This window comes from Coturnix japonica, chromosome 17 (genome assembly GCF_054131305.1).
Source record: "Coturnix japonica strain WE chromosome 17, WE-NBRP24, whole genome shotgun sequence".
In the NCBI taxonomy this organism is placed as follows: domain Eukaryota; kingdom Metazoa; phylum Chordata; class Aves; order Galliformes; family Phasianidae; genus Coturnix; species Coturnix japonica.
Genome location: NC_140679.1, coordinates 15,726,402 through 16,604,014, shown reverse-complemented (window position 1 = coordinate 16,604,014; position 877,613 = coordinate 15,726,402). Strand labels below are relative to the sequence as shown.

At 52.1% G+C, this 877,613-nt stretch overlaps 67 protein-coding genes, 6 long non-coding RNA genes and 2 other non-coding genes across 285 annotated transcripts in view; 42 read left to right on the top strand and 33 right to left on the bottom strand.

The window, feature by feature from the left end:
• Nucleotides 1-4,647: 4,647 nt before the first annotated feature.
• Nucleotides 4,648-11,061, bottom strand: LOC146758143 (uncharacterized). The gene is made up of 6 exons (XR_014935369.1): nt 10,754-11,061; nt 9,334-10,393; nt 7,845-7,950; nt 6,288-6,393; nt 5,889-5,993; nt 4,648-5,062 (listed from the first exon to the last, which is right to left on the bottom strand). It is a non-coding gene; the product is annotated as an uncharacterized LOC146758143 (long non-coding RNA).
• A 167,457-nt stretch (nt 11,062-178,518) lies between these two features.
• Nucleotides 178,519-180,875, top strand: LOC107323978 (uncharacterized). The gene is made up of 2 exons (XR_001559385.2): nt 178,519-178,747; nt 179,509-180,875. It is a non-coding gene; the product is annotated as an uncharacterized LOC107323978 (long non-coding RNA).
• RCAN3 (regulator of calcineurin 3) lies at nt 180,231-185,324 on the bottom strand. Of its 4 annotated transcripts, none has more exons than XM_085518614.1 (5): nt 185,047-185,324; nt 184,204-184,443; nt 183,633-183,806; nt 183,106-183,277; nt 180,231-182,319 (listed from the first exon to the last, which is right to left on the bottom strand). In XM_085518614.1, the coding sequence occupies exons 2-5, from the start codon at nt 184,396-184,398 to the stop codon at nt 182,111-182,113; spliced, it is 750 nt and encodes a 249-aa protein (XP_085374740.1). In that variant the 5' UTR covers nt 184,399-184,443; nt 185,047-185,324; the 3' UTR covers nt 180,231-182,110. The 4 variants fall into 4 exon arrangements, with proteins under 4 accessions (XP_085374740.1, XP_015739083.1, XP_085374741.1 ...); XM_015883597.3 differs by having other exon boundaries at nt 185,224-185,324; XM_085518615.1 differs by having other exon boundaries at nt 180,231-181,798; nt 185,224-185,324.
• A 1,407-nt stretch (nt 185,325-186,731) lies between these two features.
• NIPAL3 (NIPA like domain containing 3) lies at nt 186,732-195,126 on the bottom strand. Of its 9 annotated transcripts, none has more exons than XM_015883596.3 (12): nt 195,092-195,126; nt 193,979-194,346; nt 193,814-193,882; nt 193,544-193,715; nt 193,366-193,425; nt 192,728-192,873; nt 192,004-192,100; nt 191,480-191,615; nt 190,824-190,912; nt 189,987-190,050; nt 189,520-189,614; nt 186,732-188,880 (listed from the first exon to the last, which is right to left on the bottom strand). In XM_015883596.3, exons 2-12 carry the CDS (start codon nt 194,075-194,077, stop codon nt 188,681-188,683), a joined length of 1,227 nt encoding a protein of 408 aa, XP_015739082.1. In that variant the 5' UTR covers nt 194,078-194,346; nt 195,092-195,126; the 3' UTR covers nt 186,732-188,680. The 9 variants fall into 9 exon arrangements, 5 of the variants coding, with proteins under 5 accessions (XP_015739082.1, XP_085374729.1, XP_032304824.1 ...); XM_085518603.1 differs by having other exon boundaries at nt 193,366-193,464; nt 194,566-195,103; XM_032448933.2 differs by having other exon boundaries at nt 194,566-195,103.
• A 2,010-nt stretch (nt 195,127-197,136) lies between these two features.
• On the bottom strand, nt 197,137-203,970 carry LOC146758142 (uncharacterized). The gene is made up of 4 exons (XR_014935368.1): nt 203,884-203,970; nt 203,334-203,370; nt 197,722-197,773; nt 197,137-197,379 (listed from the first exon to the last, which is right to left on the bottom strand). It is a non-coding gene; the product is annotated as an uncharacterized LOC146758142 (long non-coding RNA).
• Nucleotides 203,971-203,977: 7 nt separating this feature from the next.
• On the bottom strand, nt 203,978-285,044 carry GRHL3 (grainyhead like transcription factor 3). 6 transcript variants are annotated; one of them, XM_032448953.2, is made up of 17 exons: nt 283,998-285,044; nt 282,374-282,474; nt 217,440-217,626; nt 216,703-216,764; nt 215,252-215,588; nt 214,909-214,988; nt 213,802-213,955; nt 213,165-213,276; nt 212,394-212,488; nt 210,155-210,313; nt 209,815-209,893; nt 209,311-209,444; nt 208,429-208,463; nt 207,672-207,760; nt 207,451-207,536; nt 206,447-206,511; nt 203,978-204,839 (listed from the first exon to the last, which is right to left on the bottom strand). In XM_032448953.2, the coding sequence occupies exons 3-17, from the start codon at nt 217,605-217,607 to the stop codon at nt 204,725-204,727; spliced, it is 1,770 nt and encodes a 589-aa protein (XP_032304844.2). In that variant the 5' UTR covers nt 217,608-217,626; nt 282,374-282,474; nt 283,998-285,044; the 3' UTR covers nt 203,978-204,724. The 6 variants fall into 6 exon arrangements, 4 of the variants coding, with proteins under 4 accessions (XP_032304844.2, XP_085374719.1, XP_015738814.2 ...); XR_014935355.1 differs by lacking the exon at nt 213,165-213,276 and having other exon boundaries at nt 283,998-285,029; XM_085518593.1 differs by lacking the exons at nt 282,374-282,474; nt 283,998-285,044 and adding an exon at nt 240,872-240,997.
• Nucleotides 245,256-249,588, top strand: IFNLR1 (interferon lambda receptor 1). Of its 2 annotated transcripts, none has more exons than XM_015883337.3 (7): nt 245,256-245,476; nt 245,632-245,755; nt 245,974-246,155; nt 246,573-246,715; nt 247,117-247,273; nt 247,739-247,863; nt 248,071-249,588. In XM_015883337.3, exons 1-7 carry the CDS (start codon nt 245,419-245,421, stop codon nt 248,980-248,982), a joined length of 1,701 nt encoding a protein of 566 aa, XP_015738823.2. In that variant the 5' UTR covers nt 245,256-245,418; the 3' UTR covers nt 248,983-249,588. The 2 variants fall into 2 exon arrangements, with proteins under 2 accessions (XP_015738823.2, XP_015738824.2); XM_015883338.3 differs by having other exon boundaries at nt 245,277-245,476; nt 245,632-245,746.
• Nucleotides 251,373-261,135, top strand: IL22RA1 (interleukin 22 receptor subunit alpha 1). 2 transcript variants are annotated; one of them, XM_015883333.3, is made up of 7 exons: nt 251,373-251,602; nt 253,283-253,415; nt 254,129-254,307; nt 255,082-255,266; nt 255,742-255,877; nt 256,092-256,213; nt 257,089-261,135. In XM_015883333.3, the coding sequence occupies exons 1-7, from the start codon at nt 251,560-251,562 to the stop codon at nt 258,094-258,096; spliced, it is 1,806 nt and encodes a 601-aa protein (XP_015738819.2). In that variant the 5' UTR covers nt 251,373-251,559; the 3' UTR covers nt 258,097-261,135. The 2 variants fall into 2 exon arrangements, with proteins under 2 accessions (XP_015738819.2, XP_015738821.2); XM_015883335.2 differs by lacking the exon at nt 254,129-254,307 and having other exon boundaries at nt 251,390-251,602.
• Nucleotides 260,547-280,688, top strand: MYOM3 (myomesin 3). Of its 5 annotated transcripts, XM_015883323.3 has the most exons (37): nt 260,547-260,647; nt 262,569-262,703; nt 262,865-262,939; nt 263,605-263,764; nt 264,011-264,168; nt 264,552-264,647; nt 264,729-264,817; nt 266,001-266,045; nt 266,255-266,395; nt 266,955-267,116; nt 267,394-267,535; nt 267,622-267,821; nt 267,991-268,044; nt 268,412-268,539; nt 268,644-268,827; nt 269,689-269,863; nt 270,464-270,585; nt 271,238-271,425; nt 271,598-271,724; nt 271,860-272,038; nt 272,110-272,224; nt 272,684-272,840; nt 273,028-273,137; nt 273,602-273,646; nt 273,778-273,914; nt 274,978-275,122; nt 275,680-275,739; nt 276,101-276,168; nt 276,424-276,534; nt 276,902-276,989; nt 277,633-277,671; nt 278,204-278,309; nt 278,424-278,587; nt 279,149-279,185; nt 279,296-279,318; nt 279,404-279,459; nt 279,987-280,688. In XM_015883323.3, the coding sequence occupies exons 2-37, from the start codon at nt 262,597-262,599 to the stop codon at nt 280,284-280,286; spliced, it is 4,293 nt and encodes a 1,430-aa protein (XP_015738809.2). In that variant the 5' UTR covers nt 260,547-260,647; nt 262,569-262,596; the 3' UTR covers nt 280,287-280,688. The 5 variants fall into 5 exon arrangements, 3 of the variants coding, with proteins under 3 accessions (XP_015738809.2, XP_085374713.1, XP_085374714.1); XR_014935350.1 differs by lacking the exon at nt 276,902-276,989; XM_085518587.1 differs by lacking the exons at nt 276,902-276,989; nt 278,204-278,309; nt 278,424-278,587; ... (2 more) ...; nt 279,404-279,459; nt 279,987-280,688 and having other exon boundaries at nt 277,633-278,077.
• Nucleotides 281,851-283,585, top strand: LOC107323889 (fatty acid-binding protein, liver). Its single transcript, XM_015883355.3, has 4 exons — nt 281,851-281,963; nt 282,705-282,877; nt 283,102-283,191; nt 283,475-283,585. Exons 1-4 carry the CDS (start codon nt 281,897-281,899, stop codon nt 283,523-283,525), a joined length of 381 nt encoding a protein of 126 aa, XP_015738841.1. The 5' UTR covers nt 281,851-281,896; the 3' UTR covers nt 283,526-283,585.
• Nucleotides 285,045-285,189: 145 nt separating the features above from the next.
• Nucleotides 285,190-295,578, top strand: SRSF10 (serine and arginine rich splicing factor 10). Of its 9 annotated transcripts, none has more exons than XM_085518609.1 (7): nt 285,190-285,365; nt 287,060-287,166; nt 288,766-288,867; nt 290,522-290,684; nt 290,988-291,038; nt 291,214-291,315; nt 294,367-295,578. In XM_085518609.1, the coding sequence occupies exons 1-7, from the start codon at nt 285,301-285,303 to the stop codon at nt 294,383-294,385; spliced, it is 609 nt and encodes a 202-aa protein (XP_085374735.1). In that variant the 5' UTR covers nt 285,190-285,300; the 3' UTR covers nt 294,386-295,578. The 9 variants fall into 9 exon arrangements, with proteins under 9 accessions (XP_085374735.1, XP_085374734.1, XP_085374738.1 ...); XM_085518608.1 differs by having other exon boundaries at nt 290,985-291,038; XM_085518612.1 differs by lacking the exon at nt 294,367-295,578 and adding an exon at nt 287,616-287,977 and having other exon boundaries at nt 287,060-287,231; nt 288,772-288,867; nt 290,985-291,038; nt 291,214-293,398.
• Nucleotides 295,579-296,063: 485 nt separating this feature from the next.
• PNRC2 (proline rich nuclear receptor coactivator 2) lies at nt 296,064-299,702 on the bottom strand. 7 transcript variants are annotated; one of them, XR_014935367.1, is made up of 3 exons: nt 299,573-299,702; nt 298,949-299,154; nt 296,064-298,253 (listed from the first exon to the last, which is right to left on the bottom strand). XR_014935367.1 is itself a non-coding variant. In XM_015883354.3 (3 exons), exon 3 carries the CDS (start codon nt 298,233-298,235, stop codon nt 297,810-297,812), a length of 426 nt encoding a protein of 141 aa, XP_015738840.2. In that variant the 5' UTR covers nt 298,236-298,253; nt 298,949-299,154; nt 299,442-299,478; the 3' UTR covers nt 296,064-297,809. The 7 variants fall into 7 exon arrangements, 1 of the variants encoding a protein (XP_015738840.2); XR_014935365.1 differs by lacking the exon at nt 299,573-299,702 and adding an exon at nt 299,399-299,478; XR_014935366.1 differs by lacking the exon at nt 299,573-299,702 and adding an exon at nt 299,403-299,478.
• Nucleotides 299,703-300,666: 964 nt separating this feature from the next.
• FUCA1 (alpha-L-fucosidase 1) lies at nt 300,667-305,503 on the top strand. 8 transcript variants are annotated; one of them, XM_085518600.1, is made up of 8 exons: nt 300,667-300,821; nt 301,785-301,919; nt 302,124-302,261; nt 302,914-303,019; nt 303,326-303,526; nt 303,663-303,853; nt 304,590-304,689; nt 305,293-305,503. In XM_085518600.1, exons 3-8 carry the CDS (start codon nt 302,233-302,235, stop codon nt 305,428-305,430), a joined length of 765 nt encoding a protein of 254 aa, XP_085374726.1. In that variant the 5' UTR covers nt 300,667-300,821; nt 301,785-301,919; nt 302,124-302,232; the 3' UTR covers nt 305,431-305,503. The 8 variants fall into 8 exon arrangements, with proteins under 8 accessions (XP_085374726.1, XP_085374725.1, XP_085374727.1 ...); XM_085518599.1 differs by having other exon boundaries at nt 300,667-300,860; XM_085518601.1 differs by having other exon boundaries at nt 300,672-300,903.
• A 380-nt stretch (nt 305,504-305,883) lies between these two features.
• HMGCL (3-hydroxy-3-methylglutaryl-CoA lyase) lies at nt 305,884-309,357 on the top strand. 2 transcript variants are annotated; one of them, XM_015883341.3, is made up of 9 exons: nt 305,884-306,019; nt 306,244-306,318; nt 306,402-306,509; nt 306,800-306,895; nt 307,226-307,374; nt 307,937-308,000; nt 308,255-308,443; nt 308,563-308,688; nt 308,882-309,357. In XM_015883341.3, the coding sequence occupies exons 1-9, from the start codon at nt 305,969-305,971 to the stop codon at nt 308,981-308,983; spliced, it is 960 nt and encodes a 319-aa protein (XP_015738827.1). In that variant the 5' UTR covers nt 305,884-305,968; the 3' UTR covers nt 308,984-309,357. The 2 variants fall into 2 exon arrangements, with proteins under 2 accessions (XP_015738827.1, XP_015738828.1); XM_015883342.3 differs by lacking the exon at nt 305,884-306,019 and adding an exon at nt 306,091-306,160.
• Nucleotides 309,358-309,600: 243 nt separating this feature from the next.
• GALE (UDP-galactose-4-epimerase) lies at nt 309,601-312,325 on the top strand. Of its 6 annotated transcripts, none has more exons than XR_014935352.1 (10): nt 309,601-309,784; nt 309,921-310,036; nt 310,116-310,229; nt 310,336-310,512; nt 310,590-310,703; nt 310,792-310,858; nt 310,934-311,019; nt 311,110-311,187; nt 311,268-311,425; nt 311,502-312,325. XR_014935352.1 is itself a non-coding variant. In XM_015883339.3 (10 exons), the coding sequence occupies exons 1-10, from the start codon at nt 309,664-309,666 to the stop codon at nt 311,555-311,557; spliced, it is 1,044 nt and encodes a 347-aa protein (XP_015738825.1). In that variant the 5' UTR covers nt 309,601-309,663; the 3' UTR covers nt 311,558-312,325. The 6 variants fall into 6 exon arrangements, 4 of the variants coding, with proteins under 4 accessions (XP_015738825.1, XP_085374716.1, XP_085374718.1 ...); XR_014935353.1 differs by having other exon boundaries at nt 310,307-310,512; XM_015883339.3 differs by having other exon boundaries at nt 311,311-311,425.
• Nucleotides 312,326-312,409: 84 nt separating this feature from the next.
• LYPLA2 (lysophospholipase 2) lies at nt 312,410-318,165 on the bottom strand. 2 transcript variants are annotated; one of them, XM_015883350.2, is made up of 10 exons: nt 318,102-318,165; nt 316,561-316,662; nt 316,158-316,189; nt 315,883-315,948; nt 315,723-315,770; nt 315,491-315,561; nt 315,184-315,257; nt 314,924-315,025; nt 314,651-314,827; nt 312,410-314,536 (listed from the first exon to the last, which is right to left on the bottom strand). In XM_015883350.2, the coding sequence occupies exons 2-10, from the start codon at nt 316,636-316,638 to the stop codon at nt 314,486-314,488; spliced, it is 699 nt and encodes a 232-aa protein (XP_015738836.1). In that variant the 5' UTR covers nt 316,639-316,662; nt 318,102-318,165; the 3' UTR covers nt 312,410-314,485. The 2 variants fall into 2 exon arrangements, with proteins under 2 accessions (XP_015738836.1, XP_015738837.1); XM_015883351.3 differs by lacking the exon at nt 318,102-318,165 and adding an exon at nt 317,780-317,971.
• A 221-nt stretch (nt 318,166-318,386) lies between these two features.
• PITHD1 (PITH domain containing 1) lies at nt 318,387-319,976 on the bottom strand. Its single transcript, XM_015883356.3, has 6 exons — nt 319,762-319,976; nt 319,612-319,655; nt 319,453-319,530; nt 319,014-319,118; nt 318,774-318,882; nt 318,387-318,642 (listed from the first exon to the last, which is right to left on the bottom strand). The coding sequence occupies exons 1-6, from the start codon at nt 319,960-319,962 to the stop codon at nt 318,541-318,543; spliced, it is 639 nt and encodes a 212-aa protein (XP_015738842.1). The 5' UTR covers nt 319,963-319,976; the 3' UTR covers nt 318,387-318,540.
• Nucleotides 319,977-321,505: 1,529 nt separating this feature from the next.
• Nucleotides 321,506-331,134, bottom strand: ELOA (elongin A). Of its 4 annotated transcripts, none has more exons than XM_015883358.3 (11): nt 330,951-331,134; nt 329,332-329,388; nt 328,576-328,694; nt 326,563-327,778; nt 325,412-325,526; nt 324,854-325,009; nt 324,334-324,431; nt 324,039-324,219; nt 323,428-323,539; nt 323,012-323,163; nt 321,506-322,431 (listed from the first exon to the last, which is right to left on the bottom strand). In XM_015883358.3, the coding sequence occupies exons 1-11, from the start codon at nt 331,041-331,043 to the stop codon at nt 322,370-322,372; spliced, it is 2,361 nt and encodes a 786-aa protein (XP_015738844.1). In that variant the 5' UTR covers nt 331,044-331,134; the 3' UTR covers nt 321,506-322,369. The 4 variants fall into 4 exon arrangements, with proteins under 4 accessions (XP_015738844.1, XP_015738845.1, XP_015738846.1 ...); XM_015883359.2 differs by having other exon boundaries at nt 324,854-325,006; XM_015883360.2 differs by having other exon boundaries at nt 330,972-331,134.
• Nucleotides 331,135-331,759: 625 nt separating this feature from the next.
• On the bottom strand, nt 331,760-333,963 carry RPL11 (ribosomal protein L11). Its single transcript, XM_015883514.2, has 6 exons — nt 333,937-333,963; nt 333,447-333,597; nt 333,047-333,153; nt 332,529-332,660; nt 332,226-332,336; nt 331,760-331,833 (listed from the first exon to the last, which is right to left on the bottom strand). The coding sequence occupies exons 1-6, from the start codon at nt 333,940-333,942 to the stop codon at nt 331,804-331,806; spliced, it is 537 nt and encodes a 178-aa protein (XP_015739000.1). The 5' UTR covers nt 333,943-333,963; the 3' UTR covers nt 331,760-331,803.
• A 116-nt stretch (nt 333,964-334,079) lies between these two features.
• PPT1 (palmitoyl-protein thioesterase 1) lies at nt 334,080-338,443 on the top strand. 2 transcript variants are annotated; one of them, XM_015883510.3, is made up of 9 exons: nt 334,080-334,189; nt 334,260-334,369; nt 335,129-335,256; nt 335,566-335,636; nt 336,473-336,575; nt 336,669-336,759; nt 337,251-337,349; nt 337,478-337,549; nt 337,681-338,443. In XM_015883510.3, exons 1-9 carry the CDS (start codon nt 334,087-334,089, stop codon nt 337,801-337,803), a joined length of 900 nt encoding a protein of 299 aa, XP_015738996.2. In that variant the 5' UTR covers nt 334,080-334,086; the 3' UTR covers nt 337,804-338,443. The 2 variants fall into 2 exon arrangements, with proteins under 2 accessions (XP_015738996.2, XP_085374730.1); XM_085518604.1 differs by having other exon boundaries at nt 335,121-335,256.
• A 159-nt stretch (nt 338,444-338,602) lies between these two features.
• Nucleotides 338,603-350,119, bottom strand: CAP1 (cyclase associated actin cytoskeleton regulatory protein 1). Of its 2 annotated transcripts, none has more exons than XM_015883512.3 (13): nt 350,059-350,119; nt 346,064-346,175; nt 345,597-345,697; nt 344,970-345,047; nt 343,487-343,630; nt 343,301-343,386; nt 342,674-342,779; nt 342,390-342,567; nt 341,552-341,739; nt 341,232-341,355; nt 341,045-341,127; nt 340,397-340,540; nt 338,603-340,004 (listed from the first exon to the last, which is right to left on the bottom strand). In XM_015883512.3, the coding sequence occupies exons 2-13, from the start codon at nt 346,155-346,157 to the stop codon at nt 339,921-339,923; spliced, it is 1,410 nt and encodes a 469-aa protein (XP_015738998.1). In that variant the 5' UTR covers nt 346,158-346,175; nt 350,059-350,119; the 3' UTR covers nt 338,603-339,920. The 2 variants fall into 2 exon arrangements, with proteins under 2 accessions (XP_015738998.1, XP_085374720.1); XM_085518594.1 differs by lacking the exon at nt 350,059-350,119 and adding an exon at nt 346,278-346,395.
• A 1,202-nt stretch (nt 350,120-351,321) lies between these two features.
• MFSD2A (MFSD2 lysolipid transporter A, lysophospholipid) lies at nt 351,322-358,729 on the bottom strand. The gene is made up of 14 exons (XM_015883509.3): nt 358,612-358,729; nt 358,381-358,503; nt 357,704-357,828; nt 354,905-355,028; nt 354,715-354,793; nt 354,385-354,557; nt 354,200-354,290; nt 353,616-353,737; nt 353,386-353,469; nt 352,710-352,793; nt 352,488-352,600; nt 352,263-352,406; nt 352,010-352,186; nt 351,322-351,696 (listed from the first exon to the last, which is right to left on the bottom strand). The coding sequence occupies exons 1-14, from the start codon at nt 358,708-358,710 to the stop codon at nt 351,639-351,641; spliced, it is 1,596 nt and encodes a 531-aa protein (XP_015738995.1). The 5' UTR covers nt 358,711-358,729; the 3' UTR covers nt 351,322-351,638.
• A 2,998-nt stretch (nt 358,730-361,727) lies between these two features.
• Nucleotides 361,728-365,438, top strand: MYCL (MYCL proto-oncogene, bHLH transcription factor). Of its 2 annotated transcripts, none has more exons than XM_085518585.1 (2): nt 361,728-362,386; nt 363,975-365,438. In XM_085518585.1, the coding sequence occupies exons 1-2, from the start codon at nt 361,897-361,899 to the stop codon at nt 364,526-364,528; spliced, it is 1,044 nt and encodes a 347-aa protein (XP_085374711.1). In that variant the 5' UTR covers nt 361,728-361,896; the 3' UTR covers nt 364,529-365,438. The 2 variants fall into 2 exon arrangements, with proteins under 2 accessions (XP_085374711.1, XP_085374712.1); XM_085518586.1 differs by lacking the exon at nt 363,975-365,438 and adding an exon at nt 363,674-363,968.
• Nucleotides 365,439-366,365: 927 nt separating this feature from the next.
• Nucleotides 366,366-377,662, top strand: TRIT1 (tRNA isopentenyltransferase 1). 4 transcript variants are annotated; one of them, XR_014935348.1, is made up of 12 exons: nt 366,506-366,713; nt 369,834-369,976; nt 370,417-370,513; nt 370,714-370,862; nt 371,726-371,868; nt 372,136-372,247; nt 372,452-372,564; nt 372,785-372,862; nt 373,732-373,885; nt 374,267-374,376; nt 374,717-374,834; nt 377,044-377,662. XR_014935348.1 is itself a non-coding variant. In XM_085518583.1 (12 exons), the coding sequence occupies exons 2-12, from the start codon at nt 368,377-368,379 to the stop codon at nt 377,181-377,183; spliced, it is 1,227 nt and encodes a 408-aa protein (XP_085374709.1). In that variant the 5' UTR covers nt 366,573-366,713; nt 368,190-368,376; the 3' UTR covers nt 377,184-377,662. The 4 variants fall into 4 exon arrangements, 2 of the variants coding, with proteins under 2 accessions (XP_085374710.1, XP_085374709.1); XM_085518583.1 differs by lacking the exon at nt 373,732-373,885 and adding an exon at nt 368,190-368,400 and having other exon boundaries at nt 366,573-366,713; XM_085518584.1 differs by lacking the exon at nt 373,732-373,885 and having other exon boundaries at nt 366,366-366,713.
• Nucleotides 377,663-379,441: 1,779 nt separating this feature from the next.
• HPCAL4 (hippocalcin like 4) lies at nt 379,442-388,679 on the top strand. 4 transcript variants are annotated; one of them, XM_085518582.1, is made up of 4 exons: nt 379,442-379,572; nt 387,159-387,328; nt 387,447-387,662; nt 387,861-388,679. In XM_085518582.1, exons 2-4 carry the CDS (start codon nt 387,167-387,169, stop codon nt 388,056-388,058), a joined length of 576 nt encoding a protein of 191 aa, XP_085374708.1. In that variant the 5' UTR covers nt 379,442-379,572; nt 387,159-387,166; the 3' UTR covers nt 388,059-388,679. The 4 variants fall into 4 exon arrangements, with proteins under 4 accessions (XP_085374708.1, XP_085374707.1, XP_015739247.1 ...); XM_085518581.1 differs by lacking the exon at nt 379,442-379,572 and adding an exon at nt 385,192-385,390; XM_015883761.3 differs by lacking the exon at nt 379,442-379,572 and adding an exon at nt 386,265-386,332.
• LOC107324073 (CYFIP-related Rac1 interactor A-like) lies at nt 379,568-386,849 on the bottom strand. 6 transcript variants are annotated; one of them, XM_032448973.2, is made up of 13 exons: nt 385,109-385,260; nt 383,700-383,779; nt 383,235-383,315; nt 382,151-382,230; nt 381,690-381,811; nt 381,519-381,624; nt 381,260-381,396; nt 381,009-381,086; nt 380,809-380,925; nt 380,604-380,683; nt 380,402-380,528; nt 380,143-380,213; nt 379,568-380,052 (listed from the first exon to the last, which is right to left on the bottom strand). In XM_032448973.2, the coding sequence occupies exons 4-13, from the start codon at nt 382,221-382,223 to the stop codon at nt 379,989-379,991; spliced, it is 975 nt and encodes a 324-aa protein (XP_032304864.1). In that variant the 5' UTR covers nt 382,224-382,230; nt 383,235-383,315; nt 383,700-383,779; nt 385,109-385,260; the 3' UTR covers nt 379,568-379,988. The 6 variants fall into 6 exon arrangements, with proteins under 6 accessions (XP_032304864.1, XP_085374705.1, XP_085374706.1 ...); XM_085518579.1 differs by having other exon boundaries at nt 383,287-383,315; nt 385,109-385,245; XM_085518580.1 differs by lacking the exons at nt 382,151-382,230; nt 385,109-385,260 and adding an exon at nt 386,536-386,849.
• Nucleotides 388,680-389,804: 1,125 nt separating the features above from the next.
• Nucleotides 389,805-397,744, top strand: NT5C1A (5'-nucleotidase, cytosolic IA). Of its 2 annotated transcripts, none has more exons than XR_014935345.1 (6): nt 389,805-390,071; nt 393,715-393,882; nt 394,136-394,265; nt 394,474-394,574; nt 394,956-395,140; nt 395,594-397,744. XR_014935345.1 is itself a non-coding variant. In XM_015883740.2 (6 exons), exons 1-6 carry the CDS (start codon nt 389,820-389,822, stop codon nt 395,957-395,959), a joined length of 1,224 nt encoding a protein of 407 aa, XP_015739226.1. In that variant the 5' UTR covers nt 389,805-389,819; the 3' UTR covers nt 395,960-397,744. The 2 variants fall into 2 exon arrangements, 1 of the variants encoding a protein (XP_015739226.1); XM_015883740.2 differs by having other exon boundaries at nt 394,474-394,596.
• A 6,976-nt stretch (nt 397,745-404,720) lies between these two features.
• Nucleotides 404,721-410,584, top strand: HEYL (hes related family bHLH transcription factor with YRPW motif like). The gene is made up of 5 exons (XM_015883734.3): nt 404,721-404,938; nt 406,979-407,045; nt 407,367-407,450; nt 407,648-407,729; nt 408,879-410,584. Exons 1-5 carry the CDS (start codon nt 404,859-404,861, stop codon nt 409,517-409,519), a joined length of 954 nt encoding a protein of 317 aa, XP_015739220.1. The 5' UTR covers nt 404,721-404,858; the 3' UTR covers nt 409,520-410,584.
• A 1,707-nt stretch (nt 410,585-412,291) lies between these two features.
• On the top strand, nt 412,292-422,933 carry PABPC4 (poly(A) binding protein cytoplasmic 4). Its single transcript, XM_015883687.2, has 15 exons — nt 412,292-412,542; nt 416,911-417,104; nt 417,416-417,531; nt 418,007-418,146; nt 418,409-418,503; nt 419,023-419,160; nt 419,635-419,730; nt 420,221-420,493; nt 420,775-420,862; nt 421,033-421,152; nt 421,672-421,799; nt 421,920-422,013; nt 422,127-422,257; nt 422,345-422,444; nt 422,584-422,933. Exons 1-14 carry the CDS (start codon nt 412,350-412,352, stop codon nt 422,429-422,431), a joined length of 1,893 nt encoding a protein of 630 aa, XP_015739173.2. The 5' UTR covers nt 412,292-412,349; the 3' UTR covers nt 422,432-422,444; nt 422,584-422,933.
• Nucleotides 419,345-419,475, top strand: LOC116654357 (small nucleolar RNA SNORA55). The gene has a single exon (XR_004309553.1). It is a non-coding gene; the product is annotated as a small nucleolar RNA SNORA55 (small nucleolar RNA).
• Nucleotides 419,998-420,126, top strand: LOC116654358 (small nucleolar RNA SNORA55). Its single transcript, XR_004309554.1, has one exon. It is a non-coding gene; the product is annotated as a small nucleolar RNA SNORA55 (small nucleolar RNA).
• On the top strand, nt 422,875-426,030 carry PPIE (peptidylprolyl isomerase E). Of its 3 annotated transcripts, none has more exons than XM_015883690.3 (10): nt 423,053-423,099; nt 423,269-423,367; nt 423,490-423,533; nt 423,639-423,665; nt 423,952-424,033; nt 424,240-424,340; nt 424,681-424,804; nt 424,878-425,063; nt 425,554-425,696; nt 425,773-426,030. In XM_015883690.3, exons 1-10 carry the CDS (start codon nt 423,069-423,071, stop codon nt 425,839-425,841), a joined length of 906 nt encoding a protein of 301 aa, XP_015739176.2. In that variant the 5' UTR covers nt 423,053-423,068; the 3' UTR covers nt 425,842-426,030. The 3 variants fall into 3 exon arrangements, with proteins under 3 accessions (XP_015739175.2, XP_015739176.2, XP_085374703.1); XM_085518577.1 differs by having other exon boundaries at nt 423,639-423,810; XM_015883689.3 differs by lacking the exons at nt 423,490-423,533; nt 423,639-423,665 and having other exon boundaries at nt 422,875-423,099.
• A 442-nt stretch (nt 426,031-426,472) lies between these two features.
• LOC107323806 (bone morphogenetic protein 8B-like) lies at nt 426,473-433,353 on the bottom strand. Its single transcript, XM_015883203.3, has 7 exons — nt 432,717-433,353; nt 429,124-429,316; nt 428,591-428,739; nt 428,235-428,429; nt 428,021-428,100; nt 427,814-427,924; nt 426,473-427,082 (listed from the first exon to the last, which is right to left on the bottom strand). Exons 1-7 carry the CDS (start codon nt 433,114-433,116, stop codon nt 426,933-426,935), a joined length of 1,278 nt encoding a protein of 425 aa, XP_015738689.1. The 5' UTR covers nt 433,117-433,353; the 3' UTR covers nt 426,473-426,932.
• Nucleotides 433,354-433,791: 438 nt separating this feature from the next.
• MACF1 (microtubule actin crosslinking factor 1) lies at nt 433,792-542,735 on the bottom strand. 34 transcript variants are annotated; one of them, XM_085518551.1, is made up of 102 exons: nt 542,639-542,734; nt 541,435-541,675; nt 519,014-519,075; nt 518,411-518,500; nt 517,554-517,658; nt 516,528-516,605; nt 515,789-515,881; nt 510,436-510,602; nt 510,058-510,170; nt 509,871-509,977; nt 509,534-509,653; nt 509,354-509,449; nt 508,981-509,108; nt 508,795-508,888; nt 508,372-508,526; nt 507,956-508,232; nt 507,503-507,631; nt 507,188-507,265; nt 506,821-506,982; nt 506,147-506,251; nt 505,702-505,797; nt 505,425-505,550; nt 504,200-504,352; nt 503,576-503,730; nt 503,339-503,465; nt 502,802-502,985; nt 502,103-502,272; nt 501,700-501,878; nt 501,390-501,528; nt 500,733-500,926; nt 500,413-500,575; nt 500,061-500,144; nt 499,788-499,895; nt 499,086-499,184; nt 498,759-498,911; nt 498,440-498,528; nt 497,914-498,049; nt 490,381-495,417; nt 489,764-489,913; nt 489,280-489,495; nt 489,047-489,196; nt 488,363-488,596; nt 486,862-487,011; nt 486,540-486,773; nt 486,007-486,219; nt 485,142-485,651; nt 484,867-485,043; nt 484,336-484,459; nt 483,910-484,118; nt 483,339-483,656; nt 482,631-482,797; nt 481,805-481,961; nt 481,263-481,380; nt 480,254-480,316; nt 479,383-479,624; nt 479,120-479,249; nt 478,161-478,360; nt 476,792-477,287; nt 475,049-476,520; nt 462,220-462,381; nt 461,962-462,132; nt 461,091-461,257; nt 459,917-460,076; nt 459,185-459,511; nt 458,467-458,551; nt 457,393-457,634; nt 456,849-457,055; nt 456,591-456,710; nt 455,472-455,579; nt 454,974-455,192; nt 454,244-454,447; nt 453,466-453,474; nt 452,231-452,462; nt 451,414-451,640; nt 450,355-450,477; nt 450,154-450,255; nt 449,663-449,764; nt 449,387-449,560; nt 449,126-449,281; nt 448,771-448,968; nt 448,236-448,364; nt 447,780-447,953; nt 446,879-447,034; nt 446,544-446,750; nt 446,302-446,421; nt 445,723-445,892; nt 445,377-445,536; nt 445,056-445,250; nt 444,241-444,369; nt 443,833-443,976; nt 443,516-443,704; nt 443,079-443,196; nt 442,411-442,574; nt 441,403-441,565; nt 441,145-441,299; nt 440,854-440,928; nt 440,218-440,235; nt 438,584-438,701; nt 437,578-437,789; nt 437,025-437,135; nt 435,430-435,553; nt 433,792-435,305 (listed from the first exon to the last, which is right to left on the bottom strand). In XM_085518551.1, exons 2-102 carry the CDS (start codon nt 541,652-541,654, stop codon nt 435,064-435,066), a joined length of 22,269 nt encoding a protein of 7,422 aa, XP_085374677.1. In that variant the 5' UTR covers nt 541,655-541,675; nt 542,639-542,734; the 3' UTR covers nt 433,792-435,063. The 34 variants fall into 34 exon arrangements, with proteins under 34 accessions (XP_085374677.1, XP_085374682.1, XP_085374689.1 ...); XM_085518556.1 differs by lacking the exon at nt 517,554-517,658 and having other exon boundaries at nt 542,639-542,735; XM_085518563.1 differs by lacking the exons at nt 541,435-541,675; nt 542,639-542,734 and adding an exon at nt 531,712-531,778.
• Nucleotides 542,736-545,145: 2,410 nt separating this feature from the next.
• Nucleotides 545,146-545,984, bottom strand: NDUFS5 (NADH:ubiquinone oxidoreductase subunit S5). Its single transcript, XM_015883558.3, has 2 exons — nt 545,651-545,984; nt 545,146-545,429 (listed from the first exon to the last, which is right to left on the bottom strand). The coding sequence occupies exons 1-2, from the start codon at nt 545,864-545,866 to the stop codon at nt 545,325-545,327; spliced, it is 321 nt and encodes a 106-aa protein (XP_015739044.1). The 5' UTR covers nt 545,867-545,984; the 3' UTR covers nt 545,146-545,324.
• A 529-nt stretch (nt 545,985-546,513) lies between these two features.
• Nucleotides 546,514-550,669, bottom strand: AZIN2 (antizyme inhibitor 2). Its single transcript, XM_015883554.3, has 10 exons — nt 550,580-550,669; nt 549,268-549,437; nt 548,994-549,167; nt 548,480-548,652; nt 548,226-548,357; nt 547,899-548,064; nt 547,624-547,786; nt 547,443-547,555; nt 546,928-547,142; nt 546,514-546,778 (listed from the first exon to the last, which is right to left on the bottom strand). Exons 2-10 carry the CDS (start codon nt 549,364-549,366, stop codon nt 546,640-546,642), a joined length of 1,374 nt encoding a protein of 457 aa, XP_015739040.2. The 5' UTR covers nt 549,367-549,437; nt 550,580-550,669; the 3' UTR covers nt 546,514-546,639.
• Nucleotides 550,670-551,228: 559 nt separating this feature from the next.
• Nucleotides 551,229-557,688, top strand: AK2 (adenylate kinase 2). 4 transcript variants are annotated; one of them, XM_015883557.3, is made up of 7 exons: nt 551,229-551,371; nt 551,684-551,809; nt 553,298-553,408; nt 553,489-553,583; nt 554,165-554,237; nt 554,811-555,006; nt 556,855-557,688. In XM_015883557.3, exons 1-7 carry the CDS (start codon nt 551,261-551,263, stop codon nt 556,860-556,862), a joined length of 720 nt encoding a protein of 239 aa, XP_015739043.2. In that variant the 5' UTR covers nt 551,229-551,260; the 3' UTR covers nt 556,863-557,688. The 4 variants fall into 4 exon arrangements, with proteins under 4 accessions (XP_015739043.2, XP_015739042.2, XP_085374661.1 ...); XM_015883556.3 differs by lacking the exon at nt 556,855-557,688 and having other exon boundaries at nt 554,811-555,210; XM_085518535.1 differs by lacking the exons at nt 551,229-551,371; nt 551,684-551,809 and adding an exon at nt 552,699-553,050.
• Nucleotides 557,689-559,391: 1,703 nt separating this feature from the next.
• RNF19B (ring finger protein 19B) lies at nt 559,392-578,760 on the top strand. Of its 3 annotated transcripts, none has more exons than XM_015883553.3 (10): nt 559,392-559,519; nt 570,637-571,310; nt 574,532-574,737; nt 575,368-575,512; nt 575,633-575,795; nt 576,130-576,244; nt 576,352-576,492; nt 576,845-577,052; nt 577,669-577,800; nt 577,994-578,760. In XM_015883553.3, exons 2-10 carry the CDS (start codon nt 570,718-570,720, stop codon nt 578,481-578,483), a joined length of 2,193 nt encoding a protein of 730 aa, XP_015739039.1. In that variant the 5' UTR covers nt 559,392-559,519; nt 570,637-570,717; the 3' UTR covers nt 578,484-578,760. The 3 variants fall into 3 exon arrangements, with proteins under 3 accessions (XP_015739039.1, XP_085374634.1, XP_085374633.1); XM_085518507.1 differs by lacking the exon at nt 559,392-559,519 and adding an exon at nt 569,924-570,167; XM_085518508.1 differs by lacking the exons at nt 559,392-559,519; nt 574,532-574,737; nt 575,368-575,512; ... (4 more) ...; nt 577,669-577,800; nt 577,994-578,760 and adding exons at nt 569,907-570,167; nt 571,559-572,342.
• A 687-nt stretch (nt 578,761-579,447) lies between these two features.
• On the bottom strand, nt 579,448-584,175 carry HPCA (hippocalcin). Of its 2 annotated transcripts, none has more exons than XM_032449036.2 (4): nt 583,966-584,175; nt 580,529-580,965; nt 580,134-580,239; nt 579,448-579,857 (listed from the first exon to the last, which is right to left on the bottom strand). In XM_032449036.2, exons 1-4 carry the CDS (start codon nt 584,000-584,002, stop codon nt 579,760-579,762), a joined length of 678 nt encoding a protein of 225 aa, XP_032304927.2. In that variant the 5' UTR covers nt 584,003-584,175; the 3' UTR covers nt 579,448-579,759. The 2 variants fall into 2 exon arrangements, with proteins under 2 accessions (XP_032304927.2, XP_015739211.2); XM_015883725.3 differs by lacking the exon at nt 583,966-584,175 and adding an exon at nt 581,945-582,173.
• LOC146758141 (uncharacterized) lies at nt 583,398-584,897 on the top strand. Its single transcript, XM_085518536.1, has 2 exons — nt 583,398-583,637; nt 584,093-584,897. Exons 1-2 carry the CDS (start codon nt 583,484-583,486, stop codon nt 584,737-584,739), a joined length of 801 nt encoding a protein of 266 aa, XP_085374662.1. The 5' UTR covers nt 583,398-583,483; the 3' UTR covers nt 584,740-584,897.
• Nucleotides 584,898-585,797: 900 nt separating this feature from the next.
• Nucleotides 585,798-596,326, top strand: FNDC5 (fibronectin type III domain containing 5). 2 transcript variants are annotated; one of them, XM_085518533.1, is made up of 7 exons: nt 585,798-586,089; nt 591,771-591,886; nt 592,173-592,208; nt 592,281-592,371; nt 593,431-593,523; nt 594,294-594,427; nt 594,797-596,326. In XM_085518533.1, the coding sequence occupies exons 1-7, from the start codon at nt 586,011-586,013 to the stop codon at nt 594,836-594,838; spliced, it is 591 nt and encodes a 196-aa protein (XP_085374659.1). In that variant the 5' UTR covers nt 585,798-586,010; the 3' UTR covers nt 594,839-596,326. The 2 variants fall into 2 exon arrangements, with proteins under 2 accessions (XP_085374659.1, XP_015739210.1); XM_015883724.2 differs by having other exon boundaries at nt 592,173-592,371.
• Nucleotides 589,864-591,206, bottom strand: LOC146758140 (uncharacterized). Its single transcript, XR_014935344.1, has 3 exons — nt 591,085-591,206; nt 590,850-590,928; nt 589,864-590,001 (listed from the first exon to the last, which is right to left on the bottom strand). It is a non-coding gene; the product is annotated as an uncharacterized LOC146758140 (long non-coding RNA).
• Nucleotides 596,327-602,094: 5,768 nt separating the features above from the next.
• YARS1 (tyrosyl-tRNA synthetase 1) lies at nt 602,095-606,778 on the top strand. Of its 2 annotated transcripts, none has more exons than XM_015883300.3 (14): nt 602,095-602,142; nt 602,255-602,319; nt 602,607-602,753; nt 602,825-603,000; nt 603,168-603,297; nt 603,461-603,541; nt 603,882-603,974; nt 604,080-604,215; nt 604,407-604,492; nt 604,619-604,754; nt 605,068-605,162; nt 605,308-605,501; nt 605,626-605,767; nt 605,986-606,778. In XM_015883300.3, the coding sequence occupies exons 1-14, from the start codon at nt 602,127-602,129 to the stop codon at nt 606,094-606,096; spliced, it is 1,608 nt and encodes a 535-aa protein (XP_015738786.1). In that variant the 5' UTR covers nt 602,095-602,126; the 3' UTR covers nt 606,097-606,778. The 2 variants fall into 2 exon arrangements, with proteins under 2 accessions (XP_015738786.1, XP_085374650.1); XM_085518524.1 differs by having other exon boundaries at nt 602,095-602,146.
• A 250-nt stretch (nt 606,779-607,028) lies between these two features.
• On the bottom strand, nt 607,029-625,595 carry NHSL3 (NHS like 3). 3 transcript variants are annotated; one of them, XM_015883285.3, is made up of 7 exons: nt 625,238-625,595; nt 613,089-613,244; nt 612,798-612,853; nt 611,616-611,733; nt 611,163-611,279; nt 608,163-611,045; nt 607,029-607,906 (listed from the first exon to the last, which is right to left on the bottom strand). In XM_015883285.3, exons 1-7 carry the CDS (start codon nt 625,461-625,463, stop codon nt 607,884-607,886), a joined length of 3,579 nt encoding a protein of 1,192 aa, XP_015738771.3. In that variant the 5' UTR covers nt 625,464-625,595; the 3' UTR covers nt 607,029-607,883. The 3 variants fall into 3 exon arrangements, with proteins under 3 accessions (XP_015738771.3, XP_085374631.1, XP_085374632.1); XM_085518505.1 differs by lacking the exon at nt 625,238-625,595 and adding an exon at nt 620,065-620,305; XM_085518506.1 differs by lacking the exon at nt 625,238-625,595 and adding an exon at nt 614,213-614,534.
• Nucleotides 625,596-627,834: 2,239 nt separating this feature from the next.
• On the top strand, nt 627,835-634,129 carry SYNC (syncoilin, intermediate filament protein). Of its 3 annotated transcripts, none has more exons than XM_015883297.3 (4): nt 627,835-628,248; nt 630,165-631,602; nt 632,512-632,636; nt 633,672-634,129. In XM_015883297.3, the coding sequence occupies exons 2-4, from the start codon at nt 630,172-630,174 to the stop codon at nt 633,733-633,735; spliced, it is 1,620 nt and encodes a 539-aa protein (XP_015738783.1). In that variant the 5' UTR covers nt 627,835-628,248; nt 630,165-630,171; the 3' UTR covers nt 633,736-634,129. The 3 variants fall into 3 exon arrangements, with proteins under 3 accessions (XP_015738783.1, XP_015738781.1, XP_085374649.1); XM_015883295.3 differs by lacking the exon at nt 627,835-628,248 and adding an exon at nt 628,828-629,186; XM_085518523.1 differs by lacking the exon at nt 627,835-628,248 and adding an exon at nt 629,516-629,660.
• Nucleotides 634,130-634,449: 320 nt separating this feature from the next.
• Nucleotides 634,450-640,809, bottom strand: RBBP4 (RB binding protein 4, chromatin remodeling factor). Its single transcript, XM_015883302.3, has 12 exons — nt 640,670-640,809; nt 640,062-640,209; nt 639,348-639,493; nt 638,945-639,118; nt 638,645-638,760; nt 638,319-638,479; nt 638,068-638,194; nt 637,904-637,981; nt 636,714-636,790; nt 636,552-636,609; nt 636,331-636,441; nt 634,450-635,416 (listed from the first exon to the last, which is right to left on the bottom strand). The coding sequence occupies exons 1-12, from the start codon at nt 640,683-640,685 to the stop codon at nt 635,351-635,353; spliced, it is 1,278 nt and encodes a 425-aa protein (XP_015738788.1). The 5' UTR covers nt 640,686-640,809; the 3' UTR covers nt 634,450-635,350.
• Nucleotides 640,810-640,924: 115 nt separating this feature from the next.
• On the top strand, nt 640,925-646,416 carry TSLIG1 (tRNA splicing ligase complex subunit 1). Of its 2 annotated transcripts, XR_014935342.1 has the most exons (9): nt 640,925-640,982; nt 641,969-642,184; nt 643,018-643,042; nt 643,446-643,567; nt 643,795-643,877; nt 644,215-644,267; nt 644,505-644,541; nt 644,793-644,963; nt 646,278-646,416. XR_014935342.1 is itself a non-coding variant. In XM_015883315.3 (8 exons), exons 2-8 carry the CDS (start codon nt 642,097-642,099, stop codon nt 644,877-644,879), a joined length of 495 nt encoding a protein of 164 aa, XP_015738801.1. In that variant the 5' UTR covers nt 640,925-640,982; nt 641,969-642,096; the 3' UTR covers nt 644,880-645,587. The 2 variants fall into 2 exon arrangements, 1 of the variants encoding a protein (XP_015738801.1); XM_015883315.3 differs by lacking the exon at nt 646,278-646,416 and having other exon boundaries at nt 644,793-645,587.
• LOC116654341 (zinc finger and BTB domain-containing protein 8A-like) lies at nt 645,957-649,001 on the bottom strand. 4 transcript variants are annotated; one of them, XM_085518526.1, is made up of 5 exons: nt 648,847-649,001; nt 647,466-648,448; nt 646,764-646,930; nt 646,519-646,563; nt 645,957-646,431 (listed from the first exon to the last, which is right to left on the bottom strand). In XM_085518526.1, the coding sequence occupies exons 2-5, from the start codon at nt 648,418-648,420 to the stop codon at nt 646,234-646,236; spliced, it is 1,365 nt and encodes a 454-aa protein (XP_085374652.1). In that variant the 5' UTR covers nt 648,421-648,448; nt 648,847-649,001; the 3' UTR covers nt 645,957-646,233. The 4 variants fall into 4 exon arrangements, with proteins under 4 accessions (XP_085374652.1, XP_032304825.1, XP_032304826.1 ...); XM_032448934.2 differs by having other exon boundaries at nt 645,957-646,563; nt 647,466-648,524; XM_032448935.2 differs by having other exon boundaries at nt 645,957-646,563.
• A 1,134-nt stretch (nt 649,002-650,135) lies between these two features.
• ZBTB8A (zinc finger and BTB domain containing 8A) lies at nt 650,136-654,882 on the bottom strand. 6 transcript variants are annotated; one of them, XM_085518515.1, is made up of 4 exons: nt 654,789-654,882; nt 652,570-653,528; nt 651,995-652,167; nt 650,136-651,604 (listed from the first exon to the last, which is right to left on the bottom strand). In XM_085518515.1, exons 2-4 carry the CDS (start codon nt 653,504-653,506, stop codon nt 651,272-651,274), a joined length of 1,443 nt encoding a protein of 480 aa, XP_085374641.1. In that variant the 5' UTR covers nt 653,507-653,528; nt 654,789-654,882; the 3' UTR covers nt 650,136-651,271. The 6 variants fall into 6 exon arrangements, with proteins under 6 accessions (XP_085374641.1, XP_085374642.1, XP_085374639.1 ...); XM_085518516.1 differs by having other exon boundaries at nt 651,995-652,164; XM_085518513.1 differs by lacking the exon at nt 654,789-654,882 and adding an exon at nt 654,033-654,699.
• Nucleotides 654,883-656,600: 1,718 nt separating this feature from the next.
• On the bottom strand, nt 656,601-661,891 carry ZBTB8B (zinc finger and BTB domain containing 8B). Of its 5 annotated transcripts, XR_014935338.1 has the most exons (5): nt 661,815-661,875; nt 660,681-661,616; nt 660,506-660,601; nt 659,575-659,753; nt 656,601-659,257 (listed from the first exon to the last, which is right to left on the bottom strand). XR_014935338.1 is itself a non-coding variant. In XM_032448940.2 (4 exons), exons 2-4 carry the CDS (start codon nt 661,606-661,608, stop codon nt 658,946-658,948), a joined length of 1,419 nt encoding a protein of 472 aa, XP_032304831.1. In that variant the 5' UTR covers nt 661,609-661,616; nt 661,815-661,891; the 3' UTR covers nt 656,601-658,945. The 5 variants fall into 5 exon arrangements, 2 of the variants coding, with proteins under 2 accessions (XP_032304831.1, XP_032304832.1); XR_014935336.1 differs by having other exon boundaries at nt 660,506-661,616; nt 661,815-661,882; XR_014935337.1 differs by having other exon boundaries at nt 660,506-661,695; nt 661,741-661,827.
• A 37-nt stretch (nt 661,892-661,928) lies between these two features.
• Nucleotides 661,929-667,345, top strand: BSDC1 (BSD domain containing 1). Its single transcript, XM_015883301.3, has 11 exons — nt 661,929-661,959; nt 662,049-662,109; nt 662,468-662,584; nt 663,064-663,231; nt 663,334-663,388; nt 663,666-663,781; nt 664,076-664,144; nt 664,319-664,400; nt 664,583-665,122; nt 665,529-665,632; nt 665,890-667,345. Exons 1-11 carry the CDS (start codon nt 661,949-661,951, stop codon nt 665,920-665,922), a joined length of 1,356 nt encoding a protein of 451 aa, XP_015738787.1. The 5' UTR covers nt 661,929-661,948; the 3' UTR covers nt 665,923-667,345.
• A 252-nt stretch (nt 667,346-667,597) lies between these two features.
• On the bottom strand, nt 667,598-668,975 carry TSSK3 (testis specific serine kinase 3). The gene is made up of 2 exons (XM_015883307.3): nt 668,687-668,975; nt 667,598-668,330 (listed from the first exon to the last, which is right to left on the bottom strand). Exons 1-2 carry the CDS (start codon nt 668,829-668,831, stop codon nt 667,669-667,671), a joined length of 807 nt encoding a protein of 268 aa, XP_015738793.1. The 5' UTR covers nt 668,832-668,975; the 3' UTR covers nt 667,598-667,668.
• A 28-nt stretch (nt 668,976-669,003) lies between these two features.
• FAM229A (family with sequence similarity 229 member A) lies at nt 669,004-669,884 on the top strand. The gene is made up of 3 exons (XM_085518544.1): nt 669,004-669,126; nt 669,235-669,571; nt 669,731-669,884. The coding sequence occupies exons 2-3, from the start codon at nt 669,453-669,455 to the stop codon at nt 669,831-669,833; spliced, it is 222 nt and encodes a 73-aa protein (XP_085374670.1). The 5' UTR covers nt 669,004-669,126; nt 669,235-669,452; the 3' UTR covers nt 669,834-669,884.
• A 292-nt stretch (nt 669,885-670,176) lies between these two features.
• KPNA6 (karyopherin subunit alpha 6) lies at nt 670,177-681,067 on the top strand. Of its 6 annotated transcripts, none has more exons than XM_015883291.2 (14): nt 670,177-670,233; nt 673,671-673,804; nt 674,530-674,625; nt 674,902-675,001; nt 675,275-675,369; nt 675,518-675,649; nt 675,866-675,954; nt 676,935-677,034; nt 677,442-677,605; nt 678,110-678,188; nt 678,389-678,514; nt 678,737-678,864; nt 679,234-679,412; nt 680,414-681,067. In XM_015883291.2, exons 1-14 carry the CDS (start codon nt 670,230-670,232, stop codon nt 680,596-680,598), a joined length of 1,611 nt encoding a protein of 536 aa, XP_015738777.2. In that variant the 5' UTR covers nt 670,177-670,229; the 3' UTR covers nt 680,599-681,067. The 6 variants fall into 6 exon arrangements, with proteins under 6 accessions (XP_015738777.2, XP_085374636.1, XP_085374637.1 ...); XM_085518510.1 differs by having other exon boundaries at nt 670,177-670,266; XM_085518511.1 differs by having other exon boundaries at nt 670,177-670,271.
• A 705-nt stretch (nt 681,068-681,772) lies between these two features.
• On the top strand, nt 681,773-688,421 carry TXLNA (taxilin alpha). Of its 2 annotated transcripts, none has more exons than XM_015883299.3 (11): nt 681,773-681,969; nt 682,334-682,478; nt 683,281-683,619; nt 684,106-684,197; nt 684,546-684,716; nt 685,094-685,288; nt 685,480-685,599; nt 685,886-685,960; nt 686,484-686,576; nt 686,985-687,080; nt 687,221-688,421. In XM_015883299.3, exons 2-11 carry the CDS (start codon nt 682,370-682,372, stop codon nt 687,569-687,571), a joined length of 1,641 nt encoding a protein of 546 aa, XP_015738785.1. In that variant the 5' UTR covers nt 681,773-681,969; nt 682,334-682,369; the 3' UTR covers nt 687,572-688,421. The 2 variants fall into 2 exon arrangements, with proteins under 2 accessions (XP_015738785.1, XP_015738784.1); XM_015883298.3 differs by having other exon boundaries at nt 681,773-681,983.
• Nucleotides 688,422-690,150: 1,729 nt separating this feature from the next.
• CCDC28B (coiled-coil domain containing 28B) lies at nt 690,151-691,962 on the top strand. Its single transcript, XM_015883313.3, has 6 exons — nt 690,151-690,211; nt 690,707-690,880; nt 690,972-691,120; nt 691,194-691,348; nt 691,440-691,462; nt 691,576-691,962. Exons 2-6 carry the CDS (start codon nt 690,741-690,743, stop codon nt 691,625-691,627), a joined length of 519 nt encoding a protein of 172 aa, XP_015738799.1. The 5' UTR covers nt 690,151-690,211; nt 690,707-690,740; the 3' UTR covers nt 691,628-691,962.
• IQCC (IQ motif containing C) lies at nt 691,800-694,323 on the top strand. Of its 3 annotated transcripts, none has more exons than XM_015883305.3 (5): nt 691,800-691,902; nt 692,031-692,174; nt 692,470-692,809; nt 692,999-693,117; nt 693,362-694,323. In XM_015883305.3, the coding sequence occupies exons 1-5, from the start codon at nt 691,831-691,833 to the stop codon at nt 693,401-693,403; spliced, it is 717 nt and encodes a 238-aa protein (XP_015738791.2). In that variant the 5' UTR covers nt 691,800-691,830; the 3' UTR covers nt 693,404-694,323. The 3 variants fall into 3 exon arrangements, with proteins under 3 accessions (XP_015738791.2, XP_015738790.2, XP_085374667.1); XM_015883304.3 differs by having other exon boundaries at nt 692,467-692,809; XM_085518541.1 differs by lacking the exons at nt 692,999-693,117; nt 693,362-694,323 and having other exon boundaries at nt 692,446-692,608.
• DCDC2B (doublecortin domain containing 2B) lies at nt 693,909-696,981 on the top strand. 10 transcript variants are annotated; one of them, XR_014935340.1, is made up of 6 exons: nt 693,909-694,186; nt 695,057-695,114; nt 695,274-695,566; nt 695,946-696,077; nt 696,374-696,505; nt 696,797-696,981. XR_014935340.1 is itself a non-coding variant. In XM_015883309.2 (6 exons), the coding sequence occupies exons 1-6, from the start codon at nt 693,909-693,911 to the stop codon at nt 696,876-696,878; spliced, it is 753 nt and encodes a 250-aa protein (XP_015738795.1). In that variant the 3' UTR covers nt 696,879-696,981. The 10 variants fall into 10 exon arrangements, 7 of the variants coding, with proteins under 7 accessions (XP_015738795.1, XP_015738794.1, XP_015738796.1 ...); XM_015883309.2 differs by having other exon boundaries at nt 695,496-695,566; XM_015883308.2 differs by having other exon boundaries at nt 695,496-695,566; nt 696,365-696,505.
• TMEM234 (transmembrane protein 234) lies at nt 696,982-698,834 on the bottom strand. The gene is made up of 5 exons (XM_015883316.3): nt 698,807-698,834; nt 698,517-698,668; nt 698,166-698,232; nt 697,787-697,879; nt 696,982-697,341 (listed from the first exon to the last, which is right to left on the bottom strand). Exons 1-5 carry the CDS (start codon nt 698,817-698,819, stop codon nt 697,280-697,282), a joined length of 387 nt encoding a protein of 128 aa, XP_015738802.1. The 5' UTR covers nt 698,820-698,834; the 3' UTR covers nt 696,982-697,279.
• A 24-nt stretch (nt 698,835-698,858) lies between these two features.
• Nucleotides 698,859-702,394, top strand: EIF3I (eukaryotic translation initiation factor 3 subunit I). The gene is made up of 11 exons (XM_015883303.3): nt 698,859-698,896; nt 699,060-699,152; nt 699,279-699,366; nt 699,619-699,684; nt 699,994-700,143; nt 700,248-700,375; nt 700,654-700,764; nt 701,042-701,131; nt 701,387-701,460; nt 701,619-701,711; nt 702,006-702,394. Exons 1-11 carry the CDS (start codon nt 698,894-698,896, stop codon nt 702,085-702,087), a joined length of 978 nt encoding a protein of 325 aa, XP_015738789.1. The 5' UTR covers nt 698,859-698,893; the 3' UTR covers nt 702,088-702,394.
• Nucleotides 702,395-703,064: 670 nt separating this feature from the next.
• On the bottom strand, nt 703,065-707,347 carry LOC107323858 (myotubularin-related protein 9-like). Of its 7 annotated transcripts, none has more exons than XM_015883292.3 (13): nt 707,090-707,289; nt 706,509-706,708; nt 706,198-706,401; nt 705,986-706,045; nt 705,630-705,738; nt 705,293-705,418; nt 704,983-705,156; nt 704,686-704,903; nt 704,433-704,594; nt 704,211-704,352; nt 703,913-704,133; nt 703,609-703,760; nt 703,065-703,475 (listed from the first exon to the last, which is right to left on the bottom strand). In XM_015883292.3, exons 3-13 carry the CDS (start codon nt 706,392-706,394, stop codon nt 703,312-703,314), a joined length of 1,725 nt encoding a protein of 574 aa, XP_015738778.1. In that variant the 5' UTR covers nt 706,395-706,401; nt 706,509-706,708; nt 707,090-707,289; the 3' UTR covers nt 703,065-703,311. The 7 variants fall into 7 exon arrangements, with proteins under 7 accessions (XP_015738778.1, XP_085374644.1, XP_015738779.1 ...); XM_085518518.1 differs by having other exon boundaries at nt 706,509-706,664; nt 707,090-707,207; XM_015883293.3 differs by lacking the exon at nt 705,986-706,045 and having other exon boundaries at nt 707,090-707,347.
• A 138-nt stretch (nt 707,348-707,485) lies between these two features.
• Nucleotides 707,486-708,749, top strand: FAM167B (family with sequence similarity 167 member B). 2 transcript variants are annotated; one of them, XM_015883312.3, is made up of 2 exons: nt 707,486-707,864; nt 708,256-708,749. In XM_015883312.3, exons 1-2 carry the CDS (start codon nt 707,583-707,585, stop codon nt 708,514-708,516), a joined length of 543 nt encoding a protein of 180 aa, XP_015738798.1. In that variant the 5' UTR covers nt 707,486-707,582; the 3' UTR covers nt 708,517-708,749. The 2 variants fall into 2 exon arrangements, with proteins under 2 accessions (XP_015738798.1, XP_015738797.1); XM_015883311.3 differs by having other exon boundaries at nt 708,253-708,749.
• A 1,420-nt stretch (nt 708,750-710,169) lies between these two features.
• On the top strand, nt 710,170-715,687 carry LCK (LCK proto-oncogene, Src family tyrosine kinase). Of its 3 annotated transcripts, none has more exons than XM_015883320.3 (13): nt 710,170-710,309; nt 712,102-712,208; nt 712,318-712,396; nt 712,472-712,562; nt 712,651-712,749; nt 712,839-712,942; nt 713,025-713,174; nt 713,322-713,474; nt 713,738-713,917; nt 714,253-714,329; nt 714,415-714,568; nt 714,831-714,962; nt 715,261-715,687. In XM_015883320.3, the coding sequence occupies exons 2-13, from the start codon at nt 712,107-712,109 to the stop codon at nt 715,461-715,463; spliced, it is 1,524 nt and encodes a 507-aa protein (XP_015738806.2). In that variant the 5' UTR covers nt 710,170-710,309; nt 712,102-712,106; the 3' UTR covers nt 715,464-715,687. The 3 variants fall into 3 exon arrangements, with proteins under 3 accessions (XP_015738806.2, XP_015738804.2, XP_085374651.1); XM_015883318.3 differs by having other exon boundaries at nt 712,315-712,396; XM_085518525.1 differs by having other exon boundaries at nt 712,315-712,562.
• Nucleotides 715,688-716,142: 455 nt separating this feature from the next.
• HDAC1 (histone deacetylase 1) lies at nt 716,143-726,367 on the top strand. The gene is made up of 14 exons (XM_015883321.3): nt 716,143-716,233; nt 719,003-719,115; nt 719,527-719,644; nt 720,953-721,027; nt 722,130-722,268; nt 722,342-722,483; nt 722,610-722,702; nt 723,003-723,111; nt 723,289-723,429; nt 723,909-724,017; nt 724,098-724,228; nt 724,349-724,495; nt 724,598-724,646; nt 724,732-726,367. Exons 1-14 carry the CDS (start codon nt 716,185-716,187, stop codon nt 724,757-724,759), a joined length of 1,443 nt encoding a protein of 480 aa, XP_015738807.3. The 5' UTR covers nt 716,143-716,184; the 3' UTR covers nt 724,760-726,367.
• A 1,466-nt stretch (nt 726,368-727,833) lies between these two features.
• Nucleotides 727,834-729,592, bottom strand: MARCKSL1 (MARCKS like 1). Its single transcript, XM_015883755.2, has 2 exons — nt 729,437-729,592; nt 727,834-729,037 (listed from the first exon to the last, which is right to left on the bottom strand). The coding sequence occupies exons 1-2, from the start codon at nt 729,530-729,532 to the stop codon at nt 728,489-728,491; spliced, it is 645 nt and encodes a 214-aa protein (XP_015739241.1). The 5' UTR covers nt 729,533-729,592; the 3' UTR covers nt 727,834-728,488.
• A 9,061-nt stretch (nt 729,593-738,653) lies between these two features.
• On the bottom strand, nt 738,654-743,582 carry TMEM39B (transmembrane protein 39B). Of its 2 annotated transcripts, XM_015883741.3 has the most exons (9): nt 743,520-743,582; nt 742,909-743,092; nt 741,548-741,767; nt 741,193-741,276; nt 740,715-740,869; nt 740,147-740,483; nt 739,636-739,823; nt 739,291-739,411; nt 738,654-739,044 (listed from the first exon to the last, which is right to left on the bottom strand). In XM_015883741.3, exons 2-9 carry the CDS (start codon nt 743,034-743,036, stop codon nt 738,808-738,810), a joined length of 1,470 nt encoding a protein of 489 aa, XP_015739227.1. In that variant the 5' UTR covers nt 743,037-743,092; nt 743,520-743,582; the 3' UTR covers nt 738,654-738,807. The 2 variants fall into 2 exon arrangements, with proteins under 2 accessions (XP_015739227.1, XP_015739228.1); XM_015883742.3 differs by lacking the exon at nt 739,636-739,823.
• Nucleotides 743,583-743,781: 199 nt separating this feature from the next.
• On the bottom strand, nt 743,782-762,128 carry KHDRBS1 (KH RNA binding domain containing, signal transduction associated 1). 17 transcript variants are annotated; one of them, XR_014935330.1, is made up of 12 exons: nt 761,631-762,126; nt 756,905-757,032; nt 756,253-756,369; nt 755,094-755,240; nt 753,183-753,385; nt 752,126-752,345; nt 751,529-751,596; nt 751,168-751,226; nt 748,867-749,059; nt 746,118-746,176; nt 744,458-744,583; nt 743,782-744,370 (listed from the first exon to the last, which is right to left on the bottom strand). XR_014935330.1 is itself a non-coding variant. In XM_032448920.2 (10 exons), exons 2-10 carry the CDS (start codon nt 759,328-759,330, stop codon nt 748,962-748,964), a joined length of 1,104 nt encoding a protein of 367 aa, XP_032304811.1. In that variant the 5' UTR covers nt 759,331-759,363; nt 761,631-761,768; the 3' UTR covers nt 747,709-748,961. The 17 variants fall into 17 exon arrangements, 8 of the variants coding, with proteins under 8 accessions (XP_032304811.1, XP_085374653.1, XP_015739045.2 ...); XR_014935332.1 differs by having other exon boundaries at nt 753,249-753,385; nt 761,631-762,124; XR_014935329.1 differs by lacking the exon at nt 744,458-744,583 and having other exon boundaries at nt 746,118-746,236.
• A 1,070-nt stretch (nt 762,129-763,198) lies between these two features.
• Nucleotides 763,199-777,059, top strand: PTP4A2 (protein tyrosine phosphatase 4A2). Of its 2 annotated transcripts, XM_085518543.1 has the most exons (7): nt 763,199-763,422; nt 765,509-765,573; nt 769,224-769,882; nt 770,842-770,934; nt 774,584-774,714; nt 775,517-775,591; nt 776,658-777,059. In XM_085518543.1, exons 3-7 carry the CDS (start codon nt 769,787-769,789, stop codon nt 776,764-776,766), a joined length of 504 nt encoding a protein of 167 aa, XP_085374669.1. In that variant the 5' UTR covers nt 763,199-763,422; nt 765,509-765,573; nt 769,224-769,786; the 3' UTR covers nt 776,767-777,059. The 2 variants fall into 2 exon arrangements, with proteins under 2 accessions (XP_085374669.1, XP_015739047.2); XM_015883561.3 differs by lacking the exon at nt 765,509-765,573.
• Nucleotides 777,060-777,763: 704 nt separating this feature from the next.
• LOC146758138 (uncharacterized) lies at nt 777,764-780,139 on the top strand. Its single transcript, XR_014935343.1, has 3 exons — nt 777,764-777,877; nt 778,218-778,328; nt 778,876-780,139. It is a non-coding gene; the product is annotated as an uncharacterized LOC146758138 (long non-coding RNA).
• A 33,733-nt stretch (nt 780,140-813,872) lies between these two features.
• ADGRB2 (adhesion G protein-coupled receptor B2) lies at nt 813,873-835,748 on the top strand. Of its 23 annotated transcripts, none has more exons than XM_085518168.1 (32): nt 813,873-814,181; nt 819,746-820,559; nt 823,605-823,688; nt 824,611-824,775; nt 825,484-825,648; nt 826,368-826,532; nt 827,235-827,399; nt 827,467-827,568; nt 827,647-827,753; nt 828,096-828,290; nt 828,372-828,440; nt 828,527-828,635; nt 828,706-828,852; nt 829,135-829,210; nt 829,284-829,386; nt 829,491-829,534; nt 830,224-830,350; nt 830,518-830,621; nt 830,826-830,928; nt 831,093-831,261; nt 831,499-831,568; nt 831,659-831,725; nt 831,812-831,897; nt 832,317-832,415; nt 833,072-833,243; nt 833,312-833,407; nt 833,546-833,585; nt 833,741-834,366; nt 834,638-834,673; nt 834,806-834,910; nt 835,005-835,058; nt 835,171-835,748. In XM_085518168.1, the coding sequence occupies exons 2-32, from the start codon at nt 819,761-819,763 to the stop codon at nt 835,357-835,359; spliced, it is 4,638 nt and encodes a 1,545-aa protein (XP_085374294.1). In that variant the 5' UTR covers nt 813,873-814,181; nt 819,746-819,760; the 3' UTR covers nt 835,360-835,748. The 23 variants fall into 23 exon arrangements, 16 of the variants coding, with proteins under 16 accessions (XP_085374294.1, XP_015739257.2, XP_085374289.1 ...); XM_015883771.3 differs by having other exon boundaries at nt 813,874-814,181; nt 831,111-831,261; XR_014935162.1 differs by having other exon boundaries at nt 813,909-814,181; nt 833,172-833,243; nt 833,550-833,585.
• Nucleotides 835,749-837,579: 1,831 nt separating this feature from the next.
• On the bottom strand, nt 837,580-839,611 carry LOC107323852 (uncharacterized). The gene is made up of 2 exons (XR_001559356.3): nt 839,479-839,611; nt 837,580-837,742 (listed from the first exon to the last, which is right to left on the bottom strand). It is a non-coding gene; the product is annotated as an uncharacterized LOC107323852 (long non-coding RNA).
• On the top strand, nt 838,301-856,572 carry COL16A1 (collagen type XVI alpha 1 chain). 7 transcript variants are annotated; one of them, XM_015883213.3, is made up of 72 exons: nt 838,301-838,455; nt 839,299-839,411; nt 840,989-841,051; nt 841,132-841,249; nt 842,653-842,776; nt 842,857-843,132; nt 843,218-843,298; nt 843,406-843,537; nt 843,865-843,912; nt 844,309-844,335; nt 844,581-844,616; nt 844,712-844,738; nt 844,877-844,939; nt 845,031-845,072; nt 845,155-845,199; nt 845,296-845,331; nt 845,578-845,640; nt 845,747-845,791; nt 845,863-845,958; nt 846,066-846,104; nt 846,455-846,499; nt 846,738-846,773; nt 846,875-846,991; nt 847,077-847,112; nt 847,186-847,221; nt 847,331-847,420; nt 847,505-847,549; nt 847,636-847,671; nt 847,742-847,795; nt 847,914-848,030; nt 848,112-848,147; nt 848,255-848,362; nt 848,450-848,572; nt 848,638-848,691; nt 848,760-848,801; nt 848,903-848,938; nt 849,138-849,191; nt 849,340-849,408; nt 849,494-849,547; nt 849,622-849,648; nt 849,728-849,793; nt 849,873-849,926; nt 850,012-850,065; nt 850,169-850,222; nt 850,297-850,341; nt 850,423-850,539; nt 850,861-850,896; nt 851,013-851,093; nt 851,170-851,214; nt 851,475-851,519; nt 852,528-852,581; nt 852,666-852,719; nt 853,021-853,074; nt 853,184-853,228; nt 853,306-853,359; nt 853,506-853,541; nt 853,712-853,774; nt 853,845-853,916; nt 854,020-854,073; nt 854,169-854,213; nt 854,317-854,361; nt 854,480-854,533; nt 854,616-854,669; nt 854,782-854,832; nt 854,947-855,036; nt 855,116-855,151; nt 855,225-855,269; nt 855,362-855,550; nt 855,641-855,707; nt 855,779-855,955; nt 856,046-856,123; nt 856,202-856,572. In XM_015883213.3, exons 2-72 carry the CDS (start codon nt 839,327-839,329, stop codon nt 856,402-856,404), a joined length of 4,878 nt encoding a protein of 1,625 aa, XP_015738699.2. In that variant the 5' UTR covers nt 838,301-838,455; nt 839,299-839,326; the 3' UTR covers nt 856,405-856,572. The 7 variants fall into 7 exon arrangements, 5 of the variants coding, with proteins under 5 accessions (XP_015738699.2, XP_085374287.1, XP_085374284.1 ...); XM_085518161.1 differs by having other exon boundaries at nt 838,305-838,455; nt 839,228-839,411; XM_085518158.1 differs by lacking the exon at nt 844,309-844,335 and having other exon boundaries at nt 838,326-838,455.
• A 581-nt stretch (nt 856,573-857,153) lies between these two features.
• Nucleotides 857,154-859,173, top strand: PEF1 (penta-EF-hand domain containing 1). Its single transcript, XM_015883275.3, has 3 exons — nt 857,154-857,393; nt 857,563-857,706; nt 858,495-859,173. Exons 1-3 carry the CDS (start codon nt 857,186-857,188, stop codon nt 858,722-858,724), a joined length of 582 nt encoding a protein of 193 aa, XP_015738761.1. The 5' UTR covers nt 857,154-857,185; the 3' UTR covers nt 858,725-859,173.
• A 1,387-nt stretch (nt 859,174-860,560) lies between these two features.
• Nucleotides 860,561-867,026, bottom strand: TINAGL1 (tubulointerstitial nephritis antigen like 1). Its single transcript, XM_015883249.3, has 12 exons — nt 866,984-867,026; nt 866,090-866,415; nt 865,731-865,794; nt 864,482-864,574; nt 864,285-864,399; nt 863,372-863,495; nt 863,138-863,288; nt 862,623-862,806; nt 862,391-862,436; nt 861,924-862,047; nt 861,537-861,582; nt 860,561-861,404 (listed from the first exon to the last, which is right to left on the bottom strand). Exons 2-12 carry the CDS (start codon nt 866,394-866,396, stop codon nt 861,264-861,266), a joined length of 1,395 nt encoding a protein of 464 aa, XP_015738735.2. The 5' UTR covers nt 866,397-866,415; nt 866,984-867,026; the 3' UTR covers nt 860,561-861,263.
• A 1,556-nt stretch (nt 867,027-868,582) lies between these two features.
• Nucleotides 868,583-877,613, bottom strand: part of KCNQ4 (potassium voltage-gated channel subfamily Q member 4) — a 16,167-nt gene continuing 7,136 nt past the window's right edge. For 2 of the 11 annotated variants that reach the window (XM_085518181.1, XM_085518174.1), the window contains exons 2-15: nt 875,094-875,184; nt 874,516-874,642; nt 874,260-874,435; nt 874,056-874,181; nt 873,861-873,998; nt 873,638-873,733; nt 873,377-873,465; nt 872,743-872,901; nt 872,312-872,356; nt 870,828-871,045; nt 870,644-870,746; nt 870,376-870,507; nt 870,122-870,257; nt 868,583-870,010 (exon numbers count right to left, since the gene is read on the bottom strand). In XM_085518181.1, coding sequence (XP_085374307.1) covers nt 869,795-870,010; nt 870,122-870,257; nt 870,376-870,507; nt 870,644-870,746; nt 870,828-871,045; nt 872,312-872,356; nt 872,743-872,901; nt 873,377-873,465; nt 873,638-873,733; nt 873,861-873,998; nt 874,056-874,181; nt 874,260-874,435; nt 874,516-874,642; nt 875,094-875,184 — 1,852 coding nt within the window. In that variant the 3' untranslated portion in view covers nt 868,583-869,794. The remainder of the gene's footprint in view (nt 870,011-870,121; nt 870,258-870,375; nt 870,508-870,643; nt 870,747-870,827; nt 871,046-872,311; nt 872,357-872,742; nt 872,902-873,376; nt 873,466-873,637; nt 873,734-873,860; nt 873,999-874,055; nt 874,182-874,259; nt 874,436-874,515; nt 874,643-875,093; nt 875,185-877,613) is intronic. The other 9 variants (XM_085518175.1, XM_085518176.1, XM_085518178.1 and 6 more) reach the window with 9 other exon arrangements.

Here is an 877,613-nt window from a genome sequence, read left to right as displayed (position 1 = left end):
ACCCTAACCCTAACCTAACCCTACCCTAACCACCCTAACCCTAACCCTAACCCTAACCCTAACCCTAACCCTAACCCTAACCCTAACCCTAACCCTAACCCTAACCCTAAATAACCCTAACCCTAACCCTAACCCTAACCCTAACCCTACCCTAACCCTAACCCTAACCACCCTAACCCTAACCCTAACCCTAACCCTAACCCTAACCCCTAACCCTAACCCCTAACCCTAACCCTACCCTAACCCAACCCTAACCCTAACCCTAACCCTAACCCTAACCCTACCCTAACCCTAACCCTACCCTAACCCTAACCCTAACCCTAACCCTAACCCTAACCCTAACCCTAACCCTAACCCTAACCCTAACCCAAACCCTAACCCTAACCCTAACCCTAACCCTAAATAACCCTAACCCTAACCCTAACCCTAACCCTAACCCTAACCCTAACCCTAACCCTAACCCTAACCCTAACCCTAACCCTAACCCTAACCCTAACCCTAACCCTAACCCTAACCCTAACCCTAACCCTAACCCTAACCCTAACCCTAACCCCTAACCCTAACCCTAACCCTAACCCTAACCCTAACCCTAACCCTAACCCTAACCCTAACCCTAACCCTAACCCTAACCCTAACCTAACCCTAACCCTAACCCTAACCCTAACCCTAACCCTAACCCTAACCCTAACCCTAACCCTAACCCTAACCCTAACCCTAACCCTAACCCTAACCCTAACCCTAACCCTAACCCTAACCCTAACCCTAACCCTAACCCTAACCCCTAACCCTAACCCTAACCCTAACCCTAACCCTAACCCTAACCCTAACCCTAACCCTAACCCTAACCCTAACCCTAACCTAACCCTAACCCTAACCCTAACCCTAACCCTAACCCTAACCCTAACCCTAACCCTAACCCTAACCCTAACCCTAACCCTAACCCTAACCCTAACCCTAACCCTAACCCTAACCCTAACCCTAACCCTAACCCTAACCCTAACCCTAACCCTAACCCTAACCTAACCCTAACCCTCTAACCCTAACCCTAACCCTAACCTAACCCTAACCCTAACCCTAACCCTAACCCTAACCCTAACCCTAACCCTAACCCTAACCCTAACCCTAACCCTAACCCTAACCCTAACCCTAACCCTAACCCTAACCCTAACCCTAACCCTAACCCTAACCCTAACCCTAACCCTAACCCTAACCCTAACCCTAACCCTAACCCTAACCCTAACCCTAACCCTAACCCTAACCCTAACCCTAACCCTAACCTAACCCTAACCCTAACCCTAACCCTAACCCTAACCCTAACCCTAACCCTAACCCTAACCCTAACCCTAACCCTAACCCTAACCCTAACCCTAACCCTAACCCTAACCCTAACCCTAACCCTAACCCTAACCCTAACCCTAACCCTAACCCTAACCCTAACCCTAACCCTAACCCTAACCCTAACCCTAACCCTAACCCTAACCCTAACCCTAACCCTAACCCTAACCCTAACCCTAACCCTAACCCTAACCCTAACCCTAACCCTAACCCTAACCCTAACCCTAACCCTAACCCTAACCCTAACCCTAACCCTAACCCTAACCCTAACCCTAACCCTAACCCTAACCCTAACCCTAACCCTAACCCTAACCCTAACCCTAACCCTAACCCTAACCCTAACCCTAACCCTAACCCTAACCCTAACCCTAACCCTAACCCTAACCCTAACCCTAACCCTAACCCTAACCCTAACCCTAACCCTAACCCTAACCCTAACCCTAACCCTAACCCTAACCCTAACCCTAACCCTAACCCTAACCCTAACCCTAACCCTAACCCTAACCCTAACCCTAACCCTAACCCTAACCCTAACCCTAACCCTAACCCTAACCCTAACCCTAACCCTAACCCTAACCCTAACCCTAACCCTAACCCTAACCCTAACCCTAACCCTAACCCTAACCCTAACCCTAACCCTAACCCTAACCCTAACCCTAACCCTAACCCTAACCCTAACCCTAACCCTAACCCTAACCCTAACCCTAACCCTAACCCTAACCCTAACCCTAACCCTAACCCTAACCCTAACCCTAACCCTAACCCTAACCCTAACCCTAACCCTAACCCTAACCCTAACCCTAACCCTAACCCTAACCCTAACCCTAACCCTAACCCTAACCCTAACCCTAACCCTAACCCTAACCCTAACCCTAACCCTAACCCTAACCCTAACCCTAACCCTAACCCTAACCCTAACCCTAACCCTAACCCTAACCCTAACCCTAACCCTAACCCTAACCCTAACCCTAACCCTAACCCTAACCCTAACCCTAACCCTAACCCTAACCCTAACCCTAACCCTAACCCTAACCCTAACCCTAACCCTAACCCTAACCCTAACCCTAACCCTAACCCTAACCCTAACCCTAACCCTAACCCTAACCCTAACCCTAACCCTAACCCTAACCCTAACCCTAACCCTAACCCTAACCCTAACCCTAACCCTAACCCTAACCCTAACCCTAACCCTAACCCTAACCCTAACCCTAACCCTAACCCTAACCCTAACCCTAACCCTAACCCTAACCCTAACCCTAACCCTAACCCTAACCCTAACCCTAACCCTAACCCTAACCCTAACCCTAACCCTAACCCTAACCCTAACCCTAACCCTAACCCTAACCCTAACCCTAACCCTAACCCTAACCCTAACCCTAACCCTAACCCTAACCCTAACCCTAACCCTAACCCTAACCCTAACCCTAACCCTAACCCTAACCCTAACCCTAACCCTAACCCTAACCCTAACCCTAACCCTAACCCTAACCCTAACCCTAACCCACACTCACAAACTAAGTTCACCAACAACTTGCACATCTACACTCACAAACTAAGTTCACCAACAACTTGCACATCTACACTCACAAACTAAGTTCACCAACAACTTGCACATCTACACTCACAAACTAAGTTCACCAACAACTTGCACATCTACACTCACAAACTAAGTTCACCAACAACTTGCACATCTACACTCACAAACTAAGTTCATCAACAACTGCACTGACCATGTGACCAACTACACGCACAATCTGACTTACTGCAGCTACAACCAAACTCAGAATCAACCTGAACAACTACAACAACTACATACACTGAACTAACAGCCCTTCTAGTGCTACCATCCCCCACTTACCTGTCACACCTACCTTAGATTCTGCTCCATCAGCTGCAGATGACAATTAACGACACACCACATAGATTAATGGTTACTTTATTATAGCTCCATTTACACAATACACAACTCATGCAGTTGTACAAACACAATACAACAACAACACCATACTTACAAGCACAAAGTGGATACAATAGTCCGTTACATGACACAACATCCAGATATGCAGTACAAATAGCACAAGATACAACTCACAAGATCCATTGATACAGTGAGAACATGGCACAGCACAATGTTCAACCATCACATCAACACATAGAGCACATTGCACAATACATTTTACAAGTACAACATCCATATACACAGCAAATTTTCCACCCCGGGTTACAGGCACAGCATCGACGTGTTGAGTGCAGGGCACGGCGCAGTTGACAGACGCAGCATCCAAATATACAGTACATTGCATGGCACAAGGTACAATTACAGCATCAGCACATTACATGAATGGACTCAATATTAAAGCCAATTTGCTTAACAAGAATTGACTTCAAAGCTAAAGCCAATGTGCAACATTCAAAATAACAGCAAAGCACTGAAACCAGCGTAACTCTCATAATGGCCGCAAATGGGCACGAGTCAAAGAGTGGCCGGGAAGCAACTCGGCTCCCTCAGGCCTTAAATGTAGGTTACGGGGCTGGGTTAGCCCTAATAGAAAAAAATGGGCTAGCCCAGCCCCGTAAGCAAGGATAAATAAAGCCAATTTGGCTAAAATAATTTGATTTCAAAAATTTGAAGCCAAATTTAAAGACAATTTGGCTGATATTAATAGAAATCAAACCTTAAACCAATTTGGTTAAGGTTAAATGATTGCAAAGTAAAAGCCAATTGGGTTAAAATTTAATGATGGCAAAGCTACAGCCAATTAGATTAAACTTAAATGGTTGTAAAGCTACAACCAATTTAAGTAACATTAAATGACTCCAGAACAAAAGCCAATTCGGTTGACAAACAATAACTGCACACACTGAAATCAGCGTAAATCTCATAATGGCCGCAAATGGGCGCAAGTCAAAGAGTGGCCGCAAATGGGCACGAGTCAAAGAGTGGCCGGGAAGCAACTCGGCTCCCTCAGGCCTTAAATGTAGGTTACGGGGCTGGGTTAGCCCTAATAGAAAAAAATGGGCTAGCCCAGCCCCGTAAGCAAGGATAAATAAAGCCAATTTGGCTAAAATAATTTGATTTCAAAAATTTGAAGCCAAATTTAAAGACAATTTGGCTGATATTAATAGAAATCAAACCTTAAACCAATTTGGTTAAGGTTAAATGATTGCAAAGTAAAAGCCAATTGGGTTAAAATTTAATGATGGCAAAGCTACAGCCAATTAGATTAAACTTAAATGGTTGTAAAGCTACAACCAATTTAAGTAACATTAAATGATTACAAAACTAAAGCCAATTTGATTAACAATGACTGATCAAAAACTAAAGCCAATTTTGTTAAAATAATTAATTAAAAAGCTATAACCAATTAGATTAAGATTAATTAACAACAAAGCAAAAACCAATTTAGTTGCAATAAAATGATTACAAAACAAAACGAAATGTGGGTGAAGTTAATACATTACTAAGTTAAAACCAATTTCTTTAAGTGTGATGTCAAACCTAAAACCAATTTGGATAAGGTTAACTGAACGCAAACCTTAAACCAATTTGATTAACAGAACTTAACTCAAAAACTAATTCCAATTAAATGGAGGTTAATTGACTAACATGTAGCTGATGTGCTGTTGTGATGGATCATCACCCCCCAAAGCTTTATTAAACGCCTGCATGGCAGCATGGAGTGCTGCATCAAAGGGGAACATCCATCAGCCAGGGAATATAAGGGCCCTAAGGAAGAAAAAGAGATAGTTAGATCAATGGGCTGAAGCCAGTGGGACATGAAAATGTAAAATAGTGGGCAATGCCCAAACATTTGCTACAATAAACACCAAAATGGAGCTAAAAGTACAAAAGAAGAACACAGAGAATGCCAAAATGAACAGCAAGGCCCAAAAGAGCAGCACAAACAACATCAAAACAGAACATAATACAACACAAAACTCTGCAGAGAACAGGAATAGGGACATGAAGGCACAACAAAATGATGCAGGCAACCGCAAAATGGAAGAAAGCACCCGAGAGAATATCAAAATATTGGGCAAAGCCCTACAAAAGGATGCAGGGAACACTGAAAAGGAGGGCAAAGCCCAAGAGAACAAGAAAAGGAATGGCAAAATGGACTGCAAAGCCCAAAAGAATGATGAAATGGATGCCTAAATGGACGGCAAAGTCCAAAAGAATGATGCAATGGATGCCTAAATGGACGGCAAAGTCCAAAAGAATGATGCAATGGATGCCTAAATGGACGGCAAAGCCCAAAAGAAGGATGCAATATAGACCAAAATGGAGGGCAAAGCCGAAGAGCACAACGCAAGGAACGCCAAAATGGAGGGCAAGGCCTAAGAGAATGCCACAAATCATGTCAAAATGGAGTGCAAGAAAAACACTGCAAGAAACAACTGAGCAACAGCAAAGACAAAACACAAAGACAACACACTAAGACAAGCACAGACAGCCCATAGGACACCACGGAGTGCAAAAATGAAGTCAAAACCACTAAACTCGCATCTCAGTACGTAACAAGTAAAAACCAATTGCTATGTGCTGCCCTTACCTGCTGGGCTGAGGGTTACCATCAGCAAAGTTGGTCCAAGCAATGCAGGTTTCTGTTCCTCGCTGCTCTCATCAGGAGCCGCACATCTCTGTGCTCTGCTGGAACCTGTTGGACAAAAAAATGCAATGAAGGCACTGCCACCATCTGGAGAGCAGCTCATAGACACAGCACTCACCTTGGGGTTGGTAAGGAGGGATGGAGGAACCAAAAGGGCCCCATAAGACCCCATAGGAAACAATAAGACCCCATAGGAAACAATAAGACCCCATAGGGTTACCATAAGGACCCATAGGACCACAGGGCTCATGGAAGGCAGGAGGTGATGATGGAGATAATGGAACGTTACCTTCAATCTCAGTACGTAACAAGTAAAAACCAATTGCTATGTGCTGCCCTTACCTGCTGGGCTGAGAGTTACCATCAGCAAAGCTGGGTCCAAGCAAGGCAGGTTTCTGTTCCTCGCTGCTCTCGTCAGGAGCCGCACATCTCTGTGCTCTGCTGGAACCTGTTGGACAAAAAAAAGCAATGAAGGCACTGCCACCATCTGCAGGATAGCACACTGCGATCATTACAATAACTGTGATGAAACAGAGCAGTAGGATGTAATTCATACTACGAGGGATATAATTAATGCGATGAGGGATATAATCAATGCTATTAATAAGTTTAAATATGCAGTAAGTTTAACAACTGTATTCCACACTAGGATTATTATTGAAGTAACTATCATAGAAAACACAGGGCAGCAATTTTTAGAGCTACATTTACCATAGCAAACATCTTAATATTGGGTTAAGACTTATATGAACAAATACACTACAGGTTACAGTATTTATAACTACAGACCTCATTAAGTCAGAGGGGAGCAGATCAAGATCAACACAAACAAAACCTCCGAGCACAACCCAAAGACAAGCAGAACAACCACAAAGACACTGCAAGAGAAAAGCAAAGCAAGCAGCAAAAGGTAAGACAAAGACAAAACAATAAGGAAAGGCAAGGGAAAAGCCAAAGCAAAAGCAGCAGCAAAGAAACCATTATAGGAACACCAAGAAGAAAGACCAAGGGGAAAGCAGAGTCAGAAACCAAGAGAATGATAAAGGGAACGCTGAAATAGAAGGCAAAGCCCAATAGACCACTAACAGGGCAATTCCCAATAGAACGACGCAAGGAACAGCAAAATGGAGAGCAAGTCCTGATAGAATGACGCAAGGAACACCAAAATGGAGGGCAAGGCCTAAGAGAACGACACAAGGAATGCCAAAATGGAGGGCAAGGCCTAAGAGGACGATACAAGGAACACCAAAATGGAGGGCAAGGCCTAAGAGGACGATACAAGGAACACCAAAATGGAGGGCAAGGCCTAAGAGAACGACGCAAGGAATGCCAAAATGGAGGGCAAGGCCTAAGAGGACAACGCAATGAATGCCAAAATGGAGGGCAAGACCCAATAAAACAACGCAAGGAACACCAAAATGGAGGGCAAGGCCTAAGAGGACGACGCAAGGAATGCCAAAATGGAGGGCAAGGCCTAAGAGGATGACGCAAAGAACACCAAAATGGAGGGCAAGGCCTAAGAGAACGACGCAAGGAATGCCAAAATGGAGGGCAAGGCCTAAGAGAACGACGCAAGGAATGCCAAAATGGAGGGCAAGGCCTAAGAGAACGACGCAAGGAACACCAAAATGGAGGGCAAGGCCTAAGAGCACGACGCAAGGAATGCCAAAATGGAGGGCAAGGCCTAAGAGAATGCCTCAAATCATGTCAAAATGGAGGGCAAGAAAAACACTGCAAGAAACAGCTGAGCAACAGCAAAAACAAAACACAAAGACAACACAGTAGGACAAGCACAGACAGCCCATAGGACACCACAGAGTGCAGAAATGAAGTCAAAACCACTAACCTCGCATCTCAGTACATAACAAGTAAAAAACAATTGCTATGTGCTGCCCTTACCTGCTGGGCTGACAGTTACCATCAACAAAGCTGGGTCCAAGCAATGCAGGTTTCTGTTCCTCACCGCTCTCATCAGGAGCCGCACATCTCTGTGCTCTGCTGGAACCTGCTGGACAAAAAAAGGCAATGAAGGCGCTGGGATATAATTAATGCTATTAGGGATATAATTAATGCTATTACGGATATAATTAATGGTACTTTTAAGTCTAGATTTGCAGTAAGTTTAACAATTGTATCCCACACTACGACCATAATTAAAGTGACTTTCACATAAAGCACTGAGCATCACTTTTATGACTGCACTTATCAGAACAGACGCCTTGAGTATTGGGTAAATATGAGGTAAATATCAGTTCCATTAACAAATACAGGTTACAGACTTTATCGCTACAACCCGCATTAAGCCGGGGGAGCAGATCAAGATTAACACAAACAAAACCTCCCAGCAAATCCCAAAGACCAAACGCAAGCAGAACAACCACAGAAAGACACTGCAACAGAAAAGCAAAGCAAGCAGCCAAGGGTAAGGCAAGGGCAAAAGCAATAAGGAAAGCCAAGGGAAAACCAAAGCAAAAGCAACAGCAAACAGGCCATTATAGGGAACACCAAGAACAAAGGCCAAAGGGAAAACAGCGTGGGGAGCCAAGAGAACAACAAAGGGAACAATGAAACAGAGGGCAAGGCCCAAAAGAATGCTGCATGGAACTGCAAAATAGAGCTAAGCCATAAAGAACACTACAGAGAACATCAAGATGGAGAGCAAGGCCCAAAAGGGCACATACAACAACAAGATGTAGGGCAAGGCCTAAAAGAACGCTGCATGGAACTGCAAAACAGAGGGCAAGGCCCAAAACAGCACCGCTGAAACATCAAGATGGAGGGCAAGGGCCAAAAAAAGACCACGTAAAACATCAAGATGGAGGGCAAGGCCAAAGAGAACATCACGCAGAACATCAAGATGAGGACAAGGCCCAAAAGAACACTGCAAGGAACATCAAGATGGAGGGCAAGGCCTAAAAGGGCACTACAAGAAACATCAAGATGGGGGACAAGGCCCAAAAGGGCACTACAAGAAACATCAAGATGGGGGACAAGGCCCAAAAGGGCACTACAAGAAACATCAAGATGGGGGGCCAGGCCCAAAAGGGCACTACAAGAAACATCAAGATGGGGGGCAAGGCCCAAAAGGGCACTACAAGAAACATCAAGATGGGGGGCAAGGCGGCAGAGGAAACTGCTTGGAACTCCAACATGGAATGAAAGGCTGAAGGGAATGAAGCACCAAAATGAACAACAAGGCCCATAGAATGAACAGAACAGCAAAATGAGGAACAAAGGAAACACTGCAGGAAATGCTGGAGAAACAGCAGAGAACAGAGGAAAAGAGAATGCAGAAGGATGAGAGCAGATATTATCATTATAATAATGGAACATTACCTTCAATCTCAGTATGGAACAGGTTAAAAGCAATTGTGTTTGCTGCCCTTACCTGCTGGGCTGAGAGTTACCATCAGCAAAGCTGTGTCCAGGCAATGCAGGTTTCTGTTCCTCGCTGCTCTCAACAGGAGCCGCACATCTCTGTGCTCTGCTGGAACCTGTAGGACACAACACGGCAATGAAGGCACTGCCCACATCTGCAGGGCAGCTCATAGACACAGCACTCACCTTGGGGTTTGGTTGGGACGGATGGAGGAACCAACGGGGCCCCATGAGACCCCACTGGAACCAGCGGGGCCCCGTGAGACCCCACTGGACCTTATAAGGTCAACAAACCAGTGCAAGACCAACCAAGGTCCTGAAATCAAACAGTCTATGAGTCCAGATGAGACGCATCGCAGACTGAGAAGTGGTGACAATTGGGTGCAGTCCGGTGAGCAGAAACACGGCCAACATGGCGCTCCTTTGTAGGAAGGTAGAAGGGATGAGCCCAGGAACGGCTGACCTGTCGGTCCCACTGCTGTGCTGGGAATGACCACAAAGCAGATCCTCATAGAAGGACCCAGGGCTCATTGAAGCAGGAGGTGATGATGGAGATCCTCATAGAAGGACCCAGGGCTCATTGAAGCAGGAGGTGATGATGGAGATCCTCATAGAAGGACCCAGGGCTCATGGAAGGCAGGAGGTGATGACGGAGATCCTCATAGAAGGACCCAGGGCTCATGGAAGGCAGGAGGTGATGATGGAGATCCTCATAGAAGGACCCAGGGCTCATGGAAGGCAGGAGGTGATGACGGAGAACCAACACGGCCTCACCAAGGGCAAATCCTCATTGACCGACCTTATAGACTTCTGTGATGACGTTGATACATCAGTAGACGAAGGAAGAGCTGCTGATATCATCTACTTAGACTTCAACAAGGCCTCTGATGCAGGACCCCACACCATCCTCATGTCCAAGTGATGAAGACACCAAGCAGATGGGAAGATGATGAAATGGATGAAAAACTGGCTGTAGAAGCGAGTCCAGAGAGCAGCAGCCAATGGCTCCATGTCCAGGTGGAGATAGTGATGAACAACGTCCCATAAGAACCAGCACTGGGGCTGATACTCTGCAATATATGAGCATAGAATCAAATGATGATCAGCAGTGAAGTCCATCACGACCATCTCCATTCAACCCCCCTGCTATGGGGACAGTCACCAACCACCACAACAAGGTCCCACAGCCTCAAACACCTGTAGGGATGGAGCATCCCAAAGTGACCCATTCCACCCCCAAACCCTGCAATAAAGAAGAGATCGCTCACCCCATTGTGAAGGCTGAGCCTTCCATCCAAAGGAAGGAGGCTCTAGATACAGCTCCTTCTCACCCCCATCCATAAGTGCTGTTAGGAGCAATCAAAAGGAGAAGACATCAGCCCAGTAATAAAGAAGAAATTCCTTACCCCATTGCAAAGTCAAAGACTCACCATAGACCCCAAAGGAAAGGATCTCCAAGCAGAGTCGCATCTCATATGGCATCCAGAGCTCGAAAGCAGCAGGAAGGAGAATCCTCTCCCTCAATGCTCCCATAGGAGCACCGAGCTGGAACTGATGCTGCCCCCTGCCCTTCCCAGCCCTTAAATACCAATCAAGGAGGGGAGGAGCCAGGCTCCAACCAATCGCAATTCACCCCTCAACGGCCCCCACCTGTGCCCATGGGGTGGGCCCCTCCCCTCAGCAGGTGCCCAATCAGGATGTTACATAACATCCCCATTCAAGAACAAAGACAAAAACAAAACAGTAACAGGTGAGAAATTATATTTATTTGTTCTTATAGGGGAGGGTTGTGGATAGAGGAGAAACAACAGCACAGTATATGGACACGGGGGTGCAGATCTCACTCTTGCAATGGGGTGACACTGTGGGCACCGCTCTAGGGTAGATGCTGGGGAGACATTGGAACGATGGGGGGTCATGGGGACGATGATAATTATTATATAATCAGGGTGATATAATAGAAATGCTTAGTCATGGTTGGAAGCCATGATGGGGCGGGGACACAGCAGTACAGCCCAAGTGCAGGCAATGCACCTGATTGGCTGCAGGGCTGGCTCCGCCCCCTCCTGGTGCTCATATAAGGGCTGGCACCGTGGGGCAGCAGGTATTTGCTGGAGCTCCTCGCTGAGGTCACATCTACCCACATGAAGAAGCTCTTCTGCTCTGTTGCTGCCTTGGACCAAGAGCTGCTGGATGGAGCTGCAGGACTTGGCTTCTCCGCCATCACGTTGCTCGGACTAGAACAGCACTACAGGAGGTGAGTTCTGGCTCTGATACTTGAATAATGCTGAGCTGATGGGGGGCAGAGATGTTTGGGGGGGGATGTTGAGGTGTCTGGGGGGGGACATGGAGCTAATGTTTGAAAATGAAGCTGTATGTAGATGTGGAGGTATCAATAGAGTTACACAAGGAACCATGTTGGAATGTGACGATGAGTAGATGAGGTTTTCTTCCGCTCTAACCCTGCTTTTCTTGGTTTTCTTCTGCTCCAACCCTGTTTTTCTTGGTTTTCTTCCGTTCTTACCCGGCTTTTCTTGGTTTTCTTCCGCTCTAACCCTGTCTTTCTTTGTTTTCTTCCTTTCTAACCCTCCTTTTCTTGGTTTTCTTCCGCTCTAACCCTACTTTTCTTGGTTTTGTTCCATTCTAACCCGGCTTTTCTTGGTTTTCTTCTCCTCTAACTCTCTTTTTCTTGTTTTTTTTTGGCTCTAACCCTGTTTTTCTTGGTTTTCTTCTGCTCAAACCCTGTTTTTCTTGGTTTTCTTCGGCTCTAACCCTTCTTTTCTTGGTTTTCTTCCGTTCTAACCCGGCTTTTCTTGGTTTTCTTCTGCTCTAACCCTGTTTTTCTTGTTTTTTTTCGGCTCTATCCCTGTTTTTCTTGGTTTTCTTCCATTCTAACCCGGCTTTTCTTGGTTTTCTTCCGTTCTCACCCGGCTTTACTTGGTTTTCTTCTGTTCTAAACCTGTTTTTCTTGATTTTTTTCGGCTTTAAGCCTGTTTTTCTTGGTTTTCTTCTGCTGTAACCCTGCTTTTCTTGGTTTTCTTCCGTTCTAACCCTGCTTTTCTTGGTTTTCTTCCGCTCTAACCCGGCTTTTCTTGGTTTTCTTCCGCTCTAACCCTGCTTTTCTTGGTTTTCTTCTGCTCTAACCCTGTTTTTCTTGGTTTTCTTCCGTTCTTACCCGGATTTTCTTGGTTTTCTTCTGCTCTATCCCTGTTTTTCTTGGTTTTTTTCGGCTCTAACCCTGCTTTTCTTGGTTTTCTTCCGTTCTAACCCGGCTTTTCTTGGTTTTCTTCTGCTCTAAGCCTGTTTTTCTTGGTTTTCTTCCGCTCTAACCCTGTTTTTCTTGGTTTTCTTCGGCTCTAACCCTGCTTTTCTTAGTTTTCTTCCGTTCTAACCCGGCTTTTCTTGGTTTTTTACGGCTCTAACCCTGTTTTTCTTGGTTTTCTTCGGTTCTAACCCTGCTTTTCTTGGTTTTCTTCCGTTCTAACCCGGCTTTTCTTGGTTTTCTTCTGTTCTAAACCTGTTTTTCTTGGTTTTCTTCCGTTCTAACCCGGCTTTTCTTGGTTTTCTTCTGCTCTAACCCTGTTTTTCTTGGTTTTTTTCGGATCTAACCCTGTTTTTCTTGGTTTTCTTCTGTTCTAACCCTGCTTTTCCTGGTTTTCTTCCGTTCTAACCCGGCTTTTCTTGGTTTTCTTCCGTTCTAACCCGGCTTTTCTTGTTTTTTTTCGGCTTTAAGCCTGCTTTTCTTGGTTTTCTTTCGCTCTAACCCTGTTTTTCTTGGTTTTTTTCGGCTCTAACCCTGCTTTTCTTGGTTTTCTTCTGCTCTAACATTGTTTTTCTTGGTTTTCTTCCGTTCTTACCCGGCTTTTCTTGGTTTTCTTCTGCTCTAACCCTGTTTTTCTTGGTTTTTTTCAACTTTAAGCCTGCTTTTCCTGGTTTTCTTCTGCTCTAACCCTGCTTTTCTTGGTTTTCTTCCGTTCTAACCCTGCTTTTCTTGGTTTTCTTCCGCTCTAACCCTGCTTTTCTTGGTTTTCTTCCGCTCCAACCCTGTTTTTCTTGGTTTTCTTACGTTCTAACCCTTCTTTTCTTGGTTTTCTTCTGCTCTAACCCTGCTTTTCTTGGTTTTCTTCGGCTCTAACCCTGTTTTTCTTGGTTTTCTTCGGTTCTAACCCTGCTTTTCTTGGTTTTCTTCCGCTCTAACCCTACTTTTCTTGGTTTTCTTCGGCTCTAACCCTGTTTTTCTTGGTTTTCTTCCGTTCTAACCCGGCTTTTCCTGGTTTTCTTCCGTTCTAACCCGGCTATTCTTGGTTTTCTTCTGCTCTAACCCTGTTTTTCTTGGTTATTTTCATCTCTAACCCTGTTTTTCTTGGTTTTCTTCTGCTCTAACCCTGTTTTTCTTGTTTTTTTCGGCTCTAACCCTGTTTTTCTTGGTTTTCTTCCGTTCTAACCCGGCTTTTCCTGGTTTTCTCCCGCTCTAACCCGGCTTTTCTTGGTTTTCTTCCGCTCTAACCCTGTTTTTCTTGGTTTTTTTCAGCTCTAACCCTGTTTTTCTTGGTTTTCTTCCGTTCTAACCCGGTTTCTCTTAATTTTCTTCTGTTCTAACCCTGTTTTTCTTGGATTTCTTCTGCTCTAACCCTGTTTTTCTTGGTTTTCTTCCGTTCTAACCCGGATTTTCTTGGTTTTCTTCCGTTCTAACCCGGCTATTCTTGGTTTCCTTATGTTCTAACCCTGTTTTTCTTGGTTTTTTTCGGCTTTAAGCCAGCTTTTCTTGGTTTTCTTCCGCTCTAACCCTGCTTTTCTTGGTTTTCTTCCGCTCTAACCCTGTTTTTCTTGGTTTTCTTCCGTTCTAACCCGGCTTTTCCTGGTTTTCTTCCGTTCTAACCCGGCTTTTCTTGGTTTTCTTCCGCTCTAACCCTGTTTTTCTTGGTTTTCTTCCGCTCTAACCCTGTTTTTCTTGGTTTTCTTCTGTTCTAAGCCTGTTTTTCTTGGGTTTTTTGGGCTCCAACCCTTTTTTTCTTGGTTTTCTTCCGTTCTAACCCGGCTTTTCTTGGTTTTCTTCTGTTCTAACCCGGCTTTTCTTGGTTTTCTTCTGTTCTAACACTGTTTTTCTTGTTTTTTTTGGCTTTAAGCCTGCTTTTCCTAGTTTTCTTCCGCTCTAACACGGCTTTTCTTGGTTTGCTTCCGTTCTAACCCTGCTTTTCCTGGTTTTCTTCCCCTCTATCCCTGCTTTTCTTGGTTTTCTTCCGCTCTAACCCTGCTTTTCTTGGTTTTCTTCCGCTCAAACCCTGCTTTTCTGGGTTTCCTTCTGCTCTAACCCTGTTTTTCTTGGATTGCATCTGTTCTTACCCTGTTTTTCTTGGTTTTCTTCTGCTCTAACACTGTTTTTCTTGGTTTTTTTCAGCTCTAACCCTGTTTTTCTTGGTTTTCTTCCGCTCTAACCCTGCTTTTCTTGGTTTTCTTCCGTTCTAACCCTGCTGTTCTTGGCTTTCTTTCGTTCTAACCCGGCTTTTCTTGGTTTTCTTCTGCTCTAAGCCTGTTTTTCTTGGTTTTCTTCTGCTCTAACTTTGCTTTTCTTGGTTTTCTTCCGCTCTAACCCTGCTTTTCTTGGTTTCCTTCTGCTCTAACCCTGCTTTTCTTGGTTTTCTTCCGTTCTTACCTGGCTTTTCTTTGTTTTCTTCTGCTCTAACCCTGTTTTTCTTGGTTTTCTTCCGTTCTAACCCTGTTTTTTTTGGTTTTCTTCCGTTCTAACCCGGCTATTCTTGGTTTTCTTCTGTTCTCACCCGGCTTTTCTTGGTTTTTTTCGGCTCTAACCCTGCTTTTCTTGGTTTTCTTCTGTTCTAACCCGGCTTATCTTGGTTTTCTTCTCTCTAAGCCTGTTTTTCTTGGTTTATTTCGGCTCTAACCCTGTTTTTCTTGGTTTTCTTCCGTTCTAACCCGGCTTTTCTTGGTTTTCTTCTGCTCTAACCCTGTTTTTCTTGGTTTTTTTCGGCTCTAAGCCTGTTTTTCTTGGTTTTCTTCCTTTCTAACTCGGCTTCTCTTGGTTTTCTTCTGTTCTAACCCTGTTTTTCTTGGATTTTTTCGGCTCTAACCCTGTTTTTCTTGGTTTTCTTCCGTTCTAACCCGGCTTTTCCTGGTTTTCTTCCGTTCTAACCCGGCTTTTCTTGGTTTTCTTCTGCTCTAACCCTGTTTTTCTTGGTTTTTTTCGGCTCTAACCCTGTTTTTCTTGGTTTTCTTCCATTCTAACCCGGCTTTTCCTGGTTTTCTTCCGTTCTCACCCGGCTTTTCTTGGTTTTCTTCTGTTCAAACCCAGTTTTTCTTGGTTTTTATCGGCTTTAAGCCTGCTTTTCTTGGTTTTCTTCCACTCTAATTCTGCTTTTCTTGGTTTTCTTCCGTTCTAACCCTGCTTTTCTTGGTTTTCTTCCGCTCTAACCCTGCTTTTCTTGGTTTTCTTCCGCTCTAACCCTGCTTTTCTTGGTTTTCTTCTGCTCTAACCCTGTTTTTCTTGGTTTTCTTCCGTTCTTACCTGGCTTTTCTGGGTTTTCTTCTGCTCTAACCCTGTCTTTCTTTGTTTTCTAACTTTCTAACCCTCCTTTTCTTGATTTACTTCCGCTCTAACCCTACTTTTCTTGGTTTTGTTCCATTCTAACCCGGCTTTTCTTGGTTTTCTTCTCCTCTAACTCTGTTTTTCTTGTTTTTTTTCTGTTCCAACCCTGTTTTTCTTGGTTTTCTTCGGCTCTAACCCTGTTTTTCTTGGTTTTCTTCGGCTCTAACCCTGCTTTTCTTGGTTTTCTTTCGTTCTAACCCGGCTTTTTTTGGTTTTCTTTTGCTCTAACCCTGTTTATCTTGTTTTTTTTCGCCTCTATCCCTGTTTTTCTTGGTTTTCTTCCATTCTAACCCGGCTTTTCTGGGTTTTCTTCCGTTCTCACTCGGCTTTACTTGGTTTTCTTCTGTTCTAACACTGTTTTTCCTGGTTTTTTTCGGCTTTAAGCCTGCTTTTCTTGGTTTTCTTCTGCTGTAACCCTGCTTTTCTTGGTTTTCTTCCGTTCTAACCCTGCTTTTTTTGGTTTTCTTCCGCTCTAACCCGGCTTTTCTTGGTTTTCTTCCGCTCTAACCCTGCTTTTCTTGGTTTTCTTCTGCTCTAACCCTGTTTTTCTTGGTTTTCTTCCATTCTTACCCGGCTTTTCTTGGTTTTCTTCTGCTCTAACCCTGTTTTTCTTGGTTTTTTTCGGCTCTAACCCTGCTTTTCTTGGTTTTCTTCTGTTCTAACCCGGCTTTTCTTGGTTTTCTTCTCTCTAAGCCTGTTTTTCTTGTTTTTTTTCGGCTCTAACCATGTTTTTCTTGGTTTTCTTCCGTTCTAACCCGGCTTTTCTTGGTTTTCTTCTGCTCTAACCCTGTTTTTCTTGTTTTTTTTCGGTTCTAACCCTGTTTTTCTTGGTTTTCTTCCGTTCTAACCCGGCTTTTCCTGGTTTTCTTCCTTTCTAACCCGGCTTTTCTTGGTTTTCTTCTGTTCTAACCCTGTTTTTCTTGGTTTTTTTCAGCTTTAAGCCTGCTTTTCTTGGTTTTCTTTCGCTCTAACCCTGTTTTTCTTGGTTTTTTTCGGCACTAACCCTGTTTTTTTTTGGTTTTCTTCCGCTCTAACCCTGCTTTTCTTGGTTTTCTTCCGCTCTAACCTTGCTTTTCTTGGTTTTCTTCTGCTCTAACATTGTTTTTCTTGGTTTTCTTCCGTTCTTACCCGGCTTTTCTTGGTTTTCTTCTGATCTAACCCTGTTTTTCTTGGTTTTTTTCGGCTTTAAGCCTGCTTTTCCTGGTTTTCTTCCGCTCTAACCCTGCTTTTCTTGGTTTTCTTCCGTTCTAACCCTGCTTTTCTTGGTTTTCTTCCGCTCTAACCCTGCTTTTCTTGGTTTTCTTCCGCTCCAACCCTGCTTTTCTTGGTTTTCTTCGGCTCTAACCCTGCTTTTCTTGGTTTTCTTCCGTTCTAACCCTGCTTTTCTTGGTTTTCTTCGGCTCTAACCCTGTTTTTCTTGGTTGTCTTCGGTTCTAACCCTGCTTTTCTTGGTTTTCTTCCGCTCTAACCCTGCTTTTCTTGGTTTTCTTCGGCTCTAACCCTGCTTTTCTTGGTTTTCTTCCGCTCTAAGTTTGCTTTTCTTGGTTTTCTTCGGCTCTAACCGTGCTTTTCTTGGTTTTCTTCCGTTCTAACCCGGCTTTTCCTGGTTTTCTTCCGCTCTAACCCTGCTTTTCTTGGTTTTCTTCCACTCTAACCCTGCTTTTCTTGGTTTTCTTCCGCTCTAACCCTGCTTTTCTTGGTTTTCTTCCACTCTAACCCTGCTTTTCTTGGTTTTCTTCCGCTCTAACCCTGCTTTTCTTGGTTTTTTTCTGCTCTAACCCTGTTTTTCTTGGTTTTCTTCCTCTCTAACCCGGATTTTCTTGGTTTTCTTCCGCTCTAACCCTGTTTTTCTTGGTTTTTTTCGGCTCTAACCCTGTTTTTCTTGGTATTCTTCCGTTCTAACCCGACTTTTCTTGGTTTTCTTCTGCTCTAACCCTGTTTTTCTTGTTTTCTTTCGGCTCTAACCCTGTTTTTCTTGGTTTTCTTCCGTTCTAACCCGGCTTTTCCTGGTTTTCTTCCGTTCTAACCCGGCTTTTCTTGGTTTTCTTCTGTTCTAACCCTATTTTTCTTGGTTTTTTTCGGCTTTAAGCCTGCTTTTCTTGGTTTTCTTCCACTGTAACCCTGCTTTTCTTCGTTTTCTTCCATTCTAACCCTGCTTTTCTTGGTTTTCTTCCGCTCTAACGCTGCTTTTCTTGGTTTTCTTCCGCTCTAACGCTGCTTTTCTTGGTTTTCATCCGCTCTAACCCTGCTTTTCTTGGTTTTCTTCTGCTCTAACCCTGTTTTTCTTGGTTTTCTTCCGTTCTTACCCGGCTTTTCTTGGTTTTCTTCTGACCGAACCCTGTCTTTCTTTGTTTTCTTCCTATCTAACCCTCCTTTTCTTGGTTTTCTTCCGCTCTAACCCTGTTTTTGTTGGCTTTTTCGGCTCTAACCCTGTTTTTCTTGGTTTTCTTCCGCTCTAACCCTGTTTTTCTTGGTTTTCTTCCGTTCTAACCCGGCTTTTCTTGGTTTTCTTCCATTCTAACCCGGCTTTTCTTGGTTTTCTTCCGCTCTAACCCTGCTTTTCTTGTTTTTTTTCGGCTCTAACCCTGTTTTTCTTGGTTTTCTTCCGTTCTAACCCGGCTTTTTTTGGTTTTCTTCCCTTCTAACCCTGTTTATCTTGTTTTTTTTCGCCTCTATCCCTGTTTTTCTTGGTTTTCTTCCATTCTAACCCGGCTTTTCTTGGTTTTCTTCCGTTCTCACCCGGCTTTACTTGGTTTTCTACTGTTCTAACCCTGTTTTTCTTGGTTTTTTTCAGTTTTAAGCCTGCTTTTCATGGTTTTCTTCTGCTCTAACCCTGTTTTTCTTGGTTTTCTTCCGTTCTAACCCGGCTTTTATTGGTTTTCTTCCGCTCTAACCCTGCTTTTCTTGGTTTTCTTCCGCTCTATCCCTGCTTTTCTTGGTTTTCTTCTGCTCTAACCCTGTTTTTCATGGTTTTCTTCCGTTCTCACCTGGCTTTTCTTGGTTTTCTTCTGCTCTAACCCTGTTTTTCTTGTTTTCTTTCGTCTCTAACCCTGTTTTTCTTGGTTTTCTTCCGTTCTAACCCGGCTTTTCCTGGTTTTCTTCCGTTCTAGCCCGGCTTTTCTTGGTTTTCTTCTGTTCTAACCCTATTTTTCTTGGTTTTCTTCTGTTCTAACCCGGCTTTTCTTTGTTTTCTTCTGCTCTAACCCTGTTTTTCTTGTTTTTTTTCGGCTCTAACCCTGTTTTTTTGGTTTTCTTCCGTTCTAACCCGGCTTTTCCTGGTTTTCTTCCGTTCTCACCTGGCTTTACTTGGTTTTCTTCTGCTCTAACCCTGTTTTCCTTGGTTTTCTTCCGTTCTTACCCGGCTTTTCTTGGTTTTCTTCCGCTCTAACCCTGTTTTGTTGGTTTTTTTCGGCTCTAACCCTGTTTTTCTTGGTTTTCTTCCGCTCTAACCCTGTTTTTCTTGGTTTTCTTCCGTTCTAACCCGGCTTTTCTTGGTTTTCTTCCGTTCTCACCCGGCTTTTCTTGGTTTTCTTCTGTTCAAACCCTGTTTTTCTTGGTTTTTTTCGGCTTTAATCCTGCTTTTCTTGGTTTTCTTCCACTCTAACCCTGCTTTTCTTGGTTTTCTTCCGTTCTAACCCTGCTTTTCTTGGTTTTCTTCCGCTCTAACCCTGCTTTTCTTGGTTTTCTTCCGCTCTAACCCTGCTTTTCTTGGTTTTCTTCTGCTCTAACCCTGTTTTTCTTGGTTTTCTTCCGTTCTTACCCGGATTTTCTTGGTTTTTTTCTGATCTAACCCGGTCTTTCTTTGTTTTCTTCCTATCTAACCCTCCTTTTCTTGGTTTTCTTCCGCTCTAACCGTACTTTTCTTGGTTTTGTTCCATTCTAACCCGGCTTTTCTTGGTTTTCTTCTCCTCTAACTCTGTTTTTCTTGGTTTTTTTCGGCTCTAACCCTGTTTTTCTTGGTTTTCTTCTGCTCTAACCCTGTTTTTCTTGGTTTTCTTCGGCTCTAACCCTGCTTTTCTTGGTTTTCTTCCGTTCTAACCCGGCTTTTTTTGGTTTTCTTCTGCTCTAACCCTGTTTATCTTGTTTTTTTTCGCCTCTATCCCTGTTTTTCTTGGTTTTCTTCCATTCTAACCCGGCTTTTCTTGGTTTTCTTCCGTTCTCACCCGGCTTTACTTGGTTGTCTTCTGTTCTAACCCTTTTTTTCTTGTTTTTTTTCAGCTTTAAGCCTGCTTTTCATGGTTTTCTTCGGCTCTAACCTTGTTTTTCTTGGTTTTCTTCCGTTCTAACCCTGCTTTTCTTGGTTTTCTTCCGCTCAAACCCGGCTTTTCTTGGTTTTCTTCCGCTCTAACCCTGCTTTTCTTGGTTTTCTTCTGCTCTAACCCTGTTTTTCTTGGTTTTCTTCCGTTCTAACCCGGCTTTTCTTGGTTTTCTTCCGTTCTAACCCGTCTTTTCTTGGTTTTCTTCTGTTCTAAACCTGTTTTTCTTGGTTTTCTTCCATTCTAACCCGGCTTTTCTTGGTTTTCTTCTGCTCTAACCCTGTTTTTCTTGTTTTTTTTCGGCTCTAACCCTGTTTTTCTTGGTTTTCTTCCGTTCTAACCCGGCTTTTCCTGGTTTTCTTCCGTTCTAACCCGGCTTTTCTTGGTTTTCTTCTGTTCTAACCCTGTTTTTCTTGGTTTTTTGAGGCTTTAAACCTGCTTTTCTTGGTTTTCTTCTGCTCTAGCCCTGTTTTTCTTGTTTTTATTCGGCTCTAACCCTGTTTTTCTTGGTTTTCTTCCGCTCTAACCCTGCTTTTCTTGGTTTTCTTCCGCTCTAACCTTGCTTTTCTGGTTTTCTTCTGCTCTAACATGGTTTTTCTTGGTTTTCTTCCGTTCTTACCCGGCTTTTCTTGGTTTTCTTCTGCTCTAACCTTGTTTTTCTTGGTTTTTTTCGGCGTTAAGCCTGCTTTTCCTGGTTTTCTTCCGCTCTAACCCTGTTTTTCTTGGTTTTCTTCCGTTCTTACCCGGCTTTTCTTGGTTTCCTTCCGCTCTAACCCTGTTTTTCTTGGTTTTCTTCCGTTCTAACCCGGCTTTTCTTGGTTTTCTTCCGTTCTAACCCGACTTTTCTTGGTTTTCTTCCGCTCTAACCCTGCTTTTCTTGGTTTTTTTCGGCTCTAACCCTGTTTATCTTGGTTTTCTTCCGTTCTAACCCGGCTTTTCTTGGTTTTCTTCTGCTCTAACCCTGTTTTTCTTGGTTTTTTTCGGCTCTAACCCTGTTTTTCTTGGTTTTCTTCCGTTCTAACCCGGCTTCTCTTGGTTTTCTTCTGCTCTAACCCTGTTTTTCTTGGTTTTTTTAGGCTCTAACCCTGTTTTTCTTGGTTTTCTTCCGTTCTAACCCTGTTTTTCTTGGTTTTTTTCTGCTCTAACCCTGTTTTTCTTGGTTTTGTTCCTTTCTAACCCTTTTTTTTTTTGGTTTTCTTCTGTTCTTACCCTGTTTTTCTTGGTTTTCTTCCGCTCTAACCCTGTTTTTCTTGGTTTTTGCGGCTCTAACCCTGCTTTTCTTAGTTTTCTTCCGTTCAAACCCGGCTTTTCTTGGTTTTCTTCTGTTCTACGCCTGTTTTTCTTGTTTTTTTTCGGCTCTAACCCTGTTTTTCTTGGTTTTCTTCTGCTCTAACCCTGTTTTTCTTGTTTTCTTTCGGCTCTAACCCTGTTTTTCTTGGTTTTCTTCCGTTCTAACCCGGCTTTTCCTGGTTTTCTTCCGTTCTAACCCGGCTTTTCTTGGTTTTCTTCTGTTCTAACCCTATTTTTTTCTGGTTTTTTTTGGCTTTAAGCCTGTGTTTCTTGGTTTTCTTCTGCTCTAACCCTGCTTTTCTTGGTTTTCTTCCGCTCTAACCCTGCTCTTCTTGGTTTTCTTCCGCTCTAACCCTGCTTTTCTTGGTTTTCTTCTGCTTTAACCCTGTTTTTCTTGGTTTTCTTCCGTTCTTACCTGGCTTTTCTTGGTTTTCTTCCGTTCTAACCCTGTTTTTCTTGGTTTTCTTCCGTTCTAACCCGGCTTTTCTTGGTTTTCTTCCGCTCTAACCCTGTTTTTCTTGGTTTTCTTCGGCTCTAACCCTGCTTTTCTTGGTTTTTTTCGGCTCTAACCCTGTTTTTCTTGGTTTTCTTCCGTTCTAACCCGGCTTTTCTTGGTTTTCTTCGGCTCTAACCCTGTTTTTCTTGGTTTTTTTCGGCTCTAACCCTGTTTTTCTTGGTTTTCTTCCGTTCTAACCCGGCTTCTCTTGGTTTTCTTCTGTTCTAACCCTGTTTTTCTTGGTTTTTTTAGGCTCTAACCCTGTTTTTCTTGGTATTCTTCCATTCTAACCCGGCTTTTCTTGGATTTCTTCTGCTCTAACCCTGTTTTTCTTGTTTTCTTTCGGCTCTAACCCTCCTTTTCTTGGTTTTCTTCCGTTCTAACCCGGCTTTTCCTGGTTTTCTTCCGTTCTAACCCTGCTTTTCTTGGTTTTCTTCTGTTCTAACCCTGCTTTTCTTGGTTTTTTTCGGCTTTAAGCCTGCTTTTCTTGGTTTTCTTCTGCTCTAACCCTGCTTTTCTTGGTTTTCTTCCGTTCTAACCCTGCTTTTCTTGGTTTTCTTCCGCTCTAACCCTGCTTTTCTTGGTTTTCATCCGCTCAAACCCTGCTTTTCTTGGTTTTCTTCCGCTCTAACCCTGTTTTTCTTGGTTTTCTTCCGTTCTTACCCGGCCTTTCTTGGTTTTCTTCCGCTCTAACCGTGTTTTTGTTGGTTTTTTTCGGCTCTAACCCTGTTTTTCTTGGTTTTCTTCCGCTCTAACCCTGTTTTTCTTGGTTTTTTTCTGCTCTAACCCTGTTTTTCTTGGTTTTCTTCCTCTCTAACCCTGTTTTTCTTGGTTTTCTTCGTCTCTAACCCTGTTTTTCTTGGTTTTCTTCCGTTCTAACCCTGTTTTTCTTGGTTTTCTTCCGCTCTAACCCTGCTTTTATTGTTTTTTTTCGGCTCTAACCCTGTTTTTCTTGGTATTCTTCCGTTCTAACCCGGCTTTTTTTGGTTTTCTTCTGCTCTAACCCTGTTTTTCTTGTTTTCTTTCGGCTCTAACCCTGTTTTTCTTGGTTTTCTTCCGTTCTAACCCGGCTTTTACTGGTTTTCTTCCGCTCTAACCCTGCTTTTCTTGGTTTTCTTCTGTTCTAACCCTATTTTTCTTGGTTTTTTTCGGCTTTAAGCCTCCTTTTCTTGGTTTTCTTCCGCTCTAACCCTGCTTTTCTTGGTTTTCTTCTGTTCCAACCCTGTTTTTCTTGGTTTTCTTCAGATCTAACCCTGCTTTTCTTGGTTTTCTTCTGCTCTAACCCTGTTTTTCTTGGTTTTTTTAGGCTCTAACCCTGTTTTTCTTGGTTTTCTTCCGTTCTAACCCTGTTTTTCTTGGTTTTTTTCGGCTCTAACCCTGTTTTTCTTGGTTTTCTTCCGTTCTAACCCGGCTTCTCTTGGTTTTCTTCTGCTCTAACCCTGTTTTTCTTGGTTTTTTTAGGCTCTAACCCTGTTTTTCTTGGTTTTCTTCCGTTCTAACCCTGTTTTTCTTGGTTTTTTTCTGCTCTAACCCTGTTTTTCTTGGTTTTGTTCCTTTCTAACCCTTTTTTTTTTGGTTTTCTTCTGTTCTTACCCTGTTTTTCTTGGTTTTCTTCCGCTCTAACCCTGTTTTTCTTGGTTTTTGCGGCTCTAACCCTGCTTTTCTTAGTTTTCTTCCGTTCAAACCCGGCTTTTCTTGGTTTTCTTCTGTTCTAAGCCTGTTTTTCTTGGTTTTCTTCTGCTCTAACCCTGTTTTTCTTGTTTTCTTTCGGCTCTAACCCTGTTTTTCTTGGTTTTCTTCCGTTCTAACCCGGCTTTTCCTGGTTTTCTTCCGTTCTAACCCGGCTTTTCTTGGTTTTTTTCTGTTCTAACCCTATTTTTTTCTGGTTTTTTTTGGCTTTAAGCCTGTGTTTCTTGGTTTTCTTCTGCTCTAACCCTGCTTTTCTTGGTTTTCTTCCGCTCTAACCCTGCTCTTCTTGGTTTTCTTCCGCTCTAACCCTGCTTTTCTTGGTTTTCTTCTGCTTTAACCCTGTTTTTCTTGGTTTTCTTCCGTTCTTACCTGGCTTTTCTTGGTTTTCTTCCGTTCTAACCCGGCTTTTCTTGGTTTTCTTCCGTTCTAACCCGGCTTTTCTTGGTTTTCTTCCGCTCTAACCCTGTTTTTCTTGGTTTTCTTCGGCTCTAACCCTGCTTTTCTTGGTTTTTTTCGGCTCTAACCCTGTTTTTCTTGGTTTTCTTCCGTTCTAACCCGGCTTTTCTTGGTTTTCTTCGGCTCTAACCCTGTTTTTCTTGGTTTTTTTCGGCTCTAACCCTGTTTTTCTTGGTTTTCTTCCGTTCTAACCCGGCTTCTCTTGGTTTTCTTCTGTTCTAACCCTGTTTTTCTTGGTTTTTTTAGGCTCTAACCCTGTTTTTCTTGGTATTCTTCCGTTCTAACCCGGCTTTTCTTGGATTTCTTCTGCTCTAACCCTGTTTTTCTTGTTTTCTTTCGGCTCTAACCCTCCTTTTCTTGGTTTTCTTCCGTTCTAACCCGGCTTTTCCTGGTTTTCTTCCGTTCTAACCCTGCTTTTCTTGGTTTTCTTCTGTTCTAACCCTGCTTTTCTTGGTTTTTTTCGGCTTTAAGCCTGCTTTTCTTGGTTTTCTTCTGCTCTAACCCTGCTTTTCTTGGTTTTCTTCCGTTCTAACCCTGCTTTTCTTGGTTTTCTTCCGCTCTAACCCTGCTTTTCTTGGTTTTCATCCGCTCAAACCCTGCTTTTCTTGGTTTTCTTCCGCTCTAACCCTGTTTTTCTTGGTTTTCTTCCGTTCTTACCCGGCCTTTCTTGGTTTTCTTCCGCTCTAACCGTGTTTTTGTTGGTTTTTTTCGGCTCTAACCCTGTTTTTCTTGGTTTTCTTCCGCTCTAACCCTGTTTTTCTTGGTTTTTTTCTGCTCTAACCCTGTTTTTCTTGGTTTTCTTCCTCTCTAACCCTGTTTTTCTTGGTTTTCTTCGTCTCTAACCCTGTTTTTCTTGGTTTTCTTCCGTTCTAACCCTGTTTTTCTTGGTTTTCTTCCGCTCTAACCCTGCTTTTATTGTTTTTTTTCGGCTCTAACCCTGTTTTTCTTGGTATTCTTCCGTTCTAACCCGGCTTTTTTTGGTTTTCTTCTGCTCTAACCCTGTTTTTCTTGTTTTCTTTCGGCTCTAACCCTGTTTTTCTTGGTTTTCTTCCGTTCTAACCCGGCTTTTACTGGTTTTCTTCCGCTCTAACCCTGCTTTTCTTGGTTTTCTTCTGTTCTAACCCTATTTTTCTTGGTTTTTTTCGGCTTTAAGCCTCCTTTTCTTGGTTTTCTTCCGCTCTAACCCTGCTTTTCTTGGTTTTCTTCTGTTCCAACCCTGTTTTTCTTGGTTTTCTTCAGATCTAACCCTGCTTTTCTTGGTTTTCTTCTGCTCTAACCCTGTTTTTCTTGGTTTTTTTAGGCTCTAACCCTGTTTTTCTTGGTTTTCTTCCGTTCTAACCCTGTTTTTCTTGGTTTTTTTCGGCTCTAACCCTGTTTTTCTTGGTTTTCTTCCGTTCTAACCCGGCTTCTCTTGGTTTTCTTCTGCTCTAACCCTGTTTTTCTTGGTTTTTTTAGGCTCTAACCCTGTTTTTCTTGGTTTTCTTCCGTTCTAACCCTGTTTTTCTTGGTTTTTTTCTGCTCTAACCCTGTTTTTCTTGGTTTTGTTCCTTTCTAACCCTTTTTTTTTTGGTTTTCTTCTGTTCTTACCCTGTTTTTCTTGGTTTTCTTCCGCTCTAACCCTGTTTTTCTTGGTTTTTGCGGCTCTAACCCTGCTTTTCTTAGTTTTCTTCCGTTCAAACCCGGCTTTTCTTGGTTTTCTTCTGTTCTAAGCCTGTTTTTCTTGGTTTTCTTCTGCTCTAACCCTGTTTTTCTTGTTTTCTTTCGGCACTAACCCTGTTTTTCTTGGTTTTCTTCTGTTCTAACCCGGCTTTTCCTGGTTTTCTTCCGTTCTAACCCGGCTTTTCTTGGTTTTCTTCTGTTCTAACCCTATTTTTTTCTGGTTTTTTTTGGCTTTAAGCCTGTGTTTCTTGGTTTTCTTCTGCTCTAACCCTGCTTTTCTTGGTTTTCTTCCGCTCTAACCCTGCTCTTCTTGGTTTTCTTCCGCTCTAACCCTGCTTTTCTTGGTTTTCTTCTGCTTTAACCCTGTTTTTCTTGGTTTTCTTCCGTTCTTACCTGGCTTTTCTTGGTTTTCTTCCGTTCTAACCCTGTTTTTCTTGGTTTTCTTCCGTTCTAACCCGGCTTTTCTTGGTTTTCTTCCGCTCTAACCCTGTTTTTCTTGGTTTTCTTCGGCTCTAACCCTGCTTTTCTTGGTTTTTTTCGGCTCTAACCCTGTTTTTCTTGGTTTTCTTCCGTTCTAACCCGGCTTTTCTTGGTTTTCTTCGGCTCTAACCCTGTTTTTCTTGGTTTTGTTCCTTTCTAACCCTTTTTTTTTTGGTTTTCTTCTGTTCTTACCCTGTTTTTCTTGGTTTTCTTCCGCTCTAACCCTGTTTTTCTTGGTTTTTGCGGCTCTAACCCTGCTTTTCTTAGTTTTCTTCCGTTCAAACCCGGCTTTTCTTGGTTTTCTTCTGTTCTAAGCCTGTTTTTCTTGGTTTTCTTCTGCTCTAACCCTGTTTTTCTTGTTTTCTTTCGGCTCTAACCCTGTTTTTCTTGGTTTTCTTCCGTTCTAACCCGGCTTTTCCTGGTTTTCTTCCGTTCTAACCCGGCTTTTCTTGGTTTTCTTCTGTTCTAACCCTATTTTTTTCTGGTTTTTTTTGGCTTTAAGCCTGTGTTTCTTGGTTTTCTTCTGCTCTAACCCTGCTTTTCTTGGTTTTCTTCCGCTCTAACCCTGCTCTTCTTGGTTTTCTTCCGCTCTAACCCTGCTTTTCTTGGTTTTCTTCTGCTTTAACCCTGTTTTTCTTGGTTTTCTTCCGTTCTTACCTGGCTTTTCTTGGTTTTCTTCCGTTCTAACCCTGTTTTTCTTGGTTTTCTTCCGTTCTAACCCGGCTTTTCTTGGTTTTCTTCCGCTCTAACCCTGTTTTTCTTGGTTTTCTTCGGCTCTAACCCTGCTTTTCTTGGTTTTTTTCGGCTCTAACCCTGTTTTTCTTGGTTTTCTTCCGTTCTAACCCGGCTTTTCTTGGTTTTCTTCGGCTCTAACCCTGTTTTTCTTGGTTTTTTTCGGCTCTAACCCTGTTTTTCTTGGTTTTCTTCCGTTCTAACCCGGCTTCTCTTGGTTTTCTTCTGTTCTAACCCTGTTTTTCTTGGTTTTTTTAGGCTCTAACCCTGTTTTTCTTGGTATTCTTCCGTTCTAACCCGGCTTTTCTTGGTTTTCTTCTGCTCTAACCCTGTTTTTCTTGTTTTCTTTCGGCTCTAACCCTCCTTTTCTTGGTTTTCTTCCGTTCTAACCCGGCTTTTCCTGGTTTTCTTCCGTTCTAACCCTGCTTTTCTTGGTTTTCTTCTGTTCTAACCCTGCTTTTCTTGGTTTTTTTCGGCTTTAAGCCTGCTTTTCTTGGTTTTCTTCCGTTCTAACCCTGCTTTTCTTGGTTTTCTTCCGTTCTAACCCTGCTTTTCTTGGTTTTCTTCCGCTCTAACCCTGCTTTTCTTGGTTTTCATCCGCTCTAACCCTGCTTTTCTTGGTTTTCTTCCGCTCTAACCCTGTTTTTCTTGGTTTTCTTCCGTTCTTACCCGGCTTTTCTTGGTTTTCTTCCGCTCTAACCGTGTTTTTGTTGGTTTTTTTCGGCTCTAACCTTGTTTTTCTTGGTTTTCTTCCGCTCTAACCCTGTTTTTCTTGGTTTTTTTCTGCTCTAACCCTGTTTTTCTTGGTTTTCTTCCTCTCTAACCCTGTTTTTCTTGGTTTTCTTCGTCTCTAACCCTGTTTTTCTTGGTTTTCTTCCGTTCTAACCCTGTTTTTCTTGGTTTTCTTCCGCTCTAACCCTGCTTTTATTGTTTTTTTTCGGCTCTAACCCTGTTTTTCTTGGTATTCTTCCGTTCTAACCCGGCTTTTTTTGGTTTTCTTCTGCTCTAACCCTGTTTTTCTTGTTTTCTTTCGGCTCTAACCCTGTTTTTCTTGGTTTTCTTCCGTTCTAACCCGGCTTTTACTGGTTTTCTTCCGCTCTAACCCTGCTTTTATTGGTTTTCTTCTGTTCTAACCCTATTTTTCTTGGTTTTTTTCGGCTTTAAGCCTGTTTTTCTTGGTTTTCTTCCGCTCTAACCCTGCTTTTCTTGGTTTTCTTCCGTTCCAACCCTGTTTTTCTTGGTTTTCTTCAGATCTAACCCTGCTTTTCTTGGTTTTCTTCTGCTTTAACCCTGTTTTTCTTGGTTTTCTTCCGCTCTAACCCTGTTTTTGTAGGTTTTTTTCGGCTCTAACCCTGTTTTTCTTGGTTTTCTTCCGCTCTAACCCTGTTTTTCTTGGTTTTCTTCCGTTCTAACTCGGCTTTTCTTGGTTTTCTTCCGTTCTAACCCAGCTTTTCTTGGTTTTCTTCCGTTCCAACCCTGCTTTTCTTGGGTTTTTTTGGCTCTAACCCTGTTTTTCTTGGTTTTCTTCCGTTCTAACCCGGCTTCTCTTTGTTTTCTTCTACTCTAACCCTGTTTTTCTTGGTTTTTTTCGGCTCTAACCCTGTTTTTCTTGGTATTCTTCCGTTCTAACCCGGCTTTTCTTGGTTTTCTTCTGCTCTAACCCTGTTTTTCTTGTTTTCTTTCGGCTCTAACCCTGTTTTTCTTGGTTTTCTTCCGTTCTAACCCGGCTTTTCCTGGTTTTCTTCCGTTCTAACCCTGCTTTTCTTGGTTTTCTTCTGTTCTAACCCTGCTTTTCTTGGTTTTTTTCGGCTTTAAGCCTGCTTTTCTTGGTTTTCTTCCGCTCTAACCCTGCTTTTCTTGGTTTTCATCCGCTCTAACTTTGCTTTTCTTGGTTTTCTTCTGCTCTAACCCTGTTTTTCTTGGTTTTCTTCCGCTCTACCCGGCTTTTCTTGGTTTTCTTCTGTTCTAACCTTGTTTTTCTTGTATTTTTTCGGCTCTAATCCTGTTTTTCTTGGTTTTTTTTGGCTCCAACACTGTTTTTCTTGGTTTTCTTCCGTTCTAACCCGGCTTTTCTTGGTTTTCTTCCGTTCTCACCCGGCTTTACTTGGTTTTCTTCTGTTCTAACCCTGTTTTTCTTGGTTTTTTCCTGCTTTAAGCCTGCTTTTCTTGGTTTTCTTCTGCTGTAACCCTGCTTTTCTTGGTTTTCTTCCGTTCTAACCCTGCTTTTCTTGGTTTTCTTCCGCTCTAACCCGGCTTTTCTTGGTTTTCTTCCGCTCTAACCCTGTTTTTCTTGGTTTTCTTCCGTTCAAACCCGGCTTTTCCTGGTTTTCTTCTGCTCTAACCCTGTTTTTGTTGGTTTTTTTCTGCTCTAACCCTGTTTTTCTTGGTTTTCTTCCTCTCTAACCCTGTTTTTTTTGGTTTTCTTCGGCTCTAAACCTGCTTTTCCTGGTTTTCTTTAGTTCTAACCCGGATTTTCTTGGTTTTCTTCTGCTCTAACCCTGCTTTTCTTGGTTTTTTTCGGCTCTAACCCTGTTTTTCTTGGTATTCTTCCGTTCTAACCCGCCTTTTTTTGGTTTTCTTCTGCTCTAACCCTGTTTTTCTTGTTTTCTTTCGGCTCTAACCCTGTTTTTCTTGGTTTTCTTCCGTTCTAACCCGGCTTTTACTGGTTTTCTTCCGCTCTAACCCTGCTTTTCTTGGTTTTCTTCTGTTCTAACACTATTTTTCTTGGTTTTTTTCGGCTTTGAGCCTGTTTTTCTTGGTTTTCTTCCGCTCTAACCCTGCTTTTCTTGGTTTTCTTCCGTTCCAACCCTGCTTTTCTTGGTTTTCTTCAGCTCTAACCCTGCTTTTCTTGGTTTTCTTCCGCTCTAACCCTGCTTTTCTTGGTTTTCTTCTGCTTTAACCCTGTTTTTCTTGGTTTTCTTCCGTTCTTACTTGGCTTTTCTTGGTTTTCATCCGCTCTAACCCTGTTTTTGTTGGTTTTTTTCGGCTCTAACCCTGTTTTTCTTGGTTTTCTTCCGTTCTAACTCGGCTTTTCTTGGTTTTCTTCCGTTCTAACCCAGCTTTTCTTAATTTTCTTCCGCTCTAATCCTGCTTTTCTTGGTTTTTTTTGGCTCTTACCCTGTTTTTCTTGGTTTTCTTCCGTTCTAACCCGGCTTTTCTTGGTTTTCTTCGGCTCTAACCCTGTTTTTCTTGGTTTTTTTCGGCTCTAACCCTGTTTTTCTTGGTTTTCTTCCGTTCTAACCCGGCTTCTCTTTGTTTTCTTCTACTCTAACCCTGTTTTTCTTGGGTTTTTTCGGCTCTAACCCTGTTTTTCTTGGTATTCTTCCGTTCTAACCCGGCTTTTCTTGGTTTTCTTCTGCTCTAACCCTGTTTTTCTTGTTTTCTTTCGGCTCTAACCCGGTTTTTCTTGGTTTTCTTCCGTTCTAACCCGGCTTTTCCTGGTTTTCTTCCGTTCTAACCCTGCTTTTCTTGGTTTTCTTCTGTTCTAACCCTGCTTTTCTTGGTTTTTTTCGGCTTTAAGCCTGCTTTTCTTGGTTTTCTTCCGCTGTAACCCTGCTTTTCTTGGTTTTCATCCGCTCTAACCCTGCTTTTCTTGGTTTTCTTCTGCTCTAACCCTGTTTTTCTTGGTTTTCTTCCGTTCTTACCCGGCTTCTCTTGGTTTTCTTCCGCTCTAACCCTGTTTTTGTTGGTTTTTTTCGGCTCTAACCCTGTTTTTCTTGGTTTTCTTTTGCTCTAACCCTGTTTTTCTTGGTTTTCTTCGGCTCTAACCCGGCTTTTCTTGGTTTTCTTCTGCTCTAACCCTGCTTTTCTTTGTTTTCTTCCGCTCAAACCCTGTTTTTCTTGGTTTTCTTCAGCTCTAACCCTGTTTTTCTTGGTTTTTTTCAGCTCTAACCCTGCTTTTCTTGGTTTTCTTCCGCTCTAACCCTGTTTTTCTTGGTTTTCTTCCGCTCTACCCGGCTTTTCTTGGTTTTCTTCTGCTGTAACCCTGCTTTTCTTGTATTTTTTCGGCTCTAAGCCTGTTTTTCTTGGTTTTTTTCGGCTCCAACCCTGTTTTTCTTGGTTTTCTTCCGTTCTAACCCAGCTTTTCTTGGTTTTCTTCCGTTCTCACCCGGCTTTACTTGGTTTTCTTCTGTTCTAACCCTGTTTTTCTTGGTTTTTTTCGGCTTTAAGCCTGCTTTTCTTGGTTTTCTTCTGCTGTAACCCTGCTTTTCTTGGTTTTCTTCCGTTCTAACCCTGCTTTTCTTGGTTTTCTTCCGCTCTAACCCGGCTTTTCTTGGTTTTCTTCGGCTCTAACCCTGCTTTTCTTGGTTTTCTTCCATTCTTACCCGGCTTTTCTTGGTTTTCTTCTGCTCTAACCCTGTTTTTCTTGGTTTATTTTGCCTCTAACCCTGCTTTTCTTGGTTTTCTTCCATTCTAACCCGGCTTTTCTTGGTTTTCTTCTCTCTAAGCCTCTTTTTCTTGTTTTTTTTCGGCTCTAACCCTATTTTTCTTGGTTTTCTTCCGTTCTAACCCGGCTTTTCTTGGTTTTCTTCTGTTCTAACCCTATTTTTTTCTGGTTTTTTTTGGCTTTAAGCCTGTGTTTCTTGGTTTTCTTCTGCTCTAACCCTGCTTTTCTTGGTTTTCTTCCGTTCTAACCCGGCTTTTCTTGGTTTTCTTCTGCTCTAACCCTGTTTTTGTTGGTTTTTTTCGGCTCTAACCCTGTTTTTCTTGGTTTTCTTCCGCTCTAACCCTGCTTTTCTTGGTTTTCTTCCGTTCTAACCCTGTTTTTCTTGGTTTTCTTCCGTTCTAACCCGGCTTTTCTTGGTTTTCTTCCGCTCTAACCCTGTTTTTCTTGGTTTTCTTCGGCTCTAACCCTGCTTTTCTTGGTTTTTTTCGGCTCTAACCCTGTTTTTCTTGGTTTTCTTCCGTTCTAACCCGGCTTTTCTTGGTTTTCTTCGGCTCTAACCCTGTTTTTCTTGGTTTTTTTCGGCTCTAACCCTGTTTTTCTTGGTTTTCTTCCGTTCTAACCCGGCTTCTCTTGGTTTTCTTCTGTTCTAAACCTGTTTTTCTTGGTTTTTTTCGGCTCTAACCCTGTTTTTCTTGGTATTCTTCCGTTCTAACCCGGCTTTTCTTGGTTTTCTTCTGCTCTAACCCTGTTTTTCTTGTTTTCTTTCGGCTCTAACCCTCCTTTTCTTGGTTTTCTTCCGTTCTAACCCGGCTTTTCCTGGTTTTCTTCCGTTCTAACCCTGCTTTTCTTGGTTTTCTTCTGTTCTAACCCTGCTTTTCTTGGTTTTTTTCGGCTTTAAGCCTCCTTTTCTTGGTTTTCTTCTGCTCTAACCCTGCTTTTATTGGTTTTCTTCCGTTCTAACCCTGCTTTTCTTGGTTTTCTTCCGCTCTAACCCTGCTTTTCTTGGTTTTCATCCGCTCTAACCCGGCTTTTCTTGGTTTTCTTCCGCTCTAACCTTGTTTTTCTTGGTTTTCTTCCGTTCTTACCCGGCTTTTCTTGGTTTTCTTCCGCTCTAACCGTGTTTTTGTTGGTTTTTTTCGGCTCTAACCCTGTTTTTCTTGGTTTTCTTCCGCTCTAACCCTGTTTTTCTTGGTTTTTTTCTGCTCTAACCCTGTTTTTCTTGGTTTTCTTCCTCTCTAACCCTGTTTTTTTTGGTTTTCTTCGGCTCTAACCCTGCTTTTCCTGGTTTTCTTCCGCTCTAACCCTGCTTTTCTTGTTTTTTTTCGGCTCTAACCCTGTTTTTCTTGGTATTCTTCCGTTCTAACCCGGCTTTTTTTGGTTTTCTTCTGCTCTAACCCTGTTTTTCTTGTTTTCTTTCGGCTCTAACCCTGTTTTTCTTGGTTTTCTTCCGTTCTATCCCGGCTTTTACTGGTTTTCTTCCGCTCTAACCCTGCTTTTCTTGGTTTTCTTCTGTTCTAACCCTATTTTTCTTGGTTTTTTTCGGCTTTAAGCCTGTTTTTCTTGGTTTTCTTCCGCTCTAACCCTGCTTTTCTTGGTTTTCTTCCGTTCCAACCCTGCTTTTCTTGGTTTTCTTCAGATCTAACCCTGCTTTTCTTTGTTTTCTTTCGCTCTAACCCTGCTTTTCTTGGTTTTCTTCTGCTTTAACCCTGTTTTTCTTGGTTTTCTTCCGCTCTAACCCTGTTTTTGTAGGTTTTTTTCGGCTCTAACCCGGCTTTTCTTGGTTTTCTTCTGTTCTAAACCTGTTTTTCTTGGTTTTCTTCTGTTCTAACCCGGCTTTTCTTTGTTTTCTTCTGCTCTAACCCTGTTTTTCTTGTTTTTTTTCGGCTCTAACCCTGTTTTTTTGGTTTTCTTCCGTTCTAACCCGGCTTTTCCTGGTTTTCTTCCGTTCTCACCTGGCTTTACTTGGTTTTCTTCTGCTCTAACCCTGTTTTTCTTGGTTTTTTTCGGCTCTAACCCTGTTTTTCTTGGTTTTCTTCCGTTCTAACCCGGCTTTTCCTGGTTTTCTTCCGCTCTAACCCTTTTTTTCTTGGTTTTTTTCGGCTTTAAGCCTGCTTTTCTTGGTTTCCTTCTGCTCTAACCCTACTTTTCTTGGTTTTCTTCCGTTCTTACCCGGCTTTTCTTGGTTTTCTTCTGCTCTAACCCTGTTTTTCTTGGTTTTTTTCAGCTCTAACCCTGCCTTTCTTTGTTTTCTTCCGCTCTAACCCTGTTTTTCTTGGTTTTCTTCCGCTCTACCCGGCTTTTCTTGGTTTTCTTCCGTTCTAACCCTGTATTTCTTGGTTTTTTCGGCTCTAAGCCTGTTTTTCTTGGTTTTTTTCGGTTCCAACCCTGTTTTTCTTGGTTTTCTTCTGTTCTAACCCGGCTTTTCTTGGTTTTCTTCCGTTCTAATCCGTCTTTTCTTGGTTTTCTTCTGTTCTAACACCGTTTTTCTTGGTTTTTTTCGGCTTTAAGCCTGCTTTTCCTGGTTTTCTTCCGCTCTAACCCTGTTTTTCTTGGTTTGCTTCCATTCTAACCTTGCTTTTCTTGGTTTTCTTCCGCTCTAACCCTGCTTTTCTTGGTTTTCTTCCGCTCTAACCCTGTTTTTCTTCGTTTTTTTCGGCTCTAACCCTCTTTTTCTTGGTTTTCTTCTGCTCTAAGTCTGTTATTTTTTGGGTTTTTCCGGCTCTAACCCTGTTTTTCTTGGTTTTCTTCCATTCTAACCCTGCTTTCCTTGGTTTTCTTCGGCTCTAACCCTGTTTTTCTTGTTTTTTTTTCGGCTCTAACCCTGTTTTTCTTGGTTTTCTTCCGCTCTAACCCTGCTTTTCTTGGTTTTCTTCCGTTCTAACCCGGCTTTTGCTTGGTTTTCTTCTGCTGTAACCCGGCTTTTCTTGGTTTTCTTCTGCTCTAACCCTGTTTTTCTTGGTTTTTTTCGGCTCTAACCCTTCTTTTCTTGGTTTTCTTCCGTTCTAACCCGGCTTCTCTTGGTTTTCTTCTGTTCTAACCCTGTTTTTCTTGCATTTTTTCGGCTCTAACCCTTTTTTTCTTGGTTTTCTTCCGTTCTAACCCGGCTTTTCTTGGTTTTCTTCTGTTCTAACCCTGTTTTTCTTGTTTTTTTTCGGCTTTAAGCCTGCTTTTCTTGGTTTTCTTCCGCTCTAACCCTGCTTTTCTTGGTTTTCTTCTGCTCTAACCCTGCTTTTCTTGGTTTTCTTCCGCTCTACCCGGCTTTTCTTGGTTTTCTTCTGTTCTAACCCTGTTTTTCTTGTTTTTTTTCGGCTCTAAGCCTGTTTTTCATGGTTTTTTTCGGCTCCAACCCTGTTTTTCTTGGTTTTCTTCCGTTCTAACTCGGCTTTTCTTGGTTTTCTTCCGTTCTCACCTGGCTTTACTTGGTTTTCTTCTGCTCTAACCCTGTTTTTCTTGTTTTTTTTCGGCTTTAAGCCTGCTTTTCTTGGTTTTCTTCTGCTGTAACCCTGCTTTTCTTGGTTTTCTTCTGCTCTAACCCTGCTTTTCTTGGTTTTCTTCCGCTCTAACCCGGCTTTTCTTGGTTTTCTTCCGCTCTAACCCTGCTTTTCTTGGTTTTCTTCCGTTCTAACCCTGTTTTTCTTGGTTTTCTTCCATTCTTACCCGGCTTTTCTTGGTTTTCTTCTGCTCTAACCCTGTTTTTCTTGGTTTTTTTCGGCTCTAACCCTGCTTTTCTTGGTTTTCTTCCGTTCTAACCCTGCTTTTCTTGGTTTTCCTCCGTTCTAACTCTGCTTTTCTTGTTTTTTTTCGGCTCTAACCCTGTTTTTCTTGGTTTTCTTCCGTTCTAACCCGGTTTTTCTTGGTTTTCTTCTGCTCTAACCCTGTTTTTCTTGTTTTTTTTTGGCTCTAACCCTGTTTTTCTTGGTTTTCTTCCGTTCTAACCCGGCTTTTCTTGGTTTTCTTCCGTTCTAACCCGGCTTTTCTTGGTTTTCTTCTGTTCTAAACCTGTTTTTCTTGGTTTTCTTCCGTTCTAACCCGGCTTTTCTTGGTTTTCTTCTGCTCTAAGCCTGTTTTTCTTGTTTTTTTTCAGCTCTAACCCTGTTTTTCTTGGTTTTCTTCCGTTCTAACCCGGCTTTCCTGGTTTTCTTCCGTTCTAACCCTATCTTTCTTTGTTTTCTTCCTTTCTAACCCTCCTTTTCTTGGTTTTTTTCGGCATTAAGCCTGCTTTTCTTGGTTTTCTTTCGCTCTAACCCTGTTTTTCTTGGTTTTTTTCGGCTCTAACCCTGTTTTTCTTGGTTTTCTTCTGCTCTAACCCTGCTTTTCTTGGTTTTCTTCCGCTCTAACCTTGCTTTTCTTGGTTTTCTTCTGCTCTAACATTGTTTTTCTTGGTTTTCTTCCGTTCCTACCCGGCTTTTCTTGGTTTTCTTCTGCTCTAACCCTGTTTTTCTTGTTTTTCTTCGGCTCTAAGCCTGCTTTTCCTGGTTTTCCTCCGCTCTATCCCTGCTTTTCTTGGTTTTCTTCTGCTCTAACCTGGCTTTTCCTTGGTTTTCTTCCGCTCTAACCCGGCTTTTCTTGGTTTTCTTCTGCTCTCACCCTGTTTTTCTTGTTTTTTTTCGGCTCTAACCCTTCTTTTCTTGGTTTTCTTCCATTCTAACCCGGCTTCTCTTGGTTTTCTTCTGTTCTAACCCTGTTTTTCTTGCTTTTTTTCGGCTCTAACCCTGTTTTTCTTGGTTTTCTTCCGTTCTAACCTTGCTTTTCTTGGTTTTCTTCTGTTCTAACCCTGCTTTTCTTGGTTTTCTTCCGCTCTACCCGGCTTTTCTTGGTTTTCTTCTGTTCTAACCCTGTTTTTCTTTGTTATTTTCGGCTCTAAGCCTGTTTTTCTTGGTTTTTTTCGGCTCCAACCCTGTTTTTCTTGGTTTTCTTCCGTTCTAACCCGGCTTTTCTTCGTTTTCTTCCGTTCTCACCCGGCTTTACTTGGTTTTCTTCTGTTCTAACCCTGTTTTTCTTGGTTTTTTTCGGCTTTAAGCCTGCTTTTCTTGGTTTTCTTCTGCTGTAACCCTGCTTTTCTTGGTTTTCCTCCGTTCTAACTCTGCTTTTCTTGGTTTTCTTCCGCTCTAACCCGGCTTTTCTTGGTTTTCTTCCGCTCTAACCCTGCTTTTCTTTGTTTTCTTCCGTTCTAACCCGGCTTTTCTTGGTTTTCTTCCATTCTTACCCGGCTTTTCTTGGTTTTCTTCTGCTCTAGCCCTGTTTTTCTTGGTTTTTTTCGGCTCTAACCCTGCTTTTCTTGGTTTTCTTCTCTCTAAGCCTGTTTTTCTTGGATTTTTAGGCTCTAACCCTGTTTTTCTTGGTTTTCTTCCGTTCTAACCCGGCTTTTACTGGTTTTCTTCCGCTCTAACCCTGCTTTTCTTGGTTTTCTTCCGTTCCAACCCTGCTTTTCTTGGTTTTCTTCAGATCTAACCCTGCTTTTCTTTGTTTTCTTTCGCTCTAACCCTGCTTTTCTTGGTTTTCTTCTGCTTTAACCCTGTTTTTCTTGGTTTTCTTCCGCTCTAACCCTGTTTTTGTAGGTTTTTTTCGGCTCTAACCCGGCTTTTCTTGGTTTTCTTCTGTTCTAAACCTGTTTTTCTTGGTTTTCTTCTGTTCTAACCCGGCTTTTCTTTGTTTTCTTCTGCTCTAACCCTGTTTTTCTTGTTTTTTTTCGGCTCTAACCCTGTTTTTTTGGTTTTCTTCCGTTCTAACCCGGCTTTTCCTGGTTTTCTTCCGTTCTCACCTGGCTTTACTTGGTTTTCTTCTGCTCTAACCCTGTTTTTCTTGGTTTTTTTCGGCTCTAACCCTGTTTTTCTTGGTTTTCTTCCGTTCTAACCCGGCTTTTCCTGGTTTTCTTCCGCTCTAACCCTTTTTTTCTTGGTTTTTTTCGGATTTAAGCCTGCTTTTCTTGGTTTTCTTCCGCTCTAACCCTGCTTTTCTTGGTTTCCTTCTGCTCTAACCCTACTTTTCTTGGTTTTCTTCCGTTCTTACCCGGCTTTTCTTGGTTTTCTTCTGCTCTAACCCTGTTTTTCTTGGTTTTTTTCTGCTCTAACCCTTCCTTTCTTTGTTTTCTTCCGCTCTAACCCTGTTTTTCTTGGTTTTCTTCCGCTCTACCCGGCTTTTCTTGGTTTTCTTCCGTTCTAACCCTGTATTTCTTGGTTTTTTCGGCTCTAAGCCTGTTTTTCTTGGTTTTTTTCGGTTCCAACCCTGTTTTTCTTGGTTTTCTTCTGTTCTAACCCGGCTTTTCTTGGTTTTCTTCCGTTCTAATCCGTCTTTTCTTGGTTTTCTTCTGTTCTAACACCGTTTTTCTTGGTTTTTTTCGGCTTTAAGCCTGCTTTTCCTGGTTTTCTTCCGCTCTAACCCTGTTTTTCTTGGTTTGCTTCCATTCTAACCTTGCTTTTCTTGGTTTTCTTCCGCTCTAACCCTGCTTTTCTTGGTTTTCTTCCGCTCTAACCCTGTTTTTCTTCGTTTTTTTCGGCTCTAACCCTCTTTTTCTTGGTTTTCTTCTGCTCTAAGTCTGTTATTTTTTGGGTTTTTCCGGCTCTAACCCTGTTTTTCTTGGTTTTCTTCCATTCTAACCCTGCTTTCCTTGGTTTTCTTCGGCTCTAACCCTGTTTTTCTTGTTTTTTTTTCGGCTCTAACCCTGTTTTTCTTGGTTTTCTTCCGCTCTAACCCTGCTTTTCTTGGTTTTCTTCCGTTCTAACCCGGCTTTTGCTTGGTTTTCTTCTGCTGTAACCCGGCTTTTCTTGGTTTTCTTCTGCTCTAACCCTGTTTTTCTTGGTTTTTTTCGGCTCTAACCCTTCTTTTCTTGGTTTTCTTCCGTTCTAACCCGGCTTCTCTTGGTTTTCTTCTGTTCTAACCCTGTTTTTCTTGCATTTTTTCGGCTCTAACCCTTTTTTTCTTGGTTTTCTTCCGTTCTAACCCGGCTTTTCTTGGTTTTCTTCTGTTCTAACCCTGTTTTTCTTGTTTTTTTTCGGCTTTAAGCCTGCTTTTCTTGGTTTTCTTCTGCTCTAACCCTGCTTTTCTTGGTTTTCTTCCGCTCTAACCCGGCTTTTCTTGGTTTTCTTCCGCTCTAACCCTGCTTTTCTTGGTTTTCTTCCGTTCTAACCCTGTTTTTCTTGGTTTTCTTCCATTCTTACCCGGCTTTTCTTGGTTTTCTTCTGCTCTAACCCTGTTTTTCTTGGTTTTTTTCGGCTCTAACCCTGCTTTTCTTGGTTTTCTTCCGTTCTAACCCTGCTTTTCTTGGTTTTCCTCCGTTCTAACTCTGCTTTTCTTGGTTTTTTTCGGCTCTAACCCTGTTTTTCTTGGTTTTCTTCCGTTCTAACCCGGTTTTTCTTGGTTTTCTTCTGCTCTAACCCTGTTTTTCTTGTTTTTTTTTGGCTCTAACCCTGTTTTTCTTGGTTTTCTTCCGTTCTAACCCTGCTTTTCTTGGTTTTCTTCCGTTCTAACCCGGCTTTTCTTGGTTTTCTTCTGTTCTAAACCTGTTTTTCTTGGTTTTCTTCCGTTCTAACCCGGCTTTTCTTGGTTTTCTTCTGCTCTAAGCCTGTTTTTCTTGTTTTTTTTCAGCTCTAACCCTGTTTTTCTTGGTTTTCTTCCGTTCTAACCCGGCTTTCCTGGTTTTCTTCCGTTCTAACCCTATCTTTCTTTGTTTTCTTCCTTTCTAACCCTCCTTTTCTTGGTTTTTTTCGGCATTAAGCCTGCTTTTCTTGGTTTTCTTTCGCTCTAACCCTGTTTTTCTTGGTTTTTTTCGGCTCTAACCCTGTTTTTCTTGGTTTTCTTCTGCTCTAACCCTGCTTTTCTTGGTTTTCTTCCGCTCTAACCTTGCTTTTCTTGGTTTTCTTCTGCTCTAACATTGTTTTTCTTGGTTTTCTTCCGTTCCTACCCGGCTTTTCTTGGTTTTCTTCTGCTCTAACCCTGTTTTTCTTGTTTTTCCTCGGCTCTAAGCCTGCTTTTCCTGGTTTTCCTCCGCTCTATCCCTGCTTTTCTTGGTTTTCTTCTGCTCTAACCTGGCTTTTCCTTGGTTTTCTTCCGCTCTAACCCGGCTTTTCTTGGTTTTCTTCTGCTCTCACCCTGTTTTTCTTGTTTTTTTTCGGCTCTAACCCTTCTTTTCTTGGTTTTCTTCCATTCTAACCCGGCTTCTCTTGGTTTTCTTCTGTTCTAACCCTGTTTTTCTTGCTTTTTTTCGGCTCTAACCCTGTTTTTCTTGGTTTTCTTCCGTTCTAACCTTGCTTTTCTTGGTTTTCTTCTGTTCTAACCCTGCTTTTCTTGGTTTTCTTCCGCTCTACCCGGCTTTTCTTGGTTTTCTTCTGTTCTAACCCTGTTTTTCTTTGTTATTTTCGGCTCTAAGCCTGTTTTTCTTGGTTTTTTTCGGCTCCAACCCTGTTTTTCTTGGTTTTCTTCCGTTCTAACCCGGCTTTTCTTCGTTTTCTTCCGTTCTCACCCGGCTTTACTTGGTTTTCTTCTGTTCTAACCCTGTTTTTCTTGGTTTTTTTCGGCTTTAAGCCTGCTTTTCTTGGTTTTCTTCTGCTGTAACCCTGCTTTTCTTGGTTTTCCTCCGTTCTAACTCTGCTTTTCTTGGTTTTCTTCCGCTCTAACCCGGCTTTTCTTGGTTTTCTTCCGCTCTAACCCTGCTTTTCTTTGTTTTCTTCCGTTCTAACCCGGCTTTTCTTGGTTTTCTTCCATTCTTACCCGGCTTTTCTTGGTTTTCTTCTGCTCTAGCCCTGTTTTTCTTGGTTTTTTTCGGCTCTAACCCTGCTTTTCTTGGTTTTCTTCTCTCTAAGCCTGTTTTTCTTGGATTTTTAGGCTCTAACCCTGTTTTTCTTGGATTTCTTCCGTTCTAACCCGGCTTTTCTTGGTTTTCTTCTGCTCTAACCCTGTTTTTCTTGGTTTTTTTCGGCTCTAACCCTGTTTTTCTTGGTTTTCTTCCGTTCTAACCCGGCTTTTCCTTGGTTTTCTTCCGCTCTAACCCGGCTTTTCTTGGTTTTCTTCTGCTCTAACCCTGTTTTTCTTGGTTTTCTTCCGTTCTAACCCGGCTTTTCTTGGTTTTCTTCCGTTCTAACCCAGCTTTTCTTGGTTTTCTTCTGCTCTAACCCTGATTTTGTTGGTTTTTTTCGGCTCTAACCCTGTTTTTCTTGGTTTTCTTCCGCTCTAACCCTGCTTTTCTTGGTTTTCTTCCGTTCTAACCCGGCTTTTCTTGGTTTTCTTCCGTTCTAACCCGGCTTTTCTTGGTTTTCTTCCGCTCTAACCCTGCTTTTCTTGGTTTTTTTCGGCTCTAACCCTGTTTTTCTTGGTTTTGTTCCGTTCAAACCCGGCTTTTCCTGGTTTTCTTCTGCTCTAACCCTGTTTTTCTTGGTTTTTTTCGGCTCTAACCCTGCTTTTCTTGGTTTCCTTCTACTCTAACCCTGTTTTTCTTGGTTTTCTTCCGTTCTTACCCGGCTTTTCTTGGTTTTCTTCCGCTCTAACCCTGTTTTTGTTGTTTTTTTTCGGCTCTAACCCTGTTTTTCTTGGTTTTCTTCTGCTCTAACCCTGTTTTTCCTGGTTTACTTCCGTTCTAACCCGGCTTTTCTTGGTTTTCTTCCGCTCTAACCCTGCTTTTCTTGTTTTTTTTTGGCTCTAACCCTGTTTTTCTTGGTTTTTTTCCGTTCTAACCCGGCTTTTCTTGGTTTTCTTCTGCTCTAACCCTGTTTATCTTGGTTTTTTTCGGCTCTAACCCTGTTTTTCTTGGTTTTCTTCTGCTGTAACCCTGCTTTTCTTGGTTTTCTTCCGCTCTAACCTTGCTTTTCTTGGTTTTCTTCTGCTCTAACATTGTTTTTCTTGGTTTTCTTCCGTTCCTACCTGGCTTTTCTTGGTTTTCTTCTGCTCTAACCCTGTTTTTCTTGTTTTTTTTCGGCTCTAAGCCTGCTTTTCCTGGCTTTCCTCCGCTCTAACCCTGCTTTTCTTGGTTTTCTTCTGCTCTAACCCGGCTTTACCTTGGTTTTCTTCCGCTCTAACCCGGCTTTTCTTGGTTTTCTTCTGCTCTCACCCTGTTTTTCTTGTTTTTTTTCGGCTCGAACCCTTCTTTTCTTGGTTTTCTTCCATTCTAACACGGCTTCTCTTGGTTTTCTTCTGTTCTAACCCTGTTTTTCTTGTTTTTTTTCGGCTTTAAGCCTGCTTTTCTTGGTTTTCTTCCGCTCTAACCCTGCTTTTCTTGGTTTTCTTCTGCTCTAACCCTGCTTTTCTTGGTTTTCTTCCGCTCTACCCGGCTTTTCTTGGTTTTCTTCTGTTCTAACCCTGTTTTTCTTCTTTTTTTTCGGCTCTAAGCCTGTTTTTCTTGGTTTTTTTCGGCTCCAACCCTGTTTTTCTTGGTTTTCTTCCGTTCTAACCCGGCTTTTCTTGGTTTTCTTCCGTTCTCACCCGGCTTTACTTGGTTTTCTTCTGTTCTAACCCTGTTTTTCTTGTTTTTTTCCGGCTTTAAGCCTGCTTTTCTTGGTTTTCTTCTGCTGTAACCCTGCTTTTCTTGGTTTTCCTCCGTTCTAACTCTGCTTTTCTTGGTTTTCTTCCGCTCTAACCCTGCTTTTCTTGGTTTTCTTCCGTTCTAACCCTGCTTTTCTTGTTTTTTTTCAGCTCTAAACCTGCTTTTCTTGGTTTTCTTTCGTTCTAACCCGGCTTTTCTTGGTTTTCTTCTGCTCTAACCCTGTTTTTCTTGGTTTTTTTCGGCTCTAACCCTGTTTTTCTTGGTTTTCTTCCGTTCTAACCCGGCTTTTCTTGGTTTTCTTCCGTTCTAACCCGGCTTTTCTTGGTTTTCTTCTGTTCTAAACCTGTTTTTCTTGGTTTTCTTCCGTTCTAACCCGGCTTTTCTTGGTTTTCTTCCGTTCTAACCCGGCTTTTCTTGGTTTTCTTCTGCTCTAACCCTGTTTTTGTTGGTTTTTTTCGGCTCTAACCCTGTTTTTCTTGGTTTTCTTCCGCTCTAACCCTGCTTTTCTTGGTTTTCTTCCGTTCCAACCCTGCTTTTCTTGGTTTTCTTCAGCTCTAACCCTGCTTTTCTTGGTTTTCTTCCGCTCTAACCGGCTTTTCTTGGTTTTTTTCTGCTTTAACCCTGTTTTTCTTGGTTTTCTTCCGTTCTTACTTGGCTTTTCTTGGTTTTCATCCGCTCTAACCCTGTTTTTGTTGGTTTTTTTCGGCTCTAACCCTGTTTTTCTTGGTTTTCTTCCGTTCTAACTCGGCTTTTCTTGGTTTTCTTCCGTTCTAACCCAGCTTTTCTTAATTTTCTTCCGCTCTAATCCTGCTTTTCTTGGTTTTTTTTGGCTCTTACCCTGTTTTTCTTGGTTTTCTTCCGTTCTAACCCGGCTTTTCTTGGTTTTCTTCGGCTCTAACCCTGTTTTTCTTGGTTTTTTTCGGCTCTAACCCTGTTTTTCTTGGTTTTCTTCCGTTCTAACCCGGCTTCTCTTTGTTTTCTTCTACTCTAACCCTGTTTTTCTTGGGTTTTTTCGGCTCTAACCCTGTTTTTCTTGGTATTCTTCCGTTCTAACCCGGCTTTTCTTGGTTTTCTTCTGCTCTAACCCTGTTTTTCTTGTTTTCTTTCGGCTCTAACCCGGTTTTTCTTGGTTTTCTTCCGTTCTAACCCGGCTTTTCCTGGTTTTCTTCCGTTCTAACCCTGCTTTTCTTGGTTTTCTTCTGTTCTAACCCTGCTTTTCTTGGTTTTTTTCGGCTTTAAGCCTGCTTTTCTTGGTTTTCTTCCGCTGTAACCCTGCTTTTCTTGGTTTTCATCCGCTCTAACCCTGCTTTTCTTGGTTTTCTTCTGCTCTAACCCTGTTTTTCTTGGTTTTCTTCCGTTCTTACCCGGCTTCTCTTGGTTTTCTTCCGCTCTAACCCTGTTTTTGTTGGTTTTTTTCGGCTCTAACCCTGTTTTTCTTGGTTTTCTTTTGCTCTAACCCTGTTTTTCTTGGTTTTCTTCGGCTCTAACCCGGCTTTTCTTGGTTTTCTTCTGCTCTAACCCTGCTTTTCTTTGTTTTCTTCCGCTCAAACCCTGTTTTTCTTGGTTTTCTTCAGCTCTAACCCTGTTTTTCTTGGTTTTTTTCAGCTCTAACCCTGCTTTTCTTGGTTTTCTTCCGCTCTAACCCTGTTTTTCTTGGTTTTCTTCCGCTCTACCCGGCTTTTCTTGGTTTTCTTCTGCTGTAACCCTGCTTTTCTTGTATTTTTTCGGCTCTAAGCCTGTTTTTCTTGGTTTTTTTCGGCTCCAACCCTGTTTTTCTTGGTTTTCTTCCGTTCTAACCCGGCTTTTCTTGGTTTTCTTCCGTTCTCACCCGGCTTTACTTGGTTTTCTTCTGTTCTAACCCTGTTTTTCTTGGTTTTTTTCGGCTTTAAGCCTGCTTTTCTTGGTTTTCTTCTGCTGTAACCCTGCTTTTCTTGGTTTTCTTCCGTTCTAACCCTGCTTTTCTTGGTTTTCTTCCGCTCTAACCCGGCTTTTCTTGGTTTTCTTCGGCTCTAACCCTGCTTTTCTTGGTTTTCTTCCATTCTTACCCGGCTTTTCTTGGTTTTCTTCTGCTCTAACCCTGTTTTTCTTGGTTTATTTTGCCTCTAACCCTGCTTTTCTTGGTTTTCTTCCATTCTAACCCGGCTTTTCTTGGTTTTCTTCTCTCTAAGCCTCTTTTTCTTGTTTTTTTTCGGCTCTAACCCTGTTTTTCTTGGTTTTCTTCCGTTCTAACCCGGCTTTTCTTGGTTTTCTTCTGTTCTAACCCTATTTTTTTCTGGTTTTTTTTGGCTTTAAGCCTGTGTTTCTTGGTTTTCTTCTGCTCTAACCCTGCTTTTCTTGGTTTTCTTCCGTTCTAACCCTGCTTTTCTTGGTTTTCTTCCGCTCTAACCCTGCTTTTCTTGGTTTTCTTCTGCTTTAACCCTGTTTTTCTTGGTTTTCTTCCGTTCTTACCTGGCTTTTCTTGGTTTTCTTCCGTTCTAACCCTGTTTTTCTTGGTTTTCTTCCGTTCTAACCCGGCTTTTCTTGGTTTTCTTCCGCTCTAACCCTGTTTTTCTTGGTTTTCTTCGGCTCTAACCCTGCTTTTCTTGGTTTTTTTCGGCTCTAACCCTGTTTTTCTTGGTTTTCTTCCGTTCTAACCCGGCTTTTCTTGGTTTTCTTCGGCTCTAACCCTGCTTTTCTTGGTTTTTTTCGGCTCTAACCCTGTTTTTCTTGGTTTTCTTCCGTTCTAACCCGGCTTCTCTTGGTTTTCTTCTGTTCTAACCCTGTTTTTCTTGGTTTTTTTCGGCTCTAACCCTGTTTTTCTTGGTATTCTTCCGTTCTAGCCCGGCTTTTCTTGGTTTTCTTCTGATCTAACCCTGTTTTTCTTGTTTTCTTTCGGCTCTAACCCTCCTTTTCTTGGTTTTCTTCCGTTCTAACCCGGCTTTTCCTGGTTTTCTTCCGTTCTAACCCTGCTTTTCTTGGTTTTCTTCTGTTCTAACCCTGCTTTTCTTGGTTTTTTTCGGCTTTAAGCCTGCTTTTCTTGGTTTTCTTCTGCTCTAACCCTGCTTTTCTTGGTTTTCTTCCGTTCTAACCCTGCTTTTCTTGGTTTTCTTCCGCTCTAACCCTGCTTTTCTTGGTTTTCTTCTGCTGTAACCCTGCTTTTCTTGGTTTTCTTCCGTTCTAACCCTGCTTTTCTTGGTTTTCTTCCGCTCTAACCCGGCTTTTCTTGGTTTTCTTCGGCTCTAACCCTGCTTTTCTTGGTTTTCTTCCATTCTTACCCGGCTTTTCTTGGTTTTCTTCTCTCTAAGCCTCTTTTTCTTGTTTTTTTTCGGCTCTAACCCTGTTTTTCTTGGTTTTCTTCCGTTCTAACCCGGCTTTTCTTGGTTTTCTTCTGTTCTAACCCTATTTTTTTCTGGTTTTTTTTGGCTTTAAGCCTGTGTTTCTTGGTTTTCTTCTGCTCTAACCCTGCTTTTCTTGGTTTTCTTCCGTTCTAACCCTGCTTTTCTTGGTTTTCTTCCGCTCTAACCCTGCTTTTCTTGGTTTTCTTCTGCTTTAACCCTGTTTTTCTTGGTTTTCTTCCGTTCTTACCTGGCTTTTCTTGGTTTTCTTCCGTTCTAACCCTGTTTTTCTTGGTTTTCTTCCGTTCTAACCCGGCTTTTCTTGGTTTTCTTCCGCTCTAACCCTGTTTTTCTTGGTTTTCTTCGGCTCTAACCCTGCTTTTCTTGGTTTTTTTCGGCTCTAACCCTGTTTTTCTTGGTTTTCTTCCGCTCTAACCCTGTTTTTCTTGGTTTTCTTCGGCTCTAACCCTGCTTTTCTTGGTTTTTTTCGGCTCTAACCCTGTTTTTCTTGGTTTTCTTCCGTTCTAACCCGGCTTTTCTTGGTTTTCTTCGGCTCTAACCCTGTTTTTCTTGGTTTTTTTCGGCTCTAACCCTGTTTTTCTTGGTTTTCTTCCGTTCTAACCCGGCTTCTCTTGGTTTTCTTCTGTTCTAACCCTGTTTTTCTTGGTTTTTTTCGGCTCTAACCCTGTTTTTCTTGGTATTCTTCCGTTCTAACCCGGCTTTTCTTGGTTTTCTTCTGCTCTAACACTGTTTTTCTTGTTTTCTTTCGGCTCTAACCCTCCTTTTCTTGGTTTTCTTCCGTTCTAACCCGGCTTTTCCTGGTTTTCTTCCGTTCTAACCCTGCTTTTCTTGGTTTTCTTCTGTTCTAACCCTGCTTTTCTTGGTTTTTTTCGGCTTTAAGCCTGCTTTTCTTGGTTTTCTTCTGCTCTAACCCTGCTTTTCTTGGTTTTCTTCCGTTCTAACCCTGCTTTTCTTGGTTTTCTTCCGCTCTAACCCTGCTTTTCTTGGTTTTCTTCTGCTGTAACCCTGCTTTTCTTGGTTTTCTTCCGTTCTAACCCTGCTTTTCTTGGTTTTCTTCCGCTCTAACCCGGCTTTTCTTGGTTTTCTTCGGCTCTAACCCTGCTTTTCTGTGTTTTCTTCCATTCTTACCCGGCTTTTCTTGGTTTTCTTCTCTCTAAGCCTCTTTTTCTTGTTTTTTTTCGGCTCTAACCCTGTTTTTCTTGGTTTTCTTCCGTTCTAACCCGGCTTTTCTTGGTTTTCTTCTGTTCTAACCCTATTTTTTTCTGGTTTTTTTTGGCTTTAAGCCTGTGTTTCTTGGTTTTCTTCTGCTCTAACCCTGCTTTTCTTGGTTTTCTTCCGTTCTAACCCTGCTTTTCTTGGTTTTCTTCCGCTCTAACCCTGCTTTTCTTGGTTTTCTTCTGCTTTAACCCTGTTTTTCTTGGTTTTCTTCCGTTCTTACCTGGCTTTTCTTGGTTTTCTTCCGTTCTAACCCTGTTTTTCTTGGTTTTCTTCCGTTCTAACCCGGCTTTTCTTGGTTTTCTTCCGCTCTAACCCTGTTTTTCTTGGTTTTCTTCGGCTCTAACCCTGCTTTTCTTGGTTTTCTTCCGTTCTAACCCGGCTTTTCTTGGTTTTCTTCCGCTCTAACCCTGTTTTTCTTGGTTTTCTTCGGCTCTAACCCTGCTTTTCTTGGTTTTTTTCGGCTCTAACCCTGTTTTTCTTGGTTTTCTTCCGTTCTAACCCGGCTTTTCTTGGTTTTCTTCGGCTCTAACCCTGTTTTTCTTGGTTTTTTTCGGCTCTAACCCTGTTTTTCTTGGTTTTCTTCCGTTCTAACCCGGCTTCTCTTGGTTTTCTTCTGTTCTAACCCTGTTTTTCTTGGTTTTTTTCGGCTCTAACCCTGTTTTTCTTGGTATTCTTCCGTTCTAACCCGGCTTTTCTTGGTTTTCTTCTGCTCTAACCCTGTTTTTCTTGTTTTCTTTCGGCTCTAACCCTCCTTTTCTTGGTTTTCTTCCGTTCTAACCCGGCTTTTCCTGGTTTTCTTCCGTTCTAACCCTGCTTTTCTTGGTTTTCTTCTGTTCTAACCCTGCTTTTCTTGGTTTTTTTCGGCTTTAAGCCTGCTTTTCTTGGTTTTCTTCTGCTCTAACCCTGCTTTTCTTGGTTTTCTTCCGTTCTAACCCTGCTTTTCTTGGTTTTCTTCCGCTCTAACCCTGCTTTTCTTGGTTTTCATCCGCTCTAACCCGGCTTTTCTTGGTTTTCTTCCGCTCTAACCTTGTTTTTCTTGGTTTTCTTCCGTTCTTACCCGGCTTTTCTTGGTTTTCTTCCGCTCTAACCGTGTTTTTGTTGGTTTTTTTCGGCTCTAACCCTGTTTTTCTTGGTTTTCTTCCGCTCTAACCCTGTTTTTCTTGGTTTTTTTCTGCTCTAACCCTGTTTTTCTTGGTTTTCTTCCTCTCTAACCCTGTTTTTTTTGGTTTTCTTCGGCTCTAACCCTGCTTTTCCTGGTTTTCTTCCGTTCTAACCCGGATTTTCTTGGTTTTCTTCCGCTCTAACCCTGCTTTTCTTGTTTTTTTTCGGCTCTAACCCTGTTTTTCTTGGTATTCTTCCGTTCTAACCCGGCTTTTTTTGGTTTTCTTCTGCTCTAACCCTGTTTTTCTTGTTTTCTTTCGGCTCTAACCCTGTTTTTCTTGGTTTTCTTCCGTTCTAACCCGGCTTTTACTGGTTTTCTTCCGCTCTAACCCTGCTTTTCTTGGTTTTCTTCTGTTCTAACCCTATTTTTCTTGGTTTTTTTCGGCTTTAAGCCTGTTTTTCTTGGTTTTCTTCCGCTCTAACCCTGCTTTTCTTGGTTTTCTTCCGTTCCAACCCTGCTTTTCTTGGTTTTCTTCAGATCTAACCCTGCTTTTCTTTGTTTTCTTTCGCTCTAACCCTGCTTTTCTTGGTTTTCTTCTGCTTTAACCCTGTTTTTCTTGGTTTTCTTCCGCTCTAACCCTGTTTTTGTAGGTTTTTTTCGGCTCTAACCCGGCTTTTCTTGGTTTTCTTCTGTTCTAAACCTGTTTTTCTTGGTTTTCTTCTGTTCTAACCCGGCTTTTCTTTGTTTTCTTCTGCTCTAACCCTGTTTTTCTTGTTTTTTTTCGGCTCTAACCCTGTTTTTTTGGTTTTCTTCCGTTCTAACCCGGCTTTTCCTGGTTTTCTTCCGTTCTCACCTGGCTTTACTTGGTTTTCTTCTGCTCTAACCCTGTTTTTCTTGGTTTTTTTCGGCTCTAACCCTGTTTTTCTTGGTTTTCTTCCGTTCTAACCCGGCTTTTCCTGGTTTTCTTCCGCTCTAACCCTTTTTTTCTTGGTTTTTTTCGGCTTTAAGCCTGCTTTTCTTGGTTTTCTTCCGCTCTAACCCTGCTTTTCTTGGTTTCCTTCTGCTCTAACCCTACTTTTCTTGGTTTTCTTCCGTTCTTACCCGGCTTTTCTTGGTTTTCTTCTGCTGTAACCCTGTTTTTCTTGGTTTTTTTCAGCTCTAACCCTGCCTTTCTTTGTTTTCTTCCGCTCTAACCCTGTTTTTCTTGGTTTTCTTCCGCTCTACCCGGCTTTTCTTGGTTTTCTTCCGTTCTAACCCTGTATTTCTTGGTTTTTTCGGCTCTAAGCCTGTTTTTCTTGGTTTTTTTCGGTTCCAACCCTGTTTTTCTTGGTTTTCTTCTGTTCTAACCCGGCTTTTCTTGGTTTTCTTCCGTTCTAATCCGTCTTTTCTTGGTTTTCTTCTGTTCTAACACCGTTTTTCTTGGTTTTTTTCGGCTTTAAGCCTGCTTTTCCTGGTTTTCTTCCGCTCTAACCCTGTTTTTCTTGGTTTGCTTCCATTCTAACCTTGCTTTTCTTGGTTTTCTTCCGCTCTAACCCTGCTTTTCTTGGTTTTCTTCCGCTCTAACCCTGTTTTTCTTCGTTTTTTTCGGCTCTAACCCTCTTTTTCTTGGTTTTCTTCTGCTCTAAGTCTGTTATTTTTTGGGTTTTTCCGGCTCTAACCCTGTTTTTCTTGGTTTTCTTCCATTCTAACCCTGCTTTCCTTGGTTTTCTTCGGCTCTAACCCTGTTTTTCTTGTTTTTTTTTCGGCTCTAACCCTGTTTTTCTTGGTTTTCTTCCGCTCTAACCCTGCTTTTCTTGGTTTTCTTCCGTTCTAACCCGGCTTTTGCTTGGTTTTCTTCTGCTGTAACCCGGCTTTTCTTGGTTTTCTTCTGCTCTAACCCTGTTTTTCTTGTTTTTTTTCGGCTCTAACCCTTCTTTTCTTGGTTTTCTTCCGTTCTAACCCGGCTTCTCTTGGTTTTCTTCTGTTCTAACCCTGTTTTTCTTGCATTTTTTCGGCTCTAACCCTTTTTTTCTTGGTTTTCTTCCGTTCTAACCCGGCTTTTCTTGGTTTTCTTCTGTTCTAACCCTGTTTTTCTTGTTTTTTTTCGGCTTTAAGCCTGCTTTTCTTGGTTTTCTTCCGCTCTAACCCTGCTTTTCTTGGTTTTCTTCTGCTCTAACCCTGCTTTTCTTGGTTTTCTTCCGCTCTACCCGGCTTTTCTTGGTTTTCTTCTGTTCTAACCCTGTTTTTCTTGTTTTTTTTCGGCTCTAAGCCTGTTTTTCATGGTTTTTTTCGGCTCCAACCCTGTTTTTCTTGGTTTTCTTCCGTTCTAACTCGGCTTTTCTTGGTTTTCTTCCGTTCTCACCTGGCTTTACTTGGTTTTCTTCTGCTCTAACCCTGTTTTTCTTGTTTTTTTTCGGCTTTAAGCCTGCTTTTCTTGGTTTTCTTCTGCTGTAACCCTGCTTTTCTTGGTTTTCTTCTGCTCTAACCCTGCTTTTCTTGGTTTTCTTCCGCTCTAACCCGGCTTTTCTTGGTTTTCTTCCGCTCTAACCCTGCTTTTCTTGGTTTTCTTCCGTTCTAACCCTGTTTTTCTCTGTTTTCTTCCATTCTTACCCGGCTTTTCTTGGTTTTCTTCTGCTCTAACCCTGTTTTTCTTGGTTTTTTTCGGCTCTAACCCTGCTTTTCTTGGTTTTCTTCCGTTCTAACCCTGCTTTTCTTGGTTTTCCTCCGTTCTAACTCTGCTTTTCTTGGTTTTTTTCGGCTCTAACCCTGTTTTTCTTGGTTTTCTTCCGTTCTAACCCGGTTTTTCTTGGTTTTCTTCTGCTCTAACCCTGTTTTTCTTGTTTTTTTTTGGCTCTAACCCTGTTTTTCTTGGTTTTCTTCCGTTCTAACCCGGCTTTTCTTGGTTTTCTTCCGTTCTAACCCGGCTTTTCTTGGTTTTCTTCTGTTCTAAACCTGTTTTTCTTGGTTTTCTTCCATTCTAACCCGGCTTTTCTTGGTTTTCTTCTGCTCTAAGCCTGTTTTTCTTGTTTTTTTTCAGCTCTAACCCTGTTTTTCTTGGTTTTCTTCCGTTCTAACCCGGCTTTCCTGGTTTTCTTCCGTTCTAACTCTATCTTTCTTTGTTTTCTTCCTTTCTAACCCTCCTTTTCTTGGTTTTTTTCGGCATTAAGCCTGCTTTTCTTGGTTTTCTTTCGCTCTAACCCTGTTTTTCTTGGTTTTTTTCGGCTCTAACCCTGTTTTTCTTGGTTTTCTTCTGCTCTAACCCTGCTTTTCTTGGTTTTCTTCCGCTCTAACCTTGCTTTTCTTGGTTTTCTTCTGCTCTAACATTGTTTTTCTTGGTTTTCTTCCGTTCCTACCCGGCTTTTCTTGGTTTTCTTCTGCTCTAACCCTGTTTTTCTTGTTTTTCTTCGGCTCTAAGCCTGCTTTTCCTGGTTTTCCTCCGCTCTATCCCTGCTTTTCTTGGTTTTCTTCTGCTCTAACCTGGCTTTTCCTTGGTTTTCTTCCGCTCTAACCCGGCTTTTCTTGGTTTTCTTCTGCTCTCACCCTGTTTTTCTTGGTTTTTTTCGGCTCTAACCCTTCTTTTCTTGGTTTTCTTCCATTCTAACCCGGCTTCTCTTGGTTTTCTTCTGTTCTAACCCTGTTTTTCTTGCTTTTTTTCGGCTCTAACCCTGTTTTTCTTGGTTTTCTTCCGTTCTAACCTTGCTTTTCTTGGTTTTCTTCTGTTCTAACCCTGCTTTTCTTGGTTTTCTTCCGCTCTACCCGGCTTTTCTTGGTTTTCTTCTGTTCTAACCCTGTTTTTCTTTGTTATTTTCGGCTCTAAGCCTGTTTTTCTTGGTTTTTTTCGGCTCCAACCCTGTTTTTCTTGGTTTTCTTCCGTTCTAACCCGGCTTTTCTTCGTTTTCTTCCGTTCTCACCCTGCTTTACTTGGTTTTCTTCTGTTCTAACCCTGTTTTTCTTGGTTTTTTTCGGCTTTAAGCCTGCTTTTCTTGGTTTTCTTCTGCTGTAACCCTGCTTTTCTTGGTTTTCCTCCGTTCTAACTCTTCTTTTCTTGGTTTTCTTCCGCTCTAACCCGGCTTTTCTTGGTTTTCTTCCGCTCTAACCCTGCTTTTCTTTGTTTTCTTCCGTTCTAACCCGGCTTTTCTTGGTTTTCTTCCATTCTTACCCGGCTTTTCTTGGTTTTCTTCTGCTCTAGCCCTGTTTTTCTTGGTTTTTTTCGGCTCTAACCCTGCTTTTCTTGGTTTTCTTCTCTCTAAGCCTGTTTTTCTTGGATTTTTAGGCTCTAACCCTGTTTTTCTTGGTTTTCTTCCGTTCTAACCCGGCTTTTCTTGGTTTTCTTCTGCTCTAACCCTGTTTTTCTTGGTTTTTTTCGGCTCTAACCCTGTTTTTCTTGGTTTTCTTCCGTTCTAACCCGGCTTTTCCTTGGTTTTCTTCCGCTCTAACCCGGCTTTTCTTGGTTTTCTTCTGCTCTAACCCTGTTTTTCTTGGTTTTCTTCCGTTCTAACCCGGCTTTTCTTGGTTTTCTTCCGTTCTAACCCAGCTTTTCTTGGTTTTCTTCTGCTCTAACCCTGTTTTTGTTGGTTTTTTTCGGCTCTAACCCTGTTTTTCTTGGTTTTCTTCCGCTCTAACCCTGCTTTTCTTGGTTTTCTTCCGTTCTAACCCGGCTTTTCTTGGTTTTCTTCCGTTCTAACCCGGCTTTTCTTGGTTTTCTTCCGCTCTAACCCTGCTTTTCTTGGTTTTTTTCGGCTCTAACCCTGTTTTTCTTGGTTTTGTTCCGTTCAAACCCGGCTTTTCCTGGTTTTCTTCTGCTCTAACCCTGTTTTTCTTGGTTTTTTTCGGCTCTAACCCTGCTTTTCTTGGTTTCCTTCTACTCTAACCCTGTTTTTCTTGGTTTTCTTCCGTTCTTACCCGGCTTTTCTTGGTTTTCTTCCGCTCTAACCCTGTTTTTGTTGTTTTTTTTCGGCTCTAACCCTGTTTTTCTTGGTTTTCTTCTGCTCTAACCCTGTTTTTCCTGGTTTACTTCCGTTCTAACCCGGCTTTTCTTGGTTTTCTTCCGCTCTAACCCTGCTTTTCTTGTTTTTTTTTGGCTCTAACCCTGTTTTTCTTGGTTTTTTTCCGTTCTAACCCGGCTTTTCTTGGTTTTCTTCTGCTCTAACCCTGTTTATCTTGGTTTTTTTCGGCTCTAACCCTGTTTTTCTTGGTTTTCTTCTGCTGTAACCCTGCTTTTCTTGGTTTTCTTCCGCTCTAACCTTGCTTTTCTTGGTTTTCTTCTGCTCTAACATTGTTTTTCTTGGTTTTCTTCCGTTCCTACCTGGCTTTTCTTGGTTTTCTTCTGCTCTAACCCTGTTTTTCTTGTTTTTTTTCGGCTCTAAGCCTGCTTTTCCTGGCTTTCCTCCGCTCTAACCCTGCTTTTCTTGGTTTTCTTCTGCTCTAACCCGGCTTTACCTTGGTTTTCTTCCGCTCTAACCCGGCTTTTCTTGGTTTTCTTCTGCTCTCACCCTGTTTTTCTTGTTTTTTTTCGGCTCAAACCCTTCTTTTCTTGGTTTTCTTCCATTCTAACACGGCTTCTCTTGGTTTTCTTCTGTTCTAACCCTGTTTTTCTTGTTTTTTTTCGGCTTTAAGCCTGCTTTTCTTGGTTTTCTTCCGCTCTAACCCTGCTTTTCTTGGTTTTCTTCTGCGCTAACCCTGCTTTTCTTGGTTTTCTTCCGCTCTACCCGGCTTTTCTTGGTTTTCTTCTGTTCTAACCCTGTTTTTCTTCTTTTTTTTCGGCTCTAAGCCTGTTTTTCTTGGTTTTTTTCGGCTCCAACCCATTTTTTCTTGGTTTTCTTCCGTTCTAACCCGGCTTTTCTTGGTTTTCTTCCGTTCTCACCCGGCTTTACTTGGTTTTCTTCTGTTCTAACCCTGTTTTTCTTGGTTTTTTTCGGCTTTAAGCCTGCTTTTCTTGGTTTTCTTCTGCTGTAACCCTGCTTTTCTTGGTTTTCCTCCGTTCTAACTCTGCTTTTCTTGGTTTTCTTCCGCTCTAACCCTGCTTTTCTTGGTTTTCTTCCGTTCTAACCCTGCTTTTCTTGTTTTTTTTCAGCTCTAAACCTGCTTTTCTTGGTTTTCTTTTGTTCTAACCCGGCTTTTCTTGGTTTTCTTCTGCTCTAACCCTGTTTTTCTTGGTTTTTTTCGGCTCTAACCCTGTTTTTCTTGGTTTTCTTCCGTTCTAACCCGGCTTTTCTTGGTTTTCTTCCGTTCTAACCCGGCTTTTCTTGGTTTTCTTCTGTTCTAAACCTGTTTTTCTTGGTTTTCTTCCGTTCTAACCCGGCTTTTCTTGGTTTTCTTCCGTTCTAACCCGGCTTTTCTTGGTTTTCTTCTGCTCTAACCCTGTTTTTTTGGTTTTTTTCGGCTCTAACCCTGTTTTTCTTGGTTTTCTTCCGCTCTAACCCTGCTTTTCTTGGTTTTCTTCCGTTCTAACCCGGCTTTTCTTGGTTTTCTTCCGTTCTAACCCGGCTTTTCTTGGTTTTCTTCCGCTCTAACCCTGCTTTTCTTGGTTTTTTTCGGCTCTAACCCTGTTTTTCTTGGTTTTGTTCCGTTCAAACCCGGCTTTTCCTGGTTTTCTTCTGCTCTAACCCTGTTTTTCTTGGTTTTTTTCGGCTCTAACCCTGCTTTTCTTGGTTTCCTTCTACACTAACCCTGTTTTTCTTGGTTTTTTTCCGTTCTTACCCGGCTTTTCTTGGTTTTCTTCCGCTCTAACCCTGTTTTTGTTGTTTTTTTTCGGCTCTAACCCTGTTTTTCTTGGTTTTCTTCCGCTCTAACCCTGTTTTTCCTGGTTTTCTTCCGTTCTAACCCGGCTTTTCTTGGTTTTCTTCCGCTCTAACCCTGTTTTTCTTGTTTTTTTTCGGCTCTAACCCTGTTTTTCTTGGTTTTCTTCCGTTCTAACCCGGCTTTTCTTGGTTTTCTTCTGCTCTAACCCTGTTTATCTTGGTTTTTTTCGGCTCTAACCCTGTTTTTCTTGGTTTTCTTCCGTTCTAACCTGGCTTCTCTTGGTTTTCTTCTGCTCTAACCCTGTTTTTCTTGGTTTTTTCAGCTCTAACCCTGGTTTTCTTGTTTTTCTTCCGCTCTAACCCTGCTTTTCTTGGTTTTCTTCCGTTCTAACCCTGCTTTTCTTGTTTTTTTTCAGCTCTAAACCTGCTTTTCTTGGTTTTCTTCCGCTCTAACCCTGTTTTTCTTGGTTTTCTTCCACTCTACCCGGCTTTTATTGGTTTTCTTCTGTTCTAACCCTGTTTTTCTTGGTTTTTTTCGGCTCTAAGCCTGTTTTTCTTGGTTTTTTTCGGTTCCAACCCTGTTTTTCTTGGTTTTCTTCCGTTCTAACCCGGCTTTTCTTGGTTTTCTTCCGTTCTAACCCGGCTTTTCTTGGTTTTCTTCTGTTCTAACCCTGTTTTTCTTCTTTTTTTTCGGCTTTAAGCCTGCTTTTCCTGGTTTTCTTCCTCTCTAACACGGCTTTTCTTGGTTTTCTTCCGCTCTAACCCTGCTTTTCTTGGTTTTCTTCTGTTCTAACCCTGTTTTTCTTGGATTTTTCGTCTCTAACCCTGTTTTTCTTGGTTTTCTTCTGCTCTAACCCTGTTTTTCTTGGTTTTTTTCGGCTCTAACCCTGTTTTTTTTGGGTTTTTTCGGCTCTAACCCTTCTTTCCTTGGTTTTTTTCTGCTCTAACCCTGTTTTTCTTGGTTTTTTTGGGCTCTAACCCTGTTTTTCTTGGTTTTTTCCGGATCTAACCCTGTTTTTCTTGGTTTTTTTCCATTCTAACACGACTTTTCTTGGTTTTCTTCCGTTCTAACCCTGGTTTTCTTGGTTTTCTTCCGCTCTAACCCTGCTTTTCTTGGTTTTCTTCCGCTCTAACCCTGCTTTTCTGGGTTTCCTTCTGCTCTAACCCTGTTTTTCTTGTTTTTTTCCAGCTGTAACCCTGTTTTTCTTGGTTTTCTTCCGCTAACCCTGTTTTTCTTGGTTTTCTTCGGCTCTAACCCTGCTGTTCTTGGTTTTCTTCCGTTCTAACCCGGCTTTTCTTGGTTTTCTTCTGCTCTAAGCCTGTTTTTCTTGGTTATTTTCGGCTCTAACCCAGTTTTTATTGGTTTTTTTCGGCACTAACCCTGTTTTTCTTGGTTTTCTTCGGCTCTAACCCTGCTTTTCTTGGTTTTCTTCTGCTCTAACTTTGCTTTTCTTGGTTTTCTTCTGCTCTAACCCTGCTTTTCTTGGTTTTCTTCCGTTCTAACCCGGCTTTTCTTTGTTTTCTTCCGTTCTAACCCGGCTTTTCTTGGTTTTCTTCCGCTCTAACCCTTCTTTTCTTGGTTTTTCTTCGGCTCAAACCCTGTTTTTCTTGGTTTTCTTCCGTTCTAACCCGGCTTTTCCTGGTTTTCTTCCGTTCTAACCCGGCTTTTCTTGGTTTTCTTCTGTTCTAAACCTGTTTTTCTTGGTTTTCTTCTGTTCTAACCCGGCTTTTCTTTGATTTCTTCTGCTCTAACCCTGTTTTTCTTGGTTTTTTTCGGCTCTAACCCTGTTTTTCTTGGTTTTCTTCCGTTCTAACCCGGCTTTTCCTGGTTTTCTTCCGTTCTAACCCGGCTTTTCTTGGTTTTCTTCTGCTCTAACCCTGTTTTTCTTGGTTTTTTTCGGCTCTAACCCTGTTTTTCTTGGTTTTCTTCCGTTCTAACCCGGCTTTTCCTGGTTTTCTTCCGCTCTAACCCTTTTTTTCTTGGTTTTTTTCGGCTTTAAGCCTGCTTTTCTTGGTTTTCTTCCGCTCTAACCCTGCTTTTCTTGGTTTCCTTCTGCTCTAACCCTACTTTTCTTGGTTTTCTTCCGTTCTTACCCGGCTTTTCTTGGTTTTCTTCAGCTCTAACCCTGTTTTTCTTGGTTTTTTTCAGCTCTAACCCTGCCTTTCTTTGTTTTCTTCCGCTCTAACCCTGTTTTTCTTGGTTTTCTTCCGCTCTACCCGGCTTTTCTTGGTTTTCTTCCGTTCTAACCCTGTTTTTCTTGGTTTTTTTCGGCTCTAAGCCTGTTTTTCTTGGTTTTCTTTGGTTCCAACCCTGTTTTTATTGGTTTTCTTCTGTTCTAACCCGGCTTTTCTTGGTTTTCTTCCGTTCTAATCCAGCTTTTCTTGGTTTTCTTCTGTTCTAACACCGTTTTTCTTGGTTTTTTTCGGCTTTAAGCCTGCTTTTCCTGGTTTTCTTCCGCTCTAACACGGCTTTTCTTGGTTTGCTTCCATTCTAACCTTGCTTTTCTTGGTTTTCTTCCGCTCTAACCCTGCTTTTCTTGGTTTTCTTCCGCTCTAACCCTGTTTTTCTTCGTTTTTTTCGGCTCTAACCCTGTTTTTCTTGGTTTTCTTCTGCTCTAAGTCTGTTATTTTTTGGGTTTTTCCGGCTCTAACCCTTTTTTTCTTGGTTTTCTTCCATTCTAACCCTGCTTTCCTTGGTTTTCTTCGGCTCTAACCCTGTTTTTCTTGTTTTTTTTCGGCTCTAACCCTGTTTTTCTTGGTTTTCTTCCGTTCTAACCCTGCTTTTCTTGGTTTTCTTCGGCTCTAACCCTGTTTTTCTTGGTTTTCTTCTGCTCTAACCCTGCTTTTCTTGGTTTTCTTCCGCTCTAACCCTACTTTTCTTGGTTTTCTTCAGATCTTACCCGGCTTTTCTTTGTTTTCTTCTGCTCTAACCCTGTTTTTCTTGGTTTTCTTCCGTTCTAACCCGGCTTTTCTTGGTTTTCTTCCGTTCTAACCCGGCTTTTCTTGGTTTTCTTCTGTTCTAAACCTGTTTTTCTTGGTTTTCTTCCATTCTAACCCGGCTTTTCTTGGTTTTCTTCTGCTCTAACACTGTTTTTCTTGTTTTCTTTCGGCTCTAACCCTGTTTTTCTTGGTTTTCTTCCGTTCTAACCCGGCTTTTCTTGGTTTTCTTCCGTTCTAACTTGGCTTTTCTTGGTTTTCCTCCGTTCTCACCTGGCTTTACTTGGTTTTCTTCTGTTCTAACAGTTTTTTTCTTGGTTTTTTTCGGCTCAAACCCTGTTGTTCTTGGTTTTCTTCCGCTCTAACCCTGCTTTTCTTGGTTTTCTTCCGCTCTAACCTTCCTTTTCTTGGTTTTCTTCTGCTCTAACTTTGTTTTTCTTGGTTTTCTTCCGTTCCTACCCGGCTTTTCTTGGTTTTCTTCCGCTCTAACCCTGTTTTTCTTGGTTTTTTTCGGCTCTAAGCCTGCTTTTCCTGGTTTTCTTCCGCTCTAACCCTGCTTTTCTTGGTTTTCTTCCGTTCTAACCCGGCTTTTCCTTGGTTTTCTTCCGCTCTAACCCGGCTTTTCTTGGTTTTCTTCTGCTCTAACCCTGTTTTTCTTGTTTTTTTTCGGCTCTAACCCTTCTTTTCTTGGTTTTCTTCCGTTCTAACCCGGCTTCTCTTGGTTTTCTTCTGTTCTAACCCTGTTTTTCTTGCTTTTTTTCGGCTCTAACCCTGTTTTTCTTGGTTTTCTTCCGTTCTAACCCGGCTTTTCCTGGTTTTCTTTTGTTCTAACCCGCCTTTTATTGGTTTTCTTCTGTTCTAACCCTGTTTTTCTTGTTTTTTTTCGGCTTTAAGCCTGCTTTTCTTGGTTTTCTTCCGCTCTAACCCTGCTTTTCTTGGTTTTCTTCTGCTCTAACCCTGCTTTTCTTGGTTTTCTTCCGCTCTACCCGGCTTTTCTTGGTTTTCTTCTGTTCTAACCCTGTTTTTCTTGTTTTTTTTCGGCTCTAAGCCTGTTTTTCTTGGTTTTTTTCGGCTCCAACCCTGTTTTTCTTGGTTTTCTTCCGTTCTAACCCGGCTTTTCTTGGTTTTCTTCCGTTCTCACCCGGCTTTACTTGCTTTTCTTCTGTTCTAACCCTGTTTTTCTTGGTTTTTTTCGGCTTTAAGCCTGCTTTTCTTGGTTTTCTTCTGCTGTAACCCTGCTTTTCTTGGTTTTCCTCCGTTCTAACTCTGCTTTTCTTGGTTTTCATCTGCTCTAACCCGGCTTTTCTTGGTTTTCTTCCGCTCTAACCCTGCTTTTCTTGGTTTTCTTCCGTTCTAACCCGGCTTTTCTTGGTTTTCTTCCATTCTTACCCGGCTTTTCTTGGTTTTCTTCTGCTCTAACCCTGTTTTTCTTGGTTTTTTTCGGCTCTAACCCTGTTTTTCTTGGTTTTCTTCCGCTCTAACCCTGCTTTTCTTGGTTTTCTTCCGTTCTAACCCGGCTTTTCTTGGTTTTCTTCCGTTCTAACCCGGCTTTTCTTGGTTTTCTTCCGCTCTAACCCTCCTTTTCTTGGTTTTTTTCGGCTCTAACCCTGCTTTTCTTGGTTTTGTTCCGTTCAAACCCGGCTTTTCTTGGTTTTCTTCCGCTCTAACCCTGCTTTTCTTGGTTTCCTTCTACTCTAACCCTGTTTTTCTTGGTTTTCTTCCGTTCTTACCCGGCTTTTCTTGGTTTTCTTCCGCTCTAACCCTGTTTTTGTTGTTTTTTTTCGGCTCTAACCCTGTTTTTCTTCGTTTTCTTCCGCTCTAACCCTGTTTTTCCTGGTTTACTTCCGTTCTAACCCGGCTTTTCTTGGTTTTCTTCCACTCTAACCCTGCTTTTCTTGGTTTTTTTCGGCTCTAACCCTGTTTTTCTTGGTTTTCTTCCGTTCTAACCCGGCTTTTCTTGGTTTTCTTCTGCTCTAAGCCTGTTAATCTTGTTTTTTTTCGGCTCTAACCCTGTTTTTCTTGGTTTTCTTCCGTTCTAACCTGGCTTCTCTTGGTTTTCTTCTGCTCTAACCCTGTTTTTCTTGGTTTTTTCAGCTCTAACCCTGGTTTTCTTGTTTTTCTTCCGCTCTAACCCTGCTTTTCTTGTTTTTCTTCCGCTCTAACCCTGCTTTTCTTGTTTTTTTTCAGCTCTAACCCTGCTTTTCTTGGTTTTCTTCCGCTCTAACCCTGTTTTTCTTGGTTTTCTTCCACTCTACCCGGCTTTTATTGGTTTTCTTCTGTTCCTACCCTGTTTTTCTTGTTTTTTTTTCGGCTCTAAGCCTGTTTTTCTTGGTTTTTTTCGGTTCCAACCCTGTTTTTCTTGGTTTTCTTCCGTTCTAACCCGGCTTTTCTTGGTTTTCTTCCGTTCTAACCCGGCTTTTCTTGGTTTTCTTCTGTTCTAACCCTGTTTTTCTTGTTTTTTTTTCGGCTTTAAGCCTGCTTTTCCTGGTTTTCTTCCTCTCTAACACGGCTTTTCTTGGTTTTCTTCCGCTCTAACCCTGCTTTTCTTGGTTTTCTTCTGTTCTAACCCTGTTTTTCTTGGTTTTTTTCGTCTCTAACCCTGTTTTTCTTGGTTTTCTTCTGCTCTAACCCTGTTTTTCTTGTTTTTTTTCGGCTCTAACCCTGTTTTTTTGGGGTTTTTTCGGCTCTAACCCTGCTTTCCTTGGTTTTTTTCTGCTCTAACCCTGTTTTTCTTGGTTTTTTTCGGCTCTAACCCTGTTTTTCTTGGTTTTTTTCCATTCTAACCCGGCTTTTCTTGGTTTTCTTCCGTTCTAACCCTGGTTTTCTTGGTTTTCTTCCGCTCTAACCCTGCTTTTCTTGGTTTTCTTCCGCTCTAACCCTGCTTTTCTGGGTTTCCTTCTGCTCTAACCCTGTTTTTCTTGTTTTTTTCCAGCTGTAACCCTGTTTTTCTTGGTTTTCTTCCGCTCTAACCCTGTTTTTCTTGGTTTTCTTCGGCTCTAACCCTGCTGTTCTTGGTTTTCTTCCGTTCTAACCTGGCTTTTCTTGGTTTTCTTCTGCTCTAAGCCTGTTTTTCTTGGTTATTTTCGGCTCTAACCCAGTTTTTATTGGTTTTTTTCGGCACTAACCCTGTTTTTCTTGGTTTTCTTCGGCTTTCACCCTGTTTTTCTTGGTTTTCTTCTGCTCTAACCCTGCTTTTCTTGGTTTTCTTCTGCTCTAACTCTGCTTTTCTTGGTTTTATTCCGTTCTTACCCGGCTTTTCTTTGTTTTCTTCTGATCTAACCCTGTTTTTCTTGGTTTTCTTCCGTTCTAACCCGGCTTTTCTTTGTTTTCTTCCGTTCTAACCCGGCTTTTCTTGGTTTTCTTCCGCTCTAACCCTTCTTTTCTTGGTTTTTCTTCCGCTCTAACCCTGTTTTTCTTGGTTTTCTTCCGTTCTAACCCGGCTTTTCCTGGTTTTCTTCCGTTCTAACCCAGTTTTTATTGTTTTTTTTCGGCACTAACCCTGTTTTTCTTGGTTTTCTTCCGATCTAACCCTGCTTTTCTTGGTTTCCTTCTACTCTAACCCTGTTTTTCTTGGTTTTTTTCGGCTCTAACCCTGTTTTTCTTGGTTTTCTTCCGTTCTAACCCGGCTTTTCCTGGTTTTCTTCCGCTCTAACCCTTTTTTTCTTGGTTTTTTTCGGCTTTAAGCCTGCTTTTCTTGGTTTTCTTCCGCTCTAACCCTGCTTTTCTTGGTTTTCTTCTGCTCTAACCCTACTTTTCTTGGTTTTCTTCCGTTCTTACCCGGCTTTTCTTGGTATTCTTCTGCTCTAACCCTGTTTTTCTTGGATTTTTTCAGCACTAACCCTGCTTTTCTTGGTTTTCTTCCGCTCTAACCCTGTTTTTCTTGGTTTTCTTCCGCTCTACCCGGCTTTTCTTGGTTTTCTTCCGTTCTAACCCTGTTTTTCTTGGTTTTCTTCTGCTCTAAGCCTGTTTTTCTTGGTTTTTTTCAGTTCTAACCCTGTTTTTCTTGGTTTTCTTCCGTTCTAACCCGGCTTTTCTTGGTTTTCTTCCGTTCTAATCCAGCTTTTCTTGGTTTTCTTCTGTTCTAACACCGTTTTTCTTGGTTTTTTTCGGCTTTAAGCCTGCTTTTCCTGGTTTTCTTCCGCTCTAACACGGCTTTTCTTGGTTTGCTTCCATTCTAACCTTGCTTTTCTTGGTTTTCTTCCGCTCTAACCCTGCTTTTCTTGGTTTTCTTCCGCTCTAACCCTGTTTTTCTTCGTTTTTTTCGGCTCTAACCCTGTTTTTCTTGGTTTTCTTCTGCTCTCACCCTGTTATTTTTTGGGTTTTTCCGGCTCTAACCCTGTTTTTCTTGGTTTTCTTCCATTCTAACCCTGCTATCCTTGGTTTTCTTCTGCTCTAACCCTGTTTTTCTTGTTTTTTTTCGGCTCTAACCCTGTTTTTCTTGGTTTTCTTCCGTTCTAACCCTGCTTTCCTTGGTTTTCTTCGGCTCTAACCCTGTTTTTCTTGGTTTTCTTCTGCTCTAACCCTGCTTTTCTTGGTTTTCTTCCGCTCTAACCCTACTTTTCTTGGCTTTCTTCAGATCTTACCCGGCTTTTCTTTGTTTTCTTCTGCTCTAACCCTGTTTTTCTTGGTTTTCTTCCGTTCTAACCCGGCTTTTCCTGGTTTTCTTCCGTTCTAACCCGGCTTTTCTTGGTTTTCTTCCGTTCTAATCCAGCTTTTCTTGGTTTTCTTCTGTTCTAACACCGTTTTTCTTGGTTTTTTTCGGCTTTAAGCCTGCTTTTCCTGGTTTTCTTCCGCTCTAACACGGCTTTTCTTGGTTTGCTTCCATTCTAACCTTGCTTTTCTTGGTTTTCTTCCGCTCTAACCCTGCTTTTCTTGGTTTTCTTCCGCTCTAACCCTGTTTTTCTTCGTTTTTTTCGGCTCTAACCCTGTTTTTCTTGGTTTTCTTCTGCTCTCACCCTGTTATTTTTTGGGTTTTTCCGGCTCTAACCCTGTTTTTCTTGGTTTTCTTCCATTCTAACCCTGCTATCCTTGGTTTTCTTCTGCTCTAACCCTGTTTTTCTTGTTTTTTTTCGGCTCTAACCCTGTTTTTCTTGGTTTTCTTCCGTTCTAACCCTGCTTTCCTTGGTTTTCTTCGGCTCTAACCCTGTTTTTCTTGGTTTTCTTCTGCTCTAACCCTGCTTTTCTTGGTTTTCTTCCGCTCTAACCCTACTTTTCTTGGCTTTCTTCAGATCTTACCCGGCTTTTCTTTGTTTTCTTCTGCTCTAACCCTGTTTTTCTTGGTTTTCTTCCGTTCTAACCCGGCTTTTCCTGGTTTTCTTCCGTTCTAACCCGGCTTTTCTTGGTTTTCTTCTGCTCTAACCCTGTTTTTCTTGGTTTTTTTCGGCTCTAACCCTGTTTTTCTTGGTTTTCTTCCGTTCTAACCCGGCTTTTCCTGGTTTTCTTCCGCTCTAACCCTTTTTTTCTTGGTTTTTTTCGGCTTTAAGCCTGCTTTTCTTGGTTTTCTTCCGCTCTAACCCTGCTTTTCTTGGTTTTCTTCTGCTCTAACCCTGTTTTTCTTGGTTTTCTTCCATTCTAACCCTGCTATCCTTGGTATTCTTCTGCTCTAACCCTGTTTTTCTTGGTTTTTTTCAGCTCTAACCCTGCTTTTCTTGGTTTTCTTCCGCTCTAACCCTGTGTTTCTTGGTTTTCTTCCGCTCTACCCGACTTTTCTTGGTTTTCTTCCGTTCTAACCCTGTTTTTCTTGGTTTTTTTCGGCTCTAAGCCTGTTTTTCTTGGTTTTTTTCAGTTCTAACCCTGTTTTTCTTGGTTTTCTTCCGTTCTAACCCGGCTTTTCTTGGTTTTCTTCCGTTCTAATCCAGCTTTTCTTGGTTTTCTTCTGTTCTAACACCGTTTTTCTTGGTTTTTTTCGGCTTTAAGCCTGCTTTTCCTGGTTTTCTTCCGCTCTAACACGGCTTTTCTTGGTTTGCTTCCATTCTAACCTTGCTTTTCTTGGTTTTCTTCCGCTCTAACCCTGCTTTTCTTGGTTTTCTTCCGCTCTAACCCTGTTTTTCTTCGTTTTTTTCGGCTCTAACCCTGTTTTTCTTGGTTTTCTTCTGCTCTAAGTCTGTTATTTTTTGGGTTTTTCCGGCTCTAACCCTGTTTTTCTTGGTTTTCTTCCATTCTAACCCTGCTATCCTTGGTTTTCTTCTGCTCTAACCCTGTTTTTCTTGGTTTTTTTCGGCTCTGACCCTGTTTTTCTTGGTTTTCTTCCGTTCTAACCCTGCTTTTCTTGGTTTTCTTCGGCTCTAACCCTGTTTTTCTTGGTTTTCTTCTGCTCTAACCCTGCTTTTCTTGGTTTTCTTCCGCTCTAACCCTACTTTTCTTGGTTTTCTTCAGATCTTACCCGGCTTTTCTTTGTTTTCTTCTGCTCTAACCCTGTTTTTCTTGGTTTTCTTCCGTTCTAACCCGGCTTTTCTTGGATTTCTTCCGTTCTAACCCGGCTTTTCTTGGTTTTCTTACGCTGTAACCCTTCTTTTCTTGGTTTTTTTTGTGCTCTAACCCTGTTTTTCTTGGTTTTCTTCCGTTCTAACCCGGCTTTTCTTGGTTTTCTTCTGTTCTAAACCTGTTTTTCTTAGTTTTCTTCCGTTCTAACCCGGCTTTTCTTGGTTTTCTTCCGCTCTAACCCTGTTTTTCTTGTTTTCTTTCGGCTCTAACCCTGTTTTTCTTGGTTTTCTTCCGTTCTAACCCGGCTTTTCTTGGTTTTCTTCCGTTCCAACTTGGCTTTTCTTGGTTTTCTTCCGTTCTCACCTGGCTTTACTTGGTTTTCTTCTGTTCTAACCCTGTTTTTCTTGGTTTTTTTCGGCTCTAACCCTGTTTTTCTTGGTTTTCTTCCGCTCTATCCCTGCTTTTCTTGGTTTTCTTCCGCTCTAACCTTGCTTTTCTTGGTTTTCTTCTGCTCTAACATTGTTTTTCTTGGTTTTCTTCCGTTCCTACCCGGCTTTTCTTGGTTTTCTTCTGATCTAACCCTGTTTTTCTTGTTTTCTTTCGGCTCTAACCCTGTTTTTCTTGGTTTTCTTCCATTCTTACCCGGCTTTTCTTGGTTTTCTTCCGTTCTAACTTGGCTTTTCTTGGTTTTCTTCCGTACTCACCTGGCTTTACTTGGTTTTCTTCTGTTCTAACCCTGTTTTTCTTGGTTTTTTTCAGCTCTAACCCTGTTTTTCTTGGTTTTCTTCCGCTCTAACCCTGCTTTTCTTGGTTTTCTTCCGCTCTAACCTTGCTTTTCTTGGTTTTCTTCTGCTCTAACATTGTTTTTCTTGGTTTTCTTCCGTTCCTACTTGGCTTTTCTTGGTTTTCTTCCGCTCTAACCCTGTTTTTCTTGGTTTTTTTCGGCTCTAAGCCTGCTTTTCCTGGTTTTCTTCCGCTCTAACCCTGCTTTTCTTGGTTTTCTTCCGTTCTAACCCGGCTTTTCCTTGGTTTTCTTCCGCTCTAACCCGGCTTTTCTTGGTTTTCTTCTGGTCTAACCCTGTTTTTCTTGTTTTTTTTCGGCTCTAACCCTTCTTTTCTTGGTTTTCTTCCGTTCTAACCCGGCTTCTCTTGGTTTTCTTCTGTTCTAACCCTGTTTTTCTTGCTTTTTTTCGGCTCTAACCCTGTTTTTCTTGGTTTTCTTCCGTTCTAACCCGGCTTTTCCTGGTTTTCTTTTGTTCTAACCCGCCTTTTATTGGTTTTCTTCTGTTCTAACCCTGTTTTTCTTGTTTTTTTTCGGCTTTAAGCCTGCTTTTCTTGGTTTTCTTCCGCTCTAACCCTGCTTTTCTTGGTTTTCTTCTGCTCTAACCCTGCTTTTCTTGGTTTTCTTCCGCTCTACCCGGCTTTTCTTGGTTTTCTTCTGTTCTAACCCTGTTTTTCTTGTTTTTTTTCGGCTCTAAGCCTGTTTTTCTTGGTTTTTTTCGGCTCCAACCCTGTTTTTCTTGGTTTTCTTCCGTTCTAACCCGGCTTTTCTTGGTTTTCTTCCGTTCTCACCCGGCTTTACTTGCTTTTCTTCTGTTCTAACCCTGTTTTTCTTGGTTTTTTTCGGCTTTAAGCCTGCTTTTCTTGGTTTTCTTCTGCTGTAACCCTGCTTTTCTTGGTTTTCCTCCGTTCTAACTCTGCTTTTCTTGGTTTTCATCCGCTCTAACCCGGCTTTTCTTGGTTTTCTTCCGCTCTAACCCTGCTTTTCTTGGTTTTCTTCCGTTCTAACCCGGCTTTTCTTGGTTTTCTTCCATTCTTACCCGGCTTTTCTTGGTTTTCTTCTGCTCTAACCCTGTTTTTCTTGGTTTTTTTCGGCTCTAACCCTGTTTTTCTTGGTTTTCTTCCGCTCTAACCCTGCTTTTCTTGGTTTTCTTCCGTTCTAACCCGGCTTTTCTTGGTTTTCTTCCGTTCTAACCCGGCTTTTCTTGGTTTTCTTCTGCTCTAACCCTGTTTTTCTTGTTTTTTTTTCGACTCTAACCCTGTTTTTCTTGGTTTTCTTCCGATCTAACCCTGCTTTTCTTGGTTTCCTTCTACTCTAACCCTGTTTTTCTTGGTTTTCTTCCGTTCTTACCCGGCTTTTCTTGGTTTTCTTCCGCTCTAACCCTGTTTTTGTTGTTTTTTTTCGGCTCTAACCCTGTTTTTCTTCGTTTTCTTCCGCTCTAACCCTGTTTTTCCTGGTTTACTTCCGTTCTAACCCGGCTTTTCTTGGTTTTCTTCCGCTCTAACCCTGCTTTTCTTGGTTTTTTTCGGCTCTAACCCTGTTTTTCTTGGTTTTCTTCCGTTCTAACCCGGCTTTTCTTGGTTTTCTTCTGCTCTAAGCCTGTTTATCTTGTTTTTTTTCGGCTCTAACCCTGTTTTTCTTGGTTTTCTTCCGTTCTAACCTGGCTTCTCTTGGTTTTCTTCTGCTCTAACCCTGTTTTTCTTGGTTTTTTCAGCTCTAACCCTGGTTTTCTTGTTTTTCTTCCGCTCTAACCCTGCTTTTCTTGGTTTTCTTCCGTTCTAACCCTGCTTTTCTTGTTTTTTTTCGGCTCTAACCCTGCTTTTCTTGGTTTTCTTCCTCTCTAACCCTGTTTTTCTTGGTTTTCTTCCACTCTACTTGGCTTTTATTGGTTTTCTTCTGTTCTAACCCTGTTTTTCTTGGTTTTTTTCGGTTCCAACCCTGTTTTTCTTGGTTTTCTTCCGTTCTAACCCGGCTTTTCTTGGTTTTCTTCCGTTCTAACCCGGCTTTTCTTGGTTTTCTTCTGTTCTAACCCTGTTTTTCTTGTTTTATTTCGGCTTTAAGCTACTTTTCCTGGTTTTCTTCCTCTCTAACACGGCTTTTCTTGGTTTTCTTCCGCTCTAACCCTGCTTTTCTTGGTTTTCTTCCGCTCTAACCCTGTTTTTCTTGGTTTTTTTCGCCTCTAACCCTGTTTTTCTTGGTTTTCTTCTGCTCTAACCCTGCTTTTCTTGTTTTTTTTCGGCTCTAACCCTGTTTTTTTTGGGTTTTTTCGGCTCTAACCCTGCTTTCCTTGGTTTTTTTCTGCTCTAACCCTGTTTTTCTTGGTTTTTTTCGGCTCTAACCCTGTTTTTCTTGGTTTTTTTCCATTCTAACCCGGCTTTTCTTGGTTTTCTTCCGTTCTAACCCTGGTTTTCTTGGTTTTCTTCCGCTCTAACCCTGCTTTTCTTGGTTTTCTTCCGCTCTAACCCTGCTTTTCTGGGTTTCCTTCTGCTCTAACCCGGTTTTTCTTGTTTTTTTTCAGCTGTAACCCTGTTTTTCTTGGTTTTCTTCCGCTCTAACCCTGTTTTTCTTGGTTTTCTTCGGCTCTAACCCTGCTGTTCTTGGTTTTCTTCCGTTCTAACCCGGCTTTTCTTGGTTTTCTTCTGCTCTAAGCCTGTTTTTCTTGGTTTTTTTCGGCTCTAACCCAGTTTTTATTGTTTTTTTTCGGCACTAACCCTGTTTTTCTTGGTTTTCTTCGGCTCTCACCCTGCTTTTCTTGGTTTTCTTCTGCTCTAACCCTGCTTTTCTTGGTTTTCTTCTGCTCTAACCCTGCTTTTCTTGGTTTTATTCCGTTCTTACCCGGCTTTTCTTTGTTTTCTTCCGCTCTAACCCTGCTTTTCTTGGTTTTCTTCCGCTCTAACCCTGTTTTTCTTGGTTTTTTTCGCCTCTAACCCTGTTTTTCTTGGTTTTCTTCTGCTCTAACCCTGTTTTACTTGTTTTTTTTCGGCTCTAACCCTGTTTTTTTTGGGTTTTTTCGGCTCTAATCCTGCTTTCCTTGGTTGTTTTCTGCTCTAACCCTGTTTTTCTTGGTTTTTTTCGGCTCTAACCCTGTTTTTCTTGGTTTTTTTCCATTCTAACCCGGCTTTTCTTGGTTTTCTTCCGTTCTAACCCTGGTTTTCTTGGTTTTCTTCCGCTCTAACCCTGCTTTTCTTGGTTTTCTTCCGCTCTAACCCTGCTTTTCTGGGTTTCCTTCTGCTCTAACCCGGTTTTTCTTGTTTTTTTTCAGCTGTAACCCTGTTTTTCTTGGTTTTCTTCCGCTCTAACCCTGTTTTTCTTGGTTTTCTTCGGCTCTAACCCTGCTGTTCTTGGTTTTCTTCCGTTCTAACCCGGCTTTTCTTGGTTTTCTTCTGCTCTAAGCCTGTTTTTCTTGGTTTTTTTCGGCTCTAACCCAGGTTTTATTGTTTTTTTTCGGCACTAACCCTGTTTTTCTTGGTTTTCTTCGGCTCTCACCCTGCTTTTCTTGGTTTTCTTCTGCTCTAACCCTGCTTTTCTTGGTTTTCTTCTGCTCTAACCCTGCTTTTCTTGGTTTTCTTCTGCTCTACCCCGGCTTTTCTTGGTTTTCTTCCGTTCTAACCCGGATTTTCTTGGTTTTCTTCCGCTCTAACCCTTCTTTTCTTGGTTTTTCTTCGGCTCTAACCCTGTTTTTCTTGGTTTTCTTCCGTTCTAACCCGGCTTTTCCTGGTTTTCTTCCGTTCTAACATGGCTTTTCTTGGTTTTCTTCTGTTCTAAACCTGTTTTTCTTGGTTTTCTTCTGTTCTAACCCGGCTTTTCTTTGTTTTCTTCTGCTCTAACCCTGTTTTTCTTGGTTTTTTTCGGCTCTAACCCTGTTTTTCTTGGTTTTCTTCCGTTCTAACCCGGCTTTTCCTGGTTTTCTTCCGTTCTAACCCTGCTTTTCTTGGTTTTCTTCTGCTCTAACCCTGTTTTTCTTGGTTTTTTTCGGCTCTAACCCTGTTTTTCTTGGTTTTCTTCCGTTCTAACCCGGCTTTTCCTGGTTTTCTTCCGCTCTAACCCTTTTTTTCTTGGTTTTTTTCGGCTTTAAGCCTGCTTTTCTTGGTTTTCTTCCGCTCTAACCCTGCTTTTCTTGGTTTTCTTCTGCTCTAACCCTACTTTTCTTGGTTTTCTTCCGTTCTTACCCAGCTTTTCTTGGTTTTCTTCTGCTCTAACCCTGTTTTTCTTGGTTTTTTTCAGCTCTAACCCTGCTTTTCTTGGTTTTCTTCCGCTCTAACCCTGTTTTTCTTGGTTTTCTTCCGCTCTACCCGGCTTTTCTTGGTTTTCTTCCGTTCTAACCCTGTTTTTCTTGGTTTTTTTCGGCTCTAAGCCTGTTTTTCTTGGTTTTTTTCGGTTCCAACCCTGTTTTTCTTGGTTTTCTTCCGTTCTAACCCGGCTTTTCTTGGTTTTCTTCCGTTCTAATCCGGCTTTTCTTGGTTTTCTTCTGTTCTAACACCGTTTTTCTTGGTTTTTTTCGGCTTTAAGCCTGCTTTTCCTGGTTTTCTTCCGCTCTAACACGGCTTTTCTTGGTTTGCTTCCATTCTAACCTTGCTTTTCTTGGTTTTCTTCCGCTCTAACCCTGCTTTTCTTGGTTTTCTTCCGCTCTAACCCTGTTTTTCTTCGTTTTTTTCGGTTCTAACCCTGTTTTTCTTGGTTTTTTTCTGCTCTAAGCCTATTATTTTTTGGGTTTTTCCGGCTCTAACCCTGTTTTTCTTGGTTTTCTTCCGTTCTAACCCTGCTTTCCTTGGTTTTCTTCTGCTCTAACCCTGTTTTTCTTGTTTTTTTTCGGCTCTAACCCTGTTTTTTTTGGTTTTCTTCCGTTCTTACCCGGCTTTTCTTTGTTTTCTTCTGCTCTAACCCTGTTTTTCTTGGTTTTCTTCCGTTCTAACCCTGCTTTTCTTGGTTTTCTTCCGTTCTAACCCGGCTTTTCTTGGTTTTCTTACGCTGTAACCCTTCTTTTCTTGGTTTTTTTCGGCTCTAACCCTGTTTTTCTTGGTTTTCTTCCGTTCTAACCCGGCTTTTCCTGGTTTTCTTCCGTTCTAACCCGGCTTTTCTTGGTTTTCTTCTGTTCTAAACCTGTTTTTCTTGGTTTTCTTCCGTTCTAACCCGGCTTTTCTTTGTTTTCTTCTGCTCTAACCCTGTTTTTCTTGTTTTCTTTCGGCTCTAACCCTGTTTTTCTTAATTTTCTTCCGTTCTAACCCGGCTTTTCTTGGTTTTCTTCCGTTCTAACTTGGCTTTTCTTGGTTTTCTTCCGTTCTCACCTGGCTTTACTTGGTTATCTTCTGTTCTAACCCTGTTTTTCTTGGTTTTTTTCGGCTCTAACCCTGCTTTTCTTGGTTTTCTTCCGCTCTAACCCGGCTTCTCTTGGTTTTCTTCTGCTCTAACATTGTTTTTCTTGGTTTTCTTCCGTTCCTACCCGGCTTTTCTTGGTTTTCTTCTGCTCTAACCCTGTTTTTCTTGTTTTTTTTCGGCTCTAAGCCTGCTTTTCCTGGTTTTCTTCCGCTCTAACCCTGCTTTTCTTGGTTTTCTTCCGTTCTAACCCGGCTTTTCCTTGGTTTTCTTCCGCTCTAACCCGGCTTTTCTTGGTTTTCTTCTGCTCTAACCCTGTTTTTCTTGGTTTTTTTCGGCTCTAACCCTTCTTTTCTTGGTTTTCTTCCGTTCTAACCCGGCTTCTCTTGGTTTTCTTCTGTTCTAACCCTGTTTTTCTTGTTTTTTTTCGGCTTTAAGCCTGCTTTTCTTGGTTTTCTTCCGCTCTAACCCTGCTTTTCTTGGTTTTCTTCTGCTCTAACCCTGCTTTTCTTGGTTTTCTTCCGCTCTACCCGGCTTTTCTTGGTTTTCTTCTGTTCTAACCCTGTTTTTCTTGGTTTTTTTCGGCTCTAAGCCTGTTTTTCTTGGTTTTTTTCGGCTCCAACCCTGTTTTTCTTGGTTTTCTTCCGTTCTAACCCGGCTTTTCTTGGTTTTCTTCCGTTCTCACCCGGCTTTACTTGCTTTTCTTCTGTTCTAACCCTGTTTTTCTTGGTTTTTTTCGGCTTTAAGCCTGCTTTTCTTGGTTTTCTTCTGCTGTAACCCTGCTTTTCTTGGTTTTCCTCCGTTCTAACTCTGCTTTTCTTGGTTTTCTTCCGCTCTAACCCGGCTTTTCTTGGTTTTCTTCCGCTCTAACCCTGCTTTTCTTGGTTTTCTTCCGTTCTAACCCGGCTTTTCTTGGTTTTCTTCCATTCTTACCCGGCTTTTCTTGGTTTTCTTCCGCTCTAACCCTGCTTTTCTTGGTTTTCTTCCGTTCTAACCCTGCTTTTCTTGGTTTTCTTCCGTTCTAACCCGGCTTTTCTTGGTTTTCTTCTCTCTAAGCCTGTTTTTCTTGGATTTTTCGGCTCTAACCCTGTTTTTCTTGGTTTTCTTCCGTTCTAACCCGGCTTTTCTTGGTTTTCTTCTGCTCTAACCCTGTTTTTCTTGGTTTTTTTCGGCTCAAACCCTGTTTTTCTTGGTTTTCTTCCGTTCTAACCCGGCTTTTCTTGGTTATCTTCCGTTCTAACCCGGCTTTTCTTGGTTTTCTTCTGTTCTAAACCTGTTTTTCTTGGTTTTCTTCCGTTCTAACCCGGCTTTTCTTGGTTTTCTTCCGTTCTAACCCGGCTTTTCTTGGTTTTCTTCTGCTCTAACCCTGTTTTTGTTGGTTTTTTTCGGCTCTAACCCTGTTTTTCTTGGTTTTCTTCCGCTCTAACCCTGCTTTTCTTGGTTTTCTTCCGTTCTAACCCGGCTTTTCTTGGTTTTCTTCCGTTCTAACCCGGCTTTTCTTGGTTTTCTTCCGCTCTAACCCTGCTTTTCTTGTTTTTTTTCGGCTCTAACCCTGTTTTTCTTGGTTTTGTTCCGTTCAAACCCGGCTTTTCTTAGTTTTCTTCTGCTCTAACCCTGTTTTTCTTGTTTTTTTTCTACTCTAACCCTGTTTTTCTTGGTTTTCTTCCGCTCTAACCCTGCTTTTCTTGGTTTCCTTCTACTCTAACCCTGTTTTTCTTGGTTTTCTTCCGTTCTTACCCGACTTTTCTTGGTTTTCTTCCGCTCTAACCCTGTTTTTGTTGTTTTTTTTCGGCTCTAACCCTGTTTTTCTTGGTTTTCTTCCGCTCTAACCCTGTTTTTCCTGGTTTACTTCCGTTCTAACCCGGCTTTTCTTGGTTTTCTTCCGCTCTAACCCTGCTTTTCTTGGTTTTTTTCGGCTCTAACCCTGTTTTTCTTGGTTTTCTTCCGTTCTAACCCGGCTTTTCTTGGTTTTCTTCTGCTCTAAGCCTGTTTATCTTGTTTTTTTTCGGCTCTAACCCTGTTTTTCTTGGTTTTCTTCCGTTCTAACCTGGCTTCTCATGGTTTTCTTCTGCTCTAACCCTGTTTTTCTTGGTTTTTTCAGCTCTTACCCTGGTTTTCTTGTTTTTCTTCCGCTCTAACCCTGCTTTTCTTGGTTTTCTTCCGCTCTAACCCTTTTTTTCTTGGTTCTCTTCCACTCTACCCGGCTTTTATTGGTTTTCTTCTGTTCTAACCCTGTTTTTCTTGGTTTTTTTCGGCTCTAAGCCTGTTTTCTTGGTTTTTTTCGGTTCCAACCCCGTTTTTCTTGGTTTACTTCCGTTCTAACCTGGCTTTTCTTGGTTTTCTTCCGTTCTAACCCGGCTTTTCTTGGTTTTCTTCTGTTCTAACCCTGTTTTTCTTGGTTGTTTTCGGCTTTAAGCCTGGTTTTCCTGGTTTTCTCCCTCTCTAACACAGCTTTTCTTGGTTTTCTTCCTCTCTAACCCTGCTTTTCTTGGTTTTCTTCCGCTCTAACCCTGCTTTTCTTGGTTTTCTTCCGCTCTAACCCTGCTTTTCTGGGTTTCCTTCTGCTCTAACCCTGTTTTTCTTGTTTTTTTTCAGCTCTAAAACTGTTTTTCTTGGTTTTATTCGGCTCTAACCCTGCTGTTCTTGGTTTTCTTCCGTTCTAACCCGGCTTTTCTTGGTTTTCTTCTGCTCTAAGCCTGTTTTTCTTGGTTTTTTTCGGCTCTAACCCAGTTTTTATTGGTTTTTTTCGGCACTAACCCTGTTTTTCTTGGTTTTCTTCGGCTCTCACCCTGCTTTTCTTGGTTTTCTTCTGCTCTAACCCTGCTTTTCTTGTTTTTCTTCTGCTCTAACCCTACTTTTCTTGGTTTTCTTCCGTTCTTACCCAGCTTTTCTTGGTTTTCTTCTGCTCTAACCCTGTTTTTCTTGGTTTTTTTCAGCTCTAACCCTGCTTTTCTTGGTTTTCTTCCGCTCTAACCCTGTTTTTCTTGGTTTTCTTCCGCTCTACCCGGCTTTTCTTGGTTTTCTTCCGTTCTAACCCTGTTTTTCTTGGTTTTTTTCGGCTCTAAGCCTGTTTTTCTTGGTTTTTTTCGGTTCCAACCCTGTTTTTCTTGGTTTTCTTCCGTTCTAACCCGGCTTTTCTTGGTTTTCTTCCGTTCTAATCCGGCTTTTCTTGGTTTTCTTCTGTTCTAACACCGTTTTTCTTGGTTTTTTTCGGCTTTAAGCCTGCTTTTCCTGGTTTTCTTCCGCTCTAACACGGCTTTTCTTGGTTTGCTTCCATTCTAACCTTGCTTTTCTTGGTTTTCTTCCGCTCTAACCCTGCTTTTCTTGGTTTTCTTCCGCTCTAACCCTGTTTTTCTTCGTTTTTTTCGGTTCTAACCCTGTTTTTCTTGGTTTTTTTCTGCTCTAAGCCTATTATTTTTTGGGTTTTTCCGGCTCTAACCCTGTTTTTCTTGGTTTTCTTCCGTTCTAACCCTGCTTTCCTTGGTTTTCTTCTGCTCTAACCCTGTTTTTCTTGTTTTTTTTCGGCTCTAACCCTGTTTTTTTTGGTTTTCTTCCGTTCTTACCCGGCTTTTCTTTGTTTTCTTCTGCTCTAACCCTGTTTTTCTTGGTTTTCTTCCGTTCTAACCCTGCTTTTCTTGGTTTTCTTCCGTTCTAACCCGGCTTTTCTTGGTTTTCTTACGCTGTAACCCTTCTTTTCTTGGTTTTTTTCGGCTCTAACCCTGTTTTTCTTGGTTTTCTTCCGTTCTAACCCGGCTTTTCCTGGTTTTCTTCCGTTCTAACCCGGCTTTTCTTGGTTTTCTTCTGTTCTAAACCTGTTTTTCTTGGTTTTCTTCCGTTCTAACCCGGCTTTTCTTTGTTTTCTTCTGCTCTAACCCTGTTTTTCTTGTTTTCTTTCGGCTCTAACCCTGTTTTTCTTAATTTTCTTCCGTTCTAACCCGGCTTTTCTTGGTTTTCTTCCGTTCTAACTTGGCTTTTCTTGGTTTTCTTCCGTTCTCACCTGGCTTTACTTGGTTATCTTCTGTTCTAACCCTGTTTTTCTTGGTTTTTTTCGGCTCTAACCCTGCTTTTCTTGGTTTTCTTCCGCTCTAACCCGGCTTCTCTTGGTTTTCTTCTGCTCTAACATTGTTTTTCTTGGTTTTCTTCCGTTCCTACCCGGCTTTTCTTGGTTTTCTTCTGCTCTAACCCTGTTTTTCTTGTTTTTTTTCGGCTCTAAGCCTGCTTTTCCTGGTTTTCTTCCGCTCTAACCCTGCTTTTCTTGGTTTTCTTCCGTTCTAACCCGGCTTTTCCTTGGTTTTCTTCCGCTCTAACCCGGCTTTTCTTGGTTTTCTTCTGCTCTAACCCTGTTTTTCTTGGTTTTTTTCGGCTCTAACCCTTCTTTTCTTGGTTTTCTTCCGTTCTAACCCGGCTTCTCTTGGTTTTCTTCTGTTCTAACCCTGTTTTTCTTGTTTTTTTTCGGCTTTAAGCCTGCTTTTCTTGGTTTTCTTCCGCTCTAACCCTGCTTTTCTTGGTTTTCTTCTGCTCTAACCCTGCTTTTCTTGGTTTTCTTCCGCTCTACCCGGCTTTTCTTGGTTTTCTTCTGTTCTAACCCTGTTTTTCTTGGTTTTTTTCGGCTCTAAGCCTGTTTTTCTTGGTTTTTTTCGGCTCCAACCCTGTTTTTCTTGGTTTTCTTCCGTTCTAACCCGGCTTTTCTTGGTTTTCTTCCGTTCTCACCCGGCTTTACTTGCTTTTCTTCTGTTCTAACCCTGTTTTTCTTGGTTTTTTTCGGCTTTAAGCCTGCTTTTCTTGGTTTTCTTCTGCTGTAACCCTGCTTTTCTTGGTTTTCCTCCGTTCTAACTCTGCTTTTCTTGGTTTTCTTCCGCTCTAACCCGGCTTTTCTTGGTTTTCTTCCGCTCTAACCCTGCTTTTCTTGGTTTTCTTCCGTTCTAACCCGGCTTTTCTTGGTTTTCTTCCATTCTTACCCGGCTTTTCTTGGTTTTCTTCCGCTCTAACCCTGCTTTTCTTGGTTTTCTTCCGTTCTAACCCTGCTTTTCTTGGTTTTCTTCCGTTCTAACCCGGCTTTTCTTGGTTTTCTTCTCTCTAAGCCTGTTTTTCTTGGATTTTTCGGCTCTAACCCTGTTTTTCTTGGTTTTCTTCCGTTCTAACCCGGCTTTTCTTGGTTTTCTTCTGCTCTAACCCTGTTTTTCTTGGTTTTTTTCGGCTCAAACCCTGTTTTTCTTGGTTTTCTTCCGTTCTAACCCGGCTTTTCTTGGTTATCTTCCGTTCTAACCCGGCTTTTCTTGGTTTTCTTCTGTTCTAAACCTGTTTTTCTTGGTTTTCTTCCGTTCTAACCCGGCTTTTCTTGGTTTTCTTCCGTTCTAACCCGGCTTTTCTTGGTTTTCTTCTGCTCTAACCCTGTTTTTGTTGGTTTTTTTCGGCTCTAACCCTGTTTTTCTTGGTTTTCTTCCGCTCTAACCCTGCTTTTCTTGGTTTTCTTCCGTTCTAACCCGGCTTTTCTTGGTTTTCTTCCGTTCTAACCCGGCTTTTCTTGGTTTTCTTCCGCTCTAACCCTGCTTTTCTTGTTTTTTTTCGGCTCTAACCCTGTTTTTCTTGGTTTTGTTCCGTTCAAACCCGGCTTTTCTTAGTTTTCTTCTGCTCTAACCCTGTTTTTCTTGTTTTTTTTCTACTCTAACCCTGTTTTTCTTGGTTTTCTTCCGCTCTAACCCTGCTTTTCTTGGTTTCCTTCTACTCTAACCCTGTTTTTCTTGGTTTTCTTCCGTTCTTACCCGACTTTTCTTGGTTTTCTTCCGCTCTAACCCTGTTTTTGTTGTTTTTTTTCGGCTCTAACCCTGTTTTTCTTGGTTTTCTTCCGCTCTAACCCTGTTTTTCCTGGTTTACTTCCGTTCTAACCCGGCTTTTCTTGGTTTTCTTCCGCTCTAACCCTGCTTTTCTTGGTTTTTTTCGGCTCTAACCCTGTTTTTCTTGGTTTTCTTCCGTTCTAACCCGGCTTTTCTTGGTTTTCTTCTGCTCTAAGCCTGTTTATCTTGTTTTTTTTCGGCTCTAACCCTGTTTTTCTTGGTTTTCTTCCGTTCTAACCTGGCTTCTCATGGTTTTCTTCTGCTCTAACCCTGTTTTTCTTGGTTTTTTCAGCTCTTACCCTGGTTTTCTTGTTTTTCTTCCGCTCTAACCCTGCTTTTCTTGGTTTTCTTCCGCTCTAACCCTTTTTTTCTTGGTTCTCTTCCACTCTACCCGGCTTTTATTGGTTTTCTTCTGTTCTAACCCTGTTTTTCTTGGTTTTTTTCGGCTCTAAGCCTGTTTTCTTGGTTTTTTTCGGTTCCAACCCCGTTTTTCTTGGTTTACTTCCGTTCTAACCTGGCTTTTCTTGGTTTTCTTCCGTTCTAACCCGGCTTTTCTTGGTTTTCTTCTGTTCTAACCCTGTTTTTCTTGGTTGTTTTCGGCTTTAAGCCTGGTTTTCCTGGTTTTCTCCCTCTCTAACACAGCTTTTCTTGGTTTTCTTCCTCTCTAACCCTGCTTTTCTTGGTTTTCTTCCGCTCTAACCCTGCTTTTCTTGGTTTTCTTCCGCTCTAACCCTGCTTTTCTGGGTTTCCTTCTGCTCTAACCCTGTTTTTCTTGTTTTTTTTCAGCTCTAAAACTGTTTTTCTTGGTTTTATTCGGCTCTAACCCTGCTGTTCTTGGTTTTCTTCCGTTCTAACCCGGCTTTTCTTGGTTTTCTTCTGCTCTAAGCCTGTTTTTCTTGGTTTTTTTCGGCTCTAACCCAGTTTTTATTGGTTTTTTTCGGCACTAACCCTGTTTTTCTTGGTTTTCTTCGGCTCTCACCCTGCTTTTCTTGGTTTTCTTCTGCTCTAACCCTGCTTTTCTTGTTTTTCTTCTGCTCTAACCCTGCTTTTCTTGGTTTTCTTCCGTTCTTACCCGGCTTTTCTTTGTTTTCTTCTGCTCTTACCCTGTTTTTCTTGGTTTTCTTCCGTTCTAACCCGGCTTTTCTTGGTTTTCTTCCGTTCTAACCCGGCTTTTCTTGGTTTTCTTCCGCTCTAACCCTTCTTTTCTTGGTTTTTCTTCGGGTCTAACCCTGTTTTTCTTGGTTTTTTTCGGCTTTAAGCCTGCTTTTCTTGGTTTTCTTCTGCTGTAACCCTGCTTTTCTTGGTTTTCCTCCATTCTAACTCTGCTTTTCTTGGTTTTCATCCGCTCTAACCCGGCTTTTCTTGGTTTTCTTCCGCTCTAACCCTGCTTTTCTTGGTTTTCTTCCGTTCTAACCCGGCTTTTCTTGGTTTTCTTCCATTCTTACCTGGCTTTTCTTGGTTTTCTTCTGCTCTAACCCTGTTTTTCTTGGTTTTTTTCGGCTCTAACCCTGTTTTTCTTGGTTTTCTTCCGCTCTAACCCTGCTTTTCTTGGTTTTCTTCCGTTCTAACCCGGCTTTTCTTGGTTTTCTTCCGTTCTAACCCGGCTTTTCTTGGTTTTCTTCCGCTCTAACCCGGCTTTTCTTGGTTTTCTTCTGCTCTAACCCTGTTTTTCTTGTTTTTTTTCGGCTCTAACCCTTCTTTTCTTGGTTTTCTTCCGTTCTAACCCGGCTTCTCTTGGTTTTCTTCTGTTCTAACCCTGTTTTTCTTGCTTTTTTTCGGCTCTAACCCTGTTTTTCTTGGTTTTCTTCCGTTCTAACCCGGCTTTTCCTGGTTTTCTTCTGTTCTAACCCTGTTTTTGTTGTTTTTTTTCGGCTCTAACCCTGTTTTTCTTCGTTTTCTTCCGCTCTAACCCTGTTTTTCCTGGTTTACTTCCGTTCTAACCCGGCTTTTCTTGGTTTTCTTCCGCTCTAACCCTGCTTTTCTTGGTTTTTTTCGGCTCTAACCCTGTTTTTCTTGGTTTTCTTCTGTTCTAACCCGGCTTTTCTTGGTTTTCTTCTGCTCTAAGCCTGTTTATCTTGTTTTTTTTCGGCTCTAACCCTGTTTTTCTTGGTTTTCTTCCGTTCTAACCTGGCTTCTCTTGGTTTTCTTCTGCTCTAACCCTGTTTTTCTTGGTTTTTTCAGCTCTAACCCTGGTTTTCTTGTTTTTCTTCCGCTCTAACCCTGCTTTTCTTGGTTTTCTTCCGTTCTAACCCTGCTTTTCTTGTTTTTTTTCGGCTCTAACCCTGCTTTTCTTGGTTTTCTTCCGCTCTAACCCTGTTTTTCTTGGTTTTCTTCCACTCTACTTGGCTTTTATTGGTTTTCTTCTGTTCTAACCCTGTTTTTCTTGGTTTTTTTCGGTTCCAACCCTGTTTTTCTTGGTTTTCTTCCGTTCTAACCCGGCTTTTCTTGGTTTTCTTCCGTTCTAACCCGGCTTTTCTTGGTTTTCTTCTGTTCTAACCCTGTTTTTCTTGTTTTATTTCGGCTTTAAGCTACTTTTCCTGGTTTTCTTCCTCTCTAACACGGCTTTTCTTGGTTTTCTTCCGCTCTAACCCTGCTTTTCTTGGTTTTCTTCCGCTCTAACCCTGTTTTTCTTGGTTTTTTTCGCCTCTAACCCTGTTTTTCTTGGTTTTCTTCTGCTCTAACCCTGCTTTTCTTGTTTTTTTTCGGCTCTAACCCTGTTTTTTTTGGGTTTTTTCGGCTCTAACCCTGCTTTCCTTGGTTTTTTTCTGCTCTAACCCTGTTTTTCTTGGTTTTTTTCGGCTCTAACCCTGTTTTTCTTGGTTTTTTTCCATTCTAACCCGGCTTTTCTTGGTTTTCTTCCGTTCTAACCCTGGTTTTCTTGGTTTTCTTCCGCTCTAACCCTGCTTTTCTTGGTTTTCTTCCGCTCTAACCCTGCTTTTCTGGGTTTCCTTCTGCTCTAACCCGGTTTTTCTTGTTTTTTTTCAGCTGTAACCCTGTTTTTCTTGGTTTTCTTCCGCTCTAACCCTGTTTTTCTTGGTTTTCTTCGGCTCTAACCCTGCTGTTCTTGGTTTTCTTCCGTTCTAACCCGGCTTTTCTTGGTTTTCTTCTGCTCTAAGCCTGTTTTTCTTGGTTTTTTTCGGCTCTAACCCAGTTTTTATTGGTTTTTTTCGGCACTAACCCTGTTTTTCTTGGTTTTCTTCGGCTCTCACCCTGCTTTTCTTGGTTTTCTTCTGCTCTAACCCTGCTTTTCTTGGTTTTCTTCTGCTCTAACCCTGCTTTTCTTGGTTTTATTCCGTTCTTACCCGGCTTTTCTTTGTTTTCTTCCGCTCTAACCCTGCTTTTCTTGGTTTTCTTCCGCTCTAACCCTGTTTTTCTTGGTTTTTTTCGCCTCTAACCCTGTTTTTCTTGGTTTTCTTCTGCTCTAACCCTGTTTTTCTTGTTTTTTTTCGGCTCTAACCCTGTTTTTTTTGGGTTTTTTCGGCTCTAATCCTGCTTTCCTTGGTTGTTTTCTGCTCTAACCCTGTTTTTCTTGGTTTTTTTCGGCTCTAACCCTGTTTTTCTTGGTTTTTTTCCATTCTAACCCGGCTTTTCTTGGTTTTCTTCCGTTCTAACCCTGGTTTTCTTGGTTTTCTTCCGCTCTAACCCTGCTTTTCTTGGTTTTCTTCCGCTCTAACCCTGCTTTTCTGGGTTTCCTTCTGCTCTAACCCGGTTTTTCTTGTTTTTTTTCAGCTGTAACCCTGTTTTTCTTGGTTTTCTTCCGCTCTAACCCTGTTTTTCTTGGTTTTCTTCGGCTCTAACCCTGCTGTTCTTGGTTTTCTTCCGTTCTAACCCGGCTTTTCTTGGTTTTCTTCTGCTCTAAGCCTGTTTTTCTTGGTTTTTTTCGGCTCTAACCCAGGTTTTATTGTTTTTTTTCGGCACTAACCCTGTTTTTCTTGGTTTTCTTCGGCTCTCACCCTGCTTTTCTTGGTTTTCTTCTGCTCTAACCCTGCTTTTCTTGGTTTTCTTCTGCTCTAACCCTGCTTTTCTTGGTTTTCTTCTGCTCTACCCCGGCTTTTCTTGGTTTTCTTCCGTTCTAACCCGGATTTTCTTGGTTTTCTTCCGCTCTAACCCTTCTTTTCTTGGTTTTTCTTCGGCTCTAACCCTGTTTTTCTTGGTTTTCTTCCGTTCTAACCCGGCTTTTCCTGGTTTTCTTCCGTTCTAACATGGCTTTTCTTGGTTTTCTTCTGTTCTAAACCTGTTTTTCTTGGTTTTCTTCTGTTCTAACCCGGCTTTTCTTTGTTTTCTTCTGCTCTAACCCTGTTTTTCTTGGTTTTTTTCGGCTCTAACCCTGTTTTTCTTGGTTTTCTTCCGTTCTAACCCGGCTTTTCCTGGTTTTCTTCCGTTCTAACCCTGCTTTTCTTGGTTTTCTTCTGCTCTAACCCTGTTTTTCTTGGTTTTTTTCGGCTCTAACCCTGTTTTTCTTGGTTTTCTTCCGTTCTAACCCGGCTTTTCCTGGTTTTCTTCCGCTCTAACCCTTTTTTTCTTGGTTTTTTTCGGCTTTAAGCCTGCTTTTCTTGGTTTTCTTCCGCTCTAACCCTGCTTTTCTTGGTTTTCTTCTGCTCTAACCCTACTTTTCTTGGTTTTCTTCCGTTCTTACCCAGCTTTTCTTGGTTTTCTTCTGCTCTAACCCTGTTTTTCTTGGTTTTTTTCAGCTCTAACCCTGCTTTTCTTGGTTTTCTTCCGCTCTAACCCTGTTTTTCTTGGTTTTCTTCCGCTCTACCCGGCTTTTCTTGGTTTTCTTCCGTTCTAACCCTGTTTTTCTTGGTTTTTTTCGGCTCTAAGCCTGTTTTTCTTGGTTTTTTTCGGTTCCAACCCTGTTTTTCTTGGTTTTCTTCCGTTCTAACCCGGCTTTTCTTGGTTTTCTTCCGTTCTAATCCGGCTTTTCTTGGTTTTCTTCTGTTCTAACACCGTTTTTCTTGGTTTTTTTCGGCTTTAAGCCTGCTTTTCCTGGTTTTCTTCCGCTCTAACACGGCTTTTCTTGGTTTGCTTCCATTCTAACCTTGCTTTTCTTGGTTTTCTTCCGCTCTAACCCTGCTTTTCTTGGTTTTCTTCCGCTCTAACCCTGTTTTTCTTCGTTTTTTTCGGTTCTAACCCTGTTTTTCTTGGTTTTTTTCTGCTCTAAGCCTATTATTTTTTGGGTTTTTCCGGCTCTAACCCTGTTTTTCTTGGTTTTCTTCCGTTCTAACCCTGCTTTCCTTGGTTTTCTTCTGCTCTAACCCTGTTTTTCTTGTTTTTTTTCGGCTCTAACCCTGTTTTTTTTGGTTTTCTTCCGTTCTTACCCGGCTTTTCTTTGTTTTCTTCTGCTCTAACCCTGTTTTTCTTGGTTTTCTTCCGTTCTAACCCTGCTTTTCTTGGTTTTCTTCCGTTCTAACCCGGCTTTTCTTGGTTTTCTTACGCTGTAACCCTTCTTTTCTTGGTTTTTTTCGGCTCTAACCCTGTTTTTCTTGGTTTTCTTCCGTTCTAACCCGGCTTTTCCTGGTTTTCTTCCGTTCTAACCCGGCTTTTCTTGGTTTTCTTCTGTTCTAAACCTGTTTTTCTTGGTTTTCTTCCGTTCTAACCCGGCTTTTCTTTGTTTTCTTCTGCTCTAACCCTGTTTTTCTTGTTTTCTTTCGGCTCTAACCCTGTTTTTCTTAATTTTCTTCCGTTCTAACCCGGCTTTTCTTGGTTTTCTTCCGTTCTAACTTGGCTTTTCTTGGTTTTCTTCCGTTCTCACCTGGCTTTACTTGGTTATCTTCTGTTCTAACCCTGTTTTTCTTGGTTTTTTTCGGCTCTAACCCTGCTTTTCTTGGTTTTCTTCCGCTCTAACCCGGCTTCTCTTGGTTTTCTTCTGCTCTAACATTGTTTTTCTTGGTTTTCTTCCGTTCCTACCCGGCTTTTCTTGGTTTTCTTCTGCTCTAACCCTGTTTTTCTTGTTTTTTTTCGGCTCTAAGCCTGCTTTTCCTGGTTTTCTTCCGCTCTAACCCTGCTTTTCTTGGTTTTCTTCCGTTCTAACCCGGCTTTTCCTTGGTTTTCTTCCGCTCTAACCCGGCTTTTCTTGGTTTTCTTCTGCTCTAACCCTGTTTTTCTTGTTTTTTTTCGGCTCTAACCCTTCTTTTCTTGGTTTTCTTCCGTTCTAACCCGGCTTCTCTTGGTTTTCTTCTGTTCTAACCCTGTTTTTCTTGTTTTTTTTCGGCTTTAAGCCTGCTTTTCTTGGTTTTCTTCCGCTCTAACCCTGCTTTTCTTGGTTTTCTTCTGCTCTAACCCTGCTTTTCTTGGTTTTCTTCCGCTCTACCCGGCTTTTCTTGGTTTTCTTCTGTTCTAACCCTGTTTTTCTTGGTTTTTTTCGGCTCTAAGCCTGTTTTTCTTGGTTTTTTTCGGCTCCAACCCTGTTTTTCTTGGTTTTCTTCCGTTCTAACCCGGCTTTTCTTGGTTTTCTTCCGTTCTCACCCGGCTTTACTTGCTTTTCTTCTGTTCTAACCCTGTTTTTCTTGGTTTTTTTCGGCTTTAAGCCTGCTTTTCTTGGTTTTCTTCTGCTGTAACCCTGCTTTTCTTGGTTTTCCTCCGTTCTAACTCTGCTTTTCTTGGTTTTCTTCCGCTCTAACCCGGCTTTTCTTGGTTTTCTTCCGCTCTAACCCTGCTTTTCTTGGTTTTCTTCCGTTCTAACCCGGCTTTTCTTGGTTTTCTTCCATTCTTACCCGGCTTTTCTTGGTTTTCTTCCGCTCTAACCCTGCTTTTCTTGGTTTTCTTCCGTTCTAACCCTGCTTTTCTTGGTTTTCTTCCGTTCTAACCCGGCTTTTCTTGGTTTTCTTCTCTCTAAGCCTGTTTTTCTTGGATTTTTCGGCTCTAACCCTGTTTTTCTTGGTTTTCTTCCGTTCTAACCCGGCTTTTCTTGGTTTTCTTCTGCTCTAACCCTGTTTTTCTTGGTTTTTTTCGGCTCAAACCCTGTTTTTCTTGGTTTTCTTCCGTTCTAACCCGGCTTTTCTTGGTTATCTTCCGTTCTAACCCGGCTTTTCTTGGTTTTCTTCTGTTCTAAACCTGTTTTTCTTGGTTTTCTTCCGTTCTAACCCGGCTTTTCTTGGTTTTCTTCCGTTCTAACCCGGCTTTTCTTGGTTTTCTTCTGCTCTAACCCTGTTTTTGTTGGTTTTTTTCGGCTCTAACCCTGTTTTTCTTGGTTTTCTTCCGCTCTAACCCTGCTTTTCTTGGTTTTCTTCCGTTCTAACCCGGCTTTTCTTGGTTTTCTTCCGTTCTAACCCGGCTTTTCTTGGTTTTCTTCCGCTCTAACCCTGCTTTTCTTGTTTTTTTTCGGCTCTAACCCTGTTTTTCTTGGTTTTGTTCCGTTCAAACCCGGCTTTTCTTAGTTTTCTTCTGCTCTAACCCTGTTTTTCTTGTTTTTTTTCTACTCTAACCCTGTTTTTCTTGGTTTTCTTCCGCTCTAACCCTGCTTTTCTTGGTTTCCTTCTACTCTAACCCTGTTTTTCTTGGTTTTCTTCCGTTCTTACCCGGCTTTTCTTGGTTTTCTTCCGCTCTAACCCTGTTTTTGTTGTTTTTTTTCGGCTCTAACCCTGTTTTTCTTGGTTTTCTTCCGCTCTAACCCTGTTTTTCCTGGTTTACTTCTGTTCTAACCCGGCTTTTCTTGGTTTTCTTCCGCTCTAACCCTGCTTTTCTTGGTTTTTTTCGGCTCTAACCCTGTTTTTCTTGGTTTTCTTCCGTTCTAACCCGGCTTTTCTTGGTTTTCTTCTGCTCTAAGCCTGTTTATCTTGTTTTTTTTCGGCTCTAACCCTGTTTTTCTTGGTTTTCTTCCGTTCTAACCTGGCTTCTCATGGTTTTCTTCTGCTCTAACCCTGTTTTTCTTGGTTTTTTCAGCTCTTACCCTGGTTTTCTTGTTTTTCTTCCGCTCTAACCCTGCTTTTCTTGGTTTTCTTCCGCTCTAACCCTTTTTTTCTTGGTTCTCTTCCACTCTACCCGGCTTTTATTGGTTTTCTTCTGTTCTAACCCTGTTTTTCTTGGTTTTTTTCGGCTCTAAGCCTGTTTTCTTGGTTTTTTTCGGTTCCAACCCCGTTTTTCTTGGTTTACTTCCGTTCTAACCTGGCTTTTCTTGGTTTTCTTCCGTTCTAACCCGGCTTTTCTTGGTTTTCTTCTGTTCTAACCCTGTTTTTCTTGGTTGTTTTCGGCTTTAAGCCTGGTTTTCCTGGTTTTCTCCCTCTCTAACACAGCTTTTCTTGGTTTTCTTCCTCTCTAACCCTGCTTTTCTTGGTTTTCTTCCGCTCTAACCCTGCTTTTCTTGGTTTTCTTCCGCTCTAACCCTGCTTTTCTGGGTTTCCTTCTGCTCTAACCCTGTTTTTCTTGTTTTTTTTCAGCTCTAAAACTGTTTTTCTTGGTTTTATTCGGCTCTAACCCTGCTGTTCTTGGTTTTCTTCCGTTCTAACCCGGCTTTTCTTGGTTTTCTTCTGCTCTAAGCCTGTTTTTCTTGGTTTTTTTCGGCTCTAACCCAGTTTTTATTGGTTTTTTTCGGCACTAACCCTGTTTTTCTTGGTTTTCTTCGGCTCTCACCCTGCTTTTCTTGGTTTTCTTCTGCTCTAACCCTGCTTTTCTTGTTTTTCTTCTGCTCTAACCCTGCTTTTCTTGGTTTTCTTCCGTTCTTACCCGGCTTTTCTTTGTTTTCTTCTGCTCTTACCCTGTTTTTCTTGGTTTTCTTCCGTTCTAACCCGGCTTTTCTTGGTTTTCTTCCGTTCTAACCCGGCTTTTCTTGGTTTTCTTCCGCTCTAACCCTTCTTTTCTTGGTTTTTCTTCGGGTCTAACCCTGTTTTTCTTGGTTTTCTTCCGTTCTAACCCGGCTTTTCCTGGTTTTCTTCCGTTCTAACCCGGCTTTTCTTGGTTTTCTTCTGTTCTAAACCTGTTTTTCTTGTTTTTCTTCTGTTCTAACCCGGCTTTTCTTTGTTTTCTTCTGCTCTAACCCTGTTTTTCTTGGTTTTTTTCGGCTCTAACCCTGTTTTTCTTGGTTTTCTTCCGTTCTAACCCAGCTTTTCCTGGTTTTCTTCCGTTCTAACCCGGCTTTTCTTGGTTTTCTTCCGTTCTAACCTGGCTTTTCCTGGTTTTCTTCCGTTCTAACCCGGCTTTTCTTGGTTTTCTTCTGTTCTAACCCTGTTTTTCTTGGGTTTTTTTCGGCTTTAAGCCTTCTTTTCTTGATTTTCTTCAGCTCTAACCCTGCTTTTCTTGGTTTTCTTCCGTTCTAACCCGGCTTTTCCTTGGTTTTCTTCCGCTCTAACCCGGCTTTTCTTGGTTTTCTTCTGCTCTAACCCTGTTTTTCTTGTTTTTTTTCGGCTCTAACCCTTCTTTTCTTGGTTTTCTTCCGTTCTAACCCGGCTTCTCTTGGTTTTCTTCTGTTCTAACCCTGTTTTTCTTGTTTTTTTTCGGCTTTAAGCCTGCTTTTCTTGGTTTTTTTCGGCTTTAAGCCTGCTTTTCTTGGTTTTCTTCTGCTCTAACCCTGCTTTTCTTGGTTTTCTTCCGCTCTACCCGGCTTTTCTTGGTTTTCTTCTGTTCTAACCCTGTTTTTCTTGGTTTTTTTCGGCTCTAAGCCTGTTTTTCTTGGTTTTTTTCGGCTCCAACCCTGTTTTTCTTGGTTTTCTTCCGTTCTAACCCGGCTTTTCTTGGTTTTCTTCCGTTCTCACCCGGCTTTACTTGCTTTTCTTCTGTTCTAACCCTGTTTTTCTTGGTTTTTTTCGGCTTTAAGCCTGCTTTTCTTGGTTTTCTTCTGCTGTAACCCTGCTTTTCTTGGTTTTCCTCCGTTCTAACTCTGCTTTTCTTGGTTTTCTTCCGCTCTAACCCGGCTTTTCTTGGTTTTCTTCCGCTCTAACCCTGCTTTTCTTGGTTTTCTTCCGTTCTAACCCGGCTTTTCTTGGTTTTCTTCCATTCTTACCCGGCTTTTCTTGGTTTTCTTCCGCTCTAACCCTGCTTTTCTTGGTTTTCTTCCGTTCTAACCCTGCTTTTCTTGGTTTTCTTCCGTTCTAACCCGGCTTTTCTTGGTTTTCTTCTCTCTAAGCCTGTTTTTCTTGGATTTTTCGGTTCTAACCCTGTTTTTCTTGGTTTTCTTCCGTTCTAACCCGGCTTTTTTTGGTTTTCTTCTGCTCTAACCCTGTTTTTCTTGTCTTTTTTCAGCTCAAACCCTGTTTTTCTTGGTTTTCTTCCGTTCTAACCCGGCTTTTCTTGGTTATCTTCCGTTCTAACCCGGCTTTTCTTGGTTTTCTTCTGTTCTAAACCTGTTTTTCTTGGTTTTCTTCCGTTCTAACCCGGCTTTTCTTGGTTTTCTTCCGTTCTAACCCGGCTTTTCTTGGTTTTCTTCTGCTCTAACCCTGTTTTTGTTGGTTTTTTTCGGCTCTAACCCTGTTTTTCTTGGTTTTCTTCCGCTCTAACCCTGCTTTTCTTGGTTTTCTTCCGTTCTAACCCGGCTTTTCTTGGTTTTCTTCCGTTCTAACCCGGCTTTTCTTGGTTTTCTTCCGCTCTAACCCTGCTTTTCTTGTGTTTTTTCGGCTCTAACCCTGTTTTTCTTGGTTTTGTTCCGTTCAAACCCGGCTTTTCTTGGTTTTCTTCTGCTCTAACCCTGTTTTTCTTGTTTTTTTTCTACTCTAACCCTGTTTTTCTTGGTTTTCTTCCGCTCTAACCCTGCTTTTCTTGGTTTCCTTCTACTCTAACCCTGTTTTTCTTGGTTTTCTTCCGTTCTTACCCGGCTTTTCTTGGTTTTCTTCCGCTCTAACCCTGTTTTTGTTGTTTTTTTTCGGCTCTAACCCTGTTTTTCTTGGTTTTCTTCCGCTCTAACCCTGTTTTTCCTGGTTTACTTCCGTTCTAACCCGGCTTTTCTTGGTTTTCTTCCGCTCTAACCCTGCTTTTCTTGGTTTTTTTCGGCTCTAACCCTGTTTTTCTTGGTTTTCTTCCGTTCTAACCCGGCTTTTCTTGGTTATCTTCCGTTCTAACCCGGCTTTTCTTGGTTTTCTTCTGTTCTAAACCTGTTTTTCTTGGTTTTCTTCCGTTCTAACCCGGCTTTTCTTGGTTTTCTTCCGTTCTAACCCGGCTTTTCTTGGTTTTCTTCTGCTCTAACCCTGTTTTTGTTGGTTTTTTTCGGCTCTAACCCTGTTTTTCTAGGTTTTCTTCCGCTCTAACCCTGCTTTTCTTGGTTTTCTTCCGTTCTAACCCGGCTTTTCTTGGTTTTCTTCCGTTCTAACCCGGCTTTTCTTGGTTTTCTTCCGCTCTAACCCTGCTTTTCTTGTTTTTTTTCGGCTCTAACCCTGTTTTTCTTGGTTTTGTTCCGTTCAAACCCGGCTTTTCTTGGTTTTCTTCTGCTCTAACCCTGTTTTTCTTGTTTTTTTTCTACTCTAACCCTGTTTTTCTTGGTTTTCTTCCGCTCTAACCCTGCTTTTCTTGGTTTCCTTCTACTCTAACCCTGTTTTTCTTGGTTTTCTTCCGTTCTTACCCGGCTTTTCTTGGTTTTCTCCTGCTCTAACCCTGTTTTTGTTGTTTTTTTTCGGCTCTAACCCTGTTTTTCTTGGTTTTCTTCCGCTCTAACCCTGTTTTTCCTGGTTTACTTCCGTTCTAACCCGGCTTTTCTTGGTTTTCTTCCGCTCTAACCCTGCTTTTCTTGGTTTTTTTCGGCTCTAACCCTGTTTTTCTTGGTTTTCTTCCGTTCTAACCCGGCTTTTCTTGGTTTTCTTCTGCTCTAAGCCTGTTTATCTTGTTTTTTTTCGGCTCTAACCCTGTTTTTCTTGGTTTTCTTCCGTTCTAACCTGGCTTCTCTTGGTTTTCTTCTGCTCTAACCCTGTTTTTCTTGGTTTTTTCAGCTCTTACCCTGGTTTTCTTGTTTTTCTTCCGCTCTAACCCTGCTTTTCTTGGTTTTCTTCCGCTCTAACCCTTTTTTTCTTGGTTCTCTTCCACTCTACCCGGCTTTTATTGGTTTTCTTCTGTTCTAACCCTGTTTTTCTTGGTTTTTTTCGGCTCTAAGCCTGTTTTCTTGGTTTTTTTCGGTTCCAACCCCGTTTTTCTTGGTTTACTTCCGTTCTAACCTGGCTTTTCTTGGTTTTCTTCCGTTCTAACCCGGCTTTTCTTGGTTTTCTTCTGTTCTAACCCTGTTTTTCTTGGTTGTTTTCGGCTTTAAGCCTGGTTTTCCTGGTTTTCTCCCTCTCTAACACAGCTTTTCTTGGTTTTCTTCCTCTCTAACCCTGCTTTTCTTGGTTTTCTTCCGCTCTAACCCTGCTTTTCTTGGTTTTCTTCCGCTCTAACCCTGCTTTTCTGGGTTTCCTTCTGCTCTAACCCTGTTTTTCTTGTTTTTTTTCAGCTCTAAAACTGTTTTTCTTGGTTTTATTCGGCTCTAACCCTGCTGTTCTTGGTTTTCTTCCGTTCTAACCCGGCTTTTCTTGGTTTTCTTCTGCTCTAAACCTGTTTTTCTTGGTTTTTTTCGGCTCTAACCCAGTTTTTATTGGTTTTTTTCGGCACTAACCCTGTTTTTCTTGGTTTTCTTCGGCTCTCACCCTGCTTTTCTTGGTTTTCTTCTGCTCTAACCCTGCTTTTCTTGTTTTTCTTCTGCTCTAACCCTGCTTTTCTTGGTTTTCTTCCGTTCTTACCCGGCTTTTCTTTGTTTTCTTCTGCTCTTACCCTGTTTTTCTTGGTTTTCTTCCGTTCTAACCCGGCTTTTCTTGGTTTTCTTCCGTTCTAACCCGGCTTTTCTTGGTTTTCTTCCGCTCTAACCCTTCTTTTCTTGGTTTTTCTTCGGGTCTAACCCTGTTTTTCTTGGTTTTCTTCCGTTCTAACCCGGCTTTTCCTGGTTTTCTTCCGTTCTAACCCGGCTTTTCTTGGTTTTCTTCTGTTCTAAACCTGTTTTTCTTGTTTTTCTTCTGTTCTAACCCGGCTTTTCTTTGTTTTCTTCTGCTCTAACCCTGTTTTTCTTGGTTTTTTTCGGCTCTAACCCTGTTTTTCTTGGTTTTCTTCCGTTCTAACCCAGCTTTTCCTGGTTTTCTTCCGTTCTAACCCGGCTTTTCTTGGTTTTCTTCCGTTCTAACCCGGCTTTTCCTGGTTTTCTTCCGTTCTAACCCGGCTTTTCTTGGTTTTCTTCTGTTCTAACCCTGTTTTTCTTGGGTTTTTTTCGGCTTTAAGCCTTCTTTTCTTGATTTTCTTCAGCTCTAACCCTGCTTTTCTTGGTTTTCTTCCGCTCTAACCTTGCTTTTCTTGGTTTTCTTCTGCTCTAACCCTGTTTTTCTTGGTTTTTTTCGGCTCTAACCCTGTTTTTCTTGGTTTCCTTCCGTTCTAACCCGGCTTTTCCTGGTTTTCTTCTGCTCTAACCCTGTTTTTCTTGATTTTTTTCGGCTTTAAGCCTGCTTTTCTTGGTTTTCTTCGGCTCTAACCCTGCTTTTCTTGGTTTTCTTCCGTTCTAACACGGCTTTTCTTGGTTTTCTTCTGTTCTAACCCTGCTTTTCCTGGTTTTCTTCCGCTCTAACCCTGTTTTTCTTGGTTTTCTTCCGCTCTACCCGGCTTTTCTTGGTTTTCTTCCGTTCTAACCCTGTTTTTCTTGGTTTTTTTCGGCTCTAAGCCTGTTTTTCTTGGGTTTATTCGGTTCCAACCCTGTTTTTATTGGTTTTCTTCCGTTCTAACCCGGCTTTTCTTGGTTTTCTTCCGTTCTAATCCGGCTTTTCTTGGTTTTCTTCTGTTCTAACACCGTTTTTCTTGGTTTTCTTCCGTTCTTACACGGCTTTTCTTGGTTTTCTTCTGCTCTAACCCTGTTTTTCTTGTTTTTTTTCGGCTCTAACCCGGCTTTTCTTGGTTTGCTTCCATTCTAACCTTGCTTTTCTTGGTTTTCTTCCGCTCTAACCCTGCTTTTCTTGGTTTTCTTCTGCTCTAACCCTGTTTTTCTTGTTTTTTTTCGACTCTAACCCTGTTGTTCTTGGTTTTCTTCTGCTCTAACCCTTTTTTTTTTTCTTGGTTTTTTTCGGCTCTAACCCTGTTTTTCTTGGTTTTCTTCCGTTCTAACCCTGCTTTCCTTGGTTTTCTTCTGCTCTAACCCTGTTTTTCTTGGTTTTTTTCAACTCTAACCCTGTTTTTCTTGGTTTTCTTCTGTTCTAACCCTGATTTTCTTGGTTTTCTTCGGCTCTAACCCTGTTTTTCTTGGTTTTCTTCTGCTCTAACCCTGCTTTTCTTGGTTTTCTTCTGCTCTAACCCTACTTTTCTTGGTTTTCTTCCGTTCTTACCCGGCTTTTCTTTGTTTTCTTCTGCTCTAACCCTGTTTTTCTTGGTTTTCTTCCGTTCTCACCCGGCTTTTCTTGGTTTTCTTCCGTTCTAACCCGGCTTTTCTTGGTTTTCTTCCGCTCTAACCCTTCTTTTCTTGTTTTTTTTCGGCTCAAACGCTGTTTTTCTTGGTTTTCTTCCGTTCTAACCCGGCTTTTCTTGGTTTCCTTCTGTTCTAAACCTGTTTTTCTTGATTTTCTTCCGTTCTAACCCGGCTTTTCTTTGTTTTCTTCTGCTCTAACCCTGTTTTTCTTGTTTTCTTTCGGCTCTAACACTGTTTTTCTTGGTTTTCTTCTGTTCTAACCCGGCTTTTCCTGGTTTTCTTCCGTTCTAACCCGGCTTTTCTTGGTTTTCTTCTGTTCTAACCCTGTTTTTCTTGGTGTTTTTCGGCTTTTAGCCTGCTTTTCTTGGTTTTCTTCCGCTCTAACCCTGCTTTTCTTGGTTTTCTTCCGCTCTAACCTTGCTTTTCTTGGTTTTCTTCTGCTCTAACCCGGCTTTTCTTGGTTTTCTTCTGTTCTAACCCTGTTTTTCTTGGTTTTTTTCAGCTTTAAGCCTGCTTTTCTTGGTTTTCTTCCGCTCTAACCCTGTTTTTCTTGGTTTTCTTCCGCTCTAACTCTGCTTTTCTTGGTTTTCTTCCGCTCTAGCCCTGCTTTTCTTGGTTTTCTTCTGCTCTAACCCTGTTTTTCTTGGTTTTTTTTAGCTCTAACCCTGCTTTTCTTGGTTTTCTTCCGCTCTAACCCTGTTTTTCTTGGTTTTCTTCCGCTCTACCCGGCTTTTCTTGGTTTTCTTCCGTTCTAACCCTGTTTTTCTTGGTTTTTTTCGGCTCTAAGACTGTTTTTCTTGTTTTTTTTCAGTTCCAACCCTGTTTTTCTTGGTTTCCTTCCGTTCTAAACCGGCTTTTCTTGGTTTTCTTCCGCTCTAACCCTGTTTTTGTTGTTTTTTTTCGGCTCTAACCCTGTTTTTCTTGGTTTTCTTCCGCTCTAACCCAGTTTTTCCTGGTTTACTTCCGTTCTAACCCGGCTTTTCTTGGTTTTCTTCCGCTCTAACCCTGCTTTTCTTGGTTTTTTTCGGCTTTAAGCCTGCTTTTCTTGGTTTTCTTCTGCTCTAACCCGGCTTTTCTTTGTTTTCTTCCGCTCTAACCCGGCTTTTCTTGCTTTTCTTCCGCACTAACCCTGCTTCTCTTGGTTTTCTTCTGCTCTAACCCTGTTTTTCTTGGTTTTCTTCCGTTCTTACCCAACTTTTCTTGGTTTTCTTCCGCTCTAACCCTGTTTTTCTTGTTTTTTTTCGGCTCTAACTTTGTTTTTCTTGCTTTTCTTCTGCTCTAACCCTGTTTTTCTTGGTTTTCTTCGGCTCTAACCCTGCTTTTCTTGGTTTTCTTCCGTTCTAACCCGGCTTTTCTTGGTTTTCTTCTGCTCTAACCCTGTTTTTCTTGGTTTTTTTCGGCTCTAACCCTGCTTTTCTTGGTATTCTTCCGTTCTAACCCAGCTTTTCTTGGTTTTCTTCTGCTCTAACCTTGTTTTTCTTGTTTTTCTTCGGCTCTAACCCTGTTTTTCTTGGTTTTCTTCCGTTCTAACCCGGCTTTTCCTGGTTTTCTTCCGTTCTAACCCGGCTTTTCTTGGTTTTCTTCTGTTCTAACCCTGTTTTTCTTGGTTTTTTTTCGGCTTTAAGCCTGCCTTTCTTGGTTTTCTTCCGCTCTAACCCTGCTTTTCTTGGTTTTCTTCCGCTCTAACCCTGCTTTTCTTGGTTTTCTTCAGCTCTAACACTGCTTTTCTTGGTTTTCCTTCGCTCTAACCCTGCTTTTCTTGGTTTTCTTCTGCTCTAACCCTGTTTTTCTTGGTTTTCTTCCATTCTTACCCTGTATTTCTTGGTTTTCTTCCGCTCTAACCCTGCTTTTTCTTGGTTTTTCTCAGCTCTAACCCTGTTTTTCTTGGTTTTCCTCCACTCGAACCCTGCTTTTCTTGGTTTTTTTCGGCTCTAACCCTGCTTTTCTTGGTTTTCTTCCGTTCTAACCCGGCTTTTATTGGTTTTCTTCTGCTCTAAGCCTGTTTATCTTGTTTTTTTTCGGCTCTAACCCTGTTTTTCTTGGTTTTCTTCCGTTCTAACCCTGTTTTTCTTGGTTTTCTTCCGTTCTAACCCGGCTTTTCTTGGTTTTCTTCTCCTCTAGCTCTCTTTTTCTTGTTTTTTCTTCGGCTTTAAGCCTGCTTTTCTTGGTTTTCCTCCGCTCTAACCCTGCTTTTGTTGTTTTTCTTCTGTTCTAACCCTGCTTTTCTTGGTTTTCTTCCGCTCTAACCCTGCTTTTCTTGGTTTTCTTCCGCTCTAACCCTGTTTTTCTTGGGTTTTTTTAGGCTCTAACCCTGTTTTTCTTGGTTTTCTTCCGTTCTAACTTGGCTTTTCTTGGTTTTCTTCTGATCTAACTCTCTTTTTCTTCTTTTTTTTCGGCTCCAACCCTGTTTTTCTTGGTTTTCTTCCGCTCTAACCCTGCTTCTCTTGGTTTTTTTCGGCTCTAACCCTGTTTTTCTTGGTTTTGTTCCGTTCTAACCCGGCTTTTCTTGGTTTTCTTCTGTTCTAACCCTGTTTTTCTTGGTTTTTTTCGGCTTTAAGCCTGCTTTTCTTGGTTTTCTTCCGCTCTAACCCTGCTTTTCTTGGTTTTCTTCCGCTCTAACTCTGCTTTTCTTGGTTTTCTTCAGCTCTAACCCTGCTTTTCTTGGTTTTCTTCCGCTCTAACCCTGCTTTTCTTGGTTTTCTTCTGCTCTAACCCTGTTTTTCTTGGTTTTCCTCCATTCTTACTCTGTTTTTCTTGGTTTTCTTCTGCTCTAGCCCTGCTTTTTCTTGGTTTTTTTCAGCTCTAACCCTGTTTTTCTTAGTTTTCCTCCACTCTAACCCTGCTTTTCTTGGTTTTCTTCTGTTCTAACCCTGTTTTTCTTGGTTTTCTTCCGTTCTAACCCGGCTTTTCTTGGTTTTCTTCTGCTCTAAGCCTGTTTATCTTAATTTTTTTCGGCTCTAACCCTGTTTTTCTTAATTTTCTTCCGTTCTAACCCGGCTTTTCTTGGTTTTCTTCCGTTCTAACCCGGCTTTTCTTGGTTTTCTTCTCTTCTAACCCTGTTTTTCTTGGTTTTTTTCGGCTTTAAGCCTGCTTTTCTTGGTTTTCTTCCGCTCTAACCCTGCTTTTCTTGGTTTTCTTCTGTTCTAACCCTGCTTTTCTTGGTTTTCTTCCGCTCTAACCCTGCTTTTCTTGGTATTCTTCCATTCTAACCCTGCTTTTCTTGGTTTTCTTCTGCTCTAACCCTGTTTTTCTTGGTTTTCTTCCGTTCTTACCCGGCTTTTCTTTGTTTTCTTCCGCTCTAACCCAGTTTTTCTAGGTTTTCTTCCTTTCTAACCCTCCTTTTCTTGGTTTTCTTCTGATCAAACCCTGTTTTTCTTGGTTTTCTTCCATTCTAACCCGGCTTTTCTTGGTTTTCCTCTCCTCTAACTCACTTTTTCTTGTTTTTGTTCGGCTCTAACCCAGTTTTTCTTGGTTTTCTTCCGCTCTAACCCGGCTTTTCTTGGTTTTCTTCTGTTCTAACCCGGCTTTTCTTGGTTTTCTTCTGCTCTAACCCTGTTTTTCTTGTTTTTTTTCGACTCTAACCCTGTTTTTCTTTTTTTTCTTCCATTCTAACCCGGCTTTTCTTGGTTTTCTTCCGTTCTCACCCGGCTTTTCTTGGTTTTCTTTTGTTCTAACCCTGTTTTTCTTGGGTTTTTTTTGGCTTTAAGCCTGCTTTTCTTGGTTTTCTTCTGCTCTAACCCTGCTTTTCTTGGTTTTCTTCCGCTCTAACCCTGCTTTTCTTGGTTTTCTTCCGCACTAACCCTGCTTCTCTTGGTTTTCTTCTGCTCTAACCCTGTTTTTCTTGGTTTTCTTCCGTTCTTACCCGGCTTTTCTTGGTTTTCTTCTGCTCTAACCCTGTTTTTCTTGGTTTTTTTCGGCTCTAACCCTGCTTTTCTTGGTTTTCCTACGCTCTAACCCTGTTTTTCTTGGTTTTCTTCGGTTCTAACCCTGCTTTTCTTGGTTTTCTTTCGTTCTAACCCGGCTTTTCTTGGTTTTCTTCTGCTCAAACCCTGTTTTTCTTGGTTTTTTCCAACTCTAACCCTGTTTCTCTTGGTTTTCTTCCGTTCTTACCCGGCTTTTCTTGGTTTTCTTCTGCTCTAACACTGTTTTTCTTGGTTTTCTTCCGTTCTAACCCTGTTTTTCTGGTTTTCTTCCGTTCTAACCTGGCTTTTCTTGGTTTTCTTCCGTTCTAACCCGGCTTTTCTTGGTTTTCTTCCGTTCTAACCCTGCTTTTCTTGGTTTTCTTCCGCTCAAACCCTGCATTTCTTTGTTTTCATATGCACTAACCCTGCTTTTCTTGGTTTTCTTCTGCTCTAACCCTGTTTTTCTTGGCTTTCTTCCGTTCTTACCCGGCTTTTCTTGGTTTTCTTCCACTCTAACCCTGTTTTTCTTGGTTTTTTTCGGCTCTAACCCTGTTTTTCTTGGTATTCTTTTGTTCTAACTCGGCTTTTCTTGGTTTTCTTCTGCTCTAACCCTGTTTTTCTTGTTTTTCCTCATCTCTAACCCTGTTTTTCTTGGTTTTCTTCCGTTCTAACCCGGCTTTTCCTGGTTTTCTTCCGTTCTAACCCGGCTTTTCTTCGTTTTCTTCCGCTCTAACCCGGTTTTTCTTGGTTTATTTCGGCTCTAACCCTAATTTTCTTGGTTTTCTTCCGTTCTAACCCGGCTTTTCTTGGTTTTCTTCTGCTCTAACCCTGCTTTTTCTTGGTTTTTTTCCGCTCTAACCCTGCTTTTCTTGGTTTTCTTCCGTTCTAACCCGGCTTTTCTTGGTTTTCTTCTGCTCTAAGCCTGTTTATCTTGGTTTTTTTCGGCTCTAACCCTGTTTTTCTTGGTTTTCTTCCATTCTAACCCGGCTTTTCTTGGTTTTCTTCCGTTCTCACCCGGCTTTTCTTGGTTTTCTTTTGTTCTAACCCTGTTTTTCTTGGGTTTTTTTTGGCTTTAAGCCTGCTTTTCTTGGTTTTCTTCCGTTCTAACCATGCTTTTCTTGGTTTTCTTCCGCTCTAACCCTGCTTTTCTTGGTTTTCTTCCGCACTAACCCTGCTTCTCTTGGTTTTCTTCTGCTCTAACCCTGTTTTTCTTGGTTTTCTTCCGTTCTTACCCGGCTTTTCTTGGTTTTCTTCTGCTCTAACCCTGTTTTTCTTGGTTTTTTTCGGCTCTAACCCTGCTTTTCTTGGTTTTCTTTCGTTCTAACCCGGCTTTTCTTGGTTTTCTTCTGCTCAAACCCTGTTTTTCTTGGTTTTTTCCAACTCTAACCCTGTTTCTCTTGGTTTTCTTCCGTTCTTACCCGGCTTTTCTTGGTTTTCTTCTGCTCTAACACTGTTTTTCTTGGTTTTCTTCCGTTCTAACCCTGTTTTTCTTGGTTTTCTTCCGTTCTAACCCGGCTTTTCTTGGTTTTCTTCCGTTCTAACCCGGCTTTTCTTGGTTTTCTTCCGTTCTAACCCTGCTTTTCTTGGTTTTCTTCCGCTCAAACCCTGCATTTCTTTGTTTTCATATGCACTAACCCTGCTTTTCTTGGTTTTCTTTTGCTTTAACCCTGTTTTTCTTGGTTTTCTTCCGTTCTTACCCGGCTTTTCTTGGTTTTCTTCCACTCTAACCCTGTTTTTCTTGGTTTTTTTCGGCTCTAACCCTGTTTTTCTTGGTATTCTTTTGTTCTAACTCGGCTTTTCTTGTTTTTCTTCTGCTCTAACCCTGTTTTTCTTGTTTTTCCTCATCTCTAACCCTGTTTTTCTTGGTTTTCTTCCGTTCTAACCCGGCTTTTCCTGGTTTTCTTCCGTTCTAACCCGGCTTTTCTTCGCTTTCTTCCGCTCTAACCCGGTTTTTCTTGGTTTATTTCGGCTCTAACCCTAATTTTCTTGGTTTTCTTCCGTTCTAACCCGGCTTTTCTTGGTTTTCTTCTGCTCTAACCCTGCTTTTTCTTGGTTTTTTTCGGCTCTAACCCTGCTTTTCTTGGTTTTCTTCCGTTCTAACCCGGCTTTTCGTGGTTTTCTTCTGCTCTAAGCCTGTTTATCTTGGTTTTTTTCGGCTCTAACCCTGTTTTTCTTGGTTTTCTTCCGTTCTAACCCGGCTTTTCTTGGTTTTCTTCTGTTCTCACCCGGCTTTTCTTGGTTTTCTTTTGTTCTAACCCTGTTTTTCTTGGGTTTTTTCGGCTCTAACCCTGTTTTTCTTGATTTTCTTCCGTTCTAACCCGGCTTTTCTTGGTTTTCTTCCGTTCTAACCCGTCTTTTCTTCGTTTTCTTCCGCTCTAACCCGGTTTTTCTTGGTTTATTTCGGCTCTAACCCTAATTTTCTTGGTTTTCTTCCGTTCTAACCCGGCTTTTCTTGGTTTTCTTCTGCTCTAACCCTGCTTTTTCTTGGTTTTTTTCCGCTCTAACCCTGCTTTTCTTGGTTTTCTTCCGTTCTAACCCGGCTTTTCTTGGTTTTCTTCTGCTCTAAGCCTGTTTATCTTGGTTTTTTTCGGCTCTAACCCTGTTTTTCTTGGTTTTCTTCCATTCTAACCCGGCTTTTCTTGGTTTTCTTCCGTTCTCACCCGGCTTTTCTTGGTTTTCTTTTGTTCTAACCCTGTTTTTCTTGGGTTTTTTTTGGCTTTAAGCCTGCTTTTCTTGGTTTTCTTCCGTTCTAACCCTGCTTTTCTTGGTTTTCTTCCGCTCTAACCCTGCTTTTCTTGGTTTTCTTCCGCACTAACCCTGCTTCTCTTGGTTTTCTTCTGCTCTAACCCTGTTTTTCTTGGTTTTCTTCCGTTCTTACCCGGCTTTTCTTGGTTTTCTTCTGCTCTAACCCTGTTTTTCTTGGTTTTTTTCGGCTCTAACCCTGCTTTTCTTGGTTTTCTTTCGTTCTAACCCGGCTTTTCTTGGTTTTCTTCTGCTCAAACCCTGTTTTTCTTGGTTTTTCCAACTCTAACCCTGTTTCTCTTGGTTTTCTTCCGTTCTTACCCGGCTTTTCTTGGTTTTCTTCTGCTCTAACACTGTTTTTCTTGGTTTTCTTCCGTTCTAACCCTGTTTTTCTTGGTTTTCTTCCGTTCTAACCCGGCTTTTCTTGGTTTTCTTCCGTTCTAACCCGGCTTTTCTTGGTTTTCTTCCGTTCTAACCCTGCTTTTCTTGGTTTTCTTCCGCTCAAACCCTGCATTTCTTTGTTTTCATATGCACTAACCCTGCTTTTCTTGGTTTTCTTTTGCTCTAACCCTGTTTTTCTTGGCTTTCTTCCGTTCTTACCCGGCTTTTCTTGGTTTTCTTCCACTCTAACCCTGTTTTTCTTGGTTTTTTTCGGCTCTAACCCTGTTTTTCTTGGTATTCTTTTGTTCTAACTCGGCTTTTCTTGGTTTTCTTCTGCTCTAACCCTGTTTTTCTTGTTTTTCCTCATCTCTAACCCTGTTTTTCTTGGTTTTCTTCCGTTCTAACCCGGCTTTTCCTGGTTTTCTTCCGTTCTAACCCGGCTTTTCTTCGCTTTCTTCCGCTCTAATCCGGTTTTTCTTGGTTTATTTCGGCTCTAACCCTAATTTTCTTGGTTTTCTTCCGTTCTAACCCGGCTTTTCTTGGTTTTCTTCTGCTCTAACCCTGCTTTTTCTTGGTTTTTTTCGGCTCTAACCCTGCTTTTCTTGGTTTTCTTCCGTTCTAACCCGGCTTTTCGTGGTTTTCTTCTGCTCTAAGCCTGTTTATCTTGGTTTTTTTCGGCTCTAACCCTGTTTTTCTTGGTTTTCTTCCGTTCTAACCCTGTTTTTCTTGGTTTTCTTCCGTTCTAACCCGGCTTTTCTTGGTTTTCTTCTGCTCTAACCCTGCTTTTTCTTGGTTTTTTTCGGCTCTAACCCTGCTTTTCTTGGTTTTCTTCCGTTCTAACCCGGCTTTTGTTGGTTTTTTTCTCCTCTAACTCTCTTTTTCTTGTATTTTTCGGCTCTAACCCTGCTTTTCTTGGTTTTCTTCAGCTCTAACCATGCTTTTGTTGTTTTTCTTCTGTTCTAACCCTGCTTTTCTTGGTTTTCTTCCGCTCTAACATTACTCTTCTTGGTTTTCTTCTGCTCTAACCCTGTTTTTCTTGGTTTTCTTCCGTTCTTACCCGGCTTTTCTTTGTTTTCTTCCGCTCTAACCCTGTTTTTCTTGGTTTTCCTCCACTCGAACCCTGCTTTTCTTGGTTTTCTTCTGCTCTAACCCTGCTTTTCTTGGTTTTCTTCCGTTCTAACCCGGCTTTTCTTGGTTTTCTTCCGCTCTAAGCCTGTTTTTCGTGTTTTTTTTCGGCTCTAACCCTGTTTTTCTTGGTTTTCTTCCGTTCTAACTTGGCTTTTCTTGGTTTCCTTCTGTTCTCACCCGCCTTTTCTTGGTTTTCTTTTGTTCTAACCCTGTTTTTCTTGGGTTTTTTTTGGCTTTAAGCCTGCTTTTCTTGGTTTTCATCCGCTTTAACAGTGCTTTTCTTAGTTTTCTTCCGCTCTAACCCTGCTTTTCTTGGTTTTCTTTGGCTCTAACCCTGCTTTTCTTGCTTTTTTTCGGCCCTAAACCTTTTATTCTTGGTTTCCTTTCGTTCTTACCCGGCTTTTCTCTGTTTTCTTCTGCTCTAACCCTGTTTTTCTTGGTTTTTTTCGGCTCTAACCCTGTTTTTCTTGGTTTTCTTCCGTTCTAACCCTGCTTTTCTTGGTATTCTTCCGTTCTAACCCTGCTTTTCTTGGTTTTCTTTCAACTCTAACCCTGATTTTCTTGGTTTTCTTCCACTCTAACCCTGATTTTCTTAGTTTACTTCCGTTCTAACCCGGCAGGCTTAAAGCCAAAAAAAACCAAGAAAAACAGGGATAGAACAGAAGAAAACCAAGAAAAGCCGGGTTAGAAAGGAAGAAAACCAAGAAAAGCCGGGTTAGAACGGAAAAAAACCAAGAAAAACAGGGTTAGAGCTGAAAAAAAACAAGAAAAACAGGGTTAGAGCAGAAGGAAACCAAGAAAAGTTGGGTAAGAACGGAAGAAAACCAAGAAAAGCCGGGTTAGAGCGATAGAAAACCAAGAAAAACAGGGTTCAAGCAGAAGAAAACCAAGAAAAACAGGGTTAGAAAAGAAGAAAACCAAGAAAAACAGGCTTAGAACAGAAGAAAACCAGAAAAAGCTGGCGTAGAGCCGAAAAAAAACAAGAAAGGCCGGGTAAGAAAAGAAGAAAACCAAGAAAAACAGGGTTAGAGCGGAAAAAACCCAAGTAAATCAGGGTTAGAACAGAAGAAAACCAAGAGAAGCAGGGTTAGAGCAGAAGAAAAACAAGAAAAACAGGGTTAGAGCAGAAGAAAACCAAGAAAAACAGGGTTAGAACGGAAGAAAACCAAGAAAAGCAGGGTTAGAGCAGAAAAAAATCAAGAAAAGCAGGCTTAAAGCCAAAAAAAAAACAAGAAAAACAGGTTTAGAACAGAAGAAAACCAAGAAAAGCCGGGTGAGAACGGAAGAAAACCAAGAAAAACAGGGTTAGAACGGAAGAAAACCAAGAAAAACAGGGTTAGAGCCGAAAAAAAACAAGAAAAGCAGGGTTAGAGCGGAAGAAAACCAAGAAAAGCCGGGTTAGAACGGAAGAAAACCAAGCAAAACAGGGTTAGAGCCGAAAAAAACCAAGTAAAAAAGGCTTAGAACAGAAGAAAACCAAGAAGAGCCGGGTTAGAACGGAAGAAAACTAAGAAAAGCAGGGTTAGAGCCGAAGAAAACCAAGAAAAACAGGGTTAGAGCGGAAGAAAACCAAGAAAAACAGGGTTAGAGCTGAAAAAAACCAAGAAAAACAGGGTTAGAGCAGAAGGAAACCAAGAAAAGCCGGGTTAGAACGGAAGAAAACCAAGAAAAACAGGGTTAGAGCAGAAGAAAACCAAGAAAAGCAGGGTTAGAGCGGAAGAAAACCAAGAAAAACAGGGTTCAAGCAGAAGAAAACCAAGAAAAGGAGGGTTAGAAAGGAAGAAAACCAATAAAAACAGGGTTAGAGGAGAAGAAAACCAGGAAAAGCTGGCGTAGAGCAGAAAAAAAACAAGAAAGGCCGGGTTAGAAAAGAAGAAAACCAAGAAAAGCCGGGTTAGAACGGAAAGAAACCAAGAAAAACAGGGTTAGACCAGAAGAAAACCAAGAAAAACAGGGTTAGAGCTGAAAAAACCCAAGAAAACCAGGGTTAGAACAGAAGAAAACCAAGAAAAGCAGGGTTAGAACGGAAGAAAACCAAGTAAAGCAGGCTTAAAGCCGAAAAAAACCAAGAAAAACAGGGTTAGAACAGAAGGAAACCAAGAAAAGCCGGGATAGAACGGAAGAAAACCAGGAAAAGCCGGGTTAGAACGGAAGAAAACCAAGAAAAACAGGGTTGGAGCCGAAAAAAAACAAGAAAAACAGGGTTAGAGCAGAAGAAAACCAAGAAAAGCCGGGTTAGAACGGAAGAAAACCAAGAAAAGCAGGGTTAGAACGGAAGAAAACCAAGAAAAACAGTGTTAGAGCGGAAGAAAACCAAGAAAAACAGGGTTAGAGCCGAAAAAAACCAAGAAAAACAGGGTTAGAGCGGAAGAAAACCAATAAAAACAGGGTAAGAACGGAAGAAAACCAAGAAAAACAGGGTTAGAGCAGAAGAAAACCAAGAAAAGCAGGGTTAGAGCGAAAGAAAACCAAAAAAAGCAGGGTTAGAGTGGAAGAAAACCAAGAAAAGCAGGCTTAAAGCCGAAAAATCCAAGAAAAACAGGGTTAGAGCAGAAGAAAACCAAGAAAAGCCGGGTTAGAACGGAAGAAAACCAAGAAAAGCAGGGTTAGAGCCGAAAAAAACCAAGAAAAACAGGGTTAGAGCAGAAGAAAACCAAGAAAAACCGGGTTAGAACGGAAGAAAACCAAGAAAAGCAAGGTGAGAACCGAAGAAAACCAAGAAAAACAGGGCTAGAGCAGAAGGAAACCAAGAAAAGCCAGGTTAGAACGGAAGAAAACCAGGAAATGCCGGGTTAGAACGGAAGAAAACCAAGAAAAACAGGGTTGGAGCCGAAAAAAACCAAGAAAAACAGGGTTAGAACAGAAGAAAACCAAGAAAAGCCGGGTAAGAACGGAAGAAAACCAAGAAAAGCCGGGTTAGAGCAGAAGAAATCCAAGAAAAGCAGTGTTAGAGCGGAAGAAAACCAAGAAAAACAGGGTTCAAGCAGAAGAAAACCAAGAAAAGGAGGGTTAGAAAGGAAGAAAACCAAGAAAAACAGGGTTAGAGCAGAAGAAAACCAGGAAAAGCTGGAGTAGAGCCGAAAAAAAACAATAAAGGCCGGGTTAGAAAAGAAGAAAACCAAGAAAAGCCGGGTTAGAACGGAAGGAAACCAAGAAAAACAGGGTTAGAACGGAAGAAAACCAAGAAAAACAGGGTTAGAGCGGAAAAAAACCAAGAAAACCAGGGTTAGAACAGAAGAAAACCAAGAAAAGCAGGGTTAGAGCAGAAGAAAACCAAGTAAAGCAGGCTTAAAGCCGAAAAAAACCAAGAAAAACAGGGTTAGAACAGTAGAAAACCAAAAAAAACAGGGTTAGAGCGGAAGAAAACCAAGAAAAACAGGGTTAGAGCTGAAAAAAACCAAGAAAAACAGGGTTAGAGCAGAAGGAAACAAAGAAAAGCCAGGTAAGAACGGAAGAAAACCAAGAAAAACACGTTTAGAGCAGAAGAAAACCAAGAAAAGCCAGGTTAGAGCGGAAGAAAACCAAGAAAAACAGGGTTAGAGCGGAAGAAAACCAAGAAAAGCCGGGTTAGAACGGAAGAAAACCAAGAAAAACAGGGTTAGAGCCGAAAAAAACCAAGAAAAACAGTGTTAGAGTGGAAGAAAACCAAGAAAAACCGGGTTAGAACTGAAGAAAACTAAGAAAAGCAGGGTTAGAGCCGAAGAAAACCAAGAAAAACAGGGTTAGAGCGGAAGAAAACCAAGAAAAACAGGGTTAGAGCTGAAAAAAACCAAGAAAAACAGGGTTAGAGCAGAAGGAAACTAAGAAAAGCCAGGTAAGAACGGAAGAAAACCAAGAAAAACAGGGTTAGAGCAGAAGAAAACCAAGAAAAGCAGGGTTAGAGCGGAAGAAAACCAAGAAAAACAGGGTTAGAGCGGAAGAAAACCAAGAAAAGGAGGGTTAGAAAGGAAGAAAACCAAGAAAAACAGGGTTAGAGGAGAAGAAAACCAGGAAAAGATGGCGTAGAGCAGATAAAAAACAAGAAAGGCCGGGTTAGAAAAGAAGAAAACCAAGAAAAGCCGGGTTAGAACGGAAAGAAACCAAGAAAAACAGGGTTAGAACAGAAGAAAACCAAGAAAAACAGGGTTAGAGCTGAAAAAACTTAAGAAAACCAGGGTTAGAACAGAAGAAAACCAAGAAAAGCAGGGTTAGAACGAAAGAAAACCAAGTAAAGCAGGCTTAAAGCCGAAAAAAACCAAGAAAAACATGGTTAGAACAGAAGGAAACCAAGAAAAGCCGTGTTAGAACGGAAGAAAACCAGGAAAAAACGGGTTAGAACGGAAGAAAACCAAGAAAAACAGGGTTGGAGCCGAAAAAAAACAAGAAAAACAGGGTTGGAACAGAAGAAAACCAAGAAAAGCCGGGCTAGAACGGAAGAAAACCAGGAAAAGTCGGGTTAGAACAAAAGAAAACCAAGAAAAACAGGGTTAGAGCCTAAAAAAAACAAGAAAAACAGGGTTAGAGCAGAAGAAAACCAAGAAAAGCCGGGTTAGAACGGAAGAAAACCAAGAAAAGCCGGGTTAGAACGGAAGAAAACCAGGAAAAGTCGGGTTAGAACGGAAGAAAACCAAGAAAAACAGGGTTAGAGCCTAAAAAAAACCAAGAAAAACAGGGTTAGAGCGGAAGAAAACCAAGAAAAGCCGGGTTAGAACGGAAGAAAACCAAGAAAAGCAGGGTTAGAACGGAAGAAAAACAAGAAAAACAGGGTTAGAGCCGAAAAAAAACCAAGAAAAACAGGGTTAGAGCGGAAGAAAACCAAGAAAAGCCGGGTAAGAACGGAAGAAAACCAAGAAAAGCCGGGTTAGAACGGAAGAAAACCAAGAAAAGCAGGGTTAGAGCAGAAGAAAACCAAGAAAAGCAGGGTTAGAACGGAAGAAAACCAGGAAAAGTCAGGTTAGAACGGAAGAAAACCAAGAAAAACAGGGTAAGAGTTGAAAAAAACCAAGAAAAACAGGGTTAGAACGGAAGAAAAGCAAGAAAAGCCGGGTTAGAACGGAAGAAAACCAAGAAAAACAGGGTTAGAGCCGAAAAAAACCAAGAAAAACAGGGTTAGAGCAGAAGAAAACCAAGAAAAGCCGGGTTAGAACGGAAGAAAACCAAGAAAAGCAATGTTAGAGCGGAAGAAAACCAAGAAAAACAGGGTTAGAGCGGAAGAAAACCAAGAAAAGCCGGGTAAGAACGGAAGAAAACCAAGAAAAACAGGGTTAGAGCAGAAGAAAACCAAGAAAAGCAGGGTTAGAGCGGAAGAAAACCAAGAAAAGCAGGGGTAGAACGGAAGAAAACCAAGAAAAGCAGGGTTAGAGCGGAAGAAAACCAAGAAAAGCAGGCTTAAAGCCGAAAAAAAACAAGAAAAACAGGGTTAGAGCAGAAGAAAACCAAGAAAAGCAGGGTTAGAGCCGGAAAAAAACAAGAAAAACAGGGTTAGAGCAGAAGAAAACCAAGAAAAGCCGGGTTAGAACGGAAGAAAACCAAGAAAAGCAAGGTTAGAACCGAAGAAAACCAAGAAAAACAGGGTTAGAGCTGAAGGAAACCAAGAAAAGCCAGGTTAGAACGGAAGAAAACCAGGAAAAGCCGGGTTAGAACGGAAGAAAACCAAGAAAAACAGGGTTGGAGCCGAAAAAAACCAAGAAAAACAGGGTTAGAACAGAAGAAAACCAAGAAAAGCCGGGTTAGAACTGAAGAAAACTAAGAAAAGCAGGGTTAGAACAGAAGAAAACCAAGAAAAACAAAGTTAGAGCGGAAGAAAACCAAGAAAAACAGGGTTAGAGCTGAAAAAAACCAAGAAAAACAGGGTTAGAGCAGAAGGAAACCAAGAAAAGCAGGGTTAGAACAGAAGAAAACCAACAAAAGCATGGTTAGAGCGGAAGAAAACCAAGAAAAGCAGGGTTAGAGCGGAAGAAAACCAAGAAAAACAGGGTTCAAGCAGAAGAAAACCAAGAAAAGGAGGGTTAGAAAGGAAGAAAACCAAGAAAAACAGGGTTAGAGCAGAAGAAAACCAGGAAAAGCTGGCGTAGAGCCGAAAAAAAACAAGAAATCCGGGTTAGAAAAGAAGAAAACCAAGAAAAGCCGGGTTAGAACGGAAGGAAACCATGAAAAACAGGGTTGGAACAGAAGAAAACCAAGAAAAACAGGGTTAGAGCGGAAAAAAACCAAGAAAACCAGGGTTAGAACAGAAGAAAACCAAGAAAAGCAGGGTTAGAGCAGAAGAAAACCAAGTAAAGCAGGCTTAAAGCCGAAAAAAACCAAGAAAAACAGGGTTAGAACAGAAGAAAAACAAGAAAAACAGGGTTAGAGCGGAAGAAAACCAAGAAAAACAGGGTTAGAGCTGAAAAAAACCAATAAAAACAGGGTTAGAGCAGAAGGAAACCAAGAAAAGCCAGGTAAGAACGGAAGAAAACCAAGAAAAACAGGTTTAGAGGAGAAGAAAACCAAGAAAAGCCGGGTTAGAGCGGAAGAAAACCAAGAAAAACAGGGTTAGAGCGGAAGAAAACCAAGAAAAGCCGGGTTAGAACGGAAGAAAACCAAGAAAAACAGGGTTAGAGCCGAAAAAAACCAAGAAAAACAGTGTTAGAGCGGAAGAAAACCAAGAAAAACCGGGTTAGAACTGAAGAAAACTAAGAAAAGCCGGGTTAGAGCAGAAGGAAACCAAGAAAAGCCAGGTAAGAACGGAAGAAAACCAAGAAAAACAGGTTTAGAGGAGAAGAAAACCAAGAAAAGCCGGGTTAGAGCGGAAGAAAACCAAGAAAAACAGGGTTAGAGCGGAAGAAAACCAAGAAAAGCCGGGTTAGAACAGAAGAAAACCAAGAAAAACAGGGTTAGAGCCGAAAAAAACCAAGAAAAACAGTGTTAGAGCGGAAGAAAACCAAGAAAAACCGGGTTAGAACTGAAGAAAACTAAGAAAAGCAGGGTTAGAGCCGAAGAAAACCAAGAAAAACAGGGTTAGAGCGGAAGAAAACCAAGAAAAACAGGGTTAGAGCTGAAAAAAACCAAGAAAAACAGGGTTAGAGCAGAAGGAAACCAAGAAAAGCCAGGTAAGAACGGAAGAAAACCAAGAAAAACAGGGTTAGAGCAGAAGAAAACCAAGAAAAGCAGGGTTAGAGCGGAAGAAAACCAAGAAAAACAGGGTTCAAGCAGAAGAAAACCAAGAAAAGGAGGGTTAGAAAGGAAGAAAACCAAGAAAAACAGGGTTAGAGGAGAAGAAAACCAGGAAAAGCTGGCGTAGAGCAGATAAAAAACAAGAAAGGCCGGGTTAGAAAAGAAGAAAACCAAGAAAAGCCGGGTTAGAACGGAAAGAAACCAAGAAAAACAGGGTTAGACCAGAAGAAAACCAAGAAAAACAGGGTTAGAGCTGAAAAAACCCAAGAAAACCAGGGATAGAACAGAAGAAAACCAAGAAAAGCAGGGTTAGAACGGAAGAAAACCAAGTAAAGCAGGCTTAAAGCCGAAAAAAACCAAGAAAAACAGGGTTAGAACAGAAGGAAACCAAGAAAAGCCGGGATAGAACGGAAGAAAACCAGGAAAAGCCGGGTTAGAACGGAAGAAAACCAAGAAAAACAGGGTTGGAGCCGAAAAAAAACAAGAAAAACAGGGTTAGAGCAGAAGAAAACCAAGAAAAGCCGGGTTAGAACGGAAGAAATCCAAGAAAAGCAGGGTTAGAACGGAAGAAAACCAAGAAAAACAGTGTTAGAGCGGAAGAAAACCAAGAAAAACAGGGTTAGAGCCGAAAAAAACCAAGAAAAACAGGGTTAGAGCGGAAGAAAACCAATAAAAACAGGGTAAGAACGGAAGAAAACCAAGAAAAACAGGGTTAGAGCAGAAGAAAACCAAGAAAAGCAGGGTTAGAGCGAAAGAAAACCAAGAAAAGCAGGGTTAGAGTGGAAGAAAACCAAGAAAAGCAGGCTTAAAGCCGAAAAAAACCAAGAAAAACAGGGTTAGAGCAGAAGAAAACCAAGAAAAGCCGGGTTAGAACGGAAGAAAACCAAGAAAAGCAGGGTTAGAGCCGAAAAAAACCAAGAAAAACAGGGTTAGAGCAGAAGAAAACCAAGAAAAACCGGGTTAGAACGGAAGAAAACCAAGAAAAGCAAGGTGAGAACCGAAGAAAACCAAGAAAAACAGGGCTAGAGCAGAAGGAAACCAAGAAAAGCCAGGTTAGAACGGAAGAAAACCAGGAAATGCCGGGTTAGAACGGAAGAAAACCAAGAAAAACAGGGTTGGAGCCGAAAAAAACCAAGAAAAACAGGGTTAGAACAGAAGAAAACCAAGAAAAGCCGGGTTAGAACAGAAGAAAACCAGGAAAAGTCGGGTTAGAACAGAAGAAAACCAAGAGAAGCAGGGTTAGTGCGGAAGAAAAGCAAGAAAAACAGGGTTAGAGCTGAAAAAAAACAAGAAAAACAGGGTTAGAGCAGAAGGAAACCAAGAAAAGCCGGGTAAGAACGGAAGAAAACCAAGAAAAGCCGGGTTAGAGCAGAAGAAAACCAAGAAAAGCAGTGTTAGAGCGGAAGAAAACCAAGAAAAACAGGGTTCAAGCAGAAGAAAACCAAGAAAAGGAGGGTTAGAAAGGAAGAAAACCAAGAAAAACAGGGTTAGAGCAGAAGAAAACCAGGAAAAGCTGGAGTAGAGCTGAAAAAAAACAATAAAGGCCGGGTTAGAAAAGAAGAAAACCAAGAAAAGCCGGGTTAGAACGGAAGGAAACCAAGAAAAACAGGGTTAGAACGGAAGAAAACCAAGAAAAACAGGGTTAGAGCGGAAAAAAACCAAGAAAACCAGGGTTAGAACAGAAGAAAACCAAGAAAAGCAGGGTTAGAGCAGAAGAAAACCAAGTAAAGCAGGCTTAAAGCCGAAAAAAACCAAGAAAAACAGGGTTAGAACAGTAGAAAACCAAAAAAAACAGGGTTAGAGCGGAAGAAAACCAAGAAAAACAGGGTTAGAGCTGAAAAAAACCAAGAAAAACAGGGTTAGAGCAGAAGGAAACAAAGAAAAGCCAGGTAAGAACGGAAGAAAACCAAGAAAAACACGTTTAGAGCAGAAGAAAACCAAGAAAAGCCAGGTTAGAACGGAAGAAAACCAAGAAAAACAGGGTTAGAGCCGAAAAAAACCAAGAAAAACAGTGTTAGAGCGGAAGAAAACCAAGAAAAACCGGGTTAGAACTGAAGAAAACTAAGAAAAGCCGGGTTAGAGCCGAAGAAAACCAAGAAAAACAGGGTTAGAGCGGAAGAAAACCAAGAAAAACAGGGTTAGAGCTGAAAAAAACCAAGAAAAACAGGGTTAGAGCAGAAGGAAACTAAGAAAAGCCAGGTAAGAACGGAAGAAAACCAAGAAAAACAGGGTTAGAGCAGAAGAAAACCAAGAAAAGCAGGGTTAGAGCGGAAGAAAACCAAGAAAAACAGGGTTAGAGCGGAAGAAAACCAAGAAAAGGAGGGTTAGAAAGGAAGAAAACCAAGAAAAACAGGGTTAGAGGAGAAGAAAACCAGGAAAAGATGGCGTAGAGCAGATAAAAAACAAGAAAGGCCGGGTTAGAAAAGAAGAAAACCAAGAAAAGCCGGGTTAGAACGGAAAGAAACCAAGAAAAACAGGGTTAGAACAGAAGAAAACCAAGAAAAACAGGGTTAGAGCTGAAAAAACCCAAGAAAACCAGGGTTAGAACAGAAGAAAACCAAGAAAAGCAGGGTTAGAACGGAAGAAAACCAAGTAAAGCAGGCTTAAAGCCGAAAAAAACCAAGAAAAACATGGTTAGAACAGAAGGAAACCAAGAAAAGCCGTGTTAGAACGGAAGAAAACCAGGAAAAAACGGGTTAGAACGGAAGAAAACCAAGAAAAACAGGGTTGGAGCCGAAAAAAAACAAGAAAAACAGGGTTGGAACAGAAGAAAACCAAGAAAAGCCGGGCTAGAACGGAAGAAAACCAGGAAAAGTCGGGTTAGAACAAAAGAAAACCAAGAAAAACAGGGTTAGAGCCTAAAAAAACCAAGAAAAACAGGGTTAGAGCAGAAGAAAACCAAGAAAAGCCGGGTTAGAACGGAAGAAAACCAAGAAAAGCCGGGTTAGAACGGAAGAAAACCAGGAAAAGTCGGGTTAGAACGGAAGAAAACCAAGAAAAACAGGGTTAGAGCCTAAAAAAAACCAAGAAAAACAGGGTTAGAGCGGAAGAAAACCAAGAAAAGCCGGGTTAGAACGGAAGAAAACCAAGAAAAGCAGGGTTAGAACGGAAGAAAAACAAGAAAAACAGGGTTAGAGCCGAAAAAAAACCAAGAAAAACAGGGTTACAGCGGAAGAAAACCAAGAAAAGCCGGGTAAGAACGGAAGAAAACCAAGAAAAGCCGGGTTAGAACGGAAGAAAACCAAGAAAAGCAGGGCTAGAGCAGAAGAAAACCAAGAAAAGCAGGGTTAGAACGGAAGAAAACCAGGAAAAGTCAGGTTAGAACGGAAGAAAACCAAGAAAAACAGGGTAAGAGTTGAAAAAAACCAAGAAAAACAGGGTTAGAACGGAAGAAAACCAAGAAAAGCCGGGTTAGAACGGAAGAAAACCAAGAAAAACAGGGTTAGAGCCTAAAAAAACCAAGAAAAACAGGGTTAGAGCAGAAGAAAACCAAGAAAAGCCGGGTTAGAACGGAAGAAAACCAAGAAAAGCAATGTTAGAGCGGAAGAAAACCAAGAAAAACAGGGTTAGAGCGGAAGAAAACCAAGAAAAGCCGGGTAAGAACGGAAGAAAACCAAGAAAAACAGGGTTAGAGCAGAAGAAAACCAGGAAAAGTCAGGTTAGAACGGAAGAAAACCAAGAAAAGCAGGGGTAGAACGGAAGAAAACCAAGAAAAGCAGGGTTAGAGCGGAAGAAAACCAAGAAAAGCAGGCTTAAAGCCGAAAAAAAACAAGAAAAACAGGGTTAGAGCAGAAGAAAACCAAGAAAAGCAGGGTTAGAGCCGGAAAAAAACAAGAAAAACAGGGTTAGAGCAGAAGAAAACCAAGAAAAGCCGGGTTAGAACGGAAGAAAACCAAGAAAAGCAAGGTTAGAACCGAAGAAAACCAAGAAAAACAGGGTTAGAGCTGAAGGAAACCAAGAAAAGCCAGGTTAGAACGGAAGAAAACCAGGAAAAGCCGGGTTAGAACGGAAGAAAACCAAGAAAAACAGGGTTGGAGCCGAAAAAAACCAAGAAAAACAGGGTTAGAACAGAAGAAAACCAAGAAAAGCCGGGTTAGAACTGAAGAAAACTAAGAAAAGCAGGGTTAGAACAGAAGAAAACCAAGAAAAACAAAGTTAGAGCGGAAGAAAACCAAGAAAAACAGGGTTAGAGCTGAAAAAAACCAAGAAAAACAGGGTTAGAGCAGAAGGAAACCAAGAAAAGCAGGGTTAGAACAGAAGAAAACCAACAAAAGCATGGTTAGAGCGGAAGAAAACCAAGAAAAGCAGGGTTAGAGCGGAAGAAAACCAAGAAAAACAGGGTTCAAGCAGAAGAAAACCAAGAAAAGGAGGGTTAGAAAGGAAGGAAACCAAGAAAAACAGGGTTAGAGCAGAAGAAAACCAGGAAAAGCTGGCGTAGAGCCGAAAAAAAACAAGAAAGGCCGGGTTAGAAAAGAAGAAAACCAAGAAAAGCCGGGTTAGAACGGAAGGAAACCATGAAAAACAGGGTTAGAACGGAAGAAAACCAAGAAAAACAGGGTTAGAGCGGAAAAAAACCAAGAAAACCAGGGTTAGAACAGAAGAAAACCAAGAAAAGCAGGGTTAGAGCAGAAGAAAACCAAGTAAAGCAGGCTTAAAGCCGAAAAAAACCAAGAAAAACAGGGTTAGAACAGAAGAAAAACAAGAAAAACAGGGTTAGAGCGGAAGAAAACCAAGAAAAACAGGGTTAGAGCTGAAAAAAACCAATAAAAACAGGGTTAGAGCAGAAGGAAACCAAGAAAAGCCAGGTAAGAACGGAAGAAAACCAAGAAAAACAGGTTTAGAGGAGAAGAAAACCAAGAAAAGCCGGGTTAGAGCGGAAGAAAACCAAGAAAAACAGGGTTAGAGCGGAAGAAAACCAAGAAAAGCCGGGTTAGAACGGAAGAAAACCAAGAAAAACAGGGTTAGAGCCGAAAAAAACCAAGAAAAACAGTGTTAGAGCGGAAGAAAACCAAGAAAAACCGGGTTAGAACTGAAGAAAACTAAGAAAAGCCGGGTTAGAGCAGAAGGAAACCAAGAAAAGCCAGGTAAGAACGGAAGAAAACCAAGAAAAACAGGTTTAGAGGAGAAGAAAACCAAGAAAAGCCGGGTTAGAGCGGAAGAAAACCAAGAAAAACAGGGTTAGAGCGGAAGAAAACCAAGAAAAGCCGGGTTAGAACGGAAGAAAACCAAGAAAAACAGGGTTAGAGCCGAAAAAAACCAAGAAAAACAGTGTTAGAGCGGAAGAAAACCAAGAAAAACCGGGTTAGAACTGAAGAAAACTAAGAAAAGAAGGGTTAGAGCCGAAGAAAACCAAGAAAAACAGGGTTAGAGCGGAAGAAAACCAAGAAAAACAGGGTTAGAGCTGAAAAAAACCAAGAAAAACAGGGTTAGAGCAGAAGGAAACCAAGAAAAGCCAGGTAAGAACGGAAGAAAACCAAGAAAAACAGGGTTAGAGCAGAAGAAAACCAAGAAAAGCAGGGTTAGAGCGGAAGAAAACCAAGAAAAACAGGGTTCAAGCAGAAGAAAACCAAGAAAAGGAGGGTTAGAAAGGAAGAAAACCAAGAAAAACAGGGTTAGAGGAGAAGAAAACCAGGAAAAGCTGGCGTAGAGCAGATAAAAAACAAGAAAGGCCGGGTTAGAAAAGAAGAAAACCAAGAAAAGCCGGGTTAGAACGGAAAGAAACCAAGAAAAACAGGGTTAGAACAGAAGAAAATCAAGAAAAGCAGGGTTAGAACGGAAGAAAACCAAGTAAAGCAGGCTTAAAGCCGAAAAAAACCAAGAAAAACAGGGTTAGAGCAGAAGAAAACCAAGAAAAGCCGGGTTAGAACGGAAGAAAACCAGGAAAAGCCGGGTTAGAACGGAAGAATACCAAGAAAAACAGGGTTGGAGCCGAAAAAAAACAAGAAAAACAGGGTTAGAACAGAAGAAAACCAAGAAAAGCCGGGTTAGAACGGAAGAAAACCAGGAAAAGTTGGGTTAGAACGGAAGAAAACCAAGAAAAACAGGGTTAGAGCCTAAAAAAAACAAGAAAAACAGGGTTAGAGCAGAAGAAAACCAAGAAAAGCCGGGTTAGAACGGAAGAAAACCAAGAAAAGCCGGGTTAGAGCGGAAGAAAACAAGGAAAAGTCGGGTTAGAAAGGAAGGAAACCAAGAAAAACAGGGTTAGAGCCTAAAAAAACCCAAGAAAAACAGGGTTAGAGAGGAAGAAAACAAGAAAAGCCGGGTTAGAACGGAAGAAAACCAAGAAAAGCAGGGTTAGAACGGAAGAAAACCAAGAAAAACAGGGTTAGAGCCGAAAAAAAACCAAGAAAAACAGGGTTAGAGCGGAAGAAAACCAAGAAAAGCCGGGTAAGAACGGAAGAAAACCAAGAAAAACAGGGTTAGAACAGAAGAAAACCAAGAAAACCAGGGTTAGAGCGGAAGAAAACCAAGAAAAGCAGGGTTAGAGCCGAAGAAAACCAAGAAAAGCAGGCTTAAAGCCGAAAAAAACCAAGAAAAACAGGGTTAGAGCAGAAGAAAACCAAGAAAAGCCGGGTTAGAACGGAAGAAAACCAAGAAAAGCCGGGTTAGAGCCTAAAAAAACCAAGAAAAACAGGGTTAGAGCAGAAGAAAACCAAGAAAAGCCGGGTTAGAACGGAAGAAAACCAAGAAAAGCAAGGTTAGAACCGAAGAAAACCAAGAAAAACAGGGTTAGAACAGAAGAAAACCAAGAAAAGCCAGGTTAGAACGGAAGAAAACAAGGAAAAGTCAGGTTAGAACGGAAGAAAACAAAGAAAAACAGGTTTAGAGCTGAAAAAAAGCAAGAAAAACAGGGTTAGAACGGAAGAAAACCAAGAAAAGCCGGGTTAGAACGGAAGAAAACCAAGAAAAACAGGGTTAGAGCCGAAAAAAACCAAGAAAAACAGGGTTAGAGCAGAAGAAAACCAAGAAAAGCCGGGTTAGAACGGAAGAAAACCAAGAAAAACAGTGTTAGAGCGGAAGAAAACCAAGAAAAACAGGGTTAGAGCAGAAAAAAACCAAGAAAAACAGGGTTAGAGCAAAAGAAAACCAAGAAAAGCCGGGTAAGAACGGAAGAAAACCAAGAAAAACAGGGTTAGAGCAGAAGAAAACCAAGAAAAGCAGGGTTAGAGCGGAAGAAAACCAAGAAAAGCAGGGTTAGAGCGGAAGAAAACCAAGAAAAGCAGGCTTAAAGCCGAAAAAAACCAAGAAAAACAGGGTTAGAGCAGAAGAAAACCAAGAAAAGCCGGGTTAGAACGGAAGAAAACAAAGAAAAACAGGGTTAGAACCGAAGAAAACCAAGAAAAACAGGGTTAAAGCAGAAGAAAACCAAGAAAAGCCGGGTTAAAACCGAAAAAAACCAAGAAAAACAAGGTTAGAGCAGAAGAAAACCAAGAAAAACAGGGTTAGAGCGGAAGAAAACCAAGAAAAACAGGGTTAGAGCAGAAGAAAACCAAGAAAAGCAGGGTTAGAACGGAAGAAAACCAAGAAAAGCAGGGTTAGAACCGAAGAAAACCAAGAAAAACAGGGTTAAAGCAGAAGAAAACCAAGAAAAGCCGGGTTAAAACCGAAAAAAACCAAGAAAAACAAGGTTAGAGCAGAAGAAAACCAAGAAAAACAGGGTTAGAGCGGAAGAAAACCAAGAAAAACAGGGTTAGAGCCGAAAAAAAACAAGAAAAACAGGGTTAGAGCCGAAGAAAACCAAGAAAAACAGGGTTAGAGCCGAAAAAAACCAAGAAAAGCCGGGTTAGAGCGGAAGAAAACCAAAAAAACAGGGTTAGAGGGGAAGAAATCCAAGAAAAACAGGGTTAGAGCCAAAAAAAACCAAGAAAAAAAAACCTAACCCTAACCCTAACCCTAACCCTAACCCTAACCCTAACCCTAACCCTAACCCTAACCCTAACCCTAACCCTAACCCTAACCCTAACCCTAACCCTAACCCTAACCCTAACCCTACTCTAGCCCTAACCCTAACCCTAACCCTACCCTAACCCTAACCCTAACCCTAACCCTAACTCTAACCCTAACCCTAACCCTAACCCTAACCCTAACCCTAACCCTAACCCTACCCTAACCCTAACCCTAACCCTTACCCTAGCCCTAACCCTAAACCTAACCTTAACCCTAACCCTAACCCTAACCCTAACCCTAACCCTAACCCTAACCCTAACCCTACACCTAACCCTAACCCTAACCCTAACCTTAACCCTAACCCTAACCCTAACCCTACTCTAGCCCTAACCCTACCCTAACCCTAACCCTAACCCTAACCCTAACTCTAACCCTAACCCTAACCCTAACCCTAACCCTAACCCTAACCCTAACCCTACCCTAACCCTAACCCTAACCCTTACCCTAGCCCTAACCCTAAACCTAACCTTAACCCTAAACCTAACCCTAACCCTAACCCTAACCCTAACCCTACCCCTAACCCTAACCCTAACCCTAACCTTAACCCTAACCCTAACCCTAACCCTACTCTAGCCCTAACCCTAACCCTAACCCTAACCCTAACCCTAACCCTAACCCTAGCCCTAACCCTAACCCTAACCCTAACCCTACTCTAGCCCTAACCCTAACCCTAACCCTAACCCTAACCCTAACCCTAACCCTAACCCTAGCCCTAACCCTAACCCTAACCCTAACCCTAACCCTAACCCTAACCATAACCCTAACCCTAACCCTAACCCTAATCTTAACCCTAACCCTAACCCTAACCCTAACCCTAAACCTACTCTAGTCCTAACCCTAACCCTAACCCTAACCCTAACCCTAATCCTAACCCTAACTCTAACCCTAACCCTAACCCTAACCCTAACCCTAACCCTAACCCTAACTCTAACCCTAACCCTAACCCTAGCCCTAACCGTAACCCTAACCCTAACCCTAACCCTAACCCTAACCCTAACCCTAACCCTAACCCTAACCCTAACCATAACCCTAACCCTAACCCTAACCCTAACCCTAACCCTAACCCTAACCTAACCCTAACCACTAAAACCAAGAAAAACAAGGTTATAGCCAAAAAAAAAACAAGAAAAACAGGGTTAGAGCGGAAGAAAACCAAGAAAAACAGGGTTAGAACCGAAAAAAATCAAGAAAAGCAGGTTTAGAGACGAAAAAAACCAAGAAAAACAGGGTTAGAGCGGAAGAAAACCAATAAAAGTAGGGTTAGAGCGGAAGAAAGCCAAAAAAAACAGGGTTAGAGCTGAAAAAAAACAAGAAAAACAGGGTTAGAGCCGAAATAAACCAAGAAAAACAAGGTTAGAGACGAAAAGAACTATGAAAAGCCGGGTTAGAACGGAAGAAAACCAAGAAAAACAGGGTTAGAGCGGAAGAAAACCAAGAAAAGCCGGGTTAGAACGGAAGAAAACCAATAAAAACTAGGTTAGAGCAGAAGAAAACCAAGAAAAGCCGGGTTAGAACGGAAGAAAACCAAGAAAAACAGGGTTAGAGCAGAAGAAAACCAGGAAAAACTGGCGTAGAGCCGAAAAAAAACAAGAAAGGCCGGGTTAGAAAAGAAGAAAACCAAGAAAAGCCGGGTTAGAACGAAAGGAAACCAAGAAAAACAGGGTTAGAACGGAAGAAAACCAAGAAAAACAGGGTTAGAGCGGAAAAAACCCAAGAAAACCAGGGTTAGAACAGAAGAAAACCAAGAAAAGCAGGGTTAGAGCAGAAGAAAACAAAGTAAAGCAGGCTTAAAGCCGAAAAAAAACAAGAAAAACAGGGTTAGAGCAGAAGAAAACCAAGAAAAACAGGGTTAGAGCGGAAGAAAACCAAGAAAAGCAGGGTTAGAGCTGAAAAAAACCAAGAAAAACAGGGTTAGAGCAGAAGAAAACCAAGAAAAGCAGGGTTAGAATGGAAGAAAACCAAGAAAAACAGGGTTTGAGCCGAAAAAAACCAAGAAAAACAGGGTTAGAGCAGAAGAAAACCAAGAAAAGCCGGGTTAGAACGGAAGATAACCAAGAAAAGCAGGGTTAGAACGAAAGAAAACCAAGAAAAACAGTGTTAGAGCGGAAGAAAACCAAGAAAAACAGGGTTAGAGCCGAAAAAAACCAAGAAAAGCCGTGTAAGAACAGAAGAAAACCAAGAAAAGCCGGGTTAGAACGGAAGATAACCAAGAAAAGCAGGGTTAGAACGGAAGAAAACCAAGAAAAACAGTGTTAGAGCGGAAGAAAACCAAGAAAAACAGGGTTAGAGCCGAAAAAAACCAAGAAAAGCCGTGTAAGAACAGAAGAAAACCAAGAAAAACAGGGTTAGAGCAGAAGAAAACAAAGAAAAGCAGGGTTAGAGCGGAAGAAAACCAAGAAAAACAGGGTTAGAACCGGAAAAAATCAAGAATAGCAGGCTTAAAGCCAAAAAAAAACAAGAAAAACAGGGTTAGAGCAGAAGAAAACCAAGAAAAGCCGGGTGAGAACAGAAGAAAACCAAGAAAAGCCGGGTTAGAACGGAAGGAAACCAAGAAAAACAGTGTTAGAACGGAAGAAAACCAAGAAAAACAGGGTTAGAGTTGAAAAAACCCAAGAAAACCAGGGTTAGAACAGAAGAAAACCAAGAAAAGCAGGGTTAGAGCGGAAGAAAACCAAGAAAAGCAGGGTTAGAGCGGAAGAAAACCAAGAAAAGCAGGATTAGAACGGAAGAAAACCAAGAAAAACAAGGTTAGAGCGGAAGAAAACCAGGAAAAGCAGGGTTAGAGCGGAAGAAAACCAGGAAAAGCCGGGTTAGAACGGAAGAAAACCAAGAAAAACAGGGTTAGAGCCGAAACAAACCAAGAAAAGCCGGTTTAGAGCAGAAGAAAACAAAGAAAAGCCGGGTTAGAACGGAAGAAAACGAAGAAAAACAGGGTTAGAGCCGAAAAAAACCAAGAAAAAGCAGGGTTAGAGCGGAAGAAAACCAAGAAAAGCAGGGTTAGAGCGGAAGAAAACCAAGAAAAACAGGGTTCAAGCAGAAGAAAACTAAGAAAAGGAGGGTTAGAAAGGAAGAAAACCAAGAAAAACAGGGTTAGAAGAGAAGAAAACCAGGAAAAGCTGGCGTAGAGCCGAAAAAAAACAAGAAAGGCCGGGTTAGAACGGAAGAAAACTAAGAAAAGCAGGGTTAGAGCCGAAGAAAACCAAGAAAAACAGAGTTAGAGCGGAAGAAAACCAAGAAAAACAGGGTTAGAGCTGAAAAAAACCAAGAAAAACAGGGTTAGAGCAGAAGGAAACCAAGAAAAGCCAGGTAAGAACGGAAGAAAACCAAGAAAAACAGGGTTAGAGCAGAAGAAAACCAACAAAAGCCGGGTTAGAACGGAAGAAAACCAAGAAAAGCAGGGTTAGAACGGAAGAAAACCAAGAAAAACAGTGTTAGAGCGGAAGAAAACCAAGAAAAACAGGGTTAGAGCCGAAAAAAACCAAGAAAAACAGGGTTAGAGCCGAAGAAAACCAAGAAAAGCCGGGTAAGAACGGAAGAAAACCAAGAAAAACAGGGTTAGAGCAGGAGAAAACAAAGAAAAGCAGGGTTAGAGCGGAAGAAAACCAAGAAAAGCAGGGTTAGAGCTGAAGAAAACCAAGAAAAACAGGGTTAGAGCGGAAGAAAACCAAGAAAAAGCAGGGTTAGAGCGGAAGAAAACCAAGAAAAGCAGGGTTAGAGCGAAAGAAAACCAGGAAAAGCCGGGTTAGAACGGAAGAAAACCAAGAAAAACAGGGTTAGAGCCGAAACAAACCAAGAAAAGCCGGGTTAGAGCAGAAGAAAACCAAGAAAAGCCGGGTTAGAACGGAAGAAAACCAAGAAAAACAGGGTTAGAGCCGAAAAAAAACAAGAAAAACAGGGTTAGAGCAGATGAAAACCAAGAAAAGCCGGGTTAGAACGGAAGAAAACCAAGAAAAGCCGGGTTAGAACGGAAGGAAACCAAGAAAAACAGGGTTAGAGCCGAAAAAAACCAAGAAAAGCAGGGTTAGAACAGAAGAAAACCAAGAAAAGCCGGGTTAGAACAGAAGAAAACTAAGAAAAGCAGGGTTAGAGCCGAAGAAAACCAAGAAAAACAGGGTTAGAGCGGAAGAAAACCAAGAAAAACAGGGTTAGAGCTGAAAAAAACCAAGAAAAACAGGGTTAGAGCAGAAGGAAACCAAGAAAAGCCAGGTAAGAACAGAAGAAAACCAAGAAAAACAGGGTTAGAGCAGCAGAAAACCAAGAAAAGCAGGGTTAGAGTGGAAGAAAACCAAGAAAAACAGGGTTAGAGCAGAAGGAAACCAAGAAAAGCCAGGTAAGAACGGAAGAAAACCAAGAAAAACAGGGTTAGAGCAGAAGAAAACCAACAAAAGCCGGGTTAGAACGGAAGAAAACCAAGAAAAGCAGGGTTAGAACGGAAGAAAACCAAGAAAAACAGTGTAAGAGCGGAAGAAAACCAAGAAAAACAGGGTTAGAGCCGAAAAAAACCAAGAAAAACAGGGTTAGAGCTGAAGAAAACCAAGAAAAGCCGGGTAAGAACGGAAGAAAACCAAGAATAACAGGGTTAGAGCAGAAGAAAACAAAGAAAAGCAGGGTTAGAGCGGAAGAAAACCAAGAAAAGCAGGGTTAGACCTGAAGAAAACCAGGAAAAGCAGGCTTAAAGCCGAAAAAAACCAAGAAAAACAGGGTTAGAACAGAAGAAAACCAAGAAAAGCCGGGTGAGAACGGAAGAAAACCAAGAAAAACAGGGTTAGAGCCGAAAAAAACCAAGAAAAACAGGGTTAGAGCAGAAGAAAACCAAGAAAAGCCGGGTTAGAACGGAAGAAAACCAAGAAAAGCAGGGTTAGAACGGAAGAAAACCAAGAAAAACAGGGTTAGAGCCGAAAAAAAACAAGAAAAGCAGGGTTAGAACGGAAGAAAACCAAGAAAAGCCGGGTTAGAACGGAAGAAAACTAAGAAAAGCAGTGTTAGAGCCGAAGAAAAACAAGAAAAACAGGGTTAGAACAGAAGAAAACCAAGAAAAACAGGGTTAGAGCTGAAAAAAACCAAGAAAAACAGGGTTAGAGCAGAAGGAAACCAAGAAAAGCCAGGTAAGAACGGAAGAAAACCAAGAAAAACAGGGTTAGAGCAGAAGAAAACCAAGAAAAGCAGTGTTAGAACGGAAGAAAACCAAGAAAAGGAGGGTTAGAAAGGAAGAAAACCAAGAAAACCAGGGTTAGAGCAGAAGAAAACCAGGAAAAGCTGGCGTAGATCCGAAAAAAAACAAGAAAGGCCGGGTTAGAAAAGAAGAAAACCAAGAAAAGCCGGGTTAGAACGGAAAGAAACCAAGAAAAACAGGGTTAGAACGGAAGAAAACCAAGAAAAACAGGGTTAGAGCTGAAAAAACCCAAGAAAACCAGGGTTAGAACAGAAGAAAACCAAGAAAAGCAGGGTTGGAGCAGAAGAAAACCAAGTAAAGCAGGCTTAAAGCCGGAAAAAACCAAGAAAAACAAGGTTAGAACAGAAGAAAACCAAAAAAAGCCGGGTTAGAACGGAAGAAAACCAGGAAAAGTCGGGTTAGAACGGAAGAAAACCAAGAAAAACAGGGTTAGAGCCGAAAAAAAACAAGAAAAAATAGGTTAGAGACGAAAACAACTAAGAAAAGCAAGGTTAGAACGGAAGAAAACCAAGAAAAACAGGGTTAGAGCAGAAGAAAACCAAGAAAAGCCGGGTTAGAACGGAAGAAAACCAAGAAAAACAGGGTTAGAGCCGAAAAAAACCAAGAAAAGCCGGGTTAGAACGGAAGAAAACCAAGAAAAACAGGGTTAGAGCCAAAAAAAACCAAGAAAACCTGGGTTAGAACGGAAGTAAACCAAGAAAAACGGGTTTAGAGCCGAAGAAAACCAAGAAAAACAGGGTTAGAACGGAAGGAAACCAAGAAAAACAGGGTTAGAGCGGAAGAAAACCAAGAAAAACAGGGTTAGAGCCGAAGAAAACCAAGAAAAACAGGGTTAGAGCCGAAAAAAACCAAGAAAAGCCGGGTTAGAGCGGAAGAAAACCAAAAAAACAGGGTTAGAGGGGAAGAAATCCAAGAAAAACAGGGTTAGAGCCAAAAAAAACCAAGAAAAAAAACCTAACCCTAACCCTAACCCTAACCCTAACCCTAACCCTAACCCTAACCCTAACCCTAACCCTAACCCTAACCCTAACCCTACTCTAGCCCTAACCCTAACCCTAACCCTACCCTAACCCTAACCCTAACCCTAACCCTAACCCTAACCCTAACCCTAACCCTGACCCTAACCCTAACCCTACCCTAACCCTAACCCTAACCCTTACCCTAGCCCTAACCCTAAACCTAACCTTAACCCTAACCCTAACCCTAACCCTAACCTTAACCCTAACCCTAACCCTAACCCTAACCCTACTCTAGCCCTAACCCTAACCCTAACCCTAACCCTAACCCTAACCCTAACCCTAACCCTAGCCCTAACCCTAACCCTAACCCTAACCCTACTCTAGCCCTAACCCTAACCCTAACCCTAACCCTAATCCTAACCCTAGCCCTAACCCTAACCCTAACCCTAACCCTAACCCTAACCCTAACCCTAACCCTAACCCTAACCCTAACCCTAACCCTAACCCTAACCCTAACCCTAATCTTAACCCTAACCCTAACCCTAACCCTAACCCTAAACCTACTCTAGCCCTAACCCTAACCCTAACCCTAACCCTAACCCTAACCCTAATCCTAACCCTAACTCTAACCCTAACCCTAACCCTAACCCTAACCCTAACCCTAACCCTAACCCTAGCCCTAACCGTAACCCTAACCCTAACCCTAACCCTATCCCTAATCCTACCCCTAACCCTAACCCTAACCCTAACCCTAACCCTAACCCTAACCCTAACCCTAACCCTAACCCTAACCCTAACCCTAACCCTAACCTAACCCTAACCACTAAAACCAAGAAAAACAAGGTTATAGCCAAAAAAAAAACAAGAAAAACAGGGTTAGAGCGGAAGAAAACCAAGAAAAACAGGGTTAGAACCGAAAAAAATCAAGAAAAGCAGGTTTAGAGACGAAAAAAACCAAGAAAAACAGGGTTAGAGCGGAAGAAAACCAATAAAAGTAGGGTTAGAGCGGAAGAAAGCCAAGAAAAACAGGGTTAGAGCTGAAAAAAAACAAGAAAAACAGGGTTAGAACCGAAAAAAACCAAGAAAAACAAGGTTAGAGACGAAAAGAACTATGAAAAGCCGGGTTAGAACGGAAGAAAACCAGGAAAAACAGGGTTAGAGCGGAAGAAAACCAAGAAAAGCCGGGTTAGAACGGAAGAAAACCAATAAAAACTAGGTTAGAGCAGAAGAAAACCAAGAAAAGCCGGGTTAGAACGGAAGAAAACCAAGAAAAACAGGGTTAGAGCAGAAGAAAACCAGGAAAAACTGGCGTAGAGCCGAAAAAAAACAAGAAAGGCCGGGTTAGAAAAGAAGAAAACCAAGAAAAGCCGGGTTAGAACGAAAGGAAACCAAGAAAAACAGGGTTAGAACGGAAGAAAACCAAGAAAAACAGGGTTAGAGCGGAAAAAAACCAAGAAAACCAGGGTTAGAACAGAAGAAAACCAAGAAAAGCAGGGTTAGAGCAGAAGAAAACCAAGTAAAGCAGGCTAAAAGCCGAAAAAAACCAAGAAAAACAGGGTTAGAGCAGAAGAAAACCAAGAAAAACAGGGTTAGAGCAGAAGAAAACCAAGAAAAGCAGGGTTAGAGCTGAAAAAAACCAAGAAAAACAGGGTTAGAGCAGAAGAAAACCAAGAAAAGCCGGGTTAGAACGGAAGAAAACCAGGAAAAGCCGGGTTAGAACGGAAGAAAACCAAGAAAAACAGTGTTAGAGCGGAAGAAAACCAAGAAAAACAGGGTTAGAGTCGAAAAAAACCAAGAAAAACAGGGTTAGAGCGGAAGAAAACCAAGAAAAAAAGGGTTAGAAAGGAAGAAAACCAAGAAAAACAGGGTTAGAGCAAAAGAAAACCAAGAAAAGCCAGATTAGAACGGAAGAAAACCAAGAAAAACAGGGTTAGAGCCGAAAAAAACCAAGAAAAACAGGGTTAGAGCAGAAGAAAACCAAGAAAAGCCGGGTTAGAACGGAAGAAAACCAAGAAAAGCAGGGTTAGAACGGAAGAAAACCAAGAAAAACAGTGTTAGAACGGAAGAAAACCAAGAAAAACAGGGTTAGAGCCGAAAAAAACCAAGAAAAGCCGGGTAAGAATGGAAGAAAACCAAGAAAAACAGGGTTTGAGCAGAAGAAAACAAAGAAAAACAGCGTTAGAGCGGAAGAAAACCAAGAAAAGCAGGGTTAGAGCTGAAGAAAACCAAGAAAAGCAGGCTTAAAGCCGAAAAATACCAAGAAAAACAGGGTTAGAGCAGAAGAAAACCAAGAAAAGCCGGGTGAAAACAGAAGAAAACCAAGAAAAGCCGGGTTAGAACGGAAGGAAACCAAGAAAAACAGGGTTAGAACGGTAGAAAACCAAGAAAAACAGGGTTAGAGTTGAAAAAACCCAAGAAAACCAGGGTTAGAACAGAAGAAAACCAAGAAAAGCAGGGTTAGAGCGGAAGAAAACCAAGAAAAGCAGGGTTAGAGCGGAAGAAAACCAAGAAAAGAAGGATTAGAACGGAAGAAAACCAAGAAAAGCAGGGTTAGAGCAGAAGAAAACCAAGAAAAGCAGGCTTAAAGCCGAAAAAAACCAAGAAAAACAGGTTTAGAACAGAAGAAAACCAAGAAAAGCCGGGTGAGAACAGAAGAAAACCAAGAAAAGCCGGGTTAGAACGGAAGAAAACCAAGAAAAACAGGGTTAGAGCCGAAAAAAATTAAGAAAAACAGGGTTAGAGCGGAAGAAAACCAAGAAAAACAGGGTTAGAGCCGAAAAAAACCAGGAAAAGCAGGGTTAGAACGGAAGAAAACCATGAAAAGCCGGGTTAGAACGGAAGAAAACTAAGAAAAGCAGGGTTAGAGCCGAAGAAAACCAAGAAAAACAGGGTTATAGCGGAAGAAAACCAAGAAAAACAGGGTTAGAGCTGAAAAAAAACAAGAAAAACAGGGTTAGAGCAGAAGGAAACCAAGAAAAGCCAGATAAGAACGGAAGAAAACCAAGAAAAACAGGGTTAGAGCCAAAAAAAACCAAGAAAACCCGGGTTAGAACGGAAGTAAACCAAGAAAAACGGGTTTAGAGCCGAAGAAAACCAAGAAAAACAGGGTTAGAACGGAAGGAAACCAAGAAAAACAGGGTTAGAGCGGAAGAAAACCAAGAAAAACAGGGTTAGAGCCGAAAAAAACCAAGAAAAACAGGGTTAGAGCCGAAAAAAACCAAGAAAAGCCGGGTTAGAGCGGAAGAAAACCAAGAAAAACAGGGTTAGAGGGGAAGAAATCCAAGAAAAACAGGGTTAGAGCCAAAAAAAACCAAGAAAAAAAAACCTAACCCTAACCCTAACCCTAACCCTAACCCTAACCCTAACCCTAACCCTAACCCTAACCCTAACCCTAACCCTAACCCTAACCCTACTCTAGCCCTAACCCTAACCCTAACCCTACCCTAACCCTAACCCTAACCCTAACCCTAACCCTAACCCTAACCCTAACCCTAACCCTAACCCTAACCCTACCCTAACCCTAACCCTAACCCTTACCCTAGCCCTAACCCTAAACCTAACCTTAACCCTAACCCTAACCCTAACCCTAACCCTAACCCTAACCCTACCCCTAACCCTAACCCTAACCTTAACCCTAACCCTAACCCTAACCCTAACCCTACTCTAGCCCTAACCCTAACCCTAACCCTAACCCTAACCCTAACCCTAACCCTAACCCTAACCCTAACCCTAGCCCTAACCCTAACCCTAACCCTACTCTAGCCCTAACCCTAACCCTAACCCTAACCCTAACCCTAACCATAACCCTAACCCTAACCCTAACCCTAATCTTAACCCTAACCCTAACCCTAACCCTAACCCTAAACCTACTCTAGCCCTAACCCTAACCCTAACCCTAACCCTAACCCTAACCCTAACCCTAACCCTAGCCCTAACCGTAACCCTAACCCTAACCCTAACCCTAATCCTACCCCTAACCCTAACCCTAACCCTAACCATAACCCTAACCCTAACCCTAACCCTAACCCTAACCCTAACCCTAACCCTAACCTAACCCTAACCACTAAAACCAAGAAAAACAAGGTTATAGCCAAAAAAAAAACAAGAAAAACAGGGTTAGAGCGGAAGAAAACCAAGAAAAACAGGGTTAGAACCGAAAAAAATCAAGAAAAGCAGGTTTAGAGACGAAAAAAACCAAGAAAAACAGGGTTAGAGCGGAAGAAAACCAATAAAAGTAGGGTTAGAGCGGAAGAAAGCCAAGAAAAACAGGGTTAGAGCTGAAAAAAACCAAGAAAAACAGGGTTAGAGCCGAAAAAAACCAAGAAAAACAAGGTTAGAGACGAAAAGAACTATGAAAAGCCGGGTTAGAACGGAAGAAAACCAAGAAAAACAGGGTTAGAGCGGAAGAAAACCAAGAAAAGCCGGGTTAGAACGGAAGAAAACCAATAAAAACTAGGTTAGAGCAGAAGAAAACCAAGAAAAGCCGGGTTAGAACGGAAGAAAACCAAGAAAAACAGGGTTAGAGCAGAAGAAAACCAGGAAAAACTGGCGTAGAGCCGAAAAAAAACAATAAAGGCCGGTTTAGAAAAGAAGAAAAACAAGAAAAGCCGGGTTAGAACGAAAGGAAACCAAGAAAAACAGGGTTAGAACGGAAGAAAACCAAGAAAAACAGGGTTAGAGCGGAAAAAAACCAAGAAAACCAGGGTTAGAACAGAAGAAAACCAAGAAAAGCAGGGTTAGAGCAGAAGAAAACCAAGTAAAGCAGGCTAAAAGCCGAAAAACACCAAGAAAAACAGGGTTAGAGCAGAAGAAAACCAAGAAAAACAGGGTTAGAGCAGAAGAAAACCAAGAAAAGCAGGGTTAGAGCTGAAAAAAACCAAGAAAAACAGGGTTAGAGCAGAAGAAAACCAAGAAAAGCCGGGTTAGAACGGAAGAAAACCAGGAAAAGCCGGGTTAGAACGGAAGAAAACCAAGAAAAACAGTGTTAGAGCGGAAGAAAACCAAGAAAAACAGGGTTAGAGTCGAAAAAAACCAAGAAAAACAGGGTTAGAGCGGAAGAAAACCAAGAAAAAAAGGGTTAGAAAGGAAGAAAACCAAGAAAAACAGGGTTAGAGCAAAAGAAAACCAAGAAAAGCCAGATTAGAACGGAAGAAAACCAAGAAAAACCAGGTTAGAGCCGAAAAAAACCAAGAAAAACAGGGTTAGAGCAGAAGAAAACCAAGAAAAGCCGGGTTAGAACGGAAGAAAACCAAGAAAAGCAGGGTTAGAACGGAAGAAAACCAAGAAAAACAGTGTTAGAACGGAAGAAAACCAAGAAAAACAGGGTTAGAGCCGAAAAAAACCAAGAAAAGCCGGGTAAGAATGGAAGAAAACCAAGAAAAACAGGGTTTGAGCAGAAGAAAACAAAGAAAAACAGCGTTAGAGCGGAAGAAAACCAAGAAAAGCAGGGTTAGAGCTGAAGAAAACCAAGAAAAGCAGGCTTAAAGCCGAAAAATACCAAGAAAAACAGGGTTAGAGCAGAAGAAAACCAAGAAAAGCCGGGTGAAAACAGAAGAAAACCAAGAAAAGCCGGGTTAGAACGGAAGGAAACCAAGAAAAGCCGGGTTAGAACGGAAGAAAACCAAGAAAAACAGGGTTAGAGTTGAAAAAACCCAAGAAAACCAGGGTTAGAACAGAAGAAAACCAAGAAAAGCAGGGTTAGAGCGGAAGAAAACCAAGAAAAGCAGGGTTAGAGCGGAAGAAAACCAAGAAAAGAAGGATTAGAACGGAAGAAAACCAAGAAAAGCAGGGTTAGAGCAGAAGAAAACCAAGAAAAGCAGGCTTAAAGCCGAAAAAAACCAAGAAAAACAGGTTTAGAACAGAAGAAAACCAAGAAAAGCCGGGTGAGAACAGAAGAAAACCAAGAAAAGCCGGGTTAGAACGGAAGAAAACCAAGAAAAACAGGGTTAGAGCCGAAAAAAATTAAGAAAAACAGGGTTAGAGCGGAAGAAAACCAAGAAAAACAGGGTTAGAGCCGAAAAAAACCAGGAAAAGCAGGGTTAGAACGGAAGAAAACCATGAAAAGCCGGGTTAGAACGGAAGAAAACTAAGAAAAGCAGGGTTAGAGCCGAAGAAAACCAAGAAAAACAGGGTTATAGCGGAAGAAAACCAAGAAAAACAGGGTTAGAGCTGAAAAAAAACAAGAAAAACAGGGTTAGAGCAGAAGGAAACCAAGAAAAGCCAGATAAGAACGGAAGGAAACCAAGAAAAACAGGGTTAGAGCAGAAGAAAACCAGGAAAAACTGGCGTAGAGCCGAAAAAAAACAATAAAGGCCGGTTTAGAAAAGAAGAAAACCAAGAAAAGCCGGGTTAGAACGAAAGGAAACCAAGAAAAACAGGGTTAGAACGGAAGAAAACCAAGAAAAACAGGGTTAGAGCGGAAAAAAACCAAGAAAACCAGGGTTAGAACAGAAGAAAACCAAGAAAAGCAGGGTTAGAGCAGAAGAAAACCAAGTAAAGCAGGCTAAAAGCCGAAAAAAACCAAGAAAAACAGGGTTAGAGCAGAAGAAAACCAAGAAAAACAGGGTTAGAGCAGAAGAAAACCAAGAAAAGCAGGGTTAGAACAGAAGAAAACCAAGAAAAACAGGGTTAGAGCTGAAAAAAACCAAGAAAAACAGGGTTAGAGCAGAAGGAAACCAAGAAAAGCCAGGTAAGAACGGAAGAAAACCAAGAAAAACAGGGTTAGAGCAGAAGAAAACCAAGAAAAGCAGTGTTAGAACGGAAGAAAACCAAGAAAAGGAGGGTTAGAAAGGAAGAAAACCAAGAAAACCAGGGTTAGAGCAGAAGAAAACCAGGAAAAGCTGGCGTAGATCCGAAAAAAAACAAGAAAGGCCGGGTTAGAAAAGAAGAAAACCAAGAAAAGCCGGGTTAGAACGGAAAGAAACCAAGAAAAACAGGGTTAGAAAGGAAGAAAACCAAGAAAAACAGGGTTAGAGCTGAAAAAACCCAAGAAAACCAGGGTTAGAACAGAAGAAAACCAAGAAAAGCAGGGTTGGAGCAGAAGAAAACCAAGTAAAGCAGGCTTAAAGCCGGAAAAAACCAAGAAAAACAAGGTTAGAACAGAAGAAAACCAAAAAAAGCCGGGTTAGAACGAAAGAAAACCAGGAAAAGTCGGGTTAGAACGGAAGAAAACCAAGAAAAACAGGGTTAGAGCCGAAAAAAAACAAGAAAAAATAGGTTAGAGACGAAAACAACTAAGAAAAGCAAGGTTAGAACGGAAGAAAACCAAGAAAAACAGGGTTAGAGCAGAAGAAAACCAAGAAAAGCCGGGTTAGAACGGAAGAAAACCAAGAAAAACAGGGTTAGAGCCGAAAAAAACCAAGAAAAGCCGGGTTAGAACGGAAGAAAACCAAGAAAAACAGGGTTAGAGCCAAAAAAAACCAAGAAAACCTGGGTTAGAACGGAAGTAAACCAAGAAAAACGGGTTTAGAGCCGAAGAAAACCAAGAAAAACAGGGTTAGAACGGAAGGAAACCAAGAAAAACAGGGTTAGAGCGGAAGAAAACCAAGAAAAACAGGGTTAGAGCCGAAGAAAACCAAGAAAAACAGGGTTAGAGCCGAAAAAAACCAAGAAAAGCCGGGTTAGAGCGGAAGAAAACCAAAAAAACAGGGTTAGAGGGGAAGAAATCCAAGAAAAACAGGGTTAGAGCCAAAAAAAACCAAGAAAAAAAACCTAACCCTAACCCTAACCCTAACCCTAACCCTAACCCTAACCCTAACCCTAACCCTAACCCTAACCCTAACCCTAACCCTACTCTAGCCCTAACCCTAACCCTAACCCTACCCTAACCCTAACCCTAACCCTAACCCTAACCCTAACCCTAACCCTAACCCTGACCCTAACCCTAACCCTACCCTAACCCTAACCCTAACCCTTACCCTAGCCCTAACCCTAAACCTAACCTTAACCCTAACCCTAACCCTAACCCTAACCTTAACCCTAACCCTAACCCTAACCCTAACCCTACTCTAGCCCTAACCCTAACCCTAACCCTAACCCTAACCCTAACCCTAACCCTAACCCTAACCCTAGCCCTAACCCTAACCCTAACCCTAACCCTACTCTAGCCCTAACCCTAACCCTAACCCTAACCCTAATCCTAACCCTAGCCCTAACCCTAACCCTAACCCTAACCCTAACCCTAACCCTAACCCTAACCCTAACCCTAACCCTAACCCTAACCCTAACCCTAATCTTAACCCTAACCCTAACCCTAACCCTAACCCTAAACCTACTCTAGCCCTAACCCTAACCCTAACCCTAACCCTAACCCTAACCCTAATCCTAACCCTAACTCTAACCCTAACCCTAACCCTAACCCTAACCCTAACCCTAACCCTAACCCTAGCCCTAACCGTAACCCTAACCCTAACCCTAACCCTATCCCTAATCCTACCCCTAACCCTAACCCTAACCCTAACCCTAACCCTAACCCTAACCCCAACCCTAACCCTAACCCTAACCTAACCCTAACCACTAAAACCAAGAAAAACAAGGTTATAGCCAAAAAAAAAACAAGAAAAACAGGGTTAGAGCGGAAGAAAACCAAGAAAAACAGGGTTAGAACCGAAAAAAATCAAGAAAAGCAGGTTTAGAGACGAAAAAAACCAAGAAAAACAGGGTTAGAGCGGAAGAAAACCAATAAAAGTAGGGTTAGAGCGGAAGAAAGCCAAGAAAAACAGGGTTAGAGCTGAAAAAAAACAAGAAAAACAGGGTTAGAACCGAAAAAAACCAAGAAAAACAAGGTTAGAGACGAAAAGAACTATGAAAAGCCGGGTTAGAACGGAAGAAAACCAGGAAAAACAGGGTTAGAGCGGAAGAAAACCAAGAAAAGCCGGGTTAGAACGGAAGAAAACCAATAAAAACTAGGTTAGAGCAGAAGAAAACCAAGAAAAGCCGGGTTAGAACGGAAGAAAACCAAGAAAAACAGGGTTAGAGCAGAAGAAAACCAGGAAAAACTGGCGTAGAGCCGAAAAAAAACAATAAAGGCCGGTTTAGAAAAGAAGAAAACCAAGAAAAGCCGGGTTAGAACGAAAGGAAACCAAGAAAAACAGGGTTAGAACGGAAGAAAACCAAGAAAAACAGGGTTAGAGCGGAAAAAAACCAAGAAAACCAGGGTTAGAACAGAAGAAAACCAAGAAAAGCAGGGTTAGAGCAGAAGAAAACCAAGTAAAGCAGGCTAAAAGCCGAAAAAAACCAAGAAAAACAGGGTTAGAGCAGAAGAAAACCAAGAAAAACAGGGTTAGAGCAGAAGAAAACCAAGAAAAGCAGGGTTAGAGCTGAAAAAAACCAAGAAAAACAGGGTTAGAGCAGAAGAAAACCAAGAAAAGCCGGGTTAGAACGGAAGAAAACCAGGAAAAGCCGGGTTAGAACGGAAGAAAACCAAGAAAAACAGTGTTAGAGCGGAAGAAAACCAAGAAAAACAGGGTTAGAGTCGAAAAAAAACAAGAAAAACAGGGTTAGAGCGGAAGAAAACCAAGAAAAAAAGGGTTAGAAAGGAAGAAAACCAAGAAAAACAGGGTTAGAGCAAAAGAAAACCAAGAAAAGCCAGATTAGAACGGAAGAAAACCAAGAAAAACAGGGTTAGAGCCGAAAAAAACCAAGAAAAACAGGGTTAGAGCAGAAGAAAACCAAGAAAAGCCGGGTTAGAACGGAAGAAAACCAAGAAAAGCAGGGTTAGAACGGAAGAAAACCAAGAAAAACAGTGTTAGAACGGAAGAAAACCAAGAAAAACAGGGTTAGAGCCGAAAAAAACCAAGAAAAGCCGGGTAAGAATGGAAGAAAACCAAGAAAAACAGGGTTTGAGCAGAAGAAAACAAAGAAAAACAGCGTTAGAGCGGAAGAAAACCAAGAAAAGCAGGGTTAGAGCTGAAGAAAACCAAGAAAAGCAGGCTTAAAGCCGAAAAATACCAAGAAAAACAGGGTTAGAGCAGAAGAAAACCAAGAAAAGCCGGGTGAAAACAGAAGAAAACCAAGAAAAGCCGGGTTAGAACGGAAGGAAACCAAGAAAAACAGGGTTAGAACGGTAGAAAACCAAGAAAAACAGGGTTAGAGTTGAAAAAACCCAAGAAAACCAGGGTTAGAACAGAAGAAAACCAAGAAAAGCAGGGTTAGAGCGGAAGAAAACCAAGAAAAGCAGGGTTAGAGCGGAAGAAAACCAAGAAAAGAAGGATTAGAACGGAAGAAAACCAAGAAAAGCAGGGTTAGAGCAGAAGAAAACCAAGAAAAGCAGGCTTAAAGCCGAAAAAAACCAAGAAAAACAGGTTTAGAAAAGAAGAAAACCAAGAAAAGCCGGGTGAGAACAGAAGAAAACCAAGAAAAGCCGGGTTAGAACGGAAGAAAACCAAGAAAAACAGGGTTAGAGCCGAAAAAAATTAAGAAAAACAGGGTTAGAGCGGAAGAAAACCAAGAAAAACAGGGTTAGAGCCGAAAAAAACCAGGAAAAGCAGGGTTAGAACGGAAGAAAACCATGAAAAGCCGGGTTAGAACGGAAGAAAACTAAGAAAAGCAGGGTTAGAGCCGAAGAAAACCAAGAAAAACAGGGTTATAGCGGAAGAAAACCAAGAAAAACAGGGTTAGAGCTGAAAAAAAACAAGAAAAACAGGGTTAGAGCAGAAGGAAACCAAGAAAAGCCAGATAAGAACGGAAGAAAACCAAGAAAAACAGGGTTAGAGCCAAAAAAAACCAAGAAAACCCGGGTTAGAACGGAAGTAAACCAAGAAAAACGGGTTTAGAGCCGAAGAAAACCAAGAAAAACAGGGTTAGAACGGAAGGAAACCAAGAAAAACAGGGTTAGAGCGGAAGAAAACCAAGAAAAACAGGGTTAGAGCCGAAAAAAACCAAGAAAAACAGGGTTAGAGCCGAAAAAAACCAAGAAAAGCCGGGTTAGAGCGGAAGAAAACCAAGAAAAACAGGGTTAGAGGGGAAGAAATCCAAGAAAAACAGGGTTAGAGCCAAAAAAAACCAAGAAAAAAAAACCTAACCCTAACCCTAACCCTAACCCTAACCCTAACCCTAACCCTAACCCTAACCCTAACCCTAACCCTAACCCTAACCCTACTCTAGCCCTAACCCTAACCCTAACCCTACCCTAACCCTAACCCTAACCCTAACCCTAACCCTAACCCTAACCCTAACCCTAACCCTAACCCTAACCCTACCCTAACCCTAACCCTAACCCTTACCCTAGCCCTAACCCTAAACCTAACCTTAACCCTAACCCTAACCCTAACCCTAACCCTAACCCTACCCCTAACCCTAACCCTAACCTTAACCCTAACCCTAACCCTAACCCTAACCCTACTCTAGCCCTAACCCTAACCCTAACCCTAACCCTAACCCTAACCCTAACCCTAACCCTAACCCTAGCCCTAACCCTAACCCTAACCCTACTCTAGCCCTAACCCTAACCCTAACCCTAACCCTAACCCTAACCCTAACCATAACCCTAACCCTAACCCTAACCCTAATCTTAACCCTAACCCTAACCCTAACCCTAACCCTAAACCTACTCTAGCCCTAACCCTAACCCTAACCCTAACCCTAACCCTAACCCTAACCCTAACCCTAACCCTAGCCCTAACCGTAACCCTAACCCTAACCCTAACCCTAATCCTACCCCTAACCCTAACCCTAACCCTAACCCTAACCCTAACCCTAACCCTAACCCTAACCTAACCCTAACCACTAAAACCAAGAAAAACAAGGTTATAGCCAAAAAAAAAACAAGAAAAACAGGGTTAGAGCGGAAGAAAACCAAGAAAAACAGGGTTAGAACCGAAAAAAATCAAGAAAAGCAGGTTTAGAGACGAAAAAAACCAAGAAAAACAGGGTTAGAGCGGAAGAAAACCAATAAAAGTAGGGTTAGAGCGGAAGAAAGCCAAGAAAAACAGGGTTAGAGCTGAAAAAAACCAAGAAAAACAGGGTTAGAGCCGAAAAAAACCAAGAAAAACAAGGTTAGAGACGAAAAGAACTATGAAAAGCCGGGTTAGAACGGAAGAAAACCAAGAAAAACAGGGTTAGAGCGGAAGAAAACCAAGAAAAGCCGGGTTAGAACGGAAGAAAACCAATAAAAACTAGGTTAGAGCAGAAGAAAACCAAGAAAAGCCGGGTTAGAACGGAAGAAAACCAAGAAAAACAGGGTTAGAGCAGAAGAAAACCAGGAAAAACTGGCGTAGAGCCGAAAAAAAACAATAAAGGCCGGTTTAGAAAAGAAGAAAACCAAGAAAAGCCGGGTTAGAACGAAAGGAAACCAAGAAAAACAGGGTTAGAACGGAAGAAAACCAAGAAAAACAGGGTTAGAGCGGAAAAAAACCAAGAAAACCAGGGTTAGAACAGAAGAAAACCAAGAAAAGCAGGGTTAGAGCAGAAGAAAACCAAGTAAAGCAGGCTAAAAGCCGAAAAACACCAAGAAAAACAGGGTTAGAGCAGAAGAAAACCAAGAAAAACAGGGTTAGAGCAGAAGAAAACCAAGAAAAGCAGGGTTAGAGCTGAAAAAAACCAAGAAAAACAGGGTTAGAGCAGAAGAAAACCAAGAAAAGCCGGGTTAGAACGGAAGAAAACCAGGAAAAGCCGGGTTAGAACGGAAGAAAACCAAGAAAAACAGTGTTAGAGCGGAAGAAAACCAAGAAAAACAGGGTTAGAGTCGAAAAAAACCAAGAAAAACAGGGTTAGAGCGGAAGAAAACCAAGAAAAAAAGGGTTAGAAAGGAAGAAAACCAAGAAAAACAGGGTTAGAGCAAAAGAAAACCAAGAAAAGCCAGATTAGAACGGAAGAAAACCAAGAAAAACAGGGTTAGAGCCGAAAAAAACCAAGAAAAACAGGGTTAGAGCAGAAGAAAACCAAGAAAAGCCGGGTTAGAACGGAAGAAAACCAAGAAAAGCAGGGTTAGAACGGAAGAAAACCAAGAAAAACAGTGTTAGAACGGAAGAAAACCAAGAAAAACAGGGTTAGAGCCGAAAAAAACCAAGAAAAGCCGGGTAAGAATGGAAGAAAACCAAGAAAAACAGGGTTTGAGCAGAAGAAAACAAAGAAAAACAGCGTTAGAGCGGAAGAAAACCAAGAAAAGCAGGGTTAGAGCTGAAGAAAACCAAGAAAAGCAGGCTTAAAGCCGAAAAATACCAAGAAAAACAGGGTTAGAGCAGAAGAAAACCAAGAAAAGCCGGGTGAAAACAGAAGAAAACCAAGAAAAGCCGGGTTAGAACGGAAGGAAACCAAGAAAAGCCGGGTTAGAACGGAAGAAAACCAAGAAAAACAGGGTTAGAGTTGAAAAAACCCAAGAAAACCAGGGTTAGAACAGAAGAAAACCAAGAAAAGCAGGGTTAGAGCGGAAGAAAACCAAGAAAAGCAGGGTTAGAGCGGAAGAAAACCAAGAAAAGAAGGATTAGAACGGAAGAAAACCAAGAAAAGCAGGGTTAGAGCAGAAGAAAACCAAGAAAAGCAGGCTTAAAGCCGAAAAAAACCAAGAAAAACAGGTTTAGAACAGAAGAAAACCAAGAAAAGCCGGGTGAGAACAGAAGAAAACCAAGAAAAGCCGGGTTAGAACGGAAGAAAACCAAGAAAAACAGGGTTAGAGCCGAAAAAAATTAAGAAAAACAGGGTTAGAGCGGAAGAAAACCAAGAAAAACAGGGTTAGAGCCGAAAAAAACCAGGAAAAGCAGGGTTAGAACGGAAGAAAACCATGAAAAGCCGGGTTAGAACGGAAGAAAACTAAGAAAAGCAGGGTTAGAGCCGAAGAAAACCAAGAAAAACAGGGTTATAGCGGAAGAAAACCAAGAAAAACAGGGTTAGAGCTGAAAAAAAACAAGAAAAACAGGGTTAGAGCAGAAGGAAACCAAGAAAAGCCAGATAAGAACGGAAGGAAACCAAGAAAAACAGGGTTAGAGCAGAAGAAAACCAGGAAAAACTGGCGTAGAGCCGAAAAAAAACAATAAAGGCCGGTTTAGAAAAGAAGAAAACCAAGAAAAGCCGGGTTAGAACGAAAGGAAACCAAGAAAAACAGGGTTAGAACGGAAGAAAACCAAGAAAAACAGGGTTAGAGCGGAAAAAAACCAAGAAAACCAGGGTTAGAACAGAAGAAAACCAAGAAAAGCAGGGTTAGAGCAGAAGAAAACCAAGTAAAGCAGGCTAAAAGCCGAAAAAAACCAAGAAAAACAGGGTTAGAGCAGAAGAAAACCAAGAAAAACAGGGTTAGAGCAGAAGAAAACCAAGAAAAGCAGGGTTAGAGCTGAAAAAAACCAAGAAAAACAGGGTTAGAGCAGAAGAAAACCAAGAAAAGCCGGGTTAGAACGGAAGAAAACCAGGAAAAGCCGGGTTAGAACGGAAGAAAACCAAGAAAAACAGTGTTAGAGCGGAAGAAAACCAAGAAAAACAGGGTTAGAGTCGAAAAAAACCAAGAAAAACAGGGTTAGAGCGGAAGAAAACCAAGAAAAAAAGGGTTAGAAAGGAAGAAAACCAAGAAAAACAGGGTTAGAGCAAAAGAAAACCAAGAAAAGCCAGATTAGAACGGAAGAAAACCAAGAAAAACAGGGTTAGAGCCGAAAAAAACCAAGAAAAACAGGGTTAGAGCAGAAGAAAACCAAGAAAAGCCGGGTTAGAACGGAAGAAAACCAAGAAAAGCAGGGTTAGAACGGAAGAAAACCAAGAAAAACAGTGTTAGAACGGAAGAAAACCAAGAAAAACAGGGTTAGAGCCGAAAAAAACCAAGAAAAGCCGGGTAAGAATGGAAGAAAACCAAGAAAAACAGGGTTTGAGCAGAAGAAAACAAAGAAAAACAGCGTTAGAGCGGAAGAAAACCAAGAAAAGCAGGGTTAGAGCTGAAGAAAACCAAGAAAAGCAGGCTTAAAGCCGAAAAATACCAAGAAAAACAGGGTTAGAGCAGAAGAAAACCAAGAAAAGCCGGGTGAAAACAGAAGAAAACCAAGAAAAGCCGGGTTAGAACGGAAGGAAACCAAGAAAAACAGGGTTAGAACGGTAGAAAACCAAGAAAAACAGGGTTAGAGTTGAAAAAACCCAAGAAAACCAGGGTTAGAACAGAAGAAAACCAAGAAAAGCAGGGTTAGAGCGGAAGAAAACCAAGAAAAGCAGGGTTAGAGCGGAAGAAAACCAAGAAAAGAAGGATTAGAACGGAAGAAAACCAAGAAAAGCAGGGTTAGAGCAGAAGAAAACCAAGAAAAGCAGGCTTAAAGCCGAAAAAAACCAAGAAAAACAGGTTTAGAACAGAAGAAAACCAAGAAAAGCCGGGTGAGAACAGAAGAAAACCAAGAAAAGCCGGGTTAGAACGGAAGAAAACCAAGAAAAACAGGGTTAGAGCCGAAAAAAATTAAGAAAAACAGGGTTAGAGCGGAAGAAAACCAAGAAAAACAGGGTTAGAGCCGAAAAAAACCAGGAAAAGCAGGGTTAGAACGGAAGAAAACCATGAAAAGCCGGGTTAGAACGGAAGAAAACTAAGAAAAGCAGGGTTAGAGCCGAAGAAAACCAAGAAAAACAGGGTTATAGCGGAAGAAAACCAAGAAAAACAGGGTTAGAGCTGAAAAAAAACAAGAAAAACAGGGTTAGAGCAGAAGGAAACCAAGAAAAGCCAGATAAGAACGGAAGAAAACCAAGAAAAACAGGGTTAGAGCCAAAAAAAACCAAGAAAACCCGGGTTAGAACGGAAGTAAACCAAGAAAAACGGGTTTAGAGCCGAAGAAAACCAAGAAAAACAGGGTTAGAACGGAAGGAAACCAAGAAAAACAGGGTTAGAGCGGAAGAAAACCAAGAAAAACAGGGTTAGAGCCGAAAAAAACCAAGAAAAACAGGGTTAGAGCCGAAAAAAACCAAGAAAAGCCGGGTTAGAGCGGAAGAAAACCAAGAAAAACAGGGTTAGAGGGGAAGAAATCCAAGAAAAACAGGGTTAGAGCCAAAAAAAACCAAGAAAAAAAAACCTAACCCTAACCCTAACCCTAACCCTAACCCTAACCCTAACCCTAACCCTAACCCTAACCCTAACCCTAACCCTACTCTAGCCCTAACCCTAACCCTAACCCTACCCTAACCCTACCCTAACCCTAACCCTAACCCTAACCCTAACCCTAACCCTAACCCTAACCCTAACCCTAACCCTAACCCTACCCTAACCCTAACCCTAACCCTTACCCTAGCCCTAACCCTAAACCTAACCTTAACCCTAACCCTAACCCTAACCCTAACCCTACCCCTAACCCTAACCCTAACCTTAACCCTAACCCTAACCCTAACCCTAACCCTACTCTAGCCCTAACCCTAACCCTAACCCTAACCCTAACCCTAACCCTAACCCTAACCCTAACCCTAGCCCTAACCCTAACCCTAACCCTAACCCTAACCCTAACCCTAACCCTAATCCTAACCCTAACTCTAACCCTAACCCTAACCCTAACCCTAACCCTAACCCTAACCCTAACCCTAGCCCTAACCGTAACCCTAACCCTAACCCTAACCCTATCCCTAATCCTACCCCTAACCCTAACCCTAACCCTAACCATAACCCTAACCCTAACCCTAACCCTAACCCTAACCCTAACCCTAATCCTAACCTAACCCTAACCACTAAAACCAAGAAAAACAAGGTTATAGCCAAAAAAAAAACAAGAAAAACAGGGTTAGAGCGGAAGAAAACCAAGAAAAACAGGGTTAGAACCGAAAAAAATCAAGAAAAGCAGGTTTAGAGACGAAAAAAACCAAGAAAAACAGGGTTAGAGCGGAAGAAAACCAATAAAAGTAGGGTTAGAGCGGAAGAAAGCCAAGAAAATCAGGGTTAGAGCTGAAAAAAACCAAGAAAAACAGGGTTAGAGCCGAAAAAAACCAAGAAAAACAAGGTTAGAGACGAAAAGAACTATGAAAAGCCGGGTTAGAACGGAAGAAAACCAAGAAAAACAGGGTTAGAGCGGAAGAAAACCAAGAAAAGCCGGGTTAGAACGGAAGAAAACCAATAAAAACTAGGTTAGAGCAGAAGAAAACCAAGAAAAGCCGGGTTAGAACGGAAGAAAACCAAGAAAAACAGGGTTAGAGCAGAAGAAAACCAGGAAAAACTGGCGTAGAGCTGAAAAAAAACAAGAAAGGCCGGGTTAGAAAAGAAGAAAACCAAGAAAAGCCGGGTTAGAACGAAAGGAAACCAAGAAAAACAGGGTTAGAACGGAAGAAAACCAAGAAAAACAGGGTTAGAGCGGAAAAAAACCAAGAAAACCAGGTTTAGAACAGAAGAAAACCAAGAAAAGCAGGGTTAGAGCAGAAGAAAACCAAGTAAAGCAGGCTAAAAGCCGAAAAACACCAAGAAAAACAGGGTTAGAGCAGAAGAAAACCAAGAAAAACAGGGTTAAAGCAGAAGAAAACCAAGAAAAGCCGGGTTACAACGGAAGAAAACCAAGAAAAACAGGGTTTGAGCCGAAAAAAACCAAGAAAAACAGGGTTAGAGCAGAAGAAATCCAAGAAAAGCCGGGTTAGAACGGAAGATAACCAAGAAAAGCAGGGTTAGAACGGAAGAAAACCAAGAAAAACAGTGTTAGAGCGGAAGAAAACCAAGAAAAACAGGGTTAGAGCCGAAAAAAACCAAGAAAAGCCGAGTAAGAACAGAAGAAAACCAAGAAAAACAGGGTTAGAGCAGAAGAAAACAAAGAAAAGCAGGGTTAGAGCGGAAGAAAACCAAGAAAAGCAGGGTTAGAGCGGAAGGAAACCAAGAAAAGCAGGGTTAGAGCGGAAGAAAACCAAGAAAAGCAGGCTTAAAGCCGAAAAAAACCAAGAAAAACAGGGTTAGAGCAGAAGAAAACCAAGAAAAGCCGGGTTAGAACGGAAGAAAACAAAGAAAAACAGGGTTAGAGGCGGAAAAAAACAAGAAAAACAGGGTTAGAGCAGAAGAAAACCAAGAAAAGCAGGGTTAGAACGGAAGAAAACCAAGAAAAGCAGGGTTAGAACCGAAGAAAACCAAGAAAAACAGGGTTAAAGCAGAAGAAAACCAAGAAAAGCCGGGTTAAAACCGAAAAAAACCAAGAAAAACAAGGTTAGAGCAGAAGAAAACCAAGAAAAACAGGGTTAGAGCGGAAGAAAACCAAGAAAAACAGGGTTAGAGCCGAAAAAAACCAAGAAAAACAGGGTTAGAGCCGAAGAAAACCAAGAAAAACAGGGTTAGAGCCGAAAAAAACCAAGAAAAGCCGGGTTAGAGCGGAAGAAAACCAAAAAAACAGGGTTAGAGGGGAAGAAATCCAAGAAAAACAGGGTTAGAGCCAAAAAAAACCAAGAAAAAAAAACCTAACCCTAACCCTAACCCTAACCCTAACCCTAACCCTAACCCTAACCCTAACCCTAACCCTAACCCTAACACTAACCCTAACCCTAACCCTAACCCTAACCCTAACCCTAACCCTACTCTAGCCCTAACCCTAACCCTAACCCTACCCTAACCCTAACCCTAACCCTAACCCTAACTCTAACCCTAACCCTAACCCTAACCCTAACCCTAACCCTAACCCTACCCTAACCCTAACCCTAACCCTTACCCTAGCCCTAACCCTAAACCTAACCTTAACCCTAACCCTAACCCTAACCCTAACCCTAACCCTAACCCTAACCCTAACCCTACCCCTAACCCTAACCCTAACCCTAACCTTAACCCTAACCCTAACCCTAACCCTACTCTAGCCCTAACCCTACCCTAACCCTAACCCTAACCCTAACCCTAACTCTAACCCTAACCCTAACCCTAACCCTAACCCTAACCCTAACCCTAACCCTAACCCTACCCTAACCCTAACCCTAACCCTTACCCTAGCCCTAACCCTAAACCTAACCTTAACCCTAAACCTAACCCTAACCCTAACCCTACTCTAGCCCTAACCCTAACCCTAACCCTAACCCTAACCCTAACCCTAACCCTAACCCTAAACCTAGCCCTAACCCTAACCCTAACCCTAACCCTACTCTAGCCCTAACCCTAACCCTAACCCTAACCCTAACCCTAACCCTAACCCTAGCCCTAACCCTAACCCTAACCCTAACCCTAACCCTAACCCTAACCAAAACCCTAACCCTAACCCTAACCCTAATCTTAACCCTAACCCTAACCCTAACCCTAACCCTAAACCTACTCTAGCCCTAACCCTAACCCTAACCCTAACCCTAACCCTAATCCTAACCCTAACTCTAACCCTAACCCTAACCCTAACCCTAACCCTAACCCTAACCCTAACCCTAACCATAACCCTAACCCTAACCCTAACCCTAACCCTAACCCTAACCCTAACCCTAACCTAACCCTAACCACTAAAACCAAGAAAAACAAGGTTATAGCCAAAAAAAAAACAAGAAAAACAGGGTTAGAGCGGAAGAAAACCAAGAAAAACAGGGTTAGAACCGAAAAAAATCAAGAAAAGCAGGTTTAGAGACGAAAAAAACCAAGAAAAACAGGGTTAGAGCGGAAGAAAACCAATAAAAGTAGGGTTAGAGCGGAAGAAAGCCAAGAAAAACAGGGTTAGAGCTGAAAAAAAACAAGAAAAACAGGGTTAGAGCCGAAATAAACCAAGAAAAACAAGGTTAGAGACGAAAAGAACTATGAAAAGCCGGGTTAGAACGGAAGAAAACCAAGAAAAACAGGGTTAGAGCGGAAGAAAACCAAGAAAAGCCGGGTTAGAACGGAAGAAAACCAATAAAAACTAGGTTAGAGCAGAAGAAAACCAAGAAAAGCCGGGTTAGAATGGAAGAAAACCAAGAAAAACAGGGTTAGAGCAGAAGAAAACCAGGAAAAACTGGCGTAGAGCCGAAAAAAAACAAGAAACGCCGGGTTAGAAAAGAAGAAAACCAAGAAAAGCCGGGTTAGAACGAAAGGAAACCAAGAAAAACAGGGTTAGAACGGAAGAAAACCAAGAAAAACAGGGTTAGAGCGGAAAAAACCCAAGAAAACCAGGGTTAGAACAGAAGAAAACCAAGAAAAGCAGGGTTAGAGCAGAAGAAAACAAAGTAAAGCAGGCTTAAAGCCGAAAAAAACCAAGAAAAACAAGGTTAGAGCAGAAGAAAACCAAGAAAAACAGGGTTAGAGCGGAAGAAAACCAAGAAAAGCAGGGTTAGAGCTGAAAAAAACCAAGAAAAACAGGGTTAGAGCAGAAGAAAACCAAGAAAAGCAGGGTTAGAACGGAAGAAAACCAAGAAAAACAGGGTTTGAGCAGAAAAAAAACAAGAAAAACAGGGTTAGAGCAGAAGAAAACCAAGAAAAGCCGGGTTAGAACGGAAGATAACCAAGAAAAGCAGGGTTAGAACGGAAGAAAACCAAGAAAAACAGTGTTAGAGCGGAAGAAAACCAAGAAAAACAGGGTTAGAGCCGAAAAAAACCAAGAAAAGCCGTGTAAGAACAGAAGAAAACCAAGAAAAACAGGGTTAGAGCAGAAGAAAACAAAGAAAAGCAGGGTTAGAGCGGAAGAAAACCAAGAAAAACAGGGTTAGAACCGAAAAAAATCAAGAATAGCAGGCTTAAAGCCAAAAAAAAACAAGAAAAACAGGGTTAGAGCAGAAGAAAACCAAGAAAAGCCGGGTGAGAACAGAAGAAAACCAAGAAAAGCCGGGTTAGAACGGAAGGAAACCAAGAAAAACAGTGTTAGAACGGAAGAAAACCAAGAAAAACAGGGTTAGAGTTGAAAAAACCCAAGAAAACCAGGGTTAGAACAGAAGAAAACCAAGAAAAGCAGGGTTAGAGCAGAAGAAAACCAAGAAAAACAGGGTTAGAGCGGAAGAAAACCAAGAAAAGCAGGATTAGAACGGAAGAAAACCAAGAAAAACAAGGTTAGAGCGGAAGAAAACCAGGAAAAGCAGGGTTAGAGCGGAAGAAAACCAGGAAAAGCCGGGTTAGAACGGAAGAAAACCAAGAAAAACAGGGTTAGAGCTGAAACAAACCAAGAAAAGCCGGTTTAGAGCAGAAGAAAACAAAGAAAAGCCGGGTTAGAACGGAAGAAAACGAAGAAAAACAGGGTTAGAGCCGAAAAAAACCAAGAAAAAGCAGGGTTAGAGCGGAAGAAAACCAAGAAAAGCAGGGTTAGAGCGGAAGAAAACCAAGAAAAACAGGGTTCAAGCAGAAGAAAACTAAGAAAAGGAGGGTTAGAAAGGAAGAAAACCAAGAAAAACAGGGTTAGAAGAGAAGAAAACCAGGAAAAGCTGGCGTAGAGCCGAAAAAAAACAAGAAAGGCCGGGTTAGAACGGAAGAAAACTAAGAAAAGCAGGGTTAGAGCCGAAGAAAACCAAGAAAAACAGAGTTAGAGCGGAAGAAAACCAAGAAAAACAGGGTTAGAGCTGAAAAAAACCAAGAAAAACAGGGTTAGAGCAGAAGGAAACCAAGAAAAGCCAGGTAAGAACGGAAGAAAACCAAGAAAAACAGGGTTAGAGCAGAAGAAAACCAACAAAAGCCGGGTTAGAACGGAAGAAAACCAAGAAAAGCAGGGTTAGAACGGAAGAAAACCAAGAAAAACAGTGTTAGAGCGGAAGAAAACCAAGAAAAACAGGGTTAGAGCCGAAAAAAACCAAGAAAAACAGGGTTAGAGCCGAAGAAAACCAAGAAAAGCCGGGTAAGAACGGAAGAAAACAAAGAAAAACAGGGTTACAGCAGAAGAAAACAAAGAAAAGCAGGGTTAGAGCGGAAGAAAACCAAGAAAAGCAGGGTTAGAGCTGAAGAAAACCAAGAAAAACAGGGTTAGAGCGGAAGAAAACCAAGAAAAAGCAGGGTTAGAGCGGAAGAAAACCAAGAAAAGCAGGGTTAGAGCGAAAGAAAACCAGGAAAAGCCGGGTTAGAACGGAAGAAAACCAAGAAAAACAGGGTTAGAGCCGAAACAAACCAAGAAAAGCCGGGTTAGAGCAGAAGAAAACCAAGAAAAGCCGGGTTAGAACGGAAGAAAACCAAGAAAAACAGGGTTAGAGCCGAAAAAAACCAAGAAAAACAGGGTTAGAGCAGAAGAAAACCAAGAAAAGCCGGGTTAGAACGGAAGAAAACCAAGAAAAGCCGGGTTAGAACGGAAGGAAACCAAGAAAAACAGGGTTAGAGCCGAAAAAAACCAAGAAAAGCAGGGTTAGAACGGAAGAAAACCAAGAAAAGCCGGGTTAGAACAGAAGAAAACTAAGAAAAGCAGGGTTAGAGCCGAAGAAAACCAAGAAAAACAGGGTTAGAGCGGAAGAAAACCAAGAAAAACAGGGTTAGAGCTGAAGAAAACCAAGAAAAACAGGGTTAGAGCAGAAGGAAACCAAGAAAAGCCAGGTAAGAACAGAAGAAAACCAAGAAAAACAGGGTTAGAGCAGAAGAAAACCAAGAAAAGGAGGGTTAGAGTGGAAGAAAACCAAGAAAAACAGGGTTAGAGCAGAAGGAAACCAAGAAAAGCCAGGTAAGAACGGAAGAAAACCAAGAAAAACAGGGTTAGAGCAGAAGAAAACCAACAAAAGCCGGGTTAGAACGGAAGAAAACCAAGAAAAGCAGGGTTAGAACGGAAGAAAACCAAGAAAAACAGTGTTAGAGCGGAAGAAAACCAAGAAAAACAGGGTTAGAGCCGAAAAAAACCAAGAAAAACAGGGTTAGAGCTGAAGAAAACCAAGAAAAGCCGGGTAAGAACGGAAGAAAACCAAGAATAACAGGGTTAGAGCAGAAGAAAACAAAGAAAAGCAGGGTTAGAGCGGAAGAAAACCAAGAAAAGCAGGGTTAGACCTGAAGAAAACCAGGAAAAGCAGGCTTAAAGCCGAAAAAAACCAAGAAAAACAGGGTTAGAACAGAAGAAAACCAAGAAAAGCCGGGTGAGAACGGAAGAAAACCAAGAAAAACAGGGTTAGAGCCGAAAAAAACCAAGAAAAACAGGGTTAGAGCAGAAGAAAACCAAGAAAAGCCGGGTTAGAACGGAAGAAAACCAAGAAAAGCAGGGTTAGAACGGAAGAAAACCAAGAAAAACAGGGTTAGAGCCGAAAAAAAACAAGAAAAGCAGGGTTAGTACGGAAGAAAACCAAGAAAAGCCGGGTTAGAACGGAAGAAAACTAAGAAAAGCAGTGTTAGAGCCGAAGAAAAACAAGAAAAACAGGGTTAGAACAGAAGAAAACCAAGAAAAACAGGGTTAGAGCTGAAAAAAACCAAGAAAAACAGGGTTAGAGCAGAAGGAAACCTAGAAAAGCCAGGTAAGAACGGAAGAAAACCAAGAAAAACAGGGTTAGAGCAGAAGAAAACCAGGAAAAGCTGGCGTAGAGCCGAAAAAAAACAAGAAAGGCCAAGTTAGAAAAGAAGAAAACCAAGAAAAGCCGGGTTAGAACGGAAGGAAACCAAGAAAAACAGGGTTAGAACGGAAGAAAACCAAGAAAAACAGGGTTAGAACGGAAGAAAACCAAGAAAAGCAGGGTTAGAGCGGAAAAAACCCAAGAAAAGCAGGGTTAGAGCAGAAGAAAACCAAGAAAAGCCGGGTTAGAGCAGAAGAAAAAAAAGTAAAGCAGGCTTAAAGCCGAAAAAAAACCAAGAAAAACAGGGTTAGAACAGAAGAAAACCAAGAAAAGCCGGGTTAGAACGGAAGAAAACCAGGAAAAGCCGGGTTAGAACGGAAGAAAACCAAGAAAAACAGGGTTAAAGCCGAAAATAAACAAGAAAAACAGGGTTAGAACATAAGAAAACAAAGAAAAGCCGGGTTAGAAAGGAACAAAACCAGGAAAAGCAGGGTTAGAGCCGAAAAAAAACAAGAAAAACATGGTTAGAGCAGAAGAAAACCAAGAAAAGCAGGGTTAGAACCGAAAAAAACCAAGAAAAACAGTGTTAGAGCGGAAGGAAACCAAGAAAAGCAGGGTTAGAGCAGAAGAAAACCAAGAAAAGCAGGGTTAGAGCGGAAGAAAACCAAGAAAAGCAGGGTTAGAGCCGAAGAAAACCAAGAAAAAGCAGGGTTAGAGCCGAAGAAAACCAAGAAAAGCAGGGTAAGAACGGAAGAAAACCAGGAAAAGCCGGGTTAGAACGGAAGAAAACCAAGAAAAACAGGGTTAGAGCCGAAGAAAACCAAGAAAAACCGGGTTAGAGCAGAAGAAAACCAAGAAAAGCCGGGTTAGAACGGAAGAAAACCAAGAAAAACAGGGTTAGAGCCGAAAAAAACCAAGAAAAACAGGGTTAGAGCAGAAGAAAACCAAGAAAAGCCGGGTTAGAACGGAAGAAAACCAAGAAAAGCAGGGTTAGAACGGAAGAAAACCAAGAAAAACAGTGTTAGAGCGGAAGAAACACAAGAAAAGCCGGGTTAGAACCGAAATAAACCAAGAAAAACAGGGTTAGAGCAGAAGAAAACCAAGAAAAGCCGAGTTAGAACGGAAGAAAACCAAGAAAAACAGGGTTAGAGCCGAAAAAAAACAAGAAAAGCAGGGTTAGAGCGGAAGAAAACCAAGAAAAGCAGTGTTAGAGCTGAAGAAAACCAAGAAAAGCAGGGTTAGAACGGAAGAAAACCAAGAAAAGCAGGCTTAAAGCCGAAAATAAACCAAGAAAAACAGGGTTAGAACAGAAGAAAACCAAGAAAAGCCGGGTTAGAACGGAAGAAAACCAAGGAAAGCCGGTTAGAACGGAAGAAAACCAAGAAAAACAGTGTTAGAGCCGAAAAAAAACAAGAAAAACAGGGTTAGAGCAGAAGAAAACCAAGAAAAGCCGGGTTAGAACGGAAGAAAACCAAGAAAAGCCGGGTTAGAACGGAAGGAAACCAAGAAAAACAGGGTTAGAGCCGAAAAAAAACAAGAAAAGCAGGGTTAGAACGGAAGAAAACCAAGAAAAGCCGGGTTAGAACAGAAGAAAACTAAGAAAAGCAGGGTTAGAGCCGAAGAAAACCAAGAAAAACAGGGTTAGAGCGGAAGAAAACCAAGAAAAACAGGGTTAGAGCTGAAAAAAACCAAGAAAAACAGGGTTAGAGCAGAAGGAAACCAAGAAAAGCCAGGTAAGAACAGAAGAAAACCAAGAAAAACAGGGTTAGAGCAGAAGAAAACCAAGAAAAGCAGGGTTAGAGTGGAAGAAAACCAAGAAAAACAGGGTTAGAGCAGAAGGAAACCAAGAAAAGCCAGGTAAGAACGGAAGAAAACCAAGAAAAACAGGGTTAGAGCAGAAGAAAACCAACAAAAGCCGGGTTAGAACGGAAGAAAACCAAGAAAAGCAGGGTTAGAACGGAAGAAAACCAAGAAAAACAGTGTTAGAGCGGAAGAAAACCAAGAAAAACAGGGTTAGAGCCGAAAAAAACCAAGAAAAACAGGGTTAGAGCTGAAGAAAACCAAGAAAAGCCGGGTAAGAACGGAAGAAAACCAAGAATAACAGGGTTAGAGCAGAAGAAAACAAAGAAAAGCAGGGTTAGAGCGGAAGAAAACCAAGAAAAGCAGGGTTAGACCTGAAGAAAACCAGGAAAAGCAGGCTTAAAGCCGAAAAAAACCAAGAAAAACAGGGTTAGAACAGAAGAAAACCAAGAAAAGCCGGGTGAGAACGGAAGAAAACCAAGAAAAACAGGGTTAGAGCCGAAAAAAACCAAGAAAAACAGGGTTAGAGCAGAAGAAAACCAAGAAAAGCCGGGTTAGAACGGAAGAAAACCAAGAAAAGCAGGGTTAGAACGGAAGAAAACCAAGAAAAACAGGGTTAGAGCCGAAAAAAAACAAGAAAAGCAGGGTTAGAACGGAAGAAAACCAAGAAAAGCCGGGTTAGAACGGAAGAAAACTAAGAAAAGCAGTGTTAGAGCCGAAGAAAAACAAGAAAAACAGGGTTAGAACAGAAGAAAACCAAGAAAAACAGGGTTAGAGCTGAAAAAAACCAAGAAAAACAGGGTTAGAGCAGAAGGAAACCAAGAAAAGCCAGGTAAGAACGGAAGAAAACCAAGAAAAACAGGGTTAGAGCAGAAGAAAACCAAGAAAAGCAGTGTTAGAACGGAAGAAAACCAAGAAAAACAGGGTTCAAGCAGAAGAAAACCAAGAAAAGGAGGGTTAGAAAGGAAGAAAACCAAGAAAACCAGGGTTAGAGCAGAAGAAAACCAGGAAAAGCTGGCGTAGATCCGAAAAAAAACAAGAAAGGCCGGGTTAGAAAAGAAGAAAACCAAGAAAAGCCGGGTTAGAACGGAAAGAAACCAAGAAAAACAGGGTTAGAACGGAAGAAAACCAAGAAAAACAGGGTTAGAGCTGAAAAAACCCAAGAAAACCAGGGTTAGAACAGAAGAAAACCAAGAAAAGCAGGGTTGGAGCAGAAGAAAACCAAGTAAAGCAGGCTTAAAGCCGGAAAAAACCAAGAAAAACAAGGTTAGAACAGAAGAAAACCAAAAAAAGCCGGGTTAGAACGGAAGAAAACCAGGAAAAGTCGGGTTAGAACGGAAGAAAACCAAGAAAAACAGGGTTAGAGCCGAAAAAAAACAAGAAAAAATAGGTTAGAGACGAAAACAACTAAGAAAAGCAAGGTTAGAACGGAAGAAAACCAAGAAAAACAGGGTTAGAGCAGAAGAAAACCAAGAAAAGCCGGGTTAGAACGGAAGAAAACCAAGAAAAACAGGGTTAGAGCCGAAAAAAAACAAGAAAAGCCGGGTTAGAACGGAAGAAAACCAAGAAAAACAGGGTTAGAGCCAAAAAAAACCAAGAAAACCTGGGTTAGAACGGAAGTAAACCAAGAAAAACGGGTTTAGAGCCGAAGAAAACCAAGAAAAACAGGGTTAGAACGGAAGGAAACCAAGAAAAACAGGGTTAGAGCGGAAGAAAACCAAGAAAAACAGGGTTAGAGCCGAAGAAAACCAAGAAAAACAGGGTTAGAGCCGAAAAAAACCAAGAAAAGCCGGGTTAGAGCGGAAGAAAACCAAAAGAACAGGGTTAGAGGGGAAGAAATCCAAGAAAAACAGGGTTAGAGCCAAAAAAAACCAAGAAAAAAAACCTAACCCTAACCCTAACCCTAACCCTAACCCTAACCCTAACCCTAACCCTAACCCTAACCCTAACCCTAACCCTAACCCTAACCCTACTCTAGCCCTAACCCTAACCCTAACCCTACCCTAACCCTAACCCTAACCCTAACCCTAACCCTAACCCTAACCCTAACCCTGACCCTAACCCTAACCCTACCCTAACCCTAACCCTAACCCTTACCCTAGCCCTAACCCTAAAACTAACCTTAACCCTAACCCTAACCCTAACCCTAACCTTAACCCTAACCCTAACCCTAACCCTAACCCTACTCTAGCCCTAACCCTAACCCTAACCCTAACCCTAACCCTAACCATAACCCTAACCCTAGCCCTAACCCTAACCCTAACCCTAACCCTACTCTAGCCCTAACCCTAACCCTAACCCTAACCCTAATCCTAACCCTAGCCCTAACCCTAACCCTAACCCTAACCCTAACCCTAACCCTAACCCTAACCCTAACCCTAACCCTAACCCTAATCTTAACCCTAACCCTAACCCTAACCCTAACCCTAAACCTACTCTAGCCCTAACCCTAACCCTAACCCTAACCCTAACCCTAATCCTAACCCTAACTCTAACCCTAACCCTAACCCTAACCCTAACCCTAACCCTAACCCTAACCCTAGCCCTAACCGTAACCCTAACCCTAACCCTAACCCTATCCCTAATCCTACCCCTAACCCTAACCCTAACCCTAACCATAACCCTAACCCTAACCCTAACCCTAACCCTAACCCTAACCCTAACCCTAACCCTAACCCTAATCCTAACCTAACCCTAACCACTAAAACCAAGAAAAACAAGGTTATAGCCAAAAAAAAAACAAGAAAAACAGGGTTAGAGCGGAAGAAAACCAAGAAAAACAGGGTTAGAACCGAAAAAAATCAAGAAAAGCAGGTTTAGAGACGAAAAAAACCAAGAAAAACAGGGTTAGAGCGGAAGAAAACCAATAAAAGTAGGGTTAGAGCGGAAGAAAGCCAAGAAAAACAGGGTTAGAGCTGAAAAAAAACAAGAAAAACAGGGTTAGAGCCGAAAAAAACCAAGAAAAACAAGGTTAGAGACGAAAAGAACTATGAAAAGCCGGGTTAGAACGGAAGAAAACCAAGAAAAACAGGGTTAGAGCGGAAGAAAACCAAGAAAAGCCGGGTTAGAACGGAAGAAAACCAATAAAAACTAGGTTAGAGCAGAAGAAAACCAAGAAAAGCCGGGTTAGAACGGAAGAAAACCAAGAAAAACAGGGTTAGAGCAGAAGAAAACAAGGAAAAACTGGCGTAGAGCCGAAAAAAAACAAGAAAGGCCGGGTTAGAAAAGAAGAAAACCAAGAAAAGCCGGGTTAGAACGAAAGGAAACCAAGAAAAACAGGGTTAGAACGGAAGAAAACCAAGAAAAACAGGGTTAGAGCGGAAAAAACCCAAGAAAACAAGGGTTAGAACAGAAGAAAACCAAGAAAAGCAGGGTTGGAGCAGAAGAAAACAAAGTAAAGCAGGCTTAAAGCCGAAAAAAACCAAGAAAAACAGGGTTAGAGCAGAAGAAAACCAAGAAAAACAGGGTTAGAGCGGAAGAAAACCAAGAAAAGCAGGGTTAGAGCTGAAAAAAACCAAGAAAAACAGGGTTAGAGCAGAAGAAAACCAAGAAAAGCAGGGTTAGAACGGAAGAAAACCAAGAAAAACAGAGTTTGAGCCGAAAAAAACCAAGAAAAACAGGGTTAGAGCAGAAGAAAACCAAGAAAAGCCAAGTTAGAACGGAAGATAACCAAGAAAAGCAGGGTTAGAGCCGAAAAAAACCAAGAAAAGCCGTGTAAGAACAGAAGAAAACCAAGAAAAACAGTGTTAGAACGGAAGAAAACCAAGAAAAACAGGGTTAGAGCAGAAGAAAACAAGGAAAAACTGGCGTAGAGCCGAAAAAAAACAAGAAAGGCCGGGTTAGAAAAGAAGAAAACCAAGAAAAGCCGGGTTAGAACGAAAGGAAACCAAGAAAAACAGGGTTAGAACGGAAGAAAACCAAGAAAAACAGGGTTAGAGCGGAAAAAACCCAAGAAAACAAGGGTTAGAACAGAAGAAAACCAAGAAAAGCAGGGTTGGAGCAGAAGAAAACAAAGTAAAGCAGGCTTAAAGCCGAAAAAAACCAAGAAAAACAGGGTTAGAGCCGAAGAAAACCAAGAAAAAGCAGGGTTAGAGCGGAAGAAAACCAAGAAAAGCAGGGTTAGAGCTGAAAAAAACCAAGAAAAACAGGGTTAGAGCAGAAGAAAACCAAGAAAAGCAGGGTTAGAACGGAAGAAAACCAAGAAAAACAGAGTTTGAGCCGAAAAAAACCAAGAAAAACAGGGTTAGAGCAGAAGAAAACCAAGAAAAGCCAAGTTAGAACGGAAGATAACCAAGAAAAGCAGGGTTAGAGCCGAAAAAAACCAAGAAAAGCCGTGTAAGAACAGAAGAAAACCAAGAAAAACAGTGTTAGAGCGGAAGAAAACCAAGAAAAACAGGGTTAGAGCCGAAAAAAACCAAGAAAAGCCGAGTAAGAACAGAAGAAAACCAAGAAAAACAGGGTTAGAGCAGAAGAAAACAAAGAAAAGCAGGGTTAGAGCGGAAGAAAACCAAGAAAAGCAGGGTTAGAGCGGAAGAAAACCAAGAAAAGCAGGCTTAAAGCCGAAAAAAACCAAGAAAAACAGGGTTAGAGCAGAAGAAAACCAAGAAAAGCCGGGTGAGAACAGAAGAAAACCAAGAAAAGCCGGGTTAGAACGGAAGGAAACCAAGAAAAACAGGGTTAGAACGGAAGAAAACCAAGAAAAACAGGGTTAGAGTTGAAAAAACCCAAGAAAACCAGGGTTAGAACAGAAGAAAACCAAGAAAAGCAGGGTTAGAGCGGAAGAAAACCAAGAAAAACAGGGTTAGAGCGGAAGAAAACCAAGAAAAGCAGGATTAGAACGGAAGAAAACCAAGAAAAACAAGGTTAGAGCCGAAAAAAACCAAGAAAAGCAGGGTTAGAACAGAAGAAAACCAAGAAAAGCCGGGTTAGAACGGAAGAAAACTAAGAAAAGCAGGGTTAGAGCCGAAGAAAACCAAGAAAAACAGGGTTAGAGCGGAAGAAAACCAAGAAAAACAGGGTTAGAGCTGAAAAAAACCAAGAAAAACAGGGTTAGAGCAGAAGGAAACCAAGAAAAGCCAGGTAAGAACGGAAGAAAACCAAGAAAAACAGGGTTAGAGCAGAAGAAAACCAAGAAAAGCAGGGTTAGAGCGGAAGAAAACCAAGAAAAACAGGGTTCAAGCAGAAGAAAACCAAGAAAAGGAGGGTTAGAAAGGAAGAAAACCAAGAAAAACAGGGTTAGAGGAGAAGAAAACCAGGAAAAGCTGGCGTAGATCCGAAAAAACACAAGAAAGGCCGGGTTAGAAAAGAAGAAAACCAAGAAAAGCCGGGTTAGAACGGAAAGAAACCAAGAAAAAAAGGGTTAGAACCGAAGAAAACCAAGAAAAACAGGGTTAGAGCTGAAAAAAACCAAGAAAACCAGGGTTAGAGCAGAAGAAAACCAAGAAAAGCAGGGTTAGAGCAGAAGAAAACCAAGTAAAGCAGGCTTAAAGCCGAAAAAAACCAAGAAAAACACGGTTAGAACAGAAGAAAACCAAGAAAAGCCGGGTTAGAACGGAAGAAAACCAGGAAAAGCCAGGTTAGAACGGAAGAAAACCAAGAAAAACAGGGTTAGAGCCGAAAAAAAACAAGAAAAACAGTGTTAGAGCAGAAGAAAACCAAGAAAAGCAGGGTTAGAACGGAAGAAAACCAAGAAAAACAGTGTTAGAGCAGAAGAAAACCAAGAAAAATTAGGTTAGAGCAGAAGAAAACCAAGAAAAGTCGGGTTAGAACTAAAGAAAACCAAGAAAAGCAGGGTTAGAACGGAAGAAAACCAAGAAAAACAGGGTTAGAGCGGAAGAAAACCAAGAAAAGCCGGGTAAGAACGGAAGAAAACCAGGAAAAGCCGGGTTAGAACGGAAGAAAACCAAGAAAAACAGTGTTAGAGCGGAAGAAAACCAAGAAAAACAGGGTTAGAGTCGAAAAAAACCAAGAAAAACAGGGTTAGAGCGGAAGAAAACCAAGAAAAGGAGGGTTAGAAAGGAAGAAAACCAAGAAAAACAGGGTTAGAGCAGAAGAAAACCAAGAAAAGCCAAGTTAGAACGGAAGAAAACCAAGAAAAACAGGGTTTGAGCCGAAAAAAACCAAGAAAAGCAGGGTTAGAGCAGAAGAAAACCAAGAAAAGCCGGGTTAGAACGGAAGAAAACCAAGAAAAGCAGGGTTAGAACGGAAGAAAACCAAGAAAAACAGTGTTAGAACGGAAGAAAACCAAGAAAAACAGGGTTAGAGCCGAAAAAAACCAAGAAAAGCCGGGTAAGAACGGAAGAAAACCAAGAAAAACAGGGTTAGAGCAGAAGAAAACAAAGAAAAGCAGGGTTAGAGCGGAAGAAAACCAAGAAAAGCAGGGTTAGAGCTGAAGAAAACCAAGAAAAGCAGGCTTAAAGCCGAAAAAAACCAAGAAAAACAGGTTTAGAACAGAAGAAAACCAAGAAAAGCCGGGTGAGAACAGAAGAAAACCAAGAAAAGCCGGGTTAGAACGGAAGAAAACCAAGAAAAACAGGGTTAGAGCCGAAAAAAATTAAGAAAAACAGGGTTAGAGCGGAAGAAAACCAAGAAAAACAGGGTTAGAGCGGAAGAAAACCAAGAAAAACAGGGTTAGAGCCGAAGAAAACCAAGAAAAACAGGGTTAGAGCCGAAAAAAACCAAGAAAAGCCGGGTTAGAGCGGAAGAAAACCAAAAGAACAGGGTTAGAGGGGAAGAAATCCAAGAAAAACAGGGTTAGAGCCAAAAAAAACCAAGAAAAAAAACCTAACCCTAACCCTAACCCTAACCCTAACCCTAACCCTAACCCTAACCCTAACCCTAACCCTAACCCTAACCCTACTCTAGCCCTAACCCTAACCCTAACCCTACCCTAACCCTAACCCTAACCCTAACCCTAACCCTAACCCTAACCCTAACCCTGACCCTAACCCTAACCCTACCCTAACCCTAACCCTAACCCTTACCCTAGCCCTAACCCTAAAACTAACCTTAACCCTAACCCTAACCCTAACCCTAACCTTAACCCTAACCCTAACCCTAACCCTAACCCTACTCTAGCCCTAACCCTAACCCTACTCTAGCCCTAACCCTAACCCTAACCCTAACCCTAACCCTAACCATAACCCTAACCCTAGCCCTAACCCTAACCCTAACCCTAACCCTACTCTAGCCCTAACCCTAACCCTAACCCTAACCCTAATCCTAACCCTAGCCCTAACCCTAACCCTAACCCTAACCCTAACCCTAACCCTAACCCTAACCCTAACCCTAACCCTAACCCTAACCCTAATCTTAACCCTAACCCTAACCCTAACCCTAACCCTAAACCTACTCTAGCCCTAACCCTAACCCTAACCCTAACCCTAACCCTAATCCTAACCCTAACTCTAACCCTAACCCTAACCCTAACCCTAACCCTAACCCTAACCCTAACCCTAGCCCTAACCGTAACCCTAACCCTAACCCTAACCCTATCCCTAATCCTACCCCTAACCCTAACCCTAACCCTAACCATAACCCTAACCCTAACCCTAACCCTAACCCTAACCCTAACCCTAATCCTAACCTAACCCTAACCACTAAAACCAAGAAAAACAAGGTTATAGCCAAAAAAAAAACAAGAAAAACAGGGTTAGAGCGGAAGAAAACCAAGAAAAACAGGGTTAGAACCGAAAAAAATCAAGAAAAGCAGGTTTAGAGACGAAAAAAACCAAGAAAAACAGGGTTAGAGCGGAAGAAAACCAATAAAAGTAGGGTTAGAGCGGAAGAAAGCCAAGAAAAACAGGGTTAGAGCTGAAAAAAAACAAGAAAAACAGGGTTAGAGCCGAAAAAAACCAAGAAAAACAAGGTTAGAGACGAAAAGAACTATGAAAAGCCGGGTTAGAACGGAAGAAAACCAAGAAAAACAGGGTTAGAGCGGAAGAAAACCAAGAAAAGCCGGGTTAGAACGGAAGAAAACCAATAAAAACTAGGTTAGAGCAGAAGAAAACCAAGAAAAGCCGGGTTAGAACGGAAGAAAACCAAGAAAAACAGGGTTAGAGCAGAAGAAAACAAGGAAAAACTGGCGTAGAGCCGAAAAAAAACAAGAAAGGCCGGGTTAGAAAAGAAGAAAACCAAGAAAAGCCGGGTTAGAACGAAAGGAAACCAAGAAAAACAGGGTTAGAACGGAAGAAAACCAAGAAAAACAGGGTTAGAGCGGAAAAAACCCAAGAAAACAAGGGTTAGAACAGAAGAAAACCAAGAAAAGCAGGGTTGGAGCAGAAGAAAACAAAGTAAAGCAGGCTTAAAGCCGAAAAAAACCAAGAAAAACAGGGTTAGAGCAGAAGAAAACCAAGAAAAACAGGGTTAGAGCGGAAGAAAACCAAGAAAAGCAGGGTTAGAGCTGAAAAAAACCAAGAAAAACAGGGTTAGAGCAGAAGAAAACCAAGAAAAGCAGGGTTAGAACGGAAGAAAACCAAGAAAAACAGAGTTTGAGCCGAAAAAAACCAAGAAAAACAGGGTTAGAGCAGAAGAAAACCAAGAAAAGCCAAGTTAGAACGGAAGATAACCAAGAAAAGCAGGGTTAGAGCCGAAAAAAACCAAGAAAAGCCGTGTAAGAACAGAAGAAAACCAAGAAAAACAGTGTTAGAACGGAAGAAAACCAAGAAAAACAGGGTTAGAGCAGAAGAAAACAAGGAAAAACTGGCGTAGAGCCGAAAAAAAACAAGAAAGGCCGGGTTAGAAAAGAAGAAAACCAAGAAAAGCCGGGTTAGAACGAAAGGAAACCAAGAAAAACAGGGTTAGAACGGAAGAAAACCAAGAAAAACAGGGTTAGAGCGGAAAAAACCCAAGAAAACAAGGGTTAGAACAGAAGAAAACCAAGAAAAGCAGGGTTGGAGCAGAAGAAAACAAAGTAAAGCAGGCTTAAAGCCGAAAAAAACCAAGAAAAACAGGGTTAGAGCCGAAGAAAACCAAGAAAAAGCAGGGTTAGAGCGGAAGAAAACCAAGAAAAGCAGGGTTAGAGCTGAAAAAAACCAAGAAAAACAGGGTTAGAGCAGAAGAAAACCAAGAAAAGCAGGGTTAGAACGGAAGAAAACCAAGAAAAACAGAGTTTGAGCCGAAAAAAACCAAGAAAAACAGGGTTAGAGCAGAAGAAAACCAAGAAAAGCCAAGTTAGAACGGAAGATAACCAAGAAAAGCAGGGTTAGAGCCGAAAAAAACCAAGAAAAGCCGTGTAAGAACAGAAGAAAACCAAGAAAAACAGTGTTAGAGCGGAAGAAAACCAAGAAAAACAGGGTTAGAGCCGAAAAAAACCAAGAAAAGCCGAGTAAGAACAGAAGAAAACCAAGAAAAACAGGGTTAGAGCAGAAGAAAACAAAGAAAAGCAGGGTTAGAGCGGAAGAAAACCAAGAAAAGCAGGGTTAGAGCGGAAGAAAACCAAGAAAAGCAGGCTTAAAGCCGAAAAAAACCAAGAAAAACAGGGTTAGAGCAGAAGAAAACCAAGAAAAGCCGGGTGAGAACAGAAGAAAACCAAGAAAAGCCGGGTTAGAACGGAAGGAAACCAAGAAAAACAGGGTTAGAACGGAAGAAAACCAAGAAAAACAGGGTTAGAGTTGAAAAAACCCAAGAAAACCAGGGTTAGAACAGAAGAAAACCAAGAAAAGCAGGGTTAGAGCGGAAGAAAACCAAGAAAAACAGGGTTAGAGCGGAAGAAAACCAAGAAAAGCAGGATTAGAACGGAAGAAAACCAAGAAAAACAAGGTTAGAGCCGAAAAAAACCAAGAAAAGCAGGGTTAGAACAGAAGAAAACCAAGAAAAGCCGGGTTAGAACGGAAGAAAACTAAGAAAAGCAGGGTTAGAGCCGAAGAAAACCAAGAAAAACAGGGTTAGAGCGGAAGAAAACCAAGAAAAACAGGGTTAGAGCTGAAAAAAACCAAGAAAAACAGGGTTAGAGCAGAAGGAAACCAAGAAAAGCCAGGTAAGAACGGAAGAAAACCAAGAAAAACAGGGTTAGAGCAGAAGAAAACCAAGAAAAGCAGGGTTAGAGCGGAAGAAAACCAAGAAAAACAGGGTTCAAGCAGAAGAAAACCAAGAAAAGGAGGGTTAGAAAGGAAGAAAACCAAGAAAAACAGGGTTAGAGGAGAAGAAAACCAGGAAAAGCTGGCGTAGATCCGAAAAAACACAAGAAAGGCCGGGTTAGAAAAGAAGAAAACCAAGAAAAGCCGGGTTAGAACGGAAAGAAACCAAGAAAAAAAGGGTTAGAACCGAAGAAAACCAAGAAAAACAGGGTTAGAGCTGAAAAAAACCAAGAAAACCAGGGTTAGAGCAGAAGAAAACCAAGAAAAGCAGGGTTAGAGCAGAAGAAAACCAAGTAAAGCAGGCTTAAAGCCGAAAAAAACCAAGAAAAACACGGTTAGAACAGAAGAAAACCAAGAAAAGCCGGGTTAGAACGGAAGAAAACCAGGAAAAGCCAGGTTAGAACGGAAGAAAACCAAGAAAAACAGGGTTAGAGCCGAAAAAAAACAAGAAAAACAGTGTTAGAGCAGAAGAAAACCAAGAAAAGCAGGGTTAGAACGGAAGAAAACCAAGAAAAACAGTGTTAGAGCAGAAGAAAACCAAGAAAAATTAGGTTAGAGCAGAAGAAAACCAAGAAAAGTCGGGTTAGAACTAAAGAAAACCAAGAAAAGCAGGGTTAGAACGGAAGAAAACCAAGAAAAACAGGGTTAGAGCGGAAGAAAACCAAGAAAAGCCGGGTAAGAACGGAAGAAAACCAGGAAAAGCCGGGTTAGAACGGAAGAAAACCAAGAAAAACAGTGTTAGAGCGGAAGAAAACCAAGAAAAACAGGGTTAGAGTCGAAAAAAACCAAGAAAAACAGGGTTAGAGCGGAAGAAAACCAAGAAAAGGAGGGTTAGAAAGGAAGAAAACCAAGAAAAACAGGGTTAGAGCAGAAGAAAACCAAGAAAAGCCAAGTTAGAACGGAAGAAAACCAAGAAAAACAGGGTTTGAGCCGAAAAAAACCAAGAAAAGCAGGGTTAGAGCAGAAGAAAACCAAGAAAAGCCGGGTTAGAACGGAAGAAAACCAAGAAAAGCAGGGTTAGAACGGAAGAAAACCAAGAAAAACAGTGTTAGAACGGAAGAAAACCAAGAAAAACAGGGTTAGAGCCGAAAAAAACCAAGAAAAGCCGGGTAAGAACGGAAGAAAACCAAGAAAAACAGGGTTAGAGCAGAAGAAAACAAAGAAAAGCAGGGTTAGAGCGGAAGAAAACCAAGAAAAGCAGGGTTAGAGCTGAAGAAAACCAAGAAAAGCAGGCTTAAAGCCGAAAAATACCAAGAAAAACAGGGTTAGAGCAGAAGAAAACCAAGAAAAGCCGGGTGAGAACAGAAGAAAACCAAGAAAAGCCGGGTTAGAACGGAAGGAAACCAAGAAAAACAGGGTTAGAACGGTAGAAAACCAAGAAAAACAGGGTTAGAGTTGAAAAAACCCAAGAAAACCAGGGTTAGAACAGAAGAAAACCAAGAAAAGCAGGGTTAGAGCGGAAGAAAACCAAGAAAAGCAGGGTTAGAGCGGAAGAAAACCAAGAAAAGCAGGATTAGAACGGAAGAAAACCAAGAAAAGCAGGGTTAGAGCAGAAGAAAACCAAGAAAAGCAGGCTTAAAGCCGAAGAAAACCAAGAAAAACAGGTTTAGAACAGAAGAAAACCAAGAAAAGCCGGGTGAGAACAGAAGAAAACCAAGAAAAGCCGGGTTAGAACGGAAGAAAACCAAGAAAAACAGGGTTAGAGCCGAAAAAAATTAAGAAAAACAGGGTTAGAGCGGAGGAAAACCAAGAAAAACAGGGTTAGAGCCGAAAAAAACCAAGAAAAGCAGGGTTAGAACGGAAGAAAACCAAGAAAAGCCGGGTTAGAACGGAAGAAAACTAAGAAAAGCAGGGTTAGAGCCGAAGAAAACCAAGAAAAACAGGGTTATAGCGGAAGAAAACCAAGAAAAACAGGGTTAAAGCTGAAAAAAACCAAGAAAAACGGGGTTAGAGCAGAAGGAAACCAAGAAAAGCCAGGTAAGAACGGAAGAAAACCAAGAAAAACAGGGTTAGAGCCAAAAAAAAACAAGAAAACCCGGGTTAGAACGGAAGTAAACCAAGAAAAACGGGTTTAGAGCCGAAGAAAACCAAGAAAAACAGGGTTAGAACGGAAGGAAACCAAGAAAAACAGGGTTAGAGCGGAAGAAAACCAAGAAAAACAGGGTTAGAGGGGAAGAAATCCAAGAAAAACAGGGTTAGAGCCAAAAAAAACCAAGAAAAAAAAACCTAACCCTAACCCTAACCCTAACCCTAACCCTAACCCTAACCCTAACCCTAACCCTAACCCTAACCCTACTCTAGCCCTAACCCTAACCCTAACCCTACCCTAACCCTAACCCTAACCCTAACCCTAACCCTAACCCTACTCTAGCCCTAACCCTAACCCTAACCCTACCCTAACCCTAACCCTAACCCTAACCCTAACCCTAACCCTAACCCTAACCCTAACCCTAACCCTACCCTAACCCTAACCCTAACCCTAACCCTAGCCCTAACCCTAAACCTAACCTTAACCCTAACCCTAACCCTAACCCTAACCCTAACCCTACCCCTAACCCTAACCCTAACCCTAACCTTAACCCTAACCCTAACCCTAACCCTAACCCTACTCTAGCCCTAACCCTAACCCTAACCCTAACCCTAACCCTAGCCCTAACCGTAACCCTAACCCTAACCCTACTCTAGCCCTAACCCTAACCCTAACCCTAACCCTAACCCTAGCCCTAACCCTAACCCTAACCCTAACCCTAACCCTAACCATAACCCTAACCCTAACCCTAACCCTAATCTTAACCCTAACCCTAACCCTAACCATAACCCTAACCCTAACCCTAACCCTAACCCTAACCCTAACCCTAATCCTAACCCTAACCCTAACCCTAACCCTAACCCTAACCCTAACCCTAACCCTAACCCTAGCCCTAACCGTAACCCTAACCCTAACCCTAACCCTAACCCTAATCCTACCCCTAACCCTAACCCTAACCCTAACCCTAACCCTAACCCTAACCCTAACCCTAACCCTAACCCTAACCCTAACCCTAACCTAACCCTAACCACTAAAACCAAGAAAAACAAGGTTATAGCCAAAAAAAAACAAGAAAAACAGGGTTAGAGCGGAAGAAAACCAAGAAAAACAGGGTTATAGCGGAAGAAAACCAAGAAAAACAGGGTTAGAGCTGAAAAAAACCAAGAAAAACGGGGTTAGAGCAGAAGGAAACCAAGAAAAGCCAGGTAAGAACGGAAGAAAACCAAGAAAAACAGGGTTAGAGCCAAAAAAAAACAAGAAAACCCGGGTTAGAACGGAAGTAAACCAAGAAAAACGGGTTTAGAGCCGAAGAAAACCAAGAAAAACAGGGTTAGAACGGAAGGAAACCAAGAAAAACAGGGTTAGAGCGGAAGAAAACCAAGAAAAACAGGGTTAGAGGGGAAGAAATCCAAGAAAAACAGGGTTAGAGCCAAAAAAAACCAAGAAAAAAAAACCTAACCCTAACCCTAACCCTAACCCTAACCCTAACCCTAACCCTAACCCTAACCCTAACCCTAACCCTAACCCTAACCCTACTCTAGCCCTAACCCTAACCCTAACCCTACCCTAACCCTAACCCTAACCCTAACCCTAACCCTAACCCTACTCTAGCCCTAACCCTAACCCTAACCCTACCCTAACCCTAACCCTAACCCTAACCCTAACCCTAACCCTAACCCTAACCCTAACCCTAACCCTAACCCTAACCCTAACCCTACCCTAACCCTAACCCTAACCCTTACCCTAGCCCTAACCCTAAACCTAACCTTAACCCTAACCCTAACCCTAACCCTAACCCTAACCCTACCCCTAACCCTAACCCTAACCCTAACCTTAACCCTAACACTAACCCTAACCCTAACCCTACTCTAGCCCTAACCCTAACCCTAACCCTAACCCTAACCCTAACCCTAACCCTAGCCCTAACCGTAACCCTAACCCTAACCCTACTCTAGCCCTAACCCTAACCCTAACCCTAACCCTAACCCTAACCCTAGCCCTAACCCTATCCCTAACCCTAACCCTAACCCTAACCATAACCCTAACCCTAACCCTAACCCTAATCTTAACCCTAACCCTAACCCTAACCATAAACCTAACCCTAACCCTAACACTAACCCTAACCCTAACCCTAACCCTAACCCTAATCCTAACCCTAACTCTAACCCTAACCCTAACCCTAACCCTAACCCTAACCCTAACCCTAGCCCTAACCGTAACCCTAACCCTAACCCTAACCCTAACCCTAATCCTACCCCTAACCCTAACCCTAACCCTAACCCTAACCCTAACCCTAACCCTAACCCTAACCCTAACCTAACCCTAACCACTAAAACCAAGAAAAACAAGGTTATAGCCAAAAAAAAAACAAGAAAAACAGGGTTAGAGCGGAAGAAAACCAAGAAAAACAGGGTTAGAACCGAAAAAAATCAAGAAAAGCAGGTTTAGAGACGAAAAAAACCAAGAAAAACAGGGTTAGAGCGGAAGAAAACCAATAAAAGTAGGGTTAGAGCGGAAGAAAGCCAAGAAAAACAGGGTTAGAGCTGAAAAAAAACAAGAAAAACAGGGTTAGAACCGAAAAAAACCAAGAAAAACAAGGTTAGAGACGAAAAGAACTATGAAAAGCCGGGTTAGAACGGAAGAAAACCAGGAAAAACAGGGTTAGAGCGGAAGAAAACCAAGAAAAGCCGGGTTAGAACGGAAGAAAACCAATAAAAACTAGGTTAGAGCAGAAGAAAACCAAGAAAAGCCGGGTTAGAACGGAAGAAAACCAAGAAAAACAGGGTTAGAGCAGAAGAAAACCAGGAAAAACTGGCGTAGAGCCGAAAAAAAACAAGAAAGGCCGGGTTAGAAAAGAAGAAAACCAAGAAAAGCCGGGTTAGAACGAAAGGAAACCAAGAAAAACAGGGTTAGAATGGAAGAAAACCAAGAAAAACAGGGTTAGAGCGGAAAAAAACCAAGAAAACCAGGGTTAGAACAGAAGAAAACCAAGAAAAGCAGGTTTAGAGCAGAAGAAAACCAAGTAAAGCAGGCTTAAAGCCGAAAAAAACCAAGAAAAACAGGGTTAGAGCAGAAGAAAACCAAGAAAAACAGGGTTAGAGCAGAAGAAAACCAAGAAAAGCAGGGTTAGAGCTGAAAAAAACCAAGAAAAACAGGGTTAGAGCAGAAGAAAACCAAGAAAAGCCGGGTTAGAACGGAAGAAAACCAGGAAAAGCCGGGTTAGAACGGAAGAAAACCAAGAAAAACAGTGTTAGAGCGGAAGAAAACCAAGAAAAACAGGGTTAGAGTCGAAAAAAACCAAGAAAAACAGGGTTAGAGCGGAAGAAAACCAAGAAAAAAAGGGTTAGAAAGGAAGAAAACCAAGAAAAACAGGGTTAGAGCAAAAGAAAACCAAGAAAAGCCGGGTTAGAACGGAAGAAAACCAAGAAAAACAGGGTTAGAGCCGAAAAAAACCAAGAAAAACAGGGTTAGAGAAGAAGAAAACCAAGAAAAGCCGGGTTAGAACGGAAGAAAACCAAGAAAAGCAGGGTTAGAACGGAAGAAAACCAAGAAAAACAGTGTTAGAACGGAAGAAAACCAAGAAAAGCAGGGTTAGAGCCGAAAAAAACCAAGAAAAGCCGGGTAAGAATGGAAGAAAACCAAGAAAAGCAGGGTTAGAGCTGAAGAAAACCAAGAAAAGCAGGCTTAAAGCCAAAAAATACCAAGAAAAACAGGGTTAGAGCAGAAGAATACCAAGAAAAGCCGGGTGAAAACAGAAGAAAACCAAGAAAAGCCGGGTTAGAACGGAAGGAAACCAAGAAAAACAGGGTTAGAACGGTAGAAAACCAAGAAAAACAGGGTTAGAGTTGAAAAAACCCAAGAAAACCAGGGTTAGAACAGAAGAAAACCAAGAAAAGCAGGGTTAGAGCGGAAGAAAACCAAGAAAAGCAGGGTTAGAGCGGAAGAAAACCAAGAAAAGCAGGATTAGAACGGAAGAAAACCAAGAAAAGCAGGGTTAGAGCAGAAGAAAACCAAGAAAAGCAGGCTTAAAGCCGAAAAAAACCAAGAAAAACAGGTTTAGAACAGAAGAAAACCAAGAAAAGCCGGGTGAGAACAGAAGAAAACCAAGAAAAGCCGGGTTAGAACGGAAGAAAACCAAGAAAAACAGGGTTAGAGCCGAAAAAAATTAAGAAAAACAGGGTTAGAGCGGAAGAAAACCAAGAAAAACAGGGTTAGAGCCGAAAAAAACCAGGAAAAGCAGGGTTAGAACGGAAGAAAACCAAGAAAAGCCGGGTTAGAACGGAAGAAAACCAAGAAAAACAGGGTTTGAGCCGAAAAAAACCAAGAAAAGCAGGGTTAGAGCAGAAGAAAACCAAGAAAAGCCGGGTTAGAACGGAAGAAAACCAAGAAAAGCAGGGTTAGAACGGAAGAAAACCAAGAAAAACAGTGTTAGAACGGAAGAAAACCAAGAAAAACAGGGTTAGAGCCGAAAAAAACCAAGAAAAGCCGGGTAAGAACGGAAGAAAACCAAGAAAAACAGGGTTAGAGCAGAAGAAAACAAAGAAAAGCAGGGTTAGAGCGGAAGAAAACCAAGAAAAGCAGGGTTAGAGCTGAAGAAAACCAAGAAAAGCAGGCTTAAAGCCGAAAAATACCAAGAAAAACAGGGTTAGAGCAGAAGAAAACCAAGAAAAGCCGGGTGAGAACAGAAGAAAACCAAGAAAAGCCGGGTTAGAACGGAAGGAAACCAGGAAAAACAGGGTTAGAACGGTAGAAAACCAAGTAAAACAGGGTTAGAGTTGAAAAAACCCAAGAAAACCAGGGTTAGAACAGAAGAAAACCAAGAAAAGCAGGGTTAGAGCGGAAGAAAACCAAGAAAAGCAGGGTTAGAGCGGAAGAAAACCAAGAAAAGCAGGATTAGAACGGAAGAAAACCAAGAAAAGCAGGGTTAGAGCAGAAGAAAACCAAGAAAAGCAGGCTTAAAGCCGAAGAAAACCAAGAAAAACAGGTTTAGAACAGAAGAAAACCAAGAAAAGCCGGGTGAGAACAGAAGAAAACCAAGAAAAGCCGGGTTAGAACGGAAGAAAACCAAGAAAAACAGGGTTAGAGCCGAAAAAAATTAAGAAAAACAGGGTTAGAGCGGAGGAAAACCAAGAAAAACAGGGTTAGAGCCGAAAAAAACCAAGAAAAGCAGGGTTAGAACGGAAGAAAACCAAGAAAAGCCGGGTTAGAACGGAAGAAAACTAAGAAAAGCAGGGTTAGAGCCGAAGAAAACCAAGAAAAACAGGGTTATAGCGGAAGAAAACCAAGAAAAACAGGGTTAGAGCTGAAAAAAACCAAGAAAAACGGGGTTAGAGCAGAAGGAAACCAAGAAAAGCCAGGTAAGAACGGAAGAAAACCAAGAAAAACAGGGTTAGAGCCAAAAAAAAACAAGAAAACCCGGGTTAGAACGGAAGTAAACCAAGAAAAACGGGTTTAGAGCCGAAGAAAACCAAGAAAAACAGGGTTAGAACGGAAGGAAACCAAGAAAAACAGGGTTAGAGCGGAAGAAAACCAAGAAAAACAGGGTTAGAGGGGAAGAAATCCAAGAAAAACAGGGTTAGAGCCAAAAAAAACCAAGAAAAAAAAACCTAACCCTAACCCTAACCCTAACCCTAACCCTAACCCTAACCCTAACCCTAACCCTAACCCTAACCCTAACCCTACTCTAGCCCTAACCCTAACCCTAACCCTACCCTAACCCTAACCCTAACCCTAACCCTAACCCTAACCCTAACCCTACTCTAGCCCTAACCCTAACCCTAACCCTACCCTAACCCTAACCCTAACCCTAACCCTAACCCTAACCCTAACCCTAACCCTAACCCTACCCTAACCCTAACCCTAACCCTTACCCTAGCCCTAACCCTAAACCTAACCTTAACCCTAACCCTAACCCTAACCCTAACCCTAACCCTACCCCTAACCCTAACCCTAACCCTAACCTTAACCCTAACCCTAACCCTAACCCTAACCCTACTCTAGCCCTAACCCTAACCCTAACCCTAACCCTAACCCTAACCCTAGCCCTAACCGTAACCCTAACCCTAACCCTACTCTAGCCCTAACCCTAACCCTAACCCTAACCCTAACCCTAACCCTAACCCTAACCCTAGCCCTAACCCTAACCCTAACCCTAACCCTAACCCTAACCATAACCCTAACCCTAACCCTAACCCTAATCTTAACCCTAACCCTAACCCTAACCATAACCCTAAACCTAACCCTAACCCTAACCCTAACCCTAACCCTAACCCTAATCCTAACCCTAACCCTAACCCTAACCCTAACCCTAACCCTAACCCTAACCCTAGCCCTAACCGTAACCCTAACCCTAACCCTAACCCTAACCCTAATCCTACCCCTAACCCTAACCCTAACCCTAACCCTAACCCTAACCCTAACCCTAACCCTAACCCTAACCCTAACCCTAACCCTAACCTAACCCTAACCACTAAAACCAAGAAAAACAAGGTTATAGCCAAAAAAAAAACAAGAAAAACAGGGTTAGAGCAGAAGAAAACCAAGAAAAACAGGGTTAGAACCGAAAAAAATCAAGAAAAGCAGGTTTAGAGACGAAAAAAACCAAGAAAAACAGGGTTAGAGCGGAAGAAAACCAATAAAAGTAGGGTTAGAGCGGAAGAAAGCCAAGAAAAACAGGGTTAGAGCTGAAAAAAAACAAGAAAAACAGGGTTAGAACCGAAAAAAACCAAGAAAAACAAGGTTAGAGACGAAAAGAACTATGAAAAGCCGGGTTAGAACGGAAGAAAACCAGGAAAAACAGGGTTAGAGCGGAAGAAAACCAAGAAAAGCCGGGTTAGAACGGAAGAAAACCAATAAAAACTAGGTTAGAGCAGAAGAAAACCAAGAAAAGCCGGGTTAGAACGGAAGAAAACCAAGAAAAACAGGGTTAGAGCAGAAGAAAACCAGGAAAAACTGGCGTAGAGCCGAAAAAAAACAAGAAAGGCCGGGTTAGAAAAGAAGAAAACCAAGAAAAGCCGGGTTAGAACGAAAGGAAACCAAGAAAAACAGGGTTAGAACGGAAGAAAACCAAGAAAAACAGGGTTAGAGCGGAAAAAAACCAAGAAAACCAGGGTTAGAACAGAAGAAAACCAAGAAAAGCAGGGTTAGAGCAGAAGAAAACCAAGTAAAGCAGGCTTAAAGCCGAAAAAAACCAAGAAAAACAGGGTTAGAGCAGAAGAAAACCAAGAAAAACTGGGTTAGAGCAGAAGAAAACCAAGAAAAGCAGGGTAGGAGCTGAAAAAAACCAAGAAAAACAGGGTTACAGCAGAAGAAAACCAAGAAAAGCCGGGTTAGAACGGAAGAAAACAAGGAAAAGCCGGGTTAGAACGGAAGAAAACCAAGAAAAACAGTGTTAGAGCGGAAGAAAACCAAGAAAAACAGTGTTAGAGTCGAAAAAAACCAAGAAAAACAGGGTTAGAGCGGAAGAAAACCAAGAAAAAAAGGGATAGAAAGGAAGAAAACCAAGAAAAACAGGGTTAGAGCAAAAGAAAACCAAGAAAAGCCGGGTTAGAACGGAAGAAAACCAAGAAAAACAGGGTTAGAGCCGAAAAAAACCAAGAAAAACAGGGTTAGAGCAGAAGAAAACCAAGAAAAGCCGGGTTAGAACGGAAGAAAACCAAGAAAAGCAGGGTTAGAACGGAAGAAAACCAAGAAAAACAGTGTTAGAACGGAAGAAAACCAAGAAAAACAGGGTTAGAGCCGAAAAAAACCAAGAAAAGCCGGGTAAGAATGGAAGAAAACCAAGAAAAACAGGGTTTGAGCAGAAGAAAACAAAGAAAAACAGCGTTAGAGCGGAAGAAAACCAAGAAAAGCAGGGTTAGAGCTGAAGAAAACCAAGAAAAGCAGGCTTAAAGCCGAAAAATACCAAGAAAAACAGGGTTAGAGCAGAAGAAAACCAAGAAAAGCCGGGTGAAAACAGAAGAAAACCAAGAAAAGCCGGGTTAGAACGGAAGGAAACCAAGAAAAACAGGGTTAGAACGGTAGAAAACCAAGAAAAACAGGGTTAGAGTTGAAAAAACCCAAGAAAACCAGGGTTAGAACAGAAGAAAACCAAGAAAAGCAGGGTTAGAGCGGAAGAAAACCAAGAAAAGCAGGGTTAGAGCGGAAGAAAACCAAGAAAAGCCGGTTTAGAACGGAAGAAAACCAAGAAAAGCAGGGTTAGAGCAGAAGAAAACCAAGAAAAGCAGGCTTAAAGCCGAAAAAAACCAAGAAAAACAGGTTTAGAACAGAAGAAAACCAAGAAAAGCCGGGTGAGAACAGAAGAAAACCAAGAAAAGCCGAGTTAGAACGGAATAAAACCAAGAAAAAGAGGGTTAGAGCCGAAAAAAATTAAGAAAAACAGGGTTAGAGCGGAAGAAAACCAAGAAAAACAGGGTTAGAGCCGAAAAAAACCAGGAAAAGCAGGGTTAGAACGGAAGAAAACCAAGAAAAGCCGGGTTAGAACGGAAGAAAACTAAGAAAAGCAGGGTTAGAGCCGAAGAAAACCAAGAAAAACAGGGTTATAGCGGAAGAAAACCAAGAAAAACAGGGTTAGAGCTGAAAAAAAACAAGAAAAACAGGGTTAGAGCAGAAGGAAACCAAGAAAAGCCAGGTAAGAACGGAAGAAAACCAAGAAAAACAGGGTTAGAGCCAAAAAAAACCAAGAAAACCCGGGTTAGAACGGAAGTAAACCAAGAAAAACGGGTTTAGAGCCGAAGAAAACCAAGAAAAACAGGGTTAGAACGGAAGGAAACCAAGAAAAACAGGGTTAGAGCGGAAGAAAACCAAGAAAAACAGGGTTAGAGCCGAAAAAAAACAAGAAAAACAGGGTTAGAGCCGAAATAAACCAAGAAAAGCCGGGTTGGAGCGGAAGAAAACCAAGAAAAACAGGGTTAGAGGGGAAGAAATCCAAGAAAAACAGGGTTAGAGCCAAAAAAAACCAAGAAAAAAAAACCTAACCCTAACCCTAACCCTAACCCTAACCCTAACCCTAACCCTAACCCTAACCCTAACCCTACTCTAGCCCTAACCCTAACCCTAACCCTACCCTAACCCTAACCCTAACCCTAACCCTAACCCTAACCCTAACCCTAACCCTACCCTAACCCTAACCCTAACCCTTACCCTAGCCCTAACCCTAAACCTAACCTTAACCCTAACCCTAACCCTAACCCTAACCCTACCCCTACCCCTAACCCTAACCCTAACCTTAACCCTAACCCTAACCCTAACCCTAACCCTACTCTAGCCCTAACCCTAACCCTAACCCTAACCCTAACCCTAACCCTAACCCTAACCCTAGCCCTAACCCTAACCCTAACCCTACTCTAGCCCTAACCCTAACCCTAACCCTAACCCTAACCCTAACCATAACCCTAACCCTAACCCTAACCCTAATCTTAACCCTAACCCTAACCCTAACCCTAACCCTAAACCTACTCTAGCCCTAACCCTAACCCTAACCCTAACCCTAACCCTAACCCTAACCCTAACCCTAACCCTAGCCCTAACCGTAACCCTAACCCTAACCCTAACCCTAATCCTACCCCTAACCCTAACCCTAACCCTAACCATAACCCTAACCCTAACCCTAACCCTAACCCTAACCCTAACCCTAACCTAACCCTAACCACTAAAACCAAGAAAAACAAGGTTATAGCCAAAAAAAAAACAAGAAAAACAGGGTTAGAGCGGAAGAAAACCAAGAAAAACAGGGTTAGAACCGAAAAAAATCAAGAAAAGCAGGTTTAGAGACGAAAAAAACCAAGAAAAACAGGGTTAGAGCGGAAGAAAACCAATAAAAGTAGGGTTAGAGCGGAAGAAAGCCAAGAAAAACAGGGTTAGAGCTGAAAAAAACCAAGAAAAACAGGGTTAGAGCCGAAAAAAACCAAGAAAAACAAGGTTAGAGACGAAAAGAACTATGAAAAGCCGGGTTAGAACGGAAGAAAACCAAGAAAAACAGGGTTAGAGCGGAAGAAAACCAAGAAAAGCCGGGTTAGAACGGAAGAAAACCAATAAAAACTAGGTTAGAGCAGAAGAAAACCAGGAAAAACTGGCGTAGAGCTGAAAAAAAACAAGAAAGGCCGGGTTAGAAAAGAAGAAAACCAAGAAAAGCCGGGTTAGAACGAAAGGAAACCAAGAAAAACAGGGTTAGAACGGAAGAAAACCAAGAAAAACAGGGTTAGAGCGGAAAAAAACCAAGAAAACCAGGTTTAGAACAGAAGAAAACCAAGAAAAGCAGGGTTAGAGCAGAAGAAAACCAAGTAAAGCAGGCTTAAAGCCGAAAAAAAACAAGAAAAACAGGGTTAGAGCAGAAGAAAACCAAGAAAAACAGGGTTAAAGCAGAAGAAAACCAAGAAAAGCCGGGTTACAACGGAAGAAAACCAAGAAAAACAGGGTTTGAGCCGAAAAAAACCAAGAAAAACAGGGTTAGAGCAGAAGAAAACCAAGAAAAGCCGGGTTAGAACGGAAGATAACCAAGAAAAGCAGGGTTAGAGCGGAAGAAAACCAAGAAAAACAGGGTTAGAGCCGAAAAAAACCAAGAAAAGCCGAGTAAGAACAGAAGAAAACCAAGAAAAACAGGGTTAGAGCAGAAGAAAACAAAGAAAAGCAGGGTTAGAGCGGAAGAAAACCAAGAAAAGCAGGGTTAGAGCTGAAGAAAACCAAGAAAAGCAGGCTTAAAGCCGAAAAAAACCAAGAAAAACAGGGTTAGAGCAGAAGAAAACCAAGAAAAGCCGGGTGAGAACAGAAGAAAACCAAGAAAAGCCGGGTTAGAACGGAAGGAAACCAAGAAAAACAGGGTTAGAACGGAAGAAAACCAAGAAAAACAGGGTTAGAGTTGAAAAAACCCAAGAAAACCAGGGTTAGAACAGAAGAAAACCAAGAAAAGCAGGGTTAGAGCGGAAGAAAACCAAGAAAAGCAGGGTTAGAGCGGAAGAAAACCAAGAAAAGCAGGATTAGAACGGAAGAAAACCAAGAAAAACAGGGTTAGAGCTGAAATAAACCAAGAAAAACAGGGTTAGAGCAGAAGGAAACCAAGAAAAGCCAGGTAAGAACGGAAGAAAACCATGAAAAACAGGGTTAGAGCAGAAGAAAACCAAGAAAAGCAGGGTTAGAGCGGAAGAAAACCAAGAAAAACAGGGTTCAAGCAGAAGAAAACCAAGAAAAGGAGGGTTAGAGAAAAAGAAAACCAAGAAAAAAAGGGTTAGAGGAGAAGAAAACCAGGAAAAGCTGGCGTAGATCCGAAAAAACACAAAAAAGGCCGGGTTAGAAAAGAAGAAAACCAAGAAAAGCCGGGTTAGAACGGAAAGAAACCAAGAAAAGCAGGGTTAGAACAGAAGAAAACCAAGAAAAGCAGGGTTAGAGCAGAAGAAAACCATGTAAAGCAGGCTTAAAGGTGAAAAAAACCAAGAAAAACACGGTTAGAACAGAAGAAAACCAAGAAAAGCCGGGTAAGAACGGAAGAAAACCAGGAAAAGCCGGGTTAGAACGGAAGAAAGACAAGAAAAACAGGGTTAGAGCCGAAAAAAAACAAGAAAAACAGGGATAGAGCAGAAGAAAACCAAGAAAAGCAGGGTTAGAACGGAAGAAAACCAAGAAAAACAGTGTTAGAGCAGAAGAAAACCAAGAAAAATTAAATTAGAGCAGAAGAAAACCAAGAAACGTCGGGTTAGAACTAAAGAAAACCAAGAAAAGCAGGGTTAGAACGGAAGAAAACCAAGAAAAACAGGGTTAGAGCGGAAGAAAACCAAGAAAAGCCGGGTAAGAACGGAAGAAAACCAGGAAAAGCCGGGTTCGAACGGAAGAAAACCAAGAAAAACAGTGTTAGAGCGGAAGAAAACCAAGAAAAACAGGGTTAGAGTCGAAAAAAACCAAGAAAAACAGGGTTAGAGCGGAAGAAAACCAAGAAAAGGAGGGTTAGAAAGGAAGAAAACCAAGAAAAACAGGGTTAGAGCAGAAGAAAACCAAGAAAAGCCGGGTTAGAACGGAAGAAAACCAAGAAAAACAGGGTTTGAGCCGAAAAAAACCAAGAAAAACAGGGTTAGAGCAGAAGAAAACCAAGAAAAGCCGGGTTAGAACGGAAGAAAACCAAGAAAAGCAGGGTTAGAACCGAAGAAAACCAAGAAAAACAGGGTTAGAGCAGAAGAAAACCAAGAAAAGCCGGGTTAGATCCGAAAAAAAACAAGAAAAACAGGGTTAGAACAGAAGAAAACCAAGAAAAACAGGGTTAGAGCTGAAAAAACCCAAGAAAACCAGGGTTAGAGCAGAAGAAAACCAAGAAAAGCAGGGTTAGAGCAGAAGAAAACCAGGAAAAGTCGGGTTAGAACGGAAGAAAACCAAGAAAAACAGGATTAGAACAGAAGAAAACCAAGAAAAGCCGGGTTAGAACGGAAGAAAACCAGGAAAAGCCGGGTTAGAACGGAAGAATACCAAGAAAAACAGGGTTAGAGCAGAAGGAAACCAAGAAAAGCCGGGTAAGAACGGAAGAAAACCAAGAAAAGCCTGGTTAGAACGGAGGAAAACCAAGAAAAACAGGTTTAGAGCAGAAGAAAACCAAGAAAAACAGGGTTAGAGCAGAAGAAAACCAAGAAAAGCAGGGTTAGAACGGAAGAAAACCAAGAAAAGCAGGGTTAGAACGGAAGAAAACCAAGAAAAACAGTGTTAGAGCGGAAGAAAACCAAGAAAAACAGGGTTAGAGCCGAAAAAAAACAAGAAAAACAGGGTTAGAGCGGAAGAAAACCAAGAAAAACAGGGTAAGAACGGAAGAAAACCAAGAAAAACAGGGTTAGAGCAGAAGAAAACCAAGAAAAGCAGGGTTAGAGCGGAAGAAAACCAAGAAAAGCAGGGTTAGAGCGGAAGAAAACCAAGAAAAGCAGGCTTAAAGCCAAAAAAAACCAAGAAAAACAGGGATAGAGCAGAAGGAAACCAAGAAAAGCCGGGTTAGAACGGAAGAAAACCAAGAAAAACAGGATTAGAGCCGAAAAAATCCAAGAAAAACAGGGTTAGAGCAGAAGAAAACCAAGAAAAGCCGGGTTAGAACGGAAGAAAACCAAGAAAAGCAGGGTTAGAACCGAAGAAAACCAAGAAAAACAGGGTTAGAGCAGAAGAAAACCAAGAAAAGCAGGGTTAGATCCGAAAAAAAACAAGAAAAACAGGGTTAGAGCAGAAGAAAACCAAGAAAAACAGGGTTAGAGCGGAAGAAAACCAAGAAAAACAGGGTTAGAGCAGAAGAAAACCAAGAAAAGCCGGGTTAGAACGGAAGAAAACCAAGAAAAACAGGGTTAGAGCAGAAGAAAACCAAGAAAAGCCGGGTTAGAACCGAAAAAAAAACAAGAAAAACAGGGTTAGAGCAGAAGAAAACAAAGAAAAGCAGGGTTAGAACGGAAGAAAACCAAGAAAAACAGGGTTAGAGCAGAAGAAAACCAAGAAAAACAGGGTAGAGCCGAAAAAATACAAGAAAAACAGGTTTAGAGCGGAAGAAAACCAAGAAAACCCGGGTTAGAACGGAAGAAAACCAAGAAAAACAGAGTTAGAGCCGAAAAAAAAAAAGAAAAACAGGGTTAGAGCGGAAGAAAACCAAAAAAAACAGGGTTCAAGCAGAAGAAAACCAAGAAAAGGAGGGTTAGAAAGGAAGAAAACCAAGAAAAACAGCGTTAGAGCAGAAGAAAACCAGGAAAAGCTGGCGTAGAGCCGAAAAAAAACAAGAAAGGCCGGGTTAGAAAAGAAGAAAACCAAGAAAAGCCGGGTTAGAACGGAAGGAAACCAAGAAAAACAGGGTTAGAACGGAAGAAAACCAAGAAAAACAGGGTTAGAACGGAAGAAAACCAAGAAAAGCAGGGTTAGAGCGGAAAAAACCCAAGAAAAGCAGGGTTAGAGCAGAAGAAAACCAAGAAAAGCCGGGTTAGAGCAGAAGAAAAAAAAGTAAAGCAGGCTTAAAGCCGAAAAAAAACCAAGAAAAACAGGGTTAGAACAGAAGAAAACCAAGAAAAGCCGGGTTAGAACGGAAGAAAACCAGGAAAAGCCGGGTTAGAACGGAAGAAAACCAAGAAAAACAGGGTTAAAGCCGAAAATAAACAAGAAAAACAGGGTTAGAACATAAGAAAACAAAGAAAAGCCGGGTTAGAAAGGAACAAAACCAGGAAAAGCAGGGTTAGAGCCGAAAAAAAACAAGAAAAACATGGTTAGAGCAGAAGAAAACCAAGAAAAGCAGGGTTAGAACCGAAAAAAACCAAGAAAAACAGTGTTAGAGCGGAAGGAAACCAAGAAAAGCAGGGTTAGAGCAGAAGAAAACCAAGAAAAGCAGGGTTAGAGCGGAAGAAAACCAAGAAAAGCAGGGTTAGAGCGGAAGAAAACCAAGAAAAAGCAGGGTTAGAGCCGAAGAAAACCAAGAAAAGCAGGGTAAGAACGGAAGAAAACCAGGAAAAGCCGGGTTAGAACGGAAGAAAACCAAGAAAAACAGGGTTAGAGCCGAAGAAAACCAAGAAAAACCGGGTTAGAGCAGAAGAAAACCAAGAAAAGCCGGGTTAGAACGGAAGAAAACCAAGAAAAACAGGGTTAGAGCCGAAAAAAACCAAGAAAAACAGGGTTAGAGCAGAAGAAAACCAAGAAAAGCCGGGTTAGAACGGAAGAAAACCAAGAAAAGCAGGGTTAGAACGGAAGAAAACCAAGAAAAACAGTGTTAGAGCGGAAGAAACACAAGAAAAGCCGGGTTAGAACCGAAATAAACCAAGAAAAACAGGGTTAGAGCTGAAGAAAACCAAGAAAAGCCGAGTTAGAACGGAAGAAAACCAAGAAAAACAGGGTTAGAGCCGAAAAAAAACAAGAAAAGCAGGGTTAGAGCGGAAGAAAACCAAGAAAAGCAGTGTTAGAGCTGAAGAAAACCAAGAAAAGCAGGGTTAGAACGGAAGAAAACCAAGAAAAGCAGGCTTAAAGCCGAAAATAAACCAAGAAAAACAGGGTTAGAACAGAAGAAAACCAAGAAAAGCCGGGTTAGAACGGAAGAAAACCAAGGAAAGCCGGTTAGAACGGAAGAAAACCAAGAAAAACAGTGTTAGAGCGGAAGAAAACCAAGAAAAACAGGGTTAGAGCGGAAGAAAACCAAGAAAAGCCGGGTTAGAACCGAAGAAAACCAAGAAAAACAGGGTTAGAGCCGAAGAAAACCAAGAAAAACAGGGTTAGAGAAGAAGAAAACCAAGAAAAGCCGGGTTAGAACGGAAGAAAACCAAGAAAAGCCGGGTTAGAACCGAAGAAAACCAAGAAAAACAGGGTTAGAGCGAAGGAAAACCAAGAAAAGCAGGGTTAGAGCAGAAAAAAAACAAGAAAAACAGGGTTAGAGCAGAAGAAAACCAAGAAAAGCAGGTTTAGAGCGGAAGAAAACGAAGAAAATCAGGGTTAGAGCGGAAGAAAACCAAGAAAAGCAGGTTTAGAGCGGAAGAAAACCAAGAAAAAGCAGGGTTAGAGCGGAAGAAAACCAAGAAAAGCAGGGTAAGAACGGAAGAAAACCAAGAAAAGCAGGGTAAGAACGGAAGAAAACCAAGAAAAACAGGGTTAGAGCAGAAGAAAACCAAGAAAACAGGGTTAGAGCAGAAGAAAACCAAGAAAAGCCGGGTTAGAACGGAAGAAAACCAAGAAAAGCAGGGTTAGAGCGGAAGAAAACCAAGAAAAGCAGGTTTGGAGCGGAAGAAAACCAAGAAAAGCAGGCTTAAAGTCGAAAAAAACCAAGAAAAACAGGGTTAGAACAGAAGAAATCCAAGAAAAGCCGGGTTAGAACGGAAGAAAACCAAGAAAAGCCGAGTTAGAACGGAAGAAAACCAAGAAAAACAGGGTTAGAGCCGAAAAAAAACAAGAAAAGCAGGGTTAGAGCGGAAGAAAACCAAGAAAAGCAGTGTTAGAGCTGAAGAAAACCAAGAAAAGCAGGGTTAGAACGGAAGAAAACCAAGAAAAGCAGGCTTAAAGCCGAAAATAAACCAAGAAAAACAGGGTTAGAACAGAAGAAAACCAAGAAAAGCCGGGTTAGAACGGAAGAAAACCAAGGAAAGCCGGTTAGAACGGAAGAAAACCAAGAAAAACAGTGTTAGAGCGGAAGAAAACCAAGAAAAACAGGGTTAGAGCGGAAGAAAACCAAGAAAAGCCGGGTTAGAACCGAAGAAAACCAAGAAAAACAGGGTTAGAGCCGAAAAAAACCAAGAAAAACAGGGTTAGAGAAGAAGAAAACCAAGAAAAGCCGGGTTAGAACGGAAGAAAACCAAGAAAAGCCGGGTTAGAACCGAAGAAAACCAAGAAAAACAGGGTTAGAGCGAAGGAAAACCAAGAAAAGCAGGGTTAGAGCAGAAAAAAACCAAGGAAAACAGGGTTAGAGCAGAAGAAAACCAAGAAAAGCAGGGTTAGAACTGAAAAAAAACAAGAAAAACAGGGTTAGAGCAGAAGAAAACCAAGAAAAGCAGGTTTAGAGCGGAAGAAAACGAAGAAAATCAGGGTTAGAGCGGAAGAAAACCAAGAAAAGCAGGTTTAGAGCGGAAGAAAACCAAGAAAAAGCAGGGATAGAGCGGAAGAAAACCAAGAAAAGCAGGGTAAGAACGGAAGAAAACCAAGAAAAACAGGGTTAGAGCAGAAGAAAACCAAGAAAAGCAGGGTTAGATCAGAAGAAAACCAAGAAAAGCCGGGTTAGAACGGAAGAAAACCAAGAAAAGCAGGGTTAGAGCGGAAGAAAACCAAGAAAAGCAGGTTTAGAGCGGAAGAAAACCAAGAAAAGCAGGCTTAAAGTCGAAAAAAACCAAGAAAAACAGGGTTAGAACAGAAGAAATCCAAGAAAAGCCGGGTTAGAACGGAAGAAAACCAAGAAAAGCCGGGTTAGAACGGAAGAAAACCAAGAAAAACAGTGTTAGAGCAGAAGAAAACCAAGAAAAGCCGGGTTAGAGCAGAAGAAAACCAAGAAAAACAGGGTTCAAGCAGAAGAAAACCAAGTAAAGGAGGGTTAGAAAGGAAGAAATCCAAGAAAAACAGGGTTAGAGCAGAAGAAAACCAGGAAAAGCTGGCGTAGAGCCGAAAAAAACCAAGAAAGGCCGCGATAGAAAAGAAGAAAACCCAGAAAAGCCGGGTTAGAAAGGAAGGAATCCAAGAAAAACAGGGTTAGAACGGAAGAAAACCAAGAAAAACAGGGTTAGAGCTGAAAAAACCCAAGAAATCCAGGGTTAGAACAGAAGAAAACCAAGAAAAGCAGGGTTAGAGCAGAAGAAAACCAAGTAAAGCAGACTTAAAGATGAAAAAACCCAAGAAAAACAGGGTTAGAACAGAAGAAATCCAAGAAAAGCCAGGTAAGAACGGAAGAAAACCAGGAAAAGCCGGGCTAGAACGGAAGAAAACCAAGAAAAGCAGGCTTAAAGCCGAAAAAAAACAAGAAAAACAGGGTTAGAGCAGAAGAAAACCAAGAAAAACAGGGTTAGAGCTGAAAAAAACCAAGAAAAACAGGGTTAGAGCAGAAGGAAACCAAGAAAAGCCAGGTTAGAACGGAAGAAAACCAAGAAAAGCAGGGTTAGAGCCGAAGAAAACCAAGAAAAACAGGGTTAGAGCGGAAGAAAACCAAGAAAAACAGGGTTAGAACAGAAGGAAACCAAGAAAAGCCGGGTAAGAACGGAAGAAAACCAAGAAAAATAGGGTTAGAGCAGAAGAAAACCAAGAAAAGCAGGGTTAGAGCGGAAGAAAACCAAGAAAAACAGGGTTCAAGCAGTAGAAAACCAAGAAATGGAGGTTTAGAAAGGAAGAAAACCAAGAAAAACAGGGTTAGAGCAGAAGAAAACCAGGAAAACCTGGCGTAGAGCCGAAAAAAAACAAGAAAGGCCGGGTTAGAAAAGAAGAAAACCAAGAAAAGCAGGGTTAGAATGGAAGGAAACCAAGAAAAACAGGGTTAGAACGGAAGAAAACCAAGAAAAACAGGGTTAGAGCTGAAAAAACCCAAGAAAACCAGGGTTAGAGCAGAAGAAAACCAAGAAAAGCAGGCTTAAAGCCGAAAAAAACCAAGAGAAACAGGGTTATAACAGAAGAAAACCATGAAAAGCCGTGTTAGAACGGAAGAAAACCAGGAAAAGCCGGGTTAGAACGGAAGAAAACCAAGAAAAACAGGGTTAGAGCCGAAAAAAAAACAAGAAAAACAGGGTTAGAGCAGAAGAAAACCAAGAAAAGCCGGTTTAGAACGGAAGAAAACCAAGAAAAACAGGGTTAGAGCAGAAGAAAACCAATAAAAGGAGGGTTAGAAAGGAAGAAAACCAAGAAAAACAGGGTTAGAGCAGAAGAAAACCAAGAAAAGCAGGCTTAGAGCCGAAAAAAAAACAAGAAAAGCCGGGTTAGAACAGAAGAAAACCAAGAAAAGCCGGGTTAGAACGGAAGAAAACCAAGAAAAGCCGGGTTAGAAAGGAAGAAAACCATGAAAAACAGGGTTAGAGCCGAAAAAAAACAAGAAAAGCAGGCTTAGAGCCGAAAGAAACCAAGAAAAACAGGGTTAGAGACGAAATAATCCAAGAAAAACAGGGTTAGAGACTAAGAAAACCAAGAAAAGCCGGGTTAGAACGGAAGAAAATCAAGAAAAACTGGGTTAGAGTCGAAAAAACCTAAGAAAAACAGTGTTATAACAGAAGAAAACCAAGAAAAGCAGGGTTATAACGGAAGAAAACCAAGAAAAGCAGGGTTAGAGTGGAAGAAAACCAAGAAAAGCAGGGTTAGAGCCGAAGAAAACCAAGAAAAGAGGGGTTAGAGCGAAAGAAAACCAAGAAAAGACGGGTCGGAGCAGATGAAAACCAAGAAAAGCATGGTTTGAGTGGAGGAAAACCAAGAAAAGCAGGGTTAGTACGGAAGAAAACCAAGAAAAGCAGGGTTAGACTAAAAGAAAACAAAGAAAAGCAGGTTTAGAGTGGAAGAAAACCAAGAAAAGTCAGTTTAGAATGGAAGAAAACCAAGAAAAGTCTGGTTAGGGGGAAAGAAAACCAAGAAAAGATTGGTTAGAGTGCAAGGAAACCATGAAAAGACGGGTCGGAGCAGATGAAAACCAAGTAAAGCAGTGTTAGAGCAGAAGAAAACCAAGAAAAGCAGAGTTAGAGCGGAAGTAAACCAAGAAAAGTAGGGTTAGAGTGGAAGATAACCAAGAAAAAGCGGGTTAGAGTGGAAGAAAATCAAGAGAAGATGGGTTAGAGTGCAAGGAAACCAAGAAAAGCAGGGTTAGAGCGGAAGAAAACCAAGAAAAGCAGGGCTAGAGAGGTAGAAAAAAAAAAAAGCAGTGTTAGAGTGGAAGAAAACCAAGAAAAAATGGGTTAAAGCAAAAGAAAGTCAAGAAATACGGGTTAGACCAGATGAAAACCAAGAAAAGCAGGGTTAGAGTGGAAGAAAACCAAGAAAAGCAGGGTTAGAGTGGAAGAAAACCAAGAAAAAATGGGTTAAAGCGAAAGAAAATCAAGAAATACGGGTTAGACCAGATGAAAACCAAGAAAAGCAGGGTTAGAGTGGAAGAAAACCAAGAAAAGCAGGGTTAGAGTTGGAAAAAAACAAGAAAAGCAGGGTTAGAGTGGAAGAAAATCAAGATAAAACATGTTAGAGCAGAAGAAAACCAAGAAAAGCAGGGTTAGATCAAAAGAAAACAAAGAAAAGCATGGATAGAGTGGAAGAAAACCAAAAAAAGCAGGGTTAGAGTGCAAAAAAAAAACACAAGAAAAGCAGGGTTATAGTGGAAGAAAACCAAGAAAAGCAGGGTTGGAATGGAAGAAAAATAAGATGTGGTAAGGAGTTATATTGGGATCAGACATTAACAGTATCAGCTGAGAGGATCTGCTCCTTATGGGGTGATGGGGTGATATTGGGGATCAGACATAACAGTAACTACTCGGAGGATCTGCTCCCTGTTTATGGGATGCTGGGGAGTGAACTGGGGGGTAACATCAAGGGGTGACACTGCTGTGAGCAGTGAAGGTGTTGGTTAATGTTGGGGTGATGCTGTGAAGGGATGTTGTGGTGATGTTGGGGTATCAGTGGGGGTGACATCAGGGAGTGGTGTTGAAGGAAGGCAGAGGGGTGACGTGGAGGGGAGGTGATGGGTGTGACAGCAGTGGATGGTGGGGGACAACGGTGATGAATGAGAGAGAGTTTCCAGTGGGGGGCGATAGTGGGGGGACAATGGTGGGGTAATGGAGGTGATGGTGATAATGGGCGTGATGGGGGTAATGGGGGTGATGGTGATAATGGTGCTGATGAGGTTGCTGATGGGGTTGATGAGGTTGATGGGGGTAATGGTGGGGGGCAGTGATGTGGGTGGTGTGAAGTGAATGATGGTGGTGACAGTGGAGGCCCCACACAGCCACACACAGCCACACAGAGACACATAGCGCCCCATAGAAGCCCTACAGAGTCCCATAGAAGCCCCATAGAGCCCCACAGTGCCCGATAGAAGCCCCACAGTGCCCCATAAAGTCCCACAGTGTCCCGGCACGTCGCGGGCGCCATTTTCATACTGAGGAATAGCGTCACTTCCGGCAAGGTGGATTGTGGGATATAAGGCGGCATAACGCGGCATAACGCGGCATCTGGAGATCGCCATTTTGATCATGCGCAGTAGCGTCGCTTCCGGTATGGTGCATTGTGGGATATAACGCGGCATAACGAGGCATCTGGAGGTCGCCATTTTGATCATGCGCAGTAGCGTCGCTTCCGGTATGGTGCATTGTGGGATATAACGCGGCATAACGAGGCGTCTGGAGGTCGCCATTTTGATCATGCGCAGTAGCGTCGCTTCCGGTATGGTGCATTGTGGGATATAACGCGGCATAACGAGGCATCTGGAGGTCGCCATTTTGATCATGCGCAGTAGCGTCGCTTCCGGTATGGTGCATTGTGGGATATAACGCGGCATAACGAGGCATCTGGAGGTCGCCATTTTGATCATGCGCAGTAGCGTCGCTTCCGGTATGGTGCATTGTGGGATATAACGCGGCATAACGAGGCATCTGGAGGTCGCCATTTTGATCATGCGCAGTAGCGTCGCTTCCGGTATGGTGCATTGTGGGATATAACGCGGCATAACGAGGCATCTGGAGATCGCCATTTTGATCATGCGCAGTAGCGTCGCTTCCGGTATGGTGCATTGTGGGATATAACGAGGCATCTGGAGGTCGCCATTTTGATCATGCGCAGTAGCGTCGCTTCCGGTATGGTGCATTGTGGGATATAACGCGGCATAACGAGGCATCTGGAGGTCGCCATTTTGATCATGCGCAGTAGCGTCGCTTCCGGTATGGTGCATTGTGGGATATAACGCGGCATAACGCGGCATCTGGAGGTCGCCATTTTGATCATGCGCAGTAGCGTCGCTTCCGGTATGGTGCATTGTGGGATATAACGCGGCATAACGAGGCATCTGGAGGTCGCCATTTTGATCATGCGCAGTAGCGTCGCTTCCGGTATGGTGCATTGTGGGATATAACGAGGCATCTGAAGGTCGCCATTTTGATCATGCGCAGTAGCGTCGCTTCCGGTATGGTGCATTGTGGGATATAACGAGGCATCTGGAGGTCGCCATTTTGATCATGCGCAGTAGCGTCGCTTCCGGTATGGTGCATTGTGGGATATAACGCGGCATAACGAGGCATCTGGAGATCGCCATTTTGATCATGCGCAGTAGCGTCGCTTCCGGTATGGTGCATTGTGGGATATAACGCGGCATAACGCGGCATCTGGAGGTCGCCATTTTGATCATGCGCAGTAGCGTCGCTTCCGGTATGGTGCATTGTGGGATATAACGCGGCATAACGAGGCATCTGGAGGTCGCCATTTTGATCATGCGCAGTAGCGTCGCTTCCGGTATGGTGCATTGTGGGATATAACGAGGCATCTGGAGGTCGCCATTTTGATCATGCGCAGTAGCGTCGCTTCCGGTATGGTGCATTGTGGGATATAACGCGGCTTCTGGAGGTCGCCATTTTGATCATGCGCAGTAGCGTCGCTTCCGGTATGGTGCATTGTGGGATATAACGAGGCATCTGGAGGTCGCCATTTTGATCATGCGCAGTAGCGTCACTTCCGGCTTGTTGCATTGTGGGATATAATGCCTCATTTGGTGGGCGCCATTTTGTTCGCGAGCAATGGCGTCGCTTCCGGCGGAGGGGATTGTGGGATATCTCTTTGACCGCCTTCTTATTTCTGGTTCCGGCTGTGGGGGGTGCAGTTCGGTTTCCGGCTGTCCGTTTCCGGTTTTTCGCCATGGGTTGCGGGGGGTTCTGGGGTCCCGGTTGGAACCGGAACCGGCCGCTTATTTACAACGGGAGTCACGAGGAGATGGGGGAGGAGCCAGAGGGAACCCGGCGCCCCATAGTGACCCACTGAGCCCTATAGAGCCCCACAGTGAGGCTATAAGGGTACGCAGCGCCATTTTGGGGCCAAATTCAGGTATTTTGGGGCCAAATCCGTTTTTTTTTGGGGGGGGGGTGACAATAGGGTACTGTTGGGGGTGATGTTAGGAGATATGCGCCAGTTTTAGGACGGCAGTACGCATGCCCAGTTTAAGACGCCAGTGCGCATGCTCTAGCTTTAGGTCGCTAATGCGCATGCGCCAGTTTTAGGACGCCAGTACGCACGCGCCAGTTTTAGAACTCCAATACACATGCGCGAATCCACCATGCTCACTACGCATGCGCTAATTCTATGACTTCAATACGCATGCGCGAGTTCCGATTCCGCACTACGCATGCGCCAATTGCAGCCCAGCAGTGCGCATGCGCCCGCTGCCGCACATCAATGTCCGTGCGCTTACCTTGGTTTTTTTTGGTGGTTATTTTTTTGTGCTCGCACACACGCGGCAGTTCCGGAGCAACACTGCGCATGCGCATGTTTCGGCACCCTAATACGATGCGCCCGCTCCTTTCGACGTTCCTTCCGCTCTAGTTCAGTCCTGTATCCGCCGCCCGGTTCTCTGCCGGCTCAGTTGCGTTTGACGATCCCGACGTGTCCGTGTTCGCTCCGCCTGCGGTCAGTGCAGCCCCAGCTCGCCGTCTGCTGCACGTTCTTGTAGTTAGACAGCAGAGAATTTAGATTTGGATGCGTTTTCAGGTGTTGCAGTAGATCGACAATAGTTCCACCCTAGGAAGGCTGGGCCTAAATAAAAATGGCTTAATTCCTAAAGAACAAAGTTCCGAATTCCTCCTTTACAGGTCACAGAACGGACCAACGTGAAACTGGATGGAAGAATGCGGGGACAGTTTATCTGCAAATTAGTCCTGAACATCACGTAACACCTGGGAGCCTCTGGGGGATCTGAGGGGCAAGATCATCCAGTCCAACCGTTCACCTATTACCAACAGCTCCACTAACCCTCAGCACAACATCCAATTGTTCCTTGAACACCCCCAGGGTCGGTGACTCCACCAGCTCCCTGTGCAGTCCATTCCACTGCCCGACCACTCTTTACGAGAAGGAATTTTTCCTCCGTTCCAGCCTGAATCTCCCCTGCCGCAGCTCAAAACCATTCCCTCTGCTCCTCTCACTAATGACCCAAGAGAAGAGGCCGACCCCCAGCTCCCTACAACTTCCCTTCAGGAAGTTCTAGAGAGCAAATGCATTCTGAACTAGACGTCACCTGTGAGCGAGGCAGGATGGAACCCTCACAGCACAGACATGGGCTGTGCTCCAAGCCAATGTTAGAACGCCCCTTCTGTGGGAATGGGTTTCTGTGGTTTTTGGACAACATTTCTTATTATTACAGAACAAACATAGACCACAATGCTGCACCCACATTCCACACTCTCCCTCACATTATTTGCTGTCAGTGGCAAATGCCCACGGTTTGGGAAGCATCCCAAGGGAGCCTATCTTCACTGCTCACTTTGTTGAAGAAACATAAACACTGGCAGAAAACACAGCAAACCTGGGCTAATTAAAGAAAACCACATAAGTGGTGCTGTAGTGTTTTTATTTTAAACCTCTTCACGCAAGGAACCATGTTGGAATGCAAGGTGCTGGACACTTTACACAACATACACTGACAACATCACTCGTTCCATTTGCCTTTGTAAAATGGTTTAGGAAAGTTTTCACTGAATCCCTACGTACACAAACTGTTAGAGAGGGGTAGAAATCAAACAACTGACAAAATAGAAACACCAAAGAATCTAAGATGGACTTCTGGCATTTTAAAACACACAAGTCTCATGGACAATTCAACTCTTATTTTTTTTGCGCTGCGGAAGAGCTAGACAGAGGTCAGACAAAGGGATTTGAATATTTGAAGAAATACATAAATATCAGTACATTTGCAGCTGAGATGAACAAAATCCTTTTTCCTGCCATTCTCGTAGACGCTCCTGCCTCTGGAACAAGGACCTGCCTGCAGGATCCCACTTTGCAACTGCAAGCCAGTGGCAGGAGGGGATCACAACTAGCACAATATGGACCTGAAAACTACTGACCCCATGCAGATTTACCACCTCTGCTACTTCTGTTGTCAACCAAGTGAAAACACTTTGGAAAGTTCAATGAGCACTTCCAATAGAATTAAAATACACTGAAACAATTTGAAAAAGTCTGATTTCTGAATGATTTCTATATATGCATATGAGCAGCCTGGCTTTTTCAGGTATGGTGGTTTGTTGTTTTTTTTTAAACAATAGAAAAAAGAAGAGTCTGTGTAGAATAAAAAAGGTTGGTTACAAAGTAGCACAAAAGTGTGATAGTACATGTCATACAACCAGGAATGTTTTCTTCCTATTGAAACGCTTCACATGAGTTTACAGAATTAAAGATCTGTCTTTTAAAAAATGCATCCTTGTCTCTAAAGCAGCAGGTGCTCCATCAGACAAAGAGGATGCTGCACAGGAAAAAGTCTCAATGAAAAACAGCAAAGAAGGGCTCAAACTGCAACTGACCATCTCTAAAAAAATAAGAACACATCAGGGTTTAGGATCACAGTTCAGAAATCTACATGAGGTGCTTTACCTCCACCATATCATTCAGTCATACAGTCACTTTGATTTATTTATAAATAGAGGCCATCTCTAGGACTGGAGACTCCAAACATTACCATATTTCCAGAGAGGATAAAAGAACACATTCAGTAGCTGTATCCCTGTTTCACTCTGCATATCTTGTAAATCACTCTTAAGCAGATATCAGTGCAAACTGCTGCAGCCATCAGTGTACCATCAAACAGCAGCACTGCTGGAGATAGGTTCAGGGTCTGCCTTGTAGTGGTCTGTGATTTTTCCTCCCACACTCTTTTTTGTAGTCAGCAGAACTACTTGAATTTATACTTCCATGTATGTATTTGTGCCTCATGTCACATTAAAGACGTATCTGAGAAAAGCAAGTACTAACCTTCAGCTCAGAAGACTAACTGGGAAGGAATTTTAGCATGAAGACCTCCGCTTCACTTCCACTCAAATAACTGGAAGTTGTTGTACCAGCATGGATCAGTTTATAACTGCTATACAAATAACTTCTTCAAATCTAGCAGTGACAGAAAAAATATTATTTTAGCACTTGGTACACCACACTTTACAGTATAAAGAGTAATATTTTCAATAAAACTAAACTTCCTATTTTTCACTATTGCAAGTCAGGTGGATTTGCTACACTTGGGAGACTAGTCCTTAGAATTAAAGTGCTTTGTAGAGCATTGGCATCCAAAATCTCGAACGTGAGAGACAAATACAAGTAAAATCTGTTGTTGCTATATATAATATACAGCAGGACAACAGGCACCAACGTGCGTACTCATTAAGTGCCTGGTTTTTGATAGCATCCTGAGCAACACACAATTTAACAGTGCATAGTACCCCCCACCTCCAATGTACAATCAAATGCTTTAGATTCATTCAGAATTGTTGCAGGTGGCTCTGGACGCCTTGTCTGCAAGATCTTCTGTTTAGGACTTTTTATTTCTTCTTCCTCTTCTGTCTCACTTTCACAGACATGGACGACAACACTGGGAGTTGATTCTGTCCCTGCATGAAGCTCATACTTCTCCCCTGAGGAGCAGCAAACAAAGACCATGCTAAGAACGTCCCCAAGGAACAGCATTAAGCCACTTCATTGCAAAAACTCCTTAATAGCTGCAGTGACACAACCAAAAGACAAGCAGCATACAAATTTTTAAGTGACATCTTTTGTGCTACACATCTAAAGGACATTTGTAAAATGGAAAACCATAAATGCATTTGACAATATTTAATCTTCCTGATTCGCTATGAAATTACATAGTTACTGTATCCAGCAGTGTCTTTCCGAGAGGACAAAAAAGTAGTTCCCTTCTCTAACCACTACTTGTCTCTCCTATTAGGACTGCAGACAGCTCTCTCCTCATGAGCACTGAAGCCAATTCAACAGATTACACAGCAAAGCACATCGGGTTCTTTGTGTAAAAGATAAACCTTCCTTTCAGGGAAAATAAACAGCACTGTTTGGTGTAATACCCAAGAAAAATTTTGATAATGCAACATAAAGTCCATATTAGCATCCGTAACTGAAGCCACCATCCTGCAAGAGACTGAACATCTCATTCCTCTTCTCGTTTCTTGGTCACTACTAAGACTATAGCAAAATTCAATAAATGGGTGAGAGTCAGTGCCATCCAGCCCAGTTCTGTGTTACAGTTTCAGTCAGCTACAGAACAAAGTAAACAGTGATAGCTCGCCTTATTCAAGTAAGTAACCTTATGTAAGAGAGACTTGGTTCTTCTCACAGAGGAGTAGATAATGCCCTGGATAAGTACTTCTGAAGTTAAATAACACAATAAAAGCAGGTAAATATCCCACCTGGTCCCAACTTGGAGACAGCGCAAAGAAGGTCGTAGTTTATCAGTGGAGTTGCATCTTCACTCTGTTTCCATCCAACTGGGGGAGATGCAGGTGGTGAGATCAGGAACTGTTTAACTGGTTGTGGAGGAAGAAGGTAGGACTTGTCTCCCAATTCACTGGGCACCTGTACCTGAAGACAAAGGCCAGGAGATGCAGAATAAAATCAGTAACATTTCTTTTTATTTAGTCTGCTTCCCCAGTAACATATGGCTGTTTTCTGTATTAGCAATGCTTGATCCAGTCTAGATTCAAAAACAATAGCAGTTTTATGATTTCTCTTGATATAACACTTCAGACAAGCAATGCAGGTTAAGAAACTGCTCTGTGTTAACAATGTGGCTGTTGATGAGTAGATAATACATCTCATGTATAAGAGAAAGAGGTTAATGGTTGCTCCAGAACTTCTCAGAAATGAAACTCATTGTCAAACATGAAGCAATGGAGAAAGAAGGACACATGCAGACCAAGTTAGTGTTCCATAATACCTGTGCAAAATATAGCTTCAGCTTTTTTCCACTGAAGTCAGTTTCATGCAGTTCTATCCGCGCTCTTGCTGCTGCCTCTGGATTACTGAAGTTTATCCGTACTCTTCTAAAGCTTTTAAACAACTGGAATGTAACTTGATTATCGTAGATAGTGAAAAGTGCTTCAAATCTTTCCTAGGAAATGAAGTACAAAGATTCTCCAAATACAGCATATACATTTTCACTCAATGAAAACACATTCTGCTTTTACTTTCCTCTCGCAAATCCCCATGCATTTCCTTAACATCCTTCTAAACCTGCATGTTTAATAGTTTTCCCTGCCTGCTCTATCTCACTACTAAAATTCCAGTACACTCATGTGTAAAAGCCCCTGTAGCTCCCACAAACTGCCATGTAGTGACAGTTACCCAAAAGCACTGAGGACAATGCTTGCTGTAAATCTGCACCCGACTTTCACCTGAGTATCTCATTTCCTCCCCCTCTGCACAACACACAGCAGTACCACACAAAACATCCCCCAGTACCTCTATACTTGCAATGCCGAACCCAGATACATCTCACTTCACCTTACCTTTTCCTCCGGTACCTCAAACACTGCTTCATGCACACTGCAAGCGAACAGTGAGGTAGGCAAGTCACTTAAATCCATCATCTCTTCCAAATCATCTTCATTTTCTCCAAAAATCATCTGTTCTTCTTCTTCTTGGTCGCTGCTGTAGAGATCGGACTGGCTGTCACTCCAGGACTTCATAGCATCTCTGAGCATCGTTCAACCAATGCAGCACTGTGTTCCAGAGCTCCTGGTAACAGTCTGCCATTACAAAAATGTATTCAGTTATGGCAACGTAATACTGCACTGTGAGGTGCTTTCTGCCCTGTGCAGTGCTGGAATTGCCTGAACATCCCCACTGCTGCAAAGGAGGCCATCGTTTCTTCCAATAAGCAACAAATGCTTGAGTTTTACAGGAGAAGTCACCACGACCCTTTAGATAACAAAGACAGAATCTCACGTGCTATTGACTCAAAGGAGAGGAAAGCAGTTATGCCCTTCATCTCCGGCACGCAGCTTGTGGGGAAAACTCTATACAGTTAATTAAACATCTCAGCAACAAGTGCAACAGTTCTGTATGTTTTGCAACACAGCATTTATTACAAGTGGAAAAACAAACCCGAGAAGTTTCTGTGGAGGGCTCTGAACTATGAAAAGCATCGCTTCCATTTTTACAGACACGTTCTACAAAGGAATGAACCGCCAGTCTCATTTTTAACTATAAACCCGCAACGTTAACACCAGCTTTGTCCAACTCTCTCCCAGAGGTTACACAACGGCAAGTGAGCACTGTGAGAACGCGGAGGTTCCCTGGGATGGGAATAAACCAATAAACCAACGTACTATTGATAGTTAAGTACTTACAGAAACAATACCGTGAGAGGTGATAATGGACGAGGCAGAAAGCAACAAGGGCAGCAGGGCCAAAGCAACAGGGCAGCACACACACACACACACACACAGCAACAGGGCAACACACACACACACACACACACACACACACACAGCAACAGGGCAGCACACACACACACACACGCTCACCTCAGGACGGACGTTCGGCGGAACAGAAGATGGCGCCGCGGTTCCCCTCCGCTGAGCCGGGCCGCCTGGCACGGGCCGGCAGGTCGCTGCGGGCGGACAGCGGCGCAGGCGCGGCCCCTCATCCCGCACCGCCCCGGGGAGCTGGGAAGGGGGGGGGGGGGGGGGGGGGGGGCGCTGACCAGGATGGAGGCGGCGGCGCTGCGCATGCGCCATCCCGGGGCCGAGCGAGGGGCAGCCCGTCAGCTGAGGCGGGAGGAAGCGGGCGGTGTCCGCGGAACTAACGGCACTGAAACGGAACGGCCCCCACACGGTCCGGGCCTGGCACAAATACGGACGTTTGTGCGGTTTAAGTGCGCTCCTCTGAAGTTCGAAGGTGGAAAAGGGCCGGCAGTAATCATCGCCAGCTGGTCCTTTCCCTCGCAGGAAAGCAGACAATTGGTCAAATCTAAGAAGGGCTTCTGCCGATCAGCGCTGATTAATCCTAATTACCCGTTCTGTTTCCTGGCTGCAGTCAAAGCCATTATTCGCTCCGTCCCCACTCAGCTGTGCCCTGCTCACCTCCAGCACAGCCCAGCATTGGCCGGTTGCCTCCGTGCCGCCACACAGCAGCTCTTGGAGGGGGCAGTAACATGGCGGTACCTGCTCATCACAAGCTGTGGCACAGGGAAACACACAGGAAACAATGAGCCCACCTTAATGCCGGGACCCCGGAGCACCACGAAGGGCAGCTGTAACACCACAGCGGACATGACTGGTCTCCAGTTGTTGTTTTTCCATTTGTGGTTTAGGACCCCAAGAGACACATTTAATGAAGAGCATCCTGAGGATTATGACTCCACTTGTCCCTTGGGACAAGACCCTGTGCAGTGAGCGTTAATTAGGTTGGTAAGCATTCATTAGCGCCATTCATTAGATAGTGCCAGTATTTAGAATTCATGGCTGTGTCTCTTAATGGCATTGCTAGGAAACGGCTGTAAGCTGCTGTCAGGCACAATGGCCTATACCTGAAGGACGCATCGTTCCTAACACAGATCAGAGGTCCGTGCTATCACAGAGAAGCTGCTTTCTTCACCTCGATGCTGAGCTGGCAGGTGTGCTGAAACTGCAGGTCAGGTGCTCAGTCATAGAGTGCTCTTGTGATTTGGCACATCTCGGCTTCCCCTCCTCAACCTTGCCCTCCTTCAGGCTCTCCTTCAATCACATTTTCCAGCTCTTCCCTGAAATAATGCTAACACTTGTAGAAGTCCCATAAAGCCAGCAGTGTTAATACTTGAACCTCATATAAATTTGCATGCCTCAGGGGTGCTACAGTTCCAAACATCAGCTGTAGCAATTTGCATTTCATTTACAAATACACAATTTAAAACCTTTTTGGGGGCGGCGGGGGGGATGGGGGGGAGGGATTTACATAGTACCTATAGTTGTAAACAATGACTGTCTTAACTTCCTTCAAGATTTTTACAGCTTATTAAAGCTATGGAAAAAATATTTATCAGCCCAGAATCCCATAGGTTTTACCAGAATCTTTTACTGTTAAATTTCCAGAGTTGTCATCAAAAAGACAGAATTAAACAGAAATGCAACACTGCTTACAAAAAAAATAAGCAGTCATCCTCAGGGTTCAACACTGTAAAGCCACATTTATTCACACATTATCATATGAACACTTTGTACATTCAGTCAACACTGCAGCTGTATGCCACAGCATAAAGCTATATGCAAGATATACAGTGAGAACATACTAAGTGCACTGGTGCACTGCGAAGCTGCACAGTGTAAAGGCAACAAAAGTCAGTTCACATTTGATAAAGAAGCCAGGAGTCAAGGACTTATTTTGCTCAATCCATACTGGAGACAGCAGTCAGGTGGATTATTTGCATGTCTTTTCAGTGTTTGATTTCAAACAAGATGCTGTGCATTTGGAAATCTAGCTATGCTCCACAGTTTACAGCACACTACCTGTCTGTGGATCAGCTGAAGCTTTGATATTCCGTGTGTTAAATTATGTGCTTTACAGGAACAGGTTACTTTCCATGCTGCAAAAAAGATTAGCACACGGCATGCAGCTCTACTTCAAATATTTAGGGGCAGTTTAGTCGTAAATGGCTGCTGCAATCCCAGGCATGGCCATTGTCACCTCAGCCCTTAAAAATGCCCAAAACACATTCACTATTCATTTCAAATTAAGTCTTCTAAGGTCACAGAGACACCTTCCTATGCATACAGCCCAAGATATAACAAAATAGACTTAAAATTTTGTTTCCCAGTAAAATGATTGCTTTTAGAGAAGATGCTATCAAAACACTTGCATACTCTTGTAAATGTTGCGCTTCTTCCCCTACTCTTAACTGGTTTACTCCCCTGTGTCCTCCCTTTATATCAGTTTACAGCCATCTCATGGAAGCTGGAAAGATAAATATCTTAAGTACACAATGCTTCATTATTCTGGCAGTTCTCACTGAGTGCTGGACTGTGCATGCTCATTTTTCCTACTAGGTCATTCACAGTATGAGGGCAGTACCTCTTTTGCTTCTTAGAATAAAGGAGCACAAAACAGCACCCCTACCTACAGCATCTTAACTTTTTAATGCTGCCAAAGGAACACTGACATATTTAAGCATTTAAAACTATTAAACAAAGTTGGGAACGCTATCTCAACTACAGAGAGAAAATAAAAATGGTAAAGAACTGGAATCTCATCAAGACCAACTAAAATATTCTTCCAGTCATATGACTACAGTGTTGTCCCTGCACCCTTTAATTCAACTTGAAGCTGTTTCTGTGAAACCAGAGAAATGTCAAACAGCCTTTGTTCTAAACTGCCATGTAATCAAGCAGTGGGTACTAGATAAACATGCTCAGTGCATACATTCAACACAAGCTAAAGAATGGCTGTACAAGAAAAGCCCAGGAATACATGGTAAGTTTCAGTATTCGTGCTTGAAAACAATTAGATTTTATTGCCATGTTAAGGTAGCATGGCAGTTACATTAGAAACATGAGGACTCACAACTGTTCTAAAAACCCATCAGTCTCCCTGTGTAAAAGATTAAATCCTTCCCTCCTCACTGTGAACAACTCCTGAAAACCTCGATTTGGAAATAAACCCTCTCCCAGCAGGGCTAAAAATTGCACGGTTACTTCTCTTCCCACAGCTCTGCGTTCTCACTGTGTCTGCTATTTCAGTAGTTTCCTAAAGCCATGATACTGTATTCAGTATTTCAAGCCCTCCAGATAGCAGCCTTCAACAGAGGACTGTGATTTACTCCTTGCTAAGAGGAATGTTTTCAGTTTCATAACTACAGAGAATTGTTTATTTTAATAATCAGTCTTAAAAGTTAAGTTTGAGACAAACTTTAACAATACCAAAGTCAGCTCAACACTTGCCTATATTTTAATCACGTAAATAAATAAAGGTCATACTTCTGATGAGTCAAATCAGTTCCTTAAAGGTCATTCACTCCTTTTTGCTGTGCTCTAGCACCCGGTATGGTGGAGCAGAAACTCCTCTGGAACCATGTTGCTCCTGCACTATTGGCAGCGTAGCTGGTGTATAAATTTCCGGCATGTTGTCATTGTTCTCTAGGGCACCATAGGAAAAGGAAGCTTTGAGGTCAGGCTGAACTGCAATCCCTTTGTCATGCATGTTTTGCATGCCTGAAAACAGCAAAAACAGAAATTAAATGTTTAGGAACAAAAGCACATTCTTCCTGCACTCTATTAAATCAGCAAATTACACAGACTCTGGGTGAGTGACGTGTGGCACATCAGTTCCTTGAGTGTTAAATGAAAGAATGCTTTTCAGCTTAGCAGTAAAGCAACTAATGAAGGAAATTATGCTGTAGCAAATGCAGAATTGCAATCGTGTATTTATCAAATGCTACATTGTTTTTTTATACAGCTCACCAGAAAGACAATTTAGCTATGCTTCACAAAATAAGTTTCTGCTCCTTCTGACCTCTGCCTTTTGCCACGTACCTCAGTAATCTCCAGTAATCAGTTCTCCCTACTTGATGAAGACCAACCCCAAGTAAGTGCTCAAAACCTGTTATCTTCCCAGACAGTAGCCAGCTGGACAAGGCTGTTGCCAGGACCCAGCGTAAGCGCCATTAAAGCAATACACTATGTCCTCTCTGCTTCATAAAAAACATGAACATATTCCTCCACGAGACAATGAACCAAAGAGAATGGAAAAACAGAGAACACATAGCTACCTAATCCTACTGGGATACTTGAGACTTAAGTTTGATTGAAAACTCAAGAAATAAAAGAAACAGGGCAACAAAACACTGTTACCTGGCATAGCATCCATTGATATATAAGGTTCAAATGGTACAGATTTCTTCCTATTTCTTGTGATCAGGAATACACCTAGAAATGCTATGAGGCATCTGAGAAAAAATACAAGATCTTTTGAGATGACTGTGAAAACGGAGAGGAGACTATTTCACAGCAGGTCCTCAGAAAAATCAACACCTAGCACAGTAAAGAATTCAGAATTAGAAAAGAAAGATCTACTGAATGAGAAAGAATTCCCAGCTGAGTGACCCTTTTTTGTAACCAACAATCACAACTTCACACCTTAACCAAAATACAAAGACAAGTTTTCACATTAATCCTGACTCAGAGCAGAAAGAAAGCATATAAAATTTTTATCTGCTTTGATGACATTCCAGGATTTCACAGCCTAAGCTATGCAAGCCAATTTAGCCATATGAGGAAAAACTTCCCAGTTTTCTATCAAGGAAACTTAAAACACTTACCCAAGTGCAAACATACATATATGAAGAACATCTTCACCAGTGAAATCCAGGTAGAAAGTTGCTCCTGGAAAAGGAAATAATTCATGGTGGCTTTCTTCCCAGCTAATATTACTGCTGCATCTCTGGAATGGACGCTCCAGAAACTAAGTCATGTAAGATTGCTATTTCTATAGTTGGCATCTTTAGTTGGCTTTTTTTTTTTTTTTTTAATAATTGTCTTAATACAGAAAAACATGGTCAGATTTCCACTTCAACAGAAACTGTAAGTTTACAAACCTTGTGGAATTTGACCACCAAAATAACAACGGTGCAATTAATAGAGCTGCAAGTAAACCTATACAGCAGTACAGCAACTAGTACAGAGTTTCCAGTATCAGGGTAGAGGAGGAAACAGTGCTGGAACCATTGCAGGTCACTTCACAAATCAGCCTAAGTTGAATTCTCACCAGATAGTGGTTACCACAAACACACAAGACCACACTTCCAAAGTCTGAACAGACCAAACTGGATCTCTCTAGCTACAACAGGATAAAAACCCTTGACACCAATTAAGCATACACAGCTTAAAAACACAAGATGACACGTGTCACTGTTACCATCAAGACGAGAATCGTAAGAGGTTTGACTAGAGGAAGAAAACAGTCTAAATAAAATGAATTCACATTTTGGGAGAGGAAAAAAAGGAAAGCAAGCCAGCTCCAGAAGGGAGATGACACGGAAAGACAAGTCATTGTCTTGCTGAGTATTCACCTTCCTCAGCTGTAGCTAAGAATTATTTTCCAAAATCTTTCGGCCCTCTTTCAGAAAGGATCAACACTACGTTGTGAGCACTGTTACCTGCTGTAATAGCTACTGTTGTGGACAAGATGTATCCAATGCTTGCAATCTGAGATGAGTCATAGAGCTGTGAAGCTTGAGCTAAAAATCTGCAACACAGTGACAGATGACAGAAGTTAACTTGGGAAGAATACTCAAACTACAGAGTAGTTAACATCCACTAGCGCATTTCTCCTTTCTGGCAGTTCCTTTCAAGTACCTGGTGAATACATTTAAGAAATTTTATACTTTCTCAATACACCTGCAAAAGTATCCCCTAGAATTAATAAAAATTATAGATGAATGAACATTTTGCTATATTAACTAAAGGCAGTGCAATTACCACCTTGGGGCCAGGACATCACTTGCTCCTTATCCTTGCTGCTACTTGTGTTTTTACCTTTTCACAAGAACTAAGGGGAAAAATGCAGAGCACCTTGACTTTGGCCAGTGCCAAATTTGAGATAAATACTACTTGGCAATGTCACTACACAGAAAAGCAAAGAACGCTATCCTAGGCTGCATCCTGTGATGCAGATTTGAAGACAGATGACAGAAGAGGCCAGACCTTCACACTAAACTTTTATCAGCATTCTGGAAACCAATAACAAACATTTGACTGGTTACAGATCTGCCCAAACCAGCAGCACAGTTATAGAAGAGAGAGACTGTCTTACGTTGCTTGAAAGACTGCTGTAGCAATCATGCACACCAACATGATATAAAATATTGGGTAGTTGAGTTGGAGGTTTCCTTGTATTGAGACAACAATCATGCCTGCCACAGCCTTCACTGTCACAACAGTCATGGAACCTGCAAATGTTTATGAAAATACAGCTGAAGCTTGTCATGCTCAACAGGACAAGAACACTGCACATTCACTCTATACGTGACAAGCAGCTAAAAACAAAGTCAAGATACATAAATATTCAAACCCTTTACGTGCATGGAAGGCATTTTATCTCTAAATGTCAGTTGTATTCCCACCAATCTGACCACTGTGACCTTCAGTAAATCACAACCTTTCAATATTACAGTTTTCTTGTCAACAGGCCTGGCAGCATCCACCACTTGTCTTAAGTGTTTAAACATTATTATGCAATTATATGACGGGAGGACAAAAGTTTTCATTTCTGATGACAAAATGGCATGCTTCATAAGACTAAGGAAGTCTGCAAAACAAGAATTCATATCAACTTACCCAGCAAAGCTACCAACAGGAGAATAATTACAATGTAGTTTGCATTTTTCTCCTTGTAAAAATATAGTAGGAGGCAGAATATGATGATCTCCACAAGCTACAAAAGAAGAGAGACCATTAGATGTGGAGTTTATGGCATTGGCAGTAAGCAGAATTCTGAATGAGTCAGACAGTAGAGTCAGAAAACAGGACAAATCAAAGGAAAATGAGGATCCCACACAATTACAGACCAAGTTTAATCCCAGTCAAATAGTAACATCACAAATCTCAGCCTGTTTCCTACAATGAGGCTCTGTAAGCCATCCCTGCAGCCCGTATTTAATTATTAAGCCAAACTTATCTCTGTTAAACAGATTTTACAATATTTTTAGTAAGACACTGATAGCTCAAGAGAAAAGTCTGCCTAGGAAAAGCACAGATCAAGCAAAAAATCTGGGCAGCTCTGGGACAGTTGCTCTCAGCTGCCATCAATACTACCTCCAGAGGCTGAAGCTATTTTAAAACTTTTCCATTAAATATACTTAAATTCTAACAGAATAATTCAGAGAGAGAACAGTATGGTTACAAGTTCCACATGCACCGTGATACTCACACTGGCATAAGTTGATATAAGTCCATTAGCAAGTATAAAGAAATGCTGCTAGTGATCATAACAAAAACGCTTGAAAAACTCTCAACGAGGAACGCGGCAGAAAACAATCCCATATTTTATGGGCCATCTTACCATATACAACAGAAATGGCCAGCTCACTAAATGCCTAGTGATATTTTCTCCTGTCATCTTCTCATGACTATTAGGTCCAAATGTAATCAGCAGATATGTTCCAACAATTGCCAAACCACAGCCTACAAAGGACAAAACATATCGCCCTTCGGCAACCAAAGGAAAAAAAAAAAAACAAAAAAAAAACACTAGTTAGTGTGTTAGTATGGATATATGGGATTAGTATCTCACATGTGGGCATGACATCACGCATAGTCCTCCAAATGACTCATTCCTCTGCCCTTCATGCCCTACTTTCAAATTATTAGAACTAAGACACCTCAGGCAACAAGTGCACCATGATCTGACAAAAAACAAAAACTCATACCAAGTAGCATGTGCTAAAGTAACTGGAGTCACAAGATCTGCATTTGGGGTTTATCATGCCTGGGGCTACAGCCCATTTTCCAGAAAGTGGAAGAATGAATGCTCCAGCTCTGCAAATACATGTATGCATGAAACGTGGCTGATTCAGTTCTGCCTAAGCTACTGCAGTGCCAGGGACCCAGGCTTGCCATCTCTGACTCTTAAGAGGTCATGCTGTGCATAGGACAGCTTGTGAATAGAGGAGAAAAATGAAAAGGAACCGCAGTACTTACTCAAAAATTCTTTGGGCTTCCACTTTTCTTTAATAAATATAATTCCTATGATTGCACTAGCTGTAACGACAAGAAGGAAAAAAAGAGAAACAGGATGATCTATGTATTCATCCAGCGATCAGCAGCCTCGCACTGGAATGCATTCAGATTTGCATGTCAGTCATTTCTTTCCACTTACCTATAACAGACACTGCACTGAGAGGCACAATCAGCGAAAGAGGAGCAAAGGCATAAGAAGAAAACACTCCCAGCTCTCCCAGAACCAGCAGAAAAAGTCCACACCACCACGTCTTGGTTTTGAAATAGGCTCGGGGATCTTTGGAACCTGCCAACCGGATATGACTGTATTTCTAGGAAAGAGAATAAAAGCATAGAAGCTGTGGCATGTATGACACTTTTTAATACGGGACGTTTAAGGCAGGACCAATATTTGTTTCATGATACTCACCTGAAGGTTGAGTGCAATACTGATAACAAGATGCCCAAAAATAGCTAGTAATGCACCAATCAAGTTCTCCTGTAAAAACAACGTAAATATGGAGATATAACATTTACCTACTATTTTTTATACAGATAAGTTATGGCCTCCTAAGAGTAGTCTGGAGTATATGACCTTATAAGAAAAGGCGTCTGTGTGTGGCTGCACAGAAACCACCGCTGTAGCCAGTGGGATTTGCTGAAGTCGCACGTTTGGACTGTTGGCTCCTTCCATTTTTGTTTATTGGAGTGTTTTTCAGCCTCCTGGATGACAGAACTCTTTAAAGAGGCTTGAACTCTGCTGAAGCCACGTCATTTGTGACTTGGTACCACTTCTTCCCATCCATCCTGCTTTGCTTGCTGAAAATTCTCTGCAGCTTGGCTACTTTTCTTCCTCTGCTGGATTACATTGAGAAAGGTCAGGCACCACGGGCAGAGGCACGGATAAGCCAATATTTCTAGCAAGTCAGTGGAGCAGCAACATCATATTCCTCCAAGAGGACACTAGGAACGATGTAAAAGGAGAAAAAAAAAGGGGAGGGGGGGGGGGGAGGAGGAAGAGTGAATCAGTTTTAAGAACTCAGTGGTCAAAAAGCTGCGATGAAACCCCGCGGTCGGGTAACCCACAGAACCACCCCCAGAATCAAACCAGCACCGGCACCTGTCAGTAGAGGAAGCAGAACTGCTGCGCCTCCCCACAGAGCACCGGGCACAGGAACTCACCTTTCCCGGAGCTCACAAACCGGCCCGATCACAAGGGGGACACGGAACAAGTTGCGCCGTTCGAAACGCTCGTGCCCGAAGTCTCAAGGGCTTCCAGCCGCGCTGTCCCCCCCCGGCGCAGCGTCCCCCGTCAGCGCGGCACGGCGCGGCTCCAGCCGGGGTTACCGGGCCGTCCCCGCACGGAGCCACACGCACAAAGCGGCCCCGCAGCGCGGCGGCTCCTCCCAGCACAACAACCAAAGGGACGGACGGACTGAAAAGCCCCGTTCGCACACGGGGCCGCACGACGCGACAAGTGGGGGCTCAGCCGGGACCGCCCGGCACGGACGGGGCAGCCGAGCGGCCCCCGGCCCGACCCGCTGCGATTCACCGCCCGGCCCCGCTCACCCGGCGGCCCCGCTCAGCTGAGGCGGAGAGAAGCGCCCGGCCCAGGGAGAAGCTGTGACAGCAGCAGCGCCCGACAGCGGCCGGGACGAGGCTGGAGCGCAGCGCCGCCACAACAGGGGCGCACGGCGGAGGGACGCACCTTAACGCGCATGCGCGAGCCGCCCTCCTCGAGCCACCTGAACCAGCTGCGCACGCCCAGCAGCGCGCGAGGGTGCTTTGAGAACCTGCCTGTGATTGGATGTCTACCGGAATTCCGAGAGAAACAAGCCTGGTGATTGGAGGAGATGCGGAACTGCCGCTGTCGCGGTCACCGGGGTTTCTGCTCCCTCCGTGCGCCGCCTGGCGGGGCGGGAACGGGAGGACGGGGGAGTGTGATGGGGATGGGTCAGTATGGGGTGTGATGGGGATGGGGTCAGTATGGGGTGTGATGGGGATGGGGCAGTATGGGGTGTGATGGGGATGGGGCAGTATGGGGTGTGATGGGGATGGGTCAGTATGGGGTGTGATGGGGATGGGGTCAGTATGGGGTGTGATGGGGATGGGTCAGTATGGGGTGTGATGGGGATGGGGCAGTATGGGGTGTGATGGGGATGGGTCAGTATGGGGTGTGATGGGGATGGGGCAGTATGGGGTGTGATGGGGATGGGTCACTATGGGGTGTGATGGGGATGGGGTCAGTATGGGGTGTGATGGGGATGGGGTCAGTATGGGGTGTGATGGGGATGGGGTCAGTATGGGGTGTGATGGGGATGGGGCAGTATGGGGTGTGATGGGGATGGGGTCAGTATGGGGTGTGATGGGGATGGGGTCAGTATGGGGTGTGATGGGGATGGGGCAGTATGGGGTGTGATGGGGATGGGGTCAGTATGGGGTGTGATGGGGATGGGGTCACTATGGGGTGTGATGGGGATGGGGCAGTATGGGGTGTGATGGGGATGGGGTCAGTATGGGGTGTGATGGGGATGGGGTCACTATGGGGTGTGATGGGGACGGGGTCAGTATGGTGTGTCCATGGGGACGGGGTCACCGTGAATCTCAGCCCATTATTGCAGCGCTGCTGCCGGTGCCGCTCGGTGCCTCATCCCGACCAGCTGAGGTATCCCAAATAAATCAGCAGTTAAAGCTTGAGCAGTAATAGAACAATATGACTCCTCCTATTTTGATACACTTCTCCCTGATCCTTCCCTGATTGGTGGAGTTACATTGGTGTGTGTTATCTGGCCAGCAGAGGGCAGCAGAAAGATATTTTATAACTATACTGTATGTTTTTCCAGCCCGCTCTTTGCAGTTTCTTTTCTACCTGCTTGAGTTCCAGGTGACCTGATGCCAAGTTCTGAATGAAAAAACAAAAAAAAAGTCTTAAGGTATCTTCATAAAACACTCCCCTTTCAGAACTTCCTGCTTGATGAGCAGAAGGGGCAGGAAGCCAAACCACAAGCTACACAAGGGCTTGGCTGATTCTTTCTTAAGCTTTACCCTAGAGAACAGTTACTGCATTAGGTAGAAGAGGAGAAGCATTAGCTCCATTAATACTGGACCTTTTGGGGGTTACTGACTTATTTTCCTCCACCAAAAGCACTTGGCTGTGTCCCCTACAGCACAAGCCATTTTGGAGCACATTCCTTTAGCAAGGTAGTTGGGGATAAACACAGTACATGAAGTTTACCTGTCCGTAGTGTGGGCAATGTAGAGAGTTTATTTGCTTCTTAGTACCTGACCTGGAATACCTAATAGGTTAGCTGACCTGTTTTTGCAACTGTGCCAGTTTACCACTCTATTCACACAGCTCCGTGGGTGACAGGGCACTGGGGCCTGGAAGATATTCCTCGTGGACTTTCCACACATCTATGTGACCCCTTATATTTACCAGAATATAATTCATAATATTCTAAGGACACAGATACGCAGTCATTGTAGCAGGAGGTAAATTTCCAAGTCACTTTCAACCACACTGATGTGATGATACACACGCCAAACCTAGAGCTTGATGCAGTGGATGAGAGAAGGGCTGTTTAGTTGTTTTCTTGACACGTGCTGACCTGGAAGGTGCTAATCAAGAACATGCTGCCAGGGTAGTAACTCATCTTTACAGGGTAGGAGCTAGCATGGGACTCTCAGCAGGCTGGTCATCAGAAGCAGCCCAGTCTGGGCAGCACCAGGGAATTAACTTTATAGATGCAGGGGTTTGGGTTTTGGTTTTTTTTGTTGTTTATTGTGTGCTTTTCCCCCCATCATTTGCATTTTTAATAGCCAGTTCTAGCAAATTCTAAACTTGCTTCCCTCTGCACAATCATGCAGTACGTGATGGAGATCTTCAAGCACATGGCAGAATTTCCACATGACAGCACCACACAGAGATGCAAGCTGAAGATCAGAGCAGTACAGTGATCATTCTGCTTCTAGTTCTGGTGTTGATTAAAGATGTTCCTTTTTAAAAGACCAGAAAGAACAGAGTCAGGAAAGGTGTGGTAACTGCAAAAAATGCATTCTGCCCACATGGTGAATTAACTAGGTCCAATTCAGATATTACAGGTGAGATTTTAAATTTGCTGTGGCTCCCAGTCTTTACCAAGTAAACTGCAGAGAAATTTGATCTTCCTCAGACTCAGAAATACTCAGTTTTCCACGCAACAGGAGATTTGCATTAAATTATTATAATTCTGAAACAATTAAGACATCCACCTTAATGCACAATTAGAGCATGAAATTAAGATGTGCAAATGATGGCTTGGAAAATGGTACACAAAATAAAATAATACCATCCTTTACGTTGTTGCTACACCTTCAGCTGGAATGTTATGTTCAGTTCTGGCCACCCTAACTTAAAAAAAAAAAAAAAAAAAAGGCTATGACAAAAATAGACTCAATTCACAGATAAGATATACAATCATTAACTTCCTACTAAAGACTGAAAACACTAAAGATGTTTAGTTAAGAGAGAAGGTAAACAAGATGGGTTGAAATTTATGAGATTATTAAGGATAAAGAAAAGAAAAAGCTATCCCATATCACATAAAACAGAAGATATCAGCATCAATTTAAAAAACAAAACACCAAGGAAATAAAAATACATCCCTGACCCTGGGATGGTGACAAGCTCTGTCCTTGCTGTATCACTGGTCTTGACACTGAAGACCTCACAGCATCCATGAGTTTCCATCCTAGAAATCAAGCCTGTGTTGGTTGGTTATCTGCCAAGAAACTCCAGGCAGGTGAATTTTACACCTTTAGCAGGTTCTGGGTTTTAAGGTTTGACCTCAGAGTTGGCAGTGAGGTCTGACTACGTACAACTGACGTAGCTGGCTGTGTCCTTTCATTTGCTGTGGATCTATGCCAGTTTATATCAGCTGAGGACCTACCCCTCAGGTTCTGGTCCTCAACCTCCTGCTGGGCACTTATTGGTCCCCACCCATGCCACAGTGACCAGGCTTTGCTGGAGTGTTGCAAGCTTTAGTCCACAGGAATTCAGAGTGTGTTTTGAGATATGGAAGATGTTAACAAAAAACAAAGTGCTGGTAATAATTATCAGGTAGTTGACAATAATACACACACGGCAAATGGACTTTTTTTTTTTGCCCTTTCAATGTGTTGTTTTTGGTTTGTTGTTTTTGGTTTGTTTGTTTGTTTGTTTGTTTTTTGCAATAGCCGTGGTTACATTTGGATTGTTTTGTTCCTCTTTAGTTTTTTTCTTTCTCTGCACAGGATGTCTGCATTGCAGCCCATTCCTAGTGAGCTTTTTCTTTCAAACTGCATTTTAGTGCAAGATACACCCACAGAACACACTGACTCTTTATAGCATTTGATGACTTTGTATAGCTGTTTAAAGCAGAATGAAGATGACACAATTTAATATGCTTAATTAGTTGCCACTCACCAGCTGAGACATCTTAACTGGCTTCCTGCACATTCTTGAAGCAGTTTATGCCTTTATAAAGTAATGTGATACAGTTTAAACACCAGCAAAGGTGTTTTAAGCAAACATGCCTTACCTCACTATTTGGGTGTGCAAAGAGCACACATACAGAGATACTGAGACTCAGCTGACATAGGGTGATCATGTTCGCTCATACAATCTGTGTACCAAGACTGTGAACTTTCTTATAATGACTCACTGTGGCTGAGAATCTGCCCCAGCATGTTCTGAGTTGATTAAACTAGTTTGCAGGCTGTAATTATTTTCTATACCATAGTATAATGGATTCGCATCATATTATTTTTAACACTGTAAGAATTTGCTTCTGGGAATGGCCTTCTTAAATTAATCACTGACTCATGATTTACTGTAGGAGATAATATCTAACCTACAAGAAGCAGAACAGGAAACTATCTATTTAAAAGATGGCAGTGTCTGATGATTTATGACTATACACAAAGAGACATCTGAGAAGAAAAAGAAAGCCAGATCCTTCAGTCTTTATGTGGCCACTGCTCTCACTAAGGCAAGAAGGAAATTTAGTCTAAGAACAGGAGGGCCTGTATTTGAGGCAGTTACAGATGAAAACTGACAAATATTGGAGGGGAAAAAAAAAGAAAAAAAAAAAGCGAGCAATGAGAAAACTGTCTCGAGTTGTCCTCAAAGCTGTCTCCAGCACTTAGGCCAGACCCAGCAGTAAAATAAGTCCAGTTAAACATCATCACTACTCTAAGCATTTCACCAGCTCAATGTGGGAAAAATAAGAAAACCAGGGAAAAAGTCTTTTTGTGTTTGAATCTTTTATCCAATTGTCTTCTCTCTACCTCCTCACTGTTGTGCTCTTCTGATTACATCAGTGGGTTAACCTTGACCATTAGAAGTTTTAACTATTGGACTAGATAAAAAGTCAGTTTCAGCAGTCAACAACAATAAAAAACAACAAGAAAACTACACGAAAAATAATCCTGGGCATGCAGCTTATCATACAAGTTACATCACATGCAAGTTCTCCACCTGTATGATTCTTTAAAATTGCTAATATCTCCATTTGTGACTGTGCTCAAGACAAAGTGTAGTATTGCCTTATCAGTGTCTCTTGAAATAAGTTCTGCCCAGGACAGCATTTTCAAAACCCAGAATGGATTTCTCCACACAATCCTGTTACACCAGTTCTTTTTCCCTTACATTTGCTGACTAATGCACTCTCATTCCTCAGCACCAGTGTTGTAGCCATGTTTGGTATTTACATCTCTTTCCTGTTTGTTCTGTAGGTCACTATAGCATCAACAATTCCCTCATCGAATTGACTCCCAAGGGTATAACATCTTGATTCATGTCAAAGACCTCTGACTGACAAGAGCAAACAAATGCTACAGAGCTCGCAACCTACTGAACACATAAACCTACCAAGGAAACAAAGAAAACTTGTTTTATTAAGTCCAGTTCTGGAAAATAAGCCACTTTCATGTGACATGGGAAACTATGTCAGACAACAGAGCGATCCTACAGTGTCCCACTACATCATCTGGTCCAATTTGGCCAGTTATTGCCGCAGGTTTGCAGGAACTGACTCAGAGATGGAAGCATTACAATACATTGCCTTGAAGGAGAGTGCGGGGTGGTAATGCCCTGGAGTAGTGTATCAGAGGTACCTGAATCAGATGATCTTTCAGACATTTACAAACAGTAATTAAGTACCACACCACCCTTATGATGTAGGGGTAATTTCTCACCCTCCCGTTTTACAAAGCAAGAAGCCAGAGCTCACATGACCTGGAAAAAGAACCTTCTGCTCTCATATCCCAGACCAGGGCTTAAGCACTAGGCCATGTTTCTTTTCCATAGCCAATGCCCTCAACTTACCCCCTGAAGAACACACTGAGCATAAAGGGTCAAATCTGGAAACCACCCAGCACGAACAGTGCAGGCTGCTCACAGCAATATTGCAGCTCAGGGAGTCTAATGGATAAACCAGGGCCATTTCCCCAGCTCCTCCTAGGGCTGGGAATTAGAGCTGGAAGGAGGCTTGTAAAACTCTCAAGTACTTCCTTCAAGTCAGAACTGCCATTCCCACATATCTCATCCTACCCCTTTCAAAGGGATTAAAGCCATGGAAGGAAACTCCCTTCTCCAGAGCCCTCTGTTCCCTTCGTAATACTTATGAGAAGACAAATAAATCTGCCTATCAGCAGATCACTCAAGTAAATTTATTGTCACCAAGCAGTGACTTTGCCTGGCCTTAGATTAAGATCAACAATAAATTCCTGACCACAAAGACATGACAAAGCCCACAACTCTCCTTACTCAACAAGTGTATCTTCACTACATCTCTCAGCAGCTGTATCTTTTAACAAACGTTTTGGAAAAGGATTGGGAACCTGCAGGGTGAGAGGGAAGCAATGCCAAGCGGCATTTGATAAGGACAGTGGGCTAGAGAAAAGGACAAATTAAATACGAGGAGTGAAGGTCGCTGCTCTGTAACACAGGAAAACACGAAAACATGTCACACCCAACTGCTGGCATTAAAGCTTGCAGCCTCTCTTGTTTCAGTCATTGGGACAGAATGAGAGGAACACCCTGTTGGAGTCACTTGGCAATGCTGCTTTGGAGCAGCTGAGCAGACAGCTCTCTGCAGAAGCTGGATTGCTGACAGCGCTTTCTGTCTTACTGTAAATACAGTGAGCTCACTGTGGCACTGCAATTGGCCCTCAGCCTGACAGTGCAGCAGCTGATTTGCAGTACATAGTGCTGCACATTGGAAGATGATCATTAGCTGAAGATGACTTAAAAGCTGTTAATTTCCTTGATGTTGAACAATTGCTACAACTAATAGGAGGTGCAAAAAGCTCCTCTTGGTGCTCTTATCTGATAAACTAAAAGAGGTGCTGCAGGCTGACCATGTCCATAAAAACATTGCCCTGAGAGGGGAGTATTTTCTTGTCAGTATCTAAACATATGAAAACTACAGTGCAGACGAACCCTACCTGCGCAGAATGCACATCATACCTCTGTTGTGCAAGTTGCATGTATAAACAAACACCCTTCACCACATACCTCAGTACATTTTACAAGCCTTTTTGAGTGTTTCTGGCCCAGATCAGCACAAACCAGCTGCTGACTGTCCAGAGCAAACACACTGCTCCAGAGGAAGCGTCTCTCATTTATCAACACATGTAGGGCCTTTGCAAATCCTAAGTGGGCTCATACTTTCACATGACCTTTGTTCACTTAGAGGTGGATCACCTTCATCACTCGTATCTTCATCTTCAAAAGGAGCTGGTGGGCTCCGGGCAAAGAGTCAAGAATGCTTTCACACATATTTGAGAGCTCTGCTTTACGCAACCTCCAGAGCAACTCACATTTGCTGGAAGGGATGAACGATACTAAGGCAGTCAGCAAAACACCCACCCTCCCTGTGATGGCAGGGCATGTTCTGACACTGGCATGAAGCAACCAGCATTTCCCTGCATGCAGTACGGTTGCTATGATTAAAAACCTGACAAATCAAGGCTAACCTAGAACCTGCACCAGAAAAGTACAAGTATCTTTGCCACCTTCCTGCAAACGAAGGAAGTCATCTGAATAGTGCAGATGAACTCAGCTCCAGTCTGGGCAGCTCTTACCCTGCAAAACTTAGTATAGTCTTGTAGCCAGCATGAAGTGGACCCTTGTACAATCCAGCAAGACCACATTTTTGTGCTGGGAGCCCAGTTACCAGCAGCACGGCTTTTGCTGTTTTTAATCAGAAGTAATATTACTAGAGTCCACAGAGCTAGACTTGTGTGACTATGTAGGGAATCAAATGGGTGACAGTGACTTTGTTTACACCAGCAGGGAGTTAGCTCTGAAACTCAGATGTTTAGTGCAACTAATTGAGGGATTAGCAGTCAACAAGAACCCATAGCATTGCATACACACACCAGAAAAAAAATCCCCAAGCAACTCAAAAGACTAAAACCAATACAAAGCTGCAGCCCTTCTAAATGCATACTGCTCCCTCTGAAGGTGTGGAAAACACTATCCTTCCCCTCTCCACTTGACCTCTTGTCTAGCATGCTCCCCTCCCACAGGCAGCAGTGGACCTCTGCTCTTAACTCTTACCAGCAGCCTGGCAGGATCCAACCCACCTGCAGCAACCAGCCACAGCAGTGCCCAGGACAGGCAGTCCTGCTGCAGAGGCCTTCCCAAGGGGAGCAGAGCCTGTTCCTGCCCCTACTTCATGGGCTGGGATGCTGAGGGGACCTGCTGATTTTGCAGCCATCTGTTCCAAGTGTTGTGGGATTCTTGGTGTGCCCGTTTTCTTTTTAACTCAAGCTGAAATTTGGCTGTAGCAGGACTGTAGGTAGGCACAGCCCTACAGAACGGATACTGAATGAGAGAAGTCCTGCTGAAGATGGAGTCTGGGATACAGAGTTGAAGGAGTACAGAGTGCTGAGATCTTCAGTGGCAGATAAGTCTTCAGACTTACCTGAATCTCATCTCAAAGGCTCTCCTCATCACAATAACTGCAATCAAGAAATCCAAAGTTCACCAGGCTGACACATTTCAACATCTCAAAACCCCCTTCCCAGTGGGAGTAGAGCTCCTCTTTCTTCTGTGATTGCAGGATTCATGTGCCTTTTGCTTTGACACAGATGGGAAAATCAGAGCATTAAACAGAAAAAGGGACGTATAAAGTTTCCACTTTTCAGTCATTTAAGATTAATGAGAAAATGGAGGCCTCCCTTCCCCCTCTCTCTCTTCTTCTTCCCTGTAACCCCTTTCAGCCTTTCTTCCTCCATCACAATCAGAGGGATGTGCTCAGGACTACTCAGTTTCCTCCACCTGCCCACAGTACTGTGACAGTGTGTGAGCAGCTGTCAACACAGAACCAGGAGGGAGAGCAAAGCCCATCTTGCAGAAGGGGAGGAAGGGTTTAGGAGGAATCCAGGCACAGACCTCTGTGCACAAGGGGAGCTGAGGCTGTTTAGAATGACAGACTTTTTGCACTGTTAAAAAACATTTGGAGCAAAACCCACCTGGAGTCTTTTCTGTCCCTCTGTGGTCCTCTCCCTGCCCTTGCTTCTCTGCGGCCCTTCCTGACTCAGACCTCCAGAGCCAAGTTAAAATGGCTTGTGTTCTGTCTCTGAATCTTTATTACTATGGAATATCCAAAACAACAAAACCAACAACACAGTTACAAAAGGAGTTCATGGAGAAACGTGAAGCAGCCTGTGTTTGAAATGCTCTGTGTCAACGTACTGAGTCAAATATAAAACAATGCACATTTATACACATATAAAATATAAAAGAAACGATACATTAGAAATGTATAAACGGGGGCTAAAGAGGCCTTGGTGGTATTTACAGAGAGATGGTGGTGGAGGGTGTGGAAGCAATGTCCGTTTAACAGTTATTTTTAAACGTATCTGTGAAAGTCTCTGTGGACAGAGGTCAGAGCTGGGCTTAGCCCTACTGGAAATGGTTGGAGGCTTCTGTGGGACTGATGGGCTGGGGGAAAAGCCAGAGTCCGCAGCTGGACCCACCATGGCTGAGGCAGATGGTGAGCAGAGACTGTCCTCACTGCTGCCCAGAGACAGCAGCCACATCAATGCAGCTGCGCCTTCCCGGCTTGGAAACAGAAGGTCAGGCCTGTCTCCAGAAGGGAATAAAATAAAATAATAATAACCAACTAAATAGAGAGAAGTTCTGTGCTCACTTCAGTAGCAGATCTTCCAGGCCATCTCTGGCCCAGCACTGCAAGGCCCACCCCGCTGGCAGTTTTCAAGTAGAGTAATGAGGTGGGACACCGGGCTGAACTCTGTTGGGTCACATGTGCCAGCTGGAAGAGAAGTCTCAGTAAGTGCTGACTGTGGCTCCTTATAGCTCCTTGAGGATGAGCTGGATCTTGTCCTCCTCTTCCACCATGTCCAGGAGAAAGGCCATGTGGTTGCTGTAGTGCTGGATGATGTTGTTGTCCATGTTGACCAGGATCCTAAAGGACAGGGAGAAGCGGCTAGGTCAGACAAGTGTGTTGCAAGGCTAAAGGTGCAGCTTAACCTGGAGGGTCTGACAGCACCACATGCTCTGGGTTCCCACTTGTAATCGCACCACAGAGCCTCATGGCACAGCCCTCTCTAAGCAGATTTCATGTTAAAAATGGCCCATGCTGCTTCATTACTAATCAGTTTTGTGTTACCACAGTGTGGAGGAGAAACTTCTGCTTCTCCCCTTCCCACCTTGCAGCTGCCTACAAGCCTCACTTTAGCTCTGGGAACAAATAGGTCCTGTGGGGGATCAAGTCATAGTGAGACCAAATGAACCAGAAGATCCCATCCAGGGAGCCTTAGGACCTTCTCAGTTCATGAAACCAGAAACTGAATGAAGAAGCAGAACTTTGGACCAATTCTCAGCTTTCCCCGGCCTCTGCTCCCCTGTGTTTTCATGTGGAACACAAGTCTGCAGGCTGTGCTAGTGAGAATGTAGGGCTGCATAACGCAGGACCTGTCATCGGCCTTTCTTTTCTACCAGTCTCTCCCCACGCTCAAATTTGGGATCAGAGCCAGTAACAACAATGAGTTCATTTCCCAGGCAGTCACTGGTGCTTGCAAAGCCTGATTGTATATCGCTTTCTCTGCAAGAAGAACTCTGGATTTAGCTTAATGGAAATAACTTGGGAATTTATGGGCCCTTCTCTTTCCAACAGCTGGAGGGAGAACTTGCTGCCAGAGAGGGTCACAGTCCAGGAGGAGTTCTTCAGTCCAGAAAACACCTCTTAAAGTAGCACCTGGCCCTACAACAAGACTGCTGCCTTCCATAGAAGATTCAGCAGCTGGTCCTCTGCTCATGCAAGTCAACACCACTCCTTCTCAACCACATATGTGGTCCATATTGACTAGTCAATAATAAAGATCATAGTGGAATCACTTGAGAAACCATTTCACATTTACTGCAAAACTCTGTCCATGCCCTGAGGAGCTGTGCTGGTCCTCCAGTAACACCTGACAAGTATCTGTAGCGGGACCTGCAGTGCTGCACTTGGGCTGCATGAGAGCCCCATGTGTGCAGGAGGGTCTGATACACCTCCCAAAGTCAGAGTGGAGTTCCCTGATGACCTCCTTGATCTGGGGATGGGATGGGAATGCTGGGAATGGGTGCTCCTCTTTTAGAGCTCCCCAGTTCCCTACTGAGGCTTTTACTTAACGGGTACGATCTCTCTCTGGGACAGGGACACTCAGGTGTTTGGTTAGAAGAGGCGAAGACTTATACATCTCTGATGACAGTAAGATAAGTACTCTAAAACCTCTGCCTTTCAGACTGAGACATAAGGGGTCACCCAATAAACTCCCCAAACATTCCTCCTTTGTCCATCCACCTTCCCTTGGGAGCCTTTACACTCCATACAAATATAGTACAAACAACCACTATCCCAAATCTTTAAAGCCCCCAAATATCTGAATTTTATATGTTCCAAACAGTGCAGACCTCACATGGCTTTCCTTTTTATTATCTTGTTAAAATGCTATTTCACCCTATGACAGGGTACCAAAGGGAATGGGGTTGTAGAGGTGTAGCATAAAAGCAGATGAGAGACTAGCTTACCCTCTTTTGCATTTTTTGTAGACTTTATAAATGCTTTCTTCAGGCAGCCCATATTTTTCTGAAATCTGCAAGAGAAAACACAGCAATTCTTGGTACTTGTAAAATGAAATTCCTATGATAAACATCAAAGATAACACTGAGTCAAAGGTATTTGGCAGCAAAGGATTCCCCCTCCTTTTTACTGAAGAAAAAAAGGCTGAAGCAATGGTTTGAACAGTACAATTTGAGCATGTTTCTGTCTGGCGCTGGGCTGATGGGAGCCATGTAGCTTCTTCACAAGTGTTTTCAGTAGCGGCTTTTGACTGTCTGTGGTGAGGTAATGATGGAGAGAAAAGATGGCAAAGAATCTTCTGAATCCTCTGACCCATCTGTGCTTTCATTTTTCAGACTCCATTTTAAAAGTCTGTAAAAACCAACAAGGCCTGAAGTGCAGTTGTAAAGCTGTACCCAGCCTGGGATTTTGCTTGTTTTCTTCCTAGGAAGTCCCAGAGAGAGGGAGGTTATCAGGGATGCTGCTGATGGTCATCACAGAAATACGGCTGTGTGCTCTACAAACACTGCACAGGGAATTCCAGCACAAGGCCAGGGCTGCCTTCACATCACACATACGTGGCCAGCATGGGAAGGGAGCTTTACAATAGAATTTGCTGTCACAAGATGACACATACATGATGCTCTGAACAGAACATAGAATCATAGAATCATTGAGTTGGAGGGGATCCTTAGAGGTGGTCCCACTCCCTGCAATGAACAGGGACACCCCCAGCTCCATCAGTGTTCAGATCCATCTTGCCATATAGTGTGTTCTTCCCTTCTTCTGTGGCACACTGAATAACCAGCATTTGTGGGTAGACTTCACCCATCCTCACAATTTCCATTTCCATTCTCAAAAGAAAGCAAACATGAGATATAAACAGCCTTATATCCACTTTCCTGTATGCCAAGTGCCAGGACCCTATGATATGTGGTTTGGTCACATGCCACTGTTTTTGGGAAACACTCACAGCCATTCTGAGGCCCTGGAGATCTGGTGTCTTCAACATGAGAGCATCAAACACTTCCTCTGATTCCCTCCGCACATACAATAGCACTGAAATGGATAAAGCACAGTACTGAGTCAGGGCTCTTCACACACAGCAATGTGGCTTCACATGCTTCAAGATCCAGAGCTACATTAGTTCAAAGAAAGATCACATCCAAGAAGAGTTCCCACCCCAAGGCTTACCTCTCTGAGGATCTTCTTCCTTGGTTTGCTTTGGAGGTACCGAGTCAAATTCATCTGTGAATGAGGCCCCACTCCGCTTTAGGGGCAGCCTGAGACAGAGGAACACAGTACTCTCAAGAGGACAGAACAATATAGCAGCAAACAGAACAATGGCAGCAGTTTGACTTTTGATTGAACAACTGATTATCCCAACAAACACACAGCAATTAAATATTGATTCTGTAATTACAGCCACAGAGCATGTCCGGATCTGCAGCTTCCTGCCTAATGCATATGGGGACGTCAGTGAATGTGGGCAGTGGTTTTGGTACCATGTAATTTAAAAAGTGGTTTTTTGTCTCCATGTCCTCATTGCTCTGTTACTAGACAGTGGATCAAGCCAAGGGGTAAATCCCTGCTTCTCCGCACACTAAGCTTGTTACAAGTGTGATTTCTCCTTGTGAATGTGATGTGAACATGTCTGTCATCATTCTGTGATTTTTTAAAAAAATTTTTTTGCTTCTTTTCAAATTTGGTCTCAGTAACAGCAGTGGCCAGACAGCTGGTGGAGGGGCTCACTGACAGGGAGGAAAGTAGTGTCCTCTTAGTACCTTCTAAGCCAAACTTTAACACATACTTCGATGTTCAAGGGCTTCAGGGAGACACCGTGCTGTTATTTTTCATCTACAGATATGTACTACAGATATTAATCTGCCAAAATATGCCCAAAGAAATAGAACAGCTGATGGATGGAGAATACAGACTGCTGCATTCTTACCTGTTTGCAGAGTTGGGAACAGCAGGAGGAAGAGCCTTGAAACAGAAAGGAAACATTAATTGTTTAGTTTGTGGTGTTGGGAAACAACAAAGCTGGCAGGGAACACAAGGGCACACTCTTAATGTGATTCCCCTTCTCCCAGTCCATCCATTTTTCCTTCTGAATGTAATTAAACTCTATGGGAATCTTGGATTAAATGAAAACCGATGTAAAGAACTCTTTAGGCTCCCCTCCTCTGCCTAGAAGAGACCTGAACACATATCTAACTGCACCAAAAAGCAGCTCAAATCACATAACCTGCTTGGGATCAAGGACCAACTCTTCCTCAGCAAGATCACTGGTTGCACACTACATTCTTCCAGTACCTAATTTTGCTGTGATGTATCAGTACAGCAGCCCCTACAGTGCTGTCACAGGTGGCTTTTCTCCATTCTTTTGACAAACCAAAACTGTTTCATGAGGAAATAGTGATGAGCTCTGGAGGAGGCTATGTCTAGGATGTCTCAGGCTCAAGGGCAGACAGAAGGGCAGAGAAGCAGTGAGTGATGTCTCCTGCACAGGGACAGATGTGGCTGTATTTTTCTACAGTTTACTTTCTGCCAATATTTCTCCCACCACACCCATCCTCCATGGCTTCAGATGAGATGTGTAAACCACAGGACTATCTGCAAGGAACCTGGAAAGGTTATCCTGCCCATCACTGCTGCATGGCATCTAGGCCACTCCTGACAGCTGCATCTTCAAGTTTACCACATTTCTACAGAACAGCTGTAGTTTGGTTTTCTTTTTTTACATAACACAAGTCATGCTGGGGGTCTGATCAGGTTGGAAATGATGGGTGTGATAAAAGCAACAGGTTGACTGCTCTGTAAAGGGACTTACCGTGCCACATCTCTGCTGGTTTGAAAAATGGAGGTTGGGGATGAACAGGACTGGCTGGGTTTCGAGGTCAGTCTCTGGCCTCAGGAACGTGATCTCATTCCCTCTGAAGCCAGAGAGCAAACAGCCTTTCAGACCTACAGATGGAAAGTGCAGTTCACTTCAGTCTGGGCTTTTAAGAGGTGACTACATGCAGAGTGGGGAAGTGCCTGCCCAACATCTCCCAATAGAAATATTAGAAAACAGATAGATCTCAACAGATCCAGGTCTTCAGGGCCTGCTCACTGTCATCTCCTCCAGGACTGCTCCCTTCCACGATCCCATGGCAGTTCAGAAGGGTTGGTTAGTATCAATAATGGGCTTTGGGAATCTGGGCAGGAGGAGACCTGACTGACAAGCTGCTTCTGAATGGGGCTGATTTCATCAGGCATGACAATACTCTGGGCCAGATCTCATGGAAGTAAACAGACAGGCCCCCATGGATCAGGTGACAAACATCTCTCTCACCATTGTTATTGGAGTCCAAGCATTTTCCTTTCCTTCTGAACTGTTTCCGTTCATCATCCCTCATTTTTCTCTCTGCTCCCTGTGGGAAACATGAGGCAAAAATCAGGGCACTGATAATTTTAACATAAGATTAGCAGCAGAGGGTTTACTGACAAGAACATGAAGGTGAATCACAGAATGGCTGAGGCTGGAGGGGACCTCAAAGTCCAGTCCTATTACCAATTACCAATAGCTCCCACTAAACCATGTCCCTTCCACACTGCCTGCTGCACTGTTTGGCCTCTCACAACCTCTCTGTTTCACCTCCTGGAGTTAAATGCTTCTCTCAGCAGCATTGTACCTTATCACAGAATATCTTGATCTGGCAGACAGCGCGGTGCACCAGCTGGTTGGTCCCACAGCCATAGTCGTAAGTGTCTATCTGGAGGTTCAGCGGGACACCTTTCACTCCTTTCTGAGAGGAGAAGTCGGTGCTCAGGCAATTCACCCCAATAAACACCTGCAAATAGGAACAGAAATGGCTACAGATTATTGGCACTGGAAACATCCTCAAACATCCATCAGAAGTTTGATGGAATAAAAGGAGCTCACGAGACAAACCGCAACATTCCCGGCCTTGGCTGTCCGTGTAGGCTATGGCTCCCCATCTGAGCACAGCTGTGGGTCGTTTCTAACTAGATTCTCCCCCATCACTCATAGCAGCTCTCTAGGAGAAAGAGTTCTGCACAAACAGCTCATAAATCCACAGTTGTCTCCTGCTCTCTGTTGACACTTGGGTGATCCACTCCCATCAGTTTAGGGAATCAAAGAACATAAAATCCTTAGTGTTGGAAGGGACCTCTGAAGGCCATCTTGTCCAGCTCCCCTGCAATTAACAGGGACACCACAGCTAGATCAGGTTGCCAGGGGCTTTATCCAACCTATCCTTGAAAGTGTCCAGGCATGGGGCATCAACCACATCACTAGGCAACCTGTTCCAGTGCCTCACCACTCTCACTGTAAAAGATTTTTTCCTTATATCTAACCTAAATGTACCCTCTTCGAGATTGAAATAATTTCCCCTTGTTCTGTCAGCACTGATCCTGCTAAAGAGTCTGTCCTCTTCTTTCAGATCAGAAGCAGAGTTCAGACCAGAAGCAAACTCTGGTCGGGGATGTTCTTGCTGATATTTCTGATCTTTCAGCTGAACAAATGACCTTCAGACAGCAATGCCCTGGAGGTAGGGAGAAGGTCTAAGCTTCATCTTTCAAGAATCACAGATCACTGTTGTTAGCTAAACAAATATTCCTCCTCTGCTGGTCTCCCTGATCACAAGTATGGAGTCAATTACCTCCAAGTGGGAACTTATGAAGAAAAGCTTTATGCAGCTTATCCACATTGTATCTCCAAATTACCAACTCATTTGCGTGACCCTGAAATTTCCACCAGACTCCCTGGGAACAGACTTGCAGCTGCGGAAGCTCACACAGCTCTCTCTGCAGGGCTTTGGTTGAGGATTTCAGCCTTGAAATCTAGCATCAGATCTATTCAATATCTACATACAGAAAAGAAACCATTTCTCTGTGGTGGGAAGTTTAGTTGCAAAAAAAGAAGTAACAGGTACCACTGAGGACCCAGACACTGGACACCCTCACGCTGTGGCTCCCAGAACAACTCTCTGAAGTCTCACCCCTACTAGCCCCAGGCCAGTGCCTGTACAGAGTTTCTGCTGAGAGTTAAATCCAGTTTTGCTGAGGTGCCCCTGAGGGCTTGCCACATACCTGACATATTTCCATTTCTGACAGTTTTGCCTTGAAGACATTTGTTAACCTCTTGGGTTGTAAAAGACTAAGGTCACCTTTGGGCTAAAAGAAGGGTTTAATGAGATTCCAAAGCAAACCAGAGTTTTCCCAAGCTACCAGTTTCAGGGAGACAGAATCTGTGGTTGTTTTTTTTTTGTTGTTGTTTTTTTCCTTCTTTGCACTTTCATCTTTATTTTTTATATGCTTCTTTCAATCTGCACTGGAAAGCAAAGCATTAACAAGAGACAAAGAGATGCAGAAGAGACAGCAGAGCTCTTTCTCTTTGTAGGAAAAGTGCTGATATAAGCTTTGCAGATTGTAAGGTCAAAAGGGATCTTGTGACCTGCTTTGCTCCCTTCCACATCACGCAACTCAGAAAAGGGTGGTCAGTCACTTCTGCACCAAAACTCTGCCTTGAAAGAGTTCCCTGAGCTTTGTTCCCTGAGCTGCATTTTATTTAAATTGGCTTTATCCACATGCGAGCAGAGCCCTGATCACTGCCTGATGCAAAGGGCTTTCTGCAAGAGTTATCTATCAGCACTGAGAAAACATCACTGAGCCAGTCTCAGGTGTAGCCAGAATGTTTATTAGCTAATGGCAATGCTTAAACACACAGAGAAACACTGTGTCCTTCCCTGCTGTCCTAGCAGACAAACACTACCTGGGGCCACTGGAATAGCACTGTTTGGGTTTCAAACTTTCTCTGTCTTTCAGTTGAGAAGCAGAGAGTGGAGGGACATGTCTATCCTGTCAGGGTAGCCTAGGGCTTTCCATTTTCCCCCCGTAAGCAGATTGTACCTTTGCTTCTTCATGGATGTTCCACACAAAGGACAGCGCGTTGTAGGCCAACTCCTCGATGTTCTGAACCGTGTTGAAGTTTTCTTTACAGTCAGCTGAAACACAATGAAGAAGCAGCTTATACTCTGCCTGCAGAACTGTTCACATTCCCTGGGCTTTCCAGTCCCTGAAAGTCTTCCTCTGACTGGCTGTCGACTGCTTAAACCTTAGCATGCATCTGTAAGGCCAGAAATGACCCAACATCCTAGCTGGCAACTGCTGTATGTGAAGTGCTTTTTTCACAAACTCAATGTACATTGGTTCTAAATTCGAACAACCACATGTCCTACTCTGAGACATGATGTGCTCTGCAAGGTGCTACCCCTAACCTTGCCCCTACCCCTATCCCTAGCCTTTGGCCTGGCACAACGACCTATAAACCCTGTGTGCTAGCGGTGGAGAAGGACAACCAGTACCAAAGCCCTTCTTAACTCAGATTCCTAGAGGCCATAGGTCACATCTCTAAGAGACTAGAGTTCAGCAATTTCTGCTCCTCAGACTAAGGCTCTTCTTTGATGTATTCTGGGCTCCTCACACATATCCCAACACTCGGCAAACAACATTTTAAATCCTGGAGGACCATTCATCAGACAGAAGGGATCTGAAGAAGGTCAGCCTGCTTCCCCCCAGGCCAGAGTTTTGAGCTGCAACAGTGTTACTGTGTATTGCAAATGCAGTAAACCAATGCTAGAAGCTGTCAACCCAACCCAGCTATCACAGCCATGCTCATACCGACGTCAATGACTCTCTGCTTGGCTGTGGGCTGGCGAGAATGCCAGTGCTTCCAGAACTTGAGCTGCTCTGTCGGGATCTTCTCATTGTCAAAAACAATCATCACAACACTCTGTAACACAGTGAGAATATCCCATATCAGTACACAGAGCAGTCTTGTGCTTGGTGCCCTCACTGCCCTGTCCATCTGGTGCATCCATGCACCAGGCAAGGGCAAGGGCAGCTTAATGTCACCATTAATGTTACATTGCTGGAAAAACTAAGGCAGACAGGGAAGGGACTTGACCATGATCATGCAGACATGCAGCCACAGAGCCACACACACCAGAAGCAAAACAAAGCACTTCCCTCCAGCTCTTGTCTTCCTACCAGGCCCCTCAGCACACCACCAGCTGGGGAGACATTTTGTGTATCCCAAACTTGACTGTAAAAGGTTTCAGCTGGCAGGTTACATGAAGGCTGTTGCTGTGCATCAAAGGATTAGCTTGCTACGAATGAATCCATCCCATTCATTGCTTTAAGTCAACATGAGCCACAAAGCTATTACTCTTCATGTTCAGCTGCTTTCCCAGGCCAGTACAATTGCTGGATGTCTGATTATAGCATGTGTCAGCAAAATTGTCAGCTTGTCTCTTACCTTCACTTTATTTGAGGACAAGTGTAAACATTTGCTGTCTCCAGCTGCTCGCAGCGTGATGGGGTAGAACTGTCCTTTGTTGAGGTAGGCCATGGGAGAGTCCCCAGATTTTATATGAATGGCTTTGGGCGACCCCAGGGTGTATTCAAAATCACTTGTATTGAACAAAGAGAGAATGATCAGTAAGTACATGCTGCTGTTTCACTTCAGAAGCAAAACAAGGCATGCCTCCATCCTTACAGGTGACAGACACTGCACACACAGAAGTCTCTGCCCTATTCCCATCTCACACTGAATCACAGAGTCCTTAGTTGCTTTGACCCATCTTTTTGTGTGGATTGCTGAAAAACAGCACACAATCAAACAACTCAAACAAACCAAAACAGGCACTGCCAATGAGACTCTCAAAACAGCCTAAACTCAGATTCCTGTCTCCAAATTCACACTTATAAATGGATAACCCAGGAGGAATGTGTCCTAATGGGTCCTGTAGAAACAGGAGGACCTGCAGAATGGGGATATCTCCTATTCCTGTTTAGTCACCTGCTCTTTTTCCTGCCCACCTCCCTGTGATGCCATCTCTGACGACAGACTTGGCAGCTTCTCTTCTATAGAGCCAGGAGAGCCTTCAGAGCAGGAAGAGACAGCAAGCAGAAGGCCTCTGATTCACAAATGTGAGCTGCTGTCTGTGGTAAAACCCCCACAGCTGATAGCTGAGTCACAGTCAGGCAACTCAGGAGGCGAATGGAAGGTGGTAGGTGGGATAATGCCTACTTGGAGGCTTGGTACAATATCAAGAGCAAGAAAAGCTTCCTCTGAGAGAAGGATGGGAAACGGTGAAATCTCCCATGTTTTAGGAATAAGAGGCAGTAACTTCGCAGCAAAACCCTTCCAACACTAACCTCTACTTCAAACACCAAATACTAAAATTTGTAACTTCTCTGTGTCTAATCAGTGAAGAGCAACTTGCTTCTGAGATACAACCTCCCTGCAAAAGACCTCGGAGTTTGCTGTGGCCACTGCCAAGGCCAGTACTGGGGCAGTAAGAGGGCTACAGCCATTCCCTACACAGCACTGGAAACACAGAGAGTGTGGACTGGCAGTTACCTCTTAACACCATCTGTAGGATAACTCTCGGAGCAGGGTGGCTCTGGCTGGGGCTTGAGGATATCGCTGAAGAGTAGCGACTATGGAAAAGTGGAAATTAAACAGTCACATTTAGAATCTTTCATTGCTTTGTCTGTTCACCTTCTCCCACTCATTACAACAGAGGCCTCATTTCAAAGCCTTCTAAAACCAATGTAAAACCCCCAGTAATTCAGTGGGAATGCCATCAAGCTTTTTAATGCACAAACAAAGCTCCCCCTGACTCTAGCACAAGGAAATCCCAAATTACATTCTTGTGCTTGTACCCCAGCACTGTCAGCATGCAACCCACTGCAGCTCTGACCTCCTGAGGATCCTCTTTGAAAGTGCTGTCTGGCTGCCACCTCTGCTGTGGTGTGGCCATGGAGTTGGTCTCGAAGAGGGAGTTCAATGAGCTATTGTCATACAAGTCCCCTGGAGGGACCACATAGGTGTCTGGGGTGGTATCCAGCTTGCTGGTTCCTGGTGGAATCATGACTGGCTTGTGAGGAGTAGGGATGCCTTCAAGACTTAAGCCATTCTTCTTCTGTGGTTCACAATATTCTTGGGTCATGGAAGGGTTTTCAGACAAGAGCTTCATGAGATGGGCTGAGCCGTCAAAAGACGAGATATCCAAGTCATACTCCATTCCGTGGCACTGCCTGATGGAGAAAGGGGTCCATCTCAAACTAGGGAAGAGAGTGGACCACCCCCAGCAAGTTGTCAGAGCAAGGTGCAGATGTCCTGGTACACAGCTGAGGAGCAAGCTGCACAGTCTGGCTGCTGAGTGACCTTGAGCTAGCTATGCACATCTGCTTGGTATAGGAATCTGACAGGGCCAAGGGTGATCTCCACTCATTCACACACTTCGCAGTGTGAGCCAGAGATGCTCTGCAGGTAAAAGCTGATCACACAGAATCAGAGAATATGGTTTAGACTTGGTTGGGAACTGCGGGTCCAGGGCCTATATCCACCATTTCTTGTTATGGGCTATTAAATATTCAGAGCAAGGGGGAAGATGAGAAAGATAACTGCTTTCTCCTTTTGGGGAGATAGAGCTGAATGGGTAGCTCAATGGGTGGGAGCTTCAAGACTTTCACCTTTGGGTATGTGCTGGAATCTGTGTAGTTAAGAAATATACTGCTGCTGTAAATATGGTCCAGAAGTCTTTCAGAAAGAAGAAAATAGCTTAATTTAATAATGAAGAAGGAATGGCAGACCATTTAAGAGGCTTATTCTGTTGAGGATTTAAAAACAGACAACCAGAAAAGGCTGCCAAAGTACACAGCATCCAGGAAGAGGAACTGAATTCATAGTGGCGAATGAGCTATTAATTTCATAGTTAATTATCTGAAAACCTCAAAGGACAAATGGGATTCATTGGAAGAGAATCCTGGGAGACTGCAAGCAGTCAGAACAGAAACCTTTATGAGCTCGGTGGAGAGGACTTCACTATTACCTTCTCTCTGCTAGTCCCATCTGATTGGCACAGTATAGCAAATAAAGACAAATTCTTTAGCTACTGCACATCAGTGCAACTCCTTCTGAACACAACAAGATGGACCCTCAGTAGTGTAAACGAGGGTAGCTCAATGTATACCTGCTTAGGGTTTGGCCTAAAGAATTTTAATACATGTCTCAGGGTTAATAACCTCCACTGTTGCTGGTAATAACACTATGCTTTGATGTTTATTTTATGCAAGCAAGGAGACCTATCATGCATGCAGGCAGCTGCAGGAGAATGAGACAGCTAGAGAGAGCAAAAATAAAGCTCACCTCTTTCCTAGTTCATTACGTCCCATCATACCCGATGGAAGAATCCTCTTCTCCTTTGGGACCTAGAACAAGGCAGAACAAAGGGTTAGTTTGTTGTTAGATCTTATTCATGGAAAGCAGAGGCAAATTTCACCCTGTCTGCATGGCACATATAAAAAAACAAGTGAATAATAAACACTGGGTGAGGACGCAGGAGACCCAGGCCATCCTGCTGGTTCTGACATAGATTGCCAAGGTAACCTGAGGCAACCCACCACATCATATTCTCAGAACAACTCTGAAAAGCACCCAGGTGAATGGGAACATCAGTTTGTTGGTTCCATTCAGGTCTAAATCCTATCTGCATTTCATACAGCCCCATCCTAAAGCAGCGCCGAGAGAGAGAAAGCTGGAGAGTATGCAAGACACCTGTCTGTTTCAGTTTTGTGTCTCTCAATGAATCCCCACTTCTTACCAGAAAGCTGTTATATACAAAGAACCCCATCCTGAGACCCAAGACACTCATGTACAGTTTTCCATCTTGTTCTGGCTTCGTTATGCAGAATGAGATCAGCTTACATTTGTGACTGGGGACAACAGTTGCCCTCTATGGTTGGGTGTTTCCTAAGGATCGCTGCGTGACCAACACAGAGAGCTCAGAGCGTGGGTATCCCTTTGCGGGGCTCAGCATGTTTTACCTTCACACTTGTCCTGTGTGACTGACTCCCCCAGGACATTCAGCCCCAATAGTAACGTACCATATAGTAGTCATAGAGGAGGCTCAGGGCAGCCACACTGTCATCATCTCCATTCACCCTCATCATGGCCTTAGTTGCTGCGGTCAGGGGGTTCTCCAGGTAGGTCTTCCAGGCTTCATCTTCATTAGTGTAGGAGAACTTCTGGAAGTTCATGGTGTCATTCTTCATCAGACGCACAGATCTAAAACTGAGCCAGACAGAGGGAGCAGGGGATGAAGGATATGGATTTTTCAAAGTAATTTCCACGCCACCCAGCTGGATGCAGGAAGGACGTCTGAAAGGCACTGCTGCAATGGAGGAAGGCTGCCTTCCTGGTCCTCAGCTCCCAGTCTTCTCTCCTTGGCTAAGTACAACAGTGGCTACCTAGTGGGAAACTACATTGGTGGGAACTCACATTGGTTCCCATCCTCTCCCACAGGAGCACACGAGGTCAACAGCTGTCCCTGCTCTCCTTGCATAGGAGAGAATCCGTTATAGGCACTAACAGCCTGGCACCCAGTTCCCACTAGTGTCAGTGCCCCCGTGGAGGCATGGCAGCAGCTCCTGGTTATGGGCAGCCCCCCAGTGCTGCTGTAAGGACATGATGTGTGTGCTCCTCTTCCTCACGCGCCGGGACAAGACACCAGCAGCGGTTTCACCCCAGGTGCTCTGTGAGTTCTGTTGTCTTTAGCATTTCTCACGCAGCCCTCCCTCCCCGTCAGTGCCGCTGCCATCTCCAACGTGAGCAATAGGCATGACTCAGATTTCACCATGTTGGCTTGGCGATAGGCAGATGGTCCTGTCTGGGCAAGACTGCTCACCCGCTCCCAATCCTATCTTCTCAAGGAAGAATAGTCAGCAACAACACACTCTCAGGGTGAGATGCAGCTCCCGTTGCAGGTAATCAACAAGATAAACACACCATGAGAGGATGTAGCAACAAAGAACATGGGAGCTTAAAAAAAAGAACAGAAAATTGGAAGGAAGGGCTACAAGGAAGAATGCTTCAGAGAATCACTCTCCCTCACTGAAACCCTCAACCAGGCCACTCCTGGTTGTGCAGATCCATGAGCCACTGTGAGCTCCTGATCACCTTCACACACCTTGGGGGAGATGCAGATGAGCAAGGGCTGAAGATGTTAACTGCTCGCAGCTACGTCCAGTTTATGAAGAATTAAGTTTGACAGGTGCCCCAGGAGCCTACATCTTGTGTTCACATGTGGCTCTGGCTTTGCTGGCCAGCCCAGCTGTGATGCCCCACCACAGCATCCATCCTCCATTTTTGCAGGCATTCTGCTCTGGCTTTTGTGAGCCCAAACCTGCAGAAAGAGGGTGGTCCAAGGAGATAAGCAGATATGATAACAGGTTTGAGGCACCTCTTTGGCACCACATGTATCTCAATCCAAGCAACTACAGCATACAGCCACATCTGTTCTACACTCACCTCCAACCCAGTGCTAGCAATCTGTGAAGTAGAGATGCCAGAAAGAAACAACCAAATCCAGATCCAAACACATATAAACTTTACTTTCATCACTACCCGCAATGCCTCTTCCATGTGGTTATGCCAAGTTATGCTAAGCAGATAGCAAACTGTCTGCTCTGTTGGGCAAAACAATCTTTCCTTTGCAGGCACTTGTGGTGCAGAGTCTTGGACAAAACAGGGATCGATCAGTAGAACACAAATCTGTGGGGCCAGAGCTCTCCTTTCTTGGGAGCCTTGGGATCCCATGTGCAAAGCAGATTTGGGAAGGGAGCAGTCTCTGTTTCTAACGGCTCTGAGTTTGACAGAAGCCCCTTTTCCCTGCTCCATCCCACTCCATCTCTGTTCTCCCAGTTTATCTGCCCATAACGGAGGCCTCCTGATTATGAATAAACACTCAGGGCTACGCTGAAACAGAAGAATGTACCCAGAGGGTCTGGGTGGGGAGCCCTGTAGGAAAGAAGCACTCACACTCCTTTCACCTTTTGTTGGTTTCAGTGGGTGGTTTGCTGGCCTTTAAGCTTTGTGTTCTCATCTTTGTTCTCTCCCCTCTAACTGCAACCCAAACACCAGCAGTGCAGAAACATCAAATTGTCAAGGGAACAGGGAGTGCATGGCAACCAGCAGCAGAACTCAGAGCAGCACAGCAGAGCCCCTGGCTTACAGCACTGCAGAGATACTGCTGGTTCTTAGCCCTGGTTTGGTGCACTGTGCTCACCTCCCTGCTGGAATAGCCCCAGTGCTCCCCAGGGCCCCCTGTTAGCACATGGGGATGGACCAACACCACACCTGGGAGCAGGGCAAATGGCCATCCCAGGGCAGAGGTTTTACCCATACAAAAGAAGGAAGGAAAGGAAGGACAGCATCCCTATGTCTAAACCCAAACTTCTGAGCAACATTCTAATTTTTACTCTATCTTTTTCAGAACAGAACGAGGCCCAAATCTCTGCTCCCAGCTCCTGAGCACTGGGAACCAGAGCTCCCCTGGTCCATTCCACACTGGGGACGCTGCTGGCACCCTGCTGTACCTAACATCATCCCAGAGGTATCCACCTACACAGCCAGATTTCACAAACAAGAGATACGTTAGCGCCTTTCCTGCCTAACATAACAGATTACAGCACAGAGTTTGTTGGCAGCTCAGGAATTACAGCCGCTTTTGGGAAAAATCCCAAAGCTGAATGTGATATCAGGTGCTTCAGCCCTTGGTTTCAGGGTGATGTCCTTCAAAGGCTGGACATTAGGAAAACCTTCTCCCAAAGAGTGGCTGGGCAATGGCACAGGCTGCCCAGGGAGTTGTGGGGTCACCAAGGAGTGTTCATGAACTGTGGAGATATGGCACTTGGGGACATGGTCAGTGGGCAGCTTTGGTGGTACATGGACGGATGGACTGGATGATCTTTGAGGTCTTTTCCAGCCCTAATGATTTTATAGGGCCTGAACCAGGGCCCCTGACAGCATCTGCCATCCACCAGAACATCTGAAGCACTTCCCACTCATATCTGCATGGCAGGCAGATCAGGACACACCTCATGTACGTGTGTTCAGAACACAAACCATCCTCTCCACCAACACACACACAGAGTTCATTTCTTTTCTACTGCTCTCTGGGTAATTAGTTTTTCAGGTAGTAAACATTTGTGGGTATGAAGTTCCTGACATAACAGTCTGTTTCTGCTCACAGTTCCATTCTTCCCTCATCACATCCCACCAGAGAGTCCTGCAGTCACACACTAAGAGATGGGGCTGTCACCTCCTTGCACTGTTCCATCTGCTCCTCAGTGCTCACCTACAAATACCACAGGAGCAGAGGTGGCTGTTAATCTCACAGAAGGTTTGCCCTGTCAGGTACTGGTCAGTGCTGGAGCCACAGAATCATGTGAGTGGGATGGAGGGACCTCACAGCTCCCCCACTCCACGACACATTTCCAGAAATGCTTTTTCCCTACAAGTGATTCAGGTTGGATGTTAGGAACAAATTATTTTCTGAAAGGATGCTCAGGAGCTGGGATGGGCTGCCTGGGGAGATGGTCTGTGGAGGTGTTCAAGAATATTTAGGTGTACTGAGGGACGTGACTTAGTGGGGAAATACTGGTAGTAGGTGGAGAATTGGACTGGATGATCTTGGAGATCTTTTCTAACCTTGGTGATTCTGTGATTCCACGATTCTACGATACAAGTATGATTCATCCCATCCTGGGTGTAAGCCTGTTAAACAACGCATTTCTTGAGAGCATGCATCCCAGCTCAGATGCTTGGTAAAGACAAAACAACGAAAAGAAACAATGTTGGCACCAGGAGCCAAGTGTGTTTGTAAGCAACTCCTGTTCTTTGCCTTTGAATGCTAAAGATCATAAACACTGCAGGAACAAAAAAGTACTTTGGGATCAGGTGCCTCACACCCCACTGCTCTCAGTAACCACAGACACCAGCCAGAACAGCAGCACTGGGAGGGATAACAACAAACATCGGGGCCACCACACTCCCTCATCTCCTGAGCCTCCGAAACTTGCATGTTGGCAACAGAGTTTCAGCCAGAATACAATCATACACGGACTCCGCTCACCACAGTGCTCACAGCGCAGTGCAGTGCGACTGACAGAACACTTTACAACGAGCAACAATCCAGTGCCAGCCTGAAATGGAGGGAGCTCCCATCACTGTAACTGTGCCCATCAGTTGAAACTGTGATCCAAAACAGACGCGATGTAAATGTTGACTTATCTCTGCTTTGAGTCTTCAGTTTAGCTGGGGGATGTGGGGGGGCTACTCCTTTGTTTTGAATTGCATAGCAGTTGTTGCATCTTTAATTTGCAAATCCCTTTTTATATAACTTATAAAACATCCAATGCACATCTCCCATGGAAGTGTACTTTGCTTCAGCGCAGTTATCCCTTGTGTGCTTTGCTGCCAGCATTTCATAAAAGGGCTTTAACTTTTCATTCACTAGAAGCATAACTCAAGTTTTAATAACACACCTTATGCATGACAAAAATTTGCTTCTGGCAATCATGGTTTCGACCACAAAACCACAGCTGGGAGTAACTCCTGGTTAACTCCTTCAAGCCCACGCACTGCAGTGCTAGACACAAGTTCAGTACAGGCGACGATGGAAATTATCAGTCAGAATATTTTAGAATAGGCAAAACATCTCATTCTCTCATGTCACGCTAGTGTCTTCCCAGACCTTTCTGTGAAATTAAAGTCACAAAGAGGAAGATCATATAATCACTGAGGTTGCGGGGAACCCCAAAGCCCATCCAGCTCCCACCCCCCCACCATGGACTGCTTGCCCCACTAGGTCAGGCTGCCCAGGGCCCCATCCAGCCTGGCCTCAGGCATCTCCGGGGTGGGTGGGATCCTGGGCAGCCTGATCTGGTGGTTAGCAGCCCTGCCCATGGCTGGGGGACATGGCTCACCCTGCCGGTTCTGTGGCAGCAGCAGCGTGGGGCTATAGCAGGTACCTGACAGCTCTGCCTGGCATGTCCCACAGCTTGGATCCATCCTGGGATCCGTTCTGCTATCCATCCTGCTGTGCTCAGCCTCCCACATCTCTTATTTGTGAGAGGCACACAGACACCCACTGCTGCCCTTCCTGAAGCTTAACTGCGGTCCTGATAGCCTGTTCCTCACTGGGGTCTGCAGAGCTGCCCCCAGGAAACCCTCTCTCCAGCTGCAGACCGGGGACCTCTAAAGGGAGATTTTCCCAGAGATCTGCAAATGTGTCCCTGGGTTCAACCTACAGGAGCCTTTCACCTGCCTTTCACTGTGCTATCTGAGAGCAGATAGCAGCAACCTTTGCATGTTATCAGTCCTTGGAGCTGTATGACAAAGGGATGCTGTCCCTGCCAGCCCCTCCTTCCCCAGTGAAAGGCCCAGGGGTTAACAGTCCGTTAGAAAAAGGAGTCAAGCAACCATGTAATTCATCAGTCACATCATGCCCCGCTCCGTAATTACCAATACATCAATCTCAGTCTGCAGTGTGCACACACACTCAGCATTAACCACACGGCCTGACCTGAAGCCCCAACACATCGACTGCAAATCAGATGAAGAGTCCAGAAGGTGAAAAATTGTCACCCATTTTTAACTGACCCCCAAGTGTACGGATCCCAGTAATTATATTAAACAATAATTCGCTCTGCGCCTTTTCAGGGCTCTTAATTAGGAAGAGATCAGCTGTCACACTGCCTCTGTCAGGTCTGTACACACACACACCTCTGTGCTTTTCTTTCAAAACAACCTTCTGAAGTGCCGTATCTGTACACAGATACACCCATGTTTGTGTATATACTTTAAATACATCTTGTTGTACCTATATTTCTGGATGTTTTGTTACACATACGTATTTCACATAGGGCTACATATCCAGGCAGCTCTGGAAGGCTGCACCGACAGCAGCATTCACTGATTTTCTGCATCACTTTCCAGTATCACATCACGTCACACTGATGTCACACTCCTTAGCTTTGTTACAGAGGTGTGGGGTTCAGGGGGCAACACACAACCATCAGCATCCACAGACAAACACGGGGAGGAAAAGGAGCTACAGGGGATCAACAAAAAGTGCTTTTCCTTGTTTTTGAAAAATAGGTGTCAAAAAACGTTCACATAGTAAACTACAGTTATTGAATGGAATAACGTGAAGCCATTTACCTTAATGTGCTCTCCCACCTCCCAAAAAATAAAGTAAAAAAAGAAAACAGAGAAATTCATCACAAAGTGTTAAATAACTTATATTTAAAAAATAAATAAATAAATAAAAAGCACAAAACAAGACATGGAAAAGCACAGGATGGCTGCAGGTTGAGTTAGTGACAGATTTCCCCCGGACAGACCTGATGTGTCACATTTTATTCCAGGGGAAAAAAAAAACCAAACTGGGATTGGGGTTTAAAAACCTGCTAAATAACGCCAGTGTGAAGTGGGACCTCCTTGAGGCAGCAGCAGGTGAGGGGGAGTAGAACAGCCCGCAGACATCCCAGTCCTGCACGCTGCTGCAGGGGATTCCCTGAGACCCGCAGTCCTTCAGTCAGCCCCAGAAACACGCTCAGCCCCATATGCAAGGGGGCTGGAATAACAGAAACGCTCTACTTACTCGACTTCATTGGACATCTTTCCTCGCGTCCCCAAATCCTTGCCAATGGTAAAACCCCCGATGACTTCTCTCGCCTAGGACCTGCTGCACACAGACATTGCCTGCGAAGTGTTTGATTTATGTTGAGGTTTTGCAGGCAGGCATGTTGCTGACAGCAGCCCCGGGTCGGCGCCCATTGGCTGCCGGTACAGGTGCGGTGGGACAGGTACACCCGGACAGGTGCAGCTGTAACCCTGTGTGTGCCGGCACGGAGCTGCAAGAGGAGGAGGGAGAAGCCCTGGGGGCAGACAGGGCGATAAAGAAAGGAGTGGGTTCGGTTATTCATCTCCGTGATAATTAGTTTCAGCTTGGCGGACATGTTGCACACACTGCAATGCCAAAAAGCTGTCAGTTTTATGGATCTGGGGGTTGATTTGTCTTTGGCTGTTTCTTTATAGATAAATATACAGACAAAAAAATGCATACATATATATGTACAGGAATAAATTAGGGAAGAATAAAACCTCTTCATTTTATCTTGTTCCTAAACGGCAGTTGAGCCTATAGACCTCTCCTTCCTTTTCTCCCCTTCTCTGAGCTGATCCCTCCAGGAAGTTTATGCAGGTTGGTGTGCTTTTCTCTTAAAAAAGCAGTTTACAGGAACCTGACTGTGAGATCCATGACACATGATGAGGACACTGACTCAGGGGATCTCTACCATTATTCTGTGTGCATGAAGACTGGGACGCTGGACAACCCCTCTCTGTATGGCACACACAGTGCTGCCACACTCCTCTGCAGGGATACCACCCAGGCAATGACTCTGGAGCAACTCACCTGCAAAGGGTGAGCAGGTTTATGCAATAGAACAAAACTCATCATGGATTCAAGCACTCCTGTTGGATGGTTTCTGTCATCCGTGTTGCAACGAGAGGCAAAGGATGGGCGCAGTGGTGACTCATGTTGACTGGATTTGGAAGGCAGGAGAGATTTTACAAGACAAGTTGGTGCAAGCCTTAAGACAAAGGGAAAAAGAAAAGCTCTTTCTCATCACCCATCACTCCATCTCACTGAATCTGCCCCGCTCACTGCCCTGCACCAGCAGTTGGACACAGGAGGAGAGAGAGCTGCTGAGGTCTCAACCTGGTGGCAAATGGCCCTCCCAGCCCACTCGAGAAGGCAAAGGGCATGTCCACACAGGCAGATGTGGAGACAGCACATCAGTCTGAGTACAACACCCTTTAAGTCCAGCTACATGGTATATGGCCATGTGCTGGCTCTGGCCCACAGCCTTAGATCAGGAACCAGAACACAGACACAGCCCGTCCTCTGGTAGTGAAACCAAAGGTCTGGAGAGCACCTACTGCCAGAGCTGGGGACAGGGGAGGAGGGTAATGCTCAAAAATCAGTGCAGTGAAGGCTGGGATAAGAATCAGTGCCATAACAGGGACCATACAGTGTGAGAACACAAAAAAGGAGAGAACACGCACACCCTTTCCAGCCAAGAAAAGCACAAATCTTAGGCATTGGTGGCCTTAAGTGATCCATTCTCTTGATTATACCTCCAAATTAACGAATCCTTGCCCAGGGCATGGCAGCCAGAGCAGTGCAGCAGGGGAAATTTGCAAACAGTCCCATTCCTTCCACAATTCATCTGTGCCTACTGTAGCACTGAGGAACCCTGCAGCCTTCAGGAGTTACAGGGCCACGCTAAAATCACTCGCATCAGGAAACAGCCCCTTAAGCAACAGCATGCATGGCCCTGCACATGTCTGTATGGCAGAACTGCTGGGCTCTGCTCCCCCTGGTACCTTCCTGGGGCTGAATAAATCCCAGCTTCCCACAGCCAGGATCCTCCAGGCCATAATGATGCTGGAAGACCAGGACTCGTCTGCATGATGCGGGGACCACCACCGTCACCTGCCTCAATCCTTCTCCAGGGCACCTCTGTCTTTTTTCAGATAATTCAAATGTCATGGTGCTCATGAGGCCTCTGGGCCCGAATACCCAGACAAGTCTTTTGACTATGATTTCAGTATTTTCAATTTTGGTTGGGTTTTGTTGTTTGTTTTGGTTTTTTTGTTGTTGTTGTTTATTTGGTTTTTTTGTTTGTTTTTTTTTTTATTATTATTATTTTTTTTTGGTCTATGCTTTGCCCTCCAAGAGTATCTGGTGAGGGGGTGGGATAGAAGACCAAGAGATACATTCTCTGTGCACAGAACCCTCCTACTTCCCTTCCACTCCCCTGTTAAATATACCTTGGAACAAAAGCTCTTTATGATGCTCTAAAAATAAAGCATGCAGCAGTCAAGACAAACTGCAAAGTTTAAAAGACAGGGCCAAATTCTGCTCACAGCTACACCCTCTCTAAGGCAACAGGGTTGCATTTGTGTTTGGATTGTTAAACCCTCTTTAAACATCCAGGGACAAACTGCGATTAGCTGAATTTGTTAGCAGATCAGCAGCTCTGTGACTAAGGACAACATCACTCACCGGCCCCCAGTGCTCACCCCCCAGTGACACTGCTGCCCTGTGACCGGGCCACCCTGGTGCTCCTGCTTCACCCTCAGCCACTGATCTGGCACTTCATACCCCCTGTTCCCAGCCTGGCTTACTTGCCATGTAACTTGAAAGTAACTGCAAAGCAAGGGCTCTTATGGAGTCATAGAAGCACAGCATGGCTGGGTTGGAGGTGACCCTAACCCTAACCCTAACCCTGTCCCTCCTGTTCTAAGCTCCCTGTAGGTACTGCAGTCCCTTAGCACACATGGCTTCTCCCACACCCCCCTTCCCAAGAACTGTCAAAGATCCCTCCTCACTGCCTTGTGATGTGCCAGGTATTTCAGCTGTGCTTGACCAAGGGTTATTAACACACTTCAGCAATTAATGCACAGTAAGTGGAAGCAGCCTGAAGCGGGTTAACGCAAGTTGTTCTGCAAAGGAAGATGTAGCTGCTTCAGGTGCTTTTCAGCAAAACACAGCTTGCAACTCAGTGACAACCCCACCTCCAAGAGTCCTTTCCTTGGAGGCAGAACAAAAAGCTGAATGGGCACTATGCACAACACAACAGCAGCTACAAAGAATCACTCTGTTGTGCTACTGCCATAGCAATAATGAGGAAAAGGAAAAAAAGAATTTGCTCTGAAGTGTGCAAGACAGACAGACCCCACAGTGACCCTCCCCAGTGGCTGTGCTCAGCCAGTGCCTGGGGGGCTGCAGGCTCTGCTGGGTCCTGGTACCACTAAGCAGACCAACCCAGTGCTAAATCATCCTTTTAAGAGAGCCGGGCCTGTTTATTATTACCTGTTGTAGCCCACAGGGCTATAGGAAAATTCCTGTTGTCTTTTTGTAGTTCTACCTGTTCTTACACAGTAACAAGTTTGGGTTGCAAACAACTGATCCAACCGACAGTCCTTGGGGCAGCACTTTCGGCTGAAAGGAACAAACAGCCCACAGCCTCAGCTTCTCTCTTTGGAAGGAGCTTCGCGTTCTCACTGACTAGAAGGATCGGAGTGCTTGGGAAATTGCTGAAATGGACCAGATACAAAACATAAGTACTGCCCCCAACCATCCCTCCCACTGACACAGTCTGATCAGTTCTGCTCCCTCAGGAAATTAACTTCCACCTGTCAATGAGGATGTAGCAGAGATGGGTCAGGTCTCAGACACCTCATCCGACCCCACCCATCATCAGTCAGCCCTTTGTGAGCATAGACACAGAAAAACGTCACTGGCAGAAGCTGCTCAGAAGAAATAACCCCCATCAGCCAGTGGTTAACCCCAGCAGAAGGGACTGGGCTCAGGTTCAGCCTCCAGCTACAGCCCCGAGGGTTTGCACCTCACTATCTGCACAGCCACAGAAAGCCACACACAACACAGAAATGGATTTCATCCGGTGAATATCAATCAGTCCTAGTGGACCATAATGTATCTGCTTATGGAGCCTAGAAAGACCTCATTACACAATAGCTGCTGCATCAGCTTTGCTACATCAACAGCTCCATCAATCTTGCTTTACCTTCAAGCTCTGTGATCAGCTGACACTTCTGTGTTTTCCCTTCAAATGCTGTATAGCACCCAAACGTGAAGTTGATGTCAGCTTCCTGAGAATAGCACACTCGATTCACCTTCAACCCTCTGCTGCTGGGTTTGAGCAGAATGGCACTCATCACTGATACTCATGGGGGACCTGTTGCCACACCTTGCATCTATGGCGTGGAAATGGGGAGCAGGAGAGCAAAGTGCTGCTCACCACGTATCATTGTGCTGAGCTTCATCTCACAACCTCTGCATCAGTTCCAGCTGGAGGCCTGTTAGGGCAGTCCTGCCCTTGGACAGATGCCACTCCTGGGACTCTCACGGGATCTGTAGCCATGACCATACAACAAGTAATTTTATGCAACTCTTAGAAAAATTTGCCTACCTGGAGTGTCTAGTCACCCACGCAAACCACTGGTGGAGATGTGACTTATAGCAATGCATTTTTACCCCAGTTTGAAACAAGATCAAACAAATTGCACTGCACCAGCAGAAGCCATGTCTGTGCTAGAGCCAGAACTCTGCTTGTGGCCAAAGCTCAAGTGCAGCTGAGTCCTGGAAAGACACAGAAAGGAAACTACAACCTCATCTGGACCCGAAGGGTTTAGAACTGTGGCAGTGAGTTCTTCTCCTGTGAGGTCCTACTGTAGCTTTAGGGTTAACCTCTGCCTGTGAAATCAGTGCTTGCTGCTCAGATTTTCAGCACAGAACAAAATAATCTAAGGATGAAGTGGAAAAAAATTAAAAAATGGGTCAATCCTGGGAGAAGCCAGAGCTCAGTGGAAAGGTAAAGACAAGGACTGGGCTTGGATGAGGGATACCACACTGTAAAAGAAAGCCTTTAATAGGAGTCCAGTAGAAGGCCTTGGAAGTAGAGTGTATTTTCCCTATTCTTGAATAAAAAAGTCAGACAAACACAGTGCAAGGCCACTGCCTGGCCCCTGCCTATCTCTGTGGGTTCTTGCACTTGCAGGTCTCAGCAGGGAAGGGTTTGCTCCTTGTGCTTTGGATTGTGGATGTTCCTTTCTCCCGCAGAAGAGACAACTGCCCAACAGAGAGCCCCAGGGGGCAGCGGACACAGCCCTGGGCAGAGAATGGCATTAGATGACATCTCCCCTTTGACCTCAGCATGACTTCTCACTGATATCTGTGTAGAGCCCACCTCTGCCATATCAGGTCCTCTCTCCCAGTGAGCTCCTCTGTCCAAAGGACCCCAGGCAGCTCCCCTGGGTGATGTGAACCCACATCCAATACCGGCCGTGTGCTGCCTGAGGTCAAGTCATAAAATGAACAATCCAAAATTGCCCTGAAAGGCAGATGTACTAATTAGAGAAACTTGGGTGGCAGTTCTAAGTACGATGCTTTTAATAACTGCAGGGATGTTGAGAAGCAAATAATTTACATGATGAAAGTCTACCAGGCTGCAGAACTCAGATATGTAATAAGCAAGACTGGCACCAGGTCTGAAGTTCTGCCCCTGGGCTTGGCATTCTGTCAGATTGCCTTTCCAGATGAGAAGCAGCTGAAGCTTCCTGTCCTGCTGACTGCTTGACTGAAAGGGATTTCTCAACTGCATCCAGGGAAATCATCCCAGAGAGGCTGAAATTAGAGAGGCAGAAATCACCGGGGACAGGCAGAGAAAAGGTGGAATGGATTTGAACTAGATGAGAAGAGATTTAGGTTAGATTTTAGGATGAAATGTTTTACTCAGAGACTGGACCTTTCCTAAATGTGAATCCCTGGACATGTGCAGATGCCTTCAGTTGTGAGACAGCAGAGACCACTGACCAGGAGCAATGCAGAGCATGTCTGCCCAGCCCCTGCCCAGAGCTGCCCTAGGAAGGAGGACAGCCCAGCTCCATCCCGCCTGAAGAGCTTCCCCTCCTGCACAGGCTGCTACATGTTCCAAACAAGCCACACAGTTATTTTCAATGGCAATTAAAGTCTAGTTCTTGTTTCAAGGGCTGGAGAAAGAAATTGCAGGAAGAGCTGCCCTGACCAGCATGCCAATTCACTTCTGTTTCTCCTGGCCTGACATCCTCCTGTAATAACGCATGGAGCTTGTAGCCATCATGTGAGGAGCTGGGAGCAGCGCTTGCTTTAGGAAAAATCAGCCCAGCAGGAGGAAAGTTTCTAAGTTTCTCCCTGCTGGTCTCAGATCCTTTCATGACCCAACCTCAGCACAGTAATAGTGCACTCTGTCAGTTTTGCAAAGAGCCTCACCCAGCTTTACACTGCTTTATCCTAACTCCTGTGTGGCTCCATTATGATTTTTTCAAAGACCTACAGTAAGGGTTAAACGGCCTCACATTAAGTGCAAATTTGGGACTAAGTTTCTCATTCAGCAGGTAACAAAGCAACTACTGTTCACCCAATTCCCACAAGACAAAGGGACCATGCACAACTTCACTGCCCCCAGCCCTCTTAGGGTACTGCTATCTTCTTAAAGACAGGGAGGAAAGAGGAGGCCTGTGGAAAAATCACCACCCCAGATCACTCTACGGACTGAAGCACCAGCAGAGCATCCTGCAGCAGCTCAGCTACCAGCCCTGCAGGGCCATCCCTCCACTCCCCTGCATGGCTAAATTGCAACCTGCTGAGTCACAGGCCCACAGAACACTTGCCTACTTCATTCCTTAGCTGCTTTCCTTCTCACCAGGCTTCCTGTTAAGTGAATTTTGCTTGTATCAATTTGATGCCCATAAATCACCCCACACAGCAAATAAATTAAATGTCTCCCTGACCCTGCATCTGGGATGGGAGGAGTCGGGCACAAGAGTAGTTGTGTGACCAACACCACAAAGGAACTGCCAGCCTCGTCCCATCCCATCACCGCCACATGATTAATGATGGGTGCAAAGTAGGGCAGGCTGAAGGGAAGAACAAAGTGTGACTGATGTTCCCAAGCACTGACTTAAGACAGTTGAATGGTGCCGTGACTGGAGCTGCACAGCACACCATGCACCAGCACTGCTCATGGCATCAATCATAGAATCACGGAATCATAGAATCACCAAGATTTGTGGTACAGTTGAGGTTGGAGGGGACCCTAAAGACCATCCAGTTCCAACCCTCCTCCATGGGTTTATGCCCCCCACCAGGTCAGGCTGCCCAGGGCCCCATCCAAGCTGGCAGAGAGGGAACACAAACATGTTATTGGCCAAGTGAGTAAACATTTGGGGCTCTTTTGCAATCAATAATGATAATACAAGGGGTGTGTGAACTTCCTGCACACTGCTCTGCAGTTCATTCTGAACTCACCAATGCAATTAGAGCGCCTTTTATGCAAGAGCTGAAATTCACCTAGACTGATTTAAGAAGCATAATTTCCTCTTCAGAACTGCTGGAAATTAATCATCACTTCTCCAGGCTCCATCTGGAATTCACTCTGTCAGCACAGCTTTAGTGGTGGCATCTAAGAGAAATGCCTGGTTGTTGACTTTGGTCAAGTATTTCCTATACTTAGACTGAGAAATATCCCAAATATGCAGCAGAGGTAACTATCCCAGCACAGCGCATGCTGATTTTTTCTCTAGTGAAAGCCATCATGCGGCCAATGATCCCAGTTCTTCTCTTGCTTATAGTAATTTTCATGGAGGCAAGCATCTAAACTTAATAGAATGATCTGTAATTTTTAGGAAGTAAAGGTGGCAGAAGAAATTAACAGAATATTTTTCTAAATAAATTGAAGAAATACACTCAACAAGTTACAACTCTAAGAAACTGCATTTGCACATAAAAATGTCCATTTGTGTATGCAGTCACCTCGTTCCCTGTTTTCCTGGTTACTTGCCCAATTCAGGTGTGCAGACATACAATTTGGCAGCTCAGAGAGCAGTGAATGTTTCTGCTGTGACAGAATTATTTGGACTCCAATAAATCTGTTCTTTCCTGCCACCAAACTCAATGAAAATCAATAGATGGGGTAAGACAAAGAAAAACAAGGGACTGGCAATTTCATAGTCTACAGGGACACCACTGAAGTGACTAGCAGCTAAAAGACTAGAATGCTGCAGAAAGAAAACTGTTTTGTTTATTAAAACAATTAACATAGCTTAAAAGGAAGAGCACTTCAGTAGGTAGGTGTGAATGAACTGCCCTCCGCTAAACTGAGGTGTGGCTGCTCCAGAGGTTTTCCCAGCATTTTGGTGCCTTTTGATGTAAACCACAGAAACTAAACTATATGAATTAAAATCAGAGCTCCTTAAAATTCACCAGTTCCAGAATTATTCTTGGGAGCTGACCTATCCCTAGAATACCCCCAGGTGTACAGTCACAAAGGAGCTCACATGAAAGTTTGAATGAGTCTTTGTAGACTTCTTCCACCCAGTGCTGACCCATTTCCAGCAATCAGTAGCTTTCAGCATTTTACTTATTTTTTTTACAAGAGTCTCTATGAATTCTCTATTCTTATATATTTAATGAATTTAAGCCAACTGACAGCAAGCTTCCTTTCCTCAGTTACCATCGGCAGGCTCACAAAAAGTCACACAAGTCTCCTCAGAATCCGTAGTTACAGAGTGATTCCCATTCCTTCATTGCTTTTCTTGGAAAAAAAAGGATTTACTCTGGCACATTTTTCTTCCAGACAATGAAATTTAGTTCTGCCATAGAAAGCAACATATCGGAAGTGCTCTATGAGCACCGTCCAATTAAAGCTAACAGCATCCCTAGGAGATAAATAAACCCAGTTAATTATGTCTATGGATTACAGGAGAAAATGGAGTCAAAGGTGAAGTATCTCACTCAAGAGATACTTCTCAAGAATGAGAGAGCAGCAGAACCATCAACAAGCACTGCTGACTCCTGTCACGCTGTTTCCAGATTTTAGTTATGAAAAGGGAAAAAAAGGCTCCTAAAATCTTCCTCTTGCAAACTTTCTGCCTCTCTTTAGAGTGATGATGGCTGGAAATTGGTTGGATATTAAGAAAAATTTCTTCTCAGAAAGAGCAGCGGTTGCACTGGCATGGGCTGCCCAGGGAGGTGGCGGGGTCACCATCCCTGGAGATCTTTAAGGAAAGGATGGATGTGGTTCTTAGGGCCACAGTCAGTGGGCAATATTGGTGGTAGGCAAACGGCTGGATTGGATGATCTTAGAGGCCTTTTCTAACCTAATGACTCTGTGATTCCAAGAAATCAGTTGAAAATATCTAGTCTTAGAATAGCTCCATGCAATTTTGCAAATAAAACCCCAAGTGAGGAATAAAGAAAGCTAGCTGGGCTCTAGGATGAAGAAATGTGAGGGGAAAAAAAAAAGATCATATAAAGGACGGCAAAACAGACACGTTGGGGATGGAGTTATGGACAATCCCAATACATAAAGGAGGGTTTGAATTTCCTTTGCAAAAGAAAAGCCACAAACCTGGGAGATGTGTAGAGCCATAGGGAAAGGAAAGGCAGGGTAACTGCACCAAGTAGGAAACTGCCACAAAAGACTCTGAGCTTTCAAAGTCCTCTCTTTTATCTACAGAGCTTTGGGGTAAGAATGGAGCAAGATGGAGTAGTAAGTATAGGTGCTAATTGCACAGGGCATCTCCATGAAGCTTTAGATTAAAGACTCCAGCACCTCGGGGAGTAAAGGAATCTGTTGATCTTGGAGACAGTAGGTGGGGAGGCAGCTGCACCCTTTGTTACCAACCCGCCTCCCTTCCCCATCTGATTATGTAAATGAAGGCTACAACTGCTGGAGTTTACAGCATGCAACATCTGAGCTTGGATCTCAGGAGACACAGGGATGGATTTATTTACATGTTTCAAGTTATCTCTGCAAACCATCTGACAGGGGCCCCCTCACATTTGTAGTGTGCTGATGAAAGAAAAAACATTGTGCCTGGGTATTTCTGTTCATGCTTTTAGAGCTGAAGACATAGAGGCCAGGTCCACCACCTGTTTACACCCTCTTAGTGCTTGGTTACTGGTTATAGTCTGCTCCTATGAAGCCTGGCACACCCCGACAATGAATATATGTGGTTTTTTGTTTTGTTTTGTTTTTTTGTTTTTTTTGTTTTGTTTTGTTTGGGGGGTGGGGTGCTCAGACTTACACTGAGGATCAGCCTGAACATCAGTAATCCTACAGAGAGCCAAGAGAAAGGTAGATGGGGGGACTTCCTATCCTTCTGCTTTCCTCTGCCAACAGCAAAGGGGAACAGACAGGAATCAAGCTGCAGGTGTTGCAGGAGAAGAAATGCTGCTGCTCCACCAGCACCAGCCCTACCTGGCATAACACTCCAATGCTGTGCCTGCACTGCTGCATCCAGAGAAATTTCAGCATAAGAAAATCAGCTGTAACCCTAAGACATGAGAGCTGTTGGGCTGCAGGCATTGCCTACCCATCCCCAAACCCTGGAAGTACCTGATTTTCTGTAGGGTGATAGGGTCCGGAACTGCTGAATTCACCATGATTCACGTGCTCCTGTACAACTGATGTTACACCTGCAACAAGAACTACAGAGCATTTTGGAGCAGGCTCTCATAGAATAAGCAGTCATCATTCCCATTCCCATCCACTAAGCAGTCAATCCCTTAATACTGGGGGGTTGGGAGGAAGCATCAGATGAACCATCCCACGAATCAGCCTCTGGAGCTATTTGTAACAGATGTGCTGGCAGGTGAGTAATTAATTGCCTTCCTACCGTTATCAGCTGGTACTCACCTACAGCCCTGAGAACTGCAGCTCTGCAGCAGGACCTACCTCTACTCTCTATAAAATAACTTCTGCTGCAGAACAGCTGCACCTTTGTCTGCCATAGAGTGTTAGTGCTGCTATACACAGTGTTAGTGCTGGCTTATTTAGGTCCATAGGATTCATGACATGGTGTCTGCTGAGAAAAATGGCAGCATTCTGGAAATAGTGCTGAAAATGGCTCCAAAAAAGGCCTCACTCAAGTTCTAGGTTGACTGGATGGCCTTGGAGGTCTTTTCCAACCTTAATGATTCTTGGATTCTATGGTCAGGCAGCTGTTGCACTGGTTGAATGTTTAATTCAGGCTCACACGGTGAGAGCATCACAAATGTGTCATTTCCTCTGCACAACTGCACCAATCAGAAACAAAACAATGGATTGCCACATTGCCATCCATTTTATGCTTCTCACATCACAAGTACATTATAAGCAAATAGAAAAAAAACTCCAGAATTAACTACAGCATGAATATCTTAGGCATATCCTGACCAAAGCAAAATCTTACAAAATTATCATTAAAGATCTTTCAAACAACAGGTGAATCGCAGGATCTTGCTGTCGAAAAACCCATCCTCCCCTTTGAGTCTCCACCCCCTTGTTTACTGCAATCCCTTCGTGTAGGACATTGTGCCTGGCTTGTAAAATCCTGAGAGCAGAATCAGACCATGACACATAAACAGCTATTTGCATCCTCTGGGAGAGTAACCTGACCCCAGACTCACTCAGAATGGTGGGATCAAGATCAAATGCATTTACATACATGCAAATTTTCCCACTTGCTGTGCAAAAATATTCGTCTGAGATACGGGAAAATATGATTCTGACTCACAATTGATGCTATCTTTCCAGTCAAGATTAGAGTCTAAATTGTGCAATCTAGTTTAGCTCACAGTATCAGTTGCCATGCAAAGGACAGTGCTTCATGCAGAGGTGTGGTCTTCTCAATGGTTGCAACAAATACAGACCACAGTTGGCTTCTCCTTCAGATCCAAAACAATTTTTCAGATCTGATCCTAAAATAAACTTATTATTCCTTGTGAGCTGTGATCTGGCTTTAAAACATGGTGAAATTAAAGGGATCAAAAAGATTCTGCATGTCTGTAAAGAATCTGTCACTGAAGACTGAAACCAGAAAAGGTGAAAGCACTTAAAAAGAAGGAGAAAAAGGAGGAGAAGGAGACAGAGAAGAAAAAAAGTTTTGTTTTTCCCACAGGAAACTTCCATCTCTGTTGAATTCTCCCTAAGGATGTTTCTGTATCTGTCACTAAAAATTACTGCTGTCAACTGTAATGCACGAGCACAAGCCAGAGGGCCGGGCTTTGGTGGTCTGAAAGGCAAAGAAAACCACAGTTGTTTTTAACCACCACCTCACCTTAATTCCAGTGAACATATTTATTATACAAAAAATCCAATTCTGGATGCTGTTAGAAGAATTGTGTGGTGTTTTCACAGGCGCATGTTTGATGTTTAATCAAGGCTGAGACATTTCACTCGCATTAGGCTGAGAACTGCCAAAACAGAAGTGAGGGGACTAAATCAAAGGTGTGTGATAGGGAAGCAGATATAAGAATGCCAAAAGCCTTCGATCCCCTGGAACGGCAAACCCCAGACAAAGGCTTTACAATTTCATTGGCAAAAGAAACAAGCCAAAATCAGCTTTTCTCCACACCCTGCAGTAATCCCCTCGAAAACTGCACCACCAATACACTGCTTGTGACAGTGTCTAGGGAACAGTTTTTCCAGATAACTTTAACTTGTCCCTCCTGATCTTAATGAATTCACCTGCCATTCTGATGTGCTTCTATGGCACTCAAAGCCCCAGAAATCAGAGTGCAAGGAGCTGTTTGGTGACGGTCTCTGTCCCAGCAGACATGATGCAACTCCAAAAAAGGTGATGACTGCTCATTATTTGTTGTTTGCGCAGGGAATAAAAAAGGTTTATATGGAACTAACATATGGGTAAGTGTAAGTATCATTAGCAGTAATTACAGTAGCTGCCTCTATGATCCTCCTCTGTTATATGTGAGGCAGACTTCGTAAGTACAGGTTTGTCTGCTAAAAATCCTCTGTCACAACAGACAGCTCCGTGAGCTCTGAGCAGGCCGGTTCTGTTGGAGCAGACTCCCTGAGGTGCTCTCCTGAAGGGAAAGTACTACACAGACCACTGCTGCGTCCCTGCTCCCACGTGTTCACCAACAGCTTTGATACCAGAGACGGGGCTCTGCCAAATCCTCCAAGGCACAGCACAGCAGAAGGCCCTGACCCCTGATCTTGGTGCAGGAAAACACCTTGCTTCAAGATAGCATTCAACAGGGGACCAGAGATGTGAGGAAGCTCTTCTGCCTAAGCAGTTGTTGCTGGGTAAGGGGAGAACTGAATAGGATGAAGAGGGTGTGGACTGGAGATAAGCAGTGAGATCTGCTGTGGTGCAAGCAGCAGCTTTGTGCAACAGCGCGGCACAACGCACAGCCCAGAGTCTGCAGCTGTGCCCACCCGGTGCCAGTGGTTCCTTCTGCATGACTGCAGAATCACGGACACATAGAACCACAGAATGGGGACCATAAAGATCATCTAATTCCAAACCTGCTGCCATGGGTTGGGTGCCACCCACCAGATCAGGCTGCTCAGGATTCCATCCAGGAATGAGGTACCCACAGCCTCTCTGGGCAGCATTGCCAGTGCCGTGCTGCCCTCTGAGTAAAATTTATTCGTAGCATCTGACCTAAATCTCCCCTCTTTTTGTTTAAAGCCATTCCCCTTTGTTCTGTTCGGTGCCCTGGCCTAGCGCATGCTTGCACCCAAGAGGCAGTGAGAAGAGGAGCACCAGCCACAGCCTCATCACGCCCACACACCCATGAGTTGCCTTCTTTCTGCTTAATTAGGTGAGGATTAATTATAGGAGGTAATGGGCTTCTGTGGACAGTGCTGTCGAGCACCACTGGCTGCTGTGTGTTGATTCTGTCATCCCACACGTTGCATTGCAGAGACTACAGAACAGGCATAAAAGGCACCTGGATTTCCCAAGTTCACAGTAGATCCTTTAGAAGGATGGCTGACGCTGAGCAGTGCTGAGCAACAGCAAGTGTACAACTGGCACTCAAATAACTCTGTTCATGCCAGAAAAGAGCAAATCTGTAACACACACACTGAGAAAAGGTGACGTGGGAAAAGCTGTTTTTATAACTCTAAACAAAACATACATAAAAAGGCATTTTCAACACTAGTGGTGGTTAGTGCAGGCCATCTGCCAATGGAAGCATGATGAAGAAAACCACAAATAAGCCGCAGGATGTGAAACAACAACACAACATTTGTGTTCTATTACTGTTGAAAAACAGGGGCAGAAAGTATAAGGAAATTGTCTTGGGCATTTGCTTCCTTTAAACAAAAAGTTGCTTACCTTAACTTTTTCTTATAAATGCACTTTTCATCTGCTGGGGGAAATGCTGCTCAGACAGAGCCCCAACAAACCCCAATGGCTTTGGCTTTATTCCTTCACCCATGAGGTTGGGGTAACTCTCACCACCCTGGCTAGCCCCCCTGGAAGCCAGTGTGGACCCTCCTTCATGTAACCCAGTTCAGAGAGAATGAACAAGCATTAGGTTTAAGTTGCCCCATTTCTGCATTTGCTCTATGCAGAACTCAGGGCAGAGAGCCAATACTGTCCTTATGTGTACAAAAATAACTGAGCCCTGACTTTTCCTCTTAGATCCTGGCAAGGAAGGTTAAGAATTCACTCACCTACAGCAAACTTGGGGCCCCTTTACCAGCTCCTCCAGGACTGTGTTTGCCTGTCCTGTGGGACAGGTGATGCGTGAGATTTCATTTCATTTTCTCAAGACGTGACATTTTTGTTGGCTCATGGAAGGGAAAGATATCTCATGCCCCAGTAAAGATCTTTGCATGCATGAGCACACCTGAGGGCAGACAAAGCCTCTACATTCCCAAGAGACCCTGTGAAGTGGGATGTGCTGTGAGAGGGAACAAGGCTCCTCGAGAAGTGTCTGTCATGAAGGAAGAGTGATCACTTTGGGAAGAGCAGGTGTTCTGGGCCTCTTCTACAGCACCTGAGTCATCTGGGACACAGGCAGATCCCTGCCCTATGGAACAGGGAAGAAAAATGGCACTGAGCTCTCATGTAATTGCTGCAGTTTGGAATCCGATGACCTTCACTCATCCTGTTCATCAAAACATACTTGAAATTAAATTACAATAAATCCAGTGAAGACCCTTTTCATGCTAATTGAGTATGCATGGACCACTCTCATTCAAATTGAGCAATTCAAATTATCTGTGGAGGTGTTTGAGGAAAGGGTGGATGTAGTACTTAGGGACAAGGTTTAGTGGGCAACATTGGTGCTAGGTGAACAGCTGGACTGGATGACCTTAAAGGTCTTCTCCAAGCCTACTGATTCCATGATTCTGTGATTCTGTGAATGTAAAACATCAGGATTTTCTGACATACTACATTCAGCTACAGAAATGCCATCTAGGAACGTCTTGCTCACTACAGAAACTGTAACTGCTGAGTGCACAACAGACATCAGAGCAGAGATCCCAGCTATGGGCCCTCCACGTGCCCTCCTGACTCATCACAATCTTCCTGCTAACCTGAGCACGCAGCACTGCCTACAGCAGAGATCAAAGCAGGGCCAAAGCCGGGCAAATGGGCTGAGAGACAAAGAAGCCACAAATGGAGCTGCACACTTACTAATGAAAGCCAGGGCTTTGCAGACACCAGGGCAAAATGACCACACTGGGATGGCAAAAAGCTGGTTTTTCCTGATTTACAGAACTTGCTGTGGGAGAGGCTTGTGGGGAAGGGGGGCTCTTTTGTTGGGGTGAGCCAGATCCAGGGTGATCCAGTGGCAGCCAGGAAAGACGGAGTTTGGACCATCTCAAGGGGCAGAAACACGCACAAGTCTTACTGCAACCTTGGTGGTGCTGAAGCTCTCAGTTAACTGAGCTCTTGAGCAATGTCTTGTCTCTGACCATTCCTGAAGTATCTTATAACTGAAAAACCAACTGACTTGCTTTCTTTCAAAGTATCTGACAAGAGTTTGAAGTGGCAAATTGCACTGCATCACAAGACATGCTTTGATCAGCTGAAGCTGCCAATGCACCTCAAAGCATGATGTACATCAGTGTGCTTCCATCAAGTGTTCCTGCAAGGGAGCCATCTGCTGGGAAGGGCAGCATGGGTGAGAAATGGAGTTACTGGACAGCCCCTGAGTTCTCACAGAGGGGAACACAAGAGTACTTTGTGTTTAGAATCCCATCCAGCTATTGCAAGCAAAGGCCCTGTGAAAGTGTGTTTCTGAGCAAGATTTCTGCAATAACTGACTTTCCAGCAATAAAAAACCTTCAACAGCTCCCATGGGACTTGGGTACTCATTCAAACTCAGCAAAGGAGGTTCAGGCCCATGGAGTGAAAGTGCTACCGGCCCAATTGTGCGCTACTATGGTGGGGAATTGTCTCTCCACCCCTCGCGTGCAAAAGTGCTCCCACCTGCTCAGAAGAGGAGACAGAGGATACAGACCAGTGTGGGAGAAGGAGAAACACCACTGCTGAAATGCTACAGCATTGTGACATAAGTTATGTGGGGAGATTCCAGAAACTTGCTTTATGGTTTAAAAAATAAAAAAATAAAAATAAAAAGCCCTATTTCCATTAGCCTTTTATTTCCTGCTAATTGTTTAGTACTCTTTCCAGGTTGGAGCATGAAGCACCACGGCCACCTCATCTCCTGCCCACCTGGCGTTGTAGGTTATCTGGGGTGTGGTGCAGGAGGAAGGGGGAAAAGGAATGATGGGCCACAGTGCAGATGACGCTCATTAATTTTGGAAAGAGTTATAAAAAGTAAGTATTAAAGTCTATCCTAAATACAAGGATTCAGCTGACTGAGAGCTCATTTGCTTCTATCTCTTGGCTAATCGTGAAGGCACTTCTGCTGTGTCACTTCAAAGGCTCAGCACAGCTGGGAGGGTTTTCATCAAAGCTTCTGCATGTCTGGGGGAGGTTTTCCCCCCCATGAATATACATCACTGGAGGCTCATTTTCCCAGCTTTTCCCATGCCTCTCTCTGATTGATCCTCATTTCATTTAGATGAGTTCTTTCTCTCTGGATGGCTAAAGGGCAAGAGACAGCTCTCTCCGAAGCTTTCCCACTTACCTGATGCCTCTCTGAAGCTTTTCCTCCCATCAGAGTGGGGGAGGGAGGGAGCTGTTCAGACAAGAGATTGAGCCTTTAAATTAAATTCTTGTCATCCGAGGGCAGGGCCTGATAGCAGCGGGGGTGGGATGCGTGTTCTCCCAGTATCGAGACTCTGGCCAGATCCTCATCTGGTGTAAATGTGTATCAGTAGATCGACCTCAGCAGTCGTGCGATCTGAGCTTTGAGCCTTAAAACACTGCCCCTGTGTAGCAGCTGGGTGAAATCAGCATCATCCCCTGTGCTCTGCAGGGTACGTGAGCTCCACAGCCAAGGAACACTTGCTGAAGTTGCTCAATCCCTCCTCTTTTTCAGTGAAGAGAGAGGGCTGGGCAGCCTGGTGGAATTTCAAACACTCAGCCACCCTCAACCAGGCTGGGATTTCACAACAGCCCAGGCCCTGAGTGCACCCAGCACGTGCAAAATGCTGGTGGAAACGCGGGCCCCTCTGCTACGCTCAGAATCGAGCTTGGGCCTCCTGGAAATTCTGGGCCTGGTGCCATGCAGTTACAGCACGTCTCCTGGCTGCTGGCCAGGCCAGGAAGCCCAAACCTCACCTTGGCTTTTCCACCCTCTGCTCTCTCACTGCTTATTCCCTGGGGCTGAAATGACCCCAGGAATCAGCAGGTCAAGACAGCACTGAAGCAACTGGAAGCGCTCCCTTAATACCACTGATTAAGGAACTCAATTTGAGTGATACTGCATTGTTGGTGATGCTTTTTTAAAGAAATATTATAAATCTCCTTTACAGTGACCCACAGAAATGAGACAGTCTTAGCATCCATCTGGTCAGTCCTCTCTTGCTCTAGTGACATCCACAACATACGGGGACATCTCAAGGGCAGCAGAGCAGCACAGCGAGCATGGACCATCCACCAGCAAGTGTTACAAACAGAGCCTGCCTGGGTCCTTACAGCAGGGAACATCCTATTTTAGTTCAGAGACCCTCCAGCCTGGAGCTCTGACATGGGGATCTAACAAAGTCCCTAAGGACATGTTACTCTTCCACCATGATGTCTGCTGGCACCTCCAAATCCTGTCCATCACATTCAGTTCCACATTGCTGCCCTCCCCTTCACAGCAAGAGCTCATCTGGAGAGGCAAACAGAGCCCACTCAGTTGTGCTGCTCCTGCATGGGACTGGGACGTTTCTTCCCCCAGACCATGATGGGATTTTCCCTCATCCACCCCCTGAATGGTCCATTGGATCTTGAATGGTTTAGCACTTCTTTCACTGGGATGTGTGGTTGCATCTACTTTGACACAAGCCCCTTTCTGAACTGCAAGTTGGCAGCAATAAAAAGAAGTCTTTAATTAGTTATCTGGCTAATTAACTTTTACAGCAGTGCATAGCTTTGGCATCCAAATACTACAATGCAAAACACTGCAAATATTCAAACAAATGCTGCCCTCCCTGCCAGGAAGTGCAGCTGCCACCACCAGCGGTTGCAGGAGAACAGCATCTCACTGCCCCAGACAGAGCATGGAAATCTACCTCCGGACACCCCACACACCCACTTCTGCAGCCAGTTCTCCTGATGATGATGCCCACATTAAAGACAGTACATACACAGCTTCCCTATGTTATGTGCTCCCTTCCAAGCGTGTGCACTTACTCTACCATTGAGTGAAATCCACCCAAGACAAAATGTGTTGTCCTGAGCCCACAGAGAAACCCCCGGATCAGTCAGGGTGGCATGGCACACAGCACAGAGATGCTCTCAAGGGACAAGCTCTGAAGCCTGTGGAATGACCCCCACGAGCACAGTTTGGCTCAGAGAGTACAGCAGACAGGTTGCTAGAAATAAGTCTCTCTCTCTGTTGGAACATGCAGGGTCCCCACCGCTTTTCCCACGCTGATGGGTGAGAGGTGGGGGTTTCGGGAGGCACGGTGCCCCCAGGAGGTTCCCGTGTTGTTGTATCTGCACTGCGGGCTAGCAAACGTTCGACTCTGTGTGCACTGGAGTTTCGCTGTTACTGCAAGTCCAGGCAAGCTTCCTGACTGCTTTCAGTGTGAATAAAAAGGTGCTGTAAAGGGGAGGGGACAGATTTCAAGAAACATGAGAAAAGCAGCATGACACCCTGCTGAGTCCACTGACTGAGCAGTGCCATCTCACACTGCTGCCCTGCTGCTTGAGGGGGGGCACAAAGACAGGACAGGTCCATGATTTCAGGCTGAGACCCAAAATACATCTGCTCTGCTGCAGTTCAGACTTTACCTGAGATCTATATAGCTACTACATTTGATTCACTCGTGATGGAAAACCAGCTGGCAGTTCTGGGGCCTTTACTTGAGAAGCAAGTGGTTGCCTTTCCAGTGATGCAGCCAGCTGCGCAGGAAGGTCAGTGACAGGGAAACTTCAGCATGGCAGCACTGTGTTTGCACACCACAAGGCTGCATGCAGAAAGCAGGTCACAGGGAAGGTGAAAATGAAGTCAGCTCAGAGCCACAGCGTGAGCAGCCACTCCTGCAACCACGGCAAGGCCCTCCCAGTATCCCTTAAACATGCACACAGGAGACTGTTCATTGTTTGTTTGCTGTGAACAAATAAACAAACCCTCTGGAGGGAATGAGCTCATTCCATGAGAGCAGGTTTCTGCCTTACTCAGCAGGGGCTTCTCCTGAGGAAAAAAATCTCTGCAGATTTGCACCTGTTACATGATGAAGCAGACAGGGGCAGGGCAGGGAGGATGGTCCACACCACTGCCATGGGGCAAGAAGGGAAGGTCTTTCCCTTTGGTACAGACATTCATCATAGCTGCCCTACTCAAAAGAGAGGAATACCAGAACCTGGAAGTGACAGTGCTGCCTGTAACGCCCCACATCAACACTGCTCATCCCTCTGAGCTTCTGCCCTCATGCCATCACAGCCCTCTTCTGGACCCGCTCCAACATCTCAGCATCCCTCCTGTGTTGGGAGCCCCAGACCTGGACACAGAACCAAACTGAAATCATCTGCTCCTTCCTGCAAATTGTGGTCAAGTGAAACGTTCTTTAACTTTCAGTTATGGGTCATTATGGTTTGGTTTCCCATGGTGCCACTCAGACCAGAGATGCCCAATTAAGTGTTGCTAACACGTGGGCCTTTTCTCACCTGGATCTCGGCACACACAGATCTGCCAGGACCAGCGTGTGGGTGGGGCAGGAGCAGGAAGGAGTGGGACGGCAGCACCACCTGCCAGCCTGTCCCCACAGCGGTTTCATGAAGCCGCCCCGCAGCGCTTCCTGCAGTGCCCCTCCTAAGGAAGGGATCAGGAAGGAAAGGTGACTCAGGGAAGGTGATGGTTTGCCTTCGTGATCTGAATCATGTAGCACACGGACAGGCGAGAGACGGCAAAGTGCTCCCCAGCTGTCAGCGGAATGCCCGGGTATAGGGTACTGAGGAGGGACAGCCCCTGTCACAAAGCATGGACGTGACTGACCAGACCAGCGGGGCAATGCGGGGTTTGTGCAGCGATGGATGCACCAATGTATCACTAAACCCACAGCCTGCAGGAGCCACATGGTCGCCACGTGCCAACCGCCAGGTCCCAGCCGCGCACTCCCGGCTGCAGCAGCGCTGTGCCCGCACAGCCCCGTACCCGCTGACCGCGTACCGTGCCCTATGGCGGAGGGGGCTCCACGCCCCGTGGGACGGGGCAGCCAATCGCAATACATAGAGACCGATAACAGCACACGGCGCCGGGCAGGAGCTGCGTTCCGGCGGTAGGAGTGTTCAGGTACCGGGGCAGGAGCGCGGCTCGTCTCTCCGGGCGGCAGCGCCCCCTTGTGGCCGCAGCTGGGAGAGCCGCGCACAGTCCGCTGAGATGGAGCTGAGATGGAGCTGAGATGGGCAGCAGCGCCAGCGCCTCAGCGCCCAATGAGCGGGGCATTTCCTGGTGCCATCTAACCCAGACCTCACCTCCTTCAGTTGATGCCACTCCTCTTTGTCTAGTTCAGGTTCAGGGCAAAACCCAAACACGGAGCATCCCAGCTCTGCGCTCTGCTTTCTGCACTGGGGTCATTCTGTACCTCTTGGCCTGATAACATACACTGAGAGCAAATCCTCGGCTCCTCATAACATGAGACTGACATAACTTCACGTACTGCTGCTGACAGGTTTCTATACCTGCTAGGTTATGGTCAGGTATCTGATGCAGTAAAATGCGATTTGATTTCCATAAATATTTGACAGTGCAGGTAAATCCCAAAGGTCACTTTTATGAGGTGCCCCAGAGCAGAGGGCTCCTGCCACGTTCTCTTCTCACGTAGCCCGTACCAGAGTTCAGCTCTGTGACACCGGAGGGCATCGTGCTGCAATCTGTGCAGCAGTCTCACCTCTGCTCCCTCTTCAGTTCAATGAGTAGTGCCACGTTTGGTCTGCACAAGGAAGTGAAGCTGCGCACATGCGTGTCAGAAATTAACCACACATTCCTCCACCATCCGTACGACCTGGTACCGGAAAACAACACGATGAAAAGGTAGCAAGGAAAGAAATCAGTTACTGGAGGAAAAGTTCTGCTGCAGCATGTCAGCATGGAGGATCAGCGCGCTGGCAGTTCTGTGCCTCCTGTGGCAGCCCAGAGGTACGTCATGGCTCTGTCACTTTCTCTTTGCCAGGCGACGTGGCTTTGCTGGTGGGAAACCATCTTTGCTTGAAACCATCTTTGTCAACAACAGGTGATATTTCCTATTTCCAAAGCAATGTTTAATAATTCACTTAATTTTCCTTTTGGATCAGGTCATGGTCAACTTCCTCCTCCTCAAAATGTTACATTACAGTCAAAGGATTTTGATATGATTTTGACATGGACTCCAGGAGAAGGATCTCCACCAGATGTGTTATACACTGTGAGGTATGAGAGGTGAGTCTGATAGGAAGTGAGGCACAGGGCAGCATCTCTGGGTGTGCTTAATCAGCGCCATTATGCTCAGTGGTCTGACTGCATTCTTTGATCAAAGTCAATCCCTTTCTGTCTGGAAAGTGCCCTGAACTTTCAGCAAGATTCAGCATCCATGCAGAAAAACACTTCATTGCTCTATAAAGTATAACAAAAGATGTTTGATATGTTTCTTGTTTTAGCAAGGCACGCATGGACAAATGGATAAAGGTTCCTCATTGCAGAAATATTCATAGTAACTCTTGCAACCTCACATGTGTGATTCCAAACTTCTTCATTAAATTCCGGGCTCAAGTAAAAGCCACTTCTGGACGACTCCATTCGCCATGGGTAACATCACAGTTCAAGGAATACCACTTAGATGGTGAGTGTCAGGTACAGCCTGGATGGAGGGACATCCCAGCAACAGTGTTTGCATGAGCAAATTAGTTGAACCACATATGGCAGGAAGAGAAACGTGAAGCTTTATGAGTGCCAGCACTGAGTGGGCACAAGCAACAAAGAGCCACGATGATTTGACTTTAAGTTTTGTAGCTGGTATCAGAATGTGTTTCATCAGTGCTGTAGGTGAGTGATCTGGTTTCAAGCTCACCACAACAGAAAGACAGTATCACTGGGGGTATGTTACATTAAAAGAAAGAGATGTTCCTTTGCCCTCCTCCTTCCTTCAAGTCCACCACAAGATATCAGCTAGAGGTTTAGATCGGCCAAATAAAACATTACTTCTATGAAACTATGATGTCAGTAACCACTATTCTTATGTCTGGTCACTCAATTATAGTGGAACTGGCTCCCCCACTTCTAAATGTGAATGTAAAGGAGAATGTAATCCATGTGAATGCCACTTTTCCTATGGCCCTCTGTGTGGAGAGTTTATCTTGGATGTATGACTTCAACTTTTGGGAAGCTGGATCTGAAAACAAGGTCAGTAAAAGTGGAACTACTAAAACAGAGGAATGGTGCCCAGCTGAAATGAAATAGCTGCAAGTATCTATGCAGGGAGTGACTGGAGCCTGGCCTAGAGAATCTGAAATGGTCAAACCAGAGTTAACTAAAGCTGGAAAAGAAATGAGTGTGTTACATTCAGCATCTTTGTTTTATTGCTAGTTCTGTTTCTTACTCTGTTTTTATCTATTTAGATACGATGTTCAGAGGCAACTGAAGTCAGAGAAAAATCCAAGGTTTAGAACAGCTAGTTTGGGTGCTGCTAACAGCATGGCAGCAAAGTGCATAGCACAGACGTGAAGAGAGGCTTACTGCAAATAACAAGTTAGGCAGGTGCCTTTCTGCACATCTAACTCTCTGCTCCTTTTGTTTCTAAACAGAAACAATACAAAAGTATCTTTAGGAAGAAGGCAGTGACCATTGACACCACTGCACTCAGAGGCAATTACTGCTTGAATGCCAGATCCTCCATCCAAAGCATTGACTTCAAGCACAGCAAATTCTCCCAGCCAGTGTGCGTGGTGTTAAACCAGCAAGGTATGACCTTCCTGAGGAAGGATGTGTTAAGACATCAAATGAGATTACAGTGTGTCAAAGAATTCCATCAACATCAGCTTCTCAGAAGGAAAAAAAAAAAAGAGGCTTTCTGTTCAATTATTTGGATTTCCAAGTGAACGGATTCTGCCTTCTGTAGCAGTGTTTTGCAGCCTTGGCAATTTTCAAATTTCTCCTGGGAGAAAAAAAAAATAAATAAATTCAATAAAGCCTCATTTTCTACCTGCTCTCATTAAGGCACTGTCTGGTATCAGAAATCATTTCTAACATTTGTGACTCAGAGGCTCGTCTCAGGCATGTCTGTCGTCCTTTGCTCTGGAAAAGTGGGATCTTGAGCCTTAACAGTTTCAGAGATCTCAGAAAGAAAAGCTGACCATAAGTGCCCATTATTAGCATAAAACATACTAACTTCAGGAAATTTGTTTTTGTCTTTTTCTGTTTCATCAGGGGAATGGAGGTTCCCCTTTTCTGCCATGATCCCTGTCTGTGTCCTCCTCGTCCTTTTGACAAGTGTCTCCACCATCTGGCTGCTGAAACAAGATGTGAAGCATAAGCAGATGCCTCAAGCTTTGGTATGGCCCAAATGCTGCAGTACCTTCCCAGATCAAAGTCTGTCTGATTGTCAGAGGGTATCTGGGAAGGAGTGTAAAAGCTGCTTATGGTCTGTGCTTCTGCATTCAGAAGTCCCTTTATAAGACAGCTTTGATTCTGGCATGTCCTATATCCAAACTTTTCTTTGAAAAGCATCACTGACCTATTTTGTGTCTTTTCTCTGATAGGATATATCTAATTGTAAAACTGCTGGACCAACCTTTTGCTGTGAGCTCAGAGAAAATGAATTCCTCACAGACTGTCTTATCTGCACAGAAAAGCCAATGTCACAAGGGAAGAAAAACAAAACTTTAGCACGAAACAACCGACTATGGATGGCTTCCTTCCTACCATCATCATCAGAAGAGGACGAGGAGGAAGAGGAAGAAGACAGTAGTAGTTTCATCCCATACACTGAAATGCTTCAGTTTCCAGGGAGACATTTCAACTTTCAAACATACAGAACAGCTGATGCAGAAACTATCCTGGACTTCACATCTGGAGGTCTCTCTGTGGATGGTGGATCCACACTTGACTTAAGTGCTGTGGGTTTCTCTTTCTTTCCTATGAAAAAGAATGAGGTGGACACCTCAGGATCCCAAGGAAATGAAAAGGCATCACATTCTCACAGTTCCTCTTTGGGAAGAATATCACTCACTGATGTGAGATTCCCAGGTCCCAGGGAACATGGACAGCATGACACAGACAGTGATGACTGCCTAGAAGTGAGCCTTCTTCACACACCAGTGCACAGGAGCTGCACCAGGCTTCCAGCTGATGAACACTGCCTGTATACGAAAGATCATGAATTTACCATACATTGCCTGAAACCAACACTTGATCAGCCTATCCAGGTCAGTGAGAACTCGCTGCTCAACGAAGATCTCAGCATGGAGAAACTCATTTACTTTCAGACATTACAGGTGGCAGAAGATGAAGGTATTGCAAGTGACTGTGACAGCGATAATTTCACAGACAGGACGCCTCCTGCATCCATGGTGCTAAGCGAAGCATTGAGAACTTCAGATATGGAGAAAAGATATGATAAAATGTTTAAATTCAAAGGCTATCAGCACTCCCATTACATGAGAAGGAGCTAGAGTATATCCTTGCAGTTCTGTGGCATGCCTGGAAGATGCTAGAGAGATATAGAAATCCAGGCAAGGATACCTGGACAAGGACAAATAACTGATAGTGCTGTGGGTTTGTGTTTGTTTTTTGATGTTTTTTGTTTTGTTTGGTTTTGTTTGTTTTTTTAATTTATTAGATAGAGATGCCAGATGAACAAGTTTTTCTACTGATGTCTGGTCCATCAGAGATATGGCTTTGGGACACAAAAGGTGTGTTTTTACTATTAGGTAACTAATGTACATTAACTGTGTCTCTGTAGCAATACAGCTGTGATAGACATTAAAATTATGATATGGGACACCATCTGAAGCCAACAGGGGGAAGGCACACAGTAACACCTCCACTAAGTATCACTTTGCAGACATGCAGTGCCTTGTGTTTTCTTGAGATTTGCCATCAACCTACAGAGATCACCTTCTGTCTTTCAATGGAGTGAACCGAAGCTGAAGTGAGAAATGTGTAGCATGTTTATTTATTTATTTTACTTTTTATACAAATGTACTTATCATTGTCCCCTGCTGTGCAGGTTGTCTGAGAGATACTATATGCAGAAGTAAAATATTTTCATAGATAAATCTGTGTGTATGTGTGCTTTCGTACTTAACAGAACTACAAAGAGTGGCTGCAGCTGTTCTTAAAAAGCATTACTTTTTAAAACAGGACTCCGTTGTAGGCTTCCAGTTTCTACTGTTTTTTTTCTGAGTGGGGTCGTCTGGGAATTCCCAGCCAGGTCTCAGTCTGGGTCACTGAAAGAGAAGGACTGCAGCTCTCTGAGCAAGAATCAAAGCAGAAATCCACCAAGGAAAGACACAGGAGAGATGGGGCCTCTCTTTGCTGGACAACGCTGACTTCTTCAGATTATTTTTAATTTGCTCATGTTGCATCTCGTGGAAACACATTCTCCTAGGTTTCTTTTTTTTCCCCTGGTAAAAGGACATGGAGGAAAGCAATGTTTTCGATGAACAGAGGGAAAAACAGAACTGATTCATGTGAGGGAGGGGTATCAATGTTGACATTAGAAGATCATCAGAAAGAGGTAGGGAGTGATATGAGGTGCTGAGGATGCTTCAGAAGAGGAAATCAAGATGTACTAATTAAAATCCCACTTTAAATTTAAAGAACGAGGTGGTAAAAAAGATTACCAAACTAGAAATCTCTATTTCTTACCCATCACCCTCAAGGCATCCTTAGGTTCATCCTGTACTGAAATCCCTCCTCTTAATTTAGAAAGATAGAGATCACCCAAATATAATTACCAACCAGTTTCTTGTGCAATCAAGAAAATCCCCTAAGTCTTGAGTTACAGGAAGCTCAGAAGTTGGGTAACTTCTACAAAATTTCTTGGACTTGTCATAGCTTTCCCAAAAGGGTCTGTGATCAATTCTCTGTCTTGTCCAGGTTCTCCCAGGATGAGAACAGGAGGCAGAAGGCTGCAAGCCAGATGAGCTTTCTCCACTTATGATATCTTAGGAAAAATAAGCAGCATGAAATAGTACCAGTTCTTCTGTTTTTACACACTTCTGGTGGTCCTAAATCCACAGCTCCTGAAGACAGGCTGCTGGTTTTCCCTAAAGAAGGAAATGTCTTCACTTTTTCTGAGAAGAAGTTGAAAATATAACTGAACAACACCCTAAAAGCCTCAGAAAGGAATGGAAAAAGAGCTATGTCTGTTTCTTGCTTAGGTTTCATATAAATGTGTAGTTTTTTACCAGATGACATTGATGATATCCAGAACAGAGCCTCATAGTGTTGCCAGCTGCTAAAATGAACTGTAGGTCTACAACTGTTTCTGAGAAAAGCTATGACAAAAAATAAGTAAATAAATAAGCAGGGGCAAGACATGCTCCTGCAACAGGAAAGGAAGAACCTCTGCAGCCACCCAGCAGGACAAACGCCTTGGCAGACCCGATCTGTGCTCTGCCCAGTGCAGCAGGGCTGTGTGAGTCATTTGGCTCCCATTCACACCCAGTATAAATAACAGCAGCATGAATAACATTAAAAACTACTGATCTGTTTTGACTTTCATTTCAGGAAAATATCCAAAGGTATTTCCTAGGGAAATAGGTGTCTTGTTTGCAGCAGTTCTAACACCAGCTATGTGCACAGCAGTAAGTATTCACTTCTGGAGTTTTAGAAAGTTAAAGCTATCCAACCAGAAAAGCAAGCTCCAAAACTGAAAAGTCTCAACGAGGGCCTTTAGTCAGGAAGCTCTTTATCAGGAAAATGCCATTTGGCTTTCTTTCAAGAAAAAAGACGGGGATTTTCTAAGCCTCTGGTTTGTGCACCTTAGCACAGTTACGTGTTTGTACTCGGAAGGAGTGTTCCTGTTTGGCCCTTCAATGCTCTCTTATGTGCTCACACATGCGTGCAGATCTTTTGCTGGTGATCTCAGATGAGCACACAGGCGGGACAGCAGCTCTGTAGCCAGTTACTGAGCAACAAATCCAACCTGGCCTCACAAACAAGAATTCAGCTGCTGTAAAAGGTGATTCACCAGCACACTGGATTGACTGCCTGCTCTCCCGGCCCGCCTTGCACTGCTATTCATGAAGAAACTTCTGGTCGTCTTGGCTGTGTGTTCAGTGGTCGGTAAGTTCTGGCTTCTCTCCTGTCTCTGATGATGGTTGTTTCAGTTTGGATCTGTATTAGGGGAGATAGTTTAACTGTGTTTCCTGAAGTAAGACCTAGAGAATGAGCTGTCATTCAAGACTGTCTAGAAGCTCTCTGCTGTGTCGCTCTCACCTTTCAGTATTTTCAAAGAGAAGGAAAGATTCCTTCAATCCAAAGTGTTTGCCACTGATACAGTATAAGCTGAGTCCTACAGGTGTAAAGGATATTTACAGCCTTCAGTTCCCTGTCTCTTCTGCAATGAGGCGTGTGAACAGAAGAACTTCTGAGAGATACAAACAAATCATGGAATCGTGGAATTGTTGGAGTTGGAGGGGACCCTTGAGGCTGTCTGGTCCTACTCTTCTGCAGCACACTGGGACACCACAGCTTCACCAGTGCTCAGAGCCCCATCCCCTGACCTGGGATGTCTGCAGGGATGGGGCACGACCACCTTTCTGGGAAATCTGTGCCAGTGTCTCACTGTCTGTGGTGTAAAAAAACTTCTTATATCTTGAATCTCCCTTCTTTTAGTTGAAAACCATTTCCCCTGTCCTATCACAACAGACCCTGCTAAAGATTCTGTCCCCTTTCTTCTTATACCCCCCGTAAATACTGAAAGGATCTTATCCAGGTCACCTCCATTATGGCTATAAATTTTCCTACATGTGAGATGTCGCTGCTTCTACCTGCTTAGGGATGGCGGCTATGTACCAATTTACAAACGCCATAAGGGGGCTGCTCCTTTCCAGCAAGAGCAGGCTGAAACCCACACTATTTTAAGAGGTTGGTTGACACTGCAAAGCAAGAGTTAAGAGTAATGTATGTGCTGTGTAACTTTGAGGACTTGCCTATAGTTTGAATTTACAGAGCTTATCAGTTCTGAAGGTTACTGTCCCAGTTAGGTTTTATGAATCAACCTTCAGGAAATTCTGTGCCGTGTGCTCCCATGACAGAACAGAACCCGACTTCTCCAGGATGTGTCAGTGTGTTGCAGGTGGGCTGCAGTCTTGCTGTGCTCTCTGGGTTTATTAGGCACAGCAGACACTGCTGCTTAGCAAAGCCAGAACCCACCACCCCTAATGGGCCAAGGGCTGCAGGAAACCCAGAGCCTTTCACTCTGGCACACCCAGAGCAGAGTCCAACCCCAGGTCCTTGGCATATCACTCTGCACAGGCAGTTTTCATCCCATAAAACATCAATTGTGGGAGGTTAATGGCTGTCATACCCACAGTGGTGTGAAACTGATCTCAGCACATTACTTCCCTGAGTCTGGGCAGAAAGCAGTGGCATTCCTAGACATGAATCTAGCCTTGAAGTCAGCCTGTTCTTCATTTTCCATCCACTCAGCTGCTTTAAGAGAAATCTGATAAGGCGCTCCTGCATTCTCTTCTTGACTCTTAGGTTTTGAGGCCTTTCTTTGTAAATTCCTGGCTTACAATCTTTTGGGATGAGCCAGCGATCTGCAAGGCACACAGCAGTGTGCCCAGGATCCATGTTCTTCTGTTCAAGCTTCTACCTTGCAGCCCCCCTTTAGCAAACCGGGAGTGGGATGTCTGACACTTCTGTTCACCAAAGGGTTGAGCACCTCTGGATTCATGTTCATCTGAGGGCAGAGGTGCCAGAATATGCATTTTAAAACTGGTTTCTTTGTTCCTGCAGGCACTGCGACTACAGAGAGGTCGTCATGTCTGAAACGTGTGGCATTTTCTTCTACAAACTTTGAGAACATCCTAACATGGGAAACTGAAGCAGATATCCCTCCTGGAACTGTATTTGATGTCCAGTATAAACAGTATGTGAAGTTTGCTTCTTTTTGGAATTTGGTGGGTTTTATGGCCACTTTTCTTACAGAGGAGGGCCATGAAAGAAAAGTTAACGTTGCTGTTTCTGCTGCTTGTTTTACTGTTACAGAAATGGTTCTGCTTAGACAAGAATTCAGTAACAGTTAGGATCACTTATACTGGCAGATGGTACTTAGTTAAGCAATACTTTTACACCTTGACAGCTTTACTCCATTACAGAGCTTTGCCTTCAGCAACTTACTTCTTTCTGTTCTGCTGTTTCCCAATTTGTAAGTGCCAGTAATAGCAATTGCTTTCCTCTGATTCAGTCACCAGAGCTACAAGAAATCAGGCCTCTACTACACCATAGTTTTGTTGCATCTGGGTAGGTCTGCAAACTCAGAAGCAAATCTGCATGCAGTCACTGGGTGACAGCTGAGCACAGAGCCCAGCGGTTGCTGGCTCACAAGATGCTCCTGTGTATTGTGTGCCTTGAAATAATCTGTCCTTCAAAGCAACAGCCCTGCAGAAGTGCCAAAGGGAATGGATTAAGGGCTGTTCTTTGGGGGGGTTCATTGCTGTTTAATTCCCAGCCACTTGCTAATTACAATAATGAATTTTAAAACTACTGAAAGTTGGCAGAGCAGCTTGTCTGCATTGTTCTGAAGGACTGTATTGCACCTGCTCTACCAAACAGCCTGAAAGATTTTTTGTCCTGTCAAAGGTATGGAGAGAAAGCCTGGCTTAACAAGCGGGAGTGCCAGAGCATCACACAGCCCTTCTGCAATCTCACTCATGAAACAGAGAACTTCACAGAGCATTACTACGCCAGGGTGAGGGCCGTCAGCCGCCGTTGCTCCTCCAACTGGGTGTGCTCAGAGAGATTTGAACCCAGAAAAGAGAGTATGTACCACTGCTGGGGATTCAACCTGTGTCTCGCTGATGTTTAGGATCATGTCTCCTCCATTTTCAGCACTGCAAAATTCTGTGCTTGCTAGGGAGGGAGTGAAAGCTTTCCAGGGCTAAAGAGGCATTCAAGGCCTGGTGGGATGGGGCCATTAGAAGCCCTATCTGCCCCCCATGGCAGGGGTTGGAAGTGTCTTTAAGGTCCCTTCCAACCTCATCCATTCTGTGACTCCATGATTCTATGAAGAAGATTTGCTGGACAAAGCAGCAAACAAGCACATGGGCAGGGCCACCCTTGAGGTCTGCCACCCAGCTGTAATTACAGGAGAATGTCATCTTGTCTTTGGAAGAAGAGCTGCTCTTAAGGTTGAAGTGTGGCAGGGGAGCTTAGTAAGAGAGATGATGGGCACCCTGAGTGCAGCCAGTAATATGGGCATCAAAGCCACGAAACATTAACTCCAGCAAACAAGCAGCCAGTCCAACGGATGCTCTGGGAACCAGTGCACAAACAATGAGAACTTGGTCCTAAGGAAAAGCCTTGGGAAAGAATTTACAGAGACAGACATTGACTGTAGGCAGCAGAACCCTGAGGGAAGACAGCATCTCCTGTCTCCTGACTTTTCCTATGTCCAACAAGACACAGATCGGAACCTTTTCTTGTATACAAAGCACTTATCATCACTTGCAGATTGGGGTGCATGTATAAGATAGATTCAAAACCTGATAACCTTTAATCTAAACAGCTGACACTTTCTGTTCTGTATTTTCTAGCTATTATTGGAGCACCAGAAGTGGAGTATATTCCTCATGTACGGTCCATAAGGTTTCTTATACACCCCCCTTATACGCCGCTGAGAGGTGAGGATGGCCACCAGCTAAACATAGAGGACATTTACAGCAAATTCAGTGCTGTTGATTATCACTTAACACTATTCAACCAAAGGACACATCAAAAGGTAACGGACAAACGTCAGGGCAGCAGGCACTGACTTTTGTAGATCACATTTTGCACCAGGTGGAGAAGGGCATCGTAACTGATACACAGAGGATGTGATTTCTGATATACAGAAATCCCACAGAGGATTTTTCCACGGGGGGAACTCTAAGCCCTTGACATTCAGCAGATTAGAGGAACTTTTCAGCATTTCTCTGATAATTTGGAAAAGAAGCCAGAGTTCAACAGTATAAATAGCCAAAAGTGAACCTGTCAGAGACTGGAAGAGCAAGGGATGTAATTCTCAGTGAATTGAAATGCAAAAACTGAATGCAGTAACAGTGGAAAGGAAATTGTGTGTTTAGAACTATACAGAATTGTTGTTTCTTGCAGCACCTTATTAGTGAATAAAATATGCTGTACTTTGCAGTCTGAGATCGGGAAATTGTATTTATGTAGTTTTCCTGACTTACAGAATTTGCTTTTGTTTTAAATAGTGGATAAAGAATGAGCATAACAAAGAATTTGAAGTTTCCAATCTGGACCCAGATACTGAGTATAACGGAACAGTGCATCTGTATCTCCTTGAACGAAGCAGCAAACGTCAAGTATTTTGGGTTAAAACACTGCCAGGTGAGGCTGTTAACTCTGCTCAACTAAAAGTCTTTCTGGGATACCGGGTACATAGAAGAGACCAACTTTCAGCTGATATAACACAGCCTTTACAGAGGTGTTGAAGCAATGCTAGTTTAAAATTCTTGCCCAGTGCAACTTATGATCATTTGGATGACCCCATACAACAGTTCTGACACTACATTTTCTCCTTGTTCTTCCCTTCATTGACTAGATAACACATGGCTCTTCTACTGTTTTGTGGCCCTCGGATTCTGTGCCGGGCTGGTGTTTGCTGCTATTGGTTATGTGATCTATAAGTACGTCAAACAACATAGTGCACAGCCCATGTCTTTGGTGAGTGTTCTTAAGTCACTACAGCAAACCTCTGAAATTCTCAGCGTGCACTGCTAGTTGGGAGGATGCATGAGCAGGCAAAGGCATTGTCTGGGCCATGGTGTCCAACCTGTTGGCTGGCCTGGGCTGCGCTGAGTGAACAGAAATTGTCTCAAGCCACATATAAAAACCGACACTAGCAGAGATACCCCACTGTTACCACTGCTAAAATGCAGCAGGTTCTGCCTCTCTGTGCTACATCCTCTGTTGGGTCTCCTTAAATGCTCACAAGTGCCAATGAATGTCAGTGGGCATAGTTTGTTCCACACGGAGGAATTCAGTTCCACCATTTGCTTCCTTCACACTTCAGTGTCAGATGCCATTCTATCAGAGTGTCCCTCTGCTGCTGTCTGTCTCAGGGCAATAAAATGGAAAGACACATTGGTGGGAAGGTTCAACCCATACCACCAACAGCTACCTCTGATGTCATAAAGTAGGAGGTGTTACTTTCAGAGCAGCCCTCATTAAATATAATGTATATAAGTAATAAAATTTAACTTCTAGTATTTGTTTTAAAACAAATGATTTGCCATCATATGAGTCAACCCTGTGCTGCACTTCCCTCACACCCTGGATTCAGCCCAGACAGTGCTCATCACACATCATTCCTTGCATGGAAATGCCTGGTGGTGGTTGCTGGCTCTTACTGGTGTTTCTTCAAATAAAATTTTATAGACTCACAGAATGGTTTGAGTTGGGATTGTTTGAGTTGGAAGGGACCCTTACAGGTCATCTGGTCCAAATCATCTGTGATGAGCAGGGAATGTCTGCAACTCTTGAGCAGATCTTCAAAGTGACGGAGTTCTTGTTGATAACTTGTTTGTCTACTTCAACAGGACTTCAGAGGGATCTCATCATTCCAGCCTCTAACTCTGACAGTGGAACACATTATAAAGCCTATAAATTTATCCAGACCTTCACTTCTCACCCCCGAAGCACAGTTCCCACAGGTAGGCCGATGTTTGGACAAACCACAGGAGCCACCACAGCCATTCCATCCATCATCAGGTACCTATCAGCAGCAAGCCAACCTATCAGTGTTCCATGGTGTGCATCTGCTGTGCTCAGTGAGTGCAGCTCCTGCTGGATATGCTCCTCAAACCTCTGAGAAAAGTACAGCCAACCTCCCCACGACCTACGGTGTGTGTGTCGATGGCACAGACCACAGCAACAAGAATAACTTCTGCCCGAACCAGTTACCAAAGGAAGATTTGTCAGATAGCTCTGCTGGTGGGAAGCTCATCAGTCATACGCTGGGTGAAAGCAGCAGCCATTGGAATTACAAAGAGCAGCAGCCAAACGTGGCACCGTGGGCCAGCAGTGCCATGAGAGACTCAGCTCTTGTACATGGAAGCCCTCAGCAAACACAGCAACTGCTATTGTGGAATGATGGGGTTGAAAGTGAAGATCATCTGCCACAGCTGCTGCTGCCTTCGACGGAGCAAGGAGGATGCTACAGACAACAGGCAGTAAAACTGCCACTGTTACTGTCTTCAGTGACAGCTGACACAGACTGTGTTCCAGAGGATGAATGCCTGTCACGGCCATCAGCAGCTCCGCTCCTCTCAGTCAGCACTAGGAACAACCTCCCTGGAGAGAACACAAAGTGGTGGGAGTCACCACATTCAGTGTCACATTCTGAAAATAAAGTGCAGTTTCAGGAAACTTGGGAAGCAGAGGAGACACCAGCAGCACAGGAGTTAAACTGCAAGGAACTGGGCAGTGTTGTGTCCCCAGACACTATCTCAGAGTACAGCAGTGGCATTTCTTTCAGTACGCTGTTCAAAGACCTGAACTTAAAACTACTGTGGGATCAAGCAGATGAAAACACAGCATTTTATTAAGGAGAGTTAATGATATTAAAATCCAGACTCTGTTTGTATGAAATAGAAGTGTGTCCTACAAACAGCACGTGCAAATAAAGCTCTCCTTTGCTCCTGTGACCAACACACCATGTTCAGGGCTAGAATGGACCCAAACCAATATAAACTGAGAGCCAGGCTCCTTTAGTGCTGCACCTTTACCAAAAGAAAAAATGGTATTTATTTGAGGGATGGAGGCAGTAATCATTTCTCATTAACAGGAGAGTGTCGTTCAGTCTGTTGGCTTCCACTGACGTGGTGAAAAGTGCAAGTGTCTGATGACCTCAGGTTTACAGGAGAACTGAAACCAGCAATAAGAATAAGCAATTTAGAATGGGATGAGGAAGTACTTGAAAAGCACTGCTAGGGAAAGGCTGACCAGAAGCAAAACTTGGGTGTTCTCAGAGAACCTGAGGTTAAGTGTTAAATTTCACTTTTTGTGTGTGTGTAATTTCGCAAATAATCTGTAGCTGTAGGAAGAGCTTGTGATGATTCAGCCCAGGATTGCAAGAGTGATCTTAGAAATGACAAACTTTCCAGGCAAAGATTCAGCCCCTGGCTCCAGCATTAGTAACAGCCAAAGCATGGCCACGTCACGTGAGGTCAGAAGGTTGTCAGAGGCCCCAGGGTAACACTCTGCCCTCCTACCCCCTGGGGAGGCTGCATTTCAAACCAGTGATGCTCATTCCTTTATCCAGAGTTGCCACAGGTGACATATCTTGTGTCAACAACATTCCCAAGGATGCTACTCAGGGAATCATCAAATGCCACAATGCCAATATTTTGGCTCACGTTGTGGAACACAGTTTTCTGTTCAGAGTCAGTATGGGCAGCACAGCAGGAAAGGAAAGAGAAGGGAAGGGAACTGGTTGGGCTCTAAGGACCTCTCCGACCTCAACCAATCTGTGATTCTATGTGCTGACCTTATTGCCTTCCACTTAATTGCTTTTCCTAATAAAACTGATAGCCTTGTTTACTTCAAAACGTATCACAGCCAACAGCTCTGGTAGGATCTAATTATCTCATTCCCATTCCATGTAAGAACACTTTTAGATAAACAGCATGGTTTCAATGCTGTTTCAAAGGTCATGACTTGCGAACCATCTGTACCAAACAAGAGACTGTTCTTCGTTTCTCTTGACTTTCCCAGATAACAGCATCGATAGCTCTAGATAATGAAAAGCAGCACTGCCTCACAACACAGATTGTGCTCATTCCCAGGCAGATGTCATGACGGTGACAAGTAAGCGTTGCAGTTCCAGCTGTCCCAAGGATGGCAGCGCAGCAGGTGGCAGCTGTAACCCTAGAATGGAGCATTGCTCTTTGTCTTCTTGGCTAAATCGGGGAGCTGTCACTGAGCTGCTCCCTGTGCCAGCAGCCCTGCGCCCAGCAACCCAGGGAGCTTTGTGTATCACTGGAGTGAGGCTCACACTCTCCATGTCAGTTGTTTTGGCACTGGAGGGTGAATAAGCTGAAGACACCCGAAATCACAGAGTACTTTTTTGATGTGTTCCTTGAGGAAAATCATACTGAAGGAACAAGCGGAGAGCTCCAAATCCCGGAGATGGAATGAGGCAGAGATGAGGGGCAGCTCCGAAAGCATTAAGACCAGGTTAAAACAGACTATAGCTTCCCTCTGGCATCACTGTGGCCTAAATATCACTGTGATGGGAAGGAACTGTGCAGCAGAGAAATGCTGCATAGAGAACTTGCACAGCAGCTGGATCACAGTACAAAGCAGGAGCCTTACACTCACTAGTTCAGAGGACTTAAATCATGGCATGGTTTAGGTTGGAGGGGACCTTCAAGGTCACCTCGTTCCAACTCCTGGCCATGGGCAAGTTGCCCATGTAGTGCACGTAAATCTTTTTTTTCTTTTCTGAATGAGCGTTTTTATCTTGAGAACGAACATTTCATTTTCCCCACAGATGACATGAAGAATGACTTCCTCCCAGAATCAAGACTTCATTTACTTATGAGGAACACACAATAGTCATAGCCAGCTGAAACGTAAGAGCTGGTGTTGACCCTGATCTAATAATGCACTGACATGATTTGGCTGGGATTGGTATTCACTAAAGAGATGTCAAAATAAATTATTTCAGTCCACTATGCAGCAAAGGCAGCGTTGAACCAAGGGAAATTCCTAGAAGAGGTTAAAACATTCATAGTTAATTTTGTTCCTCTGTGAGCTTCTGTCCTAAAGAAGCAGAGAATGATACAATGTTCAGATACCCAAATTTTTCTCATTTGTTGCATCACTTGGCAATGGCAATAATTCGCTTGACATAAAAATTAGTTTGCAATTAGTTGTCACTGCAGTAAACGACCCAGGCAGCCCTGCATGGGTCTCCCCATTGTCACAGCAATGGCACGGCAGGATGCTATATTTAAGACTTTAGGATGGGCACTCCAACATGGGGAACATTCTTTTGGGGAGAGTCATTCTTAGTGTCGTCAACGGGGAATAAGAAACGCTCCTTTGTCCCTTCACTTTCGTGGAGACAGGCACTCTCACTGTAGTCTTCATAGGGTAAGTTGATTTGTCTGCAAATAAACTCCAGTTTGCAGCAGGATTTTAAACATTTTATAGCAGCATCTTTGTATGATCCCTTTATTTGCATTGCACCTCAGAGATGGGTTGTGCTCTGTGATTGCTTTCATCTGCTTTGAAGTGTTGTTGCTGTTTTTCCAGTGTTGCTCTTAGGAAACCAGTTTTAATTTGTGTTAGCTCGCATGAATCTATTCTGCTTTATTGATTTCTTAAGAAAAATGCATATGTATGGATTGAAAAAGGAGTATTTTAACTGCTCAGAATTCTACTGCTTTGCAACAAACACCAGATTATAGAGCACTGGAAAATTCCCAGGAAAACACAGAAAACAGAACATATTAAAAATAACCTCCGAACAGTAGCTCTTTATGTGGAAGCAAAGATTTGATGCCCTGCAGTCATTCTGCAGCTGAAGTAGCCCTGAAGAGTGTCACATTCTAGGAAATAAAGATATATTTTTCTGTAAAGATCTGTTTCATTTTCCCATATTTTGTACTTGCCAGTGCTTCTTTGTTTCAGTCTAAGTCAGCATCTACTAAGGAAATCTGTATTTTCATCTGCATTTGGGGATATTTTGCTCTAACCAGAACACTGCTCTGCCATACAGCTCTGCTTCTCCATGGGCTGCTCTTCCACTATTTGTTTACTTTCACAGAAAATCAGAATGCTTGGCAGAGATGGGGGCTGTCGTGTTTATTAGGTAGGATTAAAAGAGGTAAAACTAAAATGCTGTGAAAAATCCATCAAGGGAAAATTCCAAGAATGGAGCATAAGACAGGAGGAGATTGGCAAGTGTGCTTGGTATCATTCAGCACCATTACATCTCCAAAGAGGCAAAGCAGGAAGAAATGTGCTCTCTTATCTCTAAGCCCCAAGAAATGCACACAAAGCTTTTTTTTTTTTTTTTTTTTTCATTTTGGCAATAGCAAAGCTCACTCACAAGCACAAGATGAGTATTGCCTGGGACCAGCTGAACTGGAAAGAAACAGAAAGAATGAGAGGGGAAGCACAGCCTCATCCCAGGTCCTGTGAGACCTTCCATGAGGCCTTAAGGCACAGTGGGTTATGCTGCAAGAATCACTGGAATCAGAGAGCATCACTAACTGTTTCCATGGAGAAACAAGTGATTCCTTGGGATGCGCTCACAGGACTGGATAAAGCATCACCCTTTTGAAGTACTTGCTGTAAATGTCAGCAGCTTTGATATGCAGTTGGGATATATGCTGGGAAGGATTGCTCTGTGTCAGAGAATGATTAATCCCAGCTAATACAGCCCCAGGTAATTCCTGTCCACATATTTGTTGCAGCAGCACTGCATGATCCAACCTCTGCTGCTCCCAGGCAGGGTCAGAACACGGTGCAATTACAGTCTGGATGGCAGGGCACAGGTTGTTTGAAATCCACTCCCCTGACAACAGTTTCCAGACTGAAAATCTGCTTATATTTTAAACTTTTCATTCATAGTTCCATATCTGATGTTCTGTATTTTATTTTATCTCTTATCATCAGTGTTCCTCTCATCTCCCTTCTCATGGCTCTCCTCACTTGCCTGTGTGCTATATTGGGGGTCTGAGCTAATGGAACACCCTGGAAGAATATCCAGTGGCTTCAGAGCATCAGCCTTCAGAAAACAGATCAGCCCATAGAATGCCACTTGCTTACTTGTCTGTTTAAATTCCAGCCACCTTTAGAGACTTTAATTTATTTGTCTGAGTCCACTTTTTGCTGATGGGTCACAATACACATCTCTTTCTTAGTTCAAATGACAGAGGTCAACATTATATGAACTTTTGTTCATGGCATTTGAATATCAAAGCAATGTAAGGACATAACGTTAACTAAAGAGGACTTTGTTAAGCCGCCTTGCTTGAAAGTCACTTTATGTTTTATTCTGTTCCAGCAAGAAAGTTTGCCTCTGACTTCACAGCATGGGAACTCAAACATTCTTCCACCACAGAGAGGAGGAACAAAAGGAGGAGAGGCAGCAGAGGTTGCAGATGACCTCCATGACGAGCAAGAAAAGGTTCAAAACCAGGTAAGGCCCAGAGTTAGGGATGGTCTGAGTAAATCTGGTCCACATGGGACTTTCTGAAGGACTCCACTCAGTTTTGAACGCTTAAAGCTTTGTTGAATGTTTAATTTATGAAATTAAGGGCAATTGTCTGGGTTCTTTTTATGTGCATCTATCTCTGGAAGTGAGGAAGAAGAAACCTTCAGCCTTTCGGAGTTATCCTTAGCAGCTGCCCTTGCCTTGACCTCTGAAACAACACGGTAAGTCAGAAATCACTATAACAAAAACAAGTGTCGTGTCCAATATCACCCTTCTATGGGGGTCACAGGCTCCAACTCATTTCATTGGAAGCAAAAAGACCAGGTTCAATCAAGAGGTTTTTCTTTGAAAACACCATCTGAAAATGCAGGAAACTAAATGATATTCCCTTGCTCCCTGTGATGCTGAGTAACATTACTCTTCTCACAAGCAAGAGCATAAGAGAAACCATATTTCATGGGAATAAATGGAAAATACAGATTCAAATTAACAAATAATGGTAACATAGAACTACCTCCTCTTTTGTAGAAAATCTTGGCACTGGTCCTGCTGTCCATCCTTCTGCAATGGCTGGACAACACAAGTAGTTAGTAATATCTTTCCTCTCTTTAGCTCTTCTGCCAGCTCTCCACATGTCATTAGAACTGATTAATAGCAGATCCCCTTTATGTGCCATTGAAGCATTATAACCCGTGGTATCACTGCTGGTTTCTGTGAGGCACAATTGCCTGACATCATACTACATATGACACACAAATTGATAATTCTATCCCTGACACTTGCTTTGATTTAGCAAAAATATATGTACTATAAAACAACAAAACAAAAAGATCAAAATAAAAGAATTATCCTAACTTTTGTCAGTTTTTGACATCCGCTGTTGCAGAAATTACAAGCTAAGAAGAGAAGCTGCCATCTTAGAGCTTGAGCAGAGGGGGCAGAAGAGAGTTTGTTTTGGGAACGAGATGGAAAAGTTGGAAGAGGAGGTTATTAAGAACTGCAGACTGCTGCGTGTGAGAGCCGACCGCAGAGCACTTCGGAGGAAGGTCAGATCAGATATCTCTATTGGTAGCAGAAATACCGAGAGGGTTATAATTTCCAAGACTATCATTCTGGAGAGGATACCACACCTAATCGGGTGATGGGACCACTTCAGTACTGTCAGCAATAAGGACAAGTCCTTGCATCTCTGCCACTGGAACATTATCACACAAATCCCTTATGTGAGGGAATTTGTGCAATTGGAAAACATTCTCTTTCCACTGCCTTTATTTTGTCTGTCCTTGTCACAGGCTGTAGAAAAGGCACAAAGGGAGAAGGAATACATTGAGCTGCGTTCGGGTCGAGCACCTATGTTCTGGATCCCCCTCAGAGTACATGCAGTCTGGGAGAGGATGGAAGTGACACTGACATGTACAGTCCTGGCTTCCCCACTGCCGCAGGTGACCTGGTATGTCAGTCAGCGCCAATAGCTCACGTTGCCAGCATGGCTAAAAAGTCTGTGTGCGAGTCAGGAGGCAACCAGAGCAGTAACATCTGTGTCTTGACAGAGGAAAGGGAGAGCTTGACAGACCACGGAGTTTCAGTTAAGATCCCTTCTCCAATTCCACTATTTGGATCAATGCATGCAAACTTAGAATGGATTCTAGGGTTAGCTGCAAGGCTGCTTCAGATTGATCTGGGCTGAAAACAGTAAAAAAGAGATGTGATCAGCTTTCTACTCATCTTCTGTGCCTCTGTGGTGTTAGAGGTGTCACTAGCTTTAAAAGGAAGTGTTGATCACATCAGTCAGTCTCTTCATCTCTTTCTCATATCACCTGTGTGTTCAACTAGGTATAAAAATGGAGTCCCCATTGACCTCCGTTTAGCCCCAGCAGGAAAATACAAGATCAAAAACAAGTTTGGGATGTTGACCTTGTGCATCAGCAGGTAAAGTGTTGCTCTTGTCTTTGAGGTTTACTTTACTTGAATAAGACTCTCCTGAAACATAATTTATTTATTTTTTTCCAGATGCTCCATGGAAGATTCTGCTGAATACAGTGTTGAAATTGAGAATCAGTACGGCAAGGCTTACTCGTTTGCTACAGTGCTCGTCAGGAGTAAGTAGAAAAGGTTCTTTTGCTTTTACAATTTTCACGAAATGTGCAATGCAATCTCATGGAATCATAATTTCTCTGTTCGTACTTCCTATATACATATATGAACATAAATAGATCATAATTTTGCATCAAGAAGCCTGAATAGACTTAGACCTTCAGAACAGCAGACAACTGAACGCTTCCAGTGAGAGTCCAGGGAGCAGTTTAAATGGTAATAGATGAACAGGAGGTGACCAAGTTTGCTTGGGAGAACTCACAGGTCACAATGTGATGGGTGGCTCTGGCTGAACAACTTGCTGGAACTGCTCCTTTTATTGCTAAGTACCTGATTAAACCGTTCTTCCTTGCATTCTGAAAAGTAAATGTTGTTCCTTGTGACTGCAGGTGAAAGGCCCACACTTTTCCTTTTCCCTTCACCCTGTCCAATATTATCTTAGTAACATGATTCTTCTTTTTGCTATTTGCGTTTAACCTTCTGAAAATAGAGACTATTCCAAGGCATTAATCCTTCCTCCACTGGAAACATTCCTCATCCTGCAGGCAGGCCAATCACAGTTCTTCTCCCAGCCCCATGCTGCATGGAATGCCCTTGGTGCCAGGGTGAGGGTCTCTGGGCTCAGTGATTCACTCTTTGCTGGCTAAAATTAGCTGGAGAGCCGGGTCCAGAGAGTGGTGGTGAATGGAGCTGGATTCAGCTGGCAGCTGGTGCTATCAGTGGTGTTCCCTAGGGGTTGTTTTTGGGGTCGGCCCTGTTTAATATCTGTATTGATGATTTGAATGAGAGACGTGATGGCCTCAAATTGCACAGAGAGACTTGGGGCTTAGAGATAAGAGAGCACCTCAGTTTCATCTCGTTTCAATGCACTGGTTCCTAGATTCCAGCTCCAAATCATCTCATTTTGTGCTGTGATACCAACAGCTCTTGGGGTAACATTGGGTAGTGCAGGCAATGCCTCCAAAGAACCTACAGCTGCTTAAAGAGGGATTCTGTGGGAGACTCACTGCCCTCCAGATGAAGAACGACCTCTGTGTCATTAAACAAACTGATGTTTTACTGCATGATGACACTTTGAAGGTCACATTAAGAGCTGCTTTGAAGGAAAGGAGTGTCACTGTATGTATTTCAGGGGAAGATAAACACCGGAATGAGATTTCCTAAATGCATTTCCTTCTTGTCTTGTAGAATATTATGGAAAGGAGTCGGGATTTGATTCAGAAATATACAGGAGTAAGTAAACGTCAGTTATTGTTATTTCTTTGATTTTTGCCTCCTGAAGCAATGGAATTCTTTTCTAAGCTCTAACTTTTCCTGTCAGCCTGCCTGCATGGGAAAAGTGCAAGGCTCAGCTACCCTCTAAATACATGACAAAAAATATGCTACAAGCCAGAGGTCTCTGGGAAGTCTCTCTCATGCTGCATTTCATTTTTGTTTCATAGGATCCCTTATTGCCAGAGAGGCAGATTTTGCCTCCTCACTGAAACCACTATTTTCAAGAGAAAAGGAGCCTTTCACCCTTTCTTGTTACTTCACTTCTGATTTACTTGAACACCAACGAAATATTACCTGGTTCAGAGATGGTTTGTATGCAGTAGCTACGCTTATACACACAGCATACATATACATATATGACATTTGATTTCATAGCTGTAATCTAATGCTTATAGGAGAGGATTAAAATTGGGGATTCATGAGCTGCTCTCAGCTCTTCTCACAATAGAGATGTAATTATTTATTTGCATCCTCAGGTAGAACTGATAAAATATCAGAGCTAAAATATTTAGAGCATCCTGTTCCCTGCTGTGAAGAGTACCTCTGACTCATTAATTTCATTACTCTTTATTGTTTGGATTGCTCTTCAGGACAAAGTTCCGTTCTTTTTGCTCTGTCGTTTGTGTGCGAAGAGAACAGAGAGGGATGGCTATAAAATAGGATCAGAGTCCATGAGTGTAACTGTGAGTTTATTATCAGGAGTGCCTTGCAGATTTCTTATCTAATCTTGCTGTTTTCATTTTGTTTCTCTTGGTTTTGGTCATGAGTTTGTTGGTTGTATTTTATTTTATTGTTTCATTTGCAAATACATTGATCCTCACTCCAGCAGTTCAGGTGCATCTCCTTCGCCCTTTTCATGCTTTACAGGTGAGTTGCTGCAGAACTCAGAACGTCAGGAACTGAAGTATCAAGACCAGGAAGCTTCTCTGACAGTGCCATGTGCTTACAAAGAAGATGAGGGTTTCTACACAATCCGTGTCCCCTCGCTGGGTGGATGCAAAGAGCAAACGACTTATGTGTTTGTTCGAGGTAGTAACAGGATGCTGTCCTACTTAGAGTAAAAGCTTCTCTCCGAATACTTTGGCATAAGAGAATTCACTGCTACATTCTCAAGAAAGTGTGTCCCAATTTTGTGCTTTTTTGTTGTTACAATTAATGGAATGTCCAAACTCTACATTCAATTGTGATTAAGATGTAGAAAATGTGACTTGTATTACTGGGACATGCTTAAAATTAAGTTATTGAGTTGAGGTTTTGGTACAGAGAAGAAAAAAGTCTTAACCACAGTATCTTGGTGTTCCTGCAGATGCTGCAGCAGAATCAGCCGGTGCACCTGGATCCCCCCTCAATGTGAAATGCCACGACATAAATAAAGATTGCTTGACTCTTTCTTGGATAGCACCCAGTCATAATGGAGGAAGCCCAATCCTTGGATATTTTATTGAAAGGTCTGTACTTCTATCTGTTAAAGAAACCTCATGATTGTTCCATTGGGAAACCACAAAGGAACTCTGTGGGATGCATTCCATTTCAGGTGTACTGCTGGGTCAGAGAACTGGGTCCCATGCAATGAAAAGCCTGTGAAAACCTGCAGATACCCTGTGCTGGGCCTTGCTGAAGGACAGGCCTATCAGTTCCGAGTGAAGGCTGTCAATAAAGCGGGGATCAGTCATCCTTCAAAAGCCAGTGATGCAGTTATAATATATGATCCCAGCAAGGCCAAGAGAGTGACAGGTGTGTACTAAAACTAGGAAAATTTGTTCCTTCAGTACAGAGTGAGGCTGCAGTACAGGTGAATGCAGCTTGTCCAGCTTCTGATCTCTATCTTTATCAACAATCTCCCAGCATTCTGACACAGCTCTGTATCTCCTGCTGGATAACACTGTCCTGTTTGATATTACAGTGATACCATATGATGAAGGCAGGATGATAGAAATTTCCAAGGATGACCTAGAAGGTAAGTTCAACCTACACTGAGCCATTCCCTCAGAACTGACTGTTAGGGAACAAGGAGATCAAAACCTACTTGTACTTGTACTTGCACAAGGATCAGAAACTATCATAAAGAGTACAAACTTTTTGTAAAAATCTTGGTTTTCCTGTCCCCAAAATACTTAAGTCTCCTCCTTTATTCTGAAGGCTCTTATTTTACACCAGGAAAACATGATCTGTTTTAAAATAACATTGTTTTTCTGCTACACTATGCCTGAAGGCTGGATCAGGCCCTGAGCGCTGATGAAGCTGTAGGTGTCCCTGGTCATTGCAGGCAGTGGGATCAGATGGGCTCTGAATCGTATGATTCTGAAGTGTTCTGCTTCCCATAGGACACATTAAGATTCCCTTGCCACCCACCAATGTTCACACAAGTGAGGTCAGAGAAGATTATGTGGCTTTGGCCTGGGATGAACCAGATCCAAGAGGCAGAGAACCACTGCAATATTATGTGGAAAAGGTAAGAAAATAACATCAATAACATCACATAGAAAGGAAATTGCTGCTACTCCTGGACAGGAGTATTTATTTCTCACGTGGCCTAAAGCACCTTTTTCCTTACAGTCGCTTGTGGGCAGCAACTCCTGGCAAATGGTTAATCTGGATATGCCAGTTAATTCCCCAAGATTTGCACTCTTTGATCTTGTTAAAGGAAAACAATACCGTTTCCGAGTGCGGTCTGTTAACAAGCATGGAATCAGTGAGCCATCCCTGCCCAGCCAACCCATCACTGCTGGAGCAAAACTGGGTAATTATTTCACTGCTATGTGCTACACTAATGATATGGAAAAGGAGATGTGCTACAAAACTGTGTGTTCCCCGTCCCCACCCCATCTCCTTTAAACTTCATGTTATTTCATTACACAACTGTTGCTTTGATATCAGGAAACTTCTTAAAGCCTTAAATCCTCACTTAATTACTTCACAGTTTGTCAGTGCAGTAGAAATCTAACCAAGCCACAGTAGGGGAATTACATTTAATTAAGTAAGGGACAATGGAAGCCTGTGTTTAATCCAAGCATGCTTCCAGCACTTGGTTGCACATCAGTGTTGAAAGGAATGATACAACTGTGATTGCAGAAGAAGCCATCTTTTAAGGCCTTCAGATTAAACAGCAGTGCTTAGAGGCTGATTTGTTTTGGTTTCTTCCCAGGACTGACAAGACAGCAGTCCGAGATGCAAAGACTCACGTCCATGCATCCATTATGCAGAATAGCTGTTTCTCCTACTATTTCATATATTCTCACATTAAAGCTGCCCTAGTGTTCATTAATACCGTCCTTTGTTTCTCAAAAGCGAAGCAGGTCCCATGTCATAGAGGAGTCACGTGAGAGTCAATAGGAGTCTTGTTTCTCCTTTAATTCAGAGGTTACATGTGTGTAACTGCAGGAATCAATGGGCTGTCAGGGGAAGGAGCATGAGAAACTACAAGCCCAAATCCAAAACAGTCTGTAGGCAAGGACAGTGTTTATGGTAATTTTGCTCTAATTTGTACACAAAGCTCTGGGAAAGGTGAATAAATCAGTGAATTCACTTAATAAACACATTTGAATTTACATATTCTTTTAAATAAATAACTATTTTTCTGTTTTTATTTTTTCTTTTGTAGCTCCTTTACCACCACCGTCTCAGGTTTTAGCTTTCAGAGACACCAAAACATCTGTTGTTTTGCAGTGGGATAAGTTAAAGAATGATCTGGAACCTCTGGGCTACTACATATATTGTCGGGAGACTGGGACAGAAGAATGGCAAACCGTCAATAATAAGCCTGTGATGTGCAATGAGTGAGTGCAGCTATTGTACTCCATTGAGACAGGGTGCCAGCTTTGATTCCTCTCTTTATGGATGGAGTCATATTTCAGTTAAAAAAAGAACTTCCTTCACTGAATACACAGGCATGCACGCAAACACCATATCCTCTTTTAGCATTAAGCACTGCTCATCAGCAAACTGCCCAGTCGCGGTTTGATGTCTAAAGCTGGACTGACAGCAGCGTCTGTGTGTATCATCATAGGCTCTCAGTCAGCAGGAGATACACTGCACGGCATGACTGGTAGAGCCACATTCCTTTTTTTTGTTTGCTTTCCAGCAGAGTACATTGGTGTCACACACAGAGTACTCAGAAAATCTCTTAGTTGTGAGGGTCCCACATCAACCTAGAAGTCCATTAGAAGTCCTATTTATTGTACAGGCACCCCTTGGAATCTGATCTATAATTATTGTCTGACCTATCAGTAACTATTTCATGTGACGCTTTAATTTGTAATGGCAAATAAGGATTTTGAAAAGAACAGTGTCTTATTAAAATATATTGCCATCTATTCAAAAGACCTTTCACCTGTTTTTTGAACAATCAACACAAACACAGTCATTTTTTCTCCTAGATTTACTGTTCCTGGGCTGAAGGCTGGAAAGGAGTATGTCTTCTGTGTGAAATCTGTTGGTGAGGCAGGACTGAGCGAGAGCTCACCAGAAACAGATCCTATCACTGTAAGGCCAGCAATAGGTAAGCAACAGACATGCACGTAAATCCCTCCAAGACCTATCTGCCATGCACAGATATTATTATACATCATGGCAATAATACTGAGAAGATAAGCAAAGCAACAGGGACCTGATTCTCTTGTATCCTGCTGCTTCTACTGTCAGTTATACTTGTAAAGGGTGGGCAATGTTAATTAGCATTTGATTCAGCAATATGCCACGTTTTTAGTACTCGTTTGGCACTGGTACAAGGGATCGTTTAAAATGTACTGTTGTCCTGGTACTTTGAAATCAGCAATGTGAATTACTCTGGAGAACTTGCAAAGACCTCCCCACCACGAGTCAGTGGCCAGCCCTCAGTGGTCACCTTTATATCAACCCATGGCTTCCATCTTTTGTAGCCAGCAAACTATAAAGCAACATGCATGAAATGCCCTGAAGCGTGTCCATGACTTTTCCTGTGACATCTTAACAAGAATCTGGTCCCATCCAAATATTTTACACAGCAGAGTAATCCCTAGATCATAGAATCATTAATGTTGGAAAAGATTATCCATTCCAACCATCCTCCCACCAGAGGTATTACCCACTTAACCACGTTCCTAAGCACTACACCCACCCTTTCCAAACCTGCACTAACAGAGCTGCCTTTTGTCTCTCCCTCTGCTGCACAGCTCGCCCATCAGCACCACGTGGGTTTGTTCTGCTGAGCTGTGGGAAGGCCAGCATGACCATTGGCTGGAAACCCCCGAAGCGTAAAGGAGGAACAAAGATTCTGGGTTATTTCCTAGATCAACATGATGCATCTGAGCTAGACTGGCATGAAGTCAATATTCAGCCGATTCCTCAACGAGTCTACACGGTATTAATTTCAGACACAGTGCTGTCCTTTGTGTGCAGTGGGAACCATGGCTTTAACTTGGGATAAGGTGCTCTCTTCTATTTCCTCTAGTCCAGAACTTTCTTCATACTCCCATAAGATGACCACCATGCAAGGCCATGCTATTAATTTCTCTGCATTTCTGAACCCAAAGGTTTGCAACCTTGAGGAAGGCCACCTGTATGAATTCCGTGCGTGTGCAATGAACATGGCAGGTGTTGGGGAAGTATCTGAACCCAGTGACTTGTTCAGATGTGAGGAGTGGACAATGCCAGAACCAGGTACCTCTCGCAAAATGAACAGGCAGAAAAACACTTTCACATACACTAGTTATGTTCTCTCTCTTCAGTGACTCTGAGAACGATGTGTCAAATCTTTTACTGCCACCACCTGACAGAACACTCTTCCTTGAGCAGGTCCTCCTTATGATGTGAAGTTCACTGAAGTGAGAGACTCCTCCTTGATGCTGCACTGGCAAGCACCGCTGTACATAGGAGCGGGTCCAATTACAGGGTATTATGTAGACATGTGTGAAGAAGGGACAGAGGAATGGAAGCAAATAAACAAGCAGGCCACAGCCACCACTCATATGAAGGTTTGTACATGCACTCAGTATCCAAGTTTTGCTTTGAAATGCTTATTAATTCCCGTCACTGGTTCCTACAGGTTTCAGACCTAGACACGGGGAAGTGCTTTATTTTCCGAGTAAGAGCACTGAACAAGGCTGGAATTGGACCCCCTTCACTCCCCTCAGATCCTGTGGTGGCTAAAAGCAAGCCTGGTATGAAACTGAGCAATGAATGGCTGTGTCTGTACGTGCTATGTTGATTCCCATAAAAAAAACTGATTTATTAAATTTTAGCTACAAATTCCAGGGCAAGAAAAAGCCCCAGTCAAAATAACGCTTAGTAAACTAATCTGCCCAAATGAATTTACTCCAGCTGTACATTCCGGCTTTAACATCCAATGTCCAGAATCACAGAATCATTACAGTTGCATAAACTTCTAAGATGATCCAGTCCAACTCTCCACCTGCCACCAATACTGCTGACTAAACCACATCTCTAAGCACCACCTCCACCCTTTCCTTAAACTCTGCCAGGGATGGTGACCCCACTGCTTCCTAGGCGTCTCTGGAAGAATAAATTCTTCCTAATATCCAACCTGAGAAGATAAACCCTGATCTGTTTTTGTAAGTAATATTTTGGTTTGCTTTTTTCCCTTTCATTCTGTCATTCAGGCACAAATGAAATTGAACTGGGGGTGGATGAAGAAGGGTTCATTTATATGGCTTTTGAAGCTCCTGAAAAGAATGACTCCTCTGAATTTATCTGGTCAAAGGACTATGAAGGACCACCAGATGCTGACAGAGTTCAGACAGAAGAGAAAGGCAATAAGTGAGTAGATATCGTGCAGAGAGATTTGTACACTTGCTCCTCAGTCACATACAAATGACTGTAAGTGCTATATTTGATGCTGCAGATGTATCAACTGTGCTGTCTTCTTTTATTTAAAAAAAAAAAAAAATCACCAACATAATTTTTGAGTGAAAAATAACATGTTATTATTACCTTTATTTCTAAGATCTAAGCTTATACTGAAAGAACCATCAGAAAAGGATCTGGGGATATATTCAGTGGAGGTCACAGATGTAGATGATGATATCTCTGCCAGCTGCACTTTAACACAAGAAGGTAAAAACTTATAATTAAGAAGCACAAAAATCTCATGAGCCATAATTTTCTAATATTAGATGTCTAAAGGAAAGCTCCTCCCCAAATAATGGTGGCTGATGTCACTTACTGATAGTGGTGTCATTGGAAAGATGTTTCTCATTCCCTGACAAAAGACAGTTTCATTTTCAGGCTCCTAAGTTATGATGATCTTGGAAAGTCATTTTTCCATTAGAGTTCAGATTTCACACACACTGTCATAATTATCTAAAACTTCTCTACTGTATTTCCTGAGTTGATACAACCAACATTCTTTTCAGACAGGACTAAGAGTTACATCCACCACCTTCTCTAGTCCTTCCTGTTTGGAACGTTTTGTACTTATGTTCTTGACATAAATAAGGCTCACTGACAAGTTAAATCCAATTGCTATAATGATTTTGCTTTGGTCTAATCTAAACAATTTGTTATTTTTTGCATTTCAGATCTGGACAAGTTACTGAAACGTAGCCATGAAATCAGGAACCCATGTAAGTTGCATGAGTAATAAGCCACTTCCAGACATACAGATTTTGAAAGGGGAACACTGGCACAATCTGGGCTCAGCCAAATTCTGTGGCTTACATATGAATTCCAATTGGCAGTTCTCTTTGTTTTCCAGTAATAAAGCTGATATCTGGATGGAATGTTGATGTTCTGGAGAAAGGAGAAGTGCGGCTGTGGCTGGAGGTTGAAAAGCTGTCACCAAATGCAGAGCTGCATTTGATCTTCAATGAGAAGGAGCTTACAAGCACACCAGTATGTTCTGGTATTTTTAATTCTGACTTATTTTCCCCTTCCTGAACAGGGATATAGACCAACTGGGCACATACCGCATTTTCTAAATTCCCATCAGACATTTTGGTGTGTGTCTCTGGGAGGCTCAGAGGCTTGGTTTCACACTGTGCCTAAACAGAAAGCCAGCTGTCTGACTCTCGAGCTGTACAGACCTAACATCAGGACAAAAATAGGAAATGGAAATGGAAAGTGGAAGGGAACTGAAAACAACCCAAAACAATTAAAAATGGGGGGAGGGGGGTGGAACAGCCAATAAAGAAAAATAAAGCAAGTAAAAAGCAGGGATTAAAAAAGGGATAGGAGTATACAAAGAATTTCAGAATTTCATTGAAATACTTTTTGTTGATTTTGTTTGTTGATGTTATTTTTCTCATTTTAAAGCAGTATGTAGTAAACCTACTGTAGACCTTGTCCATTGTTAGAACTGAACTCCCTGCACTGCTGAACTAGAACAGAAATGCATGATTACGAAATGTTTGCCAGGTTCTTTGTAATGATGGTATGTGCCCAGAGCAAACAAGGCAGTAAGGAGTAATGATGGTATTTGCATGTGAGCGTCTGGCAGGTTTCGAGGTGTGTATAAAGGAGTCAGTAGCGCTTGCAAGGTGTCAGAGGGTGGAATATTATTTATCATTGCCCAAACATGCGATTACATGCCACAGATACGTAACTATGAGCACCACTTTCATTATACTAAAAATCACAGAGATCCTGGTAAGCCGAGAGGCCTGTAAGGCACAGCAAAAAAGAAGACGTATTACACGTTTGTAACAGAAACTGTCATGGAGGAAAGTTTTGCTCTGTGCAGTTCTATTATACCCAACCGCATAAACAAACAACAGATGAATCTCAGGATATAGAATATCAGAATGCACTGGTTCTTTGTACCCGTGAGATGAGGGAAATAGATAAGGACACATATAGAGAAGGATTATCTTATATCTGAGTGTAATATAAGTCACAATGTCAGGATCTAGTCTTGGAAAAACTACTGAATTTACTATATTTGCTTTGTTTTATGCAGACACATAAAATAAACTTTGTCAAAGGAAAAGGTCTGGTTGAACTGATAATCCAGAACTTCTGTGATGATGACAAAGGAGTGTACACAGCCCAGCTGCAGGATGGAAAAGCTAAAAATCAATTCACCCTTGTTCTTCTGGATGAAAGTAAGTGAAAATTCAGTACCAAATACAGACTGCTGGGCTGAGTGGAAATTGTTCTAGGCATGTAAGGACCCCAAGGACTTCTGACAGTTACAGTGACACAATGAGAATGTGCAGAACAAATTTTAGCACACATTTATAGCCACAGAATCATAGAATCATTGATATTGACAAAGATCTCCAAGATCATCTAGTCCAACCATAAAATTTCCACCAATACTGCCCACTAAATCCATGAATCATGTAAGAAATTATCAAAATTCCTCTTCTCTTTAGCATAAATTGAAGATTCTGATATTGTAAATAGGATCTCTGATAATAAAAACGATCTGAATCTGGAAAAAAAACTGAATGATAAGAAGATACCTATTTTAATGACAGTAATATTGCATATTGTGTCCAGTATAATCAAAAATGGTGGTACTAATCCATTTAAGGTTCTCAGTGGGGCATTAGAAATGAGAACGTATTCTGTAACCAGGATCTCTACAGAGATATATGAAGAAATTGTGGGATTTTGCTTTTTTTTTTTTTTTTGACTTTGATTACTGCTCCCACAGGCTTTGCTAAAGTTGCAAAGGAAGCTGATACAAAACGGAGAGAATGGAAGAAAAAGCAGGGTAAGAAAAGCAGCAGGTTAATGACTTGCCAGAACTGTACCAAAAGGATGGCAAACCTGAGCAAAGGCATTTCATCAAATGCTCTTAACATTTGTATCATCTTTACTATGTGTATTATTTATGTTGATTAATTCACTGACATTTTAAGATCCGATTCCTCAGTGAACACAAGACCTGTTGCCTTAGGACATTACAAAGCCAGCAATAACTGTGCGATGTAAACTGTGTTTCTGGTGCACATCAGGTGTGTGACTGGCCCTTCCAGGCAGCACTGCTGGGGCTCACCATGAGATGGAGGCACCCCAGTAGATCATTCTTGAGTTGTGGAGCAGCACAGCAAGATATTTATTTTCTTTTATAGGTCCATATTTTGTAGAGAATTTGAAATGGAAGGTTACTGAGAACTGTGAAGTGCTCCTCACCTGCAAGGTATGTACATCAATGCAGTGCAACTGCACAGTTTGAATTTCTTTAGCATTATGTTTTAGATGTGCATTGTAAGGTCTGGGAGCAAACAGTGCTCATTCCAATGGTTATCTGCAGACCGATGAAGGGTAAGAGACAGTAGAACTTGAACAGACCAGTATTCTACAAGCAATACTGTAGGACTGCTGTGATGCTTCACATTAGAAGAACATCTTTGCATTTGTAGGATCCTGACTTCTAAACCTTGACTTTAAATAGGCAACAAATCTGAGAAAGGACACCAGCTTCCAGTGGTACTTCAATAAGAAAGCCCGAGCAGATGGTGTGTTTGACGCACAGACTGGGATAGGAACTCTTCGTATTCAAAAGGTGAAAACTAGAAAAGTGATTTGGTGGCTTTGATAACTACACTAACTTGCAAAAAATAATTGTTGGCCTCATGCTTAACAGTCTCTATGTGTTTTGGGTGGTGCCAACTAAACAAAAGAGGAATTAACGTTATAGCCTGATGAATTAGAAACGAGATGTTTTTAACAGGGGCTAAAAGGGAAAGTGTGGGCTCTTCAGGTTTTCTGATCACGACAGGCTGCCTGTTCTGGAGACAAACCAGAAGAAAGAAAACCTCAGCTCTCTGCCTTTTTTGTGTCCTGTTTCAATGGCATGCAAAAATTCTGCTGCGGGTTTTTGTTTATTTATTTATAGTTTAACATTATATATTTGCAAATATATTTGCCAGATAACCAAAGCAGATGAGGGTCAATATAAAGCAGTTGTTTCAGATGACCGAGGAGAGGACGACACCCAACTTGATCTCATAAAAGGAAGTAGGAGAACTTAGTTTTTATATACATATGCATATGCATGGTGATCATTTTAAAAATCAAAAGTATTTCATGGCAGAGTGGGGTCAGAAAATGCGTTGTTTAAAAATAAAAATAAAAATCTCTCGCTCTCCAAAAGTTAAACAAAGCCCAGTAAACAGAACGTGTCTTCAGAGGGCTTTGTATACACTCCCTACTCTTTGTATCTGTCCATGCCAGAATTCATTTGATAATCCACAAACAAATTCTCAGCCCTGGAAGTTCAGCCAGTTCAAACCACCCAGGAAACAAATTTCTGTTTCCACTGTGCAACTCCACCTGTGGATGGAAATTCACAGCTGAACTACAACCACCGAATATCAGCTAAAGACAACATAAAGCACAAAATAAATGCCATGTTATTTCAGCTTCCTGCCTTAATTACACACTGAGTGCTAACAAAGACAGGAACATCTAAATGTAGTAAGAAATGACCAGCATCTAAACATAAATGAATCAATGGCAAAAATTCCATATCCAGTAAGCTTTACAGCAGAAAAACACAATGAATAACAGATAAACACATAAGAAAATTAAGTTGGTGGACTGAATGTGATTTGCTTAGTATTGTATTTATAGATACTTAGATATCATTATATCTTTGCAGCCTTTGAAGACCTTCTCAAGGAGCTGTGTAGGATCAGTGGTATGTCTTTTTCTCCTCAATAATAACAGCAGGGGCAGAGGGTGGGTGCCAGCATCAGAGCAAACAGTGCAGGAGCTGCCCCTGGATCCAGGTCAGTGTGTACTGTCTCAAGTAAAATACTGCCCTTTTAATATTACTGTGGTATTAGAAGCGCCTTTAAACTGCCAAGGGTGGTCAGTAAATGTGCTGAGGGACACAAAACCCTCTGCACTTACAAATTATTTCTGTGACCTGTATGTGCCAGCAGCCATCCTTGTCACATCATTCGCTATGTGAATCTGGGCAGGTTGTACTATTTCTGTCTGTGAGGTATGTATTATAGGTCTCCAGAAGAGATGACAACATTTTTCTGCTCTCTGCTGGCTAAAGGAGGAGCCTTCCAGAGGCAGAATACTATCCAACATTCAACCAGTCTCATTCTCCAGTGAGAAATGTCAATAGGCTGCCTGGGATTTTCTTTGCACAACATGTAAAATTGCACAGATGTTTTTGGATTCCCTCTTCAATTCCAGTCTTCCAATTATACCACCAGCTCTTTCTGCTACACCTCTGAAAATTCAGCCTACTGACGAAGGCATCAAAATTTACACAGACGTGAAGTACTACACAGACTACATGAAAACAACCTGGTTTCACAAGTGAGTCCCCCATAGGCTTCTGAGGGTACTATTGCTTGTAACTGTTTAAAGTTAGCACTCCACTTTAGACAGGTCTGCTAAATTTTACTGAAATGAAATAATTTGTTTATTTAGGGAGAAGCGACTGGAAATTCGTGACAGACTGAAAGCTGGGAGCACAATGAATCAGATCTGGCTTCACATACTGAACCCAACAGATTCAGACAAAGGAAAATACATTCTGGAGTTATTTGATGGGAATGACTCTCACAAGCTGTCAGCCGACTTGTCTGGGCAAGGTAAGCTCAAAAATAATAGATCACCCTGAGCTGCTTTCCAAGATTCCTTCAGATCTCTGGCAGCGATTATTCTCTTTCATTTGAGCTGGAGCTACAGCTCTGTGAAAGCATCCTACTGAACTGGGTTAAGGACAGTCAAGTGCCCAGCTAAGCCAAAGGAAAGACAAAAGGATGGGAAAAGGGTTGGTGAAAAGGACTGAAGCCTTTAGGGAGCACTGCTGAGCATAAGGCACTGCTGGGGAGGGGCATGGGACAACAGCTGCTCCCAGGATGTACCTGGGTCCCAGCGGCCAGCAGAGCTTATAGGAGACATCCTGGAAAGAACATGGCTTCAAGTTCATAAAGACTTTTCCAAACCATTCAAAGGATTTTTCCTCCTGAGGAAAGGAAGTACAAGGCTCCAGATATCCTTATAATAGATCCTTATGCCAAGATAAGAGTTAATAACACATAGCTTTGTGCAGCAATGCCTGTAATTCCAACATTGATGCATTATATTAAACCTGCTATGTCAAAAGAAATAAACAGCAATGTTCCCTAAAACCATTTCATTCCTTGCAGCCTTTGAGGATGCCCTGGCTGAGCACAGAAGGCTAAAGTAAGTTCCTGCCTAAATATTTGCACAGTCAAACTGATCTATTTTTAGTGTTGTATTTGGTACAATACCTAATAAGTAAAACCATTATAACTTTGTCTTTTCACTTGCAGAGAAGCAGCAATAGCAGAAAAGTGTAAGTAAATGTATTTCTTCTGCCAAACAAAACCAAGTGGTACGTTGATAAGTAAAACTAGGAGGTCATATTTGTTCATTCCCAGGTCGCGCCAGAGTTGTTCAAGGTCTGCCAGATGTAGCCACCATCATGGAGGATAAGGTAATGTTGAGTAACCACTCGCGTAGCTGGGCCTGGCACAGAGGTAGGGGAATGACTGATGTGCAGAACACTCCTGGTTTTAAATGCTCACTGTCATTTCTGGCACTTTATTACCAAGGATGTGAAAGTGACTCAAAGTCACTAATGTAAGGATTTTCTAGTTCCACAGACACTGCAAGAAACATTAATAACATTAAACTGAGGACCACTATTTCCAAGGATCCATAATTAGACAGCAAGTTCAATGTAACTGCAAAGTAACGAGAATAATCTTAAATGACACATACAGTTCAGGAACTGTCACTCTGATTTTAAGAAACACAGACCTAAGATAAAAGTATGTGTGCTATTTAATTAATACCATGAAGTTAATCTGTTCTAATCTGTTTAGAACAAAGATATTGTAGATAAGCAACTCCTGTGGACTTTACTGGTCCTGATTTTTAATTATTAACATCATCACATCATCTGAATTTCCTTGCTCATTGTGTCTTCATAATCTATCTCTACTATTTGTTTTACAATAGACCCTGTGTTTAACTTGCTGCATCTCTGGAGATCCTTACCCAGAAATCACTTGGTTCAAAAATGAGAAAATGATCGTATTTAAAGATCGTTACCGAATGGATGTGAAGGGGACAGTTGTCACAATTACCATAGAGAAAGTCTGCAATGAAGACACAGGAAAGTACAGCATCTATGTTAAGAACAAATATGGATCCGAAACTGGGCAGGTTACCGTCAGTGTCTATAGGCATGGGGAGATACCCGTAGGAATGGAAGAAAAGGAAGTCCCAAGTGAGACCATGAAAAGAAAGCCCAAATGAACCAGGCAACTATGTCAGTGAATTTAAAAGGAACTTAACTCCTTTGGATTCATTTGAATTTCTCCACCCTAAAATTCAGGCTCACACCTTTATCTTGGTTTCAGTAATATTGTAGTATTTTTGCTTTTTTGTTGCTAGAAAACAATCCTCATTTGTAAGTGTATGTGTGCACATGTACTCACTTGCATGCTCGTTTTACAGAGAATCTGCTTCCCTGTAAGACATGCTGTGTAGGAAATTAGTCAGAAGTTTCCTAAGTAGCCTGCAGGAATAAGGAATTTCCCAAAGTCATGAGAAGCAAGTTATACTGACCTCCTGCTAACTATTCTGGACTGAATGCTGCTGGGAGGAAGAGATTTGTTTATGTACATATGAATAAAGAAATATAATTCTTCTGTCAAACTGGCTCTGTGATTCTGAAAACACCAACAACAGAACAGATGGCAGTATGTATAAAAGAAATGTCTTCTGGAAGGCTGATTAACCAGAATTAGAGCACAAGTTTTCTCAGCGCAGAGCCTTGTATGCTCCCTGCTAATGAAAACCAGAAGAGAAATGGGCTTAAACATAAACATTTCTTCCACTTCGGGCATCTGGCTCTTTGTCTGCATTTTCTTTAAAATTACATTCTAAAAATAACTGAAATTGTAGGAAAAAGTTCAGCATTGTTCTTTCTGCTTAAATAGAAGAATTACTGATGGGTATAGAGTAATAAAAGTTAACTTAGGAAGGTCAGTGACCCCTGGGATATGGGCTCTATTTGAATTAAGCAATATAACTGCAAGATACATAATCTAGTGAATGCTTTCCAAAATCAATAATCATTCTTGCACGGACAGCAAGGAATATCACTCACTATCTCTGAGTGAGGAATTCTTGCTGTAACTGGTGAGAAGAAAAATAATGCATACAATTTACTTCTTTAATCTTGGTCTCTAAGTAATGTTTCACATTTAATTTTACCTTTAATGTTCCTGCGTACAGTGGCTATTAGGAAAAAACAACAACAGCCCTACATTTAATACAGATTTAGATGCACTTTACTGACATCTACTGGATGAAATCATACCTGTTTCGCTCCATCATGACCTTCTCTGTCATCAAGAAATTGGAGTACCACAATTTTGGAAGAAGCAGTTGTGGCTTTTAACTGTACTGTTGTAGCACATACAGTATATACTGTCCTATCACAGGATAGTAATTATCTCACATCTATAATTATGCTAATTATCTGAAGAAATCAACATTAGAACATTAGAACATCTGAAGAAAACACATTAAAAGTAGGAGTTGTGCACAAAAATAAAACTAATTAATCAAGGCAACACTTTGCAACGATTATGAATAATTATCTGAGTTCAGTGACCCATCAATAAACAGAACATCCCAAAAGAGTTGGTCAAGGTAGGACTCTGTAGAAAGCAGAATGAACGAGAGGTTACGATCATTCAGAGCAAATACAAGATTAATAAGTGTTACTTCACTGTTAATAATTAGCAGTCTTGCAGTCTGGGCTGTCCTTACCTTTTCCATAAATAGCACCTGAATGACCAGAGCCAGCTCTAACTGTCCTGCTGGCAGCACTGCCCTCACACTGCACCTCATCCACAATGGCTTTCAGTGGCACTTGGCAGGTCTACGCTCAAGAGAACTATGAGGAATTTCTGAAAGCTCTTGGTAAGTGTTCAGTCACTTCTAAAATAATTTGCTCCGTTTGCAACACTTGCTTTGCAGACATCTTTTATTACAGTATTTCTACATTGTTTGTTCCTTTTGTTTGTGTGATAAACTACTCCTTATCAGGTAAGTCTATTGTGTCTGATCTGAAAAAAGAAATTATGACAAGTCCCTTAGGAAAGAATAAGTATATATGAAAATGACTTATTTTGGTTAACACATAATGTTATAAATACATTTGACTGTAATCAATTTGTTAATGGCTTACAGATTTTCAATGCACATTAGTAGAGCGGGCACTTTCTATAGCTCTACTGATTAATACATGCGACAGCTGCTTAGTAATCTGTAAAGAATCAGCCTGGTGGTTATGATTTCATAGGCACCAGCATAAACAAAAATGCACTTACCCTTTTGGCAATCATGGCAAAACATTCACATTTGAGTTTTCTGAAGTATGTAATGGATCTTCAGTAGAATTAAAGCTCAGTTATAGTTGAAAAGCCCAGTCCTGCAGAATGATAAAGTACTTTAAGGTCATTATAGTACCAAAATCCATACAGCCTAGATGGAATGGAACACTGTGTCCATAGAGAAGTGAGGAACCCAAAACAGCATCTGCCTTCAACCTTGGAGATTTTTTTCTGTTATTGGTTTGTACATCCTGCACCTTCATTTGCTATTTCATATAAATACACAAATTCATAATAGAAGTCGTCCTTTTTTTGTCTTTCCTCACAGCACTACCAGAAGACCTTATCAAAATGGCTCGAGATATTAAGCCTATTGTTGAAATCCAACAAAAAGGAAATGACTTTGTTGTGACATCAAAAACACCCAAGCAGACTGTGACTAACTCCTTCACACTTGGAAAAGAGGCTGACATTACAACTATGGATGGCAAAAAGCTAAAGGTAATGTATTTCAGAAACAGGTCAATCTCCCCGTTCACCCTTACACTTCACTTTCTGTGCACCAGGGAGATTTGTTTTTACCATTTCCTTTAGCAAAAATAAATAATTAAATGAAAATAGAGCACTTGCATTTAATTCCTAGCTATGCTGGAGTCAATTCCTATCTATCTCCTACCTGAATTTCAAAATCTCCCATGTTTTATGTTTTTAATCTGCTTCAACAGTGTACTGTGCACATGGTAAATGGGAAGCTTGTGTGCAAATCAGAAAAATTCTCACATGAGCAAGAAGTTAAAGGAAATGAAATGGTAGAGGTAAGTGGTGGAGAACAATGGTTTATTAAATGCTGAAGGAAAATACATTCTCTGTTGATCAGCTCTTTGTGTGGGGTCAATTCGTTCAAAGAATACTGCCCCCAAATGAGTACATTGCTTGCAGAACTCTTAATAGAAGCTTAAATCTGCAGATTTTGAATTTTAGTATTGCCGTGATAATCTGGATTTATAAATGAATTACAGAAACTTCTAATGACTTAACTATGAATAGATATCCTGGAGTCCAAATGACATACAAGTTGTGTGTATTTGTCATCTACAGACTATTACTTTTGGTGGAGTTACACTTGTCAGAAGAAGCAAGAGAGTTTAAAGACAGCTCACCTTCTTTGTGACATCTTTACATCCTTAAAATAAAGTGCGCTTTCTACAAGGTGTGTCCATCTTTGCTGCTGCTCTATAGTACAGAAAATAATGATGATTTGATAATGATAAACCAAGACGCTGATAAGCTCAGGAAGGAGACTTTTAAACATCAGGACTGCAGGAGGCCACATAAGAATCAGGCACGTTTCCATTTGGAAACTACAGTGTAACTGCTGCTAACTACACAGCAACATATGACAACACAACAGGGTTTTCCAACAGCACACCTGCAGAACAGCGATCTCCAATGATCAAATGCAGTAAGTTGTAGGATACAAAATCAGAGACGCATCAGGTTTATTCCTGAATGACTTCAACTCAATCAGATCACTGGACAGAACACTTCTGAAGTTACAAAACCACAATTCTTTGCTTATGCATATACGTGTGTTTGCTGTTAAAATAAAAGTCTTGCTTACCTTTAGAATAAAGGTCTTAGTGGTGTTCATGGACTATTCTGACATTCTCCACACACTTGAAAATGTTCTCCTGCAGTTATAGCTCCTCACCAAAGTTCAGGCTCAGTACAGGACTGCAGGTACAGCAGGGGGCACTGCCTTCCAGGCAGCAGATACATCGCAGGTTGAAAATGCCACAGAGTAAAGGCACATTAATTCACATATGGAATGTAAAGCGATGTCATCTTAGTTTGAAGGCACCAAAGAAAAATTATTATCAGGACATCACAATTCCAGCAAATGTGCCCATCCTGCCAGTCCAACACTCCTCTGCCTCGGGACACCAAGGATGAGGGAAAACCCTCAGCACGGCTCTGGAGGTGAAGCGGCCCAAACCTGATGATTGCGGCCGGATTGTGAGCTCCATCCTATCACTGTGCTGTGGTACCGACCCCCTTCCATGCAGCCACCTGCACAGGACTTATGAGAATCTGGATGTTATTGCTATTTGTTCCAACTGCTCACGTGCAGTCCTATGGGCTCTGACGGGATAATCCTTGCAGCAGGTGTTCCTGCCCTTCAACACTCTACACTCTGCTGGTTCCACTGCTTCCTGACGTGTCTGCAATAGCAATTTCTCCTGCTTTCTCACGGATGTTCTGTCACACGCTCCCACCTCACTCTGGTCTCTAACGCTCTCCTGGCTCCATGTTCTTTAACAAACGCAGCCTGTGGCAAGCAGGAGCGGCAGGCTGCGCCTTCTGTCTGTGGGTCTGAAAGGACGCAACGCAGCCCTTCATGGTGCCTGAGGGAACGAATTCAGCCGAAGAACTACAGTTTATCGGCACAGCGCCCATTTAGTATCAACCACAGAACTGCCTGCAGTATTGCTCTAGCCACACAACAGCTTCACTGAACAACTGCCGCTCGCCTCCGCTCAAGGATCCCGCGCACGCGGCTCCCTCAGCCCCCTCAGCCCCCTCAGCTCCTCAGCAGCGCACGAGGAGCAGCGCGCGCCTCACGATCTTTGGGCGGGAAAAGCCAACCCGCCCTAGAGCGGAGCAGAGCGCATGCGCGGAGACTCCAGGCGGGAGCGGCGCTGCCGAAGGCGCATGCGCAGTGAGGGCTGCGCGGGTTTTGGCGCCGTTGGTTCTTTCTGCGCGCGGTTCAGTTCGCGCGGAACTCTCGCCGGAAGCCCCGCGGGAAGTCTCGCGAGAGGCGGCGGGCGGGCGGCGGTGGCGCTGCGTGCAGCTCGGAGGGTCTCCTCAGCCTCGGTTCCCCCCGCGCCCGGCCCCGCCGCTCGCCGCCCCCTCGCGCCGCCGCCATGTCGCGCTACCTGCGCCCTCCCAACACGTCTCTCTTCGTGCGGAACGTGGCCGATGACACCCGGTGAGTCGGAGCGGGCGCCAGCGCGGCGCGGGGGCTGCGCAGGCTTTGGCGGGCTCGCTAGGCCGTGCGAGGCCGGACCGCCCGCCCCGTTCCCGCGGCCGCTGCCCGCGCCCTCCCGCCGTGCGGGAATCGGCTCCCGGCGCCCTGAGAACGAAGCTGGGCGCTCCGTGAGCCGGGATGCGGGGGGGGCGCGGGGGGGGCTCTGCCCGCGGCCGCCGGGATCTGCGGGCTGGAAACGGATCGGAGCTGCCGCCCGAGGGCACGGCGGGGCCGCCCGCTGGGTGTGCCGCAACCCCGTGCGGTTCGGCCCGTTACTGCGGTAACCGGGAGCGTTCCGGCCGGTTGATAACGGAACGCGGCCTCCGGTGGCGCTCAGCGACGGGAGAGAAAGAAAACGCTTTTCTCCGTAATCATTACGTTGTAGCAAAACTTAAACGGCGGCGCAGGGGCTGAACGGGGGGACTTTAGCAATGAGACAGAGAACTACAAGAAACGTGTTGCACGTGGCTGTCGGAGTGTTTGTGTTGTACGTTCCGTTCCGCAGCGGTCGCTCTGTTGCCGGTGCGGTTGGTTGTGGCGGTCGCTGCGAGTTCTGGCTGTGTAAATCACCAGCCTGAGCTCTCAGACGCGGTGCCCGAATGGCTGCACAAAAGGTGCTCAGTAAACAGTGGCGTAGGCATGGCTGAATGAATTAGGAACCTTATTACCATAAAGAATGTAAGTAGCTTCAAATTAAAAGCGATTCTTGCACGGGTTTTCTTTCTTCTTTGCCTGCAGATCACTTTCTTCTAGAAGTCACGGACGAAGGCTTATTTTCAAACTTTGTTTTTAACTGACAATGCTCCCTTTTAAGTTTTCAGTTACACGGAATGTTCCTCTTAGACATAGTTCCATTGTGAGGCCTTGAAGCTGGTTGTTATAATTGCCATCTACTGTCATTGATAATGTACAGTGTAGATATTTTCCCAACAAATGAGAAAGAGGAATAAGCATCAGTAACTCTTTGATGTAGTATTGTGTTTATGTGACGTGAATGTTTCCCTGTTGTCCTAAAATGACACCAGAAAATAAACGTAGAGAAGTTCCTCTGTTGAGGAGGCAGCACTTACTTCAAGTGTTGTCACCAATGTGTTGAACAGTTCCGTGTTCTGCTCTAAAGCCACATCTTTGGAGCAGCTGACCTCAGGGCATGAATGGTTTCTCACTCCGGTTTTGTTCTTTGATGTGGCTGTAAGTATTGATTATTCTATAGGAGTCAGTATGGGTGATGAAATCATTCTTGTGCTTTTCCTTTGGATATTATAGTTCATGTTTACACTTTGTAGAATCAATGTTAATCGTTAATATGATGATAATTGTTAAATTCCTTTTTTTTTCTTTTTTTTTTTTCCATTTTCTGCCCACCTTTGCACTGAATTGGCTTGGCTACTGTGTGTCACTTCTTGTCTCTGTTTGCTGTACTGAGCGCTGGTTTTAAAACACCGAGGTGATCCTAAGCATCCTGAACCTTGGTGTGTTGTTGGGAAGCCTGGTGTGTTGCTAACAGCTCATATGCTTCCCCCAAAATTATATTGCTACGTGCATCTTCTACCATCCAAAAAGATGAGTGACTGTAGATATAGATATATCTATATATCTATCTATATAATGCCTTAAATAGTGAGAAAACATGTAAGATGTTTGTGGTATTCTAGGTCTGAAGACTTGCGCCGTGAGTTTGGTCGTTATGGGCCTATAGTTGATGTATACGTTCCACTTGACTTCTACACTCGTCGTCCCAGAGGATTTGCTTATGTTCAATATCCTTTCTTCAGATGGCTGATTAGTGAGGGGTGTTGAAGTTTGAAATTCAAGTTTGTGTAAGAGGTAACATATCTACGTGACAAAGCGGTTTACTTTTGTGTTGTATCTGATAAGTGTCTTATATGTGTGTCGTTATTTTTTTAAGATTAACTTTTCTCAAATTTTCTTTGCCTTTTTGCAAAACTTAAATCAAGCCCAGTAATATATAAACTTACTTATGTCACTGAAATTGATGTTATGTGATTGAAATGACTCAGAATTGTCTACCAGGTTGCTATTATAACTGGTACGTAAGTAAACTTGCGCTTAGCAAATTGTGGCTAGTTTTTATTGTTAATTTAACAAATGGGAACTGGAATCACTTGATCAAAAGCAGATTGTATAAAAAATGAGGTGAACTTTCTTTAATATTGTCCCCTAATTTACTGTCCTCTGTTGTTGCCTCAGAATGTAGAGCTGTACAGTAATGGCGACCCCAAAGAGAAAGCATGAAAGAACCTTTAGAGTAGAGTTCAAGAATTGAGGCAAGTAGACAAGCCAAAGACCTCTTAAGGATCAGGCTTGAAGAGAAGGGACAGTTTGGGAAAAGAAAAAATAAAGAAAAGCTGGAAGAAGGACAAGCCATAATGGGAGACAAAGCTTCGCTTTATCTACAAAAGGGGGAAAAGGTTGTTTTTCAAAGTAAAAGATAAAGCCATCTGTCATTTTTGGCCAAGCATCTCATGACAAGTCCTTCTGACAAGCCCTTAAAGAGTTAAAGGTCAAGATGAAGTTGAATGGTGGCCAAGCTTAAAGGAGTCATACCCGATGTATCCTACAGAGTAACAGTTTTTCTTCTGTTTGTCATGTGAGCAGTAATTTGATGAATGATGCTGGTTTAGTCCATTGACAAAACCTGTTACATTGTGAGTGCTGTCATAACTGTGGTCTGGAACGAAAGTGCATTCATTCTTTGGTAATGGAGATACTTACACCTACTACTTGATAGTTTATTTTCTGCATAGATGCTGCTGAACTGAGTTACTGTGAGAAGAAAGGCAACTGGCTCTTTGCCCCATAGCCAGAAGGTGTGCGGGTTAAAGCAGCAATCAATCCCACACAGAAAAATTAGTGATTATTCTGTTTCTGAACATTGGTAGTGCAGGGGTTTCATCCCAATTTTATAATTAATAGACAAATATTGATTTCTATTGTTTGTGTGCCGAGCAACTTGAGAACTAAGATTGCTTTTCAGTAAAGTCAGTGTAATGCAGATTTGCATCACCGTTAACAAATAATGCATTTTTGAAAAGGGTGCAGTTTTCTTCCTTACAAGTGGAAGAAGAAGAACACTGGGGTATTGCATAGCAATTGCTTGCTAATTGGTAAGTTCATGGCTGTGTTGTGAGTTTTTAGTTTTATTATAGGGAGTCTCAGATAGTTGGTGGTTAATTAAAAAAAATTAAATATATATATATTTTAAAAAAGCTGCAGTACATGCCAGTGTGACCAAAACATCCAGAAATAATGGCTTGTAAGGCTAGAAAATAACTGCTTTCTTTTCAATACCAAATGTGTAAATGACTCACGCTCTCAAGTACCTTAACACTCCCCACATTTGAAGACGTCCGCGATGCAGAAGATGCTCTCCATAATTTGGACCGAAAGTGGATCTGTGGTCGGCAGATAGAAATCCAGTTTGCACAGGGCGATCGGAAGAGTAAGTGCTCCATGGGTGTGACTTATCCATCAGAGCTGGGTGACACTGCACCTGTTATTCATTGTTGTGGTACATTATTACTGATATACAAATAGTACGTGGTTGTGGTTTGTTTCCTTTTATTGAAGGATGGTTGGGATTGGAGACACGTTATTAATGTATTTTGGCTAATTAAAAACAGCTAGCTAAGTGTAACAGTGCCTGCAATCTAATTCTTGCTACTGGCCGAATGTACTTAACTCACTGTGCGGCTGTCCAGCTATTTTTTTTTTCAGGAACACACTCAAAAATTTCACAAATTACCTGATTTTAAAGCACTGCAATGTTTCTATTATGCTGAAGTGTGTTCTTGATTCTTTGTTGACATTTCCCAGTGTGGTCCAGTTTCCAGGATTGAGGTAACATCTTCATTTTCATTTGGTTTCAGGAAAATTAATTTCAAGGCATCTTGTTTCATCTTGGAACATAAGTCTTGTTTGCTGAAGAAATGGCTGTTAGGGAGTTTCTATGTGTTACTCATGAATGAACTCTCAATATATAAATAGCTACAGATATCATATATTAAAAAAAAGATGCTTTTGAGGAGTACAAGACATGCCTACCTATTCAAATAGAACAGAATTATAATATTCACGTGCAGCTTGTTAATAAAAGTGCTTTAAAGATTTTTCAATTAAAACTATCAAAGTAGCCCTTGAAACATGCACATTTGGCTTCTCCTGGACTCAATGGAAATGATGTACTCTGCACAACAAGCATCTGTCCTGTATGTAAACACTGAGATTTCTTTTAAGTTTCTGAACAACAAAAAAAAATTCTTCTACTTTAGTGTTGTCAATAGGAGCAGTTAACTCATGAAGGTGGTAGCTGTTAATGCACGGAGTGGTCTGTACAGCATGGTACATTTAAAATCCCTGGACTGTGGCCTCTGCATTTGAATGAAAATGGGATTTAATACAAAAGAAAGATAGCTCTGCTTTTTTTTGTTGTTAAAACATAAAACTTCTAATTTCATTCATTCTATCTAATTAATTTAATATTAAAGTTACAGAGTGAATGTGCACTGTTATATAGGAGAGAGGGATACTTGTAGAATCAAACTTCTCTGTGTGGCATCATCCATTGCAGCTTCTGTATAAGCTGACTTTTAATAATTAAGACTATGGATCAGGTTTATGGTACTGTGTTTAATTAATGCACTGTTAGCTGCTGTTTCTTAGGCGAATTCAGCACTGCTGGGATGTCTTACAGGTTCAGTTTTTCAGGCAGCCTGAAATGGCATTACAGAACCAATTCTGTGTTCCTGGCTCTCTGAAGCATTCCAGTGTAGTTACTGCTTGTGATGTTTTTCTCTGTCTTCCTCTGGGTTGTTTTGGTGGTGTGGGGGTTGTTTTTTGGGTTTGTTTGCTTTCTTTCTGGATTGATATTACTCACAAGGCAACAATGCTTTTGTCCAGCATTTAAAGCAGCAAAATGCAAGTGGCTTACTGCAACCTCTCTCCTCTTTCTTTTTCCTTTCCTTTTCATAAGTGAATCACTACTAGGTCTTTTACTAAATGTCAAGTACATGGGTAGCAGTAGTGCTGTCACTAAGTGGAAGGTAGGGTTCTTTTTAAAAAATTTTATATGTTAGATATGGCTTTTTTTTCCCCAGCACCAAATCAAATGAAAGCCAAGGAGGGGAGAAACCTGTACAGTTCTTCTCGTTACGATGATTATGACAGATACAGGCGATCTCGAAGTCGGAGTTATGAAAGGAGACGATCTAGAAGTCGCTCTTTTGATTACAGCTATAGAAGATCATATAGTCCCAGAAAGTAAGTGTAGTGCTTCAACATCACGGCAGTGTCTTGGAGCAAAAACACCACACTGGCTACTTAATTATTAAAAATTTTGAATTTTCTTTTTTTGAAATGTCTTGTGGAAGTGATGTGATTGCATGCTGCATCAAATCAGACACTGAGTGAAATGACTTTATGATTCATCAAAAGATAACTAAAAAGCAAATGCATGTTTGTTTGTTTTTTAAAAAAAAAACAAAAAAAACCAACTATTGATCACTTGTTTACATACGTGGGTATTTGTCACCGTTTACTTTTTCTGATGTACCCTTCTAGCAGTAGACCTACTGGAAGACCTCGTCGTAGCAGAAGCCATTCGGACAATGATAGGTAAAGTAATTCTTACATTTTTTACATTAAAAACTAGATCACTGTATTCCCTAACTGTAGGTTTAAAAAAAAAAAAGTTTCTCCTGCAAAAATGGTATACAATTTTTAATGTACTTAGATGTCTAAGAATAGTGATTTTACATTCAAATCTCCTCTCTCCCCTTTATTCTGATAGGTTCAAACACCGCAATCGATCTTTTTCAAGATCTAAGTCCAATTCAAGATCACGATCCAAGTCACAGCCCAAGAAAGAAATGAAGGCTAAATCACGGTCTAGGTCTGCATCTCACACCAAATCTAGAGGCACTTCTAAAACAGATTCTAAAACACACTATAAGTCCAGCTCAAGATATGAAAAGGAGTCGAGAAAAAAAGAACCAGCTAGATCCAAATCACAGTCAAGATCACTTTCTAGATCTAGATCAAAATCCAGATCCAGGTCTTGGACTAGTCCCAAGTCCAGTGGCCACTAATAGTGAATCCATGTTGGCTTTAGGCATGTAAGATTCATTTACACACAGTTCAGTTTACTTAAATTATCAGGAATATGATGTTGCAACAGTGCTAAAAAAAAATCTTTTCTTTGTCAGTTTTCCCTGTAGCAGACAATGGTTAAAATTTAAAACAGTGTGGAGCAGCCACTGAAACAGAGGGAGAGAGAGAGAGAATGTTCTCTTGGTTACGTGTTATGGGCAGCTACTGAATTGATTGTGGTGTCTCAATGTATATTTTTGTAAAGATTTGCATTTTTAATGCTTAGATATTGGTGATGACTTGATTGGTCGTAATTTGCAACATTGTCTTGTTGAAAATGTCATGCCCATAGCAATTGATACCAGTTTGTACTGAACAGTTAAACCAACTGTTTAACGTGTTCTTTAATGCTAAACGTGGTAAAATGGAAAACTGGACAGCTGTAGTGCAACACTGACTGCTGTGAAATGCAGACTGGTAATTCTATGTCTCCGTTGTTCAAAGGCAGGTTTCTGTATTTGCCATGCCCAATGACAAGTAGGTTGTTAAATGGAGCTCTGTGGAGAGGGGTGTTTGAAATTCCTCTGCCATCTGGAGAGATGGTGCTGCTGCAGTTACTGCACGGAGAGACAGTTGGGCTTGGAAGCTCAGTCTGAGGTTGTGCAGTGTTGTGACTTGTCAGGAAAGAGGCCTCGCTGCTCTTGGCCTGGCTGCTAATACGAAACGTGTGAGGGGGGAGGGGACACCTTGAAATGGAAAATTAAATTCAGATTCCAGAAAATGACAGAGCAACTAAATACTAGGTTGTGTGTACATTTTACGCAGTTTTTGTATCTATTCTACATTTTAGTGAGCAGTTAACCATGAAATTGCTTAGTTTTTCTGCTGTTAGATACAAGTAGATTGTTTTGAGTTGTGTGTGTACAGTATATAAGAACTCAACTTTTATGCCAATGACTCCTGTGGTTAGTTGGTGTATTCATAGGTATAAAACTGCAGCCATCTCTCTTCTTGAGTAAAAAAAGGCTTGCTTTTATACACTGAAGTGTCTAGAGAAGCAAGTCTGAATCACTTCTTCCTCTGAATGGATAGTGGTTTAGTTACAAAATTTCATTTTACTTAAGAACAAGCGTTTAAAGTTGGATATGAACAAGAGCTGCATTCTAGTTATTTAGTTTCACTAATACAGTACATTTAGTAAATTGAATGTGAAAAATTACAAAACCAGTGTGTAATCTTAACAGTATTTCTCTAGAAGAAGACAAGATATTTTGTTATGAAAATGGCTTTTGGCATTGTTTTGTTTTTTTTCCTTTATCTCAAAAAGCCAGCAGCAAACACCCGGTGCTCGTGTAGCAGTGTATGAAGACACAGATTTCAAACAGATGATTTTTAGAGAAATGTTTTAGGGTTTGGATTCAGTGTTTTCAGCAGGGCCTTTCAAGAAATGCAAATGGCTTTTAAATGTTAGTGGCAGAACGTGCTTAGGGGATTGATTCTAGGAACCTTAGTACGTTTGTAGTATTTCTAACTATTTTCTTTACTGTTTGCAGTTAATGTTCATGTTCTGCTATGCAATCATTTATATGCACGTTCCTTTAGTTTTGTAGACTTTCCTGGATGTATAGTTTAAAAACAGCATAAAGTCTATTTAAAACTGTAGCAGTAGTGTGCAGCTCTAGCAGAGGAAAGTTGTGGGATTAAACTTTGTATTTCCTTTCTTATAGAGGCTTCTAAAAAGGTATTTTTATATGTTCTTTTTAACAAATATTGTGTACTACATTTAAAACATCAATGTTTTGATCAAAATAACTAAAGACCCAGCTTATTTTCTGCTTGCTGTAAATTTAGCAAACATGCTGTAATAAAAAAAAAAATGAAGGAAATACTGATCCACTGGAATTATTGTAGCTTTAGAATTTGACTCCAAGGCATGGCCAGGAACAGAGCTGTGCATCCCTTATGGAGTAAAATCCTTACTATAGTATTTCAGTAAAGTCAGGAATTTATCATTTGTTGCCTGAATAAATATCATTTTCTATTTTTAAAGGGGTACTAAATGAAATAAGAATGATAAGCGTATGTTTTAGTCTAATATATTGACATTTCAGTTAACTCTCATTATCACTGGACAGACACCCCTATGGTTTTAATTCAGATATTAGTCAGGTTATGAACAACTGAAAATCAGTGACTGAAGTTTCCCATATAAATAAATTTCTTGCAGTGGCTCATTGTTTTACATTTGTTATATTAAAGAAATGCCAGCAGTGGTTCTGTAGCAACATTGATGCTTAGAATTCACACTGCCTCCTGGCGCCCGTGGTACATACAACTGGTCCTTTGTCAACCACTGAATAAAAACTATTCTGAGAATCACTTGAATGCTTAGGAAGTGTAAGAGTGGGCTTAACAGTCACTGAGCTGTGAATATTGTAGTTGTGCATAGAAATGGCTTGCAACAGCAGAAAACACACTTCTTAAGCTTCTATAAATGAATATGCTCTTCAGAACTAAAATTCTGTTTAAGTGGTGCACTGTTCTGTTGGGAGCGTGCGGTTATGTTTTAATCAGCAGCCTGCAGAGGATTGCTGCACCTACAGCTCACATTAGCCCAGCCAGAACTACAGATACAACTTCAGGGAGGGAGAACATCTTTGTAGTCCAGGCTGTTTCTAATTTGTGTTGAAAGAGTGATAGTGACATACCTTAATAATTGTGTCAGCATGTCCTTATATTGTGTGCCTCAACATTTGTATATAGCACAGTTTAATTTTTTTGTTTTGAAAATCCAATTCATTGCAAGTATAATGCAGTATCTGACAGTTCTGATGGTTCTTTCTTTCTCTCCCAGAGGTAGGACTAAACTTTGACTTGACTTGTGTATATGAACAAGCCAGAAAAGCCGAACACAAACCCACGATGTTTCAAGAGTGCATGAATAAAGATGTTGTCCTAGTTCTTGCTCCCATGGAAAAATTGTGAAGAAGCTGTTCTGTGGGCCTTTCAGTTGGGGACGAGTTAGCAGGATGTGGCCAAAAGGGCAGGGAATGTTTACGCATTCATGCAAGTCAAGCCACAGCCCATGTAGATAACATCTCCCTTCCTTGATGCAGGCATCCTATTCCTGCTCAAAAAAAAACCACACAGTAGCCTGTCTCATGCAAGCTACCTGCAGGTTATGCACAGCTGGAATGCAAGAACATGCAGGCTACAAAAGATCATGTATAAGCATCTTTCTTTTGGAGTCTCGAGAATGGTGGGAATTATGTTTCTCTGTGGTAAACTAGATTTTGTCATTCCTGCAAAATTTGTAGAATTGAAGTAGTATGTAAAATTCTGCTGAAAGTAACGGCTGTGCTCCAAAATATTTGCAGAATATTGATTTATCTCAGCAGTAATAGAAGGCTCTATTGGAACTTCTTTTTCACTAAAAGTCCATGCACCCGACTGATAATTAAAAATCTTAGTGGCTAAGTAGCTGGGTGTTCAAACTAGGGACTATGGCAGACTGGTCTCTGAAAGCTAAATGTTATCCTTTCTATGTCTTAAATATGTTTCAATGTGCAGTATAATGGCTTTCTTCAAAGTGGAAATTTTCAACTTAAATGTTATTTTAAACTCTGCTCTTGGGAAGAGCTTTTTTTTTCTTAATGTTTAGCCTGGGGTACCAGCTTGGAGTACATTCAGAGGCCAACTGGGTTGATAAATGCTGCAGCACTGCTGTATGATTTTTGGCAGGAATGTTGCAGATGACTGTTTGAAGTACAAAGGAAAAAAAAAATTACACATTTTTAGGACATAATCACCCATTAATATTTGCTGTTTTTCTCCATTTATCTTGTAACATGCTTAAAAAGTCTGTAGTCCATTGCTATAATAATTGTCTAGAGATGCTCTTACTGATGAGACTATAATAGGAAGGGAAAATAATGTACCCTGTAGTGTGTTTGATCAAAAGATGCTAATGTTTTATTCATACACATCCTTTCTTCTTGAGTTTTGTGTTCCATCTGTGCAAATAACCCTGTGAATTGGGAATAAAATGTACAAGTTTTGACTATAACTTGAGAGCACCTTCTGACTTAATTAATACAGCTGTAGTCTGTTGCAAATTGATCACCAAGCACTGAAATAATTAAGGATGTTTCCCCTCTAGCTCTAGCATGAGTGCAGCTCTACCCAGCTAAACCTGAGCTGCATCTGCTCAGACTGAGCTGTCTTGCTTGTGAGCCCAGCTTTCTGGAGCACAGCTTGACAGTTTTTCTTAATTCCACTGGAATTAGTTCTTGAGCTCTGTGTTCATAAATCACGGGCAAGACATGAATGAGAAGGCTATCATTCAAAAAAAACAACCTTCACTGTTAAGTAACTTCCAGGTTCCTCGGACATCTGTAGCCTCAAGAGACATAAAGAACATACATACGAATGGCAGCATTCGCTAAGTTAATTGGTATTTGAAAATGTCATTACTTTATAGAACTCCATACAAAGGATGCCATCCCACTTTTCCACTACCATCTTAAAATAAAACGTTTGGGGGGAGGGGAGGAAGGGGAAGTTTAGTTTATTTTTTTTTTCACTTCCAATTTGCACACATGCAGTAAATGACAAAAGAGTACACACAATTATAACTGGGGTACAGCTCTTACACTGGGAAAGGTCCAGATCAAAAAGACTTGAGTTTAAAGACAGCCAATTCCATCACATTCTGAATAACATCCATAAGCATTCAACCAGCTGCCACTGCATTTGAATGCACAGAAAAACATTTAAAGTCACATTCCATAAATCAGCAAAATTCCCTTTCAAGTTAAACCACTTTTTCAGTTACTGGATTTTTGCATAACTTCAGACTAACTATTACAGTCCAGTTGTTTATGCTACAGGATCAGCTGAACTGTGACAGCACAGAAATCAACATGTTGACAACTGCCCCAATTGCTGAGCTCCGCAAATTTTAGTAAATATGGGACAAAACGTAGCATTGATTCATTTTAGAAACAAACATTTTAACAATACTTCAGTGTCATCAGACTCTGTTCTTGGTGTTGCGATACACCCAAGATGATTATCAGCACGACATCCAGAGCAGAAGTATCTTAAACTTAAGCACGCTTTAAGATTTCACTACAAAATTCTAAATAATTATCTTTTGCACTGCATTTATTTAAAAATCATCCCATGACCACATAAAATGTACACATTCACTGTATATTAAGTCCAAGGCTACATCTATAAATGTCCTTTTGTGTTTAACAAAATAATTCTTTTCTTTTAGATCCGGCCACGTACTCAGCATGGCCACCTTCCATTTACCACTTTTGTTCTAAAAATACCTCTATGCAGGAAAGCCCAGCATAAATTTACATATGCTACAAAGTATTACACTTATTTACATGGCTCTCTTTTCCCTATGAAAACATCATATACCTACATAAGATACTGTAACTTAAAGTAATTGTAGAGTAACCAATTTAAAGTTATAAGTAACCACTCTCCAGCTTTCTCACAATTACAAAATTATACAAAACAGGAAAAAAAAAAGAATTTAGAACTTATCAGTGCATCAGAATACAAAGAATTTGGGGAATTTCTGGCAGTCACCTGGCAATGCAAAACGTGTCATTAACTGGCAGTCTAATTTGTTGAGGTTGCAATGAAATACTGCTGGAGCTGAAGAGAGACTGAGATACAGACTTCTTTACTGTGTTCTTCCACCTTTTTTCAAGAACACGTAGAAATGTTTCTTAAAACTAAATTTTAGTCACAAGCTTGAGTGTCAGATCTCAAAGGTCTGAAAAAAACAAATCCTCTTTGCATTTTCACTACGAATTGCTGCTCAGAAGAGTTTTAACTAGAAAATCTGATAAGAGGTGAAAAGGCAAAGGCAGAGCACCTCATTAAAGCTTGCAGAGTGTTTGTTTTTTCCAGTTAATGCTGCATCAAGTTCAGCAAAAGTTGGCCTTCCAATGCTGTTAACAAGGACTCTCAATTCCAATTTTTAGGGACAGTCCCATTAACTCTTACAGTAAATGGTGACAGCCTAGGATTTAATCAAATTAATTTTTGAGAGATTCCCTATGTAATAGCAAAATCAAGAAAGCACACAACTTTTGAGGTAAAACATTGGGAATGTAAGCGTCCCTACCTGCCTCCTTCTCTTCCAACTACATGCAGCAAGAACATTTAGTCCTGTTACCCGTGCATCTGCACTTCTGAATAGCTAGCCTCAAAGTTGGAGCCTGTAAATTCAAATAACTAATTGATAAATCTTTTATCATTTATAGTTCCATCTCAAGCCTGGACTTTTAGCAATGTTTTAAGCTGAAATGTCATTATTTCTTTATCAGAAGGTTTAAAAGAAACAGGCACCCAGTGGCTTGGTGGCTTGGGAAGAACACTTGGTGAGGGTGGTTCACTAAACTTTGCTCCTGCATAGTTCTGATTGGTCTGAGGTGAGAAAAATAGGTTACGGTTTGATAAATCAGGACTCCAATTTTGATTACAGGGGAAATGAATGTTGTTCTTTCCTGCCTTCTGCATGGCCTGCCATGCACCAGACAAGGAGTTGCATCCATGTCCTCTTTCTTTCTTCATACAGGTTTTCTTCATCTGTGAATTCTGGTCTTTATTCTTCTGCCTGTTTTTAAGTTGTTGATGGTTCTTGGTAATATTTCTAGACTGGGGAACTGGAATGTTGAACCTCTCTCCGCCACCCATTTTCAAGTTAAATGTCACCTGTAAAGAAAGGGAAAAGTTTGTATTTTTCTTTTCCTTTTTTAAACCCATGAAAACTGAACTACAGTGCAATGTATCTTCCTAGTGGCAGATACTCCCTCTACAATGGCTTAACAATTCTGCTGCTAATGGCTGATCTGCTGGTCATCATGCACTGATCCATCCTTCAGGAACTGGATACAGACCAGTCCTTCATCAATACACAGCTCTGTCTACCTATTGATGAAAAAGCTGCTCCTCTGCACAGCCCAACCACTGGACGTGCCACTAATTCCCTCCACAAACTGCACTACTAGGAAAATGTGAAAGGTGCACTGTTCACAAAACAACGTCAAATGAAAGGGTTAACACTGAAGACATTTAAACCAAGCCTATGTTATACTTAGAGAGAAATCTGCACGGATAAAGGCATGCCCCAGTCTAACAAATACTACTTTTAACTGCTGATATTCCTAAGCAGGTACAGTCAGTGAAGGCAATGTAGGCATGAGATACGTTCCAGAGCAGATTTTTCCGGCAGGAGATGAGGAAGCAGCACAGATGTGAGCACAGCTGTGGGACACGAGTTAAAAACCACAACTGAACTGAAAACGCTCAAGTGTGAAGCAGCCGTTTGTAACTGGACCTGAAAGAAAAGCCAGGCGCTGTCACGGCTGTGTCCCCTGAACCATCCCATCCCTGCACATCTCAGTTACCTCTCAGTGGCCGTTTCCGACTCCACGCTCTCCAATCCTCGCCCCCTTTCTTGCTTCCAAGCCTGCAATAGCAGGTGCTGCCTTTCGCTGCTCTCCTTCCTTTGGCTCCGGGCGCAGGTTTTCATGGGCCGATCCGCCGTATTCAGCCAGGCAGCCGAAGCCAACATCAGCTTCTCGGCACTAAACTCCAAGGGGAGAAGTCACAGCTGCAGGAAGAGTCTGGAGTCAGACACGGGGAACAACTTTTCCCCTTCAAGTTTGGAGCTACAAAAGAACGTTAGAAACGATGGAATTCACCCAGATCCACGCCCCGACCCCAACAATGGCGTCACGAGCACAACATGGCGGCACCCGGCCCAACCGCAGCGCCCCGCCTTTACCGACTGCTGTCCGCTCCGTACACACACGCACAACACAGACACACACACAGACACACACACAGACACACACACACTCAGGCCCGTCCGAACCGAACCGACCCGCCGCTCGCTGCCGTCACGTCCCGCCCCGCCGCGTCCCCGGCCCCACACAAAATGGCGGCCGCTTCCGTCGCCTTTTATAACCTCTCCCCCTCTCCCTTCTCCCAAGTCGCCGCTCTCCAGCCAATAGGAGCGCGCTGCGTACTCCCCGCAGCCAATGAGAGGCAAGTTTCCCCCGTCGGCGTGATGGGGCGGGGTCCGGTTCGAATCCCCGCAGCGCGGGAACCAACGGCGCCGCCCCGCGGCAGCTCGGACCGGCTGCGGCTGATCCCTCCCTCCCTCCTCCCTCCTCCCTCCCGCCGTTCGTTTCCCGCCGTTCGTTTCCCGCTCCCTCGTGCCGTCCTGCTCCCGCTCCCGTCCCCGCGCTGGCTGCAGAGCAGGAACAGCCTCAGGCTGGAGCACAAACAGTTGGACGCGTTGCGGGCTGAGCGCTCGTTCCCCCGCGCCGTGGGTGCAGGGCGCAGCTCCGGCCGGGCGGGGGCGGCCGAGCAGCACGAACCGCACGAACCGCAGCCGGCACCGCGGCCTCCAGCAACGGGGCCGAACCCGCCGGGTCTGGGGCCGAACTGACGTTCCCGCGTTGTGCGCGGACCATAAGCGCTGTGCTCACCTTATGGCACCCGCTTTGTGTTCAGGGGGTTTCCAGTCTCCCCAGCACAGAGTCACAGAATCAGTCATTAAGGTTGGAAAAGACCCCCGAGATCATTGAGCCCAGCCGCCCACCTACCACCAGTATTTCCCCACCAAGCTGTGTCCTGTGGTACAACATCTAAACATCTATTGAACACCGTTGTAATGTTCTTTGGACATTGTATAAATGTGGGTATGGAGAATTTAAGACAGTCCTGGGAAAGCTGTGTGCAATTCGGAGATGTCAAGGTGCCGTTTGTTTAAGAGATGCCTTGGTTTGGGTGGCAGCGATTTCTGAGGGAGATTTGGGCACCTGAGGAGCTCCCTGGTGAGCTGAGATGGGTCAAAACCCACCTGGCTGCACAGTGCACCCGTCTGGGGAGACAAGGGCTGTCATTGAATAATGACATTGAGAATAATGACATTGAGAATAATGACATAATGACTGCTGCATTTGTGATGTTCTGCAAAGAGCTGCAGGAAGCATGGGATGCTGAGGTTGGAGTGCAATCGCTGTGGTCCTGCTGGTTGCCCCAGAACCTGACGTAAGAGAGGAGCAGCTTGTTGCAACGCTAAGCCACATTTCAGCCCAAAGTCCAGGACTGCTCTGCTCCAATGTGCCAAGAGACGCAAATCGGGATCAAAATGCTCCGGGTGCAACAGAAAACGCTGCAGCTGCCAATGTTTGTTCCCCAGTGAGCAGCTGGGAGCAGCGTGTGGGGTCAGGGCCTCAGCGGGTTCTGCAGCACATCACGGGCTGGTCGGTGGGTGTCACAGCTGCTGGGGAGCACAGAACAGCAGCAGTAAGAAGTGGGCGCTCAATGGGGAGGGAAGTAATGGAGACAAGTACGAACACCCTCAGGGTGCGGGCGGTGTCGGGACACACCGCGGGGCAGAGGCGGGTGGGGGCAGCACGTCGCGCAGCCCCGCAGCCGGGAGGACACGGCCGGGCACCCGCAGCTCCGCGCTGTGATGGCCGCGGCCGCGTGACGTCATCGGCATCATGGCGGCGGGCGGGCTGCTGTGCCTGGCGGCCGCGCTGGTCCCGGTGCTCGGCGCAGCCCGTTACAGCCCGGACTGGGCCAGCCTGGACGCGCGGCCGCTGCCCGCCTGGTTCGACCGGGCCAAGGTGGGGCTGTTCGTGCACTGGGGCGTGTTCTCCGTGCCGGCGTGGGGCTCCGAGTGGTTCTGGTGGCACTGGCAGGGCGAGCACCGCGCCGACTACGAGCGCTTCGTGCGGCAGCGCTTCCCGCCCGCCGCCTCCTACGCGGACTTCGCGCCCCATTTCACCGCCCACGACTTCCAGCCCCGGGAATGGGCCCGGCTGTTCCGACGGGCCGGTGCCAGGTCAGGGCGCAGCGACGGCCGGGCCGCTCCGCGCTGGGTCTGAGCGATGGGACCGTGCGGGGATGGGACCGTGCGGGGATGGGGCCGTGTGAGGATCCTTACGGGACCCGCGGCCCTCACAGGGTGTGCTGCAGTGCCAGCCAGACGGCTGCGCTTACTGCTTCCCCATCGCAGTTGCTCATCTTTGCCACCGTTAAAATGCATTTACAAACGTTACTATTCGTGTCATCTCTTTTAAATGTTAAGGACAATGGGAAGGGCTTCTAACGAGGACCCCTCATGGCACGGTGCCTCAGTCCCTTGCTCTTGTAGTTTAGGATTTGTCAGGACTGGGCCTAACTCCGTTCCTTTGTCACCCTGACCAGACCCTTTTCCCTCAGGTACGTGGTGCTGACCACAAAACACCACGAAGGATTCACCAACTGGGGGTCACCTGTGTCCTGGAACTGGAATTCCTTGGACACGGGGCCCCACCGTGACCTCGTGGGAGAGCTGGGACAGGCGCTCAGAGAGAAGTATGGCTGCGCTTTGCTGCTTTGTCCTCTTCATGCACTGAGTTCTGTTGGCCGTTCTTGGCAAACAGAAAATGATGAGTTTGATATGAAAACGGTGCTTGCAAAGTCTTGAAACTGTGAAATAATAGTGCCAGTAATCTGCTCTGCACTGAATCTCAGTCCCTGCTGCTGGCCTAACTCTTTCATTTGTTTTCTATCCTTCAGCAACATACGCTACGGACTGTATCATTCTCTGTTAGAGTGGTTTAACCCTCTCTATCTGTCTGACAAAGAAAGCGGCTTCAAGACCCAGAACTTTGTTTTAAAGAAGACAATGCCAGAACTCTTTGATCTTGTCCTAAAGTAAGAGCTGCAGCCAGTCAGGATGCAACAGCAGTTCTTGGCTTTCGTACTATCGAGAAAGATGCAAAGTAGATGCAGACAACAGAGGTGACAAATGCTAATTTTTACCAAAGGAAGTCTGTTTAGCAGTAATGATTTGAGGTAATTAAAAAAGGGGTTCACATTTGCCTTGTCATTAATCTAACTTGTACAGTAAGGTAGAGGCACATCTTGCATGCAGGAGGAATGCCTTTTAATACTGCCTTTTCTGGGAGCAGCTCTGAAAGTGAAGCAAGCTGTTTAGTAACGTAGAAGAGCAATCTCACTGTGAGTCTGCATCCCTCCTTGGATTCCAGTTGACCAAATTACCAGGTTTGGACACGTGCTGCTCACAGTAGCCACTGTAGCAGGTAAAGGATGTAACTGAACTGCCTCTGAGGTGCAGTCTTCTGTATTTGAAAGAACTGCGTCCTGTACTTTGAGCCGTGATAATCACTCTGTTGCTATAAGAAAGTCACTTGCAGCTTTTTCTGAAGCGAGGAGTGGTAGCACGGGCCTCCTGGTAATATCAGGTGATGGGAAGTGAAAGTTTCAGAGACAAGAAACTGTGAAATGCTTCTTTTGGGGTAAGAGCAGATAAGCCATTCTGAAATAATGTTAATCTCTTTGTTAGGTACAAACCAGATTTGATTTGGTCTGATGGAGACTGGGAAGCTCCAGACTCATACTGGAATTCTACCTCCTTCCTTGCCTGGCTGTATAATGACAGTCCTGTCAAGGTAAAACCTTCAGCTGTCCCTCATGGCCTGCAGCATTGTATAGGCGTGGAAGGTCTGGCAGCAGTGAGATATGGATACGATCAAATGAGTAACTTTCTTGGCAGGTGCCAAACTTGTTTTATTTTTTTCACCAGAATTAACAAGTCCACACTGTGCTTTTAAGAGAAGCCTCTGGGATTCACATCCCAGGGGATAAGTACTTGGCCCTCTAACTTAGATGCCTCAGGTAACTTAAGATGGATGGGTGCAAGTTAAAAAAGTCACAGACAAAACCTTCTCCTTTCTGAGCTACGTTTCTTCTTCCAGGATACTGTTGTTGTGAATGATCGTTGGTGTAATAATTGCTCCTGCCATCATGGAGGCTTCTACAACTGTGCTGACAAATACAAGCCAGGGACCTTGCTTGCTCACAAATGGGAGATGTGCTCCTCCATTGACAAGCTCTCCTGGGGTTATCGGAGCAACATGCACATTGATGAGTTAATGGATGTAGCCAGTATCATTGAGGTAAGAAATCAGAATTCAGATTAACAGCTGTGGGAGATTTCTTTCATTCTGCTACTTGGAGAAAGAGCTGGAATGGGCTTCATACAGGCAGGTGGAGCTAAAGAATGCAATTGTTACCTTAATTTGTCTGCCACAGGAGCTAGTGCAAACTGTGAGCTTTGGAGGCAACTACCTTCTCAACGTGGGACCTACAAAAGAGGGAGTGATTGTTCCCATCTTCCAAGAAAGGCTTCTGGCCCTTGGGAGGTGGCTGGACACTAATGGGGAGGCAATTTATGAGTCAAAACCATGGAGAGTACAGATGGAGAACAGCACAGACACTGTCTGGTAAGGACTCTGTTGCTCAGTACCATCCTGCAGCTGGGACTTCCAAAGGTGATGCTGCTTCTTAAATTTGGCACTTTCTGAAGGGTTGCCATTAGGCACAGGTAGCTTTTAGGTAATATCCTACAGCTGGTGTGCTCACTTACTGCCACATGTTATCTAAGGAATATCTTGTAGAAAGAATGGATTAAAATTCAGATCTTCAGCCATCTTATGTGATTTAAAAACCAATAGTTCTTTGGAAAAAAAAATCCATACAATTGCTGTCAGAACTGTAGTGGTGGTGGCTAGTTTCTTTCAATGCATATAATCTGAAGATGCAGTCCTACACACTGTTTCCCAGCTGTTAAACTTGCTGAGATATTCACAGTGAGTGAATTAAGAGCCAGAAATGCTACAGAACAGAGCTGTCAGAGTGTGCCCTGCTGTGTTCAGTCTAGAATTGCAGAGCAATGACAGGAGCAGCACTTGGCAGCTCATCTGATGCACTGACCACAGTCTGAGGCAAGGACTGATGACATTTGTTTTTAGGCAGCATGCGTGGACTTTGTGTCTTTGTTTGGGTTTTATCAGCCAGCTCTTAGTGACGGGTCCAAAGTGAGAGATTTTGGAACGAGGGGAAAGTAGGTGACCCCTGTGGGGTGACAGTGGGCAAGGTGGTGATTTCATGCTGCCACGCTGGGCCATGGTTGGTTCTGTTTTGTGGGCCCTTCACCTCAATGAACTCTTCCTGCCGTAGGTACACTTCCAAAGGAGCAGTTGTCTACGCCATCTTTCTGACCTGGCCTCAGAACAGCGTGTTGCAGCTGTCTGCACCCACTGCATCACCAGCCACACAAGTAAGAAACTTAAAGGAAAAAAACCTAATGCATGTTTAGAGCCCACCTCGGGCACATGTGGGCTGAGAGGGCCCAGCTTGACTTCTGCTGGTGTAACGTGAACTTGTTATCCCGTACTGATTGCTATGGGGTGCTTTCACCCACAGCCCTGCAGCATCCTCTTATTCTTTAGTTCTCATCTCACTGTTCAACATGGAACAGTGGATAGGGTTCATCTCCCATAGAATAGGTAGGAACGTTTCTCCCTGCAACTCTTGATCCTACTGACGCAGGGAGGTAAAGTAAATAACAAGCCTCACACACAGAAGGGATGACTGGTGTTAAATCTCAGTCCAGGTGAGGTACATTGACTTGCTAATTGTAAATGTAACTGACGCAAATGCTGCTGTGCCCTTTGCTCTGAACAAACACAGATTTTTTGTAAGTCACCCAAAACCCAGCACTCTACATTCAAACGCTTGGCCCAAAAATATCCCTTGTGTTGTCATTTGTGCACTCTGAACGGTGCGTGGAAAAGTACAGACACTGAAAGGTGCTTTGGGTGTCCTGCAGTGTTTGAGGTGCCCATCCGAGCTGAGCTGAGTGTGTCTGGGCCTTTTGCAGGTGTCGATGCTGGGTTTGGCCGGGGCTCTGCAGTGGAGGGAGGCTCCTGAAGGGCTGCTCGTGGATTTACCGGCCGTGCCTCCGTCTCCCGTGTGCTCACAGCCGGGCTGGGCTGTTCGGCTGGAGGGCGTGAAGTGACAGCAGCCACCGCCCGGCTGTTCAATGAGCCTCAGTTCGTTCACTGCTCAATAAACCGGTGTTCAGGACAGAATCTCTTCCAACCGTTGTGTCGGGCATCCCCGGTGCAGCTCAGCCAGGAGAAAGGGGCCTTGGTGTCAATGGGAGATGGGAGCCTCCCCCCCCGCTGCTGGAGGAATTGAGCGGGTTGGGCCGATGCCGGCCCGGGGCCGCCCGTGTCCCGTCAGCAGCGGGGGGGGATGAGCTGGGAGCTGCGGGCGGCGGGTCCCATTGGCGGGCACCGGGAAACACCGTGACGCGGCGCGGGGCGGCCCAGGACAAACACGGACTGTTTGCTCAGCGCGCCCGTAAGAGGCGGCTCCGAGAGGCGGCCATAAAAGGCGGCTACAAGAGGCGGCTACAAGAGGCGGCCATAAGAGGCAGCTACAAGAGGCGGCCATAAAAGGCGGCCATAAGAGGCAGCGCTCGGTGCGGCGCGTCCCGACCCTCCCGCAGCGCAGCCCACTCTCTCCCCCCGCCGCTCCATCATCACGGCGCCATGCCGCGCTGCGCAGCCGGACCCCTGTCACGTGACACCCCCCTTCGCCAGGTATGTGCGCTCTGGCGCCGTTGTCACGTGACTGCAGAGCTCCGCTCACCCTGAATCACGTGGCAGCTGTCACGTGAGGGGCCGGGCATCATGGCGGCGGTGCGGCGGCTGCTCCCTCGCCGTGCTCTGTCGTTCCGTCCGGTGAGCGGCTCCGGGCCGGGCCGGGCTGTGCGGTTCGTTCCGGTGCCGCCCGGTCCCTCACGCCGCGCTCTGTCCGCCCGCAGGTCAGCACCGGGACCTTCCCGCAGCGAGTGAAGGTGGTGGAGGTGGGACCGCGCGACGGGCTGCAGAACGAGCAGGTACCGGCGGGCGGGGTTAAAGGCGCGTCGTGCGCCGCGCTCGGTCCGTGTCCGGCCCTTACCCCGCTCTCTCCCTCTGTCAGAGCGTCGTGCCCACGGCCGTGAAGATCCGCCTGATCGACATGTTGTCGGACACGGGGCTGCCCGTCATCGAGGCCACCAGCTTCGTGTCCCCGCGCTGGGTGCCGCAGGTCGGTGTCGGTCGGTGTCAGACCCGGTGACGGTGCCCGGTTCCTCTCGCAGTGACTCGTGCGGGCACCTGCTGTGCACAAACGATTCGCTCTGTGCCTGAGGAGCACGCGCAGCTCAGGGACACGCGGCTGTGTCAGCCCGCAGCGCTATAGTGCAGCTCAGGGAACAGTGCCTGACTGTTGTCGCTGCCCTTCACAGAAAGGGAATTTTAAAATAAGCGTTATAAGTTGTGAAGTGGGAGATGAAATGTGTTTTAACCCTCCGAAATCCTTCCCTGCCTCCCTTGCAGATGGCCGACCACACTGAAGTCATGCAAGGAATCAATAAGTTGCCTGGTGTGAGTTACCCAGTGCTGACCCCCAACTTGAAAGGATTCCAGGCAGCGGTAAGGGGTCATGGGGCCCGGGGCTGCCGAGCAAGAGATTCTTCAGTCGTGGTTAAGGGTGGGAAATGTCTGCAGCTCTGACAGGCAGCAGCTTCACGTCAAAGCTGCTCTACAAAGGGATAGTTCTGCTGGGGAAACCTGTTGCTTATGGTAGAGAGTAACTCAATATACTTTATTTAAAATGTATTTTTAATACATTAATTAATTAATTAGGTCATCCAGGGAAAAACTTTTGGGAAAAAATAAAATGAGAGAACTTCATTTTTATCATGTTTGTCATTTCCCCTGCAAGAGAAGTCATCTAATGTGGTTAATGCTTTCTCTTGGCAGGTGGCAGCAGGAGCCAAAGAAGTGTCCATCTTTGGAGCAGCATCTGAGCTCTTCACAAAGAAGAACATTAACTGCTCCATAGAGGAGAGTTTGGAGAGATTCAGTGAAGTAATGAACGCTGCGAGAGCGGCCAGTATCCCCGTCCGTGGGTAAGGAGCACCCGCTGTGAGCTCAGTGCTGGGCAGCTGGGGGTGGTGTCACTGCTCCAGGCTTCCTCTCTGGAGTCTGACCCGTGCAGCACTGGAGGGGGGAACTGCTCTTAAACTTCACTTTTTGCCTCGATCTGGATGAGTGCAAACAAATGTGACCTTTGAGCAGCATTCTGATACAATTTCAGGTGTTGGCTTAGTGCACTCTGGACAGCTTGTGACAGTTTGCACTCTTCCCCTCATTTGTTCACTCTATATTCAGCTTTACCAAATAATATAAAATCTGACTTCTTGAATTGAAAGACTGCACATTGAAATGCTTAGATCTAAAACTCTCCTGGTCTGGCACACTTGTCTTATCTACTTTTTTATTTTTATGAAAGAAGTAATTGTAGAGTAAATAATTGTTAGTTTTGTCCACTGGAATGTGTGCTGACTTTAAAATAAAAAATGAATTCTTCTGTTGCACAGTGAATACAAATTGCTGCACAAGCTCTGAATAACTTGGCTTGTATAATCTCTCTTCAGTTCTCTTGTTAAAGGTTTGTTTTTTTAACTACAGATATGTTTCATGCGTCCTTGGATGTCCCTATGAGGGGAAGATTTCTGCAGCTAAAGTTGCAGAGGTGAGTTCATGAACTTAACTAAAATGTCTGTGATGTTTTTGGTTCCTTTAGGAGCCTGATGGCTGCAGAATGTATTGAACCATTAAACCAAAGACTGGGGGAAGAGACAGAGGGAGGTTGCAGCTGTCTGGGCTGCCTACCTGATATGAATGAGAAGGGTCTCCTGGCATGCTCTGGTTCCTCTGTACTGCTGTATCCAGTTCTGGGGAGGGCCATGACAAAGCTGTCCTCTCAGTGTCTTGGCTTTTGGGCAGGTCTCAAAGAAGATGTACTCGATGGGATGCTATGAAATCTCCCTTGGGGACACCATTGGCATTGGGACCCCAGGGAGCATGAAGGAGATGCTGACAGCCGTCATGAAGGAGGTGCCAGTGGGGGCTCTTGCTGTTCACTGCCATGATACCTACGGGCAAGCACTTGCCAACATCTTGGTGGCACTTCAGGTAAGATCCTTGCTTTGAAGCAAAGCTCATTTCTTTGAGTTTCCTCTACATTTGTTTGTGAGCCGTGTTTTGGAAGCCTTTTATTTAAGGGGAATTTACTGAGAATGGTGTTTTTGCAGATGGGTGTGAGTGTGGTTGATGCTTCTGTTGCTGGCCTTGGGGGCTGCCCATACGCCCAGGGAGCATCAGGAAACGTCGCTACAGAGGACCTAGTGTACATGCTGAATGGCCTGGGCATCCACACGGTAAGTGCGAGTGGCTCGAGTGCTGGCTCCAGGCTGCAGTGGAGCTTCAGGACCTGGCCCAGAGAGCCCTAGTGTACAGGAGGGTGCTGTGGGCCTTGTGCAGCTCCCCGGCCCCACTGCCCTGTGCTGTGCCGTGCTGCTGGGGCAGTGCTGGGGCAGTGGCACTGACCCTGTTCCCTCTGTGTCCTGGAAGGGTGTGGACCTGCAGAAGCTGATGGACACCGGCACCTTTATTTGCAATGCTCTGAACAGAAAAACCAATTCCAAAGTGTCCCAGGCCACGTGCAGGCTGTGATGTACTAACCAGGGTTTGGTCACGGACATTGAACCTGTTGTGCCTGCTCCCTCCATGGTGCTGCCTCTGGGGCTTCTCCTGGGCCCAGAGCGGGAGAGGAAGCGTGAAACCCGATGGAATCTGAAGGAATGAAAGACGGGAATGTTTTCCTGAGCTCTGTGAGGGCGCGGAGAGGAGGCGGCTGCTCTGCAGCTGTGGGTGGTGGGTCCAGCATCAGAGCTGCCATTGTGATTCGGGTACCACGAGGAGCCGTTGTGCTTCTCCGTGGTGCTCAGCACTATGAGAACCTTCAGTATCTGTTGTAAGATACTTCTAAGTGCTCAGTAATAGACGCATCGTTTGATCTGAACTAATAAAGGCGTTTAATGATCGGAGACCGAGATCGTGCTCGTCTCGTTCTTATGGTGCCGTGCGCCCTCCCGCCGCCAGGGGGCGCTGCTCATCCCGCCTCTCCCGGCGCCGCGTTGCCGCTCTCCCCGCCGATGGCCGCGGCCGTTCGGGCGGAAGCTCCGTCCCCGTTTCCGGCCCGGCTGACACGTGGCAGGTGGCGCGTGGCACCGGGGGAGGCGCCGCCCGGCCCGGCCTTAAAGGCGGCGGGTGTTGGGGGGGGGCGGCCCGTGGTGGTTGTGGTTGTTGTGCACCGAGCGCGGCGGGACCGGCTGCCCCCGGAACCTGCGGCCATGGCGGAGCGGATCCTGGTGACGGGCGGGGCGGGCTACATCGGCAGCCACTGCGTCCTGCAGCTGCTGCAGGCGGGATACGAGCCGCTGGTCATCGACAACCTCCGCAACGCGACCAGAGGTACCGCAAAGCCCTTCCCGGGGCGGAACCGCCGCGCTCGGTCCCTTACGGCCTCGGTCCGTCCGGTGCGGACCCTCCCGACCCACGCCCCTATTCCCTCCTGTTTCCCCCTTTTCCCCCTATTTTCTCCCCCCAGGTCCCGGCGCTCTCCCCGTCAGCCTGCAGCGCGTGCAGCTCCTCGCACAGACGCCGGTCGCGTTCCTGGAGCTGGACATGTCGGACGGCGCGGCGCTGCTCGAGCTGTTCCGCACGGTGCGGCCGCCGCTCGCCGGGCTCTGACCGCCCCGGGAGCTCCGGCCGCCGCGGTCCTAACGCGTGTGTCCCCCGCCAGAACCGCTTCTCGGCCGTGATGCACTTCGCGGGGCTGAAGGCGGTGGGTGAGTCGGTGCGGCAGCCGCTGGAGTATTACGGCGTGAACGTGACCGGCACCGTCCGGCTGCTGGAGGTGAGCGGGGCGGGAGCGGGGCCGCGGCACCGCGCGGTGCTGGGGGCTCCGTGCGGTGCCATGGGGGGGGTCTGCAGGGCTGCTCTGTGCCGCTCTCTGCTCCCAGGCCATGGAAGCTCACGGCGTCAGGAACATCGTGTTCAGCAGCTCGGCCACTGTCTATGGCGACCCGCGGTACCTGCCCCTGGATGAGAAGCACCCGGTCGGGGGCTGCACCAACCCCTATGGCAAATCTAAGTACTTCATCGAGGAGATGATCCAGGACCTCTGCAAAGCAAAGAAGGTAGGGGGCTGCTGGGAGCGGTGCTGTTGTGCTGCTGGGGCTGGGGTCAGGGCTGCCAGGTCTCTGCCTCTCCCCAGGACTGGAATGCCATTCTCCTGCGCTATTTTAACCCCATTGGTGCCCATGAGTCTGGAATGATTGGAGAAGACCCCCAGGGCATACCCAACAACCTCATGCCCTACGTGGCACAGGTACTGCCCAGCTGTGCCCAGCGGGAGCTGCAGGTTCTCACTGTCATGTGGCAGAGGCCGAGCAGATAACGTGTGTGTTCCTCTGCAGGTGGCAGTGGGGCGCCAGGAATTCCTGAGTGTGTTTGGGAACGACTATGAGACAGTGGATGGAACGGGTGCGTTACTGCGGATGGGTGCTGTGGAGCTGTCCTGTGGCTCTGGGGGTTTGTGCTCATCCTCTGTTCTCACAGGTGTTAGGGATTATATCCATGTTGTGGACTTGGCCAAGGGACACATCGCTGCTTTGAAGAAGCTCAAAGAGAATTGTGGCTGCAAGGTACAAGAGCGGGGCCTGGGTGAACAAAGGGTGCCTGGCCTTCCTGCCCTTGCAGCAGGAGCTGATGTGTGTCCCTTCTCCTCCTCCCAGATCTACAACTTGGGCACTGGCACAGGCTACTCTGTCCTGCAGATGGTCCGGGCCATGGAGAAAGCCTCGGGGAGGGAGGTAGGTGCTGAGTCAGTGACTCCTGCAATGCTCCCTGCCTGCTTGGGCAGCCCCCATGCCAGTGTTGGTGCTCTCTGCAGAGCCCTGGCAGCTCCCTGCCCCACAGTGCTGCTCTCCCTGCAGATCAAGTACAAGATCACTGGCCGGCGGGAGGGAGACGTGGCTGCCTGCTATGCTAACCCAGAGCTTGCTGAGCGGGAGCTGGGCTGGAAAGCTGAGTTTGGCCTGGACAAGATGTGTAAGAGCATCCCACCCTCCCCACTGCACCATACCCATCTCCCAACCCTTCCCTCACTGCCTCTCTCCCTGTGCAGGTGAGGACCTGTGGCGCTGGCAGCTGCAGAATCCCACAGGATACAGCAAGAACTGAGCCCAGAACTGAGGGCTCATTCTATGGTCCTGAGTTCAGGGCCTGCCCCCCTCCTGCCTCTGCGCTTCCTCATCCTTACCCCACCGGGTCCTCTGCATCTCACAGAGCTGAGCCAAGGCCCAGCCTCACTACCCAGGGCATTAAACCCCCTCACAGAAAGGCCTGGGGCCGGGCACAGCGGGTGCTTGGTGGGGATGCATATTGCAGGTGGGGCTGTATCCAGTGCTCAGATATGTGGTCTTGGGTGCCCAAACTGTGGAAGAAATTGCCTGTTCCTTACAGCCACAGTCCTTGGCCCCAAAAGGTCTGGGGAAGGAGCTGCGTTCCTCACACCTCCTGCATGGTCCTACACGTTCCTCTTCCCACCCTGGACCACAGTCTGAGGCCCCCTGAGGACCAGCCCCTGCTGGCTGCCAGGGGCTCCCCTCCTTCCTCCTCCTCCTCTTGCTGGCTTTGGGGACCAAGTCTTGCTTGCTGCTGTGGGGCTGGAGGAGCCCCTGCCTGCCACAGTGAGGAATCTGGTGTCTGGTTCTGCTTCCATGGTGCCTGTGCAGCTGCTTCTGTAATCACATTCCCAAAGGTTGCTCAGGAGCGGCTCTGCTTGGCTGTCACACACTGATCCTATTTATTACTAGCAGCAATACTGGCTCCCTTAGGAAATGATGACTCAGCTGGCCCAGTTTGCTGTCAGGTAGATTAATAACTTATGTTACTAAATTATGAATAGAGCTTTTGATTTGTTTCTAAATAAATTTTCTTACTTTCTAAGTAGCAGCTCTGTTCTGTGCTGGCTGCACCTGGACCGAGCTGCTGGGGTGGTGCCCATGGAGCATGAATGACAAACACTGCCCGTTCAGCTGGGAGAGGTTTATGATTTATTTAACCTTGTATCTGACTCTGTGGACCACACACACAAAGAGACCCCAGACAAGGAAGACAAAATAGAGGGGAAGAAGGAAAAAAAAGAACAACCTAAAACCAAAAAGCTGTAGTGAGGAGTGGAGAGAAGCTGTTCTCCCTCCCTGGATCCTCAGCACAGCCTTAGCCCCAGCTGCTCCCTGGGAGTGAGCAGGGAAATGCAACAGGGAGCGGTGCCTGAGGGCAGCTGTGGGTCCCCAGCCCCTGCTGGCCCCACCGTGCTCCCAGTTCTTGCCCAGAGCAGGGGGACAGACTGCAGCAGTTCTAAACACACCAAGCAGAAGAAACAGCAGGACATAACCCCATGCAAGGGGAAGAGCTGGGCTCCCCTAATGCCAGCGGAATTTGCTGGTTTAAGACTTCCCAAAGGAAAAAGAGAAAACACAACCCAAAAAAACAAGGATCGGTCTGACAGCCCCGACTCTCCAATAAGCAGGTTATTGCTTTGCACATCCCCAGGGCTGGAATGAGGTTCCCTCTGCCCCACAGAGCCGCTGGGCACAGCTGAGGGCACCAAGCAGGGCTGTGCACGGTGACAGTAGAACAGAGCAGGGACCCACAGAGGCAGCAGACGGGAAGGAGCTGCAGCCCGTGGCCCAGCCAGGTTGGTTTTGTTTTTGTTTTTTAAGAAGACATTGTCAGCTCCAGCCCAGCGGGCTCAGCAGTGCTGCGGGCTCAGCCCAGGGAGGTGAGAAGGGCAGCACTGCTCAACAGCCTCTGCCCGTGGCCTTGCAGGAGGGGAGAAGGTGATAGGAGCCCACCTGTGGCAGGTGGAGGAGGTGATTGGGGCGCAGGGGGCAGCTCTGGGCTGTGCCCTTCCAGGCCAGGGAAAGGCACGGCCTCAGCTGCAGCCAGCTGGGTGAGGGGCACCGTGCTGGGTGCTGGTCCCAGCCAGCCTGTGACTGTACACTGGAAAGGCCAACATGGCCTCCACTCTTCACCCAGGCCCAGGACAGCACAGAGATCCTGTGATGCCCCACAGAACCAGCACAGCAGCTCACAGGCATCAGATACTAGTGAGATAATGACTGGGAGCCAACCTGCTGCCTCCAGCCATGCCAGCCAGGGCCAGGATGCCTCATCCCACTCTCCACCTCCCTGAGTCAGCCCAGGTCCAAAGGGAAGGAGAAATAGCAGCAAGAGAGACATGAAGGACCCATCCAGCACAGAGCAAGCTTTGTGGCAGAGGTGCTAAGCAGCCAGCTGTAAACAGCAGCACCTGGATGCAGAGCTCGGCTGAGGGAGGGTGAGACCCCTCTGGGCCCCCATCCAAGGCTGAAGAGAAGATTGTAAAAGCAAAGACAGGAGGAGCATGAAGGAGGTGATTATCTGGAGGACAGAGCTGCTGCTGCCCCATGGAGTGTGCGTGCGTGACAGGGCATGGGCCACAGCCTCACGTGCAGAGGTGTGGGAGCTGCACAGCTGCCACTCTGCCAAGCCCCTGAGGTCGGGGCAGCCTCTGATGGAACCAACCCAGAGCAGAAGCTCTCCCTGGGCCTTGAGGCATCTGCAGGAGAGTCCCGGGTTCCTGAGCTCTGATTGAAAACCCGTGAGTCACCTGAGTGGACTGAGAGCAGCCATGAGGCCCCATCCTGTGCCCGCCCCACTCCTCCCGCTGCACCCGGCATGTCCCACCCCTAACACTGTTACAAAAGAAACAAATAACAAAAACAACTGGCCTGCACCACGCCAGCCCCACACACTGCAGTGCCTGAATGGGAGATTGAGGGAATGGTGGTCCCCACAGAAACTGCTCAGAGTGAGAAGAGAGAAAAGGCCACTCAAGGCTCGCCTTAGGGAGCTCTGACCTCAGCTCTGGGAGCAGCAGGGGGACAGGGCACCCCCGGCAGAGAGGAGGCAGAGCAAGGAGATGGGAAGAGGTGGGGGCCAGCCTGCGGTGGGAGGCAAGGGTGGGTGCCATGGCTTCCGTTTGCAGTGGACGGGTCACAGGGGAAAGATTGGCAGCTGCGACCTCAGCATCCTTCCCTGCGACAGTCTTGATGCCTCTGCTTAGATCCGGGGCAGCAGCTTCTCGATGAACTCCTTCACCGCCATCATCTCCTGCAAGAGAGCAGAGCCTATTGCATCAGGGCTGCTCAAGGGCCGTGCCTACAAGCTGATCCCAAAGCTGCAGCTGTGACAGACCCTCCTCTTCCCTCTGCCAAAGGCACTGACCTGAGGACAGGAATTGTGCATCACACCAGGGTAGGTTTTGAACTGGACCTTGGCAGGGGTGACAACTGATTTCAGCTTCTCAGCAGTGAGGGCCCCGAAGCGGACAGGGATCATAGGATCCATCTCCCCATGACACTGCAGGATGGCAATGTCCTTGTTCACACCATTACTCGCTGCCTGTAAAAAGGAAAAAGCATTTAAAGATGCCCAGAGAGGGTACCCCCTGAAGGCAGGTGCTTTACAGATGCGCACAGTGGCAGCAGGGCAGGGTACCTGTGGGAAGGCCTTGTGCAGCGGGAGCCAGCAGCTGAGTGCCACGATGCCAGCCAGCTGGTGCTGGCAGGTGAGAGCCGTGTACAGTGACAAGGCACCGCCCTGCAGTGAGGAGGAAGGTGTTAGTGCCACGTGCCCCACACAGCCCCAGCACTCAGCTTCTTCCCTGTCAGCAAAGCTCCTCCCCATCTTCAGGAAGGAAAGAGGGGGCCCAAGCCCTCTGTCTGCCCTGCCCCACGGCCCCATGCAGCTCAGCTCACCTGTGAGAAGCCTCCCAGGATGATACGGTTGGGTGGGATTCCATTCTTCATCTCATGCTCAATAATTGCTTTAACTGGAAAACAACAGAAAAACAGGTCAGTAAAAGCAGCATTGCCTGAGGCCTGAGGTGCAGGAGCACACAGGGAGTGGCAGCCACTAGAGGTCCCACAGACTGAATGAGCTTGGCTGCAGCCTGGGAGAAGTGGGCTGGAACCACAAGGCAGGAGAAAGGAAGAAGCAGAAACAGGACACCCGCCCCAAAGGAGAGGCACCCAGGAGCATTTCCCCCTCTCCAAAGCTTCTTACTGCTCTCTGCAGCTTTCTTGATTCCGGCTTCATCCTCGGGTGCATCTGGAGTCAAGCCCATCAGGTCAAACCTGGGAGAAGCAGCAGAGTCAGCCTCAAACCTCAGCCAGCACACAGCATGCAGGGAGAAGGGAGTTGGGTGCTCTTCCTCAATCCATCTCACTCCCCAAAATACCCCTCAAGGGTTCCACCCACTCTGGAAGACCCCACCTCTGCCACCCAAAGCACTCACCAGGAAGGCATGACCATCTTCATGTTGAGGGTTACTGGGATCCGGGGTCTGCAGAGAAAATAATTTGGATGTTTCAGAGAAGCAAGTGGCAGAAGGGGCCCATGGCTGCAGGACGTCTTTACCCACCCAGCCCTCGCAGGACCCTCCACCAATCACTTACGCATGAGGGCAAATGTACTTCACGTAGGGGAGGCGGATGGAGGAGAGAGCTTCAGCCCAGCTGTGCCTGGGGAAAAAGAATCAGTAAAAGGGCATCAGTAATATTCAGGCTGAAGCACAGACAGCCGCTGGTGAGAGATTCCCCACTTGGGTAGCACAAGCTCAGCTGCTGTGGTTGAGATCAAAGCCCCAGACACATCCCGCTCCATGCAAAGCAGCAAATAGCCGGGCCCACATCCAGCCACGTGGCACAGAGACAGCTCCAGCAATACTCACCCTGTGTCTCCAAGGCCATGTAAAAAAATGACCTATTAAATAAAGCAGAAAAACAAATGAATTAGCTGGTGTGATGACTGTGTACCAGGAGAGAGGCAGGGACACGTGGGGACGTGGCAAAAAGCCATTTAGTCACTAAGCAGCAGAGAATCAAACAGGCAGAAATTAGCTGGTGGTAATAACATGCCTTTGCAGCTCTGAGCATTACGGATGGGTGGAACAGGCACCATCACCATAATCACTCTGCCACAGGGCCCTGGGTGCCACCTTCCTCAGCCCGAGCCACCAAAAATCCCAGGAAACTCACTGCTCCCCATCTAAGAGCAGAGGAGCCCCAGAGCCAGGAAGACCAGAGGACAGAGGGATGAGGTAGGAGGGGTCCCCGCCAACGCAGCCCCCTTACCGCAGCAGTCTCCCGCTCTGCCCCTGAGACTGTCACTGCATCAGCGAGGAGGGGGACAGACATGTTGTTACCGCACATACACCGAGTCTCAAACACTGGCACCTGTGGGGCAGAAGGACGAAGGTAAGGCAGGAAAATAACTCAAAGCACGCAAATGCTGCCCACGTAGCAGCTCTGGAGGCACGCGGGAGTGAGGCCATACGCCTGGGGCATGGAGAACATTAAAATTAGCTCAGTGACACCTCATAGCCAAAGCTATTCCAGTGACAGCAGCGACATGGGCAGAGAACAGCATCAGCATCCTGGCTCCTGGTAAAGGCAAGGAGGAGCCTGACCCAAATCGGCAGCAGTGGGACAGCAGGAAGCACCAGCTCAGGCACGCAGCAATTTTAACAGGCGTTGACGGCTCTGTACGAGCTTCAGCTCTTTGTGGAACCATCCAGGAATGAGTCAGGCTGCCAACCCCAGACCTGAGGGCAGCAGAGCCCTCGTGCTCCCACCAGGCCCACAGTCAGAGTGCAGCGAACCCCGTGTGCACTATGAGCCGCTTGGTTTGTCTCACTGAGCGACTGCAGCCGATCCCCAGCTGGAGCAAAAGCACAGGAAGCCGGCGGCCACACTGTGCCATGTGGGCTCCGGGGTCAAAACAACCAGCAGAAAAACAGCACCTGCCAAAATCCCTGACAGCCACAAACAACAGCAGCTCCCCCACAGCTTCACACACCTTCCTGGGCAGCCAACACGAGGCAACAGGAGCTGCGACTCCATCACATGGACGGGCTGAATTGTGCTGCTCAGAGCGAACAGCAGCGCAGCACGGCGGGGGTGGAAGGGGCCTTAAGGGGAACCCACACAGCGGCTGCACCCACACAGCGGCTGCCCCTCAGCAGCTCAGCCCGTCCCGCAGCTCAGCTCGGCTCGGCTCAGTTCTGTTCAGCTCAGTTCCGTTCAGTTCCGTTCAGCTCTGCCAGCCCCGTGGGGGCTCAGGGTGAATTAAGCGCCCCCAGCTGCGCCCCCCCCGCCCCCACGAGGGAACATCGCGCGCTCCCACCCGCTGACACGCGACGCCGCGACCCGGGACCGGACCGGCAGAACCGGGCGAGGCCACGAGCCGCCCCCAGCCCCAACAGCCCCAACAGCCCCAACAGCCCCAACAATCCCATCCCCGTCCCCGTTCCCGTGTCACAGCAGCGCGGGGTCACGTCGCTCCGGCCGTTACCGATCCCGCCTTATGCCGGACGCGGTCCCGCCGCTCACGCAGGCGCAGATCGATCTCAGCTCAGCGGGGCCCGTCCCGGTGCCGCTCCCCGTTCCCACGGCGGCTGCTCAGCACCACGTGCCGCTCGGGGCCGTTACCGGCTGCGCCCCGCGGACGCCCCGACCCACTCACGGAGCGTCGCCCCACGCGGCCCGTCCAGCTCCCGCCCCGCCTCACGGCGCGACAGGCCGGAGCGTCCCCCCCCCGTCCCGGTGCCGCGGTCCGACCCTTCCCCCGTCCCGTTCCTGCCCCGTTCCCGTTCCGTCCCGTTCCCATCCCCCACCTCCGCTCGGGCCGCTCCGCGCGCTGCTCCGGCCCCGCCGCGAGACACCGGAACTTCCGGCCGCGGGGGGATCAGGGGCAGCGCGGCGGAAGTGACGACATCAGCGAGTCGGCCATCTTGGATGCGCCCCGCCCACACCGGAAGTAGCTTTGCAGACGGCGCCACCAGACCGGGCCGAGCTCCGCTGTGCGCCGCGGGGCCGCTCACACACGAGGGGCGGTGCCGGGCAATGGCGGACGGTGCCGGGCAATGCCGCCCCACGGAGCCCGCTGAGGTCACGGCGGCTGCTGTGAACTCGGAATCTTTATTGGCAACGAGAAGGGCTCAGCTCGGCAGTGGAGCGGCCCGGCCCGTTCAGCGCTGCCGCTTTGTCCCGCGCACCGGGACGCGGTTCCGGCTCCCGGACGTTCGGCACCGTGTCCGTCCCGGCCTCCATCGGTCACGACACGCAGCGGCTGTGCGGGGTGACCGGCTGCAGCTGGTGGTCGCCGGGGTTGGGCAGCGCCTCGTAGTTGCAGATGGTGACCTGGTGCCGGTGCCCCTGGACGGGACGGACGCGGCCATGGAGCTGCAGCCCGACCGGCTCCAGACAGACCGACACCGACAGAGCTCGGGCTGAGCCCCGGTTAACGCTCCGTGCACAGCAATGCAGCTGCTCATATGGGCTCTCACCTCCGTCCATTCTCCTTTCAGACCGATGTAAAATATCTTCGTTGTCTCGGCTCCAAAGTTCTTTGGGAAGTACATGGACAGGTCGTGGACGTTGGAGAAACGAGCGATTCTGGAAGAAAACAGATGGAGCCTGAACACACCAGACATGGAGCCAGACATGGAGCCAGACATGGAGCCAGACATGGAGCCGGCGGCTGAGACCAGCAGCCGCGGGCAGCAGCGCACACAGCCGGGCCGTACTTAGTGGGGTACTCCAGCTCGCCCACGGGGTCGGGGTTGAGGTTGAACGTCTGCTCCGGCTCCCGGGCAGCATCGTCAAAGGACATCTGGGGAATGTTCTTGAACCTCGAACAGAGACAGGAAACCCAGAAAGTTATTAAAGCGCAGAGTCACTAATGGGCTCCTTCCCCACGCATTAGTGCCTCCCGGATTCCCCTCAGCAATGAGGCAGCGCTTCGCCTTGTGCAGCACAAATTACCGCCGCCACCACAAAGCAGCAGCACCATCCAGGCACCAGGAGCTGGGTGGGTTCAGCGCAGCCCACGAGCAGCCACGTTCCCTCCCAAACAACCTCCAGCTTCTTCCTCCTCGTGGCTCCGGGCTGCTGACAGCGCCGGGCACCGCAATGACCCGCAGATAAAGAACAGCGCAGCCCGGCAGCGTGATGTGCTTCACTCACAGCCGCAGCTCGGAGGGGTGCGAGCCGTCGTCCTCCCCCATCACGATGACGGCCTTGAGCTTCACGCTGCCCGTGAACCTGCCGGGAGGAGCAAAGCGGGGCGGTGACAGCGGGGACAGCGGGGCCTCGCGCCGCCCCCCGCCCGGGCTGCGCACTCACGGGACGTTGAAGAGCAGCTCCGCGTCCTCGTCGCTCTCCACGAACTGCGGGCAGAGCAGCGGCTCAGGACGGGCCCGGCCCCACCGGCACCGCCCGCAGGCTCCGGTCCCACATCTGGCCCCGGTCCCACAGCCGCTCCCGGTCCCGCACCTGCTCGCGGTCGCCGCGCTCCTCCCATGCCCGGAAGACTCGCGCCCCGCTGCCCTCCCGCCGCTCGTTGAGGCACTGCAGCCGCCCGCGGTCGATCTTCAGGTGCAGCCCCCAGGCCTCGCCCCGCTCCCCGCCGTTCGCTCCGCAGCAGCCGCAGCGCCCGGCGCCGTGTCCGTGTCCGTGTCCGTGTCCGTCCGCCATGCCCGCGCAGCCCCGCCCACCACGAGCCGCGCCCACCAATCAAATCCGACGCCTCCGAGGCCCCGCCCACCCGGAGCCCCGCCCGTGTCCCGGGGAGGAGCCGCGCATGCCCAGAAAGGAAGAGGCGGCCGAGGTGCAGTGTTGGGTTTTATTGAGACACGATCGTTGTTTGTCATATAACTTATCTAATGAAAATATTCATCTTAGTTACCACAAAAAAAAAGAAAAGGAACATAGAAAATTGTATGTACACATCGGGGACAGAAGTACAAATACACGGCAGAGCCCCCCCCGGCCCCGGGGCTGCAGCAGAACCGGGATTGAACGAGGCCGGGGGGGATCGACACGGCCATGGGATGGAGGGGGGACATAGGGGGACATAGGGGATATAGGGGACATAGGGGTTATAGGGGTTATAGGGTTATAGGGGGTATAGGGGGTATAGGGGATATAGGGATTATAAGGGGTCATAGGGGGCTATAGGGGATATAGGGGTTATAGGGGATATAGGGGTTATAGGGTTATAGGGGGTATAGGGGATATAGGGATTATAAGGGGTCATAGGGGGCTATAGGGGATATAGGGGTTATAGGAGGTTATAGGGGGCTATAGGGGCTGGGTACAGTCACAGCTCAGCACCTGCACTGTGCCCCGGGGGGAAGAGCCGGGCCACAACAGGTCGTGTATTGACATGGAATTAGTCCGGCCAAATTAAATAGAGCAAACTGCAGGAGACACAGCAGTTATCTTACAGCACGAGGCACTGAGTGCTACACGGTAACATTAAAGCGTCTGGGACTGTAACTAACAGCACGGGAGAGGCTGGAAACACCTCCCCAAGACCTTCAACAAAAGCAAAAAGGACGCTGAGAATGGATCAAAACAGAACACAAGGAAGGAAAGCAGAAGCACACGGGGGTTCCTAAAGCTCCTCCCCAGCGAGGAGCTCCGGGCAGCGACCCCCGAGCAGCAGCCCCTACTGCCATCACCTGTGTCACCCAAAGGCCCGGGGGTACGAGCACAGCCCGGAGCACTGAGCCTGTCCCATAACCCCCAGCACCATTCAGCACTGTGCAAGCAGGTGCCACCTGGCTGCAATCTCTGCTCGCGCTGCCTCCAGCTGAGGTTGTTCCAAGGCAGATGCACCCCAGCAGTGCTATGATAAGGCTGCATGTGCCACAGCAGTGCTGCAGCAAGCCCTGGACTCACACACCTCACACCCTGGCACCTTGTGACGCAGCCACCAGCTGGTATCATGAGTCTTTCCTTGCAGACACTGAGTACAGCTGGGAGTTCACAGCTCCTGCTGTGAAGTATGTGCATATTAAAACCAACATGTTCCATTATCCATTATCTCTCTCTAACCTCAATTCTAAGACTAAAATCCTCACTTTTCCTGAAGATGAGCATAAGAGAACACACAGGGGAAGGACGAGATTTGAGCACCAGCTTCCAACTGGAAACAAACCCTTCCCAGTTCCACACAGAAAACAAGATAAAAATATTCCTTCTTATCATTAAAAGAGGCAAAGCAATGCCTTCATTGATATCTTAAAACTGTTTTTAATTCCAGAGGCAGACAAAGTCCACTCCCTTAAAATAAAAAGGGAAAATACTCATTGGCGCACAGTAAAACTTCTCCTCAAACCCTTCATCTTTTTATTCCCAGTAGCCAGCAGAAGACAACAGCAGAAGAGAAAGAGTCCTCAGCGGCTCCTGGCATCCCTGCACAGCAACGTAAGCATCTGTTCGAGATCTACAGTAACAGCAGAGAAGAGGTCAAGAGCTAAGATTTTATTAAGATACATGATTAGAGAGCAAAGCCTCGGGACCTGATGCACTTGCCAATGAACTGTTGAGCTGAAGGGTAACCAGTGCCACCTGTCCCAGAGTCCGGGTGGGACTCCGGGCCCAGCAGGTACCAGGCCACAAGGACAGGATCCCTTGAGAAGCATTGCCCGTCCGGATGGACTCCTGCCAGTGCAGCCAGGGCCTGCCCCTGTGCTGGGCTGGGAGGGGGGAGACTACTGGGAGTGACATAAATAGTACCGGCGGGCTTGAGGGGTGAAGTATTAATTAAAATCATTTCATAATTTATTAAGAGGTTAAATAGTAAATAGTCTCTGGATTTTCTACTCTCAGCAGGTGCCAAGACTTCACATTTTTTCACATCTGGAGATCCTGTACATCTTTCTTTAGAGAGAAGACAAGGCCAGAAACAGGACGTAAGGGAGAAGGGACAAGAATAAAAGATAAAATACTGTGCTGTCATTTTGTGCAGATCAAAGTCTCTCCCAGCAGCTGCAGCCTCCGCAGAGTTCAAAGGACTTGGGCTGTTTTGGTACCTTCTCCCCCATCAGTGCCACTCCCCCATGAGAGAGAAAAATCCCAGCTCTGTGCTTCCAACCTATCTCCTAGAGAACCTGTTTTTGAAAGCTTTGATAGTCTTTGCCATCATGGGAGCAATTTCTGCAAAATAGGAGGAAAAAAAAAAAAAAAGAAGAAAAAACAAAAATCAACTTTACAGACCAGGAAAGCAAAAAGCCTTCAGAGCTGCAGCCCTGACCAATGAAGGTCTGCACAAGTGCTTATGGCCCATCTTATTTTCAGTCCATAGAAAGAGGAGGGCCCACACTGCTTTCAGCACTGCAAGAACACACATCTTTGGTAAACTCACTGCTTTCTTCTGAAAATAATGAGCTTTTCTTTATTACAAACAGCTGGATGGAACAAAGACATCACAAGGCAAAGAAAGGGCAAGCAGGTGAAGCAAACAGTGGAGCACAGCAGCTTTCTTAATGCTGCCAGGACCTCCTGAGAGCCCCAAAGCAAACTCCAGGCCCCACATCCCGACCCGGCACCTCCAGATTTTCCCCATGCTTTTTCTCATGCAAGAAGTTTGAACTGACTTCACCCTCCTCTCATCAAGGAGAAGACACCTCTTGACCCTCCCACACAGCCTGGATTTCTCTTGCAGCAGAAAGAATATTCATCCATGTGCAAAGGAGAAACTATAAGAGACCACAGATGCTCAGTAGCTTGTACTTACTCTTCACTGGTGGCTTCCTAGGGTCATAGGATGAGAAGGAGCCTCCCGATGATGGGACAGAATGGGCACTGCTGGTGCTGGGCCCATCATAGGACCGCTCCTCACTCACACGAGCATGGCTTTTCCCAGATGTGAACAGGACTGGTTTTATTCTGCAACACAGACAGAGCAGATATTTCAGTAAAGCCAAATGAGCCACATATGTTAATACTGCAATTGTTTTTATCACACAAAGCCAGCATTAACTAGGGTCTCCATTTTTCCCCCTAAGTAAGAAGCTATTACAGCCACAAGTTTCACTGCAAAAGGATGTTCCAGACATACAATTTCATTTCCAGCCAGTATGCAGGGGAAAGATGGCAGGAATGTGTAGGAAGAAAGGCCTTGAACAGCAAATGCTGCCAAGAAACACGTACTTGGTTTTCTCCGGCACAAGAGCACCTCCAGTTCCAAACTTCTCTTGTCTTCTCCGTACATCCCGAGGGGGTTTCACAGTAGAGTTCACAAAGGCCATTTTGGCCACTCTACCTGTAGGTGGCCAAAGGGAAACAGTGTTTAGATCCAAAAATGAAGCTTTTGGGAATTTGCCTTATTGCAGCAAGCTCCAGACACACTTCTGCAGTCCATCTTTTCCAAAGCTCAGGAGACAGCCTACTCCCTTTGGTCTGAACCTCCTGCAGATTGGCTGTGATAAGACTGACTGACCAGGCCGGTAGTTCTCACTATATTCACCAATGAAAGGAAGGATGTTTCACCCTACCCTGGTATTCTTCAATCCTAGCATAAAGAGATCACAAGCGTTGCCTCTGCAGCTATTCCATCTGTACAATACTGCTGCACAACACTATGGAAGAGATCTACAGACTGCTAAGCATTAAGTGAGTGCTACCACGAAGAACAGAGTTGAGCAACTCTTACATTGCATTGGATTCAAACCAGCCACTCCTAAAGACCTTCCTCACACAGACTTTCCCCAGGCAGCCTTCCCAGACCTGTCTGACTCCTCAGTCATTCAGCCCTTCATTACCTTTAGGTTTGTTGGCATGAGCTGAGCCGATGTTCCGCGCCAGCATCAGCAGCCGCTGCTCTCGAGCGTCATGAAGTCGGAGGTACATCTCCCGCCAGGACTCAAATTCTTCTGGCTTCTCATTCTTGAAGTCTCTAATACAGTGATTATGCCACAGTTGATCTGTTTCTTCAATTAGGACCTGAAACAAAGACACGTAAGCAGAGATCATTCCTGACCACTTCATTCCCTTGTCCCTTAGCACATCTATCCATGTCCAGAAATCAGCATCCCTCTCCCAGACCCAGGCACTCACATGATTACATTCCTCAATGCGGTACAGCTGCTCTGGGGTGCACTTCTCCAATACTGGCTCCAGCACTGAGAAAGGGACACCACCCACTTCATAGATTGCTAGAAAGAAGCAAAATGCACAGTATTTATCCTCCTCCTTCCTTTCCCAAGGATTGAGACTCTGAAAAAACAGCAATGCTGCATGCGGCTGCACAATTCAAGGGGAAGGAAAAAGGAACTAGGGTGCAGTAGTTCCAGTCAGTCATTAGCCACCAACAGCTCCAAGATAAGAAGTTCCTGTGCAAAGCTCTATTTCCTGCTATTTCCAGCACTTCAATCATTCCTTACAACATGCTGGGCTACTGCCTCCTGCAGCACCAGAGCTTTCAGGGAGATCTCTCCCCTGTGAGCCAGTTTGCCTAGTGACAACAGGCAGCCAAGTGCTGCTGGGATGCACACAAAGAATTCACCAGGACTTCAGTGGGGACAGAGTTACATAAATCATGGAAATACAACTGACACATATCAGGAAAACTACTTACAGTCAATGTTGTTACTGAGGACTCTGATACACTGCTCGTGCAATGTCATCATCTTTGGGAGGTAGGCAGTTTTAGAGCCTGAATACACTTGCATCTTTGAATTCAACCGGCGACCTATAAATCCTGCCTCGCTCTCTTCAACTGGTGAGGACACTGCTGTGGAAAGCAAGAGTTGGAGTCAGAAGGGAACAGAGAAAACGAGAGACCACCCTGACGAATGGCATGAGAGACACAAGCCAGAGTCTCCCAGAAGAAACCAAGAGGACCAAAGTCCTCTCTAGGAGACTTGCAACATGTCACCCAATTCAGGAAGGGCAATTCCAGCCCTCAAGCTCAGGAAGGATCAGCAAAGGATCTTCCTCATTACAGCTAGAGCACATGGGGGAATAAAAAAGCAAACCAGAAACCAACACACCTTTTTCTGAAAGGCCCCAGGCATCAAGACAGGACACTAGATTCCAGTGTAAAGAGAGCTGATCCCAGCCTGCACGCATTCCTGCCACCTCCTGCTAACAGCATCTGTAGCCCATTTCAAACCCCTTTCCCTGTCCAACATACCTTTCCTTTTTGTCTGGGAGCAGGAAATGGACTCGATGGAGGGAAGAGGACGGTAGTTGGCCTGGATCGGGGGCAGTGGGATGTCCGGTAAGGTTGGCACCACATCGATCAGCATCTGGGAGGAGAGGATATACATGCAGCTAAGCTGAGAATGTGACATCCTGACACATGTGTACAAACAGCACTGAATTGCTCTTTGTTTGCTATTGCCAATAAGTCACAATGATGATCGGTTTGCATCAGAAAATAGGAGGAAGCTACAGTTCTGCCACACTGCTGTGACTGTAGGCTGCCAAATACATAGAAACCGAAATTCAGGATCCAAATTACTCAGCACCTTCTAATAAAAGACATCTGTCATTAAGTTCAGCACTAAAGAGCTCTGGTAGAACCCAGATCAGTTTAACAACACGAAGAACGGAAGAAAAAAACAGCACAGAAGAGACAGAAACATTTCCTTGACCTCAAACACTCCCTAATCTGTGATGCCTCCTTTCATTTTTCCACACACCTGCAAAAGATTCAGCTGTGATGGAAGAGAACATCAAACTGGAGGAAAATCTTGAACTTCTATATGAAACACTTATTAGAATGAATGGTGAGGCTGGGCTGTAAACTGCTGTTAGGATTATAAGAGCACTCATTGAGGAGAAACGTGTTTCAAAGTCAAGTAAAAAGAAAGTAGCACAGGTTTTTACACACTACTCCATACTTAGGCAACCGGCATCTGTGAGGCAATGAATATATACAGAAACATTACTTTTTTTTTTTTTTCAAGCTTTCACAAAGGAAGTTCAGGCTTCTAGAGTTCTCCCATTTCTCCCCACTCCTGGGGCCCAACTCATCCAGTTAATAAAACTGCAGTACTGACAAAGAAAAAAAAGTTAGCTCCACTCACAGCTCCAGCAGAGTCCCACCCCAGCAGCACACAGAGACGCCTGTGGGGCTGCTCTGCAGCAGGTGGGTGAGACACAGCATGTCCCAGCAGGAGCCTGGGGCCACCAACCGCCCTGATGAGACACCTCAAGCACAGCCTGATGGGGGACGGCCCAGCACATAAAAGGGGAAAACCAGTAAACACCGGATAGCTGAGGACTAAGGGCAGCTGATTCCACCTTTTCTGCTCACTTTCAGATCCTCCAGAACCTTACCCTGTTTGGTTTAGGAGTCTCTGCTTGTTTCTTCTCTGCTTTTTTCTCATTTGTCCGCTTGTGACTTGGGCTCTTGCGACTCGAGCTGGAGCTCTTGGTACTGGCTTTGGATCCATTCTGTTTGCTGTGCCCTTGATCTTTCTCCCCAGCTGACACAGAGGGTTTGGCCACTTTCTTTTTCTTTTTCTGGGGCTGGTCATAGCTGAGGTATGACTCAAAGGACATAGTAGGTTGTTCAAACTCATCCTCCACTTCCCCATCCCCAAAACTTGAGGACAAGTCAGCAGATTTTTTGTCCAACTCAGAGGCTTTGTGCTTCCCTTCAGACGTTTTAAAGCTCCCAGAAGTCCCCTTGTCTTTAATTCTATTTGAGGAGTCACTCTCAGCTTTCTGTTTCTCCCGCTCTGTGTTAGAAGTCTCCACGCTTGGCTTGGACTTCCCTGGTTTGCTTTTTTCAGAGTTTTGATGTTTTCGCTTCTTAGTGTGGTTGTCCATAGACTCTTCCAAGTGTGGCTGTGTGTGCAGCTTCTCTTTTCTGGAAGAGCTATTTTCTCGGGTTTTCTCCTTCTTAGTGCTATCTGACATCCTCTGCTTTTCCTTGCTGCCCCCTACCACGGGGCTTTCTTGGAGATGCTCTTTAAATGAGGTCTTGTGCAATTTTTCTGGGCTGATGGCAGAGGCTTTGTTCTCCCCTCGGCCATCAAGTCGCTGCTTCTCCTTGTGAGAAGACTTGTGCTCTTTGCTTCGACTGGCATTCCCTTTGTCATGGAGATCACCAGGGCTCCTCTCCCAGCTTTCCCCCAGCTTCTCCTGAAAGCCATGGCCTTTACTGACTTTCTGATGAAACACTGTTGGTTCTTCCTGCTCATCAGAGGCATAAGGGTCTGTGTACGTATCCTGAGGGCTCTCACTTGGCTCAGGTGACACAGCTTGTCCATAGTCTGAGTACTCCTGATCTGAAGAGAGCACTGGGGAAGATCTGTCCCATCTCTTATCCTCTTGGCTGCTACAGCCATAAGCCTCATGAGATTTTTCAGGCCCTAAATACCTTCTGGACTTCTTTTCCCTATGATCTGGGCTGTAGAGCTGGCTGCAGGAAGGCTGGAAAGGCTCTGAGTAGTCCTGGTCGTGTTCCTCATCCTCCTGGGGAGAAGGTGCTTGTCTTTTCCTTGAGCTGCTCCTCTCATAGTCACAGTCTTCAGAATCTACATTATTTCTAAAAGGATGAGAAAACAAATTACTTAGACTGAAATTTCCCAGTATGAATGAGCAGAGCAATAAGGATGGGAATCTCTTACAGAGGACTAAAATTGCATTTAGAAGTTTTGTGGCAATAATACCACCAATTCTCACTAGCTCAGCAACATTCAGGGATTTAGGAACCACATTTCTGACACAGGAATTAAGCATCTTTTATAAGGACTAACAACTTCACAGTTCACTGAGCAAGCGGAGGCAGAGGTGTACAGAGATGTCTCCATGTCACATGCTTCTGGCTGCACAGTGTGTAAGGAAACAGGAGCTCCCAGTTCACCCATTAAAACATGCAGGGACACCACACTACTATGTTACTGCTACACAGTGCTAGCATTAGCTTTGGTTTCTGTGGCATCTCTACACACAGAAGTCTTCTTTCAAAGCAAGCCACTTCCTTTACTTGCGCCTAAAACTTCCTCTCTTTGGCATCATAAGTGGGAAGTGAACAGATTACATCTTTTGCTTTATTAGAAGCCCTTTCTTGGCAGCTACTGCTAATCTCTTCATCAAACTGCAGCTTCTTGGAGGTTGGTCCCTGCCTTCACTCTGAACTGCAGCCGTCAGCAACACAGCACTGCGGTGAGCACAGGGAGGAGGTCTGTTCCAAAATAAAGCAGAAGCCCCACACAGCACACTGTATTACAGGTTTTTCCAGAGCCTTCATTTGTTTCCACGACCAGAGTAGTTTGCAATCTACACTGCAAAAATTAAAAGAGAACAACTTTTCCATTGAGATAACTGAGCAGGTTTACTCACCTGTCTGCCTCCTGGGAGACCGGCACCAGCTTCTTCCACCTGGCCACAAGGTTCTTGGCGAAGTCTCCCACCAGCTCGTGCTTCCGTAAGCTGTTCACTGTCTTTCCAACGCCTGTCTCCTTCAGGAGAGAGAAAAGATAAAAACTAACCTCAGCAAAGCAGTCAGCATTCACACCTCCTCCACTGAGCTTCCTGCAGTCAGCCTGCTACCTATCATGTCTAGGTCAAAGTGAGCTTCCTTAATCTAACAACAAAGATATCACACGTAGCACATTGTGTTTGCAGCAGACATTGTATAGCTTACTGCAGTTCTGTAAATTAGTGAAGATATAACTCTGCTTTAAGTTGAAGGCTACTCAATTGGTTTAATAGACTAAGTTATTATTTACCATAACTGTTTGAAGACAGAAGCCGGTCACTAATAGTTCCAAAGATTCACAGTTCCTAATGCAATGCAGCTTCCGTCACCATTAGGAACTGCTCCGACTCACAAATCCCGACCAAACAATAAGCTTTGGAGGAGCTGAGCACCACCACCTGCCCTGCACTGCTTCACGCTGAAGCAGAAGAAGGGCTGAGGTGCTCTCTCTAACTGAGAATCCTAGAATCTCATCCATCTCAGCCATGTCTATGACATCACATTGGAGCAGGCAGCTTAGGCAGCATATCCTGCTCCAGAGAGCAGCATTTTTCTAGCAGTCAGATTCTGTAACTTGACAGACAGGATGAGAGCACAAGAGATTTCGCAGCTCTTACCACAAGAATGTCAACTGTGATGGGCAGCTCAGACAGCTTCTTCAGACTCTTCAGCAGCTGCAGAGACAAGGAGGAAAACGTTAAGACTTGTCAGACTGAAACATGTACTATGATTAGAAAGGAAAGCTCTGCACAAAGCTTGTTAGAAAGATCCAGGTGGCAGACAGCTGTTATCTTGCTCCACATCGAGTCCCTAAGAAGCCAGACTTGAGGGCCAGCTGCAAAGAAGTTATTGCCACTTGGCCTATGAGGGTCACCTGAAAAATCTTGAACTTACTCAAATACAAATTCTTCCTTTACAGAGAACTACAATTTAACTTTGGCTTACAGTGTCGGTAGCAAAGCCTTTACACAGCCCCGTGGCACATGAAGCTGAAGGGCTGGGCTGTGTGGGCATAAATGGAGCAGTACTGGTGCTTGGGCAACTCACTGAGCTGTACAGAGGCTTTTTAGCAACAGCACAGACCTACCAGCACCACCTCTTGTATTATCTCCTGCAGCTACAGCCAGAGCAGACTTGTCAGCATTCCCATTATTGTGGCACCTCTACAACCCGGCTTTGTTCAGCACTGCTGTGCCATACGCCGTATAAAGGGCTGCCTCAATCCGGAACATCTTTTACTTAAACCATTGTACTCATGCTGAAATCAGTACTGTTAGCCTAAGCAGCTCCTGTCACTCTACTGACACCACACAAGGACCCAGGAGGTTTAGGCAGCTCCACTCTTTTTGAAGGAAATGAATTATTTGTACGCGTTTGAAGAAGCAACAGAGAAAAGAGCCCACCTCGCTTAAACAGAACAACAGGATGGATCCTATTCACCACAAATTCACCACAAACCACTGCCCCATTGCTCACACGTAGGACTTCATCACTATGAGTGAAGAATTAGGTTTTCCTCCTTGTTCTGGAAGAGTTACACGTCTCAGTTCCAGCATCACGGCACTTCTCAGTGCTCACGCTGGATGCCAAGAGCTCGGCCTCCCCAGCTCCAGCTGAGCACACGGGGCCCTGGCAGCTCCGCTCCGGTGCTGTGTGAGGTTGAGGGTGGAGGAAGGAGACAGACAGGCACTGGGCGCCCAAACGGAGCCAGCCAAGCGGCAGAGCTCCCTGCGCCCGACCCACGGGGTTCAGCCGCTCCGTGGGTGCGTGTCCAGGATCAACCCGGCTCCGCACGGAGCTGCTGCCGCGTCCGCACTGAATGAAACGCGGCCCCATCGGCTCCGAACAGCCGCTGCCCCGCGAGGCGCCACGTCCCGGTGCCGGGCGCAGCAGCACGTGCCGGGAGCACAACAAGCCCCGGCTGCACCGCACGCAGCTCCCGACAAGTGGCTCCGGGCCCCGAGCACGGCGGCTGTCAGCGGGCACGGCAGCAACGGGACGGGCCGAGAGCTCGAGCACGGCCAGCACCGACCAAAGGCCCGGCCCGAACCGAGCGGCGGGGACAGCCCCGAGCGGAGCGGCCCGACCGGCCCGGACAGACCCGGACGGCCCCGACCGGCCCCGACCGGCCCTGACAGCGCGGCCCGAGCGGAGCCGGGACCCCCGAGCTCCGGATCAGGCCCCGACCCCGCCACTCCCGCCCCTCGCGGCCGCGCCGGCCCCGTCCCTCCCGCACCCGCCGTGTCACCGCCGGCACCTTCTTGGGATCCGCGCTGCCCGCGAGCCGAGCCTGCAGCCGGCCCACAACTTCCAGCACCGACTCCGCCATGTTTAGTGCTGGACGGGCCGCGGCGGCGGAAGCGGCTTCACCTCTCGCTCGCCACACGGCGCTTCCCGGCCGTCGCCGCCATCTCTGCTGCGGGCAGGAAGCGGAAGCTGCGCGATGCTCCCCCCGTCGGCGGCGGCCATGGCAGGTAAGGGCAGAGTTCAATGGGTGCCATCTTGGGGCCTGGCGTGGCGCTGGGTGCGCCATCTTGAGTGCTGGCAGTTCGGAGCTCGGGCGGCGCGGAGCGTCCCGAGGGCGGAAACGGGCGGGAGGAGCGGGGGAACGAGAACGGGACAAGGGATGGGGCTGAACTGGAACACAGAGCTGAGCTGAGAATTACCGTTATGGGCTGCACAGAGCGGGCACAGCCTGCGGGGGGTCGAACAGGGCTCATGGGGTGTGTGTGTGGGGGGCACAGACCCACCAAACACCGCGGGGTTCTCAGCGCTGGGCTTTAATCCCCATCAGCCGAAGGCAGCTCAAACACGGGCTGGGAACCAGCAGCCAAAGGGGCTGATGGTCAATAAGGCTCCAGCTCCCTCCATCAGCCCAGACACATTAACACATATTAACCCATATTAACCCATATTAACCCATATTAACCCATATTAACCCATATTAACCCATATTAACCCATATTAACCCATGGTGGTGCCCGTCGTTCTGCTCCAGCAGCTGCCCAGGTCAGGAGGAGCCCCCATAAAATACACGACAGAAACTGGGGTTAAAAAACATTTATTTGCTTTTTGGTAACAGGAGCCGCTTATTTGCCAGGAAGGATGATGCCGTCATACTGCGAGAAAACCAGAGAGAACACAGTGAGAAAGCAGACAGGTAAATGGGGAGAGGTACAGGGCTGCTGGGGGAAAAACATGACCACGTTCATTCCAAGACAATGACATTAAACACTTCTCTGAGCCGAGCAGCGAATTGCATTGCCACCTTATGCTTATTTCCAAGGCAGGGGGCTCTGGGTCAGCACTAAGGCCACAAACCGGTCAAGCAACACAAGGCGGCCCCTTCAGATGTCAATCTAACCCGAACACACTCATCCCTTTCACAGCCCCACTGTCTGGCCCAGTGACTCGTTCCATTCCTCCCATAAGGACGATAAAGCAGTGCAGTATTTTGCTGATACCCGCCAGGAACCTTGCAGGATAAAAACTAAATAAAGTTGGACCGTACCTTCTGCTGAAACCAGCGCATGGCTTCTTCCTTCCCAATCCTGTGCTTGGCTCCAATGTTGCCAGTCCTGCGCTTCTTGTCAGCAATGCTGAACCCAGGCCTGCCCAGCACCTGGCAGGAGACCAATAGCACTACCTCATTCCAGCCTTTACTTAAAGAAACCTTTCCTTAACAAGGGACAATCTACAACTTCCAGGTCAACAACATCTTATTCTGTGAGCTATGGTCAGGACTTAAAGCACTATAGCAGCAATTGGAATCTAGTTAACTGAGCAGGCAGGTGCACTGACAGGGAATACTCACCACATAGAAGTCCAAGCCATAGATGCCAATGCTGGGATCGTACTTGATCCCTAAATCGATGTGCTCCTGGATTCCAAAGCCAAAGTTCCCAGTGTCTGAGAAGTTGTTTTTCCTCAGCTCGTATTCTCGCACCTGAAACACACATTGTCAGTCGTCATTCCATCACCAACCACAAACAGGAGTTCTGCACATTCTACTAACTGCTGCCAGACCCACATGTTGGTAAGCATTTAGTAATCAGATTCCAATCCCACGGCCTGCTTGGGAATCACAATAACACAGAAAAACTCAAAAGATGCAGCAGCTGAACCAGTGAGTCTTAAACACACACACACACCAAGTAAAGAAATGGTGCAATCTCAGCCCGTGTACCAGGGATACCAACCCAGCCTCCACATCTGTGACTGTAACTAAATCAGATGCAACATTTCAAAGCTTTCCATCATTCTTCCAGCTGCCGACAGTTCAAGTTGTTTTTTCATTTCTCCACACAGGATCCAGCCGGGCCCCATTCTCACCTTCAACCCCTTCTCCAAGATCTCTTCTGCTTTGGCCCCACGAACCGTGCAATGAACTGCAATCTTCTCATTTCTCCTGATTCCAAAGGACCTCACCGTGTACCGAGCTGCAGGCAGAACAGTGACACTCAGGACGCCATGCAAACAACTTCCAGGGGACTCAGAGCTTGATCGAGACCAAACAAGATACTTCAAAGGAAATAAAAAGAGCCAAGAATCTCACATTCCCTCTGCGGGGACAAGGGCAGAGATACAGGACTGGAGATTTTAAAGCTGCCGTCACGGAGCACTGAGCGCCCACAGACACACACAGCACAGACCGTGACCTCGCACTGTGCCCAGCACCGCCCCCCCGCAGCCCCAACACGGCGACACTGGGCACAAGGCGCAGCCCCGTCACCTTTGGAGAACACGGGGGTCTGTCCCGTCAGCTGCTCCAGGACTTTGGCCGCCCGGGTCAGCCTGTCCCCGCTCTCCCCGACGCAGATGTTGAGGCACAGCTTGCGGATGCGCAGCTCTCGCATGGGATTCTCCTTCTCACCCTGGTCTTGCTGCGAAGAAACACCGGATGGGATGAGCGCAGCCCGCACCGCGTGACCGGCGGCTGCAGCGTGCGGACAGCGCGGCCCGTACCGGGATCAGCCCGGGAGCGCCCGGTGCCGCAGCCCCATCCCGGCACGGCGCAGCTCGCGGCCCGGCCCGGCAGCCGCAGCCTCGGGGCAGCTCGGGGCAGCCCGCCGCCCGTACCAGCCCGTACCAGCCCTACCGCCGCCCACCGACCTCCCCCGCCCCCCCCGTACAGGCCGCGGCCCGGCCGAGCCCCGCCATAGGGCGGATGGCGGCGGATGGAAGCGGCCCGGCCCGTCCCGACCCACGGCAGCTCCACTCACCGCCATGATGGAGGCGGGGAAGAGAGCGGCCTGCGCCGCGCGGGGCCTTATGGGGCGGGGCGGGTTTGGGCGCCCCCTGGCGGCCGGAGGCGGCGCCGCGTGACGAGCCGCTGCTTCCGGGCTCCGCCCGCCGGTCACGTGGTAGCCAAGATGGCGGCGCTCGCGGCGGTGCTGGCGCTGCTGTGTGTGTGTCTGTGTCCGTGTCCCGGCCGCTCCGGGGCCGCCGTCCCGCTGGTCATTTGGCACGGAATGGGTGAGCGGGGGGCGGCGCGGGGCGGGCGAGGGGGCGGCTGCGGCCTGACGGTCCTTCCCGCCCCATTCAGGTGACAGCTGCTGCAACCCGCTGAGCATGGGCTACATCCGAGAGCTCGTGCAGCGCGGGATCCCGGGCATCTACGTGCTGAACCTGCGCATCGGCCGCTCCACGGTGCAGGTACCGAGCGCACGGCCGCGGTGTGGGGCTATGGGCTACGGGCTATGAGCTATGGGCTATGGGCTATGGGCTATGGGCTATGGGCTATGGGCTGTGGGCTATCGGCTATGGGCTGTGGGCTGTGGGCTGTGGGCTATGAGCTATGGGCTATGGGCTGTGGGCTATGGGCTATGGGCTGTGGGCTGTGGGCTATGAGCTATGAGCTGTGGGCTATGGGCTATGGGCTATGAGCTATGGGCTATGGGCTATGGGCTGTGGGCTATCGGCTATGGGCTATGAGCTATCGGCTATGGGCTATGGGCTATGAGCTATGGGCTATGAGCTATGGGCTGTGGGCTATGGGGCTATGGGGCTATGGGCTATGGGCTATGGGCTATGAGCTATGGGCTGTGGGCTATGGGCTATGGGCTATCGCTGAGGGTTAATGAGCGGCTGGAGCCGCACACTGTCCTTCACACAGTGTCCTTCATAGTAACGTGCGCTGTGCGCTGTTTCCTGGGGCTGGGAGGGATTTGAGGCTGACATAGAAAACATGAAGGGGCTGAAATTGTGGAGGAGTTTGAGGACGTTCTGCTGCTCTGCGGGCAGGACAGGAGGGAGGCTGTGATGGGAAGCCTCACAGCTTCAGTTTCAATTCTGGCTCGTGAAGGTTAAGATCCTCTTTCACAAGCAGAGCTGTTAGACCGGTCTGCTTTCAGAGATTACAATGAGCCACTTTGAAGGTACAAGTTACAGTGTCTAACATGGCCAGTCTGTCAGGATGTGGAGAACAGCTTCTTCATGAACGTCAATGACCAAGTGACAGAGGTGTGCAGCCAACTCGCAAAGGACCCTCACCTGAAAGGAGGCTACAACGCAATGGGCTTCTCCCAAGGAGGCCAGTTCCTGTAAGTTTACGTTCCTGTTCTGGTTTCATTGTTTTTTCTGTTGGGTTTTAGTCTCATTTTAAACTTCTGAACTACGAAGTGGGTTTAAACAGACAAATCCTTCACAAAGGTGAGAGCGCCGCAAAGCAGACCAGAATCCAGAAGGAGAGTGTGTCAGGTTGTAGTTGTCTGTATTCTGCTCTATCAGGAAGGCACACGTCATCCATGTGTCTGGGCCCAGGCAGCAGCTGGCTGAGCGCTGTGAGCACAGCAGCAGCCATGGCCTGGCCACACCAGGCACTAACTCTGCTCCTTTCCCTTTCTGTGCAGGAGGGCAGTGGCCCAGAGGTGCCCTTCTCCTCCCATGTTCACTTTGATCTCCATTGGGGGGCAGCATCAAGGTAATGTTCTCTTCAGCTATCACAGCTCTTAACCATGGCTGAAGGGTGTGGGAGGCTTTTGTTGGTGGGAGGAATTATTTGTCCCTCTTCCTAAAAACTGACCGTATTCTACTAAGTTAAGCTGTCCCTTTGTTACCCAAATCCAGTGGTCTGCCTTGGTTAGCTGGGTACTTTATCTTCTGGCTTGGTCTTGCTTGACTGGCAACGAAAAGGGACGTTCATAAGCAGATGACTTCTTGTCTCAGCAGAATCCTTATATACTTACATACTAATCTGGAATTAGTTGTTTCTGGAGAACAGATTTCGAACTATCTGGCAAAGCCTTTGTGAAACTAAACCTTCAGGGTCACGGGGGTATTTTTCAATCAGTATCTGCAGGACTAAAAGCAACAAAGGAGGTGCTTTCTGAGGTAGATTAAAAGAGGCAGTAGGAAATGTAATTTAGGAGCTGTACAGTAAGGAGCATTTGGCAATGAATTTCATGTAGTCTCCTCTGGGAAGTTCCATGGCTCGAATCTATTTCTTTGTAGTGTAGGGTGCAGAATTGTAGGGAATCATCCTGAGACCCGCAGGGATCACAGCAAGCTGAATTCAGCTTGCCTGTATGCCCCCATTCTCCACAGCAATATCCTGAGTTCAAGAGCATCATCCATTATCTTTGTGTGCGATAGTGCCCAGGGGCAGGAGGGCTGTCTAATGAGATTGCAGGATTAAAGGCTTCCTGATTCCCTTGGTAATTCCTGCCACTTCTCTGTAAGATGTGGTTCTTTACCAGCTGGAGGGATTAAGGGATTTCTGTCTGGCTTGCTGAGATGTAACATGTCTTCGTACCTCAGGAGTGTATGGCTTTCCACGCTGTCCTGGTGAGAGCTCCCAAATCTGTGACTGGATCCGAAAGATGCTGGATCTGGGTGCCTACACACCAGCTATTCAAGAGCAGTGAGTACATTCCTCAGGCTACAGAGACAGGGACTGGGCCCAGGTGAGCAGCTCTGGGTTTCCAGTCTGATCTTTGATTTCTCCCTTCTCCAGCCTGGTACAAGCACAGTACTGGCACGATCCTTTGAAGGAGGAGGACTACAGAAAAAAGAGCATCTTTCTGGCTGACATAAATCAGGAGAGGGTAAGGACCTAACTGATGAATAAATGCTAGCAGGAGAACAGAAGCTTTAGTAGTGAGCTCCTTCATGTTTTGGTGAATTCCTTTGCTGGAGCTCAAAAGGAGTTTGTTTTTTTTGCCCTGCAGCCCAGGAATGTACAAAGTGTTTTCACTGATAAGATTCATGAATGAGATTTGTTCATGCCAAAGCAGTTCTTGTATTGCTGTGCTCTGTGGAAAGCTCTACCAAAGGCTCATTCTGACCTTCCAAGTGGACAACTCCTCTGAAGGGAAGGGAGGACCATTCCTTTTTTACAGCCTGGAAATAAGGCTGAATGCCACGAGCACAGCAAAGGGAGACTGAGCTTAGAAATTCACATTCCTGCATGTAAGGCTGGTGCAGTGCAGGATTTCATTTGTTGGTACTGAGTAAGTCGGAGCAGGCAGTTTCCCAACCTCTGTCTCCCTCAGTGGGTTTTTACTGATTTGGATCTTTCTGTCTTGCTTTCACTCAGGGCATCAATGAGACGTACAAGAAAAACCTGATGGCTTTGAAAAAGTTTGTGATGGTGAAATTTCTCAATGATACTATGGTTGACCCTCCGATCTCTGAGGTGAGGCAGTCAGGACAGATGTTGTTTTTGGTTGGCATTTTGGTTCTTCCTTGCTTGGTGAATAAGCCTCTTTGCCTGCTGGGAGCCCTACAGCAACTTTGGTTTTTTTTTGTTTTTAATTCTGACAGTGGTTTGGGTTTTACAAAAGTGGCCAAGCCAAGGACACCATTCCTTTGAAGGAGACCTTGCTGTACAAAGAGGTACGTTCTGCTCGGGAGTGTCTGCAGCTTTCACACTAAAGAATATTGTGTCCCCAGGACATTGAGGAGCTCTAACCCCCACAGCCTGGCTCTGCTCACCATCTCCACTGTTCATGCTTCTCTTCCTTCAGGACCACCTGGGGCTGCAGCAGATGGACAAAGCAGGAAAGCTGGTGTTCCTGGGGGTGGAAGGGGATCACCTGCACTTCACAGAAGAGTGGTTTTACACCCATATCCTCCCATTCCTCCAGTGAAGCTATGGGGAGGCACCTCATGGGAGCACTCAGGAGCATGTAGTTAATGCAGCTGCTACTGTGCAACAGTATTTTGTCTGTGGGTGATGTGGGAACAGTGGGATTGTGGTGGAGGGTTAATCTCTGCAGTGGCACCTGCAGCAAGAGACGAATTCACCCGGATGTAATTAGTTCCAGTTTGGGGGGGGGTAAAGCCTTGCACTAACTTTAAAGAACTAACTTTAAAGAACTCCACACCACCCCTATGTCTACTCCTGGTCTCAGAGCTGTGGTTGTGCTGGTGATGGTGAAATGATTGAGCTGCTTGAAAGGTTTAACAGTTGCATTCACAGCCTCTGTTGCCTGTTCCTCTGAAAAAACAATGGCAGTATTAATCAAAACTACTAGAGGAAGAATGCCATGTCTCTCAAATGGATAAGCAAACAGAATTACAAGGCTGTATGCAGAGGAAAGAGATAAGCATCTCCTTCACTGTGGGGGGGGAAGAAGACCACATTTAGGAGGTTAGGAGGGAAATTGAGGGTTTTAAACTAAGTGGGTATTAACAGCTTGAACTATTTTGCACTAATGACTTCTTTTAGGCACTTTGGTACTGCAACTGAAATCAATAAAGAACTTTAACCAACTAAAAAGAATAAAACCCAACCAGGGTGTGATTTGAAGACCACTGTCAGACTGATTCAAAGGGAGTCCCCTATGGTGCGAGTCATCCTCTGTGCAACATAGGAAGGGTCAGACAGCAACGGGCATCTCATCCTGCCTGAGCTCCTCCACGAGGTGGAAACAAGAGGCACCGTAATGAGCAAGTTGGCATTAACTTTATTCTATCTTCTGTATAATCTTACGTACATAAGAAAGGTTTTCTCACAAGCCTCAGGAGAAGACGAGTACAAGTCACAGGACAGTCTTAAAATAAAAAATTGCATATTTTTGTAAGTTTTGTCCTAGAGAAAGAGAACATTGACACTTTACAGAGGAAACGCATTTAAGATACGCTTATGCCACCCGAAGCGTTGGAAAAATGAAGGTCAAAGCATGTGCAGCTCCCTTTATGGGTCAATACAGTACTATGTCGTAGCTGCAGCTCTCTTTATTCCAGTGCTATGGAACAGAGGCTACAAGCTTCCATCAAAGTAAAGAGCCAAGCAACAGGGGAAAGGGGAGTCTGAGAAGATTCACCTATGGTGACTGATTGCAGATGAAGAAGAGAGCGATGAGCTGACTTGATCCCACTTGGGTAATTTACAATACTGCACGACTGACCCTGGAATGAAGGAAACCTTTTCCCCTGCAGGAGGGAACAGGTTCAGAACTGTCCTGGAAGACTGAACCTGAGTTCAGCTGATCAGAGCAGGAAGCCCCAGAGCAAAGACTCCCTTGAGAAAGTGGAGGGTTCATGGGAAGAGATGCTCAGCTCCAAATTACCAGCAAGACTGCTGGAGGGAAAAATGCAGTTACTCCTCCACAGTCTTCCTGTGGCACTGTTTAATAGAAAGCCTCCTGTCATGGCACAATCAGAAACACACTGAGCTAACAGGAATGATGAAAGGGAAATCCGAGTGCAATGCTATGGTCCAACTCCTCAGCCTTTGGTCCAACAAAACCATTCCCAGGTCCTGTAAAGCCATTTGTTGGTACAAAGATCTGGAATTGGCAGCTTCCAGGACCTTCTTCAGATATTTGCAATAGCAACCGTGTACTTCTGGACCCCAACAGACAGTATTTGTTAAAAGGGAACAACGTTCCTCTCACGTGATAAATTTCCTTGAAGGCAATACAAAAAAAAAAAGAAACCAAACAACCGAACAACACTGAAAGCCAACTGCCAGTACTGGCTTTGAAGTTCACCCAAAATCTGACGTGATCAAGTGGTGCAGTTAGATCAGACAAGGGAGGGGAAAAATAAACCTTCCTGCTAATAGATGTGGACAATACCTGACCCACCACCTACACCAAATCCCAGCCAGAGGTATTTCAGTGATGGCAGGCAGCCGTGTCTCTTGGGTAGAAAAGCAGTTTGAGAGCAGAAAGGTACAAGAAATCTAAGAGAATCATCTGAAAGCAGATTTGTCCCACAGCAGAGCCAGGGGAGGGCACGAGCCTTGGAGCTGTTCTGCTTAGCCAGCAATTTCTGTCACAGTGGTAACCAGCTTCTGACCATTCCACACTGTCTTGAACTGTTCTGGGACAGGGAATTCAGTCTGGAGAGTAAAAACAGAAATCTCTTGTCATGAATCTCCTTTTATGTCCAAGTCTTGTAACCACTCCCCCTGTTTTAGGAACTTGTTTTTTTATATATGTGTGATGTCCCCTCTTGTACCAACAAACACTTCCTGTTCTGCCTCCCCCCCCAGATCCTGAGGAAGATGCACATCTCACAAACAGTCACTGTAAAGAGAAATGACCCGATGTGCTGATTTTAGCATCTAATTGTCATTCACAACCTCCAAGCCTGGCATTAAATGGCGACTCCAGAATTGTCCCTCCAGACCTCATGGCAACTGTGGCATTCCCTGGAGGCCTCAGAGCAAGAATCGTGCCTTACCCCTCCCTCTAGCAGAGTTCTACAACTGATGTCAAAAATAACACTTACAAAGTCACCACCCTCAGTGGGAATAAGGACATTCATCTCTGATGACTTGGCACTGACAATTTCGCAGTCTAGGGAGTTCTTGCTCAGATACACGTGGCAGCCGTCTGTTTTGTTGATGGAGATCGTTGGCACTTTACCCATTACCTACAGAGTGATCAAAGGAGCAGATGATGAGCATGAGCTTGAACTGGACAACCATGTTCTTGGCACTTGCCTTCAAGGAAAAGGATTGACTCCTCCTGCCCCCCCACAGGCACACTGAACTCAAGTACTCCCACTACTGGCAAAAGTTTAAGGTTATTTCTAGTTCTGAACAAAACTAAATGAAAAACTGGGCAAGCTGCTCATCCCAACATCAAAACTGGCAGCAGAGTAATTCTACTGCTGACCTCCTCCTTTGGCATGCTGACTCTGTTGCCCACCTCACACAGACCTTTGTGTAAGTCACTGAAGCAGCTCAGTGAGGCACAGTTCAGCCCTTTCCTTTCCTGCCTCAGCTGCAGGGCAGTAGGACAGGTGGTTTTTTTTCCAATCTTTATACAGATGACTATTCTTATTCCAGAAATCCAGCTTCTCCCAGAAGCAGGTGCTACTGGTACCCTGTGCAGCAGTCACACTGCAGGCAGAGAGCAGGGCACAGACACTCACCTGAACTTTGATGTCCCTGCTGTTTATTATCTCTACGATGCCCACCACATCATCAAACACCAGACCGAGCTTCTTGCAGTTATCTGCAAAGACGAGACAGAGTAGCTCACAAAAAGGTTTTAGAGATGTAACCTTCTGCAAACAAAGCAGCATGCGAAAATACATTTTTCAGGGTTGCTCTACTTACCAAGGGTGATGGAGTTGATCTTGCCTTTGATTTGGAGTGTGCTATTTGTGCACTTGAAAACATATGCTACCTGCTTCAGTTCTGTGTCACTGATCACCAGGTTAGTGGCATTTTCCTGGTTTTCCTGGAAAGGGAGAGAAAATGCACCTTATTTTTAGAATGCAGACCAACTTATCAGCGTGCACAGCATGACAGTGGAGTTTCTTTAAAAGCAAACTGCACATAACATCAGGCTAATGCTTCTTACAAGAAAGGAGGCCCCCCTCCCCTGCTGCAAAGCTCTCATCCCTCCAATCCTCACGCTGATGCCAGGCACTCACCACTCTCCACTTCTTGCCTTCTAACTCTAGCAATGCAGGTTGCTTTGGAGAGGCTTTTTGGGAGGGATTAACACTACAGGCTGGTTTGGGAGAAGTGAAAGGCTTGGGTCCACTTCTTATAGGACCTCCTTGGTTCTTCAGTGCTGGATTCTTGTGGGTCTTCATATCATCTGAAACATGTCTTAAGCCTGCAAAAGAAATTCAGCCTGAGCTCCAGCTCTCCTCCAGTAATGCAGCTTCACAAACACTGGACATCAGTGATAAACACGATAACATTTTTTTAGAATGCAGTAAGTTTCTGAGGCTGGGCCTAATCTGAAGCCCAAGCACAAATGGAAAGCAAGTGAAAGAGGAAGCCAGAAACACTGACGCAGTACTAATGAGGATGCATTGCAGAACCAGGAGACCCTCACTGTTCTGCTCTACAGCTGGAAAAAGTCTTAAGCCAAGCACCCTACCTTTGTTCCTGTCTTGAATACGTTAACCAGGTAACACACAAAAAGGGTAAGTTTTATGCAGATATGAACAGGTATGAAATCACACCTTTTGTACTTGAGAAGGGCAGGCAACCAAAGAGCTCGCCATCTCCACCCCAGCTAGAGATCAATTTCTGCCTACACCTGACAGGATGAGGCTGAGAACACCAACTCAGATGGACTCCCTTTGTCCTTGTGAATTGCCTCAGGGCTGCTCTTGGCTGCCAGCCCCATGCTCAGACCAGATGCTGTTTTGTTCTGGGGAGTCTGCTTTCTAGAAGCAGGTATAGTCAGGGACAGCAGCAAATAGCCAGTCCTCAAGGCTACCTGGCACAGTATTCTTGCTTGCTGCTGCCACTTACCCGATGTGATGCCCTCTCCCCGATTGATCTGGGCGAAAAGCGCAGAGCGGGTGGCAGAGTCGTCAGCACCAGAGCTGGGCTGGGAGGGAGCAGGGGGGGGAGGAGGGCCAGGGGGAGGCGGTGCTGCTCCAGTGGGGGTCACGGATGGTGCTTTGGCCCCTTCTGTTGCCACAGGACCCTGTAAGAGGCCGGCATGAGGAAAAGTGATTGCACAAACTCGTATCTGCTGCAATAATCATGCAATACTCTAAGAAAAGGCCCCTGCAGGCCCAGTCAGCGCTTACCGTTTTGCTCCAAGTCAGCCCCGTGGTGTGATACTCTTTGATATAGGCCTGCAGCTCTGTCCAGATGCGCAGGTAAGCCTTTACCCAGTCCACTTGCTTTTTATCTCTGAGGATACAAGGAGATCATGAGGAGGCAGCAGGTGCATTTGCCATCACTGCTCAAGGACTAGACAGATCATTATATATCTGCCTCAGCTGGGCCAGCACAGCAGTCTCACACCTCCAGCATTGAGTTCTAGCCTCAGTATTCATCTTGCACTTGCAGGCAAAAGGCTGCAGGCCTGCTCTGCACTGTAACCCATTTAAATTGAGGGGTCTGATGACTCTAACAAGACCCATACCCAAGACAAGACTTGATCCCTGGGAAGTAGTCCAGCCACCAAATAATGCTGAGACAAGAACAACAATACAGTGCACAGCCAGAGATTCCAGCTGCAATCTGAATGCAAGGAATTCTGACTTTGAGGATTAGGAACGAACATTTAGGTGAGGTTTTACAAATACACCCCACCTTTAAAAAAGAAGAATGAATTTAAAACCAAGGTAGCTCTGTTAGCTACCAGAACAGCCCCTGCATGCTCTGTTAGCTGTGTTCAGAGATGCTTTTAAGAGAAAAGGTGAACTTACACATCCTTGTACTCCTTAAGGATACGGTTGGTATAAAACATGGCAGCATCAGTCATTTCCTTTACGTAAGGACCAGGCTTTGGAGACTAAAGAAGAACAGACATATTGGTATGAAGCAGCTGAGGTAGCTGGCTCACTGAGCAGCCAGGCTGTTCCCAACAGCCCGCTTCCCACTGCATTTCTTACCATGGCCACCCAGCCCAGGGCTGGGATGCTCTCACTGACTGCTGATAAGTGATTGAACTGTTTGCTGCCACGGTTCTTCTCTCTTAAATTCTGCACCATCTGGATTTGCTCTGAAATTGGTTTCAGAAGCGTTGAAAAGACGTTCTGCAAGGCAAGAGAGACAATAACAATTGAGAACACTGGTATTGTCCTGGGAGCTGCACACCTTTATGGTTGATTCTGCTGAGATGACATTCAGAAGAAGACTAATGGGCCTAAGCTGTGGTTGCAGCCCCTGCCCAGGTTTGACCCTCCCCACAAGCTGAGTGTGGTCCCACAGCCCAGCTTCTCCAGGGCTGAAGTCATTGCTCCCGACTGGATTGGTTCTATGGGAGCACGCCAAGAACTGTGACTCATGTGCAATCCAAGAAACACTGACAAAGCTTGTTAGTAACAGGGACAGAAATAGCATTTGCCTTTCCAGTGTTCTTTTGTTCTAAGACAGTTTGTCAGATGTTTCCTCTCCTTCATGAACCCTTAAAGAAAGCAGGTGCTATGTGGACTTTTGCAGTTTGAGATTTGCAGCCTGCGTTACAATAGGAGTCACATGAGATTCTCAACTCATCCTATCAACTTCAGAATTCAAGTTACTTCTCAAGTCAATCCCAGCCTTCAGTACTTGAATGATAAGGATAGTTTCTGAATGCTGTTCACCTGGAGAACTGAATACAAGTGCTTACAAGACCTCTGAGGTCAGAGTAGAGCAGCCAATTGCACATTTTCAGTTACATTTTACAGTGAATAGAAAAGTATCACAGCTACCTCGATGTAACTGAAGCAGCTATGACTGAGCCAGATAACAACTGCAAAGAAAAGCAAGGTGGGATCCTGTTGCTTGGGAAAAACAGTTCTCAGAAAGGAAAAGCCACTGCACTCAGAATCAAATTCTCAGTCACACATCCTGCTGAGAGCTAACAGCCTAGTGTTAAATTACTTGCTAAGCAGAAATCAATCCTAAAAGCCTGGCTATTATTCAGAAAACATTCAAGAGTAACAAGTGTCTGTTCTACTTCAGAAGGAGTTTCATGCCTGAAGCATCACATAATGAAAAGCACACTACTGAGATCCCACTACAGCTCTTGTCTGGTTTGCATCTTAGGGAACAGTGATTGCCACAGTGTTGGTGCCAGGTGAAACCTGAGAGGGGCAGAAGCAGTGAGATAATATCCACATGTTGCTCAGTCAGCTACAGAGAGCTTGTTGCTTTCATCTGTGGAAAATGCCAGCTCTGTAGCTCTACACATCAGCCTTCAGAATTCTGCCCAGTACTGGGTGAGCACCCACAACAGTTCACACCTTCAACAACTCCTGCCTTATGGATCTAAGTGTCTCCAGTCCTCTGGTTCCTCTTCTGGAGGACCTGGAATGTCCCGACTTCTCCTACAACTGCAGTCATCCTGTGCTCTCAAGTAAGGGCACACAAGGTGTGATTTCCCAGACCTACCTCCGATGGCTGCTGATGTTGAGATGCTGTCACCAGAAGAGACCTCTCAGTCATAAAACCTGCATGAACCATCTCAGCCTGAGAATAAAGAGAAACATGAGAGAGCTTCCATTCTCTCCAGCATAACACCGCCAGATTTTCGAGCTCCCACTGCCCCTTCCTTCTAGTTTACAAGAAGGCAGTTATGCTGTCCCAGACACTAGGAAGCAAAAGGAGATAAGGCATTAGCGACCTAGTGGTCCACAGAGCTGCCATAATTTATCCAAAAACCATGTTGTAGCCTAGGCCAGATCATCCCTCTGCCTTTCTTCTGATTGTGAAGGCACACACATGATCTGTTCTTCAATTTGATAATGCATTCTTGGAGACAACTATCTTCAGGGAAAGCTGATGGGAACTGAGCAGCTCTCCGGGTGGGCAGCACACAGGCATCCTACAAGCACAGACCAAGACCTGTGAGGAGAACCACGTACTCAGCACCCGGAGAGTTCACAGTATTTTATTCATCTTCAGTGTGGGTAACGACCCTCTGGAGGTTATCTGGGCATCCATCTTGAATCCTCAGGGATGACTAACATCTGACAACACAGAGCTAAATGACAGAGGGAGAAGAAAATGATTCCTTACATGCTTCTGCACATCCCCACCAACTTCTTTGCTGATGTTGATGTATTCAGCTACTGGGCCAGACAGAATGGCATCGAAAGCCTGCACGTACTGAGCCACTCCTGCAGAGAACAGCACAGATATCAGCACATGGCTCACAGAGCACCCGCATCCATTTCATTCTCACACACTTCAACTGAACCTTTTGGAGCTGCACCGAGTGCAGGCAGTGGGTGCAGCCCAACATGCAGCTGGGCACAGGCAAAGGAAGTGCTGCAGTGGTAGGAAGCTGCTGTTGGGGCCAGACGGTAACCACAGGCTCTCAGCTCTTGCACAGTAACCTCCACTAAACTCACTTCCTCTCGCACCCGCAGCTCCTGCAGCAGCCCCTGCACACACCCCATGGGCACTGCCCACTGCAGCACATCCCACCGAGGCCCAGCACTGTGCTGATGCTCAGGGGGGTACTCGGCAGCCATGGGACTCACCCAGGGAAGATCCATCTCCACACATGCCAGGCCCTTGGCACACCGTCTCCAGGCGCTCCACAGCCCTCTCCAGCCGTTCCACCAGCCGCTCCATTGCTGCGATGTCCTCAACCTGCACAGACAGACTGTGGTTATTCACATCCTTGATGGTACAAAACTGTACGCCGAGTGTTGGAAAGGGCTCAGCAGCAGCCTGTGACTCTGCGATATAAACCTTCCAGCTCCAGAGGAATTTCTACATCCCAGTGACAGACAGACGCTCACATCAGCAGGGATGTTTGGATTATGTGATGGCTGTGCACATGGCTGCTTTATATTGCCACAGCTGCTCCTTAATGGCTATATTGTTCCTGTTGCACTGCACAAGCCTGTTAACCTTATAAGGATATTAACGTTTACACCTTCTAACCTGCATTCGCACCACCCAATAAAGCAAAGGTCTGTGCAGAATCTCAGTGCAGCTGGTTATTGGCCAAAGTCCCACTCACAGCAAATCAAATCAAGGATGAGTGCTTACCAGGGAGCAGTTTGTAGCTCCCCAGGGTTTCAATTCTGCAAATGCGCCTGCAGGGACCCGGAGCCCTGAATGCCTCCACAGAGCACTTACAGCTCCTGCATTGATGCTGCACAGCACTGGCGTGTGGCACAAGCTGCCCTGGCAGCACCGAGGTGAGCAGCTGCCATTGCTGAGATAGCAGAGCTGCTTCCACAGCAGTTTGCCCCTGTCTGTGCTCCCACCAAAGGCTTTGGCATCTGAACCGCAGCATCTACCCTGCAAACACTGCACAGGAAAGTGACTTAGACACAGAAATCATCTGAGGCTTCTCATCTGGAAAAGTCTGAAGTGTAATATAAACTTTCCATTAAATTCTGCTTTGTAAAGACTGCATGGAGGAGCACGGCAAGACACCCTCCGAGCACACTAATGCGCAGGGAATGCAGGGAGGGAACAGCAACTCACCAACCACGTTTTTATCTTATCGTGACTCTGTGGAAATATTTTACAATGTGAATCACCGCTGTGGCCAGAACTCGGCTTCCTTCTGTCTACAGCAGCCTGAGAAAGCTCAGCCCTGCCTGAGGAAGGTCTCCCCAGCCCAAGAGGAAGGCAGAGCTATCAGGCAGTGCTACCCAGCTGAGCTCAGAACTCCCTCGGAGCCTCGACCTGCAGTTCTAACACTGCTTTGCTTCTGCTCACAAGCCGTGGTCACAGACCGAACCTGCCACCACAGCAGTGAGCTCCCAGAGGAGGACAGCAGCGTTCTGCCCCTCACGACAGCGAGCCAGGGTGGCTGCTCTGCGTCAAACTGGACAGCAGCCTCTGGAGGGATTCCAGATGCATCAAGTTTAGAGAGGCTGGAACTTGTGGGCGGTCACCCGTATAGCTGGCGGTAATGAATACTTCTTTTTTTAACTCTGTACGATGCAGAAATCCTGACCGCAGAACCAGCAGCACCCTGCATCCAGAACCAGGTTCATGTCTGCAGGTGGGAGTGCAAACAACAGCAGGGCTCTGCTCCCCCTCCTTCAAGCTTAAGGAAGAGCTTTTTCCCCAAAAAAGTGACCACTGAGGAAGCTCTCCACGCCTTGAGAGCACAGCAGGACGCGGCACACAGCAGCGTCGGGAAGGACAACAGGTTCACAGAGCGCTGGGCACACAAAGCTGCTATTCTGCACCACTGATCCCCACCACATTCCACGCCAGTCTCTAATCTGATCAGCCCCATTACCGAGTCTCAAACTGCAATTCAAATCGGGATTACAACCACTAAGTCCAGACGGAGAGCAGCTTCCTGCCCCAGCAATAAAACACGCTGCTGCAACGAGCGCAGAGTGTAAATTCGAGATACTCTGTTGGGATTAAGGTCCCTTAGAAAGAGTTCCTCGAAGTCCTGGTTCCTGCCATTAGACACGTCTGTCCTGCACCTCGGCTGGGTCGCCCTGATGGAGGCCATGAGCCCACAGCACTCAGTGCCAGCTCTGCAGACCTGCCACTGCCTGGCATATGGCGAAATCACTTCCATCTTTAGTGGGCACTATTAAAGCAACTTGGGAGATAAATCATTTGATAAAGGGGCTGGGAGGTCAGAGCTACGTGCAGGCAGCTACACCATCACTCTTCACGCATCCATCCTGCCTTACCCTCACTGTGCTCTGTAGATGCTCCTTTGATCTACATACCCAGCCCGGGTGAAATAAAGAGGTTCCGCCCCACAGACAAGAGCCTGACTGATATCAGGAACCAGAAAATGCAATCCAGAGAGGGCAACATTTACTGAGGGGAAAAAATAAATAAACCACAAACAGATCTGAGGGGAAAAAATAAATAAACCACAAACAGATCTGCTTGGGCAGCACCTGAACAGCAATGAAACCATTGGGAATACAGAGGAATTTGTCAGTAAGTGACAAACTGACTTCACAGTGCTCAGCACACACAGCAGGATCTCAGCAGCCGTCCTCAAAGAGGAAGCTGAGACAGCGATCACATCTGAGTCATTTCTGCTCTGAGCTGTTCCATGCCCAGAAAAGGGAAAGGCTGCAGAGCTGTGCCATGCAGGGACAGAGCACACAGACGGCAGCGGAGTTCAGCTGAATCCCCAACTCCTGAGGCTGCAATGCAGGCTCTAAATCCAGGTCTTGTTTAAATTCAATTGAACTTTGACTGTCAATGGGGTGGAAGCAATGGACTCGCAGCAGACACGCATTTCACCCTGCTGCAGAATGTTTATTAATCTGCATAGCGCGTTTGGTTAATTTATTAGCTAATCTTTACTTTCTCCCAGGCTTGGGAACATGGTTTGCAGCACACTGCACAGCACGCAAGCTTTCATCAACAACAAGAACGCATTGTAAACCAACCCCGGCAATAAAGAGGCTCCTTTTCTTTGGTAAAAACATCACAGCCAATCCCTGCACAAACCCTGACGAGGAGTTTCCTGTTTAGAGCCCACCCGGGGGTCAGCGCAGCCCCCGGCATCCAGCGGGAGCTCAGAGGAACAGCAGGGGCTGAACCCGGCCTGATGGAGCCACAAAGTGCAGCCCCAGAGCCCAGAGCCCAGAGCCCAGAGCCCAGAGCCCAGAGCCCAGAGCCCAGCCCACGGGGCAGCACAAGCAGCGCTGTCAGCAACACGACTCTGCAGCTACTTCCTGCTCTGCAGGCAGAGATGGGAGAACTAAATTAGGAACATCCCACGGCTTATTCTGGGCTGACACTGGAATATCTCAGGGGATCGGCTGCCGGGTGACTCCCAGCCTTTACATCTTCCAAAACAACAAACGGGTTTTTTCCTCGAGCCGCTCAGCTCAGAACGGCGGCTCCTCAATGCAGCAGCGCAGGGTGCAGCCCCACGGTACACGGTGAGCACGGAGCGACCCGAGGCCGCACAGCAGCAGCTGCTGGCGGCACGGAAGGGCCGGTACCGGGTACCGGGTGCTGCCGCGTCCAAGAAGCCAAAACCGGCTCAAAGAATTCGGCCGGAGCCGATCTGAACTGTCACAAACAACCGATCCTCCCGAGCTCGTTACAAACGGGACGGACACGGGGACACCCGCGGCCTGCGACCCTCGGGCCGCTGCACAGAATTGCCCGGGGACGCGGGGAGGGATCCGTGATGGGCACGGGAACACGGGGAGCAGCGGGAGACGGGAACGGGGGGGGAAGGAGGGGACAGGAAAGGAAAGGAGGGAGGAGGAGGGGACAGGAGGGGAGCGCCGCCGCCCCGCAGTACCGAGTTGCGGCGCCCCGGGGCCGAGGGCAGCGGCCGGGACCGGAGGCAGCTGCAGGGCGGGGCTGCGGGGCGGGGCGGCAGAACAACGCCTGGGGGAACCGTGACCGACCACCCCGCACGGACACAGCGACCGGCACGGCCTGCACAGCGCCCCGCCCAACGCCGCACCGAGACACAGATGAGGCGGCGGCACCGGACCGGACCCGCCCCGTTCCGTTCCATTCCGTTCCATTCCCTCCGTCCGTCCCTCACTCTCTCACTCACCTCCCGCTGTCCCTCCGCCGCCGCCGCCCAGCTCCCCCCGCACCCGCCGCTTCCGGCCCCCGCCCCGCGCACCGGAAGTGCGCACGGCCCGGCGCGGCGCGAGGAGGAGGGAGGAGCCTCGGGCGTCGGCGGGCTGCGATTGGCTGAGGAGAGAGGGGCGGGAGGATGGGCGGGGGGCGGAGCCAATAGGGAGCGTCCCCGTGGGGGCGGGGCCGCGGTTGCAGCGGGCGCGGTGCGACGCCGGCGGTGCTGCCCCCTGTTGTGCTGCCCCCTGTTGTGCTGCCCCTGTTCGTTCCGGGTCACACCGACCCTCAGCTCCGCTCCGCCCAAGGCCGCTGGGCGCCGCCCGCTGCTCATTACCGCTGTTCCCTTTGTGTGCCCGGCTGTCCGCACTCAGCCCGACTCCGCCGGTCTCCGCCCCGCGGCCGCTCCGGTCCCGGCTCCCCGTGTCGGTTCGGCTCCGCACGGTCCCGTTGCTCAGCCCGGCGGTCCCGGCCGCTCTGCGCTCATTTCCCCCCGTCTCTTCCCTTACAGCCCCCACAGCAGCGCTGCTCACAGCCATGACCGGCTGCACGGCGGCCTCGAGCTGCCGGTGCTGCGGACAAAGCCCAGACGGAGCCTCCCGCTCCTCCCGCCCCGCTGGGCTGCAATGGGAGCACACGGCAGCCCCGGCCCGTGTCCCTGCTCCTGTTGTTTGAGGCTCATTCCCATCCCTTGTAGCTGGAAGTGGAACAGAACTGAGCCCCGTGCACGGAGGGACTTTGGCTCGGAGCCGCCTTCAATCGCGTTTGACAAACAAACGGCAGCACCACGGGGACAGCACAGGGCGCACAGCGCTGCACAGCCGAGCTGCTGCTGCCACCCGGCCACGGGAACACAGCGCTCCCAGCGAGCAGAGCCCTCATGGGAGACGGAACATGAGCGCACGGTGTAAATATCTGCACAGATCAGCACCTGCAGCGCTGGGGGCCAAGTGTTGAGTGTCACCCACCACCACGTTCCATCTCCCCCCGCCCGGCAGCTGCTGCTCCTGTTCGCAGCTCGGTGCTCCTTCACCAGCAGCACTTTGCTGACATTCCTCCCTCCTCCTCCTCCCTCCTCTCCAAAGAGAGAAAATAATGGTGCCTTTGTTGGGCTGCTGCAATGCAGGCGCTGCAAGGAGCTGTGCTGTGGGGTCGGGCTATGGGAGCCACTTACAGCTCCTCCACACGGCACTGCAAGTTCCGCCACTTGTATGTGAATAAATACCAGCAGGTCCTCCAATTCAGTTCCAGTTCATTATATACAAATAGCAACGTTTAATATTTACATCATTAAGTTAATCATCTCTGTAAAAAAAACCCAACAAAACAAACAGAACAGCCTCCTAAATTAGTGTCGTCTGTACAGAGCGCAGCAGTGAGCTGCCCTTGGCACGGTCACAGTGTAATGTACACTACCCATTGCCCGGCCCCGCTGCGGGAAGGGAGCTGTGCTCTGCCTGGAGCCGGGGAACGGCAGCTTCAGCTCCGTGGGTCCATCTGTGTAATGTACACTACGGGTCCCCGGCCCCACCGGGCTGCAGGCGGGCGAGCTGTGGGTCACACGATGTTGGCCAGCTCTGTGGAGTCCGACTCCGAGCTGCTGTTGCTCTCCTCCCTGCGGGGGAAGAAGGTGTGAAGCAAAACCTGCCTCCATCCCATAGTGCTGCTGCAGCCAGCAGGGAACCCCACAGCCCTGGAGGCACCGCGTGCAGACCCAGCCCAGCTCTTTAGCAACCAGGGCAGGTCCCGTGCCATCCTCAGGCGCTTCACACCACCTCTATATGGCAGCTGGGATTGGCAGAACCATCGCTCCTCACTGCCGCCCACAGCTCCGACACGTCCCGGTGCCGCCTGACGAGCCCAGGCCAGACCCGTCCCACAGCCCTGGCACGCGACGTGGCCGCCTCTCAGCACGGGCCCACACCCACCTCAGGTCCTGCAGGGCCTTCTTGTTCTCCTTGCGCTTGTCCTCGTCGATGGGGTACAGCTTGAAGAGCAGCAGGCCCAGCAGGATCAGCCCCACAGGCACAGCCGACACCAGCAGCTTCAGGGTGACGTTCACCTCGCTGGGCTGGGAGCAGCCCCGTGTCTGGTACCCTGCGAAGCTGCAGACACACACACACATCAGAGATGGGAGAACCACAGCCGGGCTGCACCCGCTGCCACCCCCACCACACTCACTCCAGGCTGAGCGTAGAGATGCCCAGGGACACCCCGGAGGTGAACTTGGTAAAGAAGACGTAGAAGGAGAAGAAGATGGCTTCATGGCCGCGGGATTCGGGGTGCTGCAGCTTGAAGTCATCTATGACGTCCGGGAGCATGGACCTGCATGGAGACAGGTGAGCATCTCCCTCCAGGACTCCCAGGGACCACAGAGTGCCCCACAGAGCCCAGCCCCGCTCTCACCAGGGCAGGAGGAAGGCGGCCGCCACGCTGATTCCTGCTGCCACTGCCACGATGTAGGTGACGACGAGGTTACTGTCCAGGACAACCACCAGGATGAGGAAGGGGACGGCGGACTGTGGGGAGACAGAAGCCAGGTTGGTACCCCAGAGCCCTACAGCTGCTGCCATCAGCCCCATCCATCCCAGTGCCAGCCCTGGCACACGGCTCTGCACATCCACTCACCGAGATGCCCACGTAGACAGCAGTCTTCTTCCCAAAGCGGGTGAGGAACCACTGCCAGAAGGGGATGGTCAAGGTGGCTGACAGCTGTGGGAAGAGGTTTGTGGTCACTGGCTGTCCAGGCTCTGCACACTGGTCTCAGCCGCTCACCCAACACCCCAGGCTTCCACAAACCATCCACTCCCACCCTGGAGAGCTGGGGACTGAAGCAGGAGCACAAGGACATTGCAGCATGCCCCAGTACCATTCCCTTTAGCCAGCCAAGGACCTGGCTGCCCTGGGCATAGGAAGGAGCCAGATCCAGGAGCCAGGCTCTGCAGGGCCTGGCACTTCAGACCTCCCCATCCCATAGGACTCCCAAAGAGCTGTTGTGCTCCATCCCAGACAGTGAACACCAAGCTCTTTTTCCTGAGAGGGGGGAAGGGAGATAAGTGGCCAGATTTGGACAAAAGGCCCCCACGGCTCCTGTTCTTCCATCTCTGGCAGCCTCCATGTGGGAACAAAGGCTTTGCTGTTCTGCCAACCCACCCTGCTTCTGTGACTCCTGCTCCCTCCTCTGTTCCCAAGGGACTTTTGGTCACTGTCCCCACAGCCCCAACCTCCCTCGCTCCCCAGCTCAGACACGGGATGCCATTGTGGGCATCCCATCCCTGGGGGCGTCCAGTGGAGCCATACGCACCATGATGGCCAGGAGGATGTTCTGAAACTCGTTGCGGAAGCCCAAAGTGTAGGTGCAGAAGAGGGCAAAGTTGCCCTCCAGCAGCTGCAAACGGAGGAGACAGCAGTCAGGGGAGGACGCTGGCCACTCAGATGCCAGCGTTCACTCTCCATCCACATCTGGATCACTGATCCTGGCCCACCAGGCTTCAGCTTGCCCCCTGCCCCATCCTCCAGTCCAGCCCTCCTCACCATGAAAGCCAGTGAAGTGAAAAGGAAGCCAGTGATCAGCTTGATGTAGGCACCGTGGTTCATCACCAGCTTCAGCCCTCGGAAGAAGGAGACTGGCTCATCTGACTGCAGCTCAGAGGACTCTGGGGAGCAAAGTGAGCCCAACATCAGACCCACATACAGCACCCTGGGGGCACAGGGCAAAGCACCCAAACCTGCTGTAGAGCAGCACACAGGACCTGGGAGTATAAGGGCAATGTGGGAAAGAAGGTCCCGGCCCAGAGTGTCAGAGGGGCACTGCTTTGCCCAGAGTAAGCCGAGCTGGGTGAAAAACAGAAGGGCAGGACCAGAGCTCTGGACTTTGGATATCACCTCACTCTGGGATGCCACAGCTGGCACACAAACTCAGCCAGCCAAAGCCACATGAGATGAACATCTCCAGCAGGGCAGTGAGATGAGCTGAAGATGCTGCATCCTTCTGCCCACAGCACTGCCATTCTGTAAAGCCATCCCAGCTCCTCAGTCCCTCTTTAGGGGGCAGAACCCTCAGATGAGGCCACAGCTCCTCCAAGAGCCCCAATGCATCACAGCCCCTCTTGTCTCACCTCTCTTCTCCCGCACTCCCACTGAGAGGATGACAGCGCAGAGGATGTAGAGCCCTCCAATGACCCCCGCTGCAACCATGTAGGCATTCCTCTGTGTGAGAGGGGAAGCAATAAGGGAAGGTCTCATCCTGGCAGCCAGTGCTGCCCAGGGGAACAGCAAAGAACAGCAAGTGCCCTCAGTTTACCGTGTCTGCCAGTGAACCAGAATAGTGGGTCATGTTCACATTCCTTATGGTCGCTGAGAAGTTGGTCTCACTCAGGAAGGGGGGGTTCTCGATGCAGGGGGTAACTGCCTTGCCCACGATCTGGCCCTGGATGGCAGTGCCCAGCACAGTGCCCAGCACCTCCACTGTCATACCTGGGGAAAAGAAGCAGGGCTGAGCTTGGGGCTCTCTGCTTCCCGTCAGCAACAGAGGTGAGCCAGCACAGCACAGCACGGCTCCACCTAAACCAGAGGAAAAAGTCCTGTGCTGGGAAATCAAAACAGAGAGGCAGGAAAGGGAGGCAGCACTCACGATAGGCAGTGGCGGAGTCCCGCTCACTCTGCTCCCTGCTGATGAACATTGTCAGCGCCGAGTAGGGCACATGGAAGCACTGCAAGGGCACCAGAGAATGGGATCAGTGAATGTCGGTGGGAACTGAACAGAGGTCCTGCCACCCTGCCCTGTTCCTCCCCACTGACCCAGCATGCAGAGCCCAACTCACCGTCACAAGGGTCTGGAAGATGCAGTAGAAGATGAGATACCACATCACTTGGCCTCTGGAGATGTCTGGGACGAACCAGATGAGGAAATAGGAGATGACAGCAAATGGGGTGGAGAAGATGATCCTTTGGGAAGACACAGTGTCAGCCTTGCAGTCACACTTGAAACCCATCAGCCCAGCTCTCCCTGCTGCTGTACAGACAGTGGGGACCTGGGACCTGATTCTGGGGACTCCCAGCTGCCCCGAGGCCCACCCTGCTAAAACACATAAGCAGGGCTGGGTGCCATGGGGCTGCAGGCATCACCTTGGCTCTCACAGCAGGAAGGGAATGGGCTGACTCAGACTTCCACAGAAAAACTGTTTCTGCAAGAGCAGGCATCTCCGCTGCGATGGAAGGGACTGATCTGCTCCTGCCATCAGCCCCCAGCCCCGACCCTTCCCGCAGGCAGCACTGCTGCGTGCTCAGCAAGGTGCCATCGCCCTGCTCCTCCTGGCAAGGGCTGCAGAGCAGCCAGGAGCGCAGCTCCCTGCCCACAGCTCCTGCCAGCACCGAGCCCTCATGGCAGGGTCACCTCTGCTCAGCTGGCAGGGACAGAGCGAGTCCCAGCCAGCAGCAACCGCTCCTTCCTGCAGCTCTGCACAGAGTGCAGCAGCACACAATAGGATCAGGGAGGGAGCATTGCTCAAGCACCAGAGCTCGGCACTTGGCTGTCAGAACTGGCCAACAGGCAAACAGCAGCGGAAAGCCACCCACTGCATCTTGGCTTCATTCTGGCTTTGTTTGCAGCTCGCAGACTTGCAAGCACGCGATGCTCCACAAGCCACTGAATGGAGGCTGCACTCAGGAAGCAAAGCAGCAGAACTGTGCAGAGCTGCACATGGTCGGGGCCGTCTCCCTGCAACGAGGGGATGAGGAAATGTTTCCATGCAAGTGACAGTACAGGACACCACGTTAAATTTAAGCTGGGGAGTGTTGAGAAACAGTATCGCCTTGGATGGAGCAGGCAGACGCTGCACAGGACGGAGCACATGCACATTTTTCCACACACACGTCACCGGGGGGGGAAGGAAGGAAGGGGCAGCCAGCTCACAGCCACTCCCCCACTGCGCCCTCATTGCCACGCATATATGGAGCCGGGGAAGGTTTGAATCGGTCACTGCAGCCCTACGCACAACTGGAAGCGCGTTGCGTGGGCTGCAGCCCCACGGGTGCACACGGGGCGAGCACAAACCCCCCCCATGGGACACGGGGTGTCTCCGGGCCCAGGAGGAGTCGCCGAGCCCCGGGGTGAATGACTGGCAGTTACCCCGTGGGTGCGGGGCGCGGCGGTGGAGCCGGTGACGCGCGGCCGCTCATTGGCTGCGAGTGATGGCGTGTTCCTTTGTGCTGCTGCTCCCAACCCGCTTTAACCGTTTGCAAACGGCCCGAGGAGGAAGGTCAGAGCCGGGACAACGCCATCACCGCGTCAGGGAAAGTCTGGTCATCGATAGAGGGGAAATGATGCACGAGAGCAGCGTGTGCGGGAGCTGCTGGGAGGCAGCAGCGTGTCAGGAAGGGCTCACAAAGAACCAGAGGAAGCAGAAGCTGCCCCGTGCTTTGAGTCACGGCTCCACGTCACGCACTTCGTAGCCTGGCAGGAATTCACCCCCGGGATCCCAACATGGTGCACCCAGGGGCTGGGGTCAGGCAGCAGCACCCAAAGAAATGGAGGCAGCAATGGAGCTGCATCAGCCCGCGGCCGCTGGTTTCCCCTGCGGCCAGAAATAAAACCTGCGAGCCGAGGGGCCCAACAGGCCACAGAAGTGCTGGCTAATTTTAACAATGCACGAGCCAGCCCGAGGAATGCAGCAGCTCCATCCCCACCCCGACCCCAAGATTACAGAGCAGAGCTGCAGCTGAGCGCTGCTGTCCCGCCCAGCCCAGCGCTAATCTCCAGACCCCAGACTCTGCTGCCTGCAGGGAGGCTATTTCAGGCCATGCGTGGAACCTGGCTTAGCCAGGCAGCTGCCTCTGCCCAGAGCTATTCACAGAAACCCATGGCAGCAGAGGGTGTAATTGCAAGGGAAAGGAGCGCCCAGCAGCCACAGCCCCCTGTGCTACCCCCTTTGCTGCACTGTATTTCAGCACCCTGCAGGTTATTTTGGTGTGGGACACGCCACCATATCCACACTCATGGCACTCTGTGGCTCTCATCCTGCTTCTGAAGATGGCACTGCTCACTGTCCTGCACAGGGACGGGTGTTGATGGACACCCCCCCCATCCCATGCCCAGATCTTCTGGGGTTTTATAAACACCCACACCTCCAACTTCCCTTTGCTCTGCACTTTGCTCCCAAGGGCAGCACCCACACGCAGACGCCTGGAGCCGTGGCAGCTGCTCTTCTTGTTCACACCACATCCTTGTGACCATCAGCAGGCACCCACCACCCGCATCACTGTGCACACCCCCACCCCTCCTCCCTGCGGCTGCAATGCCAGCTGCTCTGCAGGCAGCACGTCCCTGCCACAGGAGTCTGTGCCCAGCACCTGAGTGTGGCACAGGGCGCTCCTGGGGGGCTGGAGCTGGTCCAGGTGTGGCAGCACAGGGGTACAAGGTGACACAAGGGGACAGCTTAGGTACAACGGGATAACAGGCACAGTGCAATGCTGCCAGCAGCAGCCCGTGCCACCAGCCACCTCCGCTGGGTGAGACAGACTGCGGGCACATCCTGCCCTACCAACCTCATCCAAGGGAGGCCCACAGCTGATGGCCGTCAGTGCACGGGGAAGGGACACCAGCTGCTACAGGCAGAACTCACCACGGCATCAGGCGGCCAAAGCGGGTCCACGGCGTCTTGCTGATGAAGAAGCCCACCATGGGGTCTGTGATGGCGTCCCATGCTCGCCCCACAAACAGGATGATGGAGGCGTAGAACGGGTCAAGCTGTAAGAGTCAGAACCACAGAATGGCTGAAGTCGGAGCCCAGGCAGTTCCAACCCCCATAATGGGCTGGTTGCCCCCCACCGGCTCAGGCTGCCCAGACCCCCATCCAACTTAGTCTTGAGTGCTTTTGGGGTTGGGGCACCACAACCCCCCTGGGCAGCAGCACCAGCACCTCACTGCCCTGGGAGCAAAGAATTTTGTCTTACCATCCGACCTAGATCTCCCCTCCTTCAGTTTAAAGCTATGTACCCTCATGCTATCACTGTCAGACTGTGTAACAATTCAACCCCTTCCTGCTCCTAAGAGACCTCAAGGGCACAGACGGGCTGTGAGGGCACAGAACCCCAAGGCCGCCTCGCTGAGCTCCCACGACCCCGCAGCTGTTCCAACAGCGCGACTCGCCGTTTGGGAACGGGGACACGTCGATCCTCACGCTCCCAACGCGGATCCCGACGGCGACGGCCGCTCCCGGGACACCCCGCCCCCGCGGGACCCGGATCCCGGCGCCCCATAAGGAGCCCGACCGAGCGCCGCCGCCCCCCGCCCCGGTACCTGCGCCACGTCCAGGAGGTAGATCTGGAGGAAGAAGCCCAGCGCGCAGCCCGTGGTCTGGTAGGGGGCCCCGCCGACGGCGTAGCACAGCTTGCTGCACACCGACAGCCGCTCCCGGCTCTCCTGCAACGGCCCGCGGCGTTAGGAGCGGGGAGAGGGACGGGAACCGAGGGCGGCTCCGAGCGGGGCCGGGGAAGCCCCGGGGATAAGGGGAGGGGGACGGCGGCTCACCCTGCGCCGGGGCTGCCGGGGCTGGCGGCACGAAGGCGGCAACAACCCCGCAGCCGCGGCCCCAACGCGGACCCGCTCCGCGCCGCCTCCCCCGGCCATGCCGTGCGCGATGAATGGGGCGCGCAGCCACCGCCCGCCCGGCCTCGTTCAGCGCCCGCCCCGCCTCCATCCCGCCTCCATCCCGCCTCCATCCCGCCTCCATCCCGCCTCCATCCCGCCTCCATCCCTGGGCTGGAACTGAGCGCTCTGATGCTCGCGGCCATTCCAACGTGCGACGCCTTTCTCCTAAACCAGTGAATGCGGTTCCATGGAAGTCTGCACCAGCCCCACCAGCCCATTACTGCTGCACCTCCCAGTGCTGCTGGTGGGGCCGGGGCTGCGCAGCGGGACGATGGGACACAGCATCTGGTGACAGCATCCCATACAAGGCAACGGGCTCGGTGAGCTGCAATGCACCTTTCCAGCAAAAAACAAAGCGTCAGTGCCATGTCAGCGCAGTGACAGCTGCCAGCGCTGCTCAGGTCACCACGGAGCAAAGATCACACTGAGAAGTGCCATGGGATGGGGTCAGCGTGGCATTAACCCCATCTTCAGACCCTTAGAGCCAATACTGCCATTGCTGCCACCCCGATCCCTTTGTCCGAGCGCTCCTTGGCTCTCGGTGCTGTTCCTGCTCTCGGGCACAGTGCAAAGAGCTGCTCCTGAGTTTGGGGTGAACAACGGGCAGCGTTTTGTGCTGAGACTGTGCAGAAAGGCTGCAAGTAGGCACAGCCCTGCTGCGCATCTGAAGCAGGAGAAGCAGAATGACCAGGATCGGGGGATTTCCTGCAATTAGGAGGATTTTCTCCCCGCCCGGAGTTGTGCAATATCAGGGAGTGGGGAAGATGTGAAACCTTCTGCCAAGCGAACACCCAGGGGATACTCGCAGCTGTGAAGCAGACGCTGAGGACGGGACCCGAGTGCTGGCCCTGGGGTTACAGGGGATGGGGACAGGAATGGGGACAGGGGTGGGAAAAGGGGCTGCACCGATGATGATGGCTCTGCCTCCCGCCTGCCGCCCGTACATCCCCATAGCACAGATCTGGTACAGCCCAGAGCTGAGCAAGTGTGAGCGCACCCGAAACCAGACAGCGCTGCTGATGGTGTCAGCACAACGCCCTGCTGGGGGCAGCCCCAGGGCAGCTCCAGGCTCAGCTCATCTCCTGGCACCGCAAGTGGGCAAAATGGGTCTGGGAGGGCTAAGGAGGTGCCAGGGACTGAATTTTCCTCCCTCTTTCTGCACTTTGCTGCTTGCTGGACTCAGCACGGTTCTGGCAGTGGTGCGTGGTGTGTTCCTGTGCCCATGGGGCCTGGGGGTTTTGCAAGGGCCCCGTGGCTTCATGGGGGCAAAGGGGACACGTTGCATGGCGGTGAATGGCAGTTCTGCACGGATCGGATCCATCCCATGGGACAGAATGTTGCAATGGCGGGTGGGGGACGAGATGGGGATGTGGGTTGGTGTAGGGGCTCAGCACAGGAGCCCCATGGGGATGGCAGGGCGGCTGCTGCAGGGTGGGCAAGGCCAGAGGCAGCCCGGGGAGCTCTGGGACACCCGTCGGGGCGCAGTGATGGGAGCAATGGGGCCAGAGCAAAGTCCAGCCCCGCTGTCAGTGTGAATCCAAAGGGCGCTGCAGGCTGCAAACTGCCTCGTGCCACCCCTGGAGCTGTGCCAGCTGCTGGCTGGGTCGCAGCCGCTCCTGTGATGCAGCCCCTGAAAGGGAGCACGGCCGGGGCTCCGTCCGACCCCGGGCAGCCGCCTGCGGTGCTGTGTCCCCGGGCACCCCCCTCCGGGCACCCTCCTCTGTTTGTACAGCCCGCAAGGAGCAGCTCTCAGGAGTGTTTACCGAGATTAACGGCTGCACGGCTGCTCCAGCCCCTCTCAACGCTCCTCTCGTGCCCTGGAAACATCCGGAGCTCCTTGAAAGCGAGACGAAGTCCTGCCGCACCCGAGAAAAAGCTGGAGGGGTCCCGAGGCCTCGGGGAGGGCGAGGAGCTGCAGCAGAGACCCCGCAACGGCTCAACCCCTAAACTGGGGGAGATTCTTTAGGGAGGGGAAAAAGGGGCTTCAGCGGGGGGAGGCAGAGCGGGTCCTACGGGTGGGAATGGGGTGCTCAGGGGGGACGGACCCTCTCGGGGCCCGCGGGGCGCCGCGCTTCGGGGCTGCAAATGGAACCCGGCACCGAGAGGAGCAGCCCGGCAGGTGGCGCACGGAGACCGCGGATGGGATGGGATGGGATGGGGATGGGATGGGATGGGATGGGATGGGATGGGGATGGGATGGGGATGGGAATGGGTGCATCAAGCGGCTCATCCTGGACAGGACCTCAGGGATTCACCCCCCTCAGGCTCCCAGCACTGCCGGCTGGGGCTGCATATCACAGCTGGACTTTGTAACGGTCCTTAGAGCTCGAGCAGAGCCTGGCAACCTTTCCACAGCGTTTATTGCCCTTCTTAGAAAGAACCTGGCAGCAGTGAAATGCAAAGTGCCAAGGACGGGAACTGGGTGCAGGATGGGAACTGAGTTCATGGGTAGGGCTCTGCTGGCCCCAGAGCTGCGCCCCCCTCAGACGCCCCCAGGTGGTGTCTGTGCCCGCTCTGTGCGCGCCTCGTTCCTTGTGCGCAGCTGGACAGCAAAGCTCACATCTCCAGCTGGACCTGGGTGTCCTCAGTCAAATCCTGCCTCGCAGAGGTCCCAGCTCGTCTGTGCTCGTGGATGGGGTCCCTCAAACTGCGACCTTTCCACGTGGCTGAGACGCACCGGGACACGGGGGGACGCTCCGTGGTGCTGAGCTCGATGCTCTCGGTTTTAATGGGAAGAATTCGACAACCAAAGGGAGCTTTGCTCGGCCCGGCACACGGCGGCTGTGCGATCTTCGCCGGCTGCAGCGCCCACGGGCCGACCCTGCGCCCCACAAGGGGGAAACTGAGGCACAGCATCCCCTGAGCTGAGACCCCCGATGGGGGCGGGGGGACAGGGCGGGTCACGCCCCTCTATGTAAATATGGAGCCGTCGATTGGTCGCGGGGCGGGACGGCGGCCACACGTAGGATATAAGAGAGGGGGGAACAATGCGCCGCGTCCCGGCTCTGAGCTGCCGCCGCCACCCGCAGCGCCGGGAGAGGTAACGCGGGGCGCCTGGAGGGGGCGAGGAGGAGGAGGAGGAGGAGGAGGAGGAGGAGGGGGAGGGGGAGGGGGAGGTGGCTGCCCCCGGCCCCGCCGCCTCCAGGCTGTGCCCCCCATGCGGCCATGGAGCGGGACGCGTACCAACATTACTTCTACGACCATGAGGCGGGGGAGGATTTCCACCGCTCCACGGCTCCCAGCGAGGACATCTGGAAGAAGTTCGAGCTCGTCCCCACGCCGCCTCTCTCGCCCCTCGGGGAGCGGCCGGGCTGCTCGGCGGCGGAGGAGCGGGGCTGCCCCCCGCGCTGCTGCCTGCCCGACGAACCCGAGTATCTCATCGGCACCGGGCAGCTCTTCGGCAACCTGAGCGCCTTCATTCTGCGGGACTGCATGTGGAGCGGCTTCTCGGCCCGGGAACGGCTGGAAAAAGCGATGACGGAGAAACTTTCCACGGGAACTCCGCGGGCAGCGCCGCACAAACCGTCCTTAGGCCCCGATCTGGGCTTCGGCAGCTCCGTGAGCGACTGTGTCGACCCCGCCGCCGTGTTCCTGTGCCCCCTGGCCGAGAGCAAAGCGACCCCGTCCTCGGGCTCGGAGGGTCAAAGCGATTCCGGTAAGGACGCGTCTGATGCGGGGGCACCGAGCGCGGAGCGGCGCCTTCGGGGCGGCCCAGCGCCAACGAGGGGGATGCGACGCTGCCTCCTGGGGGCGGCTCTGTGCCCTGAATGGGTCCTCGGAGCCCCGGAGGAGCGTTGGGGGGGGGGGTTCCCGAAGCTCTCCAGCAGCGCTGCCGGCTCGGAGCCTCAGACGCTGCCCCGCATCCTCGGGACAAAAGGCGGCGGAGCATCCCCGGGGTGTCGAGGGGGGACGGACCGTCACGGCCGGCAGCGGGCGCGGCGCTGCGGGATCGACCCGCCCGGACCCGCCGTGCCCGGCGCCCACCCGGGTCGCGGCATTTCGGGGCTCCGCAGCCCCCCGTCCCGTCCCAGTTCTCGTTCCGTGCTGCCGCGGGGCCGTGACCCCGTTAATCAACGTGGCGGCCGGTGAGTCACGGCGCGGGCCGGGCGCTTAATGCCATTAGCGGCCCGCAGCTAAAGCGGGTCGCGGCCGTAAGAGGATTAACCCCGATCCGGGGGGGGGGCGGGGGGTCCCGGCTCGGTCCCGCCACGTGGGAGCGAACAAAAAGCAACAGATTGCAAACAATGAGAGCGGCCGAGCGGACGGACAGCGCCGCGGGCCAATGGGAAGCGAGCGAGGCGATACTGCCCCGCCAAGTGGCCAATGAGAGGCCCCCGGGGGCGGGCCCTGCGGTCCCAGTTTTGTTATCGGCCGGCGGGAGTTGTGTCCGCACGTGGCTGAGCCGGGACCGGCCGCGATGTGACGGGGGGGGGCGGTACCGGGGGGTGGCGCAGGGCCGAGCTGTGCACAGCGGGGCTGGTGGTGCTGCACGGAGCGACCCAGGACCATTAAAAGAGATGGGAACGGTGGAAGTGCTCTGCTAAAGTGAGAGCAATAGCAGCACCTGCCAAGTAACGGCGTCCCACTGATCTCGCTGAGCTCTGGGCCCAGCAGCACCGGGCACACGGTGCTTGAGGGGCTCGGAGTTATTTGGGTCTCTCTTGCTGCGCCTCCTCCCGCCGCCCTCGGGGACCGTGAGCTCTGTCCCCGCTGCCGGGGCTCAATGGGGGGCGGGCGTCGGGCCGGGCTGTGAATGGGGTTTGTCACTTGTGAAAAGTAACAAGTCACCGAGTGTGGAACTGGAGCCGGGGGAACAAAGGGCAGCTTTGCCCCCATGTCCCTCATTTACAATTCCAATGGGCCGTGAAAGGGACAGAGCAGGGATAGGCTTTAAAGTTAAGAGCCTCTCCCTGGTCTGGGTGTTCGTTCCTCCCTTCCCCAGGCGGGTGGGATCGGGCATTGCCCGTTGCTGCTTTGCCCGAGCTGTGTGTTGCTCCTGGGACAACAGTGAAGCCCCAGCCCGGTTTTGGGGCTCTGGACATATGGCTATGGAGGGAAATCTGCGTGTGTGGTGGCACTGAAAGAGCATTTCAAACCACATCATCCCTTCTGGAGGTCACGGGGTGGCTCTGAGTCAACTTTAGGGTACAGCAGTGGGGGATGGCCAAGGCTGCAGGGGAGGTGCATGGGCTGAGGGGCTCTCACATAACGGGGACTGCTTTTCCCATGTCTGTTGTGAACAGAGGGCGAAGAGATCGATGTGGTGACGGTGGAGAAGAGACAATCTCTCAGCCTGCGGAAGCCGGTCACCATCACTCTGCGCGCCGACCCCCTGGACCCCTGCATGAAGCGCTTCCACATCTCCATCCACCAGCAGCAGCACAACTACGCTGCCCGCTCTCCGCCGGACAGCTGCCCCCAGCCCACATCCCCGCAGCGGGACGAGGAGGAGCCGCTCGGTGCTGTGGAGCCGCCCCCCTCCCACGCGCTGCCTGAGCCCGGTTTGCCAAAAGCCGGCCCCGGTTCTGACAGCGAAGACGTGGCCAAGAGGAAAAACCACAACTACCTGGAGCGCAAGCGGCGCAACGACCTGCGCTCCCGCTTCCTGGCGCTGCGGGACCAGGTGCCCGGGCTGTCCAGCTGCCCCAAGACCCCCAAAGTGGTGATCCTGAGCAAGTCCTCCGAGTACCTGCAGTCGCTCATCAGTGCTGAGCGGAGGATGGCAGCCGAGAAGCGGCAGCTGCGGCTGCGGCAGATGCAGCTGCTCAGACAGATTGCTCAGCTCAAGGGGCACTAGCACGGACCTGCCTGCACCCACAGCCCCATTCCCTCTCGATTTGCACATTTGGATTCTTGGTTGTTGAACCCTTGCTGCCAGGGGTGGCGGTTGTCGCAAAGCTCGGTGACTTCAGCTCACTCCATCCTGCCCTGCTGGGCGTCCTGCAGCTGTTACCCACCCACAGCACTGCCAGGAGCTGCCCCACGCCTCCATCCCGCAGGACGTTCCCATCAACAGCTTCAGTGGGTCACACTGTGGTTCATGTTTGGATGGATCATAGCAGGGGCAGCAATGGGGATGCGTGACCCCGAGCTGGGCACTGTCCTGCAGCAATGCCCTGCTCCCTCGGCTCGGTGAGGCTGTACCTCACTTTCTTACCACTTCATGCAGTAGCTCGTCTTGGATTTTGTGTTCTAGAAACTGCTGCTGTAACTGCGAGTCTTATACTGGAGGCTGTGTTTTTATACTGTATTTTTGTACCACTTTTTGAGAAGTATTGGTAAAGAGTTTGCTTTTTTATATAAGGAAAACTTTTTTTTTTTTTTTGGAGGGTGTGGGGGGCTTCTGCTGCCGGAGGCTCCATCCTGCTGCACTTTAGGGAGATCAGGAAGGGGCTGATTCCTGCTGGACCCTTGAGCTGAGCCCTGGCAGAGGCTGGTTCCCACCTCGCAGCTCTCCACCCCACCCGTCTGCAATAACAGGGGTTCTCCTTGTTTCCCCCCAGTCCTGCTGCCTCCCCTTTGCCCACAGCTGCCTGGAGCCCCCAGCAGAGCTTCAGGTGGAGCAGGATTTGGGCTGCAGGGAACACCCTGAGGTGCTGGCTGGGATGGCTCTGCTGACCTGCTGAGAACCGTTAGTTAACACTGTGGTCGGATTTAGCACTTTCTTCATTACCTCACACTTCATAAATAAATAAGTTGCAAAGACAGCCCGGGTTGGCTTTTTCCATGTGTGTGCCTGTGTGTTTCCATTCATCACGCTTTGATGCTCTGGGGAGGGGAGGTGGAGGGGCAGCGTCCTGGCTGCTGTGTTTTGGGGTGTCCGGAGCGTTCAGGGCACAACAGGAGTGAACGTGCCGTGCTGCAGGGCTGTGCAGCTGCATTGTTTGTCCCAGCGATTGAAATGTGAGTGGGTACAGACGACAAATCACCTGGATTGTTTTTCCTCCTTTCAAGTGGGTTCATTGGCAATGGGGGCAGAGTCTGTGCCGGGCTCGGAGGGGCCTTGGTGTAACCCAACACTCTGCTAATGGGCTCGGGGCAGCCTGTGGGGGCTGCTGGTAACACTATAGCTGGGTGGGATCTTTGGGCACCTTGTTTGCTGAGTAGATTAAATTCTATACATATTTACTGTCTCCCCTTCCCTGAACTCAGCGTTTTTAGGTTTAATTCCTAGTGGCAGCAGAAGTCTTGCTCTGAGCAAGCAATGTGTCAGTCTGTGTGTCGGTCTGTGTCTGTGTCTCTGTGTCTGTGTCTGTGTGTCCGTCCCGTTCCCGTTGCTGGGCAGGATGCTCATCGTGGGGGAGCGGTGCCGCGGTTCAGCATCCTCCCGCTGTCACCATGGCAACCGTCCCGTCCCGCCCATCCCCTGCTCCTCTCTGTTGCCATGGCGACAGCCCGTGCTCCCATCTCTCTGTTGCCATGGTGACGAGTCTCCTCTGCCTTTCGGAGGCCGCGCGGTTTCCACGGCAACGGGCTCCTCTCTGTTGCCATGGCAACTCGGCTCTTCTGCCCCGTTGCCATGGTAACGGCATCCTTCCACCCCGTCCTGCCCCCCCTCCCCCCCCCGGTCGCTCTGGGACACGGTTCCGCTCCGGGGGAGCCAGAAGGGTCCAAAATGGAACCGGGACCGGGACCGGGACCCGGAGCGCGGCCGGGATCGGCGCCGGGACGCAGAGAGGCGGCGGCCGGGAGCTCCGGACACGGCGCCGTGCGGCCCGCGCTGCTCCCGGGGCGGTGCAGGGGCCCGGAGCCGCCCTCCCAGCCGTTCCGCGGACGGCCCCGGCCCCGGCCCGCCCCCGCCCCGCCCGTTTCCGCGGCAGCCGCCGGGCCGGGTCATGGCGGCCGCGCGGTGCCTGGGCCGGGCCGCTCCGCCGCGGCCGCTCGTGGTGATCCTGGGCGCTACCGGCACCGGGAAGTCGGCGCTGGCCGTACAGCTGGGACTGCGCCTGGGCGGGGAGATCGTCAGCGCCGACTCCATGCAGGTACGGGGCGGTGCGGGAACGGGGAGAACGCGGGGGGGCGGGCAGGGGGAGGGGCGGGCAGAGCGGCGGGGCGGGAGGCCATGGTAGGCCGTGGTAGGCCATGGTAGGCCGTGGTAGGCCGCAGTAGGCCGCGCTGTGCCGCGCTGTCCGGAGGGTCCCAGGGTCGGTGTGCGGTTACGTGAGGCGGGACTGGGGCCTGTGACAGTGTGCGGGCCGCCCCCCAAACGGGAGCACAGCCCGCTCCGAGTGTTGGTTGTGCTCCCTGATGTGTTTCATCTGGCGCTGCTGTCTGAGCCCATCGTGCTGCACTTAGTCCTGCCCACCTTCTGCCTCCTGTAACCCAACAGATCAGAAGGTTTTAATTCTGTATGAAGCGTTTTCCTTAAACTCATGGGGTCAGAGTCTGGGGTTTAAATGCACTGAATTCCAAAGAGACCTTCGTGCAGGGCCTGCATCGCCCCGTGCTGCCCCACGTTGTGGCCTTCACTCCTGGACTCGTGTCTATGCCCTCTCACATTGGGTACATTGGGTTATGGAAAGGGTTGTTAACTGTTGTGACCCTGGAATGTGAGGCTGTTGCTGCTCACGGAGCTCTGCGTGTGTTCTGGAGCTGACTGGTGTGCTGCTCGTTCTTGTTTTGTGCTGGTGGATGCTTTGAAACACGCATTTTGTGCTCTGGTTGTTTCAGATCCCACTGTGGGAATGCAGTCACTTGGAGGATTCTGGCTGCAGGCACCCAATGGCATCTCAGCTCGAGTGGCTCTTGTCCTCCTTTCCTTTTAATCTCATTCTAGCGTGACTGTGGAGTGAGAGCTGAGCAGCCCGGGTGCTGCTGTGCTGTGCCTGCATTCAGTGTGGCCTCGTGGGGCAGCCGCCTGCAGGCACACGGCACACATCACATCGCACACATCACATCGCACACATCACATCGCACTTCCCCCACCATGCTCCACTAACCCTGGTGCCCTGCTTAGGCAGCCGCGGCAGCCAACTGGGTCTGCTTTCACGCTGGCTTTGTTCCTGTGGAGTAGGTTTCTGTGCTGTGTATCCCTCTGCCGCACAGCGCTGACACCAATGGCCTCGTGGAAGAGTCGTGGGGCTTTAAAAACCCCATTGCTCATTCTCAAGTGACAGCTGCCGGCGGCCACATTGCCCTGAGCCCTGCTGTCCATTCATGGCTGTACCCATATGAGCGCTGCCGAGGTCTGACAAGGCTGGCAGTGTCTTTTGGGCAGCTGTTGGAGCTGCGGCCGGGCTTGGGGAGGGGCTGGGAGCCCAAGCCCACCTGTTCCCTTACACAGGCCTCTCTCTCTCCAGGGCGCTTTTATTGTGGCTGTGTGTTGCTGTGATCAAGTTACAGACTTAGCTGATGCCTGCAAGGCAGCTCTGCAGCTCTGGTTAATCTGATGGTCTCTTAATCTTTTTCCTTTTTTTTTTTTTTTTATTTTGTCCTTTCTCTTACTGTTCATATCCCAGAAGTTTCCTTCAGAAGTCTGTAGTTTCCCCAGAGAAGCCTGCTGGGGTAAAGCCAGTCCTGCTTTGTTCCCAGAAGAGCAGTGAGAATGCAGTGATCCTGGTGCCACTGTGCTGGAGGCCCCCCATCCATCCTGGTCCCAGTGTCCCTCCTGGGTGTCATACCTCCGAGCAGTGAGGAAGTTCTCCTATGGAGACTGTTGTGGCACACTGGGTATGTTTGTCAGTTAATGTGTCAAGTCAGGACGACTTAAGAGCTTTGGCCGAAGCTCTGCTGATAGGTTTCTTGTGGAAGACTGTATAGAAGGGGACTGAATTTTTCTTCCCTTTCACCCTGATTTGGTTTGGGTTCTCCCCTCCATTCCCTCACTGCTGGAGATCTCCTGTAATTTGTGAGCCCTTCCCAGCTGGGGATGGTCTGCTGTGCATGGGGTCCCAGGCTGCACACCCACCGCACATTGCCTTCACATTGTGCCCACATTGTGCCTTGCCCCTTCCATGGCGGATGAGGGGCAGGGGTTTCAGGGCTGCTTTGTGCCTCCTGCTTCAGTTTTCCCACCCAGAGTTGGTGCCAAGTGTCTGACCAAGTGCTTTGAGCCCTGGAACTGACTTGCTGGCTCTCAGCGACAAGAGGTGGGAGGCTGTGGCCAGGGCTAAGCACCTTTAGTCCTTAGCCTGTGTGCAGTGTCTCAGAGGCCTGCTGCTTCGGGCTGCTGCTAATCTGTTTTGGGGCCTTAGAAAGCAACAAAGGCTTATCTGAGCTGCCTGCTGAAAATAGAAATGAGTGTCGGGAGGACGTCTCGGGTTCGGCTGTGCCGACAGCCAGCTGGTGGAAACCTTCTCTGTGCTGGCTGTGTGTGCGTAAAGGCTGCCTTTGTTCCCTCCCAGCCCACACACTGACACCACATTCCTCCTCTTGTTTCCAGATATTCTGGGAGGATCTTGGTGTTTAATCTCCAGCAGAACCTTGGGGGGGATTCAGTGTGAAGTGTAAGCCCTGACCCTGCCTGCATGGGCGCTGGAAGCCCCGTTAGGGCTGTGTGTTGGCTGGGACATTAGCAGACGTGTGGGAGCTGCAGCGGGTGCAAGGCCCCTGTTGGGGCTGGAAGGCACTGAGCCAAAGCTTGCTGAATTCAAATGCTTTGACTCTGGATTTTGGTGTCAACAGGAGACCCATACTGAGTGGACTCATCAGCTCAGCTGTGCAGTCAGCAGGGCAGGTGATCAGTTTGCTGCAGCCCACCACCGGACACACTGGCATGGAACTGCCCCTCAGGCTGCTCCTCCTGTCTGCTGGTCTCTTGCAGGCAGAAAGGAAAAGCATTTGGTTGCCCTGCCTCTCGCCCTGCTTCCTGCCTCCAGGCCAGCCTTTCTTGAGGACAGAACCTGGCACTTGCCTTCAAAGCAGACAGAGGGGTTAGGCAAGACAGGGAAGGGAGCGTCTGCAGGTTCAGCCGCCCCAGCTCGAATGACTGCAGGATCGGGCTTCCCCACTCCAGTAACCTCAGCTTGTCCCTGGCTGCTGCACTGTGCCTCCTGCCCACGGGTCACCTCTGTGTCACCTTGTCCTTCTGTCTGGGACCTGCGTGGTGGCAGGTGGGGTTTCAGCACATGCTGAGGTGGGCAACACGCTCTTCTCTTCCTCAGGTGTACAAGGGCTTGGACATCATCACAAACAAGGTTTCTCCCCAGGAGCAGCGCCTGTGCAGACACCACATGATCAGCTTTGTGGATCCTCTTGTCTCCAACTACACAGTGGTGGATTTCAGAGACAAAGCTGTGGCTCTGATATCCTTTTGCGCTGCAGCCTGCCCAGCCAAGCAGATACGGACTTCCCTCCTCCACAGATAGGCCTTCAAGAGAGATCAGTGTTTACGTCAGCCTTGTGCTCCTTGCATAGCAACTAACTCCTGTTTTCAGGGGATACTGATGGCAAGAGGGACTTGGATCTAGTTTTACCCTGCTAATAGTGAGGGCAGCTCCTTCTCAGGACTGTCAGGGCAGCACCCCTGCTGCACAGCAGCAGTGCACAGCCAGATGTTGCCCTCCTTGACTGTTCCTGAATCTCAGCAGTTGCTGGTGCAGATAGAAGAGGGCTGTAAGGGACCAGAGAGAGCTGTAACACTGCTCTGGAGCCTCGTGGGCTGTGTGGTGCCGGAAGGGGGGGATCTCCTCATGGCCCTTTCTCCCTGCTGTGGGTCTCTGCTTATGCTCCTTGACTGTAGCACATTGAAGATATATTTGCTCGAGACAAGATCCCGATTGTTGTGGGAGGAACCAACTACTACATTGAGTCTTTGCTCTGGAAGGTCCTTGTCAACACCAAGGTATCATGGTGGGGCTTTGAATCCCTCTGGGCAGCAGTGAGCCCTGTGTTCAGGGCAGGCTTCACACATCTTGGCATGGTACTTCCTTGCTAGAGTAGGGCAAGAAAAACCAAACGCCCCCTGGGGCTGCAGGTCATCTCGCTCATACTGGCCTGCTTGCAGGTGAGTGTTTTGGCTCAGGGCTGCCTTGTACCTCACAGGAGAAGTCCGGCCTGGTGTCTGGCACAGTCACTGACAGGAAAGTGGAGCTGGAGCAGCTGGATGCTGTTGATCTCCATCACCGCCTGAGTCAGGTAGACCCAGAGATGGCAGCCAGGCTGCACCCAAACGACAAGCGCAAAGTGGCCAGGTGAGCCTGGTGTGCATGGCCCAGCACCCTGTCCTAGAGGAATTGTGTGCCTGGGAACATGGCAAGATGAATTCTCCCATCCCAAATGGGTGCTCTGAGCCTTCTAGGAACCTTGGAGCACTGGTACTGGGGAACTGTGTGTAATCTGGGCTGCTGAGAGCTGTGGCCGTGCAGCCCCCAAGCTTGAGCTGCCTTTGGGCTGCAGGACAGAGCGTTGCTGCTAGCTTCTGTGTGATGGGGCTGCTCCTGTTACGGTGCCCCAGCAGCAGGGTTTATCTAGAGTTATTTAAAGAGCAAGCTGTCATGCTGGCTGAGTAACATACCTGAGCTCTGTGGGAACAGCACGGCAGCAAGACCAGGCCTGCTGCTTTGTCAGGCCCATCCCAGCCTTGCCCTGGCCTGGGGGGAGCAGAACACCACCCACCCCATTCGCACGGTGCAGGGGGACAGAGGCACGGGCACACTGCGCAGCTCCCTTTGGCTCCCTGGCAGTGATGCTTCACAGTCTCCTCCAGATTTGACTGTGCTGGCCCCTTACCTGCACCCCTGCCTGGCTGGAAAGGGCAGAGCTGGAGCCAGAATCCTGTCCCCTGCAGCGTTTGTGCTGGTGCCAGGCAGGAGTGGGTGGCTGTGCTCTGGGCTGCTGGGGTGCCACCGCTGTACTCTGCACTGCTCCCCTAGGACCTGGGTGTGGTTGGGATGCTGGGCACGGGAGGGAGCTGAGGTCTGCCCTTCCCCCACATGAGAGGGTTGGATCACAGTGAGCGTCTGCGGTTCCCTTTGCTGGAGCCCGCAGGGCTGCTGGGGGAATGGAAAAGCTCATCCTTACCCAGCCTCTGAGCTGTGTCTGTCTTTGTTTACAGGAGCCTCCAAGTGTTTGAAGAGACAGGGATCCCCCACAGTGAAATCTTGCAGCAGCAGCAGCAGGAAGAAGGTGGGGGACCCCTAGGGGGGCCCCTAAAATACCCACACTCTTGTATCTTGTGGCTTCATGCAGACCAGGCAGGTGAGTGTGGGCTTGGTACAGCTCCTGACTGGCTGCACAGTGTGATGAGGGGTGAAAGCTGACTTCGTGTTCATGCCCCAGCCTCTTTACTGGAGAAGGCAGCAATTCCTTTGGTACCATCAGGCATGACAGAGGACTCGTTGTCCTTGCCTGCTGGGCTCTGCCTTCTTCAGATGGATCAGGAGGCTGGGAGTGCAGAAAGTCCAGCTGTGGGTCTTCAAGAGCATAACTTGAGCAGCTGAGCATGTCTTGCCCTTTTCCTCCCAGCTCTGGACCAACGTCTGGAGCAGCGGGTGGATGATATGCTGGCTGCAGGGCTGCTGGAAGAGCTGCGGGACTTCCACCAACGCTACAATCAAGAAAAGGTGACCGAGAACCGGTGGGTGAGAAGCCAGCTCCCTCACTGAAGGCATTGCTATGTGTTCCTGTGTAGCTTGTCCCCTGATGCCACAATCTTGTGTCACCTGGGGATCCCTCCCTACAGGTTGAGACACAGAAGCCTCAACTGTCCCTTGGAAGGCTGGGATCACCCACTGTTCTGAAAGAGGTGGCCCTGACTCTTGGCTGTTTTCTTACTCTCCAGGCAGGATTATCAGCACGGCATCTTCCAGTCCATTGGTTTCAAGGAGTTTCATGAGTACCTTGTCAGTGAGGGGAACTGCTCACCTGAGACCAGTGCCCTGCTACTGCAAAAAGGTGGGAGCAGCACCCTATGTACCGTATTCCCCTCAGCCTCATGCAGCTCCAGGTGACACAGCCTGGACCGAACCAAGCTCAGACCTGGGACAGGTCTTGCTCGAGTTGAACTGTACCTTTCTCCATGTAGTTTTCACTTCAGCAAGACCAGAAAGGCAGGGGCTTAGTATTCCAGAGCATCTCAGAGCACATCCAGATAATTACATCCATTGTTTCATAGGGATCCAGGCCCTGAAACAGGTGAGCAAGAGGTATGCCCGGAGGCAGAACAAATGGGTCCGAAACCGCTTCCTGAAACGTAAGTCCTGTGTTCCTGTGCTGCCTCACCACTCCTGTTCTCATATGTCTACTCACCCTGCTTTGATGCTGCCTGTGTTCATCTTGCCCCCAGCTGTCTGACCAGACACTCAGAGAGACAGCTCCTTCTCACTGCTTCTCCAGTACACACTGGTTGCCTGTCAAAAGATCTTCCACTCCCAGGAACAATGCAACCAACTGCTTGGCTCTGTGCCTGGCCAGCTATGGGTGACAGTGGGCTGCTGTGTCCCTGCAGCCCCAAGGTTCTTGAGGAGATGCCCAGCAGGCACTCACACATGTCCCCTGTGTAGGGCAAGAAGCCCAGCTGACAGATGCCCCCCGGATTAGGAGTTGGAGCCCATTGGCTGCACCAGGCCCTGCTTGCTGTGGTGGCAGGGAGCCAGCAGGACTTCCCCATCTCAGCCCAGCCTTGGAGCAGGGCCAGCAGCAGCAGCTGGGAGCCGGGCACTTGTTGAAAGGTGCTTGGTAGGGCAAAACAACAACAACAGAAAAAAAGGCAGGGGGAAACTCGAGTCAAAAGATGGGCTTTGAACAGAGTGCGAGAGCTTTCATGGAGCCATGTGTTTGGTGGATATGGCTCACCTTTCTGGTGGCAGGTGTACTCCAGATCAGCCCTATCAAGAACTTGTTTGTGGTTACAGCAATAAAAAGCAGCACCTGCTGGAGCCTGGCACACGGCAGCCTTTGGTGGCTTTGTCCCAGTGGGGCTGTGTGCCTGATGGCTGCTGCCAAAGGGAGCGGGTGTGCTCTGGTTGTGGCTGTCCTGCATGACTGGGCTGCAACCAATGCCCCTCACCCTCATACTGGGTCTGCAAGGGCAGAGTGGTGGATTTGAATCTGCCTTTTCAGGTGGAGGCACTGACAAACCAGCTCCTGTCACAGCCCACTTCCATGAGCTGAGAACTGCTGCAGTCACACAAGCAATGACAGCTCTGAGCGGCACAGCTGAACGGGAGCCTGCACCTAAAGATTCCCCACCCAGGCTCTGTGTGTGCATCTCCTTGTAAGCACAGCTTTACATGATGGTTTTATGCATCCATATAACTCTTCATTCTCTGTGGCCTCCTGTGGACCATGGTAACAATGAAGTGTTTGCTTGCTGTGCTCTGACTTTGTAATGCTGTCCTGAAGGCACGCAATCATGAAGTTGCTTGCCTTGAGTCTGAGGTGTTATTGCTGTTTGCCCACAAGCTGAGGTTTCAGGTAATTTTGGCTCCAGAAAGGCTGGTGCCATTTGCTCCTGAGCACTGAAGGACAGGTTTATGAAAGAACAGATTCCCTGAGGCATTGTGCAGACCCACAGGGCCTGCTTGCTGACTGCGCAGGGTGCTGGGCACCAGGCTGGGGAGTGTTGGCAGTCACCTGCTCCTCTGTGTCCCTGTAGGTCCTGGCCCCAACGTGCCCCCAGTGTATGGCTTGGAGGTGTCTGATCTCCTGCGGTGGGAAGAAGATGTGCTGAAGCCTGCTCTGGAGATTGTGGAGAGCTTCATCCAGGTATGGGACAAACAGTACTAAGGTGTAAGCTGTTCCTGAAAAGCCTGTTTCTCAGTTACTGCAGACCCCATAACATGGCATTAGGTCTCTCCCACGAGTGGGGCTGTCTGTGTCCAAATCAGCCACGGATGCTTTTATTTGCAGTGGCAGAGTGCTGAAGCTGAAAATTTCTCCTAACGCTCAGTATCCCACTGTTCTTACATGGTAAAAGTGCATCTTCTGTCCTACTGGTGTTAGTACCTGAGTACAGAAAATTCACAGCCCAAACCCTACCAAAGCAAACACAGCCATGGCAGATTTTCTGGATGGAAACTCATTTGAAGCATCATGTATTCGACAGGGACGCAAGCCACCTGTGGAGCCTGTAAGGATGGAGTGTGATGTGAACGAGAACAAACGGAGCCATCGTGTGTGTGAGCTGTGCAGCAGAGTCATCATTGGGGACAGGGAGTGGGCAGGTAGGTCCTGGCAGGGGCCTCTGATGCAGAGAGCGCAGCTGTGTGCAGGGTGCAGCATGAGGCAGCCTCCTTGGCTGGCTCTGCTTGGCCAGATGACCCTCAGCACATGATCTTGGGCTTTCAAGGATTGTTTACAGCCTGTGCATGAAAGCAGCCATTTGCAAGCCTAGAGGGGGTGCAGGAGCTGTGCCACAGCAGCCATCTGTCGGGCTGCCTCCCTGGCACCTGGTGAGCACACTGCTGCTCTGCCATTGCACCAGGCTCTGTGTGAGATGCCTGTGTTCAGCCTGAGCTCGTCCTTCTGAGCACTTCAATTACTTGCTCTAAAAACAGAACAGGTTGATTTTTTCTGAAAAGTTGTGTGAGAAGAAAGTTTCCTAATGTCTGCAATAGCCTGATTTTGCTCTAATCTCTCCTATTTGTATGTTAAAAAAAAAAAAAAAAAGTATTCCTAGCTGCAATGGTGATAGAAAAGGATTTTCTGTTTTCAATGGACTTACTTTAAAGGAGCTCAGTTGGAATCAGATTAACTCAGAGAATTTATCGGTGCTGTTGGGCTCGTGCTGAGAACCAGAAACAAAAAGTAGTGAGAATCTCTACAGAAATGGAACTGATAAACCTCCATGTGTTGCCCAAATGCAGAATATGCAGAGATAATGCAAAGATAAATCATACCCAGATCATTGGTCATCAGATTTGAATGAGCCGTTCATTACTATTGATCCAGGGAACTGCTGAAACAGAGGTGGAAGTTGCTTTGCTGTAGGGAGGTCATTACGATGAGACCAGTCTAAGTATAATTGCCGTTGCAGCCAGTCTCAGCTGCTCTGGCTTGGAGGTACTTTGAAAAAGCTTCAGAGCCAGAGAACTCAGAACATTAGCAGAATCTGTGCTGTCCTTCCTGTGCAGCAGGTTGTAAAGGTGTATGATGGAATGGGAGCTCCTCAAGGTAACCCCAGACACAACAGTTGCAACAACTGGTCCTCTGGGGGTGTTGTCCCAGGTTCAGATAGATGAGAGTTCCATTTCAAACCTAGACCAGCTGTGTGTTCTCTGCATGCTGCTGAATGTGGCTCCAGTCCCCAGATGGCAGGAGTAGGATTGCCCCAAACCTGGGTGTTACTTTAACTGTGAAATGTAAAAGCTCTGAAGGAAGTGAAGGCAGTAGTGGGGGCTGAGTCAATCTGCAATCTGCTCTACTGCTTTAAGGTACAGATAGTTCTGTGAGCTGCTTCCAAGTGCCCCACTGGCTCTGGAAGATTTTTAAACTCTTAACTTTACAATTTGTGGCACCCCCCAGACACCCACTGAAATCAGTGCTTCCTGAGCTGCTCTGAGCTTTGGAGTTGCTTACAACAAATTGTAAGAGGTGTGACTTTGTTTCAAGCTGAGGGTGACCCTACAGTGTGGTGATAAAGCAGCAGCTTTGCATGTAATTTTATCCTCTGACAGAAGAGGATGACTGGAAAACACCTCAGGGCCTTGATTCAGTGAGAACATACCCTTGTTTAATTAAGGCCCTGCTTGAGAAGTTTGCTGCTGTAATTGCTGCTCTGATCTCTTGGAAATAGCAAAGCCGCCCTGCTGCTGTTACATTGGCCTGGTTAGACAGAGCACCTTCTGTATAGATACTTCCACTGATATGGGAGGTTTTGCTGTCCTTAACAATGTGATTTTAAACAGAAGTGCAGCTCTTGCTGCCCTGGTTTGTCAGAAGAACTTGCTTCCCTGGGATCACACCTCTGTTCCCGTCAGACTCCTAAAGGGCTCTCATAGCTGCAAGCCTTGCCCTGGAGTTATGCAAAAGCATAATTGCAACTCTGGGCTCTGTCCCTATCTGCTCTGTGATGTACAGGTTATCCCCAGTGCTGTAGTGCAGGCACATCTATGCTTACAAATGATCCTGGCCTCGTTCCATGAACTGAGAGAGCACTGCACCTCACCCGTGTCCTGCAGTGTTTGGTAACACCTGCCTTTCTTCTTTGCTCCTGCATGTTGAGGTTCAGTTAGAGCCACCCTGCGGGGCACTGAATCCTGACAGCTGGGGGCTTTCTGCATACAAACCCAGGATTTTTCCCTTTCCCACCTTCTTCTTTTCAGGGGAAGGCTTGAAGGCTGCACCCTGATGCTTTGATGCAGGGCAAATCGGGCCATGTGCTCCCTTCCCCAGGTTCCCCAGAGTTAAATGCCTGTTTGCCTCTTCCTCCAGCTCACACACGATCCAAAGCCCATCTACACCACCTGAAGAAGAGAAAGAAGCTGGAGGCTGCTGGACATGCTCCAGAGACAGTGAGGGACAGCAGGAGTGAAGAGACCTCAGACAAGGACAGCAGCGTGCCTTTGCCATAGGTCTGTGAATGGGCTGGTGGCTGGGAGCAGCCGTGCTTCCACCTGGATGGTGAGGAAAGGCTGAGTCCTGGGTGGCCTTGACCCAAAGGAGCTGAGTCATTTTGTTGGAGGATGAGGCAGGTCTGTGACAGCCAGAAGGCCGTGGGCTGCAGCAGAGCCTCTTTGTGTGGCCTCTCCTTGCTGTGTTCTGTGCTTCTCCTGCCCTGCCTGCATAGGGCTGGCCCTGGGGCAAGGCTGCTGGGGCGTCCCGTGCCCAGTGTTCACTCCTGCCACGGACCCTGCCTTATCCCTGGAGAGGTGGAGCTTCTCCTTTGGCATGTGAACGCGTTGTTCTCAGAGACAGAAGCACTGTGCTCCTCCAGCTTGGCCAGGAGTGCAGCTCAGGGCCTAAGTGAGCTTTCACTGCCTTTTTCTGGATTTTTGAATCTTTATGGAAATAAAGGTACAGGTGACTGTGGATTCCCCTGTCCATTAAAGAAGTTGAGCGTTCTTGCCGTCTGTTCCCACCTGGCCCAGGTTCCGTGCTCCAGACAGAGGGTGGGATGTCCAGCCCGGCCCCTTCTTCCCGTCACCTTTTCTGCAGCTTCGCAGGGAGCCGAGCAGATGTTGTCAGCGTGGTGTCGGCCGTGTGCACACAGCAGGTGCAGAAAGAGCTGGCACCTGTTAAACAGGAACTTGGAAATGATCTCATCAAGTTTGCAGCAGATGAGTCTGTCCCGGTTGAAGCTGAATTCCCGGGGCTTTACGCTGTGGTTTGGCAGCAGGACCAGCTCCTGCATTTGAATCCCAGTTGCTGAGCAGCAAATTCCTGGTGCTGTGCATCTGTGGGACAGTCGCTGTCTCAGCTTTGTTCCTGGAGGAGCTGAGCGCTGCCTTCGCTCCCCACCGAGGCCTTTTGCAGCACGGCTGGGATCCTCCTGCCCCGTGGGATCCTGGATCCTCCTGGGAGGCTTTTGAGGTGGCAGAGCAGATTTTCCTTCAGTTCATCACGAATCACCGCGTGGCAGGAGGCGTCTCCTGGGGCGCAGCCTGTGAGGGGAAGGGCTGCGTGGGCAGATCTGCCCCTGGGGCTCGGCAGTGTTGGGGATTAGGTTAAACCTCAGGCCCGTGTTCGTCAGCACTGAATTATTTCTGCAGCACCGCAGGACGGTGCTTTGGGCTGCTGGGTAGAGCCGTGCGGGAGCCGGGGCTGCAGTCAGTGTCTGGGGGAGAGCTGCGAGTTTGGATGCAGGTCCCAGAGCCGGCATCGTGCAGCGCTGGGCTCCAGCGCTGGGATGATGCGCAGCACCAGCTGCAGTCCTGCTCCAGCCCAGACTTGTTTGCATCCACACTGACTGTGGGTGTGGGCTCAGCCCTGCTCACAGCGCTGCACAGGGGCTGTGCCAAGGGCTGTGTGTGGAGCTGTGCTCGTTGTGTGCGTGGATGGGGTAAGGCCGGTTGTAAAGCCCCAGTCACTGCTGCCCCACAGTGTGCAGTGCTGTGCAGTGCTGTGCCGTGCTGTGCTGTGCAGTGCTGTGCCATACAGTGCCATGCAGTGCCGTGCAGTGCAGTGCAGTGCAGTGCTGTGCCGTGCTGTTCTGTGCAGTGCAGTGCTGGTGTCTGAGCGCCCCCCCCGGCGCTGTCCCGCTGAGCGCTGCCGCATCTCCCGGTGCCGGTGGGCGCTGATCTCTCGTTCCGGCTGAGGTTTGGGGCTGGGGCTCCATCTGCCCTGCGTTAATCCCCAGACAAACGCGGCTCTCCCATCTGTACAGCCGGAGCCGCCGAGCCCATCACACCAGCCACTTAATCTAAATGGCTTTGGCCAAAGATAAGGTCATTAATTACACTGGGATTAGAAAACGGTGCGGGCCGGGCCGGGCTCTGCATCCGCCGTCGCCCTCTTGCCGTGGCCCCGCTGAGCGCTGCGGCTGCGGGCTGAGCTGCGGCATCTCCTGGGCGCCGTGCGGGGCTGCGGGCTGTGCGGGTCTATCGGCTGTGCGTGTCTATCGGCTGTGCGGGTCTATCGGCTGTGCGGGTCTATCGGCTGTGCGGGGCTGCGGGCCGTCACACGGCGCTGTGGCTGCACGGGGTGCACGAGCATCGTTCCCGGTTCGGCCCCGCTGCTGCTCGGGGCGGCGGAGCGCCGTCGGGGCCGCCGTGTCGCGGTGTCGCGGAGCCATCTGCCGGCGGCGGCAGCCCGGGCTGCGGCGGGGAGGAGAAGGAGGGGAAGGAAGGAGGGGATGGAGGGGATGGAGGGGATGGAGGGGAGGGCGCCGATCGGAGCCGCGTGTCCGGGGCGGGCGCGGGGTTGGACGCCCCGCAGACGGCCCCGGTCCGGCCACGAGCAGGTTAAACGTCTTTCAGTTTCATAACCAACCCCCCAAAAACAGAAACAAGTACAGAAGAAGAGGTGAGCGGCGATTTAATTACGGGTATTAAAAATCCACCGGGTGGAGCCGGGCCGATTCCTGCAGTCAGCGCAGCGATGCTTCCTCCTCCTCCTCCTCCTCCTCCCCCTCTGCACTTGTGGGGCCGGGGGCGATGCGTGTCCCTCCCCCGTTGCCCCCAGCCCCATCGTGCCCGGCCCCGTGTCCCCGCGGCGCCACCCCCAGCCCACGTCCCTGGCGCTGCTCTCCGGGCGGTGGGAGCGCGTCCAGGCGCTGTTTGGGGGCGGGGGGGGTGGACGGGAGAAGGTCAGGGCGGCTTTTTGGGGCCGTTTCTATTTCTTTCTGTATTTGTGTGTGATTTCTGCTGTCCCTCTGTACAAAATGAGCGGGATGGGCGTGGTGTGGGTGACCTGCGATGTGCCGGGACGCGGAGCTGCGCTCACTGCAGCAGCGCCCGGATCTGTTTGGACGTGGTGTCGTCGTTCAGGTGCCGGGTCGTGTACCTGGGACGTGGGGACCGTCACCCTGCAGCCCTCGGGAGCCGATCCCGTCCCCGAGCAGATGGACCCCCCCGCCCCCCCCTCCCTGCTCACCTCAGCGCGTTCAGGAGCCCCTCGGTGCTGGTGGAGGGCTGGTCCTTGAGGACTTTGATGCACCCCTTCATCTGTACAGGGCACGGAAGAGGTGGTGACTGTCCACACGGCCCATAGATTTCCTCCCCCCTCTGCCCCCAGGGATCAAATTCCCCTCTGGCTCAGCTCAGACGTGGGTGTCCCCATGGGCTGTGCCCTATAGGCATCACTGCTGCTGTGGGACACGCAATGTGGCTGTGACCCCCCCCGGGCCACTCACATCGATCTTGGAAGTCTTGGCAAAGGCCCCCACAGGGTGGACGTGGTCATAGAGGATGATGACCCCGACCATCACCCGCATGCAGAACAGCAGCGTCTCAGTGTTGGTGAAGCGGCTGCGGTACTCCCTGCAAAGAGAGGGTCTGAGCTGGGAAGGGAGAGGAGGGACCCCAGACCCCAGTGCCCGCAGGGTGGGTACTCACGGGGTCTCCAGCATCACCCTGCAGACACAGGCCATGGTGCTCAGGCAGTCGGTCGTGTCCTCAATTGGGAGTGTTTTGTTCTGAAAGCAAAGGGATCCCAGGGGCTGCTCCCTGTAGGGCCCCCCGCCCAGCCCCACTCCTACCTGGAGCCAGAGGGGCTTCACCCCACTGCTTCAGCCCCCCCAGGCCCCCCGGTCACACTCACCTCCGAGACAAATTTGGTGGTGGCATTGCTGAGTGTTTTGAGCATTGGGGTGGCCTCGGCATAGAAGAGGGACATCCTGTTGGCCATCTCATTGTTCACCTCGCTCTCCGCATCCAGCTGTGGGGAGGGGGGATGTGGGGCTGACGGCCCCTGCTGTGACCCTGCCCCTCACAGAGGTGGTCCTGGGGGGCCCCTCTCACCTGGAGGTTGTTGATGCGGTTTCGGCTGATGGTCCGTCTGTAGTAGCTGAAGTCGTTCTGGATGGCGGGGTTGGTCATCTATGGGGAGTGCAGGGTTAGGGGCTGGGACTGGGGCTGCTCAGTGTGCCCAGGGTGAGCCCCGTGGCTGGGAGGGCAACGCTCCAGCATCCAGCTTCAGCACCAGGCAAAAAATCAGCTGATGTGGGGCCGGGCATGGGGACAGTGTGGGACCTACAGCCCGTGGGGGGCACCTTGAGCTCATCGAAGCTGAGGGTGAAGTGCAGAATCTCAGCGAACTGCTTGGCCAAGGCCTGCTCCCGCTCCAGGTGCTGCGTTGGGGGGTACGGGGGGCAGGTGAGGGCCTCCAGAAGGCTGCGCAGTGCGTTCTCTATAGACAGAGCATCGCTGTCACCACCTCGCTGCCAGATGGGGAAACTGAGGCATGGGGCAGCGCAGCGGTCCCACGTGGGGTTACAATGGGGGTGCGATGAGGGTATGGGGGGGGCTCACCGAGCCGCAGAGAGAACTCATAGAAGCGCTTCAGCTTGGCAACGAGGGGGCACACGGTGCTCCATGCCCTCTCCTGCAGCCGCAGGTCCCCGGGGTTCTGGATGGCCTGTGGGGAGAGCAGTGGGTGACCCCGAGCTATGGGGAGAACAGCGGGGCTGGGGCTGCACCCACCTCTCGGATCTCCTGCCCAGCGCCCGTGTAGGACTGCAGCTCGGCCAGCACGCCCTGCGACTCCTCCAGCACCGCATTCACCTGGTTCCACACCGCAGTCTCAGCCTCTGTTGGCTGCGCATCTGCAGGGCAGCGCCCCGGGGAGAGAAACCCGGAGGGCTCTGAGCGGGATGGAGGCAGCAGCAGCCAGAGGGGTGATGTCCCCATCCCGCTGCCCCAGAGCAGCCCCAGCCCCACGCTGACCCCGAGGGGCTGACCCCAAAGGGTTGACTCTGAGGGGTGGAGTGGGAGCAACTGGCCGTGGGGCCGCCCCCTCCCTGGGGAGATCCCTGGGGCGGCGATGGGGTGGGTGTCTGGGATGGGGGCAGTGCGATGGACGGCGGGCATGGGAACTCAAATGGTGTGGATGTGGAACTCATAAGGTAAGAAACAAAAAAAGGAAAATAAAAATCCCATCTCACTTTCAAAGTCAAGGAAAAAATTAGGGCCTTGTTCAAGTTCGTTATAAGTCAACACTTTAAGAAGGTTCCCCATGTGAAACCTGCAAGAGAAGAAACAAGAGGAAAAAAGCATGACGGCGAGGTGGGATTGGGGAAGAGGCTGCGGGCAGCGGGGCAGAGCCCGACCTCCCGGCCCTCTTCCCCCTGAGGATGGAGATGGGAGCTGTGATGGGTGATGGAGTGGAAAGAGCAGAGCGAGGAGCCGCTGGGCTGCAGTGAGGAGGGCGATGCTGTGAGTGAGTCCCAGAACGGGGGTCCTGGGGAGCAGCCGCAGCCACATGCAGAGGATGGAGAGGGCCCTGCACCCCCAAAGGGCCCCCCGGGTTGGGCGGTTGTGCAGCCCCAGCCCCGGCGCCTATTTTGGGGTGTTTGGTGCTGGGGGTGATGCAGAGCTGCACGCAGACTCTTCCCACTGTGGCTGGGGCTGGGCCCCGCGGTTGCTGCTGCACTATATTTACACCCCTCGCTCTTGTTCTGCGCTGTGCTCTGGGGGGAAGAAGGGGGGAGGCAGGAAGGGGCTGGGAGCTGCACCAGGCTGAGCCTCCCACCGCGGCCACATCCCCCATCACATCCCCATCACAGCCTGGATCATTCCTGAGCCACGTCCCCGGGTGTGGGACCAGGAACCTGCGGGCATTGGGGTGCCTGAGCCCAACCCATGTGGTGCAGGTTCTTATGCCACACTCCCAGCATCCCCAGCCTTCGGGCTGTCCCAGCCATGGTGATGGTGGGGACGTGCTGCATGGTCACCAAGTGCCACGGACTAATAGCAATGTGCCAGGTCCTGCTGCTGGCAAGTGCCCCATGTCCCCCTCGCGTGGCTGGGACGTGTCCCCACGCAGAACCCTTGGGGCAGATGTGGGGCACCTCCTGGGGTCTGAGCCCACTCCCCAGCCCCACGCAGCCTGTGCAGGGCGCATCCGGGACGGCCCCAAGGACACGATGCTGCTTGAGGACATTGAGCCTGTCCCCATCTTCTGGGGAGCGGCCTCTGCAGTGGCCCCGGCCCCCTCCCCGCTTCACCTTCACAGCTCACGGGACTTACTTTCAAAATCCAGGAAAAAATGAGGACAGTTTTCTAAATCTTTGCCCAATACCTTTATCAGGTTGCCCATGGCCAGCAGACCTGAGCGAGAGAAACAGCACAGAGTGGAACAGCACCGCGCTGCCTCCGCGCGCCCGGAGCCCCCCAACCACCACAGTGACACCTACCTGCCCCCTCTGCCCCCGGCCCCGCTGCCCTCCCAGCTGTGAGCACGAGGCTGTGAGTGGATCTGAGGCTGCTCTGTTCTCAGTTTCTAGAGGTGGGGAGGGACACGCTGCGCTTCCTGTGGGCGCTGCTACCGCCCCAGAACAGCCCCCAGGACAAGGTGTCCTCCCCATGCAACCCCCTACGGGCAGCCCTAAAGGGCAGGGCTGGGTGAGGGGGACCCCACTCCGGGATTTCTGCCCCACAGACCCAATTCAGGGGCCCATCACCCACACCGCAGCTGCAGCCCTGGTTCCTTACCTCGGTGTGCTCACGGTGCAGCTATGATGGGAGCAGGGGCTGTGCTGAGCACCCTGATCAGAGCATGGGCTGGCAGGGACCTGTGGGGATACGTGGAGTCAGGGCCTTGGGCAGCTCGTGGCCACTCGACGCTTCGGGGCAGCCCCGCACACCCTCCAGCCTTCACCTTATTTGCCTCTGCTCGCTCTCACTGCCAGCAGCTGCTTTGGAAGCCGCCCAGCGCTTCCTGGAGATGCGGTCGGTGCGCTCCACACACCGGCACTGGCTGAGCATCCCCTGCTCACAGCCCCACGGACACCTCCCGGGTGGGGACACCCCGGGGCACACGGGGCTGAGCCACCCCACGTCACCTTGAAGGACCCCGTGTTGCTCGGTGGTTTTGCTCTTTGCTGCCTGTTCTCCATTGTGGGGCACAAAGGGTTGCCTGGTGCACCCGGGGTTTGTCCCCGTGGATGTCGGGGAGTTTTTGGGGTGCTGTGCCCCGCAGGGAGGTGCTGGGGCCGTCAGCCTGGAGGGAGACCTCACCTGCTCTGCTCAGTCGTTTGCATCAATTATGGTATCGCATCTTTGTGCCCGCACAGAGCTTGTCCTTGAAGGGCAGAGCGCAGCTCTCAGGGCTGGGTTTTGGGGTGCTGGGCACACAGGGAGGGGCACAGATGGGTCCCTGCGGGGACATGGGTGCGAGGCCTGGCCCTGGTGTGGGGGCCAGTGCTGGGGGAGGGATGGGGATGGCTGCAGCCCCTCTGCCCTGTGCCAGGGAATGGAGACGTGTGGTGGCACTGGGCTGGGCCCCTCTATGTCCCCGCGGTGCCCTGTGGGGTCTGAGGTTCATTGCTCCCTTTGCACCATTTCTACTCCCCCCACACTGTCCCATGATGTGAGGGGGGACACCTGGGGGGCAGCACATCCCACTCGGGGGAGCTCTCAGGAGGAGATTTGATCCCTACCTCCCTGTGCCCGTCACCATGCAGGGACCACGCAGCCCAAATCCCCCACGAAGGACACTCCACGCACTGAGGGCTGCACGCAGCCGTTGCAGCGCTGGGGACGGCAGGGTCCCCCCCCCAGCCACGCCCGTGGTGTCCCCAGGATTATTTCCAATGCACTGCACCATCTCCACGAGCATCCCTCCCAGCGGGGGCACCGTAGCACCAGGGCTGGATCCTGCCCCTGGGCGACCCCCGGCGCTGCCCCCCCCCCCCGCCCCTTTAGGGGCCGAACCCCCCAGCAATGCACCCACCCTCCCCCCCCCTACGGCCCCACTGCGGATGCGGCCGATTTACCGCATGGCTCCGGGGTGCGGAGCCGCAAAGCCCCCCCCGGGCTGCAGCATCCCGGTGGCTGCACCCTCCCGCCCCCCCCTCCAGGGCCCCCCGCCGCCCCCCGCCCCGACCCGGCCCCGTTCTCACCGTGGTGGCGCGGGCGGCGGCAGCGCCCGGTGCGTGCGGTCGCTCCCGCAACGCAGGTGCGGGGGGAAGAGCCGCCCGCCGCTGCGTGCGAGCCCTGCGCCGGCTGCCGACTGCACCACAAAGCCCCCCATGGCCCCCGGCCCCCCCACGCCACCGGGGACGGTGACGTCTCAAGTGCGAGGGAGCCGGGGACGCTTAACCCGCTGCGTGCCGGCCGGCGGCATCCGCGGCCCTGCGGGTCTCTGCGCGCTGCAGGACGAGGGGACGCCTCGCACCGCGGGGGTCGGTGCCGGGGGCCCGGGGCGACGCTTCTCCTCATTCCTGCCCTTATCTCGGGGGGTCCCGGCTGGTGGGAGGGTGGCGGGGGGTGCAGCGAGAGGGACCCGCTCGGCGTCACTGTCACCCGCGGTGCCTCCATCCCCGCAGCCGCCGCGGGTGGAAGGTTCCGAGCAGCGGAAAACGGGGCATTCAGCGGGGTGACACCCCACGGCGGCCCCGCCGGGAGCCGCGGGGAGGGGGCACCGCACAGTCCTTGGCCGTGTCCCCCGCCGTGCCCCCTCCCCGCCTCTTCCCACCCGTGTAGCCTCGGGTGGGGATCCCCCCATCCCTCCCCGCACACGGGCACGGCGTGGCGCAGGGGCCGCGCATCGGGCCCGGAGGGGTCCGAGGGGTCCGAGGGGATCCGGCCGTGGCCCCCCGGAGTGCTGGATCCCCGCAGCCGCGCTGTGTGTGCACAGCTGCAAATATTTGTGCCTCATATAAACCGTTTCTCTGGCCCCGTCGGCGGGGGAAGATTCACGCGGAGATTTCGGGTGGCCCCGCGGCTCCGTCCCACCCCCGGTGGCTGCAGGCGCTGCCCCACGGCCCGGGGGGAGGGAAGGTCAGCGGGGAGAGGCAGAGCCACCGCTATGGAAACGTTCCGCTTCTGGCGCTGGGAACGAGCATCAGCCCCGGGCAGCAGCGGGGCGGGAGCTGCGGGGACTCCGCTCCGGGCTGGGACCCCTCGGACATCGGTGCTGCCGCCCCCGGCCGCCCATTTCCCTTTCCAGCCCCCAGCTCCTCATTTCTCGCCCCCCACCCACCACCGACTGGCAGCGCCCGCAGCCAATAGTCGGGCGGTGCTGGAGGCTGCGGGAGGGGCGGGAGCGGCGCGGGCAGAGCCGGGGGCGGCAGCGCTGCCCGACGGCGGAACCGGCTTCGCTCGTGGCCGCTCCGCACGGACAGGTAACGGGGGGGGGCGGCGGGGCTGGGAGCCGCTGCCCGGGACGGGGCGGGGCGGCCGTCGGGGTCGGGGCCGTCGGGGCCGCGTTGCTGCGGATGGAGCGGATGGAGCCTCCGAGCTGCCCCCCCGCCCACGAGTGCCATCCCTCAGCCCGACCGCCCCGTCCCTCCCCGTGCTCTCTCCGTCTCGGGGATGCAGCTCTGACCGGTGTTGGAGGGGGGAAATGCAGCGGGTCCATGCGATGTCCGGACATTCCCTCGGCTCCATCTCTGACGGCGGTGGGTGGCAGCTGATGGAGGGATGCTGTTCTGTTGCTGGGCAGGATGCGGCCTCTGCCCGCCGCGTGTGCTCGGCGTGGGGCCCGTCATCCCAAAGTGCCCCAGAGTTCCCCAAGCCTGGAAAACTGGGTGCACAACGGGCGATGGGGCTTCGGTCGGGCTCCAGAGAGCGTGTCCTCAACTCTCTCCATGGAGAGCAGCTCGGGAGCCCTCATCAAACCCTCAGCTGCTCGGGCTGAGCAGCGGCAGCCAGGGCTGTGTGGGAGCGGGCACAGTGTGTATCATTGGAGCCGCTGTGGGCACAGTGTGTATCATTGGAGCTGCTGCGTGTGCTGCCCACACAATGCAGTGCTGTGGGTTGGGTGATGCAGGTGAGACTTCTCCTCACTTCGATGCCAGTGGCACAGAACTGCAGTGACATTTGGCAGCGTGTGAGTGCCACCAGCCGGGAGGGTCAGCTCCGTTGTGGGAGGGCTGTGGGGTCGATGGGGCGCTGGGGAGCGCAGCCACCCTGTAGCCGGCATCCAGAGCCCCACACTTCCCATCCCAGGCACAGCCATGGGCAAGCACAGCAGCAAACTGGCCCCGGAGGTGCTGGAAGACCTGGTGAGGAGCACGGAGTTCAGTGAGCAGGAGCTGAAGCAGTGGTACAAGGGCTTCCTCAAGGACTGCCCCACCGGCATCCTCAACCTGGAGGAGTTCCAGCAGCTCTACATCAAGGTGGGCTCTGATCGGGCACAGCCTGTGGGGCAGGAGCTCCCCTCTCCTGCTGTGTCGGGCTGTGCTCCCTCTGGGCTCCCCTCCCCGTTCCGATCTCTCTCCTTTCATCCACCCGCAGTTTTTCCCCTATGGTGACGCCTCCAAGTTTGCCCAGCACGCCTTCCGCACCTTCGACAAGAACAGCGACGGCACCATCGACTTCCGAGAGTTCATCTGTGCCCTGTCTGTCACCTCCAGGGGGACCTTTGAGCAGAAACTCAACTGGGCCTTTGAGATGTACGACCTGGATGGGGACGGGAAGATCACACGCCTGGAGATGCTGGAGATCATTGAGGTACTGCTGCTCCGATAAGTGGGGCACCTTGCATTTTTATGTGGGTTTTTCACAGGTTTGGGGCCCATCTGGCCATGAAAAAATGGGTTTTGGTGTCTGGAACCTTGGCTGAAAGGTGGCTGCGTAGGGCAGCAGCTCTGCCTTGTCTCAGCACCTCCTGGCCACCCAGCTCCCACCCCGCTCCTCTCCCTGCTCCAGGCCATCTACAGGATGGTGGGGACTGTGATCATGATGCGGATGAACCAAGACGGGCTGACGCCCCAGCAACGCGTCGACAAGATCTTCACAAAGATGGACAAGGACAAGGATGACCAGATCTCCTTAGAGGAGTTCAAGGAGGCAGCCAAGAGTGACCCCTCCATCATCCTCCTGCTGCAGGGTGATGTGCAGAAATAGGGCCTGGGGCTCAGGGCTGGACTGGCTGCATCCAACCTCGGCTCCCCATGATGGTTTCCATCCCCATGCCCTGCTGGTGCCCCTTGCCTGCTTGGTCCTGTGCTCTGTTCCTGCTGCCACCCCTCAGCTCTGCTCCTGGGCACTGCCAGCTCCAGGTCCCCTAAAATAGACCTGGCAGCACCCCATGGGGGCTGCTGGGGCTCAGAACTGGTCCTAGGTTTTGTCCTGCCCTCTCCACCCCCCTCACCCAGCTGAAGATTTTCTGCTTCTGCTTTTGATGGTGGGAATAGCCAAGGGTTGGTCAGGGGACTTCAGGAAGCGCCCAAGGCCACCCTTGGATCCCAGAAACCACCCCATCTCCGGTGGGTGACTCCTGGAACTGCCCTTGTGCTACTGAGGGTGCCCAGAGTGTTTCTGGCCCTGCTGACTGCTGCAGTGTCTGCTGTCCCAGCCCCGGCCTCTGCCCCTTCTGCCCCAGGACAGCGATACTGTCACTGAGTGGTATTTATTCAGCACATTGTGGTGACGATGACTGTGATATCTGTTAGGAGGCTGTGGAGTTACCTACTTTTTTTCCTTCTTTTTCTCTTTTTTAATGGAAAAATAAACTGTCCCCCATTGGTTGTGTTCCCCCTGAATGGCTCAGCAGGGGGAGAGCAACGCTCCTGAGCATCATTTTGGGGCTCCCTGGAGCCTGTGACATGCTGGGGAGGGATCGGTCCTTACACAGGAGGTGGTGTAATGTAACCCTGCAGCTGTGCACGAAGCTTTGGGAAGGAATAATGTCGTATTGGGTGTGTGTGGGGTAGGACTGGGCGTTTCACGTGCCCCCCAAGATTGGGTCCCAGCTGCCTCCGGGTTGGGGGCTGCATCCTGGGCCCGCTGCAGCACCGCCAGCCGCTGGGACCTGGGACGTGCTGCTGCTGCTCATCAACCCTCCGCCCTCACGCCCCCCTTCCCTGCACGTTTCGTTCTTCCCATCGGCAGCCTGCACAGACAGTGCCTGTTGCTAAGGAGCTCTCACCAACTTTAAGTGCTTCTCCGGATTTAGCAGCAGTTCTGGCTCAGCTCGCAGGCAGAAATGCGGCTCCCCTTCCACCCCGCAGTACTCCCACATCTCCCAGTCCTGAGAAGGAGGATGGGACGGTGCCAAAGCAGCACGTGCGTTCCCGGGAGCGCTGCTGAGGGGCAGCTCTGTGCCCACCCGGGAGCAACGTGCAGCTCAGCGGGGAGGGGGGGGACGGTGCAGGTCACACGCGCTGTGGGGACAAATGGGAATGTGCCAGCGCTGCCGTGTAAAGAGCAGCGGCTCAGGATGGTGGGAATGAGAAATTCTGGTTCCCCTCGGGCCCTTCCCGGAGGAAGCTGGAGGATTTGCCGCAGAGAACTGCGAAAGCTCCGGGGAAAAGGAGCCCGCGATGGGGCTGGAGTGGCGCTCAGCTCCCAGAAGGGCGTCCCCAAGGGCTTGGGGTGCGAGCAGCTGGCTGAGCCCTGGGCACCCCGGGCTGAACTGCAGGGCAGGGGAGGGGGCACCTGAGCCGCTCTCCTGGGCAGACAGAGGGCTGTGCTCCGCGCTGGGGCGGTGGTCTCCCTGCAGCCCCCTCCCACCCCAGCCCTACAACACCGCGACCACTCGGAGCCGCGCACGGAGCGGAGCGATCCTCAGCTGGGGGCACCTCCGTGCAGCAGCGCTTCTCCCCCAGCCCTGAGCTCCGCTGCCCCGCGACTGTCCCAGCCCTGGAGGGCTCCGTTCTCCCGAATATGGGGCTGGGGGCGGCGGGGCGGGGCGGGCTCAGTCCCGAAGAGGTTAAACCGCGGCCCGGTGGGATGAAACCCCGGAGCTTCATGGGATGCCGTATAAAGGCGTTCCGCCGCCGGGAGCTCCCGGTGCGCACGGAGCGCTGTGCCATGGAGCCGCCGGGCACCGCCGGGGCACCGGGAGCGGCGGGGCGGCCCTGGGATGAGGCGAAGGCGTTCTACGATAACCTCACCCCCAAGAAGAAACCTAAATCGGTGAGAGCTGCAGCGGGCGCTGCTTCCCGGCTGCTCCATCTCCGGGTGCTCCGCTCCCCCCCCGCTCTCCCCATCTCCTCCCTCCGGGCGCGCATCTCCTCCCGGTGCTCCGCGTTCCTTTCGGGTCTCTTCTAGCTCCCCCGGGTGCGTTGTCTCCGGGTTTCCCGTGGTTCCCTCTGGGTGTGCTGTTCCTCCAGGTGCCCTGGGATCTGTCTGGGTCTCTGCAGTCTTCCTTTGACCCAGCGTCTCCTTCCAGGTCCTTGGGGCATCTCTGGGTACCCCTCCGTCCTCCGTGACACAGCCGGGGTCTTTCCAGAACCAGCGATGTCCCCAGGTCCCTCCCGGGCTGGGATGTCCTCGCAGAGCTCGTGCCCCGTGAGCTGCTGGTGCCCGGAGCTGAGCCAACAGGGACAGCCCGGAGCCACAGCCCCTGCGTGGGTTTGGGGATTCCACGGGGACACAGCCACCCCACTGGGCTCTGAGAGATTAGAGCAGAGCCTGTGTTATCTAACCAGGGCTGAGCTCTGCTGGGTTTAAAAATGGGAGCGTGGCCGTGTCTCAGAATAGCCGTGCAGTGCTGGCAGCCCGGCCGGGGGCTGCAGATGGCTCCGGACTCACTGCCTGCGAGCACCCAGTGTGAAGGCAGTGAGATGGGGAGCACGGGGGCACGTAGCACCAGTCACATTGGGTCTCCAATGAGGCTGGGCTCTGCAGACCTCAACTGGGGTCATTGTGCTGGGGGCCCCCTGGTCCTGTAACCACTGGGAGACATCAGTGCTGCTGCCTTCAACCTGCGATTGGGAAACAGGCAGCGGGATGCAGCCGTCTGTCTTTCATGCCACGCTTTTTGCCTCCTGCAGATGTTTGCCCAAGCTCCTCCTCTTCTCCTTGCAGCACTCTCAGCTGTCTGCATGGGGAAACTGAGGCTCAGTGCAGTTTGCTGGTGTGGTGAATCAGTGGCAGAGCTGAGATGTGGGTGCTCAGAGCTCGGGCTGTGCCACCCACCCGCACAGGGCCTGCAGTGCCCACCCAGCCCCACACCCTCAGCCCGTGCCCGCAGCCATGCAGCTGTCCCACCCCATGATGAACGGCTGCGGAGCACTTTTCTGCATTATAAATAATGTGTTTGGAAAACTCAGAAACATCTCAGCCATCGCCATGAGCTTTAAGTTGATCCCAAGCAGGGGGCTTGCAGCCTCCCTGTGCATGTGGGGAATGGAGCTGGCTGCGGTCCATCTGTGCCCTTGCATGTGCTGGGTCTGTCTGTCCTGTCTGTGTGTCCGTCCTGTCGGCAGGTACTGGACTTTCTGGTAGCAGAGCTAAAGGCTGCTGGGAGGCAGCGTGATTTTTGGGGGAGCATTTTGAGGAGCTCCCTCCTGGCTGGGTGAATGTGGTGTCCCCACAACCCATGGAGATTCTGTTTGCAGGATCTCTGCTCTTCCTGTGCTGCCGCAGCCGCGCTCCTGCCAGCTGGGGGAGGTCAGCGATCAGGTTTGTCACCCTTCAGCAATGTAGAAAATGTCCCCTGGCCTTTCTGGTGACACGGTGCAGGGCTGAGAGGGCACATTGCTGGGAGCTGCTGCCTCCATGTCTGTGGGTGCACCACTTGTCCCTGCACCCACATGCCCCGTCCCACTCACCACGTTGCCTCCTGCTCCGGGTTTCTATGGCTGCAGGGATTTTGGGGGTGTTTCAGCTGAGGAAGAGATTCGTCCTTGACCCTGGAGTGAGTCCCACCTCTCCCATTCCTCTGCCCAAATTTAACATCAAAACTCAACTCCATGTTTAAAATTCAGTCTCCATTGCCTGGAGCTGTCGTCAATCCTCCATGTTTTAGGAGGGAGCTGAGTCTGGCAGATGCAGCCCTGGGTGCTGCAGAATGATCCCCGCATCGGGGAGTGCAAAGCAGGTTCCCCTCAGGGTGGCAGTGGGAGCTGTGGGCACTGAGTGCCATCGTGGGTACCCTCAGCTTTCATGGGATTTCCACGTTTCTAATCCTGGGGGGCTGCTTGGGATTTACGTGCGATTAGGAGGCGATTTGAAGGCCTGCCAGCTGTTGGGTCTGGGGAAGGAAATGCGGTTTTTGGAGCCACTGCCAGAATCCACCTTTAGGCTGAAAGAGGGATGTGAAGGGCTGCAATGGGGTTTGCTCTTGTTTGAGGCCCGTGTGTGCTGGGAAGGTCGCTTGTGTTGGAGATGGGATCTGGAGCTCAGGGACCGCCTGGAGGCTGCACCAAGCACTGGGCTGTCAGCACAGGTCCTGCACATCTCTGCTATGGGCTGTGCCAGCACCTGCATGGGGCTCACCTGCTCTGACAGCACTGACCTGGCGCAGCAGAGCAAGCAGGATCCGGCAGGTCTGCGCTTCACACCCGCAGGGCTCCGGCAGCCCACGCTGGGGCAGAGCTGGAGCTTGTGGTTATTTTTATTGCTGTGTTTATTACCTCTTAAATTAACCTCCTGGAGGCTCTAAATGGCAGCAAAGGGACCTGGAACAGCCTGCTGATGTTTGCAAGGTGCCTGCGCTGCAAGGTGTGTGCTGCATGGCTGGATGCCCCCAAAACCTTTAGCAGTTATTAATATTTTCACATAATAAATGGCCCATGACACCAGAGTTATTAATTAATGAGTTAAAACATGGAGACGAGTTAATAGCTAATATTTAGCAGGCAGCTGCACCTGAGGGGGGAGTTGGGTGGGATGTGATGCTGTGTATGTGGGGCTTATTTCCCTGCACAGGGTCCCTCTGGTCACGGTGATGCTCTCAGGCTCAGCTCATCTGTATCCACTCCTAATCGCCCACTGCTTAATCTCCTTGCTGGGGATTTTGGGTACTGATGCAGCTGCTGTTGGCCCTGAGTGCTGCCATGGGGGCACTGTGTGCTGGCAATGGTGCGAGGCTGTGGGTGACTCAGTGCTGGGTGCACCCTGAGCTGAGCAGGACTGGCAGAGCTGGATGGGTCAGAACAACCCCCAGGCCATGAGTGGGGAGAAAAGGTCCCCGGTGCGGATGGGGCAGCTCATCCTTGCCAGGCTGCTGCTTTTGCAAAGCTCCTCATTGGCTGCCAGCCTTGAATTTGTTTCCGTGTTTGCAAGTGAGTGATGGAGATGAATGGAGAGGGAGGACTGAGGTGGGGGTCAGGATGAGGTTGGCTTTGCTGGATGTCTCTCTCTTGCTGCCAAGCCCCACCAAAGGCCCCTCGTTGACTTTGGTGGATTACGAACATTAATAATAATGACTCATAAATCACTGCATGCACCACCTGTTTGTCATGTTCCCACCCACAATTACTATATCGAGTGTTTCTATGTGCTGAGCTGGCATGAGCTGTTTGTCACATCTGGACAGCATCAAAGGAGCCCAGATCTGACTGAACAGCACTGGGTGGCTTTTCCTGGTGAGGGGGGAAAAAAAGCTGCATAAATCCATTGTGTGCTGGGGTGAAGTGCTCCTCCCGGGGCAGCGCTGTGGGTCTGGAGGTGCTGTGGGAGCCCCATTGCCCTGGGGGGCTCTGAACATGGTGCTGGAGCAGGGGAAGGTTGGGTGGCAGCTCCCTGCTCCATGCAGCTGTGCCCCCAGTGGCTGAGCATTGTGGTGTGGGCTGATGGATGCCCTCTCCCTGCTGTCACCCATCTCATGCAGCCAAAGCCTGAGAATGCCATCACCATCGCGGTGTCCTCACGGGCGCTTTTCCGCATGGAGGAGGAGCAGAAGATTTACAATGAGCAGGGGGTGGAGGCCTACGTGAAATACCAGCTGGACCATGAGAATGAGCCCTTCCTCCCCGGGGCTGCATTCCCCTTCGTTAAGGTGAGTGCTGCCCGTGGGAGCAAAACCTGTTCTGGGGAGAGGGGTCACCGAGGGTGTGTGTAACTGAGGCAGTTATCTCCTAAGGGAAGCTTCAAACCTGTTGTGTTAGACAGCAGGGAAGTGGCTGGGTGGTTTCTTCCAAGCCAACCTTTTTTCCAGCATGGCTCATGGCCCCAGCTCTGGGGAATGTGATGCTGAGTGGGACGTTGTGCCCCATAGGGCTCACTGACCTCCCTGTCCCCACATACCGCAGGCTCTGGAAGCAGTGAACACGCAGCTTCGGGAGCTCTATCCTGACAGCGAGGAGCTCTTTGACATCGTCCTGATGACCAACAACCATGCCCAGGTCGGGGTTCGCCTGATCAACAGCATCAACCACTATGGTGAGCTCAGCACGATGTCAGCACATGGGCAGGGGGTTATGGCTCAGCAGTGGGTGAAGGATGAAGTTGGCCACGGGAGAGGCAGCCTGGCTGCTGGTGGTGCTGTTGAGTTGTGGTACCAAAGCCTGTGCTGATGGTTCCTGGGAGCTCCTGGGAGCCGCTGTGCTCTGGGGCAGCCAGACTCATCCCATTGTGTCCCTGCCCACAGATCTGTTCATTGAGAGATTCTGCATGACAGGGGGGAACAGCCCCATCGGTTACCTCAAGGCTTATCACACCAACCTCTACCTCTCCTCTGATGCCGAGAAAGTGAGTGGGGCCATTGAAGAGGGTGAGTTTGGGGTCTGGCCTGGGAGCCAGAGCCTGCAGCAGCTGGTGTCAGTGGGCGGGTGGGGCTGCCTTTCCCCCATCGGGATGGAACGTCCTTTATGCTCCAAAGAGCTGCAAGTTTCCATGGGAATAAAGCTTTCCATGAACTCTGCAGCCCTTCCAAGGCCAAGGCACTGTTTTCCCCTCTTATTCCTTGCATGCAAAGTGAGGTTTGTTATTTAAGGACTTGTTTTGGCTGTGAGATGTCTTGGGGCCAAGCTGCAGGCTCTGTTTGTTGCATGCATTTCCTTGCTGTTTGCTCACATCCTCTTTGGGTCCTTGGGTAACTGCCATCCCTTGCCTCACACTTGATGTCCCCAGGGATCGCCGCAGCCACCATCTTCAGCCCCAGCAAAGACCTGCAGGTGTCAGAGAAGCAGCTGCGCGTGGCGTTCGATGGCGATGCTGTGCTCTTCTCAGATGAGTCGGAGCAGATTGTGAAGGCTCACGGCCTGGACATGTTCTTCGAGCACGAAAAGGCTCATGAGAACAATCCTCTGGCACAGGTAGTGCTGTGGGGCAGCGTGGGGCAGCCACGAACAGCCTCTGAGGCACAGTGTGTAGGGAACTGGGGCCACTGGGAACACCCCATTAGGGAGAAAGGAGTCAGTGCTGGGGCTGGTCCTGTGTGTGTTTCCTGATGATCTAGACAAGGGGATGGAGTGCCCCCGCAGTAAGCTGCAGTTTACATCCAGCTGGGAGGACGTGTTGATCCACCTGAGGGTAGAAAGGACCTACAGGGGGATGTGGATAAACTGAGGCCAACTGTGTGAGCTCTAACAAGACCAAGTGCCAGGTCCTGCACTGGGGTCACAACAGCTGTGGGTTGGACTCGGTGATCTCTGAGGTCTTCTCCAACCTTAATGATTCTGCACCTGGAGGTGCATCCAGCCCTGGTGGACTGGCAGCAGCGCTCAGCATGGAGGTCTCCAAGTGACGGCTCCCCCTTCCTCCTACAGGGACCCCTGAAGGGCTTCCTGGAGGCCCTGGGAAAGCTACAGAAGAAGTTCTACTCCAAAGGGCTGAGGATGGAGTGCCCCATTCGCACCTACCTGGTCACAGCCCGCAGCGCTGCCAGCTCGGGCGCCCGAGCCCTAAAGACTCTGCGCAGCTGGGGCCTGGAGACGGACGAAGCGCTGTTCCTGGCTGGTGCTCCCAAGGGGCCTCTGCTGAAGAAGATCCGTCCCCACATCTTCTTTGATGATCAGATGTTCCACGTGGAGGGAGCCAAGGAGATGGGCACCGTCGCTGCCCACGTCCCCTACGGCGTCGCACAGAAGCACAAGCAGCAGCTGCAGGAGAAGCCGCCCCAGAACAGCAAATAGGGCACGGAGCTGTGAGAGGAGGAGGAGGACGCCGAAGGCTTCCTGTCACCTCAGTGTCCCGTGGTGTCATGACGTCCCCTTCCTCACGGCACCACTTCCCCATTGGGTTGGTGTGACCCATCAGCTGTTCTGAAGTCCCGGGCGATTCCCGGCACCTTCGGTTCCAAGAGCGAATGTTGAGGCTGAGCTGTTGGACTGCAGAGTGGTGAGCACTAAAACCCCTCCTGAAGCTTTCAACAAGATACTGAAACAAAACCCTTTCCTGCCATAGAAACATGGAATCCTTAGGGTTGGAGAGGACCTCTGAGGTCATCCAGTCCATCCACCGTCCACTGCTACCGCCCACTGAACAGCATCAAGTGCTGCATCACATCTTTCCTTCCACGCCTCGGGGGATGTGACCCCACCTCTGTTCCTGTTTCATGTTTGGAAATATAGAAACAAATATTTACATTGAAAAAAAAATAGGAATCCCTTTTTCTGCTTTTGGAACTTTGGGCCATTGATCTGGTAATTGGGTTCCAAGGTTGCACCCGCAGTGAGGCAGCCAGAGCTCAGCTCTGGTGATGCCTTCCTGGCTCCGCAGACCCTGGGGCTTAAATCTGAGCAGCCCTAAAATATTAGGAACAACATTTGAAGTCCATTTATTCGAATCTGTGGAGAATTTCAGCCTTGGGGACTTAATTAAAGGATTTTTTCCCCCTCTCTGAGCTGAGGCCTGTAGGGATGGATAATCTTTTTCTCCTCAGCTTCTTAAAGCTCTGATGTTCCCAAAATAAGCCCTGGGAGAAAGAGCCACCTCTGTGATCAGAGAGCTGGAAGGGGAATCAATGGGAGCGCTGCTGTGTGGGGTGTGAGTGTCACATCGCCGGCCGCGTGTCCTGGGGGAGGTGGCAAATGTGGACGTGACTTTGCGTGCTTCTCTCCTTCTTGTTTGCTTGTTCCGAAAGCAGAGCACGCACCGTGGGGCACAGAGGGCGCTCAGCACGAGATCTTTGCAGTGACTTCCAGCTTTGCAGCATCTCCCTGCGATGAGGCTCTCCCTGTACATGCCTTTGCTTTGCAGGATGGCTCCAGCTGACCTGGTGGTGGTTGTGGCCCTTCCGACCGATCCCCAGAGGGCTGACGATGCCCCTGTCAGCTCTGCAGACTGTTTTCTCATTGCACTAAATCCTGCGTCGGCAGTGAAAAGCAAATTGCACTTTTTCCTCCTCCCTGAACGCTTTCATTTCCACAGACTGTTATTGGTGGCTCCTGGGTGACCAAGGTCTGCAATCCCAAAGTCTGGAACGAACTCTGTCAGTATTCATGTCTATCAGAAAATCCCATCTTCATGGGAACGGCGGATGCTGGGCTCTGAGCTGTCTCTCAGCCCTCCTTATCCTCCACTGAGCGTTTCCCAGCTGTTTCCTGAAGGTCCCATCTTGGAAGCCCAGCTGCAGCCTGGAACGGGGTGGGGAAATGGCATCTCCAGAGTGTGTGGGGAGGGAGGTGGGTGAAGATGGGATGGGCTCAACCAGGGACAGTTGTACGGCTGCTAAAGGTGGGTGCTGTCAGGTGTGCGCCCAGGTGAGGTGTGGGAAGTGACTCCAGCACAGTTTCTTGTCTCCAGCCCCAGTGGGTGCTGCCATGGCCTTTGTGCTGCATTGGCCACCAGATGGGCTTCACTGCTGCATCTCCCATCGGTTTTGCTTTGCTGTTCTCCTGTGGTTTTTCTTGTGAGTGAGCTGCCACGGCAACAAAACCCCTTTGGGTGGTGTTCTGTAATAAACGGTGTTGGCTGCAGCCTGACTTTGTTGTCCTTCTCCCCGTGGGCATCCTGGTGTGGACAGCAAGAGGCTGGGGACGGTGCCTGAGGCCTCTCAGGTGCTGTGGGGGTGATGGCAGAGGGTGTTTGGGGTCTTAAGTAAATGCAACTAAAGCAGCTCCCTGGGAGCTGGGAGGACTCCAGGTGGGAGATGTGATCCTGCCCTCCGCTCTGTGAGCAGCCCTTTGTTGAAACCTGTGTTCATCATGAAGTCCTGGTTAAAAATACGATTTGGCGGCAGATTTTGTCAGCTTGATCTTTTCCCAGCCAGCAGGTGGGAGGCAGCAGAAGCTTTTTGGAGATTTATTGCTGCTGAAGTACCGGGTTTACCCGGACAGCGACACTGCAGCTCTGCCGTTAGCTCCTCCCCACCGATATGGGAACAGATGGGTTGAGGGGAAGCAACAAATCCTCCATCCGTCACCAAATATAGCCAAGGAATGTCCATAGGCCCCAGGGCAGCATCTCTGCGTTGCCCTCAGCGCTGTTCCTGAGCAGCTGCGATGCTTCCTCCGTGCCCAGCCCCAGTTCACATGGAGGATGTGAAGTCCCTCGTTGCACCCGCAGAGCCCAACAGGTGGCTCTGACCGCAGCGCAAAGGATCCTGCTCAGATGGAGGGAGGTCGGGGGTATCCTCTCACTGGTGGCTGCCAGGTTGGGTTTCTGTGTCACCTGTTTGCTGAGATTCTCCCTCCATTACAGGCTCTGCAATGAGTGCAGAATTCGGAATAAAGGACTTGGAGGAGGAGGAAGTGGAGGCAGAGCTGATGGAGCGTCCTGCTGCTGCCCTGCTGTGTCAGAGCAGATGTATGGGAGGAAACCAGGGCTGTGAGAGCTGCTGCTCCTGACAGCTCCATGGGCAAACTCAGACCCCGTGGGGCCACATGGGGAGGGCACTGTGCCCACCTCCCTGCGGTGCCCCAGTGCTGCAGCGCCGTGCCAGGGTTTGATGGCCCGACCATCGCGTTCCTTCCACACCGTTATTTATAGCTGTGCTGGCTGATGCTGCTGTCACCCCCAGTCCCCACACCAGGCTTGGCACAGAGCTGGCAGCGTGGTTTGCACGTGCAGCTCCATGTGTTGAGTGCCCAGCAGTGCTACTTGTGGGCTGTGCTCACTGTGCTCATCCCCTCCTTCAGGGCAGGTTTTTGCACAGTTGTCCCTTTGTGACAGACGGGGATGCAGAGCCCAGTGTGGGCTCTGGGGGCGATTTTTAAGCTTTGCCCTCATGATTCGACTGGGTCAGCACTGAGCTGGGCTTTCTCCTCCAGATAAAGCAAACCACGTGCAGCAGTGCCCGCAGACGGACTGGCTCCAACCCAGCCCAACCTTATGGAGGCAGAGCCCACGTATCTGTGTGGGGAGCAGATAATGGATGCACCATTGTGGGCGGCCCTGGGCGCAGTGAGGGGACCAAGAGAGGATGTGGGGGCTGCACCGTGCAGCTGGGGGGGCTTTGAGGGGCTGCATTCCCACAGCACTCCCCCCACAGGACTGAGGGCTCAGGGAGCAATGCTGCCTGAAGGTCATCAGAGCCCCATTAGAGGGAGGAGTGGCTGTAGGGGTCATGGAGTGTGGAATGCAGTAATGGCACAAAGGTGCCACAGGGATGGGGACAGCGCAGCCATTGGAGCACTGCCATTCGGGGCACAGCAGCTCCTCCACCACTGTCTCCAATGCAGTGCTGCTCTGGTGCTGTACAGAGGGGCACGATGGCATCGTGGGGCTGAAGCCATGTGGGCTGTGAGACTGTGGGTTTTCTGCTCACTGTGTGTGCTCAGGGCCCCACTTCCACAGCTCCTCCAGGTGCGTTTGGGAACCATTAACAGCGCTGTGCCGGGAGAGTGTGGGAACTGGAAGGGAATGCTGCAGAGCAGCCTTTCATCTCTCCACTCCTCCTCCCCTGCTCCTGCCAAGCCCGGCTTCCTCCGAGGCCTTCAGCTCGTGCCAAGCGAGGGAGAGGGAGGGGGATGGAGGGAAAAAGGGAAGGAAAATAAAAAAAAATACCCACAGGAATGTGTTGGGGATCTGGCTTCATTCAGGCTGCCTTCAGGGAGGGCAGGGGGAAAGCAAACAAGGATGCAGCCTCTGTGCTGATACTGAGGGGACGACAAAGGGCTGTGGGGCTGAGTCCCCACTGCTGGGCCCGGAGCAGCATCAGAGCTGCTGCAGGGACAGGGGGGAGCGGGGGCTGTGGTGTGGGGCAACGTGGGGCTAAATGGGGCTGTGGTGTCTTGTGCTGGGGAATGGACAGTGGTGGCCGCTCCTGGGGAGGACACGAGGGAGGATGTTTTGTGTTTTGACTCGCTGCCGGCTTTATTCCCAGCAAATTAATAATTTCCTTTCACAGTAACAATAAGGGCTGGTCTGTGTGTGTGTGTGTGTGTGTGTGCGTGTGTGTGTGTGCATGTTGTCCCCGCTGCCCCCCTCCCGCAGGGCTGCAGCTGCACGGAGCTGTCGGGCGGCCCAGCTGTTAGTGGAGCGTCCCGGCGGAGCACAGAGCTGTGAACGGGCGGGGTGAGAGCTGGGGGGCAGCGGGGAGCTCGCTGGGTGGCGGTGATGGGAAGGAGCCCACGGGGCAGCCGGCAGCACGCAGCCACCCTCACACCTGCGTGCACGTGGTGCTGTGTTACATGGCAGCTGTAGGACACAGCGTGCGATGCAGGAGCGCCCATGGCTGCGACAAAGGGCTTTTGCACAGCGGTGAGTCCTGGCATTGCTGTAGGGACACACGCAGCCCACGCTCACACGGCTGTTCCTGCTGCACGCTCGCTCCCATTCCCACAGCGCCTGCACGGACTCTGTCCCGTGCGGACACACAATGCAGCGCTCAGTATCGGCAGATCTCAAAACGCCGTCCATTCCTCAGGCAGCATTGTGTGCTGTTCCTTATTTATATCCCTGGGGTGGTGCCACAGGTGGGTGATTGTTCCAGCTGGCAGCCTGAACAAGATTTAACTTCCTGCTATTCAATTAGAGAAAGTGAGCATTCATCACCAGCTGCGGGCTGCTGGCAGGAGGGACCCCCCCGAGAGGAGCTGCAGACGGTGCCGCTGCCACGGGCACGTCGGGATGAGGGATGAGGGATGAGGGATGAGGGATGTGGGATGTGGGATGTGGGATGCAGGATTCAGGATTCAGGTGAGGCCGAGCGCAGCGCTCTGCTCCGCTCCGGGGTCACCGCGTTAGCTCCAGAAGGGGATGGCCGGCTCAGAGCCGTGCAGTCGCGGGGGCTGCTCCCCCCAGTACCGACACGCAGCCCCATCACCCCCTCGTGCTGTTTTCCTGGCTGGCACGTGGCACCTTCCTGCCTCCATCCTTCCGGTGCTCAGCCCCTCCATCGCCCCCTTCCCCCCGTCTGGGCCGTATCTGCGCTTCCCCGAGGGATGGAGCGCTGCTGGGAGCCCCGCCCGAGGCCGTTCCCCCCGCGGTGCCATCCGAAGGGCAGCGATGCGGCGGGGCTGGGCGCCGAGGAACGTTTTACAGCAGAAAGCAATTAACCGAATAAAGCCGTTCTTAAAATCCCGGTAATTAAAAGCAGTCCCTCCCTCTTGTTTTCCTTTTAAGCCGAAAGTTGCTGTTTACTCATTTGCTTTACAAAGTGCGCCTTGTTGTGGCTTCAGAAGAAATGAAAGTTTGAAGTGGTTGGAGCAGAAATGCTCCGGGCGGAGCGGCTCCGCGCTGCTGTTTGCTCTGCTCCGCTCGCTGGATCGCTGCGCTCACACCAACGACAGGCGAGGCCCCAGCGCTCCCGGAGCTCGTGAGAAGGGCGTTAGAATTGCCGAGCAAAGGGGGGGTTTGGAAGGGCTCGGGGCTGTGCGAAAGACGGACTCCCTGCTCAGTTACAAAGGCGCTGTGTTCCCCGCAGCCCTGGGGGCAGACGGGGGCTGTTTTCCCACTCGACTCCTGGTGTTGCTTTTGCTCTGTGCAATCCTAAGGCCGCCCACGTCCCTCCAGCGCCCGGCGATGGGGCCGGGACCGGCACGGCGTCAGGACGGGGGGAGTCGGAGAAGGATGCGGTGCTCTGCAAAGAGCGCCCAGTGCTGGAAGGGAAACTGAGGCACACGAAGGGCAATGAGAACTAAATGCCAGCATCATCTAGTGCTCTCCCACTGGGATGCACTGCTGTCCTGGAGCAAGAATGGGGTGCCCGATGGGAGCAGCTCTGCAGCCCGTCCCACGGGGGCTCCGGGCCGGGCGGCCATTCCCGACAGCGGGGCAATAGGTGTGAGCGCATCGCGGGCGGCGAGGAGCCCCGAGCAGAGCCGGGATCTGCCCCGTCCCTGCCCGGGGAAGGGAGAGGCCGCGGGTTTGTGGGAAAATGTTGTTTTTCCCTCCCCTGGGCTGCCCCCAGCAGTCGGCTGGGCCGGCTCTGAACTGCGTGGGTTGGGGAAGTGGGGGGGAGCGAACAATGCGGTGCCTCTGGTTTGGAGCGGGGCCACAGCAAACTATGCCGCGTTGGCAGCGCTCCACATCTGACAGCAACAGGCGGAGCCGCGGCCGTACCTACAGCTCCGGGCCGTACCTACAGCTCCGGGCCGTACCTACAGCTCCGGGCCGTACCTACAGCTCCCGGCCGTACCTACAGCTCCCACCCCCCCGCTGCCCCGAGCGCTGCTCCCTGTGCTCAGCCGCAGAGCAGGGCGCTGTGTTTGCGTCCCGTCCGGCATCCTGTGCTGCCGCAGTCGCAGCTGTGGGTCTGGCAGCAGCGGTGGGATTGAGGTTAGGAGGTGATGTTGACTGAAGACGTGAGGACAGGGCATTCCAGGCATGCACGGGGTTACCGCGGAGGTGTCAGTTCACCGGGAGGTAACAGATACGTCCTCTGCTCTGCAGCCGCCTTGCCCTCCTCCCTCCCACATTCCAGCTGCTGCAGCTTTTCACAGCTGGCCGCTCTCCTGGGACGTTTCCCAAAGCTGAGGAGGAGGGAGGGGAGGGAGAGGTCCCCACGCAGGGGTGGTCGGAGCCCTGAGCTGCGGCGCTGAGCTGCTGGCATGGGCGAACCGGGCAGCACGGGGTCCCTGGCTCCGATCCACCTTCAGCCCCGAGAGTTTGCTCCGCTGCAGGGAAGGGCCATCAATCTTCACAGCTCCCTTATTCCCTGGCCCCAGAGCAGGGCAGCCAATTAGTGCTGGGGGTGATGGATGGCTCAGCCCCATCCTCGTGACACCCGTCCCTGGGATGCTCCCACCTCGAGGGCAGGACTCGGCTCTCGGTGCTGCTGGGCTCCCCCCAGCCCTGCCCGGCTGATCCCGCAGAGCTGCTCCGTCACACCGGGCGGTTCCGAGCAGCGCGGGCTGTGACACGGATCTGATTATGGCAGAAGTGGGTCTCGGGGTCCCTGCTCTGTTCGTAATGAAGTGTAAGCCTAGAAAAACATGTTGCCAATTACGCTTCAATTGAACCCAGATAAAGGCCCAGAAAAGACAGAGTCTGGACTGAGAATTCCTTTCTAATGGAGAAGTGTTCTGTGGCAGGGCCAGGATCTGCTTGGTTCAGGCTCGGTGTGATGTGAGCAAGGGCCCGAAGTAACTGATCTCTGGATCCCATTTACACAGTTTCTTTGGTGGAAAGATTATTAATCTCTCACAAACACAAGTTTATGGGAAATTTACTTTGGAGACGAATGTCTTTGTGACTGAAATTACTTTGGAAAGGGGTGGAGCGGGTCTCAAAATCACCAGTGATGCAGCTTCAATTCTTCTGGCTACGCGGCCCTTTGAACCTTGAAATACCAGCTCACAACTTTTACAGTCACTCCTTCAAGTGACACCTCCAACAGAACGGCTGCTTTGCTCTGCTTGGGTTTGGGTTGTAGATCATGGTTGGGGCTGAACAAAGGGGTGCGGGGCTGCGCTGTGCCCCAGGGCTGAGGGCAGCGGCTGCTCAGGATGGTGTAGGGCTGCAGATATGGGGCCACGTGGGCACAGAGGGGGGAACCGGGTGGTGGGATCCCGTCGCCCCTGCAGAAAGCTTTGGGAAAGCCACGTTTTGCCTGATCTCAGCTCCGATTATTATTTTTTTTCTTTTTTTTTTTCCCTTTTTCTTTCAAAATAAAAGGCATTAGTTTTGTACTGCAAAGCTCTGCTCAGGTTCCCTCCCTCCTCTCCGCTCTCTCCCACATGCCCACAGCTTCGTTGCCTTTGGGGATTTCAGCTGTGCAGGGCTCTGCCAAACAGACTCCCACCTCCTCCGTGCAAGCTGAGGGAAAGCGAGGTGCTCTGTGGGCTGCGGGTCAAAGTTCCCGGTGCTGTGGGATAAGGCAGACAGAAACAGCTCAGCCCTGTGCCATAAAACCCAGTGCTGGGGGGGGGTCGGCCTGGATACCCTGGCGGTGCCACGAGTGGGAACCTGGGGATGCTCTGAGCGTGGTGGGGGCTGAGCTCACGGCAGAACCCCACGGGACACCCCTACAGGGACATGTCCCCACGCACCGTCACCGCTGCCCCTTTGGGCATCGCCCTCCAACCCCGGAGGAGCCTCTTCCATCCGATCCATAATTCTCCCACCCGCCGGCACCGCGCAGCCGTGTGTGCGTGTGGGGCTGGATGTTGATTTTTCCCTGAAACAACTCAGGGCTTTATCAGTCCCATCTCTTTCCCACGGTTTTCTGTTGCCAGTGAGGTCACCGGTCCCTTTAAACTGGGGCTGAGGCCAATGTGCGGCGGGTGGAAGGGGGGGCCGCGGGCAGGGGGGCGGCGGGCAGGGGGGGACATGAGACGGTTCACACAGACTGTTCCTTTTACAGGAAGACTTGGGATTGCGACCAGCGAGCGGGAGGAGGCGGGGGGGCCTGGGAACCTGGGAGCGCCGGCGCGGCCGCGTAATCCGTCACTCCTGGGAGATGTCTCATTAACCCATTAACCAGGGAGGCTGGGGACGTGCTGGGAGCAGAGCGAGGCGGCAGCCGGGGGTGTGAAAGGCAGAGCGGGGCCAGGGGAGGAGCCGGGGAGCAGACGGGGCGAGCTCCGCGCTCAGCCCGCAGCGGGACCGCGCAGCGCTCCGACACGCGTGGGGCTCCGGACAGGCGTGGGGCTCCGCAGAGCCCTCAGCCCCGCGCCCTCCTCCTTGGCTGAGCCGCTCCCGGTCAGGATGAAGCGTCTGTGCGAGGAGAGCTCGTCGGACACCGAGTCGGACGGCACCATCGACGTGGGCAAAGAGGAGGAGTACAGGTGGGGAGCGCTCCGCGTCGTCCCCAGGGATAAACGACGCCGGGTGGGAGCTCGGCGGTGCCGGGGGGTGGGGGAGAGCGGGAGGCAGCCCCGCTATGGGGTGAGGGCACCCCGGGTTCGGGCTCCGGCGTCCCTCAGTGCCCCGGAGCGGTGACCCGACAGCTCCGGGATCGCGGGGGGAGCGGGGAGGGTTCGCGTGAGAAACGCTTCTCCTCTGCCGAGGCGTTTGTCATGCACCAGCTGCGGCTTTGATCTCGTCTGAAAGGCAGCTCGGGCGGTGAGGGGTGCCCAGTTCTCAGCGTGTGTTTTCAGGATGGCAATTTGCAGGCTCCATCGTTCCTCCTCCCTCCTGCAGCCCGAGCTGCAGCTCCCTCTGCTCGGAGGGGCGCTGAAGACAGGACCCGTGCGTGCTCGCGGGGTGCAGCCGTTCTCCCAGGGCTTGCAATGCTCCCCGAGCTCTGCTCTGCTGGCCCAGGGCATCCCCCACCACTGCCCACCGATTGCGGGCCCGGTGGGCTCCGGGCACTGGGGATGAAGGAAGGGCTCTGTTAGTTGCTCCCATCCAAAATTCAGCTCCTTCTGAACTCGTTTTGGCAGCCAAGTGTCCACTTTGCAGCCAGGGAGGCCCCAGGTGATTTAACTCCCTTTTTGAGGAGCTGCCCTGCCTGGTGCCGGGCTCAGGTTCTCACAAACTGATTCGGTTTGGGGCAGTTGGGCACAACCAGCCCAACGCGACCTGCACGTGTTCCCCAAACTCTCACAACGTTCCCAGTGCACCAGCATTTCACCCACCTTTCTGCTGCTGTGAAACACCTCCCGGCTCCTCCCGGCACCGTGTACCCCAGAGTGGAGCAATTGTCCTGTTTGTTTCACCGACTACAACAATGGAGTTTTGATCTCTGTCTATTCATATTCCCAAGTGAGACACAGAGCAGTGCTGTGGTACGGAGGTGTTTGTGTTGGTTTGCACTGCAGCTCGAGTCACGCAAACACACACACACAGCAGAGAGAACCATCCCCACACCACGGAGCAGCGCAGTTCAGTGGGGCAATGGGGTCAGGCAGAACCAACCGCTCCTGGGTGGGGCGGAGGGAGGGAGACGGCGTCTGGACCGGGATCGGGCTCCGTGGGGGTGGTTTGGGAGAACCAGTTCCCCGGAGCCCAGGGTGAGTCACTGCGGGCGGGCGCTGTGTCCGCTGTGTGTGGTGTGTGTGTGGTGTGCTACAGCTCGGGGTCACTGCAGCGCTGCAGGACACAGCTCGGGTTTGCTTTGCTTTTTGTCTGGAAAAAGCAGTTGAAAGATCAACGCTGCAAGTTAAAGAATCGAGCGAGGAGCAGCGCAGACATGGGAGCCAGCAGAGTTCAGTTGTTGGTTCACATCTGTCAGTCGAACGTTTCTGAGATGCATCCAGCAGAGAGTTCTGCTGATCCCACATCTGGAGCTCACACAGAGCGCTGTGCTCGGACAGCTCTGCAAAGAGCCATTCAGAGCTGTGCTGAGGGTGCAGGCTGCATTCCTGCACTGCAGGGTCAGCTCGGGGCCGTCCCCTGCACCCGTTCCCACCCCACCCGTTCCCACCCCTCATCCCTGGCACATTTCTGTATGCGGACGGCGCGTGTTTACTCTTGCAAAGCCACCTCTGCCTGCACAAAGCCCACCCGGGGACACAACAGGCTCAGACACGAGGCCAGAAGGTTTGTGCTTGGGGATGAGAGGCCCCGGCCCCAGAGCTGCTTTTCCAGCCCCGTGGAGACACGAAAGGTGCAAGGAGATGTGCCGGGCAGCAGCTGGTGCAGAAACCTGCCCTGGAGTGCTGAGGGCTCCCAGGGGGACAGTGGGATTCAGCCTGTGCCTTGCCTGGCTCCTGTCCTCAGTTCCTGAGCTCTGTGTTGTGGGTAACGCTGAGATGAGAACCACAGAAAACATTATTCTGGTTTGGGGGGGAGGAACTGCAGATGGCAAATGTGTGTAAAACATATGTGCCGCTGAGGCCTGCCTCCAGCTGCTGCAAGCAGTTCTCCCTCTTCTTCCTTCCCAGCCACGTTCCCAGGTCTGTGTCTCCCACCACAACGTCGCAGATACAAGCCAGGAAGAAGCGCAGAGGGGTGAGTTCTGTGCTGTGCCGGTGGCACGTCCTCGCCCTGGGACACAGTGGGGTCACCCAAACTGGCTCTGCCTCATCCCCTGCAGAACCTCCCTCAGCCAAGGGGGAGTTTTAGCAGAGATCTGGCCTCAAATTGTGTAGAAGGGGCTGGGGCTGTGGGGAGGGGGTGGGCTTCACACCTCGTGAGCTCTGCTTTGCTCTGCTTTGCTCGGCTTTTCCACTGAAAGCATTCACTTACGTGGCCCAGCGCTGCTTTCAGCCTGCTGTGAGGGCTCCAAATCTGGGAGACACACCAGGGCTGAGTGTGTTTCTCCTCCTGCAGATCATTGAGAAGCGGCGCCGCGATCGCATTAACAGCAGCCTGTCGGAGCTGCGGCGCCTGGTGCCCACCGCCTTCGAGAAGCAGGTGGGTACCTGGAGCAGCAGGGCTGTGCTCGGTCCTCACTGCAGGGAATGCACCCAGAGGTGGGTGTCTGAGTGCTGTGGTTTTCAGGAGGGTTTAGGGAGGAGGGTACCAGGCAAAGCTCAGCTCGTGAGAGGCACAACGCCCTGGGCCATGACATGACAAGTTTCTTCCTCCTTTTTCTCCTGCTCCCAACACAGGGCTCATCCAAGCTGGAGAAGGCAGAAATTCTACAGATGACGGTGGATCACTTAAAAATGCTCCACGCCACTGGAGGAGCAGGTAAGAGCCACCCTGTAAGTGCATGGGCGAGGTTCTGCTATCCCAGACCCACAGGGATGGTGCTGCTGTCCTCATTGCACGCCCTGGTGAAGCTCCCAGCCAGATTTGCACTCCCAGAAATGGAGCTCGCTTCCAGAAAAAAATGACATTAAGCTCCTTCCCTCCTCCCTGAGTTACATTTCCTGTGGAGGCTGAGTTCTGCTTGGGGACTCTGCAAATAAACAAGGCTTTTTCCCCTTTCTGTTCTTGCTTTTTGTCTCTTGGATGTTATAAGAGGAGAGGGGGAGCCCTGTGCAAAATGCAACAAAGGTCTCATTTGTACTGAGAGCTCAGCACAGACCCTCTGTCCTGTTCCAGTTAACAGGATGGGGATCACAGCTCCAGTAAAGAAGCCTCTGGCTTTGCTTACCACCCACTTTTGGCTTTCTGAGGACAGTGCTGGCATCCAGGCTTTGCTTCAGAGCTGTAACTCGGTCTGGAACATTTGTTTAGATATTCAGTTTGACTGCACTGCAACAAAGGGCTGCATTGTCCCCAGAGACCCCGGCAAGCAGAGTGGTCCAGTGCTCCACTGCTCTGTGACATTCTCTGCTTTGTTGCTGACTGTCTCACCAAGCTACGAGGAGGGAGCAGGAGCTGAAAAATCAGCCATTGTGTTTTATCTTATTGGTTTTCATGTGGCTCTGAGCTTTCCCAGCCCAGTGTCCCCGGTTCAGCCATTCCTTCACTGGGAGGTCAGTGTAAGGGAGGTGTCAAGGGCTGAAGTCACTGGGACTCAGGCAGAGGAACGTGGCACTGTGATGGAGATGCGCTGCCATAGAGAGGATCCCAGCACACCCCCAGCTTTCTGTACATCCCCAGCAGCCAAAACTCACAGAGCCCAAAAGAAAAGCTGCCATCTTCCCTGAGTGCAGTTAATGAACCTTCTCGCTCGTCCCACATGCTAACGGGTTCATGACCTGGCAGTCCTGTCCCACCGAGATACGCAGTGCTGTTGTCACACACATGGACACCCTCTTGGCTGTCTGCTGCAGGGCAAAACACGGCAGCAAAGCGCCTCGAGTGAAACCTATGGCATGGCACAGAGGGTGGGGGGGCCATGTGAGCTCCTGCCCAGTGCACAGCCCGACCATCCCCGTGTCCCCGCAGGGTTCCTGGACGCTCGTGCTCTGGCCGTGGACTACAGGAGCATCGGCTTTCGCGAGTGCCTCACCGAGGTGGTGCGGTACCTGGGCGTCCTGGAGGGACAGAGCAGCGCCGACCCCATCCGCCTGCGGCTCCTCTCCCACCTCAACAACTACGTGGCCGAAATGGAGCCGTCCCCGGCGGCCGCCTCGCTGCTCCCGGTGCAGACGTGGCCGTGGTCCTTCCTGCACAGCCCGCTGCCGGTGCCTCGCCGGGAAGCAGCTCCCGCTCCTCTCCTTGTGACTGCGTCCTATCCACGTCTCACCGCCAGGCCGGCCCCGCTGCGCCGCGTCCCCGCCGACGTGCTGCCGTCACAGCGGGGCCCCCTGCCCGGCAGGATGGCTTCATCCACCCGCAGGGCTCGAGCTGCCCCCTCGGCTTCCACCGCGGCGGCCGCACCTCGGCTGCCATCTCCATCGGGGGCACCGAGGGGCGGCTCAGCCAAGGGCAGCCCCATCTCCGCTCTGCTCTTCTCTCCCGCTGGTGTCCCTCTGCCTGCAGCCTACGCTGCGCCCGCAGCGCTGGGAGCTGCGCAGGGACCCGCGCTCAGGGTGGGGGCAGCCCGGCTGTGCCGCTCCTGGGCCACTGAGATCGGCGCCTTCTGAGCCCCCAGCGCCCCCTGCCCATGGGCTGCAGAGCGGAGCCAGACAACCGGGCGCCCCTCCTGTTTGCGGAAGCCAAGGACCCATCCAGAAGATCCTCTTTGCTGTCCCCCCACCCCGCTCCTCACGCTGCCTTCCTCACTTCACCGTCGCTCATCCTTTGCAGTGCCCACAAGTGTCAGCTCCATCTGCTTCCATGCGTTCTCTGGGATGGGGGGCACTGCAGACCCCGGCCCTCTGGCAGAGCCCAGTACCGTTCTTTGCTGCCTTATCTCCTTGGGGACTTGGAGCTCATGGATGGACTCACTCGGGCTGTGTTCCCCAACTGCAGCACCCAATTCCAGGGTCCTGGGATGGGTCTTGCTGCTCCCAGCACTGCTCTTCCTTGATGCAGCCCAACTCATCCCACTCACAGCAGAGCACTGTTGGGCTCCAACAGCCCTCAGCCCACAGCCAGGTGAGAGGAGGTGAGACACCGGATTTCAAAGGACCCTGCGTGGAGGGGGTGACTCTGACACCGACGTGAGAAGAGCAGCCCTTCACTCTGCCCATCACCCTGCAGGAGCCGTCTCACCTCTTTCCCCCATTGAGAGCACAGCGTTTCAGACCAGCATTCCAAGTGCCTCCCCGTTTTCTCTTGGCCTTTCTCCTCCCGCATGTTTTCTCTCTCCAGCACCGTGTCATGGTCTCGTGTTTCTCACCCCTGGTTCTGGACCAAAACCCATGGCTGCTGCACTGCTGTGTGTCCACAGATGCTGGGCTGCGTTCCTGCAGAGCACGTGATGTGTGCAGCCCTGCTGCTTGGAGAGAGAGTCTTCCTGGTTGTTCTGGTGAATGCCGCTGCACTTAGTGTACAGAAATGCCTCTGCTGCTCCTCCTCACCCCCGGTCCCCAGTGCCAGAAGCAGCCAGGAACACTTTCCTTCGCTGTAAAGCCAGAGGAGGCCGTGGCCCCGGCTGTCCTGTGCTGCTCAGTGTGCCAGAGCGGCAGCAAACAGCCCAGCCTCCCTCTGTTAGAGTCACAGCTGTGACATCCAGCAAAGGTGGTAAATAAAGTCTTTCCAGCCCCTGTTGGTGTGAGATGCAGTGTTGGTGTGCAGCTGTTCTGCCAGTCTGGATGCTGGGATGACTGCTGGCGTTGCAGCACATGAGCTTTGTTGAGGTGTAGTGTAAGGGAACATCCCCAGCAGGAACGCTGCTTGTGGTGGCTGCTCCCGTGACTTCTTACTTTGCAAACCACTGCATGAGCTGAGATCAGCAGGGATCTCATGGCTCTCACCCTGAGGTTGGCAATAATCCATGGCTTGAGCACAGCTCGTTTCATTTAGCTCCCAGCATCCACAGAAATGCCTTGGGACGCGCTGAGACCAGTCCAGCCAGACTGCGGGGCTGCCCTGTGTCTGCTGACCCTCTGTGAGCAGAACCAGAGTCACCTCTCGGCTCCGGGCTGTGGGAAGAGCTGAGAGCAGCCCCTGTTCAGCGGGGAGGATCCTCAGCGATCCCGGCCGTGAAAGAGGCTGCGAGAATTTCCCGGGGAACGGTGAAAATTCAACTTCCTTTCCCATAACTCGTTCTCGCTCCAAAACGCCTTTCCAAACCGCCCATAAATCCTCGCCTTAAGTGCCGTGTTGGGAATTGCTGGAAGGGAGCAACTGCAGCTGCGAGGAGGAAGGCAGCATCCGTCTGGAGTCAGAGGGAGCGATAATGGGGCCATTGAGCGCAGCCAGCCCCGGTGCCCGGCAGCCCAGACGCGGTGGGAGGTGGCGGGGGGGTCCAGCCCCGCATGGCTCGTTTTGGGGCGGCTGTTCACCCACAGCCCCGCGGGGGTAAAAGCAAAGCGGGGACTGCGGGAACCGCTTCCTGCGTGCCGGGATCAGGCGGTGGGAGGGCAGCGCTCCAGCCCCGCGGGGTTTTCCCCCCGCAGCAGCGTTTCGGTCGCAGTGGAGGGTGAGGGATGGAGCTTCTTTTCCCAGGGTTTTTCTAAGATCAAACATCTCCGGTAACACATCCCGGCAACGTTTGATCTGCCCTGTAGGGGAAATCCCCAAAGTCCCCCGAGCATCCTCGTTCTTCGGGCTACAAACACCATGAGCAGCCCGAGGGGACGCAGGGCTGTGCCTGCTGCGGTGCGGACGGGGCTGTGGGCGGCACTCAGCGATGCTCAGCCCCTCACGGTGCCGGTTTCCCGTCCGTTCCGTCCCGCCGTGTCTCGGTGCGGTTCCGCCGCCCTCTGCCGGTCCCTCCCGCAGCGGAGCAGCCCCGATCCGGACGCCCCGGTCTCGGTCCTCCCAGCCGCAGGGCGGCGCTGTAGCGGATGTGGCGCCGCAGGGGCCGCTCCCTCCGTCCCGCCGCACGCGGCCCCGCACGGACCGGGCCGGATATAAAGGGCAGCGCGGTGTGAGCCGCCCCTTCTGTGCCCGCCGGGCCGCAGCGCGTGAGTGGGGCCGGGCACCGGGACGGGGCGGGGAGCGGGGCACGGAGCGGGGCACGGAGCGGGGCACGGAGCGGGGCACGGAGCGGGGCAGGGCGGCTGCGGCACGGTCCGGTCCGATCCCGGCTGCCGCGTGGGGCTGCGGCCCGTCGGGGCCGGTTGTGGGGCTGAGCCTCGCGGGGACGGGGCGGTTTGAAGCTCCGGGTTGGGGCGGGTTGTGGGTGTCGGAGGCCGCGGGTTGTGGCTCTATGGCCAAACAGCCTGAAAACGGCCCGTGCGGGGCCCGGAGCTCCGCGCTGTGAGCCGGGCCGGGCTGTGAGCGGGGCTCGGTCCGCCCTGACGGAGGTTCTTCTCTCTCTCTCTCTCCCCGCAGACGCCCCCATCCACGCCGAGCGGTCCGGGCATGAACGCGGCGGGCGGCAGTTACCCCATGGCCTCGCTGTACGTGGGCGACCTGCACCCCGACGTGACCGAGGCCATGTTGTACGAGAAGTTCAGCCCCGCGGGGCCCGTGCTGTCCATCCGCGTGTGCCGCGATATGATCACACGCCGCTCCCTCGGATACGCCTACGTCAACTTCCAGCAGCCGGCGGACGGTACGTGGAGCAGCCGGGGGGCTCCGAGCCGTGTCCTCCCTTCTTGGCGTTCACCCGCTGTGTCTGTGCCTCTCAAACAGCCTCACGGCTCTCAGACATTCAAACACAGTTTATCAGGATCTCCACCTGCTCGGGGGTGCCCCCCCAAAGCACTGGAGGTGCCAGCTGTTCTGTGTACCTGGCACAGCTGGCTAATGAGCCCCAGTTGGCTGCTTTCTGCCCTCACCCTCTGGCTGCTCACCTGCTTCCCTTCACACCTGGGAGGGCTGATGGCTGCTGTATGACAATCTGCAGTGCTGTTCTTGAGCAGCTCATTGTGCAATGCACTGTGCTGCCTCCTGTGCAGGGTCCGTGCTGCTTTACTCTGGCCAGATTGTTTCTAGTAGTTCCATTTGGCACCTGATTCAGTAGATGCTCCAGTGCTAAAGCAGTTGGAAGCATGAAAGATGGGACAGAAAAGGTCTTTGTGAATGTGTTTTTTTTTTTTTTCTGGAAGAAAAGTAGGTCAGTATTTTCTGCCCTTGTTCTGAGAGCCTTTACTTGTTGCCTGGTGCACATTTACTGCTCTTTGCTGTGATTTAGCAGTCTCTATATATAGACATCTCCAGAACAGACAGGATTCAAAATCAGTTCATAACAGCCCAGACTTGACCAGCCAGTAACCTCTCCCGTAGCCTGTGATTGGCCATCCTGCCTTTGAGTTTTACAGAGAGCAGATAGCAGACTTCCACAGGGTAATAAATACTTTGCCTTCAGGTCACAGCCTTCACAGTGTGTAGAAATGTCATCACAGAGCTGTGCTCCTGCAAGCCAGCAGAGCCTCTGAGCTCTCAGCTGATTTGATGTGAGCTGATGGTGACTGTACCGTCCTGGTTGCTGTCCTCTTTCCCGGTTCAGAATGCCTTCTGTGTTCTTAGAGTAGAGAAGACCCCTATCATGTAGGTGTAGGTGTGATGTTAAAAGGGAAGAGTAGCTAGTTGTAAATGCTTATGGTATCAGGAAAAACTCCCAAACAAATAGGAAGACAGCTGGTCTCCCCATGTGTTTCAAGGTAAACTTTTATGGTAATAAATAGGCATGAGTTTAGAGGGATGTTGCATCATTCTGGGCTCTTGGAGAAGCAGCAGACATTTTAGGAAGCCCCAGCACATGAAGTGATACTTTGACAGAGTAACTGGTGTCCTGTTACCGGTAGGTCTTACAAGGTCAAGTGACTTAAACCTTATCTTTGAGTTACTATTGGGAGGGAGGGAGAAATCCGCAAACTCTTCTGCCTCCACAAAGAGATCTGGGTCAGAAAGGTCCTTCCTGATGTAGTGAACAGCAGCATGAAAAGGGATAGTTTGTATTTCCTGGATACCTTTAGTGGAAGTAGGAGCACTTTGTAAATCTGAAGAGTTGTCAGATCCTATTAACCTTTGGGTGGGAAATAGGATTCTCTCCTTACTGTCTAGAGGAGCTGAGCTGTTTACAAGTCAGGTAGCAGCCAGAACGTTGCTGTCCTTTAGGGCTACCAGGAGATCACTGTAATCGTATCCTGAATTTCTGTGTTTCCAGAACTCCTGCATCTAAACTGGTTCAGGGCTTGCATTTTTCTTGTTTTTTCACAGCTGATGGTGTGATGCTTTACCCTGAAGGGGTTATTTTTGGACATGCATTGCTTGATGGTCTGCAGGGAGGTTATTTTTAGTGAAAATGAGCTCTGCTGCCTTCAGTTGAGGTTTGGTGCATGGTGAGCAGTGAATGCTCAGTGCTGGGTCTGTCCTGTTCTGATGGGCAGGTTAAGGAAACGCTTTGAAGTTTTGGCTGGTTCAGACTTTGCCATGGTTGTTAATATTTATTCTTCTTAACTGTAAGTGGAAAGAAAACAAACACATTTCATTTGGGAGGGGGAAAAAAAAAGCTGTTTCCTTTTAAATGTGCTCCTCATGCAGTTCAGTTGTGTTCCCGGGTTTTATAACATTGACAGTTATGACAACTCAGATAATCATGGAGAGAAACTTCAATGTGGCCATAGAGATAAGCTGTTCTGGCAGTACAGAGAACAGTGCGTGTTTCCCAAGCCAAGAAGGAACCCGGGGCTGGGATTAGATAACTGTCTCTAAGCAAAGAGGTGCAGAAGGGTATAGATAAACTTGTCCTTCCTTCTTAAAGGAGAGATGGCAGAGTAAGAAAGGCATGCAGTGTAAAGCATGTGTGGAGTTAAAAGGAAGGAGTGGTTAGGTACATAAGCTTCATTGCTAGCAACATTTTGTTATACTTCAGTGATGAAGGGATTGAAAGGGACAGGCATCAAGTATGTTGGTTAACCTTGCTAGTTTTAAGTGGCTAAATTTGCACTGTTTTTGTTGTCAGGTCTTTATTACCCTGTGACACAATCAAGAGCACAGAGGTCTGCAGAGCAGCTGATAAAACTCCTTGTGCTGAGGTTCATGGGAGTGAATCCTGGTGCACGGTATCTCTTTATGCTGCTCAGTCACAGTGGCCAGTTCCAGTATTGTGTTAGCTCTGTGTCATGGAGCCTAGCCTGTGAGACTAATTACTTTGAGGCCTAAGGCAAGCTGCAAGAGATGCTCATATATTGGTTTTCCCTGTCCAAAAGGCACTTAGGAAAGGTTAGGAAATCTGCCTGGGGCTTTTTTGCACCACTGCTAACAAGAAGCGTTTTAGCATTTGAGTGTATTTCAAGCAGAGTATAATACTGCTGTGGAATGCTGGATGGCTACTTAGATCAGTGCCATAGCATCTGCTTATGTATGTGCTTAGAAAGCTTGAAAGAACCAGGAGTCGGTTCATAGCTTGCCTATCTCAGTAGCTGCTGCGCAGCATTTCACAGTTCCCTCTGGTTTCTTGCCACTGCTTCATCTGCTTGGCACCTTTCAGCAGGAGCTCTGTTTCTGCTGCAGATGGTATATACAACTCGTTTGTGTCCTTGCCAACACATGCTTCTGGAGGACCTCTCCTTGCTATAAATAAACACTGCCAAATTTGACGACCTGCACCAAGTTGCCTGCTGAAGTGCCTACCAGGAGCTGGCCATGGAGACAGCCACAGGATTGCATTGATTCAGAGTAGCAGCTGAGGAGTCATTTTAGCATAGCAGTTAATTGGATGTAATGCTTTTAAATAGCTATTGGAGCAAACAGAGCACTAGCATGTAAAATTTTCCTCTCGAGATGGTTTTTGTCTTTTTAATTCTATGAGTCTCTCTGCTTCAGTAACGAGATCCAGTAACGAGTCTTCAAAGCATGTGGGAAAACTCTTAGGAAACTTTCATGCAGTAATTCAAACTGATTTTGAGGCAGGCAGTGCAGGAGAATTCTGTAGGCAGCGCCCCACTGAGGATTCTAGAGGGAGTGCTGTGCAATGCTGTGTAGCTACTCGGCACTAGCAGGGTATCACTTGAAAGGAGAAGGTGTTTGTGTTGGCATTTTGGTTGAATTTGCTGCCCTGAAATGATATCAGTATGACCGAGTGATGGTGGTGTGGAAGAATCGAGCCAAAGAAATTTGGAAAACTTGGGTTCTGCCCTGTTAATGTTCCTCGGTTTTAATGCATATCCATCCCTTTCTTTCCCTGCCTCATGTTGGGAATTAAGTCTCTCTTTCTCTGCTGACTCCATGTTAGGAGTGATTCCTGGCACGGAAGAGTCACAAGCATCTGAATTTTATGAACAAGATCTTAATGAGTGTACGTAATGATCCTTTTAATACATCAGTAGGCAGCAGAAATAGAATCATGACGAGGGGGTTCGGTGTGGGCTAGGATGGCAGTGCTGAGGCTTTAAAGTTGAGGTAAACACTTCCCTGTTCATCAGGTTGGATATCTGGGCTTTTTTCTCAGTGTTTTCTCTGTTCTTACCGTTGCCTTTAGACTGAGAAAACTGGGAATCATTTTTTGACCACTAACTGTAGGGGCCGAGTTGTGTCCTTCCCTGCCAGCTGTTTGTTTGTGTGCATTCTCCATCTCTGACCTGACAGAGGAGTGATTGTTTTCTCTTGATAGAAATGAGTACGAGTAGATGAGAGCTTCCTGTGTCTTTCCCTTCCTTTGATTTCAGCCATTTAACTTTATAATAATGAGTAATATAACTAAGTACTTGGGCATTCATTTTTCTGTGACTCTTAAAACATTATAATGCCAGTTCATAATATATTGTTGAATCTGTTATGTTCTTAAGCATGTTTAGTAACTGTCTTGCAAAGACCTCCCTTGAAACATGAAGTTAAACAGAAAGTAATCTTTGGAATTGATAGTCCATGTTATTGCCCCAAATATCTCTGTAATTTTATTTAAGTTATCACTCATGTGATGGAAACCTTTATGCTTTAACAAGCCATACAAACCTGTTCTGTGCTTCTCTTGCAGCTGAGCGTGCTCTAGACACCATGAACTTTGATGTGATCAAAGGAAAACCCATTCGCATCATGTGGTCTCAGAGGGACCCCTCATTGAGGAAGTCAGGGGTTGGGAACGTCTTCATTAAGAACCTGGACAAATCCATTGATAACAAGGCACTTTATGACACGTTCTCAGCGTTTGGGAATATTTTGTCCTGCAAGGTGAGATGTTACTTTGTCCCATTCTACTGTAGTGGTGATGTGATCAGACACATCCAGTGTAGGAAGCAGAAGTGGCACCTGTCACCAAGTGGGGAGGGGTGTCTCTTGAAGGCAGAGCTGACCAAAAGGTCAGGGATTGCTGAAGTTATGTCAGGTTTGGCCATGAAATGTGCCAGTCTGAAACACAGCCATCTTACTCACTTTGACCCTCAGCAGTAACCTGTTCTTGTGTGCTGACATTGTGTCAGAGTGTGACAAAGGAGAAGGTGTGTGTTCTGAGATCTGACAATTTGGTTTCCTTCTACGTCTAGGTGGTGTGTGATGAGAATGGCTCTAAGGGCTACGCATTTGTGCACTTTGAGACCCAGGATGCTGCAGATAGAGCCATCGAGAAGATGAACGGCATGCTGCTAAACGACCGCAAAGTGTGAGTGTCACAGCCAGCAGCAGCAGCGATCGCATGAACCGTGATGCATCTCGGTATTAACAGGGACACACAAGGTTCTCCTGGCCCAAGCCTTGGCCTGCTACCTCTCCACTACAGGGCTGGTGAGTGACCCTGCCCAAGCCACGGCCTGCTCCCCTTCCATTGCAGGGCTGGTGGTTTCCCTAACCAAGCCTCGATTTACTCCCTGTCTGCAAGTGGGCTGGGTGGGTGTCTGGCCAGAACTCTTCACTGCAGAGCTGGGTGGGCATCCTAGGCTGCTGCTTTTCACCATAGGACAGGTGACTTTTCTGGTTGGTCTGCAGCCTGTTTGTCCTTCTGTTCTCATGGCACCTTTTCTTCTCCCTGTGTCTGGCTCCTTCTACAAACTCATTTTTTTCACCTCACTGCAAGTTACATGCTGTTTTTCCATATTTGAAAACAAGTTCCTTACTGTAATCTTCATTCTTTCATGCAGATTTGTTGGGAGATTTAAGTCTCGTAAAGAGCGGGAGGCTGAGCTGGGAGCCAAGGCAAAGGAATTCACCAATGTGTATATTAAGAACTTTGGGGATGACATGGATGATGAAAGACTAAAGGAACTCTTCAGTAAATATGGTAAATACAGAAACTCTTAATGAGACTGTCAGTTTCATGACCTGTGCTAATTTAACAGCACTGCTACCATCTGCTGGGGTCACTTTGAGGCTGATGAATTGGATGAGTTAAGGTGTGGGTAGTAATTCTGTCAAACATTGGACAGGAAGCAGAGGGTGGCCTGCAGATGAGTGAGAGGAGGAGGCCAGGGTGATCATGTGGAGCTTAATAGTCTTGAAATAGTCTTACATTATATTTTACTAACCCTGTCCCTTGGTAACAGGTAAGACTCTGAGTGTTAAAGTGATGACAGACCCCACTGGAAAGTCCAAAGGCTTTGGCTTTGTAAGCTTTGAAAAGCATGAAGATGCTAACAAGGTATGACCAAGTGTTAATGCTGCTTGGGTGTCTTTGAAGAAGAATTTACTTGGCTTACTATAGAATCAGGTTGAGATAAATTTCTGCCTCAGATGTAACCTCTTCTGGATGTGGAGGCTTTGAAGCCGTTTGCACGTCACTACGTTGTTACCTTACTTCAGGATTAAGCTGACATTTCTCAGATTTCTAGATGCACACAGCATACAGTTGTGTGATCAGAACATTAATTGCTGAAGAAATGCTCTGATGGACGGCTTAGGGAGTGAATGTTTTTGGAGTAGAGTTTTTTGAGCACTGTGTTTGTTATTATTTGATGCTAACTACAAGAAGGGTGGGGATGAATCCACAAGTTTCTGTTGTTAGTCCAGCAATGGTAAGGTTGTCAGCAAGGTCTCTCCTGATTAGTTTATTGGCTAACAAACAGGGAGACACAAGGTGAGCTTTGGGCAGCCAAGTTCTTAACAGGATCGGCTGCTCTTGTTTCAGCACCTGACAGTTTTCTTTGACCCCTCTGTCCAGGCAGTAGAAGAAATGAATGGGAAGGATATCAATGGGAAAATGGTGTTTGTAGGCCGAGCACAGAAGAAGGTGGAGCGCCAGGCAGAGCTGAAAAGGAGATTTGAACAGCTAAAACAAGAGAGAATCAGCCGGTATCAGGTGAATAGACTGTCCCTTTTCTGAATTTAGGTACATTTCCCATCTGCTGGTAGACTTAAAAGGCATTGAGGCAATTGTTGTCCTGTGATATATCCTGAGAGTTCAAACTTTAAGGGTTGACCCCATGGTATTTGGAGGCAAAGGAGACATCTGTACATGTCAGAATTGTGTCATACCAGAGATTGCATCTGAATCTTTCCCACTCCTTGCGATGTAGTGCTGGACTGGGGACACATGATGCAACAAGAAAGCAGAGGAAATCCAGACAGGCTCTTTCACTGCACTGGGGTTTGTCTCTACACCTCTGCAACATCTATTGCCATCAGTCTTGGTGGTATGACAGTAATGTCCTGCTAATTTAAGAGGTTTTGTACAGATGACAGCTTTGGCAGATGGATGCTGACAATTGATGTGCTGAAGATTCTGTTTATTACTGTAGGTTCCTTAATTACCTTACTGTTCTCTACCTTTTAGGGAGTTAACCTGTACATTAAAAACCTAGATGACACTATAGATGATGAAAAACTGAGGAAGGAATTCTCACCTTTTGGGTCAATAACAAGTGCAAAGGTATTGTGGGGCTTGGGGATTTTTGGATTTTAAGGCCTGAAGAAGGGATTGTTACTTGACAAAGAACTGGGGGTCAGTGTGTGTATTCCCAGATTGGTGCAGTCATATGAATTTGGGTCTAGTAAATAGGCAGCTTTTCTTGGGTCTCATCATGATTTTACTGATAACTTGCTTGACTCCTCATCAGAAGTGGGGAGCAAGAGGTGGAAAACATGCCATATCCAGCTTCTTAGCAAGCAGGCATTTCTCCATGTATGATTAGAGGCTGCACCTAATCTTTCCCATTCTTTGCTGCGTAGTGTGAGCCTGGGGACGCATGGTGCTGACAGAAAAGCAGAGTAAATCCAGACAAGTGGTTCTTCATTGACTAATTGTCTCTACGCCTCTGCAACAGTTCTGTCTTGAAATCTGATATTTTTCTACAGTGAAAAATAGAGATTCTGAACTGTTCCTGAAATGTTGCTCCACTGGCAATTGGTCTTTACTGCAGGTGATGCTAGAAGATGGACGGAGCAAAGGATTTGGCTTTGTCTGCTTTTCCTCTCCAGAGGAAGCTACAAAAGCTGTGACAGAGATGAATGGTCGAATAGTGGGCTCAAAGCCACTCTATGTTGCACTTGCACAAAGGAAAGAAGAGCGAAAGGCTCACCTAACTAATCAGTACATGCAGCGCATTGCTGGGATGAGAGCCTTGCCAGCCAACACAATCATTAATCAGTTCCAGCCTGCTGCTGGTGGTTATTTCATGCCTGCTGTGCCCCAGGTAAGCTGAGCTAAAGTTAGTGAGGTTTTATGAACATTTTAACTGTGCTTGGGTGTTGAGTTGTTCAGCTGCATTCATCCTATTGAGTCTTTCTTATGCCCATAAGCAAGCAGCTCCTAATGGGGAGTGCAGTCAGTGGAGTTAATTGTAATGTTCCTACTGCATGCTCTCGTAATTGGAACTAGGTGTTGAGTCTGGGGGAAAAGCTGCCAAAACATGTTGTAAACAGTGCTTGTTGTTCACTTAGATGTTGCCTTTGAACTTGTTTGGTCTCCCTCCAGGCTCAGAGCAGACCCACTTACTATGCACCCAATCAGATGGCGCAGATGAGACCCAACCCACGCTGGCAGCAAGGAGGAAGACCTCAAGGTGATCACGCTAGAGACTGATTTGGTTGTATGGCCCTCTGGGTTGTACTTTCTGACAAGAACAATGCATGCTTTCCTTTCTGTGCACGACTTTGGCTTGCATCCTGGAGCTGAGTATCCTGACTTGCCAGTCAGTTCTGGTTTGAGATGTCCTCTCATTTCTTCCATCAGGCTTCCAGGGAATGCCAAATGCCATGCGCCAGTCCGGACCACGGCCTGCGCTGCGCCATCTGGCCCCTGCTGGCACTGCTCCTGCCTCTCGTGGCCTCCCTGTTTCTGCCCAGCGAGTTGGTAAGCTGTGTCATGGTTTTGTTAACCTGAGACAAGCTGTCTGCCTCCCAGGCTCTGCTCCTCAGTTGTGGGGGATGAGATGCTATTGAGACTTGACTTTTACTTCCAAAGGTGGTTGTCAGAAACAGATAACCAAAGGCCACCTGGAGTGAGGGGCAGAGACAGCAGTGCAGGTCTGGGGGCAGTTGGTGCTACAGCAGCAGAAATCCAGATGGGTTACTTTCCATTTGCTTGGAATTCATCTCTATAGCAACATTTACTGCTCTAAATAAGACTGTAGGTTATGGGTTTTGTTCTTGAGGCATTCAAATTTTATGTTAGGGAGTAACTAGAAAATACCTTAAATGCAGAATGTAGAATAATTCTTTTCTGGAATATCCAGTTGTAATTTGGAGACCAGTTCCTAAGCAAATATTGGCCTGTGCAGAGCATAGTTTGAATTTAGCAGTAATTAAGATACCTCAGGTTACTTGCTGCACATTCCTATGGTGGTTTTGATCCTGCTCTCTTCTCTTGCAGGTGTTACCACTGCAGGACAGAACTTGGCTCCTCGTCCACCTGTGGCTGCTCCTGCTCCCAGAGCAGTTCCCCCTTATAAATATGCCTCAAGTGTCCGCAGCCCACACCCACCTGTACAGCCTTTGCAGGTAACACAAGGATCTGTGCCTGAAGCAGCTGCAGGCCAACAGGTTTGACATGCAGCTGAAGAGTTTTTGCAGAAACAGCACAGCATCTATTTTTGCATCCTCCTGTCTGCCCTTCTATAGGCACCTCAGCCTGCAGTACACGTGCAGGGACAGGAGCCACTAACAGCCTCCATGCTGGCTGCTGCCCCTCCCCAGGAGCAGAAACAGATGCTGGGTAAGTGAAACTCAGGTTCTTCCAGATTGCATTTTACTTTGGGAATGTCCTGAGGTTTCATTGACAGCTTCTAAATTAAAACTGCTGTCTGAAATCCTTTTTTTTTTTTCTAGGAGAACGTTTGTTCCCTCTTATTCAAGCTATGCACCCCAGCCTTGCAGGGAAGATCACAGGAATGCTGCTGGAGATTGACAACTCGGAGCTGCTGCACATGTTGGAGTCTCCAGAGTCCCTCCGCTCAAAGGTAAAGCCGGCCCGTTCCCTTGTAGGCCAAACTGTGTGTCCCTTTGGTTGGGAGAGAATTCTTACTGGCTCATCTTCTTGCCCGCAGGTGGAGGAGGCTGTTGCAGTGCTGCAGGCTCACCAAGCCAAGAAAGAAGCTGCCCAGAAGGTGGGTGTGGTTGCTGCTACCTCTTAAGCCAGGAGGGCAGGTGAGTGTCTCAGTGCTCAGCTTCAATTCAAAGCTTCCAGGTTTGGTAAATAAAACCAGGCAGTTACTGGGCGTTGTTGGTGTGGGAGCTTGTCTGAGTGGAGCCAGTTCTTCAGAACATCTTCCTCCTTTCCCTGCAGGATGCAATGAAGCCAAACAGCCCCTGTCACAGCCCCTGTCACAGCCCCTGTCACAGCCAGCGGCTGGAGGAGGCTGCAGCCCTGCAGGACTCGATGCCACGCGCCGTATCACGTAGTTCTATTGCATTTTGTAATTAACCCTTGGGATCTCACCGAGCGACTCTGGCTGCCCAAAGCCTGGATGGAGTCTGTGAGCTTTTCCTTTGTGAGCAGAGTTTAAGTCTTTTCTATGCAGGACTTTGAAGGTTTCTGGTTGACAAAAGCATTTTGTGGTTTTGGTTTTAACGGCCCATGTTGGAGAGTTCTGGAAAATCGTTTGGCAATGGAGGAATAAAAACTTTCTCAGCGTTTGTCACGTTTCTCTTTAGTTTTGTCACTTTGGGCTGGTTCGGGGGTTCGTCCCTCCCCGCCGCCAGGGGGCGCTGCCGGGGCGGCGCTGGGCGGAAGGGCGGGATATGCCCGAACTTCCGGGGTGGGGCGGCAAGATGGCGGCCACCAAGAGGGTGCTGTACGTGGGTGAGTGGGGCGGGCGGCGGGGAGGCGAGAGGGGCCGTAACGGTGTTGTGGGCCATAATGCTGTGTGTCCGTAACGCTGTGTGTCCGTAACGCTGTGTGTCCGTAACGCTGTGTGTCCGTAACGCTGTGTGTCCGTAACGCTGTGTGTCCGTAACGCTGTGTGCCGCAGGCGGGCTGGCGGAGGAGGTGGACGAGAAGGTGCTGCACGCCGCCTTCATCCCGTTCGGCGACATCACCGACATCCAGATCCCGCTGGACTACGAGACCGGTGCGTGGCGGGGCGGGGACCGGGATGTGACCGGCCTGTAACCGGGCTGTAACCGGTGTAACCGGGCTGTGACCGGGCTGTAACTGCTGTGACCGGGCTGTGACCGGGCTGTTTGCTGGCAGAGAAGCACCGCGGATTCGCCTTCGTGGAGTTCGAGCTGGCGGAGGTGAGGGGGTGGGGGTCGGGGTGTGAGTGTCTCCCGTTGGGGCATTGGGGCCTTTAGAGGCAGAGGGCGCCGTGTGTGTAACGGAGCCTGTCGCTCTTCACGCAGGATGCGGCTGCGGCCATTGACAACATGGTACGAGTCACACAATCACAGAGTCCTGGAGCCCTGCCCTGCCCTGTCCCCGGGGCTCAGCCCTGCCCGGACACTTGGTGTTTCTGTGCTGGTGACGCTGCAGACCTGCTGATCCCGGAGCTGTGATGCCGGCCCTGCTTTGCTGGTGCTGTTGGTGCTGCCTGTGGCTCAGTGCAGCTCCTGAACTGCGTGTAGTGCTCAGAAAAAAAACAGCCCCGTTCTCTGCAGAGGGGACACAGTGAGTTTTTACCTTGTGGTGGGTTTTGTGCTTTTTTGTCCTCTGTAGAATGAGTCTGAGCTCTTTGGTCGGACGATTCGAGTGAACTTGGCCAAACCAATGCGAATTAAAGAAGGATCGTCTCGGCCGGGTAAGTTGGTACCCCTCACCTGGGGGAGCTGCTGGCTCTGTCCCTGTGTCCCCATGATGTGGGGTGACCACATGCAGTTCTGGGGGTGGTTGGGCCAGCAGCACCCTGGGTTACAGTCCTGCTGCTTCTGGAGCTGTGCTGAGTCCAGAGTCGTGTATGGCCCTGGGCTCAGCGCCCTGCTCTCATCCTGCCCTCCCTTGCTGCAGTGTGGTCAGATGATGAGTGGCTGAAGAGGTTCTCAGGAAAGACCCTGGAGGAGAACGCAGAGGAAGGAGGAACAGAGGCACCCAAACCAGAGACACAGGAGGTAGGGATGGATGGAGCTGGTTGTGTCCTGCTGAGTGCCTTGGAATGGGGAATGGCCACATGGGGAACTGGGTGCTGTCAGCTTTGAGAGCCAGGAGTGAGCTGTGGCCCTGTCAGTCCCTGTGCTCCCAAAAGCTCCGTGAGCCCATAGGGAGCCGTGTGTTTCAGCTGCACCCTGCAGCAGCCCCCAGGCTGTGAGAAGCCTCCTGTTGCTTCATGCTGCCTCCAGGGACTTCTGGAGCTGGATCTGCTGCTGGCACTGTGCTGCAGGCTGGGGTCAGCCTGGCCATTGGGTGGCAGAGCTGAGCAGTGGCAGCATAGTGTACCTTCTCCTCGCATAGGGTGAGCCTCCTGCCAAGAAGTCCCGGGCCAACCCCCAAGTTTACATGGACATCAAGATTGGCAACAAACCTGCAGGGCGGCTCAAGATCCTGCTGCGCTCCGACGTGGTGCCCATGACTGTAGGTGAGCAGCGCTGCTGTCACTGTGGCCCACAGGCTGCAGTGCTGTGCTCACCTCTGCCCTTTGCCTTGAACAGAAAACTTCCGCTGCCTCTGCACCCAGGAGAAAGGCTTTGGCTTCAAGGGGAGCAGCTTCCACCGCATCATCCCCCAGTTCATGTGCCAGGCTGGGGACTTCACCAACCACAACGGCACCGGAGGAAAATCCATCTATGGGAAGAAGTTTGATGATGAAAACTTCATCCTGAAGCACACGGGACCAGGTAGGGTGGGGTTTGTGGGGCACCTCGAGCTGCTCTGACCACACAGCAGCAGCCCCAGGGCCGGTCTGTGTTGGTGCAGCACCTGGAGCAGACTGCAGTGTGCCCACAGCATTCAGTGGGCAGAAATGCTGCCCCCTATTTCTACCCCCACGCTGTTAATTTCCAGTCTCATATCATGGAGAATTTCAAAGCTGCTTTTCTGTTGGGCTTTATGGCAGGAGCAGTGCAGTCTAACTGTGAGCATTGGAAAGGTGGCAGAAAGCAAGCAGGCTGATCTCCAAAGCTTTGCTGTTGCTACAGTTAAAAATAGATTAATGCTCTCTACCACTTCACTCTGTTCATACCCGGAGGTGTTTCTTGGCATCATCAACTTCCCGCAGTTCCAATATTCAGAGACTCTCTTAAAGCCAGCAGTGTCTGCTCAGCCCGGGGGGGGGGGTTAGTTAATTATTGGCGTTGCTCCCAGTAATGCTGCCCTGTTTGGTCCCAGGGTTGCTGTCCATGGCAAACTCCGGCCCGAACACCAACGGCTCACAGTTCTTCATCACTTGTGATAAAACCGACTGGCTGGACGGGAAGCACGTGGTGTTTGGGGAGGTGACAGAGGGCATGGACGTGGTGCGGCAGATTGAGGTTGGTGCTGGGGTGAGGGGGGCTGTGTGTGCCCACCCCCCACCACCATCTTTAAGCCTTCATTCCCCTTCTGCAGGCTCAGGGCACCAAGGATGGGAAGCCAAAGCAGAAGGTGATAATCTCCGACTGTGGGGAGTGTGTGTGACTGCAGCAGTGACCCAGCTGTCCCTGCAAGGGTTGGTCCCCACGCCTGCAGCAGTGCTGTGCAGTGAGCGGGCAGGTGGCTGCTGCAGGTACATGGTGTGTGCGCTGCCCGGTGCTGCCAGTGTCTGCCACGCGCTGGGTAAAGACTTGTTATGTTTGGCAGAAATAATAAAACCTGGTTTTATAAGAACGAAGGGCCTGCCCCGGCTGCTGGGCTCTCGCTGGGTGAAGATGCTCTTTGAATCTCAAGTTTTGGAGGACTCCTATGCAGACATTCCCTGCAAGCACTGACCAGGTGCATTGCACCCATTACTGCGTCCTGAGCTGCTTTGTGTTGCCTTCATCAGCACATGGATCCTTTCAGGCTGGTTTTACCGCAGGCAGCAGGAGCTGGTTGTTCTTTTTTTGCTGCTCTCCATCCGTGGGATTTGGGTTGGTTTATTGCATTCATTCTCTTTGTTTTTTCCCCTGTGGGTAATCAGGTTCCCCAGCTGCCGCAGCACCCGCAGGGCTCAGCTTTGGGCAAATAGGTGCAGTTTTAGGCAATTGTGAGTATTTTCTCATTGCGAAACGTGGAACAGAACGTTGTTGTGCTGTGACATTTATGAAGAAACAGCAGGAGAAACGCCGTGTTTACTTTCCAAAGTAGGCATTTATTTTCTAACAGTGTTGTAGCTCAGTATGTATTATTTTTTTCCCCCTTGGCAGCGTTCTGTGAACTCTAAGCAAACAGGAGCGTGTTAGTCAGCCGCTGCTTCATTGGCTCAGAGGGTTTTTGTGCAGGGAACTGAATGCCCAGCTTGGAGCCCAGCTGTCCCTGGAGCCACCCGGCCTCACCCCGGGCACCGCACATCCGCCACGGCCCCACGTCACCGACCACAAATCCTCTTCCTCTCCTATATATTTATATCTATGCATGTATAGCATGGATGTTTCTCATTATGTGTGGTGAGAGAAGGGAAGTTTTATATTATTTACATCTACGTCTGGGAAGGGCTGGGTGGATGGGGTGGTGTCAGATTGGGTGGGCAGCCCTGGTGAACCCCCCCCACGCACACGAGGTGCCCCATCTCCCCCCCCACCACCGGGTGCTCAGTGGCAGCCGCAGGACTTCACCACCATGTTGCGGTGCTTCTTGAGGATCACGTTGTTGTTGCTGTCGTAGTACAGGACAGAGGTGGCACTGAGCTTGGTGGGGGCACAGCATGCCTTGGGCACGGCCTCGGGCTTCATCAGGTGGACCTGGGGGGCAGAGGGGGGCTGTGGGCACAGGCAAAGCCTCAAAGCACCACGGCTCTTACCTGGGAGAAGCCTGTGAATGGGGAATTATTTCCAGCCTTTTGTAAAAATATTTATTCTAAACCCTTGGCAGCGCTCGCTGCAGTTTATATTGGATGGGGGCAGCCCTTCATTCATTGGAGTTTTCTGGCGTTTGCAGGCAGCTCCCCCAGCCTCGCCCCACATGTGGGAGCCATTTGCCAGCACAGCTCTCCCAGCTCGGAAGTCCGGTGCTGTGCTGTCCAACGCTGCTATTTGCAGCACTGGGCTGGCGCAGCTCCCAGCTCCAGGTGATTCATGTCCGTCCTGGGAAGAGCCCTGGGCTGGGGGTGAGGGTGGGTGCCCACAGCTGGGGGGGGGGATCGGGCAGCTTCATTAATGCAAAGACTAAACCCTGCCAGGAGACACCTTCAAAGGCTCAGCCGAGGACTCGGCGCTCCCTGTAATTAACTGCGAGCACCGGAGTCAGCGTGACTCCACCATTGGGAAATCAGGCACTCACAGGTCAGGAAATTCCAGAAATTAAAGCGCGGGTTGCGATGTGGATTTGGGAAAACGGGGCAGTGAAACCTCCCTGCTCGGAATATGCTGAGCCCAGAGCTTGGGCTCCATGGGGCCTCGGGGGCAGCCTCTGTGAGTGGGGACAAGGAGGGTCCGGCACCACCATCACCCAGTGGATGCTAATCGGCACTGACCAGGGACTGCAGGATGGCGTGGTTGGTGGCGTTCATGCAGGAGTCCAGCGGGAAGGCGCACTCCCCCTCGCAGTAGTAGGCTGAGTAGCCCTGGGGGGCGATCACCCAGTCCTGCAAGGAGATATTGCAAAGATCTTGCACTGGGGAGTGGGGGGGGTTACATGGCCAGGGGGAGCTGTGGTGCTGTGGGGGGAATCGGGCCCGTACCAACCAGCCCAGGTCCTGGAAGCTGACATAGAGCTCGTGTCTCCGGCAGACCTGCCGCCCATCGGCAGCGTGGACATCGTCTGTGGAGACAGGGAGGCAACATCAGCCCGGGATTGGGGTCGTAGTGTGGTGCACAGAGGGCTCACGGAGCTCCCAGCCTGGAGGAGCAATATGGGAATGGGCAGCAGAGCCTGGTGCTCTGCAGGGCTCTTACCAAAGATCCCCGGCAGCTTGTTGGGGTGTGGGAGGTCGTTGCTCTTCTTGGGCTGCCTCCTGCGTGGTGCTCTGGCCGCCCGCGCTGCGCGCACGGGGCTGCTGCTCGCCCTGAAGAACGTCACCATGAAGGGCTGCTTGGAGCGGGGCCCACGGCGGCCCAACAGCCCCACGGAGCCCGGCTCCACGCTGAGCCCTGCGGGGACAAGATGCAGGTGGGTCCTGCAGGCAGATGCTGTGCAGCATCCTCAGCACCTGCACGGCTGCTCATCCTGCAGCACTGCCTGCCCTGCAGATGGGAGCTGTGCACTGAGGGTGTTTATGGGACTCTGCTCCCGATGCTGCAGTGGTTCTCACCATTGTCTGTCTCCACGTAGAGCCGCAGGCCCAGGTTGTACTTGCGTTCCACCAGCCAGTGGCTGCTGGCGGCCGTGACGTCGAACACCAGCCAGCCCTCGGTGCCCGCACGCAGCTGCTGCGCGTCCAGCAGGAACAGGTCGGACTCCCTGCAGACGGACACAGCGGTGAGCAGCACCCCAGGGCTCCCACGTCCCATCTGAGGATGTGACTCCCTGTGCCCATCCAGGTGCTGCAGGGTCAGGTGTATGTTGTGACGGTGGCACCTGGCAGCTGCCCTGGGAAAAGCACAACTCCCTCCTGGCACCGCGTGTGTCACTGCCCGGGGACGCTGTGGGAACAGCACTGCAGCACTTGGCATGGGGTGAGAAAGGTGAAGGGCAGAGCTGGTGCTTAACAGCAGCCCCAGCTCCCTGTGTCCATCCTGCTGCCTCATCCCATCCCATTCTTCATCCCCATCCCAGTTTTCATCCCTGTGCCTATCCCTGTCCCATCCCCATCCCAGCCTCCTTCCCCCCCATCCCACCCGTCACCTGTTGGCGTGCTCGGCGGCGATCTCGTAGATGCTGACCCGCAGGGAGCTGTTGCTGTGCCGGCTGACGCCCCGCGCTTTGTAGATGCGGAACTCGGCGGCCGTCACCGACTCCCCCGTGGGCACCTGAGCCAGGTCGAAGCGGAACTCCTTCCAATAGGGCTTTGGGGAGGAGGTGTCCCGGTCCTGCTCCACTGCGGGGCACAGGGGTCAGGGAACGCAGCCCAGGGGCTGACCCCATGTCCTGACCCCACATCCCCCCATCTGGGGACAAACCCCGCTGTCCCCGCGCCCTGAGCCCGCACACCCACCTGCCTTGTGCTGATGGAACCTGGGTCAGAGGGAGCCAGGCAAGGGCAGGGCAGGTGCCCAGTCAGTGCAATAACCCCATTCCTTTCACTGAAAGCATCTGCTTTCTGCAGAAATCAGTGCCTTGTGGGAAAGGAAGCCTCTTTTTAAACCCATAAAGGAGAGCACGGAGCGCTGCTTTGTGGCAGGGCATCCCCACCGGGTCACTGACGTGTAATTATTTTCTTCAGACTGTTCTTTAAAAGTATTCCAGCCTGCTGAGGCTGAACATAATTAAGGTGATTAATGCTCCTCCGGCTTTAGACATAAACAAAATGCCTCCAATCTCAGCTTGTGCCTCCTTTAAAGACCCAAACACACGAAATCGTGAACAAACAAACAACCCAACACCTTCAGATGCCATTTTAAACCATTTCCAGGGGGGCACATTCCTGATTTCACACACCCCAACGTTTCCCTGCCCATTGCTATGGGGGCAGCTCAGCCCATCTCTATGAACCAGACACTGGGATGCTCGCTTTGTACCCACAGGTCTCTTTCTTTCCCCTCTCTTTTCCCTTTCCCCCCCCCGAACCCAGCACTGCATTCCCTCCAGCCCTGGGGTTCACCACAGCTCTGTTTTATATAAAGCTCAGGGCTGGCAGCTGGGCGGATGCGGAGCCGCTTCCTGCATGCGGTGAGCACCCACTGCAGGGCGGGGGGGCCGTGAGCCCCGGGACCCCCTGAGCCGCCCAAGTGGGCCCTGGGGCTGAGCCCCTGGGAGCTGCAATGGCTCAAAAGCCCTTCTCTGCATTTCCATTCTGCTCATCGTGCCAACAGCTCAGCCTGAGCCCTCAGCACTCCAGCAAAAACCCGCACAGCACAACTGAGCCTCCCTGCAGCCAGTGAGCACCACAGCACCTGTGCCAAGGATGAGTGCAGGGACAGGCTGCACAGAGCAGCATCCCTTTGTACAGCCTTCATGCACTGCATTGCAGTGCTGGGGTCCTGTGCCCCATCTCTGTGCCTCTCTGTGGCTGTCACAGTGGGCACTGCCCCCCCCCCCTTGGACCCTATTGATCAGGGCAGCACTGACTCAGCACCACCACCCCACAATTTCCTGTGGGCGGGTGATCCGGGCTGCGGCCGAGACACTAAAAACACCCAACCCAGGTCCTGTGCTCTCCTTGCCCCCCTCCTTCTCCTTCTGCACTGTCCCACCCCGCAGGCTGCCGTGGCCTTCCCCAGCCATCAGTGTCACAGCTCCCATTCCAAACAATGGTGACAACACACATACCTTATATAATAGCATTGGGCCACACAACACCAGTGGGACTGCCTGCTTTGGTGCCCCCAAGTCCTACACTTCACGCCCCCCTCCCCTTTTTATTTTTAGCTGCACTTCACTGTAAGCATCCCGTGTGCTGCTTCTATAAACGCACATCAGTGGTAATTACGGGTCCTGGCTGCACCGTGCGGTCCCTGCGACCATTTCAGGCACTAAATTAAAAGGAAATGCCGGGATATTCCACCACATCAAGTGACTGGATGCTAAAATAGGTCTGAAGGAGGTGCAGGGAAGATGCTCCTTCACTTGCGAGGAGGGAAAAAATAAACAGAAGAGCTTTCCAAAGCCAGGGGAGATAGAGGAGCACACCCAAGCACTGTGAATGCCGCTGAGCCATCTTCTTCTAGGAGGAAGGCAAAGGGCACCCCCCAACCCAGGCTAAAAGCTCCCCCCTGTGCCAAAGGCTCCTGGAGCTTCTCGCGCCCATCATGGCTGTACCCGGGCTCAGGCTCTGCCCTGCAAAAGGGGATTGCACGGCATGTGGGGCTCCATCACAGCCCCATCATGGGAGTGGGCGCAGCACCCCACAGAGCACTGCCACCCACACTTACACATCCCATCAGGGTAATGGCGTAGCCAATTATGCATGCAAATGGAAGTTAGCCTTCTCCCACTAAAAGATTTATTTAATTAAAATGAAGGGGCTGGAGAAGCCACAGAATTCAAAGCCATTCAAATTGAAGGCTGAAGTTGTGCTCATCAGCCGTCTGTGGGGTATCCGGGCAGCCCCACTTCCCATCCCACCCAAACAGGCCACGGTTACAGCTCGATTTGGTGTCTGTGTGCTGAGCACTGAGTGGAGCTGGGGGCCGATGTCCCAGCACCCACCTGCCCTGTCCTGGCTGCCCCATCCTGCAGGCACAGCACAGCACTGGGGCTGTCCTGTGGGGTTCCCTGACCTCTGCGCAGCCCAGCACTGCAGGGGGGATGCAGGGAAGGATGGAAAGGACTTGGCAGACCCCTCTGTAGCCCTACCTGCTCCAGAGCTCAGTCCTGGGGGACCCCAGGCTGGGAGCTGCCAGTCCCGTGCCAGCCTTTTTCATCCCCCACTGCTCTCAGCATCGCCTGCACGACCCTACGTGGGTCCTGAAGCGCTGCTTCCTACTGCACACCATGGCATGGCCAAAGCCCAGACACCGCTGGACACCCCACCCCACACATCATCCCCACCTTTGCACGGGAGTACCCAAAAGCCTCGTGCTTGGCCACAGCACGCAGAGGGGAAGCACGCAAACAGCCTAAAGCAAAGAGCAGAGACAGGACAAGCTGAGTACACGGTCAGGCTGCCCAGTGGACCCCGGTGGGGGCCGGCTGGTGTTCGGCTGCATCGCCGCGCACAGCGCCTGGGAACGGGATGAGGCTGGAGCTCAGCAACCAGCCGGACGGGATTCCAGCAATAATGAGCGACCGGGAGGGTTTTATTCCGAGCCGTGATTCAGCCGTGTCCCACCGCAGGTAATTGCTGCACTTCGCTGCTGGAAGGGGGAGAGCAGCGCCCGCCCGCCCCGCCCGACGGCTCCGTGCGCAGCACCGCGACGGGGCGAGCGATGCGATCCCGCAATGCGGGGTTTGCGGCTCGTGCCGGGATGGAGATCGAACTCCGGGGGCCGGGGAGCCCAACTCGCTGCAGCTCACGGCACAGCGGGGCTGGAGGCAGCAGGGAGAGGGTGACCCCAAGCCCCGATCCGTGCACCGCTTTGCCCCTCACGTTCCCCTTCGCCATCGCCACTTTAACTCGGGCGCAGCCTCGGGGAGCGCCCAGGGCTCAGCCCCGCACCCCCCTCCGCCCCCTCCCGCCGCTCCGAAGCTCAACCCGGGGCGAAAAGGGACATTTTAGAGGGGGAAAGCGCCCGGTTTGACGGACGCCCGCAGCCGTCGAGGCCAAAACTTCGGTCCGGGGTCGGTTCTACCCGCCACGGCCGCTCCGTCCCGCCCCCCCCGGTGCCGCACTCACTCACCCATGTTCACGAGGCTGACCACGGTGTCGGCTCTGCTGACCACGCTGCCGGGCGGGGGGCTCTGCGTGCTGAGCCCGGTGAGCACCGGCCGGGACACCGCGTCCTCCTCCTCGTCCTCCTCTCCAGCCACGGCGTGGTACAGATCGAGCATGAAGAGCGGAGCGGCGGCGGCGGGGGCGCGAGAGGCGGCGGGGGCGCGCGGTCGGGGCCGTCCCGGCAGCCCCAGCACGGCCAGGATCTCGCGCTGCACGTCCCGCCGCTCCCCGCCGCTCAGCCGCCGCTGCGCGAACCCCGCGTGGAGCCGGCGGCGGAGGACGCTGCCGCTGCCCCAGTGACACAGCACCGCCGCCGCGCACAGCACCGCCACGGCGCCCAGCCGCCCCCCGCGCCCCGACCCCATCGCTCCGCCGCCCCGACCCCCCCCCCCGCCCGGTGCGGAGCGGCACGGAACGGCCCCCGCGCGGCGCCGGACCCGGGACAGGGAAAGGGACGGGCCCGACGGCGGCACCGCCCCGGCCACGGTGCTCCACGCCCGGCACGGAGCGCAGCCGTCCTCCCACGGACACTCGAACCCACGGCCGCCCGGCCCCGGGGATGAACCCCCTTTGTGGGCACCCGACTGAATGAGCAGCCAAAGCAACAAACAGCCACCCCTACGGGCACCCAAACCCACAGATATCTACCCCTATGGGCACCTAACACAACAGACACCCCGACTTACAGTACCAACAGACATCCAACCCTACGGGCACCCCAACCTACAGATATCCAGCCTTGGTGGTCACCCCATTCACTCACTCACCCCTCCCCACAGACACCACAGCCCTACAATAGCACCCATCCTGTGCACCTGCCCACACAGATTGATCTCACCTGCCACCCATGAGCACTCACCCCCCCCACCCCACTCAGCTGCTCTCACTCCCCTCATCAGTGGGATCCACACGACTGGGGGGCACAGACCCTCCTCCTGCTGCACGCCCTGTATAGGGGGGCTCTGCAGGACGCTGTGCTGGGCCTTGAGGAGCACAGAACAAACACCTCCAACGTGGAACATCAACGCCTGGGAGTCAGGTAGGAGGCAAGATTGTTTATTACCGCAAGCAATTGTAATACAAAAATGTGTCTGCTTTTTTTTTTTTTTTTTAAACAATTCATTGGTAGAGCTTCTGGTTTTTTGTTGTGTTTTGTGGTTTTGTTTTTTTTTTGCCTCAATTTAAACCAATTGAGAGAATCACACAGCAACACGGTCAGAGCCGGAGAGGAACACCATTAATAAATACAGGGGCTCTGCAGAGCCCGCTCCCTGCAGCCCCCGGCCGCTCAGTTCGGCGTCGTTACGAAGGACGTGCAGCGGGTTGTGCTGGTGAGACTCAATTCAAGGACAAGCAACTGTGCGTGTAAGTCCAGATTTCTCCTAGGAGCAGAGGTCGCCTGGTTGGAAGTGGGATGGCCAGAGAAGTAATAAATAGGAAAGGAGGTGCGGGTAAAGGCGCTGGGTCGGCCTCTGAGGTCATCACAGCAGAATCCTCCAACCTGCAGAACCCAGCACCACTGGGATGCACTGAGGGGTCCCAACCTGGAGCCGCCCCCGCGCCCCCCCTGCAGCGCGATCCTCACAGCGCAGCGGCGCTCAGACGTGGCTCAGGACAGGAGCGGAGCTGAGCGCTGCGCCAAATCCCGGCCCCAAACTCCGCATCTTCGGGTAAAATCGCATTGCTTACAAAAGATCCCGCATGGGAACAGGAGCCCAGAAGTCCCCACACTTCGTGTGTCCCGCCTGAGGTATTGATTTACAAAAAGAGTTCCTTGAACACTGCAGGATTCAGCTCTTTGCTTTTAAATATAATTTACCTTGCTGAGACAGCAAGTGAAGTTTATAAAGATGCCTTTAGGAAACAATCCTAAAAGATATCGCAGGTCTGCACCCTGCGCCGCGCTCAGATCCCATTCAGGCCGTCCTTTTTCTTTACGCTTTTCACATCTTGACCTTTTTTGTTGCCTTTTTCTCTCCCCCGTCTCCATTTTGGGCCCCTCTCCGGCCAGGCGGCACCGAGGGGCGAGTTCTGTTCTTGTGGTTTTTGTTTATATCTACATAAATATTCACAGGAAAACCCCAACTTACAAAAAAGGAAAAAAAAAAAACCCAAAAAAAGAAACAAAAAAAAAAAAACCAACAGAAAAAAAATCAAACACCCAAGTAAGGCAGCTCCATAACACGACTTTCTTGTACACTTTTAACAATATAGCTTCTCCCATTTAGAATAAATATACATCCAATGCACGCAGCGGGGTTAAAAATCGGGCGCAGGTGAGGTGTGCGTGGCCGGAGGGCGCGGGTGCAGCATTATCTCTTGGGGCCCGGAGTTTTGGGGGTGGCAGTGCTCGTCTTCTTGGACATGGTGGGGATCTTGGAAGGCTTTGCTCCGCGGCGGGAGCCGGCCACGCTGCTCTCCGAGGTGTCGGAGCAGGCAGACTGCGTCTCCAGCAGGTCGAAGTCGGAGGCGTCGCTGCCCCGGCGGCTGCTGGCTCGGCTGCCCGTGCGGCTGCCGGCGCGGCTGGTGGGGCGGCTGGCGGCTTTCTTGGGGTCTGCAGGGAGCACAGAGCCCTCAGTTGGGCACACTGAGCCTTTGAGTGGCCACCCCGAGCCCACCCCGCAGCTCTGCCCGCTGCCCTGCTCCCCCCAGCCCTGGTTGTTCCTCTCCCCACTTACCTGCTCGGCCGCTTTTGGCACCCGAGGAGACGGGCGAGGAGCTGTTGCTGGTGTCCCCGACCAGCGACGTGCGGCTGGAGTGGAAGGTGGGACGCTTCAGTTTGCTGCCCGCTGCCGGCGTCACCTGCAGGGAGGGACACAGCAGAGCTCAGCACAATGCAGCTTGGGGCGCAGCGCGACGCAGTGACCGGCCAGCATCCATCTTAATAGTCAGGGGGAGCACCAGATAGATGGGGTGTTTTGGCAGGGGTTGAAAAAAGGCATAAAATAAAAAAAGAAGTGTGTCCTGAAATGACCGACAGCACTGTGGGCTGGAAAAAAAGCAAAGCTGCTGCCCAGGAGCCAACAGCAGCATCTGAGGTCAGCAACAATAAGTGCAACATTTTGGGCTCCCCGTCCCAGCACCACACTGCAGGGATTCACTGCGGCCCTGTGAGCTCAGAGCCCACCCAGGACACGTGGGGGCAGACAGAAGGAACAAATGGGCGCTGGGGGTGATGGACAGTGGCTCTGGGCATGAGGCTGCGCCACACACAGGTGCTCCCCGTGACCTTTAAGATGCTGCAAAGGAAGATGGAAAGCAGCACAACCCACAGCATTTTCCCCATTGCTGCGGAGGAAAGCGAGGGGAGGGGGCACAGCCCGGCCCCAGCCCAGGGCAGCGGCTTCAGTTTCTGGGATGAAGCAAAGCTCATCCTGGGCGGTGCTGGGCTCAGCACATGGACAGCCCAGCATCTCGTGCTGCTGTCCTGCATCCCGCAGTGTGGATCAGAGCAGCGTGCGGCCCCACTGTGTGAACTTTGGGATCTCCTGAAACTGGAGCCAGGCTACAGTAGGCAGCAGGAGGGGAGCCAAGCAGTGGGCTCTCGTTCAGCCCCAGCAGCATTTCAGATCCGTTATCAAGTGGTTGTGAAGGAAGCGTTCCCTCTGTCAGAGATCTGGATTCATTTCCTTGATCAGAAACAAGCTCAGCAGCAAGCAGGCAGCGCACGGCAACGCACAAAGTGCTCCCGACCTTCTGCTGATCTCAAAGACCACCTGATCTGCTCGAGAGCACTTCCAGGCACCATCAAGTATCGTCGTTCCCATCAGCAAATCGCCCTCTACCCCCACACTCCTCACACACAGAACGAAGCCCCAGGGAGGAGCTGCATCCCATGGACTGAGGCCGCCCTCCCCAGCACACATCGTGGACACCCCACATGTGAGCATCGTGAAGTCAGAGGCAAAGTGGTTCCCATGCATGGGCTGTAGCTGATTTTCACGTCTTAACTCGGCTGCCTGAACGCCAATCACCGCCTCTTTGGGATGCTCAAAAGCTCTGAAAGATTCTTTTCTTTTTTAAGAGCACGCAGGAAAAGCTCAATCGTTTGGTTTGCAATCAGGGAACGGCGCCCTTTGAGTGTCATCCTGAGGCCGGTGCTTGGTTTGCTCGAGTCAGAAACCCATGAAAAATGCTACCAGTCCTCGTGCCTGCAGTGCCAGCAAGCGCTGCTACCGGAGGGAAGCATGAGGCAGATGTGAGGCAGACGGGCACGGGGTGCTCCGGGAGCTCCGCCTGCAACAGGTCCTGGGGCTGCGGGAGAGGACCCTACCTCAGAGCTGGGGAGCTGGAGGTCGGGGTAATCAGATCCCCGCAGCGGGGTGCCCGCTTTACTGTTTATCAACCAGGGTTTGTCATAACATCGAGAGAAGTGATGAGGAGTCTGTGGAATGGAAAACCCAGAGAGGGGGGAGAGGCGGGAGTGAGTGGAAAACAAAAAAGATGGAACAGAAAAGTAAACTGGAATGAGAGGAGAAAAGCACTCAAATGAAACAAGAACCAAAAGGAAATACATAAATAATAATCATGAAAACATCCAACAAACGGGTGATGGGATAAAGCAATAAAGCATGCCAAATGATGGGTGGGGTGGGAGGAGCGGGTGGGCTCTTCTCCCCATGGCTGTGGCACAGTCACACTGTGGGGGCTGAGGGACATGGGGTGCAGCAGCACTGTGGATGGACACCTGTCTGGAGCCGTCCCACCTGGGGGCTGCTCCACGCAGCCCTCCCCACAACCTTCCTCCTCTTCCTCGGCTGCAGCATCTGTCTCATGGGAACCAAATGCCTATTGATGGGCAGAGGAAGGTCCTCCCCCAGCCCTACCTTGGCTCCGCTGGCTGGGGTTGCAGGAGACGACGGCATGGAGGCGCAGCTGTGGTTGCTCTGGCTGGCGCTGGAGCTGGAGCGCGTTGGTGAGGCCGCCCGGGAGGATGGTTTGGACCTTCGTCCCCGCGAGCGGAACGGCGTCATCCCCTGTGAGGCGCCTTCCGGCAGGATGAACTTCTCCCGGAGCTCGAGGTTGGTCCGACCTCGTGCTGGAAGGGACACAGAGATGAGAGCTGAGGGCTGCATGGAGGCAGCACCGTGTCCGAGGGTCAGGAGGTGCCATCCTTGCCATGGGCCCAACAGGTGAGCGCATGGCCTCAATGCTGCTCCGGCTCTCCTGACCACCTGCCTCGTGCCATGGGTTATCTCTTTGAGAATTCATCTGCTTAAAAGCTGCCTGAGGCCCATCAACCCATACAGCCTGCTTTGCCATTCTCTGGTTTCTTGGGGAAATCATGTCAGAATGGCCTTTAAACATGGCACGTTACAACAGTGGCTGTTGTTCAAAGTGGCTTAAGAACAGCTTTAAAAGGCTGTGGTTCTGCTCTTGGCTCTGGGGGACAGGTGAGAGGGGGCAGCTAAAGGCCAACATCAACATTTCCATCCAAATGTCACCAAGAGTTGCAGGATCTGAGCGAGGGGCAGCCCCACAGGGAGGTCGGGGGGTTCCCATTGCTGGGCAGCTCCAGCATGAGGCCATGCACTGAGTCATGGACCAGAAAGCCAAAGGAGCAGCTGTAGAACAGAAGGATGCTGAGACATCCCATGGATGGAAATAACTTTGGTGTCAGCACTTCCCCATTAGGAGCTTGGCCAAATGCTGAGCTCTGCCCCAGGACTGCCAAATCTAGCAATTTTAAGTTCATTTGCTTTGGACCCATTTCCTCCTATTCCGAGGATAACCCAGACCTGCTCCCAAAGCACCTGGTCCCACCCGGCCACCGAGTCCCCACAGTGCTGTCAGAGGGAGGGCAGCCAGCAGCTCAACCTGGGGTCGCTTTACCTCTGCAGGGGTCGTTCTTCACTAGGAACTCATCCAGGGCCATCCAGCCTCCGCCGACACGGACCATGACGGTGCTCCGCAGGATCCGGACCAGCCGCAGCTGCTGGGAATCGCCGAACTGCAGAGCAGAGAAATGGGGATCAGCCACAGGACTCACAGAGAGCACTGCAGGCTCCCTCCCACTGCGGGCTGCACCAGAGCCGGGCTGCCAGAAACCATCCGTGCTTCCAGGCACACAAACTGATCACTGAGCACCGAGATAAGCTCTTCTCAAACAAATGCACAGCAGCACCAATTTCCAGTTCTTCGGCTGCCTGCCATTAAGACGATGCAGCCATCAAAACCCTTTAGATTTAAAGAAGCAAATGTGCGTTTGGAATTTGGTCCTTAGATGGATTTTTGCAGCCAGAACCGCAGGTTTTCTTTTTGGTTCTGAAGGGAACAGGCTGTCAGTGCACTGATGCTGCTGGTGCAGCCCACTTGGAAAAGAGAGGGCAGGGCAAGTCAGTGAACCAGCAAAGCAACGTGCCTCCACCGTGCAAGAAACCTCTGCAGTCTGAAGGCAGGGACACCCCGAGCCTCAGCCTCGGCCCCAGCAGCAGAAAAAGCCCCACTGCCACCACCCTGCCAGGATTTCAGTGAGCAGTGATGGGAATCCAGGCAGGAATCCCACAGCAGTGCTGATTAGTGATTGCCATGGTCATTAGTGATTTGAAATGCCTTCCGTTTCTCTATTGGTGCCCCCCAGCCAGAAGCCCCGGCTCTGAGCCCACGCTGCATCCTGCGCTGCTCTGCCTGTTCCACAGAGAACTGCTCCAAGGGGGGGGGAAGCACTTTGGGGGGGGAAACCACCTTCAGAATGAATGAAAAAAAAGAATAGGGAAAAAAAGGAGGAGGATTTTCCCTTGGATGGACAGGAATGCAATAAAAATGAAGAGAGAAAATGGAAGTGAAGCACTGCAGGTGGAGGGGCAGGAGGGAGCAGCCCCAGCCTTCCCACAGGGGATGGAGTGGGGTCTCCCCAGATTGGGGTACCCCAAAACCTGCTGAGAAAGGCAGGGATGGGTGAGTTCTCCTTTCCACTGTCACATTCAGATGATTTTTCAGTCGCCACAGAGAATTTTTCTATAATCACTGTCTAATGCAAAGCGCTCTGGTCTCACTCCCCACATTGGGACACACTGACAGCGGGTTCCTACAAGCCCTGCTCCCACCAGGAGTTACTCAGCGGGTACAGCAGGATGAGGTTTAGTTATCATTACCTACTGGATTAAACATGTGGATGCAGCATTTCCATTCCATGGTGACCCGAGCGCAGAGCCTGGTACAGCCCTCACGTGTCACCTCACGAGTTTCTCCCTGCAGCCCACTGACATCCCCAGGGCACCGAGGAAGGAGCCAGGAGACAGAAATCTCTCCCTTTCAGTCAATTCCTGATTTTTCCCATTGACCTTTTCCCTTCTCTCTGCCCAGTTTGTTTTGGACGGCGCTCCTCTGTACCAGGCTCTGCGCGGCGGTGGGACAAGCTCTCCAAGCAGCATATACAGATTGCATCCTCCCAAAGGACAAAGCACCACGGACACACGAGCTACAACCACTAACAAGAGGTGAGAGCATCGCAAGGCAAACTGTACCTGGTTGCCGAGGAAGAACTACGGAGGAGAGAAGTGGAGTGAGAAGGGTTGGGGAGCGGGAGGGAAGTCGAGAGCGGGAGGAGGGGAAAGAAAAACAAGAAAAACATTTTATGGGATTAACAGTGCAATCATCACCACAACCGTTAACTGCGGGCAGTCAGGATGGGGTTCTGCTATGGGGCTCTGAGGCAGCGCCGAGCTGAGAGCCCCGAGCACAGCGCAGGAAACCGGGCAGCCGGCCGTGCCAGCTCAGTGCCGAGCTTCACCTCGGTGAATAGTTTGAAACATAAACACTGGAGTCTGTTACAAAGAGATCCTGTAAGGAAATTATTCTCCTTCTTCAGGAACGAGCTAAGAAAAACACGGGCATAAGGTACACTCATCCACCAGGAAAACTTCAAGGGCGGCTGCGGGCGGCAGTGAATGCTGCACTTGAGCAGCCGCCCAGCCCAGAACACTGCCACTGTTATGCTCTCCTGCACGGGCACACCCTGGGCCTGGGCAGCGCCGGGCCAGCACCGCCTCCATGGGGTGCACGGTCCCAGGGCACGAGGCCCCTCCTCACCCCGGGGTCCTCGGGGCTGCCCATGGGGGTCCCCACCCTGCAGGGAACACGGTCCACCCTGCCTTACTTACCCGGTATTTGTTCTCTCCAATCTGCTCCACTTGGAACCTCTTGGCACACTTGCACTGGGCCACTTGCCTGGTGACCTGCGCCGGAGAAACAAGGTAAGAAACTGGGAATTTGGTGCCTCCCCTCTACTGGGCTTTTTTTGTTTTGGATAAAACACAGACCCAAATGGCTGACAGCTCCAACACACCAGTGAGACATGGATGCATTACTTTGGCTCAACATCAGCGTGGCCATTTTCTTTCCTCCTCTTCGTCTCCCTCCCCCCACCAGCCCGAACCATCCCAATGCTTCACCTCATCCTCGATCTTGTCGGCGTCGGTGGTGGGGCGGTACGCGTCCTTGTTGGGATGGAGGGCAGCCACAAACTCGTAGTAGTCGATGTAACCGTCACCGTCACGATCAAAGATATCGGCCACAGCCGTCATCTCCAGCTTCGTGGTGGGGAATTCTGGAAGGAGGAGCAATGATCAGCCACGCTCAGGGATGTGCACAGCCTGCCCCACGGACGGGGCTGTTTCTGCTCCCTCAGCTTGTTTGGGGCACAGACTCACTGGAGGCCAGGATGCCATCAATGAACTCCTGCCTTGTGATCTTCCCGTCCTGGTCCTTGTCGATGCGCCGGAAGAAGTCCATCACACGGGACTTCTTGTGGTTCATCCAGCGCATGTATTTCTTCCGCCAGACATCGAAGTCGAAGTTTGCAAACTCCTTCAGCTGGAAGGAGATGGACAGTCAGCGCAGGAACCACAAAGGATCAACAGGAACCACCCACCCCCCACACCAGCCCTGGGGTGACTGCGGGGGCCCTCCCAGCACAGCAGGACACACAGCGCAGGGACACGGGACGCAGCCTCCCCACGGGCAGCGCTGACTACGTGCACACAGACGCAGACACACTGCTGGGACAGGGGCTGCCCGCTGCCACCTCCACCCTCACCCCCTGCCCTCCCCCTTCCCCAGGGCAGCACAGTGCTGTGCTCTCTCCCAGCTGGGATGCAGCCCTGCAGCACAACAAACCTCTCACCCTCCTAACCCCCAACCCCCCAGGGACCCCTCTGGCTGCAGCAGCTCACAGCGCAGCAACACGATGGTTTTGAGCACTTTTTTCCTTCTATTTTTTGTTTTAAACATTCCTCGAGTCAAAAGCGACAAAGAGAAAATAAAACATCGATACGCAGAAACTGAACTGAGCTACAGGAAAAGCAACGAAAAACAAAAACCACTCACTTCTGGGCATAGCTGCTTTGTTAAGCGTAAATAAAAACAGAAATTACATTAGATGGTTGGAAAAGGTATAGACAGTAGCACTAATTAGTAAAGCTGATTACTAGGAATAAAGTAGGCCTGGCTGCCATTACCTCTACAGATACCAACCGCAGGGGCACAAAGCGGTTCATTAGCACGCGGTTAATTAAAGAAGGCAGTTTTCAGCCATAACGCTTTAGAAGAGCTTGTTTTTTGTCCCCCCTTTTGGCATTGTGGGGAAAGCAGCAGGGACAACCTGCGGGACCTGGGCAGCTCAGGAGGTGGCACCGACTGCCCCACGCAGCACCCGTTACCTCCTCCAGTCGGTCCAGGGCATCATTGAGCTTCCGCTGTCGCTCTAGGGCCAGCAGCCAGACCTGCTGCCAGCGGGCTGAGAGCTGATTGATGCGGGGGTTCTTGGTTTCCGACTGGGAGATGATGGGCATGGTGGGGGGGCCGGCCTGGGTCAAGGATTTTCCTGCGGGAGAAAAAAGCAAAGAGAGTAAATGAACCATCTGAGGCGGCGCTGATGGGTCAAATCTGTTTGAGCACTGAGGATGGAGCAGCGAGGAAATGAGCTGCTATTATGAGCAGAAAGGCACCCACAGCCCTGCCAGCTGCTGCTGAGCAGAACTGAGTGCTGCAGCCACGGCCTCACAGCTCTGCAGCCCAATCCCTGCTGGGGGATTCGCAGTGCTGTGCAAAAAACAGCAACACGCCACAGAATCGGTGCAGAAAGAAACCAAGGAGAAGTGGCAGCACGAGCTTCCCAGCACCGCTGAGATAAATGCACTGTGTGGGCTCTGCACACCCCGGCAGCAGCATTTTGGAAGCAACCACCCGGACTTCCCCCTGCGAAAGCTCCAGCTGCCTTCCTGGTGGCAGTCAGCGCAAGATGCCTCATTAATTGATCATCAGAGCTAACGAGTTTCCTACGTATTTCACTTCCTCCCACCACACGTTTCACCCAATGGGGACGTACTGTTGCTGCGGGACTTGTCAATGAGGGCTCCGTGGGGCGGCTCAGTCGCTTTCCTCTTGTATGTCTTGGTGACCCGATCCACGTCTGGCTGTTTCCGTGTCATCTCCTCCATGAAGGACTGTCAGAACACACAAGGGACGAAAGAACCTTTGAGACATTTTCACCTCCAGCCGATGGAGCTTTGGGTTCTCCCCGGGCTGTGCCCGGAGCTGTGGGGGGTTTGCAATCCAGCTATGGCACAGCTCTGCAAAAGCTCAGCCCACCCTCAGTGCGTGGCTCCCCAGTGACAGCCTGGGATGGGCGAGGTGCTACTTTAATTGAGCTGTAAGGAGAAGTAAACGACTCCCTCATGGCACAATGGGAATGAAACCCCTCTTGCCCTCACAAGTGTCTGCCCACGGTGCAGGAAAGCACATCTGCTCCAGCGCTGGGCTCACCTGGTGCTCAGTGATGAGAGCTTTGACCTGATCGATGTTCTGTGGCATTGGCTCCTGATCCCTCTGGATCAGGGTGGTCTCAGCCCACTGGATCCAGGCCAGGAGCTCCTCCAGAAGCTCTGCATTCGCCACCAGCTCTGAGAGTGCAGCCTCCAACCTCTGCTGGTGCTGCCTGGCCCACGTCAGGACCTGTTGGAGATGCAGAGATGCATCAGCCGCACATGGGAACAAATGGAGTGGAAAATCAACACTGTGGGCACACTCTGGGGCAGGGCAGGAGCTCAGAGGTGGACACGAGCCCAGCCTCAGGGACTTACCTCCTCAAACCTGGCGCGGATGATGGTGATCCAGTGCTTGATGGTGGTGATGCAGTCAGGGTGGCAGGCAGACAGAATGACCTCTCCCATTCCCACCGCTGCGTTCACATCCACCCTTTTCTCTTCCACTTTCTTCATGAATTCCTGGAAGTGGGGAATGCACGGGCCAGGTGTGAAGGGGCAGCACGTGGCAGGGGGTACCCAGGTCCAGCTCCCACCCTACACCCAGCTGTGACTCCTGCATAAGAACAATTGAACTTCCCTTCACCCCCCAAAATGTAGGAATGTAAACAGCACCCAAATGGATTATTTCACAAATTGCCCACAAATTTTGCTTGAGTTGCACTAAAAAGGGAAGGCCAAGTCCTGCCCCGCGTTCTTGGCTCCCCATTGGGAGCTCCCCATCACCTTGTGCACATCAATGAGGGACTGCAGCGCTTCAGCATCATCAGGAAGCGCTCCCCGAAAGCGCAGGGACTGCTCAGCCTCTGAGAGCCACTCCAGCAGCATGTGCACGGCTGTCCGGAACTCCTCCGCCTGTGGACACAGAAGCAGAGGCTCAGCCCCCAACTTGGGATGTGGCAGGGAGTGTGAGGACTTTAAAAAAGGAACGGGAGAAGAAGGATCTATCTGTGTTGGCCTTGGCTTGCCCAGCACCAGCACCAAGTCCTGCTCCTCCTGGCCCTGTCCTTGGCAGCAGCAGCACTGCAGAACTCGGTGTTTTTCACTAGCAGCACAGCTACCAAGTGCTGGCCAATTTGGCACCTGGGTAGTTTATTCAGTGAATTGCCTGCTTGACACAAAATCTACCTAAGAGCCTTTTGACCTTTTTTTCTTCTTTTTAAAAAAAAGCAAAAATGGAGGCCTCTTTTTTTGCCCTGAACTTCAGCAAACACAGGCTGGAGCACTCACTGATCACGGCGCATTCCCACCTGCCTGCTGTGCACATCAGCAAAACCTTTTCATCCTTCCTTTTCAAACAGGCCCTCCTTAATGGCTCTCCTTAGGGCACAGAAGATAAGTAAATAACCGATGGTACTTTGCAGTTCTCATTGGCAGCAGCTGCAGGGCTGTGCTGTCCTGCTCAGCCAGGAGCTCCCTGTCTGGGCACAGGGAGCAAAGAGCCTTCTCCAAGGGAAGGGTTTGTGTCACACTCCAGGGCACAGCCCCGCAGCACAGGCAGAGCTCTCCAAGCCCGTTTCCAGCCGCAGCCTTTTGCTCACCTGCTTCAAGGCCTGCTCCAGGCGGCTCTGTTTGGACACAGACAGTTTGCACACCGTGTCCCAGCGGTTGCTCAGCTCCTGCAGCTGTACCTTCACCCAGGTGGTGTCATCCCGGCTGCTCTCTATCAGCTCCCGGCCGGAGCGTTTCAGCACCTGCACCGTCCCCGTGCGCTTCCCCAGCTCCTTCTGGAAGACCTGGAGGGAGAAGGGCAAAAGCCAAACAGTCAGTCCCGGGCTGCTGTGTGATGGAGGATGAGACCCGTGGGCCCTTGGGGAAGATGAGCAGAGCTCCCAGCCCCAGGAGGGTGGGCGGATCCTCACCTTGTGAGCATCCATCAGGTTCATGACCAGGTCCAGGTCTCCATGGACGGGCTGATCTTCAGCCAGCTGAGGCTCCACCTTGTACAGCCAGTCCACCAAGGCCTGCAGCGCATCCATGAACTGCCCAGAGAACAGCAGGGCTTCTTCCAGCTTGTGCTGCCTGGAAAACAGATGGACCCCGTGAACTCCCAAGAACAAACTCATCTCCTTTCACCACAGCCCAGTGAACTCCTCCAGCCTCCACAAAATCACCATGTGCTGGAGGGTTCAACCTCCCCTCTGCTCTGCTTTGCCAGCAGCCCTTGGCAAAGAAGCACTGCTGGTACAACACTGGGGCTGGATTTACCTTTCCACAGATTTGCCACACACTGTGTCCCACTTATCCCGGACTTCTCCCAGTAAGTTGTCCAACTTTTGAGTGTCATCTGGAAGCAAAGCTTTTTCCTTGAGGGCTCTGCCCGTCCTGATAGTGGTGTCGTAGACAGGCTGCTTCCCACCCAGCGTCTTCTGGAACTCCTGAGCACAGGGAGAGAAAACAAAATGGCTTCAGAAAACCTGACCTCACAAGGAAGATACACAGCTCTCATGTGGATCCCCAGCTGCACATTTGCCACTGCAGTAATAAGCATGAATGTAGAGGAGATGCTATCCTGCTGCCTCTCCTTTGTTCTCCAGTTGTGACATGAAAGGTTCAGGTTGGATATTAGGATATTTCTCCTCTAAAAGAGCAGTGATGCGTTGGCACAGGGTGCCCAGGGAGGAGGTGGAGTCACCATCCCTGGAGATGTGGCACTGAGGGATGCGGTCAGTGGGCATGGGGGGGGGGGGTGGGCTGCGGCTGGACTCGGTGATCTGAGAGATCTTTTCCAACACTAACAACTCCATGAATTGCCTTCCACCCAATGCTCAGCACCCAAAGCTCTACCTTGTGTTTGGAGAGCTGGAGCTTGATTTTGTCAGGATCATTGGAAATCTCCAACTCGGAGTCCAGGTGATTCTCTGCATCCTCCAGCCAATCAATCAGTTTCTTCCAAGCTTCGTGGAACTACAAACAAACAAAATCAAGTTTGAAACTCAGCACAGAATCCACCCCAGCCCTGTTCTGGACTCAGGACCCCCAGGGCTGGCTGTACCCCAGGCTCTGCTGCACTCTTGCCCATTTCTCACCTGCTTGGCTCGCTTCCTGGCATCATCCAGCGCCCGGCCCCGCTCCACCGAGCGCTGCACCACCTTCTCCCAGCGGGACTGGACGCTCACCAGCAGGTTCTTGATCAGCACCACGTCCTGCTTTTGACTGAGGAACTTCAGCTGGTTCCCAGTTTGGTCCAGCTCGATGATGCGATCGCGATGAGCGTTCACTTCATTGGCAAACACCTGCAAACAGCAAAGCCATCCTCCGATCTGTAAGGAGATCTGGGCAGGCCAGCGAGCACCCACTGCACGTGGCAAGGGTTCGGGTGCTGTGCTTGCTCCCTGCATCCCAACACCCACTGTGCCCGCACCTTGTGCTCATCAATCTGGGCCATCACAGCGTTGAGGATGAGGCTGGGAGGGGGCACGATGTTCAGGCTTTGCTCAGCCAGCGTCAGCCAGTTGATGAAGTCCTGGAGGGAGTTCTGGAAGTCCGTGGCCAGGGCGAGAGCCTCCTCCAGCTTTGCCTGCATGGAGGGGAGGGAGGGGGGATAAAAAAACAACACTGAGGGCGAGAGCTCACGATCTGTGGTTTCACAGACAAGGGCAGGCTTTGTGTCCCCGCTTCAACGCGCCTCCAATGGGAACCTTGTTGGCCTGGGCAGGGACACGACTTGTTTACCAAGGCGAGGAGCCTTCAATGAAAGCCACTGCTTCAGAATTGGTTTCTTTCAAAATTCACGGGCGAGAATCACACGTGAAAGGGGAGACAACTCTTTTATCGACACACGAGCAGCTGCATCGCCCTCAGCTTCCCGAGAAAGGGATCGCCATGGGAAGAGCTCTCAGTGAATGGGAGGTGGGTGACATTTTGATGGCAACAGCTGCAGCACCACAAATGCATTCAGGGCTGAAGCCACCGCATCCCTTGTTTTATCTCATCACCGGCCAAAACCCCAGAACGGAGGGAGCTCCGAGGACCAACAGAGAGTGCTTTTCAGAGCTGCAGGAGGCTCCTTCCCACCCCTCCTCTAAATAATCCACACTCAATTTTACTCTCATTTTCTGTGTGATTTAACCATATTTCAGTACCATCCAGAAAAATGAATGGCTTGCCTCTCAGCCCGCACCATTTGGATGACAAACCCCATCTATGCATCCAAGACAGGTTATTTAAGATACCAACCCTCCTCCCCACCCCTGTCCTGGGAGAGCAGAGCAGCAGGGAGCAGCTGCTGCTCGTGGGGCACGGCGTCCCTCTGCCAACGGTACCTTTCTCTCCTCCATCTTGGTGCTGACCAGACACCACTTCTGCTCCAGCAGCGCGACGCTCTGCTCCGTCTTGGAGCCTGAGCCCGAGTCGTCGCGATTCAGCAGCATCAGCCGCCCCTTGGCCAGCAGCTGGCTGTACACGTCCTCCTGTGCTTTCAGTTGGCCATACAGCTCCTGCAACACAGGCAGAAAGTCAGGCAAAGGGTGGGTGGCAGCTCAAGGTGATAAGAAAATGAGGGTCGGGGAAGGCAGCAAAATGACAGCAGTGCATCTCTTCGGGCACAGGATGGTGGTCAGTGCATTGTGATGCTTGTCCACAGCATCAAGGACAAATCTATCTGTAAGAAGTGCTCATCTCCCTTCCCATCAAACTCATGAATGGGAATTTTGATGCTGGTCTGACAGATAGGAGCTTTCTGAATTGGAAGTACTGCAAATCTCCCCCCAAGAAATTACCATGTGGGCATTGAGCTGTTCCCGGGCAGTTTCTGGCAGCCCTCCCGTGGGTTTCGATGCAGACAATTGGCTCTCCATTCTCGTTAGCCACAGGAGGAAGTCTTCAATCTCACCATGGAAACCCTGGGCCTGTTCGGGAAATACAATCGGCCACGATCAGATGACATCAGCCCCCATTGATCACACGCCAGGGCTGGCGCTGCGTTTGCTTCAGAACCAGATAAAGAGGCAGAGCTGGATTTAACAGCATGGTAGGAAGGGATGCGCACAGTACCCCATCACCACACAGTCCTTCTGGCACATGAACAAGACACAGTTGGTACCACAAACAAAAAAAAATGCCCTGCTTTGAAGTGAGCACATATTGTGTCTGAGAAGGCAAAAAGTCCCTCTGCAAAGCTCTGTGCTTCCACCACTGAGCCTCATCATCATGCAAGAAAGAACTGAATTTTCACCTTAGGGTGACAAACACTGCGCAGTGTGTTACAGAGCCCAGCACCCCCATCCCCTTCCCTCTGGCCCACTGTGCCCCCACCTGCTGCAGGGTGGATTGCAGCTGCTGCTCCCTCTCCTCTGTCTTCTGCAGCACTGCCTCCCAGCACGCGTTCAGCCCCTCCAGGCGGTTCCGAAGGCTGCTGGCATCGTCCCCTGCGCTCGACTCCAGGAGCTCATTGCCTGCTCTGTTCACCGTCTCCACGGTCGCTTGGTGGGCCAGGACGTCGTTCTTCAGCACCTAACAGACATGTTGGGAAAGCGTTGGATGCCTCTCTAAAACGTCTGCTTAATTGCAGTATGCTTTCCTGGACCTGAACCAACTCAAACCCTTCATAAGAGTGAAAACCCCACGACAGGAACGGATCAAACAAATGGCATGCAGGGGGAGTACTCACGTGGTGCTTCGCAAGTTCAACCTCGATGACTTTAGGGTCTCCATTGATGGGCTTCTGAGCATCAAGCAGCTCCTCGGTGTGGGTCAGCCAGGCCATCAGCTCTGCCAGCGCGTGCTGGAACTGACCGAGGGCCAGGAGGGCGGCTTCGAGCTTGTGCTGAGTGATGGCAAGGAAGAAAAGCAACGTTTAAGTCAGGAAGGAGTGGGAGCATCCACACAAACTTCCACCCTACACTGGCACGAACCCAGGCCTCCCCTGTACCTGTCTGTGAGCAATCTTCTCGCCCAAATTCTCCCAGAGATGTTTCAGCTCTGTCAGTGGCTCCTTTATGATGTCTCTGTCTGTCTCATCTGTAGCTTTTTTTAGCATCAGTTCACCTTGGTGATTAAGCTTTTCCATTTCAATCTGCTGCTGGTAAACCTCCATTTTAAACTCCTGCCAAAACAAGCAGGACAAAAACCAGAACAAGATGAATCATTGGAGTGAGAGCCCTGAGATGCAAAGCATTGGAGAACCGGTGTGACTCCACCTGCGTACCTTCATCTCATTCATTTGCTCCTTAACCGTGTTGAGGTCGGTGCCCACAGGAGACATGTTGCACAGCTTAATCACGGCGTTATCCAGCCAGTCAAACATGGCCTGAAATGAGGGCAGACACCATTAGAAAAGGGGAAGAGTCCCTCTGTCACTGTGCAAGCACCCAACTTTTGCTCTGAGGCAGAGATGTTGCCTCCTGCACACCCTCCTGTCCTCCACTTCCCTACTCCCATAGGGCCATGATGGAAGCCAGCTCCAACATACTATGCTGCACAGAAGCAAAGGCAGACTTAGGAAGACAGATGCAGTCAAACATCTGCTGCTGCCTGGAGCTGGTTGAGAGCTCGGGGTCCAACATGTTTGCAAAACATTCACACAGGAGACATTTTCCTGCCTTGCATTAACACATATCCCAGTACAGCTTCACAGAGAGGATTCCCAGTGCTGTTCCTGAGGTCTGCCCACTGCCCATGAACAGCCTTGTCTCTTACTTGAAGAGTATCCTGGTACTGCACAGCCGCCTGCATGGCCTCTTCGAGCTTCTCCAGCCTCTCCTTCCAAGTTTTGTTTAGATTTTCCCATGCATTGTTCATCTGCAGAAGATTGCCCACAAAGTTGGTTATGCTCTTCCACGTGAGCTCTGCTCACTCCTCCCTCATTTTATGTGAATAAGAGGCTGCTGCTTTTCCTACCTCATCAATGCTCTTTTTCACTTCTGGTTTCTCAGTTTCACCACAGGCAAAAATTAAATCAGTTCCAAGGAGTCGGATGAACTCCAGCTCTTCATGCAAACCATCCGTTTCCTCCTTAATAGTCTGCACACAACATCAGGAGGGAAGGAAAATGTTTATTATTAAATGCTTTTCCAGCAATTCCCTGTGTATGGGAGGAAGAGTCTTTTCTGTGCTGGACTCATCCTGCATCCTGGCTAACAGCCCAAAGCCAGACCCAGCAGTGATAGAAAACAAGCAGATGGGTGCCCTGCTCAGCAGCACTGCCACAGCCTGCCCTACTCCCACCTCTGGACATGGTGGCAATGCTGTTTGCATGGTTTGAAGGAGCTAAAGCAAGGAATTATGTATTTAGCTTAATATGTGTCTGAAGAGCCCCACTGAGGATGTTGTTTACAGGAGATGTGCTGTTTACAGGAGTGTTTTGTCAATACAGACATTCATTTTGGAGACTCAGAAATTCAAACCAAAGTCAGAATGGTTATAAAACACAAATAGAAAGGACGGACTTAGCAGAGTGACACATGAGACAAGATGCCAGCCCCAGGAGGTCCGACAAGCAAACACCTGACGTGGATTTCCCCATTTACCTGAAAGAACCCCAAAGAAATCCAGGCCCATCCAGCTTTACACCTATCTCCAGCCTAACCAAAATCTCTGTGGCAGGCAGCACTCAAACGCCTTCTGTGCAGACTGGGAGCAGAACTGTGCAAACCTGCACATCCCTCAAACAAGTGGGCACAACTCTGACCACATGCTTGATAAGCTTCCCAAAACTGCAGCAAAAGAAGTGATTTAAGGATCATTTCCTTGTCTGGAAGAGGGGTGGCGGAGGTGGAGAGGGAAATGCAAAATAAGACTTCTGTTTTTGCCCCTGCCCAAATTACAATGACAATAATGGCTCATATCTGGTTGCCTACAATAGTGTTTTACAGACACGTTATTTAAGATCTACCCTAACTGAGCTTACAAACGGGTGCAGACAAACTCCACAGAGGGGTACGGATCCACACTCCTCACCTCTGCTGCTTCCACCTGCTGCTTGATGATGGATGGGTCAATCCCTGGGCTCTCCAGGTCATGAACGATGTCCTGCGTGTCCTTGATGGTGGTCAGGAGGGCTGCCATGTCATACCAGAACTTCTCTGCAAGCTCCAGGACATCGAGGAACTTCATCTCACGTTCCTCAGCCCGAGCTTTGATGTCTTCCCAGAAGAAAACCATCTGATCCAACTTATCCTGGATTACTGTGAGTAGGAAAGACAACATTCAATGGAGAAGAAGACTGCTTTGCCACAAAAGTACTCCTGTTTACAACCCAAAAGCAGTTTGCTAACACTTTCCACTTAGAAATAGCCAACAGAATATTGAAACAGGAATATGGATGGGACTATCAGAACATGAACTATGGGAGGCACTGTGGAACAGGAGGAACCCCAGTTTGCAGAAGTAAATCTCTACTGATGTACAAGCAAGCCCAGGGCAAATCTGCCCATACGCTCTCCTCCAACAAAGCTCTGTTCAAGCCAACTCCAGCATGAAGTCTGCACACTCAGCTCATGAGCTGCCTGTTGAGCTGCCAACAAAGATGCCAATGAGCACCAATTGTGTTAAGAGGTCCTTTTTGTGCTGAGGATGCTCCTTCCTTCCATTAGGAGGTGAACTGACACCAACAAATCATTTCACAGGGGCCACTAAAGGCTGCCACAAGAGAACAGCTCACGGTGACAGCCTGAGCAGCCACAAGAGCCTCTTTCCCCTCTGTCTGACATCCCCCTGTCTGCTCCAGGCAGGACACGGCACCAGCAAACCCCCCTCACTCCATCCACCCCGATACCTTTTGCTGCCAGGTCCTTATCCGCGCCCTGCGACCTGCCCACCAGCTCCTCCCCGCGCCGCTTCAGCGCCTCAAAGGAAGGCTGCAGCTTCTCCAGCTCCACCGTGGCATTTTTGTTCTCACTGATGCACTCCCGGATCTTATCGACCTCGGCAGGAATGAGGGGTGGCATGCGCAGGCGGGACGAGAGGGCCTCCAGCGTCTCCAGCATTGGCTCAATCTTGTCGTGGAACTGGAGAGGAGCAAATCCATCAGGGCAGTGAGATGGGAGGAGCAGCATCGCAACCCCCCGCCTGCACAACAGCCCCCAGCGCTGCACACAGCGGCCTCCTGCAGAGGACAAGCATTGCCAGCACCAGCAGTACCTGCAGCCTCCTGTTTGTGCCCGCATGGGCTGCATTTGCTGCAAACAGCCCTGGGCTGCACCAGCCCAAAGTCAAACCACACCTCAGCCAGAGGTGTGCGGCAGATGGGCAGTGTGACACCCAAAATAAGCCCCATTCTTTTCAGCATCTGAGCAGAGATGCTGATGGAGAAGTGCCGGCTGTGTTTGGTGTTGGAGGAAACCTCTGCTTGGTGCAGCGCTTGCAAGAAAACCACCCCTGCACGGTCAGGGAGGTGGTGGAGAGCTGCATGCACACAGGGAGGAGCACTGTGGAACTGAGGCTTCACCAAAAGCAACACCACGAAGCCAAGGAAGAGGGTCAAGCAGGGTTCGCCCGCTTCATTTTTCTGAAGTACAGTCAACTTTGGCCTTAAAGACCCCAAATCATCTCTGCAGGACAGACGGCAGGCAGCTCTGCTGTGCCCCACTGCCAGCCCCAGTGCTGCCTCTGCAGAGCACCCATGCTGCTTTGGCCAAAGGTGCCACCAGCAGAGACGATTTGGGCTCCTGGTGCAAAGTTGATCACAGCACACTGCTTTAGCCAACAAGCAGGAGCAAAGGGAAGCTCAGCTGGAGCAGGAAGTTCTGTGCATCAGTGTCACCTGCTCCAAAAGCAAAACCTCTGGCTTGCACAAAACATTCCCAGCAGAAGCTGCCCACAGCTGAAACCAGGCGACAGTGCAACCAAAGCCATCTCAGAAACAGGATTCTTTTTTTCCCCTTTGGAATTAAATCTTAAGCAAGGTCAGCTGAGCTATGCATAAACCAGAAATGAAAGTCTGAGTGTAAAACAGAACCGCTTCAGCCCAAGGAAAGAGTGTAAATGAACATCGACCACAACGGCGCTTACCTCCGTAATCTGCAATGGTGGGGCGCAGTCAACACAACAATGAAATGAGACCATGTGGGGAAGACAGGAACAGGCAGCAACACACACAGATAACACATTCCACAATGTGAGTGAGAGATGAGACGGGAGGGATGTGTGTGGGGGGGAAAAACTCGGAGTTAATACAATGCAAACCAAGAGAAGTGACTAAACAGTATAGGAGTAAAGAAAATCAAAACCCAGACGTGACAAAAACCAGCAGCACTGCAGCACCACGGGGTGAAACAAAGCTGACTGGGAACCTTCGGCCCTGCACCCGGCTGCCAGGAGCTCTTCACCTTTCCCTGGACTTCAGCACCTCCAATCTCTGCCCTTCCTCTCCTACCTCTGCTCTGCAGCCACTGACCCGCAGTGTCCCCTAGGGGTGCCCAGGCCCTGAGACACTCAACTCTCCCCTACAGATGACCCTGTGCTGCTCACACGCAGCAGTGCTTCGCTTATCAGAAACAAAACTTATCTCTCCAAGCTGTCTAAGGAGGCTCCCTGGGCCCTCCCAGCCTTGGGTAGATGCCAGAACGGCCCCACTGAATGAGCATCGTTATTGAGGCTGTAAACATTTATGACTCCATTCACCACGTCAGGATTCAAACTCCTTCTCCCTTCCTCCTGCAGGCACTACGGAGCAGACTTGCCCAGCAGTCGGCTGAAGCCACCCTGAAGGTATCTGCCTCTCCCGCACCCTACAGAGGGTTTTAGGATCTGCTGCAGGATGTGGCTGCCCGGCGCCCCAGAACCGTACCTGAGTGGACTGTGAGACGGCTTCATCGAGTGCGAGAGCCCGCTGACACACCTCCTCCTTGATTTTGGCATACATGGCCTCTGCTGTCGAGTACTTTTTCTGCACCATCTCCCCTTCCTCAGGGTTGAGATCCTTGAGCTGGGGCCCGATTTTCAGCAGCTTGTCGATATGAGGCTTATGTTCAGCAATAGACTCTCTCAGTTGCTAGGGAATATGGAGAGGGGGGGAGGGAAGGCAATTGTTTAGAAATGTACCGAAAGCTGCTATGTGTTTATTTCACACGGTACTCAGAGAGAAAGGCAGTACATGCACATTACTGATGTCCTGACCCAGCATCTATGAGCACACAGAGCTTGCCTCCCCGCAGCACGGCCATTGTGCACACCAGCACAGTGCCTGCTTGGGCCAGAGCCTCCCCATACCCCAAAGGGGATGAGACAGAAACTTTTTGCATCTCTCTACCCTAAAAGCTCAACGCTGTTCTCCTTGCCACCCCCAGGCAACAGATCCAGAGGCAGCCAGGCTCCCCTGGGTTCCATCTGTATTGCAGTGAGAAGTGATCAACTCATTGAGTGATTTCCACACGGTTGGACTAAGACACCCTTGTAGGATCCCCAGAAAGGGAAGAACGGGACAAAATATATCAGAAAAGCGTCTGCTCTGACCCCATGAGCAACACTTCACCCATAGAGCCGACCCAGCTATGGCTGCAGCTCCGCCATCACCTTACCCTCATGTCCTCCTGCTGCTGCTTGAGCTGCTCGTGGTCGATGGCTGGAGGGGGCAGCTGGGAGATCAGGGCCTGGGTCTCCTCGATCCAGGGGCTCAGCTCCTCGTAGGTCTCCCAGAACTGGTTGACCAGGACCTGAGCGCGCTCCAGGCGAGCATAGCGCTCCGAGTTGAGCTGGCTCACGGCCTCGTACTGCTGCACCAGGGACTCGGTTTTCTCCTACAAAGAACGTGAAGGAGGCGATGATGGCTGCGGAAGGTGCAGGAGCTGCCAGCCACACAGTGTGCCGGGATGAGCAGAGGCACGTGGTGGCCACGTTCCATGCACACAAAGCAATAGAAGAGGGTAATAAATACAAAGAGATCTCTGCTAAGTGTGACTGGTGGGAATTTTGGAAGATGGACTAATTTTAAACAACTTCAGACTGTGCAGGAGCGGAGCGCTCCCCTCTGCCTGCTCTGCTCCATCTCCCCAGCACAGAACCCCAGCCAGGCTCACCTGGAGAACAGCTTTCTGCTCTTCCCCACACGTGCCAAAGATCTCATTGCGTTGGCTGAACAGCTCATCCATGGAGTCTTTGTGCCGAATAATGTCGATGGAAAAAGCCTGTGGAAAGGAAATCTCTGAAGGAAGGGAAGGGATGAGAATGGGGCCCCACCTCCCCCCCAGCACCCCCTGCCAGGCTGCCCGCAGCCAGCACTGCAGACTGCACCGAGCTCAGCACGAGCATCCCGTGGAACACTGAAATTCTGGCTGAAAACACAGATTCCTGCATTTCTTCCTTATTACTCATCTACTCTCAGTTCTCTGTTTCAAAAAGGCCTGAAAATGGCACTCAGAATTAGGCACGGGGTCAGACATCAAGCAACTCCCACACCTGGGTCACTGCCCCACGCACTGGAAGCCCGTCTGACACAACCAGCAGCAGCCCAGGCAATGCAGGGCTGTGTGGGCGCACTGCACTCTGCACAGGAAACGCTCTGCCACCCACTGCCACCAGTGCAGCTCATCCACCAACAGCTCCACCATTCCCCGGGTCCACACAGCACCCACAGAGCAGCAGGAAGCCAGGCTGAGCTTAATGCTCAGTGCTGCAGCCCCCCCCCCATTATAACAATGCATTGCGGTTTGTTTCTTTATTTTAAACACACTAAATCCAGCAGCACGTACACTGCTCTGACTGCCGGGGCTGGCGAGGGAAGAAAAGGGCCATTTATGTAAAGTGCACGTTCTTTCAGGCATGAGCTCATCTCAAAGATATTAAAAAAAAAGCTTCTCTTTGTTCCACGTCTGGCTGCTGCTGCGAGGGAAACGAGGAGTCCCCCACTGGAAGGAACAATGAGCACAGAGCCCATGTGAGAGGACCCTCGTTAATCAGTAGGTGCTTTCTGTACACAGGGGGCGCAGCACAGCGTCTGCACGTCCCCAGTTTTAATGTGTGAGCGCTCATCTGGCACCTGGAGCACCTCAAGGATTTCTCCTTCAGAAACCCAAAGCTTCATTTGTCTAAATCCGCATCCTTCACTTTCCCTGTCACTCATGAAGGACAAATGTTGTGTATCTTTTGGCGCATGGAGCCTCTCCATAGCCCAACCACCCCGAGCCACATCTCCGTACCTTCTGCACCTGCAGCTGGGCCGTGGTCTGGTCCTGCTCCAGCCGGATGGCTCCGAGCGCCATCAGCTTCCGCTTGGTCTCAGCCACCCAGGCCAGCTCTGCATCAGCCGCCTGCTCATACTGGTGTGGGGAGAGGAGAGGTGCAGTCAGCACTGAGCAGAATGGGGTGGGGGTGCACTGTCCCTTTCCATCATGGGCAGGGGGAGAAACCAACAAGGCCCAGAAATGCCCCCCAGGCTGCAGCACTCCCCAGCTCACCTGCTGGGACCTCTGAATGGCAGCATCGATCTCCTCCACCCGCTGCCTGACGGTGTCACTGACCAGCTTGTAGCGCTCGTTGGTGTCACTGACCAGCTTGTCCAGCCCCTCTCGGGCTCGCCACGGCACGAGCTCCAGCAGCGCCCGGCTCACCTCGTTCACCGTGTCCAGAACCAGCCGCTGCTCCATCACCTCCTTCTTCAGCTCCTGGAAGGGACACACGGACACGGCCCTTCAGGCAGCACTGCCAGGTACCAGGCACACCCCAATGCCCCGAGGTTTGGGGACTGGGATCCTCCCCATCCCTGAGGTGCTGAGGCCATGGCTGGGGCTCTGGGCAGCCCACATCAGGAGACGGGGGAGCTCTCAGGTCCCTTCCAACCCAACCGTTCTGTGATGCTACAATTCCACCAGATGTGTGAGCACTGTCCCCTGTTTCCATTCCCATGTAACACGCTGCCAGGCCATGTATCCCACACTGACCCTACTGGCCCTCCTCCTAATCAGCTCTCACATCCCCACATGCTGCCCTGCTGCACCCCACCTTCTGCCTCTGCTGGAACTGGGGTATCTGCTCGCTGGCTGGGGACTGTCCCCCGCTGGACGCCAGCTCATCCTCCACTTTGCTCATCCAGGCATTGAGCTCCTCGTGTGTGGACTGGAACTTGGTGGCCAGCTGCCGAGCCTGCTCCAGTGTGCGCAGCGCCTTGGAGCTGGCGGCGGTGATGTCCGAGTAGCGGGTCTTAATCCCATCCAGCTTCTCCTGGATGAGCAACACCTCCTCCCCTGTGGGACAGCAACAGCGGATAAGTGACAATGGATGGAGAGCACACAGCAGCCAGCTGCCCTGTCCCTTCATTTTAAATAGCTGCTTTCAGCCTCACTTCTCTGCACGTCTGTGCAACTTAACAGCCTATTTTCACAGCCAGGAAGCTGCTCTCGGAGCTGACATTTTCTGCCACCCCTTTCCTAGAATAGGAAGGAAATGTGCTGTGAAGCTTTGCTTTGCCACAAGCCCCAAAGCCACCAGGTCTCAGTCCTCAACTAATATGTCACAGTTCCAAGAAAAAAGGTCCAATTCACTCTCTACTGCTATTTCCGAAGGGACATGAAATTGCAAGCCAAATTCTTTGTAATTCCTCTTCCTGCTCCAGGGCTCCCACAAGGACAGAGGGCTGCACATCTGCTCGGAGCAGACCACATCTGAAGGAAATGCATTGCCCCGACCTCTCTTCCCACTCATAAACACAAACTCACACCCACATGGCAACAGCAACAACTGCTCAGTATGGGAAAGCAATATTAGGAAAGGGCTTGGGGTATTTTTAACCTCTTTCTATGCTGCTTAGCAGCTGGATGCAATGAGAAAACCCTCACTGGTGATACAGGGCTGCTCGGCACAGAGTGCAGGGGTGGGAATCACTGCTCCCAGAGCTCAGGGTGGTGTTCAGGATCTGTTAACCTGGAGCACATGGGGCTCAGCATCCAGGTCTGGAAGCACAATAGCTACTGTGAGAAGATCCAAGAGGAAATAAGATCCAAGGGAGAGCAGCCTCCTCTGCACTGCACTGACCCAGTGAGCACCGTGCAAGGCCAGGCGTTTCCAGCCCGGCATTACCTGTGGTTTGCTTCAGCAGAGCCTGCCCATTTCTGATGGCTTGGTCCACATTCTTCTTCCTGTTCACAATTTCCTCATTCAGAGCCTGGACAGAAAAGCCAAACTGCAGTTATTCCTCTGTAGGCTGCACCCACACCCCCCGACCAGAGATGCTTAGGAGAGCACAGCCTGCTCTCACCCAGCACGGGAAGGGTGCAACTGCTCTGACCCCAGTTCTCCTGCTGAGTGCCTTATTGGGATTTCTAGGACCAAAGGTTCAAATCATGGAGCTAAAACCATGGCAGGCCATTGGGTGTGCACAGCTGAAGAACTTCCTCTTGAAAAGAGCTTTGCACAGCCCTCATGGAGCAGAAGCAAAGGGCTTCCTTGGTGGCCATCTTAGCCTGGAAAGCCACGGGCTTTTCACATTCACATTCTTGGAAGCAGCATCCAGGCTTCTAAAGGCGCGGGGTGGCCAAGCTCGCTCAGACATTGCTCACAAAGCAACTGAAACATTTGAAGCTTCCCCTGGGAAAGCCCTTCTCAGGGCTTCAATCACTGTTTCTAACATGTCATCCCTTTACACTTCTCCCAGCCTACAACACTCGAAGCTTGCTCTGCTGCTGGCCAAAATTAAAGTCAGACCAGAAACAAATGGAAAAAAACAAAACAAAACAAAACCAAATGGGTAAATGTGACAAAACAAATAACATAAAGATGGAAGAAAAATGGAAAATACCAGCTGGTCAGCATGCTGCTTCTGCAGGACGTCCCGTTTGTAATCCTTAACGGATACCGAGCCGAGCTTGTCCTCGACCTCAGCCAGCCAGTTGAGCACTTCCACCTCCTCCTCCCCAAAGAGCCGGGCGTTACACAGGGCCTGCTCCAGCAGAGCCGCCTTCCGGCAGCACCGCTCGCGGACCTCCCGGTACCGGCCCTGCAGAGAGTCCAGCTTCTCTGCCAGCAGCCGCTGCTCGGCGGCGCAGCTCAGGGTGGACAGCCCCTGCCCCACATGCACCACGTGGGCCACGTCGGCCGCATGGCCCTCTATGTCCTCCTCTAGAGCCTGAAAGGCGGGACGACAAAATGGACAACAGAAAACAAAAAATGAGCGGAAAAGATGAGAAGTAACAAAAAGAGAAAAGATAAAACAAAAGTGAAACAGAAATGGCAAATGCAACTGAAGGAACAAACGTGATGCAAAACCCACCCATGAATGGGCAAGGGATACTAAAAAACAACATGAAACATGAAAATAATGGCTCTTCTATCCAGGAGCTGACGCCCCATTGCACAGTGCAAAGACTCCAACTCAACGCTGCCCACACGGCTGGGCCTGTAGCCTTCTCCACCAGTGCAGCACCTGCAGGGCTCCTCCGGCCACCTCCAAGGTCTGCTCACACTGACACCCACCTCACCACGGCACAGACACCCACAGAGCCCCAACCCCCCCTGTGCCCCACAGCCCCACCTTGTGCCGGCTGATCTGCTGCTGGATCTTGGCAGTCTGTGTCCCAATGGGCTCCGAGTTGGCCAACTTCTTCTCTGTCACTGACAGCCAGTCTGACACGGGCTCTGTGGTCTCGTGGAACTGCTTGGCCAGCACTAGGATGTCCTCCAGCTGCTTCTGCCTGTAATAGGAAGCAACAGAGCACTGAGGAGCAGCTTCCCTTTGGAGCAGGGAACAGGCTCTGCACCAGGAGGTAGCAATGGGTTCAACAGAATCAGGATCCAAAGTGGAAGTACTTCAGAAAGAGGGAACAGAAGCAGCTCTGAGCAATGTGGGGCAAGACACCTTGTCTGGCAAGCAAACACAAAACAAAGCGCAAAGAAAATGCAGAATAGTTGATTTTTTGCAGCTGTTCTTTTAATGTCCAGCTCATTCACCAGTGAAGGTGGCAGAAAGGTTCCCTTTATTCCAATTCTGTCAGTATCCCAACCTCTGGGGTCCTCCAACACAGCCAGCTCATGGCTGAGCCCTCAGCATTCCCACACTGCCATTAAAGATGGGTGAACCCATCCCCAGCTGCGGCTGTTTCACACCTGGGGAGGTCAGATCTGGCCCTCAGTGCTGGCTGTGTAACCTGGCATATCAGCTGATGCAGCAGCCAGCAGACTCAGGCAGCAGAAAGGTGTCAACAGGATGTTGCTGTTAAAGCTAAATGTTACAGCTTAGAGGAATAAAAATAACATCCATCCCCTGCAGGGAATTTGTTTAATCTGAGCTCTTCCCTGCCATTGTAAACCACTGTTATCTAATTCAGCTCCCAAACTGGCTTTGATTTCTCATGTTTTCCAGCTGTGGTTTCCAGGATGTATCTGCACAGAGATCTCTGCCAGCTCACCACGTGTTGTTGCCTGCGCTGGTGTGGCTGTGGGGCCGAGGGGGGAACCAACACCTGCAGCACTCAGGGTGTGAGGGGAACAGAAGCTTCAGCTCCAGCCAGCATCCAGCCCAGACACCAGATCCAACAGCAATAAAAACAGTGCCACTATCACAGCCTATGTGTGCAAGTGGCCAAACCCTGTAAGGCTCCGGGGGACCATGAATGGCAAGAGAAGCCTGTCCTGTGCTTCTGACCAGGAGACCCTGTGAGGGCTGACCAGCAAACAAAACTGAGATCAGCAGCACCCCATGTTCTCACCTGCCCGCTGCCCGGCACAGCAGCGCTGCCCAGCGGCTCTCCAGGCTCTGCAGCTGCCCCGTGATCTTCTCCCTGTCTGCGGGCTCAGCTGACTGCGCGATGCGCCCACCCTCCGCCTGGATCATCTCCACGGTGGCTTTGCGATCATCCAGGAGTCGCTGGAGCAGCTGAGAGGAAACGGGATAGAAGTTACTGGATTGATCAGCAGAACCTCTGGCATCCCTCAGAGAATCAATTTCCAGCGGTGTCTGAGAACCGCTGATAAGCCCGAAGCCACCACGTGGGGTAACCGCTGCTCTCTGCCTCCACCACCAAAACCAGTTCAAAAGAAACTAAAAGCATTTCCGGGCCAGAGAACGTTTCAGTGCTTCCCCCAAATCTACTGAGATCAAGATTTGAACCTTCACTTCAAACTCCCTCCTCAAAGTCTCAGGACTCAGCCCAAGCCTCGGCAGGAATGCACTTCTGAAGTATTTCACCACGACCGCACTTGAACTTTTATCCCCGTGCTCACAAAGGCAGGCTGCGACCCAGGCTGTTATCTCTACAAACACTGCCGTGCCTTGGGTCAGCTCTTACAGTCTGTCCAAATCCCCACACCAGAACCTACAACACCAGCACAGTTATCAGCACAAACACAACTCAATCTGGGGCTGGAAAAACGCGGCCAACTGGCAGAACCAGCAGCAAAGTAACAGCGGTGACTGAGACCACAGAGATGGTACATGTGGGTAAATGGACTGCAGGGCGGCAGGGAGAGTTGGCAAGAAAGAAGCAGACCTGAGTAAGTCCCTGCCACACCTGTACTGTAACAGCTGGACCCCAAAATATCAATTCAAGACAACCCGAGCTGCCTCCGGTGCCTGCTCACCTTCTGCTCCTGGATCTGCGCTTTCACCACCTTGTACTCAGCAGAGGGAGGTTTCTGGTTGGAGATGAGCTCCTCGGTGTCAGTCAGCCAACTCAGCAATGGCTCCAGGGCGTCCTGGAACTTCCCGCAGCGCAGCAGGGCCTCCTGCAGCTGGGCGATCCTCTGGGCCACCTGCAGGGCACAAAACACCATCAGAGATATGGGACAGCGGTCCCACAGCCCCCCCCCCGTGCTCCCAGCCCCTCCCCGAGCCCTCACCTTCTTGTTGAGGGTGTTCCAGCGGGTGTTGATCTCTTCCATGTCATGTTCCAGCCCTTGGACATCACAGTTCTTCCCGGCGCTTTGGATGAGCCCTTGGCCAACTCCATTCACTTGCTGCAGTTTCAGCTGGAGAGGATCCACTTGCTCTTTCTGGAACAGCTGGGCAAGGGAACAGTGGGAGAGAAAAGCTATTTATTACCCGCATGCTGCTCTGCCACCCCTCCGTCATTCCGGGGATGCAATGAGCCCTCTGCTCTAGAAAAGGCTTTTCGTGTTGCACAGAATTTATTAGAGTTGTGCAAGTCTGCCTGAACGCCTCCCCCGCCTCCATCCAGCAGCAGGGAATCCCAGGAGCACAGTGTGGGTCCACTCACACCCAGCCCCGCTCTGAAGTAGGAAATGCCCTTTTTCAAAGCACCTGAGTGAGAGGGAGAAAGCAAAGTGGGGAAGAAAGAAGAGCAGCAGCTCTGCTCAGCCATTGGGAAATGGCACTGATGGGGAACAACCAGAGCAGCTCTCAGAGGGATGCAGCGCTGAATGGAGACCCAGCACCACGCTAGTTGTGTAAACCACAAAATTACAGGCACTGAGAAGCCGGCTGTGTTGTGAAAGACAAAGGCAATAGGCAATGAATGCGCTACTCATTTACCGCACCACTTATTTAGCTTGGCCTTGCCCAGGAACCCTGGGGGGAAAAGCCTTCAAAAACAAAAAGATTTCACAGGGAAGGAGGAAGAGAGCAAACGAAGCTCCCACAGCAACGGGGAGAACCCCATCCCATGGGGCAGGTCAGTGCTCCAGCACAGAACTGCTGCAGTCCCAGCCCTGTGCATCCCCATCGCCTGCAACACAATCCCCAAAAAAGGGAGCGCAGCGTCTCCTTGTTTATTCTGGGACGTTGGACTGTGAGCTCACACAGAGCGCAGGTCACCCCGCAGCCAGCACTGTGAGGATCGCAGCTCAGCCCTGCTGCAGTGTTTGCTCCTTTGGAAGGCAATGGGGACCGCAGGAGGCAGCACCTCCGCTCCCCACTGCGCCTCCTCCTCACACACCCAAGAATATACGGCAGCTAAAAATGCCCCTGGAAACAGAGCCTGAAATGCAAATCCCCTCCCAGCAGAGCGGCGGATGGGGCGCAGCGCAGCTCTCTGCACCAGGTAACTGCTTCATCTCAGAAGGAGCACAAGAAGCAGAACAGCAAAACGCAGCCCTGAGGATGAGGGGCTGCATGGATTTCTTGTCCCCACTTTCACCACAGACACCTCCTGGTGCTGGGGGGCAGGGAGGGACCGACCGCTGCAGGGCACGAACCCGAGGGTGTGTTGGGAGACACTGTGCAGAGCTGTTTGCTCAGGGACAATTACGTACGTTAGAAGCAGCAAAGGCTGACATGAACTCACCAACTCCCCAGCCACTTCTCCCCTTACTGTTGATACAGGAGCTGGCTGTTAGAGGGCCAAACCCGCGAGGAGCAGGCTGATAAGTCTGGCATGCAACTGCTGGAGTGCAGCGTGCTGTGAGCCCCAGCCATGCACAGCCCTGCCCTGCACACGAGCACTGACTGCAAATACAAGGGCTGGGACCCCAGCAGCCGGGCAGGGAGGCAGCGAGCCCCAACACCAGGCAGCAAATACCTGCAACACGCACAGCCCTGGAGTGCAGCGATGCACAAGGATCACTGAGATAATCACGGCATGTTGAACACGCTTGTTTTTCTTTGCTCTTGAAAGACTCCAGTGATTTAGTTCATTAACCTCAGCGTGACTCAGCTACGAAGCAAATATTTAACAAGCACCTTTGGCCATGCAGAAAATCACAAGAAACGCACACGGGGCGCAGTGGTGGGACAGACACACTGGGGAGCAGACACACAGCTGCCCTCACTCCTCACTGCACAGAACAGCCCCCGCAGCATCCCGCACCTCTGGGCTGACTGCCTCCATCCCAGCTCCATCCCCACCTCATCCGGGTGGGCACAGACCCAGAGCTGCCAACAGCCCCATTGGCACAGCATGGGGGGTAAAGGGGTTAACGACCAGCAGCACCGCACACCCTGCAGTCCATACAGGCCTCCCCAGCCCATCTGCAGGCATTCTGAGGGGTGGCAGAGTGCAGGAGATGAGTAATTCTGCTGCTCGGGGCTGTCGGTGCTGACTAACTTCTGGTGGCTCCTCAGTGGTATTTCTCCTAATCCAGACAGCAGTAAATCCCCGCTCACTTACAGGAACTCCACCACACTCACACCCCTCGGGCTCTCTCCATGCCAAAGCCACAGCAAAGAAGGGTAAAATGAGCCCCCTTTGCACAAAGCCTGGAACACCCCCCACGCGCTTGGGAAGCCCTTGCTGCCCACGACCCTCTGCTTTCACTGCAATACAGGACGCTGCCTTCCTTCAGCACGGCTGGTTCATGAGCACCACACTGCACGGCCAGGCTACAACTCCATCTGAGTGAGGACAACATGCCCTCATCAGCCAACAAGCTTTTAGGAGAACACTTCAGATAACCAACCTGTTAAGGTCTTCTGCTTATAAAAACGACAGAAACTTTCTGCCTGACAGCTCTGAGGTGTAACTGGGGGGTGGGAGGCAGCCCCCAGGCCTGTGAGAGCACTGAGCACACAACCGCTGCACCCCACGGATGGCGTTGGTGAGCAATCGGCACGCTGTGATTTCACACCCACCCTCCGCCGCGGCATAAAGCGATTTCTGTGCCTGGAACACCGTCTGCGAGCGGCTGAGCAACAAATACCTCATTATCTGGAACGAATCCATCTGCCGGAGCAGGAGGCCCTTCTGCGCGGGGGGTGGAGGCAGGGGGTCCTGGGCAGCCCATGGGCACCGGCTCTGACCCCACAGGGCCCGGCGTGCAGCCCTCGGCCCCATCCAGAGCAGCCCCCTCAGCAACGGGCTCATCCTCCAAAGTCAGTGCTTTATTGAGCAGCTGCTCCATGCCGGCAGAGTCACCCGCATCCTGCCAGTCTGTGAGCAGCAGCACAGAGCCACTGCACAAGTCCCCAACACCGGGGAGGAGCGGGTCGGGCTCTGGTGGTGGTGGCACAGAGTCAATGGGGGCATCAGCAAATGGCGGTGGGGCCTCCAGCAGCTCTTCCACCACCAAAGGCACAGCGGCGGCACCCAGGGGCAGGTGCTCAGTGCACAGTTCCTCAGCATCCCTGGTAAAACCCCCAGAGCCTGGCACTGCTTCCTGAGCCCACGGCTCCGGCACCTCCAGGTCTCCCAGCACTGCTGGGTCAGCCAGAGCTGGAAGCCCCCCCATGCCCCACAGACCGGCACTGAGAGCAGCAGGCGACGTGCTGAGCCCTTCTGATGAGGCTGCCCCACTCCCCAGGGCACTGCATGGCCGCTCCTCCCAGCCGCAGGCAAACAGCAGGGCCAGGTCTCCTGCCTGGAGGACGGCCGCCTCCAGGGGGGACCCCTCAGGGCAAGGAGACCCTTCCAGTGCCAGGACCTGCCCTGAGGGCACTGTGTCCCACAGATGCTCCTCAGCAGGTGCTGAGGGCAGCACTGCAGCCTCAGAGCCTGGCTCTGATGCAGAGCCAGTGTAAAACGGTGGCAGAGGACTGCCATGACAGTGCTTGTTTTCTGGACAAGTTTGGCCCTCAGGTCCATCTCTTTCTTTTCCCAAATCCATGGCTTTGTCTCCAGAAAGCAGTTCTGGGACATTGCAGCTGGTGAGTTCAGTCCTTCCAGGCAGAAGGTGACAAATGTGTGATGTGTCTGTCCCCCCAGCAGTGACCTCGCAGTACTGCAGGGTGGACCCCAGCCCCAATGCCACCATGGCAGGAGCTGGGGGCTGGCAGGGAGACAGCTGGGATGGGGATACCGGGCCAGGAGAGGCCTCCTCAGGGCACTGCGGTACTTCAGAGGGGATGAACAAGTCTTGGTGGTCTCCTTCCCACCCCATGGGGGCACCGGGGTGAGCAGCTCCCTCAAGGCCAAAGGCTGGACACAAACCCATCTCAGGAGATGTCACTGCAGCAGCCACCAGCGCTGCCGCTGCACAGTCCATGGGCCCCATGTCTGACAGTGGGTCAGGAGCATCCTCTACCAGAGCTAGCAAGCACTGCTGGCTGGAGCCTGGCCCCACTGTGGCCATCGGGCTGGGAGAGGTCCCTCCATCGGAGTCTGTTGGGGTGATGGCCAAGGTGTCCCTTTCAGAGAAGGGCTCTGTCACCGGCTCCATCGTGCTCAGCACCTGTGAGCTGCAGGTGACATCAAAGTCCTCCAGATCCGACACAACAGCAGAGTCTGAAGCACTGACTTCCAATGGGGCTGTAGGCTCACGTGCTTCATCCGCTGCCCCCGTCAGCTTCTCCAGACCTGGGTACAGCCCCTCCGAGTCCATTGGGGAGAACCGAGCACCCAGGAGGACAGGGATGGCCCCATCACCCTCATCCTCATTCAGGCACTGCTCCTCCAGCTCCAGGAACATCTGCACCGAGTCCGTGTCGGACAGCTCGGGGATGGCAGGGCTGGCTGAGCACTCCAAACCCGCAGCAAAGTCTTCAGCCTCGCACTGCACCGCCACATCCTCAGTGCAGTGCGCACTGCTGGCAATGGGGCTGCTGGCATCGCCCCGGGGGCTGCAGGGCTGCGCAGTGCCTGGGCTGGGGGCAGAGCTGTCCTCAGGAGCGCTGAAGTGTTCCCTTTCTTCAGAAATATCTGCCAAGCAACAGCTCTTCTTCTCCTCTGCCACCAGCACAGCCTTTCCTCTCTCTGACAGCGTCGCCTCCTCCCACTCCTCCATCATCACCCAGCGCTCGTCCTCCTCAAATCTCAGCTCAGACTCAGTTTTTTCTCTGAGATTGGTGGTGATGAGAATGTTCAGTCCCGCATCCAGCAGCTCCTCGCTCAGGCACGGGGAGAGGTTGACGTTCTCCACTGTGCAGTCCGACTCGGAGGCCTCCAGTGTCTCCTGCCGCCCATCACCGAGGTTGGCCTTAGGGAAGTTCTTCCTGGTCCGTGGCCACGTGGCGCTGGGCAGCAGACGAGCCCTGGCCAGCTCCGTGGCTCGAGCGTGGCCATCGCCGGCGGGCAGCAGGGGCTGGCGCTCATCTGTGGCACTGCCAAAGGAGTCTGCAGCAAACTGCATGGCCTCTGTCGTGCCAGATGACTTGGAGACGTGCTCCAAAGTGAGCGACTCGGACATGGGCTCGCTGCGGTCGGGATGCCCGCCGTGCTCAGCCAGCAGAGCACTGGAGTCCCTCTTATCCCGCAGCGAAGGGTTGGAGGCACCCGCTTCCGACACCTCGCTGAGCGAGGCTCCCATCCGCTCTGCGAACTCGGTGAAGTTGGGCGGCATGAAGGATTTCCACGAGCGCCGGTTCACGTTCTCCTTCCTCTCGGGGTTCGGCCGCCTGCGGGGTGGAGGAGGAGCCGGCTTGGAGACGTCGCTGCTGAGCTTCAGCGCGTCGAAGATGACTCGCTCGTCCAGCTTCTTCGCCTCCGGCGCCCTCGACTCAAAGACGTTGGAGGCTCCCAACGTCCCATTGCTGGAGATGGTGCTGCCGTCCCCCTTGCCGAGGGTGCTCTTCGAAAGCTGGTTGAGTTTCGATCCCTGATCGATCTGCTCATTGATTCTCATCGTGTCGTATATGGAGCGCTGGGGCACGTAGCAGTCCTCTATGTAGCCGTCCTCCTCGTCGCCCTTCCCCAGGCAAGTGCGGTTCTGCCGTAGACAGTCTGGCCTGCTCAGTGGTTTGCCCATGCTCCCGCCCTTATGGATCACAGAAGCTCCCCGTCAACCCCGCACCCGGCGCCGCAGGGACCATCACACCGCGTGGAGCCTGGCCAGGCAGAGCTATGGGGCTGTGGGGCTACGGGGCTGTGGGGCTACGGGGCTGGAGCACAGCCCCAATGTGGGTCTCAGGCAGAAGAACAGCACCTCTCATCCCCAAAAAGCCGTCTGTCAGCAAAACTCATACAAGCACGACAGCAAATGTTCCCGATCACCGTTTGCAATAGGAGACGCGGAGGTGTTCGGAGCTGCTCATTTACCCCGCGTGTCCTTCTTTAGTAACAAAGCTCCGGGCTGGGCACGAACCGCGGCTCCTCTCGTCCGTCCCGCACGGTCCAGCTGCTCCGAATTAGCCTCTCCCCCCGACTCTCGTGTTTTCATTTGAACTGAGCTTGTCAGCGGATATTCGTGCAAGTTTAAACACAGGAAGTTCTTCATTCAGGGCAAACTCGGAGGCTTCCTGTCTCAAAAACATGATGGCATTGTGGCTCCGTTGCCCCGCCGTGCCCCGTCCCGCCGGTTCTTCTCTTTTCCTTTTTTTTTTCCTCCCCAAGAAAAAAAACAAATCGGCCACAAAACGCATCCAAAAATGGCGAGGGGACGGAGCGCCGCCAATTCCCCCAAGTTCTCCGGAGCCGGCGGGGGAGACGGAGCGCGGCGGCTGCCGGCACCTTCCTCGTCGTCCTCGTCCTCCTCCTCCCGGTCCCGCAGCTCCCGGCCCGTTTCGCACTAACTTTCCCGGTGCCCGGCGTCGGGCAGCGGCGGCTCCATCCCGCCGGGCGGCCCGGCCGTGGCGGGGGGGCGGCGGGGCGGGCGCGGGGCGGCGCGGGGGCGGCGGGGCCAGCGCTGGGGCTGCAGCCGGGGCCGCGCTCCCGTCTCCCCTCCGCCTTTTGTGCTCAGCGGCCGGGCCGGGCGAGCGGCCGCCCCCGCGGGCATCCCGAGGCCGGCGCCGCGGATGGCATGATGCGGTGATGCGGGTCCGCCGCTCCTCTCCCCGCCGCTCTTCCTCCCGACGCCGAGCCCGAACTTGGCGCTGCCGGAACAAAAGGCCGCCGCGCAGCGCACGCCGCGGCCCCGCTCCTCTCGCAGCGAGCGCCGGGCTCCCGCAGCGCTGCCAACTCCGGCGGAGGGAGGAGGGACGGCGGGGCGGGGGCGGCCGGGGGGGCGGCGACGCGGGCGGGGCGGGGAGGGCGGCCGCCCCCTCCTTCCCTTCTTCCCGTCCTCCCTTCCCTCATCCATCACTCCCACCCCGGGCGCCGCAGCCCCCCCCCCAGGGCTCCGCTTCCCCTTGCCCGGAACCTGGGGGGGGTCCCCGCGGCGGCCCGGAGCGGCCCTTCCCCGCCCCGACGGAGCTCCTCCTCCGGGGGGAGGCGGCAGCGCGCAAATCCCCCGACAAAGAGCAGCAACGCCCTGCTCGGCGACGGCTCCCCGCGCCCCGGCCGCTTTTGTCCGCGGAGGGGACCCGGAGCGGGTGGATGCCGGAGCCGTCCGGATCTCGGACGGGGCTGAGCGAGGGGCTGCCCGATCCCCAGGGCCGAGTCTCTTTCGCCGCCATCCCGGCCAACAAAGAGCCGCTCAGACGTTGGTTGCCGCCGTGCTGCCACCGGCACTCAGCTCCCACCCCCGCCAGGACGAGCACCGGGGCCGTTCCGCACCCATCGCCCCGTGTGCCCCCACGCATGTGGGTCCCGGAGCCCGGACCGCGTGCGAGCGCTCCCGCACAGCCGGGAATGGGGGGGAAGAGGAGGGGGGGAGCAGCGGCGTGAATCACTGCTCCGGAGTGATGCTGAGCGGAGTCACAGACTTGGAGAGAAAACAGGAGAGCTTGGAGCAGCCCCAGCGCATCTCCAGGCAACGGCCCCCCGGGCTGCACGCAGCAACGCGCTGAGCCGAGCACGGCAGGTGCTGCGCTCACAGAAGGGACGGTGTGAACCCGCACCCCAATAGAGCCCAGCACCGCAACTCCACCGAGCTGCAAACACGGAGCCAAGGAGCGCTGCGAGCCGAGGATCCGGGAGCGCTGCAGGTGCTGCTGCCTCCAAACCTCCAAACCAAAGCAGCAGCTGCGTCGCACACGGCTCCTCTGCTCGGCAGGAGCAGCAGCTCCTCCACGGGAGGGTGAACCGCAGCCAAAGCCCCAACGCCGCCCCCCCAGCGCCTGCCCACCCCCCCAGGGGTGGCAAAGAGGAAAGGAGAAGGGTTCCAGCGTTATGAAACGTCTCATTGCCTGAAGCACCCAGCAGAGCTCCTCACACACGATGGGAAATCTTTGGAAACCCCTTTTCTTATTTCCACGATTAAACGTGGCCAAGGAAAGGAGCTGGGCATGCTGTGCTTTGCCACCCCAGGCCCTTCTTTGAGCAGTGGGGCTCAGCTCTGCACCCACAGCTCCGTACTTTGGGGCGGGTCATTAACCAGGCGATGGCAGCTGCACTGTGCTGTGCCGTGCTGTGCCGTGCCGTGCCATGCCGTGCTGTGCCGTGCCGTGCTGTGCCATGCCGTGCTGTGCCGTGCCGTGCTGTGCCGTGCTGTGCCATGCCGTGCTGTGCCATGCCGTGCTGTGCCGTGCTGTGCTGTGCCATGCCGTGCTGTGTCGTGCTGTGCCATGCCGTGCTGTGCTGTGCCGTGCCAGCACAGCTGCCCATCAGCAGAGCGGTCTGGGACCGTTGGGGCTGCAGCCCCTCCAGCAGGAATCCCAGGCATCCCGGCCAGGCGTGGAGGCTTTTTGTTCCACTCCTAGGAACGCTCTCCATGTGGAGCTGACGGCTTCACAGCCAGAAATTCTTTTCCCATTTCCTCACTAAGTCACGTGCCAAGCAAGCCAAGTCTTCCCCCAACACATCTCCCCCATCGCTAAAGCACTTTGGGAAACGTTCAGCAAGCTCTAAAACCCATAAGAAACCTGCCCTGCCTCGCCTGAGAGCCCAGCTGGAGCTCCTGCAGGTTCCCCGAGCCATAAACCAGCAACAAGTCACCGAGGGCCACCAGCGACTGGGACAAGTCACGGGGCCAAGGGCTGCTGAGGGCTTTGCTGTCACCTTGTTTGTGTGATGGGAGGACAAGGCAGGACAGGAGCTCCATTCTGGATCTCTGTCCTTTTGCTGTCTGCGTGGCTCTGGTATGTGGAGCTGTGCCAGCTGTGATCTCTGTTACTGAAATAACGGCTGATAGAGCTTCCAGATCTGCAGCCCCAGCACAGCTGGTGGGATGGGCAGAGGCTGAGTGGTCTCCAGGACGCGGCTTTGGCTTCACTGATGTCCCTCTCCTTGAGCCTCACTGAGCCAAAAGTAATCTGGGGTCTGGGGCTGTCCCACAGGCGCTGCCCACCACAAGGGAGTCACACGTCACCCCAGAGCCACCCAGAGGTTCCCCCAGTGCTACACCCTCGGGATGAAGAACTTCATCTCCCTCCTCAGCGGTTCTTCCAGACTTGTACGGCTGCAGGAGGAGCATCCCCAGCCACAGGTTTCCAACCTTCCTCATATGGATGCGCGGGGCCCGCGTGCCTGCCCCGTCACGGGGTGATGTCACCCTGTTTATGACTGCACTACATCCTGCTGCAGCCCCTGCTTACATGGGAAAGCAGGCTTTGGAAACCAGTGTATTTTTAGCTTTCTTCTAATGCATCTCAGTAGCTGGAAATGCGGGAGCTGCCTTGTGTGATGATTACAGGAGTACAGAGACAGCACAAAGTCTCTGATGGACACATTGCTGTGAGCCCACCATGCATCTTCTTCATCCTCAGGGCTCCTCATCCCCACCTGCCAGGGGTTTGCACTCTACAGTGACAGCACAAAGTGCCCCCAGCGCTAAACACATGAGCAGCTGTTTGGGTTTCACTGGGATTTGTGCTGGGGAGGTGGTGAATTGTGTTTTATGACCTGTACTGCATTTGTCAGAAGGATTTCTCTATCTCCCTTTCAGGGCCATTGCTCTCCTCCCTCTGAACTCTCTCCTTTTGCCATATCTCTGCTGTTTCTCTGCACTGTAAGGTCTGAGGGATGGGGCGGTGAATGGAGGGCTCTGTCGGAAGAGAGGTAAGCACGTTATCATCCCAAGAATCCTCTGGATGGGAGACATTTTAAATCACTCCTCCAGCAAAAGAACTGGCAATTGTTCCGTGAGCGCGGTGGTGAGTAATGCAGCCTGAGCTGCTCCCCACGCAGCCTCCATTCTGCTCAGCCAGCCCCCAGCCCCACTGGAGAAGGTCGGTGTGGGGCAGGTCTGTCCATAGGGCTCACCTCACCGCACCCCCTGGGGCCACATCCCACCCTCACTCCTCTGCCTCCTCCTCCTCCTCCTGTGCTGGGCCTCAGCACAGTATTTTTAGCACTGCCTGGAAACACCACCACCAGCTGATGAACCTCCTCTGCAGGAGGACATTCCTATGAACATCTCCAGCAGAGCCGTGGCAGAGTTACCAAGGCATGAGCACGTGGGTGGGTTCGGAATAGAGACCCAAGCTGACTCCTGAAAGGCTCTGTCAGATCACAGCAGAACTGTGTTATGAATTAAAAACACACACCCTTGTTACAGGTTGCTCTCAGCAGCTCTTGGCTTCTGCTCGGGTTCACTTTGGATGAACAGAGAAGAGAGCAACCAAACTGTGCTGAGCGCCACCGAGCTGCTGTGGGCTGGGACCTGGGCAGCTCCGCTGGTGACAACCCCATTGGGGACAGCTGCCTGAGCCTGCTCCCACATTTATCATTGCTTTTCCAACAAGGAGATGGTGCCTTTAAGGCAGCTCAGCAGCTGTCAGAGAGGAGGCATTTCTGTGTGTGTTGCTGATGCTCAAAATAATGCCCAGAGATGCTTTAAGTAGGTTTGGAAGGAATGCCTCTACCAGGAGGCACCGCCGCGCTCCTGCCCCGACCCACCCAGCTGCCCGGAGCCACTGAGCATTCCTACGGGGGCACAGAAGGGTTAAAAATACCATTGGGAGCTGCGAGGTATGGGACCACGGACCCCTCCCCAGGAGGATCCCACAGAGGATCACAGTTTCCCCCCAGGAGGACCCCACTACCACTCCAAGGCTCAGCAGGAGCAGCAGCCGCTCCCCATCAGGGCTAATTAGGGTTAAGTGGGGAGAGCCTGGAGCAGAATTAGAGCAGTATCTGAATGGTGAGATGACTAAAGCTGCTCATGGCCCAGCTCACTGCATCACAGCTCCTGCCTGAACCTTGAGGGGTGCTGCAGGGCTCTGTGGGCCCTGGGTAACCTGACCTACTCAACTAAAGGGGAGTGTGCCATAAGTTATTGCTGTCCAGAGATTCTCCCTCCCTCCAACCTCAAGCAGAAAAGCTTTATTGGCACAGAACAGCCTTGCCTAAGTGCAGCACGTTGAGCAATGTGGGGCTCTCATCACCTCCCTGTGCAGTGCTGCTGCAGGGTGGTTCCTTCCCCATCCCATCCAGGCACCGAGGGCCCAGTGGGGTGAGAGCCAGGGCTGTCTGCAGGCAGAAGGAAAATAGATGGGGAGCTGCGAGTGTCAGCTGCTCCGCACATCATCTGCTGCAGCCCCAGCCAGCCCTCAATAGATCTCCTTTGATTAAAACACGGACACAATGAGTCCAGAAGTGCCCACCTTTGTCAGGGCTGTTGGCGAGGTGCTGGGAGCCCTGGGGCCACACCTAATTTGCATCTCATTTACACAGCTGTTCATTAAAATTGATGCCCTAGGACGCGCTATCTGCTCACAGAGCCTACATACACCCCACGCAGCCACCCCAGGCCCAGCCTCCCTTGGAGGAGGCTTTGCAAAGATCTGCTCTGCACCACGCACGCTCCTCACTCTCTGCACGAATGGTGCATGAGAGGAATGCTGCCTTGTAACAGCGATTGCTCCATCCGTCGCTTCTCCCCCACTTCATCCTCAGGCACGAAGGAGCAAAACTCATTGCTGCAGCTTTCATTTTCCCCACTGAGCTTCCCTCAAACAAAGACTCCAAAGTGCAGAGTGCAGCCAATGAGTGCTTCCCAATGAGGACGCGAAGGTTCATCTCCAAGGCCATTGCTCCACCAGCCATGCAGGCTGGAAACTCCTCTCTGGATGTACTCAGTGCAAGCAACTCCACCGAGTTCAGTGATGAAATTAAATCCCTCCCAAACAATACAATTTTAATGCAGCCCAACACAAAAGATAACAGCAACATGATATGTGAGCTCAAGTCTCCAACACTTCAGAGCTTTTTTGGATGGGCAGCCCCCAAAACAGAAACACCTCGACCTAATGCAGGACTCCCAGGGCTGCTGAGCCATGGAATGGGATCAATTAGCCATGAGATGAAAAGTAAATGGCTGCAGAAATGCCTCCCCCGCCCTGTTCCAGTTATGGCCAGGAAATGAGCAGCCAGATGTAAATCAGCCCATCACCAGCAATACAAGTTTCACAGCAAGAACACTCCTGAGAAGCGTTAATGTAATGAATGTAGAGTAACAGCACGACCCAACGCCACAATAATGTTTAAGAGAATTATTATAATCAAACACACTCCAATGTTTTTCTCAACATTTCATGCAGGACTCGATGGCCCCCATCAGCTCTTGGCTGCAAACAAGAAAACCCCCCAACCATTGCAAACTCTGCCTTGGTGTCTCTCCCTGTGTATCTCCCACCTGCCACAGTTATTTGTAGCCTTAACAATGTGTGGGAATGGTGTGCCAGGTAAAAAGACCGGCTCAGATTAAGCCAACATCCCAAACACATTCCTTCCTCCTCCAAACCTACACACCAGCCACCTCCAAAGGCCCAGGAGGCACTGGCACACAGTTACACACCACAAGGAGAGGTGGGAAAAGACCTTTTTCCACCATGTCCCAAAATCTTACTGCATCTTTTCACTGTGGACTCTCAAGGCCAGCAGTTATTTTGTATCCTCCAGAGCGACAGTATTTTACTGTATCCAAAACACACCTTAGCGAAAAACAAACAAACAACAAAGCCACAACAGCCTCGTCCTACCCAACAGACATTGGTCTTTCCCAACACTGGTCCTTCCCAACAGACCACAGCACTGGACAGTCCTTCAAACACAAGGAACAGTGTAAGAAATGCACAAGGACCTACCTTGAAGTCGGCCAGCTGCTGGTTGATGGTCTCAACCTCCGTGCCCACCACCCACTGCAGAGCCTCACTCTCCTCTGCTGCCGTTGTCATGTGGGTCAGCTCCTTCAATCTGCTGTAGAAATCCTCAACACGTGCCAGCGTGGTCTCCACCTGCTCCTGTCGGCTCCTGCCCCTCTCAGTCAACTTGCTGCACTGCTTACTCAGCGTCTCCAGTTCACGTTTCAGCCCTAATAAATCAGGGCTCCCCTCATCCTCAAGCATCTTCTTGCACTCACTTTCAGAAGCCTCAATGTCGGCCTTCAGCCCCTGCAGTTTGCTCAGGAATGATCGAATGTCCTCTGCTTGGGACTGAAGGCTGTCGGTGTCCCTCCCGGTGGGTCCCATTCCGTCCAGTTCATCGTCGAGGTCTGCCAGCTGGGAGAACATCTCCCTCACCCGACCCGTGAACTGCCCGATCCCTTCCAGCTTGTTTTCCATCAGCACGCAGCAGTCATTCACTTTCTGCCTCACTGCTCTGAACTCCTCCTGAGCCACGTCTGCCTGGCCCAGGAGCTGGGAGCAGTCAGACCCATCGGGAGCATCTTCCACCAGCCCTCGTGTGAAGTGTTTCAGGTAATCCACCTGTGGCTCCAGCGCCTGCAGCACCTCCTGCTGCGCCCGCAGCTTCTCCAGGTTCTTGTTGCTGCAGGCTTGTGGCCCCAGAGCCTCGAAGATCTCCAGCTGGTGCTTTGCCCCTTCCAGCTTCTTCTCAATGTTCTTGAAGCTCTCTTGAAACTCCTTGAGCCTCTGCGACATCTCGTCGATAGAGCCTGTCTTGGCCTGCAGCTCCTCGGTGATGGCGTCCATCTCCTGGTTGATGGAGGCCTTCTCGTCCCGGATGTCGTCCTCGTCGCACTGCGAGGCATCGATCAGGACATCAGCAGCGCTGTTCAGCATCTCCAGCACCGAGCGCCGCTTCTCCACGTCACCCAGCAGAGCCCTGGAGCGCAGCAGCGTGGCCTCCAGCTGCACCGGGTCCAGCGTTACCTCCAGCTCCGACATCTTGGCCTTGCAGTCCTCCACCCAAGGCCAGAGGTCCTCCGTGTGCCGCTGGTACTTGTGGGCTTTCTGCAGGCAGTCCTTCAGCCTGGAGTGCCTGTCGGCAGCCTGCTTGCTCAGCTCTTCCCAGTGCATTTTGAGGCTGACCAGTTGGTTTTGCAGGGTGGTCTTCTCCTCCCCAGGTTGGACAGAAAGCAGCAACGATTCCCCCTCGGCCACAATCATCTCATAGGAGCCACTGTGTTGGTTGAGACTCTTCTGGAACTCCTCTTGCTCCTGAATTTGGCTCTGGAGCCTCTCCAGTTTAGCAGAAATAGGTTGGCTCCGAGCTTGCTGGCACAGTTTGTCATCGAGCCAGGTCCTGAGTTCATCAAACATATGCTGGAACTGCTGGGAACTCGCAAGCGCGGTCTGCAGTCGGTTCATCCGGTCGGCTGCAATGGAAATAAGATTAGAAGGCAACAATTAAGCTGGAATCAAATAAACGAAGGGCAATTATTTAAACTCAGCTCAGATGCACCAACTGTGTTTTGATTAACAGGAAGGAGTTTTCCATTGCATCACCAGCATTGCACACTGGTTTGTGAATTTCTGAAACCACTGGCAGTGATAACGCAGTAGTCTCTGCAGCCCTGACCAATTTCTGAGCGCAATCTCTTACAATGCAGAAGGGGAAACCCTCCTCACACCTCCGTGCTGTCTCACCTGCCAGGTCCTCCAGCCCTTTGAGAGGAAGAGCCACCGTTTCAAGCCGTTTCCGTAGCTCATCTTTGAGATACTGCTCCCCAATCAGGACAGACAGGTCGTCACAGAGAGTCTGAGCCTCTGCAATCTCCTCCTCCAGCTGCTCCAGGTCTGAGCGGATCTCACTGGTCTCCTCCAGCTGCTGCTTCACCGCATCGGGCTGTGTGCTGACGGCAGATTGGCTGCTCAGGCGCTGCCCAACCGCCTTCACCTTCTCAGAGAGGCCCTGGAGGAGCTCCTGGTACTGGGTGCTCTTCACTATGGCTTGGTCAATCTGGCTGGAGCGGGAGTTGAGGCGTTCTGTCAGCTCAGACCATTTCTGGTTGACCCCTTGGAGCTCCTCCCGCACTTGGTTGGTGGATGGGGAAACATCTCCGGGGCCGGTGAGGATGCTCTGGGCTGCCTGGTTGAGCTGCTCGTGCTGTTGTCTGCGAGCTTCAAATTCCTTCAGCATAAACTGGAACAGAAATAACATAAAAATGTTTGCATGACACTGACAGCTCCGAGTACACACAGTCAAAACAAACCAGACCTCCAAAGGCTTCACCCAGCCCACAGAGCCCCTAGGAGCAAAGCAAGATGCTCCTGGGATGGGACAGCAATTGGATATTGCAATTTATAGTGAACGTGCAACTTAAAAAGCTGGGAGTCTGTGACTGCAGTGATAGAGCACTTTGCTTTCTTTCTTATTCATCCTACTGCTGCATAAAGTAACATAAATCAGTTAAATGGGAATCTAATTATGTTAACCAGGGCCTTTCATTTTGTGACGTGGTTGGCCTGTTATGGACATGGCAGCATTTGGAAGCAGTTGGTAGGGGCTGGCAGCCCACTGAGGGGCAGCATCAGTAAGTCCTGCAGAGCATCAGCACAGGTCTTTTAAAGGTTTAAAGGTCTTTACAGGTTTAAAGCCGTTTCACTCTCCAATAGGGGCCAAGTGATTCACTGATGAGTCAGACCAGAGCAGGGAACCGAGCACTGCACCCATCTCAGCTTATTCCCAGTAGTTTGCACTCAGTTTTGGTGCACTTAGGAGCAGAACCCTGAGATCACCATCACTGGAGCTGCTCCAGAGCCACAGAGATGTGGCTCCAAGGGACGTGGGCAGTGGACATGGCAGGGGTGGGCTGGGGTTGGACTTGGTGACCTCGGATGTCTTCTCCAACCTGAATGATTCTGTGGTTCTAAGAGCAGGAATGGTGGAGACGGGTCAATGGTTGGACACTGTGATCACAACCTCCATGATTACAGGATTCTATGAAGAAGTGCCATCTTCCACCAAGCAGCACCTCCTCCATCACCCCTCACCTGTGATGTAGCACCAGCTCACCTGGACCTGCTGCTTCTGTGCGTTCAGCATGTTGGGATCGATGGAGAGGGGTCCCAGCACACTCATCATCAGCTCCTTCTCCATCAGCCACGGTCGCAGCTGCGCCTCGGCAGCCTGGAAGCTGGCCAGCTGGTTGGCCGACTCCTCCAGCTTCTGCTGCCGCTCGGCTGTCGCCTGGCTGGCTCGTTCCCACCTGCAGTCTGCACAGAGGTGGTGCTGGTTGAGCTCCCCTGGGCTCAGACAACCCTGCACCCTCCCCATGGTTCACCCAGAACAGGAATCCTCTGGCTTCTTACAACTGGCTCTATTCACTCTCCATCTAAGAAGCCATTACCCATCCATAATGGCTACGTGGTCTCAAAGCTCACAGAACAAACATCTCTGCAATGCAGGCACTGCTGCCAACAGCTCGTCTGACCTTGGGCAGCCCCCTCCCACCTCTGGCTCCGACACAGCTCCGATAAATGGATGCTCCCCTGTGTCAGCCCTCAAACACCACGTTCACATCTCCTGCATGGAGAACTCCATGAACACATTCCTGTTATTTCTAAGCAGGGACTCTCTGGGTTTCTTTTTAAACATGTTGCCTTGTTTAGTCAACACTCAATTACCTGCAGTACCTTTGCTAACGACCAGAATTTCATATGTAGCAACGTAGCTTTTAATCAAAGTAATCAACTCATGCTGCTGATGCTTTTTTTTTTCTTTTTTAAAGAAGTAATGTAAGGAGACAAGCCTTTAAAATAGACATCCATCATGGAGATCTCATTAATCAGAACAGAGCTCGTCTCTGGAACACCTTGTGCACCAGACAGCTCGCAGATAAGGTCGCTATTTACTGCATGTTAATTAGAAGCGACTCTGCTCTGCTGTGACTTTGGAGCCGTCCTGCAGCCCGGAATCACTTCTAATGTGATGCTTCAAGACAGAAACCTCACGACAGCGCTGCAGGCACTTACTCAGGTCGTCCTGCATCTTCTTCCAGTTTGCTGCTTCCAGAGAATCTGGATATTTCTCCAGCAAGCCAGAAAGTGCTTCTTTAACCTTCTGGATCTTTCCAGAATTCTGTTCCAATTCAGCCAGGAATGCCTGGAAAGGATCATTGGAACTTTGTTAGATACAGCACAAGAGAGCAGAGTCTCTGAGAAGGAATAAAGTGTCATCCCTTGGGAATGTCTCAGGGCAGATCCAGCGCTTCCACCTGGCTGCTCTATGGGGTTACCTTGTTGTGCTCGGCCTGAGCCCGCATGGTCTCCGTTTTGGTGGGTGAGGAGGAGGCTTCCAGCTCCGACAGCGTCCGCTCCTTCGACTCCAGCCACTGCAGCACAGCGCCCGCCTCCTCCTGCACCTCTTGCATCCTCTCCAGCACGGCTGAGAGCTGCTGCAGGCGCTCCTGCAACTCTGTGCCGAGACCCTCATACTGCCGGCTGACATCTGACACGTCGCACTGGATCTCGGTCAGATCTGTTGCCAAAAACAGCAGCCTGGGATGAGGAGCGCGACCCCACAGCACGGCCCCACAGCACAGCACTGTCAGGCACCGACTCAGCCCTGGGCAGTCCTGGCTGAGCTGAGTGTCACTCAGTGCCACTGTGTCACCCCAGCGCTCTGCCCCCCCCCCCACCGTGTGCTGACAGTTTGCAAACAAAGCCAACATCTTCATGCTGGTGAGGCTGCTGCAAGCTGAGCCCCACCGCTGCAGTGTCACTGCTGAGACAGTGAGAAGCAATATGACACCGAAATACCGAGCCATTTTTATGTACCTTCTATCTCACTGAACTGGTGAACTAAAAGCAGATAACGGGCAATAATTAAAATTGCTCTTCAGCTGGAAGGGCTGGGTGGCATTATAATCCCTGCGAACCAACTGATTTAATTGCAGGCCCTGCAACAATCTCCATCTATCAGCCCTGGCATCATCTGATGGCGTCGGGGCAATGCCTGACCCACATCCACCCCATCGGTGTCACCCAGCCCATCTGCAGGCTCATTTCACTTTGACAGGATGCTGGTGGTGTCACACTGAGGCTGGTGTCTCACAGATGGAAATGCACAGACAAAGCGGGTGTGGACGCGGAGCAGAGCGCTCTCACCTTTACAAGTGTGGAATCCATTCACGCTGCCCTGAGGCCCTCCCACTGCGGGAAGCACAGAACCTGAGCGGAGGGGACGGGGACAGACAGGAGGACAAGACAGACGTGTTAGGACTACGCACAGCAAGCGGACAGAACACAGTGTGACAACACAGCCCTTGGCACTGAGCACACTGATGGCACCGGGGTGCTCCTGGGATGATGCTCTGCTGTGCAACCTGCAAAGCTGCTGCCCTGAGCGTGATCTTGTGAGCTGAGGTTCTGCAATGCCTTCAACAGAGGGACTGGCTCCCCAGAAGGGATTAATTCCCCCTTGTTCTCCTGTCCTTATGGAATGAAACTGTTTAAACCTGCCCTGGTGCTCTGCTAGGAGGCACCACGCACGTGTCCGTCTTTGGGAAGCACTGCAGACATCACAGCTACATTTAGAATCAAAGGGGACTCTTCAGAAGCGCCAGCAGTGAGCTGCTCCCTTTCTGCCCCTCGTGGGTAAGGACTGCAGCTTCCAGCACCACCCCAGCTTTGTAAAGAGAAAGGGGCCCCCTGTGCTGGTAGCACCACACAGAGCCTCGCAGGCAGGAGATGAGGCAGCTCCAAATGGCAGCCCCCACGAATCCCTCACAGCTGACCTCCAGCTCCCCTCTTTTACATATCTGACAGCACACTGAGTGAGCAGCTGAGCTTTGGCTGGCACTGCACGCCAGCTCCTGGTTCCACACACCCCGCAGGCTGTTCTTGGAAGTTTCCCCATTGAACTGCTCATCAAGTCAACCCCAAGAAATAAGCACAGACTGTACATTCCCATAAAGGCCCATCAGAGGGGAGAGTCCAGGGCCTTGTTCTCACAAGCTGGAAGACAACTTCAGCTGGTTTCCAAACAAACCAGACATAATCTCATTGCTCCACAGACTCAAAGCCAAAAAGGAGATCAGTAAATCACGCCTGAGCACCGCAGCCTCCCATTCCATGTGGATATGGAGCCCTCCTCACAAGCAGGGCTGCCACTCACCCGCCTTGGTTTGACTGTCGGGGGCTGTGATCTCCACAATCAGGTTCTCCAGGAGGGTTCCCCTGTGGCTGAGCTCCTCCACTTGTGGACCCTTCCCTGACCACTCCTCCAGCAGCTCCTGCATGGAGGCAAAGGCTGCAGTCAGTGGCTGCTCCCACAGCACTCCGTGTCCATCCCACAGAGCCCTCATGCCAACCCACAGGGATGCTGCAGGACCCCCATTGTGGCCCTGGAATTGTTTGGGTCCTGAGGATGCATCTTGATTTAAGGCTGCCCTTGATGTCTAACACAGAGAAGCACACGGCAACAAAACCTAAACCCCTGACAAAGCAGGAGGTGGAGGAAGGGAAATGTGCTGTATGTGGGAGGATCACTGCTCTGCTCCCTCCTCTGCACACCAGGGGATGCCCACACACAGGAGGGGCTGCAGTCCAGCAGAGAAACATCACTGAGAGCCCAAAGCAGCCCCGGGACACAACCCCCTGCCATTTATTCCCCACTCCAGCATTCTCACAGCAGCTTCTCCAGCTCCCTCTGCCCACCTGGACCCGCTGCCTGCGCCGCTGCAGCTCCTGGGTGCCCAGCGAGGTGTCCACGGGCGGCACTTTGCCCTCACTGTCCTTCAGCCACCTCCTCAGTGCTGCCACCAACCTCCGAAACTCGTCCAGCTGCTCCTGGCAGGACGAGGCGTCCCTTTCTCTGCGAGTGAAAAGGTTTGGGACAGTCAGAGCTCGTGCTTCACCTCGCAATGACTGCTGCCTCAATGCAGCACAGTTGTGTCTCCAAGAACCCATCTTTTTATTAGCAGCAGCAGATGCTGCTTAGGAACTGTGCACGGGGCAGCCTGGGGGCTCACACAGCCGAGGCTGAGAGCAGCCCACTGCATGGTGCTGACCTACAGGGGTTAATGTGGAATTCTGCTGTTTTTGCCCCATCACCTCCCTTGCAGTTCAGCTGGGAGATGTAGCTTGCAACCCCCCCCAGGGAGACAGACAAGCTGCTGCTCCAACCCTACTCGTGCTACCAAGGGCTGAGTCAAGCTCAGGATGCTGCTAGAGCACCTCTAACCCAATGGCAGGGATCACCCTGCTCTGCTCCATCACCCGCGATGCCCCCACAGGATGGGCTGGGCCGGCCCACGCTCTCAGCAATGTGCGAACGCGGCTCCGCAGCACTGGGAATGTTCCAGCCGCCCCCAGCCAGGGCTTTTTATAACGTGTCAGCTGCAGAGAGCTGCGCTGAGCTCCCGGTGTGGGATGGGAAGCAGGAAGGCTTTGCTTGTGCATCTCCCACCCCCCCAACGAAAAGGAGAGCTGATGGGGCCCTGCTCAGGCTGCTCAGGCTCTGGGAGGTCAGGCTGAGGCTCACCTCTCCTTCGCCACCTTCTGCAGCTGCAGGAACTCCTCCTTCAGATTCTGCAGCTTCTCCTGTTGTGTGGCAGCACCGGGCACAAAGCCGTTGGCACCCAGCTCCACAGCCAGCTGCTCCAGAGCAGCCAGGTCCTCCTGGTGCTGCCCCAGCTCCACGTTCAGCTCCTGCCAAAAGCAAAGGGTGATGCTGGCTGTGCCCCCAGCAGATTTAAGGAGGGGGATGAAAGGACAGCCCTATGCCCCGGTGAGCTGCAGACCCTCTGCAGGCAGCACCATACATTGCACCAGAAGCAGGCAGACAGGCAGGGCTCAGGACCTGAGCAAAGAGTCCACGCAGCCACTCACAGGACTCACTGCTGTGTCACATCCTGTGCTGCACTTGTTGCCAACACTTGGGTGTTTTGCTTATTAACCTACGGAGGCTTTAGCTGGTAAAGCCTCACTATATTTGGATCAGCCCCTGGGAGACTGATCCCATCAGAAGATTGGGCTGGCTTCAAAGAAATGCCATTCCCATCTCTCACTGCTGCAAACAGCCTCAGCTGCTCCAGCCTCGCTCCCTTCCTCAAGCAACCAGCAGGTTCCTGTGGCCCAGGAGCAGCGGGGGCTGCGTGTGCAGGATGCAAACCCACAGAATGGCAGCACTCGGGAGCCCTGTGCAGGCAGAACCCACTCCCTCCCTGGGGCAGGGGAAGGCACAGCTCACCTGGAGGTGCTGGGAGAAGCGAGCGATGTCCCGCTCCGGCTGGTTCCCAGATGCCAGCATCCGTGCTCTGCTCTCCGTGAACTGCTGCAGCTTCTCTGAGAGCTGCTCATACTGCTCCACCTTGGGCAGGAGACCCTTCAGCACCTCCTCTTTCTCCTGCTGCTGCTGGCACAGCCTTCCAAAGCGCTCGGCCGCCTCCTCCAGCTTGCCCTGCAGGGCAGCAGCTGTGCTGCCATCCGCCGTCTCTGCAAAGCGTGTCACCATCTCACGGGTGGCTTCCAGGCAGCTCCTCTGCCGGGCAATGTCCTGCTTCAGCTTCTGGTGGGAGCAACACACACAGGATGCCTCATTAGGAAGGAGAAAACCAAACAGGCACAGAGAGGCTGCACGGCCCCATGGAACAGCAGCACGCATCTGTGGGCGCCCTCTCCTGGAGGTGTCTGAGGCCACAGGGGGCAGCCTGAACTGGTGGGGGGCAACCAGCCCACGGCAGAGGTTGGGACTGGATGGGCTTTGAGGTTCCCAACCCAACCGTGCTGTGGTTCTGTGATTTGAGGTGGGGCATCCTTACCGCGCTGCTGGCCAAAGAGTCCTGGATGGCGGCGGAGGAGAGCGCGCCCAGCTGCTCCGTGCTCAGACTCCTCTCAATATCAGCCACTGAGTGCAGGAGGTTCTCCAGGCTCTCCTGGACACTCTGGGACTGTGCGATGGATTTCTGCAGCAGGTCTGAGCGCTCGGCCATCTGCTGGGAGAGGCTCTGGAAGCGGCTCACGATGGCGTCTGCAGAGACCAGCAGAAAGAGGAGCAAATGGCACAGAGCTTCCCATTGAATGTCCAGAGTACACCAGGCTCTTGCTGACCTAAAGCCCCCCCCCCACTGTGCCTCCAGCATTGCCCCATGTCCCCCAGATGCAACAGATCGACCATCCTCATTGCTTTTCAGTCTGTCCCCATCCATCCCTGCCACACCAGCGGCTGCTCCCTGCTGTTGTTTTACCTGTTGTTTCCTGAATGTGCCTGTGATCAGGGGCCGGCTCTCCTTGCACCTCCAGCAGAGACCGAGCTGCTTTCTGGAGCTTCTCCACTGGCACCTGATGCTCAGCGAGGTTTCCCTGCAGCTGCTGCTTTGGCACAAGACAAAGTTGGTGGTCAGCCACACGTAAGAGACCCTCACCCATGGGGAGCGCGATGCTCCATTTAAACCCTGAGGATCCCTGTTCTGTTAACCTAAAAATCCTACAAATAGATAATGTAGGTCAGAAGGCTGCAGGCAGGGCTGACCCCAGCACTGGGTCAGGCTGCTTGGGGGCACTCACAGTGGGGGAATTTCCTCCCTACATTCCATTGGGGCATCTCAGAACAACCTGCAGTGACTGCAGAGCCTGTGGGTACAGCACAGCACGCAACCAGCAATACAAGAGCAGTCTGAATCTCTTCCTTGCTACTGATGTCCAGCACTGAGGCTGCGGAGCAGAAGCTCTGTATGTGCTCCAGCACCCCCCCAGGAGATGACCTGAGCCCCACGCACCCCCGTGCTGGCGAGCTGCTCCTGGAGAGCTTTGGGATCTGAAGAAACACTCTCTGACAGCAGCTTCCCAACTGCAGCTTCGCTGTCCTCCAGCCACGTCTGGAGAGACTCTGCCACCTCCTGGAACTGCTGGTAATGGTCCAGCAGGGTGCTCAGGTGGGAGCCGAGCTTGGTACACTGCAAGGGAGCAAAGAGACACAAGGGGAGGATGCACACGAGATGACAGCAAACAGAAAATGCCCGGGAATCCCAGGGTTTCAAAGCCCTCCAGGTACCTTGCAGTGCAGCGTGCCATACCGCTGGCTCGCATCCTCCAGCTTGCTCTTCACCACGCTCCCAGATGACCCTGCATCCCCCGCAGCTCCCTCAGCATCCAGCACCTTCTGACCCGACATGGTGATGAAGCGCAGGTCGCCTTTGTGGGAGATGACATCCTCAGAGAAGCTGCCCTGCCGGAGCAGCAGCTGCCGGATGGACTCTGGGTCGCTGTCCCCTTTGCACATCCCCTCCAGGTCCTGCTCCGCCTGCTGCAGCCAGGCCTCGAACTCCCCGTGGTCCCGCAAGAACTTCTGCATCTCATCCCTCAGCACTTGCACTTGCTTCAGCTGCACCTCGGAACGTGCCAGGGATGCTGCATAGCGCTCCTTCAGCTCTGCCAGCCCGCCCTGCAGCCGGGCCCTCTCCTCCTCAGGCAGACTTTGGCCGTGCTTGTCCAGGAACGCCTGCGCTGCCTGCGTCGCCAGGATGACGTCCTGCTGCTGGGACAGCAGCTCCTGGTGCTGGGCCTGGAACACACCAACAACATGCAGCGGTGACCCCCGTGACAAACCCCCGCAGCACATGCAGATGGATGCAGTGGGGCTGTGTGTGGGGCTGAGCCCTGCTCGATGCTGCAGTGCTAAAGAGGCAGGACAGATGCAACCCTTCTCATTAAGGGCACTGTTCTCTCATTGCGCTGGTTGCACCATGCCTGGTGCCAGCTCCACCACTGCCCACAATGCATCCTTCCGGTCAGGCAGGGACTTCCCAGGAGTTCCCCATAGGGAAAACAACCCCAGCGTGTGCTTTGGAGGCCAGACCCATCCATCACCCAACCCACATGCACAGGGAGCTTTGAGGGAATGAGGCATCAGCCCTGACCTTCAGCCCCTCAAACTGCTCATCCAGGCTCTCGGCAGTGCTGCCCGCTCCCACCATGTGTCCATCAGGGATGTCCCCTGCGCCCTTCCCAGCTCGCTCAGCAGGGTGCAGTCTGTACTGTGGGAGCTCTTCCTTCTGCTCCAGAGATGCCACCCAGCTCAGGAGCGTGTCAATCTTATTGCTGTTCTCCTGCAGCTCTTTGGCAGCTTTCACCTGGAATCACAAAGGCTTTGGGTAAGAACGATCCCTTTTATCCACATTCAGCAAAGTGCTGCTTTTCACCCCGATGCAACAGGGGCCACATGCAGCCCCCACCCCAGATACATCTCACAGGTGTGTGGAGGTGCTCAGCACCCACCCCAAGGCTCAGACAAGGATCCTTTGTGATCCACTACCTCCACAACCAGGGCAATGTGAGGGCAGTGAGAACAGAGCATTGTTTGGCTCATTCAGGGACTCAAATGATCCTGAATCCATTGAGCAGCCCTCGCTGCCCTCAGCCAGGCGCAGGGCTGCAGCTCCTCGCATGTTACCTTCTTGGTCTCCTGCTGCACTGCAGCAGTCACAGCACTTTCCAGCTCCTTCTGGGCCATCTCTGTCCTCTCCTGCAGGGAATGGTACTGCTCCTTGGCACGCTGAAGCTTCTCCTGCAGTACTGCCAGCTCTCCAGGCTCCATCTTCGCCTTGTTCTCCTCCAGAAACTCCTCTGTGCTTTTCAGGACGTTGGCAAAGGAGGCGGCTCGGCTGTGCATGTTCCTCTGCAGCTCCTGGGCAGACAACCACACGATCCCATAAGGCTCCAGGCATTCCCAAGGCAGCACCAACCCTCCCAGCCTCCTGTTTCAAAGCACCGACCTTCACATCACTTTGCCTCTGCTGTAAGGCAGGCAGGTCTCCTTGGCTGGCTGCTCGTTGCTGCTCCACCAGTGTGTCCTCAGCTGCTGCCAGCCAGGAGCTGAGCTCAGCCAGGTTCTGTGCGCGGGCTGCCTGCTGCTCCTGCAGCGTCTGTGGTCAGATAGAGGGGGAGAGAGGTGTTAGTACCAGGGCTGCGCCTCTCTGTGCACATGGCTGTAAAGCAAGGCAGGAGGTTACAGCTGGAGCACCTTCCCGGAGGGGATGCAGCACAGAAATTGGCTTCAGCAGCTCTCCCTGGGCTCTCTCCCCCTCTTACGTTCACACGCTGCAGGAATGGGGCTGAGGTCCAAAGCCCAGCACAGTGCTGGGGGGCTGCAGTGCACATCTGCCACCACTCAAGCAGGTGTCTCTCGTTTTGCTTTTTAAGAACCCCATCCAGCTCCAGTTTACGCAGCCCTCTCTTGGGAGAGCGCCATCAGAAGTTTCTGTGCCTCTTCCACCCAATGTTCTGAACAGGAAAACTGCACCAGAAACTCAGCTGAGGAGACGTAACAGCCTGGCAATGGGCAGCACCACTTGGAGCCCCAGCTGACCCAGGGCTGGATCTTGGACGTGGGGTTGGGGAGGGAGCCCAGGGGAGAGGAAGCGTTTCTGCAGCTGCCCCAGCTCCCACGTTTTGCTGCCAGAGAACAACAGAAGCGCCTGTTTGAGCAATTGAGCATGATGTGGCCTGAGAGTCCCTGCACCGTTTCTTTTCCCTTCCCCGGGGAGGTGAAGGTTTGTGTTTCACTGGGCATTTCAGCAACGTGATGTACAAACTTGAGCAAAACACTGTGCTTGCATCTCACAGTCATAAGATAAATAACAGAAGCAAACTGAAAGAGCCTTCTTAAGAGCTCTTCCGCTGCAAAGCGAGTTCTTCCTGGGTTAGGATGGGCGCACACTCAATCTGAAAAAGCAAAGCAAACTGATTAATACACACACACACACTGTTAATAAAACCACATTAATACTGTCTTGAACAAGAGAATCCATGCAGTGATGGGCACTGCTGGAATGCAGCAGGACCTGGGGACTTGCTTTTGCAGCTGCTGGCTGCCTTGGTGCATCATCAGCTGTTTCTCTAGCAACAGCAAAACCTTGCTTGTGCACTGACAACAGGACACGAGGACCCAGCTGTGGTGCCAGCTACACACAGAGGTTTCCTGGTGGGCTTACAGAGACCAGGGCTTGTCTCACCCAGCCCAAGATACGATAGCAGCAGGGAGCTGTGCTACCCACACCTTGGGAAGGCTCGGCTTTCTGCAAGGAAAGCAACTTTCCACCTGGGAGCTACGTGGCAGGAAGAATGACTTTAGAGCAAGCTCATGATGTGCAGCGAGAAGTCATAAACCGTGAGTGGCATGCAGTGACATCCCAGACGAAGGGCTCAGTGCACACTCCTGTGGCTGGAAAGCACTTCAGCGAGCAAAGTGCAGGCAGGAAGCAGATGTCCCACAACCTTCACCTGATCCGTCTGCTCCGCTTGCTGGAGACAGACCTGCAGCACCTCCACCTGCGCCGTCACGCGCCCCTCCAGCTCCCGGAAAGATTTCTGCAGCTCATTGAGCAGCCGCAGCAGCTGCCTGCTCTGCTGGGGGCTCAGGTCCTGGGCATGCTCAGAGATAAGGAACTGAATGTCGAAGGCGGTGGCGTCCAGCTGAGACTTGGTGTCAGCAAGGGGCTCACTCAGCTCCTGCAGGGAAGGGAAGGGCCTGTCAGGCAGCCCCATAGACCACACAGCCTTCACCCCTTTGGTTTCAGCTGGCAGCATGCGGGGATGCTGAGCTGACCAAATCTGGAGGGCTATCAGTGCCACATGAATGACTGTGGGGGGAGGCAGAGATCCTCACAGCACTAATGGAGAGTGGGGAGGTGTGACAGAGGGGCTCTCGGCCCCATGGGAATCCCACAGAACTCTCAGCTTCCACCACACATATGTTCATTCATTCCCCAAGTGGCCAGAGCAGGTGGTTCACGCTTTGTGGAAACAAATTACTTTGGAGCAAACGCAGCATCTCTGCTCCTTCTGTGAGGAAGGATCGTGACAAACCCACCAAAGGGAAGCGGGATTAACAGCTTCTCCTCCGCACAGAGAACAGCAACTTCATCCATCGGGAAGGATTGGGGGCATCGCCATGGTTACCTGATAGCGCTGGAGGCAGCGACTCAGACTGCCCACATCTGCCGTGTGCTGGTAATCGCTGCTGTCCAGTGCCTGCGCCGTGCCAGACACCCAGCACAGCAGCTCCTGCAGCTTCCCCTGGAGGGTCTCATGCTGTGCTGTGATTTCAGCCTGAAACACAGAAGAGCCCCACTTACACAAGGAGCTGGAGGGGGCAGTGCGACAGAAGGCAGCAGGGACAGCCATGGCTTTACCTTTTGGGATTCTGCTGCTCCACGGAGGTTTTGCAGCCGGGACTCCAGGATATCACTCGTGGAGCTCAGAGACCTCTGGAGGTTCTTGGCATCCTTCTCCAGAGCCGTCAGCAGTTGCTCGGGAACTTCTTCAGGTGGGCTGGCCACGATCCGCTTCACAGCATCCAACTCCTGGTTCACTGGAAAGCTGAGCTCCCGCAGCTCAGCACCCAGAGCCTGGGGCAAAACAGCATCGTTAGGGCTCCCACACGCTGACTTCATCTTCCCACTGCTGGAACTGAGAGCACTGGAGAGGTTTTGGAGAACCAGCTCCAACCTCTGCACTCATCTGCTGGGAAGATTCATTGCAACTGACCCGTCCGTGCAGCCCCACTGGCTGCCAGCACTCAAATGTCTTTCTGCAGGCTGTAAAACTCATTTCAGCCACGCTCAGGGAGCGTCAGAGCGGGGAGAGATGGGGTTTGCACACAAATGCTGCACTCACCTCTGCCTGCTGCAGCAGCGTCTGCAGCACATCCAGGTTCTGCTCTGCTGGCTGCACACGTTTAATTCTCATCTCAATGTCTCGCAGCATGGACAGATAGGAGATGAGCTTCTCGTCGTGCTCCAGGCACATCTTCTTGCTGAACCTGATCTGCAGAATCCAACAGTGAAACAAAAGTTCAGATTTATAGAGAAAACAAATGGTTATAAGTAATTTTTAAAAGCAGAAACCCCTTGAGAGCAGCCCATGCCAGGGACTTCCCACCCGCTGCCCTTATCTCCAAGATTTACTACAGGAAAAATAAAACACACGGCTCTTTTTCCAACACAAGCTTAGAAATGGCAGGAGATCTATTGTGTTACAGTAGAAGTGCCAAAAAAAAGCTCCTGCTTATTAGTCATTTGTAAGCAATGCTCCAGCAAAAGGAAGCCACAACTAAGTGATTTCAGTCATACATCACTGCATCCTTTGCCAAATCCACTGCAGCTGATCCTGTAAGATGAAGCCCCAGATTCCCATCCTCATGTTCTGACCGTCCTCTGTGCTGAGCACCCAGAGGCAAATCACACACACATCATTCAGAACCAGCAGTGGAATAGCAGACAGCTGTACCGTACCTGGGCAGGTCTGGCAGAGTCACTCGAGGTCTCCAGCATCTCCCCCTCCACAATGACCGGCAGGAGCAGCCCCCGATCGCCAGCTCCCACCTGCCGGGGCTTCTCCTGGGCTGCTTCTTCATGGGCCGCATCCCCCTGGGGCACAGGGGCAGCAGGCACAGCTTGGACGATGCTGATGGCTGCTGCTTGCTGCTGCAGGGGGGCTGCACAGGTGTCCTGACCTTCTGCGGGTTCCTCTCTGATGATTAACTCATCTGGTTTTAAGCTGACTGCAGCAAATGCATCACTGGTGGTTTCCAATTCTGCCTCCTCCTGGTCCAGTATCCCTTCCACCTTCAGTGATGCAGACGAATGGGGACCCTCTTTCCCAGGGATTGGCTTTGCTTTCCCATCCCTGCTGCTCTCCGTCTGCTTTTGCTCAGCTGCATCTTCTGCCCACCCAGCAGGAAGCTTCTTGGTGGCAGCCTCAGGCTTTGGTTCTGGAGCTCTTGAGACAAAGTCCTCCTCTTCCTCTTCCTCTTTCCCTGGAGTTTCTTTGGATATTGGAATGGGACGGGACTGCTTTTCTACAGGTTTCTCCAGCTGAGTGATGTCTCCTGAGGCACCAACCTGCTTTGTTCTCCTTTTCTTGCTTTTCTGTTTCTGGGCAGGTTTTAGCTCAATTTCCCCTGTTCCTTCCTGATCACCCGGACCTTCTGCCTCTGGTCTGGCAGTTTCTCCCACAGTTCTACCTGCAGGTTTGTCTCTTGCAGGCTTCACAGGGACATCGGCCTCACGGGTTTCTCTGGGCTCTGCAGAACCCAACTCCTCCTTTCCCAGACCCACAGATTCCCTGGGCATTACCTGTGCTCCCTGCTCCCAGCTGCCCACCCTCTCCCTTCGCTCAGAAGCCACCACTGCACCTTCTGCCAGAGCTCCGTCCGTGCTTACAAGCCCTCTCCTCCTCTCCTTGCTGTCCTCAGCGCTGCAGAGCTCTTCCTCCACTCCCACTACTTCCACTGTGCCCAGCTCTGCTGCTTCCCCTCCTGCCCCTTTCCTCACAAAGGAGCTGCTTTCTGTAATCTCCATCTCTGTTGCCTTCATCACCACATCTACAGACAGAGATGGTGCACTCGATGCTGAGGATCCTGGAACCATTTTGCCCATTTCTCGCTGCTCTATTGCACCCTCCTCTGCAGCCTCCAGAGGGATCAGCTTTGGTCTCTCTCCTTTTGCTGGGGAACTTACAGCTTTGGACCTGGCTTTGTGCTCTGTATCATCAGACACAGCAGCACCGCTAGGCAGGACCACACCTTCCTCTTTTGGAGAGGCTTTTTCCATCTTTTCCTGGGAAAGTTGGGGTTTATCTACTGTGAGAACCTCAGAGCCACCGTTCTCCACGGACATTTGTGCCTCTTGAAGAGCAGCAGCTAACCTCTGGCCAATCAGCCCCTTTTCAACAGCTTCCTCTAACGCCAACCTTTTCCCACTGCCAGCGTCCACAATTCCCCCCGCCCTCAGCTGCCTGCTGCCGATGACCGTGGCCATCCCCTCGTCCAGCATCCCCCGCTGCAGAGCATCCTGCAGGGACAGCCTGCTGCTGACAGCCCCCTGCACGAAGCCCCCGCTGTCAGCCTGGCCCTGCAGCAGCCGCAGTGTGGGCAGGGGGTCGGCCCTCCCCATCCGCAGCGCCTCGGCACACGTCAGCGCCCGGCCCGACGCCTCGTCCCGCATGGCTCTGAAGGGATGCACCTCCAGGTACCTCTGCCCAGACTCAACATCAATCCTGCACTTCTTTACCATCTCGGCATAGGGCACCACCAAGCAGCTCTCGGGATCTACGATGCCGTGTTTCAGCTCTGGGGAGGACAGGGCTTTCTCCACCACCTCCCGGGGCAGCAGCCCGTCCTGCACTGCCCGGCTGAGTGCCATTCTCTGCCCCGTAGTGGGATCAATGATGCTTCCAGCTCCAGCCTGGATTTCTTGCACTTTCCTCTGGAATTCGGGGCTAACGATCCCTGCTGCCACCGCCTGGGGCAAGGGCAGCTTCTCCTTGGTCTCTGGGTGAGTGCATTCCTGCAGGCACACCGCCTCAGCCTTCATGAGGTCGTCATATAAATCTCCACTGATCAAGTCATGTTTCATTGCATCACTGACCGAGAGCCTCATCCCTGATGCATGGTGAAGGATCCCTCCGCCAGCGATCTGCCTGGTCAGCAGCTGAAATGCTTTTTCTCTCTCAAGGAGCCCCCTTTCAACAGACTGTGCAACAGTCAAAGGCTGCTTGGTTTTGGGATCCACAATCCCGCTGGTTTCAGCCTGTAAGCTCAGGAGCTTCTGCCTGGTGACCTCATTGGTGCTTTTCCCTTTGGAAGCCTTCTCCAGCTTGACCAGCTCCTTCTGACTCGTTGGCTCTATGAGGCCGAGGTTTGAAGCCAAAGTGACCGACACTTTTTTGCCACGTTTCAAGTCGACGACACCCCCGGTAACCACCTGCCCCTCCAGGAGCCTCATCGCTGTCTCCTTGTCCAGAAGGCCGACGGCAGCAGCATCCTTGATGGAGTAGACAAAGTTGTTGCCCGGGTCCAGAACACCACTGATGGCTTTGTCAGACACGAGCACCTTCTGGAGAAGCTTCTCATCCATCAGACCTTCTTCGATGACATCCTTGGTGGTCAAAGCTTCACGCGTGTGAGAGTCAAAGAAGCCACTGAACATCTCCATTTTCTCCATCAGCCTGACAGCTGTATGGCCGGGCACCGCACCGCAGGACACGGCTTCGTTCAGAAGAAGAGTTCTGCCCATCTGCTCACACAAAATGCCGCCGCTCTGCAGCTGCATCTGCAGCGTTTCCAGAACATCCTCCTCACCCCATCCCGGGGGCTGTGGCAGGGCTGCACCACCCACGCTCTGAGCACCCAGCACTTCTTCCCTCAGTCCCTCGTCCACGTGCAATACGTTCTCTGTATTTTCAGTGCACTCCATTTGCTCCCACTCTGCAGCCTCCTCCCCTCCCAGCGTGCCATTCTGAGCCGTCTCCTCATTCATTAACTCAATCTCTCCAACACCTTCTCTCTCTAATTCAGGTTCCTCCGCACCCCCAGATCTCCCTGACACAGCTTCCAGTCTCTCTCTGCTCTCACCAATATGCACCACCAAATGGCTCTCGCTTTTCACAACACCCGCTGCGGTTTCCAGTGCCCTCTTGTGACCTTTGATGTCTTCCACTCCATCTGTTGCAGTGGGTTTGGACTCTTCTGCTTCAGTGATCGTTTCCTCTGTTTCTCTGGATCCGCTGCCAGAGTCACAGGGCCGTCCTGGTACAGATAATTGTACCTGAAGCTCCTCCCTGCTTGCAGAAGCCATCTGCTCTCTCCCAGATTCAGCATCGGTTTCACTTTGGGTGGTAGCACGTTCAGCACAAACCTGCCCTTGCTCTTCCACATGCAGACCATCTCCTGCATCGTCCAACCAGAGCCTTCCAGGCCCCATCACCACCTCCCCATTCTCCAAAGCAGATCTGGGTGGCAGGACCTTTTTGCTTCCTTCCTGTGGAGGAGCAAGCTGCAACTCAAGCTGCTGCACAGCCACGCCATTGCAAGGCGCTCTTTCAAGAGCTGCAGCTTCCTTCTCTCCAAAGCTCTCAGTCTCTTCCAGTGGTTGTGCACAAGATCCATTTTCCTGGGTTTGGATGAGGTCTTTAGTGAGGTTGCTCAACTCCCCATCTACTAAGAGCAGCTTCTGCCCATCGTGGATGTTGATGTAGCTGTGGGTCATCAAGTGGAACATCAGCCTTTCATCATCACTCCTCAGCTCAGGGTCCTTCTGCCCCTGGTGCCCTGCAGGGCTCCCTCCAGAAGAGCTCCTGCTCAGAGCACGGGCCAGCTGCAGGCTGCCCATCACATCAGGTATCACCATGGATTTCAGCTTCTTCACCACATCTCTTGCTAAGATGCCATGTTCCACTGCTTTCTTCCAGGACAACACCTCAGTGGTTTCTGGTATAAAGACAGCCTTAATGAGCTGCCTCTTGCTGAGAATCTTGTAAGCCAGTTCTGTGGACAGGATCCCTTGCTCTAAAGCATCTGCAGCTGGGACAACCTCCCCTGTTTCCGGCCACAGGAACCCCATGAAGGACTGGAGGGATTCCAGGACCACCAAAGCAACCCGTGGTGCTACCAGCTCTTTCCTTACAGCTTCATCAATTGTCAGTCTCTCTCCTGTGACCGTATCAATGATACCACCTGTCTGAAGCTGCCGGATTAGAAGTGTGCATGCCAAATCCTGGTCAATTAAATTATGTCTCATAGCCTCATCCACAGCCAGCCTGTGCCCTGTCCTGGGGTCAACAATGCCACCAGCAAAGAGCTGGGCTTCCAGCAGCCTCACCATCACCTGTCTGTCTATCAGCCCTTCCTGGACAGCACGGAAGATGCTGACTTTTCTGCCTGATTTCAGGCTCACCATCCCACCTGCCAGCTGCTTGACTGGGAGCAACTTCAGTCCAGTGTCTTGGTGGAGGATGCATCGCTGCATGAGCTCAGATAGGTTGATTTTCTCAGCAGTGTTGGGGTCAATCAAATCCCTATTACTCTCCAGGTGGGACAGCAGCCTGGCGTAAAGCTGGGGAGGAAGGAGCCTCTCTTGCATAGCCTTCTCCATGCTGATTCTGCCCTGGAAGGTTTTAAAGCCACCAGTGACAAGTTCAACCTCAAGAATCTTCAGCCCAGTGCTCTCACTAATCCTCCCCTCTTCTATCGCAGCAGCAGCAGGGAGGAGCTGCCTCCCTTCACGTCTGACTTCGTGCACCTGCTGGAGAGCATCCTTCAGCTCCTGCAGCACATGGAACGTCCTGAGGTTGATGATGTTTCTTGCCAGACCTTCCTCCAAGGAGAATTTTTCACCAGTCTCTGGAAGAACTAAGTCAGATGTGATCACCTGAGCCTCTAAGAGGACGAGGCCGGTCTCCTGATCTATAAGACCTCTCTGCATGGCACCAAAGACAGGGAATATTTCTACTGTGCCAAGATCGATCACTCCTGCCACTGCTTCGTTGGCCTGGAACAGAAAAAGAAGGACAAGAATCAAACCAAAATCAAGCATTTCCAGCACTCAGATTGCATGAGGTTCAGGGAGTGGACCAAAAAAAAAAGCCCCAAACAGGCCCAAAAGCTACTCCCAAAGTGTTTGAAGTGCAACTCCAAAGGCATCCCAGCACGCACACTGGTGCATTTGCTTTCAGCTTTCAGGCTGCCAGCAAGTTTTGATGCTCAGCTAGTCCATCACCAAGGGCAGCACTGAAACACTTCCAACATCCACCACCAGTAATGCAGCAAAGCATCAAAGCAGCAACACCCAGAAGTGTTCCTAATGCTCCATGGAGCAACAGGGAAGGAAACTGACAGACAACAAAGCTGTTCCACAACTCAGGCTTTAAAAAAAGAAAGATGACATGAATACCACCTCATACTAACAGAGAATAACCCCAGAAGACGTCCCTCCAGGGTAGGTGGGAACTTCTTCCAGTGCAGTTTCCACCCTGACTCCTGCCATGCTCAAATCCTGCCGGACACCCAGGGAACACCACAGGCCTCGTGCTCCCAGCAGCACTGACCAGCCATGCACTGGGGCACAGGCACTGCCCCTGGCATGCACAGCAGCTCCCCAAGCATGTTCAGCACCTGGCTGTGCTCTGTGGGGGCAAGGGAAGAAACAGATAAAATTGTATGTCCCAGCACAGGGACAGTGACAGGTTTGGGACTTTGGTATTTCTGGAGGGTTTTTTCTTGCAGGGAGGGTAAGAACCCATGGCAAAGAGCAACAGCACTCAGGGCCTTCGGATCTCTCCCAGCTGCCATAGAGTTGACTCAAGCACTGCATTATTTCTGTTGGGGTGGGGAGGAGCAATTTTGCACCACAGGACCCCAGGAACAAGTGGGGTCAGCAGCCCTGGCCCTAAAGAGCAGCCCAGGTCCCCCACCACGGGGTGGGTGGGTGTGCTGGGAACACCAACCTGCACCATCAGACCCAGACATACACCTTCAGAGATGAACAAGCCATGGAAAGACAGAGAAGAGGTGAAAGAGGATGATACAAGAGGAGATGGGAGGAGGGGAGTAAAAGGCTTTTACTTACCATAGTTGCAGGGTGTGCCTTGAGCAGTTAAAGACAGAGCCTTATGGAGCAGTTCAGCCGTATCACACACAGTGTAAAGCTTGGTGTTAGCGTCCAGCATGCGACTGTTTTGTTTGCAAAAAGAACCCCCCACACAGGTCGTCCTCTTTCGCTCTGTGTGTTTTGTTTGTTTAAGACCCGGAGGGTTAGTTAAACTTGTAAGCAAGGATGTCAGTTAATCTTAAAAACAGTTGACATGAAACACAAACTGTACAGGGACACATCATGCTCAATTCAGCGCGCTCTGCTTTGCTTTTTGTTTTCCCTTTTTAACTTTATAACGTCTGTCTGACAGTTGGAATTTTCCAGCAAGCAAATGTTAAGAGTCCTTCGTGCTCCCTGTACAATGAAGCAACTGCACCCCATGGCAGCCACGCTGCAGCCTCACGTATGGGCCAAGGATCTGCGGCACAGCTCCAGTGCCAGCCCTCATCTCATCACCTGGGCTTTGGGAGTGTGAGTGAAAGCTGCCCCGATCAGAGCCCCGCCACAGGGAGCGAGGCCTGGGCAAAGCCTGCACACCACAGCTGTTTTCCTGCCCACGAGAGAGGAAAAGGGGAAGAGGGAATGGACCGAGTGCCCTTCCTGCTGCCAGGCTCCTTCCAGCCATGGCCCAGTGCTGGTGGGACTCACATGGAGTCAGCCAAAGTGCTGGGGAGGCCGACTCAAGGGGAGATGCTGTGCTGGGAGGTGACAGCTGCAGATACACATCTCAAATGAGTCCATGTCCTGCTAGAACAGGGCTTCACTCACCGACCCAGCACCAAAACCAGATCCAAGCAGGTCATTGCTTCAGGGTACAGGGAGCCAGCAAGCAAACACACAAATATATCCACTGACACATGTATATACACTTATAGAACACGTACATGTATATCTGAATGACTGCAGACAGCTGGCACAGAGGCAGGAAGGATGCACCCAGAGCACTGGGGCGTGCAGGGCCCCGAGCAGCTCTGCGGGGCCAGTGGGACAACACAGCTCTCCACTTAGGGGGGGTCTTCCTTCAGCCACGACCCCAACAAAGCCCTCACCACTGTGAGGCTGTGCAGGCAATGTGTCCTGCAGGAAACCTCCTCCTTGTGCCTCCTGCCCTCCCACTCAGAAGGGCACCATGTGGAGGAGGCAGACTGCTGGGGTAGAGCTTTCAGGACTGAAGACCATTTTACCTCTTTGCCCACCATGTGAGCAAACCAACCCTCCTTCAAGTTCTGACTGAAAACACTGCACAGGACAACTCCCAGTGAGCTGTGCCAGGGCTCCTGCTGGGCACCCGGCCAGCCCTCAGGTGAAAAGATGGGAAGGCAACCACGTGCCAGTGGGTGGGCAGCCATGTGACACACAACCAAACAACACCTTTTTCAGCCCATTTTTCAGTACCTTGTGCTCCGTCTCCTGAGCCAGCTGGCTCTGCAGCTGCTGGAGCTGCTCCGTGGTGTCAGTGCAGAGTGCCTGGTACGTGTCCTTCAGTGCAGCTACCTGAGCAGAAATCTGATCCTTCTCCTGATGGGAAAGCCTGCAAGGGAAAGGGAAATCTCTCAGGGGAGCTCCATAAAGAATCTGCCAGCTCCACAGAATGGGCACGATGTTCTCCCAAAAGAAAAGGACAAACCCACCACGAGTCCCATCTTCCCACTGTCCTGCCCCTTGCAGGGGGAGTAATTGCGCTTGGCAAGGGCTGACCAGCATTAATCTGACCAAACCCCCAAACGTATGGGGTTGAATCACCACTGAAGTGTATTGGAATTGTCCCAGCAATATAAACATCTCATATTTCATAGCTGTTGTTGCAGATGAGAAGAAATGACCCTTTGCTGTGTGGAAATCAGGCGCTGACTTCAAGGATGCCAGCCCACCAGTGCCCACCCCAGGGTAACTCAGCTCCCCCACCTCGGGCTGCACTCACTTGTGGTTGTGCTTTGCCAGGAAGATTTGTGATGTTTTGATGGCCTCAGAGACTTGTTCCTTCTTTGCAGCCAGCTCCTCATTGAGGGCCTGTTGAAAAAGCAAAAGGAAGCTTAATTCAGCCGTAGAAAAATAGCAGAAGTTAAAAAAACAGCCTCATGGCTGTCCCTCACAGTGCATTTCATAGACAGACTCAGGGATTGCGGTCGTGAGAGAGGTAGCACAGCTTTCCTGGGAGCCCAATAACACAGTGCCACCGAGAGGACAGGGGACACGTAACATGTGTGGGTCAGAAGTGGGTCCAGAAGGTCCCTGCCTACCTGCTGCTCTGAGATGGACTTCTCGATGTCTCCCAGCTCCCTGCTCTGGGCAGCAGCTGTTCTGCCTTGCACGCTCTGCTTCAGGCCCACAGCCCAGCCCAGGAGCTCCTTCACCTTGTCCACGTGCTCCTGCTTCTCCTCCTCCACCACTTTCTGCAAATTGAGGAGAAAGAAGAAAATCGTTTCAAGGGGGTCCCATGTTTCCAGAGGCTCTCAGGAGCAGCACCTGAGACACAACCTGAACGTGGAACTGAAAGCTGAGGGCACATGATAGAGAAGCAAGTCTGTGTGATCTGAACACGGCTCAGCTCCGTGCAATGCTCTCACCTCCTCCTCCTCCAGCCGCCGCAGAGCATCGCTGATGTACTTGACGTGCTGCGTGGTCAGCGTCACCAGGGCTGTGTATCGAGTGCGCAAATCCATGAACTGCAGGGGGACAGAAGGGCGGCACATCAGCCACAGCCAGCAGAGCTGCTGCACTGCACTGCACTGCACGACATGGAGGCAGCATCTCTGCCCTGAAGGATCCCTAATATGGCCCCACTGAGGGCAGCAGCACCGCAGGGGAGGGACGTGGCCACGCACTGCATGCTGCACAACACTGGAGCTGAGGGGACACTCTGGTCACGGACACGGGACGGGTGCTCAACTCTTACAATGAGGGCTGTTGGGATGTTTGATATCCACACGGAGCAGACAGGGCCTCTAAAGGTCTCATCCCAAAGATGCACACACAGTAATGCTGCATGGTGCCCCGGTTATTTACCTCGCCGGGCTGAAGGGCTGAGCCGACCCCGCTGCATTTGGCCCAGGGGTTCCCAGCAGTCCAGGTATTTCATACCTGGCGCTTAGAGCACTAAGCCATCCTCTCTGGCTATTGGAAAAAACAGCGAGGGTGGAAACTGTATTCATCCATCCAGTTCAGCAGGAAGGAGCTCATTTCACAGAGGCAGCTGGGCGTTTGGATGGAGTGGAAGAACCCCCCCAGCCCTCCCCACTCCCCCATGTGAGGCTCAGACACGTCCCTACCTCCTGTGTGATGGCATCCGAGGAGGACAGCATGCGCCGGCGCTTCACGGGGGACTTCTGCTGCGACTCCACAAACGCGCGATACGTCATGAGCTGCAGCTCGTAGTCCTGCAAACACAGCGGGGCAGGGAGGACGCTGCAGCCCCTTCCTTCACACCAGCACCCTCAGAGCTGCAGCTCCTGCGGGCTGCTTGCAGTCACCTCTCTGCTAACCAGGAGGTCAAGAGCAGGCGAGGTGCAAAGCCGTGCCCTGGCTTTAGGAAGGGCCCTTACCTTGACAGCAGCTGAGTACTGCAGGGAGAACTTCTGACACTGGTCCAGCTTGGCTTGATTCTTCTCGATTTCTGCAGCCAAAGCCTTCAAAAAAATTCAGAGCAAACAATGATTGTCAGCATGGCGGCCACAGGTGAAACGTGCCAAACTTCCGTTCCTATCTTTTGCCTTTTGGGTGAAGTCCAATTTTTTATGCACAGCCCATTTCAACCTCAAGGTAAGGAGCTCCTCCGCCTCCCTGCCAGCCTTTAAGAATTCATGTTCTCAAGCTCAAAGATGAAGGGATTTTAGCAAAAGAAGACGTGCTCAGGGCAGTGCACGCACTGCAGGACACCCCACGCTCCCATCTCACCGTCTGCTGGCTCAGCTGCTCTGACAGCACCCGGCTGTCCTCCGCCTGCCCAGGTTTCATCAGCTCCTGCTGGGCTGTGATGTCTTCAATCCACTGGATGAGGGCTCTGTGGCACTGACGGTAATCGCTCAGCACCTCCTGGATGCTCTCCAGCTCTGTGTGGCTGAAAGCAGAATGGAAACAAGAGGTGTGAAATCCTGCCACAGGTTAGAGGGGGATCCCTGTCACCCGGGGGCACCCATCGGGGTGAAGAAGCCTGACCCAAACCCTCAGCTGAAGCATGAAAGCAGATCTGGGAATGAAGCTGGGAGGTTCCTCACCGGGTCTCGATCTGGGCGCAGACTCTCTGCCAGCGGTCCCACAGCTGGCTCCCCTTCTCCTGGTAGCGCTCGAGGTCGATGCTGCGCTCCTGTCTCAGCTGGTACAGCTGCTCTCCCACTGCCTTCGCCTTCGCCATCTCCTCCTCTAACACGGAGAACACCGAGTTCTTGCCCTTCACTTCCCCGAGCCATTGCTTCAAGAACAACACGAGGCAGCTCAGGTTTAATGTCACAGAAAGCAGAGCACAGAGCTTCACCTAAGGCTGCCATTAAATCACAGTCCCTCCATTCTGTAGCTGCAAAGCGAGCGAAGGTGCTCATCCTCCCTGGCTGCAGAACCTGCAGACCTGGGAGATGCCAACAGGACGGAGCACATTCCCAGCCTGGACCAACCAAGTCTGATTGGTTCAGCAGCCCCTGCCCCAGTGCAGCAGGACACACAGCTGCTAAGAGGTTGGCACGCATCAGCACGTGGCTGCAAGTGGAAGCACAAGGCCACGGCTGCTTTTACAATGAAATAAGGGAGACAAGTCCTCCCAGTTGCTATTTTGGACAGGGAAAACAGCACACAATGTAAACTCAGCACAGAAAGGGAAGGAATCTGCTCGACAAACACCAAAGCGTTTGGCTGGTTTCTTTGAAGTGAGCAGCACCAACCTGCAGGGCGCTCCTGTGTGTCTGAATTGCTGTCAGGTCGGCCGGGACAGCCTCCTCCTGGCTCAGCTTCACCTCGTATCCCTTCACCAGAGACTCCGCTCCTTGGGTGTTACGAATGATAATATCAACCGTCTTCAGCCTGGTAAGGCAGAGAAGCAGCACAATGACATCCTGCCTTTGGCAGAGATCCCTTTGGCTGTGAGGCAGTTTGCGCCCCAAGCCACAACAGAGGGTTGAGTTAAGGGGACCAGAAGGAAGGTCAGAATTGCACACAGAACGGAGCCCAGGAGCAGAGGCAGGTGCCACTCACTTGTCCAGGTAGACAGAGGACAGCCCGTACGTCTGCTCCATCTTGTTCACCACCAAGTCGAGCTCCGAGCGCAGTCGTGGTGTGCTGGGGCCGCCGGGCGCTCTGCTGAGGAAGCTGTAGCAGCGCTCAGAAACGCAGCGCAGGTCGGACTTCAGCTGCTGCAGATCCTCCTGTGTGCGCTGCAGGAGGAAGGAGAGAAGGTGAAAGGAGCCCAAACAGGCAGAGAAAAGCAGGTGGTGAAGGAGACGGGATGAGATGGAGCAGGAAACCCACTTGGGTTTTTCTGTGCAGGAAGTTCCCCTCAAGCCCCACACCCAGTGCCCACACATCCAGCCCAGAGGGGTTACAGCCATTGCAGGCACACACAGAGAGCAGCACCCAGCACCCCCAGCTGAGGACTGACCTCCTGCTCGGCGATGCGGATGGTGTTCTCCTGGATGCTGTCACCATCCGCTCGGGTGCTGCTGGGGGACTGGATGCGGCTCACGAGTCGCTGCTCACACTCCTCCAGGCGCAGACGGATGTTCTGGAGCTCAGAGAGATACGTCCTGGCAACTGTCTCGTCCTTGTCTTCTGCACATTGGGGACAAACCAAAAGAGCAGCTCACAGCCGCACTCGGTACCTGCTCAGAGCCCATCATGCTGGCAACGTGGCACTGAGGTATTTGCTCAGGTAGAAAACAAAAGCATCAGATCTTCTCATCGAAATGGGGCTGAGAACTGGTCCAGCCACAGGGCACCTCACTGAGACCCGGGTCCTAATGGGACCGAGCTCTGAGCAGTGGGACTGCAGCTGCCACAGCCATTTTGTTAACAGACTGAACACAGAAAGGACACATCCCGACTAATGACAAGCCTGTCTCCAGCAGCGTTAGGGGAAGAGGGCTCTGCATTAACCTGGGGCTGCAAAGCCAAGTCTGTGCTGCGGGAACATTGTTGGACAAAGGCCGAATATTTGAATGGATGGAGGAATAAACAGAGCAGCTGTTCACAGTACCATCCAGCCAGCTCAAGACAGATGAGAAAATGAAGCTGTCCCATAAATCCTTTGTTTATTAGTCCCCACAGCTCCCGGCTAATCCACCAGTCCCACAGAGCTCACCGTTCTCCATGGACTCCAGCAGCTGCTGGATGTGTTCCTTGGAAGACTCCACTTCTTCCTCCAGGCGCAGACGGTCTGACACTGAGAAGAGCTCGGAGTCGCGGCTGTCCTGCAGGAAGTCCTCGTAGTGCGCCTGGAGGCTCCTCAGCGCCTGCTGGCACTCACCCTGCGCCAGGGATCGGAGCTGCAAGGGGAAAAGCAGCGCATCCATCACGGGATCACACCATGCAGGTCACCGAAGCCGACCTTCCCAGCTCCATCACCTCCATTTGCTCTTTAGAGCAGAACAGTTCTATGTTGGCCCCCTCCATTATTGCGCATCCCTAATGAAACGCTAAGTCCACAATCCCTTATCCTTATTACAGCTCATTGCAAACTGCAGATGTTCTTTTTAATGGGAAAAACTGCAATCGTTCTGTACTGAGCCCCCGAGCTCTGGTTCTGCCTTTGCCCCATGTGACTGCAGGTCCCTGCTCTTCCCTTTCACACTCCCTGCTCCCCACCACCGTGTGAGGGAGCCCGGTCAGCGTACCACACCTTTTCCATGCTGAAGCTCTGCACCAAGGCTATGTCCTTCCGCAGGTAGTTCCAGGAGATGAGGCTCTTTGTGTTCATATGGAGCTGGTGCCAGAGAGCCATCACTTTCTGGTACAACTGTTCCACCCTGCGATGGGAATGAGCAGCTCCATCAGCCCCAGCTCTCCCAGCATATCAGCCCTAACCCCAGCACAAGGGGTATCTGCACCCCTGCCCCCCCCCCCAGAAGCAGGTTACCTGTTGGCCATCTCAATGGCCTCTTTGTTGGGAGGGGGAATCAGGAAGCACACAGAGGGCACCATGGCCTCGTTCCCTGTGGGGCTGATCACCTTCCACTTGGTTCTCTGTGAGTTGTCCTCCAGCACACACTCGTCATTCCGGCAGATGGTGATCTGCAGCAGCACCAACAAACACGCAGCCCATCAGTGGGGCTGCACCCACCTGTGGCTCACACCCCTGCTGCAGGGAAAGCTGCTTCCCCATCAGCCTCTGCAGCTGATCAAGCAAAAGCACAGGACACTGCCAAGCGGAGCAGCGTGCTCATGTCTGCAGAGGAAGGGGCCAGGAAGCAGAGCTGGCTGCCACCCACGTGCTGGTTTGGCTGAGGCTGATGAAGCCCATCCTCCCTGGGGAAAAGAACTTTAACTCCTTCCCAGAATAAACCTGAGACATGGAAATCTCCTCCAGGAAGGACAGCTGGCTCCTTCCCTCCTCCTCTCTTCCCACTGCATCCCTAATTTTCATTGACAGCCACTACAAAACTAGTTTAAAACCTCATGGGTGCTTCCCCCTGCCACGCTGTGCCCTCCCACTCAAAGCCGGGCTCAAATCCACGCAAAATCTTCCCCTCCCAGCCCGCACCTCGATCTGCCGATAGTCACACACAGCCTTGATGGGGATGGTGCTCTTCACCAGGTGCTCTGGGTTCCTGGGCTTGAGCTGAACGATGCTCTTGGACCGTCCCACCAGGCTGGCGACGGAGCTCTTTGACTGGATGAGCTGCTCCTTCTCATCCTGGCAGGGAGAAGGACAAAGCACAGGTTACTCAGTGAGCAGAAGGAGGAAGAGGAGGAGGAGGAAGAGGAAGAGGAGAGGTTTCTTAATACACCACAGCACCCCCACCCCAATGCCGCCCTTCCAGATCTATGCTGGGACTGCAGGGGCTGGACAGACATCGGAACATCAGAGCTGCTGCTTGCCCAGGGTGGGGAGAAGGGACTGAGAGGGATGGATGGGAGGAAAGATGGAAAGGAGAAGCCTTCAGACCAGGAGCGGGACCTCTCCACTACTCCTCCTGCTGCCCCCATGCACACCTCTGGCTCTGGCTCTCAGGACAAGAGATCATTGTCTTTCAAAATGGAATAAAGAGAACATAGCATACACCAAAATTAAAGTCCCAGCAGGTTTTAAGTGGCAAAGAGAAGGACAAGCCCCAGCCCCTGGAAGAGACACCAAGGAAGCATGCTCCCTCTTCTACAGCAAAGAATGGAGATGTGTTTAAATCAATGGCTGGAATGGGGCTACAACAGCTGATGGGTACCACAAGTCAGGAGATGTGACCAGCAGGGCTGATCACACAGGTCTGAACGTGGGCAGAAACCTGTTGGTGGGAGGAACTGCTGTATCCGACCCCCTGCATAATGGGGTGACCCAGAGGTTGGTGGCAAAGCTCCCATGGACAGGACAGGGACACGTGCAGCTCACAGGATTGGTCACAGCTAGACTGGCCACAAAGGCTAAAGAGGACTCCAGAACAACGCTCTCCCTCATGCTTTGAACTCTCAGGGTTGGTTAGTGTGCTATGAGCAGAGGGGGATAATTTAATGGTAAAAGGAAGGAAAAAAAAAAAAAAAAAAGAAGAAGAAATGATTAAGTAAACTACCTGTGCCTGTCCCCGGGAGCATGATTGGAAGAAATACAACTTTAACTCGTTAGGTAAGAAAGAGTGACAAAGAAGCTGCCAGCCTCCACACACACAGACTGAGCCCTTCTGCCCTTCCATAAGGCTGAGGTTAACCCACAGCCCGAGCCCTCCCTGCCCACATCTCCACACCCCACGAGGGTGGCAGGGACTCCCCAAACCCACCATGGAGTCCTGCAGCAGGTCTTCCAGCCGCGTCAGGCTCGTGCTGTGGTCGCAGGAATATTTCCTTCTGATGGAGTCCTGCAGGTTGCGCAGGTACGTCTCCGACTCACGGGCATCGCTGAAGAACTGCAAAGCCAAAGGGTGTCACAGAAACCTGCACAGCTCAACGCAGCCATCAGCAGCACAGCGCTGCAGGGCAGCACCCCAGCTCCCACCAGGAGCAGGGTTTGCTCTCCCACTCAGACCCGGGGATCCGGGGCTCCCTGTCCTGCAATACCTGGAAATAGGCAGCGTTCTCCTTCACGTGCTGCTCCACGCACAGGCAGAGCTGCTTGATCCACTGCCACTGGCTCTGCACAGCAGCACTGTAGGCCTGTGGAGCAGACAGCAAACAGCAGTGAGCAGTGAGCGCTCACCAGCCAGGAGGGTCACAGGAAGGACACAGCCACCGCTGGTGGGATGCACATAAATGGGCAACGCTCTGCCTGCTGCCGGTCTGTTTGGACACAGACAAAGCACAGGAAAGCAGAGCAGGAAGCAGCACACAAGGGCTGCTGCAGGCACAATCTCCAACCTGCAGGTCCCACAGCAGGAGGAAGCCCTCAGCCCCACGACGTGCTGCTGTCAGCCCTGGTGCTGTGAGGGCTCCCTGGGCAGGGCAGTAGCTCTGCACATCTCCCACACTCACGGCAGAAGATTTGCTGCCCCCAGCACCCGCTCACCTCCACAGTTTGCTTGGCAGGGTGGTTCTCCAGGGCCAGCAGCTCAGCGGTGTCTTGCAGGGAGCGGAAGATGTCCTGCTTCTCCTCCAGCTCCATCGTCAGCTCCTGCATGAAGGACACAGGCACAGTTCAAATCTCAGCTATCAGCAGCAGCCTGCGCTCGCAGCACGTGTCCGGCCAATGGAACAAGCAGTATCAGAGCACTGCAGTAAACAGCAGCAGATCCCAGCTGCTGATAGGGAACCAGCAAGGCTTGTCTGAGCACCATCAGGCTGCCCTGTGCACCAAACACACAGGGCAGAGCTAACACTGGACTTGGATCCCTGCCCGGGGACCTCCTCAGTTTCAAACATTACAATTGTGGGAAGACAGCAATTTATTTATACTGCTTTAAAGAGGCATCAGTTTTCCTCTTTAGCCAAGACTTTTTTTCATCTGTGTAAGGATGGCTTTACTTTCAAGCTGTGCTAACAGACAATTTCTGATACCTTTGCAACTGACACTGAATTGAGCAGACTTTTTTTGCACCTTCAGCCCCAGGCAGAGCCGCACTAGTGAACTACAAGCTCTGACTCATGGATCGTGCACTGTGCACCCCAGGGACTTCTGCATGGAGCTGGAGGGCAGCGCAGTGCAACCACGAGCTGCTCCCCACAGCCCGGCCGGTCACTCACCGAGAAGTAGTTTCTCTTAGCTGCGATGTTCGGGTTGTTGTCACTCCAGTCATAGGCCAGTTCCTCCTCCTCCTTCTCATTCAGCCATATCAGCTCAGCAGTGGCCTGAGACACAAAGCCGTGCAGGCTCTGCAGGTGTCTCAGTCGGAAGCTCGAGGTTTCCTGGACACAACGAAGTGACCCATCCCTGTGAGCTCAGACAGCCAGGGCTGAGCCTTGAGAGATGCTGCTCCCTCACTGCCCTGCAGCTGAGCGCTCCCTCCCGCCCTCACAGCAGAACTGGGCTGCTTGACCCGTGTGCCCAGGACACAGCATGTGTTCCCTGCAGCACCAGGCATTGCTCGAGGCGCAGACAGAGCCCACTCACCAGCAGCTTGCAGTACTGTGTCTCCAGCTTGCCCAGCGTCTCTGTGTAGCTAGCACGGAAATTCTGAGACATCTTACCCTGAAGGATGAAAGCATCCCTGTTATCTGATGCAGGACAGCATCCTCCAAAACCCCATCCCCAGATCCATCTCCCCAGCTCTCAATGAGTGAGAGGGGGCAGAGACAACACTCAGGGCAGCAGCCCAGCATCATTCAGAAGCTCTGTCCTTAAAAACCCATCTGCCCCATCCACCCACGGGAGGGGACATCCCGACGCTGTCACCTTCCCTTGCACACAGTCCAGGTGCTGCCATACCTCATACAGCCGTGCCTCCTTGACGCTGGAGCCCAGCTCCTCCACGCTGCTGTGGATGTGCCGCTGTGTCTCCAGCTGGGTTTCCACGCTGGGCAGGTCGCTGCCCCACTCTGCCCGCTCCAACCTCATCTGCAACAAGCCAAGAGTCCAGGTCAGCCCTCCTGGGCTGGAGGGTCACCTCAGAGGGCCAAGGAAACCTCCTGGTTGATGAAGGAGGTGATGAACCACACAGCAGCCCTAGCAGGGGACCCCAAGCCCACGGGACAGACTGGTCAGTGCAGATTTGCATGCGGCTTTGAAGACATCCTCCAATACGCAATGAAAATTGGGATCACATGAGAGAGAACAAGACAAAAGCTCTCAAGAAACTCAGAGCCATCAAAACAACCACCATCTCCAGACAGAACCACGGCTCCTCCCTCATCAGTGTGCAGGAAGGGGGTCAGCACTCACCTGCATCTCCTCCACCCAGGCCAGCAGCTCATACACGAAGCGCAGGCTGCCTTCATCCTCAGAGGAGGAGATGGCCACCAGCTCTGTCCTGGTCATGGGCTTCCTGAACCAGGAGGCAGATGAGGTGTGCAGCCCTTTGGTCAGGGACTCGCCCTTCAGCTGAGTGGTGCTCAGGGTGGGTGCAGGCACCAGCTCCAGCGTGGAGAAGTGGCCCTTTCTGTACAGGTTGGTGCACTCGAGCCTCAGCGTCACCAGCTCGTCCTGCAGGCGCATGATCCTGGAGGAGCAGCCAAGGAGTGAGCAGACGAGGAGGTGTCATGGTTTTGTAATGTTGCTGATGCTGTGCTGCCTCCTGGCACACACCAGGACGACACGCAGCAGCCCCGGAGCCCATCTCCCAACACAGCCCCACTCACCTGAACGCCAGCTCCTCCAGCTGGTAATAATTCTCATCCCGCAGGATCTGTACGTCCACCTGCAGCTGGCGGATCAGCCCCTCACACTCCTGCAGGTACACCACTACATCGGCCTCATACTGCACCGACTGGCCGGCCTCCAGGTGGGCAGCATCCTGCGTGCAGATGGGAGAGACTGAGGGCTGCTTCCCCAGCCCTGACGTGGGCAGGGAGAGCAGAAAGCCAGCACTGACTCCAGTACTAAAGGACCTCTTCAACCCTAAATTCAGTTACGGTTATGTCTGTTAGCACTCACACCTCACTCAGGATGTTGCCTTTAGAAACCCCCCAATAAACGGGAGGGACAGAGATGGCCAAGAAAGAAGAGGCAGGAAAATAAAAGAGCCAAAAGAAGGGGAAATAACAATGTCAGCCCCCACTCACAGCCTGCAGCGTGTTCTTTGCAAGTGTCAGTTTCTCTTCACAGCTCAAAGCGCCATTCTGGATTTTGTTGGCAATTTGTAGCAGCAGTTCCAGCCTGTGGAGATGGAAGGGAGAAAGTGAGGGAAAGGCACTGGGCCGCCCCTTTGGGCACGGGGGTGTTTCCATGGGGCACAGAGGAGCACCAACCTCTCCACTGCTGGCCGCAGGAGCTTCTCACGCTCCAACATCTCGATGATCAACTTGCCCCACTCCTCCTCCACGTCGTTGGGGTGATACCCCTGCGGCAACTTGATGCGTCCAAACTCAATCCACACCTGCAGAAAACACCAACAAAATAGCAACTCGTTCCTCCTCAGGTTGGCCAAACTGCGGCAAGGAAGGCAGAGCTGTGAGGCAATGTCTGCCTCCACTCCCACCCAGAGCTCTTTGCTAAATAATTTGCCCCAGGGTTATTTCCACTTCTCCGTTCCAAAATAAACCTGGAGTGAACACACCATAGTCTTGCTAAAAGCACAGCACTCCCACCTGCAAGCCTCTGCACAGCCATGATGAGCCTCACCTCCAACAGCTTGTACAGCTCCTCTATCCTTCCCTTCTCCTGCTCTCTCGCCGGGATTTCAGTTTCTTTGAAGTGTATGTATTGGTTATAAAGTGCCTGCGATGAGAAAGGCTGCATCAGAAACCACCCCAGGGAACGGCACCACGCAGCACTGTGTGCAGGGACCACATCAGGACCCACCTTCAGCTCTACAGGGTTCTGGGGGAAGGATTTATCCGACATGAGTATCGTGTGCTGCTTGATCCAGGAGATGAGGGACTCCAAGCGGGTCTGGTACTCCAACCACCTCGAGTCCACCTCCTGCAGGGGAGAACACACCGTGGTCAGCACTGCCACATCCCTGTGTACCTCTGGACCATCACAGCACAGCACCAGGAGCACACAGCCAGCAGCCCGTGCTGCTTGGGAGGGCTGATGGGGAAGCTCCATTCTCCCACAAGCTGCTCCCAGCCTGTAAGGGCTGAAGTGAGACCTCTGAGTCCCCCCCACAGTCTGGGTGCTGAGCCGCATTGCTTACGATCGCACTGATCCCTTCTCCTCCCTCAGGGACTTTGGGAAAGGCATCGTAGATTGAAGACACATAAGTTATCACCGACTTCTCATCCGGAGATGGAACATCCACGTCTGCAGAGGAGGAGCAGAAGCTGTGAGGGACCGGAGCAGACACTGTGCTCAGCTCTGTCCTGCCCTCAGCAGCCACTCACCTTCTGCATCCAGCAGCCGCGTCACCCCCAGCCGCTCCGCGATCTCGAAGGCCTGCTCCAGGTTCTCCCGGTTACTCTGGATCTGCACCCGCTCCATGTCCACCAGATCCGGCCTGCAAGACACGGTGAGAGTCCCAACACTGGGACACAGCATCCCAACCTCGTTATACCTCACCCCAACCCACAGCCTGACGCCTCGGTTGCTTTTTCTGACCTCCCGCCCTCAGCTCCTTGGTGCAGATGGTTCCAAGGCAAAAGAGACCCCAAAAACCTCACCCACATCCTGAGCAACTGAATACCACCACCAAACACAGGGGTGAGCAGGGACCCCTGGGGAGCCCCCAGCCGTCCTCCCACTCACCAACGCTTCTCACCCACCTGTATCTGTGGATGAGTGCATTGAACATCTTCCCATCGCTCCAACACGAAGAGAAGTTGGTGCACTTCACCCCAATGTAACCCGCTGTCACTTTCTGCGTCCACAGCAGCAGCTTCTCCTTGGCTGACATGTCCCCCGACTCCCCGCTGATGTAGATGTCAGAGATCTGCAAGCAGGAGCACACCAGGGGGTGATGCAGGGAAGGCTCCACCAGGACGCCCAGTTCCTGCAGCAGGGCTGGCAGCCCCCAGCAGAGCAGGAGTCCATGTTGGCCCATGGCACCACAGCAGCTCGGAGCAGGGCAGAGGGCAGGATAGGAATGCCACATCCCAGCTCCCCCTCACCATGCCCAGTGCAGGTGGCAGTGCCACCATGGCACTGCAGCATGGACTGAGCACCATCAGTGCCTTCCCATAAGAGCACAGCACCGGCTGTGGATCCCAGCTTTGCACGTGACAGCTCGCACGTGTCTCCATGCCAGACTATTTCTGATTGACACTGCTTGCTCTCCCATCCTCCCAGCTCCCCAATTAGCACAATTACCTCGCTTTAATTACGGGGCAGACAAAGGGAAGGGTGTGAACTGTGCATACTTTCTGTGTGCTGGCAGAACACAACCCAGCTGCACGCTGTGCGTTCCTCCTCCCAGCAATGCCGGGAGCATCAGCACCAACCCCTCCTGCTGCCCCTCCGAGTCTAATTCGCCCCCATTGTGCTCCATCGCTGCATCCCCCAAACCCTGGGCAGGAGGAATGGCAGGGCTCCCCCCACGCCGTGCCATTGGTATGCTGCAGCTCACCTCCCTCCAGCCTGATCCGCTGTCACGCACAGAACCGCTCTTTGTCAGCGCGGCCACAGCCAGCGCCGCCGTTAACTCTTCCAGACCCAATGGCCGTGGCTGTGGGCCGGGGATGGGTGATGCACTGTGTGGCTGCACAGCTCCCAGCATGGAAGGAACCCTCAGCAAACCCATGGAACCCCCGTGCAGGGGGCTGACCTGCCTCAATGCCCGGCACGGACACTCCATGCTGCAACCAGCCCCAGTAGTGCCTTCCTTTCCACCATTCCCAGCAGGGTTATCACCTGCCAGGTCTCCCCATGAGCACATTCATGCAGGAGACCCTCCTGGAGGTGTCTGGAGATGCACAGGGTGCAGCACCAGCTCCACCCTCCTTTCTTCCTACATTGGTGTCAGGACTGAGATTTAGGGAGGCAATATGCAGACAGTAACATCGGGCAGCTCCTCCCAGGCCTTTCCAGCATCCACAAAGCAACTGGTGGCCGTAGCAGTGGCACCAGCCCCAACACAGCACAGGCACAGGGTGTGCAGCCCAGCCTTCCCAGCGCTGCTCATCCCATGGCTGTGAGCAGCTCATTCAAACCGGAGCATGCTTTCACTCTATGAGCCACCTGCAACAGCAACAGCTCCAAAGCCAAGCACAGCATCCACCTCCTCCTCCTGGAGACCTTTCTCAGAACAGGCAAACAGCCCATGCTCTCTCCCAGAGATGCTCTGCCATCTGCTACCTCTGCCTCCAGCCCCTTGGAGCAGCCCCAAGCCCTGCACTGTCTCGCAGGGCTGCCCCAGCACCCCATCCCTGAGCAGAGGGTTGGCCCCAGGTGGGTGCGATGCCCGCAGAGCTCACCCTGCCCTCAGCCCCACACTGGGCTGCTGCTTCCCTCCATCAGAGCACAGCACAAGGACAAACCCAGGGGACACATTTTGAGCCCCCAGACCACCATGCTCACCCTCTGGCACCCATCATCATGGCAAATGCAATCACATCGAGAGCCCAAGCACTTGTGGTCCTAAACCCACCAACCTCACTGAGAGCCACTCCACACCATGATGGGGTGGTCCCCACGTGCACCCACTCCATGTGAACGAGACGCAGCGGAGATGCTTGAGGGGAAGAGGCTCCACACCTGCTACATCCTCAGCATCACCCACAGGATCACTGGGGGTCTGCTGGACCAGGTCCCCCCACCCCACTCCAAACAAGGGATGATGGCACACGCAGACACTGACCGTTCCTCTGTCCGGCCTCGAGCTGCCCAGCAGAGCCCGGCGCTGTGCGCTGCGTGCACCTTCAGCAGGAGAAGCCGCAGTCCCAGCAGCTCCGGTGCTCCCGGCCCACTCACTGCTGTACCCCGAGGAGCAGCAGGCGGTGCCACCCGAGGACCCGCTGTGGGACATGGGCAGCCCATGTGCATGGCCCTGCCCGGCACCAGGTGACGGCAGCACCAGGGACTTCCCGGCACCAGGATTTTCCATCTGCTCCACCATGGGGGACGGTGTAGACAGTTCTGAAACAGTGCCCGGCTCCGCAGTGGAGGTCCATGCAGCACTGGAGCTGGGCTCCCCGCTGCCCCCTCTCCCCCACATCCCCATCGTGCTGCTGTCCGCCGGCTCCCAGCTCCGCACCGGCTGTTCTCCGCACACAGGGCTGGCTGGGGACCCCTCGCTGCGGTGCTTCCAGAGCCCATCGTGGCTTTGTGGCAGTGGCAGCAGTACAGCCCTGGTGCTGCCCGTACCGCTGCGCTGCAGCCGGACCAGGCGGCTCACGGCCCGCTCACAGCCCTGCAAGGCTGGGTTGTCCATCAGGCGGGCGATGACGGTCGTGCCCTCCTCAGGGGAATCCCCCGCTGTCTGTGCCCCCCTCGGCTCCGGCACCAGCTGAGCTTTCTGCAGCTCCCCCTGGAACCTCTCCTTCACCTGCACGATGCGCCCAGGGTCGGGGTCCCCCCCTGTATTCCAGCTCCCGTCAGGCTCCTCGTGTTGCGGTGCCGCCTCCAACTTTGGATCCTCATCCACCCTGGGCACCGCCGCAGCCGGCAGCTCCTCCTGCGGGGCCACCGCTGGCACCGCTCTCTTCTTCCCCCTCTTCCTCCGTTTGAAGCGAGCCCTTTTTTGGGGGGGCAGCGAAGCCATCCCGGCAGCTTTTTCTTTCGGCTCTTTAATGCAGCCCAGAGAATTCCCCATCTCCTCGGCACCGACAGCACCGGGGACACCGCCACCGCTACCACCGCTACGCTGCTCGCCAGCTCCCAAATGAATCCCAGTGTCAGCTTCATGGGCTCAGCGCACGTTTCGCACCACGCAGCGCTGCAGGCAGCCCCCGGCATCCCCGCACGCCCGCCTGCTGCCGCCAGCCATCTTACAGCCGGAGCTGCAGCGAGACACATTCAAAGCATCTCACTGCAGTTCAGAAATCACTTGACCTAAAAGCAGACGGAGAGCGGATTGGCTGCAGCTTCCTCTCTCCAAATATGAGGTAATTGGAGCACTGCCCTCAGCCAACACAAACAGAGAGCAGGAACCAGACAGAAAGCAGGGAAAGGGGAGGGGATGCTGGGAGGGGTGGGGAGGGAAAGAAAAGGCACAAGAAAATGGGAAGGTTGGGAAAGGTACATAAAGGAAGGGGTGGGAAAGAGATGGGAGAAAAAGCAGGGAGGAGTCAGAGACGTGCCACACGCACAGGGATGGGGATGGGAATGGGGATTGGGATGGGGATGGGGATGGGGATGGGGATGCAGAACGCTGCCAGCTCCCATGTGGCACACCAGGAGGGCTGCTCTCACCGCGACCCCCAGCACCGCAATCGCCACAGCCCCAACAACCCACATCACGTGCCCACCCCCTGCCCAGAGGGACAGCGCTGGGGCAGCCCCATGGACACAGCAAGAAACGACCGCAGCCCCCACCACAAACAGCGCTGCAGCCCCCACTGGGCTCAGCCCCACGTCCTGCATTGGGCACGGCTCCGCTGCAAGGAGCACACGGCACCCACAGCACAGGGGACCACGTGCCAGCAGCAGCGATGAGACAGCAAATAAGCGGAAGATAAAGATGGAGGGACAAAGCCCAACCACAGCCACCTCCTGGGTCAACCCCCTGTGAGAAGGAACCCATGGACATCACCAGCCCCACAACATGGGGCAGCACCGACCCAGACTGCAGAGCTCAGCACTGCCACCATCCCACCCCACACTGCTCTGCTCCCCGTTGGGGCCGCCAGCTGCAGCACCAGGATACGGGAGATTAAGAGACTCACAATGGAGCTACAGCCCAGAGAAAATCCCGCTGGCGCAGGGGGGGACGTGCGCAGGCTCAGGGCTGTTTGCCTGCAGGGGGGCAAGGGGAGCACGGGCAGCTGCCGGCACACCCAGCAGATGGGACCGGGTCCCATCTTGTGCCACGGCCCCGCTCGACCCCAGGGTCACATGGCACAGCACCCCATTGGGGGCTCACACCCTATTTGCCCCCACTGCAGAAAGACCCTCCCCAGTCACACAGGGCACCATCATGGCCACGCAGCCACTCCAGCACAGGGCATGCTCCAGACAAGCAGGAGCACCCAGGGACATCCTTGCATTGTCCCCATTCCTCCCCATCAGCAGGGATGCTGTCATCCCCTAGAAATGCCATTGGAAAGGGCACTGGGCAGCAGCCGCGTCCTGGGAACGCGGCAGCCCTGGCTCCTGTCCACAGCCAGAAATGTCCTCACCCCAAAAGCTTTCGGAAGGAACCAACAGTCCCACAGCGCAGCCAAGGCAGCAGCTCCCTGGGGGCTGCAGCTCAGCCTCTGGAAATGAAAAGCTTCCTTAAGAGGCCTCGAACCAGCACTCATCACGCCTGGCAGATGCCACTGGGGACACGTCAGGGAACCAGGGATGGTCTTTGGGCGGCAGCCACCAGCTCACAGCTGCCACCACCTCCAGCCCCAGCCCTGCTCCTCGGGCACCGCACACACTGCGGGACCCCAAGGTCAGTGCCCACCCCTGAGCACCCAGATTGACCCTTCCCAGCTGAGCGCCGTCCTCCCCAGCCTGGCACATCAATGGGGCCACACGTCACCTCTCCGGGGGGACCAAAGCTATCTCTGCATAACCTGAGGTGACCAAAGACTCAAGAGTCTGTTTTGCATCCACAGCACCCAGCTGCTGGAGATGACTGTAATTGCACCCTGCCTGTGTCAGACAGCATCCACCCCACCCCAACCCACTGCCACACAGCCAACATGTGCCATCCTAATGAGCCCACACTGACAGCCGTGCACCCACCCCATCCCCACCACCCACCCCACGCCTGCTCTCCTCCATAGGATTCATCTGAGCAAACAGCCACTGCCAACCACCGCGGTGTTAAGCCAAGGCCACAGCACACAGCCCATCTTCAACAATTTAATTATGGAAATGATGAGACAAGGGAGTAGTTATTCTCCAGCACCAGTCTCCATGGCACTGCCATGCACGTGAACCCCCCGCCCACTCAGTGCACCAGCATGGACCGACACCAGAGTGCTGGGAGCAGCCCCACACCCTGCAGGGAAAGAAGGGTTTGCTGCCTACCTGGAAGTGGAGGATGATGGTCCATATGAGCCCCAGGGTGAGCTTGGGATTGCCATCTGTAATGTCATCATTGCGAATGTTCACCAGTTTCACCTGATAGAGAAGCAAACAGTCAGAACTCCCCACCATGGGGCCCAAACCCCAGCACGGTGCACCCGGATGGTCAGCCCTGTGCCCCAGGTGTCGGGGCTGCGGCTCCAGCGCTTCCCCAGCACTTAACTGCTCCATTTCAGTTGGCAGGGAGAAGTGCCCCATCCCCAAAGCCCCGAGAGCTGATGCATAATTTAATAGCTACAGACCACAGAGCATACTTAAAAGAGGATGGCCGAGCTTTATTAACTCCCCGGTGGGTTCAGAACCAAGCTGTGCTCATCTGTCCTCCCTAACAAAGGCAGATAACCAGCACCCACCAGGTCTGTGTCCTGGCAGACGCAGCCCAGAGCTGCTCCCTCATGACTGCTTTGCTCTCAGAAGAGCACTGAGCACCAGGCATGCAATGAGCCAGATCCACGGGGGTGTGTTGCCCCAGCAAATCCCAGCACCAGGCCAGCAGCAAGGAGGTAAAAGCTGCTCTGTCTGGGGGGAGAAACTGCCTGCAGCCACCGGCAAAATGAGGGGCTGGGGGAGGAAGGGGGGCTGCTCCCTGGGGCAGGGCATGCGCGCAAATTTATTCTGTGTCCTCAGGCAGCAGAGAAAAACCTCTGCTCCAAAATGGAACCCACCCCCCGTGCAGCCTCACCTGCCGCTGCTTCAGGAAATCCAGCGCGATCTGCACGTTCTGCAGTCGGTGGAATCGCATCCGGCCTTTCTCACGGGGCTGCAAAAAAAGGTGGGGGCTGCAGAGCTGCCTGGTGGGATGCGCTGCCTGCACTGCACACACTGCACTGTGCTGCACACCCCGCATGCTGCCTGCAACCCGCCGTGCCCCATGCACACAACGCGCTCTGCACTCTGTACTTGTTCTGGAGCTGAATAAAGTTGTGGCCAGGTGGAATCCCATTGAAAGAGGGAAAAGCCCCCACGGCTCCAAGAGATGCTCTGCTGGGATGAGCTCCGGGCCACTCCACACCCCAGAACGTCCCTGCAATGGGGCTCAGTGCTGCTCCCAGCACTGGGCACAACCAGCTCAGCCCCAGGGGTTTCATGGCAGGGATCAGCTGCTGGTCCCCAGTGACAGCCCGAGGAGCAGCGTGGGCCCAGCTCCTCCCATGCAGGAGCCACAGCGCTGTGTTTGAGCCCCTGGGAGCGGTGAGGTGCCCCAGCAGAGCAGTGCTGGCCAAGGATGGAGCTGCAGGGGCATAGCCACCACTGCAGGAGGAGCAGCTTGAGGGGGGCTGCACCCACAGCTCCCACAGTCACTGCACAAGTAGCACAGGGCTGGGAAATCCATCTTCTTAGCCAAGGGTGAGGGACTCTATTTGTATACAACAGGCATGGCTGGGCCCTGTTAGGTTTCACTCTCATTTCATTTGCATGCATGGGGCCATTCGGCCCCACTGCTGCCCAGTGACCATGCCGGCGTGTGCCATGCAGTGGGGTTAGCAGACAGCACTCCAGGCTCAGCAGGGACCCAGGTGGGGTCCGTGGGAGCATGCAGACCCCATTCCAGCCCTGTGTGCATGCAGACAGCCCAGCCAGAACTCCGCTCCTCTGCTGCCAGCACCGGGGATGTACAGAACACCCCAGTGGTGCCCCATGGAGGGGAAGGTCAGCGCCTGGCGGCATCGTGCTGGGCTGTCTGCTGCTCTGGGCCGACCCGACCTACTTCTTCATCATCATCTTCCTCCTCCTCCCGCTCCTCGCTGCTGGCACGGCACCAGGCCGGCGCTTTCACCAGGCGGAGGCTCCTCTGAGCTGGCGGCTCTATTTGCTAACGGGCATCGATGGAGGGGGACACACACACAGGGAAACAGAATGGAAACCAAAATGCAACACCCAGCGAAAGGAAAACCCAATAGAAAGGTGCACCCTGCAGGGTCCTCACTGCCTCTCCTGGACACCGCCAGCCCCGGGGCTCAAAGAGGGTGTAAGGGATGGGACACAGGGCAGCCTCCCTCCAGCTGTGAAGTCAAAAGGAAGAGGAAGCCTGTCTGGGTTCATTTGGCTCTGAAGCCCCAGAGCAGCTCATGGGCACCTCAGGAGGGTGATGGAGCGAGTTAAAGAACTGCTGTGCTACGCTGCTGCACCACTACATCTCAGTAGTGCGGCAGTCTGCAAAGGAGGAGGACAGAGGGGGTTCTGTGATGCTGAGATGTGAGAATAGAGCCCTGCACGCCAGCTCCGGGGCACAGATCAGCTGTGGGGCTGGGCTGAACTGAACACACTTCACAGGAACAGCTCTGGTCAAAGCCATCAGCATCCAGCGGCTTCAATACAAAGCAGGATCTGGAGAAAAAGGGCAGAACTCCCCCATTTGGGGAGGGCTCTGAGCAGGGCACCCCAAACTGACGGCTTTGGCGGCATCCGGGAAAGCAGGAGGAGAAGAGAGGGGTTGAGAGAAAAAAAATCAACAAAATGGCAACCAAAGAAACTGATGCACCTTTGGAGACAAGACTTATGGTATAAGGGATGGCTGTGAAGGCAATGGAGGACAAGGAGGGGGGGGTACAGCACTGCACTCACCAGCTTCACACCCGACAGCACCTCCAGCAGCGAGACGAGGTTGTGGCCGTCCCGCAGGTCCTCATAGAGGTCATTGATGTGCTTCCGCACCTGGAGGGGAAGGAAGGGGACACTCGGGGTGTTTGCAAGCAGACCAGTCCCCAACGTCTGCATTTAAAGTGGTTATTCCAGTTTAAAAATTACTTGGCAGTTACATGAGAAAAGCGCCTCGTGGTGCAACCTTCATCCCCCCACAGTCGCAGCCACCAGGGGAAGGTTCAGATGACACAAAACACAACCAAGAGCTGTGGGCTGGCAGCACTGCGCTGTGCCGGGGGGTGCTGCATATTGGGGTGCTCCATGCTGCCCACACCCCATGGGTTCCAGCAAGACCCCGTTACACAGGAGGTAAAAGTTACCAGCAGGGCTGCACTGCGATGTCCCAGTGCCCTCCAAAGGCACCGACACGACTCCAGCACAACCATTTCTGCTCAGAGTGTGAACACATTTTAAACCTCAACACCAATGTAAAACTTCCCAGATTGTAAAGCAGGCATTTATCTGCCTGTCCTGAGCCGGACAGACAGACAGACACTTAACCTGCATAGAACATGCAGCTCTTACCTTCATCAAGTGTTTATTGACCCATTTAGTGAAGGTTTTCTTTTGGACTCTGTCCCGTTCATCTGTGAAAAGAACACAAAGGCAGCTCTGGGTCAGTGTTTTTCATGCACAGACTCAAATGATGGGAAGAGACAGAGCAGTCACCGTCAGTGCCAGAGCTGCTGTTCCCACTGCTATATGGGAACAAGGGCTGCTTACCCACTGTCTGTGGGATGGGGCTGTGCTGGGAGCCAGAGCCTGGCCTGGTGCAGGCACAGCGCAGGGCAGGGGCAGCTTATTGGCAGCTTATTCCTCCATGTATTTTTGGTTCATTGGATTGCTGGGACTTAGGGCTTATTTCCATCACACAGCTCAGCCCCGGCAGGACAGGGGACACACAGTGCTGTCCCCAGGGTCCCACACCGGGTGGGCTGTGGTGCCCCAAGCCCTTCACCCAGGCAGCAGGGCTTCTCCTGGGGGGGATGGGATGGGAGCTGTGTGCCAGCGCTGCACAGCACCAGGGAGCTTTGTGCTGTTGTGCTGGGTGACAAAACAACATGAGAAACAAAGCAAAGGGGGAAAAAGGGCTCAGAATGGCGCCGTGCTGCCCAAGGGGCCACCTGGCAGCCCCCCCTCCCTGGGGTGCTCAGTGTAATCTCACAGCCAGCCCCGACCAAAGGGGATTGCCCTGTTTAACAGCATAATCTCAGAAGAGAGACAGCGCCTGGTGTGGTGTGGAGACGGCGGTGGGACGCTGCCACCGGCTGAGCCAGCGAGGGCAGCCCCACGCGGAGGCACAGAGCTCCCACGGGCAGCGTGGTTCCCCCACCCAACGGCGTGCATGGAACACGTGGCACATCGCAAGCACAGCCCTCCACGCCTCACCCTGCACCCCAAGCACGGCCCTGGGTGCCCCAAACCGCGCCACACACCAACTCTGCCTGGGCACCATGTCCTACATCACACAGCCGAGACTCTGTGCCACCACCTGAACGGAACCACAGCATAAGGGATGCCACACGCAGAGGGACCCCTCCTCTGCCCACCCCACAGCCCCGCTGCCGCACCTCCCTGACCCCTGCATTCATTCAATGAGGGCTGGGTGATGTTTGACCCCGCTGCCAGCGCGACGCAGAGCCCACAATGTTGTGCCATGGGGCTGGGAGAGGCACTAACCCATGCAGCACATCCGGCACAGCACGCGCGCGCTCAGCCACCTCTCCTCCATGCACAGATGCTGCGCGTCCATCGCGCTGGGTCCCGTGGGGCGTCCGCTCTGTCCAATGCAGGGTCAGGTGGGGAAGGGGCTCCGGGCGGCACCTCCAGCCCCAGCGGGTGACGGCTGGGCCGCAGCTCCTCCCTCCGCAGCACTTCCTACACCCGCTGCCCCCAGCTCGGGGCCCAGCAGTTCCTCCTTTGGGACATGGCCCAGCACCCCACACACACCATTGCTGCCCGCGCTTCCTGCAGTGCTGCAGCCCGCAGGGGATGGGCGCTCCTCCCAGAACCACAGCGCGGCACCTCCGACGTCCCCAGGTGCTGCAGTCCCAGCAGAGACCTGTGCAGACTTCAGCTCACGAGGCAGCAGGGCAGGACGGGCAGAAGTGGCCGCAGAGCCCGGTGGCACCGCAGAGCCCTGGAGCTGGGCACAGCCCGGCAGGCACCGCGCTCGTTTCTCCCCCTCTTGTTTTCCAGTTAATTGCACGGTGCAGACGGGGCCAGGACGGACAATGCTGGGCTTCTTTCCCCACTCGCGCCTCCCCGCCAGCGCTCTCCTCACCAGCGATGTCCCGGCTCTGCAGCGCTGGTGCTGGATTCCGGCTGTGGGCTGCCGTCCTGCCTGGCACGCCAAGAGATAACGGGGGCCTCCTTTATCGCCTCCTCTCTTCCTTTTCTTCTAAATATAATCCCGCTGCAGACCTGCAGGTCCCAGCCCCGGGGAAGGGCAGCGGTGTCCCCGCGCATGGCAGGGGCGCGTGGGGAAGGGCCGCGTCACCGAGTGCTGCGCAGTGATGTCGGGGTGGGCCGGGGGCTCCCAGTCGCTCTCCCCATCCCCATCTCACACAGAAGCAGCGTTTTGCCCTTTTCGGCCCTATTTCACCACCCTGAGGGTTGTGGTTCTAACTGGGCTGCACACACCCCACCATCCCAGCTAATTATAATGCCCGGCTGCTGCTGCCTAACGATATTAAGGCCTCGCAAGCTTATCCCCGCTGGATAATCTTTCCCAGACTCACCCCCATGCAACCTGTCGCAGCCCCCCCGCGCTACCCCCTGTCTGTCCCTGCCCACCGCACACCCCCAGCCCCATGGCTGCCAATGGCCGTGGCACAGCAGTGACAGCGGGGCTGTGGGCAGCAATCAGTGACCTGGGACCATTATTCCCTGCACAGCGAGCAGCGTCGGCTCCCAGCAGAGATCCTGCTGCCATCAGGCACCCCACATCCTTCATCACGTGCCTGTGCCAACACCGGGTGGTGCTTTTCAGCCTTCGGAGCTGCACAGACGTGCTGCGCTTCCGTGCTGCTGCGTTCCCAAAGCAGGTGAGGCTGCGAGGAGACCCAAACCCGGCGAGTCTGGGCACAGCCACAGCACCACCGCAGAGCTGCACAGCGGGAATGGGAGAACCGCCCTGCCCCACATCTGCCCCACATCTGCTCTCTGGTGCCCGGAAACCAGAGGCATCAGATGTACTGGGGTGAAAAGCGTGTCCAGCAGCACCGCTGTCCTGTGGTGCAACCTGTCCCAGCACAGACACAGGTGAGGGGCAGTGGGGGTCCCACGTTGTCTCCCCACACCTCTGCTCCAGCAGCAGCTCAGCCCCTGTGGCACAGAGCACAGCTCATAGGGGACGTCTCTGAGCTGTGCACACCATGAAAGCCGCTCTGTGCAGCGCAGCACCCGGCCGGGCACCGAGTGAAGGAGGGTTTTGTTCACAGACACGTTGGGAAACAAACTTGAAATTCTGAAGCAAATCGCTTTCACTTCAACGCCTTCAAAACATGGCAATAAAGGGGACGTGCTCTTCTAAACGTGGTGCTTCCAAGATGGGGAACAGGCAGCAAACTGCCCGGAATGCAACGGATCCAAAACGCGCTGGCAGCCAATGTGAGCACTGACACAATCCATCACAACAGCCCAGTTAATCGCTCAGCATTACGGAGCATTGCGAAACGGGGAGAGGAGACGGCCGTGACTCAGCCCGGGAGGAAACAGCACAGAGACCCGCAGTGGGGAACCGTCCCACACGTGGAATGGGGGGATAGAGCCGGGCTGGGCACAAAGCGGCTGCAGGACGAGCCTCGTGCTCTGGATGCTGGGTTGGGAGGGAGCTCAAAGCCCACCCGGTGCGGAGCAGCAGGAACCAGGAGGCGGCCGGGCCATGGAGGGCAGCGCTGAGCCCCGTGAGCCCGGCAGGAGCAGAACCTAATTTGGGAAACTGAGGCCGGTTGAGCAGCGGAGCCGCCGCGGCACCGAGCGGCGCCCTGACGTCAGCGGAACGAAACCACGTGCGGGGATCGCACCGGCACAAAACGCGGCGCCGGACCCCCCCGCCCCGACACCCCCCGGGAGCGACGAGCGGAGACACCGCGTTCCCACCGCTCCGCCCGGCGCCGCCCCTACCTGCCCCGCTGCGGCTCCGCCAGTACAACGCGCCGGCGATGCCCAGGACGTGGCTCAGCACGAAGGCGGCGGGCGGCAGATACGAGCCGTCCGGCAGCGGCATCGCGCTCTACCGCCCGCCCGGCGCTGCCCGCGCGGCTCTCGCCTTCCTTCCGCCCCGACACGAGCCCGGCATGGCCGGCACCGCGGGCAGAGCGTCCTCCTGAGACCGGTAACGGAGCTCAGAACGGGGGCAGAGTTGAAGCGGAGCTCCGGGCCGACGCCAACATCTTCCCCGCGCGGTCAAACTTTGGCCCCCCCTCCTCCTTCCATGGGAGAAACGTCATCTCCCGGATTTCCATTCCCGGCCCCGCTGGACGGCAGCGGCCTGAGAGCAGCGGCTGGGAGCGGGGGGGCCGTGCGGGGCCGTGCGGGGCTGTGCGGGGCTGTGCGGGGCTGTGCGGGGCCGTGCGTGGAGCTGGGGGGCAGCGGCAGCTCGGGACCCGGCGGCAGGAAATCCCCCAGCGGAGGGGACGGAGCGGAGCCGCATTTAGGCCTCGTTCATTCCTCCTCCGATTTACTGGAAGAGCAACAAAAGCTGCCTGGCATCTCCCTGCGCTCCCGGAGCCGCTGCTGGATGCGGACGTAGCAGGGCAACAGGCGTGGAGGTGCGCACACAGCACGGCACAGCTCGCTCTTTCTTGCAGCCCACAGGCTGGAGGAAGGCAGGGCTCGAAGGAAAGCAGGACTCATAGATGATACCCTACGAGATAATGGTTTCCCATGCACTTCCTCACGCTGTAGCCCAGCCCAGGCAGGTGATGCTCTGTTATCCTCACAGCTGCCGCTGGGGCGCCGGGTGGGCGATGCTCGGCAGTGCCCATGAGCGGCCCCACCCCGCACATCTCGGCCCCACAGCGCACACACGTTGAGCTGCGGTTTCTCTTCTCACTGGGGCTGCACAGCCCCAAACCCTGCGCTGAGTCAGAGCCGTCAGCCCAGCCCCGCTGGGGCCGCAAACGGGCTGTGGGTTGTGCCCCAACGCCCCGCAGCCCCCACCAACCACCCCCACCCCAGCGCTCTGCTCAGCTCTCTGGGCACGCAGGAAGTGATTCTGAACTAGAAACGGGGTTTGCCCTCAAAGCAGCTTCCAAGAAGTGCTGAGATGAGAGCGGAAAGCTGCAAAACAGCAACCCAGCAGCTGCCAGCCTGGAGGGCACCACCAGCAAACGGCATGGACCCAAAAACATGATGAGGTTTTGCAAAAGCAAGCACAGCGCAGCTCTCCAAGGCCACAGAGCAACCTCAGCCACAGCCAGACCGCACTGAGTGCTGTGACAATCAATGGGTTTGGTGGAGCTGTGGCCCAGCCCAACTTAAAAATATGCCACACAGCTCCATCTGCAGCGATCTGCTTTCTGTTAAGGCAGGGGAAGCACAGCAGGAGTAACCACTGCCTGACAGCACTCGCCCAGCCACCATAAATAGCAAAGGGGCACTGCACCCCACTGCAGGAGCTGCAGCAGCTCCCCCCTTCCTGCTCGCCCTGTCCCGTGCCCCAGCAAAAGGCATCGAGCACTTCCAGCTGCTCTGTCCCCCCACGGAGGGGATGCTGTGCAGCTGGATGAGCCCTTTTTATTAGGAAAATGGAGGTCTGGGGGTGACAGCATCACACCTATGGCAAAAACATCCCCCACTAAGGGCCTGCAGGAGCACGTTGTGCCAGCAGCCACCAGATGCTCTCCCAGCAGAGGACACAGAGCAGCCAACACAGCGGCTCAGTGCTGCCCAGCAGCTCAGGGTGGGCATCACTGCAGGGCTGACACACCAGTGTCACTGCAGCCCCACAGTTCAGCGCTGTGTGCTTCTTTCCACTCAATTTAACATCATTTCCCCCTTTGCTTTTAATGCTCCTTTTAATGGCACAAGCTGTTCCTCGAAGCTATTCCTTGCTGTCACTCACTGGGTCACAGGAGCTGATGGCTGCTGTGAGCTTTGGGGCGCTCCCGTGATGCTTTGGGGGCCGAGGACCCCCCCAGGCTCAGCCCCACACGGTTGGGGCCGCAGCACGAGGCCACCCCCAGCCATGGAAACCGCCCCACACACAAACAGCAGCAGCTAATTTTAGTTCCTTGCAAGGCGGCTTCTGCAGTTCTGACTGTCGCCTCAACCCGAAAAGGAAACGGGTTGGGGGGGGGGGAGCACATCTCCCAGCTCACCAGGAATCCAGGGCGGGGGGCTTGGCCCCGCTCCATGCCAGTGCCCCCACGCTTTGGGTGCCCCGCGCGGCAGCTCACAGCCCCATGGAATGGCCGGAGTGCCGACACGCCGCATCCCGTGGCTTCTGGCTGCTGTCCCACGCTCCCATCCCAGACATCTGCAAAGCATCGCCAGAAGGCTGGAAATAAGGCGACTTCCCCACAGCCCACCCCACTCCAGGAGAAAAACGTCTTCCAGAAGGTCCCCTTGTAGGGATGGGCCCAATGCTGATCTGAGGGCACAAAGCCACGGCCCGGTCCCCGCAGCCAGAGCTGAGTCACAGCTGGTGGGGGCTGTGTATGCTCAGGGCTGAGCCCCCCCCGTGCTGTGCGCCTTCCCGGTGAGTAATGCTGCACAGCATGCAGCACTGCCGGCATCTCCTTATATGACTGAAGACGCTGCTGGCACAGCACCTCTGCATCCCGCAGCTCTCAGCACCGCCCAGGGCCGCACCCCCAGCGCTGAGCGATGCCGCGGGATGTTCCTCCAGCCCGGGGGCTGCGGACCCCCGAGAGGCACCCGGAGCTGCGCTGCCTCCAGCCGGGCTCCCATCCTGCAGCACAGGCAGGCGGTGGTGGCAGCCAGGTGGCACTGTGCAAACACTGAAGCGCTCAGAGCCGGCGCTGCTGGGGTGGCAATGGGAGCAAAGCGGGTGCAAAAACTGCGGGCACCCGGGCAGCATCCCTGGGGGGGAGGGTCCCAATGAGCCCCTCCTGCAGCCCCAGGGGTTTCTGCACCCCAGGCAGCCCATAGACATGTCCTCCATCTCTTGCAGCAGGTTGCGCTGCATGGGACAGCGGCTATGAGGAGCTCAGGGCACAGACTGTGACTGCAGTCCATGCAGGGTTTCCAGCTGTGCTCACTTTTCCCTTTCTGATGTTTTTTTACCACCTTTCTGGGAGTTCTGAGGGCAAATCTCGGGCGTTTATGGCAGCGGCTCCGAACTGCCGGAGTGAAGGTGTTTTGGATGGGGGACGGGTCCTGCTCAGTGCAGCAATGAGCAGCACGCAGTGGCAGCTCCAAAGGGGTGAATGGAAGGAAGGAGGAGCCGCCGTGGCCGCGCTGTGACCCACAGCCCCACATCACATCTCTGCGTGCACACCAGGCGCTCCTGGACATAATCTGCTCAGCTCCGCATGACTGCACCCCTCCACCCCGGGCAGCACCGCGCGGCTCCGGAGCAGCTCAGCCGGGTTCTGCGGCTCCTCCAGGAGCTCGGAGCACCCACAGCACCCACAGCACGCGGTCAGAGCAGCCCTGCTGGGGCACGGCACTGAACACGGCCGCAGACAGACGCCGGCCCGGCTGCAAGCACGGGCACAGCCCGGCGGGCGCAGGGCTCGCTCCACCCTGCCCTCGGCGCCGGAGCCATGGGAGAGGGAAGCGAGAACAAAGATGACGTTTCTTCTGATCTGAGCTGCTCAAAACAAGGTGGGACGGGGCGGGATGCGGCTCCCGGCTCCTCCCGGCGCTGCCTCCGCTTTGAACGTCGCACCGCTACAGGTGAATCAGCGGCTGCTGCCTGTGCGGGCACAGCCCGTGAGCTCCAAACGTGAGCTGCAGAGCGAGCGATCCACGCGTGGAGCGTTTCCTTCTCACCTCCATCAGCCCCCGCGTGGCCCCGCTGTGCCAAAGGACGGGGCGGAGCAGTGACGAGGGGATGGGGATGAGAAACGTCTCGGAGGGTGAGAGGGAATCCCCCCCCCGGAGCTGCCCGGAGCTGGGCTGCCCTCCCTGCAGGTGCCCATGGCTGTGGATGGGCCCTGGGCAACCCGTGCTGTAGCAGCAGCTCATGGGTCAGAAGCAGCTGATCTTTAAGGTCCCTTCCAACCAACCACGCTGTGACTGCACAAGTCAGGCATGCAGCTAACAGCAGGCTTTCCTCAGCCCAGGCCATGACCATGTCCTCCAACCCACAGCCACACGGACAGAGCACCACGAGTCAATGTTTAACCACAGCACAGGGCCTCATTCCACCAAAGGCTGTCAGGACGCAGCAAGGCAGCAGCAGAGATAAGGGGGAAGCCTCCAGCCCCACCATCAGCAGCAAAATCTGAGCTCCAAGGAACTCGGAAAAGGAAGTGCTGACGATAAGAGCAGAGATGTTCCCCTTTCCAGCAGACGTCTGGGCACCAAAATCATAATCACGGCTTAAAAAAAGACTTCCCTTCCCAACATGGGCTGACAGCGCACGGAGCCGGGCTGGGAGCACACTGGGAACAGCCACGGCACCGCAGGGCAGCGATGGAGGGATGGATGAAGACACGTCGCTCCTGCTGGCATTCACTCTGCAAAGCAAACAGCAGAGCTGGGCTGCCACCTGCTCACGGCTTAATCATTCCCCAGGAGCAAGGCTCGCCATTAACCCTTGGGTTGGGGCCTCACAGAGTTGAAATCACTCAGGAGTGGAACATTTTCCTCTGCATCTATGATGAGCTGCGCCCAGCATCCCACAGCCCCTGAACCAGAGCAGGAGCAGGAGCAGCCAGCACCTGAGTGTGCCCCATCCCGGAGGTGTGTTTGGTGCAGGGTGAGGTGTGAGGGGTGCGGAGCAGCACAGCCGGCCCGGCCGCACGCCCACAGCACGCAGGCGTCTGCCCGCCTTCCTGAGCCTGTGCTGACATGGCGAGGTGGCAGCGCTCCCAGCACGGGGGAGGACGAGGAAGCCGATGCCATCGCCGGGTGCCTCCCTTACCCTGCAGCCACAGGGACAGCACACCTCTGAACTGCAGCAGGTAAACAGCAGCTCCTTCATTCCCAGCACGCCCCGCTGTCACCTTGGTGGGGAGTGACATGAGAACAGCCCCAGTGCAGCTCCAGACCGGACCGGCACCATGCAGCATCCTGCAGGGCTGGGCACAACACGGCAGGGCTGGAGCCGTGCTCAGGATGGACAGACACACAAACACGACGCAGACAGCCCAGCACAGCTCGGGGCCGCTCAAGGCCAAGCTCTGCACTTCCCACAGCAGCTTAGGAAGCAGGAAAGCCGGCGGGGGGAGAGGCCGCCTGAATCAAAACCCTTTTTCTGCTGGCTAACAAAAGGCCTGGTGTCTCCGCAAACAGCCTTGTTATTCTAACTCGAGCCGAAGGCCTCTTGGCAGCACGGGAAAGAGGAAAACGTTGGGCGAGCAGATCTATCCACGCTTTGTCCTGGGCACGCAGGCCAGCTGTGTGTTTGCACGGGGCACGGCCCACGCACGGCCCCTCTGGCCTCACATCCCTCCCACTGACAGCCCCACGTCACAGCACAGAGAAGTGGGGACCTGCAGGCAGGAGGGCTGGGACACCACGTCACCCCCAGGCACACACTGAGTATGGGATGTGTGGAGTTCCATCTGAAAATTGAGGTCAATGAGAGCCCAGCAATGGATTCTCTCGCTTTCCCCTATAAATAGAGGGCAGGCAGGCAACCTCCAGCCCTGATCTCATTAGATCTCCAAACTAAGCAGCATGAAACCTGATTAGCACCGAGGGGGTGGGTGGGCACACGGCGATGGCAGCACCCAGCACAGCGCGGTGGGGCAGCAGGACAGACAGAGCTCCCGACCCACTGCAGGACGCCCCATAGCAGAGCTCTGCTGCCCCGTGGATGCTGCAGGATGTTGCTGGAGCTGCTTCCAAGAGGAAGGCAAACAACCCGCAGTGCACACAGGCAGGATGGGGACATGGTGGGGGCACATCCGCTCCGTGCAGTGCAGGACACACGGCTGGGGCTGCACACAGAAACGGCCCCACTGCGGCCACTGTGCCAGAACCAGGATGGAATTTGGGATTAGAGGAACAGGGCAGGCGGGGTCTGACACCTCTGCTCCCTGCAGACCTGCTCTCCCACGGAGAAATTTAATCCCTGTTTAAAAACACATGAAATAATGCAGTTGCTGACGCTTCTCGGGCAGCTCAGCTGAAGCACCAGCACAGCACCACACACAGCTGCCAGGTCCCACCAGCCCAGCACAGCTCCAGCCCCATTGATGCAGGTAACAGGGCCCAGCGGGACCATCTGCAGCACAGCCACCTGCGGCGCATCGAGGTGCTGCTGGGGCTGCTTGGGAAGCAGTTTGTTCCCTCAGCACCACGGAGCAGCCCCAGGCTGCCCGGCCCCCACCCCAAGCGCAGATGGCGGCCGGGATCCCTTATCACTGCCAGCCACCTTGAGCCCGGGGAAGCCACCACACAACGGGACGAAAGCAAACAGTGATGGGGGGACAAGCTGCAGGCGGGGCTCACTCCATTCCCCACGGCTCCTCTGGGCTGCCACGTTGTGCCCAAGAAAACACTCCTCTGCCATGGCAGAAACCCATGGGGTCGGCCTCCCAGGACAGCAGCACTGCCTGGTATTGGCACACACAGGGATGGATGGATGGATGGATGGATGGATGGATGGATGGATGGATGGATGGTTGGATACAGCCCTTCCAGCTGCTGCTGGAGGCTCCATTCCACACCCCAGTGCCCACCCACCCTTCAACTTCAGGGTTTGAGCACAGCTGGGACACATGGAGTGTATCAGAACTGGTGCGCAGCCATAGCAGCAGCTGACATCACATGGCTCAGGACATCACCTGTGCAAGGGCAGCCAGCAATAAGCTCTGGGAGTTCAGCTCAGCTGCAGCACTGCTACGCTGTGGGACTGCACAGCCCCTGCTCCCAGTGTGCTGTGAGTGTGGGGTCAGGCACCAGCAGGAGCTCCAGCAGCAGAGACTGAAGGATGCAGGAGCACTTCTGCTCCCTTGCAGACAGCTGAGAGCACAGAGAGCAGCTCTGGCAGCGGCAGCCCTGCAGACAGAGCCCATGCACACGCCCGGGAGGCTGCAGGACAAGCAGAGGTCCACGCGAGGATGCTTTGCCACAGGGAAAATCTGAGCCCGGCTCCCTCGGGTAAAGCACGTGGCAATGACAAGGTCAGATGCAGCGGGGAGATTAGCCTGAGTGCACAGAGAGGGCCAGAAAGATGCTGGATTTTATCTGGCTTCCAAGTAAACAACAAACTTCTGAGAAAGCGAAACCGGCCGCCGTCACATCACCAGGGATAAAATTAACCCAGCAATAAATTTGTAATCAAATGGGCTTCCTGAGCCGGGCTCAGGGCTCTCGTCACCTTGGGGCCGTGACAGTCTGCTGCCCCGGGAAACTCGAGACAGGAAGCTTCCAAGGAGGGCTGGGCGACCTACATTATCTCCTCTGCTCCCAAAACGACCTACAGCCCCACAGCAGCTGGGGTGAACCCCACTGCCCTCCCAGCCAGCACCCCAAAGCCGGGGGAAGCAGAGCTGGGGGCAGCACCCCAAGGGCTGGGGGGAGGGGTCAGGTCCCCAGCACTGTGCAGCCCAGCATCCTTTGTCCCCAGTGCAGGGCTGGGAGCTGGCAGCACCACGCATGAGGCCACAGGGGATGGATGGGGGGGATGGGAGCCCGCTGGGACTTGGCACCGCTGCTGGCACCGCGCCGGGGGTCAGGGGACTGTACTCGCACACACCATTTACATATGAAACGGCCCCAGCTCCAATATCCGCCGCTGCCTCCACCTCCCCGGGGAGATGAATAGAGATGAGGGGAGATGGGAAAAGAAACCAAGCTGGCAATAAACCCTCGTTTCCCAGCAGCTTTGTGCAGCCCCGCTGCTCTGCTCAAGGGGAGCCTGGCCGGGGCTGGGAGAGCACAGCGAGCTCTGGCAAACACCAAAGCATCACCACGCCGGGCACAACGCGGCATCTCCCAGCAGCAAACAAAGGCAGCACCACTGCCATGCTCAGATGGCGCAGAGCAGCCCAGAGGACACCGGCAGCTCCCCATCCCCGCACACAAAGGGGTCCCTCCCCACTCCCGGCCTCTCCCAGCACAGAGGCACCTCCCGGCACACACAGCCGTGTCACACTCCTTGCACACTGATCCGCGGTGCCAGCTGCAGCGGCACAGGAACCGTTAATGACAGACACCGCAGCAGCATCAGAAAGTGAATTCTATTACCCCCGGCCACGATAACTCAGGGCAGCTGTCAGGCACCGCGCAGGGCCGGGATTAACCCCTTGCAGCAGCCCTGCGGGGCGGGGAGACGGGCAGCCGGCCGGGGGACAACTCCCTTTGGCTCCCTGCTAAATTAAACACGGGATTGATTCACCTCCGCGTGCAGCAGGATCAGCTGGTGCGGCCCAGCTGGACCCGGGGAGGGCTGCAAAGGGGCCAGTCGATGCGGGGCCGTTCGATGACAGGTGACGGCATCCCGGCTGCTTTCTCCTTCCCCAGCACGGCGCCATTCTTTTGGCTCTGGATCCCAATACCTGCGTATGGGCGGGTTGAGGGGCTGGGAGCCCGCGGGGCAGAACGTGGGGATGGAAAAGGAAAAAAAGGGGAAAAAAAAAATAAAAGGAAAAGGAAAAAAAAGCGAGGCACATCCCCATCCTTAGAGCCCGTTAAAGCTGCCCAGCACTGATCACACGGCAGAGAGGCAGCAGGGAAGGGCTGCGTCACCAGCACAGAATGTGGTGCTCAGGGTGGAAGGGCTGCAGTGAGAGCAGAGCAGCTGAGTGCCACTGAGTGCCACCGCCCCACGGCACAGGCACTTTTCTTATTGTTATTTGCAAGCCAGCCTACATTTCCTGTGCTCCTCGCAGGGCCGGGTTACCCGGAGCCGCTCGCTTTGTGCCCAGATACGCCCCCAAATACCCACAGAAAAGACAAAACAGGGAAGTGGAGCGGAGCCACGGCAGCACGGCCTGTCCCGAGCACTGCCCGGCACAGCCAACCACCCCCCACATCCCGGGGGGACACCGTTTCCCTTCGGATCCCACCCCGTGGGCAGCTCCGTGGGTCAATAGTGGGACCCGGCTCGGCCCCACGCCCCGGGGTGGCCGTACCTCTCAGGATGCTGATACCGCCCAGGAACCTCCTGTATTCATTGGGGTCCATGGCGCTGCCGGGTGCCCCGCGGCTCAGCAGGACTCATGGGGCTGGCGGCGTCCCGCAGCGCTCGCCCCGCCACCGCTGCCCTTTGGCCACCGCAGCCCAGCCCTGCGCTTCCTGATCGAGGACTGCGCCGAGATCTGCCCTGGATGAGGCCACCCCTCCTTCTTGCAAATGAGCCGCACGCCCGGCCCCCACCACCTGCCCCGGGCAGGGGTCGAGGGATCGGATGTCCCGTAGGTATTTCAGGCTGGGAATGGGGGAGGGGGGCAAAACCCAAAAGGCCACGAGGACCAAAAGCAAATCAACGGGAAATGGATGTGCATTCAGCACATCACGACGTGCAAGGCGCTGCAACACCCCACAACGCACCCCGGCTCTGCACGCACCACCAGGAGCCCAGTGCCACCCACGAGGCCGTTGCAGAACCCAGAAGGAGAGCGCTTGTTTTGTTCTGTAGGACCTGCTGGCAGCAGGAACCACCCGCTGTGACACGGGGGAAGGTGCCCACACACAGCGCCCAACCCACAGCGAGGGGCTGCGCCAGGAGCAGCACTGAGAGCACTGAGTGCCTCTGCAGCCGGGGACAGCATGGAGCTGAGCTGCTGCCCGAGGAGCTGAGCAAGCCCCACTGCACAGCCCTCCATAGGGATCCTATGGATGCAGCACCCCTCGGCGCTCACCCTGCCTGCAGCCCCACACTGAGCAGCCCTGTGTGGATCCACACTGCCCACACACACCCAGAACCGGTTGGCCCAGCTGCAGGCAGGCACACATCAGGTGTTTTCCTACCAGAACCCCAAAAGGCAGCTGGCATTTCTGATCCCAACAGCTGCTGAACCACCAACAGCCAGAATTGCTCCCAAAACTCCAATGGGAAGCACGGCTGGGCAGAAAGAGGGTCTGGGTTACACCACTGCCCTGCACAACTGGGGCACAGGGCTGCCAGGTTTGGGGAGCTGCAGCCTGAAAGGATGAACCGACCCCCAGCCATGGGGATGGAACCCTGCGTTCATTCTGCTGAGGGGAAGCAGAGCTGATGAGCAGCTGCGTGTAACAGCACATCCAGCACAGCACAGCATTGCACCGCGTGCACCCCGGGACCCCCGGCTGCCATTGGGCAGCACGAGGAGCAGAATGAAGTTGCTGCAAGAAGCCGAGCTGTCACCACTATAAATAGCACAATGGAATTTTCCTCTGGAAAAAGAGAGGAGAAAAAAAAAAAACAAAACAAAAAAATCCCCAAAAGCTGCTTCATGCTGACAGTGGGGCTACGAGAGGGGAAGCGGGAACATGGGGACAGAAAGCAAAGGCACAGCCACCACCAGGGCTCTGCTGCAGGATGGGGACACCAAGCACTGAGCCGCCATCCCTCCGTCACTGCTCTGCCCTCAGTGGCCTCATGCTGCAGTGGGAACAAAGCCCAGGGACTGGGTGCAGAGCAGCTCAGCATCCAGCTCAGCACATCCCTATTCACTCCCTTCCTGGGAAAGGTGGGATGGCACCGGGCTGGTCACCCAACACAGCTCCAGCAAACCCCAAACCACGGGCACAGGACACGACACAGCACTCGCTGCAATCAATGCTCCAATTCCCACCAGAGCTGTCACCTTCACTTTGTCGCTTTGTCCCTCTGGGCAGTAAAGGCAAGAAGTGCAATGGATGCAGCCAACCCCACCACTGCACCCTCACCCCATGGGGTGGTTTGGGGAGGAACAGAGCTCCCCTCCTCCCACCGCAGTGGGCTGAAGGCAGCGTGGGGCTGACGCCGGACCCGATCCCCAGCATCCCAGCTCCTCTCCCCTTGGGAACGCCAGGAATGCCCGGCCTGCAGAGCTCTGCAGCTGGCCTGGAGCTGCGTGGCCATGGGGACGGGGCACGGAGGGAGCTCACAGCCCCAGCCTGAGGAATCCCAACCTCCCCAGAGCAACAACTGCCTCGCACCAGGAATTGCAGGCATCTCAAGCAGCCAGGGGGAGAGATGTCTGCACGTGCAGCGCATGGAGCCGCCTGCAAGGAGAGCGGTGCAGGGATGGCCACACGCTCCCATGGTGGTGCTGTGGGGTGTTGGCATCACAGCTCAGCCTGCACAAATGGGAGCTGCTCCTCAGGAGGACTCTGGTAGCAAAGCAGCCCAATGTCAGCCCTGTTGCAGCAGCCGCACGTCCTTCCTCCTGCAGGGAGGGCAGAAGCTCTCCTGGAGCTGCTCTTTTCTGCTGGGGACCTTTTGCCAGTTTCAGTGAAACAAAAACAAACCAATAACAGAAGTTGCCCCTTTGGTTGACCTGGAGTGTGACTGGGCTCGATAGTACCAGGAGTTTGCCCTCCTGCCCCCACAGACAAACAGGACTGGGGTCCTTGCCCCAGGAAGGCAGAGCAGGGGATAACCACCGGGAGGCTGCATTGCTGTGCCAGCACTGCTGGGATGGGCTCCATCAGCTGCCATCCTCCAAAACTGAGCTGCAAGAGAGGAAAAACAGCACAGGGAGAAGGGAGCGTGGCCAGGGACATCAATGGGTCCATTACCATGGGCAGAGCACACAGTGCTCACTGCGGGGCAGCAAATGGGAAATGAGAAATGGGAAAAGAGGCGGCCAGGCTTCATTCAGGGGGAAACAACATGAAGGCACTGAGTTCCAGTCATCACAGAGCCCAGATCCTACTGATCCAGATTGCTGATAAACAGCAGAAATTATGGGGCAGATGGAATTCCTGGAGCTGCAGCACTGTGCCTGCAGGGACAAAGCACACGTGAGCTCCCTGCCCCACGCCAAACGGCCCCACAGCCCCATGCATCATTGGGGCCGATTCCCCTTCAGCACCTCCCTGACAGCAGAGGGGTCACAGCCCATCCCCTGCATCGGATGCTGGGAACATCCCATAACGCACCCATGGTCTCACCTCACCCCACCCACAGCCAGACACCAAATGCCCGCAGCCCCTTGTCCACGGGAAGCCCGTGCTGCAGATCCCCCACCCTGCATGGGATGCATCCACACACACAAAACCCCACAACCCGGCTTGGAACATCACCTCCCCAGCTCAGTACCACAAACATCCTCTGTGCCTTTGGGAGCGAGCACAGCTCAGCGGGCTTCCCCCAACCCGGAGCTGAGCATGTCCCTGAGCCCTGGCCGCATGCCCAGTCCCCCAGACAAGCGAGGGCAGAGCTGAGACATCAGTTCTGGGCTTCCAGAGAGGAAGGAAGGAAGGGGAGGGAGGAGCCGCAGGCAGCACCCAGCAGGGATGCTGTGAGTGGGGATGCTGTGAGTGGGGATGCTGTGAGTGGGGATGCTGCGAGTGGGGATGCTGTGAGTGGGGATGCTGTGAGTGGGGATGCTGTGAGTGGGGATGCTGTGAGTGGGGATGCTGCGAGGCTGGCTGCTGGGGACATGGGACAAGGACACACAGTGCAGTGCTGGGCAAAGGACCGAGTGCCCGAGGGGACAGCAGAGAGTCCATGGGGACAGCAGAGAGCAGAGCCATGAGCAGCACCCAACCACTCACCCACCAGCACCCAACACAGCTCCTCTGCCCTGAGGGTGGCAGCCAGGTAGGACAAGCTGTGCTGTGCTCACGTGGAGCCCACAGGGCAGGTTGGTTTGGCTGTGCCGGATGGGGACGTGCAGTGCAGGTGATCAGCCCTGTCATTACAGCCACGCCGCTCCCCGTGCTGGGCATGTCGTCACCGCGCTGTCATCGCACCCAGGGCCCCTCCTCGCCCCGCAGCACTGCTTGCCTCATCCTCCATGGAAAATACAGCTGGGATTCAGCCCCGGTGAGGTGGTCTGTGATGTGAGCCCACAGCCCTGCACAGACCCACCCGGCTCTGCCCGCTGCTCCCCTCTGAGCAGCAGTCGGTGCACACAGCTCCTTCCTGGGGATGCGATGGATTCGAGCTGACAGTGTCGGCTCAGCCCCACACAACCAGAGCTGACTTGGTGCCGGCGGCCACAGACCACACCTGGGGCACCCAGACGTGAGCAGAGCCCACGGGAGCTCCTGCAGGGACAGGAGGAATTGGAAACCGCAGTCCCTGGCGGCCCAGGGTTTGTTTTAGGTGCCTATACAGAGATTCATCACCCCTGGTATTCAAGCAATGCCATCACAACACTTCCAGGAATCAGCAAGAAAAAAAAAATCCCTTTTATTCACTTCCCTCCAGGAGGTCGGCGCACTCTGCTCTGCTCCCACTGCACTGAGCCCAGAGACACAAAGGAGAGCTCTGGGTCGGGGCTGGCGGGCACCCAGCAGCCGGGCAGCAGCTCCGCATCCCCTGGGAGGGAAGGAGAGAACCGGGCTCAGCCCCACACGGCACCGTGCCATCAAAGGAAGGAGCGAGGAGGCCCCGCCACTGCCGGGATGAGATCAAAGCTCCTCGGCACCAGGTACCACCAGCACCGTGTCTGTGCCAGCAGTGACCGCAGCGCTGCCGCACACAGCGCCCGGCGCTTTGCTCCCTGAAGCACGTCGGCATTGTCCTGCAGAATGGCACAGAGCAGCACCCAGCGCTCAGCACGGCGCACACAGCCACGGCTCTGTTGTACAGGTGGGGCAGCCCCAGAGGCCCCACCGCGTCCCACGGAGACGATGACGGCACCTCGAAGGCAGCAGAACGCCGGGCAGGCGAGGCAGGGCGCGTCCTGCCATGGGGAACACAGCAGCTGCGGCTCCTGCTGTCCCACCGCAACCACCAGCAAAGCAGTACAGCACACTGAGGCTCACAGGTCCGGCTGTGCCAGCAGCAGCCCATTGCAATGCATCACCCTCCTGACCCCCATGTCCGCCCATACAGGAGATGCCGGCACCTCCCTCTGCCTCCCAGAAGCAGAGCCACCAGCCCCAGGGGGCATCTGTGCCATCTCCACTGCACAGAGCCCCACGCAGGGGCAGCTCCTAAGAAGAGGAAGAAGCATTTCCTTCCATAGCGCTGCCCAGCCCCGCCGGCGGCTCAGCCCTCGTGCAGCTCACACTCATCACCGCCGAGGAATGATGTTTATCTTTGCAGGATGGAATGGTAACGGCAGCTCAACGGCCACAGCTGCCATCCCCGCACCTTCAGGGCTGCCCACCAGCCCAGCAGGGTGCAGGTGGGACCTGGACACACCATCCAGCTGCCTTCCCCAGGGCAGAGAAGGAACAGTGGGAAAAAAGAGCTCCAGGCACACGAGGAGGCTCCAAGCAGCTCCGTGCCATGATCCTTCCCCTCCCTGCACACAAGGACGCCCTCAGCCCAGCAGCACCGTCCCCTCCATAACAGCAGGTCAGGGAGATGCAGAGACACCCGTCCCCTGCTGCCCCAACCCCGATGCACAGAGAAGGGAGAGGAAATAGGGAGGGTGAGGAGATGGACGGGGAAATGACTGCGAGATGGATGTGCTGACGCTACAGCTCTGAAGTTCTACCCGTGACCCCCCGAAACATTAATTATCTTGAAGGGCGGATTTCACCAGGATTGATTAGTTCATGTTCCAGCGCTCTGAGCACAGAAATGCAGCACCGGGTGCACCTGGGCAGTCAGCAGAGCCCTGCAGCGTGGGGCTGCACTCCTGCAGCGATGGGAGCGGGGCCCAGCCCCGTGCTGGGTACAAACATGCAGAGCCCTTCCTCCTGCTCAGAGCCCCCATGTGCATTGCGGCAGCACATCCCAGCACAGAGCCCCCCCAAAGCTCCCCCACAGCTCCCGGTGCGATGCTGGGAGCGCGTGGCTGCACGTCCCAGCATGTGCACAGCTTCACCACCCAGCAATGAGGCAACGGGGCTGGGCCGAGCCCCTGGGTGTGACAGCACTGGGCGCAGCTGGGATGCTCACCCACTGACTGCAGAGGACCCCGTGCCCCCAGGGGAGGCTGATGGAGACCAGTTCAATCTACGTGCACACACTGAGGGCAATGGGAGCTGCAATCAGTGCAGTGCACAGCCTGCAGCCCACACACCCCATCCCCACTCCCACCCAGGACCGGGGTGCAGCTGGATGGCTCAGCCCCATGGCTCAGCCCCACGGCTCAGCCCCACGGCTCAGCCCCACGGGGCGCCCACGGCTCAGAGCAGCGCAGTCCGGCAGCAGCGCTGCACAACACCTACCTGGCAGCCCAGTCACGCTCAGCATCTGAGCTGCCTACACCAGGAGGCTGATAAAGGAATCGCGGGGATGTGCCATCTGCTTAACCCCTGCTCTGCAGCTCCAGAGCAGCTCCACAGCCGGGAGACAGGCACAGCGCAGCGGTGCCCATTGGTCCGGCCATAGGCAGAGGCCCCACTGCTCGTTTGAAGCATCGAGGCCATTTTTCATTAAGCAGCTCAGTGCAGAAAGCTGCTCCCCGTGTTTGTGGGGGCAGCACCGAGCGCCCACCTGCCCCGTGCTGCCAGCCCGAGGCCCATTCCTGAACGATGAGATGTGGGAGGGATGAGCCGGGAGGAACCTGAGTCCGAACGGGACAAGGAGAGCTCCGCAGCGGGGCCGGGAGGCGGCCGGCGGCCCAACAACCCCCGGATCGGTGCCGTCCAGCAACGGTGAGACCGGGGGGAGGAGGGGAGATGGGAAGGGAAAAAGGAGCAGGAAAAACTCCAACAGACTCATTTCCCCTACACTGAAACAACCCGTGACCCAACACCGCCAGCGCAGCGGCGCGGACACCCCGGCGGGTATTGCCAGGCGGGGCCGAGGGCGCGGACACGGCGCGATCCGTCCGTGTCCGGTACCGACAGAGCGGAGCGACGGGGCGCACGGCGGGACACACGGCGGGACACACGGCGGGACCGGTTGGGTCGCACGTTGGGTCGCACCGCCCCGCCGACCCCGCGGCGCATCAGGACGGATCCGGGCGGGGAAACGGGGACAACGCGCGGCCCCGGGATCGGCCGCCCCCGGTACAACGGCGCGATAACGGAGCGATAACGGCACGAGCACCAGAACGGCACCGACACGGGGCGCGGGGACATTGTACAGCGGGACTGAGCACCGGGACTGGACACCGGTTCTGCTGGAATCCAGCCGCAGCGCGGAGCCGCCCGCCCCGCGGTACCGCAGCCCCGGCACCGGGACCCGCGGGCAGCCCGTTCCAGCGCCGGGCCCGGCGGGCCGCTGTGTGGCACCGTACCTTTATAGCGCTCCAGCACGTCCTCGTAGGCCTGCACGAAGTCCTTCTCCTGGCTGCGGTCGGCCGGGAGCAGCCCCGGCACGTACCCGGCCATGGCGGCCCTTTGTGCCGGGCTCGGAGCGGCGGATCCCGGCGTTGTGCTCGGCTCCGCTTCCGCCCCGCGCCGCCCCGGACACGCCCACCGGCCTGAAGCCACGCCCACCCGCTCGAGGCCCCGCCCCCTCCCACGCCGCCCGCCGATTGGCCCCGCCCGCCCCCGGCCCCGCCCCCTCCCAGTTGCTCCTCGCTCTCTGGCGCCCCCTGCCGGACACGCGGTGTCGGCGCCTCCCGGGGGCGGAGATCAACCCCCATCCCCCGCACCCAGCGGGCATCCCGCCGTCCGTTCATTTCCCCGCACACCGGGGATGCCGCGTTACCCCCCCGGCCCCGCCCCCCCCCGCTCCCGTGGGGCGATTCCCGGGTTCGGGGCCGCCGTAGGACGCGGCTTTTTGGCCCCGGTCGCGCCGTTCTCATGGCAACCGGGGCCGAGCGAGCGGTAACCGCGGCAACGCACAAAGCCCCGCAAACAGCGACCGAAGGATCCGAGGCCCCGGGGCCGGCCCCGCTCCCGGCACGGAACTGCGGCACATACGGCACATACGGTACATATGGTACATACGGCACATACGGCACATACGGTACATACGGTACATACGGCACATACGGCACATACGGTACATACGGCACATACGGCACCACGGCCCTGCGGCACCTGTGCCCCGCACACGGAGCTCCGCGCTCACGGGGGTCGCGGTCCCTCCCCGGGATCCCCCCGGCCGCCCCCCAGCTCCGCTCCCCCCGCACACGACGCGCCGGGCGCCGCCGACGGACAAAGGAGCGATGCCCGCAAACGCGTCCCGAGTGGGGGGGAAACCGCCCGGTATCAGCGCCCAGCGGCACCCGGTACGGCCCAGCGCCGCTCCACAGCCCCAGACCCTGAGCCGTTGCCCCAACACGGTAAACGAGGGCTAAACGTGTTTGGGGTACTTGAAGAGCGGCCCCGCACCGCCGCCGTCACCCCCAGTTACACGCGGCCCCATCGTGTCGCTCTGCCCCGCCTGGGACGCCGCCACGTCCCCATTTCCTCGCTCCGGTGGCCATAGAGGGCACCGTGACCACCCGGCCCATATTGACGGCGCGGTCCCGGCGGTGCCACCGCGCTCCCCCGGGGCACAGAGAGCGCTGGGGGGGCTGCAAGGGGCTGAGGGCCGGGCACGACCCCGGCGCTGTGCCCGCAGTGACCCCGCCCCGCTCACTGAGCCCAACCCGGACACAAAGGGACCGATCCCCCCCCGGGTGCGGGGTGAGCAGTTGTGTAACACAAAGCTCCGAATCCACATTTCAGCTCCTTTACAAACCGCTGACACCAAACTGTCTCCGACTCTTTCTTCCCGGCTCGGCTCTGTCTGTTTGCACCGCGCGAGTTATTTTTAATGGGAAATCTGCATGAGACCGGATTCTGTGACATTTCTTCGCCTTTAATCACGGGTTGGATCGACCCAGCGCGATGATGGGCGCTCGGCATCCCCATCCCGGTGCCCGCAGCGGGGCTGCGCGGGTGGGACGGGACCGGGGCGGGACGGGGCGGCTGTTGGCTGCCCGCGGCGCTGCCGGTGGGGCCGGGCCGCGCCCCACGCATTTGCCTCCCCCCGGTCCCAGACGGCGCTTGCAGAGCCTTCATTTGAATCAACTGGTTCTTCCTGCCCTGAGCACGTGAGAGCGCACACAGCGCCGTGTGCCGGGGCCGAGGCTGGTACTGGAGCGCGGGGCGAGGCGGGGGCTGGTGGGCACTGAGGGCTCGGTCTCGTGCTTTCCCATAGGCAGACCAAAGCCGGGGTCTGAGGTTTCCCTGGGGCTCCTTGGAGGGGTTTGGAGGTGCCAACATCCCAGCACGGCAGTCAGCATCCTGCTCCTCCACCCTGAGAGCCCTCAGGGGAACTTGGTGCCACCAGCACAGTCAGGGCTCAGCGTGGCCCTTTGGTTTGGCACCGGCTGCCTCAGAAGCCATCGGGGTGAAGGAGCAGCCCCGGCACGCAGCCAAACCCGGGAGGAAACCCCAAACCTCCCAGGGCGAATTCCTGCCTGAGTCTGTCCAGGGGCATCGCTCCAGCAAGGAGCCGCTCAGCCCTTATTGAGGCCTAACGTCACCCCGTGAGCTGCAGAGGTGACCCGTCATCAGCTGAGAGCAGGACCTGAACCACAGCCATGATCAAAGCCACCACGGAGCCAAACCTCACCGCCACCAAAGGCCACATCCCCCTGCCCTGCGTGGGGCTGTTCCCCCATCTCACCTGTGAGCACCATTCCCAACCTCTGGGCACAAACACACCCAGAAATGCTTCCCATCCACCCCAACCCGTACCAACCGGCAGCCAATGGCAGCTGATGGCCACCACACCAGGGTCACCCTGGCCACCTTCTCCCCAGCACCACGGAGCTCCAAAGGGGGCATCCCGTGCTGTGGCTCCATGGGGGGCAGGGACGGCTGCTACCGTCACCTCCAGCACCGCTGGGAGACCCCACCCCGGGCTGCGTTACCTGCAACTCTGACGACCGCCCTCTCGGCGGGGTCCAGCACCGAGTCCTGGCTCTTCCGCTTCTTCTGCTCGTGCAGGGGCAGATTCCAGGGCAGGGTGTCCCCGGGGGGGCACGGGGAGAGGCTGCCCGAGCGCTCGCTGCGGTACGACCGCTCGCTCCTGCACGACCTCTCGCTCCGGCACGACCGCTCGCTGAGGGTCTCCTCGTCGGAGGACGACATGGCCCCGGCGCGGGCAGCAGCCTGCGGGAGGAGCGAACACCGCGTGACAACGGGACAACGGCGGCTCCCTCCCACCGCGGTCGCCGGGGGACAGAGGAAGGACCGTCCCACCACGGCCACGTCTCCCTCGTGTCGACGTCTGCACGCCCTCCCGCATCGGGAAATCGGTCCTCCCGCCGCTCCCGAGCGCTGCCTCAGTTTCCCCCATTGCCGGGAAGCCACTGCCCCGGGAACGGGGCCGGCAGCGCAGCCAGCCCTCCGCCCAAAACCCACATCCCCGGCACCGGCTCGGTGCCACAAAGCACAGCGCAGCCTCTGGGCTCCATTTCTTTGTGCTCGGCACGAGCAGAAGCCATCAGACCCGCGCTGCCCTTTGTACCTGGGATTTTTTTTTCCCCTCCGAGTGGGAGCAGCCTTAAAAACCCCATTAATTGTGTCAGGAGAAAATGGTAGGGCTCCCTGCAGCGAGCAGGGGCAGAGCTGCGCGGCACACACACACACGCTGGGCAAATGAGCACCTTGCATGAGGCGTATTTAAAATCATCCCCATTGTATCCTCTGTCTCGAGCAGGGAAATGAACCCGAAACGAGTGGAGCTCCCACAGCCGCTGTGCCACAGCCCTCCATCGCGCGGAGCCTTTCCTTATCCCCATCATTTCATCAGCAAAACGCGAACAAAGAGACCCCCCCCCAAAAAGGAAAAAAAAGATGGAAAGAACGTGAGGCTGGGGATGGCTGGGGATGGCTGGGGATGGCTGGGGATGGCTGCCGTGCCTCATTCACCCCCACCGAAAAGCTGCGGAAAACGCATCCCGGCGTGCGGAGCGTTGCGGGGCCGGCAGCGTTGTGCGGGGGGCCGCAGGTGCGGGGGCAGCGCGTCCCCATCGCCGCCTTTCCGCGCTCCATCCCCGCTCTCCGCTGCCGCCCGACTCCGCTCCATCCCCGCCCCGCAGCTTCTCCCGCCGCATCCCGGTTCCAGCTCACCCCGGCTCGGTGCGGGCAGAGCGCGGCGCTCCCGCTCCGCTCTCGGTGCGGCCGTTCCCGGCGCCGCCGTGCGCTCCCGGTACGGCCCCGCTGCGCTCTCCCCGCTCCGCCGCTCGGCGCCTCCCCCGGCCCGGCCCGGCCCTGCCCACCGGGGCGGCAACGGAGCGGCGGGGGGGGGGTCCTGGTGCCCGCCCCTGCGCCAGCCCCGCCGGGCATCTCTACATCGGGCCACCCCACACCGGGCGTTCTTCAGGGCAGCCCCAGCACGGCTGCTGCCCCAGAGTGCCCCCATCCCCTGTGAACCCCAAGTCCCAGCGCCCCCCTCCCCTACACGCGGCCCCGTTCCCAGGGCCTCCATAGGGCACCCAACAGCCCCCTTCCGCCCCCACCTCGCACAGCCTTCCCCCGATCCCTGCCTCCCCCCAGCAGCTAATTACAGCGCTCATCGATCAGTCGCAGTGGTGCCGGGAGCACAGCGGGGCCATGAGCGGGGTGCGAGGGACAGAAGATCCGTGCCACGGCCCCGGACCAGTACAGCTGCAGCCGGGGTGCTGCAGGCAGCCGGGCCTATCGCCCCTGTGCCCCGGGGTCTGGGCACAGCCACCCGCTCACGGCATTTCTCTCCAGTGGGTTCTCATTTCTCATCGCAGTCCGTCCCACGGTTACCTCCCAAGCTCCTGGGGTCAGGGGCAGGCGATGCTGAGCACCCTGCAGCCGTGAGAGCTGCGTGTTTCCCTCCAGCTCAAGGCACAGCAGGCAGGGGAACTCGGCTGAAACCCACCGAGGGCAGATGCCCAATGTACATCCCCAGCACGGCCGGGTACAGAGCCCAGCGGGGATGGAATCACATGCAGGGCTGAGCAACCACCGTTGTCCTGCAGGATGTGTCCCTCTGTCCCCTCTGCTCAGTGCCACACACCAGGGCTCGGCCCCATCCCTTGTGGAGACCTCAAAGCAACCAGGCAAATCTGCACCATGTTAAATCCCAAATAAATGAGGAGAGGTGGCCAGGAAACGCTGCCTGTTCCAACCTGCACACACTGCACACCCAAAATGCATTTCCAAGGCTCCCTCGCAGTGTGTCGTTGTTGATCTGGATTATTTGTGCTGCAAATCTGGGTTAAGGCCACGTGTTGTTTTGCTGCATGGGGATGGGGAGTCGTTATTATGGGCTGGGGGGGGGTTGGGGGCTGCAGCACTGACTGCACGCGTCCTCCTGAGCCACTCCATCCCATTCCGGCAATGAGGGATGGGTTTGTGGATGGACCCATTGCTGTGCCTGCGGTAGGACCCCTCTCCCTCATCAGAGCCTCTGCTGAAGCCTGCAGCCCCAGCTGCCTTTTCCCTGACTTCGTATCAATTCTTCATCTCCCACCTGGGGCTGCAGGGCTCTCCTTCCTCCCCAAACCCCAGCAGACTTCAGGTTGTGGGAAGGAACGAGGGAGGACCTCAGTGGAGGAGAGCTCTGGGAGTGCAGTGTGGGAGCAGCACCCAGCGAGAGGCTCCTGGAGCTGCAGTTTCAGCTCATCCTGGCCCCTCTGCCTCCATCCCCGCTCCTCTCCAGAGATGCATTTGTCTCTCCACGAACTCAATGTTTGTCATCGGCTCCTTGATAACCTCCCTTATCAGCCCAAGCTTCCCACTCGGCTTTTAACTACGAGGTCTCAGCTGCTCTCCATCCCCGCTGCTGCACCGTTTGCCCCCGGCTGCATTCACAGCTACTGCAGAACAATTAGATTTTGGATCGGTCTAAAGAGCCACTTGGGAGGCAGAAGTGTTTGGATGTATTTCAGCATCTCCTCTGACATCTGGGCAGCTCAATTACATGAGTCACTCCCGACAGCAGCAACTCGCCAGGGTTTTGCTCTGCACTTTTCTCTCTCGCTGGAGAGCAGCCTCTGTGGGCTGGCACAGGTCCTACAAGGGGCAAAACCCCCCGGGATGGCACCAGGAGCCCCCTCAGCAGAGCCCAGCCCTGCCTGCTGCAGCTGGAACCACACTGCTGTCATCTGCTGCCTCAGTGTGGGGATTTGTGAGGATCGGGAACCTCACATGCTTTACCTGGATCAAAGATTAAGCATTAAACCCACAATCACTGGTATTAAAACCCTGGATTAAAACACAGACATCCCCCCTCTCAACTTCCAGGTACTCCACTGCTTTAATGCTGTTACAAAACTGTGCTGAATTTGGAGGGTCTGGGGAGAAATCTTCCTTCTAAAAGGGGAAGCACATTGATGCGGGCAGCCCCAGCTGCCAGAGCTCCAGGGCTGCTGCCATCAGTGCATGTTGCACATTCAATGGATGGAGCTGACATTACAGAACAAAGCTTCCAAGCCTGCGTGGGGGGAATCTCACACGGATTGAAGGGTGGGAGAGAAACTGAGTGTGGAAGCTGCTGCCCAAATCCCAGTCAGAGAGGGCACAGCACCGTCAGCTCCCGGTCACCCCCAGCATCAGGGCAGCATTTCAAGGGGGTCAGAAAGAAAGACAAGGTCGAGCAGAGCTGCTCCAAAGGAGACATTTACTGGTCAAAGCAATGACACCCAGTGCTGCCATTGCTCCCTTTGCTGTTGGCAGAGCCCTCCCCAGCACCGCCACGTTATGTCTGCAGCAGAACCCATTGCACTTGGTGCTCTCCGTGCTGTCACTCCCATGGCTGCAGTGTCGTGTCCCCGCAGGTCCCTTAGGGCCGCGTGTCCTTCTCCCCCTTGTGGCACTCGGGCGGGCTGTACTTCCCCTCCTTGATCATCTTGTCCCGCTGCTCCAGGATCTTTTTCAGCCGCTGGGCCTGGCACAGCACGGGGACAGTCAGAGAGCACAACACACGGCGCTGGGTCCTGAGGACCCTGAGGGCGCTGTGCCCCATCCCGGTGCCCCCAATACAGCCGTATACAGCCATATACAGCCATATACCCCCATATACCGCCATATACAGCCATATACCCCCATACACAGCCATATACCCCCATATACCCCCATACACACCCTATCCCCCCATACATCGCTCACCGTCTTGGTGCGGTGCATGCACTCCATGAAGTCCTGGTACTCGGGCTGACACTCGCGCTGTGCCCGTGTCTGCCCCAGGCCGTGCCCACATTCCACCCACTCCCGTTCGAACGCGTGGCACGCCCCGGCCATCCCGTACGGCTGCGTCGTGCTCTGCCGCAGCAGCCACCGGTCAACGTCGATGCCCAACTGCCGCTGCAGGTCCCAGAACGGCATCGTGCTGCTGCTGGTGCTGTGACCCCGCTCCCGACACTGACCCTATTGCGGCACCGCCGTACGTTCGGAACCGGCCCCGCTCCGCCTCCCGCCGCCCCGGCCCAACGCCGTCCTTCACGGGGCTTTTGCGACACTGCCCGCCGTCAAGCGCGACCGCAACCGCGACACCCGAGCCGCGCTTGACGGCGGAACCAAAGAGACGGGGGCACGAGCCCTCCCTCTCTCCCTCTCTCTCGTTGCGGCGCCCCCTGCCGGCACGGAGGGGGAACTGTCCGCCGCGCCCCAGCGCCCCCTTCGGTCTGTGCGGCACCGCCGAGCGACCCCGCCCCGGGTCCACGTTGTGCCGCAGCCCCCGGTGCTCCCCGTGTAATGTCTTACACGGTCCCCGCTGCCCCCAGTATCCTCCAAAGTGTTATTAGGGCAGGAGGGTTCGTTAAGGCTCCCAATGAGCCGCAGCCACCCCCCATCAGCACCCACAACTGCTGCCCGCACAACCCCCCGCGCCCCGGGGCACCTCTAAGGCTGGGGACAAAACGCTTTGGCATCCCCGATGAGCACGGCCTCGTTGTGCTGCTCACCCAGCCGGATCTTCCACAGGCACAGGGAGGGCACGGAAAGCCAGGGGGGTCCTCGTGGCAAAGCCCGAGCCAGGTTCAACACCCATTTATTACCATAACACACAGCACCGTACGAGCAGGAGGAGCAGGACTGCTCCGTGCTGAGCTCTGCCTGCAGCCCCAGGGGAGCGGGGTGATGGCGTGGGCTCCCCCTGCTCAGATGATGCCGGCTGGGGTGAAGACTGGGGGGACACAGAGGGACTCCACCATCTCCCATCCGCAGGACAGCGGGGTGCAGCTGCTCTCATGGTCATCTGCTGGTGGCAGCTTCCCCTGCAGGAGCTGGACGGCCTTCCTGCAGCAGAGATAGGAGGGAGCAGGCAGCAAAATGATGGTTACCCCAGATCTGCCCCCTCCCTCGGCAGAGAGCCCAGATCAAGGGCAGCTCAGTGTCTCCCGCTGGCAGTCCTGCCCTCAGCCTGCTCACACAGGGCTCTCTCTTACCAGGCCAGGCGGGACATGGCATAGGTGACGTGTGGCCGGGGACACCCACCGCACAGGGACGACGTCGCAATGGTGTAGGCACCCATGTCCTGGAAGATCAGCCAGTCCCCATCCTGCAGCTCAGGCAGCTCCACATCATCTGTAATCTGGTCCTCTGCAGGACCCAGGGGACCCCTGAGGCTGCTGCTGCACAAGCGCTGCTCCGGGCAGGGCTTCTGCAGGGGACAGATCATGTGGCCACATGAGATGAGGGCATCTGCACCATGACACCAAGCAGGTTTATGCAAGATGAGAATCCAGCCCCATAACAGAAGAGATACTCCTAAATTTAACCCAGGTGGCCCCAGAAATGACAATGGCAGCAGGTTTCCCTTCTTAGGGAAGCCCTAAGAAGCCAGGGACCAGCTATTAGTCCCAAAGTGCTCTCGGGGACTGCACAGACCAAAGCAGATCTCACAGCACAGGAGAAGCCACACTGCTCTGCAGGGCTCCCCCCAGCCAGGCTGGATCCTCACCTTGTGCAGCAGAGGTTTGGGGCAGGGACTGTCAAACAGGACAGAGCTGAAGGTGCCATAGATGCCATCGCTGAGGTGATAGACGAGGCTCTTCTTGCTGCCAGACTCTTCCCCTGGAGAGCAGGGAGAGGCTCAGGGGCACATGGGCACAGGGGCAGACCCGTTCCATGGTCCCACTTACCATCAGAGCCCGGCTGCTCCACGGGAACCTCTTCCTTGCTGGTGATACTGGCTGCAAAGGTGAAGGCTGAGGTCACGTAGTATCGCCCCGGGGTTGCAACAATCTGCACCCCACATCCTTCTGGGAAATACGTGTCCAGGGCAGAGTTTATCACAGCAGCAATCTGGATGGGAACATGTACCCGGAGTGAGCTCAGTCAGGCTGCTCAGTACAGGGCAGGGAGCCAGCTCCAGCCTCACTCTGCCTGCCCAGAGCCAGCACTGGGAGCCACATACCTCCTCAAACTGGGCTCTGGTGTCCTCGGTGCCAGGAAACCCCCCTCCGATGTCCAGGAGGTGCATTCGATAGCCCAGTTCTGCACCCACGTCAAACACCAGCTGCGCCTCTGCAACAGCCTGGGCAAAAACCTGGGGCTCCAGGCCGTGTCCCCCAAGGTGAAAGCTGAGGGCACAGACCCTGTTCAGCAGGGCTGCCTGATCCATGGCGGCCCCTCACTGCCAGACCGTGCAGCCCTGCAGTGCTCTGTAGGCTCCTGAATTGTAGCAGGCAGAGCTCCCTGCAGGGCTGCCCAACCCCGAAGGGACGAGGGCAACACGCCTTACCTGACACCAACAACCTCCACATCTTGCTCCTTTGCTGACTCCAGCAGGCGTCGGCAGGACTTGAGCGTGGCCCCAAACATCATGCTTGGATGGGCAGAGGGGCTGGAGTCAGCAGCAATACCCAAAAGCATCCTGCACAGCAAAAAACACTGCTGAGGAGTCTTTGGGCTCCCCACCACCCCACAGCCACCTCTCTGAATCCCACCACAGCCCCCCCCTGTCCAATGCTGCCTCCAGACTCTGCATCAACACACCTGGCTTGTGGGTGGCTCCGGGCCACCTTGCCCAGCTCCACCTCGTTGTCGAAGGTCATGAGCTGCACACCACAGCTGGCTGCATATCTGATGTGGGCGACCTGCTTGCAAGGGCTGCTGTAGAAAATCTTATCAGCAGGGACCCCAATGCTTTGAACCTCTGCAATCTCTGTCTGCAGGGAAATAGTGCATGTGAGGCAGGTCTTTGGGAACAGCGCTATGACCATGACTGGCTACGGGCCCCAACCAGCTCGTAGCCATCAGCTTGACACCGGCTGAGCCTGCCAGGCGGGACAACGGGGAGACAGACAGGAAATGTCGGTCAGAGGCAGCGAGCCTGAATCCCCAACCAGGACGGGCATTTCTGGGCTGTGCTGCAGGGTTGTGGCAGCAGGGGGAGACTCCTGCTGCTGTACGTGTTGGCTTGTGAGTGGAAACGTGTAAAACGAGGGTGACCTCGGCCAGTCTCCCACCAATGCCCAAAGGATGCTCATCCCGAGCTGTGCCCCCATACCTTGTTGGCACAGGCAAAGCCTGCCCCCAGCTCAGCCAGCAGCCGCATCACCCCCCCGCTGCTGTTGCACTTGACAGGGAAGTAGGGCTTCACACGGGGCAAGGCCTTCAGGAAGAGCAGGTGTTTCTTCACGATGTCCCCAAGGTCGGCCACGAAAAAGGCTTGTCGCTCACCCTGCAGTAAAGCTGAGGTGAGCAGCAGTCGCTGCTCTGTGTCCAGCTCCTCCCAGGAGGGGGGTGTTAATGCAGAGCACAGCAGAGCTGCCCTCCCTCACCGTCCGGCACAGCTCCACCAGGGTGCTCTCCAGGAGATCCCTGCTGGTGAAACCCTCCTCCACCATCATGAAACTGGACTCATTCAGGTACCCGTTCATGGTCAAGGTGTGACAGCACTAGAGTAAAGCCTCCTCTAGTAGTAGGTTATGGCTCCTAAGAATGCAACACGCTGGGAAAAGAAAGGAAGTGATGGGGCAGAGCTCCGGAGCCTCCAGCAGTGTGTGTGTCCCCACCTGCCCCCCAAGTGCCCCCTGGCCCCACACAGGGCTGTACAGGGACCACCACCCTGGGGGGAGCCCTCTGCTGTTATCCAGAGCAGCAGCTCAGTGCACTGCTAGGGTTAAGTCGTGCTCTCCGGGGGGAGGAGGCACATTTCCCTGCAGTGCAGAGCTGTGTTTTTGTTCACAGCAGCTGTCTTTTTCAGCAGCAGTTCTGGCACCAGCGCCATGGAGCAGCACAGTTGTGTTTCCTGGCTCGCACAATTCGTGGAGCAGCTTTAGCAGCCTCTTTCCTTAGATCCAGCACATCCCATAACACAGGGAGCTGCAGACCAACACAAGCTCACAGGAAACATTTCCACTCCAATAGGCCAGGTTTACCACGGGCTTTTACAGGAAAATTGTCCCTCTGAACAGGAGCAAGCAGGAGACAAAGGTTTCATTTCTCAGAGCTGAACAGCAGCTCCTCCTCTGCAGGGACCTACTTACAGCATTACAGATAAGCACTGGGAGAAAAACCACCCTGAGCCGAGAGCAGCAGCGTGTTGTAACACATTAAGCAAGAACCAGCAGCAAAGCCCAGAGCTGGGAAAAGGGCTGGGAGGCTCTGAGAGCTTTATACTTATAAAATGAGATCAGCTCCTCTGGCCTTACCCTTCACCCCCAAAGGCCCCATTACTGCCCACTGCTGAAACTCAGTGCCTCCAGGCATTGCCCTCTGTTCCCCTCCTCCCTGTGCCAGGCAAGTCAGCAGCCCCCCGGGAGCTCCCCCACGTTTGGAAGCATTTAAGCAGACTATGCCCACGAGTCTCCCACAAGAACCAACTGCCCTCAGCTGCAGCAGTTCATCCCCTACAGCACAGAGCATCCAACCCTGCCCAGAGGGGAGCTCCACACCCTTCAAATCTCAGCACCTTCTCCTGCTCTGCCTCACAACCGTGGCCGTGGCAACCGAGCCCGGCCACCCCATTGGCTGAGCCGCCTCCGAGCATCCTTCATCCCTTTCCCAAAGCACAGCCAGCACCATCCCCCCCCCCCGCCCACCCACCCCCTTTGGCTGGGGCTGCCCCCTGCAGACACCCCGGGCTCTCACCGCGTCCTCGTTGCTCTGGCAGCTCATCCCCAGCAGCACAGCACGGAGCTCATCCCGGAGCTGCTCCCGCTCGCAGCCCGGCCCCGCTCTGAGGATGCTCGTGGCTGCGCGGGATCCTCGGGGGGAACAGCGCCAAAAATACCAACGGAGCTTCCAGGGCAACCGGCTGCGGGCAGATACAGACAGAGCAGCGCTGCCTGGGGGGTGTTGGCAGGGGGCGATGTCAGGAGCTGCCCCTGCCCTCCGTTGTGCTGCTGCCCGTGTCCCCAGCAGCAGAGCCGGCTCTAAGCACGCAGGTGCCGTGTCCGCCTTTGCCTGCATTTGTGCGCTCGGGAACGGCTCCATTGCTCCCCCCCACTCACAACACAGGCTGAGCGGATTGGTTTTTTTTTCCTTTTTCTTGTAAATTTGCAACTCCTTCTCTCTGGTCACTAATAACACAACACTCAGAGCATGGAGGACACGAAAGGAACCCGGAGCCTGCATAGCTGTACCATAGTCATACTCAGCACAGGCTCCATCACGGACCCCCTTAGCAGCCATGTGCAGGGAGCACCCCCCCAACCCCATTCATGGCGCTGCCCACGTATCCCCGCCCGCCCGTACGTATCCCTGCCCACTCGGTGCGTGTCCCCTCCCACCACGTGTCACCGTGACCCTGTTGCTCGCTGTGTGTCGGCCATGGCTCCCAGCGCTCAGTCCGGTGGCCGCGGGCAGTCGCCGGGTTCTGGGCTCCGCCGGGGGATCCGCGCGGTGCTGCTGGGCCCGCCCGGCGCCGGGAAGGGCACCCAGGTGAGGGGGGGCGGGGCTGAGTGCGGAGCCCACGCGTGGGGCGGCCCCATATGGCCCGGCTCTATGGGCCGGTGCGTGGCAGCACCGCGGGGGCGCCGGGTGCGGCCTTCGGTCTCGGCTCCCGCAGGGTTTGGAGACGTGTGTTCCCATCCCGCTGTGAGTGGGACGGGATCGGGGCCGGGTGGGTCTGGAGCCGGGGGGGCCCGTCCCATGGGGGCGAAACTGCAGCGGCCGCGTCCCCTCGCACAGAACCGAGCTGCTGCCATTGAGATCACTGCTGGGCTCTCACCTGCTGTGTGTCCTTTCCCGCAGGCTCCCAAGCTGGCTGAGACCTACTGCGTGTGCCATCTGGCCACGGGGGACATGCTGCGGGCCATGGTGGCATCGGGCTCCGAGCTGGGCAAGAGGCTCAAAGAGACGATGGATTCGGGGAAGCTGGTGGGTAGCAGCAGGTGCTGGGGGCGGGTTGACAGCGCTGTGTGCTGACAGAATGTGCCTCCTTGTCAGAAAACAAAGTGACAAAGCACAGTGTGTGCAGGGAGGGCGGGTTGTGGGGTGAAGGTGAGCTTCTTATTACCCTGCAGGAGGAGCATCCTATAAAAGCATCCTCCCCCATCACAATTCTCCTTGCTCACCAGTAACCTCTGTGCCCTGCGTTGTGCCTTTCTGTCATGGAGCTTTCACACAGTTCCAGGTCTGGACCATTGTGGGGTTGTTGACTTTCTCCTTCCATCTGCGTTACAGATTTTCTGTTGCCTGTAACTGTAACGACAAAGTGGACTTAGGAATGTTGCTGTGAGAGCGTAACATTGTAGTGCTGTGTAACAGCAGTGTGACATTGTAATGCTGGGCAGAAGCCACTTGTGTCCCAGGGTTGGGCTCTCCTGCACATTTCAGTCCTGGAGATTGAATTATCTCTCAATATGACTTAGATCCCCTGAGCAAACCATGGTGAGCTGCCCCACAGCTGAGCAATGTGGGCACATGTGGGGCACTGCTGCCAGCTGTCACTGCCTCATAATGCCCCAAGGAGAGACTGCAGGCTCAGGAACGAGGTGGCGTATGTCCAGCTTTGGCTTGAAGCGTGTATTGCAACACTGAGTCTGGTTGTGAAAGATAGGGACCTTATCTGGTGAGAGTGCTGGTATCTGCCACATGTGTGAGGGTGCGGGGTGCTGTGCTGCCGTGTCCTGGTGCTGTGCTCTGCCTGTCTGATAACTCAGCTGGAAGCACAGCAGCACTTGGAGCCAGGATGTGTTTTTGATGCTCAATTATGCATTAATCTCTTCCCTGAAAGGGGTAATCAGGAAAGCACAGAAGTGTAGTTGCTTTACCCAGGCTGCTCCCCACCCATGTGCTTCCTGGTCCGGTTTATGTGCAGTGACAGCCTGTTCCTGACTCCTGCTGGGTCTCAGCTGTAGGTACAAAACAGCACCAGCTGCTGCTGTGAGCTCTGGGAACAGGCACCTATTGCTGGGCTGCAGCACCTTCTGAAATGCTGCGGCACAGAGAAGGCACCGATTCCAGAGACAGACTGAGGTGGTGACGTGGGAAGAGCTGCCCAGCAGGGCCAGAGCTCGTCAGCAGCTATTTGGGCATTTACTTTCACACATGGTTTACAAGCATCAATGAGCAGCTCACACGCTTTGCCCTTCCTGGCCAGGCCTGCTTACTCAGAGGTGTGTGTGTGAAGGTACAAAGTAACAGGAAATGAAGGTTACGTCGCTATCAGTGGTTGTACTGGGAATTGGCTTTAAAAAAAAAAAGACCTGTAGAGAATTTGACTTAAGGTTGGCTGCCCATTTTGAAACACAACAAAGCTGTAAAAAGGCTCCGGTGCTGGCACAAGCACGGCCGCTCTGTGGGCAGCTGTGTGTAAATCCCTGCTGCCTGCCCTGACCATGAACCCACCTCTCCTCTTTGCAGGTGAGCGATGAGATGGTGGTGGAGCTGATTGAGAACAACCTCGACAGCCCTCCCTGCAAGAATGGCTTCCTGCTGGACGGCTTCCCACGCACGGTGAAGCAGGCTGAGATGGTACATGAGCTGCTGCTTCTGGGAGATGGGGAGCCCTTGGCTTGCATCTGCCTCTCTGAGCTGGGTGTTTGCTTTTGCAGCTGGATGAGCTCCTGGAGAAGAGGAGAGAGAAACTGGACTCCGTCATTGAGTTCAGCATCCCCGACTCCCTGCTCATACGGAGGATCACAGGACGGTAACTCTTCTCTCCCAAAAGCTCTGGGCGTTCCTAGTTCATGGGAGACTGTCCTTGTTTGGGATCATTTTGGTCTTATCACAGCACTCAGACCAGTCCTGCAGTGAGCCCTGTATTAGATTTCTGCTCTGTTTGAGCTTTCCATGCCTGGGCCAATCTGAACACTGCCTGTTGCTGATATGAATCAACAACCCTGGTGACCCAGCTCAGCCCTTAAGCCTGCTGTCTGACAGCTAATGTCTGTGCTTCTCTAGTGCTATTACTTCTCCTTTATGCAGGCTGTTTGGGCACTGCCGAACCTCCTGTTCGGGATCAGTCATGGCTGTGCAGGGACACAGATGTCTCCTGCTGTTTGCTGTGGCTCTGCCACCTTTGTGTTCCCCTTCTCCATTTCCTAGTGCAGCTTCTTTTTTTTTTATCCCACGCACTTAAGTGGCCATTGGTACCAAAATAGCTCGAAAATGTTCTAATAGAGAGAAGCTGATTGTGTTACTGCAGGTTTTCCTGTGCTGATGACTGGCTGGTTCAGGAGCCTCATCCTGGCACAGGGCCCCTTTGCTGACACTTGCTTTCTGTCTTAGGCTGATTCACCCAGCAAGTGGCCGCTCTTATCACGAGGAGTTCAGACCCCCGAAAGAGCACATGAAGGACGATGTATGTGAGCTCTGAGGCCACAGCTTACATTGCTTTGGCTTTAGCTGGTGCTTTGCAGCATCCCTGGAAAAAACTTCTTTCCTTCTCTCCTACCTTCTGTCCCGCCTTTCTGGGGAGCTTGGGGAACTGCCTGGGCAGCCAAGGCCAACAGTACTGCAGGGAGCGAGGCCTAGAGGGATGAGTGAAGGGTTCGGCTGTTCTGTGGAGCCTGGGCTGTGCCACGTCACAAATTGGTGGCCTCTGTCTGTAGCTGAAGTTGCAGTGGGTCACGGCTGCTTTCCCTCCTGGGGAGCAACTGTAGCTGCCATTTGGTCTTGGGGCTCCTTTTAGCAAGCAGAATGGTGTGTGAGGGGAAGACCATCGTGCTGAATCCATTTCTTCAGTGACGGCTCTGGGACTTGGTTTGGCTGCTCTGGGTTCACACCGATCTCCCATGCTGACCTGGGGACTCGCCTTTGCAGCGCTGCATTGTGGCCAACCTTGGAGGAGGGGAGCAGGGGTTGTAGCCGCGCAGAGAAGGGGGGAGTGCACCGGGCTGCAGCTAGCTGGAGACTGTCCCCTTGCTTCTCCCAGGTCACTGGAGAGCCTCTGATCCGCCGTTCGGATGATAATGAAACTGCCTTGAAAACCCGCCTGAAGGCCTACCACACACAGACCTCCCCCCTGGTCTCCTACTACAGCAAGCGAGGGATCCATACTGCGGTGGATGCCTCCCAGTCTCCCGATGTGGTGTTTGCTAGCATCCTGGCAGCCTTCTCGAGAGCAACATGTAAAGACCTGGTTATGTTCATTTAGGGCTCCGTCCCTGGATGGAGCTTGCCCTTGTCTGTCTCTCTCCATCTCTGTCTCTCTGTCTCTCTCTGTCTCTTTGGGGCCTGGGAGAGTGAAGAGCTAAGTAGAGTAGAAGAGGAGGGGATGATGCAGCCCAAGACAGGACTTTGCTAATTCTCTATTAAACAAGCTGTTAACGGTTTCCATCTCTGTATGTGAACGTCAGTCTGTGCACATAAGGGCGATTCGGCCCCTAGAGGTCGCAGTGTGACTGGGCACCAGCTGTCACAACTGAGCTCTGCGCCCTTTGGGTCCAAGGGCTTTGGTTTCATTCTAGAGCTGTAGCTCCCCAGAAGCAGCTGTACTTCCAGCTATTCCTGGCTGCTCCCCAGAGGATGAGCAGCAGTGGGAGGCAGAGCTTGGCTGTGTGTGCAGCCTGCTGCTGCTCAGGGCTGGGTGTGGACTTGTTTCCATTGAATGCATGTTACCCTGTGGGACAGCAGGTTCCCCAGGAGCACAGTTTTCTCTCTGTTCTGATGCTGCTTGTGGGGCAAAAATAGGGTGAGTGACAATGGGGGTTTTCAGTTTCTTGTTTGTGGACTCAAAGCTTGTCCCAGTTCAGGTGTGGACTCCAATATAGCAAATATTGGTGAGAGGCTTCTTTTTCAAGGAAAAAAACACCCCAAACAACGTGAAGTCTGTGTTCAGAATACAGCCTCTGCAGCCATTTGTTCTGTGGAGAACAAGAAAAGGACTTGGATGTCAGCTCTATTCCTGCACCCTTCCCTTGGCTTTGGCTGAGGAGATGAAGGTGTGTTGAGCTTCCCCTGATCCCAATGTCTAAATAAAGCCTTATTGCAAAACATGATTTTTCAAGGCCCAGGGGACGGAGTTATTAAGCACTGGCCTCACGTGCCCTTCAGCCAGTGGCCCTTTTTGTGAGCTCATGGAAATTTACTTGTTTCTTGAGCAAGTCCTGGCGGCCCATTTGTGCTTTGTGCTTGGACATCTCAGAGCTGTTACACCACCATATACAACCTTGTGAGGCTGGTGACAACCTTTGCCCCGTGGGCTTCCAGCCCTGCCTAGAAGATCTCACTGAAAATGCAGATTGGCCCAGATAGAACTTCGTCCTTTGGCCTTACATGTATGTTTACTGATTTACTGTTCCCAAGTCCTCTCTTTTGAGGAACATGGCTCATCTCAGTGCACTGAGTTGTGGGGGCTGCATCCAGCACTGGTGCTCAGTCCTCTGAAAGCCCTTACAGTTTTTCTTGGTAATTAGTCTGAGAATGACTCCTTCCTCACATGTTCTTCCCAGGACAACGGCCCTCTTCCTTTTCAGCAAACTGGAAATAGTGCTAGAAACTGCAAGCAGTTCATTTCTTGCTCTTGAAACCATGTGAGTGTGCAGAGATGGGATTTGAAAGTAACCAAGGGTGCTGGTTTCATCAGCTGCCCGAGTTTCCCCAGACAGCTGTTATCTGCACACTTGTGTTTCCCATGAAAAGGCAGCAGTGCCCAGTCTGCTCTGGGGCAGAGGAAAAGGTGTGTTAGAGCTGCTCTGCCTCTCAGTGATGTAAAGAAACTGGAAGCAGCTTTTATCTTGGGAGAATCAAAGGAAGCCACAGCGCCCTAATGCTGTCACAGTGCAGGGTTCCTGGCCAGTTGGCATTCCTGAATCTGGTTGAAGTTTCCACAACAAGAACAACACATTCTTCTACTCTCTATTTCTTTTTCTCCCCTGTGTTTGCTTTGCATCCAGCTCGACAGCCTTTTATGCCATAAACCATTTTGGTTTTTTCCCTAAATATATTTTTTTTTTCTCTGTTCCCATTTGTTCCAGCTGAGTGACTCCATGAACCAGATGAGACACCACCAAGCGCTGCTCACTGCTACATCAGCCATTGCAGCCTTCCCCTGGTGCAGGGGAGGCAGGGAGGGCAGCTGGGAGGGGGGTTACAATTGATGGGAAGGAAAAAGGAAGTGATAAACAAGGGGGTTAGGGGTTGGGTTGGTTGTTTTTTGTTTGTATTTCTTATTCAGCAGAATCATTGTGAAGAGGAGGCGGCTTTCTTAGCAATCAGTGTTTAGGAAGGCCGAAGTATTGCAAAGAAACATCTCTAGCAGTGACCAGGCCCAGGGCACTGACACTGAGCAGGTCAGGCGAGGTACCACGCCAGGCTTCTCCAGGGCTTTCAGGACTCGTTTTACTGGCTCTTAGAAACTGGAGGCTATTGAAGGTTTGCTGTGATTTCTAAAGCTGCTTCCTGTCAGTGAGGACCAAAATGAACAAATGACTTTTATGCAGTAGGAAAGGAGGAGGGGGGGAAAAAATAACAAATCCAACAACAAAAAAAAGGATGCTGTGGTGTTTTCCTGCAAGTTTTGTGTTTCTTGTTCTGCTGCATTCCTCCACCCCAGCACAGGCTGCTCCAGGTTGTGCTGCTGCTGAGCTGAGTGCTGCGCTGCTGGTCCACGCCTGCATTGGCAATCAGTGGCTTCTCTGTGATCTTGACCAAGCTGGAATTCATATCATGCTGAAGAAATGCAAAAGAACCTTTTTTAATTGACTGCACAAATAACACTTAATTGGTTTTTTTTTGCATTTCTTTCTAGATCAAATGGTGCCTTGTCTAACCTCTGAATCAATAATAAAATAACCCCTTCACATTTCGTATCTGTTGCCTTGTCCTTTTTGACCTGCGGACAGCGTGGAAGAAGGGAGGCAGGCGACGTGCTAACAGTTGAGGGGGTGGATCCTTTGGCCTCATCCCATCTCAAGGACGTTTCTGTGCAGCTAACAGCGTGGCTTGTGATTCCTTCTATGTTCTCTAATGAGCGTGTCTCAGTGCTTTATGTCACCATAGCAATGCTGTCTCCGGCTGACTTTGTATCTGATGCTTTCTTCCCCCAGAAAGGACCAGTTTCTTCGTCATAACTGGGTGCCTTTGCTCCTCAGCCACGCAGCCTCTCTGTGCTCTGATGGTTTTATTACCTTTCTGTACTTTCTAATTAGCATTTTCCACCTTCTGAAGGCAAGCTTATGTTCCTTCTGCGTTTGTGCTGTTCTTCCCTCATTTCTTTTGATGATGGATGTTAAATTATGCTCTTCCTCATTGTTTGGGAGTCTGTCCTTTTGCTGTTGCCTACTGCTGTTTCCAGAACCTGTTCTGCCTGCTCCTCCTGGCTTTGCAGTGTGTGGGATGGCAGCTCTTGGCTCTCCGAGCTGGGCTTCTTCCAGTTGATCACCATCTCACCCAAACGCAGAGCACAAAATGAATTGTTGGGGTGCTGTCAGGAGGTTGTTTTGCTCAAACGAGCTTCTGTCCTCCATAGCTGGATCTGTTCTGTGACCTGTCTCTGTCACTGTGACCTTGAATGTTTTCCACGGCATGTGATGCTCTGCAGGTGCTGTAAATTCCTTCTGCTCAACGATTTCACTCCAGCAAGCTGCTTATCAGGCGCTCTTTTGAAAACTGTGTTCATATTTCATTTAGGAAATTATTCAGCAGCTATAAAAGGGGAAAATTCCTATTTATAGCACGAGAACTTGCATCAAATAGGACACTGAATTCTCAGTGATAGAGGAAGTGACCTGTTCTGTAATGCAGCAATATTTCTGCTGGAAAGAAACAGCGTCTCAGTTGGGGGGAAGGGATGAGAAAGCCTTGGGCCATCTCTTTCCATTAAAGATGTGCTGCAGACCTAAAAATGTAGTATCTGGCCTTGTCCCTTCCTGCTGAAACCATCTGTGAATGATACTGCAGAAAACCCTTTCACTGTGGATTTGTGGTTCACAGTAATGAGTCCGATGGCTCCTGACGGTCTGTTCTGCAGTCGGTCTTAAGTTTCTGATCGATATCTGCTCCCCGACCTTCACCCGGGAGCAAAGGAGAATCCCCACAGAGAGCGAGTGCTGTGGACAAGGAGCACAAATCCCTGGCTTGGGTAGAGCTTGTGTGGGGGGTGAGCGTGGCACACGTTTGTACAGCCCTAGTGCAGGAAGAGCACGTGGGACTGAGGAACAAAGAACTGGCAATGCATGGGGAAGGTGGGAAGAGCACAGTGCTGGTGCAGTGCCATGTGGAGGCACCTACGGTGACAGCTGTGGAGGTGACTGTATTTCATCTGAGCCTGCCACCCTCACTGCAGCTCTGCTCTGCTTTCCCTTCCCCTGGGAATGCTGTGCCTTCCCCCTGGGCCATGCTGCTGCTGTTTGCCCCTGCGTGCTGCTGTTCCCTGCTGTCTCCTCTATGGCTCCTTAGCAAGAGCTGCAGTGGGTGATACCAGGCGAGGCCCTGAGAGGTGGAGGACCGGAGGATGGGATTCCCTTCATGTTGCCGTGGAAACAGTTGGGAGGGAAGCAGTAAAACCGAGGCTGGCAGGGAGCGCTGGGCGGCTGCGGAGGCAGGACCGTGCTGACATCACGCGGGGAGGCGGTGTGGGGAAGGGAGAGCAAGGGAGGCTGCAGAGGGAACAGAGCTGCATCCAAGTGGGCTCCGGGCAAGGTAAGAGACCCCAGGGGAGCAGGGTAGGGGGGGTTCTACGAGCGGCTGCAGGCTCAGAACCTGCTTTGGCATCCTTCTGACTAACATGCTGATGTGGAGGGTGTTCCTGGGCAGCAGCAGCATTATACAATGCTCTGACAACCTGGCACAGCAGGACTAGGCTTTTAGGGACCCGGTCAGAGCCTGACTGCCTGGTGCAAAGCTGCAAATGCATCTCCCCCAGGATATCAGTGTGTCACTCCCTGCTGGGAAAGGCCGGGCATACCTAAAGCTCCAGGACTGTGCAGCAGCTCTAATCCTTCTGAAGGAGGGGAGTGGAGTTCCCTCTTTGGATTATAGTACAAACCTTTGAAGAAATGAGAAGTTTGGAGACCCAGTCTACCTGAGCTGCATCAATCTAATAGGAGGCTGTAAGCAGAGCTTGTGCGTTGGAGCCAAGCCCAGCAGTGAGCATTTGGGATGGGTATCCTAAGCTACATGACTCAAGCAGTCTCAGGACTTACCCAGCCCATGCAGGAAGCAGTTGTTCCAGGAAAGGCAGCCTGGTACACGTTTATTGCTGGGAGTTCTCTGGATGTGGATCCTGGGAATCCGCAGACCTTGGAGGCAAAAACCAAAGCCCTTGAAATGCTTTGCATGTCATGTTGTCTTTTAGCGTAACCATTGCATAAGGGGATCCAATCTGTTAGCAGAGGGAACGAGGGGTGACGGTCACCTCTGTGCCCTGCAGCATCCTAGTGGTACCTACGCATTCGATTGGCCCAGGGGAATTTCATCTGTTCCTACTCCAAAAGCTTGGCTTGTTTGTTAATGCCCGGAAAAGCTGATGTTGCAGCAGCTCTGATTCTGTAGCAGAGGGGTGTGTGGACTCCACACCAACATAGAGGATGGGCTGGGCACATCTTTGCCCATCAAGACCCACAGTGTGTATCTGACTAAGCAAAGAACTTCTAGGCTTAAAGCCCATTGCTGGCAGCCCCCTGCAGGTATCGCAGACCAGTGGGGAGGAGAGGCACAGAGCAGAACTTCAAGTGGAGATGAGGCAACTTTTGTCATTTTGTTGGCTGTTTTTTTCACATCAGAGATCCGGGAGGAGCCAATGCCCATCACAGCCATTTCACTGAGAAAAGTTCCATGCTTCCTATGTTTGTGGTATCACAACAAGACTCGTCATTTAAGGAGCTGGGGAGAGCAGTGGGGCCATGGAGAAACGCAGTCTGGGATGTCTGAGTGTACGTGAGAAAGCAGAATTGTAAAAGGGAGCATAAATACGCCTTCATTAGGGAAGGCTGTTGTTGCAAGATGCACCACCTTCCCCCACACAGATGCTGGGTCTGTATGAAGCATTTGGGAGTGGCCCAAGTTGGCCAAACTGCTGCTTATTTTATGGTAACGCTGCAAAAAGCAACAGCTTGTGCTGCTGTGTGGGATTTCTGCAGCAGTGCTGTGCTGTGCCCCACACACAGAGGCTTTTAGCAGAGTGAGGAGAGGTGGCAGGGCTGTCACCCAGGTGGCTGCACAGTCAGCTGTGCTGCATACGTCTGTCGTGGGCAGGGAGGGGAGGAGAGGCTCTGGCAGCAGCTCCTGCCAGCTTCCAGTGCTGCACAGGGCAGCTGGGGTAGGAGGGAGCCGGCTCCGGGTGGCCCCAAGCATTCCCAAATGAGACTCTGCCTGTCCTGGTTGCAGCTTGGGAAGGGTTAACTCTGCTTTCCTGCAGCTCCAGTCCCTGAGGTATCTGCTGGCCATGCAGAACTGCAAACACAGCCAGGGCTGCTTCTAGGTTGTGCTTCATCTTGATTTTTTCATAGATATCCAAAACACAGTGGGGGAACGGCAGCAGAACGACCTGCAAGCAGAACACCCCAGTCTACCCTCCAAGTCCTTGACCTTCCCCACTGTTCCTCCTGCTCACTCAATAACTTGCTTACACTGCAAAGGGGATGATCATATGAATATTACACAGCCCGGCATCTGCACATCAGCTGAAGCAGCTGAGTGTCTCCAGTGTGCTCTGAGAGCCTCCATGCGATGTCTCTCCCACAGCTGTTCTCTATTATGTGGGGGTTTGTCCCCTGCTGTGAGGGCAATAGGCACAAGACCTATTTGTGGCACTTCTTGTGCCCTTTGTAAGGGAGGCAGAAGGGCAGACTTTTCCACCCCCCTAGAATGCAATAGGTGGATGCACTGGGAGCTTGTGCTCTGCTGGCTGTGAGCACCCAGCCCAAAACAAATGTCCCTGTGAGAAAACAGGGCTGTGGACCTGCAAGACTCTGCAGAGGGCTGGGGCACTGGGAGAAGCTGCCCTTGTGCCAGGGTCCAGAGACGGCCCCAGGAGCTGAGCCAGGTCCTGTTGGACGTACTAATCCTTCCTGTTCCAGTCTCTCTTGGCCATGACTCCACTGCAGAGAATGTTTTCCTGCTCCTTTGGCAGGAGCACACACAGATGCCTGCCCTGTGTTTGCCTTCACCCTTACCCAGTGCCTGCAAGCACCAGGAGGGCAGTTGTGCACCCAGGAGAGCAGGTCGGTGTGTTCCCAGTGCTGCCCTGGGGTCCCCTCTGTCATCTCCCTAAACCTGGGGTGGAATTTCCCTCTGCTGAGGCTGCCGTTTGTTTAATAGCTGAGGTTACTTGAGTAATCAATAGTTCCCTGTTTCTTACTGGAAATATTATCCCTTTGGCTAAAGCAGCATTTCTAACATCTTATAAACCTGGCCTTAACTCTCATCTCTGGGAGGGAACCAAGATGTACCCTCCTGAACTTACACAGGACTCTGCTCCTTTTTTAGTTACTGCCAGCAGCTTTTTTCCTTGTTTTTTCAATCTACCTGGGAAAGGCTGGAAGCACACAGAGAAACCACCGAGGTCGTCTGATTCCTGTCAGTCTCAGCCCCTCTCTTGGTTCTGCTCCAAGAGCTCATTTTCTCTGCTTGCTTCTCCAAGAAAGGTGATGAGGACAGAGTCAATGGGATTCGTGTGGCCATGCACATTGCTGATACAAATCCCAGCCCACAGGCTCCAGGAGAACTTGGCTCCGCTGCTGCCAGGAGAAGAAAAGCTTCGTGTCATACAGCAGGCCCAGTGCAGGGCAGGACCAGGGCTGCAAGACAAGGTGTCCATAGCAAGGCCACATGGCTGTGAATAACATTTCCTTGCAAACACTCAAAGACCCTGGAGCTGGATTTCCACTGGCTCCATCCCAGGCCCTGAATGGCTGGACAGTAGTTCTGAGCTGCAGTTTCCACTGACTGAAGGTGACCACAGTTTGTTCTGCCACTGGGACAACAGAAACACCCTTACTGTGCACTGTTAGCATCTCCACATGCCTCCACTATTTCCAAACCAAACGAGGTCACAAAGACCCAAGAGAATCCCACTTCCCCTCTTCACTGGAACTCTTCTTTCTGCCTCACGTATGCCTTTGTTGCCATCTCTCGCATGCCAAATGCAGGAACAAACACTGGGGTTTGGCAGGGCTCGAAGCCTTGGCTTCTCAGATGGGAAAGAGGCATTCTTGGTCCATAGCCCAGAGACAGGGTTTTGCTCCCTGTCCACTGCCAGGTTCTCCAGCTGCAGTTTTGGTGCTCATCCCGTGCTGAGAGCACTGTTCCTACATGTTGGGACTGGGCAGCACCCCTGGGTGCTGGGCTGTGAATCCGGGGGGAGTGGGGCAGAAAGCTAGTTTGCTTAAACACTAGGTATAGCAACCCACAGATGAGATCAGCCCTGGAGAGGGAAGAGGGCTTCTCATGGTAGCAGAGAAATAGGGCCAGGAACAGAGAGGGGGAAAAGAGGAATTTCATGGCTACATTACATGTGGGCTCTGCTTGAAGAGAAGTTAGAGGGAATGGGCTTGTGGTTGTGGCATCAGACCAGGAGAAGGAAGAGGTGGCTCAGTGGTAAACCCCAGTAGAACAAACCCTACCCGCTGTTCCATGACAGCCCTGGAAAAGGGGATGCTCATTCCTTGTTCCTGCTTGTAACAACATAACATAATGGAAAGCACAGCAGTGAAGTCCTGGGCTGCAGCAAGGGAGGACTTGCTCAAATGTAACAGTCATGGACCTTGGCCCTGCTTTCCCACCTGGTGCTCCGTTACTGTTTCAGGCTGTGACTTTGCATATCCCCTACACTGCTATAGCTTCCCTCTCCCCTGTCCATCTTGTTCCATATGCTCCAGGGCCATAGTATGATGGTACACAGGACTGCTGGGAGAGCAGTTCCAGTCTGAGCCAGGCTATAAAGCAGCCAAACCAGGCTGAGGAAAGATCATATCTGAGACAAGAGAATTCTGACTGAGCCAGTTTTCAGTGAGGAGCTCCTACATTTCCCACCTGGTTAGTGCTGGCTCAGCCCTCTGGAAAATCACACGCATTTTCCTTGCTGCTGGGCCAGCGGTCTGGGAGCACCACGCTGCTCTCCCCATCCTGGCAGCCAGAGGGACCAGAATCGACTCCTTTCCCCTTTTCACAGCTGTTGCTGGTTATGAAAATGGGAACATTCCCCAGCCAGTTCTCAGCAGGAACTGCCCCTTTCCAGGGCTGACCACAAGGGCTGTTTCTTCCTCCTCTCCTCACATCTCAGGGAAAATTTCTGCCTCTGGTGTTGACTGAAATGAAAAGTTGGTGAATTCAGAAGGAAATTCTGCTTCATTCAGGAAGAGAAAAACCTTTGGAACCGCTCTGAGAATTTCTGAGTACGAGAATTGGCTTGGAAATATCCTGGTGGTTTTATAACCTTTAATAACATCTGTACTTCTGTACCCAGATAAGGGTCATCACATCATTCTGAGATGTGAAATTAGGTGATATTATCCCCATAGAGAAACCAGGGAAGAATTTTCTTCCTGTCCTTCCCCATCCTCTTGTGATTGTCATTGCTCAGCTTCTGCAAAGCAAAGGCATTACCCAAGGCCAGCATAGCACAGCCTGGAGTATGGAGCAGAGCACAGGGCCTGTTCCCATGAAGTTTGAAAATAAGCTCTACAGTGTGACACTTCTGGAGGTGGCAAATGGTTTGAGAACGTTACCTCAGACAGAGCAGTGAGACATGGCAATGCTGAAGGGGCTCCAGATAAGGACTGGTCGTGCTGATAGGAGTTGTGTTGGAAGTTTCCCTAAGGCTTTTCTCTTCCCAGATGTCAACTGGTGCTTCATGGCATCAGGCCTAAAAGTCCTTTGAAGCCAAGCAGCTCCAAGACAAACCCCAGCCACCACCTGGCCATGGCAGCAGGTCCCTGGCACTCAATTCACTGGGGTCTTCTCCCATTAGAAGGTCACTGAAAGCTCTGGATTATACCCAGGCAGCATGGATACTGTAACATGCAAGCCCTGAAACTGCAGCGCCTGCTCCACTACACAGCAAAATAGGTCGTGCATCAGCAAATGAAAAAGGACAGATGGTGTCTGCTAATACAGCTTAGTTTATGGCCTGCAGGATTAACTCACTAACTGTCATGCCTGCAGAAGATAGGAAATGGGTGGGTTGGGTGGAGGAAACACAGCGTGCCCAACCCTACCTGTTTGTAAGGTGCACGAGCTGGAAAGGATGTCAGATGCTGTGAGGTTTTAAGATGCTGCCAAAGCGCTGCCAGCACAGCATCTCTTCTGGGGCACTAATGCCTCGTACCAAGCTCTTCTGTCCAGCCCCAGGTCCCACACTACTACTGCAAAGGTCAGCTCTGTAAAGAGAAAGATGCTGAGCCATGCAGGCGTCCCCAGCAGAGACAGGGACACCAGCTGCAGTCTGTGCACCAACAGCCACTCTGCAGGAGTGAGCCGCAGCTTCCTGCCCTGTGCCACCTGGGGGACAGTCTCCAGCTCAGCCTTTTGAACTCCCGAGCACCCCGTGTCTGCAGGAGTGAGACAGAAAGCCGAGGCAGAAGCCTCAGGTCTTTTCAGTGCTTTCTATGTGACACACTGTTCTCCTTTCCTGGAAATCAGGCCAGTGCCTCACTCTGTGCTCATTGCAGAAGACAAGCTCTGTGCCAGCACCGTCACTTCTCTGCATCTGCTGTCTGAGGGCAAAACAAACCCGTCCCCATTTCCCCACAATGGTTCTACTGAAGGTTTCACCCTGAACTTCGCTATGTCAGCTGTGGCCAGGTCTGCTCAAACCCTGCAAGATGCTGAGCTCCCCAAAACATCGCTGCCATCACAAGGAGGGGATCCCGAGGACTCCAGCCCCGCTGTGTCTCTTGCTCTCCCCAAGTGTCACTGACAGGTGGCTGCCACCCGCGGCCAGAGGTGTTTGTCACCCCCACTGTCTCCTAACCACAACCAGCTGTCACAGGCACTGGGGTTTTCTCCACTGACTAATTTGCCTGTGTTTATGCCAACACCAAACACGTAATTGTCTGTTTAACAGCTCGGGTGAGGAGGGAGTCTGGCTGCTTCCTTGTATCGAAGGGATCAGACCAGCACTGATGGCAGCACCCTGCTGCCTAAACCTTCCCAGTTATAAATCCCGTATCATTAGGGACAGCAGGTCACCAGGGAGAGTGAATTGAGAGCAGTGATCATTGTCACTTCTATCACCAAACTGTACAGAGGGTGTGCAGGACAGCAGATATATAAGCAAATCAGAACAGCCTGTGCTTTTATAAGAAAAGGAAATGCTTTTGTAGAGGTGAGAAGCATATCAGATTACTATTATAAGCAGTTGCTTAACGCTCCGTACCTTTACGTCATTACTGAAGCAGACATTTATCTCTACGTCCTTGCTCGGGTTCTCCTTTTGGTGTGTGTGTATCTGCAGCAGGGTCGGGCCTGTGGCCCATTTGGCTGAGACCTGGGCAGGCAGGATGCTGAGCCACGCGGGCACTGACCCTCCAGGTTGTTCCCCCTCAGATCCCCCCACCTTCCACCTCTTCTATTGGCTGCTGACAAGACTTGCCACGTGTGTAGGTGGCTCCCAAGCTGGCAGGATGATTCCCTGCACCCCCCACCTCTTCTCATAAGCATTCAGGACTCCGAGGAGGGGGAGCACAGCGTTCCTCTGTCTGCAATCCTGTTCTGCCAGAGCTGTGCGATGCTTTCACAGTGTTCCATGTGGCAACTCCCTCCTGGGATCTCACATGATAGCATCTTCCATGGAAAGTCACAGCAGGGAGTGGAAGATTGTCGTGCAGTATGTGTGGGTGTTACAGGAGAGCGGAGTAGGATGAGGAGATGGAGGGGAGAGGGGGTGTAACCATACAGCAAAGCAGAATCCTATTGAAAGAGCCTTGAATTCCTGAGCTCAAGGCTCCCCTCTCCTGTCTTTTGCTCTTCATTTAAAAGAATGTCAGTCCTTGTCAGTCCTGCAGAGAACAAGGGAATCAAGCAGAACCATCTCTTTGTTTCCTGAGCACGTCTCATGGGACCACAGGAGGCAAACAGAACATGAACTAACGAGATCAGTCCAGACAGTGTGTGCAGTGGCAACACTGGGGAGAGCCCTCCCCAGCCACTGTTGTTTTCCCCAGAGAGAAATAAACGTCTGTTAATGGCATCTCCATCTGAGAAATGATCAGAGTGCACTGCCATTACAAACCAGTGGCTCCCCAGGGCTGCACAGAAAGTGACCCCAGTGAACTTCAGCTCTTGGATACGCAGCTGTTACCTCATGTACACAAAGCATCCCCCATTGCAGATCTCAAAGCTCTCAGAGTGAGAACCTTCCACAACTCACAGCAGCCAGTCCTGCGCTGCACAATGCAGAGCTGGGACTCATAGCAGAGGAATATGGGATGCTCACATGCTGCTGGAGCAATGGCACAGGGAGCCAGGACGGGGTCACCACTGAGCTTTAAACTCCCTTTGAGCTGCATGGTCCAACTCCCTCACAGCTTTTACTTGGTGCTGAGCCTATGGCAGCCTCTCAGGTTCATTTGTATTGATGTACCTCAGTGCTCCTAGAACCCTTTAGGAGCCCTGGCTGTGCCACTGAAGCAGGGCCAAAGGTCTCAGCCTGCCCAGAAACCAGAGCTGAGTCATTCCAGAGTTTTCCTGTTCAGCAACGAGGAAGAACTCCCCAGTTCAAGCTCCTGGTGGAAAGCCACTCCCCTCCTTTCCCATCTCATCCCACACGTGGCCATTTTGGAAGGCAGCAACATGAGCTGGATTTCCTCTGAACTCCATCTGCTCTGAAATGTAGCCGGTGACCCACAAATAACTGCGTGTTCATTTGGGGAAAGGGGGAGAAACTCTGAGAAGCCTCGTGTACTTCCAGAGAACTCTGCTGCAGGGAGGGACTCACACATCAGTGCCAAAACGACCTGGAGGTTCCAGGCAGATTGAACTCGGTGTGTCCTGCAGAACAGTGACAGGAGCCACAGGCAGTTATTCCCCAGGCAGTTATTCCCCAGATATCTGAGTAACCAGGAAAGGGGGTGGGGGCAGGCGAAGGAGACGTGGTAGAAGCAGGAGTTTCTGTTTCCCCAGCAGCAAAACCGAGCTGATGCTCGTCAGCCAGGGCCCCACTGCAGTAACATTCCCAGCCACAGCACACCCCGTGCCCTCCATGCAAATACTCCCAGTCTGAGAGCAGTTTCACAAGCCCTTCTCGGCAGCCAGTCTCTGCTTTCACTCTCTGAATTACAGAGGGGAGTTTTCATTACATCACCGGGGTTCTTCCTCCCCGAGGCCTGTGTCAGAGCAGCCACTTTTCTCTGTAGGGGTTTTCAGGCTGTGGGCGGCCGATGCAGTTCCCTGGAAGGCAGCTCTGTGCCCCTGAGATGGGCTGGATGCAGCTCAGCCCATAGCCCCAGCTGGGCAGTGCAGCACTCGTTGGCTGCAGCCAGTGCTGAGATGCGGCGCTCCCTGTGCTGATACTGGAAGCCTCCCTGGGGGATACAGCATTTCAGGCAGCTGTAAAAGCTGCCCGTGACAAATCCTGCTCTGAAGTAGCAGGGTTGGAAGTCAGCAGCATTCCAGCTTTCTGCCAGCGTAAGCAAGAACAAATTTGCCTATCAGAGCCGGGATTCGTTCACTGAAGCGTTTGAATTCTCTCCCTTTGTTGTTGTTTGTTTATATTTGAAAATGTCCCAAGTTAAGCAGTCAGGCTGATGCCTCCCCGCAGCTCACAGCTCATCTCACCTCCCTCCCAATCCGGTGCTGTTCCCATCTCTCCCAGCAGCCCTCCTCCATGTGCTCTGAGATTTAAATCTCAGTTTGAATCAAAACAAACTACCGGCTTCAAACTGCCCCCTCCCGAGGAACGTGCTCCTGGCCAGGGCTTTGGAAACTCCACGCTGAAGCATCTCAGCCACACACAGGACTTGTTTTCAGGCAGATGGTGCCCCCAGACAGTGGCAGTTAGAAGCCCACATCCACAGCCGTGCAAGGACTGGCAAAAGAGCTGCACAGCACAGGAGCAGGGGAGGCAGAGGATGATGCCGAAGTCAGCGTGAGCCCCTCGGATCTCCCCCTCCACCTCCCAGTCCCACAGTACTTCGTATAAGGGAATGAGGAATCATTTCTGCCCTGTCAGCACATCACGAGCTGCTGCCTTTCCCAGGGACTCCAGATGGTTCTGCTCTCTGTGGCTGCATTACTGGTAATTCAGGCCCGCCTCACATGAGCTTTAGAGATGAAACCTTCCCACAATTAGTTACAGTCTGCTCTTGTGCTGCAGCGGACGCAGGGCTGAGCTGTCAGCGCTGCCTGGGAGCCCCATCCCACACACAGGCCCTGCCCAGGTTCTCTATTTTGGTCAGGAGTGTGATTTTTTCAAGTGAAATCGTCATACCAAGACAGTCTGAGCCGCAGATGGGTGGTGACAGCCATTTGAAAGCATCTCATGCCCTAGCTCGGAACTGAGCTGATTTCATCATCTGGATTTACACCGCTGTAACACTCCTCCTTCTCTGGCCTTTCCCACCAGTGAAAGGGGAGAGGATCCTTTCACACATCAGGGCCCTGCATCAGATCACAGCATCGCCACCCCTCCACACAGGGTGGTAACAGGAGCTGGCAGCACAGCAGGGAAGCTCAGTAACTCACACTGCTCTGGGGCAAAACGCTTCCCAGACACCCCTGCGATATCACAGCCTCAATTGGAGAAGAACTGCTCGGCTCTCTTCCTAAATGATCTTGCTAGTAACAGAGTTCTTGATCCCCATTTAGCAGAGTTTAGCACTCTGAGGCCAGTCCCAAACGTGGTCCAAAGCTTTTCAGCTGGGCCAAAGGCACATGGATTGTGGCTGGAATGAGGTGAGGGAGGGCTGACAGACAGCAATGGGGAATGACTTGGATGCAGCAGGCAGAACTACAAGGGAAGGTGTACGGCAGGCACAGAACTAACAGAAACATCACAGAAAGTGATGGAGAGCTGCAGGGGCAGCAGGAGGGAAGGAAGCTTCACACGTGAGCTCACGCAGGTGATTTAGTCCCTCTGTGCCAACATTCATCCTTCTATCAAGCAGAGAAGCATCGTTGTTATCTCTGCAGCACAGGCAGCCTCGTGCTCTGCCAAAGCCCAGGTGCTTCCAGCAGCGCGAGCTGGGCTCGCTCAGCCTTGTTCTGCTGCCAGGCGATGGAAGGGGCCGATGCAGCAGGGAGGGAGCCCGGTGACAACTGCGAGCGATGGGCTCTGCCGAGGGGAACGATTCCGGCCTCACGTCCCCGGCACAAGGGGCAGCTCCTGCCGTGGGGTTACCGGCCCGTGGAGGTGAGGGGGGGTCTGCAGCTCTGTGTGTGCAGGGAGCCCTGGGGGGGTTGGAGCATCCCCGGCCCCGGCGCAGGGCGGCACAGGGACAGCCCCGGCGGGAGGGAGGGCTCGGGGGGGTCTCTGTGCGCACCGACCCCTTCTACGGACCCCTAACCCTAACCATAACCCTAACTCTAACCCCCACCCACACGGCGCAGCCTCGCCGCCCGCCCGGGCAGCCCCGCGGTCCGAGATGCCCCATCCGGACCGCACAGCCGGCGCTGCAGGGCGGGCATCGGGCCGCGGTGCCGGTAACGTCGGGGACCATCCCGCACCCCGAGGGGCTCCGCAACCGCCCCCCGCCCCGCGCTGCCCGCAACTAAAATGGCGGCGGCGGCGGCTTCGCCCCGTGCTGGGCGGTGCGGGCGGGGGGCGGTGCGGGGCGGGCGGGGCGTGTCTCGCTCACGTTCCGGTGCCGCTGTCGTTGCAGCCCGTCGGGACGCACCGTCCGGCTCCCGCCGCTCCCGGATCGTTGGCCGCTCGTTGATACCGTCGCCCGGCAACCGCCGCCATGGGCTCCGAGCGGGACTCCGAGTCGCCGCGCTCCTCGTCCATCCACTCGGCCGCCGCCAAGTGCCCGAAGCCCGGTCGCCGCCGCCGTCTGTCCTTCCAGAGCGTCTTCTCCGCCGCCGCCGCCTCCGCCGCTGGCGGCCGCCGCCGCGCTAAAGCCGACCCGCCGCCCGCCGACCCGCCGCCGCCCCCCGCCGCTCCTCCGGCCCCTCCGCCCCCTCCGCCGCCCCCTCCTCCGCCGCCGCCCCCCGAAGAAGCTCCGGTGCCGGTGCCGGTGTCGGCGGAGGGGAGCGGCGAGGAGGAGCTGGAGTGTCCGCTGTGCCTCGTGCGGCAGCCGGCCGAGAACGCGCCGCGCCTGCTGTCGTGCCCGCACCGGTCGTGCGGGGCCTGTCTGCGGCAATACCTGCGGATCGAGATCACCGAGTCCCGCGTCAACATCTGCTGCCCCGAGTGCAGCGAGCGCCTCAACCCCGCCGACATCCGCCGGCTGCTCCGCGACTCCCCGCACCTCGTGGCCAAGTACGAGGAGTTCATGCTGCGCCGCTGCCTCGCCGCCGATCCCGACTGCCGCTGGTGCCCGGCGCCCGACTGCGGGTGAGTGCGGGGAGGGGGCGCCGCCTCCGGGGGGGGCGGCCGGGACAGCTCGGAACGGGGCCCCTGTTCCTATAGGGGCTGCCGCCGCCACGGCTCGGGGAGGGTCCCCTGTCCCTTCCCATCCTGAGGCCCCAATACAACCTGCACTAATGGGACCTGCTGCCCTGGTTGGGTGCCGGCTCCCCGGGCAGCTCTGCCCCGTGCTGTGCTGTGGGAAGCCCTCATTGCGGGCTCTCTTTGCGTGTCAGGCAGCAGCCTGTGCAGAGGAGCCGATAGACCTGGGGTACCAAGACATCACACCGTGCTCAACACCAGGATTTGGCCTTGGGGACTGTGGAAATGCAGACTAGTGGGGATCCTCGCCGTGGGACGTGGAGGGGCTTTAACTGAGATGCAGTTTCCTTCATTTAAAAGAAAGCTTTCGTTTTCTGCACAAATGGGAAGCACGGAGTTTCCCCGCCGCGTGTATCGCAGCAGCTCAGGGCACTGTGCGCCTTCCTGGGGAGGAAGAAGCTGTGAACGGTCCCTGTTTCCCAGCAAGGATGACTGCATGGCACAGAGCAGTGATGTTGACTCATTATCCGTTGCCCAAGTGAGGAAATATCTGTCTGTCCAGAAGTCAGCCCGCCCAGACTGGGTGACTGCACTTATCGCTGCGCCGCTTTCATTTTCTCTTCTCTTTTCCTTTGAACAAACTCTGTCGGGTTTCTATTTACGCTTAAGGCAAAGCTGCCCAGGAAAGGCCTTTGTTCAGGGAACTCAGAGCAGAGCTGCAAAGTTCAGCCGAAATGGGGAGAGGTGCAGCCCCGGGCGGTGCTGCATGAAAGGAAAGTCTGACCCGGCAGCGGGGATGGAAAGTGGTGGGAGGGCTGTGAAGATTTAATCACTGCGCTGTCATCGCCGTCCAGTCCCGTGCAAACCAGTTGGTCTGTCCCAGGCCATTGCAGGGCTCTGAGCTTGTTTCTTCAAAGAGCAGCTGTGCTGGGATGTGCAGGAATCCCAGGTGCTGAGTGTTTGGTGGTGCCGGGGCAGGGTGGGCTGTGCAGGCTGAGCACCACGAGTGTCCCACCTCGCAGTGATGGAGCAAACCCAGCTCCTGAGTTCAGCTCTTTGTGTGACATTTGTCTGCTCTGTGCTTGGAAGGATCCAGCCCAGAGTGGTGTCAGCTCTGTGAGAGGGCCCAGGAACAGCCTGGCTGTGGGCTGGGGCAGATGGGTGTCATTCAGCTCAACCCAGGAGCCCATTAGTGAGGGGAGCAGTGCTGGGCATCCTGCAAACCACCCGGCTGTGCCCTCTGCACTTGGACAAAGGCTGCTGGAATCAGCCTCCGGCAGCAGGAGGGTTTAATCACTGGATTCGTGTGTCCCACCCAGTGCCTTCCATCGTGCTTATGTCAGAGCCGGGCTATGAATTATTTACTGTGGGCTTTCCCACCGTAGTGCTGGCACTGCACCCGTCCCCAGCAGCAACGTGGGCACACAGCACTGCTGGGCAGGACGCTGCTGCCCGCTGCCGAGCTGCGCTGTGGGCAGTGGGAGCTGCCATCCCTGTGCCCGCAGCATCCTGTGCCTGCACACCTACTGCAGTCTTTCGTAAACGGAAGAGCTGTGCTGAGCAGGAGGAGGGGAGCCGACACAACACCGAGCGTGTTGCCATGGAAATGCTGGGCAATGGATGCACCATCAGTCACAATACACATAATTTTCTATATTTGCAGCGTTTCCCCCCTCCCTGCTACAATCGGGCGGCAGTGGAGAACAACAGAACCTTTAAGCCCACTGAGCTGCGTGGGCTGAGCAATGTGAATGGGCTGAGGATGCTGCGGGACTCGGGTTCCCTGGGAGCAGAGTGTGGCTGTGACCGACAGGGCAGCCCTGGCTGCTGGGGTCTCAGAAGGGCACTGGGTGTCAGGTTCCCCTGAGCCAGAAAGCGTCCATTTAACAAGGCAGGTCAGGTGGGATGGATGTGTCAGCGCCGCATCCTGCGTGGGAGCTCCTTTCTCACTGACCTTGACTTTGGAGCCATTCTTCCTTTCTCTCATAGAGAAAGCTATGTAGGTTTCAGGCTTGTGGGCTTGTTCTTGCTGTTTGTTATTTCAGTTCCAGGAATGAAATGTAAACACGGAGGATTTTCATTTCTTGTGGGAGTACATAGAAAAACCCTAAATCTCTTATGAGGAGTCAGCCCAGAGCATGAAGTTGCTCCATGTATTGTGGGCTGCTCCGTGTCACAGGGCAGTGTCTGTTGGCGGTGGCACAGTGAGGATGCTCGGTGGGATTCTCCCCAAAGCCACACGGGAGGGCTCAGGGTCAGCACCCCACACTGCCCCCATCCCACCTCCCCCAGGCTGGGCTGATGCAAAGCCCACCAGCCTCCAGCCCCGCGCTCTGCCCAGCAGTGTTGTTGCTCTGGCAATTCTATCGTACCCCAGCATGAAGAAGTTGCTCCAACTCCCACGGGATGTGAATCATTGTGGTATGACACATTCGGTGGTTCTCACGCTGCAGCCTCTGAAAAGAAGCAACAAAACTTGAGCTGTACGAGTTCTAAATATAAAACCCTAAACGGGAGCTGTTCTCCTCTGACCAAAATGCTGAGGATGGTTGGCACCCAGTGCTGGAAGCCCACATCCCATAGGGTGGAGGTCAGCTCCACGCAGTGATCTATGTGCAGCCTTGTTGGAGGAATGTTGTGGTGCTGTTGGAAGGGGCTGATGCTCCATCTCCCTGCCTGCCCCCATTCTGTTGGTTTTACACCAGTTTGGGCTTAATCCAGAAGCAGGATCATTATTGTCTGTGCAGTCCTAGAACTGCTCCTGGCACAACTTCAGCCCTCCAGGCCGTACCCACCCTCACTCCCTGCTGTCCTACAGCTGCTGAGCTGCAGAGAGGAGCATCAGAGCCCAGAGCAGCAGAGAGGACAGGCAGGGTGAGCATCGATCGGGGGAATCGACAGTGAGAGCTGCCAGTGCTCACTGAGGAGAGGACTCAATATTGCAAGCTGTCTGTGTGAAGGAAGTTGCCTCAAGTAACCCAATTAGCAGCTCTTAATTTCAGGCTCTGCAGTGCGAGGCGCAGGACTGGAGAGCAAGAGCGTGTCAGGAGCACAGGGTGGTGCAGCACCTGCAGTGAGAGCCCTGCAGAACCCGGGCAGCACCGATGGTCTCAGGGCTGTGCTGGGCAGCTCTGCTGTTCTCTGACTGTCCACACCTTCCTCCCCAGCTATGCGGTTATTGCCTACGGCTGCGCCAGCTGCCCCAAGCTGACCTGTGAGCGGGATGGCTGCCAGACAGAGTTCTGCTACCACTGCAAGCAGATATGGCACCCCAACCAGACGTGCGACATGGCCCGGCAGCAGCGAGCGCAGACGCTCCGGGTGCGCACCAAGCACACGTCGGGGCTCAGCTACGGGCAGGAGTCTGGGCCAGGTAGGGGTTCATGTATCTGGGGTCACTCTGGGCTGTGAGGTGGGGGTAGGGAGCTCCTGTGGGGCTGTAATGTGATGGAAAGCACAGCAACAGGAGCAGAGCAGCACAATCCTAGGCTGCAGCAAGCGAGGATTTGCTCAAATGCAACAGCCATGAGCACAGTGATATGGGAAGGAAGCTGCAGCCCCAGCCCCTCCAGCTGCTCCCAAAGGCCAGGGCAGGGGCCTCCATGCCTTGCTGCTCCAGTTGCTCTGCTGCTCTTGGCCCATGAATCACCTTTGTGGAGCAATTTAATAATGGCTCTGACCTACCCTGTTGTCCTGGCTAGCACAGAGCAGGTATGACTTGTTCCCAGCACTGAAGCGTGCTCTGAAGCACATCCCATGCAAGGCCAGAGAGAGCTGTTATAGGGGCTGTTGCTTTCAGACCTTTGTGTCCAGGCAGATCGCTTTGGCGGGCGCTGTCTCATCACTGTTACCTTCTCAGTGTAAAGAGAAACCAAGGACACAACCAACTGGTTGTACCATCCCCACCCTCAGTGCTACCAAAGTTGATCTGAAAGCAAAGGCTCCATGTGTTACAAGGAAACCCCCCGTGCTCACACTGCTCCATGGCCTCCTTCCCCTGCAGCGGACGACATCAAGCCGTGCCCGCGCTGCAGCGCGTACATCATCAAGATGAACGATGGGAGCTGCAACCACATGACATGCGCCGTGTGCGGCTGCGAGTTCTGCTGGCTGTGCATGAAGGAGATCTCCGACCTGCATTACCTCAGGTGCTTTGCCTTCAGTGTTGTCCACTCACTCCTTGAGCTTTGGGTCTGTTTCTGTGGGAGTTGGCTTAGGGTTTCTCAGGGATCGCTCAAGTTTTAATGTGTTTTCTTCCTTCCATTAAGCCCCTCTGGCTGTACATTTTGGGGCAAAAAGCCATGGAGTCGCAAGAAGAAGATTCTCTGGCAGCTGGGCACGCTGATCGGCGCTCCTGTGGGCATCTCCCTCATTGCTGGCATTGCCATTCCTGCCATGGTCATTGGCATCCCTGTCTATGTTGGGAGAAAGGTAAGGATGGCAAAGCAAGCGGTGGGAGCAGAGGGATCCGAGCTCGGGGCGTTCTCCATGTTCTGTGCTCAAGGCATCTGAGCAGCAATTAGGGCTCTTGGGGAGGGTGGGTCTCTTCATAGAACCCAAATTCAGTTATCTTTTCTGAGCCCTGTCTTATCTCCTGGGCTTTGTGTGGGGAGAGGAGGCAGCGGCTGATGGCTGAATCCCCTGAGATGTCACACTGTGCCCCACCCCAGGCTGGGAGGAGGAACCCTTTTGGCACACCCCATGGCGGGGGCTCATAGTGTCTCCTGGTGTCTGCATTCTCACCTGGTGCCTGTCCTTCCCTCAGATCCACAGCAGATATGAAGGGAAGAAAACCTCCAAGCACAAGAGGAATTTGGCCATTACTGGAGGGGTCACCTTGTCTGTCATTGCCTCTCCAGTCATCGCTGCTGTCAGTGTAGGTAGGTGGGCACTGCATGGTTCCCTTCTTGCATGAGCATGGCTGGAAGTCGCAACCCAGAGAGTCTGCCCAGCAGAGCTCAGCCTTCAGCTCCTCTTCACTCTGCAGGTATCGGGGTCCCCATCATGCTGGCTTATGTCTACGGTGTCGTGCCCATCTCGCTGTGCCGTGGTGGGGGCTGCGGGGTCAGCACTGCCAATGGGAAGGGCGTGAAGATCGAGTTTGATGAAGATGATGGACCAATCACAGGTAGTGTGACAAGGGGGAGGGGAAGGGGCAAAGCGGGACCCTCTCACTGACTCTTGTATTGAGGTGAGGGGGGACTGGATAACTCCCAGATCTGAACATCAGCCTACTTCGGTTTAGCTAGGAGGAGATAGAATTATAGAATCATAGCATGGCTTGGGTTGGAAGGGACCTTAAAGATCATCCAGTCCCAACCCCCGCCCTGGGCTGGCTGCCCCCAGCTCAGGCTGCCCAGGGCCCATCTGTAGCCTTGGGCACCTCCGGGGATGGGGCACCCACAGCTCTGGGCTCCACCAATGCCTTGTTGTCCTCTGAGTGAAGAATTTCCCTGACTCCCTGCTGTTCCTCCCCACAGTGGCTGATGCCTGGCGAGCCCTGAAGAACCCCAGCATTGGCGAAAGCAGCATCGAGGGGCTGACCAGTGTGCTGAGCACCAGTGGGAGCCCCACGGATGGGCTCAGTGTGATGCAGAGCAACTACAGTGAGACAGCCAGCTTTGCAGCGCTGTCGGGCGGCACGTTGAGCGGCGGTGTGCTCTCAGGAGGCAAAGGGAAATACAGCAGGTGAATGGGGCAGGAGAAGGGGCTGGAGTTCCCAGGGCTGTGCTGGCTGAGCAGCTTTATGTGGGGTTCTGCTTTCCAAGTTGGGAGGTTACACCACGGTTTTACATGATGGTTTACTTCTCAGCTTGACTGCTGAGTAATTGGAGATGTGTTGATATGGCAGCCAAGATAGAGCCATGGCTCAGTGCTGCTTCTGTGGAAAGCTGTTCTTCTCAGGAATTACATGAGTCATGGATACAAACACTGCTTCAACTTTGCCATGGGAAACTAAATGGATTTCAGTAAATGGAGCCAAAAATTAAACTAAACGGGGGGATCCATCGGTGTTGAACACCGCTATGCCAACCTGGGCCAGCACTGAGCCCTTTGCTGACCTGTCACAGAAACATAGAATGGTTTGGGTTGGAGAGGACCTTAAAGACCATCCAGCTCCAACCACCACTGTGGGCTGGGTGCCCCCCAGCAGCTCAGACTGCGCAGGGCTCCATCCAACCTGGCCTTGAACACCTCCAGGGTTGGGGCGCCCACATCATCCACCTCATGGCACACAGAGAATGTTTGGTGCCCCCTGGGGACCACCTGAGGCATTTCTGAGCAACCCTCTCCCTTCCCGCAGGCTGGAGGTGCAGGCAGACGTCCAGAAGGAGATTTTCCCCAAGGACTCTGTCAGCCTGGGGGCCATCAGTGACAACGCCAGCACACGGGCCATGGCCGGTTCCATCATCAGCTCCTACAACCCGCAGGACAGGTGTGTGCTGTGGGTGTCCTGGAAATGTCTGCTCTGCAGGGGGTGGTGGGGTGCAGCAGGCTGCTCCCTGGTGGCTGCTGGCTGCATTGGTGCTGTGCCGGCACTGGAATGGAAGCACAAACCTCCTGCGCTGCGGTGCCCGTGGATGCCCTGGGCTGCAGCAGAAGTGATGCAGGGGTGCTTGTTTCTGCAGGGAGTGCAATAACATGGAGATCCAGGTGGACATCGAGGCCAAACCGAGCCACTACCAGCTGGCCAGCGGCAGCAGCACAGAGGACTCACTGCACGTCCACACCCAAATGGCAGAGAATGAGGAAGAGGAGGAGGAGGAGGACGGGGAGGAGGATGAGGAAGAGGAGGACGGTGAGCAGGAGCAGACGTGCAAACACCAAAGCTGTGAGCAAAAGGACTGCGTTGCCAGCAAAACCTGGGACATCACCCTGGCACAGCCTGAGAGCATACGGAGCGACCTGGAGAGCTCAGACAGCCAGTCAGACGACGTGCCCGACCTCACCTCGGACGAGTGCGGCTCCCCCCGCTCCCACAGCGCGGCCCCCTGCCCGCAGACCCCCAGTGCCAGAGGTGCTGAGAGCCCAAGTGCCCACCTGAGCCACTGTGCCCACGCCGAGGGCTGCAGGCTGGACGAGATGGTCACGCTGGAGTGCATCGAAGCCCGGGTGTGAGGTGCCCTCGTGCCCTAAAGCACACTGCTGTCATTGCATCTGCTGGGGCAGGGCTGTGTCTGTGGCTTCTCACAGCCCCCCCCTCGCCTCGGGGAGCTGCTGTTTCTTACACAACAAAAAAAGAAAACGGAAAATGCCCCCCCAACCCCCGCCCTCTTTTTGTTTTAATTTATTGGTTCAGGCTCTGTGAGGTGTGTACGAGTGTAAATATGTACGTGTGTCTGTACGTCTGCCATCGTCCGAAGGACCATTTGAATAAAGACTCTGGTTGTCCTTCGCCTCGCATCCAGCCCATCCTTTGTGCAGTCCACCCTGTGGTGCCTTTGGGTGCCTGTAAGCACCACCACAGGTTGGGCAGAAAGCCTGGTTCTGGAGATACAGGTTCAGCCTGTATCACCTCCTCGAGGGGCAGCAGTTTGCACACCAGGCTGCCCCTGCACTGCCTCGTCCATCCAGGGTGGCACATCCCCGGGGCTGTCCCCATCACCCGGCATTATCCAGCTGCAGTGTTCAGCCCCTCTCCTCCCCAGACCACCGTGATCCCAGCAGCAACCAACGGGTCTTCATCTTCCTCATCATTGGGCTCCTCACCTTCATCAGCAGAGCCCTCACCCATGGCCCCATGCTCTGCTCCCTGCAGTGTTCTGCCCTCACCTCTCAGTGCTCCTCTGCTCCCACCTGCAGCTCTATGTGTCATGTTGGCCATCCTGCTCTGTGTCCCCCTGCTGGGTGGGGGCAGGGTTTGTCCACCCAAAGCTCTCCATCCCCAGGTCTCCTTGCAGCCCCCTCCCACAGGACCCATCCCCATCCCAGTGCCCACCCCCCAGCACGGCGCAGCCATGGGGCAGCACTAAGCACTGGATGCTGCTCACTGCTGCCCAGGATGTGAGCCCATCACTGTTGCCCTGGTACTGCTGCAAGGGAGGTTGGATTCGGAGCTTATAGGAAAGCCTTTCCCCGCTGCTGACTGCACTGACACACACTTTATTTTGCAGGTATTAAAAGACTGAAAGCACAGCCCCTTCCCATGGACCCATGTATGCTCTGGCTGTGGGGAGGGGGCTGGTGTGGCAGTGTCTGCATGCTGGGGGGTGCTGGGGGGGCTGTGTTCATCCCCTTGGCCGTGTCCCTGTGCCAATCAGAGGAGCAGCAGTGGCTCTGCCATGCTGCACCACACCCCTGGTGCTCTGCCCATGGGGACATGGAGGTGGGGACAGCAGGGACGAGTAGTGGTGGCAGGAGGGGGCGGTGGGGGCTGTGGGGACCGTGGTGGGGCTCAGAGCTGCCCGGCACCGCTGGGGTCACACTGCAGCAGGCGCACGATGGATGGATCGCTCTTGGCACCTTTGATGAACTCCTCCAGAGACAGTTTGCCTGCGGGGAGACACAGCTCAGTGCAGCAGCTTCCACCCCACCCAGGAACACGGGGCCACGGGGACCGGAGACCTCCTGGGGACACCCCCAACCCACCAGCTGCCCGGGGTGAGCCCCCATGTGTGACCAGCAGCACTGTGTGCACCCCGAGCCCCTCACTGCCAGGGCTCCCCCCGACCGCGCAGCATTTAATCAGTGAGCACACAGCTCCCTCTAAGACCCCCGGATTTAACCATGAGACCTTTCCCTTAATCCCCTCCTTCCCCTCTCATTTACCATCATTATTAGTATCCATCTGTCGGAAGATTTTTTCCGTTCTTTTCTCCGGAGTCGATTCATCTTCTGGCATATTCATGACGGAGGAGACCATTTTGTAGATGGCCTGGGAAAAGGACGCAGGGATGGGGACAAGGCTGATGGGGACAGAGCTCACTGCCACCGACCCGAGGATGGGGACAGAGGGCTCCCTTTGCCAGGGCCGGTCCCAGATAGGGCAGCAGCCACCTTGCAGGAGGTGGATGGGAGCTGCTCCTGCAGTGCCCGGTGAGATGTCACCAAATCAGCCTCATCGCTCCTTCTCTGACACTGCTGCCACCAGGCTGGGCTCTGGGCAAAGGGGATGCACAGGAAAGGCCACCACAGCCCCCAGGACCACGGAGGGCACCACGTACCTGCACGATCTCCAGCATCTCCTCCCTGCTGATGTAGCCGTTGCCATCCAGGTCGTACATGCTGAAGGCCCACATGAGCTTCTGCTCCAGCTTCCCGCGGGAGGTGACGCTCAGTGCAATGATGAACTCTCGGAAGTCGATGGTGCCGTCGCCGTTGGTGTCGAAGGTGCGGAAGACGTGCTCAGCAAACTTGGAGGCATCACCATATGGGAAGAAGTTGGCGTAGATCTTCTTGAACTCCTCCACGTTGAGGATGCCCGAGGGACAGTCCTTCAGGAAGCCTTTATACCAGCCCTGCAGCTCCAGGTCGGAGAACTCGGTGTTTTCCCGCAGGTCCTGGAGCATCTCGGGGCGCAGTTTGCTGTTCTGCTTCCCCATGCTGCTGGGCACGCCGACCCCAAGGGAAGAGCGCCTGGCCCTGCTCGGGTCCCTGAGTGCTACAGAAATGGGGAGGGATGGGGCAGCGCTCCCTGGCAGCCCCCAGGCGCCCACACGGAGGTGTGAACCGCTGCTGATCCCTCCATCCCGCTGTCCCCTCTGAGCCTCTGGTGGCAGCCCCAGGGACAACGCAACGCAGCGCCAGCCCCCGCCCTTTGGGTAATACGCCCTTATGGGTCATTTGCATAATATACTGGGTGATATATAGGTGGCATCAGGAAGGCAGAGCAGAGCTGAGGAGGGGATTCAGCCCGGTGAAGGGCTCCGGTGCAGATCTGAATGGATCTGGGTCAGCTCCCTCAGGGGGGGGGTTATTTTTGGTGCCTCCACTGTCTCCGTTTGTGTTTGGTGCCTCCGGACAGCTCTGCAGCTCCGGGGAGAGCCGGGGGCCACAGTGCCCCCTTTCAGCCATAGCCCCCTCCCTGCACCAGAGTGCCCAGTGGGGACCCCAGTGAGGGCTGGGAGGGGCGGGGGTGTCTGCAGTGCCCAGAGTACCACTGCCCCAACCCCCTTCCATTGAGATAAAGGTGCACAGGATTCCCTGTGACAAAAAGAGCCCCATAGGGACTCCCTCCAAGGACTACGGGACCCCCAGCCCCTCTCCATCTCCTCTACTGTGCAACGTTGCAGCTCAGCATCAGAGCTTTGTGCAGAGAGTCTCTGAAAATGGGCACAGCTGGGGAGAAGGACGGAGGGGACCCCCAGGGAAGATACATCTGGGGCAGGAGGGATCCACAGGGAACTCCCCCCAGGGAGGGGACTACAGGGACCCCCCCTCCAAGGGATGGTGCCCCCGCGGTGGGACGCACCGGGGGACACCCGCAGGAAGGTGCCGCGGGGTACGGGCGGACCGGGAAAGCCCCGGGGCGGGGGCTCTGCAGCCGCCGGCAAAGAGGGACGCACCCGCAGGGCTGAGGCTGATGCTGTCCCCGTTCCCCCCATCTCCCCCCGGTTTCCCCCGGTCCCGCCGCCCCCTACCTGCCCGGGGAAGAGCCTCCAATGCCGCCTCTGTGCGCCAACGGGGAGCGCCCTCCGGCTGTGCCCGCCGCAGCGCGGGGCTACGGGGCGGCACCGGCACCAGGGGGGGCGCGGGGGGGGCACGACGGGCACCGGCTGCAGTCAGCCCCCGCCCGGCCCGGGCTGCCCCACCCGCCTCGAAGCCCCGCACCCCCCTCAGGCACTGCCGAAGCCACAGCTTTGGGCTGCTCTTGCGAGGGCTGGCACTGGGCTGGGCTGGTGCTGGGAGCCCATCAGTGGCTCAGGTGCCTGCAGCCCCAGGTGGGCACTTTAATGTGGTCCTGGGGAGGTTTTCAAGGGCGTTTTTGGAAAAAAAACCCCACTCAGCTGTCACTCAGGGTGCAATTCTACTCCTTGGTGGATGGGATGGGGTTGCACAGCCCTCTCTTTGGGGCACCACTCTCTCCATCACCCCTCCCAGCACATCTGCCAACCCCCCCAATCCCCTCAGAAGGAGCTGCAGCTCCAGAACCCCAAAGAGATGGAGGAATTGGAGGCCAAGGGCAGCTCCCACCACCCTGCTGGCCCAAGAGGTGCCCAGCCAGGTGCTCTGGGGTTAAAAAGGGAACTTCTGGGTTGGGATCCAGGCACGTGTCAGGGGTCACCACTCAGAAGATAGAGCAAAGTGGCCTCCAGCAGCCACCCCTACACCAGGAAAAGGCACCCACAGAGCCAGCTGCTGCCCAGATGGAGCGACATCCCCACGGGTTTTCCTGCCTTCCTGCACTGCTCCATCAATTGGCAAAGCCTGGGATTGTTCCGAAACACCGTTGGGAGCAGATGGTAAGGGCAGATGGGAGGAAGAGGAACCCGTCTCTGAATTACACAAATAAATATGCATAAAGTGATTAAACCCACAGCCCTGACTCTGTTTTGGGGGTATGGGGAAGGGGCCAGGGGGGAGTTGGGGCTCCACTTCCCTGCAGTGGGACGCATCTGCCACCACGCGGGGACCTTGCAGGAAGAAGCAATTGCTGATAATAAAAGCAAAGTTGGTTTCTTAGTGTTTTTCTCTCCTTTTTAATAGCTGTGAGCACTGAGCTCAAGGGGTCTGTGGGATCAGCCTGGGCTGGTAACAAGGAAATGGTGGTGAAAGCAGCAGGACATGCAAGAAAGGTGAAAGGAAGGGACTAAAAGATAGGACTGGAAATGGGGCTTTGGTGTGAGCAGAAAGGTGAGGAAGATGGGGAAATATGGCTGTGGGATGTAAAGGCTCCCTGTGTGCTGGGTGCTGCTGGCAGCTCCCTGCAGGTGGGGGTGCCTTTTCCCCTCCAATAATCTTCATATCTATTTTAATCCCCCTCTGAATGAGTGACAGAGGGCACAACTGATGCAGGATGATTTGAAAGCATCCCATTTGACTCAAACCCGGCCCTAAAACCACCTAATCCCCCACACTGAAATGGATCACAGGAGGGAGAGGATAATGCGGGGTGCGGGTAGGACCACGCTGTACCATCAGACCCTCTGCAGTGTACAAGGTCCCTGGGCTGGGGGTCAATGGTCCCAACCCCTCCCCTCCATTCCCCATTCCTCCATCCCCAGCAGTCCCTGCTGTGTGCCCTGTGGGATGCTGTGAGGAAGAGCAGGCAGGACCCCATCATTGCTCGGCTGTATCCCCACACCCTGTTCAGCCCTGGAGGACGCGGTGAAGGTGAGCAAAGTGCGGGGTTGGGGCTGCAGGGATAGCTGAGGATTAAATACAAATGCCCAGATAATGAGGATCTTTGGTAAAAAGCCCATTTGTATAATTTAAATCTCTAATAGGCTTCCTGGAATACAAAGCCCTTTGTGATGCCCAATCTCATCTGGATCAGGAGCTGCTCGCTCACTAAATCTTGACTTAGAGCCATGGGGATGCAGGGACGTTTCATAACAGAGTGGCTTCATCCCATGTCTCCATGTCCCCATATCCCCACGTCCCCATCCCATATCCCCATATCCCCTTGTCCTGGTGCTGTCCCAGAGCACACAGCACTCACCTGGCCTGGACAGCTCGGGGGCTGCAGCACACGCCATGGCAGGGCCAGATGCAGCTGCCAACCCAGCGGGGTGAGGGGAGAGCACCGAGAGGGGCGCGGGCTTGGATCCATCCTTAACCCCCCACAGCTCCCACGGGACGGAGGTGTTCAACCACCAGTACCACCAACACCGCGACGACCACCACCAGAACAACCAGAACAACCAGAACCACCAGAACCACTAGAACCACCAGTGCCACCAGTACCACCAGTACCACCAGTGCCACCGCCTCGCGTCCCTCGGGCTCCCTCTGGCGGTTCCTCGCCCCGCTCCGGGGCGGCTCGGGAGCTCCGGGTCCTGAGTGGCACCTCCGTGTGTTCGGGTGGGGATTTCACGCCCCGCTCCTCCGAGCCGCCGGTTCCCCGGCTCCTCCCCCGTGGCTAAGAACCGGCGGTCACGTGTGGGCGCGGGGCGGTTCCGGTACCGGGTACCGGCAGGTGGCAGCAAAGGCCCGTGGCGGTGCCCGGCGTGGCCCCGGGGCGCAGCTCCAGCCCCGGCGATGTGCTGAGCCCTTTGCCGGGCTGCAGCATCAGGAGGCGGGGGCTGCCCCATGCTCAGCATCCTCCGGGATGTGCACCCCGAGACGTGCAGCTCCCCATGGACGATGCCCCTCCGCTCTGCAGCGCCGCAGCCTGCAGCTCCTGTGGGCCCGAGATGGAGCAGAACAGGGATGGCCACATCCCCTGGTGTCCGTCTGGGGATGGAGATGGGACATGAGTGCGTTGTGTGCCTAAATGCTTAATTAGAGCTGTGACTTAATTGCTGCACTGAAGACATGATGAGTGTCGCGTGATTTGAATGTTGCAGCGCTGGGACTGGGGAGGCTGAGGAGGAAACAGAGCCATGGCAGCATGACAGAGCACCCCTAATTCCTCCCCGATGGTGGGAGGGGAGGGGGGACAAAGGGATAAAGCAGCGGAACCCACCAATGGTGGCAGATGTTGGAAGGAGCAAATGTTGTTCCTATATTTGGAAAGGGAGGGAAGGAAAAAACAGGGGACTGTGGCATTAGCAGCCTTCAGCTTCTGGAAAAATACCAGAACTCATCACAGCCCTCCTGCAGGAACCGGGCTGTGCTGGGTGAGGGGAACAGCTGGGGCTCACTGCTGGGATGGGACGGCTCCAGCAGGAGGATGTGGAGGGGAAAGCAGTGCTAACCATGTGCAGGGCAGGGAGATAGAGCTGTTCCTTTTCAGTCCCATAGGGATTATGCTTGGCATAACCATAGGGACCAAGTGGATGCTCCTGGAAGACCACCACCCGCTCCGCACCCCCAGCAGTGCAGGAGGGATATCAGTACCAGGCAGAGCCTGAGGGATGCTGCCTGACACACTGCGGGGTCAGACACGTTTATGGCTGCAATGAGGGTGCACAGGGCTCGCTGAGGCCCAACCGATGCCCACACAAGGCCACGCGGTGTGGTGGCTGAGCCGATTCCTCCAGCAGATTACCATAAATCAGAGCGCCGATGGCTTCGTTAACCCAAAGGCACAGCTAATTCGAACAGCTCATCTAATGCTCATTTGCTCTGTACTTAGAGCCCGGAGACACGCCGGGGCTGCACGAAGCCCTGATGGGTGAGATGTCACCGCTGCCACGCACCCGCCGGGGGTCTCACCGGAACGGGCCCCGTCTGCCGTTGCCAGCGGGGGGGAGCGGTCCCGGGTCGGTCCGGGCCGAGGGCTACCGGTCCCGCCTGGGGGAAACTGAGGCAGACGGCGGGGCCGGGCGGGGCGGGGGACGAGCCGCCCCCGGGCCGGGGGAGGGACCGGAGCGGGGCTGCCCAGCGCTGCAGCGGGCGGAGCCGGGGCTCGGCGGGGCCGCCTCCCGGCCGAGCCGAGCCGAACCGAGCCGCGCCGCCGAGCCCGCAGCCGCCCCCGGCCGAACCGGGCGGCCCCGCCGGCACCGGGCCCCGGAGCTCTCCGCGGTGCTGAACGGCGCCGCCGCGCCCGCGGGACGCCGGCCAGGAGCGGCTCGGCCCGGCGCGGCGCGGCGGCCGCGGGGGATGGAGCCCTTCCTGGGCTGCACCGGCGCCGCGCTCCTGCTTTGCTTCAGCTACGCCGGTCTGCGGCCGGTGGAGGCAGGTAAAGGCCGCCGGGACTCGGGGAGCGTCTGGGGGCAGCGCGGTCGTGCGGGGAGTTGGGCACCGGGACAGCGCCGGTACCGGGTGAGGAGCGGCCCTGCGGCTGCGGCTCACGGAGCGGAGCAGCGGGCAGAGCGGTGTCCACGCGTGTCGGCACCAGACAGATCCTCTGAGCTGCCCCGTGGGGCGCGGAGCCACCCGGCCGAGTGACACTTCCAGGCGATTTGATCCTCCAAGGGGAACTGTGGGGAGGATGGAGGTCCCCGGGGGTTTGTCCTATTTTTGACACGAGCAGGAAACACTCGGTCCTGCTCCAGCCAAGACGAGCCTTCGCCTGTTTGCCCACGCAGATGCCACGTCTCAGCAGCGCTGCTGGGAGCTGCCCGAGAACCCTCAGCGCCCCATCCCCGACCCCGGCCCTCCCGGCTCTGTCTGCTCCGCACTGAGGCTGCGGGGTCTGATGGAGCAGCTGTTTTGATGTGCAGAACGCCGGGATAGCTCACATTCCTGGGGGCTGTGGGTGACTGTCAGCCCCGCACGGCTCCGGGGAGGGGAAATTCCTGCGCTCTGTGGTTCTGTTTGCTGTGGGGTTACAGCCACCCACATCCCACCCACACCGGGGCTGCGGGATCCCCTCGGGATGCTGTTGGGTTTGACACACACATCCTTGGCCAGATGTTGGCATGATGAATGGACAGACACGGGGAGATGAGCAGAACATTCCTAAAAGGAGAGAATGATGGAGAAAAGAGCACATCTGTGATTGGAATGGCCTTTTCTATTGCCTGTAAACTGGGACACTTCCCCTGCTCTTCCTTATCCTTGAATCACCTCAGCCAGCGATGGAGAGTAAACACAGAGCTGTGTCTCTGCCCATCACCGCCTCTGCCTGCATCTCCCCGGCACTGGCTGTGGCCATTGGGTCCCTGTGAGGTTTTGGGCAGTGCAGCCCTGCTGGTGGCTGCGCTGTGCAGTGGGGATGTGATCCCCAATGGTTCTGGGCATGTGAAGCTGTATGACCTTGGGGTTGCTTCCCCCAGCTCTGTAGGGGCTGTGAGCTGGGGCTGCAGGGAGGAACAAAAGGGATGTGGGCATGGTGTGGTTGTCCCAAGGTCACACAGAGGTGGTGGCAGTGTCCCCATCAGCTCTGTGGCTCCAGAACCACCTGAACATGTGGCCACAAGACCATTGAGGTGAGTGAGCCGAGAGGTATTGGGAAGGCTCATGGAGGGGCACCAGCTCTCCTCCCCTTGCACCCAGAGCTCCCGCAGGCTGCTGTCAAAGAATGCACTGTTAAGGCTGAAAGCTGCCATCCCTGCAGGGACCTGGGGGAAATGGTGCAGATTCCCCTTCTGACACTGCAGGCCTGGTGAAAGGCAGAGCTCGAGGCTGAGGCAGCGGGGCTGTGGGAAAAGATGTGGGGCTGCTGCTGCAGGAAAAGTAGGAGAATGATGCACAGCAGTAGGAAGAGGAATCAAAATAGTCCTCATTCCAGCAGGGCAAACAGCATCCCTGCAGAGCAGCTCAGGTCAGATTTCTATAGAGTGGAGGGAAAAGTGACTGGGAGAGGCTTCAGCCCCAGTGCAGCTCCAGCCCAGGGCCCCACGGTGCAGCCGGGCCACATGCAGGGCCAACATAGCAGCTCTGCACAGCAGCAGTTCCAGCAGCTCTTTGCAGCCCCTTCCCAGCTCCCGAGGGCCACAGAGATTCCTGGCCAGCTGACGAGTGGCGTAAGCACCGTATTGATTTCTGCTTTCAGCGTAGGAGAGATTTAATTGCAGTGTGGAGGTTTCTGACCCTGGTGTCAGACTCCCAGCAGGGATGGTGCTGTGCTGTCTTGTTCTGAGTGCTGTCTCCTGCTGGGAATGTGCATAGGGAGGACAGAGAGGGCTCCTGCGGAGCACTTTGCTCACACACACCGTGCACAGAACAACAGCAGGGCTCAGGAGCAGCCCTTCATGGAGCTGTGCCCATGTGCTGGTGCTGAGTGTGGCCTCATTTGGCATCGATTGTTTAATAAACCCCTCCTGTCTTATAAAGCACTCAGAGGCCAAATTAAGATCTGACTCGAACATAATTCAGTTAAAAGCATAAATGTGTGGAGCACTGAAGCACGCAGATCTTTATGCTTGCACTAAAAACCCAGGTGTTGGGCATGGGAGCAGCCAGAGCTCTGGGTACAAAGCTTGGGGTGTTCAGCCACCCCACTGCCAGCACTGCTCCGATGTCACACGGATGCACTGAGCTGCCGCACCATGGCACAAGCACTGCTGGGATGTTTGGATCCCAGATAAAACACCACAGTGACCCAGCACTGAGTTGGGACACAGGCAGAGGTCGGACAGCACCAACATTCTGCAGGGTAGTGATGGCCATGAGGCTGATGTGCCCCATTCCCACCCAGAGCAATGCCCAAGGCTGAGCACAGCAAGCATCACCACCAGGCACACAGCTGGGGCCGCCTGCTATCATGCTGTGTGCACGAGGAGTGGGTGAGCAGCAGGAAATAATTCCCTTTGTCCCAGATGGAGGCACCAGGGGCTGCTCTTTGTGTTCTCTGAAGCTGCAGTGCTCCCACACAGCCCCGCTCACCCGACACAGGGCTGTGCTGTGCCCCACTCTCTCCCATTGCCCCGCAGTCTCTCCTCATTAAAGCACTCAGGGAAGCTGAACGGCGCGCCAGCCAGCCTACATACCCCATAAAGCTGACAAGCAATTACATCCAGTGAAGGGAGCCATGCTGGGAGAGCAGAGAACGGCTCTGAATGCAGTAAAAGCAGGGCTTTGTGCTCACACTCGGTGCGCAGGCAGTGGTGCTTTGCAGAGCATCGCATCAGACCGTAGCGACGCTCCTTGCCATGGCAGGTTGCACCCCTCCATCCCTGCGTCTGTGGGAGAGGTCACAGTGCAGGAGCACAGAGCTGCTGGGTTTGGATGCTCCAATGGCTGCACTGTGTCCCGGGGCTGATGCACAACAGTCGAGGAGCTGTATGGGGAAGGGGAGTTCAGTGAACAAACACACACTGTGTCCACTGCCCACATAGGAAGCTTCTGACTCCAGGCACTTCCAAGCTCAGAAGCAGCAGATGTGTCAGCAGTGGGATGGGGACACACGGATGCGTCCCACACTGCAGTCACCACCAGGGCAAGCATTCCCTGTACAGTTGGGCAGTTTGCTGCTCCCTGTGCTGCACCAGCAGCAAAAAGCCAGGAAGGATTCAAAGCTCTGAAGTAGTCCTGTTGGATTTTTTTCCTCCCTCTCCCAAATAAAAGTCCATTAACAATCAGCAGAGCGTTTAATGAGAGGCCAGAAGGAATTTCCAGCACTAAGAAAGGATTAAGGGTAATCTTTGCCGCTCACAGCTCCCTGCACAGAGATGGCCCCGACCCACTCCTGCTGAAAGGCCCCACAGAGGGTCCTTGTGGAAGGGAAACAAGGCACATGCAAAGCACTATTGGTGGTGAAGCAGCCATTCCTCACTATAAACCACCACATCTTCATCTTAGTTACGGCCCCATCACAACATGGGGATGCTGACATTAAACAGAGCAAAAGGCACCAACCCTTCGGGTCTGGCAGCCCATGGCCCTGAGGGAGGCGCTGACCCTCCACATCCAGCAGGGAAACAGAAATCACTGTGCTCAGCTCCACGGGCACAGCTGGATCCACAGCTGGAGGAGCACCTCGGAGCAGGGATGAGATCTGGGGAAGGGATGATCTCATCACACACCTCCTGGGAGTGGGGAAAAGAGCTCACGGATTAGTTTTAGTTGCCAATTCTTCTTTCAGCTCTGGGAGCAGGGAACTCGTCTTCCTGGCTTTGTACTTCTGTCAAACACCGCGCTACATTCTCTTCTCATATCACTGCTGCACTGATTTGACACCTCTGATTTATGTGTAGCTGCTGCTGCTCTGTAGTAGCGAAGGAGAGACTCTCAGATGTGGATATTACTGTGTTATCTCCCAACTGTAGCTGCTGTCTCTCCCCACATAGAGGCTGTTTCTCTCCTACCCGCACCCTGTTCTGCTCCGCAGGCTCCAGGCATCGGCCGCAGCTCTGCCAACTGCCTCCCACCTCCCCGAGGCTGCCTGCTCCTCTTTCACCTCTGCCGCACACTCCCACCTCCCCCATGCTCTGACATAGAGCAGGACAGAAACTTCGGTGCTTTTTGTGCTGTGCCCCCCCAAGGTCACACATCCCAGCAGGGATTCAGCAGTGCGCTGCGTTCCCTTTTCCCCATGTGAAGCTTTTTCTGCTCTCTGCTCCCCATTAGGTTAATTCTTCTCTTTCCAAAGCCCTCCTCAAACCACACTGGGAGCTTCTCCTAAAAATACCCCGGCAAGGCGCCCATGAAGGGATTTAGTGACACAGCTGCACTGGGAGCAGGCGAGGTGCCCGGCTGCAGCCCCTCTGCTTTGTCTGTCACCTCCCAGCCCCTCTGCGCCCTCCATGTGTTCCAGCACATTCATCAGCCATGACTCACAACCCTTCCCGCTCCCATTCCGTCTGCTGACCGCTCAGTGCTAAAATTAGCTGGTCCCTGGTCAGCACGTGAGGATGGGGATGGTGAGGAGCTGCCTTGGGAGGGGAGCAGCACTGGGGTGATCCATGGGGTATTGTTGCATACCAGGTGCACCAGGTGCTGTTTGCAGAGGGAGGGCAGCAATATATCACCATTTCTCTGCTAAGAGAGCAGCACTGACCTTCCCTGAGGCATCCCATGCTCCCTTATTCTCTCTCTCCCCAAGGGAATGCTCACCAGGAGTGAGGTCAGCTGTCAGTTGGCACCAAGGCTCCGGCTGGTGTATTTTCAGCCACATTCAGGCATCCAGGGCTGACTATAAACCCAACAAGTGTTACTGGAGACGTGCACACATCTCCTGCTGTTGGGGTTGACCTCAGCCCCAGAAGGGCAGCACTGTGCAATGGTTATAAAGTAAGAGAAGTGTTACTCCTTGATGCAGGGAAATACAGCCCATCCTCATCATACCGACCTTGTGTGGCTGTGAGCAAACTGGGTGGCATTCACCACCTTTGGTTCGTGGCCCAGCTCCTCCACATCACAGCAGTCCATTGGTGTGTGCTGTTCTGGGAGCAGTGAGAGGATGGGGGGGAATGTCCTCCGAGCATCTCAGAGAGTCCATCTGCTGGGTGCAAAATACAAAAACACGTATAAAAAAATGCTGGCAAGCCCGCAAGGGAAAGCAAAGGAACGTTCCTATTTACTGCCGCTGAATTTCAGACCTCCAGAGCACTCATTCTGCTTTCATGCCTCCCAGACAGATCCTGCATTTCCTCCCAGCTGTCGCTGTCAGACTGTAATGGGACACAGCAGAGAAAACACAGCACGTGGCTGGGAGAGAGGAGACGTGTGAGCTCATCAATGCTCAGACACATCCTCAGATAGTTTTGGGGTGTGTGTGCAGATATTCCATGCACTCAGGGCCACTCACCCTCAGCAAAGAGCTCCAGAGCCTTGCTGGTAATTAAGACGTGCACCTGCCATTTCCAGGTCCCACACTCAGAGCTGTTGGCAGGAAGGCCATTTGCAGCTCAGTTTCTCATGCCTCAGACCATGGCCAGACCTCATATTTCCTTCTGCTCCCCCTGGGTCCCTTCCCACTCCCTGCCCTCGCTCCATCTCCTGTCCATAGCTGCAGCGTTGTGTCCCTCCTTGCAGACAGCCCATCGGCTCCGGTCAATGTCACAGTCAAACACCTGAAAGCCAACTCAGCCGTAGTGACCTGGGACGTGCTGGAGGATGAAGTTGTCATTGGATTTGCCATTTCCCAGCAGGTACGATGCCTATGGTTCCCCAGTTTCGGTCAAGTTCATCTTCACCCCAGGTCCCCTCGGTTTCCAAACTCTCTTGCCGCAGTGTGAGCCCATTCCTTCTCGTCCTGTCCCATGGTCTGTGGGAGGAATTCACTCCCCATCCTCCTGGCAGCAGTGCTCGGTGTGCTGCTCCCTGCAGAGGTCTCCGTGCCCATGGTGGACAGGGCAGGAAGCAGTGGTTTCAGACACCAGCAGTGCACACAGGAGGTCCCTCCACCACTCTGTGCTCTCCTCTCTCGGCTTCCAGAAGAAGGACGTGCGGATGCTGCGCTTCATCCAGGAGGTGAACACCACCACCCGCTCCTGTGCCCTCTGGGACCTAGAGGAGGACACTGAGTACATTGTGCATGTCCAGGCCATCAGCATCCAAGGCCAGAGCCCTGCCAGTGAGCCAGTCCTCTTCAAGACCCCCAGGGAAGCTGAGAAACTGGCTTCTAAAAATAAAGGCAAGTGTGGGTGAGTTCCTGTGTAGCCCCCAGACAAAGCAGGGCTCCGCAGGGAGGAAAAAAGGCCCCCGTGCAGTGAGGATAGCTGGGTTGCACACAGGGCTGAGGGCCCTCTGACAGCCCTGCACAGACATGGGGGATGCTCCGAGCATTCCCAGCAGTCAATGAGATGCTGAAGTTGCACTGCTGTCAGGGTTAAGCCCAGCATAAACATACCACTGCACGAGAATTCTGACACAGATACAGCCCAGCACTGAAAGCAACCACATACATCTAAGATGAAGATGATGTCCCTTTGCTCCAGTAAGAGGTCAGCAGCCACTGCTGCCAACGGCTGTCTGCCCACTCCTCCCATTTCAGATTTAAGGAGCAAAGCAAGGAGGTTTCCAGCCTGGGAACAGAGTGCCCTGCATTCTTACAAGTAGGGAATGCCACTTTTCTTATGTTTCAAAAGTTGATGCCAAATCACAGAATTGCTGATGTTGGATGGGACCACCTGAGTCCCACGGGACTACAGGGATTACTGCTGACCCAGGGCTCATCCTGCCACAGGGTTTTTGGCCATGGTTCCCAGGATGCTGCAAGTTCTTGGCTCTTCCTGCCAAAACGGTTTGGTGTCTGTAAACACAGAATTACTGTTCATCTAAAAGCACTAAGAGGAGCACTGCTTCCCTCCCTGGAGGCCTAAGCTGTAATCCTCTTAGTGCTTTGGAGGCGAGGAGGTGAATTACGCCCTGCAAAAAGTCTCAGCATATCCCTGAACCCCACAGCTCTGCTGAGAAATACCGTGCCCAGCTCCTCACGCTGAGCTGGGAGAGAACTGCTGAAGCATGCAAGGCGCTGTGACAGGCACAGACGGCTCCAACGGAGAGCAGGGTGAGCTGCCACAGAGCCAGGCAGCGTGGGTCAGCCTGTCCCCATTCACTTCTCCTCCCTCTCCCCATCTCATGCCAGCAGAGATGAGCACAGGGCAGTGGCTGAGCTTATGGTGCGAGCTGAGCTGGTGGCCACGGCTGAGCCAGAAGTTGGGTTTCATCATCTCTCTTTCCCTCTGTGCAGATGAGGTGACAATGAAGGAGATGGCGAAGAAAAACCAACAGCTGCGCGCGGGGGAAATACTCATCATTGTGGTGGTGTTGTTTATGTGGGCAGGTCAGTTCCATCTCTCTGTCCACACACATCTCTCCCCCAGCACACGCTGCCCTGCCAGGTGCGTGTGCTCCCCCTGCACTCCAGGAGCTGAAATCAGGTGAATCAGTTCTTTGAGCTGGCAGGCACCACATCGGTGATGGACTTGATGAACCAATTGTCTAATTCAGCATAGCTAATCCTGTAAGCTCCATTGTTCCAGGAAGCACTGATGCTAACACCATCAGCCATCCACCAGGACGCCCCTTCAGACAGCGCAGGTTACAGCAATTATCTGCCTTATTATGGCTCCAGCTCTCATGCAAAACAGAAATTCTCTGACGAGTTCTGCCATCACTGTTATATACCTGCAGATGTTGTCCTGCTCCTCTGGAGGTCCAGGCTGACACTGTGCACAGGCAGGTTGAGTTCCTGCCCCTCATCTGCCAGCTCCAGATCCTCCCAGATGAAAGGGCCACAAGGCACATTTCCACCAAGCAGAAATTCCAGGAGCTCCTGTGCTTGCAAAGCAAAGATCCCACCTAACCACATAGTGCTATTGCCATGCAAACGTAGGGTTTAAAGCACTCATCCCACTTAGCCTGAAGCTTCTCTCCCTTCTGTCTAACTATCTTAGCAAGGAACTTGTGTAGGAAGCAGCCAGAGGGCTGTTAGAAAGGAGCAAGTGTGGATGATGCTGTGATCTCCACCAGAAGGCACGGAGCTGCCTGGCAAGCACAGAGCTCTGCAGGCTGAGCTCCTCCGTGTGCTCACTAATGCTTTCTCCCCATCAGGGGTGATCGCCCTGTTCTGCAGGCAGTACGACATCATCAAAGACAACGAGCCCAACAACAGCAAGGAGAAAGCCAAGAGCGCCTCAGAGAACAGCACCCCTGAGCACCAGGGTGGGGGGCTGCTCCGCAGCAAGGTGAGTGCTGGGGGGTGCACCAGGCAGGAGCTTCCAGCAGCTCCCAGCAGCCCCCCAAGCAGCCCCACACCACCTCCCCCCCCCCAGCTGGGAGGCAGGAAGGAAATGCCCCTTTGCCTCCACGCATGCCAACACCGCAGCATCCCCCACTGTGCTGCCTTTCCTTATTACTGGAGACAGCTCACTAATACACACATTTACAAGCAGACCATCACAAATCGAGCCAAAGCCATCCCTTCTTCACAACCCACAAGGGACGGGAGTGAGCTCTTACACAAGACTTCACACACACTGCACAGACCCAGCGGGGGTACTTGTCCCTCCCCAGCTGTTTCTACACCTTCTCTTCCTGTGTCTCCTCTCTCCCAGTTCCCAAAAAACAAACCCTCGGTGAACATCATTGAGGCGTAACAGCTCCACAGGACTCCACTTCTCACGCTCACCTTCTGCCTCTGAGCCTCAATGCCTGGGGAGGTGAAATAGCATTGGAGCGATTGGGAAGGAGACCCAGCAGCCATCAATCACTTGATGGCACACAGCAGCTCCTTCCTCATCTGTGCTCTGCAAACATCCGACCAGAAGGAAAAACCCTGCAACAACAAAACAAAACACAACCCAAGCCCAACCAAGATGGAAAGGCACCAATGAGAGCTGCTGCTGCTCATGGGTCACCGCATGGGAGCGGCCCCTCACGCTCCCCACCCTCACACTCCGTCTCCTGGAGTGCTTTTCCCACCTTTGGAAACGTGCACTGTCCTGTTGTAGTGCAGTCTCACCATCACCCATCTCAGCAGCACTGCTGGGAGCTCACCAGCACCGCCCCCCAGCCAGCGGGAAGGAAGGACAGCAGCTCACTGCAGACAGGCTGCGCTGCCGTGCGCTTTCAGCTCGCTTTGTTCCATTGGCGCGCGATGTGCAGCATCTCACGGGTGGGGTTTGTAAGAAACAGAGGAAAGAGAAGCACTGCAGGCTGCAGACCCACTGCAGGAGCTCCTTCAGCTGCTTCCCAGCCAGCATCCAGCACTGCTGCCCCCCATCACACAGCGCTGTTCTTCATCTCAGATGTTTGGGGCACAGGCTGAGACAAGGGGGCACCAGGAGGCCCTGTTCAGCTTCCAGGATAAACCCAACCATCTTCATGGTACTTTCAGCAGCTGCAGTGTGAGAACACTCCATCCAGATGTAGCCAGTTAGCAAAAAAAAAGAGAAGAAATAAAAAAGAAAGAAAAAAATAACACGGATGCTACCGGTCGCTATGCAAGGTCCTGGTGGTAATGGCAGGAGGCTTTTGCCTAAGGGACCTTTTTTACTGAGGGCTTCAGTTCTTCATGGCTTCTCCCATGGGGTGCAGTGGGAAGGTCTGGCTCTGCTCCGTGATGCCGGGGCTGTGCCGGGCAGCCCCCCATGTGCAGGGGGGTCATGGAAGGGGCCGGGTCTCCTCCCCACTGGGACGCCTGGGAGTGCATCGCATGGAACAGATTAACTCTCGTCGTGTGCCATGGGGTATCTGTATTTACCTGCTCCACAAAACCACTCCACATGCACAAGGGGATGAGGCAAGATCCTATTTGCTCCATCAGACAGGTCGGCCTGAGGAGGGCTTTAATCTCTTTACACCACACCTGAGTTAAAGGCCCAGCACGGAACCGGGCCGGCAGCTGCCAGCAACGCTGCTCCAGCTCAGCACCAACGGCTCCAACTCAGCGCAGGGGGGGAAGCACCGGGATTCTGCCCATCCTTTGTGGACTGGAAGGGCTTCCCCTGCGCCAGCTCCAGGCCAACCCCTGTGGTCTCTTCCACGGATCCTTTGCCAGAACGTAACTCCTCCATCACCGAGAGGGAGAGGTCAACACCTCTGATACAGACAGAGCAATAAACATTTTATAATGTACAACAAAAGATTAAAGGTGTGTCTTGTTTGAAGTCGTAATCTCTTGTATTTGCCCACTTCAAGCAGAGCACACACAGGGTGGAACACGGGGGCTTCATATGTCCCACCATCTGTAGGTTTTGTGGGTGTAGGAAACCAGAATGGCTCTGAGTCCTCTGCAGCTGTGGAATGAATGGGGGGGGGGAAAGGGCTGGAGGTATAAATAGCACTGCAGCCATACCTGGTGAGATCCTTCAGACGTGCCTCTTACCTCCCAAGAAAGAAACGCCGTTTGGAATCCATAACCCTATAAAGGGAGATTTAGGACAGATGGTGCAGCATGTGCAAAATGATAAGGGAGATGCTCCCTCGTAATCCTGGAGCAGACAGCCAAGCAGGCAGCCCACAAAGGGCTGCAAGTGAGGAAATCAGCCTGCTAATTTGGCGGCTTTGGGGGAGGGAGGATCGTGTGTTCTCTATAAAGGCAGTTGTCCCTGGTAATTCAGCCCAAATCCCATTCTTTGCTGCTGTTTCCCACTCACAGTTTTAAGCCACATCTTTCCTAACAGATGAGCTCACTCTTCCTTCAGTGGAAATGGGGAATTAAAATTTAAAGCGTAACCATTCACTCAGCATTCAGAATTGGCTGCACGCTGAGGCGGGAGGCAGAAGGGTTACGGTTATGTTTCATAACTGTGGGCTTTAAAGGTAAAAGAAATAAGGCCATTAATGAGAAGAGACAGAAGCGAGCTGGCAGCAGCTCAGCTCGGGGAGAGCCTGAATGATTACCTCCTAATGATTCTCTTAGAGGAAACATTTTAGACAGCTATGAATTAATGTAGGAAGTCCAGGTTTTAGGAACCATCTTAGGAAAAGAGGTTTCCCATTTTAAGGAAAAGGAGATTCTGTTTTCTGAGATTCACAAACACTGAAGTCTTCACTGCTGTTCTCCACTGTAACCCATTGGGGTCAAACTCCATGAGGGCTCCGGGCTGTGTGACTTCAATCCCAAGTCAAATCCCAAGGAAAAAATACCTTGTTGTCATCAGCAGTGCCCAAAAATAATCCCTGTGCCACACAGGGGTGTTTTACAGCCAATAAAGGGAAGGGATCAAGGAGGAAAGGAACAACAGAAGCACTCATCCTAAAGGTGACCCACAGTTCCCTACTTGTGTTCCCCTGACTGGCAGATTCAGGCTGGATGTTGGAAGCAGGGCTGGAGAAGGGAGGCTTCACTGAATGCTAATGAGCAGAACTGGGAGGGGGAGGGAGTGGGGGATCCCAGAGAGCCCTGCAAGGAAGTGTTTCCCATTGAACCAGCCCTGCTGCAGGATGCTCATCCCAGGAACCAAGTGAGCAGAGCCCACAGGCACAGCGAGAAGCAAGCAGCTGAAAACAGAACGCTTTGCCAACACACAGCGCCTGCTTGAAGCTGAGCACCATTTTCCCACATCCTTCCAAGCACTGCAATACGATGCCCACAGGCACAGCTCACCCCCACGTTCCTCCCCCATGAGTTTGGTAGCAGCGAGCCGTGGTGTGGAGCAAACACTGCTCAGAGCATCTCCTGAGCCACAGCACTGCTCACACCTCCCGGCACAGACAGGAACAACACCGGCTCCGCTCCCATCTAATGGGAGCATCAGCATCTTCTTCACTGACACTTCACTGCACTGGAGAAGGAAACACCTACATGGCACAGTGTTTGTACAGCCTCAGCTGGCAGTGACTTTCTGGAGGAGATGTAAGCAGAGAGGAACAGATTGCTAACACCACTATTTGCCAAAGACATTACAGGTTACATCACACACACCACACTGCACACATTGAGCTGATAGAAATGCATGGGGCAGTCAGATGGAGAAGGAGATTATGCTGTGTTACACCAAATGTAATTGCCCCAGATTTGCAGAAAAACCTCCTAACAAAGCTCAGCACAACCGACCAAATCCAGTCTGCTTCCCAGCGTTTGTCAAGCAGAGTGATCAGCTTGCTGGTTACACCACAATATCTTCTGTTTCCTCCACAAATCTGCATGGATTCAGTCGTCTGATGACCCTACAGATTAAAGCAGTGCTGTTCCCACTTAGCACTCCCAGCCCACACGTCTCAGGGAAAGCGAGCTGGGTTCTCTTCCAGCTCACGCATCAGCAACAATTTTGTGTAACTACATTCCAAATGAAGAGCCTTTATTATTAGCAGCAGAGTCAGGAGAGACACAGCATGGATCTGAGATCCCAGATGGAGCTAGCAAAGCTGGCAGCCAGGAAAGCTGCCTTTTTGCTTCCAACCTGCACACATTGGGCATGGAGTCACCGTGCAGCCATAGCAGCACAGCCCCACCGAGCCATTGGGTGCTTCCCAGCACACTGCTGTCCTTTTTTACTGATAAATCCACATTTAGTGCCACCAGCTGCTGAATGTGACTTATTTACACCATCCAGGCCTCTTCCGCAGAGTTCTCCAGCTGCCGTTAGAGTGCGATACAGCAGCAAATGATATTAAGTTTTTAATTGTCAGGCATTTATCACAGTGCCTACACCCAGCTTGCACAAACCTGCCTCCTCCAGGCTCACACTGCTGGAATCCACTCCTGCAAAAACCATAAGCAGAGCTCTCGGTTGTACCCTGGCTGCAAACACGCAGCACGTCCCCTGTGAACACTTAGCGTGCAATCCTTTTCCCTTTACAGCATTTCCAGCTCATATGAATCACAGCTGCAGCATCAAAGAATGAAATCTTCCACAACAAAGCCTCTCACAAACCTAAATCCTTTACAGAGCGCAGAGCTGCTCCATGGCAGTGCTCCTTCACGAGTCTCACAGTCACAAAGGATGCAATCAGGAGGACTGCTCCTGGCCCAGCCCACGGCACCAGGATGCAGCCCTCGGGCAGAGCACACAGACACATCATCCCAGTGCCCAGACACGCACTGAGCAGTGTCATTAACTCAGCAAGGCTGAACTGGAGGCAGAATGCCTGCTTTAACAGAAGGCTCACATCAACAGCATTGACTGCTGTGTACTGCCTCATAACAGCCTCAAAGATGTATAATATCTCTAATAATCCAACCAAGAGGCACAGAGCCTCCTGAATGCCCACCAGCAGGACCCCCAGCACATCACCCCCAACCCTCTGTTGTGTCACTCCGACCACCAGCACCCATCGCTCAATGGCTGCATCCCAGCCCCACCATCCAGCACTACGTGACACCAACAGCTGTAGCCAGGCTGAGCCCTGCAGGCACTGCTGCACAGCAATTGAAGGGCTGCTCTGCAGCCACGCTCCGCTCCCTCCTTGTTGCCCAGGCAGAGCAGTGCATTTCTGCAGCAGCTGCTCAGTGTGAGCAGCCAGCTCCCAAAGCAGCACAGCAAATGTTTCATGCCAACAGCTGGGGAGAGAGACCTGCCTACACTGCTGGGTGTCAAAGCTAAGAAGCGCCGCATTGTGCCTGGATCACACTGCTCCCTGCAGGCCCTGCTGGGCTGCAGTCACAGAGCACCAAACACCAACAGTGACTTCGTTTCCAGGAGCGAAGTCCTTATTTTTCATGTCAGATATTTAGAACTGACAGTTCTTTCCAAATGAACTGAAAGCACCAGAAAGCACCAGAGCTCCAGGCTGGCTGCAGGGTGTGCTGTCCTGCTCTCCCAGGACAGGACCCACAGCTCAGTGAGAGGCAAACTCCCCGGAGCGCTGCCCTTGTGAAGCTGTTCAAGGTGCTCTCCATACACAACGCAGTGTGTCCTTGTCCCATGGGAACTCAAAGGTCTCTCCACGCTGCACTGCAGTCATGTGATGGATGAGAGTCATAGGGCCACGTAACACACCTTCCTTCCCAGGGAACAGAATGTTCTGAGAGCAAATCCGGGGCTCCTACATAAGCTGCGCTATCGGCTTTTATTTGTCCAAGGGAACAAAAACTTGTAGAGAAAGTTTCTGATGTGTTCTTGAAAACTCTACTTTTCTGGATACATTCTTTAGGAAGAAAGGAGGCTATGGAGACAGCTATCAGAGGGCGAACTCAGTGTCACACAGCACCCGATGTCTCATGGTGTGAGATCAGAAGGAATTGTGGCTCTTTATGGATCCTTATCCTGCCCACACAGAGGTGCCCTTTGCTTTCTGTTCTGATTCAGAGCCAGAAGGGCACAGACCTGGAGGGGCTGAGTGCTGCCATCAGGTGCAGCTGCTGCATGTTTGTACAGCTGGGTGTCCGTACCGTGTGGGTCAGAGCTGGGGGACAGCAGGGGAAGAACAGATCACATTGCTTTGCTTCCTACAAAGCGTACGGATGATAAAAGATTGCACGTAAGGCTCAGCAGATCAAAGCTGCCCAAGGTCTCTCAGGAGCAGAGAGCTGCTGGAACAGTCTGCTCATCAAGCTCCCCTTTTCCTGACCTTACGTTCATCATTATCCTTACACAAGGGATCACCAAGGTCAGAACACAGCCAGTGGTTTCACTCCTGACAAAGAAACCGAGGCTGAATCCTCCCTGTGAGTTCTTTGGCGACCATCTCACCCCACCTCGAGTCAACCACACATTTGTTTCCCCCCTCTGTCCCCTTCCTGTCACTTTAAACTGAAGGTATTTGGTTTTCTAAAGGTGTTTGATCTTTGTGGTTACAATAGGACAGATGGTCACAAACATCTGTGACTCTTCATAATGCATTTCTTCCTCTTCTATCTTTGACTCAAGAAAGTAATGAATCAGGTCTATCCCAGATTGCAAGAAGTCTGATAAAACTGGGGAGCATCATAAATCTCCATCAGACGTGGAGGTCAGGCAAAGCCAGCACAGCCTGCAGGCACCACGCATGGCTGCACTGAGTGCTGTGGCTCTGAAGGGCAGAAGTGCAGAGCAGCTGGTGGTGCAGCTCCATCCCATATGCACAACTGCAACGAGAATGGCTATGAAGCAGTTCTCCCAAAGCACAGATGTTTGGGTGGGAAACGGGAGTTTTCACGTTCAGAGAGAGGGATGTTGTTTGTTAGTTTGTCCTTCCCCTGCCCTCCTAAAAATAGGCCCATCCAGCCCATCCTGCTGGGGGCAGGAGCAGCAGGGAGCTCACGTTCAGTGCCAGGAGTCACAGTTATAAAAGGAGCCTCAGCGTGTCTGCAGGCTGATACAGAACCAAGCAGAATTACTGAGGAGGATCTCATCAAGAAGGATATGATTCCATTTACTGTTGAATGAAGGGCCATAATGAAGCGTGAATGCTAACAAACGGTCAGCTGGCAGGCTTCCTTTGTGGTCAATTATCAGTTTCAGCCACCCATTTCCAAACAGATGCTCAAATCACATCTCATTTCTACATCTGCTACAACGCAGCCTCAGCAGCATTCAGATTCCTTTGGGGAGCCGCAAATAAATTTATCCATTCCAATTTAACTGGAATGGATACTGGAATGGGAGGGAGAGCAACCAGAGCCGTGGGTTAGCTGTTGTTCTGCATCTGCCATACAAATGATGGAGGCAAAAGGGCTGCAGATCTGGATGCAACGGAACCGGCCGAACCCGGCGCTGTTCGGCTGCTGCCACCTGCCGGGAGCCGCAACCCAGCGCCCCCAGCCTCAGCCGGAGCAGCCCCCGCAATGCTCCCTATCAATATCGTACGGGATGAATATGAAGCGCTTTATGGCTTTGGGAAGCTCTTGGGTTCTGGATCCATTAGACAGTGTTGGGGTGCCGGGCTGCCGGTATCACTCTGACCATGTGCCGTGTGTGTGTATCGCTATCCGGGACTCCGAACCGGCACATCGACTGCTCGGTAATCCTCGGGAGGAAGTGACGTCAGAGAGACACCGGCGAGCGCCGAGTGGGGCTGATGCAACCGGGACCCGGTGGGTGAGAAGGAGCGGGGGAGGAACGGGAGGAACGGGGAGTAAGGGGCTCTATGGGGAGTAAGGGGCTCTATGGGGTCTATGGGTACCGCTAACACGTCCCGACCCGCAGCCGCCGCCATGGAGACCGCGTCCGGCCCGCAGGAGAAGTACCAGCTCATCACCCGCAACCTGCAGGTACTGGGTGCGGGCCGGGCCTGAGCGCGGACACAGGGAGGGGCCTCGGGCCGGGCCTCGGTGCTGGGCCTTAATGCCGGGCCTTAATGCCGGGCCTCAATGCCGGGCCTCAATGCTGGGCCTCAATGCTGGGCCTCAATGCTGGGCTCAATGCTGGGCTCAATGCTGGGCCTCAATGCTGGGCTCAATGCTGGGCTCAATGCTGGGGCCTCAATGCTGGGCCTCGGTGCTTTGTGCCCGGTTCCCGGTGCCCGCCCAGCCCGGCCGCTGTCGTGTCTCTGCCCCAGGAGGTGCTGGGTGAGGAGAAGCTGCTGTCCATCCTGAAGGAGCGGGAGGTGAAGATCTATTGGGGCACCGCCACCACGGGCCGGCCGCACGTCGCCTACTTCGTGCCCATGTCCAAGATCGCCGACTTCCTGAAGGCCGGCTGTGAGGTGTGTGGGTGGATGGTGGGTCCCTGTGCATCCTGTGGCCATCACAGTGCTGACTGTCCCCTCTGTTCCAGGTGACGATCCTCTTTGCTGACCTCCACGCTTACCTAGACAACATGAAGGCCCCCTGGGAGCTGCTGGAGCTGCGCACTCGCTATTATGAGAATGTGATCAAAGCGATGCTGGAGAGCATTGGGGTGCCCCTGGAAAAGCTGAAGTTTGTCCGAGGCACAGACTACCAGCTCAGCAAGTGAGTTCTGAGTGCCTGGTTCTCTGTGATAAGCTGGGTTGGGGCTCTGCTGTCATTCAGGGAACAAAGTGAAAAAAGTGAAGGTGCCTCCAGTCTGCTCTCAGTGGCCATTTATGTGAAGTGACTTTTGCAGCTGCTGGTGCTGACCGTGCTGTCCCTTCCCACAGGGAGTACACGTTGGATGTGTACCGTCTGTCGTCTGTGGTGACACAGCACGATGCAAAGAAGGCAGGAGCAGAGGTGGTGAAGCAGGTGGAGCATCCTTTGCTGAGTGGTTTGCTCTACCCGGGCCTGCAGGTGGGTGTTGAGGCTGCCTGGCACAGTATGTATGCTGAGGAGGTGCTGGATAAAGCCAGCACTGTGCCTGGGCAGATCCTGGAGCACAGGCAGGGCCTCCAAAGGCTGAGTGAGCTGAAACATGAAATTCTGGGGCTGAGCTCAAGGCTCTGTTTCTCCTCAGGCCCTGGACGAGGAATACCTCAAGGTTGATGCACAGTTTGGAGGAGTTGATCAAAGGAAGATATTCACCTTTGCAGAGAAGGTAGGAATGGGAGTGTTTGAGTCCCTTGTGACTCTGATGGGGGACTCAGATTCTCACTAATCCATTGGGAGAAACATCACTGTGATTTCAGTGTGTGTCACAGGGCTCTTAGCAGCTCTTGCTGCTGCTCTTCTTGTCCACGGGGCTCTGGTGTATTTGCTAGGCAAGGCTGCCACCTGTTCCTGGCAGTGGCTGTCAGGAGCATGTGAACCCATGATAGTTTTCTGGCTCTTGTTGCCATGCTCAAGGTTATCTGGAGCCAGGAGCAAACAGGGAGCATGAGTTAAAGCTGATCTGCAAAAGAGCATTGTCCATGACTTACTCCCTTGCATTTTCCCAGTACCTTCCTTCCCTGGGCTATGCCAAGCGCATCCACTTGATGAATCCAATGGTTCCCGGTCTGACAGGCAGCAAAATGAGCTCATCAGAAGAGGTTGGTTCTTGAGCAGTGGCTGAGGCTCTGCAGGAGCACGGGCTCGTGACTGGGGATGAAGAGGCAAGAAATTAGAAAAAGGGCTATGGAAGTTTCTTCCTCCAGGACTCAAAAATTGATCTTCTGGACCGCAAAGAAGATGTGAAGAAAAAGCTGAAGAAGGCTTTCTGTGAGCCAGGGAATGTAGAGAACAATGGTGTCCTCTCCTTCATTAAGCACGTCCTCTTTCCCCTCAAGTCAGGTAAGGGGCTCCCTTAAGGGCAAAAGGAGGGGGCAGGAGTGTACAATTACTGACACTGGCTGCACCCTGCACACCCTCTTGCCAGCTCTGCTGCAGCTCCTTTAGCTCTTGGCCAGAGTGGGGTGGTTTATCTGGCTGAGCCGGGGGAGCCTCCCCTGGGATTAATTTGAGCCTTGATCTGTGATTCACAGAGTTTGTGATTCTGCGAGAAGAAAAATGGGGAGGTAACAAAACATACACAGCCTATGAAGCTCTGGAGAAGGACTTTGCTGATCAGGTGAGTACAGCAAGGGACTGAATGCCTCCCTTGTCCCTGAGGCTCCCACAAGCTCTTTGGGAGGGCTCAGAGTAGCTCTGGGAGCTGGAAATCCACATTGGGACCTGTCTGCTTGTCACGATACAGGTTGTGCATCCTGGAGACTTGAAGAACTCTGTGGAAGTGGCCCTGAATAAACTGCTTGACCCCATCAGAGAGAAATTCAACAACCCAGAGCTGAAGAAGTTGACCAATGCGGCATATCCCAACCCATCCAAAGCAAGTAAGGAGCTGCTGGGGGAAATGGGGCTCTGACCTTGTAGGGCTGGGTAGGAGGGAGTCTCTCTAGGGCCATTCCTGGAGAGTATTTGCAGGGTGAATAAAGGCCAGTGCTGCTTGTCTGCCTCAGTGAGAGATGGCAGAAGGCAGCTCTCAGAGTCTGGCAAAGTGGAGGAGGGACTGCTGTGGTGTGTGCAGACAAATAGGGAATTCAGGAGCTTCCAAGTCGAGCAAGTGGGGGTTATTGTGTGCTCCTTAGGCTTGGCCAGCTCCCAGTGTTTAAGGTGAATGGTGCAACTGTTCCCCTTGTACTGTAGAGCCTGCAGAGAAAGGCACCAAGAACTCAGAGCCAGAAACTATTGTCCCATCTCGGCTGGATATCCGTGTTGGCAAAGTGATCAGTGTGGAAAAGGTATGGGCATGATGGTAAGAGGGGATTAACCTTCCCACAGTGTGAGAAGGGCACTCGGTATATGAGGAAAGGTGAAGGGGAGGGGTCTCCTTCTTTCTTTTTTTGTCACCCCTTCTCTGCTCCTTACCTTGCTTTTACTTGCCAGCACCCAGATGCTGACAGCCTGTATGTGGAGAAGATCGATGTGGGTGAGCCTGAGCCCCGCACTGTGGTCAGCGGCCTGGTGCAGTTTGTCCCTAAGGAGCAGCTGCAGGACAGGCTCGTGGTGCTGCTTTGTAACCTCAAGCCCCAGAAGATGAGGGGCGTGGAGTCACAGGGCATGGTGCTGTGTGCGTCCAGGTGAGGGGGGGAATCAGAGACGTCCCTTACAGGGCTGCAGTCTGGATCCTCAGAGCCCAGGGGTACCAAGGGGCAGGTGGGCACTGCCTGGGGGTGACTCTATTTCCTGTGTACCTCTCTGCAGTGTGGGGGAGCCACGGCAGGTGGAGCCCCTGGACCCGCCTGCTGAGTGCTGTGCTGGGGAGCGTGTCTACGTGGAGGGCTATGAGGACGGGGAGCCTGACGATGAGCTCAAGCCAAAGAAGAAGGTGTTTGAGAAGCTACAGGTGAGGGGCTGTGCTTGGGGCTGGGCCACAGCACAGAGCTGTCGAGCTGAGGGCTGGGGCTTCAGGCGCTGAGTAGGGCAATGCTGAGGGCCATGTGGATGCCACTGTTCCCATCACTGGGTGACTTCAGTTTGTTTGCTTGCTGCCCGTGTCAGGCAGCATCCAAGGCAGCCCCAGACTGGGGGGTCTGACCCCCATTCCCCTGCTCTGCTTCCCAGGCTGATTTCCGCATCTCTGAGGACTGCATCGCTCAGTGGAAGGAGAGAAACTTCCTGACCAAACTGGGGAACATCTCGTGTAAAAGCCTGAAGGGGGGGAGCATCAGCTAACAAGCACCAGAGCCACGGCTCACGCCTCCTGCCTGGCCCCTCCACCCCTCCATCCAGGCTCTCATCCCCAGTTTCTGCCATCTCTTTCCCCGGAACCTTGAGCAGGGGCCTTAGCCCTTGGGACCTGGCAGCTCTGGACCTGAATTTGCAGTCTCCCACACACTGTAATAGTGAGAGGCTGCTGGAGAGCTGGCCCAAACATCTTTGCCTTTGGTCTGCTCAGCCTGCATCAGTACCTCTGCTGTGGGCCAGAGCTGGGGCCTGGCAGTGGCACCACATCTAAGGGACCTGTGTTTCTTGTGCCCGTGTCCTCTGGCTCATCACTGAGGTCACTGGCTTGCTCCCCGTTGTGCCATGGACTAGAAAGCTGCTCGCTGGTTGTATCTCTGGCACAGCATGTGCAGGCACTGCCATGAGGGTTGAAAGGGAAAGCTGCTTGATCAAACCTGTGTTGCTGCTACCAGGGTTGGGGACAGCTGCCTGGCAGCCAGGTAGCTCCTGTCCCCTGCTCTGTGCACAGCCCACCTGGGGCAGGGGCTGCAGCTTGTGGGCCAGGAGCCCAGGCACCCCCCTGCTGTACCAGGTCTGACCTGAGTCCGGGGCGGGGTGGGGTGGTAGGCCTTTAAACACTGACTCGGGAACCATCTGTCTGTCATAAACCCCAAATAAATTGTCAAGCTGACAGCACCTGGGTGTGCCCATCTGTCCGGGGAGAGGTGGCTATGCCTGTCATGTGTTTTAGTGCTGCCAGGAAAAGCCCAACATGGAGCCCAAGTTCTGCCCCTCTGTGGGGACCAACAGGCCGAGATCCAGCCCCTCTGGGGGGGTCTGTGCACCCCAGAGCTGCACAGCACTGAGATGCAGTGAGATGCAGTGAGGCTGTGGTTGGCAGCAGCCAGGATCAAAGCCAGAAAGCACAGGAGGCACTGAGCTTCGGTCATCATCTTTACCAGCCAGGTACAGAGCTCTGAGGGGCTACTTGGCGGCAGAGGGTTGTTTGGTTTTGGTTCATTTTTTGTTGTTTTTTTTTTGTTGTTGTTTGTTTGTTTGTTTGTTTTTCTTACAATCAAAGAAATCAAAATGTGACCAAAGTTTACAGAAACAAATCAAGGTTCCACCCCAGAGCCCAGGGCCTGAATAGCAGCTCATTGGGCTCCTGCTGCAGCCACACTGCTACCAGCTGGCTGTGCCCAGCAGCGGGGTGAGCTGTGGGCAGGGAGCAGTGCTGGCCCAGAGACCCCTCGTGCTTTTCTCCAGGGCTGCAGCCCCGTTCCACTCCATCCAGGGCTCCGTCTCACGCTGCTTCTGCTGCCCAACTCCTCCCAGGGGCGGCCATGGCCGAAGCCTTCCAGTTCCTTTGTCCAAAGTGCTTTGATTTCTCATGGGCCCAGCTGGCTGGGAGCAGGATGGATCCAGCTCTGTGCTCAGGCAGCGCCGTCCTCTTCCCATGTTCTCACCTGTGTGGCTGCAGCCCCTCGCCCTCCTCTCTGTGCAGCTGCTCTGCTCCACACGCGCAAACCACGCGGCAGCGCAGCAGGGAGGAGCGCTGGCTCTGGGCGCAGGACTCGAGTCCAGTAAAAAAAAATAATGCAAAATAAAGCTGTAGTACTTAGGAAAGTGAAACCAACACCATTTTTGCATAAATATCATCAAGGCCATGGAGGCTAAGGCTGTTTGCTTCCTGTGGTAAGTTAGTCACCAGTTCCACACTCATCCGTTGACCTGCCCAGGTCCCTGAGAGATTTGGATTCCTGTCTGCGGGGGCACAAGTCCAGCAGCTCCATCCTTCAGGCCGTCTCTCCCTGTCTGTCTGCAAGGCAAGAGGGAAGAGCCCATCAGGACCCGCTCCTGCAGCTTCCCACAGACCCACCCCTGCTCTGCTGTCCTGGTGTCCCACAGCAGCCACAATGCAGCCTGTGCTGCGCTGGGTCCCCCCGCCATGAGCACCCACACTCAGTTTCATTGGCTCTGGCACCACCCCCAGCATTGCCGTAGCCCTCAGCCAAGGAGCCCCCATCACACACAGAGATCTCAGCCTGCACCCCCAGCCCCGCAGTTCTGCATACCTTGTGCTGGTGGCTCTGCAGCTGCAGCACTCCTGCCCTCAGCCGTCCCCACCGGCTCACTGCCCGTCCCGCTCTTCTCCTCCACTGCCACTGCCTTGACCTTCCCATCTGGTGCAGGGGAGCCCAGCGCCTCCGGTGCCTTTGGGCTCAGTGGTGATGGAGATGGAGATGGCCCCAGGCCGAGCGAAGGCTTCTTGGCGACAGGAGGAGGCACTTTGCCAGGCTTTCTGTGCGCCGGTGCCTTGCCCTGCTGAGCAGCAGCCGGGGCTGCCGAGCGCTGCCCGGAGAAATTCATCAGCTCGGTGACCAAGTTCCTCTTCAGGTCGGCCTGTGCCTCAGGGGATGAGGGAGTCTCGATCACCAGCTTCTTGGCGCTTTTGGCGAAGATGAAGCTGGCGGTGGAGGTGGGGGATTTGTGCCTGGGGGACAGCTGCCCATCGGCAGTGGGCACCTCCAGGCCAGGAGGGGCCGTTTTACCACCCAAGGATTTCGTGGCCAGCCCAGAGGCCTCAGCAGAGGACACAGCGGAGGCCTTGAGCTGCACAGCGGCGTGCAGTGGGTTTGAAGGCACCGCATCTTTGGCAGGATTGGGCTGCCGCGTGGACAGGGCTCGCCGGATCGGCTTCTGCGGCACCGCGCGCTCCTCGGGCACAGCGGGCGGCTCCACGCTGACGGAGCGCAGCCGCACCATCTGCAGCAGTGAGGGCGTGACGATGGGCAGGCTGGCGTCCTCCTTGGGCACCGGGCTGCTCTTGCTGCGTGATGCTGGCTCCTTCTTGCTGTCTGCCCGGGAGCCATTCGTCGCCTTCTTAAGGCAGATCTGGGGTGGTAAAGCAGGAGCTGATGGTGGGGGGAGAGGTGGGGGTGGGGGCACGGTGACCCCAGGAGGTGGTGTGGTGGGGGACAGCGGTGAGCCCTGCTGCTGGATGCACGGGGAGACGGTGGTTGAGGAGGAGGAAGATGTGGTGGCCACGCTTGGTGCATGGTTCTGCCCAGCTGCTGGGGTTGGCACGGCATCAGGCAGGGGCAGGCTGGAGAAACAGGCTTCATCTGGAGGGGGGAAGTCTGCCATGGACAGGTCGTGCTCCTCGGGGGCCGGGGGAGGCGGTGGGGGCCAGGTAGCCTCTGTGGGGGCCTCGCAGGCAGTCTCAGGGCTCACCTCTGCCTTCTTGGCCGGTGGAGGAGGCGGGTGGTAGGCAGGAGGTGGTGACGGCGGCGGTGATTTGGTGCTGGGTTTGGTGGAGGGCTCCTGCCCTGCGGCACTGGGCACTGATGGGTCTGGTAAAGGGGTGAGGGGGCCGGTGGGGGCAGTAGGTGTCTGGGGCTTGGTGGGCGGTGGGGAGAAGGGAGCAGGCACCTTGGGATGTGGTGGGATAACGAACCTATCTGAACGGCTCTGCACGCAGTGCGGTGTCTCAGAGGGCACTGGGTCTGAGGCAGAGGAAGAGATAGAGGTGAGGGAGGAGGAGACGGACAGCGCAGGGGACTGTAAGGAGCAGACCCTGTCCGGCTTCTGGGGCTGGACCCTGCCTGGGGATGCAGCTGGGGGTCCCAGCCCCTTGGTGGGCAACGTTGGCGTCCCGCTCTGGCTGGAATATCCACTGGAGGGTGACATGGTGCGGTCAGAGCCATCTGGGCAGCTCCACTTGGGCTGAGCTGAGGGTTCCCTCAGCACCACTGTTATTCCACGCTCCCCAGGGCTGCCCCGCGAGGTCTTGGGGGAGTTGGTCCCAGCCAGGCTCTCAGAGCGGATGCTGCTGGTCTCACTCAGTGATGTCGATGAGAAGACCTCATCCTCAACCGTCGGGCTGAAGGGCTCAAGGTGTTGTGACCAGGGCACGTCGCTCGCCTGCTGTGGCCGCCGGTTGGGCCTGGGGGGCAGCCCCAGCACCTTGTTCTCCCCCTCCACCTTTTGGTGCAGTGAGAATGTCCTGCGAGGGGGTGCCGGCGGCTTCTTCATCTTCCTGAGGGAGACGCTGCGTGCCGAGGAGCGCTCACTCGCCAGGCTGCCCGTGTCCGAGCCCTCTGCCTGGCTGCTGGTGCTGAAGGCAGGGGATGTGCGACCGCTGCTGCCGCCCACACTGCGGGGCCCCACGGCCAGCAGCCCGTGTGCTGTGTGCACCGCAGCCACGGCAGGCTTGGAGCAGGCGCTGCTGAAGCTGGCAGAGCTGTACACACTGATCTGATCAGTGTCAGAGCGAGGTGCTTTGTCGGCTTCACAGCACAGCCCAGCCTCAGCCTGCCGGCGGTCGGAGCCGCCCTGCGAGGAGATGGTGGAGCTATTGGAGACGATGGTCTCGGTGGACTGCGAGTGGCTCCAGTTGTCGCTGGAGGAGGAGGGCTCACGGCTGCGGGTGCTGTGCTCCGAGAAGCGGGTGAGGGAGCGCACTGAGGCTGGGCTGGACGACACCAGGCTGCAGCGGCTCAGCGTCCGCACGCTGCTCCTTGTCAGGGCCACCACGTCCACCATAGGCGGCAGGATGGCGTTGGGAATGATCTTGGACATGTAGGTGCCCTGGGGTGAGATGGACATGACGGGGCTCAGCAGCTCCGGGGGGTTGGCGCTGGTGGTCATGCCTGGCACGGCCAGAGACTTTGGCCTCGCCATAGGTGACAGCTTGGCCGATGTCTTCCTCCCCAGCAACGTGTCGTCGTAGTAAACCCGGTCAATGTGCTTCTGCAGGGCTGTGTCTGTCTCCTCCAAGGCTCCCAGGCGCACACGGGCACCCCCAGGGACGTCCAGCGGTGGCAGGTTCCCATCGATGGTGGGGATGCGGACAGCGTCACCGGAGACCTGGCCGCCATTCAGCAGGGGCTGCGGTGCCTGGCTGCCCACGTGCCCATCTGCAGGACGCCCCCTGAGCTCACGGCTATTCCTGAGACCTGGGAGCGGGGAGAAGTGAGCCAGGTGAGATCTCGAGGCAGATGCACCCAGATGAGGTAAACAGAGCCCCAGGGATGGCAATGAGCCCTACTACAGCCCTTTGCTCGTGCACTTACCCAGCTCCTTCTGGACGTGCTGGGGGATGCCCAGCACTGTTGTCCTCCTCTCCTTCCTCTTCCTGCTGGCCTTCTCTGAAGATCTGGAGAAGGAGTCATGTGGTCGGAAGGTGGAACCTGTAAAAGGTGTGAGTGAGCCCAGCTGGTGTGACATGAGCCCTGTGCCATGTGTCCCTGATGTCTGCAGCCCAGTACCAGCTGCTGCTCATGCACCCGGCACAGCCCAGGGAGCATCTGCAGCCAAGCAGGGAGGAGACACTGTGTGCCCGTCTGTCCCCTCACCCAGCCCCACCCCAGCACCCGTGGCAGCCTCTGACTCAGCCAGAGCTGCTCTCTTCCCTCCAAAAGCCCCCATATCCCTGCAGCGGCTCTGAGCCTTGAAGCCCCCCCAGGGATTCCTGCTGCCCCCCAACCCCTCGCACCCACTTGGCTCCTGGCCCCACAGCCCGGCACCTTTCCGCTGGATCATCTCGGAGCGGATGGAGAGGGCGTCCTCAGAGGCGCTGTCGGTGATGCAGGAAGCCGCCTGGCTCCGTAAGGACACGCTGTCATCCTCTGACAATAGGCAGGACTGCGGGGGACACAGTGGGCTCAGATGGACCCCAGGCTGGGGGAAGGAGCGGCCCTGTCCCCTCCAGGCCCCTTTTCTGCCGCAAACTGACTCCACAGCCCAGACAAAAGCTACTCCGAGGGCCAAAGGCTGAGTCAGCCACACCAGCAGCCAGAGTCCTCCCACTATGAGCAGGGCCGGGAGCAGCCCCAGGGACCCTACACAGCCCTGTAGACCCCAGAGAGCAGACGAGCCAGGTCCAGCAGGGCAGAGGGGCTGGCACTGCCCTGTCCCCACACCAGAGGGAAGCATCATCCTCATCACCACTAAACCAAAACCACCCCAGGGCTGGGGCAGGTTATGGGGTGGCAATGCCAGGGGAAATGCGGCATACACTTGCCACTCTGGGTTCACAGTTTTGTAATGGGCATGGCTTTCTGTGCCACCCTCATCCTTCCAAAGCATCTCCCAGAGGTCAGGACAAGACACAGCCCCATGAATCTCCTCTCCAAACCCTCCCCGCCTGCTTCTAATGGGTTAAGGTGGCTGAGAGCCAAAGGGAGGCAGCAGTTTAAGCAAATACACGTGGGTGAGGCGCTGGGAGCGGGGTCAGAGCCCAGGGAAGAAGCAAACTCCAGCTCAGCCAAGAGAGTGGGAGTTTCTCATCCGTCAGCAGCCAGGGAGGGGCCCCCCCCATGGGGCTGGATGTGGCCAGCAGACCCTGTCACACCATCCCATCTCCTTGCCTCCCTGAGCACTGCTAGGGGACACCAGTGGGGCAGACAGGGGGGTCAGAGGGACATAAGCATGGTGGGGGCCATAGGCAGAGCCACAAGAGGCAGGGCATGATGCACTGACATTGAGGACAGGGACAGAGCCTCATCACGGGACAAATGGGACAACACTGAGGGGGACACAGCCCATTCCTGCCCTGCAACCCCCCTCTCCTGGTCCTGCAGCCATATCCCTGCCCCCTCTGGGCTGCAGTGCTGCCCTCTGCTCTGTGCAGGGTGTAGGGAGGCTGCCCCGCTCACTTTACGCCCCACAGAGACCCTGGCAAGGCCGGATGGAGCTCCCCTGCTCACCTGGAGGCTGTTGGTGTCCCCGTGGTCCCAGGCACTTTTGGTCTGCTTCTGCTTCTCTGTAGGAGGAAGGAAGGGGATCAGTCTGCAGCTGCTGAGCCCAGCAGCACAGCCAGTGCCCCCCAGGGCAGCGGGGCAGCAGCAACTGGTGCCACCCCCAGTGCTGGACTCTGGTCACTCTGCAGCACCGCCCACATGGGCAGGACAGCCAGCTGCCCGGGGCACTGGGGACACCAGCCCGCAGCCCTGGGGACACGGCCCTGCAGCGGGGGCCCTCAGGGCTGCAGTACGTACCTTGGTGCTGCAGGGATTTGAGCCCCTCGCGGGCCTGGTTGTGCAGCTCCTCCAGGTGCGGGGGCCGTGTGCTGGGGAAGAAGACGTTGTCGGGGCATTCATCGCCTGGTTTGTACTGCACACTCAGCCGCCGGTCGTTCTCAGTCTTGGCAGCACCTGCAAACACAGAGGGGTCACCCACCCAGCCCCCCGCATGCGAGCAGCCCCCAGCCAGGCTGGATGCAATCTGCCCATCAGCTCAGAGCACAGGACCAGCCTCATCCCTCCAGCTCTGCCTGATCGATCAGATGGAGTCAGGCTGTCTGCGCTGTGAGATGCGGCGTTTCCCCCCCGGCAGCCAGCACAGAGCTGGTCCCCATTGGGGCTGCACCTGGCAGCACTGGGGCAGGGGGGCACAGGGACAAGGGCACAGCCCAGCTCGCTCCATCCACCCTCGGCCGCCTGCAGAGCCTCCAGCTCTTCCTGCCTGGAAAAAAACAACTTCAGGCAGGGAGGGGAAAGGAGGGGAAGGGAAGGGAGACAACAGGAGGCGGAGGGGCTGGAGGGAAACACTGCGGGGATTCCGGCACCCACTGCTCAGCATCCACTGCCAACCGGGACAGCCGCTGCCTTGTCACACCCAGGCTCTGTCCCCAGCACAGCTCACACCCGGCCCCAGCCACGCTCTGAAGCTCCGGCACACAAAGAGCAGGCCATGAACAATGGAGCCGGCCCACCCTGCCGCACAGCCGAGCCAGCTGCCTCCAGCAGCACCCACAACACTGCAAGGCTTGGCTGGGTGCGGAGCACACATGGAGGGTCTTCAGGGACCCCCTACGCTGGGGAGCAGGGATTCAAGGCGACCACAACCCCATCGCACTGCCTTGCCCCTAAGAAATGCCCCCCCACTGCTGGCAGCCCCTCGCCTGACCCCCACCCGCATGGGCTCAGCTGCTTTCGTGCATATGAGCTGCGCCCAGCACGACCCCGCGGTGAGAACCGGAGCGGTGACCTTCGCTGCCCTCCTCGGGTCGGCAGCTGCTGCAGGGACCCCCCGATGCACGCGGGGCTTGGGGCACTCCGGGGTTGTGTAAGGACAAGCGAAGCGCTTCTCCCTCCCTCCTCTCCTCCTCGTCCCCACTCACCCTTCTTCTTGAAGAAAGCCAGAAACGAGGAGAGGTTCCTGCCCATGAAAACCACCATGGTGGCCAGGAGAAGGGTCTGCTCCCCGCGGGAGGGGGGGCTCCTTCGCCCCCAGCCGAGGCTCTGCTGCCGCCTATCGCGCCGGGGGCGGATGCTGAGCCCACCGCTCTTCCCCCCCTCGCCCGGCCGTGCCGCAGGACCCGGCTGCTGGATGCCCGGCTGGAGGATGCTCGCCCGGCGGAGCGGCTGCGCGGGGAGAGGCCGGAGCCGGGGGATGGGGGGGGGGACACGCGGCGGCAGGAGGGGACAGCCCGGCTGCTCCCGGTGCTGGGAGGAGGAGAGCAGGGCCCCTCCTCTGGCCTCCCGCTCGCCCCCAGCCCTCCCTCCCCTCCTGCACGAAGCGGGGACGCGCTCTGCCTGACACGGGGCTGAGCGCAGAGAATCCCCCCCCAAATTTCTGTGCTCGGGGGGAATCCTGCCGCATCATCCACATCAAACACGCCTGGTCCCCACTGGGCACAACAGCTCTGCAAACCGGAGTGCTGGCCTTCACAACGGGGAGGAGCTGGGAGGCTTTATGTCCCCAGACATCACCCCCTGGGATGTGCTGCAGCGTGGCAGGTAGGGCCGGTGCCCCCACGTCCCCACCGTGTCCCCCAGCACGGCAGCGTCATGGTCACTGGAGCCTGTGGCACTGGGGGATAACCGGGCTCCAGACCAGTCTAACCAGTAGCTCCAGCCGCTGGGGCAGGTGGGGAGGGGGGGAGGGTTGGCAGCTGCAGCGCCCACGCACAAGGGGATAGAACTGCAGGCAGAGGCAGGGAGCACCCACACCTCTCTGCACCCACTGTTGGGCTGCCCCGCTGTGCAGACACTGCCAGGATCCCCCTGTGCTGCCAGATGGGCGCAGCATGTATCCCATGCAGGGAGTGACGGGCAGACCCCCAGGGCCCCTCGTTGCCCCCCTACATTGAGTGATGGCAGCCCAGCCAGGTGTGATGGGGAGCAGCTCCTGGGGCACCATGTGGGGTGAGAGGTGGGTGCTGAACTTTGCACCACCACAGCGCTGACCCCACCAGTGTCACTTGGGACCCCACCAGCACCACGCGTCCATCCCACACGCTGAACCAGCAGCACCATGCAAAGGCAGCTCCCCATGGGCTGTGCAATGAGCTTATTGCAGCCAAACACGGGCAGAGCAGTTACTCAATGCACGGATGGGTTGCACTACAGGCACTGCCCTGACCTGGCAGTGGCACAGCACTGTCCCACAGCAGGGCAGGATTGGCCCCACAGCCCACACAGTCACCCAGAAGGTGCCGGCAGCCACAGGCAGACACTCACAGCTCTTTTCTCTGTGCAAAGGGAAAAGGGCCATAATGAAAGGGCTGAGGGTGCACAAAGCAGGCAGCACGTGCTGCACCAAGCGCTGCCCTCTGCTCTGCAGGCAGTGCATCATGAGCAGCAGTGCCAGCGCGGCTCAGGGAGATGCTGCGCTGCAGGAAGGGGTCAGCATCTACGGCAGCAAAGGATGGAGCCCAGCACAGGGGATCCCAGCACAGCACAGGGGATCCCACAGCAGAGGCTGCAGCTGCAGCCCACACCGGCAGCAACACGCCCGCGCAGAGCTGGCGCCCCATCCCATCCCTCTCATTCCTTGCGACGCACCCTGGATCGACCCGTCCCCTCCAGGCTCTGCCGCTCCAGCCTGGCACACACGTGCCTCATGTGCACGTGGCAGCCTCATCCTGCAGCAGGAGGATCTGCCCGGCTTCCTGCCCAGGACAGGTAGGATGGCCCCAAGGGTGGTTTCCCTGTACAGGACCTGGTGTCCAACAGGTGAAGCACTGCTGACAGCAGGGATGGTCTAGAAGGAGAGACCAGGGCTGAGACCCCAAAGGAGCACAGCTGGGTCCACTCAGCTGAGGATGCTGCAATGAGATGGTGCTGGCACCACTGCAGGGACACAGCTGAGCCACGGGGCTCCCTCTTTAGGGTGAACCACAGGGAGAAACCCTCCACTGCCTGGCTAAGGGGTGAGCGCTGGCTCCGTGCTCCACACTGCGCCTGCACCTCCTGCAAGCAGCGGGCTGGGCCACCATCCCCAGGTGTGTGCATCCATTGCTGCCTGCACTGCACTGCCCCGACTTGCCTTCGGGTCCTGCGGCGGGGAACAGGCAGCGCCCGCCCGGCACCACTGACTCACCGGGGAAAAATGGGGAGGAGGAGCAGGGGAGCTGGCATGGGGGCTGCGAGGTCCCAGAGGAGCAATGGGAGGAGATGCTGCCCTCCCTTCTGTGTGGCACTGGGGACTTTCTGCACCATGGGGCATCAAACGGTGCTTGTAGGCGACACCCAGCTGTGCAAACGTGGCTGCTGCTCAGGGACAGCACAGTCCCTCCGTGCCCAGAGCGCTGCAGGATCTCCCCACCCTTATTGCTGCCCCATCTCCACACAGGGCCTACACAGTGGGACTGAGCTGCCCCAAGGCAGGACAAGCACACAATAATATTGATGGTGGCTTTGGCCACACGGCCCCTGGCTGTCACACAGTGCTATCTGCAGGGTTACAGCCTGCCCTGCTCCTCGCTCCAGGGCTGATGTTCCAGCCAGGAAAACATCTTCACAAAGTAAATAAACAGGACCCGGATGGCGCTGCTGGCTCCGTTCTCAAAGACAATCCCATGCAGAGGCAGAAATAAAATTAATTTTGAATGGGAAAACAAACACGGGTCTTTTTCTTCCTTTCAATTAACAGCGCAGAAAACTTCCACGAGAGCCCCAGGCAAGTGAATGGCCACAGCGAAGCAGGCAGGGATGGGATGGGAGGAAAACCCCACCCGGGGCTGAGCTGTGCTCCACAGCTGCTGCCGGGCAGGAGCACAGCAATGAAATGGGGACAAGCTGAGCCACAGAAGCACAGTCTGTGCTCTGGTCACACAACACACTGCAAAGCCGCGGTCCCTCCTGGGCTGCTCCATCCCTCAGCCCCATAGAGCTCATAGGCAGCACAGTGCCCGCTCCCAGCCCATTGCACGGGGCCTCCTGCCGTGTCCCCACCCGTGCTCGGCCCCTCCTGAGAAGCCACCAAACAGGTTTGAAGGTAAATAGAGTCTGATCCGAGAGCCGGATCCGAGTGGGAATGGCCCAGACAGAGCGCGGGCAGACAGCGGGCGAGGGGAGGCTGGGGGTGAGCCCTGTGTGTGGCAGCCCCCAACTGCGGGCACACCTCTGTCACCACCTCCCTCACCTGTGAGCCAGGCCAAGCTGTGCCAAAGTCCAGAGCTGTTAGAACTGCATCCACTGAGCCCCTGCCCTGCACCTCCCACACACCCCTGCCCGGTGCTGCTGCCACTCACTGCCCACATCCATCCCCACCATGCGTGCCATCATGCCCTGTGCTTGCAGGGACCGAAGGCAGCCTGCAAATGTCAGCCGTGCCTGTCACAGCAGGTCCTGCGCTCTGCACGGGAGCAGATCCAGGAAAGGCTTAGAGACAAGACCCTGCAGGTTCCTCCACACACGGCAGCACTGAGGACTCCCAGCAGCGGTTCCTGCAGCCCCATGGGCCCAGCTGGCTGCTCAGCACTGCTGGGCACAGCCTGGACCTGTGCCACGTTCCTGCACCCTGACTCAGCAGGGCCTGGCGGGGCTGTCCTGATAAGGAGCCGATAAGAGGCTTCGGTCTCCATGGTACCCAAGGACTGCCAGGGACCTTCCCCACTCAGCTCCTGCCGTAAGGAGCCCAGAGAGGAGCAGAGGGGATGCACCAGGGTTACATCCATCCCCTGCTCAGGCACAGGGAGGGGTTGAGGATGCGGTGACTCACACCATGGTGGGGAGCAGGTTGTGGGCAGCTCAGCCTCCTGCCAACCCCTTCACACGGCTCCTGCCCTTTGAGATCTAAAGGCATCGGGCAGCCACACAGCACCGGGCTCTGCTTGCCTGCACGCCCTATAGCCAAAGCACCAGGTCTGGAATGGCCGGCACAGACTGAACCCTGTGGGAGTGGAGAAGCACAACAAAGCCCAGGACAGGGAGGTCACACGGCAGCAGCCAGCGGGTCCAGGGAGGAGCAGTGCAAATATTCTCCGAAAGCACATGGCTGGCCAAGCAAAACTCCTGCGGAGCCCAGCAGCAGCAGGAAGCGCGTCCAGCCCCAGCCACACCAACCCACCCCAGGAGGACCAGAGGGTGGCGGTGGGGCTGAGCGGACAGAGATGGGGACCACAGGATGCTGCCGGCCTCACCAGCACCGAGACATGGAGCATGGCCAGCACCACAGCACGGAGCATGGCCGGCACCCTGCCCCCAGCCCGGGATCCCAGCTGCGCCCTCCGAAACGCTGAAGCGACACAATGCAAATTCTTTGGCTTTGTGGCCGCCGCGCCGTTTCCATGGAGCGGTGGCAGAGAACAAACAGAACTTGCCCCATGTTTTCTCAGCGCCTTCCACCCCGTGCCCTTCAGCCCTCTTCACCCATCCCAGCATCTGCCTGGCGCTGCTGCACCCACCGTGCACATTTCGGGCCCATCTGCCCACATTACCATGGCGCAGCCAACCTGAAGCCCCCAACCTGCAACCCCAGGCCTGTGGGGGGACATTGAGTGCGACCTCTGGAGCAAGGCACGATGCTGACAAAGCAGCCAGGCTGGCAGGAAGCTTCCTTCTGGGAGAGAAATGCCCCAGCCTGGGGATGGATACAGGATGGGACCAGTGGGACCAGGGGCTGCTCAGAGCCCCTCATAGGGCAGCACAGGGCTGGCATGGAGCAGGGGACCAGTGCCCAGTGGGACCAGCACCAATGGTTTGATGGAGAGAAGACTGCAGGGAGAGGGGTCACGAGGAGCCTGCAGGGTGGGAGGTGCTCGCTTCACCTCCCCACCATCTGACTCCTTGGGACTTGTTTGCTTTGCTTAATACCCATTCGATTTCAACAGGTAATTGATGGTGTGGATAAATGAAGGCTTTGTCACAGACATTACACACCTTTTACCCCTCAGTTATGAGGCTGAGAACACACCATGCGCGTTCCCAGAGCCACCCACTTTGCAAACCCCGACCTGTCCCTGTGCTCCAGAAACAAATGGACCTGCAGATCCCCTGCAGGGCTGAGCCTTATGGCTGCCCACTGTGCTCCACAGGTCACCTCTGAACCACATCTTGCAGTTTCACACGGCTTTCTTGCACGCTGAGCCCAGCCAGGGACCTGAATCCAGGCTGTGACATGTTTGCCTTGTGACAAGAGGGACACTGGGATGCCAGCAGAGTTGGCAGCAGAGCCCCAGTGCTGGCTCTGAGCAGAGAAGGATGTGGTGGTGCTGGGGACATGCACCAAAGGACACCAGAGCTGGCACACACCACAGGAAGGGGCTTCAGTATGCAGGGAGTGCAGACAAGCCACCATACAGCCCTTAATGCCACCTCAGTCCCACCAACCCCACCTGTACCAGGCTAGGAGCACAGTCAGGTCCCCTCCCCACCACATGCAGAGGACAGGGGAACAGCTTAACATCAGCAGGACAGGTCAGCAGCCTCACTGCTCACAGTGCCCCAGTCTGACAGAGTGATGAAGGGGGCTGTCAGGGACCCCAAGGGTCTGATAACCCCATATACGCATCCAATTCACACGGGACCCTCCCTTTGATCAAAGGGCTGAGCTCCCTCTGCCTCCTCCAGTCTCCTGAACCACATCCCCAGCAGCGATGGAGTCAGTACCCCCAGCTACATAGTGAGAGCCCCCACCATCTCCCCATCCTCACGGGATGCAGTCTGCTCCCCCAGCTCCATCACTCTCCTCTACAGCCCCCCAAGGGCACGGATCCAGCCGCCAACGCGCCCCCCCAGCTCCTACCTGCCCTGGGCTTCCCAGCCCGACCCCACGGCCAGAGGGAGCCCGCGGGACTCCTCTTGCGGTACGCGTTGCCCATGGCTCCGATCTCACCCTCCACCGCCTCCGGGTGGAGGATGCTGCGACCCTACATGGCGGTGCAGAGGGGGCTGCCGGGGGGGCCCACAGCTCAGGGCTCCCGGCCGCCCGCTCCCATCGCTGTGGGAGCCCAGCTCGCAGCCGGTTGTGCCGGAGCCAATGGCACAGGAGAGGAGTGGCCTCCCGGGAGATCCCAGCCCCGGATCGAGGTGGGCGCTGTGGGTGGGACTGCAGCCATAGGGGGGTACGCCCCCCCCCCCCAGCCCCACTCTGCTCCGTGTGTTCTGCTACCTGTGCTTCATTCTATTGACACAGCGCCCACAGCCATCCCGGTAACACCAAACTGAGCCCACAATTTCTGCATGTCACCAGCACAGCTCTGACACTGCGGGAGATACACCCCAGGGTGGGGGGGGTCCCAGGACCCACAGCCCCAGGGGTGCCCTCCATCCTGACCCCACAAGGACAGCAACGTGACGAAGTTTCACGTATCTGCTGCCCAAATCTATGGCCAGAGCCCACCCGGCTGCACGGGGGCATCACTGCAGCACCTCGCGCTGCCGGCACTGCAAACCCGCCCCCTCCTCATTAATCCCAACCCCACGGCCTCGTGCTCCAGCCGTGCACTTGTGCAGGGCAGGGCAGCTCCGAGCAGCGCTGCAGCGATTCTGCACAGACAAGCCCGGAGCCGGGCGGCTGCGAAACGCGTGGGCACGGCGGGCAGCCCGGCCGTGTGAAGGGCAGCTTTACCTGCTGGGTTTAATGAGAAAATGAAACGCTCTGAGGGCAGGGAGGGGTCAGATGGTCACGGGGTGGGCAATTCCTACCGGCGCTGTTTATGTTCCTTTGGTGATTCAGCGGAGGTTCGGGTAAATAGGAAGGATGGTTTTGTGGGGAAGGCGCAGCACAACTATGGAGCTGATGGAAGAAATTATCAGCCGGACGCCCCGCGCCGACCTCCCGAGGTGATGCACAATGCTTCACCTTTGGACTTCAGCCTCCTCCTCTGCTGTGGAACTCGCTCTGCTCAGGTTCCCACCAGCACGAGGCAGGACAGAGAGCACTGCGGACGGAGCCTGACCCCATGGCACTGCATCAGCACGGCCCACGGCTGCAGCACCCTGCTGAGGGCACTGAGCAGCCATGGGACTCAACCAGGACACGGACACACAAGCAAGAGGCAGAGCTCCCAGCTCAGCAACACGGGGTGACTCCACTGCACCCCACATCCTGGGGCTGCTGCTTCAATGCAGACACACAGACCCCTGCACTGCACGCTTCCCCCTTCTGCCATGACACAGCTTCACCAAGCACTTCTTGAAGCATTTTCACTTCTCTCCCTGCAAAAACGAGGGGGCTGGAGCCTGCAGTGCTGCCCCAGATACAGGCAGACACTTCCCTGTTGTTCCAGCACCCAACTCCTTCTGAGCAGCCATAGCACTGCGGGGGCTCCAGCAGGGAGCAGAGCCAAGGTCAGAGCCAGCCCCACCAACAAGAGCAGGGTGGAGGAACAGGGAGATGGACAACAAGGTACAGATCTCATCATTGCTGCACAGCCAATCCTGGTGTGGTCACACACTCTCCAGGGGGGCAGCCCACACCCCATGGGGCCAAGACCCCCATGTGCCCACAGGGAAGGATCAGTCCCCACGCTGACCCCATCACGGAGCAAACAGAGCAGGAGCCGCGCTGCCTGAATGAGAAAGGAATTCAGCCCTTGTTCCCTTAATGGGGAAGCAAAGCTCAGAAAGGCAAAGGTGACACAAAACCCAGCTTAAGATCCCCAATCATTAACAGCAATACATAACCAGGAGGGTTTCACATTAGTTCCTGCTGCAGCCGGAGCTGTCAGCACTATGTGGCTCCTGGCCCCGGGGCACCGCAGCTCTCAGTGCAGGACTCAGGGCTCTGCTGCTCTGGCAGGTGAAGGATGTTTCGCTTCATCCCTGCCCAGCTCCTCACCCTCCACTGGCCCGAGTTCCCCCCGGCGCCGGAGACGAAGTCAATGATGATATTGTCTTATGAAATAAAACCTTCCTTCTAAAAGGAAACACGACTCCGCTGAAATGGTTTTATCGGCTCTTACGGAACGTTATTTGCAGGAGCAATTCCTGCAGTTGTCTCCAGGTGGAATAGCTGTGGTTGAGGACACACCTCTCTTTGTTCGGCTCCAGGCCCGGCCGGCGGATTCCTGCTGCTCACATTTTCTGGACTGTCACTCTCTGCCTTCTGCAGATTGAACAAATCCGAGGAGCTCAGCACTGGGAGCACAGCACTGCACTGCCACCTCCCCACCACCTCCTGCACTTCAGCACAGCACAGCAGCTCGGGACAGGAACAGTGACAGCAAATGGCGACAGCAGCACTGTGTGACAGAGGAGATGGGGGACGTGGGGGGCAGAGGCAGCGAGCTGCTCTCAGAGCAGCACACACAGCCCCACAGCGCCCAGCCCTGCTGCGTGCCTTCAAAGCTGTGCTCTTAACCCCAGCACTCAGAAGTCTGCTGCTGCCGCACGAAGCTGGCATCAAATGTGAGAAGCCAGCGCTCAGTGCTCCTGGCACATCGATCCCTTTCCTTTGCTGGGGAATCACGAGTGATGGGAGGCTCATACAGAGCCATAGCCAAAAGCTGGGCTAACACCCCCAGCACACGGCCATGCAGCAGCCCGCTCACAGCCCCCAATGCAGCATACAGCACTGCTGAGGGTTAAGAGGCTGTCAGCCCCCCGCGGGTCTGCAAGCTCTGCTTGCACAGGAAGAGAGAAAGCTTTCAGCTCCCTCGTTCCCAACCAAAACACCTCCTGCAGACAGCAGGAAAAGCAGCCGCACGGCGCTGCAGGAGCAGAGGGCCCTTTGCTTCACCCCAACCCCACATCCCAAGGGCTGACAACACCCCCAGCTCCACAACATCAGGGCAATGCACACCCTGTGGAGCGAGTGGTGCTCCGTCACTGCAGGCACCACAGAAGCACAGCAGCTGCAGGAGGGCAGAACGACCCAAGCGATGGCTGCAGCTCACAAGCACTCCTCCAGCTCACACATTTCTCTTTTTCCATCTTCCAGCCGCCAACGCACGTTGGAGCAGTGGAAGTGCCTGTGGCCGTCACCCAAGCACTCATGGACGCTGCAGCCACTCCTCCAGGCTGTGCTGGGCCCGAGAGCATCCAGCAGCAGAAGGTTCCAGCCCCCACAAGGGCTGCCCCTGCCCGGTGCCATTTCCCTGCTGAGATCCACCCGTTGGGATGATGGCATCCCTGCTCTCCCCAGCCCAGCAGTGTGAGCAGACAGAGCTGGGATCTCCCATCAGATGTGCCACGGGGCTGATCCAAAGTGGAACAGTTTCCATCCTGCAGCTCCCATGGCCTCAGCAATGAGCAACCCAGACCCTGCTTAAGAGCTCCCCCACCCCACAGCTCCCAGCTCGATGTCTGGAATCACTGCCAGGTTGGGCCGAGCCCGCAGCTTCACACAGCACCCGGCGCTGCCGAGCTGTGCACCCACATTGCGCAGCACTGCGAGGACATCACTGCACAACACGGAGCTGCTCGGGGAGCACCGCAGCCCTGTTACAAGGGGAAGGACGGCACGCAGCACCCGCCCGAGGTCAGCAGGGCCGCAGCACAGCCCCGGGGATGCACAGAGCCGGGCCGCAGGCGGTTCAGCAGGGTGGGGCTGAGTGCTGCAGCCAGCCGGGTGATTCAATCCTGCATGTGCTGCCATCGCCGCACGTCCACGCGCTGCCCCACAGCGCAGCACCCAGCAGCAATGCAGGAAGTGCAGCAGGGACCCCACGGGGCACAGAAACCCACAGCACTGCCACCCACACGGGGACGCTGCCCGGCCCCACACCGTGGGTGCTGAGATGCTGAACGTGCAGCCAGTGAGGTGGCAGCACCCACTAACACAGCACGGGGAGCAGCCTGGAGCAGTGAGTGATCAGCGTGTGAGCAGTAAAACTTCAGGAAAAATAATTAATTAGAAAAAATAATAATAATAATAAAAAGGTTTGACAGAGCTGGAGCAGGCGCTCCTGCAGGGCGGAATAGAGGAACATCCATCACATGCTTTGGCACGACTCGCTTTTTCTGCTCAGGTTTCAGGCTCGCAGCGTCGCACGCTCCGTGTGCTGCTCCCAGGCAGCACCTCAGGGACCCCCCGCACAGCCCGGCCCACGAGACCCCCCCTCGCCTTTCCCTCCTTCCTTATCACGCATCTCAGCGGCTTCTTGGAGCCGCGGTTCTGGGGATGAACCCCCCGGGGCAGGAGGGAATTCCAGGTGAAAGCATCAGGGTGGCACCGAAGTGACCGAGGAGGGGACACCGCCGTGTGACACAGCGCAGGGTCGGGGCTGTGCCGCCCCTCCTGTGAGCAGAGCACGGCTCAGCCCCGCACCTCCACGCATCGCACCCTGCGGGCGGCTCCAAACGGGGACACAGATGGGACACGGAGGACGGCGGCGCGTGGGGACGGGGCCACACCGAGGACAGGAAGGGCCACACCTGGAGCACGGCAAACACCGGGCCCAGGAGGAGGAGGAGGAGGCTGGCGTGCCTCCAGGACTCCCTCAGCCCCAGCGACCTTCTGACTCAGCGCAGAGCCACAGCCGACCCAGCGAACCGGCAGCAGCCCTCGGGGCAGCAGCGAAAGCGCACCGGGGCCCGCCGGGTCCGTCCTGCTGCGGTCGCTGCCACCCCAGACCCTCCCCCCCCCAGCAGCCGCCGTGACCCCGCTTCGGCCTCTGCAGCCACCAGCACCGAACCCTCTTCTGTCAGCTCCTCAGTCACCTCTTCAGCCCCTCCTCAGACAGCCCCACATCGACCCCTCCTCTCCCACCCCCTGCACTTCGCCTCGGCCACCTCCACGGCCGCCACCCGCGGCTCTTCTCAGCCACCGCCACGATCGCCCCAAACTCCACCGCCGTCACCGCGACCCCTCCGGGTCAACCCGTCCAGGACCACCTGCAGGGCCACCACTCCCCCTCCTGCCCCACCTCCCACACGCCCCCCGGGACCCCCCGGATCACTCACACCACGACGACCACGTCCCCCCCAGGTCCCCCCAGCGCTCCCCCCTCGCCCCCTCCGGCCCCCCCCCTCACCTGCTCCGCTCAGCTCGGGGCTCGCAGCCGCCGGGCTCCCCGCCCTCCTCTTCCTCCTCCGGCCCCGCAGCCAGCTGAAGGCCCTCCGCAATCCGCCCGCTTTGCTGCCCTTCTTCTTCCGGGGGGACACCTCGGCAGGGCCGGGCTCGGCCTCGCCGCCCTCCGCAGGTGCACGCGGGGCGGACATCACCGCTGCGGGCAGAGCCCCGCGCCGCCCGCTGCCCATAGGGCCGGGCCCGCCCCGGCTGCGGCTCCGGCTGAGGCTGCGGCTCGGCCCCAGCTCCGGGCTCCCGCCGAGCGTACGGCGCCGACGGAAAGTTTCTCCGGAGCCGGAGCCGGGGCGGAGCCTGCGGCCTCGCCGGGCTGCGGGAGGATCCGGCCCCGGCCCCTCCGCTCCGCCCCAACGCTCCGCCCGTGCGCAGGTGGGGACCGCGGCCACGGAGCCACCTGCGGGGCCGGGGGCTGGGAGGGATGCGGGACGGAGCTGGGAGCGCAGCGGGGCCTTCCAGGGAGCAGCCGTGGGTCTGGGGGTCTCCCCAGCAGCAAACATCTCCTCGAGAGGGACCACCAGGGGTTGTGATGCTCTCCCTGAGAGCAGCCGGGGGTCTCCTCGGGACCATCGGTGCGTTTAAGGGTCTGCTCGGGTCTGCCAGGGGACCCGAGGGCGTCCCCAGCGCCACCAGCAGATCTAAGGAACAATGTCTCCACTCGCAAACTGCAGCAGGTCGTGCTGCTGGGGGGCAGCGGGGGGCACCACAGCCCGGCTCGGAGCTGCCATCCCTGCAGGAAAGCGGGAGGTTTCTGCCCGCTCACGGCCCCGCTGGGCTGAGGTCCCCGTGAGGATGCGCTGCTTAATGGAAAAGCTGCAACGCTGCTTTGAAAACACATCCTCTTCCCGGAGGCTCACACACCGCCTGGCTGCGCGCCCAGCGGATTTGCCAATGTCTGGAAATGACTAGAAGAATTCACGAAGCACCCAGCCCGTCCCCAGTGCAGGATGCCCGGCACGCCGCTGTCCCGTGCGGGCGGTGGGACGGAGGGCTGCGCTGTGCTCCTGAGCTCCGACAGATCCCAACGTGCTCAGCGTTAACGCGACGTGGCGCTGAGCCCCGCCGGCTCCTGCAGGACTGTGGGGCTGGAAGAGCTCTCCTGTCCCTGCTTCTCATTTACCCCACTGCCGCTCTGACCCCTGACCCAACCCCAGTGGATGCTCGAGTGTTGGGGCAGCCGTTCCCAGCACCTGCACCCCGTTCTGGGACAGCCCCGTCCAGCTGGGCGGCCTTTGGGTTTTCGGTGACCCCCAACAGCGTGTGCTGCTCTGGGGCAAAGCTAATCCCTAATCAGGGCGTTTGTGTTGACTTTCTGCCACCGGCTCCAAGTTCTGAGTCACGAGCCTCCCAAAAAGATCCTGTTTCTCACATCTCTTCCCTCCTCAGATGTCAGCAGAACCAGTTTGAAAAACATTTTTGCACGCAGTTATGGAGCACTGTCCAATGAGACAGTGAGGATTGGTCGCTCTCCAGGGAGAGCTCTGGGCAGAGGGGGCAGAGAGGCTGTTAGTGGTCACTGGGCCACAGAGACGTGCACACACTTGTACACACGCACACACACACATGCAGAAACACACATATATGTGCACACACCACAGTGGGCATCGCTGGGGCAGAGGGGACCATCCTATCCCAGGGATGGTGCCACCAGGCCGAGCAGCCTTGACACAGATGTTTGAAGCTGGTATCTGGGTTGTGCCAAGAGATAACACAGCAGCAGTGAGGTTCAGAGCTGGCAGTGTTGGGGGCTGCAGCTCTGTGCCCCTACAAGGGACGGACACAACATGCCCAGCTGGGCCAGCACCCATCCTGCTGCAGCTGTGCTGGTACCGGTGCTTTCCTGGTGCCTCACTGTGGGCAGAGCGGTCCTGGCACCAGATAAGCAGGAGCTGCTGGCGCCTGCAGCCCAGGGCAGGGTCTGACCCCGCTGCCATGGAGCTGCCAAGGTCTCTGCAGAGCCGCGAGGACGGTGCCTTCGGGCTGCAGCTTTCATCTCTGCCCCAGCTGGGTCTGTGCCCACACCGCCCTCCTCCTCTGTCCTGCCGGTGACCTTGTGCAGACCCTGAGCATCCTTATCTGGGATTTCTGAGGTCTGAGGCAGCTGCAGCATTTCAGCAGTGGGAATGGGGTTAGACCCAGCTCCACAATGTGGCCACGGCCATCATCCCACTGCAGCATCCCTGCAGTGGCAGAACCTCAGCTTTCAGATGGGGAAATTGAGGCAGGAGCAGAGCAGGTGCCCTCTGGCCGGCAGCAGGACAGCGCAGCAGGCACTGAGTCTCACCGTGTTCCAGCAGCTGGAACATTTCCTTGCAGATACTCTCCCACCTTCTCTTCTCCCTGTTTGCTGGAGCAAAGTCCAGGCAGCTCGTGCACGGATAGAGCCGTGCCTGGTCCGACACCCGAGCCGCCCGTTGCCTGGTTATGTCCACAAAACAGCCGGGCTGATCCTCTTACCAGGAACAGCTGAGCGCAGCCCTGCGCCTCCCGGGTACCCCAGCAGGGTTTGCTGCACGCCTGACCCGCGGGTCCCTCTGCCTGGCAGATGCAGATGGAGATGTCTTTTTTATCTGCACAACTTGTCCGAATGGGCAGCATTCCTGCCCTGGTGAGTCAAAAGCCTCATTGCGAAGAGAGGAGTTTCATGGAAGGAAAAAAAGGTGCACTGAGCTGAAAAAAGCAACAGGGTCAGAAAAAAAAGAGCAAGCACCCAAATCTTCCCTTTCCTTTTAAAGCTCTGCTCCCCCCACATTGCGTGCTGGCAGGCCGGGCCACGGACACGAGCAGTTATTTTAAACCAAGCAGTGCTGAAGGTGACGGCGTTGGGGACGTGGGGACGAGGTGCCATTTGGGGATGTTGCAAGCAGAGCTGAGCGTTGCTGGGCGGTTTCGGGGCACGTAAGCTGGCAACTTCCTGAGCTGTGAGCGCCGACTTCCTGAGCGGGCACGGCCAGGGTGGAGGTAGGAGGAATTTTGCTTTAATTGATGCATAAACTTTGCTTTAATCGGTCGCTTCTGCCCTTCTCCTCCTCCAGTCACAAGCTGGGGGCTGCCAGGGCCGCAACCCAGCAGCCACAATGCGCCCCTGGGCTGCTGCATGCACGGCAGTGCTGCAGTGTGAGTGGAATGTACTCCAGGTGTAAATGGATGCTGATAGTAGTGCCCCATGGGGGGGGTAAGATGCTGTGGGCTGGAGGAGTGGAGGTAGGTGGGCAGAGATGGAACCTCCCAACCCCAGGCAGCACCACTGGAGTGGTGAGATGCCACCATTCCACGCCCAAAGGGAGAGCAGAAAAAGGGTATGGAAATATGGGCAGCAAAGTGGGGGCTGCGCTCTGTGGGTACCATCGTGTTGGTAGGGGCAGCCCCCGTCACACAGAGAGCCACCAGGGTGCTGGTATCCATGTGCTCCATGCACAGGATCAGGCCACGCCAAATAATGGCCACATTCTGTGTCCTCGCCGTGTCCCTTCCAGCCACCACTGCAAGGTGCACAACCCAGCCCAGGGACCCCGGTGTCCTCGTCACAGCCCACGCCCTGCCCAGCATCCAGCAGGACTGGACTGGAGGCTGCACGAAGGGGCACCCTCAGCAAATCAGTCCTTCATGGACCCCCGGTGGGCTGGGGGCACAGGGGATGCTGCGGGGCTGCAGCCAGCCTGAAGGTTTCACTGCCAGGGATGCAGGCATGGCCCTCCCCGCCCTCCTCCTTCTCCTCCTCCTCCTCCTCCTCCTCTTCCCGGGGCGGAGGGCGGCAGTACCCGCAGCTGGCGCTGCAGCGGGTGAAGCGGCTGCCGGGGAGTCTGATTTCCAGCGCCGTGTATTAATAACCCCCACCCGCCCCATGCTAAGCCCATGTGCAGCGCAGTGCAGGGGGCACCGGGATCCGGGAGAGCAAGGTACGAGCCGGCCCTTGGGGAGATGTGGGGGGAGAGGGGCAGGGGGGTGGGGTACGAGCCTCTCAAGGGGTTGGGGGGTGAGGTTCAGCCCCCGGGGAGCATCGCGGGCACACAGAATGGGGCCGAGGGGGGTGGGGAGGGGGAGCACAACCCGTAGGCGCAGAGCGGTCGCTAAGTTTGATAAATCAATGCTGGCAGCAGGGGAGGGAGGGGGGGGTAGAGACAGGCGGGGGGGGGCACGGCAAAGCTCGCACAGCCCTCTCCCCACCTTTCCCCGCACTCCTCAGCTCTGGCGGTTGGGTCCGAGCTGCGATGTGTCAGCGCTGCAGAAAACTGCCTTATTAGGAGAGAAAGGACCGGTGAAAATCAGCGCTTTCCGTAAAGCCGCTGGGCGAGCCGGGGGCCGCTGGGTGCCAGGCTGCACTCATTCCTTAGGGGATGATGAGACATGAGCTCAGCCCGCGGGGCCGGGAGGTGAGAGCATCCCCCCGCCCCCCACTGCAGGAGAAGCCCCCAGCGGCACCAGGGCCGAGCGCTGCTCCCTGCCCTCCAACAGCGCCCGGGAGCGTGTGATGGGAGCGCTGAGCAGCGGCAGCGCCCGGTGCCCACCCAGGAGTAACGCCCGGCTCGGATGACACGGCAAAGCCAGAGACCGAGGGCTCTGCCGTGCTGCGCTCCGTCCGCAGGCAGCGCTGAGCCCGCTGCACCCAGCAGCGCATTCCCGTGCCGTGAGGTTATGCCACAGAGCTGGGAAGTGGGCGCTGCACTGGCCATGGCTCACCGGGCGTGTGGTGTGAGCTGCCACGCTCCCATCCCTGCAGATCCGTGCACCATTACAGGGACGTGGTTGCTGCTCTCATTCTGTCACTGTCACTTTAGGATGGCTTTGCTCCTTCGTTTTGGCCTGTGTCCTCAGGGCAGGCAGGGAGGGATGGACCCTGTCCCACCGCCCGCTGACGTGTCCCTTCTCCTTCACAGGGACCTGATGGCAGAACCAGAGCCCCCTCCAGAACCGCTGCCAGATGAAGCAGGAGCAGACCCAGCCATGCACCCCGGGGCTCCGCGCAGCCCAACAGACCCAGTGCCAGGCCCGGGGGCTGCTCCTGCCATGGCTGCCTGTGGGGAGCTGCAGGAAGGTGTTGGGGACACGGCCATGAAGCTCCCCATGGCAGGGGCACTGCTGGGTGAGGAGACGGCTGGAACAGAGACACTACGGGAGGTGGATGCAGCAGGAATCCCACTGAACTCAGAAACAGATGAACAGATCCTTCTGGATGTGGAAGCTGGTGGGACAGGAATCCCACTGGATGTGGATGGGGCAGGAATCCCATTGGATGTAGAAGATGAAGTAGGGATCCCTCTGGATGTGGATGCTGATGGAACAGGGACACTTCTGGATGCTGATGGAGCAGGACTCCCACTGGATGTGGAAGCAGAAGGATTAGGGATCCTGCTGGATATGGATGCCGCCGTGGCAGGGCTCCTGCTGGATATGGATGGGGCAGGAATCCCACTGCACGTGGATGGGGCAGAGATCCCGCTGGATGCAGTCAGGGCAGGGATCCCATTGGCCATGGACACGGATGGGGCAGGAATCCCGCCGGGAGCAGCGGGGTCAGGGGTCCCACAGGACATGGATGCGGAGGGGGCAGGAACCCCGCAGGCCACAGAGGGCACGGAGCGGCCGTGCCTCAGCCTGGAGGAGCTGGGCGAGTATTTCCAGGAGTGCATCGAGGCGGTGGAGCAGCTGGAGAAGGAGCGCGACGCTCTGATCGAGGAGCTGACGCAGCTGCGCGAGCCGGCGCTGCAGGACATCCGCCATGCCCACCAGGAGATCCAGGCCGCCTGCCGGCTGCTGGCCAAGGTGGAGCTGGAGCGGGACAACCTGAGGGACGAGATCCGTCAGATCAAGCAGAAGCTCTTCAAGGTGACCAAGGAGTGCGTGGCCTGCCAGTACCAGCTGGAGAGCCGCCGCCACGACCTCTCGCAGCACGCGGCGTATCGGGATGAGCTGGAGAGCCAGGCTGGGCGGCTGTCGGGAGAGCTGAGCCGCCTGCGGGAGAGCTGTGAGAAGGAGAAGGAGGCCCTGAGGCAGCGCCTGGAGGCCCCGCCGTGCCGCCAGGACCCACAGTACCTGCAGGAGAGCCGGCGGCTGTCGACTGAGTTTGAGAGCTTGGTGACGCGGAGCCGCCGCGGCCTGGAGGAGCACTATGAGCCACAGCTGCTGCGGCTGCTGGAGAGGCGCGAGGCAGGGACACGGGCACTGCAGGAGCTGCAGGGAGAGGTGCAGGGCATGAAGGAGGCCCTGCGGCCCTTGCAGGGGGAGGTGAGCCGGCTGCGGCTGCAGAACAGGAGCCTGGAGGAGCAGATCGTGCTGGTCAAGCAGAAGCGCGATGAGGAGGTCGGGCAGTACAGGGTATGTGCACAGTGATCCCTATCTGCAGGTACTGCCAACACGGGGGGCAGAGGTCTGGTCCATAGGGCCCAGGTGGAGCAGGGAGAGTGGGGAGGTGACATCACCCTGTGGGTTCTGTTTAAGGCACTTTTCTCCCTGAGGATTTACTCTGTGCCTCCGGATGAGCCCCGAAGGCTGCAGCTCAGTGACTCAGCAGCGCTGCGCCCTGCCGGGATGCTCACTGTGCAGCCCACTGTGCACAGTGAGCTTTGGGAAGGGCTCCATGCAGCAGCTGCTGCCTCCAGCCAGCAACACGCAGAGGCACCAAGGAACCCCGGGGACAGAGAGGAGGTGCAGTGCTGCGCCAGCCCCACGGCTCCACATCAGACGAAGCAGAGCTCAGGTGCTGTAACAGAGCCGTGGGGCCGTGCCAGGCCTCCCCATGGCACCTCATGCCGGGAGAAAGCACAATTCAATATCTACAAGAGCCCTTTTGGCAGGGCAGCCCCACCATCCATCTCCAGCATTCCCGGCTGTCGCTGCCTCTGCCCACAGCCAACATCATCCCTGCTCTGCCTCAGCCAGCTCCCCGCAGGCACTGCTGTGCTGCACCACTGGGGCTGGGACCCTCCCTGGCTGCTGCGGTGCAGCTCAGGGGGCTCAGGGCCCACCTCACTCAGACCCACAGAGCCTGCTGTTCATGCCTCTCCATTCCCTTGTTGATCCACTTAAGTATTTTAGATCATACAGTGCTGACAGCCTTTCAAACACACACCCAGTAGTGTGAGGGACAAACCCACCAGCAGGGAAGGTGAAGCACAACTGCACACAGCCCTGGTGGGGAAGCAGAGGTTTTCTGCAGGGGTTTCTTAAGACCAACGCTGAGTAGGGCAAAGCTTCCCACATAACCGGGTTCTGTCTTCACCCCAGGAGCAGGTGGAGGAGCTGGAGGACAGGCTGAAGGAGCTGAAGAACAGCGTGCAGCTCCAGCAGCGCAAGAACCAGGAGCTGGAGGAGCTGCGGAGCAGCCTGCACCACGAGCTGTCCATCTACAAGTCAGTGTCTGCTCTGTGCACGCCGTCCTGCCCGGGCTCAGGCTGCAGTGGTAGAGCTGTGGAAACTGCAGAGGCTTTGCCATGCTGCTGTGTCATGGAAAGTTGTGCACGGAGTGGAAGCAGGGGCTGCTGTCCAAGGGGCAGGAGCAGCTACTTGAACAAATAGACACTATTTCCTTAGGAACAGCGGAGGGGAGTTGGGCTCTCGGTTGGAGAAGCTCTGCTGCATGTTTTTATCTGAGGGAACAACCTTCTGCTCCTCGCTCTGTGCTGCTGCTTCCACTCGGGGCTTCTCTACCACATTTAAAGCCCCAGAGCACACCCACGAGTCTGTGGACTATTTTACCCACCAAACTGTGCTGCTACATCAGCCCACATCTCAGCACTTCATGCTCCTAAATATTTTCTGCAGCTTTAACGCTACCATTGAGTTCCATTCTCACCTTCCCCACTCAGACTCCCCCACCCCAACAAGTGCAGCTCTTCCCTCCATGCTGGAGCCCAGGGAAGAGCCGACCATCCCGTGTTGGTACAACACCTCGTTGGTGCAATATTTATTACTGAGAGTCGCTGCAGCATCTCTGCTGTGTGGGGTCTGTGTGAAGCAGGGGGTGCAGGGGCTGACGTTGACCCGCAAGTGCAGCCGTGGCCTCAACACCCAGAGAGCTACAAATTGCCATCTCTGGAAGCAATAGCGCTTCAGGCTTCTTCAATGTCAGCTCAGGTCCTCGAGTTTCACTTTCGGACCTGGGGGTGGAGCACAGTTGTGCTCAGAGCTGCCTCCTCCTGCGCCCCGCAATCACAGCCTCCTCCTGCCATGGCTGCGATCACGTTCCCTGCTGTCAGAGCTGCTGTCCGTGCCAAGGGCTGGCTGCAGTGTGTGCGCTCAGTGCCACGCACGGAGCCAATTTTAGCAGCACCTAATTGCTTTTCCTTCACACTGGGAAAAAGAAAGGTTTTTTTTTCACCGGTTTGTTCCACACATCCCATATTTAGTATCCGAAATTCTCCTAAATTCTCTTTCTACCCATACAGGGGCTGCTTAGAAATCTACGGCCACCTCTGCAAACCAGAAGAGAAGCCAGACCAGGAATGTTGAGCTGAGATTTCCTGCTCACCAAAGGGAGCGATGGAACCTGCAGGGACGGCTCCTCAGCTGCAGCTCTTCTACTGAGCTGCTTTTCCACACACGAGCAGACAAAATGGAGCTTGTGCTGAACAGACATGGCTGCAGAACCACACGTGTGTGCTGTGCTGTGTTTGGAAAAGCTCTCTTGCCCCGTTGCACAGATAGAGCGTATAAACCTGCCTGGGAAGGACCGTGATGGGGCTGAATGCTGCTGTTTGCCTCCAGAAGTGTTTCCTGCAGTGCCTGCTGTATTGCCATTCGCTCCCACGGCCACAGAAACTGAAGCCTGTGGATAAAAGGTTTCCCACTTTATAGTCTCACACTGAAAATAAAGGTCAGTTGAAGGATCTTTTTATTTCTCAAAGCCGTGTGTCAAAGAAAAATAAGCTTGTGTGTCAAATGGGGGCTGGGGAGGCACCCAAACGTTCACGCTTAATAAAATACAGAGAACAAACAAACAGCCACTGCTGTTCTGTGAGGGCTGGAGGCAGACCCAGGATGGAGGAGACCCAGGATGGAGGAAGGCACCAAGCCCACTGCATCCAACAGCAAAGCATGCAGCAGCACCCAACCCCTCACAGCACAGACTCCTCTTTCTCCTCCCCCTCTCTGCTTCCTCAAAGGCGATGGCTCACCCTCATGGAAACATCTAATGCAGAAGGAAAACACCGGCACAAAATCACATACGTAGAAAAAATTTATTCCATCTGAAGCACTTACACAGTTAGTGATGAGGAACATGAGGAATGGGCAGCTGGTGCAGTGCTGCAGGTGACTGGGCTGTGCCAGCCGTGGCGCGTGGCTGGGAAATGCTGACACCTTCACTACGCTGTGGCCCCAGAGTTTTTAAAACCATTTCACAGAAAGAAAGGTGTGAAAACACAGCTCAAGAAACACACAATAGAACAAGATGCATGAACGGGAGTGAGTGCAGGAATAGCTGCTGTACCCAAAGCACTGCCACGCAGGGGATGGAAGGGAAGAACTGAAAAACCCAGGGTTAGCAGTAAAGACAAAAGGAAGTATAGGAAAAAATACAACTCAGAACCTGCAGGTCGCTTTATGTATCTGCGGAGGCAGACAGCTGCACAGGCAGATATTAACTGAGGGAAGCCCGAAGCTTCTGAGCTGTACTGAAGAGGACGAGACCCTCCCCCCTCATTTCTGATCCACAGCTGGATTAACCCTGCACCATCTCCACTGCATCAAGAATTCTCTGGCAGTTCTGATTTAACTTCTGTTTAAATTAGGCAGGAGCCCGCAGCCATAACAAGCTAAAGACAGAAAAACAGCAACAAAACAGTTTGCTCTGCATGAGGAAGGCAGCTAAAATGGACTGGGCTGGCTCTGCACACAGGAGGTTGCTGTGGGAAATGTGACTGAGGAGCTGCAGCACAGCACTGGCTGAGCTGGACTAGAAGCCCTTTGTTCGGGGGGCACTGCCTGGGGTAAAAAGCACCGCTGATGGTTCTACAGAAAGATGGCTGAACACAAAGTCTACGTGTGTCTCAAAACCAGTGTTAAGTCAGTATCAGGGCTGAGAGGGAAGAGAAGGAAAAGGACTAGAAACAGGAAGGATCGTCATCTAAGATCCTTGGCCTTCGGGATCCACGCTTCCTTCTGGGTCTTCATCATTGTATATGTTCTCTGCCTGCAAGTCAAAGCACAGGAGCTGTAGAAGCACCTCCCATCACGTTTAACAGGACACCACAGCGTTTCAAAACGTCATGGTAGATTTTCATCTGCAGATGTTTGTCACCAAACCCCCGGGGCTTTTCAACACGGGCTGCCTTGCTTTGAAGTAGTGATGGACACCCAGAAGTACTCTGATACTGCAGCTTACGGGCATGCGACTTCTTAAAGCAGCGACCACAGCAGGGCTTGTTTTAATTGAGACTACTGTGCATACATTTAATAGATCCTTCACTTCGCAGCATCACTTGTCCTAAGCACTATACAGATATGCTGCCAAGACAAAGCCTCCGTGAACCAAACCATAAATAAACCAAAATTAGAAGCATGGTCTTTTCAAAGGTTATTTGAGCTGTTAGGGATCGTTCTCCAGAACTTTCAGCAGCTGGAAATTAAACCAGCACTCTTCTATTCACCACCACACTGCCCCAATGCAGCCACAGGGGACATCTGTGTCACACACAGAGAACTCACCCAGTATGACAGCAACTAAGAGAAACCTCAACTTCACGTTTGCAGTTGCTGTGGCTGGTGGTGGCTGGATGGAGTTTTGCTGCTTGTTTATGAGCTGATTTCTGTTTGGTTGGCTGGTGTTTTGTCTTCTTTTTTTATTTAACCTAGTTTTCATTCAAACATAGATGGGAAAATGTCCCTTCTACTCCACACACCACTACTTGGAGAAACACAAAACAGCTCCTCAGGATTTGTAAGCCAATTTCTACCCAATCTAAAACACATTTCACTGCCCAATCGAGATTTAGGCAGTGCTACAAAGCAAATCCTTCTGGGACCTGTAAATAAAACCTGGAATGCTGACGTTCAGGCAGTTCAATGCTGTGTCTTATCTACCACTTCCTGCAGTTCCCAACTTACCATTTGCCAGACTTGCATGATATTGTCTTCTGATACAGAACAGATAACCCAGGGCTCATTGGGATTCCAGGAGAAGTCAGATATCTTTGCAGTGTGACCGCCATGAATAAACTAGGAGCGAAGGAAATAAAAGAAGGGTGGAGGGGCAGTAATACTTTCAAATCCACATTGCAGAGATGAGTAAATTGGACCAAACAATTAATGAGGCTCAGAGTTCTTACCAACAGCTCTGGGGGACCATCCTCAGCATCCTCGGGGGACTGCTCCTCTCCAATTTTACTTTAAAAAAACAGTAATAATAATTGTGGGTTTGGTTGTTGCTGCTTGTGATGCAACTCATCAACATTATTTCACTGGTACAACCCAACTGATCTGGGATTTACCTCAGGTCCCAGACGTTCAGCCGGCGGTCAGTGCCACTGGAGGCCAATATAGTTTCATTGTGGGGAGACCACTGAACCTACAGACAGGAATGAATTTAGAAATGAAGTTAGTCTGAAGAGCCCGTAACACAGCACACTTTGCAACATACAGCGACATAAAGTGACAGCTTTATGAAAGCTCAAATCGTTATCACCTTGAAACAGAAACATTCCCAATAACAACATCCTAAGGATGCAAGTAGTTCTGTGTAAGCCCGTGTGCTAACAAAGCATCTGAGCACCAAAAATGGCTCACGTGCAGCCTCTCCTCTAACAGAGACCACAGAGAACAAACAGCCCTGAAGATTATTAGGGCTCCTCCAAGAGAACTGCACAAATGTAAACTCTGGATGCCTGAAATGGTAGGTATGGCTTACACATGAAAAGAAATCGCTGTAATTAAAGCTTAACTGCCCCAAAGCTCTCATTTACCATGACTGCTGGAGATAAATCTCTCCAAAACAGACCACTTAATAGGATCACAGGATTAGAAAATAAGACAATTCTTCACATTAGCCTGACATTTCAAGATTCTGAGCATGACTGCATTTAGAATTAACCAGCTTTTACGAAGCAATCCTTCGACAAAAAAAACCCTTCCACATATTTTTGTTCTGACTACTGCATGAGCTGGAGATGGAAATATTCTATCTGCTAAGCACATGCTACCAGTGATGTTCACTTTCTATATTTACACCAGCAAAAATCAGCTATTCTTTTTTGACACAGGATGGTCCAGCAATCCCTTTTTTAGGGGCTGACACCTCAAGGCTTCCTGCAGGACCAAGCTGGGAAGATGAAAACACTGCGGCCATTCCACTGTGCTTTGCTGCTTCAAATCTGCTGCCATGAATAATTCACATGTGCTGTGTACTGCTAGTATTTCACCCCTAACACTGGATGAAGCTCTCAGCCATTCCCTTGTTACCTTCGGCCCCAGCTTTCTGGACACTCTTATCTGCGCTGGAATTCTCCCCCACACAGAAAGCTCCACAACAATAAACCAGAAAATTATAAGCAGATGAGAGACAGGAATGAGGTTTTTAAGCACAAGTACACTTCACAAACACAGTGAAACAGACTGCCTTCCACTTTACCAGCTAAGTAGAACTAAGCTTAGGTGCAGGGAAGACGCAGACAATTTGTTATACCTGAAATATTTCATCTTTATGTGACTCGAAGGAGTGCAACTTCAGCTTTAGGTTCCTCAAGTCCCATAACGCGACAGTCTGTCAAAGAAAGAAAATAGTTTTTTCCCCTCAAGTAACCAACATGACACACCAACTCCTACTCCAAATTCAATACAAACATTTACCTTATCAGCTGATCCTGTAGCCAGGATAAACTCACTGTAGGGATTGAAAGAAAGGCAGTTGACTTCAGCTGTGTGAGCATCCACGGAATGGCTGGGTTTGGAGGTGTTGTTTGACCGCGTATCCCATCTGTAAGCAGAAGGAACAGACCTGGAATGAAGGCTTACACCCCACCTTACGGGCAGACCAGGGAGCAGCTGGGAAGGCAAAATGGACTGAGATGTTCAGCCTCTAAAGAAAGCACCCCGCTTACATCATGAGCTTCTGATCATCAGCAACAGATCCAAAAAGAGATTCGTGCAGCAGGTGCCAGGAGACATCTTCCACTACAGCTGTATGCCCTGTGAAGATGGTCTTTGCATCCACCACTTTACCTTCTTTTGGAACAGCACTTATATCCCACAAGCAAATGGTCTTTAAAAAAAAAAAGGGAAAACCAAAACGAATAAAAATTGTATCTTTAGACAGGAATTCTCTGCACTCCCCCACCTCCATCCCCTCAAACACAGAAACATTCCTGACCTTTGTCAAGGGACACAAAGTGCAGATCGCACCCCAGCTACACTTAAAAGCACTCACGTGATCATCAGAAGCACTAAGCAAATGCCCACTCAGGTTTGGGTTCCACGACAGCCCGTAGCCTTCTTTCTGGTGTCCACGAAGACGCAGATCAGGGTTACACTCTCCAGAAGGGTCTGTAAAAAGGCAGTGTAAGAACTCCGATGCTTAGAATCACTATCAGCACATCAAGGATTAAAGTTACACGCTATGCAACCCACAAAACTTTTCAGCCTCTTTTGCACCCCATCAACCTTAAGAAAAGGCTGTTGTGGTTATTTTTGTAGCTCTGAAGCATGAAGGTGACAAAGCTCCAACCACCTGGTTTAGAAGGATGTTTGGTGTAATCGAAGACGAGGACATCGCTGGATGGAGTCTTTGTAGCAATGATGCATGGGTTCTGTGGCATGTAACGAGCTCTGTTCACTTCTCCCTCATGGTTTATCTTGATTTCAATTTCAATTTTTCCGCTAACAGACCCAAAGCCTCCAAACTCTGTGGGAGAAAAAATAAAGAACATAAGTAAGCATTGTCTTGCTTACAAATAACTCTAAGAAGCCCAAAGATCACAATACAGATTGCATAATCCAGGCTTCTGGCAAGAAGAAAAGCTAATATTAGATTGTTAAGAACTTTTAGCATGCAGAAAAATGGATTCAACCATTAAGAAGTGGAGGAAAAACAGAGTTTAAGCCCCACCTGATTGACATCTTTGCTCCCTTACCTCCTTTCTCACTATCGTAGTGTGAGGCATCAAACTGTGCATCATCATTAGGCAGCTGCACACTCGCTATCACGAGATGATTTTGTTCATCTGAAGTGTGAGTCCCCAGGACCAACCGGTGAATGCTGAAATCCTTGCCCTCAGGCCTGTGAGAGAAGAAACTCAGGTGAGAAACACATGGAGTTTACACAAACATTGAGCTGAATATGGTATGTACTGCTAACAGCTTCCGACACCTGTAACATCCTTAGAAACTACCATTGCTCTCCTGCTCTGACACTGTATTTCTTCCTCCAGAAGAATCTCTCCTCCCAACTCAAGATCTCAAATCACAATTCTTGGAGCATAACAGCACCTACCCCCAGATACCTCCAGCAGTTCCCCTGCCTTCCTTTAAGAGACTCTAACAGCCTCCCCAGCGCACAGTTGGAGATGCATATACACTCTTTGGAAGCAGAATGTTGTGGAAGATTAGGATGAAAGAGTGCTTAAAGTGAAACTATATTTAGTTCTCTGTGGGGAGGAGGGCTTTGCATTTCAAAAAGGAGAACGAAGCTGGAAGAAGAAAAGCATCAAAATCAAAGACGTGAAGCATTTTCTTGGTGATAAGCAGCACTTTCCCCACATTAAAGGTGTCTCTGGGGTTTGCAGACGAGACAAGGAGTCACACGGAGCCTTACTTCTGCAAGGAGTACATCCAGAACGCACCCTCACCTCGTCACATCGGGGAGCCACTGCGCAGTCAGGCTGGGCCACTCCAGAGCGTGGGTCATTACCAAGTCATATAAGAAGGGTGTGTTCTTCTTCCATATCTTATACTCCTCGTTGATCACACGTTCTTCCACTGCGTCATCAAAGGCTGCTGAAGGGTTCATGAAAGCAATGCGGGATGTTAGCGTTTATCAGGACAGGCACAACACACACAGAGATGGGTGGGCACTCAATAACGGGGCACTCAATAATGGAGCACTCAATAACGGGGCCCTCACTCAATAACGGGCCCCACCACACGCAGCTGTTTATCACCCAACGTTGCTGCGGGACACGCCGCCCCCCCCGCCCGCAGCCCCTCGCAGTGTCAACGTAGCGACCCGTTGTAACCCGTTGTAACAGGCCGGTCCCTGCTGTTTCCCCCAGCGCCCCGCAGGCCGCACGGGACGCCCCCCGCCCCAGGGCACGGCCCAGCGCCCCCTGCCGGAGCCCCCCCGCCATCACTGCGCACGGCGCCGGCCGATGGAGGCGGGGGGGGCGGGCAGTGAGGCCTGAGGCCTCTCGGAGCCGAGTGAAGGCCGCAGCGCCCAGGCCGCGCCGCCGGGCCTTACCTTCCTTGTCCGCCATTGTGGGCGGCGGGATGAGGCTGCGCTGCGCGAGGCGGGCGCTGCTGGCTCCGCTCCGGACGCGGCTCTATTGTTTCCTGCCCCCGCTCCCTGCCGCTCCCGCGCCGCGCACCCCTTCGCGCGCCAACACTGACCAATCCCCGCCCGCCGCCGGGAGGCTTCCGCCAATCGGAGAGAGGCAAGGGGCGGGAACGAGGGGCAGGAGAGCGCGCTCGGCGGTCACGTGTGAGGGCGGCCATTTCCGCGGAGCCATTTCCGGACGGAGCGGGTGGGCGGCTCTTAAAGGGACAGTGCCCCGGTGAGTGCGGTCTGCGCGGGGGGGGGGGGGGGTCTGCAGGATGGCACCGTGAGCCGGCCCCGAGCTGCCCCTGAGCTCTGTCCTACCGGTTACCGGTCGCTTAATGGGTCTCTGTGACCCGCCCCGTTCCCGGTTTGTGGCTCCGTTCACACTCAGCCCTGTGCTCTTTCGGCCTTATTCCCTCCCAGGAGCGTTTCCCAGCTCGCAGGTCTCGGTGCTGATCTGCGAACAGAACCCGGAGATCCCGTGTGGGATCGTCCCATGGCCGGCAGTGAGAGCTGCTCCTATGGGAAAAGCCACGGTGGACTCACGTGGGATGTCGGGAAATAATTACCCTGAAGTTAATGGGGCGCTGCAGCCGGTCTGATGTGTTTGCGAGGGAGAGTCGGTGTGGAACCGACTGGTGGGATCCACTGGGTGGGATTGAAGTGCTCCATAACGATGTGCTGTGCCCCATAATAATGTGCTGTGCCCCATAATAATGTGCTGTGCCCCATAACGACATGCTGTGCCCCATCACAACGTGCTGTGCCCCATCACAACGTGCTGTGCCCCATAACGACGTGCTGTGCCCCATAACAATGTGCTGTGCCCCATCATGTGCCATGACACACAGCAGGCTGTGTACCCTGTGCAGTGAAGCTCCAAAGCCAAAGTTACCCGTGTAACTTACTGTAGAGCTGGTAGAATTATGTCCTCGTAGATGCAGTATTTTATTGCTGGAGGGTGATTCACACGGAAGGATCAGGGTTCCTCCCTGCAGAGGCTGAAGGGCACACTGTTGGTGCATGCTCTCGGTGCACACTGTTGGTGCATTGCACACTGTCAGTGCACACTGTTGGTGCATGCTCTCAGTGCACACTGTTGGTGCATTGCACACTGTCAGTGCTCGCTGTCGGTGCGGTGCTGGGTGTCACTGCTGTGTGCCGGCAGTGTGAGCAGCACAGCACTGAACTCTGTGCTTCTAATCTTGTTTTCATGCACAGCCTGTGTGCAGCTGCTCCCCATCGGCTGCTGCTGAGAGCCCCAGCTGGAAGCAGCTCTCCTGTCCAGCCCAGCAACACCCTGCAGTGGCAGTGGCCATGTTCAGTGTGAGCAGGAAGTGAGCGCAGCGATGGCAGGCGAGGAGCGGGACTACAACCTGACGGAGGAGCAGAAGGCTGTGAAGGCCAAGTACCCACCGCTCACCAAGAAGTACGAATGTGAGTGACACTGATACACTGTGTGTGTGTGTGTGTGTGTGTAAGAGGGAAATGGGAGGAGCTCTTTAGGTGCTTGTGGGGTTTCGTACTGTGCCAGTGTCTGTGTTCAGGCTGTGGGATGCATCTGGCGTTGGATAATAGAGCGGAGATAACTGCAATTGCTGTTATTGCACACAGCTCCTTCTCTGCCCCAAGTGCCTTCTAAGTGGCTGTCAGCACAAGGGCTGCCTTGGGCACAGCAGAGTGTGTGTCTGTTGGAGGGACGGAGCAGGAGCACGGTGACACATTACAACCATTAACGTTGTTTCCATAATTGGCAAAGGTTTTCTCTTATATTCACTGGAATTTGTTTGCTTTAGTGACAGTTGTTGAGGAGCAGTTCATGTGTGTGAGCTCTGAGCAGCCTCACAATGAACCTCCAGCTGCAGCAGTTGCAGGGCACACTGTGCTCTATGTCCCAGGGTGGCTGTCTCTAACACTATGGCTTTATTTTGCATTTCTCTGGTTCCTCTAAAGGAATGTAAATGGTGTTTGTGTAAAACTTGACACACACTTGGGATGTTAAGCCTGGTTAAAGGCTTTCACTGCAGTTAACCTGCAGAGCCTGTTGCATTACGGTAACCACACACAGTGCTGTACGTGTGGGGGCTTCTGCTGAGCAGAAATAATCCAAGATTTCATCTGTGCTGTTGTTTCTATGGTACTAGAAAATAGACACGCAGTTTTATGTCTCAAGTTTAAGTCATTGTTATAACATTGATATCCAACACTTCTAATCCTCTTTTGAAGTTCTATTTGCTGATGCTGTGCCTTTCTTTTCTTTCCCTCCCCAGATCTGGATCACACAGCTGACGTGCAGTAAGTCTGGGCTGCTCCCACTGCTGGGGGTGCACGGGGCCACACAGTGTATTTCTGATGCACTATTCTTGTGGTGCTTAAGCCTCTGTTATTGGAAATCTAGTCAACTCCTGCCCTTACAGCGCGTTTCATCTCAGCAGCACTCCGTCATAGACACCCATTTACATTACAAAGGGCATTCCTCTTGTCTGGTGAAATAAGAATTTTCCTTTTTCTCCTAAGAAATACTTCTCACATCCTGTAGGAAGAAAAATCTCCATAATCTCCCCATACATGTAAGCTCAGACAAGCATTTCTGTGCAATGACCTCCTTTGCATTTGTTCTTACATTCGTATTTCTCGCCTGCGTAGTACATTGGGGTTTTATGGTTACAGAGCAGTGAGTTACCCCGTGTCTCTCTAGGCTGCACGCATGGGGAGACACTTTGGAAGAAGCCTTTGAGCAGTGCGTCATGGCCATGTTTGGGTACATGACTGATACAGGGACTGTGGAGCCTCTGGACACTGTCGAAGTAGAAGCAGAAGGTAAAAACTGCACTGACTTCTCATAGTGGAGCTGTGGGAACCCTATTAGTGGAATGTACCAAAATCCTCTGAGTCTTCTGATGTAGTTTTGTAGTAGTTAATTATAATTAAACTAAGGATCAGTGATCTGAATCTTATAGTAATGCAGGAGCTCATAAATATCTTAAACATCTGGGTGTTCTTGCTGGGACCATCAGCTGATTACCTTCTCTGCTTTAACCACACAGGACATGATATGTTGTCCCTTCTCTTCCACTTCTTGGATGAGTGGCTGTATAAATTCAGTGCTAATGAGTTCTTTATACCCAGGGTAAGTACCGTGTTTTGTTCTGTTTCCATTTTAGGACAAGCCTTTTCTCTGATAAGCCACTTTTGAATGCAGTGTCCTTTTAGGAAGAAAAAGGGACTCAGCAGATCACTTTGAAACAGGAGAATAAGACACAAAGAGCGGAGAAGCAAACACTCAGCTTTGTTTCCAAGACTGCCAGTCATTAGGTGCAGTCATTAGGAGTAGTTCGTGTCTTTGAGAATGCTCCAGTTCTCTGGGTTTAGATTTCATATAAACAGTGGAATATTCTTGCTAATGAGATTTAGTGCCCTAAGATAGAAATGTTGGTGACAGGCTTTTCCACTTGTTTTCTCTGCAGGAGGTGAAAGTGCTTTCCATCGACCGAATGCGATTCAAAATAAGATCAATAGGGTGAGTTTAAATGACCCATCGAGTAATTAATATCTTCCATGATGACAAAAACTGCCCTCAAGTCACCACTGTGAAATATCGTGAGGTGCCGAAGATCACAAATACTTTATACAAAGGAGCTCCTGCCCTTCCTTTGAGGTTTTAATTTGAGCCTAACTGTCCAAGGCTCACCAGTGAAACAGGCTGTAACATTTGATTAGATGCTAACAGTACAACCTTTTCTTTTTGCCTTTAAAGGTGGGGAGAAGAATTCTCTTTACCAAAACACCCCCAGGTACGTCTGTATATTGCTTATGTTTTAGAGTAGGTTGGGAATTTGTAGCATTCAGGAAGCAATAAAATAAAGGAAGTGGGGAGTTTTGTATGTCCTATTTAGCTTGGCCAAAGAGTATGTTTGGAACAAATAAACTTACAACATATGGGGGAGAAAAACTGCCCTTTGTAGAACGTGGTAAATATTAGGTATCACAATGGAGTGCTACAAGGTGTGTAGAAAATCAGTGCCTTTGTGTCTTTTCTCACCAGGGCACAGAGGTCAAAGCCATCACTTACTCAGCCATGCAAATCTGTGAAGAAGAGAAGCCAGAAGTCTTTGTCATCATTGATATTTAAAGCAAGTTTAACACAGTGGCTGGCAAAGTCCCTTCAGAACTTCGAGCCCTGGGAAGTGACTAAGGAATTAGTTCAGATCATAAGGTGAAGGGGGTGCTGGGGAATGTTATCCTGTGCTTTGGTGTGAAGATGGTGATCCAGACCAACACCAGCCTGCCAGGACAGAGCTGGTTGGGTCTGGGGGGGGATGTGAGATGAGCTGTAGGGGATGGAAGTCCTTCAGATGCTGGTGGTTGGCTCTGAAGGCAATGAATGAAGTAAATAGAGAAATCAATGAAGCTGCCAAAGTGCTGCCTTTGGTTGGGCAGCAGGGAAGTGTTCATCTACATCATTTCATGCAACAATTTAAAAATTTTGAGCCAACATCCCCCTTCACATAATCAGAAGTTTCCGAAATGCCTGCGGGGGGTCAGAACCAACATGGGGCTGATCCTCTTTAAATTATACTATCTTTAAATTATACTGATTATTAAACATAATATTAACCATCACCCTTCTGAGAACGTCCCCAGGCCGCCAGGTGGGGCTGCTTTACTATAAATACGTTTCCAAAGGCTCCTGTGTCCTGTGGTAAACCTATGGCTGCCTCACCTCTGCTTTGATGTAAAGGTGCTTTAAATCGGGTTTTAAAGGGATAAAATATAATCATTGTGTTTTGTTTTTTAATTAGAAAGTTTTAGTGTTGAAATAAAGCGTTGACTGGTAGAACTTCTGTGTGTGTAATTATTGCTGGTGACATTTGAGTTTAATCAGCTGCATTCGTGCTTTGTTCTCCACCACGGTGAGCAAACCCTGCTGTAAATAAGGCTGCAGATGGATTCATTTGCCGAACGTACAGAATTAAGTGGGATTTTCACTCAGGACGACCCCTGGTGCTCCATTGTGGTGCTGTGGGGAAGGAGGAGGCCCGGCCCTGCGCCACCCCAGGGACAAGGCCTCAGAGTTGGGTGGGAATGTGTACAATGAGAGCGGAGGGTTTCTTAACTTCCTAGGTGTTAATTAGTGTCAACAAAAAGCTTTTATGCTCCTTAGATGCTTGCTTTTGTAAGACTTTTCCAAAGCAATTATCCACAGCCGTTTGTTCTTGTTTGTTTTTAATCTGTATGCCTTATAATCTTCCCTGTGGAAAGGCTTATTTATATATTCATTATGAACAGAAGCTCTGAGTAAAACTTGGTCAAAACGCAAAGCAATTCTTCTAAATAGTCTCCAGACAGTGAGTAAATTCTGGATATTTGAAGTAGTTACACTGCTAGATGTTTATAAGCACTTAATGAAGCTAATAAACCAGTGTTAGCTGGTAGAACACGAGTAATTTAATCTTGAATACAGCAGTAACAAATATACAAATCATCTACCTAAGGTTTGGCTTCACCTTTTCATCTGTCTCCTCTGCAGTGCCGTCCGCAACACGTCGGACAACTAAATTATACGGCTCTTCCTCTGCTGTGCCGTCATCCGACTTCTGATCCTCCTCCAGAGCCCACCTGGAATGTTTGCTTCCCACGGAGCTGTCAGGGCATTGCTCAGCATCCATCCCCGCGGGGCTGCCCTGCAGGTTGGTCTCAGTCACACACTTGTGGCACAGCCTGTAGCGCCGCGTTCCCTGCTGCACAACGCAGCCCGTCTGCTCGCTCACCTGGCGCTTGCACTTCCTGCAGACCAGCTTCCCAGCTTGGTGTATCTAAAGGGGTTTAGAATTCCAAGTGTCAGTGTTCACCCAATAACACTACGGTCAAAAACAAACACGTCACTGAGTCGCTCTAAGAAGCGAAAGTAAAAACTCTGCCAACTTCAGTGAGTGAAGTTGTGCTGGTTCCAGCAATAGCTGAGCAGCACTAACAGACCCTCGTGCTTTTCCCCCAGCCCCCCGTGCTGTTGTACCGTCTGGAAGTGGTTCCGCAGATGCTCCAGCCGGGTGAACCTCTTCCCACACGCCTCACATGGATACGGCCTCTCTCCAGTGTGACACCGCAGGTGGCGCTTCAGGTCTGCGCGGCGCTTCACTGTGTGTGTGCAGAACGGGCACTTGAACCGCATGCGAGGTAGGTCTGTGATGGGAGCACAGGTCATGGTCAAACAACAGCGGCCTGTGGTATATCAGGATGCATATCATCTTAATCTTGTCCTGTTATAACAAGCTATAGGCATATCAAGTTAGTTTCCAATATAACATGCATAAGAATACATCTGTAAACCATCTGGAGCTGAGACAGTTTGGTAGAATACATAAAACATCTCCAAGTTCTGGTTTGGACCTTGTGGGAAATGCAGTATTGCTCCAATGACACGAGAGCAGAGAAACTACACGAGATTCCGTCCCTCAGCTCAGCTCCTCAGGCTCCATTCAGCTCCATTTGGAACCAAATCACCAGGCAGCTCTTATTTTAAGCTCACACAGCACCTGGGTCTGATTCTAATCCTCATGCCTCATTCTGGCTTTACAGCCTCATGTTCTGTTAGGCACTACAACAGAACAGATCGAGGGAACAACAGACAGGACATCATGGAGAGCCTTAGGAAATTCTCCCATCTCACTTCCTCTAAATAACAACAAACTGTGCAAAAATCAAATGTACTTTTTACCTTCGTTCCAACTACTCATTACACCTAAAACTGTGGGCACTGAGCTGTACAGTTCTTCTGCCTTTAGTTCCATGAACTCAGAAGTTTGTGACAGTTCTTCCAGTGGAGCAACAGGCCACCTCTTGGGTGTCCCTTCTGGTTCGTCATTACAGCCATCAGCACCGTGACCAACATCATTCTCAGCATCACATTCAGCCTCCTCCTTATCTCGAGAGCTGTGCTTGCAGTCTGATGCATCACAACCCTCATCCCGCTCAGCTTTGTTTGCTTTGCACTGCACAAACTCCCGTGGCTGGGACAGCCCTAAGTGCTTTCGGCGCTTCCTGGCCGAGCCCTGCTGCTTTCTGCCCTGCTTTGAGAGCTGTGTTTCTGCCCGCTGGAGGATCCCCTGTGAGGACAGACAAGTGCTGTAACCGCTCCAGGAATTCTCGCTCACCACATTGGCCTTTCCATCTGAAAGGCAGTACGAGCGCCTTGGGTTGCTCTTTGCTTTCCTCCTTGAGCGATACAGCGCTGTGTGAGCAGGCTCGCCGGCTGTGCTTTTGGCCGACAGGCTCAGGTAATGATCCTTCTCCTTCTCATTAATATCCAGAGACGACTTAATGAATGTCTTGCAGACGTTAAGAATGTCCGTCATCTGCAGGTAACTGGCTGCAGACATCACCTCGATCACGTTCTGCCCCGTTAAGGGCAATATTCCCGAGTACACAAAGTCCAGGATGACCATGAAGGTCTCTGGGGAGAACACCTCGAACGTGGCCACGGTGGGTTGGCTCGTGTCCTTGGAGCTCTGCGAGAGCAGCATCTTGAAGTACCCGCTGCTGGCAAACAGCACATTGCGGTGCGCCCTGAACAGCCGCCCCTCCACCACGATGCTGCAGTCACAGAACAGCTCCTGCTTCCGCTGCTCGTTCAGCTGCTCCAGGAGGTGAAACTGGTGGGACGAAATCTCCATCCCAACAGGGGAACGACGGGGAGCGACTCTACAGCAAGAAACAAACGGCTGTGATGATGGAAAGCGACTCGAATGGTGCTGCATCCTCTTCTAAGAGTCGAGCCCTGTATTTAGAGACCCGCAATCTCTGCATGTTATCACAGCTAACGCAGCTCTGAGGCTCCACCATCTCAGCGCCATCCCGGCTCAGTCCCACTTCCCCCCCCGCTCTCCGCTCCCCGCCGCCCTTTGTTGCCGCGCCCGGTTTCTCTCCTTCTCGCCCGGTTTCTGGCCGCCAATGGCGCCCGTTGGCGCTGCCGGGGCTCCGCGGCCCGCCCGGCTCCCGGCGGCGAACGGCGGCACGGCCGGACCGCGGGGCTGCGGCTCCCGGCGCCGTCCCGCCCGCAGCCCCGCACACGGGCTCCCTCCGCCCCGGCCGCCACTCACCGCCGGGTTCCGCGGGCGGCTGCCGCTCGCTCGGTCGCGATGGAGGCGCGGGCGGAGGGTGCGGGGTCCCCGGCTCCGCTCGGGCCACGCTCAGCGCCCCGTTCCCGCAGCCCCGAGCCCTGGAAGCCCGAGCGGGAGAGAAACAAAAGGTATTTGCTGACGTGGGCGTTGGACACGGACGCCCGAGGGCTGGGGACACAATTAAAGGGGCAACGCACCGACTGCAGCCACAGCCCAGCAGCTCCCGACGTCTGACCGCCCTCACACCCATAAGCAATGGGAGCCCGCTACCATCCCCATACACCGCAAAGGCGCCACCTGAATGGGAAATACTTGTAGTCTGTAGAGTAGGATGGATTCCTTTATTCAATAGCAGCATTTTTGTAACAGGAAAGTCTTGTATTCAAACAACGGAGGACATCCAGAACCAAAGGGCTGCAAATGGGTGTGTGTTGTTATGCTCAGGGATGGAGATTGAAAGGGATCCCGGGGTCCAGACACTGACACTGATTCCTGTAGCTGATCAGGCATTTCTGAGCTTCAATAAGGTCAAATTGAATAATAAGTGGAGCTGAAGATCTGGAGCTGTTTGCCCCGTTTAGAATATCTGCAGTTCAGAGTCACCAACTACAAAACCAAACCATGAGCAATGAAGACACTGACATGGCTGAGGCATGGGAGGCTTCGACAGTGAGCAGGAAGAAACGCTGTCATGTATCCCATAACAGCTTTATACGTAACAGAAAAGGGTTTCGTACAAGCTTTACTGCAAATGGATAAATAAATGAGAAGGATCCCAAAGTCCTGGAGGATGGAATGTCTAAGAGCCAGGAGGAAAGAAAGGATTCAGCGTGTAACAGGGTCAGCACCTGACTGAGCCTCTGCTGCAGGGTCTTGTGCTCGTAACTATTTCACAGCTCACAATAAATGGATGGTTTTGCCTTTTTTTCTCCTATCTGGAGCAACGTGTATCCCAAACTGGACGATGATACGTCCAGAGTTTGAAAGGTTTGTTCATTTGGAGCTTTTTTTGTGGGGTTTTTTAATTGTGAAAACAGCTGAAAGCCGCCTTCAGCATCTAAGGATAAAATGAAGTGTCTTTTGTGTGACTTGGCAGTTCTAAAAGCAATATTCAGATCTGTTCCTGACAGTGAATTAAATTCCTGGTAACAGCCCATTATGGTCTTTGCTTTCCCTTTTTGGAATAAAAATGTTATTTATGCTCATGAATGGCTGGTGGTTCTTACAGGAGCGTGAAGGCGGCAATCACGAGATGCAATGCAAGGAGATTAAAAGAAAATAAAACAGCATTGTTTTAATTTAGAGGAAAACAAACAAAATATATGATTGGATACGTCAAATGAAGAGCATGGAAGATATAAGGCACTTAATTCAGCTTGTCTTGTAATACAAAAACAAGGAAACAACTGAAAGTAAAGCGGTAGATGTAAAATGGTCATCTTTTAAATACAAAACGTAACTGAGCTGTGGGCTCTGCAGTGTGGAGCTACAGCTCCAGGCTTAGAAGATACTTTAAAAATGACTACAAGCATTTAGGGATGGCGCTGAGAATAATAAAGGTGTATAAAAGCAATAAAACCCTGCTCCACCAGGGCAAATCAGTAATTCTTTTGCCTGTACTTAATGTCTTCCTATGGGCAGATTGTTCCATTTGCCCCTTGTAGCCACTTCACATCTTTTTTTTTCCCTAAAGAATCCAGTCCCACTATTCTTAGATGTACAATATCTAATTAAATTGGGTATTGATCCAGAAATCCCTTTGCTTCTAGAAACTCCCTGGAGTACACAGGAATTAATAGTGTCATCTTTGCTGTTTGCAGTTAAGGTTTCAGGCCTGCATTGACACAGTTTTCCCCTTCCAGCCCAAACACAACACATCTCAGACTGAGTTCCCCATTTTCAGAGGGAATAAGTTTGACAAGAAAATGCTTTTCCAGTTACATGCTAAACATTTTTATATGCTTTTTCTTAATTCTTTGCCTAGCTTTTCTAATCATGACATAATATGAAGACTTAATGAAATTTCATGGAAAATTATCTTTATTTCTGAATGCTGAAGAGTAATTTACACCGATGTGCAACTTTTGTAAGCATTTAGACCTCACCTCTTTGAAAGAGGTTTTGAGAAGAGACTCACTGTACCGTAAAACCTCGTCCTTGTACTTCAGCCTCCGGGATCAGCCGTTACTCCATTGAGGGCACATTATTTCTAATGAAGCAAAGTATGGGGATTTCGATAGCAAAACTCAGGATGGACTCAATGATATGTCCATGAACACATGCAAGTCTGGCCCTGTCCAAGAGAAGCCAGCAGGTCTCTGTAGATGTCAGGCTGGTGGAGGGCTCACGGGCAGACAGGATTTCCACGTAAAAGGAATTCCATGCACTCGTGTTTGTCTCACAACTACCTGATATTTGGTTTTACTTCCTTCTCCTCTGCTTCATCCTCACTGTCATCAACCTGCTGGATGACCAAGTCAGACGACCCGTCCTCCACGATCTCCACATCGGATTTGTTGTCTTCCCCGTAGTGCCACCTGGAATCCTTATCCCCGTCTGCTGGAAATTCAAGGGGCGCTTCAGCCTCCAAGTCAATGCGGATGCTGTCGATGCCGGCTTCAGCCAGGCACTCGTTGCAGAGCCTGTAGCGCCTGGTCCCCTCCTGCACCACCTGTCCCGTCAGCTCCGTCACGTGGCGTTTACACTTCCTGCAGATCAGCTTACAGGCCTGATGAATCTGGGAAAATTGAGAGGAATCCATTTATACAGCATCAGAGAGGAAGCGTTTAATGACAAAAAGTAAAGCTAGAGTGCCATCAAATGTCAGCATTAACTCATTGTGAGCAGCGGTCAGACATCAATCACGAGACATCCACAGGAGCTCCAGTTGTGCACTTCATCCCATTACAGACCTCACGCAGTGCAGTGCCTTTGTGAGCCAACAAAGGAACTCATCCTCTTTCATTGGAATTATGCTTCAAATGGACTTAAGCAAAACCAAGTTAATTATCTACTCCCTATTCTTTACGGGAGTCAATGTATCAACCAGACAGGCTGGCACTGTGTTTAATCACACTGAGATGGACTCACACATCAAGTGAAACTCACGGTTACCAACAATACGTACAGTGCGGAAGTGGCTGCTGAGGTGATCCAGCCTGCTGAACCGCTTCCCACACGCCTCACACGGGTACGGCCGCTCTCCTGTATGGCACCGCAGGTGACGCTTCAGGTCTGCTTTCCTTTTCACCATGTGAGTGCAGAACGGGCACTTGAACCTCATCCTGGGCAGATCGTCTGCTGGGAAACAGTTGGAGTTTTAAAAGAAGTCGTAACATACCCGTCGTTTAGTTACTCCAGTTACTGAAAGCAACAGAAACAGAACAGAAAATGGCTTCTATTTTAAAGACATTGTAGGTCTTTTCAGATACAGCTCTTGTGTAAATTACAACATCGAGGGAAAAGGAGCGGGGCTATCAGCAACATTACAGTGAGAATAACAAACCAAAACGATCGTGACTGTGTAGCTCTAAGACATGAAGAATATGTACTTTGCAAAGCTCAACTTCACTCATTCATCACTCTCCAAGTGTTGATCTCAGCTTTCCAAGCCTACATCCCTGAAAACACAAAGCCTTTCTGGTAAATGCTCCTTCAGCACTGTGTGTTTCTCACTGACACAGCACGGAGACCCCCTCCTACCTTCAGCCCAGCCTCCCATCACACCTACAATGGAGGGCATGCTGGGGTACTGCTCGTCTGCTTTTGGAGACTTGGATTTGCTGGAAGGACGGGGCGAGTCGCGCTCCTGCTGCGACACGGCTGAGCGCCTGGAGATCACATCGGAGCCCTGGCCATACTGAAACCCCACGTGAGGAGATTCCGCTTCTGCCTCAATCTGAACCTGGTCCTCAGGTTGAGAAATGTGGCCAGCAGGCTCAGCAGCCCTGTCCTCCAGTTTGCTGGATTTATAGTGTGGAATGTCAGCGGGTTGCTGCAGTCCCGGGTGTCGGGATTTCTTTATGGCATCCTGCCTTTGCTCGTGCTTGGACAGCTGCTGCTGCGTGTTTCTTTGAGAAGCTGGATAGTAGTTGAAGTTGCTCCAAGTGTTTCCCCTCATACACGTCCCTTGCTCTGGGTTTGGCTGTGGATGTGGGGGGCTGCTTTCTGCCCTCCAGCCCGCGCCGTACAGACACGGCTGCTCCCCGCCATTGGAATTCACCTCCTTGTCTGAGAGGCTGAAGTATCGATCCTTCTCCTTCTCACTGATGTCCAGAGACGACTTGATGAACGTTTTACACACGCTGATAACGTCGGTCATCTGAAGGTAACTGGCGGCCGACATCACCTCGATGACGTTCTGACCAGTGAGAGACAGTTTGCCCGAATACACAAAGTCCAGAATAACTGTGAAAGTGTCCGGAGAAAACGCCTGGAAGGTGGCGGTGGTGGGTTGAGTCATTTCCTTGGAGCTCTGCGAGAGCAGCATCTTGAAGTACCCGCTGCTGGCAAACAGCACATTGCGGTGCGCCCTGAACACTTTGCCCTCCACCAGGATGTTGCAGTCACAGAACAGCTCCTGCCTGCGCTGCTCATTGAGCTGCTCCAGGAGGTGAAACTGGTGGGACGAAATCTCCATCCCAAAGCAGATGTGCTGTGCTCTAGGAAACAAAGGGATTAAAACAAATTACAATCGTGAATTCCACGTTGCGCTGCTCGCCAAGGCCGGCAGACCCCATTTAATGGATATTCTGAAAAATAATCTTATTGAAACACACAAATATATTTGAATTAAATATCCCAATATCCACCACCAGGCATTGCTGTTCGAAAAGGATGGAACGAGTCCATGTGAGGCTGCCTGTGCTGTTTGGCAGCGATGTCAGAGCTCCGAATGAGCAGCAGCAGCATCCTCAGATGGAGGCTGAGAAACGCGGCGGCACCGTTCAGCCGTTCACCGTCATGGCGAGGAGCCCAAGGAGCCCGAGGAGCCCGAGGGAACCGGCAGAGCTGCGGCCTGTGCCCGGTGCTGCCGTTCCCGCACCGCCCGAATCCGGCCGGGCTCGAATCCATCCCCGCCCGAGGGACCAGAAACGGGAACTCGGCTCCGGCCTCATCCCTCCCGTCCCGGGCTGCCCCCATTGGCCGCCGCCGCCGCCACTCACCGCGCCCCGCCCGCACCGGCCGCCGGCAGCCCGTGACGCCCGGCGGCACTGTGCCCGCCCGCCAAGGCGCGGAGCCGCCGCCCGGTATCGGCCGCGATGCCGCCCCGGGGCCGCCGCCCCCGCTCCCGGTGCTTTAACACGGAGCGGCGCCCTCGGCCGCCGTCCCGCGTGGCGCTGCCCTCGGCTCCGCTCGGCTCCGTGCGGGACGCGCCGCCCGCCGCCCCGTGGCCCCGGCTCCGCTCGTTCCCGCCCCGCTCCCGCCGTGTCCCTGAGCCGCCCCCGCCCGCCCCGCCCGGCTCAGTCCCACTTCCCCCCCCGCTCTCCGCTCCCGCGCCGCCCTTTGTTGCCGCGCCCGGTTTCTCTCCTTCTCGCCCGGTTTCTGGCCGCCAATGGCGCCCGTTGGCGCTGCCGGGGCTCCGCGGCCCGCCCGGCTCCCGGCGGCGAACGGCGGCACGGCCGGACCGCGGGGCTGCGGCTCCCGGCGCCGTCCCGCCCGCAGCCCCGCACACGGGCTCCCTCCGCCCCGGCCGCCACTCACCGCCGGGTTCCGCGGGCGGCTGCCGCTCGCTCGGTCGCGATGGAGGCGCGGGCGGAGGGTGCGGGGTCCCCGGCTCCGCTCGGGCCACGCTCAGCGCCCCGTTCCCGCAGCCCCGAGCCCTGGAAGCCCGAGCGGGAGAGAAACAAAAGGTATTTGCTGACGTGGGCGTTGGACACGGACGCCCGAGGGCTGGGGACACAATTAAAGGGGCAACGCACCGACTGCAGCCACAGCCCAGCAGCTCCCGACGTCTGACCGCCCTGCAGCTCGCGCCGCTTCCGTCCCGCACACACACACGATCCGTCCGGGTGGGGCTGCGATGTCCCGGTTGTTTCTCACACCTTTATGTGTAACACGGGCCCAAATGACCCAAATCCTTCCTTAACGTATCTGCAGCTTCCCCAGGAGGAGATGCGATGTCTTTCCTTCACATCTCAGTTGTCTTTGGAAAAAGCAGCACAACGCCTTCAATCAACCTCCACCTCTCGACTTCTCTCGCTCCAAGTTTGACACCCTTCACCTTCCTCTTCTTACCACCAGCGTCTTTTCTCTCCTGACCCTCATTTGTTAATCATCCCTTGTCCCATGTTCTGCCTTAGCTGTATCCTCGGTTCCTTTCAACCTTCCCTTGCATAAACTTCAGACATTCCATCTTGAATCAATTTACGTTCCTTTCCCCATCGTAGCAGAAGCAGGAAGGCACCTAAAGGCTTTTTCCTCCCCCACTTTCATTCTCGCAGTCTCTCCTCTCTTCACATTCAATTTACGTCCATTTATGTTGGATCGTTGTATTTCCCCGCTTTTATTCCCCTTTTTAATAAACTTCTGTTGTTTTCTCAGTTCTGTCTCATTTCGAATTTTGCTGTGCAGGCCACACTAAAAATCCTTCATGTGTCTGTGTTCTTTCAGAAAGAGAACAGAGAGATGACAAAAGTCCAGCACAGCTTTGCATGAATTCCTATGGGGCGTGAGCCAGCCAAGGCAGGGAAGAATGAAGCAAGTGAAATACATGGGAATTTATAAAATCACATCAGGATCAATAGGAAGTGATTGTCAGCTGCTGATCCTGGTGTAAGGGGAGGTGACGGCAAATGAAGCGATAGCGGTTGGCAGCAACAGAGCAGCAGGATGTGGTTCTTCACCTGACATAGGCAGGCACAGGAGCTCCTTGTTGTGCAGTTGTGGAAGCGAAATGTGAGCGTTACACGAGGCAAGGGTACAGCTATTGAGACCAGGGTACAGCTATTGAGACCAGGGTACAGCTATTGAGACCAGGGTACAGCTATTGAGACCTGTGAGTTACCTGCCATGCACCTCTGTAAGCCTCCATGTCTGTAAGAGGAGCATTCAGGTATTAGTGCTGCTAAACGCCTCTTGTTTCCTCGCACAGAGCAGGCAGCTGTTGTGAGCAGGACAACAGGGCAGATGAACTCGTGTTTGTCCTGGTGTTACAGCCCAGCTCTGCAATCCCTGAGTTCACAAAGCCCTGGACAGTGGCTGCCAATAATCCATGTGCCTGTCGGTTCAACTAAGCAGCACCACTTGTGTATATGACATCCTACATCATGGTTTCCCCCCACTTCCATATCCCAAATAGTTCTTGTACTGAAAAATTCCTTCTGAAAAGAATAGATTGTGGGTATTTGTTCTGCACGACCCAGCTGACACTGCACAGACCAGGTGCTTTCCTGGCGATACCAGAGGGCACCGAGCTCAGCAGTTTTATCAGTGCAAGCAGGAGTTTAAGGGTTCTCCATCGGCTACAAAGAGGTCATAGAATTTTAAAACTAGGGGAAAAATGCTGTGATATCTCGAGTAAACAAATCAGATCTTTAAACCTGATACGAGTGCTCAGAATACTCAGAATAGTTCAGGAAACGCCCAGAAATTCACCCAGTGCAGCTGGGATCACAATGGAACAGAATGGGGGTTTTCTCAGACATCAGGACTCGTTTCGCCCTGTGCTGCACAGCAACACATCACAGCCATTCCAATGCTTACAAAATAACAATAATAATCAAAGCCAAAGCAACCCTCTGAGAGTTTTATTTTCTAGACAATCAGAACGCTCCAGAATGCTCCGAGATCCACAAATATACTTAAGTCACTTCTACAGGTAAGGTAAGATCGATGAGAATTGGTCACTTAAAGTGGGCAAAAGGACTCCAGCTATGAAAGTGCCATAAAACATCAGTAACGACACAACCACATCTGCAAGATTTACAAGGTCTCGCACCAACAGGTAGAACGCACTATGGACAGCAGTGCAGCACGTGATCCTCCTGCAGTCTGTGTGGCCTTTAAGAACTTTGAGGAGATTACAGTAGAAATGAGTTTTGTAGAACCATTTTTCATTTGTTGGTTAAGCACCACGTGAATGTTTTATAACAGCTACATCGCTGCCTCGCAGCTTGTGGAGGCTGCAATTACAGTGGAAGGTTTCAGGAAAACATCAAAAACCGGGACGGGAAGCACAGCAAACACTGACATGAACATTCGGGCACAAGAACGTGGATCAACTCCATCCGCTTCTATTGAATACAAAAGCTGAAGGACTCAGCTGAAAACAAAGCAGCACAACATGACAGATCAACAGGAAACATCGATTCTGGTGCTCACTTTCGATCTGGAACACGAACAGCACAGCCCCCCCCTACTCAGAGTCACACAAACCATAGCACAGCTCCGTTCTCTATGCACAAGACACACAAGAACAACCTCTAAGACCAAAGAAAGCAGATTGCAGGAAAATTGCTGGAGGTCTCTGCAGTTATTCCTGCAGCTTTTACTACAGACTTTCACAAGAGCTTCACTTTCCCTCCTCTGAACGTCTTTCAGTTTCAGAGTTGGCTGCGCTGCTGCTCAGCACAGCTCAGTGGGGCAGGATCAGCTCCTGACAGCTCCACACCACGCTCAGCTGATCCCAGCTCTCGTCGCCTCTATTTACAATGACTTGGCGTCGTCATGCTAGAAGGACCAGTCCAGCTGTGCTGTGATGCCTGGTCACTATGTGTCATTGCAGGTCCCTATTTACATTCTCATCTCACTTTCATTAGTGAGCTCATCTCCTAACAAACACAGATAATGCCCCTTTTTGGGTGTCCATACTCACAGAAATCCTTCCAATATCAGATAATCAGATACCAAAAGAATACGTTGCACATACTTAACAAAAACAGAACAGCAATTCAAAATGCTGGTGCTCATGGGCTGCAGGTGGCATTTCCAAATATGCTGGCACCATTTTGTTCTGATTTCCAGAAGTGCTTCAGACCCAAAACTCCAGCCAAATTGTCAGAGGAGCTCAGCTCCAGAGCTCAGGAGCTCATCTTCACAAGACAGCCTTCATTTAGATGAGTTAGATGAGTAACAGGGGACTACAGAGCCCTGCATTCTTTTTGTCTCATCCCGTTCAGCTATTACAAACTAAAACGTACAGACAATCTGGAATAGGAACTTCTGAAAGCTTACTCAGCTTAAGTTACAGAAAATAAATGTAGAAACTTCATGTAAAGGTGGGAGGAATTGCTGTTCATCAGCCATGTCTGGTTACAACCTTCTGATCTTCAGCTAGGAAAATTAATGTGCAAATTTGCCTTTTCCTTTGACATGAACAAACCTGTGCTCAGAACAGCTTAAGCCAAAACTGCTCGTGTCTAAGTGACATCAAGGACACACCTGAAGAGCTGCGGTCTGAGCTCCTGAAAGACAAAGATGGAGTAAAAACAATTTGGAAAGAGAAACTTGTTCTCTAAATTCTTGTAAGCTAAGGATATGTGAAATGTATTTATTCTCACTTTATGCTTTCATCAGCAGCATATTTTTGTTATCCTGACACACCTGCCCTGGTTTCCAGGTCACAGTAAGTCTATGAAAAGACACAAGGTTTACAGTTCAGATAATGCTGTCCTAATACAGAGAGATCACAGCTTCGTTTAGAAAAGTCAAAAGGACGAAAGCCACATTTCTTCTAATTGAATCTTCAAAGAGATGATGGTGCCCCTTTCAGACCAGGGGTTAAGGAGCACAACATCTTTATTTGAAGAAACCTGTTATCAAAAACAACAGCGGTTCTGCCTACAGGACACCGCCTCCTCCTCGAACCCGAGAGGCAGAGACACAGCTGGAGATTGCAGATAAAACCTCTGTGAACCCCAGGCAGATCCTTCACAAATTCTGGTGCACAGCACTGAGAACTTAAAAGTGTTATAAAGAATTTGAATTCTTCCCATTCTTCTAATAAAAAACTGAATAATAATTTAAAGAAAATCAACAAACCAACTCAGTGTCACGAGCTGGATAAATACAAAGTGTTCTGCTGCAGACCAACCACTGTCAGAGAGAGACTTTCAGTCCCCCCCACCTCCTCCCACTGCTACGTAAGTGTTTCTCGGTCTGCCAAGCTCCTGTGGACTTCCTGCTTGTCCTCAGCATCATCATCTTCAGCGGGATCGTTCTCCTCCCCAGACTCCACGTATATGGGCCAGTCATTATCCGTATCACCCTTCTCCTGGCCCTCTGACGATGGTTCCATCAGACTGAGGTTAATGGGCATCGAGTCCTCATGCGTGGTGGTCACACAAGTGCAGCTGTCACACAAACCAAAGCGTCGTAACCCTTGAGACAGGCTGCTTGTGAATGTTCTCCTGCAACCCTTACAGATAATCGGCTTATTGGATCGATGCACCTGAAGTTAAAAATAAAACGTTATGGTAACAAAAGCAATCCGTAGCCTTGGATGTTTATAGGGTGCTGGACTGCCCATATTCCTAAAACAAACATCTACAGTTAAGCTACGGGGCAGCAACTCTACCACATCTCCAGCAACAGAAATCTGGGGCTACGTAAGGACTAACGAATCAAATATTAGTTCCTTCAACTTATCATTAACAAAGCTTACCTCACATTGGCAACAACCTTTGTCCAAGATGTTCTGGGAAACGTGCTCAGGAAACAACAAACTCGGTCTGCTTTAAGAATTCCCCAATAATCCTCCACACTTACACTCAGAGCGTGACTGCGGAGGTGCTCCTGCCGAGTGAAGCGCTTCCCACACGTCTCACAGGGGTACGGCCGCTCGCCCGTGTGGGAGCGGATGTGTCGCTTCAGGATTCCCTTCTGCTTGGCCGTGTAGGGACAGAACGGGCATTTGTGAAGCTTGATTGGCACAACCAGCACATCACCTTGGGGAAAAAACACAAGGCATTGCATTAGGTGGCTCAGTGACGGTAGCTACGTTGGCTTCTTGTCCTCGCCATAACTCCAAGACAGGACAATTCACTTCCCACTCTTTCTGTACTTGGCTTACCTGGAATTTCTGTGTTGTACAATTGCAAAAACCTCTGATCCAAAGACTTAAGGAATGGGGAAAAAGTAAGCAAACTGTGTTGGATGCTCTCAGCTCACAGCACGCCACAAACCTCAGGCATGATGATGGAGAGACTAAGACTGGATTTGTGACTACCAGAGTCATGACCTAAAAGCATTGGGAGAACATAATGTGGTTTTGGTTTTAAGATCATACCTGAATACTTGAACCAGAAATAACAAGAAAGTGAGAGCTGGCTGTCCAGAATAGAACGTTCCATGAAAGTTTCCCTCTCTGCTGCCTGCATTACTGCTGTTCCATCCATTTCTGTCTTTTTGAAGGTCAAATAACAGCAAATGGACACTGTCCTGCAGCCGATTAACTGGAAGGAGCTCCAATGGAATGAGCTCATTGTGGTGTAGCAGATTATACAGAACGCTCCTCCTGGAGAAGCCCAACTTATCTCCCTGTTTGTGCTTCTAGGAAAGAACAACCTTCTCACAATTCCAGTGTTTTAAATTTGCCTCCCATTCAACCAGGTCCCAACTGAGACCATTTAGAGGGTCACCAACACTGAGCTCCAGAACCTGTTTCAAAGAGACTGCGGAACCTATTACAAATACTTACCTTCCAAATGCTGCACTGAATAAACGAGTACAGCTTTCATTTGAAGTCCAGAACAACAGTTTATTTCACTATGGCATAACATTCAGCAACGCATTCCTGAACAAGAGAGAGTAACACAGGTCACACGACCAAGCGCTTTCCTCCCCAATCACGACTGACCCACGAGTCCTCTCACCTGTGTCCTCCCCATACCAGTCGCTGTGAATGTCCATCATGGAGCTCATGGCTACCCCCGTGTCCTCCGGCCGACCCTCAAAGCCCCGAACGAAGTGATGAACGACATCATCCTTCCTTTGAGCCGAGCTGTTACGCAACAAAGCCTCGAGGAACTGCTTCATGTGGAAGTTATTGCAGGCCAGGTCCATCGCCTGCCCCCCGTGCAGCCCCTCGTCCGCCTGCTCCAGAGACAACGCAGCCGGGAACTGCTGCAGCCGCCCCCCCACGTCCACCTCCACCTCATCAAACTCCACCTTGGGTTCCACCCCTTTGTGCAGGGACGAGTTGGCATCGTCCGGGGACACGCTGCCCCCGAGCTCCCTCCCCACCAGCTGCAGGGGCTGGCAGCTGCCGCACTCCCCACACGGGGGGTCGCTGTGACACTCTGCCGTCCTGTCCTTGTCCCGCAGTGCTGAGCTGGAGCTCTGCCCCTTGGTGCTGTGTGAGGGCCCTTCCCTGGCCGAGCTGCCGCTGTCAGCCTGGTAGAACGCGGCCTCGCGCTCGATCTTCCTGCAGATATCCAGCGAGGACCTGATGTACGACTTGCAGAAGTTGACCACGTCCGTCATCTGCAGGTAACTGGCCGCAGACATCACCTCGATCACGTTCTCCCCGCACAGATCCAACTTCCCGGAGTACAGGAAATCCAGGATGACGGAGAAGGCGTCGGACGTGACGATGTCGAGCGACGCGGTGCTGTGCCGCCCGCTGTCCTGGATGTAGTGGATCAGCAGGGCCCTGAAGTAGCCGCTGTTGGCGAACAGGATGTTCTTGTGCGCCTTGAAGATCCGCCCCTCCACGATGATGCTGCAGTCGCAGAAGAAATCCCGCTTGCGCTGCTCGTTCAGCTCCCCCAGGAGCTTCGCGTAGTACGACTGCATCTCCATGGCGGCTGCTACGGGCGGAGGGAGCCGTTAGAGCGGAACGAACGGGGAACCGGACAGCGGAACCGCACAGCACCGACCCGACCCGAACTGACTCGACCCGACCGGACCGGACCGGACCGGACCGGACCGGACCCGACCCGACCCGACCTGACCCGACCTGACCCCACTCGTCCCGTCCCGTCCCGTCCCGTCCCGGTCCCACTCACCGCCCCACGCCGCTCCCCGCCCCGCCGGGCCCTCCCGGAAACAGGAAGTGCCGTTCCCGGAAGTCCGCCCCTCCGCGGCAGGCGGTACCGGGAGGTGAAGGGTCGGTAAATATTGGTGACGTCACGCCGCCAAGATGGCTTACGGGTGAGTGCGGGGTGACGGCGCTGGGTCGGGCCGGGCTCGTGGGGAGCGGGGCTGGGGGTCGGTACCGGCTGATGTGTGTGTCTGTGCAGGGAGGACGGCGGCTGGTGGCGGAGCTGGCTGCAGCAGAGTTACCAGGCCGTCAAGGAGAAGGTAAAACGGCCCCGGGGCTGCGGGGAACGGCCGGGAGCCGGGATCGGGTTTGTGCCACGGCATCATCGCGTCCTGATGTGTAACGTCCTGTAACGTCCTGTAACGTCCTGCGGGTGACGGTGCTGCTTGTGTTCATTACACGGGGCTCGTTGTGAGGCTTTTCCACGCCTGTTTTTCTTCTGTTGTTTGTTTTCCAACTTTTAACTTAAAAAATACTCTGACTTGGTTTGAGTCTGGCTGTCTCCCATTGTTGTTCTGATTACTGCAGTTTTACCCCTTGCACAAGGGCGCCTTGCATTTCATTTCTGTGAGTGTGAGATGTTCCCAGAGCTCAGTCAGGCTGTTTGTCTTCCTACAGTCCACAGAAGCTTTGGAATTCATGAAGCGGGACCTGGCTGAGTTCACGCAAGTTGTGCAGCACGACACAGCCTGCACCATCGCTGCTACGGCCAGCGTGGTCAAGGACAAACTGGCAGTGAGTATCAAAGCAGGTTCTGAGCTCCTGTTCGAGCAGAATGGGATGAATAAAAGACGTACCTGAAACTGGCACATCCCTCCTGCCCCTGAGGACACAGTCCTCCCTTGTAGGTTTAATACTGAATAGGATTTTTTCACTGTAATATTGAAGCTTTGGGGATCATTGAGCTTACCAGTGTTTTCTTGCTGCCTGTGTGCTGTGCAGGCAGGTTATTGGCAGCGTCACCGAGGTGTGACATCAGACCTCAGAGCTGTCAGCTTTGTTGTTTCTGTGCCAGTCTCTGGGCTCCCCTCAGAGCCCAGCTCTGCTTCCAAACAACCCACTGTTCAACCTGCCCCACCACCACCCGGGGGCAGTGGCTGCCACCACACCCTTTGCCCAGCCCTGGCCATGAGTCATCTCAGCACATTTTTAGAGGGAGAGGAATCCTGCTTCAGGCGCTGCTCCTTACCACTATGTCACTGTCCTTCTTCAAGAGGACGGAAGCTTCCGGTGCGACTGAAAAGGTGAGGAAGGGAATCTCTGACTTCCTGGGTGTCATCTCGGACACTTTTGCTCCCTCACCAGACAAGACCATCGACTGCGATGTCATAACATTGATGGCAACACCCACAGGTACCACAGAGCCCTATGACAGTGTGAAGGTGAGCGCCCCAGCTCTGAGCTTCCCCTCAGCACTGATCCTTAAGCCTGTCCTGCTGTTATCCCTCTACTGATGGCTCTTACACATATGTGTTCTCCTCCAGGCTCGCCTCTACAGCCTCCAGTCAGACCCAGCCACCTACTGCAATGAACCTGATGGTACGGAGCCCTGCAGCTCTGCTGAGGAAAGCTGGCCTGGTGTGGGGTTTCTCTGCTTTGGCCGCACAGTGCTTGTGAATCTCCTTCCACTTGTGTGGGGTTTGATGCCACACAAAGGAGCTGTTCTCATCTCAGGGCTGCATGTCTTCTTGTCCTCCTGCCTTTCCTTACCTGATGGTTGCTCACCTCGTCTCATCTGGAGCATCTTTCCAAAGAAGCTTCCTGAAACTTTGTGCCTTGTTTATGCCAAAATTGTTGTCTCTCTTGTCCTGTGCAGGCCCTGCTGAGCTTCTTGAAGCCTGGCTTTCCCAGTTTAGATTGGAAGAGAAGAAAGGGGAGATCGCAGAATTGCTGGCAACCAGCCCTTCCATCCGAGCTCTCTACACTAAAATGGTACAGCCTTTATTACTGTAGCAGAAAAAAGTTCTGACCTGGGATGATTCCCACCTGAGCCCTGAGGAGCTGGTGGCAGAGAGTAGTTACATGGCAGTGTTGTATTCTGCCCCCACTTGTTTTTCTTGGTCCAGGATCTGTTCCTCTGTTGTTGTCTGATGTGTGTCTGAGCATCTGTTGGTGTGAGCCTCATGCTTTGTTCCATGTCTGTGTGCCTGGCGAGGCTGGTGCCTTGTGCAGGTTGCAGTGGTTCCTGTAAGGCTCATGGACTTACCCTTCCTGTGCTGTTCCCAGGTCCCTGCGGCTGTCTCCCATTTGGAGTTCTGGCAACGCTACTTCTATAAAGTGCATCGCCTGGAGCAGGTGGGTTGGGTTTCTCTCACTGTGTGGGCACTCCAGCCAGACTGAAGAGGGAGAAGGTTCTTTCCTGGGGCAGCAGGGCTGGGCTGCCTTCTGTGCCCCTGATGTTGCTGATGTTCTTGGGGGGAAAAAAAAGGTCTGGGACATGAGCAGCTGCTGATGCTGAGTTCCCTGCAGGATGAAGTCCGGAGGGAGGCTCTGAAGCAGCGCGCGGAGCAGAGCATTCACCAAGAGGAGCCAGGCTGGGAAGAGGATGAAGGTGGGTTAGATGGTGCAGGGGGTGCTGTGGGCAGATGTCAGCTACCTGTGTTAGAGAAGGTGGCAGCTCCTCCTTGCTCCCACCGGGTCAGCTCCTGGCCCAGCTTTATCTAAAACTGCTGTACTATCTGTTTCTGCTGCACTTGCTGAAACATCTCTTGCTTCTCTTCTGCCTTCTTACAGAGGAATTCCTGGGGATGTCACCCCTGCCTTGTGCAAACGTGAAATTTCCACAAGCAGCAGAGAAAGCATCGGCTCCTGCAGCCCTGGAGGGAAGCCACCCCTCTGTTCTTAAGGGACCCTCGGAGGAAAGCTGGGCCATCCTCCCTCCTGAGCTGGCCCCAGCAGAGGGGAGCCCCTCTGAGAGCAGCGAGAGCGTCTCCCTTGTGACTCAGATTGCAAACCCTGCCACAGTGCCTGCTGTGCAGCTACAAACTGGAGCGCAGCCATCTGGGGACAGAGAGCTCTCCCAGAGGCTGCTGGAGGCCACCTCCGAGGAGCAGAGCCAGCTGCCAAAGCCCCCTGAGCCGGGGTGTCCCTCTGTGCCTGCCCAGGAGCCAGCAGCGTGCTCAGAGCAACCGGCTGGGACTGGGCCCAAAGAGGTGGAGAGCAAAGCCCAAGGCAGGACAGAGACTCTGAAAGAGGAAGGACCAACTGATCTCCGGATCTTTGAGCTGAACTCTGACAGTGGGAAATCCACCCCTTCCAACAACGGCAAGAAAGGTGTGTGTGGACCAGCACCAGGCCCAGAAACCTGCTGTGTGGCAGCTTGTGGGGAAAAGGCTCTGAGTTGGAATGGAAAGCTGGGTGTGGGCTCTTGGGCTTGGAGCTGTGATGCTGGTCATGCAGACAATGGGGTCAGCTGGGCATTTCTGACAAAACATTAAGGCTGGGGAACAGCCGTAATTGACCTATGGAGAGATTTTCTGCTGTGCAGATCTCTGTCCTGGCCCACCACTCCCTGAATTGCTGTCTAGAACGTCAAGCCCAGATTCTTTGCTTTTGTGACAGTGAAGGGAGGAGAAAAGAAATCAAAGTGTCTGCTGAGCAGGGCAGCTTTTGCTTTGGCCAGAATACCTGGAGAGCAAATGCAGCCCGGGTGGCTCAGCTGTGGTGTTTGTGGTTCCAGGTTCCAGCACTGATATCAGCGAGGACTGGGAAAAGGACTTTGATTTGGATATGACTGAAGAGGAGGTGCAGCTGGCGCTGTCGAAGGTGGAGGTGTCTGGGGAGGTGAGTTGGAGGTGATCCCAGAGAGCACCAATGTTTCATCAGCTCTTTGGGGACAGGGGGGTCAGGATCAGCTGGAGCTGAATGACTTTGAGATGAGCTCAGGGAGGGAGGAGTGTTCCCCAGGGAGGGCTGGCAAACAGATCCATGTTGTGCAGACGTGGAGCTGGTGGTTGTGTCAGGTGTGTGTGCCCTGGGCAGGAGGATTTATCAGCTGCTGAGTTGTAGAGGGTATTGAGGGATGTTATTCTTTTTTGCAGCTGGAAGATGAAGAGTGGGAAGACTGGGAATAAAGCAACAGCTTCCAGCTTACCACAGGCCCATTTCCACCATCGAATGTGAATTAAACCACAGACCGGCTATTCCTTTGTGTGTAACTGTGCTGGGGGTTGCAGCTCGTGGCTGGAGGAGTTTTGCTCCTGCTAAATCCTGTGGGCAACTCAAACGACCCCTTCGGACCCGGAGGAGGGGGGAAGAAGCAGGAATTTGCTCGTACACTTAAAGCTACTGGGAGCTCGTCTGCTCTGCAGGTCAGATAGAGCGGCGAGGCCAAAACTGACCCCCAGGAGTGTCTGGTGGTGGCAGGGTGCAATGCGGTGAGGGCTGAGTGGGCGCGTGGGCAGCTGGCAGGATTGCTCGGTGCTGCCAGGCTGCTGTTGGGTCGCTGTGTGTGTGTGTATCTGTGCAGCAGCTCAGAGCTTCCCGGGTGCTGCTCCCAATCTCTCTGAGCTGCCGGCCCATTGTCCCCAATGTGTGTTGTGGCTGGGGCTGGGGGTGCTGCAGCAGGAATCCCATCTGCTGTCACACTCGTTGCTGCAATGGAAGGCGGTTGGCTTTTGGCTTTGGCCCGGAGCTGTGCTGTGCTGGAAGGAGCTGAACTCCCTGCCAAACCCTGCGCTTCTGCCTGGCTTCTTGTCTCGGAAGCTTCTTCTAATGGAAACTCACGTTGTCCCTCTGCAGCTACAACAGCTGATCTGCCTTTCTCTACTTCATTTTGTGTACTTCTAGTTACTTTCTCCAAGCTGAGCGCTCCTGGCTTGTTCTTCCCTGAGCTCTTTCTGGTTGGGCGGTGCTTTGGCTCAGCCTGGAGCAGCACCGAGCTGCAGTGCTGCCCTTCACAGAGCTGCAGCCCACCCCGGGGCCACGGGCTGCCCTCAGCTCCTTTGGTTTCCTTCACTTGAGCTCCTGCAGCTGCTTGCAATGCTCCCTTTGGACCCACCGCCCCTTTCTGGGGCAGTTCACTCTTAGTGTCATGAATTGCAGGTTGCCCTAATGGGGCTGTTTGGCCTTTCGGGAGGTGGTTTTATATGTGCTACCTTTGCTCTTCTGCCCCTTCCTTGGCTGCTTCATCTGAGCTGTGGGTTTTGTTTCTGGATTGCGTTAGTGTAGGTGCTCTTGGAAAACTTGATATTCTCCCCCCCCATTTGGGGACATTCAGATGTGGGGCTGCAGCTGCGGCTGCTCAGCACTGCGCTCCCTGGGCTCAGGGTGACCCAGGCTGGATGTGGAGCTCTGGGCCGCGCTGCTCTCATGTCTCCTGTTTTTCTTTAGTCCCACTGACCGTCTGGTTGTCTGTGCAATATTCTCTGTTTATTCCGGAGCCTTTTGTAGCTGGGGTGGAAAACCAGGAACAATTCTAACATCTGTAGTTTTGTAACTTTCTCCAAACCTTTTACAGACTTGCAGTTAACAGCAATTAAAGGAATTCCGCACTCACCACTGTGTCCTCCTTCCTTTTCCCCTGCCCTGGGCTGGGGGCAGCTGCCTCAAGGGGATCAACTGCTTTATGTTTCTGCTTTCCTCCCCCTCATCCCAAGGGAAGTTTGCCTACAGGGGGTGGGAACATGGGGCTGCTTGGTCTGTTCTGTTCCCTGCTGAAGGCCGGGGGTTGGGAGGGGGCAGGTAAAAATGGCCTAAAGTGAAGCAGCCCTCAGCTCTGCCTTGGCAGCACACGTGAGGCCGAACACGTGGGAAACACATCCAAATTTATTGGCATCCTCGAAGCAATCTGTCCCCGGGGGGGAGCAGCCGAGCGCTCCTCAGGGTCCGGCCAACCAGGGGTGTCTGCTGAGCCGCTCCACCGACGGCCGCAGCACCATGTCTGGCTCCAGGAGCCTCTTCAGGAGGTCCTGGCACGGCCTGGAGACCTCCAGGTGCCTGGGCAGGGAGACGCCTTTCTGCTGCTGGCACAGCATCTGCGGGATGTTGGTGTCGTCGAAGGGCAGGTGGGCGCACAGCAGGACGTAGAGGATGACGCCCAGGCTCCAGATGTCGCCCTTGCAGCTGTCGTGGGGCACCCCCTGCAGCACCTCGGGGGCCGCGTAGGCCACGCTGCCGCAGAAGGTTCTGCTCAGCTCTCGGCTGCCCACGGGGAGCTGCTTGGCGAAGCTGAAGTCCGTCAGCTTCACGGTGTGTCCCTGCAGCAGCGCGTTCTCGCATTTGAGGTCGCGATGAGCCACCCCGCAGCCGTGGCAGTAGCGCAGCGCCTCCACCAGCTGGCAGAACAGCTCCCTGGCGCAGGGCTCGGGCAGGGGACCCCTGTGTGCCACGTAGTCGAAGATGTCCCCGTTCTCGGCCAGCTCCATCACGAGGCAGATATTCCCCTCCGCCGACTCCAGCACCTCGTACACGTGGATGATGTTCTTGTGGTCCAGGCGCTCGATGATTTGGAGCTCCCGGGGCAGGAACTTCTGAATGAACTCTGCCAAGAGGGGGAAAATTCACTCAGTTCCTGAGCTGCTGAGCCCCGGCATCGCACCGGGCTGCGGCCACAAAGTGGGAAGGAAGAAGGGTTGTGCCAGGGTGCCTGGCTCCAAGCAGGGCCCTTGTCGGAGGGGTCTGAGCTGTGCTGCTTTTGGCCACCTTATGGCTGGAGGAGCCGGATGGACACCCCATGGCCTGGCTGCTCCGAGCTGCCCCCAGCACCTCCCTGCCCCCAGCACCTCCCTGCCCTTCCTGCTCTTGGGTGGAAAGTTTGGGAAACTCATTTTCTGCCTGGAACTAAAAGCTTCCAAGGAGGGGTCGGTACCTGGGAGCTCTTCAGGGGCAACTTCTTACCTTCTGGACTCGCCCTTTTATCAATGATTTTAATTGCTACTTTCTTCTGGTGCTTTTGGGAAAAGGCCTCCTTCACCTTGGAGTACGTTCCCTCCCCAATGGTTTGGCCGAGCTGGTATCCGCTGGCGAGCAAAAACTCCTCCATGTCCTCTCACAAATCGGGGCCGTTCAATCTCAGTTTTACCCCCAGCAACTCGACAACAGCATCGCAGCAGCCAGGGGCTCCCCGTGCTCCCTGTTGGCACGTGTAGAGCCACCAGGCCCTGCTCCTGCCCTGGTGGGAAGGGGCATCGAGGCGCCTGTTGTAGCATGGGCGTGTTATTGTGATGCAGCCGATGCTGCATGAATCCCAGATGACGGAGGTGCATCAAAGTGGGCGACAGCTCGGCCAGGCAGGGGGGAATTGGGCTGTGCTGGGCAGGACCTGCTCGGTGGGCACCGTGAGTACAGGGGGGTCACAGGGTCCATTCTGTTCCTCTCCCGTTTTCATCGGGGTGTGGCGGGGGGGCTTTAGGAGCTGCTGCTCACACAACACTTTGCTGCTGCAGGGAGGGGACCCCAGGCTGCGCCCATGAGCTCAGAGCTGTGCTCACACCGACCCACCGCGGCCTCACGTCTGAGCTGAGTGTGTCCAGCTGCTCCGGCGCCTGCAGCCCAACCAGGCCGGGCTCCTTCACAGCAGGAAGGTGCCGGTGCCGGGATCGCAGCCAGGCCCCGCTGCAGCTCCCAGCTGCTTCTCCCTGTGCAGAGAAAACCGGGCCGGGCCATGAGCTCCCAGGAAGCGCCGCGGGCCCGGAGGTTCCCCATCGAGGCGGGCGACTGTTGTAGTGCGGCCGCAGCTTTGGAGACACAGCAACGGGTGGGCACAGCGTGGACTGCGGGCAGGTGAGGGTCCAAAGGGGCTCCTGTGATGCTGCAGGTTGTGCTGTACTGTGCTGTACTGTACTGTGCTGTACTGTGCTGTGCTGTACTGTGCTGTACTGTACTGTACTATGCCGTACTGTGCCGTGCTGTGCCGTCCCTCTGACCCCTGTCTCCCCGCAGGCAGTTGCGGCGCTGTCCCGCCAACCACCGCCTGACGCTGCCGCACATCCCCATCAACGTGTTCATCGCCATGGGAGGGAACTGCCGGCCCCGCAGCACCTGAGCGGCCCGTGATGTTTATGCACTTTGTAAAGAAAGGCCCATCCTAACGCGATCCCCGCCTGCTGCTCCTTGTGTGTCCGGCCGTGCGGCCCAACGCGTCCCGTGGGCTCCCGGGGCCGCCGCTCCCGGCTCAGCTCGGCCCGGGACGGAGCTCGGGGCTGGGGGGTGCAATGGGGGGGGTCGTGTCGGCGCGTGGGCACGTGGCGGGACACGAGGATCCACGCGGGACCCGCGGCCGCGAGTTGAAGCCCGGCCCCGCCCCGTGACCCCGTTCGGGGCGTTGCTCTCCGCTCTCGTCCCGCCGCGGTCCCTCTCGGCCGCCGTCCGCCGCTCCCCGCCCTCCCGCTGCCGCCGCCATATTGTGGCCGCCGCCGGAACGTCCGTGTCGGGATCCGCGATGGGTGAGAGCGGCGGGACCGGGCGGGGCGGGATCGGTACGGTACGAGACGGCGGGGCTGCGGCCGTGTCCGCACTTGGCGCTGCCGGGCGCTCGGTTGGCGGCACTGACTCAGCCCGGGGCCGGCAGCCCCAGCGCGGCCGTTGGGCTCCGGGGCGGCGGCGGCCGGAGCTGCGGGAACCGCGTGTCGGTTGTGTCCGTGTGTCTGTCGGTGTCTATCCGTGTGTGTCCGTGTGTGTCCGTGTGTGTCCGTGTGTGTCTGTGTCTGTCCGTGTCCGTCGCTCTTTGGGCCGTCCCGCGGTTCCGCTCGGTGCCGTTGGCCGCTGTCGGTTCGGGTTCCGGAACCGGCTGCGTCCCGTGGGGCGGAGTTCGGCGGCGGTTCCGCTCCGTGTCCGTCCGGTCCGGTCTCCGTTCGTTGCCCCGCGGTGCCGCCGTTCCCCCGGACCGAACCCGAACCCGAACCTCACCCCGCGCTCTCGCAGCGGTTCCGGTGCCGTTCGGTCCGTCCCGGCGCGGTGTCGGTGTCCCCGCGGTGTCGGTGTCCCCGTTCCGCCGTTCCTCGTCTCGATCTTTAACTTTTCCGCTGACTTTTATCATAACCCAGCTCTAATTTCCGTTCCCGTTCCCGGTCACATTCCCGGCCCTCATTGCGCGGTGCTGCCGGCCCGGTCCCGCTCCCGGCTGCCGGGTCCCGGTGTTTAACGGGCCGTTTCCCGGCGGGTCCCGGTGGATATCGGGCCGTCTCGCTTTATTTGCTCGAGTCGAGGTGAGCAAACACGATCTTTGAGTAGCGGATCCCGCTGTCGGTGCTGCTCGTTGGCGGAGCAGCAGAATCTCCCCATCCCGAGCTGTGTTCGGCCGTTTGGAGCCGCTTTGGGGCCGGGACGCTGCAGCATGGAGCTGACACACGGAGCTGATCCTCGTTGCCGGGGGTGTCACGGACGCTCCTTGTTGGGGCTGTGTTCCATCACACATCATCGTGCTCCTGTGATGTACAGACAGGACCTAAAGCCGCCGGCTCCAGGGCAGCAGGAGCTGAAGTGTAAGTGGGTCTCACAGCCACTCCATGATGCATCTTGTGCTGCTCTGAAGCAGTTCCTGCTGCTGGGTGCAAACACTGACAGCGTGCAGGGCTTTTCACTGCAGGACTATGGAAATCACAGGGAGATGAAACAAGGAGCTCCCAGGAACCAGTTTGTGCTCCTGGCTGCTGTGTGTTGGCAGCTGGGATGGCTGCAGCTCAACTCTTGGGATGTATTTGCTGCTGCTGCCTTGGTTTGCTCTGTATTTAAGGAGCACCCATTATTTCGGCTTTGATTTCTGCAGCGTCAGCTGAAATGGCCGCGATGCTGCGGGTGCAGCTCAGGGGAATCAGGGAATCCTCCCAGGTCTGTGGCTGCTGCTGTGCAGAACCTTCATGGAACTTCAGCTTTGCTTTAAGGAGCAGCTAAAGAAAGCTGTGATGTGACATGCCTTATACCCACGGCTCAGAGCAGCCTCTGCTGCTGCTACTCAGACTTGAGGTGAGCAGGTGAAGCAGAACAGCCACGGGCAGCTCGGAGGATCATCTGCATTGGGGTGTTGAGGCTTTACACGGAAGGGCCGTGGTGAATCCCAGTGTAACTGTTTCTGTTCTACCCCTCGGTCTGACTCAGCAGCACAGTCCTGATTTAGGCATGCGAGTTCCTGCAGTGACTCAGCTGGGAGCTTTAATCAGCAGCTGAACGAGTCTTTGAAGCCAATGCTCTGTAATGCAGGGAGGTGGGAGGAACCTCATGGGCAGAGAAGTGGGGTCGGGTTTCTGATTCAGTGCTAAGGGGCCGTTATGGTGTTGGCGGGTCAGCAGTGAGCCTGGATTTACCTTATGGCCCAGTGCTGCAGTTGGTGCTGGCTCTCAGTCTGAGTCCAGCTCCCATCCAACTCCCATCCTGCTTTCTCCTTCCGTCCCGCAGGCACTAAATACATCCTCTAAATACATCCTCGTGGTGCAGTGTGTGGAAAGGAGGGATTCCTGTGAGGGAATTCTCAGCTCACAAAGCACTTGAAACCATTCCCAATATGGATTACTTTGATTAAAGCCCAGCTTTAAATGCTGTTTTTATCAGTGATGTGATCCCAGAGGTGTTGACATGCAGGACTTGTTGGCTGCAGCCCTTGTCCAGCAGTGCTGCTGTGCAGACAGGGCTGGGCTCAGGGGTTACACTTTATATATAAGCCACAAAGTGGGAACGTGTGGCTGCTGTGTGGCTGCTGTGTGCCTTTCCCAGCGTGGCTCTGAGCGCTCTCAATAGCAGCGCAGTGCACAGCATCCCGAGCTGAGCTTGGGAGGGTTCCAGCCTGGCTGGGGGCAGCTGATAAGTCAGGTTGGATTTTGTGTGAGCAGCGTGGCTCGGCTGCTTCGAACTTAGAGCGGACACTGAGGTGGGGCCACAAACTTTTATGGGATCCTTCTTGCAGCAGCTGAGGGCAGGTGGAAGGAGATAAAGGTGCTGCTGTCCAGCTGGCTGCCAGGGAGGAGCCGTTTGGTCTCAGGGTTAATTGGCAGTTTGCTGTGGATTATCATTGCTTCCTTCCTGTGCTGTGAAGGGCGTGGAGCTGGAGTCCAGCAGCCTTTCTCATGAATGGGGGAGAGGGGAAGCTGAGTGCCCAGAACAGGGGAGTGCAGCTGGATGCAGCCGAGCAGTTGGTGTCTGCTGTGCAGGGCTGGTGCTGGGTGCTCACACTGTACCTTGTCACTGCCCTGAGGAGGAGGTAGGAGCAATGGGATCAGGTCTGCAGTTCTGCCTTAGTCAGATACGGAGCAGCAGAAGTAGGTCAGGTGCTGAACACTTGCAGTAATCTGGCAGGACAAACACAGCCTATGATACATACAGCTCATCTTTCTGCAATGTTTTTAACTGGAATTGTAAGATAAAGGCCTGTTTACTGCGCGCTCGGTTGGATCTCTGCCATGTGTGTATGTCTGTGTTTTGCTGCTCTCACAGCCTGCTCTACAGCTCTGCAGTCAGTGCAGTTACTGAGTGAGCACCTGCTTGTGCCCACAGCAGCCTGTGGTCAGTGTCTGAGTGCAGGGAAGGTGCTGAGGTGTGTGTTATGTCATGGGCATATGAGGGAAATGGTGCTGGAAGCTGAACTGGAGTTGGTTGTGTGCCTCCACACCTCCAATGTGTAACACATTGGTAACGTGCTTCAGTGCCATCAAGTTGGATCCGGGTTCCTTTCAGAACAGTGAGTCTGCTCTGCTTCCTATAAACTCAATATACTAGTCATGACAACACAGCATTGGAGCTGATGTCAGGATCTCATTCCAGTGCACAGCTTTGTACTTCAGCACCAAGCAATTGGGAGAGGCACTGCTTCACCTGTGTGTGCTGGCTCCTCTGCTTGAAGGGGACACCTGAGTGTGACCAGAATCCTGAGGGCTCTTTTTCCTCTCCACAGACAACATGGCGAGTCCTGCCAAGGACAACTATCGAATGAAGTGCTACAAAAACAAAGCCCTCAATCCTGAGGAAATGCGTCGGAGGAGAGAAGAGGAAGGAATTCAACTGCGCAAACAGAAACGAGAGCAACAGGTAACTCTCACCTTGACTAGTTTGTGTACAGCCTTAACGCAATCAAGACTGTGCTGCTGCATAACTGGAATCTTCAGGGATCTGTGCATTAAGGTTTGTTGGCAGTCCTTGTTTATCTCTGTCCTGAGATCTCTGTTCTTCTGCACATGGTACAGAACGTGGCTCACATGAAGAGCTCTTCCAGCACTTTGTCTTTGGGGTACTAAAGGTTTTTGTTCACAGATCCTTGGTTTTAATTTCAGTTGTTGGTTTTGTTGATTAGTAAATGGAGCTCCTGCTCCAAGAAGTGAGACAAGTAGGTGGAGGTGACTGCACTTACTTCTGGACTCTGAGCTGGTTTTTTTTTTGGCTTGGAAGTCTATGAAAGTGAGAGGTGATTCCCAGGTGATGCACGTGGCTCAGACTGAGCGGTTGCATCACCTACGAGCCGCCCTCTTCTTGCTTTTCCCATCTTGTAAGGCCAAATTCTGCACTTGCAAATGCCAGTGTTTCACTGAGCTGGGATTTGCGTATCTGAGGGCAAGACTCAGCATGTTTTATTGGGGTTTGTGTGCCAAGTTAGTCCTCCGTGTGCAGGGCTGTTATGAATGACTCCTTGTTTTTGATTTGGATTGCACTTAGTTCATGGCTGACGGTATCTCGTTTGAGGAGCAGGAACATCTAGTTATGACGACTGTTAAACAAACACTGCTTTCTAATAACTCCTGTGCTGTGTTCTCTGCCAGCTCTTTAAAAGAAGAAACGTGGAATTAATCAATGAAGATGCCTCCATGTTCGATAGCCTCCTTATGGATTCCTATGTCAGTTCCACGACATGTGGGGTAAGGTGCCTTTCCCTGTTGCATTTATGCCTTCAGGCTTCATGCTGTGGCCTGCATAGAACTGACAAACCTTCACCTGTTTGTTTTCCTGCTGTTGAATACGTTGCAAATGTTACTACAACCAAGTGAAGAAATGTGCCAGGATCCAAACAGTGTGTTTTAACCTCAAATAGTGCATCTTTGGATCATGAGCTAAGAACAAAACTGTGGTAGGATGTCTTGACTGTGATACCTGAAATGTGACACGGAACCACTGTTCTGTTTCCACCCTTTAAGGAGGGAGTGATCACAAGAGAGATGGTAGAGATGCTTTTCTCCGATGACCCCGATCTACAGCTGGCAACCACACAGAAATTCAGGAAGTTACTTTCTAAAGGTAAAGATAAGATCCCACCATGGGGTCTGATGTAGCCTTGTCTTTAAGTGTTCGTGTACTTGCAGTGTTGTACTGAAGCGTCGCATTTGAGGAAGGCCATAATGTAGAAACTTGCTATAAATTTGGATGAATTTTACTGAAAGCTGTTCTGGAGAGATGATGTACCACGGTACATCAGTACAGCTTGAGACCGCTCAGGTCAATAGTAGCTTGTGTGTGTTATTCACCTTTATGAGACCTGTGTACTGTTCTGACACTGCGTTGCTATTTCAGAGCCAAATCCTCCAATAGACGAAGTGATAAACACTCAAGGAGTGGTGGACAGATTTGTTGAGTTCCTGAAGAGAAGTGAAAATTGCACACTACAGGTAAAGCAGACTGTTAAACCTGTGGGTGCTATGGGAGATGGGTGATGTCTGGAACCCAATAGATGTGGACTGTGTGATGTATGGTGAAGCATGTCCTGCTGCATCTGGGTTGCTTTATTCATGCTCCTCTCATTTCTGCTTTTCTCAGTTTGAAGCAGCGTGGGCACTGACGAATATTGCATCAGGAACTTCCCAACAGACGAAAATAGTAATCGAGGCCGGGGCAGTTCCTATCTTTATAGAGCTGTTAAACTCTGACTTTGAGGACGTTCAAGAACAGGTAAGGTTCACTTCATACATTGGGGTTAGGGGAAAAAACCACTCGTGACTGAAATTCAGTGTTTAAAATGAGTGACTAGTTGGCAGCTGGCTGCAGCCCGCAAGCTGAAGAGTCTGTTTCTTGGAGTTACAGGGAAGTGCTTTCTTAGCGTACCACCTTTTTCTTCCTCTGTTCAGGAACTGTGTGAATGCTAAAACTGTTGCTATTTCCTTTCAGGCTGTCTGGGCATTGGGGAACATTGCTGGAGACAGCTCTGTGTGTAGAGATTATGTCCTTAACTGCGCTATTCTTCCTCCCTTGTTAATGTGAGTAGCCATGAATACTTGCCAATACAGTTCTTGAAGTCCCATTGTACTGCAGCAGAGCAACATTCGAGCTGGGCAAATAGATTCCCTAGCAAAGTGATGATGGGAATCAAACTATTGGTACCAGATGATAAACTGGCAGCTCAGACAAGTATATGATTCATAGTGGGACTTGGTAGATAACATGCCTTCTCACAAACCTTTACACTGCTCTGAATCTGAAGCGGGTGCTGTTGCAGTGTGCTTGCCTCTCTGAAGTCACAGGGCTTGCCCTGTGTCCCTCAAACTGCTCTTTGTGCTTGTGCTGTGGATTTCACGTGCTGGTCTGAATGGACTTGTCTAGCACTGAGGAAAGGGAGCAGGTCTGCACATCACTGAGCTCTCAGCTGTGGTACGTTCTCACCGGTCAGACATGGCTGCTAAGAGTGTGCTCTCACTGTTCTAGAAATTATTGCTTATCCTAGAAATCTTGCTCAACCTTGGCAAGATGTTGCTGTGTCACAAATGATTTGGTCTGCAACTTGTACTTCTGTCAGTCCCATTTTGGCAATAATTGCCTTTCTCAGCCCACAGGATGTGCTGTCTACATTGCAGAGTAGAGGGATGGTGGTTTGTGTCAGTTGGTCACTGAGAACCATCTGACCTCAGATTGGGGTGCGAGTGTCTGGGCTGAATTTGAGTGTGGAACCGCATTTGATTCTCTTGCACTTCCTTCTGCAACTTATCTAACATAGTTTGCCTTCCTGCTCTGTGTCACCGAGCGTTAGGAAAGGAGCTGGTTATTCTAGGAGCAGCTGCGTTTTGCTTCTCTTTATGCTTAAACTGGGAGCCTCAGGTGGCAAACAGTGCAGCAAATGGAACAGTGGTGTGACTTCCTTACAATTGTTAGGTTCTTTTTCTCTTGTTTTGTTTCCTTTGCTGATTTCCAGCAACTTTATGCTCTGTACTGAGGATATAATTCATGGTAATTGTCTCTTCAGGCTCCTTACCAAGTCCACCAGGTTGACAATGACACGAAATGCTGTTTGGGCCTTGTCAAACTTGTGCAGAGGAAAGAGTCCACCACCTGAATTTGATAAGGTGAGAGTAGATGCCTTGTTGGCAGAGGGGAAGGGGAGACACCCCGTCAAGGTGTTTGTTGGTCTCAATTATTTTTGGCCATTGGATTTCTGCAAGGTGCTCTGGGAGGCAGAAGGGTGAGGTTCTTCCTGCTGAGGCTGATGTTTCTGTTCAGCAGCTGTTTGAGTGCCTGTGTAATATTCTGCCAGCCCGTATGCATGGCTCTGCTGGCAGCCCATCAGCGTAGCCTGGGTGAGGGGCAAACCTGGACTTCCATGCAACACTGTGGGCTTCCCTTCTTGTTATGAACTCTGGAAGTTTGCAACTGTGCTCAAATTGTGACTGAAAATTCAATTCAGCCACGTGGTGTTTGTGAAGGTGGTGGTGGGGAACAGTGTGACTAACCTTGTGGGGTGGTACTGTTGCAGGTATCTCCCTGCCTGCCAGTGTTGTCCCGACTATTATTCAACAGTGACTCTGACTTGCTGGCAGATGCGTGCTGGGCTCTTTCCTATTTATCAGATGGTCCCAATGAGAAAATTCAAGCAGTTATTGACTCGGGGGTGTGTCGGCGACTGGTCGAGTTGTTAATGTAAGTATCTTGTCTTGCTGCCTCAGCCCAGCAGGTGACTGAGCCTGAGCTTATATCAAAACACATCAGTGTTCCTGCCCTGTGGCTTTGGGACCCAGGTCCTGGGAGCCTTAACTGACTGCTGGAGCAGTTACCTCAGAGGGTCTGAAGTGGGTTGAGAGCTGCAGTTATTAGCCTTAGAGGAGGCAGATCTGTTCACTAGGAAGAACCAAACAGAGACTCAGGCTGATAGTTAGACCGGACTGTAAAAAGAGAGAGAACTGAGTACTGCACCAATTAACACAGTCTGTGATCAGGAGTGGGATGTAAATATTGAGGTCTGTAATTACGCTGAAGATAAGCTGGGATGTAAAGGATAGCGCTGCCTGTATTGTAAGTTAGTTTTAAGCCAGGGGTGCAATCCAAAGTAAATAATGCAGATGGGAGACTGGAGGGCAGATCTTGTAAGCACCCGGGCTCATGTGATCTGATCTGCTGGTTCTGCTTGTCCCATCTTTCATGCAGGCACAACGACTACAAAGTGGCCTCCCCAGCGTTGCGAGCGGTCGGCAACATCGTGACAGGAGATGACATCCAGACCCAGGTGAGGGCCAGGACGGCCTTACAGGTGCGGCTGAAGGGAACACAACTCCTGATAATGATTCTGTGGAAGCTGGGCATTATATCTCTCTTATGTATCTGCAGCAAGTTCTTAAAACCAAGGCTCACCAGAACGCTCACTCATTTTGGGTTTCTGATACTACCTGACACCAGTGGCCTAATTCCTGTTTTCTTTCTGAAAAGGTGATTCTGAACTGTTCAGCCCTGCCTTGCCTCCTGCATTTATTAAGTAGTCCCAAGGAGTCAATCAGGAAAGAAGCCTGCTGGACCATATCTAACATCACAGCAGGAAACAGAGCACAAATACAGGTACAGCATTGCGTCTGCTCTCAGTCACCTATAATAATCCTAGATTCTGAGTTCACCCTTGATAATGAGATCTTTTCAGTTACTTTTCCCCTTATCTGATGCTTTGAGGTGGTTTCTTGTGCATTCTTTACTCTGACATTATTGCAGACTTGCTGTTTCCATCCAGCCTTTTTAGAAACCACGTTGCCCATTCAAACACTTGTTGCTGTTCTCTCTCTTCAGGCAGTTATAGATGCAAACATCTTCCCAGTGCTGATAGAAATCTTACAGAAAGCAGAATTCCGTACGAGGAAGGAGGCAGCGTGGGCTATCACAAATGCAACGTCAGGAGGAACTCCTGAACAGATCAGGTACTCCCTGTGGCTCTGAGAGCTACCTGCATTCAGACATTTCCCTTTCCTTCATAGGAACTGCTGAAGTAGTGAGGAACTAATCTGGGGAACCCCAGGGGAGAGATGCGTGCCAAGCCAATTAGATCCTCGCTGCTCATAATTTCAGTCGGATGTCAGAAGGAGCTGCTTTAAAATCAGGGAAAAAAATAAGTGTGTGGGGGGGTGTAAATGTTAACAAGTAGGTAAATAATCTTCTAAAACAGCAGAATATAAAGATTACATTAGAGAAATTGATTTTAGCTTGAATCGCTTGTCCTGTTCTTTATAACTGAGCAGTGGTGGTGCTTGCTGTCCTGAAAGGCAAATGTTCCTGGTCATCTCTTTTAGATACCTGGTCAACCTGGGTTGCATCAAGCCTCTCTGTGACCTCCTTACTGTCATGGACTCCAAGATTGTTCAGGTGGCGTTGAATGGCCTGGAGAACATCCTGAGGCTGGGAGAGCAGGAGGCCAGCCAGAGCGGGACAGGCATCAACCCGTACTGCAGCATGATAGAAGAGGCCTACGGTAGGTTCTGCTGCCCTCGGTGCCACTGACTCTGAACACAGTAGAATATATTGGAAGGGTCTGCTAGTTTTGTTTGCTTTTCTGATGAGTTAAGGGGCTGGGTGTGCTCCAGATGAGCTGGTATTTGTTCCAATAATAGATCACACTGTCTTTGTAGAATGTTACAATACAGCATAAGATAATGTCAGGAAGCAAACACTACTGTGCTTGTGATCCAGGTTTCTTAGACCCAGAGGCCAGGCTGATAATTGCGGCTCACACTGTTGGGAATATTAATCAATGTAAGCTGAGCTGAGTAAGACCCACTTCTTGGGTCTTTGATTTGTCTAATTGTCCCCAGCTGTGCACTGCAAACGCATGACAGAAATCCAGAGAGACGGAGCTTGTCCCTGGAGAGCCCTAATTTGGTGGTTTTGTCCTGTTCCTAATGCTTTGAGGAACGGTTCCTATTTTGGTCTGAAATGCCCTGTATACTGTCAGCATCGTTTTTAATGTTTTTTCCCTTGCCCTCTCACTGACTGTTACATTGTGTGTCCTGGTTCCTCCAGTAAGAATAATTCTTGACATTCCTCAGTGTGCAGTGCTCGGATTCTTCCCGTTCAGCAGTGGGTTTAATTAGGACAGCTAAAGTTGTTGCTGCCCTTCTGCTGAATGCTGCTGGGACAGGCCCTGCTTCCTTCCCCTGCAGCTGCTGAATGTTCCCAGCCAGTGGCACAGATTTCACTGCCCAGTTCAGTGCTCGCAGTTCTTTGCTGGAGACTTCCTGCTTTACTGCATCAGCTAAACCTGCAACTGGGAAGGTTAATGGTTGCTGATATAGATAAAATCCACAGGCAGCTCTGGAGAAATGGGAATAGTTGGCTTTAGCTGTCGGTGCTGCTCACAAAATGCTCACGTAACACAGACAAGCAATGAATAGGGGGAAGGGTGGAGGATGGATCGGGACAGCTTGAACGTTAGGATCTCCTGTCTCATCACATTCCACTTTTGTCTTTTCTAAGGCTTGGATAAGATAGAGTTCCTGCAGAGCCACGAGAACCAAGAGATCTACCAGAAAGCCTTCGACCTGATTGAGCACTACTTTGGAGTAGAGGATGACTCTGCTTTAGCTCCCCAGGTAGATGAGAACCAGCAGCAATTCATCTTCCAGCAACCTGAAGCCCCTATGGAAGGCTTCCAGCTATAATACGCCCCAGGCAAAAAGACCACCACAAATTTGCCACAAAACAACTGGGAGAAGCTGCTGATCCCATTTCCTCCTTGCAAACGGAAGGCTGGACGCTCACTCCACCTGTTAGGAAACAATTCTTCCTTCAAACGAATAGACAGAGTGCTTTATCCTCATGAAGAAAATGGGATGTCTTGCACGTTTATTTTCTTTTTGCTGCTGCATACGTGTCTTTAAAGCAGGCATCTGGGTGGAGGAAGGACACTGAGGTAACTCGTTGCACCTCTTGGGTTTATTTTTCTTTGTGGTGATCTCTCCCAAATGTCACTTCTTACCTCGGGTACTTAATTGAGGTTTCAGCGTTGGGTTGGGTAAGAACAGAAATAGAAAAGCGAGTATTCAGACGAGAATAATTCTGGAAACCTGGGTTGATCTATTTAATTTTTTTGCACATGTTACTCTTATTAAAGACTCTAATTTGCCAAGAGCAGAGTTTAGCCCTGGCCTTTCTGCGCTCCCCATGCAGCGATCCTGGCAGAGCTGGGCTGGATTCACACTGCAGAACATGGACAAAGGGTGAGGGGCTGTGGGAGGATCCTCCCCGTGTCCTGATATTGTTGGTTGGTTTGAGCTGCTGCTGTTGACAAGGGTCGAAGCAGCCGGAGCTGGTGGCTGTGAGCAGGGCTGGGGCTGGGGGGGCTGTACTATGGGAGCTGCCCCATCCCCAGCTGTATTGGAGCCCCACAGCCCGGTTCTGGTGCTGTGTGAACACACTGGGCCTCATTTCCATGTTTCCGTCCCGCTCACAAACATTTTCCTTCATAAAGTCTCAGATCTGTGTATTTTATACGATCTATCGGCACCTGTTTGTCTAATCGGGCTCCAGAGGAAACCAACACCTGTGTAATGTAATGTGTGTAATAGCGCTGTGAGCCGTTACCTGCACACGAGGCCCGAGCTGCTCCCGTTATAGCGCTGTGTGTGGCCGCGCTCACGGTCGGTTCCTCGTACCGGGCCGGGATCGAACAAAGCGCTGAGCGGAGCCGGGCCGGGAGCGAGCGGCTGTGGAGACCGGGGGGGGCGGAAGTGGCTGCCGCGGGGCACGCCGGGAGTTGTAGTTCCCGCGGCTCTTCCCGCTCCTCGCCTCTGTCTCCCGGCGGCCCCCGCGGCTGCTCGGCGCTGATTGGTCGGCGGAGCGGGGCGGCGCCTGCGCGATGAGCGCACGCTGCGAGGCCCGGCCCGGAACCGCTTCCTTCAGTGCGGGACCGGCGGGGGGAGCGGGCGTTGCTGGGCGCTGCTGGGCGCTGCCCGCCGGTACAACGGGGCTCTGCCGCCTCAACCGGCACCGACCGCACCGGGAGGAGCGGCCGCTACGTCACAGCGCTGCCGGTGACGTCACGGGGGTACGGGCGTGACGTCACGGCGGGAGGAAGGGAGGTGTTGATGACGTCACGGGGGTCACGTGGGATGGCGGGAGCGGACGGGGGCTCCGGTCGGACCGGGGGGATCCGGGGATACCGGGCTGTATGGGGATACAGGGCTATAAGGGGATACCGGGATATGTGCGGGGATACCGGGCTGTGTGGGGCTGATACCGGGCTCCATGGGATCCGGTGCCGCGCGGCTCCTCGATGCCGTCCCCGTGGCGCAGCGCTGGGTCGCGGCGGGTCCCGGTTCCCGGTTCGGTCCCGGTTCGGTCCCGGTTCCCGTCCGCTCCCTCCATTCCCCGCTCCAGCTGCGGTTTCCGTTCCAGCGGTTCTCCCGGTGCTGAGCGCGGAGCGGTGCCGCCATGAAGAACCAGAGCGGAGACGGCAAAGCGGCCCCGCGACCCGCGGCCAAAACCGGCGGCGATCCGGGGGACGAGGCGGAACCGGCAGAGCCCAGCGCGGCCATGGAAGGTGCGGGCAGCGCCGCGTCCCGGTATTGGGTACGGGGCGGCCCGTTCTGTCCGGTCCGTTCTGTGCGACTCGTAGCGTTGATCCCAGCAGCACAGAGTCCCTGAGCGATCGGTTCCTTTAGTGCTGCTCTGTGACATTGAGACAGGAATGGGTGGTCAGCTCACAGCAGGTTCAATTAACCTTGCCCTGCGTTTTAGTAACTGTGGAACGTAGGAGATGCACAGCAATGCAGTGAGTTCAATAGCTGATGCTGTACAGCTCTGCTTGGGAGGAGTTGTGGATGTAGAGAAGTGCTGAGGGGCTGCTGGGATGGGATGGATTGTGCTGGGATGGGGATGGGATGGGATGGGGATGGGATGGGATGGGATGGGATGGGATGGGATGTGGGTCTGAGCCGCTACAGCTGCTCGTATATGTGAGCAAAGAGGCAAACTCAGCTTATAGATCTATTGTTGTGCAAAAAAGGCTCTGGGGATATTAGCAGGCTGCTGCTCCGAGGGAAGGCTCACACACAACCTGCTTTGGTTAGAGGATGGTGGGAGGGGGCAGTTCTTGCTCCTGACAGATGTCAGGGTCTCGGTCATGCTCTCGTGATCAAAAGAGGCTGTTAGGAATGCACCTCCATTGTCAGGGCAGCTGGCTGGAGGCACAGCCTGAACAAAGCAGTTTGTGTGCTGGGAGTTCAGCCCGCCCTGGTGCACTGAGGTGCTCGGGGAAACCTTCCCCTTGCTGTGTGTGCGTGGAGAGCAGAGAACAGGCGGCGTGGGGAAGCATCACGCCTTTGTGCTTGTATCTCCGACAGCTCCCCTTGCACAGGACGACACAAAGTCCTCCCGGGCTGCCGTGCAGGATGTCTCTGAGGAGCTGAGCAGGCAGCTTGAGGACATCTTGAACACGTACTGCGTGGATGCCAGCCAGGAGGGTCCGGGTGAGGACGGTGGGCAGAGTGAGCCCGTGGAGCCAGAGGAAGTGGAGAAGTGCCTCAGTGAGTCCCCGAGGAACGGAGATCAGGAGTCAGGCAGCCCCGAGATGAATGGTGAGAAGGAAGGAACGAAGGGGACCGAAGAGTTTCGACCTGGAGACGAGTGTGGAGAGCGGGATCAGAAGAAGGCTCAGGAAAAGAAGAAAGCCAAGGGCCTCGGTAAGGGGTTTCCTGCTGTGGTTGTGCTGCCAGCCTGAGAACTTTGGTGCAGATGTGGATTTTATACTGCACTAAGTGCTGTTAGAGAAATGAATACCTTAGGTACGTGTTTGGAAATAGTACAGCATCTTATTCTTGTGGTATGGGAGGAAACGTTGAGTGTTGCAAAGACACTCATCAGTCCTGAGTGCTGCTGCAGCCTCTGAATTGTGCAGGTTTCCCCTCTGCTGCACACAGCGTTGTCTAGTTGGCCCCTTGGTGGTTCCCTACTCTGATAACCACGTTTCTCCTCAGCTGCTTCAATTGTTCACTGCTGTATGTGGTGAAATCTGGGGGACAAACCCCCAAATAGGCACTGGAGATGGGAACTCTGGGCCAGGGTGGTCACAGGTGTGAGACCTGGTTTCTGTCTCCTGTCCTTGCCTTTATAAGCCACAACTCCATGTACGTGACGTCACCTTTCTGTTTAATTCTGTCTCACTGCAGGCAAAGAAATCACTTTGTTGATGCAGACCCTGAACACCCTGAGCACGCCAGAGGAGAAACTGGCAGCACTGTGCAAGAAATACGCTGAGCTGGTGAGTCCTCGTTTCTTCATTCCAGGCTCTGGGGCAGTGGGAGGACGCTGCTGCAGTGAGCACTGGGACAGCACTCAGAGCTCTGCTCTGTTTAAGCATTGAGTGCTTGGAGGTCCTGAAGGAATGTGCACTTCTCACCAATTCCAGTAGGATGTTAATTCAGGAAGGAGAAAGGCTGTGTGTGGGAGACCTTGGGTTCTGTATTCATCTGACTGTGCTTTTTATTATAAAGCTCCTGTCCTTTCAGAGTAGACAGAACACCTATTTGATCCCTGTGTACCCTTATATGGGCACAGCATTGCCCTGGTCTGTTTTGCTGCATCTCTGCCCTCTGCTCTCCTACCCTAGCTGGAAGAACACCGAAACTCCCAGAAACAGATGAAGATTTTGCAGAAGAAGCAGACACAGTTGGTGCAAGAGAAGGACCACCTGCAGAGTGAGCACAGCAAGGCCATCCTGGCCCGCAGCAAGCTGGAGAGCCTGTGCCGTGAGCTCCAGAGACACAACCGTACCCTCAAGGCGAGTGTCTCCTGGGATTGCTGCAGGAGCTGCTTCCTCCCAAACCCTTAGGTCACCTGCTGCAGGGCTGATTTTAAGGAGTGGTCGCCCGCAGTCTGATGTCCAGTGCAGGATTTCAGTTGTGCTGTTAATCTGTTATCTTGCAAGGGACAGCAGGGGAGGGAGCTGACCCTTGTGATTTTATTTTGAAGGAAGTGATCATTTGTGGGCTTGCTCAGCTCTTGGAGTGAAGGAGCTGCCATGCAATGGCCTGCAGAGCCTTCCTGATTGATACCAGCAGCAGTGGGAAGTTGGGTGGGTTCAGATCATCACGGCCCAGGGAGGTTTGTTCATCTGCCTGATGTGATGCCACGTTGCTGTCTGCCCTTCTAATACAGGAGGAGGGTGTCCAGCGAGCACGAGAGGAAGAGGAGAAACGGAAGGAGGTGACATCCCACTTCCAGGTGACACTGAATGACATCCAGCTGCAGATGGAGCAGCACAACGAGAGGAACTCCAAGCTGCGCCAGGAGAACATGGAGCTGGCAGAGCGGCTCAAGAAGCTCATTGAGCAGTACGAGCTGCGGGAGGAGGTGAGTCGGGCCTGGCATGGCCTGCTGTGGTGCACCCATTCTGCCCTGTGGAGAATGTTTCCAGGGCAGAAACTGCTGCTGGAGGGGAGAGAGAGCCCTTGGGATTTGAGGTCATTCCTTGGGATCTGTGCCACGTGGGTAGCAGGGCCCTGACCTCGCATGTCAGTGACTGGTGGCATTTCCTTTGGCAGCACATTGATAAGGTGTTCAAACACAAGGACCTGCAGCAGCAGCTCGTGGATGCCAAGCTCCAGCAGGCACAGGAAATGCTGAAGGAGGCAGAGGAGAGGCATCAACGGGAAAAGGACTTTGTAAGTCTTAGTGATTCTCTGCTGGTTATAAGCACTGAGCTGTTTGCCCTGTTTCTTTGTGGAGGTTGGGTTCCTGAGTGCAGTGCCCTTAAGAGATCAGGCCATCCCAGCTGTGTATGCAGCAGTGACCATTCTCCCAGCTGCTTCAGAATCAAGGCTGGAGCCCTGTGCTGTTGGTGGTGTTTCTCCCAGCCCCCTGCTGACTCCAGGCCAAGCACCAGCAGCATATGGCATATTGAGAGCTTTCCCTGGCAGCAGTGAGGTAACTGCTTTTGCTCTTCCCTAGCTGCTGAAGGAAGCTGTGGAATCACAGAGGATGTGTGAGCTGATGAAGCAGCAGGAGACTCATCTCAAGCAGCAGGTGAGTTACCTGCTCTGTGTGTGCTCAGCCTGGTCATTCATTTTTTCCCTTCCTCCTTCAGCAGGGAATAACCTGTGTTTCCTTAATTAGAAAAACACAGAGGCAGGATTGCTCTTAAGTATGATAACTGTGTGCCTGCATGAAGCACAGTGTGAGATGAAACCTCCTCCAGTCTCCTTGTGCAAGGAAGGAGCTCTGGTTTTACCAGCATGTTTCCCAGTGCTCAGAGCAGTTGTGTGATCACACTTTGCTGAATCAGACCCAGCAAGTGCTTCGTGCCAAGGCCAGGAGATGTTTGGAGAACACATTGCTCTCTAAGGGTGTTTCCCTAAGAAAGAAGAAATATCATTCCACAATCTGCAGTACCCAGTGCTGGCAAAGCAGCCTCATGCTGCAAGTTTGTTAGTCATAAAGTCCGGTCACAAGATGACTAGCTCATTTCTTGGCTAACATCTCCCTGCTCCTGGGAAAGGCCATCAGGAGGTGCCATGGTGACGAGCTGTAACCCCGTCTCTCCCTACAGCTGGCTCTCTACACAGAGAAGTTTGAAGAATTCCAGAACACCCTTTCCAAAAGCAGTGAAGTGTTCACAACATTTAAGCAGGAGATGGAGAAGGTAGGTATTGTTGTCACTGCCTGCAGTGTGTGCATGGGCCAGCGGGCTGGGTACTGCCTTTCTCCTCACTTGTACTGTGAGGTAAGCAGCAGCTGTATTGTTTTGCTGAGTTTTGCTGGCATTAAAATCAGGCACAAACTGATTGCTGATAAAAGGTGGATGCTGGACTCGTGGGGTGATGGCTGTACCCCTAATGGATCAGAAAAAGCAGTGCTACCACGATCTCCTGGGTTACTGTTGGTGGTTCCCACTGATGCAGCTGGCTGCAGGAGGGCAAGGAGACATTTCCCAGGACAGCAGGATCTTGCTGTCTGCCCTGGGAAAGCAGCTGTCTGTTTAAGTATACACAAGATGTACCTGACTGCATTATTCTGGCTTATTTGTTCCTTTTTTACCATGGTTCTGCAGATGACAAAGAAAATTAAGAAGCTGGAGAAGGAGACCACAATGTACCGTTCTCGCTGGGAGAGCAGCAACAAGGCTCTCTTGGAAATGGCTGAAGAGGTGAGGAGGCTGTGGCCGTTCTGTGCTGATGTGGGCAACTGAGTGGTCTTTCCACTTGAGCTTCCCTTCAAAGTTTCATCTCTTTTCCCTTCTGCCTTTATCCCCAGTGGGGTAGGTCTGAACTGCTTCTCTATTTACAGAAAACCCTTCGAGATAAAGAGCTAGAGGGGCTTCAGGTGAAAATCCAGCGCCTGGAGAAACTGTGCCGAGCCCTGCAAACAGAGCGCAACGACCTCAACAAGAAGGTGCAGGACCTGTGTGCACATGTGCCCCGGGCAGACGTGGACCTGACAGAGCCTCTGAAGGACCCATCCCGGGAGGGCTCCGAGGCAGCAGCCGGAGGTGCCCCAGCAGAGCAGCGTCTGGCTGAGGATTGCCTTCACTTGGGAAAGCCGACACACAGCACAGATCCTGAGGAAAGCCTTGGAGAACTGAGCATAGGAGCCCTGGGGCAGAGTGGGACTGAGGAAGGCACTCAGGGCGCTGACTGAGCCTGCTGTGTGGTAGGCAGAAGTTGGGTAAGGGAGGGTAGCATGAATGTTTCCAGGCTCCATCTGAAGCCCCTCTCCTGGTCCTTGGACAGGTGCAAGAGGACGGCCCTCCTTGGGCTATGACATTTCCTAGCTTAGGTTTTTGGAGGGTTTTTTAAATTTTATATATATATATATACACATATAGATGATGTGTGTGTGTATATATATATGATATATAAAATACGTGCAGGGCAACATACACTTTATATATGAATATATATGAAACCTAGAATGACCCACCTCCCTGCGTGTGCGTGAATAACTAATATATGGAGACTCAACTGATTGTCCCTTTCACTGAAAGACCTTGTCATCGGCCAGCTGCGACTCCCCCAAGATGTAGTGCAGCACAGGAAAGCAAGGGCACGGATCAGCCCAAACCCTCCGGCTTGTGGCACCGGGACAGCGGGACACGTCACTTCCTCCACCTGCACGGTGATGCTCTGACATTGAGTGAGAGCAAAAGAGCTGAGCAAGGGAGAACGTACGCATTTCCCAGCGCTGGATTCTCCTGCCCTGAGCTGCATCAGGCAGGAGGTAGCTCCTGGATTGCTGTTGCTTTCTCACGCTCTGGCTGGCAGCTCTCTCTGGAGCAAAGCAGTCCAGTTCCCCTCTTGTATGGGTTTTGTGTACTGAATGGGGACAGAAAAGCAGAGAAACTGGGGACACCTGATTTGCCCAGGCCTCCTGCAGGGCCTTTGCTCTTCCTAGAACCTGCCAATGTTTCAATAGCCTTATGATTCACAGTTGCCTCTTTGCTATACGCACATGTGCACAAGTATATTAAACAGTTAATCCAAAGGTCTAATTCCGGAGTGTTTTGCACAAGCACGTGTGAGTAGTTGTGCACGGGGATAGGGACGTCCTTGTGACTCCTCTGCCCTGCCTCAGGGCCATCCCTTGGTGTTGAATGGGGTGGTTTGGAGGTATTTGTGGAGCTGGGGCTCCAGGAGGATCAAACCTGTGGCTGCTCCATGACCTGCTGCCGAAGCTGAATCGCTGGGACCAGCTCAAGGATGGTGCTGTGGGCCGATTCCTTCTGCAGCATCAGACCTGCAGACAGGTTGTGCTGGTGCTGCCTGGGCCTCTCCTTTCCCTTTGCTTTTTCAGAACAGCATCTCCCAGGTGCTGGCAGTCACCAACACTGAGCTGCTGCCGCTGTGTCCGAGAGGCTCTGATGGGCCCATAAGGCAATCTGGCACAGGGCTGGGGGGATTTCTCCTGTTTCTCAAGACTTCCTTTTTTCACTACCCTTTTGGGAGACATCTACTTGCTTGAGAACCTCTTGCTGCAGCTTCTCTTTACAGCAGACTATTTTCAGCGTTGCCTTCCTTTTGCTTGAAGCTGAATCGAGTTGGCTGAGCTGTTCCCCTGCATTTGCAGACCAGTTTTGGTTTCTTTCCTGGCTGCAGCTGTTCTTGCATCTGAAGGACCTGCCATGTGAGCTGCCTGCAGGAGGCGCTTCTGCGTCCCCCTTCCTTCCATGGGGATCCCAGAGTTTGGGTCTAAGGACTGTTGAGTCCAGTACAGCTCCACAGAACCAGAGTCTTCAGCGCCCACTGGGCTGCGTTCCCTGGAGTTCTCTGGGCTGCTTCTTGCCCTGCACTGCTGGCATTGCTTCCTCCTGTACAGGTTGCATCTGACTTGAGTGGAAGCATCCTGTTGCATTGAATGTGGTGGGAGCAGAGGGCTGCAGCCCGGCACGGGATTTCTCTTTCCTGCCCTTTCAGTCAAAGAAAAATCTCTTAGGAAGTCACCAACTCCCCCACTTTTCTTTATTTCAATCTAATTTTTTTCCTGTTATGGTCCCAATGGCCTCTGTGGGGAGCTGCTGTATGTATCTTCGTGTCCAATAGAAACCCACAAACTCACTGCTGCTGTTTGTGTTATTTCTCGTTCATTAAGGATCACGTTTGGGAATGAAATTTGGGGCACTGAGTCATGGAGCGGAGAGGCTGGGGGGAACTTAAGTTGCAAAGGTGATGGCACGTCTGTGCCTACAGACAGTGGGGGAGGTTTGTGGCTGGGACACCCAGCACTGGGCAGTTTGTTGTTGCTCCCTCCCTGTGATCTGGGGGTCCCACCACGGGCACACATTGCCCCCAGCCCCGTGATCCTGAGTGCCAGAGGACTGCAGCCTTGGTCTTAAAAAAGGCAAATCCTGTGCTCACACAAGTCTGGTGATGCTGAGACTTATGGTGAACGCTGGGTGGTTTAAGGGGGTGGCAGGCAGTGACATCCCCCCATTTCTACCAGGATGTTTGCAGGGAAGGTGCCCGGGTGCAGACCCCGCTACCTACCCCAAACCCTTCCTGTGTGCCCCAGCTGTGCAGAACTGAGGGCCGGATCCTGCCTTCCCCATGTGATGCTGGTGCTGCGGTCCGGGGCCGGCTGCACGCTGTGGCCACTCCAGTGGGCAACGTTCGGCACTGCAAGGCAGCGTCCGGCAGCGTCCGTCCAGCAGGGGCCAGAGCTGCGCTGAGGCCGGAGGAAGGTCCCTTCCCCTTTAAATGCAAATCACAGCCCGAGGGCTCCGCGAACACCGCTGGTCCAGCGGTCCTGGGGACGCAGCCGGGTGGCACTGAAGCTGGAGCACAGGTCAGTGTCTGCGTGCTGCTGTGGTGCGGGGCCAGAGCCCGCAGACAAACGGGCTCCCGCAGCACCCACCGCAAAGACCCGTCCTGCCACCGCCAAGGGCCCAGTGGGCAGAGGAGCTCAGTGGGGGGGGCTGAAATACACTGGGGAGGGTTTAAGGGTGTCGGGTCCCTCCTGTAGTCTCTGCCCTGGCTCTGGGTTATGTATCAGGAGTCCTTCCCTGCCCCGTGGGGGCTGAAATCCTCTTTTCTGCAACTCTGGGAGAAGACGCTGTAGAGTAAATCCCCAGCTGGGAGTTCCCCGGGTGTTTTTCAGACCCCAGGTTCTGCTCCGTGCCATCATGTCCCTGTGCAGGCCGGGATAACACAGCCTGAGCCTGGCTGCTGACCCCAGCGAGTGTGGGCTGAGCTGTTTGTGGCTTCCCAGCTTCCGTGAGGACCAGGAGGCCCCGAATGGGGAAGTGCAGCCAGAGCTCTGTGTCCATCCTGTCCTGCTCAGGTGCTTCCCACGCGGCTCTGGGATTCTCTCTGGGATGGAGGAGCGGAGGAAGAAGCGGAGCCCCAGGGGTCAGCCAGCACCCAGCAGGGCATCACGGCTTCTGCCCACCAGCAAGAGCACATCCTTCGCCCTGCCACTGCCCGCCCTGCCCTCACAGCACGCCAGGCCCCGGCGGTCAGTGCTGGGGTGGGGGCAGAGTACGTCCCTTGTGGCCCCTTTGAACCAGGGGGATGGTGGTGTCACATTGTCCACGTCCTCCATGCAGGGCAAGCAAGGAGAGGGTGAGGGCAGGGGCAGCACGGGGGGCCCCGCTGCAGCACAGCTTCCTCACCGAGGTGTCGGATGTGTGTGAGATGGAGGGCGGGCTGCTCGGACTGCTCAGCGACTTCCACTCGGGCAAACTGCAGGCGTTTGGTGAGGGGCCGGGAGCCGGGGGGGGCGTGGGGGGCACATCGGTGGGGGGTGACGGCTGTAGCTGTGGGTGCAGGGAAGGAATGCTCCTTCGAGCAGCTGGAGCACGTGCGTGAGATGCAGGAGAAGCTGGCGAGGCTGCACTTCGGGCTGGACGTGTGCGTGGAGGAGCTGCCGGAGGAGCAGAAGAAGGTGGTGGCTGACAGGAACCTGGACCAGCTGCTGGCACACGTGAGTGGCACCTCCCCACCAGAACATGGCCCCGGATGGGCGACATCGGCATCACTGACACTGACCCAACCTCTGCCTTTGTCTCCTGCAGCTGGAGGAGCTCAGCAGCTCCATGTATCCTGCACGGGCGGGGGGTGGTGATGGCGGTGATGGTGATGATGATGGAGGTGATGATGGCGGTGGTGCTGCAGGGCACGCTGTGTTGCTTTCCCTTGACACCAGCCCAGTCAGAAGCTGCACCTGGCGGAGACCCCCAGCCCTGAGGAGGCCGCGGCCTGACGCACCTTCGGCTGCGGGACAGGCCGGGACAGCGGATCGCCCCGTTCCCACCCTTGGGGCTCATGGCGGTGACACGGGGTCACCGAGCCGCCCCCCCCCTCAACCCGCCGCCATCTTGGTCGGCCGCACACAGTGGGGCTGTGACATCATCAGAGCGCGCCGTGACGTCATCGGGCGGCGCCCCCCCGGTTGCTCCGGACGCCATGGCGGCGGTGTCGGGTCCGCGGGACGAGGCCGAGGAGCGGCGGCTGCTCCGCGCTGTGACCCGGCTGCAGGTGGGGCCGGGCCGGGCTCCGTTAACGCCGTGCTCCATTAAAGCCGCTGCTCGCTCCGTAGTGGCTGTGCCTGTTCTTTCCCTCGGGGCCGCGCTGCTGAGCGGCTCCTCCCGCTGCTCTGCCCTCAGGCCGCTGTGCGGGGCTTCCTGCTGCGGAGGACAATGCGGGACGTGCGGGCGGAGTACGAGCAGCTGGTGCTGGACGTGGAGGGGGAGCGGGGCCGGCTGCGATGGACGGGCCGGTACCTGCGCACACCCGTGTTCCTGCCCGAGGTTCGTGCTGGGCTGAACGGGGTGAACGGGGTCGGTGTGTCCGTGTGGCAGCAGCAGCGATGGCCGCAGTCATCACCGAACACAACGGCTGCTCACACAGCCAGGACCCGCTGTGGGCTCCCCGTGCTGACACAAGGGCCTGGGACATGCAATGGTTCAGAGCAGAGTGTGCCGGGTGCTGTGACAACAGCAGGTTTCTACATAGAACAAAGCGCTGCCCCGCAGCACAGCTGCCTTCCACATCTCACTGTGCTGTTTTATGTCTGTGCAGTTTCTCACATTTGTCTCCTAGAAGCCAGTGAAGGAGAAGTGCTCAGCCCTGCAGGAGGCTGTATCAAGTCACAAGGGCAGCACAGAGAAGACACAGCAGGAGCTGGATGTTTTGAAACCGGAACGGGACTGGGGCTCCAGCAATAGCATGAAACATGTGGCCCAGCTGCAGAGTGAGAAAGAACTGAGCTCCATGGGGGAATGCAATGGAGCAAACCCCCCAAATCTAGGGGCTGTCGCAGGTAAAAGCACTGAAAAAAGGCGCAGTGTCCCAGCACAGAGCAAGGAGTGGCAGAACACCAGCAGTGTTTCATCTGTGTGGGACAGCACTGACCTGGAACCAGGCTCCCTCAATGCTTGCATGGGTAAGAGATAGCAGCCCCTGCAGGTGTGGTATTCTGCCATGTGGTTTGAATAACCAGCTGCAGGTGGTGAAGTAGGTCCTTGGAGAATCAAACCCTTGAGAATGTACTGGAGAGTTCAGAATCTCTCATTGGAGGACAGAGATATGCAATTTAAGTATTCTAGCAGTAGCTTCTTCCAATTCTTTGCAGAAATTCCACATGTGGATTTAAAGGAGCTTCCCCGAACTCGGCCTGGCCTCCAGTCCTTCAGAAATCACTTGATCATGGAGCTGCTGTGGTTGCAACAAGCTATTGACAGCCGTAAAAATGTAAGGGCTTGTCTCTGCCTCTTGGTCAGGGGGTTCCTTCTGTGATGGGGTGAGAGCCTGGGTGGTGACAGTCTGGTTTTCTCTGGGTTAAATGAAGAAGGAAAGCTGCTGTTTGCACTGGTTAAGGTGCAGTTCATGTGAATCCTATGGCCAAGTGTGATGACTTTGGCTAAACTGCAGGTGCTTTCCTGCTTCTGGGTCTCTGAGATTTAATTGTTAATATTTGAATTTCTTTCTCTTATAGTACCTGAAGCTGAAACAGAGGCTGGAGTCTCCTGACTGCTAGGAAGGCATTTCTGAGCATGTGGGATGTTTTGTACTGCTCAACAAGGAGGGTGAGCAGCATCCCTGCCACCTGCTGCAGAGGAGCTGCAGCTCCAAAGTCAAAACATGATTTCACAGACAGCAGCACCCTGGGGAACCCCAGCTCTGTGAGATGATGTCCTCCTCGTCAGATTCATGTGGCAAAAGACTTTTTTGTTTCTTTTAAATGTGAATATTTGGTCAAATCGGGGACATGCTGGCCATGGAAGTTAGCATGGGGTGAGGTTTAAAGAGCCGTGTGGTTCCTGGTTGTTCTCAGATGGCAGTATTTGCAGGTTGTTTGATGTGGCCTGGCCCACAAGTTCCTCCTGCTGCAGCCCTGGTGACGGTCAGGAGGGGCAGCAGAACACAAAGGCGGCTGGTCAGGAAGGCGTAGGCTCAGTGGGAGACCTGCTGGAGCTCTCCTCTGTGCTCTGTGTCGCTCTGCCTGCATCTCTAGTCAGTGAGGCTTGCCTCTCCCATGGGGAATGAGCTCCCGAGGCTTAGCTCTGGCTTGTCCAGCCAAGAACGTGGTGGTGTATCGCAACGGTGACCCCTTCTTCCGTGGGAGGAAGTTTGTAGTGAACCAGCGGCATTTCCTGACCTTTGAGGCATTTCTGAATGAGGTGACCAGGAGCATTCATGCACCCTTGGCTGTGAGGAATCTCTACACACCCAAGCATGGCCATCGTGTTGCTGAGCTGGCTGACCTGCAGGATGGGTGCCAGTACGTGGCTGCAGGCTTTGAAAAGTTCAAGAGGCTTGAGTGAGTAGATGGTCCCTTTTGTCTCTGGGTTTGGTAAGCAGCTCTAAGTATTCTGAGGTGTAAATGTGTGTGTGGGGGGGGGGTAAATAGATTAAAAGGATGAAATAAAAATGTAGTGAGATTAGTTCCTTTTCCTAGTGGATTTTACTGGATGTATTTCAGGTTGTTGGAAAATGCACATCTTCCTGAGAAGGTCACCGACTCAAAAGAAAAAATGCTGGGGGAGCTGTGCAGTCTCCATCTGTCTGTGTGTGATTGGTGCTGCTTTGCCTCCCAGGCACCTTGTGTGGGGTGTGGGAGGTTCTGGCTGAGTTGCCAGCCACAGTTTCCGCTCTGATAAGAACTGTTTCTTTGGTTTAGTGGAGGTTTCTTTTGTTTTCTAATCCTGTGTGAAGTAGAGCTGTTTAGGGTAGAGCTGTTTAGGTTCATCCTGAAATGCAGAGGGCTGAGAAGACTTGCATTGCATTGGTCTTGAGGGAGTGTGTGTGTTGGGGGAATTTGGCTCCCTGACCACGTATTGCATCCTGTTGAGGAGGTGGTCCGGGCTGGATTTAGCAGGAGTCGGTCCTTGTAACAGCAGTCACTCCTTGGAGTCTTGACCACTGCTTAGCTCAAAGGAATAAAATGTTCTGGATGTCTTTATTGTGGATATTTGAAATGATCTGTGCTTGACTGGGAGTTTCTTAAATAGGCTTTAATCTGAAATTGTGGAAGCTCGTGAGATGGAAGTACATGGAGGGTTTTAAACATGACCCAGATAATAAACACGCATACTGGCAATGAATCAAGACAAAGCAGTTAGTCATTTTCTCACTGCTCTGTAGTTATGGCCTAGTTGCTGCACTGTAATGTCATCTCTTGTTCTCATAGCTATTTAAATCATGGAAGGAAGGAGCTCCGTGGGACAAGCAAGAGCAATGGTGTGCAGGTGAGTGTGAGCTGGGTGTGGGCAGGCAAGAACACAGACTGAGCTAGGAGGTACAGCTGAGAGCTGGCACTGATAGAACAGAAGTTGAGATTTAAGAGTGTCCAGCATGACACAGAAAATGACACAGCAATCGGTAGGGTGATGTGTGAAACGATGCAGGGGCTGCTTAACAGTGAAGGGAAGGAGATGCTCGGAGGTTCTGGAATGCACTGAAGTATGTGAAGAACCTCCCCAGGCCTTCATGTTGCTGACAACAAACCCCACCTAGCAGCAGCAGCGAGCTGAAGGCAGGGTGGGCACCTCCTGGTGGAGAAAATGGAGCAGCTCTGGGAAGCTTTGTGCCAGAGCTGTCTGTTTTTTGTGCACTGAACTTGTCTCTAGACCTGTGCTGTACCCCCCTGGAAGCCAAACACTGCAGTGCGACAGCAGAAGCCCACCCACCTTACAATACAGTAAGTGCCTCAGTGCTTTCTCCTGGGAAGGTATTTGGGAACATTTTGGAAGTTGAAGTAGGGAATTTCTGTGTGAGATCCTGAGAATCATAGAATCTTTAAGGTTGGAAAAGACTTCTAAGATCATCTGGTCCAACCATCTACCTACCACTAGAGCTATTTGTGGTAAATACTGTGTGAACATTTGCCTTTTTTCCTCTCTCTTCCACCACCATCAGAGGAAACTGAACAGAACTGCCTGTGGCTCAGTTACAGATTTCAAGGTGTCTGGTGACACTGCAAAGCTGCCAGGGGAGGAGAGTTGATGACTTCACAATGGTTAATAAAACATCTCTGCCCACACTGTCTCATGGCACGCTCTGGATTTTTTCTGCTGTAGTGTTTTTCGAAATGGGGATTTGCTGAGCCCTCCTTTCCAACTGATCATCTCCAAGGGCACTTTATGGCAGTGGGACACACTCCTGGCTCTGCTGACAGAGAAGGCTGATCTGTGCAGCGGGGCTGTTAACAGGTGTGTATCTGGACAAGGCATTGCTGGGTCTTCTTTCATTATGCCCAGGAACACAGGCAGTACTTACTAGTGAGGAGGACCAAAAGTTTAGCTGCTTTTAGCATATTTTGACAATTTCATTTGTTTTTCAGTTTTCCCATCTTTAAATGAATGATAACACCAACATCCTTAGCTCTTCTCTTGGTCTCATTTGCTTTGCACTTGTTTTCTTCCACACTGAGGGGTTGTTCTCTGTCTTGTGACTTTCCCTTGTATTGCTCTGAACCTTTTGCTGTCTCCTTCCCGAGGCTCTGCAGGCTGGATGGCACACTGGTGTCCAGTGGGGAGGAACTGGTGAATGGCAGCTACTATGTGGCAGTGGGAACCGAGGAGTACAAAAAGCTGCCATACATGGAGCTGCTGGTGCCCTCTGTGTGCAGGACACTCTGGTATGTAAACTATGGCTGAGAGGTTTAAAGAATCATCTCTAATAGGGACTGGAGAACACAGCAAACAATAGTTGATAGCAATTGCTTGGGCAAGTCGTTTAGCTTTCTTGCTCACAGTTCAGAAATCACCGTGCTTTCCCCTAAAGTGTATAAAGCTGAAAGTAACCACCAGGGGGAGCGTCAGAAACCAAAGCACAGGGTGTAACTGCAGGGCTCAGCATTTCAGAAAGTCGAGAGGTTGCATCGAAGCTGACTTGTAATAAATGTGTTTTTTCTTCTCGCTGCCCAAAGGAACGGAGTACAGGCAAATCACAAAGCGCTGTCTAAGGGAAAAGGGATGACAACAGTTCTGAAGATGAGGAGCACTGAATGATGTTTTCCTTGGCCGCAAAACTACTCTGAAGAGTTAAAGGGCTGTGATGGCTTTCTGTATTTCCCTCCCCCGTGTTGCTGATTAATTACAAGAGTAACAAAGATTTTTTTTTTCTGTTTCAATGATTTATTAATCAATTATTACCCCTCCAGTGCTGAACAAGGCAATTCAATCATCCCTGCCTTGAACCACCCACAGAAAAAAAAGCATCCTTAACTCAAGGCATTAAATAGGATGTCATTGCAATGTGCCTTGTTCCTCTCTGGTACTCAGGGAATTTGATCCACACTTTCAGACAGCCAGGTGTCAGAACAGCTTCCTTGAGGCAGCTGAGCCAAAAGTTTCCCCTCTTCAAACATCAGTTACCTTAGAACAGGTTTCCTCTGCTCACTGTGCCTTGGTCATGAACCAGCTACACAGAGGGTGAGTCCCAGGAGGGTGAGCAGCATCCCTGCCACAGCCCCTGCAGAGATACAGAGTTCTGTGTTGGGAACATACACAGCTCAACACAGTCAGCCCCCATCATTGCTGAATATGTGATTCAGTCAGGAAAAAAGATGGCCTAAATGGATGTGAGCCAAACTGGTACTTATTGCTACTATTCAGTTTTCAAGTTTCCTGTTATTTCCCAACTTCTTAAGCAGGATAATGTTAGTGTATGGACATTTCTCTTATGGTTAAATACATCATTAGGTGAAGGCTCAGGCCTACAAGTTCTGCTAGCTTAAAACAGCCAGTTCCAGCCAATTTAAATTCACTAGCTCTACCCCCTTACAAGTCAGTTTCACTTCCTTTTCAGCTTCCTTGCACAAACTACTGCCTAAGCAGTTACCAGAAGGGAGCACACAACATTAAAACAACAAATAGATGCAGAATACAACGTGCCAAATGTTTTAAGCGTAACTTACTTTTACCACCAATATCCTCTCCCAAAATCCTTCCAGTCACCAGCGTGACTATCAGAGCCAGGGAGTTACAGAGCGGCACTGCCAGGGACAGCTCTGAAATTGAACAATTGTAACACGGTTTGAAATGGATGCGTCCTTCATTCAAAGACATCTACTTGAATCCCCCTGTGGCACAAGTGGTAGAAGTGCCGCTCTGCTACACAGGAGGCTCGAATCCCGGGGGTTGGACTCGATGATCTCTAAGGTCCCTTCCAACCCACACCAGACTGTGATACTATGATGATGATACTTGATGTTCAGCCAGATCACCAAATGAATCAGTAATACAGCTCCTCCCCAAACCCTGATCAACCCACTGGACAAAGCAGTGAGAGCTGACCTGCAGATGCCAAGGTGAGGTAGAAGAGGAGCGATCCACATTGGTTCAGCAGGAATGGCACCATGTACTGCGGAAAGAAGACAGGTCACTGCATGGAAAAGCATTGCAATGCCTGCAGCAAGCAGTGCAAGCCTTGGATGCCATGTCTGCAGAAGGCAGGCAGGTCTGAATGTGAAATATGAGGGTTAATTTCTACAAGTGTCTAAGTTCTCCATAAGAAGAGCAGGACTGCAGGTGGGTAGATGAAATGTTATAGAGTACAAATCATTTTGCTGATAGATGGGAGGTGCTGAGTGCAGGAAGGAGCATGAAGGCCCGTCCCATACACCCCATGATTCCGGCTGTGCTCACCTTGTAGTTGCAGCCCAGGAACCTGATCTCGGCCAGCAGCTGCCGTAGGAGCCCCCGGCGCTGCACGTCCAACAGCCCCGCCGCTCCCGTCCGTAGGAACGGCCCGGTGCTGCCCCATAGAACCGACACCAGCACCAGCACGGCGGCCTGCCCTGCAGCACAACATCAGCTCAGCCCCGGGGCTGTTGGCCCGGCCGCCATCAGCCCGCAGCCCCCTCACACAGCCCACCCCGTCCCCTCAGCCCCTCCGGGATCCACCCGAGGCCCGTCCCCCAAACCCGGAAGCTCACCGGCGGCCGCCATAGCGCCCCGTGACCCGGACGTGATACTCCACGCCTCTTCTCTCTCGCTCCGGTTCCGGCAGCGCCGTGTCCGCCATGGTGAGTCGGGTTGTGGGCCGGGCCGGGCTGATGCGGGTCCCGGCTGGGTCCTGGGGTCGGCGGGGCTCCTGGGCTGATGGTGGTGGCAGCCTGAGCCCCAGCCGGGGCCTCGGCCTCGCTTGGCATAGCGTTAAATGGCGCCTTCCCTCATTGCCGCGTGCAGAAGCCGATCCTGCTGCAGGGCCACGAGCGATCCATCACACAGATCAAGTACAACCGAGAGGGAGACCTGCTGTTCACTGTGGCCAAGGATCCCGTGAGTGAACCGGGGGCACCGGGAAACCGGGCTGTGTGCGATGGGGGGGGAGGGATAAAGGTGGGTAATTAACGAGCTCAGGTAATTGGTCAGAGCGGCTCTTCAAGCCTTTTTATCTTCTTTTAGATCGTCAACGTTTGGTACTCGGTGAATGGAGAACGGCTGGGCACCTACAATGGGCACACAGGAGCCGTGTGGTGTGTGGATGCTGACTGTATCCTTTGGGTGCACAACCAGTTTGTGCTCTCGTTCCTTGCAGTGATTCAGCACGGATGGCTCCATTCAGCTGCTGTGTTTAATTGTCCCTTGTGCCATCTCTTGGTTATTTGTGCTCCTTGGGAAGTTTCCCAAGTCCTGTAATTTCTCAATGTAACGCAGCTTCTTAATCTTGTGTGTAAATACTCCCTGGGTATCTAATGATTTTTGGGGCTGCAAACGTGCTGATATCCCTTAACTGCTGACCAAGGGGACACCCGACATGTGCTCACTGGCTCTGCAGATAACAGCTGTCGGCTCTGGGACTGTGAAACAGGTAAAGGCTCTTCTCTCCCACGTGGCTGGATCTGACTCAGCTCTGTCCTGTTCTGGGATCTGTGCAACATGTGCCTGTTTGCCCCTGAAAGAGCCCAAGTCCTTTCTTGGCTGTTTGTGTATTTGCCTTATTTTCAATGGGCACTTATTCATTTTGCTCACCAAGCACATTTAGTGCTTTCCAGTCACCCAACCTGTCTGTCAGCTCTGATGCTCCTGTTCTTTCTATGACTGCACTTCTGTTTGATTGCTTTCATTAATGTTTGCAATGCAAGACCAAGTGAAGTGATGGTTTCTGCTCCGTGTTCAGGAAAGCAGCTCGCTCTGGTGAAGACCAGCTCGGCAGTGAGGACGTGTGGCTTTGACTTTGGAGGAAACATCATCATGTTTTCCACGGACAAGCAGATGGGTTATCAGTGTTTTGTGAGCTTCTTTGACCTGCGTGACCCCAGCCAAATCGGTGAGGAATCCGGGCCTGTGCCTGCAACTGGGAATAAGGGGAAGCGTTGGCTGCCAAGAGCTGGTGCCACTCAGTCTGTGTGTCTCCATCCTTCCTTCCTGCAGAGAACAACGAGCCTTACATGAAAATCCCCTGCAGCGACTCTAAAATCACTAGTGCTGTGTGGGGCCCTTTGGGAGAATTCATCATCGCAGGACACGAGAGTGGGGAGCTGAACCAGTTCAGTGCCAAGGTCAGTGTGATAAGGAGGAGCATCACCCTCAGGCAGCAACTCTTGGGAGAGGATGTTGCAACGTTCCTGTTGTGATCATGTGGCAGAATGTGGGTTTTTTTGGCTCAAACCAGTGGCCTTGAGGAAGGATAGTTAAAGTATGTGGCTTTCTTCAGCAAAGCTGAACATATATATGCCTACCTTTCTGCTGACAGCAACATCTAAAGTCGGTTTTAGCAGAGAAGTTGTTTGTACACTTTCCTTGCCAGTTCACTTAAACTGCCTCGTTTACCCTTCAGTCAGGGGAGCAGCTTTCAAACATCAAGGAGCACACCAAGCAAATCAATGATATTCAGACCTCCAGGGACATGACCATGTTCATCACTGCCTCCAAGGATAACACTGCCAAGGTGAGGCCTCCTGGGGGGACTGCGGTGCATTGCTGACATCCGCTTGCAGGACCCCTGCTCAAAGTCATGGCTGCCTCAGTGGTTTTCTCTTTGGGAATTTGAGCAGGTGTAGAGCCAAAGCTTAGTGGGAGGGCTGATATTTGGGATTCTGGAGCAATAGCTTTGACATTTGGATGCCCAGGAGTGACTTTAGAAGTAACACCTGCTCATGTGAGGACTGGCAGCTGGGGTTTGCATGAGATACTTGGACTGCCACTCTCTTCCTTTTGCATTTTAGCTATTTGACTGCACAACGCTGGAACATCTGAAGACATTCCGGACAGAGCGACCGGTGAACTCTGCTGCACTCTCCCCCATTTTTGATCACGTAAGCATGAGCCCACGCATACTAACGGTCTTAGTGCAGCTCCTGCATTGTCTCAGGCAGCTGGAAGGCACAGTGTCACCAGTTCAGCCTGAGCTAAAGAATCACTGTGGGACAGGGCCAGGGGACTTGACTGCTGTCATGGGCTGTGCTGGGTTAGTGGGAGGCTTCCCCAAGGCTGGGCTCCCTCCTACCCTGGCTGTTGTTCCACATATGGTGTAAGCAGCACTGCAGTGTTGTGACTTTCTTCCTATGCAGGTTGTGCTCGGTGGTGGGCAGGAGGCCATGGATGTGACCACGACCTCCACCAGGATTGGCAAATTTGAGGCAAGGTTGGTGCTCTTCTCTGGCAGGGCTGAGTCTGCACTTGGAGTTCTCTCCTGCTCCCAGAGCGTCTTGCTATTGGCAGCATTTGGAGAGTTACTAGAATTGCAGAGCTTCTCTGAGGAAACCCTGATGACATCCCTAACCTGCCTCTTTCTTCTCCCAGATTCTTCCACTTGGCTTTTGAAGAAGAGTTTGGCAGAGTGAAGGGTCATTTTGGTCCGATAAATAGTGTTGCTTTTCACCCTGATGGGAAGAGGTGAGAATCTCTGGGGGTCTCCAGCACGTCCCCACCAAACGTGGTCTGTTCTGATTAGGATATGGCTGGATTCACTCTGAACTGCAGTGGGGATGGAGCCTGCTCCTTCCTGAATTCTGCCATTCCACCCCTTTTGCCCCCCATCACACTGGATGTGGGGAGTCACTGATGCCCAGTTGTGCATGTTGGCTGTTGTTTTTATTAGCTTTTGGATTCCATCTCTTACTAGTTTAAATCTGTACATGGTGAGTTCCTGACAAGATTGGTGACTGTCTTGTCTTTTCTCCCATGCAGTTACAGCAGTGGTGGTGAAGATGGCTACGTTCGCATCCATTATTTTGATCCCCAGTACTTTGAGTTTGAGTTTGAAGCTTAAAGGAGGATGAATTATCTTCTTTCCTCTTCCAATCCATTGCTCAATCCATTTGCTCCAGCAAAGAACTGTTGTAAGGCCTGAAGTTAACCTGCTCCACAGGAGGCAGCAGGAAGCAGCACCAAACTCAGGGGTTGTATGAAGGTGGGAATCTGGAAACCCAACCAGCTCAAAATGGCACGAGTGGCCTGAAAGGAGTTGGCTGCCTGCCTGCCCCTGTGGGTGCAACTTCCTGACCTGCTGGACATATTTATATATCAGTGGAGCAAAAAAACATCAAGAAATAAATAGAAATCTTTTCTGAACGCAACGAGAAGTGCCTCTGTTCTTTTGCTCTGGGACAAAATTAACATGGCTGTTTTGCTTCCCCTGCTCTGTTGGCAGCAGACAGCAGTGCTGGTGCTCCCTGTGCCTCTGTCCTCAAGCACACATTAACTCCTTCCCGGTGCTGAGGTGCAGCTGTTGAAGCGCAGACTTAGCAGTGAAAACTGGATGTGCAAACAGCCTGGAAATGCAGTTGCCAGTCATTGTTTTCCAGATGACACGCGCCCAGTTCAAGTGCTTTGTTTATTGGCTGGACTGACCCTGAGCCAACTTTCCTCATGGAACAGTTATTTCCTGCACTAGGAGGGTTGTGTTGCAAATCCTCATCCTTCCAGACCCCATCCCTCTGTCTTGCTGGCTGGAGGGGTGGTTTCTATCTCTTTCCTTCCTTGAAACTGGGTTCAAGGGCAGATCTCCCAGGCTGGTTTCCAGCTTGGAGCAACTGATGTAACACAACCTGCAGCCAGTGTGCAGTGATATGGAGAGGCTGGTGTGAGCTTAGCGTGTTCTGCTAACTGTACATTGGGCACAGGGCAGGGCCCACGAGCCAGGTACACTGCAGCAAGAGCTGCTGGGTCCAGGTATGAGCTGCTGAAATCTTACTGGAGAGCAGAGCAGGATCAGCCCAGCTCTGGCCAGAGAACACACATGGAAAGTAGGAGCAAACAGAGAGACCACTTTACTGGGATGTGCTCAGGCTGCGTGGCTGACAGGGAGCTCAGTTGAGTCTGGCCCCCATTCCCAGGGCTGTCCCTACAGTTCTGGCCCTTGCAGGCTCCTCTGGGCCCTGCAGGCTGTGTGTCCTGCACAGCGATTCCTGCAGAGCTGCAGCACTGTGTTGCATTGGTGTATGAGCCCCCGGTGATGGGGATGATCTCCAGGACATGGTGCTCGTGCTGCTGCTCATCTTTCATTCTCCATCCGGGCAGTGGGGTCAGAGAGCGAGCGGTTCAGCCTGTTCTCTGTGCTCTCCTTGACAGCTGCGTTGCTGCCCTCCACCAACCGCCATATCTCTGCCCACGCCTCATCCAGGTACTGGGATGAGCGGATCCAGCGGAAGAACAAGCCTAGGGGGCAAGGGGCTGTGTCAGCTGGGCTGTGTCAGCTGGGCTGTGTGCTGCTGCAGGAGCGACAGGCAGAGCTACTGCATGCAACCCAGATGGGTTGGGAAAGCCTGAGGTTGAGTTTGAAGCACCATACCCTGCCACAGCTGGATGCTCTGGGGCTCCACCGAGGGCCAGATGACCAGTGGGTTGGGTGAGTACAGGGGGTTCAGGTACTTCTTCCTCTCCTCGGGCTGGTCCAGCCAGGCCCAGAGGGAGTGTGTGCTCTCCTTCACTTTGCACAGACACCTACAGGAGAACAGAGACATGCTTCAGTCCTGGGACTGACCCGGGATGGTGACTGATGGACCCAGGGGTCTGTGCCTGTGGATCAGGGTCTGCTCTGGGGCACAATGGCATCGCTCGTGGGGCACTGCTGTCCCCATGTCCCTGCCACTTGCCTCTCCTTCTCATTGTTGCAGAGGAAAGTGCCGTAGTCGGAGGCGTAGGCGTTGTCAAAGAGGGTGAGGAGCAGCCCCTCACTGAACTCCAGCGAGAAGGGGAACTGCCGGCTCAGCTGCCACACGCAGTCGAGGAAGAGGAGGAAGAGCGGAGCCTCCTGCTTCAGCCGTGCGTGTGAGTAGGCGGAGTGGGCACAGCGCAGATGGAAGGGATGGCCAGCCTGCAGGACCATGTGGTAGCGGTAACAGGGCTGCAGGAGACCACAGGACCCCCACCTCAGCTCCTGCTGCCCCTCACCTGGATCCACTCCCTCTCCAGCAGCCCCTGGAAGCCCTTCAGTGTGCGGCTTTCTGGCTCCAGGATCACCTGTGCCAGCGCTGTCACCAGCAGCGTGGTGTCTGTGCCCTCTGCCCCGTGCACCAGCACGCTGCTCTCCTCCCTGCAGGCACAGCCAAGGCTCAGCCAGCTGCACCCTGTGCATTGGCCTTGGGGTGAGGGGAGGGATGCGCGGCCCCCTACCTGTCCAGGCACTGTGCAGCCAGGCAGGCTGTACTGAGAGCTGCCTTCACGTGGCTCAGCCAGCGGCAGCTCTCCAGCCGGCCCAGCCAGCGGTCCATGCCCAGCGAAGCATCATTGCAGGCCTCCACCAGTTTGATGAAGCTCTCCTGCAGCGGGCGGCCACTGGGCAGGGAGGGAGGAGAAGGGAAGGCAGCGTGGTGAGGGGCTGCGGCTGTGCTGCTGGGGCTGGAGCTGAGTTCAGCACAGCACTCACCGCTCCAGCGGCCGATGCAGCCTCTTCCACTGCGGGTACGAGGATTTGGGCTCCGTGCCCCCTCCCGTCATCCGCGCCTGTTTGGCCGTCTGTGCTGAGCGCGTGTCGATGATGAAGCCCCGCTCGCCCTCGTCCAGCACCGACCCCAGCAGCATCTCATCCTCCGGGCAGCGCTTGCGGTTTGGGCCGGTCAGCGGCTGCGCGCTGCGGAGCATCACCTGCGGGAAGGGGGCTGCGGGCATCGCCTGCGGGCAGCGGGGTGGGAGGAGAGGGAAGGGGGGCGGGATGTGGACTCACGGTGCCGTTCCTGGTGTGGTAGTAGCTGAGGACGGGGAAGCGCCCGCCCTGCCGGAACCGGGCCGCCCTCCGCAGGGTCTCTTCGCTCACAGCCGCCGGCACGATGACGGCCGGAGGGTACGTGGGGCAGATGGAGAAGTCCTGGTTCACGTCGCTCAGCCGCCACTGGGTGGTCTGGGGGGAGATGTGAAGGTGGGAGGGGGGAGCGGCCTCCCCCTGCACCCCAGCCAGGAGTAAAGGACCAATCCCGTCACCCCTTCCCTCTCCTTAAGGGTGGGATGTGACACCCTCCCTCCCCCCCAAGACCAACCTGCGTGGCAATCTGCTGGAAGTGCTGCTCCATGGGCAGCAGCGGCCACCCCTCCTCCAGCCGCAGGGTCTGGGGCCGGTGGAAGAAGGGGTACATCATCATCACGGAGTCCACCGAGGAGAGGGCCTGCAGCACAGCACAGCACAGCACAGCTGGGGGAAGGCCAGGAATGTCCTCCCTGCAAACCCCATCCCCGTTCCTTCTTGCAAGACTTGGCAGCGCGGGTGCCCCATGCAAACACAGCCCGAGCAGCTGAGTGTTTACCCACGTTAATGGCAGACCCAGAGCAAACACCGTGGGCAGCCACCTGAACCCTTTGCAGCCCGGCACGGCTCACCTCGATGGAGCTGGCGATGTTCAGGCACTCCTCCATGCCCGGGATCTCCAGCTGCAGCACCTTCAGGTCCTTGCAGCGCAGTGTGATGGTGCCGGAGGAGCCGGCCAGCCTGGGGAGGGCAGCGGGGTCAGGGCAGGAGGGGCTGCACGTGCAGACAGCACGGAGCTGCCCTCTGTCCGGGGGGGCTGAGAAGGGCACAGCACTGAGCGGGGCTCCCGGTGGATCTCGGTGTGCCTGAAGCTGTGACTCCCACCAGCTCCCCTCTGAGCAGCCATAGCCATCCTCGCCCCACTGAGCTGCGTGGGGCCGGGCACTGCCGGGCAAGATGGAGGAGCTGAGAGCACCTAAAGCCAAACCTGTTGTCCCGCGGGGAGCCGCTGCTGTGGGGGGGCTGATACCAGCCTACATTCTGCACTCTGGGGCACGGAGGAGAAGAGGAGGTCAATGGCCACTGCCACAGGCCATGGGGAAGAGGAGAGAGGAGGCTCTGCGGTGCCGGGAGGGCAGCCGGGAATCACCCCCATCCAGGACGGGACAAAGAGGGGACACAGGGTGGGAAAGGACCGACCTCTTCTCCACGGCGTCCACGTTGCGGATGAGCAGCCAGAGCTCCACGGCGCTGGGCTGCCCGTCGCCGCCGGGGCAGGAGGAGAGCAGCAGGTGGTGGCTGGTGATGCACAGGGTGCCCTTCACCGCCGGCTGCCCCGCACACGACAGCAGCACACTCTCCACCGTGGCCGTTTTGATCAGCTCGGAGAACTCCATGGCGGTGCTGGAGGGAGAAAGGGGAAATCCTGAGCGGCACAGCCCGGCTGGAGCCCCCCCACCCCCCCGTCCCTCCCCGCAGTGCAGCCACCCCCGTCCCGTTCGCGTCGTCACCTAAAGCCGATGCCGCTTCCTCCCTGCTGAGCTGCGCTGGTTTCCTCCCCTCCCCGGCGCTGCTGTCACCGCAGTGGGGAAACTGAGGCAGAGACCCGCGGGGCTCGGGGGGCTGTGGGTGCAGGGACGCCGCGCCCGGTGCGGGCTGGGGGGCACCTGGGGGGGAGTTGGGCCGGCTGCAGCCTCACATCGGCTCCGTTCTGTGGGGCGGGAGGAGGAGGAGGAAGAGGGGAGAAAAAGGAGGAAGAAGGGAGGAGGAGGAGGAGGGGGCGGCTCGCACAGTGCACCCCAACCCCAATACCCACCCCCGCCCATGGATCCACGGCTCCGGGGGGTGACGGGCGGGGGGCACACAGGGGGCACGCGGGGTGCGGGGCTGAGCAGGAACGGAGCCGCTGGGGGGGGGCGGGTTAAGGTGGCCCCGCCGGTGGATGCGGGGCCGGGGAGTGAGTCAGGGGACACGGGGAGGGGTCACACCGGGGGTGCACGCGCGTTTGCAGCCCCGCAACGGGAGCAAGCGGGGCCGTGTGGGGTCAGGGGACGGCAGCGGGGGGCGAGGGGCTCCGGGCCGCCGCACCCACCTTAAGGCCCCGCAGCAGCGCACAGCTGTCCCGCAGCTGCCGGGCGCCCACGGCCCCGCACTCCGCCCCGCGGGCACGTGGAGCTGCTCGTTTCCTTCGCCCTTTTTTTAGCGGCCCCGGACGGGAAGTCGGTGTGTCACGCAGCGAGTGGAGCGGGACGGCTCAGCCCGGCACCGCGTCCCGCGACCGCCCCGCGCTTCATCCGGGAGGACACGGAGCCGCCTCCCAACCGGAGACAGCGGCGCTCAAATAGGAAAGAAAAGGGACATAAAAACAACAACAAAAAGCAACTTCTTTGCACGCCTCTGGATAAGCCGAGTTCCTGCCCGTTATAATTATCCCCAACCTTTATTGTTCCGGGGGTAGATAAATAGGCGGCACTCGGCGCAGCCGTTCCTCGTCCTGCTGGGTGCGCTGGGGTTTGGGATCTGGGAGCTGGGAGCTGCAATTGGAGATTTGGGGTCGTTTGGGGTTTGGGAGCCGGGCTGCAGCCATGGCCCTGGGCCAGGTGAACTTCTCTGAGCTGGGCGCGGAGGAACCGGCTGCAGGTGAGGAGAGCCTGGCTGGGGTCAAGGCGCTCACGGCCAAACTGAAGCTGCAGACCCGCCGCCCTTCGTACCTGGAGTGGGAGGCGCGGGTGCGGGGGCAGCCCTGGGGCAGCCCGACCCCACGGGGGGCGAAGGGGACCTCGGGGCAGCCCGGGGCTGAGCGGGACGGCAGCGTCTGTGGCTTCCCTGGTATGGAGGAGGCTCTGCAGTGGCTGAGGATGGAGCTGGTGAGTAACGCTGAGGGTGAGGGGCACGGAGGGGCGGTGCCTGACCCCACCAGGGCTGCTCCCGCTGCAGCTCACAGCTCTGCTCCCGCTCCAAGCGCGGCCGCTGCTTGTGGGGTTGTGCCCGGGGCTGCAGCTCTGCCCTCCTGCCCTGCCCAGCGCTGCGGGTTGTGGCTCTGCATTTGTCAGCCCTCCCTGCTGCTTTGTGCAGGCAGCAACAGCCTCATGGCTGCAAACCTACCTGGGCAGATCCCAGTCCCTGTGCCCAGCCTGTGCTGCACACGTGGGCTCTGTGTGTATTCCTGATTCCCCGAGGCTCTGGCACCAAGCCCTGCTGTCACAGCAGCCCTGCTGGCTCTGAGCCCCTGCCGACAGCTCCGTTCCCCCCCAGCAGGAGCTGCAGGCTGCGGACCAGCGCCTGGCACAGCAGCTGATGCGCCTGCGGGCGCAGCTGAACCGGCTGAAGGTGGAGCAGGTCTGCCACCGGCACAAGGAGATGCTGGACGACGCCACCTTCGGCCTCGAGGGCTGCGAGGAGGACTCGGATCTGCTCTGCACCATCCCCCCCAAGGCCGCCTTCCTGCTCTCCATGCCGCTCAAGCACATCGGTGTCACCCGCATGAACATCAACTCCCGGCGCTTCTCCCTCTGCTGAGTGCAGCGGGGCCCGGCGGGCACCCATGGGTGCAGCTGGGGGTTGAGAGAGGCTCATAGGTGCCCCAAAGCGCTGCAGGGACATCGGGCTCAGGGCTGAGCTCCATCTTGTTTGTGCTAATGGAGACGTGCCATCCCGTGGGGTGCTGTGTGTGGTGGGGGTCAGCGGCAGGGGAGGATGTGGGGAGCAGCACTTGGAGGAGGAATAAAAGCAGGTGATGGTGAGAAGAAGCACTTCCTGCTGTGCACAACCAGGTGCCTCCTGCAGTGCCACCAACCCCTTGGGGTGCCAGGAGGGGACCCGCTCCCAGCTCTGCCCTGTGGGCTGGTTTCCTCAATGGTTTCTGCTTTGGGATGGATCCACGCTGGGGAAAAAAGGGTCTCTGCTGTGAGGACCCCACTGCCAGCCCCTGCCCACGAACTGACTGCGATGGGTGTTGGGGCTGCGCTGCTGCAGGAAGTGCTCACTGCCAACAGCTGCGTGGGTTGTGGGGCCTGGAGGTTCTGGGGCTGTGCTCAGTGCTCGGCAGCCCCACGCTACCCCATGGCCACCCCCGGTGCTGGAGGCGCTGTGGGCTCTGCCTATGGCTGTCCTTGTTGCAGGGCTTTGCTTTTCCATTCTTAGCCCTTCCCCTGTTCACACCAAACCCTTTGCCCAAGGAGCTGCCACTCTTAGCGTGTGGCAAAACACATTTTGCAAGCACTGCCCCGGGGTGATACGGGGTGACCCAGGAAGTGGTGGGATGGTTCAAGGGACCGTTCTGGGGTACCAGGAGGAAACAGGCAGAGCTGCACGATCCCCTGAGGCAGCAGCACATGGCAGGGGCTGGCAGTGAGCCCTTGCCCAGGGGCACCCATGGTGCTGGGGAACACGCTGGGTGTGGGGCTGAGGAATGTCCCCATAAGGGTGGGTGCAGCGCTCGGTGCCCCCCGGCACAGCTTGGTGGTTCTGCCTGCCCTGCTGCAAAGCAGCTGGTGGGAACCTGCGGCTTTGCCTTTGATGGTGGAAGCCGAGACAATAGCGTTGTGGTTGCTCTGCTCAGAGCTGTCTCTGAAAACACCGGGCTGGTGGTGTGGCACAGCCTGGGCACGAGGCGTCCCCTCCGGTCTGTCCCCATTTCAGCTGTCAATGCTGCTCTTGGGGGACTGAGGTGTGGGGGGCGTGTGGTGGTGATGGCCAAAGTGGGGCTGTGGGTGCAGGAGGTGTCTCACAGCCCAGCAGGGTCTGGTGGGGGTACGGCACAACCGGAGCTGCCACTGCTGTCCCACAGCACTGAGCTTTGGGAAGGGGGCTCTAAAGGGACCAGGGGGCCCTAAGGGGACTGGGGGGCTCTAAAGGGACTGGGGGGCTCTGCAGCCTTTCGGGTGACAGCGTCGCACCCATCACGGCCCCCCTACAGCATGTGGCCCATTGTGTGCCCCCACTCCACCCCAACCAAGGGGCTCGGTGCCCCCAAACCCACCCGATCCCAGGGCAGAGGGCACCTGGAGCAGGACCCCAACACACAGCCCAGCTGGGGATGGCAGGAAGCCTCGGGGTTTGTCACCAGCGCTTGCGGTTGTGCACGAACTGCGAAGCAGCTCCTCTAGAGTTTGCTCAGGAGGCAGGAAACCGGGGCAGGCAGCGAGCAAGAGCGAACGGCGGCGGTGGGGAGCACACCCGTGTTTGGGGTCTCAGCTGCGCTGCCAGGGGTCAGCGTGAGCCCACGGCCATGGGGAGGATGTGAGAGGGACCATCGCTGCTGCGCGGCCATGGGAGTCTGAGAGAGCTGGTCCTCGTTGTGCTGCCCACAGGTAACGGCATCGGGATGGAGCTCTGCAGCACGCAGTGCTGGGCAGGTGCACGTTGTGCTCAATGATGGTGCTCTGCTGATGGGTGGGAGTGGGGGTCACTGCAGCGGGGCTGGGAGTGATGGCAGTGATGGCACTTGGGCAGCTGGGAGGCACAGATGGGAGCTCCCCATGGCGGGGGATGCAGCCACTCTGATGCCAGGGCAGCCAGTCCCTGTTTGCAAGGCAAAGCGGGAGACTTGTGCCAGGCCCTCACCCACCTGGGGATGAGAGCAGCAGTTCAGAGCCGGTCCATCAGCATCCCATCACGGATGGTTTCAAGCACTGAGGTGTGCCCGATTTCGGTGCTGTTTTGGTGCAAACATCTTCGTGCCGTGATGGCGGCGTGGGGCGGCTCTGCCCTGCTGGCTGTGCACAGCATCCAGCGGGATCACATGGGGACAGGAATGGGGTCAGCCCAACCTCAGCCCCGCTCACACTGACCAACCACCGTCAGCCAGAGCTGCTCACACGGAAGGGCCTGCAGAGCAGCAAGGGCAAGTGTGATGACCGTGCACCGGGACACTGGGGACACTGCGTGGTGTGTGCACACTGCTTGCATGCAGCACTTGTGCAGAAATTCGTTTGCACAGATGCAGTCACAAAACCTGACTTCAAACGCCCCGACGCAGCGCAGCCCTCGCACTGAGCAGGTGGAACGGTTGCTCGGTGGAAATTATGCTGTGGCTTGAGAACATCAGAGAAAAAGACACAATAGCAGCACCTCCCTCCGCACCACGGCTTCTTGCAGGGAGGAAAAAACACCTCCCAGGTCCCTGTGCTGCGGTGGATGTGCATCTGAAGTGCCACGGCTGCTGGGAGCATGGGGGCTCTGTGTCCGTGGGGTTGGGTTTGTGCTCAGCTCTGAGCTTTGTCCCCAGGGCTGTGATGGAGCTGCTCCAGGAGTGTTCTCAAAGCAGAGTGGGCAGAAATGGGGCACCGAGGCCTGAATCATGGCACTGGGGGCTCAGCTGCCCTCCCCTCCCCACAGCCTCCTCTCCCATCTGCCATGGTGGTGGTGGGCACTCCGAGGTGGCACCCTGGGGATGGCAGGAGGGCGGCCCAGCCATTGCGCTGCTGTTCTCACTGTGGGGTGATGAGCGTGGGGTGCTCCCAGTTCCTGTGCATGGGTTTGGGGTGTGCTCAGTGCCTGAGGGATCTGGTGGCACCCAGGGACACCACATCCCCCCTGAGATGGAGGTGACAGAGGAGAAAAGAGTGACACTGATGTAGAGATAATCACTGCCAGGAAGGCAGAAACTGCGTGGGGCACTGTGAGCACCGGCTGGGGACACAGGTTGGGGCTGTGCCTGCGTGGGGATGAATCCTGGAGGCGTGGGTGTGAGGATTCTGCAGAAAAGCATTTTCCAGGGCTGTGGGCCACTGTGTGCGTGTGTCACAGCACCGGGGCTCCATCAGCTTCTGTAGGGAGGTGAGAGCCACGCAGTGCGAAGAAGGGCCCTTCTAGCCACTCGTGGCACCAGGGCTGGTGCTTGAGGTGGGTGTCCAGCACTCATCACCTGCTGTGCCAGGACAAAGGCAAGAGGAAATACAGCTGGTGATGGAGTCAGGGGATACCCTGCAGTGTGCAGGAACGGCTGTGTGATGGGGCCAGTAAGAGAGAAGGATGCAGGGATGGGATGGATGGATGTGGTAAATGGGATGAACGAATGGCTGCAGAGATGAGATGGGTAAATGTGGGGATGGGGATGATGGGGCTGGGGGGGATGAAGGCTTTTCTCACTACTCTCCATAGCCACCATGGGCTGCTGCTGCAGCTCAGACTATGATGAGGACTGGATTGAGAACATTGACATCTGCGAGCACTGCAACTACCCCATTGACCCCGACAGCAAGCGCCAGGTGAGGGGCAGCCACAGGACAGCCGGGGTGGTGTGGGATGGCTGAGCCCTTGGTGGCACAAGGGGACATGGGGCCTGCATTCATGGGACCCCCTGCTCCCTCACAGCAGCTCATCCGCAATGGCTCTGAGGTGCGGGATCCCCTGGTGTCCTACGAGGCCATGTCTCCGCCGTGCTCCCCACTGCAAGGTACAGCCCGGCCACGGGGGGGGCTGCTGGGTGTACCCCATGGCCGCCTCCATCCCAACCCTGTGCTCTCCCCAGACAAGCTCGTGGTGGCCCTATATGACTACGAACCCACCCATGATGGGGACCTGGGACTTAAGCAGGGGGAGAAGCTGCGTGTCCTGGAACAGTGAGTGAGCGCTGACTGTCCCCATGTCCCCGTGTCCCCCAGCCAGGGGGCCCGGCTCAGAGGGGCTCACAGGGCTGTGTCCTTGCAGGAGCGGGGAGTGGTGGAAGGCACAGTCGCTCACCACGGGTCAGGAGGGTTTGATCCCCCACAACTTCGTGGCCATGGTGAACAGCCTGGAGCCAGAGCCGTGAGTGGGGCCGAGGGGCTGCACGGAGCCGTGCCAGAGCAGCAGGGAGATATGAGAGCCCCCAGCCTCACCCTGCCCCTTGTCCTCAGGTGGTTCTTCAAGAACCTCAGCCGCAAGGATGCGGAGCGGCAGCTGCTGGCATCAGGCAACACACACGGCTCCTTCCTCATCCGGGAGAGCGAGACCTCCAAAGGTATCAGTGCCAGCCCCACAGCTCCTCCTGCTCTGCAGTGCGAGGAGAGCAGCGACACAGCAACCCTGTGCACCTTCCCCAGGCTCCTACTCACTGTCAGTGAGGGACTTCGACCAGAACCAGGGTGAGACAGTGAAGCACTACAAGATTCGCAACATGGACAACGGGGGGTACTACATCTCTCCCCGGGTCACCTTCAGCAGCCTGCACGAGCTGGTGGAGTATTACTCGAGTACGTGCTGTCAGCAGCTGGTCCTGCACAAAGGATGGATGTGGGGTGGGATGGGGTGGGAGGACACCCCGCTACCTGCACCCAGGTGCAGTTCATGCCGTGCTCCCCACACACACTGACACCAGCTCTGCCCCCCCTGTGCTGCAGGCAGCTCGGATGGGCTGTGCACCCGCCTCGGCAAACCCTGCAGGACGCAGAAGCCGCAGAAGCCGTGGTGGCAGGATGAGTGGGAGGTGCCACGAGAGTCACTGAAGCTGGTGGAGAAGCTGGGAGCCGGGCAGTTTGGAGAAGTCTGGATGGGTGAGTCAGGGTGAAAGCAGGGTGCTTCCTCCTGGGTGAGGGCACTGCCCAGACCCGCAGCATCCTCGGGTCCAGCACACGTCCTGTGCAACTTTCCCTTTTAAAAGGATCTTCCTCATGCAGTTTTAGGTTGGGATGCTGTAGGCAGATAGGTGCAGCCCCCTCCCTGCCTCCTCCACCCCACCGCGTTACTGCCACCTGCCCCCATACGTGCTCACTGTGGGTCCTTCTCTTCCATCACATGCTGCCCCATCTCCCCGCAGGCTTCTACAATGGCCACACCAAGGTAGCCATCAAGAACCTGAAGCAGGGCAGCATGTCCCCCAGCGCCTTCCTGGCAGAGGCCAACCTGATGAAGAACCTGCAGCACCCGCGGCTGGTGCGGCTCTACGCCGTGGTGACCAAGGAGCCCATCTACATCATCACAGAGTACATGGAGAAGGGTGAGGGCACCCGGGTAGAATAACTGAATCATTCAGGCTAGAGAATACCTCTAAGACAACTGAGTCCAACCCCAACCTGTGCCCATCATACCCACTAACCACGTCCCTCACTGCCTCATCTCCCTGTTTCTTGAGCACTTCCAGGGATGGTGACCCCACCACTTCCATTGGCCTGTGCCAGTGTCTGCCTGCAGTAGTGATACATGACCACGGCACTGAGACCTTGGGGTCAGCCCCAGTGGGGCAGGCAGTGTGATTTCCTGCCCCCTCTGTGGTCTGTGAGCCCCCAGCCCCATGCAGGGTGTTACCCCTGAGACTTGCTGCCTTCACTGCAGGCAGCCTGGTGGATTTCCTCAAGACCTCAGAGGGCATCAAGCTCAGCATCAACAAACTGCTGGACATGGCTGCACAGGTGAGGGGCGCAGGGCCATGGCGGGGGCTGCCGGGGCTTTCCTGCTCCACCTGAATTGTGATTGTTATGATTATTTGATCTGCAGATTGCTGAAGGCATGGCCTTCATCGAAGCCAAGAACTACATCCACCGTGACCTGCGGGCTGCCAACATCCTCGTGTCGGAGGCTCTGTGCTGCAAAATCGCTGACTTTGGGCTGGCGCGCCTCATTGAGGACAACGAGTACACAGCACGGGAAGGTGCGCCCATCCTGCTGCCAGCCCGTGTGCCCCATCACCCCACAGCACTGCACACAGCCGGGGGGGGGGCTGCCAGAGCCCACCCAGCCCTGCTGCTGGGGGTCACAGCCCTACCTGGTGGCTGCAGCAGGAACAGGCACACTGCACCAAACCCAGCTCCTTCCCAGCGAGCAGCAGGGACAAAGGCTGGCTGTGCTGTTATATCAGGTTCAACAGAGGGATGTCCCCTAATGCTCATTCTTCCCCCCCTGCTGTTTTTCAGGGGCTAAATTCCCCATTAAGTGGACGGCACCGGAGGCCATTAATTACGGCACGTTCACCATCAAGTCAGATGTCTGGTCCTTCGGCATCCTGCTCACCGAGATCGTTACCTACGGCCGGATCCCGTATCCAGGTCAGGATTTCCCGGCAGCTGCAGGGCAGTGGTGCTCGCACACACGCAGGCGCACACCCAGCCATGTGTGCATGCACTGCTGCACGCACACAGCTCCGCCTGGCCCCGCTGCCTGCCAGCCTGCCATGGTTCTGAGCTCTTCTCATTGCACGTGGCCAGCCAGGCCCAAAACCCACATTACTTGGGGGGGGGGGTTTAGACTCTAGGGGCAGAGGAATGATTCCTATGGGGTTCCCAAAGGTGGGGTGCTCCCTGCAGGATGTGCTGCTGCACATTGAGCACCATTGTCCCATTGCAGGGATGACCAACCCCGAGGTGATCCAGAACCTGGAGCGCGGTTACCGCATGCCACAGCCCGACAACTGCCCGCGGGAGCTGTACGAACTGATGCAGCAGTGCTGGAAGGAGCAGCCCGAGGAGCGGCCCACGTTCGAGTACATGAAGAGTGTGCTGGAGGACTTCTTCACCGCCACCGAGGGGCAATACCAGCAGCAGCCGTGAGGCCCCATGTTGTGCTATGGGCACGCTGGGACCACAGACCCCATGAGCAGCACCCAGCAGTGCACACTGTGCGCATCCAAAGAGCTTTGCCCCGAATGGTGACAGATAACTGCAGTGCCATGACTGCTGTGCACTGTGGCTGTATCACACTGTGCTATGGATGTCCCCCCTGCCTTGCTCCACAGCCCCCAGCATGGGGCAGCCCCTTGTGTGCTGGGCTGCACCAGAGGCCAGGCCCCAGTTAGAACCCATGGTGCCCCTCACATGGAACCCACAGGCCTGAGGCCTATGGGGCTGGGGTCGCTGCCAACCAGGCCTTGCCAGCCTCTCCTGCCCCCATCGGGGTGAGCACATGGACCCAGCACAGGCCGCAGCCCCACCAGGCCCAGGCCGCCATGGGCTCCAGGCCCCGCTCCGTGCCCCCCCCGCACCCCAGGAATGGTTCGTCCCCACCTGCTCCCCCCTCCCCTCGGAATGGTTCCGCCCCGCCCACCTGGCCCCGCGCCCCGCGGTGGTGCATCCCGCCGCGCAGCCGAACCTGCTGGTTCCGCCTCGCCGCCGCCTCGACTCCTCATTGGTCGTTGAGCTGAAAGGGGTGGAACGCTGCTTTTCGATTGGTCGCCTGGAAGCTGGGGGCGGGGCTGGTGGGAGCTCCGGCCGGTGGGGCGGGTTGCGTTGCGCTGCGCGGCGGTGGGGTCTGCGGCCGAGGGGAGACGGGAAGATGGCGCTGACACAGGGGAGCAAACGGAAAGTGTGCTACTACTATGATGGTGAGGGGGGGGGGAGTGGGTGAGGGGGGGAGTGGGGGGGGTTATGGGGGGTCTCTGAGGGGGGGTTATGGGGGGGGGTCCGTGGGGGGGCCTATGGGGGGAGGTCTGTGGGGGGGGGGTCTGTGGGCTGTGCTGGGCCGGAGATGGGGGGGGGGGGGGCAGAGATCGGGGGGGTTGGGGGGATCCGGGGTCCAGGGTTGGGGGGGGGGGGGATTGGGGTGAGGGGAGTTGGGGGGAGCTGGGGGTCCAGAGTTGGGTGGGGGGGTTGGGGGGGCTGTGTGGGCTGTGGGGCTGGGATGGGAGCAGGGGCTGCTCTGAGAGATGGGGGGGGCTGCGAGGGGAGGAAGGAGCTGTGCTGGGTCAGCGGTGCCCCCATGGAGGTGGGGTGGAACAGGGGCACTGTGCACAGCAGCATTGGGGCTGTCCTGCCCTTCAGGAAGCTGCTTTCTGGCCTTTTAATCTTCCCACTGGGTTGGGGGTAGCGGGGTGTTACAGCTCTTTCCCCGCTGGCAGCACAGCTCGTCCCACTGGACACGTTCACAGCCCCCCCCCCCCCCCCTTTGGAGGGTGACCTCAGTGATGGATGGTTTTTGTTAGGCTCTGGGATTGCTTTGTGCAGGAGGTATTGTGTGGTTCTTTATTTCATTCTAGTTTGCAGTCTGTGAAGTTAAATAAAAACTTTATTCCTTTTCTTTTTTCCCCCGGTAAGTGGATGTGTTCCACACTCAAACAATAAAGTGAGCTCTTCTAAACTGCTTTCTGTGTTGGGCAGGTAGTGAGGGCTCTCATTTCTTCTCAGAAGCAAACATGAGCAGTAGGATTGCATCCTGTGGTGGTGGCCCTGAGTCTTCAGGCAGGGTGAGGAGGAGGAAGGGATCAGAGCAGCAGAACTGCCTGAATTCAGCACACAAGCTGCCTGTGGAGCCCCAGCATCTCAAAGTGCAGTTTGGGGCTGGAGCCCTGGGCTCAGTCAGGCCCAGTTTAAGCACAGAGTGCTGGCAGGAAGCGGCAGGGTGCTGGTTATGCACAAGCAACCCGGGTGTGGAAGATCTCTCTGTGTCCAAACTTCTCCCTCCTTAGAATCTTAAGGTGTTCACAGGGATACTTTCCAGTTTACCAGCTAACATCCTTCAAGGCATGAGATGGTCTGTTAAACACAGAATAAGTGATCATCTTGCTGTGAATGCTAAGCAGAATTATATCCTTATGGTCCTTATTGCACGGTAACAAAATGAAGTTAGTGTTATTCCCCCTTGCCTGTAGCTGCCCTCACCCATTTACTCTGTGGGGAGGTTTTAGTGGCTTGTTTCCACTGCTCTTTTATGAGGGGCTGGCAAACATTCACAGGGGGGAGCTCATTGAGCTGTGGGGAAGGGTCTGGGCTGAGTGGAGAGGTTGGGGAAAAAGAAATGTGGTGTGGAGGGGTCCTTCATGTTCATGTTGAGGTGAGTTGGGGCTGCGTATGGGAAATTCTCTTTTGTTCCAACATGGGGCTCTGCTTAACCCAGCAGACAGGAAGAGGTCTGTGTTGAATTCTCACACTTAATGTGCACCCATTAGCACTGCTGAGCTCAGTGCAGCGTGGTAGGACTTGTGGTGAGACACGTCTGGGGTCTTGCTGGCAGCCCAAGGGAAAGAAGGGAGGCAATACATTTGCAAAGCTTTGTGTGTGTGTTTCCTAGATATAGTTTTGAACACCCCCAATGGCTCCCCAAAGCTTAACATACCCTGCTTTTGCTGTAGGAAGTGTTTTGGTGCAGGCAAAACCCACCTCCTTTCACTGTAGCATCACACAGATGAACTCCAGCAGCAGAATGGTTTGGGTGTGGGGTTTGCATGTCCTTTAAATGGAAGCTCATGCCCATGGAGGAGGCATCACGGCTGTGTGCTGCGAGGAAGTAGCAGTTTCTCCTGTATGTTAAGATTGGTGATGAAATATTAATGCTCCCAGCTGAGTCACTGGGCAGACCGGGTTGAGTCTCTTGCTTCGTAAGCTGATGGGGAGCTGTAAAACTATGCCAATGACTTAGTTTGATTTCTCAACAACATGAGGCTTGTGCAGCGTCGCTGCTGCGTGTGGCTCAGTGCGTTCCCTGCTTTTGGCAGCACTTCTCATGGCCACGTCAGGCAGGGACAGAAACCTGAGTTAAATTCTATGGAAAACACCACGGAAATGTGTGACCTGGGAGAGGAGGGAAAAAGCCAGTGGGAGATGGCAGCAGGAGCTCAGCTTTTACTGGGAGGAGGAACATCTGCATGGGGAGCTGAGCTGTGGGGTGTAATTGTGAGGTGCCGACTTAAATTAACCTGGTGAAGGATTTCCAAAGGGTTTCAGGCAGTAATAAGGGATGGGAATAATGGGAGCTGTAAAGCTATAGCTGTGCTGTGATTTGCTTATTGACAGAATTGGCAGCTTGTATCTCATGTCTGCTGGGTAAACAGTAGTAAACTGAGGCAAAGTGGCTACGTGTGCTGGCTGGTGAGTCATTGTCTGAGCTGGGATTAAACTCCTGTGCCTCCTGGCTTGCAGGTTTCTGCTCAGAGAGCTCTGTATTTCTTAGGGAAGCCCCATACTTGGCCATACCCTGTTGTCCATAAGGCAGTCTTGTTTGGGTCTGGGATAAAGCTTTCTGATGGTGCAGATGCATGTGCAGCCCCTTCCCCCTGTGAACAGATGGGCTGCTGATGGGCACATGAGATGACAGATGTGGTTGTATTTGAAGCAGTTCGTGTTTTTCCCTGCTGTAACAAAATCCTTTCTGTTCCCAGGTGATGTTGGAAACTATTATTATGGCCAGGGACACCCCATGAAGCCCCACAGGATCCGGATGACCCACAACCTACTGCTGAACTACGGCCTTTACAGGAAGATGGAGATATATGTAAGTGTGATGAAAAAACAAGTGTGTTGTCAGTTGTAATTTTGGTGCTTCAAGCTCTTAAATTCTCTTTGACAAGCCAAAGAGGAAAGTGAAAAAGGATTAAATGGTTGTGTTGACATATTTCTGCTGCATTCTGATTCCTTGCAGTGAGATGTTCTTTGCTTCAGATAAGCTTTGGAGTCTGGAAAATTGGTTTGCTCTCAGTAGCTTAAATATTTTCTGTACCTGGATATGTAGTATGTTCCAGTCTCTGGTAATGGCTTTTTTGCCTTTGAAAATAAATTTCTCTTGTCTAGTGCTGCTGCTTCATTTACTTATTTTATTATTTTTGCTGTTTCTGGGAGTAAATCTGAGACTGGAAATGGGATGTGGGGAGGGCAGTGTTCCCAACCAAACCCTCTGTCCTTGCAGCGCCCTCACAAGGCGAACGCGGAGGAGATGACCAAGTACCACAGTGATGACTACATCAAATTCCTGAGATCCATCCGCCCAGACAACATGTCTGAGTACAGCAAGCAGATGCAAAGATGTAAGCTGTGTGTGTGGGGCTGTGTTCATGTCAGTGCTAAGTGTTGTGCGATTGTATCTGTCTGCTTTGTGTCAGAATCTTCTTTCTTTTTCTGTGAGATAACCAGTTCCTTTAACCTCTGCAGTCCATGAAGGTGCTGAGGATCTCTTGGCAGCTTTAATGCTACAGAAACCTTTCCTTTTTTCGGTCTGTCTTAAACTCTGAGGTGATGTTTTGTATCAGGTCATAAAGGCAAATAGATGGGGGAGGCTCAAGTCTCTTTTAATCATTAGTTTGATACACTGCATTCCTTGAGAGCAGGAAAAAAGAGAAAAGCCCACAGGATCCGTTTATGTCAAATGTGATTTCCAAATTAAAAGAGATACGAGTCCTGAGCCTGCAGTAAGGGCACTTGAAACCCTGGTATTAGCTGAAAGGGACAGATGTTTAGGCACAAGCACATAATAGGAATGAATAGTATGGTTCACAAGTAATATACATTGAAAGACCTCCTATAGTAAATAATTTGACTTAATATACCAAAGAATGTATTTACACAAACTGAACTGTTTACCCCTGAAGCTGATACGGCTCACAGACACCCACTCTGCTCTCTGGTAGTCAACGTTTTCTCTATTCTATTTCCACAGAACTGTTTTTAACTGAAGGAGGCGAAATATGAAAATTAATCTTAAACACACAGAGGGCAGATCTTTTATTCAGCAGGGAGAGGAAACCCCTGCCTTTGCTTTCTTGGGAAGAACAAGCTTCTGCCTGGCTGAGAAACTTGCACCGGAGGCTCAGAGCAGAGGGGAAGGAGTTTTAAAATGTAGATTTAACACAAGCCTGCTGTTAGTGTGTTTAATGGCAGGGGGTGCTGCCTCCTTCCTGCACAGTGTGTGCATGGCCCTGCTGAGCAGCACCAGCTGCCAAATAGAGCCCAGCACAGTCAATGTGCCAAACGTGAGGGCCTGTGCTGGTACAGTGCAGCTCTCATGGGCAGCATCTCTCCCTGCACGCTCCTTTCTGAGATGATTGACTGGTTCCTGCCTCCCTCTGAGCCTTCACCCGGTAGGTGGCGTGACTGTCCCACTGCAGCTCCTGGCACCTGCTGAGCTGGGAGCATCCTTCCATAGCAGCAAACCATGCAGGCAGTGTTGGTGGGACCACCTTCATGTCCTGTCATTTGTGTGTTTTTCAGTTTGTTTTTCAGTTGATTAAAGTCCTTATCAGGCTAGGTTTTGGGTTTTTCTTTAATCAGACAGGTAGTACAAGCTTTACCAATGCTTTGTGACTTGGTCTTACTAATTCTTATGTATTCTTTTCAAGTTAACGTCGGGGAGGACTGTCCTGTGTTCGATGGGCTGTTTGAGTTCTGTCAGCTCTCTGCTGGAGGCTCAGTTGGTAAGCTCATCCGTCGTACAGTCTTTTCCTAAGCAGATTTACATCAAGTTGTTCTGCAAAAGTGATTTGTTGTAGGTGGGGGTGGGGGAGCCCTATGAGCCTATTTCTGACTTCCTCAGGTTGAGATTTCTCCCCATGCTGGAATTCCAGCTTTGCATTTTGACAGACCCCTCTGCGTTTGTTAAATGTATCTTTATTACTCTGAGCTACTTCTTGGATGACTCCACAAAGGTGATAGACAGAACCCTGACAGCAGTGGGGTTTTACCAGTAATAATTAAAAATAAGTAATGTGAGCTGCACAGAAAAGCAAAGGCACAGAAGTTGCCTGGTGTAGGTGCCAGCTAAAAAGCAAGAAAGGGTTATTTTTCTTGTTCTTAGCAGAAAGCCAATGTCTCTGGCCATGAGGCAGAAGCTGGAACATTTAAAACACTTTGTACCAAGGAGATGTGGTACTTCAGGACTGTGATACTGTGCATCTACAGTAGGGCTTTGTGTCTGCTACTCCCCCAGTGACATCCAGCAATCTTGGCTTCCTGTCACACAGTTGAGCAGTACCTACCAGTGCTGACCGCAGCGTTCTGATGTTGTTTCTTGAAGTAGCTGTGCTTTGTGATCCCAAGATTGTGCGTCCCCAGAATGTATCACTTCTGTTAATCCTTGGAGACTTGCAAAACTGCAGAAAGTTTACAAAGGAGCCGTGGGAGAGAATGTTCCTTGTCTAAATGCGTATTCAGTGACTGACCTAAATATATATTGGGTAAAACCTTTCCTTAAAGTCCATTGTTTGGCACACTGGGAATTCTGGGCTGTTTTCGTGTGTGAGCTGGGCTAGAAAGCTGTGCACTTATTTGTGCAGATCTCGTGCTCTGAGGTGTAGGTGGGGGAAGCAGCCAAAAGTGTGTGCATGCGAAACAGAGGCTGCGTTTCTCGTCCATTTCCTTTGTTTGTTTGTTGAGACATCCAGTGTTTAAGCCCTTGGGTTTGTGCCCAAAGCACACACAAACAATGATGTGATGACAAGAGACCTGTGCTTCACCCCTGAGCCTCTGCCATTGGTCCTTTGCCCTTGTGCTAACATTTTGTAATTCTTCTCCCAACAGCCAGCGCTGTGAAGCTGAACAAGCAACAGACAGATATTGCTGTGAATTGGGCAGGAGGCCTTCACCACGCTAAGAAGTCAGAGGCTTCTGGCTTCTGTTATGTCAACGATATTGTCCTGGCTATCCTGGAGCTCTTAAAGTAGGTGCAGTTCTTTGCCCTCTTCCCATTTGCTCTGATGAAATGCAGCATTTTGACTCCTTTCTGATCCTAGGTATCACCAGAGGGTCCTGTACATTGACATTGATATTCACCACGGAGATGGTGTGGAGGAAGCCTTCTATACCACAGACCGTGTGATGACTGTGTCCTTCCATAAGTATGGAGAGTACTTCCCAGGAACAGGGGACCTGCGGGTGAGAATGGAACCTTAGCAGAAAATTGCTCTGAAATGTGATCACTCTTCCATTTGCCGTCATACTGATTGTGCAGTTTGTGTGCTATGGTGACCTTGTGCTCTGTCCTGTCTTTCCCTCTAACAGGACATTGGTGCAGGCAAAGGCAAGTACTACGCTGTCAACTATCCCCTCCGGGATGGGATTGATGATGAGTCCTATGAGGCAATATTCAAGCCGGTAAGTGTGCTGAGTGATTCTTTGTGCATCATACTTTGTCACTGGGAGGCTCATGGAGCCATTCTTTAAGGAGACTCAGACTGCTGTTGTAAGATTCCTCAGTGGCTGTGTTCCTCCCTAACAATTGCAGCCTGTTATCATTTAGCTTTTCTTGGTAAGAGCCCCAGTGTTCCCAGTATATGGGAGTCAACAGCTGTGGGAACACCAGGGATGTCTTCACGTCACTTGCTGACATGGACATTACTGTGTTGCTGTGACACTGTCCTGTGGAGAAAGTGTAACAATGAGTTTCTTGTTTAGGTGATATCTAAAGTGATGGAGACATTCCAGCCTAGTGCAGTTGTCCTGCAGTGCGGGTCGGATTCACTGTCTGGGGACAGGCTGGGTTGTTTTAATCTGACCATCAAAGGTAAGAATACAGTGTTTCCATCAAAATAACAAGGCTGGGTCTGTGATGCCAAGAAGCCAGAACTGTGCAGCACAGTGCCTGAGCTAAATTGGCATAAGTAATCTTATTACTTTTCACTGAAAAATGGGTCTTTGTGCCATGGCGTTATTGCCTTTTTCCCTGCTGCCTTTGCTGCAGGTCATGCCAAGTGTGTGGAGTTTGTCAAAAGTTTTAATTTGCCTATGCTGATGCTGGGAGGAGGTGGCTACACAATCCGCAACGTGGCCAGATGCTGGACCTATGAGACTGCTGTGGCTTTGGACACTGAGATCCCAAATGGTAATTTTCCCCTGGAACTTTTGAGGCAAGACAAGAGACAATGGCTACTTACCTAGTGACAGAGCACAGGGAGGGAGTGTTGCTGCAGGGAGGCAGGAACAGCAAGATGTTTCATTAGCTCTTGGTTGTTACTGTGGAAGAGCTTTTTGAGTCTGTGGTTTGCAGTAGTTGCTCTTGTTTGCATTACAGCCTTCTAGTTTTCCCCTCCATCAAGAGATACCCAGCAGTCTTGCAAACGAGATGACCTTCTACTGCTATCTTTTGTTCACACTGATAACATTTAACTGCCAAGTGAGCTTAGACTGCCCTGTTGCTAAGCTGGCTGTTTTGATCTGAGTTTGGGCTATGAAATGGTCAACTCCTACCTCTGGGAAAGTACAGCTGTGCTCTTACTTCGCACTGAAATCTGCTGTATATGAGGGATCTCATTACTGGTCCAGAGGTGATTTGATTTTTGTTCTATTTTAACTCTTATGCAGAACTCCCATATAATGACTATTTTGAGTACTTTGGACCAGACTTTAAGCTGCACATCAGTCCCTCAAACATGACTAACCAAAATACCAACGAGTACCTTGAGAAGATCAAGTAAGTGTTTGCCCTTCTTCACATGGCTGACACCTTTTGCTGGGTAAATACAAACATGTTCCTTTCCTGGCTGGCTCTAGGCAGCGTCTCTTTGAGAATCTGCGCATGCTGCCTCATGCCCCTGGTGTCCAGATGCAGCCAATTCCTGAGGATGCTGTTCAGGAAGACAGTGGAGATGAAGAGGAAGAAGATCCTGAGAAGCGCATTTCAAGTAGGTGCTTGCCTCTGGCATGGCTGCATTGCTCTGCTGGGAAGTGCACTGCACAGAGCCTGTACATCTCCAAGCATTAGTGCGCAGTATCTTCTGACCTCTTCTCCCCTTCACTCTCAGTCCGCAATTCTGATAAGAGAATATCCTGTGATGAAGAATTCTCTGACTCCGAAGATGAAGGGGAAGGAGGGCGCAAAAACGTTGCCAACTTTAAGAAGGCCAAACGTGTGAAAACAGAAGAGGAAAAGGAGGAGGAGGAGAAGAAGGGTAAGCACGAGGGCTATGGCTGGAAGCCCTCCCAGCTGTGTAGAGCACTGCCTGATGTGTGCTTTCCTACTGCCCTCCCATGCCTTTATTTTTTTCTCCTAGATGAGAAAGAAGAGGAAAAAGCAAAAGAGGAGAAAGCTGAACCCAAGGGGTGAGCACGGTGTCTCTTGACTTGGCACTTCACTGTCTGAGTTTGTATTTGTTTAAACCAGATTCTCCACTGCTTCCTTCCACAGGGTGAAGGAAGAGGCAAAATCCACCTAAGATGGCTGCGGCTGGACGGCGCCTGTCAGTGCGTGGTTGTCGTAGGTTAGCTTCTCCGGTTGCCTCCCATTCCACAGGATTTATATTTTATATATGTTTCTGTATATATTTCTATATAAATATATAAATGACTTGAGAACTGTAAATTATTCCTCGCTGCACTCCGCTGGGAGCAGGCAGGGAGGACTGCAGAGTAGAGAGACCCACATTGCCCAGCATTGGAACTGGGAAGTTTTGCTCTTTGCCTCCCACCAGCTCCTCAGTGTGTCTTTAAGAAAGAATCACTTCCTTTCTTTGCTCTCCTCTGAAGTAACCGCCCTTAAGAATGAATAATTTAAGTAGAAGTAGCATCTGCATTTCAGGTTAGGTGGGAAGATGGCCATGAAGCTTTTGCTTTTTTTCTGCTTCTTTTCCTTTTTCTCTCTCTTTTGTTTTGTTTTGTTTTTGTGGGAGATGTGAATTCCCAAATGAAGCCTGTGAGAGACGGAGCGTCCTTTGGTCTTCAGTCTGATTCCACCACGGCAATAACTACAAGCCGGTGCCGCTTCTCAGGGTCAAATAGTGCAGTTCTTGGACAGAGTTGGCTACTTTCCTGCAGCAGACTTGTGGAGAGAGGTGAAACAGCTGACAGGCAGATCAGGAGGTGGATGGAGTGAATCTGCCCAGAGCCCTGCAGGTAGAGAGCTGTGGGGATGGACCCTTCCCGGGATGTGGCGGATCCCATTGGCAGCGCTGTGTGTCTTTGTACACTCGTTTCCTAGAGCTGTGCCCCTCTTTGCAGGGGGGAGGTGAGTTACTGCCCACCTGGCTGCCTGCTTCACTCTGCTGCTGCCCTCAGCTACACGTGCTGTAATTGCTTCAGTGCTGATCCGTGTCCTTGCTGAAAGCACAGCAGAGCAGGACAGACGGGCAGGGCCCAGCTGGTGCCTCTGCTCCACGTGCCACTTACTAAGAATCTCCTCCTGGAGCAGGCACGTTTTCGAGCGGATCCTTCCCTCTCTTTGCTCTCAAGGCCAGTAAATGCTGAGAGCCTTTTATCAGCAGGCAGCGCTGTTATCTGTACGAGGGAACAGCAGATGGGGCTCTGTACGTTTCTAGAACTACTCCTCTTCCTACTCCCACACGTTATCTCACACCCAAAGGTCTTTTGTGCTCAGAGCCGGCCTTTCTCACACCTTGCTTTGTACAGCTGAGCGTGAGATGAGCGTTCCACCAAGAGCTCCAGCTTTGCACAAGTTTTGCAGGCAGTTGTGACTCGCTGCTCTCCTTTCTCAGGGCGATTCCTCTGTCCATAAGAGGGTCTGTACCTCCCACGGGGCTGCTGCTGCTGGTTTCAACTCTAATAATGCTGCTAACTTAACACAGGTTATTTTTGAAATGTTTTATTTTTTTACGTGCTTTTCCTCCCTTTTTCCACCATCAGTTTTTTGTAGCCTCTTGGAACCCGAGTGACGTCTCACTCCCGCTCTTCAGTGTTTGTATGTGAAGCGAGAGGGATGGGTGCATCTTTGTGTCCTGGGGAGGGGAGGGGGGGAAATATATTGTGGTTTTTTAAAGATGCTTTTATTTTAAATTTGGAGAACCTTTGTAATAAAACGTCCATTTCTATGGTTGGTCTGAGCTGGAGCTGCTTTGTGCGCGGGGTGGAGTCACAGTGTGCTGCAAGAGGAGCCTCCCCTGCTATAGGGTGATGGACGTGGATGTGTTGGTTGAGTGCTGAGGGCCAAAGCAGTGTGTAGGAACATGCAGCGTGCAGCAGATCCTGCTGCAGGTGTTGAAATTCCCTTTATTTCCCTCAATTTTATAGCGCAGCCTTCAGCCCCCAACACACACACACACACTGCAATCCCACACGGGGCCGTTCCCATCGCAGCCCTTTGTGTGCTGTTAATGCTGCACTGCCTGCTGCTGAAGGCAACCATGATCATCCATAGAGACGATGGGTTACATGGCGCTTTAAAGCACTTGGGTGCTTATTTCTTGCATGAGTGCCTGGGTTGTGGTTTTTATTTGCAATCTGCTGTTCAATTAATTAGAAAAATAACGATTAAATGAGCCGGGTGGTTTTGCCTCATAAGGAGAGGAGGAAAAGCTTCGAGTGCCACAGCCCTTCATTGCTGCAGTGATGCCCCAGGAGCTGCAGCTCACACTTAAAGCCGTCCTGCTCTATGAGCAGCCATGTGTCCCATTGCACTCAGTCCCATTGCACTCAGTCCCATTGCACTCCCAGCCCCATTGCTGTCCTACACGCCGACGTGCAGCTGCATCCCTTTTCCCTCCCCGGCCGCCTTAAAATGGCTGCCACGTCTGCACGGCCGCTGCGCTCTGCTGGAGCTCCTTCAGCCCTGCAGCTCAGTTGGGTGCACTGAGCCCAGCAGGAACAACACCCCGACAAAGCACAGCACCCACATTGCAAGCACTGGGCTTTTATCCCTCCCTCCACCATCAATGGGGATGGATCCCGCCTGTACGTGGCCTTCTGTCCATAGGAGGATGTGCTGCACGCAGACATTTTAGCTCTTATCTTAGCTCGAGGGCTGCAGCTCAGCACTGCAATCCCTTCCCTGCTGGGGGCTCTGAGCAAACCCCGCTCCTCACTGCCCCCCATGCTGCCCCCAACCCCTCACCCCACTCCCCCCCATGCAGCAGGGCAGCTGGCTGGGCAGGGTTTGGACCAGGCCTTGCTGCAGGATGCAGAGCAGGAGGGCAGCGAGCACAGCTCCAGTTGGCAGCACCCGCTGCGTCCCCACGTCCCCTGGGGCAGGAAACCTCAGCACATCACTCCTGCCCCCATCAGGCACAGAGCAGCACCTCACAACACAGCGAGATCACCCCAATTCCACCCAGCAGCCCCTGATCTGGGTCCCCCCACCCACAGCCCCTCCATCCCACGCTCACAGCATTAGGGACGAGCCCCCAGCAGCAGCATTCCATGCTGAGATCCTTTGTGGCCACAGCTCTGCATCTGCTGGGAGTCAATTAGCAGGAGCAGGGCAATTAATGCAGCAGCTGCTCAGCTCCATAAGCAACCACTGCCCTCCCCGTGCAGGACAAGAAGGACTCGAGCTCACCCGTGAAGGGATCACCATTTATTCCTTTCAAACGTTACAATAGAACCCATACAGCCTTTTTTTATTCCTCCTTCTTTTCTCTTCATCCAGGAGTTAGAAAACTGCAGATCCTGTGTTGTGGCCATTAAAAAACTTATTTACAGAGGAGACAGCATCGCTTCACATCGTACAGCACCCCAACCCCCCCACCCCACGGCAGCAGAATTAAACACAGCGCACTTACAGAACGTTAGGGATTTTAAGCCAGAAGTGAAGAGTTGATAACAAAAACCAACCGACCGACCCCAGCCCGGGCAGATCAGCTCGGAAAGCACTCGGGTTCTATAAAAAAAAGCACGAAATACTTGGAATGAATGAAGGCAGAACCGGGGGGTGGCGACGGGCAGAGGATCCGAGCAGTCCGTGTGTGGGGCTCCGGGCTCCTACAGACTGTAAATCCCAGTTGTGGCCACGGGCGGTGATGTTGGAGCTGTCGGGGCTCGGCGGCTCCGAGCGGTGCCGGGGGGTTCGGGGGGGGGGGGGGGGGAGGCCCCGAGGTGGGGGGTGGGCTCAGGGAGCGCCGTCAGTTCTGCGTCGGGTGGGCGGTGTGGGAACGGCACAGTCCGTGCGTGGGGTCACGGGGCTGAAGGGACAATTAGTCTTAGTGCAGCACCGGGCTCTACTCCTCATTCTGCTCCGCCGCCGCCGTGGGTTCGGCCGCCGTGGGCTCGGGGGGCTGCTGGGCGGCGGCCGCGTCCCCCCCGGTCTCCGCGGGCGGCTTCTCCTCCTCCTCGCCCTGCCCCCCGTCGGCCCCTTTGGGCTCGGCCCCGCTCTGCCCCTCGCCGCTCCGCTCCTCCTGGGGGGCGGTTCCGCTCGCGGGGTCCTCCTCCGCTTTGGGCTCCGCTTTGCTCTGCTCCTCCGTGGGGGAGGACGCGGCGGAGTCCCCGTCGTCCTTCTTGTTCTTCCGAAAGGAGATCCCGCTCAGCTTGAAGGATTTCTTGAAGGAGAACTTCTTCTTCTTCTTGGGGGTCTCTTTGGGGGCCGCGGCTCCTTCGGGCTTCGCCTCCCCGCCGTCTGCGGGCGGTGCCGGTTCGATGGTGTCCTCACCGCCCGCCCCGCCCGTTCCGTCCTCCCGGGGGGGTTCGGCGGAGCCGGCGCCGTTGAGGGGCGTCGGGTCACCCCCCGCTTTAGGCGTCATGTCCCCGTTGAGCCGCACGTGGCCGTTCTCCTGCGGGAGCAGCGCAGCGTTAAGCGCGACCGAGACCCCCAGCCCGCATCCCTCAGCCGCGGGGCCGCCGAACCGATGCGCGGGGGAAGGGGGGGGGGGTCCCACCGGGAGGGGGGGGGGGGTCCTCGAGCCGCCACCGGGCGGCGCCCGCGCTCCATCCCCGCTCCATCCCATCCCCGGGGCGCGGCCGCGGACGGAGCCCCGCGCGGTACCGGGGCGCGGCTCGGGAGCGGCGGGCGGTGCCGCATCGCTCGGTGCCCCCCGGCCTCACAACCTCAGCCTCCCCCTCCTCTCCATCCATCCATCCATTCTTCCTTTCCTTCCTTTCTTTCCTCCCTCCCCCCTTCCCCACCGCCGCCTTTGTCCGCCCGCCCCCACGGGGCCCCCGCCTTTCCCTACCTGCCCGTTGGCTTTGGAGGGCTCGGCGACGGCTGCATTCTCCCCCGGTGGGTCGCTGCCCTCCGCCTTGGCCGCCTTAGAGCCCTGGCTGCCCATGGTGCGGCGCGGACCCCCCACCCCCCCGCCGCGGCGGTGCGAGCGGCGCCGAGAGGCAGTGGGCAGAGCCCCCCACCGCCGCCGTAATAAGGAGCGGGGAGGGGGCGGGACGTTGTGCCGAGACCGCCCCGGGGGCGGGGGACGGGGCTGAGCCACCGCCCCGGTGGGGTCGGGGGTGTGAGACGGACGTCGGGCACCTCGACGGCGGGGGGGCGGTGGGGAAGGGGAGCAGAGAGTGACTCCGGGGGGGTCCCCTCTTGTCACAGCCCCGCCGCTCCCCAGGGCGGCCCCATCACCCTCTTGTCCCGGCCCCACCGCCCCTGGGCGCCGCTTCCCCCCCCGCCCTATATCCCCCTCCGGAAGTTCCCTCAGGGACAGAACCAGAAGTTACACCCCAACCCCCCCCCAATACGACCCGGTGGTTTTATTTTTTCTTTCTTTCTCTTTTCTCGCTTCCCGGAAAGGGGGAATTAAGGAGAAGAGGGACAGAGGTGATGTCCACGCTGAGGGTCAATGCTCTGCAGTGCAGTGCGGCCTCATTTCCAGCACCAGAACAGAACGGGGCCGGCACAGAGTGGAGCCCTGCGGTGCTTTGGGCCACGTTCTGCTCACCTGGCACCCAGGTACCACGGCTCTGAGCCCAGAGCTGAAGGGTTCAGGGTCCCCAAGGTGCTGGTTGTTGGTGGTGAACCACAGCTGCAGCAGAGAGAGCTCCAAAATGCAAGGAACAGACCCAGCACCCAACCCCAACTCCCAGCCCCAACCCCAGCCCCCAGCCCCTAAACCTACCCCCAACCAGAGCACCCAGTTCCAGCCCCCCACCCCAGCTGCACCCGCAGCATCAAGGCCAACATCTCCGGGGGGTGGAAAATAACAACAACAATGTGCTGCTGTGTGCGCTGCGCCAACAAGGTCATGTTTTGTCTCCAGCCTCCTCCCTCCTCCCCCCGGCGCTCATCATCTCACCCCGATGGAGCAAAATCTCTCTGTTCATTAAAACAGGCGGCATCTTCCTCATTGATTTTTGGGTGCCAATTGATGAAGCCTTTGGCCGGTCGTCGGGCAGCTGCTGCTGCTGGAGCCATCCAGGGGCTGCGGGGAATGCAGGACGGGGATGGCCTGAGATCAGAGCACGGAGCTGAAGGGACGGGAGGTGACGCTCAGTGTGGCTGCAGGTCGCGGTGCAGCCCCTGTTCAGCATCAGAAGAAAGGCAGAAGATCCCACTCGTGCTTTCCCGGCGTGTTCCATCTCAGCAGCACACGCTGCTCTCAGCCCCATCTTCCCTTGAAATCCTCCTCCTGCAAAGCTGGGGCACAAACTGAGCCCAAGGGCCCCGTGCCACCTCCTGTGCTCCGGGAAGTGGTGGGGATTTGCAGCTTATGGGGCTGTTTGCTCCCCAGCAGATGGACAGGCAGCCAAATCTGTCTGTTCCTGCCCAGAGGGCCCCGGGAGGAGAGATCTTCGCTGATGTTGTTTTCCACTTTCCAGACCTACTTGAACCTCTTGCTGATTATTAATTTATTGGGTGCTAAGAGCTGACAGCCCGCAGGACACGGCTGTGCTGGAGTGGGGCAGGAGGGGGTACCCCCACCCCACTGAGTGCCCCCCCTGCTCACCCCAACACCGACTGTCTCAGATGGTGGATCAGGGAGCACTCGCCGTGCAGCCCTTAATGGGCCCCCCCAGCAGGGACAGCCAACAGTGCTGGGAATCAAGCAGAGGGATTTCCATATTGATTTATAAATAGTGAAGGAATTAGCTAATTAGAGCTCTTCTGGGGAGAGAATTCCAGCAGGGAGAGCGCAGAGGGACGGGGACGGCTGCTGGCAGTGCTGTGTGTTCCAGAGTCCATGGGGTGGGCTGGGGGCTGCCCTGCATTTCACCACTTGTCCCTGCGTGTCACCAAGTGCCACCAAGTGTCACCACGTCCGTGTGCTCCCCAGCTCAGACTGCCCGGCCCATGGGGATGTGTCCAGATACAGGAGGAAAAGCTGCCTGGTGTGGAACCAGGGGATGTCATGGGGAAGGGGTCAGCATGGACAGGAGGGGGAGGTGGTGACGAGGGCTTTTCTGTCCCTCCTAAGAGCAGACATCTGCCACCTTCAAACCTGTGACCAACTGCTGAGCCGCTGCCGAGCCCCCACCTGCAACTGGGAAGGGAGGCACTGGGCCCCATTGGGGTCTGCTCGGGTCCTTCCATCACCCTCATCCTACCCTGGGTTACCCCATCCCCTGTCCTGTGCTGGGGCTCTGCTGTGGGGCCGGGTCCCTGCTGCTCTCCCAGAGCTGGTTTTGAATCTGTCCTGCCCTGGGAAAGGCTCCAGCCCGGGAGGCTGCAGCGAGGTGCTGACTTCCCATAGAAACACATAAAAGGGCCCGTTCTTGTATTTGCCAGAGGCCTGTCATTTTTGGTTGTGAAGATCCCATGGCAACCGGTGCCTTGTGTAACTGCGTCTTCTATTTCTGGGGTTGCTTTTCACTTTGCTAACATCCTCCTCTCATCCCCCTGTCCTGCCCATACCCCATTTCCCACACCCCATTTCCTGGGATCACGGCTGTGCCCCTTGCCATGCACATCCCCAGAGCCAGCTCTCGCGTATCCCAACCATTCAGGGCTGATTAACTGACCCTGGGCTACGTGTGCCCATTTTGGCCAGGCAATGAGCGCAGGGTGCTGCCAGCTTTGTGAGGAGGGGAAAGGCTGTGTGTGCTGCTGGAGGATGGCTGAGCGCAGGGCCTGGGCTGAGAGTGTGTTTCAGAGCTCCATCCTCACTGGAAGGGAAGTTTATAATGGAAACAAAAGCCTCTCTCTGTCCAAGCACAGCTTTTCCCATCCCGTTTCCTCCGGAGGTGCCAGGGGTTCGTGCCCACGGCTGGCAGCGTGCTGAGGGTGCTGGGTCCAACCCCACCATGGGGTTGTGGTGCAGTCCCCGGGTGGGCTCAGCTCCCATCATCTCTCCCCACTTGTGCCCAAAAGGACCTTGCAGTGGGTTGTGATGCCCACAGTGCCATCATCCCTATGGGGTCCTGTGTGTAACTGGCATGGGCTGAGCACAGGCACGGCAGCACATGTCCCGTGCACCCCACACCAACGCAGCCCCCCATCCCACCCGGCCACCATCAGTGCAGACCCCAAGGCCAACCCTCGGTCCCGGTGCTGCACCCCCGGAGATGGACGGCGGTGACCGGACCGGGGACAGGAAAGCAGCTCTGGGATGCTGCAGTCCCTGCCCCCAGCGCTGGCGATGTATGGGCCCCTTTCTCCCGGGCAGTCAATGTGTCTTTTTGTTGCGCTGCTGGGTTTTGATGCCTGCGAGCAGGGACAGACAATACGTCGCATTGTTCCCTTTCAGCAACATCTGACGGCCGGGCAGAGAGAGGCCAGCGAGGAGAGGGGGAAGGGCTGCGGGGCTGCGGGGCTGCGAGATGCGGGGCTGTGAGATGCGGGGCTGTGAGATGCGGGGCTGTGCGATGTGGGGCTGTGAGATGCGGGGCTGTGAGATGCGGGGCTGTGAGATGCGGGGCTGTGAGATGCGGGGCAGCAGCAGCACCGAGATGCCGATGTCGGTGCATTTCTTGGTGCAGCGCTGGGTGCAGTTCCCAGCGGCGCCGGGGCCGTCCGGGATCTCGATGCTGTGAGCAGCTGCGGGAGGAGCGGTGGGAAATCACACGGGCAGCGCTGGAATCGGCAGCAACTTTCCATCAGAAATCCCCTCCTTCCCCGATCCCCCGCCCGAATTGCTTCATCGCTTCATTGCCAGCAGCAGAATTCCCCTCCGACACACAGCAGAACCGGTCGCCGGGCTCGGAGACCCCGCTGTGGGGCGGGGGGGGCGGCCGGGAGCCCATCGGGGCGCTCGATCTGCCGGCCCCCCCCGCAGCCCCCGCCCACCGCCCGGCTCTGAACAACGGAGCCGGGTCGGGGTCGGCAGCCGCGACTGGGGGTCGGGTGGCGGGTGGGGGCTGCGGGGCCTCCCCACCCCCACCCTCTCGCTGCACCGCAGATGCATTTCGCCCAGACTTGCATGGCCGTAACCATGGCAGCCGCTGCTCGGCATCCCAACGGGGATGGGGGCGGGGGGCTGAGAGGGGACGGGGGGGGGGAGGAGAACGGGGACGGGGCTGCGGGGCTGTGACGGGGCTGATGCTGCTGCGGGGCGGCCCAATGGGGCGGGATCGGGGCGCACACGGAGCCGGGCACGGCGTGGGTTCAGCCCGCGGGTGGGTTCGGCCCATCCCGGCTGTGCTGTTCACGCTCATCCCGCCGCAAACCCCGCGTGTCCGTGGCACAGAGTGTGCAAAGCGCTGCCGTGCGGGTGTGTGTGTGTGAGCACCGTGGGAGCAGCAGCGCGGTGAGAAGCGGCTCCGTCCCCCCCTTATCAGCCCGGGCTGTTTGCAGTCCCGCCCCATCCCACCTTTGTCCCCGCGTTAACCTTTAACCACGCCGCCATCCCGCAGCCGGGCGCTGCACGGAGCCGAACCATCCAACACCGGGTGGGGGTGGGGGGCTCTGCCCGCATCCCCCAGCTTTAAACTGCGACCGGCTCCCGGAGCTGCCGGGGATGGAGCAGAAGCTGCCGCAGGGTTCGGCCCCTGGAGCTGCTCCACAGCCCGAACAGCAGCAGCGGCTCCCACGGCTTTGGCAGCGGAGCAGCTCGGCTGGAGCGGAGCCTGCAGCGCTGGAGTGACCCACTAACCCCCTTCTCCTGAAAAATGCATGAAATGCAGCTCGCTGCCTCCAGGGACACGCGCACACCCACGTGCATCGGGCCGCGTTCACAGCACGGCAGCGCTCGGCGCGTGCACCGGGGAGGGGTGAGCGCTGGATCCGGAGGGCCACGGGGGGTCTGACACCCCCCTTCATTGCCGGCATCCCCAGCACCCACGCCCTGCAAGGCCGGGCAGGATGGCTGCAGTGCTGGGGATGGAGCTGCCATAACCCACATCCCGCCCCGCCATCCCCTGCTGCGGTGCCCGGAGCGGAGCTGTGCCGGATCCCTCAGCTGACAGCACTGAACCCACCGCCCAGCCCTGACCTCATTTCTTCTCCTCTGCATTAACACAGCGCGGCCAGATGGCTGCGAGCCCCAGCGTGGGGGCAGCTCGGGGTGTGCCGTGGTCCCATCGCTGCGGGCAACGTGCGATTCCTGCTTCGTTTGGCTGATTTAAATCTGGTGCATTTGCACGGCTGACGTGGTGGTGCATTAAGGACTGGGCTGCGTCCGGCTCTGCACCATTGCAGCCCAAGCAGCAGCAGCAGCCGTACCCACCGAGCTGCGCCTGCCAGCGTGTGCAGCTCCCACGTGCTGGAGGGGTTTGGATGGAAGGCTGAGCAGGACGAGGAGCCGTGTGTGCCTGATGTGGCTGCAGGGCGATGGGCAGCAGCACAGGGTGGTGCTCGTGGCTCCGTGTGGGGCTGCAGATGTAGGTGGGGGCCGTGGGAATGCAGCCGAGGTGCAGAGTGGTGGGGGTGGGGGGGGCTGCAGCCAGGTCCTGCGGCGCCGGGAGGGCAGGAGAAGGGTCTCTTTGGGTGTGGAAGGGGGAGAGGAAGCGGCAGCGGGAGCAGAGCACTTCTGAGTCCTTTTGGAAATCCCTGCGGCTTCCTGTGCGGTGCAGCTCACGGTTGTAGGGCAGCAAAGTGGAGGAAGAGCGTGAATCATCCGCAGGAAACCTCATGGCTGCGCTCCAGCGTGGCTGCCCCGCGCCGTGCCCCCGTCCTGCTCACCCCTCCCACGTCATTCCACCCCCCCCGGGGCTCACAGCGTTACGGTGTCTCTGCTTCCTGCAGCTGTGTGTGCACGGGGACACGGCTGCACCTTCTGTTCGGCTCCGTGAGTGCACGAGTGTGGGTGAGGAAGGGGCGTCTGCATTTCCAGCACGGCCTCTGCCCAGCAATGGGCGCACGGAGCCCCGGGGCAGCACCGCAGCCTTCTCAGCCCGATTCCTGGCTTTGTTTCACAGCAGCCCGATGCTCCGGTGCCAGCCAGGTGGCAGAGGAATCGGTCTCTCGACTCCTTCAGCTAATTAACATAAATTGACACTGACTAATTAACCATCCCAGCTCATTAGAGCCTGCATTGCTGCGGCGCTGGGAGCAGCGGAGCCCTCGCTGCCCTGGGGGTGGGTGGAAGCTGCACAGCTGCGTCCTGCCCCGAACAGCAGCGCCCCCTCCCCAACCCCTCGGAGCACCGCAGCCCCGTCCATCCCACAGCCCCCATCAGGGCAGCAGCAACGAGCTCAGCCCTGATCTCTTTATTCCCGTCTGGAACCAGCCCGGTGCTGTCACCTGGGGATGGGCGCACACTGGGGTTGTGCTTTGTTATGGTGGAAGGGTGGCCGTCTCATGGGCTGTGGGAGAGCAGCGCTGCGACCCCCGGGCAGGGCTGAGGCTGCAATGGGAGGTGACACCATAAATGACACCAGCAGTGACACCGCCAGCGTCACCTGCGCTGCGATGGGCGGCCCCGGTGAGCAAAACCTGCGTCAGCGCGGTGTGACACGGAGCCGAGCCCTGGGACGGGGCTCAGGCAGCGCCCTGAGCTGAGCCGGGGGGGGGGGGGCGGCTCCGTGCTGCGCTGACACCCACGGGGGGAAGGAAAAGGAAATTCCGCGCTTCCCTCCTCGCTCGGGGTTTTGGCTGCCCGGGAAGCGGGGCCCGGGGCAGGTCCCATCCTGCTCTGCAGTGTCACGGCCCCCCCCGGCCAACCCCCCCACCCCGCTCATCCCAGCGGCTGAATCACAGCGATGCACCCAACCGGTTGATGGGAACGGCCCCGTGGGGCGGCGGTGCCACCCCAGCACTGAGCAGCACAACGGGGGATGGATGGGGCTGCGCTGCTGCCCCCACCCCGCTCACTGCTCCCCCTCCCTGCTCAGTGACTGACAGCTGGGTCAGCGGGGGGTCCCCAAAGTGGCTGCAATCAGGAGCTGCTGCTGATCGGCCACACGCCGGGGGGGGGGGGGGAACCGCTCGGGTCGATCTGCAAAGCGCTGATCTGGAAGGAAGAAGAGAATGATGGAACGTGGGGACCCGGCTCCACCCCGCTGAGCTGGGCGCTCCCAATGGGGGGTGAGCCGGGCTCCTGGTGGGGACCGACCGCCCATCATCCATCCATCCATCCATCCATCCATCCATCCATCCATCCATCCATCCATCCATCCATCCATCCATCCATCCATCCATCCATCCATCCCTCCATCCATCTCTCCCCTGTTTCATCCATCTATCGGCCCACTCAGCCCTCAACCATCCGTGGAGGGACGTGGGGACACATCACGGGGCTGCTGGTGGCACAGGCGCTGTGTGCCCACGGGCAGGGATCGAGACAGGAGGGAGGACAGCGGCACGTCGGGGACAGGCAGCAATGGGGAATGTGGCACGAGGTGGGATCTGCGGGGAAGGAGCTGCCACCCTCCGTGGGCTCAGCAGCAGCACAGAGGATGGAGCTGTTAAATATTTATAGGTGGCTGGTCAAAATGGCAGCGGAACAGAGCTGGAAGGAGGGGGGGGAGCACGTCGCTGCTCTCTCTGCGGCCCATCTGGCCCCACAGAGCTGCAAAGCACCATCTGCTCCCAGGGCGGCCCCGAGCCGCGCTCAGCCCCATCCCACCGCACGGGGCCGGGCTGTTGGTGCCCCCCGGCTGCGCCCATCGCTCCGGAGCTCCCTGCTCCCCATCGTCAGTCCCGGTGCGGGGCTCGGGGAGCGCAGCATCCATCCCCGAGCTCCTCCCAACGCTCCTCGCTCCCCAGTGTGAACTTGTTCAGATGTGAAAATGAGGGCGTATGTCTGCGTGTGTGTAATTGCTATCGGGGACCCACACGCGAATCCAGGGCTGCCAATTAAGGCAGGTCCCTCGTGGGCCGCGTCCTGCCCCGTTTTTGGCCGGTTGAGCCCTGGGCAAGGTCGGCTGTGAGGGCAGCTGCGGTGGCACAGCCCGGTCTGCACGAGGGGCAGCTCCGTGAGCCCATAACGGCTGTTGTCCTCGAGGCCAAACAGGCGCCGGGGTCCCGTTGTCCACCCCAGGACAACTCCCCAAAGCTCCCCAGTCCTGGAGCCCGTCGGACACAGGTGCGGGATCAGCCCTAATTACGCCCGGACGTCCACAGCCGCTCCCCGAGGGATCCTCGTTACCTGCAGCAAACCCGCCCCGGGCAGCCGGCCCTAATCCCGGGATTAGGGGGCGGCAGATGGAGCCCCGACCCGCGGCTCAGCGGGGCACGGGGGACAAAGTCCCCGCTCCGGCTGCTCCCAGGGGGGTTCCCAGCCGGGATCTCCCCGGGGACACGCCGGGGAAGCCCCGCAGCTCACGGTGCCGTGATTCGGAGGAAAGGAGAAGGAAAGGAGAAGGAAAGGAGAAGGAAAGGAGAAGGAAAGGAGAAGGAAAGGAGAAGGAAAGGAGAAGGAAAGGAGAAGGAAAGGAGAAGGAAAGGAGAAGGAAAGGAGAAGGAAAGGAGAAGGAAAGGAGAAGGAAAGGAGAAGGAAAGGAGAAGGAAAGGAGAAGGAAAGGAGAAGGAAAGGAGAAGGAAAGGAGAAGGAAAGGAGAAGGAAAGGAGAAGCGCTGCCCACGCTCGGATCGCGCCCAGCCCCGCCGCTGCCGCTGGGATGAGGCGGTCGGGGCGGCCCGTCGGGGGTCGCGTTGTGGTCGGGACCCAAATCGCAGCTTCGAGGGGGCGGCTCCGCTCGGGCCGAGCAGCGGCCGGGACCATCCCCCACCCGTAGGGCGGCTCCGGGGGTCGCGGCCGGGCCGGGGGATGGGGGAAGGGGGGTCCGGGAGGAGCCGAGATGGGGGGAGGGCCGCGTCCTGCACGGCCGGAGCCCCACGGCTGCGTGTTAACCCCGGGGTTAACCCAGCTCAATGGGAGGAAGGAAATCCTCAGCCTCGGGAAAGGCCGAGCGCGGCCGCTTCCGCGCCGTGGGGAGGGGGCTGCGGGCGGGCCGGGCTGCGGGCACGGAGAGCAGGACCGGGATCAGCCCCGAAACCTCCCGTCCCCGCTCCCTCCTCATCCTCCTCCTCCTCCCTTCGCCCCCCAGCGGCTCCCGGCGCCGCCCCGCACACCCCGCAGCTCCGCGCTCTCCGGGCGCCCCTTGGCGGCCATGAAACGAACACACCGACAGCTGCTGGGAGTAAAAAAATATGGTTTTTCCTTTTAATTACATCAGTTATCAAAGAAAAGAAAAAAAACAAACCAAACAAAACACCAAAAAGCAGTGGTAACAAAAATACAAAGCTCTGAGGGCTCCTCGGTTGTTCTGCCATCAGTCGAGCATCAGCTTCAGTTTAACTTCTGCTCTGAGTCCCTGCTGGCAGAGTACGAATAGGCCTTGCCCAGCACCAGCCGGTCACGCAGCAGCTTGAAGAAGGCGTAGTAATTGCTGAAGAGGATCAGAGCCAACGAGATGGTCTGGTGCCACTTCTCGGAGGAAATGAGCGAGTAAAGCTGGTAGAAGATGACGGCTCCTTCCAGCAGGATCAGGATGTTGAGGATCCTCAGAGGTTTGCTGAAAAAGAACTGGAGGGAAGGCTGCAATGAGGCACAGATTGATGGCAGAACCTCCCAGCTCTGATTTAGGCACAGCTCTAAGTGCTGCACTGCCAGGTCTAACCCACACACAGCCCTGGATGGAGGCTGGGATGGGGCAGAGCAGCTCCAAAGGCAGAGCAGCACCAGTGCAGTGGAGCAGGGCTGAGGACACAGGGGCTGTTGTTGTCCTGCCTGGTGCCACAGCTCAGCCCCCAGCAGGAAATGGGATCTTACGTGGAAGCGGAAGTGTGAGACGTCCGATGGCACCGCCACGTTGTAGTGACCCACAGCCTTGTACACGTTCTTGCTGTGTTTCACCAGCACTCCCTGCGGCCACATACACTCCTCTGTCCACCTGCAGAAGACAAGCAGGGGGCTGTTATGTCTGCTGAAAGAGCAGGACGCGGCCTGAGGGGGATGTGCTGCCTTCCCACTACAGCTGGGGGGACACACGAGCTTTGTGCTGCGGCCACTTGGTAAGCAAAAAGAAGAGACACAGCTGGAATGCACAGCTCCCTGCACAGACAAGGAAGGGGAAACAAACAAAGCTCCAGCCCTCGTCCCAGCAGAGCTCCTTACTGGTGCTGCAGCACGTTGGAGCAGAGCGCTGGATCCACCTTCTGCCAGCAGCCCAGGTGTGCTGCAGCTTTGTGCAGCAGGTCGCAGTAGCGCGCAGGTAAGAGGTACTGCATGAGAATCACTGACGTGCTGATGGAAACCAGGAGGAAGAGCTCGCAGGACCAGCGCTTGTCGTAGTACTGAGTGTTCTGTGGGGGGACCAGGATGTGTGACAATGTTTGGACAGGCTCACCCAACGCAGCCATCAAAACACGGCAGGTAAAAGAAGGGCTTTTCACACTGCTGTGAATTCTGCTTCTAAAAGAGGCGCCCACATAGTGTGGCTGCTGTGCAGCTCCTGCACACACCGTGCTTCCCATCACCCAACATGGCGAGGTTGTTCCTGAGGCGCACACAAACAGCCCTCCAACCTTCCCACATCCCAGCCAAGCAAGAACCACACATACCCCCTAACCCAGCACCCCCCAGTCCTCCCCAGCCGGTCCCATGTTGGGGTGACACCCCAGCTCACCTTCACAAACCAGACAGGCACAAAGGCCACGTAGTAGGCACTGAGCATGGAGCTGACCAGCACCTCTTTCATCCGCCAGTTAAAGTCCATCTTCAGGTATTCCACCTCATTTCGGATGAGATCTGGGGAGAGGCAGCAGGCGTGAGTGGGCATCGCCTCCATGCCGTACATCTGCCGTGTGTGCTGCTTCCAGGTTTCCTTCAGGACTGTCAAGTAGTCTCTGCCCCTGAAGTTCACCTCGCTGGTCTCTCTGGGGCCAATATTGGCCACCTGGGAGAAGAGGTTTGTCTTCCGAAAGTCACAGTTCAGCTGGAGGAAGGGAATGTACATGCCAAACCTGCAGCAGCGGAGCACAGAGAGCTGGTTACTTCCTACCAGCACTGCAGGCAAAACCTGAGTGTGCTACATAGACACCACCAGCACAATGACTGCAGCCCACCCCAAAGGGGCTCTCACAAGTCCTGTTGTTGTGTCACCATGTGCTTATTTACACTCAAGCTTCACATCACCCGAACGACACCCACAGCACTGTTAGAACTCACACACAAATGTCCGAGGAGATACTTACGGGTAGCACAGGAACAGGAGATTAAGGAAGGAGTAGGTTCTGAAGAGGTGAATTATTGAGCGACACAAACTCCAGCCTGTGCCGGTGAGAACAGCAAAGCGAGTGACCACCAGGAACACGGAGCGTGGCAGGGAGACTTTGCCACTCTGGGAAGCCTGGAAGGAGAGCAGAGAGAGCAGGGCAGAAGGAAGGCATTGAATCCTCCTCCAGGAGCACAGAGATGGGCAGCACTCAAACCCGGTTCTTTGCAAGGAATCAAGCAGAAGCTGGGCAGCCTCATTGAGGCAGTAATTCAGAAAGGCCTGCGGAAGGGCAGTGAGAGCCACAAGCATCGATCTGAGCTGCTCACTTCTGGTCTTCCAATTAGAAAACATGCCCAAGTTTCTGGCTCATCAGAGCCTGAAATTCAAAGGGACACCGAGCTCCACGTTCCACCCAGGAGGAAAGAACAGCTCTGAGATCTGTACACAGGCTTTACCTCCTTCACAATAGCGACAATGAGGCGGCGCGCCAGGACGATCGTAGTCACCGTCAGCACGTTGAAGTCGATAAGGTGAAAATTCTGCAGAGATAAGAAGAAAATGGTTTCACTTCCCATAGGGCAGCAGAAATCCACATTACACAGGGAAGCTCCTGAGATACTCTGCTCTCTTTCGACTCTCTTCCAAGATCAGGAAGAGAAAACCAAGCAGATGGGCAGTGCCAGGTGAGCAAAACCTCCCGGGCTGTGGAGTTGTGTGCAGTTTGTACACAGCAGAGACAGAAAAAATCATGTCTCATAACCCCAAAGAACCTGCAGCCATCACAGCCAGCAGCTGCCCCGCAGCACTTACCAAAGATGTGTGTGAAGGCGGGTGGGACGGCGGGTACCACCACACGGTTTTGTAGATGTTGATGTAGTGGACAAACAGAGCGACCAGATGGCAGAAGAAGAGCTGAAGTTCAAAGAGCACACTCCTCTCCACAGGCAGCTCGGGGATCTTACAGTGCCGCAGGGGAATGACCGCCTGAGTTGCCAGAGGTGGGCTGGAAAGCCCCGTACCTGAACCGCTCCTACGAGGCAAAGAGAAGGCAGAGGTCACTCCATGAGACACAGCACTGCCCGCCTGCATGCACAGCACGATGCAGGAGCAGGTGGGCAGGGTCAATAGCTGCTACAAACCAGAGGTGTCAGCACCCCAAGGATTCCTAGAACTGCTGCAGTGCAGGGAGAGCAGGAATTTCCCCAGGGAAAGCAAGATTTGGAGCCAGGCCAGCCTACAGCAGCAGCTCATTCCATATTGAATCCCTCATTGAGAGGTTGAAAAGCTGTGGCTGTGCTGTGCTGTTCAACCAGTAGCCATTTAATTAACTGCAAGCGTGCAGACCCTGAGTTGCTATTTACATTTTCTAAGTGCTTGAACATGAAATACAGAGCAATTAAACAGGAGCCCTTTCTCATTCTTCAGCTTCTGTTCCACTAATCGAGGAGGAAAAACAAGTTGAGTCAGAGCCGTATATTCCTGTGGGAGCACGCACACAACTCCAGACACCAACCCTCCCAATCAAAGGGAACTAAGATACACTGATACATCTCCACTGGTTTGCAATATTTGACACAGAGCAGCTCTCAGGTATCCAGAGCACAAGGCTGCACAGACTAATTACCTGAGGTGTGGCTTTGTACTTCATTACCTACTTAGTGATAAGGATGGCTGTGCATGCTCTCACAGCACTGGAGGTGCAGGCTGGATTGCTCCACTTTTGGTGGCCTCGCAATAACTTGTTTGAATAACTGTATCCATACGCATTCCTTGCCTAAGGTCATGAGCAGAGAGTGTGTTAAAACGGGTCTAAATTTGCTCAGCAGTTCGTAAGGTCCCTCCTGCTTATGTATTTCTGTTTGCACGAAGCTTCTCTTTCTACCTCAGAAGCAGAAAGGCAACAAACCAGTTGTGCTAGAACCTGGAACCCCCTGCAATGCAGCCTGTAGACAGAGCTGATCTCTGCCCTAGGAACACCTCACCTGGCACAGGAGGCACAACAGCCAGGTCTCCACAGACAGGCATGGATGCAGCATTGCCTGCACTCTCCCTTTCCCCCAGCTGGTCTCTATGTGCTTTTTGTGATCTGACACAGCACTCGGGCACACTGGAACCCAGGGGAGACCACAGGATGCCCAGCAGGGCTCACACTCCCTCATTCCGGGCCGTACCTGGTTCTGGATCGCACCCCGGTGACAGACGAGCTGCTGGAGTGTCCGGAGCCGCCCGCAGCGCCGGGCTCACACAGCGGGTTCCTGCAGTACGACGTGCGGTTGGGGCCCCGCCTTCCCCCTGCCATAACAACGGGCGGCTGCTGGGCTCCTCACTGCACCGCTGCGCCTGCAGCCCTCGGAACTGCAAAGAGAAAAGCTCAGGAGTGAGTTTGGCAGCGGGGAAACGGCTCCGCCCGGCCCTTGTCACCGTGGGTCAGCCCAGCTCATCCCCTGTGCGCTCTATGGGGACAGGGACAGACACAAACAGCGCTGAGGGGCTGCTGGGCCCACAGCCCGACCCGACCGCATCCCATAGAACACACAGCACTGACCATAGGCCGCAGTGCCCATAGCGCTGCCCATAGGCCTCACAGCCCATAGCACAGCCCATAGCACAGCCCATAGCACAGCCCGCAGTGCCCATAGGCCGCAGAGCTGTGGGGCTGAGGGGGCAGCGAAGCGGCCCACAAGGCCCAGGCCCAGGCCCGGGCTCCTCCTCGCTCCGTCCCGTTCCATCCCATTCGGTTCCGTTCGGTTCCGCCCCGCCCCGTCCCGCCGCCCGCCCTCACCCATCTCCGGCGGCCGCTCAGCCCGCGCAGGGCCCAATATGGCGGGCGGGGCCGGCGTTGTACGGCGGCCGTTAGCGGACAATCCTCCTCGGTACCGCGGAACACGCCCCCTCCGGCCACGCCCCCCCACCGCCATTCATTGAAACGGGAACCGCTGCCGTATCCGGCCCCAGTGTGAGCCCACCCCAACAACCCGAAACACGAACCCCCGGTAACGATGAGCAGCCCCGCGGTGCGGAGAGAAACGGCACCGACTCAGGTGTTTGGCGGCCAAAAGGTCCGTGTTCGGTCTTTATTAACATCGCCAGCAGTTACAGTCCCAGGGGCTGCTCTGCTGTACAGCCCCTAACAACATCCACCCCAATATTAACATCCTCCATCTGCCTCCTGTGCTTCCCATGGAGCAGCTCACAGTCCTGCTGCCCTCTCCTAAGCTCACAGCCCTGCACAGGAGCATCTTCTGTTCCTCATTGCTTTAGGATCCCAGCAGCATCCTAAACGCGGCAGAACCCCGTCCTGCAGCAGCAGCAGTAGAGAAGTGTTGCACAGGAGCAGCTCGTGGTGGCACAGTGCAGGCACAGCTTTGCTTGGTTCCATATCCAGCTCCATGTGCAGGCTGTGCTCTGATGCTGCCCCTCTGCAGTTTGGAGGCAGCTGGAGGAGCAGAGCTGGCACTTGGCTTCTTCCAACTCGCAGTAAAGGGCTCCTGGAGCTCGTTCCTTCAGCATCTGAATGCAATGCAGCCAAAGGAGCAAAGTGAGCGTGGAAACAAACATCTCTATTGGAACATATGGCTCCGCTGAGCAACGACAGCAAAGGGTTCTGCTCTGCGCTCCTGGGATCTGAGCTTCCTGAGAAGAGGAATAACATCTACATTGGAGATGGCAGATCCCCACCGGCCTGAATGGCTGCAGACATCCTTCCCCCTCCAATCTTACCAGCAGGGCTCGTGTCCAACATCTCACCCGACGTGCTGAAGGTTTCCCAGTGACGGCAGCATTTCCCCAAGCTGTGCCGCACTCCCCACAAGCACCATCTGCACTCACAGCCCTCGTGGCTGGGCTCTGTAACGGCACCTCCTGCTCAGCTCAGCTCCCAGCACACACCCACAGCTGCTGCCCCCCCCCAGGGGTCTGTGCCAGCTGCCCCCTGCCCACATGGGCTCCTCAGAGCAGCGATGTGGGGCAAGGAAGGAAGGAAGCTCCTTGATACAGGCTGTGCTTTTGGAATATTTTTAGCATATGCAGTTATTTGCAATATAGTAAGAGTTACACTGCCCCGTAACATTCAACATCTTCACATAAACAAGCAATAAATGTGATGAACGAGCAAGCTGTGCAACCCCAAAGGCAGTGCCACAAGATCCACTCCTACAGCTAAAAAACTGCATTGTAATAGATGATCTCTATCAAAGCTTTCCCACTCGATATAAAAGTTGGGCCTATTAAGAAAGAAATGGCCAAGATTGGAACAGCCCCATCTAAGCTGACGTTTCAGTCGCGTTGTAATGGAGATGCATCACACAAACAGTCCCCTGGATTCCAGAAGCGATGCCTTTCCCTAACAGAATTACAGCTCCAATTTTCAAGTTAAAGGCAGAGAATTGCGGGTAATCTCACTCACTATTTCCACACATAACCATTTTCTTGTTCCTAACGCTCTCAAGAGAAGCTCGTTGGGTAGCTCTGCATTTCCATATAAAATAAGTCTTACGCCCTTCTACATCCTGCTCCCAGCGCTTTGCACAGCGCTCTTTTGAAGCCGTTACACTTCTCCAGCAGCACAAAGGCTGATTTCTTTGTTCTCTGATTTCTGGAGCTCAGGCTTACAGCGATCTCAAGATATGAGAGAAGCCAACAGAGCTGTCCCCAGAGGACACACTTGGGGCTGCTGCCTTTGGGGCCGCAGGGGAGACACGTCCTTGCTGCATGAACGGGTCAGTGCAGCGTGATGCCGGAGCTCAGCACCCCAAGCACAGCTCAGCACCCCAAGCACAGCCCTGCATGGCCTGCGAGCACGTGCTGCATTTATGAAGGCACTTACAGAACGAATTGCTGCAGCCACAGCGGCCACCAGAGGGAACCCCATCACCAGCACTGCTGAGCGGAGAGACCAGGATGAAAATCTCTCCCTAAAGGGCAGTGAGACCCCAGCAGTGCTGCCCAGAGCTGTGGGCATCCATCCATGGAGGTGCTCGAGGCCACAGAGCAGCCGTGGGCAGCCTGAGCTGGGGGGCAGCCAGCCCATGGCAGAGGTTGGGACTGCATGGGCTGTAAGGCACCTTCCAACCCAGCCATTCCATCATTCTGCATTTCTATATTTCCTTGGGCTGCCCTGTTTCTAGAGCACCAGGTAGCAACAACTTCAGCGCTACCTTGCAGCTATGAGTGCTCACATGAAAGCCAGCATCTCAGCCAGCAACCAGCTCTAACCCTGACCACAGCATCACTGCTGGAGCTGCCCTTCCCAGCACCCATTTATTTGTGGGTACGTAAAGAACGGCTCCAATGTAACAGCTCAGATGGTGCTGCCCCCTCTGCCCACACAGAACGTGTTCAAAGCTTGCAGTAAGTGGCACAAAGAAGCAGACAGACTCACCCACTGCGCTGCCCCTCCTCGCCTTCACCCCTGGGTCCATCGCCAGCCGCTCTGCGCTCCTGCAAATTGAAGGCATCCATCAGTCTCCTCAACACGAGCACAAACAGCAGCACAGACTCCTGCATGCAATTACACAGGAAGGAAAACATGCAACTTAAGCTGAGCTCGGACCATTTCGCAGCCGGTGTCAATAGTGGGGTCTACAAAGGGCCACCGCGGAACGTTCTGAACAGCTGAGCAGATGCTTTGGCAGCACTATCTACATTCATTTTACATCTCTTGGTATTTAAGCTCGCCGATTCCTTTTTGCCCACATTACATTACAGTGCATTTCCAAAGGGCACGTTATTCAAGTTAGCGCTAATTATACGTTACCATGTGGTTGGTTGGTTGGTTTTTTAATGTTTATTTTAAACATTTTTTTTTTTCTTTTTTTTTTTTTTTCTATTTTTTTGGTGCAAACCTTTTACATGAAAATTAACACTTGGCGAATCGTCTCAATAAAGTTTATGCGAGTTGCCGTCACGGTTTATGTAAAAGAGAAATGTGCTATTAAAATCAGACATTTAGGTTACCTTTTGGGCTTTGCGATGCATGTTAGCTTTACACATCCTGATTCTCCTGCGATAACTTTCCTTTAAAAGGGGGGCATAGGGTGATCTTTTCATCAAGCAAGACATTATGCCCTGAAAGCTGACTCCAAACCAGTGTTGAAAATGCAGTTATTTACACTTTAATAACAATCTACAAATACAACTGTTTGTTTTAAAGCACTCCCCTCAGTCATGCACTGCTACCAGCAGTTTGTTTCCTGATGCTCTATTTTTCACCCCCGAGCAGTTTTATTCTCTTCCCCCTACGATGCCAGATCGTTTTGCATTGGGAAACACAAACAGTTTGTCACGTCTCTCTGAGAAGATTTAGATGTTTAGTTGTATGTATACACATAAATACACACATACCCTTGGGAAGGATACAAGGAGTGACTGCAGCACCCTTCTCCAACAGGGATATGTTTCTAAGTGGCTTTCTGAGTAAAGGCTGCCTCCGGGTAGGAAAGGCATCATCCCAGCCAAGGGGACGGGGGGATTTACATGCACAGAAAGCGAGCTCCCTCCTCCTCAGATTTCTTAGCATTAGCTTCGTCACATTACTTTTACAGGGGCCATTTCAGACCCAGCCTGCAGCCTGCCTTACTCTGAGGCCACCTGCAATCCAAATCAGTAATTGAGCAGAGCACCAAAATCACTTTCCAGCACACAGAAGCCGGTTTGTGGCCACAGCCCAGGACCAAACTGCCTTCAAACAACTTCCAGGGGGTGAAAAACAGGTTTTAACTTTTTTTTTTTTTCCCTTTTTTTTTCTTTTACTTTTTTTTCCCCTTTAAATTAAGCTGAACTTGATAAACTTTGGGTAAGAATTGCAAAAAAAAATAATATAAAACCAAAAAACACCACGTTTAGAAAGTCTCCACGTTTTAAAAAGACAATTAGCTTTAGCATTAATTTAAAATGATTGGTAAAAAAAAACACAAAAAAAAGAACAGCTATTTTACTGCTCAACCAAAAAAATGACAATTCATCACATTTACTTTGATTAAAAAAGGACTAAACTTTATTGACAAACTGCGGCAGACATGTTGACAAGTTTTAGCTACCTATTTAGGCAGACTTACACATGTAGCATTTAATCTTCGAGAACAGAGTGGGAGGACCGTGTACGAATCCCATTAGGACTTTAACCTATGTACAAAGGGAAAATCGTCCTCATTTTTTCAGCTGCAGCGTCCCTTTTTACGCAGAGCTGGTGTTGAGATGCACTTGTTCCAGTCAGTGGGACTGCGAACACTGAGCGCTTTGGCAGTTTAAAGCTCGCGCTGCATTACACGCCCCCAGAGCTGGAGAAAGGAGAAGACTGCAGTTTTAGAGAATTCAGACCTATTCACTTCATGCTGTGTTTTCTAATATCAAACACTGGGCAATCAGAGCCGCGCTTTAATTGGTTTCCCTCTCGTAAGTTCTCCACCCAGGACCGTCACAGTGGGATCCACTTCCCAAGCATCTCTCAACACCGCGTGGTTGGGGCTAGATTTCAAAACCCACTTCAGGAAAGTCAATTTTACAAACCTAATTTCTTGATTTTTTTTTTGGTTTGTTTTTGTTTTTTTTTTTTTTCCTTTTAGGTCAATTATCTTTTGGTTTTTCTTTTAAAAAAGAAAACTATTTAATTTGCTTGAGGATCCTTTGTATTAAAATTTAAACTGAAGATTCACCAGCCATCTGCTTTTAAGGAAAGTTTGAGGTCTGAGGTTACTCCTAAACGGTGGCAACCACTACCGTTACGTTATCGTTTTAGTGCTTAAAAACAGCCCTGAATTTTGAAATGTAGCCTACTTTGGGATTCTGCAACTACAGCTTTTATGGGTTCCTTAAAACCGAACTGAAAGGTTAACAAAACCTTCGTTTCATATCTGCTAAGCACGCCATGTCACTTTTGAAACTAACATTTTAAACTGGTTTGTTTGTTTGTTTTGTTTTGTTTATGGAAAAAAAAGGTACAGTTTTATTTATCTAAACAACAAGGAAAGAAAAGCAATCTACACACTCAAAAAAAAAATAAAAAATAAAATTAAAACCGGTGCTCTATGTCTATTTAACTCATTTTAAAATACTACGTACAGAAGCCAGAATGCAGGGTGAGGATGGAGTGGGAGAAAAAGGGCCACGAAGAAAAACAGTTAGACAATTACTTGTCTGGTGTGGGCAAAGCAACAGGAATCCTGGGAGATACAAGAATCAGTAACAACTGTTTGCTCATAACTGCTATTTTTCCCTCATTTTGTTTTTAGTAACGTCCGTATGGGTGCTCTCTGTAGGCGCCCTTCACCGGCCGGGCTGGCGGGGCCTTCAGGGAGGGCCTGGTACCATTCCAGTCATCTTGGCCTGCAGAAAAGAGAGCGATAAATCAACGCTGGCAGCGAGCTCAGGGCCCGGCGTGGCTGGTCCCAACAGGGATCTGCATGGGGCTGATGCGATGCACCCCTCGTCCCTCCCCAGTTCTACAAAGATCTCTTTTGCAGAACGTTTAGGGAAGAGCTGCTAGGCCAGGATTCCCCACTCAGCCTCGGCTTGGACAAACCCAGTGTCTTTTATGAGTAATTAATTTCAGCAGAGCCGCAGCCAGCTCTCAAGGCAGCCTTGGCAGCCAGCCCCATGCAGGCCCTGCAGTCACAACCTCTCGGCCGTCAGCACAGACCTCCATGCCCCACATGGCTGCAGGTCGTGTTCCTCCTGCAGGAGCACCAGACCAGGCTGTTCTTGTGCCAAAACACACCTAAACCAGGGGCCGTTTGCAGCCATTGGGAGTGCAGCATCTGCTTGGCTGCAGACCTGCATTCTTATGCCAGCACTGCACCAGCACTGCTGGGACAATACACAAGGCAGGACAGCCATGAACTTCTACCACTGAAACAGAGTTTGCACCCCACTGTCCCCAAGCTGCCCCGAGCCCCAAACAACTAAGCTCAACTTTCAGTTTGGTGCCTGCATTATCCATACTGCTGTGCCCGCTGTAGTCCCCGCTTCACCAAAGCAGCCTCCCAAACCCCAAGGCCAGCCGGCTGCTATTCCTGCTGCCATGGAACACGCTCTGATTTTCACAAGTCTCCTGCCTGGTTTGACAATTTATTCTTCTGATTTTGTTTTCATGAAAGCAGAGACCAAAGGAAATTACTGTGGATAAACAGATTAACTGTGGCAACTTCATGCCAAGCGTACAACGAGCGTTTTGGCCTTCATACCCCAGACAACACTGCTCTCCTACCAAGCAGGAGGCACAAAAGCCTCTTTGTGCTGCGTGACTGACACAGGCAGCAACCCAAGCCGTCCCAGAGCCATTCTGAACGGAGATACCCAGCACTGCTGACAGCAGCTGCCTATTCACACCCACCTCAGACTGGAAAAGCAGCCCCGATAAGCACCTGAATTTGCCCTTCTCACAGCTCACGCCCAGGGCACACCCAGAGGCAGGTCTGGCTCTGCTCACAGCTCCCAACAACAGCAGGGCACAGGGATTCCCTGTTTCTGAGAATACCAGAATCCTCTCCATGCTGGTCATCACGGCTGCCAGCTCAGTTCGCTCACACCCTCAGGCGTCTGACGGATGCTTTGCTGCAGGCACTGCCTTCAACACAGTGTATTTCCACACCACTGAGCAGCTCACTGTGAGCCTTTCACTGCTTACAGAGGAAGGAAAATGAGTCTTTCTTATTGCCGTATGCAGATGCCACTCGTAAGCTCAGATACTTGAACTAGCTTAAAAAACAACGCAGTCACCTAATCCTTTATTGCCAACACCTCAAACAGAAGGCCTATGGCTTTCAACAGCCTGTGATTTACATAGCTGTGCTCAAATTGGCCTCCCACACTCCTCGGTCTAGCCTAAGTTGATGGCCTTAGGTAATGCACATTAGCCAGACTTCACAGACTACCTGCAAGTCATATCGAACAACATTTTTCCACCTAGTCAAGGGAGAGGCCTTAATATGACATTTAAAACCATTTTTAAAGCAAATGTGTAGTGCAGGCAGTGTCAGCTGGAAGGGTTTTGAGGATAAGGAAGCAGATGGAGCCATGCATTCATGCAGCTCAACAAAACATAATTCATGAAACCAGACTGCAGCAAAAGTAGTGCTGTGGGTGGAAATCCATAGCTCTTAAAGTACTCTAAAGCTACCAGGAAATGGAAAGATATTTCCATAGTTAAAAATGGAATTTTTCATCACCTTTGAGACAACCGAGCTAGATAAGAAGCTCAAAACCACATCATGCCTTCAGCTGCTCTGATCTGCGTAATCTGTAGAGTAAAAATATTCTACCATGAAAACTATTTAAGGTCTTCTCAGTGTCAGAAGTTTCTGCTCAGAGTGTGGAGCAGCACTGGACAACAGCTGACTGACTACAAGCAATTCCCAACCACATACAGCTGCTACGCGCAGGCAACTCCCAGCTATGTACAGCCCCTACAAAAAGAACAGGATTCCCAGACATACCATAAGCTTCATAGGTTTCCTGTGCCTCCCCGTGTCCATAATCATAGTATTCTGTGTCCCTGGAAGAGTAATTATGCTGGTTACACACAGTGCTGAGATTGTATTCCTGATCTGACACAACCTGCACAAACACCTGAGCAGGACGGGGCATCTTTGCTCTCCATGGCCATGGTGTGCATTCGCTGCTTCAATAGATCTGTCAGCAACACGGGGACATTCCCAAAGGATATTTCCCAGGGACTCCAGGATTACAGCAGAAAAGGGCATTTCCTTACAGCTCACACTCAGAAATAAGCGCTTCTATGCTCTTAAAAGAGAAAAGATCACGCATCACTTTCCCAGTAACAGGTGGGAGACTTACCCTTGGCCCTGGCTGTAGTAGCCTTCGTAGCCCTCATAGCTCTGGTCTGCATATGCATCATCATAACCCTGAAATGGATGATACAAATGGTGTTAACGGAAAGATGGAAGGTTAACGACTGACCAAAGGGAGCAGCAAAAGTGAATTCAGGTTACAGGAGTTTTTGGAGCAGCTCATGAATCCCTGCCTGCCACGGGGAAGGGATTAAGCAGAAAACATGGGTGGGCAGCTAAAAGCTGCTTGTGTGCTGTGGCTGGCAAGGAATGAACCACGCTGATCTTTACAATTAATGGATTAGAAAGTGACTTACATGTCCAAGGCTACAGCCTGTCTACAGTACAAATCCATGCACTGGGAAGTCTGTAACTGTGATATCACATGCACAGATTTAGAGACAGACAAAAACCAGTCTGCTATTTCTGACACTAGCAGCTCCTTTTGAAGCAGGCAGTCGCCCAGCACCACACCAGCATTCGCAGTACTGCTCCCTGCTTCAGTGCAGTACTCTTGGTTGTGGCCTTTAGGTCCAGAAGGTTCAATAACTAAACACAAGACCAGCCATGTGGAATAACACCCAAGGGTAGACAGGATCCTTACGTATTCCTCGTAGGTTTCTGGCGCGGGAGGAGGAGGAAGTGGTATCCGCTGGATGCCGGCTGCACGTGCTCTGGGTGCAGGAGCACCCCGGACTGCTGGGGGGGGAGGCACCCCACGGGCTACAGCTGCTCCCCGGGCAATGGCACCACGCACCGGGGCTCCTCGCACCATGGCCCCCCGGGGAGGAGGCGGCGGAGGGGGAGGACCGACACCACGCCCCCTGGAAGGAGAGGAGAACAACTGTGAGCTGCTATTGCTGTACAGCTGCTTACAGCAACCCTAGAACACAAGTGCTTGATAAATAAATCTGGTTACCATTCGTTAAGCTATGGATTACTTGTCAAGAATGAATTGTTAATACTGTATTGCATCAATTAAAAAAAAACAACAAAAAACACTCTTCTGGGATGGGAACACCAGTGCATTACACGCTGTGCAGGAATAAACCCAACACAGAGCATTGGCTGAGGGGTTTCTCAGAGCTCCTTTCCAGCTGCCCTCTGTCACTGACCAGCAACGACTGCCACCCCTCCAGCACTGTACAACCAGCGCTGAGGGGAGCAGGGACACTTCTGGGATGGACGGTCAGACAGAAGTACAGGCCACCCCTGTGAAATACGTAGTGAAGTGACTACAGCAACGGAGTGTTACCACCAATTCATCTCAGCGCCTCGACAGCAGTGACAGAACAACACCACCCTGTGACTTTCACAGGAAGGTCAGTTTAAACTGAAAATATGTATTCTGCTGGAGGCTGCAGAAGCAAACACAAACACAAACCATCTGCACGGCATTCTAAGGCCGACTTTCTCTTTAAAAAACAATCTTCTAGCTATTCTTTCCTCTTTTAATGGTTACTTTACGATGCTGATGATTTCAGACAGCAAAAGTAATAAGGAAGACATCCACTGAGCTAGATCATAACTACTGTAACTCCAAACATGCAGAATATTTGATGGCAGCTTGCTAGAGCAAGCCTGCAAAACAAGGCTAGAAAGCATTGGCCAAAAGCCAAGGTCAAAGTCAACAGCTGATGTACAAGAATAAGCAGCTTAACCTGATCTCGCAGCACCACTCTGAGCAAGATGCAGCATTTCCAGGTCCATGCTTTTGGGAAAGGTACCTTGGAACAGGTGGAGGTGGTGGTGGAGCTGCTCCCCTTCCCCGCACAGGGCCTCCTCGGCCACGAGTTGGCTCTGGTACACCGTTCAGGTAGGAGAGCTCCAAGAATTGCTCCTGACAGATATCATCCATCATATCCTAAAGAGGGGAGAGAGTCAGCTCCAAAGAGCAGCTAACTACAGTCTCTGCTTCAGGGTACCATAAGCCACCGTGCTGGAATAAACATGACCCAACGGTCCTAAATGAAAACCTGCTGGTTGGTTTCCCTGGGATCTTCTCAGCAGGCAGCAGCACACAAATGCCAGCTTACTCCAAAACAGCTGAGAAGAGCACAGTACTGTGTGTGTGCTGCAGATGGTCCCTGGGAAGAGGACCTGCTTGTGGGAGCTCTGGAGGCACCCGATACTCAGCACCCCAGGGACACTGGCAGGATTTATTTGCAAATGTTGGAGAGTTCAGAGGTTAAGTCAGGCAAGATATATCTCCCCTCAAGCACCCTACACTCCCATTTAAAGGCAGACAGGTGGCAATGAGCCCACATAACATAACAGCATACTGCAGTGTCCCTGACACGCTAAAGGAACAGGAGAGGATGCAGCCTGACGAAGAGTAAATAGCAATTTGCAAACGCAGGCTGTCTTCTCGCAGTCTCATGAACACAGAAAGCTTCTGCTCTGTGTGTTTTTATCACCCCAGGGGATCCAGCTTCAGGAATTAGCCGAGTCCCTGGTGAGCCATCAGAGGTCCTTGCAGCCCACCCCTCCCTGAGCACACAGAGGGGATCTTCATGCTGCCATAGCAACTCCACAAGGCAAGGAGTCTCCTGCCAGCTGCGTCTTCACAGCACTGCTGGCTTCCATAGTGACTGCTCTGACAATTTTCACAAGTTTAACACATTGTTTGAAGGCACTGATAGATAAGACTCTTTAAATAGCAAGGCTACACACTTGCCTTAGCAAGGCAGAGTTCTGTACATCCAAGGGTCTCCTTGAAGATGACCTCTTTCCTTCAAAGGCTCTTCACACAGTCATCTCTCTGTGTCAGACATATGGAAACCACCCAGCCACCATAAGCTTTGCCACGCTTCCCCATTACCTACAGCTCTTGGATTCCACCCACCCTTTTTGTTTCAGACAGAACATCTGAGCTCTCCCATCTCAGCTGGTGTGCACTCAGCTCTCTGCCTGCTAGAGCTCTGAATCACAGGCTGGACTAGCCAGAAGCTGGGAGCTCTGTGTGCTTCATCCCCATCTTGTTTTCTTCCCAATTTGGTGAGCAATACCTCCATTTCAATAATGCATGTGAGGTTCCTCCAGGCTCTGCAATTCTAGCTTTGTTGTATTACATAATGTAAGACTAACATCAAGTTGAACGTGAAGGTCTCAGAAACTTCACCAACAGAAGAAATCCCCCAAAAGACAAGAAACATCAGTTGTATACATGTCTGAGCACGAAGAGGTCCCTTCACATCTTACCAACTTAAAGCTATGGAAATATTGATTTAACAGCTGTGTCTCAGAAAATACCTACAACACTTGGTACATTGCTCCCAGGCTCCTGGGCAGCCATACTCCTCACTATCAGGTCACAGCAAACACTTCTGTGTACAGAGCTTCTGTTCTGACCAACCCTATGGAAATCTCTTCCGTGCCAAACACAGACAATTATTCACCTGCTAACACTGACATATGGAGCTGGACAAGCTTTCCATCCCATGTCCATAGTTAATACTGGAAAGAACTACCTATTTCAGGTTTGTTGTGCTACTGCCCTGGTAGTGTTCCACTTTGAGATTGATACTGCACATCTATCTCCTTAAATAAGCAAAGAGCAGCAGTATACATACTGGGACAAGGAACTTCTTGACTTCTTCCATGGCATGAGCCATCAGAGCATATGCTTCACAAGGGGGCCCAAAGACTTCAATGAAGACATGCAAATCCATATTTAGATGAGCATATTTAGGGTCTCCCCCTTTACGCAGCTCTTCCTCCTGAAAAAAAGCATATCACAGAATCCTAAATTAAACAAGATGTAGAAAAACTGCTTTTCTTTTCCTGTTTCCTAAGCCTTAGCAGGCTGAAAAAGCATTTTAGCTGTGTCTGCTCATATCGATCACGTTAACACCCTATGCACATGACTATACAGTTTAACAAAAAGCCACAAGCACACCCTGCAGGCCTCCTCCAGCTTTTCACAGCTGCCTTTCCAGGTGACTGCGATGTCAGAGTAAATGCAATGATGCCAGAAACTTTTCCCACTAAGCACACAGAAGCGATGTTCTGTTCTACACCCCCTACTGCCTGAGGTGTTCTTCACAGTGGAAGCGAAGTCTGATATCTCACTCATGCTCTAATTCTGCTCTTGGATATCTGTGTTATTCAGCTGGTTTTAAGAAGCTATAAATAAACTGGAGTGCAAAAACTTCTCAGGCTGCTGAAGTAAAAGCAGGAGGAAGTTACAGCCCCACTGACTGATTGTTAGCTCAATTTTAGGAGCAAGCAAATAAAAAAATAATCCATTTTTTTTCCTGCCCTGAAAGCCTCCTGGCTCTTTGTGATTCACTGAAGATCACCAGCAATGCACTGCTGGTAAACCATGAGAATTTACAGACCTCAGAGGGGACTGCTGGAAATGGGAAATGGTGGGTTTTTTCTGAAGGGGAAACTTATTACTTCAGCAAATGACATTTCAACAAGTAGGTAGAATTGGTTCTTACTTTAAAGACCTTGTTTATCACCTTCCATATAAGCTATCTGTACACCCGAGGTACAGTACATCAAAAGATGACGGGTTTCTGCAAGTATTGCTTATGGAGAAAGCATCCATCACACTGCTCTCTCAATTGAGAATGCTCCCAACAAGCACAGACCAATTTCACAAAGGTGAATTCCTACCGCCTTCGCTTTTCAATTCTGGTTTATAAAACGCTTTGGGAACATCTGCTTTTCACATCAGAATGAAAGGCATTAATGTATACTATGGTTTCAAAGGGTGGACATTACCTTTGCCTTATCTCGCATCGAACCCTTCCCGAGCACAGAGATCTTAGCACCAGTTTCTTCCTGAAGCCTCTTGATGGTGTTACCTTGAGGTCCCAAAATCTTTCCAACAAAGTTGAACTGTAAACAAAGAAGAAATATTTAGCTCCAAAACTCAATAACCTCAACGAGAGCTTCTCTCAATGTTAACCTGGATTACAAATTCAGTCACACCGAAAATAATTAGGCCAAAAACACAAAGGAAAATTTAAATTCCAAATTAAAATGCTCCCCCAGAAAATCAAACTAAATGAACTCACGGAAAACGAGCTTAATTCTAACTTCTATTCTAGCAGATTTACAGGCAGTCTTAAGAGTTAAACGTGGCCTTAACTGTAAAACACAGAGCTCTGCATGAGAGTCTATTCTTGTAAAGAAACATCACAACTGTGCATCACCATTTAGTTTATCCCTAGACATTCTGGAAACGTAAGACATGGAATATATTAGAAATAAGATCCTGCAAGCTTGCACAGGAAAAATTCCACAGTGATAGCGGCACACTGGCATAACTCCTGCTGCCACACTGACAGCCACTATCTCTAACATTCAGCCATAAAATCCATAGAAAACAAGCAAATCACAGAGATTCCATAAGCTGTTTTCTGGCCCTCACCTTGGGGTACTGTTTGACAGGTATCAGAACTCGTTCTTTCAGTTTCATATTCTTGTGAGAAAATAAATCCAGGTAGTTCTCTTCCTCATCCTTCTTTGTTGTTTCACCCTTCTGAATTTTTTCAATTTCTAAACAAGATAAAAATAGGGCTGCTTATATTCCTCAAACAAGCATCATTTTAGCGTTGGAATTGTACCAGGACGTACCACCCTCATCCTCTGTTAACACAGGAACATTGATCAGATTCATTTGTATGAATGGGATCTGGACAGACAGGACAGCCTATGTGCTGGCCCAGCTCACCTCTCCTTCCCTTCACACCTAAGGATTCCAGAAGGCCAAATGCAGGACAATGAATGATACCAGAGCAGCAGGGAATGCCCTACGATAACCTCATCGCTCAAGGGAGGAAAGTTAAGCAGCTGTGTGCATCCCTTGTGCTGTGCCTCCTGCTGTCCATCCCCATGCTCTTGCCCCCATGTGAGTGCAGCTCCCACGGCAGAGCCCTGACCCACACAGCACCCAGCCCAACCACATGGACTGAGTTCCTCTGCTTCAGTGCAGCATTGATCAGCAAAACAGGCAAATCTTTGGTAATTTTTTAAAGCTGATGCACCATTTTGAATCTGTCACAGAGCGGCATCAGCCAACACTGTGAATCCCAGTTATTTGACAGCATTCTTAATAACCAGAAGTCTCAGTCAGTGACAGCCCGGAGTTCAGACTGGATTCTGGAGCTGACAGTCCTCCCTCCAGGAATGCACCTTCATCACCAGCAATTCACAGCTTGAAGCAGGGAGCCCTGGGCACATGAGCCATCGAGATGCCCCAGCTTGATTCAACCAACATAACCACAAATGCTGACTGTCAAAGTAAGAGCCCCCCCTCCAAATGGATGCTGAGTGAGGACCCTTCCTTAAAGCTGAAGCACATCATTTCACCAGCAAACCCAGGAGCTATAAATATCAATTCTGATTCCAAAAGTGCTTCAAATACGATTCCCCACATCTCAGCGGGGAGGGAGCCACTTTCACAAGATCACACACAATTGGATCAGAGCTGCAGGGCAGCCTGCTCAGTTACCAGCATCTGCAGAGGGCAGCCGCGCTATCTCACCTGTCCTGCAATTTCTGCCCATGCTTTGCATTAAACGTTCATGTTTCCAGCTTTCAAAGGCTGGGTACCATCAGATGTTGGGCACACTGTCCACCCAGTGACGGTCTCAGACCCCAAACCCAGTCAGGCACAGCGGGTTATGGCTGTACAGCCTGAATGGAGGCACCTGGCACCTTCCAGCAGCCCCAAGGATGGGGGCTTCATACACACATATTCAGAGATCTAAGCACATAATTGAGTTATTACATTGCACAATCATAAAAAAAGCCTAATTTCTCCTTGGATCACTCCTAAGTGTGTCACCATGGCTCCTCAGTAAAAAAACAATACAGACGGATACAATCAGCTTTGAGGAAGATGGGTTGATTTTTGCTCTGCAAAGAAATGATCTCCTGAGGACAGAATAGAAATGCAGCTGGAGCTCTGTCAAGTCTGTAAAACAGAGCGAGGAGATGCCTGGGTCAGCTTCACACGCAGCCTTTTCATTGCAGCTGTAAGAACACATCAGAGAACCGGGATGTGGAACAAGCAGAGCACACTGCTGGGCTCAGCGCTGGGTAAGCACAGCTTTAAATCCTGCAGTACAGTGGGATCCTCTCTGCAATACTTTGGCTCTCCAAAAGCAGTGAGAATGTTTGTAAGAGTATTCTGCATATTAACAAAAAGGACTTTCTACACACATAATAATGAAAGCGCCCTTAGGCTGCCTTGCCAGAACAACGTGATCAGACTTCAGCCTCTGAAAAGCAAAGAATCGCACCCACAACACACAGCAAAACCTGATGCAACAGCAGCAACGCCTGGGAATGAGGCTGGGGGAGCAGCAAACAGTTAAAGCTGTGCTCAAAGCCTCAGCTCCAGCATCACCGATTCTGCAAGTGAAACCCAAAACCAGAGAGAAGAAAAAACCCTGACCCAAAAAGCAACCCGCAGAGCGCTCCGGCTTTCAATGTGGGTCAGTGCAGGTGGCCTCACGGTCTCCTTCACAGCACAGAAGGAACCCCCAAAGCTTTAAACAGGTGTGAGGAAGGAGCAGCCCCACACTCCCCGTGGTGTGTCCCTCTGGGTGTGCATTGCCCCTTAAGCTATGGACTGGAAGCAGCACTGAACGAACCGACGAGCGGAAGCAGTTTGTCGGACCACTTACTGATATGCAGCAGAAGCGTACGTACACCTCAGGGGTTAAGCATGCCTCATTTCAGTGCTGATTTTTAAAGGCCGTGTCAGAGGTGCAGCAGAAGGTTACCTTCTTGCCACGGGGAATGGCAGCAGGCTGGCAGCATGCGTGGCAGTGGCTTCCCGGACTTCATGGGGGCAGTGATTGCTTTGTCTCAGAAGAAATCCTATGGGGCAGGTAAAGGGGGGTTGGTAACGCGGCTGCATTGCAGGAAGGAGGCTCAGCAGCCACAGTGCCACTCCTGATCTCAGCCCGAGCTCTTCCCTAGCAAAACCACCAAACGTGGACCTGCAGCACCCTGTGCTCTGCCCTCCTCACCATCCCGCCTGCCTGGGAACATGAAGGACCTCCAAGATGCTCCAGGTAAAGGTGTGAGCGGAGCAGAGGCAGCTCACTCACAAAGCACAGGAAGCTCAGAGATGAAATGCCAGCTCTGTCCAAGGAGAGGATCTCCATGAAATGGAAATAGCTCAGATTAATGCAAGAACCTGGAAAACACCTCCAGCCGACAGACACGGCACCGGATGCCTCCTGACTATCCCCAGTGCCTGGAAGCACTGTGCCTATGGGATGTCAGCACCTCCAGCCCTGCAGCCACAGCAGCCAGAGCATGAATGAAAGCAAGGAAAAGGAAGCTGGTGTAGATCCTGAATCACGGCAGTGAGGAACCTCATATTCCAAGGTGCAAAAATCCCCGTTTGCAACGTCTGTTCAGGGTGCTGTGTAACACAATCCCACCATCTACCCCCTTCACTGCTTCATATCACACAGTACATTGTCTGAGGATCAGCGTTACGTCACTGTGTGGCCTTTCATCCCAATCCCAAACAATGCTGATTTTTCTTTAGAAACACTGAACAGCTCCAGAATTACAAAGGTACTTTCAGGCTACTTTAAGGCTACTTTTAGACACCATTTTACACTCCCCAAACCCCCAGTTCTCAATATACCTGAAGCAAGCAAAAAGCACCCAGCCTTCTTCCAATGTGACACCTCACAGAGCTGCAGCTCACTATTAGCAAACTCCAAGTTAATGGAGAAGCTCATAAATCCTTGTTAGACCGCTCTGCAAACAAAGCTGGGCAAAGGGGGCTGAGAATGCTGCTCCTTCTTTGGGAATGAACACACTCCTCAGGTCTCATGTCACCGAAGGCATCAGCACAGAGCTGTGAGCATCAGCTGGCTAAACGCTTTTATTAATGAAAAACATTAAACTGATGGCAAATCGGATTATAAAACTGATTTATTTAGATCGAGGTGCCCACAAATGATGCCAAGTTACCCGTGACGACGTACCTCAGCTATCTGCAGAACAGGAGACAGCAATTCTTAAGAATTATTTCCCACATTAAAGGAGGAACTAAAAAAGCCTCGAGCGCTGCGACAATTATGGCAATATTCAGCAGTATAAAGACCTGAGGAATCATTTAGAAGCAGGATGACAAACGGCAGCGCACGGAGCTGGTTCAATGTGCTGCTATCCCTGTGCTGGCACCACCTGCTCAGCACCACACGCATATTAAGCTCCAAGCGGCAGCCAAGATTTGAAGCTGTTCCTGTTTGAAGCCGGCTGTGGGCTCTGCAGGTGGCACTGAAATACAGGAACAAAACTCACCAACCCCTATGACTGGTCAGAAAGCTGACATGGCTCTATTGCAGCGCTGGGTGCAAGGATGGCACCTCCAAGCTGCACATCCAGGGGTTAAAGCTCACTGATTTCACATGTTTTAGACATGGAAATGTCGATGCATAACCACAACACGACGGCCTCTTCCTAAAATTGCTGTACTTATTAAAAACAGCTGTTGACTACATTCCTAATTAGTACTTCAACCTTGTTATGGTGCCTATACTCAGCCCCAGCAGGGTACAGTGCACATCCCCACAGCCCGTGGAATGCTCAGGCTCTGCTTTTAGGCTCCAGCTGTCCCGCTTATCTGGGAAAAACAACCCTCCCGAGCCACAAGGTCAGTCTGCAGAATAGTCTGTATGAAATGCTGAAGGCTCCGATTTTATTGCCAGGTATCAGAGGCAGCTGAGCCCACCCCGGCAGCTGCACGGGGAGGGAGATGGGGAGGAATGAGAGCGGGCAGGCGATTGGACAGCGGCGATGGGGAAGGAGAAGGCAGCTCCGGGCACAGAACAAAGGCTGCCATTCCCATTCACTATTGAGGATCAGCAGCACCACGGAACGAGCTCTGGACGTGTTACCGAGTGGAAAAGCACAGATCGCAGCCCACGATCTGGCCGCTCAGCTCGGACCCCTCCCCCAAGGGATGACAGCAGCCAACCTCCCTGTACAACGAACCTTCGGCTCCCGGTGCCCTATAGCTCATATCAGACACAGCCCAGCGCTCCATACAGAGCCGTTCCCAGCACTCGGTACCGCGCTGCCGCCCCCGTTCCATCCCCACCCCCCGCTCCGCTCGGTACCTGCACTGAGGAGCTGCATGGCGTGAGTGAAGGACGGGTCCAGGCTGTCCTTCTCGGCCATCAGCTCGGGCAGGTATTTGTTCTCGGGCTCCATCTTGTTGTTTCCCCCTGTCAGCAGCGGGGCGGGGGAGGCGGCGGCGGGGCCTTGCGAGCCAGAGGAGCCTGCCGCCCCTCCGCCGGTCAGCAGCGGCTGCGGCTGCTGGGCCCCACGGCCCCCCCCGCCCCGTGGAGACCGCCGCGGGTTGGGCCCCCCTTGGCGGGATCCCCCGGGTCCCCCCGGCCCGCGGCCCATGCGGGCGTTGGACTCATCGCGGCGCTGCATGCGGGCACGGAGCGGGACGGGCCCGAACGGCGCTGCCACCCCGAGCAGCCGCAGCGACGGGACCGGAAGTGGGGGACCGGAAGTACCGCCCCATCCCTCACAGCGCCCCCACACAGCGCTTCCCGCGCGACCACCCCACGCGCTTCTGCGCATGCGCCGTCGCACCGCCCCTCGGCCTCACAGGGCGCATGCGCGGCGTGAGAAGGCAGCATTCTCCTTGTGCGCATGCGCAGTGCCGGGCGCGCGATTGGGAGAGCAGCACGTGCGCGGCGCTGTGGCGCCAGGCTCAAGGAGCTTTGCGCATGCGCACTGCGCATCCGACATGGCGGTGCGGGGAGGTGCGATGCGGGATCGGGACCTGGGATATGGGCCTTATGTCTTAGTGCTGCTCTGCCCGGAGCACTGTGTGCTGTGGGCTGGCTGCAGCAATAGGCTTTTATAGGCTGAATATAGGAGCTGCTCTGCTTTAGGGCCATCCCTGCTCCCAGCATTAACAGGGGCACCGGATGTGGATGCGGTCACATCCCCATTGCTCCCTGCTGACACAACGTGTTAATCACTGAGCTCTGACACACAGCGTTCGTTCAGCCACAGAACGGACCTGCTGGGCTGCACAGCTCCGTGCTGTGCTGTGCACACGGACGGGAGGGGCCCCGCTGCTGCTTCCTGCGGGCAGAGCACACAGCAGCTCTTGTTCCAGCTGCAGGGCGGGCGCTCCGGGCCCGAACTAACGGGGCACGTGGTTGAGACCGCATCCCTGCCCGGGGCTGTGGCCGGGGCTCGCTATCTGCCCGTGCTGTCTAACCGGAGCTGCCGTATCAGGACAGGAGGGGATGGGGGGGTTACAGGAGGGCTGTTCCATCGCCCCTCTGCGGGGGGGTGCGCACGTGGTGCGGGCGGACCGGTCCAAGTGCGGCGGGGGGAGGCGGCGGTTAGGGGGAGAGTCGGGCCGTACCAATGCCGGCTGCGTGGGGAGGGTGCGGGGAGCTCCGGCTGCGCAGGGATGAGAGCGGCGGCTCCTCGCGGTTCGGGGACGGGGCTCAACCCGCATCTCGTGTGGCGGAAAACGGCTGCGAGGCTGCGCCGCTCGCACGGCACAGACAGACACGGGATCCCCCCGCGAGGGCACCGAGTGGGCGCTTCCATGCGGGGGGATTGAGGCGGAGCGGACCGTACCACTGCCGGTTGCGGGGGTGCGTCGCGCCGTGCCAATCAGCGCCGTGAGGGCCGTACCACGGGGCAGGGCGGGGGGGGGAGCGGCCTGTGCAGTGTGAGCCGTGTGGCGGCGGGGCTGTGCGCTGTGTCCGCCGCTCGGGCCGCACCGGGGGTCGTTCAGCCTCAGCCCCGTCACGGGCCCCGCCGCTCCCCAACGCCGCCGCCGCCCCTTCCTGCCCCCATCGCGCCCCCCGGCCCGCGGTGTGGGAGGCGCCGGGTCCGCTCGGAAGAACGGCGCCGCGCTCAATGCCCGGGGTGAGGAACCGGGGGGGCCGGGGTGAGGAGGAGGCCGGGGGAGAACCGAGAGCAGCCCCGGGGCGGGCATGGACCGGGGGGGGCTCTTGAGGGTCCGGTGGGGCTGCGGGGGGCCTCGAGGAACGCGGCCTTTGTGCTCCGTGGGACCCCGCCCGGCCCGGGGGGGTTCGGTGTAACGGGGGCTGCGGCCTGGGGGGCCTCGGCGGCGTGCGGGGCTGTGCTGCCCGGACTGCGCCTCGGCCGGTACGTGCGGCCCTTCCTGCCGGTGCTTTGCGGGCCGTGGGGGCTGCGGGGCGGCCCTTCCCCGTTCCCAGCACTGTGGGGATGGGTCAGGGGGGGGATATCAGCCGTTACCGGAGTGTTGGGGGTGCTCTGGGTGAGGGTAACCCGACCTGGGCTCAGGGGGTGCTCGGTATCTGTGGGGCGATGTTTATTTGGGGTGTTGGTGGATGGGGTCTTAGCGTGGGACGGGAGCGTCCCAGGGGTGTGGGGTTTGTGTTCACTTTTGTGTTTGTGCAGTGGTGGGAGAGGGAAGGAGGCCCCAGATGGTGGCGGAAGGGGCTGCCCTGTGCTGCCCTGTGCTGCCCTGTGCTTGGCCTGGAGGTGGGGTGTAAAAGATGAGGAGATTTTCCGGGATCCGGGCTGGAAGTGGAGAGGAGAAAACTGGGAGCGGTGCTGGGGGGGTTCCCTGCAGCTGGGGGTGGAGCTGGGGAGGAAGGGTGGCCAGGATGTAGTGGCTTTCCTGGGGCCTGGCAGGGGGCAGGACCTTGTGTGTAATAAAGGGACAGCACTGCGAGGCCCGGGGAGGGGGAGCAGGGAGTGCTGAGGGTGACTGCGGGATGCTCTGAACGCTGTGCTGCGGGGTCTGCTGCAGGGACACGCTTTGGGGGGGGAGGAAGCGGTTGTGGGGGTGTCAGCACGTGGGGACATGGCAGGGGTGCTCCCTGCTGGGCGGTGGCTGTGGCTCGTTGGCGTGGCTGGCCGAGCTGTGTCCTCCCCGGGGCAGCTGTGTGTTCATTGCCTGCAGCGTGAGGAGGCAGAAAGTTGGCTTTGAAAGGCTGCTGTATAAATGGAAACCGGCTTCAAAACTCCCCAAATGAGCCAGTCAGGTTCTGACTCAGAGCTGCAGTTAGTATTTAAAGAAGAAAAAAAAAAGATAAAACCACCACTGGCATCAGCCAAAAAACTCTATCTTCTTATGACTCAACGTATAGAGATACTTTGGTTTAGTGAACTCAGTTATTGGAAAGAAAAGACCAGCCTTAACTCTGAGTTAAAGTAGCAGGCGGTGGATGCTCTGAGGATGCAGCCCTTGTCCTGGGCTGTTCCCTGCACTGCATCCCTGCAGTGCTGAGCTGTGGGTGCAGCTGTGACGCCGCACTTTGCCCCATGAGCAGCACGGTGCTGGCTGCCCTTGGTGCTGGCTGCCCTTGGCCCGGGGCCGGCTGGGCCCTGCCTGCCCTTGGCTGCCAGGCACAGCTGAAGGCAGCTCCTGGGATGCTGCAGTGTGAGCGGAGCAGTGCTGTGAGCGGCACAGAGCGTGGATTTTGATAATATCTTTGGAGAAGACTTGTCAGCGATACACCCTGCTGAGCCAGCAGCGCAGCACAGGGCCGGCTGCTGGGCTCGGGTTAATGAGCAGCGTGTTTGCCCATTAGAGAGCTGGAGGTGTACAACGGCTCTGTGGAGTGGAGCCGTGGGCTGAGGGGTGGGTTGGCTCCTTGTCACACATGGGGCAGGCTGGTGCCTACATAGGGCAGATCTATGTACCATCCCATGTACCATATGTATAGATCTATGTACCATCCTGTGGCCCTGGGCTAGTTGTGGGGGCTGAATGCAGTCTTAGGCCTCTTGATCCCATCTCACTGCTAACACTTGAGATGCCGATCTGCTGCCTCTATTCAGGTCACTTTCAGCTGTGCCTTTGTTTTGTTACCCCTCCTTTCTCCTTTCTGTGCTACAGAGTTACATTCCTTCTGGTGACTCGCACTGAAAGTCCGGCACTGCTTGAAATAATGGCCCCTGGATTTTAACAATTGCAACCTTGTGTGCATGCACTGAAATTGATCAGCTTAAGTTTCAGTTGCAGGGCCGAGTGTAGCTGCTGCAGGAGCAAGGAAGCTCCGTCCTGTCCTTCTGCCTGCAGAGGTGGGTGGCAAATTCAAAGCGTTGAGATGAGTAAGGTGCAAGTAATTCAACTCTGCAGCTCCGTGGAATGCTCTCCCTGCTGCTGTGCGGTTTGAAGCTGCTTTCAAGTCCTGCTTGACTCGTTAATGCTTCTTTTCTTGTTTGAGGTGCTTCATCCCAAAGTGTGAGAGCGTTCCCTTGGCTGCTGGGGATGCTGATGTTCAGGTGGGACTCGGTTCAAACCCAGCAGGTGCTGCACCTGAACTCACCGTGCTGAGTTTGACATCATGTAATCGTGGGGTGTTGTCTGGAGTTGCTTTTGACTGTGTGTGCTTTAAGTTAAATGGGGTTTGATGGCTGGAAGGGCAGAGCAGCAGGTTTGGATTCCTTCTGTTTGGGGGAGGGGACACCTCTGGCTTTCACTTCGCTCTCAGGAACGTCGGACTTTTTGGGTGTGCTGTGCAAATAACATTCAAATCTCTTCGGAAGTTTTGGGTTTTTTTAAGCTCGTTGGTGGGTGGGGAAGGAGCTCAGAAAGTCCCAAGTGGCAGAGCTGTGCTGTGAGCGGCAGGAAGGAGCAGCGTGCAGGGCTGTGTGCTGGCTGCTGTTGGGGTGGTGGTGAAGCTCTGCATGGGTTCTGGTTCGGATTTGTTTGAGGATCTGTTCAGATCTGAGTTTGAGGCAGTTTCATCATGCAGACCTTCAGTATCCTCACCCAGTGACAGATGAGCTTTGCACCACATCCTGTGCTCCAGCTCATGTTGGAAGGCGATCCCGGTGACCTTTTGGAGGTATCTGTGTTTTGCAATGGGTGGGAGCTGCAGCTGTTGAGCTGTCTCTGAGCAGAGAAGGAAGTGCTTCCAATGACGTGCTTTGGAGTGAGGGATTCCTGGTGCTGTGTCTCCCTGCACTTGCTGCTGTGCAATACAGAGGATCAAGCTGTTTGCTGCTTTAGGAGTCACTCTGCTGCTGGAGATGGCTTTGTTGGTGCCTCTGTTTCACTCAAGGTGATCTGGAGTGAAATGACTTTCAAGTCAGGAATCCATTTAAGCATTCTTCCTCAGTTAGTTAACTAGCCTAAATAAACAAGCAGAGGTGATGACTGGGCCTGCCCCGTGCTTACATTTTAATCATATTTGTTGCATGTTTGTAGTATTTTGAAAGACATTCCTGGCCAACTGGCCTCATTGGGCTTTCTCAAGCCTGTGGAGCTGAGCATGAGGGGTGGGAGCTCAGGGTGCTTCAGTTGTAACTCACGTTAGTCATGTCTGTAGGTGCTCACCCAGCCTGCCCATGGAGATGGGCATCATTCACAGCATCCACACACTGGGTGCTCCCATGGCCATGTAAGACATGTCATCGTTCTTTGGTTTCCATCCCTGTTCTGTCTTATTTCCCAGGTACAAAAAGCTGAAGGTTAATTGGCTTAAAAACTGTTCCTTGTTTTTCTTTATGTTGTAGATAGACTTTGCTGCTGTTTGCTGTCATCGGTTCTGTAGTGCTCAGGTCTTTGAAGTGCAAATTGCTGACAGGAGGAGGAAGAAATCTGACAGCACTTACCTGGGGAGTTCAGGAGGGTCAGACATGGGGTTTTACCTGGGTTTTCTAATTAGAATCCCAGTCTTCCTTATTAAACTTCAGTGATACAGTTTGCAGTTGGAAGTTGCAGGAGGAAGGGACGTGTCAGAAATGAAGCTGTTTTAAAAACAGGGGTGGGTGCTCCATAAACTACTTACCCTTCTGGAAATCAGTTTTCAGACTTAAATACAGCACTTAGGTTTTTAATCACTCCTGAGCCATCATTAGCTAATTAAACACTGGCACGCCATGCCTTGGGGAGGCACGGTGCTGTCACTGCAGTGCAGCTCCAGGTCAGGGCTGTGCAGGCTGGGGCTGCTGGTGTCCTGTGGGTGCAGGAGTGTTCCCCATTTACAGGGGCTCTTCCAGCTGGGCTGAGCCCTGATCCCAGTCACTGTGCTGGTAAATGATCCCTGGATTCCTCTGAAATGGGTATTTGAGTCACTGAGAGGAAGAACTGCTTTGAGGTTGGGGGTGGTTATTGAAACCATCTTTGTTCTTGCCTCTGGCAACCTAATTAATGCATTTTTTTGGCATTGAGAGCTGTTCTTTAAGGAAATAATTGCTGTTCTTTGGGTGATTTTTGACTTCATGTCAGGGAAGGAGGTAATTCGGCAGTCCTTAATTTGACTGTTTGGAAACGAGGGTCTCATTAAAACACTGAGTGCTGCTGAGGTTTGAGGTGGGAACTTGCAGCCGTGTTCCTAATTGCGCCCATCGCAGTGTGCTGTGCTGCCCTCCATGCAGGGCACTGTGCAGCTCCTGGGTGCAGCTCTGCATGGAGTTCTGCTGCTCACTGCTGCATTTAACAGCAGTCTCACACTGATTCTTTGCCTTTACACTTCTAGTTACTGAGTTTAAGGCTCTGTTCCGGTATTCCAAAATAGCTGATGCCGTTTGATGAAGTTCTTTTCTGCACAGCAAAGCTGTTTTCCTTCTCTGAAGGCCAACCTGCGGTGCTCTGTGTCGTCTTTGTACCCCCGGGAGGTGACGGAGCTCTTTGTTCCTGTGCCTTTGGATGTGACACATTGCTGACCTACTTAGGTTTGCTGTCACCAGATCCAGGAGGGCTGCGTTGCGAAACAGCAGGAAGTGAGACGTGGACGTCCTGCCTGCAGTTAAACTTCAACCTGCTGTGATGTCACATCGGAGCGGCACCTCCTGGGCTGTGCTGCATGGAGAGCTCCATCCCACATGGCTGCAGGGATGTGCAGGGAAAGCTGTGTTAAGGTTGGGAGCTGCTGCCTCCATTGCATTTGAGATGACACATTTTGGGGTGCTGTGGGGAGGCTGGTGGTGCTTCTGTGCCAGCAGCAGCTCCCACACGTGGCACTCACACCCTCCTCTCTTTTCTCATTCCAAAAATGAAGCTGTAGCACAGCGTGGTTCCCAACATGTGTTTGGTTAACAACGTGCAGCACAGAGCTGGAAGGAGCTGGAACTGTCACCGCAGCAGTGATTAAAGTCAGGGCTGGGGAGCAGCACTAACAGCAGCTGCTGGTTCTGCCTCCATGGCTGCAGCTCTGTCACTGCGTGGCCTGGGATGTCCTCAGTGGCTTCTGCTTCCTGTTGCTCCTGTTGGTCTTTGCTTTGCCACCGTTCTGAGCGCTCTGAACAAGTGATGTACAAAGTGTTGGCTCCCGTTTGCATCCTGCTGGTCATTGCCTTGCTCAGGGTGGCACTCGCTGGAAACGTGGTTGGTCGGGTTGTTTTTTTTATGGGGGCAGTTGTAGTCATCCTTGTTTTCATAAATAGCTATAAATGGTACAAGCTTGATTCAAAGGTATGGTTTGTTTGTGTAGGATTGCTCTGCTATTTTCTCTTATGAAATGTTTATGAGCCGCAGACGCATGGAGACTCCTGAACTGTTTATTTTCAGGGCTCTGGGGGCAATGGTTGATCAAAGACTAAAACTGCATTTGATCCGAATCCTCCACAGGCGGGGACAGATCCCTGCTCTGTGCTGCACTAACACAAGTGATGATGCTCGTATCCTCTCATCTCCACCCATAGCACTGCACAGGGTTTGAAGCTGCTGTTTGGTGCCCTGGAAGCTGCCCCTGCTCTGACATTCTCTCCTCTCCTTCTTTCAGGTGTTCTGGTGGAATTCACGTCGCACATTTATGGCGATTCTGAGCGTGAGGGCAGAGTTCTGCCAGGCCCAGCACAGCGCCCTGGCCGACAAGTGAGCGCAGGGCCTTCGTGTGCCACACCTACATTGCCTTGAGGACTCCAGACACAGTGAGCACACTCAAATATATGGGATATCTCCTGCACTTTGGAAGCATATTCCTTTTACTGACTCTAGCAAAACTAAGCGTCAAGAAAACAAAGTGGAGAGAAAACCTGCCCTTACTTTATTGCCTCACCAGTGCCTAAATGTAGAACGGGCTGCCTAGTCCTGCACACAGAGTTGTGGAGCCTGGAGGATACCACATGCAGTAACCGAGGCCCAAGTTGAATTCAAGTGGATTCTGAAGCAAACCTGCTTTTGTAGAAGCGAGATCTTTAAGGAACAAACACGTCAACGCAAGCTCTGATCAATCCCAGTGGTCTTTTAATGTTTTCTGCTGTGAAACGTTTCCAAGGTTATTGATCATTTTCTTTTCTCTTTTTTTTTTAAATTTTTTGGCCCCTCACACATTTTGTTGCCATTATGAACCGTCCGGCCCCCGTGGAGATCAGCTATGACGGTATGCGTTTCCTCATCACTCACAACCCAACCAATGCAACCCTCTGCAGGTTCATAGAGGTAAGTAAGGCGTCCCATCAGCCTCATCCTTCCTCCCTGACCTGCTCCTGCTTTCTGCGCTGTGCTGTGTTCACTCCTTTTGCTCACAAGCTTTGCTATGCATTACTCGCAGGCGTTTTCTTCCTACTATATAATTGGTATTCCCTTAACAGCACAAGAACTCACACGAATGCAGGATCTGGAAAAAAGTAATTGAGGGATTGGAGGAGTTTCCATTTTAGAATGCAGACCTGAATCTTTGCCGCTGTTGTTGTCCTGCCTTGGAAAGGACTGCATGTTCTGTGACTCAGAGTGTTATTTTTCATTAAATAATACATTGCTTCTAATATGTTGCTGATCTTTTGGCTTTGCAATTAGCAGTTGATGTGTTTATAACTGGTTTATGATCTTTGCTGCCCCTAAAATAGGGTTCGGTGCAGTACTTACACAGGTGTTTTGGCTTCAGGAGGCTTCAGTCTGGCCCAAGTTGTAGGGGCTCGGTGCAAACACAAGAGGAGATTTTGCTTGCTGTATGAACCTTCAAAGTGAACTGGAACAGCCTTTGTTTGATCTTCTGATTATTTATCAAGCACAATGTGCTGCTTACAGTGTGTTTCAAGGAAGCTGGAGCACAGTGGTGTGTTCTGCTCCTCCCTGCCTGGAAATGTCAGCGCTGGCTGGAGCCAACAGTCCCAGGCTTCTATTTAAAGAGAAAAAGAAGCTGTGAGGATAGGATAAGCAGCACTTGAATTTTGTTCTCACACACATTCTTAGTTTCCACCCTGACTTTCCATTGGAGAGGAATAGTTCTGAGGTGTTTCACACTTACTCCTGTCACTTGTAACCATTCAGGAGGTCACAGCTGTTCCTGGCTGGCCCTCCTTTGCAGTGCAATCACCTTCTGTCTATGTGAAAATGTTTGGGTTTGGAGCTGTTGTTTTGTTTCTCCTGGTGCACTCATTTGTTTTTCCTTCTTAAAGGAGCTGAAGAAGTACGGAGTGACAACCTTGGTGCGAGTCTGTGATGCCACCTACGATAAAGCTCCCATTGAAAGAGAAGGAATCCAAGTTCTAGTGAGTTGCCTTTTAAAACTGTCTAACGTTGGAAACCACTTGTAGATGAGGGGTGGGGATAGTGGGGATAGCCTTTGTGTCTTGGGAGGAGCTGGCTGTCTCAGACTGGCCAAAAGCTGTGTGATCCCTGCAGACAGAGCTGGCTTTGAGGTGCTCACTGTGCCTCTCTGAAATGTTCTTGCTGATTCATTTCTACAGCTTCACTTGGAATAGAAATGTCTATTCTTGGGTTTGTTGAGATATTTTGGGTTGTGTTTTAGTGACTGGGTTGGTACTAATCCAGTGTGAACTCACAGTCTGTGGTCTGTTCAGCCTTGTGTTTTATACAGCTCAGCTCAGTCCTTTTCCCCTGATACAGCACTTGGCATTACTGCTGGCCTTCTCAGGATGAAGATAAAGCTCCCTGCTCTCACACATTCGGTCTGCTGCCCTATGAGACCACAGCTGACACATTGAGAGGCTGCCGTATGTGTAAGCATGAGGCTCCAGCAGCTCCCAGGAGCTGGGTATTTTTCTAGGCAATACTTCTGAATTATTACAGGGCATTAGATATAATCAGTTTATTTTACTGGAGTAACGCTGTTGTGAGGCCAGAAATTGCACCTAACCTTCTTGCAGGTAGTGCTATTGGTTGTGTGTGCTGGTGGTTTGCTTTTTTGTTTTTAATGGCTCGATTGGAGGAAAACCTTCATGGTTTTCCATTAGGAGAGAAACTTGTACCCTGGCACTTGTACCTCCACATGCAGGTCAGTCAGGTTCCCTGGCTCCAGGTCTTCATGCACATTTACTCCAGTTCCAGGCAGCCACGTGTGCCTGTGTTGTTGGAAAGATCAAGTTCTAGTGGCTGGATTGTGGAACAGCATTTCTGCTCACTGCAGAGCTGCATTTAGGCAGTGCTCTGTGTTCAGCACTCCAGCTGTGATACTCCCGGGGTTGCCAGAAAATGGAAGGATTAATCGCATGGTGTGTAAGCCATCAGAGCCCTGCCCTAAGCTGGGGCTTAAGTGTTTCTTGCTGCAGGAGAGCAGAGATGTGTGTTCCTCCCGAGGGCTGTTCCCCTGGTGTTCTGCTGCCCTTACCCCCTGCAGTCAGGGTGGAGCCCACCTTGCCCCCAGCTCTGTACCCAGGTAGCAGCAGGAACCAAAGTGCCAAGTGTGGAGCTTCTGAAACGGGGATTGCAGCTGTCAAGAAACAAACAAACCAAACCCCAACTTGTTGGCCAGGTTTGAACTGAAAGTTGTTTTTTGAGGAAGCTTTTCAAAAACTGGAAATGGTGTTTGCACCAGTTCTGCTCAGCAAAATTCTCATGAAGATCCTCTCACTTTGAGTAACACATGCAGTCATGTGCCTGCGCACGTTTGCCTTCCCACGTCCAGTACAGCGCAGCTCTTCTATTTCTCTGCTGCAGAAGGAACGGGAGGGTGTAAATCCAGCAGACATCTGTTGTGTGCAGCACAAGGCAGGAGGCGATGGGAGGGTTTGCTGCCAGTGTCAGCGCTGCTGCTGCTGCTCCCAGTCACGATGCTGTTAGTAACTCGCTGTACTGCAGCGGTGTTTTGGTATGTGATAGGAGTTCAGCTGGCTGCTGACATGGCCACCTCCTGCTTTTCCTTCCTGTTAATGCCTGTTTCTCCTGTTGCTGTTCACGAACAGTGTTGAATTACCAGCTGAAAACGTAACACGTTGCTACTTAGAGCTGATGCGCTCATAGAAACAACACAGATTAAAAGCAGAGCCTGAGGGATTAGAGTCTGTTTTGAAACTGTTGAGGTCGGAAGCAAAGGGGAACCCCAGAAAATGAGAGTGCTTCAGCACAGCCTGCTCTTGTGCCATGGTACAGTGCTGTGTGCTGGCAGGGGGTGGAGCAGGGAGGTGCTTTGGCAGATGGCACAGTGAGAAACTGGAGAATGAGAGGCTCTGTGTTTGGTGTAGAACTGTTGCACACGTGTGTTTGTCAACAGAGATTAAATTCAAACCAAACCAGCCCTTTCTTGCCTGTCTTCCTTCCCAACTGCTGCAGGGTGGCACAGCCGAGCTGCGTTTTCTGTTTGTGCAAACCTGGTGCATCATCCTGGTTACTAATGATTGTTTTGGTGGTGGAGCCCAGCAATTTGTTTGCTGTGCTGACTGACAGGAATTCAAAGGGGCTGCTGGCAGAACTCATAATTAGCAGAGGAAAAACTCGCAGAACTTTGTTGCTATTACTCCTGTGGTCCCAGAATTATGCGTGTTTCTCATTCTGGGCAGCATCCCTTCAGTGCTAATTTGCTGTTGGTGCTGTGCGAAGGCGATGCTCTGTGAGGAACCGAGGGCTGTCATTAATTCAGAGCAGCAGAAGCCGTGTGTGGACGTGAGGATTAACACGTAAACAAAAGCAAAATCATAATAGGAACATCCCGTATTTGGTCTGCAGGATTTCAGTCCGACCCACAGCCGCTGTGAGCACATGAATGCTGCTCTGTGCGGTCAGCTTCAAAAGGAAGCATCCTGCAGTGGGCACTGCCCATCTCTTGGCTGCACACTCACCTTCCTGGGGCACTGGGTGACACTGGGCTGGACTAACACCATTATCTTTCAGCATTAATCACATACAGAGTTATTTCAGTAACTCGGAGCTTCTGTGTTTGTAGCTGTAAGAGGCAGAGCTGCTCCTCACAGCTGCTCATTGCTGTGTGTTTGTGATACACTCCTGGGCTGCGATCCTTCGTGCTGCACAGCCGTGTCTGCTCTATTAAGGTGGCAATAAGTGCATTCCAAGCTGAGAAACATAATGATTTTTAAGCCCTCGTGTGTGTTCAGTTTCCCCGTGTTCTTGCAGGCTTCAGAGAGCGTGTCTCAATGTTAACCTGTTGTTAAGAAGCTCAGTGAGAAGCTTGGTTGTAGCCAATGAGGAGGAGGAGGGCTCCTTTCAAAGCCGTTTCCTTCCCATCTGAAGAGTTCTTTGAGTAACACGATGCTCTGGTTGTGAGCTGCTCTTAGCACGGCTTCCAGGAGGAGCTGTGACCTCGAGAGGAGGGAGCTCCTCATGTGCAGTTTGGACGTACAGCCGTGCTGATGGCATTGGATGTGGCCCAGATGATTTACATGTGGGCAGCTCCCTTCAGGGACAGAAGTGACGTTTTAAATGCTGCTTAGCTGTTGTCTTTGCCATTCTCTAAGCACTTCTTTTCTCCTGTTTGTGAAATGGTTGGGGTTTTTTCTTGATTCGAAATCAGCTTTGAGCCTTGCAGGTGGGATGCTGTGCGGGTGGGCAGTCGAGGCTGCGGTACAAATAGTGTTATAAAAGGTTGTCACAACCACAGGCAACGGGCTGCAGAGTTCTCATCCTTCTTGTATTATTAGAAACAACTATTGATTTTCACACCTTCATAATGAGGGGAGGTTTTCAAGGCAGCTATTTTTCTTAATGCTCTGTACTATAAGTAAGTCCATGCAGGGTTTTATTGGAGTAGTATTGCAAAGTCTAATTAGTGATGCGTTACAGTATTGGCTGGTGAACTTCTAACTGGACAAATACCCACAGAACTGTTAGTGTGATGTGGAGCACTCTCCTATCCCCATTAATTCACCTGGCTGTTAAGCACGTACTGACAGCAGTGTGTGCATCTGCTCGAGGTGCAGCAGGACCTAATGTGTTCTTCCCTTCCAGGACTGGCCGTTCGATGACGGAGCACCACCCCCCAATCAGATAGTTGACGACTGGCTCAACCTGCTGAAAACCAAATTCCGTGAAGAGAGTGGATGTTGTGTCGCTGTTCACTGTGTTGCAGGGTTGGGAAGGTCGGTGCCCTATAGCAGAGCATTAAACCTCAGCTGTGGGGGGTTGATGTGTCTGTATCTTTAAAATGACTTGTGAGATTTCAGATCCCCTTGGAGAGCAAATTACTATTTATGCATGTGCAGGACTGCAGTGAGTTTTCTCCTGAGCCGCTTTTTGTGTAGCTGTACAAGCTGTCCGATTGCTGACACCTGCTTAATCCTTCACTGTTGTGCCTGCAGCACCTGTGTGTGCTCAGCAGAGTGAAATCAAACCAGGAGCGAGTCATTGTGCTCTGTGACTTCAACTTGTTTGGAAAGCTGGCTCTTTGCACTTAACTGATACCCAAAATGAGGATCCCAAAGTAGGAAACTCTCATTCATTGCTGCTGGAGCACCCAGTTATGTGTACAGCATATGTTAAGGGTTTATCTCTGGAAGCCATCCGCTCAATGCTTTGTGCATCCACCTCATGCACAGCTAAACCTGCTGTGTCGTACGAAGCAAAGTGAATCCAAGAGGTATTGCAGACTCCTCTGAGCATGTAGAAAATTAGGTTACAGTGAGATGAGAGAGCATAAAAATGTTGGGTTATTCTTTCATGCCCCAAACACTTAAAGGAGCTGTGGATTTCTGTGTGCACACTGCAGGCAGGGCTGTCTGCTAAAAGGTTCTGCATTAAATACTCAGCAGGCAAATGTCTTTCTGTAGATAACATTCAAAGGGAGGATGTTTAAGCTATTTGTTTATGGCTAAATTTATGTATTTGGAGGGATTCGGTGCAGTGTTTCTTTGGGTGTTCATTACATACTGATTTCTCCTGCAGGGCTCCTGTCCTGGTTGCACTTGCTCTCCTTGAATGTGGAATGAAGTACGAAGATGCAGTTCAGTTTATAAGGCAGTAAGTTCAACTTCCTTTTCTCAGTTTGTGGTATTTGGACAACATGCATCTTCAGCAAAGTTTATGCGATTTCTGACTCATTTTCTTATGAACTAACAGTAACAGACATGAATTTGATGTGATTGCTGAGGCTTTAGCCCTTTCTGTCTGTTTAAAGATGAGATGATATCCCCCACCTCTTTTTTTCCTTTCTGATTTATTTTAAATCTTGGCCTATATATTAAGCCGTTGTACTTCAGACCCCAAAGCTCCTGACACTGGGGGAAGGCTGGGGCTGTAAGCTCTGTGGTTGGAACTGGGTGTGGATTGATTGCTCCTTGCTCAAATAAACAGGGATGGTTTGGGCCCCCAAGCAGGGCGGTTTGCCCAGTGAGTGCCAGCACTCCTGCGGGTGTTGTGCACAAGCGCCGTATCCACTCAGGAAATGTCAGCAGCCCCCTTATCTGGGAAATAGCAGAACTGGTAAAGGATGAGCCTGCAGAGCTCTGCTGGCTCACCGATAACATCGGATCTTGAAATGAAGCCCAGCGGGTATGATGATGTTGAATGAGCTTTGCCCAGAAAGCAATTTGTCTCTTTATGGATTCCCAGGGTCTTTGGTTATCTTTGTAAACTATATTGCTGTCAACAGATTTTTCTGAACTTTGCCCTTTCTTAAATTCCTTTTTTTCCTCTTCCTAGATACGGTACCTTTCACACTGAGAAGTTCTTTTCTGAGTGTCTCTTATATATTTCTATCTGGCTGTCATGGGCCTGCCTAGCTCATATAAGTAGCACATGCATCTGCAGAGAGAGGGTGACCTTGTGGTGCTCAGCGGCTGCTGCTGCTGATGGAAATGAACTCTCCCAATGCAAGAAAATATCCCAAAACCTGCTAACAGGGTTTTGGTTTTAATATTGGCGTGTAGGTAATGAACTGCATGTGCTGGTCCAGCTCCTTTCAAACACTATTGTATGGATACAGAAAAGCTTTGAATTATATGAATTTGATATATACGTGCATATATCACAGCGATTGAAGCAGTACCTTTGCCATTGACATCAGCTTTTGTTCTGTTTGTTTTAGGAAAAGGAGGGGAGCTTTCAATTCCAAACAGCTGCTTTACCTTGAGAAATACCGACCTAAGATGCGATTACGCTGCAAAGATGCCAACAGTCACTGCTGCGTTCAGTAGGAGATCTCAGACGAAGATGGCACTGTTTTCTGGACTCTTGGCACCTGGAAATGTGAATCTGGAATCAAACTGCGTCATCCAATTAGCGGTGGAGTCAGTGCTCCCCAACCCCTGTCCTAATGATAGTGATGATTGGAAAAAATAAAACAAATTAAGAGCAACATTTTAGTGAAGGATTATTTTCTCCTTAAGCTGCAGTTTGAACACCTGCAAGGAGAAAACCGGTTTCCAAACCCTCTGTATTTTTAACTTTTTAAGAAAAGAAATAAAGTAAATTTTATGTCTAAGGAAAACCAGCAGAGCATTGGCTTGTGCAGAAACTTTTCTTGATCTGAGGAAAGTACCCCGTGGTTATGGCCTGCTGCATTACTGCCAGTAGGACTCTTCTAAATAGCGTTGCCTTTCTTTAGCAGCCGGCAGACAGATGTGAGAAGCCTTCTCAGTGCTGGGGAGTGACCTGCTGGCCTTAGCCCCATCTGGGCACCCCTGGGATTCCCCAGTGGTTGTGTTGTGTGTCTGCGTGGCGTTCAGAGCTGCAGGGGGAACCGAACTGACCCGTGTCCAGCAGACTCAGTGTCGGTTCAGCACTTGAACGTAGTGCAATAAAGTTCTTGCAGTAAAACGTCTCTTCCCTCTGGCTCTTAATAAATTTATTGCAGGTCATTAACGTTAAATGCTCTTCTTAGGTCTGTAAAGGCCTCTGGACAAGTTTGTCTGTGCCCCATGTGTTCCTAATCATCCATCAGTGCGACGTGCCTTGGTCTTGCTGCTGGCTTTGCAGCTATTGGGAAATGCTGTGCTGCCCCAGCTGGTTCCTCCCTCAGCTCCTCTCAGCTGAGATGCATTATGTATTGAAATGACATTAAGGTGCTATTTTCTGCCGTCGTAGATATCAATCCCATCAGTTTTGCTTTGCTGCCACCAAAGAAATACGTTACTAGCAGATCGGTGTCGCCTTCCTAGTGTTTATCAGATTTTCCCACCAGTGTGCTAGAACAAATTTCTGGTCCCTGTTGGCAAGGAGATAATAAAGTGCTTTGACCACGAGGCTGGAAGCAGCGGCTGTTGGGCTGTGTCTCCTCTTGCAGTGAGGATGGCTTTGTGCAGCGTGGTGGGTTTTGTTGTTGTTCCCTTGGGGATTTTTAACACCTCTTGCTTTGTCTTGTCAAGTTCCTACCTGTTCAGTTACTGTGCACTGAAGGAGCATTTTCTTAACCAAGGGCTCCCTGGTATAAAAATGCCTCCATTCCAATTATGCTTGTGGTATCTCCATATTATGAGCATTATGCCCCAGTGTGTGGGGCAGGGCTGGGCCAGGCGTGGGGCTCCTGTCCTGGAGGGGTGGCTGTGGGTGAGGCACAGAGCTGGGGGGCTTTATGTGGGCAGTGTCTGCAGTGATACGGGCAGAGCAGCTGGGATTTGAGGTGCTGTGACTGTGTCCTTTCTTACAGGGTTTAGCTTTGTAGATGGACGCAAATGAAGGACACCGAGAGGCAACGCTGGGAAAATTCCTGATCCAAACTGTGGAGGGATAAGAAGAGCTTCAGGGGGAAAAGCAACAGGTAAGGAGCTGCTGCTTCTCTGCCAAGCAAGAGCTGAGTAGTGCTGTGACTCCTTTAGGGCTGTGCTCTGAGTCAGTAGTGGGGACAAAGCGGGTCCTGGCCGTCCTGTGCTTCTTGGTGCCACTTTGGTGGGGAGGCTTTGCTGAATGCATAGAAAGGCCTGTCCCCATGCTGAGCACCCTGCAGGGATGTGCACGTTGGAGGCTGTGATGCTGCGAGGGGCCCCGTGCTGCTGGTGGTTGTGGTGCTCTGCAGAGTGGAGCACACTGTGATGCTCTGCCTGGCACTGAGCTCAGAAGGCCATTGCATGATCCTTGGCAAGGCTGCTGTGCTGAGCTGCTGACCTGCCTGGGCTACTGTTTTGTCTCTGCTTTGTGCTGGCCTTGCTATCATGAAGGTTGTCATCTCGTGGGCTTGCTGAATGATGTGATCCTGCTGGTTATTCCAACTGGCCGGACTCGGTGCTTTGGGGTTCCTTGTGCTGCAGTGATTCTCCACGCAGCCTGAGCCTTGTGCCACTTTGTTCTGTGATTTATTGCCATTTCAGGTTTCAATTTACAGCAGTAAAAGGGCAGAGGACGCTCTTGCGTGAAATATAAACAGCTTTAGGACCGAAATAAGGACGTTTTCCTAGAGAAAAGGACAACAAAACCCATCAAGGCTGGCGCTGACGGGGCTGGAGGAGCTGTTTGTGCAGCACCGGAGGCTGATCTCACTGCTCAGGTAGAAGAGCAAAGTGGTGGGAGAGCAGCAGCTTCCTGCTTTCCCGAGGCTGACGCAGGGATCGATCTGTTCCTGCAGAACACTTCAATCCCGTCCTTTCAGCGCTTGGCAGGGAGGGGAGCGGCTGTTTTGCTGGAGGATATTTCAGCAGTCCTGACACGTGCTTTGTGTGTTGTTGGGGGGGCAGCAAAGCAGTTGTGGGCATGGGGAGCTGGGTGTGGGTCTGTGGGCTCCTGGGGCCAAGGGGAGCTGCCTATAGGGTTGGAGCAGTCCTATGCAGTGCTGTGTGGCAGGGCACCCTGTGTGACCAGAGATGGGGATGGCTGCTGGGGTCTATAAGCTGTAGGTTTCCTCCCTTCTCTCCTTAAGCACTGAAAATGAATTGACTGGTTGTGAAATGCGGTCAGGCTAATGGGGAGAAAGTCCTGGAGGAAGAGCTGCAGGATGCACTTCATTCTAATTGCGGCCTCTCTTTGCAGCTGCTCTGCTGCCCTGTTTGCAATGCTCAGGACATGGACCCGATGGGCACTTCTTTGTGTGCTGCTGGTTCCTATTGGCACTATCTTTGCAACTGGGATTCCCAGGCAGGATTCCGAGCGAGGCCTCGTGGTGCAGCACAGAACAGGGGAAGGGAGGGGAAAAGAAAAGATTCCATTAAAAAAAAAAAGAATGTTGTCAAGGAAACTGCTTTCACAGCCCCACTCGGAGCAGCCAATAAGGCACAAAGAAAAGTCTCACCACACAGAGCTGCGTGCAGCACGGGCTGGGCTCCACAAACGTAATTGAGACAGCAGGAATTCGGTGCTAACTACAAAGCCTTGTTTTGATTACCGTGTGGACTCCATCCCAACCTACTGTAGTTGTTCTTTGTGCCTCCCTTAATGAGCCAGCCTTGCTTTTCTTTCTGTAAAGCCAGCCAGAAATTTTAAGTAGGAGAGGGGTCATGGGGAAGGTGTCAGAAATGACTGCGGGCTCGCTAGTGGTAGCACTGTTCTTCCTGCAAGGATAATTACTTAAAGCGAGACGAATGCTCCGCGTTTCAGTTAACTCCTCTCCAGCCTCCATTAAATCCATTACGGGATGCCTCACGTCTGACATTTGCGTCTTTGTCCTTAATGATGACAGTAAATCTAAACACCCCAGGAGGGCTGCACAGCGCTGCCAATGCTCAGCGTGCTGCTGCTGCTCGGCCCTGCCATCTCCCCATGGCTGGGAGCAGGAGGGAGCTGGTGTCTCCCACACGCTCCCATCAGAGGTGGAAGCTGCTTGGAGTGACGCTGATAAGGCACAGTTGCTTCCTGGTTGCCGGGTAATTGCACTGTCCCAGGTGAATCCTTCGTGCCTGCAACAAGGTGATTTATCACACGGCTTTCGTCTCTGTGTTCTGCTGAGCTGGATCCGAGCCTTCCATTTATTTTGGGACCTCGGTAAGAAATCAAAGCAAGGTTGCCAAAGGGCGGCAGAATTCAACTGTTTGCCTTCGCTTGGAGATGGCTTGAAGTGATGCTCACAGCACTGAGTCTTCTAGCAGGAGCCGGGGTGGGGGGCAGCTCTGGGCAGCCCTTGTGTCTGCCTGCCCTTCTGCCCCATGGCTGTGACAGCCCCAGAGTGCAGCCGTGCATTAAGCTGCTCCAGCTCTGAAGTCCCAACCAGCTCTGCAGTTCTGGGGCGCTTCCCTTCTGCCCCCATTGCTGCTGAGGTTCCTGTCTGAGCTCTGCTGTCTGCCCACCCCCAGCAATTCTGGGCACTGTGGTGCCAATGGAGCTTTGCTGTGGGCCTGGCTGCTGGCACCGATAAACCGAGCAGGTCTCCCAGCCAGGGCTGCAGCACTGAGAGATGAAATGCCACCTTTCCTCCTCCTCTCATGTTTATGTATATGTACTGTATGCGCTGCCATTACTCCACCTGTTTGGTGATAGTGTGTGTTTGGGATGGAGCAGCTGCTAAAGTGGCACAGGGGGCGGATCACATCAGCAGGTGACATTTTTCACCGGGTTTATCTTCGCCAACAAGCCGGGCCTGCAATAAAGTGGCTGCTCCTTCATTTACTGGAGGACAAAGCTGCCATTATTCAGGGGCAGAAGAAAGCGAAGCCCCAGGAGATGAGCGGGGTGTGTGTGTGATATCCTGCCCGCCTGTGTGCAGGCATTAATGCGAGAACTCAAGGTCAAAGGCTGCCCAGCTCAGAGAGGCAGGAGGGGCCTTCAGAAGGAAGAAGGGTTTATTTCTTTGTCTCGTGGAGTCATGCATCAATTATCCATGGCGTCTGGAAGCCTGCGGAGGGAATAGATGTGCTGCTCGTTTGCTGGGCAGCAGTTTCAGGCTGCGTGGCTCAGACCGGGGCCTGAAGGCAGAGATGTGATGCAGCCCACGAGAGGGGGAACGTGGAGGGCAGCAGCTTCGTTTTGGTCTCGGGTGGTCCCTCTGTCTTTCATGAGGCAAATGGTGCCGATAATGTGAATTAGGGAAATCTGCTGCGTGCGGTTCTGGAGGGAATGCTGAGAAATTGAAGAAGAAATTACCAGCCCTGTGTGACTGAGTTGTGACAGGCTTTAAATATCAGACCGGCTCCGGTCTCTGAGATTTAAAAAGCAATTTCCTTGTGCTTTTATGTTTAAAACAACAAAACTAAACCTGCTCGTCCCTGCTGCAGTGTCCTATCAGGACGGGACAGCTTTCAGCCTCCGACCCCTCTGCTCTGAGGGGAGGGAGCTCTGTGCTGTGTGTAAATGCTGCTGCACCCTGTGATAAACATGAGGGAGAACCCGCACACCACCCAGCAAAGCAGCACTGCCAGACCCACCAGCAGCAGGAAGGCACCACTATGGGAGTTGGGATGGAAGCAGCTTAACAGCTTTCTGCTGAGCACAGCAAGTGCTGAACATCATCTCAGCCTCCATCCCTCGGAGGATCCCATGTGCTGTGCAGCACAGCCGTGCAGTGCGGGTGGACCTGGGCTGCACTGCAGGTGCTGCAGCCTGGCTGGGCTCTGTGGGCTCAGGGCAGTGACTGTGGGATGGAGGGACCCCGAGGCAGCTCCCTGGCCTTGTTGGGGATAACTCGGGACTGTTTCCATCTCCAGATCAATTGCAACCAGCTCTTTGTTTTGAGGAGAAAACATGTTCTGTTGTTGAGTCCTCAGCAGTGAGCTGATTAGAGGAAGCAGTTGTGCAGCATGAAGGGAATTGCCTCTCAGCTCGACAGCGCATGGGTTTGCTTCGCTGCCTGCAGTCCGTGCTGCTCACCTCGCTCCATCACAGCATCAGAGCACACTGCTTTCCTCCCTGCCCCGTCTGAGTGCATGGAGCCCAGCTATCACAGTGCCCTCCATCCAGTTAGCAGGTTTTGGCAAGGAGGATAAATAGAGATCAGCCTCATTTTGGAAGTGCAGTAACACAGAAAGCAGTCGTGCTTGCAGCCCCTTGAGGGCTTCTGCCTGCTCTCTGCTGGGCTTAATGCGGCAGGGAGCATCTCCTAATGGATGGCAGCGCTGCTGCCCCAGAACACTGACAGTGAGTGCCCACAGCCATTGATACGTGCTGCAAATGGAGCACGTATTGCTCCTGCTCCTCAGGACCTCCCTGACAAGTGGCAGGGATGTGATGCAGGGTTGGGATGTGATTTCCCATCCGGGCCGTGCTCCTGCACTGAGCTCTGAGCACCGTCCCATTACCATGTTGTGCCGTGTCTCCACGCTCCATAAAGCTGCTGTCATCAGCTCCAGGCTCCCTCATGGCTGAGGCAGAAAACAGATGAGAGCAGCTGTGGGAGATGAAGGCTGAGGGAGTTCCTGCTCCGTGGAACCCGGCGCTGCTCTCCAGTGAGAAGAGGGCAATAAAGCACCGCAGCATCAGTTCAATGTGCAATTACAGCCAATGGGAGACAGGGGGGATTCCGGATGGCTGCCTGGGCAGAAGGCAGGAAATTCTTATTCCCTCGATGAGGATGTTCCGAGGATAACAGTGATGCTGAGCACAGCGACCTGTGGGTCTTTGTAACACCTCCAATATTCACAGCCCTCAGTGAGCTCTGGGGGTGTCCCCTGTTGGCTCTGCTGGCAGGAACCAGGTGGGTGCTCTAACACAGAGCTGCCCCGTTCTGTGCTGCTGCTCCTTCAGCCTCTTCAAAAGCCATTGAAACCCCACATTGCTTTGATGTCTCGTGGTTGTGCTTCAGGGAATGTGACTCTTCAAAGGTGCTGGGAGAGTTTTGGAGCAAGGGCAACTGGGCCACATGGGAAGGGTCCCAGCACTGCAGTGGTGGAAATCTCCCATTTCTGGAGCCTTTCCTACCATCTCTTCCTGCTGTGGGATGGGAGCTGCTCCCCGGGCAGTGCCCTGCAGGATCAGTCCCTGCACTGCAGGAAGGTTGGGCTTTTTATGCTTATTTTTTTACTGGGAAGCAGCTGATTGCCCTTTAATTAACAGCAGTGTGTATTTGTTCGGCGTTTGGGAAGTGTCCAGACGTGCTTCATTCCAGGCTGCTTTGCCCCAGGGCTCTGGTGCTGTGTGTGGGGATCCAGGCGCTGCTCTGCCTCTATGTGTGCATCGTGCTCCCTTTGGTTGCAGGCTCTGAAGGTTGGCCTCAATAATCCATAAATAAAGAGGGGTCAGAAACAAATCCGTGACACTTTGCATCAGCGGGGAGAAAACAGAATCCCATCCAAGGTTTTATTCAATAGAGAAACTGATAATAAACCTTCCAGCCTCCAAACCGGCCGTTGCTGTGACAACCAACGTGCTGGGATGCAGGGATGGATGCGGAGCGGGGCTGCTTTGCTGGGGTGGCAGAGGGGTGTAATGCTGGGACACGTGGATGGTTTGATCTTGGACAGCCCGGGTTCAGCTCAGCCTGGGGGAGATGAGATGCAGGCAGTGCTGGTGGGGGGCTGAGCTGGATGTGTTAGCTGGGCTGTCACTGTGCACGGCCCAAGGGGAGGAGGAAGGTGCTTTGGTTCAGCAGGCAGCCCACGTTGCTTCTGTTGCTTTCTGTTTGTTGTTTTCCCCCACCATTGGCAAGAAGGTTGCTCACTTATACATCTCCTGGTTGCTCCTCTGGCGTTGATCGCAGGGACCAGGAAGGCAGAGGTGCTGTCTTTACCTGTCACCTGTTCATTGCTTTGGACATAGGGCTGGAAATTAAAGCTCCACGTCGTGCAGGTTGTGTTCCTGCCTTGCAGGGGCCATTTCAACCCTCCCATCTCCTGGGGGTGCTGATGGATGCGGCGGGTTTTCCTGGTCATTATTTCATAGCCTGCGGGGCTCCCTGTGACAGCCATCAGTGCTGGCCTCGTTGGAGAGGAGATCTCTGAGCTCCCCAACCTGTGGCAGGGAAAGTGCTTTGTGGAGCGGCTGCTTTGTGTCCTGCAGAGACAGTGCTGTCAAACAGCCAGAGTCAGGAGGGAGAGCAGATGGTGACCCGCTTTTGCCAGTGAAAGAATGAAGCTGGGACAACACCGTGGAAGGGAGGATGTGGGGAAGGAGCCTGGCAGCACCATGGGCCCAACATGAGGCTCAGCTCCCACCACAAGGGGGTGATGGTTGAGCTCAGCTCTCCACAGCCCTTTATTTTAACCCACGATGCTCCGTGTATATGGTGGGATGGGGAGAACGTGTCCATTGTGCATCTCCATTTGTCCACCCCACAACAACCCGCCCCATACAGAGCTCCCTGCTGACCTCCCAGCCCCATCCCTGATGGGGATTTGCCTGAAGCCTGGGATGAAGATGTTTTCCCCTTGTTTTCCTGCGCGCTGTTAACTATTGTGAGATGATTCAGTGTTATGCATACAAACATATGCTTCTTCTCGCAGTGCTGCTGATTTCTTGGCTTCAGCAGCTTCTTCTGGGAGTTTGGCCACGGTTGGTTTGTGTCTGGTGAACAAGTGTTGTTAATGCCTGTTGCTTTGTGCAGGGTTGTGCTGGGGGGGATTGCGGTTGGAGCCCCCTGAGATGTGGGGCAGGGGCTGCTTCCCTGCACTGCTGTGGTCCAATGGAGCCCTGGGGAAGGCTGAACAGGAGGAAAGTCCCATTATAGCACAAGGGGCGCTCTGCACACATTGGGGTTTGGGAGTATTAGCAGCATGGAGAGGTTCTTTGCAGGCTGGAGAAGCTACAAAGCAGGTTGGGGTGAATGGATGTGCAGCCTGGCTGTGCAGGGAGGTGGGATTCAGGAGAAGCTGAGGAGTGTTACCATAATTAGGATGGGATACAGGCAGGAGGGTGAGTCACCTGGAGATTAGGTAAATCTCCACAGGATTATTATTATTATAAGGGAAAATCCTGCAGATGCTGGATTTCAGCAGCTTGAGAAGTCACCTTCAAAGGGGAACTTTCCAGGGCACTGACCTTGGAAAAAATGGCTCTTGGTTTAATGGGGATTTGGGCCCAGGGTGCCAAGCAGCTGAGAGCCAAGGTGAGCACCCCAAAAGCTTTGGGTGAGGGCTGGGAGGTGACCCTGTGCCTTCAGATTCCCATCCCATATTTTTCTCTTGTTAATGTCTGCTGTGACACGAGGGAACAGCTGATGGTGATGCTGTGGGTGATGCTCTGCTCCCCGGGATGCTCCTCATCTCTGCTCCTTCTGGCTGGGCTGTTCACTTGCAGGACATGAAATGGCAGCTAATTGGGCAGCAGTATGGGGTGGTAGCTCCAAGGCACAAGAACTGCCGGTGTGTTCTTTCTTTATGTTGGCAAGCTGTCGGGATCCTCCGTGCCTTTTGATGAGCACACACAGGGAAGAAGGAGGCAATTGGATTAGAGTGATCCCCACAGCCTCTACAGAGGGGCTGCGCTGTGATGGATTTTGCCACGCAGGCGGATGTTGGAGGAGTGCTGCACTTCAGCCCTTTGCTTTTAACCCTTCTCCTTGTCCCTGCAAGGCTGTGCATTAGCCGGGTTTAGCTGATAGGGCAGGGAATGCCCCTTGCTGTTCTCCTGCTCGTTCCCAGCCCTGTGCAGGGTGGGCTGAAGGCACAGCTGAGCAGCAGCCGTCACTTCGGGTTGAGGCTGAGGTCTGCAACCCCGGCCCGGCGGTGCCTTCCTGGCAGTGATCCTCTGGTGCTGAGATGCTGCAGCAAATCACGGAGCATCCTCAGGCAGCCGCCGACCTCTGCCCGCTGCTCCTGTCCCTCCCAATTAGTAGGGCCTCGTTAGCGCTGCTGTGCTGGTGTGAGTGCATCAGGGCTGCTGTGCTCCAGGTCCATCGCAGCACAGACTGCTGCACTGAGCCCAGGGCTTGACAGTGCAGCTCTGCAGCAGCACAGGGGTTGGGGAGGGGGCTTCTCTGCTGGCTGGGATCTCAGACAGCCCCCCACCAGCAAGAAGCTGATTGGTGCTTCTCTCTTGCTCTCCCCCTGCAGTGGATGAGCAGCAGTCCCATTCCCAGCATGGTCTCTGGGCTCACTCTGAGCAGATTAGACCTTAATCCTAAAGAGATAAGGCAGCACCGAGGGACGCTGCGGGGAGTTCTGCAGCCTGGGGAAGGGAAGAGCTCACCCACAATAGAACCCAGGGCTTGGGCAGCAGGTGCTGGTCGCAGCCCTGCTCACAGTGAGATGGTCACTGCATGGTCACTGTGTGCACCGTGCTGTCTGTGCTGTTAATGAGCAGCCAGGCAGTGTGAGCTGCGCCTCTCCAGCAGTAATGATTTTCCTCTGCCCACACCGATGTGGAAGGAAGGTTTGGGGAGGTAAAGATTTTAATTGGATGCTCACACTCTGAAATGCCTTCAGTAGCAGATCAGAGCAGCGCTGGCCCCGTGCTCCTGCTCAGAGCGTTCTGTGTTACAGGGAGGGGAGCTGAGCTCCGTGCTCTGTTTTGTTGGGGTGGAGGCGGAGGTGCATTCAAAGGGAGCTCAGTGCAGGGCAGGGCAGAGCTGGAGTGGGGTCGTGTGCTGTGCTGGGGGGGGGCAGAGCAGCTCAGGGGCAGTAACAGTGCACAACATGCTGCTGGCTTCAGGGAGAGCTGCGTGCAATTAGCAGGCAAAGTCTCACGTCTGATGCTGCTCTCCTTAAATGTGAAGGCAGCGAGACCTTGTTTGGGCTGTGATTGCCACCCTGTAGCACGGAGCTGCTGCTAGCGAGCTGCTCTGCAATGCACACAGCAAAGCTGCTCCAGGGGAGGCTGGTGTGCCTGGAACAAACCCAGAGCTTCAGTGCCATCCCTCCCCATGTCAGAGCTCAGATGGGACCCCCAAGCAGGGCTCTCAGTGGGCAGGTTGTGGATATTCTGCTTCCCACTGTTTGTTTCTGCTCTGAGAAATGCGAAGCGCGTGGCCCAGCCTGCAGGAAGGCCACTTAATAAACGTCAGAACTAAATAATAGAGATTAATAGCAATAACAACCTTGGTGCTGGCGTTGCTTGCATCGGCCTTGGGTAAGTCTGAAGGGCACCACATGAATAACAGCGATAATCTCGTGTAGTTTTGCTCCTCTGGCTTTAAAAGCTGGAACTCGGGAGGTGCTTTGGGTGGGCTCTGAGGAGGTGGAGCCGTGAGCAAGGGGACAACGTGGGGGACCCCAGGGGAGAAGCGGCCGCCCTGTGCCCTGTGTCACAGCCCTGGGAACGGCAGCAGTTTGCTGCCCTCTAGTGAAGCCCAACCGCCTGCCTCCATCTGGGGGCCCCATGGCACCGCCGCGACCCTTTGTGGGACCCCCAGGGCAGGGCACATCCCTTGGGACCCCCCAGGGCAGGGCTCGTCCCCTTGCAGCCATACAGTGGGTCCTGTGCAGCCTTACCACCAACCGACCCAAAGCAGCTGGTGTTACCTGCAGCCCGGCAGGACCCTGCCCTACATCGGGTGCCCCCTGCCCTGTGCTATGGGCTGCAGCCCCTCATTGCCCCCCCGCCCTGGGGATGCACTCCTGGTGCCACACAGTGATGAGACGTTTGCTCCGACCTCTGCCCGGGCAGCTGTTGCTGTGTGTAAATAATACAAATCAATTAGCAGGAAAATCAAAGCTAGGCACACTTATAATTAGATAATCCACCAGCCCCTGATATAATTAATTACGTTAATAGGGCTGCCCGCAGTGTGGAATCGGGCGCGTTGCCCTGCCATAGGGGATCTGTGCGCATCCCTGGGGGGCTCAGCCCCATCCTGACCACACGGGGGTGTCCCAGAGCCCACCAGGTGCTGTCCTGGCTGCGTTGGATCCCATGTTGTGTATGGTTGTATATGGCCGCGATGGGGGCCGAGCTCGGGATGGCACCCAGCGCTGCAGCACCCTGAGGGTCTGCACGGCCCCCGGGGTCCCAGCGCTGCTGCCCGGCCAACGCTGCTCTAATCCCAGGTAATTGGATTTACAGGCGGCGCTGTATCCAATTACAGGATCCTAATTAACGGCCTCAAAGTTACAAGTGCAGTGTGCCTTGCTTTCTGCAATTATGATTAATTTTGCCAGAATACACACGCAGACGTTGATTACAGGATCTGCGGGCAGGCGGGAGCTGAATGCTGATAATTGAGCCATCAGCGAGGAGGAGCGCTGTGTTACACGGAGTGATGCCGCGACCCCAGGAAGGGAAGAACCACAAAACAGAGCCGGGTTCCCGTGGGGATCGTTCGCTCCCTGCGGCGGTGGCTGCTTCATTTTCCTTCGGGGCTGCACGGGGAGCTGGGGCTGCCCCAGCCGGGGAGGGGGCAATAGGGGCTGTAGGGGCTGTAGGGGCTGTAGGGGCTATAGGGGCTGTAGGGGCAATAGGGGCTGTAGGGGCTGTAGGGGCTGTAGGGGCTATAGGGGCTGTAGGGGCAATAGGGGCTGTAGGGGCTGTAGGGCTGCCATAGTGTGTGGCCATCAGACCTGAGCTGCAGCAGGGCTGGGGCTGCTCCTCGCCTTGCCAGGTGTGCACGGGGATGTTGCATTCACTGCACGGAGCAGCAGGGAACACCGTGTGTGTGTCACTGCGCCAGGTGTGTGCCCTGCAGCAGATGGGCTCTGCTGGGTTTCCCTCCTTTGGAATAGAAGGAATCGCGGTGCTGGGCTCTGTGCTGCGCTGCAGGACGGGCTTTGCTGTGCCGCCGTGTGCTGCTGTTGTTCTCCCCGCTTGGGACGTGGATCAGTGGGGAGACCCCGGTGTGGGGAATGGCTGTTGTTGTGTGCCCGGCCCTACTGCTGCTCACAGGTGGGAGTTGGGGGTTGGAGGAGCTGAGGAGCAGAGCGCTGTCCCTATGGGACACAGCCGTGCTATGGGGTGGGCACACACCTCACCGCCTCCTGCACAGCCCCGCTCCGTGCTCTGATGGGTGGGAGGGTGTTTCCAGCAGAGCTCCGGGCGATGCTCAACCTCTGCCTCCTTCCTCCCTCCTCTTCCTCACCCCTGAGCCCTCCGCTTCTATTCCTGCGCTTTGATCTCCTCCGGAAAGCCCCTTCCTCGCACGGAGCCTTATTAAAATAGATGAAGAGCCGCCTTTGATCCGCCGCTCCGCTCCGAAGACCTTTCCCCACTGCGAGGCTTCAAGCGAAGCCGGTCTCCTTTCATCCCCACAGCACGTGGAGATGCTGCCCGGCCCGGTGTGGGCGGTGGGTGCTGTCCGAGGGGGGCTGCGCTGTGGGGATGGGGGCTCTCAGGGGGTGGGGACGGCAGAAAGGCATTGGGAAGGGGAAGACAGAGACAATGCTGGGGAAAAATAGAGAGAGGCAGCGAGGGTTGCTGCCCCCCTGGGCAAAGAGCTTGTTAGACCTTCAGAGCAACGTGGATAAAATGTGAATAATGAATCCTCCCCCCGTGTGGGTTGGGCGCTGTGTGCACGTGAAGGTTGGTGCTCTCTGCGGGGATGGGGCACAGAGGGGTGGGGAGATGTGGATGGAAGCGCAGGGATGGGGATAACCCGGAGCTATGGGGATGTGGGGCTGCACCCATCCCACCTCCATCCCCACCAGTGTCTCCGGACAAATATTTGCCCAAATGGTTCAACTCCTCCCAGTCACAGCGGGTCGGCTGGCAGACATTGGCCATCACCTCGAGTTTGCTGCTGTCCCAGCAGGGTTTGGGGACCCCCGAGCCCCCTCCCCGCCTGGTGCGATGCCCCCCTCGTGTCCCAGCCGTGGTTACGGGCCCTTAACAGGACGTGATTCACACACGGTGCTTAATTAGCAATTCAGTTAACGGTTTGTAATTCAGGCACGACCCTGATTGCATCCGAATGCTACTTTATTTCTTCTCTGCCGCTTGCATTCTGAGCACTAATTATGCCTCTTTGGATGCTAATTGCTTCCCAGCCCTCTGCCGCCGTCTTTCCCGAGCAACATTTATTTTTCATGCGTCCATGTGTTTAAACTAATAAAAGCCGGAGGGGAGGAGGAGGGAGCAGCAGCGGTGCGAAGCTTCGAGGAGATCAAACATCCCGGGAAGGTGAGCGGGGACACGCTGCCTTTGCCATCGCATTGGCTCCTGCAGCCCCTGCGTCCTTCTGCTGGGGCTGGGATGCTTTGCACACCGGGATGCTTTGCTGGAAGAGATGCTTTCCCTCTCCTCAGCTGCTCCCTGCAATATTCTGGGCCCACCAGCTCGGTTGTGGCTCCATTTCCCCCCCATGGTCCAAAGCACTTCGTGTCTATTTCCCCCCCCCCGGTGCTGAGTCCTCGTGGTGGCACTGGGGCAGGGGATGCTCTGGGGCTGCATTGGGTACAGGTGAATTCCTGCCGGACCCCCCGAGGGTTCTGGTGGGGCAGTGGCTGTGGGTACCCGAACTCCGCGTGGCAAAGGCCTGATCCCAGCTCCCTCCCTCCCTCCGGTGCTGCCTGTGCAGGCAATTAAGCCGCAATTACTCCGCAATCAGCGCTGTGACACCACGAGGAGGAGCGGAGGCGCTGACCCGTTCTGCCCCTGCGCTCGGGGCTCACACTGCGGTCCTACGGCGCGCTGAGCCGGGCGGTGGGGAGCCCAGAGGCTGCTTTTATTGCCCTCGGTAATGACTGTATCGCTAACAGGTCTTTAATTATCGCAGCCGCTCTCGTTAATGGCACTATGAGCTGCGGTTACGGCACTGAGCGCGGAGCAAGCGGCGTGCTGGGCTCTGCGGCCCCACTGTTGGCTCTGTCCCTCAGTTCCCCACATTTGGGGTCCAGCTGCTGCTTAAGGGGTCACAGCCGTGAGCCTGCCACCCTGCAGCCCCCCCCCCCAGGGGCCATCGGAGTGGGAGGAGCCGCTTGAAATGGGCTGAACCCACCAGCCCATCGTGTGTAGTGAGTGGTGGGGGCACGGGGAGGTGACATGGGGGCAGCAGCAACAGGGCTGTACTGGAGCTGGTTGTGGCCTGGGGGCACCATCCCAGCCCTCGCCCCTGTGCCGCTCTGAGCCCCATTTCCCAGGATTTCCTTCTGGTTCCGATGAACGACGATCCCCGATCTGGTGTTTAAAGGAGGGAAGCGGAGCTCTCTGATATGCAGAGAATCTGAACGGCGCTTTGAGTGTCACAATGGAGTATTATTAGAGCGGAGAGGGGCGGGTGGGGACGGCGCAATGAAAGCGGAGCGGAGCCCTGAAAGCCGCTCCGAGCTGTGAGCTGAGCGCGGCTCCGCAGCCCCCACGGCTCAGAACGGGGATATTTTTGGAAGGAGACAAAGATTTCCATTCTTTGGGGGTGGTTTTTATCCGGTGGATGAACTCGATCCGCTGCGTCTGGGCCGGAATGAAAAGAACTGCGGGGGCTGAGACCACCCCGCTCCGCAGCCTTCGCCCCGTGCCCAGCAGGGCCCAGCATTGGGGGGGGGGGGGGATGCTTTTAATTGCCCTTAACGAGATGAGCGGCGTTGGCGGAGCAGCCGTCCTGTAATGCTCTGGAGCTCCATGCTCCCATCTCCCCCCATTTCCATGTTCTGCCATCCTGGATTTGCCCTCTCCATCCCCGTTGGTGTTTTATGCCCCAGCCCCGGGGCTGCTGAGCGGGGATTGTGCCGGAGGGAGAGAAGAATTGGAATTATTCTTAATAAAATGGGGATCGGTTTTTAATCACCTTTAAGTTATTTTTCTTCTTTGCGCGGGTTTCCCTGAGAAATGGGGATCTTTCATCTCTCACCACTTGGAAATTAATTCCTCTCTGACAGCCGTGGTGCTTAATGGAGATAACAGCTATTAGTTCTGCCCGGACAGGCCGGGGTTCTGCTCCTCCTGGACTCAACCCGTCCCGTTGCTGTGGGGCTCCAGGCTGAGTGCTGCGCTCAGTGCCCCCTTGTGGCACTGGGGTGGGCACATGGGGGTCCCTCAGCAGCAGGTGATACCGCGTCTCACCCATCTTTGTGTCCCTGTCCCTTCTGCTATGGGGTGGCTGTGATACCCCCCATCTGCCTGCATTGCTCTCAGTATTGATGTGTGGGTTCAGGCCCTGTGGGACCGGTTCCTACATCCCCTCCCCCAGCTGAAGACATTGGCATCTCTGCCCCCCAGGGCTCCGGATGGGGGCGGGTGCTGCAGGTGGGGGCTCAGCATGATGAACCCGCTCTACCCACCCACTGCTGGGGCTGCAAAAGGTTCTTTTAATCAGAGGCAATTTGATGCGTCGTTAATATCAGGGCTGATTATAGGGAGTGGAAGTTCAGCTCCCTTGTGATGTGCAGCACTCGGGGCTGTGGGTGTGGGGAGCACATCTGTGGGGTGAGGGAGCCCCACTGCCCCCATCCCAGCTCAGCACCTCCTGCAGCCCCCAGGGCTGCCCATGGGATGGGGCTGGAGCTGCAGGTGGGTGATTCCTGTTATCCATGGGGGGCTGTGGAAGCTGCAGAGTGGTGCTGAGCGATGCTGCAGGGCTGCTCAGCCCAAGTTCTCCATTCCCCACTTGGGGTCTCCCATTCATTGCTGAGCTTTGCCCATTCAGCAGATCCTGGTGATGTTCCCAGCGATGCTCTGAGCTCCCGGTGCCCATCGGTGCCATCAGTGCTGCCCTGGGAGCAGCTCATCCCGCAGCTCCATGGGCTCAGAGGAGCTGTGTGTCCCATGGAAGCTGCCAATCCCCCGGCGGGCGCTGCTGACGAGCGTGCAATAAATTACAGCTAATTGGATCCGAGCGTCTCGACGGCTTTGTTCCATTCGCTGGGTGGGAGTGTGAGCACAGCTGCAGCCCCAGCTGATGGCTGTGGGGTGAGCAGGGGGACGGGGTGGCAGTGGGGACAGGGGGATGTGGGGGGACATAGGGGAACACGGGGGGGGGGGGGGCAGTTCTGTGGCTGTGTGACCTCAGGGCTGCTCAGCACAGCACCAAAAGGTCTCATTAGTCCCCTGAGCGTTAACGAGGTGTGCGTTTAATTAAAGTCTTCTTATTCCCCTCCCATTTTCCCTGCGCAGGAGGCTGTGATTCAGCTCCGTTTGTAACTGCCGGCCCCGAATCTTACACTAAAGTCTGAAAGTTCCCCTCTAATATCAACAGCAACGAGCTCAGCATCACTGAACGATTTGACGCCGCCGTCCTCATTTCCCTTTTTAATTAGGTCCTTCTTCCATCGCAATGCCAAACCGTATCACTGTGAGCCTGCAGGACTGGAGGGCTGGGTGTCCGTGCTGCAATGGAAGCGGTGCTGCAAGGCCAGGGCAGCACTCAGCCCTGCCCACCCGTGATGCTGTGCAGTTGTGTTGCTCCCATTGGGCTGAGCGGTTGGAGGGCAGAGATTGTGCATGGGGAGCAGCACTGAGTGCATTAACAGCCCTTCCCGGTGCACAGCCTGCCTCGCAATTAATCATTCATACGGCTCAGAGCGCTGGCAGTAATTACAGCTCTCCTGCTCCTCTTCCTCACCGCAGCCCCGGCCCAGCAGAGAGCAAAGTTTGGACAAGTTGATCAATGAGGGCGGCTGGGAAGGAAGGAATTAGAGCAGAAAAAGGGGCCTGAAGGATGCGGCCATCCCTAATGGAGCGGGTTGCTCCGAGCTGGTGGGAGATGGGGATAAAAGCCGGAGCGTGGTGCAGCATCGCATCATCAACACGGCGGCGCTGCGCCCGCGGCCACGAGTGGGGTTAGTGCCCCATCCCTCCCACGGCATCATTGCAGCCGGGCAGGCAGATAAATAGCAAATGAAGGGGCACCACGAGCATCCTCTGGGGTCCCGTTCGCCTCCCCCGGCCCCGCAGCGCGGCTCGGTGCTGCCTGGGACCGGGCGGACGTGGATGGCATCCAGCCGTCAGCCCCAGACCCAAACATCGTTAGGGAACAGCCGAGATGTGAAAAACCCTCGGTCCTTAAAAATGCAAATGATGCCGATCGTCCTCGTTTGTCTGTAATTGCAAAATTCTTCGCCTCAATCAGCCAAAGATAAACTGTGTTATTTAGCGGCAATTTGGAAGCAGACGCATTGAAAACAATGGGGCGGGTTCGGCTCTCAGCACCGAGCGGTCCCGGGATGCGTTTTATTGCCCACTATTTTCCTGGGCTGTCACCGAGCTGCTCCTTAATGAGGGGAGGGGGCTGCGGTGGGAGCCCCGCACAACGTGGGGGTAATTGAGTTACAGCCATCGCGTTTCTCTCCGTGCTCAGACCTCCAGGATCCCCTTCGGACGCCTCCTTCCCCACCATCCATCACCGCATCCAGACTTTATTATGCTCTACTCTATATGTTATAAATTACATTTTAATGATAAATGACGCACTCCCGATGCAAACTGCAGCCTCCCGTCGTCGTTCAAAACAATAATAGATTTGTAGAAAGCGGAAAGAGGGAAATGCATATTTATGAGGTCGGGCAGTTTGGGGGAAAAAAAAAGGCAATTGTGGTGGGAAATATTGGGATTTATGAGTCGCTTCCTGGTGTAAAAGGGCTTTGAGTCTCCAAACATGTCAGTCCCGGTGAGGGCTGGGCGCTCCGTGCTGGGTGATGCTGGGATCACACTGTGCTGGGATGTGGGGCAGCACGGAGCGGGGTGGGTCCATGGGGCAGACAGGGTGGGGATGTGGCCCCTTGTGCCATCAGCTGCCAACTCGGTGCTTTTGTCTGCAAACCCATTACCGGAGCAGCTTTTGACTGCAGCACAGATCGCATCTCTGGCCTTCAGCAAATGGCTTTTTCAAGGTGAACAGCAGCTTTCTGCCGGAGCTGGGGCGGAGGGGAGCTTTTAAAAGAGCATCTTTTATTCGGCAGCAGCGTCCGGAGGCCCTAAATGGGATCAAGGGCTCCACGCCATGAACCCCCCATAGAAACTCCCAGGGAGGGGGGAGCTGAGGGCAGGGGCACGTGGAGAGGAGTGAGGCGGGGGGGCAGACACGAGGCTGGGCCATGCTGTGCTGTGCTATACTGTGCCATTCTGTGCCATACTGTGCCATTCTGTGCCATTCTGTGCCATACTGTGCCATTCTGTGCCATACTGTGCCATACCATACTGTCCTGTGCCACTCTGTGCTGTGCCATGCTGTTCTCTGTGCCATCCCACCCCACGTTGCCTTGCCCTCTGTTGCACTGCTGCAGGGGGGGCCATGCAGGAGCACAGCAGGCTCACGTGTGAGCACCTGAATAATGGATGCTGGAGCGCTGTTCAGTTCATGCACGAGTGCCCAATGCATTTCTGCATGGGCACCCTGGGGGTGAGCGCATGATTGCACGCTGGGTTGGTGTAGTGGATCCCTTCAGCCCCCCCAGCAGCTGTGGGGCTGCCCCAGCAATACAAGATGGGACAACTGCAGATGTGTGGGCTTCAGGAGTGCAGCACACGGCCGGGTCACTGCACTGCACTGCACTGAGGGCCATCATCCCAAGCAGGGCTGGAGAAGGGGGTGAGCACAGAGCTGCTCTGATGGGGGTTCAGGCTCTGTGCAGCTGCTTCCAGGCAGGGAAAAATCCTGGGTGAGGGGATCGGATCCGTGTCAATGTGGGGCTGCATGTGGGCAGTGCCTGGGGGGCAGGATGGGCAGTTCAGGGCCCCTACATCCCCAGCACCTCCTGCCCCATGTTTGGGGTGTGGGGATGCGAGGATGGGGATGGGATGGAATGAGACTGAATGGAACGGGGTGGGGTGGGGTGGGATGGGGCAGGTAAGGCGGGATGAGGCCAGCGGGACCTGGCGATGCTCCCCCACCCCTCCCCGCCGGGTGAAGCAGCAGCACCTGGCCGTCTATATTTAGGAGGAATGTAGGGCAGCCCGGAGCATCCGAGGCGATCGCCTTCCCCCTCTCATCCTGCACGGAGCGCAGCACGTGGGGCCGGGCGAGCGCTGCCCTCGGGCTGTGGCTGCTGGGGGGGTTGCGGGGGTTGCCGTGCGCTCAGCTCCTTCCAGCCGCATTCGAGCTCGGGAATTCACCTCCAAAGGCGTTTTCTGGGGCTGCTGTGCCGGGGGGGGCCGATGAGCCCCAGTTCTGGTGATGCTGGGGGGGGTTGGGGTGCTCCCCACCCCGACACACAGTGAGAGCTCTTTGTCTGGCTGCCGTGCCGCCAGCTGTCAGCGCGGTCACACTGATCTCCTCTCAATAGAAGCCTTTGTTCCGCCACACAGGAGATGTTTAATTCTTCTTATTGCCATTAGCATAAAAGTACAAAGAAAGGTGAAGAGAGAAAAATCACCCCCCGTCCGATTCCCCTGCGGCAGGGAGCAGTGGGGGGCCGTGCTGTGGATGGGGGTTGGTGCTGGGAGGGAAGAAGCCCACAGCAGGGATTGGGGAGCACTGAGCAACACAGACCCACCACCACGAGGCCTCGGGGTCCCCCATCCCCGTTGCCATCCTGCTCCCCAGCAGCACCACGTTCATCCCACATGGGATCAGCACGAGCTGCCTTTGCAGCCCCCAAATCTCCCCCCGTCCCTCACTCCCATTGCTTTGCACCTGCACTGGTGGGGCAGAACCCCACGTTCCTCTCCCTGCAGCAGCAGCCGTGCAGCTCCGTGCTGCCCAACTGTCCCTGCTCCCTGCAGCAGCAACTTGGCAGCTGCCGCCCGCCTCGCTGTGCTGCCCTGCTCTCATCATGGTTTTCTTCCTCCTGCTTTTAGGCCTCGCTGGCACAGCCCGGCCTGGCAGCTTTGCTGCTCCCTCCTCCTGCTGCCATCCCCGCTGCTTTGCTGCAGGGTCGCCTCAGTCTGTGCTGTCCCCACGATGCTGCTGGGCTCCTCTCCTTTATCACCATCATCTCAGGGCATTCATTGCCCCTCTATGGGAGCTGTGCATTGGGACATTTCTCCTTTTAGGGCTGCAGGAATTCAGCAGCCCCCTTGCAGCTGGGGACAGCACTTGTGGAGCATGGCCATGCAGCTGTGTCAGAGCACCGGGAGCTGTTGCTGCCCTGCACGTTGCAGGCCGTGCTGCAGGGCTGTGGCTGCTGGTGTTTGCTGCATTCCCCAGGCCTTACAGTGCTGCATAGGGCTGCAGTGTGCTCACACCGTGAGGTTGCAGCACACAGGGGTGGGGGCAGCAGCAGAAGGGGGGGATGTCGCCATGTGCTCAGCTGGGTGATGGACACCCTGCAGCACAGGGATGGATGGGGCTGGTGGGTGCTGGATGCAGCTTCCCCCCCCTCCAGCTTCACCACCCCAGCCTGGGAATGCAGATGCTGCCGATTGGGGCATTACATTTAAAGAGCTGATTAAGTGCAATGAAAACCGTGTCAGCCGGTTGTCAGCGAGGAGAATGCAGCAAGGCTGAGGATTAGAGGCTGAGTGACACGCAGGGATTGCGGGCAGACAGGCGATCAATCACTGCCCGGCTGGAGGGGGCTGGGGGTGCCAGGCACTGAGCTGGGGGTGCCATTGCAGCTGGTGGGGGCTGTGCCTGTGGCTGTGCCCTCGCAGCTCTGCTCTGCCCGGGGTGCTGGGGGTCGGCAGTGGGAAGCATTGGGTGGGTGGGCGATCCCTTCCTTTGGTATAAATAAGAGTGAAACCATCGTCTGCTCTTTGGGGAGCGTCCCGCCTTCCCTTCCTTCCCCCTGGTTAATTAATGTAATGGTTTTATGATTGCGAGGAGATCCGTTAGGAGATATATCATCTATATATAGAGGCGTAGAGGGGGCTATAGATAGTGCATAAAGGAAGGGAGCAGCCCCCACACAGCCAGTGCTGGGAGCGTGGGGAGCATTGCAAGGCCTGGGAGCATTGCACAGCTCCGGGGCACTGTGCCACCCTGCAGCACGTGGCCATGGGTGTAACATGGGGGGGGGACACACCACGCTGCCATCCTCGCTCAGCCCTCGTGCCTCCATCGTGCTCCAGTCTCTGGAGGCAATGAGCTGCACATTGACTTTGACAAACAGCCCAGGAGCTGCGTCTCAGTGGATGCAAATTATTCAGCAGCTCCGGGGAAACGCTGCCGACACCACGACGGGGGGAGCTGAGCTGCAGCACCCCGACACATCCCCCCCCCTTGGGGACAGCTGAACAGCATCCCTGCTGCCACCACCGCCCCTGCAGGCTGCTGGGGGAGGGCTGCAGCTGGGCAGCTCCAGATGTGCATCAGGCATGTGTCTGTGTGCTCCCAGTGCTGTGTGTGCTCCCAGTGCTGTGTGTGCACCCCCTGCACACAGCGTGGTCGGTGTCCCACCCATCACACAACAGCATCTCACCCCCAGGGCTTTGCTGGAGCAGCAGATGAAGCTGTAAGTGTGGCTGTGGGCTCTGCCAGGAGCTGATAATGAAGGAGATGAAGATCTGGAGATGTCTCCGGGGCTGTTTTACAGATCTGATTTGCCAGGCACTGGGCAGGTAGATCGTGCAGAAAAGCCTTTGGCAGCTGAGATTCAATTTGCACTCAGAGATGAGCAGCAGTGGCCGTGGGCAGGGCTGTGCTCCATGCAGGGTGGTGGTGTCTGTGGGTCTGATGGTGCCACTGCCCATGGGGGCTCTGAGCCCACCCCCTGCCCATCATGGCCCTGAGAGGTGAGTTCTGCCCCGTTCCTGGGCTCTGCAAAGCCCAAATCTCCATCAGACAAATGCTTACGGGGAGATGGGGCACAAGTGGCAAGGGGAGAGGACGCCTGGAGCCAATCCCTTCTGGAGGTGGCATTTAAGCAGATGGAGGAGTGGAGCCGGCAGTGCAGCCGTGTCTGTCTGAGGAGGATGTGATAGAAATGTGAATATGGAGAAGATGCTGCAGCTCCCACAGCCACACAGAGCTGGTGCCCCCCGAGATCTGGGTGACAGCAGCCCCCAGCAGCCCCCATTGCCCCTCATTGCCCGGCGCTGGGGAGACTGAGCGGCTGCGTTGGCTCCTATGCCTGGAATGTGCTCACACCGCGCTGAGCCCTCAGAGCACAGAGCTGTATTTTTATTCCTGGAGTTTTGGCATTAATATTTATCTATCAGCAGCTTGTAATTAGGCCTTTCAATGATGCTCTTGTAGCTGGTTGAAGGAGATAAATGCGGATGATCTGAGTGGGGCGGCAGGTTTGCCTGGATGTGCTTCACGTCCAAATTGATAGCATGGCTGCATTAACACCTTCCACAATGTTCTTCATGGTGCTGCCCCTCCAGGGATTCCATTCTGTGTGTTCCCACATTTCTGGGGCGTGGAGTCCTTCTGTGGTTGCATTGGGATGGTGGGGATGGCTGTGCCTTGTTCCCACCAACACAATGGCAACGGCAGCTGGAGAAGGACATTTCCATCCCCATCATCCCCATCATCCCCATCATCCCCATCATCCCCATCATCCCCATCATCCCCATCATCTCCTCCCCATCCCTGTTCACCTCCCCATCTCCACCCCATCCCTGGGTACCACTCTCCTGCTGGTCACCATTCCTGATGCACATCACACCGGTGCACAGCAGCTGTAGGGATCATCCCCTTCCTCCTCCCATGGCGATGCAGGAGCAGTGCATGGCTCTGTGCTGACTTCCTGGCCTTGTGCAGCTGCTGCTGTGCCAGGGGCCGTTTGGGTTCCTCTCAGCCCTGTGGTCTCTCTCCTCTCCGCTTCCCATCTGCCGTATTATTTCAGCATTTAATTATTTACCTCGGGCTGTGTGGGCGGCTGTGCAGAGGCAGTTATTGCTTAATTGAGCTACTTGACTCTGGCACTGCCAAAATAATAACACACACACACAACTGCACCCCTGGCCTGGGGGACATCACCCACCCTGTGCTCAGCTCCCTCCTGTGGGGCTCTCCCAGCAGCCCAGGCTGGGAATGGGGAGCTGTGCTGCGTTTCCATGCTCCTCAGTAGGAATTCATCCCTAGGCTCTGCCAACCCTTCTGCCACCCATTCTCCACGACATCCCATCTGCTGCCAGCACTCGGCATCCCCAGCTCTGCTGTGCGGGACCCCGGCCCCTCTGCTGGTGGGGAGGAGGCTCCATCCATCCCAATTTGCTGAGCTCCACGGATGAGTGCTCGGGGTAATTGATATTATGATGGGATCCAGCAGGACGCAGATTGTCACAGAGCAAACATCTGCCTGCTCCTCTTCAGGGAGCCCTGGAGGGGCTGGGATGTGGCAGGAGGAAGCAGGGGAGGCCCTGAAGCTGTGCTGGGTGCACGCTGTGGTGTGCATGGCCGTGTGGATTTGCACATGCATTTGCACACTTGCATGCAGGTGGGTGTGCATGCAGCTGGGGGAATGCTTGCACCTCCATGGTGCACAGTGCATGGTGCACAGGGCACAGTTGGGTGGTGGGTTCATTGGAGGCTGAGTGCCCACCATGCGGCTGCAGAGCCCCTGCTGAGAAGGACGCAGCTGAGCTCATGTTTGCCACCGGTCGGCAAGTGGTTGTGTGCAGGGAAATAAATTAATTAAAGCCATCAAATAAAGCAGCACAACAGCCCCAGTGGGATCCCCGCTAATGCATTCACTGCCTGCACCGAGGTACGAATACCCTGACAGGAGGCCTTTAATTATGGCCCCTCAGCCCAGCTTTCTCCCCGCAGGGATGCTGGCAGTGTCCCCAGTGCCTCCTGTCACCTTGTGCCACCTGAGCTCTGCTGTGTGTCCCCATGACTGACATCACATCCCAGTGCTCCCAGTGACGCCGGAGCTGCGGGGAGTGGGGCGGATGCTCTGTGGGTTTTGATAAGCTGTTGGTAATCGCGGATGGTGGAGCAGCTCGTGGGATTTCTTCTTTATTCAGGAAAAGAGGCGAATGCAAATGTGTGAACTTCAGAAGCCTCAGTCAGTTCGGCACCACGGCACAGAGATCTCTGCCCGGCACAGAGCGCTGTGCTCATGGGGGTGGGGATGGAGCGGGGTCTGTGCCAGCACTGGGGGCTCCTGGGGGGTGGATGGGGTGGGAAGTGCTGCAGGGGGTGTTGATGGGGGGGTCCCATGCATGGTGTGACCCGGCACATCTCCCTTGAGCTCCATTGGTGTGAATTCCCAAAAAGGATTCTCCCATCCCTGCTGCTGCACTGTTGTTGGGTCTGACAGCAGTATGTGCACAGCTGAACCACCTGAGGGGGGTCAGTACTGAGGCTGATGGGTGTTTGGAAATGGAAAGAGGAAAGAGAAGCGAGTGCTGTGCTCAGCACCAGCACTGGGTGCCAATGGAGAGATATGGACACACCACACAGCTGCCAAGTCCGAGTCCAGGGAGGGTCATCCCTGGGATGGAATGGGGGGCAGTGGGGGGGTCCTGAGGCCATTTTGGGGTCCAGTTTCACCCAGGCTCTGCCAGAGCACAGCCTCCATTTGTTGGCTGGGGAATGGCATGGGGATGGGTCGGACCCCTGTGGCCATGGTTGGAGCGGGGAAGGAGCGCGGGCAGATCATCAGCTGCTTCCTCACAGGCTGCAATTCACAGGGCTGTTATTTTCAGCATCCTCCAAAGCTCAGCTCTGCACTGAGCCCAACTCGGCGCTTTCTCTCCGTTTCCCATCGCTGTAACAGATCTGCTGTGTGTAAACCTGCTCTCAGTCCCTCCTGCCGCCCGCGGAGCCGCGCGGGGCTCAGTCTGACTCAGGCATCATCACAGCACTGAGGAGCTGGTACCGGAGCTCCGTTGGCGGCTCGATGGTGATGCACGAAGCGGAGCTTCCCACTGCAGGCTCTCACAGCCCCTGTTTCCATCCTGCCCCTCCATGATCCACGTGGTTTTTGCATTGGATTTCTGCAGGATTCAGCACTCTGTGCCCCCAGCCCCATCCCACCACCACCAGCACAGCAGCAGCCCTATGGCTGTGGGTGCAGACAGGAGTGATTGATGCTTGTGGGTCCCTCCGTGCCGCAGATCTGCCCAAAAAATAGCTGTCAGCGCCGCGCTGTGCGTATTTCCCCACCAATAAACTTCTGCCACAATTACCCCATTTTTTATCTTTATGGCCTTCGACGCTGCGGGAGATATTGGATCCATATCAGAGCAAAAGAGGACATGAAAAAAGCTACTAAAAGCGGAGAGGGAATCTGTCACGCCGTCGGGTGAAATACACTCTTTTGATGGAGCATTCAGGTATCCCAAACAGAATGAGAGGATCCAGAGCTACAGCCCCAAGGGAAGGGACTCCAGTGCAGCCCAGTGGAGTCTCCAGCACAGACACAGCACAAAGCTCAGCCCCCTTCCCCGCTGGTGCAGCACTGAGCCCCTCCAGGCGATGCTGGGCCTTGGAGCAGGGAGAGGTGCCTGGGCTGTCATAGAGCATCAGTTAATGAGCACTCCCAGTGTTATGTAAATTTGCTCATCTCTTTCACTCGGATGAATCAAATCAGATCAGGTGCCCTTTATTTTATCATCATTTCCCTTTTTACCCTTTCTCTTTCAATCTCAGCTCAGATCCTCTTGTCTTTTCTCCTTTACCCTTTCATTGAGCAGCACAGTGGTGGGGATATCACCAAAGCAATGGGTGCCAGCCACACCTCAGCCCTTTCACAACATTTTGGGTTGTTCTTCATCCATTCGTAAAGAGGAAGAGCTGCAGCAGCAGCACATGGGAGCACACTTGGTTGTAAGCTCTGTGATACATGCAAAGGCTCTTTGGGGTCTTTGAGGCCTCCCCATAGGTCCCGCTGTGGGGCTCTGGTGCCCACCCATCTCATGGCAGCATCTCTTCATCCCTTCTCTTGCTAATTGTTCTCGCTCTGAGAAAGCAGCTCTGCAGCTCTGAGGCCTGGGAGGAAACGTGTCACTCATGGGATGATTTTGCTGCTATTTCTCCCCCTTCCAATGAAATTTGGCTGATGGTTCATTTCGAAAGAAAAAAAAAAAAAAATAATTGCCACTGATTTCTCCAAATTGCAGAAAATGTATTAATGACACTTTTCAAGACAGAAATAACACAATTTGCATTTAAATGTGCCCAAGCTTTGCAAACTCCACTTGGTATTTTCTTGTAGACGTACAAAATACCGAGCGCTGCTGCACGTGGAACTTTGGAGGAGCCACCGGTGGCTGGTGATGGGGCACAGGTGGTGGGGGGGTGTGGGGCTGGGGGGGCTGGGGTGGGATTGGGGGTCATAGTGCTGGTGGTGGGTGTTGGGATGGTGCTGTTGAGTCTCACAGTGGTGCTGGTGGGTGATGCTGTGACCCTGCTGGGTGTCAGGGTGTCACACAGGGTGTGATGCTGGTGTTGCTTAATGTCTTGGTGGCACTGCTGGGTGTTGCAGTGATGCTGTTGGGTGTCACAGTGGCCGATGGGGGCAGGGGTTGTTCCCATCTCCACAGCACAGCTCCAGCTCCGGTCCCAGCTCTGCACAGCAGCGACGTTTAAGCTCATCTGTAGGGATTTACCTCTCTGCGGGGTGGTTTAATTCTGCATTAGGTATAAATGCGTTTAGTTTTACAAGATTAGAGAGGGCTCAGAGCTGTTGGAGTTGGACTTCCCCCGGCTTTGGCTGGGCAGAACCGCTGTGCTGAGCTGAGAGCAAAATCCCTGCTGGATCAAGGGGAGCAAAGACGTCACTGCGATCTGATCTCACTTTTCCCCATGCTCACACTGTGGGGCTGCTGGGCCCATCCTGGCCGGGTTCTGGAGGTGCTGTGCCCTCCCCAAAGGTTCATTGTGGTAGTGGGCACAGAGTGCTGAGGGCATTGGGGTTGCTGGGATGCAGGGTGCAATGCAGCCATAACACACTGTGCTTTATGTGCGATGCACTGCGATCCTCCCTGGGCCTCAGACTCCATAAAAAGCAAACGATTGCCTTAAAAAATAAAAGGAGGAGGGAAAAGCTGCCTGCTCTTCTCCCTGCTGTGCTCTCTCCTCTCCAGCTCCACATTTCCACTCTCTTCTCCCCCTTCCCCAGGGACAGACCCTTTACACTCACCCTGCAGAGACCTTGGGATGGCAGTGACATCCCGAGCACCCCATGCTGTGCCATGGGGTCAGGACTCATCCCCACGTGCCCCATGTGATGCCATTCCCCTCCGATCCCCACGTGCCAACCTGCAGCTCAGGGACCCCCTCCAGAAGCTCATCTTCTGTTTCCCTTGCAAACAGCTTGCCTTTGAAATTCAAATGTTGCTTTAGCCCTTTCTTCACCCGTTCCAGGAATATCTCCCTTTTCATCTCAAAATAATTAACAAATGAGCAAAATTCCTGTGTGAAATTAAAATTCATGCCCAGAGGTGACCTTTGAAGCCCAGCACTTGCTGCTGCTGAGCCGGCTCAGGTGCTTTGTGCCCTGCCTCACAGGGGTTTGTTTACACATTCCGTCCTCTCTCTTCTTAATTGCATTAAATGTGGATCCCCCAGAGATGCTCTTCCTGCTGCCTGGGGCTCCCCAGCCCTGTCCTGCCCCACATCCCAGTGCCAGCACACCGCAGTGCTCACAGTCCGTGCTGTGGGGACAGTACAGCCCTGTCTGGCCATATGGCAGCTCTAGGTCAGCACAGTGGAGGGTAATTGGTGGTAATTGGTAACGAGGATCCTCCAGCGGCACCACTGCTGCCTTCACAGCATCCCACAGGGCTGCAGACATCCGCACTGCTCCTTTTGAGCCCACCCTTGGGCTGTGCAGGAGCCCCAGACACCCTCCCATTGGGGTGGGAAGCCTCAGCAGCACCCAGGAAGCACAGGCCCATTATTCTGGTCTTCATTTGGATGGAGGACATTGTGTTTGAGGAGTGGTGATGTACAAGTGAGCAGGGCCGGGGGCTGCTGGGTGGCTGTGCCAAAGGGAGGAGGGAATTGCCCATTCCCTGCATTGGCTCAGCTGGTGCTGTGTCTGGGTGGATGTCACCCCCATGCATTGGGTGCTCGGCCACAGGTCTGCAATGGTGAATCAGTGCATGGGAGCACTCCTGCAGCCCCTGCCCTGCAGCACGGCTCTGGGAACGGCCCCCCCTCCAAGGCAGCAACCGCCCGTAATTAAACCAAGTGGGAAAGGTTGCCATGGTACCAACAGCAAAGAAATGAAGCTGCACCTTTATGTTGCTCCGGAGCCTCTGGGTGGTGTGAGCCGCCTTGCTGGGGGTGCTGCGCTGCTGTGGGGGGGGACCCCTCCATCTGCCCCCATATACTCCCCATGTCTGCAGTGTTGGGGTGGGACACACTTCTCCCTGTACCTGTGGTTCCCAATAGGGCTGACTCCATCACATCCCATTGTCCTGGCAATGCAGGGATGCTGCCGATGCTGGGCTGTCCCCTGTGGCTGTGGGGCTCCACCCTCACCCCAAACAACCCCATGTTTGGGGACAGGGCTGTGCTGCTCATCCACCCCTGCTGCCATGCAGGAATTCAGCACAAACCCAACAATGGAACTGGAAGAGCCAATTCAGACCGAGGGAGTGAGCAGATGTTCCAATTGCACTCATTTGGGCACATCTTCCCTTGGATATCCCCACTGTGAATGGAACTGAAGCTCCTTTCACTCCCCATTCAGCCCCAGCATCTTCCCACGCCAGCAGAGGTGTGACCTGAGGTTCTGTGCAGGTGGAGAAGGGGAAGCAGCATTTTGGGGGGACTTTCTCTTTGTTGGAGGGGTTTCCAAGCACAGACATTGCTTTTCCTTCTTGGCATCTGGAAAATGGAGCTGGGAGAATCCTGCTGGGACCACCACAGCCCCATGGGCCCCTCCTGGCAGGCTGCTCTTGGTGCTGCTCTTGGTGCTGTGCCCAGGTTGGGTGTTATTATATTTAAGTTTTTGCCTCTGTCCCATATTTTGAGCTCATTCCTCGCCCTTTCTCTGGCCTTGTCCTCCTCCTGTTGTGTCTCTGCTGCAGTAAAAATAGCCCAAGAGGTGTTAAAATAGCATTAAGGCACTTCAACATGCAAATGCTATTTGCGGCTGCCCCACTGCCTCCTTATATACTCAGCAAGAGGGATGCAATCCCTGCCATTCCCAGCCTGGGGGCTGTTTTGGGTCAGGGTGAGGAGCAGAATAGAGGGGTGAGGAGCAGAATAGAGGGGTAAAGACATATACTAGTGGACCTCTCCCCAGCAGCCCCGCTCAGTGCTGCCTTCTGGCCCCAAAGCAGTGTGTGCCAGCCGATGGCATTGCTGTGTGCTCCTGGCTGTCACCTCTCTGCACGGCTCTGAGCACTGTGAGCACCACCAGCCCCGGTGCACCAAGAGCTGCTGGTGCCAATTGTCACCTCGTGGGTGATGGGAGCTCCACGTGGAGCTGCACCCAATGGAGCTCCCACACGCAGCAAACATTTACGTGGGGATATTTAAAGCCTGGCCGGGTGGGAAGTGAAGGAATGCATTTCCCAAGCTGGGGGGGCGGGGTGTTATTTATGTATATGATTGGATGTGCAGCTCAAATCTGGCCATGGGAAGTGAAGGGGAAGCGGGTGGGGAGTGGGGATCACATCCTGGTGTTGTCATTCAGTGCTGTGGGGCAGTGGGGGGGCAGGGGGTGGCTGTGGTTGTGCTGCAGTGCCCATAGGGCAGCAGAGAAGCTGATCCCTCTCCATCCCTCCTGCCCCTGCCAAAGGAGCAAGCAGCCGGGGACTCATGCTCTCCCCACTCCTGAGCCGTCTTCTGTACTTAATTAATTAGTGTTTGTAAAGCTCGGGGATCCTTGGCTGAAAGGCACTATTAGAAGTGTGAAGCCTTATTATTAATAATTTACATAAGCCGTGCCTGGCTGCGGCCGCTCAGGGCTGGAGTGTGATGCTCCTCAGTGCCATGGGGTTGGCTGCCCTGGGAACCCCTCGGGTTTGGGGTTGTTCCACCCATATCATGCTGCTCATGGGCTCCCCATGCACACGTGTTCCTGGTGCTGGAGCAGGGGCTCCTTCTGCACTGCTTGTTAATTAAGTGGATCATTCAGAGCCACTAGTAATGTAGTGTGTTGTCTTATAATGGTTGAGATTCTGTCCCCGTGCCAGCTTCCATTAGCAACAAAACCCACTTATCTTGTTCCTTCCTATCTCTCCCCTTTATATTTTTATCCTTCCCTTTCCCTGCAAGTCTCTCTCTCCTCTGTTTTCAGTCCCAGCACTGCAGTAATAATTCTACCAGTCGTCATCTTGGTTGACAAAACACTGTTGATGTGACAGCTCCGAGCTATGAAATCTCCGTTACCGCTCGATAATTAATTTACTAATTGCGTGCGCTGCCTCGCCACGCGGCTCAGAGCCAGCCCTGTGGTTGGCTGTGCCATCCTGACCTCGTGCTGCCGGCATGGTAAAGAGACGGGGGGCTGTGCCAGCAGGGAGGGACGTGGGGTGGGATGGGGATGGGAAGTGGAAAGGAAAACCTGCCCCGGTGTGCTGCCCTCCTGCCTGGCTGTGCTCTAATGGACAAAGGTGGCTGCCTGCATCCTCGTGCATCCCATCAGTGAGAAGGTTCCCAGCTTGCTCCAGCATCTCGATGGACAGACCCCATATGCTTTGTCCTATCATGGATCTGATGCTCCTTCTCATCTTGCAGAGGGCAGGAGTTGCATTTGGCATTGCTTAATCCCCAAAGCCCCCATGGCATCACTCTGAGCACACCACAGCCAGTGACCTCCCCATGTCAAAGCCCCAATGCCCACCATGCAATGGAGAGCTGACAGAAGGGGAGAGGAACCATTTCTCCTCCTGCCAATTAGTTTGTAACTGAACTGGAAGGTGCCGTGAGCGCAGTGCCCGGCCGTGCAGCAACACGGGGCTCAGCAAAGTGGATGTTTGCTGCGCGGGGATTTCTGTTGCTGTGAAATGTTTTGATTTTCCTTGATTGTGAGAGTCAGGAGGAACAAAGCCTTCTGCAGCCGACGTAACCAGGCGGCATCTCTCACTTTGACACCGCAACTTGTTTCATTTCTGGAGGGAAGTGGCGCGTTTTGCTTCGTTTTGTTGCATGTTTTTTTTCTCCCTTTGACGTCTCCAGCCCCAAACGATGCGTTTTCATCTGCACAAAAGCTTCTCCTCCCTCAGCTCCACTCGGAGTCTGCATGCAGCGCTGCCCAGCATTGCCCAGTGCTGCAGCCATGCCCCGTTCTCATCACTGAGCAGCACAAGGAGGGATTTCCTTCACTCTCCCATAGAAACTGACCACGTACAGAGGACAAAGTGCTTCAGAAGCTGATTCAGGCCCAAACCATCCCAACACTCACACAGCTCTGCCCAGTTGGGTGCTCACAGGACGAGGGTCCCTGCGGTCCCAGTGCCAGCAGCCCCCCATGTCCTCACCCTATATATAAATAACAGCTTAGTTAAAGCTGAGCTCAGAGCCCCTCCTGCGCTGCCCTCCTGGGCTCGGTGCTGGGTGAAAGTTTGGGTAGGAGCGGTGGGAAGCTCGGGCTGCTTGGATCAATGAGCGATGGGCTGTGAGTGCAGAGCTGTGGCTCTCAGCAGCTTTGGATGCTTTGGGAAATCCATCTTTTTGACTGGGCGAGGTGCTCACGCGGGGTGGGAAATGCATTACAAGTCAGAATGCTTGGAGAGCAGAAAGGAAACGTGACGCTATTCAAGCCTCGTTCCTCCCAGCGAGACGAGCCTGATGAATACAATGTATGGCATTCCTCACATCCCTTCACCTCTCAGCACTGTGTTTATAAATACACTCATATCCCTGTGGTCTCCAGCAGCCCCAGCTGCAGGGCACTGGCTGGCAATGGGGCTGGGGGTCCCCTGTGGGTCCTATGTCCCCATCCCTGCTGTCCCCAGGGAGATGCCAACCCGAGAGCTCAGCATGATGCTCCAGGACTGGGAAATAGAATCAGCGCTTGTTTGTTCATGATAATAAATGGGAGCAAATTGCAAACAGTGGGTAAGCGGCTGACAAGCGCTGGTGTTTTAATGTCCTCACAAAAGACCCGTGTGTAAGTGGGACTTTGCATGAGTAATTCCATACATTTTTCATGGCGGACCCTAGGGGAGAATCAATCACGCTGCGCATTTGAGTTTCCCTGATGCAAAGGACAGCACGATGCGATCGGTTCGGGAGGGTTGGGAGGCAGAGAGCTGCAGCAGCTCACACTGCTCCCATCAGCAAAGCCCTTCTGGGGTCCCCCCCATGGGAACACCCTTTGGCAGAGCATCCTGTCCCCAGTGGTTGTGCTGGGGTGGCACAATGAGGTGCTGTGGGTCGTGCATGGATGTAGTGCACACAGCTCAGCTCCAGCACAGAGGTGCTCTCCCTGCTGGTGCACTCGGGCTGGGAGCTGCATGAGGGCTGCTGGCTATTGGGCTCAGTCATGCTGGTGCTGTGCATCGCTCCCTGACCTTGCAGGGGGAGAGCTGGGTGACAGGTACAGCTCAGAATAGCTCACAGGGAAAAACACCCTCATTGGTATTCTGGACAGCACCAGTGCCATTCATCTCCAGTGCCAGGACGCTTCATAAATATTAGTGGAGCCTCCCCACTGTGAGCAGGAGGGAGTGGTGGCTGTGTGGGCAGCAGCACCCATGGGGGGGGGCACATAGCAGGGGGCAGCCTGTCCCCTTCTGTGACCATAGTGACACAGGGATGTGGGTTAGGGTTGTGGTTGTGATTAGGGTTATGGTTATGGTTAAGGTTATGGTTAAGGTTAAGGTTATGGCTATGGTTTTGGTTATAGTTAAGGTTAAGGTTAAGGTTATGGTTATAGTTATGGTTATGGTTATGGTTATGGTTAAGGTTATGGTTATGGTTATGGTTATGGTTATGGTTATGGTTATGGTTATGGTTATGGTTATGGTTATGGTTATGGTTAAGGTTAAGGTTAGGGTTAGGTGGCCATTGCCACACACTGCCAGCACCGACCTCTTCTACCAGAGCACACGGCAGCCTTGGCTCTTTGTGATGGAAATTCAGCCCTGCGGGAGCAAAAGGCTGAAGTGCTCCGGGTGCTGCTCCAACTTGTGCCGTGGATATAGAGCACCTCATTGACAATGATATTTTTTATGCTGAAATGGAAGAAAGCAGCCACTATCTGTACAAACAAAATTAGGCCAAAGGAGGAAAGTAATTTTGTAAAAGAAATAGGGAGATGCAGGGAGAGATGGATGGGAGACAGATGAATAAACACAATCTACATAGAAACTGATAAAAATTCAATTTCTGCTCACACACGTCCCGCTCTCACTCTCTCCCTTCCTCTCCTCTTCTCCGCACGCTCCGGCGCTGCCTGCAGCCCTGGTGCATCCATCTGTGCTGTGGGAGGCTCGGAGCCTGCTCTGCCTTCAGCTCTCCGCAGCGTTCCCTCTCATCCCTCTGGTTTCAGCCTCAATATCTTCCCCTTCTCAGGGGTGGGTGGGATGGGCTGAAAGTTCACCCTGCGCCCATGGGACCCTGGGGGAATCTATGGGTTCAGCTCACCCCGGTTCCCCACGGGGCAGCAGCTCTGTGCACCCCATGCCAGTGTTGGTGTTGTGGCACTGGGAGGGCTGTGCTCACTGTGACCATCCCCAGATAACACTGACAGCCCAGATCGATGGACGCAATGTGTGAATCCACTCAGAGGGCAGAAGAGCATGAGGGGGGCTGCCCTGTGCTGAGCATCCCATCTGGGAGCATCCTCATGGCACAGCAGCAGAGGGTGGGCAGTGTGGGGGGAGCAAAGGTAAAAAGGCACCTGAGGACACACGGGTTGGGAATAAATAGGAGAGGCATTCTGAGCTCCTGGGCTCACACGGCTCTATAGGACATTGCATTTTAGGGCTGATGGGTGTGAGCACAGCAGCTGCTGCTCTCACACTGTGCAATGCCATGCAAGGGAAGAGCGCGGCTCCTGGGTCTCACTCTGTGTGCTGCCAGCGTGCCAGCCCTCCTCCGCATCTTCCTCCTCCTCCTCTTCTCCCTACACCTCCTCCTCCTCTTTCCCTTCTCTTCCTACACCTCCTCCTCCTCCCCCTCCTCCACAGCCCACCAAGCGAGGAAGCCGCGTGCTCCCAAAGTTGACGGTTCCCCTTCAGGCAATTAAAAGGCAGCCATTGCTCCTCAATCAGCCGTATTTGAATATGGAAATGATTTTTAATTACTCAGAGTCAATATCGTTTTATCACCGAAATGTGTTTGAACGAGGTTCGCTGTGTTTGCAGGGAGTCCAATAAGCTGAAAGCAAATTCGCTCCGATTCAGTTTTTAAGTGTTGTTCTTAGGGAGGGGTGCTGCCCTTTGGGGGGGCTCTGCAGGGAGTGTGGTGCCCACTGTGCTGTGGGACATGGAGATAAGGGGACATGGGGATCCGGGGATATGGGGTTATGGGGACAGCCCAGCTCTCCTGGCCCTGAACATGCCCATGGCACGGGGTCAGCTCCAGACAGAGCGAGTGACAGCTCGGTGGTGTGACATCCCCGGCTATTGTCTCCTGATTAATTTGCTAATTATGTTCTGCTTTTATCCAGGGGCCCGGCGGCTCTGCTGAAATGTCAGCCACTTGTTTATGCCCCGGGTTGCTGGCACAGGGACAGGAGGAAGGTCCTGTAGGGCTGCCCTGTGCTGGAGCCACGCGCTGCCTGGCCCACGTCCCCAAATCCCCCCCACCAGCTCCCCCCATGGCTGGGGTGGGGATCCCCCACTGCCCCCCCTGCACACCCCATAGCAGTAGGGCTGCCATGCACCCTGTTGCCTCCCGTGCCCCAGGAGCTGCCGTCCTGCTGATGAAGGATTGGGGAAGCCATCCCAACAGCCAATCTCCAGGCTCTCCTGCTGTGAAAACCCATCGTGTGCCTGCATTCAGCTCTGCCGATGCTGAGCAGCGGCGGTACCCTCCCTGCTGAAGGCTTAAGCTGGGCTTTCTGCAGCCTCATGTTTATTAATCGAGATGAATATTGATGCAAAGTTTCCTGCTCAGACTGTTGGTGTGCAATACTTTGAGTGGCTCCGATGGCCACATGATGAGCTCGGCCCATGGGTGGGTATTGTCCCATTTCCCCCCATTTTGCCCCATTTCCCCCATGAAGCTCTCCTTGTTGTGCCCAGCCCAGCATGCCAAGTCCTGTGCCCTGCCCTGCTGACACAGACACACTGCTGCTCCAGATCCAACCTTCAGCACACAGAGCGCTTGGAAGTGAACGCAGCAATGATGCTGAGCTCAGAACTTCTCCAAACTGCTCAGCCTCCAAACTGCTGCTGGGACACAGCCTGGGAGTGATGCAGGGGCTGCAGGAGCCTGGGGCCACCCTCAGCATCCCCATAGCTCCAGGTGCTGGTGGGGCACTGCACTCCTTAGTGCTGAATCCTCCCCTTGGCCACGCACAGAGGACCTGCCAGCCTGCCCAGTGCTGGTGGTGCTCAGTGCTCCACATTGTGGTGTGATACATTGGGTGGGATGAAGCTCTTCTGCACTTTCCTGAGTGCTGCCTGGTTCTGAAAGGGACAGTATGGAGGTCAGGGGGGTCTGGTGACCCCTGTGCTTTGCTGGGAGCTGTGGGCACAGCTGGTGGTGCAGCGGCAGGGGGAGGTTTGCAGGGATGCAGCAGCAAAAAGCAGCTATGGAGAGAGCACCCAGTTGTCCTGGTAACAGTGGGTGCCTCCAGCTCCTGCAGCTTGGGCCCCTTGCAGCACGTGGATCTCTATAGGATGGGTGCTGGGAGCCAGGCTGGGCCATGGCAATGGCACCCAGAGACCCACAGCGCTCACAGGGCACCTGGAGCTGGTGATGGAGAGATCTGGAAGCACATCAAGTGTGCAGCCCCAGTCAGCTGCAGGAGCAAACACCCAGAGTGTGACCTGGAGAGCTGTGTGCTCAGGATCGCCCTTGTGCTCCCATCCGCACTGATGTGTATTTACAGAGACGGGCGGAGAATATCCTCCAGTCATGTCTGAGCCACCACTGCTGCTCCCTGGTGTAACGAGCAGCCCGTGAGCTGCTGTGCTTCCCTTCAGCCTCCACCCAGAGCGTCTGTCTGGGGACCTGGGGTCAGGCAGCAGGAGGCTGCAGGGAAGGGCTGAGGGATGGAGGAGGGAGCTGCTGGGCACAGTGTGGGCACGGCCCTGTGTGCAGCTGCACAGAGCTGGGCTGGATGCTGCCAGCAGCGCTGGGTGATGGGATGGGGCTGGGTCAGTGCTTGGTGGGCACAGTGCTGCTCTCAGACCCCCATGGGCCATTGTGGTGTTGAGATTCACAGAGCCAGGGGGGCACACAGACCTGCACCTCCTGCATGTGCAGCGCTGCAGCTCTGCAGCTCCCTGCCATCCTCATGCAGGACGTCCTCGTGCCACACACACTTGTTCTACATCTGTGCAAGCACAGTGTGCACCGAGCACACTGCTCACCTGCCGAGGTGCTCCCTGCAACACACTCCCTGCAGGTCGTGCTCACGCTGAGCTCTGCACACACGTGCAACACATCTGCTGCACAAGCACCCTGCACACCCCCACGCAGCAGCGTGCTGAGCACCCAGCTGTGCACACTCATGCACACAACCCACGCCGGTGCTCTCACAACCCCAACCCACGCGTGTGCACGCTGCAACCCGCGTCTGTGCGTGCACAGAGCGCTCCCCACCTGTGCACACTGCACATCATCGCACACTCCCGCTTTGCACAACAACCGTTTGCACATGTGCACAACCCACCCCCCAAGCTCCGCGTGCACGCGCACCCCCCCCCCCTCCACCCCCGCACTCTCTGCACCATCCCATCGGCCGCCCCCTCCCCTTCCAGCGCCCATAGGGGGGGACACCCCCTCCTCCCCCCCTCCCCTTCCCCTCCTCCCACCGCCCTCGTTCTCCTTAAGGCGGCGGCGGTGCCGCGCACTCCGCCATGCCCGCTGCTGTCACACCGCCCCGCATGCAGCAAGTGCCCGAGCCGTGCGCGTCGCCGCGTTCCTCCTCCAGCACGGCCGGGGCCCGGCGCTCCGCGTTCCCGCTGCCGGCCCTGCGCGCCGCCGCTTCCTTCTCCGCGCTCCCCCGGGCGCTCCCGGGCACCGGCAGCCGCCGCCGCCGCTCGGGGATGGCCATCCCGATCTACGCCGCGCCGCGCCGGGGCTCCACGCGCTGCTGACGGAGCGCAGGTAAGGGCGGCACCGAGAGCCCCCCCATCACCCCCCCGCTGCACCGAACCCCCCATCCCGGAGCACCGACCCCCATCCCGGTGCACCGACACCCTCTTTCCCGGTGCTCCTTCCCCCCCCCCTCCCGGTGCGCCGAAGCCGTTCGCTCCGTCTCGCCCCGCTGTGCTCATCCATCCCCGGGTTGCGGTGCGCTCGGTGGGGGCGGCAGCTCTGCGGGCTGCGGTTCCCGTTCTGCCGCTTGGCTCAGCCCCCGCTCCGCCGCGCTGCGGGAGCTCCGGCCCCGGGGAACTTTCCCGCACCGGCTCCGGGTTGCGGTGCCCACGAGGCGGCCCCGGCCCTGCTGGAAGTTCCGGGGCTGCGGCGCTCGGTTGGCACCGGGCATGTCCGGGGTGCGGGTCCACAGCGCTGCCCCTACGGCACAGACGGTGCCCACGCGTGGGTGGGCGCTGCGTGGCACTGAGGCATCGCATCCGTGGGGGTTCGGTTGGTTGAGTGTTGTCCTCGTCAGCCCCGGTGTGGGCACACGCGTGCTGCCAGCCTGGCACCCGTGGGTGTGTGGCGTGTGCCTGTCCCCACGCCGGCACCGCGGTGAATGGGCAGCGTGGGCACCGTGTTGGCACCGCACCAGGGACAGCGTGCGGCCCTCCCTGCGCCGGGAGCTGTGTGGTCAGGGGGTGCACAGAGCCCCCAGTGCAGTGCTATGGGGTGAGCGGTGCCTGGGGAGCGTGGGCACGCGGTGAGGGCACACACGTGGGCATCGAGAGTGTGCTGGCATGGGCACGTGCAGTGTGCAGGTGGCAGGAGGAACTGGGGGAGAAAGGGGGAGATCCTTCCCTTCCCTTCCCTTCCCTTCCCTTCCCTTCCCTTCCCTTCCCTTCCCTTCCCTTCCCTTCCCTTCCCTTCCCTTCCCTTCCCTTCCCTTCCCTTCCCTTCCCTTCCCTTCCCTTCCCTTCCCTTCCCTTCCCTTCCCTTCCCTTCCCTTCCCTTCCCTTCCCTTCCCTGGGGACCTATGGGCTCAGAGATGTGCAGATGGAACGATGCCACATGTGTCCCTGTGTCACTTGTTGAAGCTCCGGGAGGATCTGTGCAGCCCCATTCTGGCAGTGTGTGCTGTAACTCGCGGTGTGTGAGCAGCCCTTTGCTTTTCTAGGTCATGGCACTGCTGCCTGTGCTGGATGGCGCCTGGCACTGCTGACGTGGGGATTTGGCCCCAAGGAGTTGGCCCTGGGGTGGCCAAGCTGTGCAGTGCTGAGCATCTGGCTGTGGTTTTGGGGGGTGATGCTGATAGACTGGGTGCATGGTGCTGAGTGATGCTCTGGGAGTGCACTGGGGGCTGATCCCTGCCCTGCGATGGCTCGGTTTGGAGCCAGGCTATGGGGAGCCAGTGTTGGTGCTCATGTGGTCCCAGCACGGAGGAGGTGGGGAGGAGCGGGGCGGCCTCGGCTGTCGTCACTGTCACTGTGGCTCTCGCTTGGCTGCCCCTTGGCAGCCCTCATCGGGTTGCTCAGAGCCCCATTCCCCAGTGGGGTTTGGCACCGCCGACACTGGAAGCAGCTGCGAGGCAGCGTCAGCCCCTCTGTGCTGGAGCCTGGCAGCGGTTCCTCCTGGAGGCCTCTCCTTCCCACACACCGCTTTTGATCTAAGGAGTTCGCCAGGAGCTGGGATGCTACAAACCTCAGTCTGAGCTGGAGAGAAAATGGACACGGAGCTGTGGGTGCTGCCATCATCGCCTGCATCCAGGCTGGTTCTGCATGGAGCTGTGGGAATAGATGGGTTTTTCTTCACCTGGGCTGTCCCCATTGCTGCTGAGTGACGGATGTGGGGCAGGACAGCCCCGTCCCCACAGGCTCCCTGTGCTTTCCCTGCCCCACAGGAGGGGATGAAGCAGCCCCTCACTCGGATGGACACACGGACCTTTTGGGACCTGCCTGCTTTGACGCCTCAATGCTTCTCCAAGGGAATTTGGACCAAGGCCCTGCAAATTCACTTCCTACCACACTGCCATCCTCTAATGGGGACAAAGCTGGCCTGGAGCCACCCGACTCGGTTGCCAAACATCAAGGCTCCGTCTTTCCTCTGTGCTTGCGGGGGCCACCGCGTCCCTCTGCTCTCAGCCCATCTATTCATTCTCAGTGTCTGCTGAGAGCAGGATGGATCCGAGCCTTTCTCCTCCCCACAGAGCAGCACCTTGGAGGCTTCTGACACATCCAGCTCCAGATGAGACCAGGGGCTACTGAACCTCCCCCCCACATCATGCATCCACTTACAGCTGCTGCCTGAAGGTCTGGAGCCCCAATTTGTGACCTCCTGGAGCCCCCACCCCTTTATTTGTGGGGGGGCAGGAGGGGTCTGTGCAGTAAGAGCAGCATTCAGTGGCATTCGGATGGCAGAGGGAGCAGCCCAGTGCCGGACTGGGGGGACCCCATTGCTAATAGGGTGTGTGTGTGCACCATCCATAGCAGAGCGTAATCCCTAATCCCGGTGGAGATCCCACCCCGCCGTCTCCTGGCCTTGCTTCTGGAGCGGAGTTTTACCAACAGCAGTTAAGTAGAATAAATAAAAAGGCCTGTGCTTGCCAGTGGTAGCGCGGCGCGGCCACTCATTGGCAAAGCGGCCCCATTAATTACGGCTCCGCGTCGCTGCCAGCCTGCGTGCTTCAGGAACGGCCGTGGCAGCGAGCGGGGGGGAGGGGGCAAAGGGGGAGAGGGGGCAAAGGGGGAGAGGGGCGGCAATGGGGGTAGGATGGGGGGTGGGCTGCAAAGCGGACCCCGCACTGAGCGCACACGTGTCTGTGTTTGCGGCAGCTCCAGCACGCACATGGCTGTGCACATGCATGCTGTGCGGTCCGGGGGCCGCGGGGGGGGGCTGCACTCTCGGTGCCCCCCTCTTTCATCTGGCAGAGCTCGGAGCGTTAAACAGGGATGGAGAGGCAGCAGGAGGTGAGAGCGGGGGCGGCTCTGCGGCTCCTGCTGCCTTTGAAGATCCCGGGAGTGGGAAACGGGCGGCTCACCTCGTGGGGATGAGCTCGGCAGGGAGCTTTGTTGGCCGGTGGTCAGCGCTGGGCAGCGGGGATGGGATGGGATGGGATGGGATGGGATGGGATGGGATGGGATGGGATGGAGATGGGATGGGATGGGATGGGATGGGATGGGATGGGATGGGATGGGATGGGATGGGATGGGATGGGATGGAGATGCAGCCGTCCTGCTGCCACCCACCGTCCCACTCCTCCTGCCGGTGCTTTGCAGCCCGATGTCCCACTGTCTGGTGTTGCCCCATGCCCTGCCCTGCTCCCCCAGTCCCACGTGCGTCTCATTCAGCCTATTAACAGAACACTGCCTGGCTAAAAAGCGTGTCACCTAAACCCCAAATCTCCTTTACTTCGCTATTAATCGTTTCGCTGATTATTACTGCCAGCTGGGTTTGGTGGCGCCCGTTTATCACTTCTGGGCTGGTGTCTTTGTTTCTGCCATTGCGTGGCACAGAGAAACCTCTGCTCCCAGCACCGAGGCTGCACGCCGGGCTGGTGGAGCTGTGTGGGGTCCCCCAAGGAGCCATCATTAATGTGAAGATCTTTGGGGATACAGCCTTAAAGCACAGCTGGGGTGTCGTGGTGCCGGGTGGTGCCTCCTCCTGCTGCTGGAGCCTGGAGCAATGCAGGATGCTGGCAGCAGTGGAGAGATGTGGGATCCTGGTGGTGATGATGGAGGGATGTGGGATTCCGGTGGTGATGGAGGGATGTGGGATCCCGGTGGTGATGGAGTGCTGCCCACGGAGCCGCTGCTCCTCCCTTTGTGGCACAGCGCTGTCATTTCCATGCAGTGGTTTCCCGGCTCTGTAATGGCTCTTTAAAAGCTTTAATTAAAAACCCAGCCCTCCCCTCAGCCCGGGAGGGGAACAAAGGGAGATGAGAGGGGCTGGAGCAGGCTGCAGTGTTCCAGCAGTGCCAGCAATGCCAGCAGTGCCAGCAGCGGCTCCCACAGCCCTGTGAGGTGCTGGGATGCAGCAAATCTTTGGGGGGCAGCGGGGACCCCCCCTGGCCCACAGCTCCCAGCATGGTGAGCTGTGTGCTGGGCTCTCCCCTGCACGAGGGATGGGGCAGTTTTGGAGCACTGGGATGGCAGTGCTGCATGGTGCGATGTCCCCATGGTGGCGGTGCCAGGTAGGGCTGGTGACAGCCTCCATGTCCCCGAGCTGCTCTGCAGCACCGTGTCCCCGCGGGTCACTCGGTGCCCCAGCTGTTCAATATCTTCTCGGGCTCAGCGTGCGGCCCAATGAAATATTTTCACTGCAGCAGCAGCAGCACTCGCTGCAGGGAGCGGGGCTGGTGCTTAACAAGGCCGTCGGCAGCGGCTGTGTGTTGGTGCTGGGAGCATCCTGGCTGTGCTGCAGGGATGGGGTGTGGGATGCTCCTGCAGGGCAGCGAGGTTGGGATGTGGGGAGCTGGGCGGGTTGTGCTGGCTGTGGGGCTGCAGCGTTCCCTGCTCGCTGCTGCCGGCTGAGGGAAGCAAGCACCATCTTGTGTCCCTGCCAGGCTGCGGGAGCCCCGCGCTCAGCTCGCTGCAGAGTGGAGTGTGTCCCCATCTGACCTCTTCCTCCCCTTCCTCCTCCTCCTCCTCCTTGCCAGCCCTAGAGCTGCACATGGTGGGATCCTCCAGGGGACCCGGTGTCCCTGATGGTGTCTGTAATGCCTGCCGAGCTCTGGCAGGAGCACGGTGCAGCTCGCTGCTTGTGGGGTCTCCTGTTGAATGGGGCTGGAGCAAAGCAGTGCTTCTGTTCATCATCCCCCCCCCATTTTACTCCTCGGGGTCCCACCTCCATCCTGCCCAAGCGCTGCCCGCCGTGCCTTCCTCCCCGCACACGTGCTGCCAGCACTGAGCCCCTGTGCCTGTTGCATGTGAGCTGGATTATTTTTAGCTCCCTAATGTGCCCTGCACCGCTTCAGCGCAGCCTCAGCCGCAGCTCAGGCTCCTGCCCTGTGCAAGGGATGCCCAGCTGCCAGCAATAAGGGCAGGATTTGGAACATGGAAGAGACTGAGGGCAAAGGGGAACCTCCTGACCCATTTGTCCCCTTGCCCCACAGAGAGGTGCTGATGAGCCTTTGGTGCCCTTGGCCACTGTAAAGCTGCACTTCGCTCCTGCTTAAAAAGGCCACTGTGTGCATTATTTTGTTAATGAGTAATTAAAAAGCCATCCACAACGATGCTCTGCATACTTGGTGTGATTCCCAAGAAATAGGTGTTGGAATGATAGCTCACCCAGTGCTGGGGTCTCAGTGTGGGAGCTGGGGATGCCATGACTCTGGGGTGTCCCCCTGAGCTGAGGGTTATGGGAGGGCTGCAGGATGATGCTGTGCCTGCTGGGCAGGGCTGTGGGGTGGATCCGTGCAGAGGTCATCAGACTCAGTGATGGGACAGCACTGGGTGAACACTGTCCCCTGGGGGCTGAGGACACCCCATGTGCTGACCCCCCCACTGCACCAGCTCCGCACCCCTGGTGCAGCTCCCGGTGAGCATCCATCTGCCTGCCCATTTGTCTTATCCATCCATCCATCTCTCCCACAGGGCAAATGCCATAGGATGACCGCTGCTGGTCCCCTCTTACTGGCTGTGATATCGTCTGTCCTGTGGCTCACGCGGGGCTTTGACCCGGCTCCCAGCGCCTGCTCCGCTCTGGCCTCTGGTGTCCTCTACGGCTCCTTCTCTCTCAAGGACCTCTTTCCCACCATCTCCTCCGGCTGCTCCTGGACCCTGGAGAACCCCGACCCCACCAAATACTCTCTGTATCTCCGCTTCAACCGTGAGGAGCAGGTTTGCACCCACTTCTCGCCCATGGTGCTGCCGCTCGACCATTACTTGGCCAACTACACCTGTGAGCCGCGCACGGAGCCCGCCAGCCCCCCACCCTCCCCACACCCAGAGGAAGAAGAGGAGGAGGAGGAAGGGGAGGAAGCCGAGCTGGAGCTGTGCGAGGCCGCGGGGCCCTTCACCTTCCTGCACTTCGACAAGAACTTTGTGCAGCTGTGCCTGGCAGCGGAACCTGAGGCTGCCCCGCGCCTGCTGGCCCCGCAAGCGCTGGAGTTCCGTTTTGTGGAGGTGCTGCTCATCAACAACAACAACTCCAGCCAGTTCACCTGCAGCGTGCTGTGCCGCTGGCTGGAGGAGTGCTTGCAAGCCCCTGGAGCCCGGCGCTGTGGCCTGACCCATGCGGGTTGCAGCTGCCAAGCAGAGACCCCCCCAGCACCCCGGCACAACGGCACGCGGCACCCCACCACCCGCACGCCCGCCCCACCACCCGCTGCCACCCCCCAGTGCTGCCCCCAACCTGAGCTGCATTCTGCCAGTGGCAATGAGTTCGAGCTGCCTGAGATCCCACACGGTGAGTGGGGTGGGATGGGGGTGGCGGGATGGGGCTGGGGTCTGGAGTGAGGACAGTGCAGAGGGTGAGTATTGTTCATGTGCCATGGATGGATCCTGACCATGCATGCTGCTTGGGAATAGAAGTGCAAATCCACATCTGGGTGTGGAGCAGGGAAATGTGCAAAGGATGGATGCTCATGCGGGGGATACAAAATGGGCACTGCACTGAGCAGGGACACCACGCAAGGGGTAAATCCTGCTGTATATGCTCCATGAGACAGGAGGGTGCACACCGTGTGCTGCACATGGAGCTGAGAACCCCTACAAGGCGTAAATCCCTCCCTCACCCGCTCCCAGCACCGGGTGCATCTTTCTGAGCCACACTCCGAGCTCCCATTGCTGCAGCTCGCTCTGCCCAGCCCAGCCCCTGCGCTTTGCCACGGCTCTTTGAGCACAGCCTGTGCAGCCCCAGGGCCTCGCTCTCCTCCTGCGTGGCTGCGCTGCTGCTCGCCTGACCGCGAGCCCGGAGCAGGAACGCTGTCACTCTGCATTGGTGCAGACGTGGAAAACAATTTGCAGGTAAAATGACCCTTTCCCACGGCAAATTACCCTTGACTGCTGCAGCCCGTGCTCTTGTTATTCCAGGCAGGATGGCACGGCCGGGCTGTTAACCAGGCGCAGCGAAGCCATTTGCTCAGGTCTGAATTGCGGCAACAAATTGCAAGCAAAGCAGCCGTGCCCCCCCCCCCTGCCCTGAGCAATGGGGCCAGGCTGCTGAGGGGCCGCCCGCTCCCTTTGCACGTGGTGCTTTGGGAGCACATCTGGCCAGATGTTCCCCTGTGCCAGCCCCAGGCGATGCAATGAGGAGCTTAGCTGCTCGCACTCTTTATCCAGGGCACCGCTGCTCCCAGCAGATTAGGTGGTGGCGATGGGCTGTATGTATATATATAATTTCATTGGGCTTTAGCATTTATTTCAGGAGCTAAATGTCATTATGGGCAGATCCCCCAAATAAATCCCCGGTCCGTTTCAGCTGCGTGGCTATAAATCGCCTCATCCTGAGGGGAGCTCCTTGATCTGATTTTTTTTCTTCTCCCTCCTTTCTCTCCCCACTTTAAATGCAACTCTGCATGGGAGGATTAAGAGCTCAGTGCCGGCTCCAGGTGCCATCTCATTGCACTGCATCCCCGTGCACACCGGGCGCTCACGTGTGTCACTGTGCCCGGAGCACAGAGCATCCTTCATGGCAGCGAGGGGTGCTCCCACCTGGCCTCCCCTGCGCCCCCCGGGGGGAGAATGGGCTCCTTTCAGGGCAGCAGTGGGGCTGGGGCTGAATGGCGCCTGTGAGCAGAGCTTGGCGGGTGCCCAGCACTGATCTCACCGGCTCTCCTCCGCCGAGAGCCGCAGCCGCTCGGGGCTGGCATTGGACCAGCAGCTCTTGGGGCCTCCCCGTTCCCAGCCACGGTGGTGCCATGGGGTCCCCGTCCCCAGCGCTGCCCCCTTAACACCGTGGGAGCCAAAGAGATGCAGCTCCATTCCCAGCTGTGATGGTGCCATGGAGTCCCCATCCCCAGCACCATCCCCTGTGCACCACATACCCAAAGGGATGCAGCCCCTGGAGCGCAGCATCGTGTGGGTGCACAGTTCATGCAGGCAAAACTCCCCCACCTGTGACTGCATGTGTCACAGCTGTGCTGTCCATGTTCCTGCCACTGTGGTCTCAGCCCTCCAGCTGTGCAGCTTATGGGGCCGCAGTGCCCTGCCCACTGAAACCACCGCCCCGCAGCAGCCACCACCACAGCAGTGATAATGGGATGGGGCTGTGGGCTCCCAACCTGCTTGAACCCCCCCCACCATGGGGGGATGAACTGAAGGACCCTCCTGTTGCAGCTGTGATGTTATGGGGAATCCCAGGTCAGGTGCTATGGGGGCAGCAGGAGCTGGGCATGGCTGAGGGCAGAGCCCTGCAGTGAGGACTGGGGATTTAGTGCTCTCCAAAGGAAATTGAATTTGGTGTCTCTGTCGAACACAGCTGGGCAGAGCGCACTCGTATATCCTCAGGATTTATGGCTTCCCCATGCTCTCACGGGGATGTGTGTGATTGTGCCGCGCTGTTCTCAGGGCCGGGTGGCCCTATGGATGAGCAGCACCTGGTGGTCCTGTATCCCCACGGTGCACACAGATGGGGGCTGCATCCCAGCACAGGGCAGAGCCAGGCAGGGTCACACCGAGCTGAAGGCGAGTCGGTAAATCTGAGTCTGTTTTGTGACACTGCTAAGTGTCAGCGCAGGAGGTGCTCCCCGCCTGTGGCTGTATATCACCTGTGTGCATCACACTTGGAGCACGGCTGGGAGCTCCACGTCCCCATGTCACCTCCCGTCCATCCCGTGGGGATGTTGCTGTGCTGAGGCAGTCAAGCCATCCCAGCTGGCATGGCAATGGGGTGCCATGGGGCTCTGTGTGCCACCTGCACCCAGCTCTGCCCAGGAACATGAGCAGCACCTCCATCCCAATGGCACCGCATCGTTCCCACTGCCTGGATCTGATCAGGGTGTGGGGACACAGTGGGGTCCCAGGAGGGTCTGGATGGGGAGATGGGGGGTAGTGCTGCCCCTGTGCCTCTCTGCTGAGCCCTCTGTGTGCCAGTTAATTTCACGCCAAATGCTCTTGATGGATCTCTTGTTATTTTTCGTGAGCTGAGCCATAAATTTGTGCCACCTCACTGCAGCAATCTGTTCGGTGGGGAAAGGGGAGCAACCACTGCTCGCTGCCATTTGGGTGCCCAGGGGTGCACTGGGGACATCAGTGCCCCGGGATGCATGGACTGATTTCAGCCCTCATGACCATAACACAAAGGCTGGCAGAGGTGTGTTGTGTTTTTGAGCTCTGGGTGTGCTCAGCCATCTGTGGCCCTCAGGAAGCTACACAGCACTCAGCACAGGGCTGGGCATCCTCATCCCACATCACAGTGTCCCCACATCCCCATGCCCATCCCCATATTATGCTGTCCCCACAGCATCCCATCCCCCTGCCTGTCCCTCACTGCAGCCCTTCTCTCTTCCAGGCAATGCTGTTGAGGAGAACCAGAAGGTGAAGACACAGTGGCCACGGTCGGCAGATGAGCCGGGGGTGTACATGGCCCAGACAGGTAGGGGTGCTGTGCAGCACTGTGCTGGCTGATGCAGACGGAGTGACTTCCTTTGCTTCCAGCCCACAGACTGACTTCATTTGTTCCATTTATACATTTTCTCTGCGCCTTCCTCCGAGGGTTGGAAAGCACAAAAAAAAAAAAAGGAAAGAAAGAAAGAAAAATCTATTAATTGTTTCGTTCAAATGTATTTATTTGGCAAATTCATCTGGGTAATTGGAGCGCTGCGCTCCCCCCCCCCCCAGCACCTCCTGATTGATGGGTCTGGAGTCGAGTGGGGAGATGGATGGGCCCCAGCACTGCGCTGTGTGCCCGGCATGCAGATCTCCCAGCTCCTACCCCATGGATCTGCTGGGTGCAGCGTGGGGCACAGGAACACCCACTGTGGGGGGCACCCAGCCCCACTGCCAGCCCTGAGTGGGACCCCATGGGGGGTACGGCCCCATCCCCCCATGATGCAGCACCTCTGTGGGAGCAGAGCCTGCCTGCAGCACTAATTGCCCCCTTCAGAGCCCTCCCCCCATGTATTCCTTTTTAATTTAAACTGATGGCCTTTTCTTCTGGCCTGTCCGATAGCTTCAGATGGATCATCAAGCTTCATCAGAGCCGGGTGCTTGCAAATGTCAGCAGTGTAGCTGTGCGGGGAGGGCGGGCGGTGCTGCATGTGCCACAGCTCCCCCAGGGCACCCAGAGCTTGTGTGGGGCTGGGACTCCAAACAGGGTCAGATCTGTGCCAGGGACTCCTAGAGGTGTCCGATCCTGCGCCCTGACCCAGGTTTGGGAGCAGCAGTGCGATGGGGGGGGCTCCTTCACCCCGCTTGCATCCTTGATGTGCTCGCACTCACTGTGCTGCCCATCTCCAACCCCATCCCCAAGGTGTCTGCATGGCTGTCCCCATCCCTCACACCCCATCTCCCCCCAGGGGACCCCGCAGCTGAGGAGTGGTCGCAGTGGAGTGTCTGCTCTCTGACATGCGGGCAGGGCTCCCAGGTACGGACGCGCTCCTGTGTCTCCTCTCCATACGGGACGCTGTGCAGTGGGCTGCTGCGGGAGACACGAACCTGCAACAACACGGCCACCTGCCCAGGTATGGAGCACGGGGGTGGGGGATGGCAAGGGGTGGGGACAGCAGTGTTGTGTGTTTGTGGGAAGGGGGGGAAGCGAGGATGTGGCTTTGTGCAGCTGGTTTCCTTCCCTGTGGCATTGGCTCCTGGGGAGCAGTGCAGTGCGTGTGCCCCATGGTGTGGGGCTGCGGTCAGGAAGCTGCCCACAATGGTTGATCCCAATCTGCACATGGCAGGAGGTGGCCAAGCTGCCCAGTTCTCTGCTATGGATCTTCTGTGGGGCTGCAGGGAGCAATGCAGCTGCAGCAGGCAGGCTGTGCACTGCATGACATGTGGGTGCTCCCCTGGGTGCAGGGGCTGATGGGGACATCTCAGCTCACAGAGCATCCTTTAGGATGCCTAAGGAGTTCGTGGTCTCTGGCTGCTTCCATGAGCTGAGCTCGTGTAATGTGATTTGTACAAGGAAGGGGCTGTGCACATGTTTTGGTGCCAGGGTGAGCGGGCACAGTGTGCACACACCATTGGGAACCCAGCAGGGAGGCTGGAGCCGGGCAGAGAGCCACGTGGCATCACTGCTGCCTGCTTAGGGCCGGTAGGGCACAAAGGTGGGGAAGGTACAGCTGTGCCATGGGGCACAAGGGGTCTGCAATGTCCAGGACCCCTCGGTGCCAGGAGGAGGGGACTCAGCCCAGGGGCCAGGTGTGCCGTGACGGCCTTGTGCTGTGTTGCAGTTCATGGTGCGTGGGAGGACTGGTCCCCGTGGAGCCTGTGCTCGGTGACCTGCGGGCGAGGGGCCAGGACCAGGACGCGGCAGTGTGTGGCCCCGCAGCACGGAGGGAAAGCCTGCGAGGGCCCCGAGCTGCAGGCCAAGCCCTGCAGTATCGCGACCTGCCTGGGTCAGTACCACTCCCCTCTCCCCCTGCTCCGTGTCCCCAGCCCTGGTACAGCCAGGAAAAGAGCTGAGGGCGAGGGCTGTGCTCCCAGTGCAGGGGCTGCAGTGATGCGAGGTTGATGCATTGCAGCCATGGGGACATGGGACAGCGTGGGGACACAGGGGTGCGTCCCACGCAGGGGTCCCCATGGAGAGCCAGCCGTGCTGCAGGGCCCAGAGCCCCCACCTCAGGCATGAGGAGCCATCCTGGAGTGTGATGGCACCTGGGGTGGCACGGGGACATCGTGGGGCACCAAGGAGGTGCTGAGGGCAGCGAAGGGATCTGGCTGTTTGTGTTTGCCCAGATGCTGTTGGGACTGTGGGCTGCAGGGACACCCCATGTGATGCAGGAGGAGTGTGAGGTGCACAGAGTGCACCCAACATCCCCGCCATGCAGGGCTGCATCACTGCTGCACACTGTGGCTTTTATCACTCAGAGTGTTGGAGTTCGTGGTGCAGAGCTGGGGCGTTGCTGTGCTGTAGCAGCAGTGCTGTGTGGTCAGGGTCAGTCCTGCTGACCAGACCCGGCTCATATAATAGCTCAGTGCTGCCAGCTCAGTGTTGGCACACGGAGCAGCACGTCGCTAGGTTGGACCCGTTGCACACAAAGCGCGGTGCGGGTGGTGGGCAGCGGGGCTGGCACTGTGTGGGCACTGACCCATTTCTCTCTCTCTGTCCCTGCAGTGGAAGGGCAGTGGTTGGAGTGGGGCGCCTGGAGCCGCTGCTCTGTCACCTGCGCCAACGGCACCCAGCAGCGCACGCGGAAATGCAGCGTCTCAGCCCATGGCTGGGCAGAGTGCAGGGGGGCCCACGCTGACGCCCGCGAGTGCTCCAACCCCGTGTGTCCCAGTAAGGCTCTGTGTGCTTGGGAGGGTCTGGGAGGGATGTGGCATGATTCTGCCTTAATGCTGCTGCGCATCGCTGTTGGTGTCGTGAATCTGCTGGCATGCTTGTGGGGTCACCACTGTGGATGTGGGTGCATGGGGAGTGTGACCAGAGCACAGTGCTGGGGTGCAGCAGCCACCCACCTTGCACTGGTTGCTCCCTCCAGATGTGTCCTGGCTGGAGGAGATGTCTCTGTGCTGTGCATCCTTGCACCGTGCTGAGTACCCATTGGTACCTGATGGCTGCATGTCCTGGTGCACAGGGCACTATGGTGGGACCAAGATCTCACCCTGTCCCACAGGGTCCTGGGAATCAGGAATAGGGACCTGGGACTAAAGGGTGTTTCCTGCCCTCCACCTGTCCTTCATCTCCTCCTGCATCAGCTGCAGGTGTGGAGGGAGGTGGGTGTAGGGTGAGGTGGGACTGCAACGCACCTGGGTGCCCCTGGGCTGCCAGCAGCAAGCAGTGGGGCTCTAGGGTGGGGTTGTTTCTTTTGTTAGAAAGAGGTTTAAGTTATTGATTCTGGACATTGAACACCCCACGGGGCTTTCAGTCAGCAGTGCAGCACCAGCCCTGCCCTGTCCCCATCCCCATCCCTACATGGCACTGGGTGTTGCTTGCCATGCTCAGCAGCCCGGGGACCCCACGGTGTCCCTGTCCCCACAGCTGACAGCAAGTGGGGCCCCTGGAACCACTGGAGCCTCTGCTCCAAGACGTGCGACACGGGCTGGCAGCGCCGCTTCCGCATGTGTGAGGGCACCGGCGTGCAGGGCTACCCCTGCGAGGGCACGGGCGAGGAGGTGAAGACCTGCAATGAGAAGAAGTGCCCAGGTACGGGGCAGCCCCCAGCGCCCGCCCAAAGCCCGGGGCTGTGTCTGACTGCCTTCCTTCCCCACAGCCTACCACGAGATGTGCAAGGATGAGTACGTCATGCTGATGACCTGGAAGAAAACCGCTGCGGGGGACATCATCTACAACAAGTGTCCCCCCAATGCCACAGGTGAGGGGTGTGGGGTGAGCATCCCCCCCAGCCCTGGGGCTGCTTCCATTGAGCCCCCAGCCCTTGTTTCCCCTGCAGGGTCCGCCAGCCGCCGGTGCCTGCTGAACCCCCACGGGGTCGCATACTGGGGTGTGCCCAGCTTCGCCCGCTGCATCTCCCACGAGTACCGATACTTACATCTCTCAGTAGGTGCACGCTCCGTCCCCTGTCCCTGTGGGTCCTCAGCCCCTGTCCCCATGCAGGGTGGGGGTCCCCCTAGCACTCTTCCTGCTCCTCAGGGAGGTTATTTCACTGCCCTGTGGGTAACCATGTAGGGAAACTGAGGCAGGATGGGGAAGGAGGTCACCATCCTGCAGCCAGGAGATCCCACGCTCACTGTGTCCTCACAAAGTGACTCTTGGGATGTAAAGACCCTCTGACCCCCCTTTTCCTGCTGCTTCCATAATTAGTCTGATTAGTTCTGGGTATGGCGAGGGATGGTGGCACGGTGCTGCCCACCAGGTGACACCTCCCTCCCCCTGATCCAGCTGCGGGAGCACCTGGCCAAGGGGCAGCGAGTGCTGGCTGGGGAGGGCATGTCGCAGGTGGTGCGCAGCCTGCTGGAGCTGATGGCCCGCAAGACCTACTACAGTGGGGACCTGCTCTTCTCCGTGGAGATCCTGCGCAACGTCACCGACACCTTCAAGAGGGCCACCTACATCCCATCCTCCGAGGACGTGCAGGTAGTGGGATGAGGACACGCGGGACACTGTGGGGAGGTGCTGGTGGTCCGTCCCCAGCGCCGCTGAGCCCCGTCCCCGCAGCGCTTCTTCCAGGTGGTGAGTTACATGGTGGATGCGGAGAACAGGGACAAGTGGGAGGATGCGCAGCAGGTGAGCGGTGTGCCCCCATGATATCCCCATGGTGCCCCTGTGGTGTCCCATGGGGGGACATACCCTGAGCTGCCCACTGCCCGCAGGTCTCTCCTGGCTCCGTGCACCTGATGAAGGTGGTGGAGGACTTCATCCACCTGGTGGGGGATGCTCTGAAGGCGTTCCAGAGCTCGCTCATCGTCACCGACAACCTGGGTGAGCGGTGGGGGGGCGGGTGGGGGTCCTGGGGTGGAGGTCCCGGGGGTGACACCCGCTGTGCCCGCAGTGATCAGCATCCAGCGGGAGCCCGTCTCTGCCGTGTCCAGCGACATCAACTTCCCCATGAAGGGCCGCCGGGGCATGAAGGACTGGGCACGCAGCTCTGAGGACAAGCTCTTCATCCCCAGGGAGGTGCTGAGCCTCGCCTCCGCCGGTACGGGGCTGGGAATGGGAGTGAGTGTGCACTCGTGTGAGTGTATGATAGTGCACATCTGGGAGTGTGCATGAGTGTGTATGTGTGTGCCGGTGGCGTGTTGCATGCCCATGTGCAGGAGGTCGGTGTGTGCCTGTGCTGCAGGGCTGCGTGTTCCCTCCTGTGTGCCCCAGCAGCTGCGTGTACCCGCTGGGTGCATGTGTGCAAGGTGTGCACACGCGTGTGCCGGGCAATGGCTCTGCACCCCCTGCACTGCAGCACCGCTCTCTGTTCCCCCTTTAGAGCTGGATGAGTCGTCCCACTTTGTCATCGGGGCCGTGCTGTACCGCACGCTGGGACTCATCCTGCCACCCCCCAGGTCAGTGGGGCTGCCCCATGTCCCCCTGCCCCTGTATCCCCCCGTCCCCGCCACAGCTGCCTCCTTCCCACAGGACCCCACTGGCTGTCACCTCCAAAGTGCTGATGGTGACGGTGCGCCCACCCACCAGACCCTCCGAGCCCCTCGTGCTGGTGGAGCTTTCCCACATCATCAATGTGAGTGTCCCCTTGGCCCCTCTCCTTCCCCATCGCTCCGTGCCCCATGTGGGGACGGACACCCCATGGGACCAGGACCAACCAGTCTGTCTGTCTGTCTGCAGGGCACATCCCATCCGCAGTGTGTCAGCTGGGACTACTCGAGGACGTGAGTGGGGCAGAGGGATGGGGTGGGGGGGGAGGTGCTGTGCCCATGGCCCCAATGATCCCACGCTGAGCCCCTCTGGCTGTGGGATAATTTTGCCGGTGTGGATATCGATTTGCTTCAGTGTGATGCTGGAGACAGATGCCTACAGCCTGCCAGATGCAATTTGTTAGCACAGTGCTCACCGCTGTGGCAGGAGAGAGGAAAAGTAGGGCACGGTGAAGGGGGGGCTGCGTTGTGGGGTGAGGGACAGCACCCCCGGGCACCCTGCACCTTGGTGTTCCTGGTGCCAGGAGATCCTCGCTGTGGGGACAGGTGCTGGGGGCTGGTGCTGGCTGGAGGTGTGCTATGGTGACGGCTGTGGGTGTGATGGGTGTGATGGGTCTCAGCCCGGCATGAGGACATGTGTTCCCAGCTGTGCCATAGACCCACAGCTCAGTTCCCTCTGCCCTATGAAAGCAGCACAGCATCCCCATGGGCTCCCCATCCCAGCACTGCCCCTCCCTATGACTCCCCCCCTTAGCCTGGGTGGGATGATGGCAGACTGAGGCTCCAGATCAGCACTTTGTGCCATGCCATGTGCCAGGCACTCACCCTGCAGGGGCGAGCAGAGGGTTAATCTGGAGCTGCGAGGGGCTGTGCGGTGTTTGATCAAATTGCTCTCTCCCTCTTGTGCTTGTCCCATTAATCAGCGATGCTGGCTTGGGAAACTGGGACACGGAGAGCTGCCAAACCCTGGAGACCCTCCCGGCTCACACCAAATGCCAGTGCCGCCGCCTCGCCACCTTCGCCATCCTTGCACAGCTGCCCAGAGACCTGGTAGGGGATGGTGGGTGGGGATGGGGACAGCAGGTGGGGATGGGAGCATTGCAGGGCATGGCCAAGGGGGACCCACCCGCTCAGGGGGTCCCCAGTGGGAGCAGAGGGGTCCAGCAGGGAGCTGCCATCGGGGGGTTGGCTCAGCTTCTCCCTCCTTTTTCCTTCAGGCCATGGACCCCTCAGGCAGCCCATCGGTGCCGCTGATGATCGGCTGCGCTGTGTCCTGCATGGCCCTGCTGACACTGCTGGTGATCTATGCTGCGTTCTGGAGGTGAGCGTCCAGGAGGGTGGGGACAGTGAGGGGATGGGGGTACCCATGGCTTGAGAGGTGGGGAGTGGGGTGGGAAGGGGGGCACAGCGTGAGCTATGGGATCGGTTCAGTGTGATGCCATGCAGGGATGGGGCTGACACTTTGGAGACGTGGTATGGGGAGGTTACAGTCCAACCCCCTGGCACCATCCCTGTCTGCCCCCAGGTTCATCAAGTCAGAGCGCTCCATCATCCTGCTCAACTTCTGCGTCTCCATCCTGGCCTCCAACGTCCTCATCCTGGTGGGACAGTCCCAGATGCTCAGCAAGGTGGGCACAGCGCCGTCCCCCCCATGCGCTGCATCCCACCCCCAGCCCCCAGATTGGATTTGGATTAACTCAATCTCAGGATTAAACGCTTTGTGTGACGGCTTTGGCACAGCCCTCACCACGGGCACAGGATGTTAACCACCACCGTGCCATGTCCGCTGAAGCTCCCCATGTCCCTGCAGGGGGTGTGCACCATGACGGCTGCCTTCCTCCACTTCTTCTTCCTCTCGTCCTTCTGCTGGGTGCTGACAGAAGCCTGGCAGTCCTACCTGGCGGTGATCGGCCGCATCCGGACACGCCTGGTCAGGAAGCGCTTCCTGTGCTTGGGATGGGGTAAGGGCTGGGGGGAACAGAGGGTGGGCACCGTGCACCTTTCCCACTCCCCATGGGGTTGTTGGAGCTCTCATAGGGAATGGAGGCACAGTGGAGAGCAGCGTGGCCCTGCTCTCTGGCTTGTGGTCCCCTAGCTGTGGCCGCAGTCCCTGTCCCCATCCATTGGGGCTGTCATGGAGGGGGTGCCTGGGGGCACAGTGCTGCCTCCCCCAGCTAGGCCCTCCCTTCATCCTCTAGGTTTGCCAGCCCTCGTGGTCGCCGTCTCTGTTGGCTTCACACGGACCAAAGGCTACGGGACGGCGAGCTAGTATGTGGGGATGGGGGGCACATCAGGCTGGGGATGAGGAGTGGGAGGGCCGTCCTCTCCCCACACCCCTGACCCCCCTGGTCCCTACAGCTGCTGGCTCTCACTGGAGGGTGGTCTGCTCTACGCCTTCGTGGGACCCGCAGCTGTCATTGTGCTGGTAGGACAGACCCCCACGGACCCCAGACCCTTCCTGTGTGTCGTGGTGGGCTGTGATGCCCTAATGCCAGCTCTGCTCCCCCCAAGGTGAACATGCTGGTGGGCATCATCGTCTTCAACAAGCTCATGTCCCGCGATGGCATTTCAGATAAGTCCAAAAAGCAGCGAGCTGGGTAAGTGCCCTGCGCCTGGTGGGGCTGTGCAGGGCCGGCGTGGAGCCCCCTGCCCTGCTGTGGGGCTGTGGGCTGTGGGGGCTCATGGGCGTGGGGTGAGCATGGGGCAGCGGTGGGAGGGCTGGAGGAGCCCTTTTGTTGGGGGCAGTGCATGGGGAGGGGGCTGTCTCCCCAGGGAGAGGGGCTGCAGGCCCCCATCGCTGCCGCTTGGCCACCGCTGCAAATCATTAACAGCTGTGCTGCCCCAACTAACCCTCTTTCTCTTTCTTTTTCTCCTTCCATTTGCTTTCTGCCCATGTCTGTCCATCCATCCGTCCATCCATCCCTCCCGCTGTCCCCTTGTCTTGTTGTCCCCGCCTGCCCCCCCCCACGTGGCCCGGTCCTGGCCGCGGGGTGCCGGGGGGGTGGTGGGCACATAGCTCGAAGCCCCCCCCCTGTGGCAGCCTGCTGCTGAAATGCACCAAGTGCGGCGTGGTGTCCAGCGCGGCCATGACCTCCGCCACCGCCAGCAGTGCCATGTTAGTGCCCGCCACGTGCCCGCTGTGCCCCCACCCCGAGCACAGCCTGTACTGGGGTGGGAGGAGGGGGGGGTCGGTATGTGGGGTGGGTGCTGGGGTTGGGAATGGGGTATGGGACAAGGCTGTGTGCTCGGGGCGGCCCCGGGCGCGGGGTTGTGTTCCCCCCCACAGCCATCCCCCCGCATGGCATGGCTTCTGCCGTCACCTCATCGCTGGGGCCGGGGCATGGGGGCTCCGCTCCTCCTGCTTGCAGTATGGGGGTTGGGTTGGGCAGCGTGGGAGCCCTTTCCTGGCACTGAGACCCCAGGTGCTGGTGGGACCCCCATCTACCTGACGTCCCTGTTGCAGGGGGTGCAGCCCCAAAAGGCAGTGCCAAAAACCTCCCTTTTTTCTGTGGGAGGCTGAGGGCCACCCCGCATCCCCCAGCACCCTGCGACTGATGGGGGGGACGATGAGCTCCCATGACCCTCAAATGGGTGATGCCACCAGCACTCACCCAGCACCGGACTGGGGACAATGGGCCAAGAAGAGGGGAGCCAGGGGAGTGCTCGGATGCTGCACGTGTGGGCAGCCCTGGGGGACAGTGAGGGGGGCTCAGGGCTGTGTCAGTGCACCCCAGCGGTGGGCTCACCCCCTGCCCTCTCTCCCTGCCCCAGGGCATCGCTGTGGAGCTCCTGCGTGGTCCTTCCCCTGCTGGCGCTGACCTGGATGTCGGCCGTGCTCGCCATGACCGACCGGCGCTCCATCCTCTTCCAGGTCCTCTTCGCCGTATTCAACTCCGTCCAGGGCTTCGTCATCATCACCGTGCACGGCTTCCTGCGCCGAGAGGTGGGCCGGGGGCGCGGGGGCACCCCACTGCCTGCAGGGGACCCCCATCACCGGCTGTGTCCCCGCAGGTCCAGGACGTGGTGAAGTGTCAGATAGGGGTGTGCAGGAGCGAGGAGAATGAAAACTCGCCCGACTCCTGCAAGAATGGGCAGGTGCAGATCCTGGTGAGCGCGGCAGCGCTGGCGCGGAGCAGGCAGGGACCCCCCTGTGCCCCGCAGGTCCCCAAGATGCATTCACTTCCCCACCTCTCCCTCTCTTCTCTCTTTCTCTTTCCCTTTCCCCCTCTTTCTGTGTTTTTATAGACAGACTTTGAAAAGGACGTTGACCTGGCGTGTCAGACAGGTGAGGGCTCCCCTGTGCCGTGTGCTGGTGTTGGGGATATCACTGCTCCATGCCATGGGGTGGGCATGGTGCTGTTGTGATGCCAGCATGTGGGACCTTGCTCCTTGCCCCCCACCCACTCGGAGGAACCCCTCCAACCTTCTTCCTGCCCGCAGTGCTCTTCAAGGAGGTGAACACTTGCAACCCTGCCACCATCACCGGCACTTTGTCACGCATTTCGCTGGATGGCGACGAGGACCCCAAGCTCAACACCAGCTCGGAGGGCAATTTGGGCTTCTCCAGCCTGCCGGGCAACATCCCCACCGCCAGCATCCTGGTGCAGGTGCCCAAGATGACGCCCAATGTGGTGGCTGGTTTGGAGCTGGGCGAGCCGCCGGCACAGCTGGAGGCACAGGGTCCTGTCTACCTGTGCACCGAGAGCAGCCTACGGCCCCTGGAGTACAGCTGGCTGCGGGCACCGGAGCCACCGAGGGAGAGCGATTATATGGTGCTGCCGCGCCGCAGCCTGCAGCCCTTCCAGCACGAGGAGGGTCCCAGCACTGAGGAAGGGACCCCCCATCCCACTGGGGCAGGAGAGGGGGATTCCTACCCTGGCTTTGTCTCGGTGGAGCACGTCAATGTGAACCTGAGCCAGCCCTATGGAACGGTGAAGCATCCCTATGGGCTGCAGTTCAAGCAGCACCCCACAGTGCGGCAGATCCTGGCGTCGGAGCTGTCGGAGCGCAGCCGCACCATGCCACGCACCGTGCCCGGCTCTGCCATGAAAGTGGGGTCCCTGGAGGTGAGCAAGGAGCAAGGGAAGGGTGCAGGGCTGGGTGTGCTGGGGGATGTGTGTGCGTGGGGAGGGAAGCAGCTGGGAGAGGGTTGGTGAGCGTGCATGTGCACATCTGTGTGTGCCAAGGGCTGCAGTGCTGCCCTGTTCCCATGTTCCTTGCCTAGCACTCGATGTGCTGGGGATGGCTGTGTGGCTCCCGGGGCTCTGCCTTGGCCCACAAAGACCTTTCCCTCTTCTTGTCCCTCTGCTCCCCGCTGCTCTGTGCATCCCCCACCAGAGGAAGAGGTTGCGGTACTCTGACCTGGATTTCGAGGTGAGCAGTGGCAGTGGGCTGTGATGGGATGGGGACCCTCAGTTGTGCCATGTCCCTGCATTGCCTGGTTATGGGCAGCTGTGCACCCATGGGTGTGGGTGTGTGTGCTGAGGGCTCTGCTTTCCCCTACAGAAGGTGATGCACACACGGAAGCGTCACTCCGAGCTCTACCACGAGCTCAACCAGAAGTTCCACACACTGGACCGGTACCGGGCGCCGGCTGCCGGCACCATCAAGGTGAGCTCTGGGCTCCAGTGAGGTGGGACATATGGGGACGTGAGATCTTGTGCTGTGGGGTGGCTGTGGGGCTGAGTGCTGCCTCTTTCTGCAGCGAGAAAAGCGATGGAGCGTCTCATCAGGTGGTGGGGAGAAGAGCGTGGCCACTGTAAGTGCAGGGACTGTGTGGGGACAGGGATACATGGGCATGGGCATGGCTGTGCCCCCTGTGGGGCTGGAGCTGTGCAATGCCACACGCTGCAGCCCCGCTCACCCTGCAGGACACAGCCGGCCCCGATGACCCGCAGCCTCCAGCCGCGCCACCCAAGCCCTGGAGCACATTCAAGGCGATGACTCTGGGCTCACTGCCCAGCGCCCACCGGGACCGCCTGGAGCTGCGCTGTGCAGACTGGGAGGGTCCCTGCGCTGGTCTGGATGCAGCTGATGGGGACTTCCAGACGGAGGTGTGAGCAGGACCAGCTCGGACGCTGCGTCACTCCGTCCTCCTCTCTGCACCTGGGGGGGGTCCCATCCGTCAGAGCCATCCCTGCAGGGGGGGCCGCGCACCCCACACTCACCCACCGATCACTTGCGCACCCACCCGGCCCCCCACCCCGGGCAGGACCGGCCTCCCAGGCCCTGGCATCTCCGTTCTTTTCTACCGGGATGTTTCTTCACGCAGTGCACCGTGTGCACGCGCGCGGCGGCCCCGGGCACCCCACGTACCCCACGCCGGGTGGTGGAACCATGGCCGGGTGCCCTCGCCCCGTGGCCGCCCCCTCCCAGCCGTCCCCACCGTCCCCACCCCACGGGGCAGGTGCTGTCGTTGTTGGAAATAAAAGTTCACTCTCTGTGGTGCCGCCACGTGGTGCTTCGTGTGCCACCGGAGGGGTCTGGGGATGGCACCCCATGGGGACACGTCTGTCCCAGCTCTGCTGTCCCCCATACCGTGGCACAGTGGGAAGGGATTAATGCCCAAGGAATAGGGGGACCCTGTGCTGGAGGTGGCATGGAGAGACCCTCACTTTGACCCCATGGAGGTGTCCAAAGTGCAGAACCCAGTGCCTCTCCAGCAGCTCATTGTTTCCTACTGGTGTGGGACAGCAGTGCTGGGGGGTGACTGCAGGCACAGGAGCTGCACAGAGGCACGTGGGCAGGTTGCAGACCCCCAGAGCTCAGGTCTCTCCCCTGGCCGTCCCTCTGAGCACTGACTGCATGGCTCAGCTCATCCCAGTGCTGACTGGTTTGGGGTTGGGGCTGCAGGCTGGGAGTGAGGCAGTGCTGGGCTGGGGCCAGCTCCAGTTGTGCAACACAAGGGGACCAAAGCCTCAGTGCAGGGATTGCAGCTGGGGATCCCAGGGCACTGCTGCAGGATGGGGGCATGCAGCTGCCCTGATGCTGTTTGCTGCTCCTTGGGACATTGGACTCATTGCTGACAACAGCAGCCATGTCTGCACACTCTGCTTGCTTGGAGTCCTCTCCATCACCCCACATCCAACCTGGCCCAAACTTTGGGGCTGGCTCCAGGTCCCGTCTTTCCCTTCCCAACCCCAGGCAGCAGCAAGCAGCAGCGGCAGGCAGTCCTGGGGCATCTGGTGGCAATTAGCAGCTTTTATTACTCATGGAGACGCCATATGGGTGAGGGAATGGAGCCCGCCCTGGCCGTGCCGGATTGCAGGGGGAACGAGGGGGGGAATGCATAGGGGAGAGCATGGGGGTCTTCAGCCCCAAATCCCAATGGTGGGTGCACAATGTGTGAGCAGCATCTGCGGGTTGGAGACCCCCACAATCATTTTCCATCTGAGCTGCTGAGCGCTGCAAAGAGCTGTGCCAAAAACGTTTGGTTTTTGGGGGTGGAAACGATGGAGCAAACAGTCAGACGGCACGGAAAGTTCCTCTGCTCGGCTCCCGGTGCCTCCGCCTTTCTCTCTCTGGCGAAGCACTTCCACCAGAAGAGACAAAGCTGCTGCTCCAGCGCCACAAACCCGGAATCCACACCGCAGGAATTCCGGGCTGGCACGAGATGGGGATGGAGGCGGGGAGCCCCGCGGTGACGATGCTGCACCGCATGACGCTCCATCACAGGCAAATTGTCTCCAGCTTTGCAAACTGCAGCGCTCTGCTCGGGGTCGGGTTTCTTGGCTGCCAGTGCTGCTGTTTCTTGGAAATCCAGCTCAACTCGGTGCTTCCTGGGGCCTGTGGTCTCGTCCCATCCCTGCTCCAAGGGGATGCTGGGGGGATATTTGCTCTCTTGGTGGAGCTCGAGGCCATCGGCCCCGTGGCAAAAGGGGGCAGGAAGCCGTCCCTGAGCCTGCCCCATAGCTGGGGGAGCAGGATGCAGCCTCCTGCCCCACGTGCTGGCATGAAATGGCACAGAGCTGCAGTTATCTCCGTGCTGTGGCTGCCCCCAAGCTCTTGATGCCAGCAGGGTCACTTTGTGCCACCGCATAGGGAACAACCAGCCAGAATGGGGTGAATTGAGGCCCAGTGGGAGCAGTGTGGGGGATGGCTGCCACCCCCAGCACAACACACAGCTGTGCCAGCAGCACCGAGGGGCGAGAGGAACCTGCCCAGGCTGCAGCGAGGTGCCCAAGCTCTGCTTGAACCTGAGCAGAGCAGCCGGGAGGCTGTGATGAGAGAACAGCTCGGGGTGAATAATCGCCCACTAAAAAGGAATGATAAAAGTTGCGTGATGTTTCATACCCACTCGCTTTAATTAGCCTTAATTGCTACAGTAGGCAAGACTCGGATGAACTGAGCGCTCCGTCACCGCATCTCGGGGGCTGTCGGGTGGATAAACGGCACCTCCAGCAGCAGCTCTGCCTGCTCTGCCCCAGCTTTATTTACTGCGGGCTGAATAAATATCAGTTGTTAATTAGAGCGCGTTTATTGAGATGCATGCGTCCCTCACACACATTTGTAAAGCTTCAGTGTAAATAGATTCATTCTAATCTGGGAGGGAAGCGGTCGAGCAGGGGCGGTGCTGTGTTGCAATGGGGGATGCAGGGGATGCATGGGGCTGATTTGCAGCACTCGGGTTGTGTGGTGCAGGGGCTGAACTGTGGGTTCTGCCTGAGGGAACTCCTATGGGGACACCCTGCTCCACACACTGATGGATTTCGGGCCAATGACAACAAGCACCTGGGGCACTCTGTGCTTCATCATCCCCCTGTGCCCCACTGTCCTCCCTGTGCTCCAGCACCACGATGCCCCCCCAGTGCCTCAGTGCCCCCCCTGTGCTGCAGTGCCCCCTCTATGCTCCGGTTTCCTCCCTGTGCCCCCGTGTCTCAGTGCGGGGCTCGCTCCACCAGGACACCTCGAGGTGGGGTGGGGAGGGGGCGGTGTGCTGCTACCCGGCATGGAGGGAGAGGAAGAAGAGGAGGAGGAGGGAAGCGAAGGAGGGCGGTGGTTCTGTCCCACCCCCCACCCCGTGCAGGGGAGGAGGAGGGCGGGCAGCGGCCGGGGGCGGCTCGGGCCCCCCCGGAGGGAGGCGGGGAAGGCGGCGGACGGACGGAGCGGAGCGTCCGGAGCTCAGAGCCCGGCCCGAGCCGCACCGAGCCCGGCAGGTGAGCTCCGGGCAGCGGGAGGGCGGCGCTCCGAACAGGGATTTACCCGCATAGAGAGAACGGGGAACGGAGACCGGGACAGGGCACGGCAGAAGTCGGAGTGCGGGGGGATGATGTTGGGGAAGCGGTGGTTCGGAGTCGGGCTGGAGTGGCATGAAGTCGGAATTTAGGGGTTATAAATAGGGATAGGGGGGTATAAAATCGGGGTGAGGGGGTATAGGGTTGGAACGCAGCATGATAAAGTTGGGATGCAGTGTTATGTGGGGCAGCAAAGCCGAGACGCAGCGGTGTCGGGTCGGGTTGGAGCTCAGGGCTACAAGGGAGAGTGCGGCAACGGCAGAGCCGGGGGTGTAAAGTCGCATCGTAGGGGGGTGAAGTGGGGCTGGGGGGGGTCCTGTCCGTGTCCCATCCGGCAATGGGGAGCAGTGGGGAGCGGGGCTGTGGTCTCGTGCTGTCTCGCCGCCTTGCTTCGTGGCAGGAAGCGGGTGGGGGGGGGGGGTCAGGTCGGAGTGACCCAAAGGGCTTTGGACCACTCCAGGGAACCACGTGGGTCCGGGAGGTAAAAGAGGATGAACTAAGAGCTCCTTTGGGGTCCTCAGCAGGAAGCACGTGAACTCTGGGGCACCTCAACGTGACTTTGGGGTGCATCTGTGTGCTGGGGTTGGTGGGGGGGGAGGGATCCAGCAGTGGGTGGGGGCCTCAGTGCAGCCCCAAAGGTTGTGGGGGCTGTGGCTGAGTGGCTCTGGGCCTCCTCCATGCTGATGGCTTACAGGTGGTTTCCCAGTGTGGGGAATGGCTGGGGCCCACCACCCACCCACCTGACTGCCCATCTCCCACCTGCAGGCAGCTGAATCGGCCCCAAGCTGCTGCCATGGGCACCATGAGGGGTCTCTGGGCCCTCATCCTGGTGGGCCTCATCGGTGCCTGCGATGGGATGGAGATGACAGCAGAGGAAGGTAAGGGGCTCGGGGAGTGGGGGCACATGGGGTCTGCACCCCCCAGGATGCTCCTATTCCTCCTTACCTGTCCCTGGGTGTTCAAGGAGGAGATGAGAGCAATGCTGGAGCCATGAAGCGTGGGGCAGAGGTGGCTGGGGGTCACCGTGAGCCGTGCTGGGTCCCCATGTGCCGGCAGCAGGGCTGGCTGTGTGCTTCCTGCTCTGACTGCACGGGATATGGGGCTTTACTCAGCATCCCAGGCGGGCTCAGGGCCAGCGAGAGCAGAGCCAGCATCGTCGTGGGGAGCCAGGCCGGGGACACCCCTCTTCCACCCACGTCACCCCTGCAGCACTGGAGACACCCTGCAGGGAGGGAGTGGGCTTGGCCATGCTTTGCTTGCAGGTGCTGGTTGCCAGCTGGCTGCTCTGTCCTGTAATGGGGCTGCTCAGAGCTCGTGGGGCAGCGTGGCTCTGGGTGCAAGGTGGGAAGGGGTCTGGACACAGTGCATGGAAAGAATGGAGGCACGGAGCTGTGTCCCTGCTCTGGGGAGCATTGGTGGAGCCCTGCGGGTCCCCTTTGCAGTGTCCTTAGTTGTGTGTGGGGTGGGGTGTAGGGCTGGCTGTGGGGTGAGCTGCAGGCGGATGGTGGGGAGGAGCTGCTGGCAGCAGGGCTGTGGTTGCATCAGTCCTTGTGGGGGTGGAGCGGTGCTCGTCCTGGTGGGGGGTGCAGGGGCTGCAGCCTCTTGGCACAGCCAGGGCATCCAGAGGGCAGAGCACCATTGTTGGCATGGCACTGTGAGGTCCTGGTGCAGGGTGTGGGACCCCATGGCCGGCACTGGCAGTGCTGCTGTGGGCTGTTCATTAGGGAAACAAGGGCTGGGATGGCCTCAAAGCAAGCAGTGCCCATGGTGAGGTGTACCCCCTGCCCTGAGCAATGATCTCAGCACCGCCTGCACGTGGAGCTCTGCTCCAGCAGCACAATGTGCTCCAGGGCCAGCGCCAGCCCTACAGTGTGAGTGAGTGGGCAGTGATGGGGAGAAGCTGTGGGGCGGAGGATGGCCCGGCAGCGCTGCCTGCACTGAGGCACAACAGATCCCTCTTTCAATATCCCCTTGTTTCCTCCTCCATCTCGCACCATCCAACATCTGGCAGCATCCAGCGGAGGTGGATGAATGATGTTGGAGGGGTGATCTGTCAGCTCTGGGTCTGACGCAGTGTTTCCTGCCTGCCCCCATCCCTTCAGTGCTGCTCACCCCTCACCTGGCAGCCCTCGTGCCCACCCCACATGCTCCAGCTCTGGGGGCACAGCAGGGCAATGGGACGCTTTCTCCCCACGCTGGGTGGCCGCGGCACCGGGCCCATCTCCTGATGGTGATTCCAGGCGTGGGGCTGCTCCAGACAGAGCACGGCTGGGGAAGGCATTGCATGCAGTGACCTCGCCATGGGGAGCCAAGGCTGAGCTGGCCGTGCTCCCACTCACAGCACATGGCTCTGCTCCTGGAGGGTGCTGTGCTGGAGCTGCAGTGGATGTGGGGCTGTGTGTGCCCCTGCTTGTGTTTGGTGACGTGGTGGTGATGCTCTGCTTTGCCTTTGCAGGAGCACCGTGCCCACGGCTCTGGGATGAGGACCTGGTTGGGAACAAATATGAGAATGTGACGGGTAAGGAAATGGTTGACGGGGCCTGGCTCTGCAATGGGCTGCGTACCCACAGCGGTGCCCTCACCCCCTCCATCCCGCAGGCTTTAACCTCATTAAGCGCTTCGACCTGCTGAAGATCTCCTCTGTCAAGAAAGTGCGTGGCTCTCGGGGCGCCGTGCTGCTGCGGCTGGGGGCCGTGACGCTGGTGCAGCCCACACGGTGAGTGCAGCCCCCCACTCCCACCCACCTCTATGGCAGCACCGTGCATGGACCTGTCCCTTCCAGCCCTGTGTGATGCAGGCAGTGAATGCAGCAGGACTGTGGCACCCGTGGGGACGTGGAGGTGCCAGTGCTGTGCGCTGCCTGCTTTCCTCCTCGAAAGTAAATCACTCTGGGCAGTGGGGACGCAGCCAGCCCTTACGTAAGCGCTGTGCTGTGGATGAGCTGCCTTTGCTCTCCTGAACTTGGCAGGCTTTGCTCGGGGTTTAGCTGAGCCCAAAGCGCTGCACGGCTCTGGGTGCAGGTTTGCCATGCAGAGCCCAGCCCTGATGGCTGCATCGCATCCTGTCTGCCTGTGCCCGAGGCTCTGCTCCAGCTGTGCCAACCCATGGTCTCAGGGCCAGCAGCTTCACCGAGCCGCCACGCTGGCATGGGGTGGGAGAGCATCCATGTGCAGTGTAGGAAGGGGATGTGCTTTGCACTCCCTGAGTTTGGCAGTGGGGAGAGTGTTTTGGGGTACCGTAGGGTGAAGGAGAGCCAGCTCCTGGCCCGGCCAGCTGAGCCCTTAGTTGGCTTTTGGAGGCTGTAAGCTGGTGTTGCTCTTGGCTGGGTGCCTGTTGCAGCCTGGATCCGGTTCTTGGGAACCCGTGGATGTTGCTCTGTCCTGGCCTTGCTCCACGGTGCCCAGCGATGGCAGCCCCGCACCCTGCAGCTGGGACAGCCACCCTGGTCCCATTCCAAAGTGGTGGTTGGAAAATTGCTGCCGTGGTGGAGGTTGGGAGCTGAGTGTATCCCAAAGCAAATAGCTGCAGTGATGGAGCGGGCGGAGAGTGGGGCACTGTGGCTGCCTCAGCACATTGCCTCCGTGGGAGCATCCATCCTGCACAGCATTCAGTGTGGGGATGGGCTCCTGGCTGCAGCAGTTCTTCAGTGCTGCACCAGTAGGATGTGTGGGGACAGCCAGTGCTTGGGGTGTAAGGTGGGGCTGTGCCATGGGGCAGGGCTGGGGACAGAGCCCCTGCTGCAGGCTGGGCTGTGTGTGGGCACAATGATGCTCTGTCCTCATCTCTGCATGCACTTCTGGCTGCTGCAGGAGCTGTGGGGCTGAGATATGGGGCTGTGGGGTTGTGCTTTGGGAAGAGCAGCACTGATGTCTGTGCCCCACCAGGCAAAGAGGGAGCAGCTCTGATGTTTATCTCCTGTTCAGCTCCTTGTTGCACAAGTGCTGGCATCTCCCAGCCAGAGCCCGTCTGTGTTCCAGCAGAGATATAAACAGCTCCTGGTCCAGCACTGTCCTGGGGCTGTACTTCCCAGGAACAGCTCAGTGGGGCCTTTGGGGCTGTGGTGATGTGGGGGCTCAGGGTTGGAGCTCACACGGGCCCTGCTGATGCCTGTCCCTGCAGGCAGGTGTTCCCCCACGGGCTGCCCCCCGAATTCACCCTCATCCTCACCTTGCTGCTGAAGAAGAACAGCACTGGGGAGCACTGGTACCTATTCCAAGTCGCCGACCGTCATGGCTACCCCCAGGTACGGCTGTGGGATGGTGGGCTATGGGGACAGGGGACCCCCAGCCGCCATCCCTGAGCACAGTGTCCCCTCCCTACCAGCTCTCCTTGTCCGTGCACGGCCCTGAGAAGAGCCTGGAGTTCCAGGCCAGGGCTCCGGGAGCCACGTTTGTCAGCACAGTCTTTACGGGGAAAGCCGTCTCGTCGCTGTTTGACGGGCGGTGGCACAAAGTGGTGCTGGCGGTGCAGAGCCGCGCTGTGTCCCTACACGTGGATTGTGGCTCCATCTCCTCCAAACCTTTGGCTCCGAGGCGGGCGCTGAGCCCTGAGGGCAATGCGTTCCTGGGGCTGGATGCGGTGCGCGGGACCCCAGTGCGGGTGAGTCCTTATGGGGCTGCGGGTGCGGGGTTTGGCAGTGGGGCCGTCATCCCTCACCCCGCCATCACTCCCCATGGTGCCGCAGTTCGACCTGCAGCAGGCGTATATCTACTGCGACGCGGAGCTGGCCCGGCACGAGGGATGCTGTGAGATCTCAGCCAGCGGGGTGAGTGCGACACGCAGCGCCTCCATGGGATGGGGAACCGGGGCACGCTGCTAAAGGTGTGGGATGCATCAGCTCACAGCACCCTGCTCCCTCTTCTCTCCCATCAGTGCCAACCCGACGTGCCCAAAACGCGGCGTCAGGCGGAGCTGATGCAGAGCAACAACCTCATCGAGATCTCCCCGCAGCCGCAGGGCCGGGTGTTCACACGCTGCTTCTGCCTGGAGGAGCCGCTGGGCCCGGTGAGGCGTCGTGCTGGCAGCCACAATGTGCAGCCACGTGGATTCGGCCCCTTGGAAAAGCCCTGCCTCACTTTTTCCACTGCCTGCAGAGCTGGGATGGAGCTCAGCACAGGAGCCGGCAGCACTGAGTGCTGGGGGGGTGGGAGGATGGGGGCGGGTACATGTGTGGGGTGGTAGCCAGGGGTGTATGGGGTGGCATTGCCGTGGGGGGCAGCTGTGGGGTAACACAGGGGGTGCACGGAGCAGCATCACCCCAGGGTACAATTTAAGGGTACCTTGGGGATGCACACAGAGGCATTATCACAGGGTGCTCTGCTCTCTCCCCAGGAGCCAGTGAGAGAGAAGAGCAGCCTGAAGGGAGATCACAGGGAGAAGGTGAGATGAGGGTGGGCTGGAGCCCCCGGTGCTGCTCTTCCTCCTCCTCCTCCTCTGCTGCCTTGGGGCAGTTCTGCCAGAGCTGCAGCACTGCAGTCAGGAAGTGCCGTGTCTGCTCCCCCGAGCAGGAATGAAGGCCCCATTTGCTCTCTGCTGCTGCTGGAGCAATCCCAACCGCAGCTCAGGGCCTCTTTGTTCCTTCCAAGCAGCCGCAGAGCTGGGAAACATCTCCAGCACAGCCCGTGCCCCGTCCCTGCACCGCCCTGTCTGGCTCAATGGGATCCCATCGGGCATCCCTGGGGACACAGGGACCCCTTGGTGTGGGCTGTGGGGTGCAGAGGGGTCTGAGCCTGCCCGATGCTCCTTCTCACCTCTGCTCCGTGTTGCTTCCCACAGGGCTACAAGGGGATGCCCAGCGAGGAGGTGAGGCTGGGGGTTGTGGGACCCCCGGGAGCCCTCAGCCATGTATTCCTCAGTCCCATGGCAACGTGTTTAAGTGGCTGCTTTGGCTCCGAGGAGCTGTGGTCAGCCACAAAGCCACAGGGACAGCCTGTGCCAGCCCACGTGCTTGGCCCCTATGGGGCTGGAACTCTTTCCTCCATTTCCCCTTTCCCACTCGCACATCCCCATGGCTCTGTGGGTACAGATGCCCTCTCCATCTCTTGCAGTGCCCACCCTGCCCACCGCAGATGGCTCCGACAAATGTGAGTGTCCTGGGGCTGCACTGGGCTCTGGGTCCATGTTCAGTGTCACCTGTGGCTGTGCCTGGCACTGTGACACTCCTGTCTCCTCTCCATAGGTGACACTCGGTCCCCCAGGTCCCAAGGTAGGTTTGTCCCCCCCCAGCACAGCTCCAGCAGGGTTTGGCTGTGGAGACCCCCAGCTGTGCCCCATTGCACAGTGGTGAGGGGTGCACATGGCCACAGGGACAGTGGTGTCACCTCTTGTCACTATTCTCTTGCAGGGTTTGAAGGGAGAGCGTGGCCTGCCCGGCACCCATGGCACCAAGGGGGAGAAAGGCGACCGTGTGAGTGTCCCCAGTGGGGACCCCACTGTCCCCCAGTGCCATGGGGCTGCAGAGCTGTGTCCCACTCTAAGCCACCTCCTCCCCTCTGCAGGGTGCTGACTGTGTGCGCACAGACCCCAGTGGCCCCGTGCAGGTGAGACCCCCCCAGCCCACAAACCCCTTTGCCCCATATCCAACCCCATCTCATCCTCATCCCCATCCCTTTCTGTCCCCAGTGTGCCGAGGGGCCGCGGGGTGAGCAGGGGCAGCGTGGAGAGCGGGTGAGTGGGGCTGGGGCTCCTGCGGGCTGCCAGTGTTTGCACACTGGTATTGGAGATGTGGGGTCCCGCTCACACTGCCCTCTCTGTCCCACACAGGGGCTGCCAGGGGCGGCTGGTGCTGATGGGCAGAAGGTGAGAATGTCTGGGCACAGCATGGTGACAGAGTGCTGGGAGCTGGGGTTGGATGCACACAGAGCCCACAGGGACCCTTGAGTTTTGTTGGGGGGATGTGGGGTGGTGGGGGAGATGACACTGGGGACATGGGGATGGGGAGCCCAGGAACAGAGAGGGCAAAACTCTGCCCACTCATCCCTGGAGTGTCCCCAGTGTCTGCCCAAGGGAGGTGATGCTGGTGACATCTGTCTGTCTGTCCCACAGGGCCAGAAAGGCGAGAAGGGTGATGGGGGACTTCAGGGCAAGCCGGGCCGCCCAGGTCGTGATGTGAGTAGTGCTGACTATGGGGCAGGCTGTGGGGCACCAGCATCTCCAGACCTGCCCATCCTGTGCCATGCACGGCACTCACCATGCGCCCATCCCATCCCATCAGGGCCGGCCTGGAGAGATCTGTGTGGTGGGTCCCAAGGGCCAGAAGGTAAGTGGGGTCTTGGGGGCATCTGATGGCACCCAGGAGCAATGCCATGGACACCCCTCCTTCCCTTGCAGGGGGACCCAGGTCTTGTGGGACCTGAGGGGCTGGCAGGAGAGCCGGGACCACCAGGGAAACCAGGAGCACCAGGGATTGGCTTTCCAGGGAAGCCGGTATGGGTGCTGTGCTGTGGGTGTTGCTGCAGGAGGGGCAGCAAGAGGATGCTGCCCTATGGGGTCCCATGGCTGCTGCACAGCTGATGCCATCCTCTGCTTTTCAGGGTGATCCTGGTGGACCCCCAGGTCCAAAGGGAGAAAAGGTGAGTGGGGGGGATAGGGGGTGTCCACCACCTCCTCCAACCTGAAAGGTCAGTGTGGGGCTCATGGGACCCTCTCGGATTGTATCATGGTGCTGTGGCCTCATTGGGGGCTCATTCTGGGGAGGGGCTGCTCAGGAGGTGCTGAGAGTCCTACATGGGGGGTTGGCAGCTGCTGGGGTCTCCTGTAATAGCTGGTGCTGGGGGACATGGGGGAGGGTCTGATTCCAGTCCCTCATTTATGGAGCTGGAGGGGGGTGATGGGGCGGGGGGAGGATGCTGGGTTGGGGGCAGGGGGCTGAGGGGCTGCAGCTCCCACTGTGCCAGGCTCACGCTGCCACCTCTGGCTCCAGGGCAGCTCAGGAGCTCCTGGACCTGGCGGATCTCCTGGGACACCCGTGAGTATTGAACGCTGCTCTTGGAGCCAAACCGGGGTCACAGACGGGTTCCTTGGCTCAGGGTTGGGGCTGCTTGGCCTGAGCCACAGTGGGATCCAAGCCCAGGCATAAAAAGGGCTCGGGATGGCCGGCAGCCTTGCTGGGGGCTGGGATGGAACCTGATGGAGGTGCTGAGTGCAGGCAGACAGAGCTGCAGGGACCCAGTGCCCTGTTGCCATCCCCTGCCTTCCTCCTGCAGGGACCACGCGGTGTCCTGGGGCCCAAAGGAGACAAGGTGGGTGTAGGGTGCTGGGTGCAGGGCTGTGCCTTTCCCAGGGCTTGGGCCCCTTGGGAAGCCCCCACCCCGGGGCTGTGCCTCACTGTCCGTGTTTGCAGGGTGAGCCGTGCCAGCCGTGCCCTGCTGTGCCCACGGGGATGCTCAGCACTGAGGGGCTCCCTGGGAAGCCTGGACCCAGGGGGGAGCCCGGGATACCTGGCAAGGATGGAGTGTCGGTGAGTTGGGCTGTGACCTTGTGGGAGGTATGAGGGGGGTCGTATCTGCAGCTCTAAATGCTGCCTCCCATCTCTCCACCTCCAGGACAGACCCGGCCCTGTAGGACCCAAAGGGGACAGGGTAGGTGATGCAGGGCTGAGCACACTGGGGTGGGATGGTGCTGAGAGCATCAGCTCCTCCTCTTCCTTCCCAGGGAGACCCCGGCATCAATGGGATCAAAGGGGAGAAGGTGAGTGTCCGTCCTGCTGTCCCTCATCCCTCTGACCCTTTCACCTGCTGTGGGGCCAGCCCTCTCCCTGCCCCACAGGCAGCCCTACAGCCCCCCATGCCCCTTGCAGGGAGACTCCTGCCTGTCCTGTGACCCCCATGTCCTCGCTGCGCTGCTGCGGGAACCCCCCGAGGGGCATGAGAGTGAACTGGGATCGTTGGTGAGTGCATGAGGCTGAGACCCCCAGACCCACTGAGACCCCATCCCCATGGCTGTGTGTGTGACCACATGTGCTGACAAGCAGGACAAAGCAATCCTCCCTGGGCTGGCTGGAATCAAGGGCGAGAAGGTGGGTGACTCCACAGCCCCCTTTCTGCCCACCCCATGGGCTCACAGAGGCTGCCTAACCCAGACCCTGACCCCACTGTCTTACAGGGAGCTGGTGGCCAGGAGGGACCTGCAGGCAGACCGGTGAAGTTGGGTGTGGGTGGGGGGCTCGTGGGGGTCTGTGAGCTCTGCAGGCTCATCTCTGCCATCACAGGGGCTCCCTGGGAGCAAGGGAGATCCAGGTGTGCGGGGGCTCAAAGGAGAGAAGGTGAGTGCTGCGCTGTGTCCTCACTCCCCCATCCGTGAAGTGTCCCCATGAAGGTGGGCCCTGGGATGGGGCTGGGGCTCAGTCCCCCTGCCCAGCTCTAAGAGCCCTGTGCCCACAGGGTGAGCCATGTGGGCAGTGTCCCTCAGCTCCGCAGGCACTGGAAGGGGCAGCAACAATGGTGGCTGTGCCTGGAGCACCGGGACCACAGGGCAGGGATGGTCCCCCCGGCAGAGCGGTGAGTGCCCCCCATGTCTGAGGGACGCCTGTCTGGGGGCCCAGGGATGCTCTGGCCTCATCAGTTTCTCCATTCCCACAGGGCAAGCCTGGTGATGCTGGTCAGAAAGGACAGAAGGTGAGAGAAAGGTGTGGGGTGGGGATGCAGAGGGAGCTATGGGCACCCCTGTCCGTGGGGCTGGGCAGTGCTCCCTGCCCTGTGCCAGCCATTGCTCTCTTTGCCAGGGGGACATGGGCAGCCCTGGGGACCCAGGTTTACCGGGCACAGATGGACTGCCAGGGCTGTCGGGTGAGCCAGGAATCAGGGGTCCGGCCGGCCCCAAAGGCGAGAAGGTGAGGACCCTGCACTGGAGTGGCTCAGGAGGAGACCCTCATCTGTCACCCCATCCCAACCTCCTTTCTCTGCTCCGTCCTCTGCAGGGAGACGCCTGTGAATCCTGCCCCACACTGCAGGGACAATTCTCAGACATCATCGGCATCCCAGGAAAACCTGGTGCCAAAGGGGAGCAGGGAGAACCAGGCATCGGCCAACCGGGCAGAGCCGTGAGTGCCCCAACCCACAGCAACCCAATAGCACCCAGCCATGGGGTGACCAAGCTGTGTTATAGGGGAAGCCGGGGCTGCCAGGGATCCGAGGTCCTGCTGGGCTGAAGGGGCTGCAGGTGAGTGGGGCCATGGGGGTGGGCACTGGGGGGGTCTCAGTGCCTCTCACTGCCCCTTGTGTCTGCAGGGTGAGCCAGGACCGCCGGGCATTGGCAAGCCAGGACCACAGGTGGGTGCCATGCTGTGCCATGCTGTGCCATGCCGTAATGTGCCGTGCTGTGCTGTGCTGTGCCAGGCAACTCTGCCACCTTTCTCCCTCTGTTTTCCCAGGGAGAGCCTGGGAGCACTGGGCAGCCTGGGACCCCTGTAAGTGTCATTCTGGGCTCCCCAGCACTGAGATGCAGCAGCCTCCAGCCCCACAATTCCAACACATCCCCCACGCAACTCCCCTGTGCTACTGGTGACAGCACAGTCCTGGCTCTGGAGTGGCCTTGGGGACAGTGCTGGCACTGCTGCTGGCTGAGTGGGATGGGAGGGGAGAGCTAACAGCATTTCCTGCCCCCAGGGACCCCCCGGACCCCAGGGACCTCCAGGAATGGCAGCAGAGAAAGGAGCCAAGGTATGGGAGTCCCAGAGCCGTGTCCCACTGTGCTGCCTCATGTTCCCATGCTCTGGCAGGGCTCTGCCATTGTGCACCCCCAGTCATGGTGCTCCCCAGCTCCCTCTGCCCACCCTTGATCTCAGCTCCTGCTGTCCTTTCTCTGCAGGGATCTCCAGGGCTCAAAGGTGCCATGGGTCCCCCTGGGCCACCAGGGACCAGCATCACTGGGCCACCAGTAAGTGCAGCCCTGAGGGGGGCATCACCATCACTGTGCTCTTGGTGCTGAGCTCTGAGCTTCCTCATGCTCCTCTTCCTCGCAGGGCCCTGAAGGGCAGCAGGGGCTCCCTGGGGTGCCTGGCTCCATTGGGATGCCGGTAGGTGTGGGACGTGGTGGGGGCACAGTGGGGCTGGGGGTCGCCTGCTGACACCCATCTGTGCCTTTCTGCAGGGAGAGAAGGGCGCCCGGGGTGAGAAGGTGAGTGGGTGCTGGGGTGAGGACGGGGATCCACCACCGCTGCCATCCATCACCCTGCTCTCATTCTCTATTTCTGCAGGGGGACCCCGGGGAATGTGGCTGCCCCTCCAGCCCACGCCAGGACCCCAACCACTCTGGGATGCCAGTGAGTGCTGTGGGTCCCATCCCCATTCCCACAGCTCGGTGCCACCCCACTGAGCATCCCTCCTTCCTCTTGGCCCCAGGGAGCTCCAGGACTCTGGACCGGGACATCCTGGCAGCCCCAGCCGGGTCCCCAGGTGGGTGCTGTCGCTGCATGTGTCACAGCTTCCAGCTCACACCACCTCACTGCTCGTTTCCCTGTTCTGTTTTGGGGTGCTGTAGGGTCCCCCCGGTGCTCCTGGTCCCCCTGGTCCTCCTGGTGCCCCGGGCCGCCAGGTGAGCAAAGGAAAATGGAAGCAATGGAGTGCCTGGCAGGGTTGGATCCTGGCCCTCATTGAGCAAAGGGTTTCAATAGTCAGAGCTCTCTCCTTGGCTTTAGGGGGTCCCAGGACACAATGGATTGCCAGGGCTGCCTGGGCCGGCAGGAGACCTGGTAGGTGGTGGCTGTGCTGGGCAGCATGGATGGCCTGTGGGCATCCCTATGCATCCCTCCTTCGTATCCTGCAGGGGCCATTGGCTGTCATGGCTGAGAGGAACATTGAGGTGCTGAAGGTGAGAGCGTGGGGTGGGACCTGGGGTCACACCAACCCCTGAGCCCCTTGGGGAGCTGCTGACCCCCCCATCTCCTCCCAGAACATCTGTGGGGACTGTGCCCAGCTGCAGGCGGCCTTTGAAGCACCCATAAGCTTCAAGGGGGAAAAGGGAGACCAGGGCATGCCAGGAGCCCCCGGCAACGAGGGCTGTGAACGTGTGAGTATTGACACAGCTCCCACCTGGGACTGGTGCACCTTGGGTGAAATGCAGGGATGTTCCCGAGCACCTGGGCATCAGCTTGTGCAGCAGTTGTGCAAAGCAGCAGTTGTGCAAAGCAGCAGTTGTACAAAGCAGCAGTTGTGCAAAGCAGCAGTTGTGCAAAGCAGCGGGTGCTTGCAGGGCTGGGCAGGCTCTGGGCACACACAGCCAGCACGGGGTGCCCCACTGGGACTTGGGCTGATCCTGTCCAGCTTGGAAGCATTGGGTGCTGAGCACAGCTCCCAGCTCAGCCCCTGGTGACTCTGGGTTTTCTTGCAGTGCTTTGCCCAGTTCCCAAGAGCTGAGGAGGCTCGGGTGAGTGACTCAGGACACGGCCCTGCTCTGTTGGGGTGCTTGCTGTGGCGCTTGCTGGGGCTGGATGCTGCTGTTGGGCTCCTGATCCAGGTGCTGATGTGGTGCCATTCCTGCAGGGTGACAGCCCGGATACGGACTGTGCAGGTGACCCTGGGCTCCCTGGTGCCCCAGGTGTCCCGGGTGAGAGAGGCGAGCAGGTGGGTTCCCCTGGAACCAGAGCAGGGCTGTGTCCCCATGCCATGGTCCCATCTGACAGCACCTATCCCTCCCCAGGGCTTACCAGGACAGCGGGGACCCCCAGGGCCACCCGGCCCCATTGTAAGTAACCATGCTCAGAGGCAGAGGGCTGCGTGGGCATCATGTCGCAGCACTTTGAGTCACCAAGGAGGGACCTGGTGCCCTGCCATGAGGCCACGGTGACAGGGGACACGGAGCAGCAGCACCAAGATGGAGCAGGACCCTATAGAGCTGGGCTGGGGCTGAGCTGTCCCACACCACCTGCTGTGTGGCACCCCAAGGGCTCAGCCCAGACCCTGGTGGGCACTTCCAAGCTGTGACCTCCCCATTTCTCCCCTCAGGGCCCCCCAGGCTTTCCTGGCACGCCTGGCGCACCCGGACTGCCCGTAAGGACCCAGCAGGGCTCCGTTCTGTGCCGTCTGTCACTGCTGCTTGGTGTGGCTGTGTCCCTATCCCAGCTCCCCAGGAGCAGCCACAGCACGGCTCTGCCCCCTTCCATCCCTCACCTCTCCATCCATTCATGCCTTCTATCTCCATTCAGGGGCTCTCGCTGGTCTCAAGCTCAGCAGCATCGCCCTGAGCTCAGGGTGCAGCTCCCTTCTGCCATCCTCTGCCCTGTGCTGGGTCCTGCACCACGGCAGGATGGGCACATTGCAGTGCAGCCCCATGTCTGCGCTGGGTGTAGCCAGTGGCCCCCAGCCCCCCCCTCTCAGGGCCGGGGGGATGCTGCCATGCAGCTACTGAGCTCGTCCTCACCCTCCCTTGGTCCCCAGCACCTGCAGGGTCAGCCAGCATCCACCATTTCCATCTGCATCTTCATCATCTTCATTCTCACCCTCCTTCCATCCCCACTCTCAGGATGTGGCTGTGGGGTTGGTGGCAGTCCCACTCCAGTGGCTCTGGGAGGATCCTGCCCTCTCCTCGTCCTGCTCCCATCCCCTCACCTGCTAATGTCACCATAACATCATGGTCTGTGTGGGTCTGTGTGGGTTGTTGCTCTGTGGTGTCACTGTGTCCTGTCCAGACTCCACTGTGTCAGCACCACATAACCCCCACTAACCCCCCCAGCAGTCCATGCCACCGAGCCCAGGGGCTGTTGGCTGTCACCTGTGTCTCTTGTCACCTGTGTCACCTGTGTCTCCATGCCCTGTGTGCTGCAGGAGGATGGGCAGCAGTGGGTGCCCTAACCAGGCTGGAGCTCTGAAACATCCTGGCTATGGGCACCCCTGCATAGTGCCCCCCCAGGTCTGCCCTGGCACTGGGGGGTGGCACAGGTGGTGGTGCCCCTACACCCAGTGTGCTCCTAGGGATGTGCATTACAGAGCTGGGGGGCAGAGCACAGCCCCTGGGGGTGCAGCCCCCCCTGCAGCTCCTCTTTTCTTCCCCCTCCAAAGGGTCTCCAGGGGGAGCGAGGCCCCGCTGGGCTGGCTGGAGCCAAAGGGGAGCCGGTGAGTGTGGGACAGAGGGACACTGCTGTCCCTGTGCACTGACCTGGGGTGCAGCTGGCTCAGCACCACCTTCTCCCTGTGCAGGGACCCCCAGGACAACCCGGCTACCCTGGTGCCACGGGACCCCCTGGCCTTCCTGTGAGTAATGTGGGGAGCCCTGCAGCATGTGCCAGCCCCCCATCACCTCCTGTGTCCCCATGCCTGCCCCTGGTGCTTGCTTGAGCCCCTGCACTGCCAGGGACAGGTGGGAGGTCAGGGGACCTGGGTGGGCACTGCGTCTGTCCCTTGTCCCACATGTCCCCATTGCCTCTATTCACTGTGCCACATCCTGTCCCTCCATCCATCCCTGTGCCACATTCATGACCCGCATCCACGTCCCATCAGTCCCCCATGTCCCATCCATGCCCTGTGTCCCCGCTCCACCTCCTTCCTCCCTCAGGGCATCAAAGGTGAACGAGGCTACGTGGGCCCACCTGGAGAGAAGGGGGAACCGGTGAGTGCAGTGCTGTGTGGGGCGCAGGGGTTGGGGGCTCATCCAGGTTGCCCCTCACTGTGGGGTCCTTACAGTCGCCTTCACCTGAGCCCTGTCCTCCCTTCCTCAGGGCCCCCCCGGCTTGGACGGTCTCCCCGGTGCCACGGGGCTGGCGGTAGGTGTGGGGCTGTGGGGAGGGAGTGGTGGTCCGGTCCCATGGACTCCAAGGGGCTCACACTTGTCTGTCTGCAGGGACCGAGGGGTGAACGTGGGCTGCCGGGCGGTGCTGGTGAGAAAGGTGACCAGGTGAGATCCCCAGGTGGCTGGACCCATCCCTACAGCCCCTTCCCTACAACCCCATCCCCACACCTCCGTCCCACTGGCCTTATTCCCTTTGGGGAGAGGACCCCTGGCCATTGGGCAGGACCCAGCTCAGCTCTGTCTCTCTGCAGGGTTTCCAAGGCCAGCCTGGCTTCCCAGGGCCACCTGTGAGTACATCCTATAGGGCAGGGGTTGAGATCTTCTCCCTGGGTACATAGTATGGGACAATGCAAGAAGAGCATCCCTGTAGCAAACCCACTGCAGTTAATTTGGGGATGAAGGGATGCACTATGGGGGCATCTCATTCACCCCTGGGGAATATTGCTCTCCTCCTCAGGGTCCCCCCGGCTTCCCAGGGAAGGTTGGCCCTGCTGGGCCTCCAGGACCTGCAGCAGAGAAGGTGGGTGCCATGGGAACAGGGCTGGGTGGTGGCACCAGGGGACACCCTGACCCTGGTGTTGTTCTTATAGGGCAGTGAGGGTGTACGGGGCCCCACGGGGATGCCAGGGCCCCCCGGACCCCCTGGACCTCCAGGCATCCAGGTAAGGGCTCCCCCTGCCTATCAGAATGCTTCCATCCCTGTGCTGGTCTCTGGGGAGCTGCTCTGGGCTCTTTACCCCCTGAGTCCTCTCCTTGTCCCTGCAGGGCCCTGCTGGCTTGGAAGGACTGGATGGCAAGGACGGCAAGCCGGGGCTGCGGGTGAGGTGTTTGGGTGTGCCAGGCTCTGAGGGGCAGCATCACCCCATAGTCCCTGGATGTCCACAGCCCATATCTGTCTCTTTCTTTCTCCCTAGGGTGACCCTGGACCCCCTGGACCACCAGGAATGATGGGTCCTCCGGTGAGCGATGGCTTTTCTGGTGCCCAGACTGTCCCATAGGCTGCACCAGTGTCACCACTGTGGCATGTGCAAGCCCTGACCCCAACCTCTCCTCTCCCTCCAGGGCTTTAAGGGCAAAACTGGGCACCCGGGGCTCCCGGGACCAAAGGTGAGTGGCTGGGGGGTCCCTCATTGTCCCTAAAGCAGTGGTCACCCCGTGGTGGTGACAGCCCCATGTGAGGGTCTCTATGCACTGCACTGCCCACCCTGTCCCTTTGTCCTTGCAGGGTGACTGTGGCAAACCTGGTCCTCCTGGGAACACTGGCCGTCCTGGGGCAGAGGTGAGAGTGGGGAGGGGACAAAGAAGCCCTGTGCTGAGTGATGGGGCCCACACCCCTCCCTTCATCCTACTGCCTCCTGCAGGGTGAACCCGGCCCCATGGGACCCCAAGGCCGGCAGGGACCCCCAGGACTCATTGTAAGTGGCTTTGTACTCTTGGCGTGTGCTGGGATGGTGTAGGGAGCGCTATGGGGCCATGTTCCCAAACCGAGGGGCACTGTCTCCTGCTGAAACCCCTCTTTGCCCCCAGGGCCCCCCTGGCAGCCCAGGGCAGCCAGGTCCTGCTGGCCTCGCTGGAGTGGTGAGTACCTGTGGGGCTGCCCCATGGTCCCCTATAGCCAAGTGGCAGGATGGGGACAGGGATGGGGAGAAAGAGTGGTGGCCATCCCCATCTCTTGCTGCATCCACATCACAGGGGCTGAAGGGTGAGCGTGGCTCAGCAGGGGACCGAGGTCTGCCGGGAATGCCAGGACAGCCAGGGCCACCAGGACACCCAGGGCCACCGGTGAGAGCAGGGGGTGGGCACAGGGGACAGCGAGCACCGTGCCAAGCACACCTCATATCGCCCCACTTTCATCCCACAGGGCGAGCAGGGACCGGACGGACCCATTGGTAAAGAGGTACAGGAGGGGCAGTGTTTGCTGGGGTGCCCCCAGGACAGCCCCACCGCCCCACTCCTCTCTGTCCCCCCAGGGTCCCCCAGGGAAGCCTGGCACTGCGGGACCTGCTGGCCAGAAGGTGAGAGTTGCCACAGCTCCCCCATGGTGCCCCCAGCCCTACACCACAATGGGGTGCCATGGTGAGAGCTCTGCTTGTCTGTGTCCCTACAGGGTGAAGCCGGGACCCCTGGAATGCGAGGGTACCCTGGGGAGAAGGGCCGTGCTGGCTCACCTGGGGGGCCGGGGAAGAGCGGCTCCATGGGCCCCATAGGGCTGCGGGGTCCTGCAGGTGAGAGGGGTCCCCCCGGCTCACCAGGACCTGCAGGCAGCCCCGGGCTGCCGGGACCCCCCGGGATGATGGTAAGTTGGGGGGCAGCTCAGGGGCAGGAGCTCGAGTCCAAGGCACAGAGCCAGGGCTCAGTGGTTGTGTCTTTTCTGTATCCCCCCCAGGGTGACGTGGTGAATTACGATGAGATCAAAAGGTTCATCCAGCAGGAGATTAACAAGATGTTTGATGGTAAATGGGGTAACAACAGGGACAAGGGCTGGTGCCCCTCCAGCCCCACACTGAGCTGCCTGTCCCCACAGAGCGCATGGCGTACTACACATCACGGATGCACTTCCCAGTGGAGATGGTGGCAGCCCCGGGCAGGCCGGGTCCCCCTGGCAAGGATGGGCTGCCTGGACGGCCGGGACCCCCGGGATCCCCAGGGATGCCAGGGCAGATCGGCAGAGAGGGGCGGCAGGGAGTGCCAGGCATGCGGGGTACGTGCTGCCCACCGACCCCAGGTGTTGGGGTGTCCCCTATGGGGTGTCCCCTGTGGTGGGATTTCACCATTCCCATCTCTCCTCCAGGGGAGCCGGGTGCCAAAGGAGAGAAAGGGGAGAAGGGGATGGGGCTGATGGGGGACAGTGGCCCACCAGGACCCCCAGGTGAGTTCCCATTCCCTCTCTTTATTCCTGATGATGCTATATCAGCTCGGTTCCACCATTGCTCTCTTTGCCTTCCAGGTCCCCAAGGCCCACCAGGCTATGGGAAGATGGGTCCTCCAGGCCCCGTGGGGCAGCAGGGCATCCCTGGCATCCCCGGTCCCCCGGGTGCCACGGGGCCACCAGGCAAAACAGGGCACTGCAGCCCAGCGGACTGTATGGGAGCTCTGCCCATGGAGCAGCCAATCTTCCAGCCCAAGAACGCCAAGGGCCCCTTCGGCTGAGCCGGCCCCACTGCGCCCCACTGCTGCTCTTATTCTTGCCCCCGTTTTCCAGGGGGCTGCGCTGGTCCCGGGGGGGGGGTTGGGTGCTGTTTGGTTCCGTGGGTGGGTGGGTGTTGTAGGGCAGGTGGATCCTGCCCAGCCCAAATACAGCCGTGCTGCTGCCCCACATCCCCACTGCTCATGTGTGGTGTCTCATCTGAACAGCCCAACCCTGTGTGTGGGGCTGAGCTCAGCGCCCTGCTGCGGCCATTGGGGTGGGGGGGTTGGGGTGATGACATGGGTGATGGCATTGAGATTGGTGATGGCATTGGTGATGATGGTGAGGCCAATGATGTGATACTGACAATGGAGATCATAGAACATCCCCAATGGGTCCCATAAGGAGCACTGAGTCCAACTCCAGTGGTGATGATGATGATGATGATGCTGATGATGGTGATGTGATGGAGATGATGATGATGATATGATGATCCTGGGTCTGATGTGGGGGGAATCCCACCCTATTGCCGGCACTGTGATGCCCTGTTGTGTTCCTGTCCCTCCTCCTGGGGTCTCCCCCCCCCGACCCCAGCCCCTCCTCTCTCTCAGCGCTCAGTGGGCCCCACCCCCCTGCCATCGCCGCTTTAAGCCTCTCCATCACATGCCCCACATCACCATGGGGAGGGCGGGACTTCCGCTCTCATCCGCTATATTTGACCAATAGAAGTCGAGAAACGCCAGTGACAAACGGAAGCAGGAAGTGCGGGGGCGGAAGCAGGAAGTGCGGGGCGGAAGAGGAGACATGGCGGCGTTCCCGGGGCAGGCCGGGCCGTACAGCGGAGCCCATTATGGCGGCGGAGCCCCACACGGGGTGGATCCCGAGGCCTTGTCGTGGTTCCAGGCTGTGGACACGGATCGCAGCGGCTCCATCTCGGTGAAGGAGCTGAAACAGGCGCTGCTCAACAACAACTGGTCGGCGTTCAACGACGAGACGTGTCTGTTAATGATCAGTGAGTGCAGGCCGCGCCTATGGGCACAGCGAGGGGATAAAGGGGGCCATGATGCCCCTCATTGCCCCCATGTTAAAGGGGCCATGCTCCCTCTATGTGCCCTTATGTTAAAGGGGGCCATGCTCCCCTCATTGCCCCCTATGTGTTCTCCTTCCTTCCTTCCTTGCAGACACGTTTGACAGCAGCAGGTCGGGTCGGATGGACGTGTACGGCTTCTCGGCGCTGCTTCGCTTCATCCAGCAATGGAGGAGCCTGTTCCAGCAATACGACAGGGACCAGTCGGGATCCATCAGCTGCACTGAGCTGCAGCAAGGTGGGTGAGGGGGGGGGACACAGCTGGGTTACACAGGGAGCTCTGACTGATTGATGAGCATTACAGCCCAGCAGTGAGTCATTAAGGGTCTCTAAGAGCATCTGGTTCAGCTGAACCGCGTCCCTCAGTGCCATAAGGCCACCCCATGGATGGTGACTCCATCACTTCCCTGGGCAGCCTGTGCCAATACCTGATACAGCCTGTACCAATACACTGATACAGCCCATGGCACCCGGGGGACCGGGGATGCCAGGGATGCCCTGCTGCCCCACAGGGCCTGGAAGACCCATCTTCCCATAGCCTGGTGGCCCTTGGGGACCTGGAAGGCAAAGAGAGCAATGATGGAACCGAGGTGATAACATCATCAGGAATGTAGAGAGGGAATATGTACCAATACCCGATCGCGCTTTCAGAGGACATTCCATTCCTAATAGCTAATCCAGAGACCCCCCCCCCCCCTTCCAGCCCCCTTCCTGCTGTTCTCTCTGAGCTTCCAGGTGTCCCCTGCATCGCACTGAACCGGCCGTACTGTGAACTTCCTTAGGGAAAGCCCTTTTTTGTTGCCCTTCCCGATGGCGTGTGACTCAGCCCTGTGTTCTGGGAGGAGCTCCTGGGTGTGTGCGTCACATGGAGGGGAAGAATGTCTGGAATTCCCGCCTGGATTTGGTTCCTCCCTCCCCATAACCCTCCCTGCACCCAGCTGCTGATAGAAGCCCTTCAGGAACACACTGTGGGGAGGGCACTGTCACCCTCCTTGCAGGGCTTTAATGTGTGTTTCTCACTCCCAGCGTTCTCCCAGATGGGTTATAACCTGAGCCCCCAGTTCAGCCAGCTGCTGCTGTCCCGTTATGCCCAGAGATCCTCCAACCCCAGCATCCAGCTCGACCGCTTCATTCACATCTGCATGCAGCTGCAGAGCCTGACAGATGCCTTCCGTGAGAAGGACACGGGGATGGTGGGCAACGTGCGGCTCGGCTACGAGGACTTCCTCACCATGGTCATAACACGCATGTTGTGACACACGAGGCCAAGGGGGGATGGTGGCTGTCCTGGTCCTGGTCCCTGTCCTGTCCTGGTCCTGGTCTATTCCTCATCCCCACTGGATGGCGGTGGGTGCCTCTGTGCTGCAGCAGGGCTTTGCTGTGCCACAATGAGTGACAACCAAACTAAGAGTGAGCCTGTGCCATGCTCTGATCCTCTGCTGTGGCTCTGGGGACAGCTCTGTGCCTTTGGGAGCACCTGGATCTTCCCCTGCCAGCCACAGAGTTGTATCAAAACCTGGGGTCACCTCATGCTCACAGGCAGGACTGGGTCCCTCGTTGCCAATGTCTGTACTGATTTCTTTCTGCCTGTGGAAGCCAAGCTTGGAAACGGTTTACAGCTTATTTTTGTAGCTCTAATAAAAGAGCCCTGGCAGCATTTCCTGGCTGGTCTGAGGGGCGATGGCTGCGTGGCTCAGGGAATGAAGTGCTGTCCTTCTTCTGAGATACAGCCACAAAAGTGAAGGCCGACACTGAAAAGGTTCGGGTTGTTTTTCTTCCCTGTGCTCTTAAAATGATGGTTGTGGGGTTGTTCTTTTAATTGCCTTTGATGAGAAGCAGCACCCTGACCGTTGTGTGACAGCTGAGTTTCTTTGTTCAGGGTAAGGGGGTGTTTTATGAACGAGTTAAAACGTTTTCTGGTGCTCTGAGGAGAAATAACAGCGCTGTTATTTGTCTCAACTTTGGCCCCAGGTGGGACTTTGTGAGCACTAATAACAATTCCAGCAATATTTGGAGTTCTGTTCTGGTGAGTAAAGCCGGTTCTGCTCTATTTTTGGAGCTGACTTTTGTGCTGTTTCAGACAAGGCTGCAGCTCTGGCCAGCTGGCAGCAGGCGCCCAGCAGGGGCTGCGTGGGATCACACACACCTCCTGTCTGCATGCACTGATATACCTGCATGTGTGTATTAATAGGGGTGTCTGTAGGGACAGATGTATAGGTAGAGGTGCGGGTGTTTCTATATGGTGATCCATACGTTGGCTGTAGGGCAAGCTGCAGCCACCAGGTGCCGCCCCACTCCACGTTGGGGCGCAGCCAGAGCTCAGAGCCGAGGGAATGCAAAGAAAACAGTGAAAACAGAGGGAATGCAAAGAGAAAGTGTCCAGCCAAGGAGCCAAACTCAATGCTGAGGGCTGCTCTGCTCCCCTGAGTGAACATGGGATGGATGTAGGTGCAGAGCTGAGCACGGGAACTCAATGGCTGAGAGCTGGGCTGCAGCTGAGCTCTGAAAGGTTTGATTTCCAGTTTATTTGTGCAGCTTAGAGCTGCACGAAGGATCTCAGACCGTGACGTTTCCTCATTGCAAATGATTATCTTTAAAGTAGTTTTAAAGGGCCGGTGCTCGTAATACTGATGTAGGTGAACCTGCTTTAGCAGGGGGCTTCCACCCCCTGTGATTATGTGACGTGGATACAGACCTGAGCACAGACATGGGGTGGCACAAGGTTAAGAGCCTGGGGACAGCCCCCATCTCCCCCCTGGGGCTGTTAGTGTCCCTCCCCAACCCAATCCCTCCCACCATCCCCTCTCCCAAAGCTTTACCCCCCCTTTTCCCAGCACAGGGACACTGTGCTGGCCGTACATCTGCTCGTGCCTGCAGCCCCTGCAGCCCGTGGCCGAGGTCACACAGTGCCAGCAAAACAGGAAAGCAGACAATGTGCTCCTTATCAGCCCTGTGCAGCACTTCCAGGTGCTGACCCTGCTCCGGGATGGGGAGGGAGGCTGAGCCTGCTCCTATAAGGATGGGGCTCTTGGGGCAGTGGGGCCACGCACCCACACCCAGCAGTGCGGGAAGGAGCGGAGCTGTACGGGAAGGAGGAGATCCAGGAGTTTTATTTACAAATATTAAAAAGCAAAATAAATACCAAAAAAAAAACCAAGTTAAAAGTACAGCCCAGTGTGAGGAGGGGCAGGAGGGATGCAGGTTAGGTGAGGTTGTGCGGCAGCTCCAGTCCCTCCTGCAGCCCCATGGCAGGGGTGGGGATACAGGGGGGGCTGGAGACCCCAGGGCTGGTTGCAGGGGCCGATTTCCTGCTCTGGGGCCTTAGCACCATGGGGACGGGGGGGTGAGGGAGCTGCAGGGCCCCCATCCCCAGCTGGCAGCACCCAGCCCTGTGCTCCTCCATCTTTTGGGACTCAGATGGTTCCCCCCCACTCGCTGCAGGAGCTGTGCTGGGCCTTGGGGGTCCTACAGCTCCTGCTGCCCTATGTACAGGACCAGGGGGGACTCAGACACCCGGGGCAGGGGTGGTTGCCTTTGAAGAGCCCCCGGCTGCCAACAAAGCTGGCTGAGCCTGGGCTGGATTAGTGACTAAATCCTCCATCCCACAGTCATTGCGATGCCCCCCACCCCGGCCCCACGCCCCATTCACGGCCCACTGCACCCGGCCGCTGCGTCAGCACCTGGCAGCACGAGGGGTCCGACCCGGGGTGTCCCTGCTGGGGATGGGGCAGGGAGGGACTGCAGTGCAGGGCAGGGACAAGGGCAGCTCCAATGGGGTCTGCGGTGCCGGGGTGCTCACTTATGGGGCATGTCCTCCACGCTGACGCGGCCCCACACGCCCACCACGAAGCTCTCCACCTCACACTCGTTGACGCCTCGTGCGATGCGGAAATGTCCGTCCTCACCCCACGCTCTGCCCCACGAGTTGGCTGCGGTCTGCAATGGGGATGCTCAGCACAGGAGGACCAACCACCACCCCTCAATACCCCCCAGCACCAGCTCTGGTGCTCGCAGCCTCCCCATGGTGCAGCCCCCACTTGGGAGGCAGCTCATCTCACTGCTACTCACCCAGTACTTTTGGATCCGGCCATCGGGCAGCTGCTCCTCACCCCACCTGCAGCAGGAGGGCAATGAGCTGGATCCCATGGGGATGCATCCCCCACACCCACTGGGGAGGGTTGTGAAACCAATTCCCACCTCCAGCCCCTTCCCAAGGGCCAGGACCCCCTCTGAGACCCCCACACATGGAGCTGTGCCTCCATCCCCCATTGCTGAGCGTGGCACACTCACACTGTTCATGGCAGCAGCCCCAGTGTTTGCAGTGCAGCCCAGCAGCCTCCTTCCCTCCCCGTTTCCTCTCCCTGCCCTGAGGAAGGTGGACGCCTTTCCTCCCCCTAAGGAAGCATTTCTCCAGCCCCAAACGCTGCTCTGCCCCCCCAACACACACACACCTACCCTGTGATTTTCACTGAGTGTGTGCCATGCCGCTGGTGCTTCGGCCCCTTCCCCTCAGCCACGGCTGTGTGCTGATAGACCCCACTCTTGTACAGGAAGAAATCCTCGTGCACCTCCAGGATGGCTGCAGGGATGGGGATAGGGGTTGGTTGGGTGCTCAGCTCTGCATCCCACCACAGCAGAGTGTGTGAGCACAGAGGACACGGGGCTGTGCTGGGGACATGGGACAAGGCTCAGCTGCATGGGGGGAGGAGGGTGAAGAAAATAAAACCAAATAAAACCAACTGCCAAGACAGAGATTAACCCTGAGAAGTTAATGAGCAACAGGTGCCAGCGGGCAGCTCCCTGGGCTGCGTTAAGCATTAAGCAGCAGCAGGGGGGAATGGTGGGGGGGCAGGTCCTGAGCTGTCCCAGTAGCACCTGCCCCCCCCCACTTGCACAGTGCAGTGCCCCCAGCTGCTCCCTACCTTGCACAGGGCCGTTCTCCATCAGCTCCTTCATTATCTCCTTCTCCTGCAAGCACAGAACCAGCTGGTACCAAAGGGCCCAGGTCCTGCTGACCCCACAGCACCCCAGGGACACCCAGAAGGGTGATGCCACCCCTCCCTCCACCATCTGCAGGGGCAGCCCCACATCCCTCCCCTTCTATTCCCCCCCCCCCTTGCAGGCAGAACCACCCCCAGCCCCATGGATGCTCACGCTGGGGGCCAGGCGATAGGCAGGGGTGGACTGGTAGATGTCGTTGGCGTGGGTCTGGGGGTTGGGGCATCGTGCTGTTGCCTGTCGTTTGCCCCGACCCGTGGAGCGGCTGTGCATCATGCAGGGCTGTGCTGCGGGCTGGCTGTCCTGGCTGGTGAAGGGGTAGCACTCATCTGTCACCACCCTGTGCAAGAGATGGGGATGAGAGGATGGGAAACATGGACACGTCCCTGTCCTCATCCCTATCTTCAGTCCAGTCCCCTTCACTGCCCCATCCCCATCCCATTGCCATCCCATAGCTGTTTCTATCCACACATCACATCTAACTGCCATCACTCCACCTTCCTACTCCTACTGCCATCCCATCCCAATCCCATCACCATCCAACAACCACTGCCACCCCATCCCTATTGCTGCCACCATCACCATTATCCCCATCACCACCCCAACCCACCCCTGTACCAAGTGCCATTGCCATCATACCACCATTGCCACCCCATCCCATTCCTGCTCACCCCCTCCTGCGCAGGTACCACCAGGCTCCATCCAGCCGGCCCCCACTGCAGCCCTGCTGGTTTCTTGTGTCACAGGACAGGAGGTTTTGTGGGGACAGGGATGGAGTCATGTGCCCCATAGAATGGATGGAGATACGGTCGGAGGCGACGGCTGTGGACGAGCACAGTGGTCACAAATGGCAGCAAGTCCTGGGGGTCCCATCCCACTCCCACCCGCTGCAGCCCCCATCCCACCTGCTGTGGAGAAGGCCCATGAGCCGGCGCAGTTGCCCTGGTCCAGGGGTTCGTGAATCATCCCGGGCCATTTTGTGGCTGCATCAAAGTGTCGGGGCAGCACCTCGTTGGAGTCCATGGCCATCTGTAGGGCACAGCCTCATAGTGCGGGGACCCCCACTCCAAGGCACCCCCAGAGCTGTGGTCCCTAATGCCATGCAGGGCACCCCAACCCACCCCAGACTGCACAGCCACGATGTGGGTGCTGCCCTGAGGAGCTTCTGTCTCAGGCTCTGCCAAGTTGAGGCTCAGTGACAGCACCTCCAGCACTGAGCATCCGGCCATGGGTGCCAGCAGGGGCGTTGGGGGCCCTCATTGTGTGCTCTGCTCCCGGGGCTGACTCACACCCGGCGTTTCCTCTTGGGGGCCACGCACAGCACAGCCCTTCTGGGGAGGTCACAGCACCCAGGGCAGGAAATGCTGCTAAAATTAAACCTTGCTGTGAGTCAAGGCCACGCGATGGGTGTGCGCCATGCGCCAGGCTCATCCTGTCCCTATGGAGCATCCCTGTGCTGGAGGACTTCAAGTTCTGGACGTGGCATGGGACAGAGCCACAAGGTCCCACCCAGGTGTCCCCATGGATGCCCCATAGAGCCCACTATGGGGTCAGCAGGAGGTGCCCCATGGGGCTGTGTCTGGCTGCAGCCCCAGGGCATCCCGCTCACACAGCTCTGCCGACTCAGCAGCTATGGGGCCGGCTTTCCTATGGGAACCCAGCAAGGAGGGACGGGGCAAAAACAACACTGGCAGCTCAGGGATTGCGAGGGGGAATGTGCTGAGCTGCTGTCTCCATAGAGCGGGGCAGCCCGCAGCACCAGCCCAGCACGGTGCCTTTGGGGCTGTGGGTTATGGGGTCTGTGGGGTCCCAACTCACGTGCATCTCATTCATGTTCATGACAGTAGGGGGTGGCCGGAAGGTGCCCAGGCGGTAGCGCATCCCGTCCTCCAGTGTCATGCCCCAAAACTGGCTGTAATTGGCCGCTCTCCACCTGCACAGAGCATGGGATGGTGTCAGCACACCCACAAAACACCCCTGCCCCCTCCATCCCTGCAGTCACTTACAGCCCTTACCCATAATTTCCCCTATTGACGGCATCGATGAGGTCCCCGTCCATGAGACACGCGTGATCCTCACACTGCCACTGCCCTCCAGGGCTGCAGGTGCTGTGGGGAGGACACGGTCAGCAGGTGGGGAGCAACAACCCCCTGAATTGGGACCCCCTGGGGAGCCCCCAGCCTTTCTCCCCCCACATTGCCCGCAATCCTCAGCATCTGGCCCTGCTGCCCTCACTGTGAGCTCCCAGCACATAGTTCCCTTTTATGGAGCCGAGCTGTGGGCAGAGCAGCCCTGCTCGCCTCTCCCATCCCCATCCCAACCACCCCATGAGGGTCAGAGCACCACCCAGACCCCAATTCCCCACATCACCCCCCCCAGAAGCTGCCCCACGTCTCCAGCCCCACATCCCTGCACAGTGGACAAATCCCAAGGCCCCATAGAAGCACACAGCACGACTCCCCCGATATCTGCTGTCCCCAGGCACTGTGAGGCAATGGAAAAACCCCGTAAGACGCTTCCCGAGCCTTTCACCCCTCACTGCCCTGCTTGGCCGCAGCTCTGCTGACCCGGCTGCTGGCTGTTAACTCCTTGGGCACAGGCTCTGAGTTGCCCAGCTGTCAAGATGGGGACACACCTGGGTTGCAGCCATGCAGAGCACCCACAGCATCACCTCACACCCCCTCTGCAGCCCACAAGCTTCACATTTTCCTCCCATACAACAGCCCCAGGTCGGGGTGAAGCACAGCAGGAACCTCTTTGCATTCCAAGTGCGGGGGAAGAAGATTCTGGGTGCAGCAGGGATGTTTTCCCAGCACAGAGGCTGCTCCTTTGAGCACGGGGGGGGGCTCAGTGCCCCCCAATCCTACATGCCCAGAGGGGCAGCAGCTCAGGGAGGGCTGTGCTCTACCTGCAGCGCTGCATGAGGCTGCTTGGGCACAGCAGTGCATCCACACAGCCCGGTGTGCAGCTCCAGATGGAGCCTTCAGTGCAGCTCTGCCGGTGCAGGTTCCACGCTCCCCATCCCAACGTGCCTGCAGTGCCGTGTTGGAGCCAACCCCTGGCACGCAGCACTGAGCTGCGTGGGGCCGCATCCCCACCTGGAGCAGGACGGGGCTTGCTCGTCCCATCAAGCCGGGGCAAGCTGGGCGTGGGCACAGAAACCCCAAATATGCCACAGCAAAGGCAACTTGAATCGGCCCCCGGCAGCACGGCCCCACTCCCAGCACAGCTGGGGTCGGGGTGTTATGGGATGGGGGCACTCACCACAGGTTGCAGTTGTCCCGGTAGGTGGCTCCGCTGGGGTAGGTGCGACCGGAGCGAGCACAGCCTGGGAGGGAAGGAGGGAGGGAGGGGGAGAGAGAGGTGGGCACGGGGAGGGTTAACTGCGGGCTGGGATGGGATAAAGGGGCCACTGATACCCGGAGCTGGCTCTGCTCTGCTGGGACTTCTGAGAGAGCCTTGTGTTGTAATGGGGGGGAGCGTCCCCGGTCCCCCCCCTCCTTCCCATCCCGCCCCCGCTGCCCACGGGGTGAAGTCGGGGACGGCGAGTCCGTGCCCCAGACACGACCGGGGCGGGACCCGGCCCCGTTCTGCCCCATAGACCCGTCCGGGTTCCGCCTCACCTGGAGCTTTAGGGAACGGGGCCGGGATGCCCAGGCAGTACTCCCAGAAATCGGGGCAGCAATCGGACACGGTGCGGTTACAGAACAGGTCGCAGTAGCAGATGGTGTCCAGGTAGGGCACGGTGCAGCCGTCGTCGCGCCCGCGGCAGCAGACATCCCCGCGTTGGCAGTACGAGCCGCCGGCATCGAACACCCCGTGTTCGTACAGACCCGGGGACAATTCCCTGCGTGTCCGTGCCCGGGCGGCCGAACCCACCGCCGCCAGCAGCCAAAGCAGCGCCCAGGGCACGAGAGCGGTGCCGGCCATGTCCCCGAAGCCGCAGCAGCTGTAGAGTGGGATGGAGTGGGATGGAGTGGGTTGGGGTCGCCTCGTTCCGGGCCCTGGGGGCACTTCGGGGCGGGCTTTGGGCCGGCGTTGGGGCTGGGACCTCCTATGCAGGTGACGCGCAAATCCTTCGCATTCCTCATCTCCTGCCCAATTCCTTAACGCAGCGCCCACGCAGCTCCGGATCGGAGATACTCAGCCGCTCCGTGACCCCCCTCCCTGCCCCGCTCCCCCTCCCCATACGGCCCCGAGCCCACGCACAGCTCAGCCCTCCCCCTCCCCAAGGCCCACACGGGACGGGGCGACCTCAGACCACAGCAGAGGGGCCGCGTGGGGCACCCACAGCGATGGGGGCTGCGCCTCGTGGGGGAACCGGCTGCCCAGGGGTGGGGAGGGGGGGCTCGGCGGTACCATCGCTGCGATGAGTTCCCCGATCTCAGCCCACGGTTATTAGGGAAAGGGAGAGGAACACCGCCCCGAGAACCCAAGGAGAACCCATGGGGACCCAAGGTGACCCCGAATGGAACCGAGAGGGCACGCCCGGAGCGCAGCCTCGACCCGCCCCATACCTGCCGCCCCACCGCGCACCGCTCCCCGCCGCCGCTTCCCAGCGCCTCCTCCGTCCCCGCCGCTCCCTTTTAGCCTCGCCCCGGGGGTGGGGGTGGGCACGGGGAGGTGCCGGGGGCATCCCGGGGTGGGGGCCGGGCCGCTCTGCCCCACCCCGCGCCCAATGAGTTTGATCCCGCCGCCCCCAGAGCTGCTGTCCCTGCGGGGGTCCCGAGTTCTGCTGAGGGTGGGGGGGACCCTCGGAATGTTGAGGCCAAAGAGAGCGCCCTATAGAAGCTCTGCGCATCCCGACAGGGTGGGAGTCCCCCGACCCACGAGCACGAGGTGGGGAGAGGAAGGGGCCGCGTTCATGTCCCTGCGCTCAGCGCTGTATGTGCTGGGAAGGAACGCGGCCGTCCCGGTGCTGGGGCACACGCTGAGGGTCAATACAAGCAGCCCCGGGCCCCCCCCTCCCGGTCCCCCCGCCCGCAGCGATTCGGTTCCTCCCGGGGTGTTCTGACCCAGACGGGATTCCTCGAAGGTGCTGCCGGTGTGCGACGGAGACAGCGGGACTCACGGGGCTGCTCCGGGCACCCAAAGGGGGTCCTACAAGACCCCCCCCCCCCCCGGCAGGCAGAGCAGCGCGGTGCTCCCCGAAGGGTTTTTCCTGCTCACGCGGCCTTGGAAGCTCAGGAAGGAACTGGGTCCGGCCCGGAGCCCGGCAGGAACGAGGACAGGAATTCGGAGTGAGTCACGAATCCTCCGAGACCCTCCGGAGGGACGCGGGACATCGCCTCCTCTGCTCCGCATCCTCCTGCTTCCAGCCCCCCAACCCCCCCCCAACACAGCGACAGGAGCAGCAGCACCCGCAGCCCCACGCTCCTCCCGCAGGTGCCATTTGGGGCCGGCAGCTGGGACGAATTGGGACCCCAATTCAGGACGCTGGGACGCATCCTGGGCCACAGCTCCGTGCACAGACCCCACTGTGGTGCTGCCACCTGGGCTCAGGGTGGAGCAGAACAGGGTTTTCCTGCTGGCTCCGACCTGGCTCCCCCTTCAAAGCAGCCCCCGACGTGCAGCAGCCGGAGCTGCACCGCCAGCAGGTCGGGGCTCCCCGAGGTTTGCACCCACAACCCGAGCGGGGCCACCCAAAGCCCCGGTCCTGATGCAGGCCCCCCCGCAGCCCGGCTGCTATTGTGGGGTCGGGGGGGAGCTGCAGAGGGGCTGCAGCCATCGCCCCATCGCTGCGTGGCCGCTGTTGGCGAAGGAGCGGCCAAGAGTCCGGCTTCATCCAGGCAAAGGGCGGCCCTGGGACATTGCGGGAGGGGGGACGCCCAAGGGGTCCTGGCACACGGGGAGGGGGAGAAGACTCTGCCACCTTCGTGGGGGGCTGCAGCATTGAGAGGACGGGGCTCGCAGCGCAGTGCCGTGGGCAGATGGGGATGCACCATTAGGGGATATCAGACCCCCCGGGACAGCACAGCCCCTCTGCAGGCCGAGGTAGGGCGGTGGTTGGGGGGGGCAGCACAGCGTGGGGCGGGGGATGAGCGCTGGGTGCTGCGGTGGGGATGGAGTGCCACCTCCCGGGAGAGCAGGGGCAGGAACCAGGCGGGCAGGCGGCGTCTACTTCAAAGTTTAATGAAAGAAATAAGTTATTAAGTTAATAAAGTGAGGTAACTACGGACGGCTGGGGGAAAGAAGGGGGAGCTGAGGGGCCCAGCCAGCCCCGGGGAGGAGCCCTAAGGGTTAAGGACTGAGCGGGGCTGGGGGTGAAGCTGTCACATGCACCCTCGCTCCAGGGCCGGGTACCCGCGGCGTGGCTGTGCGTCACTCCCTGGGCACCCCCGGCCCCACGGCACAGCCTGGGGGGCTGCGAGCACAGCCCATGCTGTTCACATGCACTATAGGGGGAAAGGGGGGGGCTGGGAGCAGCAGCAGAGTGGGGTTAGGATCCCCACGATTCAAAGGCAAAAGGGGTCCCACGAGCCCCCCCGGGAGGTACCAACAAACTTTGGCACTACTGCGATGGGGGACTGGAAAGCAGCCCTGATACAAGCAGCGTGCAAAGGGCACCGCCACCAACACGCCGTCCCCACCCGCAGTCACCCCCAGGGGACAGGGACAGGAACAAGCAGGGAAGGAGTCCTTCAATAGGGGGCGGGGAGGGATGCTCCTGGTGGACCACCGCCCCCTCCTCCTGCCCGGCCCCACAGCCTCGGGACCCCCCTCTGTGGGTCTGAGCCCCCTGCGGGGCAGGACGCAGCCCCTCGTGCCGGCAGGAGGTGCTTATTGCCTACGTATGGCCCCCCGGGTGGCTGCTGCCGGGGGTGTTGCATATTAAGACATTATTGCATATCTGTCTCCTACGTATATAGATAGATACTGCCCTGGGAGCATGCAGGGGCAGAAGGCTCTGCTGCACTTCTGGAGGTGCAGCCCTGTGAGCAGGGGGAACCCTGGCAGAGGAGGGTGATGGGGTAAATCCCCCACCCCAATGAGACCCCATGGGGTTGTTGTACCCAAGGGCTCAGCTCCGGAGCTGGAGCCTTGCATAGCTGTGCTGGTCCCAGTGCGGCTCTGGGACGTGCAGGACCCCCCCATAGGGAGGCAGATGCCCCGGGCTGGGGGCTCCCAACCCCCCTGGGGAGCACCCACCACGGCGCTGCTGCTCCCCCCATCCCCACCACAGCTCAGCCGCTGCCCACCCACAAGGACACCGAGTTCAAGTAATGCAGAGAGGGACGCAGCTCAGTGGGGCTGGATGAGGCCGGGGGGGTCCCCACATCCCCACACCCCCCATGGCCGGAGCCGTCCCCGCGGCCCCATCCCACCACTCAGTCCATGTTGGCGCTGCCCGACCTGGAGATGCTCAGAGTCTGGGCTGACGCCGACACGTCCTCGTGCTCCACGGGGCTGTGATAATCCGAGGTGATGTCGGGCTCACGGGGCAGCGGAACAGCAGCCAGGCTGAAGGAGTTGGCTGAGCCCTTCCGCAGGCACTGAGAGTACAGGCCAAGCAGCAGGTCCAGCTTGTGCTCGATGGACTGCACCTGCAGGCAGGGCACGAGCGGGTCCCCATGGGATGGTGATATGGTGACATACATGGGGACGTACATGGGGACGTACATGGGGACACATCCCCAGGGCTGCCCCCTCCATACCTGCCTCTCCACCTTGACCACGCGGCCCATCATGCTCAGCTCATCCACCAGCTCAGCATCCAGCACCGACTTCTCTCCCTTCTCCCGGATCTTCTTATCAGCTGCGGGACCCCCCCTGCCCACGATCTGATCCACGCTGCAGGGAGGGGACACGGCGCATCACTCCCAACAGGACACGGGGTGATGGGGATGTGCCCCACATATTGGGGACCTGTAGGACCCCAGAGCCCCCCCCACCCCCAGGGCCATCTCACCGTGTCTGCAGGCTCTTGATCCTGCCCAGCATGTCCAGGTGCCCAGCCGAGTACTGCTCAATGACGTCCTTCACATCGTAGGGCCGCAGGGTCTCCTTGAACTTCCTCTTGGCCACCAGGAACTTGAGGATCCTGCGGGCAGGGGGGGGATGCAGGTATGGGGCCTGAATGGCCAGCACCTGGGGGTCTGTTAGTTGCTATGGGGCCGTGGTGGGGATCCACCCCCATGACTCTGCATGTCCCCACGCATGGGGCAGGTTGCGCTCACCGTACAGCACGGATCAGGGTCTTCACTGCTGGCATGATGTCCTCAAAGGTCAGGTCGCAGTGGGAGCCCTTCTCCTCCCCGCTGTCCTCTGGTGGGCACTCTGCTACAAGGGTTGGGGTACAGCAGAGGTCTCAGCCCCACACCGAGCCCCCCTTGGACCCTCCTCATCCCCCCCATCGCTCACCCTCAGGCTGCAGCCGCGGTTTGAGCCGTAGGGATGCACGGAAGCGGGTGCGGTCGTTGAAGCTCCAGCTCTTGTGCACTTTGCTGGGGCTGGGGGCTTCAGGGACGGCCTCGGTGCTGGGGGAGCGGTGCAGGGGGGGGCCCAGGTGCAGGCGGCCGCGGCTGCCCAGGCGCTGCGGGGAGCCCAGGCGGATGCGCTCCTTGATGCCCATCTTGGTGCTGCAGGGGGTGGATGGGGGTGGGGGGCAGAATCAGCTCCTGGTGGGTTCCTGAAGAGCTGGGATGGGGCCGGGGGGTGGAAGGGATGGGCGGCCCCCAGCACATGAACTGGGTGTGAGCTCAGGCTGGCAGCAGGCGTCACTGCATGAACGTGCAGAGCAGCCTCAAACGCGGCTCTGAGAGCAGAGAGAGGAGACAGACGGATGGCGGAGGGACAGACAGAGGTGGGGACACGCAGCAGAGCAGCGCACGGAGCAGCCCCGTTACTGCTGACACTTGGGGCCGGCCGGGCCCTGCCATCCTCCTCCTGCAGCCTGCACCACCATTCTGCCCTGCTCCTGCAGCTCCCAAACCAGCCGCTCTGCTGGCTCGGGGGAGGTTGGGAAGAGCAGACATCATTTATGTAGGACCGACACAAAAACAGCACCTGGTGCTGCCTCTGGGACTGGGGGGGCTGCGGGCACACGGCGGGACATGAGGCCAAGCAGAATGGGAACCAAGAGCAGAGGGAGTCAGAGCTGTGCAGGGCTCAGCACATAGTGCAGGGCAGGGAGAGCCCTGTTGCTGTGCAGGGGATGCCACTAAACACGGTGGGAGGGAGAGCTCTGCAGATTTCCCTGTCCAGGAGCCGGGCTGGCAGCACACACAGGATGGGGATGCTGCCATGGGGCACACTGCTATGGGGTCACCCTCACTTTGCTGCTGTCGGACATGGCACAACCAGGCTCACCCATGTTGCACGCAGAGAAACTGAGGCACAGCCCGATGTGCCCAAGCCGGCTCCCAGCCCAAAGCCATGCACAGCCCCCAGTGCTGCATCACAGCCCCCCAAATCCCCACACCCAGCAGCCCCCCCATGCACCCGGCAGCTCCTGGGCCGCGGTACCTCCGTCTCCATGTAGCCCACGTTCTTAAGAGCCTCCGCTTCCCACCACCCGCCTGGCTGGGGGCAGGGCAGGGACACAGAGAGAGAGAGCATCAGTGAGCTGAGCATCAGTGAGCTGAGCATCAGTGAGCTGAGCTGAGCCCCGGCCCCACAGCGTGTTTGACCCCCACGTGTGGGCACAGAGCCCCCCACTGCGGAGGGGAGAAGTGTGAGCACGTTTGTGTAGGTCCTGCATAAACACTGATGGCTGCGGGTCCTGGAGGCCGAGCTCTGTATGGGTGCACAGCGGTGGCACAGGGCAGTGCCCATAGGAACGGTGCCGGATGGCACAGAGTGGGGTGGGCGGCCAAACCAGGGCCACGTTGTGGGGCGAATGTTACCTGAGGCTCAAGCACTTGTGGGGCTGCACGTCCTCCTCCTTCCAGCTTCGGGGTGTGTGGGGCAGGGAAGGTGTGGGGGGGGATGGAGAGCAGAAGGTGAGCAGGAAGAGGGGAAGGGAGAGAGAGAAGATGAGATGTTATGAGAGGTGATGCTCGCGGTGAAGCCGGGGATGGGACCGGGATCCCCCAGGCTGTACTCACCTCATTGTGCCCACAGCCCCGCAATGGGGCCGCCCCACAGCTCAGCACATCCCTGTGCCTCATCTCCGGCACCACAAGGAGGCAGAGCGGAGCCGTCGGCCCCAAATGATCCTGACCCAAAGATTCGCTGCCCTGTCCCGGGTTCCCTTCAGCCCCTGGAGCTGGGGACCACGCTGGGTCCCCCCACGCGCAGACACACACACACAGGGGCAGAGCCGGCTGCTCCCTACCTGCCCCCGGCACACGAGGCGGGGATGGGGCTTTTCTGGCCAGAGGTGAAGAAGGGCTGATACGGCGGCGGGGCTCCATCAGGCCATTTTTTCACCTCTGAATTCCTAAATCCTCCGTTGCGGGCTCGGTGCAAGTGCTCAAACATTAGGAGCAGCTCTCTGAGGTTGGGGGTTAAATAAAAAAACATGGAGAAATTAAGACTTCCCAAAAGGAGAAACGAGATGAGCAAAAACCAAGGAGGAGCAGAGCCGGGTCCTCCAAACCAAGAGCCAAAAAGGAGCCAAACAAGAAGCAAAAGCAGAGCGGGTGCTGGATTCCACATCCAGCTCCAACCAGTGCAGCAGGACCGGGACCCCCCCGTGGGGGCAGCTGGTAAGAAACCTCCACCTTCAGGAAAGCAAAAAGGTGAAACAGAACCGTCCATCCACCACTGGAGGCAGAGGAGGGCAGAGCGCTGAGCCTTTGTGGGGTGTGAGCTCTGTGATGTGAGCTGTGCCCAGCAAGTGATGGTGGGTGTGAGGTGGTGATGGTGGTGGGGTGCTGTGGGGTGGGGGCTCGGTGTGCCCTCGTGTTTGCTCGCTGCAGTGCTCACCCTTGAGCCACGATGAGCCCCCCCCGTGCCCCCTCCCCTACCTGAAGGAGGGCAGCAGACTGTCGTAGTAGCACCACGTGGCTGTCAGGTACCCCCGGCTGGTATCTGTGGAGTACAGCCGCCAGGCTGCCTGCAGGGGGAGGTGGGCTGTGGGTCAGACTGAGCTCCCAAGGACCCCCATCCCATTGAGATGGGGCAGAGCCGACCACCCCACCCCCCCTCCCCAGCCCCCAGGTGAGGATCCAGGCATCCATCACAGAGGGATGGGGCACAGCAGGAGGAGATGGGTGCACATGGGGCACCTGGATCAGGTTTGCCGCTGGGGTCCTCCTCTTCTCAAAGTGCTTCTGCCGATGCTGCTCCTGCACCTTGAGGGCGAAACCGGAGCCCAGGATCCCCTGGGGATGGGGGCAGGATGGGGCACAGGGGGGTCACCACCACAGGGGTGGATTTTACCCCTTTCTCCCATATTCCTGCCCTGTAATGGGGCATGGAGAGGTGGGACCCCCCCACCCTCACACTCACTGCGGGCAGCGCAAAGAAGGAGATGCCGAGCAGAGCAAAACCGGCTGCCAGCATCCGTCCCAGCCACGTCTGCGGCGTCTTGTCCCCGTAGCCAATAGTGGTGAGCGTCACCTGCACGGGGACAGAGCACGGGGGGCCCTGCACGGAGCTCCCCCCCCCCACGGCCCCCTCCCACCCTCCCACCGCTGAACTTACCGTGCCCCACCACAAAGAATCGGCGTAGGTGGCGAACTCGCCGTTGGTGTCTTTCTCGGCCAGGTAGACGAGGAAGGAGGAGAAGATGAGCACCAGGAACCCGATGTACCACGCGGTGATCAGCTCCTGCGGGCAGAGCGGGGTCAATGGGGCCGGGGAGGGGTCGGGCCCGGGGTGGGGGCTCACAGGGGGTCGCCCCCCCACCTTGCTGTGCGCGTACACCACGGAGCCCAGCAGCTTCCAGGTGCCGCCGCGTCGATCCATGCGCACCATGCGGAGGATCTGCAGGAAGCGCATGCTGCGCAGGGCGGAGGTGGCGAAGATGTTGCCCTGCGTTCCGGCCGCGATCACGGCCACGGAAGCGATGAAGACGATGAAATCTGGACGGGGATGGGGGGCAGTGAGGGGAGCAGCCCCCAGCCCTACCCCGACCCCCCCACACACCCCCCCCCGGTGCTACCTATCACACAGAAAGGTTTCCGGGCGAAGCGCAGGCGGCCCCGCCAGCCCCGATAGCGGCAGCAGCAGCCGGCAGCCCAGACACGGATAACGTACTCCATCCCGAACACCACGATCATGACAAACTCCTGCAGGGAAAAGCACAAGTTGAGGCGGGCAGGGCGGGGTGGGCGCTTTGAGATGGGGCGAATCGAGCATCCCAACCCCCCCCCAACCCGACAGGACACCCCCGGCTCGGCGGCTCCTCCTCCTCCTGCCGGCACCGAGCGGAGCCGGGTCGGGTTCTGTTCCTCCTCCGTCAGCATTGTCCTCCGCCCCAACCGGCCCCGTTCTGCTTACTTGAGGGAAAGTCACAAGGACCTTCCCGATTTAGTCTCCATCACTCGGGAGAACTCCGGCGTCAGCCCTTTGTGACACTTTGGGGGGAAAATCGGCCTTTTTCTTAACACCCCCCCCCCCGCCTCCCCCACCTCCGCCCTGTTTCCTCCAGCGCTCTGAGCCCCTCCCCCCCCCAACCAGAGGGGTGAAGAGAGGCTGAGGGATGTGGGGAGGGGGTGCCTGAATGCATCCATCACTTACCAGGATGAAGAGGCACTGGTTGGCCAACTTCTGGTGCTCCTGGATGGTGGAGAAGACAGACAGCACCAGGCAGCTAAAAACAAGCAGGAATCTGGAAGCAGAACACGTAGGGTTATGGTTAGGGGTGCTGCCCATGGGGGGGCACAGAGCACTCAGCAGGGCTGACCCCAACCCACAGCTCCAACCCCCAGAACTCAACTCCTAACCCTGCCCAATTGTAGGAATTGCTTCAGGGTTAATTGAGTTCTCATGGAGCCTCACCTGGATCTCAGCCCCCACCTGGATCTCGGCCCCCACCTGGATCTCAGCCCCCACCTGGGCGCTGCTTTCAGCTCTGGGTCCCACTACAGGGACGTGGGGATGCTCAGAGTTGGGAGCAGCTCTGCTATGGGTGAGGCTGAGGGAAGCCCCACACCTGCCTCCCCATGGAAGCACAGGACTGAACCCCTCTGTGTGCCACGGGGCAGCTGATCCCAATGGTCCCATTCCCTGGGATGGGGATGTGCCCCTGGGCCATCCCATAACATTTGGAGGAGGAGGAGGAGGAAGGCCGGGCTCCAGCAGCCGTGTGGCTCAGAGCCAGGCTGTGCCGCAGCCCTGCAGCCTTTCCCCCAGCAAAACTGCTGCTAATGAAAGGCAGCAGGGAGCCCGAGGCCCCACAGCACGGCAGGCTGCGCTGCTGCAGGACCAGAGTGTCTGCTGCCCCACTGCCACCATGGGGACATGGGGGGGGGACAGAGCCCGGGGTGGTGGATGGGGAGCTGCCCTGAGGCCGTGAGCCCCGAGAGCCGGCTGAAGGCAAAAGGGGCTTTGTCCCATTTAAAATAAGGAAAGGAGGGGAAAAAAATAGATCCTGGAGCTGAAGCAAACGAAACTCTCCAAAAATACATTTTTTTTCCCCTGATCCAGCTGTTCTAAAAATGGAAAGCTGAGGGTTGGTGCCACGGTGCCACGTGATGGTGTGAAGGGCCGGAGCCGCTCGGTGTGACAGTGAGGGGCACCATGGACCCAGGGTGGGCACTGAGAGCACGGGGATGTGGGAGGGGGCTCAGCACTGAGAGATGGGTGGGGGTCAATGGGGGCTGCAGTGTGGTGTGAGTGCAAGAAGGAGCTGGTTTGGGATGAAGGGATGGATGCTGGGGAGGGGGCAGCTGGAGGGGATGGGGCTGAGTGAGGAGTGGGCTGTGCTGGGCTGGGCTCATCCCTCTGTGCCCACCCCAACATTGTGCCAACCCTTAACACAGCTCCTCTCTGAGCCCTGGGAGCAAAACAAGGTCTGGAGGAGCAGCCCAGGGCAGCACCTTCGTGCACCATCAGCAAGAAGGATTATCCAAGCGGGATTTAGCCGGCAATTACACAGGCAGCGAAGCACAAAGCAGAAGAGAATGCAGAAATCACCCTGGCTGCAAAGGCTGGTGCTCCTCACCCAGCCTGGACTGCGGGGATGGGGGGGGGGTCCCTTCTTCCCTGAGCACCATTCCTAGCAGCAATGGGACCACGCAGACAAGGGATCCCTGCAGGCCGGATGCTGGGAGACACCTGATACCCAGCAACGCATCCAGAGCCCTCAGCAAAAACCATTCTGCATGGGGAAGGCTGTTTAGGGGTGCCCCCCCCCCCCCAGCCCTGGTATAGGACACAGTCATGTGAGCCCCATCGGTCCGGCTGGGAAACAACTTGCTGGGAATGTGTCACCTGCTGGGAATTAACTCACAAAGCTGTGAACGGCCCGTCCCGGCAGCTCCTAAGAGGCTTTAGGGCACGGAGCTGCGGGGGGGGGGACGGGAAGGAAGGGGCTGCCCATAGCACCAGGTGGAGGGGACACGGCATTGCAGTGACACGGAGCATCCAGGGCAGCTCACAGTGGCCCCCAGCTATTAATTAAAACCCATCGGGGGGGGCCCTGCTTGGAGAAGGAGAATCTCCTCCCATTAATCTTCATTAGAGCAGCCTCGGCCATATGCTGCCGGCTGCACGGGAGGGGATGGAGCAGGTGAGATGGGAAAGATGCTGAGGTTGGGGAAACAGGCGCCGGGGGCAGCCCTGGGTGGCAAAGGGCAGAGTGGGTTTGGAGGGGGTGTAAGTGAGGGGAGGGGGCAGGGAGATGTGCTGGGCAGGAGAACACACAGTGCCAACAGCTCGGAGTGGGGATGGGTGGGCACACAGGCCTACAAGGGGAAGGGGCCAGTGGGGAAGGGGTCAGCGTGGGACAAACCCACCCCGCAGCTCAATGGGTGGGGATGGGGATGGGGATGGGGATGGGGATGGGGATGGGGTCGGTGCTTGGCTGCTCCTCACGGCCCCGTCAGCTCAGCCCGGGCTGTATAAACAGCGTGTCCTATAAATCCACCCCGCAGCCTTCCAGGAGAGCCGGGCAGGCGGCCTGTCCGCCCCGGGATATAAATAACTGTGCTGTTTGCAGGGTAACCATGGCACGGCTGCCCGCCCCGTGTGCCCCGCGCTGCAATGGGATGGGGGACGCAGCCACTGCTCCCCACCAGCACATGGGGCTCCATATCT

What these genes read in the sequence shown, in the direction of transcription:
- LOC107324073 (XM_085518578.1), bottom strand. Translation starts at nt 382,469, where the DNA reads ATGTGGCTGCGGCTGCTCCCCAGGACCCCCGTTCTGGGACTCACTCAC. An exon ending in TCAGCTTCGATGAGCTCAAG is followed by an intron (nt 381,087 to 381,259) that starts GTGCCCCCCACG and finishes CACTCCCCATAG; the next exon opens with ATGACCAACCCCGCCATCCA. An exon ending in CCACCAAATTTGTCTCGGAG is followed by an intron (nt 380,684 to 380,808) that starts GTGAGTGTGACC and finishes CTTTGCTTTCAG; the next exon opens with AACAAAACACTCCCAATTGA.
- ZBTB8A (XM_085518515.1), bottom strand. Translation starts at nt 653,506, where the DNA reads ATGGAGATTTCGTCCCACCAGTTTCACCTCCTGGAGCAGCTCAATGAG. An exon ending in GATGGGAGGCTGGGCTGAAG is followed by an intron (nt 652,168 to 652,569) that starts GTAGGAGGGGGT and finishes ACTGTTTCCCAG; the next exon opens with CAGACGATCTGCCCAGGATG. An exon ending in TCAGCAGCCACTTCCGCACT is followed by an intron (nt 651,605 to 651,994) that starts GTACGTATTGTT and finishes CAATTTTCCCAG; the next exon opens with ATTCATCAGGCCTGTAAGCT.
- GALE (XM_085518590.1), top strand. Translation starts at nt 309,664, where the DNA reads ATGGCGGAGCGGATCCTGGTGACGGGCGGGGCGGGCTACATCGGCAGC. An exon ending in ACCTCTGCAAAGCAAAGAAG is followed by an intron (nt 310,513 to 310,589) that starts GTAGGGGGCTGC and finishes GCCTCTCCCCAG; the next exon opens with GACTGGAATGCCATTCTCCT. An exon ending in AGAAAGCCTCGGGGAGGGAG is followed by an intron (nt 311,188 to 311,293) that starts GTAGGTGCTGAG and finishes CCTGCCCCACAG; the next exon opens with TGCTGCTCTCCCTGCAGATC.
- PTP4A2 (XM_015883561.3), top strand. Translation starts at nt 769,787, where the DNA reads ATGAACCGTCCGGCCCCCGTGGAGATCAGCTATGACGGTATGCGTTTC. An exon ending in CCCTCTGCAGGTTCATAGAG is followed by an intron (nt 769,883 to 770,841) that starts GTAAGTAAGGCG and finishes TCCTTCTTAAAG; the next exon opens with GAGCTGAAGAAGTACGGAGT. An exon ending in GCAGTTCAGTTTATAAGGCA is followed by an intron (nt 775,592 to 776,657) that starts GTAAGTTCAACT and finishes TGTTTGTTTTAG; the next exon opens with GAAAAGGAGGGGAGCTTTCA.
- PPIE (XM_015883689.3), top strand. Translation starts at nt 422,875, where the DNA reads ATGTTGGAGAGTTCTGGAAAATCGTTTGGCAATGGAGGAATAAAAACT. An exon ending in AGAAGGATCGTCTCGGCCGG is followed by an intron (nt 424,034 to 424,239) that starts GTAAGTTGGTAC and finishes CCCTTGCTGCAG; the next exon opens with TGTGGTCAGATGATGAGTGG. An exon ending in CCAAACCAGAGACACAGGAG is followed by an intron (nt 424,341 to 424,680) that starts GTAGGGATGGAT and finishes CTCCTCGCATAG; the next exon opens with GGTGAGCCTCCTGCCAAGAA.
- ADGRB2 (XM_085518168.1), top strand. Translation starts at nt 819,761, where the DNA reads ATGACCGCTGCTGGTCCCCTCTTACTGGCTGTGATATCGTCTGTCCTG. An exon ending in GCTGAGCCTCGCCTCCGCCG is followed by an intron (nt 828,853 to 829,134) that starts GTACGGGGCTGG and finishes TTCCCCCTTTAG; the next exon opens with AGCTGGATGAGTCGTCCCAC. An exon ending in CTCATCCTGCCACCCCCCAG is followed by an intron (nt 829,211 to 829,283) that starts GTCAGTGGGGCT and finishes TCCTTCCCACAG; the next exon opens with GACCCCACTGGCTGTCACCT.
- TSSK3 (XM_015883307.3), bottom strand. Translation starts at nt 668,831, where the DNA reads ATGGAGGAGTTTTTGCTCGCCAGCGGATACCAGCTCGGCCAAACCATT. An exon ending in TAAAAGGGCGAGTCCAGAAG is followed by an intron (nt 668,331 to 668,686) that starts GTAAGAAGTTGC and finishes CCCTCTTGGCAG; the next exon opens with AGTTCATTCAGAAGTTCCTG.
- KHDRBS1 (XM_085518527.1), bottom strand. Translation starts at nt 762,105, where the DNA reads ATGCGCAGAAGCGCGTGGGGTGGTCGCGCGGGAAGCGCTGTGTGGGGG. An exon ending in CTGTCAAACAGTACCCCAAG is followed by an intron (nt 756,370 to 756,904) that starts GTGAGGGCCAGA and finishes CTTTGTTTACAG; the next exon opens with TTCAACTTTGTTGGAAAGAT. An exon ending in CGATGCGAGATAAGGCAAAG is followed by an intron (nt 755,241 to 756,252) that starts GTAATGTCCACC and finishes GCTTTTTTTCAG; the next exon opens with GAGGAAGAGCTGCGTAAAGG.
- AK2 (XM_015883556.3), top strand. Translation starts at nt 551,261, where the DNA reads ATGGCTCCCAGCGCTCAGTCCGGTGGCCGCGGGCAGTCGCCGGGTTCT. An exon ending in GCGCCGGGAAGGGCACCCAG is followed by an intron (nt 551,372 to 551,683) that starts GTGAGGGGGGGC and finishes CCTTTCCCGCAG; the next exon opens with GCTCCCAAGCTGGCTGAGAC. An exon ending in AAGAGCACATGAAGGACGAT is followed by an intron (nt 554,238 to 554,810) that starts GTATGTGAGCTC and finishes TGCTTCTCCCAG; the next exon opens with GTCACTGGAGAGCCTCTGAT.
- NT5C1A (XM_015883740.2), top strand. Translation starts at nt 389,820, where the DNA reads ATGGGGCTGGGGGCGGCGGGGCGGGGCGGGCTCAGTCCCGAAGAGGTT. An exon ending in CTGCATTCCCCTTCGTTAAG is followed by an intron (nt 393,883 to 394,135) that starts GTGAGTGCTGCC and finishes CACATACCGCAG; the next exon opens with GCTCTGGAAGCAGTGAACAC. An exon ending in AGAACAATCCTCTGGCACAG is followed by an intron (nt 395,141 to 395,593) that starts GTAGTGCTGTGG and finishes TTCCTCCTACAG; the next exon opens with GGACCCCTGAAGGGCTTCCT.
- MFSD2A (XM_015883509.3), bottom strand. Translation starts at nt 358,710, where the DNA reads ATGGCCGGGGGAGGCGGCGCGGAGCGGGTCCGCGTTGGGGCCGCGGCT. An exon ending in CTGGTTCACTGGCAGACACG is followed by an intron (nt 354,291 to 354,384) that starts GTAAACTGAGGG and finishes CCTCTCACACAG; the next exon opens with AGGAATGCCTACATGGTTGC. An exon ending in GGGAGTGCGGGAGAAGAGAG is followed by an intron (nt 353,738 to 354,199) that starts GTGAGACAAGAG and finishes TTTGCTCCCCAG; the next exon opens with AGTCCTCTGAGCTGCAGTCA.
- PABPC4 (XM_015883687.2), top strand. Translation starts at nt 412,350, where the DNA reads ATGAACGCGGCGGGCGGCAGTTACCCCATGGCCTCGCTGTACGTGGGC. An exon ending in CTTCCAGCAGCCGGCGGACG is followed by an intron (nt 412,543 to 416,910) that starts GTACGTGGAGCA and finishes CTTCTCTTGCAG; the next exon opens with CTGAGCGTGCTCTAGACACC. An exon ending in GGAACTCTTCAGTAAATATG is followed by an intron (nt 418,147 to 418,408) that starts GTAAATACAGAA and finishes CCTTGGTAACAG; the next exon opens with GTAAGACTCTGAGTGTTAAA.
- KPNA6 (XM_015883288.3), top strand. Translation starts at nt 671,124, where the DNA reads ATGGAGCTGACACACGGAGCTGATCCTCGTTGCCGGGGGTGTCACGGA. An exon ending in CACCACCTGAATTTGATAAG is followed by an intron (nt 677,035 to 677,441) that starts GTGAGAGTAGAT and finishes GTACTGTTGCAG; the next exon opens with GTATCTCCCTGCCTGCCAGT. An exon ending in CGACTGGTCGAGTTGTTAAT is followed by an intron (nt 677,606 to 678,109) that starts GTAAGTATCTTG and finishes TCTTTCATGCAG; the next exon opens with GCACAACGACTACAAAGTGG.
- FAM167B (XM_015883311.3), top strand. Translation starts at nt 707,583, where the DNA reads ATGGCCCTGGGCCAGGTGAACTTCTCTGAGCTGGGCGCGGAGGAACCG. An exon ending in AGTGGCTGAGGATGGAGCTG is followed by an intron (nt 707,865 to 708,252) that starts GTGAGTAACGCT and finishes GTTCCCCCCCAG; the next exon opens with CAGGAGCTGCAGGCTGCGGA.
- YARS1 (XM_015883300.3), top strand. An exon ending in TGCTCTACCCGGGCCTGCAG is followed by an intron (nt 603,298 to 603,460) that starts GTGGGTGTTGAG and finishes GTTTCTCCTCAG; the next exon opens with GCCCTGGACGAGGAATACCT. An exon ending in TATTCACCTTTGCAGAGAAG is followed by an intron (nt 603,542 to 603,881) that starts GTAGGAATGGGA and finishes GCATTTTCCCAG; the next exon opens with TACCTTCCTTCCCTGGGCTA.
- GRHL3 (XM_015883328.3), bottom strand. An exon ending in TCCTCTATGACTACTATATG is followed by an intron (nt 216,765 to 217,439) that starts GTACGTTACTAT and finishes GCCTTGTTCTAG; the next exon opens with GTCCCAAAGGAGAAGAGGAT. An exon ending in TCAAAGAGGATCCTCAGGAG is followed by an intron (nt 214,989 to 215,251) that starts GTCAGAGCTGCA and finishes ACTTTTCCATAG; the next exon opens with TCGCTACTCTTCAGCGATAT.
- FAM229A (XM_085518544.1), top strand. Translation starts at nt 669,453, where the DNA reads ATGAGCTCCCAGGAAGCGCCGCGGGCCCGGAGGTTCCCCATCGAGGCG. An exon ending in ACAGCGTGGACTGCGGGCAG is followed by an intron (nt 669,572 to 669,730) that starts GTGAGGGTCCAA and finishes GTCTCCCCGCAG; the next exon opens with GCAGTTGCGGCGCTGTCCCG.
- RBBP4 (XM_015883302.3), bottom strand. An exon ending in CTACGATAGTGAGAAAGGAG is followed by an intron (nt 639,119 to 639,347) that starts GTAAGGGAGCAA and finishes TTTCTCCCACAG; the next exon opens with AGTTTGGAGGCTTTGGGTCT. An exon ending in CAAACATCCTTCTAAACCAG is followed by an intron (nt 638,761 to 638,944) that starts GTGGTTGGAGCT and finishes GCCTTTTTACAG; the next exon opens with ACCCTTCTGGAGAGTGTAAC.
- RNF19B (XM_015883553.3), top strand. Translation starts at nt 570,718, where the DNA reads ATGGGCTCCGAGCGGGACTCCGAGTCGCCGCGCTCCTCGTCCATCCAC. An exon ending in CTGTCTATGTTGGGAGAAAG is followed by an intron (nt 575,796 to 576,129) that starts GTAAGGATGGCA and finishes TCCTTCCCTCAG; the next exon opens with ATCCACAGCAGATATGAAGG. An exon ending in CATCGCTGCTGTCAGTGTAG is followed by an intron (nt 576,245 to 576,351) that starts GTAGGTGGGCAC and finishes TTCACTCTGCAG; the next exon opens with GTATCGGGGTCCCCATCATG.
- MYOM3 (XM_015883323.3), top strand. Translation starts at nt 262,597, where the DNA reads ATGGGAACTCAAACATTCTTCCACCACAGAGAGGAGGAACAAAAGGAG. An exon ending in AAGAAAAGGTTCAAAACCAG is followed by an intron (nt 262,704 to 262,864) that starts GTAAGGCCCAGA and finishes TATCTCTGGAAG; the next exon opens with TGAGGAAGAAGAAACCTTCA. An exon ending in GCTGAGCACAGAAGGCTAAA is followed by an intron (nt 279,186 to 279,295) that starts GTAAGTTCCTGC and finishes TTTCACTTGCAG; the next exon opens with AGAAGCAGCAATAGCAGAAA.
- TRIT1 (XM_085518584.1), top strand. Translation starts at nt 366,567, where the DNA reads ATGGCGGCCGCGCGGTGCCTGGGCCGGGCCGCTCCGCCGCGGCCGCTC. An exon ending in AGGTCCTTGTCAACACCAAG is followed by an intron (nt 370,514 to 370,713) that starts GTATCATGGTGG and finishes TGTACCTCACAG; the next exon opens with GAGAAGTCCGGCCTGGTGTC. An exon ending in GCTTCATGCAGACCAGGCAG is followed by an intron (nt 371,869 to 372,135) that starts GTGAGTGTGGGC and finishes TTTTCCTCCCAG; the next exon opens with CTCTGGACCAACGTCTGGAG.
- HDAC1 (XM_015883321.3), top strand. Translation starts at nt 716,185, where the DNA reads ATGGCGCTGACACAGGGGAGCAAACGGAAAGTGTGCTACTACTATGAT. An exon ending in CAGCAAGCAGATGCAAAGAT is followed by an intron (nt 719,645 to 720,952) that starts GTAAGCTGTGTG and finishes ATTCTTTTCAAG; the next exon opens with TTAACGTCGGGGAGGACTGT. An exon ending in CAGGAACAGGGGACCTGCGG is followed by an intron (nt 722,484 to 722,609) that starts GTGAGAATGGAA and finishes TCCCTCTAACAG; the next exon opens with GACATTGGTGCAGGCAAAGG.
- EIF3I (XM_015883303.3), top strand. An exon ending in GCTCTGGGACTGTGAAACAG is followed by an intron (nt 699,685 to 699,993) that starts GTAAAGGCTCTT and finishes CTCCGTGTTCAG; the next exon opens with GAAAGCAGCTCGCTCTGGTG. An exon ending in TCTCCCCCATTTTTGATCAC is followed by an intron (nt 701,132 to 701,386) that starts GTAAGCATGAGC and finishes CTTCCTATGCAG; the next exon opens with GTTGTGCTCGGTGGTGGGCA.
- CCDC28B (XM_015883313.3), top strand. Translation starts at nt 690,741, where the DNA reads ATGGAGGAGCGGAGGAAGAAGCGGAGCCCCAGGGGTCAGCCAGCACCC. An exon ending in CAGCACGCCAGGCCCCGGCG is followed by an intron (nt 690,881 to 690,971) that starts GTCAGTGCTGGG and finishes TCCTCCATGCAG; the next exon opens with GGCAAGCAAGGAGAGGGTGA. An exon ending in TGGACCAGCTGCTGGCACAC is followed by an intron (nt 691,349 to 691,439) that starts GTGAGTGGCACC and finishes TGTCTCCTGCAG; the next exon opens with CTGGAGGAGCTCAGCAGCTC.
- FNDC5 (XM_015883724.2), top strand. Translation starts at nt 586,011, where the DNA reads ATGGAGCCCTTCCTGGGCTGCACCGGCGCCGCGCTCCTGCTTTGCTTC. An exon ending in GGTGTTGTTTATGTGGGCAG is followed by an intron (nt 593,524 to 594,293) that starts GTCAGTTCCATC and finishes TCTCCCCATCAG; the next exon opens with GGGTGATCGCCCTGTTCTGC. An exon ending in GGGGGCTGCTCCGCAGCAAG is followed by an intron (nt 594,428 to 594,796) that starts GTGAGTGCTGGG and finishes CCTCTCTCCCAG; the next exon opens with TTCCCAAAAAACAAACCCTC.
- PITHD1 (XM_015883356.3), bottom strand. Translation starts at nt 319,962, where the DNA reads ATGGCGGACGGACACGGACACGGACACGGACACGGCGCCGGGCGCTGC. An exon ending in AGCGCGGCGACCGCGAGCAG is followed by an intron (nt 319,656 to 319,761) that starts GTGCGGGACCGG and finishes CTCTGCCCGCAG; the next exon opens with TTCGTGGAGAGCGACGAGGA. An exon ending in CACCCCTCCGAGCTGCGGCT is followed by an intron (nt 319,119 to 319,452) that starts GTGAGTGAAGCA and finishes TCTCTGTTCGAG; the next exon opens with GTTCAAGAACATTCCCCAGA.
- PPT1 (XM_015883510.3), top strand. Translation starts at nt 334,087, where the DNA reads ATGGCGGCGCTCGCGGCGGTGCTGGCGCTGCTGTGTGTGTGTCTGTGT. An exon ending in ACACCAGCTATTCAAGAGCA is followed by an intron (nt 336,576 to 336,668) that starts GTGAGTACATTC and finishes TCCCTTCTCCAG; the next exon opens with CCTGGTACAAGCACAGTACT. An exon ending in CTGACATAAATCAGGAGAGG is followed by an intron (nt 336,760 to 337,250) that starts GTAAGGACCTAA and finishes GCTTTCACTCAG; the next exon opens with GGCATCAATGAGACGTACAA.
- TMEM234 (XM_015883316.3), bottom strand. An exon ending in CCTCACCTTGGCATCTGCAG is followed by an intron (nt 697,880 to 698,165) that starts GTCAGCTCTCAC and finishes GTTCAATTTCAG; the next exon opens with AGCTGTCCCTGGCAGTGCCG. An exon ending in AGAGGATATTGGTGGTAAAA is followed by an intron (nt 697,342 to 697,786) that starts GTAAGTTACGCT and finishes GTATCTCTGCAG; the next exon opens with GGGCTGTGGCAGGGATGCTG.
- FUCA1 (XM_015883340.2), top strand. Translation starts at nt 301,061, where the DNA reads ATGGCGGCGGGCGGGCTGCTGTGCCTGGCGGCCGCGCTGGTCCCGGTG. An exon ending in TTCCGACGGGCCGGTGCCAG is followed by an intron (nt 301,405 to 301,784) that starts GTCAGGGCGCAG and finishes CTTTTCCCTCAG; the next exon opens with GTACGTGGTGCTGACCACAA. An exon ending in ATGTAGCCAGTATCATTGAG is followed by an intron (nt 303,527 to 303,662) that starts GTAAGAAATCAG and finishes TGTCTGCCACAG; the next exon opens with GAGCTAGTGCAAACTGTGAG.
- NHSL3 (XM_015883285.3), bottom strand. Translation starts at nt 625,463, where the DNA reads ATGGGCAGCGGGCGGCGCGGGGCTCTGCCCGCAGCGGTGATGTCCGCC. An exon ending in CAAATCCCTGCAGCACCAAG is followed by an intron (nt 612,854 to 613,088) that starts GTACGTACTGCA and finishes TTCCTCCTACAG; the next exon opens with AGAAGCAGAAGCAGACCAAA. An exon ending in GGGACACCAACAGCCTCCAG is followed by an intron (nt 611,734 to 612,797) that starts GTGAGCAGGGGA and finishes TGTCCCCCGCAG; the next exon opens with TCCTGCCTATTGTCAGAGGA.
- LOC146758141 (XM_085518536.1), top strand. Translation starts at nt 583,484, where the DNA reads ATGGTCCCAACCCCTCCCCTCCATTCCCCATTCCTCCATCCCCAGCAG. An exon ending in CCCTGGAGGACGCGGTGAAG is followed by an intron (nt 583,638 to 584,092) that starts GTGAGCAAAGTG and finishes AACCCCCCACAG; the next exon opens with CTCCCACGGGACGGAGGTGT.
- BSDC1 (XM_015883301.3), top strand. An exon ending in TGGTCAAGGACAAACTGGCA is followed by an intron (nt 662,585 to 663,063) that starts GTGAGTATCAAA and finishes TCCTTCTTCAAG; the next exon opens with AGGACGGAAGCTTCCGGTGC. An exon ending in AGCCCTATGACAGTGTGAAG is followed by an intron (nt 663,232 to 663,333) that starts GTGAGCGCCCCA and finishes GTTCTCCTCCAG; the next exon opens with GCTCGCCTCTACAGCCTCCA.
- TXLNA (XM_015883299.3), top strand. Translation starts at nt 682,370, where the DNA reads ATGAAGAACCAGAGCGGAGACGGCAAAGCGGCCCCGCGACCCGCGGCC. An exon ending in GACACAACCGTACCCTCAAG is followed by an intron (nt 684,717 to 685,093) that starts GCGAGTGTCTCC and finishes CTTCTAATACAG; the next exon opens with GAGGAGGGTGTCCAGCGAGC. An exon ending in AGTACGAGCTGCGGGAGGAG is followed by an intron (nt 685,289 to 685,479) that starts GTGAGTCGGGCC and finishes TTCCTTTGGCAG; the next exon opens with CACATTGATAAGGTGTTCAA.
- SRSF10 (XM_085518605.1), top strand. Translation starts at nt 285,301, where the DNA reads ATGTCGCGCTACCTGCGCCCTCCCAACACGTCTCTCTTCGTGCGGAAC. An exon ending in AGGATTTGCTTATGTTCAAT is followed by an intron (nt 287,167 to 288,765) that starts ATCCTTTCTTCA and finishes CACTCCCCACAT; the next exon opens with TTGAAGACGTCCGCGATGCA. An exon ending in AGATCATATAGTCCCAGAAA is followed by an intron (nt 290,685 to 290,984) that starts GTAAGTGTAGTG and finishes GTACCCTTCTAG; the next exon opens with CAGTAGACCTACTGGAAGAC.
- RCAN3 (XM_085518614.1), bottom strand. Translation starts at nt 184,398, where the DNA reads ATGCTCAGAGATGCTATGAAGTCCTGGAGTGACAGCCAGTCCGATCTC. An exon ending in TTGAGGTACCGGAGGAAAAG is followed by an intron (nt 183,807 to 184,203) that starts GTAAGGTGAAGT and finishes TTCATTTCCTAG; the next exon opens with GAAAGATTTGAAGCACTTTT. An exon ending in TGAAGCTATATTTTGCACAG is followed by an intron (nt 183,278 to 183,632) that starts GTATTATGGAAC and finishes CTTTGTCTTCAG; the next exon opens with GTACAGGTGCCCAGTGAATT.
- LOC107323889 (XM_015883355.3), top strand. Translation starts at nt 281,897, where the DNA reads ATGGCTTTCAGTGGCACTTGGCAGGTCTACGCTCAAGAGAACTATGAG. An exon ending in GGAATTTCTGAAAGCTCTTG is followed by an intron (nt 281,964 to 282,704) that starts GTAAGTGTTCAG and finishes CTTTCCTCACAG; the next exon opens with CACTACCAGAAGACCTTATC. An exon ending in TGGATGGCAAAAAGCTAAAG is followed by an intron (nt 282,878 to 283,101) that starts GTAATGTATTTC and finishes CTGCTTCAACAG; the next exon opens with TGTACTGTGCACATGGTAAA.
- RPL11 (XM_015883514.2), bottom strand. An exon ending in TCTTGGAGAAGGGGTTGAAG is followed by an intron (nt 332,661 to 333,046) that starts GTGAGAATGGGG and finishes TGTGTGTTTCAG; the next exon opens with GTGCGAGAATACGAGCTGAG. An exon ending in ATGGCTTGGACTTCTATGTG is followed by an intron (nt 332,337 to 332,528) that starts GTGAGTATTCCC and finishes GTCTCCTGCCAG; the next exon opens with GTGCTGGGCAGGCCTGGGTT.
- LOC107323806 (XM_015883203.3), bottom strand. Translation starts at nt 433,116, where the DNA reads ATGGGGTCGGGGCGCGGGGGGCGGCTGGGCGCCGTGGCGGTGCTGTGC. An exon ending in GGTCAGCCTCGTGAACATGG is followed by an intron (nt 429,317 to 432,716) that starts GTGAGTGAGTGC and finishes TGTGCCCCGCAG; the next exon opens with TGGAGCAGGACCGGGACACC. An exon ending in CAAGCTGCCGGGGATCTTTG is followed by an intron (nt 428,101 to 428,234) that starts GTAAGAGCCCTG and finishes CTGTCTCCACAG; the next exon opens with ACGATGTCCACGCTGCCGAT.
- LOC107323858 (XM_015883292.3), bottom strand. Translation starts at nt 706,394, where the DNA reads ATGGAGTTCTCCGAGCTGATCAAAACGGCCACGGTGGAGAGTGTGCTG. An exon ending in TCCAGCAGATTGCCACGCAG is followed by an intron (nt 705,157 to 705,292) that starts GTTGGTCTTGGG and finishes ATCTCCCCCCAG; the next exon opens with ACCACCCAGTGGCGGCTGAG. An exon ending in CTGCATCGGCCGCTGGAGCG is followed by an intron (nt 704,595 to 704,685) that starts GTGAGTGCTGTG and finishes CTCCCTGCCCAG; the next exon opens with TGGCCGCCCGCTGCAGGAGA.
- PEF1 (XM_015883275.3), top strand. Translation starts at nt 857,186, where the DNA reads ATGGCGGCGTTCCCGGGGCAGGCCGGGCCGTACAGCGGAGCCCATTAT. An exon ending in GACGTGTCTGTTAATGATCA is followed by an intron (nt 857,394 to 857,562) that starts GTGAGTGCAGGC and finishes CCTTCCTTGCAG; the next exon opens with ACACGTTTGACAGCAGCAGG. An exon ending in CTGCACTGAGCTGCAGCAAG is followed by an intron (nt 857,707 to 858,494) that starts GTGGGTGAGGGG and finishes TCTCACTCCCAG; the next exon opens with CGTTCTCCCAGATGGGTTAT.
- TINAGL1 (XM_015883249.3), bottom strand. Translation starts at nt 866,396, where the DNA reads ATGGCCGGCACCGCTCTCGTGCCCTGGGCGCTGCTTTGGCTGCTGGCG. An exon ending in ATGGGCCTTCTCCACAGCAG is followed by an intron (nt 863,289 to 863,371) that starts GTGGGATGGGGG and finishes GCTCGTCCACAG; the next exon opens with CCGTCGCCTCCGACCGTATC. An exon ending in TGGTACCTGCGCAGGAGGGG is followed by an intron (nt 862,807 to 863,137) that starts GTGAGCAGGAAT and finishes TCTCTTGCACAG; the next exon opens with GGTGGTGACAGATGAGTGCT.
- IL22RA1 (XM_015883333.3), top strand. Translation starts at nt 251,560, where the DNA reads ATGAAGAAACTTCTGGTCGTCTTGGCTGTGTGTTCAGTGGTCG. An exon ending in GGCTGTGTGTTCAGTGGTCG is followed by an intron (nt 251,603 to 253,282) that starts GTAAGTTCTGGC and finishes TTGTTCCTGCAG; the next exon opens with GCACTGCGACTACAGAGAGG. An exon ending in GTGCACAGCCCATGTCTTTG is followed by an intron (nt 256,214 to 257,088) that starts GTGAGTGTTCTT and finishes CTACTTCAACAG; the next exon opens with GACTTCAGAGGGATCTCATC.
- NIPAL3 (XM_085518603.1), bottom strand. Translation starts at nt 194,077, where the DNA reads ATGGAAGGAGCCAACAGTCCAAACGTGCGACTTCAGCAAATCCCACTG. An exon ending in AACAGTAGCTATTACAGCAG is followed by an intron (nt 190,051 to 190,823) that starts GTAACAGTGCTC and finishes TTCCTTTTCCAG; the next exon opens with GAGCAACTTTCTACCTGGAT. An exon ending in ATATGTATGTTTGCACTTGG is followed by an intron (nt 189,615 to 189,986) that starts GTAAGTGTTTTA and finishes ATTTTTTCTCAG; the next exon opens with ATGCCTCATAGCATTTCTAG.
- MARCKSL1 (XM_015883755.2), bottom strand. Translation starts at nt 729,532, where the DNA reads ATGGGCAGCCAGGGCTCTAAGGCGGCCAAGGCGGAGGGCAGCGACCCA. An exon ending in CCTCCAAAGCCAACGGGCAG is followed by an intron (nt 729,038 to 729,436) that starts GTAGGGAAAGGC and finishes CTGCTCCCGCAG; the next exon opens with GAGAACGGCCACGTGCGGCT.
- TSLIG1 (XM_015883315.3), top strand. Translation starts at nt 642,097, where the DNA reads ATGGCAGGCGAGGAGCGGGACTACAACCTGACGGAGGAGCAGAAGGCT. An exon ending in GCTCACCAAGAAGTACGAAT is followed by an intron (nt 642,185 to 643,017) that starts GTGAGTGACACT and finishes TTCCCTCCCCAG; the next exon opens with ATCTGGATCACACAGCTGAC. An exon ending in TTCAAAATAAGATCAATAGG is followed by an intron (nt 644,268 to 644,504) that starts GTGAGTTTAAAT and finishes TTGCCTTTAAAG; the next exon opens with GTGGGGAGAAGAATTCTCTT.
- HPCAL4 (XM_015883760.3), top strand. Translation starts at nt 386,554, where the DNA reads ATGCAGCGGGTCCATGCGATGTCCGGACATTCCCTCGGCTCCATCTCT. An exon ending in TCCAGCAGCTCTACATCAAG is followed by an intron (nt 387,329 to 387,446) that starts GTGGGCTCTGAT and finishes ATCCACCCGCAG; the next exon opens with TTTTTCCCCTATGGTGACGC. An exon ending in AGATGCTGGAGATCATTGAG is followed by an intron (nt 387,663 to 387,860) that starts GTACTGCTGCTC and finishes TCCCTGCTCCAG; the next exon opens with GCCATCTACAGGATGGTGGG.
- COL16A1 (XM_015883213.3), top strand. Translation starts at nt 839,327, where the DNA reads ATGGGCACCATGAGGGGTCTCTGGGCCCTCATCCTGGTGGGCCTCATC. An exon ending in AGGGAGATCACAGGGAGAAG is followed by an intron (nt 843,913 to 844,308) that starts GTGAGATGAGGG and finishes TGCTTCCCACAG; the next exon opens with GGCTACAAGGGGATGCCCAG. An exon ending in CTGGTCAGAAAGGACAGAAG is followed by an intron (nt 848,148 to 848,254) that starts GTGAGAGAAAGG and finishes TCTCTTTGCCAG; the next exon opens with GGGGACATGGGCAGCCCTGG.
- LYPLA2 (XM_015883350.2), bottom strand. Translation starts at nt 316,638, where the DNA reads ATGTGCGGTAACAACATGTCTGTCCCCCTCCTCGCTGATGCAGTGACA. An exon ending in CAAGAAAGCTGCAGAGAGCA is followed by an intron (nt 315,258 to 315,490) that starts GTAAGAAGCTTT and finishes GTTGTTTTCCAG; the next exon opens with TTAAAGCAATTATTGAGCAT. An exon ending in TGCACAAGGCCTTCCCACAG is followed by an intron (nt 314,828 to 314,923) that starts GTACCCTGCCCT and finishes TCCTTTTTACAG; the next exon opens with GCAGCGAGTAATGGTGTGAA.
- ELOA (XM_015883358.3), bottom strand. Translation starts at nt 331,043, where the DNA reads ATGGCGGAGTCGGTGCTGGAAGTTGTGGGCCGGCTGCAGGCTCGGCTC. An exon ending in CTCCCAGACAAAAAGGAAAG is followed by an intron (nt 325,010 to 325,411) that starts GTATGTTGGACA and finishes TGCTTTCCACAG; the next exon opens with CAGTGTCCTCACCAGTTGAA. An exon ending in TAGGAAGCCACCAGTGAAGA is followed by an intron (nt 322,432 to 323,011) that starts GTAAGTACAAGC and finishes CCTATTTTGCAG; the next exon opens with AAATTGCTCCCATGATGGCA.
- ZBTB8B (XM_032448940.2), bottom strand. Translation starts at nt 661,608, where the DNA reads ATGGAGATGCAGTCGTACTACGCGAAGCTCCTGGGGGAGCTGAACGAG. An exon ending in CTGGTATGGGGAGGACACAG is followed by an intron (nt 659,754 to 660,680) that starts GTGAGAGGACTC and finishes TTTTTCCCCAAG; the next exon opens with GTGATGTGCTGGTTGTGCCA. An exon ending in TCCGCAGTCACGCTCTGAGT is followed by an intron (nt 659,258 to 659,574) that starts GTAAGTGTGGAG and finishes TTTTAACTTCAG; the next exon opens with GTGCATCGATCCAATAAGCC.
- DCDC2B (XM_015883308.2), top strand. Translation starts at nt 693,909, where the DNA reads ATGAGCTCCCGAGGCTTAGCTCTGGCTTGTCCAGCCAAGAACGTGGTG. An exon ending in GCAAGAGCAATGGTGTGCAG is followed by an intron (nt 695,115 to 695,495) that starts GTGAGTGTGAGC and finishes ACTTGTCTCTAG; the next exon opens with ACCTGTGCTGTACCCCCCTG. An exon ending in TGCAGCGGGGCTGTTAACAG is followed by an intron (nt 696,078 to 696,364) that starts GTGTGTATCTGG and finishes CTCCTTCCCGAG; the next exon opens with GCTCTGCAGGCTGGATGGCA.
- NDUFS5 (XM_015883558.3), bottom strand. Translation starts at nt 545,866, where the DNA reads ATGCCGTTCTGGGACCTGCAGCGGCAGTTGGGCATCGACGTTGACCGG. An exon ending in GCATGCACCGCACCAAGACG is followed by an intron (nt 545,430 to 545,650) that starts GTGAGCGATGTA and finishes GTGCTGTGCCAG; the next exon opens with GCCCAGCGGCTGAAAAAGAT.
- CAP1 (XM_015883512.3), bottom strand. Translation starts at nt 346,157, where the DNA reads ATGGAGCGGCTGGTGGAACGGCTGGAGAGGGCTGTGGAGCGCCTGGAG. An exon ending in GTGGGGATGTGCAGAAGCAT is followed by an intron (nt 345,048 to 345,596) that starts GTAAGGAATCAT and finishes CTTTATTCTCAG; the next exon opens with GCTGAGATGGTTCATGCAGG. An exon ending in CCACTGAGGGTGGTGACTTT is followed by an intron (nt 340,005 to 340,396) that starts GTAAGTGTTATT and finishes TTTACTCTCCAG; the next exon opens with ACTGAATTCCCTGTCCCAGA.
- IFNLR1 (XM_015883337.3), top strand. Translation starts at nt 245,419, where the DNA reads ATGTCAGCATGGAGGATCAGCGCGCTGGCAGTTCTGTGCCTCCTGTGG. An exon ending in TACACTGTGAGGTATGAGAG is followed by an intron (nt 245,756 to 245,973) that starts GTGAGTCTGATA and finishes TTCTTGTTTTAG; the next exon opens with CAAGGCACGCATGGACAAAT. An exon ending in CAAGGAATACCACTTAGATG is followed by an intron (nt 246,156 to 246,572) that starts GTGAGTGTCAGG and finishes ACTCAATTATAG; the next exon opens with TGGAACTGGCTCCCCCACTT.
- MACF1 (XM_085518545.1), bottom strand. Translation starts at nt 513,419, where the DNA reads ATGGGGAATTCTCTGGGCTGCATTAAAGAGCCGAAAGAAAAAGCTGCC. An exon ending in TCCTCTGTCTACCTGGACAA is followed by an intron (nt 501,529 to 501,699) that starts GTGAGTGGCACC and finishes CTGCCTTACCAG; the next exon opens with GCTGAAGACGGTTGATATTA. An exon ending in AGTCCATCTCAGAGCAGCAG is followed by an intron (nt 498,529 to 498,758) that starts GTAGGCAGGGAC and finishes CTTTTTCAACAG; the next exon opens with GCCCTCAATGAGGAGCTGGC.
- MYCL (XM_085518585.1), top strand. Translation starts at nt 361,897, where the DNA reads ATGGAGCGGGACGCGTACCAACATTACTTCTACGACCATGAGGCGGGG. An exon ending in GGAGGGTCAAAGCGATTCCG is followed by an intron (nt 362,387 to 363,974) that starts GTAAGGACGCGT and finishes TGTTGTGAACAG; the next exon opens with AGGGCGAAGAGATCGATGTG.
- AZIN2 (XM_015883554.3), bottom strand. Translation starts at nt 549,366, where the DNA reads ATGAACGGGTACCTGAATGAGTCCAGTTTCATGATGGTGGAGGAGGGT. An exon ending in CGGAGCCACCCACAAGCCAG is followed by an intron (nt 548,358 to 548,479) that starts GTGTGTTGATGC and finishes TTTGCTGTGCAG; the next exon opens with GATGCTTTTGGGTATTGCTG. An exon ending in GCCATGTCCCGCCTGGCCTG is followed by an intron (nt 546,779 to 546,927) that starts GTAAGAGAGAGC and finishes TCTCTGCTGCAG; the next exon opens with GAAGGCCGTCCAGCTCCTGC.
- TMEM39B (XM_015883741.3), bottom strand. Translation starts at nt 743,036, where the DNA reads ATGGCAGGGGGAAGGCGGGGCCCCAACCGCACGTCGTACTGCAGGAAC. An exon ending in CTCCTGTTCCTGTGCTACCC is followed by an intron (nt 740,484 to 740,714) that starts GTAAGTATCTCC and finishes CCGCTGCTGCAG; the next exon opens with GTTTGGCATGTACATTCCCT. An exon ending in TGCCTGTCTGGTTTGTGAAG is followed by an intron (nt 739,824 to 740,146) that starts GTGAGCTGGGGT and finishes GTCCCCCCACAG; the next exon opens with AACACTCAGTACTACGACAA.
- HPCA (XM_032449036.2), bottom strand. Translation starts at nt 584,002, where the DNA reads ATGGCGTGTGCTGCAGCCCCCGAGCTGTCCAGGCCAG. An exon ending in CCCCGAGCTGTCCAGGCCAG is followed by an intron (nt 580,966 to 583,965) that starts GTGAGTGCTGTG and finishes CCATTTCTGTAG; the next exon opens with CACTCAGGGACCCGAGCAGG. An exon ending in GATGGATACTAATAATGATG is followed by an intron (nt 579,858 to 580,133) that starts GTAAATGAGAGG and finishes GTCTCCCCGCAG; the next exon opens with GCAAACTGTCTCTGGAGGAG.
- LOC116654341 (XM_032448934.2), bottom strand. Translation starts at nt 648,504, where the DNA reads ATGCAGCACCATTCGAGTCGCTTTCCATCATCACAGCCGTTTGTTTCT. An exon ending in AATGAGTAGTTGGAACGAAG is followed by an intron (nt 646,931 to 647,465) that starts GTAAAAAGTACA and finishes CTCCCATCACAG; the next exon opens with ACCTACCTCGCATGCGGTTC. An exon ending in TGCGGAACCACTTCCAGACG is followed by an intron (nt 646,564 to 646,763) that starts GTACAACAGCAC and finishes AAACCCCTTTAG; the next exon opens with ATACACCAAGCTGGGAAGCT.
- HEYL (XM_015883734.3), top strand. Translation starts at nt 404,859, where the DNA reads ATGAAGCGTCTGTGCGAGGAGAGCTCGTCGGACACCGAGTCGGACGGC. An exon ending in CCAGGAAGAAGCGCAGAGGG is followed by an intron (nt 407,046 to 407,366) that starts GTGAGTTCTGTG and finishes CTCCTCCTGCAG; the next exon opens with ATCATTGAGAAGCGGCGCCG. An exon ending in CCACCGCCTTCGAGAAGCAG is followed by an intron (nt 407,451 to 407,647) that starts GTGGGTACCTGG and finishes CTCCCAACACAG; the next exon opens with GGCTCATCCAAGCTGGAGAA.
- LCK (XM_085518525.1), top strand. Translation starts at nt 712,107, where the DNA reads ATGGGCTGCTGCTGCAGCTCAGACTATGATGAGGACTGGATTGAGAAC. An exon ending in ACCCCGACAGCAAGCGCCAG is followed by an intron (nt 712,209 to 712,314) that starts GTGAGGGGCAGC and finishes GCTCCCTCACAG; the next exon opens with CAGCTCATCCGCAATGGCTC. An exon ending in GGAGAGCGAGACCTCCAAAG is followed by an intron (nt 712,943 to 713,024) that starts GTATCAGTGCCA and finishes CACCTTCCCCAG; the next exon opens with GCTCCTACTCACTGTCAGTG.
- HMGCL (XM_015883341.3), top strand. Translation starts at nt 305,969, where the DNA reads ATGCCGCGCTGCGCAGCCGGACCCCTGTCACGTGACACCCCCCTTCGC. An exon ending in GTGACACCCCCCTTCGCCAG is followed by an intron (nt 306,020 to 306,243) that starts GTATGTGCGCTC and finishes GTCCGCCCGCAG; the next exon opens with GTCAGCACCGGGACCTTCCC. An exon ending in ACATCTTGGTGGCACTTCAG is followed by an intron (nt 308,444 to 308,562) that starts GTAAGATCCTTG and finishes GTGTTTTTGCAG; the next exon opens with ATGGGTGTGAGTGTGGTTGA.
- SYNC (XM_015883295.3), top strand. Translation starts at nt 629,143, where the DNA reads ATGTGCAGCGCAGTGCAGGGGGCACCGGGATCCGGGAGAGCAAG. An exon ending in CCGGGATCCGGGAGAGCAAG is followed by an intron (nt 629,187 to 630,164) that starts GTACGAGCCGGC and finishes TCTCCTTCACAG; the next exon opens with GGACCTGATGGCAGAACCAG. An exon ending in CACGAGCTGTCCATCTACAA is followed by an intron (nt 632,637 to 633,671) that starts GTCAGTGTCTGC and finishes CTACCCATACAG; the next exon opens with GGGCTGCTTAGAAATCTACG.
- PNRC2 (XM_015883354.3), bottom strand. Translation starts at nt 298,235, where the DNA reads ATGGGTGGCGGAGAGAGGTTCAACATTCCAGTTCCCCAGTCTAGAAAT.
- IQCC (XM_015883304.3), top strand. Translation starts at nt 691,831, where the DNA reads ATGGCGGCGGTGTCGGGTCCGCGGGACGAGGCCGAGGAGCGGCGGCTG. An exon ending in GCGCTGTGACCCGGCTGCAG is followed by an intron (nt 691,903 to 692,030) that starts GTGGGGCCGGGC and finishes CTCTGCCCTCAG; the next exon opens with GCCGCTGTGCGGGGCTTCCT. An exon ending in CTATTGACAGCCGTAAAAAT is followed by an intron (nt 693,118 to 693,361) that starts GTAAGGGCTTGT and finishes TTTCTCTTATAG; the next exon opens with TACCTGAAGCTGAAACAGAG.